At 39.1% G+C, this 1020679-nt stretch overlaps 7 protein-coding genes, 2 long non-coding RNA genes, 4 other non-coding genes and 2 pseudogenes across 29 annotated transcripts; 7 read left to right on the plus strand and 8 right to left on the minus strand.

Annotated features, from left to right (window-relative positions):
- Positions 1 to 138143: 138143 nt before the first annotated feature.
- Positions 138144 to 625428, minus strand: UTRN (utrophin). Of its 7 annotated transcripts, none has more exons than XM_053904408.1 (74): positions 625229 to 625428; positions 546058 to 546119; positions 529379 to 529471; positions 527486 to 527563; positions 527045 to 527137; positions 524730 to 524902; positions 521786 to 521901; positions 520725 to 520885; positions 516087 to 516290; positions 514982 to 515163; positions 514126 to 514276; positions 512838 to 512957; positions 510153 to 510254; positions 506782 to 506889; positions 506320 to 506499; positions 505323 to 505492; positions 501404 to 501527; positions 497837 to 497924; positions 492086 to 492327; positions 491741 to 491921; positions 488894 to 489039; positions 488020 to 488232; positions 475893 to 476006; positions 475084 to 475239; positions 470823 to 470993; positions 468757 to 468936; positions 463565 to 463699; positions 461604 to 461753; positions 460155 to 460316; positions 459590 to 459718; positions 458724 to 458897; positions 456877 to 457032; positions 450054 to 450224; positions 444539 to 444718; positions 442093 to 442221; positions 441611 to 441781; positions 438930 to 439091; positions 438351 to 438488; positions 434471 to 434662; positions 433243 to 433415; positions 421782 to 421932; positions 420370 to 420545; positions 410058 to 410193; positions 407896 to 408045; positions 404712 to 404787; positions 397027 to 397241; positions 394536 to 394653; positions 390256 to 390461; positions 388307 to 388461; positions 373908 to 374097; positions 290613 to 290785; positions 277263 to 277419; positions 251655 to 251784; positions 235663 to 235931; positions 229892 to 230038; positions 226962 to 227040; positions 223763 to 223823; positions 210167 to 210228; positions 207814 to 207888; positions 199164 to 199365; positions 193014 to 193099; positions 188919 to 189076; positions 187264 to 187430; positions 186063 to 186174; positions 168632 to 168768; positions 162788 to 162826; positions 162497 to 162562; positions 161355 to 161420; positions 152426 to 152584; positions 151825 to 152065; positions 148773 to 148881; positions 147459 to 147551; positions 142605 to 142627; positions 138144 to 140222 (listed from the first exon to the last, which is right to left on the minus strand). In XM_053904408.1, the coding sequence occupies exons 1-74, from the start codon at positions 625275 to 625277 to the stop codon at positions 140214 to 140216; spliced, it is 10272 nt and encodes a 3423-aa protein (XP_053760383.1). In that variant the 5' UTR covers positions 625278 to 625428; the 3' UTR covers positions 138144 to 140213. The 7 variants fall into 7 exon arrangements, with proteins under 7 accessions (XP_053760383.1, XP_053760381.1, XP_019280591.2 ...); XM_053904406.1 differs by lacking the exon at positions 625229 to 625428 and adding an exon at positions 610389 to 610653; XM_019425046.2 differs by lacking the exon at positions 625229 to 625428 and adding an exon at positions 596803 to 596987.
- On the minus strand, positions 264375 to 264481 carry LOC128777876 (U6 spliceosomal RNA). Its single transcript, XR_008423190.1, has one exon. It is a non-coding gene; the product is annotated as a U6 spliceosomal RNA (small nuclear RNA).
- Positions 625429 to 646646: 21218 nt separating the features above from the next.
- LOC109252471 (collagen alpha-1(III) chain-like) lies at positions 646647 to 654081 on the minus strand. The gene is made up of 4 exons (XM_053905298.1): positions 654025 to 654081; positions 653295 to 653952; positions 652990 to 653140; positions 646647 to 646760 (listed from the first exon to the last, which is right to left on the minus strand). The coding sequence occupies exons 1-4, from the start codon at positions 654079 to 654081 to the stop codon at positions 646754 to 646756; spliced, it is 873 nt and encodes a 290-aa protein (XP_053761273.1). The 3' UTR covers positions 646647 to 646753.
- Positions 654082 to 707445: 53364 nt separating this feature from the next.
- Positions 707446 to 707527, minus strand: TRNAL-UAA (transfer RNA leucine (anticodon UAA)). The gene has a single exon. It is a non-coding gene; the product is annotated as a tRNA-Leu (tRNA).
- Positions 707528 to 726914: 19387 nt separating this feature from the next.
- Positions 726915 to 771221, minus strand: STX11 (syntaxin 11). Its single transcript, XM_053904409.1, is given in 4 exon segments — positions 726915 to 728568; positions 728571 to 728956; positions 770781 to 770961; positions 771048 to 771221. Coding segments are annotated over 3 exon segments (912 nt in total). The 5' UTR covers positions 770824 to 770961; positions 771048 to 771221; the 3' UTR covers positions 726915 to 728085.
- On the minus strand, positions 743684 to 743787 carry LOC128777924 (small nucleolar RNA U13). Its single transcript, XR_008423227.1, has one exon. It is a non-coding gene; the product is annotated as a small nucleolar RNA U13 (small nucleolar RNA).
- Positions 749362 to 823267, plus strand: LOC128777633 (uncharacterized). Its single transcript, XR_008422867.1, has 2 exons — positions 749362 to 749397; positions 822901 to 823267. It is a non-coding gene; the product is annotated as an uncharacterized LOC128777633 (long non-coding RNA).
- Positions 781263 to 781695, plus strand: LOC109252477 (60S ribosomal protein L26-like; annotated as a pseudogene).
- SF3B5 (splicing factor 3b subunit 5) lies at positions 815314 to 816046 on the plus strand. The gene has a single exon (XM_019425060.2). The coding sequence runs from the start codon at positions 815444 to 815446 to the stop codon at positions 815702 to 815704; it is 261 nt and encodes an 86-aa protein (XP_019280605.1). The 5' UTR covers positions 815314 to 815443; the 3' UTR covers positions 815705 to 816046.
- Positions 823268 to 881440: 58173 nt separating the features above from the next.
- On the plus strand, positions 881441 to 912725 carry LOC128777634 (uncharacterized). The gene is made up of 3 exons (XR_008422868.1): positions 881441 to 881977; positions 907341 to 907374; positions 911602 to 912725. It is a non-coding gene; the product is annotated as an uncharacterized LOC128777634 (long non-coding RNA).
- On the plus strand, positions 893209 to 895894 carry LOC109252526 (serine/threonine-protein phosphatase PGAM5, mitochondrial-like; annotated as a pseudogene).
- Positions 912726 to 924862: 12137 nt separating the features above from the next.
- On the plus strand, positions 924863 to 954680 carry PLAGL1 (PLAG1 like zinc finger 1). Of its 11 annotated transcripts, none has more exons than XM_019425065.2 (5): positions 924863 to 924949; positions 929105 to 929136; positions 933536 to 933609; positions 947259 to 947725; positions 952522 to 954680. In XM_019425065.2, exons 4-5 carry the CDS (start codon positions 947574 to 947576, stop codon positions 953765 to 953767), a joined length of 1398 nt encoding a protein of 465 aa, XP_019280610.1. In that variant the 5' UTR covers positions 924863 to 924949; positions 929105 to 929136; positions 933536 to 933609; positions 947259 to 947573; the 3' UTR covers positions 953768 to 954680. The 11 variants fall into 11 exon arrangements, with proteins under 11 accessions (XP_019280610.1, XP_019280608.1, XP_019280613.1 ...); XM_053904411.1 differs by lacking the exon at positions 924863 to 924949 and adding an exon at positions 926903 to 926974; XM_019425063.2 differs by lacking the exon at positions 929105 to 929136.
- Positions 937805 to 937913, plus strand: LOC128777888 (U6 spliceosomal RNA). Its single transcript, XR_008423197.1, has one exon. It is a non-coding gene; the product is annotated as a U6 spliceosomal RNA (small nuclear RNA).
- Positions 954681 to 957451: 2771 nt separating the features above from the next.
- Positions 957452 to 998990, minus strand: ZC2HC1B (zinc finger C2HC-type containing 1B). The gene is made up of 7 exons (XM_053904413.1): positions 998521 to 998990; positions 988911 to 988972; positions 986180 to 986299; positions 985513 to 985651; positions 968489 to 968628; positions 964886 to 964994; positions 957452 to 958211 (listed from the first exon to the last, which is right to left on the minus strand). Exons 1-7 carry the CDS (start codon positions 998546 to 998548, stop codon positions 958141 to 958143), a joined length of 669 nt encoding a protein of 222 aa, XP_053760388.1. The 5' UTR covers positions 998549 to 998990; the 3' UTR covers positions 957452 to 958140.
- Positions 998991 to 999117: 127 nt separating this feature from the next.
- On the minus strand, positions 999118 to 1014287 carry LTV1 (LTV1 ribosome biogenesis factor). Its single transcript, XM_019425062.2, has 11 exons — positions 1014123 to 1014287; positions 1012995 to 1013126; positions 1010884 to 1011057; positions 1006337 to 1006424; positions 1004160 to 1004298; positions 1003539 to 1003794; positions 1002393 to 1002520; positions 1000566 to 1000705; positions 1000199 to 1000251; positions 999788 to 999988; positions 999118 to 999658 (listed from the first exon to the last, which is right to left on the minus strand). The coding sequence occupies exons 1-11, from the start codon at positions 1014123 to 1014125 to the stop codon at positions 999548 to 999550; spliced, it is 1425 nt and encodes a 474-aa protein (XP_019280607.2). The 5' UTR covers positions 1014126 to 1014287; the 3' UTR covers positions 999118 to 999547.
- Positions 1014288 to 1020679: the final 6392 nt, after the last annotated feature.

The following is a 1020679-nucleotide window of genomic DNA, read 5'->3' on the forward strand; positions in this document are numbered from 1 at the left end:
TTATCAGATCAGGATCCTCAAGGGCTGGCAATTTGTCATTGTGTCCCCACCCTTGTACTATGTCCTTCATGAAAGAGGCATTTGATGACTGAAATCTTGTATTAACTTTGGTTTCCAATGTGTCTTTTTACTGATGAGCTACTAAGTAGATACTCAATAAGTAATTGCTCAATGAAAGGAAGAAGAAAGGAGTTCTGGTTTTTCAGTCTTGTCAGTAGTTTCTGGTTATATTAACCAAAAATAGTCTACTTAAAAATATATATATATTTTCCTGGCAAGAAGGAAAATAATTCAAAATTTATTTTTTCATTTATTTCATCATTGAATTCATTTGTTGACTACTGTAGTTTACACAGAAATGTGTCTATAAAAATGAGCAAACTATAGTTCCTGACATCAAGGAGTTCACAATCTAGTGGGTAGCATTAATAAATTTATACTCATGAACAATTATATACATGCACAATACACATTTATACACATGCATTGTCTATACGTGTGTACATATAGACACACACATATACACAGACATACACACACATATGTAAGGTTAGGAACAAACTAAAAACAAAAAACAAAACTCTTTCCAGAAGAGATGATGTTTAAGCTGAGTCTTGAAGAGGGAGTATTAACTTGACATTCTAGAAGGGAGTAGAGAAAAAGGATATGTCCAGTAAAAATAACAGTATTTGCCAAGCTATCGAGCTGTGAAATACTTTGGGGCATTCAGGAAATTTCCACTAATTCACAATGGTTGATATATGGAACATATGTGAGTGTGAGAGAAGATAAGCCTGGGATAAGGTCACAAAGATTTTATATATCCATTTTAAAGAGATTTAATTTAACTCTTTGGACAATGGGAAGCCATTAAACACTTAAACTTTAAAATCTCAAAGTCACTTTAAACTCAGTGTATCCAAACTCATTACATCTAGTTGCCCTCCAAAACTAGCTCTCATTTGCTGTTCCTTTTCCAGTGAATGTCACCATCATCTTTGCTATTTCATAAGCCAGAAACATAAGCAGCATCCTTGATATTAAATTGTCTTCATCCCCATATTCATCTTGTCCCAGATCACTACTAAAATGTCTCTCTAATCCATAAATTATCTCCTCTCTCACTGGTCCAAGTTACCATTATCTCTCATCTGGACTATGGAGGTAAAGAACTGTCCAGACTCCCCAAATACCCTGATTCTCCTCCCATCTGATACTCACATCAAAGCCAGATCTGTTTAAAATGTAAATCTAATCCCATCTTGACCATGTTTAAAAGCTATTACTTTGCAATGCTCTTGTGGTGAAAACCAAAGACCCTAAAAGGGCTCATAAGAACCTGCATATTTGGCCTTTGCTACCTGTCCCAACTCTTATCATCTTGCTCTCTGGTCTTCTCTCAACAATTCAAACATATCATGCCCCCCACCCCACCACTCCTTTTTGTACATGATGTTCCCTCTGTCTGGATTTACCTCTCTTTCCCCCTCATTGCTTCTCACCCCTCTTCCATTATCAGTCTGCACTTTCCTGACACCTCTGTGTAGGTCAGGTTTTTGTTGTTGTTGTTACATATCCATATGTTTTTTCAGTGTGAATACTAAATTGTATGTCTTTCCCATTGGACTCTTTTAATCACTATTTTTTTTCGGGCATCAAATATAGTGTCTGAAAAATAGTTGGTGTTCAATCAATGTTCATGAATAAATGAAGGAATAACATTAACAATTTATGCTCTAAAAAGTCTATGCTGGTAGCAATATGAGAAAACAAATTTGCATGAACAAGATGAAAGGTAAGGAGAGGGTTAAGAAATAAGTATCATAATCAGGCCAGAGATGACAGCTGTTTGAACTGCACATGGCAGTGAAATGGAGAAGAGAGAGAAGATCTGAATCCTATCAAGTAGTTAGAATCATCTTATGGGGGTAAGATTTCATTCTGAAATCAAGAAATAACTTATAAGTTTAAAGTAATTGCTAGATGGCCATCACAGAAATATTTAGATGATTCCGGGCCTTTGGATCAGGAATTTTCCCTCAAAGCAGAAAGTCTGACTTCTTTTTAATGTATAAGCTCCTTTTAACAACTACAAAAAAGTATCCCAAAGTAAATTTAAGTTGGTCGTATTCTGCCAAGTATTGATATAACCCCTACTTCTGCCTCTGCGTGCCTTATTGGTCCCCAATCTAAGCAATTTGGCTTGACTCCACTGGGGATGAGAGATGACTATTACCAGGATGCCACCCACAGCTTCAAAATTGTGTTAACTCTGAGGAACTTTTTAGAGCTTTTTATGTTGTAAGCAGCTCACCCTAGATAAATAAAATAATATCGTGTCCCATAAATGTGCCCAATGTCTAGCAAAAGACAAAATCACCATATTGTGGTCTTTGGCCACAATAAATTCCTGAGAGAACATGGCAGTGCAGGAATCTATTTCAAAGGACTCAGAACAGGAAAGTCATCTTTCTAATTTTCAAGAAAGAATTCGATGGCTTGATTGACAAGTTCATGTTCTCACTCTCCACCATCCACACACATAGATTCAGCTTTTACATATACGTCTCCAGGAATTTTCAGTGTGCTTTGTAACCCATGAATGTGCCTATTTGCAGAAATTTCTCTTTCATTTAGTGTTCTTCTCTGTGAATGGGCTCATCTTCTTAAATGTGGAAAAACATTAAGGCCATTCAAAATGCTCTGCAAGATGTCTATTAGGGATGCAAATGTGCAGGATATGGACAGAACCAGTAGCTCTACTTGTGAAACATTTGAGTTAGGGGAATTTAACTTAGAAGCACTGCTGCTTTCCACTTGAGAAAGATTCTTAATTTTTCATATCTGCATATTCTCTGGCTCCATTTCCTTTCTTATCCCCAGATGTGGTGATGCATTCAGTCCTTGGCAGTCTAACTTTCTTGTTCTACACTGTGTACCTCAGAGCTCTTATTAACTTTTTGGCTTCACTATCAACTCTTTCTTATTGACTTCAAATTTGCATCTGCTTCTCTGAGAATGAGTCCAAAATCTCTGACTACATACTATTCAATTCAAACTAAAGACGCCATCCATCAAGCTCATTATCTTTTACCCACCTCCACTCACAGAAGCATTTTTTATCGGTGGCAATAAACTTACTGTAGCCTTCACTGAGCCCTTTCTAGGTAGCCTCATTCGTTGGGTAATCAAGTACTATTGACTCTCCTATGCACCCTACTTCTCCTCAAACCTACCCTTATTCACCAGCATTTCCTTAACCTGACCCACCAACTACTTTCTCTGCTGACATCCCTTATGATCTCCTGCTCTCTATCTTCACACACTGTCCCCAAACAGCTCATCATTCTTTGTGACCCCTCACACTCACCAAGCTATCTACCACAGCTCCTTAACTTCCCATAGCTTCACTCTATCTGTAAGTAGCTGTGACTTTCTATCTCCAAATAAGCATTTTACATTTTCCCCAATGTGTTTATTTGCCTGTGTCCTGCACCAACTTTCTGCTCTCTTCTCTTTTCTCCAGCATTTTATTCCATCATTTATCCTCTGTAGTTTCTTTTTCATTCATGAAATAACCATTGGTATTTTTCCCTTTGTCTACAAATATTTTTAGATTTTACTTTTCCCAAAACAAAACAAAAAGCTGCATATCTTACCCTGTCTAGCTGTTTGTCTTTCATTTCTGAATTTCTATAATCACATTATCTCTGCATACTTTTAACTTCAATTTTTATTCATCTACTTAACCATTTTGCAATGGGTGATGAGCCATCATACTACTAATAAAGCCACACTTTCAAGATCATCAATAACCTCCTAATCACCAAATTCAGTAATCTTTTTCAGTCATTCTTTTCATGACTACATGTATTACTTAGCATTTAACTATTTTTTCCTTTTTTCTCTATTTTACCTGGTTTTCATGATATTGCCCCCAACACTAAGCAGATCTCTTCCCTACCATTATGACTAATCTTTCTAATCCTTTATTTTTTCTCTCTAGTCTGTCTCTGTGGGTCCTCAAGTTTTCCTCCATGATCTTTTATTGGTCTTCAGCTTCTACATGTTTATTTTTTTCTATTGTTATTGCTTCTACTTCGGGATTTATTTCTATGAATACAGATCTCAAGTTTTCTGTTTCTAGTTCCAATGCTCTTCCCTACTTTGACCAAATGATTCATTACCATCTTATTTTCCTAAATTCTGAATGTCTAAAATCAAACTCATTATCTCCACCCAAATGTCTCCACCTCTTGCATTCCTTTCTTTGTAGCAGCCCCAGAATTTTCCAGTTCCCCATTTATTAAGAGTCTTCATTCAACAAACATTTATTAAGTTCATAGTTTCAGGTTCCAAACAGAAAACCAGAAAGCACTCAAAATGCTTTAAACAGAGGGAACTTAGGACAGGAAATTGGTTATGCAGGTGATGGAAGGTCTGAGAAGCCAAACAAGAGATGGTGAGGCAACACATAGATTAACACTAGCTAACCTTAGCTAGAAGAATGAAGAGAGGAAGTTTTGATAGAAAGCTCAAATTTAAGGTCACTGAAGGAAAGCTGCAGCCAAGGCAGAAGCTTCAGGAACAGAGAAGATGGAGCTGTTGCCAGAGATCCTGTTCAAGGCAGGAAGACAGAGTAAGAAATACCCTTGATTCTCATTTCTTCTTGCTCTTCAACCTGCTAGTGCCTCCTACTGGTCAAACCAATCCAGAAGCCAGTAGCTATATATACAACCTGGAAAATGCAGTCCTCAGAAGTCACTCCTCCCAATACAGCCACAGGGTGGATTACACAGAGCTGAGTCAGAAGAGAGAGAACAATGGATCTGAGAGCTTTGGCCAAAGATGGACCACTCAGCATCCATTCTTGACTTCCATCATATTCTAATGTCATATAGTACTATCAAGCTTCTACCTAATGTGTTGCAACTATTCTTGGTAGACAGTCATTCTCATGCTCTTCTCAAAGAAAGGAGACATAAGTCCATCAGTCATTATATTGTGTCAATAATTCAGGAACTCCAGGTGATATGCAGTCATCCACATCTATTTCTGATATGGCTTCTTACTGTCTGTCTAGAGACTTATAAACTAAATTGTGAAGTTAATCACCCTAGCCTCCCTTTACAAAAAAGCAGAGAAAGGGAAACGGGGTGGGGGGTGATAGAATATCCAGAGCTACTGAAGTCCTCATTTCTGTAACTGGTACCAAGACCATAGCTGATGTTTTTTAAGATAGCAGTTTTATTGAGATATAATTCAGTATTATACAATTCACTCATTAGAAATATATAATTCAATGATTTTTTGTATATTCACAGGGATGTGAATCTGTCAGCACAATTTTAGAACATTTTCATTACCCCCAAAATAAGCTCTGTATGCATTAACAGTTACTCCCCATTTCTTCCTACCCCTTGTTGAAGATCCCCTCATTTCTATGAAGATCAATTCAAGTCCAACTACCCCAGCTTTCAGGCACTCCTCTGGATTCTGAAATTGGAAACATTTACTGTCTGGACTACTCATTTGGATTCCCCATAGTGCTATTCATGTTTTTATGTATATGCTCTGTCTCCCTAATTAGATTATAAGCCTCTTAAAAACAAGCCCCTTGTCTTGATTGAAGAGATGGAAAACATAGTTAGAAATGTAGCTGCCTCATTGAATTTAATCCTCTTTTATTTGTACTTTGATTAACTCAAGTTACTGAGAACTTTTCCCCTAGCAGAGATTTTTTTCCCCTTAATCATTCACCCCAAGAAAATAATTCAGAACTGATGGGATAGATGTAACCAGTAAATTTAAAGAGTTTGTTAAAATACAAAAAATGGGACAGATAAGGAAAAAACACATCAGAATTTATTTATTCTTCTCAAATATTGCCAATATGCATTTAAGATGTGCTGGAAATGCTAATGTTTCTTCCACACCAACATTACAACAGTGTCTTTTCACTGTGGTATATAACAAAAGGTGATATTAAGCAATAGAGAGAACAAACATATTCATTTCTTCTAATAAGTGTTAAATCCACAAGTTAAACATGATATTATATCTAGTGCACCTGTTAATGAACTCTTTTAAAATGTAGAAATATTTAAATGTGGTTTTAAATATATGTAAAGATAATTTAAATCTGTTTCATGAAATAGAACTTGACTCATTAATACTTTTTAATTTTTTTCTTATTTTAAAATAAATATCAGAACTGTGGATAAGTAAACTTTCCTATCTCTGTCTTTTCCTTCTCCACCCTTCCCTTCCTTTCTTCTTTGCTCATTTTTTTTTCCTTCTTCTGTTCTTACTTTTCTCTTATTCCTTCCAGTTCTCTTAGGAAGACACTGGTACAATGTCTTATGTTTGTTGGAAATAATCTTGAAAACCTAAGAGAATTAAAATAACTAGAGAAGTGGAAAAAATTCTATATGAAATTAACATCAGGTTTTCCCCATTTCTGTATCTTACAGTCACCATTAAAATAATAACAGATAATATACCCTGCTTTATATTAAATTCTGAAATAAAACCTTACATCGAACAGTATTTTGAAATATAAAAGAATGTTCAAACTAGACAACATCAGGTAAAATTTCTATAGTACTTACTTTGTATCTAGAATTGCATAAATATTGGAGATATTTCATAATCTAGTAGAGAAAGATATATAAATGAAATAATTACAAGGCAGTGAAAAAATTCTTATACAAAGTTCCACAGGAGCACTGAGCATGGTCATTTATTTCAAAGGTGTTTCTGAATGCCATGTTTGTGCCAAGTATTATTCTAGGTGCTAGGGATAAAAATAAAGTGTTTTCCCTTAAGCAACTCATGGTTAATACAAAATTCCCCTACAGTTTAATGACCAATTGTCAAGTTAAAGGTCAATGCAGGATGTTATAGAAAATGGAGGATGGACCTAGAACAGAAAGGGAGGTTTCAGAAGTGGCACGAAAACTTTTAGAAATAATTCACTCCAGAGTGGCATCTTAAATGATGAGTAGAATATACTTGATCTCATGAGGCAGGTGAGTGTGTGGAGAGAGGAAAGGTAAGAGAAGAGCATGGCAGGCAGAAGGCATGATCTTTACAGGGAAGTAAACAGTTGGTGTCTTAAAAGACTAAAAACGGACATCTCTAAATATCAAGGTGCTTCTGATGAATTTGAAGGATAAACTTTGTACTTTGATTAACTCAAGCCACTGAGTTAGACTGCAAGCAAAACTAAGAAGCAAGCAAGAACCAGGTATGGAAACCTTCTGTGCCATGCTGAGGGCCTCAGATTTTATCCTGAAGTTGGTAGAGAGGTGTTGAAGAAATAAAAGAGGAGTATCACGATCTGTTTTGGGTTTTAGAAGAATCATTGTATTTCTGCAGTAGAGACAGGTGGTTTGAGGGTTAGGGGAAAGGTAAGGGGATAGAGGGAGATGCATGAAGAATCTTTGTTGCAGTTCCCCAGGGAAGTAATGATGAGTGCCTGAATCAAGACAGTGGCAATGGGAATGGAGAAGAAGCTAAGAAGGCTACAGGCAGTTAGCCTAGAAACAACAGTGTTTGTTCTAATTGTGTAGACAGAGGAGAGAAGACAGGAAACTTAGGATGGTTCTCATATGTCTGGCTTGTGCAACTTGTAAAGAATTGGGCAGATGAATCCTTATGGGGGAAAGAAATTAGTTAAATTTTGAACACACTATGCTTTACATTTTAAAAGAACATTAAGAAAAAGTTTGGTGCTGGGTGTGTCGGGGGGAACCAATGGTAAGATCTGGATGAGATCACTAGAGAGAAGATACAGACTATGGGAACAGGAGACTTGAACCAAAATAGAGTCCCAAGGATTAGCAATATTTAAGCCTCCTGCAGAGGAGGATATAGCTGGTGAAGGGCAGATAAGCAGTGAGAGGAAAACTAGGAGTGCTAAATCCACATGAGTAGTTTCAAAAAGGCATAGTTGATCATATCAAATGCCACAGGGAGACATGTAAATTTGTTCCTTTATACTTTGTCTGTTTTCTATAGTTTTTCTACTCCCAGTTTGTATTTTAATAAATAAAAACTCTAGTATTTAATCACCATCATTCCATCTTTATCCTATCCTGAGAATTATTTTATTGGAAAAAATCTATTTTGAAAGCCATGTGGGATGACAAAATTTGTATTTCAGAAGGTCATTCTGACTGAAAGCAGTTTGGAGGCTCTAGTAATAGTCCCAGAGCTGAAAGAGAGGAGGGAATGGATTCAGCAAATATGTTGCTAATTGAATTGATAGAATTTTATATTCAAATTAGAAGGAAAGGGCAAACAAGATTAAAGGGTCACAGATATGTAGAGGGATCAGATTTGAGTATATGGAAAAGTGAGATTTGAAAAACAACGTAGGCACTAGGGTGGGGAAGGAAAAAGTAGAAGGTAATAAAAGGCAATACAGTACATTCTCCTAAATATTCTCCCTTCTTTTCACTCTAGGCAGACTCTGGTAGTGATTGGTGCTACTTGTCCAATATTTCTGGCTCTCCACCTCCCTGGTCTCTGGAAGAATTGCACTTCTTGCCCATATTTATGGATAGTGCACCTCGTGACAAGTTTTACCCGATAAAGTATAAGCAGAAAGAAATTTGGATCACTTGCAGGCCAGAGCACTTCCTTGCTTATGTAAGACTTTCTAGAGGTCTTTTCCCTCTTGTCTACATTTGAGTTGGCAATTCTTCAGGAAGCCTGAGTTCTTGAATGATAGCAATGAGCAGAACTCCTCTACAGACCCACCATAAATACCAACATGAGTGAAAACCTAATATTTTGTTGCTGAAAGTCACTAAGTCTTTGGGATGCTACCTCAGCCTATCCTGAAGGATATGCATTTCCTGGGTCATTTCATGGACTCCCATATCTTCAGCGGCCATTCATGCACTAAGGAATCCAGATCCACAACCCCAGCTCTCACTCCTGAAATCCAGATCCTTATTTCTAGCTGCCTATTTCTAGCTGTCACAAGCATTTCAAATTGACAAATCGCAAACTGAACTCATTAATAATGAATGCATTTTTTCCAAGCACTTGCTCTGTTCCAAGTGATTGCCATACTTTTTATATAAATTATATCACTTCACTCACACAATAATCTCAAGAGCAAGACACTATTTGAATCACTGGCTTAGACCAGTGATTTCCCAAGGCAAATAGGACGTTTTTGTTAAAGGAGTTGGAGAAGGTGCAGTTAGAGAGGTAGAAGGAGAACCGAAGGGAAAAGGGGAGTGATAAGCAATATTGAATACTACAGAGAAGTCAAAGGAGGTAGAAATAAAATGATTCCAATGCTTTGCAATTAGGAAATTACTGGTGACTTTTAGAGGAACATCCATACTGCAGTGAGGTACGAAGTAAAGGAGACATGGGGTGGAGAGAGTGAATATGGAAAACTCAAGAACTTTGATGATAGCCACAAGAGAAGGAAGGAGATAAATTATTAGCTGCAAGAGGGCTCAAGGTCGAACGATTTAATTTGAGAATTGTTTTTAAAGAGACATAAGCATGTATCTAGGCTAAGATGAGACTTTAAACATTTGAGAGAGAGAATGAGAGAATAGTTGGTGGTGCAAACTTGAGGAAGCACTAGACAGAAATGGCACCAGGAGTTGGGGAAAAGGTTCAATGTTAGGCAGGAAGCAGAAGTTCTAGTCTTCCGAAGTTAGATAAGAAAGGGCAGCAGTACAGGCAGATCTGGAAGGAAGTTGGGATTTAAAACAGCTCATGCTGATGGTCCCCAAATCCTTGTTAACATGGTAAGGCCATCTGCCATATTTCAAATAAATACTTACTTGAACTTTAGAAAAATGAGGTTAAAAAGTAAAATATTAAGGATGCAAATTGGAAAATACTGTTTTAGAAAATATTAAATCCCATAATAAGTGAAGAGTGCTGATTCTTGGACATAACCACCTTCTATTTAATCATTCATGAAGCTAGGCAGAGCGGGATGATTGGAGCTTACAAGTAATCTTGAAATTTATTGTTGTCAATAGTTTTAATTTCCTCTAGGAATAAATCTTTTTTTAGAGCTGCTGATTAGTCCCTGATGTGTGATTTACATGGCTTCTGAAATTGGGAAGAAAACCAGTCAGGTAGAAAGACCACTGAACAGAGAATTAGCAGGTGTTGGCCGTAAACCTAGTTCTACCACCAGCATTGTCATCTCCTGAAAATCACCTCAATTCTCCATCTATGTAATTATCTGTAAGTCCATTCCAGTTCTAACTACTTCTATTTCCCACCACCTCACCTACTTATCTCCATGTATAGCAAAAGGCTTCCTGCCCTTTTAATAGAGATAATACTCAAGAGAGCAAAGCATTTTGAGTTCATTCCATACTGCAAAATAAGTCCTTGCCAAACAAGAACTTGGTCTCTTAACTGTAAATATGCCCTCAGTGGTCCCCAGAGGTCATGGATCTGGGGACCTTCTGGTACATGTGCTGGCAGATACATGCATTGAAGTCAGACAGAATCCCAATGGAGTATAAGAAAGTGTGTATAATTTATTTGTGTGTGTGTACCTGTGAGTAGTATGTGGTGTGTGTGTGTGTGTGTGTGTGTGTGTGTGTGTGTTTGTGGTACATATATATGAGGAGTGCATTAATATGAAACAAAACACTACAATAAATAAATCCTACAACTTAACACAAAAGTTGTTTCCTCTCTCTCATGTAACAACCCAATGCAGGTGTTCCTCGTTAGTGAATGCTTTCACCTTGTGTTCATGGACCCTCACTCCTGCAATTCCTTGAGGTCTCAGAGTTCACTACATCCAAGCAGAAGGGGGAAGAGAAGGTAGAGAAGGCAGAAATTCTTAAATCATAAATTATACACAAGACTTCCTTTCACATATTCTTGGTGAGTACTCATCATATGACCTCACCATGAAGCAAGTGAGGTTGGTAACAATGACCCTTGACAGGACACCATTTCCCAGCAGCATGATAGAAGGTGAACCATAAATATTCATGGGCAGTAAGCCACCTCTGCACAGCCTGACCCTCTGGTGCACCCTCTCCCCACACATGAAAAACACTTACTGCCTCCCCAAATTAGTCAACCCAAAGTCCCATCCAGGCACTGTGTCTTGGACCAAGCCCAGGCTCCCCTTGGTGGCATATGGCATTCACCATCAGAGACAGGTGTGCCCCCTCATGTCCAGTGACCCATAGTTCAATCAAAATTTCCTTGTTTAAAGGGAAGAATGGGAGACTCTACAGCAAAAAAGAAACTCTTCCAGGAAGAGATAAGAAAGATCCTCTGCCTTAGCCATGGAAGAAGTTCTGCACTTTGAATCTGCTTCTGTTTTTTGAGGAACTTTCTTGTCCATAGCTCTCTACAGCCCCTGGTTCTGTTTTCTGGAAGTTTCTTTTGGTATATTATACTCCACTGTCACCTCCAAACTGGGCATTGGGAAGTGTTCCCTCTTTGGGAGCTACACAGTTTCTGTAGCCCATATCTTATTGGTGTAATTTGGTCATCTTCAAGCTGAATTATAATCACAAGCTTTTTTTTTTTTTTTTTTTTTGGTCCAGGGTTGTGATGACTTTGACAGTACAATTCCATCAAAAACTTACTGGGTTTCTGATCCACTTGTTTCTATTCAGCTCCATGTGCCAAGAACCTGCGACATATATTCAATACTGCTTAATTTCCTGGCTTTCTTGCCACTATGTCTCCCTTTCAGCTTGATGGCGGTTTCTTTGAAGTCACCTAAAAAAGGAGATGTCCTTAATAAGTTTCTTGTTGCAAGAGTAAAGTTTCTGCTTTACCAAAAAAAAAAAAAAAAAAAAAAAAAAAATCCTAATTCAAACTTCTTTTTCTTATCATTAGTGTTTAGAGTCCAAAAGCACTAGATGTTCCAATCCAGGAAGTTCCCACATTTTGAGCATCTTTCCTGTTGTTTCTGTTCAAAGTCTCCAACTCTTGCCCACACTCGTCTTCCAGCTCCTGTGGCATTCCTTGGCTTGTGGCCAGATGTATCATTCCAATCCCTGTTTCTGTGGCCACACTGCCTCTTCCTCATGGGTGTGGGTGTGCCTGTGTGTAAAATTCCTCCAAGACTCCCTTCAATATTTCTTTTGGTTCCATCATGGCTAATATTTGTTCACAAAACCCCACCCAATCTTGATTTGGCCACAACTGAAACTCACAACTTGAAATAACCAAATGCAGAGCATACTCAGGGCTTCCAGCTATGAGGCTATCAGTCCCAGAATCCTTATTAGTTAAATACAGTTTCCTATTTTCTTCTGCTGCAGAAGGGGTCTTTCTACCCCTCCATGCTTCAAGGCCTCCTTGAAGGCTTTGGGAATTTGTCAGATAAAATTGCTCTCCCTGGGTTCCCACTCAAAAGTAAGAGGTGGTTTAGGGACAGAACTCTGAGCTGTGTCCTTGAGTGAAACAGAGAATGTCATTCCAACCCTGTGTAAGCACAGGAGTGGGTTGAAACTCTGGGAGGAGGGGGAATGGGAAGAACACCTGCTTCTTGTTCTGTTGTCTCTACTTTGGCAAAGCAAACAAAAGCCCAAGATTTTCATATACATGAAGTTGCCTTTGTTGTAATATCTTGTCAAATAAATTGAATCTTTAATGTGCAGTATGTTTCCCGCCCCCTCCCAAACTTTCACTATCAAGAAGACACAGTATCAAAGGACTGTACACATTCAATTTCACGAACCAATAAACACAGCTTTTGCATTAATTACTATTTTCAGCTCCTTGGAAAGGAGTGACAAGAGTTATCAGGAAGATGTTCATTATTGTCAGGCTTTATCTGATGCAAATGGAAGTCCTACTAGTCACAAATTGAAGATTCCCAAATGAGGACTAGCTACCAATTGAGAGAACAGGGCTGGCTGCTGCTCCCTGATAGTGCCTCACATTTTTATTAGCAAGAACAGGTTACAAAGAAAACTTCTCCTTTGTGCAGCTTTCTATCGGCTGCCTAGCTCAACAGGATGCCAGTATTTCTAGTTCTGACCATGATACTCAGTTCAGATGTCTGTTGGTCATGATCATACCCTGTGACCCATGCCCTGGGTCATCACTGAAGGATTCAGGCAATGGCTCAATCTTGCCCCAGCTGGATCAGCCAGAGGCTATCTCCCATGCCTAATGGTGAGACCCAGGGACTGACAATCACTGCAGCTGTGTTGAGGTCATGGCAACAGGAGAAGATAGAAAGGGCATTAATTTCTGCTTCTCAGACCCCAGTGCTATATTAGGACCTTCCCTTTCAAACTCTCAGCTGTTCAACCCTTCCTTTAATTTTGTGAGCTTCCCTAACATCTTTCCAGTGAAGTCCTTTTTTTTTAAACTAGAAATGATTTTTTTCTGTTTCTTGCAACCTAAAGAAATCAAATTAATATTTCCTTTGGGATGTAGCTTAAAAACCACCAAGCTAATTATATTTTCAGCATATTTCTGAAAACGAGTCTTAAATCCTCCTGGAGAAGGGCCTTAGCATTTTCAGTGTATGTATATTACCTTCCTCATTTCTCCTCACTTCTGACTCAAAAACAACTTCCCCTGCCGAGGGACTTGAAATTTATTACATCTTCCCTGAAACTTGACCTGTTTCATACCAGAGTGCCATTGGAGTTGGGAACACCCAGCAGAAGTTAGAATGCTAACTAGAGAACAAGGTTGGAGAGACTCCTGGATTCTGGATGCTTATCCAGAAACTTCTTCTGACACATCCCTTCCCACCCACTGCTCAAGGCAGCTTCACAAAAAATTCCACTGGCACTTCAGTAAAGTTTTAGCAAGAGCTACAAGCATGGCACCACAGTGACTTCTGTGCCATTCACTGAGCCAAGGCCATGCTCTCTCCAATGAGGTCTGGATCTCAGTTTGGAAGGGTCCGTTCTCTGGGGGGTCTATCTCAGCCCTAGGGATAAGTTCCTTACTTTCACTCTTTTTAAACTGTTTACGACTTCCTTCCTTCTTACTAGCCAATCCCTCATTATAGTAATCCTCTATTATAGTTTACAGTTTTTTATACTAAACTTCTTTAATAATTCCTATGTAGTTTCTGTATTCTAGTTGGACCCCAACTGACAGATATAATTAGTATCATATATCAATATGATGGTTAATATTATATGTCAACATGATTGAGCCATGAGATGCTCTGATATCTGATTAAACATTGTTTGTGGGATGTCTATAAGGGTATTTCTGGAATAGATTGCATTTAAATGAGATGATCATCCCCAGTGGGAGTGGGCATCATCCGATCTGTTGAGAGCATGAATAGAACAAAAAGGCAGAAGAAGGTTGAATTCACTCTCTACCTGACTACTTGGACTGGGACATCAATCTTCTTTTCTTTTTGGTGCTCCTGGTTCTCAGACCTTGAGATTTGGGCTGGAATCTATACGATTGACTCTTTCTCTCAGACCTTCTAACTACACCATTGGCTTCCTGGGACTCTAGCTTGCAGATGACTGATCATAGCTCCATAATCATGTTAAGCCAATCCCTTATAATAAATCTCATTACACATATTATAATAATATAGACAAGCCATCATTTACCATTATTTATCATAAATAAATCATCAATAATTTAAAATAAATAATATAAAAGTCTATCCTATTGGTTCTATATCTCTGGAGAACACTGACTAATATATCCCATTTTATTTTAGAGATGAAGAAACTAAAGCTCAAATAAGGTAAGACCCATAGAATGACAGTTTCCCCTTAAATTTCTTTTTTGACATGTTTAAAAGAAAAAAAATGCACAATACATATATCTCTGTCTTCTTAATTAAAAGGTATAAAATATAATGTTACCTTTGTTGGGGGGAAGAATCAAGGAACAAAAAGTTTATGTCCCTATATTCAGTGGAATGGGTTGGATTGTTTTCGTTTAAAAAAATGTCTTTTATGTTTAGATTTAGAATATTTTGCCACTTTTCTTCCTGTCAGGCTCTACTTTTTTTTTTAAATTATAATTGGTGCCTTTGCTTTTTCAACTGCAAGTTGTTTATCCACTATTGTTTATGTCTTTTCCATTGATAAAAGCTAATAACACAAATAACCAAACACATTAGAATTGTGTCTAGAATAAGAGTAAATAGATTTTGAATAAAAATATGAATCACTCTTTAAGAACTTTAGGTCTTTGACGTATATTACTTGGCCTTTTATTTGAAAAAGCATAACACTCCTTTTCAGAGATTACAAAAATAACTTATTTCCATTACAGGAAGTTGAAAAAATCCGAAAAGAAAATTTAAATGATCATAACGCCATTTCCTGGAGATAATTTGATTTCTATGTCCCAAAGAAGCTGAGGTAGATTTCTGGCAGTATCGTCATCCTATGTCTGTCTGACACTTGAGACATGTCTTAAGAAGACTCTCTGATTTTCAGGACATGTGACGCTTTATTCCTGCAGTCTGCAACTTGAGATCTTTAGAAAAAACCCCACTCATCAGTCAGCCTCTTGCAGCCCCAGAGAATCCAGGTTTTCAAGGGATGATCACAAGGCAGAGAAGTACACCCTTACATGTGCTGCTGCCACACTAATTTGTTGTTCTTCAAATTGTGGCACTTTCAAAAGCACAAAATCAGCTTTCATTTAGATAAATGTATTATATCTTCATGAAAAGAAATGCTTTTACTTTCACTGTTAAGAAATCAGTTGGATTATAGCTACCCCTTTATCAGTCGTTCCTGCACAAATACAACTATTAAGAAAAAAAAAGTTCAACCTTGGTGAAAATTAAGAGAAAATGTTGTGCCCAGTGGTATCTGATAAGCCTTGGAAAGAAACATCCTGCTGACATACATCTATTATAGTTGTGTGCGGGAAAGATAAAGGATAGAAGGTGAGAAAATGGTAACATTTCTCAAAAACAGGATCACAGTGAACAAAGGGCACTGATAAAAGACGATTCCAGTGAATAAAAGGTCTCTCAAGTTATACGTCTACAGGGTCCTGTCTCGTTATCTCCTCTGAGAACCAGCAGTGCATTTCCTAAGATATTTAACTGTTAACCATGAAGTTTCTGTTTAAACTCTCGAGAATATAACCTTCAACCACAAAGCATATAAAGTTCACAAAAAGCTCATACAAATTTTTGATTTATGAAATAAAATTCATTCCCACATTTTATCAAAGAACACTCTAAGCCTTACCCTTGATGAACCTTTTTATTTAAACATCATTGACTATCTCTGTTAAACAAATAACCTTACACTTCTGTTTCTAGTTTTCCCCTTAAAGAAGTATGAAGTAAAAGGTGTCTGCAGATTCTAATCTAAATGCACAAACAGAAGCCCACTTTCCTCCGTATTCCTAAATACTGGTCTGCAAACAAAGATTCACTGGAGATTCTCTGCAGAGGTCTGAGGAAAAGAAGGAAATGGCACGTTCATTCAACAAATAATAATCTAGCACCTACTTTGTTCCAGGTAAACAGCTCTCTTTCCTCAACACTAAATTGTTTAATTTTATAGACTCCTCTATTCTGATACTATGTTCTTCCTACTGCTTTGAAGTTAAAATGTGGTGATGCCAAATGAAATTGCCTCTTTTAAACATCTTGACTCGGCAAAGTAAAATGTTGGCAACCTAGCTCCAATCTCCAAATTTGTATTTACAATGTTATTGCTCCATGAAATCCAAAATGGCGACAGCCACTGATCGTCCCCCCTACCCCAGCTATGTCTATTCATCACTCTATTTCCAGTATCTAATCTGTGACTCCCAGTTTATATTTATTGAATAAATGATTACTGAATGGATGGTTGGATGGATGGATGTGTCCATCTTTTTAAGCCAGACAATTTACTGATTAGAAAGACCAGGAGTTGGACTAAATCAGGAAACGAAGATGTGCCACATGTACCTAAATGGATCACAACATCATCAACATCATCATCATCATTATCATCATGATTAATTGCATGGCATATGCTGTCACTGCTCTACCTACTTCATGTATACTAACATATTTATTCCTCAAAATGAATCGCTAAAGAAAATAGCTTCATAACCCTATTTTACAAAGAGGAAATGGACTCAACAGAGAAGAGAAGAAACATGCTTAAATGCAGGAGTCCCAGATTCCATTCTTAATGACTTCATCATGCTGCTTCCCTTTGATAAGAATTATAAGAAAATACCCCAGGAAGAATGTAGAAAATTCAGCTGTGACTTCCAGGGCTCTCACACCAACCTGTCTCATGTGGCATGAGCTGCAACTTCTAACTCATAGCAGTGCTGCTCTATATTAATCATAAAACCAAATAACATTTATATTTACTTCATAATGTTATGCTATTAATCATAACATCGAGCCACATTTATTTTATATCCAAATTTCCTTCTGCATTTTTAGGCACATGCCTCAGAATCCATTCTATCCTCGGCAGAGGTAGCATTATGCCCTGTTCACAGCAGGCACTCAAAAATATATTTTAAAAAAATTCAATTAAATTATTTCAGAGTTGCTAAGATTCAGATCTCACAAATGCATTCTATAAACCCACACAACTGAGTGAATTGAGCATGAGGTTAAAGCACAAAGAGGCAAGGGGACAATTTCTGACATAATGGAACTTCTTGAGGGATTAAAATAAACATGTATAGAAATCACCTGAGGCTCTGAAAATGTGATCAATTATGTCAGAAAAACCAAGGAAATATACCAGTTCTGACAAAGCATTGAGCAAAATCCTCATTATGCAGTACTTTCTTGGTGCATTGAAAGCACACCATTAACAGTACTTAACCAATGGCTGTTCAAAGTTATGTAAATTATTGCCATGACAACTATTTCTTCAGCAATAAAATTATGAAAACCACAGTTTCCCTGGCAGATAGAAGAACTTTATCATTTGCTGTTCAGAATGAGTTTGACGTCCATTCCTCAGCAGTTATCACAGATGAGACACCTGTGTAGCAAGGCAGCCAGTCCCCAACTTAGAAATGGGGTGCTCCAGAAAAGCACAGGAAGTAGGCTGTTTGAATTTCAGGAGGCTTTGTTTCCTAAGGGCAAACACACAAAAGATGGTTGGAGTTCCGTGTATGTCGACAGATGCCTAAATTACCCATAATTGGGCTAAAATTCCCCACATCTGAAAGGGAAAGGGGAGAAAATATTGTGTTTCATTTGTAACTAAACAGCAGAAAAAGCAATAAAGCTGAAATAAGAAAGCCGGCCTGAAAAAGAACCTCTGGACGGCATCAGAGCTTCAAGGCTGACCGCACCGCTTTGTTATTTTACTGTTAATGAACTTCACCTCCAGCCACTCTCTCTCGAGCCCTCCCTGCTCCTGTCTCCAGACTTTCTCTCTTCCTCGATCTTTGCAGGCTCCTCTGAGCTCAGGATCTCCAGACATGCTGCTGCTTCTGTCCTTAAGGCTTCCCTCCTCCACCCATCCTCCCCATATCACATGGCTGCTCATCTTCAGATCTCAAACTAGAGTTCCATCCACATGACACTGGGCCCTTCTAATGTAGCATTGCATCCTGGGCTGGGTATTCATGCATTTATCTCAGTCATAATTATTAGTATTTGGTATAGTTATTTGTTTGGAGTATTTCTTTAATCCTATCTCCCCAGCTAGACAACAAACTCCATAATGTCAGGGACGCTGTCTGTCCTGGTCACCTCTGTGACCCCATTACATAGCATAGCCTGTGCTCAATATGTATTTTTAAAGCAACCTTCCCTTTTTTTGATAAAAATATAACATTTACTTGATTCCTACACCATGCCATAGTTTGAGGATATTGCCTCAGAAATGCAACTTTTGAGGAGGAAAAGGATCTTCCTTACATGCCTGAAAAGAAGGAACATTAGATTTTCCACAGTGGAATAAGCATTGGAAAAACACCGTTAAAAGAAATGGGCGAACACATGCTCTGCACTCTCATTTCAAACGGAGGAAGCAACTGGTAGGGAAGAAACCATTGACAACACAATTCCTAGAACTGACCAGAAGGAAACAGAGAGCCTAAGGCTCTGTCAGCCTGGGAGGGGAAGAGGGATTACAGGGTAGAATGAAGCTAAAACATATCTGCCATTTAGTTTGTTTAGTACAAACACAAATTAGAGGTCTGTAGCTCAAGAAATGGTTTTTCAGGGAAGTATTCCTTTCACTTGACAAATACTGTTTAGCTTATCTTATTTTTTACATCTTTTCTTTACTCACTTTTTTGCCCATGAACTGCCATGTTACCAGGTCCTGAGCTAGGTCTCCAAGACACAAGATTAACAAGATAAGCACTGTGGGAAAACTCCTAATGAGAAAACAGGACAAATAATTACAAGACAATGTCAAAGTCCTGTGTCGAAACTGAATCAATACATAAGTCATTGCCTGGGCTTGCCAGAGGGCAAGAGAAAATGTGAACGGGGTCAAGAGAGCCACCATCGAGTAGACATCGCTTTTAAGCCGGAAATGGGAGAAAAAGGAGTTTGTCTCTCAGGGCAGGACGGCACTCCTGGATACCGGAGAGAAGTGTGTGTGAGTTGTGGAAGCTGCGAGCACGTGGGATGTTTGAAAAAGAGAAGTGGGCCCCCGTGGTGGGAATAGAGGATGCATATCTTGGACAAGCAATAAGCGAGCTTGGGCTGGATCTTACAAAGGAACCTTACAAATCATGAATTTAAAACTCCATAAAGACTAATGATATGAAACACAGACACGTTCTTTCAGAAAATCCTAGGCCAAAGTTCAACATATCAAGTAGAAAATGACACGGCTGCTCCAGGCTGAGTGGCCACCTGACCCCTCACCTCCAACCTCCACATCCGGTCCTTCTTTAAAGTCCAAGATCTTCGAAAACAACACCAGTGGATGGCACAGAATTGTTTGGGCAGACCAGGTGCCCAATGAATAAATCAGTGACAGTCACATGATCAAGTGAGGTCTTCACTTTTTGCTTTCATTTTTGCTTTTGCAGCGGAGGATGAACAGGAGATGGGGGCTGGCACACTAACTGCTTAGCAATCTGAGCTGAGCATGACAGAACTCTACCTGGAGGTAGAATTTTTGTTTTGGTCTCAGTTTCCCCCACTCTCCCTGGCATTGTCCCTCTCTATTGGGCTCCAGGACTCCAGGGGAGAAATAGGTAATTGCTCTCAAAGCAGAAGTCACCTTCTGACCTTCCCAGCTAAAGTGTAAACCACAACTTGGTTCCACTCAAGAAGGGACAGGAGCCTACAGAGGGAGAATGAAGAAACCTTCACACTGGAATAAAGCCTACAGTGAGAGGGACAGATCCAGGGTTTCGTGGGTATGAAGTGTACACAATTTAACAAGTCTTTAAAGGTAAAAAGTTATGAATATAAAATAAGATTTAAAAATAAATTTAGGAGGAGAGATCACAACAGATTACAGATTTTAAAGGCATTTAAAAACAGAAAACAGGGGCACCTGAGTGGATGAGTCGATTAAGTGACTCTTGGTTTCGGCCCAGGTCATGATCTCGCGGTTCATGAGTTCGAGCCCTGCATCAGGCTCTGCACTGACAGCTGCCAGTGTGGAGCCTACTTGGGATTTCTCTCTCCGTCTCCCTCTGTCCCTTCCTGGCTTAGGTGCTCGCTCTCTCTCTCTGCATCTCTCTCTCTCTCTCTCAAAAAGTAAGTGAATAAACATAAAAAATAAAAACAGAAAACATCACAAATCCATAAATACAATAGTTTTACTTGTAAAACTACTTTTCTTAAAAGAATTGTCTGGCACACCTATGTGATGCTACTTTTGTTTACCCTTTTCAGCTGCATACTCTTCAATGATTATTATCTTTATTTAAGTTTAGTAAAAATTTTTTCAGCTTTACAACTCCTTTTGGTAATGTCATGTAAATCTTTTGAATTGTCAAATTTGGGAACCTCTACCAAGTCCATAGTTTATATATGGGCTGGAAGACTTCAGGTCATTTCAAGTTTCCCTTTGTGGTCACCAATTTCAGATACTCTTTCGATGGTGATGCCCACTGACCCATTTGCCATACCAATGTCTTCACTGCAGGCTTGTATTATGCATTTACAATATAGTCATTGAAGTCACTATTTTATGGCAAAACACCAAGAAATTTAAATCATTTTCCAATGTGTTCATATGAGTCACTCCTCTTCACTAATTGGATTATCCAGCAATCCAAGGTCATATTCCTTACCTCTGTTTATCACTTCCTCTCACACAGAATTTTTGGCTGGCAAAAGAATTAAAAGTTATTCATAATGTTTCACTGAGAACAGTAGCATACAGTCAGGGTCAACTAGTCACATTTGGTGTAGATTCAACAATAAAGTAGTTATATTTGGTAACTTGTTTACCTATTTAACATTTAATTTCTATACATTTTCCCATCCTTCTGATAAAGGATCTAGGATAATTGAGTCACATTTACTTTTCATTTTGACATTTTTCAATGTGCCCGTTACAAAAGTGAATCAAATATGGTGATTCATTCAAAAATTTTAATGATTTTAGTAATTATCATTATTTAAGGAACATCATTTTTCATTCTACCCTCTGAAGGGCAAATCTTATTCACTTAAAAATGTAACAGGCATAACTATTCTTTCAAATGCTTAAAAATAATACAACACATTATCAATAAAACTGAGTGTTCTTTCTTCCCTGATCTTCAAGGTGTTCATCTGGTGCATTTGTATTTGATTGATGTGTCATTCAAGTACCTTCTTGTCTGGAGAGTCCTCCTGACTTTCAGGAAGTTATGTCTGACTTATTGAAATACTTTATAAATTATACAATACACACGTTGTATCTTGGACTTACTACCTGGGATCTTATAGCAGTTTGAACATTGTTCTTTTTGTTTTTGCTGCTGTTGCTGTTTATATCTACTTGAAAAATATTTTTACTGTCTGTTGTACATTCTCTTTAATTTCCTGTAAATATAACTAGCATTGTGATTTTGGGGAAGAAACAATTGCTTTTTCATTAAACAGTGCTCAAGTAAATTTACACAAACAAGCCTGGTACTTACCAAAGTCAGTGAAATTTCCCCATAAAGTTGTTATTGAAATCCCTGGGGGCTTTGATGACCACACAAACCTTTAGTTGTGGTTTCAATAAGAGGGCTTTTGATATGCCAAACCTTTGTCTTTTTGTATCAAATTGTCTTTTGCTAGAATTGTTTCTTACATTTTTGGCTTCCACTAGAATATTCTCTTCCCATGGTATCTGAATTTATATATAATTAATAATTCTGGATAGCAATGTATGAATTAATATGAAACTACGGCATATAAAAAATTTATTTCCAGTCATGCTATAGTAAGCTATATAGTTATATAATATTTCTCTTATTTATATAATTATATAGATGAAAATATTAAGTATGTTGATAATACTAACATTAAATATTACAGTATTAGTATAGTGATATATAATTAATACTAGTAATGTATCAATGAATCTGTGTAGGAGTTCTGCCACTGGATCACTTCTTCAGGATTCTTGTTGTGTTGGTGGTGATTTTACATGCCAATTCTTCTGAAACAACCCGGTTACTTCGGGACAATATACCTCAGATACATTAAGATGTGAGCTAATATTTTGGGATATATAAAACATGATTTTACACAGAGAAATACTTAGTATTTAAAATACTGCTATAGGCAGTGCTATCGACAATAGTCAAATTAGGGAAAGAGCTCAAATGCCTATCAACTGATGAATGGATAAAGCAGATGTGGTTTATATATACAATGGAATACTACCTGGCAATGAAAAAGAATGAAATCTTGCCATTTACAATAATGTGGATGGAACTGGAGGGTTTTACACTAAGTGAAATAAATCAGTCAGAAAAATACAGATCATATGTTTTCACTCATATGTGAAACTTGAGAAACTTTACAGAAGACCATGGGGAAAGGGATGGGGAAAAAAGTAGTTTCAAACAGAGAGGGAGGCAAACCGTAAGAGACTCTTAAATACAGAGAACAAACTAAGGGTTGATGGGAGAGGTGGGGGAGAGGGGAAAATGGGTGATGGGCATTAAGGGGGCACTTGCTGGGATGAGCACTGGGCGTTGTATGTAAGTGATGAATCATGGGAATCTACTCATGAGGCCAAGAGCACACTGTATACACTGTACATTAGTAAACTTAACAATAAATTATATTTAAAAAATAAAATACTGCTATAAGTTTATGCTTTACAAATACAAAAATTCTGATGCTTTTCATGATTTTCATTGTAAAAAGAAAAATGTATGTTACCTTTATAATTATATAATGCATCAACGAGTATTTTCCTTTTAGAGAATGCCTTCCCTAGGCATCAGTAGGAATTGCTTCAACATTAAACATCTGATGACTAGGAGAATTTCCCATAGATTAACTTCTGGCTCCAAACTTTTCAAATATTATTTTTCCTCCAGTACCAAAATATTTCCAGTGCCTTAAAATATGTTTATAGATCACAACCAACCTCTGGTCCCATACCATTGTTTTGCAATATAGAAGGAATCCTGGAAGCTATTCTTATGCTATACCTACAGCGATCAATAACGTAATCATAAACATAAGGCATTGAACATGAGCTAAACAAACTAAACATTTCCTCAATTCCATGTAATATGACTTCCAAAATGCCAGTAAACACCAAAGATATTTAATATGAGAAGAAATTCGAATGGAGAGAGTGGTCTTCACTGATATTGGTTAAAATATTTCACATTTGAAAATTTTACAAAATATATGATCAAGTGAATACATTGTCAGGGCTTTGGTCATTGGAATGACCCTAACAGGACCACTTGAAGCCAGTTTTAATTAGCTTTATAGTAAACCCACCACCTGTCAATATAAAAACATCAAGGTCAGAAAGCAAAACAACTATGCCTTTCCCAATGAGCACTTCAAGGAGAAGGACTAATAGGTATGTGTGATGAAGCTGAATTCTTGGCATCAAAAAATTTCACTTGCCAAAATGAGGCATGGAAGCCACGTAGACACTGACTTTTAAGGACCTCAAAAGCTGAGAGTGTTGCATTCTTACAGCAAATTAGAGGGGCCACCTTGAAGTTACGGGGTGGTGTTGTTATCATTCTTATCATTGTGATTGCCATTGTTGTTTTCTCATAAACTGGAAAGTTCCTAGTCACCAACAATGACCAGCTTCTCACCAATCTGATAAGATGGGGACTCAAGATAGACATTATTTTACAATAAAGAAATATAACACAACTTGCATGCTTAGGTTGAGACTGTGGTTGCAAATCCACACCCATGATTATCTCAACATTCCATGTGAGATACTTATTATTTCTAAATGCCACCCCAATAATCAGAGAGGTTAATAACAAACCTATGTCATTATAGACAGAGGTACGACTCTAGCTAAAGAAAATATTAAGGGCATTATTTTCACTGACAATAATTTCAAAGACAGTTTGTGACACCTAATGATATTTATTCACATTCTCCTTTTCAGAAACAGTGCAGAAAGTGACTGCCTTTCAATTCTGTCATCCCATTTTATATTTTTCATTATTTAGACCAAAAATGAAGGTAGAAGCATCTCATTGAAAAAGAATAATATTCTGCCTTGCACTTCTGTTGTTTTGTTGTTGTTTTTTTTCAGAGCCCCATGCTGCACAGTCATCAGACCCTAATTGGTCTTGTACCTACACAGAAATTTCTAGATAGAATCACCATGTTTGCAAAATTTCCCCAGTTTCCAACCAGCACTTAGAGAACAGGGAGCATTGCATTCAAGACTTCTGCAAAGACCACTATAAACTACTATTATAGAAACTGATGCCTGGTAAACAATCAGTTCCCTGAGAATGATCTCACTGAGTTGAGTTTGTAGCAGTGAATAAAACAGGGGTGATATGTTGGCTGGCCAATCTGAAACATGAAAAATGTTGAACTGTTCCAGCACATGTGAAATCATCTCCATCTGTGACCAGTATGATGCTATGAGTAAGTGTAAGACGGGTGAGGACTCGGGGAAGGAATAAAGGGGGTAACGTGCGCTGCCACCCTTACTTCCCGGAGGAAAAACAAATTGTAACTGTCTGAATCAAAATAAACTGTGCCTAAAACAGGATGTCAGAGATGTTTACTTAGAAATCTAAGTCTCAGTTCCATTCTGCCACAGGGTAAAACTGTATTGATTTTTCATTCAGATGAAAAGGAAAACTATGAGGGTTGTGTGGTAACTTAAAAGATGATGACATTGTAACCTTTTCATTTCCCAGGGACACCTACCTTTAGCACTTTCTAAGAAGCCCATGTCCTTGCAAATGTTTTGGCCCCTCGGCCTGTAGTACATTATGCTGCCTAAACTGGCACCTAGGATTCACGGCAGATCCTGAGCAGCGGAAGTAATGGATGGCGTGTGGTCATTCACTCCGCGCTCCCGTTCACCTGCCATCCCAGATGCCTCGGGCTGGTACCCGAAAGGGTATGGCTCAACTGAGAACTGTTTTTCTCAAAAAAGTAGCACTGTTCAGTTCTGTGTGCACTTGCTGATCTGAGGTCAGGCGCCTCCACCACGAAGGTAGGAGCATGCGCAGCCGGAGTTGTGTCATGTCAGAGCAACGATGCTATTCCATTGCTCAGAGCGCGCCGTTTGTCATGGGGCAGAGCAGGCAAGAACGCCTTAATCGGAGATCCAACCTGAGCTCACACCTGAGCTCTGTTACTTTGGGACTTTGTGCAAATGGCTTGTCCTTCTGAGTCTCAAATTCTTTGTTTTATAGAAATAGTGCTAGTTCTTTCCTTTTATTTTATTTTTATTTTTAAAAAATATTTATTTATTTATTTCTGAGAGAGAGAGAGAAAGAGAGAGAGAGAGAGAGAGAGAGAGAGAGAGAGAGAGAGAGAGAGAGAGAGAGAAGTATGAGCAGGGGAGGAGCAGAAAGAGAGGGAGACACAGAATCCGAAACAGACTCCAGGCTCTGAGCTGTCAGCACAGAGCCCCACACGGGACCCAAACCCACAAACCGTGAGACCATGACCCGAACTGAAGTCAGACCCTCAATCCACTGAGCCATCCAGATGCCCTAGTTCTTTCCTTTTATATTAGACAGAATGATATATGTAAAATGTCTGGCTCATTAAAAAAAAAAAAAAACTCAAAAATGGGGCTAATATTATTTTCCAATTCCAGATAAGAGTTAGATATGAGTTTCAGCTTTGAGTCATCCTTTCAGCCATTATAAATAAGGGCTACAACTTTTTATAAAATATTCATGGTGCACCAACTCTGTGCCAGGTGCAATACCGGGCAGTGGGGATACAGCAATGGGCAAGACACAGTCCCTGCTTACTGCCCTGCCATAAAGAGCCAACTCAAGGCGCGTCCGAGGAGGACAAGCTCTTACATGGTGTGTGTTCCTCTTCCAGTGACAGAGACATCCTCACAGAGAGCTAGACACAGTCAGCAGAAACAAAGCATCCCCTTAAAATTATTTAGAACAAAATAAAGCAAACAGCTTTCTAGATTTTTTAACACTGAAGGCTACAATTTAAATAAATACAGAAATTCAGCTTTTCAGTCTTGAGGCATCTCTTCAGGAGTCCGCATGAAAAGGGGAAGGTTTCTGCCTCCACAGGCACTCCTCCCGCGCGCTTCAGAAACCCTGCTAACATGCATCACACCTTGATGCCGTTAAACACCCGATTCATCAAAATATCGCCGGATTTTGAATCCATATTCCTCGCTGTCATTGACTTTCCCATGAGGCTTAACTGCAGGTAGAAAACCCCCTCCTCACATAGACCTGAATGCCACAGCCGGCATGATCAAGTCAGATTTCTTATCACAAATTAATAAATTACCATTTTGTTCCTTAAATGTGGACAGGAGTCCCTCATTTGGCAAATTTTGCTGAGTTCCTACAATGTATCAGGGGATATTCTGAGTGTGGGGGACATGAAAGAGAGAGTAAAGAAGCTAGCTGTAAGTCCCCTAGGAGCTTATGTTTTGATCATCAGAGACAGTAGTTTGTCCATTCTTCAAGGCACTGGCTATGGGAATCACACCATGGTATGAAAAATTCCACACAGGAACATTGAATTATCCTACTTCATCAATTCTAAGATACACATTTTTTCACCTTTTAACTTCTCTAAAATCAAGGTATATTTTAGTCAGTAGATTCTTACAGTCACTATCATTAAGTGACATAGTTTGCGAGGGAAAGAAACCCTTGATTATTCTGGTAAGATTAAGAAGGCACGAGCACACCAACACTAACTAATCACAGGTAAGCCTCAAATTTCAGCAACTCAAGATAATACAAGTTTGTTCCTCTTTAAGTCCAACGCCAGTGTTCCATTTTGAGTAGCTCTCCTACAAGCTCTAATTTAGGGACTGACTTACAATGAAAGCCCTCCAGTCTAGGACTCTCAGTGTTTCCCTGTGGGTCTTTTCCATTCTGGACAGGCAGAAGGGCAAGAGTATGGGAGATCAGGGTGGGAGACGGTATGGGCAAGACAGTGACCTACATCACATCTGCCAGAATTCCACTGGCCAGCACCCAGTCACACAGATGCACCTACCTGCAAGAGAGGTTGGAAAATAAAATTTAGCGGCAAGTACAGGAGGAAGAGGAGATGAGTTTGTCGACCAGCAGCTGGTCTCTTCCACAGGCTTTCTGGATGATTCTCCATGCTTCCACTGTTCTGATGTTTTCAGGAGCATGAAGGGGTTGGTGAAGTGTTTGTTCATATGTTCCCTTTATAAGGAGCGGGGGGTCTTTATAGCAATATAGTTGCAGGGATCTTTTCAGCATTAGGGGACAGTCCCACCATGTGATCTAACAAATTTAAAAAATGCAAGTTTTTTTTCCTCAAAACTTTACCTATTTAAGCCTGTAACTCAATCATTCAACTAATAACAATTATCTAGTACGAGTTCAATTTATCTTAGATTCTCTCAAAGATACTGAAGAGGTGAAGAATCAATCAGTGATATGGAGGAGCTGATAATATCATCACAATTTAAAAACTGACCTTCATGAAACAATCAGAGAACAATTCATTAAACTGTGCAGTGTTGCCTCTAAGTAAAAATGGCGTTTAAAGAAGGCTGTAACACTGAGATATCACCTCACGCCATTCAGAGTGGCTAAAATGAACAAATCAAGAGACTATAGATGCCGGAGAGTATGTGGAGAAATGGGAACCCTCTTGCCCTATTGGTGGGAATGCAAACTGGTTGCAGCCTCTCTGGAAAACAGTGTGGAGATTCCTCAAAAAATTAAAAATAAATCTACCCTATGACCCACCAGTAGCACTGCTAGGAATTTACCCAAGGGATACAGGAGTGCTGATGCATAGGGGCACTTGTACCCCAATGTTTATAGCAGCACTTTCAACAATAGCCAAATTATGGAAAGAGCCTAAACGTCCATCAACTGACAAATGGATAAAGAAGTTGTGGTTTATATATACAATGGGATACCACTTGGCAATGAGAAAGAATGAAATATGGCCTTTTGTAGCAATGTGGATGGAACTGGAGAGTGTTATGCTAAGTGAAATAAGTCATACAGAGAAAGACAGATACCATATGTTTTCACTCTTATATGGATACTGAGAAACTAAACAAAAGACCATGGGGGAGGGGAAGGGGGAAAAAAGTTACAGAGAGGGAGGGAGCCAAACCATAAGAGACTCTTAAAAACTGAGAATAAACTGAGGGGTGATGGGAGGTGGGAGGGAGGGGAAAGTGGGTGATGGGTGTTGAGGAGAGCACATGTTGGGGTGAGCACCGGGTGTTGTATGGAAACCAATTTGACAATAAATTTCATATTTAAAAAAGTGGAACTCTCATGGATATGTCAGATTGTGACTATTTCTTCATAATTTGATGCATCTAAATAAAAATCAGATCATTAAGTTGCAAAAAAAAAAAAATAAAGAAGGGTGTAATTAGTTTGGAATGAAAGAATTGGTCACCCTTTCATAATTTCAAGTGTGAGAACGCTTGAGGTCATCTAATCAGTGGGCTCAGAATCAGCTCTATAAACAACCCTCACTCTCCTTTCTCCTTTCCCTTTTCCTCTCTCTCCCAACCTTGGCACACCTAAGCAGGTGAATTTCAAGATCTAGATCTGCAGAAGGAAACAGAATTCCAGCCTAGAGCTAATCCAGCCATTGGTCAGAGCTCCGCATTGTAGCATCATTGGTTTCCCAAACTGATAAAAGTATGCTTCATTTCTTACTTATTGTTTTTGTACCTAAACTTAAGTAGTCAGAATCTTAGATAGCACCCCCAAACCCCTAAACATGCTAATAGAAGTTTTCTTTCAAAAGATGTGATTTCAGGCTGGACTTCAGCTAAGAATGTGAACAGTGATAGTGGCAAAGAGAAGATATTCCGGAAAATGGGTAGCACACGTGGAAAGTTAGGAAGCAGGAGTGAGTGTGGTGTACATAGGATGTAGTGGAGAGCTTTGACAGGGTGAAACAAAAAGTGCATTGTCCGTCCCACTGGGCCAGCTGGACCCCTGAGAGAAAAGGCAGCAACTGCACTGTTATCAAGAATTAGGCTCAGCCATGGGAAGTGTACAAATCCTTGATCTTGCTTACCCCACGCGGAAGTATGAAAAAAAAGCAAGCTCATCTAATACATTACACTTGCTTAGTTTATTGGGTTGTTAAATGCTCTTTCATGTTTGCACTCTCGTTTACTCCTCAAAATAACATTCTAAGATGGGTATTTTTAGGCAAATAAGAAATGGAGACACTACAGGATTAGTTATTTGCTTGATTCTACATGGCTTGTAAATAGGGTGACAATATAATTTACTTTCTTTTTTTTAATGTTTATTTATTTTTGAGAGAGCACAAAGCAGAGAGGGGCAGAGAAAAGGGGACAGAGAATTCAAAGCAGGCTTTGCACTGACAGCAGCGAGCCCGTTGTGGGGCTTGAACTCATTAACCATGAGATCATGACCTGAGTTGAAGTGGGACATTCAACCAACTGAGCCCTGGTGCCCCCATATCATTTACTTTCTAAACCAAGACACTTCTGAGAATGAAAAGGGGTACTCTTACAGTATGGAGGTCCCTCAAAAAAATAAAAATAGAACTACCCTATGACCCAGCAATTACACTGCTAGGTATTTATCCAAGGGATACAGGAGTGCTGATTCGAAGGGGCACATGCCTCCCAATGCATCCCAATGTTGATGGCATCACTATCAACAGTAGCCAAAGTAGGGATAGAGCCCAAATGTCCACTGATTGATGAATAAAGCAAATGTGGTATTTATATACAATGGAATATTACTTGGTGATCAAAAAGAATGAAATCTTGCCATTTGCAACAACATAGATGGAACTAGAATGTATTATGCTAAGCAAGATAAGAGAAAAACAAATATCATATGCTTTCACTCATGTGGAATTTAAGATACAAAACAGATGAACATAAGGAAAGGGAAGCAAAAGTAATGTAAAAACAGAGTGGAAGACAAACCATAAGAGACTCTTAAGTACAGAGAAAAAACTGAGGGTTATTGGTGAATTGTTGGGTGGAGATATGAGCTAAATGGGTGAGGGGCATTAAGTAGGACACTTGTTGGGATGAGCACTGGGTGCTACATGTAAGTAATGAATCACTAAATTCTATTCCTGAAATCATTATTACAGTATATGTTAACTAACTTGGATTTAAATTTAAAAAATTAAAATAAAATAAAATAACAAAAAAAAAAATAAATCACGTTGGGAAAAAAAAAGAAAAGAAAAGGGTACTCTTAATAGCTATGCTGAAAAGCAGGTATAAATTAGAACACTCTTGGGAAAACTGTCAGGTACTGTCCCTCTCCATACAGAGGACTTAAGCATAGAGCTCCAGACCCCAAGTTCCTCCCTCTACACTGTACCTGCCCTTTCAATCTAGTTGAAATTAAGGAATTCCTTTGGAAAACAGTACTTAGTTCATCCGCAGAGTAACTGTGTTTAAATTAAGCCTTTAATAATTACAAATGATATGTTGGCAAAATTTAAACCAAACCCAAATGATTTTCCACAAAAATCACAGGTGTTTAATTCATACAAATGAAACAAACTAAGCTTTGAATGTAGGTAATTTGGTCTTATAGTGAAAAACCAAGGGGAATATAGATTTAATGGATTCCATTTTATACATGATGGAAGAAATTGGACATGGGATTCTGTGTGGTGGCCAGAGATTCATGCGCATAAAGGGAATCTGTACTAAGTGCATATGTGTAAGTAGGGAACTTGAACTTGTGTCCGAGACTTGTGAGTAGAATGATCATATAATTTATCATCCAAACTGTAACACTTCTGAGAGTGAAAAGGGGTTCCTATAATAAATATATCAGGAGAGCAGATATAAAGGTGGAATATTTCTAGAGCAAACTGGGATATATACTCACCCCTCACAAGAGGAGGAGGAACATTTTCTCCCACACCCAGCCTGTAGGACTCTAAACAGGAGGAAAACCAAGATTCTAAAGAGGAGGAAAACCAAGGTTCATGCCTACTTCACCAGTCCACCTTTCTTTTTAGAAGAAAGTTACAGTTAATGAGGGTTTTCCCAGAGTATGCAATATTTCCTTATAAGTTAATATATTGCCAAGAAATCTGATTTCTGTAATTGTAGGAAGAACTCTGGATGGTAAAGCAATTATAATTCCTGGAAATGTTTTTGATTGCAGATAATACAAATGTTTAATTTATACATTATTTAATATTTATTTACTTATATTATTAATAATATATCTGCACTAGACCATAACAATGTTACATAACAACTACTATTTCATTCGATATACTGTTAAATGATTCTTAGGAAATAAGCTACCAAATATCGAGGGAAATGACCAACTGTTGCATTGAACAAGCAGACTATTTAACCCAAAGATTAATTCAAACAATTTGCATATAACAGTACCCAAATCACTACAAATTTTCTCAGTTTTTCGGGTCTTATAAAAGTGAAATTTAACCAAGAAACCATTCTGTAAAATATCAAGAGGAAGCTATAGAAAAAAAAGACAATTTTGATATTGATACAATAGTAGAAACTGGGCAGCCTTTGCACATTTTTTTTTCAATATGCAGCTCACTTTGGTTATAACATCTTGGAAGTATGGAAATAGAAATCCCCTGCCCCCAGAACAATTTTCAACCACAGCTTACCTGGGTCTGACCATCCCAGGAACTGGAGCAAGCATCTCACCAATTGCATTCCCAGTGGCCTCTGGGGAGCAACCAGAGACATGAGCCATTTGACTCTATATTTGATTTGGGCCAGGGTATAATCATTGCCTGTGCCTCATGTTGCCATTGGGCATATAATACTGCTCTGAATGCTTGCTGTCACTGTGCATCCCAAACAGGCAAAGACTCAAAAGTAAATTGAGTAAGAAGATATAGAAATAGCCCCCATATACTACATACCCAAAATACTGAAAGACTGAAATGTAATTAAATAAGAAGATATGGAAATAGCCCCAAATCAACACTGCAGGGAAAATAGATGATTAATATCATTATTATAGGGATTATAATAACTGTCCTTATTCCTTGGTTGTGCTTCTTCTATCAACTTTAACTTGAAATGTTAGGCCACTTGGAGGTTGATAAGGGGTCTCACTCACAGAACCTCCCCTGTTCCAAGAGCCAAGAACCCAGGCAACTCTTGCCTCTCAATGCACACAACAATATGATCATGGTCTTTCACATGCCAGATGCGCTGTAATGTTTATGCTTGCAGAGTTCTTTAGTATGTGTTCTAGTTAACTTTGTAGTGAAACAAACCATTGTTAAGTTAGTAACATATCACAGTGGCCATTTTACCATGCTCAAAGATTCTGTAGGTCAAGAATTATGAAAGCCCAGTTGGGAGAGCTTTTCTCTACCCCAGGATATCTGGGCACTGAGCTGGAAAGATTTATGTGGCTGGAACAAGGCATATCTGGAAGGAGAGGAGCCTCTTATAAGATGGCTTCTTCACTCATCTGTCTGTGGGGCTGAGATGCCTTGGTTCAACTAGCACTCATGAACAGAGCATCCACCTGTTGTTCTCCATGAGGCTTGAGCACCTCACAGCAAGAAGACCGGGTTCCGGGTGGGAGTGTCCTGGAGAGTACCAAGACAACCTGGTAGGAGCTGCACAGCCCTTTCTGACCTGGACTCAAAGATCACCGTCTAGCCTGTAACTGTAGTTATAGAAAAGACATAAACCCCCACCTTTGTATTTTGAGGTCATGTTTTAAAACTGCCATGGAGATATTAGCAAGCATGTCCCTTTTCCTTCATCCTTGTCATCAGACGTGGATTTGGGTCTAGCCATTAAACCACCACAATAACAGCTATAATAAGCTTTCTCTTTAAACATAAAGCAAGCTGAGCGATGACTTGTGAAACAGAAAGGAAATTGTTGCCAGTAGTTTTGCCACCTTGAAGGTGGTAAGTGGGGCCGATAGAACAAGGAGTCCAAACCATATTGAATCCAAATCACCAACTCAGCACAGCAGTGGAGCAGACCCACCCAGGACCTGCCATTGTTGACAGACTGTTCTCCCACTTTCTCCTTTCCACTTCCACCACCAGCAGAGCTTCAGACAGTTGCAGACCAGCCTGCTGAGACATTACTCCACACCCAGGGACAGAAACCACTGTCACTTCTTAATTAACCCCTATCTTTAGTCTGACAGCCAGTAGTCATTTGCCTCTGCTTCTCTCAGGCTAGTTTTGGGGTAAAGATAACATTCTAGGAAGACAAATAGTCAAGTGGTTCCAGGAGCTTTAGGTGAAGGAACTATTATTATATAGAATTTATACTAATAAATAGAATTTATTATATAGAATATATACTATTATTATATAGAATTTGACAATCTTTGGTTATTCATAATACTTTGTCATTCTTGGTGGTATTTGACCCTTGGGTTTTAATGGTGGTAGAAATAGTTGAGCTGATCCCCCTTTTCATCCTGCTCATAGATAAGAATTCCAGAGGACTGAGAACAAGTCTCCCCCCACACCACTCTTGTTTTTCTATCCCATCTAACCAGTCAAACCCAACCCTATTCTTCTTGGTCCCAATATAGGGGCAGCTGATGGAGAAAATCATACAACTGCATATATTCATGATTCAAAGGTTTGTGGTTTCTATCAATTCCAGCTCTGCCCATATCTATCTGTATTATTTTGTGCAACTACATTGACCAATTTCCCTATATGAAATATGGCAAGAAAAAATAATATCTGTTTTATATGGCCATGGTGAAGTTTAAGTGAAATTATGCATGTAAAATGTTTAGCATATTATAAATATGCAGTGAATCAGTAAATGTTAACTGTTCTGAGCTATTATGATTCTAGTCCCAGCTGGAGTTGAGGATTTTAACTTTTCCCTCTCCCCTTCTGCATAATCACAATATTGAAACTTCATTTCTCTCCTAAATCTTTAACATTTCCATGCTTACTCTCAGCTGATTGCTTCTGAATATACAGAGAAAAACTTTTTTTCTCCTAAGAGAACCCAGACGTTCCCAAAACTCCAGATTGCCTTAGAGTTTAGAGTCCTGGGTGGTTAGGATACAACTTCCCAACATGTGCCTTTTTCTCTGCTGCATCTTCCCCCACACACATGTACAAAACACAGAGTGTGGCAAACAGACACAGAAGTTGGTCTGGCCTTCATCAAGAGCTGCCACTCCCCTGCCAAGGAAAGGAAAACTTGTACTAAAGACACTTTCCACTTTCTCAGTGATTCATACCACCAGGAATCTGGGGACCAGCCCAGAAATTAATGGGCTGATAGAGTCTCCTATACAAACCATGACACATCAGAGTCCACACTTACCAGGAACAATGGATCAGATCCATTCCAGCTCTGATTTCCCATCATTGTAATGTTTTAATCCCTCTGAGCTGTGGTCCTGGTGTTCTGGAGCCCACTTATGCTGACTTACAAGAGCTGACTAATAACTTTTCAGGAATCTTGTGAGCCAGTTGTTAAACAAAGTCATTATTAAAAATTACATTATGCAAGCTTACATATTAAATAAATCACATTAAAAATAAACATAAAAATACTCCAAACTCATCACATCCTGATTATTGTGCTACATTTTTCTATTATTTATGCCTTTGAGGTCATTACATGTATTCTATTTTTATGATGGGAAGAATCTATGATGATGTGCTACTGTGCATCTCTTCCCGGTTCTGCAATCAGTAATATGTCAGTAGCTTTAAATTGATCATGGTGGCTACCAATCAGAGCCTGATTTATTCCTTTTTTGATTGTCTAGTCGTGAGTGGTAATGGAGAAAATGTTGATAATGCAGATTAAACTTATGTCTGTTGCCTTTACAATGTGAGTAGCACAAAAAAATTGACTATTCTCCCAGGATGTGAAGCAGAAAGTTGCTGACATCATTGACACACTAATGAAGTTTTGAATAAATCATTGTCTCTGTCTCTTTCATCTTAATCACTAATGAAATAAAAATATTAACCAACATTCATTTCAGAACTACGCTCGTTCATCAGTTGCAACCATGGGTTGGCTACATAAACTAGAGGAGCAAAATCCAACCACATCGATCTGTGAGAATCAATTGGCTATATGGAATTTACAATAAAGAATATTATATATGTTATTATTTGTCGATTGTGTGCCACACATCCTTTATATCAGTAAATTTTATAATATACTTATGTACATTTATATGTGCATAAATTTTTTCTGAACACTAACACACCACTGCTGCTGTGACTATTTCTACTACTTCCTTATAGAAGACTCAGACAGAGCTCAGAGAATCTGGATCTATTTTAAAATGCCATATGTAAGGGATTCCAGAATTCCCAAGGTAGTCATCTTTACTTTTTCAAATATTTGTGATGGCATCTTTGCCTCATTCACAGCATGACTATGATATAATGAGGCTGAAGTGATAACAAACAAACCAGAGCCCTTGACTTACCTAAGAAAGAAGCCCTGCAGTTAGGATAAAACTAAAGCTCTGGGAAGAACCAGCTCCTCAGCACCTGGCTTTCTGCTTGGTTATTGGTGACACAGTAGGAGAAGGGTCCCTGCAGGATGCCATGGGAGAGAAAGCATTGGCTCTCCTCCTCTCTGGCCCAATCTCCCACTGCTTCCTTAAGTCAAACCCAGTGACACAAGAGGCTCTTTCTACCCTTGTCCCACTGTGAGGACAGCACAGAACCTAGTAGATTCCATCTAATCTGAGATGGTGTCTGATTTAAGCCCTAGGCATAAGAAGAGACACAGGCTAGGACTGTGCACAAAGGACCTCATGTGCACCTCAGCTCCCAACAACTTGGCCAACATATAGAGTAACAACCCTGTGGAGATGCAAGGGAGGACAATCCAAAATGACCCAGCCATCAGACAAGATGACATATGAAGGGCCTAGGAGAGCTAAATTTACGTAGTTGAAAAGAGAAGACTCAGAGGGACATAGTTACAGCCTATACATTCTTTCAAGGTAACAATAAAAATATAAGGCAAAAATTGTTGGTAGCATGAATTGGTGTGAAGAAATGAAGACAGCATGGTTCAAAGGAAGAAAGGCTTTGCCTTTGATTACAGAAAATATTTTGGAGAAAAGCAATTCTATAATTTGTCTCCTAAAGTGAACGATTTTTCTTTTTAATAGGTATTAAATAATGCATTAAATGATTAACACTAAGAAAATTATAATAAAAATATTTCAAGGTAAATGATGTTTTCACATGAGTATGTTTATTATTATTTTATGCCAATAGATTATATAAATATGTAGGCTAATATTGAAACTATAACTTTCTTATAGTTACATTCATTGCATTCATTGAATCTGTCATCACATTTTTCCTATGGAGTTTGTTTGCATAACAATAATAGAAAGTTGCATTTTTCTGCTTTGTATTTCTCAAGATAATAAGCTTGTCATGTATGGTTTCATTGAGTCACTCAACTGGGCGCACAGATTAGATTTCATTATGATTATTTGAGTTACAAGGTATGGGATTTTTTACCTACCAACCATACAGTTTAATAGGAATACCCTATTTAATAACATGGGCATTTGCAATTTCTAAAAGGGGTGGGTTCCAGGAGAATTTCTGAAAGGGTATGCCTATTTCCACACTTTTTGCAAATAGGCACCTTGTTCCCACATAGACATGAGTAAAACATTTAATGAGTTTTTAAATAGTTGGTTATAGGGGTGCCTGGGTGGCTCAGTCAGTTGAGCGCCTGACTTTGGCTCAGGTCATGATCTCGTGGTTTGTGAGTTCAAGCCCCGCATCGGGCTCTGTGCTGACAGCTCAGAGCCTGGAGCCTGCTTCCGATTCTGTGTCTCCCTGTCTCTCTGCCCCTCCCCTGCTCATGCTCTGTCTCTCTCTCTGTCAAAAAATAAATAAACATTAAAAAAAAAAGTTAAAAAAAAATAGTTGGTTATAAACAAGACTCTGGATCTTAATTTTGAATGTCCAGGTTATGAATTTTGTTTAGGAAGAGCAGTTCAGTTTGAAAACATTTAAGCTAGGTTCTAGTTTAAATTAAAGTGCCATATTTGATGCTCTGGAAGGCAACATAAAAGGAGGCCAGCTTTCACAGACCTCCCTACACCCCGAACTGAAATGTTTGTGAAATATGGGAACATGGGGAATGCAGTTAAGGGTATGGCAACTTCTAGAGCTCAATCACTTGCCCTCAGTGGCACAGACCTCAACATCCAAAACCCGGGAACTGCGTTTGCTTATAATTGGTCCAAGGGAGTTCACACTCCCTCTTAGCAATCCTTATTTAATTTTTTTCTTATCCTGTATAATCTAAATCTTAGATGTTGTATTTTATACTTTGCTCTTTGGATATACTTTAACAGTATGGGATATGAAAAGAATGAAGAAACTAATTACCTTTCCCATACACATTTCTTCCTGTATTTGGAGATTACTAATCTAATCTCTTCTGGAGAGAAAATGCACCCAATCCTTGGCAATCACATGGGGTGGGTCTAACATTCTCAGTGTGTGCACATTCTCTGTTTCATGACATTTCCATTGCTTTCACAGAAGCCCTAAGATTTCCCTGCTTGGGGGTTTAATTTATTGCATAGGGGCCTAGTATGCATTATGGCAAACTAGAGGTTAGAGTTCAAACCATCTCAGAACAGCCCCCAAAGAGTAAATATAAAAATTATTATATAAATAGAAGAAATGGGATATCTATCCCCAAGAAATTATTCAGCTCACCACAGTGAAATATCCTCTAAGCCCATGTGAATTAACTATACCCGGGCACATGGCCAGGACAAAGTTAGCTAGACTAAGAACATTATACATTATCTAAGATAATACTTGAAATAAATAGTTCTTCTGTATTCCTATTCAAAGGAAGATAATGAACTTCTTCACAATACCCAACAATGTGTTGTGTTATATAAAGTAAGATTTTAGCAAGGACCAAGGCTATGAGCCATTATCTGAATTGCTACAAGTACTGTCTAACCGAAAGGAGCTCATAAGCATCTTAAGCATGTGCTAGAAAAGCTTTGTAGAGGCTATTCAAATCTTCATTATTCAAATCACCAAAAATTCCTTCTCACCCAAGTCATTCAGAATTTCTTTTGTTTATGTAAGGTTAATGAATTATGAGGTTTATGTAAGGTTATGAATAATGAATTAAATAAATTGATGTAAAGTTTTTGCCAAAAACTTCACAGAACATGTAACTAATTTATTGAAAAAGTTGGGCATAGTTGTGTATGAAGAAAAGGAAATCTTTATTCTTTCTCACATTTGTCTTTTCTTCATTCTCTTTGGGCAGTTTCTTAGATTTCATTGCATCTCTGGTGATTGGGAAATAATAAACGTTATCATCTTTAGGTATGTTTTAAAAAGCTAGTCCTATCTTATATCAAGTTTCAGTCTCTAAAGTGATACAAAGTTTTTTTCTGGATTCTCTTACCTGAGCACAACTCAGGTTCAAAAAGTCAGACTGTGAGGAAGAGGCTCTGCCTGGTCCCCATTTCCTTGGCTTCCCCATTCACTGCCCCCGCCATTCACTGTGCTGTCCTTGTGTCTGTCGGGGGGAGGAGCGGTGGCAGAAGGGCAGAAGAATAAGGAGTAAAAAGGCTCCCATGACCATGACAGTGATAATCAGGCCTCATTCTCTATGGCCTTAGTGGGTCTATTTGCTTTCCATTGTCTATCCCTTCCAGGCATTCAGTCGACATCTGTATTCTTGCTGCGTGGTGCACCTTCATCCACTATTCCCTGAGCTTGCAAATAATGCCTTTGACTACCAGTCACACTCTTTTGTGGCTAATGGAAAGATCATGAGTCATACCTGCCCTGTGGCACACCCACAAATCTGAAACAAGGGGCTCATTACTCTTAGCTTGAAACCAGGGCTTCTTTGAAAATCTGGAAATATGTCCCAGGGATGATTAGGCTGTTGGCAGAAGTGAAAAGACCAATTTCTGGCACAGAGAGTGGTTGTTATAACATATGTAATAAGCATTTACCAGGGGAAATTCCACCTTCTGCAAGTGTGTATTAAATATAGGAGAGACAGAAAGAGAAGAGAGGGAGAGAGCACACAAAATATGGTGGAGAGGGGGGCACTGCACAAACGTGAAATGAGATTTTTGGAGGGAGGCAAAGTGAAGAAGAAGTGTTTTGTTGGTGTTGTTGTTTAACTCGTCAGTCTTTAGGCTGCACCAGAAAAGCTGAGCGAGAAAGTTGGGGAAGTGAACATCTCCCCAAGCAAGACACTGCTTAGAAAATAATGAGCCAGAACTTTTTTTCTGCCAGAAATGGAACTCCTCAAAAATAAAGGAAGGGGTGCCTGGGTGGTTCAGCCAGTTAGGCATCCAACTCAGGATTTTGGCTCAGATCATGATGTCACAATTTGTGAGATCCAGCGCCACATTGGGCTCTATGCTGACAGCATGAAGCCTTCTTGGTACTCTCTCTCTCCTTCCCTCTCTACCCCATCTCTACCCTATCTCTCTAAATAAATAAATAAATAAATAAATAAATAAATAAATAAATAAATAAATAAATATTTTTCAGATCCCTTCATTTTGGCAGACACATTAACTTTCACAGAATTTTATTTAAAAAAAAAAATCTTAACAGAACAGAATTGGCTGGTGGGGAATTGATCTGGCATGTGTATTATTCGCAAAGTTCAGACTTCTGGGATGATTTTACTTAAACGTTCTCAAAGTCATGGAATTCTAAAAGACTGCCTTGAGTTCCTACTATGTGTAAGGCACAGGGTCAGTGAAGGGGATAATTAAGTAGAACATAAATGCTATAAACATTAACTCTGGGGGATCTGTAAAGAAGTTATGACACAAAGAATTTTAACCTTTCTCTTATTGTCTTCAGAAATTTCCACTTTATCAGTGTAAGAGACAAAACTTTACATCTTGGATCATTATAAATCAAGAGCTTTTGGATATATTTAACACTTTAAAAAAAAGAGGGAGCTGGAAAGGAAATGAAGTAAATATAGAAAATGAGACCAACAAATAGATTCAATAATTTACCATCAGAAGTTTCCTCAGAGCTGCCAGTAAATCTCTTGCAAAATATACAATTAATATTTATGAATGAGACATTGTAGAGCATACATCTGCCATTGCTTGGTAATTCACTTAATTTCTCTAAGGTTCCATTTTCTTAGCACTGTGGCTGAATCAATTAAACCCACTCCCTTGGGAAAGAGGAATTAGGTTTGGTGTGGAGGAAGAAAGGGTTTGAAATTTTTAAAATTAATCAGAAGTGGTTTATCTTTCTTCGATAGCAAAAATAAACAGATCTGTACCTAGTAGGGGTTTTGGTAACTTGATCCAAGTCCAGAAAAGAGTCTAAGGCCTTTACAATAATGCTAGAGTTTATTGTTCTCAAGGGGTAAGATGACTATTCTTCCTGCATATGATATTTGACTATATTATCTCAGAGAAAGGAATTTTAGCTGTGACATTGTGAGCCAGCATCCCAGGTGAACTTGTGAGGAGAGTTGCCTGGCTATTTCTGGTGGGGAGACTACAGTGGATTTGGAGATCCTCTGACCATTATAACTTGCAGGACTATGGCCCATAGTCTCCCCTCTGAATAATGAATAACTGAAAAGACAAGAGCTTCTTGAATTAATAATTGGGCTAAGGTTTTGGAAGGTAGAAAGGGTGTTGGGATCATCTCTATGTGGAGAGTGATGGAAATTCTCAAGGAAAGCTATGGAAGACCAGACAAATACATTGAGGGGAAAGGCAGCATGGAAAGGAGAGGGACAGAGATAAATAAGATCAGGAGACAGAGTTTTCCATGGTTCACTCTTCTTAGAGAGTCCTGAGAGAGAGATGTCTCCTTTGAAATCTGATCCTTTAGAAAAATGCTTCTTGAACATCCATTCACAGTTAGGTGTGTGATGGGTTGGAGAAAACAAGCACATTGGTGACAAGAAGTAGGGTGACACCCAGGGGACAAACCATCACCTGCCCCCCCACATTCTCAGAGCCTTTATCAAAAATGCAGCTGGGAAAGAACACCTCCATCCCCATCCCATCCCATCCCATCCCATCCCATCCCATCCCATCCCATCCCATTCTTCAGGTTTTCTAGACAGCATTATCCCTGACCCACAGAGTGAAGAGTCCCACAGAACTACAGCAGCACAGAAGACCCCACTTACCCACGTGGCTGCTTGCCATGGTTTACACAGGAGCAGACTTCAAGACCAAAATAATAAATCTTCAAAGGTATACTGTGAGTACGAAGTGAGACCATTTAAATGTAAATGCTTTTCACTCTATAAAGTGCTGTACAAATAAGATCTTATTTTTTAATGATGTACTATTAATTCAGTTACATATATCTTAATACAAAATTATTGGTCTCGCCTTCTACCTCTAATACCAAAGTAGTTTTCTTAAATGAGTTGAAAGCCATCTTGGATTAGGTATATATTTTCTATCGACCCAATTGGCTTGTTCCCAAGGAAGGCTAGAACAGAGTGTGAATGGACAGCTGAAGCCCAGAGTATAAAAAAGAAAGCAGTATGTTCATTTATTTACTGATCTGTTTTGGAGCACCTACTTTGTCCCAGACCTTGTCAGACCTACCAGACACAAAAAAATAAAATAAAATAAAATAAAATAAAATAAAATAAAATAAAATAAAATAAAATAAAACAGAACAATTAGTGCTGTCAGGAGTTCTTAGTCTAGGGGAGGAGACAGACTACAATTTAGTTGAGTCTAGGACAGGATGTGCTGTTTTAGAGAATCACTCTTCTTAGGAGCAGGTCAGAGTGAAGCATTATATTCCAAGGAGTTTTCCTGCTGTGTGCACAGCAGAATCAACAAAAAAACTTCTGACTATATGTCCATGAAAAGAAAGCTAAAATTAATTGCTTAGTGATTGAAACGGCAGGTCTGTTGTTGCCAAGAATTGGATTACTTAGGAACTCTGGGTTGCAAGGAACATAAACCCATTGGAGAATATGACACACAGGAGGTAAGCAGTAAAATAATAATAAACACAGGAAGAAGGAAAACAAATCTCAAACATACAGAGGTGGTATTGTATGGTTGGCTTGAGCATGGGCTCTAGATCATACCACCTACATTTGAATTCCAAGTTCTCTTGCCTATTTAACCATTACGTGACCTTGGGCAACTGATTTAACCTTTCTTGCCTTGGTGTTTTAGAGTGGGATTAGTGAAAGTACCTACTTCACATAGTTGTTCTGAAGTTAAAGGGAAAATCCTTGAAAGACTCTTAAAACAGTTCTGGCGAAAAGTGAGGGCTCAGTAGATGTTATTCATGAGGAGTGATATGTTTCTAGTCTCCCGGAAAAGCTAAATGGCAAGATTTCTTGGGGGAAAAATGCCATTTCAGTCTGGCAGGCCTCATGAAGTTTGGAATATCTTGAATGACAAGTCACTGAGAACCTGAGTGGTGCGAAGGACCAAGTTGTTTTGGTTCTACCCCTGACCCAACCCCAGCTCAGCTATAAATCTGTTTGTCTTCACCCAGCCTTCACCACTAATATGACTCAGCTCTTCTCCTTGATTCTCTGTTCTTAGACTCTATCCTTGAGCTCATTGCTCTGGTCTTCCAGCTTCTGCTTACTCATGATGTCCCCATGCTGCTTTTTCTCTGTGTGGCACTTAACCTCTGCCCCCATGCCTACCCTCAGTTTCCTCTCTATTTTGCATTCACATTTACTAAGCAAGAGTCTGATTAGTCACTAATATCCTTGTCAGACAAAATAATCCTATCAGTCATTTGCTAGGTGTTTGGCAAGTCAAGTGGGCTCCCTGGAGTTGGGCACTTGCTCCTGGTGCATTCAGCAGTGGCTAGGATGAGGGTATCAGATGGAACAGAGTATGGCCACCTAGATACAAGGATCCACCTGGGTCTGCTTCTCTTTTAAGGGCTTAGACCAGAAACTTCTAGAAGTGGTCAGGGGTTACCTGAAGAAGTATGAGGTTTGAACTCTTATTCACCAATATACCTCCAACCACCGCCCATCAGGAAAAGTTAACCAAACATTTTTCTAAGTGCACAAAACCCACAATAATATATCAATATCTTCTGATAAATTTCAAACACAGCAATTAACATGGTTGAAGCCATTCTTAACCATCAAATCTGAATCTTAACCATCACATCTGAAAACACAGCATCTGTGTTTTCTTTCCTCAAAGAATCTATAAAGCTGTAAATTTTTGTCAATCCCTGATCTGATTTTGCTTCTAGTAAAATGAAATGATTGCACTATATTGATCTTGATGATTGCCAGTTCTGACATTCTATAATCTATGACTGTCTGTAACATGTCCTGTGTTGCAGCCTACATCTGTCATTTGTGGGATCCAGAACAAGAGTGCAAATGGAATTCTATAACATAGCATAATAACACAGCACAAAAGTTATACAAACCAAGGAAACAAATAGCTAAATGAAATATGCTTGATAACCTACTTTTCAAAGTGGGAGACTAGATTTAAATTTAGAATTCTTGGGTTCCTTAGAGTTCTAGAATATGACAGTCCCTCTGTACCCAGGCCCCTTACCCTATAACCTATTCCCTCTTCACTTCTCATCCCAGGCTCTATCCTTCATGATGAGGGGCCTCATGCACACTCATGTAGGTACCATAATCCACACATGTGGCTCCATTTATACCCCCCACCCCATGCTCCCACTCCCCAAACCATTGTTCCATGGCCATATCTGAGACCCAGGAGTATGCACACTGTCAGTGGTCTGCTTAAAGACAGACTTTGAGGGGTTTAAGCAGGGAGTTTGGGGGTCCTAGGTACTTCTTGTGTAGACTAGAAAGGGGGCAGGCACTTGGCTGCCCGAACTCCTCATTTGATGGGAAGAAGCTTGGCCAAACGAAGGCCGGAGCAGGACCCTCTAAAGTCCTACATGGCTTCCCAAGCAGGGGCCCCTCTTTTCTATGTCTAAGAGGGGTACCTTGCTGCCCATGACTCCTGAGCCTACAACTATTAAATTAAGACAAATAAGTTACCAAATAACTGTTTTGTCCCTAATTTATTTTGCTGGCCTTGAAATTCTGCACACCTAACCTAATAAAAGAACAAATAGAAAAATTTAGAAAACAATAGGTTTATTTGGTAAACCCTTGTTTGCATTCTATTGTGTTCAAAGCTGCCAGAAAAAAACAAAACAAAACAAAACAAAAAACTTGCTTTGTCTCTACAGTGGTAAGGATTCTTCAGGTTCCCAATGCAATTCTACAGTCTGACTCTACAGTCTGACTATAGAGATCTCATGAGGTGGGGGAAAAGATGGCTTAATTGATGAGATTTGACTTTTCCTTACAACATCTACAGGGCAGTGTATTTTAAGATTATGGATTGTTTGTGTGTTATTATATTTTTAAAGAAATCTTCCTGCCAGTATGAAAACTTTGAGAAGCAAGCATAAAAGTCAAGGCATGAGATAATGACATTAATTATAGCTAACATTTATTACACATTTACTAGGTGTCTAAATATTTTATGTGCATTATCTCATCTAACCTTATATGAATTAAATGAGGTAAATGCTATGATCCTCATTTATACATTTCTGAATTATGAATTCCACAAATACAGAAAAGAGGTTACATGGTTTGACCACAGTAATTTGGAAGTGGTCACACGGGATTCAAGCCAACTCTGAGCAAGTCCAAAGTCAAGATCTGTAACTACTCTCAATGCCTATGAGATGAAATACATTCAAACCATCCCTGGCCACATTTCACTTTACTGCCAAAAGCCAAGCCATCTGAACATAGTTTGGTTGTGCTTATTTGTTTAAAGTAACATGTTTTACACACAACCGAATTCCTGTGTCGTGCATGAATGCAACGTGAAAGGAAGTGTGTCTTTAAATCAATGGAGTAAATCAATCAAATCGATGGAGACTGCCGCAGAATGAAAAATCCATTTATTATTATAGAGCTCAATAAAAGTTAGGAGAGCCAAGAGGACAAATAAAGCCTGCTGTATTCATGTTAAAATATTTCACTATAACTTTCTTTCTTAAAGATTTTATTTTTAAATAATCTCTACACCCAAAGTGGGTCTTGAACTCACACCCCTGAGATCAAGAGACACACTCTCTACCAACTGAGCCAAACAGGTGCCCCAAAACATTTCAGTACCTTAAAATTTGAGTGAGCCCAACTGTTCATAACACACACAGAGTACTATGCTCTCTTACAGTACAGGCTGTTGTTAAATTTCTACTCTCCGAACTAAATAATGGAAGTTCTACTTCCTTAAAAAAAAATGAGAGTACAAGAAACTGACCCTTAAAAGAAAAAATTTTATATCCACAAATGCTACCCTAGATAAAGGAAAACTCTTTTTTCCCTAACTTTCAGAATTACTGCCTGAATGCTGAAATCCCAGAGTTCTGCAAATGGCACGTTTGCTTTGTTTTCTGGGTTAAATTACAATTAGCTCTGTGCCCACCCTGCAGTGAGCTCACCGGCCTCAGCAGGCCTTAGATCCCCTTGCCAGTGAGCTTGCTTTCCTCTGTAGGGAATGCCTGCCGTCTCCTTTAAAAACCAGTCATTTAAACCCTTAATATTTGGATTACTGAGAGCAATTTGTTAAAATGTATTTGATCAATGTTCATTGCATGCCTACCTTGCGATAAGCACTATTCTGGCTCTGAGAGTAAAGGAGGCAATGAAATAGACAAAGATCTTACCCCATGGAGCTTCCATTCTAGTGACAGGACACAGAGATGGGACAGGACAGGATAGGACAAACAGGACACAGGATGGGTAGGACATACACGTGGTAGGTAGGGAGAAATGGGACGCAGAGAGTACAGCAGGGAAAAGGCGTAGGAAGTACCAGGACAGGCAGGTTTCACTTCTGTGTAGGGTGCCCAGAAAGGCCTCACTGAGCAGGTATTTGTGTAAAAGCGTACCTGAAGCTAGCAAGAAAATGAGACGAGTGTGTACTTATTCAAAGAGTGTTCTGGGCAGAGAGGACAAGTTCAAATGCCCTGGTGTGACTGTGTATTCATTTGCTAGGGCTGCCATAACAAAATACCACAGTCTGGGTAGTTAAACAGCAGAAACTAATGTTCTCACAGTTCTGGAGCCTGGATGGCTGAGATCAAGGTATCCACAGGGTTGGTTTCTTCTGAGGCTACCCTTCTGGGCTTGTATATTTTCACCTTCCTACTCCCTCTTCACATGGCTGTCCCTCGGTGCATGCATGCCCCTGGTGTCCCTCTGTATCTTAATATTCTCTTCCTATAAAGACAACAGTCCAATTGGATTGGGACTCATTCTAGTGGCCTCAGTTTAACTCAGTCAGCTCTTCAAAGGTTCTGTTTCCAAATACAGTCACATTCTAGGGTGCTGGAGGTTAGGACTTCCACACAATAATTTAGGAGAAGGGGGGAGACACGGTTCAGTCCATAACAGTGTGTAACTGGTGTTTTCAAGGAACAGTAGAGGCCAGTGTGATTGGAGTTATGTTAGCTAGGAGCAGAGTATTAGAGTGGATCATAAAGATAAGTGGGAGGAAAGTCAGATTGTGCAGGCCCTGAAGGTCAATGTAAAGATATTTCCTTTTACTCCGAATGATATAGGAAGTCACTGGAGTGTTTTGAGCAGAGGAGTAAAATAATCTTACATTTTAATTTTCAGTTATAGGAAATGGGCATGTCTCTTAAGAGAAGTAGAAAGCTCATCCAAATTAGAATGCCTAGTGGTCCCTAAGGAGATCGGGGCAAAACCTGTGTTGATTTGTACCTGATTTATTTTTGCTTCAGAACCTGAAAATTTTGTTTTCACTAGGTGAACCCCTTCTCAGAAGCTCTGCTGATGGATTCCTCCTCCTCCTCCTCCTCCTCCTTCTCCTCCTCCTCCTCCTCCTTTTCCTCTTCCTTCTACCTCCCCTCCTTCTCCTCTTTCTTCTCCTCTTTCTCCTTCTTCTTCTAGCTTTGTCAAATTTTGCTTTATTTATCTTGAGGCTATGTTGTGGGTGAATACAAATTTAGAATTGTTATGGCTTTGAGTGAATTCAGTTATTTTATCGTTGTGAAGGGATTCCTTATCTCTAGTAATCCTTTGGCCTCAACGTTGTTTTATTTGATGCCAATATGGCTACAGTAGCCTTCTTTGGGTAATATTTGCCTGATGTGGTGGTCGTTTCCCTGGTTTGCCAAATGTTTCTGTTCTCCTCCCTTTTGGGCACAGATTAGGACTGCACTTTCTAGACCCCTTGCCGTTGGGTTATGGGACAAATTCTAACAAATGATTTATAGATGGAAACAAAACACCTTACCTTCAAGAAGGAGCAAAAATTGATGGTGCTAGACCCTCCTGCTACTACTATGATTACCCCAGTTCAGGGGAATGGCTGTTCGTCATCCTGGGCTTTGAAGGGAGGAGACATGGAGCAGAGCCCCAAGTGAACTGGCAATGGACATGAGTGAAAACTACCTGTTTTTGTTTTAAGCCACTGGGATTCTGGGGTTTGATGCCACAACAAACCTATCATGACTGATTTATCTGAACATCTTCAATTCTTTTACTTTTAATCTTTCTTTATTTCAGAATTTCTAAACCCTGGCACTGTTGATATTTTGGCCTGGATGATTCTTTGTTATAAGGGTCTGTCCTATAGCAATCCTGACTTCTGCTCACTAGATACCAGTAGCATCCCCCTTCCCCCACATGTGACGTTCAAATAATCTCCAGATGTTGCCCAGACCACCCCTCGTTGAAAACCATTGCTCTAGCCTTATAATTGAGGGATTAACTATAAATTATTTTATAAATTTACTTTATAATACTTTATAAATTCATAAAAATTATAAATTACTTTTAAAGTAATTATTGTTTTCATTTTCTCACTCTCCTCTGTCCTCTATATTAGTTTGCAAATTACACACTCCATATCCTAGGCATTGTAACACGCATTCTTCCTGCATTTAAGGTCAAGCTTTTCTCATTTCCTAAAGAATACAAGGCTCTTTAACAATGTAACTCTAGTCATCCCCTTCTAATTTATATTTTAGTTTTGTCTAATATTTTACTTTCATCTTGTTTTTTAACACCACAAATTAGAGGTCATTATTATTTTATGAAGTTAGAGTGTGTTAGATTCACCCCACATTTACCAGTTTTTCCTCTTACCATTCATGTATGGATTTCAGGCCTTTAATCTGGGATTATTTTCTTTCTACATAAAGTACATCCTTTAGAATTTCCCTTTGTGAGTGTCTAGTGTGATAAACGCTTTCAATTTTTAATTTGACTGAAAATGTCTGTATCATGCTTTCGTTATTGAAAAGTACTTTCTTCCAGTGTAGAGTTCCAATTCTAAGAATTCTGAATTCAGGGTTTGGGTTTTTTTTCCCCCTCAGCATATTGAAGATAATATTCCAGTAATTTTTCACTTTTTATTGTCATTGAGCAGTTAACCCTCCGTCCAACTGCGTTTCCATGAAGGTGACCAACTTTTTCTCTCCACATGTATTTCAGATCTAATCTTTGTCACCACACTCTGCAATATCACGTGGCTGTTTATTTGCCTTGCTGGTAAATACGAATTTGAGATTTGATGTTTTTAAACAATTTTTAAAATTCTCAGCTATCATCTCTCCAAATATTTCTTTTTCCCCCATCTTTCTATATTATCTCCTTCTGGGATGAGATACATATGGGAAGTTATCACTCTATGTTCCAAGCTGATTAACTGCTTTTTCTTTCTGGATTGAACTACAGAAAATTTCTTCAAAGCCATATTCAATTTTCTTGATTCTTTCTTCAGATGTTCCTACACTTCTGCTTAGATCTAACACTTCTTTCATATTAATTATAATGTTTTTTACTCCTAGAAATTCCCATTGTTTCTTTGACAGAATGTGTGTGCCATTTTCATGGTCTCTTGATCTTTATACATATTTGGATGAATATCTTTTGAATCGCAAATCATGCTAAATACAGTTATTTTATATTCTCAGTCGGATAATTTCAATATCTGAAGTTTTGCCGATCTGATTCTGGTTGTCCTTATTCTCACTCATGGTGCCTTACTTCCTTGTATATTTTGTGATTGATTGATTGATGATTGATTGATTTTTATTTAGCCTGAGGGTCAAATCTGAGACCGCTTTATTTTTATTTTTTTTAACTTAACTTTATTTTTTTATTTTTTCTTCAATATATGAAATTTATTGTCAAATTGGTTTCCATACAACACCCAGTGCTCATCCCTAAAAGTGCCCTCCTCAATACCCATCACCCACCCTCCACTCCCTCCCACCCCCCATCAACCCTCAGTTTGTTCTCAGTTTTTAACAGTCTCTTATGCTTTGGCTCTCTCCCACTCTAACCTCTTTTTTTTTTTCCTTTCCCTCCTCCATGGGTTTCTGTTAAGTTTCTCAGGATCCACATAAGAGTGAAAACATATGGTATCTGTCTTTCTCTGTATGGCTTATTTCACTTAGCATCACACTCTCCAGTTCCATCCATGTTGCTACAAAGGGCCATATTTCATTCTTTCTCATTGCCATGTAGTACTCCATTGTGTATATAAACCACAATTTCTTTATCCATTCAAATCTGAGGCTGCTTTAAATAAAATTTTCAGTTTGAGGTTTTCAAACCCACCTGTGGACAGGTTTGTGATTATCAATTCTCAGGAGAGGTTTATATGTTTCCTTCACCCACAACCTTAGCTAAGCTAAGTCATTTTCCTTAGCTGCTTCACTCCTGACTGTGATCAAACATCTAATTATTTTTATGCGATATATGAAGAGTGTCATAGGAAGAGTATAAAATTTGGAGTCAAAGAGACATGTTCCCTACTGACCACCTAAACTATGGCAATAACCTTAACTTCTATGAAATGTGGATAATAACATTTACTTCACAAGTCTACCATAAAGGCTAAATGAAGTACAGGTATATATAGTATCAGGCACATAGTAGGCCCACAGTGTTAGTTTCCTTATTTACGGAATGCTCATGTTTTACACAGGTTACCATTTCTGCACATGTCACCTATAAACAAATCTTCCTTCACCAGTTAGGAAACAGGGAAAACCATCTTGGCCTACCTTCTCTTTTTCAATCTTTATTCACGCAATTGCCTTCTGCTTGCAATGCCCTAGTTACCAGCTACAACAGGACAGTTGTATCTTTCTAGAAGTACAATTTCTACACTGGCATAGACAGTCAACTGAAGTAAGGCATGAATACATAAAAGTTATTCCTCTGTAGGGAGATGTTTGGGTGAAGGAATCACACATGCAGAGACACACACAAATCTAGTTATAATTTGTCTCCCAAACTCTGTAAAAACTCTTAATTCCTAGACATCAAAAAATTAGGTTAATATGGTTTGAGGGTTTTTTTCCCCTAAGTTTAGACCAAACAAATCTCATCTCTGTGTAATACTACAGGAGCCATAGTTAAAGATCTATTAATTATTACATCTCTTAAATTTATGAAATGATTTTCCTCAAATTCTATGACTTACTCCATTGGAATTTTCTTGGCATTTAAATTCAGAGGGAAGAAACAAATTAAAACAAAATAAACTCATATTAGTCCTTAAGTTTATAGAAATAAAAATTTCAGATTATGTGTTTGGGTCAATAAATAGGTATCCCAGTCTTTCACAGTTTTTATATTTGCAGTCATAATTCTAGAAAAAAATATTCATAGCATAGTCACATGGGAAATACCCCAATGTTCAAGGAAAAGTGGATCATTTTTATAGCATAGAATTTACTACATAAGGAGAACACACATGTTCATATTAGAAAGATCTCTACCTAGTGTTAATACATTAATAAACACTAATATATATTTATAAGTACATATAATACCATAATCTGTATCATGTCTCTTCATTCACACTCCAGTCTTAGAAGAGCTCATCACAAATATTGTCAAGATCCTGAATTCTAAGATGAAAAGAAAGTTCTCTCCCTCTTCACAAAGAGGAGTCTTGAATCTCTGAGATCTTCTTCAGGTGTTGGAAGAGTACTGCCTTTATTGAATTTAAGAACAGAAGCTCTCCTCCTCAGAACTCTAAAAGGCTTAGCAACCATAGCACTAGGAATGAGCCTCACTAAATTAACGTTGCCACAAGCGTTCTTCAGCTTTCAGGAGGAGTAGCCCAAACCTACTGTGAGAAAGCGGTACCCTTTGGACATTCACCTTTCACACTAAGTTGTGGACACAAACAACTCTGTTTTTGGAGTATTCTGATGTTCAGCCTTTGTATTGTCTGAGAAACATAGCAGGCCACATCCAAGATCATTCAGAGGAGGAAAAGTGAATTCATAAAGAACTCTGCCAACTATAATACTTTGATGGATGAGGCGAGAGGAAAACATCTTTCAATTTACCCTGAAATGGTGATTGGTTTACTCTCTGAAGCATGAGGACTGAATTTTTCTTGCAATTTTATTTTTGCTAGAATTCTGCTGTTGCCTTTTTACATTAAAAACATATCCCCTTTGTTAAGCTACTATTTGCCTTAAAAGAATCTTCCAGCAATGCAGTTTCATCATACAACAATCTCAGCATGAGACTAAAATGGCTAAGCTCACAGTTACAGATCATTCAGTCATCAGAAACTATTTCCTGTCCACCTCATTTGTGCCAGACCCTAAGCAAGGAACTGCAGTTAGACCAGTGTCTGGGAGAGAGACAACTCCTAACCTCACAGAGTCTGCAGTCCAATAAGGAAGAAAACAGCTGAATAATTTCATAAAAATGTACAAGCTACAATAATAAAATCGCAGGCACCCTACCTTTGGAGATGTCAGGCAAGGAATTTCCTCTCAAAGTGATGTTTAACCTGAGACCTGAAAAAAAGAGAAGAAATTGTTCATGTAAGTATAGGAGGAGGCGTGTGCCAGGGAAAGAATCTCCAGAAAGAAAGATGAGCAGCTTGTGCAATTCAAGGAACATTGAGAAGGTCACTGTGCCTGGAGCACTGTGAGCAAAGTGTGGTGGCAGAAAACAAAGCTGGTGGATACAAGTGAGACTCTGTATGACCTTAGAGATTCTTTTAAAATGTTGACCATTATTTTAAGAGCACTGGGAAGCTTTGAAGGTTTTAAGCAGGAGCCTTAAATGGCCAGATTTTAATATTTTAGAAGACTGTACTGTGCTCTGAAGTTTGTCCTCAATGCTTGGAAAGAACAAACAAGTCTCCTCTCTGGGCATAAAATTCAGGCTAAACGCCAGCCTGCAAGGATAGGTTGGGCAAATATGGGTTCTTATCACAGGGCAACCCAGCCTCACTCTTAAGAAAACAACTTCTGAACGTATGACGCCCTAATACCACACAGAGTCATAGCCTGGCACAGCTGTTTCTCACAAGAAAAGAAATCTTACTTGCCCTTCACTGACATTGACCAGCATTGTGGATATAATAAAATCCTCCTTGTAAGTTTTAATGGTCTGTTCTATAACTCAGGTCATAGCCCATCTTGCAAATAACTTTCTGTCAAAAATCAGGCACTAACACATCGTCAAAGAGACCATATTCCTCCGCTTTAATATTTGGGCCAAGAAATGCCACTGATCCTTGGTTCATATCCCAATCTGGGAGTGCTGATTTCTTCCAACTTCAGAGGCTGGTGTTTGGTTCTAGCATTAATTAGAATGTATGCTTTAGAAGGTCAGACTGGGCTCTTTAATATACTGTTTGAGGAAGGAGGTGATGTTCTCTTCCTTTCACTGACCTCCAGTGCCCTCTCTCATCCTTACTTCTGAATCCAGTAGGTTACAAAAGTTTTTTTTAATAGACTTTATTTTTTAGAGTAATTAAAGGTTTACAGAAAAACTGAGCAAAATATACAGAGTTCCCATAGGTCCCCTGTTCCCCCACCCAAGTTTCCCCTATTATTAACATCTTGCATTAGTTACTGTTGATGAACCAAATTCCTATATTACTATTAAGTCCATCAATGGGGCGCCTGGGTGGCGCAGTCGGTTAAGCATCCGACTTCAGCCAGGTCACGATCTCGCGGTCCGTGAGTTCGAGCCCCGCGTCAGGCTCTGGGCTGATGGCTCGGAGCCTGGAGCCTGTTTCCGATTCTGTGCCTCCCTCTCTCTCTCTGCCCCTCCCCCGTTCATGCTCTGTCTCTCTCTGTCCCAAAAATAAATAAAAAAACGTTGAAAAAAAAAAATTTAATAATATCAAGATCCACTCTCTGTGTTGTACGGTTCTATGGGTTTTGGCAAATACATGTCATGTATACACCATTACAGTATCATATAGAATAGATTTACTGTTGTGAAAATCCCTTGTTCTCCACTTATTCATCACCCCACCTTCATTCTGGTAACCACTGATCTTTTTCAATGTCTCTGTAGTTTTGTCTTTTCCAGAATGTCATATAGATGGAGTCTTATGTGTGTAGCTTCTTAGGACAGGCTTCTTTCACTTAGCAATATGCCTCTATGTTTCCTCCATGTCTTTTCATGGTCTGATAGCTCTACTTTATTGCTGCATAATATCCCATTGTGTGGATGTATCAAAATTCGTTTATCCATTCACCTATTGAAGAATATCTTAGTTGCTTCCAAGTTTGGCTATTATGAATAAATCCTCTATAAATATTCATGTGCAGGTTTGTGTGGATGTAAATTTCAACTCATTTGGGTAGATACTTAAGATCATAAACACTGGATCATATGGGAAGACTATGTTTAGCTTTGCACAAAACTGCCAAATTGTCTTCCAAAGAGGCCGTGCCATTTGTAACTGCCACAATGCAGGTACCATCAATTTTACCCTAGAGATCCTCTGTGTGGGGGCTGGCAACCTGGGAAAAAATACAGTATTTGGAAAACACAGTACCTTATTCTACTCCCTAGAAAAGTGCATTCTCTGGCTCCCTAGGCAAGTCAGGCACACTGTTTTTCATTTCTTTCTTTTTAATATGCAAAGACCTTTGCTCTCTCTGCAATTTCCTTTATGTCTCATTCCCCTAGAAAATGCATCCCTCCAATCATGCCTACTTTAAAAAAAGTCTCTTCTAAAAGTAAAAAGGCTGGGTTTTTTTCCAGCTAGACATAGAGACATAGAGTTTATACTCAGTGAAGCTCTGACAAGATAGGAGGACTTTCTCCCATGTTCTGGGTCACAGAACACTCTCCCTGGTGAATTTAATCTAGTCCAGTCCACCGAGGCCCCTAAACTGGCCAGTCAGTTGTCATCACTAATTAAAGAGAACATTTTAATGTCACTTCATGAATGATTCACAGACATATCACAGTGTCCTTTGTATTTGCAATGGCATTGTATCACACAACTGAATGTACTTGAAGAATGTCCCAAAGCTCACCAGGAACTACTTCAATCAATATTTCCTTTTTTTTTTTTTTTCCTTTTTGTTTGTCCTTGGCCCTCTTAGGTCACCTTATCCTTGAATTATGGAAGATTTTTGTCCCATTTTACACTAATTTACTTCCAACTAAATCATCCTTTTACCATTTTTCCCTAAATCTCATGATTTCTACCTACTTCTATATTCTTGGATTCTATGATACATCATTCCAAACCATTTACCTAAGATTATCATATTATAATTGACCATCACTAAAGCCTTTTGCAATAATCTCCAAAAATACTTTAAACCCCCCATATCCAACTCTAAGGTCAACAAATCAAGCCCATGAGGTGTTTTTAGGCAACTGAAGAGACATTCCCCCAAATCATCACCAACTAGGGTCTCACAAATTTTTCATAGCCAAAATCCGGGAGGCAAAACAATTACTGTTCTTGGCACCAAGACTGACAGTTTTATTACTCGGCTTTTTCCCAAGGATTATCTCAAGATTTTATTCTGTTTATTTCTAATGCTAGAAGTTAGTAGCAGTTAAAAAGAATGTTTCTTTGCTTACTTAGAAATCCATGCCTCCCAACAGGCAGCTTTACAGTCTAACTAAGGAAGAGTGTCATCAACTCTTTTTATGATATTTTTTCTTAACTCATCTCTGCCTGGATGGACAGATGAGATCAGTGCTTGGGCTACCCCTTCCACTCGCCTGGTTTTCCCTTCTACTAGGAAGAAATGACACAGGACTTTGGTATATCCTGACTGTACTTTAAATAAAGGGAAACATTTGCTTCACAAATGGAGTTTTATTTGCCCCTTGATATGTGTAGGAGATGGCAGGGTCACGTACAGAAGAAAGCATGCAAGGGAAACTCAGATGTTTTGCAAAGCAGCTTTTCTTCATCCACATTATTTGTGTCATGGCTATAGAAGGTATGTCTCTTGACAATTTTCAAAGGTATGGTGGGACAAACACAAAAGGAATAAATCAATGGAAGGGACTTTACCTTCAACAGGTTATTTTATTAGTATGTGTACAATACATAAACTATCTTGAATTATCAATACGTAAGCCAAGTAGCCAACATTCATTCATTAGATTATATTTATGTCAAATCTACAACATCAGTAAAACAAAATACAATGATAACAAATGGCTTCTTTCCTTGAGTGGCCATGGATTTTTCTGTCCCAGAATTAGATCTCCAGAATTCTGGAACTTTGGGCCATGACTTTATCAACCAGACCAAATGAACTTTCCAAGTTCTAAAGGAGGAGCAGGTAGAAAATAAGCCTGCATGACAGGCTAATGGTTTGTGAAAAATAAGCACCATATAAAATACCCGGGTTAAAGGAGGACAGCCACCACAGAGAGAAGAAATAGAGGAAAACAAGTGAGGATTGTAAGAAATTTAAAGAGGACGATTTCTTCTACATCACTTAACCCAGAAGACACTTCAAGTGTATAAAAAGAAATCAATGGCTCCCATCCACAAATTTCACATCTTTTGGTTTTCAGCTGACTTTTCCATGAGGCCTTGCCCACCACTGTGATCAGCTTCTTTCTCTTGCACCCTAACTACTTCACATGGAACTGCAGCCCAGCAGCAATTTCTTTATGCTGTGGCATTATTATTCTATGGATTACTATGCCCATGCATCCAGTTAAAAAACAAATCTTTAGGGTCAGAGTCAATCATATTTATTATGCTTCCTCTAAACCCTAAAGGGTATTTAAAGGAATTTATCAGTTGGTTCAAGATCCCACAGATTCTAGGTGGCAGGGTGAGATTTAAGAACAGCTCTAGGTGGTGGCAAGTGTCAACTGTAGCACCATGTCTAATGTAAAGGGTGGTCAGCCAATATCATTTGGTAGATTGAGTGATAAGAGAGTGAATGAAGTAAAAAAAATTACATCTAAAACACTAGCAATTTGAGAAGAACATTTCTATAACACCTTAATTTCATTTTCTGGTTTACTTAAAAAAGACATGGGAAGGGATCCAGGGCTGGATATAAGGGAAGCAAGCATTCTTTTTCTTATTCGCCCAAAATGTAGAAACCTCCTCTGGCAAGTCATTGAAACTCACATGCCTTTGCCTTTGTTTTTCTGAAAAAAAAAAAAAAAAAAAAAAATGAAGATACAACACTGAACACCAGGTTGTGTTTTCCAGTTAGAAGAAGCTTAGATGGCCTGCTCTGTGCCAATCCTTAAAGTGTTGACTGGGATTGTAGAACATTCCAAAATTCCAAAATTCTTGATTATTTATTTTTTAAATAGATACATAAGGAGCATCTGGGTGGCTCTGTCGGGTTAAGCATCCAACTTCGGCTCAGGTCATGATCTCACAGTTTGTGGGCTCAAGCCCCACGTCGGGTTTGTGCTGACAGCTCAGAGTCTGGAGTCTACTTCAGATTCCGTGTCTCCCTCCCTCCCCTGCTCACAATCTATCTCTCTCTCAAAAATGAATAAACATTTAAAAAATAAATAAAATAAATAAATAGGAGAAACAATGATGGGGTATGACCTTTTCCACTTGAACTGACTGAGTGTCACTGAAGGCCTCAGTACAGTGATCCAAAGAAAGATCTGGAAATCCATCTGCAACCTGGCTGCAAGTGATGAAATTGGTCCTATTTAAGTATGGGCTGTCAGTCGTGACCCCCACACAGAGCCTGGAAGAATGTGACTGATAAGAGGAAGAAGTGTGCTATCTAGACACAGAGCAATTTATTGCTATTAGTCAGTTATATAGAAGAAATATTGATAAGTTCCTATTATGTGCCAGGCATTATGCTCTATGTTGTGTATACAATGCATACAAGACCAGGCTCTGCCCCTAAGAACCTTACAGAAAACCCGACTGAATCCCAGGTGACATAATAGTTTCTTGATAGAAGCGAGTGAACGTATAAGTAAGGGAGGAAACAGTCCTACTAAAGAAGAGAAAGTTGTGGGACTTGAAGGATGAGAAGCAAGTAGGGAAAGGTATAGAAACAGTGGGGATAGTGTGCACAAATAGAAACATGAAACACAGAGTAGATTTAAATAAGAACAAATAGTTGAGTGAAGATAAAAAGAGTTCAGCTGTATTGGGAAGGTAAAGAGCAAGGATTATGTCCAGGGAGGTAGGGAATAGTGTCTAAGAGAGAGGCAGAGACTATATCATGAAAGACCTTATAAACCTGATAAGAAATTTAGGCTTTAACTTGAAAGCTGTGAAGATTAAAGACATTTAAGCAAGACAGTGCTTTTACAAATATTTAGCCAGGCAGAGTTGTAGAAACAGAGTGTAGTAATTGCCCATTCAGGCTTTGAGGGTCTAAACTGAGACTTTAACAGAAGTTAAGCAGTATAGGCTAGGGACACCTGGGTGGCTCACTCGGCTGGGAGTCCAACTTCCTCTCAAGTCATGAGCTCGTGGTTTGTGGGTTCAAGCCCTACATTGGGCTCTGTGCTGACAGCTCAGACCCTAGAGCCTGCTTTGGATTCTATGTCTCCTCTCTCTGCTCCTCCCCCACTCACACTCTGTCTGTCTCTCTCTTTCTCTCTCTCAAAAATAAATAAACATTAAAATGAAGAAATATAGGCTAAATATCAAGGTGACAAAAATCTATATGATTTGAAAATTGATTGAATATGAGTAGATAGAAAAGAATTAAATTACATTGCTAAGAATTCATCTCAGGTGAATGGTTTGGATAGTAAAATGATAGATAGCCATTCATGGATATAGACCAGGCACATGCACCAGGATGAGACAATAAGATGAGTGTTAGATACACTGCAGTGCCTGGGGAATGGAAATCCAAGCAAAGAAGTCCAAGCCCTTGAATACACAGAGATCCAGTCCAGAGATCCAGGTTATAAGTCCAGTTAAAACTTTGAGATCAGATGCTGATGCCATCATTTGGAGAGAAAATACAGAGTAAGAGTAAAACTTTGGGGACAGAACTCTTAAATAAAGGGATGGACAGAAGAAATGAGGCATCAGGGAGGAAGAAAGATAACCAGGGGAGAGTGGGGTTCTATAAGATCCTCAAGGGAGAAGAGGCTCTATAGGAGGGGGATCATCAACAGTATCAAGTTTCACGGGGCTGATGAGAAAAATGTATATTATTTGTCAAATACAAACTGTAAACATCTATTTATAGGAGCAGAGTTAAGGACTTTGAAAAAGTACTGACAGAAAATAGAGACCTCTTTTGAATATGCTTGGTTGTAAAAGGGTACCCTGATGTAGGGCTTTATGTGAAAGAATATAAGGGTTTGACAGAGGGATTAATTTCAAAGTGAGAACACCTTTAGCATGTTCAGAAGATGCTGAGAAGCCAGTGAAGAGGATAAATTTAAAAATACAGAATAGGGGTAAATATAGAAGATATGGGAGAGGACGAATGAGCTCAAGAACAGCTGTAAATAGAAGCTTCTATCATTAAGGCTAGAGGTGAAGAAGCAAAGATGTGAGTGAGCATGAAGTCTTTCCTCTTTTTATCCCACTTCAACTTCAATTACCTTTGGAAGGTAGATAGCAGCTTCACTAGCTGAAAGAGGAAAAGGCCAGTGTAAAATAAGAAACTTGAACAGTGTGGTTAAAATATGTGATAATCATGGGCTAAATGGGAAAGGAAACCGACCAGAGGTAGACAAAGTTTTGATGAGGAGTGTAAATGGCCCATCTGAGACTGGAGACCACTAAATAACCCTGGCACCAAGAACTCCAGTGTGTGATTTTCTCTAAAGGTTAGAGTGATTCAAGATTTGTGTATGGAAAAACAGAGGTAATCATTAAACACATAGGAAGAGTTTGGTTGAAGTAACAAATTCTGAGGACTTCTCTAAATAGATAAGAATGTTAAATCTTAAGAAGAATGAACAGGGAGGAAAAAAATGAAAGAATTGATGGTCTATAAATCTCAATGATGGCAAAGAACAAGCAAGTGTACCATATATGTAATACACAGGAAGGACGGGAAGAATTTATAAAAGGAACATTACTTTTGGCTCCCATTTACCCTTTAAACCTGTGGGGTAAGAGCAAGGGGTAGAATGTCCTCTACTCCTGGATAAGCAGGATCGCAACTCTTCCAGCCCCTCTCAGGTAGGGAATAGATCTTTAAATCACAAACAAGCCAGTAATCAAAACTGTCCAGTTCTATATCAATCCACAATTTGATCCCAAATAAAAGATGAGGCTTGGAGCAGCTGGGTGGTTCAGTCAGCTGAACATCTGACTCTTGATTTCAGCTCAGTCATGATCTCACCATCATGGGATCAAGTCCCCCATTGGGCTCTGCGCTGAGTGTAGAGGCTGCTTGGGATTCTCTCTCTCCCTTGCTCTCTGTCCCTCCCCCACTCATGCTCTCTATCTATATACAAATCTATCTATATAGATAGATATTTGTTTATATATCTATAAACAAATAAACATTAAAAAAAAGATGAGGCTTATCTCCCTCCTCATCTTGAGTCAGAGTTATAGGTGGGCTGCCTACCACTTGGGAAGGGCTGTGGTTGGCTTCTTCTCTCTTTCTCCCCACCGACTAACTGCTTTTGCAACCCTTGCCAGAATGAAAGCAGAGACAGGTGGAAGGAGGAGTTAAGGGGGATTGGAAATTTCTGATTTGACTATTCCTGTTTAAAGTTGGCTTTATGCTCTCTGAATCTGGCAAGTAATTTAAAGTTTATTCTTTTCTGAAGGAATCTTTTGTGCCTTCTTCACAGATCCCCCTTCTGGACCCCTCTGACTGCAGTTGTCATCATGCACCCAGTCTTGTGCTCTAACTACTCTTGACCCCCCCCCCCCGATTTTCTTTCCTGGCTTTTCACCACTTGGCCCCTCAACTGGCAGGTCAACATCTTCACATAACAAACACACACACACACACACATACACCAACACACAGCCTTATATATACTCATATATTCATTTCATTTCCTCTTGTGAATTTGAGTCACTGTCTGATGTCATTTTCTTTCAGCTGAAGGAGTTCCTTTAGTATTTCTAGCACAACATGTCTGTCAACAACAAATTCCCCAGATTTTATCTGAGAGCAGCTTTCTTTGACTTTTGAAAGAAAGTTTCATTTGATATAAACTTCTTAATAGACACATTTTTTCTTTAAACATTTTGAGTATATCATTTCCTGCCTTCTGGAGTCCATTGTTTTGGATAAGAAGTCAACCATTCATTGTTTGATATCCCCTTATATGCAATGAGTCATTTTTTCCTTGCTGCTTTCCTTGCTGCTTTCAGTATTTTTGGCTTCCATCAGTTGCACCATGACAGTCTAGAAGTGGGTCTTTTGTGTTTATCTTACTTGATGTCTGTTAGGCAACTTAGATGTGTAAATTACTGTTTTCACCAAATTTGGGACGTTTTCAGCCATTATTTGTTCAAATATTGTTTTCTCTTTCCTTTCCTTCTGGGAGGCCCATCATAAGTATATTGGTACACTGACATTATCCCACCAAACTCTGAGAATCCGTTCATTTTTCTTTCATCATTTTTTCTATTCCTAAGATTTATCCAACTCAAGTTTAGTAATAATTTCTTTTGCCATATTAAATCTGCTTTTAAATCCCTCTAGTGAATTCCTCATTTCAGTTTTTGGAATTTTTAATTCTAGAATTTTATTTGATTCTTTCCCCAGAGTCTCTATTCTCAAGTTTTCTGTTTGCTGAGTCATTGTCATAGTATTTTTCTCTAGTTCTCTGAGAATATTTATAACAGCTTCTTTGAAATCTTTGTCTACAAAAGCCCATTTCTATGCCTACTAAGGGTCAGTTTCTATTGCTTTTCCCTTGAGCATTTTCCTGTTTCTCTACATGTCTCATAATTCATGAGTTGCTTTTATTTGCCTGGGTATAAATTGCAATGCTTGTCTCCCCATAATGTGCACCTACTGATGACTCTGTTCAGTTTCTCATTCTTATTGTTATAGTTTAGCCTGGATTCTTATGGGTCATCCTTGTGGCTGCATAGCTTGGGTTGTCCAGTAGTTTGGGTTGGGGCCTTCTGCCTATTGATCTGCATATGGACGGATAAGCACACTCCAAGTTTCAGCAAGTTCTAAGGTCTCCCTTGATTTATACTTTCTACTGCAGTAAAGCTGGGAAAAATAGTTTTCTAGTAAACCAAGGATGTATGGAGAGCTTATTTCATTCCTTCAATAGAGCTCTCTTTTCCAGAACTTCCTCAGCTGGTCCACTGCTCGCCCTAACCAGGACCACAAAGTTGGGCAAATAAAGCTACAGGTTTTCTCTATTTATTTTCTACCACATTTTTCACTTTTATCTGACATGGCTATTGATTTTTGCCACCTTCCCCAAATTGATTCTGCTCCCTCTGACAATAAAGCTGCTAGGTTTTGTGACCAACTCCTAGCTGGTAAAACAACATTTCTTGCCAACTGTGATGAGGTGGGAGAGAGAGAATGAAAGTAACCCAAGCAACAATGCCATAGACTTCTGTTCTTACCCAAAGCACTCCAGTTTTTTAAGAATACATGCTTTGCAAATTGTGGTCTACATAATTTGGGCCCTGTGGTCCAGAGCCCTAAAAAAATATTTTTTTATAATTTTGTCTAGCTTGTCTGAGAGGATTCACCAGCTTTTTCATACTACCATAATTGGAAGTCTTTTTAAAGCCTCCTTTTAAATGACCTCAAGCTGACATCACCTGTGTGATTCACACATTTGGTCCCTAGGATTCACACCCTCTGATCTGCAGTTGGAAGGCAGGCAGTGCTTTTCCAGACATAACCCACTCCCATGCCACCAGTTGTGTTAACTTTCTCAAGCATGAATCAAGCCTCATGTATGTGTGTCTTATGCCTACAGAGATGCCATACCAAGCCATCAATGTGTTCTCATTGGAGTTATTCTTACTAGACTTGGGATTTGGAAGCATTGCCTCCAATACACACATATTTCCCTCTTTTGGTAGGGCAGACCAAAATATCTCCAAAGAGACTTCTCTTTAGAGAAATCCACCAAAGAAATCCTCTTTGATTCTCTTTATACTCAATAACTGAACAATTATTAGAACTTCAGTGTGGCTTAAGAATGAATGCAACCATGGTGGTTTGACTTACAATTCATGTTTGAAGGAGGCACATATTGTCTTTGGCCTCACTTGACACTGAGATAGGAAGAGTCTCCTTTTGACATCGTGTTGCAAGAGAGTCTGATGAAAGGTTTACAAATTCATAGGTATAGTGAGGTGGCAAAATATACTATAACATGGGGGCTGGTATATTTGGGGCTTACTTAGCCCAAAAGGAAAGCGAGTCTTTTTCTAATTTAGGCACGCCCAGTTTCATCTGTCCTTAGAAATGAATTGACATTCTCCTTTCTTTGTGGAAGGAGGCAAATATTTTCATGTGCTGCTCATGTAGACAGATAATTAAATGAAAAAAAAATGACCACAAACATGGAAAGTTTCATTAAGAGGCCCCTGTGGATGCTCCAGTAATTATGCTTGTCAAGGGAAGATACTGTAGGAAGGATATTATGTTTAAAGAGATCACAGTGTTATTAGTATCTTGTTTTGGCAGTCTGAGAAATGATAGCATCCATTAATGTATCACCATCCTTAAGAAGATCAAAGAAGAAACCTCTCTGCCTCCCTTTTTCAGAAGTTAAAAGAGATTTAATAATGGAAGAACTTGGTTGTAATACAGTAAATTAAACAACAGATTACGAGAACCTAACAATTCCTGTCTTTACTTTTATTTTACTCGCTTACTAATTAATTAATTAAGCAAAAGACTAGAATCGTATCTCTAGAAAGCAGTGTTTCAATACTGCCAATGTTGGTCAAGAAAGATTTGTTGAACAAATGCCATCTCTAGCTTCTCTAGAGATATCTTCTATCAAAAAGAAATACTTCAAGTGAGCAATCATCTGTATGACCTGTATGTAGGTTATGGGGAGATACTGGGGGAGACCACATGCATATTCATAACAAGCACATTTATTTTACATGGGAATAGTACTAGAATCAACTATGCGCTAGGATAGTTTCAGCACCCACTGAAAACATTGAGCACCATTAGACTAATTTTGGGGGCCTCAGTTTTTCCATCTGAACAATGAGGAGCTATAACTAAAATCACAGATGGGAAGTAAAGTTTGCCCACTAAAACCGAATGGCAATGGCTATGTTAGTATCACAAAGAAAAGGACTTCGAGCTATACAAGGGCTTAGTGGGAAAGTGTACTCCAATAGATAAGCAATGTTCTCCGTGGTCAAAGGGTAAGGGCATAGTGATTTAAGTTGCAGCTTTGCCATTCTTGGACATATATCTAAGGATTATTTTACTTTAACATTCTATGATTCTATAACTATGTTATAGTCTGTATTATATCTTCTAGAACAGGGCAGTCTAGTATGTAACGAAAAATATATCCATTCCATAGAGAATTGAGGGTGAAACTGGTTTCAGATGTAAATAGCTCAGTCACTCACTTATATGAAGAGATTTAGTGAAGGAGAGTGGACAGAGTTCTCTTGCACCATTAATTCTAGACAGATTTTTCATGGGTCAAATATTTGTAATCTCCGGTTTATGTGCAATCATCCCAAGGAAGCTAACTCACCACACCAAAATGTAATTGAATATTAATGAACCCATGCATTTTTATTGAAATTTCACTTTATAAAATGCTTTCACATTCATTTTTCTCCTGTCTTGTTATTTCACAGTAACCCTGTAAGGCAAATATCCTTATTCGTATTCTGGGAAGGAGTCTGATGCTTAGTGAGGTAAGTGAATTGGTTGCTCAAGGCTCCCTGGCTATAGATAGTAAGGATTAAAGATAGCACCTGAACACAGCATATTTAACATCCAGTCCAGAGATTTTTACACCCCACCACGGCTAATCCTTTTCACAAATTAGTTTTCAGTAAGAAGATAAGAAATGACATAAGAGCATTAAATACTGGACACGGCAGGACAAGAGGCTGGTGGTGATGGTCAGATGTCCAGGGAAGAAAAGTCAAAGCTTGAGTCACACAACTGATTCCCATTACAATATCTCAACATTGTTTACCTTGATTTTAAGACTCATATAATCAACAACATCTCCATGAAAACACTTGATTTTTCAGCCCACTCTTCCATCTACTCTTCCCATAGTAATTTATCAGCCCACTGGGGCTACCATAACAGAATACCACATTGGGTGGTTTAGCCAACAGAAATTTATAATCTCACAGTTCTTCTGGAGGCCAGAAGTTAAGAACAAGGTGCCATCAGGGTTGGTTCTGGTGAGAGCTCTCTTTTTGGCTTGCAGATGGCTACCTTTTCTGTGTCCTTATCTGGCCTGTCCTCTGTGTGGGCACAGAGAAAGGGATCTCTAGTGAACACCAGCCCTATTTGATTAGGGACCTACACTTACAACCTCTTTTAACCTCAATTACCACCAAAAAGGCACTATCTCTAAATACAGTCACACTGGGAGTTAGTAGTTAAACATACAAATTTTAGGGAAACACAATTCAGTTTATAACACATAGCATAACTTTTAACCTAGGTGTTCAGGCCAAAATACTAGTAGTTACCTTTGATTCTTCTTTTTCCTTCATATTATGCATCTAACCCATATACCTTAAAACGTATCTCTACATCACTTCCAGAGGTCCGGCTAAATACCAAGGAAACCGATCTTCCTCCTGGACCACTATAATAGCCTCCCTGCCAAAACTGGTCTCCTTGCCCAAGGAGTTCTTGAAACTTGTAAATCTGATCACTCCTCTTTTGAAAACCATTAATGGCTTTCCATATCACTTAGAATTCAATACAAACCCCTTCCTGGAGTTGAGAATGTCCTGAACAATCTGAATCTAGACTACAACTCCAAAGCAATTTCTCCCTCACTCACTAGACTCCTGAGCCATCCTGGTTATCTTGCTGGTCACTCACTGCACACTCAAAATCATCCCCATTCCATTGGCCCGTCCCCATTGGTCCTTTCTCTTCCTCTTGCCTGGAATGCTCTTTTCCAGAACTTCCCATGGCTAACTCTTCATATAATTCAAGTCTCCACTCAGATGTCATCAACTAGAGAGGCCTTCTCTGGCCACCCAAACTGAAATACTTCCTAGCTCAAATGATCTCAACCGCACAGCTCACTATTTTCAGGAACGGGACTTCACCATCTTGGGAAACTCTTGCCCAGAATATTAATTTGTAGATAATTTTATTGCTTATTTTGAGAACTTCCCATTATCCATTTATCCAAGCAATACTAGAATTCATTCAAGTAACTTCCTTCTCAGGGAAATAGATTGCTCAGCTGAACTCATCAAACACAGTTCCCTTTTCAAAGCTCTCTTCCAAACCCAAGCTTCTCTGTGTTTACCATTTTCAATCAGCCCTGACAGTGAAAAACCTGCCTTAAACCAGACTACCAAAACCCACCCTCAATATCCCACCTTTCCCCTGCACATTGTAGACACTTCTAACATTTACAAGGTAGTGTTCTCCCTTTCAACACTGAAATCACAGAGGTAATTACTCAGCTTTGCTTTATCAGCAGGTTATTTTGATGACGGGGGAAGAAATTGGCTCAGGACCTTGCCCACCTTCTTTCTACCTACCGTTTAATTTTTATTCACATAATTCATTACCAACAGTACATATATAGTCATTTATTTGTGGCTCATTTATCTTTCTCCCAGAGTAGAATATAAAGTCAAAACTGGCAGGCATCTTTTCTGTATTATTCTCAGCAAAATCCATAGCAACTACAACAATGCCTGGCACGCAGTAAATTTTCATTAAAATTGTTAATAATGGAGGCACCTGGGTGGCTCAGCTGGTTGGGCATCCGACTTTAGCTCAGGTTGTGATCTCATGGTTCATGGGTTCCAGCCCTGTGTGTCAGGCTCTGTGCTGACAGCTCAGAGCCTGGAGCCTGCTTTGGATTCTGTGTCTCCCTCTCCCTCTTCCCCCACTCACATCCTGTCTCTCTCAAAAATAACTAAACATTTAAAAATAAAAAATAAAATAAAATTGTTAAGAATGGGTGAGCTTTGTAGGTTTATTAAGCCAGGATCAGGAAACAAGGCAGGTACAGAATCCTAACTAAATTCAGTGAGATGAGCAGTATTTCTGAGTCCCTGGAAGGATTACAGAGGCTATAAAATCTCCCTTGGAATCATGTACAACACTGAACCACTAAGCACAGATGCCATGGGCACCACAGGGCTGCTGTCCCAGAGATTCCCTCCACTCTGGTATCCCTGCCCCACCTGGACAAATGCAAACCTCCCCAGACATCTGCTTAGACAGGGAAGCCTCTCTTGCCTTCATCTGACTCATTCCTCCCACCCAAGGAAAGAAGGACATGACAGAGGATATCTAGAAACATTTCTGGTTCTGCTAACCCTTCTTCCTGTAGTTTCTGCCCTATATCAAACCTGGCCAGCATGAGGCTGTGTAAGAGACACTCCCACATAGAGAAGAGCATGTATGCTACATCTGTGGGATAAAATATAGGATATCAGCTTAATTTTTTATTTTATGCAATCTCTTTTTAGAATAATAGGACAAATACTGCATATAACATACGTATATGAAAAGTTAATTTGTTGTTTATCTGAAATTCACATTTAACTGGGAGTCTTATATTTTTGTTTGCTAACTCTGGTCAACTTAAGCTATACATGTATGAACAGGCACCTATAAAAATACATGCAGATAATTGAATGCATGTCCCCATATATTAAGGATGATTGGGGCTCTTGTCAGTTTTTAAGAATATATAAATACCTATGAAACAGTGGTTTCCCATTAGGATAACCTGAAAGTACCAGCCCTGCAAGAAATTTTAAGGGGAATTCTCTGAGGGGAAAAAAGACAAAACAAACGAGAAAGACCAAAAGCAACAAAGACTAGAAAGAACCAGAGGACACCACCAGAAACTCCAACTCTATAAGCAACACAATAGCAATAAGTTCATATCTTTTAGTACTCATTCTAAATCTCAGTGAACTAAATGCTCCAACCCAAAGACATGGAGTAACAGAATAGATGAGAAAACAAGATCCATCTATATGCTGTTTACAAGAGACCCATTTTAGACCTAACGGCACCTTCAGATTGAAAGTAAGGGGATGGAAAACCATCTAGTATGCTAATCGTTGCCAAAAGAAAACCTGAGTAGCCATACTTTTATCAGACAATCTAAATTTTAAATAAAGACTGTAACAAGAGATGCAGAAGGGCATTATATCATAATTAAGGGGTATATCCACCAAGAAAATCTAACAACTGTAAACATGTATACCCCAATGTGTAAGAAACCCAAATATATAAATCGATTAAACACAAACATAAAGAAACTCATTGACATTAATACCAAAATAGTAGGGGGCTTCAACACTTCACTTACAGCAATGGACAGGTCATCTAAGCAGAAAAGCAACAAGGAAACAATGGCTTTAAATGACACACAGGACCAGATGGACTAAACAGATATATTCAGAACATTTCATCCTAAAGCAGCAGAATATACATTCTTCTTGAGTGCACATGGAACATTCTCCAGAATAGATCACATACTGGGACACAAATCAGTCCTCAACAAGTACAAAAAGAATCGAGATCATATCATGTATATTTTCAGACCACAATATTATGAAACTCGAAATCAACCACAAGAAAAAATTTGGAAAGACAACAAATACTTGGAGACTAAAGAACATCCTACTAAAGAATGAATGGGTTAACCAAGAAGTTAAAGAGGGAATTAAAAAGTACATGGAAACCAATGAAAACACCGCAGCCCCAAATCTCTGGGATGCAACAAAGGCAGTCATAAGAGGGAAGTATATAGCAATCCAGGCCTTCCTAAAGAAGGAAGAAAGGTCTGAAATACACAACCTAACCTTACACTTTAAAGAGCTGGAAAAAGAACAGCAAATAAAACCCCAAACCAGAAGATGAAGATTAGAGCAGAAATCAATGCTATTGAAAACAAAACAAAACAAAAAACAAGTAGAATGAATCAATGGAGATGAAACCTGGAGATGGTTCTTTGAAAGAATTAACAAAATTGACAACCTCTAGCCAATTTGACCAAAAAGAAAAAGGAAAGGACCCAAATAAATCAAGAATAAACGAGGAGAGATCACAACCAACACTGCAGAAATATGTACAATAAGAAAATATTATGAGCAACCATATGCCAATCAATTGTGCAATATGGAAAAAATGGAAAAATTCTTAAAAACATATAAACTACCAAAACAAACAGGAAGGAATAGAAAATTTGAACAAGTAAAGAAATTGAATCGGTAATAAAAAAATCTCCCCCAAAACAAGAGTTCAGGGCTGGACTCTTTCCAGGGGAATTCTACCAAACATTTAAAGAAGAGTTAACACCTATTCTTTAGAAGCTGTTCCAAAAAATAGAAATAGAAGGAAAACTTCCAAACTCATTCCAGGAAGATTTACCCTGATTCCCAAACCAAAGACCCCACTAAAAAGGAGAACTACAGACCAATTTCCCTGATGAACATGGATGCAAAAATTCTCAACAAGATACTAGCCAACCAGATCCAACAATACATTAAAAGAATTATTCACCACTATTAAGTGGGATTTATACCTGGGATGCAATATGAAATAATAAAGAAATATAAAATAATAAAAGAAAGGACAAGAACCATATGATCCTCTCAATAGATGCAGAGAAAGCATTCGACAAAATAGAGCATATTTCTTGATAAAAACCCTCAAAAAAGTAGGGATGGAAGGATCATACCTCGAGATCACAAAAGCCATATATGAATGACCCAACGCTAATATCATCCTCAATGGGGAAAAACTGAGAGCTTTTCCCCTAAGGTCAGGAACATGACAGGGATGTCCACCCTCACCACTGTTATTCAACATAGTATTGGAAGTCCTAGCCTCAGCAACCAGACAACACAAAGGATTAAAAGGCATCCAAATTGGCCAGGAGAAAGTCAAACTTTCACTCTTTGCAGACGACATGATATTCTATATGGAAAACCGAAAAGATTCCATGAAAAAACTGCTAGACCTGATCCAGGAATTCAATAAAGTCGAGGGATATAAAATCAATGCACAGAAATCGGTTGCATTTCTATACACCAATAATGAAGCAACAGAAAGAGAAATCAAAGAATCAATCCCATTTACAACTGCACCAACCCCCATGAAATACCTAGGAATACTCCTAACCAAGGAGGTGAAAAATCTACACACTGGAAACTATAGAAAGCTTATGAAAGAAATCAAAGAAGTCACCAAAAAAAAAAGGAAAAACATTCCATGCTCATGGGTTGGAAGAAGAAATATTGATAAAATGTTGATATTACCCAAAGCAATCTACATACTTAATGAAATCCTTATCAAAATAACACCATCAATCTTCACAAAGCTAGAAAAAACAATCCTAAAATTTGTACAGAACCAGAAAAGACCCTGACTAGCCAAAGCAACCCAAAGAAAACCAAAGTTGTAAGCATCACAATCCCAGACTTCAAGATGTATTTCAAAGCTGTGATCATCAAGACAGTATGGTACTGCACAAAATCAGACACTTAGATCAATGAAACAGAATAGAGAACCCAGAAACGGACCCACAAATGTATGGCCAACTAATCTTTGACAAAGCAGGGAAGAATATCCAATGGAAAAAAGACAGTCTTTTCAGCAAGTGGTGCTGGGAAAACTGGACAGCGACATGCAGAAGAATTAACCTGGACCACTTTCTTACACCATACACAAAAATAAACTCAAAATAAATAAAAGAGCTAAACATAAGACAGGAAGCCATCAAAATCCTAGAAGAGAAAGCAGGCAGAAACCTCTTTGACCTCCGCTGGAGCAACTTCTTCCTTAACATGTCTTCAGAGGCAAGGGAAACAAAAGCAAAAATAAACTATTGGGACCTCATCAAAATAAAAAGCTTCTTCACAGCAAAGGAAACAATCAGCAAAACTAAAAGGCAACTAATGGAATGGGAGAAGATATTTGCAAATGACATATCAGATAAAGGGTTAGTATCCAAAATCTATAAGGAACTTATCAAACTCAACACCTGAAAAACAAATAATTCAGTGAAGAAATGGGCAAAAGACATGAATAGACACTTTTCCAAAGAAGACATCCAAATGGCTAACAGACACATGAAAAAATGCTCAACATCACTCATCATCAGGGAAATACAAATCAAAACTACAATGAGATATTACCTCGCACCAGCCAGAATGGCTAAAATTAACAACTCAGGCAACAACAGATGTTGGTGAGTAATGCGGAGAAAGGGGAACTCTTTTGCACTGCTGGCATGAATGCAAACTGGGACAGCCACTCCAGAAAACAGTATGGAGGTTCCTAAAAAAATTTTTTAAAATAGAACTACCCTATGACCCAGCAATTTCACTACTAGGTATTTATCCAAAGGATACAGGTGTGCTGTTTTGAAGGGATGAAAGGACACATGCACTTCAATGTTTATAGCACCACTATCAACAATAGCCAAAGTATGGGAAGAGCCCAAATGTCCATCTACAGATGAATGGATAAAGAAGATGTGGTATACACATACAATGGAATATTACTTAGCAATCAAAAAGAATGGAGTCTTGCCATTTGCAAAAATGTGGATGGAACTACATGGTATTATGCTAAGTGAAATTAGTCAGAGAACGACAAATATCATATTACTTCACTCATATGTGGAATTTAAGATACAAAACAGATGAACAGAGGGAAAGGGGAACAAAAATAATATAAAACAGGGAGGGGGAGAAACCATGAGACTCTTAAATATAGGGAACAAACTGAGACTTGCTAGAGGGGTTGGGGTGGGGAGATGGCTAAATGGACAAGGGGCACTGAAAAAGACACTTGTTGGGATGAGCACCGGGTGTTATATGCAGGGGATGAATCACTGGATCCTGCTCCTGAAATCATTATTGCACTCTATGCTAACTAACTTGGATGCAAGTTAAAAAATGAAAATAAATTATTAAAAAAACTGTCTTCATAACAATAAAAAAAAAAGAAAGTACAGCAGTAAGGGCTACATGCCAAACCAATTAAGGGCATGGTCGTCTCTAACTCTCCACATTTCCTTTGGTACATAATGAATGAAAACACATCAAATCAATGCTATGTGAAAATAAACAAAGACCACACAGATGAGGACAAGGAAAGGCTGTTTACTCAGAGTTGCTTTAGCAAGGAAGTCAACCACCATCACTGGAATTTTGGCAGAAACCCAAAGGCAGGCAGAAGAATGGGAAAGCTTTATAGTGGAGGAAAGAGACGGCTTCAGGTGTGCCTGGATTGGAGGCTGTCAGCATGAGGAAGCCATAGGTAGGTAACCAGAAGTGAAGCATCCTACGTGATCGGTTAGGGGTACATATTTGTCTCTTTCTGGCCGGTCCTAAGTTGGAAACAGGGGAAGAAAGTAGTGAAGCTTTCAGTTATTAATCAAATCTTGAACATTTGGGGCTGAATGCTATTCTGGTGATTCATTGGTTGCTTGGCTGTTATTACACTCAGTGGGCTGGCTTCCCCCGAGTCTGACTTCTAGCAGGTTGGCCTTGTGGGCTGATTATCATAGATAATGGGGTTGGTTTCCTTGGTGGCTTGCTGCAGGTTGTGGGTAAAGGTTCTACTTTTACTTGTGGTAAGATCATTATCTGTAGACTCAGTTCCTCTGTATGAGGCTGCACTATCCAATATGGTAGGCACATATGGCTATTTAAGTTTAAATTAATTAAAATTAAATAAAATTTAAAATTCAGCTACTCAGTCACATTAGCTCCATTCCAGGCATTCAGTAGCCACACATGATTAACGGACTGCTGAATTGGGTAGCTGGGGTAAAGAACATTTCCATCCCTGCAGAAAATTCAATTGAACAGTATGTGAGAGATGACAAACCCTTTCACAATTTTGTTCGTTAGACTTCCAAACACCTCTAAGAAAATGCAAGCACCATTATCACCTTCTTGGAAAATTTCCACCTTCTCCATTCTCCCTCTGAGTCTCATTTATTCTGTTTTCCCACGACTTTACATTCTCTGTTCTTTTTCTTAATTACTAGACTGTGTCTTTGCCCTCTCTTCTGCTTTCCCAGTTTGCTGGGTTGATGTTCTCCTTTTTCACAAATTGTTTTGAAAAGTCACTCTAGTGAGCACTTACTGAGTTATCTGACTCACTCAACTTTTCTAGAAATTACCTCCTTCCCTGCTCTCTACAAGGTCATCCCAGACACTAACACATTTGTACAACGTGTCACCCCATCCCCACACCCTGTTGTCTCATTGATTGGGTACCTGACACAGCTGAGCAATCAGCCTCTTCCCTGGGAATTGGAAAGCAATTCCTTAGCCTGAGCGAGCAAGAGATCTGTCTCCTAGTGGGTCACCCGTCTGCAATAAGTAACTGTTACTTAGGAGAAGGAGGCACCAGCCATTTTCTACCAGGCCATGCAGCTAATAAGAAAGTGGTATAAGACAGTAATGAAACAGATGTCCAGAGAGAGACAGAAATGAGAGATGGAAAAAGGGCTCTCGGGGTTCCCTGCAGCACTGCAATCTTTAGTTTTATTCCTAAGATTCAGCTGCTTCATTGCCCTCAAATTCAATGACATAGTCCATTATCCCTCCAGTAAATTTTCCTTTTTGCTTAGAGTAGTTTGAATTGATTTTCTGTTATTTGCAAGCAAAAGAGTCGTAATCAATATAAACTGTAATCAAGGGAATTTGGAACTTGTCTATTTAGACCCTTTCTCCTTCTCAAGCATCACACATGATCATCAAGCCCTTCTCACTGCTAGCTGATACAAGATACGTTATGACTAAGGGCTAATCTCCTGAAAAGAAATGAAGAAATGCAAGACATAATGTACAAAGTGAGATTAACTTGTTTTGAGAATAAAGTTAGCTCAATTAATAATGCTTACTCCACAAGTCCTATCAGTAAAAAGATGGAAAAGGGAAGGGAGGATACACATTTTCAATAATATTGTTTAAATCATTAAAGTGCTATGATCACTTTTGGAAAATATACCAAATTAAATTCTTACATTTGTATTTATTTATTATTTACTTATTCAGCCCCTTTTACGTTTTGGGTCCCAGGAAGACACTGTGATTTCTCAAGAATAATTTCCAGACCAAAAATTCTGACTTTTATATAAGTACAAAGTGAATACATGTCAAAGATTTTTTTAATTTTTAATGAGGGAACTGTTGACAAGAAATCTGTCTTATATTACTCCATATTCCTACATGGTGCAGGCCTCCTGAGCACTGAAATTGCTATGCTACAATAATAAGGAAAATCTCCTTTTTTCTGCCAGCAGCATTTGCTTTTCACGTTTTAAGGATATTCCTCATGAATTTGTTTATGTCCTTTACAGTAGAGATATCTGCACCCATTCAGATTAATAAAATCATTCTTATCTTTCCCACCACCAAATGTACTCTGCAGGGTGGAGATCTTCCCTTCCTCCACCAGAGGATATGTTTACCTTCTGAGTAAAAAATAATATCTCTCTCTTACTCTAGGAGGAAGAGAGGTAGGTGTTCCAGGTCCTATATAAGCTCTGATAATAATCATTTTGGAGTTTCTGTCCTGTGGTATAACCTCCCGTGTGTACCAGTGAGCACTCAGTGGCTCTCATCATATCACCCAGCAAGGTGTTGAGCATGAGGCCCCAGTACCTCTCTGCCATTACTATAAATAACAAAGGCGTGACATCCTATTCAGAGTCTGGTGTTTCTGCAAGTAAGAGAACATCTCAGATCCTTCACAGTTTTCTGACTTAATAAGAAGTGGTAAAATGTTAAAAACGGTTTCAAAGAATATGTATATATATATACACACACACGTGTGAGTCAGATAGCTTTAGCTTTCTGTTATATATATTGTTATATATATATAATGTTATATATATAATATTGTTTTATATATATATAAAATTGAGAATTCTGTAATTGACTAATAGATGCATAACTAGTCAATATCCTATAAGGCAATAAAATGTAATATTTGGGGTATTATCTTTTCAATAGGGCATAAGCTACCACAAATTTTTTGCATTCCTATGGAGAAGAATAATTTGCATAGTTATCAGTTTTCTGTAACTTCTATACATACAGAGCTCTAAAATGGCTTATTTGGTAGAAAGATAATCAAGATGCAAACATTTAAAGAGTCAGATCATGTTTGCAGAGTCCACTAGAAAAAGAAAGGACATCCAGTAACCTCTTTTACCCATTTTCAAGTCTTAGACAATTTTTTCCGAGAAGAGAAAAAATTGGGTCCTGACCTTCTGGAGCTAACAGTCTTGTGAAAGAGATTGATATTCATCAATTAATCATAAAATAGTTAAATAATGGCCGATTGATGAATAACTTAAAGATACAGTACAGAGTGACATGAGAACATATCATGCGAAGCCTGATACAATTAAGAGTCAGAAAATAGCCCTTAATAAAAACTTACTGTCATAGACCAAGTTTTTACATAAAAAATTGTTTTGTTTTATTTTGTTTTTTTAAAGAGAGAGTGAGCGTGCAAGCAGGGGAGAGGGGCAGAGATAGAAGGGGAGAGAGAATCCTAAGCAGGCTCCATGCTCAGCACAGACACCAAAGCAGGGCTCAATCCCATGACCCTGGGATCATGACCTGAGCTAAAATCAAAAGTCTGATGCTCAACTGACTGAGCTACCCAGGCACCGCACATAAAATACTTTCTAATTGTGATTAAATGTAGATGAGACAAATTCCAAATATACCATGATGTAAGACCAAAAGTCATTCTTCCTTCCACTCCTAATCCCCAGTCACCCTGGCCCTCTCCTGGAAGGACTAATGTCAACAATTTCTGGTATATTCTTTCTGGTTTGTTATGCTCTGGACACATGCATATACATATATGCATACAAGTATACATGTATACAATTTACACAAATAGCACACTAAAAACTATATGCAAAACACTGTTCTGCCTTGTTCCCATTTAACAATGAAATTATGTCAGTACATATAGAATGCCTTATTCTTTTTAAGACTGTAAAGCTGTCCATGAAAAGGATGTATCATAATTGATTTAAGCAGTTGGATTAATTTTCAAATGAAGAAAGATATTTATGAGTATGATAACTTTAACTAAGATCTATGTAAGGTTACTCATTTCACATGTAAGACTCATTTTTGCGCAGGTTGTAAATACCCATCATGTCTGTGAAAAGAGTACCAGACTCCTTTGAAAAGATACTGGCCCTAATCTTGGCTCTGTTACTTACTAGGTGCAAGATTTTGCATGAGTTGCGTGAATTCAGTTAGCTGGAAAATTTGAATGAAAAATACCTGCCCAACCTGGTCTGAAGGACTGAGGTAAAAATACATGTCAGTGACTTTGAAGTTGGATTCGCCGATCTCTAGGAGGCAAGCCCTTAGGACCTTAGGACTCTAAGACATACCTTTGTTCCCACCTTCCCACACACACATGTTCGCCAGAGCATGTAACCCTTTAATCTGCTTATTTATTTTAAGCCTCTCAGGAAGATTTTATTTGAAGGCAGAAGGGAAAAAATATTTTTTCAACTTGAAAAAAAACCTGGAACATTATAAACTACAAAACAACGCAAAAATATAAGGCATTGCTGTTATTCTATTAGGACAGAAACGGAACCATAAAGAAAAAAAGCAATGCAATTAGGATACCAGCAAAACCACGGATGCTGGAGGTAAAGAGCATGTAGCACAGCAAAACTACATCCCTTGTGTATCTCTCCCCGAGATTGAGTCAGTTTGTAAAAGGCAATCTTCTATCAGAAACCACTAGAAGAGATCATTTAGTGGAGAAAGCAGGAATAGAAAACTCAATCCTGGTTTGATTACTTCAAAACAAAAGCCTGAGAGGTAAAGTCTCCAAATGAATGACTCTATATGCAATTCACAATCAAGTGTTAAGAACCTACACAGAATCCTTGAAAGGGTGTATTTTCAGCAGCCTATGGGTTTGACCTTATTTTGAAGTACCACCCTACTCAGCCTTTTCTTGGAAAAGTACATTTCATCACGACGCAAACTCAGCGTCCTTGGCTTAAAGCTTCTGCAGACCAGTCTCTTTTGACAAAGTGCTATAAGATATCTTATTTTAAGGTATGGCATCACTATGCCATATGCAGGTTATATCAGCCCTCTACATGTGTGCAGCATGACACAAAACACATTTAAGCCATTGCATCAGGTGACCAAGCACATAAAAAAATGTATAAAAAAAAAATCTTGTGCCAGCCATTAAAGAAAGCTATGCTGTGCTCACCCCTATGTGCCAAACACTGTCAGGCACTAAAGACACAGAGGTGAATTAAGACACAGTCAGACCTTCCAGGAGCTCAGTCTTTGACACAGTAACAAGCAAATGCCCAAGAAGGGAAACCAGCCATTGGTGAGAATTACTGGAATTAACAGGACAAAAAACAGGAGCCTAGAGCCCAGACTAACAGTAGAACATGTCATTGAAAACGTACAGTGTTTGACTCAGCTTTCTTCTGTTTCCACTGCTTTCCTGAAGTTCATCTTTCTAAACCTTTAGCCAAGCCATACTTTTGACCAGCTCTTGAAAAGGATTTCCACATTTTTTATAGTTTTAAAACTGGTGTTACATTTCCTACTGTGTTCTTTCATTTGTTATGGATGGTGTCATGAAACATTACTGAATCTCGTATTGTCGAGCTTTTTTAGCCCAAAGAGTTTGCCCACTTATTCTCTTAATTTCTTAAGAGATCCTAATATTTTCAAGCAATGAGCTTCAGTTTTACCTTTGGCTTTCTGATCATCATACCTTTCCTCTTATTTCTTTTTCTTATTAAAAGGACCAGGACTTACACCCTCAGGGTAAACAAGGGTAGGTATGGCAGGCATTGTGTCTTATTCCTGAATTTAATGGGAATACATTCTAATAGTTGACCATTAAACATCATGTTTACTTTTGATATTTTATATCCTTTACCAGGTTAAGACAATTTCGTCTTGCTCTTGGCTTGCTAAGACTTTTTATTGCTACCAGATTTATCATTAGTTGATGTTGAATTTCATAAAATGCTTTATTTTCTGCAAATGGTTCTTCATTAATCTCCAGGTAATGTGGAGCATTATATTGACAGATATTCTAATGTTGAACTACCATTTCATTCTGCAATAGACCAACTTGGTTATGATGATTATTTGTAATACACTGTTAGATTCAATTTCCTGGCCTACAATTTTATGTTCTTATACTGTTTTTTTCCCAGTTTTTATGTCAAGGTAATAAAAATGAGTCAGATAGCTTTAGCTTTTTTTATATTTTTAGGTACATTTTTTATAAGATATGGTTTAACTACTCAGTGAAAATTTACAAAAATTTGCCAATAAACTTGGCTTGGTATATTTTTTTGGGTGGGTGAGTAGGTAGGGGAATAATTTGTATTAAAGTTTGATTTCTCTAATGGTAATTAGTCTATGTAGTTTTTGTTTCAGGTCAGTTATGCTAATTTTTTACTCTTTAAAAAATGTTTATTTCATCCGTTTTCCATTTTTTCCATAAACAATCTTCTTTCTCTTGATCAGAATAAATATGACCCAAGGGGTGCTTGGGTGTCTCAGTCAGTTGGGCATCCGACTTCGGCTCAGGTCATGATCTCATGGCTCTTGAGTTCCAGCCTGCACTGGGCTCTGTGCTGACAGCTCAGAACCTGGAGCCTGCTTTGGATTCTGGGTCTCTCTCCCCCTCCCCTGCTCGCACTGTCTCTGTCTTTCAAAACTAACATTTAAAAAAATTTTTTTTATATAATTTATTGTCAAATTGGTTTCCATACAATACCCAGTGCTCATCCCAACAGGTGCCCTCCTCAATGCCCATCACCCACTTTTCCCTATCCCCAGCCCCCCATGAATCCTCAGTTTGTTCTCAGTATTTAAGAGTCTCAATAAAAAAAAAAAATGACCTTTGTGCTAATGTTTTGCTCTCAGGCTCTTATCAGATAATAAACTCTTGGCAACTGACCAGTTTAGTTATCTCCCTTGTATAGGCCCAGTATTAGCTAGCCTGTGTTTAGTGCCCCCTACAGGTGCTAGCAAACACTGGCTCCTTCCAAAGCTACCAGTGAATGTTGTATAACCCAACTGTTTTCCTGTGATTTGTGACTGTTAGATACAGAGCTTCTTTAAGGAGATTTTTAGTCTCCATCTAGAAGAAGAAGCAATGTGGCCTCAGCCCAGAGAGAAAATTGTTTCTTCCCACCTGTGAGTTTTGCATTTGCAATGGCTTATTGATTCTTATGAGGCAGGTCAAAAGTAAATTCACACATTTTACCAGTAGTATGCAGATATGCAGCTAAACTATGCTTTATGTGCTACATTTTGAATTTTAGTTTGAATATTACAAAGAACAGGGAGCTCCTCAGTACTGATGGGGAGTTATGTGGGAGCCTGAAAAAGTCTCTCCTGTGTCTGACACGGTTAAACAGAATAGTGATCCTAAAGGAAATGTAATCAACAAGAAGACAGTATGAAAGTTCTAAACGGGACCCAGGGAGATGCATTTCAGTTAGGATATTTAATCCATGGAAGCATTCACCGAGAACAAACAATAAATACATGCCTGATGTTGTCGGGCCACAGTTCCTTTCTTCTTCTGGGAAACAAAGAAAACAAAACAAAATATGCCACCTGCTGTCTTGAACTGCTTATTCCTCAACTTCAAACCCCCTGATCACTGCTATTTGCTTCAAATGTGCTCCCTTAATCTCTCCTCCTTACTCACCAGTGACTGCAGGGGCTCGTGTAGCGGCCTCGTTCTCCACCACACCTCCTGGCTTAGCTTGTGATCTCAACAAACGCTGTGGACACTTAGGTTCTTGATGTAGTTAGCTCCAATTCTTTTTTTTTTTTTTTTTTTTTTTTTGGGGGGGACAGAGAGAGACAGAGCATGAACGGGGGAGGGGCAGAGAGAGAGGGAGACACAGAATCGGAAACAGGCTCCAGGCTCCGAGCCATCAGCCCAGAGCCTGACGCGGGGCTCGAACTCACAGACCGCGAGATCGTGACCTGGCTGAAGTCGGACGCTTAACCGACTGCGCCACCCAGGCGCCCCTCCAATTCTTCTCTCAACCCCACCTCAGCCATGCAACCCATGACCACAGCTTATCAACAAAAGACTGTACCATTTCTAATGTATCAGGTCCTTACTTCTCTCTTTCTCTCAACTTCTTATTCCAGGGTACTCTGGTAACTACTCCCGTAATGTGCTGACCTCCAATAATGCCACATTCTCACTGAATTATACGACAGTCATGTCCTCACTTCTCCCTGCAGCTTTTTGGTGTTCAGTGTGGAGCAAACCCTGCTAATGTCTTTGCATCGCTCTCCCTCTGAACTCCCCCAGCAACACCGGTTCTCGCGGCGTCTGCACGCCCGCTTACTGCTCACCTGCAACCAGTAAGCTGGATGAGCCTGGAGAAATTCACACAGCTGGTTTCAATGAACTCACTTTTCTTTCTTTTCTTTCTTTTTTTTTTTTTTTCTTTAACTACAAATCTCAACCGGACAATTAATTTGGCAAAATAGTGCTACTATAGACCCATCATAAAGTTTATCTCGCTCACTGCAAAATGATTACGTTCCATCTCTCCTTCTCCCCAACAAAGCCTCTCTTCTGACCAAATTTTAGTCAGGCTCTTCCAAACCTTTTTCTCAAAAAGTCCTGCTTGGCCCAGCGTTAGCAAGCACCCCGCTAAGTCACTGTAGTGAGAATTTCTCATCTTTGATGTTAGATCTCCCTGAATATCTGATCAAATTCCTCATCCTCCGTCACTTCCCCCCGCCCCCACCCCAGTGATCTTCGATCACACTAACCTGCCTTCAGCAGAAATCCTATTTGACCAAATCAGTGAGAACTCTCCCCACCCTTGATGTCTCCTCGGTAGTTCCTATCCGCCGACCTCCACCACCGCCCCCAAGCTTGCTTCTTGGCTTATAAATCTCACTTATTCTTGTCGGTTTGAAATTGAGTCCAGCTCTATAAAGACATCTCTTTCCCCCTATTGCAATATTTCCTGATTAAAATCCGTTTTTACCACTTTAACCACTGTGTGGCTCTGGATTTCATTCCTATCAAAATTTAACACCCCAGGGGTGCCTGGGTGGCTCAGTCGGTTAAGCATCCGACTTCAGCTCAGGTCATCTCGCCGGTCTGTGAGTTTGAGCCCCACATCAGGCTCTGTGCTGACAGCTCAGAGCCTGGAGCCTGCTTCGGATTCTGTGTCTCCCTCTCTCTCTGCTCCTTCCCTGCTTGTGCTCTGTCTCTCTCTGTCTCACATTTAAAAAAAAAAAAAAAAAAAAAATTAACATCCCAGCCCCACGTTCTCCATGCTCTCAAATGATGGAGGCCCTGGTTTACGCCTAATAGAAAAATAGTCGCAGTCAGTGTAGAACAGACATCTGCAAATTATGGCCCACAGCTCAAGTCTGGTCCCCAGCTTCCTTTCCCTACAACCTATGAGCGAAAAATGTGTTTCACATTTTATAATGACTGGGAAAAAAGAAAAAGAAAAATTATTTCATGACACATGAATATTCAACTTTAAGTGTACATAAAAGTACTTTTCTTGGAACACAATCCCACTCATTTGCTTATGTTGTGTCTGTGATTGATTTCCTGAGGCGGTGGCAGAGCTGAGTAGCGGCAGCAGAGACCGCGCGGCCGGGAAAGTCTCCAGTATTTACCATCTTGCCCTTACAGAGAAACTTTGCCAACTCTTAGCCTAGCACAAATCCATTCCCTCCCAAACCTCCCTGTGCTGGACTCATTCTTTGATTGCTTTACTATTACAGTGAGAGAAATACCCCTCCTTCAGCTAACACTCCCCCTCTGCTTACTGCCGACACTCTCTTCCTCAAGGATGTCACTTGTACAATGAACTGCCTTTTCCCTCTATTGTTCATCTTCTCTAATGGATTATTCCAACAGACATAAAAGCACATGTTACCATCACCTAATGAAAAAAAGAAATCCTCCATGGCCTCATGTCCCCCTTCAGCCACAATTTATCTCTCTGCTTCTCTTCGTGGCAAAATTTCTCCCAAGGATTTCTGGCGTCACTGTTTCCAACTCCTCCCATCCTTTTCTGTCTTCCATCCACTCCATTAAAGGCTTTTATATTTGCCACTCTCCTAGAGCAGCACTTCTTAAAGTCCGCAGTGACCTACATCTTTCCAAAGCCAAGGCAATGTCTGCACTTTGCTCTCACTGGTGTGTCATGTCAATCCATTAACACATACATTTTTTTTGTTTTTTGCAGTTGATTATGTTCTGTAGCCAGTTGTGGGCTTGCCATAGCAACATTGCTTCATCCATATTTATATTTGATATATTTATATGTGAAATAGTTATATTTATTTTATATTTATTATATTTATTTTTATGTATTTTAAATATTATATTTATATTTCAAATATAAATATGTCCATATTTCCATATTTATATAGGGAATGCCTTTAATGTTCTTTATTAACACTGGCATATGGAGTATCACAATATTCCTTGAGTATCACACAATATTCCTTGAGTATCACACAATATTCCTTGAGTATCTTTATTAACACTGGCATATGGAGTATCACAATATTCCTTGAGTATGATGATAATTTTGTATTATGTCACAGAATGTTCTTTTTCCTAGGAGATACATGCAAAAGTATTTAGAAACTACTTTAAAATAGTTCACTGAAATACACTATGTGTTTTTTCGGAAGAAAAAGATCTTCTTCCTCTACCCATCTACCCTCTACAGGGTTGTCTGGCCCCGTAAATTAGGCCAACAAAAGACAGATTAACAAGAGAAAAGCAAATAGAAGTTTATTAACATGTGCACTGTATGTAGTATGCGAGCACTCAGCAATGAAAAACTCAAAAGGGTGTGATTTAAACTTAGGCTTAGATAGTATCTTAACAAAAGAATAATAAGTTTTTAGAGAAGTGGCAAGACAAAGGGAAAGCACTTTCAACTTCTGGCAAAGCAGACTGTGGGAAGGCAAATAATATGGGAAAACTAGCAGTAGTTTTAACAAGGTTTATGTAGGTTCCTCCGGTGCTGTCTCTGATAAGGGTTTAGAGTGGTCTCCAGTGATTAACCTCTGGCCTTCCTGACAGGGGAGAAGAGACACCTTTAAAAATTTATGTCCCGCTTTTGGGCAAAAGGAGGGAGAGCAAAGAGCCTTTCTTCTGTCTGCTTCTTCTCAATTACCTTCAGTTCAATTCAAAATAATCCTTATGCCAAAGTAGCATATTTTGAGATGACATGTTTTGCTTCTTGTCGTGTGTGTGTGTGTGTGTGTGTGTGTGCACGTGCACGTGCGTGCAAGAAGAGACAGACATATCAAATATGGCAAAAAGTTAACAAATATGGATGAAAGATATATAGTTGCTCACTTAACTGTCTTTTAAAAGTTTTCAAAATAAAAAGTTAAGAGGGAAATCATGTCATAATCATTTGGATTCATCAAATGATATAAAAATATAATACAAAATATTAAAATAAAAATATAGTTCAACCTTCATAAAACTATAAATGTAGTTCAACCTTCATAAAACTATCAATGTTGTGAGAAACAAGCCCACCCAGCAAATCAAAGGAGAGACGTGGAGACCCAGAGCACAGTGAAAGGAGGCTTCAATCAACCTTCTTGAAAGAGCAGGTGTCTGATGGACTGGCATACTTGGGGCAATTAGAGCAGACAATTTCTCTCCTAGCGTGAAGTCCCTCCCCTGGTTCCTCACTGGCTGAGTACTACAGACGTTACAGCCTTTCCCAGCATTGCCTATGCCCATGTAAGGCAAAAGGTAGTCTGATTGGAACAAACGTACATTTCTTGAAGTGACGCAGAGACTTTCAGCCCCCCTCCCTTTATTCTGTGGCACATGTTCTTTGCAAAGCTCATGAAACTAAGTCCAGGAAGATAAACCTGTGAAAATAAGCCCTCAAAAATAAGCCTGCAAAACAGAGAGGGGAAGAAGAAGAAGACCAGGAAGTGACGTGTCTAAAGGTTTAGGACTCCATTGTGGGGGCAGGGGAGGTTGTACATATTTCTAGTAGGTTGCAAACCTACTATTAACTGGACAGCACAGTTTCTATTTAATGTTTCTGAAAATGAATCAACTCCCAAGAAAAAATAATGATTTAACATACCCATTTATGATTTAAAAAAAAAACTTTTAAGATATTGGGGTTAAAATTTTCTTCACATGATTAAATAAATCTACCAAAAATCTATAGCCCTCATCATTCTGAATGGTGAAATTACCATTAAGTTCAAGACTGAAAGTCTTGGGGGAAACCTGGGTGGCTCAGTCAATTAAATGCCTGACTTGATTTTGGCTGAGGCTATGATCTCACAGTTCATGAGTTTGAGCCCCGTGTCAGACTCTGCGCTGATGGCAGGGAGCCTGATTGGGATTCTCGCTCTCTCTCTCTCTCTCTCTCTCTGTCTCTCTTTCTCAAAATAAACTCTTGCAACATTGAACCATGAGAAAAACAAATTACATATTCTTGAAAGGAAAAAACAAAATCACTATCTGATACAGAAAATATGATTATCTACATAGAAAACCCAATAGACTCATCAGTTTCTGACAATGCAGAGGGCTACCAGTAACTGGAAATACTGTCTTCTTTAAAAAAAACACTAGAAATTCTAGAAAATATAACAAATATCTCTCAAACCATAAATTACCAAGGGCCAAAACAGAGAGGAGACTTATAACCAAGCATCAAGCAGAAGCCAATGTTGTAGCTGTACAAAGTGGAAGTACCTTTCCCAATTATCAAGGGACTTGAGCTCTAAGAGTCATGCAGGGAAAAGATTTGAGGCCTGGAGCTCATATGAGGCAAGGGGTTAGAACTAATGACCTACTTGTGAAGCCAAAAGTCTTAATGGGTTATACCCTTCAGACAGGGTGGATTAGAAATACATCATCCATCGGCCCAGGTTGATGACAATATCTCTTATTTGCCTGGCTAGCATCTAGGTGAAAAAAGAGGGCTCAGGCCTCTGTTCACACAAATTTCAAATTTTAATTTACATTATCTGCGTTATCTAAGAACCCCTTGAGTGAGAAATCAACAAAAGGATTTTCCCAAGATGGTGATAGTCCTTACATAAGGAAAGGTCCATATTCTGTGGGAAAAAATTACCTTCTTCAAGACACACAGGGTCCCACACATTGTGCCCCACCAAACATGAGCTTACACACAAGGAGGGAATTCTTCACAAGCAGAGGACAGAAGGCACACCCGAAAAGAAACTTAATACCCTAAAAACTTGAGATAATAGAATTATCAAACATAGTTTTAAAAATTAAAAGGATTAAATACTTATAGAGGAATTTAAATTGACATAATTTAAAATCTCAGTTGATAAGCTAAATAGAAATGAGGCACTGCTAAAGAGATCATTAATAAGGTGGACAAATGAGCTCTAGAAATTAACCCAAATTCACCAAAAGAATTGAATAGTTAGAAAATATGAAAAAGAAGTGAAATATGAAAAATATGAAAAAAATATGAGAGAGACAAGATAGAATGAAAATAAATATACATCTCTTCATTTTAAACATTGTTTCAGAAGGGGAGATTGGGAAGAGCTGAGAATTTTCCAGAATTGATAAAAGATATGAATTACCAGAATAAAGAAGTTTTGGATTTGTTGATCCAAGACAAGATAAATAAAAAGAAATTCACAACTAGCAGAATGAGGATATAGAATACCAAAAACCTTTTTTAAAAAGAAAATACTGTTTGTTAACATAGAATGAATTAGACTAAATATAGATATATCAATGTCTGTAACTGAAAGAAGAAAAGAATTGAATAATATCTTCAGATCATTGAAAGAAAATAACTGTGTGTTCAAGATCGTATACAGACCAACAAAGAAAGAAGGTGAGCAAAAAGCCATTCAGATGCTCTAAGTGAATTTACTTTGATACTCCAGGAAAAAAAGAAAGTGGACCCAGGAACAAACCTAATACAACCTATTCTAAGCTACCCACCCTTGCAGCTCTCTTTGTGAACATTCGTAAGAATTTGTTCAGGTTATATACCAAAAGTAGGATTGCTGGTCACGGATTGTGTTCATTTTCTATTTTATTACATACTAATAAAGAAATTATGAGCAAAATCTCAGACAACTGTGGATAAATCTACATAAGGATTAACTACATAAACTAATAGTATTAATCATTTTTGTAATGATAAACACCAACATGAGAATGGATAAATAAATAAAAAAATGGATAAATGGCACTCTATACAATGGAGTACTATAGAGACATTAAAACAGAATGAAATGGATACATAACACATCAACACGAACAGAAACACTATGTTGCATAAAAAATCAGAATAAAGATCAACAGATATCAGATTATGCCACTTATGCAAATTAAAACAAGTAAACAAGTCTGCACAAATATATATTATATTTGGAAATATATAAAGTAGCAGTTGGTTGTGTGGGATATAAGGGGAGGGATGACAATGGAGAAGGGCCATTAAAAAGACTTAACTATATCTGCAATGCTCTTTTACTGTTTTGTCTTTTTTTAAGGAAAGAAATATAAGCATATGCTAACCATTATTAATTCAACACAGCAGGAATATGGGTTCTTATATTGTTTTCACCATTCTAATTTTTTAATTTCTTAAATTTCTTAAATATATACATATATTTAAGAAATTTGTATATATATATATATATACATGTGTGTATATATATATTGAAATACACACACACACACACACACACACACATATATATATATAGCAGCAATGAAGAATCCTCAATAAACTCTCATGAGAATCTCCTACAGTTGGGCTGACAATGTGTCATAAAATTTTAGGAAGTGAAATAGTTTGAATTTTCATTTACTTAAGTACACATTCCAAATTATATAAGAAATTATAAAAGAAATTGCAAAGGAAACATTACTTGTGTGTTCCTAGTTCAGCTTTAAAATTGTTATAAGTATTAGTGTTTGAAATTTTCAAATTTACTTCATTGTTTCTGGCAAAATACAACTTGTTAGTCCCAGAAAATCACTGGTAAATTATGAAAGTGAAGCAACCTTGTTATTCAGATGCTGCTAGAAATAAGTGTGCCTTTTTTTCTAGGAAGGAAAATAGTATCTCTTTGTTTTCAGGCATACTTGTAAGATAACTGGAAATGAACCATTGACAAAAGCCAGAAGCTAATATTACTGTCAATTGGAAAAATAGGAAGAAAAGTGCATTTTTTTTTAATAGGGGCTCCAAATCTCACACTACAAGTGATTTTCAGACGGACACAATTTGTTTTCTGTACCTGGAATGCCTGCTTTCAATCCAAGACTATTGAAAATATTTTCAAGCTATACCTTACTGTTCCCACATCATATTTCAAGTAAAAAGGCAAAGGGTAATAACAAGACCTTATTAGCCCTTAGAATAGCTACATGACTGTAGGTTCATATAGAGGTTTATCTAACTTTTGTATCAACGAAAGGCACATTTTGGATGTTAAATACAATTATAGTGAATGTGATTACTGACCTCAGCATTTTACAATTTGAATATAGCCATGTGACTAATACATAGACTATCCATGCTGAAGCTGAAATCTGTGTTTTACTATAATGAATTTCTGTGTTTTTCTACTAAGTCATATTGTCATTGCTAAAGGGAATGGAGCCTTAGAGGAGCGTTTGGGATCCAACAGGATGCAGTCTCTGGAGGCTTAAAGGAAGCGGTGCTAAGTGTGAGAATCCCTGTATGTGAAGATCCCAACAGTGCTTCGGCCATAGAAGCAAGTAGTGGTATCTGTCCAGTGGGGAACCGCTGCTGAGAGAAGCATGATGAACATCTCTCCACAGAATGCAAAATAGGAAAGAAACAAGAGTCTGTGGTTTTGCTGCTTTTCCGAAATTTGCTAGTATTAATATGATGTCGTGGATAGAACGAGACTTCTGAGTACATCTGATAGGAATTTAAATTCTAGTTCTGTTTATGGGGCGCCTGGGTGGCTCAGTCGGTTAAGCGGCCGACCTCGGCTCAGGTCACGATCTCGCAGTCCGTGAGTTCCAGCCCCGCGTCGGGCTCTGTGCTGACAGCTCGGAGCCTGGAGCCTGTTTCCGATTCTGTGTCTCCCTCTCTCTGACCCTCCCCCGTTCATGCTCTGTCTCTGTCTCAAAAATAAATAAATGTTAAAAAAAAATTGAAATTCTAGTTCTATTTGTCACATAGTACGGGACTTTAGAAGGACTTTGTCTCACTGTGTATTAGTTCCTGACTCAGTAACATGGCAATTAGACTCTCTTCCTTTTAGCATGATTATGAAGACTAGCAGTATTACATATAAGGTAACTAGCACATATAAAGCATATGATATATGGTGGATGTGATAATAAATCTTTGTTGAAAATGTCCTTCCAATCCCTCTGAAATTGTAGTTCTTCTTTTATTCTGACCTTAATGTGCTAAATCAGGTTATATATGGTGCTCCATAAACAGATACATAAACTATTAGTAGGAGAAATATGATGATGCCATTGATGGTTTCCTGTTGGTGATGGTGGTACTTCTTAGAAAACTTGGAGCCAACACCTACTCCTTGCAGACAGGTGGGATGGAAGTCAAATATATTGTCAAGAAAACAAATGTAAGAGTAAGAGATATTTGGAGTGCTTGGGTGGCTCAGTCAGTTAAGCTTCTGACTTCAGCTCAGGTCATGATCCCATGGTTTGTGGGTTCAAGCCCCAAGTCAGGCTCTTGTGCTGACAGCTCGGAGCCTGGAGCCTGCTTTGGATTCTGTCTCCCTCTTTCTCTGCCCCTCCCCACTTGTGATCGATCTCTCTCTCTCTCTCTCTCTCTCTCTCTCAAAAATAAATAAACATTAAGAGTAAGAGATGTTCATTCTATCCTACATTTTCAAGACTTAGACCCTCAGACAGGTCATTGGATTTTTGGATTTGTTCCATGAAATTGTTTAGTCTAAACAATGTCTACTTCCTGCTTTAAATCTCTGGTGTCATGGCGATAGATCTTTTGATTTATCAATCAATTTCAGAGTCAAGTTACCATTTGGAGACATGTATATTAAGGTAATCAGTTAAAAAGGTGAAGCCAAACTATCATTTGGGCCCTAAATGAGGAAAAGTAACAGGTGAAATCTGACTGTGGACATAATGGAGAAATGAATCCCAAAAGTCTTCCCCCCAACAACTTAAAAACTGGATAAAGTATATCAAATAATTACCTTCAGGCACTAGACAACAGGCAGCATAGGACTGTAATCCCTCAGAAAGGGAATCAAACACAATAAGCATTATAATTGCTCTGGATTTCTGCTTAGAAGCACTTTCTTGACTAAAGCTCAGAAAGGGGAAAACAAGGTTGTCTTGCTGCTTTGAGAAGAATCAGTGCTTTAGAAAAAAAAAATCTCAGTGACTTGAAAACAGCAATAGATACTATGCAAACTGAAGTACAGAGAGAAAAAAAGACAAATATCTGAAAAAGAAATCCTCTTTAGTGAGCTCTGAGACAATATTCTAGTCTGATAGATTGTAATTGAAGTTCCAGAGGAAGGGAATAGGCACAGAAAAACATTTGATTGAATAACAGACAAAAAGTTCCCAAATGTAATAGAAAGTATCAATATGCAAGTCCAAGAAAATTAACAAACTAGAAGCAGAAGAGACAAAGACAAACCATATCAAGGCACATCATAATAAAACCACTGAAAACCAGTGTTTCTGGAAGAAAATACTGCCAATATAGAATTCTATATCCAGCAAAAATATCTTTCAAAAGTGAAGGCAAATCATGTGTGATTTATCCCAGGAACGCAAGAGTAACTCAAAATACAAACATCAAGCAATCTAATACACTACATTAATAGAATGATGTGGGAAATCAAATAGCTATGTCCTGGGCTATGAGATTATAGGGAATGCATTGCGTAACAGAAAACTGCTTTCTGGCCTTGCTGAAAGCAGCAGCCATGCTTCTTTGCTTATCTAGTTAATGTATATCTAGGGATTAGCTTCTGCCTATGCTCATAAATTCCTCAGACCATGTTATCACATGGAACATCTCATCCTGTCTTAACTTGTTTCTCTGCACACTTTCTATACGTTCTTACCGGCATGAAGCCCACTGACATATTGTGCAATGTTTCCCTAAATATATGCTAAATAAATATGGGAGCTTAAGAGCAGGTCAGGGAGACTTCCCTTATTTTTCCTCTCATGTCTCTTGACTTGCATGGAATCTTGAGTAATCCTTGGCTTTGCTGGACAAAGTCAAAAACCAAACCCACAGAATAAAGGGGAAAACACAGGATACTTCAGTTGATACACAAAAACATTTGACAAAAAGTATTTGATTGAAACACTAAACAAACTGAGAATAGAAGAGAATTTCCTCAGGGTGCCTGGCTGGCTCAGTTGGTTAAACTTCTGGCTTTGGCTCAGGTGATGATCTCATGGTTCGTGGGTTTGAGCCCCTCATCAGGCTCTGTGCTGACAGCTCACAGCTCAGAGCCTAGAACCTGCTTCGGATTCTGTGTCTCCCTCTCTCCGTTCCCCTCCCCCACTCACGCTCTGTCTCTCTCTGTCTCTCAAAAATGAATAAACGTTTAAAAAAAAGTTAAAAAAAGAGAATTTCCCCAAATTATAAAGAACACCTGTGAAAACTGATTGCTAACATCACACTAAATGGTAAAAGACAGAAAGCTTGCCTCCTAAGATCAGAAATAAGACAAAGACACTCCCTCTCACCACTTCTTTTCAACATTGTACTAGAAATTCTACAAAACTATACAACACTGTTGAAAGAAATTAAGGAATATGTAAATATAAATGGAAAGACATCTTGTCTGCCTGGATTGAAATACTTAAACATTAGGATGGCAATACTCCCCAAAGTGATCTACATATTCTATGTAATCCCTATCAAAATGTCAAGGGCCTTTTTTTAGCCATTAGGAAAATGCAAATCAAAAACACAGTAAGATACCACTTCACATATACTAGGATGGTTGTAATAATAATTTTTTTAAAAAGAAAAGTAACAAGTATTGGCAAGGATATGGAAAAAGTGGAACCCTTGTAATATAGCAAGTGGAAATGTAAAATGGCACAGCCACTGTGGAAAACAGTTTGGTGGTTCACCGAAAAGCCAAACATAGTAGTGTTGTATGACCCAATAACTCAATCCTTGGTATATACTCTAAAGAACTGAAAACAGGGACTCAAACCAGTGTACATGAATGTTTATGTTTATTACACACATAGATTATTTATTACAGCCAAAAGATAGAAACAACCCAAGTGTGCATCAATAGATGAATGAATAAACAAACTGTAGGTTGTCCATATAATGGAGTATCGTTCAACTATAAAAAAAGAATATAGTACTGTTATATGCCACAACATGGATCAGCTTAAAAAACATTATACAAAATGAGAGAAGTGCAACCTTAAAGGTCATGCATTGTGTGATTCCATTTGTATGAAATATCCAGAACAAGTAAGTCCATACTGTTAGTGTTGCCAGAGGCTGGGGGCAGGAGGGAATGAGGAGATACTGCTTAATGAGCACAGGGTCTCCTTTAGGGGTGGTGAAAATATTTTGAAACTAAATACAAGTGATGGTTGGATAATATTGTGAATATACTAAATGCTACTGAATTATACAGTTTAAAATGCTTAATTTTATGTTATATGAGTTTACCTCAATAAGAACAGACAAAGCAATTTTCCCCAATTGGGAGAAGAAAGAATTTTATCAAATAAAACCTGACATAATTCATACTACAAAAACTCTTAGTAAACTTGTTCCACCTGGTTGTGTGTGTATGTGTGTGTGCGTGTGTGTGTGCATGAAACCCTGCAGCTGGCTTTATACCTAGAAAAAGCCTAAACTCTTTTCACCTCAAATCAAGAATGATTTTACTTTCATGATTTCTAATTCAACATAGTTCTGAAGGGCCTAGTCAGTGCAATAAGGTAAGAAAAACAAATAAAAACATAGATTGGAAAGCAAGAAATAAAACATCTCTTTTTACAGATACATAATCACGTGAGTAAAAAATCCTAAAGAAACCACAAGTACAAAGAATTAATAAGTGAATTTGGAAAGGCCCTAGCATACAGAATAAAAATTATATTTCTAAATACTATCAAAAAACAAGTGGGAAATGAAATTTTTTAAAACTACCAAAGTTCATTTCATAAAAGCATCAGTAACATGAAATAGTTGGGGATAAATTTAACGAAATATGTGCAATCTCCCAAGAATGAATGAGTATTTAATAAAAATGGAGGGGCAGAATATTTTTTCCTTGATGTGCTTGTCATTTCAGGGAACCCAGAGCACATTTTTTTTTCCTGGCAGACAAACAGGAGCAAGAGGGAAGGAGGCTTTCCTTGTCATAAAACCTTATGTCACCTGATTGCCAGCTACCTCATCAGTGAGGAGGAACTTTCAAGAAATCCCCAAGAACAGAGATCAAAGTCAAATCCAAGAGAAGTTTTTAATTCATCGTGAAAAAAATCCTCAGAAAATCAGTCTGGGCTGTGAACAAGAGTGCATAGGGCCTTAAATCATGCTTTTACTCAGACATACTCAGAGTATCTTTCTTGAACATTAATAAAAAAGTGTGGCAATTCAGGAAGAAAAACCTCTGAGTCACCTGTGGAAATAAGAGATAGTGACCACAATGGGCTTTGACCTTCACCTAGTCTGGGAAACCTCAATGACTAAGCCCCAAGCTGCTTAGAGCACCCCAATGGGAAATAGAATTATAATTATATAAGGATGAAAATAGATTCCTCTCCTTCTTCTTAAAGGAGGTGAGGGATTTTTGTCACCAGAAAAAGAAGCAATTATCCTACTTCCAACTGAGAAATTAGCTGATGTAATAGATTTAGGGCTGATGGGGTTACTTATTTAGAATATGTGTGTTTTAAAGATATGAAGAGAGACTCAAGGATTCTAAGCGTGTTATTGATTCCAACTGATTCACATCATTGACTGAGAGCTACATGGGTAAAGAAGGCAGGGCTAGACCTGACCCAAAGGTCAGAATCATGGCTCTGTCATGTGTTGGACCATGGGGGAAGTTGCTGGATCTCCTTTGTTTCATTTTCTCATCTGCAAAGCAACACTTACTGGAGTGGGCTCAGTGGAGAGGGAACCAGAAGCTGCAGCCCCAGATAGTACGTAGGAGGGTTGGGTCTGTGGAGCCTGAGATCGCGGGTGAAAGATGGGGCTACAGATCTAGAGGGATGAAGTACGAGGTACGGCTCACAAATGAGGTTGATTGCCAGGTAATTTCCATAGACAGCCCTGTGGGTAATCTGTTGGTGGGTTGGCCTGGCTTACAGGATCTGACCAGGTAGACGATTAATGCTACCACTCAGGATCATGGTGAGGCTCAAACAAAAGTATAAGGGCCTATCTCAGTGGCTGTCACCAAAGAACATTCAGGAAAAAACCTTAGGTGATTTTTAAGGACTGAATTTTGACTCACACAGACACACAAACACAAGCCCATATGTTGATAACCTAACCACTAGTACCTCAAAATATGAATGTTTTTTGAACATCAGGACCTTAAAGAGGTAATTAAATGAAAATGAGGCTATTAGGGTGGGTCCTTATCCAATCTGACTGGTGTCGTTATAAGAGGAAATTTGGGCACACAGAGACGCTAGGATTCACAAGGGTGAAGGAGAGACCATGCGAGGTCACCAGGAGAAGGCAGCTGTCTGCAAGCCGAGCAGAAAGGCCTCAGAAGAACCAAACCTGCTGACATCTTGTCTTGGATATCCCAGCCTCCAGACTGTGAGAAATAACCTTCTGTTGTTGAAGCCATCCAGGGCATGGTATTTCCTTACGAGAGACCTAGCAAGCTGATAGTGTTCAAGCTCATGTTCAAAAGCACAAGCTACATGTTTAAGCAAAGGAGAATATGTATGTGTAAGAAATGTAAGGCACCAGAAGAGGCTTTCTCATTGGCATTATAACAAACATTATTAAAAAGAACATTCGCTAATGTTCTATCAATAATGTACTACAAGCACATAAAATACCATTTTCTTTAGAGTGTTGAAAGTAACTGAAGTTTGCCTTCTGGGGAATTGTCTAAGGCACAAATGATAAGAATGGAGAATGAAATCCAGATATTTTTTTCATGATATGTTCATGATGTCCTAGGACTCCAGAGGTGTGGGGATGTAAGCATGTCCCCTGAGCCAATCTCTCCTGTCCCAGTGTGCCCCGATGCTATATCCAAGTTTGTCCAGTGGTTCAAAGGCAGATGCTGGATGACATTAGGAATGTGAGTATCCTCCCCATCTTAACTGTTGGAACGGTGTACACACAGAGAGTTCTGTCTGATAAATCAAGAAGAAAGAGGGAGGCATCAGAAGAATGCATAGCAACAAATGTCCAGCTTTTATTTAAACAAAGGAATACAGTAGATTTTGGCACTCAAACGCGGGTACATTTCTTGTTGCTCCCTTGCAACATCCTAGAACAGAATTCTTTCTGCTTTGAATGCCAGGCTTTTAAAAGAGGACAGGAAGAGTAAATGGAACAATTACACTGAGAAAGATCCCGCTGAGAACCGTGGAGAGAAGAGGCTGGCAGCCTCCTTGTTCCAAGGTTGCAACTCTGTCAAGGTTCTCTCAGAGGAGGGTGGGGAGTAGAAAGGACGTCACAGATGGTCCCAGTGTGAGGGCAGTCCTGGGTCGCTTGAGACAGCTCCCTTAGGGGAGAAACGTCTGCTTCTGGTGCTCCTGCTCTGAGTGAGCCCTGGGCTCTCTAATCATGAGCACCACCAGCTTAGGCGGAACACTGAAGGCATCTGGCATTTTCCAAACAGAGTGCGGCTCGTGAAAAAGCCACCTATCCATCATCTGTCCAGCCTGAGGGATAACTAATTTCTGTGAACCTAAGGGATGTTTCTTTAGAGGAATGCAGGTGACACAAGAATACAAATGACCTGTTTACAGATGTCAGTGTTGAGCAGAGCAGCCAGTTAGGTGGACAGCGTGAAAACGTTGACAGATTTTAATATCTTGCTGTCTAGCCATGGGAATGTGAACACAGACTCACAGACTCGCCCACGACCTTGGAGGGGCATCGTCTCCGTTCCTTCGTCTTCAAAAATAAACTGTAGTCCAACTCTATAGAATAGCATTTATGTGTCATTTCTTCTTTCATTCTTCCCTTCAAAAGATGTTTTTAGAGAGCCAACTATGTGCCAAGCTCTGGGTTAGGTGCAAAGTATTCAGTCATGTATAATTCCAGGTACTCCCCCCAGGAAGACAAAGAAACAGCCAGGGTATCTCATTAACACAGGGACTTCGAGACAAAGTGGGATCATCTTTCCTTGTCTGGGAGGAAGGGGGGAAGGTTTAATAGATCTGAGACATCCAACTTTATTTATTTATACTTGAGAGAGACAGAGATAGTTCAAGTGGGGAGGGGCAGAGAGAGAGGGAGAGAGAGAATCCCAAGCAGGCTCTGCATTGCCAGCACAGACCATCGAAACTGCAAGATCATGAACAAGCTGAAACCAAGAGTTGGTCACTTAAGTGACTGAGCCATGCAGGTGCCCCTGAGACATCCAATTTTAAAACTTCCAGAAAGGGAGAAATCTCACAATCTTCAACAATGCTGCAAAAGCCAGATCATCTGAGAAGCATAATCCATTTCATTTTATTCTGTCTCCAGTGGGCCAATCCTCAGATTAGAGAACATCCTATCTTGGGTTGTACCTTGCAACAGGCTTTATATTCCCCTTGTTGGTAAGTTAGCTCATCTTTCTTCTCGTGTCACCCACCAGCATAGTTGTTGGGCAAGGAGGAGCCTACAGAGGGTGTTAGAGCTGATATGGAGAGAGTCTCATTTCTCACCCTGCAGGACAGCACAAGGACAGTGGTGAAACAGAGCCAATGGCCCTGCTCCAGGCTTTGGCCAAGAGAGCAGAAGGTGGTACAGATTAAACTGAGGGGAATTATGTGGGCCCCCAGGATTTTGTATCGGTTCACATCTGATTCTGGACAGATGCCTGGAGGCTGCCTTCACTTCATGGACAGGTAGCAGAAATCCTCCCCACCCCCACTTTTATTTTATATATGAAATTGTATATATTTAAAGTATACTACGTGTAATGATTTGATATGAATATCCTTTATGAAATGATTACTACATCAAGGTAACACATCTGTCACCTTTTGGGAGGGGTAAGAACACTTAAGATCTACTCTCAGCAAATTTGAAGTATATAATACAGTATTATTAACTATGGTCGCTATACTGTATTCAGTCCCGAGAACTTACTCATCTTGCTGCCCTCCAATGGTTTGGGAAAACAGCTCAGTTGGCCATGAATAGGCCAGCCATAGGCCTGTCTTGGTAAAAACACGGGAGCAAAACAGGATACAACAGAGACTCAGAAGGCCTATAGGCTCAGAAGGAGCTGAGGGGAGACCAAATAAACCAAGAGCCCCATCCAAGCCAAGGAAGATGCAACCATGCATCTTCCAACTTGAGACCACAAATGGCAGCAGAGACACAGTGCTATAGAGACCAGAGAAGTTAAATATAAGAACCACTTTGCCCTACTGGCAGGAAGTCACAGGAAGCCTCTTCACACACCCCAATGTCATCCTGGGAAAGAGAAGGGAGGGGAAGAGATCTGAAAGACAAAGCATTCAACCCAGAAGGACTGCTTTAATTATTGAATCAGTGAAAGGATGGTCATCAACATGTTCAGAAGGGCAAAATTTCAAGTGATTTTTACTTTCTTCTCAGTTTTACATACTATTTGGATTTTTTACAGTGAGCTTCAATGATTTATCTAATCAGAAAAATATGCTATATTTATCATACTAAGATTATTGGGGTGGACTAATCAATTCTCTCCCCTCATGCATACGTGTATCTTGTGTCTCCTGCTGTTAGTGTGTATGGGCTCTAAAAACTATCCATAAGGGGTGCCTGGGTGGCTCAGTCAGTTGGGCACCAGACTCGATTATAGCTCAGGTCATGATCTCACAGTTTGTGAGTTTGAGCCCCACACAGGACTCTGCACTAACAGTCAGAACCTGCTTGGGATTCTCTCTCCCTCTTTCTGCCCCTCTCCCACTCATGCTGTCTCTCTCAAAATAAATGAATAAACTTTATTTTAAAAATGATCAGCAATACAAGAAGAATAAGAGTTACAGTTTCCCTGAAGTCTCAATTTTGGGTGAGTAAACTCATAGGCACCTTCTGCATCCCAACCCTAATAGCCACAGGAGCTCCTATTCCTGAGCTGTTACTTCGTTGACTCTCCACAGCCTTTGTCCCTTTGAGACAAACTGTCTTGTGCTTCTTAGTTTCCCACATCCTGACACATTCTATATCTGGCCCTTATTTATCTTTCCCACCCTTTACAGATTCTCTTTGCTGAGATAAAGATTCATAATTCATAATGTGTTTCAGAGAGAGAGAGAGAGAGAGAGAAGGAGGAAAAGAGGGAGTATGTGCAGCAACTGTTTCTTTTGCTTCTTTTGTAACCTTCACACCAACTCACTCAAAGATATAGTTCCTATTCAACATGCCTAGTATCCTTTCACTAAATTGTCCACAACATTCAACAAGCAAACGGCAGGACTCCAAACAAAGAGGTGGAGCAAATTAAACAAAGAGGGTCTACATAGACTCAATGAGAGTAATAACTCAGCCCTTGTAGGTGAGCAAAATGATCAGGGGAAAGGAACAGAGTTTTAGAAGACCAAAGTGAGTTTTCAAAGTACAAATAAGAAGAAGAAGAAATGGGAAAAAAAGAATAACTTTCCCCCTGGGGCAGTGGGGGGGCAGGGGTGGGGAGAGGGGGATACCAGAAACCCACACAGCAGGTGGACCCTGACTCCTCCAGGCGGGACTTTGCAGTCTGTCCATATCAGGCAATGGCAGTCATCCTTCTGGCTGAGCCCTTCCTCACCAATCCTCTGTGATGCTTCTTTAATCACCTCCCCCGGTTCTCTGGGGCTGGGGTGGCAGAGGCCTGTGCCTCAAAGTCTCATGACCACGTTCAGCTAGTTTGGATCAAAGGAGAATGCTTTCTTCCAGGCTTTCATTAAGCATTATTTCTTCTACACCCCCAGTTACAACTGGCCCCTTTGCCATTGGTTTTATGCTATTGCGTCTTTTCTCCCCTGAGATCCAAATGGTCTTACCAGTCCTCTCACCCCCAGCCTGTTTCCCCAGCCTAGAGGAAAGCACTTTGGTTTTCCTGTTTCTACTGGATTTGGCTGAGTACCAACCTATTTGCCTCTGTCCTCTCCCTCTAAGTCTTCAAGATCCATTCAGATCCTGTTTACCAAGGTGCTGGCACCGCCTGCTTCATTACCTTCCAGAAAGCATCCCCAAATTGAGCAATACACTCCATTGCAAAACCTCAAAAGTTTTGTAATTGGGGGCAACTTGGCTCCTCAGGCACCATTGGTCTGTATCTGGAGACATTTTTGGTTGTTACAACTCAGGGGAGTCAAATGATAGTAGCATCAACTTGGTAGAGACCAGAGATGCTACTGGACATCCTACAATGCTCAGGACAGCCCCACAACAAAGAATTATCCAGACCAGAATGTCAGTAGTGCTAAGCCTGATGGACCCTGCTCCAGGGGAAGATTCAGCCCTCAGGGGCCTTGTCAAGATCCCTACTACGAAGGCTTTCTAGAACCCCTCAGCCAGATATCCCCTTCCCTTTAAAAAAAATTATTTATTTATTTTGAGAGAGAGAGAGAGAGAGAGAGAGAGAGAGCGTGTGAGAGAGCACGAGCACAAACAGGGTAGGGGCAGAGAAAGAGGGAGAGAGAGAATCCCAAGCAGGCTCTGCATTGTCAGTGCGTGGGGCTCGAACTCACAAACCGTGAAATCATGACCTTAGCTGAAGTCAGATACTCAACCCACTGAACCACCCAGGCTCCCCTCCCTCCTCCCTTTTTAAAAAATAAAATGAAGTTATGGAACTGAAGAATGCAAATGTTGAAATGACCTCATTTTACAGATGAGGAAATTGAGGGCCCAAGGGAGGATGCAGCTCTCCCAAGGTCAAGCACTGAGGCTGTGCTGTCTGGAGCCTAATGTTCTGTTACAGCCACACTTGCCATTAATCTATCTGGCAGGCATTTTATTCTGAAAAAGAAATTAGTTTAGCCTGACAGGACCCACTCTGAACAATTCTGCCCTATGTTTCTCTGTTGCCTTCAAAAGACAATACAATTCCCTTCCAGCAGGTTTCTGAATTATTTGTAAATGATTTGATGTCTATATATTCCTATGTTTTAAAGAACACCCTACTGTCATTCCTTGTATATCTGGATTGTAGTTCATCTAATTGTTTATTACCTTCCAAGGCAACATGTCCACTGGATTGATTCTTGCACACTAAGACCCTCACACTGTTGCTTTGAGCTTAGACTCTGGAGTGACACAAATTTGGATTTAGCATTTTGGGAGTCATTCTTCTTTTCAGTTGTAGTACTAGAAACTCAGACTATCTTAAGCCTGAAAGGGAATCACTTGGCTCATTTATTTGGGAAGTCCAAGATTATAACTGGCTTCAGGAATGGCTCAATCTAGGGATTCAAACGATATCATCGGAGTTTATTTTCCCTTTTTCTGTTTTCTTCTGCAGACCTTACTTAAACCAAGACTCTCTCCCCATGCAGCAGGGGTGACTTTCCAAGCCTCAGGAGCTGCAGGCCCTCATGGTCCATACCTGGGGCCTCTTTGTTCCAGCATCAAAATCAGTCTCTGCCAAGGTCTCTATGTAGCCTTACCTGGCAGAAGGGGTGGGCTCTCCTTTGTTTGATGAGAATCACATGGAGCAGGGAAAGGGGAACTTAAGCAAAGGAAGCATTCAGAGGCAGAGCAAATATTAACAACAACCCACCTAATGTGAGAAGTTTGGGCACAAATATATGCTGTGAAACCATCACTACAATTAAGATATTGAACGTATCCTTTTCTTCCAAAAAGGTTTCCTCATGTCCCTTTGTAACCTCCTGCCTCCACACTGCCCCTCTCCAGGGACAACACATAATCAGCTTCCTGTAACTATAAATTAGTTTCCAATTTCTAAATTTTAAAAAAGTTGAATCATACAGTATGCCTTCTCTTCTATCTGGCATTTTTCACTCACATAATTATTTTAAAATTCATCCATATTATGGTATGTAACAATACCATTTCTTTTTTTTTTTTTTTTTAATTTTTTTTTCAACATTTTTTATTTATTTTTGGGACAGAGAGAGACAGAGCATGAACGGGGGAGGGGCAGAGAGAGAGAGGGAGACACAGAATCGGAAACAGGCTCCAGGCTCCGAGCCATCATCAGCCCAGAGCCTGACGCGGGGCTCGAACTCACGGACCGCGAGATCGTGACCTGGCTGAAGTCGGACGCTTAACCGACTGCGCCACCCAGGCGCCCCTACTATTTCTTTTTATTATGAAGTGATAGTCCATTGTAAGAATGTCCTGCAATTTGTTTATCTATCCCATATTGATGGAAATCTGGATTTTTTCCAGTGTAGGCCTGTAGTGGAGAACATTATGGCCTCCCAAAAGATATGCCCAGGTCCTCACCCCCAGTACATGCCAATGTGACCTTATTTGAAAATAGAGGCCTTTGAAGATATAATTAGCTAAGGATTTGAGGATATAATTCTTGATGGAAAGTGGTTCCTAAATCCAATGACTAGTGTCCTTACAGGAAAAGAGAAAAGAGGAAAGCCATGTGAAGACAGAAGCAGAGAACCAAGTTAAGCAGCCACAAGCCAAGGAATTCTGGGAGCCACCAGTACTTGGAAGAGGCAAGAGAAGCTTCTCCCCTAGAGCTTACAGAGGGAGTATGGTCCCATTGACACCTTGATTTCAGACGACTGGCCTCCAGAACTGATAGAATGTACTTCTGTTGTTTAAACCTCCAAGTTTGTAGTAATTTGTTGTGTCAGCCCTAGGAAACTTATATGCGGATACGACAAATAAAGCTGCTAAAACTCTTGTACAATTTTTATGTGGTTATATATGCTTTCATTCTCTTGGATAAATAGTAGGATTGAAATAGCTGGATGATATGGTAAGTGTATACTTATTTTTTTTTAATGTTTGTTTGTTTAGAGATAGAGAGCTATCTGGGGAGGGGCAGAGAGAGAGAGAGAGAGAGAGAGAGAGAGAGAGAGAGAGAGAGACCGAGAAACCCAAGCAGGATCTGTGTTGTCAGCCCAGAGCCCCACACAGGTCTTGAACTCATGAAACCTGAGATCATGCCTTGAGCCAAAACCAAGAGTTGAATGCTTAACTGCAGAGCCACCCAGATGCCCTAATAAGTGTATGTTTAATATGCTAAAAAAATTGCCAAGCTTTTATTCCAAATAGTGTATAAGAGTTTCAGCTGCTCCATATCCATAGGGACAGTTGGTATAGTCAGCGTTTTTTCATTAGGTTTTAATAGTTTTGTAATAGTACCTCATTGTGGTTTCAATTTGCATTGTCCTAATTGTTAATGATGTTGAACATCTTCTCATGGACTTGCTCTCTATCCATGTACCATTTCTTTTTGTTTGTTTGTTTTTGGTGAAGTGCTGTTTCAAATCTTTTGCCCACTTTTATTGGATTTTATTTGGATTGTTTTTTTCTTTGTTTTTTTCTTATTACTATGTTCTTAAGGTTCTTTATATATTCTATATACAAGTCCTTTATCAGATATGTGTTTTGCAAATAGTTTGTTCCATCCTGTGGCTAGTCTTTTTATCCTCTTAACAGTGAGTTTATAAGAGCAGAAAGTCCTGATTTTGATAAAGGTTAAATCATCAATGTTTTCTTTTATGGATTATGTTATGGGTGTCATGTCTGAGAAATCACTGCCTAATTCAATGTCACAAATATTTCTTGTATGCTTTCTTCTAGAGGTTTTCTAGTTTATGGCTTTACATTCACAACTATATTTCATTAGGTGCTCATTTCCTTAAGTTTATTTATTTATTTGGAGAGACAGAGAAAGAAAGAGAAGTGGGCAGAGAGAGAGAGAGAGAGAGAGAGAGAATCCCAAGCAAGCTCAATGCTGTCAGCACAGAGCTTGATGCAGGTCTCAAACTCATGAACCATGAGATCATGACCTGAGCCAAAATCAAGAGTCAGACACTTAACTGACCAAGCCACCCAGGCACCCTGTGCTCATTTTTTAATATACTTTAGGTTCATTTTTTTATTCACTATGCATATCCAATTATCCCAGCACCAATTGTTGAAAAGCCTTATTTTCTCTATTGAATTTTCAATTGACTACATATGTATGAATCTATTTCTGGATTCTATCCAGTTCCCTTGATATATTGATCTATCATTATACAATATCACACTGTCTTGATTATTATACACTTATAATAAGATTTGGAGTAAAAAATAAATCCTCTGTTTTCCTTTTCAAAGTGACTTTGACTTTTCTAGGTATCTTGCATTGCGTTTCCACATTAATTTTAGAATTAGCTCATCAAGTCTACAGAAAAACTGTGTTGATCTTGATTAATGTTGCTTTGAATCTACAGATTAACTTGAGGAGAATGGACATCTGAAAAAAAAATACGTCTTCTGTTTCATGATCATGGTATATATCTCTCCATCTGTTTTGAGCTTCCTTAATTTCACTCAGTGATGTTCTAGAGTTTTCCATGCACAGATCTTGCACAACCTCAGTTAATTTGATCTCTAAGCATTTTACATTTGATATGCAATGTTGAATCGTGTTTTTTTTAATTTTCAATTTCCACTGTTGTTATTTGTTGAGAAACAGCTGACTTTTGTAAATTGATCTTGTATCCCGCAACTTTGCTAAACTCACTTTTTATTTCAAGTAGCTTTTTTTGTAGATTTCATATTTTCCTTATAAAAGATCATGCCATCTATGAATAAAGACAATTCTCATCTAGTGGCTTAGCTGGGGAAGAATTCTCTTCCTAGCACCCTTAGGTTGTTGGAAGAATTCATTTAGAAGTTACCTTCAACTGCAAGAGGTCACCTCTAATTGATTTCTTTCTACATGGGCTTCCTCAACATGGTTGCTTACTTTATCAAACCCACAAGAATCTCTCAAGTGAGTCTTGGAAAACAGAAACTTGTAAGATAAAACACAACCATAGCAGTGACATCCTGCAAACTTTGTCATTGTCGAGTAGTTAGAAACCAGTTATAGGACCTGCCACACTCAGGGGGAAGGGATTATACAAAGACATGAATGCTCGAAGGTGGGAATCATTGGCGATCACTTAGGATTTGTCTACCACAGTTCTTGGCAGGGAGTAGTAGTACCCTGACTTCTAAGTGTTTTGTGCTTAGGCATAAGAACAGGTGTGTGTGTGTATGTGCGTTTCTTTAGTAGAGGGAGAATGATTGGCTCCTCTGGGCTGCAGTCATTTCTGTTTACCATTCTCTTCTGTTTCATCAGTTCCCATATGTGATGGTTAGTTTTACAGGGTCAACTTGACTAGGCTACCACACCCAGTTATTTAATCAAACACTGATCTCAGTGACATAAGATATTTTGTAGGTGTGGTCAACATCTACAATCAGTTGACTTTAAGTAAATGAGATTACCCTCTGTAATGTGGGTGGACTTCACCCAACCAGTTGAGAGCCTTAAAAGCAAAAATTGAGGTTTCCCAAAGAAGAAATTCTACCTCAAAACAACAGCATCAACTCCTGCCTAATTTCTAGCCTGCTGGTTTTCCCTACAGATTTCAAACTTGCCAGACCCCACATGAGCCAATTCCTTAAAATAAATATTTTAATATGTACATATATATCCTATTGGTTCTGTTTCTCTGAAGAACCGTGACTAAGACATCATGTATTTATTGAAATTTTCATCCTACTCTTAGCTTCTTTTCCATTCTTTTTACTTATTGTGGGTTTATAACTCTTTATTAGTATTTCAGTGGAGGCTTTCAAAGGAAACTATATGCCACTCTGTGCTCAATCTTAAAGTGGATGTCAAAATAAAGATTACTTGCTTAGCTAAGATTTGAACTTCTAATTACACGTGTGTTACTCTCATAGTTTCTAAAAAGTATTTCATAGTCTCTTTAGGATTTTCTTAAAATAAGCTATTTATGTGGGAAATGTGAAAGAAAAGGCAAAGGAAAAAATTTATGAACAGATATGACATTCTAATTTCCAAATAAACGTCTTTAATTTTTATATAGGAAAAACAAGAAAGAAAGAAACACAGGTAGTTAATAGGTACCATAATTCATTCAGAATGGCCAGCCTTAATCAGGAAGAAGCAGATGGCTGCTTTACTCTGTTTTGATGTGATGCCCTGAGGAAATTTAATTTTCCTGTTTTTTTTTTAATGCAAATCTAAGGGCATGCCAGTTTTTCTAAACATGTAATATACTTATAAGTGAGCATGAAAGTGTTAAAAAGCGAGGAGTACAAAGATGGTGGAACAGCATGGAAGCTTTTTGTGTGTCTCACATCCATAAAATACAGCCAGACCAACACTGAACCATCGTACACACCTAGAAAACTGATTGGAGGATTAACCCAACACACACAACCGGAACCACAGAATTCAACAGGTACACGGCACGGAGAGCTGAACTTGGGGAGCAAGAAGCCCCAAAAGGTTGGGAACTGCTTTTATGGGCAGAGAGAGGACGGAGACTGGGGAGAGGGGGAGAATATAGGAAAATCACCCCTCCCCTAAAGCAGCTGGAGAGAAAGTGGAAAATTGGAAACAGCCACAGGGACTAAACTAAAAAGGGAGAAAGGAGAAAGGAGAGGGTTTAAATTCCATTAAGACTGTAACAAGGGGAGCGCAAAGGCTGCAACTCCGCAGCTTCATACCTGGCGGTGCTCTGGTGGGAAGGGCGAATCCCCAGGAACAGAGTGGGGTCCGGGAGGTTCTTGGGCCACACAGGGAAAAGCGGCTCCACTGCTGGAAGGACATTCGGTAGAGACTGTTGAAGCCACCTGGTCCCAGCAGACCCCAGAAGGTGGCCACGTGCTGGGGCAAGGTCGTTAAGGGTGAAGCCTGGTGCCAGATGTGTGTTGTGATTTTCCATAATCCCTGAGATGCTGCTGCTACAGCGTCTCGCAAACATTTTCTGGGATGGGCGGGCACCTGGCCGCAGTCTCAGGTCACCGACAACAACAGGGTCCAGCGGGCGTACTTGGGTACAGCCAATATTCAGCCATTGCTCATTCGGCCATTGCTCGGTGAGACCCTCCTGCAGAGGGGCGGAACGGGTCGAAGCCTCAGTCCCTTGGAAGTAGGGGGCCAGGGAAAACGGCCGCATCTGAGACAAGATGCGGGAGAGAGGTGCTGCCTAGGGCCTGGTCACGGAGAGTGAAGAAGAGGGGAGTGGACGAGAGCTGAAGACGGAGGACGGGTGCGCGATTGCTGATCGGGGAGAACAGAGTTGGTAGCTGAGTGGCGCCATGCTACTGCTCCCGCGCATGTGCATAAACACCTATGAGCCCCGCAACAATCCACCCCAGTAGGCTAGCAGCGCCATCTAGTGGAGAGTGGAGCTGTTACACTGAGCCCCGCCCAGCTGGGCCAACATCGCTCTTCAAGAACACAAGTCTCACCACCGGCTTAATTTATGGACTATAAAGAGCTACATAGACTGACTTCTATGGGGAAATGAAGCAATTTTAATCCTACTTCAATCTGTTAGCAGGTTCATCTGTTCAATTTTCTTTCTTTTTTTTTCTTTTCCCTTTTCCTGTTTTTCTTGATTACAGAAAGAGAAAAAATTCATAGTTATTTTCAATTTTTATTAAAAATATATTTCTTTAGGGGCGCCTGGGTGGCGCAGTCGGTTGGGCGTCCGACTTCAGCCAGGTCACGATCTCGCGGTCCGTGAGTTCGAGCCCCGCGTCAGGCTCTGGGCTGATGGCTCAGAGCCTGGAGCCTGTTTCCGATTCTGTGTCTCCCTCTCTCTCTGCCCCTCCCCCGTTCATGCTCTGTCTCTCTCTGTCCCAAAAATAAATAAACGTTGAAAAAAAAATTTTTTTTAAATATATTTCTTTAATTTTTATTATATAGTTTTTACTTTTGTGTAAATGCTTTGAATTTCTACTTTACTTCCATTATTTTATTTTAGTTTACTTCAGTGTACTCACCTTTTCAAATTCTCAATTTCCTTTTTTTCTTTCTTTTTCTTTTTTTCTCTTTTTTGTTTTTCTTTTTCTTGAATGCAGAAAAGGAAAAACTTCATTTTTACTTCCAATTTCTATTAAAAATATTTTTATTACTATATTTTTTGCTGTTATGTAAATTTTTTCAAATTCTATTTTACTTCCATCATTTTATTTTAGTCAACTACAGTGTATTCACTTTTTCAAATTTTCAAACGATTTTTTTCTTTTCTTTTTTTATCATTTTTCTTTTTCATTTCTTTTTTTAAATGCAGAAAATGAAAAAATTCATATTTATTTTTAATTTTTATTTTTTCATTAATTTTTTTCTACTACATTCTTTACTTTTGTGTATATTTTTTTCAAATTATATTTTACCCCCATCATCTCATTTTAATCTACAGTGTATTCATTTTTTCAAATTCTCAAACGATTTTCTGCCCCCCCCCCCTTTTTTTATTCTCTAATCTGTCAAACCACTTTCAAACCCTGACCAAAACACACCTAGGATCTAGCATCATCTATTCGATTTGTGTGTGTGTGTGTTTAATTTTTAATTTCAGTATTTTTTTATCTTAATTTTTTTATTTCAATTTTCCTACCTCATTAATTCCTTTTCTCCCTTCAAAATGACAAAATGAAGGAATTCACCCCAAAAGAAAGAGCACGAAGAAACGACAGCCAGGGATTTAACCAACACAGATACAAGCAAGATGTCTGAACCAGAATGTAGAATCACGATAATAAGAATACTAGCTGGAGTCGAAAATAGATTAGAATCCCTTTCTGCAGAGATAAAAGAAGTAAAAAATAGCCAGAATGAAATTTAAAATGCCGTAACTGAGCTGCAATCATGGATGGATGCAGTGGCGGCAAGAATGGACAAGACAGAACAGAGAATCAATGACACAGAGGACAAATTTACAGAGAATAATGAAGCAGAAAAAAAAGAGGGAGATTAAGGCAAAACAGCACGATTTAAGAATTAGAGAAATCAGTGACTCATTAAAAAGGAACATCAGAATCTTAGGGGTCCCAGAAGAGGAAGAGAGAGAAATAGGGGTAGAAGGGTTATGTGAGCAAATCATGGCAGAAAACTTTCCTAACCTGGGGAAAGACACAGACATCAAAAGCTAGGAAGCACAGAGGACCCCCATTAGATTCGACAAAAACTGACCATCAACAAGGCATATCATAGTCAAATTCACAAAATACTCAGGCAAGGAGAGAATCATGAAAGCAGCAAAGGAAAAAAAGTCCCTAACATACAAGGGAAGCCAGATCAGGTTTGCAGCAGACCTATCCACAGAAATTTGGCAGGCCAGAAGGAAGAGGTGGGATAATTTCAGTGTGCTGAATCAGAAAGATATGCAGCTAAGAATTCTTTATCCAGCAAGGTTGTCATTCAAAATGGAGAGATAAAAAGTTTCCCAAACAAAAATTAAAGGAGTTTGTGACCACTAAACCAGCCCTGCAAGAAATTTTAAGGGGGACTTCTGAGGGGAGAAGAGATGAAAATATAAATAAATAAATAAATAAATAAATAAATAAATACCAAAAGCAACAAAAGATTAGAAAGGACCAGAGAACATCACCAGAAACTCCAACTTCACAAGCATCATAATGGCAATAAATTCATATCTTTCAGTACTCACTCTAAATGTCCATGGATTCAATGCTCCAATCAAAAGACATAGGGTAACAGAATGGATAAGAAAACAAGATCCATCTATATGCTGTTTACAACAGACCCACTTTAGACCTAAAGACACATTCAGATTGAAAATAAGGGGATGGAGAACCATCTATCATGCTAATGGTCAACAAAAGAAAGCCAGAGTGGCCATACATATATCAGACAATCTAGACTTTAAAATAAAGACTCTATCAAGGGATGCAGAAGGGCATTATATCATACCCAAGGGGTCTATAGGCCAAGAAGATCTAACAATTTTAAACATTTATGCACCAAATGTGAAAGCATCCAAATATATAAATCAATTAATCACAAACAAAAACTCATCAATAGTAATACCTTAAATAGTAGGAGACTTCAACACCCCACTCACAGCAATGGACAGATCATCTAATCAAAAAATCAACAAGGAAACAATGGCTTTGAATGACACACTGGACTAGATGGACTTAACAGCTATATTCAGAACATTTCATCCTAAAGCAGCAGAATATACATTCTTCTCCAGTGCACATGGTACGTTCTCCAGAATAGACCGTACACTGGGACACAAATCAGCCCTAAGTAAGTACAAAAAGATCAAGATCATACCATGCATATTTTCAGACCACAATGCTATGAAACTTGAAATCAACCGCAAGAAAAAATTTGGAAAGGTAACAAATATTTGGAGACTGAAGAACATCCTACTAAAGAATGAATGGGCTAACCAAGCAGTTAAAGAAGAAATCAAAAAGTATATGGAAGTCAATGAAAATGATAACACCACAACCCAAAACCTCTGGGACGCAGCAAAGGCGGTCATAAGAGGAAAGTATATAGCAATCCAGGCTTTCCTAAAGAAGGAAGAAAGATCTCAGATACACAACCTAACTTTACGCCTTAAAGAGCTGGAAAAAGAACAGCAAATAAAACCCAAAAACAGCAGAAGACAGGAAATAATAAAGATTAGAGCAGAAATTAATGCTATCTAAACCAAAAAAAGCAGAACAGATCAATGAAACTAGAAGCTGGTTCTTTGAAAGAACTAACAAAATTGATAAACCACTAGCCAGTTTGATCAAGAAGAAAAAGGAAAGGACCCAAATAAATAAAATCAAGAATGAAAGAGGAGAGATCACAACCAACACAACAGAAATAAAAACAATAATAAGAGAATATTAAGAGCCATTATATGCCAAAAAAATGGGTAATCTGGAAGAAATGGACAAATTCCTAGAAACATATACACTACCAAAACTGAAACAGAAAGATACAGAAAATTTGAACAGACCCATAACCAGGAAGGAAATTGAATTAGTAATCAAAAATCTGCCAAAAAACAGGAGTCCAGGGCCAGATGGCTTTCCAGGGGAATTCTACCAAACATTTAAGGAAAAGTTAACACCTATTCTCTTGAAACTGTTCCAAAAAATAGAAATGGAAGGAAAACTTCCAAATCTTTCTATGAAGCCAGCATTACCTTGATTCCAAAACCAGACAGAGACCCCACGAAAAAGGAGAACTATAGACCAATTTCCCTGATGAACATGGATGCAAAAATCCTCAGCAAGATATCAGCCAACTAGATCCAACAATACATTAAAAAAATTATTCACCATGACCAAGTGGGATTTATACCTGGGATGCAGGGCTGGTTCAATATCTGCAAAACAATTAACGTGATTCATCACATCAATAAAAGAAAGGGCAAGAACCATACAATCCTCTCAATAGATGCAGAGAAAGCATTTGACAAAATACAGCATCTTTTTTTGATAAAAACCCTCAAGAAAGTAGGCATAGAAGGAGCATACCTCGAGATCATAAAAGCCATATATGAACAACCCAACGCTAATATCATCCTCAATGGGGAAAAACTGAGAGCTTTCCCCCTAAGGTCAGGAACAAGTCAGGGATGTCCACTCTCGCCACTGTTATTCAACATGTATTGGAAGTCTTAGCCTCTGCAATCAGACAACACAAAGAAATAAAGGCATCCAAATCGGCCAGGAGGAGGTCAAACTTTCACTCTTCGCAGATGACATGATACTCTCTCTGTATGGAAAACCCAAAAGATTCCACCAAAAAACTGCTAGAACTGATTTATGAATTCAGCAAAGTTGTAGGATATAAAATCAACACACAGAAATCGGTTGCATTCCTATACATCAACAATGAAGTGACAGAAAGAGAAATCAAGGAATTGATCCCATTTACAGTTGCACCAAAACCCATAAAATACCTAGGAATAAATCTAACCAAAGAGGTGAAAAATCTATACACTGAAAATAATAGAAAGCTTATGAAAGAAATTGAAGAAGACACAAAAAATGAAAAAAGATTCCATGCTCCTGGATAGGAAGAACAAATATCGTTAAAATGTCGATACTACCCTAAGAAAACTACATATTCAATGCAATCCCTATCAAAGTAACACCAGCATTCTTCACAGAGCTAGAACAAATAATCCTAAAATTTGTATGGAACCAGAAAAGACCCTGAATAGACAAAGCAATCTTGAAAAAGAAAACCAAAGCATGAGGCATCACAATCCGAGACTTCAAGCTATACTACAAAGCTGTAATCATCAAGACAGTATGGTACTGGCACAAGAACAGACACTCAGATCAATGGAACAAATCTTTGACAAAGCAGGAAAGAATATCCAATGAAATAAAGACAGACTCTTCAGCAAGTGGTGCTGGGAAAACTGGACAGCGACATGCAGAAGAATGAACTTGGACCACTTTCTTACACCATGCACAAAAATAAACTCAAAATGGATGAAAGACCTTAATGTAAGACAGGAAGCCATCAAAATCCTTGAGAAGAAAGCAGGCAAAAATCGCTTTGATCTTGCCTGCAGCAACTTCTTACTCAACACGTCTCCAGAGACAAGGGAAACAAAAGCAAAAATGAACTACTGGGACCTCATCAAAATAAAAAGCTTCTGCACAGCGAAGGAAACAATCAGCAAAACTAAAAGGCAACCCACAGAATGGGAGAAGATATTTGCAAATGACATATCAGATAAAGGGTTAGTATCCAAAATCTATAAAGAACTTATCAAACTCAACACCCAAAAAACAAATAATCTAGTGAAGAAATGGGTGAAAGACATGAATAGACACTTCTCCAAGGAAGACATCCAGATGGCCAACTGACACATGAAAAAATGCTCCACATCACTCATCATCAGGCAAATACAAATCAAAACCACAATGAGATACCACCTGACACCTGTCAGAATGGCTAACTTTAACAACTCAGGCAAAAACAGATGTCGGCGAGGATGCGGAGAGAGAGGATCTCTTTTGCATTGTTGGTGGCAATGCAAGCTGGTGCAGCCAGTATGCTGGAAAACAGTATGGAGTTTCCTCAAAAAACTAAAAATAGAACTATCCTACAACCCAGTATGGAGGAAATAGAACTATCCTACGACCCAGCAATTGCACTACTAGGCATTTATCCATGGGATACAGGTGTGCTGTTTCGAAGGGACACATGCACCCTCATGTGTATAGCAGCACTATCAACAATAGCCAAAGTATGGAAAGAGCCCAAATGTCCATCGATGGATGAATGGATAAAGAGGTGGTATATATATATATATATATATATATATATATATATATATATACACATATACACAATGGAGTATTACTCGGCAATCAAAAAGAATGAAATCTTGCCATTTGCAACTACGTGCATGGAACTGGAGGGTATTATGCTAAGTGAAATTATTCAGTCAGAGAAAGACAAAAATCATATGACTTCACTCATATGAGGACTTTAAGAGACAAAACAGATGAACATAAGGGAAGGGAAACAAAAATAATATAAAAACAGGGAGGGGGACAAAACAGAAGAGACTCATAAATATGGAGAACAAACTGAGTGTTACTGGAGGGGTTGTGGGAGGGGGTATAGGCTAAATGGGTAAGGGGCATTAAGGAATCTACTCCTGAAATCATTGTTTCACTATATGCTAACTAATTTGGATGTAAATTTTAAAAAATAAAAAATAAAATTAAAAAAAAAGAAAGAAAGTGTTAAAAAGCAAAGTGTCCACAAGACTAGGCAATTAGCCCAGCAACTGCTGCTAGTGAGCAAGCAAGGATAAGAAAACACTTGATGGTCAACGTAGCAAAGTGAACATTACTGAATAATGGCAAGATGACTTCAGTATTTCAGTCAGGTGTGGTTTTTCTCTACCTGCTGAAAAATAGAAATTACTATGTATAAGCTTTTCATAGCATTAACACAGGGGGAAAAAAGCCTTTTATTACTCCAGATTTTCCCAGACATCCACAAATGTTGTGACAGGCATGTTTGCAGGCATAGAAGAAAGTCACACATCTGTCTATTCCAGTATTACATGGATAGTTGCAGTAGCCAACAGGAAAAAGAAATAGCTACCTCAGCAATGGGTATATTCAGGAAACATTTAAAGTCTGAAAATTTAGCAATTACCAAGATACAATTTTGTGAAAAACTGATAATATTAACATTTATGAAGTTCTTCCTGTATAGAAGGCACAGTTCTAAATGATTTTCATGTGTTATCATGGTGTCTTCTTATTTCTAATCTCATTTCTTTAGATTGTCCATAGCATAAGTGGTCTCAACACAGTATGCTTATCAGACCATACCAGGTCCCATTTTGTTGGCCCTGTTTCATTTCTGCTTCAACTCCAGAGACATCATGATATGACTGTCATTTTCCCATTGTGCTTCATTCTATCTTAAATATCTATTAACTCTGTCTACCTGAGTTCACACACACAGACCCACATCTTTAACTCTCCTTTACCCCCTCAGCTTTAGTCCTAGCCAGCCTCCATTATAATCTTTTTTGGACTGATCCCTTAACATCAAATTAAGCCTTAGCTTTTTCCACAACAATCACTTTCAATTATCCTGATTGAACTGATTATTATAGTAATCGTCCTTATAATTTGGGTTATGGCAGTTCACAGCCATTCCTTGGACGGTGAACTTGACAAGGATTCCTTGATTGCCTGCTATATGCCCAAAGTATTACTGTTACACAGTATTCATGTGTAAACCCTGTCTCTGTTAATAAGGCAGCCAGGAGAGAAGAGACATAAAGCAATCAGAGAAAGTCATAAAACAATAAAATGTGCCTAGTTTAATATAATTTTCCCCTTTGAAAGTTTCCCACTGCCACCTCCCTGCACACATTCTCCTGAGTTCCCACAGATTATCTTTCTCCTTTTGTCCCATCTTCATCTATGCAGATTTCTCTGCAGACACTTCCTTCATCTTGCATTTATTGTGTCCAATTACATGAAATGTGAGATCTAGCCCAGCACAGTAACAGACCCTTAGTAAATATCTTAGAACTGACCAGATGTGGAAATAATGAAGTTGTGCCCTTAGTTCCTCCTTTCTCTTTGGATGTTTCTAGGAAGGAGGGAGGAGAGGGAGACAGAGATGGAGAGAGAGAGACTGAGAGAAAGAAAGAGACAGACAGAGTGAAGCTGCCTCTCATTGTCCTAGCTGTGGACAGAATGTAAGCCCATCTGGGTGGTGGCTGAGTATTTTACAGGAACAGCATGTATATCAGCCTTTTTAAATTCCTGCATCACTATTCCCTTCTACTATGCTCCATGGTGGCATTTGAAAGACCAGCGCTTAAATAACAATGAAAATAAAGGACTTAGAGGCTTGTTTAATGTCTTTAAATACTCTAATATGGTTTAATACTGCAGTACCCAAAACTCTAATTCAGGTCTAACAAGTAAAATGCAAACATAAATAATTATGGTCCCTAACCTTTTTTGTTTTTCCCTTCTTATACACTTAGAAAGAGAATGACATTAGGCTTTTATTTCATTTTGATTTGGACCATAATATCCTTTTCTCTTTTGGTGTTACCATACTTAAGAAAGTTTAAATACAGACTTACTCTTGGAGTCTGTAAGAGAGAGGCTGATAACCACATTGACTATGCCAATGTCCCTGCTCTGCCCCCAGACCCCCACTGAAGGGGAAGAGGCAGTCATTGATGGGACCAGAAATAGACCCCTGCTGGAGGGCAAACTGGCCATAGGTGAGGAAGGTCCAGTGCAGTGTCAAGAACAAAAGGTGCTGCCAGGCAGACCACACAGACTGTCTCTGTATGGAATTTGGTTAAGGCAATAAGAGAGAATAGTCAATGTGTGGGCAGTGAAAAACATAAAAATAAAATATACAAAGATGAGCAGAGACCAAAAGACTAGCACAATCACAAGGGTGAAATAAGATATATTGACCTGGAGCTGCCTGGAATCTTCAGGCACAACTTTCCTGTGTCCCTTAGCCCAGGGATCATTGATCTCATTGCATTGTTGGAAGTGGCTGTAAGCTCCAGACCTTCAAATGGCCTAAAGCAATACACATTTCCCTATGCATTCATTGTTGTGCTTGCCTCTCAAGTCTGATAATTACTTAGACTGCAATGCAAGGTCTCTACCAGGCATCTTTTCCCACCTGCAGCCTTCTGTCTTGGCAGAAACCTGAGATAGAAACCCTCCAGGAGGTTCTTGACAAATTTTCTTGCCTACAAGATAAAGCTCCATTGCTTCTGGTTGCTAACATGTCTGAGAAGGAGGTTAACACTGAGGAAAACAGAGAGAGAGAAGAGACAAACGGGGCCCTTGGTGACAGATCTGAACCTTTAAATAAACACGAAGCTAATTCTACTCCTGGACCTGCCATTATTCAAGATAAGGAACTCTGTTACATTTAAACTTGTTTGAGTTGAATTCCTATTGCGTTGTGGAACCTGTAGTCGGAGTTTGGCAGTTCCCTGTCTCTTCAGTTGAAGATTTCTTACAGTGAAGATGATGGAGAAATTTGGGGAGCCACTGGAGTTTTCCTATGATAGGGGAAGATTTTAAGCATGGTATTTCGTACCCAGGCCTGGTTCCCATTGTAGGAAAAAATAAAAGTCAGGTTTATATCTTAACCTCTGGCCTGAGGCTCCAGAGACAGAGGGTTGATGTACAGGGACCTCTCAGAAAGGACCACTGTCCACCCATATCCCTCCTGGTGCTTAGCCATCATTTAGATCTCCCATCCTGGGACTCATGGTAGAGATTATAGTAAATCCAAGTGATATGACAGCCCAGAGGCAGAGAACACTTCCAGGCCTCTTTGTGCAAATGACTTTGAGATTCTTTTTTAAATTGAGTTTTCATGTGGAAGAGACAAAACCAGAAGGGAGAAGGAGAAAGAAACAAAGGTCCTGATAAAGAGAATGTGTTAGTTTGCTAGGGCTACCATAAGAAAACACCACACACTGGGTGGCTTAAACATCAGGAATTTACTTTTCTTCCAGTTCTTGAGACCAAGACGAAGATGTCTGCAGATTTGGTTCCTTCTGAAGCTTCTCTCCTTGGCTTACAGATGGCTGCCTTCTCCCTATGTGCTCATATGGTCTTTTCTCTGTGTGAACACCCCATTACTCACTTCTTTAAAGGTCCAGTCTCCAAATCCAGTCATATTCTGAGGTCCTGGGGCTTAAAGCTTCAACATATGAATTTTGGGGGACACAATGCAACCCACAACAAGAAAAGAAAGGATTTATTGCCCCACTGGAAAAAAAAAATTCTTCCTGGGATCTTTCCCTGCAATATTTAGGAAATTCATACACATTTGGTCTGTGAGAGCCCATGCTCAGCTCCAAGGGCTCTGTTGTTCTTATGGTCTGCACTGTGAGCTCTTATGGTTCCCTGTGAGCTCTGTCTCCCTGATTCTTCCAAAGTGGAGTTGGCTCCTTGGCTGAGAACCACATGGGTTATTTTAAACTCATGATTTTTAACAATAGACACTGACAGGCTTGCTGGATTTCCATAGCTGTTTAAAAGCCACAGGCTCATTCTCTGACTGGCCAGGATGCCGAACTCCATTAAAAATGTCTGACACTGAGGGCTCCCACAGTCAGAGTCAAGCAGGTATTATCTCCACACGCTGGGCAGTGCTGTTTCCTTGAATATTTATCAAAGCAGATGAGCCACGTTCAACCACATGTCTCTTCATTTGAAAATCTCTGTCTTTGTGTCAGCTAACAAACAGGGATTTCTACCAAGGAGTCCTCTGAGCACAGCAGGCTGACCTTGAACTCCATGAGTTTTAGGAAAGCAACGGGTATTTGTTTTGGGCCAACTAAACATTTCCAAAAACTGTCCCTGTCTATCACACAATGAGACTCCTGGTGCTGTCTCATGGCATCTGTATTCGGGAAAACTGGTAATTAGAATTAGTCATATATGAAAACAGTGAAGGAAGAGATCTGTGTTTCTACCAATCATTCTCCAATTTCTGAACACTTAATGTTGTTTCATCCATATTATATTCACCATGCTGTATTTTTCCTCTTGTGTTTCCAATAAAATATTTATTTCCCAACATGATTGGGCTTTGACACAGCCAGAAAATCTTTGTCCTACACATCTCATGTGATAAGAGGAGACACATTCAAGACCTGCGGTGAGCAGGGCTCAAGGACAGGCAGGAGGGCTTCCTCTACCCTCTCTTCTCTTTCTCCAAGTCTCCCTCACCCAGTGCTTTGGTGCCCCCACCCCCACTGAATATTGAAACTGGGAGTCACATACAGCCTTCAGTCTTATCCCCACTCCATCTTTTCTGTCCTCATGAGATGTTTGAAGTCTTGGTGACACATTTACCATGAACCTGGGCTTTCCAAATAACCCACAACTTCATTAGAAAGGAGCCAGTTTAATCCTGAGAAACTTAACAGAAGACCATGGAGAAGGGGAAGGTGGGGGGGGAGTTACAGAGAGGGAAGAAAGCAAACCATAAGAGACTCTTAAATACTGAGAACAAGCTGAGGGCTGATGGGGGGTGGGGAAGAGGGGAAAGTGGGTGATGGGCATTGAGGAGGGCACCTGTTGGGATGAGCACTGGGTGTTGTATGGAAACCAATTTGACAATAAATTACATTTAATATATATAAAAAGAAGAAAGGTGCCAGTTTAGAAAGTTTCTTTTTGGCGATCTCCACCTTAACGTCTCCAGGAGTTTCTAACACATATTCCCAGTGCATATACCAGCAGGAAAGATAAAGCCTGAATGCATCAGTTGACCTCCAGGGAAGCATTCTGTCTTCTGCAACCCCTCTGTTTTTCTGTGAGTGGACACTGTGATAAGGATGTTCCAGGTGATGGCCATAGAGTGGGAGGAAGAACACCCTTATCCCCATAATGCAAATTCTAATTTCCAATTAAGTAAATTTAGTAAAGAGTGGAGATGAGAATGTATGAGAATGTATGAGACAAGAAGACTCCCTGAGTACCTCTTGTCTACTGAAACTGAATCATAACACTTCCATGGCAATGAACCTGAATTGCTTCATATCCATTTCTGTCACAACGAGCCTTGGGTTTCTGCCTCCAAGGGAACATGTTCATTATAGTGAATAGAAATGTGGAGCAGGGGAGGGGAAATTATATTCTTATTCAACCTCATGTCTTGCTTCATCAGGTTCCCCCCCCTTTTTTTACATCTATCTTTTTATAGTAAATTAATAAGGGCTGTAATTACTGTTAGAAAGAAAGAGGTCAGAACCACTCTTTTGCTTGCAGAGAGGGCCTTAGAGGCCAAGGAGAGGCATCTGAATGGAGACACTGCTTTCCACTGTCTCCTCTGTTTAGGGATTAAAAGCTGGTTAGCACCATCCACCAAGAGAAGACACAAAAAAATGAAATTGGCTCCTTACCTGTCAGGAGTCAGAGAGATGCATCCTATCCTGGCTGGTAGCTCAGTGCAAAACTGCCAGGCCCACAGCCTCTCAGGCCTTTCTATTTCTATTTCTCCAAAGTTTAAAATGATACAGCCATTTAAAATGCTACACAGAGGAAGAAGCTGAACACAAGCCTCAGGAAATTGCTGCCAGCAAAGAAATGCCAGAGGGTAGAAATATCTAGGAAGATGACGCACTATCCCCAAATCACACCAATGGCCGGCCAGGTCCATGTGTCCAAAAATGTGGCATGGTTCTGTGCTGGCCATAGCCATGGGGCAGAACGGGGGATTCACTAGCTCAGCATTTAGGAGCCAGTCAGAGTTTCCAAAGTGTATGTGGACCAGCCAACTGATGGTCACTCCTACAACCTTATGTGGCTCTTCTTTGCTCGGCCTCTCCTGGTCTCAAGCTTCCTAGGAAAGCCAGCCAAGAGGGTGGCTGAGCATGAGAGAAGGGTGTTAGGTTGCAGTGAAGATATTTTGGAACACACATTGCTCGAAACTCCACTCAGAGGTTGAAGAAATTCAGGGCCACTTGGCTCTCTCCTTCGATTCATGTGGTTTGAATGTCCACCCTGGTGTTATAAACACCAGTTTATACTCAAATACTTAGACCTGTATGAATGTCGGGCCCTCACACCATTTCTCCTGATTCTTGATGTTTAGGCTGCCTTCTGTATCCACCATGTATCCAAGTGAGCTACCTGTCACTGCCAAGGCAAAAACCTCACCTTCCACCTGCGTCCATAACACATGCATTCACATCACACCATGCATGAGGATATTGACTTTACTGGAGATACAGGAGCTCGTAGGGAAGGGTGCTATCACACGACAGGCAGCCTTCAGCAAACCCCCTCCCTTTGACCACAATGGCATTCTTCTGTCTCCACCCTCCCCCCCAACCCCTTTTCCAGAATAACAAACACATTTCTCCTTTTGCCTTATATAGAACATTTGTATTTCTTCCAGTAGACCATGAAATGTCACTAGCTATCCCCAAGCTCTGACAGGGTATTTTTCCAAACACAGAAACAGTTCTTTTCTAAAGGGAGATTCTGGTATCAGATGTTTATCTAATAATAACACTGGCTACATTTTATATTGGCCATCCCAGAAATGACATTTGTGTTTAGTAATGCTAAAGAAGGGATTGAGAAATGAGGCATCAAAGGCTGGGAGAGAAGTTAGCTAATTCATTGTCTGTTATCCAGCCAGACTTTTCTCATATCTTATGTTTTCCTGCTCTAGGTGTTAGAGAGCAACAAATGGATTTTCTAGAACTTTGTGTGATTCTATTGGGACACATCCTTGGGGGAACTACTGTTAGGTCACTGGGTCTTAAGGGTAACTTCCCTTGTGGCTACTTCTCACTCTGCTGTCACCTGAAGCAGTGCTGGCCGATTTTGTGACTCCTTTTCCAAAGTGCCATCTATCACATATTAAGTAAAATGCAAATTAACTTCATATTGAGAATATTCCAGGGACTGAGACACATCCAAAGGTTAGGAAATATATGTTTAAAGGTGATCTCTTTGCACCCAAACCATACATTGCTAAGGAATCCTCTGTGTTAGTCTGCTCAGACTGGCATAACAAACTACCACAGAGAGCGTGACTTAAACCACAGAAATTACTTTTCCCACAGCTCTGGAGGTCAGAAGTCTGAGATCAAAGTGCCACCAGGGTTGGTTTCTGGTAAGACTTCTCTTCCTGGCTTATAGATGGCTGCTTGCCCACTCTGTTGCCCCCCCTTCTTATAAGGGCACCAGTATTCTCAGATAAAGGCTTCATCCTTATGACCTGGTTTAACCTTTATTACTTCTTTATAGGCCCTATGTCCAAATATAGTCACTTCTTTATAGGCCCTATGTCCAAATATAGTTAGGTCTTCAACATAATGGATTTTGGGGGAACACATTTCAGTCATAACAGCTTGGATTCAAAGGTCTCCTATATGGGACAACTTCAAAATATGGCCTTGTCAAAACAGCCCTACCACTATTCATAACACAGATGATTTCTGAGATAAAACCATACATGTGAGCTTTACAGCTTTAAATACTCAAGAGCTTAACATGTTTTATAGCTTAAAAATGTCTTTAGAATCATTGGCTCCTTTGGTTCTTGCAACTATGAGACAGAGGCAAGCCAGGTAGCCCATCCTTACTTCGAGATGGAGGAAAACTCATGGAAGATACCCGGTCCTAGAAGTGCCTTTGGCTGGTGAGGGGTGGAGCTGGGATGGAGTCCCCATTCTTGGCTCTAGGGTGTCCCCAGGGTAGGATTATGTCTCACAGTGAGGCCCGACATCCACACATTTGCACAGAAACCACAACAAGCTTTTTTAAGAACATAGAAAATAAGATCGCATCAGACATCAGACACATTAAAATGTTTGCCTTGGTGGCAGGGGGAGGACAGGGGGAGTGAATAATGGTGATAAAAGGGAAATATCAGACAGATAAAAACAGGAGAGGAATCTGACACCAAGCTGAGCAATAGGATGACATGAACCTGAGGCTATGACTAACTCAGCCCTCCACACCTGTGAAACAAAGGAAAGGGGCTCCATGCCCAGAATGTCTCCAATATGAGGGAGTTGGGGAAAGCACTGGAAACACTCACCCTGCCTTATCCGAACCATCATCTTGTAATAAGCATAAAGAAAAACCTGGAGTTTTGCTAAAAGTGGTTGTCATCCCAAACCTTACTTCATAATGTCCTTGCCTCCTTGGAGTTTTAGCCTATTTTTGTTTTTGTAATGTTTTATTTATTTTTGAGACAGAGAGAGACAGAGCATGAGCAGGGGAGGGGCAGAGAGAGAGGGAAACACAGACTCCGAAGCAGGCTCCAGGCTCTGAGCTATCCACACAGAGCCCGATGCGGGGCTCAAACTCACAAGCCTTGAGATAATGACCTGAGCTGAAGTCGGACGCTCAACCGACTGAGCCACCCAGGCACCCCCCGCCTTTTTTTTTTTTTTTTTTTGTAATGTTTTATTTAAGTTTTAGCCTGATATTGAATTAACTGTGACAGGCTTGCTCATTTGAGAGGTTGATTTTTGAGGTAAAAACACAACGTTGGAGTGAGGCATGTCTAGGCTCAAGGCCCAGGTCCTCTTGAGGAAGCAGCCATGATGAACAGGTTCTCTCATCTGTAAGATGGGAACAAATTACCCACCCTTCAGGATTTTATGAGGACCAGAGCAATGTGTATAAGCAGTCTGGCATGAGTGTCTGACAATATAAACAATAAAGGGAGGGAGGTTTGTACTTTTAATCTCTAGTGAAGTGTCAGGGAAGAATGGATTGAGCAATTTAGAGGTGATTGTATCTTCCCAAGGCCTGTAGACAATTAAGAAGTGACCAGATTTAGTGACTAGTTTTACATTGGGGAAGTTACATATGAAAGCATGAAGCCTTGAAGCCCTGTGCTTATTAAATATCTGCCATAATTAAAGGTATTTGCAAGAGCTCAGTAGTAACAGCACATGTTCTTTCCTAGCTTTTTCAGAAATTATATTGTTAGAGGAATTATCCCATAATTCCCTGAAGAAAACACTTAGTTCTTGTTAATCACAGAAAAAAATGGTGACCTCAGACCAAGAAATGTTCAAATATGGAAGTTCTGTATTGCTCAGAGACTTACTTTTTTTTTTAAAAAAAAAACTATTTATTTTTAAGTAATCTCTGCACCCAACACAGGGCTCAAACTCACAACCCTGAGGACTTACTAACTTTTAAAGGTGGCTAAGTAGGAAAGACCCCCGTTCAAAGGATCACAGAGTACTCTGTTGGCAACAGGAAAACTCCTATTTTTACAACAAATTACTTTGTCAGCATTAGAAATCTTTCCCTCCTGTTTTCCTCAAAATTTAATGGTAAATGGGGACCACCTTGGGATGATTACGGTAAATGAGCATTGTAACTTCTACATGGAATTTTTGGCCAATGAAAGTATTAAACTCTCTTTTGCCTTTAAGGTATGTGTGCATGTGTGTGTGTGTGTGTGTGTGTGTGTGTGAGAGAGAGAGAGAGAGAGAGAGACAAAGACAGAGAGAGAGACAGAGACAGAGACAGAAACAGAGAGAGTTAGACAGACATTTGCTCCTAGAATGAATATAGGTCAACTCTCTATTAGAGAGAAGATCTGGGTCCTCAAAGTGAAGTTTCAGAGATGTTTACCCCTTTGTTAACTGCAAAGTAAGTAGATACAGAACTTTCTGAAATTCCAGGCTCTTCATGGATATTATGGAGATTGATTGAAATAGAATATTAAGATTCCAGATGCAGTCTCTCTTGCTCTGAGTTTAGCCTTTTAAAGTTACATTTCTTAAATGAGTTAAATGAGTTAATACAGATAATTTCCCATGAGCCCCTTCTTCAATTAGTCCCTCACAATCTGCATATACCTTCTACTAAAAAGGTACTCTTACAGTTTCTAATGATCTCCTAATCAGTTTTCATGTCTTCCTTGATCTATCAGTTCCTTATATGCTTTGGATATCTACTCTTTCCTATCTACACGTCCTCTTTCAAAAAGTTTGTGTACTCACATATTTCTCAATTGCAAATCCCTAGTCTTTACCTTGTTGTTTTTGCTTTGGTCTCAAATATTCCATTGCATGGATTCAACATCTAGTTATTTCAATCTAATGAGTTATATAAAAATTTTGAATTGTGTTCACTTTATATTTTTCGTGTTATGAGAGACATAATTTTACCTTTTTAAAAAGCATTATAACAATTGTTTTCTAACTCTATGGGCCCTCAGAGATCTCCAAAAACATTTATAAACTACAATTTGTTATTATAACAGAAATTCTCTCAGCCTCCGTTGGCTTTCTGATAGGTTTATTCAGTGCCTATAATCTCTGGGGCCCAAAACATTTGGAAGAAACACAGGGATCTGTGTCTGAGTGCAATTTGATTCTGCCCTACACAAGGGTCTCTCAAACTTGAACCTGTATCAGAACCAGCAAGATTGCTGGACCCAATCAGAGAGTTTTGAGTCAGTAGGTCTGAGGTGGGGCCCAAGAATTTGTAGTTCTAAAAAGTTCCCTGGTGACGTTGATGGTCCAGGGACAACACTTTGAGAAGCACTGTCTGAAAGAAAATAACCCCAAATGTACTGACAATATTGCTTAGAAGGATCATTTTGATGGGGTTTTGGGGTGACAGTGTGGGTTTGGAACCAACGGTTAAGAAAGAATTCTTGAAGCCATCTTTGGTGTAAAAAAGGTGATTTTATTAAAGCATGGGGACAGCATCCAGGGGCAGAAAGAGCTGCACTGGGGTTGTGACAGGTAACTGATTATATACCTTCAGGTTGGGAGGGTGAGAGGGATAGAGTAAGTCTCTAAGGAATTTTGGAAGCAAGATATCCAGGACCTTGAGGGGCTAGCTGTCATCAGGAAAATGTCACTTAATACTATTTAGTAAAGCCTCAGTCATAAGACCCTTCAGATGTATATCAGGGGGCCATAAACCTGGAGTGTGGTTGCCAGCATATATCTTGGGGGAGTTGAGATAAAGGAAGTTTCCAAAGGAATTTTTATGTGTTAAAGCAGATTTATGGGATCCTGGGGGGGTCAGGATGATGTTAAGCCAAGATTTCCTTTTGTCCCTAACAAAGTGTCATCATCGAGGCAGCTGAGCTCCTAGAGGAAGTTCACTCTGCCTATTTCAAGGACTTGTCAATGGACTGTAGGCAGTAAGGGAATTTAATTTTTCACCTGCCTTCGTTTCCCACGTCACCATGGCAAGCACTTAAACCCCTTCCCTTTGTTCTTGGGTAGCCAGGAGTTTCCAAGGAACATCACACATATTCCACCTGGGGTGGTGGTGCTAGCTTATATTTTGCCCTCAGCTTGCTTTATGCTCCATCAATCTGATATTGGTCCAAAGATTCTACTTTATCAACAATAGCTCTTTTTTTTCTCATAAATGTGACAACCATTTTCTCATTTGATTAAAAATTACTGGGATTTCTCTTAAATATAGTAGGCCACCGCTCCCACGCCTTTCACCCAAATTCTTTATATCCGAGAGTAAGTCAAACAAATGTATGCATTATGCTTTTAGTTTGAGTTGGTAAAATAAGACAATCCCCCCACCCGTGGCAAAATAAATTCCCTCTTCTGTTTCCCAACTCATAACATGAGGCTTCCTTAGGTTCAAGACATAAAAATCACAATGTAACTTTGAATAAATATTTGTATGATGCAGAAGATGAAGGTATAGTGAAGATGTGTGATTTAAACCCTGTAAGTTACATGCTCATTGGTTAATTTTAATGTCAGTATTGCTAAGTTTGTGGTCTATTTTTATCAATAATATGGCAATTGCATATGCATTCAACTTGAGGTATAACTTAAATGAAGTGTGAAAATATATCTCCAAAATCTGTGCATGCACAACTTACTGCTTATGTTTATGTAATTTTGCTATTAGGAGTCCTCACTAACATAACTTCAGTGTGCCCCTATCTTTGTCAACATGGTTTTATTATTCCGTGAATCTCTAGCTGCAGAAGATACATGTTGCAAATAACCCCATTTTTTACTCCAGGAGCTTCCCCAAACGTCATTTAAATGAACATCAGCACATTCAACTCTTTAACAGATAGCATCAAACATCTGTTGACTCCTCACAATTTTTTTTAAAAAAATATTTATTTATTTTTGGGAGAGAGCAAGCAGAGGAAGGGTGGATGGAGGGCAACAAAGGATCCCAAGTGCACTCTGCACTGAGAAGCTGACAGCAGTGAGCCTGATGTGCGGCTTGAACTCACAAACCGTGAGATGATGACCTGAGCCAAAATCAGATACTCAACTGACTGAGCCACTCAGGCGCCCCTACTCCTTATAATTTTTTAAAGCCCTCGACTTAAAATCTTTGCTTTGCTGTATCCACAAATCCCAAATTGTTATATCATGATATTTATTCCATCCTAATCAAACATCTGCACTGAAAGATCTACTATAAACCAGTCTCCAGAATCTCATATACATTCCTACCCGGGACTTCATCAAGCGGTGTTCTCTCTTGAAATAAATAAAATAAATTCAGCTTTGTATTATCAATAGGTCATTTTAGTGTTTGTTTGTTTTTGTTTTGTTTTGCTTTGTTTTGTGGTTTTAGGGAGCCAAAATTTGAGAATCTTGGACTTCCTATCCACATCCTACCTAGACTTCTTCACTGTAGCTGTCCCAGGCTCTTGACTAGGACATTGCTACTCTGAGTCTCCTTGACCTCCTGCTAGACGAACTTGTTAGAAATACAAATTCATTATGGTTTATATATACAATGGTATACTACTTGGCAATGAGAAAGAATGAAATATGGCCTTTTGTAGCGACATGGATGGAACTGGAGAGTGTGATGCTAAGTGAAATAAGTCACACAGAGAAAGACAGATACCATATGTTTTCACTTTTATGTGGATCCTGAGAAACTTAACAGAAGACCATGGGGGAGGGGAAGGGGGAAAAAAGTTACAGAGAGGGAAGGAGGCAAACCATAAGAGACTCTTAAAAACTAAGAATAAACTGAGGGTTGATGGGGGGTTGGAGGGAGGGGAAGGTGGGTGATAGGCATTGAGGAGGGCACCTATTGGGATGAGCACTGGGTGTTGTATGGAAACCAATTTGACAATAAGTTTCATATTTAAAAAATGCTAAAAAAAAAAAAAAGAAAAGAAAAGAAAAGAAATACAAATTCTGAATCCTACCTCACCCACCCCCACCCCCGAACCTACTCAATCAAAACTTCTGGTGCTGAGCTTCCAAAGTACTGCGTTTAACTTATAGGAAAAAAAGAAATTCATTTTAGGAATGCTTTATTATCTGCTTAGATTTGAAAAAAGAATAGATTTTTCATTTTTGCTCCAACTCCTTGTTTCTATCTGTCTTTGTCACTTTGGTTGCACATTTATAAGAGAAAGTTTATAGAAAAGAGGTCCCAATATATCCCTTCATCAAACTGGCCCTGGGAACTGAGAAGTTCGAAAGGTTTCTTACTGGAACTTATCCTTTGAACAAACTGCCCTGGTCACTTCCCAAACCTAGGAGAACTTTACTCAGTCCTGATTTGCTTTGTCCATAAAAGTCCAGTTCTGGGAAAGATCTCTCTAAGCTTTTCTGTCTCCTGTAATTAATGAAAGATAGCTTGGTCATCAGGCTGGGGGGCTTGAGCCATGAGGTGCACAAACACCCCTTTGACTATTCCCCGACTCCCATGGGTTTATCTCCCTCCACACATGCATCTGTATCCCCTCTGTCTGGGTGTCCTGTCCTCACAGTTTTAAACTCACTCCAAATCATGAGCTTTACTTTCTAAATGACATAATTCAACAAGGATAATTTAGAATTACAGTTGTCACTTTGGGGGAACTTTTGGCATAATCAGAATTGTTCATTTGAGAGGCACATTAGAACCAAAAAGGGAGCAATATTGCAAACATCCACCATCTGCAAACTTTGATTTATATGAAGACATATCTAAAAGAAATCCAGATCCAAAATTTTTTCCTTAAGAAAATTTTCAAGCAAAGCAAAATGTGAAAAATGTAAAGTTATCTCCATTCTGGATTTCCTCAAATCACAAGATGGACTTAATCACCTTTATCTTCTTATTCCTTTTCCACTATACTACACACCTTCATTCTCCCCTACTGGATCTCTCCCTCTGGCACTCTCCCCTTCCTGCCTGGTTGGTTGAAAACCCCAAAGTTCAATTAACTCAAAATTAAATCACCCTTAGAACAGAAAAACCTCTTACACTTGGTTTTAAGCCTAGGTCTCGCTCTGGGCTGAGAGCCATTGTCAAATAGTTTCCAAACCCAAAAAAGATAGAAGGAAATTTGCAAAGGAATGCAGGATAGCTTTAGGAACCAATAATCTAGGGCTTCCAGATTTATACCAATTAATTAATGCATTAGTGGAAGCTCAGATGCAAGAAATTAGGAGAATAAGGCAGATTTGGGAAGATCTCAAGATAACTGAAATGAATCCTACTTACATAGGGATGTAGAGAGGGTTGGAAAAGGTAGAAGTGTTGCACACAGTCTTCTGAAGGCTCTACCCAAAGACTTTCCAGTGAGAATAGATTGGGCTATGGCATAGTCTCGGAGGCAAAGCAAGGAGGAGCTCATCTGATACTTCAAGAATAGGCTCTTTGCTACTTTTTGGCAAAATTTAGAAGTAGATTTTGAGGCAGATGTGACTCTACTTTTCTTTTCACTTTTTGTTAATAGTCTTAAGCTAGAAAGAGGGAATTTAATATGAAGGCAAAAATCAGAATGGTTAATAGCCCCATTACCAGACCTCTGATACGTTGCTGAATAATTTGAAAAACACTTAGAACAACACCAGAATAAGACTCAGTACAAATAGGTGACTTTGCAGAAAACAAAAGAAAAACAACAACAAAAAAAATTAGCTAGATGATTCCCATCCCAGTCATCCCATGTAGAAAAAGGCTGTCTTTTGTGAAGACATAACCCATACACAAAATATTACTGTAAACAAAAATGCATTGGAGAAAGAATTATCTTGTGTTAGCCCAGAATCTATAGGAACGAAGTATAGTGAATAATCAGTAAAGGTGCTCTGAGAGGGGACTGTGTTAGCCTCAAGCTTACAAGGAAAATGTCTCTAAATAGTAAAGGGAAGCCTTGCAAATTTTTTATTGCTACAGGTGTTGCAATATCCACCTGAAATTCTACCAGTTATACAACCTTGCCTTTGGAGCAAACTATTAGAATATATTAAAACAGAACACAGAGCAATTAGAATGCTCAGGTGGTAGGTGTCTCTAATAATCCTCAGACACTCCCTGTGTCCCAGTCCATAACTGTCGCCCTGGGGTCTCTAACCAAGGAACATGTTTTCCTCCTTAATGAACATGCACACCTGCTAACTTCATAAAGAGCCGTTTGCTGTGCAAATTGAATTGCCAGACTAAATATGTTAATAGTTCTTTTCTTGAAACACCTGAGGGATCCCTATTCATCCTCATGGCATAGTTAATTTGGACAGTGACTTACCAATGTCTGCATATCCAAATCAAGTCCACATTGCAGATCTCAAGGAGACACCAAACTTTTTGTGGGCAAACTATTGTACTCACATCGTACTTATTACGATTACAGGGGCTGGGCCCATCAGGGTTAAGAGTGCCCTGTCTAAATGTCAACTCAAACTTGCATGGTAGCTTCTTACCCAGAGTTAAAGATGGACTACAAACCATAGCCAGAAGTCTAATTAAGGACTCATAATACCTTGTAGCATTCCCTATAACACTCATGACATCCCTGTTAATAACCCAGGGGATGGAATATATATTTGTTCAGGCTCTGAGGATAGTTATTCCCTGCTTCCCTGTAGTATCAAACCCAAATACTATTTTCTTTTAGGTGACTCCCGAGGTTTCAATTGTACACTACTACATCTGTGTTCTACTTGCTCTGGTGTCTTTATAGGTCAAAATAATCAATCACTGTTAGCCTTCTAGAAAAATCCACAATATACCTGACTGCTATGGCCAAAAGTACTATGGAAACTCCCTCATACTTTTCACAAGTCTTCAACCACCAACTCTAGGACCTAAATTTCCTTGTGATTCTATTCTTATCGAATACGTGGATGACCATTTTTTGTGTTCTTGAGATGGGGTGAGCTCTAACATTGGTTCTATCCCTCTGCTTACTGCTTTATTTAGCTCACAGGTGACATAAGACTTCCAAAGGGAGGTTACAATTTTGTCAAAGTTCATCACCTACAACATGATTTCTCCTGAAGAGGTAAATTCCTTTCTCTTAACAGGCTAGGCCTTGCCAAATTTTCCCAGGGTAGGAACTAAGAAATGATAAAGAAGATTCTAGGATTTCATTGGCTACTGGAGTTCCTGGCTGCTCTGAATTTCCAAATCACTATATGACTCAATCAAATCCTTGGTACTCAGCTGCTTCTGGAATCTAAGTACAAACACTTCTTTCTTGAGTTACAATGAACTCTTCTAAAACCTCCCACTCTGGGTCTACCCAATCATCACAAGGTTGTCTAATTATATATAATATGAGAGATTTGGACAAGGCTTGGGTGTTCGGACTCAACTTTTTGTGAATCATTAGAGACCAATAGAGTACTACAGTTCCTCTCTTGACCTGGTGGCAAAAGTCTACTCACCTTGCTAAGGGCACCAGCCACAACAGCTAAACAGCTAAGTGCAGGCTCTGTCCACTTGTTTTTAGCATCTCCTTTAAAGTTGAGTTTAAATGGGACAAATTCTTTGTTGCTCATTGAAAATAAGCAACACCTCTCTGCAAGTAGGCTTACTTTCTTTGAAATCCTATTCTTTCCTCCCTCACATATTTTTATACATCATTATAATGCTCTGAATCCTACTACTCCTTTTCCACTGTCTTAAAAAGGAGGCATTTATGACTATCTAACATCTGTTTGCAAACTGTGAGCCCTTGGATAGATACGCTAATAACTACTTTAGAAAATCAAAACTTAGTTTTGTTTGTTTATGGGACATATCTTAAGACTGAAACAGGAAAATAACAGGTGGTTGGTTCAGAATAGAGTTGCCGTATAGTATGGACCTCTAAAGGGAATGGGTGTTATTTTACAGAAAGAATGTTATGATTACAGCTCTCTAGACCTTTTTGATATCTTAAATATTACCTTAAAAAATCCAGGATGTAAACAAAAAAATTATAAATTTAAACATTTTTGCTAGTAACTCCATATCTGTAGGCTCCTCAGAGGGATGATAGCGTCTACTCTCTGGGTTTAGTTTGGGTACTTATGGTTCCCAGCTGATAAATGGAATACAAACCTTTTCTTGCTGTTTGTCTGGGTCGCACTGTTCAGATCTGTGATCTCCAGAATTTTGCATACTGTGTGTAGCTGCGGTCCCATCTAGTGATCCAATTAATGATCATTTGACAAAAAGGACAGGAAAACCTGACATTCCGTGGCAGTCGAAACAACCACCCTGGAAACATGACACTCAACTGTGACACCATAAATTGTGGTGAAGTCGTGGCTTCATCATGTTCCCAGAGATTAATGATCTATCTTTCAGCTCAGGTTGAAGAAGCTGAGAAGCATGAGCACTCAACTTTGTCTACAATGTCATGAGTCTAGAATTGCATTGTCTTCACTAACATAGTTTTAGTGTTCACTAACATAGTTTAGAGGAACACTAAAGTCATCATTATAACTTTATTATAACTTCCTTGTTCAAGAAACTTCCTGAAAAACCCAGTTATGTGAACATCAAACTATTCAGTTTTGGGGGCGCCTGGGTGGCTCAGGTGGTTAAGCGTCTGACTTTGGCTCAGGTCATGATCTCACGGCTTGTGAGTTCAAGCCCTGCATTGGGCACTGTGCTGACAGCTCAGAGCCTGGAGTCTGCTTTGGATTCCGTGTCTCCCCTCTCTTTGCCCCTTCCCCACAAACGCACGTGCGCGCTCTCTCCCCAAAATACATATAAACATTAAAAAAAAAAACTATTCAGTTCTTCAGCAGACAGCATCAAACAACTGTGTTCTACCAAATTCTTCAAAACCTCTGCCTTAAAACGTTCGCTTTGCTATGTCTACAAATCCTAAGCTATCAGGTTACCCCTCTTCTGCAATCCTAACCGAGCTCTTTCCCCTCAGAGACACTACAAAAATTCTGTCAAGTAGTGTTCTCCCCTATTACTTTTACCAAAACAAACAAACAAACTCTCCACTTTGTTTTACCCACAGGTTATCTGGGGAGCCAGCAGGCGGATATAACAGATTCCTGAGCGTGGCCTTCATGCAGTAGGCCCAGGAAGGGCCTGATCAGACTCCAGTTGATTCCCTGAGGAATGTGATATAAGGACCACAATTTAATGCTCTAACATCTGGCTGTGTTTATCCTCTCAAAAACATTAAGATTGAGTTAATTAGTCTTTGAGGCGAGACCAATTGCAGTGGCCTAGACTCTAGTCCCTCTGTTCATAGATTTGGTCCTAAACTGTTTTGATTCAGGAACTCCCCTTAGACAATTTATCCGTGGAAGATAAAACCAAGGAGCAGTGATGCTCACTACCTAAGTCTCAAAGGATTCTGTTCAGATTCACAGGGCACATTTCTAATAACTACCATTTGGGACTTCTCTTCTTAAAATCAATAACGTGGAAAATGAATTTAACAATCAGTACATGTTTACTTAAAATATACAAATGAATAAACTTAAAGGATAATTCAAACAGGTTGTGATAATGCAGAGCATTGTTCTGCTATGTATTAAAAAAATCTTATGAATAGATCTTGGACGGGGAGGTGGAGGTGAGGATACGAGTGTTTTAACCTGCATGCAAAAGATCCAGGCCTCAAAAGAAAGGGGCAATTAGAGGAGAGAAAATAAATGTTATTTATAACTCAGCTTATTATACGACAACCACATTGTGATTGGATAATGTTTTGGTCAGTTTTAGCAGAACCAGAAATTTTCATTACTAATTAGGTAAAGAAATAAACAAAAAATGAGGTCTCAGGAGCAGGATTTGGATACCCCAGCCATTCCTAGATCCTGTTGTTTTCATGCCTGGTTTGGTATGTGGATGGCTCATCTAGGAAGACACGGATTTTAGAAACAGAAATCTTTTTCCTCTAGAAATATATTTTCTGAGCCCGGGAGAGAGCTATGCTGAGGTCAAACTGTCTTGATTCTTAACCATGCTTTAGCATATCCCTGTAATGACAGGAATATATTGATTGTCATATAAGGTTACTTTCTGTTTTAAAATCTTGAATTAATATTAATCGTTCTACTATTCACTTATCACTTTTCTAGATTGCATGGGACCACCACCCATGTGTATTTGCAAGACTAAAACTTATGACATTAATTCAGCATCTAAAACATACACTGCAGGATGTTGATAGGTAAGCAGCAAAAAGTTCTGCTGTTAGAGACCCAGTAAAAAAAGAGAACTACAGGCCAATATCCCTGTTGAATATGGATGCAAAAATTCTTAATAAGATACTAGCAAATCGAATTCAACAGCATATAAAAAGAATTATTCACCATGATCAAGTGGGATTCATTCCTGGGATGCAGGGCTGGTTCAACATTCGCAAATCGATCAACGTGATACATCACATCAACAAAAAAAAAGAGAAGAACCATATGATCCTGTCAATCGATGCAGAAAAGGCCTTTGACAAAATCCAGCACCCTTTCTTAATAAAAACCCTTGAGAAAGTCGGGATAGAAGGAACATACTTAAAGATCATAAAGGCCATTTATGAAAAGCCCACAGCTAACATCATCCTCAACGGGGAAAAACTGAGAGCTTTTTCCCTGAGATCAGGAACACGACAGGGATGCCCACTGTCACCGCTGCTGTTTAATATAGTGCTGGAAGTTCTAGCATCAGCAATCAGACAACAAAAGGAAATCAAAGGCATCAAAATTGGCAAAGATGAAGTCAAGCTTTCGCTTTTTGCAGATGACATGATATTATACATGGAAAATCCGATAGACTCCACCAAAAGTCTGCTAGAACTGATACATGAATTCAGCAAAGTTGCAGGATACAAAATCAATGTGCAGAAATCAGTTGCATTCTTATACACTAACAATGAAGCAACAGAAAGACAAATGAAGAAACTGATCCCATTCACAATTGCACCAAGAAGCATAAAATACCTAGGAATAAATCTAACCAAAGATGTAAAAGATCTGTATGCTGAAAACTATAGAAAGCTTATGCAGGTAATTGAAGAAGATATAAAGAAATGGAAAGACATTCCCTGCTCATGGATTGGAAGAATAAATATTGTCAAAATGTCAATACTATCCAAAGCTATCTACACATTCAATGCAATCCCAATCAAAATTGCACCAGCATTCTTCTCGAAACTAGAACAAGCAATCCTAAAATTCATATGGAACCACAAAAGGCCCCGAATAGCCAAAGTAATTTTGAAGAAGACCAAAGCAGGAGGCATCACAATCCCAGACTTTAGCCTCTACTACAAAGCTGTAATCATCAAGACAGCATGGTATTGGCATAAAAACAGACACATAGACCAATGGAATAGAATAGAAACCCCAGAACTAGACCCACAAACGTATGGCCAACTAATCTGTGACAAAGCAGGAAAGAACATCCAATGGAAAAAAGACAGTCTCTTTAACAAATGGTGCTGGGAGAACTGGACAGCAACATGCAGAAGGTTGAAACTAGACCACTTTCTCACACCATTCACAAAAATAAACTCAAAATGGATAAAGGACCTGAATGTGAGACAGGAAACCATCAAAACCTTAGAGGAGAAAGCAGGAAAAGACCTCTCTGACCTCAGCCGTAGCAATCTCTTACTCGGCACATCCCCAAAGGCAAGGGAATTAAAAGCAAAAGTGAATTACTGGGACCTTATGAAGATAAAAAGCTTCTGCACAGCAAAGGAAACAACCAACAAAACTAAAAGGCAACCAACGGAATGGGAAAAGATATTTGCAAATGACACATCGGACAAAGGGCTAGTATCCAAAATCTATAAAGAGCTCATCAAACTCCACACCCGAAAAACAAATAACCCAGTGAAGAAATGGGCAGAAAACATGAATAGACACTTCTCTAAAGAAGACATCCGGATGGCCAACAGGCACATGAAAAGATGTTCAACGTCGCTCCTTATCAGGGAAATACAAATCAAAACCACACTCAGATACCACCTCACGCCAGTCAGAGTGGCCAAAATGAAGAAATCAGGAGACTATAGATGCTGGAGAGGATGTGGAGAAATAGGAACCCTCTTGCACTGTTGGTGGGAATGCAAATTGGTGCAGCCGCTCTGGAAAGCAGTGTGGAGGTTCCTCAGAAAATTAAAAATAGACCTACCCTATGACCCAGCAATAGCACTGCTAGGAATTTATCCAAGGGATACAGGAGTACTGATGCATAGGGGCACCTGTACCCCAATGTTTATAGCGGCACTCTCAACAATAGCCAAATTATGGAAAGAGCCTAAATGTCCATCAACTGATGAATGGATAAAGAAATTGTGGTTTATATACACAATGGAATACTACGTGGCAATGAGAAAAAATGAAATATGGCCTTTTGTAGCAACATGGATGGAACTGGAGAGTGTGATGCTAAGTGAAATAAGCCATACAGAGAAAGACAGATACCATATGGTTTCACTCTGATGTGGATCCTGAGAAACATAACAGAAACCCATGGGGGAGGGGAAGGGAAAAAAAAAAAAAAAAAAAAAGAGGTTAGAGTGGGAGAGAGCCAAAGCATAAGAGACTGTTAAAAACTGAGAACAAACTGAGGGTTGATGGGGGGTGGGAGGGAGGGCAGGGTGGGTGATGGGTATTGAGGAGGGAACCTTTTGGGATGAGCACTGGGTGTTGTATGGAAACCAATTTGACAGTAAATTTCATATATTAAAAAATAAAAAAAATAAAAAAAATAAAAAATAAATAAAAAATAAAAAAAAAATAAAAATACTGAACTAAACAGAATACAAAAATGAAGACATTTACATTAATTATTGAAATAATAAATGAAATTATTAGTGCAAAAAAAAAAAAAGTTCTGCTGTTAAATGCTTAGAAATGCAGAGTGACACAGGCAGGTTTCTTTCCTTTGGGATTTCTAAACGCTTTTAATATGTTCATGTGCACTGTGAATCTTTACAGGGCATTAGAGCATGCCGTGTTTCCTAAATTATTTAACTAGGGAATCTTTTTTGGGGGCAATGCTGCTACATCCAGGGCATTTTCGGCGATCATTGTGATGTCTTCTTCAGATTCTAACATCACTAATAAGTACATTGAAGCATCCCAGTGAAGTTACTAGGATATGGTTCTCTATAGGTGAATTTCACATTTTTCCTTGAACTGTATCTGGATACACATCCTGTGGGGTCTAAACTACACTACGTGTTCTTATAGGGACCTATTAATCCTCCTCCCAGGTCCCGTTACTATTATTGTAACCACTTGATTATGATGGGGCTTACCACCAGATTAGGAACTCCCCAAGGCAGGAATTTTTTCTCTCATTCGGTCTTTGGAAGCTTAAGCAGTGCCTCACACATCTCAGGCATATGGATATTTTGTTTTCAGTGCAGTTATAGCCACTAAATTTCAAGTCAAGGCACAATTTTGATCCATGGTTAATTCTAACTTTCCTCTTTACCTTTTTCATTTTATTAACTCATCATAGACATTTTGGGGAGATAGTATCCAGAATGCATTTTGTTTGGTACTAAGCAGTGCCTTATTTTAAGCATCATTGACAATATAAGCCTACTTGGTGGGGGTGGAAGAACAGTGATAGTAAGGGGAGAACAGGGTACAGGAGGATCGTGTGGGATGAGGGTAAATTTTTGAATTTTTTTAACGTTTATTTACATTTGAGAGACAGAGAGAGACAGAGCATGATCATAGGAGGGGCAGAGAGAGAGGGAGACACAGAATCTGAAGCAGGCTCCAGGCTCCGAGCTGTCAGCACAGAGCCTGACGCGGGGCTCCAACTCACAAACTGTGAGATCATGACCTGAGCCGAAGTTGGACGCTTAACCAACTGAGCCACTCAGGCGCCCCTGGGGGCGTGGGGGTGGTGGTTGCGGGGAGCTTTTGAAAGTGTAACTATAGACATCCCCACTGGAATGTGTGGCTGCCCACAGTTTGCCAAGCAATCAACATGGCTCGTGAAATTCACAGGGTAGAATGAATCAGACTGTTCTAGATTTTGATAGGCTCACTTGGGTCAGATTTACACTAGAATGACTCCATTCTTTCCAAAAGTTTTATAATGTCATTTTATTTTATGTAAATTTAAAAAATAATTGGTTTGAAGTAAAAATTTAAAAATCAGTATTCTAATATTTTTGAAAAGTGGCCTAAAAAAAGTAATATCAGGAACTAATTGTAATTACATCCCATAGCAGGCTGGGAACTCATCTCATTTAATTACGAATTCAACATTTGTGCTCCCTGGAAGAGAACGGAGCTAGGCTGAGGGAAACTGTCAATTAATTTTCCCTAATTACCCACATATAAAATTCAAAAGTCCCCAAAAAATAAGCTGTAAGAGAATATCTGAAGCCAAACATACACTGCAAATATTCTAAAATATGAAACTATGTCACCACTTGGAATGTCTTCAAAATTAGACATTAGGGCCAGGTCGGTTAAGTTTATAGAAAGTGCAAATAAACTATGTTTCTAAACAAATGCTTTGGCAGGGCCACAATAGGGCATGTGCCTTACTCATTTGGACAAAGTGAAGAACCTTCTATGTGTTGTGTGTTCTTCCATCTAAAAATTAACAGTTCAGCTTGAACAAACCTTTTGAGCAGTTTAAAACAATATCCCTTTTATTCCATTTTTCATCTAGGTTTTCTTTCTTTTTCCCCCTAAATTTAGTTTCAGTCCTGAGGTCTCTTCCCATAGAAGGTTGGGCAGAGATATGCTAAGTTTTCCTACAAGTGTTTCTTTCTGAAATTGAATTGGTAGCCTGGGGAGGAGGGAATGATCTTCTTGACCTTTGTTTTATAAGAATGCCTTGTATTCACCTGGGTGACTCAATTGGTTACGCCTCCGACTTCGGCTCAGGTCACGATCTCTCTTTGAGTTTGAGCTCCACATAGGGCTCTGTGCTGACAGCTCAGGGCCTGGAGCCTGCTTCGGATTCTGTGCCTCCCTCTCTCTCTTCCTCTCCCCAGTTCATACACATGCTTTCTCTCAAAAATGAAGATAATAATAAAAAAAAGAATGCCTTGTATAGAGTCCACTCGTTTCCCATTCCATTGAGACAGTGGACATAATGCCCAAGGAAATGGACACTGTAATATTTTGGCCTATGTCCCCTGCTTTATCTGCCTCGAAGCTCATACAGTGAAATCTGATGGCCCCTCTCTCTAGTCACACCCTCAATAACTCTGCAATTGCTCTTATTAAAGAACTGGGATCCAGTCTCCATACCTAGCCTTGCAATTTGCTTTCACCACCAGAATTTAGTACAAGTGGTGGTGTGCCAGTTCTCAGCAAAGCCCTCCATTTGCACACCCATACTTGGGTCAGTGTATGAGAATATACCCAGTTAGCTCACTAGTGGGTGAAAGAAGCCGGCTGGGTTGCTGCAACAATCCAGACTGGCCACCCGATGCCACTCAACAACCAGTGAACCCCAGACATATGGGCAAGAGAAGTCCTCCCCGATCAGCTGAATCTCACATCCCAGGGGCTAAAGCCATGCTTGTTATTGAGATTTTATGGCTGCCGCACCGATTAGCGTGCCAACAGATAACTAATACCCCAGGGAGTGGACATAGCACAAGTGAGACTGGCTCTTGACCTCCATCAAGAGCTCACTCCTATCACTTAATTAACCTCACAAAAACACTAGCTAATATCATATGGAATGAAGTATTTGGATCCTATTTAGAGTGCTGGGTAGTGTGGTGTTAGTGGTGTTTTACTGTGTTTGCATTAAAGTTTCAACTAATGAATTTAGAAACGCCACTGAAATAGTTGGTTGACTGAAACAGTTGAATGGGGGGCGGCAGGGAGAAATCCAAGGGCAAACTACATTCTTTAAAAATGTACACGGGCACATGGGTGGCTCAGTCGGTTAAGCGTCTGACTCTTGGTTTTGGCTCAGGTCATGATCTCATGGTTCATGAGTTTGAGCCTCACATCAGGCGCAAAGCCTGCTTGGGATTCCCTCCCTCCCTCTCAAAATAAATAAATAAGCTTAAAAAAATGTACATATAATCTCAAGGATAGACAGAAATAACAAGCTAAAGGCTTAGTGTAAAAACAATACTTTGTTTTGTGTTCCCACTTCCCTTTCCAATTACCTACTCAACAGGTTACTAGAACTTAACAATTGTTTCCTTAGGAATGCTTAATGTGACTATTACTTTGGGGTAAACAGGATGCTTACAATGCATGTTCCTTAGAATGTATCTGTTTTATTCTAACAAATTACATGTTTGGGGATTTTTCTATTTCATAGGTAGCTTTTACTTTTAGAATCAAGTAATACAATTCTCAACACTATTTCCCACAGGATGGCTTCAGGAATGGATTAAACATACTACCAGAATGGTTAAAACACAGTGCATATATAAAAAGCACATTATTTAAGGGCATGCGGCTAAGTGGATTTGGAAGAGGAATCAAGTAAATACAACAGCATCCAAGTTATTAAAACAAAAGCCTGATAGGCTTTGTGTGTATGTTTTTAACACCCAACATTATTTTTCCCTATCTATAAGCTTTCTATCTGTAAAGGAAACTGAGAATTATATAAATAAGAGAGAAGAGAGAGACACACAGAAAGACAGTAGAACAAGAGGAAGAATGCATTCGTTGTGTAGGAGAGAAAATAGAAGAAAATAATAGCTTTATCATTATACAGGCTCTTTTCGTATTTTATTTTCATAAATGTACACTCAAAGCTCAGTCTCTCCAATGAACACAGCTGAAGAATATCAAAGTCATCTTGTGTTAAAATTACTTTTATTCAGGATGAAAAATACAACATGTAACCAGATTAGATGATAGTCTATGATTAGTTCTTTACCACATATTTCAAAAGAACTACATACTTATTTCCCCTTGTTGTTACTGTGATATATATATATATTTTTATTTATTATTACTTAGAAGGTTACAATGTAGTGTTTTATGTAGCTTTTCCTTAATAGCAGATAGAAGACATGTTGCACACAATTACAAGCAGAAAAAAATTAATACGTAACTTTTCAAAGTAAGAACAAGGAAGACACCAAATCTACAACTTGTCGTTCAGAGTTCAGGGAAAGTTTTTTTCTTTAAATAGGTGCTTTTCTTGGGTTTGATGTGGCCTGATAAAAGCTCTAGATTTTGCAGACTGCAGCGGCATAAAGCTATTTCCAACACAATGGATGAAGATGCATCTGAGGTAGAAAGGTGGTCATGGCTTTCCTCTTATATAAAACAATTTTCTTCTCAAAATATCTATGCTGCAAATAGACACCCTTGCCCCCCAACCCACCCAACCTATTCTAAAAGAATAGCAATTTCTAACTTTAAGCCTCCTTCTGGCCAAATCCCAGTTCAAGAGAACCCAAAGTTAAAATGTCCTGATGTTTTAAATGCACATACGCTTGAATCAAAACACGTGATTTTCTCTTTTTCTTTCTTTCTTTCTTTCTTTCTTTCTTTCTTTCTTTCTTTCTTTCTTTCTTTCTTTCTTTCTTTCTTTTTTGGTTTCTCTACATTTGGTAATTACATAACACGTTTCAACTGAATCAGTTAAATGTTAAATCAGAAGCCAAACCAAATACCTAACAGCATTGACTCAAAGGCAGGGGTACCACCATCTAGGCATAATTTTATTCCTCTATGGAAGCAGTGACACGGGCTTTTGATAAACATCCTTTCCAAATATACTGATCAAATGAAAAGTAATAAAAGATGTAATCATTCATCCAAAAGGTAAAATGAAACAGGCATTGAATTTGTCTGCTGTCAGGAAGAAAAGAACTGGGAGTTTCAAGAATTACAAATGGCTTGAGTATACATAAACAAAATAAAATTCTCTTCAAAGGGAATTCGAGACAAAGATGTGTTCTGGTAGCACGATTAAGTAAAGGTCTGTTGTGTATTTAATGATGAAAATCAAGACTTAGCAACTAAGGAAATGTTATCCCATGTTCTCTTTCTGTGTCCAAATGAGAATATACTTCAATGGGCAACCTTTGGTAAAAATGATCTTTGAGATTATTATAATGCTGTTCTAAGTCTCCTCTATCATATATACCGGGACATGAAATAAATAAAGAAATCAAGATCTACTTATTACATGGAGCGGGGAAATAAAATGCTGGAAACAAATCCCAGTAGGAATGCCAGTTAGGCCCACAGGACTTTTACTGTGGTTATCCAAGTGGTCACTAAGTATGATGTCAAATAAAGTTAAGTGGTATGTAAGAGATGTAGCCTAATTCATATACATAAATATTTAATTGAAATATATGACTTATTAATTTGGCCAAATCATGGAAATGAATACAGGAAATCTATGTGGTCATGTGGCTGGTGAATTATAAATAACCAAAACATAATGGTAAAAGAGCGGAAGAAATAAACGAAGTTATTGTACAAGGTTAATATAAAGGAATGTAAAAATGTAACACTGTTTTCTAATTCTTATGCAATTTTTGTTATGGTTAATAACAAGAAGGTATCATCTTAGAAAGCCCCCACCCACTTTCCCAATGCTGTATACAGTATACAAATCAGTGACAAATGTAATACCATTTCCAAATACCACTCTGTTCATTAATTTACAGTTGCATAGAAAGGGAAGAACAAAAAAAACCCAATAATATATGATTATTATAAAAACAAAATATCCTTTCTCTTTGGATAGTCAGTGTTTTACTCCTTCAGTAGAACACACAGTCAGCGCTCAACAGCATGTTTCAAGGAGCCACGGAGCTTCTGATTAAATGGAACTCGGAATTGGCATTTGCTGAAAAGGGCAACACTGTTAAGTCAGGAAATGTTGACTGGCTAGATGAATACTTCACATTGCCTGTGGGAAGGGAAACAGTGCTGTCAGAACAACATTTACACAGAACATTACAGGTAGCAGAGACCTGTCAACTCTTCTGAGAAATAAAAGTACTTCTTTGACAACTATCCACAGCCCCTTTGGCTGTGTTCAAAGGGGACCCTTTACTTCCATGTGACTTTTGCTCCCTGGGATGAGGTCTTTCTCTTTCATCCCGAAGGCATCTAGTCTGCTTTTTATCATTGCAGCCAGTGTAGAGGAAGTTTGGAAGACTTTTCTCTTGCCCAGGCTGGAAACCAAGTGAAAATAGGCAGCACTCGGCTTCTTCTTGCTGGAGGTACCAAAGATGAGTGAATTCAGCTGGTGCAAGCACTCCATCTTTCCCTGGGGGACTGTGGGAGGTCTGTGGCTGAGGGGGTATCCTTGACAATTCCAACCGGTCTCCGACCCAAGCTGGGGGCCAGACCAGGGGCACGCAAGACATGAATCACAGTTGAAGGGTGTGCAGTGGTGCCAGTTAACGGACCAGGGCCAGTACACGTAGGCAAGAGAGGATATACATCCAGCTCACACTCAAGGGAGTGGCATCAATGTTTTGAAGGGAAGGTCGTACGGTTGGATCCATCATCATTAAAACCCATGCCCGTCAATTCTTCTCTGAACACATCAATATCTGGATCTCCCCCGAAGACACAGGTTCCTCCACAACCGTCTCACATATGACTGTTTTCTATCTCCCACACTCTTCATGTATTGGATACGTCCTTTCTAGGTCCACGTTGTGTTTTTTCAGGCCCTTTTCTCTCGCTCTCTCCACCCAACTTTGAATCCCATGCCATTAGACTATACCACACACTCTGTAGTCATCTTCTGACCCCTTGGGTCATGTTCCCTTACTTCTTGAAGAATGGCTCACTGTCATCGTGTTAAAACTATGTTTAAATCCTAGTGATTTCACTGCCCACATAGATGACTCTTCCAAAAATCTGGCCTCTCGGTTCCTTGAACTCCTCTCCTCCAGGGAATGTGTCCTCCCCTCTTGTCACTCACTCAAAGTTCCAAATGGACCATCACCAATACCTCACCCCCTCCAACACTTCCAATCTCAATCATCCTGCCTCTGACAACCACCTTACGTTCCCACTTACTTCCATTAGGACCCCAACTCCATCCACCCTTTGCTACCACAATCCATTGCTCCTACCCCCCTTTTTTTTTTTTTCTGTCTCCTGCACCTAACATATCATCACTTCTTTCCCTACAAGCTTGGATACTTTGTTCAATCATCATCATACCTTTGCCTCTTCCCTTGAAGTGTTGTACTCTCTTGGCCAAACCAAAACTTCAACTCTGGTTAAATGCAACACTCAGCCCGACTCTGGTGCCTGTGCTTATGAACCTGAACGTGGCGGCCAGGAGACAACACACAGCCTTTGCAGGCCAGCTGTTCACAAGGAGGCACCGTAAGTCATGTTCAATGTTGCCTTGCAGTCACACTATTTCCCTGTCTGTTATTTCCCGATCTCCAAGCAGCTATGGCACATCCTCCAGTCTCTCCTCACACCTCTGACACCTCCTCCTGTCCTCACTCTCTGCTGAAGCCCTGGCTTCTGATTCACTAAGACAACACAAGCAATCGGAAGATGATTCTTCATGGAGATGAAGTCCTTCCATCTCCTGACCTCTCACATCACACCTGCTAATTGGCTTGAGATTTCCTTTTCTTCCCTCCAGGTCCTAAAGACCAACCGTCTGTGCTTCTCCTTAAGACCCCAGCCCCTCTTGCCATCAAGATAATAACACAGTCAGAATATTAAAGATTAATAAACAAGTTCATGAAAGAACATGTTCTCCAAAGATTTACTATGGTCTTGTGGCTCATTAGTACTAAAAGCACCTGATAAGGAAAACACTGAAAGGTATAAAGCCAAAGCTGCCAACATTTCTCAGCAAATTTTCCCCTCCCCAACCTCGGCAAATTTTTAAATGAAGAATCAAAATGTTTTCCCTCTCAAAGTAACAAAACCACATTGTGTACCGTTGCAGTCACTGCTTTAAGTTAATGTTCTGTGATAGTGACCGTAAGTACATATCCGGGAGAACAGTGGTCAGCCAAATCGACCCAGGGTAACTTTGCATAGCGTATTTGCGGCCCTTAAAAAGCTGTTAGAACACAAAGGATCAGGCACTTGGTATTTTGGGCATCTGGAAGAACTGGCTTGGGAAGGGTTCCCTCTCCCCAGACTGACAAACTGTTGTACAGAATTAACTAACATTTAAACGTCAAGCAAGTTTACTAAATTACATGGGGAATAAAATCTGCACTGAAATCAAAAGCAGCTAATCTGCTTACTCCAGGTTGTAATCGACAACACCTGAGCCAATCAACCCATTAACGCTTACCTGTGGTTTGCTGGGGAGATTGGCTGAAAGAGAAAACAAAAGAAATCAATTGAAGGAGCTAGGGTTGCTTTGCTGGTTCCCCCTCTCAGCACGCAAAAGTGTGGAGTGTATGGCTCCCAGCTGTTAAATGGGTGCTAATAAGAAAATAAGAAACAAGTTTTGGTTCCTTCTTCCCTTCCACTCACTCACTCTCTCTCTCTCTCTCTCTCTCTCTCTCTCTCTCTCTCTCTTTCTTTCTGGCTAGATGCTTTAACAAAGACTAGTTTCTTTTCCCTAGTTTCTCATATCCTATGTCCTATAAGATATAAAAATTCTACCAAAATATGCAAAACATATGCTGGCTTTCTCAGATAAGTCCATACCGAAGCATTCAGCAAATAACTTGTTTTGAAAAAAAATTCAAAATTTCCTCTTGAAATCACGCCATGTATTTGATTTATGTATCCGAACAGAGCAAGTTTGCATATTTTGCTAACTAGTACAAATTCTGACCAGCAGGTGATTCGGGAAGTGAAGGGGCATGAGTGTTCAGTTTCTGCCCCCCCCTTGGCTCACGCTCACCCCAGGGGTCTAGGAAGCTGGTGGCAATGTGCTTGCCTCAAAGGGCTGGCCAAATTCCCACAGTCTTTAGATACTTGGGCTAATCACTGTGCCTTGTTGGGGCCCAGCTGAGAGCACTGGATAAGTCGTTATATGGGGTCTGATTCGCCCTTGCTGCTGAGCAGCTCGAATTCCTTCCTGGTTACAAAAGTGTGGATGCCCCAGGGGACATTGTGAGGGCGGACACGGGCAGGCGGGTCAGAGGATATTCTGCACCCCCGGTGATGGGGACATCTGGTCAAATAAGAACCGTCCCTCATCATCTAGCATGTTGCATTCCTTCCATCTCTTATCTTTTTGTGCTGAAGGGGGAAAAAAAAGACATCCACGACCACATAGTGGGGGCTTTGTGAGAAAATCAGAGTGAACGAGAAGGGCAACTTTATGATGCCTGGAGGGAACAAATTAGGCTAAAATCCAGCCAGCCTAGTCCTGCCAGATGCATAGGTCATAGCAGGAAAACATGAGTGGGCATCCTTCCCACTGAGCTACGCTGAGGGAGCCCTCTGTTGCACAAATATCAAGGACACCACACACACTTACACTTCTCTTATTATACACGCTTCTCTTACTATACTTCTCTTACTCGTAACGCACAGCTAAACCCAAACCAAAACTGAAGCCACGTTGCTCCAAATCAGCATCATGAGCCCTATAGATTCTTATCAAATAAAAGGCTACGGTACTCCCCTGAACAAACTGCGCCCGTATATTTTTAAAAGAAACCAGGAAATGTTTGCATTTTAGTAGGTTTTGAGTTTGTGATGAATGCCACTCAAGTTTAATAAACACAGGCAACTCACTGTGAAAATATGCCTGTAGATAAAAAATAATTTTAAAAGCATTTGTTGGTCTATCGGCCCCAAATCCTCAGGACTAGTATCCTCTATATATGGATGACATAAATGAAAACACGGCGAGGATTTTACATTAAAAAAAACCCCACTTATAGCAGTTAGTGAAAATTTTAATATGTACATTAGTTAATAGACAACACAAATTCCCTTCATTAATGCCTTGCCAGGAAAAGATGAAAATGCCTTCCTCTCTGCTCTGAAACTTAATGTAAATAATTAAACGAAGACTTTAAAAGACCATAATTCAAGGATGCTATCAGGAACAACAGGTATATTAATTTGAGACAGAGAAATTCTAAAGTGTTATGCACAACAATGTATAGGTACACACACAAAAATGTCATGTTTAAGTAGGCAATTCATGCAATTAGGATTTATGATTATAGTTTCATTTTAATTCCAGGACTGCCCGGAGTGTAAATTCACTTGTGACCATGCTAATTGTTAATCCACAAAGGATCAAAAGTCAAGATTAACATGCAGATCAATTCATTGTATGCTGGTGACAAGCAGTTTTAAAGCTCTCATTAGTAACAGGGGCTCACGGGATTGGTTTGGCATTGGGAGAGTGCCAATCCGATTTGCTTAGAGAAATCCTCCAAGGGTGGTCAGGAAGCTTTGGGAATGCAAAAGTTTATTAAAATATTGCTAGCTGAGCAACTTAAAAGAGGCAAGAAAGCAAATGAACCCTGCAAACCTTCTGTATACTATCTTGGGAAACTTTACCAACTAAACCTTCCTGTTAGAAAATGTATTTATTCATGCATTCATTCAATTCAGAAACATGTACTGGGCACAAAGTCTAAGTCAGGTACTATATCTTTTCTGCAATAATTTTTAAAAGGTTTAATAACTTTAGACACAATTTTTAAAACTATGTATCAATTTTATAAATAAATAAGCCTTTTTTTTAAGGGAAAGCTGTCCCTATCTTGGAAAGTAAAAAAAAAAAATTTTTTTTTAACATTTATTCCCTTTCGAGTGACAGAGACAGAGAGTGAGGGGGGGAGGGACAGAGAAAGAGAAGGAGACACACTCCGAAGCAGCATACTCATTTCTTTTTTTATTCATTTTGCCTTATAATTATGATTATTTACATTTAATTATATTCTCTTCTAAAATATGCCAGATTAGACTTTTATAACATTTACATATAAGAATATACTATGAAAAATATTTAAGAGTAATTGCTTTGTGACAAACTGTTAAAAAAAAAAAAACACCATGAATTTTTAATATAAAAAATTTAGGGGCACCTGGGTGGCTCAATCGGTTAAGCTTCAGACCTTGATTTTGGTTCCCGTCAAGATCTCATGGTTCATGAAATTGAGCCCCATGTCAGCTCAGCACTGACAATGTGGAGTCTGCTTGGGATTCTCTCTCTCCCTCTCTCTCTCTGCTCCTACCCAATTCACTCTGTCTCTCTCTCTCAAAATAAATAAATATTTAAAAAGTTTAATGTGGAAATTATACATCTATAGACACTGTAAAGCATTTGATTAAACATATTTCCCATCCTAACTCACTGCCAACTGACTTTTAAATTGAACATGTCCATCATGACATTTAAATGCAAACTTATAAATAGGCTTTGATTTGCAGAATTTGTTCCTAGCTAATTATTAATGTATTTGGATTTAAGCTGAACTAAAAAGTAATTTCATTTAGAAATTTAATCTTGAAATTCTGTCTTTTATAGTGACTAAGATGAGGTTTTATCTAGCCATTAAATAACATACAACTCAGAATAAAAATCTCTAGAAAATTCAACCTTAATATAAAAGATTTGATCTGCTCATCTACTGTGGCTGTTACAGCACCTAGAAAACAGGCAACAATCTGATAGTGTAGGGGCTTCAAGTGACCCTCTGAAGCCTTTGTGAGATTCCAGAAGGCCAAAAAAGTATGTGTGCACGTGTATGTGTGTGTATGTGCACATACACATTTGCACACATGGGCACATGTTTTTGGGGGAGTGTAGGGACTGACCTATAATAAATACAATTCAAGAAACATTGAGAACTATAACACAGATAATAACTGGAAAATGACACATTCCCAAATATAAATATATTTATGTGCTTATAGAATTCTGTACTATGTCCTTTAGGAAAATACTTCTGAAAATTCAGGGAAGACTGTATTTCAAAGAGCTATTTCCACTCCCTGCTAATGATGGCATTTTTATAAACTGCAGAATTGTAGAAGTTGAAGCATATTTTTTAATGAAGTCAGTATATCTTACTTAACTACCTTCCTGGTGATGCCTTTTTTCATCATTTAGGATGGTATTTGCTGAGGACAGGATGAAAAGGGGAGAGATGAGAAGCAGTTTTATATATGTACTACCATATATAACATATATCTAATATCTACAGTGGTATACATACATACTAACATCTTACTTCGATGGCTGCCTAGATTTAAAAATCAACTTGAGTGGAAATCACCCTAAAAGTTATAAATAACATATTCAAGTTTCTTTAAAAGATTATTTAAGATAAATTGCGGCATTAAGTAGTTAGCATGCATTCAAGTGCACAGCTTCCCTTTGAAACCGCCCAAGTGAGAGCTCAGTAGAAACCTTGAGATGACGAGAATGAATTTAAAAAGTTTGGGGGGAAAAATCAATAAATAAGAACATTATGTAATTTCCTCTGGGAGTTGGACTGCTTTCATTTGATTATTTTCTGGCTCTTGGTTGTTCATATGGAAAAGTCACAGGGTCATAATCTGTGAAGCCTTCAATTATTTGGCCTTTATGCAGTGACTGTTTCATTCCATGAGAAGAGAAATCAGAAGAAAGAAAACAAAAGAGAAAAAATATCTGAAAATAATCCCCTCCCAGAACTGACTCTGATGCCCTCAAAGAAAAGAGAGTGGGGGTGCCTGACTGGCTCAGTCAGTGGAGCTTGACTCTTGATCTCGGGGTTGTAGGTTTGGGCCCCGTGTTGGGTGCAGGGATTACTTAAAAATAAAATCTTAAAAAAAGAGAGAGAGCGAATTACATCAGAAAGGACCATTTTCATGCCTTGTTGGGTGCTAAAAGCTCTTTTTTGAAGTAATAACACATTTCGTACTACAGTTTGCACTGAAGAGGGTAACTTCTTCTTACAAAGCAACTTGTTTGGTTTGCCTTCATGTTATCCTTCAGAAGGCACAACAGAAACCTCTCAGAGAGCAGCACCATCACCACAGCCAGTGACACGATGGTATCTAGGCTGAGCTTCATTTGCTTGGTCGACATACGGAATGTTTGCTTTATTTTCAAATCATATTCAATCCTGTTTCTAATCGCGGCTTTTGTTATCTTACCAAAGAAGACAAAGGGCGCCAAGCAGGAAAGAAGAAATGGAAGGGAAGGTGGAGTGGTAGTGCTGGGGTCTTTCATACTCACGGCAGCAAGATGGAAATGTACTGTTGATCTGCTCCATAAACTCCGTGAGGTCCGTGCTGGTGTCGTGGGGGGGGGCCAGCAGGTCCTCCGCCGCTGGGGCAGCAGAGAAACAAAACAATAGACGTTCCGAAATGAACATCCAGCTTTCCACCAAAACCCAACATTGGGAGAAAAACCCTAATCCTGGCCTCTAAATATCAACATGAAAATAAGACTCTATGAAAAGGACAATTTTGGGAAATAATATTAAAACCATTTTTGTATCAATTTGTTGGTAATATAATTTCATATAAATAAAATGCATTAGATGTCTCTGTAGGAAGATTCCATGTGCCAAGGGAAAACTTATGAGTGAAAAATAAGTTAATGTGGTCATATTATTTCAATTTGTTAGATGAAATTCCATTAGTTTGCATTCCAAGTGTTTTTTCATATAAAAAATATTCTACCAGTTTCTTTTTCCTTCCTTCTTTCTTCTTGGAGACTTTGGCATGGGCTAGCTTATGCTGCTACAAATCTAGAGGTAGTTTTGAAGATACTTTTTACCTTGATTTTTATTCTATAACCAAGAGCAAAATAATTCACTTCTTTAAAACAATTCAGATAATATTAATACCTTAGGTTTCCTTCTGATTAATGCAGCAAAATATATCTTAGAAACAAATTAATTTGGTGAAAATATATGGTCCTCAGTAGAATTTCAGAACTTAAATTTCATCAATAACAAAATGCCATTCCTGAATACTGGTTGACAGAGGCTTTCCTAGCAGAGGTGACAAGTCCCCTTTGTGACCAATAATAGGCTAGGTGAGACCTTGGCCTCAGACAGGGGCAGGAGGGGTGGCAATGTCTATAGGGATGAGGATGGAAAAAGCAGAATATTCATTCTCAGACCTGGGCAGAGAAAACCCCGCTTGGTATATAATATACTTTAGGATTATTTTCTGAATACGTATAAATATAAATTTTAAAGACAGAAAATTTACTTTAAAAAAAGAATCACTCTGAAGGCAAAGCCAAAATTAAATTGTTGCTCATCCCCAAACGAAAAGAGTACTTTTTTCCATCTTTCACCAAAATTCAATCCACTACTACACAGTATATAAGCAAATATATTATAGATTCTTATTCTGGAATGTTTGCTTTTTTGGTCTTGTTAAAATGTCTTTGTACGCAGCTGAGCACGAAGAGAGTATGAAACTCCTTTCTGCTCTAAGGTACCGGGGAGTAAGAACACAGTTGAAAATGAAAAACCAACCAATGGCGAAGCGCAGAGCAGAGCGGGGGAGTTGGCCGGGTCTTAAGGACACCAACCTGCTTGGTGGAACTGTGGGCCAGGGTCTGGATCCAGCGAGTAGGTCAGTGCAGCCTGCTGAGGTGAAGGCCAGGAGGAGACACCGTTGATTCGGGAATCAGATTCCGGCTGCAATCACATGCAGATGTTAAGGCAGAGGAAGAACTCAAATAACACGTTTCTGTTTCTTACTTCCATGGATAACTGAGACATGTAGAGTTCTTTGGTCTCAGACATTCAGAACACATGTTTTCATCAGTCTGGTGGGTTCACTACGATCTCAGCTGAATACTGGGTGGTCTGGTCCCTTCAGTTTGGGCTCCTTGAACAGCTCAGTTGGTTATAATGCAAGATTTATTTTTCAGTGTCAGTTTCATCCCTCAATTGTGCTATTATTTTTATGTCAACCAAGTGAATCTAGAAACAGGTTTCATTCATCTGTAAAAAAAAACGAGCACTGCTTCTCATACAGTAAATTTATCCAATTTCAAAATCAGCTCATTTGTTTATTTAAATCAATATTTAAATGTGGTATTAGAGACTTAAGAACACAATTTTGGATTCACATGCTTGAATTCAAACTCCACCACTCAGTACCTGCCTGAGCAAATTTTATAACCTTCTATGCCTTGGATTCTTTTCTTTTCCTCTTTCTTTCTTTCTTTCTTTCTTTCTTTCTTTCTTTCTTTCTTTCTTTCTTTTCTTTCTTTCTTTTGAGAGAGAGAGAGAGAGAGAATGAGCGAGCATGCAAGTTGGAGAGAGGAGCAGAGAGAGAATCCCAAGCAGGCTCTGTGCTCAGTGCAGAGACTGATGTGGGGCTCGATCCCACGACCCTGGGATTTTGACCTGAGCTGAAATCAAGAGTTGGATGCTCAACTGACTGAGCCACCCAGGCGCTCCTGTGCCGTGGATTCTTTATTTGTAAACTGGGGACAGGCGGTGAAACGATTGCCTGTGTTAAAGGATTTTGTGAGGAGGGTGTTCAGTTAGTGTTTCCTCTGAGATCAGAACAGGATCTGACACCTAGAAAACACTTTGTAAATGCACTCTGCACAAAGCTTTGAAATAGTGATGGATAAATTGACAAGTACATAGTCAAATTAGAAAGCGTGATTCATTTTCCAGGGAGTGCAGAAATTACAATATTCTTGATGGCGGCTTTTCCATTAGATTTATATTAGTTGAAGTCTGGAGGCTCTGCCAGTTTTTACTATCAGGTAAATTTTCCATCTACTTCTGGCATTCATGCTAAGTCATTAAGAAGAGATAAGAGGTCCACAGTCTGGGATACACAAAGCCATTTAGATATCAGCTATCTCTAAAAGCATTACTGTGCAATTCTGGAGGCACATGAGCCATTAGGCAGCTCTGTCTAATGGGGTGGTGAGAGTCAGGGGGAGGGTGCGGAGTGTGCGTATGCAGAAGAGCCGTTAGCTCTCCAACAGGCTCTGGCAAATAAAGATTGTTTCGTTTCTGCAATGATTCCATCGCTGCACTAGGTTAATGATAATACTTCATATTTTAAATCAGAGATTTCAAAAGAAAATTCATCCTTTCCACCACGGGGAAACTTCAAATTCACACTGCTAGAGTATATGTAGCTTTTCCAGTGTATGTGACTGGCAGGGAGGAGGACTCAAACATTCCAAAGGATTCAAAGAAAGCCAGGCTTTGGGGCACTCTAGGGGTACTACTGTTTTCTAATGGGGCACCCTTTGGAGGCCCAAAGTAAGCCTTCCCCAAAACAGTCTAATATAAATTCCGAAACAGTGACAGACATACAGAAAACTATATGGTCAAAAGGGGTGATCTGTGGCCTGTTGTGTAGGTAATGCGGAAATTACACTGTTTTGAATGATTCTGACAAGTTAAAAGATACTGACAGCAACTATGACAAGGTGGTTTTCTGAAATTTGAGAAAATCACTGGAGAAAAAGTTGTTTCTGTCTTTGGATAAATCACTTCTGCAGAAAGGCATGCCTAGTCACTGCCTGGGGCCCCACACTCTACAGTCCAGAGAAAAAGGCAAAAGATGACATGAATGTTGGTGTCACAGATTTTTCAAGAAAGAGAAAGTCTAGCCTCATCTGTGGGGATTCTACCCAATATGCACCTGTTACCAAGGCGTCTTCATTGCTAGTTCTGTGGCATGACTCCCATTCTTTAACTGCTAGATGTAATCAAGTACTTATTTCTCTATGGCATTGTATCTCTATGTGCAGTACTATCTTGTTATATTTTGTACTATCTTGTCTTGGTCCCTAATAAGACTGAAAGCACCAAAACACTCCATCTGATGCCTCTTTTATATCTCAAAGGACAGTATTTTTCAAAATTGTGGGCTATTACCCACTGATGAGCTATAAAATTGATTTGGTAGGTGCTGACCAGCACAAAGAAAGAGAGAGAAAAAAAATGGAAGGGACGTAGAGATAAAGAGAACACAGGAAAGAAGAGAGGAAGAAGGAAGGAAGGAAGGATAGAAGGCAGGCAGGCACGGGGAGTAAGGAAGAAAGGAAGGAAATTTAAAAGTAGAAAATAAGAGACAGCCTTTCTTTATAATAATTATTTTGTATTTGCCATACAGGTGTGCATTCATCGTAATGTAAATTCTATTTCTTATCGTCAAGAAAGTATACAAATTGCCATAAAACATGGCCCAGTGTTAGGAAATGATAGCTGCACATTAATAAACATCTGTTACTTAATTTCTTGAAAAGAGCTCACTGGAAGAAAGGCTTTAGCTTGAACAGTTCAGATCACTTCCTTCCCCTTAATCTCTACAGAGTTTCCCACATGTAATGTATGCAGATGTATGTTACAGGGTCTTTCCTTTTAAAGTACTCAGAGCTGAGACAGATTTCAGTGTTAGCAAAGAATGGGAAACTCCACTTTTTGAGCGGTTGGAGGGTGTGATACTTCCATCTGAAGAGGGATTCCTAAGCCAGTCTTAATCAGGTGTGGAGGTGACAGTCTGCAAGTGAGCCCCTCTGCTGATGCTGGGACCATGCTCCGGGACAGAGACGGGCTGGGAGGGGGCGCGGGAGCCCCACCGAGGTGCACACACTCTACCTGCTCCAGCAGCTGTCGAAGGCGGTGGAGCTGAGACTCCAGCTGCTTATTGTGATCTTCTAAAATCTGCATCCTGGCCTCCAGACGACCTTTGTGCTGCCTGAGGAGTTTTGCTTCTGCTATAAGTTCTGAGTCCTCAGATGTGTGGTGAGGAGACACGACAGAGTCTGGAGGTGACCCGACAGGGAGACCCCTTCTCAGGTGCTGCTCCTTCAGCTGCTCATATTCCACCTGCAGGTTTCTAGTGCAGAAAAGGAACAACTGGAATTACTACTGTGGGCACGGTTTTCTCTCCGAAACTGCCCTCGAGCTTCAGATTGAGCTCAGGAGACTTCTTCTCAGGCAGAAACATTAAACAGTGAGATGAGGAAGCAAGGACAAAGCTATAGCTTTAAGCAAGTGTTCCCTGAACCCTCACGTTCATAATCTGCAGCCAGTGCCCCAGTCTGTTAATCCCCGATAAGATTTTGACTCCACCTTGACTTCTTAGAAACCACTTCTGAAAAGAGAATGGGTAGGGATCATACTGAAGTTATTATTAAGGAATCTCCCATTAGAAGTTTGCCCAGGGGGAACAAATCTTCTCCCAGGTTGAACACACCTCTGTTCTTCCTCCAGGTCGGCAATGATCCGCTCCAGTTCTCCGCGTTCTTCCCTTTCTACCGACTTCAGGATCTGAGCTGGGCTCTGGGGCTGGCTGACCGGGGACTCCCCTCCGAGCGTCTGACAGTACTGCTGGATGAGGGCATGCTCGTCCTCCCTAGGGAGACAAATCACACACACACACACACACACACACACACACACACACACACACACCAAGGCTCATGTCTGGATGGAAGTGAAGTAGAAACAATGACGATCGGGATGGCTGCTGGGCCAAGTTTGGTCTAAAGCTCAATGTTCCTCTATGTCTCTTTGAAACTCTAGGAAGATATTTGGGGCACCTAGCTGGCTCAGTCAGAGGAGCATGTGACTCTTGATCTCAGGGTCGTGAGTTCAAGCCCCATGTTGAGTGTGGAGATTACTAAAAAATACTCTAGGAAGATATTTATCTAAAAGGTAGGTATACTACGCATACCAACATTTCATGCTTTGCCTTAGACTAACATGTACATATCACAAACCTCAGAAGAGATATTCTACTCAGCAGAGGTATCAAATAAGGTACACTACTTAGTTAATACAAGAGATACTTTAGGCAAAATCGATAATCGAATGCCAAAAGAGTAGATTAATAGACTTAATCAAAAATAAACTGCTCTACACTAAATGTATATCCCCGAAATTCATATGTGGAAACTTAAGCCTCAGTGTGATGGTACTTGGAGGCGGGACATTTGGGAGGTAATTGGGTCATGAGGGTGGAGCCTCATGAATGGGATTAGCACCCTTAAAAAGACCCTCCAGAGAGCTCCCGTCCCTTCTGCCATTTGAGGATACAGTGGGAAGAGGACCATCTATGAACCAGGAAGAAGGCTCTAACAAGACCCCAAATCTGCTAGCACCTTGATCTTGAACTTTCCAGTCTCCAAAACTGTGATAAATAAATGTTGTTTATAAGCTGCCCAGCCTGTATTACTGTTATAGCAGCCCAAATGGACTGAGGCCTGAGTTGATTTCACTGTCTTTAGCATTTGGTTGAAAGTCATTTTGTAATGCTTTGTAACCCACAGAATGGAAAAATATAATCCTCATATTCTTTTATTTAAATAACATAACAAAAATGATCATGGTAGATATTCATAAAATATCTGCCATATTTTTATTTGATATTACCATCAATCATTTTGCATTAAAACAGGACATACAGTTATTTACATTCTCCTTTTCTAACTACTGGTCTAATGAATTAGACATATCAATCATGTGGTTGAATCTAATGATTGGCAGAAACGGAAGCATAAAAAAAAGACAAAATTGATACATTCTTGAGAAGTAAATGCTCAGCATCATGCCTGAAAGGTCTTCCTTTCCTTTATGGGGAGATCCAGTCTGATCTCTCTGTACTCGTGAAAATGACAGACCTCACGGCTAACGCTAGCTGGAGGGTCCAGCTACAGAATGAATACTTTAGCAGATTGTACCCGGTGTGTTTTGATGGTGTTGGTAAACAAATCCTGGAAGCTATGGATTTATAGGATAGGGCTTCAGAAAAGCATGTAAGTAGCTCTTAGAGTATAAAATGGAGCTGTCTCATGACAGAACCAGTGCCTGTCAAAGGGACGTGCCTGCAAATGTCCCTTAGAGACCTCACCTGTTGAACTGGGGTCAGAGCACACCCTAATGCAGTCAGAAGGAGTCTGCTGAGCAGCAGTGGCAGTCTGGGACCTCTTTCTTGTGCCCTGCAGCTGACGAGCAGCACTTGATGCTAGGTAAGAGCTCTGATTCCTCTGAGTCTGATTTGAAAATCCAACCCTGTGTGACCACAGTTTACTGTGGTAAAAAGGGGACTTGAAATTGCATCTGAGAGTTAGCGAACTCATAGAAAAGCTGTGTCCTGAGCACTGAGATCAGAGTGATATGATGAAGCAAATGAAAGAAAAATGAGTGTTAGGCCTGCAGAACAGCCAAAGCCAAGGTTCAGATGAACTACTGATTGATTTCGTTTGCTTCCTTGGTTGGTAAACCCCTCCCTCCCTCTAAATTTATATATGGAGAAGAAACTGGAAATAAGGCACATGGATGGGATAAAGACTGAAAGAAGCTATGACATCACCCTTTGATTACCTTTCCTGAGAAAATGTGGTATCGCTGAAAACTAAAGGTGCCTCTAGAAGAATCTCATGCTTGTTCTTAACTTTAGAAGGATGAGGATAAGAGGAGGGACAGGTATGGGACCACTGAAGGGCAGCAGCATTTAAAAGCTCCTGGGCTGCCCAAGTAGCTAAATCAGACAGAAATGTGGCAAGGATGTGTCTGAGGGGCAGGTGTCTTCCTCATGGGAAATAATATGGCCAATGCTCTAAGCCTAACTGTATCATGAAGGGGCAGAAGGGGCAGAAGGGACAGAAGTTGACTATCAGGCTAACGCATCAACACCCTGTGACACCAAGTAGCTAAGGATGGCAAACTTAAACACAATGATCCTTATCACCATCAGTGTTTGGAGGCACTTTATCTGGTTCAGGAGAGAGAATCCATAGTGAGAGAGCATATACAGGGAGGAAAAATACAAAGTATAAAGACATAGTGGAGATAAAATAAAGTCATAGCAAAGTAAGAGAGTAACTGAACATTTTGTAAATATTTCTCAGGCTAAAAAGAAAAAAAGAACAAAAAAACTAAAAAGTCTGAGTACCCCCAAAAATAATAACAAAAGAGAAACATGAAATTTCTCTATTTTAAAGAGAAAGCATCAGAAGCAATCAACCAAAAATCAAAACAAAACAGTAGATCTTGCAAACAAAAGCAAAAGGTTTAGCCTCCTACTCTCTGTAATATTCCATGTCGAAAGACTATGGAACTATATCTAGAGTCCTGACCCAGGCATCGATGTGACCAGCCAGATACCACAAATGTGCAGCAAAGCACTTTGTCCATAGAACAGAAGAAAGAAAGCACAAGTAAGGAAAATGCAAAATAGAGAGAACAAAAGCAGATCTTAATCTCAGGGACTGCAATGACAGGTAAACTGATTCTCACGTTGGTTAAAAAAAAAATTTTTTTTTAAGAGAGAAACAGAGAGACAGAGTATGAGCGGGTGAGGGGCAGAGAGAGGGGGAGACACAGAATCTGAAACAGGCTCCAGGCTCTGAGCTGTCAGCACAGAGCCCGACGCAGGGCTCGAACTCACGAACTGTGAGATCATGACCTTGAGCCGAAGCAGGATGCTTAACCGACCGAGCCACCCAGACGCGCACACCCCCATCCCCGCTGCCCCCCAAAAAACAATTTTATGATTCCTATGAACAAGCACCTAAAAGGAAACGAAGGACTAAAAGTAAAGTTAAAAACATATACAATACGAACAAGAAGCGCTAAAGGAAAACTTGGGTCCCGTAAGCTACCTGGTGGGCCTATGATATGACTGAATCCTAGCACGGAGGTCCTCTCTTCTCAGAAAATACCATCACACCATATATGCCCTTAGAACATTCATGCCAGTAAGCGTCAGACTCAGGGACTATATTTAGTGCTTAATATTAACACAAACTAAATTTTTGCTTTAAGGATTTGGGGACTATCCACAGTGAAACAAATATACACACAAACAAGTCACAATTAGATCTGAGATATAGTTTGTTGTAAACATTGGCCTAGCTTCATTTCTTCTGGGAAGTTGATAGGGTTTAACATATTATTGTAATTATCATCATCACCACTATCTTTACATTCTTTTATTAAGGTATCTGAAAAGGGTTTAAGGCAATTTCTTTAAAAAAATAATTTATATATAACACATAATTTTAGCCTTAAGTGTTTTTCACAGATGATTAGGCCTAAAAGTTAAATATAAAAATAAATACATTCAAGCTCTTAATTATATATAGTAAAAACCAAGAGCATACCCTTTAAGTACAGATAGTACGTGAGGTACCAGACTAGGGCCTTTAAATGTCAATAGTGCTAAAATAGAAAAGGTTGCAAAAATATAGATCTGCGCCACTGAAATACCCTCAAATGGACTCTGTTTATACCATATTTAAGTTGTGCATAGTAAATACTATCTGGATTACAAAATTAGTACATATCAGATGACAAAAGAAGTGTGATTCATTCAATGACCTTTTGAAAGAATGCAAGACATAAATACATAAAAATAACAATAATTTCCCTCCTTTCAAGGGTTATTCCATTCCAGGCTTCAGAGGTGCAAACAGCAATGCCAGTGCGAACCACACCAGCCTCCCAAGTTAGATCTTTCCACATAAAACAGTGTCACTCAAGGGCAGGCAGCAGATGGGGGGAGAGACACCCTGATGGCAATGGCCTTGGGATCTATCCTTCAGTACCTGCCACTGAGATGCCCTAGGACTATCTTAGGTCCTGTTTTCTGTTTGACTCATGGATGCTTAACTCCTCCTAAAAATTAATGTCCTCAAAATTAATGTCCTTTTATATTATCCAGAGCCAGATTTTCAGGAGGAAAGGGAGCACTGGGAATTGGGTGTATGTGGGGAAGAGCTGGGAGACTGATTAACATGTAGGCTGGGGAGGCAGAAGTCCAAGATGCATGGGAGTGCAACAACTCATTAACCAGCTTCACAGAAGATGAACGCAGTCGGGAGCCAGGGAATTGGTTCCACAGACCAATTTGAGGGACAGAAAAAGGCTCAAACCACAGGTTAGGATGGCTGCTTTTCAAGACACAAATGACAAAAGGACCTTGGGTAACTTACAATCCCAAGTTCAAATCTCGAAATTCACACCTCAAAGCACAGGGATCTCTTTTACCACCTATGGCTGAGACCATCCCAAAGCACCTTTAGGAGATGGGTCTTGGAGGGGCTGAATTACAAACTCTCCTGGTTAGGTCTGGACTGTGAAGCAGAAGCGTGCGTGCAGAATGGGCAGGAGCAGGACAAGGAATGTGATGACCCCCAGGGGGAATGAAGATGCCCTGACCTGCCCCCCACCCCCCACCGCAGTTCTCCCATCTGGGAAACCCTCCCCCACGGCACAGTGAGCTGGCCAGGGGTGGTCGGGAGTGCCTGTGCTGGGAGCCAGGCTGCCTGCACCTGAGCTCCATTACTGACTATGAAACCCTGGGCAAGCTCCTTAAACTCTTAGGGCCTCAGTTTATTCAGCCGTAAAATGGTGGTCACAGAAACACGAGTAGCATCTCAAAAGGTTCTGTGAGGATTAAATAAGTGAAGATGGCAAAGTGCTTAGTGCAGCGTCTGGCTCAATACGCTCTGCACGGAGGGAGAGATGGTGGTTATTTTGTATCATCACTGTTGTTATTCAAAGGAAACCTAGTAATATTTTTATGACCTAGACTGGAATAACAGAAACCTCCCCTCAAAAGGGCCTGGAGGAAAGGTAGAGAATTCAAGAATGAGAAACATTCCAAAACGTATTGTAGAAATTTGCTAACTAATACCATTTTTTTTTTTTTTTTGCTTAAGGCACTCTGAGTTAGCTTTTAGTTTTTCCCAACGATGAAAATTGCTAAGATTCTGATGCTGGCTGCCTCAGGACAGACCTAAGAATGAAACAGAAGAGCTGCCTTGAGGAGCCACCGAACCCTCATTTAGAAGCTGGCGACACTGTTAGGTGGTGCAGAAAACTGTCATCTATCATCTCAGGATTGTTTCATGACCCTGTCGATGCTGGACTTCAGGAATTTTCCAGGGAAAGGCCAGGGTTACAGTGTGCTACATACTTCCTGCCACTGCAGGAAGGTCCCGTAAGAAACAAATACACTGGGACCAAAGAAGGAACAGCATGACGGCATCCTGTTGAGAGCAGCAAACGTTTCTTCCTAATATCCCGTGATCCAAGATGCTACATGAGGGTACATAGGAAACACAGAAGGACAGTCAGAGAAGCAAATAGTGGGGCTTGGGTCCTAACTCTTCCGTCACAAATTCTGAGGAGTGCTCTCAGCCCAAAGAAGGTAGGCATCTTCATTGGAAGGCTCTATCCACTGGGAGAAAAGGTATTTATTGTAGCATGTGTAATACTTACTTTGTCAAGTCGATAGTACTGGCTACATGGAAATGTTTAAATAAGTAAATATTACACATTTAAGTGGGGATGGTGGACCACCCCAAGTCACACCACTGGATTCCAGATCCAGCACAGGACTTCAATGACTCGGTGTCCTTGTTCGCAATCTTACTCAAATGGAGGAGTCACTGCCATGGTCGCAGGAAAAGAATCCCAGAATATTCAGTAATTCAAATGGTGAAAGGGCAAAGGGCTTCCCGGACTGATCAAAATAAGATTTACTAACATATTCACTAAGAAAATACTAATGCACCAGGAACTGGAAAAAGATTTCACTTTAGTGGCTGATAGATACGTTCTTATAGTGTTAACTTAACTGAATATTACATTTAAGGAAGAGTTTGTTTCCTTGCCTTTTCCAGTAACTAGAGGCCACCTGCATTCCTCTACCTTTAAATTTTTTTCTTTTCTTTTTTTAAGTTTTATTTTTGTTTTTGCAGAGAGAGAGAGAGACAGAGACAGAGACAGAGCATGAGTGGGGGAGGGGCAGAGAGAGAGGGAGACACAGAATCTGAAACAGGCTCCAGGCTCTGAGCTGTCAGCACAGAGCCCGACGCGGGGCTCAAACTCATGGACAGCGAGATCACGACCTGAGCCAAAGTCAGACGCTCAACTGACCGAGCCACCCAGGTGCCCCCATTCCTCTACCTTTAAAGCCAGTGGTGTAGCATCTGGAAATCTCCCTGTATCTGACCTCTTTCTTTCATGGCGATATCCTTCTCTAACTGACTCTCCCCACTTCTTATAAGGACTCATGGGATTATATGGGGTCCACCCAAATCTAGGATAATCTCCCCATCTCAAGATCCTTAACTTAATCACATGTGCAAGTTCCATCTTGCTATATAAAGTGACACCTTCTTAAATTTCAGGGATTAGGATGTAGACTTCTTTTGGGGGTCATTATTCTCTCTACCAAAAATGCCCTTCCCATGCTCTTCCTCTGTAGAAACACTTAATCATCTCTCCTCTAACCCATAAGACTCATGAAGATAGTATTTACATCTATAGACTTTTACAGTACTGGGTAGATGGCAGTGGCAAGCTGATAAACATTTAACAAGCTTTCCAAAAAATTAATGAATAAAAAGGCACTGAATTGTAGCCTTTGCAATTTCTACGGTTTAAATACTCTCACCAAGGCCAATTTCAAACTAATGACTTTACTGAATGTAGAGTCTGGAAAAGACACGCAGTTGCACACCATCTGACAAATACAATTAATTACCCCAAGAACACAGATATAGTACAGTGAGGTAGACTAAGGCATGATGAGTTTTGAGTATTACCTTCATTTTCATTTGACTCTAATTTATTTAATTGTAAGTGTATACAAATTAATTTCTATAATGGCTCTGTTTAACAAACAGCCTACAAACTTCCTGAAAATGTACCCATCAGATCTCAAAACTGGCCCTAGCACATAACTGCATGGTGGGTATATAAGAAACATTTGTTGGACAGATGGATGAGTTAATATGTCTAATGATGGTATATTAAAATGTATTCAGCTTGTAGTCATCTGATTATTGTTTTCTTTTTCTCAGACATCAGTAATAAATTTCAAAAGAGTGTTTATTTTAATTTGAAGATAGGATGTACTAAATTTGAACATTACCTTTACTCTGTTCAGAGGGCATGACAAACACATTTTAAAGAATTTAAATTTGGTTTTAACTATTTTGGTCTTTATTACTATTTTTTTTATTTCATCTAATTCTTTGGCTTTATGAACCTTGTAGAAATTATGTTGATTTAGGGGATACTCCAGATATCTAACTGCTTTATATAAAATACATACTAGTAGTTAAATATGAAACAAGCATTATAAATATGCTATTATCTTGGTTTGGGAATTGTTTCATATTCATAGTACATGAATAATAATGCACAAATCACAACTGTATTCTTGTAAAGTATTAACATGCTAATGTTTGAAATTTAAAATGGAAAAACCTCGTACATTTTTATTTATAAGCTTAATGATAGTAAAATACTTTTAAAAATATTGGTAGGAAGCTATTCTGTATTAGAGTGCTTAAAGTATTTCAATTTGGCTCTCTCCATGGCCTTTTTTAGTATAAGACATCTGAGTGTTATGTTCTGTAACTTTCCTGGCTACCTACAGCTTCCCACCAGATCCAAACAATGAACCTGCCTAAGTCAAGTAAATGTGACACTATTGAAATCTTTTAGATATCATTCAAAATGAAAAAAAATGTTAATTCCGAGGAGGGGGAAGAAAAGGGAAAGGTCCTAAACAATATTACACACAATAATAGGATAATCAGAGATAAAATATTTGCCTAGAAAATTTTTCTGAAAGTATTTTTCTAAAGTCAACGAGGCTTTTCCTGCTTGCTAAGATAATAAAATATTGGCAAGAGAAACAATATTTTTCAATGAAGAGTGGGGACTATATGTCCAAACTTGTGTGGGGCATAGTTGTTAAATGGCAGAGATGATGGAGAAAATGCGAGTCAGCAAAAGAGGATTTTACAGAAGGGCATTATTCTACGGAAATGCATCCGTTAATTATCAACAAGAAGTATCTGACAAATGGAATGAATATCTATACCTGTATTTATACATAAAACAATCCGATCTTCCTGAGGCAGATTAGTTGATAAATACAGGATTTTTTCATTAACTTATATGAAACTAAATAAATAAACATATCCAACTTATGTTATCACGGCTTGAGAGCATAAAATCTATGTAGACATTTTTGTAACCACACTTATCAATTTTGATCGGGATCAAAATTCAGAGCCACAATCAGTGAAGATTACTTCCGACAGCCAGGACACAGAAACTAGCCTTCCCAGGCAGTGCTAATTTCGTGTTTTACTTACACACTTCCTGTGGTAGAGCTGCTATCAGTGAGGAAAGACCCATTAGTCCTTTCCATCTGGGCCAGGCTGAAGAATGAAAAGAAAGAGGTTAGACAGTGTGGCCACACGGGGCATGGTCAGTTGGAGGTCCATTCTCTGTTTTTCTCAAACTGTCATGATTCTGACAAAATAGGAAAAGGTCCAAATCTCGTAACAAGATTGGAAATTTAAAATAATACCTCATCTTGAGCTACCTTTCTACCACCACTGTCTTTAGACTTGTCGGCCTCCATCTTTCACCATGTTATATAGACTCCTAAGGGACCTAGGCTCCTAACTGATTTCCCAGACCCTCCAGTTTGGTCTTCATTCTCAGAAATCTGATTATGCTCCTCTCCTGCCGAAAGACTCTCCATGACCCCCCTTTAACTAAAGATATAGCCCCACTCCTTAGCAAGTGGGCCTTCTTTATCTGACTTGAGCTTCTATTCCTTTACTCCTCATTCCTTTATTTGCAGTTCTTTAAACAAGCCATGTTCTTTCCCAGCTCAATGCTTTTGAGTACATTTTTCCATTAATCTAAGCCTGCCTTTTCCCAGAAATTCTGTCTGGCTGAGACCCAGTTTGAATGTTACTATTTATATGATGCTTAAACTAACCTCTTTAGGCCTAGCTACTTGCTAGCACCAGAGATAGTTACTATACCCTTCGTTTATGAAAGTTTATGCATGCCATCAAGACCAGACGATACTTTATATTGTTTAAGGACTCTAAAATAAACCTCTATAATAAAGCATTAGCATAAATTTAATTACATATGGTAAGTCACATGTGCACCATCTCCTGAGAACACTTTCAATTCCTCCTCTCATTCATTAAACTGGGTTACACTATCTAAATCCTGTTTTGTATGGGGTTTGGATTCTCATGAGCTCAATAATCACATCCCATGGAGATTTACTCTTCACAGAATGTACAGCAGGTATTTGGTAAAGTGCAAACTGCAACATGGAAAGATGAGAGCCCAGATTCCAAATATAATGGAATCACGACTCTCGCAAAACATCCCTTAAATCAAGGCATGTTAATGCTACAGGATTCATACAGAAATAGATACGTTCTGGGCGGCAGCGCAGCAGAGGGCTCCCATCAAAGTCTCTTACCGTGTGGCATACTGTTCTATTCTGGAATGGGTGTCATCATGAAACAGCTGAGGAGACTGTGAGGGGCTATAAAAGAAAAAGCAAAGAAACAGTTTTATGTCCCAATATTGACAGATGTTGCTATTAGGAATGTTAGCTTGGTTAAACACTGAATTTGCCATGCAAACAAACCATGAGGATTGTTACCCAGGAGGTAGACTATTCTCTTAGTTCACGAGTTTCATAATCACCCCCCTGCTAATGACACCGATCAGAGTGCCGGCTCCTGCAGACGGAGCTGTGAATACTCACTCATAGTGCTCTGGCCACATGCTGATGAGTGTCACAGGACTGCAGAGGGGGAGAGGGAAACAGAAGTCACAGAACTAGCACTCGACAGCGATTTCAGACAAGAGCAGCGGGAGGCTGGGGGAGAAGGCATTCTCAACTGCCTTCTACTCTCACGTTTGGTCGCCCCGAGGTGCACCGGGGGGGAAATCAAAAGTAACGCAAAGTCCCTGTTTGTTCTGGAGAAGATGCTGTGTATTCAAGTGCCTGCGGGAGCTTTTCACAAATATCACAGGATATTTGTTACAGGACAGCAAACACATCTTGAAATGGTCTTATTGGAAAAAAAAGAAACAAAAATGCTCATGCAATAAGTTTAAACATAATGCTCCATCATATACCAAGGGATGATGCAATCAGATTTTTGTTCCTCCCGGAGAAGAAACTTGGTCAGAAAGATAAAGTTAAATTCCAAAGACTATATTATCCACTGATGGCAGCGTTGCAGTAAAATGAGATTGTTCTGATTCTCTGTCCAGTTTTAAATGTAAAAATCCGAATCCAAGTGTACACAGAGTATCACAACTCACAGAGACACTGAAAGAAGATGTTACCTAGATCCTCTCCCCTATACCCAGCCCCAAATTTTTACATTATCAATAAGGCTGAAAGCAACTGGATGGTGATACGCTTTCTTCACACAAAATTCTTTCCGGAAGTTGTATCTCTGAAACTGATAATATCAGGAAATGTGTTCGGCTTGAGTCAGGCCTGACTCTGGAGCTTGATCATTCAGTACCACTCCCGACCCTGGGGGACCCTAGGGGAGCTACTGATGAATATGGGAATTTTAAAAGTCTAAAGGAAATGAGTTCTCTATTTAATTAAGTCTCCTGCAAGAGCTCATGTTGATTGAAACAAAGGAGGAAAGTTTAAATCATTCTAGATCTACTTGATTCTATTTCTATTATACATACAAACTTAAGAAAAAGTTAATGATCTCATTATCTCCTGCTGGAAGCTCAAGTTGATGTTTGAATAGCAAAGACTAAGAGATGAAGGGCATCTTACTGGGATGAAAAACTAAGACTATTTGGACCTCCTTTCAAAAACAGGCATTTATCCAGGCCGTGTCTGTCAGAATATCTGTAAATAGACTTAATCATCCACATGTAAGATAGTTAAAACAACAATGAAATAACAAAGTATTATTCAATAGATACGGATGTTAAGTGTTATGTGAATGATTTACTATAAACTTTCCAAAAAATAATAACTACTCGAGAGAGCATTTCTAAAACTCAAGTGTACTACAACATTTGCAATGAACTTTAAGCACGAGAGAAATATGTTGTTCTGATCTTAATTGAAGCTGGAAAAGCTCTGTGAAACCACATGACTAGTTCTTGTGAAGTTAATGCAGTCAGCACAAAAATGATTCATTGAACTAAGATAAGAATGGCAGAGGTAGAAGGCTGAACCAAAGAAGTTCTCAAAAGAAAGTTTTTTATATATTGAGAACATTTCTAAGAAAAGAAATAAAGATTAACAAAGTCAAACTGAAGGCTTCATTGACTTCAAAGTATTTTGATTTGTAGAGAAAAAAAGGTTAAGTGATACATCTTCTCATTTAATTCTGGGAGACAAAAACAAGGCAATATCCTCACTGAGGCATAGTTATAGAGTCTGTAATTTAAGAGGGTTCAAAATAAGACCGATCTATGTGTTAGTCCACAGTTAATAATGTAGCCTATCCCTGCTTTCCAGAGTGGTGGCTGAATAGGGTGTTTTGGTTAATCACACACTAATATGCAAAGAATCAGACTCTTTACTAAATATACTTAATATAACATGAAATACAACCCAGACTTTCCTTGAAAAACTTAACGATTCTTTTAATGCCTTAGGCTTCCTGTCTTTTGCCTTCTTTGATCCATTTGCTCCAGAGTAAGTGGGGTCCCAGTGTGCTCTCACATATAAACCCTCAATGGCTCCCTATGTCTTTCACGATAAAACCCAAATACCTTGGCATGATTTACAAGGCCCCTGATTAGGTAGGTCCTGCTTTTCTCTCCTCTCTTATTTCTTGCTACTCTTCCCAGCTTCCCACCGTACTTTCCAGAATGATCTTGTCTCTGGGCTTTTGAAGATACTTCCCTTGCCTCGAAACTCTCCCTTTCGTCATCCACACCAAACACTGCAGGTCTAGCTCTGTTAATCTTCCAGGTCTCAGGTTAGCTGTCACCTCCTCCAATCCAGTGCTCCACAACCATAGTTACACCTGACTATGAGTTGGTTCTTGCTACAGTAAGAACTCAAAAGAACCACGAAACTCATTTATTCCACTTTAACCAACATCAGGCAGAAGTGTCTATTTTACTTCTTTAATCTTTAAGGAAACCAACCTACCTTTTAGCCAAAAACAATCTCTCAAAATTCTCAAATTATTTTTGTCACTATTTTAGCTTGTTTCTTAGGTTTATGTTCAATGGCAAATTTTTCTAACTTTTTTTAAACCTTTTTTTAAAGTTTATATATTTTGACAGAGACAGAGAGAGCATAAGTGAGGGAGGGGCACAGAGAGAGGGAGACAGAGAATCCCAAGCAGGCTCCTAGGGTCAGTGCACAGAGCCCGAAGTGGGGCTTGAACTCACGAAACCATGAAATCATTACCTGAGCCGAAATTGAGAGTCGGACACTTAACCAACTGAGCCAACTAAGTGCCCCTCAATGGTAACTCTTTAATCAAGTTTTACTCATTTATGTTGATTTATTTTTTGAAAATTCTTGCACACATAGTTACAAAATTAACTGAATAAACCTAAGCATGAGTTTGTTTACCTCCTTTTAGTATTAACTCATTTTTCCCATAAATACCCTCCATGCACACATATCTCATTACTGGATAGGGGATAAGACACTACATTTTGCAGGGATGAAAAAGAAAGAAGCAAGAGAAAATTCCAATCAGCTTCATAAATAACTTTAACACATTTACCACTTGGCTGGTTTTTCTCCAATGTTCTCCCACAAATAGGAGAATAAATGAAATCAAACTTTACTACCCACTCACATAAATTGTTACACCAGAAGATTAAGTGGCCCTGTACTAGAAAGGGCTCAGCAGAAAAATGAACTATACCAACTCCAAAAACACGTTCTATGATTTAAAAAAGAAAACCTGCCCACTCTATCCAGTATCTCATAAATCTTTTTCAAAAAGAATCTTGTGACATCTGATTTAATCTTATACTCTTTCCTTTCTTTCTCTTGTTTTCCTCTCTCTGAAAATGCTGGTAAATTCATGATAGATGAAATGAAGCATTTTCAGAATTACAGCCAAAAATCACAGCACAAAATTATTTGGCATGTTTTTCTGTTCTTTTTTACTTTAACTGAGTCACTCAGAATAGAATGATTGCTGTCAATGATTATTTTGACATTAAAAGAAAAGTTATCAAAAATGCTTAAAAGGAATTTAAAAAAAAAGATGAATCGACCTGCATGATTCATATGAAGGATGTAGATATTGGGACACAAAATACCAATGGTTTATCATAAGAGCGAAAGGCACATCACTAGTTCAAACTTATCAAATTATCCTGTAAAAAGAAAAAAAAAAGCTATGTGATAATTCTATGCTTCAGGCAGTTACTGCAAAGGTTAATTAGATCTGATACCAAGGGAAGTAAAATTGTGCCTTTATCATGGGGTGTTCAGCACAGTTAAACTGTGTATTAGATAGTAAAACAAATAAGAATGTAATAACATAAAACCTTTCGAAGAAAAGGACAAATACGTACACACAAAACAAGAGAGAACCAAAAATCTACTTCTCCTTATGGATTTTAAGCAGATGAATAGCTCTCTTTAAACTGAGATTGCTTCAGCAAAATTTGTTCTAAAATGTACTGTGAAAAAAATAACTGGGCGGCATAATATTTTAATTGTACACAGTTTGATATCAAAGTTATCAAAAAATTTGAAATATCTTGTATGCTTTAAATGCGTATGTGGTATTTTTGGACCTATCAACATATACAGTTGTGCGCTCATAACAGTACCTACAGAGCGATGAAATACCTACTGTGCTTTGGCTGTGGTCTTTCTTTTGCTTCTTAGAAGTTCCACAATTAACAACAACAAAAAAAAACCCACAACATACATTTATACAAAAATGCAGCAAAGCCAGTGTTCTACAAAGCTTTATACGGAAAAAAATCCAGGCCAAATAGCCTGTCCTCTACTTTGAAATCTTTGAGACATGGATTGTCCTAATACTAGACTATTACTGCTCTCTGCTTCTCTCTCAGATACACAATAAAATGAACAGTGGGTTTTAAAGGTTAAAGAAAGAAAGACTGATTGCACAAAAATTGCACTCAACACACTTTTTAATACTTCTTATTATATATTTTTTTCTACTGTATAATGTAGAAAACTTCACACTTCTGAGTTTCTTTTCTATAGGCATTTTGAGAGGGCGTCTTTCTGTAACTAGAACATCACTATTTTTATGACTAGGCACTTTACTAATGACTAGCAATAAAAGTTCATTTTTCCCAAGATTGGAGTGTAAGAAAATTGCCACGGAAGTCATGTTTATGCTGATATTTTAAAAAGTGATTCAGGGGCACCTGGGTGGCTCAATCAATTATACGTCAGACCCTTGATTTCAGTTCAGGCATGATCTCCCAGTCGTGAGATTGAGCCCCAGGTCAGACTCTGCACTGGGCATGGAGCCTGCTTGGGATTTTCTATCTCTCTCTCTCTCTGTCTCTCTCTTTCTTGCTCTCTCTCCCCCCGATCTGCCCCTCCCCTCCACACATGCTCTCTTTCTTAAAATAAAATAAAACAAAATAAAATACGATTCAAAAATTTAAAATCAGACCTGTTTTGATCTTGATATATAATTGTTTAGTAATTTAAAATTACTTCTTGCATTTCTTCTGGCTTGTTTTAAAAATTATTTTTCTTTTCATTTCAGGCTATAAATTGCTACTCTTCCTTATAATGCCATAGTAATTTTGCTACCTTGAGACTTTGTTTCATTCATGCTTATAAAATTAAATTACATACTTCAAAGAAATTTTGTCTATGTACCATATACAGCTATCTTGTTTTACTGTCTTCATGCTCAAGAGAAAATAAATTAGAAATGTAAGATTTTGATGTGATTTTAGCACAGGTATATCAAAAGCAAGAGACTCAATATTATTAATATATTTACATTAAAAACATGTAAAACAGGGACACCTGGGTGCCTCAGTTGGTTGAGCGTCCAACTTTGGCTCAGGTTGTGATCTCATGGTTCATGAGTTGGAGCCCCATGCTGGGCTCTGTGCTAACAGCTTTGGATTCTGTGTTGCCCTCTCTCTCTGCCCCTCCCCTGCTCACACTCCATTTCTCTCTCTCTCAAAAATAAAACATTAAAAAAAATTTTTAACATGTAAAATAAGTGTAACACATACTTCATAAAATAGCAAAAATATCCCCAAAGGAGGAAAAATGGGAAATGAGTAAGGTAATGAAACAGCATATACCACAATCGGCTCTAAGTATTTTTAAGAGGAAAAGACATGACCAAGGCATAGGTTGAACACACAGTAATACGTGTTTTTAAAGTGGAGGAACACATGCAAAATTAAACCTAAAATTTTAGCCATGGTATTATCAAAAGCCAACAGTAAAAATTCATGTTGTGAAGACTGATTCCGAGTTTAATTTTACCTCTTTTAAAATGAAACGCTTTACCAAAACACAAATTCTTTCTGGTATCAGATAATTTCTCTGGGTGTCACTAACATAATAAAAGACAATATCAGATAAAAGAGTACATAGAAGTTTTAATATTAAAGTTGAACTTACGTCTCTAAGTTGTCACCCTCAAGCACTGTCTGGACAGGCAGGTAGCCAAGCCGAGGATGTTTGGCAAAGTATTTCTTTGATCTGAACTTATTCTTCAGCACCTTTGTGAAGTCTCGTACATCTTCCCCAGATGTTGTCTAGGAGGATGAAAAAATTATACTTCTCTCATTAAAATGGAAGGAGATATCTAGCTCCAATAAAATTAGAGCAGATATAAATTCATGCAATGAAATAACAGTTTCAGTGGCTTTATGTATTTTTGGAATAACAAGTCATGTCATGAAATAACATGGCAATCAGGACTCATCATTAAACACATCCAGCAATCAGTTTATAATTTTTTATTTTCTGTTGAAAATAAACCATCCTTAGCTCACTTCCCCAATATTTAAAAACTTAGGCCATGAAGTAAAATTAGTTTTGGCAATGTTATTGGTTGATTCCTGTTACTGAAAGAGTTGCAATTTGATATTAAATGTTTAGTGATGATGAAGCATTCTGGATGTAACATGGTTTCCACTAAGGTGAATAAACAAGTCTAATGACTTCACATGAGCCAGCATATAGTGAAGTATGGAACATGAGAAAGCAATAACATAAGAAAGAAAGAGCAGGCCGCGATATTGTAAGGAATACTACCCATCTGTCATTCCCAAAAATGATATGGACTAAACTTTTATATTTATTTTTTAATATATATTTATTTTCTTATTTTATTTGGGGGGGGGGGTATTGCTGAGTATGGAGGCCAATGTGGGGCTTGAACTCTCGACCCTGCAATCAAGACTTGAGCTGAGATCAAGAGTCGGATGCTTAATTGGCTGAGCCACCCAGGTTCCCAAACATGGACTAAATTTTTAATGCAGTATAAAATGTTACTGTTTCCTTAGCCATGTCAAGGTGATTAGTTAATAATCACTTAGAGTGACATGGACTGAAATCTATCCCAACCCCATTCCCTCTTCCCATCTTATAAACTGTTCCCTAAGCCTCAGTTATCACCAATTCTAGTTTTTATTTGCAATATGTTATACAGATGCCAACTTTAGTCCTTCTGAAGATGTATTTAATAAATTTACATTACCTGCAGAGGACTCAATTAAAACCTTAGTCGTTGGACTCCTAGCTGGCTTTTTAATTTTTTTTAATGTTTATTTATTTTTGAGACAGAGAGAGACACAGCATGAGCAGGGAAGGGGCAGAGAGAGAGGGAGACACAGAACGTGAAGCAGGCTCCAGGCTCTGAGCTGTCAGCACAGAGCCCGACGCGGGGCTCGAACTCACGAACTGTGAGATCATGACCTGAGCTGAAGTCGGGCACTTAACTGACTGAGCCACCCAGGCGCCCCTGCTAGTTGGCTTTTAATCCAAACCTGGATAGACCTCACTCCAATCACTTCACAAAACAAAACCAGAGGACTTTTCTAGAATAATGGTTTATTATTCTAATACTATGCTAAATACACTGCTTACTTATTGCCTGCCCCCCTCTCCTTGCACCCTCCCCAGTCCGTCATCTTTTCCTTCATGGCAAGCATCCCCGGGACTCATACCAACTTGTTTTGCAAACAGAAGCTTAAAAAAAATATAATTATTTTTTAAAACAACTAAATTCTGAGTCAGCCCTTATGTAGTTTGTGGCTTTCCATCTGCTCTTATTCTACCTAAATGTGTCTGTTTCTAGTACACAGTTAAGGGAACTTTTGATTCTCTAGGCTTGCAGAGCAGAGAAGAAACATAAGTAAGCAACTTATTTATAATTAAAGTTCATCAATTTTCATCTCATTAAAAAAAAGTATAGCAAGGACCACCCACATTGTCCCAAGGCCTTGCCATCAGACCCACAATGTTCAATCTTTTCCTGAATAACACAGAATACACCATATAATATCTGTAGTTATTTAGGTACTAATCCTTCCAAATATAAAGAAGTATAGAAAATAAGCTATTAATGAAAATGAACCTAAGGCAAAATGTTGTTAAGAGAGATGATGGTTTGGGGCACTAAGATCTAACCAGATAGAACAGGAGAAATAAGAAAGACATTTGGGAATAAAGAAGGGCATTTTTAGAGATGGAATGTCTCTGGTTGAGAATAAAGCCAAAAGGACATATCATCTACTGTAAAGGACATTTGGACCTCTAGCAATGGGTATCACAGCTGCAGATCATTGTATTTGTAGATATTTTCCCTGAATGTTTTGGTAAAGCGAAGAAGGGAAGAAGCTTTCTATGACAGAAGTACAAAAAGGTGGCCCCTATGCAAGGATAAGCATTTATGATGCAATTTATTTCCAGGTCTGCTCTTAACACATTGTTAATATATAAGGAATACCGGCCTCCAGCTATTTACTTGGTCCACCTTCATCTGGCAGTAAAAAGGATTCACCACTAGAGCCAGTGGTTTTCAAGCCATACCCCGGGTTTTAATTCAGGCAGCCCTGAGTGGGGTGAGTGGGAGAAAAGGAGAGGTGGGCAGGCCCCGGGCCACTTACCCGTCTGCCTCCACTGGGCAGTGTAGAGTACAGTGCTTTTTATATATTCACAGGGTTGTGTGACCATCACCTCAAAAAAGAAACTCTGTACCCATTCGCTGTCACTAACCCCCCCCCCCAACTCTTGCCCCCTCCCCTCCCCTCAGCTCCTGGCAAGCACTAATCCACTTCTGTTTCTATGGGTTTGCCTATTCTGGATGCTTCTTATAAATGGAATTGTACGGTACGTGGTCTTTTGTGACTGGCTTCTTCCACTTAGCAGAATGTTCTTCTAACTATCTAAATTTAGGTTTTTCCATGAACTTTTTGCTTGGGGAAAAAATGACACATCATTCAAAAGTACAAGTCTGACTCCACAACAAGCATTCTTGAGCTAAATACATTCAAAACACGGAAGAACAAAGCAAAACCAACCGGCCAACCACCACCAACAAAAACCATCTCCCACAAAACAAAACGAAATGAAAAACAAGTAAAAAGCAACTACCTGCCTCCCCAGAAAGTATAGCAGGGGCTGACGTTAAATTCGAGTTTCTGATCATGTTCAAATTTAACATTTGATAAAAACAAGTGCATTCTCATACAGAAAGAGCACACTTTTATTTCCTGATCGATTTTCATATTGAAGAAAAAAACCAATAGTTTTTCTTCTACCAATAGTTATAAAGGCACTAAATTCACTAATGCCATAAATTTTATGTAATATTAAAAGAAAAAGTGGAAGATAATTCATCCCACAAGAATGAGGTGTTATTTTCAGGTTAGCAGAATGCATTTCTTTAGTTGAAAGAGAGTGAAGAAAATGAATTGTACCTATTTTCTCACCAAAAAAAGTTAAGTGATATTTTTACGTATCTGGTCTAATTTGCTACCTAATGACAGTACCTAATATCTTCTATTTCGAAGTGCAAGAGCAATGGTTTGGTAAAAAGCAAAAAAAAGAGGACCACCCACCTAGCATAATAAATACCATCAAACTCAACTCTATCTTCACGCTAGGTATAATAGTTTGTGCTTTTTCTTTTTTTTTTTCTTTTTTTTATTTAAAAAAAATTTTTTTTAATGTTTATTTATTTTTGAGACAGAGAGAGACAGAGCATGAACGGGGGAGGGTCAGAGAGAGGGAGACACAGAATCGGAAACAAGCTCCAGGCTCTGAGCTGTCAGCACAGGGCCAGATGCGGGGCTCGAACTCACGGACCGTGAGATCATGGCCTGAGCCGAAGTCGGCCCCTTAACCGACTGAGCCACCCAGGCGCCCCTGTGCTTTTTCTTTTTTAAGCAAATTACTATTGATACTATGATCTGAGGATGGACTTGAAAGTCACTCATTATTATACAAATTGTCCCACATTGGTAAAGTTATCCATGCATTTCTTGAAAGACTAGGTTTTTATCTATTGCTGTTAAGAAAAGAAAGAAGGAGAACAAAAGATTTGGTAGATCTCGTTGTATGAGACAAGGCATAGAATTGGCATAGAATCCTGCCCCTTATAAATAGATTCCCTTCAGTCTCATTTTCCTATCAAGGGCAGTGAAATTAGCATCACTTTTTTGACCCCTTCAGACACAGACACTAAAGCTTTCCAGGATTCAGACCTAGAAATCAGTAAGGAGAAAGCTGCTCTCACAAACCTGGGTCTTTTCACCATACCAGCACTATGTCACTTCTCCTAGAAAAATGCAACAATCCTAACTTTTGTAAGAGAGAGAACCCATAGCCATTGACTAAAATACCTATTATTACATTAAGACACCCTGTAGGTTGATTTTTACAAAACATATTGAAATGTCATTTGATAACCTTTAAATTGCATGTCTGAGACACACTGAGTGTACACAAATTAGGGAAAAAACGCACATGAAAGAGAAAAAAGGAAAACCTTAAAACTGTCTGCTCTTTGACCACCCAGGGATAACCATGCTTAAAATGTTTGTGACTGGACCAACTTATTTTGTTTTAATTCTTTTTATTGTATTTATTGTAAAAATAAAACACAGATCTATAAAACTATCTACAACAAATGTATGGCTTAATGAATTATTATTATTTTAAATTTTATTTAAATCCAAGTTAGTTAACATATAGTGTAATTAATAATGGCTTTAGGAGTAGAATTGAGTGATTCATCACTTACATACAACATCCAGTGCTCATCCCAACAAGCGCCCTTCTAAATGCCCATCACCCATTTAGCCCATCCCCCCCCCACTCAACACCCTTCCAGAAACCCTCAGTTTGTTCTCTGTATTTAAGAGTCTCTTATGTTTGCCTCCCTGTTTTCATCTTATTTTTCCTTCCCTTCCCCTATGTTCATCTGTTGTGTTTCTCAAATTCCACATGAGTGAAATCATTTATTTGTCTTTCTCTGACTTCTTTCCTTTAGTATATTACGCTCTAGTTCCACCCACGTTGTTGCAAATGGCAAGATTTCATTCTTTTTGATTGCCAAGTAATATTCCATTATATATATATATGTATATACATATATATACCTACACATATGTATATATATGTATATGTGTATACACACACACACACACACACACACATCTTCTTTATCCATTCGTCAATGGACATTTGGACTCTTTCCATAATTTGGCTATTGTTGATAGTGCTGCTATAAACATTGGGGTGCATGTGACCCTTTGAATCAGCATTTTTGCATCCTCTGGATAAATACCTAGTACTGCAGTTGCTGGGTCATAGGATAGCTCTATTTTTAATTTTTTGAGGAACCTGCATACTGTTTTTTAGAGTGGTTGCAACAGCTTGCATTCCCACCAGTAGTGTAAAAGGGTTCCCCTTTCTTCACATCCTCACCAACATCTGTTGTTGCCTGAGTTGTTAATGTCAGCCATTCTGACAGGTGTGAGGTGGTATTTCATTGTGGCTTTGATTTGTATTTTCCTGATGACGAGTGACCTTGAGCATCCATTCATGTGTCTGTTAGCCATCTGGATGTCTTCTTTGGAAAAGTGTCTGTTCATGTCTTTTGCCCGTTTCTTCACTGGATTATATGTTTTCGGGTGTTGAATTTGATAAGTTCTTTATAGATTTTGGATACTAACCCTTTACCCAATATGTCATTTGCAAATATCTTCTCCCATTCTGTTGGTTGCCTTTTAGTTTTGTTGACTATTTCCTTTGCTGTGCAGAAGCTTTTTATTTGATGAGGTCCCAATAGTTCATTTTTGCTTTTGTTTCCCTTGCCTAGGGATGCACGTCTACTAAGAAGTTGCTGTGGCCATGGTCAAAGAGGTTGCTGCCTGTTTTCTCCTGTAGGGTTTTGATGGTTTCCTGTCTTACATGTAGGTCTTTCATCCATTTTGAGTTTATTTTCGTGTATGGTGTAAGAAAGTGGCCCAGGTTCATTCTTCTGCATGTCGCTGTCCAGTTTTCCCCACCACCTTTTGCTGAAGAGACTATGTAAATGGGCTTAGTGAATTATTATAAGGCAAATATCATCCAGTCAGGAAATTAAACTTTTCCAGACATTCCAGAAGCCCCTTCCATGTTCCTCATCCCAGTCATAGCCCTCCCTTCTCTCCATAATAACCATTACCCTCATTTTTATAAGCAATAACTACCTTGTGTTTAAAAAATACTTTTTCACCCCAGTGTCTACCCCTAGACACTGTAGTTTAGTCTCACTAGTTTAAAAGAAAATCTGATATATTTTAAGTCACTTTTAATGTACAGACTTCTCCTCCATACTTGACATTTCCTTACAATTTATCTGTTAGAAAACACAGGCAATTTGACCTCACTCAACTTTGCCGATTGTGTATTTTTGGTGCAGTAGTTGAGCATGTTCCTCAATCCTTTGGGTATCCTGCAAACTAGCGGCTGGCTCCAGAGGAGGCATCAGCCTCAAGTGTGATCTGGCAAGACTATCTACCTCTAGTGTTTGGCAGGCACGTGAGGTCTGGTTATCACTCTTCAGTGATCCTAGCAGCCTTCATGCGAAATATCTATATCCATCCAATGGGGACTTAAAAATGGTAATAATCTGATTCTATCATTCATTTTCATTTGTTAGTTTAAATCATTATATAAAAACATGTCCCTTCATCTACTATCTGGTCACTCAGTAATATAGTTCATTCAGGAAAGGCAGGATTACATGTGTGATTTTTCTCTTTCATTGACCTATTTCCCCAGTAATGCACTGGTTTCCTATCATCCTCTGAAGATGACCACTGTTTAAAATTATTTTCACTTATCATTATGAATTCATAGATTTTTAACATATTTGGTGTATTTGGCTTATTGTAATTATTATCAGTATTGAAGCTCAAATTGTCCTATCTTTGGCCAGTAGGAACCTGTTCTAGTTAGCCCCACATAGTTTAAGCTCTACAGGTAACAATATATTTAATGGTCTCTACCAGTTCTTAGGATGCTGTTTCTCTATTATTTTGGTTGTCTGAAGACTGGTCTCTAATAAATCTTCAAGAAGTGCTCTTAGGTACAATATTACCCAAGTTCCTATATTTTGGTGAGAATTTTCCTGTATCTTTACTAGATAATAGAAGGTTGGCTTTCTCAATATCAAATCCTTGACTCACATTCTTTTTTTCCCTGAGTTTCTTAAATATGTCCCTCCATTATCTTTTGGTATAAAGCTTTGCTGTTGATTATTTAATTTTCTTTCCTTTTTAAGTCATATTGTTCCTTTTGTTTAAATGGCTGGAAGATTTTTTTTCTTTTACTTTATATGAGATTTAATCTTTTTTTTTAAAATTTTTTTCAATATATGAAATTTATTGTCAAATTGGTTTCCATACAACACCCAGTGCTCATCCCAAAAGGTGCCCTCCTCAATACCCATCACCCACCCTCCCCTCCCTCCCACCCCCCATCAACCCTCAGTTTGTTCTCAGTTTTTAAGAGTCTCTTATGCTTTGGCTCTCTCCCACTCTAACCTCTTTTTTTTTTTTTTTTCCTTCCCCTCCTCCATGGGTTTCTGTTAAGTTTCTCAGGATCCACATAAGAGTGAAAACATATGAGATTTAATCTTTTTAAATATAATGTATTGTCAAATTTTTTTAATGTTTGTCCATTTGTTTATTTATTCATTTTTGAGAGAGAGATAGAGAGAGCACAAGCAGGGAAAGGGCAGAGAGAGAGGGAGACAGAGAATCCTAAGCTTGAACATGGGGCTCGAACTCACAAACTGTGAGATCATGACTTGAGCCAAAATCGAGAGTCAGACACTTAACCACTGAACCACCCAGGCACCCCTGAGATTTAAACTTGATACTTTGTAGTGCTCAATTTTGTCATTGTTGTGAAATTAACTTTCCTAATTCTGGAAAGCTTCTCTACCTTCACAGAGCTCCCTCTTCTTTTGCTTTTGTGGAGTATTCAAAAATAGGGTACTTGAGTTTGATTTCAGGGTCCTCTTCCCTTGCCCTACTTTAGATTACCCATTTTTCTTTCTTTCGTCTCTGTTGCTCAGACCTGCTGTGTCAGTTTCATTCCTAGCAGTGTGTCCAGTGTGAGGCTATTGCTGGAAGGAAGCCCTGGTGGGTCAGGTCTGAGGACTCCAGAAACCCACCACCCCAGAGCCTTCAGACCCTCCCCTCTGGGCTCCTCCCAGTTTCACAGTTCTCCCAAACCAGGCTTTTGAGCTTTCCACTAAAGACCTGTTGTCTATTTTGCGGTTCTCCTGTTCTCAGGCACCTTGCCTCCTTTTTTTCCTCTTAAAGATAATGATATTCTACAGGTTTGTGGCTGGGTGGTGGCTTGTTTGGGGGATACCTTACTACCTAGTTTTGGTGTAAATGTAGTCCAGGGGGTTAGTTTTATTGTCTAGTTGCTCTCCTTTTACTTAACTAATTTAGAAATGGGAAGAAAATGACAGTCAAAAGATACTGAAAAACTCTAAAGCTACTTCTACCACCATCTGCCCCAAATCTTCTGGCTTGACTTTTAAAATTTTTTAATTTTATTTTTGAGAAAGAGAGTGAGTGAGGGCGAGAGGAGTAGAGGGAGGGACACACAGAATCCAAAGCAGGCTCCAGGCTCTGAACTGTCAGCACAGAGCCCGACGTGGGGCTCATACTCATGAACTGCGAGATCATGACCTGAGCCAAGGTCGGAGGCTTAACCGACTGAGCCAGCCAGGCACCCCCCTTCTGGCTTGCTTCTTAACAAGCACAGAAGAACTTATATATCCAAACGAGGACTGTCTTTCCAACTGTCATTTCTGGAAAGCTAATGAAGGTGAGTCACTGGGAAAAACATCTTAAAACTAAACTTACACAGACAAGTAGGCACGTGAATACTCAAAATTATACTCCCCTCCACTGTGCTGCTATTAAGTAGCACAGAGATAATGATGAAAACTTATTTGGATAATAAGAAGTAATTAGTTCTCAACTTGCACCCCACCAACTAATACAAATGAATGCATAAAATACAAAAACATGTTGCTTGAATTATAAAAGCTACCCTGGGGTAAGTCTATCCATGTGACTCTACCAAAACCTTAAAAATTCCTGTGTAAGCTGGCATCAGATGATTTTTCACTCTTGAGTTCTATTTTGCCAACCAAAGTTGGGAGTATTTTAAATTTTCCTTCATTTTATTCCTTGACTGAGGACAAATATAGACATCATATAAAGCAAAACTTAGAGCTAATCTTTTACTTGTGTTTGTGTATCTATATATAAAGGCATGTGTATTATTCTACATATCACTGTTCATATTTTAAACTGTATATTCTTATTATAAATGCTGATACCTATGTATTATTGAACTTCAAAAACATGGATATATGACTGACAGTCTTTTCCTTCTCATTAATGTGAATTAAAAGGAGCAACAAGGCTGAGGTAGAAAAGAATCTAGAATTTAGAAATGTTAACCCTCATAACATAGTCAAGTAGATCCTCGAATAAATTGCTTTACTACTTCGGCTCAAAAAACTCCTCCTATTAACACCAAGGATCCACAAAGCAAAAAATACAAAGGACTATTAACAATGATGTCAAATCAGCTAGAGGCCGCCAAAACATCCAACTTATAATTACTTGGCAATTTAAGCAAAACATCAAAAACGACTGCAAATAAACAAGCAAAACCATATTTATTTAAAATATCCCCCAAATGTCTTTGGCTCATAACTTGGATGGCAATACCTACTCTTGAACAAATACTCCGAACATCAGAGCTTTAACTGTTCACTACAAAGGTGAGTAACTTCTGGACCAAGTAAAACAAGGAAGTACAAAGAGGAAAACCAAGGTTCTATAAGAAAACAACACAGCCATTTGGCACATGAGTAGAATAATTAAACATCATTGCTTGGATTGTGCACAAGTGTAAAAATCACTGTTGAACAGCACCATCGTTAGCAAGATTTACTTCTTAAACATAGAAGTCAATAATCCCAAATGCCACATGCATACTTCTAAGGAGTACATTTCATTATCACAGGACTTATCTTAAAGACATTCCAATAGGGGTTTTTTTTCAATTGCAAAAACAACTTCTCGGCATTGATTTAAGTTTCATCGATTTCAACAAGTTGAAATTCAGATACCTTGAATTCCACGAATAGGATGGAATTAGTAAGACAAGCTTGGAGCCTTTCAAGTTCTAATGGAAAAACATGAAACTAAAAAATTAGCATTAACAGAATCACCATGGGGTCAAGAATAAGTAGGGTAATAAGGCACCCAAAGGAAAAAGGATGTTGTCCAAGCTTCGACTTAAGAGCTAATGACACACTCTAAATGCACTCAACTTCCTGGGAGCACACGGTAAGGGGAGCAAGAACTGAGAAGCCACATCAGGATGCCGAGGTTACAGAAGTGGCAATGATCCTGCACATTTAGCCAACTGGCAAACATCTCACGTCTCATCTGAAGAAACAACACTGCCAAAACCAAACGTCACTAAAGCAATGCACAGCTTTCCTAAGAATGAGCCAGCATTTTCTTGTATTTGATTTTGATAGTCTTACAAATACACTGATGCTGGCAGGTAGGTGGAGGGGAGTGGACAGAACAACTAATTCTGGTGTTTCCCATTGTTCTTGTCTGCTTCTTGCTAACAACATATAGTTGGTTTGTAAAGGAAAAATGCGATTTCACTTTTAACTTTTTTTTTTCACTTTTAACTTTAAAAGAAAACCTTCTCTGTTTTTTTTTTCTCAGTAGAAAATGGGTTCTTCTACAGTTTCTAGAAACACTGAAATACGAAACTTTGGTGTATTTCCCCATATATTAAACAATGTTGGCAAGAATATGCTTGAATCTATTGCTTTAAAAGTAACATGCATTTGCTTAAAAAATGCAATACAAATGTGCTTTAAGTGTCCTTAGTGTAATAAGCTGTTTCCCATAGCAGTATGTTTTTCCTGTCCTCCCCCTCTTCTTATCAAAATCTCAATGAAACATCAGTGCAAACTAGTCCTGTCTAAACCTTGCACATACGCAGAGAATTTTGTAATGACTCTACTCCATCAATTTGAATACTGGAATAGCTGATGTTGCTGACTTTTCTAGCAATAAAATTTTGCAAACATCCCATCTCTTCTCCCTAAGCTAACACGTCTCTCAAACCATCTGCCTATCCCCACTCACGCTTCAGTTCTAATACCTGTATTTGCCAAAGAAAAAGCACCCTCATTATTGCCTTTCTCCATTTCTCCTTTTCTCTATGTGGACTGCACCACAGTCCCTTACCAGATGCTCACAGCCTCTGCCTAGTTACCTTTCTTTCCCTGTTATCATGGACTCTGCATTCTTTGACATATAAACACATTCCCCCACATCTTATTCCTAACAGGAACTGCATGCAACCCATCTCTTCAGTGAATCCTGATGTTCCTGTGATAACAATGTCTCCCCCACCATCCTCTCTCCATGACGGGCTGTATCACCTCTCCCCCACAAAGGCCAAGAATAAAGGTTTACAGCATTTTGCCCTTAGACTCAATCTTCTCACCAACTAAAACCAATGTCCCCATCCACTCCCCTTTGACTGTACTTGGCCAGGCACAGCTGCCTGTCACTTCTAGAGACATACTGATGATCTTCTAAATGCCATCTGATCTCAAAACCTTTTATGTTCTACATTAGCCACATATTGGGGTATGTTCACACCTCAGACCTTGTCATGACTCAAAACTGTTCAGTCCTAAATCTCTAACTTGGAAAAAATAACCACCCTGACCCTTGCCCCTACTTCTTCAATATGAATAAACCTGTTCTTTCCCCCCATGATCTTCATCTTGAGCCTTTCAACCCCATTTGGGAGTTCTTCAGTATGGGGACAGCTCAAAGCAATCCCAATATCATTAAGACCTCTGAATCATTCACTCCCTTGGCCTCTGACTACACCTACCATCGTTTTTAATTCCAAAGCGACTGAGCAATGATGGAATCAGTGCAAATCCTTGCCAATTAGTCTCAGCTACACTCCTGTTGCAACGTAGCAATCAATTTGCTCATCCCTTGTTGACTCATGCCTGCCCCCAGCAGCAATTCCAAACATTTTCCATTCTCCTTAATATTTAACCCTATCCAGCTCTCTCTTACTGTCAGCAATTGTATAAGCTCTTATAGATCATATGTGAAATGCACCATCCTCTCTAATTTAAACGACTATCTTTTACATGTCTTAACATACAAAATGGTTTATAATTTGAATTAAATTTTGGTTATTTCCAACAGGAGCACACAATCTTCTTTTAAAAGACACAATCAGGGTAATTTTCACTATGAAATTAAATGATTACAAACTGTTATTCTAATAAAAAAGAAATTTAAAATCTAAACATCTTTAATAGAAAATGTCACTATTTTTTAAGTAAATAGTAATCCCTGAATTCAAACATGTAGTACACAGGTAACAAGAAAAAATTTTGTTTAATCCACAAACTTAGTCATTTTTAAAAAATACATCAACTTAAATTTCTCCACATGGAGGTCTTTTCTTTCCTTAATTACATTTTCACTCTATCTCCAAGTCCACAGCAAAATGCCTATATACTAGAGCACCCAACAAATAAAACACTCCAGCAAGCATACAGAAACCAGTTAGCTAATGCACCTAATTATGTATATTTCTCTAATGGAGTAAAATCACTAAATCCAGGCCACCAACTTTGAACACACCACCTTTTCTATGACTTAGTTTTCTCTTTAAAATGAGAATGAATTAGATGATCTCTTAGATCTTTTTCGGCTTTAAAATTCTGTAATTAGTGTTTATAATATAAGATATAAGCTCATTTAGCCTTTATGAGCCAGATTTAACTAAGCATAGTAAGAAAAGTGCAAGATTCATTTCTGTCCTCAAGGAGTTAAAAAGAGAGTTGAGGGGGCCAAAACACCACACAGAAAATAATACAAGATAACAGACAATCCAGTATGTTATCAGAGTCTTCCTGAGGGGAAGCCAGAGAAGGTAGGGAAGATTTTACACACGATGTAAAAACTGACACGTTTTTGTGAAGGGGTGGGATTTGGAGGGATGGAGAGACAAGAATTAAACAGAATTTTTGTCATGTTGGCTGTTTTAGATGAATTCTACCTGAGCCTAATCACAAACCTCTTAAATGGACAAAGTTGGGTTATACAGTGGTAGAGGGAAAGACAAGTTTAAAAAAGACATCTGCTAGAGAAAGAAGAACTCCACTTCTGTCTATAAATGGTTTACTAACAATTTCAAAAAATGCCTTCATACATTATGATAGAGAATTCACACACCATTCGTCTGCTTACATCCAAAGATAAACATTGTCACAGTAAGCTGATATGTTTGAAGAAATATTTCTGGAGCTTTGAGGGTTTAAAATAAGCCTTCAGAAAACTTTCAACAACAGTCACTTGTTACTGACTAATGAAGTCAGTAATATGACTGGAGCATCATCCCAACCACAAGTGGAGATGCGCTATGAGAAATGCAAACACCAGGATCTGCCAAGAAGGTCTGATCCATTTACACACAAGCAGTGGTTATTACTGTATTGAAAAATTCACATTTCAGGGCTGCCTGGGTGGCTCAGTCGGTTAAGTGTCTGACTCTTATTTTGGCTCGGGTCATGATCTCATGGTACATGGGATCAAGCCCTGTGTCAGGCTCTGCGCTGACAGCACGGAGCCTGCTTGGGATTCTGTCTCCCTCTCTCTGCCCCTCCCCTGCTCATGTTCTCTAAATAAATAAATAAACATTAAAAAAAAAAGAAAAATTCATGTTTCAGTTCATTTTCTTATTTTTTAAATTTTATTTATTTTGAGAGAGAGAGACAGAGAGAGAGAGAGAGAGCAAGAGAGAGCAGAGGAGGGGCAGAGAGAGAGAGAAAGAGAGAGACAGACAGAATCCTAAACAGGCTCTGTGCTGTCAGTGCAGAGCCCTATGCTGGGGTCGAACCATGAGATCATAACCTGAACCAAAAGAGTCAGAAGCTGAACCAACTGAGCCGCCCAGGTGCCCCTTGAGTTCATTTTCTAAGGCAGACAGCAAAAGAGTTTAGGGAATGTTGGGTAAAAGACAGATGAAGTATAAAAAAAGCTTACTTAAGGGGTGCCTGGGTGGCTCAGTCAGTTAAGCATCCGACTTTGGCTCAGGTCATGATCTTGCGGTTCATGGGTTTTGAGCCCCACATCGGGCTCTGGGCAGACAGCTTGGAGCCTGAAGCCTGCTTCAGATTCTGTGTCTCCCTCTCTATCTCTGCCCCTCCCCTGCTCATGCTCTGTTTCTTTCTTTCTCTCTCTCAAAAATAAACATTAAAAAAACAACAACAAAAAAGCTCACTTAAAAGAGAGCAAAAATCCAAAGAATGTGGATGAAAAGAAAGAAAATTTGGAGAAGAGTTCACGTAGTCATTCATTACTATTAATTCAAGAGTATACTGTTCAAAAATTCAATTTGAATTTGAATTGAAATATATTTTTAGTCTTTCTATCAAGGGTTGTGGGGTCAAATACAGAAAATAACCTGTCATACGATATGATTTATGAGCAGGTTGTTTATTAAGATCACTACACAAACTCCAGAAAAGGGGCAAAGGACCTCCCAAAGCACATTGGCAAAAAGGAAGCCACCCCTTACAATGCAGGGTAAGCTGTGATCTTAGACATGACAACAATGGCTTTGTAAAATCCAAGTAACAAGAAAAGCTTTGGGTAATATACAGAATTCATTCAAAAATGACAGTTGGAGAGTGAAATACATCAGTGTATCCGTGATTCTCAAGCCAAATGACTGCTGTTGAAGAGATGCAGATTTCAAATTGTATGGGTATTTTGCAAAATCATTAGGAATTGTTGTATTTAAGACCATGAAAAGTAGTAATTTTATATACATCTTTACTTATTTTATACATCTTGAAACATGTAGTCATTTTTATACATTTTTAACGTATATTTACTTTGTGATATTTCCTACTTTGACATTAACTTTTTATAATCAGTTTCCTAAATGCCTGGATCTAATCATGCAATTATATATATTTTAAGTTTATTAATCTATTCTGAAAGAGAAAGAAAGCATGATTGGGGGAAGGGCAGAGAGAGAGAGAGAGAGAGAGGAGAGAGAGAGAGAATGAATCCCAAGCAGGTTCCATACTGTCAGCACAGAGCCAGATGCAGAATTTGAATTCATGAACTGCAAGACCATGATCTAAGCCAAACTTGGATGCTTAACCAACTGAGCCACCGAGGCACCCTATCTAATCAAGCAAATATTAATACTATACTTCTCTCCAATGTCTTACAATGACCAACAGGGTTCAGCACAATCTGATAACCCCCTTTTTCTTTAATCTCAACTCCTACCACTCTCTCTTTTGTGGAGGGAGAAATTCACTCTGACAGATACACTTGTTCCTTTCTATTCCCGTGTCATTCCCCCCTTCTTTCTTTCCCATCTGCATGAATGTGTGACTTGTGCAGTTGCAGGGGTCCCACACTCACAAGCTCCCTAAGTTTGGCTTAGTGCTCTGCTGTTGCCATGCTGAAAGTTGTAAGACAGTTTGAACAAGGGGTTCCATATCTTCACTGTGTGAATGACATAGCTAGTGTGACCTCTTGTGGAATATACTCCACTTTCTTCTGTGCTCCAATCATGCCAAACTCTTGCCCATTTCCAGACTTCGGTGTCTGCTGTTTCTTCTCTGAAATACCTTTCGACTAGTTCTTTACGCAACTGATTCTTTTTCATCCTTCAGTCTCAACTCAAATAATTTCTCAGGCCAACCTTCCCTGATTTCTTTATCTAAAGTGCCTCCTCTAATCTTCTGTCTCATTATCCAGTTATTTCTTTAAAGCCTGCTTACTATAATCTGTAATCATCTCATTTATTTGTTTCTTTGTTCCTTGTCACACATCCCCTCCTCCTAAATGGAAAGTAGCAGGAAAGACTGTAATCTTGTTTATCTTGGTAGTACACTGATGAATTAGAGCTGAGAGCAGCGTCTGACACAAGGTAAGTGCTCAATATTTATTTGTTGACTGAATAAATATGTTAATCATAGTAATAAATGGTACTTCATAAATTTTCTTGGGGGATTTTTTTTCCTAGTTGAAGTTATTATGCACTATGGGTATTTCATCTATTATAATTCCATAGCATTTTCTAGAGGTTTCCTCTCCATATGTGGGGTACCTATTATTTGAGATAAGATACCTAAGACTGTGAGATTTACATGTGTATATTTTGTAAGTATTGCTGCCTTTCTGTCAATTTATAATCCAAAGAAGTAACTCAATTCCCTAAACAAAAGAAAATGTATAGTCTATGAATAAATTTTGGTTTACTATTTGGAAGGAAGCTAAAAAATAGCTGTTGACAGAAAATGGAGATACTTCAGAAAAAAATAGCTTTAAATCAAAGGAACAAGAATTGGTATCCAATGCTAGCAAAACTGGAATATTAATAAAATGTGATAATAATGTAAAGTAGTATAAACATCTTTTGGAAATAAGTTGACATGAGGAATTTTGGCCATAAAAATACTCATTTCATTGACCTAGATCATTTACTTCCAGTGTTTTATTCTATGGAAATGTAATTTATGCAATATACAGAAAGAGCTATTTTCACAAAGATATTCTTGAGTGTTGTTTATAATATCAGATAGTTGAAAACAAAGTGTCCAAATACTTTTGAGAAAGTGGTTAAATTTTAGTAATTCACTCAAATATTCTGTAACTAGGAAAAATCACACTGTGTGACAATAGGGGGTAACACTACCATACAACGTGTTCAGTGAAAAAAAGATGAAAATAACGTAAATATAAAAATAAATCTGAACAAAATCAGAGATTTGATTTGATTTAGGAGCTAGATTTATGAATTTTTTTACTTTTTTACATTTTCTACTTTTTTGCTAATATAAATACATTTAATTACGAATATATATATATATATATATATATATATATATATATATATATATGTATTTTAAGTGGGCTTCATGCCCAGTGTAGAACTCAGCACAGGGCCTGAACTCAAGACCCTGAGATCAAGACCTAAGCTGAAAACAAGAGTCTGACACTTAATCCACTGAGCCACCCAGATGCCCCTGAAAATACATTTTAAATGTGTCTAAAAGAAACATGGTTTCTGAACATATAGTATCATTTTCAATGTAGGTCAGTGTGAGCTCTTGAAAAAAGGTCCCTAGCAAAAAGTTAAGTTTAAAAATCAAAACATAGATGTACACAAAATGTAACAGAGTAATTTTCCTGAAAAAAATGTAATTATTTTGTATTAATGAATTCAACATAAATGTATTTGTTGAAAAGAAAACAAAACCACACAAAAAAATTAGTTAAGTAACCTTGGAAGTGATTTTTTTCCATAAGAAGTTAAGTCTAAATGAACAGAATAATTTTGACATTAGTTAATTCAAAAGCAATATGTTGCTAAAAAAAAAAAAAAAAACAATAATAGGAAGGGGCTCAGTACTCACAGGTATACAATATTCCACCATTGGGTAATGTAATTTGTGACCTTTTGCTGTTCGACCAGAAAAAAAGCAACTCTGGCAGACATCATAGTTAAAATGCTTGAGGCTTCTATACCTAGAGAGAAGAAAAGAAAGTTCATTGGCTTGTATGTCTATTATTTAATCCAAATCAATTATTTGTGGTAAGGAATTACTTTCATCCAAATCACCATGGAAATAAAAGGCAGACTGGCCACAAATGTGGAATTTTTCTTAGTACCTTAGCTCCAAATTAGGGCCAGGAGAATCTTGAATTTCACAAGGGAAATTAACAAAACCACCTCCCAAGTGGAAAAAAAAAAAAAAAGCAAAATTTGGAATTCAAGTCTCTAAAGCATGTTTCCATCTGTTTCAACATGATGAGAAGACAAATACCCACGTCAGAAGACTTTCTGTAATGTGTGAATGGGAATGCAAATGGCAGAGAATTAGAATCATGTTTATTAGCTTGACACATCCAACTTTTATAGCATCAGTAAGAAATGAATCTCAAAATTTCCTGACAAAGCTTCCTCCTGTGAAGGTGAACAGTAGGGTTCATCAACTTCACATTAGAACTGGGCAGAAGTAACAAAGTAATCAGATGATTTCTCACTATTTAAATGATGCTTTCTGGGGGTGCCTGGGTGGCTCAGTCGGTTGAACATCTGACTCTTGATATCAGCTTCTGTCATGATCCCAGAGTCATGGGATCAAGCCCCACGTCGGGCTCTAAGATTCTCTCTCTCTCTCAACCTCTCCCCCATTCCCCTCCAATTTTTCTCTAAAATAAATTTGTAAAAAGTGTTGCTTTCTGCTTACTAAGTTTGATTCCAAAGGCCTTACAACATCACCGAATCCTATCAGAGCCATGTACGTATAATGAGTCATACAATTATCATGCATGAACGTTTCTGGGATCTATATGAATAGAGATTCAGAAAAATCTCTGTTTCTGGGGCAAAGTGGTATAACAATAATAATAATAAAAAGATAAGTTTCATGTAGTGGCTATAAGAAGGAATGACATTTTCAGATAGATGGAATGAATATGCTAAGCATCCCATTTATTGAGGACACAAATCCCCAGAGGGAATCAGTGGGAAGGGATGACGGACATACACTGAAGTCACAACAAAACGACAGAAAATAGTCTTGTGCCACCACTGGAGACAGATCGTCTCACCTGAACCCAACAATTGGACATTCTTTACAGATGTTGCATTTGGCCTGATGTTTCGCGGTTTCGGCTGCTGCCACTCGATGTAAAACCGGTAGCCAAACCATGGACTGTGGCTCCAGACGCATCCAATCTATAAACTCTTTCACACTTATCTCTGGCTTGTTGTTATTCTGGTAAAGAAACAAATATATGGAAAGTGAAGAAAATGTCTTCATTTAAATTGCAGCTGGTGTTGTATTATAATCTTCTGAGAATCTACATGAAGTGAAAGAAAAGTTATAAAACTGTTTCCAGGCCAGTTAAATTACAAAACGTTAAAGGTTCTTCATCGGACAGAAAATCTTAGAATTTAAAATTAGAAAAAGCAGAGGTTAGGGGCGCCTGGGTGGCTCAGTCGGTTAAGCAGCCGACTTCAGCTCAGCTCGTGATCTCGCAGTTCATGAGTTTAAGCCCGGTATCAGGCTCTGTGCTGACAGCTCAGAGCCTGGAGCCTGCTTCAGATTCTGTGTCTCCCTCTCTCTCTGTCCCTCCCCTGCTCATGCGTGCTCTCTGTCGTGCTCTCTCTCTCTCAAAAATAAATTTAAAAAAAATAAAAAAAAAAGGCAGAAATTATACAGGAAGGAGAAAAAAACTCAATACATTAAGAGACTCAGATTAAAAAAAAAACAAAAACCAAATCACACAATTCTAGTACTATCTTCACATAAACATTTTAATCCTATAAAACTCATTCATTTAATCTCTCTCCTGCTTTTGTGAAGGTCATCTTATGAACCAGTACATGGGAGAATCATATTTAGAATTTTCATTTGGTATTTTTTATATCTCTAAAACAAGTAAAAGGGCCATTATAAAATGTAATAACCCATAACATCAGTACTCCTTAAAGAGATGGTGTGAGCATTTTTTTTTCTCAGCAATAATAAATCACTGGATATGCTTTGGCAAAATATCTGTAGCCTTTTCCTTTACACATACGTATAACATCAGTAGCAACATTTCTAGAATGCTTTTATATACAGCAAGCATTAAAAAGAATTTTGAGATTCGTATGGAAAAAAAAAACACTAACCAATTAGTTCTATAACTCGGTATGTAATCATACTTTCATGAGCATCGTAAGAAATCAGAGGAGATTCAGGTGAATATAGTAAGGACACACAACCTCACCTGAAGGGCTCAGAGAAGGATTTTCAGAGAATGTGAGATTTAAGCAAACATCCAAAAAAAGAATAAGGATTAGCAATGAGAATGAAGTTTGTAGGTGAAGGGTAAGGAAGAATATTCTAAACAGAGGGCACATGACCAAAGATGCTAGGGCAGGAATGAAGGATGTAAATAAAACTGCGGGTGGAAAGCAGACAGCAAGAGGATGAGTGGTAAGAGGTGAGGGCCGGGACAACGTCAGGGCCAAATCATAGCACTCTCATAGCACATTTTAAAGATTGAGGGTGTTATCCATTGACAAACAGTAAATCTCCTTGAGGAGGCTGCTGTTCCTTGAACCATGTGCTTGAAGAAGTAAAACGCATGCTTAAGGGATGGTACCCAGCGTCTTCTACCATGTGGGTCCAGCCCAAGTTTCCCCTGCCAGTTCTCGGAACATCCTCAGTACCATTCCTGGCACATCCTACGTTCCAGGGATCCCTCGTGTTTACCTGCTGGAAGCAGCTGCGAACACTGGGTTCGATATTACTGCCCCCAAAAGCTGCTACTTCGCCCAGCTGACGAGGGATCTGGATGGCATCATGAAGTAACAGGCCAAGCTGCCTCTGGTCACACATTTCTGTTGGTCCCGCCACTTCCTTAAAGAGATCTGTGAGGAGGAGAGCCAAGAGGGTAACTTCCATCTGCTTATACCGTTCTATGTAAACAATGTCTTTGGTTCTGTCATTTAAATGATGTAGATTAAAAAAAAATCAAGTGGACACGAATCACGTTAGTTATCTAGGGAGAAATTTCAGGTAAAAATGATCCACTTTGTCATAGAAATGAATACTGTTTTTGGAAAGGAATTTCCAAGTTCTGAAAATTCAAAAATCGCAAAAATTTGAAATGCTTTCCATGTGAAGTTTTCCAAGAACAGAAAGAAGGGGAGTAAATACTTACTTGATCCTAAAAGCCATTTTCAAACAATATCTGGCAAATGAATATCAGACCAAAATGTATCATTTTTGTTTTTTGGGTTTTTTTTTACGGGAAATAATGCCAAATCTAACACTGTTAACAGTGAATTTTCAGACAACTGAACCAAGCTCAGTAATACTGACACAGTGACTATAATGAAATGTCACCTTAATTATAAGCATACATACACAGAGAAAGCAAACCTAAGTAAGATAAATTTAATTTCTATTACCATTTGTTTCGTTAGATTTGGTTAGAGTTCTACTTGTTTATTTTTCTCTTATTCTAACTTTTTAAAAAATTTGAGTATAGTTGACACACAACGTTACATTAGTTGCAGGTGTGCAATACAGCAATTCAACATCTCTATATACGCGATGCTCACAAGTGTAGCTACCATCTGTCACCATACAATGCTGTTACAACACCATTGACTATATTCCTTATGGTGGACCTTTTACTCCTGTCATTTACTCATTCCCTAACTAGAAGCCTGTATCTCCCACTCCCCTTCACCCATTTTGTCCAAGCCCCCACCCACCTTTACTTTGTTAAAAATAAGACTATCGGGGCGCCCTTGGGTGGCTGTTGGTTAAGCGTCCGACTTCAGCTCAGGTCATGGTCTTGCAGCTCGTGAGTTCGAGCCCCACGTCGGGCTCTGTGCTGACAGCTCAGAGCCTGGAGGCTGCTTCACATTCTATGTCTCCCTCTCTCTGCCCCTCCCCTGCTCATGCTCCGTCTCTCCCTCAAACATAAATAAACGTTAAAAAAAAATAAGACTGTCACAGCCAGAAAATATTTATGCAGGATTCTTATGATTTGCATTTGAAACCCATTCCTAGGAAGAGACATCCTAAGCAATAATGTTCTACACAGACAAGTACACGTTTCAGTGACATCAATCACGCCTAACTTTCTTCTTTTGAGGAAGACGGTTGTACTACTATGCTACCACGAAGGTAAAACTACACACAAAACACAAACCGTAAGATTCCTTCTCATTTTGACATACTTCTGAATTCTGATATAAGTTCACATTTTGATATTCTAGTCATAAACAAAAAGGAGTATCAGAATGTGGGGACAGGTCACAATCTAAAACTCAAGTTCCAACAAATCACAAAAGAGACGCAAAAGGTCATTCTAAGAGATCTTTGTAAATGTGGTTTTGATAAAGGAAGAAAGCCACTCAGCTATAAGCAAGGTCAGGCAGTTGCTAGAACCTAATCAAGAGATATTCTCAAGAAGGCATGAAGAGAGAAGGAGGGGTCACCAGGGTGAAGACACTGACATTAGCCATTGCAAAATCAATGTGCAGATGACTACCACTTGACTCAGAATAACACCTTTGCCATGGAGTTTGGAGAGCAAATTGTCTTCAATATTAACCTAACAAAGGAAATAATAATGAGGAAGTGTTCTGATGTCACTGGGGAAATCAAAACTGGAATCAGAGTTGCTAAGGACTTCAAATTAAAAAACAAAACAAAACCCCAGAACGTTTCCAAAGTCTCAATACTTACAGGAAAGATTTAAGGACTTCAACCCAAGAGATGTCTTATTTAAAAAAGTCCTAAAATGGCATACTTTATGGATTAAGATAAATATCAGAAATTGCCATTGCAGGGCTTCTACTTCCCTTGCCATAATCTGAAAATTTAATGTTGGATAATACGGAGTATCACATTTGCCAACATTTATCGGAAGTGTGTCCACTGTGTTATGAGTGTCTGAGTACAGACATGCTGAAATACCATCCTCGGCTGAAAGATTATACATTTCAGAAATATGCTTGAAGGTAGGTGCACAAATAAAAAAAAAAACCCTTCCTATATTGTGTAGAATTTGGTTTTTGCTCTATAACTATAGTCACTGTGTTGTAACTCTTTCTTTTGGTCTGAGGTTAGTCTCTGATAATCAACTTGAAAAGGAAAGAGGGAGGGGAAACATTGATCTAGGAAAACAGATCATGCTGACATTTTAAGATTCGTGATCAACTTTGAGGTTGAATTTGTATCTGTTTCAGAGTGAGATGAGAACCATGATGTAAGTGTTACTTTTAAGGAACCCTAAATTCTTTCGGGAACACATGAAAACCCCAAATTACAGAAGAGGAAAAGTACTTTTCTCATACTGGCACAGTGATGCTTTCCTTAACATTTTCCTTTCCCACTCGTAGAAATAACCTTTTTAGCTTTGAAAATGATTATTTTTGACAATTATGATGCTGAAGACAATTTAAATCCTGGATACATAAGGTGCCACCGAACAAAAACCTTCTGCAAAGCTTTTTTTTCTGCATGGTTTACTAGGGTCTGACTCCATCTAGGTACCTCACCTCCTGATCTTACAATCAGTCTTTTGTTTCCTATAAATCCCACATTTCTTTTCAATGACATTCTTGTCAAACTGTTTTAAGAAAAACAAGCCATCTTGATCCAGAGCTGAAATTCACAGCCAAATCACCTCACAGACATTCCAGAAAATAAAACTGTTGAAAAATGTATGTTCACAGAAGATGCAAAACTCAATTAAATGTACAGGACCTGTGATCAAACATCTCCACATTCCTTCTCCCCAAAATGTACGGATATATTCTGTGAAGAAACATCTAAAGACATGCATGGCAGGATCAAGTCACCCACATTTTATGGACAAAATTAAATCAGAAAAATGTAAAAGTGTGGAGACACAGCAGCAATTGCTACAACTGTGATTTCTAGGTACTTTTCACATATTATCCCTAATTGCTTTCAAAGTGAGAAATGTTAGCTTCATCCTTCAGTTGAAGGAAGTCCATTAAATTTTAGCCTCTTGAAATGTGAAATGGGAGTAATATTGCCTCTTAGCTGGCGGTCTTCAGTGGGATCACGTAACCGGCCCAAAGTCACTTAGCCACTAAGTGGCAAAGCTGAGATTTGAAGGCAGATGTCCCTGGCTCCCCAGGCCATCCCTTTCAAAATGCCAAGATGCCCACCCTTCATGAACTGACAGGTAAAAGGATACCACTTATTTATTTGGTGAATTAAAAAAAAACCAGAACAAAATAAAAATATTTTATCACTTTTTATTTTCTCACCCTATAAAATATAATTATTTGTCAATGTCTGTAATAGTTCTAGCCCATCTCGATTTTTTTTGACATTAGAAGTACGCAAAGTTCTCCTATAAATATAGTATAAAGGTTCTAGTCCATCTTAATTTCTTTTCAAGCATTGGAAATATAGACAAGTAGAGAAAACTTGGGCTTTGGAGTCAGAAAAATCTACAATCTAATTCTAGCCCCGTAACAGCCTCTTCAGCCACTGACTGGATTTTCAACCCATCTCAGTAGTCATTTTTTTCAGCTGGAAAACAGAAGTCACAGTGCTTACATTCTGAGGTGATAGAATTGAATAAGATGTATATACAGTTGGTTCTCACTCCATCAAGGCACCTCACCTCATTTCACACAACTCCACATCACTTCTTAATTGGCACCCTTTAGCTAGCCTGGTACATGTACATAAGGGTTAAAAAGAATGGAAACTCTTATTACAAGCAAACCATATAAAGTAAGCTGCCAATCGATTGTTATTATCATTATTATTACAAAAACACTATCGTATAGGAAAGGTCTTACATACATCTGTATTTTTCTTCTAAGAGACCTTTGGAGAGAGACATCAATCCAATCTTCAGACTCTGCACTCTTATTTTTCCAGTTCGACCCCTGTAATTGTAAAAATCTCAATGTGTTAGATGCATTTAAAGCTATAAACAGTAGGCTAGTTATTTCTGAATATCTATTTTTTGAGGGTAAACTATTAAAAAATAATTGCATATTAGAGATGCAATTTTTCTATTCACTTTTAATAATCAATTTTAAGCCGATACCACAATTTCATGACATATTTTAATAGGATGTTTGACCTAGTCTGGAAGAATATGTAGCCTGAAGTTACTTTACATGTAACACATGAACTAGGAAGGAAAACGAAGGTAAAATGAAAATGATAATCATAAAGCTGAAAAAATATTTTCAGAAATACTATGAATTAGAAAATATCTGTTAATAATTACAAATGCAAGATTTAAAATAGATAGCTAAAGGGGAGCTTGGGTGGCTCAGTCAGTTAAGTGTCTGACCCTTGACTTCAGCTCAGCTCATGATCTCATGGTCATGAGATACAGTTCTGTATTAAGGTCTATGCTGGGCATGGAGCCTGCTTGAGATTCTTGCTCTCCCTCTCCCTGTGCCCCTCCCCTGTTCGCTTGTGCTCTCGCTCTCTCTCTCTCTCTCTCTCAAAGAAATAAAAAAGAAAAATTAAATAGCTAAAGCTATATATAATATGCATGTAGCTTAATAAGGCAAGAAAAGGATAATGATATATCTAAAATCAAATGTAAGAAAACTGGAATATTATACTGAGAGCTGATAACTGGTTAAATACTTAAAAACTTACTGTCTTCATAGATTTTTATCTCTGCCAACTCAGTTTTTTCAAATTACTATTGCAACTTAATAGTCGGTGATCTTACCTAGACAGGTGTGAAACCTCTGTTTGAGGAAGTATTAAATTATAATTAAATACAAAATATACTAATTACTCAACACCAGGAAATAGCTTTGTACTATGCCGATGAGGGACTATAATAAGTTAACTAGAAGAAAAATTTTATCTTTAAAAACACAGAGTTGTCTTCATTCTGTCATTTATCAAAGAATTTCAGAGTTGTCTATCAAATCTCCCAGTGTACTTCAGCCTGGGGATGGGGAACGGCGAATGCAGAAACTACAAAAATTTGCAACATGATCCTTGCTATGGAATAACACACAATCCAGAAAAAAAAAAAACCAACCCTCTATTGTTATCTTTATTGTTCCATATTCAGGATCTGTTTTTAGTTTAGGTTTTTAATATCAATTTTCTCAAGATATGTTTCCAATACACAAGTACAGTATACCCAAAACCTATGACTAAATGTCTATGTAACTTTATCATTACATAAAATTTAGTAATTCATCCTATCTCAAAAACAGATAAATATTTGTGTCATGTAATTTTAATTTTAGGTGCTCTTATTATCAAACTGTGTTTAAATCTTGTTCTTCTTGATATTCCTCCTATGAATACTAATTGATATCTTCTATTCTCAAATTATAAATACTCAGGTAAGTTTCTATATATATACCATAACATATAAAGTATAAAATAAATAAAAAAGGAAAACATGCTGAGAGATCAGTAAAATGTATTTTCGAAACAGTCGCTCAATAACCTAGAGTTTATAATCTATATTAAATCACACCCAACAAGCTTATCAAACCCTTAATATGCATGTGCACAACATTCTGAAGTGACTTAGGAGATAACTAACACTTAAACTGAAAATAAATATAGCATTATAAGGAGAAATCTAAGTTAATATACTCATTGCAGTTTCTTACCATTATAGAAATACTTCCAAATTAACCTTAAACTGAACCATGGTACAAATTGTGTTTCTAGTTCACATTTTTAGGTGTTTCCTAATTATCACAGAAAAATAGACTATGTCTGGCTTCTTCCCTCCAAAAATCAGGAAATTTTATTCTCTGGACAGTCAGACAACAGACGTGCAGAAGATAACAAAAGCCTGTGTGGATGGACTGGTACATGGATGTGGCTAAGGGAAAAGCAATCTCTTATGGGAAAAAAGATCCAACTGATGCGTATTAGAGGATGACCTCCGGTCTATGGCGATAACACAAGAAAATGACTACTGAAAACGTCAATCATCCATTCATCACACCATTAATAGTTATGAAGGTGTACTGTGATCCGGCATTGTTGTGTATCATGAGGACCAACAGAAAAGTACAAGATAAAATTCCCACCTGTGATAAGGTCACATACTAGCTAGAGAGGAGACATGAAAACAACAGGAAAAGCACAAGAAAATAGGAGACTAAGCTTTATGCGTGGGAATAATCAAGTACAAGATCATTGTGGTTGACTAGTTATTAATGACTAGTGATTAGTCTGAGTAGTTATTAGTCTCAGTAGTTACAACATATGATAGAAAAGATAAGCCTCAAATCCGACCCTGAAGACATGACATAGCTGGACTGTCCCTAGGAGAAGGTTGATTACCATAGGAAAAGCCTGGGCAAGGGGACAGAGACGGGTGTGAGCATCGGAGACAAGACTTGTTCAGGGGTAGCAAAGACTTGCATCAAGGCTAAATGGTTGATAAAGTTGTCCAGGTTATATGGAACCAGATGATAGAGGGCTTCGATGTTAAATAAGATATCTGGATTTGAGGGAGAAGAGGGACACAAAGAAATTTATTAGTGAGTAATATGACCCAATATTTAAGTATTCGGTTCCCTGACAGTCTTCATAAGTAACTTCTGAAACTAGTTTAACTAGAAAGATATGTACCTTATAAAATTATATCCATCTTGGCATAGTAGAAAAATGAGTTAACACTGTAGCAAATGAGGTTAATATTTTCTGTGGGACAAAAATATTTAAACCAAGCATTCCAGACTGTTGCTTTAAATCATGATTTAAACATTTTTGATTTCTATTAAATTTAGAAGGAAGATTATAAAATGAAGGCTTTTTAACCTGGGAAGATGAAGACTGAGTGAGGCTGTGAACTTATAAATGGAATAAATTTTATCTGTATAGTTTGGAAAGCCTTTTCTACATATAGTAGTTCATTTGCCCTTCATAAATATCTTATGTATGGTAAGCACAGTAGATATTTTTATCTCAGTTTTTCAGATGAGATATTGAGATGCCAAAAGTGCAGTGGTTGGCTGCCAAGCAACCAGAACCAAAAATTTGGATTCTCATCATTCACAAGGGAAGAAAAGATTTTTTTTTGAAAAAAATCATAATATTAGGAGTTGGACACATGTTAAAACTTAAAACAAAAATTAAACTTAATATAACTTATAAAATACTATTTTTCTTCGATATGGTGATACGGCAGAAATAGTCAAGTTATTATCAAAAACCCCGAGTATTAGTTCCCTATCTACCACTAATATATTGCATTGGTGGTTATGGACAAATTGTCTTGTCTCACTGGTTCAGTTTCTTAATCAGTAAAATGAAGAGGGCAGAATGGAAGATCCTCAAAGTACTTCTACTTCCAGAATCCTCTGATCTCCTGGGTGTGTATCACTCATTATTTCAAGAGCCGCCTGAGTATACTTCAAGAGCGGAAAATATCAGTTCTGGCTGTATCACACTACACAAAGTAAGGCAGTTAAAAAATATATGGTTAATGAGTGAATATCAAAATAGCTGAATGAATGGAAAGGTTAGATCGTGGTGCCATTTCCAAAGTTCAGAGACTTATTAGGGTCCAAAATGTCCTAGTGCATTGGATAATGTAGATCATAGTTCCATTGGATTCTCAAAGAAAACTAATGACTTGAAAAGAGTTAATAACTCTTGTTTAGACAAACTGATAAATCACAGTTGTTAGAGAAATTTGGGCAATCAACTCTGGCCATCTGAGACTACCATCATATAATTAACTGTGCTTGTGGGGTTTTCCCCCGCCCTTAGGTTAATTCATGATATTTCTCTCCAAAATAGAAAACCAGACTGAATGCATACACCATTCGGACCCAGCACGATCTTCACTACATTTCTTTGGCATGGAAGGAAAATAAATCCTAAAAGCGTTTTTTCCTTTAAAATGGAAAATTTCAAGAAACCATCTTTCTAAATAAGAAACAGTACTTTAGTGTAGCATTTTCCATGTGTCCACACTTGATGATGGAAAGTGGAAATATGCCAGCATTTGATTCCCTAGAATAGGAATCACAACATTTCACATTCACATTCTACCTTCTCACCTAAGTGGCACTATTCCCTTCGGGCTGTCCAGTGAAAACAGCAGATGTATGTGTTATATGTTATGAGTTATATCCTCCTAAAATTCGTGTATTGAAGCTCTATCCACCTAATACCTCAGAATGTGACTATATTTGGGAGATACAGTCTTTAGAGAGGTAATTAACTTAAAATGAGGTCATAGGGTAGGCCTCAATCCAGTATGACTGATGTTTTTATAAGATTAGAACACAAACACACACAGAAGAAAGACCATGTGAAGACGCAGAGAGAAGGCAGCCATCTATAAGCCAAGGAGAGAGGCCTCAGAAGAAACCCTGCTGACACCTTGATCTTGGACTTCTAGTCTCCAAAACTGTGAGAAAATACATTTCTTTTATTAAGCTACCTAGTTTGTGGTTCTTTGTTATGGCAGACGTAGCAAACTAATGCAGTGTGTTAGAACTGGAGGAGGGTGATTGAACATTTTCTCCAATTCTTCCTTAAATCATTACTCAAAATATGCACCTCTACCTTGCCACTATAGAACTTAATGAACTTCTTAATTAAGTACTGTATGAATTTAGCATTCTTCCCAGGCCATCAAATTAAGTTACAGGCTTTGTAGTTAAAACATTTCATTGACCAGCTCTTTGGATGAATTTACTATATAGAAAATATCTCTTTTGGGGGTTTAAAAAATTGAAGATTAGCTAAACAGTGAATTAATGCCAAGAATCATATTTTACCCTAGAAGTATAAAAAAATCACATTAACACAAAATGTATTAAAAGATACCAGACAGGGAGATAGTAAATCCCACGTTCATTATTATAACTGAGATTCATGCTATCTATCTGTTCTTTGGTGAGTTTCTTAAGAGTCTTAAAGTACACAAAGGCTATTTATTTTTTTATAAAAAAAAAACTTTGTTGTTATATTTATGAATATTGAGAGAGGAAAAGTTTTCTAAACAAAAGGATAAACAAAATTTTAATCAAATCATCCCTAAAGCTATTGTTGTCACCATTTACTTCTTATACAGAATCAATCAGCTGCTAAACGTGTGGATTTATAAACTATCATCTATCTTCTTCCTCTCTAAATCAAATAAGAGGATGAGAAACACAAATTTTTATGCAGCTAATTAATAGAAAATAACTTTTAGGGTCTGAGAGAAAAACAACAATTCTCATTTTCTTATTTCATCTTTGCATACTTTTACCCCCTACCAGAAGAATGAATAATTCCTAATGTTTCAGAAATGTCAGCCCACAGCAGGTCTTTCTAGAATTGATTATTTCACAAATGCACTGTCACATTCAAAAAAGCCAAATTAATGGCGAATGAGTTATGCTGGAAGTTGAGAGTGCTCTTTATGTAACAGTGAGTATCTAATTAAATTACAGATATTAGAGTGTCCTATAGCATAAATTACTTAAAATACCATACAAACACATCACCCCTATTGCAATAAATAAAGCTAATACCAAAAGAGAAATTAAATCCCTTTAATTGCCATTCAAATTGCTCTTAGGTTGTCATACAAAAATTGCAGAGTGGATTCTTATGAGCCAGTCAATTATTTTAACTCATAACAAATATAAATTTTTATCTTTCAAAAAAAGACACACCAAAAGACATTCTGGAAGAAGAAAATAGGACTTATTTATATTAGGTTTCCCCTAGCAAATATGATACGACAAAGTTGACACCATTTACAAACTGAAACAAAATCTTGAAATAATGGGTGGACATTCTTTTTCATTATACTGTTGGTTAAGAGCTCAAATTTTGGAAAGTTATTCTTGTACAACAATTAACATGTATATTTCCACTAAGAGAAGTACTTTGGAAGTACCTTTTCAAAAAAGTCACTTCAAAATTTACACATTTTGCATTATCAACACATTTCATTTGACGATTATATTTTAAAGAGAAAAAAGGCCAACTTACGTGTCATATACGTTGAGCAACCAGTTTAGACACATATCCACACAGAGAGGAACATTGACCAGATCCTTATGCATTTGTTCAAGGCCATCATAAGTTGTTGTCAGACAGTTGATGACGTCTGGAACACTAAGAAGCTGATCATTCTGGTTCAGTTTGTGCTGTTTGAAAACTTCATTTGTTGTATTCAACTCTAAGAGATCCACTAATCAGATGAGAAAAAGGAATACGCACAGGCATTACATTATACAACCTAACAACATTAGAACAAAAACATTTCTAATCTTAAGTATTTAGCTTCTTCAGTTTAAGAATCTACTCTTTCAAGCTAATCTCAATTTTTAAAGAAATAAGTAACATTGATATTCTTATATTTCTAAACTCTTCTTTTATCTGCATCTCTTATTTTCATGCTTTTGTATCTAAACTTTGTTACTTTTCAATCTGATCCCATTTTTTTGCTCTTTGGAATATCAATTCTTCCTACTTTCCTTTTTGACTTTTCTTTTCTCTTAAGGCTCTTTCTACTTTTAAATATAGGAAGGCACTGGGGTGTCTGGGTGGCTCAGTAGGTTGAGTGCCCAACTTCGGCTCAGGTCACGATCTCGCACGCTGTGAGTTCGAGCCCCGCGTCGGGCTCTGTGCTGACAGCTCGGAGCCTGGAGCCTGCTTCAGATTCTGTGTCTCCCTCTCTCTCTGCCCCTCCCCCACTCATGCTCTCTCTCTCTCTCTCTCTCTGTCAAAAGTAAATAAACGTTAAAAAAAATAAAAAAAAAATAATAAATATAGGAAGGCATAAATAAATCTAGTCCAAATAGTAGAACATCTAAAATATGACACTGCTCTTCTAACTCCTGAGACCAACCTGCTCACCCCCTCCCAGTCATCGTTTATATCACTGCCAAACTAATCATTCTGTTTTTCAACATGCACATCATGAGATACAAAACTCACTGAAAATGGTTAAAGAAGTTGTTCTCTACTTCCTGCTGAATCAAACCTGGTCTAGGATGCCCTCCCAATCTGATCCTAACCTGGTTTGCTTCCTTTGATGCTTTGGCATATAGGCCACTGTAGCTACATGAGATTTGAAGAGGTCCACAGTACAGGCCCACATCCATGGGTCTCCATGTATTTGCTCCCACTTCTACATTTCATGTGCAGAACATCTATGGTGGGACTGGCCGGTGCTAGAGCAGGGTAGAGCAGGCTAGAGCAGGGCACAGAAGAACAAGCTGGAGACCCTGCTCTCAAAGATGGCCAGTCAGAGAAGGAGAGTAAGCGTACTACTAAGGAGTGAAAATACAATAGGCGAAGAATACATAGATTTCTATGAGAGCTACTACCATAAGGGAGTAGAAGGAGCCTGGAAAATGCTCCCCTGGGAGGTGGGGATTTGAAATGGGCCTTAAAGGATAAGATGCAAGAGACCATGTAAAGCAAGGAAAGAATTCCAGGAAGACAGAATGTCTTGGGAAAAGACAAGAATTCAAGGAAGTCTGGGGGGGGGGGGGGGGCTCTAAAATGACAACAGCAGTGTGGATGGTAAGTGGCTTACATGTGGGTGGCTCGTGGTTATGGTGTGGCAGATAAGTGGCACTTGAAGGGCTGGCACGTGTGCCCTATGGGAGATGCTCACAGGCCAGGAGGAAGAGTTTTAGACAAAAAGAAGAAAACTTATCTAATTTTTCTTTTTAATCAACTTCTAGTCATTCCATTAGCTAACCGGGAACAGGAAAACAGGAGATTATCAAATTACCATGTACCTGTACATTTATTGAGTACAGAAATGACTTCTAGATCTGAAGAAATGGGTTTGGAAAATTACAGAATCCACATGAATTTAAGGACTGCTCACTGAAATTCCGGCTTTAAAGAATGTTTTCCCTATCTCCATATTGAACTTTTTAATATTAAAAGAAATCAGCTTAGGGAAACTTTTTATTTTAACATAACCATCTATTTCCTCTTTGCCTGACACAAAACTACTACCTTAAAAAATACAATGACATATTTTGACAGTTAAATAAAATGAATGAATAGCTTCCTTCGTATTTATCTATTTTTAACCATTGGATAACTACTAATTTTGAGTTTTTAAAGACATGAAATGTGTCCACTCTAGCTGCCTAAACACTACATAGAATGATTTATTTTTTTCAGGTTATCTACAATGGAAAGGAACTGCTTTAGAACTAGACAGATTAAAATGATTTCTAAAACAACTCAACAGGGAAAACTTTATAAAAAAAGAGAGAAAGAACAAATATAAAACTCACAAGTCTGGACAGTAGGTCAATCCATTTGTTTCCAATGTCAAATACATTATTGGTAAAATGTCAACTAATTATAAAAATAACTTATGTAAGTTTTACATGAGTTAGTGAGAGATGGTATCAGAAAGAAGACTAAGAACCATCTAGAATCTTCAATGTCATTTTCATCCCACTTTTTGGCAGCATACACTATTTTCAATTATAAACTTCCAGAGGGCAGGAGCAAAATTCAAATTCATTCTTCATAGTATTTGACAAAGAGAAGTGCTGAATGACGGCAGCTACAGAACTATAATTTCACACAGATACAAATAAATATATTCAAACACTGCCAAAATGCTCTGAGTTTTCTCAATTCCAACACTAATTATGCCAGCAACACAGCACTGCTATTGTATCCACACATGGCAATAAAGTGACACTAGACCAAATTCCAAAAGACCACTTCCTGGATCGTGCTGCCTTTGCATTTCTTCTAGAAAAGCCTCCTTTGTAACACACTTCGTAGCTGCGACAGTAATGTGCCACATCCCACAGACTATCATGTCTTCAACTTTTAGTGATTTACTTTGACACTTTGCCTTAGTGCCTAAGCCAGGCCATACATCTTCCTGAAATGTGTCACACTTAGGTTCCTTTAAAAAACTGACCACATTTAAATCGCACAAAATTATGATTTTCTCCTTTCCAAGGGAGACAAATGACAGCTCAGTCATGTGGCAAATAAAACAAACAGCAGAATCATTTTCTAACCAACTTTCGGACTTTTTTTTTTTAATCCCCCATATGAGGCACAGGGGATCGAATAGAAATGGATCATACTTCTCCGGTTCTGCAAAAACACACAGTTCAGCACCTGACCTTGGGCTTCCGTAACTCTTCCCGTGTTCTTGGAATCTTTGACCATTCCTTCTTTCTTTTTAAGTTTATTTATTTATTCTGAGAGAGAGAGCAAGCACAAGCAGGGAAGGGGCAGGGACAGAGAGAAAGAGAGAGACAGAACACGAGAGACAGAGAATCCCAAGTGCAGAGCCTGATGCACGGTTTGAACTCATTAACATGAGATCATGACCTGAGCTGAAATCAAGACTCAGATGCTTAACTGTCGGAGTCACCCAGGCACCTGACCATTCCTTCTTAGCACCTCTCCTACCCTCTCTTCCTCAGATATCTCAGAAGGACAGGTGGCACTCAAGGACTTGTATCAGCTGCTTCACTCTGTGACCCTGATACCCTCACTTACTTTTCATTACTTCAGTTACTGCCTTCTCTCTGGATGGCTCCACACTCTGGTTTCCATCCTGATCTCCTACCTAAACTCCTGACCCACACGCCTGCTGTTCTGCTCCCAATTAGAGCTATACTATTCTCTTTCGGGGACCTCCATCTCAGTATGTTGCAAATAAAGATCTTGAGTTCCCGTTACACTGAAATCCAGTAATGGTGTCAGTACCTTCTATAGACCATGACTCTGCAAACCCTGAAATGCCCTGACACTCTCTCCCTTTCACCCTCTGCCAGTTATCAACTAGCAAATCCCCCCAGTCATCAGTTTTCCCTCCTCCTTACAAATCCCTCTTCTCCCTCTTCTCTCCTGCTACCACCACCTGCTGGTTCAGCTCCCATGATCTTTTGCCTGAACTATGTACTTGTCCCTGTTCACTGGATCCTTCCTTCTGCCTTAGATGTTATCTAAACTGGGCCTATCTCCTAGGTCCCACAAAACAGAAAATGGTCTGACAGCACCCTACTCTATAAAAAACAAACATTAAATGTAACATTTTGAAAACATGAGGGACAAACAACCAAAGGAATCAGAAAAGGTTTCATGAAAAAAAGTGACCTTCCATGTGGACCCAAACTGACTTTAAGGACATTTCCAAATACTGAATGGATAGCTCATAACCTATTCCATTTAGACTCCATTATGTTCCCTAAACTCCATCCACACCTTTGATGCTTATGCATAGAAGTCCCTTCCTCCCTACCCCTGAATAAATAGCCACGTGCCTAAATCCTGTGTGGCTTCTAAGGCCTGGCTTATATGCTTGCTAGTCAAGGAAGCCTGCCTTGTTCATCATGACAAAGGGTATCTCTCCCTCTTCTGACACCACTTTCCTTTGGCTTCTCTGTTACTGCCTATTACAAAAAAAAAATTAACTAAGAATACAAAAGAGTATGTATAATACACATGTTTGGCCTAAAGAAGAATAGTAGAACCAATCCCCGTTAATTCGTTACACAGCTAAAGAAAGAGACTGTTACTGGGATCTTGAAAATGCCTTGGGAAATGTCCTTAATTGCCTCCCCTCGTGATCACAGGGAGAACAGCTAATCTTTGCATTTTGCTTTCAGTTTTCAAAAGTATATGTATCCCCAAATCATGCAGCATTTATTTTTTCATTATTTCGAACTATAAATAAATAGAATCAAACTGTACTATATTCTTCTCCACTTGTTTTTGTTCATTCAACTTTACAGTCCCGAGGGTCATCAGATTGCTGATGTTTGCTGCAATATCGTATCACCTTTAGGAATATGCCAAAATTAAACAAATTTTAACAGTAAGAAGTGCTGCCATAAATCCTCTTACACCAGCTTTCTGGTATACTCTTGTAACTCTTATATTTTTATTATTTTTAAAAGTTTATTTATTTGAGAGAGAGAAACAGCACGTGCGTGGGGGAGGAGCAGAGAGAGAGGGAGAGAGAGAGAGAACCCCAAGTGGGTTCCATGGTGTCAGCGCAGAGCCTGACTTGGGGCTCAATCCCATGAACCATGAGATCATGACCTGAGCCCAAATCAAGAGTCAGATGCCTAATCAACTGGGCCACCCAGGCACCCTTACTCCTGTAACTTCTATACTCAAATCATTCCCTCTGTATATCCTAGGAGACTGCTCTGTGCCAGAAGTTGAATGAGGCTGCAGGTAGAGAAGAAAACAGACTCATCCCTCACATGAAAACTTAGCTCATTTAGAGAGACAGGCAGTAAGTAAGTTAATAAATAGAATATCAAGAATTATGACAAGTGCCACACAAGGAAAGAACTGAATCTAAGCAACAGAATATCAGGAGTGACCTACTTTAGAATGAAATAATCATGGAAAGCCCCATTAAAGATAGGCAATAGTTAGGCTGGAAGCCAAAGGAAGAGAAGGTACCTGGCGTGAGACAAGAATAACATTGAGAGCTAAGACAAGGGGTCTCCAGGCAGGAAGAACAGAATACAGGGCTGGCCATTCCAGTCAACCACTAGAGCTGATGGCAGGAGTCTTCTGTGGTGCACAGTGAACGGAGGGGACAGAATAACAGGCCAAGGTAAAGACCATTCCATTCTGAGGGCAACAAGAATCTGCTGAAAGCGTGTATCCATGTGTAACATGCTATCTCTGAATGTAGGTTCCTCGAGTGTGGGAACCAAGTCTCTTTACCAAGTCTCTACACAATTGTGGAGGCCAACAAATGAATGAACAGTGACCGAGCAGTGACAGCACGCCCTCTACATTAGGTCCTTATGCTGGGTGGGGGTTTACACAAAATGGGAGGACCCCTGACCTGAAGCCATAGACGGCAGGGGCGGGACAATCCTCTTAACATTATCTCTTACACAAAGGCAAGCATATGGTGCTTAGGTGAGAAACAGTCCTTATAGGCAATCATAAAGTTCTGGAGAAATTGGAGGCAGGTGGGATTAGCTTGTAAACGTTTCCAAAAGAAGTAAATTTTTAACAGTGTCTGGAGGAATAAAGGGTTGCAGACCACTGCAGAGGAAGGGTCAAGGCATTTCAAGTGAACAGAAAGGACAGGAGAAGGAGGAACAGATTAATCATAAACAGGTGAGCTGACAAGTGGTGTAAAGGCCCCGGGCTGGAGAGCAGTGGGGGCAGAGGCAGTGGGGAAAGTGAGGCCAGGTGGCTCCAAACACATCAGCTCGAATATTTATAATCCAACGCAATCTGGCACTTTTCTCAGTGCACATTTCTAAATGTCATGTAGTTTAGAAGCAGGAGGTATTCCTCTTCTGCTCTTCTCAGATTGGAAGGAATGAACTGTAGGAGGGAGTTTTTTCCTGAGAATTCAAAAGAACCAACAGAGGAAAACACCAAATGTGCTGGTACGTTTATCCAGCCAGAAGTACTACTGAAAACTCGGACCACGTTCATCATGACAAAAAGCAGTCTTTGGTCAATGGAGATTTTGCCCCTGAGTCATTTGTCCTCATTTTATAGCTCATCAGGCCTGAGAAGACCTTCCAGATCCGTCAGCTGGATACTGGGCATGCAGCTGGTCCCCTTTCAAAACTGCTGTCACCATGGACTCACTGAGCTCACTGAACGTCCCTTCTGTGTGTTCCTAATTCACTTCCTATTCCCCTCTGGCTCAACATACAGATCACTGGCCAGGGTGTGTTGGCTTGGCTTTTTTTGTACTGGTGATTCTGCACCACTTGCTTCCGTCATCTGGGGCTCTGTGGATTATGGGCATCAAAATCACCTCGGGTTTTCTTTCATCCATGAATCTAGAGGTGTGTTTTTAGCCCTTGAGACTTCTCTTCCACACATCACTTAAGTTTTCCTTATTTTATTCATTTAAGTTTTTAAAGTTTATTTATTTTGAGAGAGAGAATTTGCACAGGGAGGGGCAGAGAGAGAGAGAGAGAGAGAGAGAGAGAGAGAGAGAGAGAATCCTAAATAGGCTCCATGTTGTCAGCATGGCGCTCAACTCAGGGCTTGATCTCGCAAACCGTGAGATCGTGACCTGAGCCAAATTGAAAGTCAGATGCTTAACTGACTGAGGCACCCAGGTGCCCAAGTTTTCCCTACTTTAAAGCTTTGCATTGCTGTGGGGGGTTTTTTGTGTTCTTTTTTTCTGAATGATTCTATACTTCTCTTTCCTCACCTCTCCTCATGTTACCAGCTCAAAATGTAATTCTAATTTCTACTGACTTTTAAAGAGTTTTTAACTTTCATATATCATTTTGCAAAGAGTAATATTCAAAGCTTCACTGAACTGCCTAGACAGAAAACAATTATTAACAAAAAGTAGCAAACAAGAATATTTGGAACTATTCAAATTACTCTGCCTTAAAAATATAGACAAAGGTCACTTCTCATATTAACTATCTGACAAGGTCTACACGTTCTTTAATGTTTTGTTATTTTGAGACAGAGAGAGACAGAGCATGAGCGGGGGAGGGGCAGAGAAAGAGGGAGACATAGAATCCAATGCAGGCTCCAGGCTCTGAGCTGTCAGCACAGAGCCCGACGTGGGGCTTGAACTCACAAACTGCGAGATCATGACCTGAGCCGAAGTCGGACCCTTAACCAACTGAGCCACCCAGGCGCCCCTACGTGTTCTTTAAATAAACTCAATCATCAAAACTACAACCACAAAGAGAATTTAGATAGATTAAATCTATACTTTATTATTACAAGTACTCATATTTCTATTTAAATTTAGGTTGTTTGGGTATGTGTGTTGGGGGTAGGAATAACCCTTTAGTAAAATGGCTATCACAGAATATTACTCTGAACAAACTCCCTGCAGGAAAAGTTCATGTTGCTAATACTAATGGTCTCAAGACATATTTAAATAGAGACTTTTATCTAATTTTCTAGGTGCCAGTTCAAATTTGGATCAAGAATGTTATTTTTTAGTATTTCTATATTACGTGATTGCATTGAATCAAACTGTTTAAAATCTTATACTTGCAGAAGAAACACTGTTTTTTTTTTTAGTTTACTTTTTGAGAGAGACACAGAAAGAGAGAGAGAGAGAGAGAGAGAGAGAGAAAGCATGCGTGCACGAGTGGGGGAGGGGCAGAGAGGGAAAGAGAAAGAATCCCAAGCAGGCTTTGCACTGTCAGCGCAGAGCCTGATGCAGGGCTTGAACTCGCAAACAGTGATGTCATGACCTTAGCCTAAATCAAGAGTTGGATGTTTAACCAACTAAGCCCCCCAGGCACCCCTGGAATCCTATACTTCCAAATGAATACAAAGTACTAAGAAGGCAATGATCTACTACTTTGATTTGTTGATTTAATCCTTTTAAATTGGGTGGCAGCATAATTTTTGAAAAAGCTTTTTATGTTACTCCTGTATTTTGGCTAATTTTGTTCTCCAACTGAGAATGGCATATGTTCATTTGTTTTACTAGTGCATGCATGCTGATGGGGCAAAGAGTAGAGCATTTACAGAAACAGAGCCAATTCCTTGAGTGTGATACACTGAATATCAGATTTACTCTCCAAACACATCCCCATCTTCATTTATCTCTGTCTCAAAACAAAAAACAAAAAACCCCACAAAAAAACCCACAAAAAACAACAAATGCAATCCAAAGTTCCGAGTAATTAACTTTGGTAGAATAACTCACAACATAGAGCTTTTTGTAGTCTTCGGATTTTGATGGCTGTACGGTAGGCAGAGAAACGTACATTATTCAGGTCAGCTGAAATGGGAAAGAGAACACATTCAAAAGCATGCTTATTAGTTTACTTACATTGAATGGCAAGAATGTATTTGTTTACTTCAGATGATGGAAAAGTATTATGTCTGTTCTCATTAAAAACTCTTCTCTCAAAATCCACAGCATTTAAGAGAATAATTAAATGTTCATTAGCACCATAGTGAGAGACATTCCAAAGTAGTGCTACATGGCTTTCAAGAAAGCATTATCCAATAGCAAAAGGAGGGAAATGAGGAAAACGAAACATGGCCTGTTAACTTTTGAAGGCTTAAATCCATCACACCGTAGGCTCAGGGCCCTTCCTTCTCTACTGCTGGGAGGGATTCTCCTCCAGAGGCACCTTCCTCAAGGACAATCAGTTTTCTGTCAATAAGGCTGTCCCTCTCACTACTCATAGAGCTAGTCTTATTTCTTCCATCCGGATCTATCTGCTTCTTCTACCCTTTTATAGATATGGTTAAAATTATCCTATAGTCCATATTCAAATCTTTCGAAACAAGAGGTTAACTATAGTTAATAATACTGTATTGTATATTTGAAAGTTTCTAAAAGAGGAGATCTTAAGGGTTATCACAAGAATAAAAAATGTAATGATGTGAGGTGATGGATGTTAATTAGACTTACTGTAGTAACAGTTTCATAATACAAATATTGAACCAATATATTGTATACCAGTAACTAATATCATGCTATTTGTCAATTATATTTCAATTAAAAAAAAAACTTAAAGATTTGGTATCAAGCTAAAAAAAGATATTGTAGGGGCGCATGGGTGGCTCAACGTCTGACTTCAGGTCGGGTCATGATCTTGCAGTTCCTGAGTTCAAGCCCCACATTGGGCTCTGTGCTGATAGCTCGGAGTCTGGAGCCTGCTTTGGATTCTGTGTCTCCCTCTGTCTCTCTGTCCCTCCTCTGCTCATGCTCACTCTCTCTCTCTCTCAAAAATAAACATTGATTTAAAAAATTAAAAAAGAAAAGGTATTGTAATTTCTTTCTGTCTTCTAAAGACACAGTATCTGTATTAGAAACTAGCAGAACTGGAAGAAAACTCAGAAATCATCAAAGTTTGTACCCTCACTTTACAAAGGAAAGAAACCCATGGCTTTTCTCTCTTTTGTTCAACCTTTGTAGCTGCTCTCACTCATCCAAATGAAAGCTCATGAGAGAAACCTAAAGAAATGAAACTAAAGAAATCAAAAAGGGGGCTCCCTCCATGTTGAAATGGGTTGGTGTGAGAGCCTTAGGGCCTCGTTTTCCCTCTCCAGCACTGCATCACCTACCCAAAAAGAAAACTCTTTCAAAGAAAGGAGGCTAGAGAATCAGTTCAACATCATATTCTACTAGAAATCTACAAGACCAGGATTCTCATCTCATGTTTCCTTACATTTTTTAATTTACTTTTTTGATGTTTTATTTAGTTTTCAGAGAGAGAGACACAGAGCATGAGGTGGGGAGGGACAGAGAGAGAGGGAGACACACAATCTGAAGCGGGCTCCAGGCTCTGAGCTGTCAGTATAGAGCCCGACATGTGCTCAAATCCACAAACTTTGAGATCATGACCTGAGCTGAAGTTGGATGTTCAACATACTGAGCCACCCAGGCACCCCTTCTTACATTTAAAAAAAATTTTTTTAACGTTTTTATTTATTATTGAGAGACAGAGCATGAGCATGGGAGGGGCAGAGAGAGGAGGAGACACAGAATCCAAAGCAGGATCCAGGCTCTGAGCTGTCAGCACAGAGTCCGATGTAGGGCTTAAACCCACGAACCTTGAGATCATGACCTGAGCTGTAGTTGGCTGCTCAACAGACTGAGCCACCCAGGCGCCCCTTCTTACATTTTTATATTAAAATGATTTTAGCTTTTCATGACTACTTTGACAAAATGCAAGTAGGCAAGCTAATTTAGTATGATCAACTACATTAAATGTGAGTTAAAAGGAAATTTAAAGGGTGATTCAAGGTGGCTGTGCTGTTATTGTTTTTGTTTTCAAACAAAGCTGAAGTTTAAGATAACTCAATAGGAGGGAGGCTGTGTTCTTCCTTTTAAAATCAACCTCATGCTAGTTCAAACCACGTGTTCCCTCAAGAATGGTAAAAAACTGTTTCCTGCATCGCCCTCAGAAATTCAACTGTTTTTCTGTGTCAGTGAAACAATCCTTTAAACAAACCATGCTGTGTAAGAAAAACTGGTGGTTACCTCCCTTTTAAGAATACACAACTATCGGTTGTTTTGGCTAATTAAATAAAATGGCACTCACCAAGGGACTGGAAGAGTTCAGTCATTTTAGGATGATCCCAACAGGTTGTCTGTGTTTGATGGCTGGGGGATAAAAAAAATTAGGTATGTCCCATAGAACATATGCAAATAGAATTTTTATTCTAAGTTTTCAAAATCACGCAAAATTATCCCCATGATGGATCATTCTGAAACCCAATGTCCAATTATTACTTACCATTTGAAACAATAAGATATTTTTATGTGAGCAGTGACGTTGTAAAAATATGAGTAAAGAATTTTGTTTTATCTATTTTGAAAAGAATTACAACTAAAAATTAAATCTAGATATGAAGTGTGTGATCCTGGGGCCGCAGGCTTGATGTAGCCGGCTGGATCAACGCAGTTTCCAGAATAATTCTACTTGTGTTAGGCAGATATAGATCCTCATTCAGAATAAATCCTCGGAGAGCAGAAGTGCTGTAAAGAGTTGCTAAACTTTAGAAGTCCTAATCAAATTTCCAAAGAACAGAGAAATGAAGTGTTTAACTCTGAATAACATGTTCACCTCACAATCAAGTGAGGCGCCCTACTCTTTAACCTTGAGTCTCTCCTTCCTTGGTGTAAATTAGCCCTTTTCCCCTGTGGGGATTCACTCAGAACCCTAGAGTTGACATAAAGATCATTTTAAGCTAAAGACATCTGAGATTGAACAGATGCAGAAAGGAACCTTTTCGGAGCTTCCTTTATTGGACTAATCGCAGCAACTTCTGGGAAAGAGGGCTACCATAAATCCTCTCTCTGGGGGAGTTTCACGGCTATGAAGAAGACAGAAAAACCACCTGCACCTGCATAAACAAACATCATCACCAACTTTCTTATCACACGTCCCCCCCCACAAAAGCCCACTTATCTCTCCTAAAGAAACCTATTGGTTCCTCACAAAGGAGCCTTTCTCCCCAATTTCCTTCCACTGCTAAAGTTGGCTATATAAGCCCCAAATTCCAACCATCCTTTCGAGTTACACATCACTGTACATGCACAGCAGGCATAAACAAATGCTCTTCTCTTGCTAATCTGTCTTTTGTCAGTGTAATTCACAGACGCTCTGAAAGGAAACCTAAGAAAGGAAACCTAACAGCACCCTCTTCATGTATATCTGGATTCTCTACGCCCCTAATGTGTGAGTCTCTCTTGCCAGTGTGACTTCTTTCTCCTCTCTCGGCCATCAGCCTCCATCAGCTAACCAGTATTTTTCTTATAGGCATTGAACAGTTTTTCTCATGATGCTTCGTCTTCACTTTAGAAGCAAGTTTTATAGTTTTCTTCTTTCTGTAAATTCCAAAACTAATTCACAGATTAGATGTCTTCTGGGAATAAGATGAGGGTAGACTAGGTCCACATAATTAGGTTCCTTCTTTGTGTATGTGTGTGTGTGACAGAGAGAGAGGTGAACAGCTCTTAACTTCAGTGTCCTTATATTTAAAGATAGTTTACTGTCCCTTTTCTAGGTCAGAATAGAGTAATAACGTTTAATAGTACTCCAAAGACTTCTTAGACAACACTCAGTTCTTACCAAACTGTTTAGTAAGCTAAGTGAAATGGCCCAGTACACAAGAGAGAGTGGTATTAAAATATTCATACAATGAAACTGAAGATTCTTTTTTTAATCTATGTAATATATCAAAAAGTGGGATATGTCACTAGGAAAAGGACATAATCACTGTTACACATGCATAAACAGAACCCCTGAGAACTCAGAATTTGCTTTGAGACCTTTTAAAGTGTAGATATGGAACTGGGTATGTAAAATGTCCTGGGAATTCCAAAAACTCACACAAAATAAAATACCTAAAATGTGAAGGTCTATCTCAGCAAGAGCTGGGAAGTTGGCTAGTTCCCCTACCTGGTACTTGATACCAAAGCAGAGGTGGGATGTTTCTACTTTGTATTCTGCTACTGAGCACCAAGCAAAACATTCCACCATCTTACTCTCTAAGTTGCTCCAAAGACCATGGAGAGAGTACGGAAGCTGTCTGACCTATAAATTTTACTGTTCACAGTGTGGCCCACAGCTTGAGAGCCATACAAAATCTCAGACCATATATTAAGAAAAAAAAAAGAAAAAAAGAAAAAGTTTCCTGATCAAAATCTCAGACCCCCATTCCTTCTGTTGAACTAGAATTTTCATCCTAACAAAATCCCTCATGTAGTTGATATGCACATTCATGTGTAAGAAGTAACTTAACCTAAGTAACCTAAAGAGCTTCTAATGCATGAAGAAAAGTAAAAAAAACAAAAAACAAAAAATAAAGACACTTCTACCTCCAAATTTTGTTGATAGAATAACTTCCTTCTTACCATGAACAAGAACTAAAGAAGGATTTGCTGGAAATAGAGTGTAATTCAAAAACAATTCATCAGGAGCTTCCAGGGTTAGCCAGCCTACCAGTATTCCCATAACCCCTGTCTCTACTGAGTCATTGAAATCCCCATGGCAACCCTACCTTCCAGAGGCTGATATCTCATCGTGAAGGACCAAATCAAAGCTCAATAACCAAACTAAAGCTCTGAATAATGCAGAGCCAAACTTCATACGTAAACAACAAATGTAAGTACTCTTTCTCTAGAATCACAAACGTGGAGCTTTGGCAAACAGTTCCTATGGAACCAGGAAGGGAAAATACCATCAGGCAGCGTGGCAGCGGCTGAGAATTCAATGAGAAGACTTGCTTGCTAATGGCTCTTCTTAGTGAAACCACTACTAGGAGCTGAGGGAACACACACATTTGGCAAACAGATGGAGGGAGGGAACGGCATCTCCCTTTGTGAATTCAGTACCAGTTGATTCATTAGGCAGAACTGCCAACGCTGAAAATAAACACAGCCTCTGGTTACAAAAGTATAACTGCAGCTTACCAAACAACAGTTAAAAAAAAAGTAGTAGATGCAGTTGGCTGTTGGATTTTCTTTTTCTTTCTTTCTTTCTTTCTTTTTTTTTTTTTCAGTGGGGGGAGGGTTTTAAAGCAAAATCCACAATCAACCCAAAGGCTCTAAGTATTTGAACAGCTGCAGATCGCTCAGCTTATCCAGCCCAAATGCTTCCAACTCCTCCCAGAGTAGGCAACCAAAACAGAATGAAAGTAGCATATTTTGCCTCCAAAACAACAACAGTTTCGATTCTGGCCAACTTCAAATCTGAAAGAGGAGTAGAACCTAACATCGTACAGCTTGATAAACTGTAAACAAATCTAACAAAGCAGCAATGAACAGGTAAGTCCAAGATCACATGAAGCACGTGCTAGAGAATGTGTGACATGTCACCTGGGTGCCAAGCCATGCCAGGATTGCTTGTGTGGGGAAAAACTGGGAAGGCCTCTGATGGGGCCAAAAAATCAGTGGGTGTCCTATGAAGCTTAAATTGTCCCTGAACTATTTTAAACTCTGCAAACTGAAGAAAATGATAGCAGTGCAAATGCTCTTGTCCATAGAAATGCAAATTGTGTCCACTGGGATGCAACTGATTATTGTCCTATGGATATTGACCAGTTTGTCAGCTTTGCACCTTTTGGTACACTCGTTTCAGCATCCCTTGTTTGACTAAGGATGCAGTTCTTAGTATTCCCCTTGGAACCTGTTATAACTTCTCCCCATTCCCTTATTAGTGAGATAAATGAAATCTTTGACACATGCTCTTTTCATATTTGTAGGAGAGTCAAGATTTTACCCATTTTTTATTTATTTAAATTGTTGTTTTTATTTTTTTAACTGTGATATAACACTGTATAAGTTTCAGGTGTACATGTTGGTCTGATACACATATACACTGCAGTAGGATTACCACAGTTGTGTTAGCTAACACCTCTATCCATAATTATCATTTTTTTGTGTGTGGTGACAATATTTAAAATCCAGTTTCCTAGAAACTTTGAAGTTTAAAACTTGAATATTAAAGCAATAATATTGTCTGTAATCACTGTGCTGTGTATTAGATCTCCGTTACCTGGTTTTTAAAATCATCCTTTAATGCCCTGGTCAGTTCTAGTTTGTACTTGCTATCCTGTAGACTTTTTAACAGAGTACCCCTTCCCTCACAGCTATGATAACATGTGCTCTCTGTATTTTATGGACTTTGAGGAGACAGTAAACCAGCAAGGTTAATAAGTGATATATGTTTATACCCATTATTATTCATAACGTGTTCTGATGAGCCACAGAAAGTAAAACACAAATGAGATTGTACACCAATGAAAAGAACACAAAAATGCTGTGAAACGACATGGTCCAATATAGGAGACAATGAACTAACGGCAAAACACATGTAATTTTGATAGACTGATAAGATACTGATTTCTGGGCAATAGACTAATCTGGGGAAGACACTTTTTAAAACCCATTTGTCCTAATTAGAGTGGCCTCATTTCTTCCATAAAACCTTACAAGATGACGAGAAGGCATCCTGCTTACCCCAAAACTGACGCTTAGCCAAACACTTTATGTGTTACTTATCTATTCAATTTTATGCTTGAAACTGGGTTTTGTGAGTTTTGCCATGTGTCATTTCATTTAAATTGCAATTTTAAAGACATACAAGAGAAAAAAAATTAAAGGTGAGTCAGTTAATTAAAAATACAAATGTAAGAAAAAGAACAACCCATATTGTTCAGATAATCACAGAAAGAGAAATAGTTCTTCTTGGCTGTGCATAGTCAAAGATGACACACTAGGTCGGGACGCATGACCTTAATTACAATAATAGCCTATTATTTGAGTGTCCAGCCTGTTCCAGGTGCTCTTCCGAACTCTTTCTTTGTGTTAACTCAATAAAAATTCTATGAGTTAGGTGCCAATAGTATCTCCATTTACAAATGAAGGAACTAGGGCAGAGAGCATTTAGAGAACTTGCTCAAGGTCTCATGGTAAGTAGTAGAAATGGAATTTGAACCCAGATGGTCGAATTTTAAGCCTGAGTTCTTAATATGGAAGTATACTTGCATGACTGAGATTTTAAAATCTTTCTGATGAATCTGTCTAAATTTGAGTCCAAGGTCCATCATTATAATCATTACAAACAATCTCATCTGCCTTGCTTCCCTCTCACTCCTGGCAAAACCCAAGCACAGATCAGCTCAATTACTTGCCTTCTCTGGACCTGAGCAGCTGTGCATGAATACAGCTGGAGAAAATCATTCAACAGACAGACTAATTTTACTTTAAATATTTAACTTCAGACCTCAAATGTCCAACTGCTGGCAACCACACAACATTCCCTAATAAACTTGCTTCCCAGACCCCAAGACAATTTACTACTGCCTTCTTTCTCCCAAACCTAAGTAAGTTTCCCTCCCTGCCTTATATCATTTAACTCGATCTCACACTTCATTGAAAAACTAGAAACCACCAGATTCGAATTCCTTCATCTTCCCACCACCAAATCAATAAAGGTCCTTCCATCTGCCAGATTGTCTTCTTCTTCCTTCCTTACCAAGGAATTCCTCCCTCCTACCAAAGGCAAATTCTTCCCAAAGATTTCTTTAAAAACCCTTATGCTGCATTTAACACTCCCCTGACTCAATAAGACCATTCTCAGAATACAAATGGTGAAGGATCTGCTATCCTTATATACTCTTTCATCCCTACCTTGAATTGACATTTGCTCCTACCTACCATCCTTTTTCTCTTCTTGACAAAATTTTCCAATGAGTAGTGCACAACCTCGTGTCCCACTCACCACTGAACCCACTTTCACTCAGTTTCCAAATTCACTCCTCTACCCAACTAGCCCTATCAAAATTACCAGTGAACTGCATGTTGTCCAATGGAGTGGCTGCCTTTCTGTCTTCAACTCGCTAGACCTGTCCTCAGGGTGGGGAGAAATCAGGAAGAGAAAAACAATGCCATGAGTACAAAGTGGAGTAGAAGCTAAGAGTTGCTGTTAAAAAGGCTCCAGAATGAAGTTGACACAGGCTTTTGCAGGCTCTGCTAATACTTTTTTTACATATGCTTATGGAAGTAATATATAGGAATACTGGAATCAAGCAGGGGCTCCCAAATAATCAATTTGCATTCAGGTGATTCAAGTATACAGAGTGAAAACAAATTTCGGCAATCTGATGCAATGTTATTTATCTGAGTTATTTATCTTCTTAAAGATCTAAGAGGTGACATTCTCATTCTGGAAAATAGAATTCCCCCAATCTTTGTTTCACTTGAGACCAGAATATATGAAGAATATGGAGTAGTCCTGCCAGTATGCAGATTCTTACACCGAGTGTGTGTGCTTGTGTGCACGACCGCATTGAGGGGCTAGTGGGGGATGGACTGGGCAGGAAGTGAGGAAGTTGTACGGGGAGGAAACTTATGTGTTCCTCAGGTTTATACAGAGCGTCTTAAACCCTTTCAAATACTTTCTGCCATCTTCCAGGCTTTTAAAGGCAGGAAAGCCAGGTTATATTTTTTGAAACATAAGAATAAATCTAAGGGAAAACTTAAAGTTTGAATGTCAACATTTCCAGGAAAAAAAACCTTTCTGTTTAGATTCAAAAGAAGATATAGAATTCTACTTGATAATAGATATTGTTAAAGCATAGAGTCTTCCTTCCTTAGAAAATGCCACTAGCTTGTCATGATAATGAAGACGCAAGGCAGGAAGACTAAACTATCAACAATGGATACCTTCAAATCTATTGGCTTCAACTATAAAACACACTTAAAATAATTTCATACTCAGAGGTAGGTTCAAAGACACAGGGGTGTAAAGGGCTATACAGAAACAAAGGCTGCAGCACACTCTAAAATACAAATGTCAATATTCCAGGCATGATTGATAGAACAATTTGTTACAAAAATTCGTCGTACTTGACAAGATTTGCTTGTATTTGATTTTAAGTAAAGTAGAATTCATGACCAAAACAGATGTGTCTGGGTGTGAGAGGAGCTTCAGATGATACTTGTTTTGAGGACACTGGAAGGTTTTCCAGAAGAATGAGCATGCAACACACTCAACAAACCCAGGGGAGCCTTATTTTAGTAGTATCTCTGCTTGGGTCCAGAACTCAGACAGAGCCTCACCTCTGACCCAAACTCTACATTCCTCTAAGCTCTCAAACTGGGAGAATCAGACCATTAATCAACATTAATCAATATTCCTGTGGGTTATCTGTTATTGAGTTGGCCCTGGGAAGTCCTGTATACTCCTGCCTGAGATTTTAACTCCATGATTTAACTCCATGATTTTAACTCCCACTAGAGTTGAATTTATCATTGTATCCTTCTAGTTTGTTTTTTTTTTTTTAAGCTGAATGTATATTATTTGGTTTTGGAAAAAAAATTTACTACTTTTTCTTTTTTCATATATATTTTTTAAAGGAGAAATTAACTGTGATTTTTTTCTATATGGTTGTACTGAATCTTACTGTATCATTTTACTTTTTAATCCATACAGAAAAAGATATTCTATTTATTTCACAATTTATTTGATCATTACTTCCGTACTTTTGCTAGTTTCCATGACTATCTTAAAAATTTAATCTTTACAGATGGAAGAACGAATATTTCTTTTTCCTCCCTAATGGCCCTACAGTGACCTCTCTGTGCTGTATGGTAGAATTTTATTAATTGTATCCCTGACCCTAAAGGTTGAACTGTACAGTAAGGCTGATGGTGCTACTATAATACAATGGAGCTGAGTAATCTATAAGATTCCAAGCCGAAATTCCACTCCATGGTAAGAGTAACTCTGGCCCCAGCAATGTATAGATGAATGGCAGGAAAGATAATACCTTTTTAAGTCTTGAACTAGTCAACGTCTTTCTCAGACAATGTCAACTCCACCTGAATTATCTCAGTAACCCAGGGCAGTGGTAAATACACTAGAAGTTGTCTGGTTACAGTTTGCCAACATGAGGCTGCTGCAGGGCAGGCTGTCCGCTGTCAGTTTTCTCATGAGCCAAGGTGTGCCCACTTGTCTGAAGCTGTCCCCACGTGTAGGAGGTTTAGGGATTCCCAAGGTGCTTACGTTCTTTCATAAAGCAATTTCTTTCTTACCTCCTCACCAGCAGAGCTGGCCCAGTGAGTTTTAAATATTTATTTGCAACACAGATAAAGTCCCAGACTGTTGCTTGGAAAAATCGACTCTCCAGCACATTCTCTCCGGCTCTATTTCATTAATTTCTTCATCATTAAAACCAAAGTGCAAGCTCTACTTTTGGAAAGAGACTCAAAGTGTGCCCCAAGACTTCTCCACTTAAAAAATCTGGCACTGAAAGGATGCCATCTCTCATCTTGATTCAGGTGGAAGAAAGAGATGAAGACAGCTGTAGGAGGCCTTTTGGAGAGAACTGTATTTATCTTTCAGTGTTAGTTACATCTTTGTTATGGATTTATTTGGTTTGGGGAGGAGTTTTGTGCAACCTTCAAAGATAAAATGCTTTATGTTAATTTCTTCTTTGTCTTGTTATACTACGCCTTTGTTAGCTTTGACTTTCTTGTTAGGCTGAATATTTGGATATCCCATAGCTGCCACTCCTCTCTGCTCTTTCTTAAGGAAGAAATATTTCACCTACATCATTTAAACGGGGTCCGTGATGCCTCTAAAGATAGAAGCATGAATTCTCTCCTTTAGACTGTACATATATAATGAGACAAGTATATACAGTTTATGCAAATAAACTGCATGACTGCTATAAAGAACAGCTACTCGCTCTCTAAGATTTCATTTACAGCTATAAACTGTTATTTTCCCCAGAAATTGACAGATTAGGGCAGCAGAGAATGCCCTTGGGAGGCAAGAAAGGGGAATTATCCTTAATGGACACAAGAATAGAAAAGGAAACTATAAAGGAGATACAATAAATTAAGGAAAATTCTGATTTAGACCTGTTCATCAAGGGGAGTTAGAGTAAGCTAGAGTATGCATAGTAGTGGTATTTGAATGTAAAGATCATATATTCCGATAACTATACACTATAATATTGAGGGATGTCAGTTTTAGAGAATGCAATAAATATTATGAATTAAGAAGCCATTACTAAAATGTTCATATTAAAGCTGTGTGTAGGAGAACACCTAGAATCCTATAAAGAATTTAGGTCTGCACCTCAGAATCTCATGGGAAAAATAGAGCCAGAGGACTCTTAAGATGTGAGTGTGAAGCCTTGTCACGAGAGCAGTGTAATCATTTCTACCAAGGCTAAAGCTTACTGAAAAGTCATGCACTCTGGCTTCAGAGATGACATCGTAGAGGGAGAAAGGAAAACCATACTTCCTAACTTCACCTTACTAAAGTCTATGAAAGAGTATGACTTATGAACAGGATGGACATCTATGCTAAAAGCCCTGGGGTGCCTGGGTGGCTCAGTCGGTTGAGCACCTGAGCACTGGAGTTCAGCTCAGGTCATGATCTCACAGCCTGTAAGTTTCAGCCCCACGTCGTCGTTGGGCTCTGTGCTGACAGCTCAGAGCCTGGAGACTTGCCTGTGATTCTGTGTCTCCCTCTCTCTGTCCCTCCCCCTCCCCCTCCCCCACTCACACTCTGTCTCTCTGTCTCTCTCTCTCAATAATAAACATTAATTTTTTTTTTTTAATTTCTGTAGTTAAGCTAAAAGCCCTACGGGACTTATGAGCCAGCTTTGTTGAGCATCCTGCTCATGGATGGAAATCTATCCAATGACAGAAATCTCTGACCATGTAAATGAGGGAAGGTAGTGGGGGGCCACAGACCTTGTTCCCCTACCTCTGAAATCCTGTCAAGATCCAACTGGCAGGACTGTAGAGAACTACGTTTTTCTACCTATAGGAAAGCACCTTTGTCCATTACTGTACCGTGGTGTGACATTTCCTGAAACATATAAAGCATATACTACCTGACAGAAATTAGCCTATGAAAATTAGCTCTGCATTCAATTCCTGGCACATAGTAGGTGCATAATAAATAGCAACCAGTCCACAGTATGAAAAAAAAGGAGGTTTGCTCCTATCTTCTCCACCTGACCACTCCTTCCTAAATATAAGCCTTCATCTACCCAAATTGTCCACGTGACTAAAAATTTCTGTTCTCTACCTCAACCAATGCTGTGGTTCACAGTGGTCAAGAGGGCAGGAGCTGGAGTCAGTCCCCGGGTTTGAACACTAGTTTCTCCATGTACTGACTGTGTGACTCAAGCAAGCTCTGCGTGTGCCTGTTGTCTAAGCCTTGCCTGTAAATGGGGGTAATGACAGTACCTATGCTTCAGTGGAGAGAATCCATGCACAGGATTAGTGCAGTGGCTGGCAAATGAAAATCCAAAAAAATATAATTCATTTCGATAACTGTTATCACCCACTATGACTAATTGTCATTATTATTTCTGGATCAAAATGAGAAGCAATGAGTTTTATATGATTAATGTGACTTATTAGGAAAGTTCAAACCAAAGCTTTTGTTATTTTTTGTTGAAAGAGAGAGAGTGTGCTCACATGAATACGGGAGGGGCAGATGGAGGGAGAGAGAGAGAGTGAGAGAGAGAGAGAGAGAGAGAGAGAGAGAGAGAATCTCAAGCAGGCTCCACACCCAGCATGAGCCTGACTCTGACGAGGGGCTCCAGCTCATGACCATGAGATCATGACCTGAGCCGAAATCAAGAGTCAGATGCTTAACTGACTAAGCCTCCCAGGTGCCCAACCCAAAGCTTTTACTTGTTCTTCCCTTTATGCCTGAAACTCCTTGGATATTAACTTTTAGCTGAGGAAATGAAAAACGTGTGCAAACCACAAACACATGACTAAAAATTCAGACAGAAAGAAATCTGGCTTTTACGGGTAGATTTTTGTATATTATGAAGGCAGCAAGAGCCATTTCAGGTTTCCTTAAACTGCTAGAACAATGAGCTGTCATTGGATTATATTAGAAAAGAAAAATAACTAGATCAGCTTTGGAAGGCCTACCTTTGAAGCATCAAATATAATTTAAACTTTTTTTTTTAATGTTTTTATTTATTTTTGAGACAGAGAGAGACAGAGCATGAGCAGGGGAGGGGCAGAGACAGAGGGAGACACAGAATCCGAAGCAGGCTCCAGGCTCTGAGCTGTCAGCACAGAGCCCGATGCGGGACTTGGACTCAAGAGCCATGAGATCATGACCTGAGCCGAAGTCAGACGCTTAACCGACTGAGCCACCCAGGTGCCCCACAAACACAGGACTAATAATTCAGACAGAAAGAAATCTGGCTTTTATGGGTAGATTTTTGTATATTATACAGGCAACAAGAGTCATTTCAGGTTTCCTTAAACCGATAGAACAGTGAGCTGTCATTGGATTATATTAGAAAAGAAAAAATAACTAGATCAGCTTTGGAAGGTCTACCTTTGAAGCAGCAAATATAATTTAAAGATATGAGTTTCAACTTAAGATATTAACATAGAGGGATTTATGCTACCCAGACTCTTATAGATGAGATCTATATTCTATCCTTTTATAGAAACAAATGAGTCCTAGAACCACTGTGATACACCTCAAAATAAATACCTACAGAGAAAGAAATGCATTGGGAAGCCATCAAAGTATGTTTTAGCTAATCTGTAAAATTAAAACATGAAATAAAGACAGTGTGCTCTTCCCATTCTCCTTTCAACTTTCTTGCTATATTCTGGCATTAGAGTATACAAAACTGTATACTCACATATTGAATATAACAAAATTTCTTCCCGATTCTTACTTTCTTTTTGGCCAAATTAATACATCCTAATATGCTCCAGGAAACTAGTTGCATGACAATCATGCTAAATTTGTTTTTAACATTCTTCCTCTACTTAGTTGTGCAGTCATGCAAACGGAAGTGTATATTAAAAGCGTTTCACTCATTATTTACTTGCTTATTAATTTATTTGAGAATTAAAATTTTTTCATAATAATTCATGTGGAAATACTGGCTCATATAACCCTACCTCCAGAGATTGATGTACTTGTTTATGAAGAAATAAACTGTTAAGTTACACAACAGAGCAGGTAATGGAAGAACCTGGTTAAAAAGTTTTCTAGAAATAAGACAGTTCATCCTATGTACCCTATATATCCGAGCAGATTTCTAAGTACATATTTCAAAGTCCTAAAAGACAGTTAACACTAAAACTATATATATTTAAGAAAATTCAATTTTTCATTAATGATGCTGAAGATATTTTGGGATGCTACAATCCTACAGGTCACATTAAAAATATTGGCCATCGTTAAATATATACATACACACACACACACACACATATATATATATACACATATATATACATATGTACATATATACACACATATATATACATATATATACACACATATATATATTGAAGTTTATAAAAAAACCAAATCAGTGAAACTCTGACTTAGACAATGCCTTTTCTAGTCCTATATAACCAACCTACCTACAGAAATTCCTCTTTTAGTAGTAGTGCTAAAATTAAAGATAGATTTTCAAAATGCCAAATCAAACAGATAACCACTTATATAACACCATCAAGCAAGAGAACGAATATTTTCTTTATCCAGTAAAAACAAAAATCTGCCTTGTTGGATCCAATTTACATTTTTTTTTTCCAATTAACATTTTTAAAAACTCATATAATAAAAATGCCTTGTCAACTGAGTAAAATAACTTAATTTCAAATAATTTCATTGACTTCCCTATTTTGTATAGTACATGTATTCGTTTTCTATTGTTGCCTGTAACAAAGGACTCCAAAATCAATGCGTCTCTAAGCTAAAATTGAGGTTTGCAGGTCTTTCCTCCCCGGAGGTTCTAAAAGAATCCCGTTTGCTTGCCTTTTTCAGTTTTGAGAGGCTGCAAGCATTCCCTGACTCATGCCCCTTTGTCCATCTTCACGTTAACCTAATATTCACATCCAGGGATCAGGGCGTGGGCGTCTTTGTGGGGCCATGATTCTATCTACTGCAGTACATCAGATTTATGCCTAAACCTGTAATGTGCAAGTCAATATTCACCCCACAAATTAAAATTCTCTATGCTGTAGCTATTGCTATATATTTATTATTATTATTATTGTTATTTTTATAGTAATGGAAATGTAAAAATTTTTCGAATGGTTTAAATTTGGATCAGACGAATAAACCTTCTCTCAATAAAGACACGCCAATTTACCCAGCCTCTGACTTCCTTTTCTTTACAATCAGCGCAGTTTGAGAAACATCATTGTGTCAAGAGTTTGACATACTTATTTATTTAAAGATTTTATTTTTAAGTAATCTCTATACCCAACGTGGGGCTTGAGCTCACAACCCCAAGATCAAGAGTTGCATGCTCTACTGACTGAGCCAGCCAGGTGCCCCAAGAGTCCAACATGTTTAGAAGTTTTGTTATTTTCCCCAAATATTTTAATATCTGTTTTAAAAAAATATATATGCTAAACATGCCAACAGCCCTAACCTTATAAACTGCAAATATTACTCTGATTTTTAAACGAACCTCGTAAACTTATAAACTGCAAATATTACTCTGATTTTTAAGCTAACTTCTTTTAAATATTAAATATATATAGTTTCCTTCAGATAGTAGGATTGAATTCCACTTTCAAAAGTTACAGAGGAAAGCCTCTTAAGTTATCAACATAACTTTACTTTTTGTATCATAAAGGAGAATTAAAATCAACTTACTTGATGTAATAGGGCACTTTATTATGTGAAATGGATCTTTGCCACGGCAGCTGGACTGAAGCTGAAGAAACAAAGGGAGGTTATTGGAAACACTGCTCACCCAAAAAGCCTTATGCCATAATGCAAAACAACTGAACACACTTTAGAGCAAATTCACCGAGAACTGCTCTGGTTTTTGAGCTGGATTCCTAGAATTATGAAATCTGCTAGGCTAAACAAAGAGTGGCTTTTTAAAGATTCATTTGAAGCAAGGAAAGAAACAACATAGGTTCATTTTCTAAGACCAACTCTAACTAATTGAACCTGTTGCTAAAAATACTTTTAAAAATCAAGGGTTTTTTTTTTATTTACAACCACCCCAATTTAAAACTTAGTGCTATCTGGAAAATGTGCTCTGTACATATTTTTTGATTAAGCTAAAATCAAAATTAATTTTACCTGGTATATCCAGATTATAAACTAGATTTCTCAAGAATGAATTTTCCAGATCATTAATACCGTGCTTTACTTTGTTTCACAGGAGTAACTATCTAGGACAGATGGCATTTAAACAAACTCATCTGGATGAATTTTAAAAAGGAAAGATTAAGATAAACATAGGCAAAGGATTGTAAAAAAAACAAAGTAATTATCTGGATAGAAGAATCCCAAATACTTACTTAATCTGAAATACACACAAAATATAGTTTCTTACTTTTACATTAGACATCACTATGCTTGTGATTTTATGTTTTGTTTTACTGAGGTACTTATTTTTTATAATTCCTGTTATTCCTTACTTATAAAAACATATTATTCCTACATAAGCCAATTATTTTAAGACTTACTTAAGAAGAGTTATACATGTAAAGCTGGGGCTATTAAGGAATTTTGCTAAATGAACTAATAAACAAGCACATTGCAAAGAAACAAATCTTTGCAATTATCACTAGACTCTCATATAGCCAGTTGTCATCAATGATTTTTTTCTGAATTTCATGTCATATTAATATCTTACAAAAATAAAGCATTCTAACCTCTGCAAAGCATTTTCAAATTTATCTACTGATAAGAAGGCCAACAAATACATATTAGAGCTCCATTTGATAAATATAGAAAAAACAAAATAAAAAATAAATACTTAGAAATGAAATAACTTGCCCCATAAATAAATGGCAGAGCTCAGGCATGATTTCAAGATTTCTGACCACTAGTTCAGCCATTTTTCTATTCAATGATTCTTCTCTTTATAACATGTAAGCACTCCCTTCTCCAACTATGTCCATGAAAATCTAAAAGGCTGATGAACATGTGGAACTAAGTATATTAAATCTCTCATTAGAGCCACCCTCATTTCAGTGTTGGCACCAGGCTAATAGGTCAGTTTTTATTTTGTGTCTAACTAAACAGACTCCTTTTATAACCATGGCTAAAGTCCAAGGAATATAATAAAGGCAACAATTCCAAGCAGCAAGAGATAACAATTACTCAATTTATTAATTGGGATTTTGTTTACACTTCTCCATTCATTTTAGTAATTGTTTTGATTTGAATAACTCTGACCTCCTTGGACTATCAGTTCTAGACAATAAAAGGCAATGTGCTTACGTTTCACAAAGTGCATGTGAATTTTACCACGTTTCATTTCCTAAAGAACATGAGTTGGATTTTTATTATGGAAGGCTGGTTGCTAGGTGAAAGTGTAGGGTTTCATCAATACGAAGAGATAACTCAACCTTAGAACTAAAAGGAGAATCACAATTATTTGTTAAATCCCTCTTTAGTTTGGTCTTAGCACAGGGCTTTACACTCTATAACATTAAGTTTAGGAAATACGACGTAGTTCATACCTAATGAAGACACTGCAAACTTATTTACTTTATCAACACTGATGGCATCCAAACTTTAGAAATGCATCCTGGCACCTAGTATATTCCAATAAGTACCACAATCACTCGAAGACAGGCTATCTAATGGCTCAGGTGTGTGAAACAGAAAACACTTGTGGGTGGGTGGAGGCTGGAAGGGGGACAGGAAGGGGGTGCATGAGACCTGGAGAGGTATAGGACAGAAAGGGCAGGAAATGACTAATTCAGATTCTTGAAACTGTGAAAAGAGAAAAGCCTGACCTTGAACTGAGGTAATGCAGATTACCAACCATGACAAAAGATTAAGGGAAAATATAAATGTAATCAATTTAGTTGGAAGACCTGGTATTACTTCAGTTTTCTCTACTATTATAAAGATACAAAGAAGTTACCATAAGCGGGAAATAAGCTTTGCCTTAAGTTTTAAACTTTCACTTAAACTAAGTTGAACAAACTTTTCTGACATGTTTGCCAGAGAAAATAAAAGGAAAAAAATTAAGTCAGTGAAAGCATTGGTGCCAAGAATTGTGAAAGGTGCCTGTGAAACTCAGTATGCTTTCCCACTTAATTTTCAAGGCGATCAGAAAAAATACGTATGATTATCGTAATTTTAAGACAAAGAAATGAATTTTCAGCAACCTACAGGTCTGATAAAATGCAGAATTAATATTGTCATCTCAATTTCGGTGACTCTAAATCCTACATTCTTTAGTTTTCCAAGTAGGGAGTGAAAAATAAAGTAGGAGCTCAAATTACCTATATAAGATCTCATCAACAATCCATAAAACTAAAAACTTCAGTTGCAGAATATTATGTAAAAATCTACATATATGGTTTGGCTAAATTGGCAATACTTGATGAGGAGAAAAGCTAACTATGATCACAGTGAACCTAATAAACAAAAATTTCAAAGATTTGTGGGGAGTTTTTTTTTAAATTTATTTCTAAAGCTACAGGTGCATTTTAAATTAATAAATGCTTTTTAAGAAGAAAAATTAGAAATCTTAAAATATAAAAAGATTTCTTTAATGTGACAAAGTTCATGACCTTGGCTTATGATACAGCAATGATAGTAAGATAATACATTAGTTATTATAGCAGATAGTACAGGGAAAAACCATAGCTAAGAATGAGTTCAGTTTTGCTCCACTTCAAAGACTTTTCGATCGTGACCAGATTATTACCTTAATAACCAAAAACCAATACTGTAATTGATCTTAATACTTCCTTTCATATATTTATCTTACACAAGCAAATATATTTGTAGCAAAGAATATGGCTTGTTGAGGGAAAAGGAAAGAACATGCTCATTCATTCACTTAATGAGAACAGTGAAGTTTATTAGTACTTACTAGAAAGAAAATGCTGAGATGATGGCCCAAAATCTCTATGGGCTTCCTGAAGCTGTTTAAGGCGATCATCCACAGAAACCTGCACATACACATGCAAGAAATAATGTGATTTGAACACAAGGACTTTAATAACATACTTAATTTAAGTATTATCCTAAATGATGCTACAGCCCAAGATATGACTGCTTGCATAGACTCCTCTATCTCCGGAATCAAAGTACTGGGATTAAAACAGACTTCTTCTGGTACCAAATGACAGCAAATAGTGCCAGGAACTCTTCTAAGCAGTTTATACAAATTAACTTTTTTAGCCTTCACAATAGCCATAATATTATGACCACTTTACTGATGAGACACCTGGGACACAAAGCGCTGTCCAAGGACATAAAGTTAGCACCTGACAGCACTGGTATCCACAGCCAGCTCATCTGGTGCCAGGATCTCTTGCTTTCCTGTTCCTCTCTATTGCCTTGAAAGCAGTAAAGCGCTAAGGCATCTAAAGTCAAGATGTGGCCATGGCCAGTGGCTACTCATCTCTCTTTTGTAAGGAAGGTGGTAAAAAGTGTCACAGGGAACAAACGGAAAAGAAGGCTAAAATACTCCAAGGGAGGGACACCTTGGTGGTTCAGTTGGTTAAGCGTCTCACTCTTGATCTCAGCTCAGGTTATGATTTCATGGTTTGTGAGTTCAAGCCCTGCATCAGGCTCAGCACTAAGAGTGCGAAGCCTGCTTGGGATTCTGTTTCTCCTTCTCTCTGCCCCTTCCCCGCTTGCACTCTCTCTCTCTCTCAAAATAAGTAAATAAACTTTAAAAATAATAAAATAAGGGGAGCCTGGGTGGCTCAGTCGGTTAAGCGTCCGACTTGGGCTCAGGTCATGATCTCACGGTTCGTGGGTTCGAGCCCCGCATCAGGCTCTGTGCTGACAGCTCAGAGCCTGAAGCCTGCTTCGGATTCTGTCTCTCTCTGTCTCTGCCCCTCCCTTACTCACGCTCTGTCTCTGTCTCTCAAAAATAAATAAATGTAAAAAATAAATAAATAATAATAATAATAAAATAAAATAAAATACCCCAAGGGAAAAAACAGATGATGACAGACAGACAGAAAGACAGAAAGACAAAGAGACAGACTTAGATGAGAGATTCATAGACAGGTAGAGATAGATGGAGAGAGAAAGGATATATGAGTAGGGAATGCCTTATTTGCCTCCAACTTTGTGTCCAATCATCTCGATGTGGGGGTATTCAAGTGTATACCAGTCAATTAGCATACTCTCTGGATTTGTCCTCACAGTTAGCTCTCTGTTATGAAAATGCAAAGTTGGTATACCGAGAAACTAAATGCAAATCAATAACAACTGTACACAGCCTAGTGACACTTGCATTTTCTTTTCCCTGGTCCCGGTCTATGTAGTGCTAGTCAGCTGTTCCGCTTAGATTGTCAATCTTATTTTCGGCGGCCTTTAAATGAAACGTGTATATCTCTGGCTCACTGGGCAGCTCGCGTTTCTCCTGGTTAGCTATTTAAATTACATTAGCAAGTGCTTCGTTCATTAAGGCCAAGAAGCATTCAAACGTCACACTCTATGTTCAGGAGAAGAGAAGATGGTAGTCCTGAAATATAGTGACGTTGCTGCCAGCATAGATTCGTTCCCCTTATTCAAGCAGCAACATCGAACTCTAGCAGTTACAAGACTCAGAGATAAGGATAAGAGAATATACATCCTCCTTCAAGCATAATGTACTCCTTGACTTCTAATCATTGAAGATAGTGATAACAGAAGCAGAAGGCCATCAGGATGGACCACAGGAATACCTGCACGCAGGTAATGAATTAGGGAAATGGAGCAGAAGATAAAAGGAGTAAAAGTCAAACGCCTCTGTGTTCCACTCACTAGAAAAGCAGGTACGAGTTTAACAGCTCATGCCTTACTAATCCCAGATTATTAACACTCTTTTCAAACACAGAAAAGACTAATACTATGCACTCTTTTCTTTCGTCTTCAACTTCATGAAGGACATACAAACCGCTGGGTATTTCAACATTTGGGTTAATTCAGGAAACCTAGTATGCTGTAAAATAGTATATCTTTAAAATAAAAATGTTTTTGTGTACCACCTCAAATTGCATATTTATCTCATTAAATATTGCATTTTAGACCCAAAAGATAGAGAGGAATAAGAGTTATTTTTTTCAATATTCCACTTAAAATTATCCTGCTAGTTTTCAGGGGGGGAATAAAGTGATCCTCTTAACTCCTAGGACCTGGCCCTTGAACAGGACAGAGTTCTGCAAAGGCTGCATGAAGGAAAAAAAAAAAAATGACTGACCAGCATGTGTAGTGACTTGCTAATGCTGACACCTACTAACACGACAGAGTCCTTCTGGGTGTGGCTCTATTAAATCTGGGATGAGCAAGTACTATCCAGAGTCACTGAAATAACTGCATCAGAGCAGCAAAGACCTAAAAGCCCAAAGTAAACACCACACTAGTACAAATGTGCTAGCTGGAAAAGATGAACAAGATGCCTAAATAGCACAGAGTGGAAGAAAGACAGAGATTTCTTAACTTTTCAAAAGAAAAAAACATACACACACACAATTAAAGTAAGAAAAATGAGCCATTATGGAAAATGTTTCTGTAACCTATCACAGGTTTCAATTGCTTTATTTGACCCTTTGCGGTTTTCTACAAATATCACACGAATAGTACCTCATAAAATTACATTAAAACCAATATTCATAAATAAATGAGGCCTTTGGGTTCAAGATATGGAAAGACAAATATCTGATTATATTACATGCTACAAATCCGTTATCAAATACAACCAACAAAGACAGAGAAAACGATAGTGTGCGGTAGAATAATGAGACGGGGTTTGGGGACCTACTGGGGTATAAAGCTGGATTATGAACAGGGATAAACTGATACCTGCAAAAGTTTCCATCGCATATTAAGGTCATCTAGCTGGCGAGACATCTTTAAAGATGGATGTAGGTCAAGTGGTGACAGCTGACTGGATAAATCATTCACTGTTTTAACTTTTAAGTTGATTGGTGCAATTTCTTCTCTAAATGCCTGGAAGAATAAAAACAAAAATGATGTTCTTGGAAAAGAATATAACAGAAGGTAGTATTTTGAACTTTCCTTCAAAGAAAAAGGCAAGATCAGCTGCCAATGGCAACCCATTGGCAACAGCTGACAGCTCAGTCCAGGTCTTTAGCAATTGGGACCACCAGGCACAGAGCCATCCTTTATAACCTGGAGAATTTAAATAGGTGCACAAAGAGAAAAACTATAATGCAAAGTATAATGCAAAAAACAAAAAATGAAAGGATTATGTGTTTCCTGCAAATCTACCATTTTATGTAATTTCATCTGGAAAATGTTTGCCATTATTATCCACTTTCTTAATTTCTAGTCTTGATTCTTTCAATTTCATGTTTTCCATCTTCATTTCCATTTAAAATTAAGTGAGATATTGGCCAGTGAGAACAACTTTCCTAACCACAAAACCTACGACTATTATATACTCGAGAGGTAAGTTTTGATCCTTTCAAAATCATTGATGATCACTGTGGTTAGAGGAAGGGCAGGAAGAGAAGGGTACATAAGAAAAGAGGTAAATGAGGCTTAGTGACAAATGCTACCTCTGGCACAGTACAGAGAGATGCCATAGGTGGGAGTGGAGGATGTATGTGAAGAGAGAAAGAAAAAAACAAAAGATATTTTGGGCCAGTGACAGTAATTCGTCCCATAAGAGCAAACAGAATAATGAAAACACAGTTTTCTCCATTCTCCACATAATTCTGCCTGCCTCTATGTTCATGTTCCCTTTTTCCAACAAAGTCTTTGCTTAGATCCAATTGATGTTTTAAAAGACTCAACTCAGGTGCCCCACCCATCCATCCTAATTCAGGGAAGATTTCCCTGAGGCTCTTCTCAGCATTCTTGGCTGGAGACCCCTCTACATGTTCTGCGGCGTTCTCGCTGCCTTCCTGAACCCAGTCAGGACTTTAAACCAGCACACATCCAAACACACAGACTCAGTTTTATAAGTGGGAGCCATTCTGATTGTGTGGTGTCATACAAGCCAGTTGTTACATATTTTAAATATATCATTCCTTATCAGAGCTCTTAGTACATCCATATACTTGACGTCCCTCAAGAAGAATAGAAGCTTCTTGAGAATAGACACTCTCTAGTATTCAGCGCAAAGTTTGCAATACAAGAGGGGAGAATTCATTTCTATTGATGAAGGCCCACAAAAATGATATCCATGGCAAGATTAAGCCAATATACAGTTGGGAAAAGAACTGAGATACCAAAATAGAACAGTATATTGTTATTTCTTTAGTATGTCACAAAATCAGAGTTAATTATGTACCAAGTTGAACTTACATGTATTAGGTGTCCTGAACACATAGTTGGTATCAGCCCTCAAGCTGTATCACTTCTATGATCCCACCCCTTAAGAGATAAGCATATGTCTACAAGTCTCCTTTCTTCTCCCGTTTCCCCCATACCAAGTTTAGGTAATGAAATATTATATATCAGAGTGTTCTGAAGACCATGAACTTTTATTGGAATACTGAAGTATTAATTTGATTTCCCCATTATGCTTATAAAAAGAAAGCCTCTTTAACCATGTCCTTTCTCCCTTCTCTCTTCAAAACCTTCTCTCTTCCAAAACTAGTTACCCTATATAATTCCCCCTTACATAACATGTGTAGGCTAAAAATAATCATTACCATTGATAAAACTCAAAATAGTATTATGAATATAACTTTAATAAGGAAATTCATTTTAGGTAAATCAGAGAATATTTTTTAGTGTTTGAAAAATCTCAAACATGCTCAAAAGCCACAAGAAGAAACTCAAGATGGAAAGTCAGAACAGACCCAGAGCTCACAGTCAGTATGAAAGGTACACACATAGGAGGTAGCAGTGTGTAGAAGACATTTGAAACAATGAACATGTAAGTCAATGTGTGTAAAGTAAGAAATATTGCCAGAACCCTAGAAAGTATCAACATTTCAAAATCAGGCAGAAGAAAGGAAGCTCACAAAGGCATCTCAGTTGCTGCAAAATGGAAGGAAGAGGCTTTTAGACTTGTGATCAGTTTCCTCCACGGCTGCAGGCATTGGTCTTTTATGGATGACAGATGTGCACACAGACTCACAAATACAGGTCAACGAGAAAAGCAGTTAATATGATAACAGAGGCCTTCTAGGTCTAAAGAATGAGCCGCTAACATGGAAGCTTAGAACAGACACAAGTGGGACTAGGGTGGGGAAAGAGAAGGTTTCTGCTGGGACTTGGAAGGGATCTGAGTTCCTTCAGATTCAGTTTAAGAATAATGACAGAACTCAAATCTTTCAAGGTTTCTTCAGTTGTTTTTGAACATTATACCTTAATATTCTCTACCAGACTACTTGGGAGGACTCAAGAATTTTAATCAGCTTTTAAAATCAATGTCTTTGTATTTTGTAGGGATCAAAGATTAAAAATGAAATGCTAGGGGGGCGCCTGGGTGGCTCAGTCGGTTGAGCATCTGACTTTGGCTCAGGTCATAATGATCTCACAGTTCATGGGTTTGAGTTCCGTGTTGGGCTCTGTGCTGACAGGTCAGAGGCTGGAGCCTGCTTCTGACTCTGTGTCTCCCTCTCTTTCTGCCCCTTCCCTGTTCACGCTCTGTCTCTCAAAAATAAACATTAATTTTTTTTTTTAAAAGAAAAGCATAATTAAAAAAATGAAATGCTAGAAAGTGTCCTTAGGTTTCTATAACTTCAAATAATAAAAATAACAGCTTTTATGTTTTTGAACAGTCTTTTAGTTCAAAAGATGGGAAAATTTTTCAAAATTAGATTGTAACTTCAAGACAGATTTTAAAAATCTTACAGCGCATCAAGGGATTTTAATTTTTCCTCTGTAACAATACTGTTTTTTCTCTTAAAAAGTCACAGGTGAAAATATTAAAAGACCTTTGACCACCATGGTCATTGGGTTTTGTTTTTGTGGTTTAGTGTTTTGTGGAAGTAAGGAACCTTTCTACTAAGGAAGTTTACCTTTTGCTTTTTAAAGAGCTTTCAAATTAAGGGCCTTGAAGTAAAGCAAGTTTTAAAATGGTTGCAGATCTGCTGTGTGTTCTAGTATTAAGAACCAATGTATCATGTTTGCTGCACTTTCCTGTAGGAGAATAAAAGTCTATGTGGTCTTCCTTGCTATCAAAACAGAAACATCTGCTCGTATTAAAGGTGCTGCCAGCCTGATGGCAGATGTGGGGAAAAAAAAAAGGCTTCTCCTGTTGTAAGGGGTATATTTGGCAAATAAGAATGATTAAGGATAATTTTAGGGCATTAAGATTATTTGATTACCCCCAAAGATTTTGTTTTCCAGTTGCTTTGACACATTTAATAATATTTAGCAATGATCAGTACTTATTTTCACCTGCCAACAGCTTCAGGGGGATTTGGCGTATACGTTAGAGTACATGTAAAACATCCCAGATTTTGAATCCATTTTGTTTGGTTTAATGAGATGTGGGTTTTATTTTCTTTTTTTCCTAATAAGATGTTAAAATATTTTAATCCACAGTTTATTCCTTTCTCTTAACTATTAACTGTATTTCTCCTGGCTTTCCACTTAAGCAGTGAATTGAACAAAAGAATCTAGGTGCAGAAGTGGGTAATTTCTTTAATCAAATGGGATTAACAACTCCCAAACTTTTAGGCCTTTAACAACTTTTAGGCCAGATACAACTTTTCATTTTTTCCTTCAACACTAGTCATCCTGAATTAAAACTTCATACTTTCAAACTCAAATGGGTAAATTCTTGTTCTAACCAAGAGGCATGTTTGTAGTCCAAAAAAATATGCTGTTTAGAAACTACTGACTTAAAGATTTCCAGCGTTAAAAAAAAAATTGTTTACATGGCAAGCAAGTGTGTCACTTCCAAAGAACCTATACTGAAAGGCTTTATTTTCGGTTCATTATTTTAAACTCAGATTCATCCACAGAAATGGCTTTCAGGAGACCAGAGCTGTCAGAGGAAGCTGACTTAACTCATAGAGTTCTGCACATTTATGCATATTTATAATGAAAGGCAGGAGACACCAATGCTTCTTTAGTAGTGAAATTTTTTTAAGTTTCAAGTTCAATCTGTAACTTTCAAAGCACTGAATTCAAAGAGCTGATCAGAGTTGTGCTTAATTACATTAATATGAGTGAGGTTTCTACAGTGAAAGAGAAGAAAGAGCAAGAAAGAAATCATGGAAACTCTACCACTTACTAGCCATGTGGGCTTAGGCAATATCTGTAGTTCTGTCATTTTTTGAAGTTTATTTATTTATTTTGAGAGAGTGAGAAAGACAACGAGTAGGAGCAGGGGAGGGGCAGAGAGAGAGGGAGAGAAAGAATCCCAGGCAGGCTCTGAGCTGTCAGTGAAGAGCCCAATATGGGGCTCAAACTCACGAACTGTGAGATCATGACCTGAGCCAAAATCAGAGTCGGACCCTTAACTGAGTCACCCAGGTGCCCCTACACTTCTGCCATTTATAAAATGGGCTTAACAACACCTATCTCGTGGGGTTGGTATGTGGATTAAAAGAGGTATTGAGGTACACTGGTTGAGAACAGCTCCTGGCACGCAGAAAGCCTCAATTAATGCTAGTCATTATTATCCTATGTCTACATGTACATATATTTACTTATATAATTAGTCTGCATACTCAGTTCATTTCCTAGACCCTTCACTTTCCTATTTAGCCGCACGCATAAAACAAAGGGAAAGTGTTATCCAATGTCTGTGCACAAAAGATATGTATCTTTTGCAATAAAAATCACATTCACAATATTGATATTGTCATCTAACAGCTTCTGATGTTTCATTGGTGCATTCTCTGATTTGGTTCATGACTACCTACCATACAGTTTAATAGGCTACCATAAACCCTACTACTGTGTCTCTTATTGCTTAAATTCTATTAACTTTTTTTCTGGATATGTTCTAGAATATGGGGACCAAAGGGGCTCTAGACCACAGATCTATCATCCTTAATTTTGGGCAATTCCTGACCACAAACAAAATTTATAGCTAAACTAATCCTTCCATAATACACTCAGACAGTGAGATAAAGTTTTTACATACGAGTCCTCAGTAAAACAGCATGTTTTTGATTAAGTCTCGAAATCCAGCTACCAATTTACAGGAACTACAGAGTAGAGAGGAACCTGCCCAGGGTCACCATGGGGATGCCACGCTGCAAAACCCAGGCTGCGAGAAATACTATAAAACAAACAATTCAGTTTCTTAAACAAATACATTGCAAAGGAAACAAAAAAAGGATAGAGGGGAGATCTAGGGATTAAAAGGGACTCCACAATATTTAAAAAAAAAAAATACATCGGTGTTTAGAGACACAGAGTTGGTTAAAAAAATAAGTATAAAGAAGAATAAGGGTAAATTATTGTGAAAATCTCATTAATTATTATTTTGGTGGGGAGGGGGTTCCCATGGTGAGGGGCATATGGAAAACATCTGCTGTGTGACTGGGAAAGCTCTATATCCTGATTTTGGTGGAGTTGTAATGGGATTGATTTCATAAACTCCCTTATAACGGGTTTTATATGTGGCTCTCTTTGTGTTATACTTAACAATAAAACATTCCTTCAAATCTTTTATCTGAGACAGGGATGCTGACCATGGTTTTTTCAATGTGATCCTGCAGTGAGTCGATGAGTAAGTCGCCCACGGGCTTCCAGCCATTCCGTACGGCCTCCACCTCCTTCATGTCAACGTCTAGGTCATCCATGGCGCCCTGCAGATCTCTGAGCTTCTCCAATGCCTTGTCTACTTGCTTTTGCCAATTGCTAGTGACAGCGTTTAGACTTTCCCACTTCTCTTTGACTTCAGAGGACTGTTTGCGCATGGCCTTGGCAATCTTTTGGGCCCTCTCCTCAGGAGTCAATTCTGTAATTGAAAAAAAAAAAAAAAGAAGAAGAAGAATATTTGGAAGCTTGATCAATAGCCAAGTGTGAACACCACCTTTTGAAGGGGTGCTGATAGGTGCATGGAGACACAGTTTACACAAGCCAGGGGAAGAAGAAGTTTCTCCATAGTCTTCTACTGATTCCCTATTACTTCTCAAAGGAAGAAATAAGTTAGAGTAATGAGTGGTCTGGTAGTTTTGGTGACTTTTGAATGTTAATATATTTACAAACCTTGAAATGTAACACAATAACTCAAAAAAAATAAAACAATCTTTCTTTAGCATATATCTAGTTATATAAAATCCAAAGGTAGTATTTCATTTCACTGTCCTAAATAAAAATGGGAAGTATAATTAGGAGAGAAATAGCTTTAAGTTATGCAGAAAGACTCTGAGAAAATAAGATTAATTTATCATGTTCCTTAAAAAAAATAACTGAAGACAAATAACGTATCTTAGATACTTCATCGTTGCTGAATCTGTTTGACAGTTCATCTTTAATACAGGGCACTTTCTGTAGCCCAGACATGTAGCATGTCCACAAACATGTCAACAGGAAGACAGCAAAATTTCAAGGATCATCCCAAATATTTCAGATACAGCAAGAAAGCTTCCAGAATGTCTGAAATAAAGTCAAACCTTCAGACAGGAAAGGCCCTGCCATAGGACAGGGGCAGGAAGAAAGAGGAAGAGTCTAGAAGACAAGCAAAAGATACAGACAGAAACGAAAGTTAAGTTCAAAGCCAACTGTCAGAAACACAGAGGTGAGAAAGCTGACAAGACAAGAGCAGACATCCTTAGATCAGGTTAGATGGATCTCCAGTTAAACACTCCTGGGCCTCAGTTCTCTCATCACTCAAGGGTGTCCCCTTTCTTTTCTTTTTCTTTTTGAAAAAATTTTTAATGTTTATTTATTTTTGATGGGGGGGGGGGGCGGGGGGGAGGGAGGAGACTGAATCTGAAGTAGCTCCAGGCTCTGAGCTGTCAGCACAGAGCCTGATGCAGGGCTTGAACTCGTGTACTGTGAGATCACGACCTGAGCCAAAGTCAGATGCTTAACTGACTGAGCCACTCAGGTGCTCCCTCCAGGTGTGGCCCCTTTTTTACCTCTCTGCTTGGAGGACTGTCCTGTTTGTCTACTAAAAACAGAGGTCAGTCAGAAACATACAATCAAGGAAATCAATACAAGGAAACTGTAGACAAATTTTAAGATAGAAATGCTTATTCTTCTTTGCAATAACATCTTATCTTTTGGTATCAGTTGCATTTGCAACTTTACTTCAAAATATTTCAAATTATTTGTGAATATAAATGGAAGTTCATGGAGCTTCCTGGTGAGATGAAGTAAAGCAAGCTCTCCCAAACACTAACTTTCATATGCAACATATATTTGTCCCTCTTTCTTTAGTATTATTTAAAAGTCAAGTGCAAGGGGATAGAACACCTATTTTTATCTATTTCAATTTCCAGAAAATTCTCGACATCAATATTTAGACTTAAAAGCAGCTGTAATAAACGTCTGGGAACCAAATAGACCATGAAGAGTTCAGCAGCCACAGAACTCAGGGTTGCATTGCTGAAATGCTAGAAGCTATAGAGTGTCCTGAATAATCCCTCTGCAACTGAATTGATTACAATGAGATTCTGTGTTATGATAGACAGATAGACTGAACCCACCATCAAGTGATAAATAAGGAAAACAAGTGAATCAAACACCCAGCTTCTAGGAATGCTTGAGCTGTGATACAGTCCAGTCCAACAATACTGGAGGAAAGAGACGCCATTAGACAAAGCTTATTTAAGTCCTTAAATAGAAAATGAGAAATACATAACACTTATATGTAATATATTTTGTTTATATAAACGTAAAATGTTTTATGTTTATATTTATATACTTAAATATAAATAATATAAAATATGTAAAATAAATAAATGCTACTTACGTGAGATGGAAAAAAATCATTTTAATAGCCCCATGAGAAAGGGAGTGGTAATTTTTATGATGGGAACACCTGTGTTTGTCACTTGGGCTTTTTCAAAGATCTATTTTAGGCACTCGTGTTTTACTGGCTTTTGTAAAAGAAAAAGATACAGTACTAATTTCAGAACAGACAACTTAATTGTGATGATTTTTCCCTGAATAAAGTAAAAACTGTTTCTGAGTCAGTCACCAAGTAACCTGGTAGGGAGACACACAGCTTCTTTGTCCTGTGACAAAACACCCAACATGGCTGGGACATTTTTGTCTTCACTTAATGTAAAATCTTTTGATTGAGCAGTCCTTTTGTGGTATTTATTATATAATCCCTACTCAAGCAGCTACTCGGGAGAAAAGAAAAGCTCTATGTTCAATTTCCCATCTGTTTGCCAGAAAGGATACATATTAACTGATCACGAGTCAGAATAAAAGTGCCTCCTATTACAGTACTGATCTCCTTTGAATGCCTACTTTAAAGAACAGAGGGAGGAGGTACAAAACCAAACAAAAACCTTCCAGAACCTTTGTGAAACAGGTAATAAGCAGCAACATCTGAAATATTAAGTTATGACAATGTGGGGTAAGAGAATAGAAAAACAATTTAAAACAGCAAAAAAAGAGGCATAAAAGATGAAAATAATAAAGGGATAAAATTACATTTTAAACATCCTCTAGTTATTTGAAAATCAAAGGACGACGTTTCCTTCAAAATTTCTGAAGAGATTTTTTTGCCATACATTTTAAGACCCTCATGCAGGAGTAGAGAATTTTCTGGACCCAGTGGTTCAGAATTCAGGGGACATATGAGAACCCCCTCCGAGAGTTTATTTGCTTGCCTGTTTGTGTTTAAATACTGAGCCCCAGGAGCCCTACCCCAAAATATTAAAAGATTCAGATTTAGTTGGTCAAGGGTGAAGGGCAGTGTGGATATATTTTAAAAGCTCCCCAGATGATTGTAATGTGTTGCCAGGACGAAGCACCGCCAGCTTCTTGGCTCACAAATTGATTTCTCTGGTCCCTGCTGCTGAAGCTGGAGTATTTCCACTCCGGTGAGTTGGTATGTCATATTCCCACGCAGCGCAGGGCCACTAAATACTGAAGGCCGAGAGCAAATGAAGCTCAAAGATAAGAGGGTAATCTAATTTGCATTTGAAAAGGCAGTAATAGAGGCTAATCGGAGAGACGGAGGAAACAGCAGGATAAAACCAAATAAATTTACTGACAATTTTCAGACCAGAAGCTCTTTTTCTGTCACTTTCCTATTCCCTGTAGAGAGAGTGTGTGTGTGTGTGTGTGTGTGTGTGTGTGTGTGTGCATGTACGTGTTTCTCTGTGGATTTCTTTGAGGGGCAGCACTGTTTCTCCGTTCTCTTCCCTTGACAGGCTTTCCCATCTAACTGACCAAATGTTGAGAGTGGAATTATACTTACTTCCTATATATTATATATTTATACATAATACATAATAGGTTATTATCTATTATATATATAGATTATAGATTATTAACCTGTTCTAGGTTATTATATCTATTATAAATAGATCATTTATAAATATAAATTATAAATATTGTAAATTTATATTAATAAATATAATTATAATTATTATATTAATTTCATGTAGAATTTATGTAATTTAAAAGAGTGATTATTATGTCATAACAGATCTTTTAGGAAAATTGATAACTATTTTTTAGGAAGAAGAAAGAAGAAAAAGAAAAGACAAGAGAAAGCAATGATCAATCTTCAATTTTTCTCTCTTGTCCAATTATCTTTATTCCTCAACTATGCAAATGAATTGGTGGCATTTATACCACACTACTTCTATAGCTTGGAGAGAAAGACTGCCCGTGGTACCCTGCAATGCAGGTGGAAAACAAAGCTGGACCAAGGGCACAGACTAGGATTTGGGACCAGCTCTGCCCCCCCCCATCTTGCCCTTTGCTCCTAGGAGAGCTAAGTAACCCTACTCATCTCACTTGTATCGAGTGGGAACCCTGTTTTCTCATGCTGGGAAAATATTTTATACCAAGGGCTTTCAGAGGTCTAAAATTCAATTCTGTAAGAAAGCCAAAGCCACTATATCTCAAAGAAATCTTAATAGTAGAGGGGAAAACAATCTCCTTATACGTGCTTGTACAAAAACATTTTGCATTAAAAAAAATTAAAGTATATGTTTTTCCTGTGAAATAGTATAGAACTCTATTAGAATCAGCCCAGTTGTTTTAAATAAAGACTTTCCATATTTATGGTATTTTCTTGCTCAATACGAAACTGACATTTATAATGTCCATTGGGATTTTTTTTTTATGTTTAGTTTTGAGAGAGAGAGAAACAGAATGTGAGAGGGGAGGGGCAGAGAGAGAGAGAGAGAGGAGACACAGAATCTGAAGCAGGATCTAGGCTCTCAGCTGTCAGCACAGAGCCCAAAGCGGGGCTCGAACCCACGAACCATGAGATCATGACCAGACCCGAAGTCAGATGCTAAACTGACTGAGCCACCAAGGTGCCCCTGCACTGTGACTTTTTATTTGTAGGTTCGAAAGCCTTATGTCATGCATGTTTTATTTCTTTCCATCTTGGTTTAGCAGCACCCAGTCTAGAGACCGGTAAGTCCTCAATATATAATTAGTGAACTGAGTTGGGCTCAATGGAACTTTTAGCTTTACTCCTTACTGAGCATACTCAACTTTATAACTTCAAGTGGAAATCTTTCTATTTATTTTTCTTTCCTCCTCCCCACACCCATCTAAAGCATTTACAAAAAGGTTTTTACTGTGAAAGAGAAGGATAAACTTCACAAAGTTATTTCAAGTATGGTAATTCCAAATATCTTACTTGTACATTTTGCTTTTTTTTGCATGTATCTACAATCTTGTTGTATTTCACCAAGTGATGAAAATATTAAGACCAGCAAATATAGAAAAGAAACCCTCCAGAGTAGCATTTTTACTTCTGGACTAGTCTAGTGCAAGAAAAGATTAGGAGATCATATACCAATTCCAACGTTAACAAGTTATGTAATCGTAAATATATTCCTTATCTTTTTGAATTTCAGTTAATAACTATAAAGTTACTGGCACACGCCTGGCACACAGGAGGGCCTCAACAAAGGCTAATTTCTTTTATGATTCCTTTTATGATTTTATTACTAAGTCTGGGAGACGTAGACATCTCTAGGGATTTTTCACATAAACAAACCAAGAATTAGCCAATAAAAATTCACAGGAAAAAGCAAAGCATCCTCATATCTCTAGAGACCCGACTTGCTCTTACTCTCTCTTTACCTGCCCTCCATTTCTCTCTCTCTCCCCTTCATGATCAAAAGATGTTTCTGATTAAAATAATGGGAAATATATTCTCTCCTACATTTTCTGATTACATGATTAACTTAATCTCTCTGATGATCAGTGTTTAAGAGGACTCCACCCTTTTCCTATTTTGTATGATGATAACAATCATTATGAACTAGATTACAAGTACATCATCAAGGGTCATCAGCTGATTACTGTAATATTTCTAATTATGTTCATTTAATACATTATAAGAGTGACAATAATAAGAGGTTACCCAGACTAGATTAACCTGTTCATGTGTAGCCTAAATCTTTCAGTAAGAACATGATAAAGATGATATGTACCCATCCATGCTGCCAAGGGACTTCTCAAATCCTTAAGGGGAAAAAAAGGACATTGAACAAGTATGTTTAGAGAAAGCAAGATCTCCAAAGTAAAGAGCTGTGGGAAGTATCTTTCACAAACACCCATATGCAAGGTAGTAAGAGAGGGAAGGAAAATGGAGAGGAAATCAGAAATGCAGCATACTGTGGAGGGAGATAAATGGTACTTTTGATCAGAAGTTAATGGAGGTAGAACCAGAGTCTGGATACTTTTAAGTTTTACTCTTCCTGTAAAATGGGCCAAAGTAAATAAACCCAGCATTGAACTGAGGAAGAAGTAAGGACAGATCATTAAGAAAATTAACCTTGGGGCACCTGGGTGGCTCAGTCAGTTAAGCAACCAACTTCAACTCAGGTCACGATCTCACAGCTCCTGAGTTCGAGCCCCATGTCAGTCTCTGTAGTGACAGCTCAGAGCCTGGAGCCTGCTTAGGATTCTGTGTCTCCCTCCCTCTCCCTCTCTCTCTCTCTCTCTCTCTCTCTCTCTCTCTCTCTCTCTCTCTCTCTTTGCCCCTCCCTGGCTTGTGCTCTGTCTCTCCCTCTCTCAAAAATAAATAAACGTTCATGGGGCGCCTGGATGGCGCAGTCGGTTAAGCGTCCGACTTCAGCCAGGTCACGATCTCGCGGTCCGTGAGTTCGAGCCCCGCGTCAGGCTCTGGGCTGATGGCTCGGAGCCTGGAGCCTGTTTCCTATTCTGTGTCTCCCTCTCTCTCTGCCCCTCCCCCGTTCATGCTCTGTCTCTCTCTGTCCCAAAAATAAATTAAAAAACGTTGAAAAAAAAATAAATAAATAAAAAATAAATAAACGTTCAAAAATTAAAAAAAAAAATAACCTCCAAGAAAAGTGCAGGAACATCAGAGACACCCTGGAACAGACCTGGCTAAGCAACCTGAGACTCAGCTTTCAATTTTCTGTAACTGAATATTCCCTGAATTTCCTCACACTGATGGCCGCTTTGTAATTTATACATGTCATTTGTGTGTGCTGAACAGCAGCAGACAGGTCACTGGGGGGAAGGGGTGGAACTGAGAAGAAGGGAAGCTGGGAATGTAAACTCCAGGAGGGGTTTTCTTCGCTGTTGTATCCTCAGTATCTAAAATACTTAGTCATTCTTGCAAAAGAAGTTAGGCAAGTCTTATGTTTATGTACTGCCATAGTAAGTGAGGAGTTTAAATGAAGAGAAGACTTTATGTCTTTGCTAGCATTAAACTTTTTTTTTTTTTAAATGCAAACCTTGGCACGTCTGGTGGCTCAGTTGGTTAAGCTTTTGACTCCTGATTTTGGCTCGGGTCATGATCTCACAGTTCATGGGATTGAGCCCTGTATCGGGCTCTGCGCTTGAGGAGTCTGCTTGGGATTCTCAATCTCTCTCTCTCTGACCCACCTGCACACACACACTCTCTCTCTCTCTCAAAATATATAGATAAACTTTAAAAAAATGGCAAACCCTCTAATTCACTTTTAAAGATTCCAGCTTTTGAGAGGAACAACAAAAATAGCAAAGTAAGTATACTACCCCATTAAAAGAGTTTAGTATCCTCCTATTCTTTATATTTAAGAGAATAACATCCCAGATGTTGATTATAAGAAAATACATACATGTAAAATACTGCCATCTTTTTTATGAGGCAAATGTAATTTACGGATGGTTGTGATAGCGATTAGAGAACCTAACAGATGGTGAACAATTAATTTAAAATGTTGTGCCCATCAAACTAACCTTTGTTATCATTGTTACCATATAATTCTTCATCAAGAATGTTGATTTGTTTATTTAAATTGGATTTCATTACTATGGTATTCATTATCATGCAAAAAAGTTTTTGAAATTTTTACCCAATCAGTAGGCTTATTCAGCCGACTCATATATTTTAGGAAAGCTGAAGACTAGATTGATTACATCCATCCATACATTATAGAACTTTAATTTGGGAAGGATCACATTGCTGCTCTGTAGTTAAGAACACTGGAAAAGAAAGGAACATTCTATTTTTCTGTGTTTTTTCATGCATTACTACATTACTAATCTAATTTGGACTTGAGAAGTTAATTAAATTATTGTCTTGGTCTATAAGCCTGAAAGCTATTATTTATCCTTCAATTTTTTATATGAAAATTAAAAAGACAAAGTCTAATATTGCTTAACCACATTCTCTCTTGATGCTAGGAAATCAGTGAACTGGTATGTCATTCTATTAAGCAGCCTGGTATTTTAGTAAAGAAAAAGCAACAGTAAAGGGAAAAGTAAAGACTTACAGACATATTTCCTATTGTATGAAATTGTATGAAATTGCTTTAAAGTAGAATATAGAAAATTATTTCTACTAAAGTGCTGGAAGCACCTCTGATTACAAGGGTAATGAGAGTATACTATGGTGGTTAATTGCACCAAGCCTAGCGACAAGCCCAACATGGCACTTCGATGCTGTCACGAGTGACAGTGTGCTTCCAAAACTCTCCGAGTCTCCATTTGCTCATCTGTCAAATGGGTGGTGACAGTACTCACACCTCAATGAGTTGTTTTGAGGATTAAAGGAAACAAGACATGTGAGGTGCTTGGCAGCGTGATCAATGTTGCCTTGTGAACATCTATGTTTACTAACATTTCTCTCCCTCCCTTCTTGGGCACTGGTCGTTCTTCCATCTAACATTATATTTATAGCAGGGGTGTGCCAATCCCAGCAGACCCAAAGCTCCACCTAACTCAAGCCGAGTCCGTCAGAACCCTCTCGTGTGATGCACTGGATCTAAAGAAGGGCCTGCCCCTCCCTGGGGCCAGGTCATGAGGTACATGGTTATAGGAAAGCTAAGAAAATCAAAACTGGTGGAGAGAGAAAGGGTGCATAGAGAAAAAGCTTCTGCATGGCACTCCAGTCCCTGATGCCAGCTGTGACCTTGCCCTTACCATACTGGGCTACTGGGGCTAATACATTCCCCCATGTGCCTACGCTTATGGAAGTTGGGTGTTTGCCATTTACAATAACTAAGATTCTAATCAATAAAGCTGTTATTAGGAAAACAAAAATGCCCTGGGAAAAAAAACACCCATTAGTTTTACTAGCCTAATTACTTAGGTTATAATGTATAATTTGGTCTCATTTTATGAGATGCAAGGAAATAATTACTGCCATCTTTTTAATGTAAACTTAAGTTATACTAGGAATCCATGTAAAAGTAACTTGTACTAAGCTATACGATAATTTCACTTTCACTCATTTAACAATCATGAAATTTTATTTGCAGGTTTGCTAATATTGGCATAAAATGGACTGACATAGTAGACTGAAAATGTCATTTATTGCTTCTTTGTTACATCATATGTAAGATTTCACAGAGGAGAAAAATATTTCTAATAATGGGCTTTCTAAAATATTATGAAACAGTTAGTAATTAAAATAAAACAGTATGCCCAGAATTAAAACCTTAACTCCTAGTAAATCTAAACAGCTGTTGAAGACCAAAGACAAAAAATATTAATCCATACATACTTTTTTATCTGAAAAAAATGATTCACCATTAACAAGTACAAGCATACATAATTATATAAAGTACACACACATGCACGCACACACACACACACACATATAGAGTACAGAAATAGTACAATTAACTAATAGTTGTCTTTTTCCTAGGACTATCATTTAAATGAAACAAAATCAACTGATCAAGTATACCACGCTGAAAAAGAAATAATGTTCAGACAGCCTGGAAGAAAATAATAGTTGTAGCAATAGTAATGCCTTCACTGGAATAATTTTTAAAGAAGACTCATGGGGAAATTGATGAATACAAATAATGCAATATTTTTTCTTTTCAACATGAAAAGCTGAGAAGAGGAAAAGAGCTTTTCTATACCCACTCATACAATAAACGGTACAACTGTCTAAACACTTTTAGAGCTGAACTGTCCTATAAAAGTTTTACTTAGCGATTGATACCTAACCTCAAATCATATAATATGTATGCATTTGTGTGCATGTGCACTGAAATCTCTATGCAGCATGGGGAGAGGGACGTTGATGTGAAAGCTCTCACTCCCCTGTGCAAATGTGACCTTTACCCTGAACTATAGGTGACAAATAGGTGACAAGGCATGTGTATTCCCTGATTATCTCAAGAGGTCTGGGGACTGACGTGGGCTAAGGCTGACTGTGGCTGAGTCCGGTTTTCAAAGGAATTGAAAGCTGGAACTGAGAACAGCAAGGGGTAAGGAGAGGCTGGGAGAATAAGGCAGAAGCCAAAAAACAGCTGTGCAGGGTGAAGAAGCTCTAGACACTGAAAGTGGAGAAGGAGCCAGGTCTGTGGCCAATGAGCAGAGAGAGAGAGGAGATAAAAATGAAGAGATGTGGTCAAAGCCAGCCAAAACACTCACTGCAGGTTAAGAAGGGTCGCAACGTAGAAGCTCATGCTGTGTTCCTGATCTACCCTACATTAGCTGGTGACCTTGTTCAGCATCACAGTATTTTCTTGGCCTTTGTGTTTTTACTGGAAAGAAAGAAAGAAAGAAAGAAAGAAAGAAAGAAAGAAAGAAAGAAAGAAAGAAAGAAAGAAAAAAGAAAGAAAGAAAGAAAGAAAGAAAGAGGAAGGAAGGAAAAGAAAGAAAGAAAGAAAGAAAGAGGAAGGAAGGAAAAGAAAGAAAGAAAGAAAGAAAGAAAGAAAGAAAGGGAGGGAGGGAGAGGGAGGGAGGGAGGAAGGAAGGAAGGAAGGAAGGAAGGAAGAAAGAGAAAGAAAGGAAAGAAGGAAAGGAAAGGAAAGAAAGAAAGAAAGAAAGAAAGAAAGAAAGAAAGAAAGAAAGAAAGAAAGAAAAAAGAAAAGAAAGAAAGAAAAGGCGTGCTGCTCTATCTGCCTGACTTATTGGGATAGTTAAGAGAATACAAAAGTGGTTTAGAAGTACAAAAAACAATACAAAGGACAACAAGACATTTACTGTCTTATTCTACCTTTTAACAGATATAAACCAGGTGACTAAAATCAAATGAAACACAATTCAATTGTGTTAAAAGGAAAATTACTGTATTGACACAATACAGATGAAATCAAATTAAACAGCTCCATATTGTTCAAACCAGACAAAGGGATACTGACAAAGTTGTGAACTTTGTAAAATTTCTTTAATTATTCAGATGATTCTAGTTCAATTAAAATTAAATTTACCTAATAACCACGTATAAGGGGAATGAGTTATTCTGGGCAGTCAGTGTTCCAGACAGCTACACTTTACCTCTTCAGCTCTGTATTTTTACGGTTGCCGTTTTAAAAGGAAATAAACTATAACAGAGCATAAATTCCTATGCCTTCTCTTAACTGATTTACATTCTGTCTTCAAAAATAAATAGACCATAATTCATAGCTTCAGTTTTTCTTTTATTGTAAAAAGCCCCAAAGACTACTCTGTTTTGCATTAGTTTAGAAGTGTCATATATCCTTTTTATAATTTCTTTCTCCTCATTGCTGTCACTGCCGGCAATCATTGCTCACGGTCACCCTTTTCCGTGTCCTGTCCTTTCCATTTGCCACATGCCCACGATTCACTGGGAAACAAGTGAAACTACTTACAACAGCATCTAAAGTAAGAGCTAATACCTCTGAGAGAGCAGCTTTTCCCTGAGTAAAACTAAGGATCTTCACTGCATTTGCTATATAATATCTATCTTGGTTGCTCAGATAATTTTGCATAGTCAGATTCTCAGTAAGTGAGAAAGGTCTCTAAGTACGGGGAGGGCTGAGCTCCAGACACAGATACCGGTAACACAGTCAGAGAGATCCCGGAGAGACCCTCCAGGGAGGCATGGAAGAGAGCTGGGAGAGAAAAGGACCCCGAAAGACACTGAGCCTTCACTGGCTGGGAGAGGATGAGCAGGGGCTGAGTGGGCAAACAAGGAAGGAGTCAGAATTCAGGTAAGACAGACCCACACACAGAAAACACACACATACACACACACACACACAAAACAAAAACAAAACAGGACAGTAAGCCACAGGATAAAGACAAGGAAAACCATTGCCTGCAGAACATCACTAGTAGTTTGGTGGCAAATGGGCATCAGTTTGGGGGCAGAGAGAGAGATAAGACGCTGCCACATGGGAAAACTGAGGCCAAATCCCTGTCCAGCCTTGTGGGCCCAGTGAAGGAGCTCAGATGTTATCACAGGCGCTACTGGTGGTTTTTAAACCAGGAGAACAAATGCCAGTTCGGAGTTTCAGATATATCACTGTAGTGTCTATGTTGATGCAGAGATAACAATTAAGAAAGAACTAACAAGAGAGGCGCCTGGGTGGCTCAGGCGGTTGGGCACATGACTTTGGCTCAGGTCATGATCTCACAGTTCGTGAGTTCAAACCCCGCATCAGGCTCTCTGCAGAGCCCAGTTGGGACTCTCTGTCCTTGTGTCTCTCTGCCCCTCCCCCACATGAACAAGCACTGTCTCTTCCCTCTCTCTCTAAAAAATAAATAAATGTTTAAAAACAAAAAAGAAGTAACAGTAGTACTAACAAAAAATGGCAAGGGCTTAAGGTAAGGCAGTCACATTAACAGTGATCTTTAAATATTTTAAATATACATCCTTGAAAGATGATGAGAGAGTAGATCTTAAAAGTTCTCATCACAAGGGAATACAATTTGTAACTGTGTGTGGTGATGGATATTAGCTAGACTTATTGTGGTGACTGTTTCACAATATACACATACATCTAATCATTATGTTGTACACCTTCAACTCACAGAATGTTATATGTCACTTATATCCAAAAAAAACTGGGGAAAGAATGGAAATATCTAGCAGAGCATACCCGATGAGACTCTTTATCAGCAACTTATCATTTAGTTGAAATAATTACTTTGCTTCTTTTTAATAGCATTTATCGATTAATAGGACAGAAGCCTGAGAACAACTCATACCTGTGATACACAGCACTCAAGTAAAACACCACGGGTTACCACACACACACACACACACACACACACACACACACACACCACTGTAAGATAATTGACAATAGAAAAAAAAAAGAAAAAAAAAGAACTGGAAGAAGAAAAGGCATTTAAAAAAGAAAAATCATGCAGAGAAGTATGTTCTGAACTAGTTACTGAAAAGTAAAGAGATGGGTCCATTTTGGAGTGTCCCAATGGCACGGTACACACAGCATATTAAATAGAATAAAAAATCTTTCTATCTTCCCTGCTCTACCCCTCCAACAGGGAGTACTTCAGGTAGCATCACACAAGACAACTAATGTTCAAATGCTATTTCTGATAGCAGCTCTATCTAATTCATGGTGAACAACAAAAGTATAAAAGCTATTTTGGATAATTTTCTTTCATTTACTTTTACCAGCAGGTAACATCAGCTAGCACTGCAGAAAACAATAATGGGAAAGAAAGTATAAAAGTTGCTAATCATAAAAAACCAAATCACAAGAAAATCATAAAGTTACATTGATGACTCTTTCTCTTGCCCCCAGTATAGTATTGGACATGGGGCTTGGCAACATCCCAAATGTATCAGCAAAATAAGAACTCAAGAAAGCAATATGATCTTATCCTTTAGACTAACTAACCACTGAGAAGGAAAATTTATAGTAAAGTGAAGCTTTAGTGATATGATAACATTTTTTTATTGCTATGAAGCAGTTTATTACAAAAACATTTCCTCTATTCTCTGGAAAGTGCTAGGGAAGCAAGGACGAGAAAAGCAGGTTTAAGGTGGACTTTAAATTGGAAAAGGTGAGACAAGTGAACTTATTTTTTCTTCCAAGCTTAACAACAATTGTTAATGGTGCCTTTTTTCTTGTTGTGTTAAGTTGAAATGTTCTGTCCGACTTTCCAGGTCCTCTGTAATCTGCACCAGACAACACGGACAAGCTCCCCACTCCTACCAGCTGCCCAGGCAAAGCCACTCTGTTCCTCACTGGGGAACGCTGATTGTGACGATCCTGCCCCAGGTGGTCCTCCCTCTTCCCTGAACCTCCTCAAGGCCCAAGCATCCCCACAGGTGCTCGGCACATGCATGCATGCCTTCATTCAGCAACTGTGCAGTAAGCACCTACTATGTGTATGTATGCATGTTGTGTGTGTGTGTGTGTGATACATATACAACAGCGTACTCAGAAGGAATACTTCTTCAAAGTGAGACGTAACAATTACGAGGGATTTGCACACTGAGGGGTTTGTTGGAAGTGGAGGCCCAACAATGGCTTAAGTCCCCAGTAGGCTGACTGGAAAGACAATGATGCTACCAGCAGAAAATAAAAATGAATGCTAGAAGGGGCGCCTGAGTGGCTGTCGGTTGAACATCCAACTCTTGATTTTGGCTCTAGTCATGATCTCACAGTTGTGGGTTCGAGCCCTGTATGGGGCTCCGTGCTGCCAGCGTGGAGCCTGCTTGGGATTCTCCCTCTCCCTCTCTCCCTCTCCCTCTCTCTCTCTCTCTGCCCCTCCCCTGCTTGTGTTCTCTCTCTCTCTCTCTCTCTCTCAAAAATAAACACTTTTTAAAAACTTTTAAAAATGAATGCTAGAAAATATAGGTATGCTGTGTGTGTGTGTGCGTGTGTGTGTGTGTATGTGTGTACACAGACATACATATAAAACTAGGTTTAAAGGGCAAAGAACATCATGATGCTTTTTTAATTGTCAAATTAGCTAACATACTATAGTCTGGCTGCAGGAGGAGATTCCCATGATTCATCACTTACATACAACAGCCAGTGCTCATCCCAACAAGTGCCCTCCTTAATGCCCATCACCCATTTTCCCCACCCTCCTAACCCCCCACCCTCATCAACCTTCAGTTTGTTCTCTGTATTTAGGAGTCTTTTATGGTTTGCCTCCCTCTTTGTTTGTATCTTATTTTTCCTTCCCTTCCCCTATGGTCATCTGTTAAGTTTCTCAAATTCTGCATATGAGTGAAAGGAACATCATGATCTTGATGGGAAATTTATTCGGACTGAAATTTCTCAGACCCTACTCTGAGAAAGGGTGAGGAGGAAAATGGGTACTTGTCCAAATATCTGATCCAGTTTGGCTACAGTCAAAGAAAGCATTTTCCACCTGTACTTTCCTTACAAGTAATAAATGCTCATGAATTATGCTGTGGGACACAGCATGAAGAAGTCTTTCAGATCTGCCTGCACTATGTAAAGTGAGGGATGAAAAAATATTTTCAGGGGTGCCTGGGTGGCTCAGGTGGTTGAACGTTCAACTCTTGATTTCAGTTCAGGTCATGATCCCAGGGTCATGGGATCGAGCCCCATGTCAGGCTCCAGGCTGAGCATGGAGCCTGCTTAAGAGTCTCTCTCTCCCTCTATCCCTCTCCCTCACTTGTGCTCTCCCTCTCTCTAAAATAATTTTTTTTTAATTTTTTAAATAGTCTGAATGGTATGCTTGTTTTAAAAATGCATCAGAATGCTTTTATTGACAACAGTGAAAAATCATAATGAAGATCTATGTTGGCCCCAAAATTCATCTCTTAAATTTACTGTGTGATTGACTGCTATTTGCTAATGAGTTAGTTACTGTTTCAACTTTAAGTCAAAGTGCATAAATAGTACATAAATGGGTTGATTTTAATTTAAATAAACTCTATTGTCTGCTTGTAAAAGAAAGGTGCTTTAGTGTCTTATTTTAAAAAGTTATCTGGAAAACTAGAAGTTTAAAAAAATCTTTGTGGGTATTTCAATACTTATATATATTGTATTTTAAATACCACTCTTCCACTTATAATTATCACTTTGCTTAAAGTTATCAATTTGCTTAAATATAAGAAATGTAAATTTTTCTTTCTCCAAGAAATTGTTAGTTACAGGATGCCTTTTCCTAAATCTATTCTTCTGCAGTTAATTTCCTTTTAAAATAAGGATATGAATTATATAGCCATTTCATTTTTAATTTAAAAATCTAGATATTTGTTAAATAATGACATATTTGATTAAAATAACACTGAGAGGTAAAATTTTACTATTAGATGCTGAAATACTGTAAGAAAATCTCCTACTTTATTTCAGGTTTTTGTTCTCCTCACATGTGTTTTATGGTGTATGAAAGAAACCAATCTCACCTGTTTTTGATTGTAGGTTTCTTCTTGGTTCTTCAGGGGCCTCAATTGGCTGATCAGCCAGGAAAACTCGAGCTTGGTCTATTGCATTCAGGACAGAATACTCTTTCTCCTTTAACTCACGTTTCAGGGCCTTTGCAAAGAGAAGCAAAAGTTGAATTTGTAACTACTGTGTTCACCAAGTAATGGAACATCTCCAATGAAACTACTTCTGATCATACTTATCAAGGGAATGACAGAATGACTCATAACCATTTAAGCAAAGTTAGAAGTGAAAATACAATTTTTACACGCATCAATGATGAAATATATATAAAAGCAAAAACATGACAGGACTTAAATATGCAAAACAAGAATCTTTACAATATTCACCTAAGAGAAATTGTTACAGTATATTTGAACTTACACAAAATGCACTTTTAGGGTTATCACTACTGTCAGATTGCTAAACTAGAACAGCCTGTTCAAAGATACCTTTTTCTTGTAAGACTGACAAAAAAAATTACATCCAATGGTACTGAAGAAGGCAATTTCACAAGTAGTAATGAGATCCTCAGAAGTGCTTTACATTCTTCAGAATATATTAAAGAAAAAAACTAAGAGATAGAAACAAATTAAAGTACATGAAATCAAAACTAAACCAAAGAGAACACATAAAAGACAGTCTCCAATTATCTTCAAATACGTCCCATCTCTCACGCTGAGGCAATTATGATTTTTCCCTTGTGAAGTTTTTCATGCAAATTTATATTCTCAGAAGTCTGCCTTTAGTACTCTTGTTCTTTTAAGTAGGGTTAAACTTTCACCTCTGCTCCCATAAAATGTTTGGTGATTAAGACTCAAATTGACTAGAGTTTAAAAACAAAGCTCACTCCCTGACTATTGCAAGGTAAGAGGAAATGAAGATTTTCTCACGTACTATCTGAATGCTACAGCTAAATCAAAATTGTTTCTAATATTATTGTTATCCTCTTAAAATTATACACAGAAACACCTAGTGGCTCTAATAATATTTTGCTTTTAGTGCAGTTCCCTGACAATGCATTATTAAAACTCTGTTCTCATTTTCTAAAATACTGCATTGTACTCCTATTTTAGAATCAATAAAATTTTGGCTTCTGAACACAACTGCTTTTTTTAAATGGCATTTGACATATGTTGGGATGACAGGGTATTTGCAGGCTAAATCCTCATCGTCCACAAGAGATGAAAGAAAAAAAAATCTAGAAACCCAGAATAATCATCTGATGTGAAAAACCGGAGCTAAACACCAGAAAAACACCAGTGATGAGTTTGAAAGAGAACATCACTGGTGGGCAAGGGTGAGGGGAGATGAGTGACAGAACGTTGGATTTTGTGATAAGCACTGTAAGTGCTATTAGACTTTTAAACTATTTACAATTATTATCTTGACCAAAAATTTATATGAAAAGGAGAGAGTGAACAACAACAAAAGAGCACCCACCCGCAATTTAGACACAGTAATAACGCACAGGATATAGGATGAATTAAAACTTGCTCTAAAACCCGTAGATACATTTACACAGCATCCATATAACCAAAGACAGACTGTGAAGCAAGCACAGGTCAATAAATCCCCACATCCGCTAGCATCGAGGGGCATTAAATAACTATGTGACAGAGCTTTCACTGTTTCTATTAAGAAATGCAGCTTGTGAAGGAGTCCCAAGATGTGACATTCAAGACAAACAAGACAATCTTCTGACATTTAAAGTTTCTGATACGTGGAAATAAAAGAGACAGAAGAGAAATGGGGAAAACACATTTTAATGCAGAAATATCTGTACACATTTCCGGGTTTTGAGGCTATTCTTTAAATTTAGATTACTGTGTTATAGCAAGAAGCTCCAGATAAATGAAAGTACTCCTAGTATTTACTTCCTGAAGCACCTGGAAATATAAAATATGAAATAATGGTATGAAAGAACATGTTGCTGAAAAGACAGCACTGGAAACCAGTGGGTAATGTATCAGACTTATAAAAATTTTAGTGATCAAGAGTATTTATTCCCCAAGCCCCAATCTAACCAGTAAATTTGGGAGAGGTAAAGATTCTTACAATAATGTGCAAGGGCTCTGCTAGGTTTCTTCTTTTGGGAAGTGAAGTCCCAGACATGACCCTATTTAGGGCAAGCTGCTAACGGGGAAGCTGAAGGAGCTGGAACATCTCCTCCTTCCGGTTGAGCAAATAGGGTGAGGATTCACAGGCAGTATTTACAGACGTGGCACTAAAGAGAAACCAGGGAACACCAACTGGGTGATGATGTGGAAGGGAATTAAAACCTGAGAGAGGACAGAACGTAAAGGAATGTGACTCAGAGAATGGAGGACAGAAGCAGACCTGGTCCTCTGGAAACATAAAATGATTAGGGGCACATATTTCATAGAGGGTGAATCCTGATCTCATGGTGGAAAAAGAATATAATATGATCCATATGACTTAGGTGTGCAGCAGGGCCCAGCTGGGAGTTCTGGATTATTATTAGTCCACAAAATGTGCATTGAGGGGTGTGGAGAGGGGAAATGGCATAGGAGAAATCTGGGTTAGAACTATTTTTAGATTTTCAAACCTCTGAATGGAAATATATGTTTGTCTACAGGAAGGATACTTGGGAAAACTAGCCTGTCAACTTCCTTGATGGCTGGACTTTTATCACTCTAACACAGATGACGTCATGACGGGCAATTTCACTGGCTGGCTGTTTACTCTGCCCAGAAAGCTCTTTCTCCAGGAATCCACACAGCATATTCCTTATCCCAAGAGGCCTTCTCAGTGAGGCCCACCCACCCATGCTATTTAATGTAGAATTCTAACTCTCCCATCTGCTACATTTCCCAACATCTTCTACTATGCAAGGTAGGTGTTTAGTTTGTATGACTATTGTCTATTGTCTGTTTCTCTCAGAGACAGTATAAGCTCCACAAGTCCAAGGACATTTTCTGGGTTTTTGTTTGTTTGGTTGGTTTTTGTTTTTCACTGTGGTAAACAAAGCACCCGCATCAGTGTTTTGGGACCTAGTAGAGCTAGGGGGCTTAGAATTGCTTCCTGGTGGAGGAAAGAGAGACAAGAGAGACAAGAGTACTTTCAAAAGAGGAAACTAAATGCTGGCAGAAGAATAAAGGAGTATGTCAGTGTGTGCACTTAGGGAACTACAAACACTAAGTGCTGAAGAGCCCAGCAGGTATCAGGTCACAAAAACCACTGTATGATGTCCTCACTAAGCATCGGAGACAACCAATAATGGGCACTGGGAAGCCAGTGAAGAGCTGGACAAGGTGGTGGTGGTGGTGGGGTAATGACAGTCATATTTACATTTTTGGTTTTTACGATATCATAGTCAAGTCTCCTAGATTCATGAAAAACAAATCTGAGTCTGAGAAACCCCCCTCCAGAGGTGGAGAATCTATTTTCCTTCCTAACCACATTAAACTTCAGCACTTTTTGAAACACCCTCTCTGCATAGGGCGTTGGCAGGGGAATGTCTCGTGAACTCCTTTGACATGCCAAGGTAGGGGAGTAGAAGAGGCAAGTGCGGGCAGGTGGGAATCATGCCAAGTAAGGAAAAATGTGGGGCTCAAGCCCTAATGCCAAGTCACCAACCAAAGACCCTAAAGAGCATACATTTAATAATATCTGTTCACACAATATTTTGCAAATTTAATTTTGCTATTCAATTTGTCCTATTTCAATTATATTTAATTGCATGTCAGAAATGGGTTTAACTTTGAACAGTATTGTACATATAATCATTTCACCACCTTTTACCTCTCACTTAGACATAAAAGAAAACCAGCATTTCCTAACCACCTGGTGAACATTAATGATAAGATAATTAGACTCCAACAGAGTTGTTTTGTATACAGAGCTACAAAGTGGCATTCAGCTGTAGGTTCTAATATCACATAACTTCTATGTGGGCTGCCTTAAGTGAGTATAGCATAATCTGATAGGAATTTTTCTGTTTTAATGACTTTATATTTTCATTCAAAACAATCCTGTTCTCAGGCAATAACAAGGATTGGCAAAGATGTGAAGAGGTTGGAACCCTCACATACTGCTGGTGGAATGATAAAATGGTGCAGCCACTTTGAAAAACAATTTGGCGGTTCCTTCAAACGTTTAACAAAGGGTTACTATATGACCCAGCAAGTCCACTTCTAGGTATATACCCAAGAGGACTGAAAGTTTAAGTCTACATAAAAATTCGTACATGGATGTTCACAGCAATATTATTCGTAATAGCCAAAATTGTCAACACAGCCCAAACATCAACTGGCGACCAGATAAACACAATGCTGTATATCCAAAAAATGAAAATCTTCTTCAGCAATAAAGATGAATGATATACTGACACACGCTACAACATGGATGAACTTTGAAAATGTTATGCTAAGTGAAAGAAGCAAGGCACAGAAGCCCATTACTATGAAATGTCCAAATAGGTAAGCGTATAGAGACAGAAAGTAGAACAGTGGTTGCTTAGTGCTGGACAGTTGGGAGAAGAGTGGGGGAGTGACTGGTCATGGGTATGGGGTGTCTCTTGGGGGATAATGTTCTAAATTTGGACAGTGATGATGGTTATACCATCCTGTGAATACACTAACAGCTACTGAACTGGTCATTTGAAGTTTATACTATGAATAATATCTCAATAAAGTTATTATTAAAATAATAATTCTGTTCTTTCTCCCACAAAAGTTCCCTAGGTCATGTGTTTATTTCTATCCTCTCTCCCCACCCATCTGCAAAGTAATAGCTCATTGTGTATGTTCAGTATGCTCCCACTCTCAGAGTTTCTGGAGCACTTCCTACTTCTCTAACACAGCTCATGCTGATATTTTGTCACCATGCATCTGTCCCCTCCATTACATTGTCAGTTCTTCTAGGGTAAGGCTCACATCTTAATCATTAGAAATTCTCTTCAGTGCTTGCCTAGACATATATAGGAAGTACTCAATAACTGCTTAGGGAATAAGGAATAAAGGAAGAACTGCTTTCAGATTAAATACCTGGTAGGATTCCACAACATAGAAGAGCAAAATATAACAAAGTCTCCCGCATGCGATTATTCTAAATTGGAATAACTACTGGATTCCATTTCGCTCTGGATTTGACCAAATAATTTTCTGAGGCAAGGTTAGTTTTTGCCTATCGCCTAATTATCAGAAGTACTTTTTTAAAGATTTTATTAAGTAAATATCTACATCCAACATGAGGCTTGAAATTACAACCTCGATATCAAGAGTCTTACGCTCCACAGATTGAGCCAGCCCTTCCTATCATCTAATTATCAGCTAGTAACTACTAAGTATTTTACTTTATTGTTGATCATTGTTTAATTAATAGCAAATATTTTCTTTTCTCCCTGGATAAACAAGTAACAGAGTTCACTGAAAGGGGTGGTATGGGCTCACTCCATCTTCCCTTTTTTGTCCACAACCTGATCCATGAGGTAACTAACTGTATAGGACAAAGTTTCAAAACTATTGCAGTCATTACATCGAAGGTTGAGTCTGTTATTACTAGTGTGTATCAAATCCATCTGAAACGCATTGGCTTAAAACAATGACAACTTAGTTTTCATGATTCTTTGGATTGGTCTTCTGCTGGTGCCACCAAAGATTACTCCTGTGGCTATAGTCATGTGTGGTTTAACTGGGGTTGTGAGTCCAAGCCGAGCTCATTCACATGTCTGGAAATTATTGTGAGCTACTGGCTGGCATACCTCAGTTTCCCTCTGTGTAGTCCTCTAAATGCACAGTAGGTTGGACAGGGCTCCTTCAAAGCCTGGTAATTAGTGTTCCCAAAGAGCAGAGTGAAAGCTGCAAGATCTCTTAAGACATTGGCTCTAGAGCAGCTCTGCCCTCTAGAACATTTCAGCAATGATAACAATGTTACAAAACCATGCTGTCCAATATGGTAACCACTGGTTGCTTGCGACCATGTGGTACTTGAAATATGCCTAATATAATCGAAGAACTGGATTCTAAATTTTATCTCGTTATAATTGATTTAATTTAAATATAAATGGTCACATATAGCTAAGGGTTACCACATAAGACAATGCAGTTCTAGAATTTGCACTTCGGCCACATTCTATTGCTGGAAGCAAGTCTTGAGGACCCACATAGACTCAAGAGAATGGGGAGATACAATGCATTTCTTGGAGAGGGGAACAGCAATGATCCACATCAGAGGGGCCAAGATATACAGAATCATGATTCACTGTCGTAACAATCTACCACACAGGATAAAGGGGAAAGGGAGGGTTGGGGTAGGAAGGCATCTCAAAGACAGTGATATTTGAAGAAAGAGCTGAAGGAAGTGAGGAAGCCAGCCATGAGACTATCTGGCAAAAGAGGAGGCAGGGAGAACTGCAAATACAAAAGCCCTGAGGGAAGTGCTTGCCTGGCTTAGCAGGCTGGCACTGTCAGAGCCGGCTACACAAAGGATGAGGGTGATAGCTTCTGGAAAAATGTTTCCTATCATGAAAGTTAGAGGGAAGTAAGTCTTTGTGGTTGACAGGAAAGGCACCTAGTAACTACATATTTCTTATACCGCAGACATCTAGTTACCTTGCTGACTCAAGGTCTGGCCATTAACCTAAGAATGCTCTCTGTGACAGCCTTACCACAAAGCTTATGCGTTTTCCATTCTAATAGTCCAAAGACCTCAATCCCTACTCTGGGCAAGCGCATGTGAAATCAAGCTCTGGCCTGTAAGCACTAGACCAGATCAGCTATAAGAAGGAGGAAGATACAAAATCATTTCAAAAACCAAAACTGAAACTGTATTGTCTTTTATTCATTATTTTTTTTAATGTTTACTTATTTTTGGGAAGATAGAGAGAGACAGAGTGTGATGGGGAGGGGCAGAGAGAGAGACACACACACACAGAATCTGAAGCAGGCTCCAGGCTCTGAGCTGTCAGCACACAGCCTGATGCAGGGCTCGAACCCACGGACCGCAAGACGATGACCTAAGCTGAAGCTGGATGCTCAACCAACTGAGCCACCCAGGTGCCCTTGAAACTGTATTTTAAAAGTTACATGCTCTGAAGTTTTTAATACGAGGACATATGGTCTCAAATACCTCCAAGTCAAAAGTAATGAATGAAGAGCACAATGTCCCATGGCCATAAGAAAATGTTCAACTTCTCTCTCATCGTAAGGTGGCATAAGAGCATATGACAGAGTTTTCCAACAAAGATTTCCACCAACAAAGACAATTTAAAAGATATTAAATTCAGATAATCTGAAAGAAATATGCCAAACACAAGAGTAGACAGCAATTCATACACAATGATCCCAGTCCTTCAGGAACTTACAGTCGACAGAAGAGAGGAGAATGCTGATCACCATGTGTGACGTGCCACAAATCTTTGAGAGAAGTACAAACAGGGCACTGAGGAAAGAGACAGAAGGTGGAGGGAGGTAAAGGAGGCACAAGCAACCTTTCTAAAAACATGTGAACTGTGTGTTGAAAAAGAGACCGGAATTAGATTCAAGGTAATTAAGGGAAAAGCAATTCAAGGAAACAGAATGAACAGGTGAAGTAATCTAGTCTCCCATGGTTTTCCCTGTGAAGCAGCTTCCGAATGCTCGTTTAAGCTAAATGAAGTCCTGGAATGTCTGATTGATGAAGACCTGATTCAAATATCAGACTTTAACTACTAAAACCAGTGTTTTCATTCTCAACAGAATTTCTCCCAGCCCAACATCCTGTTTAGCAGAGTCCACCTTTCCTATCATTTCTGGGCCCCTTTCAAACTCAGCATGCTGTTTGGCCACTTACTGGTATTCTTAGGCGTTTCTGGCAACAGGGTAAATATCTCCTTATTCAACTTTCAATGCTAGAGAGAGATTCTCAATGATCCTCCTGTAATGTCTAGGAACACTTCTCTCCACTTGCTATAATTGGGAAGGAAAGGAAATTAAGAGATGAGAAGGAACAGATCTTCCTTCACTTATGATGGGGTTATGTCTGGATACTGTAAGTTCAAAACATCATAAGTCAAAAAATGCACTGAGGGGCACCCGGGGGGCTCAGTCAGTTAAGCATCCAATTTTCGGCGCAGGTCATGATCTCACGGTTCATGAGTTTGAGCCCTGTGTCTGGCTCTATGCTGACAGCTCGGGGGCCTGGAGCCTACTTCGGATTCTGTGTGTCTCCCTCTCTCAAAGATAAACAAACATTTAAAAAAAATGCATTGAATATACCTAATCTACCAAACATCATACCTTAAATGTGCTCAGAACACCTACAGTAGCCTACAACTGGGCAAAATCATCTAATACAGAGGCTATTTTAGAATAAAGTTGGCTGTCTCATGTAATTTATTAAACATTGTACTGAAAGTGAAAAGCAGAATGGTCGCATGGGAACAGAATGGTTGCCAACGGGATCCGTCCTTGGCCCTTGTGACTGCATGGTGGCCTGGGGGCTGTGGCTACGATTGCCAAGGATCATGGAAGGGGACATCCTGCATAACACTAGCCCAGGAAAAGATCCAAATTCAAAATTCGAAATATAGTTTCTCCTGAATTCCTATGGCTTTTGCACCATCACAAAGTCGAAAAACTGTAAGTCCACCATCGTGATGTCAGGGACCGTCTGCATAAACAAGTGACTGGGGTGCCTTAAGTCTGAAAGTCTCTCAAGTCAATCAGCTGCTGTTCATTTTCGTCATGAACATGGCATCGGCTCACTGGAGTGGCTGAGTAACATCAGTTACTTCTGGCAGCACCGACATGGGCAGGATCTTAAAAGTCACTTGATATGAAAATAAGGTCTGAGGAACTCTGGAAGAAGGAGAGGAATCCTGACATCCGCTTCTGTCCTAAATTGGCAACTCGTTACTCTGCACTGAGACAAGGGGAGAAGAGACATATCTATGTGGGTGTGAACTAAATCCTGGTATCACCCCTTCCTCTGTAAGGAACAACTGTCTCCTCTCCTTTCTTTTTTATTTTTTAAATAATTTATTTTTTTTATTAAAAATAATTTATTGTCAAATTGGTTTATTTATTTTTGAGAGAGAATCCTAAGTAGGCTCCACGCTGTGAGCACAATGCATGATGTGGGGCTCAAACTCGCAAACCGTGAGATCATGTGACTTGAGCCAAAATCAAGGGTCAGCTGCTCAAACAACTGAGCTACCCCGGGCGCCCCTCTCCTTTCCTTTTTTTTTTTATTTTTTTTTTTAATTTTTTTTTTCAACGTTTTTTATTTATTTTTGGGACAGAGAGAGACAGAGCATGAACGGGGGAGGGGCAGAGAGAGAGGGAGACACAGAATCGGAAACAGGCTCCAGGCTCCGAGCCATCAGCCCAGAGCCTGACGCGGGGCTCGAACTCACAGACCGCGAGATCGTGACCTGGCTGAAGTCGGACGCTTAACCGACTGCGCCACCCGGGCGCCCCTCTCCTTTCCTTAATCTAAAGCCATAATCCAAACTGTCTCTATAAAAAGTGCCAAAGTTCACTGAGATGCACTTTTCCTAAAATTTTCTAGACCATAATACTAAAATTACAGATAAAGCAGATCTTTTGGTTCTCCTGCTTAAAACCCTCCAGTGGCTTCAAATGAATTCTAAACTTCCTACCAAGATCTGGACCCTCCCTGCTCTCCAATCTCAACTACTAAAAATACCCTAATTTCTAGTCTCAAAGTCTTCATTTCTGTTCCTAGAATATGTCAAGTGTTCCCTCCTCATTTGCAATCCAGAAAGTTTTTGCTTCAAATCTTCAAAAGCTCCTTCTCCTTGTTTAGATCTCGGCGCTTGGTATATATGTGGGATGAATGAATGAAAAAAGGAGTAAGTGGACTAGAAAGAATCAAGGAAGGCAACTCCCAGGAAATGGGAGTAGTTCATAGGAAGCTGGTCTGCAAAGAAAGCAGCATGGAATGGCTCTGAGCAACTGAGGAGGGAAGGAGTCATCTCCTTTAGCCCGTCAAAGAAAAAGTTATTTCTCGACACACTATCTGTGTGCTTTCTTGGCGCTCTCACTGGCCCTCATTGGTCAAAGAGATTCCCAAGGGTTGTCCTCCCCGACCCTTTAGCGTCACAGCACCAAAACCGTCCTCGCTATTAGTATAAACAACACCTGTTCCCCAGCAGGGCCAGGCCTCTCTCTTCTGAGCCTCTCCAGCTCCAGGCATCTGCTTTGCTGGAGCATTCAGCACACGTGCCTGTCCTGACTTCTTTGCGGACCTGACTCCTACACCGGACTGAGCCCTCTATGAAGGCACACATCTATTCCCTAGAGGGTAAAGCAGGACCTCAATGAATTTATGTATGAAAGAATAAGGAGATATTTAAAAAACCATTCAGCGGTATAGTAAAAGCAGAGATTCGTAGCCAAAAGCCTGTGTGACAATCCAGTGCACGCCGTGTAGGCACGCCCTTACCTACCATGAGCCCTTGGGTTTGTCTTGAGACTTCTCTGCATGTTAATAACAAAACCTCTCATTTTACTAACTTCACAGGTGAGACAGTGAATGTGAACATATCTCAAAATTGTTCAGTGTTGTAGAATGAGTAGTTAACTTTTAAAATGATGCTAACCTCAAGTTTTACCAACATTCTCAGCTCTTCTCTAAGACAGAATTCTTCCCTCAGCTTCAATTCACTGCAATCTGTGAAGGAAAGTTCTAGCTATTTTATCTACAGCTTTGGATGATGGAGATGGGTGCCCAACCTTCCATTAGCAGGAACAAGTGAATTTAACTCTCTTAAGGGAACAATTATTTCATTCTGAGAAAAATGGAATTATGTGATCCTCCAAGATTAGGCAAAAATGTTTGGAAAGTATAAAACTAGGTTCCAAGCTTCTTATGTCCCCTTAGATTTTTAGAAGTGTAATAACTTTTTGTGAACCAATTTGTTCCAGACTAAAGTAGCAAAGTAAAGCTCTGTGATGGTAAAAATAGTTAGCCAAATGATATCACATACGCTAATTTAAATTTTTTAAATGTTTATTATTTTTGAGAGAGAGAGACAGAGACAGAGAGCAAGCAGGGGAGGGGCAGAGAGAGAGAGGGAGACACAGAATCAGAAGCAGGTTCCAGGCTCTGAGCTACCAGCACAGAGCCTGATGCAGGGTTCGAATTCACAGACTGTGAGATCATGACCTGAGCTGAAGTCAGCCGCTTAACCGACTGAGTCACCCAGGCGACCCACACATACACTAATTTAATATAAATACGAAATTTCTCCAACTGATTAGTCTAACAATGGACATCTTTTTTCCAATCCTTCAAAGGACAATTAAATCAAACACATCCAACCAATTCTCTTTCTTCTCTTTGAGAGAGAAATGGAGTCAGATACCTGACATCCTAAAACTGCTTTCTAAACTCCCATACTGGCATGGAATACCAGCACTTTAATGCTAATAATACAAGGTCCACAGCAAAGAGGGGGAAAAATGAGAAATCACAGGCAAGGGTGCAGTGAAACTTCACTTTCATACATTGCTAGAGGCGGAAAATTGGTTCAATCACTCGGGAAAGTAGGTTGGCAATATATCAAGAATCATTACTATGTTCATATTGTGTGAAACAAGAATTTCACCTTTGAGAATATATCCTAGGAAAATGATCAAGAAAAAGCTACAAACACAAAGGTTTTCGTTATAAAGTTATTTATGATTAAAAAGATTTGAAAGCAAATTAAATGTCTAACACCTGGAAAATATTTAGGCTCACTAGGGTATGGCTACACTAGGGACCATTACATAACCTTGAAAAATTACTGTGATAATGACGGCATAGCAACATGAATAAATAGACATGATATATATACCTAAGCAAAAAAAGTCAGGATTAAGACGATATGCCCTATTAGAAATAGGAAATAGTTACCCAAATGAAGACGGTTGCATTACAGTAGTAAAATTAAGGTCAATTTTTTGTTCTCTATTTCATAAAATCTGTCATGATATTTTCACAACTTAAAATTTAAGAAAGGAATACTAAATGGAATCTAGTTCATTTATCACTGAACAAATTATTACTTTTATTTATTTTTATTTTTTTTACTGAAGTATAATTGACATACAATATCCTATTGGTATCCTGTGTCCATCGTAGTGAATCGATATTTTTATACATTACGAAATGATCCCCATGGTAAGTTTAGTTACCATTTGTCATCATATAGAGCTATTACAATATTATTGACTGTATTCCTTATGCTGTATATTATATATTCACGACATTAAGTTTTTTTAACTCCAAGTTCGTATCTCTTAACACCATTCACCTGTTTCACCCATCTACCAGCCCCTCCCTACCCTGGGAACCAACAGTTTGTTTACTGTATTTACGAGTCTGTTTCCATTTCATTTATTCATTTGTTTTGCTTTTAGGACTCCACATGTAAGTGACACCATATAGTATTTGTCTTTCTCTGTCTGACCTATTTCACTTAGCGTAATATCCTCCAGGTCTACCCATGTTGTCACAAGTAGCAAGATTTGATTCTTTTTTTAATGGGTAAGTGATATTATCTATATATAGCACATCTTCTTCATCTGTTCGTCTATTGACAGACACTTAAGTTACTTCCACATCTTGGATATTGGAAATAAACACACGGGTGCATATATGTCTTCAAACTGATGTCTTCGTTTTCTTCAGATAAATGCCCAGAAGTGGAATTGCTGGATCATATGGTAGTTCTATTTTTAATTTTTTGAAAAAATATGGAATGTTTCACGAATTTACATATCATCGTTGCACAGAGGCCATGCCCATCAATCTTCAATAATTCCAATTTTAGTGTAAGTGCTGCCGAAGCAAGCACAAATTACTACTCTTAAAGAATGGCATTATTAGAGCACCTGGGTGGTTCAGTTGGTTAAGCAACCAGGACTCTTGAATTTGGCTCAGGTCATGACCTCACGGTTTGTGAGTTTGAGTCGGGTGTCAGGCTCCATGCTGACAGCACAGAACTTGCTTGGGATTCTCTCTCTCCCTTTCTCTGCCCCTCCCCAGCTTGCGCTCTCTCTCTCTCTCTCTCTCTCTCTCTCTCTTTCTCAAAATAAATAAATAAATAAATAAATAAACTTAAAAAAAAAAAAAAAAGAAGACAGCATGATGCTTCAACTAAAGGCACAGCTAGAGGCTGGTATGGCTGAAACCAGTGTTTAAGAGAGAAAACAGTAAGAATGAAGTGACCATGGTGTGAGTAGGAGGCAGGTCACATCACATAGGGTCTTGTAGACCATTCTGAGGACTGTGACTTTTATTCTGAATCAAATGGAAAGCCACTGTGGAGTTTTGATTCATTGGAATAGGAACACGCTGGGCACTGTACTGAGAATAAACAGAGACTAATAATTGTAGCTCCTAATAGCAGTAAGAGGTAATCAGATTCCTGTTTTATATTTTGAACATGGAACCAACAGGATTTTCCAACAGATGGAATATGAAATAAAGACAAGATTGAAGGTGATTATTATTTTTTATGTAAGCAACCAGAATCGAGTTCTTTCCATTGAAATGAGGGAAGATCAGGGAGAATGATTTTGAGCAGCAAGTTCAGGAATTCAGTTTGGACGTACTAAGTTTGAGATGTCTATTAGATACCCAAGTAGACATGACATGTAAATAGATACGAATTTGGTGGTGACTGACATACAGATGGCATATAGAACCAGGAGACCCGATGAGTTCAGGAAGGAATGGCTACAGAGGAGTTGGCATGACCTGGCTCCTGGTGCATCCCACTTTTAGGAAGCTGAGAAAAAGAAGAAGGGGTCAGGAGAGGAGATTGAGAAGGAGCTGCCAGTGAGGTAAGAAGAGAATCTGCACAGCGTAGTGTTCTAGAAGTCAAGTAAAGAGAATGAACAGAGGAACCATTAGGGAGTTGACAGGAAAGGAAGGACTGAAAATAGACCTCTGGTCACATCGCAGCAGACACTAACACACAGAGACAGGGTAAGTTACAATGAGGGGTGTGTGAGTGAGAGTGGGAGCTCAGGATGGCTTACTGACTTGAGAAAAAGAACGCGAGAATTAAGTTTTCAGAGGCTTTCATTACTGTAAAAGTGTTGTTTCATGTGTGTCAAAACATAAACATTAATGGTTTTTTTTGATGCCAGCAGGTCTGACTATATAATTCACAGAGCCCCTTGTTCAAATGTTACTAAGAATTTCAAGATGGCAGCACCAGAGCATTAAACCAAGTGCAGGGCCCTGTTAGGAGTGAAGGCTTATGTGACTGTAATTGCATGGGACACACAACCACAAAGCCGGCCCTAGATGCAAGGCATCTCAGCTTAACAAATAAAAGTACTGCTGGTACAGCAGGCTTCCTTAGTTTCTTGTTTAAAAACAAAACAAAACACTTAACATTTATTGGAGAATACAAGCAGAAAAAATAAATGATATAAACATAAGGAGAATCTGTTAGAATGTAATTTACTTTTTTTTCCCCCAACTTGCTTTCAAAGCTAAATCAGCATATATGGATCTGAAGTCATTATAGTATGACAGCAAAAAAGGGCAGAAGAGTCATTAAATTTGATAGCACTAATAAAACTACATGAGAAAAGGGAAAGAAAACAGGCTTACTTTTCATTAGTATGCAGACAAAATAAAAAAAAAATCTCCTTCACAGTGCTTTAAAAGTTTTGGTTAACGTCCCTAAATGAACATTTAATATATAAATTCATTTTGGTTCCACCCCATTGACATAAAAAATGATGCCTGAGTCAGAATACTAAGTATAAATGCTAAAACTAAGATAGGAATGCTTCACTTTCTCACAGTAGTAAAAGAGTATTCCTTCCTACACTTTTCAAAATACATGCACATGTAAATGTATTCCTTTATTCGGCTAATATATGCAATATCTACTTTACCAGGTACCATATAAGGTGCTAAACTTGTACTATTTTTCTCTTTCAGCTTTATTCTAAGTATAACTGAAAAGGCCGGTAAGCAACACCTCTTGCTTTATTGCACATTCCAGGTCATGCCATGACTCATTTGGAGGATTTTCCCTCCAGGAGTTTTGGTAACAGTCTTCAGTGAATTTTTACTCCAAAGATCCCTTTTTAGCTCAAAAGCTACTTGCTCTGTGAAGCCTTACCCAATCTTCCCAAGTACAGACAATCATTATTCATCTGTGCCTCCCTGGCCATGTGTTCATGCTCACATTACTATGCCTTTGCTATCCATTATAGTTACTTGTTTTCAAGTCTCTGCTTGTAGATGGTGAGATCTGTGACGGCAAAATTAGTCTTATGAAGTGTTAGATGCCCAGTACCTAGCAAAGTACATGGCATATATCAACTGCAACACAGAAGTTTGTTTAACAAAAAAGTATTAGATAAATGATACCAGGGTAAATATATCCAGAGGTGGTTCATTAGAAATGGGCTGTTCTATTAAGGGGGTGGACTGTATATAATTGCTTGGTTTTACATACCTCTATTTCCTGCTCCATTTGTTGTCCACTCTTAATTTCATCGCCAGTGATAGCTATTAAGATGCCTTGCCTCTCCCTCTCAACTTGGATATTCTATGGCCTTTTGGGGTCAAGTTCCAATGATACCTATGAGGCTTAGGACATAAATCAACTGCAGACAACTACATGGAGTGTGGCAGGTAGGTGTAGCCTCACTTTGAGAATGGCTGCTTCCAGGAATGAATACAAGTAATAGCTTTACTAACAGTTCTTAGTGGGCTATGCATTTAATAAGGAGGAAGTCAACATAGGTGCCAATGGCTGGAGGGGAACTTGGAAATTAATCAATTTTAGAAAAAGGTCAATCTCCCACATTAGGTAACTTCATCACACAGCAAGACCTTGAAATTACAGATTTGAAGTTAGAGTGTCAGATTACCATATAGAGACACACACAGCCTAAATTTAATGGTGGCATGTTGCTGATTGAAAGACACTGTTCATGGGGCGCCTGGGTGGCTCAGTCGGTTGAGCGTCTGACTCCAGCTCAGGTCATGATCTCGCAGTCTGTGAGTTCGAGCCCCGCGTCGGGCTCTATGCTGACAGCTCAGAGCCTGGAGCCTGTTTCAGATTCTGTATCTCCCTCTCTCTCTGCCCCTCCCCTGCTCATGCTCTGTCTCTCTCTGTCTCAAAAATAAATAAACGTTAAAATTTAAAAAAAATTAAAAAAAAAAAAAAAGACACTGTTCGAATTTGTTACTTTAATATGTAAGTTTGCAAATGTATTTTGACAAGTCAGTTTAAGGCCCAAATATCCTAGGGGCACCTGGGTGGCTCAGTTAAGCGTCAGACTTCAGATCATGATCTCACGGTTCATGAGTTCAACCCCTGCGTTGGGCTCTGTACTGACAGCTCAGAGCCTGGAGCCTGCGTTAGATCCTGTGTCTCCCTCTCTCTCTGCCCCTCCCCTGCTCCCACTCTGTCTCTCAAAAATAAACAAACATTAAAAAAAGACCCAAATGTCCTGACTCTTATACAATAAGGATTGAATATAGGAATTTTAAATTGAGTTAAGTAAAGGACAGAGGGGCCCCGAGGGAACAAACTCACTAAAATTATATCGGAATCGTACACTTTCAATTATTTTTAGTGATTTCCTTTTATAAAAGCAAACATGCATTCTATCAGAAAAAGGGTGTTACGGCTCTGACCACAGCCTTTACATAACTTAGAATTTACATTGTTCAGAAGATGAAGTGCAAAGTGAACAGCAAAAACGGCACTGGCAATTTTATCCAATGTTAAAGTATGTGACTGAAATAAACCTGTAACATTACAAATGAATGCTATGTGCACTGAAGGTGCTTTCTAAGTAATTGTTGACTGAATGATAATCTCGCATTCTTGAAAATGAAGCTGCATATGAGTGACCTCAATTTCTATAGAACTTTAAAAATGATATGAAAAACTTAGGTCATTAGGTGGGAAAATTCAACTATATGCATTTATTCTAAAAGTCATTAAAAACACTTTATTTTAAAGTAGTAATTTATTTTGATATTTGAGGATATTAAATATATACCCACATAAGAAAAAATAATACGACTCTGTGGGGTTTACAGCTGATACTTATAAAGACTGGAAGGTGACTCTAATTTTACAAGTTAATCCTAGATAGTAATGGGGGACTATTTCTGCTGGGCAGTATTAGATGGTAAATAACAGGTATCATAGGGTTTTTTTAATGTTTATTTATTTTATTTTGAGATAGAAAGCAAGCAGAGGAAGGGCAGAGAGAGGGGGAGAGAGTTTGAGAGAGAGAGAATCCCAAGCAGGCTCCATGCTGTCAACGTAGAGCCCGATGCAGGGCTCCGTCTTCCAAACTGTGAGAACATGATCTGAGCTGAAATCAAGAGTCAGATGCTTAAGACACCCAGGTGCCCCAGTATAGTTTTATTTAATTAAAACAGCTCATACACTCCAGACAGTTTTAAACAAGAGGAAAATGATCAAAGCTATCAAGACAAGCTCCCAGCAGTTATGGGAAGAGCTATCAGCAACTACTGACTGTACCTGTACCATATGCTTTACCCTCAGAGCCCTTGACATATTCTTTATTATTATTATTATTACTTAAGGAGTTTGCCTCTGTGCATATATTGTGAAAGCACTGAACGAAGTTACTTATCATCATTGTTGCTGAAACCTATCAATGCTCTGTCTGAGTCACTGGTTGAAACATCCAAGAAAGTATAAGCATTTAATTAAGGGTCCAAAATACACTGATGTTTTATAATATCAGTTCTTGGGACATTTGTTTGACAGAAGAAAGCATGCCAATCTGTGAGTCATTCGTTTCAAGGTGTCAGAGAGAGATTTTAAGCAGAGACTGTTACGGGGCTTTCTGCTCGCTCAACATCCAGGACTGGTACCTTTCCTCAGCAGCATCAACCCTACTGACTACTTTGCTTTTCTGCTTTGTTCCTCATCTATGGAATGCCTGCCATATTCTGGAGTCCAACTTTGCATGTTTGATTTTCCTTGCTTTTTTTTTTTTTACATTTTATTTATAATTGCTAGGTGTTTAAGCAGATGAAGTTATCTGAAGCATGACCTTATAGTACTATTCTAACTAAAAGTCTCAGAGCCATCCCTTCAGCATTTAAATATATAATATTCCATCTGGATACAGCCACAAGCATGGAGCTTTTCAGAATGAAAATTATTAAAATGTGTCACTGAAGTGCAAAGGCTGTGCCTTATTGCCCTTTGTACATTTAACATTGTTTTCAACACATAAAGCAGTCAGTGAATCGTGTGGGTGGGTGGGTGGATAGATGAAGTGATTAGCAATGCCGTTATCAAAGAATGGTTATGAAAAAGTGTCATTAAATCACTGATGCACATATAAAGGACTAGAATATAGAAATACAGGTAGGAACCAGAAGACTTTGAGAGTGAGTTCCCATAAACCAACCTCTAAGTACCCAAGTGATTGCATGCATAAATCTGAGAGTCTCTAACCACGGTTATCTGTGAAAGCAGACTGGATCCAGGATAAGGTCATACAAATGCAAATGTAAGATAATGTATATTGATTTTATTTCTTTACTTATAAGTTATGGTAGCATTCAAAAAATGCTTTGAAAGGTAATTAGATTCATGGTTATACATTTATCATTTGACTATAAATCTTTGATAAGTTAACTAAAGCAGTGCATACAGACGTGTCTTATGAGCTTGGCCTTTCCATGATAAGCTGTTTTCTTTTATTAAGAACAAAAAATAAGGGGCACCTGGGTGGCTCAGACAGTTGAACGTCCAACTTTGGCTCACGTCATGATCTCACAGTCCATGGGTTCGAGCCCCACGTTGGGCTCTGTGCTGACAGCTCAGAGCCTGGAGCCTGCTTCGGATTCTGTGTCTCCCTCTCTCTCTGCCCCTCCCCTGCCCACACTCTGTCTCTGTGTCTCTCTCTCTCTCAAAAATAAATAAAGATTTAAAAAAAAAATTTTAAAAGAACAAATAAATCATCTTCTAGCCTCTAGACTTATATCCTGTGTAATTCTCAAAAATGTCTCAATGACTTTATCCTATTCCCTCAGTAGTCTAAGTTATCTCTGAAGCCACCAATAGGCTAAAAAATATAGTTATGACATCAAAATTTACAGTTGCCCAAACATCATGAATCTTAGGAAAAATAAAAAATGTGGACACAGAACAACTAAAATAAGAAACACACTAGAAAATATAAGTCCTAGTTTAAAGAACTCAAACAGCCATTGCTTATTGAGCACTTACTAAATGTATTGTGCTAAGTGACCTATATATACTCATGGTCAGAAACAGGACTGAGGAGGTTGGACAATCGACTCCAGAGCCTAGATCACAGAGCTAGTGAGTGGAGGAGGTGAGAATTGAAACCATGTCTACCTAATCCCATGTGCTAGTTCACTAACTAACTTTGTATAGAAAGGCCAACCATAAGGTCTCTGAGCACTGACCGCATACAGCCTGCTTGAGATTCTCTCTCCCCCTCTCCCTGCCCCTTCCCCACTCATGCTCTCCTGGTCTTTCACAAAATAAATAAATAAACTTAAAAAAAAAAAAAAGAAGGGCCCAACATAAGGTACCTCAGAAGAGAGGGTAATACACCACTATCCAAAAAGGAAGAGGAAAGAATATTTTCAATGAACTTGAATACAAAGTGCTGAGGACAGAGATTAGTCGGATGTCTACTTAGAATTATTTTATTCAAATTGTTCACATAACTCTTTGACATCAGCATTTGATATCCCTTGAAGCAGCTTTTAAGTCACTTAGTGGTTTTCTAACATACAGTAACCCCACGTCCACCTAAGGCATTGAGACATAGCTTTGTTTTTTACTTTGTATATAATGTCACTGGAAATTTTAATGTAATACTTAAGTGCTGATTTGTGTAATATCAGCACAGGTGGTTTTTAATGCATCTTGTAAAGTGTATTTGTCTTATCCACAACAGAAAGATATATGGTATCACTTTTAAAATTGATCTTTAAAAGACTTGTATGCAGTGAAATTCAAGGCTTGCGTTTATGAGGTCATACTTCCTGGAAGAGTAAACAAATCAGTGTTAAATTTCTTTGTCCCCCTTTAAAAAATTCCATCTGGTAATCTCTAGACATTCTAATTTAGTATTGAGAGATTAGGTCACATTAGTTTGACATAATACTATGTTGTTCAAAATAAGGTAATTTAGACAGCTAGCTATCTGCAAGGAAGAGTTAGGTTAGAAATCAAATACAAGGTCCCCCTCTTTCTATGGGGAAATTTTAAGGAACAAAATAACTTGCCTACTATTACTATCAAGCCATTTAAGGACTGATTTTGTTTGATTCCAACTATGTATTTTTAAGCTATAAAGCAAGAGTTCTTCAAAATTAAAAAGAGTTTTTAAACTTTATTAGGACAACTAAAAACAAAAAATAGCAAGAAATTAGAAAAAACTACAGTTTATAATAACAGACAAAACTAAAGGGAAAGGCATCTAAATTTAATGCTAAACATACCTGTGAAAAAAATAGTATAGAGATTTTGTTCTGTTTGAATCTACATCATGATGTTATAATTGAAAAGAGTTCTAGAATCCCTTATAAAGAGAAAAGATCAGAAATAAGAGTATACAAGAACTAATAACATGCTTGAATTATCAGCCAGGGACCAAAGCTGGGGGTTAGAGAAATGGATAGTTAGACAGACAACCAGAGATTTGGGACAGCAATGCACAGTCCACAGCTCAATCACAATCCTTGTTGGAAATGATTTCTCATAACACAGGGAAGAAACAGAGACTGTAAGCTTAAGCAGGGCAGGCATAGGCTCTCCCCTGACTGTAAGCTCCACACAGACAGGGACTGTGTCTGTTTTCTGCATCCATGTTTCTCTGGTGCCCTAGAAATTGCCAGACATGGGGGTAAGTGATAGGTATTTGTTGGGAGTGAGAAAGGAAGGGAGGGGTGAAAAGTCAGATTTCATTAAAACACACCATGGGTCTCATTTTCTTCCACTATCAGTGAGGGGGCTAGACTAAGTTATTTCTTGGGCCTCTTACAGTTTTAATAATTGATCATTCTAATTCTAAATAAACAGAACCCGAAGGCAGGGGTCAAAGACATCTCCAAGGACACAGGAAAGAAAAAGCTGACCTGAAACAGAGTAACCATATGTACAACCAAAGGGATTTTAATTTTAAGATCACAGATAGAGAATTATATTTAAGTTAGAACACTGGCAAGGTTGAGGTTCAACTACAATTAGACTATTCAATGATTATGGCTGGCAAAGTTTAGTAAGAAAGGTAAATAATTACAGGTAGGTGTCACGTCTTTAAATATTGACCTAATTGTATTAATGCATAGTGATTTGCCCTCACTGTAATAATTTATAGTGATTAGAAACATTATACTTGACAGCTGGGAAAGAAGGTTACTTTTGATAGAATGTGACTGTGATTGGAAATAAGGTCCTTAAAGATGTAGTTAAGTAGGGGCACCTGAGTGGCTCAGTCAGTTGGGGGTCCGACTTTGGCTTGGGCCATGATCTCGCGGTTTCTGAGTTTGAGCCCCGCATAGGGCTCTGTGCTGACAGCTCGGAGCCTGGAGCCTGCTTCTGATTTTGTGTCTCCCTATCTGCTTCTCCCCTGTTCATGCTCTGTCTCTCTCTCAAAAAAAAAAAAAAAAAAAAAAAGATGTAGTTAAGTTAAAATGAGGTCATTAGGGTGGGCCCTGACCCAACATGACTGGTGTCCTTATAAAAGGAAGGTATTTTGAGCAGTTTTAAAAGATACAGATACTCACCAAGAGAAAGCAGGTGAAGACACAGGGAAGAGACATCCACAAGCCAAGGAGAGAGGCCTCAGAAGAGGCCAACCCCACACCTTGACCTCAAACTTCTAGCCCCCAGAACTGTGAGAAGATTAATTTCTCTTGTTTAAGTTACTCAGTCTATGGTGTTTTGTTATGTGGCCCTTGCAAACTAAATCACACCTCCACAAATCTCTGAAATCTCTTCTATAGTTTATTTCTGGCATAACAGCCTGCTTAGTTCTCAGAGTTATGCATGATGCTTGTGTCAAAACATTTATTAATACATGGTATTAAGAAAGCCTGTAGTTTTCCATCATTGATAAACTGGAAGGCAGACAATGACAGATCACAATAAAGTAACATATTCTAGAATCTACAATCAACATGAAACTCCGCAAAGGATTATTTCCAGTGAGGGTAAACAATGAGGTGAGAAACAACCCAGCCCTACACTCAGAAATTCAATCAGTACCATATTCATATAAACTTTCTACTATAAAACTCAAAGTTAAAGAAGTATAGACTATTAAATGGAAAATCCTGATAAGACCTACTTACTGATAAGACCTACGCCTCTCAAAAGTAGTCTGGATTATGCACAACATGTAAGTGATGGCAATTGTGATAAAGACATAATAGTAACCAGAGAAAAGTCTGGTAGCAGGCACTAAGAAATTTAGAAACCAAGGCTAAACTATGTCCAACTTAAACTATTCCTCTTCCCATCCCCAACCAAAGGTATTTTGCACAGTTTTAAGACTCAAAAGATAAAAGGACTGTGAAGCCATCATTTTTCCAACCTATACTAATCCCTAACCATACTGCTATCACTATTCCTTCTCATAATCAACATTTTGAACAAATCAGGCTCTTTCTCCTGGTGATGATGATTTTACTGTGCCTGTAGATGATCCTGCAGCTACCCCAGCCTCTCAGCTTCTTATCCACTTTTCCCCAAGGACCTTGTTCTCCACCCTGCCTGTGCAACTCACTCTCACAAAAGGACACCGGAGATTGTCATTTAACAATAAATGCACGTCACCACAAACTTGATTTCTAGCATCCTTTCTCTGATCACAATCTGTTTTCTTTACAGTTTGTGCCCCTTCCCGGTTCCCCCATTTGGATTAATCCTCAGCAACTCTGCCATGTCCAATTCATTGACTTCTAACACCACTTTACTATTCCTCATCTCTAATATCCTCATATCTTCCTTCACCCAGCCTTACTTCCACATGCGATCATTACTATAGCTCCCCTGTATTTCTGTAACCCCCCTTGCCCCTCTCTTCCTCTATCACATGTGCTTGGGTCAATTCAACTCTCCAACTGACTCCTCGCCTTTGGTGAGACAACTCCACATGGGTAAGGAACAACATTCACAGTGACTGTTCTCACCTTAAATTCATGAGCATTGGCCTCAAGCAGGCCTTTCGTAATGCTCGTGGTCTTGTTTTACATTCCTAGTTTAACTCACCCACTTCTAGACTACATTTTCTACCTCCTCTTTCCCCAAACCTCCACATTGTCTTCCTTCTTTTCATGTTCAGTTGACGACCTTGCTTCTTATTTGTTGAGAAAACAGAGGCAATCAAAAGAGGACGTCTAAATGTCCCCACACGCAAATCTACCAACGTACCTTCTTGTTACAATGGACGAATTCTTTGCCCTCCTACCCAAGACCAACTGTTAACACTTGTACACTGGATCCCATCTCATCCCCTACCCAGTAATCTCTCTCCTGCATTATTGACTTTTCCCACTCTGCAAGATCATTCCCATCAGCATAGAAATATGTTGAATTAGTCCCCATCTGTGTAAAACCATTACCTGGCCCCACATTCCCCCCTCCAGCTACTGTCCCATTTGCTTTGTCCAAAAACCTTTGATTCCTGCCACTATAAACCCTTCTCTTTCTCCTGTATTCCACATATGCACTCCGTTGGCACATCCTTTTGGTTCTTCCTAAATATATTCAGAAACCAGTTACTTCTCACTATCTCCACCTTTATACCTTTGTCCAAGTCATCACGATCCCCCGCTTGGATTACTGAAATATGTTCTTTAACTCCTCTATATTTTATTCTTCCTAATTTCACCTGTAAATATTATATAATGTAAGTCCGATCACAGCAGTATAATTACCAAAACCTTCCATACCTTCCACCTCACTTGGAGTAAAAGCTAAAGCCCTTACAAAGGACTTTCAAGGACCTCTGTGATTTGAACCCCCCCTTTTTCCCACTCCTACCCCAACCTCATCTCCTTCTTTTCTATTTGGCTGACTGTTTTAACAACACTGGTATCCATGCTATTCCTCGAATATGGCCAGAAACTGCAACCTCTGTGGCCAGTGTCTTTTTGTCCCCTTTTGCCTATGATTTCTTCCCCCATGGAGTAGCATCACTTACTGCCTCATGTTTACATCATTTGTTTTCTCAAAAACCACCTTACTAATGCCACGTTCCTGATCTCCACAAAAACAGCATCTCTGCTGCCGATACTCTCCCATCCTTCTTTCTCTCTTTGACATTGCTTTACTCTTTTCATGGCACTTATTACTATGGGATATATTATGTATTTATTGCGTATCTAGTGTTTATCTCTTACTACATGGAATCAGGCAAGAACTTTGCTTTGTTCATTTGACTCTCCAATGCCTAGAATAGTGCCTGGTGCACACATTAGGCACTCAGTAAATACCTGCCAAATGAATGAACCAGTATTATCATCAGCATCAGTTATCAGGATCATCTTTATTATCTAAATGCCCAGGCCTAAAGGGTTCATGCACAGCAACTCTACTCTAAGACTCTTAGGTGAAGCACAACCTAAAACAGGGCGACTCTGCTGGGAGAAGGGTTTGGAAAGAACATAGCCAGCATTTACTGGAAACAATGATGTGCACTTTACTGGCTAAGGCCAGAAGAGGAAAATCATTTCATGCCTCAAGAATTAGGTTTTAATCAAAACTAGCAGAAGAACATGGTCACACGCAGATTCTATTCCTTAACAGAGCATTTCCATTAGAACAGCTTTGTATTATTTTTTCATCACTTAAATCCACAAAAAAGTATATGAATAAGTAATAGAAGGGAAAGCTGAAAAAAAGAGAATGGGATTTTCCTAAATCACTGATTTGAAATCTATCATTGTTGGTTGTTGTTGTTATTTTACATGTTATATTCCAACAACGTCTTCTTTTTTCTTAGAACTATTTCTCTATCATAGTCTCTTTTCAAGTAGAAAAAGAAAATTTACCCAAATGGGAATTTGAATAACCTAGTCACAAGGGTTCAAAGTAAAATAAACTTCAAGGTCTTATCATTTTGAAGCAAACTTACTACATAGATGGCATCTTCCTTTCTTCCTTTAGAAGATGCATGTGTTAGTCGTCATTTTTCCAATGGGAACAGAATTCTAACACCACATTAAAATGTACAGATTTAGAATGAGAACTTGCATTGCATGTAAGGAGAAAAAAATATGTATAAATAACAAAGCAAGCTGATGTGTAATATATGAGAAAGTGGGCATGAAGCAATATTAAATAAATAAAAGGAAAGTTAATAAGGCAAAGAATTTAAATAATACAAGGATCTAAGAATTAATGTGTCAGGTGATAACACTTCAGCATATCTGCTTCTCAGAAGATGCATGCAACTTAAATTAAATGCCTAAATACTGACAATTAGAAATGGGGTGTGGGAGTGAAATTCAGTGGTAATTGTTTCAACTCAGATATTTATATAGAATTTTGAGTGTCTACTTTGCCAAAATCAAAATGTATCAAAAAAGGTCCCCACCATATACGGTCAACTTACTTTACAGTGATCATACTGGAGCTGTAAGGCTGGAACATCCCCTCCAATCGGCATTTGCTTTTGAAGCTCTTCGTCTTTAATATTCAGCCATTTGATCAATTCTTCTAAAGACGTCAGCAACCTGTTCCATTTCTCAGCACTGGCCTCCAAGTGGGCCCTGTTGAGAGACAGTACTGACCACATTTAGAAGGTGGAATTGCATTTAAAAAATCATACATCTTCCCTTAGACTAATAATCTTGAATGATGAACTAATGTTCACGTCCAATAAGAAGGCTGACTCTTAGTAAAAAAACAACAAAAAAACCCCTAAACAAGTTATTTTGAAGAAGCTAAAATATGCAGATATGTTGGTAATACCTATCAAAATTGTAAATGGATAACTACATACCACAAAGGCATAAGTATGAGGTTTTCAAGAAGAATTTCCATGATATAAAATTATGAAAGCAAGTTTCAGTAGCTTATGTATAGTATACATGCACACTGAACTACAATTTTCTTCTCCTTTCATCCATCTATGTGAAGAAAGTGATAGAGAGAAAAAGAGAGCAACTATATGCATATAAAATGTTTAGAAAGATACATACTAGATGAGCTTACATCTGAGAACACAGTAAACACGTAATTTTTATAATTGAGTATGTACAACAGGCCCATATTATTTTTCTTTCTAAAAGAGCTAATTAATTTTTTAGGAAAGGAAATTACTAAAGCCTTAACATTCCTTAAAACCAAATAAATTACTGAAAGTAGAACATCACCAGCATTTACCTCCAAAAGCTGGAAAACAACCAGTCATTGCTTGCATAGAACACTATTTGGCTCAAGGCTGACTGGTGTCCAGTGACAAATGTCTATTGTGAACAGAAAACAATCGGGCAGAAATTGTTGATTGCAGTACTGTGTCCCCTGGTTTAAAGGTGAGGTCTTTGTTTCAATAACAATTTCGGGGTTTAGGACAGAAAAGGACCTTCAGGTTCTTAAATTATGAACTTTACAATCAGGAAACCATGTGTCTGAGATACGTTTTTGTGTGATTCAGATTCCAATAAAAGTAAAAGCCCTTGAGGTGGGAATGCAAATTGGTGCAGCCACTCTGGAAAACAGTGTGGAGGTTCCTCAGAAAATTAAAAATAGACCTACCCTATGACCCAGCAGTAGCACTGCTAGGAATTTACCCAAGGGATACAGGAGTACTGATGCATAGGGGCACTTGTACCCCAATGTTTATAGCAGCACTCTCAACAATAGCCAAATTATGGAAAGAGCCTAAATGTCCATCAACTGATGAATGGATAAAGAAATTGTGGTTTATATACACAATGGAGTACTACGTGGCAATGAGAAAGAATGAAATATGGCCTTTTGTAGCAACGTGGATGGAACTGCAGAGTGTGATGCTAAGTGAAATAAGCCATACAGAGAAAGACAGATACCATATGTTTTCACTCTTATGTGGATCCTGAGAAACTTAACAGAAACCCATGGGGGAGGGGAAGGGAAAAAAAAAAAGAGGTTAGAGTGGGAGAGAGCCAAAGCATAAGAGACTGTTAAAAACTGAGAACAAACTGAGGGTTGATGGGGGGTGGGAGGGAGGGGAGGGTGGGTGATGGGTATTGAAGAGGGCACCTTTTGGGATGAGCACTGGGTGTTGTATGGAAACCAATTTGACGATAAATTTCATATATTGAAAAAAAAAATAAAAATGAATGCAAAATGAAAAAAAAAAAGTAAAAGCCCTTGAGAATAAAAATACAAATAAAAGCACAAATTTGGGGCCTTGAAGAAAGCCCACTTACTCAGCCTCTATCCTACACTTCATGCGTTGGACTTGAAAAGAGGGATCAGTCAGAAACAACTCCAGGGACTCAGCCCTGCACCACACCAGTGGGCGGATAGTGAATGTGGATGTAAGTGTTCAACTGCGTGAAATGGAATTACCTTGACCTTTCAGACTGAGAGGTGAGGGCTGATGGAAATAGACCTCAGCCTTGTTATGCAACAAAGGTCACCCACTTGGGGCAACTTCAGGTGCAAGAAACTTCCGCCGATCAGGTTTCATATCCTCTCATTTAGCTGTCACCTTGACATTAGCATTATGATCCCCACTTCCACAAAACTGCTCCTTCCCTGAGTGATATGAGACCAACCAACCAAATATGGCCTCTACTGTCTCTCAGCTCTATCAGTAATTTCCTTTCTGGACATCTGATTTACTAGAGCTTCTGTCCCAAAGCTGATAACTCTTCTATAGTTAATTTAAACAAGTATTTCCTCATTAGTCACATTAGGTGGTACTCCAGTGGTGAATATTCAACAACATCCTAAGTCTTTGTTTAAAAGTTCATAATGTTTTCAGAAGAACAACTATCTGATCTCTAGTTCATCTCTTGTTCATAAAATAATGGCCATGCTCTATCTGCCAATATTCTTGGCTAAAAGAAAAAAAAATGGAGTTCCATAGATCTCTAAAATACCATGAACCAACATTCAGTCACATACAAAAGGCCAACTGTCCTGCCATCTATTTATAGTTCCATTGTCAGCTAGCTAATAATATAAAGCAAACTATTCAAACCTTAAAATTCTATATCTTATTCAAAAGAGCTAGGTATGAAATAATAAAAAAATGATTTGTAAATGACAGAAAGAAGTTTGAGGTATTTTATAATTCTTTGAGAACTGTATGATTAAAAGGTTCATGTTATTCTCTTGCATTTATAATCTCTTCTATTCATTCTACAGGTGGCATGATTGACCTCACTTTAAAAAATTTTGCTTTAATGAGATCCTGATTCTGCTTGAGTGCCAGCTCTCCTGTGTTCATATTGATTAATTTTAGGCCAAATATGTAATTACCTATCCCTGATAAACAGTAATTTTACTTGTCACAGAGCAGAACTAAATAACTTCAATCATATTAACTGAAAACTCTGCCACTTACGGATCATTTTGCCATAAATATATTTGACTGAGGTGTTGCAATTTCTGTCTAGTATTTTTAAATGCAAAAAAAAAAAAATGACAGCTAGAAATCAGAGGCCTTTAGTCAATCAAGATGTGTTTCAGTGTCTCTGTGTGCAAAACACTTAAGCACATAGCCTGACCTCTTATTTTAGATAATTTGATCCTGCTTCTTCAATGTCTGTAGTTTAACTCTTTAATCAATAACTAAATCGACATTACATTCCTTTGAAATCCAGTTACATACACGCATTGTATTGAAGAGCATGCAAATGATTTTTTTCCAATGCAATTAACTCTTTTGACCGCACAAAATAATGAAATTGATCATTGAAATCTATTGCATCCAGCACCTGAAGGACTCTTCATAAAGATGAAGGCAATGTTTTTTAAAGAGAGATACTGAAGTGACTTTGAAATAGATGAGATTACATTGGTGTACGTATTTCTCTGCATCTTCCTTCTTCCATCATAAAAAGCAAGCTGATTTGGCAGAAACCTTGCCTGGAAAATCTGTTCTGGTTATTCTCCAATAGATTATAACTATGTGTTCAGTGGATTACTACCATATGCCCAAATAAATGCATGCTTCCGTAGTAGCCTTCAGTGTTCTAGTTCCAATTTAATTCTTTCATCTTTCAAGATGAAAGCCTTTTCTTGGGCACTGGATTGAATGTTTTGCAAGTAGAAACCTTAAATTTGTTTTTGGTATACTTGTCCTTTCTCATTTTAACTCTAAAAATTTTAAAGCTTCCCCTTTCCCCACAACTATAGATGACCAGTCATCAATCATATATTCATAACCTTAAAACATTTCTTTTTCTTTTTCTTTTTCTAAGTAGGCTCCATGCCCAGCATGGAGCCCAATGCAGGGCTTGAGCTCATGACCCTGAGATCAAGACCTGAGCTGAGATCAAGAGCTGGACACTTAACTGACTGAGCCATGCAGGCACCCCAAACCATTTCTTTACCTAGCACATATCTGTGGGTACTCACATTCTGGATAACTGACTTGTTATCCTAATTTTCACCTGCTTCAGTTCATTCTTTGGGTACCTCACATGATCAAAACAAGATATACTTTCATTGAATGGATTAGCAACCTGTATATAGAACATGCTTTACATAAGTTAGCTCCTTTTAGATTGAATCATTTATTTTACAACTCTATCAATGTTTTTACGTCACCAGCTGTTTTTAAAAATATATAATGCAAAAAACTTCTTAGAAGGTAAGGAGCCATTAAAATGGTACCTCATTATTCAAATATGGTAGAAAAGGAATTATGGAAGAAACGTGAATTAATATCTATTTTAAATCACAAAAGCCTTTACTTTCCAATATTTCTTTAAAGAAGTTTTTATTCCTTCTCCCAATGTAGAGATACAAAAAAGAGAGCAAACAGTGGGAGTGAGTAAGCAGTGGCATTTATAAAAATAAAATACAGCTTTCCACTTATTCACTACAAACATCCATGGAGCACTCACTCTGGAATCAGGCACTGCCCTATTTCAGAAATAAGTCCTGGGGTCAAGTTGGAAGGAAGGCAGGTAAACCAAATATACTCTGATACAAGAAACCTAACAGCTCTCTGAAGGAACCACAGCTCAGGGAAGAAACTTGCTTGGAAAACCAAGGAGAGAGTTTGGGATCCAAACTAAAATCTAAACTCTTTCCACTGCATTGCTTTCATCATGGGCAGCATTTAAGAGGGCAGAAACTGTTCGGACGTATTTATAGGCAAGTGAAGATACATTTGCAAAGTAGGTCCACCAAAGAACACAATGCCCCAAATTAATATGAGCAAATCCATACTGTCTCCTATTGTGCAAGGAATGCACAGAATTAAATGTTCAATTTGGCATGTTTACAACAAATGAAATTTATTTTTCATCTACAGTGAAACCCATAGATTATAAATCGAGTTATAATGAATGAAAATACCTTTACTAGTGCAAGAATAACCAGTTACATTAAAAAGGAGGTATTCTTGTTCCCAGAAAGGGAGTTAAGACAACTAGGAAAGAAAGGAATTCAGTCTGTGCTGAAAAGAACACCAAAGCTGTGCTTCCAATACATACCAATAATATGTAGCTACGTCCATTTAAACTGACGTTAATTAAAATAAATAAAATTTGAAATTCACAGTATCTGTTGCACTAGCCACATTCAAGCGCTCAATACACCCACATGTGGCTAGTGGCTACCACACTGAATAGTACAGATACAGAACATTTCTACCTTCGCAGAAAGTTCTATCAGAAAGTGTTGAACCAGAGGGGAAAAAAGAAAGAAGAGAGGAACAGAATCTTCCTCTATTCAACTTAAGAAAAGGAAATTTTAGTAGTTTTACAATATAGTTAGTAAAATCAATTGGCTAAGGCTAAAAGTGGTGTCAGTGACATTGTAAAATGTGATAACATTAGATGTAATCATGATGTTAAAGGTTAATCTTCTCTAAGGGCTCTTAAAAGGGTGCCCTGAATTTTTAAGAGGCTCATAAAAGAAAGGAAAGATAGAACTTTATCTTTGAACTCTGTTTTCATTAGATTTGACAATTTCACTGGCCTTTGAAACCATATGTTAATAAGAATCTATATTTAACATCATTAAGCTGATAAGTGGATATTTAATTAACATAATCCCAAATTAAATAAATTTAACATAAAAATTTAAGCCATGTCATTCATATTACTGAATTTATTTCCAATTCACATTTTCCCCGGGAGTGAAAAATATTGTCAAATTTCCTAACAGTCTATCTTTTAGCTGAAGTTTCAAATCATTAGCTATTGTCTCTTCTATCAATCTAAGTGAAATATATATTTGTATGTGTTGTTTTTAGATTGCAAAAATATTTTGTACACTGGACTTCAGTATTTAAAAGTATAATCAAGAGGTGTCTGGGTGGCTCAGTTGGTTAAGCATCCGACCCTTGATTTCAGCTCAGATTATGATCTCAGGGTCGTGAGATTGAGTCCTACCTCAGGCTCCACGCTGGGGGTGCAGCCTGCTTAGGATTCTCTCTCCATCTCTCTCTGCCCCTCCCCAACACGCACGCACATCCGTGCTCACTCTCTCTCTCTCTCTCTCAAAAAAAAGGTCTACTCAAAGTTATCAAAAAGACTGCAAAATAGTATTAACCCAAGGTAGTGAGCCACATATTATTACATAGTTCCGATGACCACACCATAGTCAAAGGAGGTAATAATGCCTGTAAAGCACTTAGGATAGGTCTAGCACATGAATATTCAATAAATATTAGCTGTTATAATCTTGGGCAGACATTCTCTTTCTAAAAATGATGATAAATTAGAGTAAATGTTCCCTGCCATGACAACATCAACTTTAGCACAATTAAGGCACAATTTGAGATACTGAATGCACAGAAGGGACATATATCAGATGGCCTCATTCTTAGAAAAGAATGAAAGAAGGTCACATGCAGAGGGAGAGGTTTGTGGAGCTAACAAGGAACCAAAATCTTTACAAAATAGGGATGGTGGTAAATATGACAGAAAATCATTCAGAATCACAATGCCAATTGTAAGAAGACAGAGTCAAATTAGAGTAGAAGAAATGTCATTTTTTACTTTCTCGTACAACACTAGGAAACCCAGGATCAAGAACGGGGGATAGAGAGAGTGTGGTCATCAGAGTGTCAGAGATTTAAAAGGAGAAAACAAGAAATTCAGGGGGAAGAAGAAACACCTGATATTATTGAAATGGCTTATGATGGAATCCAAGCGGAGTAGAAGGGGTTGATGGAGTCTGAAAAGAAGAAGGGTTTAAGCAACTAAAGATCAGGAGTTTAGGCAGTTTTGAAAGAACACAGAAAAAAGCTAAGGGTTTCACAACTGGAAATTATTAAAGGATATGCATTTTTAACCAATCTAGTTGGAATACAGTAGATGAATTACATAAACCAGATAAAAATACAAAGTTAGGTAAAAATCTATAGATGGTCCTGGTATATAATAAGCTGATGAAAGATACCCTCCTCACTAGGGCCATAATTTTAATTTGAAGGACAGCTGATTTACCAATGATGTTGCAAATGATTCCTATTTGATACAACAGAGGGCTCTTCTCTAATTAACATGGCAAGACCAGTGGCATTCTGTTGCACATGGCCAGGTGGAATATAGTAAAATAAGATGTGTGCTCTGGAGAATGGTCTGTCCTTGGTCTCCTGCAGATCAATCATCTCGGGGATGCCAAGATAACACAGGACATCAACTGAGTCCCAGGTATGGCCAGGTCTGTGAGACTTAGGAATAGGGACAAAGGCTTTTATAGACAAAGTAAGAAGAAACTTGGAAGTCAAAATAGAAAAAATATCATCAATATGGGTACTGACCCCCAGGATGATAGCTGAGAAAGAGATGAAGAATAAAAGGGAAGTCAGATGCTCAAATCAATGAGGAAAGTAGAGGAGTGTCTTACAGTTCCGGAGGAAGCAGGAATGAGATGGTAGAGGGTAGAATAATAGATGTATTCACTTCTGAGGAGAAGCTGTTGAGATGGAGTGGCAATGCCTAAAATATAACAAGGAGGTGTCAACTTCTTTCTTATCCCTGGGTGTCAGGGCTCCTGTTCAGCCCGTGTGTCTGCACGTGCCATACTGGAAGTTTCCGGCTGGCATTCTGGTTGTTTGGTGTCTCCAGCAGTTATTAAAGACTCAGAATATTCCCACCAGCTGCCAGGTGAGGAAAATGGGAAAATTACCCTCTATCAAAGAGACTTTTAAGTGAAGTGGGCAATTGAGGGGAAAGCCAACCTTCAAGTATATGGAAAAGTGGTAGAAGAGTTTATAGAAATATTAAAAATACAACAGAATTTGTTCCCAAGAGAAGCCAGCGTAAGGGTAGGCTGTGATTGAAAGGAACAGGAGGGAAGAATAAAGGAGCAGAAATTCACAGTGTGACCCACAGGTATCACCTTCAATAAGGACTTGAAAGAGGCAGGTGGCTGGGATATAGGTCCCCTCTCCATATTTGTTAAGGAGAACACTTTCCCACCCAGCCCCAGGGGAAGGCACTTTCTCATTGAGCACACTCGTGACGTCTTCTCTGACTCTTGACTCTCTCAGTCCCTGTACAGGTGCAGTGAGGAACCTGATTCACCAATCTGGGGAACAACTGGATGCTGAGCTCTGCCCACCCTTGCCTCTTGAGAACAGGACTGCAGACTGAGCTCCTCCCCACTCTTCTGCGTAGGGTTTCTCCCTTGGGCAGCCACCTTGCCTGGTGACCGCTGGTAACGCTGTCTCATTCTGGGGTTCAGCTAACAGGCTACCTCCACTGAGCCCTCTCTCTAAGGCCACCCCGTCCAACCTGGCCTCTGTATCAGCAATTAACAACACTGTTGTTCTCTCTTGGACATATTTTTGTTTCTTATTTGTTCAGAATCCAGCCAGGACAGACGTATACCATTTGTTGGGGGACCTTCTCAGAAATTCCCAATATTAATGACTGAGACAAAAATTAAGTAGGGAGAATTTCTATGTTTTTTGAACTAAATTAGTACCACACAGAATGGTAATCCATAAAAAAAAAAATAATAATAGTTAACCATTACAAACAGTGTTCCGCTGTTTTAGGCACTTTACTTAGGCTAATTAAATGATATATTCATGATGAGCCTATAAGGAAAGTACTCTTATTATCCCGATCTGACACACGAGGAAACACATATTGGCTAAGTAACCTGCCCACAGTGGCACAGCTGCTAAGTGGCAAAGCCAGTGACTGAACCGAGACAGGGTAGCTCCATGGTCTAACATGACTAAACGCTATCCTGCGCCATTTCTCTCCAACGTGTGCTTCCTGTATGAAGGTCTGCTACTGAGTATAATAAACTTCTATCTTCCTTAAGAAACTGTTTTATCTTTCTTTTAATTAAGATATAATTAACACATAACACTATATTCCTTTCAGGTGCACGACACAATGATTCAATAAAGGTACCTATTGCCAAATGATTACCACAGTACGTCCAGTTGACATTCATCACCACATATAGTTACAGATTTATATATACTTATATGAAGAAATATACACCTTTTGTAAATACCCAAGTAATAATGAATGTGAATATAATTTCTTTTGCCTATTTTTCAAAGTTAAAAATGAAGAATGTATCATTTACTTCTTTAGTGAAGCATATCTGGTCCATATGAAAGCACAGACTAGCGAATATAGGTGTAGATATAGTCCTTCAGTTATTATATATTTACAAAGCTGTTATGTAATAACATAGTTATAGCAGTGTGGTCTCTCTCCCCCTTCCCTTCACAGCAGAGCTGATTGAGAAAATGAGACTGTGCAGACTAGCTCTGTTTCCACTTCTCCACTTCCCATCCTGACCCTTTTGTCCTCTTGACATCGACTTTCACCTCAATGGAAACTCTGTCCCAGCAAAGAGTCACCAAAGCTCCTCTCATTCCACCTGCCTCTGTAGCCCTGATCTCCCTCCACTCCCTCAGCTGTCAGCACCACTAACCATGCCCTTCCCTTCAAAACCCCTCCTCCCTTGGCTCATGACAACACTCCTGATTCTCCTCTCCTCAAGTCCACCCACTTCTCAGGATCCTTTGCTGGCTTTCCTTTCCTTCACCTATCTCTTATATTTAATGGTTTTCTGGGATTCTTTGCTGTGCCGTCTCCTAACTTTTCACCCTCTTGCCTGCTCACAATGCTTATATGCCTCCTCTATCTGGATGCTCCCCATCTCACCATTTCTTTATTTTGCTTATAGCTCTCTTTTGAAGAGATGGCCATCCAATGGTGATTTGTTTCTGGATGTCTCACTAGTCCTTCAACAACATGAACCGAGTACCTGTTCAGTCTCCCTTCCCTGTCCTGGATACTGAACAGGTCTGTTAGCGGCTCTCCTTGTCTTCAGAACTACACTAATCTAATAAAGCATCCTCCACAGACATGTGGGAGGGATCTTTCCAAACCTCACATCTAATCATGTCACCTAAAGGTTTTCAAATTCCACTACCAGAGGAATGAGCACGGTGCACACAGCTGTTTCACGCGTGTGTCTCACTTCTCTCTCCATCTGTTTTCTTCTGGCCACAGTCTTTCCCCTCCACACCAACAGCAAATTCTAGTCTTAGCCAGACTGAACGTCTTAACTGCTCCATGAAAACAGTGTTATGTCAAGCCTCCCACTGACATGTCCTTCTCCAGGACTGACTCCTTCCATCCAGGGAATAACTATACACCTTTCAAGGCTCAGTTTAATAACTGCCTCTTTTATGAAGCCTCTGAAGTAAAAGTTAACCATTCCCTTCACTGAACCCACCTTAACCTGGACAGACCTGGAAGTCCCTTAGGACTCATATCTTATTTGTGATTTGCAACACAGAACACATGATGTGCCTTAAACACAGAAGCTTATTCTTATTAAATACTTGAAAAGAAAAGACCTGAATCCCCAGAGGTGGATAATGTGGCTAAAAGTTATTTTAATTCATTATTATATTAATAACACACTTTACTGGAATATATGATCTATCTTGATGCAGAAGTCCACTGGCAAAAGCTTACTCTCCCATCTTCTAAAAATAACATTATTTATTAGATTTATTTAATATTCCAACAGTAGTTTAAGAGCTCTTTCTTTCCCAGTTAGAAAAAAATGTGATTTCATAGGAATAGCATCTATCAAAGGCCAAAGAATTTTTTTGTCTGTAGCTTTCCATTTGGAATGATCTGTTTATGATGTAGGCCTTCATTAAATTCCTGTGTTTTTTTTAAATTTTTAAGTAAGTAAGTTATTTATTTACTTATTTATTTATTTAGAAGGGAGGAGGGGCAGAAAGGGGAAGAGAGAGAGAATCCCAAGTAGGCTCAGTACTGTTTGCACACAGCCCAACACAGGGTTTAAACTCACAGACCATGAGATCATGACCTAAGCCAAAACCAAGAGTCAGATGCTGAGCCAACTGAACCACCCAGGTGTCCCTTAAATGTTCCTTCCTAAGGAACCCATCCTCCAAATTCTCAAAATTCCAGCACCACGTGGACAGTCTTCACCAGGACCAGCCCTGTGGCTTTTCACTTGTTAGACTAGATGTTGGTTTTGCTAGAACCTCAGTGAATGTTTTTCATGAGAGTTAACATTTTAAATCATTTTTTTAAAATTTTTATTTACAGGGAACATAAAGTTGCAACCCAATGGAATCTGGACAGTAGAAAACTCAATCTTAAATAAACTTAAGTATATTCTGTCACTATACAATATTCCCAAATTTTCCTCTCTTATTGAAAAAAAGTAGTTGGCAGAAGCTGACATAATCTCCAAGAGGACCTTTACACACAGGCTGCCATGGTCATGCTAAACTACCCCTTTCTGTAAGAATAAAAAGAAGTGTGAATCTCCCTCTATGAGACCCAGAAGAGTAACAACCTTTCAGGATACCTCTTTAGAAAAAAAAATTTTTTTCAAGCTTATTCACAACAAATCATCACTAAAGATTTCTACTCTCTGTGAACTTGTTCTATGAAATCAGAAACCAGATGAAGCAGAGCCACTGAGTCCCTTTACATAAGTAAAAATCAACTAGATGCTACATTAGACGGGCTTTACCTAGGTTAAGGAACTATCAGAATATCCCATTCAATCTTCAGAGCAATCATGTGGATTAAATATTTATATTTTGATTTTGTAAATGAGAAAACTAAGGATCAGAGAAATGGAGCAACTTGTCTAAGATCAGTAAGTAAATTGCAAAATCAGAGAGTCAAACTTAAGATCATTTTGTTTAAGGATGTACATTTTTCAAAACATCATACAGTTTCTGAACCTTAAAAGAAACTGACCCAAATGCAAAATCTAGGTCTTTCTACCAAAATTCCTCTTTGGATCTTTGCTCAGTAGCATGTTCTCAGTCAGTTTCCTCTAACCTCATATCCAGTTGGGTACTGGTCACCATCCATTAAATGTAATTCCAGACTCCCAACAGCATTAATAATTGCCACACTACATATTTTCTCAGGGTCCTTTCCTCGTCGGTATCCTAGTCTTCAAATTCATCCTTATTTTACTCTCTACAAAGGCAGACACGAATCATCAGTTTTCTACTTCAGTGTCCATGAGCTATATTTAATTTCTATAAATACATTTTCTAATTGGACATAGTTGGACATACAACTAGCATAATGAAGCAAAACATTCACTGCCAAAAGTCATAAAGATCTGGATTCAAATCCTAGCTTGGATCAACTGATGAATGGATAAAGAAGTTGTGGTTTATATATACAATGGAATACATTTTCTAATTGGACATAGTTGGACATACAACTAGCATAATGAAGCAAAACATTCACTGCCAAAAGTCATAAAGATCTGGATTCAAATCCTAGCTTGGATCAACTGATGAATGGATAAAGAAGTTGTGGTTTGTATATACAATGGAATACTACTTGGCAATGAGAAAGAATGAAATACGGCCTTTTGTAGCAACGTGGATGGAACTGGAGAGTGTTATGCTAAGTGAAATAAGTCATACAGAGAAAGACAGATACCATATGTTTTCACTCTTATGTGGATCCTGAGAAACTTAACAGAAGACCATGGGTGGGGGGAAGGGGAAAATAAAAAGTTAGAGAGGGAGGGAGGCAAACCGTAAGAGACTCTTAAAAACTGAGAATAAACTGAGGGTTGATGGAGGGTGGGAGGAAGGGGAAAGCTGGCAATGGGCATTGAGGAGGGCACCTGTTGGGATGAGCACTGGGTGCTGTATGGAAACCAATCTGACAATAAACTTCATGTTAAAAAAAAATCCTGGCTTGGAACTTGTTAGCTCAAAAACTTCTCGAGTTCCATATATTCATTAAGCCTCTGTTTCTTCATGTAAGAAAGAATTTTACTATTCACCTACTGGGATATTTTGAGTACTAAACAATGTTTATGAAGATATTAACATAGTACTTGGTCAAGGTAAACACTCAACAAGCAAGTATTGGTAACATTATTCCTATTAGTATAATTAAATTTAAAATATGATGTGCAAATTTGTGAATAGTGAAGAACAGTTGGCAGAGGGCCCTGGATATAAATGTAGCTAAAACTGTAACTTAAAAAAAAAAAAAAAAAAAACTTTTTGCATATATATCTTTTTTTCTATTTTTTTCCAAGATTTTATTTTTAAGTAATCTCTATACCCAAAATGGGGCTCAAACTTACAACCCCGAGATCAAGAGTCTTGTGTTCTATCGACTGAGCCAGCCAGGTGCCCCTGCATTTAGATCTTAAACTACTTCTGAGAAAATAGCATGGTGGTAGGGCTTCCTGTTCATTCTCTGATAGACTAAAATCATAAAAATCTCCCTCCCCCATCATTTTTTATTTTGATATTGACTATTCTGACCTGATGCTGGCAGATTTTGCTTTCAAGTCATTCCATCTTTGGTTCATATCATCTAGTCGATGTTGAAGCATTGTAGCCTCTTCAGAATTTCCCAAAGCTTTTACCATCTTCTGCCTGTTTCCATCAATGCTTTTAAATATGTCATTATGTGCATCAATTTCTGCCTGGATGTCCTAAAGAGAAAAGAGCAAAGAGATAATGCAAATGTTAGGTATTAGCGTCAACAGTCCCTTAGGGTTGCTATACAGAACTTTATTTCTTTATATTCAACAGATGAGTTATTTTTAAGCAAAAGTTAAATTCACTTTAAATGATAATAACAAATTCAAGTGTTTCCACAATTCTTACACTGAAAACAATAGCCTTTAAATCTTCAATATATTGATCTCCCCAGTTCTTAAAAACACAATGTATTATAGTCTAAATTTCATGTACCAGTTTGTTAGATGTTGGTATTTCAGATTCATAAGAAATTTTTGAAATTTTATATAATTATTATCACCAAATCACTGAACACTATCTAATACCCAGATTCTCTTTCCCCTTTATACACAGGCAAAAATGCCCTCAAAATATGATGTTTTACGCAGATATTACATAATTTTACCTATTCTTCTCTCATTTAGACAAACTTAATAGTTTGTCCTTCCAACTTAATAGTTTATTTCTAAAATTTTAAATGAATATTTTCATAAAAACGTTTATTCCCATTAAGAAATAAAAATGGCAAAATAATATTTCTGTTAAACAGAAAATTATTTTTCTAAGTTTCAGTATAAAGTAAATAAGAATGATTATAAATTAGTAATAAAAACTGGTTCAGACTTTGAAAAAGCATTTTCACAATCTGTATAAAAAGCCTTAAAATTGTTGAAATTACCTATCCTAGGAAGATTTATGTATAAACACATTTACTACGCTAATTATTTTTAAAGTAAAACAGTGGAAGCTATCATAATACATTAATGGTATATAATATTAAGTTTAAAAATAAAGGATACAAAACTATATATTATGATGTTAATTTAATTTTAAAAGTAGGTGTTTAAATTAGCATATGTTTTTGTACATCATTGTACACACATACATCAAAAAACTGTAAGAAACATCAAAATAGTATAATATCTGTACAAGAAACTTAAATGTGATTTTGGTTTTTTCTTTACACTTCTGAGTTTCCTTTTTTTTTTTTTTTTACAAAAACAGGGTTTCTTTTGGTAATTAGATAAATATAATAAATTTAAAATTTGAAATACACAGTGTAAGATCACCTGGGTGGTACAGTCAGTTAAGCGTCCAACTCTTGATTTCAGCCCAGGTCATGATCTCACAGTTTGTGGGATCGAGCCCCACAACAGGCTCTGTACTGATAGCACAGAACCTGCTTGAGATTCTCTCTCCCCACGCTCCCTGCCCCTCCCCCACTCACACGTGCATGCATTCTCTCAAAATAAATAAACATTAAAAAAATAAATACACAGGTCTTTATCAATTTTTAATACTCTCCACTATAAAGCTGTCAACACAATTATCTGTATTCATTTGGCAATCATCTTTTCTTCCTGAATAAAATGAAAGCAAGCTAGTTGTACCTAACTCTAGTGTGACAGCCACTCCCATCCAACGAATGAGTGTGGACTTAAAAACAGAAAAACAAGAACCTGAGGGGGCCATGAAGGTGTGCAGTGAGTCTCCATGGCATTAGCTGGTAATGACTATTAAGGCAACTTACTACAGAAATTAAAAAATTATTTCAGGTCATGAATCTGAATTAGTAAAAGGAGAATAAATTCTTAAATTCCATAGTTTTATTACCTTTCTCATCTCCTCACTCTTAAGTTTTCCAATTCCAAATGAATATGATGAAAAATTAAATAGAAATTCGTTGAATACTCAGAATGCTTTCATTAATTTAGAACTCACTCCTGATTAGCAATCCATCAAGAACCAACACTTAGAGGTCGGGATCTAAAAGACTGTTTTTTAAACATCTACAGATCTAGACTAACCAGAAGGACACGTGGAAAGGCCTTTTGCACCTCAGTACTCTAATAAGCATGGTAGGAAGTTATCATTTCTACATGAAGGGCAGAAATGATGTATTATAATTTCTGAGATTTGTGGTGTCTAACATGACATTAATAGGGTCAGATATGAGGAGGGGGAGAGATGAACACAGAGTCTGATGGACAGCTTCTGCAAAACGTATGGTCCAAATTTGCAAGCCTGTTGGTCTCTGGGGTTATCTTACCCTAGTGACAAAGCCAAATCAGGTTCACCTGCAAAGTGTGATCTGGGTACGCCCAGAATTGGGGCTCACTACCAAACAAAAACTCTGACACTGTTGGCTCCTGGGCATTTCACTAGCACCTCTATTCCACAGAGTGCAGAGCAGACACCAACAGGGGACCAGGGGATGGAGCCAGACACAGATTCAAGGTGCTCAGGTTGGACAACATCATGCACGTAAAATGGCAATCTCATTATAATTTCAGTTTGGAATGCTTCAAAGAGAAATTCTCAGTGAAAAAAGTAAAAGGTAAGGCAAGTTCTATTGAAAGGTTCTTTGGTGTCAACTTCTGAACCTAGTCCTTATCCTTTAGGATGTAACTGTTTTACTTTTGTGTCCTGAAATGCATTTCAAGACATCGAAAGAGATATATTAAAAGATCATGCTCTATATATGCATGATAGCCATCTTTCTCAAGAAGCCAAACGACACAGTGAGCAAGGCATCTCTTTGCTCTCTATGGCCAAAGTGAATCTGGACTCAAATTTGCTGGATCAGTTCCTAAAAACTACTGTCAGTGGACTAGACCTACACACAAATCACAAGGAAAACCACAAGGAGACTTCAAACCACTACTTCCTAAAGTAGCCTGATATATTTGCTTCCTTTCATAGCCAAGAGAAGTAGGAAGACAGAAGTGCATTAAGATCCACATACAGTTTTATTAATTCTTTTAACTTTAAATTTTTTTAACATTTATTTATTTTTGAGAGACAGAGAGAGGCAGAGCATGAGCAGGGGAGTGGGAGAGAGAGACACACACACACAGAATCTGAAGCAGGCTCCAGGCTCTGAGCTTTTTGTTAGCACAGAGCTCGACGCGGGGCTCGAACTTACAAACTGCAAGACCATGCCGTGAGCCAAAGTAGGACGCTCAACCGACTGAGCCACCCAGGCGCCCCAAGTTTTTTTTTTTAAGTTTCACAAAAGTATTCAACAAAATCAGCAAATCTGCATACCAAGAACACAAAGCACCTTTGGCTCCTCGTATCCAACCAGGTGATGCCTTTCCCAACCCAGCCACAAAGACAAATGGAGTAAAACATAACTCCTTCACTGGCCAACGACTGCAGGTATTTTCATCAAGTTCTGGTTAAGAGCACTACCAGTCATCCTATATTCATGTTGGAATGCAACTTTCAGTATGTGAAAAACCCTTCCACACCTGAGCCTCCACAAAAGTTAGGAAGAAAATCAACAACCAGAAAGCAAAGAAAATGAGCATACATTATTTTGTTTTACTGACAATTGGTGGTATATTTATCTGGCCAAATATATTAAAAGCTCCTAAAATCATAAAAATCACCTTACTATTTCTTCTGTATTCTTCACAGTCTGTTACACAGCATTAGCCTAACTTGAAATAGACACAGCTAGGTAGACAGACAAATGTATAAATGCATGAATGAAAGCATTAAGTTCACCTTAATTGACTGGCAGATTAGCTACTATAATACCAAGGAAACTCACATAATCAACAGTTGGAAGGGAGTGCAGTAATCATTTTGTTTAATCTCTTCATTTAAAATATTTAACATGGGAACTAAAATTATTTAGAAGCTTGTACTGCAAAGCCCTGCCTATTCTTTCACTGGAAATTTAGAATTACCTGCAGTTAATGCATCATGTTCCTTCATAGATGATTGTGCAATGATGCACTGGCTTTAAAATCAAGATGCCAGCACGGGAGGCTGTTAGATCATGACCCTAATGTAGCACCAAATGCTAAAATAAATTGAAATTCCATGAAGGAGGTTTTACTCTCACTGCACAGCTGGGGGACTTGCCCTATTAATGCGTACCTCTGTCACCTACAAGCCATTCTGAACATTAAGCAGCACAAAATAGTTATTGATAATTAGTTATGGGAAGGTAATCCATGTAGAAGCACAAAGCAATGTTCTTCCAGGCATTTAACATAAGCTGGTCATGTGCACAGAGAGGCCAAAAGCAAAGTTTTCAAGCAGCTGAACTCACATTTAAAAACAAGACAGAACAGATCTTTAAGGATTCCCTCGAAACATACTTTCTAACAACGTAAGCATAATGTACAAAGTTAGGAAACCAGGGGTTAGACTAAGATGACAACATAGGAAAACATCATCAAAAGCATAAGATGCACACACACTGTCAGCACAGCCTTCCAGAAGATGACAACAAAGTTCAAAGAGATTCACCAATCAGTTTCTTGTACGCAACACCCACTACCCAGGTCAAAATTAACCTCCTAAGTAAGGAAAATATTTATTTAGTTGCTTATTTAATAACTGATATTTTCATACCAATTTTGCCCTTACCTGGACATTTCTCTAATTATCTAACCCACAGAGATATTATATGACAACACTTATAACTGTATGTCACATACATTTTACTTCTTTATAATGTTCTATAATCCAGTAGTGGCTATAACCATGTCAGCAAAACAGTTTCTTTAGATTTTAATAAACAGAACTGCTTGAACCCTCTGATAGGAAACAGAGATTAAGAATATAGTGCCCCCAGAAAGTCTTCAACAACTGAACTGGTGTTAGAATAGATTCATCCTCTTCAGACCTTGTTAACATAATTTTGGTTTATTTTCATATGGCATATTTACCTAACCCTACATGGCCACAGCAATGTTTTCTCTGAAGGAGTCCTGACCCCTTTCCTGAAGGTGAAGGAGTGAGGTCAGCAACGATCTCCCTACCATATCCCAAGTCTCAGGCTAAATCAACAAGGTTAAGCATTAGGGGAAAAGAAATCCACTGTTCCTTTCAAAAACAAGACTGGAATTCAGAGACAGTTTGGGATTGATTAACAGGAACTCAGTGGGATTGTTGTTGCCACAGCTTTAGGATTTGAAATGAGGAATCATGACTTTTTTTTTAACAAGTCAGATATCACCAAGAAATAACATAACAACCAAAAAATATCATCAAATTTACATACATGATATGTAAATATGCTTTGAGGCTTTTGTGAAGCTTCTGGGATAGTAATTGAAATTAATTATTCAACTAATTATTATGATTAATTTCATTAAATTATTCAATGAATTATTTATAGACTACATTTGCTTTCAACAACAAATCTCATAGATTTTAATCACTCTATTAATAATTATGGAATCACATTTGACAGACAATAGAAAGTAGTATTGCCTGGTCTACAGCAGCATTTATAAAGAAATCAATGCCAGTAATGTTCTTATCCCATTATCTATGATTATAAATATGTTAGAACGGAGTAGGAGAAAAGCTGAATAACTTAGTGGAACAAGCCCACAATTAGCTGCCCTTCCAAGAGAATTTGAACAAGTCACTTGCAACGATAAAGAATCAATAAACAATCTACATTGTAAATTCAAACAGAGCAAACACTGCTATGAATCAAAATACCTTTCATAACCCAAAGGTGTTCCAAATCCTTGAATCTATACCAGGTTGTTACTGAAACATATTAAAGTCCTGGTGAATTAAAATACAGTGGCCTTCCTCCTGGAGTACACAGTTTTGGTTGACAATACGAACATAAGGTTCTTAGGAGCAGTTGTGAAATGTTTCATGTGGCCAAATTACTGCCCCACCTTAATTCCCCAAGTCAGATGGTATAATCAAAATTGAACAGGTTTGAAAACCTAAAGATTATTGCATGTTAAATGTTTAAAACTATAATCCTGGAGCACCCAAGTCCTCACCTACTGATCTGTCCTATGGCCCAGAAACCTCTCAATTTCTTCCCCAATACACATTTCCCTACATTAACTTCAAACCCATCTTTTAAGTCCCAGTTTAAATATAATTTCTCCAGAAAAGACTTATCTGTTCCTGGAGTAGACTAGGCCTACCTGTTACTCTCATAGCTATCTCCATTTGCCGCATCACACACTGTAGTGAACACTTTGTGTTTAAGGTTTGATTTTCCTCCCACTAAGTCATAAGCTCAAGGAGGGCATGTCTAACCTATTCTCCACTCCATCCATGAACTCAGCCCAGTGCCTGGTACGTACCACACACTTAATAACTATTTACTAACTGTTGAACACATGAATAGACCTTGAAAGTGGAAGTTTGCTGTGTCTTCAAGAACACATTTGTTTTACAACTAAACATTGTGGTGGCGCCTGGGTGGCACAGTCGGTAAGTGCCCGACTGCAGCTCAGGTCATGATCTCAGAGTTCATGGGTTCGAGCCTCGTGTTGGGCTCTGCGCTGACAGCTTGGAGCCTGCTTGGGGCTCCTCCTTCATCACTTGGTTAGATGACAAGGTCCTGCTTTCTGGCAGGCATATCCTGCCACAAGGTCATCCTCCCTTGGAAATAAGTTCCAGTCTCAACCTCCTCTTAAGGACCACTATGGGGTACACATGGTTTCCATCAGGTGGGATCTCCCGATCCTTCGTGAGCTGTCACCTGGAGGGAACAATAGAGAATATCTCCTGCCTTCTGGATTCCCAGGGATGCTCCGCATTGCCTTTTCTGGTTCTAAGAGATTAGGAATGAGTACCAAGTGTAATCTGCCTGTCCTGCCTATGCTAGAAAATCAATCCTGGCACCACCCATTTTGGGACTAGATAACCATATTACAGAACTCAATCATGTGCCAAACACTTGTGTATGAACAGATACACAATATAAATCAAAAAACCACTGAATTTCTCTAAAATTCAAAAACATCAACCAGAATACCCCCTTTCAATTTCACAAACTGCTGCCTTGAAGTTACAGGGAAGGTCTGCAGTCATTTGGAAATTTCAATTATCTGATCAGTCTACAAGTTTTCGGATTAACCATCATTGAAAGACCCACCACATCGCATCTTTGGACCCTAGGGTTCTTAAAGCCTGAAAGGGCTTCAGGAGCATAGCAAAGTTACCTTTTTCCTATGACAACCTAAACCGCAGACTGAAGCATTTCAACTACGGACATGAGAAGCGTGACATCACCACCGAGGTACATATCCTCTCAAGAAGCAGATCCCTAAAACCGAGAAGAAGACAGGACTGGGGGAATGGAGAGTAAAAGAACTATAGAAAGACTGTTATTCTTGTATCGTGTGGCTTTTGCATTACAGCAGTAGGCCCTGATCATTCCCTAAAAATGGCATCATTGCTCTCCGAGCTGGGGGAAGGTAGGTAGTTGTATTTGAGAGGTGTGAGGTAGTGGTACCTTTCCAAAACACCCGTTTTCCTGGCAACGAGTCAACACAGCACAGGCTATATATGAGACAGCTTTTGTGAAAATACACAAAGGATTTTTTTAAATACTTGACTTGGAGAAAAATATACTCACGCATGGCAACTTCCTACAAACGAAATATGGCAAAGAGATTAACTCTCACGTTGGTTTTCATAAAAGCGTTTAACCCAAAAATAAACATATCCGGAGAACTTCAGATTGTGAATGGCGGCAGGATTGTTTCTTTGAATTTGCCTTTGTCTCAAAAAAAAAAAAAAAAAAAAAAAAAAATCCCAAACCAAGGCTTTGATAGGAATAAGCCAGCAGACTTCTTTTACTGTCAATTCAGCTACTAAAATAAGAATAAGAACTAGGCAGATAATAAGGTTTGGGAGTTAAAAGAGGAAATATACTAATATAACCAGAACTTGTAACCTTGCCAATAAAATGGCCAGAAGGCTAAGGCAGGTTACTAACCTCTGGAATCTGACCTAGGCTTTTTAAGACTAACGGCAGCAATTACAATACAAAAGTCCAGCCATTGCCCACAATTACTGCCTCACAGGGGGGTCTAAGTAATGAATTATTCATGCAACATATGCCCTATACCTTTTTAGGAAGAAACAGAGAAATCTATACAAACCAAGCTAACAGACCTCTTTATGGTCATAAAGTTTGTCACCTGCTGTTACCAGCTGCCATAAAAAAGATATTCCCTCCCTCCTCTGCCCCTTTTAAATGGTGAGCAAGTTGACTGGGAACCATCCTTACTCTCAGGAATTTAGGTGCTTAACAACATATTAAAGCAAGAGGTCAAAGTGCGTCCTGTGTTACAATCCTTAGTGCTACAGTCGGGGTGCAGGAGACATGGGGGCAGGGGGAGCATCCAACCAGAAGAAGCTAAATTCTTCTTTCTCCACACTCTTCCCACCACACTGTTTCTATCACCAGGAGGGAAGCAATGACTGCAATTGTTCTGGAAAAGCTTCTAAATTTTTCAAATGACGTGGTTTTATGCCATTTTCCTCTGGCAATTGTAGTTTTGTAAGAAAAAGCCCATTATTCCTTTAATGACTCGATACAGTCTTGCTTATATTTGTACTCGTAAGGAACCGTAGGGTATTCGTGGTGAAAGACACTGAGCACATCTCTAACAACTGATAAATAATTGACTTAAGCACATAGTGAAATTACTTCACTTCTTTCTTTTTCTTTAAAGACTGGAAGTTGAAAGAAGATAAGTGCTTGGCATCCAAAGGCTAAGGAAGGGCAGGAGCCCATGAGCAGCACGTTGAGGTTCTCTGTTTTGTTTAACTATAAATGTAAGGTAGCTTTGGCAGGCTGGGCTCAATCCTAGAGTGTGCCAAGAACTTTCCTATGGAAAAAAGAACTGAGTACAAATTTAATGATCCAAGCGTGAAAGCCCCACAGTGCATGCAAGAGCTCCCCATATAAAACAGACACTCGAAATAAAAAAGGAAAAGTTTAAGATCGGATGGGTCCTTGTCACTGGGAGGCATCTTCTCCCAACTCTCAGAACTGAATCTTCAGAAAGCAGGCTGGGAAAGGCAGTGCTCAGCCAACTGCAAGGAGAGAAACCTGAGGGGTATGGAAAACAGAACCCATGCCTGATGAAGTCAGACTTTGGCATGAAAACCCAGTGTTGTTGCTGGTTTTCTTTTTTTCTTTCCAAAATAACTTTCAATTAAATTACCAGTCGACTTGAGTACAAAGGACCTCTTCTGATGTGGAATTCTAAAATTGACAGGCATCGTGAGAAGCTCTCCTGACCAAAGGAAAGAATTGCTAATTTGCTCTTTAGTTGGAAAAACGTGTAAAAGAGGATATGTCAAATCAAATATGCCTTAGAAATTACATTAAATAATCAAAGAGTCAACAGAATATCTGTCATCTAAATGCAGAGTTTAAGAAAAAAAAACAGACAAGGAAGAAAAAAAGCACATTCATGAAGTCCCCTTTCTGCATACCTTTTCAAATTTTGTCAGCAATTCCCGTAAACTGAAGTTCAAACCAATCATCGTCCAGTAGCCCTTGAAGCCTACATCTTTCCGGCAAACTTCCTTCAGACAACAGCTTTTAACTTCTAAAATCCGTATCTTTTCTGGCTATACTTTAAAATCCTTTGTAAAATCCTTTACAAGCCTTGCCTTTGAGCTATGGTCCATAAGCAGCAGCAGCCTGTGCCGGGACATTTTAGCCACCCCACCGTGGGTCCGTCTTTTCATGGACTTCGGAGTTCGCAAGGAATAGACCTGCCTCTATAATTTCTGGTAGCTGTGTTCCACGAGGCTGGCATGGTCTCCTTTTTCTCTGGGAAGCCCAGGATTCCCTTCTGCTCACCTCACTAATGACCTGCAGCCCACAACTGTTCTCTCCTGGGCCCCAAGCTTAGAGTTTGGTCTCAATTACACACAGCAAAAAGAAGCTATATCCTGGAAACTTGCATGAGAGAAGGCAAAAAAAAAAAAAAAAAAAAAAAAAAAAAAGCCAAGTATTACCAACTTCCTCCATTCAGACTGGTTTCAGAAAGAAAAAGAAAAAAAAAAAGTCCTGAGTAAAGAGCCAGTTTTCAAAGAGCATGACTTATGTAGAGTTCAAACAGCAAGGAGTGTACTCTTGTCTGAAGAAACACCCAAAGAGGGGACAAGAGGCCACCGGCTTGCACTCTCCCAGACACCGCAGCCTGCGTTGCTATGGCAACCACCAAGCTAGTTTCAGTCCATTTCCCTAGGTCAGGCTATGCCTAAGGGATGCTGTCAGTGCAACAGAACTAAGTTGTTTGAAAAGTTGTTCTATCTGTCCGGAGAAAAGTTCCAGCAGCAGATGGAAAGGCCCCCTTCTGCAGACTTTGCGGCAGGGGAGGGCAGCGTCCGTGGGCTTCCCCGCTCCCCTCACCGATCTGACAGCAGTGTGGTAATCCACTTCTCTTTCCAGCAGTTGTTTATTATTTTAATCAGCATCCTCCCTTCCACCACCCCTCACACAGTTTGAAGAGAAGCTCACTCCCACTTCCTGGAGGCCTCCCTTCCCCAAACTGCAGTGCAGTATCTCTCAAGTTGTCTCCGTCCAGAATAGATCGTGGGATCCATATTCCACTTTGGAGCCACCCATGAAAATAAAAGGGGGCGGGCGCAGGAAACCGACACAAACCACCAAACAAAATACGTGTGACCAGTTGTATTGTTTCTAGAAAGGTTTTAACAATAAAGTGATGGGGAAAATACTTTCAGAGGAGCATTTATCTCACTGACACTACCAAAAGTCACTCAGGCTCTTTTCATGTGGAGAATTGGCTTATGTCTGAAATAAAACTGAAGTGAAACTACCCAAAATGGGAGTAAATAACCAGTTACTTTCAATGTTGAATTTTGAGGTTAAATTATTAGTGGCACTCACAGAAACACTTCTGCAAAGTTTTCAGTGTAATTGCTTTAAAGGAAAAGTTCCAAATGATATAGTCTCTGCACAGATATTATGGACATCATTCCAAGGCAAAAATGTGGTTTTGCTTTTGCATTACATACCTATGTAGTATACCAATAAAAGTCTGACAGATATGTCCAGATGAAGCATATTTCTCTGGCTATGCACAGAATTTCATCATAAATATATAATGCTTTTAAAGATGACACAATCACACATGGAATGATGTTAATCTTAATATAACTAAGTTTACGTTTTGCATCAGGGCACAGAGCAAAGAAAAAAAAAAAACCCTGAAATTGGAATATGTTATCTCCTAAAAGCCTATTTGAGTTACTTAAACATCAAAATTGTTAGCAGTCAATCATATGGAGAAAGTGATTCCATTAACAACAGAAAAAAACATCTATCAGGGAACAATATACAATATGGTTATTCTTTTTTGGATTTTCAAACCACTTTTATTTCCATTTCGTTCCCAGCTTATTTTCATATCAGTATTTCAATAGCATATGTTTTACATATGCGGATCTATACAAAATTTAACAAGCTTTTAAAATATTTTCATCATTTATTCATAAAACCAACATGTCTCCAGGGGAAAAATGGCTTTATGAGATTTCTAGCAGAATGCATTTCACCTCAAGGTGCCCAATTCAGATTTATACACACACACCATTAATTTCAGAAACAAGTGTGGCAAACTAATGATTATTCAGAAGTTTATAAGTAAAATTAATCTGTGCAGTTTGTATCCAAAAAAAGAAAAGCATTGACATCAGCATGAAGACTAATCATCAAAATGGAGCAGAAAAACTTATACAGAAACTGACCAGGCTGACCCTGATCTGTGAGGGCTCTGAGGCCACATGCTGAGATCTTTCAGCAGCAACAAATAAACTTTTTACATAAATACAAGACAAAAGGAACCACCAGCACCACCACCACCACAAAAAATAAATAAATAAAGGAGTGAGCGAAAAAGAACAATCTTTCTCAGCTGGGCAAACTTCCAACTACCACCCAGGGTGCTGGATGCTTGTGATCAGAGACACGTGCAAACATGCAAACCCCCATGCACGTATCAGAAGAATGAATTAAATAAAAACTCTGCGGAACAACAGAAAATACCATAGTCTTTCTCTCAAGTAGAGTCTTACATTTAATGGGTTCTTACACCAGAGCAAGAATGATATGTTATTATTAGAACTCCAAATATCCTCTATCCTTAGACAAGGCTAATCTTTATGAGGGAAAAGAAGCATCATCCTGCATATTAGGGAGTTTTCCCCAAAGCATAATAGGTACCTATGTGCTAGAAGAGAAGAAGCCAGGATAAAGAAAGAGGGGAGGAGTAGGTTCCCACCTGGAATTCTAAGGTGGAATTTCCATCAGTCAAGAGTCTCTGTACCAAAGACAAGCTACCCTGATGGTCCATACAAATGCCTGACACCCAGTCTCAGAACTAACATCCTCTGCTCACTTAAATAAGGCTCCTAAATTATAATTATAAAATCTCAAAAACTAAGATATTGATGAACTTAGCTATGATAACACCCTCTTTAGGAGAAAAAGGGGAAAAATACTCAGTGGGTTCATATGGAACCACTCAAAAGAAAAAATTGTTAATTCTTACCGAATTTTAATAATAGGGTAACTATAGTCTCATGTAAACACTGAAAGGTAACTAAAATATTTTTATTGCCATGTAATTGACATTAAAAATGTAAAGTTTTAAAGACAAATTGATCATTTATGTAAAAATCCAAAAATATTCTATAAAATTCAAATAGATAAAATGTAATATATTATTCAAAAGTACTATTCTCTTTGATAACCGAGTGACACATCAGAAGTGAGACTTGTAAAATATAAAAGTTAATTGCTTTTATAACTGTAAACACACTTTACTATGTATTTGTTTGATATCTATAAATAAAAATACTTTCTCAGTTTAAACTCTGTATACAAAATATCATCTTGGTAATACACCTTACATCTCCACTGGCCATTTCTATTTTTACCAAGCACCTCTTTGATACATTGTGTCTTATAATCCTTCAATCATTAAAACAAAAAAACAGAGGCCTCCAATGAAAGCAGTACATCACCAGAGAGACTTAATAAATTGGATAACGAAATTTGAAGTAGTCGACATCTTGCCAGTCTAAACGAGTGTGCAAATAAATTGTGCACTAATCCTCAAGAGGTAGGAGGAACATAATACTGCCAATGCCTGTAACAATCAACACTGAATATGCTAAGATTCTCCCACTGAATAAGCCACGTCTCAAACATGGACAGGCAGTTCCACGAGGAAGCAAAGGTTACAGAACCAGAGAGAAGCACAGGAAAACTCAATAATGGAATCAATAAAATCTAAATCTAAATTACTTAATAAAAACCACATTCCATTGCCAAAGTGAAAAGAGCTACATGTATATATGATTTTGGCCAAAACGTTCAAAGGCTAGGATAATTAAGAAACTTTTTATGTTTAGAAACTATTTCATTTAATTTATTAAAAGATGACTGACTTATTTAGTAATTTCATCAAGGCAATAAGACATTCTTTAGGCTTCGGTCAAAGATAAGCAAAAAAAGCAGTCTAAATGCTTTGCTGAAAAGCAACTTATGTCTTACCCATATAGTAGATCTTAAAGTACTCTTCCTGCTAAACACAGAGTTCAGATTTTTAAAAACTGTAAACTTTTATAAAGCATATTTTCTATGCAAAACCTAACATGTTTCTTTTTACATCGGTCAATATAAAGAAGAAAAAGAAAAAGAAAAGGAAAGAAAAGAAAAAAAAAAACGCTTCTTGGGAACCTCCAAAGTGAAGCATATGGAGGTCAGTAGGTGATTACAAATAAATCAGTACATCATGGCTTCATTCAAAACGAAGAGCTTCGGGCATGGATAGAAAAAATGTACTTATTATAAGCCCCTTCGGACTTGGAGAAAGATCCAGATTATAACACCTTTGAAAAGAATATACACAATTCTCCTTTTCCTAACCCTTCTAACTCAGGGCTTAAAATTCAAAAATAAGATAGCTTCAGGACCCTAATCATGATCTGAGATTTCAAGTCATTCATTGTCTGCTGCTGCTGTTGCTCTATTAAGAGGAGTCCTCAATGCGTTACAGCTCTCTAGTTAACATCAGCCAACAACCAACTCTGTCAGCTGGGAGCCATTTAAAGTAATATACAGCCCCAAAGGGCAGAAGGTTCAATCTAAAATGGAGGCCTGAGCCCCCCTGATGAAAGGCGGAACTTTCCTTTTATCCCAGAAAGTTCAGGCAATATGCTTTGTACACAAAGATTGTTTTTAACCTTCATCTCTTCAGTAATGTCGTCTATTCTGATAATTATACAGGGGGCAGTCGGGAAATAAAAATTATACTTCATAAGAAAAAGATCCAGTACTTTTCCCCCCATAACCTGCAGCCAGAAGAGTCTACAAGACATTTTGAAAGGCACAAAGAGCTTTTTCTGTTTAAGAGGAGTGGATGGGTAGGATAGGGGTTGAGGGAGAGAAATGGCAGCTGATCTGCTTCCGAATTAGCCAACCAGGTGCAGGGGTCAGCCTGTAGCAACCTTCTAAATATTTAATGATTCAGAGAGCACTTTATTAGGTGACTAAAAATAATGCCAAGCCAAGTCAATGTTTCAAAACCATATCCTTCCTAAAATACACGCAGCATCAGACAAGAGTGAAACCATCCCAGGCAACCACGCCTCCTAATTCCAGATGTCTATTGACCGCCTGTGGGACATGAAACTAAATCACAAAGGGCTTTGGAGAAAGTTCTTATAGGTTTTCTAAAGGCTTTTCTAATTTTCTTCAGCTATCCGGATTTAGAAAATTCAAGCCAAAAATAAAATACAGATTTTAATAATAACAATGAACATGTTAAGATAAATCAACACTGTAGGTACCGTTTGTACTCCCAAGTAAAAAACTGATACTTTTCTCAGGAGGGCATTGTTCCTATAATGTGGATATGTATTGAAGGAACCCAGAGGAAGTTCAAACTGCCCTAGCGAGACCAGCTGCGCTTCTGGGTATGACACTAAGCATCAGAAAAGCCTGCAGGCCAGTCCATTCAGAGCATAGTTCTGCTTCAACTCTGGCCCATGCTCCTGCCATCTTCCTGTTGAGCATCCATTTTGGAATTCTCTGCACAATGACACTGCAAACTTTGACTCACTCATCATGATTCAGATTCAGTAGTCTCACCAATAACCAGTCAACAGCCACTCCTATACTTACAAGTATGGCTCTTCCAAAAGACAAAGACAACCATTCTGTTTGTTGTCCTGAATATCTTTAGTTATATTTACTTTTGATAACTTTATTTCTCTTCCTTCATATGTTTACTCTGAACAATGAGTTTCTACACTGTCTTTTTTATTCCCCCACAAGTGTTCAATAAAGCACTGTATAGACGGCGAGCTCAGAGACAGGGAGCCCAGACAATGTATTATGCAGCTCATAATGAAATCAATAGGCAGATCACAGAATGAAGAATTCCTATGTTTGATAGAATTAAGCTTAAGCCATTACATTTCCTGGAGATTATTAGAAGCAGCAGAAGTGACTTTTAAAAATCTGCCAAGTGGGGGGTGGGGGATAAGTTAGCAATATTCACCAAACATTAAAATGTATATAACTTCTGAATCAGAAATTCTGCCCTTAGGAATCTAATTTGTAAACAGGCATACAGACATATGTACAGGGATGCTCAGTAAGTCCTGAGATAGCAAAAAGCTGAAAACAATCTAAATGTCCATCAATAGACAACTGTGTAAATAAATTTTGGCAGATTTCTCACAATGTAATGCTGTGCCACAGTGGAAAAGAGGGAGATGGTTCTATGTGCTGATAATAAATAATCTCTATTGTATATGTACGTATACAGGCTATGTATGTATATGCCAAAAGGGGGGGATTGACACAGTTATGCAAAGGTACAATATATGAAATACAGATATTTCTGGACAGACATATATTAAGATACCAATGACAGTTACCTCTGAGAGAGAGGCTGGAGATCTAAGTGTCTTTTACAGTGTGTGAAAATTTTACCATAAGCACATGATACTTTTTCCACCCAAGATTAAATCAATAAATAGATGGGAAATTCCCAACTAAAACACATTTGTCTTTCTGGGTGGATATGTATTATTTTTCATGGTGGCATAATTAGATTTGAAGGTAAATGCCACCACAGACCATCATTTTTGCCTTTGAAAGTTTCAGAAGTTTTGAGGGACCAGATGGTCTGACATTCTAGCAAATCAGCCCTCAATAGAAATAAGCCTTCAACAGCAGTGGGCTGGTCAATGGTAAACTTTTCTAAAGGAGAGACAAAGCCTTTTTGTTCTCGTAAGTTACTCAATAACTTGTAACTCCAGCTCACTTAAATAATAACTGTGTTTCTAAATAGGAGGTATGTAATTCAAACGGTTCTCTTTCCAAGGAAACCAGTATCTATCTCTATTATCTAATACTTGCTCTTTTATGGTATATAATTTTTTGGAATGTTTATAAAGTCAGTTGATATGTACCCACAAAAGAATATCTAGCCTGTTTTGTTCAAGGCAACTGAAGCATCATTTCATCTTTCAAGTTGAATCCAACGGAGGGGACTGGCGGAGTGAGAGCCAGGTTTACCACTGGCTAAGGAGACGGTGCAGTACAATTGGCAATTTTGTTCATGGAGCTCAGTGACAGTAGCTAGAGAGAAAATACTATGAACCCAGCCCGGCTTCTCATGTCTGGAGAAGGTATGTTTGATGTGTTATGAAGGTTACTCTGACAAAATACTAAAGGAAATGTACCACTCCAGGTGAAAGACACTGTCGGCCATCACACACTGAGGTCTGGCACAATCTTGTTTAGGACTAGATCAAGGCGGGGGGGGGGGGGGGGTATATTCTCCAGCTCTACTTTAAATTTGCCAAACCAAGGAATTTAAAGCAATTTAAATACAGAATTTGATCTGGCTGGTGTTTTATCTTTAAACTAAAAATACAGGATGATTGTAATGTAACAGAGCCTTTAAAAGCACAACACAAAATCTATTTATGCTTTTAGGATGAGTACTGACATCAAAATTGTAACCTTGGGAAGCTAAACAAATACCCAAGTGATGTTGCTATTGCGCAAATATTTTAAAATATTACTTCAGATACGCCTTTATAATTAATGAGATCCATACAATAAAATCAACATCACTTTTCAATTAGACTTCTTTTACCAAACTTATAACACCCATCTTGATCATCAGACTTACTGATCACTAGAAAGACTGTTGCTAATGTGCAAAAACCAAGTATACATTCACAAGTTTCAAGTCTACCATTAATTAGTAGATTCAAAACATGATGTTATTAAGGATGTTACGAAGACGACATAACACTGTTAAATATCTTGTTGCTACAAGATATTTTTAGGAATTTCAATACTCTTGGACTCATCATACCCCCTCTCTGTGCCTACTCCCAGAGACATTGGTTGCTCCTTTTTAGCTGTGGCATAATTTTTTAATTTTAGAGAAAGAGAGTGCATGAGTGGGGGGGGGGGGAGAGAGAGAGAGGGAATGATAATATGAAACTACATTATAGCCTAAGGAGATTTGCACTTTTTGGTCTTTCTCTTTGCAATGACCTGAGCCTCCAACCTTCTCTCTTGTCTCCAGCCCTCAGGCACACACATTCATACTTCATCTCCCTGGACACTGAAAGAGAGAGAGAGAGGGAGAGAATCTCAAGCTGGCACCACGTTCAGTGCACAGCAGGATGTGGGGCTCAATCCCATGACCCCTAGCATCATGACCTGAGCCGAAATCAAGAGTTAGATGCTCAAAGGACTCAGCAACCCAGGTGGCCCTGGATGTGGCATATTTTTTATATGCCTCTTAACTACCTTTCAGTCAACACTATATACTCTTACAGAAATGATTATGGTTAAAATGACAAGAACTTATATCATTAGAACATAATTTTCTCATTAGAAATTATTAATTAGATCATACTATTATTATAATAGTCTGAAAAGCAATATAGAACCATTTTAATAATATGAGAAAGTAATAATGTTGCATATGAACGAGATTACTTATTTGTATTATTACATCCCAGCCCTACTATATCTTTCATGGCATATATAAGAAGCAATAACACTCTTAGAGTCAAGACACCCGGGTTGTAATTTGATCTGTAACTATCTAGCTGCTTGATCCAGAAAAAGACATTTGAACCCTTGTCTGGACTTAGATTTTTCTTTGTAAAATGATCCTCTGACACCTCAGCAAACACTCAAATACTCTTATCAACAAAGATATTCACGAGTACTATACAGTTGGCTGGTCATTAGTTTCAACAAAAATGCACTCATAGCTGGATCATTTTAATTACAGCACAATTGAGACTAATATAATTCTATGCATTACCAGGAATATTTTCATATATCCCCCCAAATTAATAAAAATTCTGAAAAATATATTACAATGGATTATTTTGAGAAGCATATGTATGCCCTCTTAGTATTCCTGTATATATGTCACCAAAATGTTCATAACTTAAGTGTTAGGGCACCTGAGTAGTTCAGTCAGTTGAGCATCTGACTCTTGATTTTGGCTTGGGTCATGATCCCAGGGTTGTGGGACCAAGCCCCATGTCAGGATCCATGCTCAGTGTGGAGTCTGCTTGGGATTCTCTCTCTTACTCCTCTCTCTCTCTCTCTCTCTCTCTCTCTCTCTCTCTCACCCTCTGTCCCTCTCCCCCACTCACTCTCTCTAAAGTAAAAAAAAAATCATAACTTAAGTGTTAACATTGGCTATTATTAGCAACAAAAGCATAAAAACATATATATATATATAAATTATAAAATAGTTCAACAATGATCACTAATTATTAAAAAAGCACTAGTAAGTAATAAAATATCCATCACATTAGTGAAGTGGTTCCTGAAATAGCAATACTTCTTCCATTTTGCTCACTGACGTATCCCCAGATGTAGCCCTATGTCCCCGACACATAGTAGACAATCAAAGAGTAGTTGTTGGATTCCTGAATCAATACCATACGATCTCTACATAAACTCGTAAAATGTTGAAACTTCACACAATATGGAAACACCAATACACTTCAGTGATAACTGTTTAAGTATCAAAATGTCTTAATATTGTTTGATACCCTCTTCCTACAGTTTTCTCACCTCCCAACAGAAGTGATTCAAGCCACCCCTCCTGATGCTCCCTCTCCTCAATTCTCTCCTGTTTCCAATTAGCATGACAAACCAAACTAAATTCTCTTCAAAACCTACTGTAATCACAAGGTCACTTATTTTGTCTCACTCTCCACTGCTTCAGCTATAAACTAGTACAACAACAGCTGATTTCAAATGTAAATTAGCTATGACTTTTTAGAACATTTATACAATACCTGTCAAACTGTGTTTGGTCCACTGAAAGCATGCAATAATAATAAAATAAAAAGCTCATTCCCTGCTTACAGCCTTAAAATCCCAAAGTTCTTGATAACTACCATATCAGCCTACTACCTTTCTTTTCTTTTTTTTTTTAACATTTATTTTTGAGAGAAAGAGAGGGAGAGACAGAGTGCAAGCGGGGTAGGGTCAGAGAGACATAGAGAGAGGTAGGCACAGAATCTGAAGCAGGCTCCAGGCTCCGAGCTGTCAGCACAGGGCCCGATGTGGGGCTTGAACTCACAAACTGTGAGATCATGACCTGAGCCAAAGTCACACGCCCAACTGACTGAGCCACCCAGGTGCCCCCCTACTACCTTTCTTTAATGTTCCCCACATCCCAAGCCAAAACTATCTAAACTGTAATATAGTGCTGTCTAATAGAACTTTCTGTGATGAGGGAAATGTTCTCTATCCTTGATGCCCAATAAAGTAGCATGGCTATTGAATACTTGAAATGTGGCTAATGTGACTGAGGAACTAAATTTTGATTTTGTTTCATTTTAACTAATTTTCATTTAAATGTAGACAGTCACATATGGCTAGTGGCCTTGCTATCCAATCCACGCACAGTTTCTTCACAATATTCTCAAGAATATGCTTTTCTAACTTTCTCCAATATACACTCTACTTTTTCTCCACTAATAGGATTCTCTTCTCTTAAACAATAGCCTCCCTTTTTCTACTCATTGAAATTTTATCCATCCATCGAGGTCTAATTCAATTTCCACCTTCTACTCAAAGACTTGTACCATAGCTTTAATTGAACAATTTCCTATCCAATATTGTCCATCTTTATCATGCTGTACTGTTACCCTGTACTTTTCTTACATATTGCCTTGCTTTGCTTCCAGGTTGTTTTGTCAATGTGTTTTATCTTCCCTCTAACCCCAATAAGGTATAAGTTCTTTGCTAGAAAGAGAAAACAAGTTAAATTTATTTATCCCTCAAATAACGTATAGAATGCTAAACATACAATCATTGTTCAACAGTTTGTAATTAACAGGAATAAAACAATTAGAATGAATTTAAATTTTTACATTCTTATTGTGATTTTACAATTGAAGAGAAAGCCATGATCTTGGCAGACACGTAGATTTACAAAGTTACCAAAGTAGTTAATCTAATTCAATCTTCAAGTAAAAAATTCTAGGGATTATTTTAATCTTTCCATTTTCTGAAAGGATCCCAAGTTACTCTAAAGATTTTGCACTTTTCCTACTCATAAATTTCTCCACAGAGAGGTTTCAGTCCTTCTTTTGTAAACCACTCAAGCTTAACTTCTTGACAAAAAGTTAATATGACTGTATTTTTTAAAAGTCATACTTTAAATTTTAAAAGAGAGTGCTGCCCTCTTGTGAAATGAGGTAGAAGGTTTATCTTTTCATGGACAGTTGAGTAAATTTTGCAAAGGTATTAAAGGTTAAATTTTAACATCGAAACAAAAGAGTGTATCTCAAAGTTGTATCGATTTCCCGAGGTCTCTCCCATCTCATCTTGGTTAATTTTCCACCCAAATGAGGGATGGAACATCAGGTTGAACTGCTCACAAGTGTACTATAACTAAAAAATAATGAATGACTGGAATACCTTCACTGTGACAGGAATGAAAGAGTGCAGTTTGTAAATATTGTGTTACTGAGGGGGCAGTGGGAGAGCCAGTGACAGAGAAGATGAGTCAATGACAACATGGAAGGTTCTGAGTCGACTCATTAACCCTGGGCAAGAGTTTAATCTGTCTTCAATTTACTTATTTACATATGAAGTATTTTAATAATACCGCAAACTGTATAGATCTGTGTTGAGATTAAGTGAAATAGTAGAGGTAAAATAGCATAGTCCTTGTCATATGATAAATGCTTATTAAAGACTGTTGAACCAACAGTAATAATATTACCAAAAAATTACATTCATAACAGGCATTTAAACAATAAAGCCTCTCAGAGAGTCTAACAATTGCAATATATGCCATCTTTTATTGGGGCAGTTATGATATGGCTCAAGTACTAGGTGCCATAAAAAGACATAAAAGTATTACTCCAAAGGAGCTCACATTCTGAGCTATCCATGAAATACCTGGAAAAGCATTCCCTAATTTCATGAAGAACAAGTATGAGTAGGTTCACAAATTCACAGAAATGATGGCTCTAAAACCTATGGGCTTTAAGGATCCAGTTAAACACGTCAGTTTACTTGAATGACACATAATAGATCATCTCAATTCTAAAGTACCAAGAACTAGAGAGGAGAAAGAAAAATTGCTGTCAATTCCATAGGGTTTCCTTTTTTCTATAGAATGAGCTTCTTAGAATGAGATTTTGCTTCCTCTCCTATCCTCTCCTCTGGGCCTGGGATAGAAAGATTGTAAGACTTTAGCTGGACAGAGTATAGTAAGAGTAGACTAAACCATCTTGACCCTTTCTCCAACATTAGCAAACATGAATAACTCACAAACCAGTTTTCATTTACCCACCACATTGGGACACACATGAAAATAGTTACCATTTACATAGCAATATTAGGAACAGGTGTGCCCATAAAAGAACACGTTTAAAATTTAGAGCATTCTTTGATTTGATGGTCAGCACTCTAAGGGAGCTGTATATTTAAAGTAATCTTCAGGAAATTCTTTTGTAATGTAGATCTTTTGTCAAATTAAAAGCCATCCCCTGATATATCTGTGTTAGCAGTTTGAATTTTTATGCATGAGAGGTTTTCTTAACTTGGGAAAACATTCCATTTCTTGATTGGTATTAGGATAGAGAATAAAGGAGTGTCTGGATAATGAGGTGAAAAAGTGCCTTAAGGAAGAGTATGGGTCTAATATTTACTAATATAATACATTTTTGGTACAGCTTCCTTAAAAAAATCCCTTTTTAAAACAGCCTATAAAAAATAAAGAAATGACAATTATTCTGTTCTATTATTCTAATTAGTTGCGTCTCTGTTCAAATAGCATTCAGCCACAGAGGAACCTTGTAACATTTTGGTGAGCTAATTGAGAAAATCTCCAATTAAATGTTAAGGAAAGAACATTAACATGCACATGATTTATAACATTTTAAATTAAATAATGCTTTGATTGTTTATAAGGCTGGACTTTCAGCAAAGGAAATGGTGATTCATCATATTCCTAAGGGATAATGCTTCTAAGAAGTAAATAAAGGTTAAAAAGGCAGGGAAATATATGCATCAATAACTTTTCAAACCGAATAGAATTACATGACATTGTAACCAACTAATTTTCTTAATCTCGTAGAAAGGGGGGAAGTTTGACAAAGTGAACTATCAAGTAGGTCCAGGAAAATAGAAGTCAACCTAAGTCTTGTTCCCATTTACTTAATCAGGTAAAACAGAATCTGTTCAGTGACCCATATCAGAGATCAACAAGAAAAGGTTTTCAAGTTCAAAGAATAAGAGAAATGTGGCCCCGCAGTGTGTGCTAAATAATAAGTTTTCAATAAAGGTGGCTGATTCAATGTGATGGGCCACTGAACACCATTTTGACATAAATTTTTTTAAAGAGGTGCTTCCTCCCGGCACCCCTCGCTAGCAGTAAGTGCTACTCTGCTATCTCCCACTTTCTGCCAGTCAGAACCATGCTCTGAGTACCTCTAAACACTCACATGGCCAACACAGCTTTCAACCTCTTTTTCCCCCCCTGCTACTGTTAAGCCGCCACAACCCCTCTGTTCTGCACAGATTTCTTGATCTCCAACATTAAGGCTGCTTTCTCTGGATCATTTTATCTTTTTCAGATGCTTCTATCTTTCCTCTAACCCTTAACATTCTATCTCCCATTATAAATCAAAGAGCTAAGGCCATATTAACTTGTTGACTTGAACCAAACTACCTTGTTCATATTGCAAAGCATCATTCTATTACAGGGATCAGATTTCTATCATTTATCTAAATTCTTGGGTTTTCTCTGTTCTTTTCAAATTGAACTAGCAGCAACACCCAAAGACAAATACAAAAGTTGTCTCTGGAGCCATTAAACTTAAATACATGTTCACAACAAAATACTTTATAACTAAACAGCATCTAAGTTCTAGGACTATTTTTAAAAGGGTAAACTACAATTCTATTACACTAAAAAATACAAAAGTATGCATAGTAATTAGGATAGGCAAAAATAATTCTTTGAACTATAGTATTCTCAAGAAAAAAAATTACATGAGAAGAATTCAACTTAATAACTGGCACGGACATATTTCCAGGCCTTTAGAGAATTCTATGCCAACTAGATTCAAATTCATTAGCACTATATACTGAAAAAAAGATCAAGTTAGTTTCTCTGATAAACTAAGAATTATGAAATGATAGTTATAATTATTTTTTAAATAAGACACTATGGAAAAGATAAAACTAAAAAAACTGCTGGGGAAAAAAATATAAATTAGGCCTCTAAAATTATAAATGTATGACGAATGTGTAACCAAACACATACTTAAACATATACCTAGCTATCATAATTTTCTATTCATTTCTAAAGCCTCTCAGATTATTATTAGAATATTAACAGTTTGTAAAACTAAATAATATCCCATGTTATAAAATATTTTCTTAAATTCTCAATCACTGAGATGAGAGATCATTAATTTTGAATACTCTGGTATTTTATACCTAAAGCCTAATTCAGTTTAGAGCGTGATTATACCTCTATGAAACTCTGTATTTTGGATCTTTGGATCCAAAATGACCTATAAATACCAGCCATTTCAACCAGTCAGACAAAGTTTTTCAAAACTAATTTTAGAGCTCATTTAAAATGGCATAAAAGGATGATAAAGGTAATTTGTGTATATTGGGACTCACCAAATGGAGGCCACCCCAGTGGCCCAGCATGTCACAAAACTAAGCCAACGTCAGCCTGCACTTATGAGAAACGCCCTACTGTCAAGGACGCCGAGCGCGCACAGCCTTCACCATCCTCCAACTCAGCTTCAGCTGGCTTGCCTTACCCTAGAAAATAGGACCTTCCAGCCTTATAAGGAAATCTCCCCACCTCCCAGCCCATCACCCTATTTCTACCTTGCCTCTTCTAATGCTCCAGAAAACCCACTCTTTCCCTAAATCCCTCCAGAACAGTGCACTCGCTGTTTGTGAGGCACTGCATTGCCCCAGTCCATGGACAAAGGACGTCAAATTCTTTACTAAATTGTTTCAGTTTTTGTCATTTAACAAGGATGAAGATTAGGAAAACTTACTTAATAACCATGGAGTTTTGCACATAGTTCTGTAGGGTTTTGCTTTTCCTACCCATGTGTCAATTTGCTTGAGCAACTGTGCAACCATGCTTTTATATATATCTCTCCTTTGCAAATGTAAAAGTAAATTAAAGACATATGTGACACGGTATTATGAAGAAAAATCCCCCACTGATCTTGCCCTTTTTAGGAAGATGATGAAAATAATTAACTAAACAATAAATATGGCAAGCCATAGATACCATGGACTCAACCACACATGTAAAACATAATTTTAGAAAGTGTGGAGTGCATGTATATAGAAGTATACAATAGGATTTTTGAGCCACAACACAGAACCACTTTAGCCATATTAACACAAATTTTTAACAAAACCCAATTATTTACAAAATAAACAAAAATTTGCATATTTACATAAAAACTATCCAATCCAACCTACTCCCTCACTAGACAAAGCTAAACTCATTTCCTTCTATTTTACGAACATGCAATATTCTGAAGCTTAACCTAGACTTTGGGTATTTGTAGTTCCCTTGAAATACATTGTTTTCTTGTCCCCTCTGATAAAACAAAAATTTAAACTTCCACCTTTTTTTTAATGTTTATTTATTTGGGGAGGGGGGTGTGCGCACAGCCAGGGAGGGGCAAAGAGAGGGGGACAGAAGATCTGAAGCAGGCTGCATTAAAGGCAGTGAGCCTGATGTGGGGCTTGAACTCCAGAACCATGAGATGTGACCTGAGCTGAAGTCAGACATTCAACTGACTGAGCCACCCAGGTGCTCCTTAAACTTCCTTTAAATCTTCAACTCTTGTTCTTCATTGAGATCTGCTCTAACTCTAAACTGGTGATCACTCATGTACTTTATGTTCTAGACCCCGTCAATCTCTGATGGAGACAAAAGCCCTTGATGACACAGTACCTTTAACTTTGCTTCATACTTCTAACCCAAGCATCAATAAATTTTCAGGACAACCCACTATTATTTTCCCTAAAACTATATATGATGATGTTGAATGAAAGGGGGCATGAAACAGAGTGCTGTGGGTTCTGATAGACTCCATGAGAAAAATAAAAGTTTGTCTGTATCAACCAAGGAGCAATAAAAGTATTAAATCAGGTTCAGGGTCAAAATTTTCCAGATTATGTAACATCTATTCAAGAAGCATATCCCATAATACATTCCACATAATCTACATAAGTGTAATCTACTCAGGGAAATCCATATAATAAAGTCATGCCAATATTTATTCCCCTAATTCTAATACTCAGAATGAAGCAACTGGCCTGTGGGAAAAACATCTTGTTCCTGGGCTGAGCAAATTGTATCACCGTTGTTGCCTTTTTTTTTTGTTTTTAATTCCAAAACAAAGAACGCATTTCCAGTTAAAAAGAAAATATGGAGTTATAGGGTCTCTTGACAGGATGGAGGAGGTAAGTAGATTTGTGACATGTTATCTCTAAACCGACCTTGTGTCACTGGTGCATAAAATGCTCGGAATTGAGCCGTAAGTAGTGTGGCTTATCTGAGAGGGAGGAAAGCAAACACAGAACCCAGAAATTGAGGAACTTCCCTCCCCAGTCCCTCAAAGTACATCAATTTTGTCTCTTGGGATTAGGGTTAAAACAACAAAAGATTGTCCCCAAACAAGAAATTGATTACAGTGTCAAGGATGTCAGATTAGCAGGTAGTTACAGAGAAATGACTGGAAAGAAGACCTAAATATGACAAGGGCAAATAAAAAAAAAGAAACTGCAGCTTTTACACAATGTATGCAACCTCTATGGATAATACTAGAAATTAAATCCACACCTGTAAAATTACCTGGCTCATACTATAGGATATTTGTACAAGTAGTATAAGTTAAAAAAAAAAAATTAGCCATAATAATTAAAAAAAAAAGTTCAGACCATGCTTTTGCAGCTTTGTAACAGAGTAAAAACTGGCTAATGCACACATGGTAATTAAGAAAATTACATCATCTTTTCAAAAAGGGACCTACACTCTCTGCCTTGTTTGAGATCTCATTAACTTGAAATAAGTTCCAGTCAAAGACAAACAGGTTTTACATACCATACTAGATTTTAATTATAGCTAAATATACTTGCTAATTTTATATTCATGTAAACACCTGCATTGCCTGTGTCAAGATTCCTGAGCAGTAAAGATTTCGGTGAACCTAAAGCATAAAATCAACCAATCACAAATTAATTACCTTATTCATGGAAATAGTATTCAAATCTTCAGGATGTTTTCTTTAATAACTGAGTTGTGCTCAGCTGAGTTGATTAAAAGCATCAGACAAACTCACACTCTAAAATTAGCATTTTGTTATATCACTTAATATAAGCATGGTATCCAAAGTCTGTAATTATCTTAGGGCCAAGGAATAATTTCAATAATGGGTTATTACCATTGGTGAGAATGAGTTAGGATCACTAAGATACTAACATTTAAGTGCAAAGCTTTTATTTCTTCCTCAGTCCCAGAAAAAAAAAAAGTTCTCTTATTTCATCTTATTTAGTTATTAGTCTGGAATAGATATACTTTGTCCAAGAACTTCTTGTCTTTAAATAAAGAGGGAAAAAAAACTGGCAATGGAAACTATTTCAACTGCATTAAATGAAAATAACTCAAGTACATTTTGAATTTCAAAACAACAAAGATCACAGTTGAGAAGCAGCTCTTTTCAAAACATTTTGATCTATGATGTAAATATTGGGACCACGCTGGCAGACTTTCATACAAACCCCTAATAACAACAGTTGTTAAACTAAGTATTTATATAGCAATTTTCCTGAGACCAGAGCTTCACACAAATAAATATAAACTGTACTCTTGATTATATATCTCCCTGACTCAAATCTGTATGTTGCAAGATGCTCTTTAGGGATATAAAAACTCGATGAGACATTTTTTTCTGGCAATTTCTCAAGAAATTGTAAGCTAATAATCTTAGTACAGAAAAAAAATATAAATTTTATTCACAATACTTGTTAGGAAAATAGATACAAAAGAGTTTAAATTTTGTCTATTCAGTAGTATATTCTTGCAAATATTTTTATGTTAATAAACCATAAAATTTTTGAATTTCTTTAACATTATAACTAAAAGATACTGTCAACATATTATGTTTGTAGTAGACTTTAGAGGTCCTCTAGAGTTTACTTTTGTATAATATTTCAATTAATATAATGACTTCATATCATTATTATGATATATTATGATAATCAATATAATTCCATCTATAGTATAATCGATAAGTATTTTCGAAATTCTATGTGAACATTTGACACAAAGGAGAACTGCTTTTCAATGCATCAGGTTCCAAAATCACATTTTATATTAAATCAGAAAAAGGCTCCTCTATGTCTTATTTTCCCCTCTGCTTATATCATAGAAAAAAAACCTCACATTTTCAGAAGATAATCCTTCCTCTATTTAAATGTAATTATCATGACTCCCTTAGTTTTCTCTCTGTGTTGTTGTTGTTGTTGTTTGTTGTTGTTTTACCCTAAACTACTTTCTTTCATGACGCCATTTTCCCCCTGTTCCTTTTTGGTGTTTGACTTTATAGTTTTACCTTAATGTTGCCTGACACATGCTAGATCCTTTCCTGGAAATGACCCCTCTCTCCTCCTGCTGATAATGCTTCACGCCTCTTTGGCAGGATAATGGCAACATATTCTTTAGAACTCTTTGCAGATGATCACCTCTAGAAATTCTACTTTGATATCTCAAAACTTGATAACTATTCCCCTATCTGTTCCATACAGAAACTCCCATTGCAGCATCTTGCAAACAACCCTAATACGATGCCTGTCACCTTGTCTGTTTACATGGCTTCATGATTCAAGCAACACTGACAGTAAAAGCAATAAGACAAGAAAAAAAAAACCTATTAAGAATCAATAGGACTTGGTATCTTGTCCTACTGAGTGACTGGATATGGGGAGTGATTGAAAGTATTCCAGAATAGTAACTATATTTCTGGCTTGGGTAACTGGGCAAGATTAACCAAACAAAGTAATACAGTAAGAGAAAGGGATTTGAATTTTAATGGGTCTGTGAAATCACCAACTTGACTTAAGAGTCATGAGCAAATACAAAAGTTACAGAAGCCAGAAAAGAATGCATCAAGTGAAAATGAAAGATGTTTGAGGACAGGAATCTGGAAAACTACTCAAGTACTGAACAAAGGAAAGAAAGCCAACAAAGAATAAAGGGAAGGAATAGCCAACTGCAGCAATAAAATTAAGAGTATGTGATATGCCAAGAGATGAGAACACATGAAGGAGAGTGTTGTCATTGTAAAAGTGGTACAGAAAGATAAAATCAGGTGAGACCAGGGAAGAGGTAAGATGTAAAGTCATCGATGGTCCTGGTAATGGCAACATGCACCTGAAGCAAAAGCTAGACTGCATTATATTGAGGATAAATAGGAAGTGGCTGATGTCAAAACAAAGTAAGTAGAAGCTGTTTCAAAAAGTTTGACTGTGAAAGCAATAATGATTTAATGAATGTTACAGAAAGCTTATCCTGACCCATCCCTAAGACACTAAAAATAAAGTTGGCTGAGATAACCACTAACAACTGCAAGCATGTAAGAATAATAATTCTAGTCCTAGCTCTTTTAGTTGAATTCCTAGAATCCTACAACTAAAGTTACCTGATAATGACCTGCTGACCAGTTCACCTCATTGCCCTCTGAAAAGATCACAGCCAAGAGCCATAATTTAATGCATGGGCATTCTATCATACAAAAAGTGACAACAACCACACACACATCTTCCAAAATTAATTTTTACATACCACTGATAATCAAGAACACTAATTAGTAGTTCTGAACTGAAAATCCATTTTAATCTAATTTTCCAAACAGATACATTCTAGACCTAATCTCCTTGCTAAGAAAATGGATACTGTACCAGTAAGAAATTCTATAAACAATGGCAAACAAGGATAGGCTTATGCTAAGTGACTTCTTTCACTGTTGAACAAAAATCCTAGTGATTTACCATCTGTGAATCCATGTTTAAGAGAAGCACCTAGTGTTTAGAGATAAGCAGTCCCAAGGGTAATAAAATCAATATTTACCACATTCAAAATAAAACACTGCAGCCTGAAAGAACAACAAAAAAAACACACATGAAATATATTTTCTATTTAAATACAGTGCCAAAGAATAAAAACAGTGTAGTGACTTCAACAAAGATGACGACAGATGCAGAAGAGCTTATCTTAAGGCTGAAATGGTCACTGCCTTTAAAAAAATACTCTTTACTTCAAAAATGTTTAAATGGTTCAACTAGAAAAATGACTAGTGTTTTTTTTTCTTTTTAAAATAGTTTTCTCATAAGATAAAAAGCTTTCCTGAGTTTGTGAACTATATTAACCCTTTGGAGTACTTCAGTTACCAACTATTATGTTGAAAAAGCAATTTCTTAAATATCACCTTGATAATTAGAGCTTCCAAAGTACTAAAATTATACAGAGCAGCATGTAACAATATCTGGTGCATAAGGTCAAATATTTCTCTCCTATTAATCATAATTGTTCAATTCTCCTATTCACTAAAATTGTTTAAATGGCTGTCATAAAGAAGGCATAATAAAATGAAAGAAGTTTTTTTTTTTAAAGAGAGAAGACAAATTAAACCAGAAAACTGGGGCTATAGTAGGCAAGTATTTGAGCACAGAGCTCCTAGCAATTATAAATGAGTTCAGAGCTCCGGGGCTGCCAAAGCAAACAGAAAAGCAGAAATTAGTTACACTGCTATCCAATGTCAATTACAGATGGGGGTGGGGAGGAAGCAGGATGTTGAAACATATATAATATATAAAATAACACCATTAATTTAAAAAAAAATGTATGTGAATATAAGTGCTTGCATACATATGGAAATTTCCAGGAAAGCTATATAGGAAACTGGTTGTTCCAAGTTATGGTACTTGGGAGGTAGAGAATCACAGTGTGGGAAATATTTCACTTTATATATTTATATACTACTACATATGGATGCTTTTCTCACAAGAAACATGCAGTATTTTATAAGTTAAAAAATCTAATATAAATAAATGCTAAATAACAAAGATGGTGGATGGCAGTCTAATCTAAGGACCAAATAGCTGCTTTAGATTCTGAACATGATAATACGATAAAAAAAAAAAAAAAAGAAGTATGATTTCAACCATATCAACACAAAACAGTTATCATCCAAAAACCCAGTGTTAGTCTATTATAGTCTGGAATTAAATTTAAAGATAGATCAAAGTAGAAATTCAATTATGTTCTTTCACAAAACCAGTGAGAGACAGAATAAAAGGGAGTGAGAGAAAGAATGAATAAAGAAAAAGGAACAAAGAAGAGTTATTTGCAGAATGACTCACAGAAGCAAATAAAAATCCAAATATATAAAATTCCATGCCGCAAAACACTATAATCTCAAGTTATGGCATTTCCATGTGTCTGGAAATACGGAGCAATGAATATTTCTGCTGATGAAGCCTATCTTCATTATCTTCATCTTTAAAGGAAAACGTTCTTGGAGAATTCAGTTAAAAATGACTCATCTCGGGGCGCCTGGGTGGCTCGGTCGGTTAAGCGTCCAACTTCGGCTCAGGTCGTGATCTCACGGTCCGTGACTTCGAGCCCCGCGTCGGGCTCTGTGCTGACAGCTCAGAGCCTGGATTCTGTGTCTCCCTCTTTCTCTGCCCCTCCCCTGTTCATGCTCTGTCTCTCTCTGTCTCAAAAATAAACAAACGTTAAAAAAAAAAAAATTTTTTTAAATGACTGATCTCGGGGCGCCTGGGTGGCTCAGTCGGTTAAGCGGCCGACTTCGGCTCAGGTCATGATCTTGCAGTCCGTGGGTTCGAGCCCCGCGTCGGGCTCTGTGCTGACAGCACAGAGCCTGGAGCCTATTTCAGATTCTGTGTCTCCCTCTCTCTGACCCTCCCCTGTTCATGCTCTGTCTCTCCCTGTCTCAAAAATAAATAAAACGTTAAAAAAAAAAATAAAAAAAAAATGACTGATCTCATTATAAACATAATAAACTCACAAATCAAAAAATAAGAGTTTGCATTTCAAAGGAAGACAATTGTTTATTAATAACCACATTAATGAATATTAATACTATTTAATATTTAACAATGTATCTTAGAATTTTCTACTTTTAAAAATACTATCATACATATACTATCATTTTTAAGGTACTGAAAATTAGTACATATAAATTATAAGCAAACATCTGCATATGGTGTCAAAAGTCATCCCATTCCTATAAAAAAAATAACAGAATAAGAGGTTACCAGCCACAAAAATTGAGAACTAAGATTAAATATTTTAGTAATGTGGATAGAAAAGAAGGGCTAGCTAATAACAGTGAGAGGTCTATCAACTCAGAAACCATTATTTTATATATATATATATATATATATATGTATATATATATATATACATATATATATGTATATAACACATAAACATATACAAAATCTATAAATATATAAATATATTACATAAAATATACATAAGAAGCTTTTTATTGCAAACCACAAATAACTATAGATTTTACTACTGATTGTATTTACAAACCATTTTACATGGTTCCTAAATATATACAAAAAATTTGAAACATATTAACAGGCCTGGCATTCTACTCCTAGGTAGAATATTCAAGAGAAATGAAAACACATCCACAAAAAAACTTGAGCACAAATGTTTATAGCAGCACTATTCATAATAGCCTAAATGGAAATAACCCAAATATCCATCAACTGATGAATGGATAAATAAAATGTGGTATATCCACACGATGGAATATTATTCAGCAATAAAAATAAAAGAAATATTAATACAAGATATAACATGAATAAATCTTAAAAATATGATTCTAAGTGAAAAAAGCCATTTGTAAACGATTGCAAATTTTATGAGTCCAATTCATATGAAATACTCAGAATGGCAAATCTACACAAACAGAAAGTAAACGTGAAGTTGCCAGGGTCTGGGAGAATGTGGGGATGAGGATATCTTGCCAAAGGGATATGAGGTTTCTTTTAGGGGTAATAAAAATAGGGTAATAGTTATACAACTATATGAATATACTTAAAGCCACTGAGTCGTACAATTTAGAGGGATAAATTACATGGTATGTGAATTATATCTCAAGAAAGCTATTCAAAAATTTAAAAAGACCAAACTACCCAAAGCAATCTACAGATTCAATGTAATCCCTATCAAAATTCTGAAGGGATTTTTCATAGAACCTTAACAAACAATTCTGAAATTTGCATGGAATTACAAAAGATCCCGAACAGTGAAAGTACTTTTGGGAAAGAAGAACAAAGCTGAGGGCATCATGTTCCCTCATTTCAAACTACATTGCAAAGCTAAGTAATCAAAATAGTATGGTATTGGCATAAAAAAAATGCACATAGATCAATGGAGTAGAGAGTCCAGAAATAAATCATACATATATGGTGAATTAATTTGTGACAGAGAAGCCAAGAATATACAATGGGAAAAGGGCGGTCTCTTCAATAAACGGTACAGGGAAAACTGGACAGGCATGTTGAAAACGAATGAAACAGGAACACTATCTTACACCATCCACAAAAATTAACTCAAAAAGGATTACAGACTTGAATGTAAGACCTGAAATAATAAAATTCCTAGGAGAAAACAGGCAGTAATCTCTTTGACATTGGTCTTGGCAATGATTTTTTTGGATCTGACAGCATCAGCAAAGACAACAAAAACACAAATAAACAAGTGAAAATACATCAAACTAAAAAGCTCCTGTATAGAATACTATCAAAGAAATGAAATGCAACCTATTGAATAGGAGAAAATATTTGCAAATCATATATATAATAAAAGGTTAATATCCAAAGTATATAAAGAACTCATACAAGTCAACAAGAAAAAAATAAACAAATCACTTTTTAAAAATGGGACAGAGGATCTGAATAGACATTTCTCCAAAGACCAATACCAATCCAATACAGATTGACCAACACTGCAAATCATCAGGAAAATGCAAATCAAAACCACAATGAACTATCAATTCACACCTGTTAGAATGGCTATTATCAAAACGACAAGAAGTATTGAAGAGGGTATGGAGAAAAGAGGGTATGGAGAAAAGGCAACAGTACATACTGTTGTGTTCCGTTAGTGGGAATGTAAATTGGTACAGCCACTGTGGAAAATAGTAAACGTAGAAATATCATGTGATTCAACAACTCCATGCCTGGCTATTTATCCAAAGAAAATGAAAATACTAAATCAAAAAGATATATGCACCCCTATGTTCATTATAGCATTAGCCACAATAGGCAAAATATGGAAATAGCCTAAATGCCACTGATAAATGAATGAATAAAAAAAAACATGGTGTGTGTGTATATCATCTATATCTGTATCTATATCTATATCTATATCTATATGTACATGTAATGGAATATTATGCAACCATAAGGAAGAATGACATCTTGCCATTTGTGACAACATGGATGGACTTTGAGGGTATTATGGTAAATAAGTCAGACAGAGAAAGACAAATACCATATAATCTTATTTATTTGTAGAACCTAAAATAAACAAAACCCCTGAAAATCCAATAAATAAATAAATAAATAAATAAATAAATAAATAAAACCCAAGCTCATAGATACAGAGAACAGATGGGTGGTTGCCAGAGGCTGGAGGCTAGTGGTGGTAAAATAGGTGAAGGGAATCAAAAGGTACAAACTTCCAGTTATAAAATAAGTCATGGCGAAGTACAACATGGCAACTAGGGTTCATAATACTGACTTGAATATTTGAAATGTGCTAAGAGAGTTAATCTTAAAAGTTCTCATCGCAGAAAATAAATCTGTGACTGTGTATGGTGATGGTTGTGACCCAGATTTAGGGTGGCAATCATTTTGCAATATATACAAATATCTAATTTTATTTAGTACACCTGACACGAATGTAATATGTCAAGCATGCCTCAATAAAAGAATGTTTAAAAGTAATTTTAAAATTAAAAACTAAAAATAAGTAAGTAACATATTAATAAGTCAAAACTCTCCTTCACTGTCTTTGTTGATCTCAACTTCACAAACCCTCTATCTGAGCCAGCACATCCAGATGCAGAAAGAATCTCAACTGTCCCAGCTGTGCCCCTGTGGGAAATTAGTGTTAAGGTCTTCCTGCTGTCACCCACATGGTTGACCAGCACACTCCCCCAAAAGACAGTTTCAAAGTGACAGGCACCCGAAGCGCTCCCAACTGATAACAGAGCTTCTATGCCCAAATTCCAGAATGGAAGATACTTCTTGGTATCCTACCTGTCAGATTTTTTTTTCTAAACCCTGCTTCTCCAGCCTACTTACCCTATTTATAGGCTGTAGGTTCCTGAGTTCTCAACCGCTGGAAAGACTACACCAACAAATCTCATGCCTGTATCTGTCTTCCTTGTGCTCCACCAGCTTGGGCACTGTGCTACCACAGCAAGATCCAACAGTTTGCCTGGCTGGACAGTGGGAATCCTCTGGGCCAACCTGATCTAGTTGCCAGATTGAGCATCTATGCCGAGCTGTGCAGCTGGGCACCAATGGGCAGAGAGAATGCCTATCACAGCTCATCAAACCCCAGAACCTTCTACCTTATTAACATACATTATACTACTGACAACCCTGGAGATTCTGAGACAGTCATGTATTGATGAAATCTTTTCTAAGGAACTGCAAAATAAGATGTTGTCCTTTCTCTCAATTTCCTGACGTTGAATAAAATCATTTTGAAAGAATGTATCATACTGGAGGGAAGAGAACTAAAGAAAACTATCCTAACAGGTCACTGAAAATATCCAGTCGAGTCCTCAAACAAAACCCAAAACAATATTCATACAGTATGGCACATTAAATGGTACTGATTTGCCTTTTGATCATTATTCTGGTGACTGTCTGAAAGAAACTGTGTGTTCTCTGAGTTAATGTTCTCATTATAAAACAATAGATAATTCAATGCCACACTTCTGAGGAAAAAATATTTTTGTGACCAAAATGAAGAAGCAGCAGGTTATATCTCAAGTTTCTTTACTCCTTAAGAAATACACTGTCTGACTAAAAGGCGAAAGAATTACAAATATACACTTCCAATTGATTCTGTTAAATGCCTCGCCACATAGATGCAATGAAGTATTCGCAAAGTACTAAATTATACTATGTGATTAATTGCTTAAAAACCTTAAAAAGGTGAATGTTTAGAACATAAAATGATGTGTATTCTTACAGAACACCTCAAACACTTGTGAAAACTAATCACTGGTATGTTGCCTGTTATCACAGAGTGAAAATAAATGTGTAAGGCTAAATATTAGCAGTCATAAGGGAAGTGGATTTCTGTGGTTCAATACTAAAAACAGCGTTTTATAAAACTGCCTATCTTTGCTGTTAAGAAAGACCACTTAAAGGTCTAAGGACACGGGAGCCATGTTTGCTATTGCCTCACTCTTCATATTTCTGGAATTTCCAAGGGAAAAGGCAGTCAAGATAAAAATTCAATCTGTCTGCAAGTTTCTATTACTTCCTACTTATTTGGGGGGAGACGTCCCCCTCTTTCTGAGAATCTAACTGCAGCCACAAATATTTCTCAATTCTTGATTTCTTTTTTCAGTTTCAGAAAAAAAGGTTTAGAAAAGATTTAACTGTTGGATAGAATACAGACTGTGAATAACAAAAAACAAACAAAAAGCAAATGAAAACCTAATTCGTTCATTTTCATATCCTTTAGAGCAAGCAGCTAAGATTTAGTTGTTTTCAAAAGGGGATGAGTTAGGAGGAAACAGAGTTTTCTCACTACAACTGTCTCTCAAGATATTCTAAATGCTGAATGATCTCCAGGGAACTTAGCTTATGGAGATACATGTTCTAATACATCTTGCAACATTTTGATGTACCCTGGGGCCTCCTCAGGTCCCTCAGAAGCCAAAGAGTCTGACTTTTTCCTTAACATCTGAACATCGATCCTCTAGGATTACTCAGGAAAGTTCAGGATTACTTCACCATGAAACATTTAGCTTCTATTTCTTCTAAATTAGTTTCCTTTTTTTCTTTCTTTCTTTTCAGAGCATTAGTATGCTACAGTGAAACAGAAGACATTATTATCTTCCCAATGCCAACTGAAATATCATTTAAAGTAAAACAAAAAGATTTTAGATACAAGGAAAAAAGATAGAGCCCGAAGCCCTCACAAACAAGAAGTGGGAGGGGGGGAAAACTGGAAGAGAACAGATCCACAGGAGAGGAAATGAAAGAAAACAGTCTACACTCCTTTGAAATCATGACATGCACTGCTCTCAATGTCTCTGATTACCTGCTAAATTACCACAATTTTCCAATACACATGCCAACCTCTCCGTTCTGCCTGCTCCTCCTTTCCATCACAAAATCTTTTCTTTCCTTAATTATTCGTCCCCACAAATTACCCCCTCGTTTCTGGAATTTAAAGAATGACGAACCGTGAATACTTTACAAGTTCTGTAAAATGAAATTTCTTTACAAGCTTCCTTTCTTTGCTCCAACATTTGGCATACAAGTTTATGGTACGATATCCAAGGACCGGCAGAGCTCGAGTTTGCCAGCTGAAGCGAGGGAATTCCAAATGGGACATTACTCGGGAAAAGTCCCAAGACATCTTATAAAACAATCGCACTAAACACACACATGCTTGTTTTTACTCCTAGTAAAGCAATCCCAAAAACTTGTCCTCCACCCTCAGCAACAGACAAGGACCAAGAAGAGTGTCCACTGCAGCTGGCTGAACAGCCACACCTTCATTTCCACCACAGTCAAGAAACATCACTGCCAATACGTTGACATGGACGAAACGAAGAGAGAAGGACCAAAACAAAACAATAATAAAATGATAATAATAAATAAACTCTATTTTCTGTTTTTTTTAATGTTTTATTTATTTTGAGAGAGAAAGAGAGAGAGAGCGAGCAAGAAGGGGAGAAGTAGAGAAAGAAGGAGAAAGAATCTGAAGCAGGCTCCAGGCTCTGAGCTGTCAGCACAGAGCCCGACGTGGGGCCTGAACTCAGGAACCACGAGATCATGACCTGAGCCAAAGTCAGACACTTAACCGATTGAGCCACTGAGGTGCCCCAGACGCCCTTTTCTTCTTCCTTGCCTCACACAAAGCAAAAGAAGCCCAAAGTCTTCTTAGGATACTGACTGGGAGTAAGAGACAAAGAAGTATGACAACTGTAGCACAGGACATATAGTCAGGCTGATAAATACCGAACTCAAGGCAAATTTTCAAGCTACCAAACAGAGCACAAGATATGAGAGGTGTACAGAATGACTTAAGTATGCATTTGACAGAGTTCAATTCAGTACCATTCCATAAACATTTAGTAATAATCTGCTATGTATCAAGCACTCTGCAAATCATGAAAATTAAAAAGGCTGAGCTCTCTTTTTTGAATATTAATCCTTCTCATATTATATATAAATGCAGCTATTTCCAATCAGAATGCCATTTTTGAATGCTCTAAAATTTTATAATCGTCTTCCATTTTCCGAATCACCATTCTACATTAGCAGGTGTGCAACATGTCTAAAATCACATGAATGTGTTACATTTTAAAGTGCTCTTATAAGTGGAAAAGCTTTTCAAAGATCTAAATCATGTCATGGCTAAGGGAGGAGCAAAGTCTCAGCTCAGATGAGGAGAAGCACTGTCATCACGTGGAAGCATCTGCAGTGTGGTTAAAAAATACAATGAGCGGGGCGCCTGGGTGGCTCAGTCGCTTAAGTGTCCAACTTCAGCTCAGGTCGTGATCTCGCAGTCCATGAGTTCGATCCCCGCGTCGGGCTCTGCGCTGACCGCTCAGAGCCTGGAGCCTGTTTCGGATTCTGTGCCTCCCTCTCTCTCTGACCCTCCCCCATTCATGCTCTGTCTCTCTCTGTCTCAAAAATAAACGTTAAAAAAAAATAAAACACTTTAAAAAAAAATACAATGAGCAATACATCAGTGCTTGGAAGACTTTGCCTCTACATTTAGATGCTATATGTAACAAGAACAGTTATCATTCAGTGTCCCTGCATCCTTGCTGGATACAGAGTATGGTTATCACAGCACTCAGAATTGTGGTTACATCTTAAGAGGAGAGGCTCATACAGGCAGCTTTGAAGGACCAGCAATAACTTTTTCCTGATTGCTTTGTTTTTATTATTATTCTTTATACCTTCCACGTATGTTTTATCCACCATTCTGTACGTATGCTGTACCTGACAAAAAAAAAAAAAAAGCAATACAGCGAGTATTTCTGGAACACACAAGAAACTAGTGGTAGCAGCTGTCTCATGGGAGAAAATGTTCCATTCACTACACATCCTTTCCACCTTTTTAAAGTAAATATATGTAATACCTTTTGAAAAATAAATGATAGCAATAAATAAGTAAATCTGTAAAAACTCTGCCCATACATCACATTGAAATTGAAGATAAGCAATGAAGATTTGTACCTTGTAGTTAAAAGTAAGGATCTTCAAAAATCGGACTAAGTGCTACTAGTTCCCATGCTCAGCATAAAAGAAAACTTCAGAAAGAGAGCTACATATGGAATGACCGGTTCTCCACAGGCACGACAGTCAAATTTAACAGCTTCAGTCTTGTTCACGCAGTCTACAGATGCACGATGTATTACAGGTAGAATGTCCAACCAAGTTAGCATCCTGATTGGTTAAACCAGTCCTTCCCCCAGATCCTCCCATCTCCAAAGGCATGTTGTGCTCCTCTCCAAGGATGGCATCTCTTTGTATCCCAAAGAGATGGAGGTGGTGAATTATCTGATCCATAATATCTCAGAGCACTCAGAGTGGGAACTCAAACATCACTACAGAGTCAGAATCTCCCATCTCAACACCAACCAAAATAAAATCAACTGAACATTTTCATGTCCTCTCTTTACATGGCTCAGTGTAGATCATAAGTCAGTGAGTCACAAAATCCAGTTCAGACAGCAACTGATAAATGAAGGAGCTTTACCTAAAGCATGTCTACCAGAGAAAAACTCAGGGAAAAGCTAAAAATGTTGGAAGTTCTAAAGAAACATGATTTAAACAGCCCAGCAGAGCTTTAAAGATGAAAGCTTTGTGGAATTCTTGTGGGATAGGAACCAATGTTTTCAGATGGAAGTTTCTAGCACTGGAGTTCTATATCAACCTCCTCCCAGTAGCACAAATAATAAAAGAATGCTATATGCATACAGATTTCACAAGAAATACACATTGGGACAAGAGCTCTGGGAGATGAATAATAGATATGATTAAAAAGTCATATAGGGGCACCTGGGTGGCTCAGTCAGTTGAGTGTCCAACTTGTGATTTCGGTCAGGTCATGATTTCACAAGCCCCACCTCGGGCTCTGTACTGACAGCATGGAGCCTACTTGGGATTCTCTGTCTTCCTCTCTCTCTGCCCCTCCCTTGCTTGTGCTCTCTCTCACACAAAATAAATAACTAAACTGAAAAAAAGAGTAATCTCTCTCTCTATATATATCCAAAAGAATTGAAAGCAGGGACTTAGATACTGTATACTTACTGTATACCCAAGCTCATGGTAGCAATATTCACAATAGCCAAAAGGCAGAAACAAGCCGAGTGTCCATCAACAGATAAACAAATAAGCAAAAGGTGTTACAGACACACAATGGAATATTATTTACCCTTAAAATGGAAGGGAAATTCTGATGCATGGTACAACATGGATGAATCTTGAGGACACTCTAAGCAACATAAGCCAGTTACAAAAATACAAATACTGCACGATTCTACTTATATGAGGTACCTAGAGTATTCAAAATCATAGAGACAGAGAAGAGAATGGTGATTGCCAGGGTCTGGGGGAAAGGGAGAATGAAGGGCTTCTTTGTAATAGGCACTGAGTTTCAGTTGTTTAAGACAAAAAGAATTGTGGAAACAGATGGTGATGATGCTCGCACAACAGCATTAATGTATTTAATATCACTGAAGCACACATTTAAAAATGGTTAAGGGGCGCCTGGGTGGCTCAGTGGGTTAAGCATTTGACTTTAGCTCAGGTCATGATCTCACAGTTCATGGGTTTGAGCCCTGCGTCAGGTTCTGTGCTGACAGTTCAGAGCCTGGAGCCTGCTGCAGATTCTGTCTCCTCTCTCTGCCCCTTCCCTGCTTGTGCTCGGTCTCTCTGTTTCTCAAAAAAATAAGTAAATGTTTAAAAAAATGTTTTTAAATGGTTAAGGTGGTGGATTTTATGTTCTGCATACCATGCACAATTTTTTAAAAAGAAAGAAAAAGGGGCACGTGGGTGGCTCAATTGGTTAAGTGCCAGACTTTGGCTCAGGTCATGATCTCACAGTTCATGAGTTTGAGCCCCTCATCAGGCTCTGTGCTGTCAGCAAGGAGTCCACCTCAGATCCTCTGTCCCCATCTCTCTCTGTCCCTTCTCCCAACGGTGTGCTCACTCTCTCTCTCTCTCAAAAATAAATAAACATTTTTAAAAGAAAAAAAAGGCCAATATGGAACCAAAAGCTATTAGTTTATATCATACCTAAATATAAGTATATACTTTTATATATTATACATATAAATTTTATACATAAATTTAAATTTATATATATATATATATCAATATATAAATGTATATATAAATGCTAAATGAGATAAGCCAGATACAAAAGGACAAACATCATATAACTCCATGTACATGAAGAGACTGAAGTAGTCAAACTCACAGAGATCAAAGTAGAATGGTGGTTACCAGGGACTGGGGTCGGTGGGAATGAAGAATTATCGATTAATGGGTAACAGTTTTAGTTTGAGATGATATAAAGATTCTGGGAATGGATAGTGGTGATGGTTGCACAACACTGTGAATGTACTTCATGCCACTGAGTTGTGCACTTAAAGATGGCTAAAATGATACATTTCACTTGATATATATTTTACAACGATAAAAAAGATCACGTTTATAGTCAAACGACCAAACAGAGCTGTGAATTCAAAAACAGAAAGATAAAGGTTAACAATATTATTCAAAATATGGCTTTTCTTGGAAATCATTTGAAGAAACAGAGTATAAACTGACAAATCATTGTACCAACGATTAGTCTGGACAAATCTCTGGTCTCTACAGTGAGAATGACATCACTCAGATGTAATGCTCTTGGGCCAAGCACATCTGCACCCAACAGCCCTACTCTTGGTGACAAACCAGCACCCCACCTCGGTCCATCCCACCCACCCCCATTCTTCCCACTGTGCCACTGAAACTGGTAAAGTGTTTCCTCTGTGTAGATTAAATCGCATTATGATCTACTCAGACGTAAGCTATATATACACCAGAGGCTGCAAACTGAAATGCAGGTACCATATGCACAAAGTGATGTGTAAGAGAAAAACAGCAGCACAAAACTTGATGGCACATAAGAGACAAGCTCAGTGTTGGGAGCACCACGAAACTGGTCAGGATCTTGGGGAGCAGCAGCACAGGGGGACATCTGCTCATTTCCAGGCAGCTGCTCTCATGTATAAGTCCGTTGTTACCCAAACTACCAATTTTCCAAGAGAAATTACTTTGAACTAATAGAAACGAAACTTCTCGTGAAATACAATCCTTAAGTTTGTTCTCAAGGGGGAAGAAGAAATGCAAAAAGTGGGGAAAGGGAGCAGATGACATGTTTGGGGTGGGGCCACCCAGCTGGCTACTCACAGAGCCTAGTCCTTAATGGAGAGGGAGATCCAGACTTAGAGGATGTTGGAGAGGTAACATGTGAACAGAAAATCTATAGATGATTCAGAAAGCCATGCTAAGAACAATGGGCATTTATTACTGATGCTGTAATAATAAGGTGTTTCAGATTTAGTGCAATAATTCTTGCAGTACCATGGAGAACAAAGTGAAAAAAATGAGGGATAATAGGGAGACCAGTTTAAAAATGTAAAAATGTAAAATTAGTAAAAAAAAAAATGTAAATTAATTCTTTAAATACATACCCAATGCTTAAAATATATTTTAAAGAGCAACTTGCCAAGTTCATATCTGGTTCTGGTTTTTTTTGTTTTTTTTTTTTAAAGCTTGAGGCAATGACAACGAACTATTTCCTGGCCACGGTTAGGCCATAATATGTGTGATGCAGCTACAGAAATACTGTCTGAGAAGAAAACTGTTTACTTGGCCCAGTGTCAACAGAAAAATTTTCAGCCAGATACGGATTTATTTTTTCCATTTCAGCTTTAGGACAGGGTTTTATAAAACCTCCAATTTTGCCTATGGTTTCAAAATCATGATACAACATTCAAATGTTGCTCCGTCATTTTTGTCATATGTGTATGCATGGAATGAAGGTGAAATATATTTAGGTGATTCAGAGAAAGCAGAAAGAACCTTAGTTAGGTTGTGCATTTAGGTTTTATTCATGCTGCACAAGGTTGATTCTAACAAGTTATAGAAGACTAAAGGGCACTAGGGAACATATTTAGATGAAATCAATTTATCAACATTTTAGGATTGCACTTCCTTATAAATTTGGCAGCTTTTCACTGAACAAAGCATACCAGTTTCTTTCTCTGAATCCTCAAGCTTTGCAACCACCTTCCTTGAAAAGTCCAAATGAATTTTATGCTAGTGGTTTTACATTAGGTGTTATTTACAAACCAAAAACACACAAAATGCTTTCTTAGCAAAGTTCAAGCTTTTAATTCTGAAAACTAACAAAGTAAGCAAATCACAGGTAGGCGAAAAAAATGAAATATACAAATAAACACCCCACCAATACATTATCCTATCATATTTCTCCATGGAAAGTATAAACCACAAAAATATAACTCAGAATTGTATAATTACATAGCTTCTCGTATGCCAACTATCCTAGATGGATACCAGAAATATCTGATGAACATGGAAGAGAAGTTTTTGTAAGAAATCTACCCAGTATTTATTAATTCATTGTCAACCCAGGATTATGGAAGTTAACTGTGCCTGCTTTGTATTTAAAAGTCAGTTTGTTTATTTGCTCAGGCTCAGTTATATCCACTGGTTTCTTCCCAGGAGGATCTTATCAATTCCTCCATGTATATGGTCTAATGGTACAAATCCTAGTACTTTCATTAGGCCTTTATTACCAATTTAGTAATTCAGGTTTAGTAGCCATTTGAGGGTCTTAATTTCAATTTTAACCAATGCCATGGTAACCGAAATGGAATTTCAGAAGCATTACTTTCCTCTCTCCTATCTTTCATCTTGTCCTCTGTACTGGCTCTTTTCCCTCAGGGTGAGAACACGTTCGGCTATCCATCTTACTTTCCTAAAAAGAAATCCCTCAGCCCCCTCAATCCCTCAACCTACACGTGGTATTTGGTTTACTTACACTGCCAAAACCATATCTGTACTCACTGCCTCATCAAGCACTGACTTTTAATCTAAGTTCCCAGGGCTACTTATTCAAATGTTGTCCTAACAGTCTGACTTCCTCTACTAGCTTATTCTATATTGCCAGTCACCCACTGGCCATCTCCAGCTGGACAGCTGATGTGTAGGTCAAAACCTCGATGAATTCAGAACATGAATCCTCATCCCTTCCCACTACCTCCTCTGCCCATCCCCCAATCAAACTTAGCCTCGCTTCACTCCTCTTGGTAATGCTGCTCTCCCGCAGTCCCTTCCTCTCTTCTGAGCTAAGTCTTGGAGGCATCTCTACGGTTTCTGTCTCCCTCTCTCATACAGCCTTGGTAACCAGGTACCAATGACTATTCCCTACTCATTCTAACCACCCAAATCGACTACTGCGTATTCATTTTCATTGACATTTCCATTCTTTAGTTGTTTATGGACTCTTGTTTGAAGTATGAATGATGTCATCATACTGGTTCTCCCCCTTCCTTCCATCTATTACCTTTCTGATTATTTTATACACTGTAGCCAGATTCATCTTTCAAAGCACAGTGATGCACTCCCTTGCTCAAAAACCTTTAATAACTTCCTCAAATTTCAAAATAATCCAGGTCAAGTTCTTTGACCAGATATCCAGGAAATTTGTAATCTGACTTACTTCTACCTTTTTTCCTTATTTTCCCACTGTGCTGTTTTCTAATCTAATTTTCCCACCATGCTCCTTTTGGTAGGTACTACTCAACACTGGCTTCATCCCATTCCTAAGCCACTACTCATACTGTCCCCCTCTACCCCCCAATGCCCTTTTCTCCCTTTCCACCACCCTCATCCTGAGAAACGTTCACCAGTTTGCCAATTTTCACAACTAGAAGTAATGTCTCCCGGGTCTGAATTACTGTAAGGCTCTGTACTTCTCTTTCGATAATAACTTCATTCTACTTGTCTTCTTTTATTGCCTCAGTGATATAGTTTTATCTCCCCTCCAAAAATTCCAGAGTTTTTTAAAGGCATCATATATCTTTCATCTTTACATCTTTCTTTCCCCTACCAATGCAGGATAATTTCCCCAAGATGTGTGCCATCTAACCTGTTGTTGAGTAAGGGAATAAATTTTATTTTTTCAAAAACACCTTGAAATCTGTAAAACACTGACAAAACAAAGAGCTGGGAATACTGAAGGCAATTACATTTCCTATTTCTATAGCTGCAAGGGCCCTAGGACGGTTTACACAAAGAATTTCAAACAGCTGACTTAGTAATCTACCTCAAAGGGGTCTATCCCTCTTCACTAAATTGTGTGCCATAATGAAATTAAAAGAAACTGTCCCCAGTCCTAACGGGGTTCTGTCTCCATCTATGAATGAAATAGAGTCATAAGTAATTGGAATCATTTAATGCCATTTGCAAAATAGCCTTACATACTAAACCTTACCATCACTGTCATTTACAAATATAACACTGTAGAGATTTTCAAAGGTGCATTGTATGTCTAAGTTCCTTAAATCACTGAAATAATGACTTTATAGGCTCAAACTTTACTGATGTCATGAAGGCTTCTATGGATATTTTTCATATTGATAAAATTTAGTGCCAATTACTTAAGTATTTCCCATCTTACATATGAAGAGACTGAGGCTCAGAGAACATAAATTACTTGCCCCAACTCACACAACTAGGAAAGTTGCAAAATCAAGACCCACACCTGGGCATTCATTTCTCTGTTCAACAGAGCCACCTCTTCGGGTGATAAAATACAACCAGCAGGACAATCAGTTTATATGGAAGATTCCTTTATAATTTTCTGGAAGAAACCTGGCTAACTGGAAGCACCACCATGGCATTTCTTTACAGAATCTTTCGGATCTGGTTCCAAGCCAAGGCCGGTTACTAGCACCATTGCAACACACTAATATCTATGGCGTTGCTAATACTCTCCTTTTCATATTAATGAGTTTTATCTAATTTTTAAATAGAGGTGACTCAGAGTGAGATGGATATAATCTGCAGCAATCATTAGCCCGATATGAGAGCAAAAGTCACTTTCCAAAGCACATGGGAGTTTCTACAATTCTTTCCTGTTTTGTAGGGTTGAATTTCCTCTTGGAGAGGAAACATATCTCAATGACCCATTTATAAATAAAAGCCTATACATGCCCATGTGCTATTTCCCTTTGGATTAGATGACATAACATTGTAATACAGATGATTTCTAATATGCCTGTAAAGATATCAGAACAAAACATGTATTATTAAGCCATTTAAGAATAATAAACCAGTATATATTTCTCATCAGCCTAGCCCACAGATTTGTATATGGCTATTATTCTTAAATTCAGTGTCATAATAACACTATCTTTTTTTCTTAATTATAGGATACCATCTGCTGCAAGATAAAACACTGATGCAATAACAGATTGGAAGGGAATTACTGCAAGTGTACATAAGTAGTCTACAATCAGAAAATATTCGGCTGGTTATTAATTAAAATGCCATGACACTGTGATACAATACTTCATGGAAAGTCTATTTATACTAAGATTAACTGTATTTCTAAGTGGATGAACAAACTTAAACAGGAGCTTTAAATAAATTAACTATACCCCCAAAACTGAGGTGGGGTAAGAGAAAGGAGAGCACGAGGAGGAGGAAGTGGAGGAGGAGGAAGTGGAGGAGGAGGAAGTGAAGGAGGAAGAGACAGAGGAAGAACAATAAAATAAAACATTTCTCTTCCATAACCACCCAGATCAGCTTGCCAGCTCCTTTGAGCACTTGCGAGGATGTGAAGCAGGTATTTATTACACTGTCTAGATGGGATCTTATATGCAGGGTCAAAGGCATGGCGGTGGTTCAGGTATTAAGAGAATCCTACCAGTGAACACTAGAAGAATCCTCTATCTTTCCTAATCAACTGTCAACAACATCTACCTGTTTCGTATACACAGACTACATATGTTGAATATTAAAATTGTCAGAATCTGCATTTGTCAGCAAGGAGAGAAGACACAAATGTTAAAAAGATGATCTACTTTTAACGAAATAAGTGTCCTATTAACACTATTAACTAAATGTCATGGGACCCCCCCCCCCCCCCCCCCGAGGGAGCCAAATAATTCTGCCCAGAGGTATCAGCAGGAACTCATTAAGAAGATGGCATTTGAGATGGGCCCTGAAGGATCTGTAAAAGTTTCTAGGAGAAAGACATTGTGTCAAAAGTAGAAGCACAAAATCAGATAAGTGAGTGGTTTCTTTGCAGATCCAGTATGGTCTGTTTACATTAGCAATGAGCTATTTCTCTCTAAAATGACTCACAAATCATGTTTTTTAAATCATCCACGTTGCTATTCCCACTCCTAATAATTATTAAAAATGAATCTTACAAATAAATAAGCATTTCCTAAGCACTTTTCCTATAGTTGCCCATTTAATCCCCGTGACAACTTTTAAGAAGCCCTACTGTCAGTCTCCCCACTTTACGGATGAAGAAACCAAGGCCCAAAGAGGCTAACTAATTTGCCCAAGGTTACACAGTTGGACTTCAGGAGGCCCTTAGAACCATGTTCTACCCCACGTACTGAAGCTTCACCCCTAATTATACAGCATCACAGCTGCTCCTACTATTCAAGTGTCTCCCCACATCTACCCAACCTAAATATATTCTGGACAAAAAGAAGGGGGATCCCACAACTCAATTTCACCTCCTGCCTCCAGTGAGATTTTTTTTCTACTCTCCTTTTCCTTCTTTCTTTTTACCCTTTCAGACCCTCAAAACTGCCATTCTTCTCTACACTAATCCTTTATTCCCTCCTCCTTCTCATGGTAATGTCACTAACAGGGCAGCAGGATTAAGAGGAAAAAGGGAGTCAGTCTGAGGCAGACAGGTTAATCCCCAGAGCTGTCTTTTCCCCAGATCACCAAGCCCCTACCAGAGAAGGCAGACTTTCATAAAACACAGAAACAGGCAGGCACTGAAGACGGAAAAAAAGTAGTTAAAAAAAAAAAGCATTGTTTTAGATGCAATTTCTCATTCACTACATTTCAGCACATCAACAGCAGAAATTGAACATCTCCCAAATAATATGTTCTAAAGTTTAACGGTTCTTCTTGCCCTTTACAAACTATGCTTTTTTCAAATTGATTTTTAAAATAAGAAAGCCCTCTATGCCTACCCATCAAGCAGAGGGGCCTTTATTAGAACAAGAACAGAAGCTGAAAGGGCGAGAGCACATGCTCCCAGATTAACTTACCAAAGTATAAGAGTTAAAGGAACCGAAACTGGAGCAAAACATATTAGCCAGTAAAATTCGAATGGAGAGTTCAGAGCACAGGTGGATACTTAAAAATGATTTAAATGAACTGGCACGTAGTAGTGACATTTTCCATTCTGCAGTCATACCCATCACAATGTGTTATGATCTCATTAAATTCACAAGCTAACCCAAAATAATCCAGGGCTCAATATAAGCAGGAGACTAAAGTAAACCAGTGGTACAAGAGGAATTCAGTATATTACACTCCTTCTGCATTCTTAGCAAGCGAGTGGGTGAGCAAGCTAGTGAGGAAGGAGGAAGGAGGAAGGAAGAAGGAAGGAAGGAAGGAAGGAAGGAAGGAAGGAAGGAAGGCAGAGAGATGCATTTATATAGGCTCGAAGGATATCTGGTATAGAGCTCTCTTGAGTGAGCGAGCTAGTGCGAAAGGAAGGAAGGAAGGAAGGAAGGAAGGAAGGAAGGAAGGAAGGAAGGAAGGAAGATGCATTTATATAGGCACGAAGGATATCTGGCATAGAGTTCTCTTGAGTGAGCAAGCTAGTGAGAAAGGAAGGAAGGAAGGAAGGAAGGAAGGAAGGAAGGAAGGAAGGAAGGAAGGAAGAAAGAAAGAAGGAAAGAAAGGCAGAGAGATGCATTTATATAGGCACAAAGGATATCTGGCATAGAGCTCTCTTGCTCAAGGAAAGCCCACTCTCATACAAGACATGTGGTGAGCTACCCCAGGTTTAAAGACCTTTGTTTTAGGACACTGAATGGCGTTTCTGGGTGGTCCAGTATTTAATCGGCCACATGGTTTTCAAATACTTCCTTATTTCTAACTCAAGTGTAATATAAACATCAATTCACAAAATCACATTCTCAGTATTGGGAGAGATCTCAAGAAATCATTTACGTTCTCTTCCCTGTGAAGTCATCCTACCTTTGTCTTCTCCAGATTATATGCAACAAGTAGTTCAAGTGAGATACTTTGCATTTTGGATACATTTCAACAAACTCAACCAAATATCAGGTGGGCAACTTTACATAGATTAAAGGAACTCTCCAGAAAGAAATCATGTAGAACAAGAAATGTATTCACCATTGCATACTTCTTGAGAAATTTTACGAGGCACATTAACACTTTTTTCCATGCAGACACCAAACAGTTTTAAAGGTACACTGGACTTCTCCCATATTCTGGTTGTAAAGTTGTATTCTGCCTCATTAAGTAGTTATTCTACTTCATCCTATAACGAGTTGCGTTTCTAGACTAACCAAAGTGATAGGCAGAGTTCTCAAGTGATAATGGCATCATTTAAAGTAGAAAGCATTGCTTAAATGCCAAATAATCCGAATGGCTTAAAAAACAGTTGTACTTTGCTAATGAATAACAAATCAGAGCTATACTTCTACTTATTGGTTAAAAAAATAATAACCTAAAAGCTGACAAATCTATTGGCACAAAGTAAAATGTGTATCTTGACTAATTTGGTATGAATTTGTTGGGCTTATCTAATCACAAGATAGCAAATTTATAATATGCTACTAAGACCTTGAGAGAGTCACTTATGATTTCAAACTTCCTAAGATCACAAAGCAATTTTATCTACTGTAACAGGCTATTTGCTAAGTGTCAAAATCATATGACTCAATTGTTAGAGACAAAATAGTTTAATTTTATCAAGAATTGTACATGGTCGATTTAATTTTCAACTCAAAAGTTGTTCTGGAAAGAATATAAATTTTGATGGAACACAAAACTTATTAAATATTGCATCTAAACATGCAATTAAATGCATCTAAACATGCATCTAAACAATTAAATCTTTAAGTATAAACCAGATATAATTTGGCGCATCCTGGCTTTTGGGGCTGTTATTATTGCGGTATTTGGTGACACAGCATCACATGACCTCTAACTAACAGAACATATAAACACAAAATATTTTAATTTCAAAACATTAAATAATTATAACAGAGGAACAGAACTGAGCACAGGTTTTCATGGTGCCAGGTACCTAACAGGCATAAAAATAAATATTTGTCAAAGGAATGAATAGACATAGAAAATTGAAATGGGGTTTCTTTTTTTTTAATTTCACGGTTAATTACGGAGTAGTAAAATTATTTGAAGCATAATGGATTTTGGAAACCAATTCTAAAGTTTTTTTAGTGTACAACTAAAGTACAGTTACTAATTTCCTATGTTTTGTACTTACCTGAGTAATACACAGAGGTATAAATTCACATTTCAAATTAAAGACTGCCTGTCGCAGAGTATTTATATAAATGAAGAAATATTTAGTAAGGAATATCACATACAAGAAGACATCACATCAGCAGTGTCAACAACAAAAAAAATAAATATAATTAAAAAATTGAAAGATAAATATTCAAAGAGGTTTCCAAATATTGAACTACTACAGCCTTACAGAGAAGGGGCAGAACCTCCAACTGATGTCCTAAAGCTTTTCTTTTCCAACATATGACAATGTCATTAAAAATTATGAACCTAATTATAACAGTCAAGTAGTGACAGATGGTTTCTCTGAATGGTCGCTATACCTTTTAATTTAGTTTGCAAAAAAAAGATACATCTCCTGAATTACAATGCAAGTATGTTAACACTCAAGTGAATTCTCTTTTTAAAAACACCAAGGTGGAATTTAATCAAAGCAAGCTTTTAGAGAACCAACACGTTGTGGTCAAAGTAAGGGACTTCCCAAAGGTCCACTAAATCCGGAGATAGATTTTGGTTATCTGGAAGAATGGTTGGACTGCTTTGTTCAAACAGTTCTCCCTAAATTCTCAAGCAAGCTCTGAATGATACTGAGTGGGTGGCAATAAATTTGAGATTAGGCGTCCCTGCAAGTACACTCCCCAGTAGAACAGTAACTCTATGTAGCTTATTAAATGCAAGGTGATTATATGCTTCAAAAACCTGACTGTGCAGAGCAAGGCTGACGGACATGTGCAAGGAGCTAAATAAAAAGAATGAATGCAATCCTAAAGAGAAGTTCAACTCAACTCTCCTAAGATGACCTGAAGAAGTGTGGAGGCCAAATTCACTCTCACACAAACCCAAGGGTGATCAAATTCCTACAGTTCATCCACAGAGCATGGCCGCAACGATTTTGGACTGGAAGATGTTCAAAGCAAATATACTCCAACACTCATAGGCTGGGCCCTCAGCAGGCCCAGCTTTAAGAAATGTACCTTACTGGGGTGCCTGGGTGGCTCAGTCGGTTAAGCATCCGACTCTTGGTTTTGGCTCAGGTCATGATCTCATTGCCTGTGAGATTCAGCCCTGCATCAGGCTCTGTGCTGGGCATGAAGCCTCCTTGGAATTCTCCCTCTCCCTCTCTCTCTGCCCCTCCCCTTTGCACACTCTCTCTCTCTCTCTCTCTATCTCTCAAAATAAATAAATAAACATTTTTAAAAAGTTTAAAAACATGTAATTTCCTGATTCTTATAAGAGGAATTAGATGCCAAATGCAAACCTGTGTACCAAATTGAGGCAACTTGCTTTTTCAGACTTCCAATTATACTAATTTAAATGCAAGGGGTATCAAGTAAAATCACAATAATGGTTTTAAAATAATTAACTCATGACAGGGACTGAGTAGCTGGGTCAGTGGATGATTTTAAATATCCTTAGTTTCTATTACTAAACACATCATCTACATACTAGAGGATGCATTTCTTTCTATTCTCCAGAATAGGAATATAGTGGATCTAATTCGTCCAAAAATGGAATTAAATCATTAAGAACTTAAAACTTGTGGACAGATGGGAGACAAAACACATTCCTGTCTAATTCCAATGAAAACTGCCCTCTGATTTCTCAAGAGACATTCGTATTGATCCTGAATGTAACCAACAGTGCAACAGTACTATGGCCCTGGTTCTGCTTGAAAATCAATAATGCAGGGTCTGAATTGAATTCATGGTGCTTTACTCAATAGTGGATTTCTGTTCACAGATTCAAAGGCAAAAGAAGAGTCAATAAAAGCCACAAAGAGTCTTCTCCTATGCCTAACAGATTTCTTCACCAGGTGGTAGAGTGCCATGGCGGGTTGGCTGTGCAGAAACCCACCTGCGCCTGGAGTAGAACCTGGCACAAGAAATGCAGGCTTGCGATTTATAACAGACCTGGCATAGATTTCAGATTGTCTGTCCAATGAGCCAGTGGGCACATGATTTGGGGAGATGAAAGAATTCTTTTCAAACACTGGACAGAGACATTCTGGGTCTTTTTAGAGAATATGAAGGAACTTTAGTGATGTAGATGAGAATCGAAATTTAACACCTCAATTTTTAAAATCTAAAAAAAAATTCAATCCAATTCAATTCAATTAAAATTAAAAGGCTACCAAAGAAAAATCTGTCAGAGAAAATGCAAACTTCCAAAGCAACCACTGAGCCGTGATTGAATAAGAAACAAATATAAGTGATTCATGACTGTGATTAGTATTACAATGCTTGCTGCTGCAAATTATTATGGCTTGTGGCTTAATTCCCCCCCCCCCCAAAAAAAGTTGCTAGTAGTTATTTCTATCCTCTGTGGGACTCACTCTTATTACTTGAAGCTATCCAATAAATTGTTTTCAAGTTCTACCCCAATCTCTGCTTTATTAAGTAGTTATTAAGCAACAAGGCTAATAATAGTGCTAATAATAGTTAACTGTGAGAATTATTTAAGTGGTAGTTCAGAGTCCATAATTTCTTCACTGGTTCAAGACTTCTCCATTATATGCCATATGGCCCTCTGCTTATCTAGTTCAGATAAGTAGAAACTGAATTAAACACAGGATAAAATGGTATATAGCCTTAGGGTCCCATGCTACTACTAACAAGGGGTAGTACATTGAGAGCAGTGAAAACTGTTTCAGGATAAGGGGACAGTGGTACAAAGGTTCTGTGGTAGGAATGAGTTTGAGGTGTACAAGAAAGAGGAAAGGACTCAGTGTGGCTGAAATGTGGCCGGCCAGGGGGGACAAGAATAATTTTTGAAAAAAATATAGTAAGGTTGGACAGAGAAATGGAAGCCTGATTATGCAGGGCCTGGTAGGGTAAGTTAAAGGGTCTGAATTTAATCCTAAGTATGATTGGAAGCCTTTAGTGTATTCTCAGCAGAGAATGGACACTACTTGATTTATGTTCTAAAAGATCACTGGGGCTGCTGATGTAACTATAGGGGCACAATTATCAAAGCCAAAAGAACACTCAATCGGCACTACATTTGTCCAGTTAAAACGGTATGGCTTTGACTGATTAACCATGAAGATCGAGAGAAATGGTCTGATTGAGAACACACTTTGCAGGCAGAGACCAAAGTACCTGCTGACATAATATAAACAGGGATGGAGCATACGACAGTGGAAAAAAAATGAGCAATCAAGCATTCTTTGGAGGGTTTTGGTTTGAGCTGACAAAATTCAAAGAAACTAACCAGGATGAAGAAGACGTGGTGGGAACGAATACAGGGTGAGTGTAAAGAGACTCCAAAGCTAGGTGTCTATGGGGGAAGCAGTTGGGATGAGCTACCCAGAAGTAGCATCTGAATTGGCATATAAAGGAATCAGACATGTGACTCCTAATGAGAACATTCTACCTAGTCGGAGGGAATAATACTTATTAAGGCTCAGAATTAAAAGATTAGCTCCATGTATTTCAGAAACTGAATTAATATATTTTATGGCCAAATGGTAAAGAAAATGACTGCTGCAAAGTGCACCACCACCAAGTACGCGATTTTGTAAAATGTGTATACTGACTCACTGAAACCACAGATCTTCCAGTTTGGGACAATCCTTCAGCAAGTTATTTCTTAGCAATTACAAAGTTTTCATAATCTAAAACACTTACAGTTGATTTATAACAATATTTTATAACCATTTAGTATTATTGTTTTCTGTGTCTTAACTTCTCTATCAAGTATTTTACACCCTTGTAAATAAACACCAGGAAAGAGGGGTCTCTTATTCTTACTACCCACGGTAAAGCCTTTGATAAAAGGAAATAGAGTGCTCTATTCCAGAATGCCTTTAGAATGTTCAAGATTTCCTTAAGATTCATATATTGAAAGCCAGAAGTTATATTTAATACCTGAATTGCTTCTAAGCTCCTGTAATGATCATGGAAATAACTTCCCTGGGAGGGGAACAACTTAGGAAAAGTTTATCTTTCTAACCTTATGCAGACTATATAGCCCAAAGTACTGAAAGAAATGTCTGCTTTTTCATGTTTCACACTGCTGTACAGAAGCACTTTCACCTATTTCATTTCAAGTTAATTGGTAGGATTCATCCCCACTAATCTACTGGTGGTGACGCAAGCACCACAGACCAAAGGCAGCTGATGAGTAGCCTTCTTTTAATCATTATTCCTTTGTTCATTCCTTCATTTATTTGGCTTGAGGAATATGCAACTGGCATGGAATCCATATTACATATGTGAAAAAAATATTATTTAGAATTTCTACTTATTTTGGAAGACTAGTTAAGACTAAAATGACACATTTAACTTAATGGTAAGGTTCAAAACTCATTGGAAACCCTCTGAGGATTCTATGCTTTGGGGAACATCCTGAGAAACTTTTGTGTATTTTCATTCACTTTTTTCCTCCACTTGCTTTTCCTAGAAACTGCTGGACACTTTTTTCTAAGCTTTACTACTCTGTTTTAAGATAACATTTGAATTTATGCTCATTTAAATCTCAATTCAACACGTTTGAAAACAGCATGTTACGGAAGCAGGCAGAAAGCATTGTATACCAGCATTATATAATATAATACAGTATATAATGTATATAAATATATAAAATATATACCATCTAGTATTATATAGTAAAAAATTACATTATGTATTATATAGGGGTTACTATATTACATAGTATATAATATAGTAGTCCCCCCTTGTCCATAGGGAATACATTCCAAGACCCCCAGTAGATGCTTGAAATCAAGGATAATACTGAACCCTATACATACGCTATAATTTTTCCTATATATATACACTTATGATAAAATTTAATTTATAAGTTAGTCCCAGGAAGAAATTAATAGCAATAACCAGTAATAAAATAGAACAATCATAAAAATATATCATAATCAAACTTATGTGAATGTGATCTCTCTCTCTCTCTCTACCTAACTGTACTACACTCACCCCTCTTGTGATGATTAGAGATGAAAGAATGCCTGCGGATGAGATGATGTGAGGTGAGTGGTACTGGCCTTGTGACGTAGTATTAGGCTACTACTGACCTTCTGATGCTGTGTCAGGAGGATCATCTGTTTCAGAACCGCATTTGACCGTGGGTGATTGAACCCACAGAAAGCAAAGCCACAGGTAAGGGGGATTACTTTATATATTAAAAACATATAGATAATACTTCACTTAAAAATTAATGAGCAAAGCACACTGCTGAGAGTACTTCTAGTGCTAAGACATTATTGAAAATTCAGAAAAATAGAAAAAGACTCTGGTTCATAACAAGAGAATCCATTCCTTTCTACAGTAATCAGGTTGGGGGAGAGAAGGAGAAATTAGTGACAATCTGACAGGTACTTTCAGTAGCAACAGTCAGAATAAAGTGTTTAAAAATATTTTATGTACATTTATATGTATATTTTTATGGTATGTATGTATATATTTTATTTGACAAAATATGATTAAATCTTATCACAACTTTTCTAAGTTTCTTTCTCAGGTTTTGCCTCTTATACTCCATCTAGGACCCCAAGTTCATAAGTAATCCACAAGCTCAAGGACACCATCAAATCAAGAATTTACAACATTTGGATGAAAAAAAAACAGCTTACGAACTTAACCGTGGAAAATTCATGTTGTTTTCCTCATCTGCTCATTAAACTTTTTAAAAATGTCATTAACAGAGTTACTCTGTTATATTTTTTATGTAAATTTAGTGCTTTCCATAGAGAACTTTCAATCCATTTATTGTCCACCAGGGAAAAGGATGGTATATAAAACAGATGGAAGTCACTCTTGCTACTATTTGGACAATGAAAATGCCATTTTTGGACAATTATTTGAAGACCGCACTTACAGCTTTAAATGAGCTCTCAAAAGTTTTGGTTTTTTTTTTTTTGTAAAGTTCCAGGGATACTTTGGTGAAAATTCCGTGCAAGCCTACTTCCTCTATAAAACAGCTGGCCAATATCAATATTCACAATACATGGGAAACTGATGTGGCTCTTGCTCATACGCAGGGTAAAGATATCTCCCAAAGCAGCTGTTGTTATTTTTCCAAACACAATTGAGGGTAACCAGAATTGACTGCTCACAAACTTGTAAGTATGAAAAGTCTGTCCTCCCAGGACTCAGGAATGGGGTTCTCTCCCCATCACAGCCCTTGCCCCAACTCTCCAGCTTGAATGTAAACACCAGGAAGGCAGGGTCTTTTTGGATGAATTTGCCCATTGCTGAATCCTCAGCTCTCGAGTAGTGCCTGCCCCATAGCAGGTACTCCGACTGATGTTTGTGGATGAATCTGGCCACGGATCAATAAATAAATGAATGCAAAGGATGCATCTGCCCCCTGGTGTGGATCAATGCTGAGACACCTTAACAGATTAGGGCTATTTATTAATACTAACTTTTCAAAACTGTGTTTATCTCCTTCCTTGCAAAAATAGTCCAGCCTAACTGTCCTACTGTGTTTTTACAAAACACAAAGCCCTTCACAAAAGTCATGACTAAGGCTGCCTTAGTAGCGAAAGCATTCTTAAATTCTTCTCTCTCGCTCGAAAATATTCATGCATGTGTGTGTCTGCCTGTCTGTTTGTCTGCCTTCTTGTCTCTCTTCCCCGGAGGAGAAGGAACACCAAATTTTGACCTATGAAAATATAATAATGTTCCTCTCCTAGAAATGGTGAGAGAAGAGAAAAAGGATGAGGCTCCAGTGAAAAGGCAGCAGTGGCTTCATGCTCCCTCAATAAGGCCAAAACAGAAAAAGTTAAGTATTTTCTCAAAACTTCTCTATTACATTGTGTTCTGTGGACTCCCTTCAATGAAAATGAGAAAAAATCAATGAGTTTCTTCTATCCTGTAATTCCATACTTCATTTTCTTAAAAGAGTTCAGGAATTTACTTAAATCTTTGCTCAATTCAATCTCACTGGGATTGAGCAAGATTTAGAATCCTAGCAGAGTGTGCTAACTTGAATGTTGGCTTTGGCATGCAATGCAATTGCCCTTTTAAGCTTCATGTCTTTCAGAACCGTAATATCTTGGATATTTGGGCTTACTACCTACAAAAAAAAGAGAAATCTTTAAATAAAAAAAATAAAAATAATGAGTTCAATTACAAGATCACTGAGATTCTGACAAAAAAAATGTTTGAGAATAAAAATGATTAAACATCAGAAGAGGCTACAAAACAGAGCTGCAGAATCATTCTCCCTGAACATTGTTTAAGAAAGCAAAATAAAATTTTAATATTTACTGTCCTCTTGCTTTGTAAGACTATGACCTTGTGAGATGTCTCCCAGAGCTAGAGTCTATAACGTTATTGGGTGTCACAACTGGTAACAATTAAATATCACAAATCCTTCTCTGTAGGCAAAATCTGCTTACTTTCACTGCTATGGGCTTTCAGTATTAAAAAAAAAAATACAACTAGTACACAGTAGTGACAAAAGAAATACCTCCCAGGATATTGCCCTCAAAAGTAAAATTAATTAAATTTGAACCCTAAGAAGAAGGAAGTGATTCCTGTCCCTTGGGTCTAGTGGAAGTGAGAATAGTTTAATCAAGGTTACCATGTGTCTAGAAAAACGAAGGTCTGAAAAAAAATGGGTGACCAACATAGAAAAACACAGAGCAGAACAAAATGTGGTAACCAATCCTTGACATCGGTATTAATCAGGTTGCCCAGAAATACAAAACCAACAAAGTGTGTGTGTGTGTGTGTGTGTGTGTGTGTGTGTGTGTGTGTGTGTGTAAAAAAGAGAGAGAGAGAGATGGAGGGACAGGGAGAAGGTGAGGGGATGGGGAAGCGGAAGGGGAAGGGGAAGAAAAAGAGATTTATTTTAAGTAACTAGCTCACATGGTTCAGAGACCTGGCAAGTCCAAAATTTGCAGGGTAGGCTGTTCAGGCTACAGGCCCAGGAAAGAGTTGCAATTCAAGTCTGAAAGTAGTCTGCTGAAAGAATTCTGTCTAGGAAGGTCAGTCTTTCTCTCTTAAGGCCTTCAACTTCCTGGATGAGGCCCACCCACATGATGGAAAGTAATCTGTTTTACTAAAAGTCTACTGACTTAAATGTTCATCTCATCTAAAAAAGTACCTTCAGAGAAATTTCTAGAATAACGTTTGACCAAAAATCTGGTCACTACGGCCTGGCCAAATTGACATACACCATTAACCATCACAAATTGTGAGGGGAGAGAAAAATGAAATGTGGGGAACACAAGAAGTCACTGAAGATGTGCCATGAGTTACAGGGCAATGGAGTCACCAACCACCCTGGTCGGTCTGGAACTATGAGGGTATCTCAGGATGAGGGGACTTCGGAGTGAAAACTAGGGAAGTCCCAAGTAAAACTGAACAAGGTCAACTGACAGTGACCTTTGTCATCAGTCCTTGTCCCGTGTAAATCTTGCCAATAATCCTCCCAATTTATCTCTGACCTTCCAAGCTATGTTTATATAAATTCATGGGCATCACAATCTTTCAGAAAGACATCCTCCAGTATAAATTAATAAACTCATTATGGTTTATACAGCAGTTTTTTGTGAATTTTAACATCATCTGTGTCCATCTCTACGGGTACTAATGAAGTCTAGGAGTCAATCCTGCCATGAAAATGTTGTCAGAAATCATAAAGAGCCAAAAAGCCTGTTACAAGCCACACAAATAACTTTTAGCTAGAGGCCCTTTCTTCAACCTTCAACAGAAATAAATAGCAGTTAAATTTTGGGATGACTGGATCAGGATTTCTTAAACTGGTTTGCATAATAAAAAAGTGGCGCAGGGAAAAAAATGTTTGGCAAACACTGAGATGAGCAAAGTTCAGTCTGTTTCTTTACTGAAGGAGTTTTCACAGCCTTGAATTTATAATGTGCATCATAGGGCACCAAAGGAGGACATAATTTGCAGAATTTTCCAAACTAATTGGACCACAAAAAATACTTTCACAGTATACATTTTAGTATCTCCCAGAACAGGGTTTGACAGATAGCCAATATGGACGTACAAAATTATAAATGGGAAATATTTCAGCTCATCAAAATATTTCCAGAAACATAATTTCTGACTGTGTTTATTTTCATAAACAATTATGCAGAGTCCCAATTTGTTCTGTATCTTAGTATATGATTCAAATGTTGACTCACTAGTTTTCCCTTTAAAGAGAAAATAGACTAATTTTCTTTTTTCAAGTGGACATACTCCCAAACGAGCAAACAAGTTTACAACAAAGGCTGTACAAAAATTTCAAGGATACCACATGGTAGAGTGGAAGCCTCTCATTTCCTTCTTCTTAGAGGGATTCATCTGAGGCTTGAGGGAAACACACCCGTCTACAAGTAAGGAATCACAGGTTGGGAGTCAAGGGGTTACCTGTCAAATTAATCCAACTGACAAGCTTCACTAAATTTTTAACATTGATTTTGACACTTAAGCCTCAAATAAGAATTCCAGAATGAAACACCAAGAATGGTAAGAGAATAAGATTTGAGGAAAATGTATGCTTCAGGTTGGGGGGAATTTCTAACTCAGAGAGGATCTAAATCAAGTAGGACCAAAGTCACAGGGATCCAATCCAAGGTGTTGGATAATATATGTCTGTAACAATTTGGAACAATGCTACTCTGACCCATTGGAAACACAAGCTTTAGACCCAGATCAATTTTGTGTGATCTGAAGAACATTTTTAATACAACACAAGGCATTCAAACAAACTCAAAACCACAAATTTATTGGAATGAGAAAATGCAAAACTAGTAAAAATATTGAAAATGTCAGTATATTGTGTGGCACTTAAACTGAGCATTAGCTAATTTTAATGACTGCTTTCTCCTACAATACTGCCAGCAATATTGCCAGCAACAGATGTTGTTACTAAAAATGCTAATTATTATATGCCCTAGACACCATCTAGCTCTCTCTTGCTCTGTCTCTTTATCTTTTTTGGTTTGTATTAGCAATTACATCTGTGCATGTATAAACGGCATATGATTTGAAGTGTTTTCTGTAGGATGATGTCATCACACTGAAATAGCAAAGAGATCAGTTATTTTACTTCCCAATGTTAAACACCGTTTTATAAATAATATTGAATGAAACTAAGTTCATCTATGGTCTCTGATCATTACCACATTGCAGGTTGAGAGGGTACAATCAGAATTTATTTCTATTAGGTTCAAACAAGCAAATACCCTCAATTAAAATGTTAAGACATGAAAAAAAAAAACCCACAAAATATATTCCACGTTAGCTTTCCAAGAAAGAATCACTGCAGTGTGAACTTAAATACTACTAAAACAGGAATACAACTCGAAAATTATTCTTTTTAGCAACTCACAAAGGCAAACATTTACAAAGAAAAAAAAAAGGAGATCCAAAATGAGAATAGAAAGCTATCTGAAACCTTCAAATGTCTTCTGCTGAATGTCTAAATATCCTAGATATCAGGAAATGCATCTTAACTTATATTTATGCTAGTGAGATCTGAAAATGAAGATTTCTTACTTCATACTTAGTATTAAGTTCAAGAGTTAGACATAAAAGATGGAAGGGAAACACTAGTGCCCATGCTGAAGCCAAAAAAAATTAGGGGATTAGGTGCAAGACACATTGGACTGTAGACTTTTAAAGTAGAGGTGACACGATAAATAGCATATTGATTCATTTCAAAGTAATTTTCTACAAGTAATTGACAGGTTATCTCTTGCCAAACTGATGACAAGGCAAAAGTTATTCAGTGGTAATAAAGGAAGAGTGGGAACAGATCTGAACAGATCAGAGTTTAACAATGAAACTGCAAGGGAAGTTCTATTATCAACGCCTTGCCCAGCAAACTAATATTCTATCCTAATTCATTTCATCAAATATTTGTGAATATGTATTATGTGCCAAGGTTGGATATCAAGCCTATGATTTTCCATGTATAGCAAACCTTTGACAGATGTGCTACAGAATTTTGAGGCATGGAAAATCTACTTTTGTTACAAACGCTGTATTTTGCTGATTTGATATAACTGCCAGAAACAAATGAGGACCTGAGTAAGTCCTATGGGTTGGTATAAATGCAACACAGTCAGGTCAAAGACCCGAAAGGTAATGTCAAGCCAGTGTCAAAGAGAAATCTTGTGTTCACTGGGAACTTGGAAAGACTTTTTCATGGCGGTAGAATTTTACTCAACAGAAACAGAGGTGTAGGGGAGGCAAGGATAGACTGTAAGGAGCGAGTCCTTCCATAAACCTTGTAAGAGGCTAGGCTCATATAAAATGCTTGCAGACGAATGATTTTATTTTTTGCAGAGGTAGACAATTCATATTCTGGAAATCATTTAATTAAAACCTATTTATTTAAATCTTATGGGAATATGAATACTGAGATACTACTTGCTATGTCACGAGTGGACTAGACCTTTTCAGAACAAATTGAAAATGTAAAAATGAATTCTCCAGAAAACATTAATTATTCAAATAATGCCGAGACCACCCTTGTAGCTTCTGTTTTCATTTTGGGAACGAATGAATCTGTGAATTGACATTTTTTTTTAAATCATTGTAATGTCTGAATTTTTCTCATAATATATCAAAAACTTTTTACTGTAGGGACTCAGACTTGCAATTTTGCTCTCAAATACTTTGGGAACTATTTACTTCATGACTTCAGTGACAGAAGTGCTTCCCAAGTAATTTGAATTCCCTAACATCAAATAGATCTCGATCGGGTGTTCAAACATCAAACAGATGTATAGTAGTTCAAAGGAAATTAAAATCTGGCCATAGACAAAGGGCCAGTAAATATCAGAAAAAAATTCTTACAAGTAATTAGTGACGCAGTATAAAACTATCAAATTGACAAACATTTTAAATTTATAAAATTCAAGACTAACAAGAGTATGATAGGACCAATACTCTCATACACTATTAAAGTACACTTTGGACAGGCCTTCTGGAAAGCCACCTGGCAGCTTATAACCTTTGATCCAGCAGAGTCACTTACACGATTTCATCCTAACAAAAATTAACAATTAATTACAGTCAAAGATGTATACACAAAGAATCTGTGGCAGCATAAGGTCAAAATTAGAAAAAAATTATTTGTCCAGTTCACAAAATACAATGGAATACCTAACACTGCCACAAAATATCATGATTTTTTTAATGAGGAGTAAAACGGCAATATCTTTAAAGGCAAAAAGTACTCTTACAAAACATGATTCCAAATTTGTATAACTATGCGCCATACAAATATATATTCAAAAAGAACGGAAGAGACACACAAAGTAGGAAAAGACAGTAATATTCCCTTCTGAGTAGCAAAATTAATGATTAAGTTTTATTTTCTTCTTTCTTTTCTTCTGTATTTTATAAAAGGAGTACTTCCTTTTTAATATATCCAGGAATAAAACTGTGAAGTGCTACTTGTAAAACCAATGAAATGTTTTAATTTGTCAAACGAAATTAAAAGTGATTTGCTACAGATGCCTGTAAGAGCTGTCATCGCACTTCCTTGACAGTATTAATTCATAGATTTTTCTAAAAAACAATTTTTCATACCAATTTCAAGGTGAAACCCCAAAGCTCAGCAAAGATCAGTGAGCTACCCATTTCACTCAGTACAGTAAAAGGCATGTCCAGAAAGCAAATCTCTCACTTCCTCTGCAGGGCACCCCTCCACTGCCCCACACTGATTCAGAAGTACCTTAATTCTTTGTTTACCCTCCCAAAAGATTTTTTCAATGCAAATGGTATCATGGAGAAATATTTAAACACGTACCTTTCCTCACTTCCTTCCAGCCTAACCAACCAGCCCATTTTCTGACACGCACCTGTCCTAAACTGGTAAATATCCAGAAATGGGCAGGTGGGTCCCTAGTCTTCAAATTCTGGCTTTTATGAAAGGAAACATTCTACTGCTCTCTATGGTGTTTTAAGCCTTGAATGAGGTTTCTCGGAGACTGCAATAAATACTTGCTAATTTTGATTTAATTTAAATAGCAGGGAGGTTAATCAAGAGCAATTAATCAGGAGCACAAACTGCATTATAAACAAATAAATACGTTTTGAAATCTCTCAAACACTCTTTCAGTTACTTATGTCTCATTCCAATTAAATCCAAATATGCCATTCCAATCCATTCTTGGAAAACAGCATAAAATGTGCTTCATACAATTTTCAGTAAATAAGGAAAACTCCCGGTTTCAGATATTATGGTTTCCATCATTCTTTCACCAGATGAGAAATTTTAGTTCATTTGGCAAAGTGAAAGTGTTTTGTGTGTATGTATGTATGTATGTATGTATGTATATATACCTTATACCTCTCTCTCCCTCTCTCTCTCCCTCTCTCTCTCTCTCCATATATGTATGTGTGTATATATATATATATATATATATATATATATATATAGAGAGAGAGAGAGAGAGAGAGAGAGAGGTAAGAGACAGAAAGCTTAAAAATAACAGCAGGAGTCCTGAAACAACCATACCATATATACCATATGTGATTAAGTCAAATAATAAAACAGCAGCTTTATGTTGCAACTCAGAAGAAATGAGAAAAGCAAAACAAAAAGATGTCAGTAATAGTGGCTTTTGTAACAACCTGTTATGAGTAGATTGTTCCTTTGGCAAAGTTTTTTTGTCTTTCCTAGAGGCAAGGATAGTCCCAGGCTTTAAGGAGTTTAAGAACTGTGTCTTGATAAATTTCTACTAACCTCGACAAATGTGAAAGATGAAGACATTACGTCAACACCCCAAAGGAAAGACATCATAGTCAAGGACCCCTAAGCCTGCATGGACAAAAGCTGTCAGCTCCAGGCAGGACTTGGAAAATCTTGTTCAGTAGGGGTACAAACCAAACTTCCTTATCAATATAAAAATTTAACATTAATTTGAAGGACTGAGTGCCTTCACAAAGGCAGTTTTATTTCTGATCTCTACAAGAATGAGTAAACTATACTAAATGAGGGTGTCAATACTACATAGTTCATGCTTTGGGAAGTCACACTCTTGTGGTAGGCATGTGCAGCTTTTATAAAGGAGAAACGAAAATTTTTAAATGACTTGTTCAAATTTAAATGAGCTAAAAGAATGAAAAGTTACCGACTCAGTAAATATTTATTATCAGCTAAGTCAAGACACTTTTAAATTATTCTGCACTTGCCAGAGTCTTAAGTTTTAAAAATGTGAACAATATACAAAGGAGGGCAACTGAAATTTCCTTCATAATTCTCAACAGTTAAGTTTGCCGAGCTTCCAGTAATCTCTCCAAACTATTATCATAGAGTTGGTGCTACTTTTGAAACACTTTATCATGGAAATATTCAAGGCTACAGATTAGTTGAAAGACAGTAAAATAATCAGCATTACACTGATAACCAAATTTAGCAACTGTAAGATGTTACCATACATGTTTTATCTAAACAGCTATGTTTTATTCATTTATTTTTAGGACCCATCTCCAAGTAAATCATCTACAGCAACTATTTTATTCATTTGGTGTCAACAGTCCATCTCAGATACCTGTAAAATACATTTATATCATATTGTCCCATAAAATCTAAAAATGGAATATATCCTTGTCAAAGCAGTTCAATCATTGCCACGAACCATTAATATGTCCTAAAACAGATCAATTAACCACCCGCCCCCCCGGAAGCCTGTCTTCTCATCTTTAGAAAATAAGGAAATTAAACTTGAAAATATCCAAAGTCGTCATTGGTTATTAAGTTCTAGGATTTAAGTACCCACAAGAACAAGGTACACTCACTGCCTTGTTTAATGTGCATATTAAATTCAGAGAAACCTTAAGACACGTAAAAGGTGCAAGACACCTGGACAGAGGCAGCCCTCTACCTCAGCTCTCTGTGGTATGGATGCGTTTCTAGAAACCACTACAGCTTTTAAAGTAAGGATGACATTTGGCACAAGATAATTACTAAATTATTTAATTGTCATAAAGTACTGATCCTCAACCACATGCGACTTCCTGAGATTCTGGTTTACATTATAATTTCTCAAATCCTTTAGTAGCTTCCTAGCAAGCTTTGCTGCTCAGCTTTTAGAAATAAGCATAATAGGTCATTAGACTTCCATTAGATGCAATTACTTCAAAAAGAGCAAATGTTTCCCTTTCTTTACCACCACGCCATGTAAGGATCTTCCATAATGACAGACTATGTAATGAAGCAACCTAGGATTTGCTTCAAGAATTAATGCAACAGCGCTCAGTCATTACAGTCATTAATTCAGGTTACTCAGTACCTATCAAAACCTCACTCTCAAAATAAAGATTATGCAAAAATCATCTGAGAATTACCAGAATATTTAATTATCATTGAAATTCAAGAAAGATCTTCCTGAAGCCTTCCCAGGTTTTATACGTGCCCACCAGCATCTGAGACAAATAATATATAGGTTATAAAAATTATGGGGGCGCCTGGGTGGCTTGGTCGGTTGAGTGTCCGACTTCGGCTCAGGTCATGATCTCACAGTCCATGAGTTTGAGCCCCGCGTCGGGCTCTGTGCTGACAGCTCAGAGCCTGGAGCCTGTTTCGGATTCTGTGTTTCCCTCTCTCTGTGACCCTCCCCCGTTCATGCTCTGTCTCTCTCTGTCTCAAAAATAAATAAAAACGTTTAAAAAAAAAATTATGGCTGCCCTAATTTTGGATTGCCTAGAAATTTCAGAATATTTCTTTTGACGAGGTACTGCTTGCCTTGGGGGCCATTAGTCCTTTTCTGAAGACATGGTCCCTTTCACGTAGCCTCAGTGTGAATTTAAGTTGTTTGGAAATAGTATGATTTTGCTGGCAGAGAATGTACCTTAATATGGAAGCTGGCTTGGTGCCGTAGGAAAGAAGAAAAATGAAATGACCCTGCACTGCAGAAAGACAAGAGGTGGTTGGTATTCACCATTCTGCCGCCTGAGTTGAGATAAATAGAAGCTTTAAGTTAGTATGTTCTTTCACAAATTTCAAAAATTATTCCAGCAGTAAGCCAAGGTAAAAGTACATGTGGGTAAATACTGTCATTGTTTTTGTTGGTTGGCTGGTTTGTAGAAAAAGAAATCATAGAAAATTTAATATTTTAATTTTAGTAATACTCTAGCCCTTATAGCAAATTCATGAACATTAACTTACCAGTCCTATAATACCTTTCTGAATTAAACAGAATGCATATTATCTCCACAGTCTATAGGAAGAAACTGAGGACTTATATATCACTTGAACGTTACAAAAGATCAAACAGCAAGGTCATCAAACCTAGGTCTTGGGATTCTGAATTCAGCATTTTCCCATATCAATATATTTTTACAGTACCCTAAATAATTAATATGAAAACTAAAAAACATATTTTATAGTGCTATAAGGTTTACAAATCATTTAACGAAAGCTATCCTATTAATAATTAAAACTCAAAAAATATCAAATTCTATAAGATAAAGTAGTAAATGTATCATGGTAAATTAGGATTATTTTTCCAACCTTTTTAACTAATACCTAAGGTTTCAAACCTACTCCCAGTCTCATGTTAAAAAGAAGGAAAACAAAACAAAACAAAATAGATCAGCGGTTGCTTAAGGCTGGGAGAGCGGAATGGAGAAAAATGAGGAGAGACTGCTCATGGATTCTTTGGTGGAGGGGGTGCGTTCTAAAATTTAACTGTGGTAATGGTTGCACAATTTTGTGAATGTGGTAAAAAATGGTGAAGCGTACACTTTAAAATTATTGTACTGTATATGAATCTCATCTCAATGAAACTCTTTAAAAAGAAAAACATGGAGTCTACTATATTACAACAACAATGTAAATCTAAGAAAAAATTAGGATTTGGGTGATTTATTCATCATTTGAAAATACGTGCCGTGTTCCTAAAACTCTTCTAAAATAAGATATGGTCCCAAATTCAAGAAACTGACAATTCAGAAGGAGAGACAGAAATAAACAGAAAATTATAATACTAGGCAAAGTTAAATATACATTCTATTAAAATAAGCACACATAAAATGTAATGGACATGAGAGTAATCTCCTGGAAACTTAAATATGTAGCCAAGAATCACTTGGCTGTGTGATCTTGGGCAGCATAAAGTAATATAGCAAAGCGTATTAAGAGTAAAGACCACATAAATGTTTAGGCTTTGTTTCCTCATACATAAGATGAGGAAACTGGTCAAATAGTTCCAATTTTTATAAACTCTCAAGTTCTACAAATCTGTAATTTAATAGTGGGTAGACTGATTTCCACTGTGAATTATTTTTTATTTTTGCTTGAAATATTGTGTCATTCTCTCATCAACCGAGTTACAATTAAAGGTATAACTGTTTTTGTCACTCTCATATCAAAATGCCTTGTTCCATTTAAAGGAGGCACTCAGAAGAACTACATTATTTCAAAGACATGAATATTACGCACTTTCTCATTTTAGAATTCCCCTTTGGAAATGCTCTCTGTGTCTGAATATCTCCGGTATTCACAAATATTTTTCCTTTCACACTGGACTAAATTATGGAAACAATCAAAAGTCAATCTGGCATATGTAGCTGGCAACCAAAAGAATCATTTTTTATGGAGATGAAAATGTCAGTGGGTGAATTTCATAGCCATTTCTGATAAAAAAAGTACCCTATGTTCTCTGACTACAGTGAGCACACTTTTGTGCCTTGTGTGTTTGCTCATCCACTTGCCTACTCCCAGAACGCTCTACTCTGTTCAATTCCATCTACTCCTCAAGATCCTTATGAGGACTACCTTTTCTGTAAACACTTCCCTGACATTTTCAAATCAGAATTCACTTTTTTCCTTCTGTGTTCAAAAAACTGTTAGCTTTATTAATATGGTATTTGTCACATCCTGTTTTAGACATTACAGTGTTTGGGTTCACAGCCCTGAATCTGGAATTCAGACACCTCTAGAATAGACTAGTTGGTCCCACACTTAGGTAAATCAGTTAACCTCACTAGATTTTAGTTTATATTATACAACATGGCTACATTTTTCATCCAACAATTTCTTTTAATCGATATCGCCTGTTTTCTGAGAGGGTACAGGAAATTAGGCAGTTAAGCTGCTAATGGACATGAAAACAGGTAATATCTCTAAAGAGAAAAATTTGGCAAAATATAAACTAATGTCATTAAATGTTAATTTGGTCCAGTTATTCTATTCTAAAAGTACATCCTGGAAATAATCAGGATGTACTCAATGGTATGTAAGGATGTTCATCACAGAATTAGTTATCATGAGAACACTGGTAATAACCTACTTATCTAATCATTGTTGATCACTTAAATAAATTATCCTGCAGCCATTCAACAGAATTTACAGTATTAAAAAATCACAATATAAAAAATGTTTAATGACATGGAAAAACATTCATCATACGTAAAGCTGAAAAGAAAGGTTATTAAAAAAAACAACCCTAATCAGAAACAACACTCCCGTTGAGTCCATATCACAACCATCCTGGCTGAGGGATGCCGATCCTGTGGGAGCTCTTACTCGGTATGTGCACACAGACCTTGGTCTTTTCAAAATTCTGAATCTGGAGAACATATAGTGTCAGATAATGTTTTCGAGAAAAAAAAAGTTTTCTCTTCATTTATGTTTTTAAACTCTTGCAAAGTGTGCCCTGAGAAAAAGTAAAACAACTCATTCTGTATCATTTTTGAGCCAAATATTAAGAGCTTTCCATGAAAGGCTATAATTAATAGTATGCCTATACTAAGAACAGTAATTCAAATGTTTCCAGGGTGAACTTAGATTCAAATGTGATGGCACCATAAACCATAATTCTTAAAAGTGATGAGAACACATTGAAGAGGGTCCGCGTTTCTTTCCATTCTCTTCTAAGCAAATGTGTTGGTTTTTCCTCCTGTGTCGGTCATAGTAAAGATAACTCCTTTGCTCTGTTCAGTTTCTGGTAATGGAACAGAACTTCCTCCAAATGTGATGTTTCACATAAATGATGATTACATCAGTTGTGCTGTGGCTTACCTAGATCCTTAAGTGCTATCAGGAGCCTAATCAACAATCTAGAGGAGCCCCTCCCCTCCTAGACTGAGGAATACTCATCCTACAAGAGCTTCTGTCATAAGCTCAGTGGTCAAGGGAAGCTTTTACTTGCACTTATTCAAGCTGAGTCTCAAACAGAGGACACAGCAAATGAAAAAACTTCAAAGACTTTTTTTTCTTCCTCCATTGTTAAAAGCAGGGATGGCGGAAGTTGCATCTCAGACCCAGAGTGGCATGAATCTTTAGGAAAAGTTCCCTGAGCCATTGCAATGTGAACCCCCTGTTAAAATCTAAGGGTTCCTTTAGGGATAAAAATAATAAGAATGATGGCAATACCCCCACACCCACGAGACATTAGAGAATCTCTAGGTTGAAGGCCCTATGGTAGGCACATCACATGGGCCATCTCTTTTGATTAACATACAACATACTCATGATAACAGTGATAATAACCCACTCTGTAACAAGAGTAATCAACATATATGCCATTTATTATGTGCCAGGCTCTGTTTAACCATTTTATAAATATTAACTGTTTCAATTCTCACAACAACCCCTTGACAGAGAGGGGAGAAAGGCTGAGAGTGTGAGAGAAACAAATTCCAACACCATTTTCTGAAAGGAAGCTGAGACACAGAGATGTTAAATGATTTGCCCAAGGTCACATCACTGGTAAGTGGTAAGGCCAGGATTATTCGAATACACACAGTCTAACTCTAGACTGGCATGAATACTATTAACCATTTAAATTCTTCTAAACAAGTTACTTGTACTTCCTTACTTTACATGGAAAATGTAATATTGCATTTTATGCTTATGCTACTTAACATATACCTTGGCACAGGGCAGCCATCCAGTACTGATCTTTGAGTTGAATTGAAAAAAAAAAAAAAAACAAACACAACATAAATTTCTTATTAGAAAAGACACAGTCTGGAAAATTAGTTGACTGTATTCAATTTATTCTTTTAAGGAGTCGTTATGTGTTTTTAAATATAATGATAAAAACTACATTTGAGTATAGAGAATTAGTTTCAGCGAATACATAATTCAATACTTGTGTATTGAGACTCATACCAAACTAAATTATGAATCAAAAACCAGAACCAACTATTAATTTGCATTAAAATAAACCAATCCATCTTTTTTATAAAACTGTAAAATAAGCCCATTAAAAGAGTATTATCCAATGTATAAGTTTAAACTAAAACAAAATCTTTGTTCTTTTAAAGTTATATAGCCAGAACTCAAGTATCAAAGTAGTTTTGAAAAGAGCATATTTCATTAGGTTTAAACTTCTAGGAGAAAACAAGTATATCTCCACCTCGCAAGACTAGCAGCAATAAAATATCCATTATAGGTGATCTGTCTCATCATCTGTAGAATGAAATAGTTGACTCAGTTTCCAACATCTCTTCACATCTTAAAGGATACTGTAAGCTACATTTCTTTAGAAAACGAAATGCATAGGAAGATAATGTAAAATAAAACAGTATCTACTATTTCGTTAATGTGATTTCTCTTTCTATACCTTCTATAGTGCATTGCTCATTTTAGTCCAGTATAATCCCTAAGACTATCTGCAATTAAGCGTAAAGAGACACTAGATTCAAACAACCTACGTTCAGTTCAGGTTGTGCCACACAGTAGCTGAGCAATTATTGACAGGTTCCTTGACCTGTCAATTTACAAATCCCATTTCACCATTAGTTAAATGTGAAAAAAAATGATTATTTCCTTCCTACCTATCTCTTAAGGATAAATAATAATATAATTATTGATTAATACCATACATATTAATGAAGAAATAGGAGAAAACACACTGTAAACTCAAACACTTTAAAAATGAAAAGAAATTATATCAGTAGTAACAAGACTTTTTTCAGTCATGAAAGCTTGCAGTTATTTTATTGCTATATTTGACCATTTTCCTTTCAATTTTCTTAAAGCAAAAGCAATAGTCTATTGTGAAAACAGTACAACACCTTCTTCCATTTGATGCTTTTCCAAAATTCTTGCTTAAGCTTTATCAAGCCATACTTTCATATCAGCCTAGTATTTATTGAGCATTAAAAGGCTCTGTCTGCTTTTGTAAGTGAGCTTTGTTATAAATTAATCTTCTACAATTCCATAGAACTGAACTAGAAGAAGAAAAATGAAAAGAAACCCTCTGATGCACTTCATATGCTTTCCAATTTCAATTATTTGGGACTCATTTACCTTTCCCAGGAATGAATAAACTTTGTGAAACTGAGAAAGCTATGATGGCATGAAATTTTCTATATTCTTCTATCTCTATGGTAAGAGTTCTACTAATTGCTTATTTTAGAGAGCTAAAAATAAACTACCAAATATACCAAGAGAAGCTGGCAGTGATCAGAGTCACTAGTAAGAGGGAGTAGATAATGTCTGTAACTTTAAAATCCAGCAGTACATTCAGCTTATAAATTTCCCCTTGAAATTTAATACACTTTACCCCTAGGTAAAGGTACATCATCAACATTTTAGTCACAATTATCAAATGCTACTCTAAAAATAAAGGAGAAGTTTATCCATATCCATAATGCTAGTCCAACTCTGTCAGAATGACTTTATCCTTGATTTATAGATCACAGATCTAGACTTACACAAATAATGATACCTTGATACCTTGGTTATTAAGGAACTATTTGAAATCCAATTTTATAGAGTGGTTCTAATTATATTTTAGTTAATTGACAAAGCATTACATCATACCTAATTATACCATTCCTACCTAAAAGTACTCATTTATACATGAGTTTCTGATTAACAAAATGTTAGATAATGGTATTTTTAAATGATTTTGATATACACCTTGACTTGGGGAGCTATGGCAACACAGAGATCAGAGAATCATCCAAAAATCATGCTGCTGCTTTTGGAAGCCAGAGGAAAATATCTGATGACACACAGAGATGTAAGTATTGTCTGCATAGAGCCACCTCACTTTCATCTATAATCTCAGCCTCCTGAAAGAGTGCATAAATACACAGAGAGTAAGGGAAGTAATCTGCCCAGGGTCCATACAGCTATGAGGCAACATGCCTAATGCATCAGCAGTGACAGGTTAGATGTAGGCAAATCCTTCCATGTATGGCATTTCCCCCCACTAAGCTTCAGCCTTCATAAATTTTCTGAAGCAACCAAACCAAGAATTTCTCATTAAACCAAGAAGAGCCAATGCTCATCTGATCAACTAGAGTTTTACCTTCAGGCTAGAAACCATTACTGTGACCTCTTCTATGATCCAAATGATCATGTGTATGATTTGATTATGGAGGCTGAAAGCTGACCTTACAATACCTACATCTCAACATTCAGATCAGGACAGACTAAGAGCACCATCACCCTAAAACACATGAATATTTGAGTGCTCAAGAATAGTAGTTTCCCACCTGGAAAAAGAATAATAAAGGTGGGGAAATGTTTGGGAATAAAATAACATAAAATTTAACTATGTGGGGTGCAAATGATTTGAAAAGACACCATTCCATTCCACATCTTCTTAAAAACACATACTCAATCTTAACTATCTCTAAATAAAGGGAAGCCACATATGTAGATGAAAATGGTATGTAGATGTACTTGGTCAGTGAATCTGAAACTGTTCATAGACTATGCGCCTTTGTGGTCATACATCCTTGCCTGGTGACAGTGTAACCCTCCACATAGTTTCATGTTGTCTACATGCAAACACACATACACAGAGCAAACCTCTGTAGACCTCACTGGTCAATCTACATTTGCTGGGCAAGATCTTCTGGACTCTAGTTTTCAGAGTACTCATCGACAGCTGCTCTGAAACCATAGAAGACATGGTTTCTTAGGGAGGACTTGAAGATCAGCACCATCATGAAAGCCTGAGTGCCCCAAAAGGCAAGGCTACGAATAGCCAGTTTCACAAAATCAACAGTCACCAAAATGGTGTGTGTATGAGAGAGAAAAGGACAACCAACTGGGGTGCAAGAAGAGAACAGTGGAAAGTAAGAACAAAATTATGCTCTACTAATATTTAATATGTGATTTTCCCATGGCATATGTGTATAACTTTTTAAATGAATACATATTTATGTGTGTGTGTGTGTGTGTGTGTGTGTGTGTATATGTTTAAAATGTTTTTACTGATAGGACTACATGATCAAAAAGGTTTGCAGATGATTAAAGCCATATAAGCCAAACTGATTTATATACATATGCAGGCAAATAGAACTTATAATACTTAAATCAAAAATTTTTTAATGCTTAAGTCATGAGGAATTCAGTTTATAACACTAATTTTTTTCCTCATTTTTCTATAATGGTTCATATCTCAATCTGCTTTACAAAAAAAAAAAAAAAAAGCTGATTTCACCATGCCTGCAATTAATAAATATTTTACGAAAGTTGGCAGTAAGAAAGAAAACAGGACTTACAAAATTCCTTTCCAACTCAACATAAATTCAGCTTTAATACAAAGATTTAATAATAAAATTTCCTCAAATAATCAGATAACAAGGAAAACAAATTAAAGTCGATTTTATTTTTTAATCACCTGCATTCAGTTCTATTTTTGCTGTGCTCTATTAATATTTTAAAGGAACTAAGCAATCAAAACCAAATCTGGAAGAATTAGCATCCAACATGAGGTGATTTTAGGTCATCAGGGCAATTTCATTGCTGCTAATTATATCTCCAAATAAACAACACTTCTGTTTCAGTTTCCTGACCAAATTTTATGGGATGTATCATAAGGAAGAAATATTTTCAAAGGCAAAAATACAAGTGAATGTGTAAATAGGTGGAGAGGAGGAAAAGCACATTTTAACTCCAACAGCCATGAATTCCAGGTGCCTCCTTCTATTTCCCCCCCTTCAAAACATACAGGAAAACACATAAAATGAGAATATTCAACACAAATTTCCAAATGTGTAACACATGAACTATTTTCTAACACTCAGAAGAAGTTTGAAAATAAGCAAAGACATGGTATCACAGAGAATATGTAAAAAGAGAGATCCTAAAAATGACTAAAAAAGAGGATAAGAATATTAACAGACACTGGATTTCAAACTGCCAATATGAATTTAAAAGAGTCACATCTCCTTTACATTATGCAACATTTTTTTTCTCATTCACTTTGGTCTGTAAATGTATTTACAAGAGACCTCTATATTTTTATGAAGAAACATTGAAAACTTACAGCATTTCCTTTCTAAGAAACTAAATTTAGACAATGTAGGAGGTATAGGGAGAGACAGTCATTATAACATGGACAATTTAAGGGGGAAAGAATTTAAAGTGTCTTAAAGCAAATAAATACCAAACTTGTTTAAACACTGAAGTAATACAGACTATTGATAATTATAATACAATTATGTGTTTTCATTTTCTATAAATAGATACCTACCTATGTCAATATGTGAGATAGCAACTGTTAAATATTTAGTTCTGCAACTAAGACTTTTATTTATACCATGTAAGTTAATACAGCTCAGTAACTAAGATCAATTTTCAAAACATAACCAAGCAAATAAATAATATCTGTTACTATCCGGTTTTTGCATAGCAATTTGGCCATTTCCTATTCTGGACTTCAGTTCCTTAGCCAAAATCTCATATATCACTGCCTTCTATTGACACCTGCTGGAGACTACTGGAATTGCATATTTCTCATTTCATTATCTGGGCAGTTGTTAATTCTGCATCTGAGGAAAGAAATGTGGAAGATAACATTCCAAATGCAAATAACACAAGTTTTAATTTTCTAAAAGCAAAAGTAGCATTCATTCTCAACATTTAAATTTTAATGTTTCCTTTAGGAAATTATGAGTCTCAAGAAATCTATCCAAAGCATACTTCTCATGGGAATAACTTACCCAATGACTTCAGTAGTTGAATTTGTGCATATTTGGGGTATAATTATGAAACTAAGTAACTTTCTCTAGTATCTGAACTTCTACTGTTTCCTGCCTCAGACTAAATACTTGGATCACATGACTCGAGAAAAGTATTTGATTTTGTGAAAGTGTGCATACAAATGGATCAGAAAAATAACCTAGCTAATACAAAAAGAATGCTTTATATATTCACACTTGTAGTTAAAGAGGTAAAGTAACGTGCATTAGTGAATGAGTTTTTATTGTTATCAAAACTGCCTGTCCCTGAAATACATAACGTGTTTATACCAGAATAAACTTATTATCTAAAGTCAACCAAAACACAACACATTGAAATAATTAATTTAAGGGTTTTAGTAACTAAATTAATTATTAAGTTACATTACATTTTAATTAACTTAATGCAAATGAACACATTTGGAAGTATTTCTGTAAAGAATGCCACACTACTCATCCGTCCCCTAAAACTTAAAAAAAAAAAAAGTTTCTGGAAAGAAATACGTTTAATTGACCAAACTGCAAAAGGTAAAAATATATGACAAAGTTAATACAATACTACTCCTCCTGCCCCCAATGCACTACTACATAATATGCGGTTTAGGTGCCTGGACATGTCCTATTTTGTAACATCAGAAAATTAATATTGCCCTAGAGACAGTTGTTCCAGTTCCAAATGAGTTTGGGCAGCTAACAGGGCAACAAGATATTCTTGAGAATGGTACTGAGAGCATGATGTGAAGGAAGAATGTGATGCTGCGGTGCTATAATAAATTGCTTTACATTCCTGGTAGAATTCCTTCCTTTTGATCAAACTGCGCGAGTTTTTGACAAAAGTAATGAGGCACTATGAACCTGGTATAAATCAAACAAAACGATGATGAAAAATAGAAGAGCTAACTTTTTTTTTTAATACAGGAGCTCATTCAATGGTTTATGATTAGGATGACGTAGTATTTGAAATTTGCAACTGTCAAACAAGTTGCCTCCTGAAAGTGTACTTAATCCACCTGTTCAAATAAAATTAAGTTCTTCAAGTTTAACTACAGCATATGAAGATTCAAGAGTATAGGGGATATTTTACGATGAGATTCAGTCTAGGAGTTTCTAAAATGTGCTTTATTTTTTTTTAATTGAAAAAAACAATTAGCTCTAAAGGGATAGATAGTTTTTAAGTAATCTACTGAAAGATTATTTTAAACTGTTCTTTTACATTTACTAAAATTTACACAAAATTAATATAACATGCAATATTAAGACCCTACAAAGTATCACGGAGGTAACAGGTCTTAATGAATGTAGTTTTGCCATATTTTCTCCAAACAGTTTATCAGCCCTTCTCAGAAGATAGGTTTTCGTCAAATGCAAAATAAAATATGCACTGAAACAATACTTGTTTTAGATTCCTAAACAAAATTTAATGAAGCAACTCACTTTAACAGCTCTTACAATCCGTCACTAAGAAAAGGAATCTTTCCTTGCTAAGAACGCTGAAAGGTTAGTTTTTAGAGCCTGAGAAACAGTAGAATTGTCAGACACCCGAGATCCTCATTTTCAATCACTCAGTTACCTTACAGAGCTTCTGATACCGAGGAGAAGAAACTGCCATCCTTTGTAAACGATGTAACAAAACCACAACTTTCTGCAGAGATGTTCTCACCACAGCCATCATTTTAAGTTTACCACACTTCTGGAGACACCTCAGAATTTGCATTATAAATGAAGAGCAATGATCATTTCCTCCCGGTCACTGGACAATGATTTGCCAGTTCTCTGAGCATGCTCGTTTCCAGGAATGCATTTGAAAGATACAGGGGTTTAGATGCTAGGCAAAAGGAGGCTGGTATTCCTTCAACTTCTTCTCAATTTAAAAAACACATACAAACGCCACAAAGAAAGCCCCCCAGCAGATGCTCACAGCCGGTACTTGCTCAGCTCGGCATGGCCAGACAATGAGCAAGTTGTTGAGCCAAACGCTGCCTGCTGCTGGAGAGGAGTGCGCTCTGGCTGTGTAGCCAAAAAGGATATTAAGTGAAACATTAAAGCTGCAGATACATAGCAGACATCTCCTGGGAACGGAGATTCAACACATCACCACGGTGCATGCCTTGAAGCTAGTTTATATTAAGAGATGGAGTGGCATTCATTCACTCACTCTGAGAGATGCGTTCACTCCCCGACTGAATGCAGCTCGGGCCGTGCTCTGTGGGATGACTGAATAGACATTGTTATAAATCTTGAGAAGAGCAGAAACGTACCTGACTCTAATGATAGCAGCCCATACATTAAGTGCTATAAATCACCTCCAGACAGGTCTCAGAACAAGATCATCTAAAACAAAACGAAACAAAAAATGCCTGTGGGGAGGGGGGGTATGTGGCTTTACCTACAGCACCCTAAAAGCAGTGTCGTCCGTGGGCTCTCTGATGCTTGCCTAGGAGAAAAGCCACTAGAAACTGAATTTCTAATGTTAGGTTAGGACTTCTCTAATTAAACAGTAAAGTTAATAAAATTTTTAAAAAGTCTGTAACTGACTGCTAACATTCTAAATTACCACGTTTCCCCTTAGACAGCATCTTCGTGATCTCATTTTATTTGCCATAAAGCTGTTTTAATTTTATGAGTAAGAAATATAAAACATGATTATATGATATAAAGACGCAGGACAGAATTTGGGGGTTTTATATGTATGTGTATATGGGAGATGTGTTTTCCACTGCAGCTTGGATACCATTACAAATATCAATTGGGGTAAAGTAGCCTTAGGAAATGAGCAAAATCACCCAGAATGATTAAATGACTGGGTCAAGGGGCACAGCCAGAAATAGAAGACAGACGTTTCTCATTATCAGTGTCCTGCTCAAACTAATAACCCAGGTAAGGCTGCTATTTCTCTAATGTTGTCATGGTTCTTTAAAAGAAATACAGTGTTGAAAGTATTTGTTTCTCTTCTTTTACTTTGTCTGCTTTCTCAGCCCTTCATGTTATAGCATGATTGAAAGTCCTATATTGGGTCTTACAGAGTTGTTGTGTTTATCAAGCAGTGTTTTTGTGTATTTTTCTGCTTCTGCTTGTGTATTTTTTTCCCTGCAGGTCTATACTGAGAACCTCTACTGCCTCCCTCTGGATAGGCTAACAACATCAAAATATCTCTACAAAGCCAAAATCGGAAGAGGCAGTCAATTAATGACGTAATTAAAAATATTAAGTTATCATACAAATATACAGAACCAGAAAGTAGATTTGTGATTATTTAGGGGTAGGGGGTTAGAGGGTTGGTAATGGGGGATTGATAGCTAAGAGGCATGTGATTTCTTTTTGGGATGAGGAAAATGTTCTGTCTGATTGTAGTGATTGTTACACACCTTTCGCACTTAAAAACAACTGACCTGTACACTTTAAATGGATGGATTGTGTGAAACGTGGAATTATAAGTCATAAAGCTGCTATCAAAAAAATATATGAAGTTGTAATTCCTGTCCCTGAACCAGCAGATAAAGTTTGCACAACAGAGGTATACCACCCCCGCCCCCCCAAACACAATGCTGGGTATGGAGCTGGGTACCAGGGAAGATCGGCAACAATCTAAATCATCAAAGTCTGCACCTGTGGAGAGGATGAAAATTAGGCTGAAAGAGAACACAGGAGATGAAAATATAATAATCCAAAAACACATCTTGTGCGAGAGCAAAAACAGCTACCTACTTATTGTAAGAACAACCCAGAAAGGCAGCAGGGCAGCAGGATTTTCTCCAGGAAAGAATCAGATTAGCTCTATTAATTGGTTACTGCCAAAATGTAAAGCTTATATTTTGAAATATGATTAAAATGATAATAATATCCTAGAATGTAGACAGGAAAATTCAGAATAAATGCATTTGAACGAACAGATAAACTGATAGGGAAGCCAATAGTAGGCTTTCATTCCAAAGCGGGGGTGGGGGGAGGAAGTTTCTGCACTTCAGCCAAATTCCTTCACCTAAATATAGAAACACAGTGACTGCTGCATACTGGGGCATCTCCTCCTGGATGTTACTCACAAACCTTATTTCAACATAGTCCAAATGAAACGTATCATTCCTTCACACTCCACACCAACTTGCACCCTTGCCCTGACTTGTTCTTTCCTTCTACTCCTCATCTCAGGCTCTAATCCCACCTGGCAATCTTCTCCCTCTCTGCCATACTATCAAGACATTAGGTCTATTCCCCCTGTGATTGCCTCATTTCTGGTCATAATCACCTCTCTCACCAGATGGCTGCAAGACTATCTTACCAGACCTCATGCACTGCTACTAATCTTGCCCAGTTCAAACCCATTCCTCGCAATGCCATCAGCTAGAGTCCTATAAAACACAAATCCCCTTGCATCACCCTCTTGCTCAACAACACTCTTCGATGACTTCTCCCTGTTGCCACTGGGTTACGATATAAAAAACTCAGCAAGTCGAACAAGACCCTCTGTGACCTGAACCGCTCAGAAACTCGGAGCTTCTCTCTCCAAAGGACTGGGTTTTCTCTTGCCAGCTCTGCTGAGGAGTAAAGCCTTACTGCCTTGCAGTCAGGCAATGAAACATAAATACATAAATCCAAATGGTCATCCATCCTTAACAGAAATGGCATGTATCATAGGATACTCCCAGAAATGAATCTTCATCTTCCATTGTGCTTCTAAACTATCGTTTATCAAAATTCACCCAAAATTACCTTAAGATGAATACGGAATAAGCTTCTTCATCTTCATGAAATACTCCTGTATCTCTGTATCCAGCTGTCATGAGACATGGAGCAGGTACAAACAGCGAGTATGACATGTAAGCAGTTCTACATACACCCCTTGTGCACAGGACACACATACGCCAAGGCCCTAATTCCACCTTTTTTAGCACACCCCTAAACCGCCCACCCACCCCCACCACCACCATGCCACCAGAAAATGCATTTTATAATTTCAGGCACTTTTGTTTGTACATTTATTTTCTTCAACAAACATCTTTTCCTTCCCAAAAAAGTTTGCATTTTCATTCTCTATTCACTCCCACAAAAGGACGAGTCACCAGCACAAAAAGTCACAGGATAATTTAAGTTCTCTCATCTCAGGAATACTAAGCAAAAGGTACTAAGTCTCTACATGCATCTACTTATAAGGTGCCAAAAATAAAGCCATAGCATTTTTTTAATAAAATAGAGAGGATGTTTTAAAATGAAGATCATTTTGGGGCACCTGGGCGGCTCAGTCGGTTGAGCATCTGACTTCAGCTCAGGTCATGATCTCAGGATTTGTGAGTTCGAGCCCTGCATCAGGCTCTGAGCTGAGCAGCAGCTCAGAGCCTGGAGCCTGCTTCAGATTCTCTCTCTCTCTCTCTCTCTCTCTCTCTCTCTCTGCCCCTCCTCTATTTGTGCTCTTGCTCTCTCTCTCAAAAATAAATAAATACACAGAAGACAATATTTTTAAAAAATAAAATAAAATAAAATGCTCCTTTTTAAAAGGAGCAAGGCAGTGAAAAATCATGCAAATTACTATCATGGGAAATACCCTAAACAAAAACAAATACATGTGTTTATCCTTAGACAAACAAAGACACTATAACAGGCTCTTAATAAATGCCCCTCTTTAATACTTCTTAGGAGTCACAACATTAAATTTCAACAACATTAAATTATTTTCGAGAGACATTTACTATACATGCCATAATTTCAGTCAGCAAGCTTTCTTTCTTGATGCTGGTTGCCAGAAGACAAGCAATCTTAGGCTTAGTTATTTTTATTTGGAAAGATTTTAAGCATCTTCATTTACATTTATTTCCTCAGTTTTGAGTATTCGTTAAGTATTGAGAAGAATTTTGGCTATGGTAAAAATATATCCCAAGATAAAATGTGCCAGAAGACATTATCAACCTTTAAAATACGTCTGTTTTGCTGATCTTCATCATCAAGGTTCATGTCAAGCCTCCTTCACTCATTGTCTATACACTGTTGCAGCCTTAAATGCACAGCCTGGTGTCTTTTGAATTTAACACCATTACATAAAGTAAGCATCCGTGAGCATTTATAAGTCTGGCTTCCAGTTGTTTAAATCATAAAAAATAATATATTCTAGCATCTGCCTACAGTTAGAGCCCTCTCTAACCCCCTGAAAAAGAGATGATAGCTAAATATTTTATCAAATAACATGTATAGTGTTTTCCTCAGATTCTAGACGGGGAAGACAAAAGGACATATTTAACCTCGATAGTTGCTCAGTCACCCTCATTACCAAGTCACAAGTGTATTATGCAATGAATAAAAAGTAAGAAGTAATGTAATTAAACATGGATTTTCATTAAATTAATCTTGAGGACTCCACCATTAAAATACCCTAATAGTCTTTACACATGGGAACAAGTTACAAAGAAGTCTATTCCTGAAAGGTCCTTTTAAAAAAATAATTTATAACTTTTTAGTGAAAATAATTTCAAATGTAGAGAAAATTTGTAAGAATAAGAACAATTATGGGGGGCCTGGGTGGCTCAGTCGGTTAAGCGTCCAACTTCGGCTCAGGTCATGATCTCGCGGTCCGTGGGTTTGAGCCCCGCGTCAGGCTCTGTGCTGACAGCTCAGAGCCTGGAGCCTGTTTCAGATTCTGTGTCTCCCTCTTTCTCTGACCCTCCCCTGTTCATGCTTTCTCTCTCTCTCTGTCTCAAAAATAAATAAATGTTAAAAAAAAAAAAAAAAAAGAATAAGAACAATTCCCAGAAAGCTACTGTACCCATTAACCAGATTCGTATATCTGTGAACATTCTGATATTTCAAGGGAAAAGAATTCTAAGAAAAGACTCAAAAAGATCATCACACTGAATTTCATAATGGTGAAGTTAGGGTCCACAGGAAGTGGTCAGTATTTACCTAGAATGTACACGTATGACACTAGGTAGGCAACAATATGGAGTCACATAATGTCTGCCCTTGAGGAGCCAAGTGATCAGCCGGGACAGGACGGACATGCCTCAGATGGCACCGAGTCATGAGTTCACAAGCATACCAGAAATAATAACTGTGAGAATGACGTGAGACTGACAAGACATAAAGAAATATGCAGATGTGAAACTGGTAGACAAGCAGACTTCTCCATTAAAATAGGTTTTCACACCAAGTCCTAAATGAGAAGGCCTGTGATTGGCCGGATTAGGTCATTCTATACAAAGATGGTAAATTCAAGGGCACTGAAGCAGTTGTACTTGGGGGCAGAGAAAAGATACAGATGTGCTACTTGACATTTCTCATAAACTTTTGTAAAGGAAAGATTTTGTGTTAGCATGTTTCGTAGAGGAGAGATAGTTGAACCTCAGACTCCATATACAATCATAGTATCGAGCTAATGACATAAAAGTAATAATGTTCTTAAGCCTAATGTTCGTAGTTGTAAATTAAGCCACAGAGCCTTTGCAGCTTTTATATTAAGTACTTTATAATAAATGGAGAAAGAAACACCTTCATATTAAAAGGAGGTGCCCAGTTTCAGATTCTGTGTCTCCCTCTCTCTCTGACCCTCCCCCGTTCATGCTCTGTCTCTCTCTGTCTCAAAAATAAATAAATGTTAAAAAAAAAAAAAAAAAAAAAAAAAGGAGGTGCCCTTATAATTTAGGATTCAATGAGGCTAAGTGTAATAGGGCTTAAAATGACAAAAACAGAACAGCTCTGAGTCTGTTAGTGTAAATAAACAATTATTACTTCCATAAAACGGGGTTTTCCTCTATTATTAAGTAAAAGTATTTTATAGATCTTATTTCCAGAAACCAATTATTCACAGGGGAGCATGGATCTCCTAACAGAATTAGGTAACAACCTCACCTTTTAATGGTAATAAATTTGCATGCAGCTGCATCAAAAGAGCGCAGTAAAAATAAAAACACTGGGTGCAGTGTCCCGTGCACTTGCCTGCATCTGCTGTGCGAGCTCCCTGGCCAAGCCGCTGTCCTGAAGAGCATTCTCCCGCTGAGAGGCATCTGCAAGCACGTTCACTGTGGTCTCTGCTTCTTGTATCCACTTCAGGAAGTTCTCCAGATCCCTACGAGAGGCCTGCACTGTCCTCAGTTCAGCTTCCAAGGCGCTCTGTCTGTCGCCAACGCTGCAAGTAACAACACGACACGCACGTTTCCATGACTTCCGGTGTGACAGTCCGGACCGTGCAACCCCGAAAAACACATTAACAGCCTCCGAGGAACCTTTATTATTTAAGTGCCTAATGTAACTGGGACATTTATTGACCTGTGTATCTTGAATAATTCTGAATGAGAGGAGTGATGTGAATAGTGAGAACAGGGAGAGAGACATATAAATATGAACAAAATAACACCCATATCATAAAATAATCATGACTCCATTTTACAACTCCTAATTGTATATTAAGTTATTCCCTGATATTTTATTTCAATACCTTAGCATAATGCCTAACACTCAAAGGAAGTATCAATAAATATTCATGCAACAAGTGACTAAATGAATTCTAGGAAGCAGTAAAATCTGAAGAAATATGACAAAATGAAAATAATTTTAAGGGCTTACTTTACATATTTTAAAACAACTCAAATCAATACAAATTGGTTCTTTAAACTGATTTAATAATATTACATTTGGGAAACATTGGAAAATCAAGTTTCTATAAACTCTTCATTAAACCAAAGTCAAAACTAACACATAGAACTATCATGGAGTTGCATGATTTAAGACAGATACATTCCTGGGCAACTATGTGGCTCATTTGGTTAAGCATCCGACTCTTGATTTCATCTCAGGTCATGATCTCACGGTTCATGAGACTTAGCCTTGCATCAGGCTCTGTGCTGACAGCGTGGAGCCTGCTTGGGATTCTCTCTTTCTCCCTCTTTCTCTCTGCCCCTCCCTCACTTGTGATCACTCATGCATTCTCTCTCTCTCTTTCAAAATAAATAAATGTAAACATTTAAGAGGTATACATTCCTGTATATTCAACCTTTAAAACTTTTTATGCCTCAAAGCTCCATAATGAGAAAAAAAAAAAAAAAAAAAAAAAAACAATGCTAAAAGTGGATACTAACAATTACACCCTAAGTGTTTAAACCCAAGGGAACTGAAGACATATATCTACACTTGCACACAAATTTTCATATAGCATCATTATTTCTGATAGCCAAATGGTAGAATCAACCCAAATGTCTATCAATAGAGAAATGGATAGATAAAATGTAGTATACATGTAGTATACTCAACCATAGAAAGGAGTGAAATACCGATACACGCTATAACATGTATCAACCTTGAAAGTATGGCAAGTGGAAGAAGCCAGACATAAGAGGCTACATATTGTGTGATTCCATTCATGTTTATATGAAATTTCCAAAAGAGGTAAATCCACACAGAATGAAGAGAGATTAGTTGTTGCCTAGGACTGGAGAAGAAGGCAATGTGGATTGACTGCTAATGGGTATTGTGTTTCTCTTTGGGGTGATAAAATGTTCTGAAATTGAGAGTATTGTTGTGGTTGCACAACATGGTGAATATGCTAAAAATCACTGAGTTGTACACTTTAAAAGAGTTAATTTCATGGTATGTGAACTATATAACAATAAAAAAATCAGTATGTGTAATATAATCTCATTTATATTTATATATATTTTCTACCCCATCCACTCATTTATCCATACATCATGCATCCATCCATCTGTCTTATACACAGGACTGTCTGTATATTTAGATAAAAGGATAAATGCCTGTAATGTTAATATTAAAACAGTTATTTCTAGGTGCTGGGATTTAAGGTGGTTCACTTTCCTGTTTGTACTTTTCTGTAGTCTTGGATTTTACAATGAACATCAATCTTCACACATCAATAAACAAATTCTTAAATGAATGGGTAAAAGATTTAAACAGGCCATCATAGAAGATACACGGATGGTAAATAAGCACATACTCATCATCAGTACTCATCAGAGAAATGTAAATTCAAGCCACAATGAGACATTAGAATGGCTTTAGAAAATTATTATACCAAGTACTGGGGAAAATGTAGAATAACTGCCACACTCATACATTGCAAATGGGAGTGCAAAATGGTACCGCCATCGAAAAACTTTTAATAAAGTTAACCATGTACTCAAGAACAATCTAGCAATCCTACGCCCAAGTATTTACTCAAAAGAAATGAAAACATATATTCACACAAAATCCACATCCAAATCTTTGAGGCAGCTTTATTCATAATGGCCCCGAACAGGTAATCACCCAAATATCATCAGGTGGTAAATAGATAAACTGTGGTGTATGCATACAATGGAATACTACTCAACAATAAACTGACAGATGCAACAACATGGATGGAATCTCAAATGCATTTTGCTAAGTCAAAAAAGCCAGGCACGAAAGCTTTATGTTCCCATTCATAAGCCATTCTAGAAAGTCATCAACCTCATCTGAGCATTTACCTACTAAACAGTCTCCAGTAGTGTTTGGTTGCCTAGAATAAACCCAAATTGCTTTTCCTGAAACTCAATGTCCTCCACAATCTGTCACGAATTCACTTTTCTAACTTATTCCCTAGATCTCTCCAAAACTCTCTTCAGATCAACATGGTATGCTCCTATTGTTCTAGGATATTCTTAATACTGTGTCCACCCAAAAACTTCATATCCACATAAAAATGTCCTTCTAACCACCTCCACTTATCAAAATCCTGCCAATTCTTTCAGGGGTAAGGACCACCTTCTTCAGAACATCCCAGCCCAATTAGATTTCCTTGCTTTAAGTTCATAAAAGGTCACTGCTCCTCTTTATCCAGAAAGTAATCACATGGGGGCACCTGGGTAGCTCAGTCGGTTGAGTGTCAGCCTCTTGATTTCAACTCAGGTCATGTCCAGGATTGTGGGACTGAGCTCCATGAACTGTGTGCTGAGTGTGGAGCCTGTTTAAGACATTCTCTCTCCCTCTTTCTCTCTCTCTCTCTCTCTCTCTCTCTCTCTTTCTTCCCTCCCCCTCCCACACCCACCCCTCTCCCCTGCTAACGCAGCTCTCTCGGAAAAAAAAAAAAAAGGTTTAAAAAACATGGATCCTGGAAAAGCCCTTCGATTGTGATCTTGTTACACACTTAAATTTTACTTTGTATTACATGTATTTGTTTTCTGTCCTCCTGTTCTGTAGACTCACTATGGGCAGAAGGACTCTTGTATATCTCCATATTTCTCAGAGTCCTTGTAACAGTATTATAATAAGTATTTATAGGAAAAGGACAATCAAGATTGTAAACCAGGAAAAAATATATATATAAGAAGCAAAAAACAGGGGAGCCAAGAGAGGGAGAAGCAAACAGACCTTCACGCTAATGGTGAGAAGAGATCTCAAAAGAGACAGCCAATGAATTGGGTCAGATGAGGGCTATGTTTTTTTGTTTTAACTAGATGAAGCTAACAAAGGATACATTCGGAAAAAACAAGGAAATAACCCAAAAGAGAAAAGAAAAACATGCACACACACAAAAAAAAGACAAACCCACATTAGATCCATGAAACAGGGATTCCAAACTAGGAGAAAAGCACAGAAAATCCTCAGGATTATGGCCCAGAAAGTATGTCTACAGAAGAAATGTCTCTAAGTAAAAATATTAGAAGTAATAGATTGCTTACTATGATCGACTTTGTGAGAAATTATACTGTCAGGTCATTGACAAATGTGGGAAGAATTAGTAATAGGTACAAAGGAACCTAAGTACATAAAAGCAAGGCAATTATTAATTTCAGATGAAAAAAACAAGAAGCAAAATTATAATAAACTTCAGTGCTTGGCTGTTGATGATGTTTAGACACACATAACAGTGTCAACACAGAATAACTGTTTATCTAAAACTTCAGCATTAAGGGGCCTTTGGGTGGCTCAGTCTGTTAAGCAACTGACTCTTGGTTTTGGCTCAGGTCACAATCTCACAGTTCATGGGTTCAAGCCCCGCATTGGGATCTGCACTGACAGTGCACGGCCTGCTTGGGATTCTCGCTCCCTCTCTCTCTGCATCTTCCCCACTTGGGTGTTCTCTCTTTCTCTTTCTCTTTCTCTTTCTCTTTCTCTCTCTTAAAATAAATAAACATTTAAAAAATTAAAAAAAAATTAAGAATAAAAATAAAAATTCAGCAATGAGATGATATAGCCACTGTGGAAAACAGTATGGTGATTCCTCAACAAATTAAAAATAGAATTAACATATGATCTATCAATTCTGCTTTTGTGGATACACCCAAAAGAATTTAAAGCAGCATCTTGAAAACATTTGCCCCCCATGTTCACAGCAGCATAATTCACAATAAGTAAAATGTGGAAGCAACCCAAGTGTCCATCAACTGATGTATGGATAAGTAAAATGTGATATATACATACAAGGAAACATTATTAAGCCCTAACAAGGAAAGAAATTCTGACATATGCTACAACATGGATGAACCTTCAGCACATTATACAAAGCGAAATAAGTTAGTAAAAAAAAACACAGATACTGTATAATTTCACTTACATGAGGTACTTAGAGTAGTCAAATCCAAACAGGGAGTAAAATGGTGGTTGCCAGGAATGGGAGAAAGAAAGAATGGGGAGTTATCGTTTAATGAACACAGAGTTTTCACTCTGCAAGATGAAAAGAGTTATGGGCATGGTCGGTGGTGATGGCTGCACAATGGCATGAATATTTAATACCACTGAACTATAGACTTAAAAATAGTTAAGATGGTAAATTTTATGTTATGCATATTTTACCACAATAAAAATAAAGTGAAAAAAAATTCAATGATGAGGAAGGGAAGAGAACAGTGGCATGAGAAAGCTATGCCCTATGTATTTACCAGAATAGGATATCAATAGACAATATCTAATATTGATGTATTGGAAGATAATGGTATACTCATTTTATTTAGAATATGCAAATGTATAAATGACGTAAGGAGAAGCCAAAAGAAGATAAAGTAGTTGCTCCCGGTGGGGGGGGAGGAACCATGGTGAACAGTGAGAGAACCACTATATTTTGTAATACACCTTTAAGTACTTCTAATTTTTTAAAACATATGTATATATTTCTTTACTTTTTATTTAAAAAAAATTTTTTTAATGTTCATTTATTTTTGAGAGACAGAGACAGTGTAAGTAGGGGAGGGGCAGAGAGAGAGGGAGACACAGAATCCGAAGCAGGCTCCAGGCTCTGAGCCGTCAGCACAGAGCCTGATGCGGGCCTTGAACCCACGAGCTGTGAGATCATGACCCGAGCCAAAGTCAGACGCTCAACCGAGTGAGCCATCCAGGAGCCCCTATTGCGTTACTTTTTAAATTTTAGAAGTTACCCACTAGAATTTGGGTGGTTGGCAGTACTGGTGTTGTTTAATCTTCCACCCAGTTTTTAAAACATCAACAGAGGGGCGCCTGGGTGGCTCAGTGGGTTGGGCGTCCGACTTCGGCTCAGGTCATGATCTCACGACTCGTGAGTTCGAGCCCCGCGTCGGGCTCTGTGCTGACGGCTCAGAGCCTGGAGCCTATTTCAGATTCTGTGTCTCCCCCTCTCTCTCTGACCCTCCCCCATTCATGCTCTGTCTCTCTCTGTCTCAAAAGTAAATAAACGTTAAAAAAAAAAAAATAAAAATAAAAAAAAAAATAAAACATCAACAGAAAAACTATTACGAATAACCAAATAAAGGCAGTACCAAAATGGTACTAAAAAGCAAAAAATTACAGGAGTACACACACGCAATTAGTTGACCATGAGTAGGCACCTCTTAACACTCACGTAAAATTAATGACTATAAAATTTGATGAAGTCAAATGTTTTAATTTTACAGAATCATTATCATTTATTTTGAAGAATACTCACATGTACGTAATAGGTTATGTGGCAAACAGCTAATGTAAAAACAGATTATAGATTAGCTCTATTAAACCTTAAGAATGCCCAGCCTAGAAAAAAGGATGCAAATGTCTGAGAATCCAATGGGTTTATTTATTTCCCTTTAAAAATGAACCAATCACTAATCCTCGGTCCAGAGCTTTAGTGTTTACATTCTTTACCTTAAATATCCTTCATCCCCACCCCCATTCCCACTCACCTTCCCCTCCCCCCAGAACTTGGTGCAGACACCTGCAATGAAGTGCAGGCACTTTGTCCCACACAATCACATGATGTCCTTTACCCTGGCTGTTAGTGTGCCCTTTCTGCTATGACAGATCTCCACAAACTCAACGGCTTCGAGCCACCTGAGTTTATTACCTCACAGTTCTGTCAGGTAGTTTCTGAACTAGAGCTCCCCAGACTTAAATCAAGTTGTCAGCAAGGCCACATTCCTTGGTGAAGGCCCTAGAGATAGTCCTGTTTCCTTGTCATTTCCAGCTTCTGGCTGGAGATCACCCATATTCCTTGGCTCCTGACCCCTTCCTCCATCTTTACTTTCATGAAGACGCATGTCATAGAACGGGGTCCACTCAGATGATCCAAGATAATCTCCCTACCTGGGAAGACATTCTGCCACCTTATCACATCTCCAATCATGACCAAAAGTGACTATTTTGTTGTCTGTGAGAAGCTTCTGGATCATCAGCGCACCTGGTACTCCCAAGGCCTACACACAGTAGCAATTCCAGTATGCACTGAATGCATTAACAAAAACAGAAATAACGTCTCCCATCCTGTAATAATTCATGGACAAAATGAGGTATATATACATAAATGTATCAATAAAGTAGAAAAAATAAAGTAAAAGAAATAGAAAAATAAACACTCAATAAATAACATTTTCCCTAATCTTGTATATGCATTTAGTGAAACACTGGGAAATTAATTTGCTTACAGCATGCAAATGTGCAATTTAATAATAAATGTCCCAGAGAATTTTTTCAAGCTCACATATATCTGGGTGTCAGATTTTTTTTTTATCATGAATGTAATCAATTATTTAAAATAATGAACATACTGGGAACTAAACTCTATAGCAGTCCAAATTGTCTTCATATTATTATAATAAATATACATTTTAAAACTTGTAATCATAGTGTGCATTAACTTATAGTCTGATTTTTAAATATAATTTCACATGCAATTTAAAATAGAATATAACTCAAAGGTAACATATCACCCATTTTGTTCTTCTTTTAAAATGAGATCCAGTGGTAAGTATGGCATACTGGACACCACAAGAAATTTTATCCATTTTTAAGGAATTACACATGATTTATCATACTATCATAAGGCCAAAATAATTGCTCAAATGAAAGTCTCAGGAATATGTATGCACACTTCATCACGCAAGTTAATAAATTACCTTTAATGCCATTTGTTCACTGCTCTCAGAAAACCAACTAATTCTACCACCTCTGACATTCACTAACTATATGGCTTCGGATAAATCACTTCATATCTCCAATTTTTTTTCTATCCTTTAAAATAATTTGCCTCAAATAGATGAGGAAAGGACCCATTTCAGAGTCTCCAGAGGTCCTTTTAATTTTTATTTATTTTGAGAGAGAGGGAGAGAGAGTGCACATGTGCACATGCATGGGGGAGGAACAGAGAGAGGGAGAGAAAGAATCCCAAGCAGGCTATATGCTCAGCACAAAGCCCAATGCAGGGCTCCTTCCTATGACCCTGAAATTGTGACCTGAGCTGAAATCAAGAGTTAGACATTTGGGGTGCCTGGGTGGCTCAGTCGGTTAAGCGGCCGACTTCGGCTCAGGTCATGATCTCGCGGTCCGTGGGTTCGAGCCCCACATCGGGCTCTGTGCCTGACAGCTCAGAGCCTGGAGCCTGTTTCAGATTCTGTGTCTCCCTCTCTCTGACCCTCCCCTGTTCATGCTCTGTCTCTCCCTGTCTCAAAAATAAATAAAACGTTAAAAAAAAAATTAAAAAAAAAAAAGAGTTAGACATTTAACTGACTGAGTCACCCAGGTGCCCGACCAGGGGTCCTTTTAAAACTACATAATCCACCACAGAGATTATAGAAGAGACTCTTCATTCTCGCCCCCATCCCTAGCTTCAAGTCCAGCATCATCACGAATCACTGCATGTAAATGAAATGTAACTGACGAGGATACATGAGTGTTGTGTAGGCAGCAAAAAGGTTGGAAAGAACTCACGTGCAAGTTCTTAAGAGCACATCAGCACTGAACTGGCATCGGTCTACAATTCTCAGTGAAGAGTGTATATCTGGCAGTTCAGGTTTGCTACATCTTAAGAAAAGATCAGAAGAGCCAGAAGAGGTTCTGAGAAGTGTAATGAGAGAATATAGGGGCAGGAGCACTATTATAGGAGGAAAAAAAAAAGGCGGGGGGATTTCAAGTTTAGGACACTGTGGCTACTAGACAAAGGTAGAGAAAATTTTTTAAAATCTTTAAATTTTTTTAAAATAGTTTTTAGCCTATAAAGAATAAAGGATAGCCTGAAAGCCTAAAAGATAACAATATTTGAAGTTTAGAAGGGTAACTTTAGCAGAAACAAGAATTTTAACTTCAAACAGAAGTAACAGACTATAGAATTCTTTGGGACAAGTAATGGTGCAGACTGAACATATAAATAGCTTCTCATAAAAGATTTGAGGAATCCATGGGTAACAGATTTATAATAGTTTATATTTAAGGGAACTGGGATTTTTAAAAGGTAAACTCAGCTTTTGGAAGAGATTTCTGCTATAAAACCAGCTATATTCTACAAAATAGCTATGGTTATTTTGCAGCCTAACAAAACATGGCCACCCATATAACTGACTTTTCAAATGTTACTTTAAAGACGTTAAACAATACTTTGATAAGTTAAGCTACAAGACATATTATTTAATCAAGTGTGCATGTGGTTATAATTGGGTCAAAAGAGTGAATACAACTAAATATGTCTCTTTTTTTTTTTGCTTTAATGAAAAAGAATACCTTAAGAAACCCACAGATATGTGTTGCTAAGTTTTGCTATACTTAAAAAGTGACCTTTACAGTTACATGAGATTTAAATATATTTATCTCCTTTGAGAGGAAAATAGTGGCATCCATAGTTTGAGTGGCATGTAGAAAACTTACAATGAAGCAATTCTTTAAGCTTTTCAATGGATACTTTCATAAGGTAATTTTGTTCTTTGGTAAATAAAATAACATTTCGCTAAAAAATGTATTAAAGCACACTTTGGGGAAATGCAGTTGATTTAATGAAGAATTAGTCTCTACAGACATACCCCACAATCTATTGTCTTTTGGTGACCAGTCTTTGTTACACAGAGATTGGGTCATCATCAAGCATTGAAATATTCACTCCATGGGATTTAAGGAGACTATTCTAAACTGCTAATGCCATACCAATTGGGAAGCTCAAGAAAGGAGCCCCCACTGGCCCCACCCCCACTCGATGATGCCTGCCATTGACCTTGTACAACCCAAAGGAGTTGCTCTCCCTAGGGCTGCTGCAGCCAGCAAGTAAATAGCTAAGACCACAGAACTATTTCTGTGACAGAATTTATATCACCACATCCTGTTTCCCTTTTAGCTAAATCACTACCAAATATCCAGTCTTCATTACCCAGCCAATATAAGACTTAACTCCAATACTACTCTGCACCTTCCCCAGTCAACCCCAACTCACCCCCAAAACCCTTCTTCTATTATGTCCAGAAATCTCTTCTATGATCAGCAGACCACAGATCAACCCCTTCATCTTAAGGGAAATTGGCTTCCTTAGGAACATCAGTTCCTCTGGAAAATTTTAATGGCGTTTTTTTCTTTCTCCTCACAGATCCTATATGCCCCAGGGTGAGTAATTGGAATAAGGGTCCTCTTCCTTGCTTTCCATTGCCACTTCCAGGAAAATACTGTTTCTCTCATCTTCCAGGCAAAACCTTACTCTTTCAAAGCACAAGGCATTTACCCATTATGTTCATATAATGACCTCCAGGCCCATGGTCACTGCATACTGGTTAAAAGGGTTGCTCCCTACCTCAACAGGTAAGTAGTGTCTGAAATTCAATTTAAGATCTGCCTGCCGAGCCACAGGCTCTAGTGGGGGCTGTACCACCCAGCGAAAGAGACATCTTACCCATGATTATGGACTGAGAGCAATCTCCATCTCACTACCTCACAAACCCCTTCCTCTCCCCTGCAACCCATGTACCATCTGCATTCCTTCTATTTGCCTCTGAGATGAGCAGTGCTAAAGAACACGATAACAGGGCTATCTTCCCTTTACGTTTATTACGACCAACCACAAAGAGGCAGTCATCTCTGCCCAGCAATACTGAAGTTCCCACAGGAAGCTCTCTGCCCCACCCAACCCAGATGCTGACATTACGTGTGGTCCTCTCCAAATCTCTCAGTCCCACCTCCAACCTCACTGATGGCATATTCATGGATCACAAAGAGAGTAGGCTCATTGCACAGAATCTTCCATCTTCCCAGCACATCGTGATTAATGATGTATAAGATGGTCCTTATAGCACAAAAGGATATTGTCTCATTTCCTTTACAATATTTCAACGTAGATCACTAGGTGTGTGTATGGGTATGCATGTAGGCAAGTATATGTATACATATACATACACATATACGTACATATATACATACACATATACATATACATAGGCACTCTAGGGCTAAACACCATTTCAGACCCAAATCAGACATCCACAGTTCAAAAGTTACTATGAACACATTTCAACTCACACTATAATCTCAACTTACACTAAAAAAAAAAAATTGTTAATTGCCATTAAGAGATGTAAGAGGAAAACAATTTCACAGATGAAAAGAGCAGTGATCAATCCATGTCTGTTAGTTAAAGACATTAGAAACAGGCCTGTTGTTTGCAGAATCCAACATAGTGGGAGCTAGCTGTGTTTCAGAATTAAGAACTTTCTGTACAATAAAAAATTATTATTATGAATGTATCTGTATGACATATTACCCCCAAGTAGGGTCTGAGGCAGCAAACACATTAATATTTCTGCAGCTAGGAACAAGGCTATTTATACTAAGCAGGACAAATAAAGGCTATAATAAACAGCCTCATGTCAATTCAAAGCTTTCTGTTATCAGAGCATATTGCATTTTGGCATCGTAGATAAGGGACTGAGGCCCTATAACTGTGAATGGCCAAATTACTTAGGCCAATTGCAATTCATACAAAACATTTCCTTTGAAAGCTGATATTAAACCTCACACATTATGCCACAATGACAGTATTCCATGAGCAAGTATAATAACCCCTCACCTCCCTCCCCGAATTTGGCTGACAATGACGCATATACAGAGTATGGCTTTGAGATAAGAGGAGAGCCCTTGTATAAACCCTCTCAGCGACCACTGCAGAGGGCACAATGGCCACATACTGGAGAGTGTTACATTATTCATCGGCAGAGGCCCCTGTATCGTTAATCAGATCTGGTTTCTAAACTCAACACAGATAAGAAACAGTAAGTGGAATCACAGACAGATCCGAGAGGCAGGTACACAGAGCAGTCACAGCAATAGCTGACATTCCTATAACAAGGAAGAAGAACAAAATTATTCTTAAAGAAGGTAAGACTGACTGCACAGTCAAAAAGGTCTGGATACCAGTCTCAGTTCTGCTTTTAAGAGCTGTGTGATCTTGGGTGTTCCTTAACTTTCCTCTGCTTCAGTCTATTCAACGACATGGCATTGATGAAAACGCAGCCTGTCTCCTATGGCTTGCAGATTAAATAAAATAATGCATGTGAACAGATTAGCATAGATCCTGACAATGGGAAGACACCCAATAAAATTTATACACTAAAAATAAAGCAGAAGATCTTACAAAGTACAGTAGCCTGAATAAATTTACTACCAACTCTTCAGAACTCAGAGCATGAAGAGCATTATCATACCTTAGTATAGAAAATTATCATCTTGGCTCTGCCATGTGACTTTGAACATGTCATTTAACTTCTCAGAGCCTGAGAGCATTACACTGGACCACACATTCTCAGTGGAGGTGAAAAGTGGTTCTTTGGTGGGGCAGGGTCAGGGAGGGGAGTGGAAAAATGTACCCTTTTTATGTATAAAGCACAACTGTAAAGTACAGAAAGAGATATACAGTATACCCATGGTATTAAAATTTCATGGGAGTGGGGATCTCACGAGGCTCTCTGAGAGTTGATAATATAAAAACATCGAGAAACACTGGCTTAAATGAACTGTAAGATTGTATATAGCCCTTAAAGTTCTTTAATTCTACCTATCACAATAAGAACGCCAAGGATTTTTTTTAAATGTTTGTTGTAAGTTTATATATTTTGTTTAAGGCAAGGAAAGATTTGTATATTCTAGAAAGGTCTCCAATTAAAACAGTTAAAAATTGTAAGTATCACTGTTTAGAAGGGAAAATTCTAGAAATACATAGAAACTCCAGCTGTCACTCAGGAAAGGATCCTGTGAGCTACAGTTTTGTTGTATTTTCCCTGCTTTATAGATAGTAATATACCTAAATCGTGTCTAAATATTAATGTTGATGTATTTCCCTCCAAAATGCAGTAAGAAAATACAATAAGGACAATGTCTTGTAACTACCATAAAATTGGAACACTGTGCTTGTCTTAGCTCTGATAAATGAAAGATCACCTTGGAATATAATTCATTTTTAATTGCCTCTTCCATCTAATCTAACTACTGCTGTAGGCTGTCTTAAAATATTTACAAAGTAAAAGCAAAAAAAAAAAAAAAAAAGAATTGGAGGTGCTAAATAAAGCAGGCTTCACATTCCTAAGTGATCAGTGTTTTTGGTATCGTTTACAACAAAAACAAAGTCATAATTCTTACATATGGATTTTTGGAGACACACAGATAAAGTATGCTTAAGGACTATCTTAGTGTTAAAGCTGGGTTTTTAAATTGAGATATAATTGACATATCATATTGCGTTAGTTTTAGGAAAGCGCCCTAAGGTATAAAACAGTAATTTGATGCAAGTATATATTGCAAAATGATTAACACAGTAAATTTAATTAACGTCTATCACCACACAGGGTTACACATTTTTTTGTTCTTGTGCTGAGAACTCTTAAAACCTACTTGGTAATATTCGAATATACATAACATTCGAATATACATTCGAATAATATTTGAATATACAATACAGTATGGTTAACTATGGATGCCATGCAGTCCCCAGGACTTATTTATCCTATAGCTGTTTTTAATTCACCCTCTTCCCTGCCCTAGTTTTGGGATCCTTACTACATCCAAGTAACCAATTACAACAAAAGACAACAGATGTACTAAAATGCTAGAAAGGGCAGCATTATAGCTATCTTCGGCTTTAACTACTCTGAAGTTTTGTATCTGCTATCTTAGTCTTATTTCCTCCAGAATCCTAAGTATGTGTAGCAACATATATATTCACACTCATATACTGCCTTTTAATTCTTTACTTTGAGTTTCCTAAAAATCTACTTTGAAGACTCCAAAAATGACATTGTAAAAATGCATAAAACACCTCCACGTCAAACTGTTATTAAACGCTTGGCCATACTTTATTACCAATAACTTGTATCATAAGGTGTTCTAATATCATCCATTTTACTCACTGCAAAATAAAATGTGTTTTGATACAAATTAGCTTTCAGGCAGTTGGTTGTATTTGAATATATAAAGATGTGTGTGATAGCATAATTTTATTAGACACAGGCATTCCCAGTACCATGCAGGAAGTAAACGCTTTTTCCTGATGATCAATGTAAGTATGCTATCTTAAAGAGACTCTAACCACTGCTTACAGTTCCTCAGACCCTAGGTGTTCAACTGACAGGAAAATCTCTCTTATAAACACATATGCTATTTTAGATTCTTCCAAATATACTGGCTTGACAGAGTAATGGAATGAAAATAGATTAGCTGAAGCCCTAAATATACATAGCATGTTTCAGAAGCCTGGTGTTGGATCCGTGTGTTCTCAGCCTCAACTGAGGATGACCTGGCCAAAGAGTACACTATTTTAATTACAATTAGGGGTGATATTACCCTAATGCATCTGCAAATACCGAACTGGTCCTTACCACCAGAGTACTACAGGATGTATTCCAGGTAATGCTGGGAGGCCGAGGAAAATCAGAGCACATAAAATGATCTATGGCAAGGTTTAGCCTCACTCAAGGAGAACCCCACTGCAGAAATTCAAGTAGATAATGTATAAATATACCTTCTGTACTAAGTGTGAAAATAGTAACTCGGCACAGTACAAAAATTTTTTAAAAGTAATAAGATATACTTCTAGTAGTCCCATATTTGGCATGTTTCCATGAGAAAGCCAAAGCAACTCAATTCTCACCTCTACATGCATTTACCTGCCAGGCCCTTAGTGTTACCTTTGTTTGAGGTTGATCCATGATGTTTTTAAGTACTCGGTGGTTTCCTTCACATTCCTGGTGTCATCACTACCATATTCCTCAAGCAGCTTCTGCAGGACATTATCGAATGCCATTACAATACCATCGCCAGGACTCAGTTCTTGAAGCAATATCTAAGGTGTAATTGTAGGGGTAATGATTAGCCTTGGTCACTCGGTAACTAGTATTACCTAAACACTCATCCTCCCCGGAGGTTGTGACATGTTTTAGACACAAATATCAAAAGAAAAAAGCAAATTATGAGACAAACTCTTGAACATAAGCTTAATTAAAAGTAATTCTGGAAGTGAAAAGGCAAGTGTCTAGGAAATGATCAAGTACATAGCAGATGATATTACAAGACTCTCTTTTTTTCTTCTCTGAGATATTTTACTTCCTCAAACCATTTATCTTTTCCATTTGTTCTGCTATATACCTGATCCTTATAGCAACGTGAATCATACAGGAATAAACTTACTATAGAGTTCTTCTACATACTGGCAGAAATGAAAAGGGCCAACAACATGGAAGTCTTCTGTGCCCCTGGATCACTCTGTGTGTTGACAAAGTTAACTGCTTGGGTGGATCAAGCGAGGTTTACTGAGAGTTGCTTAAATAACTACACGGATGCAGAGTGTGTCCACATGCACTGGGTTTCCACCTCTCAGAACCCCCAGACCTAGATACTCCCCATGAAATCTAAATGACAGAGGAATGTTCCTATAATGCTTTTTATAGCAACTGGCAAAAAAAATCACCCTAAAGTTGAAGCAGAAAAGAGCCACACTATTGTTTAGAAAGGAATATTTTTAATATCTGCTGATTGAAGCATTGGTATCACTTTTTATTTTATTTCAGTCAGCTTTGCTGACTATTATACTGGAGTCATTTAATTAAAACAATCTGCAGATATCATAAACACACAAAACCATCCACAAAATCAGGACACCTGGCCACTTGACTTCTAAATTGTAACTGTGGAAAGTCTACAAGCGTGAAGAATAAATACATGTTCTCAGGTTTTATATTTTCTCTCCCACATATTCTTTATTATATCTTTATTATATTCTTCACAAATGTACACTGTCATCTTAAGTTACCTGAAGGGCAAAGAAACGTTATACCAAAATATAACCTAACACCTATAACCCCCAACCCAAGAATATTTTCTTTTTTAAAAATGTTTATTTACTTATTTTTGAGAGAGAGAGGGAGTAGGCGTGAGTGGGGGGGAGGGGCAGAGAGAGGGAGAGAGAGAATCCCAAGCAGGTTCCAGGCTATCAGTGCAGAGTCTGATGCAGGGCTTGACCTCACAAACAGTGAAATCATGACCTGAACCAAAACCAAGAGGTGGACACTTAACACACTGAGCTACCCAGGTGCCCCAAATATTTTCTATAGAGAGAATACAAAACAGCACTTTAAAAATACCATTAATGTTCGATGTTGTCAACTTTATACTCAAACCAATCACAAAAAGTCACCTATTCTTATGGTACAGATAAAGCAGTTGGTTATAAAGGTACTAAAAGAAACTACACTTGTTACCTGATTTGGTCACTATGGTAGCCTCAAATGAAGATCTCAGAGAATTTCATAAATAAAAATAACCTTCAGGGTAGACATGGAAGGGAGTAAAAGGAGGAGGGTTCCTATCTTTCTAGATGCTGGTTCATGGTTGTGTTCCATTTGCAAAGAACCAGTGAGGGATAAATCTGGCATACAGGTACATTTCTATCTGTTATGCCTTCCAATTTTTTTCAAAAACCTTCCTGGTCAAATTTTTTAATATAAATTTAGATGTATATTCTAAGCACTTGTGAAAACATCATGACAAGGGTCCCCAAAATTACAGTTCATGACGGAACAAAAAAGTACATCCAACAAACTGATCATGCAAAAAAAAAAAAAAAATCTATGAGTCTTACTTGATTATCAGAAATTTGCTTGATGAGTGGATCCCTTCGAGCTTGTTGGAGAATGTAGAGTCGAGCCTCATATTTTCTCATGAGCTCCTCGGTTTCTTCCCTGTGATCATCCCACTGAAGACTGTCGATAATCATGTCCTCCAGCTGCTGCTGTCTTAACTCGACACCATGCTGAGTGCTATCCCACTGGTTCTTGACCTTTTCCACTGGAGGAGACATTATAAAAATAATCCCAGAAAGTAACTTTCAGTAAAGGGGAAAAATACCTGACACCAAGTCCATCATAAGTAAGGTTATAAATGGAAAAGAAAAAGAAGGCAAATTGGTACATACATCTTAGGGGAATTTTTTTAAGTTTATTTATTTTTGAGAGAGACAGAGAGAGTGAGGGAAGGGCAGAGAGAGAGAGAGAGAGAGAGAAAGAGAGAGAGAGAATCCCAAGCAGGCTCCACACTGTCAGCACAGAGCCCAATGTAGGGCTCAATCCCATGAACCATGAGATCATGACCTGAACCAATATCAAGAGTCAGACACTTAACCGACTGAGGCACCCAGGTGCCCCTAAATTCTATTTTATTTATTTATTTATTTATTTATTTATTTATTTATTTATTTATTTTTAAATCTTTTTCTAAATTTATTTTGAGAGAGAGAGAGAGAGAAAGACAACTGGGGAGGGGCAGACAGAGGGAATCCCAAGCAGGCTCCACTCTGTCAGCTCAGAGCCCGATGAAGGGCTCGAACTCACAAACTGTGAGATCATGACCTGAGCCAAAATCAAGAGTTGGACGCTTAACCGACTGAGACACCCAGGTGCCCCTCTAAATTCTATTTTAAATGGGGTGCCTGGGTGGCTCAGTTGGTTGAACGTCCAACTTCAGCTCAGGTCATGATCTCATGGCTTGTGAGTTCGAGCCCCACGTTGGGCTCTGAGCTGACAGCTGAGAGCCTGGAGCCTGCTTTGGATTCTGCGTCTACCTCTCTGCCCCTTCCTTGCTCACGCTCTGTCTCTCTATCTCTCTCTCTCTTTCTCTCTCTCTCGAGAATAAATAAAAACAGAGGCACCTGGGTGGCTCAGTCGGTTAAGCGTCCGACTTTGGCTCAGGTCGTGATCTTGCGGTCCACGAGTTCAAGCCCCGCATCGGGCTCTGTGCTGACAGCTCAGAACCTGGAGCCTGCTTCTGATTCTGTGTCTCCCTCTCTCTCTGGCCCTCCCCCCATTCATGCTTTGTTTCTGTCTCAAAAATAAATAAACATTAAAAAAAATTTTTTTAAATAAAAAAAGAATAAATAAAAACATTAAAAAATTTTGTTTAAAAATAAAATAAATAAATTCTATTTTTAATGCACTGAAATAGCTCACAATAAAAATAACAACTATTTTAAATGGATAAACCAAAAATTATAAAGAAAGTAAATTCCTATCTAATTTATATTCACAGAATCTGGTTTAATAAAGGTAGAGTTTAACAATACTCTATGACAGAACTGTAAGACACAGATGTAGTCACTTGTCATCTTCAAAGGAGATGCTCTAAGGCTGTCAGGATTTTGAAAGGAAATAATCTATTTAAGAATACTTTTCATATTTGTTTTACTGTAGCATGAAAGAAAGTATTTTTATATGTTCAAGAAAAACACCAAGAGCAAATTAGATTCAAGTTCTATGTCCCCAGTAGCTCTTTACCATAAAAAAATTGACACTAGATCTTGTCCTCTTTCTTTTTTAATATCTCTTTCTATTTCTTTTTCTCCTCTGTCTGTTCTCCACCCTTTTTCTCCCCTACCCTCTCTCCTCTTCTCATTTTTAACAAGGGACTAAGGAAAGAGAGATCTAATGAAACAAACTTTTGATGAATTACTTTATGGGTAGTTCATGACCTTGAACTGAGGCACTAGTAAACAGTAGCTTCGAATAACTTCAACAACCCATTGATCATAAGTAGGTAGGACATCAAAAATGTCTAGAAGATGCTTTGGATGTCACACAGAGTGCAGAGCACTCTGGTTAAATACCAGGCCTACAAGAGCTTAACCACAAAATAATATTGCAGTTAAGGCATAATGGGACCTTCTGGTAAAATTTCTTGGGATAACAGGGTTACAGCAAGCCATAAGAGCTATCATTTTTAGTAGTGCTCAGAAAACTGGAAATTATACTTAACGTTTAATAATTTCTAAAAATTGTTCAATGAAATTATCTGTTTTAAGCTGTCTTCTTTAACAGTTTAAATAAATTGCCTAAGTTTTTTACTTCAAGAGAGAACAAATTCATCATAATGTTCTACTTGTCAGTTAAAAAGTTACATAAAGTACTTATGATCAACCCTATTACTAATAGAATCCTTTAATAGTGAACAAATAACATGAAAGACATCAAGTGACAGCAAATATCACAGGTTTATCATTAAGCAAATTGTTCTATTCTTTGTGAATAAGTGTTAAAAGCAGGTTATTATAGGCAGTACACTCCTACTGAGCTTTTTTTTTTCCCATAGAATGAATAATGACAAAGATCATGTAGGCTCCATGCAAATAAAAAAAAGGAGAAAAAAACAAAGAGAGGGAGTTAAATTAGAAAGGGAAGCTACTCAGAAAGAGAAAAGTCTTGTCAAACAACCTTAAAAGAAACAGTGGACAAATAGGAGGGGGTGGGGAAAACATAAGATGTGGATAAAGCAAAATGGAGAAGACTTTGTAAATAGTTTGGGGTCACTGAGGCAGAGAAGCTCTCCTGCCACGTGATAGGAAACGAGATCACTCCAGAGTTTCAACAGAGACCTGAGCAATCCATCAATTGGGGAAAAAAAAAAAAAAAAAAAAAACCATGGAGAAAGAAAGAAAATGGCTTATGCAGTAAAAATAAACCAACACTGTGACAAAGTTCTCTGCTAACTCCTCTGTTCCAATAATGTTGCTGCAGCCACGTTTATTTTGAAATCAAAACACACTTTTCATGGGAGGAAGCGTTGACTTGCTTTGCCTCAGAAAATATTAGACAAGGTAATAAAGTAACTTTCAGTTTATGTTCTGCCCCAAATATTTATGAAGTCCTTACTTTGTATTGAACACTGTAGGAGGCCCAGGGCCAGAAAGATGAATATTTACTGTCTATGGAAAGGAGAGAGAATTAAAATAATTGTGAGATCTACAAGGACATTATCAGGCAAAAGGCCACAGCAGAAACTAAAGATAGAAAATACAGTTCTCCAGGGACTACTAGAGGGTAGGGAAGACATCACATAGGGGGTGACATTTTAGCTGCTGCATAGAATTTCACTGGGGAAGAAAAGGCCGAGAGGAAAAAAATAATAATAATAATGTGAATAAAGGCAAGGAGACTAGGAACTTCCAGGATGTTTTAAAGAATATCTACAATATGGAATAGTTACAGTGGGTGGAAGGCGGTATGGGAGAGGGGATGATGAAAGCAGACAGTGACTATCCCTACATGACATTCTTGAGAATTTAGACTGTTTTATATGTCTACAGATTTCACAGATGCTTATTTTAAGCCAGAAAGCAAATGAAACAGGGATCTTTGCTGTGGTGTTTGTATGTTTATTTTTTGTTTTGTTTTATTTTGCTTTTAACTAAATTATTCCCAAATTAGTATCCGGCCCACAGGTACATGGTAGTTGCTCAATAAATTCTTTTTGGAATGAATTTGAAGAACAGGAGTTAAATAGACAAAGCAAGATCTGGTTTTACTAAATAAATTATAATGAAAGCATGGTTTTGCATTCTGATGGTTTTCTCTAACTTTTCTTTTTTGATTCCTTTAAAAGAAATCCTAACTTAAAAGGAACAAAATCCAATGTGCCAGTAATTAAAAGTAATAAGGTTAGGGGTGCCTGGGCGGCTCAGTCGGTTAAGTGTCTGACTCTTGATTTCGGCTCAGGTCATGATCTCACGCTCATGAGTTCGAGCCCCACATGGGCTCTGCACTGACAGCACAAAGCCCGCTTGCGATCCTCTCTCTCCCTCTCTCTCTGCCCCTCCCCTGCTCTCTCTCTCTCTCTCTCTCTCTCAAAATAAGTAAACATTAAGAAATAAATTTTTAGAACATTAATGAGAGGTTAACACTTTAAGGAATTCATAAGGGAATCATAATAATGTTCACAAAAAATAAAAATGGAAGCAAAACTATAATTATTAATAGATACTATCGAATATCAAATAATATTAATTTCTGGGTAAATAATCTATGAAAATGTGTATGTGTGTGTGTTACCATTTTCAGGGAAAGTGGGTAATATATCATTTAGAAAAAAACTTACATTTTTCTGTGATTGCTGTTCTCACATCTGAACTAGAAGCTTTATTTTTCAAATTCTGTGCCAATGTAAAAACACAATCAAGCTGAGGATGGCGTTGCTCTAAGTCAGCCTTCGTGATCTGTTAAGAACACATGATCATTAAGATAGGTCATAAGCCGTACCATAAGAGTACTACTAACAAAGCAAAACCAGCGTGCTGACATCAGAATTGTCGTTTTCCTCCTACAGCGAGGCATCAGCAGTCTAGCAGAGAAAGAGAGGCTGGAAGGCAAGGGTCCTGGGTTTAAATCTCAGCTCTGCCACTTATCGTCTAGGTCGCTTGGCAAAGCACTTAACTCTCTGTCTGTGTTGTAGTTTTCACAAAAAGAAATAATAAAAATCGTACAGCTCAGCTATACGAAGTCTGAGCAGATTCAGTGAAGAAAATCCCTATGAAAAAAATATGGTCTGAAAACATTAGCAGGGACTTCTGCTGATGATACCCTGTATATCTGCCCTACATCAGATATGAATATAAACTAATGTCACCTGCAGGGCTGGGGTGAGACAGTAAAAAAAGGCTATTGGGATAACTGCGAATTAAATGCATGCAGACGTGAAAAATACTGCTGCAGGGGATTTATCTCAGTACTGATAAATAGGGGCAAAAGGTTTAAAATATGAGGAATATAGTGTTCCCAACATAGAACTAATAAAAAGCCATAAAGATTAGAAAACACAATTTCCAGTAAGTACAAATAGTGTGGCAAAGATTCTCTCCCAGCTCTTCCTCTTTATAAATTCACTAATTTTTCAGATTTCAATTAGCCTGATAGTGTCAAATATTATCTTGAAATGGATTATTCACAACTTCTAATCCTGAATCCCAGAGAAACATTTCAATGAATGCTGATTATTTCCTTCTAATTGGCCTAAGAACCTCTCAACACAACATATCTGAAACTAAATCAATCAAACCCTCATCCACGTTCCATTTCTTCTATTCCCTATTTCTGTTAATTGCAATAGCATCATCTTAGCCACTCGGAAAGGGCTCTTGTGCTTGCTTTAAGTATCTCTTGCCTCCAATTTATCCTAAGCACTAAGAAGCATCCCAGTCTTCTTACCACAGCAGCACTCTATTATCATCAGTCCTCAGCCACAATTAAAAAAGAAAAAGAAAAGGGGTAAAAAGAACTGCTCACAGACTAAAAACCCAACGGGCTTTGCACGGTCTAGGAAGTGAACTTGAACCTGCCTTTGCTATCTGACCGCCCACTACACTTCTTTCCTGCACCAATGTTGACCCAATGTCCCTCACGCTCCCCTACCTCATGTCCTTATTCACTCTGTTCCCTGTATCAGGAATGCCATTTACTTTATCTCCAGATGTCAAAATCCCACACAGTACGCTTTCCACCATTGTGAAGTAATCTCCTTCCTCATGCTGGCTCCCCTAACAGGTGGCTTATAGCTATGCTATGGCTTCTATCAGATTCTGCCTTGCTGGAGCAACGTCTCTACTTACGTGTACCCAGTGTCTCCGCCTCACTTTGGACATATTTGTAGTCTGGGGATAAAATCAATACCCACCTCAAAAGACTGTTAAAAAAGTGAAGGAGACGATACATGTGAAATACTTCCTAAACTGCCCAGCACATTTTAAGCACCTAATAAAAGTTAGCAATAGCTATTGTTATTATTTTATGGTACATTGCCAATTTCTACCTGGTATGTCCTTTTCAGTATCCCTATATAACACACAGCCCAGAAACTAGCACACTATGAATACTGAAAATTTATGTTAGATGGTGTATGCATGGTAACAAATTTCTAGGCATGAGATTCTCACTTCTGAAGTCAGCAATTAAACACAGAAGCTCATTACAAAATATAAAGTAAAAAGGGGCTTTAGGAAAATATCCTACATCACAGTAGGCATTAAATCTAACACTAGTTTACATTTGTATTGATGTGTCTCCCTTTAAGGTATCAGTTTTAGGTTTTAAAATACACTGAGTCTAGGCGTGGCTGGGTGGCTCAGTCAGTTAAGCGTCCAACTCTTGATTTTGGCTCAGATTATGATCTCACAGTTTGTGAGATTGAGCCCCACATGGGGCTCTGGACTGACAGTGCAGAACCTGCTTGGAATTCTCTCTCTTCCTCTCTCTCTCTCTCTCTCTGCCCTTTCCCCACATGCTTCCATGAGTACATGTGCACTCTCTCTCTCTGTCTCTCCCTTTCAAAATAAATATTAAAAAAAAAATTTAAATACAAGTAAAATACACTGAGTCTACACTTCAAGTTGGTAAACCTCATCTTACAAAAACACTAAAAATGCAAGAAACGATTTTCTCTTTGGAGCTAGCCAAACAGCATGGCTGTTTGACAGATAGAGAGTTTTTTAAAGCTCATTCTCCCAGGGTTTAGGACAAACAAAGGAGCTCCAAACAGATCTTGTCTGCTTCTGTGTGTGGTATTTCCATGACAAGCCTTTACATTATGTACTTACTTTCATTCGGGAAACTGTCTTATTGATCTCTTCTACATCCCCGACAGTGACAATGTTGGATTTCAACATCTGGTCGATCAGGACCAGCCAGTCAGCTAGTTCTGTTATGGTTTTATCCAGATCAGCAGGAATTGAAATTTCCGAAGTACGAGGAGACAGAACAGGAATATCGGACGCAGATGATTCTAGCACCACCTTTTGGACATTAGGATGAGCTGAAATTTAAAAATGTGGCAAAGTATTAATACATCAACAGGAGATTCTGACTGTGGTGGCCTAGTGGTGATTTGTGTGTGTGTTTACATAAAATTTAGTTTAAGTAAAAAAAAAATTGTAAGACGTTTTTATTTTTTCATCCTAAAAATGACAGTGGTATTTCCTGTCGAATCCATATGTCCGTGGTAGCCATAAAGCCAATTAAACTGTCCCACAATAGTCTAGAGCAGCAGTAAGTTAGAAGGAACTCACGCTGACACCAAGAGAAAATAAAATAAAAAGTAAATCAACTATAGGAAAATTAGGACTGCTACTTTATTTTCCCAAGATGTTTGCCTTAATTTGTAAAGTCAATTTATTCTAATTTTCTATTCTTTTCCAATTAACTTTATGAGTATTAGTCATTCTTAATAAAATTGAAAGAAGTCTTTGAGTACTTCCCTTTTTACTTCAAACTTTCTAATTGATTAAGTTCTTCTTTCCAGCTTATCTCTGAACTCAGGCAAAAGACCCTGCAGGCAAAGCATCCCAAGATGGGAACCGAAAGTACCCCTCAAGCAACAAGAAATGCCCTGAGCCAGCAAGACCCCATGTGATGGACTCTAGGACAATGATGGGCCTGACCTTCACCGCCCACCTGCACATAATCACTGACCCTTGTCCCACCTTTTCCTTACAGAAACCTAGAAGTATTTTCAGTACTTTGGAAACTCTTCGAGATACTAGTCCGCTGTCTTCCCGGTATTGGCCTTACTGAAAGAAATTCCTTTCTTTTTTCTCCACCACTCCTCTCTCTGCCTTTGGATTCTGTCAGTCGCAAGTGGCCAAACCTGGTCTGTCTGGGACCACCAGAACCAGGTGCAAGCACCTCTGGGCCCCAGTTACAAACTCATCATGACTACTTACTCATGTACTGATCTACATAAGTATATATTCTTATGAATGTATATATGTATATAAGAGAAAATATATATACTAAGTACAACACTATGTACTTAGTATATATATTCACTATCTACACAGAATATATTCACTAACTTTTAGTTAACCCTTCTGCAGCTGGATACTTCAATTGCTCCTGAAATTTTACTTTAAAAAAGAACTTGCAAGGGTTATCTTTTTATGTATTTTTGCACATTTTTGATTACCACCTTAGTATAAATTTCCCAAAGTAGAATTACGGGATCAGAAAATAGGAAAAAGTTTAATGTATCTAAGACTTATTGCCAAATTGTTTTGCTTAAAAGTTAGAAATTTAGGGGCACCTGGGTGGCTCAGTTGGTTAAGCGTCCGAGTTCAGCTCAAGTCATGATCTCACAATTCGTGAGTACAAGCCCTACATCATATTCTGTGCTGACAGCTCAGAGCCTGGAACCTGCTTTGGATTCTGTGTCTCCCTCTCTCTCTGTCCCTCCCCGGCTTGCACTCTGTCTCTCTCAAAAATGAATAAACATAAAAAAAAAGGGTTAGAAATTTAGACTTCTAGCAGCAGTGTATGGAACTGACAAAAATCCTACGTCCACACCAATAATATCCTATTTCAATGGATAAATACATCTTTCACCATTGTCTTCATTTAATGCTTCTTTGACTGTCAATGAATGCAAATATTTTTTTATGTTTACTAAAATATGGGATAATTTATAACTGTGTTCTTTATCTGCTTCCTTATCAGTTTAGATGAATTCTTTTTATAGGAAAGATGAACATTTGCCATGTCGCTGAAAGCAATGTTTCTACTTCAGGATTCAATTTTTTTTTATCAAATCCATAAATTTGTCTTGGGGGATTGTTTTCCCAGAACGTTTACAGTTACACTCTTGTCTTTTCCAAAGATTTGATAAATATTTTCTCTATTTTTTGTTTGCTTTTCTGTTTTTGTGTTGCTTTGTTTTTAATTTTTTTTTTAATGTTTATTCATTTTTGAGAGACAGAGACAGTCAGACCATGAGTGGGGAAGGGGCAGACAGAGGGAGACACAGAATCCAAAGCAGGCTCCAGGCTCCGAGCTGTCAGCACAGAGCCCGATGAGGGGTTCGAACTCACAAACTGCGAGATCATGACCTGAGCCGAAGTCGGATGCTCAACCAACTGAGCCACCCAGGCGTCCCGTCTTGCTTTGTTTTTAATAAAGAGAGATTTGTTTTAATAAAGAGAGGTTGGTTATTACTTTTCTTTAGTGTTGATAAAAGAATTAACTATTAGCTCCATCTGAAATCCACTTTAGCATACGGTATATTAGATGAGGCTTAAATTTTTTTCTCTAAAAAAAACATAGTCAATCTATACATTAAGCACAATTCTCATAAAAATCCCAACAAGTCTACGTGTTAACTTGGCAAAATCATATATTCACAATCTGATTTTCATATCAATATAGAAAAGGACCACAGTTGGGGTGCCTGGGTGGCTCAGCCAGTTGGGCGACCAACTTCAGCTCAGGTCATGATCTCGCACTTTGTGGGTTCGAGCCTCCTGTCAGGCTCTGTGTTGACAGCTCAGGGCCTGGAGTCTGTTTCAGATTCTGTGTCTCCCTCTCTCTCTGCCCCTCCCCCACTCACGCTCTGTCTCTCTTTCCTTCAAAGATAAACATTAAAAAAATTTTTAATAAAAAAAAGAAAAGAAATAAAAAAAGAAAAGGACCACAGTCAAAACAGGTGGGGGGTTATGCCCTACCAGATATTTAGTTGTATCACTTAGCTAATAATTAATGATTAACTCAGTATTTTATGGGCCCAGACATCCAAAGAGACCACTGGAAGAGACGAGCCACATGCATAGGTGGCAGAGAAACCTGACCTTGACAGAGACTGCATTAAAGATCAGTGAGGAGGAATTTACCGGCCAATAAATGATGCTATGCTGGCAAGAGTGGACACCCATGGCTGGAGCGAAGAGATGATGGGACAGAATTTGACCTCACATGCACCTTGGGGAAATTAGTTCTTGGTGGATTAAGAACCTGAATATGAAAATCAAAACTGTACAACCGTCAGTTGAAAATATAAAAAAAAGAAGCTTTCCGATTTTAGAGTACTAAAAATGCTGTAAAAACACACAAAAAGGGGAAGCTATTGGTAGACCATTAATGTTTAAGAATTCTGAAAATAGCACCACTAATAAAAATATTAGAAGCCATAGGGGCACCTGGGTGGCTCAGTCAGTTAGCATCCGACTTCAGCTCAGGTCATGATCTCACAGTTTGTGGGTTTGAGCCCCACGTTGGGCTCTATGCTTACAGCTCAGAGCATGGAGCCTGCTTCGGATTCTGTGTCTCCCTCTCTCTCTGTCCCTCCTCCACTCATGCTCTGTGTCTCTGTCTCTCAAAAATAAATAAACATTTTAAAAAAAAGCCACAGACTAAGGGACAGGATATTTGCAATGTACACTCTAAACAAGGAATTCGTAACCAAAATAGTTTATTTTGAGAAAGAGTGCACGCATACGCATGCATGCACCATAGGAGCAGGGGAGAAGCAGAGAGAGGAGAGAGAATCCCAAGCAGTGCAGAGCCCCAAACAAGGCTCTATCGCACCAACTGTGAGATCATGACCCGAGCCAAAAATCAAGAGTCGGGACTCTTAACCGACTGAGCCACCCAGGCACGCCCAAAATAATTCTTTAAACTCCAAAAGTATCAATCAGACAATCTACAAAAGAGGAAGCAAGAAAGAAATAAACATGAAAAAAGGCTCAATCATGCAGGCAACTGAAAAAAATGCAAAGTGAAATGAAATGCCCTATCTCTATCCGTCACAGGTTCACAACATAACGTCTGGGGAGCTCTGGGTGCCCAGAAACCCTTCCAAATTAGGATTATCATAAGTGATTTGCCTTTTCACACTCATTCCTTCCTGAGTGTAGAGGGGTTTTGCACTCAAGACTACATGCATCACGTGTGGTTCCACAACAAACTAATCGCAGAAGTGGCAATGAGAATCCAGATGTCCTCTCAGATGCCAGAAACGAAGGATTTTCAAAAATGTAAAGCAATGTCACTCTCTAGTTCAATTTGTTTTTGTCTTGGAAAAATTAGTTTATAATATTAATATTTACAAAAACATGCTGTTTTTGCTAACATAATAGATTCATTATTGTTATTTTAGACAAATTAATAAGTAATGCTTCAAATTTCTGGGTTTTTTTAATTAGGTAAATATTTATAAACATAACTCACACTTTGAGTGTCTTCAATAATTTTTAAAAGTGTAAAGGAGTCCCGAGAATGTGATGCTGAAGTGGCAGTAACATGTAAAACAATGAGAGCCCTCCCGTGGCTGGCAGCAGTGCGAACCGGAACAGGCTGTCTAGACAACATCTAGTGAAGTAGAAGTTGTTCATCTTCTATGACCCAGCAATTCTACCACGACATACCCTAGAGAATACCTCACGTATCATTCTGCCCAATCCTCACTGTTGCTTTCAAAACACTGAAACAACCTCAATATTCATCCATCATTTCAAATCACCAAGTACCTCAGAGGGACCTACTACGTGCAAGCACTGTTCTAGATGCTACGAGTATGGGAGTATGTGTGAGACAAAGGTCCTGCCCTCAGGGGGCCTGCCCGCTAGTGGAATAGACAGATGTTGTGAAGTAACACTAATGCAAGAAGATGGGAGAGCGATGGGATGTATTTGAGAAATGGCGGTCAGGGTCAGGAAAGGCTTGAGGTAGCATTTGAGGAAAGAACTGAATGGAGTGTGTGAATCAGGCAGATATCTGAAAGAAGGGCATTGGAAGAAGAAGGAAAGAAGAAGCAGCAAGCACAGGAGCCATAAATGGAAATGTTCTCAGCATGTTAGCAATAGCAAGCAGACCAATGTGTTTGAAATAGAACAAACAAAGGGAAAAGTGGTAAGAAATGCGATTAGAAAGGGGGGCAGCAGGCAGATCACACACGATCTTCTGGACCAGGTAAGACTTTAGCACTCATTTATGGATGACAAAAGATATAACAAGATTATGAGCCACGATGGACACAATAAAACCTATGTTTGTAAAGCATGACTTGGCTGCTAGCAGAATAGATTATGGAAGAGTAGTAAGGCAAGAAGAGAATCAGGACAGTGAGTTAGGAGATTATTCCTGTAACAGATGAAAGATGAGGGTGTTCAAGACTAGGGAAGTAGTTGGGATGAGACATGGGGATGACACACAGGACCGACAATTTGCTGAATAATTAGATCTTAACTCCAGAGAAAAGTCAAGGGTGACTTCAAGTGTATTGGCCTAAGCACTGGCCGGGCTATCCAAAGTTAAAAAGTGGCTAAAGCCATGGGACCAGTGAGCATACTAAAGGAGAGGGTTCTGAGGACTGCAGTGGATCTGGGCATGGAATACTACATGTCGGCGAAAATGCACTGACCAGAGCTGTATGCATCAAAACGTATGCCAGCAAGAATGGTCCAGTAAAGAAGAGAGAAAGAGGGTAAGTAAAAAGCCAAGAGAAGATGTGATGCAAAGCACAAGGGGAGGACGTGATCTCAGAAAGAAAAGAGATAAATCCTCCAGGGAAGTGGGAAGCACGCACAGTTTGTGAGCACAGATGTAGAGAAACCTACGTATAGGGATTCTCTCTGATGGGAAAAAGAAGATCTTGTTGGGCAAAACGTATTTCGTCTTTTAAAAATGAGAAGAGGTCATGAGTGGAGAGATGGGCAGCCAGGGGAGCTCAGAAGAAAGTGCAGTAGGATTGTCTGTGAGTGCTGAGTACCCAAGAGCATGGTCAGCAAGGGAAGCTGGCATGGATGAACCACGAAAACAACATGCCAAGTGAAAGAAACACAGTCTGATTCCGTTTATGAGAAATACCCAGAATAGACGATCCATGGAGACACAGCGATTGGTGGTTGCCACTGCCTGGGGGTAGAATGCAATGGGGAGAAACAGCTAAATGAGTAAGAGATTTTACTTTGGAATGATGGAAGTATTTTGGAACCAGACAGAGGTGGTGGTTGCACAATACTGTGAATGCATTCACATGTCAATCCAAATGTCACTGGATTGTTCACATTGAAATGGTTAATTTTATTTTTTGAATATAATAAAAAGAAGAAGAAATGGAGTTAAAAAAAAACACCATGTAGGACGAGAGGGACACACTGAAATAAATTTCAGGTCTCATACCTGTTCCAGAGACGAATGTCTTATTAAAAATGAACTGCCCACTTACTGGAAGGTGTACTTCTGCTATTAGCTCTTCTACTAAATGTGTATTAAAATGTTGTGTATTAAAACTTTCTCTGTTCCTTTGTCATAAGGACATTTAAAAAGGTAAGATAGCCTATTGCCCTTTCCTAAAATGCATCAAGTCTGTTTCCCGTCCTTATGGGGTTGAGTTTGTATTTGCAAGGCAGCAATACTCAAATGTTAATTCAAGTGTTTTGAATGTAATCAATGGACCGACCAGGCCCCAGGTATTTCTTGTGTAAGGTACTGGGAAATACAAGTAGAACACAACACAAACTGGGCCCTCAACAAGCCTGCGATTTCAAATAAGTTTTCTTAAAAGTCTCACCACTCATACTTTTCCAGAATCCTAAGGAGAAACAGAAGGTGGCGGGGGCAGAGGAGAGGAGGGGAGCGGGGAGGAGGGGGAGGAAGAGAAGGAGGATGTGTGAGGCAGGGTGGAGGAATACAAAGGAAGGGAAGAAGGCAGGAAGAGAGAGAGGAGGAAAAGGAGGAGAGGGGAGCGGTGGGGGGGAGTGGAAGAAGAGGAGGAAGGGGAGAATCAGCAGCACCACCACAGCTGGCACAGAATAAGTGGAAAGTTAGGGTTAATCACACTTGGGGGTTTGCCTGGTGACTCGGCAGAGGCAGAGCAGGGTGAGATGGTTTCAATGAGCCTGCAAGGCAGTGATGAGCAGTGACTGGGGTGGCCTCTGTGCAGTAGCCCACCCTCTACTCTGGACAAGGAGAGAAGGAAATAACCAGTGACCAGACTCTTCTTTCTCCAAATCTCAGTGATCAGCACTTGTCAGTGCATATCTTCACTGGGATGAAGAACTCTTCTAAATCCCCATCTCCCACCTGGTTCCAAGAATATTCAAACTTCCTGTTTCCAGTCCTGATCAGTGTCTAATTGTACGACCCCAGAATATGTTAACACAGCAGGTTGTGGCTGACGCCCTGAAAAGACTGCACGTCTCCAGAAAACTATTCCTCAATTTCCTCACCTTGCTCTCCCCTGGCCTTCAGCGGCCTCTGTGGAGACCCAGATCCCACTCCAGTCCCAGGAAATAAGTCTTAGCTACCATGGCAAGGAATGCCTTGCACATGCTGGACAGTGAAATATATCTTGTTTTAAAAAAGACATTCTTTTCAAGTAACTGAAAAGTAGAATAATAAGTCACAACTGCACTGTGTTTTTAAGTAAGTTTTTCTAACTCCCATAGGATGCTTAAAATTATAAAATTTTGTTATGCCTATAAAAATTTTTTTTGTTAAGAAATAAACTGTATCTTACCAGCCATTCTTGTCTGAGACACAGAACTGGGTTCCTGGATGCGTTCCTTCAGTGTGGTAGGCACTTCTCTGCATATCTACAGCATCAGGCCAAACAAAGAGAAGAATACTATATAAATAAAGATGATTATATTTTTGAAAGAGGAAGTGTTATTCTAAGTGATAGTTCTGCTGCTTTTCTTCCCCCTCAACGCCTGAGCTTCTGTCTCCACCCTCACATCCACTGCAGTCTTGCCAAAGCCCCCACTTTACTGACATTACTGTCAAGAGTACCCTCCAGTCCTTAGCTGTCCTAGTCCTTTGTAACATTTAATGTTGTCCCCTCCCCTCCCCAGAATACCGTTAATATTCTGCAATCCTGACTTTACACCTACCTCTCTGATTGATCTTCTAAGCATCCTTCACCAGCTCATTCTCCTCTGCCCATCCATCAAATACTGACACTCTATAGGGTAGGTTTTTTTGGTCTTCCTACCCTTGACCCTGGCTTCTCTCCCTGAGTCCTGGTTTCTAATGGTTTCATTTATCATATGGAGTTTTAACAGGCTGACAACTCCGAAAAATGTATCTTCAGTCCAGCTCATTCTGTCAATTGGATATTCAGACATGTCCAAATCTGAATTCATCACCCATTTCCCTGCCACCCCCCTTCCCAAGGTGATCTAATGACTCTAACTGATCTTTCCAGATCAGTTATTCTGATCTGGACACTGGTCTTTGCTCAGAGGAGTTACTTGATATCCTGATATTATCCTAAGGCCATCCATCGCTAGGATCACGCCATCCATCTCTAAAGTGAAGCTACAGTGATTTTTCAAGATGTGACTTTCTCCTGATTAAAACCCATCCACTGCTCTCAAGGCGATGAAGTGTTCTCAAGATGGAGCTCGAATTCCTTGTTGAGGCATGATGAGGCCTCTAGGATCTGGGTCTGCAAGCATCTCTTATTCTGCTGCTGCACACTGAGCTACTTCCAAGACCCAAATGCACTGTGCTCATTCCCTGTCCCCTGTAGACCCTTCCACTTTTTTGATTCTTCTCCCTGTGATGCTCCTTCCCCCATTCTTCATCTACCCATACTTATTCATTCTTTCTAAATTAGCATGGATATGATCTCCACCAAATCTTCCATGATTACTTCCCAAAGCCAGGTAGGTGCACTATCTTTATGTCCCCATGGGTACCTCTATGTTGTAAGTTTTTGACTACTTGCCTCACCAACAATAAACTCTTTGGGTTAGAAGCAGTGTCATACTCTTTGCTGTATTCCTAGTTCTTAAAATGGTGCCTGGCATACACCAAGAGTCCAGTCAAAACTACTGAGTGAATAAATACATGAATGAATGAAATGCCCCGGGTTAGTATTTCCCAAAGTACATTTATTGAAATTCTCTCCACAGTAAGTACTGTCTGACCTTGGACACTCATAATTCACCTAAGTAGAGTAAAACCAACGTGAAGTGATAAAGGAACTTTTGGCTTTGTCTAACACAGTGCTCCCAAATTAACCACTGTGTCCTCTTCCACACAATATCTATTGACATGCTTTGTGTTAAATACATATGTGTGCTCTGATTGAATATGCAAAAGCTGTGCCTGGCATGTTTGACACGGGGCCAACATGTCTGCAGAGTAGTGTAAGGGAGAGAGACGGGAAGATGAAGTCAGAGAGAAAAGAAGAAGCCAGAACATGAGGGGCCTAACAAGTCACAGTAAGAACTTCAGCCTTTACTCCGAGTGAGGTGGAAAACCATTAGTGGGCTTTGCTCAGAGGAGTTACTTGATCAGAATTATGTTTAAACAAATACTTCACTGCTTTGTTGAGAAGAGATTGGCAAAGGGCAGAGGAGGAAGCAGGGACTCCAGTGAGGAGTCCGTTGTAGTAAGCAAGACAAGAGATGATGGTGGCTTAGAACTAGTTAGTAGCAATGGGGTTAGGGAAAAGCATTCAAATTTATGACGTTCTTCAAACCTAAAAAACAAGTTGAAAAAAAAATACAGGGAATACCCAGCATGCTACCCAACACCTACAATTGTTATAATTTTGCTACATTTGCTTTATCATGTATCTAGCCATCTGGCCGTCCAGGAAACCATCTATCAAATAGATACGTATTTTGAAGGAGAAGCTGATAATGGTGACTCCAAGTTTTGGAGTTTTTAAAATTAAGATGTAACTCATAAGACTGACTCCAAAGATCCTGACCAAACAATAATGAGTAATTACCAGTAAATGAGGTGGGAGAAGTACAGTAAAGCACAGGGAGGAGGTGGAGATCAGGAGCTCAATTTTGTATGTTAGTATGAGATACCCATTGGAGAGCCAAGTGAACATACTGAACAGGTCATTGTACATGGAAGCCTAGAGCATAGAGAGAGGTCAAGGCCAGAGATATACATGTGTGAGTTATCAGTAACAGTGACCATCAAGGTATAATTCTCAACTAGAGAATTTAGGTCAATAAAGCACCTGCATCATTAGATATAGAATGATGGCTATCATTTTAAGGGGATCCAGAAGGGTAAAATTGACTGATATGGGATCTATCCAAACCAGGGGCAGAGACACATCCATTCAGTGTCTCAGACAGACCTCACACTCTGATATGGTATGTACCAGGGTAAAATAAATAGAATCTATGACTTTATCTGCCTTTAATTGTTTTAACTGCAAAAAAAGTAATGACATGAGGGGAAAGACCTTAGCTTAGTCATTTCCAGTATATACTAGGCTAGCACATACTACGCCTGGAGCCCAGTAAATATATGAATAAAAGAATAAATCATTAAAAATAATTAATGGATTGAATAAAATCATTAAAAATAAACCTACATAGGTGAGAAGTCATGTGCAACATCAGGATGTTATTTTAAGGTCTACAATTTACAACTTTATATGGTATTTTATTTTCTAATTCTAATAAACATTCATTATTTGATGTAGTATATACCCCAAAATCCCTAGACCAAAATATCCCATGTAAAATGAAAAGTATTCTCTGAGAATATATGTTTCTGTCCATGACAGATGAAAAAAACAGTAATTACAAACATTGGTAAGCATTAGTAAAACGTGCCCATGTTTGGGTATGCTGTTTAAAAGCAGAACAGTTATATAATCCCACTTCCTTGACAGCAAAATCAATAAACATGAGAAAGGGATCACAGTAATTCTTAATGCACACCTTATTCCATGTTGAATTTACAGTTCTTAAGCTTTCTGAAATTTTTTGTCTTTCATGTAAGCTCAGACTTTTATCTGAAAGCACTTCCAACTCAGTTCGATTCAGCCATTTGAGTTTTTCAGCTTGGACGTCCATCTCCCGGGTTAAGTCCTAAAGGAGTCAGAAGAGAGCTGTCATAAGAAAGTTGCCATACCGAGGAAAGTTCAACTACTGTATCAGAAGTCTCTTTCGGTTATATTCTTAGAAATGTGGATTTCTCGGGGCGCCTGGGTGGCTCAGTCGGTTGACCGCCCGGCTTCGGTTCAGGTCATGATCTCATGGTCTGTGAGTTCGAGCCCCGCGTCGGGCTCTGTGCTGACAGCTCAGAGCCTGGAGCCTGCTTCGGATTCTGTGTCCTCCTCTCTCTCTGCCCCTCCCCCGCTCATGCTCTGCCTCTCTCTGTCTCAGAAATAAATAAACATTAAAAAAAAAAAGAAATGTGGATTTCTAATTTCTTTTATTTTCTTAGAAAATAAACTTATAAAAGCCTGAACTTATATTAACAAACTGTTTGGTTTTTTAAGTTTATTTTGAGAGGGTGGGGGAGGAGCAGAGAGAAGGAGAGAGAGAGAGAGAGAGAGAGAGAGAGAGAGAGAGACAGAGACAGAGAATCCTAAGCAGGCTCCACACTGTCAGCGCAGAGTCTGACGCAGGGCTTGAACTCACAAACTGGGAGATCACAACCTGGGCCAAAACTAAGAGTTGGACACTTAACCAACTGAACCACCAGGAAAGCCCTTGTGCTTTGGCCCTCTTTACCCCCACCTCTTAACAGGGTCATATTATATCATATTTACATTGGTAGTTTCACATTCTGTTCTTAGATAATGAAGATAATGTCTTTTCTAATCAAAGGCAGAAAGAAAGAAAGAAAGAAAGAAAGAAAGAAAGAAAGAAAGAAAGAAAGAAAGAAAGAAACCACAGGAACACCTTATGCATTCATCTGTACCTTATCTCTACCTAACCTAATATACCATCGCACTCTTTGTGACAGCCCCCAAATTGTTTACAAAGTGAAATGTTCCAAGAAAACTATTGAAATTTTTAGGTAAAACGGGAACAATTTTGTTAGATATTTGTCTAACAAGAAGAAAACTTAGTAATTGTTTGCCACATATTTTTCATTATATTAAAAGTTCCTTTCCCAAAATGCCTCAATCATCCTCCTTAAGCAAAATGTTTCATCCAATTAGGGGGCATCCTTTTAGGCGTACTTAGATGCATGCACATGTGTGTTTCAACATGCACAATTTCTTTTAAATCTTCTTTTTAATGTTTATTTATTTTTAAGAGAGACAGAGGGCAAGCGGGAGAAGGGCTGAGAGAGAGGGAGACACAGAATCTGAAGCAGCTCCAGGCTCCAAGCTGTCAGCACAGAGCTGACGCGGGGCTTGAACTCATGAACCACGAGATCATGACCTGAGCCGAAGTCGGACGTTCACCCGACTGAGCCACCCAGGCGCCCCTAACAATTTCTTTTTTTTTTTAATAAAAATATGAGCATATTAATCTTATTGCTCTGCAACAGTATTTTAATTCTTAACACAAAATATATAAAATGTATAGATATAAAAAAGGTATGGATATTTGGATACATTTATATATATTCATCTTTACATATTTTTACATGTTGCATACATATATAACTATAAAAAATTCTTGTTAGTTGTGGATCAACAAAGGACATTTGATTAATACAATCATGATGAGAAGCCTATATAGTAAGCTGTGATGAGTTGCTCTTAAGTCATTTAGAATTTTCTTAAAAAACTCAGTTTTAAAGATAGTTATCAGTAACTATCTTCTAAATCTAACAGCAAAGAACCATACTTTACAGTATTATTGTATTCCAAAATGTTGAAGTCTGTTTAAAATACCCTAAAAATCTTTGGTCTAATACTGAGACCACATGATCTGTCACTTTTCTATGAGTGAAACCTTACCTCTGCAAGAACAAAATTATAGCTGCTCTTAAAAAAAATTCCTCTAAAGTTCACCACATTTACCACAAAGAACAAAGTTTCTTCCCCTTTTCTTCTTCAGTCATGCAACCTCTTATTTTTAGCATAAATGTTCATGCACCAAAAAGCATTGGCAAATATAGAGACAAATAAACCACTTACTGTTAATTCTTGCAGGTTTTCTTCCAGCTCAGTAGTTGATCTCTTTTGCACAGCACTCTCAGTCGTTGATAACCAACAGATCATATCATCTAGTCTTTTTCTATATTCCATCACCTGCTTACTCACTCCTTTTAGCCTAAAAGAATACATTATTGAAAAACATTGACAAAAATTATCCAATTAGAACAGTATATATTTGCTTTGGATATCCTGACTAAATATACCACACACAAAAATGTTCCTAAAAATTAATATATATTTTTAAATGAGTGTCAATAGTGATATGTACATTGTCCAATACCAAAGATTCTTTGACAGTATGATAATAAACATTTTTCCTTCATTAAACTCAAAAACATTGAAACTAAACATTTTCTTCTTTCATCATGAAAAAGTCTACAGAAATTTAATACAAAAGATTTTTTTAAAGCTAGAGACCACTGTACAACATAATGGAGGTTTAAAAAAAGAAAGAAAAGTGTCTTTACCTCAAAAAATAAGAAAAAACACATAATTCTCTTTGAGTAGTCCATGGAGATAGAAAGTCATCATTATATGACATAGTATTCACATTAGGTGGCAACTATTACTCTATTCATAGGAAAGAAAGAATAAGAAGGCAAGACACTGAGAATGGAAAGTTTTTACAAGTATTAGGAAAGACAAGAAAAAATGGAAATTTGGTTAGTTTGTTAAAATAAGTATTATATTTGAATATAGCACCAAGTTATAAAAAGAGAGCTAGAAAAAACAAAGCAAAAGTTTTAAAGGATATAAGGAAACAAATAGTCATATGAATATAAAAAGGGAACTGCCTTAATTAGATCTTTTAAATGTTGTAAGAATAACATTTATAAGTATATAAACCATCTGTCAGAAGATGAGAATATGACTAGAACTCATGATGACAAGATTATGTATTTTTCAGAGAGGGTTTGGAAGCTATTTACAGCTTGGTGGTGGTATCATTATTTTTATAGTTGTGGCTATTAGCTGCCAGTTTAAAAGTTAAATGCAATTTTTAAAATGAATTGCATTTTGTTATCCCTAATAAAAATTTACTTTTTTATGGCTATGACTTTTTCTTTTTAATCACAAAAAAAGTAACATATGATACACTATATAAACCTAATCCAATGCTAAATAAGTACTTGCATATTTAACAGAGTCGGTAATATTTGAAAGAGTCTTTTAATGTTTAAAATCTAATGATAATCACTACATAATCACAAGTTTTCATTTTTAAGCATCCATCAGGAAAGAACACTGCTTCGAAATTAAAATAAATAAATCAAACAATAGTATTAATTGTTAAAGACTGACAATACCAAGACAGGTAATTTACCCTCTTTATCAAAGAGTAATTAACTTAAATAACAGCTTTATAAACACTCAACTACTATTATAAACCTTGTATTAAAAGAAAAGACTTAGAAAGCAGCAGAATACACATCCTTTTCGAGTACACATGGAACATTCTCCAGAACAGATCACATACTGGGTCACAAATCAGCTCTCAACAGGTACAAAAAGACTGAGATCATACCATGCATATATTCAGATCACAATGCTATGAAACTTGAATTCAACCACAAGAAAAATTTGGAAGTCCTCAAAGGCATGGAGGTTAAAGAACATCCCACTAAAGAATGAATGGGTTAACCAGAATATTAAAGAATAAAACAATACATGGAAGAAATGAAAATGAAAACATGACAGTCCAAAACCTTTAGGATGCAGGAAAGGCAGTCCTAAGAGGGAAATATATTGCAATTCAGGCCTATCTCAAGAAGCAAGAAAGGTTGCAAATACATGACCTAACCTTACACATAATGGAGCTAGAAAAGGAACAGCAAAGAAAGCCTAAAGCCAGCAGAAGAAGAGAAATAATAAAGATTAGAGCAAAACTAAATGATATAGAAACAACAACAACAAAAACAAAACAGGAGAACAGATCAACAAAACTAAGAACTGGTTCTGTGAAAGAATTAACAAAAATTGATCAACTCCTTGCCAGACTTCTCAAAAAGAAAAGAGAAAGGACCCAAAGAGATAAAATTACAAATGAAAGAGGAAAGATCACAACCAACACCATGGAAATACAAACAATTATAAAAGAATACTATGAAAGATTATATGCCAACAAACTGGGCAATCTGGAAGAAAAAGACAGATTCCTAGAAACCCACAAACAACCAAAACTGAAATAGGAAGAAATAAAAAATTTCAACAGACCCACAGCCAGCAAGAAATTGAATCAGTAATCAAAAACCTCCCAACAAACAAGAGTCCCGGGCCAGATGGCTTCCCAGAGAAATTCTGCCAGACATTTAAAGAAGAGTTAATACCTATTCCCAAACTGTTCCAAAAGATTAAAAAATGAAAGGAAAACTTCCAAGCTCATTCTATGAAGCCAGCTTTACCATGATTCCAAAACCAGACAAAGACCCCACTAATAAGGAGAATTACAGGCCGATACCCCTGATGAAGATGGATGGAAAAATTCTCAACAAAACACTAGCAAAATGAATTCAACAACATTAAAAGATTATTATTCACCAGGATCAAGTGTGATTTATTCCTGGGCTGCAAGGGTAGGCCAATATTCCCAGTCAATAAACATGATATATCACAATAAAAGAAATGATAAGAACCATAGATCCTGTCAATAGATGCAGAAAAAGCATTTGACAAAGTACAACATCCATTCTTGATAGAAAGCCTCAACAAAGTCCAGAGACAGGGAACACACCCGATATCATAAAGGCCATATTTGAAAGACCCATAGCTAATATCATCCTCAATGGCGAAAAACTGAGAGCCTTTCCCCTACCCTCAGGGACAAGACAAGGATGTCCTCTCTCACCATTACTATTTAACATAGTACTGGAAGTCTCAGCCTCAGCGATTAGACCACGGCATCCAAATCAGCAAGGGGGAAGTCAAGCTTTCACTATTTGCAGACAACATGATATTCTATATAGGAAGCCCAAACGACTCCATCAAAAAATTGCTAGAATTCATACATGATGTATTCAGCAAAGTCACAGGATATAAAATCAACATGCAGAAATCTGTTGCATCCCTATACACCAATAACAAAGCAACAGAAAAAGAAATCAAGGAATTGATTCCATTTACAGTTGCACCAAAAACAGTAAGATATCTAGGAGTAAACCTAACCAAAGAGGTAGAAGATCTGTATTTGGAAACTATAAAACACAAAAGAAACCAAAGAGGACACAAAGAAATGGAAACACATTCCATGCTCCTGGATTGGAAGAAAAAAACAGTGCTAAAATGTCTATACCACCCAAAGCAATCTACACATTTAATGCAATTCCTATCAAAATACCACCAGCATTTTCTGCAGAACTACAACAAACAATCCCAAAATTTGTACGGAACCACAAAAGACCCAGAATAGCCAAAGCAATCCTGAAAAAGAAAAGCAAAACTACAGGCATCACGATTCCAGACTTCAAGTTACATCACAAAGCTGTAGTCATCAAGACAGTATGGCACCAGCACAAAAACAGACATGTAGATCAGTGGCACAGAACAGAAAACCCAGAAATGGACCCACAACTATATGGTCAGCTAATCTTCAACAAAGTAGAAAAGAATGAAGACAGTCTCTTCAACAAATGGTGTTGGGAAAACTGGAGGGCGAGATGCAGAAGAATGAAACTGGACCACCTTATTATATGATATGCAAAAATAAACTCAAAATGGATGAAAGGTCTAAATGTAAGATAGGAAACTAAAAAATCCTACAGGAGAAAATAGGCAGCAATCTCTTTGATCTCGGCCAGAGAAACTTCTTATCAGACATGTCACCAGAGGCAAGGGAAACAAAAGCAAAAATGAACATTGGGACTTCATTAAGATAAAAAGCTTCTGCACAGAGAAGGAAACAATGAACAAAATTAAAAGGCAGCCTACAGAGTGGGAGAAGATATTTGCTAACAACATATCTGATAAAGGGTTAGTATTAAAAATCTACAAAAAAACTTATCAAACTAAACACCCAAAAAGCAAATAATCCAGTTAAGAAATGGGCAGAAGACATGAATAGACACTTTTCCAAAGAAAACATCCAGATGGCTAACAGACATATAAAAAGATGCTCAACATCACTCATCATCAGGGAAATACAAATCAAAACCACAATGAGATACCACACCACCCCTGGAAGAATGGCTAAAATTAACAATACAATAAACAGGTGTTGGCAAAGATGTGGAAAAAGGGGAGTCCTCCTGCACTGTTGGTGGAAATGCAAATGGTGCACTCTGAAGAACAGTATGGAGGTTCCTCAAAAAACTAAAAACAGATCTACCAATACAATTCAGCATTTGCATATTAGGTATTTACCCAAAGGATACAAAAATACAAATTCAAAGGGTACATGCACCCTGATGTTTATAGCAGCATTATCAACAATAGCAAAGCTGTGGAAAGAGCCCAGATGTCCACCAACTGATGAATGGATAACGATGATGTCGTGTGTGTGTGTGTGTGTGTGTGTGTGTGTGTGTGTGTGTATACATGGATGTACATGGAAACATATTCATGTATATACATACACATACATACACACACACACACACTGAAATATTATTCAGCCATCAAAAAGAATGAAATCTTGCCATTTGCAACAACACAGATGGAGCTAGAATGTATTACACTAAGCAAAATAAGTCAATTAGAAAAAGACAAATATGATTTCACTCGTAGAATTTAAGAAAAAAGATGAAAATATCGGGGGGGCGGGGAGAGGAGCAGAAAAAAACAAACTGCAAGAGACTTAACAATGGAGAACAAACTGAGGGTTAACAGAGGGAGGTGGGTAGGAGATGGTCTAGATGGGTGATGGGGATTAAAGAGGGCACTTGTCAAGATGAGCACTGGGTGTTGTATATAAGTGATGAATCACCGAATTCTACTCCTGAAACCAATGTTGCACTATATGCTGGCTAGCTAAAACTAAAAAAAAAAAAGAGAGAGAGAGTTGGAATTTATATTTCCAATGTTTCATAATCATGACTAACTCAGTATTTTGAAAATATATCTATGAAGGATATAGTTTCTATGAAGGAAACTAACATCAAGCAATTTCAATAACATATTTGAGTCACAAAATTTTCATCCTCAAACTAGCTAAATATAATCTACCCTTTAAATGTTATCACTAAGAGTAAAAACAAGTTATAGATTTATGTTTAAACAGATAACAATTGCTCATTAAGGAATAACAGCATAAGTTGACAAACTGTACAAATATGTAACTACAAGCACGCAATACAAAAACAAATTAAACTGTGTGCTATTCCTCAATGACTCTGATACCAGTACACACACAAGCTCCTAAAATTGCAAGGTGGCCCCAATTTAAGATAAGTTACAACCTGGAATGAAGTCAAACATGAATTTATGAAAATAAATATTGCTTTAGTTAAAATATAAGATGTTGCAGAAGAGATTCATTATTCTTATCTCTTCCCCAAAATGAGTAAAATATGTATTAGCTTCACCTTGTTAGTTCCAGGAGGAATAATTACCACATTCCACAGAGATCCATTTGAAAATCTTTAGCAGAATTTCTGCTAGCATTGTTAATACCATGCCAGCAAATACATCTTTTGCCTTAAGAAGGCCTGGGAGCCAGATGATTTGCAAGCTAGAAGGACTCTCCATGAAAACTCATTAGCACGGCACACAAAACCCTATGGGACCTCAGCTTCCAATCCCACCCCCGGTCCCCTGAATCCTCCTTGTCCTGTAACTTTGCAAATCTCTCACCTGGTCATGCTATTTCATGCCGTTCCCCCTTTGCCTGCTCAACTTCTTTTCCCTAGAAGCCTCTCTCTCGGATAAATTTACGGGGAGTTGTTACAAATGCTTCAAACCTCAGTTCAAGATACTTCTCCTCTGATGCCTAAATTCCATGTCCCAAAAAGACCCCACTGAAAAAGAGAACTACAGGCCAAAAGAGAACTGATGAACTTAGACACAAAAATTCTCAACAAAATACTAGCAAATCAAATCCAACAGTACATTAAAAGAATCACCCACCATGATCAAGTGGGATTTATTCCTGGGCTGCAAGGGTGCTCCAATATTCACAAATCAATCAACATGATACATCACATTAATAAAAGAAAGGATTCTAAGAACTATGTGATCCTGTCAATAGATACAGAAAAAGCATTTGACCAAGCACAACATCCATTCTTGATAAAAAGCCTCAACAAGGTAGGGATAAAGGAAACATATCTCAAAATCATAAAGCCAGATACAAAAAACCCACAGCTAATATCATCCTCAATGGGGAGAAACTGAGAGCCTTTCCCCTACCCTCAGGGACAAGACAAGGATGTCCACTCTCACCATTACTATTAACATAGTACCGGAAGTCTTAGCCTCCGCAATCATACAACAAAAGGAAATACAAGGCATCCAAATCAGCAAGGGGGAAGTCAAACTTTCACTATTTGCAGACAATACGATACTCTATATAGAAAACCCAAAAGACTCCACCAAAAAATTGCTAGAACTGACACACGAATTCAGTAAAGTCACAGGATATAAAATCAACATACAGAAATCTGTTGCATTCCTATACGCCAATAGTGAAGCAGCAGAAAGGGAAATCAAGGATTCAACACCGTTTATGGTTGCACCACAAACAAGATACCTAGGAGTAAACCTAACCAAAGAGGTAGAAGATCTGTACTTGGAAAACTATAAAACACTTATGAAAGAAACTGAAGAGGACACAAAGAAGTGGAAACACATTCCATTCTCATGGATCAGAAGAGCAAACATTGTTAAAATATCTATACCACCCAAAGCAATCTACACATTTAATGCAATTCCTATCAAAATACCACCAGCATTTTCTGCAGAACTACAACAAACAATCCCAAAATTTGTATGGAACCACAAAAGACCCCAAAAAGCCAGAGCAATCCTGAAAAAGAAAAGAAAAGCTAGAGGCATCACGATTTCAGACTTCAAGTTATATCACAAAGCTGTAGTCATTAAGACAGTATGGCACCATCACAAAAACAGACATGTAGATCAGTGGCACAGAACAGAAAACCCAGAAATGGACCCACAACAACACAGTCAACTAATCTTCGACAAAGCAGAAAAGAATATCCAATGGAATAAAGACAGTCTTTTCAACAAATGGTGTTGGGAAAACTGGAGGCCAAGATGCAGAAGAATGAAACTGGACCACTTTCTTACACAATACACAAAAGTAAATTCCAAATGGATGAAAGATCTAAATGTGAGACAGGAAACCACCAAAATACAAGAGGAGAATACAGGAAGCAACCTCTTGGACCCCAGTCAGAAAAATCTTACTAGACACGTCTCCTGAGGCGAGGGAAACAAAAGCAAAAATGAACATTGGGACTTCGTCAAGATAAAAAGCTTCTGCATAGTGAAGGAAACAATCAACAAAACTAAAAGGCAGCCTACAGAATGGGAGAAGATATTTGTTAATGACATATCTGATAAAGGGTTAGTATTCAAAATCTATAGAAAATTTATCAAACTAAACAAACAACCCAGTTAAGAAACAGGTATTACATATAATAGACACTTTTCCAAAGAAGACATCCAGATAGCTAATAGACACATGAAAAGATGCTCAACATCACTCATTACCAGGGAAATACAAATAAAACCATGATGAGATATCAAAATGGCTTAACAACACAATAAACAACAGGTGTTGGCAAGGAGTTGGGGGTGGGGGGGCACGGGGAAGGGAGCCCCCTTGCACTCTTAGTGGGAATGCAAACTGGTATAGCCACTCTGGAGAACAGTATGGAGGTTCCTCAAGAAACTAAAAATAGAACTACGCTACAATCCAGCATTTGCACTGTTAGTTATTTACCCAAAAGGATACAAAAAACACAGATTCAAAGGGGTACAATGCACCCCAGTGTTTATAGCTGCATTATCAACAGTAGCAAAGCTGTGGAAAGAGCCCAGATGTCCATCAACTGATGAATGGGTAAAGAAGATGTGGTATATAGATATGTGTACACACACACACACACACACACACACACACACACACACACACAGTGGAATATTACATAGCCATCAAAAAGAATGAAATCTTTCCATTTGCAAGGACATGGATAGAGCTAGAGAGTATTATGCTAAGCAGAATAAGTCAGAGAAAGACAAATACCATATGATTTCACTCATATGTGGAATTTAAGAAATAAAACAGATGAACATAGGGGAAAAAAGAAAAAAGAGAAAGACAACCTAAAAAACAGAGTCTTAACTATAGGGAGCAAACTGAGGGTCGTGGAAAGGGTTTGGGGGGGCTAAGTGGGTGATGGGCATTAAGGAGTGCACTTGCTGTGATGAGCACTGGGTGTTGCATGTAAATGATGAATCAATAGATTCTACACCTGAAACTGATATTACACAGTATATTAACTGACCGTAATTTAAATAAAAACATGAAAAAAAATAATTCCATGCCCCATCACTGCTGCCTCTGTGACAACACAGTATCTCCTTAACAACATGCTTTTCAATCATACCATATCATTTGTCCTTTTGAATATTTTCTTCATCCTAATCTCTGAGTTCCTTAGAGGTTCAAAAGATATTGATCAAATCAATCAATCAATTACTGCCAAAACTCAGCAATAACATGCTTAGAGAATAAGTTTTCATTTCACTTACTATTGTAAAAACTAGATATTTTGAGTGTTTACTATGAACAGTTTGCCATATCCTTTTCACAAACACTGTCTCATTTAATCCTCATAACACTCCTCTGAGAAGTTATCACAGCTCTTATTTACAGAGGAGGAAACTTGGCCAGAGAGCTGTGGTCTTCTGGGATTTGTTCACGCACGGTATGTGAAAGCATAAGTTCGTGCTATCACCAACTTTCTGTGAGACCTAGACAAATTACTTAACCTCTCCCCTCTCAGCCTCAGTTTGAAAAGCTATACAATGAGTCTAAGAGTCCCCTCAGAAGAGAGTTGAGAAGATAAAATGAAACAATGTATGCCAGGTGCCAAACGTGGTCTCTACCACATGGCAATCTCTCAACCCAAAGGCAAAAACCATTATTTGCCTCTGACCGAAACACACAAAAGAACAGATGATGTTATTTTATAAAAAGCAGCCATGGGCCAAATAGTCATAGCTCCATATTTTATGTTCTATTTTACACTATAAAACTGGACTTGGTAAAATATTAGATTGGTCCATAACAAAACAATAGCTTATCACTAATATATCACCTACAAAATTAAAATTAGAAAAAAAAATTGGGGGCTTTTCAATCCGAAACTACCATCAACCTAAAAAGAAGATCATCAGTGGGGTGAAATGTATTAAGCAAAGTAGAAATCATGCATTAAATCTTGAGTGTCTCAAAAATAACTTCAAATAATTTTAAAGCAATACATAAAATAATTTGTAATGTTGAGTATTATATTCACTGGTAATCAAGCATTTTTGCAATCCGAAGACACACTAATAAAATCTGGGACATTGTAACATAATCTGACACAAATCAGACAGTAATTCATTGTATTTATTATATTATGCAAATGAGGAACTATATTATTTACAAACCACCAGCATATGTGGATGTAACACCCTTAGACATTAAGAACAACCAAGTAAGAGGGATTTCAGAGGAAGACCCCAAGGCCCCGTCAGGAAGTGAGTGAGTGAAATGTCTGACCCTGAACCCAGATCTTTAGTCTGCAAGTCCAAGGTATTCCTGACCTAGTTCAAGTTCCTTCCACACAGTTGCCATATCATAATAAAATGTCAGAAATGAGAGGAATAAAGATATTTTTCATACATATCACATCTGAGTAGAAATGTGAGACTTTACAGGTAGCCTAAAAATACAGTAAGAGACAACATTCTAAAAATATAGAACATCACTGGGGCGCCTGGGTGGCTCAGTTGGCTGACCATCTGGCTCTTGATTTCGGCTCAGGTCATAATCCCAGCATTGTGGGATCAAACCCACATCGGGTTCCTCAACACTGAGCATGGAGCCTGCTTAGGATTCTCTCTCTTTCTCTCCCCCTGTCTCTCTCTGTCACTCATGCTCTCTCTCTCTCTCTCTCTCTTAAATAAAAATATATATAGAACATCACAGCAGAGGTCTTAAATGTCACTACAACTCATATCGTGATATCAGATAATAGAGGAATTTTGAACTCATCTAACTGTATCTTAAAAGGCTCTGCCAAAATATCTTAACCCCTGTGCCCTTGAGTTATCACCGCTACATCACCTTGGCCGCCGGTCCTTCACTTCCGCAAAGATCACACTCCAGCGCTGGTTTAAACCTGCCAGCTTGTCTTTCAAGAAGCTTCCATCTGTGGGGGAGAGTTTCTGTACAATCCCATCCCCAGTTCTGTTTAGGGCTGCAAAACTGGGCTGGTGGCTGCTGATTCCCTCTTCGAGTTCCTGTAACAGAGTATAACTCAAGATTAACTCCACAACTGAACTATGCAGTGAATCCACAAAGGTACTGTGGCATCAGTTTAAGTGTTAAGAAAAACAAAGTCCTGGAAGAATATTTTATGTTCATGAAAAAGGCATTTTAAAACACTTTACTTACATCTGAATGAACACGCGAAATGAAATCGATTTTGAAATCTAACCCATTCTCATGAGTGCCATCAAGCAAAATACACTGAAAGAGGATAGCCTAATAACATAAAATAAGCAACAGCTGTTTACACTGAAAGCACAAGCATCAGAAATCTGTTGCATTTCTATACACCAATAATGAATTATGTTTGAGTAAAGTAGATGGTTTGTCTTCCTTCAAATATGTGCTTGAAAGCATTTCTAAATACAATGTGTGTGTGTGTGTGTGTATACCTCCACATACCCTTATGTCCTACCATATGTAAGTAAATGTCAATGTGTATTTCATTGACACACTGCTTCACGAGTCGGTAAATTTTTAAGCAATTAAAAAAGGATATTTTAAAGTCAAATGTGAGCACTTATCGATAACCCATAAAATAAGAAAAATGCATTAACATGTTTATGAAAGAAAAAGCACTTTCTAACTTCTCATGAGCCTTCTACATAAAGTATATTTTAAAGATTTAATAAAAGAATATATTTTAACAATGGTAAACTGAAATTCTGCTTGCTTTTGACTATTATTTTTAAAGACCCGTTATCAACAGAACTGATTTAACTATTGTGTTATATTTCCCAAGACTGCATTCGACTCATATGAGCAGCAGCCCTGACACAGCTCAAGAATAATTTACTTGTACAAAAATTATCAATGATACAAAGAAAAACAAGATGTCTAGTGTTTAAGCACATAAAACAGAGGTGAGGTATGCAGATATCTTTCTGTCCTTGATAAAGCCTTACGTACAAAATTAGCAAATGTTTTGAATATAAAATTTTAAAAATAAAATTGTGTTTTACATTAACCACTAAAGAGCATCTTTTATTTAAATTTTTAAAGTCCTAATTAAAGACTGTAAATACCAATTTTTCTTAGACCTTTGAAAGTGGAAAGTAGAACTGGGACAAAAATTACAGGTTGACTATGTACTCCTGAAAAGTTAACACGATTTGCCCTTACTTTCCAAATCAGTCTTAAGTGTCCCATACTGAAAAAAATATGCCACCTTCTGAGCAGACCTGTATCCTCGGATGGAAAGCACTCACCTGCTGGTGCATCCTGGCTTTCTCCAAGTCCAGGCCACCATCGGGAGCAAAGGTTTCAGCCAGTAACTCTTCAGCCTCTGTTAGCCACTGTGTGAGGTCATTAAGGTCACAGTGGAACTGTCGCCATTCTTCCATAGCCCTATCAAAATAACTAGAGGACAAGAAACAAAATAGGTTTTCAAACTTTCCAGGACTGTCTAGAAATAATTTTTCTTTTTTTTTTTTCTTTTTTTTTATTTAATGTTTTTATTTATTTTTGCGACAGAGACAGAGCATGAGCAGGGGAGGGGCAGAGAGAGAGGGAGACACAGAATCAGAAGCAGGCTCCAGGATCTGAGCTGTCAGCACAGAGCCCGATGCGGGGCTCGAACCCATGAACCATGAGATCATGACCTGAGCCAAAGTCGGTTGTTTAACCGACTGAGCCACCCAGGGGCCCCTAGAAATAATTTTTCTAAAGAGGCAATTGAAATCTCATTTAAATTGAAAGCCTCACAACAAGTGAATTCACAGCTCACCGCTCCCATAAGATCAGTTTTCACAAAGGACTACAGTTAAAGATTTCTCTTAGAGAAACATGCACCATACCAAGGGCAATCCTGCCCCTCTCTCTCTTAACATGTATGCACACATGCACACACACTAGGCAGCTTTTCAACTGAAAAGACAGACTGCTCCAGCTTGGAAAATCAAGGTTGATTAGCTGTAGCCATGCTAACCTACCCAACTTTAAACACTTAACATGTTAAATACCATGAAATGTAAAATATGACCAATCACTCTATTCTCTTAGGAAAAAAATATGATGTTTTACTCCCAGAACACTCAGCTCCTAGCTAGAACAAAACCCAAAAGGCCAAAACACCTCAAAATTTCCTTGCACTCCATTATCACTGTGTTATAGACTGCTTGTGTCCCCCCAAATTCATATGCCGAAGTTCTAGTTCCACAACGTGACTATATTTGGAGAAAGAGGGCCCTTAAGGAGGTAATTAAGGTTAAATGAGGTCGTAAGAGCGGAGCTCTAATCCCGTTAAGACTGGTGTCCTAATAGGAAGAGAAATAAGCACCAGAGATTGATCTTTCTCTCCTCTCTCTCTCTCTCCCTCACTCTTTCTCTCTCTCATTTTGCAACAACACAAAGCAAAGGCCATGGAAGGACACAGTGAGAAGCTGACCATCCATCCGCAAGCCAGGATGAGAGGCCTCATTAAACGCTAACCCTGCTGGCACCTTGAGCTTACACTTTCTGTCTCCAGAACTGAGAGAAATGTGTTTGTTGTTTAAGGCACCCCGTCTGTGGTATCTTATGATGGCAGCCCTAGCCAACTAATACACTCTGGGCAATGACTACTCTGGAGCGTCCCCTTCATTTGAACAGAATGGAAGTGTCTACAAAGCCCACGTTAGTCAATGAGACACAGGGCTATCGAAATGCCTATTTAAACCTAACTTCTGGGGCACCTGGGTGGCTCAGTTGGTTGAGCGTCCAACTCCTGATTTTGGCTCAGGTCACGATCTCAGGATCGAGTCCCCAGTTGGGCTCTGCACTGAGCATGGAATCTGCTTGAGATTCTCCCTCTCTATCTCTCTCTCTCTCTCTCTCTCTCTCTCTCTCTCTGTCTCTCTCTCTCTCTCTCTGTCTCTCTGTCTCTTTCTTTCTCACCCCCCTGCCTCTCCCCCTCTGCTCACCCTCTAAAATAATAAATAAGCAAATAGCTGCTTTAAAAGCAAGATAAAGTCACACTCCACTGCTTGTCATATTTGGAACACATAAAATAAGTACAAAAAGGAAAGCTTTGTTGGATTAGGATCCTAAATTTCCTTGTGCCTTTTTTTTAGAGTAGTAGTGCTAGGAGAGATTTAGATGATATCCCTAAGATTTTAACAATATTAATAAAATTTTTACTTCGTGTAATAAAAAACTAATATTATTTTCAAAAAATAATAAAATGGTCCCTGGCATCACTAACTCCTAAATAAAGTTTATATTTTCTTTTTCCACGAAAATCATTTTGAAAACTCAGTTAATATCTGTTGAGTGCCCACAGGGAAGGAACATTCTATTAGGCACTACAAAAATAAGAACACTTCAAACAAACACTGTGAGAAGATACAGAGACAATCTTCACTACTTTTCACAAAACTATACAAAAACTAAATAACCAACATAGAATTCCAACTTTTCAGATGCTGCAATAACGAACAGAAAACATTGCTAAAAAGTCTTCCTCAAAGATCTGAACACCTGGAGTATATAAACATTACATTTGGTAAAGATCATTATCACTGCAAAAAGAACATAAATTCAAAATAAATCTAAGCAACATAGCTATGGATTAAATAAGAAAAAGTCAAAAGAAAGGGAGATGCATGCTCGGGAAGGTCTTGCAAAGCCATCACCTTCGCTCTAACCCAGCCAGCTCAGATGGAAGACAGCACAGTATTGTGAAAGGCTGTGAACTTCCAGAGAATCAGACTCGAAGTTCCAGCCTTACTGCATGCTTGGTTTAGAGCTGAACTATAAACATATGAGTTTGCTAATCTCTAATATTTCAATGGCCTTGCCAACTTCCCCCAAAAGTCATCTCACCACCAATGTACCCTGTCTCTGCTAATGGTACCACCACCTACCGCAGGTCCTCAAGCCAAAGACTTGAGGCTCATTTTTTACTCCTCCCTCCTCCTACGCCAACATCCCACCGATCGCCACATTTTACTGACTCAACTATTTAATTCTCAAATTTTCCCTTAGTTTTCACTTCCATAGCTACTATCCTAATCAAGTTATCATCCTGTGACCAGCATAGACTGGTCTTCTGGCGCTCAGTCTTGTCCTCTACCAATGCATTCTGCAATCAGCAAACTGTCATTCCCTTGTTAAAATACTGCAATGGCTCCCTATTGTTCTCACAGTAAAATACAAACTACAGCTGACCCTTGAACAACACGGCTGAACTACACAGGTCCACATACACATGGACTTTTCCTATAAATACTGAAATGTGTTTTCTCTTCCCTATAATTTTAATAACATTTTCTCCTTTCTAGCTTACTTTATTATACAAATACAGTATATAATACATTAAACATACAAAACACATGCTAATAGACCATGTTATCAGTAAGGCTTTTGTCAACAGTAAGCATGTTATCATTAAGGCTCTGCCCAACAGTAAGGATCAGTAGTTAAGTTTTGGGGGAGTCAAAAGTTATATACAGATTTTCAGCTACATGAAGGGGGGGGGGGCGGTCAGTGCTCCTACCTCCATATTGCTCAAGGGTCAACTATACTTAACATGATACCCAAGGTCCTTCTAATATAGTCCCTTTTGGACTTTTTGGTTTCATCTCTCTCAGTTCTAACTCTGCTGGACTATTTCCACATCCTTAACAGCACAGCACTCTCTCTTTTTATCTATGACAGTTGCAATGTTGTGTTCCCTCTATTCCTTCACCTAGGTAACTTCACAATCTCCAGGAAGACTTCCCAGATCCTTCAGGGTGCCTAGCAAGGCCTCTTGTATTGTCCCCATCACAGCACTATGCACTACTTAACAAGTGCTTGTCTATAGTTTTCTACTATATACATTTGGACCCCAGGAAAGAGACTATATATATTTAGTACATCTGCCTTATAATCTTTTATAACTACTTACACATAGCTGCATGTGCCTTGAATTAGTCAACACTCAATAAATATTGGTCAAACAGATGGTGCATGGATAGATGGATAGACAAGCACATAGAGGTAGGTGGCTGGGTGAAGTCATAAAATTGAATTTCAAAAACTTTTTAGACAATAGAAAAAGAATGATAAAATTAAGAACGAAAACTGTTCCTTGTATAAGATGGAATTCTGAGTAAGAATTAGAAACTAGGAAGGAAAAGAAAACAAAGTAAATTTTAATCTAGTTTGTGTGAAATGAATGAAGGAACCTTTTTTGAGCAACATAGACAGGGTATAAAAAATGAGGCCATCTAGATAACACTGTTAAAAACCTAAATTCAAGACGAAAGGTCTGAACTTTGTCCTTATACCAGTGAAAGCCACCAAAGGAAATACAGAGGATGAGTACCTGAGAAGACATTCTTAAGAGAGAAGATAGCTTAAGGACCCAAAGATCCAAGATGAGAAGGAAGAAATAACTGGTTGACATAAAGGGAAGAAATTCTTCCAGGAAAAGGGAGCTCCATTATTTGTCTACGATGGTTGTAAAATTACTTATTTGGAAAAATATGAAACTAATACCATGCACCAGTGTAGAGTAGGCATAAGGGAGTTCTCAAAGTAAGATGATATATTTTCATGGTTTTTCTCTCACTTTTACTATAGGCCAACAAAATTTGAAAAGTTTGTGGAGTTTTTCCCATAGATTAGTTTTATCTCTATTTTTGTTTAAGCTATTTAAATTTAGTTAGTTAACATATAGTATAATAAATCAGAGAAAGACAAATAACATGATTCCACTCATACATGGAATTAAAGAAACAAAACAGATAAACATAGGGGAAAGAAAAAAAGAGAGACAGAGGCAAACCATAAAATAGACTCATAACTACAGAGAACAAACTACTGAGGGTTGCGGGGGGGTCGGGGGGAGTTGGGCAGGGGGATGGGCTAAATAGGTGATTGGTATTGATGAGGGCACTTGTTGTGACGAGCACCAGTTGTTTATGTAAGTGATGAATCACTCAATTCTACTCCTGAAAAAGTTTGAAAGTTTTATAGACCAAATAGCACAGGGAGCTGGTATAGATTAATGGACTTGGTGGTCACCCTCATGTGATTATAACTGATAACTGAAACCATGAAAGTACAGGATGTTTGCCATTGTCTTGATAGTTTACAAAAAAAAAAAATAGAATAGAAAGAAATTCTCACGTAGTGCTTGTGAAAGGTGGATAAATGTCGATAGAGAAAAAATAAACATTTAGGATAGATGACCCAAGTTGAAAGAGAAAAACAAAAATTAAGAATAAGAGGGGCACCTGGGTGGCTCAGTCGGCTGAGCATCCGACTGTGGCTCAGGTCATGATCTCACGGTTCATGAGTTCAAGCCTTGCGTCAGCTTTGCTGTTGTTAACACAGAGCCCACTTCAGATCTTATGTACCCCCTCTCTCTGCCACTCCCCCGTGCGCACACACACTCTTTCCCTCAAAATTAAATAAGCATTTAAAAATACTAAGAATAAGAACATAATGCATCCAAGTGCTGGGATGAATAATAGAGGTAACCTTTTAGCAAATATAATCAAGTTAACAAAGAAAACAAAATAATAAAAGTTGTGATAGATTACACTCTTCTAGAATAAAAAATATAGTTTGGTGCCTAAACTTTTGAAACTTCCCAATGAATAAACTATTTTCTAAAAGGTAACATTTTTATAATCAAGAAAATGGCAGAACTTCTGCTATCAGCATTACTAATCAACAATGTGCTTGAAGTTCTACCATATTAGCCAAATGCATATATGCAAACAGGAAACTTTTTTTTTAAAAAGAAGAAAAAATGATCATTATATACAATTGATGTGTCAATATACTACAAAGGTCAAGACAATCAAGTTCATACTCACACACATATGCACACAGAGTGCAGAAGAAAGCTACCGCACACAAATTCGAAAGTAACAAACAAGAAAAGCATAAGCCTGGATAATGGGAAGCAACCAAGTTGAACAGCAAAAAGAAAAAAATAATAATAATACATTTGATCTTAGCCAAAAGGCTGAGAAGTGATAAAAATAATAATAATAATAATAATAATAACAATAATAATGAAACTAGTTTAGGGGAACTCTGAAATATCATCAAGTGTAATACATTCACTTGATGAATGGGATCCCAAAATTAGAAGACAGCAAGAAGGGGACAGAAAATTATGTGAAGAAATAATAGCTGAAAGCATCCCTAACAATGGAAAGTAAACAGACATCCAGGTCCAGGAAATCACAGAGAGTCCCAAACAAGATATACCCACAAAAACAAACGATAAAGAGAGACTCTTAAAAGCTGTAAGAAAAAGCAAACAGTTACATACAAGGGAAATCCATATAGCTATCAACTGATTTTTCCACAGAAACTTTGCTAGCCAGAAGCCAGTGGCATGATCTATTCTAAATGCTAAAGGGAGAAAATCTACAATCAAGAATACTCTACCCAGCACAGTTATTATTCAGAATTGAAGGAGAGATAGAGTTTCTCAAACAAAGTTAAAGGAGTTCCTCATCATTCTCCAGTTGGAAAAAAATGGCCACAACCAGAAAAGTAAGAAAATTATGGGGGGAAAAAAAGTCACTAGTACAAACAAACATATAGTAAAGACCTAAATGTGAGACCTGAATCCATAAAACTCCCAGAAGTAACATAGGCAGTAACCTCCTAGACACTGGCCTTAGCAACATATTTATTGATATGTCTCCTCAGGCAAGACAAAAAATAAAAAAGCTAAAATATCCTACTGGGACTATACCAAAATAAAAGGTTTTTGCATAGCAAAGAAAACCATCAACAAAACAAAAAAAACAACCCAGTGAATGGGCAAAAATATTTGTAAATGATACATCCGATAAGGGGTTATTATCTAAAATATGTAAAGAACTTATACAACTCAACCCAAAACAACAAATAATCCAATTAAAATGGAGAAGACCTGGGGTACTTGGATGGCTGAGTCAGTTAAGTGTCCAACTTCAGCTCAGGTCATGATCCTCACGGTCCATGGGTTCGAGCCCCACATTGGGCTCTGTGCTGACAGCTCAGAGTTTGGAGCTTGCTTTGGATTCTGTATCTGTCTCTCTGCCCTTCCCCCACTCACGTTCTGTCTCTGTCTGTCTCTCTCAAAAAATAAATAAACATTTTAAAAAACGTTTTTTTTAAATGGAGAGGACATGGATAGACATTGTTCCAAAGAAGACATACAGAGGGCCAACAGATACATGAAATATTGTTCTATATCACTAGCAGGAAAATGCAAATCAAAACCACATGAGATATCATCTCATACCTGTCAGAATGCCTAATACCAAAAAGACAAGATATAACAAGTGTTGGAAAGAATGCGGACAGGAGGAAACGCTCATACACTATTGGTGAGAATGTAAATTGGTGCAGCTATGGAGGATGGAGGTTCCTCAAAACTTAAAAACATAAATACTATAGGATCCAGGAATTCCACTACTGGATATTTACCCGAAAGAAATGAAAACACTAATTTGAAAAGACATATGCATGCCTATGTTTGTTGCAGCATGATTTATAATAGCCAAGATATGGTAGCAACATAGATGACCATCAAGAGATGACTAAAGAAGATGTGGTGTATGTACAATAGAATATTACTCAGCCTTAAAAAGAAAACGAGATCTTGCCACCTGCAACAACACAAAGGGACCCAGAGGGTATTATGTTAAGTGAAACAGGTCAGGCAGAGAAAGAAAACACCACATGATTTGACATATATGTGGAATCTGAAAAACAAAACAACAGAAACAGATTCATAAATACAGAGAACAAACTAGTGGCTATTGGGGAGTGGAGGGGGTAGGAGAAGTGATGGGCAAAATAGGTGAAGGGAATTAAAAAGAATAAACTTCCAGTTATAAAATAAGTAAGCCATGGATATGAAAAGTACAGCATAGGGAACATAGTCAATAATACTGTAACAATGTTCCATGGTGCCAGACGGTGACTATACCTATTGTGGTGAGCATTAAATAAGGTACAGAATTGTCAAATCACTATGTTATACACCTGAAACTGATACATTATTACAGGTCAACCAGACTTCAATAATTAAAAGAAAAACAAGAAAGAAAGTAAAACACTAAACTGCTTAATAATAGTCCTGGGGGGAAAGGTATCAACAAACCTTCAAAACTTTACTGAGGAGATAGAGAAGAGCCCAAATCCTGAGAGAAAAAAACTACATTTCAAATTGATCTTTTTTTTTTCAGAAATTGATTGAAATTACTAAAATTTTACCAGACAAAAAATATAGAAAAAAGAAAGATGAATTTAAAGTTAAGAAAAATTAGAGATGGGGCGCTGGGGTGGTTCAGTCGGTTGAGCGTCCAACTTCAGCTCAGGTCATGATCTCACGGTCTGTGAGTTCAAGCCCCGCGTCAGGCTCTGTGCTGACAGCTCAGAGGTTGGAGCCTGCTTCGGATTCTGTGTCTCCCCCTCTCTCTACCCCTCCCCTGCTCATGCTCTGTCTCTCACTGTGTCAAAAATAAATAAAAACATTAAAAAAAATTTTTTTTAATTAGAGAAAATACATTTTCTGGATATACTCAATGAAAAAAATTTTCTGGACATACTGGATGAAAAAATTTTCTGGATATACTGGAAATTATTTTTCTGGATGTACTAGATGAAAATATTTTATAATGCTTTATTTTTTAATTTTTTTTAATGTTTGTTTATTTTTGACAGAGAGAGAGAGAGAGAGAGTGAGGGGCAGGGAGGGGCAAAGAGAGAGGGAGACACAGAATCCAAAGCAGGCTCCAGGCTCTGAACTGTCAGCACAGAGCCCAACGCAGGGCTCAAACTCACGAACCATGAGATCATGACCTGAGCCAAAATCGAACGCTTAACTGACTGAGCCACCCAGGAGCCCCTATAATGCTTTAAAAATGAAAGTATTATGGTATCAGCCTAAAAACTGACAGTGCAACAAAGCAAAATTAGAAAAATTATATAAGGGGCATCTGGGTGGCTCAGTCAGTTAGGCGTCCAACTCTTGATTATGACTCAGGTCATGATCTTACTGTTTGTGGGTTTGAGGACCACATCAAGCTCCACCCCAGCAGAGCAGAGTCTACTTGGGATTCTCTCTTCCCCGCTCTCTCTGTCCCTCCCCTGCTCTCTCACTCTCCTTCTCTCTCTCTCTCAAAAATAAATAAATAAACTTTTAATAAAAAGAAAAATTAAACAAAAATGAGCTGTGGGAATGCATTTAAAATTTATGATAAAGGAAGTACCACCAATAATAAGGAAGAGCTAAAATATTCTATAAAAAGTGTTGAAAAAAAAGTTTGTTTAAAAAAATAAAGCAAAATAAAGTAGATTAGTGTTTTTTAAACAAAACTGCACAAGAAAAACAAGGTGAGGAGTGTTTAAAAGCTAGAGATGCATGGGCTCTACACTTGCTACTGAAGAGACAGGGGACAGAACCACGAATCTGGAGGCTTAACCCAAAATACATACCATAATAAAATTCAGATGGGTTATTCAATGTAAACTTTATCAAATAAAATTGTTTTTAAAATATACATTAATATTTAACTAATCTTACAATTCAAAGGTAATTTATATGCATATAAATATAATGAAATCACAAAGGAAAAGACTTATAAGATATGATTATATAAAATTAGAATTTCCATGTGTCAAAAAACACCATTAAGAAAATTAAAGGGCCCAGGTAAAGCTGTGAATAGTGAAGCAATGAAAAAATATCAATGATTAATATCCTTAACGTGGATAAAAGCTTTTGCAAGTTAATAAATAAACAGTAACATCATGATAGAAAAACAAGCAAAGAACATGACCTAACAATTGACAGAAGAAATAATACTGGGGCCAGTAAACATATCTAAGAATATTGAAATCTCATTGATAACCAAAGAAATGAAGATAGGAAAATAAAATCAAGATGCAATCTATCACTACACAATTATCAAAAGTCTAAAGAACAAGGTGGTTCAGTCAGTTAAGCGTCCGATTTTTTATTTCAGTTCAGGTCATAATCTCAGTTTGTTAGTTTGTGCCCACATCAGGCTACATTAGCAGCAAGGAGCCTGCTTGGGATTCTCTGTCTCCTGTCTCCCTCTCTCTCTCTCTGCCTCTACACCCCCCACACATACTCATACTCATGCTCATGCTCATGCTCTCTCTCTCGCTCTCTCGCTCTCTCTCTTTCTCAAAAAAAACTTTAAAAGTCTAAAAAACAAAAACAAAAACAACAGCCTGTCAATATTGACAAGGTTCAGTCAGAACCCTTTTACACATACTGTTGACAGGCATATGGCATGGGACAACCAATTTCCTGATGCGATCTAGAGCCTTAAAAAGTTATTGTGTTTTAACAAATTAATCTTCATCTAATAAGTCGAATTAGGTAGAAGTATGCATAAAGATGCATATAAAAGAATATTCTCTAAATGTACAGAGATTATTTTAAAAATCCATACAAAGGACTACACCCAAAGCCCGTCAGAAGTGATCTTTTCAGGGACTGTATATTTGCTTGAAATACACCAGCTAAAACAAAGATGAAGAACATAATGCTTAGTTTTTGTGTGAATGTCTTTTCAGTTTTCCAGTACATTTTTCTGGTTAACTTTCCTCTTATGCAGTACTTTACATTGTTCTGTTTCACACTTTATTTGCCTATCTACCACATACGCAGCTACTAATGGTGTCAGTTTTGGGACACCCAGGTGGCTCAGTCAGTTGAGCGTCTGGCTTTGGTTCAGGTCACGACCTCACGGTTCATGGGTTCGAGCCCCGCACTGGACTCTGCCAACAGCTCAGAGCCTGGAGCCTGCTTCGCATTCTGTGTCTCCCTCTCTCTTTGTCCCTCCCCCATTTGTTCTCGTTCTTTCCCTGTCTCTCAAAAGTAAATAAATCTTAAAAAAAAAAAAAAAAAAAAAAAAAAGAGACCTGGGTGGCTAAATCGGTTAAGCGTCCGACTTCACCTCAGGTCATGATCTCACAGCTTATGAGTTCGAGCCCCGCATCAGGCTCTGTGCTGATGGCTCAGAGCCTGGAGCCTGCTTCAGATTCTGTGTCTCCCTCTCTCTCTCTCTGCCCCTCCCCCCACCCCCAGCCCCGTTCATGCTTTGTCTCTCTCTCTCTCTCTCTCTCAAAAATAAATATTTTAAAAATAGCATCAGTTTTTATTTCTACTTATTAATAGTTCTGGTCAAAATCTAGAAAAAAGGAGGCTCATTTATATTATATGTTTTTTAAAGAAAATGAATGCTATTTCGATACTAAAAATTAAAGGTGCTTCCTTTAATTATTAAGATATTATATTGCAAATGATCATCTACATGTGATCTGATTCCTCTTTCTTTAAGGAACCACACTCATCACAATTTACTAAACAAGGCCTATGACATGGATGTGAAACATCTTCTCATTAATCTTAGTATACATATGACCTTTGTCACGGCCCATGAACTTATAGGTCTTTTTAAGAGAAGTATCAACTTAGGGGCGCTGGGTGGCTCAGTCGGTTGAGCAGCCAACTTTGGCTGAGGTCATGATCTCACGGTTCGTGGGTTCGAGCCCCGCGTCAGGCTCTGTGCTGCCAGCTCAGAGCCTGGAGCCTGCTTTGGATTCTGTCTCCCTCTCTCTCTGCCCCTCCCCTGCTTGTACTCTGTCTCTCTCTAAGATAAATAAACATTAAAAAAAAATTTTTTAGAAAGTATCAACTTAATTTATACATACCCTTTACGATCATTGTACATTCTATTAATTCTGTCCCATTTTGCATTCAACTGAGTAAGTGTATCCCGGATCTGAATGGCTTCAGGTCCAGAGGCTTCAAGAATAACATCTGGTTGTTTTTCATGAATGATGGCAATCTGTTCTCCGAGTTTGTCCAGTTGATCTTTGATATTCTACAAATGCATTGTCACACATTAATAAAATCCAGCAAACAGAAGAACAGAATCACAAAAGACCAAAAATTTATCTTGCATAACACTTATTTAAAGTATGATGAGACATGATAATTGTTGCTCATCAAAGCTGACGACTTTTTAAAAAATAATACACTGTATTGAACAAAGTGTGAGAAATGCTACATAATATCCTAATGGCAGAAAAGAAATCCTCACAGTTGTTCAAAGCAGCATTTGTACAGGACAAATAAAAAGCTTCAATGGTATTCTATAAAGGTAACAAAGTGTTTGAAGCTGGAATTATTTATATTTTTAAATATCTTTAAGTGACTAAAATGAGCTATCAAACATATCAAATCTAATAGCAATTTTATTGCAAAATTATACATAAGTGCTGTCAAATTATATGAAAAAGCCCTGGTGGCATTTACTAGTCTTGTGAACAATTAAAAACTTCCAGATCCCTAATTAACTTATAATCAACATACCTCACACCCCAACAACTGGCCAATCTTAAATCGTTATAGATGACAACATAAATGCTGATATTTTGCATCAACTGACAATCAAGTTTATAAGAAAGGGAATATGATTTGTGCATGTGTTTGATTAAAAAAAAGTTTCTGGGGCGCCTGGGTGACTCAGTCGGTTAAGCATTCGACTCGATTTCGGCTCGGAGCATGATCTCACAGTTTGTGAGCCCACACCAGGCTCCGTGCTGATGGCACAGAGCCTGCTTGGACTCTCTCTGTCTGCCTCTCTCTCTGCCCCTCACTCACTCACGCTCTCTCTCTCTCTATCAAAATAAATAAATAAAAACTTTAAAAAAATGTTTCTGATGTTGCAAAGAATAACTATGCATACATACTTTTGAAAAATTAAAATTTTGATAATATTTCATTGGTGAAATGGGAAAGACTGATTATTCATACACATTATTAATTCCTTGGCACAAATTTTAAAAATTATAGACCATCTACAAAGGCACAAGGACAGATTCCCTGCTTGCTTTCTAAGTTCATTGTGGCTAAATGAGGTACCTGGAGCTTTACCTTCAAAGAGTCTTCCTGAAAAGAGAAGTCTTCATAGACCACAGTGTTTAGCTCCGGAGCATTAAGTAATAATTCAGTATCATCCATGGAAAGTAAAACTTTGTTAATTTCAACCAGATAATCTGTGGGAGGAGGGGGCGATCGAATTCTAGGAGCAAGCTGACCTGTTTTCCTCTGTTGATTAGGGACTGCCTATAAAAACAATAATAATAAGGCACATCTCTTAAAATATACCCACAATAAACAGCAGCAAACAGAAAAAAAACCACAAGACTAATTTCTGCAGCAATTCAATATCATGAACCCAAATTAAAAATTTTGAGTTTTAATTTTTTATATTTTTGCCCTGTATTGCTGTAGAAACCCTTAGCAATCTCTATACTGATTTTCTTCCAAACCTGCTATTAAACAGCATAAATAGGTTAAAGCTTGAAAGGTTTTTCTTTAAGACTTGGGCCACCTGAACTCAGATTAAACACTTCTGGACCTCACCGTTGAAAATATGAGTAAGTTTAACATGTGTTCATAATGTAAGAAATGCAGTGGTGGTTTTGATAAAATAATAACCCAGGTAACTCAGGGTAACATCTTAACCTTTGAGAACAATACTACAGAACATAACTCTCCTAGATAAGACAACAGGTCCTAACATAAATTCAGACCGATCCTAAGCTGGGTGAACTTATTTGGGTGGACCACTTATTAATACATCCTTTAATCAGAGCTTTCTCAACAAAAACAGTGCTCTCTGGGATGGGCTACCAGTCTTTCAGGAGTTCAAGTCCTTTACTCCAAATGGCTACAATTTATTAAACGCCCATCTACTACTTGCAAATGGCAAAGTACATCTGCTCATGAATTAAGGTGGCTTTCCTGATGCTTTCACTATCTTCCTATATTGAACTTCTAAAAAATGATATTCCTTTGCAAATTCAAAGATGGCAGAGGAAATGATCATAAACACATATTCACTGAGTGATCCTGAAAATGTTTACAGTTATCATTCCTAAATGAAACCAAGACTCAAGACTAAAACCAGTGAGTCAATAACATGGTATTGAACCTAGAGGTCTATATTCACTTGTCTCCTATAACATGATAAACTGCTTTCACCTATTGCTGGACAGTCCCGGATAGTAGGATAGAAGCAAGCCTACATAGATGTCCTGATTTTATCCACAAGATTATTTCTACTTGAAATTAATATTAGTTTTGTTATACTAATGCCATGCATTCAAATTTTAGTCTGAAAGCATTCCAGATATTTATCCATATGTCCAAGAAGACAAATTATATTTTTTAAGCAAATATAAAAGAACAAGAGGGTCAGAAGTTATTGTAAATAGAAAGCTCCAAATTAAAAATAAAATCACTTTCATTAAAGACTGCCTTTTTCTATTCAGTCTGTAAAGATAGTCTAGGATTTTCTGAGCCTCCATAGTCTTGCAGAAGAAGCAGCAAGGCAGTTCAAAATTTAAACATGTGCTTTCTAGATTCCCAAAATAGATTTTATTCCAAGAGAGTGATCAATCAAAATGCCCTAGGAGGAGAAAAAAAGAAAAAACAGTCCTCAAGATCTGACCCAGACTTTACTTCTGGATACTTTTATTTTTATTCTGCTAGACATAAAAATACAAATCTACTGCAAAGTAATGCTAAAATCTTAGTGTTACTTGATGTTGATCATGTCATACACAACCAAAATTTCAGACAGATAGATGAAAAAGTTTATTTTATATGAAAATTTTATTAAAAGTTTCTAAGTTTTGTTTCTATCAAACCATAGGGGAAAACCAGGACTAAACAGAACTGAATAGTCATCATCTCTGCAAAATAAGGACTTTCTAGATCCCAAACAGGCTGGCAAAAAAAAAAGAAAACACAAAGGGAAAACACAGTCATGTAGGGCTAAACAAAAATTTTAAATGGTTGCATGTTAGAAATAAAATAATTATAAGATAAAAATCAATAAAATAATACTTTTATAGCAAATATGACGAGATTAATATATTTATCTTATAAAGAGCTCACACATATTTTAAAAATAGTAATACATACCCTAGTCAACACAAATGGGAAAAGGTCATTTAACACACATTTCAAATAAGAAAATAAGACCTATACACTGATGGCTCTAAATTCTGACTGCACATTAGAATTACCTAGAAAATTGTTTGTTTGTTTTTTTGTTTTTTTTAAGAATGTTCACACATAGGCCCAACCTAAGAGATTTTGATTTAACTGGTTTGGGAGTCTGATTTTTTTTCAAGTTCCTCCAAGGGATTCTGATGTTTACAGACAAGAAAGTTTTAAAAACTTCAGATTTGCAGAAGTATATGGGCTAATAAAATCAGGACAAAAGCATTTCAAACATTTTACATTTTAGTTACAGTAACTAATGTTAGTGAACCCAAAATAAAATAAGTCTTTTGTGGTGTATATTAGTACTCTTAAAAAATGTATTCATTTGCTAAAAGTCTAAAAGTTATTTCTATTTTGGACCAGTAATGATTTATGATTTGGCACCCGAAGATGAAGTTCTAGGGAAGTAAGATACCTGTAAATAACAGTGAAGCAAAGAACTACAATATCATCTGAAAAATGTTAGGAATAAAAATGGAGCCAAGCCTTAAAAGATAATACATTTTTCAGGTAAAATAAGGAGATAAAACCCACAGCAGAGAATAATAATAAAATTAGAAAAGACCCTAAAGATGGAAAGGCACTGGTTTCTTTGGGAAAATATACAGAAAAACAGCAAACTCTGCTACCTGGTGACTGCGAGTGAATCGAAGAGGTAGCTGGAGGTCAGATGAAGCATCAGTGTACCGTGATAGTAATGAACCTTGCACTTAAAGCTTTTTCTGTATTTTGTAAGGTTTTCCTCAACACTTTCTTAGGTAAAGGAATGTCATGACCAGCGACAACTTTGGGATAAGTAATTCTGAGGACAATATGGAGGATGGGCTAGAGTTAAGAAAAACTGGACATAAAACAGACTCACTTGAAACACACTGTAGTAGCTAACAGGATAAAATCCTAGAAGTCTGAATTATGGAAAGAATAGTGGGCTAAGAAATTCGGTCATCTCCCCAGGGTCATAAAGCAAGTAATTGGTAGCCCTGTGCCTAACTTCAGGTTCTGCAGCATCTTAGTTCATTCAGAAGTGATGTTTTTAATGCCTACTCGATGTAGTGTGAGGAAAAACCACCCATTCTTAAATTAGAATGGAGAGTTTAAGGAAATAAACTAAGATAAGGAATAACTTAAGAAACACAGGTTAGAAGGGAAGAGAGAGGACAAATTTAGCTTGGTACATGTTATAAGCTTGTGGTACAAACAGATTGAGACATCCAACAGGCAGCAAACTGAGAGACTAGAATCTTCTACTATATTCAACATTGCTAACTAAAAATGGTTCTTAGAAGGATTACCTAAGAACAGACTTTTAGAGAACACCAACACACATGCAATGCAGCTGGGGAGATGGTCATTGAAAAGAGAGCTGGTAGTGAATCTTTTTCTAGACTACAAATCATCATTTATCAATTCACAAATTTAGTTATTTGTAAACTAAAATTTTTGTTGAGGCGATCAAGACCTCCACATATAAAATACAGAATTGAAACAAGTCACTTCTAAAAAGGATAGATGCCTTTTAGATTTAACACATTATTAAAAGTCCAAAAGAGATCCCAATAATAAGATTTTATGTTTCTATTTTCTTTGAGTCCTGTCCCATCCAAAAATATAAACATATTTAGTAATAAATACTATTCCACCTATTTTTTAAGGTATCCCTGAATGCAACATCAAATATCTGAATGGCAAGAGCTAAATAAGTTCTTCAAGTAGAACAGAGACTCTCCCAGGACAATACCTTAGTTTTATTGTACTTTGTACGCAAAAGTAGTAACTGCAAACGGATCTTTTCCTTTTTATTCTCCTCCATAGGTTCATGTAACATTTGTTCTCCTCTTTGTAGAACTTCCTCAACCTGGGCTCTCTCCTCATCCATCTGAACGTTTAATAGGAAAAAAAAAGTTACTCAAAAGAAAAATATATAACAGCATCACTTACTAATCAGTTCCCAAGTAGGAGAACTAACCTATGAAGCAGCAGATCAGTCAAGATCTGTTCATCTGAATAAGTAACAAAAATTCATGTTTTTAAAAAACATTTCATATTTGACTTTAACTATCTCATAAAGAATGTTAATTTAGCAGAAGTTAGAGAACGTCTAAAATAACACTACCTTTAGTCAGAAAGTGTATCTATTTTCTTAAGCACTACATAAATCACTTGGCAAATCTTACAACACTCAGGAGAAAATCACATTTGGGTCTATCCTTTGGCATCATTTGGCAGATTCTTTGGTTAAACATCACTAATGTAAAAATATAATGCACAGAACAGAACAATAAGAACACCATGGTTTTGAAAACCTCCTTGAACCAACCTTTTCATCTTCATCACTGAATTCCAAGTGTTTTTCCACAACTTTTAACATATTTTCTATGTCAATTTCTAATTTTTCCAGGTCAGCGAAAAGTACATCAGTTTCATGTGCTTCGGTGGTGACCAGACACTGGTATGATAATGGTTCCTGGCCAATTAGCAACTGCACGAGAAAAAGTGTTCTTTGAAAAGATACATTTTTTTAAGGGTGAGCACAAGTGGGGGGGACGAGCTGAGGGAGGGAGTGAGGGAGGAGTGAGAGACAGAGAGAGAGAATCTTCAGCAGTCTCCATGCCCAGTATGGATCCCAACTTGGGGCTTGATCTCACAACCATGAGATCATGACCTGAGCCGAAATCAAAAGTTGGATGCTTAACCACTGAGCCATCGAGGTGCCCCAAGATCCATTCTTCACCAGACATTCTGGCATTAATCAGAGGGATGGAGTGTCAAGAGTGGAACTAGCACTTATTTGAATTGACTTTAACTTCATTCATCCATATAGCAATGACTTTATCTATTTGGGCTTCTTGGAGTTACCAATTTTCTCCAAACTCCAGTCAGAGATGTGAACTAGTGTGCAAATAACTATGGCTGCCTGGAGTGCAGTGTGGGGGATTCTGAGATCGCACATGAGCATAGTAGGAAAAAAAAAAAGTTAGAGAGGGAGGGAGCCAAACCATAACAGACTTAAAAACTGAGAATAAACTGAGGGTCGATGTGGAGTGGGAGTGAAGGGAAGGTGGGTGATGGGCATTGAGGAGGGCACCTGTTGGGAGGAGCACTGGGTGTTGTATGGAAACCAATTTGACAATAAAATTCATATTAAAAAATAAAATAAAATAAAAATGCTCCAATGAAAAAATAGAAAAAAATTTAAAAAAGACATGTGTAAAAGGATTTGACAATTCAATATTTCTAAAAGCACACTAAAAGCGCAAAACTGACTTAGAAAAGTATAATAGATCATACAATGGAACACACCACAGCTGTTGAAAACCATGTCAAAGGAGAACGTATGAAACAATATAAACAATTGATAATATCACATACATGTAAGAGTAGACATGTATGCCAAAATGTTGACAGAAGTTATTTATGGGGATATAATAATTTTGCTTCTTTGTACTTCCTCTCACTCTATCCTTATGTCTCATGCCTTACTCTTTTATAGCAGGAAAATGCTCCCATATGTCTATTGAAAGGAACAAATGAGCTTAGGACAGAAGGTAGGGAAGTTAAGGTCAAAGCTAAGGAAGACAAAAGTTAAAGCAAGTTATTTGTTTTCCTTAAGATGTGAATAATCTAAGTATATTCATGAGCTATGAAAGATAGTTTGGCCTTTTATGTCAGACATTTCAAATTAAAGCAAACTTAGATAATATTTACTTCTTGCAAAAAACAGGGTCCTTCCTCTAGATAATTTCCATACACAACTCTCAAGAGGTAGAATTAACCAAATATTCAAAAATGCCAATCCAGGGGCCCACCTGGGATCCTGAAAAACTCATAATCCTCTGTCAAGATTAACAGCTGGTTTGAATGACCCCCGAAGTGAGCTATGCGGCTTTTGGTTTTTGCCCTAGCAAACCATCAAAAGGCTTTCATCTTTTCAAGTTAACATTTACTGAGCACCTGCCACACCCCAGGCCTTGAGAACACTGCAATAAAATGTTTCATTTCCTCCTCTCATTAGACAAGGGAAAGAGGAAAGAGAATTTGTAAGACACACACAGAGGGAAAAAATTATAATATGGTAGAATCAATAAAAACTTTTTAAGAAAATCTGTTATTTCTCCTCTTATTTTACTTTATTTTTATTTTATCTTAGAGACAAAGCGTGAGTGGGGGAGAGGGGCAAAGGGAGCGAGAGACAGAAAGAATCCCAGGTAGGTTCCATACTCAGTGCGGATCCCACATCCCTGGGATCATAACATGAGCAGAAATTAAGAGTTGGATGCTCGACCAAGCCACCCAGGGGCTCCATCCTCTTATTTAAATTCATAAAGCCCCTTTTCAAATTTATAACAGCAGATAATAGCTTTCTGCATTAGGTCTAAATTGTTAAATTACTTGTAACTTTCTGATGCAATAACATGTAAAGCACAAAAAATAACTTCACACATGTGCAGTGTGCACAAGTTTATAAAGTAGACTATCCAGTAATGGGTTTAATATTCGTCCCTAGCTTGGAAATCAGTCTCATTATTTTATAGCCACTTTTAACTTCTGAATGAGACTCTGACACCTTTTCTCAAATGGGTTATTTTCTTCAAGATTAATTTCTTGTTTTCTCTCCTTCACATGCAAAATCACAAATAAATAAGGACCAATGCTCCATTCAAGGAAAAAGTCATTAAAATCATTTTAATTTAAAATTTTTTGATGTAGGGGTGCCTGGGTGGTTCAGTCAGTTCAGCTTCTGACTCCTGATATTGTTTCAGGTCATGATCCCAGGGTTGTGGGATCAAGCCCCACGTCAGGATCCGAGCTGAGTGTGGAGCTTGCTTAAGATTTTCTCTCTCACTCCCTCTGCCCCTCACCCCCGCTCTCCCTCTCTCTCAATAAATAAATAAGTAAATAAATAATAAAATTTTTTGATGTATATACCCAAGAATCACATTATCATTGAGACACATGACCACAGGAAAAATACTTTTATATTAAAATATTATTACTCACTTTTGCACTTTTGATATGTTGAGAAACCTTTTCAAAGTTTCTATTCAGTTCAGCTAATTTTGGTTCTACAAGTTCCCTGCTTGCGCCTCCACGTGTATTCATCAAAACAACAGCTTGGTCACGAACATTTTCAACTTGGAGGCTGGCATCATCCAGCTCAGATATTAAACGCTGATTGTAAGAAAACACAAAATTAGCACATGGGAAAAATCAAAGCCAAACATCACTGTGATGCTAACTCAGAATTAGAGGTAGTTTAAATAAATTTCTTGGATCCCTAGAAAATATTTTAGGATAATCGATGTAATGAAGAGCTGCTCACATGACTCATTCGAAACCTTAGTTTCTCCCACCAAAATAAAAATGAATGAATCAAATGCATGGAAAGAATGAGTGCACAAGTAACTCTGAGCATGAGAGAAAAGACCAAACTAAATTTTCCATTCCCAGAAGTAGAAGTACTGATCCTCTGTGCTTGGTACCTTCACAATTTCTTCCCGTTTGCTTGCTGGTTTTTTTTCAATCTCATCCAATAAAGCTTCAGCTTGATAAAGCCAGGTACTTATGTGAGCAACATTTCCATCAAATATTTCCAATTGGTTCTGATGATTCTAGAAAAGAAATTAATGAAACGCTGGTACAATCACATGCAATACTTCAGACATTTATAATCTTAGAAGACATTTAAAAGACCTTCAAAAAGCTAAATGTATGCTGAATTTCAAAAGAGGTTTCCATCTTTCTGCAAAGCTCTTTCCCAGTGAATAAGTCTCATTCCTAAAACTTCATAGCTATGGTTAAATGGTGTCTAAATTTATTTGATTTAGACTTCAATACAATATTATTAAAGGTTGAAGAAAGATAAAAGGTGAAACTTTCTTTTTCAATTTCATTTTGTTTGTATCCCTTATTCTTCATTCTTCTAAGTAATCTCATCTGCCACCCCTTGACCTATTTTTTTAAAAACTCACTTAAAAAGTAATAATATAAGGGCACCTGAGGGGCTCAGTCAGTTAAGCATCTGACTTTGGCTCAGGTCATGACCTTGCGGTTCATGAGTTTGAGCCCTCCATCGGGCTCTGCATTGGTGGTGCACAGCCTGTTTCAGATTCTCTCTCTCTCTCTCTCTCTCTCTCTCTCTCTCTCTCTTATTCTCACTCTCAAAATAAATAAATAAATTTTAAAAAACTTTCAAAAAGCAGTAACATAAAAGAATTATTAAAATATGCACTGAATAAGATTCTGCCTGCTCAATGGACTGTAACTGATTGTAGGATAGGCCTGTGGCTTGTCACCTTGGTGCCACCAGCATTTAATATTATAGCCGGCACAGACCTCACTAACATTTCCTGAAGCAGGACAGAAAATGTGAGTGAGAGAATAAACGTGAAAACAAGAAAAAAACAGTAAAACTAATTAAAACTAAGCAAAATAGCTGAGGCTAAAGCAAGAATTTACAACCTGATCAAAAAGAGTGGGGCAGCCCTTACATGAAATTAACAACTTCTAAGAACTGTATTTGATAGGACAAAGGAAACTAGAAAAAAACTGAGAAGTATTTCAAAGACGAGAAAACAAATTGTAAATCCATTAATATGAAAGAATAGTTTAAAAAAAGAAAATGAGAATCAATGAGAAATGTTTTGGCAGTGATCTGGATTCTAAGAACAGTGAACTGATGAGCACCAGACTGATTTAATGTTAAATGTTCTAATAGGAAAATAAAGGCATTATTTGAAGGAAGAATTTGGAAAGTACAGACTGAAGAATATAGGAGTAAGGGCTGGGAGAATGTGGACTTAAGTTGGTTACAATAAAAATGAATGTATAAAATATTTCATGAACATATTCTATGAGCCAAAAGTTTTACCTTTGTTATTTAACATTTAAGAACTCTGTAAGGTATGTTCTCTTATTCCAATTTTATATAGAGAGGAATTAAAATGTAGCAAGATTTAAGTAATTTACCCAAGTTTTGTTCTTAATAATCGATTCTGGGTACGGTTCTCACCAATCAAGACATGATCCCATGAACTTCAATGCTCTACACATTATGATTGATTCCAGTAAATGCTCAAACACACAATAATTTATTTTTTTCTATCTCTATTTATTACCCAGTAATTCTATGAATTTGAAAAAAGTCCTATCCCAGATATGTCAAAACAAAATGATAATTTATAAATGAAACTCCCTCTAAGGGAAGAGAGAGGGAGGCTGCCATACTCATTGTTAGTATAAGAGGGACAGAAAACCACTGTGAAATTTAACAGGTCACTCTATCCAGGTAATAATTAACAGTGGAATAACTAGAGACTAACAACATAAAACATTTAACAATTATCATAATCAACACTATAATATCAAAAATTGGTTGTTTTAAGTATAGCTATCTAGTTATTTATACATGTTTCTTGTCACATAATCCTCACAAAAACTGTATGAGGTTGAAATTATAATAATGCCCATTCACATATGAGAAAAATGAGATTTAGAGAGCTTTAAGTGACTTGACCAATGTCACCCAGCTACTAGTCAAAATTTTTACTTAGGCCATGAGATGCTAAAACCTGTGCTCTTAACTAGTATGCCATTATTAGAACATAATAAGTATTATATATATATGGTTTATGAAAGCATGAAAATAAATATAATACCAAATCTTTAAAATATAACAAGAGAGGTACACTTACTAAGATATTAAAGTACATATTTCTATCACAAATGGTGTATTACTTAACAGAGACATTTTTCACCCTAGAAATGTACTACCTTTTCAAATGAAAAAATAAAATGTATTTTAATGAAATTAATTCTCTTGAAGCAAAACATTACTGTGACACACAGAAAACAGGATTTAAACTTCCAATCAAAGCTGTATTGGTTTTTCAGCAACTAAAGGAGACAAGATTTCATCCTGAAACATACCATCAGCGTACTGCACCAGTCCTCTGTCCAGGTACGGACGCGGCTCCACCCAGCCCTAAGGACACAAAGCCTCTCTTCCAAAACAGGCTCACTGCCCTCGATCAAGTTCTGGAGGGCAGTACTACTCTCTGTGATGGCATTTAAATCAGCTTTTCTCTTTTCCAGATCCTTCAGGATATTCTAGAAAATAAAAATACCAACACCCACTTGATGTTTCAGAACATTATAAATGTTCATCCAACTTTAATTTTTAAAGAACTTTTCTTCCATATATGCATGGCAGTCCACGAGTCCCCCAGAAATTTACAATATCTGAAAGGTTTCCAATGTTCCACAACCTATTAAATGTTCAGGGTTCTTCAATTCCTAACAAAAATTAAAACACCGAATTATGCAAATACAAAAAAGTAACAAACTCAGCTGTAAAAAAGCTGAGTTTTGTTCATTTTAAGTACAAATTCCATTTATTACACACAAACACCAAGTGTCTTCATCATAACTTTAGACCTAAAGAATCAATTTTATATTCAGTCACTATAAGACGACAAAGCTGAACTATTCCAGAACTCATAAGTCTGAAAGTTTCATAATGAATTTATCTCCTTGACTACTACAGGAAACTACTGATGCATACTACCTTTATTTACAAGGATAACACCCTGCACTGGGTGACTTAATATATAATCTGTTGTATAAGAATTACAAAAAATATTTCATCGTAACTAAATCATAAGAGAATCAGCACATCTAAGCTGTAGTTAACAATTGTCATAGGCAAAAATAATACTCTGGATGGTATAACGATAACTTGATTCACACATTCATAAATTTGACCAGGCAAGATGTGTACTCAGCAAGGGCCATTTGGGTGGCTCCGTTGGTTAAGCGACCGACTTTAGCTCAGGTCATGATCTCACAGCTCATGAGTCTGAGCCCCATACCACCAGTGCAGAGCCTGCATGGGATTCTCTTTCTCTCTCTCTCTCTCTCTCTCTCTCTTTCAAAATAAATACTTTTTTTCTCTCTCTCAAAATCAATAAATCAATAAATACTTTTTAAAAAAGGACACATACTCAGAGAAATATAGCAAAAATGCTGGATCCCAAAATTAAAACTACAAAGTTGTTTCAATCAAAAGGTAACATAAGCATATCCATCCCACTGCTATTATACCTTTTTTAACCAACATTTAAACAAATCATTTCAAGGAGCTCATTTGTATTTAATCTCACATCACTAAATTTCATTTTGGAAGGCATAAAAATTGCAAATTCCCAAATCAGTCAAGGTTTAAACATTCACTTGGCTATATCAAATACCGGTATACTTATAAAGACACTAAAATATTTCTCTTAAATATTCTTCTCCAGAAGGCAGAAAAAAAAAAACAAACCCACAGCCACTCTCTCTGCAGTTAAGCCTTTCTATATACCTTCAGTGGCAATGTACTGATTGACTAGAACAGTCTTTAAGAACTATAAAAATAATTAACAAGAAATTAAATGTAAACAGTATATACAACTATCTGTGCTAATAGACTACTGTAAAGGAAATGACTACACTGAAAATAATAATATTTAAGCTATCAAATAAAAATAGTATTAAAGTTCAGGAATGAAAATATTATATTTTTACATTGAAAAAATTTTATATAAATTTTAAGTGTAAATACATTAAAATGCTGTGAAATATTAATGTTTCTTAAATCTGAAAACAATATTGAAAAAGTGGGTGATTATGTTACATACTAATGTTCCATTTGATTTACTCGAGTGAAAAAAATGTGCTATGAATTTGTGACTTGTATTTACCATCTTCATTATTTCAAACCTGAAATAAGATTAAATGGGAATTTAAAATTGAATAGTTCCAGAAGAGACAAACATACCATTATTTTAAGTCTTTACCTTAAAAAATTATGAGAATCAACTAACTGAATTGATATGAGTAAAAAATTAACTGAATTGATTTGAGTACACAAAGATGAACGATTAAAAATTAAATCTGCAAAAATCAGTATCACCTATGTACAAGCCATAAGTAATTAGTAGTAAAGAAAAAGCATACTTTTTATACACTTACAAAAACAAATAAATATGTAGGAATAAACATCTTTGCACCCATACGTAATGTTTTTGAAGGAAAAAACCAAAGCATTATATAGAATGTGAAAACATTGGGGGGAAAAAAATGAAACATACCATGTTACTAAAAAGACTTATTATAACAGAGATATTAATTCCCCTGAAAACAAGTCTATAAATTTATGGCAGTTCAAACCAAAATTTCTAACGGAATTGTTTGAGAGAGAGACAGCATGCATATGCAAGCTCCAACAGGAGAAGAGCAGAGGGAAAGGGGGAGAGAGAATCTTACGTATGCTGCAGCCCAGCATGGAACCCAGCACAGAGCCTACAGTGGAGCCCAATGTGGGGCTTGATCTCACCACTGTGAGACTTGAGCTGAAATCAAGAGTCAGACACTTAACCGACTGAGCCACCCAGTCACCCTCTAACAGAATTTTTTAATAATTTCAGATTAATAATTCTAAAATTTATATAAGTATATAAAAAAAACAGAAGCATAAAGACAGGGAATCCATTAGCTACATGTTGAAATATATCATGAAACCATATAGTTAAACAGCTGAAGAACAATTCAGAGGGTCAGATCAGTGAAGGAAAGCAACAGGCAAAGAAAAAAGAATTTAGCATGTCAAATCAGTGGGGAAATGATAATTAATAAATAGTGCTGAGATACATGGTTAAATCTTCAGAAAAAAAGGTTAGAACCTTACCTCATGATATATACCAAAATAAATTCCACTGGATTAAAACATTAAAGGTAAAAGATGAAACTATAAAAGAGCTAGAATAAAATATAAGTGAATAGTTATACAACCTTGGAGTAGAGAATAGTGTTGGCTTTTATAAGCACTAAAAGCAGAACAATGAAGAAAAATATGAATTTATTCCTTAAAAAATACATAATACAATGGTTTAAAAAAAACATACAGAACAGAAAGGAAAGCGCAATGGCAAAAAAATAATAATAATAATAAATGAAAAATAAAAAAGATTAAGAAAAGTGGAACAATATACAACACACTAAGTATTTATAATTGCAATAGGTCAAGAGCTCTAAATGAAAAGACCAAAATGGTCAAAACTACAAAAAGGCAATTTTTTAAAAAGAGCTATAAATGGCCTCTAACCTTTGGAAAATGTAGTAAATAACTAAAACATGATATTTGCCTGCCGTTAAGCAAGTAGGAATTCTCACTCACAGCTGGTGGGTACATTTCTGAAGGGCAATTTCATAGTATGTATTAGAATTTTAAATCGATATATCCCTTGGCCAATATTTTTAAGGCTAAGAATTTTTCCTCAAGAAATAATTATAAATGTATGCTATGATCAAGCTTCACAGCATTTTTTACAATAGTGAAAATTGGCACTAATTTATGGAAATAAATGGGAATGGGACAATAAAAAGTACGCAATAAAATACCATGCCTGTCCAATGTGTGATACAAAAATACTTGCAAGTAGAATATTAAAGATAAAGGTTTTTCGAAACAAGGTCAAAAAACATTAGACACAATATAATTATTTGTAAATGTTTGTGGCCATGCATGTTTGTATGTATGTGCCTATAAAAAACTAAAATAAAAGCAGTATATTCTTGGATTATAAATTATTTTTGCTTCTGTCTTCTTATTTCAAAGTTTATTTATTTATTTTGAGAGAGAGAGTGATAGAGCGAGAGAGAGTGGGGGTGGGGCAGGGAGAGAGGGACAGAGAGAGAATCTCAAGCCGGCTCTGCACTGTCAGTGCAGAACCCCACTGGGGGGCTCCGTCCCAAGGACTGTGAGATCATGACCTGAGCCGAAATCAAGAGTCAAGACGTTTAACTGACTGAGCCACCCAGGAGCCCTGCTTCTATCTTTTTAAATTACACTATGCATGTGTCATTCAATTAGCCTATAGGACTTCAGTTATTAATAAGAAAGTAATGGCAGGGTGCCTGGGTGGCTCAGTTGGTTGAGTGTCTGACTTGATTTTGTCCCAGGTCATGATCTCAGGTTTCATGGGTTTGAGCCCCACGCGTTGGGCTCCACACTGACAATCCTAAGAAGCCTGCTTAGGATTCTGTCTCTCTCCTTCTTTCTCTGGCCTTCCCACACTCTCGTGTGCACTCACTCTCTCAAATAAATAAATTTTTAAAAACATAGGAAAATAACAGCTTTCAAAATGTACAAAGAAGATAATATTTCCTTGAAAAACTTAAATTTAGCAGGGGCGCCTGGGTGGCTCAGTCAGTTAAGCGTCTGACTTCCGCTCAGGTCACAATCTCATGGTTTCTGAGTTCAAGCCCCATATCGGGTTCTGTGCTGACAGTACAGAGCCTGAAGGCTGCTTCGGATTCTGTGTCTTCCTCTCTCTCTCTGCCCCGCCCCTTCTCTCTCTCTCTCTCTCAAAAATAATAAATAAACATTAAAAAAAATTTAAAAAAAAAAGAAAAACTTAAATTTAACAAAAAAAAAAATTGGGGGTGCCTTTGCTTTTGCAATATTAATACATATTATCATCCACGGCACACCCACGAATTCTAGCGTTGTTCCTTTCCTTCCTACATCCCCTCTTCCACACCCTTGTCACCTCACACAGCCCACGCAGAACTACACTTTTCTTGAGCGATTCTACTGCCTTGTATCTGGACTTGCTTTCAAGGGTCCTCTCCACAAAGTATTCAAATTAAGAAGCGGCTGTATCACCCAGGACCTTCTCATCACTTCCCACAAGCAAACACCTGTCGATGTCAAAACTGATACCTGTGACTTGAAATAAATTTCTTTCACCATATCGAACATTTATGCTCAGCATGTATCTCTAGTATACATGCTTCTTGGGAAATAAATTTAGGAAAAGAGAATGCGTTGGTTAAAAATAAAACTACTTTGTGTTCTATTCAATTCTTTGTCCACCTCAAAAGGGAGAATTGGCAAATCTACTCTCTAATCTCTGTGGTTTCAAAATTACTACAGAGCTACAGAAAACTCTTAGATCTTTTATTGGTTTTCTTTTTTTTTAATTCTGTTCCTATGCTCTTTATATCAGGTAGTTTGCAGTAGGAAGATTTGTTGCTGGCACAAAAGTTACTATAGAGAATTAATAAATAAATTTAGCACAATTCTTTGTGAAAAATGAATACTCAAAAAGTGTCACCAATTTTGAAGGCAATGATTGTTTTCAAGTACCACATAAGCTCAATGACTATAAAGGCCTTACTGATGAGCCATGAGTTTAATGCTTTTGGAATCAAAGTAGGAATATCTTCTTAAAATTGTTGTTTTTAATGTTCTTTTCTTCTTTCTTAACACACAGAGGTGGAAAAATAATGGAAAACAAGAAAAGGCTATGTTTAATATGAAATGGAGATAAATGACATCCTGAACAAAATGCTACAGGTGACCCTGGCATAATACTGGCAGGTAACCTGAACTACAACTTACTTTAGCCCAGGAGATTTCTATATCCAAGTCGCCAAGCAAACCTTCTGAAGTGGATTTCTGTACCAACTCAGCTTCAGTGACAGAGAGCCATTCAGAGAGAGAAGCAGCCTCTTTCTTCATTTTCCGGGCCAACTGTGATGCTCTTTCCAGTTCCTGTTTTCCCTCTGTCACCTGAAAAGGGGAGGGATTGAGAGAGAGAGCGAGAGCGAGAGAGAGAGAGAGAGAGAGAGAGAGAAATAAACATGATAGGAGTGAATCCAAGTAATAACTAAAGATCCAAACTCTACTCATACTTAAACCCCAAGACATACATAACCCATCTCTCTCGCACCTAGAATCACTCCATTCTTACATCTCCACAGGAGGACAATATACTATAGAAGTTAAATGTGAGGCAATCTTGGCCTTTCATCTTAGCTCTTCCCACTTCCTTTCTAAGTGACCTTGGCAGAGGCAAAGCCCTCAAAAGTTGTCAACAGAGTATTAAATGACAAAGGACTTGGCCCAGTCCTTGTAACAAAGTTAAGGAATCAGTAAATGTATCTTTTATTATTTTAAACAGAAGATGCCTTACAGTCCTCTCAAAGAAGTCTGTTTAAAAACACACACAGGACTCTTAGGTGGCTCAGTTGGTTAAGCATCTGACTCTGGATTTCAGCTTAGGTCATATCTTACAGTTTGTGAGATTGAGCCCTGCATCCGGCTCTATGCTGACAGTGCAGAGCCTGTTTGGGATTCTCTCTCTCTCCCTCTCTCTCTGCCCCTCTTACACACTCATGATCTCTCTCTCTCTCTCTCTCTCAAAATAAATAAACTTTAAAACACACACACACACACACACACACACACACACACACACATATACTTTGGCCTAGAAATTTGAGGGGAGAATAGCATGATTTTCATAATTATGTTTTGTAATTAACTATTTAACTTAAAATATAATAAATAACTATGCAACATAAACCTCTATTATTAAATTGTTTTTGTGGTTGACAGAAAGCAAAATCAACTGAACTAACATTTACCAGGCTCTTTTTTTAATGTTTATTTATTTTGAGAGAGACAAGAGAGAAAAAGGAGAGGGAATCCCAAGCCACCTACACCTTGTCAGCACAGAACCCAACACAGGGCTCAGTCTTATGAACCATGAGATCATGACCTGAGCCAAAATCAAGTCGGTCACTTAACCAACCCAGGCGCCCCTACCAGGCTCTTAACATAGCTCCCGTGTTACACTGGAGAATCTTATACGTGCTATACAATAAAACCCACAACAGCCTCTGTGATAGGCCCTATCCCTTCTACTTTGCAGATCAGGGAGGTGAAGCTTAAGGATGCTAAGGCCATGATCAGGGTGGCATGGCCATTGGTTGAGCCTGGTCTGACCCCTTACATTACATGATGGTACTCTCAAAGTATCACTCATAATCTAAAGCTGAGATAACATTTTTAAGGGCATCACAACACAATACATAAGTAAAAATGTGTTCTTTTTATGTGCACATAGGTAGATGCAATTTGCAAGAGTAGTAAAGAGATAAGTCATGTATGAGATGAAATTTTCTTGAATGACATAAAGACTGAATTTTCTTAATAAGTAACACGGAATTACATTTCTTTTTTCTGGTCCCCTAGGTTCATTTTTACTCTTTCATACCTCAAGGATTGATCATTATTAAATTCCTTCTTAAGAGTGAAATATTTTTTCCTACAGAGTTTAATTAAAATTCATGACTTTAAATTAATAGCCCCTCAATGCAGACTTTAGGAGACAAATACATGATTTATATTAAAAGATATTAGGTATTCAAAGGATCTTATCTGACTTTGACATGCCCAGGCAGCTATACAATCATCATAAAACTTAATGCTACCAAAGATTTGTATATTCCAAGAAGAAAATAATTTACAGTTCAATTTATAACAATCTGCTCTTCCTAGTCTAATCAATACATTTTAAGACCTAGTGCATACTGAATTAAGCAGTTTCAAGTTGTAAAGCTTTTACCTATGCATTTATCCTTCTCCCTCTTAGATATTCAACCATTCCCTCTCAATAGGATTATTCCCATCAACTATGAAACATACTCAAGTCTCTCATGGTTTTTAAAAAAAAAAGCAAAACTCCCTTCCTTGGCTCCAACTCCCCTAAGATCATCCTCTCTCCTATCTTTCCCTCACCAGTCCTCAAAACCATTTTCTTACCTCCCTCACATTTCTTACCTCCTCCCATTCTGGCTTCTGTCCCTATCACTTCACAGAAAAGGCCTCTGCTAAGCTCAATAATGACTCCAAGGGCAACAGATCTAAATGGACATTTTTTAATGGACATCATATTTAATGTTCAAGAATTCAAAACCAGTGCCTACGCTCATTCTCAAAATACCCTTTGTCCCTGGCTTTCCTGTCCCAGAACTCTCCTGGTGTTACCACTTCTTGCTACTGACTGTAGTTTCATAGATGCATATCTCGTTTGTACCATGTGATCATCTTAAGTGAAATGATTACCATAATCAAGCTAATTAATGCATCCATCATCTCCAATAGTTACCTTTTTTTGTAGTGAAAACACGGAACATCTACTCTTTTAGCAGATTTCAAGTATACAATTATGGAAAACAGTATGGTGGTTCTTCAAAACATTAAAAATAAAACTACCATATGATCCAGTGATCCTACTTTGGTGTATATATCCACAGGAAACAAAAATCAGTATTTTGAAGAGGTATCTGCACCCCCATCACCCACCCTCCCCTCTCTCCCACTCCCTATCAACCCTCAGTTTATTCTCAGTTTTTAAGAGTCTCTTATGCTTTGGCTCTCTCTCTCTTTTTTTTTTCTTCCCCCCCCCCCCCCACCATGGTCTTCTGTTAAGTTTCTCAGGATCCACATAAGAGTGAAAACATATGGTATCTGTCTTTCTCTGTATGACTTATTTCACTTAACATAACACTCTCCAGTTCCATCCACGTGGCTACAGAAGGCCATATTTCATTCTTTCTCATTGCCACGTAGTATTCCATTGTGTATATAAACCACAACTTCTTTATCCATTCATCAGTTGATGGACATTTAGGCTCTTTCCATAATTTGGCTACTGTTGAGAGTGCTGCTACAAACATTGGGGTACAAGTGCCCCTATGCATCAGCACTCCTGTATCCCAGGGTAAATTCCTAGCAGTGCTACTGCTAGGGTAGATCTATTTTTAATTTTTTGAGGAACCTCCACAATGTTTTCCAGAGCAGCTGCACCAGTTTGCATTCCCACCAACAGTGCAAGAGGGTTCCCGTTTCTCCACATCCTCTCCAGCATCTATAGTCCCCTGATTTGTTCATTTTGTCCACTCTGACTGGCATGAGGTGATATCTGAGTGTGGTTTTGATTTGTATTTCCCTGATGAGGAGCGACGTTGAGCATCTTTTCATGTGCCTATTGGCCACCTGGATGTCTTCTTTAGACAAGTGTCTATTCATGTTTTCTGCCATTTCTTCACTGGATTATTTGTTTTTCAGGTGTGGAGTTAGGTGAGTTCTTTATAGATTTTGGATACTAGCCCTTTGTCTGATATGTCATTTGCAAATATCTTTTCCCATTCCATTGGTTGCCTTTTAGTTTTGACTGTTTCCTTTGCAGTTGCCTTGGCAATTCTAAATAGTGTGACTGTCAACATGAGGGTACAGATTATCTCTTCAATGTAGTCTTTTTGTTTCTGTCGGATATATACCTAGAAGTGGAATTACCAGATCATTGGGTAGTTCTATTTTTAATTTTTTGAGGAATCTGCATACTGCCTTCAACAATGGTTGCACCAATTTACATTCCCACCAGTGGTGCACAAGGGTTCTCTTTTCTCCACATTCTCTTGGGAATTATCTCTTTTTGACACTATTCATCTAACAGGTGTAGGGTCATATCTCACTGTGGCTTTGATTTGCATTTCCTTCATGATTAGTCATGTTTGAGCACTTTCTCATGTACTTCTTGATCCACTCTATGTCTTCTTTGGAACAATGCCTATTCAGGCCCTCTGCCCATTTTTCATTGGATTATTTGCTTTTTTGCTATTGAGCTGTATGAATTCTTTATATTTTTTTATATTAACCCATTATCATATATATGACTTGCAAACATTTTTTTTTTTCCCATTCTGTAGGCTGGCTTTTCATTTCACTGATGGTTTCTTTTGCTGTGCAGGAGCTCTTTGGTTTAATGTAGTCCCACTCAATCACTTCTCGGCCTTTTGGCTAAGATCAAGTGTGCTGTAATCCCACTCATTTATTTTTTATTTTGTGGCTCATATAGGCTTTTCTTTCACACTATATCCTGTCCCTAGACAATCTCATCACTGAAAACTTTAATTACCATCTCTATGCAGATGACTCATAAAATTCCTAGCGTCAGCCCAGATATATTCCCCAGACTTGAATAACTTTGTGAGTGTCTGATATATTTAATTCATTCTCACAAAGGCACTTAAAATGTGAACATGCCCAATACATGCTTATAATTCTTCCATGTTTCTGCCTTTCCTTCCAGAGCCTCCTCCCAATTATGGCACCATGATCTCCCATGTAACCAAGCTAGAAACCTAGGGGTCATCCTTTATCTCCCTCTCCCCTGTACTCCCACATCTAATCCATCACCAGGTCCTACTCATTTCACTTCTTAAATATGTCTGAGTCAATCCTCCCCTGCCACCTCCACTGCTCCACCCTAGTTCACGCCACCGTTTCTCAGTAAGAGCGCGACAATGACTTCCTAACTGCTCTCTTCACATCCATCCCTGCCTTTATCCAATTCATCCACCAAACCGCAGTAGGTGACCTTTTAAAAGCAAATATACGAGCTTGCTCTTGAGATTCAAACCTTTATCACAACTCTAAGTCACTCGTGTGCTCGTCTCGCCCCTCACTCCAGCACCACGTTCCCTATCCTTGCTGTCTCTGCATTAGCCACACAAATGTACCATCTGCCTCCTGCCACAGGGCCTTTATACATAGCATTCCATCAACCTAGAAGACTCCTCCGCTGCTTTCAGGAGGCTATTCCTACTCATCCTTCAGATCTTGGCTTATGCACCACTTCTTCAAGGAAGCTTTCGTAACTCCAGACCGGGCCAAATTGCTAATTACCTGTACTCTTCAAGCACCATACACATTCCTTCATAACACTTCAGACTGCTAATGTGGCATTACTTTGTATGACTACTTGTTTAATGTTTTCTTCCTTCACTACCCTAAGTTCTAGCAGACAAAGATAATTTATGTTTTTGCTCACCACTGTATCACTACTGCCTCTGTGATACCTGACACACAGTAAAGTCTCAACCGTGTTGAATGAGAAAATGACTTAACTCTAAAACCATGGTTACAACTAGAGAATTAATATTAAAACCAGCAACACCACCACTGCCATCCATAAAATGCCTAGTTGATGAATAAATACAATAATATTTGATTAAAAAAAAAAAACTTCAGGTGTTTAATAACAGAAAGAAGCTCTACACTATGTGCTCCAGATGTGCAGTGTGTCAAAATGATACAAACATATCACATCAGCAATTTTATCTTGCAGAAGTGAAGTCAAAGTTGTCCAGGAAACATATGCACTGCTCATTCTTACTGATCTGAAAATGATAACAAAGTTTCAGCTAGTGTTCTCGGGGCTGATGTAGAAACTTAGGTAATATTTAATAATCCAAGAAGGACCTAAAATATTATCTAACCCAGCTTTCCAACATTGCCAATAAAGTTTCACTTAAACATGGTGGTCATTGTTTTGTTTTGTTTTGTTTTGTTTTGTTTTGTTTTCCTAACTTCAGGGCAGAGTTCTCAATAAGAGAAGACATTAAACCTGCTAAATATAGTTATTCAAAATAAATGACCAAAAATTCCCCCACAGATTCACTAAGATGCCCAAATTATAGGTGTTTCTTGAAAGGACTTTAGATCCTGATAGATTAATGTGAATTTCCTGTCACTTACTATTTATCAGAGTCTTGACGTTTTAATATTTCTCAGTAGACTATTCAATTCAGAAATCCAAGGAACAGTAACTTGAGTTTATAAAGGGGCTATTATTATTGGTAGAGTTCTTGTAGAATAACTTATGAAATGTGACTACCATTGAAAATATAAAAGGGGCGCCTGAGTGGCTCAGTCGGTTAAGCATCTGACTCTTGGTTTCAGTTCAGGTTATGATCTCATGGTTCATGAGTTCGAGCTCCACTTCGGGCTCGGCACTGATGGTGTGGAGCTTGCTTGGTATTCTCTCTCTCCCTCTCTCTCTCTCTCTGTGCCCCTCCCCTTCTCATGCTCTCTCTCTCAAAACAAACAAACAAACAAATAAATAAATAATCTTAAAACAAAACAACAAAAAAAATCTAAAAATGAGTCTGGATTAAATATTAAAAGCAAATTTCTATACAATCATTCATCATTGTAATATTTATTAACATACAGATCTATCTATAATAAAAAATACTGGAATAATTGAAAACACTGTTATTGGGGTGCCTGGGTGGCTCAATTGGTTAAGCATCTGACTTGGGCTCGGGTCATGATATCACAGTCTGTGAGTTCAAGCCCCGTGTCAGGCTCTGTGCTGATGGCTTCAGATTCTATGTCTCCCTCTCTCTGTCTCTCTGCCTCTCTCTCTCTTTCCCCCACCCCCTCAAAAATTAATAAACATTAAAAAAATTTAAAAAAAAAGAAAACACTATTATTAGTGCTATAAAATTCAAACATGCATTCCCCTAAGAGTAAAATTTTAAAATACATAAATGAGAGCGAAACAGGCTAGCACTGCAGCTGCCCTTACCTGGGCACCCAGGTCATTGTAGAGAATCTTCAGCGAAGTCAACTGCTCATCCATCCCCTTGGGGTTGTCAGTTTGTTGCTTCTGGACAATGTGCCTTCCTGTTTTGATTACAGTCTCCACTTCAAGCTTGACTTCACTCAAAGTTTTATAGAGTTTCTTTAAAAGAGAGCAAGGCACATTTTACACACTGTGGTGAAAAGTTGCTAATTGGAAACATTTCAAAACACAGCTTCCACAGATTGACAGCTACAAAGTAATTATGGAGATCAAAGGGCTTTATCTGCCTCAGATTTGGTTCAAAGGAGGAGAGAAATGAAATCAAGGTTGTATTATCTTTTTAAAATCAGATAAGAAAATAAACTAATAGAGATTATACTTATTTAAAAAACGTCAAACGTGTGTTTTCTAGGTTCATGAAAGTACTGAATAATAAAAACATTTTTCCTGCATAAAATGGAAAAACATTAAGACTAAAACATGAATGTCTATCATTTCTTAAATTACATTTTTAAAAATCATAAATGCTCTTACTAGAATGAAGCTAACACTGGCCATATTTCTGGCTGTTGACATTTGGAAGTATTAACATTAACTTTTTTTCTTAAAATTCTCTGAAGTACCAGTCTACCACAATAAGCATGCATTACTTATAGGATGAAAAGATGTATAAAAATTCAATATAGCAAGAGGTATGTAACTTTAAGAAACTGGAGTGATATAGGTCAAATTCAGAGGCCTCCTCATCCTAGTCACTTGAAACTAAAAACTTTTACCTGGGCAAGTTCTCTTGTTTTTGTCACTCATGATCTTGACCTGAAACATCTCACATGGCATTGTCACATAGTAACAGACCAGTGGACTGAGTTACATAAGGTCAAGGGCAAGGCTTGCTCTTTTGCTCTCTGTATCTCATTAAATAAATAAATGCTTACACATATACTCACAACAGACACACACCTGTACTTATACACACACACACACACTTATCCTATTTGTTCATCCTTCCACACATTTCAGTTTTCGAGTATGCAAACCTGCAGTGTGCAATACACATGGAGAAAGCAATTTTGAAACGCACAAACTCCCCCAGACTTTTGTCTTAACCGGGGTCATCTTAAGCCTCCTCATGACTCTCCTGAGGAGAAGACTAATTCTAAGATTGTATACACTTAGCCACATTATTTTTAAATTTCTATTCAACTGAGTTATAAAGTTCTAGACTAAAATAGTAATAACGCCTTATAAATAATTTCTTGTCTTACATCTTAGGCTTAAACGTCAATTTAAAATTCTACTTTCCTAGAGAATGGTTTTTTTATGTTATAATATTCCTGACATCCATTCTCAGTATAATTTTGTCTTTCATATTTTAGGCTTAAACTTTATAAGTTAAAATTTAAAGTTTGACTTTCCTTAAAAATGATTTTCTTTTACATTGTAATATTCCTAACATCTATTCTAAGTACGGTTCTTCTAGCTGACTCAAATTTATCCTTTAGAATTTAGCTTATTAGTCACATTCTGCCAAAACCTTCCCTAACTTCATACTCTGATTAAGATGTGTTTCCCTTGTTTTTTAAATCATGTTATATGCATGTCTATTCTAGCTTATCTTGTTATATTGTAATAATTGATTTTACTTTCTCCTACCTGTCTGTCTTATCTCTTTTAATTTCTTTGAAGGACAGGACCACACTTCTTATTTTTAACCTGTTTTTCACTATCACTCTGTATTCTTAGCTCAATATAGACTAGCAATTATTAATAAACCATGTATGTAAGCACTAGGTGAAGCCATAAGAGCAGCTGGAAAACCCAGTGGACACATTATCCACCGATGACCTCACCATACACTTGTCCAGATGGTTCTGTATGACATCAGGATCCACATCCTTCACATCCAGAACATGAAGCTCTGCTTTCACACAATCCAGGATACGCTTGCAATCAAGCATGCGCTGTTCAAAGTTAGCAGGCTTCTGGAAAAGCTGGAACTTTGTAGACACCTCTCGAAGTTTCCTCTGTTTGCATAAATGGACATAATAAGCAATTCGCAACAGAACGGCAATCTGTCTCAGCAGACGGTATTAGCACAACACATACTGCTGAAAAGCTGTAGGAAAAAGCAGCAAGACAAACATTCCTTAAAGGAACTGAGTGAGGCTTCCCAATCACCTGAGTGAACTCCACAGCCCACTGTCCCGAATTACTTGACAGTGCAGAGGCTGAAGATACAATAAAAGGCGAAGCTGGCCTCGCTGGAATGAAAGCTTCACAAATTTTCTCACCTGTTTGAAAACTGTAGTTCAGGAGCCTAAAACTCAGAGTGCCCTTGACCACAAGCTCAGAGTCCAGGTCAATCTCACCTCCATCACTAATGGACTCTCAGCAGTGCTCCATCGCGGGCTCTCAGCCAGCCCAGTGCACCAGCCACACCAGAACCGACAGAGGCTTGCGTTCATGGAAAAATCTATACAAAGGTAACTTCTAAATCTAGCTTGCTCTCTCTTCTCAACTCAACTATAAAATCAGATTCAATATTTTGTTTCTGCTGCCCTTCCGGGGATACAATGCACCTCCAATACATCACTCCCATGCCACTGTTTACGTCATAAACAAAGAAGACCAAGGGCATCCAAGTAATCAGCTCTTTCCAATTTTTCTTTATGCCCAACACATCAAAAAGTGGAGGGAAGCTGCCTGCCCTCTTCACCTGGAGTACATCCATCTGACTTCCTCCCCTGGCGTTCCTGCCTTCTGGGGACGTCGGAGGCTGGGAACGTGCATTTTTTCTCAACTCCTCCAGAGTTAACTCATGGGCCGAGATCTCTGCTTGGATTTTCTACAAAGAGATTAGAAAGGGGAGAATGTCTTTTTTTTTTACTAAAAGTCCCATAGAGTCACACAGTACATAAGAATATGCTGACCCCTATATAGGCTTTAGTAAGTTTAATAGTAACACAGGCCCCCTGAATTGCAGGACTACCGTGGGGGGGACACACTAAGGTCTTCGCATTTGTCACTTCTAGTGTTCACCACTTATTTATAAAGAAGGAATTTTCCAACTTCATAACTATAATTTTACAATGATGATCGTGTGCCAGGGTCTCACACAGAGACCAAAAGAACTCCAGAACCCAATCCTGCTCCGTGAGGAAGGTCAGCCTCTCTCACTGACTCGGTCTGGAACGGCAAGGGGGGCCAGTTCTCTCGCAGGTGAGGAGACAGTTACACATGCCTTTTTTATGACTCAAAAGCCCTCAAATCCACAGCAGTACCTGAGCTTCCTGAGGAACCTGGAAGGCATCTATCCTGTCAGTCAAGTACGTTGTGAGCTGTTGGTCCAGCTCCCCTAAGCTCTCTTGCAAGACCTGAAGCATGTGGTCAGTTTCCCGCAGGACCTGGAGTTGCTTTTCCAAGGAAATCTGCTTGCTCTCTGCCTACATAGGGGGAAAATTGAATCATTAGTCACTCAGCACAAAGATAAAGAGCTGAATATAAGGAAACCCTTATGTTCTGGCCACCAAGAATAGAAAGAGGCTATGAAAGCCCTAGTGTAAAACTCTGGCCTACGTTTTAAATAAATAATAACTAGCAATGATAACGGTGAAAAGATTCTTCTAGTAACTGATCCATCTTACAGTGAATTATTAATTTTTACTTCTTTCTATATACAATGATAAAGTATAAAAATGCTCTTGAGGGCACTAGGCTAAGTGAAATGAGTCAGAGAAAAACAAATAGCACGCGATCCCACTTATATGTGGAATCTAAAACAAACAAAACACCAGCGCGTAGATACGAGAACAGATTGGTAGTGCTAAGAGCGTAGATCTTAAAAGTTCTCATCACACACACAAAAAAAATTGGGACTATGTAAGGTGAGGGATGTTAGCTAAACTTATTGTGGTGATTATGTCACAATGTATATAAATATCAAATCATTATGTTGTGCACCAGAAAGTAATATAATGTTATATTTCAATTATACCTCAATAAAAAAAGAAAGAAAGTAAAGATATCCCACATAACACATTAAACAGAGAACAAAAATGTCACTTATTACAAATTTAGGGCATTTTTAGGAATCCTCAATAAGCCTACCAATAACAGTATAAAATAGAGCAAGAATGTCTATCAGTAGAATGAATATGTAAATCTCTTTTTGTCCAAAGTGTCAAGTTCTACAGATTTACATATATGTTGAACCACTGTCTACTGCACTTTTGGAGTAAGCTTGATGCTATTCATAACCTAAGCATCAATCATTATTATTTAGTATGTGTTCAAAAGCATGTAATATATCCATCCAAACCTCCTAAAAAGAAACAATCTCTTTTCTCTACTTACCGATATGAACATGGATGTTGTGATACATTCAGGATAGGTGTCTAAGGGATTAGGGCATTTTATAATAGCAAATTATGTCAAACGTGGATGGTCCTAATATTTACTAGTATAATATGAATTATAATACTTATGGCTATAACATGATCCTTAAAGGAAATTAAATAGTCCGTAAGTAGAAACAATCTCAAAGACAGATTTTTTAATCGTCAAGTTCTGCTTCCCTTGAAGTATTAGGTCTACTCTTCGCCACTTGGCATTTCAAAGCCATAAACACATCTATTAATATTGGTTATCAACTCTTCCTCTTGGTATAAGTTCTTGAGGTGAGCTCTATATCGTAACACCTAATCAACACCCCTGCGTGTCCCAATTCTTACCAAGTGACTCAGTTCTTCGTATCGACTATTAAAAGCCTCCAGTTTCTCGCTGATTATATCATCAAGAATCCCTCCATCAATCAGAGTCTGGCCAAGTTCTCGAATCTGAGTCCGATTATCTGCTGGATGTCGCAAAACAGATTCCAGAGACTAGACGGGAAAAGAAAAAGTACACGCATTTACTGAGGCAAAATATACCAAGGATCGTAAAATGTCTACTTTTTTAAACAAGTAATTTCATTCTCTAGAAATCTATGTAAGGAGCAAGATTAAAAATGAGGCAGATGATTACATAAATATCCATCATGGTATTAATAAATATGTAAAGTTGAAAACTCAGTATGAATGATGATCCATGTTACTATAATTGCATAAAAATAATTTCAGTAATTATTAATTACATGGGTAAAAGTTCATGGTGTGATGCAAAGTTTAAAAGCAGAAGATAATACCGTACAAGCAAAATTATCTCAAATTGTTATTGATTATATTACTAAAGCAGGTACTCATTTTTCTACAACATACACAGAAAGCTAGATGCTATTTTATGTACCCACTTTATATACATAAATCTAATTAGTTATATGGGCTAAATATCATTCCCATATTACAATGGGAAAACTGAAGCTCACAGAGGTTAAGTACAAAAACACACAGTAAAAAGACCTAAGGTTCCAATGTTATGACGCTATAGGGTTTTACCCATTACTATAATGTACTGCCTTCCAGGGTGGATGGATTTTCAAAAACTAATAATTAGGAAGAAATATGCCAAAATGTTTAAAAATGCCTACCTTGTTTTACATATCTCTCCATTTTCTTTATTTCTAGAATGCAGGTGTTTTAATTCTCATGTTAGGAAAATATGTTATGTCTTTTAAAGTTTACTTACTTTGAGAGAGAGAGAGAGTGCGTGCCTGTGCATGCCAGCGGGGCAGGGGCAGACAGAGGGATAGAGAGAGAATCCCAAACAGGCTCCGCACTGTCCACCCAGAGCCTAATGTGGGGCTTGAACTCACAAAATCATGAGATCATGACCTGAGCCGAAATCAAGAGTCAGACCCTTAACTGACTGAGCCACTCAGGTGCCCCAGGAAAATCGTTTTTAAAGTACACTTTCCATATTTTTTTTTTTACTCTCTCCATCTCTCCATCTCTCACTCTGCTATCTTATTTGAGAATCAATCTTTTTTCTCCAGCAAACAAGCATCTGGCTCTTGGACTTTAGGTACCACATTTGACTTGTTTCTGACCTTCAGTCCAGTCACCCACTCAATTACCACACTGTGTCCCTTCAGTTTTAAAAGGAAAAATACCTTCTTCCTCTTCTTTTATTTTAGGCAAAGCTACCCTCTTCACATTTTAATCCATTGAAGAAATAGTTATTAAGTTATCGTGTGTCACACACTGTGCTGGTAACTTGGGAACAATGAAAAAGCAGGCACATTTCTTGGTCTCATAGAGCTCAAGCCTAGGCCTGGGGACAACCTCCTAGGACAGGATCCCAGGCCTCACATACTGACCCCTCTAACCTGTCCCCAGCTTTTCACGTCTAAAGAGAACAGAGCAAGAGCCATTGAAAACACCGTGGTTGCCACTGTCCAATGAGCAAAAATAACTTCATGAAGAAACAAGAGAACAATTATCCTAATAACACGAGGCAGAGTTTTATCCGGGGACTGGCAAAAACAAGCTGGAAAATCATTAGGGTGTTTACTAAATGTACTAATGTCTAAATGTACTAATTATCAAACAGCTAACCACCCCACGAGGCTGAGTTCATGGCTCACCATAATCTAAATATACATGATTGTATAAATACTTCAGACGACGGAAGTCACACTGAACGCTACCAAGAAAGCCGATGTGTTTGTCCACAGAAAGAGCCATGTTCCTCATGTGAATGCTCATCTGGCCTCATGGCAACAAAGAGAACCAGCACCCATAACACGGGTTCCCACCTCCAGTGCTTCATTGACGGCATCTGTCTTCTCGGGCAGTGCCTCTGTGCTCTTCATCCGCTCCTCCAAAGTGCTCAGCCAAGTGGTCTCCAGATCCAAATAGTGAAGCAGTTCAATCCAGCAAGACCATACCTCCTGCAGTGGGCAGGAAAAAAGTTAAATTGTGTAAGAAGTCATTTAAATATGCGATGTATCTCTAGATACGTCTTTAGGAACTGATGAACATGGAATTTCAACTAAGTGAAAAGAAATAAGACTCTTCAACAAATCGTATCAGGCCAGTTGGTGGGGGGGAGGGGGGGGTCGTGGGACAAAGAGAAATGGGTTGCCTCCCTCTGTACACTAAAAAAAATTCCAAGGATCTGTTCAAATGCCAAAAATAAAACTATATAATTAGTAGAAGAAACCAGGAGGGAAACATTATTAGTTTGGGGTTTTTTTTTAATAGTGAAAAGAAATAAGATTCTTCAACAAATCGTATTAGGCCAGTTGGTGGGGGGGAGGGGGGGTCGTGGGACAAAGAGAAATGGGTTGCCTCCCTCTGTACACTAAAAAAATTCCAAGGATCTGTTCAAATGCCAAAAATAAAACTATATAATTAGTAGGAGAAACCAGGAGGGAAACATTATTAGTTTGGGGTTTTTTTTAATAGAAAGGTAAGAAGTACTCATAACTGCAACACTTTTTAATAATTATAGAGGAAATTAGAACTCTCTGAGGTCTATGCTATTCCAACTCAGAGCTAACTGATATAACAATTTGCAGTATACTCTTCCCTATTTTCTCCTAAATTCATATGTATGTGTCTATATATGAAGAGAGTCACATCTGAATCAAATGGAGTTATACTGTCTCACTATCTGAGTTACAATCATTTATTCCCCATTCCTATGGGGAATTTGGGGGGCAGGGGGATAAATTTACACTCCATTTTCTAGAAGCAAAATTATGAGAGGAAGTGCCCCTTCATCTATAGGAAGAGCCTATGTAATTGATAAATTTAGGAGAAAGAGTTCCGCAGGGAGCCTCCTGAGTTGATTCTCTTTCAGACCCACTAAGAGAAAGCACATTCCAGCGCGTACTCCCCAGGGGGTGTGTTTACCAAGTCAGGGGACAGCAAGTTTTTCTATAAAAAGCCAGACAGTAAATATTTTAGGTTTCACAGGCCACATTCGGTCTCTGTCACAGACTCTTTTTTGTTGATTGTATGTGTGTTGTTTTGGTTTTTGAACCACCCTTTTAAAAATATATAAACCATTTTTAGTTCACAAGCCATACAGAAAAAGGCCACAAACCAGATTTAATCCCGAGGCTGTAATTTACCAACCCCTGGCTAAGACTATAAAAGGGAAAAGAGGTGTCTAGTCCCCTAATTTTTACAGACAGAAAGCAGACTGAGATCTACTTCGCTGCCAGCAGAACCCTATTTCTGGGGCACCTATTTCTGGGGCACCTATTTCTGGGTGGCTCAGTCAGTTAAGCATCCGACTTGGGCTCAAGTCATGATCTCACGGTTCATGGGTTCGAGCCCCGCATAGGGCTCTGTGCTGACAGCTCAGAGCCTGGAGCCTACTTTGGATTCTGTGTCTCTCTCTCTGCCCCTCCCCTGCTTGCTTGCTCTCTCTCTCAAATAAATGAACATTTAAAAAGTTCTTTTAGGGGCGCCTGGGTGGCGCAGTCGGTTAAGCGTCCGACTTCAGCCAGGTCATGATCTCGCGGTCCGTGAGTTCGAGCCCCGCGTCAGGCTCTGGGCTGATGGCTCGGAGCCTGGAGCCTGTTTCCGATTCTGTGTCTTCCTCTCTCTCTGCCCCTCCCCCCGTTCATGCTCTGTCTCTCTCTGTCCCAAAAATAAATAAAAAACGTTGAAAAAAAAAATTAAAAAAAAAAAAAAAGTTTTTTTAAAAAGAACCCTATTTCTTATGGGGGAAAAAAAGATGGCTCCCAGAGAGGCACTCCCAAGAAGCCACTGGGCCCTATTCAAGCAACGGCTCCCGCCCCTGAAGTGGGGCACAGACTACACACATGTGCCTGGCTGGATTCCAGAATCACTGTTATTAAATTTTGAGTCACCATTACCAGTGACAGTTATTTACCTCCTATTCCCCCAACTTTTTTGAATGGAAGTGTCCACTGAGATTTTTCTGAGCCCATCCTTGCCATTGTATGCTGGGTATATATATGGGAAGCAGGTAACTTGTCTTTTTCGTGCCTAGGTCACCAGATCCAGAGGCACTGCTCCCACACACCTGCACCTGAAGAAACGGCTCCAAGGAGCCACATCTGCATGTGGACCTGATGTGGATCACAAGACAGTGCATTCTGAGCTTGTGCTGCACTGGATAAGACTTTGGGAGTCCCTGAGAGTCTAAGTGCATTTTGCATTAGCGAAGAATGTAACTAATGTATGGCCAGAGACTAATGATAGACTAATGATAACCATGGCAGACCAATGATAACCACACATTTTTTGCTGCTACTCCCATTAAGTGGTGACGTTGTTTTCTCCTCCCCTAGGATGTGGGTTGGCCTTGCAACCTGCTTAGAACAAAAGAATGTTCCACAGGTGATGCTCTACCAAACTGCAGACCTAGGCTCTCAGGGGACTAGCAGCTTCTGCTCTCTCCCTCTTAAAAACCAGCTGCCCAGTGCCCAGAAGCCATAAAACCTGCAGGAGAAAGACCTGCAGGAGGAGAGGCCATCGTGAATGCCCCAGCGGAGCTCCCAGTTGAACACAGCTATCCGAGTGAGCTCTCCCTATACCACATGGAGCAGAAGGGCCATTCAGTTGGGTCAAATCAGCCTACAGCATCATAAATAATAAAATAATAAATGGTTATTTTGGGGGGCGCCTGGGTGGCTCAGTTGGTTAAGTGTCCGACTTTGGCTCAGGTCATGATCTCGTGACCCATGAGTTCGAGCCCTGCGTTGGGCTCTGTGCTGACAGCCTAGAGCCTGGAGTCTGCTTCGGATTCTGTGTCTCCCTCTCTCTCCCTTTCCCCCACCTCACTCTGTCTCTCTCTCTCAAAACGAATTAAACATTAAAAACATTAAAAAAATTTTTTTTCTGAATAAATGGTTGTTTTTATAAAGCTCTATATATCAGTGAGGTGTGTTATAGAGCAAGTGATAACATAAGTGTATATATTAAACACATATAAACACATGGATGAGAAGAATATATACTAACTCCGGGATGATGATTACTTAAAGACAGGGATTGAGAGACATGAGATGGGATAGAAAGAAGGAAATATAGTCTGAATGCTAATTTGCTTTATTTTAAAAACAAGATCTGGAAAGATAGGGTAAAATGTTAACATTAATATGTGAAGGATATGTAAATAGGTATTAATAGTATTACCTGTACTTTTCTAGAAGTTTGAAATATCTCATGATTTAAAAAATATGTTAAGGAATCTAAAAATAATCAAGGTAATAATGCTGGACTCTGCCGAAGAAAAGCATTCTTATCCAAACTTCGGATTCTGGGCTATTTCTGCCCAGACCCCTTAGTCATCTCGGACATCATTTTTAGAGCATTTCAATTTTTAAGCTTTATTTCCATCTTTTCATCTTCCCCTTTAAAGATACCAAGGCCTCATCTTTTCTCTCTTATCATTTTTCCTGGCATTTTTCCTTCTCTTCTCTCAAAATAATTCTCTCAAACTAATCCCAAAGTAATTCTCAAAGCAATTCCAAATTCTCAACGTACGTATTTTATTCCTCATTCTCAAATTGTCACCTCTGGGTCATAAACACAATGTGAAGAAATGACACAGAATACCTGGTGGTCTTTTGTTAGCTTAGGATAACTTGGGGACTTCACTCATTATTTAAATATATTATGAGTTGTTATTTTGCCTATAAATAAACAGGAAAGCAAAAACATGGACAAAACTACGGTAAAATTCAAGTCCAAGATCATCCACTAGGACTCAAGATTGGGCATATATAACGTTACATATTATGTTTACAGAATTTTAAATTTTAAATTCTCAATTGAGTGACCTCAGGTATTTTATGTTAGATAATACAGTTGACCTTTAAACAACACAGGTTTGAACCGCATGAATCAATTTATACATGGATTTCTTACAGCACAGTACTATAAATGTTATTTTCTCTTATGATTTTCTTAATAACATTTTCTCTTCTCTAGCTTACTTTATTGTAAGAATATAGTATATGATATATGTAACATACAAAACATGTGCTAATCACTGATGTTATCAGTAAGAATTCTGGTCAACATCAGGCTATTAGTAGTTAAGTTTTGGGGGAGTCAAAAGTATATATAGATATTCAACTGTGTGAGGTTGGGGGGTCAGTGCTCCTAACCCCCACACTCTCTAAGGGTCAACCGTGTATTAATATTACAGAGTGAGGTTTTATTTGACTTGAAGTTTTCTTATTAACCATCCTGAATTATACATATTTATCTTAGCACAAAACAGATTCAGAAAAAGCAAGAAGTGAGTGAATTTAGTTTAAATATCACAGCTGTGATTGTTTACCATTTTAGGATTTACTACAATACAATCATTTGTTTTAGGCTTAAGTTAAATTTAATTTTTATAAATCAAAACGCTTACATCTTTTCAGTAAAATGCAAGAAAAGTCACACTGATATAAAAACAAGCAAGCAAAACCTTAATTTTATTTAAAAAAAAATTAATAGAATCATCTTCAACCAATGGCAAGAGGGGTAAAATAGTCCAGCAAAATACCAGCACATTCAAGTTCTTCTTTCTGTCAGGTGACTCTCTAACTTCAGACACCCAGTTGAAATGAAATAAAAAAAAAAAAAAACCCTCAATTCATCTCTGTGTACTGACCAGGCAAAACAAAACAAAAGAAAGGCTCACAGTACATTGTTCTAGAATGTTAGAAATTGGAACAGACCCTACAGATCATCTGAAATATGAAAACCTTGATTTCACATATAAAAAAGGAAAGTCTAAATATATGAAATAACTTTCCCAAGAACCTTCTACTAACTGAAGGCAGATCGTGGTTTCCTATTTCTTTTTTTTAATCCCAGTTTCCTTTTTATCAACTGTTATCCAGGAATGACTTTTCCTTTATGATCCCGTATTGGAAAAGAAAAACAGAGCTTTTTAGTTTTTTCCAAGATATGGAAATGGTCAGTAAATTACAGAGTTTGATCTCAAAAACATCACTGATTAACATACCTCTAGCGTGTGGCACTTTCCTCGAATTCTGTTACACAGAAGTTGGTAATTCTCCAGCACAACTTTAAGCTCAGATGTCAGTTCCTGGCCACCAGAGGGCACCTTTGCAGCTAGTAACTTGATATTGTCCTTGAGGATCTTCACTCTCACCTCCTTCTGCAACACATCCTCTTTTGCCCTCTGTTCCAAGAAAGGATGAACTTGAAACTGTGTCCCTTTCTCAGTCACCAATTTCTTTTCTTTTTCAAAGACAACTAAACCAAAATTAAAATGCCGACATGATTCTAACGACCTAATTGGAACATTATTTAGGTAATCATTCCAGAGAGTGCTTTTGAAATAAGAAGGCTAACTGTAAGATTTATAAAAAATAAAAATAAAAATAAAAAGCAATGTTAACACACCTAAGTCACGCTCAATTATGTTTGCCAACAGGAGGTATTTTCAAAGTCTGGGCCCATGATAAGAATCTAAGTGAGTTCATTTTAACACTGGAAGTCTGAGCATACTAAACTGAGTGAGATAAATAAATTTTCACAAAAACTAAGGTGCACCATAGTAGAGGTATCATTTAAAAATAATTTAAACATATTTCTTTTCTCCTGGAACAGAGGTTTATCTATGCTTCTGATAATTAACAGCATTTCAAGAGTGATAGAAGTTATACTAGGAGGATCTAATCTAGAAATAGCTTCTTTCCTGACTCTCCCTCTAGGCTGGCGATGAAGTCTCACATTTAGGAAAATCAACCTAAAATGCCTTTCACTTTCCCTTTTAGCTTTCTTTACTACTAAATGGTTTTAAATTTCCCTTAGTTGCAAGGAAAGTAATTAATTACATGTAGTGGTTTTAAAATTCTAACAGTCGTTAGAATAAAAATAGATGGAACGTTGCCCAATCAAGGGTTAAAAACTTATTTCTCTAAGCTTTCATCCCTAGTGACTTTGAAATACCACAGAACTGCAATGCCAATAATGTAAAGAAAATAAATAAGACCATTCTTAACCTGGTAGGCTACCTTTAAAATATCTTATATACTGAATATTTAAAAAGCTTTCCAAAAAAAGTACACTAAAAAAGATGCTTCAGTGAAAATAACCACATACAAGAACAGTCAAAGTCCCTTATTGTATTTACTTTGATTCATATTCAATAATGCACTCATGAAATATAATCCTTTTTTAAAATATCTGCACAGAGATTTTTGCTTTAGTTATACTTTTAGGCAAGTTAAATTTGGCATAAAACAGTCAATGTGTGGCTTACTCTTATTTTTTTTAAAAATAGCCTTGAAGACTCTATCTCCTTTGGCATGATCACTGAAGGACACTTGAAGCAATGTTAGAAATTTGGGAATGATGCCCAGTTCTTTTACTATAGAAAAAAAAGAAGAAGAAGAAAGAAAGTGTTCAAGACTAATGACACAGGAATCTAAGTTTATAGGAAATATATCCTGTGGACCAAACTGATATTAAATCCCTCAACAATGCTCCTACTGCTACTCTTACCTGCTCTAACAAAATTTTGATATTCATGTGTTTCCCATGTATTAACCGAAAGAATACATTTGATGAAATGAAGATAAATCACAACCAATTTGGGAAGTCACTCTTGTTCCTAACAAAAAAAAATGATTCCCCCTTAAAACTTTTGGAAAGAGATAGCACTGATATTGCACAACACTGTGAACATAGCTGATAAAACTAAATTTTTGAGTTATCCTCTGTGGCTCCCTGAAGTTCTAATGGAAGAGACTGTCTCAGGGGTCTTCGTGGACTCAACCCATGGGCGAAAGTGAACAAGTGGAGTGTGGCCTTCCTTTCCCTACTAGAGTCATAGTAGCTATCCTTCCTTTTTTTTTTTTCAAATTGAAATCCAACTATGAAAGATTATATGTACATATCATGTTTTACAGATGATAGATAGATAGATAGATAGATAGATAGATAGATAGATAGACAGATAGATAGACAGACTCATTCATTCATTCATTTATTCATTCGTATGTAAGGGAGAAGGGGAGCTACGAAGCCTATTTACACGGGCACTGACCGGCCTAGACTCACCTTCATTTCTTCCACTGCACTCTCCAGCTCTTCTGGTGACTTGTACTCAAAATCCCTCTCCAGGTATTCTTCTTCTGCCTGGGCCATCCATTCCTGCATCTCTGCCAAGTCTTTCTTCAGGTTCACTGCTTTTTCCTGACTTTCAGACAACCTAGTTTTTTGAATAGCAATCTGGAAAGGAAAAGCCATTCACCCAAATAAACAAATGCTGAAACATTAAATGTCAAGTTCTAGTTTCCAATATCTAAGGACACAGTGATAACTTTCCACAAAGAGCCTTGTTTTCACATTCAGATAAAATCCTTTATACATTTTGTGCTGATGTTGTAGAATATAAGCAACAATGAAAACAATAATTATAACAATAATCATAATAATTATAATAATTATAACTCTACACCACATGTTGGATATTAATCTAACCTGGAAATATCTATTATAATTTTAAAAATGTATAACTTTTGACAGAGTAATCTCAAATGAAGGAATCTAACCTGCAACAATAAAAGCATATATTTTAAGGAAATTTACTGTAGCATTGTTTATTATGGAAAAAAAAAACCTGGAAGCAACCAAAGAATTGGTTTTCTCCTATAAAACACTGCTGTACAAAATTTTGGTTTTGATAATCTACTATACTTGTATATTGCACAAAGACACAGAAAACGTTACATTAGAAAAACAGGTATGATATGTATCTCATTCAATAACTTATATATTTCAGATAACCAAATATTTCATATAAAAATATGTTGAGAGGTCCTCCCTCCAACCACAAACTGACGTCCACAGTGGGAGAAGGTACCATCCCACAGAGATCACCCAGCGTTCACTTCATTATTCGATATTCCTCTGACTCAAATCAAACGTCAGAGTCACCTTGCCAGGCTTGCTCAGCTGCAAAGCTGATAGTGAACAAAAGCCAGTGTAGAAACAGGATGGCTCTCATGAGAGAAAGGCAAAATCCTTAGAGGCTTTCCTGTTCCCACTCTCCAAGCAGGATCAGAGCCATAAAAATAGAAAGGGGCCAAACAGGGGCGCCTGGGTGTCTCAGTCGGTTAAGCATCTGACTTTGGCTCAGGTCATGACCTCACAGTTCAGGGGTTCAAGCCCCACATTGGGCTCTGTGCTGACAGCTCGGAGCCTGGAGCCTGCTTCGGATTCTGTGTCTCTGTCTCTGTCTCTGTCTCTGTCTCTCTCTCTCTCTCTCTCTGCCCCTCCCCAGCTCACACTCTCTCATGCTCTCAAAAATAAACAAACTCAAAAGAATTTGTTAAATAAATAAGTGGGGCCAAACAGGAGCTTTGATTTCATTGCCCCACATGGCACTTGAGGAGCTTACTGCCAGCCATACACACAGCCCTGGTTCCTAAGTCTTGGTGATTAGCACTTTACACGGGACGGCTGTTTTTAAAAATACATAGAAATACAGATTCCTTGGGTTCCACTTTCAGAAAATTCTCCTTACTAGTAGTTTCCAGACACTGGACAATTATATAGTTCTCACAGATCCAGAGAGAAATGAGAAAAAGAAAGACACTGGAATAAACTTTAAAAAAAGAAAGAAAAAGCTCAAAACTATAATTGATTATCCTGAGGTTATTTACTATCTTTTGGCATTAAAATGTTCCTCGTTTCATGGCATCATGGACATAACAGATGAGACAGACTGTTTTTATTTGTTGGTTGATTTCATATGTCCATCCTTTCTTAGCAAAATAAAAATTTGGCCACATTATATTTGCCCCAAACATCTACACCTTTATACTACTCAATGAAACACAATACTCTGGAACTGCTTTAGATAATTACTCACACAACACATGGTTGCCTCCGTGCTAAGGACACTTAAAAATTCCCCACACATTTACTCTCACACAATGAATCAACAGTAATTCATAATTATTTCTTTGTTGTCCTATCTGTATGTACATATGTATGTATGTAGATAGATGCATAGGTTTAAATATCTATGTCTATACATATGTATGTACATATCTAGCTGTTGCTTTCTTTCCTCCTTGCTGGCACTCTCAAACCATTTTCCTTATTTACTTGCCCCCAAATCTCAATAAATGCAAGCACAAACCATCAGATTATAGCACACTTAGAGAAATTTGAACCTGGCCAGAAGAGATGACAGTATGGATTTACTTTCTTAAGTGTGGCAATGGTTTTGTGGTTTTGTAGAAGATTGTCTTTATTCACGAGTGAAGTATTTAGTATTTAGTATTCATGCTAACGTATTCAAGGAGGAAGTGTCATGACAGTTTCAAATTCCTGTCAAAAGTCCATTTTTAGGGGGAAAAAACACCTGTGTTTGTGTGTTATGTGTGAGGAGAGTGAAGGAGAGAGAGAAAGCAAATGTGGGAGAAGGTTAACCGGCAAATTAAGGAATGGGCCCACAGCTGCTCCCTCTACCACTATCTAAGGCTTCCTTGAAGTTTGGACATATTCAGAGTAAGGAATTTGGGGGAAAACAATGAAAACAAAACATTCAAGGATGCAAATATAAGTTTTTCCTACATAAGCATTAACCAAAAAATATCACATGAAGAGATAGGTACCATCTACAGGGTTGTCTGAACATTTCTGCATTCACACCTTCTCCTCCCACTTCCCCCGTTCTGCACCCACTTCAGCTTTGTGTAACCTCACTAGCAAAGCAGAAGCAATCGTAAAACTACATCGATCTCCTACTGTACCCAGAGTTGCCTTCCTTCCATTTCCATGGAGAAACTATCCCACAGCAATTCTTTCACTGGTAGAGGGGCTCTTGGCCTTCTCACATATGACAGACTTCACTCCAGAAATTATCTTCTCCAAGCAAGGTCCTTCTTTTTGGGCATGCAAATATCCTATAACATCCCTTATTTCTAGAAATTATAGGGGCACCTGCATGGCTCAGTCGGTTAAGCATCCAACTCTTGATTTTGGCTCAGGTCATGATCTCACGGTTCATGGAATCAAGCCCTGCGCAGACAGTGCAGAACCTTTCTGGTGGTCTCTCTCTCCCTCTCTCTGCCACTCCCCTGCTCTCTCTCTCACTCTCTCTTTCTCTCTCTTGATAAATAAACTTTAAATAAATAAATAATAAAAATTAAAATTACAAAAATACCCCCTTGGATCCCCAGGTCCCCTCTCCCACCTCATTTCTCTGCTCCCTTGAATAGAAAAATAGCAAAATTCCTCCAAGTTGCTACTACTTGACCCAATCGCTCACTTCCCATTCTCTGCTCAACATTCCCCAATGTGACTTTCTTGCCTGCCATGCCACTGGATCCACTTTTCTCAAGGTCATTTAAAGCCTGCATCTTGTTAGATCAAAAGCCTGACTTTCAGTGCTCCTTGGGCTCAAAAATCCTCAGTACTGCGCACCACGGAAAGCTTTCTCCACCTGGCCCCAGGACCTCACAGGGTCTTGGCATTTCTCCTCTGGCTGACCCTTCCTTCTCGGCACACTTGGCCTATGCTCTTTCCTCTTTCCAGCAGAAAGAGCTGAAGAGCCCCATCTACGTGTCTCAGTCTCAAACTTAACCCTGCCAGAATGGAAATCATTGTTTCACCTGCCCTCACAAAAGCTTCTTCTCCTCAAGTCTCCACCATTTCAGCCAATAGCAGCACAATTCATACAAAGTGGAAGCTTTGCATAGACCCTCGGCTGTTCCTGACTACTCCCTTTTCGAGATCACACATCTAATCCATTACTAGACTCTTATCTCTGTTTTCAAAATACAGTCCAAACCTAACATTCCTCATGACATCCACCACAATCTCTCTAGTCTGAGGGGCCAAGACAACAATAACCTCTTCAATATCTGTTTTCACTCTTGCTTTCCCAGAGTAAATTATCCACATGGTAATATCACTTCCCTGCTTAAGACCCTCTGCTTTCTGTGTGAAATCATACCTGAAATAAAAGTTTAAAATTTTGCTTCAAAGGCCATATACTATTCACACCACCTGCATTCTGACCTCAAATCTTACCCACCCGCTAATTCCTCTCTTCATTCTGTTCCAGCTACTCTGCCTTTCTAGGTCTTTGTTGAACACCCAAGCTCATTCCCACCAAGCAGCCAAACTAGAAAATTAGTACACTCCCCTAATGAAAAGAAAAATCCATTTTTTGCCCCAACCTGCCACCATGCTATAGTTATTCTAGGCCACTGTTTCTCAAACTGGATGGGCTATAAAATTAATTCAGTCACTGAAAAAAAGCTATCTGGCTCTTAAACACAGATAGCAAGGTTGAAAAACTTACGTCCTTGCTGAATTTCTCCACTTGGGTTTGATAGTCAACTAGTTTTGTCTGTATCCAAGTTTTGATTCCAGCAACTGGAGAGCTTCGAAGGTCGGCCTCTATTTCCTTCATGTCTTTCAGAGATGATTCAATTGTTTCTATTTCATTAACAAAGGCCTGAACACACAAAACAAGCCAGTGTTGAGTTCATTGCTATATAAGTGTATGCCATAACTATAACTTGTCTGCTTGCATCGCTGAAAATACTATAAAAACAGACTACTTGAGAGTCAGGACTTTTAACTACTTAAGCAATACTGCGCCTTGAGAAATTCATTTCACCTGTGCACTTCATATAGCCAGCTGCCAAATTAGATTGGAAATATTTGACTCTCGGCAGGGAATGGTCCTCTCAATTAATTCAGAGAAGCCTAATGATTTCACCAAATACAAACTGCATACAGTATTACTGGTAAATTTCACATGTTAAATATGTTTTTCTTTAAGCCTCACCAGGTGGCACAACAAGAGCAATATAAAATTGGTAATTATGACACTAAAATTGTCATCAGAACATAAATAGCAGCTCCTAATGAATTAAAATTGCTCTCATTCTCTCTATGCAGAATTCGATAACCCTAGCCAAAACATGGACATATAAATAACCAGTCATTCTTTTAATAACTGTAAAGTTTAAAAAAAGGTCTATGATGAAAGATATTTTATCTAGGTTTGTTGTCATGTCATATTTTTGCAATTTTAATAACAGCAAATAACAAAGAAGAAAATGTTATTTATTACAGCAGAGTCCCTAAATCAGCAAAACTCACAGAGCACTGGTCAAGCTCACGCTGTAGCCCTTCAGCATCTCCTTGGACAGCCTGCTCTTTCATTAAGAAGTCTTTCACACCATCCATCCACTTCTCAATGACTTTCAAATCAGCCTAAATGAAACACAATAACAAAGGGGGATATTACTCAGTGACATTCAACCCGCTGCATCTCAAGACCTATCGCTACCGGAAGAAAGGCAACTTTTCAAAACTTTGATAGCATCATTTTCATTTATTGCATTTCTTTCTTTACATCTTCCAAATTTGAAAATAATGATCTTCATGATTGACTAGAATCCTCAAGCGATGACAGTTTGGTGATCATTCTAAAGATTTCAAAACACTCTCTAGTCAACCAAGCTACTTTGCTTAAACATGAGTAGTAATATCAATGATTATAAATTCAAAATACAGGAAAAATGCTTTTCTAGGTGTAATTAGCTAAAAAATCTTTTGTTCTCCTATGATTTAGAACAACTTTTCTCTAAAAGCTAGCTACTCACAGCAGGAAGAAATCAATAGCACGGTGGAGGGAACACAATCGATGGCTCTAGTTCTATGCTGGGCACTGTGTGACTTAGGAACCCAGGGGAGTCCACAGGTCAGCTGCATGGCTTTCACCCAATATTTCCTAGGCACCCACTGAGATCCCTACAGTGTATAGTACTGTGGATCAGAAACAAGTGAGAAAGAGAACGTGCTGCAGGGAGAAACAGAAGCGGTAACATTGGAACTGGGCCATTAATGCAATCAAGTAGGTGCAGTGTGGTCTCCAGTACGAGAGCAAAGTTATGATCATTTCTTCCAATGGCCTCTCATTCTGTCACTGGCCAGGCTCACTTGTTAGCTTTCCTGATGTGGAGCTGAACTTGTTCCCTTATGTCCTGTCAATTCTTTGCTTCTCGTTCAGCCCTAAGGATGGAGATACATTTACAATCCTGTTCAAAGATGACCTTCCAATTTAAAGGCAGCCACTGTGTCTTCCCTTAGTCTCCTATTGGCGCTAAGCATTCCAAATTCCTTCAATGATGTCTCTAGAACATGAGATCCAGGTATGGCACTCACCACACTCATCAACATGCTCAGGACACTAAATCAATTTTTTAATGTCCTTACAACATGCCACACAGAACCAACTACCCTTCCCCTTATAATGCTGGAGAATGGTCAAGATAGAACCTGCTGTTTCACGTATGGCTACTCCACTCATAAAATGCCAGCTAAAGTTGTTTCAGTTTTACTTTTCTTATTATAGGTTGTGGGGTTTTTTTTCTTTTTTTTGTTTGTTTATAGATATATTAGTCTCAATTATTATTTATGGTTAGCTAAAACTCCAAAATTCCCATAACTACCTCTAAATTACATTTCCCCTATCTCATATCGATTGCTTAAATGACTGCTGTAATAAATTCAAGACTGATATTTACAAATATTAAATTTTGCCTAGGTATGCTAACAATTATAGCTAACAATGTAATCATAAAAAGCCAACAAAATGATTTGAAGTTTTAGTCTCCCCACTTTGCTGTCAGCTATTCCCCCTGTCTCTTGTCAGCAAATCTGACAGTAGGGGTGTCCTTTTTCTTTGGGAATTTTTTGTTGTTGGGTTTTGGGGTTTTTTCTGGCGAAAAATAAGGCCAGTGATAGTGCCTACCTGAGCATTTCCTCACGAAGACCCATGCCATTCATTATTCAACAAGGTTTTGGCTTAGTTTTCAAAATAAGCCAAGGTTTCCGAACCTTACAGGTTCGGAAGAGATTTCTCAGGTATTTTAGCGATGAAGTCAATACTTGCCAAAAATGAGTTTGTGAGCCATTATTTGAACCGAATGAGCACACATGAAATGTAAGATTATGAATCTGTATATCTGATAATCTAGCATCCCTCCTCCAAAAAATAAATAAAGGAAAGCAGTAATTAAAGGAAATCAGTCTGGGCAAGGGTTCTCGGTGGTGTCCATGATGACTCCTGGTGACCACCACATTCCTTCCTAAGCACGTGGAAGATCTCTGGTTTGCCGTTTATCCACAGCGCTGCCAGGAACGGACACCAAGCTTACTTCAGGTCTTTGCCTTCTAGAAAATAATGTTTCCCCCTTAAGTAAGACATGTATCATCTCCATTCTTCTGGTACTTTCTCACAAGATGCACAATGTGGCCTTGAGACCATGAGTAAAATCCCCACATTACTCGGGATGTTGATTTAGGCGTCTGAAGGATCTGGGTAGTTTTCCCATCTAACTCCTGATCTAGGCACTAATGCCCCCTCAAGAATGGTCACCTTTTCAATTTGCAGGGCCCTCCTCCGATGAAGACAGGGAGCAGAAAGCACTTGTTGTTTAGGCCTTTCAGCCTCCTCCTCTACTGACACTCTGCACCCCACACATGCTTCCAAGTACGGCTTCTTTGTAAACTCTTTCAGTTATGCTGTGCACTTCCTCAAGCATGCTTTCCCTCTGTTCTTTAGCCTGTCACTAGCCTGTTCTCACAGGCTCATGCACTCTTGCTCTTCCATATTATTTTGATCAATTACCTCTCTCTTCTGCATTTGCTCCACGCCCTAAGATCTTACCATACAGGACTACTTGGTAAGACATGCCCTGGGCAGGGGGAGGCAGGATGCAAAATGATTGAAGTGCAGGGGCGCCTAGGTGGCTCAATCAGTTGAGCCTCTGACTCTTGGTTACAGTTCAGGTCACGATCTCACAGTTGGTGGGTTTGGGCCCCACATTGGGCTCTGCGCTGAGCACACGGAGCCTGCTTGGGGTTCTCTCTCTCTCCTCTTTCTCTGCCCCTACCCCCACTCGCGCTCTCTTTCTCTCTCTCAAAATAAACTTTTTACAAATATCTAAAACAGATAAAAGTGAAAAAAGAGAGAAGCTACAAATACATATACAGAGTTCATAAAAGACTTTCTTTTAACTGTCCATTTAATTTGTTGCCACTTCTTGCATTACTCTCCATTCTAAACTTAAGAATTCAAAGCAGCATTACTGCTGTATAACTGGGCAATTCAGTAACTCCAGTTTTGAATTTAAAAAACTGATAGGGGCGCCTGGGTGGCTCAGTCGATTGAGCGTCTGACTTTGGCTCAGGTCATGATCTTGCGGTTCATGGGTTCGAGCCCCACGTCAGCCCCTGTGCTGACAGCTGGGAGCCTGGAACCTGCTTCGGATTCTGTGTCTCCCTCTGTCTCTGCCCCTCCCCCACTCGCTCTCTCTCAAAAAGAAATAAACATTAAGAAATTAATAAAAATAAAAAACTGATAGTCTTCTGGGCCAAGGATTTTTGAAATTTACGTGGAAGCGTTCCACTCCATGGAGGTTTTCATCACAACCAGCCTTGACGGAAGCGAGCAGCCTCAGTCCAGCGCTTGTGAGAAGTGGCATCAACCCCCTTCCTTCCTCCCTCTCCCAGATACACACAGACCCACGGGGAGGACACACAATTCACACACACTTGTTCCTTCTCTCTCACACACTTTAACATGAGAAAAAAGAGGAATGAAACAGAAACAGACAAGCCATGAACACCAATTGATCATCCCAACAGTAACAAAGGAACAGACAGGAATTTGAAAATCTGTTTTCCCTACTAAAAACCCTTCACATAATCCTGGCCACACCGAATTCTAAGAGAAGCAGTGTGTGACCCATGATAAGAAGATGAAAGTGAAAATACCAAGGTCGGCCCCTTACCAGCCACAAGGTCTTGAGAAACTCACTTCTTTTCTTTGAGCCTCAGCAGCTCATCTATAAAATACGAATAATAACAACTACCTTGCCTCTAGAAAAACAGAGACAATGTTTGGACAGGGCCTGGTACAGAGCAGGCATGCAATAAAGCCTAGCTATTATTACTAAGATCTACAAAACCAAGTGCCTTATTACCAAAATTAAGCCATGAAGAGTTACCACTTCCAAGTTCAGAGAGAGTGCATGCTGGCATGAGTCAGCTTAATATTTTTAACTAATGCCAACATTAATCCTTGTTCTTAAAAGTAACTGCTTAAAAGAGCTACTAGATCTCCTGAATTCAGCTCAGCAGAAGGAAACCCAGTAAATGAGGGAAGGCCCGAACTTTAGAAAGGCCTGGCAGCAGCAGCCTCTCGCAGAACCCCCCACCCTGTGGGTGCATTAATGGGTTAGTAAGAGCAATTCCAGCTAGCACTTGCGTGCAGGTAGGTGTGGGAGATGGGGAGCTCTGCTCCGCCCTCCAATGCCTCCCCTTTCCCCCGGAAAGAAATTATTGTCTCAGTCTACCTGTGGCAGGTGTTTCCTGCGCTTTGAAAAGGCACCCAGAGTCTGCTCATCTTTAATTCAATCATACAAGAAAAATTCCAAAGAAAGTGCAAGAGCTTACATGAAAATTATTTCTCTCCCCATTAAAAAAAATCACTCAACTTATGCACTTCTGAGTTTCTAATGTACAGTAATGACTATTTAATTTTTTTATCCATCTCCATTCACTTACACAATACACACATATATGTTATATATGATATATATTCTGAATATTATATATGTGTTCACATTGGGTAATTTCTAATGTCCTCACTTCTTCGGGTGACCTCAGCTCTTTTGAAGCAATAGAAAACATTTTAAAATACTAGTAAACTTCTAAATTCACTGTCATTATTTCATAGACACAAAATAAACTGTAAGTCCTAAACTACATCCTTATTTACACTCACAAAATTCTGAAACAAATAGAAAATGAATAATATGGTAGTTTTGAAAACCAAAGGATCAAATATTCGAGTTTGGAAGGGCCAAAATGTCTACACTGACCACCTCTGCTCAAAGGCATTATTTGTACGCATCTGAGATGGATAACACCTGTCGGTGGGTCACAGAAAAGGAGTGCAAGGTCATAAAAACAACTCCTTTAACCAACGAAGCACCCCATCTCCCAGCCTGGCCCCTGAGCTAGGGACGGAGGAAATCTGAAGCTTGGTAACTCTGGATTTCAGACAATAAGACTCCAAAATACACAACTACCTCCCAGGATTTTGTTGACAGCTACATTCTTGGCATTTTATTTCACTCCTTCCCCATCTGTTGGAATGTCCACAGCTTTTTAAGCAATTTCTAGCCCAAGACACAGGCGAGAAGAAGTGTGAAACCAGAATTAAAACAGTAACTTGAGGTAATGAGGCTTCTGTTTTGTTTGGTTTTATAATATTCATAAACCTCAAAAACACTCGTTAAAAAGTGCTCTTTCGTTTAGCAGGGAAGACCAACAATGACACTGCTACAGCATTTATCATCTGAAACTAACAAGAGTTCTTAAATGTAAGGTTTAGAATGCACCAATGTTCCCTTTAGTAAAGTAAAATGCATTCAAAGTGAGGGGGGAAAAGACCTTATGAAATCACTGTATCAGTTATATGTTACCCGAAAAAAGTGAGATCGGCCATGTCGCAGGTTACTCTTACAAGGTATTTACCACTGCGTTTTTACTCTGAAGTGCCTTCCAGAGTAATTTCAAAGCCTGGTTGGTTCTGCATGTCTCAGAGCTCCGGCGCATCCCCTTCTACAGGCTGGGCCAGAGCACAGCGGGCCAGTGTGTCCTCTGAGTGCTCAGCAACTGAAGGAAGGGGTGTGACTATACAAGGTCCCGTCATTTGTGAAAAGTGGGCATTTAGATCTTAGAGACTTAACTTCATAGAGAAATGTGACTGGTAAGATGCCTGCAGGCACCTACAAACCAATTATTCACACCCACTTACTTGTTGCTTGCCACACAGGGTTCCTGTAGTCAAAGAGCTCAGTCCTCAGGCGGGGAGGACAGACACACAGTCAAGCCTTAATAAAAAAAACTGGCCTGAAATGAGGACTGTGAAGGCATGAACAAGGCGTAGTAGAATCACAGAGGAGGGAATAATCAGCTGGGGGGTATGGTGGTGAGCGAGACGAAAGACTGCTTGTGGAACAAGCTTATTCTTAAAGGATGAGCTCAGAAGAGGAGGATGTGAATTCCTAGCAAGCAAGTGACATTTCCGGAGAAAGGCAATTATCCAGTGTGGGGTCTTTGTGATCCACTACACTGTTTTTCTCCTCACCCCACTCAGCTCTGGAAGGAGGGGGTGGGGACAGGGGGCACAGTGCAGGAGGGGCTTCAGAACAAGGAAGGGGCAGAAGCTAGGATGTTTATGAGTGCACTCTCTATTACCAGGGCAAAGACAACCACATACTTTCCAGAAGCGGAACTCTGCCACCACTGTAGAAGATGGATTTGAGGGGGCACGACTAGAAGCTGGAGTCAGATGTAAAGGGCAATGGGATTGTCAGGGCAAGGGACTGAGAGTCTGCACAAAGCAGGAAGAGGCTACAGGAGTGTCTGAAAGGGAGGAGCAGTGGTAAACCTAAGACAGAGTTTTGTGTGGGCCTTGGGGACAGTTGCACGATTTTGCAGGGATACCGCACCACAACAGAATTTAAATAGGGAAAAAGAAACAATACAAAATACCTGAAGCCCCTGAATCCAAAGACATCATTACTGGTGATAAGAGATACATAAACAGCCTCTTAGGATTTTATATTTAATTCTCATAACTCATAAGAAACTCAAGTAAAATCAATAATGAAAAAACTTTTTCATATATTTTTAAATGTCTAGCTGCCTGGAAGAAGTGGGTTTTAAAAGCACCAATTAATTTTAATTCTTAAGTACAGGAACTGAGGTCATTATTTTGGCATGGAATAGATAAAAAAAAAAAAGATTTAAGAACTTACATGAACATGACACTGAATAAGAATACGCAGGCCAAACCTCTACCTGTAGAGAAACCAGCCATGCAGACAAAGGAAACGTAGGCAGATGAAAAAAGACACTATTTGTCAACAAGTAACAGAAAACTAAAATTTGCACACAAATAACGACACTTTTGCAAGTACTGTAGAACGGGTTCAAAGTTTAAATGTGCTGTGCCAATAAAAGGCATCATCATTATTTTCAGTAGGGGATTCATACTCCAAGTTCATGCATCTGTGTACTACTTAAATGTCCCTCATGGAGCTCCAACATCATTTGTTTCTATTAGGGTGAAAAAAAATGATTAAAATTAATAACATTCATAAGCTTTCCCTTTTTACTTGGAATATGTTAGCCTCTAGCAAGAACCCTTTTTTTTAACAGTGATTCAACAATTCCATACATCACCCCATGCTCATCATAAGTGCCCTCCTTAATCCCCATCATCTATTTCACCCAGCCCCCAGCCCCCTCCCCTCTGGTAACCATCAGTTTGTTCTCCATAATTAAGAATCTGTTTCTTGGTTTGTATCTTTTTCCCTTTGCATGTTTGTTTTGTTTCTTAAATTCCACATATGAGTGAAATAACATGTTTGTCTTTCTCTGTCTTATTTTGCTTAGCATTATACTCTCTAGATCCATCCATGTCATAGCAAATGGCAAGATTTCATTCTTTTTATGGCTGAGTAATATTCCACGGTATGTATGTACTTAGCTTCTTTACCCATTCATCAGTTAATGCTTCCATATCCTGGCTATTATAAATAATGCTCCTATAAACATAAGAGTACATGTATCCCTTTGAATTAGTGTTTTTTTATTCCTTGGGTAAATACCCATTAATGCCATTGCTGGATCACAGAGTAGTTCTACTTTTAACTTTCTGAGGAACCTCTATCCTGTTTTCCAGAGTGGCTACACCAGTTTGCATTCCCACCAACAGTGCATGAGAGTTCCTTTTTCTCCACATCCTCACCAACACCTGTTATTTCTTGTGTTCTTGAGTTTACCCATTCTGACAGGTGTGAGGTGATTATCTCATTGTAGTTTCGATTTGTATTTCCCTGATGGTAAGTGATATTGAGCATCTTTTCATGTGTCTTTTGGCCATCTGTATGTCTTCTTTGGAGAAATGTCTATTCATGTCTTCTGTCCATTCTTAATTGGATTAGTGATTTGGGGAGTGTTGAGTTTTTATATAAGTTCTTTATGTATTTTGTATACTAACCCTTTATTTGATATGTGATTTGCAAATACCTTCGCCCATTCCGAAGGCTGCCTTTTAGTTTTGTTGATTATCTCCTTTGCTATGCATAAGCTTTTTATTTTGATGTAGCCCCAATAGTTTATTTTTGCTTTTGTTTCCCTGGAGATATATCTAGAAAGAAGTTGCTATAGCCAATGTCAAAGAGGTTACTACTGCCTATGTTCTCTTCTAGGTTTTTTTATGGTTTCAAGTCTCACATTTAGGTCTTCAATCTATTTTGAACTTATTTTTGTGTAAGGTATAAGAAAATGGTCCAGTTTCTTTCTTTTGCATGTGGTGGTCCAGTTTTCCCAACACCATTTGTTGCAGAGACTGTCCTTTTCCCATTGGATATTCTTTCCTGCTTTGTCGAAGATGAATTGACCATATAACTGAGGGTTTATTTCCGGGTTTTCTATTCTGTGTCACTGGATCTGTGTCTATTTTTGTGCCAGTACCATACTGTTTTGATTACTACAGTTTTGTAATATAATTTGGAGTCCAGAATTATGGTGCCTCCAGCTTTGTTTTTCTTTTTGTTTTTCTTTTTTTTTTAATTTTTTAACGTTTATTTATTTTTGAGACAGAGAGAGACACAGCACGAACAGGGGAGGGTCAGAGAGAGAGGGAGACACAGAATCCGAAACAGGCTCTAGGCTCTGAGATGTCAGCACAGAGCCCAACGCGGGGCTCGAACTCACGGACCGCGAGATCATGACCTGAGCCAAAGTCGGACACGTAACCGACTGAGCCACCCAGGCGCCCCTGTTTTTCTTTTTTAAGATTGCTTTGGCTATTGAGGGTCTTTTGTGATTCCATACAAATCTTAGAATTGTTTGTTCTAGTTCTGTGAAAACTGCTGTTAGTATTTTGATAGGGACTGCACAAAATATGTAGGCTGCTTTGGCTAGTATAGACATTTTAACTTTGCTCTTCCAATCTATGAGCATGTAATGTCTTTCCGTGGGACCCGTTGTTAATATTAACTGCCTTCAGGAAAGGAAATGGTATGGGGGCGGGGGAAGACTCTAAATGTTCACTCTAAATACTTCTCTATTATCCAATTACATCACAATGAACGGTCTCTATGCATTACTTATATAATTAAAAATCCATTTTAAAAATAAACAAGCCAACCACTTTTTTCCTAAGAAACACCATCGTAAAATAACAATGAATCAAAAGCCTACTGTGCCTCATGCCTTAAAGACAAATAGAATTTAAATGGCCAAAAAGTGTCCATCGGGTCATTGAAAAGGGGGGAAAAATGCTAACCTGCAAATGAGTATTTATTGTAACTAGCTTTGGGTGAAAAATTAAGTTGTCCTAAATGAACCATAAGTAATTAAGTAACAAAGCAATGCCTGCAAAACAAAGCAAATAAAGGAGTAAAAGTTTTCTTTAGAATTAAAAAATATGAGGTGCCTAGGTGGCTCTCAGTTGGTTGGGCGGCCGACTCGGCCATGGGTTGTGATCTCACAGCTTGTGAGTTTGAGCCCCACATCGGGCTCTGTGTTGACAGTTCAGAGCCTGGATCTTGTTTCGGATTCTGTGTCCTTCTCTCTCTCTCTGCCCCGCGTGCGCACGCACTCTCTCTCTCTCAAAAATAAACATTAAAAAAAATTAAAATACACACACACGCACACACACACATATATATATATATTTCAATAAAGAGGTTGCACAATTAGGGAATACAAACACTGTCAACAATCTTGTAGTTAAACACAAAAAATAAAGAATAGCTGGACTTTACAAATCTGCTACTGTGAAAACAACTAAAAAGTCTAAATATCTGGGGTATTCGTTATGTAAGTAAACTTGGCACACATTCCAAATGCCAGTGCCTGGACAGGCTACATGAGTAACAACAGTGCAGGAAAGCCTAAAGCTGGATTACTATAACCACAGGACTCTCTTCTGCGTTTCGGAAGACAATTTCTTTTCTTTAAACTCCGTATTAAAATATTGGCACACATTTAGGTAACCCTAAAAATACACTTTTGCAAGTCCAAAGAAAATTAACCTGTTAACTTCCCTAACTGCATCTCAGATTTAAACTTGAAAGCAAAGCAATGCTCTTTAGAAAAGATGAGAAATCTCTAATCCAGCATTGCTCAACCTTCACACTATTGACATTTAGGGCCAGAAAATTCTTTTTTTGTGAGGGAATTCTTGTGCGTTAGCTGTAACCTTGGCCTCTGCACGCTAGGAGCCAAGAGCACACCCTCTCCCCCTAAAGTTGTGACAACCAGAAAAATCTCCAAACATTAACAAATGTCCTGGGGGGAGGGGAGCAGGGTACAAAATCACTTCAGTTGGGTCCCACTGATAATGCAATGCCTGAGCCATAACCAAAATTTTACAATCATGAGTAAGGGTAATTCTGTTTTTTTAAAGTTGGTGAGAATTATAACTGAAGGCAGATAAGGGGAAGTGGATCCACTCACAAAGTAAAATGATTCAAAAATACTAAGCTACACATAACACACTCCTCTTCAAAATTAATGCTTTATTCTTTTTTTATTTTATTTTATTTTTACATTTATTTATTTTTGAGAGACAGGGTGAGACAGAGTGCAAGTCGGGGAGGGGCAGAGAGAGGACAAACAGAATCTGAGGCAGGCTCCAGGCTCTGGACTGTCAGCACAGAGCTTGACGGGGGGCTCACACCCACGCACTTTGAGATCATGACCTGAGCTGAAGTTGGATACTTAACCGACTGAGCCACCCACACGCCCCAAAATTAATGCTTTATTCTAAGGAGAGCTCAGCCTTGGTATAAAACTGAAGTTTACACTTAGAAAAAAAACTCCTTCCACTACCAACACACACACACACACACACACACACACACACACACACACAGAGAGAGAGAGAGAGAAAGAAACCTCACTATCTTTATTCTCCTGGTCACTCATTGGAACTGCCCACTGGGGCAGTTCAGTGGTCACCACTCTTGTCTCATCTTTCTGGACACCTTCACACTGATCTGTAGAGTCTACCAGCCTCTCTTCTACCACATATTCCCTGATTTTGATTTTTAAAACATCACTTTCATACATTTTGTCTTAATTTTCAATCTTGTCACTTTATCACATGCTTCACACAAAGTCTCACATCCATATGACATATATATTTTATATATATGTAAATAATCTCATTTATATACTCTCTTGGAAACTAAATCCAAATATATGTACATATATACAATATATTATATTATATATTAATATATATCCAAATTTAAATCTATTACTAATTTCATTTCATTCATTGAAACATACTTACTGAGTGCCTCTGTGCCAGGCACTATACCATAAGTCTATCTTGAGATACAACAGTGGGAAAACAAAACAAAACACGACAGATCAAAGTAAGGAGATCTCAGGAGGACGGAGAACAGAGTGTGATGGACTTATTCTTCATCCAGACCTTTTCTAATAGAAAACCAGGTGATTTGCTGGAGACCACTTCTCCATCTTCTTCCCAGATGAAATGTTAAAATCCTGTCTTACCTGACATTGACTTTTACCACTTTCTCCTTAGGTCCTAACATTTGCCCCTTCCTCTGGAACTTCATCGCTGCTTCATCTGTCAACATTTTCAGATGTAGGAAAGGATTCTACTCCTGAATTTTCATGTCCCTCAATTGACCTGCTTTCCCAATACGACACCGTTTATTGACAGCCTAGCTCAGATTTGTCTCAAGAAGTCTTCAAAAACCGGCTTCAAGCACTCATCTCTCTGGTACGAGGTGGGCAATTTTACCACTCTAACCAAGTTCCCCTGCAACCTAATCACTGGTCTGAATATCATGCCAGCTCCTCATCCCTGAAACATTACTTTGACCAGTTTTAAGCAATTTTCTCTTTCTTTAAGATCCAGTTCACCTCTACCAAGAAGCAATCTTGCAAAGCAAAAAAAAACACAAAAAAACAAAAAAACAAAAACAAATGTGTTCTCCAGCACAGTAAGAGCAAGTCAGAAATCCCAACTTATATACATAATAAATGTAGGACTAGAAAAAAATGCAAAATATCCAAATAATACATACTAGAGTCTTACATGATAAATTACCATTTTACTCTCTGATAAAGTCCTAATGGCCGCTGGATTTACCTCAAAAGCTCCAAGTTTGGGAGTAATTTCTTCAAGCAAATGAAGATCTTTGGAAACCTTGACCTTTAGTTTGTTCCACTTTCCCTGAACATCATCAAATTCTTGCTTATACATTGTTTTTACATCTGGAGAAACATTTTTCTCCAAAGCCTTTGTTTCTTCTGCAAGTTTATATAATGTAGGTTTGTGATTCTCAAGGATTTCATCAAGAGCCTGGAAAAAATTTTTGAAGATTAAAAATACACACAATAATTTGTACACATGTAATAATACGGGCTATAACACAGACTAAGGTCACTTTTTAAGAGGTATTCAACTAAAAAAGAATTGTGTAAAAATCATGAAAGAAAAATAAGCATAACCAAAAAACGTTAAAGCTTTCCCTTCATGAGTTGTGCGTGGGCCAGAAATAATATATTCTCCACACTAAAATCCAGTATAACAATACACTCAGTGAGGATCCAGTGTGCAGTGCTCAATGGCTGATCTGTTTTATCTGATGAAATAACGCACAGTCACATATCCTGAATGACCAGAGAAGCATTTTTATTCAACACAGAAGAAAGAACACATCAATTCAAGTAATATTCATTTTATTCGAGCCATTTTAGCAGATTATGAACAGGTTGAGAATTCTAGACTAATTGTAATAGAAGGACAAAATATGCTTTTATTTTATTAGTCATATTTAATAAGTTTCTTTCAACTGACGTCCTACATTATAGTAACTAACCTTCAAATTATAAGGAGTTTTTGATCAATTTTGACCACAAATAGCTAATATTTTTTTAGGTAGCTGAAAACATACTTCAAAATAAGTGATATGTGGTATTAAAAAGGACTCCAGACTTCTAAGACCTACAATATATATTACCTTTTTCTCCTGCAGGGTTTTCTCCACCTTTGTAAGATCATTCAAGACATTCAAAGATGTCTGGGCCTTCCTTTCTGAATCATTTAGTATATCTTTCAGTGTTTTCAATGTTTCCAAATATGCATGTCCAGGTTGGCTCTTCAGTTCTGTTTATTTAAAAATACTTACTTTTAGAAAATAGTGTTAGAAACCTATTATTATTATTATCATTATACATACCATTAATCTTCTCTACATAAGTGAATCCTAATAGCTAGTAAGTTAAACTCCGTAATTAAAATTTAAAAGGGTCTCCGCTAGTTACTAAGCTAAATCATTCCACTGGCATTTCTGAAAGTCCGATGGTGACTTCATTCTTGCGGATGTTGATGTTTGAAATATTAACTAACTCACTATCATTTTTTCTTCATTTCATCATGATGAAATGTCTCTCTAAAGATGGTACTACAATGTTTCTTTTGTCTCATATAATGTCCTTTTCCCCAGTAGCTACACAAAGAATAACAGAAAACCAGGGTCCCCTCACCCAGTCTTCCTCTGAACTCAAGGGTGTAGACAAATCGCCACCTACAGAGTGGTGGGTGTTACACAGAACAGGACAGCCAGGTTACCGCAGGTACTCTGAGAAATAATGACTGCAAAAGCCAGCCAGAATGATGTCTACCTCAGCCACTGATGTAAAAATCACAGACAAGCAACAGTTGTGTGGAAAGGAAGGAAGCTCATTTGAAGTACAAAGAAGCAAAACCAACTAGAAGCAAAAGTTAAGAAACCAGCAGCATTAGTCACAACCGCCAAAGGGTGGAAAGCACCCAAATGCCCTTGACAAAGGAATGGAGAAAAAAAATGTGGTATGATACATATAATGGAATATTACTCAGTCTTAAAAAGGCAGGAAACTGACACATGCTACCCATATAGATGAACTTCGAGGATATTATACTAAGTGAAATAAGCCAAGTACAAAAAACAAATGCTATAGGATTCCACTTATATGGGGTGTCTAGAATAGTCAAACTCATAGAAACAGAAAGTAGAAGGTGGTTGCCAAGGGCTGGAGGGAGGAGGAAATGAAGAACTGTTGTTTGATGGGTATCGAGTTTCGGTTTTACAAGATGAAAAGGTTCTGGGAGTGGTTGCATAACAACATGAATATATTTAACACTACAAACTCCACACTTTACAATGGTTAAAGTGGCGGGGGGGCGGGGGGGGGGGGGGTGCCTGGCTGCCTCAGTTGGAGAAGCACACAACTCTTGATCTCCAGGTCATGAGTTCAAGTCCCACACTGGGTGCAGAGATTACTGAAATGAATAAAACTTTGAAAAATAAAATAAAATAAAATAAAATAAAATAAAATAAAATAAAATAAAATAAAATAAAATAAAATAAAATAAAATAAAAGCGTTAACATGGTAAATTGTATTTTATGCCTATTTTACCACAATTAAAAACAAAAAATAGATTTAGAATTTCTTTTCAGTTTCAGGTCAGGAACTGTGTTGTATTCCGTAATGTTAAACAGATATTTTAATGTACTGCTTTCTCAATTTACTGTTACAAAATATGCTTCTATTTTTGACAAGGATCAATATGAAGGCATGTTTTATACAGGATATTTTAAAAGCAATACTCTCAAACATTTATTTTACACTGTAGGTTAACTGAATTCAATGAACAAAAAGCATGGTGTCCAAATGCCTTTCCAGAAGAAAGACAGCATGACACATTTGCTTACCATGCACACATACAGATTCCTACAAGTCACTGCAAAATATATATTTGCCACAAGGCAGGGTATGGTTCAACATACAGCTTTTTAACATTCATTACCCATAACATTACATAATACAACACAATTCCTGACTTACACAATAGCTAAGGAGAAAAAACAGAACATATGAATGATGAGCTCTCAAAACACTTAACGGTTAACGTGCCAAAACCAGGTTTATTCCAAAAGTAAAAACTCTTTATAATTTTCAGCCTTTGAAAAAGAAACATGATTTCTTTTCAAAGAAGAGATGGTATTGCTAAAACCTGAACCACTTTGAGCAAAAAGAAGTAAGGGATCGTTCCTTTTAGCGCTACTAGTAATGATGTTAGCTGGCCTCCTTCAAGAAAAGGAAGGAAGAGCACCTTTCAAAACACTCTTTAAGAATCATTATATGTAGGGGCACCTGGGTGGCTCAGTCGGTTGAGCATCCGACTTTGGCTCGGGTCATGATCTCACAGTTGACGAGTTCGAGCCCTGCGTCAGGCTCTGTGCCGAGAGCCTGGAGCCTGCTTTGGATTCTGGGTCTCCCTCTCTCTCTGCCTCTCCCCCTCTCGTGCTCTGTCTCTGTCCCAAAAATAAAGATACACATTAAAAAAAAAAAGAAGAAGAATCATTATATGTAGAGCAAGTGAAAGCTGTTTGCACTTTTACAAACAAGTGTGAATCCAGGAAATACTCTGAATATACTTTAAGACCCAGAACAGTAGCAGGCACAGAGGAAAACAGAATGTGGCTAGTGTAAAACAAACACGTGTGCTCTTTGTGTGAATATGGGGAGTAATTTTTTTAATGTTTTATTTATTTCTGAGAGAGACAGAGAGAGAGAGCAAGAGCGTGAGTGGGGGAGGGGCAGAGAGAGAGGGACAGAGGATCCGAAGCAGGTTCTGGGCTGACTGCATCACGCCCAAGGAGGGGCTCAAACCCCAAACTGTGAGCTCATGATCTGAGTCAAAGTCGGATACTGAACTAACTGAATCACCCAGGCACCTGGGACTAATTTTTACATTAAGGCAAACTGAGAGAGAAGACAGTGGAGACATCTACTAAGAAAACCAAGAGAATGGGTTTACCGTTCTCTAGCTGCTGCTGACGATGCTCTAATTCCTGTTGCACAGCGTGGTAGTGGCCGAGAAAGGTATCAAAGCCCTGCTGGACAAAATCCGGGGTGGAGCGCTGAGACTTCAGGGCTGAGCAACCTGCACGCGCCTTTTCAATTTTGGGGTGGAGGTTGAGGAGATCTGTCAGTTCCCGCTACGGAAGAGAAAATAGGGTCACAGAAGTCACTGAAGATGAACATCCTCACAGAAAGTGAATCAGAGCGGCATTAACCTAACGTTCATGATACAAGCAGCATCTTTTTTAAATACAGGACTGGACATAGGATTCTTTCATGTTCTGGATGGTTATCTCTTTACCTGACAGGAGTCCTTCAAGCTCTGCAAGGACTGCTGGGGAGATTCTGAAAAGGGAGTGTGTTTTACCCACTCCTCTTTTGTCTTTACGGTCTTTTCGAGATCATCAAGCTGCTTAAAGTAAGCATTTATATCTTCCTGTAGCTGAATCTTTCTTGCCAGATCTTCCAAATGCTGAGATACATCCTTCCATTCTGAGAATACCTTCTCCAGAACGTTTTTTATGTCTTCATTAGGAATACCTTCTACGCGGACATAAAAAATAAGCAGACACTTCATATGTTAGTATAAAAATTGTTTTCAATTTGTTATAAACATTCTGACCTATTCAAAATAATGAGGCGATGTCACATATAATGATCATTCCTTTAAGTCCCTTTTAACATAACAACAAAATTACAATGATACCGTTAGAAATAACTATGTTTCAGGGGTGCCAGGGTGGCTCAGTTGGCTAAGCATCCAACTCTTAATTTCAGTTCAGGTCATGATATCGTGGTTTGGGAGATCAAGCCCCGTGTCAGGCTCTGCGCTCAGATTCTCTCTCCCCGACTCCTCCTGGTTACATTCTCATTCTCTCTCTCTCTCTCTCTCAAAATAAATAAACTTAATTTTGTTTCACTCCCTGACCAAAGCAGGAGACGGGAAGCTTGAAACAGCAGTTCAGGAGTGGTATTGCTGTCACAAGAGGCACATCAGTGGAGTTCTAGCCACTGCCTTTTATACAAAGTAGCTTCTCCAGTGAACCAGGGAAATACAATGAATTATGTGGACCGGTCAAGTTCTGACATGAGAAGGTAAACCCTCTGTCATCACAAAAAAGACAACTGGCTAAATAATCGAGGAGGGAGTTCAAGAGTCTGGTTTGACTAAACCATAGTGTCCTAGGAACCGTAGAATGAACGGTGAGAAGCCCTACTGCAGGGAGCAACCTGGTGAGTGTAGGAAAATCGGGCCAGCAGCCAGGCCCGAGAGGCTTCAGTGGCCTACTGGGCATGCCCCACACAGACCAGCAAAGATCAGAATATCAAAGCAGTGGTACGATGATCTACTTTAACACATCAGAAAAACACCATTATGTTTATTACTGACATAATTTTAGCCCGTATTTTTGAGTGGTAAAGAATGTCCATAAAAATAATAGTTCTATGTAATAGTAAGTTTTATCACGGCCCTTCCCTTAACATAAAATGCATCAAATCATTGAAAATTACTAGGAAAAAAGATGGGAAATCTGCAAAGGAGTCTTCATCTCCTTAGGAGAGCATGCATGTTGAAAGAATGCGCTTAACTAACATCTTTATTATTTGAGTAGGAGGGGGAAAAAAACAATGGTGCTTTGTAAATATACACAATCAAAATCCAGGGTAATGAGAGCCCTAAGGAATAAAATGGCATGTAAAACAAAAGGTCACTTACGAGCTACAGAGGATGCAATTTTAAAAATCCTACAATACGCTGTACCCACAGAAAATCAGAAATGCAAACATGACGGGACATAATTTGAATATATCAACCATGTCGGCTGTTAAAGTTCACTGGCCAGGATCACACAGGTAATAGAATATTAGACCCTGGCAAATCATTCACACCACAGTCCAAGTTCATTTGTCTCTATTAACAGGGTTATAAACAAAACAAATCACCATTTTCCTGACAAACTCTCTGAGCAATGGAGAGCCAGGCTCTGCTTCTATGAGGTCATTTCTATTCTAGGGGGGCAAAGTAATAACATCAGCCACTTCATTTTCATGTCAGAGCAGTTTATGCTAAACGAGAAAGGAGATTAAGCTGGTAAAATTTTTGAGATGGAAAATTATCCCTTCTCATCTGAAAACAGGTAGGAGGTAATTATTCACTGACAATATATTACAATTCACCCATTTTGCCCCTTCAAACCATTTCTCAAAATTTAAATCTCCTCTCCTCTAAGCTGGAGATATTGCAGGTTGGACAGATATCAGGTAATAATTAAAGCACAATTTGCACATCAAGTAAGGAAAACTACACATTGCTTTTCAAAAGAATTCTTTTAAGTTTATTTTGGGAAAGAGAAAAGCACACGCATGAAGGAGGAGGAGGAGCAGAGAGAGAAGGAGAGAGAGAATCCCAAGCAGGCTCTGAGCTGACAGGCTCAACGCAGGGCTTGAGCTCATGAGCCATGAGATCGTGACCTGAACTGAAACCAAGAGTCAGACACTTGACCGACTGAGCCATCTGGTGTCCCAATAATTGTCTTTTTTAAATGTTTGTTTGTTTGTTTATTTTAAGAGAGAGCACACTCGTGTGTGCGTGCACATGAGCAGGAGAGGGGCAGAGACACAGAGAGAGAAACAGAGAGAATCCCAAGCAGGCTCCATGCGAGATCATGACCTGAGCCAATATGAAGAGTTGAATACTTAACCGGTAGAGCCATCCAGGTGCCTCTAAAATAATTGTCTTTTAAAATAACTGTTTTGCTCCCAGAGATCCTGATTTATACATTTTCTATTTCTATAGAACATCCAACTCTTAAATGACTATTCAAAAGCCCAAATCAACAGACCATCATTTTACTAGTTACCTAAAAGGAATAAAATATAACATATCCATGGCACTTACTCTTACTTGACTTTACACCTTTCCATCTATCACTATTGGAATCAAGAGAAATTTTACAAAACCTAGGACCACCATCAAATTCCACAGGCTAGTCATAATATACGTCATCATAAAGCCATATCATCCAGTGCCCAGCTACTCTATTTTATTAGTTGACAATCTCTAGGAAAAAGATAAGCTGAATCAAGAAAAACAATTATAATAGCCATGAAAGTTAAATAAAATATATTATTTCCTTTTTTAAAAACATTTTTATGCTATATAAGGTACCACAAAACATAATTCAAATGCACAAGGCATATAAGTCCCATCAAACTTCACTGTGGTGGGACTTTCGATGGAACTATTTTGAAGAAATCAATGACATGATTATTAGAACATCTGTTTTACCAAAGGCTTTTTTCTTTTTTTTTTTCTTTTTTTTTCCCCTAAAGACTTGTTTTCTAATGGGCTGAATCATTAATCTACATGCTTACATAGGCAGACTCTAGTCAAATTACACTCTGTGAAAAATTTCCTCTGTGTTAATTATCCATACTCTAGGACTTATTTCAAATGTCTTGGGGAAAAGGGAGGGACAGCAAGAAGCACCCAATTGTGCTTTCATTTCTGCTCAACATTTCTGCTTTATAAGAGCAGTAGAATTAATAGCACTAAAACCACATGGAGAGAAGTAATATACGATACTATAAAATTAGAATAACAGATAAAATGGTAGATAGTGGGGGAGATTTTGAAAAAATCACTTTTATCTCAGTAACACAATGTACACACTGCTCAAAAAGCAAGAAAGTAAACCCAGAACATAAGTGCCCTATTCAGACCAACACCCCCAGTGCCCAGCTTCCCACCCCATCCTAAATATGTCTTTTGAAATAAATAAAATTAGGATCCTGTAATGAATGCATTTCCAGTCCTACTAAATGCTCCAAAAATAAAATGGTCATGTGAAATATAAAGGGTTTCCCATGAAATTCAACAAGTCTACATTACGTCACAAAATTCATTCCTTTCCAAAGCCACAGATGATATAGCCCCCATATTGCACTTGATACTTTGCAAGTAGAACTTTGACATGATCTCCGTTTCCAGAGTATATATCTCAGTACATATCTATTCACAGTAAGAGTGCACGTGACAGAAGCTGAACTCTGCTAGTGAGTGCCTCACATTCTGGGCAAGAAAGCAAAGAAATAAAAGGGTTACATGAGTCACCCAAGGACACAAAACTAGGAGAGGGCAGGAGACCCAGAGGTCTCCTATTTCCCAATTTGCTGTTATTCTCACTGGAACATAACACCTCTCACCAACTCCTCCCCTAGGCAGTCTTCTCCACCGGCCTTACGAATCCTCACATAGAGCCTAAAAGCTGACGCAGAAATGAGGGTAAATTCAGTACCCAGACTCATGAAAGCACCCCACACTCATACCAGACAAAGTCTGGTTCCCAAACTACAATATTAATGCAGAAGTGAAGAACCTACAATTGTAACAGACATAAATTCAACACACAATTTATTATAATTATTCAATCAGCACCTCAGGGGAAATTATGGTCTCTCTGTATCTGTAGGTTTCTTCAAGTAAATATCTGAAAGAGTAATCTCCATGTGGGGTCCTCTCACCCAGGGTAATTAAGACACTGAGCTAAGTGGATTTTGAATGAAAACACCGTTTTTGAATAAATTTTGCTTTATTTATATTTAAAGAAAAAAATAAATTAAGCTGTACTAATACCTATGGATAGACAGTGTTATATTTGCAGAATTTTCCAATAAATGGACATATATTAGACATACGGATAGTTTTGTATATAAATGTGTGTATGTCTACATGTCCCCAGTGTGTGTGTGTGGGTGTGGGTGTGTGTGTGTGGGTGTGGGTGTGTGTGTGTGTGTGTGTATATATATATATATCATTAAATGACATTTTTTTAATGCAGAGACAAAAATAATCTAAAGTTTTAAAAAATCTGATTTTCAGGGGGTATGGAAAGCTGACTGATTCATAAGGAACATGAGGGAACTTTCTGGAGAGATGGAAATTTTCCATATATTGTTTCATGGGTATAGGCTTTTCAAAACAGCCCAGTGAAGTTTCATGTATTTCAAGGTAACTAAATTTTACTTTAAAAAAACTATAAACAATAACAATAATAACAAGGAGTGAGGAATGAGTAGGGGTATAGATAATTCAAGAATGGCAGAATATCATTAATTACTGAAACTAGGTAATCAGTATAAGGAGGTTCATCACTCTGCATCGTATATATTTACATTTTCCAGAATAAAAAGTTAAAAACTAAAAAGATTGACAACTACTACACTGAAGATTCTGGTCAAACTAGTATTCCTGATTCTGCCTTGGGCGTCTGTGGCTTTTGTCAAAGAGCTCTGATATAATAAATATTCACTGAATGTTGGTCATTATTTAAAAAAAAAAAAAAAAAAAAAAAAAAAAAAAAAAAGAGCTCTGCAGCAGACCTCCAAAGCATTTACTATCACTAGAATAAGGAATAGGATTTACAGGAGAGGTCTCTCAAAGCTAAACCAAAGGAAGAATCATATGCAAAGTGGATATCAAAACTATTCATCTTTACATTCCCCAGAGTCACTGAGGGCTAATGGCAAGGGAAAAAAAAAGTTTCTAAATACAGGTAAAAATTTCCAAGACAAGCAACTCCTTCTCAAATTTAACTATAAAATGTTACCTGCAATAAATTAAGATTAATTTGAACGTGATCAAAAACCAAATGACCTTAATGAACTGACCTTACTGTAACTTCATTTCCCAAAGATTTCCAATAAAATTTTCTTTTGCCACCCCCTCTCCAAAAAAAGGTCCCAATATATAATGTCAAAGGAGGAGATTTTAAATTTTTCTACATCAGTGGATTTCAACCATTCTGCTAAGATATCAGAGCTTTAGGTTGTCTGACTCTACAGAAAAGCAGAACAACTTCACTTTTCTGTTTTGTCATCAGCTTCAGCACAGGACTTCATGTGAAAAAAGATTCTGCTGCTTAAAGCTTAAAAAAAAAATTCAAAACCACTTTTCTAGAAAAAAAAAGTGTTAAATATATAATTTGTCAAACTGTAAATATTATTCAGTGCTACCACCTAAAACACATTTTTAAAAAATCAAGGGTCTCACCTTTTCCCATTTGCTCCAAAAGGATTTGTCCAGTTTGGTTTAATTCATTCAGTCTGGGGCTTCTTTCTGTCTGTTCTTTTTCTAATGCCTGGAAATAAAATTCCAATATAAGAATACTGCAAACTTTCTTCTCAATATAATGTGCATGCTATTGTAACTTTCATGTTTCGTGTCCCTCCCACATTCTCTTTCAGTGTTATAGTCAAAGTTGAGGTAGGAGAAACTATAAGACAAAACTATGTAATTCCAGGCTGCCACACAGAATTCCAAAGCTGATTTAAATTTCAAAAGGCAAATTCAAACAAATAATATAAACCTTTGGTTGATTTTATAAGAAAAAAGTTGCACATTATAATTATGAGTTCCTATCAAAAGAAAATAATTAAAATTAGTGTTTTAGATCCAGGATATCTATTCACATACATATAACCTCAGTGTCTATGCCACACAATAAAAATAACTGAGTCAAATGAACTGAATATTCTATGACAGAGACACTGAACAAAAATTAATCAACAAGAAAAACAGAAATATTTTGAGCCTCACTATTGCCTGATCTTATAATAAGTTTAGACTTTAACGTAAATTTCAACCACAGCATAATTCATACATAAATTTTAAACTAAAACAATATGCTTTGGAACCCAAACTGAAGCATTTTGTTCCTCATGTTTGAAGAATGGCTCTTAATTTTAATATTTATGTCTCTATAGTTTGATATTCTCAATGCCCCTATATGTCAGAGACAGGGAGGACAAAATCTTTCCAAAACTAGTAAGAAAGGTTTGAACAAAATCAGGAAGACACACACACACACACACACACACACACACACACACACACACACAGAGGTATATGGATAAACAGTCAGTATTTGAAATTTCTCCCACTCCTCAATTTGCAACTGAGAAAATTAACTACTCAAATAGCGCCCCTAATAACACAATCAAAACTTCTAGGCAACCCATATTATTTCAACCAGACAAACCAGAGAAGAGTCCTACTTCTAATTTCTACACATAGAGGCTCTGTCAAATAAACTATCCTACTTTGCTCTGCACAACTTTAATGGGACTAAGTAAAACAACCATGTTACAAAGATAAAGAAATAACAAGAGATTCAAAGAAACACCACTTATTTTTATTGAAGTATCAATGCAAAAACTCACCATCATACTGGAGAAGAATTACTACCTGTTCCATACAGATTGATTTTTTGCTACTTTCTATGGTGATGACAGATTGAACTAGGGATTCTCCACCCAGGTATACATCAGTTGCAGCAAGGTATTCCTTTACTCTAACACAATTAAGCTGATCTTGCCCCAGTTTGCAAGGAAAATTAGAGATAAAAGTGATGGTTAAGTTTTCTTCATTTCACATTTTTCAAAACCCTTTTGGCATCTATAACTACTTGTCTAAAAAAACAAAAAAAATAAACTTATTAAAAGAAAATATAGGAGCCGCCAATCATCCCTTATAGTAACAAACAATTTCTATAGTAACAATTTCTAAAAGTGAAATTGTTTCTAGATCATAGAATGGAAGTTAACTTATTAATATTTTCTGGAACTTGGTTCATAAAGATCACTCTCACTTCCAAATTCTCTGCCATTTCAGTGCCCTTGAGAATTGGGTTGTTCAATGCTCCTTAATATCATCTACCGGTCTTTCAGAACCATAAGAAGCATATGAAATGATGGCACACAGCTCTCCTTTCTGGCCCTCCCAACTCCCTGTGTAGAGGGCTCAGATAATGGTGCTTCTAGGGTAACAACCTTCCACATTCCTCTGTCAAAGCAACATGGAAGTCAAAAGATGAATCACTTAACTCTTCCTAATGAGGCTAAAGGAGGCTTACTGGAGTAGAGGGCTTTTCAGCCACACAGCATAAAGGCTGAATAAGGGCCATTCTGCACAAGGAAAACAGCACGTGGTGAAGACAGGGAAGTGAGAAAAGAGCAGGATTCAGGAGTGGGGAAGCTCAGGATGTATGTAGGAGACTAGTAGGAGCTGAGGCTGGACTCATAGGGGAAACAGCACCACCTGGAAGGCCCTTGCATGCTGGGGCGCTAAGGATTTAGAGTTTGTCCCCATTGCAACGGGAAGCCATTAGTTAATTGCAAGCATAGGAGCTGCCTGATCAGATGTCTATTTTAGAATGATCACTGGTCACAGAAGCCAAAGGCCGTGAGAATAGAAGGAAGGGTAAATAGCAGCAAACGCTACAGAGGCAGCGGATGAGATGAGAAAACAAATCCATCCTTTGGATTTAGAAACCAACAGTCAATGGTGACCTCTAAATAAGAGCAGTTACAATGCAATGATACGACAGAAGTCAGTCTTAACTTCTCATCCAAACACAAAATGTCAACCAGGGTCTGACTCCAAACCACCTCTCCAACCTTAACTCTCTAACTACTTTTACACACACACCTAGCACTAAACAGAACAAAAAAGAAACTATCACAACACAACTTGTCTACCTCCCCACCTCTGCTCAGGGGCGCCCCCTGCCTGCTGTGCCCTTCATGCCCAGCCCCAAGCAAGCTCCTTGTGGTTCTGGCGTGGTGCTACCTCACCCCTGGACTTCCCCGAGTATACACACAGATGCAATCCTGGCCTCCTCTCAACTCCCATGGTACTACCACCTCCTAGCTTATACCACTGATATTTATACACGTCTTGTTTTGGAAATGTTCTCCAAACTCTTCACAGACAAACTCCACTGCCAGTGTAGACAGCACTACAGACTTGCTCTAGGTGTCCAACTCCTTCGTGAAAGGCTTTCACACACTTAATGAGCACCAAAGATATAAGTCACTACAATCTCCTGGCACAATTTACAGTCACACAGAAGGAACAAAGTAGCGGAGCTAACATCCCATACATTTTAACGGTATTTATTTCTTTTTTTTTTTTTTTAATTTTTTAACATTTATTTATTTTTGAGACAGAGAGAGACAGAGCATGAACAGGGGAGGGGCAGAGAGAGAGGGAGACACAGAATCTGAAACAGGCTCCAGGCTCTGAGCTGTCAGCACAGAGCCCGACGCGGGGCTCGAACTCACGGACTGTGAGATCATGACCTGAGCTGAAGTCGGACGCCCAACCGACCAAGCCACCCAGGCGCCCCTATTTATTTCTTTTTAATGTGTCTCTTCTGTAATGAAATTATATCGGAAGGAATTGTGAGATTTGAAAACATCTGTTGCATTCAGCGAGCAAAATATCTTCAGCATACCCAAAGTCAGAAATTATTAGGGACTAAAGTAGATCTAATCGAAGTAAAAAATAATACTAATAACTAGACCACCTTAGAAAATGTTTTTTCCTGCACATCTCAGAGGTTAAGAAAAAGGGGGCAAAAAAACTCCTCCTCCACACAGGGGTCTGAATCCCAGCCAGCTTGATGGATTGAAAATTTACTACAATGTCCTAAAAGCTACCTTATGGCTACATTTATTTTACAGGAAGCCTCTGGATCCCATCACACTTTTATGTCAACAGCAAATCTAACCTGATGTAATATTTTATTCACTAGGATGTTTTTGTTTAATGTTTTACCTTCAACTTCTTTTTCACTTCTGAAGTCTCTTGCATCTTCTTATACCCTTTTATCTCTGCGGCCTGAATGGCAGTCTTTGATTTCAAAATGCAGCTCAACAGCTCAGCACTTACAGCGTCAAACCTGATTTAAGATTCAGATGTTACTATTGGTCATTCCTATCCTTCTGTAGTTTCACTTGGCTCAAGACAGAGCAATCAAAAGACCCCTCGGGCATGTGTTTTAAATATTCCTCAAAAAAAAAAAAAAGGCAACACAGACACCTAGTAACCATACAAAATAAAACCACACACTTATAATTAAAAGTTTGAAAAGAGAAATAATATTGTAAAGTTAATAAGTAATTTTTTAAATAATTAATGTTTAAGCTTTGTAAAAAATACTTAGATTTTTACAAACTCCTGTAGATGATGAAAAACAGATTTGATTAGAAAATAACAGAAAGAAAAAAAAAAGATACAGATATTCTTAAAGTTAATGCCTTCTTTCATTTAACGTAATTATTGAGCCCAGTATATGCCAGGCGCTGGACTGGGCTCTTGCTATGAAGGTAAATCAGACGCAATCCCAGCCCTCACAGAGCTTCCAGTCTGGGACAGGCAATGGAAAGTAGCAGGCAATCACCAGAGAACTTGCCAGATGCTGATTCCAGGAATTCACAGTTATGGCTCCTAATTTAGTCAGGGGAGGTGGCGGGGTGGGGCGGGGGAGGTGGCAGGGGAGGGGGTGGATGCCTTCCTGGAGCACAACGGCAATACTGCGCCTAGTAAATGTTTTCATTGCAAAGGGAGAACAAAGAAAGGGAGGACCACACTGTGCAAACAGCAAGTGATTAGGCGTGACTGGAAAAGTGGGTACTAGGCAGGGAAGGACAAGGGCAGACAACCACACCCACCTGCAGGGTAGATTAAGGAGTCTGGGCTCAACCAAAGGGCAAGGGAGAGCCCGTGAAGGGTTGAAAGCACAGGATTGACATGACTGGATTTACCTTCTAGTGTCCACTGAGGAGAAAGAATAAAGGGTGGCAAGACCAGAGAAAAACAGGCCGAGGTAGCACCCTGAGCCAGAACTGAGATGTGATGGTGGGAAAGAAAAAGAGTGGACAAAGCTGAAGAGGCCTGTGGGAACCACAGCAAGGAAAAATGAGAGGAGAAACAGTCACTGACTGTCAACCATGTACCTGGCCCTTTTCAAAGTGTTCTGTGTGTCTTATTAAGTGATCCTCACCACAACCCTGAGACACCTATACTATTATTATCCCTTTTAATGATGAAGAAATTGAGCCCGGGGAGGTTTTAAACAACTGCCCCAGGGCCACAAAGCTACAGCCGGTAGAGCTCTGGTTCAAACCAGATAGTCTGTCCTCCTCACCAGCACTCTACCCACAGAGCTTCTCAAAAGAACTTCTGGGTATTTTTAGGTACTTTAGGGTAAGCACGGGTTGTCTGTTTCTTCTTGGGAAACAGCTTAAAGTGTTTCTGGCGAGTTGTGAATATTTGGTTTTTCATCAAGATCAATTTTCGCTGTAACTTGTAAAGGGATTTTGTGACACTGTAGATAAATACCCAATGGTTGAGGTGTCCCTCAAACAGTGGTACTTTCATTCTGTCATCTTAACAGCAGGCTTCTATTTAATCTTTCAGAGAAGAGGAACACCATCCCCAAATCACACATATAAAAGGACCTTGGGGACTTAGACCATTTCTGCCCTTAATATAAACAAGGGTGATGTGAACGCCACAAGGTAGCAATGGTTTCAGGCCATGTCAACAGAGATCTCGATTATAGGAAATGATCACCCCTCCAGACCCTGAGCAGGCTAAACCAGCCAGCCACCAGCAGCACCAAGAAAAAAGAAGAGGAAATAAACTGCCATTTCTGAAGCATGTATTATAAACGATACTAAGCTCCTATCTGCTCAGAGAGCCCATTTTAAGACAAGCGAACAGTGGTTTCTACAGCAGACTGAAGGTATTAAAGGGTCTGGAAACCCTGTCACACTAGGAATGGATTGAAGATCCTCTACACCGAAGGCCAGGAGAAATGAGAATATGAAACTCCCTGCAATACTAAGGAGGTTCCATACTGAAGGCTGGTGCCGCTCTATGGCACCCCAGGCAGCAGATCTAGCAAATACAGGGAGACATGGAGGGGGCGGACTTGAGCTGGGCATAAAAATAACCTTTCTAACAATGAGATCTCACTGCCTCCTATCATAATGAACCGGATGTACACAAGCTTCTCTGTGTCCAGGAGTTAACTGAAGGGATTTCTGCACCAATCAAACCACGGACTGGAAGCCTATGGTCCTCACAGCTGGCTGCTCAACTAATAGACATTCCCCTCCCCACACTTTTCTCTGCTGTCCAAGTCCCCCAGAATGCAATGACAGGAGACCAAAATGGCCAGACGGTCTCAACCTCCCATGCACCCATGGCAGGGCAGTGACTGTATCCTGGCCACTGAGACTCCAACTATGCAAATCTCCAAAGTGCGGGGGAAGTTAGCTGATGTCTTCCAGGCAAGGTCTTTCTCCCCGATTTAAAAAAAGAAAAAAAGATAAATAAGGAAAAACTGGCCTTCCCGCATATAAATCGGGTTATACAAGGATGTTATGCCCAGCGCTACAGCAGGATCTTGGGACCAGAGAGGACAAGCCTGATGGTGAAAGCCCTGCTTCTGGACTTCTTGTGAGATAATCAATGACCTCATTGTTTGGGTCACTTTTGGTACAGTATTCTGTTTCCCGCAGAATACACTCTGCACAACACGACCATGTTTAAGATTTTATAGTAATGCACCCTTAGTCTTTTATAACCTTTCTTCCTTCCAAATGCACAAAGCCAGCACTGGAGAGGCACAGTGCCAGATCTACCTGGCAGAAACTAGACACGCAGGAAACAAAAGATCTATGGCACTATTAACATCAGAAGCATCTTCCTCCTGTGCTGCCTCGGCTCCAGAAGCAAAGGTTTCACAGCTGGTGCCTGCACCTTGGAGGTACTCTGGCTCCACAGGGAGATGCTGGTAAGAGGCAGAGAAACACAGCCTTATTACCAAAATGAAAATCATCCGGTAAAACTGGAATCCCACTTCATCTGCAGAAGCTATACGGGGGAAACCATATCATTTTTATTCTGGCCCAAAATAATTGCCCATTTACCCAAGCACTCGGATCCTCCTATAAAAGGGAGAGAATAAAAGGGCTGATTTAAGGATCAGCTGCTACAGGGTATCTGAGGTACATTACCCGGCTGTCACACAGCGCAGCTTAACAGAGTATCTGACATTAGTAAATGCTCACTACATATTAGGTGCGATTAGTCCTTTTCTAAAATTCCTGAGTTTCCTTTGAATCAGTAAGACAAACAAAAAAAATTATGTCAAAGATGGATCCTTAAGGCAAACATAAAGAATCTGTTAATGAATCTGACAAAGGAATTAACAAAAAAAGAAAGAAAATGTGAAAAAAGAGTGAGGGGGGAAAGGAAGAAAAAGGGGACGACAAAGGAATGACTTCTCTGAATGAAGTATTGCTGAATGTGAAGAGGAAGGAGTGGCATAAAGAATAAGGAGATCTATCTGAAGCAAACCTGAGTTCTCAGAGTGTGGTGAAAGAAAGAATAAATGAAGAATCATGGACAGTCAGATCCTCCCTAGGTAGATGATGGAAAGGAAGAAGGAAGGGTTCTGTCACACGGTTTTCCAGACTGAACACAGGATAAATAAAATCACCAGAGACCATTTAGACGCTTAGCCAGTGGGAAGGAGAACATTCGAAGGCTGGGGGGGCAGTGAGTGGTTTAGCAGTTGAATTTCCATCACAATAATTACATCTAAATTTGCATATGATTAGTAATTAGTACAAATACATTATGTGCGGTACTGTGTTTAGAAAATGTCTCTATCTGTTCTCACTTTTTCTTAGCTTCCAAATCCACAGGAATCTGTCTCTTCTTTGGGGGAGGAGGAGGAGGCAGTTCTTGCTTAGACCTTTTTGTAGTTACTTGTTCTCTTACGCGAACAGTCTCCAAAAGATCCTTCTGAGGAATCTGGGACATCCCCAGCTTTGCTACAGCCTGAGTCACCTGAAGTATAAATCAGCCAAATGTTTTAACGTTTTGTCACAGCTTTATTGAGATATAATTCACATGCCATAACATTCTCCTTTGAAAATACACAGTTTCAGTGGTTATCAGTATATTCAGTGTTATGCAGCCATCCCCACTCTGTACTTGCAAAAGAGGTTTATTGGCCCCAAAAGAAACCCCGTACCTATTAATAAATAGTCCATCACTCCCCATCCTCCTCTCCCCGAGGCCCTAGCGACTACTAATCTACTTATTATCTCTCTGGATTTGCCTATTTTTGATAGTTCATATAGATAGAATTACAGTGCATTTAATCTTGTGACTGGCTTCTCATAGTTAGCACAATGTTTTCAAGGTTCATTCATACTGTCAGTATATCATGCAATGGACAGACCACATTTGTTTATCCATCTACCTACTGATGGAACATTTGGGCTGTTTCACTTTTGCACTGTTATAAATAATACCACTATGAACACCCAAGTACAAACCACAGTTGCATTTTCAATCAATTCACTAATATATTTTTTAAATTAATAAGATTATTTAAAATTTAAAGATGATTTAATGGATTCGTGTCTAAGTGTTATCAGTTATTAAGAGAAATTACTGGGTATTAGTAAGTTTTTCAACAATCTATTAAAATTGACTTCAGAAAAGGAAAGATTTTTTACATGTCAATTTCTCAATTTTTCAGTAAGCCAGGTATAAGGAACCTACTTTTAGTTTGCAGCTTACCTATTATTACTTTATTTCATAAAAACTAAAACTAACCTGAACACTTCTATTTCATCGTACAACATATAATCCAAAGCAAAAGGTACCTGGTTGGAGGAATCTTCTAGTCTCTGAACCAAAGAATCCCATCTCTGAGTTAGTTCCTCTGAGTCACTGTTGATCTTCTTAGATGCCTTGGGATTATCAAGTAATTGACTCACATCCTGACCAATCTCACTCAGCTGATCCAAGGCCTGACGTTTCATTTCCATGTCTTCTTTCAAAATCTAATATTTCAAATATTTTATTAGATGACTCCCTCTTAAAAGGACTCTATAGTCCTGCTCCACAAGCAGGAAATGTAAACATATATTTTATAGCAAAATTTACTTGCTACACAGTTCACTAACGCTAAAACATAAGATTCCTGGTTCTAGATGATTATATGGCAGCATTCTAGTGTTGGTTAATGACTCATAATCTGTATTCACTAAATTGCATGAACCATTGATAGAAACAATAAAATATCACAGGCTTACAAAACAGATGCTGACATTGACACCACTTACAGCCAGTCGTCGAATGCTGACACTTAGTTCCTTTTGGTCTTTGAAGTTGCTCGTCTGGACTTTATTTAAAGCCTCTTCTTTTTCAGTTAGCCAAGCTTTCAACAAGCACTACATGTAATAACAAAAGTTAGAAATATATTTGGAGAATCATTTGGTCATTCAATTCAATCAAGTTCCCAAATCTCTAACGTTTATGCTGGTAGGGGCTTCACTCTTACTTAGGGTAGGAAGGACTTCAAACACCCAAGCTCAAGGTATGAATGGCCTAATATTTTTGTTTAAGATATTATCCTTCTCAGATTTGCAACAGATCAAGCTGACATTAGCCCCACACATGGGTAATTAAACTAATTCTCAGGGACGTACGTGGAACTAAAAGGCTAAATCCAACTATGCAAATCTCCAAGAGAATCACAGTATAACTCTCCAGAAGCAGGAAGACTCCTGGAATTGTCCTTTCCCAGCCCTTCATTTTAGGAAGGAAAGAGAGATAAGTCATTATGTGTCCAAGATCACTTGGCTAGTTAACAAGGGAATCAAATCAAAGACCCACACCCTAAAACTAATGGTTTTTCCACAGCATCATTCAAGAAAACCATACTAATGTTCCAGGTTCAACAGCAATTGTGATTAAAAGAGAAAGTTTAGCCATAGTCCAAAGCCAACATACAGATATTTAAATCTCATTGGCCAACATGCAGAAGATATTTAGTAATATACATAGATAAACTTGAAAGAGGGGCGGAAAACCACATGGTTGCATTGAGATAATTCTTCGCAAAGTGTAATATCTATTGCAGAAGCTCTTTTCCATATAGTTGAGAGGGAAAAGTCTTGGTTCTGTGTCAGCAGTGGGATCAATTCATTCTCTAACTGCTTTATTTATCAGTTTATGTAACAACTATTCCTTGCCTCTATATTCCACCAAAAAAAAAAAAAAAAAAGATGAAGATTAAGAAATTAAGTGGCAAATACAGATCCTGTCTTCAATATAGAAAAGATAAAATATGCACATGAACTATGACAAAAGAAAGTGCGGACACCACAAAAGATTATATATATATATGTATATATATATATATATATATATATATATATATATATACACGTATATATAAATGAATGATAGCTTATTTTGTATTTATAATATATAAATATATAATATATGTATAATATTTATATTATTAAATATAATGTTATATAACATGTCTGCACTATATTTTAATTTGGTAATTAAATACACACACACACACACACACACACACACACACACACACACACAAAATGTCATGGCAATTGCAAAGAAGAAGAGATGGGTTCCAGGTTGGGGAGAGTGGGGGAAGGAGTGGGAGTTAATAGATTACTTCATTTCAAAAATGAAACAACTGGTAAGAAGACATTCCACAGCAGATACCACACCTTAAACAACAAAAGACAGGCTAGAAAATAAATGAAATACACTCACTCTTTCAAAAACATGAAAAAAAAAACAACACAAACTATGAGGAATCTACAATCTGCAATGCACTGGGAACAGAACCCTGAAGAAGAACCAGCACTACTCATGTGGCACTGACATCCTAAGAATGGGCTATGGGCTGAGAACTCAGCATCTGAACCTCGGTACACAGAAGGACAGAGGGAAAATCAAAGTTGGAAAGGTAGGTTAGAACCCCTTACAGAATATCCTACATGCCACACTTGAAATTGGCCTATCCTGGAGAAGTTTGGAATTCTCAGATCCCATTTCTAACTACCTTAAAGCCTCTGCAACCAAGCGAATGATAGTCCCTTGAAAGATTTTGTAATTCAGATTAAGTTTATTTGGTCTCATTCCATGCAAAAGCAAATCATGGATATATTAAGCACCATCGTTGGCTCCAGTTCTACATCTTAACACGATTTCTCCAACCCTAACACTAGCAGAAAGCCATTCAAAGGTTAGTTTTAAATCTACACTAATACAAGTGGCCAAAATACTAGTCACTCTCTATTTTTAAAATATTTTTAATTGCCAAATTAAATTACTTCCAAATTTTAAATTACTCAGTAGAAGAGTAACGCAAAGGTCTTCTAATGATCAGTGTCTTCTCCTGTCACTACTGGAGTAAAATATAACTATTCTATGTGACTCCTTTTCCTGAATACGGGGGTCCAAGTAAATGTAAATTTTTTTTTTTTATTAAAATTTTTTTTTAACGTTTTTATTTATTTTTGAGACAGAGAGAGACAGAGCATGAAGGGGGGAGGGGCAGAGAGAGAAGGAGACACAGAATTGGAAGCAGGCTCCAGGCTCTGAACCATCGGCCCAGAGCCTGACGTGGGGCTCGAACTGACGGACCGCGAGATCGTGACCTGAGCTGAAGTCGGACGCCTAACCAACTGCGCCACCCAGGCGCCCCTAAATGTAAATATTTATAAAGTGAAATGTAAATATTTCAGAAGTCAGAATAAGATCCATCATAGAATTCTTAATAAGAAAATTCTGGCCAAAGATTGGGGGCAGGAGGTAGTGATTAACAATTTACACGGGGACAAATTTTGCAACCTACTTTTTAAGATGTTCTCTCGGTCACCATATTTAGTAAACCACAAAACATCACACGCTTGTTTTTATTCCTTGAAAAGAATATAGTTGCTTTTTGTGGATGGAAATGAAATGCATTTAAAAGAATCTAAATGGACACTGAGATGTGGGAATAAAGTATCTGCTTATTTTCGAAAACCACAAATGTTTGACATTTTGGGAGAAAAGTTTTGCTTATTTGTATTCTGTTTTGATTGTTGTTCTTCTGGAAGGATGGAAGGTGGGCCAAGGGCCACCACTCTGACTGAAAACTTAAAGAGGCAGCTTTGTGCCAAAATTTCATTGGCTGCTGCAATCCGTATTGGAAAAAAAATAGTATTAACCCAGTATTAAATTAATGGTATCGCTAAATAATCTTTTCTTGTTAATTTCAGTAGTTATTCTGGTTGAAATCAAGAAAAATTGTTGTGATTTAAAATTCACAAAGCAGTGAGTGGATTCATTTATTCATTATTTACTGAGCTAAAAATGCTAGGCCTTGTGTTGATACAAGTTCAAACACAATACCCAACAGAAATATAAAGAAAAATCATAATCGTGAACGTAGAATGTCTAAATACTAACATTCTAAATAATGAACACATCAAATTAAGTGTTACTACAATAAAGTCATAAGATTTCTATGAATAAGCTACATGATCAGTTATAAAATACATAGAAATCTGATTTTTAAAATAAAAATTCGCCTTTCAAAGTAAACAAGACAAGTTTATTGTAATGCCATAATTAAAGATAGGTTACTTTTCGCCATCTGTCTTGCCCATTATGGATAACAGTTTCATACCTGTTCTTCCAATAATTCCTGCCATAATATATTGATTTCTTGTAACCTATTCCAACGTTCCTCAGTCCAACGGCACACTGCTGTCCAGCGTTCACCAAGTTTCTAGTAAAGGAAGAAACCATCCTTTGTCAACAGAATCTTAAAAGACAGTTATAACGATCCTTAAAGAAATTCATGCCATCCATTGCTCTTTACTACTGGGTAGCAATTTATGAAAAATATTTTTATAAAAGTTGCTTTAAAATAATACAGACAAATCCTGTAAGTTTGTAGAGGAGAAAAACTAATTTCCATAGAGTTTAACAATTTCACCTTACATAGCTGGAAAGTGGTACAACTAGAACTCTATCTTTTAAATGTTTATTTACTGGGGCACCTGGGTGGCTCAGTCGGTTAAGCGTCCGACTTCCGCCCAGGTCATGATCTCACGGTCCGTGAGTTCGAGCCCTGAGTCGGGCTCTGTGCTGACAGCTCACAGCCTGGAGCCTGCTTCGGATTCTGTGTCTTCCTCTCTCTCTGCCCCTTCCCTGCTCACGCTCTGTCTCTCTCTCTCTCAAAAATAAATAAACATGAAAAAACTATTAAAAGACAAAAAATTAAAAAAATATATTTATTTATTTATTTTCGAGAGACAGTGCACACGCGCGCGCAAGAGAGAGGGAGACAGAGAATCCAAATCAGGCTCCAGGTTCTGAGCTGTCAGTGCAGAGTCCAACACCAGGCTCAAACCCAGGAACCCTGAGATCATGACCTGAGCTGAAGTCAGACGCTTGGACTACTGAGCCACCCAGGTGCCCCTAGAACTCTATCTTTTCAAGTTATTTTTTTTAGTTTTTTTTTTTAAAGTTTCTTTATTTCTGACAGAGAGAGAGAGAGAGAGAGCACGAGCAGGGAAGGAGCAGAGAGAGGGAGACACAGAATCCAAAGCAGGCTCCAGGCTCTGAGCTGTCAGCACAAAGCCCGACACAGGACTCCAACTCCCAAACTGCGAGATCATGACCTGAGCCAAAGTCTGACACTTAACCAACTGAGCAACCCAGGTGCCCCTATCTTTTAAACTTTTGACTCCAAAATCCTGCTCTTTCCATATCGCTGCGTTTTTTATACAAGAATTTGACATTTTTACACATATCTTCAAAGTAGAGCATACATATCTACTTTTTGTGCTTCAAATTTTTCAGGCTATAATTATCTTTTCAAAAAATTCATTGCATCAACCACCTTTTATGTGCTAAGAAAATTTTCATATGTAATGCCAAAATTATGAAAAAAAAATTTTAACCTTATAAAACCTGTTTTGAGCTCCTAGAAAATAAAAAAATGCTTAATTGATTTGTTCTGTTTATATTACACAAAAATCAGGAACATAATCTTATATGAGTATTAATAGTGCTAAATAAGTAAATTTGTTTAAAAATCAATATTCATGAGGACTTTCCCAACAAATTATTTTATTACCATTTTATAATGATTGACAAATGTTACATTTAATTTCTACATTACTTACATATGCAAAGAATTATTTAATTCATATTATACTATTTCAATATTTAATACCACAGGAAGCTTTGCAGAATGCAAAGGGTAGAGAAGTTAGAGCCAAAGACAGGTCTCCAATCTTGGCATGAAAATTCAATGCCTACTTAAATCTCAGTGGCATCACATGACCTTTCTGAATTTCAGTTTCCTCACTGTGAAACAGGCAAAACATGAATGCCTATCTCTCAGGTTACTACAGTAACTAAGTAGTACTACACCAGCAGTTCTCAGAACCACTGGCCAACTTTAACTGTTATAAAAGAAAAAGAATTTCATGTGATAAGATTATAGTCTGAGAGTGACTGAAAACCATTTGGCGACATCATATTGGGTAATCCAAACATTGTTCAAATAAAATACCAATAACCCTCTTAATAAAGACTTGTAAAGATACACTATAACCTCTGCGCTAAAGTAACAATTTTGTTAGGGGTTCCCAAAATTCTTGTTGAAATTCATGCACTGATGTACCAAAGAAGCAGGAATATTAAATTCTACATGGCTGAAATTCTCAAATTTCAGTATGCACATAAGTGCAGATCCACAGGCCCCACCCCCAGGGATTTAGGTCTGCATGGAGACCCAGAAACTACATTTCAACAAAGTCCTCAAGCAATTCTGAACAAGAAATCTATAGAGCACTTGTTGAAATTGGTTCCCAAGCTTGTTTCCATTTTGCAGGAGAAGCTGGGGACCACAAGCAGCCCTGCCCATCTACCCCAAGGGCTGAAGGGAAGGAAAGATGCTGAGTACTCTTGTAAACCCACAAGTTATAGGACCCCAACTCAGAAGTACAACTTCAAAGTTAGTCTACTCCCTTTTTTTAAAGCTCTTTAATGTTTATTTTTATTTTGAAAGAGAGAGCAAAGTAGGGAAAGGGCAGAGAGAGAGGGAGGGAGAGAATCCCAAGCAGGCTCTGCCCCACCGGCATAGAGCCCCACTCGGGGCTCGATCCCATGAGCCACAAGATCATGACCTGAACTGGTATCAAGAATTGGATGCTTAACCAGCTGAGCCACCCGGGCACCCCAAAGTTGAGTCTACTCTTCTAAATGAACAGTGATACAGGACCTGAAGAACAGGGGTGCCATATAAGGGTTTCAGACAACAGGGTCCTTATGAGTATCCCGTCTCCAGGGTCCATACCTGTAACTGATCTTCGAGAACAGCCGTAGCACTCTCACCACTGTTTTCATCAACAATCACGACCATGTGCGTCAGTGAATTTACCTTCACCTGTTCAGCCTCAAGATCATTTTGCAAACGCTAGAGAAAAGAATTAAGATACACCATCATTTCTACTCTTTTCACATTTACCTATTTAAAATCCACTCAGCTGTCAACAGTAATTAAGGACACTTAATGAGACAGCATGTTTAAATTTTCAATCATTACCCTAAGTGTTCTACTAATGAAACAAGTCCCTTATACATCTTCACATTTCATTATGAACCAAAGCAGGTTGAAAATGCAGTGTCATAACAGATTGCAAATGGGATATCATCACTTTTATTTTAGTCCATGTTCTGGCAAAAAAAAAAAAAAAAAGTAGAATAGATGACTTGAATGAATATACTAGAAATTAAGAACATAGAATTTGTAAGACCGAAAAAAAAAACACAAAAAACAAACCTTACATATACAGAGTCAGAGATCATTTTAGTGCAACATAATGTAAGCTGAGAGATAAGTAGGATGCTATTTGACAGTCAGAAGCTATTCAGATGAGCTACCCAAGAAAGCAATTCAGGATATACAGACGCCTTCCATTCTCCTCTTCCATGGGAAGAGTATGCGAGGTCATAAGATGCTTGTATATAGGTAATTTATTTAAACGCTACCAATAGTGTTGTCAAATGCCTCTTTAATTGTGTTTAATGTATCCCTAAAGTTTTATTTATCGGTTGTCTAGATATTCCACTGAAAACTAAAAGTTTTCAAACAATTTGCAGAGAAGCTATTTTGCTTCTAAAGTTATCTTCTAACTGTGTGACCAAATTAAATTAACCACCAAATTATGATTCCTCATCTAGTGCCTGATATTCTCCTATACCATAGAAGAAACACAGCTTTCATTAAAGGACCAGGTACAGATAAATCTGAGGGTTTGCTTCGTTACCCACACACTGCATTAATGCCAACACACTAGGGTCTTTAACCATTTACACATCCAAAACAAAAATTCTTGAGAGCCGTGAGAACACTAAGTACCTTTCATACTGAAATGATACATCCTTCCATAAAATTGTACCTGCACTTTCATCCCTCGCTTGGAAAAGCCCCCACGAGCTCCACCCTATCAATACGGAATAATCGAGAACACTGAAGAAGCGTCCCATCCCTGCACTAATGATAAAAGCCATCAGCCCCTAGCATGCTAAGTGCTGCCTTTTCATATTTGATACGGTCTAAAAGAAATAGGAGCCAGATTTACTTTATGATCTTCTAGCAGCTTTTGTAGGGATTTTAAATCATCATCCAGGGGGCAGGTTTCCATCTTCTGAATGCGTTCCTCCGTGAGCGTCAACCAGGCGGAGAGCTCCTGCAGCTGTTTCTTCTGCAAATCCATCAGCACATCGTGCAGCCTGTCCGGGGACAAACACACGTCATCCCCACTCCTTTTTCCCTTTGCAAAGGCAAACACATGCTCCAGGCACCAAAGAAATGGGGCAAGGGAATACAGTCTTGTCTAACCATTTAAAGTAGCAGTTAGTCTTTCAATATAGAAACAAGAAAAAAAAAACTTTTACTTTCTTCCTAAATGGAGTCCATTAAGTATGGTCAAAGAATGCAAATAACAGCACCCTCTATTCATATCAGAATCATTGTTTCTTCAATCAGGAATTCCTGCTTATTAAATAGGTGGAAATTGCAATGGAATGCCGCTTGCTCCCTAATACACAATACATGAAATAAAATGAACCATGGGAAAAACACTGCCTTAAAAACTGTTACAAGATGGAATTGTCGATAAATACTACATAGTCCAGTCTTCGTCTCCAGTTAAAAGTTAGCCGATTTTAATACTGCAAAGAGATAACTATCCACACGAAATGTCTTCTCCTTTTTGCTAATTTCTGAATTCCAACTTCTGCCTTCTCATTTGGTGAACATATCAAAGAGGAAACAAAGATCGCACACAATTCCAGCAACATTACAAAAAGAAAAGTACAAATTTTACAAGACAAGTTCTGAAATTATCTTCTCTTCACAGACACTCAGGCTTTTACTAAGCTAAACCACGCAATGCAGTCAATGGAATAGAGTGTTAATATCTTTGCTTCACTCACCGGGACTGTCTGTCCATACTATCCACCCTAAGTGCCTCCCATCTAGCATTCAGCAAGCCCATTTGTTCCTGAATCTCATATTCCTCTTCATCTGACAGAGTTCCTTGTGTTATCAGCTGGTTTCCTGCCTGCAGGACATTCCCCACACTGCTCTGGTGTGCTGTCAGCTCCATCATAAAATCCTAGAAAGGTACATCATTATGATTTGTGAGCTGCTCATTGAAGAAAAAAAATCTTAATACATTGTTAATGCCTAATATTAATGCTTCAGGAAAAGAAGCCTCCATGTAGAGTATAAATAAAGTAGACTTTGATCCGATTGTTTAAGCTCTAAAGGTGGAAAATACGCAGCTGGCCTCAGTAAAAAGGGGAACAGATCAAAGAGGACAATGTTACATCTGATAATACCAGCTATTTTTAAATAACTGTTGATTATGCTACTGATTGTGAACATGGAATTATGAGAAAACAGAATAAATAAAACACAATGCTCACCCAAGAGGAACTGCTCAAGGAATATTACCATTTCTATTATTGTCAAATCAAAATAGCAACTAAAAACCTGCCAATTAATATACCCACCCAAAAAACTACTTAATCAAAAAGAAATCTCCATGTAATCAAATCATTACCCTACAATACAACATATATCCTCAAAATAATAGGCAATTTTCATTATATGAAAATTACACAGGAATGGATATGACATTTGCTTCATCATCCAATCAATAAAAATAATCACTTTCTAGGGAACACTCAAAACCTAAAGATCTGGTGTATTGATTAGCCATATGCTGTCTTTTAACTATTACAATAGAACTATAGCTTCAGAAACAAGCAGTCCTACACACTAACTGTTGTCGGTGGCTCCACAGAACACACAAGTCATGATAAGAGTACGATCTGAAATCTACTTCCAAGGCACAGGTAATCACCCAGGCCAATTTTATAACAGAGCCTTATTTAACTATCACAAGTGCTGAACTATATCATGACCATTCTGTGGAGAATTCAGCAAGCAACAAACATCAGGGTAGAGCCCCTGAGTAAGGCACAGGCACCACCACGGTGGATGTATTCTGCTCCTCAGCTACAGATTATTTACTTCATGGGTAGCAAACTGGCGTTTGACTTCTTCCACATCGTCGGAAATATCATCCTGCTCCTGGAAAGTATCCTCAGCAGAAAGCAACCAGGTCAGCACTTCCTCCAGGGCTATCTGATAGCTGTCCAGACCCATATCCACCTCAGTGACAGTGCTGGGGGTTTCAGCTCGGGGACTCTCGTGCTCGTCCTCCGGCGCTGAGCTCTAGAAAAACAAACCCAAGAAATACCCACAAGCATCATGAAGGTGTTCAACAAAGACACACTGTTATGGAGAACCTTAAGGGAGGAGCCACCATGACTCAGGCATTCATCCAATTTTCAGGAGCTGGGCAAGCAATGCCATGAATCAGGCAGGAAGCATTTATTAAGCATGCTAGGAAGACAAGGGGTACAAAAGTGCAATACACTCATGGAATCTATATTCACGGAGATTCAAATATAGTTGGAGAGAGATAAATAACCCACATGAATCACTTCTGAACAAAAATAAAATGGCTATTAGCAGAGTTATAAATTCCATGGATGCAACAAGGGATGCTATTTGAGTTCAACAAGGGCTAAAACAGGAAAATTTTACAGAGAATTTGGAACATTTGGGGCCTTCAAGGATGGATATAATTTAAAGAAAAATAGAAATTGGAACTCTGCTTTGACCCCCAGTTTTACTGAATTGCATTTAGCATTGCATTTTAGACACTGAAATACAGCCACACATGTAGGCTGTTGTACCGATGGTATTTTTTGAGGCAGTTGCCCTCAAGTTTACTTGCTGGCCTTTTTTTAAGGACCCGTGGAATAAATTCATCTTAAGTTCTTCCTAAGCAATGGAGTATTTTCTCATACACTTTAGAATCTTAGAACCAAATCAACTATCTCACTCATTGTTCCGTTCAGAGCAAAACTTCATTAAAATTTGTGTACAGCCTTCCTCCACTTTATTACCTCTCACCCACAATTTATACACGTTTCAAACACAAAAATATACAGAGAACAATATATGAAATGCTCACATATTTAGCACCTACAGTTTGTCAACAATCCTGTTCACTCCAATTTGGTTTTGGTCCCCACTACTCACCTGAAAAGCCTTTTGTCAATGTCACCAATTACCTTCCCATTGACAAATCCACTTTTCTAGCATCATCTTTAAACTGACCATGTAATTAACCAACAAACTAGAACACTTTTGATAATAATGGTGGTAGGATGACACAAATAAACCAGAACTATTCCAAGAAAACCCAGAGATCTAGTCACCCAAAGTTTCTTAAGCCCTCAGTAACATCTGACATGGCTGACCACCCCCCACTATTTTCAGACTCTCCTCTCCCTGCTTCGGTAACACCACATTGGCTTTCTTCCTGGTTAAATAATATTTGTCAACCTCTAAGTAACAAATCTCCTCAAAATTAAGTCTTGGGCCCCTTTTTCTTTTCTGTCTACTTGGCCTCAGTGGTCTCATCCATTTCCTTTGGAATGGCACTTAATTCCTCCAGCTAAAAATCTAGGGAGCCCACCTTTGCTTCTCTCTGACTTTTGCCTCCCACATTTAATGTGTAAGCAATCCCTACCTTCAAACTCTATCCCAAATCCATCAAGACCCTTCCATCTCCACAAAAACTGATGTCAGTCTTCAGAGGTACAACTGCCCGCTAACCACTGCCTCCCACACTCCCACCTCTACAATCCACTTCTCACACAGCAACAGGACGATCTTTGGAAAACATAATCACATCATAAGACTTCGCTGCTTAAAATCTTTCACAGCTTTCCCAATGCTCTTAGGAAACATTATAAAATTCCTAACAGTTTACAAAAATATTGTGGCAGCAAGAAACAGTGGGGGGGGGGGGGTGCGTGTGGGGGTGTGTGTGTAGGGTTTCAATAGGTTTCAATAGGTTAATCAGGGAAGACTTCCCTGAAAAAGTCCCATCGAAACAGAAAAGACAGGGAGCTTGCCATGCAAATAGTAGGTAGATGGATGAGCATTTCATAGACGGGAACCCACATGCACAAGATCTTTGGGAAGGAAAGGGAAATGTCCACCAGGACCACAGGGTGGTGGCCTGAGATGAATTACAGAGGTAGTCTGGGTCTTGTAAACTATAAGAGAAGATGAGGCCTTTGATCAGCATGAAGGCTGGAACGGAAAAAAAACACACACCAAAAACATTTTGGTGGAAGAATCAAACGGACCCCGTAAACCATTTGCAGGAGTTAAAAAGATGAATCAGGGAGCACACAGATGAAACACTGGGTAATTAAGACACAGATGGTGCCAACAACAGAGAAGGGAAAATGAGGTAAGTTCTGGACCTAAAATCCTGAAACTGTGGAGACAAAATAACCCTGGAGATCAAGTGACTACCAAACTTCCATACTACAATGCGGACACCTGAGAACAAGGACAGTTAGTGACCAGCCAACAGTCACTTAGATAGGCACTAGTATTCATGAGGGGTGAGGTGGAAGGCATTATTTAACTGCAAATGTTCACAAGGTATTAAGTGAAACATGAGAGGAGACTTTCAACTGAAAGTTTGATTTATAGAGAAATGCGGATATTTTTTGCTGACCACCTAATAGCTCTACAGCATATGTTTTGTAGGAAGAGCCAGAAAGGAAGACTGGCTCTCAGTGTTCACTGGAAAGTAGTGGGTGGCAAACTCTGTCAAAGGATAGATGATTAAAACTTGAGCACATTTTATTTCGTCAATTAACTTATTTCAGCCTCTAAGGCACTAATGAAAGCATGCAAATGAAGAAGTTAGTGTTAATACACTGGCTCTTAATCAAAAAGCAAATGGCTTCTGCAATTCTTATCATGTAATCCTGAGCACTAAAGAGAAATGATTATTTTATCCACACATCATGAAAGGCAAATGAAACTTTCTTGCTTTTTAAGAAAGCATGGTCTTAACTACGCAAAGTAAAATATCCCATCTTTGTAACAAGAGGGACTCCGATCCCATCAAGAAGTGATTTTAAAACCAAAAGGCGACCTCAGAAGATTATCTGAGCCACTCAGCAGGGTGCATCATTAATGAAGGATAATAGCTATGCTACTAGAGACAAATGCTTCTCAGCATTTTTTTCAGTCAATTATAAAACATTAGGGCTTTTCCTCAATATCATTTGATTTTCAAAACTAATACAGAGTCCTGGGTTCAGAATTGGACACATCTCTTGCCCTCTTTCCCTCAATAAGTTATTTTCTTTTTTTGTAAATCATGATGTATTCCAAAATGGAGAAAATAAAAGGATTGGTACCTACTACGCAAAGAAAATCTGAAATAATAAGTAAGCTCTCCGAGCTTTAGAAAATAAAAAAAAAAAAGTGTTATGCTGATTGCAAGACCATTGTCATTATATGAGAATTAACTAACTTTTTGGGGGGGGGGGGCGGGGGCAGGTAGAGAGAGGGAGTGAGTGGGAGAGGGGCAGAAGGACAGAGAGTGAGAGAGAATCCCAAGCAGGCTCCAGGCTCAGTGTGGATGCAGGGCTCGATCCCACGACCCTGGTATCATGACCTGAGCCAAAATCAAGAGTCAGACACTCAACCGACTGAGCCACCCAGGTCGCCCCATTTTTAAAAAAGGAACTTGTTGAATGAGTGAATGGCAATGCCAAAACAAATTTATAAGTTATAATGATGATAGGTGCTGCTTACTGAGTGCCTCTTAATATCACTGTAGGCACTCTGAATTACCTTTATGAAGTAGGGTGGTTTTATCCAGATTTTGCAGATAAAACTGTGGTTGAAAAGGTAAGTAAGAAACCCAAAACAAACAGTAACAGAGATGAACTTTGAGCTTCAAATCCCATGCTTTCTCTCTAAAATGTATTTCTTATCATTCTGAAATCCACGTGTATCCCTTGGTTTCTGGGCTGCTAACATGTTGGACCAAATGACTTTTTAAGGTTTCATCCAACTGTTAAAATTCTCATTTTATGAGTTAAAAGAACTGGTTAGACTAAAGCAGAATAAGAAAACACAGATTGATTTAAGGCAGGATAATTCAGGAAGAAAAATTCATAACTTTATATCTCTCCCCAAAAATACATCTATACCCTGATGAATAAAACCATTTGAAGCCCTTCAATGAAAAACTCACCCAGTAGCCTATTGTCAACTACTCTTCCTAAATGAAAGAGGAACTAAAGCTTATGTTTTGATAGCCCTTGTGAAAATATAATGATAAAAATCTTTTCTTCAGTGGCCAAAAAAAAAAAAAAAAAAAAAAAATTAGTACTTAGAACAAAACTAGGCTAATAGGAGAAAAGCCAACTTCAGCCCATGACAACAAAGATAAAATGAATACATGATGGGAAAATGTAGGTTCTTAAGCATATCATGCAGCTGCATGCTCCCAGCCCTAGACTCGAACTCCAGCCTTATTGTGTGAAATCATGTGTGTTCCTTCTCAATAAAATCAGTTGAGCTACAGCTCTCCATTGCATACATATGACATATGAAAGCATGCTAATTGAAAAACTGAACTTCTTGTGCCTATGTAAGCTGAGAAGCCAAGACGTTCTCCGTCAAGAAAAAAAATCCCCTGAAAGTATTTTTATCTAGTATGTAAGAGAAAACAAATATGGCAAGTCAAACTTTTTATTAAAAATTGACCTGTACCCGTATACTAATTTCTCCTTCTTCGCATTCTTTCTTGTATTTCCTTGGGAGTGTCTCTACTTCACGGATGGCATCTATTGTGACTTGCTGAGGAAGCACCTCAAACAAAGATGTTAAATACATAATTATGGATTTCTTGTCAGGAAGCTGAACAGCAACATCTAAAAGGGGAAGAAAATAAGAACCAGCTTAAATTAGATGTCCAAAATATGTGAATCGCTCAATATTAGATATAAAATAACCACCCTTGGTACCCATAAACAATACTAGTACATAATGCTTGCAATACCATAGCTCAGTAAATTTCTATGTCATATAATAATATACGAGACAAAGGCAAAGACGATTATTTATTTTGCTCAATATCCCACTTCTTAAAAGTCTCCCCTAAAAGCTTCCCAAAAATGTTCAAAGATAAACTACAATTTAAGATGACACAGAATTTATTGGGGTGCCTAGGTGGCTCAGTTGGTTAAGTGACCAACTTCAGCTCAGGTCATGATCTCACAGTTCGTGAGTTCAAGCCCCTGTTGGGCTCTGTGCTGACAGCTCAGGGCCTGGAGCCTGCTTCGGATTCTGTGTCTCCCTCTCTCTCTGTCCCTCTCCTGCGCATGATCTGGCTCTCTCTCTCAAAAATAAAAATACTCTTAAAAATAAATAAAAACAAAAAGATGACACGGACTTTATTTATAATATGAAAATAAGTCTAGAACGTTACAACATTTGTAACTAAAGTTTTCACATTATATGCAAGAAGATCATATAAAAATGTATTCATTAAATAAGTCAAATACTGAATTGTTTCTCTAATAATTATATTTTCCTAAATCTTTAAATCTTATGCTGCTAGTATCAAGTAACTAATCTCCAATGATATAATTACATTTCCTCCCAACTTATCCTACAAATTAAGTATAACAGTACTAATAACTTGTCTGCAGTGAAATGGCTTGCACCCTACTTCAAAAGAAAAAATACACCACAATTCTCATTATTCTTTCCAAAAAGAAAAAAATTTTAAAAAGGCAAAATCAAGGTTGAAATTAAACAGTGAACAATACCTTCAGGATCTAACAGCTTTTCAATTCCCAAATAAGTTTGAGCCTTGCTGAAGGCATGTTCAAGTCTCTCAATTGGGGACATTTTGACAACTCTATCCCAGTTGAAGAGATCAGGTCTGAAATTACCATGCAAATAAAACTGAGTAAAGATGAAATATATGGGCATTGCTGTAACCTAATATACAGTCATTGTTATAATCTAATACACTTCAGTTTTAGATTATTTCACTGTGAGTTTAAATTAAGAAATTTATGTTTTAGGGCATCTGGGTGGCTCAGTCAGTTAAGCATCTGACTTTAGCTCAGTTCATGATCTCGCAGTTCATGAGTTTCAGCCCCACATCCCCACTGTAAATGTGGAGCCTGCTTGGGATTCTTTCTCTCTGCCTCTCGCCCCTCCCCCACTTGCACATGTGTGTGCATTCTCTCTCTCTCTTAAAATAAATAAACATTAAAATAAAAATAAATTTATCTTTTATATCTCAAAGACTTGTCATATTACTTTTCAAAGTAATTTATAATACAAAACAATAGGTAAAAGAGTCTAAATTTTTTGTATCAGTCAAATATGCTGAATAAAACTTATGAAGTAACCACTGAAAGATTAGAAATGGTATATGATATTTCCCAAATAGTAAAAGAAAAAAAGGTAAGAGTAACTTATCAATACAAGACAGCAAAGAAAAAATATACAAAAAAGGTAAAAGAAATGAAAAGCTTAAAACAAGAGGTAAAAATGAACCTAAACACATCAATTATTACAATAAATGTTAATGGACTAAATTGTCCAATTCAAAGACCAAGATTAGCAGAATAGAAAATCCAGCTCTGATCAGCTCACAGGATACTCCTACAACTAGGCCCTGAGAGAACTTTTCACCATCCACCTTCCTCCATACTTTCATTGTCTAATATTTCCTTTCTATCTTGATTTTCTTTTAATCCCACAAATTGGACATTGTTATTGCTCTGTCTTACCCAAAATTTAATCATTTTCTTTGTACTCTATCTTTTCTTACATCTTAGACCCACTTAATTTCTGGGACTTGCCTCCCCTACTCTCAGACCCAGTTCCTTCTCTGACTTCATCTCCTATTTCTCCTCCTACTCATGCCCCTGCACCCACTGACTTCCTGCATGCCAGGTACCTCTTCCCCTCTTGCCCAATATGTTTTTCTTCAGTGCATTTACCATTTCTATATGCTATGCAACTTACATTTTCATTTAATTGTCTTCTCCCCCTCTATTTGAACAGAAATTCCAAGAGGACTGAGATTTTTGCCTGTCTTGTTCTCTGCTACACATGCTGTACATAGCACATAAAAGGCACTCCATATATACTTGCTGAATCAATTAAATAATAGTTGGGTAAAAGTTTGGGCTAAAATTCTAGTTACTTGATAACATTTCTAAACCAACTAGGAACAGAGTCCAACCCTCTTAAACTAATAAAGGAGAAGTGGAAGACACTTGGGTGTAGGAGTTTGTTAACTAGATAAAAAGTATATTTTAAAAAAAGCTACAGTAAATATTAGTCTTGTGGTAAAACATTGAAACCACACCCTTCACTATGTAGAAAAAAACATTCTGTTCTCTATCACCAATTCAAATCAATATTGTATTGAAGGACAAGGCACAAATGAGGAGGTAAGAGAAAATAAGAGAAGAAACTATTATGATTCAGGAACAGTCTAAAAAAATATATATACCAGGGCACCTGGGTGGCTCAGTCAGTTAAGCGGCTGACTTTGGCTCAGGTCATGATCTCAAGGTTTATGAGTTCAAGCCCCACATTGGGCTCTGTGCTGACAGCTCAGAGCCTGGAGCCTGCTTCAGATTGTATATCTCCCTCTCTCTCTGCTTCTCCCCCACTCATGCTCTGTCTCTCAAAAAATGATTAAACATTAAAAAAAACTTTTTAAAAAACTGAAGAAACATTTTTGTAAGACTTGTAAACATTTTGGTAAAATTTGTAAAAGTTTAACAAGTTTCCAGATCTAAGATTTAGAAAAGTCAATTACATTTTTTATATATCAGCAAAAAACCTACATGAAACAGGACCTGAAACATTAAATAATTTACAATAGCAATAAAACATATAATAAATTTTGCCTCTCACATTTAAATCCTTGATGCATCTGGAATTTTCTTTTGGGTATAGGGAGGTAAAGATCCAATACACTTATTTCCATATGGGTAACCAGTTATCCCATACTATTAATCTGCAACATTAGCTCAGGTGTATAGCAAGATGAAGCTATTTCTGAGTTTTTTATCATGTTAGGCTGAACTATATGAAACTGCCATTCTTATATGTCAAAACAGTCAAATGTTGGCAATTTCACATGGTTCAGCCTATTATTATATTCGTGTATTTATTTATAGACTATATATATAGTCTTAATAAATATAGCTTCATAACTACTTTTATTTCTGTTTCGGAAGTACTTTGGCCTGGTTCTTCTTCGGGAATATACTGGCTCTTCTTGCCCCTTTGGTCTTTTATATAATTACAAGTTTCTCACACACACACACACACACACACACACACACACACACACACAAAATCAGTTGTCTATATTTAATTGAAATTGCATTGGATTTATAGTTTCCCTTTTGGTATGAGAATGAAAACATAACACAATTCGGTATATACATTACTGGTTAGTGCTGAGTGGGACTGAACTATGTGAATTATTTTACATTTTTTAAACGTGTATATATGTAGAAGAAACCACGGACATTGCACTGTGGCATTTAAGTCCTATGGAAATAAAGACTCCATGGGTATTTTCTTCCATAATGCTTCTTTTCTTCATGTTTAAACGTGTGAAGAGAGGAGAGCAGTGATTGTGGGCAAAGGGCTTTAGGGAGGAATAGTAAGAGAGAGACAGAGAGGAGATACAAATTTGTAAGGCCCACATCTTGTCAGGTCATATCTCACTTATGTCGGTGGAGCACGGCATTAAAGGCGAGGCCATCTGTCCAGCTGGTGGTGAAATTGAGGACGTTGACCTGGCTGTATGGCCGTGTGGACTGGCGCACCCAGCTCAGTAGGATCTTCTCACTGTTTGTCTGCTGCAGGTCTGACATGACATCTTTCATGACATCTTTTACCTGTTCAAAACAAACAAAAAAAACCATGCCTGCCTATAACTTAAAATAGTTGCTGGAATCAAGTCCTTGAGTAAGGAATATTACATTAATTAATCATTATGGATCAGGTAATTGATACTCATTTTATCTCAAAATTTTCCTTTAAACGCTAAAAAGATAAATATGTTTTTAACAGTAATTATTTTATGGTACGAGGATTTAGAGGTGATTTTTCCCTCACCATCATACGCTATGGTATTTTCTGTATCTTAGCAACACTTCTATTAGGTTTGGTTACAGTGAACATTACTTTCATAGCCACAAAGTAATTTTTTCATACTATACACTTAACAAACACCTTTTAGTAAGAAGAAAACAATTTTATCTTCTACAAAAATGAGAAAGGAAGAACTTTTGATGAACTACGAAATCAAAGAATGAAGTACATTTGATGATGGTAAAAACCATTATAATCTAGAATTGATATTTTAGATTATTCTAAAATCACACACATATTATAAGAAAGAGCTATGGAATGGTGTGGACATAAGAAAAGGACACAAGAGCCAACTAAAGGAGGCGTGCAAAATAAATAAAGATAGTGAAAGATTAGTAACCTATCAAGCAAAACTTCATGAGTCTACACTGGTCTATAAACGAATGGATGGATGAATAAATACATAAACAAGTGGCAAGGGGAAGCTCTTCCACACAAGCAGAAAGACAACTAATAAATAAACTTGAAAATTCAGAACACTTGAACATGTGAAACTGGAAAATCACTGTTTGCCAAGCATCACAATGATAACTGATCAGGGAAGAGCTAAGAACGGATCTTGAAACTCATGGAAAAAAGTTTGGTAAGTAGCTGAATATTTACACAGCCTCAAAGTATATCCCCACAGAATACTTTTTAATAATAAAGCACAGTCACATTACAGGGGAGACACCTTAACCCAAACAGTGAAAGTTCACACTGCCAGAAAAAAAAAAACTAATCGAAAGCACTTGTTTCCTGATAGGATATGCTAAGAACTCAACATCACTTCTGTGGCATTCTGTACCAAAAAAATGAGTAACCTGAATCTGTTCATGAGAAAATACCAGCCAAACCCACATGGAGGGATATTCTACAAGATAACCGTCCGGTACTTTTCAGAAAGGTCAATATCATGAAATACAAAGAAAGACTCAAAAACTACTCCAGATAAAAGAGGACTAAGGAGATGTGAGAAATACATGTAATGCATGATCTTGTTTTGTTTTTTATCTTTTATAAAGGATATTATTGGGGCAATTGACAAAATCTCCAAAGGATGTGTAGATTACAAAATTGTATTGTTTTGATATTATTTTCCTGATTTTAATAATTACATATTATTTTTAGCATATATTGTAATTACGCTTAACGATGCTAGTATTATATTGTATATAGCACATTTTATAATATGATATTAACATTATATTCTAGTTATGTAAGAGAATTCCTTACTTTTAGGAAAAAGGTTTGTTTTTACAAATACACAAGTTTTTAGCCAAGGAGGAAGAGAGAGAGAGAACAACTGTCAGCATTCGAGGGACGCGAATGAAAGGTATCCAGGAATTCTTTAAGCTACTTTTGCAACCTTTTTATAAATCTGAAATTACGTCAACTTCTTTAATTTAATATTTAAAGAAAGATACTTTTTTTTCTATGCCAGGAAAATAGAGCTGCTTGTCAGACTCTTTCATTCCAAATTACTAGGAGTTGAATTGTGTCTCCCCACTGCCCAAATTCTTGAAGTCCTAACCCCCACTACCTGGTAATGAGAATATATTTGGAAATAGGGTCTCTAAAGGGATGATTAAGGTGAAATGGAATCTTAAGGGTGGGCTGTAACCCAATCTAACTGGAAGAACAGGAGATCGGGACAAGACACACACAAAGAGGGAATACACAGGAAGAGTACAGTGATCCACAAGCCAAAGAAGGACGCCTCGAAAGAAACCAACCACGCTAACACATTGATCTCAAACTTCTAGCCTCCAGAACTGTGAGAAAATAAATTTCTGGTGTTGAGGCCACACAGTTTGGGGTGCTCTGTGATGGTGGCCTTAAGCAACTAACACACACAAATGATACATTTTCAATTTCTATTAAAAAGTGATTGAAAATTGCCCCACCTGCCAGTGCAAAATGATGCTCCAAAGCAACCCCAAAGTCAGTTTGTGATTTCCATCCACAATGTCAGTTCCTCCTATATTCACTAAATCCACCTATTAAAATAAAAAATAATAATACTAATAACTTTTAGGACAATTCTGCCACAGAAACCAAGATTTTTGTTTTAGCACCTTTGGACAGCAATATAAGTGAATGATAAGAGAAATTTCACTTTAGAGAATCAGGTAAACCTAAATCTCAAAAATGTATTATTTATACAATAGATCAACCAAGTAATCAAAAAAAGCGTGACTGTCCCCTCGCTCGCAGAAAAGGTTCAATACTTGTCGTAAGAAAAATGTTTCCAAAAATCAATGACAATGCACAGAGCACGTGGCCAGCGTGACAATAAATAACCCCAGTAGCACCAAAGAACCCCAAAAGTCGCGCTGCACACTTACATTGTTCTGATGTAAAACCTGCAGCACTCTGTTGACATTATTTAAAGCATGTACCCTTGTGGAGCCACGTTCCTTTGGCTAGAAAACAAAACACGAGATCAAATAAGTCAGCCTCAACATTGCCAACAAACATGGACATTGAGACGTACAGAGAACAGCTCAACACGGGGCCCCTCTGTGCCAGGAGCTCCGCCTGGCTTCTCAGGCCACCGTGGAGGCTGGTGGTGACAGAATGCAAGTTACCCCACTTACATCTTGACATAGTAGTTCACTCCCTTGCCTCAACATTGGCGTTCAAAAACTCCCAAACTTATGTCTGACCCTACCCCCAAAGATGATGACTTAATGAATCTGGGATGTAGTATGGGTTTAGAATTTCTAAAACATTCCCCTAGTGATTCTAATGTGCAGACCACTTTGGGAACCAATGCTCCAGGGAGAAAGCCTTCTTTTATCAAAACTGGGCCCAGGGTGCCTGGGTGTCTCAATCAGTTAAGCATCTGACTTCAGCTCAGGTCATGATCTCAAGGTTCATGGGTTCGAGCCCTGCATCAGGCTCTGTGCTGACAGCTCAGAGCCTGGAGCCTGCTTCGGATTCTGTGTCTCCCTCTTTCTCTGCCCCTCCCTTGCTCACACTCTGTCTCTCTTAAAAATAAATAAACATTAAAAACAATTTTTAACTGGGCTGGACACAGAAAGACTGAGAAGTCATGTCACCTTCATAGTGCACCAGTCAGTGTGCACAGAGCAGGGAGGATTCAGAGGCACTATCCCAGGTTCCAGGTAGCATTACAAGGCCCCCCTGGGAAGGCAGGAATTGCCACCTGGAGAAAGGTGATCTGGGAGGCACTTTCTGCCTCACTGGCCAGGGAATCTCATCTGAGAGAGGGATCAGCCTCTGCAACAGGTACCTTACCCACCATCTGGAAGGTAAAAGGCAGAGTATATAACACCCCACACTTTGGCAAGAAAGGAATTCATCTTCAGGAGTGCATTTCTCTATACCTTTTATTACCTCTAGTGTTAAAGTTTGTACCCATAAAATGCATACTCTTCATTAGCACTGTTATTTCTGTGTGGGTATAAAGTACCTTACGACGTAAAATAATAGAGTTGGGTTTGATGAAGAAATGACGATAATACTGGAAAACCGAATAAAAATAAATGCGTAGCGTTTAACAACTTTTTTTTAATGTTTACTTATTTTTGAGACAGAGAGCACACGTGCAAGCAGGGGAGGAGCAAAGAGAGAGAGGGACGGAGGAGCCGAAGTAGGCTCTGCGCTGACAGCAGCGAGCCAGACGTGGGGATCAAACTCATGAACCATGAGATCATGACCTGAGCCCAAGTCGAATGCTTAACTGACTGAGTCACCCAGGTGCCCCAGCTCTTAGCTTTTTAAGCTATTTATTAAATAACATTTAAGTGTGTTTTCTACTATTCAAAACATTATGCCCTCTTAACATAGCCATCCCTCCTTGTAATTCTGTCCTGGGCTATCTGAGAGTAATAAATATAATAAATAATTTTATCTTTGATAAAAATAGAGCCCTCAATAAAGCCTAAATATTACTCTATCAAAGATTCATTAAAACACATTTCTAAAAATTTCTAAACATTTTAAAATTTCTAAATATTTCTAAACATTTTTTAATTTTAAATCTAAAAAATTTAAATCTAAATTTAAATCTAAAAAATTTAAATCTAAAAAATTTCTAAACATTTTTAAATTTTTAAATAAACATTTAAAAATGTTTAAAAATTTAAATTTTTAAACATTTCTAAAAATGTTCCTATTTTGGGCCTTTACACTGTAAGTACCCATAAAGGGTCTTCAAGTATCAGTAATGATGAGAGACACTTAGCCTGGTTCTCAAAGATGACCCCTCTTACCAGTGATGTTCCTGTGAGGCCTTCCAGAAGATCCAGGAGCTTCCTTCCATCTTTGAGGTCTGTGAACATATCATTGATGGGTGGTTTTCCACTCTGTAAAAGAAAAAGTAAATTATCAGTTTCTTCAGTAGCAGAAATCATATACATCTGTGGCAAATAAATGCATGGTTTCATTTTTTCCAATTAAAAGTCTGGATGGGCAGCAGACTTTTCAGCTTTGCCTTGTATAGAAAGAAATACAAATACAGAAAACTCTGAAATCCATAACAAATGCTTTAAGATGAACAATATAAATTGCATTATTTCTTACAAAGGGAGCAAATAAAGCTATGGCCAAAGTCCAGATGCCTTGTCTATGGTATATGTTCCCGAGAAGGAATGCTACAGAGAATCACTGAAAATATAAATGGGCATACAGCACCTGTGTGCAGAGGCCAAAAAAGTGTGCAGATTCTCCCGTTCCATCACCTCACGTTACATTCACGGTTTGATGCTGTCTTGCAGCATTTCCACTACAGAAGCACGTCATTTTGTCAACAATGTTTGCTCTCCGGTGCTAGACCTATACTTCTAGCTGTAATTTCTGAACAATTAAGACATTTCGGGCTGTGTATCTAAGTCCAGTACCAGTCCAGTATCTCGAACAACAAAGCTTATAGAATTCCCAAACTCTCAACCCTGATTGATGAATAGCATCAACTTCCACCGACCAACATACCCTAGTGTCTGATGCCAGAAAATCCCACCATTGACAGGCAGATCCTTGCCTCTGTGTGTGTGTGTGTGTGTGTGTGTGTGTGTGTGTGTGTGATAGGACGGTTGTAAACAATAGGAGGATGCCTACACAGAAAATCAGGAAGCCTGGGTTTTAATTCCAGTTGGACCGTTAACGAACTGATGAACCTAAGCCCACTCTTAACCTTCCTCTAAATCACAGGCTAAAAATCAAATAAATACAATTATGTGAAAATGACCAGACAACTACAAAGCACAATGTAATCAAAGTTATGTTGTACTGGGGCGCCTGGGTGGCTCAGTTGGTTAAGCGTCCAACTTCAGCTCAGTCATGATCTCATGGTTCGTGGGTTCAGGCCCCACGTCGGGCTCTGTGCTGACCTCTCAGAGCCTGGAGCCTGTTTCAGATTCTGTGTCTCCCTCTCTCTCTACCCCTCACCTGTTCATGCTCTGTCTCTCTCTGTCTCAAAAATAAATAAACATTAAAAAATTTTTTTAAATAATAATACAGCTATTTTATAACCAATAACTATTTTATCTTCTTCACTTTTCCCTTAAAAATATATACATAAAGTCATATGAAGCACAATTTTACTCTGAGCCTAAAATGGAGGAGGGGAGGGAGGGAGCCATTCCGAAGTTTCCTAAAATTTAGGATTTTCCATTTTTCCTCCCCTCCTGATTTTTTACATTTTTAATTATGTATAAAGTATTGTCAACTAATGATGACTAACTTGGCTTTTCTAATAGGTCCCATACTCGAAATGAGGGGAAGTATGGTAAAGTTTTCACTATAGAATCAGTTAAAAAATAAACTATGGCATATTTGTGTGTGAAACAAAGCTGCTTTTCTAGTCCCAGCTGCCCTTCCGGTGAGCAGCGATAGTGTCAGGGACCCGTTGATCATCTCCATCAGTCACAATAACTGATATACGCCATGTGGGAGTTATGGCCCAAGGGACCAGAGGCAATACTGCAGGAGGCAGAGCAAGGGAGAGCTCCTTGCACATTTCGACTTCCCACCTGCTATTAGTAAAAGCAAAAGGGAGAAGGGGCCCTCATCATCTGCTACCTCTTTCTTACCTTCCTCCTCTCTGAACCAGCAAAAGTACACTTCAGAGAACTAGCCACCAAACAAACAGATGCTCTTTCAGGGATAGATGCGTAACTCTGATCTTACAGCAAGACACAGGAATATAGGTGAAACTCATGGGAGTAACAAAGAGGGATTATCTAGAATAAAAAAAAATCTTAAAAACTACCAATAGTTTTCAGCACACAGATCTTTTACATCTTTGGTCAGGTTTATTCCTAGGTATTTTATGGTTCTTGATGAACCATATGGTTCTTGTAAATGGAATCGATTTCTTGATTTCTCTTTCTGTTGTTTCATTATTAGTGCCTAGGAATTTATCCAAAGGATACAGGAGTGCTGATGCATAGGGGCACTTGTACCCCAATGTTTATAGCAGCACTTTCAACAATAGCCAAATTATGGAAAGAGCCTAAATGTCCATCAACTGATGAATGGATACAGAAGATGTGGTTTATACATACAATGGAATACTATTTGGCAATGAGAAAGAATGAAATCCTGCCATTTGTAGCAACGTGGATGGAACTGGAGGGTATTATGCTAAGTGAAATAGGTCAGTCAGAGAAAGACTTATGTTTTCACTCATATGTGGAACTTGAGAAACTTAACAGAAGACCATGGGGGAAGGGAAGGGGAAAAAAATAGTTACAAACAGAGAGGGAGGGAGGCAAACCATAAGAGACTCTTAAATACAGAGAACAAACTGAGGGTTGATGGGGAGAGGGGTGAGGGAGAGGGAAAAATTGCTGATGGGCATTGAGGAGAGCACTTGTTGGGATGAACACTGGGTGTTATATGTAAGCGATGAATCACAGGAACCTACCCCCAAAACCAAGAGCATCTGTATACACTGTATGTTAGCCAACTTGACAATACATTGTATTTTTAAAAACTTACTGATAACAAGTGCAGTGAAGTAAGGTCTTCTCAAATCCACTATCCATTTTCAAATAAATAAATAAAATAACATAAACCAGCATAATATAAATATAAATATATGACAAATAATTATGAATGTCCATCCATCGATGACCTCACTGACAAAAAGCCTTTTACTTAGCCTTTCCACATCTATTTGCTCATCTGTTAAAAACTAAGATGACAGATGTTCAATAAATGGTTGATACTATCATTCATATTAGAAACATCACTTCAGTGTTTCTACTGTCATAAAAGTGCCATAAAGTTTCAACAATATCTAAATGGATGAATAAAACAAATAATTCATTTCCAGGCAGGAATATAAAAGCAGATTCTGAACCTGAGTACACGTTAGTATCAATTCATAAAGATCTTCTAGTATGATGGCCTGTAAGGTTACATCCCATTCCAAAATAATGAACAAGATATACAAGAGCACGCCACACTGTGCTGTAGGTATGTATCATGAGACAAGCCATAATTCACCAGAAAACTCCCTAGATTCTTCCCTAAGCCCCACTGTTGCTCAATAGCAAAGTAGAAAGCCTAAGAAGTAGCATTAATTTTTCTAGATGAGACACTCCTTTCCTCTCTCACTTGTCTAGTTCATTCATTTCCTGAGCAACAAACCTTGAGAAAACCTCCCTGTGGAGCATTGTTTTGAAACACACATGATGGAGACACAGCCCTATCTTTCTGGAAGTCAGTCATTCATACAGTAGAACCAATGTCTTCACTTTCTTTAAGAACAAAAACAAACAAAACCCTACAGGAACAGTAGCTCAAATTCTTCATTCTATTTCCCAATTTCAGATGAATATTGATGGCGATCGGGAAGAAATATGGTTTTTGCGGTGTCTCTTTCTCCAGTACTCTCCCACCCCAGTCCAGTAATGGCATTATCAGTGTATATACCCATTGGGTGTCCTCAGAAGGACTACACCTGTAAGATGGCCAAAGAGGGGGAAATACAGCCTATGAATCTCCTCATTGGACAAAGAGTAAAGAAAGGTACCTAGGCTCATACAAATCCAAAACTGTGGTTCAAAACTTACACAGAAAGCACACACCCACACTCACCATACACATGGGCAGTCACCACAAAATACTACACAGTCATGACAAATACAACTTAGGAGTGTCTCATAACACTCCTAATGGAACAATGGAAAGAACAAGCCTATGCCAAAGAGCAAGTTCCACTTACACCCTATACATATGTGATTCAATACTTTGTGCCCTATGAGCAGGGGCCAGAAAATTTCTATTGTAAAGGCCCAGAGAGTACCTAGTTTAGGCAATGCTGGCCAGGTGGTCTCTACCAAAACTACTCAATCCTGTTGTAATATGAAGGCATCCCAGACAATACAGAAACAAATGAGCCAATCATAATGATGACTATCTCCCAATAAAACGTTATTTGTAGACTCTGAAATTTGAATCTCATATAATGTCCACGTGTTGTGAAATATTCTTTACGTTTTGCTACCACCTAAAAAATGCAAAAACCATTCTTAGCTTGTGGGCCATACAAAAACAGACACTGGAAATATGAAATGTTCTTAGACATAGCTATAGCAACCACTTAGATACATTCTAAGAGATTTATAGAGATTTAGATGTGTTATTTACATGTATTAGTTATTTCTTGATAATAGTATTTTAAAGCAGGAAAACTGAAACAGGGGTGACGTGACAGGTGAGAGGCAGAACCTGGATCTAATACTACAAAATCTGGTTCCAAATCCACAAGTCTTTGCCAAACTGCTACCAAAATTACAAGGGCACTAGACTTTGACATTTATGGAAGGAAATATTTCATTGATGGGGGCAGAATAGCGGGAGTTGTATTTAATGACTTCCCAAAGAGAGCAACAAAATATATACCATATTTAAATGAACTCCAAATGAAGATGATTTTTTCCCAAGCACACAACTTTAAAGCATATCTGTGCCTTCCTATCACAGGCTCTCAATATGGGGTCCACCCTGGGAAACTGTTTGGAAATGTCAGAAGTCATCATTGAATAAAATTAAAAACTGATTCATCCTGACAGTCAACCTCTTATTTAGATTTTTAATTCTTTGCAAAGACAGATTTGCAGAGACTTCCCTGACAGAAAGAATACAGCTTAATAACTCAATCAGACAAATATTTGGTGAATACGTTCTTTGTGCTTGGCCCTGCAGAAATGCCAAGTTCAGGCCACTCTCCCCATTCACCAGAGAGGGTTCTCATAGTTTTCCAATAAACACAAAACAGTACAAATGCACAATCTTGAACTTGGGGGGCAGATAAGCCACGGGTCACATTTAGTTTTAAATACTGAAAAGGCAACATGAGTGCAGAGGGTGACGATGTCATAGGTGACCAGTTCTGGCCAGCCCCTCCTTCAACCCTTTCGCCTTATACTTCTGTGCATTTTCCGGATGCCAGCTCTAACCCTGCCATTGTGACAAGAGGGACCAGTATTAATATCAGCAGTTGGGACACAGACCTTCTGGATTTAAAAGTGTCAGAGGATACAAGCAAACTGTCATCACAACGCGTGAGGACAAGCCCGGGTCTGTGGGAGAACAGTGGCTATGAATACTGACAGACACTTGTGATGGTACAACGGCATGAAGCAAACCTGATGGGCTCCTTCACACCCGGAGAATCAGCCCAAAGGCTGAAGGCAACAGCTAGAGCTCATTTCCAGCCACCAGTGGCCATGGAGGAATCCCAGCCCATTGTTGGCAGGACTTTGGGCTTTTCAAAAGAAACTGGAAATCTGAGTTTATCTGTGTAATCTCCTGCTATTTTTAGTCTCCTAAAACATGGTGCAGATAAACAAATTGTGTCCACAGGCATACCAAGTCATAGGGCGACTGAGTAGCAACCTCTGCATAGGATAGCCGCGTGCATGTGAGAAGTTTAGTCAACAGTGAGTCCTCTGAAGGAGTGATCAAGTCTGTGGAAAGGAACCACATGCACATTCACACACACACACACACACACACACACACACACACCCCACCATCCAAAGACTAGGGAACATGACTGAATACAAAACACCAGCAGACATTATTCTGGCTCAAACCAAAACACGAAGAAGTAATTTCAGATTCTACTTTTTCCACTCACTCCCCACTTCACCTACTTCCAAACACACGCTCTAAAACCACCTCTCCCTGTCATCACAGCTCCCACTCTGGTTCGTGCCTCTAGGACAAGGCTAACTGATCCCTCTGCCTCTGCATTAGAGCCAAAATAACTCTAACTACAGGCAAAGGGCTCCATTATAGGCAAAGACAATCCAGACTCCAAGTAAAAGATCCTCTGTGATTGGGTCCCCACCTTCTCTCTAAGCTGACACTGGCTTACTCTCTCCCTTCTTCAGTACTCCCAAAACAGTTATTTCCATCATAAAGGTCAAGTTTTTCACCAATAGTAGGAGTGGCAATGGGAAGAAAGATCTGCCAAATATTGAATAAGAAAGTAAACCTTAGAAAGTGTAGTTTGGAGTTCTTAGGAGAACAAAGTGCTAATTCTTTATACCGATAGCAAACCAACCAGAGGTAGAATTGGGACTCGGATTTTCCATTTAGAAGGCTGATCAGTGCCTCCTCCCTGGGGTTGCCAGGCTGACACTGACCACCCAAACACCCACGGCTGACAAATGCAGGCCTTGTCTTCAAGGCCTTCAGAACCGACATGTTAACAAAACCAGGACCAACGCAGCATGCTGAGCACATTAGCAGGAACTCATGAGCTGCCAAATTTGTACCAAGTAACAGATACAGTACACAGACAGAACCTGTCCTATGACTGCCCTAATCTCATTATAAATAATCAAGTTACAACTGAGTATAATAAGGAGATGAGCGAAAACATAAGTTTTTAAATGCTTTCACAACTAACATATCTGATACGGTATCTTACAAACAATAAATTTGAGCCCTTTGACACTGTTTGCCTATTCTTTGATTTATTTATGCTCCCTATTTTCAAATCGGGATTTGAGGCAGCCTATGCAATTCAGTTACTATCTCCACTGGGTACTGCATGTGTGTGCATGCACGTGTGCACCATACACATGGACGCACACACACACACATACACATCTACAGCATATATACCACAATGTCCTTGCATTCTTCTCTGATTAATCTCAGGTGAATCTGATGTCCCCAACCTCTGATAACATACTGCAAGCTTTAGCATCTCTCTCTTTTATTTTTTTTTTTAATTGTTTTAGGTTTTTGATTGTTTGGGGCAAGGGGTTGATTATTTTCAAAATTCAATAAGAAATAAGCAATTTTTCTTTTAACATTTTTTAAAATTTTTTACATTTATGTTTGAAGGAGAGAGAGAGCATGAGCGCACAAGCCAGGGAGGGGCAGAACAAGAGGGAGACACAGAATCTAAAGCAGGCTCTGGGCTCTGAGCTGTCAGCACAGAGCCCGACATGGGGCTCAAACCCATGAACCATGAGATCATGTCCTGAGCCAAAGTCAGACGCCTAACCGACTGAGCCACTCAGGTGCCCCTCTTTTAATATTTTTAAAACCAGACTCTTTCACTTATGAATCGCAAATCTCAGCACTGATACAAACGTAGCACCCTATTGGCTCTTGTAATTCTTCATTTTCTTTTTTTTTAATATTTATTTATTTATTCTGGGAGAGAGCACAAGCAGTGGAGGGGCAGAGAGGGGGGCAGAGGATCTAAAGCAGGTTCTGCACTGATGCTGCCAGCAGTGAGCCAGATGTGGAGGCTTGAACTCACGAACCGCAAGATCATGACCTGAGCCAAAGTAGGACGCTCAAGCAACTGAGCCACCCAGGTGCCCCCAATAATTCTTCATTTTCTTAAAAGTCAGTAAGTACATCAGTGAGCAGCCCCAAGAGCAATGCCATTTTGGCTAATTATGTTTACATATAAATATACTTTTTAAAGCATTTTATAACAAAAACATTATAGTTTTTCTCTTGGAAATTAAAAGCAGTGGAATTAAAAGCAGTTATAGAACCACTGGGTGGCTCAGTCAGTTGAGTGACAAACTTCGGCTCAGGTGGTGATCTCATGGTTCGTGGGTTGGGGGCCCGCGTTGGAGTCTACTCTGGCAGTGCAGAGCCTGCTTGGGATTCTCTCTCTCTACCTCTCTCTCTGCCCTTCCCCCGTTTGCACTTTCTCTTTCTCTCAAAATAAATGAAACTTTAAAAAGAAATAAAGGAGTTGAAGAATATTTTCTTTGGATTTCTTCTATCACCTAATTTTTGTGCCATTATGATTATTGTATTATTATTACTGCATAAATTAAATAATAGACCAAAACAAAGAATGGGATCTCTACGCAAGATTAAGCAACATGATAAATACAGGTTCATCGCAATTTTAAAGTTATAGCTTCACCAATGAAATGAAGACCATATGATGGTCAACATCAACTTTTCGATTCCACCCCACAGGGAAAGAATGAAAGCACGATTGCTTTGGACTGAAAAGAGTAACAACAAAATGAGTGCAGTGAAATGCCTAATGAGGTCTTTAAACAGCTTGCAAAAGAAAACCAGCCAGACATTCTATGGTCACTTAAAGAATCAGTGAACACATGGCACTTGGCCATTCTTTTGAAGAATTCAAGGTGGTCAGCACAAGTTCTTAAGAACTGAAAAAGACTCCATTTAGAAGCTTGCTTGGAAGGAGGGAGGGAGGGGAAGAAAGGAAGAAGAGTGAGGGACTGGAGAAACATGGCTCAGGTAATCACACAAGAGACAATTAACTGCAGAGCATTGCTTTATGTAGCGTTCACATAGGAATCAAAGCAATAAATGTGTGTTTGCCTTAAAAACTACAAAATACTATAAAACACAAGCTAACCCACATAATATCTTTCAGAGAATCAGAAGTCACACAGCATGTAACAGAATTTTTACCTTGATCTTGGGTAAGCAAGCAAACTGAGGGAGCTGATAAACCGGGATGATAGGGAACCACACGTGAGGCTCACACAGCTGGCAGCCAGGTGCAGGGCCAAGTGCATACTCCATGGACAAACAACCAGGTGAGGTCTGCGGGCTGAATAAACCCACTCCACGTGCATACCAGGCAAGGTCTGTAACAATACAGTTCATTCCAGATATGCACAACCGGCAAAGCAGGGGAAATGTTTGCAGAATGCAGTTCCTCAAAAGACAGGGTACCATGGGACGAGAGCAAGGCATTAGTTACAGTATTGATAGTGATAATATAAAGGTAAATGAAATGACATTTCCTTTGTGTAATCAAGGAGAGGCAGCTGACCTGCCCTTTCCATCCCCTTAGGGTGTCTCCCTAAAAACACAACCGGACCAACTTTTTAGTAAGGAATTAGATAAACCCCCATCTCCAGTTTTCCAATGCAAGATAACAATGACCTCAAAGTAATCAAGTCTCTTAGGAGGCAGACAGAGGCCCAGACAAGTTGCATCCATTTTTCTCTCCAGGAGGTAAGTGTTCATCATTCCTTCTTCAACTTTACTACATAATGTGTGAAATTCTGTCCAGACCTTCCAGTTTTTCACCAACTGCCTACATTCACCAAATCTGATAGAAATACCCGAAAATAAATTCTGTGTGCTCTGTATTCTATATCGAATAGAGGTCTTTTTGTTGGCAGGATTTTTTTTTTTAATTTCCCCAACAGATGGTAAAAGCAAAACTAACAGCATCAACTACCCCCACCCAACCCGATCTGCCTCCACTCATAGCTGGCGGGTGGCTATGTGTAGCAATTGGACCTAAAGGCTTCCTAAGGCTAGGGACAGCTGAAAATAGGTCCAGTGTCTCCTAGCTGTTTAACAGGAAGAGCTTCTTTCCCCAAAAACCACCATCTCTTCAACAATCCTCTCCTGAGAGCTCTCCAGCCTACACTGGCCCAGGCCTACCACCCCTGCACCAATCAGAGCCCATCTCTGAAGGTGGGGATGGTGGGGTCACACAGACTGAGTGGAAAAGCACAAGGTATGTGGCTCTGCTCCCCCCTTTCCAGGTAATGGGTGAAAAGGCATTTTCCTGATCCAATCCATCTCAAAACTGAGCATCAGTTACAGACTCAGCAAATATTATCAAATTTGCTTAACACTTACAAACGTTAATAGGCTCAGTCCAAATCATTTATTAAGTACTCAATATGTACAAAACATAAAACACAGCCTACTAAACAACTTTTACTTTAACCACAGTAACCAGGTGAAAATCATGTTGCAAGTATAATGTTTAGAACCAAAACAAACAAAAGGTATCAAATTGAATGAAAGCAAACAACAACAAAACCAAACTTATGTAACGTAGCCAAAACATGGCTTGGAACTGTTTAGGAATACAGAGTGCGTTTTATTGTTTGCTTTTTAAAGGTATTGGTAAGTAAATACAAATCAAAACTTCCTAAGGAACAGTTGAATGGTTATGGCACCTAAAACAATTAGTTGACTTGCCATACTCATGGTCAGGAAAATAAATCAACGGTGAACTCAGGGCCTAACTTGCAAAGCTCAGATCTCTACTGTAGGTGCACCGATACAGCACACAGGAAGCCTGTACTATCTCCTTCACAAGACTGAAAAGAGGACCCAACTTCTGCAGACTGCTTTTATTGCCCCATCTTCTACAAAGCTCCCTACACATCTTTTCCCACTCTCATTTTTGTGATCATCAACTTCCAACATGAAAACAGTAGAAAGCAATGGGACGCTAAAAGCAAAGTCCAACTTTCTCCAAAAGGAACACATTTGAATAGCTCTCCATGTTGAAATCAACAAAAAAACAAAAAACGCTTCAGAGACTTCCTCCTTTATCCTCCATCAATTTAAATTTCAAGTTTGGAATTTTGTGACGTATATGAAAACTTTGCACCTCTTTGTCTTCGAAAAGGGAAAGGCAGAAGTCTGCCCAAACTGAAGTTCAGCATTTTTAAGCCTGCATATTCTCTGCCTAACCTTTATTTGCTAAACCACGTTTGAGAATCACCTCACCAAACTGATAAAAGAGCTTCTGCAATTTGTACGTCTCAGCTCTGCCAGATGAGCAGTTCTGAAAGTCAGCCAAAGAAAATGCAGGCTGGGCGGCAGGAAAAAGTTCCCAGCGGTGAAGCAATGAGGCCATCGCTGCCTTCCCAGGGAGACCAGGCCCCCTAACAAACCAGAGGCTTTTAAAATTAGAAGGAACAAAACACTCAAGCTTTACCCACCAGACAATGGAATAAAGTGGGTTTAATGAGCCAATGCTTTTTTTCCATTTCTGTTCTAAAATATATGTGTAGCACAGACCAGGGGTACCACAAGTTAGGATTACCTGAGAGGGTCTTAATTTAGCATTCCTAAGTAACTGCAATCTCCTATAATGTTTCACAATAATGCCTCAATATTTCTGTGCAATATGAGGCAAGTAATTATGATCAAGTGTGTTTTATAGCTAAAGGAATAAAAACCAAGTGACCTGGAAAAATTGGCTAATAATTTGCCTGAGGTCATAAATAAATGAGCAGCACATCCAGGAATAAGTGTTAAATTTCCTAACTCTTAGCTCCTTTAGATAATCATTTTCTTGTGAACCCTTCATAACTTTTTCAAATCCAACAACCATAAGTTATTCTATGCTATGTGACTTCGCAGGATTCCCAAACTCCAAAGCAGATCTCTGTAACATATTAACAAGGATTTTCAGCAAAAAGAATATATATTTATAGTGAATGCTGTCTTAGCTATCATATTTCTTTATATAGTGAAAAAAAATCACAGGATGGTTTTAGATCCATATTACGCAATATTCTCAAGCTCTTTACCAAATCCCTTATCAAGGAATGAATTGAGCTGATTTTAGGTTTTAAATCTCATTTTTCATCACCAAATTTAATAGGAGGATTCTATTTGAAGAATCCTATGCAGCAAATGTGAGAATCATATGTATAAATCCAAATGGTGATTTAACAATCTTTCCAGCACAACTCCAAAAAACAGGTAAATAAGGAAATTGCATAGCTAGGTTTGTTTGTCTATTTTTGTGAGTAAATGCAGCAAAATGTATTCATATCCATGAAATAACACAATTTATGCTATTTTGCACTCAATTCTATACTCCTACCTCTTTCCAATATAACCACCTCCAACTGGTTTATGGATATAAAGTATTGGGCATTTTAGTATGTTTCTGCCATTGTTATTCACTAATCTATTAAGTCTATAAACGCTCACTGGGTGCTTTTTAAATGCCAGAAGGGGTGCCAGTGAACAAAACAGGCAATCCCTGCACCCACAGAGCAAACCACTATCTCAGAGAGGAGAAGCAAATATTCTCAGATGTAACTATTTAAAATACAATTATGATAAGTGCATCAAAGGATAATGCTTTAAGAGTACGGAGCATATCTACCCTAGTCTGGAAGCTCCGAAAAGGTGTCCCTCGGGAAATGACATTTAAGCTCAGGCAAGAAATAAGAAGAGTTGGCCAGGAAATAATGAAGGAAGGAGCCAGGGTAGAGGCCATGAGAAGGCTCATCGCAATGGCCAGAGCATAAAGAGGAAGCGAGAGTCAAGCGAAATGCAATCAGGAGTAAATTGGAAGGCTCAATGATTTAGGGTCTTACACGCCAAGTAAGAACAATGGACAGCCACTGAAAGATTTAGTTGAAGAGAAAAGGGCATTCAGGCTTACACTTGAAGATCACTCCTGCTACTCTGTAGAAAGTAGAAGGAAGGGAATGGATAAGGCGAAGCCTGGCAAGGTAGAACCAGCTGGCAGATTATGACAACATGTTCAGGGATAATTTTCAAAAAACCGTAAAATCATGACTCTTATGCACGTGTAATATCAACACGTGTCAAAGGCTTCAACTCATTAATTAACGAGAGAACCAGTATGGTGCTATAACCAGTTCAAAGGAGAATTCAAAAGACCGCATGTTGTTTACATGCAATAAAGGAAAGTGGAAATAAATTTGCAATAGATGCAAAAACATGTCTATTCAAGGGACAGTAATCAATTGCATTCCACCTACTTTGCATTTTTATGGATAAGAATCATTTGTATTATTATCTGTTTTCTACAACTCTCAGAGTTGCAGAGTAGCTCAAAGATAAGGGAAGGCAATGAGCCAGATGTCTGAGCTGACAGGACTCCTACTAATCTTTCAACCCATCTTAAAGTCTTTCACGTTTTTTCCTAACTCAGACAATAGTGAGTTGGCAAAAAGTGGTGTCAAAAAGATGGAGGGAGGGGCTCCTGGGTGGCTCAGTCAGTTGAGCATCCGACTTTGGCTCAGGTCATGATCTCACGGCTTGTGGGTTTGAGCCCTGCGTCAGGCTCTGTGCTGACAGTTCAGAGTCTGGAGCCTGCTTCGGATTCTCTGTCTGTCTCTCTCTCTCTCTCTCTCTCTCTCTCTCTCTCTCTCTCTCTGCCCCTCCCCTGCTCATGCTCTGTCTCTCTCACTCTCAAAAATAAATAAATGTTTAAAAAAATTTTTTTTAAAAAGATGGAGGGAAATAGACATTTTGAATATATGTAGGTAGTGGAATCAACAACAGTTGGTGTTTGATTGAGATGGGCTGGGGAGAGGACCATGAGGGAAATATCCAGGGATAGAATTCAAAATAAATTCCTAAACGGCAGATGATGCTGTCAAGTGTCTGTTTGCATTTTTCAACACAAGGGCTCTACTGCTCTGGAAAGAGACCCGTGCTGCAGGGAAGCAGCAGACTCAATCAATAATTCTATTTTAAACTTCACAATATACCAAAGGACATGGATAAGAAATAAATGAAATCAAATTCATTCTCTTCAACAGGACTTTTTTTTTTCCTCATGCAAACCTCTGGATTACCTAGTGACACAATGCCCAAATAACCACCTTCTCCCAGCACAGTGGAATTAAGCTGTATGGGGAGTCTTTGGAAATCTCCCAGCCTAGAAATTTGCTATTCCCTTTCCTGATCACCAGTGTGGAAGCAATCTGATTTATGGACTTAAGACAGCCAGAGGAAAGAAAAAATGTGGATGAAGTTCAATGCCACTGCCATGAACCCTCTGTCTTCTTATATCCAAATATTCACCATTCCTTTGGTAAGTGTGTTCTAGAACCATCAAATTTTCCTTCTACTTTGATTTTTTACTAGAAGTAATCTGAAAGGAAATGTTCCCAGGGTCAGCTCTCCTTTTGATACTTTTTCTCCAAACAAAATAAGCGTTTAGCTTCTCTGTCAGTTTACATAACTGAAACTGTTGAAATGTTAAAAATGTTAAAAATGATAATAATTACCTGGTCTCTTCACCATCCTGGCAATAATTACAACCTTCCTGGGGCAAATAATTTACATGGGGCTTAAAACCCTCACTTAATATTACAGAACAATATACACATTATAAATGTACAAATTTAAAGATCAAGTTCATTAAGTAAACAATTCTGGTAGTACTCGACTTTGTGTCATTTCAGGTCTTTTTAAAGATGTTAATGACCAGTGATAAACGCTGAGCTATTTCTTGAGAAAATTCAGACACATGAGCCAAATGCTCAAAAGACACTGAGAACTGTCCAATGGAGAAAAAGTCAAGGGACAGTAACTGCAGTGAGGAAAGTTTTAAAGTTTAGAGAAGGAGTACTTCAGCCACACGGGGTACGAGGTACAGCTTTGGTGCCAGCCTTGCATCACTGATGGCTCTGGGCCTGGAGATTAAGCAGATCTACTGGGAGATGCTCCCATTCAACAGTCTGTCCCACACTGCCGAGGTGCTATCTTGCCTGAGCCAAATTCATGGCGATACCCATCAAGTTAAACATGTTCAATTCTTCTTTCTCAATTGTCACCTCTATTCTCCTACCCTCCACCTTTCCATGCCCAATTGCACTGTTTCTCTCCATTCTTGTAACTAGGGGCAAAAGTAATTTGCCCCGTTTCAAATGTCCCCCAAACACAGGTCTATCAAGACTACGATGCTTTCAAACGATCTTTAAAATCAGCTCTACGGTAATTCTTTCCCAATGACTACATTAAGCTGCTAAAAAGTAGGTCTGCTTAACTTGCTCCACCTAGAAATGACCATATCATCCTCAATAACAATCAGGGTAGATGATCTTATGTACCTGGCCACTCATAAAACCAGTGGAATGAAGTATCTCATATCCAGACTCTCTCAGTTGCTGTAACTATGTCACTCAGAACATGGTCACATGTAGATGGAGACTTCAAAAGTTTTGAATAATGCCAAATCCAAAGCACCCAGGATGTTACTTACTTACCTATGTCTCTAAACAGAACAAGTTAAAATTTCCCCCCAAATACCCGTGTCTGCTCTGGAATAATCCTACACATAAAACCACCAATTATGCAAGCACTTCTATATTCTTTTTTTTTTTTTTTTAATTTTTTTTTTCAACGTTTTTTTTTTTTTTATTTTTGGGACAGAGAGAGACAGAGCATGAACGGGGGAGGGGCAGAGAGAGAGGGAGACACAGAATCGGAAACAGGCTCCAGGCTCCGAGCCATCAGCCCAGAGCCTGACGCGGGGCTCGAACTCACGGACCGCGAGATCGTGACCTGGCTGAAGTCGGACGCTTAACCGACTGCGCCACCCAGGCGCCCCAGCACTTCTATATTCTTGATCCTTCTGTCAAAGTCAGTTTTCACAACCCTTACGTTCTCAGGGGCAAAATAAAAACATCCCTCAACACAAACTTGCAAAACCAAAGAAAACACTTGCAATCAAATAATCACCCGTAATTATTGGGATGTGGAACAATTTTCAAACCCTGCTGCTACTAAAAGTAATCTAAAACATTCTCACCTCGCCTCAAAGAAATACCAATGTTTATGGTCCTGACCTCTGCAACCTTCTCGAAGAGAAAAGTTTGAAAATAATAACTCTTACTTAAAGTAGCTTTTGGGGTGCCTGGGTAGCTCAGTCGGTTGAGCATCTGACTCTTTATTTCAGCTCAGGTCATGATCTCAGGATTGTGGAATTGAGCCCCGAGCTGGGCTCTGCAATGAGCGTGGAGCCTATTTGGGAGTCTTTCTCCTTCTGCCCCTACCCCACAGGTATGCATTCTCTCTCTCCTCTCTCTCTCTCTCTCTCCCTCCCTCTTAAAAATAATAATAATAAAGTAGTTTTCTGACTATTTAAAAGACCATGATTATGTTTCTCCAAGAAACCTTTGTTACCCATCTTTCTATCATGCTGTCCTGAAAATTTTCCTCCCACTTCAAACTTAGAGGACCAAATTCCAATGGCAATAACCAATGGATAATTACAAGTTTGAAAACAGCACTGCCAATTTCTCTTTCAGTTTGCTTTGCCCCTAAAAGGAATATCGCTCAAAACACGGATTATGTTCCAAGTGGTTAGAAATGCTGAGAAAGAGTGGATCCCTGGGGAAAGAAGTGAAGAAGTTCACCAAAAAAAAAAAAAAAAAAAAAAAAGCGGGGGCGGGGGGGACCACAATGCAGATAAACACTATTAGCCACATCCACAGGTATTAAAAATCCCTAAGCATTTCTGCACAGGGTAGAAAAGCTGCCCGAATAATAATTTGATTTTTACCAGGCAAAGTGAAATCATCTTCTATCTAGCAAAATGAACACAAAATTTGCCCAATGATATATTCATTTCCTAAATGTACCCAGGATTCACAGTATCAAAAGCAGCAAACTATTGGCATATATCTGGAGAGTGCCAGGTAAAAATAAAGAGCTGTTTATTACCATGAAGGTGTTTACACCACTAAATCTTAAACATATTGGAGAAGAGAATAAAGAAAGTATAAATAAAGAAAGTATAAATGTATCTGCATACTCAGAAGACTTCTAGAGTTAGGTCACATTTCATGGCAAAATTCACTGCACTTCCAACCAAACTCCATCAATCAGAAAGAGGCATCTGAATCACCATAAAGTGTTTGAAAGTCTCTGTTACCTTTGAAAATCGAGCATTAATCCATTTGGTGAAAGTTTTCTTCTGCACGTCATTGTGTTCATCTGTGGGAGGGAAAAGGAGAGAAGGGAAAAGAATGAAAGTTTGTACCTTCAGAGTACCAAATACAATCATCCCCATCAGGGAGAGTTTAAAATAGCAGTCCTATTAGTAGTTCATGAGGCACAAGGATCCACAGCTAAGAAAGATGATGGCTGACGGAGTTGGCTAATGCCTGCAGCAGAGGAAGGTTCAGGCACCTTCCCCAGGGAGCTGGCCCTCCCGTCCATCCCTAAGCCTGGGGATATCACCGCCAACCATTACATCCACATGTGTGGGACAGAACCAGCACTTCACTTTCACCCTGTTATACATAAGACTTTCTGTTGCATTTTCTCTAAGTATAATTTCAGCAAGATAAAGACATTAGCATGTCCCAAACACAAATCGAAGTTATCCACTAAAAACAAAGACACTCATGATCTTCTTCCTCTTCATACAAGGTCCTACACCCTCCAGAACAAAAACTAGTATAAGGTTACTTATTCCACAAGCTGTTTTCCTGTAGTAAGACTGACATGACAAGGTTTTAATGATCTTGATCTATAAATACAACCTCCGTGTTTTACAAGTAGAGAAATCAGAGCCGTGTTTTAGAAAATGATCAACTTTGGTTTTGATTACAAATTCATCTTCCAAGCCAGAAGAAATAAAAATTGACCTTAAAAGCTACAGTATCTTGAACTTCTTGAAGATAAGCAGCGTGATTTACCAAGTACAAGGAAACCATTTGATACATGGGCTACAGAACACAAGAGGCCTCCGTATCCCAGTCCACTTTGTGTGTGACCTTGGGTAAGTCATTACAATGCCTCCTCACCTCAGAGTTCTCACTTGTAAAATAGAGATAATAAATACCACCCAGCCTGCAAGGGCATTGTAAAGATTGGTGAATATGACTGGAGAATATTTAGCAAAGAGCTGGCATTGAGCTCTTTGTTATCGTTATTGCTATAATTATTACTACAGAATACATGTAAATATGGCAGATAAATATCCATTTTACCCTTTCGGTTACTCCTAATCATATACTCTTCAATTGCCCCCCCCCCCCCCGTTCTCTATTACAACCAGCAAGTCACTGTTAGCTTAAAGCCTACAGCACAGCACATTAACAATCTCTAACTGGTTCTGAAAGCTGCCTCAGGAGTATCTGAACAGCGTAGAAAGCTGCGGTTCTGCCTGTCTGTATAAATACACTGCCTGTCCCGGTTCCATCCATACTGCCAGGCTGCCTCCCAGATCATAACAGCAAAATAATAACACAGAGGCCCAAGTATGCTCTGCCCTCTGTCCATCAATTTCAAAGGGCTGCCTTCAACACAGACCTCCCCACTCATCCCTAACAGCGTCATTAGAAGTTCAGCCACTACTTCACCAAGTCTGTGGTATCTCTGGTCCTTACCCTCTTCTGGAAGGAGAGTTTGCAATTAAAAGGTCATTCCTGAAATAAATACCGTAGCAGCAGCTCCAGGAACGACTGCACTTTTACACATCCATAAAGGTAATTGGAGACTGACTCTGAGACACAAAGGGAGCAACTGGATGAAAAACAAAACTGTTGTCTCAGAACCTTCTTGATGTTAATTGCACTGCGAGGTGGCCTTCCTTCCAGAAAGGACAATGCAGTCAGCATCAGACCTGATTTCAGGCTTTCTACCATCGATCAATGCCACATATAAGCCATTTATTAACCAAGAGGACTTGCTTACACACTCTGAATGCCCCCACCTTGCAATCACGCCCAAGAGGGACAGAACTGAGCTTATACGCAGAATATAAGGTAGCCACATACATCAACCTGCAGTGAGCACTAGACTAGCCCCGCCAAGAGGAATATAATGTTAAGTATCAGTGTTCAGAGCACTGAGAAAATCTAACTATTTATCCCATTAACCTTTGGATTTATTTTTGTAAATTTTAACATACAAATGATTCCACCAGGCTCTTAACAAAAATATATATAAAAGCCACAAATATTAAATTCTCCTAATTTCATTACATTTTACAACTTCAAATATTTTTGCCATAAAAATGGGGAAAATTCTAAGGGATTAATATTAATAAATACCGTTTTCCCTTATCCTCTTTCCTGAGCACTTAACCTTCTTATTTTCAAAACCATATTAAAATATTTAATACTTCGTAGGTTCCTCTACAGATATACACTGGACAAAGAAATGAGTGTCCACACCTTACCAAATGATAAGTAAGATTTTTCAACTTTATCACATAAAAAATGAAATCAAATTCTAAAAATAGACTCCTGCCATATGGAGATGTTTATAAAAATAAGTTGATGTTTCTATAATATATTTGATCTTTTGGTCAAATCAAAGTTTGAATATGAGTCTAAGTAACCAATATGAAATAAAGTATGAGGTTGTAAAGAAAAATTATCCAGCATCCAAACATTTCAAAAATACTCCCAAATTTATATAAACACTCATCTGTATTCATTTTCCTGATACAGTTAAAAAAGGGAAGGAAAAAGTTCATATATTAATAAGGCTTTTAGTTCACATTTCCCCTTTTTCAATCACACACACACACACACGTACACACACACACACACACCCTTATTTTCTACTAGAGAGGAATTCAGTAAAAGAACTAGAATTAGCCTGTAGCTTTTAAATTATGAGATTAAAATGTAACAAATTTGGAACACTTACTAGAGAACTGCCCTCTGCACCACAACAATTAAGGTGACAATCCCAGCCCAGGTCCTGCTCTGGGAGTTGAAAATATGCTAGCAAAGTGGTAGCAAGACAACTGAAGATCTCAGCCATGCATTTCTGATCGATCATTTTGGCCCTCCTAGAAATGTATACAAAACTTCCAAAGTCTCGAAGTTGTTCAGCTGTCCATTATCAAGCCAATCTGTCATTAAATTTCTCCAAAATAAAAACGTGCAAATGGACAACACAATCTTACATAGAACAGGATTATTTTATGTAAATAAGTTAGTATAATTTACACTCTAAATACATTCATTCCAGTTTCCAAACAAGCATTCTCTTTAGATTTGTATTCAAGAAAACCTTTAGTTTCTGAAAGTCTTTTGGAGCTTAGCAAATCTTATCCATTAATGACCTTTCTTCCCTTACAGGGACAAACACGGGACTGAATTAGGAGAAGAAAAATGTGTTAAATCCCTTAAGGCTGATTTTCCAAATTCTTCCTCTAAAATATTTTGCTCTTCTTAAAATGCTTTTGACATGCTCACACAGATCCAAGGGCCTTTGCTGCTGCCTAGCCTGGAATTTTATTTCTGTGATGGGTAAGAGAAGTGAAGCAAGAAACATCAACAAAACTGCCTGATAAATCTTCCAGGAAACTGGCTTGCAATATTTTTTTCACTTCACCAGCTCAAATGCGTATCAAAACTTCTTTCAGCAGAACGTAGGAACAAATCTCAATTTAAATCCTAAACTGGAAAGGTGGCGGAAAAATTAGGACTTGTTTCCCTTATGGAAACACACAAGTCCTAGGAACATGTATACCACCATTAAAATTCGACTACTATTAGAGAGAAAGCATTATCCCCCGGTACATCTTTCAAAGCAACTGAAGAGTGTCCAATTGGCTGGCAATAACGTGAGTTCCATAAAATGCAGCTATTGAGAAAAGAAGTCCCTAGACTTTAAGCCAAAAGAGAAATGTCTTCCTGGATGATTTAAAACTTGGATTGGCTTTATTAAAGCCTCTCATGAAATGCAACTCGCCCTAGAAAGCCAGTTTCTCATTAGCAGAAGAGATTATTTCGAAAGCAATGAAAGCATTTCAGACCACACTCCCACTTCTACTTTTTCTGGGTAGTGCATTTATTTAATCAAGCCCAAAGAAACCCACTACCAAGGCTCAGCGAGCTCTGTCGTTGTCTCACACCCACTTTATCGGCCTCTGGACACGATCGATTCACTTATTGAAACAATATGCATGACAACGGCACATGGAAATATGTAAATATTATGAATAATCTGACAAAGATTACAACTGTGTAAACACACAGAGACAAGAGGAGACAGACTGCTCTCAATCAGACTGTGTCGACTCCAAATTTGTTTCAAAATCTGATGCCCTCAGAGGGCCTGAAAAAAACCCTTAACATGTGCTTTTCAAAATTGTCAGAATTACCTAAGTATATTGAGAAGTTTAGATAATTAACATTTCACATGTTATCTTTGTAAATTTATCACATTTACACTTTGAAGTTATTAAAGCTTTTTAAAAACTGCATTTGAAACAGACTTTCGCTTCACTCTATAAAAAGCAAAAAATAAGTCGATGGCCTCTTTAGGAGATGCGGGGATGGGTGAAGTGAGAATAACGGGAAAACAACCCCACGTTTCACATAAGAAGCCTGTGATCCAGGGACAAAAGTTCAATGAATTGCCCAGCACCACCCACTTTGTAAGTGACAGTCACAAATGGAACCAGGTCCCACAAACTCCTGAGTCTGTGTTCAGTCAATGAACTTCAAGTATGCAGAAGTCAGTTTCATGGGGGGAAAAAAGACATTTAAAATATATCTTGGAGGACTGATGAAGTCTGGTTCATGCAAAGATGAAGGGCATTCTTGGGGCACCTGGGTGGCTCAGTTGGTTGAGCGTCCAACTTTGGCTCAGGTCGTGATCTCGCAGTCTGTGAGTTCAAGCCCCATGTCGTGCTCTGTGCTGACAGCTCAGAGCTTGGAGCCTGCTTCAGATTCTGTGTCTCCCTCTCTCTGCCCCTCCTCCACTCTGCTCATGCCTCTGTCTCTCCCTCTCTCTCAAAAGTAAATAAACATTGAAGAAGAAGAACAAGAAGAAGAACAACAACAACAAGGGCATTCTAGACAGAATAAGAAAAGGCTCAGATTAAATACCTAGCAAAAAAGAGCATATTTAATTAAACATAATTGCATATCTATGAGAAAACACAGAGGGTTTTCACATACAACGTTAAAGGAGTAATTCTAAAATAATCCAAACATTAGAAAGTTTTCAGTCCTGAAAACTCTTTATACCCATAAAAAGATGAGTACAGAGTTAGAAATACATGCTCAAAAATGTTTTTTTAAGAAAATATAGATTCTTGGGGCACCTGACTGGCTCAGTTGGTTAAGCATCTGACTCTTGATTTCAGCTCAGGTCATGATCTCACGGTTCATGAGATCAAGCCCCACTTTGGGCTCCACACTGACAGCACAGAGCCTGTTTGGGATTCTCTCTCCTTTCTCTCTGACCCTCTCCCCTCCCCTCTAGATAAATAAACTTAAGAAAAAAAAGGAATACAGATTCTTTGAAAAGCAACCTCTTTAAGCAAACACATGCTCTGCTAGCATGACCCATTCACTCTGCTCCCAAATTCATGGCAATTCTGGAAGCCTTTGATTCCCGAAAGTCCACAGCCCCACCCGCACTGTATTTAGGATTTCTGTCATTTTTAGCATTGGAGGAAAGTGTTTGTTTCAGCAGAGAAACCAACCTAACCCACCCAAACTACCTGTCTTACTATCACAGAATCAGAGCATTTAAGAGCAGGAAAGTACATAAGAAGAGCACCTGATCAAACCCCATCCTGAAACTAGACATGTTGGAAGCTTAGCCATGTCAGCACACACTTAGGTGGTACCAGAGATCAACTCAGAATTCATGCCCCTTTATCTTGCACTCCTGTTTGCAAAACTTTTTTAACATCTCTATTCAGATATAATTCACATACTGTGCAATTCATCCATGTAAAGTCTATAATTCAAAGGTTTTTGGTGTGTTGCATTAGTAAATTTTTTAAATTGTGGTGAGATACATACAAAATAAAGTTTGCCATTTTAACCATATTAAAGCATACAATCCAGTGACATTAATTACATTTACAGTGTTGTGTGACCATCACCACTACGTCCAAAACTTTTTCATCTGCCCAAATAGAAACTTTATAACCATTAAGCAATAATTCTCCCATTCACAGGGGCACCTGGCCGGGTGAGTTAGTAGAACATGTGACTCTTGATGTTGGGGTCATGGGTTCAAGCCCCACATTGCATGTGGAGCCTACTTTATAATAAATACAATACAATACAATACAATTTATTAATAAATAAATAAATAAAGTTCAATAATCTTCCCATTCCCCCTCCTCCCTGGTAACCCCTAATCTTCTTTCTCTCTGAATGCATTTGCCTCTTGCAGATATTTCATATAAGCACAATCATACGGTATCTGTCCTTTTGTGTCTGGCTTATTTTACATAGCATAATGTTTTCAAGGATCATCCATGTTGTAGCATGTGTCAGAATCTCATCTCTTTTTATGGCTGAATAATATCCCCTTGTATGTATATGCCACACATATGCCATACTATGCCACATCCATTCATCTGTTGATAGACAATTGGGTTGTTTCTACCTTTTGGCTATCATGAGTAAAGCCACGATGAAAAGTGGCGTGCAAGTATCTGTCCAAGTCCCTGCTTTCTGTTCCCTTGGGTCCATACCTAGGATTGGAATTGCTGGGTCATGTGGTGATTCTATTTGGTGACTCTACGTTTAGATTTTTGAGACACTGTCTTCTAGGGAACCGTTTTCCATAGCAGCTGCACCATTTTACACTCCGATCAGCAATGCACAGAGATTTCATTTTCTCTACATCCACACTAACATTTATTTTCCTTTTTTTTAATTAGAGCCATCCTCGTAGGTGTGAAGTGGTATGTCATGGTTTGGTTTGCATTTCTCTAATGACTAATGAGGCTGATCAGAAGACTGCATTTTGAAAATGCAAAAACCACCACGCAAAAACCCACAAACTCGGAGATATCCTGAAGACTTTCTGAAGTAGCCCGAGTTCAACAGCATGCTTACTCCAAAGTCACTGGAGTACAGAGATAGCACTTTTGCATTTCATCCCCAAACTACTGCAAAAACGATTAATCTATTCTCCAAAGATTGTATTTTCAAAATTAGATATAACCAATAATTCCTGAGCATCTTCTAATTTTAGATTATTTACCTCTTACCTACTTTCTACGTGATGAATTCAAGTTTGTTAAATACAGGAGGAAATGTCTTCCTACTTTCACTTTCTAGAGCTGCTAAAGTCAACCCAAAGACTGTCTGTAAGATTTACAGGCATCCAGAATGGTTTGAAACTCTCTCTCTGGAAATACCTTTTGGCAAAACTCTTCACATCTTAGATATATGTGTTGCAAATGCAACAAAATAAGCACTCAATTTATGGGGGCAGAAATTGTAAGGTTCAAATACAAACACTTCACTTTGGACTTTCATCCCAGCAGTGAAGGAGTTTTATTAAAATCACTTGAAATGTCATAGTACAAGGAGAGGTTATTTAGGAAGAGCTGAGTGAGTCATACTGATGATGAGTCACTGTCATGAAAAGTCAATAGAAAACTAATTCTTTTAGTAATTTTAGTGATTAAAAAGCTAGATTTTTAAAAACAAAGTATCTGTGAAATTCAATCCCTCACTTTATTCCAGTTAAAGATCTATTATGTTCTACAGGCTACAGAAATCTTCATAAACATATATCTCAAGATATAGGAAAATCCATGCAAATGAGTGTTCATGAGAATGGGGGAAAAAAATCTTGAATGGAAAAAACATTCCAGTGATCTGACTTCAAACTTGGTCATGACAAGTTCTACTCTCTAAAATAGGAGCAAAACCATGTCCTTTCAAGACTGCTAAATATTCACATAGTGATTTTCTGACTTTAATTACTCATTTTCCCCACAGTATGAGGAATCTAAGAGAGTCTGGTAGATTCATTTTTAGATTCCTAATAAATCCATATAATAAAACAAAAATACCCAATAAATAGTATTTCTCAAACAAAAAATCGTGGGGAAAAATCCAAAAAAAAAAGGAAGAAAGAAAAAGAAAAAAATGCTTGCAGCACCCAAATATGACCTCACACTCCTTTGTAGGAATGCTATTATTTTCTATAGAACTGAGGCAGAAAAACTTTAACTGGAGACCATGTGTCTTCTATAATTAGAACTTTGGGTCATTACAGTCAGACAAAAATATATACTGAAAAGCAGTGAGCAATAAATAATCAGTGAATGAGCATTGTAGGCATTCTGAAGCCAACAACCCCAATGAATTAAAAGCTGTGGCAGTACTGTCTGGCTTCCCTCTTTGGAACTCCTTCCATTTAGTTCTGTGTGTTTCAGGGAAGACCAGACGACAATTCATGGAAGCTTGAGAGTTGCCTTTTAATTCGGTCATGCCAGAAGAGTCCCCAGGTACCCCCAAAGAGCAATGTGACCCCAAGGAATTCCAGAACCAGAGAAAAACTCTCTTCAGCTCATCAAGATTAGACTTGCAGAAGTCTAGACAACCTTAGAGTCCAGAATGAACATTCCCAAAATGCCCAGAACTACCAGCCTTCTTGACTAGAGTCCTTCATTTGGAGAATCCTGGGGGCTGAGACTCTTCCCCTCTTCCTCTCCTCTTAATTTTCATTAACCACCTCCTTCCACCCATCTTGTTTTCTTAAACATCCAAACTTCCCTCCCTCTTGCCTCCCTGCATATTCTTTTCCAACACCCCTCCCTGGACCTGTCTTGGTTGAGATCACCATTTTGGAATTCTCAGCCACAAAGCCCACCTGGTTGCAAGGGTGTGGTCATCCTCAAGCAATCGCAACATGATTTGAGTCTCTCTTTTTACCACTTCTCTTCTGGCGTGCCTTTCCGCACCTTTTCTTTCTCTACTTAAAACTTCCTGTATGATGTCTACAATATACTTTAAAAGATTTCAACATAGCAAGTATGATCCTGTGCCTGTGTTAAAGTCAGAGTGTTCAAACATTTTTATTCATGAACCCCTAAAAGAATTCCCATGTACATTTTTTAGGTTGACAATTAATATGTACGGTAAATCTAAATAGTTAAAAAGATATAATATCCAGCACATTGTTAAGGAGCCACAAATTTAGCTCATGCAATTATTAGAAAATGTCTCTACTACCTAATTGGTAAAACTAGACCTCATTGTCAAACTAATCAGACTGACTTTCTGACAAAGGAAGTTTGACTTTAGTTTTCTATTTAAACACCATGTTCACATGTGTCTCCAGGGCAAACGGGCAACAGCTCACATCAAAATTCTCATTCTGGGATGATGGATGCATGGATGGATGGATGGATAGATAGATGGCAGGCAGGCACAAAACCTTGCTTCTGGAAGCAGTAAGGCACTGACCATTTTAATAATTCTTAAAGGAGTGCCCTTTACTTTGCATTCTAATACTGTACTCTCGTTTGGCATAATAACGCAGTAATGAAGCCCAGTAAGATTTGGGGAGGATGAGTGGTATGCCTTTCTTCTGTAAAGTTGAGGAGGGAAGTCCAGAAAGGAAAGATGGTAAAGGAGAGGCTTAACCACAGGAAAAGCTGGCCACGGGTGAGCATGCATATTCCAGCATATAAACCTCTGGGGGGCTTCGTGCTATCCCAGCCTAGGATAACAACTCCAGACAAGGTAAGCTGTAATTTAATTAGAAAGGCTAAACCCTGGAGGTGGCCACTACAAAGCTATGTTATCTTCATCACCATTAACACCAGAGACTTTGCTAATTAATTTAATGAACGTGAGAAATGTGCTTTTACTGTGCTCGATAATTGGTGTAATTAGTAGGTTAGAAACACTCTCTCCAACCGGTGAGTTTTGTGTTATTCAATAAATGTGGACTGGCCAAAATATTTTACAGACCTGTCCCACTACTGATTAAAAATTAAAATGTAGGGGTCACCTGGGTGGCTCAGTCAGTTAAGTGTCCAACTCTTGATTTCAGCTCAAGTCATGATCTCCCAGTTCGTGGGTTCGAGCCCCACATCAGCTCCACACTGGCAGTGTAGAGCCTGCTTGGGATTCTCTCTCTCTCTCCTCGTCTCTCTCTGCACCTCCCCCACTCATGTAGACTCTCTCTCTCTCTCTCTCTCTCCCTCTCCCTCTCCCTCTCCCCCTCCATGTCTCAAAGTAAATAAAAACTTTTTAAAAATAAATAAAAATCTAGTATGTCTAAGAAGCTCAATCCCTCAGGGCCCTGTGTTCAGTCATTGGCTGCGATGATCCTACTTGCCTAATGCTGACTGTAAGTCTAACTAAATCCTCTCTCTAAATCAGCACTGCTCTATAGAACAATGCAAGCTATAGGGGTGGGTAGCTCAGTCCGTTGAGCACCCGACTTCAACTCAGGTCATGAATTCACTGATCATGAGTTTGAGCCCCGCATCGGGGTGTGTGCTGACAGCTCGGAGCCTGGAGCCTGCTTCAGATTCTGTGTCTCCAGTACCTGTTACTCCCCCACTTGCATTCTGTCTGTCTCTCTCTCTCTCTCAAAAATAAATAAAGACTAAAAAAAAAAAAAATTTTTTAAAGGCCAATGCAAGCTATACAATACAAAAATTTTTCATTTTTAATTTTCTAGTAGCCTTAAAAAAAGGAGGGAAAATTAATTTAGTAATATGTGTTCTTTACCCTATATACAAGCAAAATATTATCATTTTGACATATACTCAATATTTTTTTTAAATGTTTATTTATTTTTGAGACAGAGAGAGACAGAGCATGAATGGGGGAGGGTCAGAGAGAGAGGGAGACACAGAATCCGAAGCAGGCTCCAGGCTCTGAGCTGTCAGCACAGAGCCTGACGCGGGGCTCGAACTCACGGACCATGAGATCATGACCTGAGCCAAAGTTGGTCGCTTAACCGACTAAGCCACCCAGGCACCCCTATACTCAATATTTTTTAAACTACTGATACTTTACACTCTCTTTTTCTTACTACATTTTGTGAAATCTGGTGTGTATTTTACATTTATAGCACATCTACACTCGGACTGGTCACAGTTCAAGTGCACAGCAGCCATCACACCGCACGGCACAGCCCTGGAATACTGCTGCATTCAATTCAACCAAAACCTTCACGTCCTTCCAAAGGACAGAGAACTAGAGTTTACCAAGCTTACGACACTGGCTGTATGAACTGTTTTTGAGCCTGCTGGCTAATAATGATTGTTTAATGAATGCCAATGTGCATGGCAGGGTTGAGAAGCTTGCCTTCATTACAACCCTCACAGCAGGACAATCGATATCCCTCATAACCTACTTTTAAGTCCTGGGAGTTAACGCTACTGAGCAAAAGTAAAGCAAAGATTACCAACTGTGCACAAATTAGCTTAAGCTGCTGATTTGTTATCACTTAAAATCTTCCTACTACCTTTCCTTTTAATGAAAATTAGTTATTCATCTATTTTGTGGAAAACAAAGAAACAGTGACATTTACAACCACCAGATAGTATTTGAGGAAGCATCTACTATGCCGGTCCCCAAAGAGATTCAGGGGTACATTCACGGAGCTATCGTGGAAGGGTGGTGGTGGGGAGAGGATAAGACAAGTACATAAGTTAACAGGTAAACAGTTATAACTAATACGTTAGGGACAGATACATTCATAAATGCAGAGGAAAAATATTTCTTTTTGATGGGGGTGAGTGTGCAAGGAATAAGCTGCATTTGAATGGATATCTTTGAAGCATGTAAACACTGTTGGGACATCTGTGAAATAGAGAACACACAAAGTCCTCAAGGCATAAAGAACAGGACATACACACAAAAAAACTCTGAGAAGCGTCTCTGGCAGACCAATGTTTGATCAGAGCTGCAATGCCATTCATTGAATTTCTCAAATGGGCTGCAGCTAGATTGTGGAGGATTTTTAATACCAAGCTAAGAGTTTAAACAATGTGGGCCACTGACTTTTTCTGAGCAAAAGAGTAATAACATGATCAGAAGTGCGCTATAGTGAGTTTAATATGAAAAATGGATTCATAGCGAGGGAGGCTAGAAGAAAGGAAGCCAAAGTGAGGCTTACTACAATCGCCCATGCTGGACATCTGAAAGCCAGAAGCAGCAAAGCAGCGATGAAATTAGAAGGGAAGGGATGGATGAAAGAGGTTTTGAATCATACAGGTAAGGTTACCATGACCCGACTACTGAATTACTGGAAGGGCAATGAAGGAGAAGAGAAGCCAAAATAAGTCCCAAGCTTTGAGGCAACATGAAGGATGGAAGTGCCTCTCCATTTAAAAAAAGAAGAAACAGAAAAATAGAAGCATAGGAAGAGAAACTGCTTAGGGAAGAAAGGACGTTCTCTGCACCTAACGAATCAGGGGTTAGCAGGATATTCAGGTGAAGACGTTAAGCAAGCCTGTGACAATGCAAGACCAGAGCAGTGAGGAGAAGTCCCCTGTAGGTGACTATCCCAGGAGCTCCAGTTTTCAGAAGAAAATGCACACTTAACTGTGTTAAAGCACCAAAGGAGCTAGGGAAAGGATGCCTGAAGAAATATAGTGAATTTGACCACCAGGAACCAGCTGGCATCCAATATAGTGAGGAAGCAGGGAAGCTGGCTTTGGGCTGGCAGACACGTATCTTATTACAAGTTTCCTGAAGCAACACCTGTACCAACATATTTTAAAATTATGTGACTGTTGACCCACAAACTCTGGAAATTTATCTTAAGGACTCCCACACATTTAGACATATTTAAAAGGGTATTTTTCAGGGGCTTCTGGCTGGCTCAGTCGGAGAAACATGCGACTCTTGATCTTGGGGTCTTAAGTTCGAGCCTATGTCGGGTGTAGAGATTACCGAAATAAATTTTTTTTTAATAAAAGGAGGGAAGACTGGGGGGGCTCAGTTGGTTAAGCATCCGACTTCAGCTCAGGTCATGATTTCACAGTTCGTGAGTTGGAGCCCCACGTTGGGCTGTGTGCTGACAGCAAGAAGCCTGGAGCCTGCTTCAGATTCTGCATCTCCCTCTCTCTCTGCCCCTCCTCTGCTCGCGCTCTGTCTCTCTATCTCAAAAATAAATAAACGTTAAAATAAATTTTTTTAAATAAAAATAAAATGATGTTCTTCAAAGTACTCGGCATAATTGAAAAAAAAAGCCTCTAAACAATCTAAATATCCATCCATAGGGATTATTCAAAAGTACATTTTCAGGTATAAATACAACCATTAGAAATGATATTAAGGGGGCCCCTGGCTGGCTTCAATTGGTGGAGCATGTGACTCTTGATCTTGAGACTCTGAATTTGAGCCCCATGTTGGGTGTAGAGATTAAAAATAAAATCTTAAAAAATTATATTAAGAAAGGAGATGTAAAGACATGGAAGGATTTTCACAATATATTAAGGAATAAAAAAGTAGATCATTAAAGAGTATAAAGTGTTTAGTTTATATATTGTATGCATACATGACTAGAAAGACAAGAGGTAAAATATTTGCACAATTTATTTCTAAGATACTGAGAGATTCTTACAGGCTATTTTTATGAGCTATATTTTCAAATTTCTATAATAAATAATACTTTTGTGCCATTTTTTTCTTTAAAACATGCCTTCTGCAAAGGTGTGCTGTTCTCCACTTTAATGTAAACAAGTAGGAAGGGAACAGAACATGGCAACTATAAAAATAAACCGGGCTGAGAGAAGGTCTGTCTGTCTGTCTGTCTGCCTGCCTGTCTGCCTGCCTTGGAGGGGGGTGGGGAGAAAAAGGAGACATGACCCATCTGTAATTATATGTAGACAGGAAGGATCTGGGAGGCAGGGAGGGGGGAAAGAGATTTTAGGTGCCAACACTCAACACACAAGAAGAGCTCCCTTAGAGACCAAACCCCAAGCTCCTACACTAGGTGCAATTAAGGTCACACGTTTCTAAAAATGAAACTCTCCAGGTCAATTTGCTTTTCCATTTGCCTTTCCAGTGAGTTTCCCACTGCAGTCTGAAGAGATGATTAAGTACATGTAAAAGAACTGTGCCTATAGAACTACACCTCTTCCCATCTAGTCTATCCAGTCTGGAAACACTGTTGAAAAGGGAGTTGCATCATTTAAAATACACCTTTTGCAATAAATCCAAGTATTTCAAGGTAAAATTACCGGGGTGCTGATCAGTTATTAAGATGGGAAGACAAAACTAGAAGATTAATGTAAACCAAAATGTCACTGACAGATCACACCAAGCCACCTAGACTTTCTCAAGGGTGTGTGTGTGTATATGTGTATATATATGTGTATGTATATATATATATATATATATATATATATATGTATGTATATATATACATACACACACACATATATATGTATATATATATATACATACACACCCTTACATATATATATATATATATATATATATACACACACGTATATGTGTATTGTATATATACAACATGTATATACACACACACACACACACACACACACACACACACATATATATATATATATATATATATATATCTGGAGAAAAAAAATGGAGAGTTAACTGTCCTTTGTTCATAGACTTTAATGAAATACAATCCACTATGAATATAATTTTTAAAATAGAAAATAGGGTATTCTTTTTTGATTCTTTTTCTCCATTTTGGAGTCTTTAATATTGAGCCATGAGAAGTTAAAAACAAATGTAACATAATACACAAAAAAAGAGGAAAAGTCATTTTAGTAATTACATTTTCAAAAGTGCAAGTGCATTAAAATGCAATCCTTTATCCAAGAAAAATATTTATAATAAGCAGGAAGAACATGCCAGAAAGGAACACTATGTTTCCCCTTAAAAACTCAGGGGCAAAATCATTTCTTCTCACGGACATCACAGTTAAGAAATCAACCCATAAAGCATGGCACCCTTTGCTTAAAAGCGTACAAACTGAAAGTTGACGAGTAAAATAATTTAAAGACTTAGCCTCATATTGGAAAATGCACACTCTCATTTTCAATTTATATAACTAATAACTATGTAAAAAATTCACATGAACCATTAATACTTGTTTTATTGAAAAGCTTACTCAGGTAGAGTTGGACAAGAGAGATAAAATCCACAATATGAATCAAAAAAATGCAAGAAACCTGATATCCAAGCCACCTCCCCAACATACTAATGTTATCCTTTATGATTACTTATCCTCTAAATTGCTGTTGAAAATTAAAATCCTGCCTCAAATCAGCACTATCTTTATTTAACACTCTACTGTGGGTCTAATGTTTACTTGCCTTTTTTTTGGAAATCTGTAATTTCAGACTATACCAGCTCTGAGTATAGCAAAGTTGGGGATCACCTTCTGTGTAAAACAGTGCTTCCTTTTCTTTGTCTACAATGTGTCTCTCTTAAGCATCAAAAAGTCTAGATTAATTTAATTTAGTTGGAGATTAATGTCATTAATTCAGTTGAAGATTAGAAGAACAAGTTCATGTTTCTAGTGAAATAAATGGCTTTATAACCAGTAATTCTATCTCTTGTCCATTTTCATCATTTTCGACTCAAGAGCCCTAATCATTTCAGTCAGTTTTATGAAAACACCAAATGCATTCACTCTAAGTTTCCTTCACTGGACTCCTCTCACTGTTAAATCATTTCTTAATTAGGAGACCAGAATCTCAGAGAGTAATGCATGTGCAAGTCAACACAGCTTTGCAAGGGAAGGATAATGTTCTCTGTCTTCTTCTATGTTTCCTTCCTAATGACACTCTAAGACCAGTAAAACAACCCAATGGCCAGTGTCTGCTGAGAACACTACAATGACTCCCTCCTTTCCATGATCCTAGAACTACAGAAAATCTAATTCATGGTGAAAAATTTTTCTTGAAGTTAGCAAGAGAATGAATCAAACAAAAAGATTTGGATAATCTTTCTTCAAAGCTTAAGCACTTCCCTCAAGATAAGCACAAGCTAGCAAACCTGAGTATAACTAAAAGCATACGCAATAATATATTCAAAAGAATTGAAAGCAGGATCTTGAAGAAATATCTGCACACCCATACTCATAGAAGCATTATTCACAATAGCTAAAACTGTAAGCAACCCAAGTGTCCACTGATGGATGAGTGGATAAACAAAATGTGATGTACACCCGTGTGCATGCACACACACGCGCGCGCGCGCACACACACACACACACACACACACACAGAAATATTATTCAGCCTTTAAAAAGGAAAAAAAAAGTAGATGCAACTTAAGAACATTTTGCCAAGTGAAATAAGACAGTCACAAAAAGTGAAATACTGTTATGATTCCATTTACCTACAGTAGCCAAATTTATAGAGACAAAATAAAATGGTGGTTGCCAGAGGCTAACCACCTCTGGAGAGGGGAATTGGGAGTTATTTAATCGGTACAGAGTTTCCATTCTGCAAGAAGAAAAGAATTATGGATATAGATGGTGGTAAATACACTCAATATCACTGAACTGTTCACTTAAAAATGGTTACAATGCGGGGCGCCTGGGTGGCTCGGTCGGTTGAGCGTCTGACTTCGGCTCGGGTCATGATCTCACGGTTTGTGAGTTCGAGCCCCGCGTCAGGCTCTGTGCTGACCACTCAGAGCCTGGAGCCTGTTCCAGATTCTGTGTCTCCCTCTCTCTCTGACCCTCCCCGTTCATGCTCTGTCTCTCTCTGTCTCAAAGATAAATAAACGTTAAAAAAACTTAAAAAAAAATGGTTACAATTGTACATTTTATGTTATGCATATTTCACCACCAAAAAAAAAAATAAAAAATAAAAAACCTGGGGGATAAAAAGCTTGTGCAATAAACATTTTTCATTCCCATTTCAACTTGATTTTCCAAAGAAGAGATGTTGAGTATGCCTCAACTCATACATTCTCCAAGAAGACAATGGAGGGATTTCAACTGATTCTAATTTCATCTTTCAAAACTTATATTTTCAACATATCTTTCTTTAAGATATAAATGCAGATATTCTGAATTCGAGAATCAAAACTGCTTTCACAATGGCCACGCCTCTAGACCTCTTAGTCACGAGGGAAACACCTGCTCAAATTCCTTGTGGTAGATACTGCTGGCTATCTACTCAATCACCCCTCTCCTCTCTTGGCTTACAAATCTAATCTCATTTTTTTTTTTCCTTGAAACAACATGGTCAATTATAACAATCACTTCCCCTTGCAACTAATGATAACCATATGGCCCAGTTTGGGCCAATTGTGAGCAAAGAGTGTTGGGTGGAACTTCCAGGTGAGCTACGAACCCCCTGACAAAACTTAACACATTCAGCTGGCATAAACATTTTACCCTTGGCTTCCACCTCTCTCCAGGAAGGCTGGAGCAGCCAATTTCCCTGAACAGGTAACCAGCCCTGCATTGCCTGTCTACAGACCGAAGGTTCCTGAAGAAAAAGGAATTATTTCTTACAACAAAGAATAGTAGGTTTTCTCTTCCTTGCAGTTTTACTCAATCCTAACTCAATCCGGCACCACTGAGATAAGTCTGAGGGAAGAAATTCAGGAATATTTCCGGTGTAGAAGATGGGAGTTATATATTCTACCTCTGTAAAAGGGTCATTGGCAAGACTGTGATGTAACAGCCCCGTGTCCATGGTAACACTAAAAGCCAGATGATTAGACTAGGGAGACAGTATACTGAGGATGCTGCCAGAGCCTTACCCCACAAATAATATCTTTTCATAATAAAGCATTTATTAAATGCTTGCTGTACAGCAGACACAGGCCAGATATCCGGTGTGCAATACAAATCCCAACAACCCTACAAGGTAGAGCTCGCACTCCCAACCACTCGACTGAACTGCTTTTTGGTAGCTTTATCCCTTAAACAACACGTTCAATCTCTCTGATTTTCCTCTTGTGTAAAAGGCGCAGAAAAACACAACACTCAAAGGACTGTGGTAAGAATAAATGATAATATGATCAAAGTATGTAGCAAGGGGCTCAGAGCAATGCTCAGTAAAAAGTGACTGTCATCCTCATCCAAAAAAGAAGAAGAAGAAGAAGAAGAAGAAGAAGAAGAAGAAGAAGAAGAGACGAAGAAGAAGAAACTGCAGACATTCTCAGACGTAGCTAAACATCAGACTCCCCTAGAAAATTTCACCAGAACACAGATTCCTTGACCCCAACCAGGCTTACTGAGCCAAGGGGTGCTCAGTCACACAGAGATGGGGGGGGGGGGGGGGGGGAGTCTGGTCTTTCCAGTTAACAGGGAATGTTAACTACCATATTTTCAAGAGACTACAAACTTCACCACATTGTTATACCAAATCACTAGAAAGCCTGTATACCTAAGCCACATATAGAAATCCACACTCTGCCTGCACAGCTGCCTTCACAGAACCTACATTAAAAGTATGCCCTCTGCTTTCACTAGAATTTAAGAACACGTCTGTAGTTTATGTGAAATTTCTCTCGAGGACAATGTATATCACATCCTCTCACTCTGGAGACCAGGAATAAGGCAGGCTGTCCCGAGCATTCAGAGTCCTTTCTGTCCTAGACAATGGAGCTATTTCATCCACTCAATCACCTTGCCTTGGCTTCCAAGTTCAGAGCAGAGTTTGGTGCCACAACTTTCCTCAATCAAGTTTTAAGTATCGTTAGTATAAGGACTAGTTTAATTAGTTTGCTTTGCCTTGGGAGGATATTTGAAAACATTTTACTACAAAAGCAATCCACATTTATTAAGGAACATTTAGATAAGCAAAAGGAAGAAAATGTAAACCCATTTCCCTCCACCCAGAGGCAATCACTGTTAACATGTTTGTGTCCACCCTCATAGACATTTGTGTCTGTTTTATTTTTTATGAAATGGAATAAAAAAAAAACAGTATTTTATTGCTTTTACTTAAAAGACATTATGAGCATGTTTCCATTATAGTACATACTCCTTTATAATGTCACTTTTAAACTCCATAGGTATTTTATTGACTGGACATTCAATAATATATTTCCCACTATCACCCTGTTGTACATTCTTAATGTCATTTCCTTTTTTTAAGTTTATAAAACGTAAAACATATTTCTGTAACAAACATATATAGAGTTAAAATTGTGTACATATGCATGACTCATTTATTTACTCACCCATCCATTCATTCACTTAAAGAACAAATTCTTTTTTTTTTTTTTTTTTTTTTTTTAATTTTTTTTTCAACGTTTTTTATTTATTTTTGGGACAGAGAGAGACAGAGCATGAACGGGGGAGGGGCAGAGAGAGAGGGAGACACAGAATCGGAAACAGGCTCCAGGCTCCGAGCCATCAGCCCAGAGCCTGACGCGGGGCTCGAACTCACGGACCGCGAGATCGTGACCTGGCTGAAGTCGGACGCTTAACCGACTGCGCCACCCAGGCGCCCCAGAACAAATTCTTAAAAGTAAAGTCAAATAGGGGTGTCTGGGTGGCTCAGTTGGTAAAATATCCAACTCGAATTCAGCTCAGGTCATGATCTCACCATTGGTGAGTTCGAGCCCAGCATTGGGCTCCACACTGAGAGCGCAGAGCCTGCTTGGGATTCTCTCTTTCCCTCCCCTACACTCATACACATTCATGTTCGTTCTCTCCCTCTCTCTCTTTCTCTCTCTCTCTCTCTCTCCCTCCCTCCCTCCCTCAAAAATAAATAAACTTTAGGGGCACCTGGGTGGCTCAGTTGGTTGAGCATCTGACATCAGCTCAGGTCATGATCTCACAGTTTGTGAGTTTGAGCCCAACATTGGGCTTGCTGCTGTCAGCACAGAGCCCACTTCAGCTCTTCTGTTCCCCTCTCTCTTGGTGTCGCTCCCCAGCTCCTGCACACATTCTCACTCTCAAAAATAAATAAAATGTAAAAAATTAACACAAAAAAATAAACTTAAAAAAAAAGCGAAGTCAAGTAGACATCTCAGTAGCGTTCCACCCAGCAGACCGCTCCCTGCCTCTCAAAAGTCTCTTCCCTTGTCTTTGCAGATTTAATTTTCTTCTTCTCCTATACTCATCCACTCCAGGTCCAGATTTCCTAAGAGATCAGTCCTGGGCCACATCTCAATTTAATCACTCTTGGCAAGTAGTTCCTAATCTACTCTCACAGTTTCAAATGCCATCCACGTACAAAAGCCCCCGTATTGTATCTCTAACCCAAACCTCTCTACTAAATTACAAAACCATGTGTACTGGTTTCAAAATACGTTCATAAATTACTTGTTAGTCTTCCATTCGAGAGGTAGAGCTTAATTCCCCTCCCCTTTAATGGGAGCTAGATTTGGTAACTTACTTTCTACAAATAGAATATGGCAGAGGTGACAATGTAGGGTTTCTAAGACTATACAAAAGGCATTGCAGGTTCCTCCTTGCACTCTCTCATATCACTTGCTCTAGAAGAAGCCAGCTGTCATGTCATAAAGACACTCAAGCATCCCCACGAAGAGGTCCAATGATGAGGCACTATGGCCTCCCAACAACAACCAGCAAGGAACCGAGGCCTTCTGCCAAAAGCCATGTTCATAAACCATCTTGGAACCAGATCTTCTAGCCTCAGTCAAGCCTTCTGTTTAGCCTTGGCCAACACCTTTATTACAGCCTCATGAGAGACCCTGGACCAGAATCACCTGGTAAAGCCACTCCCAAATTCCATGAGATAATAAATTGCATGAGATAATGAATACTCACTGTTTTAAGCTGCTAAAGGTTGGTGTAATTTGTTATACAGCAATAGATTACTAATGTAAATTTGCTGCTACATTTCAGAGTAATATGCCATGCAGCAAGAAATTAAAAAAAAAAAAAAAACTAAAACATAGCATGTATCCAACTATCTACCTGACATCTCCACTGAGATAGCTCACAGACTCATTTCAAACTTAACACATCGAAAACTGAACTGCCGGTCCTCTCTCAAGAGGACCAAGATCTCTCAAGATCTCCAATCTTTCCTAATTCAGTACCCAACACTTTCATCTACTCACTTGTTCATGTCAGGACTCTAAAACCAATCTATCACCAACTTCTGCTGGTTCAAATTCCAACATGTACCTTGACTCCAGCCGCAACTCTTCATCTCCCAGTCATCCCCCCAATTGAGCTACTATCATTTTGCTTGGACTCCAGTAACAGTGAGCCAAAAAACTAACACTTCTGCTCCCGTTCCTTTCTAATGCACTTCCTTATTGGTAACCAGCTTCACAATGAACTTTGGAACAGTTAAATAAACATGGTTTACAAAGCTCAGAATCATCTGACCCTTCCTTACCTAAGCCAAGTCCTATCTTGCAACGCTCTTCCCTTCCTCTCAATAGCTCCAGCTACACTGGCCTTTGTGTTATCAGAAATACCCAGCCCTTCCTGCCCCAGGATATTTGCTCATGCTGTTATGCCTGCCTACAGTACTCTTCACCCCATTCTCAACCTGCTTAATTCCTATAGCTATCTCAGGTCTCATTTAAACATCTTTTCTTCAGGGGGCGCCTGGGTGGCACAGTCGGTTAAGCGTCTGACTTCGGCTCAGGTCGTAATCTCATGGTTTGTGAGTTCGAGCCCCATGTCGGGCTCTGTGGTGACAGCTCAGAGCCTGGAGCCTGCTTCAGATTCTGTGTCTCCTTCTCTCTCTGCCCCTCACCAACTTGTCTCTCTACATCTCTCAAAAAATAAATAAATGTAATAAAAATAAAAAACTTAAACATCTTTTCTTCAGAACAGACTTCCAGACTTTCAGTCTCTCAAAGCATCCTGTTTTCTTTTGCTCCCTAGTACTTACCTCAATTTGATTACATATCGCTTTGTATAAGTCCATGAGGGCAGAAAGGTCTCCTTTGTTTGACATACTATATGCAGCTCCCAAAACGGGATGTCAATTAAAAAAAAAAAAATGTTTGAATGATTTTATTTAATGTGTTCATTAGGCCTTCACAAACTATGCATTGACCATAATTCATTCTAGACCCCTAACTTGTCAACTTCAATTAAAAAAAAAAAAAAAAAAAAAAAGATTCTGTTATATCTATGGCTTTTTCATCCTTCTGCAAAATTTTAAAACCGTGATCATCAAGATGACTCACAGATTTTCTTTCTCATTTCCTCTTTTTCATGTATTTGAAGATCCTTTAATTATTGACAAAGAATGAAAATTTGACTTCTAGGAACATTAAAAAGAAGAAAAGCTGTTATAAAAATAGTCCCTCAAGGCAGAGCAATTCTAAAGCTCATTAGAAAACTAAATTGACCCCTGATTCATCTAAATAGGAACATTTTATCCTGGTGTTTAGAGTTCTGATGAATAATCACTTCCCTCTCCAGAGCGTGGTTGATTTGTAAAGGCAAGGGGATCGTGACTCTGCACAAGATTATTTGTGGATGAAGAAATCAGAGACCCACTGACGGGAGAATCAAGAAACACTAATAAGGGCGAGAGGAAGCCAACGTAAAGCAGCCAGGCCCAGCCACGGTTCCAGTAGACGCCACGGTTCCAGTAGACGCCACACTGACTTGCAGCCTGAGACGGTTGTTGGGAGTCTGGGGGTCTGGGAGCAGACTGTGTGGGTTAGGAGGCGAAGCCACACCCGGGGAGCAGCCCCACAGCAGTGTTAGCAGCAACTAACCAAAAAAAGAAACTGTGCATGGCACTGAAGGAGGAAAGAAATATATGTATCGGTCTTCCCACCCACGTTCACACACACCGAGACTGAAGTCCAACATCATACAGGCTTATGCATAAACACATAATTGTGCCACGGCACAGCGTTTAACTTCACAGATGCATATGAATGCATAGGGGTAGAATATGACAAATTCAACTATACATGTAAGCACAGGTATATTAATTATTTGCCCAGAAAAAAAGAAATGTTAGGTGGTGGAGTACAAGATGTAATAGTCAGTGAATCTGAAACACTATAGCTTTGGCCATTCCACTCATTGTAACAAACAGGAGACACACATTCTTTCTGTAGCTCGGAGTACAGTATCATTAATATTAGCTATGCTTATTCATTTTGTAAATCAAGCAATTAAACTAGACCATCTTTACTGTGGTAAATTTTTCATTTCCTAAAAATGAAATTTTAATAAGAGAATTTGACCACAGACATTTATGTCAATTGTGTACCTAATACTTTAATGTGTAAATTACGAGACTGATTAAACGATTTTCTTCTCAATAATAAGAAGTAGGGGGGCCTGGGTGGCTCAGTCGGTTAAGCGTCCGACTTCGCCTCAGGTCACGATCTCACGGTTTGTAAGATCGAGCCCCACACAGAGCTCTCTGCTCTCAGCAGAGCCCGCTTGGAATCCTCGGTCTCCCTCTCTCTGCCCCTCCCCAGCTCATGCCCTGTCTCTCTCTTTCTCTCTCTCTCATATACAAAAAAGCATTTTAAAAAATAAGAAGCAAAGAAAATAAATGATATAAATGTTTAGGATATAAAGATTATTCTAGAAAAAATCAAATCGGAATGACACTGGGTATCAAACACTAACTATATATAATTTATTCACATATAAATAAGATTTTAGTATTAATACTCATATCAGGCATACAATTTATCAAAACATTGCTACTCTTTGGGGCAGGGGGGCATGCCTTAAAACTGCCGTGCAGGGGTGCCTGCATGGTTCACTCGGTTAAGTGTCAGACTCCTGATTTTGGCTCAAGTCATGATCTCAAGTTCGTGAGATAGAGTCCCTGCCTCGGACTCTGTGCAGAGTCCTGCTTGGGATTCTCACTCTCCCTGTCTCTCTGCCCCTCCCTCTCTCTCTCAAAATAAATAAACTTAAAAAAAAAAAAAAAAAAAAAACCTGCCATGCAGAAACCAGCCTGTGCACTAGAACAGAAGGGTGACCCTGGGCAGCCCCTTGACAAGAGCTACGAAATACATTAAGGCCATCCAGGGACATGCTCCAACCAGCAAGCAAGACCAAAACATCCAACTGGCAGGACAAGCAGGTGAGTCCCCATGAGGAAAGAAAGTGTCAGTGTAACTAAGAGCTTTATCAAAGATCAAAGCTGCAAACTGGTAGCCAGGCAAAGGCAGACAGGGGGCAGAGATATAACCAAAGACAAGTCTAATATCCATACAAAGAGTCTAACATCCATACAAAGAGTGGGGGTGGGGGCCTCCGCATGATACTCAGCTACAATGAAACTGAAATGATCTTCCTGTCCTGGTACTGATAACAATGAAATTAGAATACCCTTTAAGATTGAAGGAGTAAAGCCAGAAATGAAAGTTAAAGCTCAATTTTAGATCCTGTAATAGGCAGATAATGTGCATTTCCTTAGCCATAATCAAATATTCTAACTGCTACAAAGTATAATTTATTAAAGTTTATACACTTGCGTATCCACCATTTAATCCTTAAAACCATGAAATGCCCCCAAATCTCATCTATTAACAGTTCTTAAAGGATCACAGTGTTTAGGATATGGTCGACATATTTAGCAAACACGGTCCAAATGCTATTTCAGGTAACTGACTGAAGAGTCCATTTTTACATGTATTTTATATAAAATATTTTGAAAAATCGGCCAAGTGCGATTATGCCAGCATACTACACTACCATGAGTCTCGAGCTATGTAGTTCTTGCCAGAAGAAAAGCCCCTTGTTTAATTAACTGTAGGAGAAAACACTGAAAGGGAAATTTCACCAATACTGCGGGATTCCTCTAGATTGTCCCAGTCCTGCTTTCTTGGCTTCCTCTCCATCACAGAAGCTGAGTGCATCTAGTCAGATAAATCAAAAGAAAGAGAGTAAAAACGAAAACAAAATCTATAAATGCCATATGACCTGTCAAGAGGTACCGTGTTTTACCCTAAGAAGATAAACAAATGGGAAAACCACATATACCCACAGTAATTCTAAGGCTTCCCATCACAAAACCTGTTCACAACCGCAGATCTTTACAAACATTTTACAAGCACTAAATTGCTAGTATTTGTGTGATTTGAAGAAAAGAAGAAGCTAATGTGTGCAGAGTTCCTACCATGAAGCAAGGTACCATTTCCTACACATTGTCTTGTTTTTTGTCAATTGAGATATAATTCACATGCTGTAATGCAGCGGTTTTTAGTATATTCAGAAAGCTGTACAGTGATCATCACTAATTCCAGAACATTTTCATTACCCCCAAAACCCTGTACCCGTTAACAGTTATTCCCCATCCCGACACTCCCCTGAGTCCTAGGCATCCACAATTCGACCTTCTATGGATCTTCCTATTCTGGACATTCCATATAAATAGCATCATATGGGGTCTGGCCTTCCAAGCCAGGCTTTACTTTTTTTTTTTTTTTTTTTTTAACATTTATTCATTTTTTCAGAGAGAGAGACAGTGCGCGAGGGGGCAGGCCAGAGAGAGAGGGAGACACAGAATCTGAAGCAGGCTCCAGGTTCTGAGCTGTCAGCACAGAGCCAGACGCGGTGAGATCATGACCCCAGCGGAAGTCGCATGCTTATCCGACTGAGCCATCCAGGCACCCCAAAGCCAGGGTTCTTTCACTTAGCATTATGTTTTCAAAGTTCACACATGTTGTAACTTGTATCAATGCTGCATTTTATTTACAGCTGAATAGTGTTCCACTGTATGGAGAGACCACGTTTTTTAATCTATTCATCAGCTGAGGGGAATCTTAGTTGTTTCCACTTCTTGCCTATAAGGAATAGTGCTGCAGGGCGCCTTGGTGACTCCCTCGATTAAGCGTCCAACTTCATGACTTTGCAGTTCATGAGTTCAAATCCCTCACTGGACTCTGTGAGTCCGGAGCCTGCTTCAGATTCTGTGTCTCCCTCTCTTTCTGCCCCTTCTCCACTCACACACTCTCACTCTCTCTCTCTCTCTCTGTCTCTGTCTCTCTCTCAAAAATAAACATTAAAAAAATGTTTATTTTTTTAAACAAAAAAAAAGGAACAGCACTGCTAATGAACGTCCATGTACAAGCTCTTGTGTGGACATAGCTTTCAATTTTCTTGGGGATATAACTTAGAAGGGAATTGCTGGGTTAGATGATAAGTCAACACCTAACTTTTTCCGGCACAAACTGTTTTCCAAAACCACTGGCCCTATTTTACATTTACCCAGTAAGGTATGACAGTTCCAATTTCTCCACATCCTTGTCAACACTGTTCTTTTCCATAGTTTTTAGTATATCCATCCTAATGAGTGCGAAATAGCATCTCACTGTGATTTTGAGGCCTTTCCCTAAAGACTAATGATCTCAAGCACCTTTTTACAGGTCCGTTGGCCTTGTATATCTTTGGAGAAACATCCATTCAAATCTTTGCCCATTCTTCAATTGGGCTATTTGTCATTTTATTGTTGAGCTGTAAGAATTCTTTATGTGTTCTGGACATTAGATCCTTCTCAAATACAGGAGTCTCCTTTTATCTGTAAGGGATACATTGCAAGATCCCTAATGGATGCCTGAACCTTGTATATACTCTGTTTTACCCTATAGGTACATACCCATGGTAAACTTTAATTTATAAATTAGGCACAGTAAGAGATTAACAATAAGCAATAATAAACTAGAACATTTATGACAACATAGCATAACAAAAGTTATATGAATGTGGTCTCACTTTCTCAAAGTATCTTCTTATACTGCAGTCACCCTCCTTCTTGTGATGATGTGAGATGATAAACTATCTACACGATGACATGAAGTGAGGTGGATGCCACAGGCACTGGGACACAGGATTAGGCTACTATCGGCCTCCCAGCATAAGCTGGAAGGAGGATCATTTGTTTATAGACCACGGGTGACCACAGGTGATTAAAACATCACAAGGAAAAACCATGGATGTGGGGGGACTACTGTATATGACTTGCAAATACCTGCCCCGGTTCTCTGGGTTGTTTTTTCACTTGCCTTATCCTCCCTGCAGCCATGAGCTAGTACTCTGAGGGTCCTCCACTTGACAAACAAGGAGAAAGAGTCAATAAACTTGTCTGAGGTTTCATAGCCAGTAAGAGTCGAAGCAGAGATTCGAACCCAGGCAAGCTACATCCACTCACCAACAGGATGCACCGTCAGAAACACAGAGCTCCTCAGGTGCTACAGCACTGGGCACTCAGTAGATAAACAGAAGTATTTATCTATCTTCTTTAAGAAGAAACAGTATTACTGATGCTTTGCATAGAAATACCAGAGAGCCCTTCTCTTGTTTATATCAGGCTTCTTGAGAAGAAAGAACAGCTTAAAATAAAGCACATTCAGCCTTAAAAGGCAAAACTTGGCCTCTAAACACTGTCTATTCTTTTCAATTGTAGGAAACTTTCTTTCTATTGAGTTATGTAGTTGAAACAAAGGAATTCAGAATACAAGTGGTATTTTTGCTGAGATTCAAACATTGTAAATCATCACAGTGGGTGTTCTGTTGGGTGGAGGCCTATTTCTTGGCCAACAACCCCCTGTTGAAAATGTATGCCTCCCCCAGCCGTACACAACTACTCTCTGAAAAAAGGAACAAAGGGGAGTTCTAGCAACTGACATGTCATTCCAACCAGTCCTCCTTACCCTCCTCTTATTTCTGCCACCAACCTTGTTAACTATAAAAGTCAATCTACAAATAATGTTAGTATGTCTATAGAAATATGTCCATGCTAAATAACAGGTGAAATCGTGGTTTAAAAAAATACGCTAGATCTATTAATACTGGCATGGAAAAAGACTGAATATCTATACCCAGAAGGGTGACTATAAAACAATATAAATATTATGATCTTGTATTTATGAAAAATAGGCAATATGAACATATATACACATGTTACCATATGCACACAAACAAAAAAAATTTTTAATCATCTAATGATGGGGATGTCCCCCCCCCTGGCAGCAGGGCATAATTTCTATGCAATGAAATGTTTGACTTTTAAACATATGTACATAATATTTTGTTTAAAAACAAACAAAGGTGGAGTGCCTGGGTGTTGGTTAAGCATCTGACTCTTGGATATCAGCTCAGGTCTTGATCTCAGGGTCTAGGTCATGATTTCAGGGTCACGAGATCCAGCCCTGGAGTGGGTTCCGAGCTGAGTATGGAGCGTGCTTAAGATTCTCTCTCTCCCGCCTCTCTCTCCGCCCCTCCCCTGCTCACACTGGTAGGCACACATGCATTGTCTCTCTCTCTCTCTCTCTCCAAAAAAATTAAAAAACAAAAAAACAAAAAAACAAAGGTAGCATTCTCTCAGATAATCCTATAAACCTAAAAAGCCATGGAAACAAATGGACAAATATGAATAAAATGAATAAATGAACAAAAGTTTATATTTTGCTACATATCTGGGAAAGTTTTAGTGACTTTATAAACTTCTTTAAGTTCTGAGAAGAATTATGTACTTGCATTTGTGATTTTGAGTGGGGGCAGAAATTCCATAGTTTCTATCAATTTCTTTTTTAATTTTTTTACTGTTTATTCATTTTTGAGAGAGAAAGAGAGAGAGGGAGGGAGAGACAGAATGAGCAGGAGAGGGGCAGAGAGAGAAGGAGACACAGAATCAGAAGCAGGCTCCAGGCTCTGAGCTGTCAGCACAGACCCCAACACAGGGCTCAAACTCACCAACCGCGAGATCATGACCTGAGCCAAAGTTGGCCTCTTAACCAAATGAGCCATCCAGGTGCCCCTCTATCAATTTTTACTTTACTCTCTGACCCCAAAATTTTTTAAGAACATTATTTTAAAGAATATTACATGGTCTCATTATATAAAAGGTCAAGACAAAAATTAAAGGATTAAATAACAAAACAAAAACCCTTAAGCCAAACACAGTAAAGAGACATCTTTTAAATCCTGGAAGAGTAGGCACAGGATCTCTCTCTGCAGTTCTTAGGATAACACTGAGCTAGTCTTATTTTTAAGCTTATGATTTATAGTTCTAAATGTTAAAGATAGGTTTCTCTTTCTTTTAGACACAATACAAACACCTTTCCTAAAGCAGGAGAGAAAAAGAGGAAATCTGCCCCACAAAAACTTTAGCCACATATACAAGCAAGTTATTTGATTCATTCCTTTAAAACTTGTCTATTAAGCACCTACTACATGCCAGATTCATCGTTCTTTTAACTAATGTCATTCTTGTTTGTTGTATCATAAGATTTTCCTTCTTTCTTCTATATGCTGTCAGATAAAGAAACTGAAGGAATAAATGTCCAGGATTAGGCCATCTTAAATGCGCATGTCCCAACTGCCTGTATGATGGCTCTTTAAGGGACATGAAAAGGAAGAGGTGCCACAAACTTATAGGACTCAGTACTCAGATCAGTAAGGATTATCAGTAATAAAAGAAACGCAAAATTCCCCTTATATATGAGCTTAGGATTCCTAGACTTTATGTCTTGGCCCTCTTCTAACTTAACTGTTTCCATGAAGATAAGTTTCTCCTTGAAAATAAAGGCCAGTCAAATTTATCAGAAGACAATGAAAGATTTAGGCAGTGGCTAAGCTCATAGCTTATTAAACTGACATCTTATCCGTCTATGACAAAACTCTACTTTTATTCTAATGGCAATCTGAGTATTTCAGAAATGTATATTTTCTAAAAATTATTCTAAATATTATCATTCTAAAATTCCTAAATATGATTCAATGACAACTGCATTGTCTATATAATAATGAGTGGGGAGGAGGTAAGAAGAAATCCCGTCCATAAAATTAACAAGCGGGGCACCTGGGTGGCTCAGTCAGTTAAGTGTCAGACTCAGGTCATGATCGGCTCAGGTCATGATCTCACAGTTCATGGAATCAAGTCCCGCATCGGGCTCTGCACTGACAGCACAGAGCCTGCTTGGGATTCTCTCTCTCTCTCTCTGCCCCTCCCCAACTCACATGTGTGCATGCTCTCTCCCTCTCTCTCGTGCCCTCTCTCTCTCAAAATAAATAAAAACATTTTTAAAAAGTTTTTTCTTAATAAATCCTTGACTCATATACAACTCCTTCCTAAAAATATAGCTAGAGATTTCTTGGAAGTGACATCTCCCATAGGTAGATGGAACTCCCATAGTTCCAAGTAAATTGAACATGAATTGTACAATTATAATACATCAACTTTTATATTCATGTGACAATTATGCTATTCAGGTTCTTACATCAGCAGTAGAATGCAATGAACATTAAATCTAGAATCTGGCCCGATAATATTTGATTTCCTAAAATAAAATTCCAAAGGCCAACACTCTCTTAACTAACCTCTGACCTTCTTCAATTTTCATACAGTAGTAAGACTTTTTAAATTTCACTTTTTGTTTGGCTACTCATTTCGTTCCCAAATACACTTCAACATTGTGTTGGGTATCTCTTCTTAATAACATCCTGCCAAATAACACTGAGAGAAAACCACCAAATCACATTAATTGAAGTATATGGCTTCAGAATAAAGTGTGAAAAGTGGAGAATCACGAGTGGTTTACATGTTTTTGTCACGGTGAAGTTACTTCTACTCTTCATGACCCACTCCAGAGTTTCAATCCAATACCTGCCCCTGTGGTTGAAAGCACCAGGCTCACTCCTTCCCTCTTCCCCATCATCAGACAATGAGATACATCATAATATGATATGTATACACATATACACGAAAAAAAAAAGGCTTCTATTTTTTAATTAATTATAAGTCAGCTGTCCCCAAAAACGTGATGACAGTTATTCTGAACATGCAAGAATGACTGGGGAATTAAACACTGTGCAAAATTCTCTGTGCAGAGGTTCTATTTTTTAAAAAAATGAAAATTAAGAGTTATCCACCACAGTGTAAGTAGGACTCGACCCACCATTGGCTGGTTCTGAAGGTGGGGTGGGCCACGAGCCAAGGAATGGGGGCAGCCTCTTCAAGCTGGAAAAGGCAAGGAAGCTCCCCTAGAGTTTCCAGGAGGAACGCAGCCCTGTCAAAAGCCTTGACTTTAGTACAGTGAGACCTGTGTCTGACTTCTGACCTTCAGAACTGTAAGATAACAAATGTATGTTATTGGAAGCCATCAAATCCATGTGACTTTGCTACAGCAGCGATAGGAAACAAACACACCCACTCAGCTGCAACATTTCTCAGTCATTCATCTCTGCCTGTGAATCACAAACTGAAATAAAAAATCAGAAGCAGAAACACAGAGCAGGGAGAGCACGGCAGTAACTGTCCAAGCCTCTAGCCCTAATTGCACAAAACACACAGACCAGCACCTATCCACAAATTAAAAGGGGGGCCATCCCTCACAAACTGACCCAAAAGAATGAAATCTGGTCTACACACCTCCTTTTATCTTGAAGGGAAAATAACTAGGAAAAGCACAAAAGAGACAGCAGAGGGAAGCAGGTCACAATCAGAAGCAATTTCCGCAGGTATCAGCTAAGCTCCTAAACTAGAAACTGATACTGTAAATACGAAAGGAAAGAATCTTTCACGCTCAAGTTCTTTCGATCCCAGTTACACCCAAAAGAAGAGTGAGCTCAGCTTCTGGCAGCAGAATCTTAAATATTAAAACCATGAAGTGAGCTGTGACATAATTCCATCTAATTCTTCAACAGAGCCAAGATATTCCCAAGCTATCAACCCCAATGTCCACCTCCTTGGTGTCCTCCCCTCAGTGTATCACAGCAACCCCCCGTACTATCCTCCCTCCTATTTGCATCCTAAGCCCCTTTGAGGGGCACCTGGGTGGCTCCGTCTGTTGAGCATCTGACTTGACTTCGGCTCAGGTCATGATCTAGCAATTTGTGAACTGGAGCCCCGCATCAGGCTCTGCAAGGTCAGCAAAGAGCCTGCTTGGGATTCTTTTCTTCCCTCTCTCTGACTCTCTTTCTCTCTCTCCCTCTCTCTCAAAATAAATAAACCCCTTTGAAAGATTAACTTCTTGGGATCATGAAATGCCACACCACAAAACCTCCCAAAGGTCATCCACTGCCTTTAAAGTGAGGCACTTCTATATGTTACGGGATGAAGGAACCTGCTTACCATGGCATATGTTATACCAAATGGCATCCCCTTTCATAACGGCTTCAGAGTTTCCTCCCCAGCCCTATACGCCCCCCCATCTTCTGAATTCACATGATAGTTTGTTCCTTAATTGAAACAAAATATTTGGGAAGGTGAGGAGTTAATAATATTATAGACATATATATGCACCCATGTTGATCTGCACCCTCCATGAGATTCTTTTTTTTTTTTTTCTTTTTTAAGTAGGCTCCCCGCCCAACATGGAGCTTAAACTCATGACCCTGAGATTGACAGTCACATGCTCTACAGACTGAGCCAGCCAGGCACCCTACCTCATGAGATTCTTTTTTCTTTTTTTGTTTTAATGTTTATTTATTTTTGAGAGAGAAAGAGAGAGAGAGAGAGAGAGAGAGAGAGAGAGAGAGCAGGGGAGGGGCAGAGAGAGAGGGAGACACAGAATCCGAAACAGCCTCCAGGCTGTGAGCTGTCAGCACAGAGCCCAATGCAGGGCTTGAACTCATGAACTGTGAGATCATGGCCTGAGCCAAGTCAGATGCTTAACCAACTGGGCCACCCAGGTGCCCCCTGAGATTTTTTTTTTTTAAGATTTTTTTTTCAATTTTTTTAAACTGTTTTTACATTTATTCATTTTTGACAGACAGAGAGAGACAGGGTGAGCAGGGGAGGGGCAGAGAGAGAAGGAGACACAGAATCTGAAGCAGGCTCCAAGCTCTGAGCTGTCAGCACAGAGCCCGATGCAGGACTCGAACCCACAAACCGTGGGATCATGACCTGAGCCAAAGTCGGATGCTTAACCGACTGAGCCACCCACGCGCCCTGAGATTCTTAATTTCAAGAAGGAAGAAACTATGTTATTCCCTGGCCTCTCTCACATAGTTCCTTATATGCCATAAATATACAATAAATAGTCACTGAATTACCAAAGAAATAACCTGATGTAGCCTTAGGAAAAAGAGAAAAATCCTGATCATTCAGAAGAAGTTAAGTTAGAGCCATGTGAGAAAACTTCTTCAACAGGGATAATTCAATTCCAATAAAATTATAATGGTTTAGAGGATTTTGTTTGTTTTTTAATTTTTTCTTTAATGGTTATTTATTTTTTAGGGAGAAAGAGAGAAAGAGAGAGAGAGTACATGCGCACACACACAAGAGAGAGCAGGGGACAGCCAGAGAGAAAGGGAGACACAGAATCTGAAGCAGGTTCCCAGCTCCAAGCTGTCAGCACAGAGCCCAACGCGGGGCTCGAACTCATGAACTGTGAGATCATGACCTGAGCCTAAGTCAGATGCTCAACCGACTGAGCCACCCAGGGGCCCCAGAGAATTTCGTTTTTGTTTGTTTGCTTTCAGCAGGGAAAAATTCTAATGGGAACTAAGTGAGTAGTCTGTATCTCCACCCATCTGCAATTATTCCTACCACACAAATTCCTACCGGTTGACTTAGGGCCTAGAAGCTGTCCTGGGAGAAGAGATTTAAGATCCAGCTGGAAAGCAAGCAAGTAATAACAGAGGAAGGAACAGGACCCAACCAGGCCCAGTCATCCCTCCACCATCTTACACCACGCCAGTCCCGGAAAAACCAGGCTCTCAGCGTGTCGCTTTCAAAATTAATCTACCCTTAGGGTATCAAAGTTACAGCCGCTAGGTCTTGTGACAATTCATCATACAAATGGACGTATGTTTACAAAGATATGACTAAGAACCGGGGGCAACTCCTTCTCCAAGTAGGGAGAGTAAAGATGACAGAAGTCTTTGTCACTTCTAACTCAAAACCCTAGAAAATACATAGAAAAAAAAATACGCACAAAGTATAGTTCTATAAGACACTGTGTCATTTGGGGGCGTCTCGCTATTTTCAAATGCAAGTACCACTGTATTTTCATCAGTCGTTATGTGTGACTCTTAAAAGCTTTTAAAACAATAAAATTCAAAGTGCTAAGTACTAAGAAACTTAATTCAAAATCACATTTCAAATAGCAGACCAGTAGGATACAAAATTTAAAAATCAACTATTAACAAAGTAGTTGCGCCTACAACTAATTCTTTGCCACATTTCTTGGCACAAGAGACTCATTCTGAACAACCTGGTCCACACTAGGTCCTCAGGACACCTTTATTCTAAAGCGTTTTTCCCAGCGCAACTCAGGCTCCCAGGTCATCTATTCTGACACATCACTTGATGTACTTGATACCAATTTTCACATCGTGTGAAGAACAGTGTTTCCTCGCTTTGTTTTTCTCTGCCTTGTTTCAAAAACTATCCAGGTGTTAATGCAGACCTTTTGACCATATCTTGGCAAAGTTTAATTTGAACGGGCAGGTTCTCATGACCTTCGAGTCTGTGTTCAACAATGAAATCACTTGGCTTTATATCCTATTCAGTTATTAATCACAAACAACAAAGGAAGAACTTTCCACAGAAAACGAGAAACCTTTGTTGGCCAACATTCACTTTGGCTCATTCCGGGTTACATTCACATACAGCTAAGGTCATTAAAGACCATATAATGACCTTGGCTTTTTAGAAACTACATTCAATATTTTGCTGGCAAGGAAACAAAACAGCTATGTGACTTTAAGACAAGTGCTCCTGGAAGTCTGCTGTCTGAAAAGAGGGCACCAAAGGAAAGCAGCTGGATGATGGGGCAGGCGTCAGGGTGTGGGACAGGTCAGGGAGACAGATGCCCGTGCAGTATGCCGATCAATTACCCTCCCTGGGAGGGCTCTTTGAGGAAGGGCCTGAGAGAGAAACCTTAGTGTGGGGTGCCCACATAGGACCTCAGCATTCTGACTCCACCCACATAAAAGTTAGCTCTTATATTCTAGCCATATTTGACGTTTTACAAATCAGCTTGAATGAGCTGATCTTTGTTAATTAACCAAGAAAATATTTACAACTCTATTTATTTTACTCATTTTCTTGGTTTCCTATTATTATTACTATTATTAACTTGGCCTTTGTTTCTATTATTACCTTTGAGTAAGGAAGTGGCAGCATCAGGACAGAAATCCCTAGAATCAACCAACCTGCGCCTCTAACATTAAAGGCACTGCCCTCAGTGGCCCTGCAAAGCCCCTTTCAGCATCTAGAAATAGACCCATCAAGGTCGTCTTCCCTCAACTCCTGAATGCTTTTCACTCAAACGGCCCCCTGGACTAAGCCTGCAATTGAAACTAATAATGCCCTGCCTGCCAAACTAGCAGAACTGCAAGCCAAAAAATTTCCCAAAGCATTAACAGTATCTCAAAAACAAGGACAAAACTAGGAAAGTAGTAGGCGAGGATTCTTTTTGCTTCCTAACGTCAGTCAGTCTCCATGTGGAGAAAGCCACAGACTGAAAAACCAGGCTTTCTGAAACTCAGCAAGCCCGAGTCAGTCCGTGGTGTGGAGGAAGTGGGCGGAAAGTCACATTAGGTGGGGACACTGAAAGCCTTCCTGCTGTGGCTTCAATCCCATCACACAGTCCAGCGACTCTTTCTCCAAACTCCCTGGGCAGCAGCATCACTAGAATATTGACGTGTTCAAGTTGTCTCTCGAAGCAGTGCAACTAAACTCATCTCCTTTCTACACAGACAGGCCTTCAAAAGATTTCGGCTCTCCTGGTCTGACTTTTCTTCTTCTTGCATCGCTGCATCAAGGTCAAACAGAAGGGCCAAGATCAAGGGAAAAGTTGGTTAACGTCACGTGTAGGTATGAGCGACCCGGATACCAACCCCCTGCACAGTCCAAAATCCACAGGCAACTTCTGACTCCCCCAAAAACTGAACTACTAACAGCCAACTGTTGACTGGAAGCCTCACCAATAACATCAACAATCAACACAGTCTTATATACTGTATTCTTACAATAGAGTAAGCTCAAGAAAAGAAAATGTTTAGAAAATCATAAGGAAGAGAAAATACATTTAGAATACTGTACTGTATTCACCGGGAAATAATCTGCATATTAAGTGAACCCAGGCAGTTCAAATCTGTGCTATTCAAGGTCAACTGTAGTTTATTTTGGAGGTGATCCCAAAATACACTGGGTGGGGAATGAAGAAGTGAGACAGGGAAGGAAAAGTAGCTAATAAAAGGGTCATTTTTAAGCAAGTTACCACTGAATCATAATCCAAGTAGGAACTCTGAGAACCTCAGGGTACAATGCTCGTCTCAAAGGCAGCTCACCTGAGATGCAAAACAGGGATTTATACCAGAGCAGTCACTGGCTGTTGGCTGCTGACAGCTGGCACTTCCTGCCAGCCCTGGGTGTGAGCTCTTCCAGCCAGAGAATGCCCTCAGGCAAAGGAATGCAAGTGCCGGCAGGTGGAAGGCCCCAGGCCCCAGGTGGGTGGGGCAGCGACAGCCTCTGCACAGCGAGGACTGGGATGAGTTCCAAAAGGGTACACCTATGGCAACCGCATTAGTGGGGGGACACATACCACAGAATACAAAGCCAATCCTCCACAAAATGATCCTCCCAAAAAGAGGATGTCACCTAATACTTAAATCCTGAAAGTTCTAACATTATGGGACATTGTCAATTATCATGTCTTAATCTGAAATCACAAAGGACTGTAGGGGTAAAACACAATAACCTGAAAGGAACTTGACAATGTACAACTTGGATGCTATCGACGGTCAAGCAAAGAAATATAATACAGACTTGGTTATTGAGGGTATGACTTTTTCAACCTCAAGTGGTGGATGGTAAAGCAACTCAAAAAAGGGTGAGGGAGGCTGGGGGGAGGGAGACTCGGGGGAGGGAGGCTGAAGGGAAGGAGATTGGGGGGAAGGGAGACTTGGGGGAGGGAGACTTGGGGGAGGGAGGCTGGGGGAAGGGAGGCTGGGGGAAGGGAGGCTGGGGGGAGGGCTAAATCAACAAAAGCCACTACCAGAGCCTTCAGATGGGGCAATACAAGTAAAGAAACATAGAAAATGCTCGTGTTGACTAGTAATTACAGAAACTGAAAATAAAACAATATGGGGATTCACAAGTGATCAATGGCTGGATCCCAAAGTGACTGCCATATTTATATACAACTGATGGCATTAAACTAATACAGTCCTTCTAGAAAGCATTTAGTAATATATGTCAGAAACCCTAATATTAAACCCCTTGTCTCAGAAATTCTATGTCTAGGAACTTATCAGAAATAAGTAACTGAAACAAAGAATGATACCAAGAGCGATCAGAGTAACAGCAAATATTTGCGCAGCACTCGCTAGGGCAATGCCAGGCCGTTCTAAGGGCTTTACACCAGGAGGTCTCAACTGGGAATTATCTTGCGCCCTAGGAGACACGTGACACTGCTGGGAGACATTTTGGTTTATCATAACTGGTGGATAGAGGCCAGGGATGCTGTGAAACATGGACACTGCACAGGACAGCTCCCACAGCAAAGATTTATTTGGCCCCAAACGTTAAGAGTTCTGTGCCTAAGAAACCGTTCTGTACCTATTCACTTTTATAATCCTCATGACAACCTTATGATATTTTCATTACATCCATTTTACAGATCCATAAAGATAATTTTCACTGTGCTATTACCCATAATGTTGAAAAACTAGGAATAAACTAAATACCAAAAAACAGGGAGAGAGCTAAATAAATTATAGTAGATCTAACAGAAGCATGAAAAATATCTATGAAATGACATAAAACTAAGACACCAGAATAAAAAATTAGGAGTATTACGTAATTACAATTGTTTTAAGGTATATATTACAAATATGGAGACTAAATGGGAAGATGAGATATTAAAGTTACTACTGTGTTAACATGGTAGAAATAGGAATGAATTTTTTCCTTTTTCCTAACTTGATATTACTCTGATTTTTAAAAGAAAAAAACACTCAACAGTAGAGATAAAGAATGATTTTTTTATGAAATAAGGAATACCTTATTTTATTTTATTTGTTTAAGATTTTACTTTTAAGAAATCCCTACACCCAATGTGGGGATCGAACCTATAACCCTCAGATCAAGAGCTGCATGCTCTACTGACTGAACCAGCCAGGTGCCCCAGGAATACCTTATTTTAACAACACAAGAGTTACCAAGCTAAGAAAACAGTTACTATCAAGAAATTAGCAAGGAGGATTTTCATGGAACAGCAACAAAAGTTAGTGCTTTAAATTCTGAAGTTATAATCGACTATTCAGTGTAAGAATGAATAACCTAGATTTTTATACCTACCACTCTATCTTTCAGTTATTTTAGGCTTACCATCACCTAAAAAGAGCTCACAAAAAGAATCAAACTTTAATTCAGCTAAGTCTGATTCATTTTGGCAGCTCTATCACATAGGGTAATTTCCAGTATTATTAATATGTTAACAATTGTAGCAATGTTAGTAGTAACATTATTGTTGTTCCTATTTTTAACAACATGCATTAAATGCCTTCTACATAGGATAACTGTGTAATCTAATTGCACAAGATCCATATGAGGTAAATACTTTTATGATCAGAGGTCAAAACACTTACAATCAAGCAACGTGTCGAGGACTCACAGAGTTAGTAAATGCAAGTCCCTGAACTGACTGACACTCAAGGCAGTCTGACTCCAAAGTCCCAACTGTGCTTGGGGACAAGAGAGGAGTGAAGGAAAGACAGGCTCTACCCTCTCTCCACTTCCTACAGCAATGGACTGATTATAGCTGATACATGTGAAACCTACCCTCTGAAGACAAGTAATTGTCTGAGTAGACCTAACAATGATTTAGCCAACAGGATGTCATATCTTAAAGAATTTTTAATTACTACAATTATCTTTTATCTCATAGTTAGATATTTTTTTAATTATTTTTATAATAATCAATGGATATTGATGAATAAATGTTTGCCGGAACTGCTGAGCAGATTCAAAGCAGAAAAAAATAAGGTTGTAAGAGTTTCCGCAGGAAGCCTCACGATCCATGATTCTAAATTGGGGGGGGGGGGGGGGGGAGGATTTGCGTTGACCTTCATGTCCCACTGGATATTCAGTTCTCATGGATTTGGGGATTAAAAAAATAAGTCTATATCCTGTCAATAGGAAAACGGATACCTTGGATAAGCCACAGGGGACTGTCTGTTTAAACAACTTAAGCATCTGTTTCCAGAATGCTGAAGAGAAATGGATAGGAAGGTTAAATATAAAATATTATTTGTAGATATTAAATTGTTGGGCTTCAATGTCTCTAGTCTAGTCTCACCTACCCAGAGCATACATTACGAAATGAAGTCACTGAAAATGAAACTCTGTGATCTACTGAGATCCCTGAAGTGCAGATTAACTTAACAAATAACAGGGATCAGGATACTAATAACATATCATCATGAGGAAATGAGGGGAATTTGGCATAAGCCAAAGTAAAAGGCTCCTCTCCTGGCTGAACTGTTCACAGCTCAAAGTAGGCTGCAGGATGGTGGGAGGAAACTCAGAGGAGTGCTGCTGGTCTCCGATTCCACACCTGGGGACTGTCCTACCAGTCTCCCATTTCAGGGTGCTGAGATGTCAGGAAGGAAGACAGCAGGTGAGGAAAGCCGAAGACGTCTTCTGTGGAAGAACCCGCATTTCCTCCTGCCATACATACGTGTCTCTGACAAACTGTGAGTACATCTTATCATCAAAAATACAGCTTTATTTTTTTTTTAATTTTTTTTTAATGTTTATTTATTTTTGAGACAGAGAGAGACAGAGCATGAGTGGGGGAGGGGCAGAGAGAGAGGGAGACAGAATTGGAAGCAGGCTCCAGGCTCTGAGCCATCAGCCCAGAGCCTGACGCGGGGCTCGAACTCACGAACCGTGAGATCGTGACCTGAGCTGAAGTCAGACGCTCAACCGACTGAGCCACCCAGGCGCCCCGAAATACAGCCTTATTTTTAAGACAAGTGGTGATTTCACTAGAGAAAAAAATCCTGATGTCTTTCTTACCTGCATGTTTTTAAATATATCAGAAATAAATAAGTGAAATGAAGGAAGACACCAACAATAATAATAACAGCACATATTTCTGTAGCACTTACAGGAGCAGGACAGGCTGCTCTAAATGCTTTCTATCAGGGGCTTCTGACCCGGAGTGATCTTGCGAGACATTTGGCGATGACAAGAGACATTTTTAGGGCATTTTAGATAGTAGTAGGACTGAGAGACCTATTTACCAGCCATCAACCATTCTGATTATCTGGACATCTATCTGATCGGTTCGGGCCCATCCTACCATTCATCAAATATTCTGAATAGTAACTCTGTCTGAATACACTATAAATAGATAAAACAAATATCCTATCTAACAAAACCTGAGGTGTCAACAAATATTTTTATTAATATGGAGTACTTTCAGATACATGAACCAAATGTAGCCTTTCAAAATAACTTTCCCCTCTTCTAGATCCTGGAAGACCAATGACACCTGAAAACACCTGCTTCAGAATCTATCACAGGAATCGGCCCCCTCTTGCTTTATGAACATACTTGCAACTGTGACGGCAGGTAAGAATTCAAACGCAGAACCTCAAGCAAGAAAGACTTGGTACGTGTAATAAACATTATTTTACCTCCTAATCTACAAACTTTTAATAATAACTCTTATGGAGGCCTTTAATTAATGATATTACTATGGGGTGTCTGGATGTCTCACTCAGGTAAGCATTCTATTCTTTTTTTTTAATTTTTTTTAATGTTTATTTATTTTTGACAGAGCATGAGCAGGGGAGAGGCAGAGAGAGAGGGAGACACAGAATCTGAAGCAGGCTCCAGGCTCTGAGCTGTCGGCACAGAGCCTGACATGGGACTCAAACCCACGAACCGCGAGATCATGACCTGAGCTGAAGTCGGACGCTTAACCGACTGAGCCACCCAGGTGCCCCTAAGCATCCTATTCTTGATCTCAGCTCAGGTCTTGATCTCAGGATTGTGACTTCAAGCCCATGGTGGGCTGTGTGCTGGGCATGAAGCCTACTTTAAAAAATGGTATTACTACTACTAATAATAATGGATCCATATTGGTCCATTAATTGTGACACAGTGAATGTAACATAGTAACATAAGATGTCAATCAGGGAGGAAAGAAGAAACTGGGTGAGGGATGTACAGGGACTTCCCATACCTTTGCATTCACATTACTATCAATGTAAAACCAGCCTGAAATAAAAGCTTATTTCAAACAAGGTAAAAATAAAACAATCACATACAGGATATTTTCTTGGGCAAGAAAAGAAAAGCTAATTCTGGTACATCCACAGTACATTTTCAGTTTCACGTTTCTGTGGATTTACAAAACGATCAAGAAAAACGGTTGAGAATCACTGGCGTGGCTTTGACTGTGCTGCTGGATTCCACATGCGCACCTGCTTTCCATACATTTCTCAATGGAATTCTATCTCATTCACTGAACAACAACAATAACAAAAAATATCTGAGCCACAAAAATGTGCCAGGAGCTAGGCTAGGTCTGAGGATTCAAACACAAAGAAGCAGAGAGCCCGTCTTCAAGGTCATCTCTAAAGCTGAGGTTCTCAAGCATGCACAGTGACCACTTGGAGAGATTATTAAAACACAGGTTTCAAGGTCACACCCTGTAAGAGAGAGGCCAGGCCACACTTTCAAAAACACTGACCTATGAAATCTGTCATAAATGTTGTGACAGAGGACCACATCTAGGAATCACTGAATTTGAGCCCAGGAGGGAAGGTGTAGGAGCAGAGGAGAGGGGCATCCAACCCATACGTGAAGGTCAGAAAGGAATTCCTGGAAAAGAAGTGCACTGTTGATCATTTAAGAGTAGAATAAGTCTTGAGGACGCAGCCTGCCTACCACACAGTACCGAGAACATTTACAGTGCTTCTGAAAGTCACTGAACGCTGGCCACAAAGTACCAACCCCCAGCAGCTGCAAACCAGCAGTGCCCGTGAGCCTAACCAGCAGGCCACTCCAGAGCTGGAGAAAGGGGCTTTGTGCTCGTTGGGGTCTGACAAAATATGCAAACAGGATTCTAGAGCCCAGGGTTTCTAGCCCAGAAAGCCATATACTGCCTCCCCTCAGTTGTGCAGCCATTTCACGGGAAAAGCTTTCTCATGTGTTAATGGTTTTTCACCATTTGGGGTTGCAAAATCTAGCACCATTTTTACCCAAGTTGTTAAGCTTTGAGGCTACTTTGCACTGCTCTGTACTTTTATTTTGTCTCCTGTATGTATAATCAGCACATCTCATTATTGCCAACGTGTTAATATTTAGCAGCACTCGAGCCCACTACCCTTCTGATTTGTATCTAGAAACTGAATACCTAAACGTGAATTAAGAAAACAGTCACTAACAGAGGGCCTAATGTGCTTCACAGATCTCCCTGACTGCACACTCCAAGGAACAAATGGCCACTGTCACCTCTCTACAGTCTGCATGGTATCTGCAGAGGTCCTGGCCTACCAGTGAGGAGAATCATTAAGTTTAAAAACAGATTTAAAACAACAGGACCTATAGCAGGACCCAGAAAACAGCAGATCTGAATAAATGTTCTCTGAATCTTTTATTTGGGGGCTGCTTTTTTTCTCCCTTCTAATTCTTAGATGTGTGGCTTACTTGAGGTTAACAGAAAAGTAAGCACTATGTACCACTTGATTTAAGAAATGTGAATAGATGAGAAATTTTAGAAAATTATAGAGAAATCGATGCTTACTTTCTTCTTAATACAAACCCGGTAGGATAAGAATTGTTCATCATAAAACTCCAGGCACGTATTACTTGCTAGAGACTTCCAAGTTATGGGACGTAAATGCCAATTCTTTATTTCAGTATCAAGAGGTAGGTATGCCTTCAACGCCATTTATTTTTATTTAGGTTTTATTACTCGGAGAAATTTTGCAGCATGAGGTCCAGCAACAAATTCAGTGAATACACAGAATACAATCTCAAAGACTTTTGTTTTGTAATACTACACAGTTTGTTGAGCCACAAAATAACTTCTCATCATAAAACATAAGAGTCTCCTTGTAACCGCAGAAGAAATTAGGTAGGAAGGAGGTGGATAGGTAAGAAGGATCCAATGGAACTTGAGAACTATTTTCTCAGCCTACTTGCAAAATATCCATAACCTCCCAGCTTAGAATCCATCACTATGAAGTCAAACATGATTTTTTAAAATGTTTATTTATTTATCTTGAGACAGAGAATGCACACTCAAGCAAGCGGGGGAGGGGCAGACAGAAAGGGAGAAAGAATCCCAAGCAGACTCCATGCTGTCAACACAGAACCCAATGTGGGGCTTGAACCCACGAAACGCAAGATCATGTCCTGAGCCGAAAATTCAAGAGTCGGAAGTCCAACAGACTGAGCCACCCAGTCACCCCAACTTTGCATATGAGCAAAGACAGAATGGAATAATTGTCTTAAAGAATTTGTATCAGCAGACATAAAATATAATAAGTATTTTCTTTTCATGATGTCTTTCTCTTCTATTTCCAAATGTCCATAAGTAACTGCCACACACACACACACACACACACACACACACGCATGCACACGCACGCACACACACTATGCTTTTCCTTTTCCTGCTGTAACACTACTTATTCAGAGTTACCCATTAAATTTTTATTAACAACTAACAGTTCTCAGAGTATTGCCAGATACCAGATTGCATGAGTAGGTTGGAGTTATCTAAAGAGAAAGTGAATCTGTTGGGAAAATAAATTTCTTCTGTCAAACACAATCCAGGAGCTACTAACACCAGAAAAGGAGTAGGCTAAATCAGAAGCTAAAGGCACAGGATCCAAGAGTAGAACAAGAAAAGAAAACAGGTCGGGTCAAAGCCAGGAGACTCGCTCTGGCGGCAGGTTTTAGCTAGGGGCTGGCTGGGCCAGGAGAAAAGGGTCAGTGCTGCTGTGACAGGAGGAGCTGAATCTCAGAGGACCAAGAGGATTGCTATTTGATAAGGTATCTCCATTGATGATATGCATGTAACCTGGAAGAATTTGTGCGAGATGCCTATCTCACAACCTCTGTGCATTCCAGCCTCTGGCAGTATCTGGATCAGTGGCATTAAACTGAAATCTATCAGGTTTCCAGACCATTATGACGGTTCTCCTCTATTTGGAGAAATAGTCCTCTCTGCAGACTAAATAAAGCTTTTTATATAAGGCACCAAAAGGCAAATAGGTCGTACAGCACAGAACCATATGGGAACCTGTGTGCCCTTTTCCTTTGCTTGTCTTGCTTGCTTGCAAACAATAAAAACCTTTCTGAATAAATGAAAGTGAACTTTGAAACCAGCAAAACATTTCGGGCACCATGCCACAAAGATATTCTCCAAGCAACTGCAGGCCATTTGCTGTCATGTACAGCTCTGTTTTCTTGCCATGTACTGGGTCTGCGGTTAGAGTCCAGCATAGAATTACAGCCTTGATGCTTTGACGTGAAAAATTACTAACAGATCTAGATCGAAGGATGAGGACGAACTGGTCAATTTTCAGTACGATGATGCACATGGGGCCTAATTTAAACTAATATCTTATCTTTATCTAACATCTAAGCGGTATTCATTTTTTCCCAGGTTAACTTGAAAGGCTCTACTAACAAATACAGCCACCATTTACTATAATCCTTCCTGCAATTTGCCAAAGAATGTGCAAGAGAGTTTGCATATGTACACCTTTAAAGACTCACAACAGTCCCTTTATTACCATTTTGCAAGCAAGGAAACTGAGATCCGATGCAGGGTGACTAGGACTCAACTGTGAGTCTAGCTACACAGTGTGTCCCCATTAAGTGTATCATGCTCTACAACTTACATGGAAAAAGGGCATTCTGTGAATACCTCTGGGCCCTACCATCCCTATGAGAGTAATTCATGGGTATAGAAAAATGTAATAAAATAGTGAGGGCACCTAAATAATCACCAGCCTCAGCAGAGTCCGGGATGATGACAGCGGCCACACCAGTCAAAAGATAAAGAGAAAATACAGAATCCAAATCCAAAGACTCGAAACTCTATCCCAGAAATCCAGAAATCACTTGTGTCTTTTAAGTTGGAAGTTAACCGTCTTTAAATGCAAAAGAAATTCACATAAGTCACTTAAAATCTGCAATTTTGCAGGAATTTCCCTCCGAATCAGGAAGAGTTTGAAGTAAGAGATCCAGACAACAGAAAAAGGGGGAGGGCCCAATGCATGAAAAGGCAATTTATTGAAGAATTTTTCCAAAGGGCCATTAAACATATGCAGAGAAGTTCAATTTCACAAAAGAAAAGAAAAGGAAAAAGTCCAAACATTTATACACTACTTTTTATTTCTCTACACTTCGTGGATAGCAACTTCACAGAAAACACTTACCTGCCCCCCAGCAATTACACAAATGAACTAAGATCTATGTACACAGGTCATTATTTCCAATAATTTTTTTAAATGGGATACTACCATCACAGTATGGTTCTGACTTTGGTTCAAAAAGAAAAGTCATGCTTGTGAAAACCTGGATACAAAGCTGCCCATTTGTGTATTCATAGGAAAAGGTATGGCCAAACAAAACTATTAACAATGGTTAATAGACATAAACGGAGGGGAGAGGGAATAATTTTCTACTCTGTATAATGTTTATTCAGCACTGGATTTTTTTAAGAAGGAAGCTGATTACTTAAGGTATTTTTTTAAAAGATACTTAAATATATTATTAAAAATGAGGTATGGAATCAAAAATTTCTTACAAGAAAATATCTCTCTAACTTACCAGCCACCCTCACAGGGAACCACACTTATTTTTGCCCAGTTCACAACCCAAGATTCAATTCTCTGGTTTAGACAGAAAGTTTGACCTGTGTTCCCTTAGTCCTAGAATAAAATTTCACTTTGACACAATGGTAGAACTAGGCTATGACTCATCTTCCTCTGCAGAACAATGAAAGTTCTAGTTCAGTGGGAAAAAAACTACTTGAGTTGCCTGCTCACCGAACTGTTCAAATCAAGGTCAAAATATTGGGGCAGGATCAAGCGAGTCGCTGTGCCCAGATCCTATCGAACGCTCCTACCATTCCTCACTCCCAGCAGTCCTTTCAATGGTCCTCCAATCAAATCCTGACTTTGCAAATGGTTAGAAGAGGAAGCACCTGGTGCCCTCTAAGGAAGGGTCAAAGAACCCAACTGTAACACAAAATGGATCCAGGACCCATGTCATGAGCATACCTTTCAAGTAATGCCAAGGGAAAACACAACTAAAAGGATAACAGAGTGTACAGGTTGAACTTAAATATATATATACACGTAAGGATATATATAATTTTTTAATATTTATTTTTGAGAGAGAGAGAGCATGCACACAAGTGGGGGAGAGGCAGAGAGAGAGGAAGAGAGAATCCCAAACAGACTCCATGCTCGATGCAGGGTCCAATCTCATAACCATGAGATCATGACCTGAGCAGAAACCAAGAGTCGGACATTCAACCGACTAAGCCACTCAGGCACCCCTTAAATATATTTTAAGTACCATAATGAACATAACATTTGATTTCCTATTCCTAGACTCTAGGTAGCAGGCAAAGCTACCGTTATCAGATTTTTATAAGGTTTACAGAACGTACTCTTTATTTACCTTGAATGTTACCATAGTTTACAAGGGCTTTGAAACAGCCTCTGGGAAATCCCACTGGTTGGGAGACCCACCTCAGAAGTTCAGTGACTTTTACAGTCAATCATAAGTAAGAGCCAAGTCTACCCCTCAAACAGCTGTTCAGTACCATGTTAACTCACACATCTCATTTTCTCCCCAAATTCTTTTGTTTCAAACAAGTCGTTCTGTCTACCCTTCTTCTCCAAATTTAACAATTTTCTCACTCACCTCTGCAAATTATATTCCACCTGGCCCTCCTAACCACCAGTGAATTTTCTTTATACATGTTAAGATCAGCTAAAAATTCACAAGCCCTGAGAAATCTTCCCAGACAAACCTCACTGTACTCTGGCGACTCTGAAGTCTGTGCCTTCATTCTGATACAGTCAACTGGTAGGTCAGGAAGTCCATGATATCTGGCAACGATAAACACACTCCTTCCTTTCAAACCAACCCTCACACAGTTCCTTTCAGAGAACCTCCTGGTAGTGTCCCCAACCAGCCCCACCTCCGCATTCACATACACCTACACCCCAGCCCCTGATAAAATTCTTATTCCAAAGTTCTCAACCTGCCTTGCTTCATGAAGACACTGCCAACTGGCAGGCTTGTCTCTTCCGAGAGGGCTGCTCAATGTGTCTGTTCCCCTAGGATCTCTTCCAGGAGCTTCTTCCAGATGACAGCTGGTATTCAGGGGAGCCACAGTCTAATATAACATACTCTCCTACATCAGCACTGACCGGAAACGAAGAGATCCAACCCTCTTCCAGCCTTCCTGTTGCTCAGAGGAATTGATTCATTCATTCCACAAGCAGATATTGAGCCTTCCCTGAACGCCAGGCACACAGTTAGGTGCTGGGTACAATGGTGACAAGCTCCTCGTCCTCTTCACAGAGCTTTCGGTCTAGCTGGGAACAAGTAACAGTCCCCTGTGCCTCTCCACCTTGAATCTATAGCAGCATCACTCAGAGACTTTTTGAAAAGCTACAAAGTCAAGGCGTCAGTCTGCTTAAATCAGAATCTCTGGTGGTGGGGCTTCAACACTTTGACGACTCTACCGTGGAGCCAGGGTTAAGGATATCTTCACCAACCCATCTAGAAAGGAAACAGCTGACATAGAGTCCTGTCAGCCAACAAGCAAGCAGGAAGGATGGCCAGAAAAGCTGCCTCCCAGCAGTGGCTTCCTGAGCAGGGCAATTTCTAGACATAAATCATCTGTGCATTAGTGGATGCCTACAAATCCTAGAATGGCACCAAAATTTTTTTATTTCACATTTTCAAGACTTTTTTTAAGTTTATTTATTTATTGGGGGGGGGGGAGAGAGAAAGAGAGAGAGAGAGCAAGTGAGCATGAATGGGGGAGGGGCAGAGAAGGAGAGAGAGAAAATCCCAAGCAGGCTCCACACTCAGCATAGAGCTGGCCCGACTCGGGGCTCAATCTCCCAACCATGAGATCACGACCTGAGCTGAGATCAAAAGCCAGACACTTAACCAACTTAGCCACCCAGTTGCCCCATTTTCAAGACTTTTTTAACTTTGGTCTCCCTCAATTAGGTTATTCTTAACTTGTCATCATTTGTACACAGGCATCAAGATTAAGAAAAGGAATTATTTCACAAAAGTATAGGGTTAATATATTTTTTTAAGTTTATTTATTGGGGGGGGGGGGGAGCAGAGAGAGAGGGAGAGAGAGAGAATCCCAAGCAGGCTCTGTGCTGCCAGTGCTTAGCCCAATGTGGGGTTTGAACCCACGAACCATGAGATCATGACCTGGTCCGGAACCAAGAGTTGGTCACTCAACCAACTGAGCCACCCAGACACTCCTAGGGTTAATATTTTAATGGTTTTTAAAAAAAAATTTTTTTTAATGTTTTTATTTATTTTTGAGACAGAGAGAGGCAGAGCATGAGCAGGGGAGGGACAGAGAGAGAGGGAGACACAGAATCCAAAGCAGGCTCCAGGCTCTGAGCTGTCAGCACAGAGCCCGACGCGGGGCTCGAACTCACGGACCGTGAGATCATGACCTGAGCCGAAGCCTGACGCTTAACCAACTGAGCCACCCAGGCGCCCCCTAGGGTTAATATTTTAAAATAAAAAGATTCGATATCAAAGAAAGATAGATGACAGATAAGTAGATAGATGATAGATAGATAGATAGATAGATAGATAGATAGATAGATAGATAGATGATATAGATTCAGATTTCAACTTACTCAGTTTCTCCCTGTTGTAGCTCAGTGGTGGCAGGGAGGCAAATACATTGAAGCTCTCCACAGAGCAAAGGGCGGCAATTTCAAAACTAACACTGAATGGTTAACTTTGAGCAAATATGTATCTAAAATTCACTCCATTTTATACCTTGTTTTCCATTATTCCCTTTAGATTCGGCAACGGTCACTGGCATATCAACTCCATACTGTCAAAAGTTTAATGCAAAACGCTTATGGTTTCATTTACTCCACCTGACTCAAGGTCCATAAACAAAAGATTCATCCCAAAGTTTAATTATGGAGACTGCTCTGAAAGCCAGAAAAGGCCATGTGTTGCAATGAAATATAACATCCATTAAAAAATTTATTTTTTTATTTCTAACAAGATCACTAGAGATCTACCCAGCAGATGTAAGGAAATACTCAGTTCACCAAAAGCCAATGAGAAGAGAGTCTAGGCCTTCGTGGAATTCAAAATCATATGTACATTGGTTTTCTATTTGTATTAAAAGAACATGCCCTGAAATATTTTTTTAAATGATTTCTATTTTCCTAAAGCCTTTGGACTGGTCTGAGGGCAGGGGAGAATGCTATGTAAATGGGCCAGAATTCATATTTAAAGTTGCAGTCTACTCATTTCAAAGTGTCCTTACTATTTAAAGACGTATTTGTATTTCTCTTGTGTCTTTTGATTTCACCACCATACTTACTTGAGACCCTTTGTAGCAAGACAGTAACATGCACACAAGCAGACCATAGAGACTATTAATGCCAGAGAAAGAGGAATAAATCAGAGTCCAAAGAGATCTTTGAAAGGCCACAATGCTGCAATGCTTTCCTATACGTGGTATTTTAATTCTGGTCCCTGAACAGTATTTTAATTTTCTGTTGAGAGCATATGTTTATTTAAATAAGAGAGAAAGGCAATAGCCAAAGAAATGAATTATAGCCCACGGATCTCCTATTACACTTGGCCAAGAAACCAAATTGACAAAGAAAATATGGGCTGCACCAATCATTTTAGTTTAGATGTGCTCCACAGAGAACATGCCTACAACCATTTACCACCTCATTCATATGGAGTTAGGATTAAAAAAAAAAAAAAAAAAAAAAAAAAAGAGGTAAGGAGTAACTCCAAAGGAAAGAAACACATATAGTAAAAATTCTAACCAACCTAAAAGTTTTCTTTCCCACAGCGACAACACTCAAGCATGATACATGAGGTCAAACGACATCCGTCCCTTGGGTTGTGTTTTTTTGTTGTTGTTGTCTTTGTTTACTCAGAAAGCTCACGTGACCAGCACATAAATACATACATTGAACAAGACACAAACATCTGGCCTGATCAGAAGAACTAGATCACCCTGGAAGTAAACCCCAGTGAGAAACGTGCATGATCACATCCATAGTGAAGTTATACATCTGCATTTCTTCGTGACACTGTACTGAAACGAAAACCCCTTCATTTACAGTCCCCACAAAGTACACATGTCCTATTCATGCCCTTATCAGTTCTGAACTATATGTTTTGAAAAGTAAAGTACTGGAACACCTGGGTGGCTCAGTCAGTTAAGCCTCTGACTCCTGATTTCAGCTCAGGTCACGATCCCACAGTTCATGGGTTCAAGGCCCGCATCAGGCTCTACTTGGGATTCTCTCTCTCTGCCTCTCCCCCATTCACACACTCATGCTTGCCCTCTCTCTCTCTCTCAAAATAAATAAACTTTAAAAAAAGCTAAAGTATCTTTTTACCCAGTACAGTAAATCAAAACACCATGGGATGAGCTCTGTCACTATTCAACAGTACAGAGGAAACTTTCTATGACAGTAAAGAGTCAACACATAATAAGCTACTTTGAAAACACAAAGAGGCAAACTGATGCACATTTGTCACAACACATTGGGGTATGGACTCAAGGTCCATACCCTTGAGTGCTTTTTCCAAAGAGGCCAATAAATGGCAAATTGTCACATTCTGAAGAGAAGGATGAAGCAGACAGGGTTGGTCTCCACTATTTGGAATCTAGACAGATATGGCATCAGGAAGCACAAACCAGGGTGCTCCCATCACCAGCCAGGCCCTGTCTTCAGCAGCTCTGATACCTAAGAAGTGACTAAGAGACCCTTGTCTTCACTGCCGTCCCCTTTTCAAAACCTCACAGGCTGGGAGTCATGCAAGACTTACCTGCTACCTGCTTGCAGGCCTGGCGAGCTTCTGGCAAGTCAAGTCTGCACTTTTTCCACCGAAACGTGGTGGCCACCGGGCCGCTCATCACCTACAGTTGCTTAAATGACGAGGAAAAAGATGCAGAGGAAGTGGACAACAAAAGCAGCCTGCGAACTGCACACTGGGATGTCCTGTTTTGGGGTGGCTTTTATTTTTCCCATGAGAGGATCTGACTAAACCTAACCCAGCCTCCTCTAAATACCAGACAGGAAGTTACATTTAGCAGTAAGTGAAAACTCCTTAGGTCGTTTTTTATTATTGTTTTTGTTGTTGTGTTTTGCTTTTTGGGGTTTTTTTAATTGTCACAACTTGGAGTCTTTGGATGGTTCTAACGTACTACAAAGAGATTATAACTTTGCTTCCTGTTTTGACAGTGTTGGCTGGTAAGGGACATCTCCACCCACCTCCCTACCCACTATGTATATAAATAGAGGTATTTGCCCTGGTGTACAACTGGGCTGAAGAGTTTGGTTACATATTAACCATACTTCAAAGAATAAATGGGACTTGTTATTTTACTTTAATAGACATATATACCTTGGAGAAATGAAATTCAAAAGGATATCTTCTTAATTCCTTACACATTACTATGACAGAAAAAAAAAAAAAAAGCAGCTTACCCACACAGAATTATAAAATAAGAAGTAAAACTTTCGACTCATACTTTCCGGCCTATTCTATCTTGTGTATGTGCTCTCTTGCCGTGCACATGTTATCCACACACATACGACAAGCAAGGAAAAGCATTACCCATGGTACCTCACTCTGTTTTTTTTTCCTATTCTTTTTGTCTCTCCTGCTTTGCAACAGAAACTTTATACTTAAAAGCAAGATTTTCATATCTCATAGAATATGTACCCTTATCAGGATACACACGGATTTAAATTAAAAGCCATCTCTTTTCCTGCTACTGACTGAAATATGATAAAGAGAAACTTGGCAGGACTTGCCCAATCTCTGTGTGTTTCCTAGATTACAGGCATGACTCTGGCAAAATACTCTCTAACACAATCTTCAAATCTGTAAAATGGGAGTAGTGGCCCCACCGATTTCCTCGAATTGTTGTGAGGAGACAGCAAAAAGCACAGTGGTACAGATTATGTCACACAGTCAAGCCCAATTCTTTTCTGTAAGAGGTTTATTGACATGTAATTCACACAGTATGTAATGAACCCATTTAAAGTGTAGAATTCAAGGATTATTAGTATATTCACAGAATTATGCATCCATAACCACAATCAATTTCAGGACACTCTCATCACCCCAAAAAGCACTCTCTCTCTGTTTTCTGCCCTACCCACCAGCCCTAGGCAACCATGAACACCTACTTTCAGGTCTCTACAGGTTTGCCCTTCCCAGGCATTTCATATGAAGAAAACCTTGGAACATGTGGTCCTTTGTGACAAGCTTCTTTGACTTCGTATAATGTTTTCAAACTCAGTACTTCACTTCTGAATAATGACTGAATAATATTCCATTGCATAAATACTCCACATCTATTTATTCACTCATCAGCTGATGGACATCTGAGTTATTTTAATCTTTGGCTGATATGAACAATATTGCTATGACGATTCAGGAACAAGTTTTCACGCTGACATACGTTTTCACCTCTCTATATGACTGCTGGGTTATATAGTAACTCTGTGGCTAACCTTTGAAAGAGTGCCGGACGGTTTTCCAAAGTGGCTGCACCATTTACGTTCCCATTACCAGGGTTATGAAGTTTCCAATTTATCCACATGTCCACCAACATGTATTATCATCTGTCTTTTTAATTACAGCTGTCCTAGTGCATATGAACATATCTCCCTGTGATTTAATATGCATTTCCCAGGTGGTCAGCAAAGCCTAACTTTATCAGTAGCCCAAAAATGTCTCCGTTCTTGTAGACAGGGCTCAGTACTCAAAATACAGAACAACCAGTAAGGCATGGGGACCACTTAGTCAAAATGGATAGTGGCTACAGAGACGAAACAAGATCTTAAAGGTGTCTAGCTGGAACAGTGGCTATTTTCCAAAAGGTACGAAAACATTCCAAAAAAATTTAACTGGTAGAGCTATACAGGTTCATGCCAGCTAAATAACTACTACTTTCGAATTAGATCTCCAATAAGAGGCTACTAAAGTGGTTGGCTCTTCTTTCTCTACTAAAGGGCTGCAGAAGAAAACTTAAAAGGAGATGAAATTCTCAATGTAAATATGATATTTCCATCATTTACAAATCATTTCTCTCCTTCTGTCTTTCTGTATGTGTCTTCTTCTTGAATACAAAGAGATTCAACTAAAGCAGCCTTTTGAATAGCCATAATTATTTACAGGAAGAGATTTTAGACCAGATGTGATTTAAGATTGAGACTGCCCCAAATTCTGAAGGTAGCCAAGAGGGAGAAGTCAAGAAATACACACTAGCAATATTTCCCCCTCCCCTCCTAAAAATGTGATATTGGCTGAAAAGATATGTGCGCCCCCACGTTTATCACATTATTTACAATAGCCAAATATGGATGCAATCTAAGGGGCTCTTGATAAATGAAGGGATAAAGAAGTAATATACGTGTGTGTGTGTGTGTGTGTGTGTGTGTGTGTGTGTGTGTGTATAAAATATTTGTCATAAAAAAGAATGAAATCTTGCCATTCACAACAATAGAGACATACCTAGAGGGCATTATGCTAAGTGAAATAAATCAGACAGAGAAAGATAAATCCCATATGATTTCATTTATATGTGGAGTCTAAAACACACAACAAACTGGAACAGATTCATAAATACAGAGAACAAACTTGTGATTGCCAGATGGTAGGGGGTGGGGTGATGGGCAAAATAGGTGAAGGGGATTAAGAGGTACAAATTCTGGTTTATACAAAATAAACAAGTCACAGGAATGAAAAGTGCAGCACAGGGAATATGTAATAGTGTAATAACTTTGTATGGTTGCTGATGGTAACTACTTACCATAGTGAGTACCGTGCAAAGTACACAATTGTGGAATCACTATGTTGTACACCTGAAACTAATGTAATACTGTGTGTCAACTAAACTTCGAGTAAAAAAGAAATGTGATATGGGGAGGGCAGTAATTATTCTAATTCAAAGGGATTATCTAATCTAATGCTATCTAACTCAGAGAAATTATAGTTTTCTTCAGACTATGGTATTTGAACAAATTCATATTACAATGATGTTAATTATCTCTTTACTAAAACATCCTATTTTAGGATTTTCATCTTCTTAATCCCTAAAAGAAAGAAAAAGAAACAGAATAAAACCTACATAAAACATGACAAAGAAAATACAAAAATGCCATAAGCTTTAAAAAATAACAACTTTTTTCTTTATTTTCCAATATAAGGCCTCAAGCCTGGCAACATGTATTAATAATATGATTCATCCCTCTTCCAAGAAATTTTCCATGTCCCAAGGCTGCACTATGTAATCCATTGTTTTAGTTATTTCTTGGCATACAGCTAACTATGAAACTGACCTCTGAACTTTCCTATGTCAAATAGAACTTTCCATTGTGGGAAATTTCTAAAACATTCATATTAAGCTAAGTGGAAATGTCATCAAAGCTCAGGAGCAAATATGGTGTATATCAACCAATACAATTTCTAAAGTATATTCTATGCAAGGAAAAGCAAACCATTAATCAAACACAAGTGAAAAGCCTTTATCAGAGTTTCAGTAAATACTTGATGGTGAGGAAAATCAGAAGCAGCAATCAGCTTATCAAAGTTATCTGAAAGTTCTTCTAAAAAGATCTAATGGGAGGGCACTTTTTAAAACTGTTCTGTAATGTCAGAACCCACTCCATCCACAGACCCCTTCTGCTAGATTACACGGTGACCTCATTTCTAGTTCTTGTGAAATCAATAGACCATTTATGCCGCAAGTATCTGTCTAGGGTATGCACTTTCTTATTCAATCTGGTGTTGACAGCAGTAATCAAATTTTGTACATACCACTAGGTCTATTATAGCTCAGCAGCAACTGGCTGCCAGCCTAGGTCTACTCTCACCAAAAGGGAAAGAAAGGATTGGACTGGAGAGAGAAACACAGAACGTATGAGCTGAAACCACGGGGGCTGGTGTCGAAGCCAGAGAGTGAAGCACAGGCAGTGGAGACTCACCCAGCCGCTTCAAAACGGTCAGGCCCAGGTGAGCCCACCCTGGCTGTCAAAGGCACACGTTTTTTTTCACCCTTTCTATTATCTGCAAACCCTCTTGGCTTTGAACATCTCATTATAATGGTCGGTCCTAACCATTATAGGTTCGGTAACTAATGAACCTACATCTAACCCTGCAGAGCTGCAGACAAAAGCTAGAAACAAACCACACCCTCCACCCAATACCAGGAAGGCCAAATGCAAGGGAACACTGGAGTTACGGCACTTCCGGGGAACTCTCTAGACACTACTGGCTTCATTTCGTAACTCTTCTACATGTACTTAGGCCAGAATCAAACATTTTTCTCAGATCAAAGAAATGCTAGGTTAAGGCTGCCTGGGTGTCTCAATCGGTTAAGTGTCCGACTCTTGGTTTAGGCTCAGGTCAAGATCTCATGGTTTCATGGGTTCGAGCCTCACGTCGGTCTCTGCACTAATGGTGCAAAGCCTGCTTGGGATTCTCTTCCTCCTCTCTCTCTCTGCCCCTCCCCTGCGCGTTGGCTCTCTCTCTCTCTCTCTCTCCCCCTCTCTCTCCCTCTCTCAAAATAAATAAATAACCATTTTTTAATGCTAAGTTAATCTTCTTAGGCTAAAAACAAGGTCAGTTTTAAAAATAATTGGGGAGGGAAGAGACCTGACTTTGAAATTTTACTGGACTTGCTGTCTTAGACTTTAAATCTGCAAGAAAACCACACTCTAGCTAATAGATATTTTCTACTTAACAGCAGCATGGATGGTGCCATTTCCTGGTATGACAAGTAACTTTTTTTCATATTTTAAAATTTGAAATAAATTTAGATTTACCAAAAAAGGTATAAAAAGAGTCACACAGAGTTCTCTCACTCCCCTCACTTAGCTTCCCCAAACGTTGTCACCATATTACATAACCAGACTATCACTGTCAAAACCAGATAATTAGCATGGATGCAATACTACACTTTATAACTACCCTACAGAACATATCCAAATGTCCCCACTTGTCCTCTTTTTCTGATTCATGGTTCGATCCAAGATCCTGCACGCAAGCAACACTTCAAAAATCCAGGATGTGTCCTTTTCAATAAATCATGCACTATCTAACGAACATTTCTGATCCCTCCAAAGTTCTGTTTCTTTTCATGCTAATGAGGAGGTGTCATCATTAACCACAGAGTCTTCCAGGCTAGGAATGTTCTTTTCCTCCACAATTCTCCTCATATTTCAGCTGTCAGTCTTATCAACCTTACCGTATAAACACAAGTCAAAATGACCTTCACAATCCCTTGTCCAAAAACCTTGAACCAGATGTTTTGCCGAATCAGAACTTTTCCCATTTGAGCAAAGTTAATAGAGCACATAGGACATATATTACATTAAAACAAAATAAAACAACAACAAAAACAAACAAACAAACAAAAAGCCAGCAAGATTCAGGGCAATTTCCCCTTAATCAAACACATTAATAGTTCTGCAACAAATGTGTGTGTATCTTGAATGGTAGGTGGGATAGGTAAAGCTTTTAAAAGCATCTTATTAGCAGTTCAAGTGAGATTTCACCACCAAATGAGTTCAAGGTCAAGCTCAGATTTACTGTCAAATGAATTACAAAGAAGGTACCTTTGAGTTTTCAGAGTTCTTTTGAACTACTACAACTGCAGAGGAGGGGCTGTGGAACTACCTATGAAATCCAGTGGCTTCATTCGTCTCCCACCCACCTCAACTACATCCTCCTTCACTCACCTGGTAGAGCCACCTGTTATGTCACCTCTGCCTCTAGGCTCTCTTCACTCCAATTCACATTCCCACAAATTCCCCGCAGTGACCTTTCTCAAATACCTACAACTCCCTAACCTCATAATCCTTAAAGATTTCCCATGCCAAAAACAGGGGGAGTTTGAAGTCTACTCATCTTCATGAGGTTAACAAAGGTCTCCACCATCAGAGCCAACTCCCAACCGTGCTGATCATCTACACAGCATTACAAAAAAGGTATAGTCTCTGTCCCTTAAGATTCTCACAATCTCACTCAAGCCCTTTCATATTTTCATCAGAGTAATTATTGTTTAGAATACAACGTCTCCGATAATCAAAGAGCATATCTGGATATTTTAACTCATTTTTTCTCTAGCTAGGAAATTCTACCTTAGCTCTTGATCACATTAAATATTACTAACAAAATCCCACATCTTGACATGAAAAGGATTTTTCACATGATTTTAAATAATACATCTAAAAATACGACACTACTGTTGGTATGGTTAAAACAATTACAAAGAGAAAGAGCCAGAAAAACTTTTCTAAAAACAAGCAAAACCAAAAAAGTAACATCAAGGATGGTATTTAATGGGCTGATTTCTCATGAGATTGTTTTTCCAAAGCAGAAAGATATAAATAAAATCTGAAATCATGCCTTTGTTTCCATATTAGAATATTAATGGAATAGAATGACATTATAATCAACGAAATTACATTAGAGTGAGTTAAACCAAAATCCCCACCATCAAAGACTTTAGAATTTATCCCCAATCACGCAGAGGCTGATCTCAGATGCAGACTTTAAGATGATGCCAGGAAAGGACGAAAGAAATCCTATTTTAAGTATTATTAGTTTCATTGTCTAGTGTGCAAACAGTCAAAGATACCTACTTGGAATGATGAATTAAAAGAAAAATTCCTAGAAGTTGTATTTCAGAATTAAATGACAAACTTTCTTACAATTATCTCAGGAATGCTGCATAGAAGTAGTGAGATTAAGAGGTAAAGAACAAGTACCACCAAATCCCTTAAAATGAGTGTTGTAGGGACAGGGGGTAGGTGCACACATCCACTCCCTACACCCAGACAGAGGAGGGATTCCCTCCAGGATGGCACTCCTCTCACAATAGTGTGTGTGTGTGTGTGTGTGTGTGTGTGTGTGTACACGTGTAGCAAGGTTTCTCACCAGGTGTGTTAGTTCCAACCAAAATGGCGACTGCCTGGAATCAACTGAGGTGAGGCCTCCAGTAGCCGGCAGCAATCTGTGTTAGAACAGGCCAACACTCCATGGCTGCCAAGTGACGCCAAGGCTTCGTAGAAGCCAGGCTCCAGGCTGCCAGGACAGCGGAAGGAACCCTGGAGTACTGGCTGCTTAAGGCAGGGATCGCTGGGATGGCGACTCCAGCAGCAAACAATCCACTCTAGCAGAAGAAAGGAAGGTCATTGCCAGGGTTCTCCAGGGACCAGGAACAGTTATTTAATAAGAAGAAGGAAACAACACAAATGCTTTGAAAGGAAAGAGGAACTTCAAAATATTTTAAAAAGGAAGAATTGGGGGGGGGGGGGGGGAGGAAGAAAATGGAAGTGACTTTTCCGAATTTTTTGCATGTCCTGTTTTTATACATCGGGTGAAAAAGAAATGCTGCCATTTCTCATTTAGCTTTGTTTTTCCATCCCCTATAGCACAGTGACTGGCATGTGGCAAGGACTTAATAAAAGAACATTTACTGAAAGAAGTGAGACGAGCTGATGTAGAAGACATCAGGGCAGATGTTAACAGTGAGGGCGCCTGGCTGGCTCAGCCAGAAGAGCATGCGACTCTTGAGCTTGAGGTCATGAGTTCAAGCCCCACGTTGGGTGTAGAGATTACTTAAATAAATAAAACTCAAAAAAAAAAAAAAAAACCACACAAGAACAAAGTTAACAGTGAACCAGGACAGTGAGAGGAACCCAGGTCAGCTCTCACATCAGAGAGCACAGTGCATGTGGCAGGCCCACCCGATGCAGAAAGGAGGTGGCAAGGTCTATGGCAGGACAGGGGTGAAATGAAAAACTGCAGCTCTGGAGCACACCCCAAAACTGCAGAAGGGGACTTCCCAGGGGACTAGAGAGTTGTGGCCAGGTGAGAAGGACAGAAATATAAAGTAGAAGCAAGAGAACTGCCAACATGCTGGGCTGTGGAGCAAAGGTCAGCAAGTGACTTTTCTTGAAGTACACCTGCTGCCATTTGGAGGAAAACCTCTCCAGTGTCTAGATGGTTCTAGAACCATCATGCTTCGTGACAAGGTGTGATGAAGAGAAGCACGGGGAGTATTCTTTATTGCTAGCGGTAAAAACATTTAGTGGAAAAAGTGGCCTGAGTCACATGCATAGCACACACTAGCCTATGCATCCAGATGTGCGGCTCGTAACACTTTGCCCCTCGGTCACTTGCAGTGATGATCTCAATCCAGTGTCTTCTGTTTGGAGCTCTTATGCAAATCTGAGGATGTTGGCCACTCAGAAGACATGGGTATTAACATGTGTGAGTCATCTGTATATTCTGCCTGCAGCTGACGCCACACAAAGATAGGCCTAATTATGGGCACACCCACCCAAACTCCCATGGGTCATACCTCTCAACTTGTAGATGAGGCGTAATCATCTACTTCTGACAACTTAGGGCAAAGAGTGGGGAGAACGTGAAGGAAGGGTCTAGGTAATAACTAGGCAGAACCAATGCCAAGGAACTGACCCAGAGTATTTTCAATCAGCTCCAGGATTTCTGAGATTATAGTTTCCAAGAGGTAGCCAGATGAGGAACAGTAAAAGCAAGTACTGGTTATCACTCAAAAATGTATGAGCCATGGGACTGAACAACAAGGTCCCAGGGCCCAAGGCCAGTCAGCTAACTGACTGGTTTACTGAGCACCTACTCTGCTCCATGCAGTGCCCTGAGAACCAGTTCCCAGGCAGCACCAAGTGCCAAGGAAGGGAGTGCTGTGGCACCTGCTATCACTGCGGGGATCGGGCTGAAGCGCGGAGACAGGCTGGAGCCTGTAAAAAGGGAAAGGAGAGGGCAGAGGCTGAGCAAACAAGGTGGGAGTGAATGCTACAGAGGGCAAGAAATGCACAAGCAGCCTATTGTTAAAGTACTCTAAGAAGTCACAAAGAACAGGGAGGAAGATAGGAGGGTGAAACTTGGAAACAATTCCAGAAGGTACAAAAGAGAAAACAGTGATTCAGAAATAAGGCAAAAACAAAGTCAGGCCCTCTTATTCCAGGGCAGTCCCTGGTGGTGAACAGGCCATGCCCAACTTTGCAGGCTGGGATCATTTATGTACCATTCCACACAAAGCTCCACTTTCCAAAAAATGATTCCTCCTAGGGAATGTCCATGAGTACATCTGTCTATCTACAAAAGTATAAATAAAGCACATATAACAAACTTGGTGTTAAATTGGAAATGTTCGGGTTGCCTGGGTGGCTCAGTTGGTTGAACTTCTGACTCTTGATCTCAGCTCAGGTTATGATCTCAGGGTTGGTGGGATCAAGCCGCACGTCAGGCTCTGTACTGACAGTGTGGAGCCTGCTTGGGATTCTCTCTCTCCCTCTCTCTCTGCCCCTCCCCTCTCAGCTGCATGCACACGAGCTCTCTCTCAAAAGAAATAAACTTTAAAAAAATATGTTAGGCGTGCCTGGGTAGCTCAGTCAGTTAAGCATCCAACTTCAGCTCACGTCATGTTCTCACAGCCCCTGAGTTCGAGCCCTGCATCAGGTTCTGCTGACAGCTCGAGCCTGGAGACTGCTTCGGATTCTGTGTCTCCCGCTCTCTCTCCCCCACCCGTGTTCTGTCTCTCTCTCTCTCTCTCTCTCAAGAATAAACATTAAAAAAAATTTAATATAGTAAATTGGAAATGTTGGACTAAAATATCTTCCTGGACGTTACCAATTCAGTAGAGTGCAGGAGGCCCCGATGTCCCCACTGGTACACAGGTACACAACCTGCTCAATAAAACTCACCAGCTTTAGGGACCTCTGAACTTCAAAGTTTCTTCACATTTATTTTCATTAATGCCTGCAAAATTCCTACAAGTTCAGCTGTATCAATATCTCAACTCTCCTTTGAAAGATAAAGTAACTGAATTCCAGGACACCAAGTGAAACACCAATCTGCTTTGAACTTTCTTAGCCTCTGAACCAGCTCCCAACCCTTTTCCTTCCATCAATCGCGAACCTTCTAAAGCAGCTCGCTGACATCCAAGGGCAGGGCCTGAACCAACATGGAGCCCTGAGACTTCCAAGTTAGTTTTATGAAAGTAAATGACACTATATAATACCTCTTCTCTTCCTCAGAGTCATAGCCAAAAATCATATGAAACCAAGAGGAAATGGATGTTCCTCAACAGCAGTCAGGTTCCAAGTATCAGGTAGCAGCTGCAGCTGCCGAAAGCCTGTGCTTCCCCACCCTAGTCCCAAACTCTGGCACAAACACTAGCCTCAGAATCTTGCAGCCGCTCACATGTGAGTCTTCCAGCAACAGAAGGAAAAAAGGACCCAACACTTCTGCTCTCAAGGGCATTAAAATCACACCCTGAAGGAAGAAGGTTGGAGACTCTTTACATGAACTACTAACCTGACCCCCCCACACACACACCGGAAAGAGGGGGGAGGAAAAGGAAATGAAAGCAAGTGACTCTAAGTTCTGGATTTCATATGCAAGAATAGCCAGCAACAGGTGCAGCGTTCCGGTGAAATTAAGACTCTCAAAACGCCATTTGCTTCTGCAGCACAAAGAGCCCAAACACAGAAACCCAACATTAGCAATGATGTCACAAGTGCAAAATCATCATCATTTTCTCACCACTAGCAATTTTGTAAAAAAAAAATTACCACATAGACCACAAAATATGTCTCTGCTGACACACAACTTCTTTCACATAGTCCTCTCCCCAGTTTACTCCAAATTAATTTAAACACTGGTCATACGAAAACATTTTTTTCGTGCCTAGTGACTAGTACAGTACCTGGTATACATAGTAGGTGGGCAATATATGTTTACCAAACGAAGGAATGAAACCAACAAGCAGGTATACAAAAACTCGTTTTTATAAATCACGATAACCAAAATCTTAGCATACAAGTATGTTTTTCCCATTTCCTCAAAAATAGAACAAAAGGTCGGAATCAGGAGCCCAAAGCAAGAGATATCACTACTGAACAGGTCAGGAGATGCCAACCATCCATCTCCCCGCTGAAGCCTTAGAAGGCCTGTCGGCCACCCCCCCGCATTGACAGACCTACACTCGGGGGATTCTCATCGGGAGGAGAGCAATGCTGCCTTTAGATATTCCTCTCTTTCAACATGCCATTTCACAGAGCATTTCCACTTGCTATTACTATAAAATACACAAAATAAATTTTGTTGTGTAATCTTTTCAACAAGATAAAAATAATCCGCGGGTAATAGGTTTCGGAAAATGTGCCAAATGGGATGTGTGTAAGAAAAATAGGAGTGTGGAGGCGCCTGGGTGGCTCAGTCGGTTAAGCGTCGAACTTCGGCTCAGGTCATGATCTTGTGGCTCATGAGTTCAAGCCCCAGCTCAGGTTCTGTGCTGACAACTCAGAGACACTGTCTCTCTCAAAAATAAATAAAACATTTAAAACAATTTTTTAAAGAAAAAGAAAACTAGGAGTGTGGATATGATGTAGTAGAGACGAAACCACTTTATGAATTATAAAAAATGATAAAAGGAGTAGAGGAAAACGGCATGAAATTGAGCCCATAGATGGAGATTATCTGTTGCATGGATACTGTGTTAAATAAAAAGAACATTATCAGTGTGAAAACATCACTGATTTATAGGAGATAAAGGGCTTAAATAATGGTATTAATTACAAAAATAAAGTCTCAGAGCACAGACAAGAATAAATCATCAAAATTATGAGATGTCTGAGAACTGAGAAGTACAAATAAAAATAGAGTGTAATAAATAATTTTATAAAATTACCATAATGAGTCCATTTAATGTACTCTTCATTCAATTTTCTTTAATTTCTCTTTTATTTATAACTTAAGAAATCTGAGAATTCCTCTCATCCCTAAATATTCAACTTAAAGAATGCTTAGATTTTTCAAGTCCCCCTCCAAGCTCCAAAATAACTACTTTCTTTTACCTTTTAAAGGCCTTGAATAAACTTCTTAACTAAGATCCTAAATGCCTCCTTAAGAATTACTTCAAATTCAAGGAATAAACTGGAATAGCAAGTATATTAAGAGTGCTTTGTTTTTTAAGTGACATCTTTTCATTCATTCATTCATTCATTCATTCATTCATTTGCAGGGATCTAGCATCTGTACAGGCCAGGCGCTATACAAGGCATTACAGACACAGTGGTGAACAAGAAAATCGTAGTCCTCTCCTTTGCAGAGATCACAGCCCAGGGGACCTATCAACAACAAAGTAAATAAAGCAATTGGCATTGGGACCAGGTGGTAGGAGATAACAGGATGAAATCTACTTCAGACGGGTAGTCAGGACAGGCATCTTAGAAGAGATGCAATTGAATCCAAAGCCCAATCCCAGAAAGAGCAGAAGGAGCTAACCAAGAGCCAGGGCGCAGGTATTCCTGGCAGAGGAAGGAGCCTGTAAAGAGGGTGTACCCAGAGCTGCAAGCTGGCCAGCGACGGGGCCATGGGCAGTGAGAGAGGAGGTGCATTATAAATATGGAAATGGCATCTCACCCCATGATTCACCCGACATGCCTTTGCCATTACACATACTTTCTCTTGGCCTGAAATCTTTCTCTTCCACACTCTCCTCTGCCACCTCACTAGTTCCTCCTCTGGAAAACATTCCCTGACCCTCCAAGGGAGAGCAAAGACTCCAGGAGTTGATTCATCCTCACCTGTGGCCCCACAGCACCTAGTATGTGACATTATTATACCTCTTACCACACCATGCTGAATCGCTGTGTTCAAGGACCCGTAAGCAGGGATCTTGCCTTATTTGTCTTTGTTTCCCAGTGGTCTATATGGAACTTGGCACCAGCGGATATAAAATTAAGTGAGTGAATGACCAAACCAAAAGAGGAATGGACATAATTTATGCAGGAATGCCACCGACACGAATTTGTTACCCATACTGGAGGCTGGGAGGAGCACCATGGATGCAGTTCACTAACCCATTTATAGTGTGTGGGGCAAGATGATTTCTATCCCCCCATGACTGTCACACAGCAAACACTTCCGGGCAAACCTTCATGCATCACAGGAAAGCAATGGAATAATCTGCACGGAGTATCATGAGACACTGGCACAAGCATGCTTTAAGTGCCAGGCCCCGCATGAGGCTGTGAGGCTGGCAGTGGCACTCTCCATGAAGATCCACAACGTCAGTGAGCAGAGCAAATCCCATTTCCGAAATGCTGTTAATGATGGACATAATAAGATTCTTTACATATAACTAACTTCTTTCATAATATTAAGAGAAAAAAAAACTTTTTTAATTCCAAGGCCACCCAGAGGATAAAATAATTTAGAATCTGTTGCTCAGGAATTTTCACACTAATTCTTGGCTCACTGAGTCACGCCTGGGTTTCCTATCCACAACCGGTGGACGAAAATTTAAGCAACCGTAACATTCTAAGCAAGCCCTTCATTACCTGCCTGTGACCCTTTGTCGTCTCCGTGTGTAGAATCAGATGTCAGTTCCATTTCTCATTGGCTCAGCATGTCCCTCAAAGGTGGTTAAGATTCATAAACCGACCATACACGTTTTCTGAAGTCACAAAAATATATGAATCCTGCCGTCACTGGAGAGTGTGCTTTGATGGAGTCAAATTGGAAAGCAGGGCCAAACAGTATGGGAACTGTGGGGAGAGGAGTCCCTCCCCAACTGCCCAGACCAGAATGGTTGCATTCCTGCCGCTGTGCACAGCCCAATCCTGGTCTACTCCGTCTGGGCCTCCGCCAGGCCTCGGAGCCTGTGGCCTTAAAATCCACAGGTGTGACAGACAGCACTTATCTGCCCAGGAACAGCAAGGTAAGGTATGCATTTCCACAAACACCACTGTTCAAATTGCTCAGAATGCAGAGGAGCTAAGCCCTTCCTCGAGTCTCTGTAGGTTTTCCTTAAATTTGTGCCAAACAAAAATTTGGGTGAGGGAAAATGTTTAGGAATGACGCAATAAAAAATGTTAAGTGCCTAGCTCTCAAAGGAGAGCTTTTCTCATAATTGTACAATTTTTCAACCTATATATTCCCAACTAATCTCTAAAGCTTTCAGAGATTTAACCATTAATAATAAACCAAATAATAGATGCCACGAAGCCCAAAGGTAAAACTATGCTCTTCAACCAGGATTAAAAATACTGAACGAAACACAAAGTGCAGTTTGCCAACCTCAAGGTGCAGCCTCATTCGTTCATTCATTCCCAGTCACTGTCCTCATTCCCAGTCTGTCCCCGTCCCGGTTTTCTATGGGCCGAGCCCTGCCCTACTTAGAGCCTACACACAGGATCTGCCTTCAGCCAACATCAGAGCATCAACTTAAGCATGGCTTCCATCATCACTAGCACCCGTTTCAGGCCCCTCCTGATATCCTATCACAGCACTTCAAGACATTTATCCCCTAGCAAATAAACTATTTGTCCATTCTATAGTTTGATATCTGTTTCTTCTACAAGTCTACACATTCCAGAAGCTGGACACCAGAACTGTTGTGGTCATCAGTTTTGATGACCACACCCAGCACAGCATCCATCATATGGAATACTCAACCAAGAGTTATTTCCATTTCCAGTTGTTATCTGTAAAACTACCCATCATGGCGCACTGGCTGTCACTGCCAAAGCTCGAAGGATATAAATGTTCATCTTACACCATCAGCTCCATCAGGGGTTATTTCATTGCAAGGGGTCCATGAACGTGGACAGGAGAAAAATGAGCTTTTTCTCGAACCTCTAACAAAAATTCGCATCCCCTTCTATTACAAAGGTAGATCCTAAAACACACGACTGGTAGTACTTTTGGCTGCAGCACCAACAGAAACCACAGCCATTTTCACATCACATTACAGCGGAAAAATCATTTGGCTCATCATCCCCTCGCAAGTTACTGGACCACATGCTGGATAATGACATAGAATGTAATCATAAAAAACAAATATTACTCTGTCATAGGCTTTTTAGTCTCTTGTAACTGAATTTCAATATAATTGGTTTTCCCTTCTAATGACATGTACTCTATTTTATGCATTTAAAAACATGCATCTGTGGGGCGCCTGGGTAGCTCAGTCGGTTAAGCCACTGACTTCGGCTCAGGTCATGATCTCACGGTTTGAGGGTTCAAGCCCTGCGTTGGGCTCTGTGCTAACAGCTCAAAGCCTGGAGCCTGCTTCCTATTCTATGTCTCCCTCTCTCTCTGCCCTGCCCGCCACCACCCCACCACCCCACCAACAGCTTGCAGTCTGCCTCTCTCTCAAAAGTAAATAAACATTAAAAAAAATAAAATTTTAACATGTGTCTGGATTCACCACACTGCCAAAGGGGTCTATGGGTCAAAAGAAAAAGCAGGAGGTGATAAGAATAAAAAATAAAAACCCTAGTCTACATCATTATCATGAGACATAAGTATCTGATGAACCAAAAAATACTTCTACTCTGTTTCCAATGGACTGAACATATTTTTACTCACTGGGGGAAAAAAATAAAGCATTTCTGAAAGAAAGACAATTCAAAATTAATAGAATTATTAAAGAAGTCATTTTTATAATAAATAAAAAAATTCATTTCATTAGTTTCAGTACAAAACTATAAAAAAAAAGAAATTCTTGGGGCACCTGGGTGGCTCAGTCAGTTGAGCATCTGATTCTGATTTCAGCTCAGGTCATGGGCTCGTGGGACTGAGCCCCACATCAGGGTCTGCACTGACAACACGAAGCCTGCTTGGGATTCTCTCCCTCCTCCTCTCTCTGACCCTCCCCTGCTCATGCTCATGCTCTCTCAAAAATTAATAAACTTAAAAAAAAAAAATTCTCAAGGGAAATTTACAAGTTTAATAGTTAATAGTTCAACTCTTAGATATCCTTGACAGACTCTCTTTTTTTGAGATGTAATTAACATATAACATTTTATTAGTTTTAGATGTACTACATAATGATCTATGTGTGTATGGCAAATGATGACCACAATAAGTTAACATCCATCACCACATATAGTTATTTTTTTTTGTCATTAGAACTTTTAAGATCTATTCTCTTAGTATATTAATACCTCTTAGTAACTTTCAAATATGCAATACAGTATAGCTAACTGTAGTCACCATATTGTATATTAAATGCTCAGGCTTTATTTATCTTACAATTGAAAGTTTGTACCTTTTAACCACCTCCACCCATTTTGCCCACCCCGCCCCGGCCTCTGGCAACACCAAACTGTTCTCTGTATCTATGAGTTTGGGTTGGTTGGTTTGTTTTAATTCCACATATAAGTGAGATCACACAGCATTTGATCTTTGGTATCTTTGACTCATTTCACTTAACATAATGCCCTCAAGGTTCATATACACTGTTGCAAGTTTTTGCAGGATTTCCTTCTTTTTTGTGGCTAAATAATATTCCTCTGTGTGTGTGTGTGTGTGTGTGTGTGTGTGTTTACATCACATCCTCTTTATTCATCTGTAGATGGAAATTTAAATTGTTCCCATGTCTTTAATGATATTGAACACTTTTCTGGGATATTCTATGTTTATGTTTTTATTCATTTTTTGAGAGAGAGAGACAGAGTGTGAGTGAGGCAGAGAAAGAGGGGGGGACACAGAATCCAAAGTAGGCTCCAGGCTCTGAGCTGTCAGCACAGAGCCTGAAGATGTGGGGCTCAAACCCACAAACCACGAGATCATGCCCTGAGCCAAAGTTGGATGCTTGACTGAGCCACCCAGGCGCCCGAGATATTCTTGATAATGATGAAACTCCTCTAACTTGTTTCCAGAAAGACACATCTTTGAATCAATGAGCCCCTAGGATTTGCAAAATGAGGATAGGAGCCAGACAGGGTTACAAAATCTATTCCACTCCTTTCTACCATAGTTACAACCTACCAGCTGGAAATTAGCCCCATTTTACTTCTGCAACAGCTCTGTGAATACACAGCACACCCACCAGGAAGAGTAACAGAGTAACCGTTCACACCTGCTGGGAGTTGCTTTAATCAGCCAACCATTAATACCCACAAAGCCAATTTTAAAAAGTAGCTCTGGGGAGAAAGGAGAAGCCAAGCCTGGATGGAATTAAAAGGCCAGTGAACAACATCCAGGGGCTGGGTCAGCAGAAAAAGTTCAGAGAAGGTATAAATATCAACTTTTGCGAACCTCAGTGGCAGCCAGCAGGACCCAGCTGCGTTATGAGAATTGCTCTGGAAGACTAAATACCATAGCCTTTCACACAATCCAGACAGTTTTTGGCCAGTTCAGTTCAGCACCTCCAGTTACATTCAGTAACTTTCTCACTCTCTCCCACCAAAAGGAAAATAACAGGAAAGAAATGGTCCTCACACCCCTGCTCTCTTCTTCCTCCTCCCATTTCCCCTCTCCCTCACCCTCTCCCTATTTACACTGACACTTAGGACTTGAAGCCCAAGCTCTGCCTGCTTTAATCCACAGGCAGGAGTCACGTCTCTTTCAGAATATTAGCAAAACCCCCTAAACCTCACACAGTAAATATAAACCTAAAATTTCTAGAAGTTCACATACCCCACCATTCTCACCAGGACATTTCCTGGAAATCTGTGAACACATTCCTTGTCAGGTACACATCCACTAGAAAACCATCAACAACCAAACGAGGTCTGAAGGAAAATGAACGAGAAGTTTCCTTAAGGTAGCCCAGAGCAGCAGGGAAATACCGAGTTTGGGATGGCTGTTTAATCTGGGGAAAGTCATTTCCTCCCTCCCTGACTGACTGAGTTTCCTCAATTACCAGGCCATAGAAGTGGAGGAGATGGTCCTTAAGACATCTTCCAGCTCAAAAGTTCTGTGAAGGTCCATGTTGCCATAAGAGCCACACACACACACACACACACACACACACACACACACACAGAGTCAGGAAATGCTGGAAAGAGTCCATTTCAGCTTGAAGGTCTTCTTCCTCTTAGCGCTCACTCAAAAATTTTAGTTCCTTGCGTTTGTATTTCATTACAACCACAATGTGTGAAACGTCTCACAGAAACCATTCCCATAACACTAGCAATACAGAGAGTGTGTGGCTAAAGTGAGTCAAAGCTTGTCTCAAAATAATCAGGACACTTACAATCCACATGCACAGTAAGTGATTTCTAAAGAAACTGGCACTGGGACAAGACAACTACTGAAAAAATTTAGGGGACCATATTATTCACGGAGGCTTCTGTGACTGCCAAAAGAGTAATCTTGTGCAGATTAACTGTCAATAAAATTTTTCAACAAAATGATTTCCAAAGTAAATATCTCAGTACATGTTTCTCCATTTGTATCAAAGTAATAAATACACAGTGTTTGTTTGTTTGTGTGTTTGTTTTTAATCAAATAGGACTATAACAAAATGCAGTAGTCCTGCCTCAGTCCTTCTTTCAAGGAAGGGGCTACCGCCGTCTCTTTGTCCTGACATTCAGTCATTTCTAAATAGTACACTTGTACTGCTATTTTCTGAGTGTAAGTCAGACATTATTTCCAAAATTTTTGCTACAGCCATTAAAGCCTTACCTCTGTTATATCCACTCTTCCAGTCTCTATCCATTTTTTTTTATTTCTGATATCATAATTTCCAGGATTCCTTTCTTATAGCATTCCTTATATTCCTTTTTTATACCATCCTGCTCTTATTGCGAAGAGGCAATGATTCTCCCATCTCTCTGAGGATATTATATCATTTTCTCCCTTTCCGCTAACTTTCTTTTTCCTGTGAGTTGGATTTGGCTTTAGCAATGGAAGCTTCCCTCAAACGTCAGACTCCTGGCAGCCCCTCACATTTCAAAATGAGGCAGTCAAATGCCCAAGCTCTATGTGCTTGGATGTGACCTGCCGACTGGTAGACTCACGGGAGGTCATCAAATTCCAGGCTGTAACTATGCTATCCTCCCAATAAAAGCATCCTCTGATCTGGGGCTGGTATAGCTTCAGGAATTCTGGGGTTTCCCAGTCTTGAGGTCCCTTCATCTTCTTGGTGTCAACCCAGAACCTCACCCTTCTCTTCTCTGGGACAGATCCCAAGGCAGAGTTCAATTTCTCTAGAGAATATATAAATCCATATTCTGCTGTGCGGGTTAAGGAAGAAGAGGAGAGATCTGAGAAGCAGAGCACACGGTTTACAGACCTCAACCAAACTCCTGGATTTTAACCCCAAACATCTCCCACTTTCCCCGGACCCAACCTCAGGCGGTAGTAGTGACTCGACATCAGGGGTCTTACAAAGTCTGGGGCGTGCAGTAAGAAGCCTCCCACCACCACCCTCTGGCCTGGACCCCTCAGTAGTTACCACTCTGCCATCATCTGCCAACACGTGATGCCTGGCCCATCCAAAGCCACTTCGTCTCCACCTCCTTTTGGCCACATTACTTTTCTTTCTTTCTTTTGTTCTTTGGCTGTAATTATAGTGTCTTTATGGCTGCAAGCAGCGATAAACGTATCTCCACTCTTCTACTTTTAACTACAAGTTCTGTCTTCAACTTATTCTTAGGAAGAGTCCTAAAATGGCCTCATTACCATACGCCGGGCACTGGCTTCACATGGCGGTAGTGTGCAGACAAGCCTTGCTTCTCACAGTCCTGAATTCCAAAAGACAATCTTGCCGAATATGTAACTGTCAGTTAAGTATTCTTTTCATGATTAGGTCTTATTTGGAATGTGAATTTAATATTTACAATATGATACACAGTCATTTCATACATAGCAAATTTTTATAGTTATAGCATCAGATTACATGTCTTTCCTTTATTTTTAAATGTGAAATTGTACTGTACATTCAGTAATTCAATCCAGCCAAATTACGGCTGCTATTTGGGGACCGCAATTCACTTCACAGACTGAAAATAAAAAATTGCATTAAAATTTTATTACAAATTCAAATAGGGGCGCCTGGGTGGCTTAGTTGGTTAAGTATCTGATTCTTGATATCAACTCAGATCATGACCTCAGAGTCATGAGATCAAGACCCTTGTTGGGCTACAGGCTAAGTGTGGAGCTCGTGGGCATGTGCGTTCGGGGGAGGGGCAGAGGACAGAGAATCTTAAGCAGGCTCCACAGTTAGCCTGGAGCCCAACCGTATCAAGCATGTTAATAATGAAAGACAAGGGGTACCTGGGTGGCTCAGTCAGTTAAGCGCCAGATTTCAGCTCAGGTCATGATCTCACAGTTCGTGGGTTCGAGCCCCGCATCAGGCTCTGTGCTGACAGCTCAGAGCCTGGAGCCTGCTTCGGATTCTGTGTCTCCCTCTCTCTGCCCCTCCCCCCACTCGCACTCTGTCTCTCTCTCTCAAAAATAAATATTTTTAAAAAATAAAAAATAATAATAATAAAGACAAAATACCCAGTACAGACAGCCCTATAACCCAAATGCTCAGTACCTTGTGAGCAATTAAGAGGCCTACCTGTAAGTTTTAAAAACACAGAAATTCTTCCCATCTGGGCTGAAAGGGAACAGGCATGTTTCTAATAGTAACATTATGAAATACAGAAATAATTTATCAAGACCTTCTTTTGAACCAGAAAAAAAATCACAATTGGATGCCAGTATTTCCCCACAAAATCCAGTGAAACTGACTATGGGGACCTAAGGAGGGTGGAAACGTCTCAGGTGAAGAAACGTAAGGTTTGCCAGCAAATTCATAAAATGGCAAACTTTTGCCCAAATTACTTGGTTTAGAAGCTTACATATAGCCTGTTCGATTAAGTCACTGCAAGTCACAAAAGCCCATTAAAAATATTTTGTCCACATTTTGACATATCTTTCATGTATCACAAAAAGATAAGTGATAGAAAGAAAGCAAGAAATGCAATAATGTGTTTTTTCCTTTATTTTTTTTAAATCTTTGTGTTTCTGAGATAGTTGAAGTAAAAAGATCAAAGGAACTATTAAATGACTTTAAAGCCAAGTAAATATTAATGTTGTGCTCTATGGATTCTGATCTAGGAATATTCAACATTCCCTAACATTCAAAACAGAGCATCTGAAAAATGTATTGCCTTGCTCTTTTCCATCAGATCATTAATTTGAGCAAAAGGATTGTTCTGCTCTTATTCAAATGGTAATAATTCTTTCAATGATAATAATCAATTAGTCTTGATAAGAGGAATAGAGATGAATGATGTTAAAATATTTACAAACAATATTTATAGCATTTAATTCACAATTTACCTAGTGGGCATGACAATTTAATAGCCTAGGGAAGGAAGTATAATCAATTCAATCACCAAATTTAAGAATTACCAAGTTTCCTTCATAACTACAAATGTCTTTTTTTTTAAGTGTATTTATTTATTTTGAGAGAGGAGGAGAAGGGGGGGGAGGGAGAGGGAGGGAGGGAGGGAGGGAGAGAGAGAGAGAGAGATATGCACATGAGCAGGGGAGGGGCAGAGAGAGAGGCACAGAGAAAGAGAACCCCAAGCAGGCTCAGCGCTGCCAGTGTGGGGGTCCAAAGTGGGGCTCGAACCCAGGAACCATAAGATCATGACCTAAGCCAAAATCAAGAGTCAGACACTTTACTGAGTCACCCTAGCACCCTAACTACAAATGTCATTATTCCTTAAATGGGGGAATCAGACCCTGAACCCCCAGGCAGACCAAAATAGTGCCAGTCTCTATATTTAAACAGAAGTGTATCTTCTAAAAATGTCAAAATCAAATCTGCCCTGCACATTTTCCTATGACTTAAGTCTAAAGTGTTCTAGTCATTAATCTTTGATACATGTACCCAGTCCCTACATGTTGAACATTGTTCAATGGCAGTGACATGAAATGGTCCACAAAATCTTTTTTACTTTTTCTTCAACACTCTGCCCACCAAAATATCAGTCTCACTTAACAGGCCCCTGGGGGGAAAACATTTCTAAGTCAGTTTCTTTAATTTCCAATACCTAATAAGAAAAGACAGAGGCCCTAGGAGGCAAGTCACAATGGTGAGTTAGGTGACTGAAATAAATTCCAGGCCCACAGAGTCACCTGCAGGGCCACTGTGAAAAGCCACTCACAAACTTTTGGGCATCGGCTCATAAAGGTGCCCAGGCAAGAGGTGGTAAATCCAATGGACACACTCAATGGGCGTTCACTAACATAGGACACACCGTAGAGAGTCACGAAGACCGTTTGCCACACAAATACCCAGACAACTAAAGTCTTTACTGAACGAACAGAAACAACGAAATCCCAAACAAAGTCGCATACATGCTAAGCAATAGAAAACAGTTTCCATTTTTTTAATGTATAGTTTTTTACATTTTCTTGTAACAAAATAACTTTGGACAGATTGCCTATAATTATTATTTGCTTGGAGTTAAAGACTAAGCACTGAGAAGCGCTACAGGATGGTGATGAAGAGTGTGGCACCCACTTTTAATTTCTAACCCTGGTGCTCACTCCCTGCGCTGAGCCAGGTAAGTTAGGTAGGCACTCCGTGCCTTGGTTTCCTGGTAAAATGGGGATAATGATAGAAATGCCACATTCATAGGGTTGTCGTGAGAATGAAATGAATTCATATGTGTACATCTCTATGTATATACACATATATGTGTATACAAACACATACGAATACACGGGGTCGGGGGAAGGTGTGTGGTGTGTGTAGAAATAATATTAAAAGTTAAATAAAGATGCGCGTAGTAAGCATGCAAAAACAATTTAAGCTATACTTCTTATTCCTGCAACACTACTTATACACCAAATTACTTCATGTAGTGTTTCAGGTTCGAGTTAAGCAAACACTAAACGTGCAAATGTGTTTAACATGATGTGTTAGAGATTACCTAAACTTATCAGCTGATTCCAAACATCTGTGCCCATATGGCCACTGATGAACGATAAGCTTATCTGAGTGATTGAGTGATTTCAACCAGTACCTTCCCCCACTACACTCCCACTGGCAGGAAGAGGCCATAAGAGAACCTGGTACATAAAGCACAAGAAGAATCTCTGAGTTGGGAAGGTACTTAACAGATTTGTACATAGCTGACTCAGGTGAATATTCCCAGTATTAAATGAGGCTTCTGTGAATCTATCATCAGCCTGAATTCTAATACTTCACTGCATGACTGAAAGGAAGGGGTGGAAAAGAGAGTAAGTGGCACTAAATTATCTCATTACTGTTTTTACACTAATTTGGGTTTTTTTTAATTTTTTTAACATTTAGTTTTTGAGAGAGAGAGAGGGAGAGACAGCACACGAGCAGGGGAGGGGCAGAGAGAGAGGGAGACACAGAACTAGAAGCAGGCTCCAGGCTCTGAGCTGTCAGCACAGAGCCCAACGTGGGGCTCAAACTCACCAGTGTAGCCATGAGATCATGACCTGAGCCAAAGCCAGCTGTTTAACCGACTGAGCCACCCAGGCACCCCTACGCTAATTTGTTTTGATTAATGTTTTCACCTCTATAAGCCTCCCTTTGAGAAACTGTCTTTTGCTCCAGAATGCCACGCCTGTCTCAATCTTATGCTTCCTCAATCTCCTGCTAACCCCCTGACTCCCGACCTGATGAAATCCAGCCAGAATCAGGCATGTGCCAACCAATTCAGAGACTGGAAACATGATCGACATCCATTCAGACAGACCTAGTAACTTGGGCCAAGAGATGTAGTGGTTATCTCCCTCAACAGTCTGCAGAAAGTCAAGAGCAAATGATGCAAGAGGCAACAGAGGAGAAGAAGGACGGCGGGAAATAGTAATAATGGCAAGGACAAAAGAACGTCTAACAGTACTAGCCAAACACTGTTAACTCACTGTATCTTCATAGCAACTCTACAGATCCACTCAAATGTCACAGAGCCATCAAGTTGCTTCTTAGTCCCCAAAGTTCACTTTTTTTAAGATTTTATTTATTTATTTTGAGAGACAGAGAGAGAGAGAGAGCACATGCACACACATAAATGGAGAGTGGGCAGACAGAGAGAGAAAGAGAGAATCCCAAGCAGGCTCCGTGCGATTAACACAGAGCCCAACACAGGGCTCAGACCCATGAACCATGACATCATGTCCTAGCCAAAATCAAGAGTTGGACACAACTGACTGAGCCGCCCAGGCACCGGAGTTTACATTTTCAAAACTTTACTTTAAAAGTTTGGGTCCAAACACTGAAAAATAGATACAATGTCTCAAATAAATCTTACGGTATATAAAATCTTATGGTAAATGGTAAATAAAATATAGGCAAACCTACCAGACTCCTTTATTGAAGAAAGGACAAAGACAAAATAAGAAGCACAGGGATATTAGTAAACTAAATTACTCTTGGGGAACAATAATCTAAATCCCTAATCCATGCAAATGTCTCAAAAGTAAATAATTTAAAGCATTTTAGCAACCTATCCATAAGTGTCAAGATCTCTGGCAAAAGAAAACATGCAACGATAGAAACACAGCACTGCACTCAAACACACCCCAAAACAGCACTGCCTAGGGAAAGGCCTGATCACCAGATCACGATATTTAAAGGAGTGAAGTGCATATGGCTGAATTCAGAAAAATATGAAAGATTAATTTTTAAAAGCACAATTAAAGGGGCGCCTGGGTGGCTCAGTCGGTTAAGTGTCCGACTTCGGCTCAGGTCATGATCTCAGAGTCCGTGGGTTTGAGCCCCATGTCGGTCTCTGTGCCGACAGCTGGGAGCCCGGAGCCTACTTCGGATTCTGTGTCTCCTCCCTCTATCTCTGCCTCTCCCCTACTCACGCCCTGTCTCTGTCCCTCAAAAATAAATACACATTTAAAAAAAATGTTTAAGCCTAATTAAATATTATAAACATTTACTTTAATTCAAACAAATTTTAAACAAATTTGTTTTTCTATTTTTTCAGTAGACATTGCAAAGGAATTAGATGAAGCTATCTTTATGCCCATCTTCTAAGCAAACACAAAAGGAGTTAAGAAAGAAGGAATACAATGAAGGAAGATTTTTCCTTAATAAACTGGGAGTGACAGAGAAACCCAGAGCACTGTATCATTACCAGATTACTGTGCAGCTTCATAACAGCTGCCAAATATTTTCAGTATATATTACAGAGTATTAAAAAATACTAAACGCAGAGTACCTAAGCCAAAAATGAAACTCAGAAGGGATAACAGATCAGACAATGGTAAAACATAAGGACTTGAGGTCTGTCAAAAAAAAATAATCCCATCTGGAAGCTATTTTCAGGAAAGGAAAGAATAAAACCCAGAAAGAAAGCTTCTATTAAGAATTCCATACTGTGAGAATAGAAATACATACACACAACCATGGGAAAGTACCATGAGATATGATCATATAGCAAAGAGTTTCTTAGCAGGAAAGTCTGAGGACCTCATTTTTTAAATTAATTATTGAAAAGAAAGATAAGGGTAGATATTATCCTCATATTACAACAGTCTGATAACTTACTGAGATACCAGGATCTTTTAAATTTGCTGCTGATTTAAGGAAGATCACTAGAGAATTTTTTCCCATCTCTATTTTCAAAAATGATTTTATAAATTTGTTACGTGACTTACAAGAAAAGGATGCAACTCGTCAAAAGTCTGTTAGTCTAGACATCACATATAGCTGAAGAGATAGTTTTAGCTTTCTCCCTATCATTCACTACCCCATTATGAGGTTCCAGAAAAAAGGTCTTTTGGGGCCTCAGGGCCAGGAGAAAAAAATACTGTGTTTCACATTAGCAAACACCTTTTTAAAAATTTATGGATGGGTGCCTGGTTGGCTTAGTCGGTAGAGCACACAACTCTTGATCTCAGGGTTATGAGTTCAAGCCCCACTTGGGCATGGAACCTACTTTAAAAAAACAAATTAATTTCAAAAAAAAAATAAACATTCATGGATAATGTCAATCTTATTACTAACCACTCTCCTCTCTGCATTGCCTAATACAACACTCAGACAAATTTGCATACAAAGTTTAACGGTGGGACAGCAAGCAGAACTTCTATGAACTAACACCTCTTGGCCTTATCTAACTAATCAACTCATTCTACCCCCTCTGCATTTTTGTTGAGTTTTTTTTTTTTTTTTCAAATTCTCTTTATGTGACTTTCTGTAGGAGTCTGGAATAAGATGGAGTGTAATCTTTTAAGTATAACCAAAAACTTGTAAGACTTGACTAATAAACGTGTTCTCATTTATGAAATAGAAACACTTCCATCTTCCCCAAAGAATCACTGTAGGGAGGAAATAAAATCATGTATTTGAAAAGTTTCAGCACATAAGCTTATTAGCTCTTGGTCTCCTTCCACTCTTTTAGGAAATACTTTCTCAATATAAAATTAATTTTCCTTACGCGCTCTGGAGTTAGCAGGCAATCAATTCGTTCACACATTGCTAATTTTTATGGTGTAACTAACTGGTTACAATTTTAAAAGGTTAATGTATATCCAGATACTTCCCGTAAAAAACACTGACTCTGGCCAAGACTCCCAGACCTATATATTAGGTGAAGTAAAAGTTTAACAAATCCTGCTGAATTTTAAATGAGGGTCATGTCAATGAAGATACTGCTAACAAAGAGACTGGGATACTAATATATTTCCCAGACCTGCTAATTTCCGATGTTTTCTTTTAACCAAACCGCATTTCCCAACTCAAATGGCGCACCCAGGAGCCCGCTGAAACACAACCTACGTGAATGAGAGCTAAGAGGTCAGTAAGTGCCAACCACCACCGCTTACGTCCAAATGAGAATCGATATCAGCCCGCGTGCCTTTTAATACAATAACGAAAGAAGAGAAGCAGTGAAGGATGAAGCACTTGGGGGAGACAGATCCTGAAATCCTTCAGCTGTCTCTTCCATTTTGGAGGGAGGGAGCGTACAGGGAACCGTCCTGATCAGGATGACAAGGAGCCACGAGGCACCGACTGCTGAGATGAGCCTACGCAACTTACGTGAGTACGTCACAGTGTCCTCACCCACGATGGTCATTGCAGCTACCCACTCCTCGGGACCATCACAAAGCAGTTCCAAGGATCCTAAGGTGGCAGATCCCTACTAAGGCCACACTGCCACACTGGGGTATGCAGCCTGCCCACTGCATGAGGACACCAGGCCAGAGTGGCAAAGGGGACTGAAACCCAGCCAGCACAGGGGCTCTGAGGAAAAGAACACCTTCTTGGCACAGAGGCACAGCCCACTAAGTAGGTTGTGTCCATCACAATGTGTCTCTCCAGAAGAGATGCCTTTGTCTGATTGTCCACCTAGAAGGGCCACTTTCGCCAATATTCATAAAGACAAAATATCACGAAGCAGCAGCCCTACCTAACAGATCCCCTAAATTCACCACTTCTCTGATACCTCCTTCTGGAGCATCCATGGTGACTGCTACGAAAACAGGAACACGAGTCTGGAATGCAGCCCTAACCAAGTAGCGGCAGAACCTCAGCCAGTTTCCCCATCCCTGACCTCTTCCATCACACCAAAAACCCAAATCTTCCCCTCTCCGCCCCACACTGTGCCCATGTCCTGCCCACATTCCCCTCAGTCCTGGAACAGTGCCCTGACCGATGGCCCCTGCCGGGCCTGGAGGAGGACCCAGGAAGCCGCAGGAAGGGGGATCATCTACAGATAAGGGCAAGCCCCAGACCCCACTTCCTGACCCTGCCGGGTGAACTTACAAGGCATTTTATCAAGACACAATGTTGTAAGGGGTCATTACTTCTAATGGCGCTTTTAGTGCTGTATTGTCTTTCAGCTACCATTAAATGTGAAATAGGATTCCACAAGCCAATCCGTATTCCAAAGTTTCAAACAAGCAAATTAGAAACTTTTTATAGCAGGTAAGTGCCCAGGCCTTCAGTCCTAGCCTCCTCCTCTTGACCTCAAGCAAGTCACCGGACCTCACTAAACTTCAGTTTCCAGGAAAGAAAGAAAAGGAAGCAAGGAAGGGAGGAAGGGAGACAAAAAGGGGAAGGGATAATGAAATATCTTCCTCCCACATCTGTTGTGAACACTGCAAAATGCAGTACAGGAAAGCATCCGGCAGAGAGCAAACCCCAAGAAAAGAGTCCCTATCACAGACGCACAGTCCCTGGAATTCACGATGCCAGCATCCCAAAAGTTCTGGAAACCAAAGGTTTTGTCGTAACCCATTTGGCAGCAAAACAAGACCTGAACTGCCCCTGAGGCTATTTATAACCTTGTTTGTGTCCCATGTAGTATGAATATTCATACACTTTGCTGCGGAAATATTAATATACTTAATTACAGGGTGCTGTTCCAAACTCCCCCAAAGACACTGCATAATATGTGATGTATGTACCCTAAGCTGTCTGAAAGTTTAAAAAAACATTAATCCTGAAACACACCTGGTTCCCAGGGTCTGGGATGAGAGATTGAGAGTGTATCATAACCCATCCGTCAATCCAGGAAGGCGGCGGCTCGCTCAATCTACCCAACAGCGGTCTTAGACGCCAAACTGCAACATTTCCCACGGGCAAGCGGTCCGGATTTCTGAGAGCAGCAGGGGCTCCGCCCTGGGACAGGTGAAATCAGCATCCTGGTCTCAGCTGGCCAGGCCCAGGGCCTGAGGAGGAAAGAGCCGAAGGCTGTGCAGAAAGGGAATGTGGAGACCTGGCCCAGCACAAGTACTCCACTTGCTCTCGGGAGGACCCAAGCCATCAGGCACATTCGTGGAACTTGTTTAGTTACTTTTTTTTTTTCTAGATTTTCAAAGTGAATCTAGTTTTCATTCCCAACACTGGCTCCCTTGAGTCTGGGCATACTGCCACTGAATCACAAGGGCCACTCAAAGGGTTGTTTTTTTAAGCTGTTGAAAACATTAAGCTAAATAAGTGAATATTCTCCAGCCTCCCTCACCGTGCCCTTATACATCCTCACCATCCATTAAAATGACACTCCGTTCATTCCAAAAATATGCCACTCTTAGTAGATTATATATATAATGTGTACACTATAAATGATAAATATGAGTATTAATGAAACTGCAGCAAGGGGAAAGTGGAAAACTAAGAAGTACATCAAATTACTGTTTCTCTTTAGAGGACCACTCAAAGACCGAGACTACAGAGGCCCTGCCTGAAACACCACCTTTTCAAAGGCTCTTATTCTGGCCCCCTTCCAGTCCCACCCCTCCCTATGGGACAGGGACATCGCAGAGCCAAGTGGATGGACATGGGCACACATGGAGAGCCCATACAACCTCTTTCAAAACATACACTAGGCACCCAGGCTCCTTATAATCCCACCCAAATGAGCCCTGAGCTCGCTTCCCAAGGAGCTCACTTCTCACACCACTGTTTGCAAGTGAGACAGGAGACAGACCCCAGATGTCTGGCCAGGGAGACCACCGACTTGTGTGTGCAAAGCCCTCGTCAGTACAGAATGAAGCCCCCGTGACAAAACAAAGGAGAAAGTCCGAGCCAGCTCTCTCCCCCACCATGCTCTGGCACAGAACTCCGAGGAGTTGGAGAATTCTAAATTCAAACCTGGCTCACCAAGTTGTTATAAATAAAAGTATATTTAACATTATCCATTCTCCCTTTTTTTTTTTTTTTTTTTTGGTCAGAAATCCAGCCCTCTCCCCTCTCCCGGTCAGTTTTAGCTCAGCACAGGGCTGCCTCACCGCAAAACACATTTCTCAAGGTCCGCCGCAGCCAAATGAGGCCATGTAACTTAGCTGCCACCAGCGGGATGGCAAGCGAATTGTGCATGCAACTGCTAGGTCACATCCTTTAAAAAGGAAATTGTTTTTTTTCTCCCTTCCTCTCTTCACCTTCCTTTGGACTACAACTTGGACATAGTATTGAGGTGCCAGCCACAACCGAGAAGATGAGACAACAATGTGGGATGCCAAATAACAAGAAAGAAGGGACCAGGATCCCTGAGAGGCCGTATGGAGCAGAGCCACCAATATCACTCATCAAGTCTGAACTGTAAGGTGAGAGAGAAATAAACCTTGATCTTTTCTGAGCCGCTGAATTTTGACATTTCTTTTGGTACATGAGTGCAGCCTCTCTCTCACTAATACATTTGCAAATGACCTAAATTAACTGGCTGTAAATTAGATTTCGAGGAGGTATGTATGCTAAGCCATACCAAGAGTCAACTAGAGGGGTCCCAGACAAAAGACCACAGTACCAAGCCTTTGAAAAGGAAAAAAAAGAAAGAAAGAAAGAAATGGGGGAAAGGGGGAGGGATTTTATATGAAAGCAGTTATTTTTTTAAAAATCCTACCAGAAAAATGTGTCAAATATATGGCAAACACACAAGAAAAAAATAAATGAGTTCCATATGAAAATTAATCATGCCACCTAAAAGTGTATAAAATGACCTGAAAATGCTCTGTCTATCCTAGAATGTCTTCACAGTAAATACAAAGAGAAAAAGCTTTAAAGCAAAATTCTGGAGATGCCTGAGTGGCTCAGTTGGTTGAGTGTTAAACTCTTGCTTTCAGCTTAGGTTATGGTCCCAAAGTGGTGAGATTGGGCCCCTGAGTCGGGCTTCACGCTGAGCCTGCTTCAGATTCTCTCTCTTTCTCCCTCACAGCCCCTCCTCTACTTGCACACTTGCTCTCTCTCTTGCTGTCTCTCAAAAAATAAAATTAAAAAAAAATTTTAGGGGCACCTGTGTGGCTCAGTCGGTTGAGCATCCGACTCTTGATTTCAGCTCAGATCATGGTCTCAGGGTCATGGGCTTAAGCCCCGAGTCAGGCTCCACACTCAGCATGAAGCATTCACACTTGGTATTCTCTCTCTCTCCCTCTGTCCCTCTCCCCTGCTCATGTTCACTCTCTCTGTCTCTCTTTCTCCCCCCCAAATAAATAAAAATTAAAAATAATTTTTAATAAATAAATAATCTAAATTTTTAAAAAAAGCAAAATTTGGGGGGCACATGGCTGGCTCAGTCGGTAAAGCATTGCGACTCTTCATCTCAGGGTCATGACTTCAAGCCCCATATTGGGCATAGAGTTGACTTAAAAAATAATAATAATAGCAATAATAAAAAGCAAAAATTCTGGATGTACTTAAGAAATATTTACATATATTAACATCTTTAATTTTTATAACACAAAGAAAGTAGGTACTATTACTACCCTCAATTTATTGATAAGGAAACTGAGACACAAAGCAGCTAAGCAATTTGCCCAAGTTCACAGAGCCAAAAGGTGGCCATGCTTAGATTCAAAACCACATCTGAATAGTGATTCAGAGCTATTGTATACGATATACAAGAGCTATTGTATACAAGATACAAGGCAGTGCTAATAAAATGTTTAAATACCGTAGCGTCTTCTTATTCTGCTTTTCAAATCTTGTATAAAATAATAACATCATGCTATACTTGACACTTAACCTAATTTAGAGATAACATGTTTATCCCAAATGCTATCATACAATCCCTTCTGTAATCCCCAAAACAATATTGTTTGGAAGAATCCAAGTGTGTACAATATTCGGGAAGGTCACAAGATCAGTTCAGACAAAACCGAAATTACAACAAGAAAGAAGGTAACAGAACGCGACCCTTCGCTGGCATCGCTCTGACGATGAAGCATTAACAATGTGGTTCTCCGGAGCTTATAAAGTGATCAGTGTGAGGTCATCTAGTGCACACTCCTACCCTTACAAACAAATCAATTAACTGTACAGACTGAGTGATTTATTCAAGGTCATAAAGCTAGTTATTTGCAGAAACAAAACAAAACCTAACTCCTCTCTGAGACTAAGGTAAGACCTTTCTTATTAATAGGGCATGCAAGTCCCCTAGAATTTATTAACTAAAGCAGTGATTTTATTTATTTTTTTTTAAGATTTTATTTTTAAGTAATCTCTACAACCAATGTGGGGCTCGAACTTACAACCCCGAGATCCAGAGTCGCACGCTCCCCCGCCTGAGCCAGTCAGGCGCCCATCAACTAAAGCAGGAATTTCAAATTATGTTCCAAACCCATGAAGAACCCTCAGGGGCCTGGGGTGATCTACCTGCCAGTCCCATCCCCCAAACCCTGCTTTATAGAAAGCTACACCCTGCCTGTCCACCCTGATTAAAGAGAATAGCAATGCATTGTCACATGCCTAAAATGAGCCTCCATCTAAGACTTGTTTCCAGAAGGACTTCTGAGACCAAACAGAGTAAGAAAGGAAAAAAGGAAAGTGAGGAAGGAAGAAAAGGAGGGAGGGAGGGAAGGAGATGGGGGAGGGGAGGGAGAAGAAAGGGAGGACGCGAATCAGTTAACAAAGCAAAATATTAGCCCACTTACTTTCGAGAACCCTATTCTGGGGCCCTTTCGGCATGCTTAACCTAAAGAAAGCTTACTACTGCCAGAATTCATCTCCTAGAAAAACTATCACCATCATTTCATTAAATGGGTATTTTCATGCCAAATAAAAAATTAACATATTCTCAGAATAAAGAGCAAACTTGGAAAAGAAAGTGCAGCTGACGGCCCAGCAGTGACACACATCTCCATGACATTGGCCTAGTCTTCTCATTTCCCGACTGTTGAAAACATCAAGTGGTCTGCCAATCAGCATTTGGGAAACAGTCACAGGCTAGCTAATCAATCAGTACAATAAAGATCAAAATGATATGTGTCTCAGGGATTACACATTTGTTGAAAGCAATAAAAAGCACAATTTGTTTAGTCACTCAACATCTATTTATTGGGCATATGCTATGTGCCAAGTACTTTTCTGGATACTAGTGATTCAACCCAGACAACCATGTCCTCTGGAGCTCACATTCTGTTTGAGAGACATCAGCATGCCAACCAGTAAACTGTCAAGCATGCTGGTGGCTGATAAGTGCCATGGAACAGAATAAAGCCGGGGAAAATGGTGCAGAGTAAAGAGTGAAGAAGGGAGGCTTTACAGTTTTCACTGGTGGTCTGGTAGGTCCTGGAGAGGAGGGAGTCCCCCATATGGTCACCTGAGGAACGAGTGCTCCAGGCAGGGGCCACCAAGGCAAAGGTCCTGAACTGAGAGACCTTCACCTGTGAACAAGGAGCAAAAGGGTAAGGGGAGGCGAAGTTGGGCAGGATCACCCAGGACCCTGGAGGTCACTGTAAGGTCTTTAGGCTTTAAAAAAAAATTTTAATGTTTATTTATTCTTGAGAGAGAGACAGAGTATGAGTGGGGTAGAGAGGAGGGAGAGAGACATAGAATCTGAAGCAGGCTCCAGGCTCCAAGCTGTCGGCACAGAACCCGACATGCAGCTCGAACTCACAAACCGTGAGATCATGACCTGAGCCCAAGTCCAACGCTTAACCGACTGAGCCACCCAGGCGCCCCTCTTTAGCTTTTATTGTTAGGTAAAATGGGAGGTCACTGCAGAATTGTGAACCCAGGGTGATACGGATCTACTTCAGTTTTCAAGAGGCTCACTCTGCTGCTGGCTGAGACCAGCCTTCGTGGGACAAAGGGGAAAGCAGGGAGACCAGTAAGGAGGGGACTGCAGAAATTGAGGTAAGAATAATGGTGGCCTACAACAAAGCGATAACCGTGGAGATGATACAATGCAACTAGATTCTGGATAAACAGATTGGATGTGGTTATAAGAAAAAGAAAAGACTACAAGGATGCCCCCAAAATGTGCAACCTGAACAACTGGAAGAATCAGATTGCCTTTAAGAAGGAGAGGCAGGAGTGTGGCATCAGGTTTGCCTTACAGGGAGATCAGGAGTTCAGATTTGAACAAGCATGTGGAGATGTCTAGTGTACAAAAGGAAACAGAGGTATGCAGTCCAGGGGCGCCTGGGGGGCTGAGTTGGTTAAGCATCTGGCTCTTGATTTCAGCTCAGGTCATGATCTCATGTTTCATGAGACGGAGCTCTGCATCAGGCTCTGTGCTGACAGCACAGAGCCTGCTTGGGATTCTCTGTCTCCCTCTTTCTTTGCCCCTCCCCTGAACTCTCTCCCTCTCTCTCTCTCTCTCAAAAAGAAATAAATAAACATTAAAAAAAAAAAAAAAAAAAGGAAGTATGCAGTTCAGCAGGAGTCAGCAGGAGATCACTGGGTCAGAGCTAGCAATATGAGTCCAGGATTCAGATGGTGTTTCAAACCAAAAGATGGGAGATGACAAAGGGAGCAAGTGGGACAAAGAGGAAGTCCAAGTACTATGCCCTCCAACGTTAGGAAGAAGAATCAGCAAAGGAGAACAAGAGGGACACCAGGAGAGTGTGGGGCATCCTCGAAGCCAAGTGAAGAAAGTGTTTCATGGAGGGCGGAATGATCAACTTTGTGTTGAGGCTACTGACAGAGTAAAAACTGGAAACTGACCCCTTCATTTAGCAACAGGGGACTCTGTAGCAACTCTAAGGACACTTTTAGTTGAATAGTTTTATGCCTATTTAAAGTGGCTTCAAGAGAGAATGAGTGGAGAGGAATTGCAACCGTGGGCATATAAAACTCTTGAGGAAGTCTTTCAAAAAGGGCAACAGAAAAATACGGTGGTAGCTGGAGAGAGAGGTGGGATCAAGGGCACAGTTATTTTAGGAGAGGAAAAATAATACTTTCTATGCTGTTGGAAAGGACCCACTAGAGAGGGAATAGTACAGATGCAGAGGAGAGAAGGGAGAGGTCCTTGAGCAAGCAAGAGGATGCATGGTCGGGGTGGCCTTGAGAAAGTGCCGGTTGGAGGCAGATGTGGTGTTGGACCCTGGGGATTCCTCTTCAGTTTACTTCAATTTTCTTAGGACAAGAATAGGCAAAGTCATCAGCTAAGCGTCAGGATGGGGAGGAAGGGGTGAATGTTTCCGGAAAGAGAAGACGTGTGAAATAATAATGTAGAACAGCGGAAGGGCGATTGTCAGGCAGCCTTAAGGTCTCTCAGGTGAACATGAATTTCACTGAAGTCAAGCATTAGGGTTGTTTTCCTCCAGCCTTGTTCCTCTGAAGGGGCTGGTACAGAGTAGGTGAAGAGTCAGATTTAGCCAGGGGTGGAGTCTGACACAACTGTGATGAAACAGGAAAGACAACGAAAGCAAAGGAGTGATTGTGATTGACCACGGAATCTCAGTGAGCGCAAAGAGGGGACACGAAGGGATGAGCAACAGCGTAAGGGTGGCAGGAGCAGTGGGTTAGAGATCCCACTGCAGCAGAGATGGCTGGAACGGTGATACAAGAGGAAGTGAGCCAGAAGTAGAAGATGCGGTGGGCAGTAAGCGTGACAATTAAAACGCAGATCGTGGAGGGGCTGCAGTCATAACTGATGATATGGTTTTGCCAAGATATTACCGCCGCAGCAGAAGCCAGGCTCGCAAGAAAGAGAAGTTCAAAACCGAGAGACAACTGTTGGAAGGATCATCCTGAAATCACTAAACAAGAGTAACTTTTAGAGACAGTGACCCAGGAGCTGAAGTCACCCAGAAGTAAGAGGTTACGATGGGGGAACCGAGTGGCATCTCAACGATGAGGTCTTGCTGGTGATGCAATTTGATGACATGAGGTTTAAGGTGGGGGCAGGGGGTCTGATCCGGATGTAAAAGGAGGAGCAATCAGGGAGCAGAGTCCTCCAATGAGAACTACTACTACTTTTACTCCATGAGTATGAAAGAGACTGGCCTGTTTTCAGGTGACAAATATAACAACAGTTTTGAAAAAAGAAATTACCTTTGATGTGAGAAAAACCAAGGCATTGTGATATCCACTCCACCTGAGCTTGATGAAGCATAAGTTCCATTAATTAAAAAAAAAAATCTGAACCAGACTGTTAATTAGTAATTTACGTCTGATTATTTGCCACTTTTAGCAACAAAAGAGAAAGATTCATCAACAAATAAAAATTCATTATATGCAAAACTGGGTCAAATATTATCGGAAATTTTGCCCTTCAAACTTTGTGTCTACTCATCCTAATTCTAGCAATGAGGTCCTTTGCCTCAAATGGCTCTGAGACAACAGGAGCTATAACCTAATGTCCAGGATCTAAGTTGTATCAATAGTGTGGATCTTAATCTCATGCCAGAGTATCAACTGCCCATTTCATTTCCAGCAAAAAAAGAATGAGGGGCACCTGCGTGGCTCAGTTGGTTGAGCATCTGATCTCTGCTCAGGTCATGATCTCACAGTCTGTGGGATTGAGACCCACGTCAGGCTCTGTGCTGACAGCATGAAGCCTGCTTGGGATTCTCTCTCCCTCTCTCTCTCTCTTTCTCTCTCTCTCCACACCCCCCCTCACCGCTCACTCATGCATGCTCTCTCTCAAAATAAATAAAATTAAAAAAAAAAAAAAAAAAAGAAACCCCTTACAAGACACAGCCCTAACAAGACTCAACTTGTTGGTGGGTCATAGGCCTCCTTTAACAATGTGATAAAAACTGTGGACACTTTTGCCCAGAAAATGTGCAGAGGCACATTTGTAAAAAAAATTGCATCCATTACAAGCATTTCTTGATAACCCCTCCCACTTCCTCCATAAGCCCACCAGGTCAGCTGATACAAGTACCTGTATCTGCTAAAAATAATAAAAATCAAAAACTACTTCTTAACTCCTCATCTTCCACTGTCCTTATCTACCATCTCTTAAATTCTTTCTCCAGGGGCACCCGGGTGGTTCGGTCGGTTAGGCATCCTACTTCGGCTCAGGTCACGATCTCGAAGCTTGTGGGTTCCAGCCTCGCATCAGGCTCTGTGCTGACACCTTGGAGCCTGGAGCCTGATTTGGATTCTGTGTCTCCCTCTCTCTCTGCCCCTCCCCCCACTGGTTCTCCCTCTCTCTTTCTCTCTCTCTCTCTCTCTCTCAAAAATAAACATTAAAATTTTTTTTTTTGTTTTAATTCTTTCTCCAGATGCTCATTCTAGGGTCAGTCAAAAATCTCAGGAAATTGGGGTGCCTGGGTGGCTCAGTCGGGTTAAGTGTTAGATTCTAGGTTTCAGCTCAAGTCAAGATCTCACAGTTCATGGGTTCAAGCCCTTCATCAGTCTGACTGGCAGTGCACTCAGCCCAGACCCCGCCTCTCTCTCTGCCCCTACCCCTCTCGTGTGCACATTCTCTTTCTCTCTAAATAAATAAATAAATAAATAAACTTTAAAAAAAGTAAAATCTTTAAAATACAAAATTAATAAAAGTAAGTTTAAAAAAACAATGTCTTTTATAGATAGACTAGATAAAGTAGATAAATGTAGATACAGACTCAAATAAGTTCTTCCCTAACAATCTCCACAACATAAGACAGAGCTGAATCTTTTTTTTTTTTAATTTTTTAATGTTTTTTATTATTTATTTTTGAGAGAGACAGAGACAGAATGCGAGTGGGTTAGGGGCAGAAAGACAGGGAGACACAGAATCCAAAGCAGGCTCAAGGCTCTGAGCTGTCAGCACAGAGCCCAACATGGGGCTTGAACCCACAGACTGTGAGATCATGACCTGAGCCAAAGTCAGCCGCTTAACTGACTGAGCCAGCCAGGCGCCCCAGATGGAACTGAATCTTAAAGAAAGCCTAGATTCACAACCAAAAGTGACAATTAAACTGGCCAAATCAAAACCTTAGACACCACCAATGCCCAACCCAACAATGCATAGTTTTCAAATGAGACCTTTTATTTTGTCTTAAAGGTCAAGGGAACCACCATTCTGAGATAACAGGTTACACACCAGAATTTAAAGTTAGCCTACTGAATATAAGCATTTGCAAGATGGAACTCAAAAGAAAAACAATACAATAACAGCCTTTTCTTTCTCCTATTACCCAAACCTCCACAGCAAAGCATCATATTAAGAAAAGCATCTGTTACTTGAGTAATTATGATTTCTAAGCATCCCAGCTTTATTGACTAAACTCCAATGACCTTTCCACTATTTAATTATTCCCTAAATGAAAGGTATTTCTCAACATCTGTTCTTAATTTATTTTTAATTTGCATTTACTCTAGCCTATCTGTTGGAGCTGAAATTAGTAATATAGTATGACATTATCTTCACACAGTCACATGAAACATTCTGTTCTTCAATCAAAGTTCCTCTGAAATAGTTTTCCAGACTCCTTTCACATACGGATTTTCTTTTAGCTGTCCAGGACTATTATCTGCACTTAAGATGAGATTAATATTACCTTTATTTTGTTACCATTTCAAAGAACTTTTATATTATACTAAATAAACATGAACAAACTTTCTCTTTCTTCACATTTTAATTAATCTAATTTTTTCCTGAAGCAAGACTTTTCTTTCAAAACATACTTAAAGGAAAAAGTACAGGGGTGCCTGGGTGGCTCAGTCAGTTAAGCATCCGACTTCAGCTCAGGTCATGATCTCGCGGTCTGTGAGTTCAAGCCCCATGTCGGGCTCTGTGCTGACAGCTCAGAGCCTGGAGCCTCTTCAGATTCTGTGTCTTTCTCTCTCCCTCTCTCTCTCTCTCTCTCTCTCTCTCTCTCTGCCCCTCCCCCACTCACCCTCAGTCTCTCTCTTTGTCTCTCAAAATAAATAAACATTAAAAAAAGAAAAGAAAAAGTACAAATGCTATTGAAATAACTCAATTCAACGTTACTGAAACAAACTGACCAAGAGATAACACTTTAGAAAAACAGCAGTAGTCAATGTAATTGATGAGTAATTAAAGCTACCTTTAAAATGTAGAAATTAAGCAAGTTAAGAAAATTAATTCTGGGGGCACCTGGGTGGCTCAGTCAGTTAAGCGTCTGACTCTTGATCTTGGCTCAGGTCATGATCTCACAGGTAGTGGGATCAAGCCCCGAGTTAGGCTGCTTGCTGACAACAGAAGCCTGCTTGGGATTCTCTGTCTCCCTCTCCTTCTGCCCCTCCCACTTGCACACGTGCATGAGCACACCCTCTCTCTCTCTCTCTCTCTCTCTCAAAATAAATAAATTAAAAAAAAAAAAAGAACTATGTCCTTAGGCAAAATAAATCAGCTTAAAAAAATTAATTATGGAGGAAGAGCTAATAATTAAAAGTGCTGAGAACCCGAATTAAACACGATTTGAAAAAAACCTATGCAGCCAATTGAAAATACATAAAACCGATCCTGTGAAAGTGAGGTTTACATGGCAGCTTCATATATGTTGTTACTAACTGCTAACCATCTTTCAAATCCTTTCCCTACTCATCTCCACTTGTACCGCTTTGGTTCAGGCCCCCATAATCTCTACCCTCAATTATTTTCATAACCCTTCCCCACTCCCTGCCTCCCCCCAACTCTGCTCCCTTACTAAATTTACCTTTCACACTGCCAACCAAGTTATCTTTCTGAAAAATAGTACTAAGCCCATCATTAACCCACTAAAACTCCTGTGGTGGCTCCCTGCAGTGAAATCTTTAGCCTGCTTCAGAAAAGCTTTCAAAATCTGGCCCCAACCTATCCCACCATCCACAAGGCCCCAGCCATACTCATCTACCAGCAACAGACTCAAAATGCATTGCTCTTTTCCATCAACCTGCCATGTCCTTCCCTCACTGTCCACATGCCTACCTCCTGAGCATCCTTCAAGGCACGCTTCAAATTCCCCCCTGTTAAGGTGCTACCACCAACCCTACCCTCATTCTCACCAAGACAAGAGTTTCTCCTTCCTCCTTCCATGTTCCCGTGGCCTTGTGTGCATTGCTCTGTTTCTTGTACAGGATTTCTATTTATTTCTCTCCTCCCAACTAGCCTGGGAGCACCTTAAGAACAGACATGTGTCTTGCTCACCTCTGAGCCCATCACCTAGCACTAATGTCGGAACAAGAGACATTTGCTGAGTGAATAAAGTATGTATATAAGCAAGTCTGATTTTTTTTTAACCATTAGCATATATAGTAAGCCTTCATTGTGCACTTACTGCATGTGGAGACTAAGCTGAAGGCTGGCATCAGAAAATCAGATTAGGGGAGCATGGACCATACACAAGCAAGAACAGCCAAAAATAGAAATAGAGACTGAACAAGAGGGAGAGATTGATTCTGGTTCAGTGATCGAAGAGTAGAATGCCTTGTGGCATTTATGCTGTTTGAAGAATGGAGGTCTCCAAACTGGCAGCTTAGGAGGGGTAAAACAACCAAGCACAGAAAACAAAGCAAGCTACATCACAAAGTCAGGAAAAGGGCTGTGAGCAGTACTCACATGGAACCATGCGCCTCCTTCACAGCCTATTGGCGGGGGGGGGGGGGGGGGGGGGGGGGGGGGGGGGCTGCTAAATAGGTAAGATGGTGGCAGACATCCCTAAATGTTCCATTTAAACATACATGCAGGGGTGCCTGGGTGGCAAGGAGAGTCCAAAGAAACAGCAGAAGTAGTTCCTAGGGCAGGAACAGTGGGCACAACGTACATTCCAAGGACATGGGAGGGGGTGAGGAGCCTCTGATTGCCCAGGTCCAGCTCGCAAGTCAGTTAGTGGTCACATCCTCTCAATGCCTTCCTCCAACAGGTTAATATTCAAAATATATAAAGAACTAATACAATTCAATAGCAAAAAAAAAAAAAATCTGATTTAAAAACGGGCAGAGGATCTGAATAGATATTTTTCAAAAGAAGACGTACAAATGGCCAACAGGTAAATAAAAAGGTGCTTGACAACATTAATCACTGAGGAAGTGCAAATTAATCACTGAGGAAATGTAAATCAAACCCACAAGGAGTTATCACTTAATACCTCTTAGAATAGTTACTATCAAAAAAAGACAAGAAAAATGGGGCACCTGGTGGCTCGGTTGGTTGGGTGTCCCAATTCTTGATTTTGACTTGGGTCATGATCTCATGGTTCATGGGTTTGAGCCCGCACTGGGCTCTCCCTCTTCCCCCACTGTCAGCACAGAGCCTGCTTGGGATTTGCTCCCTCCCTCTCTCTCTGCCTCTCCACCAATGCTCTCTCTCAAAATAAACATTTAAAAACAGAAGACCAGAAAAAAAAAAAGGTTGGCAAGAAAGTGAAGAAAAAACAAAATCTTGGTGCACTATTGGCAAGAATGGAAATTGGTACAGCCACTATGGAAAATATGGAGGCTGCTCAAAAAACAGAACTAAAAATAGAACTACCATAAGATCTAGAAATTCCACTTCTCTGTATTTATCCAGAGAAAACAAAAACACTAACTTAAAAAGATATACGCAGCCCTATGTTCATTGCAGCATTATCTACAACAGCCAAGACATGGGAACAACCTGAATGTCCTTCAATGGATGAATGGATTAAAAAAAAAAAAAAATGTGATGTATACATACAATAATTATTCAACCATAAAAAAGAAAGAAATCCTGCCATTTGCAACAACATGGATGGGCCTTCACAAAGGGCATTATGCTAAGTGAAATAAGTCAGACAGAGAAAGACAAATACCATACGATCCCTGTTGTATGTGGAATCTAAAACACCATCATCACCACCACCACCATGAAGCTCAAAGATACAGGGAATTGATTGCTGGTTGCTAGAGATGGGGACGGGGGATGGGTGAAATAGATGCAGGTGGTCAAAAGGTACAAATTGCCAATTATAAAATAAATAAGTCATGGGGGTGTAATGTACAGCACAGTGACTACAGTTAAATGATACTGTATTATACATTCAACAGTTGCTAAGAGAGTAAATCTTAAAAGTTCTCATCTCAAGAAATAAAATTTGTAACTATCTATGCTAATAGTGTTAACTACACTTACTGTGGTGATCATTTCAAAATATATACAAAAAAAATCATTACACTACATTTGAAACTAATATAATGTCAATTATATCTCAATTTTAAAAAGACAATATATCTTAAAACTGGCAATATAACAATTGAAAACTGAATCGGTTACAACTTAAAACCAAATTTTGTTTTTAAGTCTATTTGTTTGGGAGTAGATTTTGTTGGTTTTATTTTGTGGTCTGTTTCAAATAACTCTGAGAAGCCTCCTTCCTAAGTAGTTCGTTGAAACTTTCCCATACCTCCCACATGGCCAACCTCTACACAAAAGTCTCTATTCAGATAGAAATCATCATCCTGTTTATGCCCTACCAGGTGCTCCCTTTTTAAACCTCAATCTTAAAAATGTCCCCAGGAACAGGTCCCCTTAAATTCTGACACATGATGTCAAATTCCACACAGTGACATATATAACAGAAATTACATATTTTGAACCACCTGAAGCTTAATCAATGAAGAAATTAAAATCTCTTCCTATATCTTCAAAGAGGTTAAAGATTAGAGCTCAAAGACATAACTCAAGGTCTATAAGAAAGTGGGAGTTGGGTTTGGCTTGGTTTAGTTAAATGAATACGAGGACATGTCAAGACCTCTGGGGTATATTTACGGATCCTCAAAGGAACTTGCTAGAGTGGCCCAAAAGTCACTTAACTCCTAATCGGTCCAAAAGTCACTTCACTGTTAATTCATCTTTGACATAAAAACAATTATTCATTTTTTAAAATGCACTCATTTTAAAAGAATGATAGGCAAATTACTTTATATCAAAAGAAGTCCAGTTATATTAAATATAAGTATTAGATGCCACCTATTGAAAATTACAAAAACAGGGGTGCCTGGGTGGCTCAGTCAGTTAAGTGTTCAACTCTTGATCTTGGCTCAAGTCATGATCTCATGGCTCGTTAGCTCAAGCCCTGTGTCAGGCTCTGTGATGATAGTGCAGAGCCTGCTTGGGATTTTCTCCCCCTCTCTGCCCCTCCCTTGCTCGTGCTCTCTCTCTCTCTCTCTCTCTCTCTCTCAAAAATAAATAAACTTTAAAAAAATAAGTAAATTTTAAAAATAAAATTACAAAAACAGGGAGGGAAATACATGTGTAATATTGTCTCCAACCTTAAAGAATATAAGTAAACTAGCAAAATATCGTTTATGTTTTATACTTTATATCACATCTTTAGAAATCACCCCACATCAATAAAAAACTGGTGAATTTTTTACTTCAAATTATTCCACTGTATGAATAAATTATAACTTAACTAAAAAGAAAAAAAAAAGGAAAACCAGCATACAGGATTAGACACGAGAATCTCTTCTCCACCATGAGTCAAAAACATACCTGTCTTAGGAATAATTTCTTAGAAAATATACACAATAAGTTTTTACAGTGAATTGATCAGAGGACTCCATGTAAGACTTCAGGATATGGCATAGGCTTACAGCAGGAAGAGGTTAAGTACAATGAATGAGCTGAAGACCAAGGAACTCAGTAAGAAGTATTTTGCTGCTGAATATTTTGGTATGATCTTCTGGTTTAATGGACCAGGAGAAGAAATGTACCAAATTTCATCACTCTCCTCCCCCACTCTCCATGGTTTTACCTTTGCTCAATATAACCCAAACTCTTCAAAATACAAAGCAAAAGAAAAAATGTCCAATACAAGAATCCATTGCCTTTTTTAAATGTTCAAAGGGAAGTAGAGAAAGAATCTTCAACATTTGACTACAGTTCTCCTCACTCCTCTGAAATGCACACACCATTTTCACTTTAGTTCCAAAAGTCTTCAACCTGCCTTCCTTCTCCATTCATCAAAGGGGCTTGCTAAAACTGCAGATGCCCAGTCCCCACCCCACAGGACTGAATCAGAATCTAGAAGGTGGTTCTGATGTGCAGCCTGAGTTAAGAATACCACGTGGGATGGGGGCACCTGGGTGGCTCAGTTGGTTGAGCATGCAACTCTTGGTTTTGGCTCAGATCGTGATCCCAGGGTCATGAGATCAAGTTCTGATTCTCATCCTTTCTCTCTCTCTCTCTCTCTCTCTCTCTCTCTCTTTCTCTTTCTCTCCCTCTGCCCCTCTCCCCTGCTTGTGCTCGCTCTCTCTCTCTCCCTCTAAAAAAAGAATACCACACAGGATGAGCCTAAAACCCAACTTTCAAAATAAAAGCATACATATCCATCTATGTAATTACTGAATTAACATTAAATAACATGATTCACACATAGCCTGTGAAAACCAATCAGTGAATATCAACCTCAAAATGCTATCCACACCCCCATTATATATATATATATATATATGTATATATGTGTATATATATATATACATATATATCTACATATATATATGTACATATATACATATATATATACACACACATATATATACATGTGTACACACACACACACACACACACATACACACACACACACACACCAAAATCTTAACTAGAAAGTGGAATGGAAGATATTCTCAAATATTAAAACTGTGGAATTAAAAAAAAAATATCTAAACAGATAATACTTTTTAAACTACAGTGGAAGCATTCATTTCAAAGCTGTACCACTTTAGAGACACAAAGTCAATTTTTAAATGAGCTTCTCTGCTACATAAGAAATGTTATTATGTGCTTTCTCTGCTCTTTGGAAAAAGTTTTTTGTTACATAATTAAATGTTAAAATTACTGAACTGGACAGAAATCATAATAACTACCCAGCCACGACCCCCCCATCAAAAGAAAAGTTCATTTGAAAATATTCATCTATGAAATATTAGTCTTCTGCTTTACACTTTGAGCTCAATGGCTATGATAGAAATGATTTTTTTTTTAAAGAAACTGAGTTCTCAAAATCAATGTGAGATTATACCACCCCAAACCGTAATCATTGCTGCCACATGAGCACACACAAAAAAATTCCCCCTATTAACCAGACCAGGAGTACAAACTCCTGGATAAGACCCACAGTATTTAAGTAAACCTCAGGTATGCGGTTGTTCAAAGGCCCCAGTGCAAAGGCTACGCGAAAGCTGAAAAAGACCTGCCTCCTGTAGTTGACAGGTGTAAATCCAAGGGCAGAGGAAGCAAAAGTGAAAGGGCTAGAGTTGGCTTAGTTTTCTCAGTCCAAGAGCCATCATTTCAAGAGTAAATATATATTAAAAACTCACAATGACTCACATTTCAAATCCTGAATTGAGTATATTTATTATTAAACAGTTAAGGCATACAAAAAAATAGAAATAGTAATATAGTAACTACCTCTGCCTCCATACACAGCTTAAGGGAAAACAGTCTAGCCCCTACATCTGAAACCACCTGAGTATCCTTTCACAATTAAATTTTAACTAATATTTACAACTGCTGCAATAATCTTGCGTGTTCGCTTGTTCCCAGAAAATCATCCTATCAGCCTCTGGTTCAAACTTCTGGCCTCAAGTAAGGTTCAATAAAATTGAGTTTTCCATTCTGTCATATAATTAATGCACCTCCATCGCTTAGAACATTCTCAGCAATTCATGTTTTCCATTTGGGAATGGGTCACCTACAGAGCTTCCACCACCACAGTAACAGATCATGAGAATCACATTAATACAGAAGGCTCTTCTAGAACTGCACTCCTTCAACGTAATGAGGCGACAACATGGAGAATATTTTTATACGCATTACAAGAATAGCTGCACTCCTCAGTCAGAGTTGAATTTCCATCAGGGTTACCGTCCCTCACCACAAATCCCCAGGGCTCATGGAAAAAAACAAACCTGTTCAAAGAGCCCGCTCCAAAGCATAGGTATTCCAGCCAAGTAAAGCTTCGGGGGGGGGGAGGAAAAGAATAATTTTTCATAGTCCTTCAAGCTATTTAGAAAAATCCCCTCACAGATATTTCTTTAAATGAAAGAGAAAAGGAGATCAAGGACTCCCTAAATGCAACATAACCAGTGTCCTTCCTAAAGAAAGGCCACTGAAAGAGAAACAAATAAGGTAATCTTCCTCATAATTTTCATAAAACTGAATCTTGTTAAGCAAGTTTACTTTATTGCAAACACAGCATATTTCTAGGAGGCTTGCTATAAATGTAACCAGGTATAATATTCCTTATTAAATAATTCATTTTATTTTTATTTCACTGGCCTCTCTCTTTTCTTCCCTTCCCCTTCCCCCACCTCTACCAACTCTTTCAATCCTAGAGATATCCATCTGGGCATCAGACCAGGACTTAAACTGTGCCAAATCGCAGTGCATCTGAAATCCACTACCTTTTTTTTACCAGCCAGTGAAAAGCCTTGAGCAACAGTCAAAGGAAAAAAGAAAAGGGAATTCACGTCACAAACAAATTATCAATTTCTCTGCCTTCTACCCAAAGGACTGCCTGTCCTCTGGCATTTTCCCCTTTGCTAACCCTTAAGAATAAATGACAGAGACTAGAAGCGAGAAAGACCGGGACAAGTCTGGGAGCAGCAGGCTGTATCTCCTACAACTGGCCCTCCCTTGGCAGGGCTATGGTGCCAGAGAGCCTGGAGAAGCTTATCTCATAGCCCAGGGTCTATGAATAGGAGGGAAGAGACAGAGGGATGTATAAACCGAATTAATACTGTGCAAAATTAATAAGCAGTAAGTTCAGGGACAAATGAAGAATCATCCAGCAGCAGTGAAATAAACTACCTTGTAAATTAGGAGACTCGGCAATATGCAGAGGTCAAACGCAGAGTTTCTGGAGTCAGAGCAACTGCATTCTAATCCCAGCTCTGGCACTTTCCAGCTCTGTAGCCTTTCTCATTGAATAAACATTCACTGCTCACCTACTAAGAGCTGGGCCCTAGGCTTGATGCCAGGGATGTACTGGTCCCTGCTCTTGTAGAATTAAATTCTAGTGGGGAGGACATTAACAAACACACAAAACAAGAAAAATGCCAAATAGCAATATGAACATATAGGAGACTGGGGCACCTGGGTGGCTCAGTGGGTTGAGTGTCTGACTGTTGATTTTGGCTCAAGTCATGATCCCAGGGTTCTGGGATTGAGCCCCACGTCGGGCTCCATGCTGAGTGTGGAACCTGGTTAAGATATTCTCTCCCTCTCTCTCTCTCCCTCTACCCCTATCCTTGCTCCCCACTTGCTTGTTCTCTCTAAAATTAAAAAAAATTTTTCTGAAATAATTCTAGTAACTTAAATGCACAAATATTTCTATTATGCCAGGCTTTCACGCTGCCCAAACCCAAGGATTCAGGGAAGAAAGAGAAGAATCTTCATAAACCCAGATTTAAGTGATCAATATACTCTCAATAGCAATTTTTTCCCCACCCAATCTCTACCCCTCCCCCAAATCCAGTCCCCCCAAAAGGAAGAAATATAGAGGAACAGATTAGTATTAAAATTTTCCTGTAAGAAAATTCACTATATTTTATTTCCCAAAAAAATAAAATTCCCATGGAGAAAAATATGTATCTTAAATGTGTACCTCTGTTAATTTACAAATTATTTTCAGTACATAGTTTTGCATTTTCCTTTAAAATACTGAAAAGGTCAAAAATTCAGGATAGAACACATCCAAGGAAGATCTTTAAAAATATGCATTATATGTAGATGATTCCTTTGACATAAAATGAACTAAAAATCCCTTTTCAATACATAAATTTTAGAGTACTATGAGACCTGACCACCGTATACTAATATTTACCTTAAAAGAATCAAAAAAGTGCCTTCCAGAAAGCAAGATTGGGACTAATACAGGCCCATTCAAATCCAAATTTATCTACGGACTTTTGCAACATAATCCAGCCAAAAGAATGTGATTCATATCTCAGCTATGCAACAGCTAACTTTTCAATGTGTTGTGAAGTAGGTGCCACCAAAGTAACAGTCATAGCTGTGGCATTAAAACACTCTAAGCAATTTGAGAGTCTTTAAAAATGTAAGAACTACATAATACAGACTCATTAAAGAACTTTAGAAAATACAGATGAGCAAAAAAGAGAAAAATGATAATGCCACAGTACCAAGATGAACATACGCTCTGCTAAATCTTCTTGAAATAAGTATTTCCCACATATAGGACTTCATATTACACTTTTTACTTAACAATACCATGAATGTATTTTATACACATCCATAACATTTTTGTAAATGTACAACGTTCTACTTTATGTATATACCCTATTTTAATTAGCTCCACTGAGATTCTACATGATCTGTTCCGATGCCCTACACTAAAGGAACAAAGCAGGTTAACCACTTATTTCCTAAAGTTATTGGCCCATGACATTGGTTTTTGAAGTATACATCAGAACTCGTACTCCTTCACAAATACTTTGGGAAATTATGACTTAACCAATCCTCAGTACTGAGTTTTTATGGTGTGTCCAATGTTTTTCTATTATAAAAATGCTATGATCAAATTCTTGCTTGTACATGTCTGTGTATTCCCTTGGGAAAAACTCTAAAAATAGAGTTACTGAGCCAATGGTATGTATATGGTAAAAACATGAGAATTTCTGCCCAACTGTCCCCCAATTATGTAAGAAAACTGGCAGTCTTTTTAAATGATAATATTTAATTTAAAGAAGAGTTTAGAAGTTATGTGTATTCATCAGATATACTCAATATTTTTAAACTTATATAATTACTTTTCTATGGACATGGCTAGTTATCAATATCAAAGGTCTTACTGTAATGGACATTGACTCAGAAAACTATCCAAGAATATGCCTCCTCGCAACTTATAGACCATGACAAACATGGATATGTTAAGTTGTGTCTTTTCTTTTCCTTTGTTACATTTACATATTTCTGGATTTACATTCTGTGCTCTTAAGAAGATATTCATAATCTCTTTTATCTACATAGTACTTCACACTACGAAAACACTTAAACAAAAAGAAATTTAGAGAAATAAAACATCCTAAGAGTGTACTTTAACACAGGATATTAAGCTGTACCTCCAAGAGATCCTTAAAGTTACACAACAGTAGCTACATATTTAGAGCCAAGACTATAACAACCACAACCTTTACCAATTAACCGACACCAATATCATGGAGGGAAATATGTATCTTAAATGTGTGTCTCTATTAATTTACAGATTATTTTCAGTACGTATTTTTGCAATTTCAAATAATTAAGAAACAGGATCCTAACATAGTATAAAGATGGTTCACACAGCAAAAACAGGGATTAGGTTCCTTTTTTTGTTTTTCAAGTTACACTGGAAGTAATTTTATACCTCAAAGTAACTCTCAAAGTTACTTAAGTATAGTGTTCACACCCAGGGTGGAGTTCTGTGTAATTTTCAAAAGTCAGAAAGTCCCTGTCTACTCAAAAATATCTCCCCTTAGAGCCCGTCTCAGAATCATATTTGAAGATTTTTAAAAATGCAGAAATTTTTTATTCAACAGGTCTGGAGGGGAGCCAGTGCATCTGCATTTTTTAAAGCCTCCCCAGTTGTTCATTTGTACAGCCAGAGTCAAAAATCACTCAATTATATATATATAAAAACGAGGAAGAGAGTGGTACCCTTCAGTCCCCAATCTAAATGTCACATGAAAACCATCAATCTGACTTAGGTTACCCATGTGAAAAGTGTACCTTCAGAAGACTCATTAAAAGTTTCAAAAAGGAAAGCAAAGGTAGATATCTGTTGGCCTGACCCTGGCCACCAAAAAGACATGGTGATGTAAGGATATACAGTAATGGAAGCAAGACTCAGGAAGAACCACCTTACCAGAAACTGTGCTACTTTGTACTTTAAGCACGTAATCCATTCAACTTCATAAAACTTCGAACAACAAGAAAAAACTGCTCAGCTGTGTGTCTGGGTGGAAAGTGGTGGTCTCATCAAGGAAAAGCATTCAACTACAGGAGGCAGAAGGCATTTCACCAAACAGTGCCCATAAGCATACAATAAGACCAAAATGAGTTGGCAATTAAGACAGGACACTCAGAGACCCATTCATTACTTTTTACAATAGTCACTTATCAGAACTGTGTTGCTCAAAAGAAGTTTGTCTCTCACAAGAACAATGCAAAAACAAGCCAAAAAAAAGCCCATGTCTTCTAAAGTAATTTATTCATAATAATCCATCATTTTCTTAAGCTTCCGTTACCTACCAGATCTGGACTTAATGATGTCACTGAATTCATTCTGCCCATCATCAGGCCTGGCCTCATGTTCTCCATACTTGGCCATCTTTGCAGAGTTTCAATTTAATCCAAAGACTGTATTAAATCCTCTTTTTAAGACTTCCAGCTTTCTATAATGGTCCAGCTCGACATCAATACCTAAAGAGAAAAGATGGAATGTGCTGACTTGGGGAAAAAAATGTATATATATACATTTATATATACATATATATATTTTTATATACATAGTCATATACAACTGTATATACTAACCATTCATTCAGCTAATATTTATTCAGCAACTTCTATGTGCAAGGCACTGATGTGGGCAATGGGGATATGACTAAAAAAGAGACCCAGCCTCTGCCATTTTGAAGTTTATGGACACTAAGCTGTTAATTATATAATGAATTATTTCATTCTAATACTGACATGTTGCAAAAGTACAGATGAGAACTATAAAGTAATATGAGCATACAGCAGAGGAATCTGACCTGCCCTGGGCAATTAGAGAAAGTTTTCTTGAAGTGAGATTTGAGCCAAGCCTTCAAGGAGGAGGAGAATTTCATTAGCAAAAAAAAAAAAAAAAAAGAGGAGGGAAGAGGAAAAGAAAAGAGCCTTCCATGTGAAGTGGTAGGAAGAATCATGGAGAATTCAAGAAGCCGAGCCAGTGTCTTTGGAAAGCAAACAGCCAAGAGGAGAGAGATCTAGTGAACTAGGTAAAGTAGGGAGACAGGACCAGGGACAGGGCCTTGGAGACAAGGTGAAGGTTTTGATCTTTCTCTAGACCGGAAGGGGGATCCAACAGATGGCTTCAAGCTGGGAAGTGACATGATCAGATTTGCCTTCTGAAAAGATCATTTTGGTTTGTAGCTGGACCTCCAAGCTGGACCAGAATGATGGGTGAGGAGCCATGAAGACAACAGCAGGATACAGCAATTGTACATTAAAAAACCTAGAACATGGGCACATAGGTGTTGAATGAAAATTTCTTTCAATTAGTCTGTATATCTGAAATTTTTCCATGATAGAATTTTGAGGAAAAAAATTCCTAACTTCAACCAAGTCATCAAACTTCACATGACCAATAATGGGGCACCGTGTGATACAATGGAAAATATACCACATCGTCTATATAATATCCTTGCCAAAATGTTTAACATGAAACTTATCATGAAGAGACAAATCTAAACTGTGGATAGTCTTTAATATAAATTATCTAGGGGCACCTGGGTGGCTCAGTCAGTTAAACACCCGACTTCATGATCTCATGGTTCATGAGTTCAAGCCCCACATTGGGCTCTGTGCTGACAGCTCAGAGCCTGGAGCCTGCTTCACATTCTGTATCTCCCTCTCCCTCTGACCTTCCCTCTCCCTCTCCCTCTCTCTCTCTCTCTTTCTCAAAAATAAGCATTTAAAAACTTTTAAAATAAATTATCTAGACTGCTCACAATTACCAATGTTTTGAAATATAAAAACACCTGAGGGAGGGAGAACTGTGCAGGTTAAAGAAGACCAAAGAAACATGGCGACCAAGTGTAGTCCTTGACTGGATTCAGAATTTAAAAAATAAACATTTTGGGGATGATGTGAGAAATATGAACTGGGGCTATATATCAGACAATATTATTGAATCAATAGTAAAATTCTTTAATATTGGTTAATGGTTTTATCATTATGCAAGTGAATATCTCTGATTATAGGAGACACCTGATGAAACATTTACCAATGAAATGTGATAACTTCAACTTAAGTTCAAACAAGACAGCATATACCTGTCTATCTATCCATGTACAGTTATCTATCTATACACATACATACAGAGAGAGAGGGAGAAAGAGAGAGAGAGAAAGCAAATGTTGTAAAATGATAAGTGGAGAGGTGCCTAGATGACTCAGTTGGTTAAGCATTGACTCGATTTTGGCTCAGGTCATGATCTCAGGGTTCTGAGCGTAGAGCCTACTTAAGATATTCTCTCTCTTTCTCCCTCTCCCTCTGCCCCCCTTCACTCTCTCTCTCAAAAAAAAAAAAAAAAAAAAAAAGGAAAATGGTAAGTGGGGACTGTAGAGAAAGAGCATATGGATGTTTACTCTTCCGTCTAGTATAATATTACAGGCAGGAAATGACTGGTCCAAACAAGGGTACCAGGAAAGAAACAGGTAGATATATGGGGTATTTAGATATCAAATACAGAAGATCAGTAGCATTTGGGAAGTGACTGGATACGAGAGGTGCAGAATACTAAGGTGCAAAATGACTGCCCAGTTTTGGTTTGGACAACTGAGCAGAGAGTGAGTCATTCGCGGAGCCGGGAAGCAGATAGGCCACTGGCGGAAGAAATAATGAATGCGGTTTGGACTTGCTGAGTTTGAGGTCCCTCTAAGTTACATAAGTGGAGATAGCAAAAAGGCAGTTGGACATATAGGTCTGATCTCAAAAATGGTCTGAATTCAACATAAATCTGGATAGTTATACGTCAGATCCACTGACACAGATTTTGTTCTAGAAGATACGTCATATGAATTCTGCTGAGTATAGCTATCACTCAGTAAAATAATTTTAGTCTTTAGTAATTAATTAGAATCATCTTCAGAATTTAAAGAATTAAGGATTCTACTTGGCAGCACCACCTTTTCTTTAAGAATGTCAGTAATTAGGTGCCTCTGAGTGGCTCAGTCGATTAAGCTTCTGACTCTTGACTTCAGCTCAGGTCATGATCTCACAGGTTCGTGAGTTCAAGTCCCACATCAGGCTCTGCCCTGACAGTGCAGAGCCTGCTCAAGATTCTCTCTCTCTTCTCTCTCTGCTCCTCCTGCACTATCTGTCTCTCTCTGTATCTCTCTCAAAATAAATAATTTTTTTTTAAATGTCAATAATTAGAGGGGTGCCTGCTTGGTCAGCTGAGTGACTGACTCTTGATTTGGGCTCAGGTCATGATCCCAGAGTCGTGGGACTGAGCCCAGTGTCTTAAGATTCTCTCTCTCTCTCTCTCTCAATCTCTCTCTCTCTCCCCCAGTCCTGCTCTCTCTCTCCTTCTCTAAATTAATTAATTAATTAATTAATTTTTAAAAGACTGTCAATAATTAGAGCTCTGTGTTGACCTGATTCTTCCTGGAACACAACGTCCCTACAATCCAGACAGAATCAGAATTCAATTTTAAGTTCAGCAACTTGGCTCTATCCTAACAGCCCCTTAAGTGGATCCCAAATGCCAATTAAATAATTAACTGTTTAACTGGGAATATAACAGTCAACACATCCAAACATTAATCTGCAAATAATGGGCATTAATTCATTTATTACAACAGATATCAGAACAAGAGTTTACTGCTAGCTAGGATTAGCCAACCCAATCATTTAAGTCAAGGACACACCATATGGTATTATTATTTTATAATATGTTTCATTTTGCATACTTCTGTAATATCTAGTATGTTATATATTATAATGTTTAATTATATGTAACATTCAAGGAAATACCATACTATCTTATAACATAAATATATGTAAAAAATAATTACTGTATATTTTTCCTAACCAGTCAGGAAAAGAATGTGTTCTAATAATAAAGAGGTCAAAATTACCAGAGAAAAATGTTTTAAGTGTTTAAAAGTTCGAGACAGAAGACAACTGGTGGACTGCTAAAGCTTCAGGAACAATTTTTTCTCCTATAGAGAGGACCATGTAGATTGGACCATCAGTCTGCCAAATTTTGAGTTAAAAAAAATTTTTTTTTTATATTGGTCTACCACTGTTAAGACTTTAGGGATTATTATATGACTAAGTTCGTTTTGGGGGTTACATACCTATAAAAGATTTGCTGAATTCTTAAGTGTATTTTATTATATTCAAGAACTTGAAGCTTTGTTTAGAAGAATGCTTATAAAATTTTATTATGGGAAATCAGGTTTGTCTAACAAAAATTCTCTTTACTGTAAAGCAAGTAACTATTGCTTTGAGAGACTGTTCTAACGTTCTCTTTCATAACTGGTCTTAGCCAATGGTTTTCACTTCCACACTTGCCAAAGACCTCTCCCAATATCTCTTTACCCTAATTTTTTATTTTGCCACCCTAAGATCATTTCTCAAATCTTCTCTTCCTGATAAGCAAAATCCCTTATATGCTACAAAGATACAGCACAAAGAGGATCAGAGGACAAGGAAAGAATGGGAAGGAGAGAGAATCACAGAAGGCCATTTGAACAGTGAGAGCCACTGACTGCCACTTGTTGGCAGGAAAGGGCAGGGGACTCCGAGCTGAGTACTATCCCGCGAAAAGATACCTCCTTCTAAATCACCAAATGCTGCAGCAACTTGTAAGTGGTTGTCAGGAGACAGAGTACAAGTCTGGTCCCTAGCACTGTGCCTCAGTGTGCACTGTCCTCTTCCACAGCACAGGATGGAAGAGAGGCCATGCCACCTTCCACACAAAGCTGGGTGAGACCCTGAGAATGAATTAATGGGATACTGCCTCAGAAGCTGTAAGCCCTATACAATTGTAATTTACTGTTACCACTGCTTTGGGTCTCTGTTGCCTCCTAATTATGTTTTGCAAAGTTTAGTCGGACCTTTCTCACTGAAACCAATGCACTCAACTCAACCTTCCGCAACTCTTTATTCAGAACGTGTCTGCCTGGTCATAGGGGACAGAAGCCCTGAGTGTGTGGCAATAAACGTGGGAGTGGGGGTGGCCTTGCAGATAAAGCTAATGTTTTAATTTTAAAACAATTTGGCAATTAGACCACGTAAGAATACAAAATACATTCAACAATTAGCAATTATGACGGAAATGCGGTATAGGTCCTTGGGCAGAAAGCGTCCACGCTTTTTTACACCAGAAACCCAAACCCTGGAACGCTAGAGATAGTGGAAAGGGAAGCGAAGAGGCCAAGAATTTGCCGCTCTGCTTGAAACACAGTACCAAAAAACCGCCCAGTGCCAAAAACTGCCATTCATTCTCGGAAACGCTCCAAGGGAAGGTGATTAATCCTGTTTACAGGAGCAATAAATTTGAGGTAAACACCCAAAGGAAAGTTAAAGAGCTGTCTCACTGGTCCCACAAACTCGGATGGAGGGAGCGGAGAATGACCCCGCGGAAACCTTGGCCCTGGCCGCCGGGTACTGTGGTAGCCGACGCACCCACGAGTTTCGCATTCCTCCAGCTCTCCCCTGACCCGCAGCGCTCCCCGCAGGCTGCGGTCCCCACGGCCACCAGCAACAGCCGGGAGGGGCCAACCGCACTTCCTGAGGCCCGTGCAAGTTACAATCGAGTGGATGCGGCTACTGCCGCGGGTCCCGGAGCCCGCGAGCCCCGGCCCCTGCCCGGACACAGGGAATCGAGGCTCCCCCAACTCGGCGCATTCCAGCCGCAGCAAGCGGTGCCCTGACCCTCCCGGGCGCGGCATGGGGAACTGACCTGCGGCCCTGGTGACCCAGGTGACCTGGAGGCTAGGAAAGGAGACTCTCTCCGGGACAGCCCAGAAAGCGGAGCTGATCGCCCCAAGTTAGACCTGGAGCTCCCCAGTTCAACGTAAAACAAAGTGCGAGTCCCCAGGCTCTAGGAGATCGGGCACGTTTTCTCCTTCCCTTGAAACAGTCCCTTTCGTAATCCCGGGCTTGGGGCAAAAGAATTCTCTTGTAACCGCGTGCCTTCTAAAAGTCGCACAGCCTAAAATTAGTGCTTTGTTGGCTTTAGAAGTGGCCTTGGACCACCAGAGCCTCGGACCCAGAGCCAAAAGGGGACACGAGTTGCCTTACCTGAGGCAGCAAGTGATGCCAAGAGTAAGGGAAGGTAGAAGAGGCTACCTCCGGGACACACACCAACTGCACGTCCCCCCGCCCCGTCCCCTCCCCGGAACCCCACCCTCGGGAGCAGCAACGGCTAGGAGATCCAGCACGTTTCCTGCCAGGCGGCCGGCGGCGAGCCGCTCCCCTACCCGCCCACCACACCGCCACCCACTTACCACTCGCTCCTCGGGGACACCTCGGGGCCCCGCCTTCCCGGGGCCGGGGCGTGTGTCACTGGCCATCCTAGGAGGCCACGTCCCCTCTCGGAGGTCACAGCGCGAGGCACGGGTACTCGACCCTCCCAGCCGGCGGGGGGAGGAGGGCTGGGGGAGCCGCACCCGTCGGAGGAGTCTGGGTCACTCCCCACCAGACGGATGGCGAGAACCTCCCCGCGGGAGCTCTCTCCGCGTTTCTGGCACCCTCCCTCTGCCGCCGGGGGGAGCCGAACTCGGGTTCCGAGGAAAGTGCACGAGAAAGTTGGTGACATCTCAAGACTCGGCCCCGAGAAGGAGATCGCGACGCACGGTGGAAGCCGCAGAAAGACCATCCTCCCGGCAGCCCACGCCCCACTTCCCGGGGCTACGACACTGCACGGGCTTACCTGCTCCAGGACCCGCAGGCCCGCGCCGCCTGCCTGCCAGCCGCCGCCGCCGCCGCCGCCGCGTCCCGAGCGGGCCGCGCTCCTCTGGGCGTGTTTGGGCCGTCAATGATCGCGGGGGAGTGTGCGAGCGTGAGTTCCGTGGAGCAACGTGCTTTAAAAAGGAAATGTGAAGGACCAGACAAATCCGAAAGGAAAAAAAAAAAAATTTTTTTTTTTGACACCCGATTGAAAACGCCCCCAACTTGTGCAATCTTCCTGCCCGGTAGTTCCGCCAAAAACAAAAACAAAACAGTCCAAGCGCAAACCTGGAACCGGCGCGCCGGCACCAAGTTGGCCAAACACTAGAGAGTTTTCCGTCTGCAGAAACGACCCGGGAGAAAGGAGGCACCGCTCCCCGCGGGGCTCCAAGCGGCTTCGGGAGAAAGCCCGCGGCCGGCTGCGGCTGCCCGCTCCCCTCCTCCGAGGAAAGGCGACTCCACAACTTTGTGCGCGAGCGGCTCGCTCCGGCGGCTCCTCCTCCGCCTCCTCCCCCGCCGCCGCCGGCCTGCCCCTTTGTTGGAGAGCGGCGCAGGAGGCAGAAGAGGGAGGGGGCGCGCCGCCGTCCCCCCGGGAAACGGGCTCGCGGCCGGGCACCCCGGGGCCGGCCCTCCCCGGGAGGAGGCGGCCGAGCGCTCCCGCCCCCCCCGGCCCTCGGCCCTCGGCCGCCGGCCCCCGCCGCCGCAGGCCCAGCAACTTTGTTCCGAGAGAGCCGCCCCTCTCGGCTCCGGTTCGGCCCCGGCCCGGCCCAGGCGGCCACCGCGGGCTGGGCTCCGGGAACGTGGCGCCCCGGGTCACCTGACCGCGCGCCCCGTCAATCAGCTCCCGCCCCGCGCTCCCTCCCCGCCCGCAGCGGCCGGCCCGGCGCTCGGCTGGCCTGGGGCTGCGCGCCCCGCGCGGCTCCCCGAGCGTGCGGCGCGCCGGGAGCTAGGAATGGATGCCTGGCGCAGCACCATCCCCTTTATTCAGATTACCCGAACGTGTGAGTCACGCCCCCACCTCGGGCAAACCGGGTAGTTCTGGAGATCTTGTTCTCTTCCAGAGGTAAATCTCCATTTGCCCCCTCCACTCACCCCACCTCCGTTTGCTGACGTTGCTGATTTGTAGATCCTACTTCCAAGGGTGTGTTTATTTTAGCTTTCTTAGTGTCGCTTTTAGTGTGAAGAGAAACTTGAATTTCGTTTTATATTCGTTCATACCTACAAATAGTGCCTATACTGGCCTTATTTTTCTTATTTTCAAATATACACACACACCAAGATAGACCTCGAATAGCCTGTCTCAAGGTTGAGGCGTTGGTAAAGAAAATCTGGGGAAAAATCACCGTGTATTTCCTGTGCATTTCTCTTAGTTACATGTTTCACTCCTCATGTGTTCCTGTGATTCTTTTACATCGTCATCGTACTTGGGGAGGGGGAGGGGGAGAGGGAGGGGGGAGGACAGCAACCTAAGTTCCTAGTTGCAAAAAAAAGGAAAGGATGATTGATAACTGAGCAGCTCTGGCTTATTCCTGGTTTAATATTTGAAAGTTAATTTACGAGTTAGTAAAGATAAATCACTAGGGGATTTATTAAATGCTTTTTTTTTCCCCCCAGAAAGAATTCCCTAGTTTTTTATTAGCTACAAAGTGTTCCCTCATTCCTAAAGGGTGTTGGAGTGGTAGGAGGTAGTGGTAGATAGTGTTGTTTATAAGGTCTCTACCTTAGCTTCCTTGCTTTCGGGAATTTTCTTCATATAATCCCACAACACATCCAGGTGATTAACTTCAAGTGGGTATAATTTATTCATTCACTTTTATTGGTTCATTCATTTAACAAATGTCAATTTATGGCCTGCCAGTTCCAAGGCCCTGTGAATGATGAGAAGAAAAATCAGATAGAGATCTTGCCTTAAAGAATGTCAAATCTAACAAGTGAGATAAGGCATGAAAACAAATAAGGATATGCAAGATCAGTGATGATAAGTGCCATAAGAAAAGGACAGATCAAGTGCTACTTGGGTCTGTCTGTATCAAAGTACAATGAGGTTTACTGATAATTCTACAGACTCTTAAAGCTGTTCATCATGCACTGTATCCTCTTGGTTGAGTTGATGGAAACTCAGATTCCTCCTTTAAAATAAAATTACATTGAAGCATTGAAGGAATTCGTTGCTTGAAAGTGAAAAGCACTTTGTAAATTGCAAAATGCTGGACAAATATTACTTTATCTAACTCAAAATTTTGAAAAACACACTTGCTTGGGGACCTAGAACCTCTGAGTTTCTTAACCACTGAGGGGATGTCTGGCTAAGCTTCCCCAAAGGCCATAAGGAAAGAGTCATAAGAGTACAGTCACCATCTGTACGGGAGTGACTCCACCCACACCTCCAGCTTCAGTGGCTGGTTACCTGGAACCTGCGTGGTATTTGTAGCCCTTCTCCCCTCACGGAGAGACTGATATTCTCTGTAGGCCATGGACAGAGACAAAATAAAGAACTTCCTGCTGTTGGGATGACCAAGAGGTCCCAAGCTGGTCCTGTTCCCTGTTTCCTTTGCAAGTGGAGAAACCACTCTTAGTGGAAGATTTTGACCACAGAAGGCCACGTTTCCATACAGCAGACAGTATGATCTTCCTTTGCAGCCTGAGAATCAAGTTGTAGGGGAAAGTGGAGACAGACTACCAGGAGGTGGGTAGCAGTTAATGCACCTGCATCCAACATTCCAGCTGTGGTCCATGCACTGGGGGCATTGGCTTGTGATGACAGAACTCAATGGGTTTTGTCTCCCCACCCAAAAGAGCAATGGAGAGCATTCAAAGAAAGTGATAGGAATGTGGCCCAGAGTCTACCATTAACTCGAACTCTGAATTGCCCCATTGTCACCACAGAACAGTGAAAATTCCAGAAAACTGAACTGATATCACTGGGACAAAGCCCTTGACATAGGAGAAAATATGAGTAGTATATATATAGATTCAGATATAGAAATATATCCATCTTTACATATATATAATATAAAGAGAGATGATTCTACATAGATACTCTTCATATGTAGGGAACTGCATCCTAATATAAGAGCCAAAAAGAAAATCTTCTTACTAAACTTTGTATACAATGAATATAGTATATGTAGCAAGAGTATATAAATGTGGTTTCTCTTTAAACTATAGACACATAGGGAAACACATAATATATAAAAAGCAGGGCACTCCTTCAGCTTTATCCTTGGTGTTGACTATAAATAAAGCCCTGCATGGAAGCATTTAAGAGAGGAACAAAGGTTAGGGAATTTAACTTTTCTTACCTTTTCCAGGTCAAGAAAGTGGTTTATATATATTAGATACCAGAATACTTGCTGAATGTTGTTGCTGTATTCTTCAGTCAAATATCCAGTATTTATTGAGCAAGTTGAAAATAGATATAAATAAAATTATTTGTGATACAATTAAGGAAACTAATAATAATGCATGAAACTTTTAGAGACAAATTAGAATGAAGGCAGAGTTTCTCACACTTTCATGAGCTCAAGAATCACGAAGGAGAATATTTTAAATTCAGATTGCCTACTAACTCCCAGAAATTCTGATTTGCTAGGTCTGGTGAGGCCCAGGAAGCTGCAATTTTAATAAACAATCCACGAAGGTAGATCAGGATGGTTGGGGAATCTTACTTTGAGCCACTGTTCCCTAAGGAGCTGGCCTCAAATAGGCCACTTTGGATGACTGGAGGAGTCTAGAAATTGCCCTATAAGAAAAACATTGCCCACTGGATCGATCATAATTTCAAAATGCCCACAATTAGCTTTATCTCTGTGAGTTCAAGTGTTTTGTTCAGTTGTGGATCACCCTTGAGGTTGTCGAGGGTCATTAACACCTCGGGAGCATTCTGGGAAATTCAGCCTGCCCTGTGGTACAGAGCCTGGCAAACCCTGACCAAATGCTCTGCAGAAAAAGTCTGCTGGCAGGAGGGGAGGGAGGAGAGGACTGATGAAGGTAGGGGAGTTGAAATGCGGGTCCAAAGAAGCTAAGGACAAAATAAAAAGACCAAGCGGTTGAGGAGAAAAGAGTAATTAATTGATGGAACAAAAGGAGAGAATAAAGGAGGCCCCAAAAGAGAAGCAAGAGGCAAAGAGGGAGTAGAGGATAAAACCCAGACCCACCTCTTCACAGTGTGCTGCCCCTGAGAACCAGACAGCTCTCTGAGTTAAAGGAGTGTCCTATGTTGGGGTTATCAGACTTGTCACTTTTACTTGGTTTCATTTGCATTGCATAATTTGGCAATGTTGGTACTGGAAGGGATTTTACAGTTTCTCCTTCAACCCTCTTAGTCACGTGTGGCTCCAGAAACAAATGACAAAGATGTAAAACAGGCTAAGGGAGTGCATTTAGGTAACATAAAAATCTATTGGGGGGAAATGTCCAAATTACTAAGAAGTAAAGAGAGCATCCCTAGGTTATATAAATTCGAAGGAACAGGAGGAACAGAAGACAGAGTTGTTGAAAGCAATCAAAGCTGGATTTAAGTTGCCTGAGTGCTAACTATTAAATTGACAGTGATTTTGGCACAAAAACAGACACATAGACCAATGGAATAGAATAGAAACCCCATAACTAGACCCACAAACGTATGGCCAACTAATCTGTGACAAAGCAGGAAAGAACATCCAATGGAAAAAAGACAGTCTCTTTAACAAATGGTGCTGGGAGAAGTGGACAGCAACATGCAGAAGGTTGAAACTAGACCACTTTCTCACACCATTCACAAAAATAAACTCAAAATGGATAAAGGACCTGAATGTGAGACAGGAAACCATCAAAACCCTAGAGGAGAAAGCAGGAAAAGACCTCTCTGACCTCAGCCGTAGCAATCTCTTACTCGACACATCCCCAAGGCAAGGGAATTAAAAGCAAAAATGAATTACTGGGACCTTATGAAGATAAAAAGATTCTGCACAGCAAAGGAAACAACCAACAAAACTAAAAGGCAACCAACGGAATGGGAAAAGATATTTGCAAATGACACATCGGACAAAGGGCTAGTATCCAAAATCTATAAAGAGCTCACCAAACTCCACACCCGAAAAACAAATAACCCAGTGAAGAAATGGGCAGAAAACATGAATAGACACTTCTCTAAAGAAGACATCCGGATGGCCAACAGGCACATGAAAAGATGGTCAACGTCACCCCTCATCAGGGAAATACAAATCCAAACCACACTCAGATATCACCTCACGCCAGTCAGAGTGGCCAAAATGAACAAATCAGGAGACTATAGATGCTGGAGAGGATGTGGAGAAACGGGAACCCTCTTGCACTGTTGGTGGGAATGCAAATTGGTGCAGCCACTCTGGAAAACAGTGTGGAGGTTCCTCAGAAAATTAAAAATAGACCTACCCTATGACCCAGCAGTAGCACTGCTAGGAATTTACCCAAGGGATACAGGAGTACTGATGCATAGGGGCACTTGTACCCCAATGTTTATAGCAGCACTCTCAACAATAGCCAAATTATGGAAAGAGCCTAAATGTCCATCAACTGATGAATGGATAAAGAAATTGTGGTTTATATACACAATGGAGTACTACATGGCAATGAGAACAAAATATGGCCTTTTGTAGCAACGTGGATGGAACTGGAGACTGTGATGCTAAGTGAAATAAGGCATACAGAGAAAGACAGATACTATATGTTTTCACTCTTATGTGGATCCTGAGAAACTTAACAGAAACCCATGGGGGAGGGGAAGGAAAAAAAAAAAAAAGAGGTTAGAGAGGGAGAGAGCCAAAGCATAAGAGACTCTTAAAAACTGAGAACAAACTGAGGGTTGATGGGGGGTGGGAGGGAGGGGAGGGTGGGTGATGGGTATTGAGTAGGGCACCTTTTGGGATGAGCATTGGGTGTTGTATGGAAACAAATTTGACAATAAATTTCATATACTGAAAAAATAAATAAACATTAAAAAACTTTAAAAAATAAATAAATAAATTGACAGTGATTAGCTGTATGAGCTTACGGAACTTACTTGATCTTTAGCTTTGTGTCTATGAAATAGAAAGAATGCCTCCCTCAAATGTTGGGAGAATCCAATGCTTGATATGAAGCATTCATCACAGTATCTGAGGTTTTTTACTATTATGTTCCTTCCTCTGTCTTAACTCAAGATGATTTGCTGCCATTTTGTGATTATCTTCATTTATCATTTTATTGAAAACTTTCTGGATGGAACCCCCATTATCTGCTGAGGGGCTGGGTGTGCCAATGACAATAAGCCACAGTGGTTGTCTTCAAAAAGCTACTGTCTAGTGCAGGAGACCAACACATAATAGACAATTATAAATTATTATGAGTACATCAGTACAGCCAAGATGTAACATGACCCAGAAGAGGGACATGTAACCCAATAGGAGGAGGACAGGGAGAGAGGGTATCGAGAAGTGACACCTGAGTCAAGTCTTAACAGATGAATAGGAATCATAAAGGACATCTGTTGTCTTGCCTCTGCCCAGCATCTTTCCCCTCTTTTTAAAGGAACATTACCCCTTCCTTTGGGTAATTGTTCCAATCAAATTTTGTGGGGCTGCCAATCACATCTCCACCTAGCCTTGGGGGAGGCTCATGACTCCAGAACAGTCAACCATAGGCCTCAACCCCAGGCATAGTGATTAATCCAAGAGGGACAAAGGGAGATCTAGGCTAAACCCACACATGTCCTTTCAGAGGAATTTTCCAGAATAACACTGGAAAGGAAACTTCTCTTTTCTCTTTGGAATTAATAAACCGGAGTGACATAAAACTGAGACTACCCCCACAATCCCCCCCCCATGCCCCTCTCCTCCCCCTTCTACTTGAGTTCTATACCTACAAAAGGAGAAAATGAAACCATCACACAAGGAGCTGAAAAATAGGGAGAAAATCTTGAGGACACGGGAGTCCTTGGTTTTCATGCACGGAGGCAGTGCCCTCTTCATAATCCCCTTTTTTATGAATGTTGGCTTGCGTTGGAATTCTATGACTTGCAAGTGCCCAAGCCAGTCTAATGTAAAAATTAACCAGGAAAAGAGGAGGCCTAAGTGAAAGCTTGAGGGTAAGAAAGAGCATAGGGTTTATGTGTGTGGTGCTAGGTTGCAAGAGGAACATTTCCTTTTGTTGAAGTCCTGCTTGAGCCCCCCAATTCCCTAGAGACCATGCTAGACATGTTGACCCAAATTCATCCACTGCCTTAGCCTGGTAAGGTAGGGATCACCATAGAGATTTCTAGGCCATTTTGATGTATTTCATCTGCCTAGATTATGCCCCACCCATAGTAGAATTGAAACATGTCCTAATTCATGACCTATTTGGTAATAGCCCTAAACTTCAGCCAGCTATGACTGCTTCTCGATCCAGGGCCAGTCTTCAGGCTCCTGGATACACCCTTAGGTCTACTAATAGATACAGCGTGTAGCATTGAGAATCCAGTCTGGGTTGTGCTTCTCCTGCTCCAATACAATTCTGCAGACAGGAAGGCTTGATTAGGTGAGGTCAGTGTTCCTGACACCTCTCTGGAGGCCAAACATTCCATGGCCAGCTGACCGATTTGAAAGGGAGTGACTTTACAACCCAGACTGTCTCCAGAGCCCCTCCTTTCGCAGACTCCTCCCTCTGGGCAGCAGCCTCTCTGAACTGTGGAGACATGGCCAGCATGACTTTAACCTGAGCCTAAGCGATGATATTAACCAATGGGCCCTCCATTTTTTTTTGCATCTAGAAAAACACCCCTACTGTTTGCAAGTGGATGACAAACTCTTCTGTGTACTTACCCTGCTTTTAAAAGACATATTGCCACATAGTTTCCCCATCCAATGTTATGCGTGCCTGGAGGGCAGTGGCCTCCTTCCCCCAGAGAACTAGCAGGGGCTGCAGATGCACTGATGGGCGTCTCCTTGGTGATTATTAGGCATTTCTGGCCATGTGACCCTAAGGAAGAGCCCAAGGATCCAATCACTGTAACAGGGTAAAATATTGGGCAGTTTGGGGCACCCGGGTGGCTCAGTCAGTTAAGCAACAGACCGTTGATCTTGGCTCAGGGCACGATCTCACAGTTCATGAGTTCAAGCCCCCAGTCAGGCTCCGTGCTAATGATGTGGAGCCTGCTTGGGATGGTCTCTCCTTGTCTCTGCCCCTTGCCTGCTTGTGCTTGCTCTCTCTCTCTCTCTCTCTCTCTCTCAAAATAAATAAATAAGCTTAAAAAAAATATTTGGGCAGTTTATTGGTATTATGCAGAAAATTTTAAGTACCAGTTATTTTAATAAATGCAACTATTTTGTTTTACAAAGTTAGGGCAAACTGCTTCTCGGCATAGTTACAATCACCACAGATCTCAAACTAGTGGCTGCCTGCCACTGGAAAGAAATCATGTCACAACGTCAAGTGTACCCTTCTTCCAATAGGCATCTTCAATCATGTATCTGCTCTTTGCAAAGAAAAGCAAAGAAAAAAGGAGGTTTCATTTCTATAATCTACTTAGGTACACACTGTGCCCCTGCGTTGGCACAGCAGTTACCTCTATCCAGGAGGTGTCCCAGAAAATCTGAGGAACCTAAGGGGTCATCACTCAACTCAAGTGTGCAGCCAGAGCCTTCCTCAGAGGATCCCTTTTTTCATGTTTGTTTTGTTTTGTTTTTTGAGGTTTGAAACACAGGTTTTATGTATTTATTTATTTTTATGTAATTTATTTTTTTAAATTTACATCCAAGTTAGTTAGCATATAGTGCAACAATGATTTCAGGAGATCCTTAATGTAGATCCTTGATGTAATGATTTCAGTAGATTCCTTAATGCCCCTTACCCATTTAGCCCATCCCCCTCCCACAACCCCCTCCAGGAACCCTCTGTTTGTTCTCCATACTTAAGAGTCTTCAGAGGATACTTCTAAATTAAAATAAGGGCCAAATTCTTGTTTGCATTTGTGATCATCTTGGCATCATGAAGAGTTATTTTATTTGTTACAGTAATATGAGAAGAACACATTAAGGTATCTTCACCTTAATAGGTTGAAGATACATTCTTGCTAAATGATGGTCTTAGGATAACAAATCTTGCTATCTAAAAACAAGGCTTCCCTGTACTTATTTCAAACTCAGAGAGATGGGTAAATTTGTTTTTCATGCAACACATGGAAGCACATGGACAGTGGACTTAAAAGAACCCATGACACAGCAATGAGTGCCATATTTAAATTTAGAGTAGCAGTTTAGTTGCATTAAAGTAACATCTGTCACATTAAGTTTATGTTGTTAATTTGAATTAAATATGCGATTTTCTTGTATTAAGTTCATTTTTTGCTTTTGCTTATATAAATCCACAAGAGCTATAAGCATAAATAATCTATACTTACATTTGTACACATTTAAGTAATATTATAATTAATGTAAGTCAGTGCCTGAAGTCCATAGATTTTATTTTTCCTTGAATAGAGTTGGAACATTACTAAAGTTTGCAAAACATTAGCCATGTTAAGACTGATCAGGGGGCGCCTGGGTGGCTCAGTCGGTTAAGCGTCCGACTTCAGCTCAGGTCATGATCTCACAGTTCGTGGGTTCGAACCCCGCGTCAGGCTCTGTGCTGACAGCTCAGAGCCTGGATTTGGATTCTGTGTCTCCCTCTCTCTGTGTTCCTCCCCCGCTCATGCTCTGTCTCTCTCTCTCTCTCCTTCAAAAATAAATAAAAACATTAAAAAAAATTTTTTTTAAAGACTGATCAGTATGATCATAGATTTTTATAAAATATTATTAGAGGGGCGCCTGGGTGGCTCAGTCGGTTAAGCGGCCGACTTTGGCTCAGGTCACGATCTCGCAGTCCGTGAGTTCGAGCCCCGTGTCGGGCTCTGTGCTGACAGCTCGGAGCCTGGAGCCCGCTTCAGATTCTGTGTCTCCCTCTCTCTCTCTGCCCCTCCCCTGTTCATGCTCTGTCTCTCTCTGTCTCAAAAATAAATAAAACGTTAAAAAAAAATTTAAAAAAAAAAAAAATTATTAGAAACATCAAAACCGTAAGTCACTGTGTTTGTATAAAAGCTAAATACTTCAAATTCTATATAGTCAAAAACTCAATTGCAGTAACTTTCAGATACAGCTGGAGATTGAAAACATCATCTAATCTTGCTTCTTCCAAACCCCACTGAAATTAACCGAAGAGACATATTTTAAGACATAAGACCACAAGTTGAAAATGGCAGTGGCAACAACACTTTTGAAAGATGCGCGTAGTCAAGTGGAAATTGACTTGCAGTCCTGAAAAGGCTTAACTCTAAGTCAGCAATGGGGACCGCTGAGAGTAAATCTAATTTCCTCTGAACTGTTGGCCCGAGGCCCAGGAACTGAAGGCACCAGGTACCCTGGAAGTGGAGGGTGATGGGGAGATGATAAAAAGGATTGGTTGTAAGAAGAGTTAGATCTCTCAAGTCACTGGCCTTCCTCACACAGCTGGGCAACTGCCTCTCCTCCTCCCCAGCAGAACATCAGAAATGTATTCTGTGGATCAGAGAAATCAGGGAATCTCTGGAAGGGGAAACCAAGTCAAGGGTAGGGAAACTGTCCCCAGAACCACGGGGAATGAATATGCATATTCAGAGCTGACATCCCCGGCCTCCCCTCCAGTATAACTTCCCAGAATAATGGCAATAATGGCGGCTGGGGCGCCTGGGTGGCTCAGTTGGTTGAGAGTCTAACTTCAGCTCAGGTCATGATCTCATGCTTTGTGAGTTTGAGCCCCGCATCAGGCTCTGTGCTGACAGCTCAGAGCCTGGAGCCTGCTTCGGATTCTGTCTTCTTCTCTCTCTGCCCCTCCCCACTTGTGCTCTGTCTCTCTGTCTCTCAAAAATAAATAAATGTAAAAAAAAAAAAATTTTTTTTAACAAATAAATAAATAAATAAAAATAATGGCTGCTAAGCATTTATCCTCCACACAGGAGACTGGGAGCGCACTCTGTGGGAATCTAAACAGCCTAAGAAGAAACATTTAAAGGTAGACAGTAGAGGTTCTAAGACAAACAGCTGACCCACATCACCTGCATCACAGCTTTTTATTTAAACACCCTTAATTATGCATGCACAATTAAGGATCATTAGACATCTGAGGATATATGCCCTAGCACAAATGTTGGAATAAAATACATAAACAGAAATGGCAATTTGAAGGGAACAATGACTAGGCTGGCAGGGAAAAATCTTTTTTAACTAGTGTCCATGGAAGATGATAGAAGGTTTTCAGTGAATAAAAGAAGAATAGGAAGCTCCAAAAAACCAAAAATACAAAGAGAATAAACAACCAAAAATGTAAGCATTGTAGAAATGAAAGTTCAGTAGATGAATCAGAAGACAAAGTAAAATGAATCTTGCAGAGAGAAAACAAAAAGAAAAAAAATCATGAAAAATAGGAGGGAAAGCATAAACAAATTAAAAGAGCAGCACAAGAGAAGTCCCTCAAAAACAGACTAAGGAAAACAATTATTTCCTCAATGAAATAGCTTAAGATTTCTGAAAATTGCAGGATACATATTTCCAGTGTGAAAGGGCTTCCCAAGGATCAAGTAATGAAAACAGACCTACACTGAGACACATTATGGAGATATTTTATTATTTTTTTAAATGTTTATTTATTTATTTTGAGTGAGAGAGAGAGAACACGAGCAGGGGAGGGGAGGAGGGAGAGAGAAAGAGAGAGAAAGAGAGAGACTGAGAGAATCCCAAGCAAGCTCTGCTCTGTCAGTGCAGAGCTGGGTGCAGGGCTTGATCCCACAAACTGTGAGATCATGACCTGAGCCGAAATCAAGAGTCAGATACTTAACTGATTGAGCCACTGAGGTGCCCCATAGAGATATTTTAGGATGTAGAAGACAATGAGAAGATTCTGTACGTTTCCAGAAAGGTGGAGGGGAAAATATCATATACAAAGTAACAGAAATCTAAATAACGCGGAACTTCTCAACAACTACACAGGAAGTTAGAAGAAAATGGAGCAATGCATTCAAAATTCTGAAGGGAAATTATTTCTAATGAATATTAAATATCTAACTTTCAACTAAGTGTGAGGGTACAACATTGAAGCTTTCCCTCCACTTCACACACACCACACCCCTTTTTTAGGACAGTTTCTGAAAAACACGTACAACCAAAACCATGAGGTGAATCACAAAAAGGAAGCCATGCTTTACAGGATAGAAGAGATCCAACACAGGAAAAATGCAAAGGAATCTTCATATTTACCCAGGATGATGCACCAAGCATGGGGGCAACACAGCTGGACTCATACGGGCCCAAATACTTCAGAGGAGATTAAAAAGATAAAATTGATATAATACCCAACACACATAAATGCATCCAGAAGATATTTAAACATCTGGTAGACATGTGTACATAGAAATAAGGGTGTACATAGAAAACTAGGCAAATGAGAAAACAAGACAGTTCTTAACTGAGGGAAAACTACAAGTTGAGCAGTAATAGAAGTAATCACGGTTTTCTATATGACTCAACACTGAGTAGCCTACAGAGTCATAAAAATGTAACCCTGAATATTGAGTCAATCAAAATTACAATAAATCTCAATCAGCAGGATGAACAGCTGAGAAGTGTTTATGACTGGGTTTGGTAAGAGTGGAAGAGACAAGATATCTAAATCCTCATCTTCATGATAGGAAGTCAATAGACAATATCTAAACCTGAAAAAAACCAAGAAGTAATGTCATAAGCTTGTTTCTTAGAGATATGCAAGTATTAACAGAAGTATGTAGTACTTTTTCCCCTCACCAATACTGTGCCTTTTATTCCTGTGACTTACACATTCCATAACTGGAAGCCTCGATCTCCCACTCCCCTTCACCCATTTTGCCCATCTTCCACCCCCTTCCCTTCTCTGGCAACCATCAGTTTGTTGTCTGTATAATCTGACTCTGCTTTGTGTTTGTTTATTCTTTTTTGTTTTCTGTGTTTTCTTTTTAGATTGCACTTAGGAGTGGAATCATATGGTGTTTGTCTTTCTCAGTCTGACTTATTTCACTTAGCACAATACCCTCTAGGTCCATCCATGTTGTCTCAAATAGCACGATCTCATTCTTTTTTGTTACAGTGTAATATCTCAGCATATACACACCACATTTTCCCTATCCATTCGTCTATTGACCTAAGTGTCCACCAATAGAAGTGTCTTTAAAAGATCAAGGTAGATGCTTCTTGGAAAGGGGATATGGAGAAAAAAGGTCGGAAACAATTTGTCTTTGCAAACTTTGTAGAACTAGCCAATTCTTTAAATTTTGTGCCCATTTAACTTTAATAAAAGTAACAAGCTCACGGAATTCATAAGGTCATTCAAAATCATACAAAGAGCAGTGGTTTATGGTTAGAACCAGAGATTCAGATCTAAGAACAGGATGCAGAATATATTATGAGAGAAACTTTAATACTGGTTTACATTAAGCTGCTGGGTTGAAACATTTCAACATGATGTTATTGCTATGAAATAGTTGAGAAAAATCAAGAGAAAACATTGTGTGAAATGTTTTTGCATTAAAGGTATTGGGAGCTGAGCAAATGAAGTTTTATTTTTTATAAAGTCATTTAATTTCCCAGTATATCCAACAAGTTTAATACTGCTTTACATTAAGTAGCAAAGCTCTCTTTGCAGGTGATCAAACTTTCTAGGTCAAAATAATAGCACTTTGTTCCCAAAGATGCAAGTGAGAACTAAGAGAATTGCTTTAAAGAATCTTTTCTTTTTTAAAATTTTTTAAATTTTATATTTTTACTTAAAAAATTTTTTAATTTTATTTATTTTTGAGAAAGAGAGAGACAGAGTGTGAACAGGGGAGGGGCAGAGAGAGAGGGAGACACAGAATCTGAAACAGGCTCCAGGCTCTGAGCTGTCAGCACAGAGCCTAACACGAGCCTTGAACTTGTGAACCACCAGATCATGACCTGAGCCAAAGTTAGACGCTCAACGGACACTTAACCGACTGAACCACCCAGCCACCCCTAAAAAATCTTTCCAATAATCACCTCCCAGTTGTGCAGCTTTATACATTTCTCTGAGTATTTTCTCTTTTCTACTTGCATGTCTTTCTATCATTTCCATTTCAGCATATCTACACTGGAACATCCCTTCAGTATTTTCTCCCTCTCTACTCAGTCCACTCAATTGGCACAATTCTGGTCACTGTAGCTTGATCCTAGCTTGAACCTAGTGTTCTTTTTCTTTTCTTTTTCTTTTTTTTTTTTCTTTTGCTGTTGTTGTTGAACCTAGTATTCTTGCCCCTCCTCCCACTCTCAATATCTAAGGGATTAATAAATTCTACTGAGTCTTCCTTGTTTCATACAAGCTGTGTTACCCATTCCCAAACTGATCACTCCTTCTCTGTACCTGAACTTTTGTCACGTCCTTCCAATTGGGCTCGCTCATCCAACTCTTCTTCTTTCAATCCATCCTACACTTTTCCATCACATCAACTCATTAGCATGGTAATCAGACAATTCCAAGAGTATTCAACAGCTCACGTTAGCCTGCAGGATAAAATTGGCTTCTTGAATGTAGCAGCAAACTAGTCTTGCTATTTATTCTCAGACTTCTTTAGCCACTTTTTGTCAAGAAGTCTTTTGCAGAGCACTCCCATGCCTTTGGTCACTCTGTTCTTTCTTCTGGAATGTCCTCTCATGGCTTCTTCCTTTTTATTAATGTGGCTCAAGTCCGACTTCTCTTGGAAGATCTATCTGCCTTGGCACTCATCCCATAATCATTGTGTCCTTTGGATTCTAAACATTTTGCTGTCAGTACAGTCATTTAAAACATATCATATACTGCTTTTTTATGGTTAGTTATAGCCTCTTATTTATGTATCTTGTTGCCTGAACAAATTAAAAGCTCCTTGAGCATCCAGAGTCTGTCTGATCCTGACATAGTGTTGGTCGCCATAGTATATGTCCATTCAATAATTGATTGATAAAGGGAAAATTTTTTTGGCTGACTTCTTCCATTTCCATTTTGATACAGGGCATTGTAAAAATGTGAATGTACTTGGGGCGCCTGGGTGGCTCAGTCGGTTGAGTGTCCGACTTCGGCTCAGGTCATGATCTCACAGTTCATGAGTTTGAGCCCCGCGTCAGGCTCTGTGCTGACAGTTCAGAGCCTGGAGCCTGCTTCAGATTCTGTGTCTCCCTCTCTCTCTCTCTCTCTGCCCCTACCCCGCTCATGCTCTGTCTTAAAAATAAAACATTAAAAAATATTTTAAAAATGTGAATGTACTTAATACCACTCAACTGCACACTTAAAAATGGTTAAGATGTAAATTTCATGTTATGGTATTTTACTAAAATTAAAAGTATATATATATATATACATATACCCACCAAAGTTCATGTTTTATATATCTTCAAATTATCTGAAAAATGTAATGTACTATCTACTCAATTTATCAAATGTGAATGAGTTGGAAGAAAACACTGGGTTCAAGTGCTAGCTCTATCAGAGGCCAACTATGTAATGAGCTTGGGCAAGTTATTAACTTTTTCTGTCTCCACTGCCTGGTGTGTAACATTAGTAGATGGATTCACTAGATGATCTCCAAAGGTCCAGTTCTATGAGTCTGTGACTTTATATCTCTCTGAAGAGCACACATCATCTCCAGAATTATGGGAGAAAACGGTCTATCTGGCTCTCTTCCCAGATTTGCAAACCAAACCATCCTAAGTGAGCATAACCCATTCCACTCCCAGCCCCTGAGGATTCTAAAAACAGTTTGGGAAACTGATAGCAGCTGTGGATTTGCAGGACTGTGCTTCTGCCCGACCCTGGCCTTGCCTGTTTTCTGAGAATTCCAGCCAGGCTTGTACTCAACCTGTCCTAGTGTACCTGTCCTCACTGTACCCAGGCTCTCAGGGAAAGGATAAGCCCCTCTCTTAGGTGGCCCCTTACCAAGCCTCCAGTTTCTAGCTCTTCAGGGTGGGGGAGGGGTGGGAAAAGGAGCTTTTTCTTCCCTCAACCACAACATGTCAGGGATGGCTTGGGGAAACAGGTCTCATTAATTAATTAGCTTTGCAAACTTTCTGAACAGTTTGTTAACTTCAAATTTTAAGTGGGGGGAGTTTAAAATTGAAGTGTCTGTTTTACAGCTGCAAAATCCTTTAAAATACATATTTTTAAAATTTTCCCGCTTTTGGGGAAAGACTACTGTTTTGATGGCTGTCCTTTGAAATTAATCATGGAAGTGGAGTTATTTCATTTGTTTGTTTTTTGTTTTTCAAAATAATACTAGTAGGTTTTGTTTGAATTTGCAAAAATTGCTAGTTCATCTTTTGGCTCAGGTTAGTTACAATAATTACAAATCTGTTAACCAAAAAGGCAATAATATTAATAGTCTTTAAGACTGCTAGCACCTTGTAAACCTGAAAGGCTCAATTTATATATGCAAAGCATGGGGCAAAGGAGGAGGGAGGAGGGACTGTCATCTTAATCATAGATCACCAGGCCACCCCTGCTCACCAGGAGTCCTGAACAAAGGGGAAAGCCAAATACTTTAGGCCTGAGATCACCAGATTCTCAACCGATCTTTGCTTAAAAAAAGAGAGCAGAGAGAAAAAAGAGAATTTCTTCCTGTTACTGTCTTAATACGTATTTAATTATTTAGCGACCTACCAATTTCTCTATGGGACTTAAGATTATTTATATAATAATTAAGTAAAATTGAAACTAAGTAGATGATGAAAACTGGATCAAATTAAAATTATAGGTTGGAAAGATAAGGTCAGCAAGATTAAAACACAAAAACATATGAATAAATTTTGGCTTTGCTTGGTGTTGTGCCACAATTCTTCTGAATAATCATCCTTGTTTAATTATCACAAAGTGTTTTATTTTTTACCAGGCCATTACTACTAGAACCTTCTCTGAGAGCTATTCCCCAAAGTGGCTCAATCCAGCTGTGCCAGAACCCTATATATTTTGCTTATCTTTCTTCAGCTAATGGTATGGTTTGTTCCATATTAACTCGAGGAGCCACTGCATCAACAGTGCCAAGATTCCTAGCATCAACTTCTTTAAATTCTAGAAAAAATTTCATTGTTAATTTTTCTGTCTTTGTGATTGATTAACTGTCTTAAGTTGGCTGGATGAATAGTGTGGTTACTCTGGCATTTCCCTGGACTTGACCTCCAGCCTCTCCAGTGGTTACCTTGAGTAGCCAAGTGTTTGGATCCTGCCAAACAGAGATTCAGTGGTTATATTCATTTTTCAGTTATGTTGGAAAAGAGGCTTTTCTGTCAGGGCCTTTGTTTCTAATACCAGTTGTGTGGTTTTGTGATTACACGGCAGTTTCTCAAAAAATTTCAATACTGCTATATATTTTTTCCAAGAATTTCATAACCAACACATTTTTTTAATATTAAAACTAATACTGATTTTTTAAAGTTTTTTTTTTTAACATATATTTTTGAGAGATAGAGAGAGACAGAGTGCGAGTGGGAGGGGGCAGAGAAAGAGGGAGACAGAATCTGAAGCAGGCTCCAGGATCTGATCTGTCAGCACAGAGCCCGATGAGGGGCTCGAACCTACTAACTGGACCGTGAGATCATGACCCACGCTGGGATGTTTAACCACTTAACCAACTGAGCCATCCAGGCATTACACCCCCCAACACACACACCCCTGACTTTTTCTTTTTAAAGGAAACTCAATCCCACTTTGTTTATTGGTTTCTATGAAAATTAAGTTTTTCTGTCTTTAACCAACATGTTCAGCCTGCAGGCTGGGCTGGAGGTGGAAAAGGTCATAGAAGAATTCTTCCAAAGGAGAGAGTATAAATGTTTCTACACCCCTTTGATGAGTCAGAAACAGAAAACTTGAGGCTGAGTGACAGCACACACACTAAAGAATTCTAGAGCTAGAAAAGAACGTTGCCCTCAGGCTAAATGATTTCAGAGCTATATTTCTCCCTTGAAGTTGGCCTTGGGTAATAGATGTCAAGAGTGGAGGGTGGGAGGAGAGGGGTAAAACAGACACCAGGGCTACTGTGTTCTGTTTTGACCATTTTGTCCCATTAGAAGATCATGTATCTTGATTATTTTTTTTTTTTGAGGTGTGCTTAACATACCAAAAAAGCTATACATATTTAATGTATACATCTTGGTGAGTTTGAAGTATACACCCATGAAACTGTCACCATAAACAATACAAAGCTACAACCATCACCTCTGAAAGTTCCCTCCCTCCCTCTTTTTTTTAAAGAAAATTTAATATAAGATCTACTCTCTTAACCAATTTTTCAGTATACAAGACAGTATTGTTAATTATATGTGCTATGCTGTGCAGTGAATCTCTAGGATATAGTCATCTTGTGTAACTGAAACTACATGCCCTTTGACTAATATCTTGCCAATTCCCCCCTCCCTGTGTATTCTAATTTTTAGGCAGCAAATAAAGTTATCATTAAGATGAAAGAATTGAGTTCTCTCTTTATGAGGCTCATAGTAAACATTTCCTGTAACCTCAGAACTCTCAGGTAAAAGTATTCATTTATATTTATTTCATGACAGTTTTAAATAATGAGTTTCATAGATTCCCGTGTAAACACAAGAGGCAATATATCCTAGCACTCAGAGCACACGATGTGTTTTCATTCCTGGTTCTGCTAGTCACCAGTTGTGACTTTAGGAAAATAGTTAACCTCTCAGCTTCCCCCTTTATAAAATAGTGATAGTAATACCTAATAATAATACTCTTAGGGCATTATGAAGGATTCAGTGAATAAAATGCATTAATGCATTTAGCATAGTTCAGAAAGCATGATATTCCATAAATCGTAATTCTTCTTTGGATTTTCTTCAACAGTACCTAACACATAGTAAATTTTTAATATTTTACTTTGTTTTCATTATGAGACTGAGCTAAGGCCTTATAAAAATCTCATTTCATTGTTAAACCTTACAAATAGGTGTGATACAGGGGCGCCTGGATGGCTCAATCAGTTTAGCATCCGACTCTTGGTTTCGCCTCAGGTTCATAAGTCCAAGCCCTGCATCTGGCTGTGTGCTGACCGTGTGGAGCCTGCTTTGGATTCTGTCTCTCTCTCCGACCCTCCCCTGCTCACATGCTCTCTCTCAAAATAAATAAATAAAAATTTTAAAAAATAGGTGCGGTATATATGTTGCAGATAAAGAAATTGAAGCTTGGTGCTATGGACTGAATGTTTATGTCCTACCCAAATTTCACACATTGAAGCCCTAACTCCCTACGTGATGGTATTTGAAAGTGGAACCTCTGAATGTTAATTAGATTTAGAAGAAGCCATGAGGATGAAGCCCCCATGATGGGATTAGGGCCTTTGTAAGAAGAGAGGGAGACTGGCGCCCCGCCCCCTCTGTCTGCATTGTTGAAGGTACAGCAAGATGATGTCTTTCTGAAAACAAGGAAGAAGCCTCACCAGGAACTGAACTTGCTGGCAACTTGATCTTGGATTTCCCAGTCTCCAGATCTGTGAAAAATAAATGTTTGTTGTTGAAGCCACCCAGTGTATGGTATTTTGTTACAGCAGTCTGAGCTAACTGAGACACTTAGCAAGGCTAAATAAGGTCACTCAAGATCACACAGCTAGTAAGTAGCTATACCAGAATTTGGCTAAGTGTTTGATGGGCTTTTTCCACAGAACCCCACTGCCTCCCAATGTAAGACGGACGCTACTTAGGTTTCTCCACACAGAAAGCTCCCCTGAGCCAGCCTAAATTCAGTCAGTACACTTTGCTATCTGTGTTGCCACACGTGAGTTACTCGACTTTTCTGTGCCTTGGTTTCTTCATCTGTAAAATGTGGGTAATAGTAATAGTCTACCTCACAGCATTGTTGAGAAAATTTTATGGAGACATATGAAATGTTTAGGACAATGGCTGGCATGTAGTAAATTTTATACATATATTTTTTATTATTACTATTTATAACCCTGGCATCAAGCAGATTAGTCTCGAGAGGAAAGAACAACAAATACTATCCTTTTCAGCAGACTGTGAGACTTTATATGGTACAATGCTAGTGTGTTACTGGTGGAATATTAACTTCGTGGTTTCCGGAAATCGTCCCTGAGAATTTTAGAGCAGAACTGGACTAGTCACCCTCAGAATCAACAGCAGAGCTTTTAGAAAACCGGTCACAACCCACACTCCCACCCCTCACCGCACCCCTCCTCCCCACCTCCCTCCAAGTCAGACCCCTAATCAGAGTCTGCAGAGGTGGGCCGGAAACGCCCACTTTTAACAAGTATCCCACATGCGCAGCCGTGCAGCCTTCTAACGGAGCCCATTTTAAAATGAGAAAAAAAAAAAAAGACCCGGAGAGAGTGCATGCTTTTCCCAAGGCTCAGGGCTCTTTCTCCTACAAGGTGCTGCCACCATTCCCACAGACGTGCGGCCTGGTTACTCCAGGTCTGTTACCAGGACGATCTGCCATCGTTGCCAGCCACGAGAATTAGAGACTCAGCAGAAATGCTGAACTAGTCTCACACCAGGGCTGTTAGAAAGCTGAGGGCGGGGGCAAGAGTTGAGTGGCAGGTGTCGGAACTCCCCTGGCCTCTGTGAGCTAGAAAAGGTGGCTCCCTTCAACGGGCTTACGTTCTCGGCCTAGCCTAAATACTACAGGATTCTGCATGTAAACATGAAGTTTATCTTCCATTGGCTTAGCCCTGGTTTGAAAAATAATCCTAGGTTAGCCTTTTGAAAGCATCTTATCTCTCTTTTGTATTCTTACCCAGATGTGACCCTCTTTTTCTGTTGTTTTGGCCGCTACTGACACTGGGGTTGAGGCTGAACCCACTGATCCTTCAGAACCCAAGCTTCTCCTTTACTCACTCTCCGACAAAGCTTAACTGTACTTGTAGATCCACCAAATGGTTTTCATAGTGAAAACATTATTGACTTGTAAATATAGCCTTAAAGTCAGCAGAGGCTTTTCTCTGAGAGCTCCCAGATATTTCAAGAAATCTAAGACAAAAGGGAAAAAAAACTCTCTTCAAGGCTCTCATGAAACCAGTTTGTAGATATCGTCTAGCAACTGCCTTATCCATTGTTTAAAAACATAGGAATGCCGTCTCTTTTTCAGGGTTGTTTCTACATACCTCCCGGGCAGGGATAGCTTATAAAATGGGAACAACGATAGCCGCCAAGAGAAAACCAAGAGAAGTGTTATAAATACCTAGTCCTACCCAGTCAGCAGCTAAGCTGGAAATAGGCCAATTGCTAAGAAGGATGCTTCTACTTCCCTAAAAAGGAAGAAAAAAAAATCGTTATGGGGACGTATTTGTAGTTCTTGATACAGATATTCCCTACATGGAATCTCTCCTTTAGACGGCAGGAGCAGGGAGTTGGAAGGAAAACAATCATTTTTTAACCTGGTAGTTTTCCTCCTGGAGCCCAGAGGAAAAAGAAGTGTTCTCATAGCAAACATCCTGTACTTCCTTTATTGTAACACTCATCAATCTTATAATTGCTTGTTCAATATCTGTCTTCCAATTAGACTATAAATTCCCTGAGAGTGACTGCATTTTTCTTATTTGCTAGTGTGTCCCTGGTACACAGCCCTGGCACATAGTTTGACATTCGATAAATATCTTTTGAACAAAATGCTGAATAAATTACATAGAAGCCACAGCCTTCGACAGGGGTGATTGGAACTAGTAAGATTTAAATTGCAGATGAAGCCGCTATGTGGAGTTCAAGTTGCTGTGTATATCCAAGGTGGCGGAGTATATAACGGAATTAATTAGATGAACAAGGGTGAATTTCTAGTTTTGAAAACCAACCCAAGGACGAATCTTGTGATTACACTGAACCTGGTGTGGTTACATTGGTAATCACCAAGAATTAAAGGGAAAAAATGCCAAATTGCACCTAGGTCTGGCTATCTTAAAACGTATTTTGTCTATTATATAGTACATATTAGTGATTTAGGGTCAGCTTGTTTTAACAAAGAGGAGTTTTAGATTTTTATTTAAGGCAATAGAGTAAAGGTAGTCACATCTGTGGTTTAAACTGTATAAATTCTATAACACAATTAGCATCATAAAGCCATTTGAGGTAGTGTACAATCATTGTTTTGTTGTTGATAAATAAAGCTCTTGAAAAATAAATCTTCTAAGTTAAACATATGAAGTGTCTGCAGTAATGTTGTAAATGCTATACGCTTTAAAAAATGAAGAGAACAATAATATCTCATTGATACAACCTCCTTGATGCAATGAATATCTATCTGAAGATTCCATCATGAAAGTCTAATTGAGAAATGGCTGAGAGCTTATCTCTGTTGAACTTCAATCCTTGGAGGTGCCGCCTGTTCTGAAGAAAACTGAGAGAAATGGACTCAGAACTGTAATAGCAGATCAGGATCAGAATTGGATATATTTATATCTGTGAAACCATCACCACAATCAAATAAATCCATTAGCTTCAAAAGTTTCCTCATGGCCTTTCCTAATCCCTCCCTCATGTGTCTTCCCCCAGAGTGATCTGCTTTCTTTTCTTGTCTTTTCTCTTCTTTTCTTTTCTTTTCTCTTTAAGTAAGCTCTGTGTGGGGCTTGAACTCACAACCCCGAGATCGAGAGTTCTCGATCAGCATGTTCTACTGAGTGAGCCAGCCAGGCACCCCACCTTTCTTTCTTTTTATTTTAATTTAAAAATATTTAATTGTGATAAAACACATAACATAAAACTTATCATCTTAAGGATATAACAAAGATTTGAGCAGAGATTAATGAAATTGAGAATAGAAAAAATCAACAAAGCTAGGAGTTGCTTTTTTGAAAAGATCAAAAAAATTGAGAAAACTTTAGTTAAGAAAACTCAAATAACTAAAATCAGAAATGAAACAGGGGGCATTTCAACTAATGCTACAGAAATTAAAAGGATTATAAGAGACTACTAGAAACAATTACATGCCAAAAAATTGGAAGACTTAGAAGAAATGGAAAAATTCCTAGAAGCAGACAACCCACGGGGACTGAATCATGTAGAAAAATAAAGTCTGAACAGAGCATAACTACTAAGAAGACTGAATCAGTAAACAAAAACCTCTCAAAAGACTGGTCTGGCTCACAGGTGTCTGGACTAGAGCATCAGGAAAAGACTAAAGATTAGATTGTAAGAAAATATAGAAGCCATGTTTCAAAGACCTGAATTACAGGTGCTCATCAGTTTGTAAGACACAGGTCTCAAATAGCTAGCAGTTTGGTTCTCAGAAGATCTCTAAATTGCATGCAGTTACTTGGAAAAGTGGGTCAGGACTCTGTCATGAGACAGGTGGAAGGAAAAAAATCCAGCAACAGTATTTTCTCTAGTAGCAAATGAGATGTGGTGACCAGGGGAAAGTGAGGTATACCAGTTGTGGACGATGTCAGTCAAAAGACAACATGGCACAGAATATCAGTGTTATGGCCAGGCCGCAGAGACCTGGCATACCAGTGGGTGAAAAGGGGTCTTGAACTGATGTGGAAGAGAAAGTAGTTTCAGGTGATGCACAGATAGAAATAATTGCAACTGACAGACAATGATCATCATAGCAGGTAACATTTTTGGGTGACCAGACAAAAGAGAAGGCATGGACTTTATTATTTTTCTTTGGTCATTGTTTGGAGTCTCATTTCCAAATCATGTATACTCTTTACAGTTTCTAAGTACAAGGATTAAAATCTATATACCTCCTAACAAAGAACAGCTTAAGACCAGATGGTGTCACTGGAAAATTCTACCAAGCATTTAAAGAAAAATTAAGTAATGGGGTGCCTGGGTGGCTCAGTTGGCTAAGCATCTGACTTCGGCTCATGTCATGATCTTGTGGTTCACGAGTTTGAGCCCCGTGTCAGGCTCTGTGCTGACTGTTCAGAGCCTTGAGCCTGCTTTGGATTCTGTGTCTCCTCTCCTTGCATTGTCTCTCTCTCTCTCTCTCTCTCTCTCTCTCTCTCTCTCTCTCTCAAAAATAAATAAATATTTTAAAAAATAATAATAATAAAAAAGAAAGAAGAATTAAGTAAGGGTGCCTGGGTGGCTCAGCTGGTTGGGCGACTGACTTTGGCTTGGGTCATGTTCTCATGGTTCATGGGTTCAAGCCCTGTTTTGGGCTCTGGTGCTGACAGCTCAGAGCCTGGAGCCTGCTTCAGATTCTGTTTCTCCCTCTCTCTATCTGTTCCTCCCCCACTCACACTCTGACTCTCAAAAATAAATAAACGTTAAAAAAAAATTAAACAAGAACTAACTCCAATCTTCCTCAAACTCTTGCAAAACGTTGAAGAGGGAATACATCCAAATTCATTCTATGAGGCCAGTATTATTATGCTGATACCAAAGCCAGATAAAGACACTACAAGAAAACTCCAGATCAATATCCCTGATGAATACTGATGCAAAAATCTTCAACAAAATACTAGCAAACTGAATTCAACAGCACATTAAAAGGATTATACACCATGACCAAGTAGAATTTATTCTTGAATAGTTCAACATATGACCAACAAACATATGAAAAAATGCTAAATATCACTGATCATCAGAGAAATGCAAATCTAAACTACAATGAGATATCACCATATACTCATTATGATGGCTACAAAAGAAGAGAAAGAGGAAGAAAGAAAAAAAGAAAGAAAGAAAGAGAAAGAAAGAAAGGAAGAAAGAAAGAAAGATGGAAAGAAAGAAAGAAAGAAAGAAAGAAAGAAAGAAAGAAAGAAAGAAAGAAAAGCAACAAGTGTTGACGTGAAAGTGAAAAAGTCGGTGCATTGTTGGGATTTTTAAATGGTACAACCATCTTGGAAAATAGTATGGAGGTTCTTCATACCATTTGAATTACTATTTTAATTACTCATTTAATTAATTACCTTAAATTAATTACTAATTTAATTACTCATACTATTTTAATTTAAATAGAACTACCATATGATTTAGCAATCCCACTTCTAGATATATATCTCAAGAAAATGAAAGCATGGTCTCGGAGATGTTTGTACATCCATGTTCATAACGGCACTATTCACAATAGCCAGAAGGTGGAAGAAACACAAATGTCCATTGACAGATGAATGGATAAACAAAATGTGGCCAAAACATACAGTGGAATGCTATGCCACCTTCAAAAGGAAGAAAATCTTGTCACATGTTACAACATGGATGAATCTTGAAGACATCATGCTAAGTGAAATTATCCAGTCACAAAAGGACAAATACTGTATTATTTCACTTACGAGGTATGTACAGTAGTCAGATCCATAGAGACAGAAAGTAGAATGCTGGTTGGCAGGGGCTGAGGGGAGGGGGGTTGTGGGAAGCTGTTTAATGGGCATAATGTTTCAGTACTGCAAAATGAAAAGGTTCTGAAGATGTTTCACAACAATATTATGTATAATATTTCAAAACAATGCAAATATACTTAACACTACTGAACTTTACACTTAAAAATAGTTAAAATGGTAAATTTTATTATTATTTTTTAACCACAATGAAACAAATTCTATAAATACATGAATAAAACTGACCGTACCCATCACTGCGAAGAATATAGAGGGACTGGAATTCTCATACATGGCTAGTGGGAATATCGAATGGTACAATGCCTTTGGAAAATTTCTTAAACTCCTTTGACAGTTCCTTTTTTTCTTTTTTCTTTTAATTTTTAATGTTTATTTATCTTTGAGAGAAAGAGAGTGTGAGCAGGAGAGGAGCAGAGAGAGAGGGAGACACAGAATCTGAAGCAGGCTCCAGGCTCTGAGCTGTCACCACAGAGCCAGATGCGGGGCTCGAACCCACGAGCAGTGAGATCATGACCTGAGCTGAAGTCAGATGTCCAACCATCTGAGCCACCCAGGCGCTCTACCTTTGGCAATTGCTTAAAAACTAAAACATGCTCTTGTTCCACTCTAGGAATCTACCCAAAGGAAATTAAAGCATAAGTTTATACAAAGACTTATATAAGAATGTTCGTAGTAGCTTTCTTTGTAATATTTACTTATTTATTTATCAACATTTATGTATTTTTGAGAGACAGAGAGAGGCAGAGCATGAGCAGGGGAAGGGGAGAGAGAGAGAGACAGAATCTGAAGCAGGCTCCAGGCTCTGAGCTCTTTGTTAGCACAGAGGCTGACGCGGGGCTCGAACTCACTAACTGCGAGACCATGACCCGAGCTGAAGTCGGACGCTCAACCGACTGAGCCACCCAGCCGCCCCTTTCTTTGTAATATTTAAAAGCTAGTAACGATCCAAATATGTATCAACAGTGAATATCAACAGTGAATAATCAAGTTGTGTATATCCACACAATGAAATACTACTTACACATAGGTATGCTTTTTAGATATCATGTACTGAGTTTTTACTGTGTATCAAGCACTGTGTCTAATGCTTTAAATATATAATCACAATTCTATGAGGTAGGAATAATCCTCCTTATTTTACAGACGATGAAATAGAGTCTTGGAAAAGTTTGTAACACAGAGTTACACAGCCAAGATCTGCCAAAGCCAGGGTTTGAACTTAGGTCTAGAGAACTGTCAGAAATGGAATGCGTAGTCACTACACTGAATTTGTTAAATTCAACAGGAGTAACACGCTGATTAGCTGATAGTAAACATCTCAGTTGAAGAAGTCTTTAAGAAAAAAAAAAAAAAGCTCTCTCTGGCTGCTCACCAGTGGTGTTAACGGACATATTGAAGAATGGTTCAGAATGTGGGCTTTAAATGTAAACAGCCTACGTGTGAATTCCCATGGCTACCAGTTCCTAGTTGTGTGAGCTATTTAATCTCTCCGTTCCCTTATCTTTAAGATGGAGATAACAGAGTCTACCTCATTCCCTGATTGTACCTAAAACAGTTGCTGGCATATAGTAAAACACTGCCCATCTTTAGTTAACTTCTTAAATATAACTGTGAATGCTTCCTATCTCTATTAAGAAAGATAAGATACTTTAAAACAAACAAACAAACAAACAAAACTTCATTCAACGTAATATATTTAAAGTGGCTCTGTGCGATGCCCTGGGCTAGGCAAAGCTGAGTCAGATGAGAGAATCCCGTTCTCAGGAATTCTGTAGGCCATACGCGGCCTGTTGAATATTTTTAACATTTACATGCCCTGTGCTCTGTGGTTGGCTGGAATTTACATTTAAATTTTTGACTTTCCAACGTTCTAACCTATTTTGCATTATGACATACTGTGTTCAGGCCATTTCCCATTTAGGGAGTCCTAAATTACCAGCCCCACTTCTTCCTTGATGGGAATATTTCTTGATATTAATATTTCATTTCCTTTTAATGCTGAAACTTAGTGAATCTTACTAAGCTACACCCATTTCGAAATAAGATTTAAGTATTTTAAGCACCATCAAAGATAACTTGTAGGTATTGTAATGTTATACACAGAAATTGACTCCCCCTTTAATGAGAGGCAGAAGGAATCATAGGTTAGAGTAGCTTCAAGTAGACCAAGTTTTTGGTGCTAAGTAGATGACTCCTTTTGCTTATGTGAAAAGCTAACTAGCATTGATATCAGACTGACAGAATCTTTCAAAGATTGAAGGCTCCATGTTAGCACAATAAAACTTGTCTAAATTGATCATTTGACTCTATGTAATGTTGGTTTTAGGAGAGGGCACCTAGAACAAATACATCAGGCCCTCTGGCTTAGCAGTCAGCCTTGTGATAGATGCTATGTAGTAGAATTGTGTTGTGGGTTGAATTGTACCTTCTCAAAGTTCATATGGTGAAAACTTAAGCCCCACTACCTCAAAATGTGACCTTATTTGAAACTGGGATTATTGCACACGTAATCAGTTAAGTGAAATCAAGGTCAGTAGGATGGGCCCTTAATCCAATATGACTGGTGTCCTTATAAAAGGGGGAAATTTGGGCACAGAGATTCACACACGGCAAGAACACCACATGCAGATTCGTTGGAGTTATGCTTCCATAAACCAAGCAACTACCATAAGCTAGAAGAAAGACCCAGAGCAAATACTTCCCAGGCAACAACATCAGAGAGACTATGGTCCTAATGACACCTTTTTTTTTTTTTTTTTTTTTTTTTTTTTTAGAGAGAGAGTAAGCACAAGCAGTAGAGGGAGGGAGGGAGAGAGAGAGAGAGAGAGAGAGAGAGAGAGAGAGAGAGAATCTCAAGCAGGCTCCATGCCCAGCATGAAGTCCAACGCATTGATCCATCCCGCAACCCTGAGATCAAGACCTGAGCTGAAGTCAAGAGTCAGATGCTCAACTGACTGAGCCACCCAGGCGCCTCCCTATTGATACTTTGATCTCAGACTTCTGGCCTCCAGAGCTGTGAGACAATACATTTCTGTTGTTTAAGCCATGGGGTACTTGTTACAGCATCCTTGCAAACTAATATAATTTGGGAGGGGCATTCTTTCTTTTTTTTTTCTCTTAGTGTTACACAAATGTTAGAGCTCCTCTGCAGCTTGATTTTTTTTGTTTATTTAATTTAAGGATGCAAAGACAAAGCAGTCACTTCTCCCATGTTGCTTAAGATTTACTACAGGAGATAAAACAGATCACCTGGGATGGCATATTTGAATCTTAGCTCTGTCACTCATTTGTTGTGTGACTTTGGGCAAGTTACTTAGACTCTACCTCTGTCTGTCTGTCAAAAATAAATTAAAATGTTTAAAAAGTTTGTTTGCTTTTTCAAAGAACACCCTTCACAACCTTGGCTTACATGCTTTCCATCTCTGCTTTAACCCTTTGCATCATATCACTGCATTTATTTCCTTTTTAGCTGTATCACAAACTGTAATAGGTATTTATTTACCTATTGTCTGTAAAGGCAGAGACTATCTCTCTTATTCAGATCTATATCCCAAGGAGATGCTCAACAAATATTTGTGGGAAGGAAGAAGGGAGGCGAGAGAAAGAGACAGATAGAAGGGTGGGAGGAAAATGAATGAATGGAACAGTAGGGAAGTAGAGCAGGTGAAGGGGTAGTTTGGAACCCGAGCATGGAGGGGCTCTTGAAAGAGTGGCTAAAGACCCTAGAGCAGACTACTGACTCAGTATTCTTTTTCTTTAATATTTTTAAATTATTTATTTATTTTTGAGGCAGAGAGAGACAGAGCATGAGCAGAGGAGGGGCAGAGAGAGAGAGGGAGACACAGAATCTGAAGCAGGCTCCAGGCTCTGAGCTGTCAGCACAGAGCCCGACGCGGGGCTCGAACCCACGAACCGTGAGATCGTGACCAGAGCCAAAGTCAGATACTTAACCGACTGAGCCACCCAGGCGCCCCTCTGATTCCGTATTCTTAAGAGAAAGATTGGGTATTCTGTCTATTTAACAGCCACCTCTGGTGAGTCTTACCATCAGGCAAATTTGAGAAATACTATAATAATCAGTTTTAATCTGTTTGGGCTGCTATAACAAAAATACCATTGCCTGGGTGGCGTAAACAACATGTGTTTACTTCTTACAGTTTTGGATTCTGGAAAAGCCAAGATCAAGGTGCTGGCAGATTCAGTATCTGGTTCACAGACAGTTGTCTTCTCACTGTGTCTTCACATGGCAGAAGGGGAAAGGGAGCTCTCTGGGGCCTTTTTTTTTTTTTTTATAAGCACATTAATCCCGTTCGTGGAGGCTCCACCCTTATGACCTACTTACCTCCTTGAAACCTCACTTCCAAATACCATCACTCTGGGGACTGAGTTTCCACTTTGTCCGTATATTTGTTGTAATTGTCTTTGCTGTACACATTTTTGCTGCAAGCACTTTCAATGCATAACTACTTGGCTGTAAGGCAATTTCGCTATAAATTTAAAAAAATCTCATTGATAGTTTGGTTTCATTTCTTCATTCATGCAGAGATACATTTTTATGTTCCATTGTATATATATTATATAAATCTTAGCCTTCATATTGGTCTATACTGTGACACAGAGTTTTAAGCCCACATTTCCCATGAAACTTTGGAACATCTATGAATGAACATGTAACAACATGCCAAAAACAAACAACAATATAGAAGGCTTTCACAATGCAATACAAAGCTAATCTTCAAACAGGCATTCTAGTATTTAAAAACTGATACCTCTCTTAATGAAGGAAGAAATTTTAGTGAAAAAAGAAAAAGTACGATGCTGAACAAGGAGATAAATCAACAAGCAAAAAAAAAAAAATGTACAATGCAATGAATGAAAGATTCTGAAGACAAGTACTTTGGTACAATTCACAAAATAAAATCAGTTATCTGGGCATTATTGCCATGAACCTACACTATACATTTCAGATATATTCCAGTATTTTGCATTTTGCAATACAGTCTTTTAAATTTTGTTATTCATTTTTTCTGTTTCATTATATCCCTTTTAATGAATGTCCCTCTTTTATTTTTTGTGATTTTTGTCTTTTATGGCAAAATGGCCTGACAACCAATTCGTTAAGCAGCAAAAACATTTGCTGCAAAAATGCTTGCAGAGCAAAGGTGCTAATGGCAAAACTACTTACAACCAGTTTCAATATATGAATTTGGGGGGACAGAAACATTCAGTCTATAGAACATCCTTCGGGGAGCCCGGGGGGCTCAGTCAGTTAAGCCTCCGACTTCAGCTCAAATCATGATCTCGTGTTTTACAAGTTCAAGCCCCTGTATGGATCTCTGCGCTGACAGCTCAGATCCTGGAGCCTGCTTTGGATTCTGTGTCTCCCTCTCTCTCTCTCTGCCCCTCCTAGCTCATGCTCTGTCTCTCTCTCAAAAATAAATAAAACATTAAAAAGAAAAAAAGAACATCCTTCAATGTCCACTCACAGCTTTGCTTCTTCCACGTCTGAGTAGAGAGAGAATTGGGCTAAATGTATTTGGAAGTAATGGAAGCCTTAGAACAGAAATCAGAAGTATAAATATTCCCACTCTATTTGGTGCCTATAGATAGATCTCAGCCTCAACCATTAGAGTTCCTTAAAATTGCAACATACCAAGTAGCCTGTTAAATAGCAGTTATTCTGGGACATTCCAATCTGAGGCCAAAAATGACCTTCCACCCGGACTCAAAGAACTCAAAAAGGAAAACACCAGTGATAGTAAATCACCCCAATTAGAATAAAAAAAAAAAAAGGACAATGCAGGGGAAAAAAAACACACAGAAATAAACTCAGACAAATAATCTGTCCATTTAGGAAAATCCTGAGGTCTGTTTGTGAGGAAATACTAAAAGAGTAGGGAACAGACCAAAATCCTTTAATGAATCATGGAATCTTTAAACTGGTATCAGATGTTCCCCAGTCGTAGAGCCATGGGGAGTCCTAGCAACATTTCAAATTCTTCCAAATAAGGTAGCCTCAGCCAAAAGCTATGCTCTTAAAGACAATTTCTTCTTACCTGATTATCTGTTTGGTTTAAGATGAACTGACTGTTTTCAGAACTAAAGTGCATTTATATGTGTAAGATTAGAAGGATTGTGAAGATTCTTTTAAACACACACACACACACACACACACACACACACACACACACACCGCATTTTTACTGAGTCAGATTTTCCAGTGTATCAGTTGGAGAAAAGGGTAGTGTAAATCCAAGTAGAGAATCTGTGGTTTCATTTGGTGGTCAGGCAGCTAGGGGGATTTGTTTTCCCATTGTAACATAGCAACTTGATTTCAGTGCTGCTCTCCTGTCATATGCATGAAGGGAGATACCAAATATCCCACAAGAGAATTTTCCAGAAGGTGTAGAGATGGTCTTTACCCAGCCTATGAGCTCTTACATACAAAAAGTAAGTACTTCAAGCCGAATATTTGGATTCCAGAAACTTTAAGTAAATAGTATAGAATTACAGACTTCTAGAAAGAACTCTTAATAGAATGTTAACTACAAGAGTTACTTGTACGTCAATTTACTCATCTCCTCCACCTCAAGGTTAGGGGTGGCAAGGGGCTCTTGCTGCCTGGGCAAGAGTCAGCTGTCTGGGCCAGATGTCTCAGGTGGTGAGCAGCTGCCTTAGTTTACCCCACTGTGCCACAGAATATTGTTCTCTGTGTGTGACAAGCCGTGAAAAGATTGGGAAGCACTGGTGTGAATTACACCCATGCTATAGACTTTCCAAATGTGTGAATAGATTGATGATTTTAAGTGGCACACAGGCATGCCATGAAAAACACTGAATTGCTTAGTGAGAAAAAATTTTACTATTCAATTCTTGTTTAATCCTTCTGACTAGAGAAAGACAAATGATCAGTTTGGTGTTATCATATTTTCAACTATTAATCTTCCTATTAACAAAGAGAGCCCAGATCACAGACACAGAACTTTTGCCATGCAGACTCTAGGTAGAATTTAATAATATCATTTTGTTTTATTACATTTATTTTTGGTCACTGATTCTTTTTTTTTTTCCTTCATTTTTGGTAGTGATTTCAAGTCTTGTTCTAAAACAAGCTCATTTAAACAAGACAAAAGAGTTGATGCAAAGAAAATATTAAACAAAAGATGGTACAAGTTGGATCATTCCCATATGGCAAAAATTGTGAAGATAATATTCAAATGACTAAATAAAAAAAAAAAAACCACGCCACACCATCCATTGGGTCTCTGGAATCCACTCTATAGTATCTCTGATAAATCATTTAAAACACTTCTGGACATAGCAAACATATCATCAATGTAATTAATTCCATTTCCAGACACATTAAATTGTTAAAATTTTAACACTTTGGGTCAAAATATGTTTCCCAGGACCTTTCTATCATGAATTCTAATTAAATATTTGAAGATATTTCTCTTTCTTTAGTTCCATCCTCCATTCTTTTAACTTCTTTTTTCTCCTGTAACACATACACACCACACCTTCTTTTTTCAAGTCAAACTCTTCCATTTCTTCCCCTTTGATACAATTCTGGTCACACTCACTTCCCTGGCAACTCTTCTCTGGGTTTATTCTAAATTATCAGTGTCTCTCTTAAACAGAATCAGTAAAAGCTATTTTGGTTGCATGGAGCAGAAAAACCCAATTAGCTTAGGCAAAAAGGAGACTTTATTTGCTCACATAATTGAAAACTCCAGAATAAGTGCATTAAAAGCATGGTTTGAAACAGGGGCTCACAGAAGACCCCCAGAATCAGGATTCACTGTCTGTCTCATCTCACGGCTCCATTTTTCTAAGAAATCCAGGGAGGCTTTTCCCTCAGCATAGCAAGATGATAAAAGAATACAGCCTTACCTTTTTGCAGTCTCAAGTCTAGTAGGGCAGAGTGGAAACCTTTCAGAAGTCCAGAAAAAGTCTCATTGTCTATTAGCAGCTCTGAATGTGCCCTATGCTTTCTCCTGAGACAACCACTGTCACCAAAGGAATATAATATGCTGATCAGTCAGGAGTAAGAAATAAAGACAACTTTACTGGAAGTGCATGGCCTTAGGTGAGGAAAAAGTTGATGTCTCAGAAGGAAACAAACTGTGTTTACTGGAAAAATTCATATTGTGATGTATACATATAAACTCAATTCCCTGGGTAAAGTAAAAGCAGTGAATACAGTAGGATGATTGCCTCCTTTATTATGAACTTCATATGTCAATATAGGAGGGAGTGAGAGAGTGTTCTGCATTCTGAAACTATACCAGGGGCTGTTATTTGTCAGTCCTCTCTGTGTCAATGACCCATGCATGGTGGGAGAAATAGAAAGCGTGACATCAATATAAGATAGTGTTCTTTGGTTTCCAGACCAAAGCATATAATTAAGATGAGCTGATGAGAAAAAAAAAAAAAAAAGGAGACAGAGAAGAAGAAGGAAGGGGGCGGTGAGGGGGGAGGAAGAGGAAGGGGAGAGGAGGAGAAGGAAAGAGTGTTCTAGTATCGGATATCCTGATAGCAACCAGGTGTGGGAACTGACAGCAAGAGAGGTGAGAGAAAAACCATACCAAGTGGTGACTATAACATAAAAAGCAGAGTAGAATTGCCAAAAAAGAAGAACCAAGCCCCAATTTCAAAACTCAGTATATAACTACAGTAATCAAGACAGTATGGTATTGATATAAAAAACATATAAACTGATGCAACAGAATTTAGAGTAGAAATATTTATGGTCAATTGGTTTTTGGAAAAGGGTCAAGAAAATTCAATGTGAATTGTCTTTTCAAAAAATGGTGCTGAATAATTGAATATTCACATGCAGAAAGATGAATTTAGATCCTTACCCCACATCATAGACAAAAAAAATAACTCAAAATAGATCATAGAACAAGTTGTAAAAGGATGTTAAATTAGACTGCATTAAAATTAAAACCTTTGTACTCCAAAAGACACCATGAAAAAATGAAAGTCATAAGTTATAGAAAGAGAATGTTTACAAATCATATATCTGAAAAAGGACTAGTATCTAGAATATATAAAGAACTCTTTTAAATCAATAATATGAAAACAAACAACTGGATTTTTAAAAGAGACAAAAGGCTTGATGAACATTTCACCAAAAAAGATATACAAGTGATTAATAAGAACATGAAAAGATATCTAACATCATTAGTTATTAGGCGAAAGCAAATTAACACCACAGTGAGATGCTGTTTCACACCTACTTAGAATGGCTATCTTCAAAAAGTCAAACAATACCAAATGTTGACAATGATGTGAACAAACTGGAAACTTTATACGTTGCTGGTGGGAATTCAAAATGGTGCAGTCACTTTAGAAACATTTTTGACAGTTTCTTGAAATGTTAAACATAAATCTACCATATAGTGCAGCAATTTCACTTCTAGGTATCTACCCAAAAGAAATGAAAACATATGTCCATGCAAAGACTTGCACATAAATGTTCATAGCATCATTAACCATAATAACCAAAAAATGGAAACCATTTAAACTTCCATCAAGCAGTGAATGGATAAATAAAGTGTGGCATACCCACACAATGGAAATCTATTCTGCACTAAAAAGGAGCAAATTGCTAATACATGCTAAAACATGGATGAGTTTCCAAACCATTATGCTAAGTAAAAAAAAGCCAGGAACAAAAGATCATATGATGCCATTTCTCTGAAATGCCCAGACAGGCAAATCTGTAGATTCAGAAAGCAGATTAGTGGTTGTTGGAACTGGAGGTAGGGATGGAAACTGTCCGCAAATGGGCACGAGAGATCAATTTGAATTGATGGGAATGTTCTAAAATTGGATTGTGATGATAGCTATACAACTCTGTATGTTGACTGACGGTCATTGAATTGTACGCTCAAAATGGGTGAATTTTATATGTAAATTATCTCTCAGTAGGATAAATAAATAAACAGAATACTCACAGCAACCCAGAAACAAACTTTGTAAGTAAAAAGAAGATAATTATGTTCCAGCTAAATGGTGGGATTATGAATGATGTTTATACTTTTACGTATTTTCCTAGTTAAAAGTGTGTTCTCAAATCAGAAGAAAATTTGAAAAATCATTCTCTGAGCGTCAAACACAAAATCACTACACGATGGACCACAGGAGGGCTCCGTAAAGTCACCTGCATAAAGAGACAGAATGGCTCTCGGGCCTGCAAGATTTGGCAGTAACCTGATTACGGTTAATAACACATCTAAAGAAAGATGAATCCATCAGCAGAGAACACTGATCAATAAAGAAGGAAGGCAAAGAAAAGGGACGGTTGAAGAGGAAAGCATTGCAGGGCCTAACCGATGCCAAGCAGGGAGATGGAAGGCTGGTCACGGAGTGGGTGTGCCCACCCCGTGAGGGAGATGAGCGCCATACATCTCCTACAGCTTCAGACCATTAGGCATTCTCAGTGTGGTATCACAGATTTGTCTTCTTGCAGCTGCATGCTCACCACATAATATTTTTACAAAATTTTCTGCAAGTAATTTTGTGTGCAGAGAAAGCCCATTCATACTGATATGTTATGAATTAACACACATTTGGTTATATACTTCCGACTCCTGAGGTTCACTTCAGTGTGAGTCAGCTTGTCCAAGCAGAATCAACTTTAGAGTGGCGGCAAGATGAAAATTATGCACCTGGGAAGCTGAGACAGACTCTGGACTGGGGAAAATTCTTCAGGATAAAGGCCACCTCTCGGAAGCCAGCCAGTCCACTGACCTTTCTCAGTGACATCCCAACCTTGACAAGAGCTTCTCATTCAGCCTTCAATAACAAGAAACGCAAGACACAAGATATATTGAAATTAATGCATGTTCAGCATATTTTTTTAAGAAGCCATTGGTGGGAAGAATTTAAATTATTTAAATCTTGTACTTATGGACTCCAGATCCATCCAGCCCCAGCAACTATAATTCCAGCACTAGCTCTTCAATTGCATCTTGCTCATAAAACCAGTCCTGGTTAAACAGAGAGCTTCCTTCCAACGATTTTTGCTGGTGGTGATGTTCCAGCACCAAGAGTCTGTGGCTCTGTGCCAAAACCGCTGGGGAAAACGTACCTGCCTCTGGGAATAATGGAGCTTATTTGTTTGAACACTGAGCTATAGTGTCCCACAACACATAGGTACTTTTCATGACTGATCTTATGTCCTGGTTCATAATTTCTACTCTCATTCCCATATTGGACTTTTAGGCCAAGCACCTGCGTCTCCTTCCTGTCTGCCCTCAAACCCTGTCCACACTAACCCATGTTTATTGGACCCTAATAGTGTCCCTGCCTTGACCTGGATGGACAATTTGATTTTGGCACTCTTTTAATGCTCCGAAGCATCTTTTCCTAGGATAGTAGCTCTCAACTTTGTTGCTATAATACTACAATTCTGATGTTAACCACCTACAGTTACCATCAGACTCCACAGGTTGAAGAGAAGTCCCCAAAAGACTGCCCTCGTTTCAGCTACCAGCTGCAATTCACGGTCCCCAGGTCACCTGCACTTCTGATCAACTAGTCACAAATTTGGGGGTTCTACTACCCTCTCAGGTTTGATACTTCTCTAGAATGACTTATAGAACTCAGGAGAGTTCTACATCTATGATTGTCACTTGTATTGTAAAGGATACAAATCAGGACCAGCCAAATGAAGAGTCACATAGAGTCAGGTCTGGGAAGCCCCACATACACAGTTTCCATGCCTTCTCCTCATGGACTCAGGACACATTACCCTCCCAGCATATCTGTGTGTTCACCACCCAGGAAGCTCCCCTAAGCCACAGTGCTCAGAGTTTTTATTGAAGTTTCACTATGTAGGCATAATTGATTGAATCATTGGCTATCTGATTGAACTCAATCTCTAGCTTTTCTCCCCTCCCTGGAAGTTGAAAGTTTGTGCTAATATCACTATGGCTCAAAACTCAGCTTTCTAATCACATGGTTGGTCTTTTAGGCCTGACCAACCCCCAGCACAGTCATCTACTTATCATAAATTCAGGTGTGGTCCCAGGGCCCCTGTGAAAAACAAAGACACTCCTATCACTGGGGGAATTCCAAGAATTTGGAGTTTCCCTCCTCCCCAAGAACCAGGGACAAATGCCAGTTGAATTATTTATTATATAACACTTGCATATTGCAATCACCCAGGAAGCTTTTTAAAGTGTTCGTGCTGGATCCCACCAAGAACTAATTGGTCAGCGTGCAACCTGGATATGGGAATTTTTAAAATCTCCTCCAGATAACCCTAACTTACCCTATAAACTGTGCTTCTGGCCTTGCTTTATCCTCTTAGTTTGAACTTCTTTGGATATGCACGTTCCTCCAAATTAGATTGGAATTGCTGGTCTGGTTAATGGAGCTCCCAACATGCTACTTGGCTGGGCCAGACATCTTACGATCTAGCGTAGGTCTAGGGTCCCCGTGCTGCACAACCCTGAGTAAACCCATTCACAACAGAGTCTATGTAAATAATGCCCCAGATCTATGCAATGTACACGCTGCACTATATAGACAGGGTATGCATGTCTTAATATAGTCACCACACATTAAATTAGCATCAAGCAAATTTACCAAATGACAATTTAGCCTATCTATTGATTTTACTGACATACTTAGCTTTAACAGGAATATTTCCACATTTCTATCAGTTTCAAATTTTAATTTCAAATTTAAAACCATCTGTGATGGGGGCGCCTGGGTGGTTCAGTCCGGTTGGGCTTCTGACTTCGGCTCAGGTCACAATCTCATGGTCTGTGAGTTCAAGCCCCTTGCCGAGCTCTGTGCTGACATCTCAGAGCCTGCAGCCTGCTTTGGATTCTGTGTTTTCCCCTCTTTCTGCCCCTCCCCCGCTTGCACTCTGTCTCTCTCTCGCTCTCTCTCAAAAATAAATAAACATTAAAAAAAAAAGAGTATGATGGATTCCCAAATAAAATGCTGAAATTTTGAGAAATTAAATATTTTTAAAAATTTACAAAATTCACATAAATGTGATATATCAGATTATTCTATAAATCAGCTTTTGGAAAACTGGCCTTCTACGAATTGGAATTCTGCAAATTATATTCTTGGCTTCTGCTTATGATTAGCTTCCATCATCTAAAAAAATTTGCTTATGTGAGAAATTTTAAACCCTAGTATTTTCCATCAAGATTTCCTTGTATAGCATGTGATTAAGAGACTGCATTTTGAAAGTGTTTAAAATAAAAAAGGCAGGAATACAGAGAAGGAAACCATGAACCACTTCTGAAAAGCCCAGGTTTTTCCCAGGAACCTGGGAGAACTCTCTAACAATGAACCAAGAACTCTGTCCAGCAGGGGGGAAAAAAAATTAAGAGAATTTGGCAACTATGTTGGGGTAAGAGGTTGTATTTGACATGAAGGCCCTGATAATACATTTCCTAAATAAAAATAGTGATTGCCTTTATGCATATTATCCTCACCAAGTCAGTTCAAGTTACACTGTGGGCAATATTTTGTCCATCCACCCAAAGAAAGAATTTTTCAGAAAACTCCTCTTTCTACCTCAGAGTGGAGTAGAAAATAATTTTTAGTAAACTTCATTTTCTGCCATCATGAAGGGACGGAGATTCGAACTTGTGATACTGATTGCATTTTAAGTTACCTAAGGAAAGTGCTAGGGAGACAAAAATTGCCTTCTAAAACTAAACTGAAGCCACCAGATACAAACATCTCTAGCCCTCGCTTTGAAAGTTTCACTCTGAATTCCAAACTTCTACTTTTCAGGTTCTTTCTGAGGTTGTTGGTGAGCTAACCAACCTTGAGGGCTGACACTGTAGGACTCAATAAGAATCCTAATAAATATGTAGCTATGGTTTGTAGTCTTTGAAAAATAAGTAAAATTTCCCAACTCATCCACAAACCTCAATTATCTCCTACTATTAGAGGATCTGGAAACACAGAGTCAAAGTTAAGGGTTCTGAACAATTGGTTTTCAAAGACTCATTCAAATGGGCTAAAGGTGCATATTAGTTTGGCTCTCACACCTCCTGCTCCTTTTCAAGAGGATAAATAATTACAGTGATTTATCTTTGAAATGTGCAGCTTGGAACTGGATGTGGAGAAGTCACATAATGGTGTCAGCGCTTCAGCCCGAAGTAAATAAAATGGTGAAATATATTTAGCATGCGATAACACAAAGCACTGAGAAACAGAGATAAAAAAAAGAAACTGTCTTTACGTGATTAGAGAACTTTGCAAAATACCAAGCTTTTGCAAAAAGGAAATAATTATAGAAAATAGAAACAGTGGGGAAAAAACAGAAAGTCTTCCAAGTTCCAATTTTCCATCCTAGTTCTAGCCCCCAAAGGCAGGTCAGTTTCTCAGGCTCTTTGCCTGGGTTTCTTCTTTCCAACTTTTCAGCCTCCCTCCATGTGGTAAGTGCTTAAATCTGGATTCAGTAGAGCAGTGCTTAGATCTCTAATGCCTTTCAAGGCTAATGTGAATATTCAATTAGTGGGCGGAAGCCCGTGTGGCAGATGCCCGCGTGGCAGGACTGTGGTGCCATAAAGGAGATTTTACCCTCCAAGAAAGGCCGCTTTCCAGTTTTCCCTTTCTTTTAACATAGGCTAAGTTTGCAGGCAAATATTAATTTGCTTCAAAGGACTTGAATGGTCCAATCAATCAAACAACTGACTTTTTAACTGACTTTGCCACTGAATGCAAACAAAAAGCAGCCCAATAGTTTGTGTGCTGGAAATAGCCTTGGAGATGTTTATGCACAAAATCTTGCTCTGCCCCGCCCCCCCCCCCCTTGCCTGAACTTCTCCCCAGACCCCATTCCTGCCACCTGAAACTGCTCATGTGTTGGTCAACACTGAGGACCTCCTAGTTGCTAGATCCAAGTGACTGTCTATCCATTCAAGTTTTATTTTCCAGATCAGAGAAAGTTGATGCTATTTACAAGTTGATCAATAGAAGTCATTGAATAATGTTTTGTTTTGTTTTTCTTCAGCATCTCTGACCACGCCTTCACAGTCTTCATGAGGAGGATCTCTTTCGCTATGCACTACTTAAATGTGAACTCTCTGCAAAAATCCATTAGGGATTCTCTTCTTACTCATCTCCTTTTTCTTGTGTTATGTTATTCATTCCTTTGCTTTCCTTGTCACCTTTAGGTTGGTGGCTCCCATCTTGTATTTCTAGCTTGTCTGTCTCCTGAGTTTTAACCTTATATATCTGCGGGTCCTTGGGGAGGCAGAGAATGGAAGGATCCAAAAAGGGGGAACACATAAATGGGACCAGAGCCTTCAGTTTCAGAAACTCTTTTCCTCCTGGGGTGCCTGGATGGCTCAGTCAATTGAGCATCTGACTCTTGACTTCAGATCAGGTCATGATCCCAGGGTTGTGGGATCTAGCCCCATGTCAGGCTCCATGCTGAGCATGGAACCTGCTTAAGATTCTCTCTCTCAGAGCACGTGGTGGCTCAGTTGGTTAAGTGACTGACTCTTAATTTTGGCTCAGGTCATGATCTCACAGCTGTGGGATATGGGATTGAGCCCTGAGTCAGGCTGTGCTCTGAGCATCGAGCCTGCTTGGGAGTCTCTACCTCTCTCTGCCCCTCCTCTACTCACATTCTCTCTCTCTCTCTCTCTCTCAAAATAAATAAACATAAAAAAAAAAAAAGATTCTCTCTCCCTCTGCCCCCCTCCCCCACTCACACTCCCTCCTTTGTCTAAAAAAAAAGAAAAAAGAAACTCTTTTCATACTTTAGTGTCCTAAAGAAACTTAAAAAAAAAGAGAAAGAAAAGAAAAGAAAGAAAGAAAGTATGTAGAGGATGCTCTCCACTTTGCCTCGCATCTGAATCTGAATGTTGGTATAATTGGGTGTAATTTCACTTAGAATAGAAATAAATAAATAAATAAGCATGTGAGCTTTTTTTTTTTTCCCTTGTGTTGATATTCCGGGTAGACAGGTTGGAAATTTGACAATTCCCTTAAATTATATGTCAGGATTTCAGGGCAAGACTGAGAGGACATGTGTTAAAAAGAAAAAAAGTTGAGTATAGTACAGAGCAATGGTCAGTGACTTCTGTCTTGCATTTCTTATACTAATATTAATATTTATACTAATTTGTGCTATTATCAGGTAGGACTAGTGGCTGAAGATAAAAGAAACCCTCCCCAAGTAACAGTTTATTTCAGTCTTCATGGATGTCTGAAGTTTGGTAGTCCTGAGTTGGGATGGTAGTTTTGCTTTACTAAGACCTCAGGAAAAAGCTCTTTTTAGTTTTCTTTTCTTCCAATCCCAGGCTGTGGCCTCCTTCTCTGTGCTCTAATGTGACCAGTCATCATATCCATATTCTCAGGAGCAGACAAAGGGCATGCTCACACAGTCCTTTAAGGATATTTCCCAAAGTTTTCCAGTAGCACTTCTACCTATGTCACTGGCCAAATCTTACATTGCTGCTTGCAGCTAACAGAAAAGCTGTACAATGTGGTCTTTATTCCAGGTAGCTCTGCATCCTGTCAAATATTGTGTTCAATTACTATGGGTGCAGTGGAGAATAGATGGGGGGAGGTCGGCAACCAGAAGTCTCAACAATATTGTGTTCAAACAATGAATAAAGCCAGGAGAAAATATCTAGATTTACTTGATGACAACAGGTGATGGAAATGTTCTCCTTCAGGAGGATTCTGTAGTGAAAAAAAGATATTTGTATGGAAAATCAGTGGGCGTGCAGAGTTCTTTTCAAGGGTCCTCGTGCCTCAGCTTCAGGCACATCACAGGGGGGACGGGCATCTCATCACCGCAAGGACTTCAGGGCCCACAGGCCATTTTCCTGAGGGATGGTAGGCAGGGAGCCCTTATCTAAGAAACTTAGAGAGCTGTAGAGCCATAAGTGGCCAAATCCTGGTGGGTGGACTTGTCTGAGTGGCTGCCAGCTTGGTATTGTTCCCCACAGAAGTGTCTTTTGTTATTTTGTGCAGTCCATCTCTAAGTATTGAAATGAGGACTCCCACCACTTCTCTTGAATTTACAGACTCCTCCGTGAGGATTTTTCTCCCTGCTAGTGAACTTAAATCTTCCTTTGTTCAGAATCTTTTCTCTTCCTGGGTTCTTATCCCTTCAACACGACCACAACCGCAAGAATGTGATCTTTGCACACAACATCCACCAAATCCAGCAAAATAGCCTCAGTAGACCATTCCTAGCGCTTAAGGAGATTTTTGTTTGTTTCCTCTTCTTTCTTTGTCTAGCAAAGCCACCTTCACTGGGTACGTGGGTATGCTTTTCATCACTTTTGTGGCATTTTTAAGCTATAGTGAGCCTTAGATTAAAGGGGCTAAAAAAAGAAGAAAACAACAGCAAAATTCTTAACTTACCCTGAACTAAAAAGCTGCACCTAAACCCATGATATTTGAAATACTGATGTTCTGAGAGATAAAATTATGTGGGGTAAATGTTTCACGTGTACAAATAATTGAATTTCATAATTGTGTTTTAGAAATGCTTCGCTCTTAATCAAAGAGATTCACGCCTGCTTTTCTAAGTTAGGTTTCAATCTATACATCAAGTAGGCAGTGTAGTAGGACATCTGGGGAAGGGATTCAAGAAACCATGAAGACAACTGAGGTAGTGGTAACTCCTGGGCCCTACCAGGTTAACCTTTGTCTTGCCTTTCAGCATATCTAAGTGCTCAGACTTGCACTCTGACAATGTCAGAGTCATTAAAGTAACATAAAATGTCAAAACAGAAAGAGGAAGTCCTTCTCTATCCCCATGTAAACTGATGGAGGCATTGTGAAAAAAGCAAAGCTTTAGAGATATCCCAGCCTGGGTTCAAATTCCAGGTCTTCACTTAGCTATACTTTGAGCAAGTTACTTAACCCTTCTGATAAGAAGGCAATGAGCAGTAGAAGCCAGCATGGGTTCATTTATTACATCTTAGGTCAAACGAACATAATTTTATTTTTTATAAGGTTACTACACTTTGTGTAGACAGAATGCATTTTCATTTTGGTACACTATTAGAAAAAAAATCTCAACATATGCTTGTGGTCACAGTGAATAAATGCAAAATGGCTAGTCATTATACATAAGTTTGGAGCTGGTTGAACAACATGCAAAAAGCATGTATTAATGTATCAATTCTACCTGAAAAAATGTATCTCTGATAGCAGGAAAGTGTTGGTTCCTATTGTATTCAAGATTTTATCAACACCTTGAATAAAAACATTAAAAGTTTGGGTAGCTTAAAAGTAGGAGGGACAGTGAATGCATGGGTGACAGAATCAAAATTCCAAAACGGTCTCAATAACCTAAAAGAGTAGCTGAAATAAAGGCCATTAATAGCTGTGTCAAGTTCAGCATTTAGATTCATAGCTACTTGGCATATGAGGATTGGTACACAGTTGGGGATAGTGTCAGGTCAGCATGACCAGAGGAAGTGGATAAGACCCACTTGGCTGGTACGCACGGAGAGAGTCCGAGAGAAGAAATGACCGGCTTGAAAGGGGTTCCACTGGCCAAATGTGGGACAATTTGAACAGCCAAATTTTAGTGATTGTATGGGTTATAACCAATTGAATAAAATAGGACTCCGTGTGCTTATATTGAGCAATTGAATTAATATGTGAGGAAGAAGAGAAAAGTCTACCTTACAGTAGATGGCTAACCTAAGAAATGAGGAAAGAATGATGGACATAGAAAAAAATCACCATTTGGCAAAAATCATAGTAATAATTGTTTCAGACCAAAATCATCAAGGGAGGTTAATACTAGTGGGTGGAAGTACAAAACACTTAGTAATTAACTTTACAGTGGGGAAACCTGTCCAACATCATTTTATCTGAGTTGTGAAAGTCAGTATCAGCAGAAATAGGACAAATTGACATCATGTGCGTCCTGATACAATGTACTAAAAACATGGCATCACGTTCATGGCATTCCTGTCAAAAGTTAACCACTGGGATCTAATCAGGAGGAAATAGAAGACAAATATAAGTTGGGGAGAATCCTATCAAAATAACTGGTCTGTCCCTTCAAAAGAGTCAAGGTCACAGAGGTCAAAAAAAGACTGAGGAATTATCTAGATTGAAGAGGCTCCACCAGAGACACGAAGCAAAAAGGAAAGGTGTGTATCAAGGATCCTATTGAAGAAATCAACAAAATTTGAATGGGATGTGTTTATTGGGTGGTAATATTATATTAATATCAGCATCCTAATTTTGATAATTATACTGTAGTAATATAGGAGAGGATCCTTTTATTTTGGGAAACATGGAGGAGTCATGGGCATCATATCTACAACTTACTTTCAAATGATTCAGAGAATTAAAGAGAATGAGAACGGGAAAAAGCTGAAACAAATGGGGTAAAATGTTAAGATTTGGGGGAATCCGAGTGAAGGAGGCACTGTTTCTGCAGCTTTCAGAAAGCCTTAAATAATTTCATTTTTTGTAATATAATCTATTGTGCCTTAAATACTTTCAAATAAAAGTTTTAAAGAATCAATTACATAAGTTCAAATGAGACATATGAACTAGCAAAGTGTTAGAGGAGAAATTGAAACCTTAGAGTAGCTCAAGGCTCACTCTACTTGACTCTTAGGTCTTGAATTGTTGGTGCATCGATAGGGCCAGGTGAAAGGCAGCCTTCTGTGTCAGGAATCATTCGATTACAAAACAAGCAGAAGAGCTCTCAGCCAGGCTTCCTGAAGTCAAACTTGCATTAGGAAATGCACCGGGGGAGCCAAAGCAGCTGCTCACTGGAGCCTTTTTCACTCTCTGGCCACATGGCCACTCATCTCTGCTTTTCCCTGCATTTGCTTCATCCTTTTTCTCTCTCTGCACATGGGATTGCCATGCTTCTCTGTGGACATAGCAGAAAATGGCCCTATGTAGGCCTGCAAATTGTTGGGAGAGAACGTAATTGGCCCTGTTGAGTCAGGTACCCAGCCCTGGCTGGGTGAGCTGATGCAGGGAGGCGGGGGTGATGTAATCCTGCCCACTTGGCCTCAGGAGAATGTGGGAAGCAGATGTTTCAAGAAGAGGCACGAGCAGGCAGGCTGTGCCTATCTCAGCAAAAGAACAAATGAGCCAGAGTTGGATGAAAGGCCCAGCTTGATGAGTGAGAAGGTTGAAGACATCTGGTTCTACAGGATAGCTCAATATGTAAGTGCTAGAGCATGACCAGAGAATACGGAGCCCATCGAATCGTCAGGAATACCACAGCAACAAATGTATGCTGATGCAGGTGTGTTGAACTAGTGAGTCAAATACCAAATACTCAAATAGTGCTGCAGCTGTGAGTGACGTGAGTTTTCTAACATGGAAACTAGCTCTTGATGAAATTCTGAATAAAATGAAGTCCAATTTTTCCTTGATCTACATGGGAGTTGTGTACTTGGAAAATTCACTGCATACTGAAAGCTTGCAAAAATATTTTGTGTTTAACACGAGAAAATGCAGTTAGGCTGTGGGTTTAGACAAACAGGCTTTTAACCTATGGGAATATCCTGCTGGACAAGCTAAACTCTTGCAGGATGAAGGATAATTCTTTATTATGTGGGACTCCCATACACTGCAGCATGCCCAGCATCCCAGGCCCCTCTTTAATGGCAATAACCACCCTCCAAATTATTATGGCAAGCCCAAAGTGCCCCACATTCTTCCAGAGTGCTTCCCAAGGGAAGTGCTATCCCCATTAATGACCACTAGCTTAGAGACGAGTTCGCCTCTGCCAGGAGTGGTCAGTGGGTTACTTCTGCTTTATTGGAAGCTTTGTGTAAGTAAATCCCTTCCAACTCTAACATTCAACAAGCCCATGATTAAAGCTCATGAAGCCATCACTTGTTCCCCTTCTGGAATATAACAATTTTTTTTAACTCCTTTGATATTCAAGAAGATACTCAACTTTCTACCAATACTAACCAAGGCCATGTTATTGAGGACAGGACTCCTTTAGCTTCAGATAAGAAGCCACACACAAAAGAGGAATTTACTGTCTTAACTTGGAAATACAAGGGGGGAGCTGATTCCAGAACAACTGGCTCCCGGGATCTGGGTGAGGTCTTGAGTTCTCTCTCTCTCTCTATTCCTCTTTCTTTCTTCCTTCTTCTCCTCCCCTTCCTTTCCCTCCGTTTCTCCCTCTTTCTCTCCCTTTCTCTTTCTGTGTGCTGAGTCCAGTCTCTCCCCTGGTGATGGGCAGATGGCCGCTGTCCATTCACATTCTATCTGTTCTGTGAAAGGCCTCTGCTTCTCCCCTGCTCCAAACCATGCCCCACACTTCCAGAAGAGAACTACAACTGTAAAGTATTAACATTATGATTAGTTGTTTGTTTTTCTTATTTGTTGCCGTATCTGAGCAACCAGCATAGCATTGCTCATTTCAGTCACTTAAAAAATACTGAATGAATAGATGGATGAATGAATGAATGAATGAATGAATTGTTCAGTTGGAACTAGAGATTGCCCACGTTTCAGTGCTGGTGTTTCTCTCTGAGACTTTCCTAGACACTTTGAAAACATGGGTAAAAGGCAGCAGTGGTTGCGTGTTCTCTAAGCAGGCATTAGACTGGCTTATGATGCAGAGATGTAGAAGCAGAACAGGAAAAACCCAGTGGGAAACATCCTCTTTACTCCAGATCTATCCATGGAGGTTTTCCATCTAGAATTACCCAAGTTCATCCCCTTCATACTTTGGTCTGAGGATTCCTCAAAGGAGAATAAAATCAGCATTCAAGAAGTTGACTAATTGGTTCAATTAGCATATAACTGAGGTCATTTCAACTCATTAGGCCACTTTAAAATTTCATTTTGGTTCCATGTATCTTTCTACATGTTGTTCTTTGTAGTGCACTAATAGAATTAGGCATTGCACTGAGTCATAGTAAAAGGACCCTTCTATATAATCACAGACTCCAAGGCCCATCTACACGGTAAGAAGCACTTTGCCACACTTAAAAGTATGGCACTATGTATTGTTCTAAACATCTTCCAAGTAATAGGAGTCTTTATTTTTTCTTTATGTGAAATTAAAAAAAAAAAAAAGTTAAGTCAGGTTGCATTTAAAATTGAAGCAGGACTGGGTGGGCCAGAAGGCTAGCGTTTAAAAAATGTGAACAACATCCTTAATATAGCTGTTTGTGACTAACCCAGTGGGTGTAACACCCAGGAGAAAACAATAAGCTCACTTATCGTGAATTTGAAAAGTTAGAGTTTAGAACTCAGTGCTATTTTTTGAACATAAAAATTATTCAAGGATCTACTCGTTTTGTTTAAGAAAAGATTACTGATGATGGAAAGCTAGGCATTTAAAGACTTTTAAAAGGAAAAAAAGTTTAATGAACAAATCTGAAAAATGCAATCTATGCCTCCATGCCCCTCTCCCAAATTTCATGTCTTTTAAAAATTGTATCATTTGCTAATGATCTTCCTTGGCTACAATTGCTATGGCAAATACAATGTGTATCTAACAGAATCAATTCCATGAACAACTTTTACCGTTGTAGCAAAACTGGTCTTGTAGTCAATCCATAAGCACACTTTGCAAGAATCACTAAAGCATAGCAATAATTTAATCTATCAATCATCCAAATGCCAGGCAATTTCTAAGCACTTTGTCAACGGTACATATAACTCTCACAGGACATCATTTGATAGGTATTTCTATTATCACCCCCATTTTATAGATGAGAAAACAAAAGACTTGGAGAAGCTAAATAACCATTCCAAAGTCACATTGCTAATCAGGGTTGGAGCTGGGATTGAAATTTGAACTGGCTGACTTCTATTCACAGTTCTGAGTTGCCTCTGTGTTGCCTCTTAGACCTATGCTGTGTATTTCACAAATACACATACTTCTGTGTGTATGTACAAAGTAGATTGTAGAACTGAGACAGATATTCAACTTAATGATTCCTCTTTTCAATGCAATTTAAAAAGCTACCTTTTTCAGTAACTATGAGTCTTACTCATGAATAAGATGGCTGAAAAGACAACATAAACCCAAAGATAAATTTGAGATATGATTTGCACAAGTATGTTGTATAGCCACACTCAGATGGAAATGACTCAAAAACTACTTACATGTTTGCCTCTTTGGGCTTCTGGATCCTGATTCTTCTAATCAGATAAGATTGACCCCAGCTGCAAAAGAAGGAGAACGAGAAGAAAGGAGATGTGAGAATGCCCGAACCCATACTAAATTAACTGTATTTTCCTATTTTCTGTTATTTCTGACATTTTGGCATCTGGGACCTTGCTGATCATGGAGGAACTGCCTCTCCCAGGGTTAGCTAATTCCTAGAGACCTCATATAACTCAGAATAGCTCCTACAACTTCAGAGCCTGCTCAAATTATTCAAACTAGCCAATCCTAAGCCTGCTTACCCTGCCTCATGAATGCCTTCCTGTGAAAACCACAATAAAGGTGCCCATGCTTTCCCTTGTTTCTTCTGCTTCTTGACCTACCTATATGGCAGGCCGTGACTCTTGTTTCTAGGGATTTGTGAGTATCAAAAATTATTCCTTTATGTCAGTCATTCCTGTGTGTCTAACCATACTTGATTAAAACAAATCCTGGGTACATTTTAAAACACATATCCTATACAGGTGTGCTGTTTCAAAGGGGCACATGCACCCCCATGTTTATAGCAGCACTATCAACAATAGTTAAAGTATGGAAAGAGCACAAATGTTCATTGACTGATGAATGGATAAAGAAGCTGTCGTGTGTGTGTGTGTGTGTGTGTGTGTGTGCAGTCATGTATGTATGTGATATATACACATCAAAAGAATGAAATCTTGCCATTTTCAACTACATGGATGGAACTAGAGGGTATTATGCTAAGTGAAATTAGTCAGAGAAAGACAAATATATGACTTCACTCATATGAGGAATTTAAGATACAAAACAGATGAACATAAGGGAAGGGAAGCAAAAATAATATAAAAACAGGGAGGGGAACAAACATAAAAGACTCTTAAATACAGAGAACAAACAAAGGGTTGCTTGGGTGGGGGGGGGGTTGTGGGAGGGAAGATGGGCTAAATGGGTAAGGGGCATGAAGGAATCTACTCCTGAAATCATTGTTGTATGGTATGCTAACTAACTTGGATGCAAATTAAAAAATTAATTAATTAATTAATTAGTTTAAAAAAATAAAACACATATCCTGAGAGTTAACATGTGTACAATTAATAGATGAACAGTGAAATATACTCCAGTGGGTTTCAAGGTTGGTTGTTTCTTTCATGGGCATTTATATAGTGCATCCAACGTGCTAGAACTACACTGTTAGGCACAGTTTGTGCTTCAGTAAGGATCCGGTACAATCACTGCCTCTCTGCTCAGCATTCCGATAAGTGGTTCAGAGACATCAAAATCTATTTAGATGAAAATGAAACCAGGTAGTTCACAAATGGACCATGTGGGTCATAATGGCCTTCTATCCAGCAGTAGCGAAGATACAGAGAACCTGGAATTATGTTCTCTGACTCTTACATGGCATCTTTGTAACGGAACAGGCTCATGAAAATTCAAGGCATTGTCAGTTATCTCATCCGAACAATTAGCAAATGTGCATTCAACTTGTTCATTAATTAGCTGCAATTGTATCTAAAAGCAAAATGTGACACAAAAGGAATAATCAAGATCTCCAAATTCCAACTTGGTACTAAGGACAAAGAAAGCTTCTTGTTCAGGATTTCTCAAATTGGGCATGACTTCTGTGTTTTAAAGTTAGTGGCCAACCCAAATCTTTATTCCTCTTCAACTTCATAGTTTCTGAGTTTGAAAATAAATATTATATTGAACTAAATATGATGGATATGATGAGATAAAGGCCATATTCACACAATGAAAATAATGAATGGCTCATGCAAATTGTGTCAGTGATTCGCGAATCTTTTCAGTGGAAGATTTATTATCAATGATTGAAAGAGAAAAAAGAAAGTCAGAATACTGGCTGGATTAGACATAGCCTTAATGTGCTCCTAAACACAGTGACTATGAACAACAATTTATCAGGATTTTATAGTCCCTATAAGGCAGACAGAATTTAACACATAAATGTGCCTCAAATTAACCAGTAGGTGTCACTGTTTAAATATATTGGCAACAGTCTTCCACAGAGTTCTGTGTTAAGCCCAAAAGGAAATAATCAGTTTTGAATAAGTTACAACTAGTTCAAACCAATAAAGAGAATGCTTACAAATCCATACCCTTAATTTATAACCCAAATTAAGTAATGACTTAATTTCTTATTATTAAAATAATTATTGGAAAATCAGTCTAGGCTTAGTGGTGGTAAACCTACAAATTGTTCAAATTTAAATTCAAAATCTTTTAAGAATTAAAAAAAAAGAGTCTAATATAACAAGGCTATGTTTCAAAGGAAAGTAAAGATTCTGCTACATTGTAAGACAGGATTTCAATTTTTAAGAGCTACTGATGTTCTCTGGCTCTATATGTGTAATTTTGAGTGAAAGAAAACATTACTTTTTTACATCTGTTGAAGAAGCTGGTGTATAATTGTATCTACCACCTAGGTACAATGAGTCTTGTATGATCTTGTCTGTCAAAGGAGATTGTGAATGTAAAAGTGTTTTTGAAAAATTGTAAAGTGGTCTTCCCATGCAAGGTAAGACTCCTTCCAACTTACACAATGTAGTTCTTCTGTACCTCCCACAGTGGATGGCTTCAGAAAAGGGAAGACAACTGAGAGATTTGAAACACCTACTTTTGTGAGAAGGCAATATTATGAGAACAATATTAACTAACATTAGTAATATTATTAATAATACTTATTATGATTATTATAATTAATAAGCCATTATTATAGTTAATTCAGCCTTACAACTACCCAGTGGGGGTAAATACTATCTTCCCAATTTTGAATGAGAAAAGGGAGACTAGTACCCTAAGAAAATTGGCAAACCTGTCTTACCCCAAAGCCCCGATTCTTTCTACTGAGTCACCACACGATTTGAACTTTTATAAATCGAATCGCATTCTCAATGTTTGCTGCATTAAATCAAAATTCAGTTAGTGGGGCGCCTGGGTGGCTCAGGTGGTTACGTGTCTGATGATTTCGGCTCAGTCCATGATCTCACGTTTCATGAGATTGAGCCCCGAGTCCGGCTCTGTGCTCAGCACGGAGCCTGCTTGGGATTCTCTTTCTCCCTTTCCCACAGCTCCTCCCCACCCCCTCAAAATAAATAAATAAATAAACATTAAAACAAAATTTTAAATTCAGTTAGAGAATCCTGCTAATCAGAGAAAACCAGTGATAAAACATTTTGTAGAGAAGAAAATAGTAAAGCAAAAGATTCCATCTAAATTGGCATGTGAAGATTATGGCTAAGTAGGCCATACAACTAATCAGTAGAAAACTTGTGCAGTGCGCTAGGATCTATCTGATAGATTCTCTCGTTTCTAGACCAACAGTCTTTCAACATCCTTTCATCCATCTTTGTGGCATCTCAGAGTAATCTGGCAGAATCTCAGCAGTCTCATAGAAGAATATTCACGAGTTTTTTACCATCTCAGCTAATGCACAGTAACTGGTTAATACAAACTAGAAGCCTGATTTACAATATAGTTTTAAAGAAACAAAGTAAACTCCACACTGCTTTTTGCCTATTCTTGCCAGTAGTGTTCTATATTTGTGCTTGAACATAGTAATACAAGCACTTAAATAAGCACAGGTGCTTATGTTCAGGCTGGAAAAGTTTCAAATCAATACAGTTTATCTCTTGCTTGTCCTTTACGGTGGAAGAAAGAGGTAGACTGAGTTCAGCTGACCTGGCTATTGACTGAATTAAATAATTTTCACCCAAAAATATTTCCTTCCAATTCAATATGCCCCCCTCTCCCAAACCTATATAGATGGACGAAGAGTTTCCATGTTGATAGAGATACTTCCAAAGGCAACACTAATCGGTTGCTTCTTTTTCGAATCCTTCAGTGAACTGCAGAGACCATACTTAGCAGGGTTTCAAGATGGCTTACCCCACCTGCACCTCTCTCCTTCCCCTCCCAGAGCCCTACTTCGCTTCCTTCAGTTCCCAACTAAAGCTGACTCTTCTGGTAAAGAGTTAGGGCTTCCCACACTGCTCCTTTAGCATCTCGGACATAATTCATGTTTTCTCATTATAAGCGTGATTCATTAAAATCTCTCTCTCACTAACTGAGCTCCTTGAGACAGATGCTGAGTTATTTATCTGCACATCCCAGGTGTCTAACAGTGACTGGTTTATAGCCAGTTCTCAGATGCTGGCAGGATGCTCATTTCTAAACTACTTAGACACTCTTTTCCTCTTTCCTTCCCTTCTTGAACAATTCAATCTAAAGCTGTTGATAGGCTCAAGCAAGGTAAATTTTACTTTGGCAAGTGGCAAGTTTAGGGAATTACAAATATGGATAGAAAAACTAAAACAAAATCTGTAATGTTGCATCAGAATTGGAGGTATTAGTATAAACTCCTGGCTGTAAATAGACAAATATAGATGTGTATACACACATACTTCCTAATTCTGTCCACTCAGAGGGCCTGGGAACAGTAACACATCAAAACAATGAGCTTGTCTAGCACTAAGATCTTGGTTTCTAATGACTTTTCTCCTGGGAAAAGGGAATCAGGGATCTTTTGAAAAGGGCTGACTCTGGGGCTGGGTCACAGAAAATAGAAGGTAAGTATGGAATATCTTGGACCAGGAAGGATGGAAGTGCTAAAGAATGATGCAGACATGTTAAAGGTCAGCTCCGATGGATTTCCACTGGCCAAATCTGGGACACTGATCATTGAACAAATATAGAATGGGTTGCAACCATTTATTAAAATAGTATGCACCATAAGTGCATACTTACATTACTTATGATTCCAGAAATAACTGAATCAAATGGAAAGTTTGATGAGTAAGAGGATATTTTTATAGCTTCAAAACATTTCCCCCAAATATATATTAATTACAAAGGGGGAAAGAGTGAATTTATAGTGGTGAAAGTTGGCAGAGAGGCTTAATCAAGTGAATTCAGTTCAGTTAACAGGACACATCAAAATCACTCCCCCCCTGATGGGAGTGTGAACACCGCATCACTTCCGCCATACTCTTGCTACAGAAGCACAACCTGAATCTAATCCGACAAACCCAAGCTGACAAAGGGACATTCTCCACAGTGATTGGCCTGTCATCTTCACAAGTGTCAAGATCATGGCAGTCGGGAGACACTGAGAAATTGTTACAGATTCAAGAAGCCTAAGGGGGTGTGACAAGTAAATTCAGTACATTACTCTGAACAGGAGAATTTACTATACACGCCAACTGTTGACTGAAAGAGGTTCAGGGACTAGATGTAGTAAATTATCAATATTAATTTCCTTATTTTAATGGTTGTATTGGAGCATCTAGTCGGTATCTTACTAACCAATGATTTTTTTTTTTTAAGTGTTCTTTGCACTGTAGTTGCAACTTTTTCCTCTAGGTTTTAGATTACTTTAATCTACTTTAATTTACTTCAAATCTAGGTTTGAGATTATTTTAAAAAGTCTTGAAAAAAAAAAAAAAGGAAGGAAGAAAACAACGAGACCATGCCATTGGTATTTTAAAATTCTAAGCCGGATGCAAGCTAGAGTCCATTTTAGAGCTGGGGTGCCCACTGTCTCCGCCTTCAAGGAGCTAATGGAAGAGTTGTGCGCACACAATTCATTTTGGCGAAACGGAAAAAGGTGGTTTAGCCTTGACTTTTCGGCGGAGGGGGCTAACGGTGCTCTCCCATCGGAGGCGCTGGCCCCGCCCGGCCGGCCCCGGCTCCGCAGCGGGGAAGCGGGGCCCGCTCCGCAGCCGAGTCCCGACCCCGCCTCGGCCCCGCGAGCCTCTGACGCCGCGCAGCCCCGGCCGGGGAGACGCCCTCCGGCCCCCGCCCGCGCTCCCGCCCAGCCCCCGCCCACCCCGCGCGCGAAGTCGTCTTCCGCCCGCGGGAAGCGACGCCGAGCGTTATGCGAGTCGGAGGGAGGTGGGAGAAGGGTGCGTCTCTCCCAGCCAGAAGACAGAATTCTTGGGCCCCAGGCGTGGTGTGCTGAGTGAAATGTATACTTTAAACAGAAATAAAATTTTTAAGTTAAAAAAACCGTAAAAGCAAACATCTACCAGGAGTGGGGTTCGAACCCACGCGGACATTGTCCATTGGATCTTAAGTCCAACGCCTTAACCACTCGGCCATCCTGGTACAGGCGAACGGTCTGCATTTCACTCTTCCTACAAGCCGTATTCCACCGTCCTCGAACCCTCCCGGAAGAGTTTCTGAGGAGACTTTGCCGCTGTTTTCCCGGTTTTCCCACCCCGAGCTGGAGCGACCTCCCCGCCAGGGCCTCGGTTTCCCGCCGCCGCCGCCGCCGCAGCTCACTGTTGCCCCCGGCCCGGCGCGGCAGGGAAGGCAACTGCATCCGAGTTCGGCGCGCTGGCGGCGGGGACGCTCGGCTGGTAGCTCCGAGCAGGACTCGGGCCCAGCCAGTGGTGCTTTCGGTTTCGAGGTGCGCGGGCGCGGGAAACAAACACACTAGTAAACTTCTGGTTTCCCAGGAGCACATTTTGGAGGCGCGGGGGCCTGGCGGGGCAGGGACGGAGCCCACAGGGTGGGGTTTCGTTCGTTTTATTCCAAAGTGAATAAACTTCAAGGAATGAGTTGCACGGGCAGCAGCAGAGTTCTCGGACCCCTGTGCTTGTGGGCCGCGTTTCTTAACAAGTCACACAGGAAGGAAGTTTTGTAGAAATTTGTGTCTGTACCACAGGCGGGGAGTGTGGCACAAGCGGCCCTCCCCGCTGGCTGCCGGCACCACGGCCGCTGCGCCTCTGAGGGCCCTCCCTCTGTTCCCACGACCCACCCGTGCGCTTGGAAGTTTGCGTTCTCTTCACTGTTCACTGCTCTCCCTTCGTTCTGTGCACAGGAGATTCGGCTTGTCCTCTCACTTCCTTTACCAGGACGGCCATTGCATTCCCCGAGCCACCCCAGGACCTCGAAACTACCACAGAGCCACGGCTCGGGAGCCTGGGAACCGAGGACCGTCTGGCAGCCACGCCCTTGCTCCTGCAGTGCAGGCAGCTGTCTTTGCCCGAGAACTCCTATCAGCCTGGAGACTGCGCAGACTCACCTGTGTGGGACCTCACCGACTGGCTCTTCACTGGCTAGGTCACATTGTAAGAAACGCATTGTCCTGCTACCTCCTGGAATTCCCGTGAGCCCCCCGGGGACATTACCGTGACCTGGGGAGGCTCTCCCCCAGCCTCTGAGTCCCAGTCGAGAACCCTGACTGCCCCTGAGAGGCCCTGAGGGTAACGACTGGTGGAACTGCCCCCTCCGCACTTTGCCACATAACCCTTGGCATTGCTCTAAGCTCTTTACATATATTATCTAGTTTGATTTAAAACAAAAAACAAAAACAACTCTATATGGCAAGCGTTTGTATCACCATTTTCAAGTTGAGAGGCCCAGTTACAAACTCACTCCAATGTAAGAGGCCTCCTAGACTTACAGCCTGCACCTCAAGGGCATTACAGAGCTTTCTTACCACCAATCTAGCCATCAAATCCTCCACGATCTTCTGGAACATGGCAGTATACTATCTGAATGATATTTTCATTCAACCCCAGACTTAGCCTCCCAATGACCTCTAGTATAAAACCGTTCTGAACTGTTTTCATTACAGGGTACCCCTCAGCAGTGCCTCTTCTGCAGCCTCAAGACTGTATTAAATTTCTGTGGCCACTGTTTAAGGATGGGCCTGGAACACAAGTTAGTCTAGTCAGAGTTACAGATCACTCAGAGCTATTAGAGAAGAGAAAATTTCAGTCTGCGGTGGGACACACGGTATTTTTCCAAAGAGGACCACGACAGTACCTCCCATCCCACGTGTTATTTTATCTTCCTCCACTGTGATTTTGACACCCGTACCATCAATACACGGAGTCTGTGTTCTTCCTCGCTAAATCAGGGAAGCCTTGTGTCTGTGGCAGACAGATGCTAGTGACTTCTGAGGTCATTCACCTTGTTCTCTTACGATGCTTGCTCTGGGAACCCAGCCGCCATACTGTGACAAAGCCCAAGTAGCCACATGTAGTTTTTCCAGCCAACAGCCCCAACCAACGGTCAATATTAATTGCTGCAAATAGAAGCGAGCGAGCCTTCAGTTGATTCCAGCACCTAACCATCAAGTGACCTCGCCATTGAATCTTCCCAGCTAAGCACTGAGATCGTGGAGCAGGAACAAGCTATCCCTACTGTATCCTTTCCCAATTTTTGACTCACAAAATCTATGGGCAGAATAAACATGTTACTGTTTAAGTGTGGGGTTTTTTTTCTTTTAATGAATAGTTAATAGTTAATAATTAATAGTTAATTAAAAAATAGTTAATAAAAATAGTTAATAGTTAATAAATAGTTAATAAAAAGCCTGAGACTAATAAACTGGAATACTGTTATCAAGCACTAGGAGTACTACACAGGGATAGGCTGTCTGGGAATAAAGCCAACACAAGAAAGCAGAATCCCGAGATGAGGAGCCCAAGGTGTGAGTCCATCATTGAAGTCCTTTCCTACCCCCTTACTGGAAACTAGATTCTGGGCTGTGCTGCCCCTTTGCCAAACTGACATCCTACATGGGGTTCTCTGGGTAGAGGACAAGTTCCAGTCCCCAAATCCTAGCCACAAGGGAGGTTAAGAAGGAAAGTTCTAGCTTCTACCTTAGGAAGCAAGTCTTAAAATGGAGGAAATTCCCCAAACATGAGAAGGGTGTTCAAAAGATGCTGGCATCTGCAAGGCATGACAAATACCCACTTGAGCGTTGGAACAAAATGTGAAAAGCACTGTGCAGTGATGTCTGTAATAACTGAATGTTAGAGAGCAAGTGACAATATTAAGGCAAATTTTGCAACACTGAAGTGGCTTCATGTTCAGGAAATTGCATTTGACATACTTCTTATGGGCAAATGTTTCACTGTGCATGTGTTTATTTATGCCATGATATTCTTTACGTGTTTTTTGATGTTCAAAAATAACGTTCACAAATGTTTCAACACTCCTCCCTTCAAGAGATGGAGCTTAAGTCCCTTCCCTTTCAGTGTGGGCTGAATCTACCGACTCATTTCTAACAAATAGAATAAAACAGAAGAGGTTTTATATGCAACCTCAGAGACTAGGTCATCAAAAGTCACTGCTGCCGTTGTCTTGGTTTCTTTCTCTTGGATCAGTCCCTTTGGAGGAAACCAGCTGTCGTGTCATGAGCCGCCCTTTGAAAGGCAGCAGCCAGCAAGGTACTGAAGTCCCACACGAGTGAGCTTGGAAATGGATACCCCCCACCCAGTCGAACCTTTTGATAACTGCAGTCCTGCCAACATCTTGACTACAACTTTATGAGAGACCCTGAACCGGAACCACCAGCCAAGCCCTCATTTCCTGACCCTTGGAAACTATGTAATATAATAAATATTTAATGCTTTCAGCAGCTACGTTTTATGTTATTTTTATGCAGGTATAGATGTCTAATAGACTACCCAAAGTTAGTTTTTCTGGCTTTGATGACGTATTCATGAGCATATATTTTGTTTTTACATAGATATTGTAAAAGAATAATCTTGCTGACCCCTATGCAAACACTGCAGTTGGAGTTCCTTTTCCCATTTGTTCTTAACCTCTTGCATGGGATCACCCGTACTTGCCAAGGGCACCCATTTACTTTCCCTTTTCCCCAGAGTCCTGACATGTGGCTTCTACTCTTACTTCTCTCTTTCTATTTCTCTTTTCAGAATGAAGATATCATGCCCAAAACAGACTCACATTGTAAAAGTTGAAGTTAAAACCCCTTTCCACAACCTTTGAAATCCCAGTCATACTAAGTTGGGACCCCTTGTCCTTTGACGATGCTAAGCCATTTTCTGTCTCTCTCCTGCCTTTCCCACGCTGCTTTTATCTGCCTTATTCTCCTCCATGGCTCCACATAACTCCTCCCTTCCCACCGCACATATAATTGTAAAGTGAAATGAGTAAGTATAAGTTAGACTTACTTGCAAACATGAGTGTACAAAATTTGGGAAGTTCCAAATTAGACTTTAAAAGCATCCTTCTCACCCTGTCTGATCTTGTTTATTATAATGAAAACTAAGGTATGTTCTTAGGAATAGATTATTCTTGGTGACAAGATTTTCTGTTTTTTTTTTAAATGTTTATTTATTTTTGAGAGAGAGAGAGAGAGAGAGAGAGAGAGAGACAGAGTGGGAGCGGAGGAGGGGCAGAGAGAGAGGGAGATACAGAATCTGAAGAAGGTTCCAGGCTCTGAGGTGTCAGCACAGGAGCCCGATGCAGGGCTTGAACTCAGGAGCCCTGAGACCATGACCTGAGCTGAAGTCAGACGCTTAACCAACTGAGCCACCCAGGTGTCCCCAGGATTTTCTAAGTACTCATACATTTAAATTTTTGCCTCAAATCTCATGAAATATACTACACATATATTCTATATAGTAAGCAGAATATAAAATAGCTTTTTTTTTGTCCATAAGCAAGTGTTGTCATTATGACAGCAACAATTTATCTGAGTCTTAGATAAAACAAGAGTTAGCAGGACATCATAACGTAAAGGTACTGTTTAGACTGTGGAATCAATAGACCTAGTTCAAATTCTAATTTTTTCTTAGCTATGTAGGCAAAATACTTAACCTCATCAAGTCTTAGTTTCCTCACCTGTAAAATGAGAATAATAATGTCTACTTCAGAGAAATGTTAGAATTCAGTGAATTAATATATGCAAAATATCTAGCAGTGTGATTGGCCGGAGGTAGGCTCCTGTGGTATGGTAGTCAATATTTGCTACTTTTTGAACAGCCATTCCCATTTTGAATTCAGGCAAAGTAGACATTGCCCCCATCCCAGGGGACAAATTATTATTTGTCAATTATTATTTGTCAAATTATTATTTGTCATCCATTACACCAAGAATGAATCTGGAACAGGGTGAGGGGGAGAGTGGGTAAGTGATCCAGTTCTGGCCAATGAGAGATAAGAAAAGTTGCTTGGGAGTTCTGAAAAAGATGCTCTTTCTGGATAAAAAAACACGAAGGTTGGGAAGTGAAAACTTGTGCTATTTCTTCCCTTTGCCTCTGTGCCTTCAATGAGATGGTGTGAAGGTGAAATTATTGGGGCTGCGGTAGCCACTCTGTGACCATGAGGAGACAAGCCTAGGGATAAGCAGCTAATGCCCAAAGATGTCATAGGGACAAATTAGAAAGCGACCTTGCCCGTAAAGACCTTATGAGCCACAGCCAACCAGAAATCCGCTTCTTATACAAGAAAATTAACGTCTTTAAATATAAGCCAGTGGTTCTCAGAGAGTCAGAACCACCTGGGAACTTGTTGGAAATGCAAATTCTGGAGCCTCACCCCAACTTCTCCTTGAATGCACACCTGAATTGTGTAATCTGAGGCAGGCTAGGGTTTTAGAGTCTCCTTTATCACAGTAGGGTTTCTGCCAAAGCATCCCTGAAGGTTCACACAGTATGTGTGGGATGGATGAAGGGCTCCACTTTCCCTGGAAGTCGCTTCCTCAATTGATTCCCCACCATCGGCTTGATTTCTTTTCATCTACCTCTTTCTCTTAAGTAAGTCGTTCTCCTGAGGGTGTACTTGCTGTATTCCTGTATTTAAAAAGGTGTATAAATTAATTGTGTGGAAACCTACAGCTGCCTTCTCCTAAGGTGTGTCGTCCTTAATAGAATCTTTACTTTGACTTTACCAGAAATCTCTCACTTCCTAGCATCATGCTAACACCCTTTTATTTCGACATCAGTTGAATGCTTCAACGTCCAGGTTACTTCTTCTTTTTTTCAAGTTTATTAATTTATTTTGAAAGACAGTGTGGGGGAGGGGCAGAGAGAGGGAGAGGGAGAATCCCAAGCTGCACACTCAGCACAGAGCCCAACATGGGGCTTGATCCCATGAACCATGAGGTATGACCAGAGCCAAAACCGAGTCAAATGCTTAACTGACTGAGCCACTCAGGCACCCCTCCAGGTTACTTCTAAACACATTCTTTTTTTTTCCTTTTATTTCTTTTATTTTCTTTTCTCTTATTTCATGTTTTATTGAAGTATAATTAACATGCAGTGATATTAGCTGAATAATGAGTCAACAATTCTATACGTTACTCAGTGCTCATCATGATAGGTGTACTCTTAATCTCTTTCATCTATTCCACCCGTTCCCCCATCCACCACCCCTCTGGCAGCTACCAGTTAGTCCTCCGTATTTAAGAATCTGCTTTTTTGTTTGTCTCTTTTTAAATTTCTTTGTTCATTTGTTTTGTTTCTTAAATGCCACATATAAGTGAAATCATACAGTATTTATCTTTCTCTGACTTCCTTCCTTTAGCATTATACCTCTAGATCCATCCATGCTGTTGTGGCAAGATCTCATTCTCTTTTATGGCTGAGCAATATTGCATTGTATGTATACTCCATCTTTATCCATTCATCTATGGGTTGCTTCTATATCCTGGCTATTGTAAATCATGCTGCAATAAACATAGGGGTGCATGTATCTTTTCAAATTAGTGTTTTCATATTCTTTGGGTAAATACCCAGTAGTAGAGTTACTGGAGCCTATGGTAATTCTATTTTTAATTTTTTGAGGAAGCTCTAAACTGTTTTCCACAGTGGCTGTACCAGTTTACATTCCCACCAACAGCACACAAGAGTTCCTTTTTCTTCACATCCTTGCCGACACTTCATTTATTATCTTCTTGATTTTGGCCATTCTGACAGGTGTGAAGGGATATGTCATTGTGATTTGGATTTGCATTTCTCTGATGACTAGTGATATTGAGCAACTTTTCATGCATCTGTTGACCATTTTTATGTTTTCTTTGGAAAAATGTCTATTCAGTTCTTCTGCTCATTCTTCATTAGATTATTTGAGTTATTTGGCATTAAGTTGTAGACGTTCTTTATATATTTTGGATATTAACCCCTTATTGAATATGTCATTTGCAAATATCTTCTCCCATTCAGCAGATTGCCTTGTCATTTTGTTGGTGGTTTCCTTCACTATGCAAAGGCTTTTAATTTCGGTATAGTCAGAATAGTTGAATTTTGCTTTGGTTTCCCTGCCCGAGAAGACATATCTAGAAAAGTGTCTCCATGGCCAATGTCAGAGAAATGATAGCCTATGTTTTCTTCTAGGAGTTTTATAAATTCAGGTCTCACATTTGGACCTTTAATCCATTTTGAGTTTACTTTTTGTGTGTGGTGTGAGAAAGTGGTTCAGTTTTAGTCTTTTGCATGTAGTTGTCCAGCTTTACCAGCACTATTTGTTGAACAGACTGTCTTTTTCCCATTGCCTACTCTTGCCTCCTTTGTCATAGATTAATTGACCAAATATTCATGGGTTTATTTCTGGGCTTTTTATTCTGTTCCACTGATCTATGTGTCTGTTTTTGTGCCAGTGCCAAACCGTTTTGATTACATACCATTGTCCTAATACCCTTTAAGTTGAGTTAGATGCTTCAACATCCAGTTTACTTTTAAACCCATTCGTTGTCTCAATTAGATTATTAAGAAATAGAGATTTTCATTATTATTTAAATTAGTGATCATAAAATGTTATCACTAAACACCATCAGCACTAGGATATTTTTCTCATCTAAAGGTAAGAATGAAAAGCCATCTGTTTGCTTACATTGGGGATTACCAAATACTTTCTGAACAGTTTTAGATACCTAAGCCTGCTATTCTTCTGGATTCCAAAGAACAGACTGGCTGTGCAGGTGTGAAGTCAACCCCAAAACTGACTCTCTCCCAAAATTGTTTGTGGTGAGGCTTTTCGGACAGCTCTGGGTCAAAGTTACCACAAAGACATGTGAGTTGACAGGGAACATGGCACAGGGAGCAGGGGGAAAGGAGCTTGTGTTGGCTGTACCTCCTATTTCCCAGTGAACCGGAAGTCAACTACTGAGAAGTCTCTGGGGGAATTTTGCCAAAGACTCGTATCTTGCTTTCAGTGGGGCTCTTTACTCCTTCTCCTCTTTTGCACCTCATCTTTTGTTTTCCAACTTTATTATTAGAGACAAATTTTGTTTTAGGGAGTGATGTCTCAACCTCATGTCATTATGAGAAGCACTTTACATGTGTTACCTCATTTAATTCATTTTATCTAATGTCCCCATTCCTAGTTTAGTTCTTCATTCTTTACGTGTTCAGCCTCTATCTTGTTTGCCTTCCAGTGTCTTTATTTTATATTTCCTTTTAAAAATATTATTATTTTTACGTCCTTTAGAATTTATACTTATTTCTAGTTTAGTTGAGAATTGTTTTTACAGCTGTGTTCATATTTTTATTTTACTTTACATATTGTAGCTTCTCATTTTTGTTTTGTAATTAAATGTGATCATTGGATCTTCTAACAGATTGTTTTAATTACATTTGTATTTTAACCCTTATATTTTAATTTTGACATTTTCATTTATTTTTCTCTCTTTCTTGTGTTATTTTACTTCAAATTTTTTACTGTCCTTAGGAATATTTATTTTACTTTGAGTTTTTGGCTAGTAAGAAATATGGCCTCGGGAAGAGGCAGTGAAGAAAGAAAGGACACATCCTCAGTCTCCATGGGCTTCACATCAAGGAGAGGGACAATCTTACAAAAGGCAGGGTCTTCCAGCAGCCGCTCAGGATGAGGGCTCAGACTAGATTGGTTAGATATTACAGGGCAGAACAAGCTTAGAAAATGTTAAACAACGGTACATCCGAAGTATACATAACATATGTGTTGGGTGACCATATAATTTGTCATCCAAACCCAGACACTTGTGAAAATGAAAGAAGGAGCCATTAAAGATGATGCTGGGGGGAGGGGGGCTGTGTCGCTCAGTCAGTTAAGTGTCCGACTCTTGATTTCAGCTCCAGTCATGATTTCACGGTTAGTAAATTCAAGCCCTACGTTGGGCTCTGTGCTGACAGTGTGGAGCCTGCTTGGGATTCTCTTTCTCTTGCCCCTCTACCCCTCTTCTGCACTCTTTCTCTCAAAATTAAGTAAATAAACTTATTAAAAAAAAAAAACAAAAACAGAAACATGATACTGGGGCACCAGGCCTGCAGAAGCTATCCTGAGTAGCTGACATATGTAAAAGAAATATGTGTGAAAGTTCAAACCAAAATAATTAATATCAGCTCTGCACCTGATAGATATTTACTGAATGATCAACCACATTAATATGAGAAATTATACCAGTTTAAATGTAAATAAAAATCTAGGGATGTCTGGGTGGATGAGTCGGTTAAGCTTTCAACTCTTGATTTGGGCTTAGGTCATGATCTTAGAGTTCATGAGACTGAACCCTGTGACAGGCTCGGTGCTGATGGCATCGAGCCTGCTTGGGAATCTCTACTCTCTCTGCCCCTCTTTTGCTCTCTCTCTCCAAAAATTAAATAAATAAACTTTAAAAACATGTAAATCAAAGAAACAGTTCCTGATATGCGAAACACTTTCTTGCTGGGTCAATTAAGAAAGTCCAGACAGGAAATTGTAGCAGCTTTAACACCATGCCTCAAGTATCCGGTGCACATTTTGGATTACACTAACCACAAAATAGCCCACAAATACTAATCTCTCTTTCCTCCTCTTCTTAGTACTGGCAACAATTTAAATTTCATTTCACTGGGTTGTGAACAGTGAAGGTGATTCTGATGTTTGCCTCTGGATCTGGGAGGATAACGATCCCATTAGCTGAAGAAGGCCCACGGGAAGAAGAACAGAAGGCAGAGTCTGAGGAACCCGTGGGACATCCACGAAGAGAGGGCAAGTAGACAATAAGATATTAAAATCTGGAGCTCAGGTGACAGGTCTAGACTAACGGTACAGATTATTGAGTGAATGGCTTTGGCAAATGTCCCAGGGTCACGTGGTGCAGGATGGACTTGCGGGCAAAGGTAGGGCCCCACGAAGATGCCCCTGTCCTCTTGCACCACCCCATAGTGTAGTCTGCAGGATGCATCGGATACAGCATGAGCCGAGCCCTACTGCACACACACACACACACACACACACACAATACTTTTCAAAGGTGAGAATGAGAGCGGTCTGGCAAGCAAGAGAACAAGAGTCTAGCTTGGGCGCCAGCTGCTGGGGGGGTGGTGCGGGGGGCGGGGGAGTTGCCTACTCATGCCAACAGCACTGGGGTCCCTTGGGTCAGGCTGAACCTGTGCACTTGCTCCTTGTTAGACAAATTAAAGGGAGCTGCTGGAGCCACCAGTGGTCAGTCTTCTCTCCAGAAGGTCTGGAAATTATTACCGTAAGATAGCAAAACCTTGGGATGGATGAGACAGCCCCCAAAGAATGTACAGAGAAGACAGACTCAAGGGCAGAATTCTTGGCCATTTCACATGTCAGCGTGTGGGCTAACTCAGCTGACCCAGTATCCTGAGACATACGAGGTAACTGTGTTTTTGTGCTACCAGGCACTGGGGAGCAATAACTTCCCTCTCCCTTTTCCTCAGTTGCCTTAACTACAGGGATGATTTATTAGAGCTGTGTGGTGGGCAGGTGCAGGGGTGGAGAAGGCCAGTACCATCAAGCAGCCCACATGGGGTGTGTGGCCTTTGGCAAATTGTTGCCTCTTTCTCTTGTCAAAGAAATCAAAGGGGTTGGTAATATAAATCTAAATGCATGAATTTTCCCTTTCATTTCTGCAATACAGTTGAAGGAGGTAAGTCAGTTGTTCAGTTGCTACGTGACGTACCTTTAATTCCATGAATTTTCATCTGAGGCATAAACCACAAGTATCGACTTTAAGACTTTGTGAAAATTTGGGGGCGCCTGGGTGGCTCAGTCGGCTAAGTGTCTGACTCTTGCTTTTGGCTCAGGTAACGATCTCATGTTTGGTGAGTTCGAGCCCCACAGTGGGGTCTGCACTGACAGTGCTTGGGATTCTCTGTCTCCCTCCCTCACTGCCCCTCCCCTCCACTCCCCCCCCCCACTCTCTCTGTCTCTCTCAAAACAAATAAATAAAACTTAAAAGAAAAGACATAATCTTTTAAAAAAAAAGAGAGACTTTGTAAAAGTTTTGAAAATGGAAATATATGTTTCAATGTTTCTTCTGAGTAAAATAGTAGACCAAACGAAGAAACAATAGGCTAAATGGCTTTAATAGTATCCTTCTGTTTTATTTTTTGTTAAAGAATAATGCAAGAGTAAGATGAAGACAGGGTTGGCACTTTTATTCTATCAAACTGTGAGAATGGGCTTTTCATTTTATTTTATTTTTTTATTTTTATTTTTTGTTAACGTTTATTCACTTTTTGAGAGACAGAGACAGAGTGTGAGCAGGGCAGGGGGCAGAGAGAGAGGGAGACACAGAATTGGAAGCAGGCTCCAGGCTCTGAGCTGTCAGCACAGAGCCCGATGCAGGGCTCGAACTCACGGACTGCAAGACCTGAGCCGAAGTCGGACGCTTAAGCGACTGAGCTGCCCAGGCGCCCTGAGAATGGGCTTTTTGTAAAAAAGAAAAAAGGAACAGGAAAATAAATTAATATGCAAATGAATATAAAGGCTTTGAATTATCAGAAATCTGCAAAGACTTTTAGGTGTTAAGACAAATTTCTGAAATTTTCATCCCATTTATCACATTGAAGTTAAGCCCAAACAAATTATATTAGAGGGTATCATAATACACAATTTTACCATGATCTACTCACCAGGCATACACAGAGGAAAAAAAGGAAAGCCTACCAACCTCCAGTTTTAACCACTGCCAGCCAAGCAAGTCCTTGATGCAGAATTTCTCTTTGTTAGCACATCGGTGAAAGTGAATTAGGTTAGTTCACAGGAAAGTCTACTTTTAGTATTTGCAGCCTCCCCCGTCTAACTTTTGGTCCCCTTCTGACATGTCCGCTAATTCCATTCTGCCCTTCTGGATGTCCAGGGTTAACTTGCTTTCTGACCGACCTTCCATCTAGACAGAGGTCATCCTTTCTCCCTTTCTTTTTATTTTAAATGTAAAACTCATTCACACTACTAGATTATTCCTTCCAAAAATATGTCCGGTAAGCCTCTTGTTTTCTTATCAAGGAGGAAAAGGTTGCTCATCACCACATTCCCAACGTCCAGTGTGTTCAGCCAGTCCATTTTTGTGCAGCACTGAAACTCTTCACGGTGTGAAGAGAGGCAACTTTTGCTAATTAAGCTTTGTGGAAATGAGAGAACCCTTTGCAGCGCGCCGTCCAATATTGATCATGGCCAATGCAGGGTGTCAAACACAAGAAGTTTCCCTCGTGATGAGTTTGTAACATTAAGAGAACAGGCACTTTCATTTCCCAGACAGTTTTTACTCTCTCCTGGAGGAGTGCATGTTTTAACATCTGCCCCTGAGTCACACTTCTTGTTTGACAGGTTTCTTCCATGAACCGGATTACAAAATGAGATGAAGATTACCAAGAGAAACGCTGTTACCTCATCGCTGCCCTTTTAAGGGTGCGTTAGACCAGGGTAAACCGCAGGGCAGGGCCAAAGAATGAGCCAGTTGAACATTCCTAGCAGCAAGAGAAATTCCTCTCTTTGTCACATGGTGGTTAAATAATTTCCTTTTATCTAGGGGTGGCATTCCTTGTATATCCTCTCTACCCCTGGAGGCTCTCTTCTTGATTGGTCCCCAACTGTATTTGGAAAAAGCTCGAGCACCAGCGGCTGTCGGCTGGAAGGCACCTCAGCCTCGCAACCGCAGGCCTAGATCTGCGAGGTCGGCTTCAGCAAGGGCAGAGTGGGGGCCTTGCAGCCTGGCCGAGCTCGCGGATAAAAGGAAGGGTAGTTTAGGGTCATTGCAGTCTCTTCTCGCTCTTCAACTCTGCAGGGAAAGGAAAGGCTCACAGTTATATCTCTCACAATGTACGCGTAGTTGAACATTTTTTGTACTGGATAAGCATTATAGATCCCTAAGGAGTCTGTATGTATGTCTCCTAAAATACTTAGAATGGACTGAGCCATTTCAAGGTATCCTCATATATAGAGAGATTCAGTGGCTGAGGACAGTTCAGGGCTGATGACCAAAGCCATCACCCTGAAACAGCCTTCAATGACCAGGAATCAGGAACTAGGTATTTTGTTTCAATTACCCTACTAGAAACCACAGTGGAGAGGAAGGTGTACGGGTGAAACTCGAGCCAATACATTTTGTCACAAAATTTAAAAAATACTGTTTGTTTTCTATGGCTGAAAGAATAAAAAGAAAATAATGCCTTCCAAAGAAAACTTACTTTTACAAGCTTCTTTGCATCCAGCCAGAATCTGTACCTTGAATAAGGCTCTCCCTCAAAATATTCAATCCTGGGCACAGTTTGCCATCCATCCCGCTGCCTTCACTCCCTGTGACTCAGACCTTCATTCTCTCTCTGCGCAGCCCTTTCAGATTGACCATTATCTTGGATGATCTGCTTCCTCCCATGTAGTTTTTTTCCAATCCCGTTGCCTCCCCCTTCCCACCAAGTCCTACCCTTACTCCGAGGACACTGTGCCCCCACAGTGGGCCCAGCACCTTGCTCCCAGCACTGTGGGCAGGGGGGACTAGATATTGGGCTTTATGCTATAAAATAAATGCAGGTTTGTTTTTTTTTTAATGTTTATTTATTTTTGGGACAGAGAGACACAGAGCATGAATGGGGGAGGGGCAGAGAGAGAGGGAGACACAGAATCAGAAGCAGGCTCCAGGCTCCGAGCCATCAGCCCAGAGCCCGACGCAGGGCTCGAACTCACGGACCGCGAGATCGTGACCTGAGCCAAAGTCAGACGCTTAACCGACTGAGCCACCCAGGCGCCCCTAAATGCGGTTTTTAAAAGTAGACACAAATTCATTCGTAACAGAAAGCAAATTCTGAATATTTCTATTTCCACATTCAAGCTACAAGCATTTGAATACCTACGAAGCCAGATACTATGCAAAACACTAAGATCAAAACACAAATAAGATGACATGGTCTGCTCTTAAAAATCAAAAAGCAGGGGCGCCTGGATGGCTCAGTTGGTTAAGCACCCAGCTCTTGGTTTCAGCTCAGGTAGTGATCTCATGGTTCATGAGATCCAGTCCCACATTGGGCTCTGTGCTGACAGTGAGGAGCCTCCTTGGGAATTCTCTCTCTCCCTCTCTCTCTCTGCCCCTCTCTGGCTCACTCTCTTTCTCTTCTTCAGAATATATAAATAAACTTAAAAAAAAAAATCAAAAAGCAGTCTAGCAGAGGAAGCACAGGCTGCTTGGTGAAGAGAGGGAGAACATCGGCCAGAAGAATGCCCCTCTGTGAGCACACCAGCGTCATGAGGGATGGGCGCTGAAAACCATCCATTTCTGCAGAGCCCCTCTGCCCGCTCCATGACTAAGTACTGCAGGGCCGCCGAGGCAGGCGAGATTTGCTCTGTTCCTCTCTAACACGTTTCCCCATATAAAAGTTTCGCATGTGTAATCCCTCCCTGGAGTCAGTTTCTCAGAGCATCACACTGACACAGGGGGCAAGTCCTGGGAAGTGGTCCGGGCAGAGAAACAGCCCGCAGGAACAGTCAGAGCTGGAGAAGAGAGTGGATATAATGAAGGGTGAGAAGGTGAGGCTGAAGAAGCAGCTGGGGCCTGAATGCTTATCCCAACAGCAAAGCACAACCGTCAGAGAGTTTTAAGCCAACTCAGGACATGAACGGATGAACGCAGAAACAAAAATGTGGTCTATGTAGACAATGGAGTATTATTCAGCCATGAAAAGGAAGGAAATTCTGGCACAGGCCACAACGTGGAGGAACCTTGAGGATGTTATGCTAGGAGAAACTATCCATTCACAGAAAGACAAATGAGGTATGTTGAGTGGTCAAACTCATAGAGACAGAAAGGAGAACCGTGGTTGCCAGGGGTCGAGGGAAAGGGAATGGGGATACGTTGTTTAACGGGTACAGAGTTTCAGTTTTGCAAGATGAGAAGAGTTCTGGAGATTAGATGCACAACAACATACGTATACTTCCCACTGCTAAAACTATATACTTTAAAATGGTGAAAGTGGTAAATTTTGGGTTAGGGACATTTTGCCACAATTAAAAAAAAAAAAACCCAACATAGTAATGACAGAGAGAGAGAGAGAGAGAGAGAGAGAAAGAAAAAGAAAAAACACTATGGCTATAGTGTACAGACTGGATTAGGAAGGCAAGACTGGAAGCTAGAGACCAGTTAGAAGCTGCTAAAGTAACTGAGGCAAGAGGGGACAGTTGTCTGATCTGGGCAAGTGGTGGTGTGCATAAGTGAAGTGTGTGGCTTCCAAGAGAGCCAAAGTGGGAGAGAGACAGGCTGCTGCAGCAAGGGTGCTGGCTTGGGCAGTGGGTAGAAAGTGATCGATGATGCCACCCGCTGCCTGCATGATAGGGTGAACAGGAAGAGGTGGGGTCAGGGAGCGGGGAAGATGGCAGGATCCGTAGCATTAGAGGCTCCAGTCGGACATCTAACTGCTGATGTTTGCTAGGTGCTTGGATGTACAGACTCAAGCCTCAGCTGAAAAGTCGGGGCTGGAGATCCAGATCCGTAAACCCCTAGCGCTTAGAAAGGTGGTATTTGAGACCCTCGGAGTGAAAGAAATAGCTCCGGGAATTTGGCCTTGGATGCAGACTCAGCAATGACAGCTGGGAAGAAGGAGAGACACCCGTGAAGGAGACTAAAAAGGGAGAGCCAAAGGTAGAAGAAAAAGTGCAGAGCCAGAAGGCCAAGAAAGAGCTTATTTTACTAATGTTACGGAGATCAGTCAAGGAAAATGATTCTTCTCTTCATGCAGTTTGTACTTCTAGGCTGACATCGAAATGAACATGCACAGAGAAGCTTAGTAATATGAGAGTAAGAAATAGACCCTTGCAAATACGTAACTTTGTCAAATATTAGAGGACTGAATTCTTAGTTCCCACCTCTTAGAAAAAATAAAGTGTTAGTAATACTACTTCACAAGATTATCATGAAAAAAAAGTAAACTGAAAGGTGTTATACTGATGGATATTATGTCTACCTGTTGTGGGATGGGACCACTTTTGAGCAAAGTGTGGTTGGATCAGACTAGTGCCAGAAGTGTACATAAGTTGAAGGTCAGGGGGAAAAAGTCAGCCAGGAAGGCTTGCAGATGAACAGCAGTCAGGTTGCAAAGTCAGAGCAAGCCGCTGAACAGAAACTAGACGATCAGATAGGAATGCATGAATAGTGGAGAGTTAGGCAAGGTGTAAAACCCACACACACAGTGGACAAAACAAGGAAACAGCGGGGGATTGAGTGTAGAACAGATATGAGGCACCATCTGTCTCCCAAGAACGCTTAGAAAACAAGCACTGCTCAGCCTCAGCCAGTGAGCTTTGTGGTAGGTGTGGATACTCACTCCTTCTTTCCCTGCCTCCTTCCATAATACATTTATAGTGGCTTAGAAGAAATTCCCAAGTGTGACAGGATCTGTAGGAGATATCAGGAAAAGGGGGCACATAACTGGAGACCACACTGATGGAGGAGTGTAAAGATCCTGACATAGAAATTTAGAAACACATGCATTACATGTCTGTTCCTGTTAAATGGCTCTTAGCGCTCTCCCGTTTGGGATAGCAAAACTAAGCACATGTGAAGCACTGGGCCCATCTGAAAACACAGAGATAAGGATATATCTAATTTTCATGCTCTGTTATTTGTATCCACTATAGAATATTATGAGATGCTTGGATGCAGAAGAAAGGATATGTCTAAAGAGTTGGCTATAAGGCCTTGAAAATGTATAGATACAGATTCGGAAAAGTGAAAAAGGTCCAAGAAGTGGCTTAAAGATGCTTTTAATTAAAATGGGATATAAAAATACTTTCAAAATACCAACGAGAAAATGATGGTGTTGGGGAGTTGTTTCCTACTCCTCACTTTTCAAGATATCATTGGTTTTAAAGCATCGTATGTAGTCTCACCCAGATCATCAGGTCAGAAAGCTGTTTCTCACCAGTATACACGTAATCTTTACAACAAAAGCTTCTAGTGTATATAAGGACGTCATATCCATCCTTTATAACAAATGTTGGTAATAAAGATGCTCAATAGTCATATGATGGTGAGGTTGCATTCCAGATCCTATTCATTTCCCATTTCTAATAGCCCCTTTGTATTAATTGCAAGGTCTTTAATTCTTGCTATCAAAAGCAAGTTAACTGTTACTTTGATGGCAACTGGATGTTTCAAACCATCATCCTGACTACAAATGAGTGAACTGCATGCTGCACTTAGAGGCACCTTGCATATTTCAAAGAGAGGTGTAGAAATATGTCTTATGGTAGAAAATAGAGTGGTGGGATTTATACATAAAATCCAAGACTACAGCTGCCCCTCTTTTATTATTTTTAACCTACACACAATCTTCAGTAGTTTCCTGTCAAGATAGAAACTTTACATTGTAAAGCTGGAAACATATGTGCATGTGACGTTCAACTATAAAGCACCGGGACTGCTTTTCAATAAGTATGAAGCACTGGTGCAAGAACAGAGTTTTCTTTCAAGGCCATTACCTTGAAAGGCCATAAATTTCCTCCCATGATGTCACGGTGCAAACGCTTTTGAGTTATTGATCAGCTTTTAAAAAATTCAAACTTATGTTACCCTGGATACTAACACATCCTAGTGAGCATCTCTCCTATTTCTGGTATTTCTGGAGTTGTCACCACCTATAATCTGTGGCCATGACTGTAAGGTTTGTCATTTGGCTGGTAAGGAGGTGTCAGCGCATATGTTAAAATAGCTTTAGAAAAAGATTTCCACCTTCAGCCGCTGGAGGACCTGTTGCTCTTTATGATTGGTTCTTTCATTTTATACATTAAATGGTGTGAGTGCATGAAAATTAGCAGCTTTGCCACAAAGTTTTCTTCTTGCCCAAGGTCAGGATTCAGAGTTCACCAAGAGAGCATCATGGGATTGGGTAAAGCGAACTCTATGCACCTGTTGGTGGCACTGGAGTACCCTTTCCAAGGGAAAAGGCCAGCATTGCATACACTGTTGGGCATGGCAGTCAGAGCCACGAAGGGCTGCAGGAAAACAGGACAGGATGTGGGGAAAGCCAAAAAATCCCTTCCCTTTAGTCTGTTGTGACCTGGCCTCCACAAGCGAACGTTTTCTGGGGCTTTCTGACTCACAGCTTGAGAAGATCAGGGGAAAGCACTTGCCACACTGAGCAGAGCAGCTGCTTCCTGCTTAACTGGTTTTCGAGCGGAACATCTACTACTTTTTCAGAAAGTGTTTCGATATAAGAAGGAATATAAATGCATTGTGAAAATGGTGTTTTGTTGTAGGAAAAAAAGCCCTAATATTCAAAAAAGATAGGTCTTTGTTTCTTTATTCCATTTTATTAAAGACTATCAACAGAAAAATACAAAGTTATTTCCCCTCAGAAGTGAAAAACTATTAATTTACTAAGTCAGTATCAGCTCTACTAGTCTACCAGAAAGTTATATCATAACAATAATTAACATAAATAGCGTTTACTTTGTACAACAACTGTATGAAGTAGCTCCTATGATGTCCATTTTACAGATGAGGAAACTGAAGCACAAGGAGGTTAAGTAATGTGCCCAAGTCTTAACAGCTAGTGTGTGACAGGGTCAGGATTTAAACTGAGCGAGTGGGGTCATGAATCAGTGCTCTTAACTACTATGTGACACTCAGAGAGTTACTAATAAGCAGGAAGAAAAATTCTTACCTTGTCATAAGCAACAGTTCACTAATCTCTTAGTATATGAAACTGTATTTTTTACCTAATTTTCCAATGTGAAATTTGGGGAATTAAAAAAGACACACAGCCTGCAAACTCGTTTACTTTTATGACTAGTTCTAGGCAAAGAAAATGCTTTATGAGCTTAAACAAGTCACATTCATGAACTATCCTGTCTTGAGAAAACTAGCTGGCGGTTTGTATTCATAATATCGCGTCTCTACAATGAAAGACAGAGCAATGGAGCTGTGTGAAGACTTTTTTCCCTTAGGGAAAGGAAATTCAGTTAAAGGTGAAACATATCCCTGGGTGAGCTGAGAAAGAAAGTTGGAGGCATCTGAGAGGAACCCAGCGGAACTTGGTTTCCACAATTCTCGTATTTAACCACGAAATTAAAATTAGGCGCAGGGCTAGATTTTCATGGGCATCTGCAGGTTAGTCAGCGAGTTTCAAAGAGTTCACACACTCTTCCTTCTATTCCTTTAAAAATTTCACTGTCTGCAGGACCTGAGAGTTTTGGCTGCTGAGTAAACTTGCTCCTGTATTAAACAATGACATAAAAACAGTTAAGAGTTGACTCCAAAGAGAAACAGGAAATATGGCAAATGTGGGTAAGGGCATTACAAAGTTTGCCAACAAAACCAAATTTCTAAAACATGACGATTTGCTAAGCTATTTTAAGTAACTCAGGACAGAAAGCTAGACACCCACAAGCTAATTCTTTTTCATTTTGTCCCCTTTGAATCGGAGTTCCAGGCAGATGTTGCAGCCTGATGCAGCCAGTAGAAGAATTCTTAAGAAGAATAATTGAAAAAGTAAGATTTAAACAGTCAAGGTACAAACACACAAAGGGGTTATTATAATGTAATGTTTATTAAACTAAATTGAAAAAAAGATTTTTATTTTAAGTTACTCCATTTCAGTACACAAAAGAAATGGTCCACAGTAAAACAAAAGTAATAGTTTCAAGAATGTTGTTTTATTATCTGTAGTTCTGTATGCATTTTAGCCTTTGATGCCTGTCTCTACCACCATAACCAACGCAGAGGGGTTCAAAAGAAAATTGTGACACAAACTAGATCACAGAGATGGGAGTCAGGTAAACTCAAGCAAGCAAACCAATACCAACGACCAGTAAAAGTGCTGCTCTGGATATTTATAGACCATATTTACAAAAGTCAAGTTAAACTAATTGGTCATTGTGTACATGCATTAATATTAGTCCTTTACATTTATATATTTATGTGTATTTGTATTATCAAGTAAAAAGATACGTTTTAAATTATTTATGAAAAATATATAAAATGTGAGTGATACATACTTCCATTTGAGTGCTTGTTCAAAACTCAGTGCTTAAAAATATCCAAAATATATCCTGACAGGAGATATTAAAAGTGAAAAACATAAGGAAATAATGAGTGTTAAATATGATTTTAATAAGTAGGGAAGGTGGACAGAAAGAAGATATACATCTAGGCAGGAACCACACAGGATAAACCAGACGAAGAATCAGAAATGAAAGATGTACGGTTTTCCCCAAGATCGATGTCCTGTGAAACTGGACAGAACCAAGGGACTTTCAGGATAAGGTAAATGAATTTTAAGTTTCGATAATGAATTCATGCCATCATCAGCCGCATCACCAGCCGATGCAGAACCGACTTCCTCCTAGAGTTTCATTAGGAAGCGTTGGTGCCTTGGACATTTAGCCTACACGGTAAGCTGCAACGTCAGTTCCTTATTTGGCTTCCGTTAAGAGGAAAAGCGTGCCATGTGCCACATAATGACCTCACCCAACTTCGGTAGGGATCTGCTTTACTGAGGAAACACTGGATGGCATCAGCCATCCTCCCAAACACAAGCTGGGCTGGAATTCTCGCACCTCAAGATTTTTTCTTCCTCTGAGGACAGAGGTCCAGAAGGATTGGGGCAACTCACTCCGGTGCAGAGGGCCCCCAAATCTCCCCCAGTGTGCTTCCCAGCCATTTCGGTCGCCGGTGTGGTGTGGTGGCCGGGGCCAACCTGCTAGTTGAGGCAGGGGCAGCAGAAGCAGCAGACGGTCCGGCAGGGCTTTTTCTTCGCGTGCTGCATGGCCTTGCGCACCTGCACCTTGGCCTGGCCGGTGTAGTCGACGGTCTTCTGCACGTTGAGCTCGATGACGTTCAGCGTGTCGGCCTGCTCTTCCACCAGCACCGCCATCCGCAAGAAGAGCTCGTGCACGTCGCGGATGCGGCTCTCCAGCCGCAGCAGCTCGCGGTGGCGGCTCTCGATCTCGTTGAGGGCCGCCCGCGCGCCCTTCACGTCGGCCAGCAAGTTCTCGGAGAACACGTCCCACTTGCCCTGCTCGAACATGTCCTCGATCTGGTCGCCGGAGACGTCCTTGCCCATGATCTCCAGCTGGCGCTGGATGCGGATCTTGCAGTTGTCGCGCTGCTTCATCTCGGCCTGGTTGTACTCGTCCATGGCGCGCTGGAAGGTGCGCATGAGGGCGCTGTACTGCGCTGCAGCGCGATGCGCGCCACCGCCGAGTGCGCGCCGTGCTGGGCCTCGGCCTCCTGGCTCAGTGCCTTCATCGCGCACAGCTTGCGGTGGATGTTCTCGCCCCGCGCCTTGATGTCCTTGGCGATCGTGTTGGTGTCCCGCTTGATGCTGCTGAGGCGCCGCATGGACGTGAGGAAGCGGGCGTTCTGCTTCCCCAGCCGCTTCACGTCGGTCATCAGATGCTGGTTTTCATCCTGAAGGTCCTGGATGTTTCGGTACAAGGACTGCAGGATGTGGTCCGTCTCGAACACCATGTCCTCATGGAGCGGGTCAAATTCGTCGTCCCCGTCTGGGAACTGCTGGTCATAGTTCTTGGTTACCTCCAGAAGTTCGGCCAGCCGGTCCTTCATTTTGCCTGCAAGTAGAGACTGGGGTTAAATTCCTCCAGAGGAGTCCAATATTTGCATCGAGAGAACTGAAGCTTAAAATAAAGAAATGTTCTGCACAGCACTTCCAATTCTTTATCGCTGGGTGTAGGTAACTAACACGATAAAGGAGCTAAATATTCTCTGACATGTTGCTTACAAGTAAAGGACTAATATGACAGAGAGGCATGAACACAGCCATACTTTATAGCCCATAAAGCATGTGCAGTTCATTATTACAGGTGACCAGAACTCAATCAGCAATTTACAATTTTAGATTGCATTGAGAACCAATCACTTTTTCTTGCTTTATGTTTTCCAATAATTGCAAATCAAAACAGACAGAGAATAAGGAAAAATAAGAAGAAAAGATTTGGAAGGATAAAAATGTTTAAATAAGGACAATCAAGGTTACTTACAAGGCTGTGGGGCTAGCTCTAAGTGCCCTCTGGTTTTTTGTTTGTTTGATGTTTGTTGTCTTTTTCAGCACCAGTAAGCATCCCCAATCCCATACATCCTGACGATTCTTAAAAGTTACCATATAAATCATGACTTAAATTTTTTTCTCTTAAAAATGTTATAAAAGTAAAACATACTTGAGTAAAACAACAAAATAAAGACTAAAATCTAATAAGGCAGTACAGAATTTGAGAGTTGAAATTCCCTTGCTCCTCTGTTCATTGATACATACTTCAGTTTGAGTGTTTGGGAGGAAAAAATCTGAGAATATATTCTGATGGAAGATATTAAAAGTGAAGAGATAAGGAAGCAGTTAAGTGTTTAATGTAAGTTTAATAAGTAGAGAGGTGAGCAGAAAGACGACACACATCTAGACAGCAATCACATAGCGTAACCAGATGAAGAGTCAGAAATGAAAGACATTCAGTTTTCCCCAAGGTCCTTAGTGGTTAAGCGTCATTAACACAACTACTTAAAATTTTTTTATATGGGAAGTTTCAATCATACATAACCCTCGTAGCAATAATATAACACACTCCCATTTAACGATCACACAGTAGCAATATTTGCCACTTTAAATGGCTTTTTGAAACAAGTCAGCAGCTCAAGCAGAATTTCCATGTTTTCATAGGGTGGTTCTGATTATTTTTCTACTTAGCAAGTTAAAATAATGTTCTCTATGTCCACATTTTTTTCCAGGAAGTGAAAAATTTTAATTTTTAGTTGCATGTATATATGCCAAAATAATGAACATTTTCCTCTCATGAACAAGATTTTGTGGCTACAAAGATTCTTTCTGCTGTATAATCTGCAGAAAAGAAGGAAAACATAGTAGCATGTAATGTATACTCCATCTCTGAGGCATCTTGATCTCAAATTAAAAGCTTCTCCCAAATTGAAGTAATTAATTTTATTTCACCATGGAATGCTGACAAGTTAGATTTAGTGATAAATGGGAAATGGGTGAAATATTAACCATAGCCTCTCATCTTCCATAAGCATTATTTATACAAATTAAGCAGAAGTTTTATTCCAAGATGGTGATTTTTTTTTCAATTTTTTTTTTAACGTTTATTTATTTTTGAGACAGAGAGAGACAGAGCATGAACGGGGGAGGGGCAGAGACAGAGGGAGGCACAGAATCGGAAGCAGGCCCCAGGCTCCGAGCCATCAGCCCAGTGCCCAACGCGGGGCTCGAACTCGCGGACCGCGAGTTGAGCCGAAGTCGGGACGCTCAACCGACTGAGCCACCCAGGCGCCCCTAAGATGGTGATTTTTAATATAACAAATTATCCTGCTTAAAATGCCATTTCTGCTATCTGGTGACAAAAGTTAATACCCGATCTCCCCAGTGATAGGGGAGTGACTCTTCCAGAGGCAGGACTGAGGGGCAGAAAAAAGACCTAGGCTGAACCAAAACGATGCCATCCCATAGTTTGAATTTCCTAATATCCAAATATTTCCTCACTTTGAACAAAATTTAAAAACAAACCACAAATTGGGGGAAATTGTAATATATGGCAGGTAATGGGTTAACCTACTTAATACATTAAAACCTTCTGCCATAACCAAACAAAACCAAACCACTTGCCCAGACAAAGAAAATGAAAAGGCAACTCCTACACGAAGAAATACAAATGCTCGAGAACATAAGAGGTGCTGATATGTATCAGGTGCTTACTGTAATGCCAAGTGCTTTCTAGGCACTTGTCACATGATACTCTCTTCACTCTTCATACAGACTCCATGAACTAAGTGTTGTCATTATCAGAGATGGTGAGTGAGCGCAGGGAGATTAAGGAACCTACCCTTGGGTGCCAGGAAGTGAACAGCTGGGCCCCAGAGCAGTCCCACTTAACCACTACATGAAACTTCTTCAGGAAATATATAAAAGTGAATCAGGACGGACTTTACTACTAAACAAGGAAATGCAAATTAAACCACTGAGATTTTTTTTCCCCACCAAGTTGGCAGGATTTAAAAAAAAAAAAAAAAAATGATGATGATGTTTAAAAATTGGTGAGGATTCTGGGAACTCCGAAAAAATGCTGGTAGGAGAGAAAATTGATAGAATCTTTCTGGACGGGAGGTTAGCAATTGTATCAAAAGCTTTTAAAATATGTATTTGTTTTGTCACATATATATTTATTCTAAGGCTACATGCAAGAGTGTGTGAAGCTCATTACTGCAAGTATGTCCCTCACCATGCAGTTTTTACAGAAATTCAGAAATATTTTAAATGTGTAAAAATGAGCTATTGGCTGATAAACAATGGCAGTTCAGGAGGCTGTCTAACAGTATGGGAGTGTAAATACCATCTCAGGTAGACAAGGTAGGTAAAGGGAAGAGCCTGTGCACAACCACACACACATCCTGAAACAAAGACTTAAGTAATCTATGTCAAAATGTTAATAGTTGTTTTCTTTGAATTGTGGCATCATGAAAGATTTTAATTACTCCCTTGTGCTTTTCTGGGTTTTCCAAAATTTTTACGATGCCCGTGTAGATTTTATAATTAAATAAAATCCCACAAGACTATAAATATTATTTGCTTGAAGGACTAATTCCTTAAGGTCCTTCTTTGAGACACATGCATTGCAATCAGTTAACACCTGATGTGACCTGGGAAAAGTGCTTCAGCTAGAAGGTGTGGAGTTAAGATGTATCTATCTGCTTAAGTTAATATCTAATACAGTCTACTATGCAACAGGTAGACAGTACAGAGAATGGATGAATTTTGATGACCAAGGTAATAATAGGTGTCATCCTTGCTTTCTGGCCAAAAATTGGTTGGCACTACTGTAGAAGGTAATTGGGTGGTTAAGGTAAAGCAACACACACCACAACATCAGGAATCTGTTTGTTGGTTTACCACTAGTCCTAGACAGGTCCCATGCTCTGTATTACTACCCTAAAGCCAATAAAAAGCTACTGGGGGGGAATCATCTCATTCATAATATGAAGAGAAAAACACACTTTGATCACACAGAAAATGGCCTTGGAGGAAGATGTTTAGAGCTAGTCATTCCTTCTCAAGACCTCAAAACCATAAAGGCATGGATTCTAAATCAAGTGAAGGCCTAAGTTCATTTGAACGCTCAAGTCCATAATCAGGTAAGGAGACAGAAAGAAACAGTGTGGAGAATTAAAGATTCTCTATGGGGGTGTAGACAAGAAGGTGGTCTTTACCTTGCCTTCCTGCCCACCTAGCCTGACCCAACCCACCCCAGATGAGTTACTCCCACTGACCCAGAGGTCTTCTGCCAGGGAGCAAGCATTAGGAAAACTACAAGGAAGTCAACCAAAATCCTAGCAGAGAACACAAGCAGTAACCTGTTTGACATTGGCCATAGCAACTTCTTATTAGATATGACTCCTGAGCCAGAGAAACAAAAGCAACAATAACCTATTGGGACTTCATAAAAATAAAAATCTTCTGCACAGCAAAGGAAAGAAACAACAAAACTAGAAGGCAACCTCTGGAAGGAGAGAAGATATTTGGAAATGACATATCCGGTAAAGGGTTAGTATCCAAAGCATACAAAGAACTTATAAAACTGAATACCCAAAAAGCAAATAACCCAGTTTAAAATAGGAAGAAGATATGAATAGACATCTTTCCAAAGAAGACATACAGATGGTTAATAGACACAAAGAAAGATGCTAATCACTCATCATTAAGGAAATACAAATCAAAACTACAATGAGATATCACTTCACACTAGTCAGAATGGCTAAAAGCAACAACACAGGACACAACAGGTATTGGTGGGGATGCAGAGAAAGGGGAACCCTTTTACACTGTTGGTGGGAATGCAAACTGGTGTAGTCGCTCTGGAAAACAGTACGGAGGTGCCCGAAAAAAGTTAAAAATAGAACTACCCTATGATCCAGCAATCGCACTACTAGGTATTTACCCAAAGAATGCAAAAATGCTGATTTGAAGGCATACATGTACCCCAATGTTTATAGAAGCACAATCAACAATAGCCAAATTATGGAAAGAGCCCACGTATCCATCGACTGGTGAATGGATAAAAAAGATGTGGCCTATGTACACAGTGGAGTATCACTCAGCCATCAAAAAGAATGAAATCTTGCCTTTTGCAACAACGTGAATGGAGCTAGAGAGTATTATGCTAAGCAAAACAAGTCAGAGAAAAGCAAATATCATGTTATTTCCCTCATATGTGAAATTTAAGAAACAAAATAGATGAACATGGGGTGGGCGGAAAGAGAGGCAAACCGGGAAACAGCTTCTTAACGATAGACAACAGAGGGTTGGAGGGAAGGTGGGCAGGGGGATGGGTAAAACAGGTGATGGGTATTAAGGAGGGCACTTGTGATGAGCAGTGGGTGGCAAACACAAGTGATGAATCACTAAATTCTACACCTGAAACTAATATTACACTGAGTATGTTAACTGACTCGAATTTAAATAAAAACTTGGAAAAATTAAAAAGAAAAAAGAAATTTAGAAAACACAAAAATACGGGGCACCTTGGTGGCTCAGTCAGTTGAGCATCCGACTCTGGCCCAGGCCATGATTTCACGATTAGTGAGTTCGAGCCCCACAGGGGGCTCTCTGCTGTCAGCACAGAACCCGCTTCGGACCCTCTGTCCCCCTCTCTCTGCCCTTCGCCACTCATATGCTTCCTCTCTCTCTCTCAAAACTGATAAATAAAAAAAAAAAATTAGAAAAAACAAAAATAGAAAAAAAATGTCAACCAAGAAGCTATTTTTAAGACTGTCCCCCAAAAGGTTAAAATGTATTCCTTGCTGTAGTCACACCAAAATATAGAAGCAGGTACAGAAAGAACTCCAAACTAACCTACACATCCAGTGGCTTGATTCTGTACTGTGAGATCCTAAAAATGAAACTAGGGAAAACAAGAAGGGAAAATCAAACAATTCTATTGACTGTCCTATCTCACTGTGATGAAGAATAATGTAACAAATTTTAGTAAACTGTATTCATAAAGTTGCTAAAATAATGCTAAAATGTGCTTTGATTCACAAAGAGATGAAGAATTCAAAAGAAATTTTATGACCAACTACCAGAAATCTGCTTATGTCTTCTAATTTTTTCAGGCATGCATATCATCTGTCTGGAGAACAAGATCCCACAGGGAAGGAAGGGGAAGTTTCCTAAGCCTTCTTTCATTGGGCAGTTAGATAGAACTTATGTACAAAAATATATAGGAACAGAGAAGTGGTGGTAGCTCAGTAGTTCTCACACTTCAGGAAGCGAGAGACTCTTCCGGAGAGCCGCAAACAGTACAGATGCCTGGTCCCCTGGAGTTTCTGACTCAGTACATTTAGGGTGATCTCCAGGTGATGCCAGTCCACACCCAAACTTGTGACCCATTCCATAGATAATTATCATGGCAGTTTTTTATTCATGAATATAATGCAGTTCTGGACAACTTATAATAGCAGGTTGGGGCAATCTTGAACAAACTCAATAGGGAAAGGTTCAGAAAGACAGGAAATGAAAGATTCAGAAGGTAGGTCTCTGCATACCTCCAAAGGTCAATGAGTGGGGGGTATAATACATACATAGTCTGTATACTCGATGCTACAAAGAACAACTATGAAAGTTCCTACTTGCCTGTAAGGGAACCGTTGTAAACACAACACATGGTCATATTTCTGTAAACACAACATGGTTATATTTCTGATCATAAAAGAAAAACTTTACGCCTACTTATTCTAAGGGGAACAAGAACAAACCTGTTCATACATGGTTACAGCTAAATTGTATAACCCACCCAAATTCACATACTGAAGCCCTAACCCCAGCACCTCAGAATGCAATTGTATTTGGAGATAAGAACTTTAAAGAGGGAATCAATTTAAAAGGGCTCTATAGGGGTGCCTGGGTGGCTCAGTCGGTTAAGTGTCTGACTTCGGCTCAAGTCCTGATCTCAGGACTATACACAGTTTGTAGGTTCAAGCCCCACATTGGGCTCTGTGCTGACAGCTCGGAGCCTGGACCTGCTCTGGATTCTGTGCCTCCCTCTCTCTTTGCCCTTCCCCTGCTTGTGCTCTATCTCTCTCTCTCAAAAATAAATGAACATTAAAAAAATTTTTTTAAGGTCTTTATATAATCTATACATTATACATTAAGCAATATATACATTAAGCAAATTTCGCCTATTACCAGAAAACAAAACCTTTCTTTGTTTCACAGCAATATGTTAAAGTATCTTTGCAAGCAGTGAGAAACTTCAGACATGGGGATACACAATTCCACGCAGGGCAATGTACCAACCATGTGAGGTTTATTATGAAACTCAACTTGTAGATTTCAGGAGGGGAACAAACCCAAAAGCACAGAAGGGCCGTCCTTTCTGTATTTATGACAAAGAAATGTTTTAGAGACTTTATTTCTCTTTACTTGAGTTCAGAAACTTTAGGATTCTTGTTTCAATAGGAACTAAATAAAACACATTTAGAAAGAGAGACACATACACACACATAGGCTTTGTATACAGTTATAGCTATTAATGAAACTAGAAAGATCCTGCCCCAAGATAGATGTTCCAAATGAGGACTTTTGAGCAATGACTCCTTACTGCAATAATGAAGTGCCCATGGTCTTATTTTCAGATTGTACAATCTATAGTTCCTAAGTCCTGGTTTTAGAGCAATTTTTTAAGTCTTGTAAACATAAAGTGATGATTACAAATCAGAATGTGTCTTTATGCCTAGGCCCACCACTGGTCCATATGGCACCTTCATGAGCCTTTGCGCAGGGACCATATGACATCCTCGTGAATGCTAGAAGAGTGCCCCCTTCTCTGAGTGATGCAGCCCTACACCAGGGCACAGCATCTGGCAAACTGGGCATGGGATGGATTTCTAGTCTCTCTCTGTGGCGAATCATCTGGGTATGGGGCGCAGTCTGCACGGCCCTGTATGGTTGCCTTGAACACTCCTTTCTTGGCCACCTTGTCCAGTCCCTCCTGTCCAGGCGGCACCACAGACATCTGGTGGGGCCAGGAGTCCCATAGGTCCTATGTCACAGTAAGTTAGCAGTCACCTTTCCAGACACACCATAGGAACACAACCCTTAACCAGCAACAAGTATACTTTCCCAAACAGGTGGATTCAGATCCACAAATAATTTCACTCAAATGAGTAAAACCTGGTATTCTGCTCTGTTTCCTGATTTAAAAAAAAAAAAAATGGCACATCTAAGAGGTAAAGATCATTCTTTGAACTTCTGAAAATTATAGGCTAAAATAGAAAGAGTTCCTAAAAGGTCTTATCTTTTTGCTGCTGCTCTAAAACAAAAAGTTGAGTTGGATCCAAAGTGCATTGGCAAGAACGCAATTGTTTAATTTCTTGGGGTTCACTCAAAGCACAATTTCAGAGTCTGAGGAGTGGGAGTCAAGATGGATTACAATTATAAAACTCTGAGCCTAGAAGAAATAATAATAAATGTCGTGTTTCCTCTCTAAAGCAAAGCCAAGAGTTTTTCCAAAGCATTTTGGGAGAATCTAATCTAAAAGAGCAGATAGTCTCCACTTTTCAATCACTCTACTCATTTGATGCTCCCTGAAATCTTTGCTTTTCAGTTCCCTCAATCATACTTTTTGGCCAGTGTCTGAAGCGAGGGCAGTCTGATATGCCTGGCCAATAAACAGCCAGTGGGGATTTTACTTCCAGCAATATGCTTTTGAATGCATTCTGCAGATACACACTGTACATCAAAGCAGCCACTCCTGTATTCAAATCTGCATCTGCATTCTGCTCTATGGCTAACATTTATCAGGTATTTGTAGAGTGCCCAACACAGCACGAAGCACTGTGCAATCCCTGTGAGGCCCTATTGTCATCCCTGTTTTTACAGGTGAGGAGGAAACTTCAGGCCTAATGAGTTAAACAACTTGCTTAAAATCACAAATTTCATAAATGTGGAGCTGAGGCCTGAATCCAGAAAATGTGACCACAAAAGCTACACTAGCTTCTTTTTCCAGAGACTTAGAGTGAACGCTTTGAAATCTTTAATCTTCTGGGAACTGTTTCCTGTCTTAGTGTGTTTGAACTGCTATCACACACCACAAACAGGGTGGCTTATAAACAACAGCAATTTATTTCTCGCAGCTTTGGAGGCTGGAAGTCTGAGATCAGGGGGCCAGCAAGGCTCCTGGTGTGGCCTGCTTCCCGGTTCATAAATGGCTGTCTTCTCACTGAGTCCTCACAATACAGTAGGGCCAAGCAAACTCTCTGGGGCTGATTTTATAAGGGCATTAATCCCATTCATTCAGACCTCATCCTCATGGCCTAACTGCCTTCCAAAGTCCCACTGGGGATTAGGATTTCAACATGTGAATTTTGAAGGACACGAGCATTCAGACCGTATCCCCTTCCCTAGTTGAGGTTTTGTAGCTGCAACAATTATCAGCATCTAATAACCTAGATCTGAATGAACACATGAAAATCTTTTCACCATTAGAACCATCACCTTCTTTCTCATAATAATTTCCTTACATCAAGAGTTTCCCCAACAACACTGCAATGTTTTGGCTATTAGAGCCTCTGTTACTCTATCAGGCAGGAGTAACTCATCACAACTTGCCAAAAGTCCACGGAATTAACACTCGTAGATAATTCTCTTATAACTGATTCACTGTAGTTAGGACTGACATAAGTGCTTGAAATAACAAAGCACTGATACTTGGAAATACGAGTTTTACAGTCAGGAGCATGAAAGTGATAACAGAGGAAAACCTAACGAATGAGTTTGGTAAGGGAGGGAGTGAAGAGAAGAGCACTCCAGGATCAAGGTTCAAATCATCTGTACAAGTTTTTCCAGTCTTATCTGTATTAGCATTTACAAACAAAAACAGCTGCTGTATCCTATGACTGATTTGGCTTTGGCCCTGGAATGTGAACCAAACTTGTGCCTAGGAAAGACAAAAGAAAACATCAAGGGGAATAAATGTTGAGTCCAATATATCTTTGATTAAACTTTCATATTTTATAACTATCCCATGGGGTATTTTTTAAAAAAGGAAAACCGATCGAGTTTTTGAGAATCATTAATGACCTTTTCTTTCCCAACTCATAATGTCGGTTAAAGGACAATCTCACAGAATTTTTACATGTTTTTTTCATATTCTCTTTCTCGTAGACAAAGTCCTATGAGCCACTGATTCTAATCCTGTTGGCTGTTTACTCCTCTTCAATTCTTCAAGGAAACAAATTGTTATTTTTAGTTGACAGTTTTTACACCCGCACAGAAAAATCTCAGTTATCCAACATCATCAATGCAGGTTTTTCCATGTAAGTGACATTTACTTAATTGAAACTCTCCCTTCAAATGTGAAAGGTGCTCACTCATTTTTTTGTTGGAAATCCTCTTCTAACATGCATTGATAGGGGTGTCTAGGTGGTTCAGTCCACTGAGCATCTGACTTGGGCTTGGGTCATGAGGTCATGATCTCAGTTTGTGGGTTCAAGCCCCGCGTCTGGCTCTTTGCTGATGTCTCAGAGCCTGGAGCCTGTTTGGGATTCTGTGTCTCCTCTCTCTCTCCCCCTCCTCTACTTGCTCGCCTGCGTGCTCACGTGTGCGCACTCTCTCAAAAATAAATACACATTTGTAAAAAATGCATTGATGTATTTCATTCCTTAAAGAGAGGATACTGGATACAATTTATTGATGACTCAGATTGTCATTATTAACATCTTTGAACTCTGTGGTGATACACTTTCATTTGTTTCCAAATGTTTCTCTTGCCTCAGGGTTAAAATGTCAAACCTTTCCTCAGATATTTCCATGTATATACTGCCACTGATATTCCTCTCATTCCCTTTACAGGTTGTAGCAGAAATTTGGTAAGAAATTAGATAAAAGCCAAGCATTTAGCAACGGTAAGCTACACGTGGGTCAGCAGCCCTCTGGAAGCAAACCTACTAAGTAAAGAAAGGAAGGAAAAACTAACGTCAGTGACAAACTGAGTGTCCAATATGAGTCAGTCTGTGTACCAGACAACTGATACGCAGTCCATCAACAATCTTCACAATAACTTTGTGAGGAAGGTAACAAAATTTTCAGTTGACTAGGAACTGGATCCCAGAAAAGTTAGGTTCCTTATCCAATTCAGCCCATCAGTAAGTTAAGAAGGCTGGGATTTAAGCCCACATCTGTCCAGATCCTATGTTCATGTTCTGTCCACTCAATCCTGTGCTGAAGCTGTGTGAAAATAAAGGAAGGGAAGGAAAAATAAGATAAAAACAGAGAGGGAGGCAAACCATAAGAGACTCTTAATACAGAGAACCACCTGAGGGTTCCTGAAGGCGGAGGGGGGTGGTTAAATGGGTGATGGGCATTAAGGATGAGCGCTGGGTATCATACGTAAGGGATGGATCATTGGGTTCTACTCCTGAGGCCAAGACTACACTGTATGTTAACTAACTTGAATTTAAATAAATAAATAAAAAGGGGTTGAGGCAGGGTATGTGGTATAAGTGTTGTTAAGAAGAAACATTTGTCATCACTTGGACATTTCCCTCCCTGTAGACATCTGTCTCCACCTCCGCCAGCCAAGAGGCACAGAGTTGCTTATCCAGTTGGTGAATCTGGAAGGAGAAGCTGCCCATGGTAGCCCAAGCTGTTCTTCCTTCTTCCTTTTGAAAGTCGGCTTACCACCGAGAACCGAGAACTGGTGTTCTCTTTTGCTCTGCTCCTGGGTGGGAGTGCAGAGGTCAGCTGCTGCGGAGGGCAAGTCCATCTAATTCTAGGTTCAAGGACATACAGCAGAGTTCCCCACCAATGAAGCCACTTCCTCCAACCTGGTATTTATTGATAACAGAAGTAACACTTTGGCCTCTGGGTGCTTTTTCCTTCTATTTCCATTGGTATGGAAATCAGATGGATAAAGGGAAGTTATTTGTGTTTCCTCCTCAATCAAGCCCATAATTATGTCAGATAAAATCAGAGAAGCAGAAAAAGACTTTAGTGACTATCTTGCACCATACCTCAGTTTTAAAGATAAGGAAAGAAACGCTCATTGTATTTAAGTAACCTACAAATAATGGTGAAGAGATGGCTGTTAGCAAGGGGGGAGAACTCTTATGGAATAGACATTTCCATTGATAGCAAAAATATTCTACCATATATAAAGCATTTTCATGAGCCTGGCATATACTGGAACCTCAATAAAGGAAACTTGATAAATAATTGCTATTAATTTTACTAATTTAATACCACATAGTCATCATTTCCATGATGTGATGACCGTCCGCTCACATGCTATTTTCTTGACCCGACCTCCCAAGTGCCCCATTCTCTTTCTCCAAATTTGTACATATTCTTTGTGGAAGATTGAAACAAACATTCACTGCACATTCTGTGCAGCTCTTCCAGTCAAGACGTATAGACTATTTCTCAACTCCTCAAATTTGTGGCTATGGGACTTGCTTTGGCCACTGGGACATTAGCAAATACGATGATGTAAGTAGCATCTTGGAAAGCATTGTGCAAAAGGGCTTTGCCATGGGGAGCCCCAGTGCAACACAGCAAAAACTACCTGATACAGAAACTGGTACCTAGAAGTAGCACACTGCGGTAACAAAAACCTAAAACATTCAGCAATGGCTTTGGGACCAGACAGTGGGTGAAAAGCAGTGAGGTAGCATTTAGCAAAAACTGGGAAAATGGCATGCAAAATGTTAGTGGAGGTGGGGAAGGTGATGAGGAAACTGCAGCAGTCAGGGGAAAGACAGCACACATTATGACGTCGCAGCAAGACAATGGGCAAAGCCACCGTCTGTGGCAGCACAAAAGATCGAAAATGCACACAGTGAATGTTGGATCCAGCTGCAAAGCTCTCCAGGCAGAAGGCTGAAAATGTCCGTTGAGTGCTTCTAGCTGCATATAAGGTTCTGCAAGGGAGACATGAGCTTAAAAAAACAAAAAACCAAGAAAACAGAGTGATCTAATTAGTAAGCATTATGTAGAGAAAACAGAGAAGAGCCAAAATTCATGAGTTTGGAAAATAAAACCGTTTACCTCTAGTCTCTTCAGCTGGAAGAAAAGATTTTTATACTAAGAAGTGGCTTCAGAGTAAAGACCTTTGTAAAATTTAATGTGGTGCCTAGAAGGCCTTCTCAGCTGGGCAAGAGAAGGGCTCTGAGACTCCCAAAGGTGTTATTACCTCATGGCAGCCTGACACTCAGCCCAAAGTAAACAGAGATCTGTCTTGAAAACAAATGTGGAAGTGGTTTTAGGGGCATGGACTCTATGGGATTCTTGGGAAATCCAGGTTGGTTTTTTTTTTTTTTTTTAACGTTTATTTATTTTTGAGACAGAGCATGAGTGGGGGAGGGTCAGAGAGAGAGAGGGAGACACAGAATCTAAAACAGGCTCCAGGCTCTGCACTGTCAGCACAGAGCCCAATGCGGGCCTCGAACTCACAGACTGTGAGATCATGACCTGAGCCAAAGTCAGACGCTTAACCGACTGAGCCACCCAGGCGCCCCATGGGAAACCCAGCTTTTAAAGAGAGTTTTACTGATAAATACAGAAACAAGACAGAGATCATTCAGAGGAAAGAGGCCTCTGGGTGCCTGCTTTTCTATGAGCAGAAAGTAGGCTAAAGAATCTATTTAGAAGCAGAAATAAGCCATTTCTCATGGGAAAAGAGGAATGTTTCAGAAGGTGGAGCCAAGAGCAGGGGAGAAAATAGATATCAGTGAACTAGTCCTGAGAAGCAGAACTGGGTCTTAATCAACCACCCCCTGGCCCAGGAACAGAGGGACCTAGTAACATGGACCCGGATAGAATTGCCGTGGAACTGCGATTGTTGTGTATCCTGTTAATGTGCCTCTGGTTTTGTTTTAATGGATTACGTATTTTGGTTGTCCTTTCCCTATTTCATCATTATAGGTTAGGTGTGTATGGGGAAACATTGAAAGAGCTGTACCTGCAGGGGTCCCATCTGTGTCCAGATTAATGCAGATCATGGATAAGCCTCGACTTAGAAGCTGATGCCATAATATGAGACTTCTGGGAATCCCAGGGTGAAGGGGAGCATAGGAGAAATGTGAACAAACTTTGCCAGAGGCAGACTACACATGATTGTACAAAAAGGGCCACAAATTCTTAGCTGTACTTCTCAGCAAGAAGTTGTGTCTATTTGTCTACCTTTTGTGGACTTGGCCATGAGACTTGGCCACTACCAATGTGGACTTGGCCATGAGACTTGCTCTGATCAAGAAGCCAGTAGAACGTGGCAAAGAGAAAGAATGAAATATGGCCCTTTGTAGCAACGTGGATGGAACTGGAGAGTGTTATGCTAAGTGAAATAAGCCATACAGAGAAAGACAGATACCATATGTTTTCACTCTTATGTGGATCCTGAGAAACTTAACAGAAGACCATGGGGGAGGGGAAGGAAAAAAAATGAGGTTAGAGTGGGAGAAAGCCAAAGCATAAGAGACTCTTAAAAACTGAGAACACGGGGTGCCTGGGTGGCGCAGTCGGTTAAGTGTCCGACTTCAGCCAGGTCACGATCTCGCGGTCCGTGAGTTCGAGCCCCGCGTCAGGCTCTGGGCTGATGGCTCGGAGCCTGGAGCCTGTTTCCGATTCTGTGTCTCCCTCTCTCTCTGCCCCTCCCCCGTTCATGCTCTGTCTCTCTCTGTCCCAAAAATAAATAAAAAACGTTGAAAAAAAATTAAAAAAAAAAAAAAACTGAGAACAAACTGAGGGTTTTTGGGGGGTGGGAGGGAGGGGAGGGTGGGTGATGGGTATTGAGGAGGGCACCTTTTGGGATGAGCACTGGGTGTCGTATGGAAACCAATCTGACAATAAATTTCATATATCGAAAAAAAATAAAAAAAATAATAAAAAGAAAAAGAAAAAAAAAAGAAAGAAAGAAAGAAAGAGGACAGTAGGACAGTAAAAATTATGATGCAAACAGAGGCTTGAAGAGCATAGCACACTGGGGCTTGCTCTCTCTTGCTGTGGGGAACATGGAAGCTGCCACGTGGAGGCTCAGGCCAGCCTCCTGGAGGATGAGGACCACACGGAGAGAGAGGCAGCCCCCAGCTCACACACCAATGCCTCTATATGACTGAGCTCAGGCGACCCGAGTGAGAGAAACACCCAGTACTTACTCTCTGCCACACAGTGCTGTGGAAGCTTTATATGAATTATCTCATCTAATCCTATGACTATAAGAAATCACAGTATGATTTGGGGGGGGGGGGGTGGTTCGTTATACTGACAAACCATCTCTTTCTTTTCACGTCAGACAGGTAATGTGCTGACGTCGTAACAAGGTTTAAGGGTGGCACATGTCACAAAACAGAGTGAGCACCCAATCATCATGCTTATGACCTACAAGAGGACCTCGAACCACCTCTCCTCTAAAGAGAACCTAAGAGAATGACATGAATCCTGGATAAATCATAATTTTTAAAAAGCAAATGTTCAGGCATTAAAATGAAAGTTTGGGGGTGCCTGGGTGGCTCAGTTGGTTAAGCGTCCGACTTCGGCTCAGGTCATGATCTCACAGTTCGTGAGTTTGAGCCCCGCGTCTGGCTCTGTGCAGACAGCTCGGAGCCTGGAGCCTGCTTTGGATTCTGTGTCTCCCTCTCTCTCTGCCCCTTCCCTGCTCATGCTCTGTCTCTCTCTGTCTCAAAAATAAATAAACATTAAACAAAAATTTAAAAATAAAATAAAATAAAATAAAATAAAATAAAATAAAATAAAATAAAAAATTGAAAGTTTGTTGCTCTGAGTTTTAAAACACAAACATAAGTAACATGGACCAACGGACTGTCCTGATGGTGTATGTCCCCTACTTGGTGATCGTGGCTCCCTTGCCTACTTGGATTTTAATGCAGTGCACATTTACAATATTCTGTTCATATTGTACACAGACATTAATATAAAGCATACCCAGAAAGGAGCATGTGTCTCTTACCATGTCTGAGGACAGCCTTTCTTTCCTTTTGAAGACTGTGGTCATAATCATAGTAAAGAGAGAGAGAAAAAAAAAGATGCTAAAAAAAGGTTATCTCACACACAAGCAGCCTCTGCAAGAAAGGGCCTGCAGAAACCGTTTAGTAATGAAGGGTGCTAAGTAGGAGTTCTTGAACAGTGGGGGTAGGACAGTGCAAAGAGACCAGGCACTTTTAACCTTGGCTGAGTTTCAGTCTGATAAGAGATTCTGAGAACTTGAAGAGCCAGTTCTGAAATGGAGGTAGATGGTTTCAAGTGTATCACAAGTCTGCCATTCAGATTGCCAAAATAAAGAACACTGGGCAGACAAAGTGCGCCTTCCAAACATGACTTTACTGCCATTTCCCACACCTTCCTTTGTCATCTGGGACCGGAGACGTTTCTGGCTATCATGCTACAAAGAATAAAAATTAGTGCGATGTGATCGAGGTTTCTAAGGAGCATCAGAAACTGATGACGACCCTATTAATCTCTCAGCGTGTTAAAGGCAATCAGTTTATTTCTTTTCAGAGTTGTAGAATCTGCTCCGAATTCCACAGACACTCCGGGAAATGTAGGAGACTGGCAATCCGCCCCTGGGTCTAGCCTGGACTGCCTCACTGCCTTCAGGATTCCCAGAAGTGAGAGAGGGCAACACCTAATAGATGAGTGCTTTTCAAACCTCCGCTTATGTCACATTTCTTCTCTCCACCTTATCTTCCCCAGGTAGAAATATCTTCTGCATGGGATGGTGGACAGAATTAAATGAGACAATCCACAGAAAGCTCTTCAAAGAGTGCCGGGTCTAGTAAGCTCTCTGCATACGCTACTTGCTATTGTCTCTTCTGTGATTTTTAATTCACTCAAAAACCCAAAGGATGTTCAGCAACCATTAGTATAAACAGTGCATTTACTGATACACTATCAATAGTTTATTACCCGTCTCGCCTACAGTCATAAGTAAACATTAATATCTGTGCATTACTGTGTTATTTGGGGTTTTAAATAATTTTTGTTCCAATTCTTTCACTGTGAAATCTCTTTTTTCTGAGTATGAAAGCAACACATGCTCTTTCTTTTAAAGAAGGAGGAGGAAGAGAAGTCAAATGACGCAGAATGGAAATTTAAAAATTCATATCCTCTAATGCTACTATATGTAACTCTATAAAATAACCAGGCATAAGTCTAAAACATTTTCTTCCAGACTCTTCTCTATTTATAGAGTTGTGAATACTTAAGATGCAGGCTTCAGAACTGACCCTGACCCTGTGACATACGCAATGGCTTCTTGCTAAACCATAGGAGTACCTGGGGTTTCTTCCCACCTGCGGCCTCCCTCAGGGATACAGGCCCACAGGCAGGTCCTGCTGTACTCTGTACCACCACCACTTCTGTGCAGGTGAAATCAGGAACAATGAAGACAACTTGGAAAGGGGAAGGAAGTTCTAAAAAGAAAGAATCCTCCTGTTTTGCTTTCACATTTAAGAGTCTCAAAATGGTTTCCCCAATGTCACATACCCCAGAGATTGTGAAAGAGTCTAGAGGTGACTAAGTCAGTCCGAGGACTGACATCTTCAAGATTTAGTGTTTATAAAGTCAGTGACCAGGTTTTCTTTTGGGAGCAGATTACCAATTAAAAAATTTTTTTCATGTATTTATTTGTTTATTTATTTTGAGAGAGAGAGACACACACACACAGCATGACCAGGGGAGGGGCAGAATCACAGCGGGAGACACAGAATCCGAAGCAGGCTCCAGGCTCTGAGCTGTCAACACAGAGGCTGACACGGGGCTCAAACTCATGAATCGGGAGATGATGAGTTGAGCCAAAGTTGGACGCTTAACCGACTGAGCCACCCAGGTGTTCCAGAGTAGCAATTTTAATTCAGTAAACATCCATCGAACATCTGCCTCATGTATGTCTCAGAAAGGTAAGCCCTATTCCCCACCCCACTAGTAAAATTTTGTTCTTAGTAGTGGTGGGCTTCGTTTTGCCTTTCAGTTGGATACAGGAACATGTAGGGAAAAGTCTGGCTCCTCAGCTCACTGATATGAGTCCTGACGGCAAATGTGGTGTGGGAGAGAGGGTAGTTCGCCAACTGTCAGAGGACTTATGCCAACTTCCATCCCCAGCTGTATAAAGTTGAGCAAAACATCTCATGACTCCCAGTGTCAGGTTCCTCACCTATAAAATGGTTATGACACTACCTGCCTCATAAGGGTCTTTGTGGGGGGAGGGGATCATTAAATGATGTAAATAATACATGCAAAATCACTCTATAGATTTTAAACTATTTTACAAACATGGTATTAGACATTATTATTTTGCACCATTGCCATGCATAGTTTATTTCACCAGATTATGTATTCAAAATACTATAAGTACTACTCCTTAGAAAACATATACAGATCATGTGATCTAAAACTATCCTATAAAACCACACACAACTATTCTATCACCAGTTTCTGTATTATTCTGATTACTCAGGAGATAGAATATTAATGCCTAATTTTACTCAGAACCACAAGAAAGAATGAATTAGATGTTTTTCTTTTTTATTTTTAATATTTATTTTTGAGAGAGAGAGAGAGAGGCAGAGCACAAGCAAGGGAGGGGCAGAGAGAGCAAGGGATCCAAGCAGGCTCCTGGCTCTGAGCTGTCAGCACAGTGCCTGACCTGGGGCTCGAACTCACAGACTGAGAGATCATGACCTGAGCCGAAGTCAGACGCTTAACCAACTGAGCCACCCAGGCACCCCAGATGTTCTTCATTCACTGTATGAAGGAGGGCCAAGGAAACAAACTCATTTACAATGAAAATTTTTATTTCATGATGAGTATCTTACATTTTGCCTATCAAAGAAGACAAACAGCGGCTCCTTGTAAAACAAAACTAACAAAATAAAAAGCAGGATCTGATCAAATTTCTTACACATTTACCCCAATATAAACTCTTCCACAAAAAAGCCATGCTGCTTATTGCTATGTAGAATCAACAGCTAAAGGTGTTGACCTTTTAATATTAACAGAATTTAAAATTTCCCTTATTTCAGAGCTTCTATTTTGGATAAAAGGAAAGTTGAATCTTTACAGTGATATTGGTAACAGTCATAATTGGAATCAAGAGATAGACCCTTCCTGTCCAAAATTGCAGAAAATTCTATCCTGAAGAATAACTGGATCTATTCTCCTATGCACAGACTGTCAATACCCACGTAGAATAATTTCAACAACCATAAAATGCGTAGAATTTTAAATATCCTAACTTTCTGTTGAGCGTTCATGATAATTCGATTTTAACATTATAATAAAATATCTCAATCTTATTAGCTAAAATACATACGTCAGCATACAAATGATGGCACTAACGTTAGGCTTATTTTATTTGTGTGAAACAAGTCGGGCATCCTGTTAGCTAGCTTTTAAGTAACATTCATAAAATAGGCTATGATTGCTGTTCTTGTGCACATCAATCAAGACACGTGCATTTGCATGGGCTACTGTGACAGACTTACACGTTTCTTCAACAAGTGTTTAGTGAGCACCTACTATGTGCCAGGCAATATGAGAGGACAAGGTTAGCCCAATGAGCAAAAGAGATGTGGTCTCAGTTCCTTAAAAGTATTTTATAAGATAAGCAACAACGGCAACAAAAAAAGCTTATAGAAAGCACTTTTAAAGAAAGACATGAAAATCCAGACATGTGAAATAGACCCCTGAATTATTTAAAGCTGAAACCAAAACTGACTTAGGCAACTTCCTGATTTTTGACACATTTAAAGACAGGACTATGAAGATAACAAGGGAGACACGTCTTCAGTTTTCTGTGCAATGACAAAAATTTTCTTAGTTTCAATACTGGGTGTCAACTATGACACAGAGATATAATAGCTGTGTATTTAAAAGAGGTTGCAAAGTCAAATAGACCTGCACTGGACTCCCAGCTCTAAGCAAATTGGAATAGCACCACCCATCTCAAGGAGTACTCTGTAAGATGCCTGACACACAGTGAGTGAATTCTCAACCAAGGCAATGCTTAGGCTTTTACTCCTGGTCGGGAACATACATGCTTTCCGTGAACATCAATAGTAAAATTTGTAGATGAGAACTGAGATGTTTGCTTTTAACTTACTGCGGCCTAAAGAAACTACACTATGGCCATTTTATCCTGTCCTCCTTCTAGACATGCTCTCCAATCAGAGATGACCCTTGCCCCTCCCCATCCCCTATGCAAATCCAAACTTGCCCACTTAAACAGCCCAGTCTTATGTTCCAGTCTCTATTTTTTAAGGCAAAGGTAGCTATTTTGATGAATATATCTGCTAAGTGCTTTTAGCTTAATCTACCATTTATTCCAGAAAACACATTTCTATTTTCAAAGATGACCCCTACATTCTGGACAAAATGGCAAAGTAAACATTATTTCTGCTCCTTTCCAAAATCCTACCCAAAGAACTTACACAAAGGCATACACTGACAAGGAAAAAGATCAGAGAGAACAGAGCAACAATAAAATTCTGGAAATTATAAAGCAAGTGGACAAGGGATTACTAACCTAGCAAGGAGTTAAAACATTGAATCTTAAGCTAACAGTAGAGAATGCCAAGAAACAACCTAAATTACACCATTTGATAAATACCCAGGAATCAGAATTAAAGCCTGAGTACCTATGAAAAAGGAGGTGATGGTGGGGGCTAAAAACAGAGTTTGGTTAAAGCCTTTTTAAGAAGGGAGAGGACCTATCATCCTTTGTCCTTCCTTAGCAGGTCATTAGACAGGCTAGACTCTGACTCTATACCAGGTGAGAGGTACTTTATCTGTAAAGAGGAGGATGAGATTAATGTTTTTATATGGAATGTGGACCTCCAAGTCCTCTTTCTTCACCTACTGTCCAGCACACGGACCCATATCATAGGCAGGAGGATGAAAAACCTTTTTCCATAAAGTACAAAAGAAGAAACAGGGGCGCCTGGGTGACTCAGTCAGTTAAGCATCTGACTCTTGATTTTGGCTCAGGTCATGATCTCATGGTCATGAGTTCAAGCCCTATGTCGGGCTTCACACTGAGGGTGGAACCTCCTTGGGGCTCTCTCTCTCTTTCTGTCTCTGTCTCTGTCTCTGCCCCTCTCCCCACTGCCTGAAAAAATAAACAAACATTTTTTAAAAAAGAAGAAAGAAAGAGGTGAAAAACAATTTAAAAAAGGAATTTGGAAGTCCAGTACTTTAAATTCAAATTCTGAATAACAGAAATTTCAGAGAGAAGACATCATACTGTGGTGGTTGGGGATAGGGGTAATAGAAACAGATCACCTACAAAGTACCTAAGGTCAAAAAAGCTTTGGACTTCTAAACAGCGACGCTGGAAACTAAAAAATAATGGAACAGTACCTTTAAACTTTTGGGGAAAATGTATTTTCAACCCAGAATTCTATACTCAAGCCAAATCATCAATCAAATATGAGGTAGAATAAAGACATTTTTTTGGATATACAAAGTCTTAAAAAAATATTTCCTATAATCTTTCTCAGAAAGAGACAGGGAAATGCCTTACAACAAAACAAGGAAGTCAAGCGAAAAAGATACAGACTCTAGAATCCTAACCTGAAATTCAACAGAGGAGAGAGGCAGAGAGCACCCCCGGATAACAGCAAAGGGAAATTCTGTGATGACAGCTGTGCACTGGACTGGGAGGCCATCTGTCTCGACTAGGTATAGTAGGCTATAGGAGAGATTTCTTCAGAAACATGAAACTCAGAATTCCTGATGGGTCCAAATTTCTTGGGAGGAGATTTAGACAATTTGGGATTGAATAGGTTGTAAGTATAAATTAAACTAACAACCCCAAACAATTATGTAGTTATAGGAGAGTAATCCTGATATAAAACATGGATCTGCTGTAATTGGTATTTCCATAACCACAAGCATATAATCGTTACATATTGATGTAACTCAAATTAGGATTCAGCTGTACTGGGAGGATGAATACAGTTCTTGAAGGAACAAGAGTGGTGCCTGTCTCTGGCAGCAAGGGCTGAAAATGAGCTAAATCATCACCTTCTGCACAAGGAAATCAATAGATGATGCCCAAAATGGAAAAATCAAGAAATAGTAATAGAAGCATATTATTTAGAGATACAAATATAAACACCAAAAGAATAAGTAAACGTAGTTGAAAGTGGTTCCCTTTGGGGAGAGGGAAATAAATGAAATAGAAAGGGACAGACTTTTTTTTTATCAGACTTTCATTTTTCATTACTCTTCAATTATGTGTGCATGTTTGATACAATTAAAAACTAGAGAAAGGAAGGAAGGAAGGAAGGAAGGAAGAAAGGAAGAGAAGCAAGCAGGAATAAAGAACGCTATAGGCTTTCTGGAAATCCAAAACACCACCTACAGGGCAATGCTGTGAATTCTGGCAGCAGGTAACCAGGAGCTCTCCATCCTGCCTGCGCACTTCTTTCTCCCTGTCTTTCTCACATAACCACCTCTTTACAGATTCCACTTGAGAATGAGCACTTAGACACAGGTATTAGTGGAATCTGGAATTCCCCCCAAGTTAATTTTTTGATTGCACTAAATCCAAAATTCTGACCAAGGTTTAAAAAAAATTCTAAAAAATAAAGTGATCCTTAAATAAAGTTCAAATAAAGTTCAAATTTTTATAAATTGAAAAGAATATAGCACTGGTAAAAAGAGGAAAGCTCTTGCTGATATTACCACTTGCATAAGACCATAGTTAAAAGCATAATAATTTTGCAAACATAAAAATTAGATTAATGGACATGAATACAACACTAAGAAATAGACCAATTTTATACAAAATCTTAGTATATGGAAAGAAGCCATCAAGAAGTAATAGTGGAGGAAAAAAAAATAAGCAACTAGGCTGGTATAATTGACTAGTAAGAATTGATTCCACTCTTAATTGGGTGATGGTCATTGAGGAGAGCACTTGTTGGGATGAGCACTGGGTGTTATATGTAAGCCAACTTGACAATAAATTATATTCATACAAAAAAAGAATTTATTCCTCTCTAAAACTTACTGGAGACCCTACGATACACCTTAGGGACATTAAAGAATTAAAAATGCAAAATCAATAACAGAAACACTAACAGAAAGTGAAGTTGAATATCAGTACTCTGGGAAAATGATAATTTTCTTTTTTTTTAATTTCCTTTTTTTAAGTTTATTTTATTTATTTATTTTGAGAGAGAGAGAGAGGGAGAGAGCAGAGAGAACATACATGCAAGGGAGAGGCAGAGAGAGAGAGACAGAGAGACAGAGAGAGAGAGAGAGAGAGAATCCCAAGCAGGTTCTGCACTGTCAGCACAGAGACTGACTCGAAGCTCAGTCTCACAAATTGTGAGATCATGGCCTGAGCCCAAATCAAGAGTCGGATGCTCAACTGACTGAGCCACCCAGGTGCCCTGAAAATGATAACTTTCCATGAGATGTGAGGCTATGGAAGAAATCTCAGAGAAAAAGATAACCAAATTTGACTAAATAAAATGTGAAATCTCTCTGCAACAAAAAGGAGTAACAAATACTAAGGATTAAAGCAAGAGATTGGAAGAAAATATTTGCACAAAACATAACAGACATTGTGTAGGTACTCGGTATTGTATGCAGAGACACCCCAACTGGTAAAATAACATGGCAATAAATTATCGAGTAAAGTATATAGAAAGACATTTCACAGGAGATAAAATATTCTCAATAAAAGTATGAAATATTTATTATCTGCTATTTGGAAAATATATGCAAATTAAAAATAATACATTAGACTTATTAATTTAGCCAGAAATGAGTGGGAAAATCAGAATATAAGATTTATCTATGCTTTAGCTACTAGGACTAGATGGAAAGAATACAAATGAAAAAACATATTGTGTACATGGATGGCCCTAGCAGGCAGTATATTAAGCGAAATAAGTCAAACACAGACAGACAAATACCACATGATTTCACTTGCATGTGGAATCTAGAAAACCAAACAGATGAGAAAACAAAAACAAAACAGAAACATACTCATAAATACAGAGAGCAAACTGGTGGTGCCAGAAGCATGGGAGGTGCTGGGATGGAAGAAGTAGGTGAAGGGGATTAAGATCTACAAACTTCTAGTTATGAAATAAATAAGCCACAGGAATGTAAAGGACAGCATAGAGGATGGAGTCAATAACACTGTAATAACATTGTACAGTGACAGACGGTAACTACACTTATTGTGGTGAGCATTGTAATGTATATAAATGTCAAGTCACTATGTTGCATACCTGAAATGAATATGATATTTCATGTACTATGGTTCAATTAAAAATAAAAATTTAAAAACCCTTATGCTGTGCTCACGCTGTTATCCGTGGTATGTATAGGTATCTAGATATCAACAAAAAGGAGAAAATGTCTGTAGCACTCTAAGTTTCGGCAAAGGGCAATTAATAACTTGACAAATTTTCCAACTAAACAACAACAAATATACACCGACAGGATGGAATGTTCCTCTTTTCAGATGAGTTGACACTATTATAATTTTGATTCTTTAGGGAACAAGTTGTAAAGAGTTTCATCTTCTAGAGTTCTCCATTTTCTAAAGGAGAAAATATTTCATTTCACCACCCTAACCTTTTATTTAAAAATTCCAATTCTTAAGGAAAATATCAAAGTTGAACGAATTTACAGTTAACAAAGTATTCCACAAAATTCATAGTGGCCTAACTTATAACCTATACTTCAGCAATAAACTAAGTTTGAACTATACAAAATAGAAGCAAAAGAACAAATGTCAAGAATTATTTCCAACCATTCAGACACTCCCTATATATAATATTCACTGTAAAAGCAAGACAAAAAATTAGAACATAAATTAAGTCATACTTGAAATAAACCAAGGAACATGCCAAGGCATGGGAAGAAAGACGTAAGAAAACACGGTAAATGGTCATCACAGGACATCACATGCCGTCAGAGTCATATTTTGAGACTGAATTATGTTGTCACTTGCACAATGATTTTTAATTCTGATTTTTAGTATCAATGTTATTCTAAAATGTTGGATGGCGTAGACATGTGTTTAAGTTGACTTAGGTGAGACCCAGCAGAACATTCTACACTTTTGTCTACATCTAGTAAGTGCTGCTTCATGATGACTTAATCCTCCCCTCCCTGCCATCAGTCAACTGACTGGCATTTTTAGTACTTAAAGTAGACATTCACAAGATAAATATGCCCGTGTTAGCCCTTGGTGTCTTTGCTTTGCGATGTCAGGTTAAACAAGAAATATGTTCTCAACAGAGAACCAACTGGTTACTTGCTCAACCCAAGGATCCCCTCTTAACTCAGATACCACATTCAAGGTTGTTTGTTAAATGTAATTAATGTAAATAAATTATAAAGAAGAGCTGCAGGAGATTCAAAGATTGAAAAATCCAGAAATCACAATCCCTGCCCTCAACTAAGTCTGTAAGTTATGGGGAAAAACAAGCAGGTACAGAAATAATACAAGGGAAAGAACGGGCCAGAAAAAGACAGAAGAGCCCAGTAGGAGCTGCCACACCAGGCAGAGGCCACATACTACAAAAACCACTGCTGCAGGAAGAAGAGAAGAACAGACACTGACCACTGAGCAAATGTGCCTCAAACTGGGTCTGTAACAGAACCCAAGGCAAATCTGTCAAGCACCCTCCTGGGCCAGAATCCTCAGATTCTTAAAATTAACTTTTAAAAAGTTGTGATATAAAGCTCATGATTTTCAGAGCCCTAAATTTATCTTCTTTTACTACATATTAAAATATTAATTAACTTTGGGCAATGGCACATCGAATGAAATGCAAACCGACTTCCTTCTCTGTTCTTTGCTATCTATTTTAGTCATTAAATGAAGGAGTGATTTTCTTGATCTCTCTTCGTCAACACGTGTGCTTACACACTGGACAGGCAGAAAGACACAGACACACACGCGCGCGCGCACACACACACACACACACACACACGTGAAGGATCGGCCAATTTTGAATTAGACCGAAAGATTTTCCTTTGTTAAAAAGAGGTCCTTTGTCTTATCACCAAAGCCAGCCTCATAGCTCCTATTCCTGTATGTTTCACAAGAATGGGAAACTCTCTGACCTTAGAATAAGCTGGAGGACTGATTCTATGATCTCACACTTTGTGGCACTTCCTCTTTCCTGATATTTATTGTATTCTATTGTTAATTGTTTTACTGTCTATCCTGTCTGCTCGCCCATAAGTTCCAGGGGGTCAGGGGCTATACCTGCTGTGTTTGCCATGTACCCCGAAGCGCCCAGCATATAGCATCATATTGTCCTAGGAATTTATCAGACTCTTCTTTAGGCGACTAATACTTCCTGCAATGACCGGACTCAGAATCAGTAGGTTTAAAAGTGCTTTTCCCTTTGAAGAACAATAATTATTCCCAATTTCAATGAATAAGATAATGTATTTTCCTGTTCATAGTTCTCTCTCTCTCATCCTTTTGTATGGTCATTTAATTAAAAAAAATTTTTTTTTTTAAGAGAGCATGTGTGCATGCCCATGCAAGAGTGGGAGAGGGGCAGAGGGAGCAGAGGGATTGAGAGAGAGAGAATCTTTTTTCCTTTTAATTTTATAAATGTTTATTTATTTTTGAGAGACAGAGAGAAACAGAACATGAGCAGGGGAGGGACAGAAAGAGAGGGAGACACAGAATGCCAAGCAGGCTCCAGGCTCTGAGCTGTCAGCACAGAGCCCAATGGGGGGCTTGAGCCCATGAATCATGAAATCATAACCTGAGCCAGTCAGACACTTAACCAACTGAGTCATCCAGGCACCGAGAGAGAGAGAAAGAGAGAGAGAGAGAGAGAGAGAGAGAGAGAGAGAGAGAGAATCTTAGGCAGGCTCCATGCTCAGCACAGAGTCCAATGTGGGGCTTGATTCCACAACCCTGGGATCATGACCTGCGCCGAAATCAACAGTCAGATGCTCAATGGGCTGAGCCACCCAGGTGCCCCTGTATGGTCATTTAAAGTTAGCAGACAGTACCTCAAAGCTTTATCTGACATAAAACTTCTTGGAACCTTCTTATTCTCCTAGAAAGTTTTCTGATTCCTATAAAATCACTGATTTCCCCCCTGTGACTATTCAAGGAATTTGGCATCTCTCACCCAGCTACTAAAAGGCCAAGTCAGAATCATCACTCTCTTTCCAGCAATCTGGGGCAGATGCCAGCCAAAGAATTTGGGGCAGGCTCTCTTGGCCACACCAGGATTTTGCTATGAAAGATTAGGGGTGAGTGTCATTATATGAAGCCTGCCAGGCGGCCCCCTGGTTTTCATTAACTTCTTGCTAATTTGAAAAATCTCAATAGGCTTGGTCACCAGCAAAAGCATAAGAGTTTGGGTCTATGGTTCTCAAACTATAACATGTATAAAAATCAGGTGGGGGAGTTTTTTGAAAATATCAATTCATAGGCTCCACTCTTAAATATTCTGTTCCAATAGATATCAAATGTGAGCCTGGACTCTCTGTCTTCTATTTTGTTGTTTGGTTGGGGGGGGGGGGTTGTTTTTAGAGATCCCAGGTAATTCTGGTGATTATAATCTACAGGCTACATGTTGAGAGTCACTGGACTGTTCTGGGGTTTTTCAAAGGCATAGAAAAATGAGAAAGGGAAGAAGGGAGACAAAAGAGAGAAAACGTAGCTTAATATCCACTCAACAATGTTACAGCCCTGAATTACAGCAAAGACTAGCATGCATTCCACTTCTGTTCTGGGTCCAGACAGATAAGGGCTTCCCGTTAGCTGTGGCGTCAGAGGTTACTTCTCTACCAGGTACCACCACTCCGCCCATCCTGGCCCTCCTTCACCAGGCTCCTAACCTTCCTGGGAGTAAGGCTACTTTACCTTCCTGCTGCCCGGTCAGCCATTCTAAATCTTTAAGGGCCTTGGAAAAAATGCCAACTTTCTGGGCTCCACTCAGCAGGGCAACCGTCTGGGCCAGAAAGACAGGAGCAAGGCCCTTGCAGAGAAAAACATTCCCTTCCGTACAACAGTTGTGGATGATGTGAGACTCTGATCCCTTTAGGACCAAGGCCCTCATTCTCCCAGTTGCCAGAAATGTTGACTACCGAAGGCTCACAGCTCGAGGAACTGCCCTTGACTGAAGGAAAGCTGCTCGCTCCAAGACGGCACCTTCTGCCTGGTGTGGCCTGCAACCAATGACCTGTTTAGGCAGGGCATGCAGATGAACAGCTCGTGTGCTGGCAGAGCAATTCTGAAGGGCCATTCCAGCTCCAAGGCTGGGCCCACCACTGTACCTGCACTGCGGGTCAGTTCCTCCCTCTGCATAATCCTGCTGCTCTCTCTCCCTGACAAGCGCTGTTCCCACAGCACCTCTCAATAAACCCCCTGTACGCAAATCTCACAGTCTATTTTCAGGAAACTTGAACTAAGAGCGTGAAGTTGCCTTTTTCAGTCAGGTAGCGACAGCACAGGAGTGGGCGTCTGCACCTTACTTCTAGAGAAATCGGGTGGTCACTTAATTTCTCCAAGAGTGTCCCTCCTCATGTATAGACCTCAAATACAGATAACAACAATAATACTTTTTGCCAGGCTTTTATGAGAAGGAAAAGAGGAAATATATATGAGAGTATTTTGTAACTAATGAAGAGCTGTATAGTATTATCAGCTAGGCCCTGGTTTACCATGCAGTAATCAGGGAAGGCAGGAGGGATTTACCAACATGATATGATTCAGCTTACACACTGTGTCCTACTTTCTCAAATCAACAGATCTGTGTCACTAATCAATACACCTGGGCACGTAATAAAAAAAAATTAGAAGTAAAACCAGGTGACACATGCGTTGCTGCAATCCTGAAACTGAAACAGTAGACAGAATAATACTTGTTTACTCCGTTTCCATATGAAGATAGCAACAGAGCAATTTCCACTACTCTGTAAAGTCGGAATTCACATTTTTGCCCAATAAGTTATGCAATGAGTAATGGAATATCACTTTACATCCTGGAGCAGAGAAACAAGTAAAACAGCTGGGTATACAAAAGGAGGAATACTTTTCCAGGCAACTTAGTATTTTCTGCATTACCTGGATACTGTAGCCACTGAAAAGAAACAACAAAACAAAACAGTACACAAATCAAGTTGAAAACATTGAGTTAGCTCAAGGAGGATAACAAGAAATTACCAATTCTAAAACTATGCTTTATGTTAGAAGTTACCAAATTATTGAACGTTACCAAGAACTTACATGAGATATACAAATAACGTCTAGTATTTACAGATGTAGACGGCGTGGTTAACAAATGACTTCATCTGACAGATGGTTTTATTATCAGCAAAAGTCACGGAATGGTTAAAACTGGAAGGAAGCTGACAGACCTATGAAAGCCCCCAGCCCCAGTGATTCTCTGCTTACAGAGAAACCACAATCAAAATGAAGAAGCAAGACAGACCCACGTAAAATACTAACCCAAACTCTTCCCTTTCTTATTATTTGAGCACTGAATGAATTACAGACAGGTATACAGGGATTCAGACCAAGGGGTAAACATGTGGGCTAGATCAATCCAGAAGGCTTCATGTCAGTCTCATATATTGAGAAGCTATAAATACCTTGATTTCCTGTTAAATCTGAAGAAATGCTGAATGAAACATTTCCTTCATGCATGGAGAAAATATTTTAGAACTTCAAACTTAGAGAGGAGTTTGCTGATTCTGTTTAGGTAGAATAATAATTCAGTGTTTACAATCTTTAAATAGTCCAAAGTGAGGCTTGTGAGGAACAGATAATTAGACCTTGATTCCTAAACAAAAATCATAGTCTTAATCCAACTCGTGAAACAATGAGAATGGTGAAGAGCTGAGGCCAGGTTTTGAGGGGAAGGAGGGAGTTAGGGTTGTTTATCAAAAACACCCTTATCAAGACCAAAGGAATCTACCTGAATGCTGAAAACAGAAAACAAGCCCTGTGGGGCACTTGGTGGGTCAGGCGGTTAAGTGTCCAACTTTGGCTCAGGTCATGATCTCACAGTTTGTAAGTTCGGGCCCCACGTAGGGCTCTGTGCTAGCAGCTAGAAGCCTGGAGTCTGCTTTGGATTCTGTGTCTCCTTCTATCTGCCCCTCCCCTACCTGTGCTCTCTCTCTCTCTCTCAAAAATTAATAAACATTAAAAATAAAAAGAAAGAAAACAGGCCCTAATCCCTAGAAGTACGAGCCATTTTGCTCAGTTAAAGTCAAGAGGACAGGGACACTGCCAGCCAGCTTCACTTAATAAGGTTCTGGAAGTTAGAGACAAGAGGGGCAGGTAAGCTTCAGGGTGAAACCAGAACAAAACAGGCCCTAGAAGGCAGACCACAAAACAGGAGTGTAAGACTTGAGTTATGCACCTGCCTGAATTTTGTTAGTAATTCTTGTACCATTGGACCCTGCTCTGTAGATTAATACCCCCGGGCCAGGCTTTCTATTTCCCCTTTCTATTTCAGCCTTTCTAGTATCCCCAGAGGAATACTACAGATTTTAGCAACAGATCATTGACTGCCTCTAAGAAACACAAAGCAGTGAACATTCAGTGTCTAGGGAGAGTAGTAACCAAGGCAGCTCGGAAGACGTAGTTGTGGAAGCTCTGGGAACTTTCAGCGAGAGTGAGTCTTCATAAAAGTGTTTTAATTCCCAGGAGAAATTTTCTGATTATTCTAGGTCTATTCCTAGATCAACCAGATATTCCTTGGGGTGAACCAAGGGGGAGGGGTGCCATGCAGCACAACAGAGCCTCTGAGGGCCCATTTTATATATCGGGCTAACCCTGAATGAGGAACAATTGTTGGCGTCAAGACAGTGACTCCAGTTTGAGTTTGCCACAGTGTCTGAGACTTCATTCGTTCACTCATTCATTCACTCATTCTTGGAGATACCATAGCAAAGCAGTGTGGTTCAGAATGTAAGTTCTGGAGCTAAGCGCTTGGGATCAATTCCTACCTCTATCAATTACTAACATTTCACTTCATTCACCTGTCAAAAGCAGTCAATTATAGCACCCATCTCACAGGATTTCAGTGAGGAGGAAAAGACCGAGTTCATATAATGAGCCTAGAATTGTGCCTGGCACCGATAAACATTTTAGCTATTGTTGTTGTTGTTGTTATTATTCATTCATTCAAAAACTTAATGAGCACTGATTATGTGCCAAGCGCTGAATGAGGCCCTCATTTAGCACACCTATTCTTTCACTTACATCCCACTCTTAGTCATTAACTACGAATGTAGGAGTCATCCTAAACTTCCTCTCACTGCCCACCTCTAAAGATGTAGCCAAGTTCTGCCTATTAAACACATCAGCTCCTTCCCTCTTTTCCACTCCTCACCATCACTGCCTGACTCAAGCCTTCTCCAATTTCTCTTCTCAAATATTATAGTAATCTCCTGTGTGTCCCCTAAGGCTAGAGTTGTGTTCATCCAATCTGTTCTCCATCTTGATTCTAAATTGTCTTTCCAAAACACATATCTGACGATATCATTCACCTGCTGAAGTCTTCCATAGGATAAAGTCACAGGTCCAACATGGCACATGGGCCTTTGTGATGCGGCCCAATCTGTCTCCCCAGCTCTCACCCCGTGCCACACTGACCAGGCTGGTGTTCCCTGACAACACAATGTTGATCCTTCTGCTGGGCTGACTATCCCTCCCTCTGCCTGAAAACTCCCCCTTTTACATTAAGGCTCATTATTCAATTAATAAATACTTCCTAACACCTGCCACCAGTAATGCCTGTACCAAGGCCAGGGAGTACAGCGATGAAGAACACACTCAACCCTTTCTTCCCCATAGATAAAGTAACTTTGAGGCCCTCAAGAGAGAAAAGAAATATGGAAATTAGAGTTATCTCAAATTTAGTATTGTTTCCCTCACTAGCTGCATACCTTACAGAATTGTAGAAATTGAACAGATTTTGGCATCAAGTCCAAAAGTACCTCAGGAGATTTCAGTCTCAACAGTAAACTGTGACGCAGTGGGTTTAGTCATTTTGACTTGTGCGGCAATAGTGTGTTAGAAAAGATTGATTTGAACTATAAAAAACAATGATCAGTAGGTTGCTTCAATATGGTGTTATAAAATTATAAGCCATTAATTAGCTACTCTGTTTTTACTTTAAAAAAATTTTTTAACGTTTATTTTTGAGATATAGAAACAGAGCGTGAGCAGGGGAGGGGCAGAGAGAGAGGGAGACACAGAATCCAAAGCAGGCTCCAGGCCTCTAAGCTGTCCACACAGAGCTGACATGGGGCTCAAACCCACAAACTGTGAGATCATGACCTGAGCCAAAGTTGGATGCTTAACCAACTCAGCCACCTAGGCACCCCACTACTTTATTTTTAAAAGGTGAGTAAATTATTAGTACCTGTGATTGTCTAGGGGTAATACCAGGCTGGGTTTCTTTTTACCCACGAAATAATATGAAATATGGTTATCAAACACTTTAAAAATCATGCCTTTCCAATTAATACATTTTTAAATCATTCACTGAATGAAATGCTTACTGAATAAGCACAACAGGCTGTCGACAAAAGAGGTGATTAAATTTAAAACTTTACTCATTCTTTCAGCAATGAGGAAACATCCAAAATCTGTTCATTCAAATCTCAGATCTGCACAAACACCAGTCGTATTGGGACAGAAGCTCTACTGTGGGCATAGATTGGTCATAGCTCCCATCTCCCTCGTTGGCTCTTCCAACCTTCCACACTAGTCTTTATGGCCCTTTTCAGCAACATCCTGTCGTATTCACAATTACATAACCAGAGCTCTGTGAAGAGTGTGGCACAAAGAAGGTGCCTGATAACTGTTTGTTGCGCTGACCTCAGCTCAACTCGCCTCCAACAGAGATGCTGTCCTCTTCTCCACTAAGCATGGAGACAGTACAGTTCCTTCCCAAGAGCAATGGGACCTCTCAGCTTAAATATTTTAATTTCTCAGCTCCAACTGGTATCCACCGTCTTCAAAAATTTTCACGTGGCACTAACTTACTAAAGACAAACTGTCCAAATTATTTGGATTCAGAGAGTGACATTCAATCACTTTGTATAATGGCATATTTCTACCATACCATACCATTGAAAGTATTAACATACAGTTATTGAATAATGAACTTCATTTTCTCTTGGGCCTCTGTGGCAAAGCACATGATTTCAATGGTTATCTGACATCAGCCTAGTGACCCTAGCTGGTATGCTGTACCATCAGGCACTTTAGGAAACTGAAAACTTGAACTGTTACTTCCGATACCACTAGCTCGAGTTTAACACTGAATGCATTTCACATCTGAATCTTCCTTTACACACACCCAGAGCAAACCTCACTTTTCAAAAGTTCATTAACAAAGACTCAACTTAAAAGAGCAGCCCTGTGACTCATCTTTGGATACCCGGGTGGAAATAACAACTCCTCCCTTTGCTGAGAAACGGCTTAAACAAGTGCATGAGAACCACAGGAAGTAATAACAGATCTCAGCTAGTGTCAGCGAAGTCTAGAATTCCCTCCCGGGACGGTGTGGTTCCTGAAGTCACGTTGCCACTACTTGTCTTCATTCTTCTAAAAGAAAAAAGTCTTATGTGGGCTTGGAAGGAACTATTTCAAGGCAATATCAATTTCTTCGTATTTCCTGGCTCCTGAGTCATTATGTCAAGTTCAAGTCAAGAAGCACCCATTCGGGTGTTTTTGAGAAAGCGCAAGCTAAAATAGGGAGTGAACAGACGATCACACCGAAGTAATGTCCCCAGTAATTCAAAACAACCTCAGCCTTTCGACTTAAAACAAAAGTAGTCTTACTTAGAGACTTTGTGCCAGAAGCCTATCAACAGGTATCTGAAAGAATTTCTGTGAAGCCCTAAATGCGCAGTCCCTTGCCCACTGGGAGAAAAAAAATCACTCTGATGTACATAAGAAACCCAAGGCCGTGTTTCTCGAGGCGCGAAAAGGCGGCGTGAGCACCGGGGCCAGACCCGAAATCCCTCCCCGGGACATCCCTCGACGCCCCATCCAGCGAGGCCACCCCGACGCCCCCCCGCAGCTCTCGGCGCACAACTCAGCGGGGCGCCTCCTCGCTCCTCCTGGGGCGCTTAGGGAGAGAAAAAGAGGCACAAGGGGAAAAAACGAACCAGGTACGGGACCGAGCGTGCGAACCGAGAAGCTATGTCCTGCGCGGGCGCCGGTCCCACGCTGGGCGTCGTGAGAAGGAAGGAAACCTGTCGCGCGACTCCTGGCGGCGGGGATCCCGGCGCCTCCCGCGGCCCAGGCCGGGGTCCTCCGCGGCCCCGCGAGCACCGCGCCGCTGCCGCCGCATCAGGGCGCCGCCGACCCAGCCCCCAGCAGCGTCGGCAGCACCCACAGCTGGGGGAGCAGGCCCCGCCCCGGGACGACGGCGCCGGCCGCCCGCGCGCCCGTCCCCGCCCCGCCCGGAGGGCGAGAGCCCGGGGGGCCGGCAGCCCGGGGCCGCGCCGCTCCTGCAGCCTCACCTCGCCTGTGCGCCCGCGGACGGTCTCCGTGGCGGCCCGAGGCGCCTCACCTGCTCCCCGACCCTCCTCGCGGGGAGGGGCCCGGGGGCGCCGGACTTTCCCCAAGAATCCCCCTCGCGCCGGTGACGTCTGCCGGCCGCTGCGTTCCGCGGGGCGCGGCCGCGTGCGCCGGTTCTGAGTGTGGGTGTGGCCCCCAGCCGTGCACCTGCGGCGACCCGCGAGGCGGCGGGCCGCGAGCCTGAGCGTATAAACCGGGGCTGAGCACCGCCAAGTCAGATCCCTCTTGGACTCACCCGCCTCAAGTGGGCCAGAACCCCAGCTAGAACCCCAGCCGGCTTCGTTCATTCATTCATTCATTCAGTACCAAATGAGCGTCCACCCAAGGGCTGAGGATACTTACCGTGGTTAAAAATACCAAGACCGTGACTTCGAAGACCTGGCATTCCAGTGGGGAAAGACAAACACGTAAAGTGTACATTACGCTAAATGGTGGTAAGTACCTTGAAAATAAGACTGAGACTTAAAAGTTAGGGAATGTTAAACACACACAGACAATAAAGTAGTATTAGACCACAATCCGAAGTAAGAAGAAAATCCATGAGTTCCTAATGGTATAAGTAGTTGAATAAATAAATAAATGCTAAAGAGATCAATCTCCCCTGCAGAAGAATTCGTGAAAGTTTATGTAGATACTCGACCCTTAAGGACAAGCATAACTTCCCACTCCTTAAGTATGGCCTGCCCATAGTGACTTCTCCCAAAATACAAGGCGTAGAAAGGAGATAAAGAATAAGTTCACAATGGAAACACCACCTCAGCCAGAAGATCAAGGTACATATTCACAGCCATAAATCATATTGATAGTATGTGCTCATGATATGATGTGATGAAAATGTCACTTTAGCTCTGTGGCTTTCCTCCCCCAAGCCCATGACCCCAGTTCTTATAAGAAAAATATGACAACAGAGGGACATCCTCCAAAATACATGGCCAATATTTCTCTGAGCTGTCCATGTCATCAGAAACAAGGAAAGTCTGAAAAACTGCTACAGTCTAGAGGAGCCTAAGGAGACATGTCACCTAAATATATACATGAGATCCTGAATGGGATCCTGGAACAGAAAAGGGCCATGAGGTAAAAAGTAAGGAAACGTGAATAAAGGATGGACTTTCATTAGCAATATAGTATCAAGATTTGTTCGTTAGTTGTGATGGTGTGCCATATTAATTAGAAGATGGTAATAATAGGAGAGGTAATAATGGGTACGAGGTTTATGAAAACACTCTATACTGTCCTTGCAATTTTTCTGTAAATCTAAAACTGTTCTAAAAAATAACGTTTATTTAAAGTAAAGCTACAGGCACCTGGGTGGCTCGGGTGGTTAAGCATCCGACTTCGGCTCAGGTCATGATCTCACAGTCCATGGGTTACAGTCCTGCGTCGGGGTCTGTGCTGACAGCTCGGAGCCTGGAGCCTGCTTCAGATTCTGTGTCTCCCTCTCTCCCTGCCCCTTCCCTACTCATGCTCTGTCTCTCCCTCCCTCAAAAATAAATAAACATTAAAAAAAAATTTTAATAAAAGTAAAGCAAATTAAGAGAGATTGAACAGTGCTATAATAAACTAAAAAAAAAAAAAAGTTTATTTCAAAGGCTTCCAAGATAAAAAACAAAACAAAACAAAAACAGTTGAAAGAGGAAGTAATGTGGATATTTGGGTATGACCATTTCAGGCAGAGAGATTGTAGGTGTAGAGGCCCTGAGGCCGGAGCATTTTTGGCTTCTTGGATTAGTATCAAATTGGGTAGAACAGAATGGGGGGTGGGGGGAGAACAATGGATGGATGGGTGATGGAGCTAGGGTTGGAGAATGGAGCACGTAGGGCCTTGGTGGTCATGATAGCTTTAAAAGTTTACTCTGTTTGAGAAAGGAAGACATTGAAGAATTTGTAGTAGAGGAGTGACCTGATACGGCTTTTTTTTTTTTTTTTTTTTAATTTGCTATTGTGTTGACCAGTTAGGGGGAGAGGATGGAAGAAGGCCGACCAGTTAGGAAACCATGCTTGTTAATTTTATCTGTCAATTCCACTAGGCAATGGGGTGCCCAGGTATTGGGTAAAGATTATTCTGGATGTGTCTGTAAGAGTGTTTTAGATGAGATTAACATTTGAATCTATAGAATGAGTAAAGGAGATTGCCCACCCTAATATGGGTTGGTGTCATCCAATCTGTTGAAGGCCTGAATGGAACAGCAGGCTGGGTAAGGGAGAATTGATCCTCTCTAGGCCTATCTTTGAGCTTGGATATCAACTTTTTCCTGCCTTCAGACTTGGCCTCAAACTGGAAGTTATACCATTTGCTTTCCTGCTTTTCAGGCCTTCGGACTCAGACTGGAATTATACCACTAACTTTCCTGGGTCCCCATCTTGCCTACTGCAGATCTTGGAAGTTCTCAGCCTCTGTAATGTTTCATATATATATTTGCATACAGTTCTGTTTCACTGGACAACCCTGACTGATAAAAAACCATAGCAGTAGAGCTGGTAAGAAGTGGGCAGGTTCTGGGTATATTCCCAAAGAGAAGCTGACACCACTGGTTGATTAATTGGGTGCAGGACATGAGAGAGTACAAGAAGTGAGTTAAGGTTTTTACTCAGAGCAATTAGAAGATAAGAGGTTCCTTACGCTAACCAGGAAGACTGCTTGAGCAGGAAGTCGTGGGCTGGGGGGAGGAGAGGGGAGATTGCTGGGAAGGAAGAGTTACATTTTGGACACTTTAAGTTTGAGTTGTCAAGAAGGCATTTGGATAGATGTGTCTGGGATGATGATATCAATTGGGAAGTCTTTAGTGTATCGGTGGTGTGCAGGTAGAATTTAGATGTCTGCAGTCTGAGCCATGGGGCACTCCAAAGGTCAGGGATCAAGGAGGATGAAGAATCAAAAAAAGGAGAATGAAAAGGCATAATCAGTGATACAGGAGGTAGACTAACAAAGAATGGTGCTCCAGAAGCCACGTGAAAGAAAGCAATGTTTCAAGAATGAGCAAACTCTATCAAACACTGCTAAAGTCGGTAAAATTAGGACTGAAAACTGAGCGATGGGCTTGGCCATGTGGAGCTCAATGCACACTTGATAAGAAAGATTTGGGTGGTGTCTGGATTGGGCCCAGAGAGAATAAAAAAAAAGAGTAAATGGAGACAGAAAAACGAGGCAAAGGCTGGAAGGAAATATAAGGTCAAGAGGGAGATTTTTATTTTTAATTAGAAGATACACCTGTTTGTATGCTCATGGACATAAACCAAAAAAAGAAGGAACAAGTGATGATGCGGGAGAGAAAAGATCATTACTGAAGCAATGTTCTTGAGCAGATGAGCAACGATGGAATCCAATGCACGTGCAATGTTGGGGTTAAATTGGAGAAGATAGAATTTTTTTCTGATTGCAGGAGGAGAGGCAGAATATATGGGCACAGATGCTGGTGAATGTGGAGGCAGGAATATGTTTTCTCAGTGAAGAGGCAAAGTTATTGGTGGAGAGTGAGGAGTAGAGACAGAAGTTTCAGAAGAGGGTAGTCAGCTTGAAACATCATCCAGGGGTTGTGAGAGAGTAAATGAACTTTGAAAATATAGTCAGATTGCTGGATAACAATAGGGTCCATTTGAAGTCACAGATCATGGATATAAAGGGAGACCAGTCAGAATAGTTACGTGTTCTGACCAGTCTCATTTGCCTACTTGGGTACAAATAATGCTAGGCAGAGGTCTAGATACAAGCAGAGTTTAGTGTTGGCCAGCTGAATATGATGGAGGAGAGAGGACAAGAGCATGGAGCATCTATGCAAGAGAATAATTATAAGGAAGGACCGTTGCATTTAAACCAAGGAGGGAGAGAAGAGAGGACATGAATGATGGTGTTGAGGCAAAATGGAAAGGTGTTAGGTTAATGGATTGGACGCTCCAGGGTGTCAAGAAGTTGTGCAGTGACGGGGTTAGAAAGATTCAGTTGGAAAAATGCAAGTTGGTTATGAGGGAGTGGCATCTTTGAGACTTAGATTATGAAGGGATGAAGATATTGGTAATGACAAAGTCTAGACTGACCTGGCTTTTCTGCAGCTGATGTGCCCACCTCCTTCTAGGCTTCCAGGTAGGTCTCCTATGTTTTATACATTTTTTTCTGGAAAGGTTGGCTCTCACCTCCAGTCTGAACTATGAATATGGATGAGGACTCTAGGGTAAATCCAGATAAAGCACAAGGGTTCTGATTTCTCCATCTCCTTGCCAACACTTGTTATCTTCTTAAACCTGTCTTTGATTTCCTCCCTATGGAAATTCCTCTCTATGCTGCTAGGCACATGATGGTGTATGAGTAAATGAACAGCTGTTGTTAGCCCTGTCAAAAAAGGAAATGAGGTTAAATGAATCAGCAAGCCCCATCTTGCACATCTTGTTCTAGATCTTCAGTGTCCATTATTGTAGCCACATGTAGCTATTTAAATTTAAATTAATTAAGATGAAGCAAAATTTCAAATTCAGTTCCTTAGTCTCAGTGCCATTTTCAGTGCATAAGAGCCACCGTAACTAATGGTTATTAGTGCCCACTGCATTGGACTGTGCAGAGTAGGAAATTAGCATGATTGCAGATGGTTCTTTGGTTACTATATTGAGCAGTGCTTTCCAGATCCTGCTAGCACCCTGTGCTTTGTCTCACAATTCATATTTGGATCAGCTTTTCCAGAATTGGACACCTTAAAATTTAAGATAAAGGTCTTTGGGAGGGAGGGACTATGCTGCCTAAAAAGTCTGTGGCCCCTTACTACGTAAATGGCTGCTGTGCAAAGTCTCAAATTTTTATGTTTTAATATTATATTTGGACTTTCAGTGATCACATGGTTCTGTCCCTCTTGATTATCTTTATGAACACAGATTTACTAAACTATTTAAATCTTTCTCTATGTGATTCAAAACTGTTCTCTACTAAACCATTGGTTTAATAAAATATTCTTAGATTCAGAATGGAGATTATGTCTCCACTTAATACTTTGCCAGTTTACTACTTTTTACCCAAAACTTAACACAATAATTAGAGACTGTCAGTAAATATTTGTTGAAAGATGAGTGAATGAATGACACAAGTGAGCTTGTGAACTTTGGAGCTCAGGGCACTGAGATGACATTTTAGAGGGTGGCACCCAGGCATAATGAGATTTAGGAGATCTAGCACTGTTTGTTTGTTTGTTTGTTTACTTGTTTTTAACAAAACATGGATTTTAAGCTACGGTTTTTTTCTTCCATTGTTCAAAAAGTAGCTTAAAATTTAATTCCTGTAAGGATCTTGTGCAGCGCATGTTTATAAAGCTTCAACTCTTTTATAAGCACTCACCACCAATAAATATAATAACAAGAAAAAATAAATTCTAGATTTTTATAATGTCAACATGTATGCAGGCATCTTCTGTTTGCCCCTTCACGTCTACTTTCTACCTCTCACCATCCTACACTCTACCCTGGGTGGTTGATCTCTATGGGCTATTGCAATAGTTTCCTCTACCCTTTAATTTCTCTTGGGCTTGGCCAATAGGGGGATCTAGCAGGAGAGCAGAAGCAGCCGGATGGGGTCCAGGAATTTATTTGAAACAGAAGGGCTCTCTGTGTTCTCCACAGGTCACTGTTCTTCTAAAGTGGTCTGTTCTACATGATTCCCTCTCCTTCCTGGTTCTGAATATCTCTCCCTACTCGTGATTCTCAGACCTGGGGTATCACATATAGAATACATATAGTTTCCAGTCTGCCTATGCCTTTAAATATTACCTTTCTTTATAAACCTTCACGGAATAATTCTAACTTGAATGTGCCATCTGTTTCCCGATGGGACCCTGATACAGCATCCTTTATCAGTAGCTAGACCACAGTGTCCAAATCCCTGCTCTGAAAATTTTATACCTACAGTCCTTAGAAAAATATTCCCTGATAATTTTAGCATCTTCTTATATCAGTGCACTGGTTAGCTTTATGAAGAAACCATGTCATATGTCATATAATATAGATTTTTCTCCAGCACACTCAGATTAGAAAAATACTGATTCATAGGCAAATCTTTTTGCATTTATCTTCTCTACATAAAATATTATTTATGGAAATACATATAAATAAGACTATAAAACAAGTCAGTTAATTTTTAAGATATTAAATATTTTAATATCTAACAAGCTTTAAATTACTTCTTGATATGGGAGAAAATCTATACCTCAGTACTACAAACCAGCCATCATTACTCAATATACACAGCTTACTGGAGTTTCTAACCCCTCCCTCTACACCGAATAATGGTGCCTGCCAAAAATTCATGTTGTAATCCAATCCCCAACGTGATGGTGTTAGGAAGGAGGACCTTGGGAGGTGATTAGGTCATGCGGATGGAGCCCTCAAGAATGAGATTCATGTTCTTATAAAAGTGGTCCCACGGAGCTCTCTTTCCCCTTCCGTCATGTGAGAACACAACAAGTAGACGGCCATCTATGAACCAGGAAGCGGGCTCTCACCAGACACCAAATCTGTTGGCACCTTGATCTTAGACTTCCCAGTCTCCAGAACTGTGACAAATCAATTTCTGCTATTGATAAGCCATAAAGTCTAGAGTATTTTTCCTATATAGCGTAAAGCCTACATGGACTAAGATACCCTTTGAAGCTCAGTGTTTAACTGTACAATTACTAGCAGACATCAGCTCATCTAAAAATATGTAAACCCCATAATGCTAATACCTATATTAAAGTTAACTGATACTTATTCATCAGTTGCAGTGTGCCAAGCACTATGCTAACATTTTCATATATTATCTTGTTTAATTTTCATCACAAATTGATGAAGTGTGTACAACCCAACCCCATTTGACAGGGGAAGAATGAGCCTTAAAGCCTCCTGTCCACTGCCACAGCACCAGCAAGCAAAGGACCCTAGATTCAAATCCTGGTGTCCAATACAAAAGTTCATGCTCTTAACCACCAATAAAGAATCCAAGAACAACATCAAAGACCACAGAAGAACTGAAAAATAAGGACTATCCAAAACAAAGGATTTCTCTTATCCGGTTACCTACCCTCAAAGAGCAATGTCTAAATCTATATAAGCTTAGAAAACTTACAAAAAAAAAATAAAAGAATGCAACAGATAACTCATAGAAAAGTAAATTTCTTATTGTCTAGTAAGCTTATTTTTCTGTGCATGGTATATAGGAGGGGTAGAAAATTAGTGGTGAAATTGTACTATTTTGGTATTAGCTAAATCTTATTCCTGCCTACAATTCGTGAAATGACATAGTTGTATTGTTTATTTTAACCCAAATTGCAATTATGTGAAAAATTTCCTCTGATATATTGCTATACTTGCAAGAGGCTTGAAGGTGAGCATGTACTGGCTGCTTTATTCATACAAATAGAACATTCTCTGTGAAAGAGAAGGGACTAAAAAATACTAGGTGCAGAGATAGTATAATTGATCTGCTTAATGACACTAAATGGTTTTTTTCTCAACTGTGATTTTGCATAACAAGTTACAAAACTATTTTAAGATGAGACTGTTACTCAATACTCACTTCTGGTAAACCCCTTTTTACACCATCCTCCTGTCCTGAGGAACTGATAAAAGTGAAACAGAAAAGCATAAACAGAATGTAGCAAATGAGCCATGCCTTTTATAGGTAATAGTTTAGTCGTAAGCCTTTAAATATTGATTTTTGAATTTGAATAATTAAATTTGTTCTCAACAAGCATGATTCTCACAAATAGACTAAACATTTTTATAATCCATATTTTGTTCATCTTGATGAATTTGTACCATCCATTTGGAAACTATGTATGTCTACACCAAAAAGCCTTACTTTGGGGCTGAGACATGGTTTTCTTCTCTTTTTCTTCATCCATTTCATCCTCTTCTTGCAGCTCCGCGACTTTGTTTTACTTTTCCCTTCAACACACTCTTCAGGTAGACTGAGTCCTTCCTCAAAGATGGTTTATAGTTTCTGTGAGTGCACGGACCACAGCCAGCATCCTTCCGTGACCCTAAAGAAAATTTAAAAGTACAATCTTGGCACCACAAAAAAACAAACATGTTTCAAATGATGAAGATGTCTTAAAGATGAACATACCAAAAGTGACACTGTGGAAACAGATCAAAGTCTCAGGTGTAAATTCACAGATTCAGTGGACAGACTTCTTGCAGGTATCTACTCTTGGGATGGTGATCTTGTTGATGAGAACTTGGGGAAGCTGATAGATGTTCCTCTCAGTCCGCAGTTCCTTACCTTACTTATGTGCCCCGAGCGTGAGTAGGAATCTTTGGTAGGAGCTGACATGGCCTTGCATCACTAACTCTCAGTGTTGAAAGCAGGCCACTCTAGCTGATTTCTTTAAACCCTATTTTCTACAAGTTGGTGATGGACAAAGTTGAATTATGAAACAGGAAGAATTGCCACAATTCTACATCCCTAGTCACAAAGAAACATTTACAAAACATTTAATGCCCTCATGCCAATAGGAATCCATAACTGATTACAATGCAAATGTGAGTGCTGCATATAATCTATTCATGCCCTATTTCTTTCAGGGCCCCAGGACATCATCTCTCCAACTTCAGTAGTGAGTAGACCCCTTTTCAAGGAAAAAGAATATATGATACCCAGTGTTGACAAATTACCTGAATATGACATATATTCAAGTATATGTAACTTACATAAACATGGTATAAATTCCTTATGGTTACAGCCTCATTAGGAAACTGTAAAATTTAAGTAAATCATATGCAGAATTTAAGAAACAAATGAACAAAGGACAAAAAAGAGAGAGACAAACCAAGAAAGAAACTCTTAACTATAGAGAACACACTGATGGTTACCAGAGGTGGGGGTGGGGGGGAGGATAGTTGAAATAGGTGAAGGGGATTAAGAGTACACTTACCATGATGGGCCCTGAGTAATATATAGCATTGTTGAATCACTATACTATAGTGCACCTGAAACTAATAGAACACTGTATGTTAACTATACTAGAATTCAAATTAAAAACTTTAAAAACTTGAACAAATCTACATATTAAAAGTATAAACTTAATATTAAAATAAGCAGCATTGATTTATGTTGTTTTGATGAAGCAAAAAAGTTATATTCTCTTAACAAATTTCAATTATATAAATTTACTGTTATCAATTATAGTCACAATGTTTTACATTAAATCTTCAAACATTATGCATCTCATAGCTGAAAGCTTGTGCTTTTTTACCAACCTCTCCCTATTTCTCTCAACCCCCAGCCCTTGGCAACCACGATTCTACTTTCTCTTTCTACTCTTTCTATGAGTTTGACTTTTTTTTTTTTTTTTTTTTTAAGTTTCCATATATAAGTGGTACCATGAAGTATTTGCCTTTCTCTGTCTGGCTTATTTAATTTGCATAATGTTCACAAGGTCCATCCACATTGTCGCAAATGGTAACATTTCCTTCTTTCTCATGGCCCAATAATATCCCATTGTATCTATATAACACATCTTCTTTCCCCATTCATCCGTTGATAGGCACTTTGGTTGTTTCTAACATTTATTTATTTTTGAGACAGAGAGTGCGAGAGGGAGAGGGAGAGGGGCAGAGAGAGAAGGAGACACAGAATCCGAAGCAGACTCCGGGCTCTGAGCTGTCAGCACAGAGCTGGACACAGGGCTCAAACCTACAAACTGTGAGATCATGACCTGAGCCAAAGTTGGATGCTTAACCGACTGAGCCACATAGGTGTCCCTTAGTTGTTTCTATAGCTTGGCCACTGTGAATAATGCTGCAAGGAACATGGGAGTGCAGGTATCTCTTCATTATTCCATTTTCATTTCTTTTGGATTTATACCCAGAAGTGGAATTGCTAGATCATATGGTAGTTCTATTTTCAATTTTTTGAAGAATTTTCATACTATTTTCCATAGAAGGTGCACCAACTTACATTCCCACCAACAATGCACAAGGGGTCCCCTTTTTGCATATCTTTTTCAACTTGTTATCTCTTATCTTTTTGATGGTAGCCACTCTAACAGGTGTAAGGTGATATCTCGTACTTTTGATTTGTATTTCCCTGATAATTAGTGATGTTGAACACCTTTTCATATGTTGGTCATTTGTATATCTTCTTTGGAGAAATGTCTGTTCAGTACCTCTGCCCATTTTTAGAATATTTTGTTTTGTTTTGTTTTGTTTTTGATATTGAGTTGTATGAATCATTTATATGTTTTGGATATTAACCCCTTATAATATATATGATTTGTAAATATGTTCTCCCATTTGGTAGGTTGCCTTTTTATTTTGTTGATAATTTCCTGTGCAAAATCTTTTTATTTGATGTCATTTCACTTGTTTATTTTTGCTTTTATTATGTTTGCTTTTGGTGTCAAATCCAAAAAAAAAAAAAAAAAAAATCATTGCCAAGAGTGATGTCAAGGAGCTTATCCCCTATGTTTTCTTCTAAGGAGTTTCAGGTCTCTCATTCAAGTACTTTGACTTGGTTTTGTGTATGATGTAAGATAGAGGAGAGTTTCATTCTTTTACATTTGGTTGTCCAGTTTCTCCAACACCATGTCTGGAAGAGACTAGCCTTTTTCCATTGTATATTCTTGGCTCTTTTATGGAAAATTAGTTGACCGCATATGCATGGGTTTATTTCTGGGCTCTCTATTATGTTGCATTGATTTATGTGTCTCTATTTATGCTAATATCATACTATTTCTGTGAAAAATGCCACTGGAATTTTGGTTGTATTGAATCCCTATCAAACTGCTTCCGGTAGTATGGATATTTTAACAATATTAATTTTTCTAATCCATGAACACATATTATCTTTCCATTTATTTTTGTCTTCTTCAATTTCTTTCATCAATGTCTTGTAGTTCTCAGTGTACAGATCTTTCTCCTCATTGATTAAGTTTATTCCTCAAAAATCACTCATTTTGATGTAATTGTAAGTGGATTGTTTACTTAATTTCTCTTACTGGCAGTTCATTGTCAAGGTGTAGGAACACAACTGATTTTTGTGTATTGATTTTGTAATCTTCAACTTCACTGAATTTTTTAATTAGCTCTAACAATTTTTGGTGGAGTTTTTAGGATTTTCTATGTATTATATGTAATCTGCAAGTAGAAAAAGTTTTATTTCTACCTTTCGATTTGGATGGCTTTTATTTCTTTTTCCCACCTAATTGCTGTGGCTAAAGCTTCTAGTAACATGTTGAATAAAAGTGACAAGAGTAGGCATCCTTACCTTGTTCCTGATCTTATAAGAAAAGCTTTCAGCTTTACACCATTGAGCCTGATGACAACTATGGGCTTGTCACATGTAGCCTTTATTATGTTAAGGTATGTTCACTCTGTACTGAGGTTGTTATGAGATTTTATCATGAATCAATGTTAAACCTTGTCAAACGCTTTTTCTGCATCGATTGAGGTGATTGTAAGATTTTTATCCTTCACTTTGTTAATGTGGTGTATCATGTTGATTAATTTGGAGATGTTTTATCATTCTTGCATCCCTGAAATAAATTCCACTTGATCATGGTATGCCATCTTTTTTATATATTGTTGAATTCAGTTTGCTAATATTTTGTTGAGGATTTTTCATCTACATTCATCAGTATGGCCTGTAATTTTTTTTTCTTGTAGTTGTCCTTAATTGGATTTGGTATCAGGGTAATGCCAACTTTGTAAAATGGTTTGGAAGTGTTCTGTGCTCTTCTATTTTTTTTTTTTTTGGAATAGTTTGAAAAGGATTGATACTCAGTTTTAAAATATTTGGTAGAATTCATCAGTGAAGCCACTTGGTCCTAGACTTTTGTTTGTTAGGAGGGCTTTTATTACTGATTTAATCACCTCATTTGTAATGGGCCTATTCGGATTTTGTATTTCTTCATAACTTAGGCTTAGGAGGTTGTGTGTTTCTAGGAAATTTCTTTTTCTTCTAGGTTGACAATTTATTAGCATATAATTATTCATCTTAGTTTCTCATGATCCTTTGTATTTCTGTGGTATCAGTTATAATGTTTCTTTCATTTCGAACTTTGAGTCTTCTCTGTCTTTTTTTCTTGGTAATCCTAGATAAAGGTTTATCAATTTTGTTTGCTTTTTCCAAAAAAACCCTCCCCTTAGTTTCATTGATCTTTTTAATTGTCTTTATAGTCTCTACTTCCTTTATTTCCACTCTCATCTTTGTTATTTCTCTCCTTCTGCTAACTTTATGTTTAGTTTATTATTCTTTTCTTATTTCTGGAGGTGTAAAGTTGTTTATTTAAGTGTTTTTTTTTTTTCATTATGTAGGCATTTGTTGCTATGGACTTCCCTCTTACAGCTGCTTTTCCTCCATTAGTTTTGGTAGCTAGTGCTTCCATATTTTTTTGTCTCATGAATTTTTAATTCTCTTTTGATTTCTTCTTTTTTTAAAAAAATTTTTAATGTGTATTTATTTTGAGAGAGAGAGAAAGAGAGAGACAGTGCACAGGTGGGGAGGGGCAGAGAGAGAGGAAGACACAGAATCTGAAGCAAGCTCCAGGCTCTGAGCTGTCAGCACAGAGCCCAATGTGGGGCTCGAACCCACGAACTGTGAGAAAATGACCTGAGCCGAAGTCGGCCACTTAACCGACTGAGCCACCCAGATGCCCCTGATTTCTTTTTAAATACATTGATTTTTCAGTAGCATGTTGTTTACTCACCATGTATTTGTGAATTTTTCAGTTTTCTTCTTGCAACTGATTTCTAGTTTTATACCATTATGTTCGGAAAAGTTGCTTGATATGATTTCTATCTTTTTAAATTTATTAAGAGATGCTTTGTGGTCTAACATATGATGTATCCTGGAGAACATTACATGTGCGCTTGAGAAAATGTGTATTCTTCTGCTGTTGGGTGGAATGTTCTGCAAATGTCTGTTAAGTCCATCTGTTACAGTGCATAGTGTAAGTCTAATGTTTCCTTATTGATTTTCTGTGTGAATGATCTATCCATTGTTGAAAGTGTCAAAACAAGCTCTACTTTTCATTTATAGTCATCTGGAAGAGAAAAATACATAAATTAATAAACACAATATAAAGTTCCATTTCAATTGGAAATAAATGTTTCAAAATAGTTGTGTTTAATATTGCCTATTTTACTGTTGCTACTGCCATAGAGAATCAAGGTACTAATCAAGTAGAGTGAAAAAAAGATGTGTTGATAGAAACTGCTTTTAAATTCTGCTTCTGTCACCCCATTTTCATCCTTTGACAACTCCTCCTTGCAGGCCCACCATCTTGTCTCAATCTAGGTCTTACTTGTGTCTTAATTTGACACTGGATGTAGGGAGGAAAAAAATCTCCCCTGAGAAATGTATCAAGTTGGATTTGGCATCAGGGCAATGCCAACTTTGTAAAATGGTTCGGAAGTCTGAATTCATATTACCTGTGTGGGACAAAGAGCCTCAAGCAGATATTCATTTATAGGGAATGGATTGATTATGCCACTAGATGACCAGCTAAAACAAAGGCACACCCTCTCTGAAAATACTAAACTCTCCATATTGACAGTAACTATAACTATACCAATAGTCAAAAGATGCATCCTGACTTCAGAAATGCCAACATGTGAAAAAAATGTGAATTGCAGACTATTTTGTATATGCAAGTTATTACAAATTAATGAGATAACTCATGCAAACCGCTTAGAACTGTGCCTTGAATGTAGTAAGCTACTATAATTATCATCATCATCATCATCACTTCCCAGCTTTATTTGTAATAACCACAAATTTTCATCATGATAAATCAGACAGACTCACCTTTCTCCAAGCACTCATTTCTTCTTTTATTTCTGTGGTTTGTGCAGGATGAAATGAGAAAGTACTTTGCTTAGTGTAAAATAATGAACATTATCATTATCGTCATCATCATACTATCCCCAACATAGCTGCATACCTTTCTTTATAGGATTTCCTATTCTGTAAAACCAAAGAGTTGGACTCCATAATTTTTAAAATTTTTTGTTATGGCAAATGTTGGGCCTGGACAAAAGTCTTTAGAATAGTTAATTCCTAAGCAAAAGTATTTATTAACTCATGGTCAGTATATTCCCTCATATTTATGCCTTCTACCCTAGACTATTCCCAGGCATCATATTCTTTTAGGACAGATAATTTCTGTGTACCTTTCTAACTCTACAAGTTTATAGTAAATCCAGAAATTCATGGAACCCCACTGTAAGTCTTGGTTATTAACAGTCATTTTTCTACTCCTGCCCAAGCTGAGTAAAATGAGTCTAGATACTGCTCTACTATTTGGTTATACTTATACATTGACTTCTGCTTCCAAACATGATAGAGTAACAGGGACCAGATTTAACCTCCCAACTGAAGAACAACAGCAAAGACAAAATATATAAACACCAATTTTCAAGATATTAAACATCAAATAATGAAGGACTGTGATCCCCAAGATATGGAAAACATGGAAAGTAAGCCCCACTTGTCCCAGCTTGCTGCTTTGGGAGAGTTTCTAGCACATGGCATGGAGAAGAAGCCAGGCAGATTCCCTGAGTTGAGATGAAGCTGAATCCAGGGAAATGAAGGTGACTAAAGTTCATAGGATAGAATACTGGAGATAGATGACTAGAGAGAGATGCGAGCAGATTTGCACAAGATCCCCCTTGAGTATTCAGCAGAGGATTTATCAGTTAATGCATGTCAGAAAACTACCTGGGGCTGGGGGCAAAACCAACTAAAAGGATTGGAGGAAGCAGTAACTACTGTCTACACACAGCCAGAAATGGTGCCTATTCTCACAAACCAGACTGGAAAACCTTATAATTTACTGGAAGGAGTGGTCAGAAAATTTTTCCCTCAGTGGCATCAAACTGTCTCCAAGTAATTTAACATAACGAAGTTCAAGAACACTTATGGGAATTCAAAAACACCTAGCACCCAACAAGGTATAATGCATAATCTACAGCATCTAATTAAAAATTACCAGACATAGTAATTTATCTGTTCTCTTTTTTTAAATTTTTTTAATGTTTATTTATTTTTGAGACAGAGAGAGACAGAGCATGAATGGGGGAGGGTCAGAGAGAGAGGGAGACACAGAATCTGAAACAGGCTCCAGGCTCTGAGCTCTCAGCACAGAGCTCGACGCGGGGCCCGAACTCACGGACCGTGAGATCATGACCTGAGCTGAAGTCAGACGCCTAACCGACTGAGCCACCCAGGCACCCCAAGTATCATCCTTTTTAAAAAAAAATTTTTTTTTTTTACATTTATTTGTTTTTGAGAAACAGAGTGAGACAAAGCGTGAGTGGGGGAGGGGCAGAGAGAGAGGGAGACACAGAATCTGAAGCAGGCTCCAGGCTCTGAGCTGTCAGCACAGAGCCCGACGCGGGGCTTGAACTCACAGACCATGAGATCATGACCTGAGCCGAAGTCGATGCTTAACCGACTGAGCCACCCAGGCACCCCATTTATCTGTTCTCTTTAAGAGTAGGAAATCTCAGCACCACTCCCCCCCCCCCACAAACATACACACGTATCACACACACAGTTGGAATTCCCCAAAGGAAAAGAGAGATGGAAGAAGTACTTGAAGAAATAATGTCCAAAATTCTTCCAGATTTATTGTAACCTATAAACCCATAGATCCAAGAAGCTCCGTGAACCCAAGCACAAGATACATGAAGTACACCAAAGCATATCATAACTAAATTACTCAAAACCAATGATAAAGGGAACATCTTAAAAGCAGCCAGAGGAAAAAAGGCACATTATGTAGAGAAGAAAAAAAGATAAAAAGATGAGGAGAACAGCAAATTTCACATCTGTAATAATATAACAGAGAAATGGTGGAGGACTAAAAGGTAAAAATATTAAAGGAAAATACTGTCAGTCTATCATTTTATACACAATGTATCTTTTACAAACGAAGGTGAAATAAATATTTTCTCAGACATAAAAAACTGAAAGAATTTATTACCAACAGACTATAAAATTTATTACCAGCACACCGTAAGATATATGAAAGGAAGTCCTTCAGGCAACAGGAAAATGATGCTAGATGGAAATATGGACATCTACCAATAAAAAAGGAAGAATACCAGAAATGGTAACTACATAAATAAATACTCAGGGTTTTTTCTTATTATTAAATGTCTTTAAAAGATAATTAGCTATTTAAACAAAAATAATAAAAATATAGTGTGGGATTTATAAAATATTCAAATGAAAAATGTATGACAATAATAGAACCTTAAAATAGGCTGATAAACTATTTGTAAAATGATATAAAATCCCTTGAAAGTAAACTGTAATAAGTGAATGAGGGATACCACAAACCCCAAAGCAACTAAAATGACAAAATAACGTGCCAGGAAAAGAGAACAAAAATGGAACCATTAAAATGTTTAATTGATCCAAAAGAAAGCAAAAAAAGAGGGAAAAGAGAACAGAGATGGAACCAATAGAAAACAAACAGCAAGATTAGATGTCAGTCTAACACAAAATAATCACATTAAATATAAATGGTCTAATCATTCTTAATTAAAAGGCAGAGATGGTCAGATTGGATAAAAAGCAAAGCACAACAATATGCTGCCTACAAGAAAATCTCTTATTAAATATAAAGATTCAAACAGATTGAAAACAAAAGAATAGAAAAAAGATAGCTAACACAAATCAAAAGAAACCAAGAGTATTTCCATTAATGCTAGACAAAACACATTTCAGAGCAGAAATATTAGTAGTGATAAAGAAAGTGATTTCTTAATGATAGAGATCAATTAATCAAGAAGAAATAATCTTAAGTTTATGTTCAATATCAGCTTCCAAATGCATGAATTAATAAATTAATAAAATTCCTTTCTATTTAAATAATTTTTAAGTTTTTATATTCATCATCATTTGCATTTTGCCTTTTAAGTTTTAAAATAATAGACTTTATTTTGGGGGGTAGTTTTATATTTACAGGAAATACTGAGCAGAAAGTATAGAGTAACCCCCACCCAGCCCTCCTCTGGCATTAGTGGGTACATTTGTTACAACTGATGAGCCACTATAAATACATTATTAACTAAAGTCTATAGTTTATATTAGGATTCACTGTGTGTTGTACATGCTCTGGAGTGTGTGTGGGGGTGCGGGGAGCATGTGAATGTGTGTGTGATTTTTTTTTTTGAATTGAATTTAAATAAACATATCCACATGTCTCATACTAAATAGTTTATTGCTTTAAAAAATTCCTGTGGCCCACTTATTCATCACCCCCTTCCTTCCTGGAAACCACTGATTTTTTTTATGTCTCCACACTCTTGCCTTTTCCAAAATGTCATATAGTTGGAATTGTATAGTATGTAGCCTTTTTAGAATGGCTTCTTTCACTAAGTAATATGCATTCAAGTTTCCAGTGTGTCTTTTTGTAGGTTATAGCTCATTTCTTTTTTGTTGTTGAATAATATACCGTTGTCTGGATATGCTCAGTTTGTTTATCCACTCACCAACCAAAGGGTGGGATTGCCAGACTCTATGATAACAGCATGTTTAGTTTTGTAAGAAACTGTCAAACTGTCTTCCAAAGTGGCTGCATCATTTTGCATTCCCACCGGCAGTGAATGAGATCTTCTGTTTCTCCATATCCTCACCAGCATTTGGTGTTGTTGGTGTTTTGGATACCTATTAGCATAGGTACGTAGTAGTATTTCATCATTATTTTAATTGCTTTTTAGTTTTTAACAGATAGTTTTTATATATAGTTTTTAACATGTTTAATATTTTGAGGTTTTAGTATTTACATTAATTTACATTTTTATAAAAGTAAATTCAAAGTAAAATTTGAATATCATTACTGTACTACATATTGTGAGGTTGAAGAACATATTTTATTCAACAGTTGAACTTCATTTATAATATTAAGATACTTAGATATATGGAATTATGGTATCTATTTGGATGTTTGCCTTGTGGCTGTCCTGTTTGGGGCAGGGGGGTGGTCACAATTTTTGAGAATCATTGAGAGGTTGTAGACAGTCTCAGTAGAAGTATGTACGTAAACAAATACAGACAAAATTTTGTGTGCCTTTCAGGGATTCACAGACATCCTAAGACTCATTCATGTATTCATTCATTATAGGTCAGCAACCCCTGCCCTGAATTTCTGACACATTACTGCCCATTCAGCTTCCCAAAAGCATAGTCCCAAGATTGTCATCCTTTACATCTACATTTATACTCCTCCGGAGGCATCCAGTTCTTCAAAGCAGTGATTCCTTCAGCCTGCTATAAAACATTCAGTACTTCTTTCTTTTTGCGGCCATCGCTGAAGTGCCAGTGGCCAAGATGAAGTTCAATCCCTCTGTGACTTCTGAGCGGAGCAAGAACCATAGAAGGCATTTCAATGCACCTTTCCCACATTTGCAGAGAGATTGTATCTTCCTCTCTTTCCAAAAAGCTGAGACAGAAGTACAACATTTGACCCGTGGCCATCCGGAAGGATGATGAAGTACAGCTTGTGCAAGGACACTACAAAGGTCAGCAAATTGGCAAAGTAGTCCAGGTGTATGGGAAAAAATATGCTGTCTACACTGAATAGGTACAGCGACAGAAGGCAAGTGGCACAACTGTCCATGTGGGCATTCACCCCAGCAAGGTGGTTATCACTAGACTAAAAGTGGACAAAGACCACAAAAAGATCCTTGAACGTAAAACTAAATCTCACCAAGTAGTAAAATAAAAGGGCAAATATAAGGAAGAAACAACTGAGAAGATGTAGGAATAAACTAATCTTATACACAGCTTTAAACAAAAACTATTAAAATGAAAAAAAAATAAAACATTCAGCAAACTAACTTCACGTTAACCTGATCAGACCTCTCTCTGCATTACCTTCATTCATGTAGCCCAAGAATAAGCCACTGCCAATTTGTTCAACTTGCTGTTCTCTGACTGTATCTCCAGGCTTTCCAGTGTCTCCAGCTTTATATAATTTTTCCACCTGAAATTCCCTTTTCTTTATCTCTGCCTTTTGAAATCCTACCATTATTCAAGGCTCTTTGATGTGACCTTTTCTTCCTACCCCACCTACTCTAAAAGAATCTCTTCTTTTTCTGACCTCTCAGAACACATTTCTATACTCATTCTTTCATTCATCTGTCCCTCCTTCATTCATTCTATCAATCATACAATGAACTCGGCTGAGCATTCACAGTACTGGGCACTCTACTGGTACAGATGCTTGTGCTCTGGAAGATTTCAGGTGAGCAGGAATGCATCTAAGGGAACTGATGAAGGCCTGAACTGGAGTACAATAAGACATAGAGGTTAAGAGTCAGACCATCCAGGGGCGCCTGAGTGGCTCAGTCAGTTAAGCCTCTGACTCTTGATTTCTGCTCAGGTCATGAACTCACAGCTCATGAGTTTGAGCCCCACCTCAGGCTTTGCACTGACAGCACAGAGCCTGCTTGGGATTCTCTCTCTTTGCCCCTGCCCCGCTCTCTCTTCTCGCTCTCTCTCTCTCTCTCTCTCAAAATAAATAAATAAACATTAAAAAAAAAAAAGAGTAGAGGTGCCTGGGTGGCTCAGTCGGTTAAACGTCTGACTTTGGCTCAGGTCATGGTTTGTGGGTTCAAGCCCCACATTGGGGTCTGTGCTGACAGTGCAGAGTCTGCTTGGGAGTCTCCCTCCCTCTCTCTCAACCACTCCCCCACTCTCTCTCTCTCTCAGAAGTAAACAAATAAACATTAAAAAAAAAAGAGAGAGAGAGAGAGAGATTGTCTGGGCTCAGAGCTTTGCTGAGCTGGGTGACCTGGGCCAAGTTACTTCACCTTCCTCTGCCTGCTTGGTTACCTGAAAGTCAAGATACAAAGGGCACCTATGTCATAGGGCCTATATGGGGATGAGTGAGTTTACTACATAAAGATCTAAGAGTGCTTGGCATGTAGTAAGAACTCAGTAAATAATATTATCATTGTGAATGAAAGAAAATGGCAGGTAAGAGTAGACTTTCCTAAAAATATATGTCTGAGAAACCTTTCACACAACCTTGTGTTCTCCAGTGTTTGTTGAAGAAGATTAAATAGACAAACACAAGCTTCTGGCAGGGTTCCTTTTCTGAGCTGACTTTGAGCTGGTTATCTGTGTTTCAGGTACATTTGATGACTTCTGTCCTTATAGCCAACTGATGGTCTCTTGACCTAAAGAGTAGCTTTCAAAGGTCACTACTACCACTTGAGTTGGTTTTGTCTGATTGTTTGTTCATTTTTAATTGCTGTGGACCTGATAAGTGTGCAAAGAGGTTTAAAATGTTAAAGCCTTTTCTATATGACTGTACTAACACTTCCTCCTGACAAGGAAGGGCCCTCCCAGGAGTGAAATCAAAAGACCGATTTTTAGGACGACAGGTCACAGAAAGTATAGGTTACAGAGTCAGCAAGCAGGTAAATGGCCTTTTAATATATTGTAAAGTATTAAAGTTGGAGTGTTTGAAAGCACAGTACCTGCTTTCAATTTATGGGTTGTTAGCTTTCCCAGCTGAATAGAGTGAGCAAGTCATTTAAACTTCCCGGGTTTCAGTTTTGTCATCTGCCTTATGGGGATAATTCCTCTATTCAGGGATAAATAAGATGACGTACATGGAAGTACTTGAAAATAGAGAGGAGGAAAGTGTATACTGAAAATGAGCATACACTTGAGGAGTATTTGTTATGGCACAGACTTTATGAGTCTAAGTCCACCAACTCTTTGAACTAAGTGCATGTGTGCTGTGACTTTGTTGAGCCGCTCGCTTTCTTATATTATTACTTGAATGACATCTCAACCCATTATATGTGTTCACCTTTCGAATAGTTGAATTGCATTTCGGTGCCTGACCATGAGTTAGTGTGACTCAGAACACTTAAAGAAGTTTGACTACATGCAGAAAATTGATGAGTAGCAGAGTCAGAACATGGAAGATTTCCATAAATCACTTTTATTGAGAGTTGAGTCACTCTTTGCTATGAAAATAATTTATAGGGCAATGTTCCATTTGAAGAAAAATGAAAATTAATGGCATTTGTCAAGATGATGATGAATATATTTCAACACCAGTGGAAAAGAGCAAGGTTCACAGAAAATGTAAACCCTACACCAGATTATTTATCATCATGACTATTTCAGGCTCTTTGGTAAATGTTAGGAAGTTTGGCTGAATTAGATACCGTTCACTGAGCTAGCTGCTCTCTGTGCCTCCCACATCCACTTTGAGCCATTGTATCTGCCGCTTTCCGTCCCAGGAGGCTTTGGCAGGAAACCCGAAGGCAGGATGAGACTGGGCCAGGGAATTTCTTCTCTGCTTCTCTGAGTGACGCTGAGGCTCTGGCTGTAGCTGCTGCTGACCATCACAGTTCCCGTGGAGCTCAGCCTGCCAGAGCTGTGGGGAAGGAAGGGCTTCCTGCCAGTCCTGTTCTAGATGCCCCAGTTTTCCTTCCTGGTTCTCTTCACTTAGATAAATTTAACAGATTTTCATCAAAATCTCACCTCAAAAGGACTTGTTTCCTGCTGGGGCCAAGCCAGATATATTCTCCATTAAGCAAAGTTTATAAAACTTCTGGAGTATGGATCTCGCAATAAGCTAGATCTTCATCTACCAAAATGTTTTCCAGATATCTTTATCACTGTGTTCCCTTTATTAAAGTGTTTCTAAAATAAACCAAAAGATCATGTGTGGTGGCCAGGCTAAATTATACTTCCCAGAATTCCCCTGCCCGTGTGTTTCTGCATAGGGAGGGGCACAGGAGAGAGTCTTGCATGAGATTTGGAGGGAATCTTTGTAGCTCATGCACACCGTTGTTTACCTGGGGTGTGTGATTAACTCCATCGTGAGGCGACTCAGATTCTGCAGGACACTCATAGCATCAAGATCTGGGGCAATGAGAATTGACAAGGGTTTCAGTCTGTCCTTGTGAGCCCCATCTTGTTTTTGCTCTTCCCCACTTTACATCTGTCTTTCTTTCCCATCTGCCTGTGCTCTGGACTTCAAGCTCAGGCATCAGCCTTGCAGAGTCTGCTTACCCAGCAATCTAGCTGTGTAAGGACACCTCTTTTTCCTTCTTTATCCTCTCAACTGGCCATTCCCTGAATATACCATGAGCTTTCAGTTCTCCATAACTTTGATCCTGACAGACCCTCTACCAGAATGAGCTCCCTAAAAGCCCAACACGAGCTTTTGAAACACTGCACAGACTTCCAATTCTATCCCAAAATAATATTACTTTTATAAACTCATTTTTCAACATTTCAATTAAAAATAGCCTACTCATTCTAGGAATAGCCACTGTATTTATGCTGCCTTTCATTATAGTAAATTATAAATTTTCATATTCACAACTATGATTTTACTGTAAATTATATAGCCTTCACTACATATGATTCACTTTGGTAGTCCTGGGAGCACCTAGTCTCTGAATTTTTACCTAACAGCTGCACAACACATATTTATTAAGTGGAATTGGTATGTAAGCACTAAATTTATAGAAGGAAAGAGAAAAACCTCAAGTCAGTGCTCTTTGGATAAAATACTCATTTAAACTGGAGTAAATGCTTTATCAACAATCTAGTATTATTCATTACATAATTCTCTCTAAATCTATATGTACTTACTTGGAATTGTTTTGAGTGATTTGTATTAATACACAAAGCTTAATATGGTTTTGCATCAGGAAGAACAACTTGTAAGAACTATTTTCAGCTCTAACAAGGAAGTGACAGTTTTTTAATTTTTAGCAGAGTGTTATAACTTATCTCAGTCAAACACTTGCTAGGTCATTTAGTTTGTCACTTATGTTACTTTACTTTCTCTTTTAACTCTCAGGCCTATTCAGAAATAATAATAAAAAGAAAATTATAGTTTGATTGCTGCTAATTTTCTCGTGACAGAAGATAGAAGTGAAAATAATTTCAACATTGACTTGTCTGTGTTAAATATGACCACAAGACCTATTTCATATCAATCTTTTGTCCATGTTGGCCAATTTCTGTCAATTTCTCAATTAGTTCCCTGTGTATTAGATTCATACAGGAAGATACAGCTATAGAATTTGAAATAAATAATAAACTCCCAATTAAAATTAATAAGTTATTTGAAAATAAACCCCACATTGGCCTTATAAGGACACCGATTCCTGAAAAATCGATTTCATATTAACCTTTTTGTAATTTTATGTTGTTTGTCCTCTTACTATCCCTCTTCTGTGCCCTCTCTGACCTCTTTTTTGTGTCCATATTTCTTGTGTCTGATCTGATTCAAACTATTTCATATGTTTTGTATTAACCCTACTTGTACGGAAAGCGTTGGGGCACCAATCAGAGCTCAGAATCACACATCACTCCAGCTGAATCCTAAACTGGAAGAAGGCTTAGGAAAGTATATGGATGGAATGAAAATTAACTATTAGGTTAATATTTTTAGTTCTAATTCTATATCCGAGTTTGAGTTGTTTTTTAATACAAAGAAAGTCAATTAACTTTCTAGAGCAAGGGAAACAAAAGAAAAGACAAAAGGGGGGCGCCTGGGTGGCTCAGTTGGTTGAGTGCCCGACTTCGGCTCAGGTTATGATCTCACAGTTCGTGAGTTCGAGCCCCATGTCAGGCTCTGTGCTGACTGGTCGGAGCCAGGAGCCTGCTTCTAATTCTGTCTCCCTGTCTCTCTGCCCCTCCCCTGCTCATGCTCTGTCTCTCTCTCTCTCAAAAATAAAATAAACATTAAAAAAAAAATTTTTTTAAAAGGAAAGACAAATCGTTACGGCAGTGACTCGTGGAATCATTCAGGTTCAACACAAAGCACAACAACAAGAACAACAAAACTATCTTTTTGCAAAAGTTAGTTTTGAAAACTAGATTTTCTAGGTTATTGATTCCTCTGCCCACTTTGAAAAAATTAGCTGCCCTTTTGGAATTTAATAAAAAGTAACAGATTGTCACAGTTACTGTCATTAAATGCAAGAATATGGGAGGGTGTGTCAGGAAGCAACAGTTCCTCAAACTGACAGTAATTAAAATGTGTATTCAGGGTGGCCTCCTTGGTGACAGAAGGGCAGCAGGGTCAAGGCACTGAATTGGGGAAGGATGAGTGGAGAAATGGGTTGAGGATCTGCTAAGTGTTTGCACTCTGCTGAGTGTTGTAGATACGCTAGAGCTATAACCAAGCTTCCCTAGGCTCTATCAGCCTTGCACTGGGTAGGCAGTTCCCGAGGACTTTTGAGAGTTCCCAGAGGGTTCACACATGTACTCATGAATGTCTGCAACTGTTACTTGTCGCCACCATCCTGCAGAATCACAGCGCTATCTACTGACAGGTCTTCCCAGCATAGCTGTCTCCACCACAGTGGAGATGCCCTCAAGATGACAAAGCAGTTGATGTCCTGCTGTGAAGTGCGAAGGGATTGTCCCACTCCACACCCTCATTCATGTGCAAGACTTACTTAGGTGAGTTTCTAAGCTGTGCTCCTCATTTCCAACATGCTAAGAGTTTTTAGCAAAACACCTTTTTTTTTTTGTAGAGAGAGGACTCAAATTACCAATATCAGAAATGAAAGAGGAGACATAACAACCACACCATAGAAATACGAAGGATTATAAGAGAATATTATGAAAAAGTATATACCAACAAAGTGGACAACCTGGGAGGAAGGGATAAATTACTAGAAACACAAAACCTCCCAAAATAGAATCAGGAAGAAATAGAAAAATTTGAACAGACCAATTACCAGCAATAAAATAGAATCAATAATCAAAAAACTCCCGACGAGCAAAAGTCCAGGACCAGATGGGGTCACAGATGAATTCTACCAAACATTTAAAGAAGAGCTAAACCTCTTCTCAAACTATGCAAAATATAGAAGAGGAAGGAAAGCTTCCAAATTCATTCTATGAGGGCAGCATTACCCTATACCAAAACCAGATAAAGATACTACAAAAAGAGAGAGAGAGAGAAGAGAACTACAGGTAAATATCGCTGATGAACATAGATGCAAATATCCTCAACAAAATATTAGCAAACCAAATCCAACAATACACTAAAAAAAATCATTCACTCACAATAATTGTGAACTCACATTCACCCACAATAATCAAGTGGGATTATTCCTGAGATGCAATAGTGGTTCAATATTCACAAATCAATTAACATGATACATCACATCAGCAAGAGAAAAGATAAAAAGTATATGATCATTACAATAGATGCAGAAAAAGCATATGACAAAGTAAAATATCCATTCATGATTTTAAAAAATCTCAACAAAGTAGGCTTAGAGGGAACATATCTCACCATAATTAAGGACTTATATGAACAACCCGCTCATAAGTCAATAGAGAAAAACTGTGAGCTTTTTTTTTCTTGTCATATATATATATTTTTTTTATTGTCAAGTTAGCTAATATACAGTGTAGTCTTGGCTTCGGGAGTAAATTCCCATGATTCATCACTTACATAACAACAACCAGTGCTCATCCCAACAAGTGCCGTTCTCAGTGCCCATCACCCATTTTTCCCAAGCCCCCACAACCAACTACCCCCATCAACCCTCAGTTTGTTCTCTGTATTTAAGGTCTGTTATGGTTTGCCTCCCTCTCTGTTTGTATCTTATTTTTTTCTTCCCTTCCCTTATGGTTTTCTGTTAAGTTTCTCAAATTCCACATTTGAGTGAAATCATATGATATCTGTCTTTCTCTGACCTATTTATTTCACCTAACATAATACCCTCCAGTTCCATCCACGTTGCTGCAAATGGCAAGATTTCATTCTTTTTCATTGCTGAGTAGTATTCTATTATATATAAACCACATCTTCTTTATCCATTCATCAGTTGATGGACATTTGGGCTCTTTCCATAATTTGGTTATTGTTAATAGCACTGCTGTAAACATTGGGGTACATGTGCCCCTACAAATCAGCACTCCTGTATCCTTTGGATAAACTCCTAGTAGTGCAATTGCTGGGTCATAGGGTAGTTCTATTTTTAATTTTTTGAGTAACCTCCACACTGTTTTCCAGAGTGGCAGCACCAGTTTGCATTCCTACCAACAGTGCAAGAGGGTTCCCCTTTATCCACATCCTTGCCAACATCTGTTGTTTCCTGAGTTGTTAATTTTAGCCACTCTGACAGGAGTGAGATGGTATCTCATTGTGGTTTTGATTTGTATTTCCCTGATGACAAGTGATGTTGAGCATTTTTTTCATATGTCTGTTAGCTATCAGGATATCTTTTTTGGAAAAGTGTCTATTCATGTTTTCTTCTCATTTCTCCACTGGATTGTTTGTTTTTCAGGTGTTGAGTTTGGTAAGTTCTTTATAGATTTTAGATATTAACTCTTTATCCTGTATGTTATTTGCAAATATCTTCTCCCATTCTGTCTGTTGCCTTTTAGTTTTGTTGATTATTTTCCTTGCTGTGCAGAAGTTTTTATCTTGATGAGGTCCCAATAATTCATTTGTGCTTTTATTTCTCTTGCCTTCAGAGACATGTCAAGTAAGAAGCTGCTGCGGCCGAGGTCAGAGAGGTTGTTGCCTGTTTTCTCCTGTAGAATTTGCATGGTTTCCTGTCTCACATTTAGGCCCTTTCATTCATTTTGAATTTATTGTTATGTATGGTGTAAGAAAGTGGTCCAGTTTCATTCTTCTGCATGTTGCCATCCAGTTTTCCCAGCACCATTTGCTAAAGAGACTGTCTTTTTTCCACTGGATACTCTTTCCTGCTTTGATGAAGATTAGTTGGCCATATATTTGGGGGTCCATTTCTGGGTTATCTATTCTATTCTATTGGTCTATGTGTCTGTTTTGGTGACAATACTGTACTGTCTTGATGATTACAGCTTTGTGATACAGGCTAAAGTCCTGGATTTTGATGCCTGCAGTCTTGGTTTTCTTTTTCAACATTACTTGGGCTATTTAGGGTCTTTTGTGACCTAAAATACAAATTTTAGGGTTGTTTTTTCTAGCTCTAAGAAGAATTCTGGTGCTATTTTGATTGGGATTGCGTTGAATGAGTAGATTGCTTTGGGTACTATTGACATTTTAACAATATTTGTTCTTCTAATCCATAAGCATGGAATGTTTTTCCATTTCTTTGTGTCTTCTTCAATTTCTTTCATAAGCTTTGTGTAGTTTTCACTGTATAGATCTTTTACCTCTTTGGTTAGGTTAATTCCTAGGTATTTAATCAATCTTGGTGTAATTGTAAATTGTAAAAGGATTCATTCCTTTATATCTCTTTCTGTTGCTTCATTATTGGTGTATAGAAATGCAACTGATTTCTGTACATTGATTTTATATTCTGCAAATTTGCTGAGTTCATATATTGGTTCTAGCAGTTTTTTGGTGGAGTCTTCTGGGTTTTCCATGTAGAGTATCATGTCATCTGTGAGGAGTGAAAGTTTGACTTCTTCTTTGCCAATTTGGATGCCTTTTATTTCATTTTGTTGTTCTGACTGCTGAGGCTAGGACTTCCAACACTATGTTAAACAACAGTGGTGAAAGTGGACACCCCTGTCTTGTTCCTGATTTTGGGGTAAAGCTGTTAGTTTTTCCCCATTGAGGATGATATTAGCTGTGGGCCTTTCATATATGGCTTTTACAGTGTAAAGATATGTTCCTTCTATCCTTTCTTGAGAGTTTTTATTAAGAAAGCATGCTGTATTTTGTCAAATGCTTTTTCTGCATCTATTGACAGGATCATATGGTTCTCATCCTTTCTTCCATTAATGTGATGTATCACATTGATTGATTTGCAAATATTGAACCAGCCCTGCATCCGAGGAATGAATCCCACCTGATCATGGTGAATAATTCTTTTAATATGCTGTTGAATTCGATTTGCTAGTATCTTGTTGAGAATTTTTGCATCCATGTTCATCAGGGTTATTGACCTGTAATTCTCCTTTTTAGTGGGGATTTATCTGGTTTGGGAATCAAGGTAATGATGGCTTCATAAAATGAGTCTGGAAGCCTTCCTTCCATTTCTATTTTTCGAACAGCTTGAGAAGAATGGGTATTACTTCTGCTTTAAATGTCTGGTAGAATTGCCCAAGAAATCCACCTGGCCCAGGACTCATTTGTTGGGAGATTTTTGATAACCAGTTCAATTTGTTTGCTGCTTATGGATCTGCTCAAATTTTCTATTTCTTCCTTTTTGAGTTTTGGCAATGTGTGGGTGTCTAGGAATTCGTTGATTTCTTCCAGGTTGTCCAGTTATTTGCCATATAATTTTTCATAGTATTCTCTAATAATTGTTTGTATTTCTGTGGTGTTGGTTGTGATCTCTCCTCTTCATTCATGATTTTGTCTATCTAAATCCTCTCTTTTCTTTTGGAGAAGTCTGTCTAGGAGTTTATTAATTTTGTTTATTTTTCAAAAAACCAGCTCTTCATTTCATTGATCTGTTCTACTGTTTGTTTGTTGTTTTTTTTTTATGTATTGTTTATTTCTGCTTTAATCTTTATTATTTCTCTTCTTCCTGGCTTTGGGCTTTTTTACGGCTGCCTTTCTAGTTCCTTTAGATGTGAGGTCACGTTATGTATTTAGGACCTCTATTGTTTCTTGGGTAAGGCCTGAAATGCAATGTATTTTCCTCTTAGGACCTCTTTTGCTGCATCCCAAAGGGTTTGGACTGTCATGTTCTCATTTTCATTTGCTTCCATATATTTTTATTTCTTCTTTAATTCCCTGGTTGACCCATTCATTCTTTAGTAGGATGTTCTTTAACCTCCATGTATTTGGGAGCTTTCCAAATTTTTTCTTGTGTTTGATTTCAACTTTCATAGTGTGGTGATCTGAAAATATGCATGGTATGATCTCAATCCTCTTATATTTGTTGAGGACTGTTTTGTGATACAGTGTGTAATCTATTTTGGAGAATGTTCCATTTGCACTGAGAAGAATGTGTATTCTGCTGCTTTGGAAAAAGTTCTGAATATATCTGTTAAGTCCATCTGGTCCAATGTATCATTCAGAGCTGTTGTTTCCTTATTGATTTTCTGCCTAGATGATCTTTCCATTGTTGTAAGTAGAATATTAAAGTCCCCTATAATCACAGTATTGTTATCTATACATTTACTTATATTTGTGATTAATTGATTTATATATTTGGGTGCTCTCATGTTGGGCATGAACATTTACATTTGTTAGCTCTTCTTGATTGATAGACTCCTTAATTATGATATAATGCCCTTCTTCATCTCTTGTTACAGTCTTTGTATTAAAATCTAGTTTGTTTTGGGGCACCTGGGTGGCTCAGTCAGTTGAGCATCCGACTCCGGCTCAGGCCATGATCTCGCTGTCTGTGAGTTCAAGCCCCGCATCGGGCTGTGTGCTGACAGCTAAGAGCCTGGAGCCTGTTTCGGATTCTGTGTCTCTCTCTCTCTCTGACCCTCCCCTGTTCATGCTCTGTCTCTCTCTGCCTCAAAAAAATAAATAAACATTAAAAAAATTTTTTTTAAAAATCTAGTTTGTCTAAGTATGGCTACTCTGGCTTTCTTTTGCCATCCAGTAGCATGATAGATACTTCTCTAACCCCTCACTTTCAATATGCATGTGTCCTCGGGTCTAAATTGAATATCTCATAGGCAGCATATAGATGGATTTTGTTTTTTTAATCTATTCTGATACCCTATGTCTTTTGATTGGGGCATTTAGTCCATTTACATTCAGACTGATTATTGAAAGATATGGATTTAGTGTCATTGTGTTATCTGTAGGTTTCATGCTTGTGGTGATGTCTCTGGTCCTTTGTAGTCTTTGCTACTTTCCACTAAGAGTCTCCTTAAGATTCCTGCAGGCTTTGTTTACTGGTCATGAACTCCTTTAGTTTTTTTTTTTTTGGTCTGGAAAAGCCTTTATCTCTCCTTCTATTCTGAATGACAGCCTTGCTGGATAAAGGATTATTGGCTGCATATTTTTCCTATTCAGCACATTGAATATTTCCTGCCACTCCCTCCTGGCCAGCCAAGTTTCAGTGGACAGGTCTGCTCCTACCCTTTTGTGTCTACCCTTATCGGATTGTCCCTAGCTGCTTTCAGAATTCTCTCTTTATGTTTGTATTTTGCCAATTTCAGTATATGCCATGGTGTTGACCTGTTTTTGTTGATTTTGAAGGGAGCTCTCTGTGCTTCTTGGACTCTCTTGGACTTGGATGCCTGTATCCTTCCCCAGATTAGGGAAGTTCTCAAATATAATTTGTTCAAATAAATCTTCTGCCCCTTTTCCTCTCTCTTCTTCTGGAACTCCTATGATACAGATATTATTTCATTTCATTGAATAATTTACGTCTCTAATTCTCCCTATGTGGTCTAGTAATTTCCTTTCCCTCTTTTCATCATTTTCCTTAATTTTATCTTCATATTCACCAATTCTCTCCTCTGCTTCTTCCATCCTTGCTGTCATTGCATCTAGTTTATTTTGTATTTCATTTACAACATTTCTTAATTCATTGCGACTGTTTCTTAGGTCTTTGATCTCTGTCTGTGGCAACAGATTCTCTGCTGTCTTCTATGCTTTTTTCAAGCCCAGCTATTAGTCCTATGACTGTTATTCTAAATTCTTGTTCAGATATGTTGTTTATATCTGTTTTGGGCAATTCTCTGGCTGTTATTTCTTCCTGAAATTTCTTTTGAGGAGAATTCTTCTGTTTTGTCATTTTGGCTAGGTTTCTGTCTTCGATGCATTTTAATAGCTTGTTATGTGCACTGCAACTGCAAACACTACTGTGTTAAAAAGGGGTCATACATTGTCCAGGGCCTGGCACTTCAGGAAGTGTTTTTGGAGTGTGTTGCATACACACTGTTATTGCATATTTGGCTGCTCTATCCCACTGCTTGTAGTGGTGGATTGTATGGACCTTCCATCAGGTGTGCTTTGATTTGTTTGTTGAAGTAACCCTGGGAAAAAGGAAATGGGAGCACCTGATCCCATACAAAGAGAAAAATGAAAGATGAAAAAACAAAAAACAAAAAGACCAGGCAGATAATTAAAGAAACTATAAGACTTAATCCAGAGAGAGAGGAAAATAAAGAAGGAGGTACAGAAAAGGTATAAAAAGAATAAAGTAGGAGTGCCTGGGTGGTCAGTCGGTTAAGTATCCAACTTCAGCTCAGGTCATGATCTCATAGTTTGTGAGTTCGAGCCCTACGTTGGGCTCTGTGCTGACAGCTCAGAGCCTGGATCCTGCTTCGGATTCTATGTCTCCCTCTCTCTCTGCCCTTCCTCCATTCACACTCTGTCTCTATGTGTCTCTCAAAAATGAATAAACATTTAAAAAAATTTTTTTTAAAGAATAGAGCAAAAATGCCTGATTAAACAAACAACCAGAACAGAAAAAGAGAAAAAATATATATAATAAAAACTGGCCAAAAATCAAATCAGGAACTATAAGCCTGATTCCAAAGGAAAGGTGGGGGGGGGGGGGGGGAGGAAGGAGGAGGGTAGAAAGAACAAGAAGGGAAAAGAGAAGGGAAGTAAAGAAAAGAGAAGAAAATAATAATAAAAATTTTTTAAAAACCAGACTAACATACAAAACCACAGGACAGTTGTCTATTGGTGCCTGGGACCGGTGGCTATGCTGGTCTGGAGGAGAGGACATCTGGTTCTCTCAGTGTCAGTCCTGCTCCCTTAGATAAACAGTTACCAGGCATGGAAGGTCAAGGTTTGATATAAGTGGATCCCGCCTCCACTGGGGACAGCTGTCCTGTTCCCTAAAGCTCCACTCTGTTGGTGATGGGGAGAAAAATGGCAACACCCCAGTTTCCCCCATCTCAAACCATGCTCTTAGGCTGCCCTCACAGAGCAGGGCAGGCAGGCTGGCTTGTCCTGCTCCACAGTCTCCGGCACCTCCCAGGTACTCAGCTGGGATTCAAACTCTGAAGTCTTAAAGGATCCTGCCGCACACAGACCCAGTTCTGGAATAGTGTCTGTCTGCCCAGCAGACAAAAGGCCTCTGGCTGGTGCCTGCAAGGTCTTTTGTCCTTGAGGGAAGGGGTGTGGGCAATAAGCTCTCTTCCCACAGTACTCGAGGGAGGGGGCTGCTCTCTCCCAGTGCACCCCTGAGATCACTACAGTGCTCTGGGGCAGGCTCCCCCCAGGTGTGTTCAAATGGGAGTGGCTCCAGTCCAGAGAAAGTTTCACACCCCTGAAAACTCCAGTCTTCCAACTGCTAAGGCTGTGTGCAAATTAGAAACTAGCACTCTCTGTATTTCTCATTGCCCGTTCTGTGTTCCAGAGAGGTTTTTCTCTTGTCCAAAACATAATACCACACTTCCACAGCCTCACTTTCTCTCCTTTTTCCTCCCCTCCATGCCTATGCCACCTGTTTTATCTCTCCCAATTTGCCTACGTACACCTCTGTCCTGACAAGTTGTCTCTGTCCACCTGTGGAGATTTTTCTTTCACTCCGCAGACTGAATTCCTGGGTGTCCACGTGTTCTGACCTCAATACAGCTGTGTTTGAGGGACAAGGGAAATTCCAGTCCTCCTACTTCTCCACCATCTTAACTCCTCCTCCCTGTGAGCTTTCCCCCTAAGATCAGGAACAATGCAAGGATGTCCACTTTCACTTTTATCCAATATAGTACTGGAAGTCCAGCAATCAGACAAGATAAAGATATAAAGCATCTAAATTGGTAAGGAAGAAGTAAAACTTTCACTATTTGCAGATGACATGATACTATATGTAGAAAACCCTAAAGACTCCACCAAAAAAACTACTAGAACTGTTAAATTAATTCAGTAAAGTCACAGGATACAAAACCAATATACAGAAATTTGTTGGATTTCTATACACTAATAATGATGTAGCAGGAAAACAAATTAAAGAAACAATCTCATTTGCAATTGCACCAAAAATAATAAAATACCTAAGAATAAACTTAACCAAGGAGGTGAAATACCTGTACTGTGAAAACTATAAAACACTGATGAAAGAAATTGGAGATGACACAAACAAATGGAAAGATATTCTGTGCTCATGGATTGGGAGAGTGAATATCATTAAAATGTCCTTCCTACCCTAAAGCAGTCTATACATTTAATGCAGTCCCTATCAAAACACCTCCAGCATTTCTCATGGGCCTAGGTCAAATAATCCTAAAATTTGTATGGAACCGTAAAAGACCCCAAACACCAAAGCAATCTTGAAAAAGAAAAGCAAAACTGAAGGTATCACAATCCCAGATTTCAAGATATACTAACAAAGTTGTAGTAACTGAAACAGTATGGTACTGGCACAAAAGTAGACATGTAGATCAATAGAACAGAGTAGAAAATCCAGAAATAAACCCACAATTTTTTTTAATGTTTATTATTTTATTCTTGAGAGAGAGAGAATGCAAGCAAGGGAGGGACAGAGAGAGAGAGAGAGAGAGACAGAGAGAGAGAGACAGAGTGTCCCTCTGCTGCCAGCACAAAGCCCGACATGGGGCTAGAACTCACAAACTGTGAGATCATGACCTGAGCCAAAACCAAGAGTCAAACACTTAACCGACTGAGCCATCCAGGTGCTCCTAAACCCACAATTATATGGTCAATTAATCTTTGACAAAGCAGGAAAGAATATCCACTGGGAAAAAGTCTCTTCAACAAATGGTGTTGAGAAAATTGGACAGTCACACGCAAAAGAATGAAACCAGACCACTTCTTACACAATATACAAAAATAAATTCAAAATGGATTAAAGACCTAAATGTGAGAACTGAAACCAAAAAAGTTCCTAGAAGGGAGCACAGGCAGTAATTTCTTTGACATCATCCATAACAACATTTTTCTAGATATGTCTCCTAAGGCAAGGGAAACAAAAGCAAAATAACTGGGACTACATCAAAATAAAAAGCTTCTGCACAGCAAAGGAAACAGCAAACAAAACAAAAAGATAACTTACTGAATGGGAGAAGGTATTTATAAATGATGTATCCAATAAGGGCTAATAACCAGAATATTCTGGTTAATATCCAGAATATGTAAAGAATTTATACAAGTCAATACCCAAAAAACAAATAATCTGATTAAAATTGGCAGAAGACATAGCAGATATTTCTCCAAAGAAGATATACAGATAGCCAACTGACAAATTAAAAGATGCTCAGGGCACCTGGGTGATTCAGTCGGTTACTCTGGTCATGATCTCATGGTTCATGCATTCAAGCTTTGCATCTGGGTCTGTGCTGACAGCTCAGAGCCTGGAGCCTGCTTCAGATTCTGTGTCTTCCTTTCTCTCTGACCCTCCCCTGCTCACTCTCTCTCTCAAAAATAAACATTAAAAAAATGTTTTTAAGTTTACTTTCAGAAAAGATGCTCAACACCACAATTATCAGGGAAATTCAAATCAAAACAGAAATGAGATAACACTTCACACCTGTCAGAATGGCTAAAATCAAAAACACCAGAAACAAGTGTTGGCAGGGATGTGGCGAAAGGAACTCTCATGCACTGTTGGTGGGAATGCAAACTGGTGCAGCCGCTGTGAAAAAGAGTATGGAGTTTCCTCAAAAAATTAAAAATAGAAATTAAAATAAAATTAAAAATAAAATAAATATAAAATAAAATAAAAATTAAAAATTAAATTAAAAAAATATGTATATATAACAGAATATTACTTAGCCATAAAAAGAATGAAATCTTGCCATTTGCAACAACATGGATGGATCTAAAGGCTATAATACTAAGTGGAATAAGTCAATCAGAGAAAAACAACCATACGATTTCACTCATAAGTGGAAGAAACAAAACAAATGAGTGAAGAAAAAAATAGACCAAAAAAAACCCCCCAAAAACCCAGACTCTTAAATATAGAGAACAAATTTGTGGCTACCAGAGGGGAAGTGGGTGGGAGAGATTTAAGAGTACATTTCTTGTGATGAGCACTTAGTAATGTATAGAATTGTTGAATCACTATACTGTATACCTGAAATTAATATAACAATGTATGTTAACTTTACTGGACTTTTAACAATCATTAATAATAAGTTAAGAAATAAAAAGAAAACTGCTGTCAACAACAAATATACTTTTTGTTTTCCCTTACTGGCTCCCGTCTTTCTGGGTTCTCAGATTTCATCAAGCTCATCATGCTTGATTCATGTCCCAGTACTTCTTAGCTCTGAGACAGAGAAGAAAGGACTTCTAATGGGTTACCTCCCCAACTTCCACACAGTTAAGCCAGTCAGAACACTCACAGCCTAGCAGTGTGCTGATGAATGAAGAGCACTAAATATTTATAAGTGAATAAGTAAAGGAGTGCTAACAACCATAGTTTGAATCTCCTCCCAGGAAGATTTTCAAGCTACGTGCAAACAGGCTACTGGCAGGCTTAGTCAATCCACTTTCCAGATATCCTGGCTGGTCCAAATTCCATAGATTCACACAACCTTTCATTTAACTTCATTGTACCTCACAAATAAGTCTAAACTATGTATTGATATCCTTATCTTATAGATGGAGAAACTAATACTCAGAAGATTCAGGATCCGCCTCATCCAGATTGCTTTTATCAAACCCCTGTGTGCATCCTCCAGCTGCTCTAGGCATTGGCTGCTATCAACTCTTGGAGAAATACCTTCTTCTCTAGGGCGTTGCCACCAGTTAAATAGGAGTCATTTCAACACAAACACAGCCAGTGATTAGCGCTGGGATACTAAGTGCTGGGAACCTGGTCTCAATATGGAACTACCTCTGTGGTGCAGTGAATGCGCCAGAGTTCCCACAGGATCCGGCTGCAGTGCATCTCTAGCTGACACTTCCTCATTGTTTAGCCTTCCCTCTGCCCTATCCTTCTTCTCTTACTCCTTTTCTTCAAAGAGTGCTCTTTCAATAAATCACCTGCACAACATCCTGATCTTTAGTTCTGCTACTTGGAATTTCAATCTGAGATAACTGGTCCTAGAAGTAATCCTAAGAAGTAGATTATTGACTGTGGCTCTGGAGTTGATTCACTTGCTGGTCAGCTGGCAGTGACCATAGAGATGACACTGCTAAGACTTTCACTTGGGGTGAATTGGATGAGGCATAAAGGGAAGGAGATCCACTATCTCTGTAGTTTGAGAAATGTGAGGAAGTAGTAACTATAAATTATAGAGTTGGGAGCCTGTTGCTAAGTACCACAGATACATTTAAGAGAGGAAATAACAGGGTTTTTGAGATGCTCAGTGGTGACTCTCCTCTGTAGGCCGGAGTTGATAAGAAATGCTGTCACAGAAGCAGGAGACCTAGTAGCCATGACAATGATAGGATCCCAGAATCACAGAAGCCATGTGGTAGCACTTAACCACCAAAATCTACATGCCATAATTTCCATAATGGGCAGGAAGTTTGGAATGGAGTGAACAGGAGGCTGAGCTCTAAAAATCTGTGGAAATGTTGAATAGAATAGGGTGTTGCTGGGTGCCTGAGTGGCTCAGTTTGTTAGGTGTCTGACTCTTCATTTTGGTTCAGGTCATGATCTCACCATCATGGGATCAAGCCCCTCATCAGACTCTGTACTGAGCATTGAGCCTGCTTGGGATTCTCTCTTTCTCTGTCTCTCTGCCTCTCTCTCTCGAAATAAATAAATAAATAAATAAATAAATAAATAAATAAATATTTTTTAAAAATAAAGAATAAGGTGTTAAAAGAAGTAATGTAGATGTACTTCCACCAAAGATATTGCTTAATGTATATAATCAAAAGAGATCAAGAATAGATGAGCAGAAGACTGGCCAGCTGCCCCAATGGAAAGCCATGATCCCTTTCCCATTTTTCTAACCCAAGCCAGTTTTCAAACCCATCCCAGAATATCTCTGTTGACTGAAAAAAGGCTAGGTCCACATGAGGAAGGACCCTGAAACATCATGGCAAGTGTATACAGTAGTAAGTCCCCTAATTTTTCCCCAAAGAGTCTTATGGCAATATATTAAGGTAGCCATGAGCTGGAAATGGGGAATGAATGGCCTTTTAAAGGACTATTCGATATAGAGTCTGAATTGATGTTAATATCTAGAGACCAAAGGCACCTTCTGACTCCCTGGTTAGAGTTGGAGTATGTGAGGGTCGAGTAATTAACAGACACCTAGCCACATGCACATGTTCACTGATCCACAGATCCATATAGAGATCGTTCCCCCAGTTTCTGAATGTATAACTGGAACGGACACATTAGGATTTTACAGAACTTTCATATTAGTTCCTTGATTTGTAGAGTAAGAGTTGTAGTAGTAAGAAGGACAAGTAGAAGTCCCTGAAAATACACCCTCGACTCTCGGCCAAGACTCTAAATCAAAAACAATTTACATTTAGGATGTAGGGGTGATGGGTCTCACTATATCCCACATTTAATCCACCATTCTGGCCTAACAGGTGAATCAGCATGCCATTGAGTACCTACAAACTTATCCAAGTAGTAGCCTTATTTGCATCTGTCATATTAGATGCAGTGTATTTACTATAACAGATTGCCACATACTCTCGTGTATGTATGGTTTCCTGTCTATATCTATCTGTCTTATACCTATCAGAATGAGAATCAGAAACAGCTTGCAATCACACAGGATAGATAACAGATAGATAGATACATTCATGGTCTTGCCCCAATGCTATATTAATTCTCTATTAATTCTTTGCCATAATGGTCCAAAGGGATCCAGGCCACCTGGAATTGCCCACAGAACTTCACTTTCATTCTCTAAATGGATGACATATTAGAGGTTCCCCCATTTTATCTTGAATGGGATTGACACTTATTCCAGATATGGATTTGCGTTTCCTACCCTTTTTGCCTCAGCTATCACCACTATGTGAAGATTCATAAAGCATATGATAACCTGACATGGGATTGCATCTAACATCATCTTTACTTTCTTTGTAGTAGAGGAGGTATGGCATTGAGCATATTATTATAGATCATGTATGTGCACCGCCCAGAAACTGCCAGCCTGAAAGAACAGTGCAATAGCATCTTGAATGTACAGCCAAGGCAAAGGACAGAGCATTATCCTTTAGGATGCAGAATAGATCTTAAGCCATCAGCCACTGTATAGCTGTGTTCCCATTAAGTAGAATACATAGGTCTTGGAACCAATGAATAAAACTCAGAATGGCCCCACCATTACTTCCTGTGACCCTTCACAATTTTAGGCTTTGTGAGTCTAAATGTCCTGGTTCCCAGAGGGGATGCTTCCACCAAGGAACACAATAAGACAACCACTAAACTTAAAGCTATGACTGCTGTAGACCTGCCAGCAAGGAAAGGAGTTACCATATTGTTAGGGTTACTTGACCCTTATCATCATAAGAATCTGATATATTGGGCACTCACGTAATCTACTAAAGTGTCTCTTGGTTTTCTTATACCCAGAAGTACAGCAACCACAGCCCAATAATAGTAGGGTAACCTGTAGGTAACCTGTATGATATGAGAGTCGACATCAGCCTACCAGGAAAGCCACCTGGACCAACATAAATGATAGCTGGAGGGGAGGAGAATCTGGAGTGTGTGGTGATGAAGGGAGATGATAAATATCAGTTACAGACTTGGGACCAATTGCAACAGTGGGAAGCTACATTTGATCCACTGATCCTTCTCCTCTTAGTTTTCCCAGAAATTGTAAGTACCTGGTAAGAAGGAAGTAGAGCTAAGTAGCATAAGGGGTGGACTGTAGTAGATGCTGTTGTTGTCCAGATATCCTTAACCAGGTCAATGCACTAATCCCTAGGCTGCTGGGAGTTTTGAGTTTTAAAAGCCCACAGCTGGCTCGTTTTCTGGAGAACTGACCTTGGCCAAGCAGAAGTCCCTTGCCTGGGAAGTTATCTCCCCTAGGATGGATAACCCATTCCAATAATTGACTGGCATGGAAATACTGACTGTAGACCCTCTTGTTTCAAGATAAGATGAGCAGTGTGAGCTCCATCATCTCCTGTGGGATCAGCCAAAGCTGCACTTATTCCCCCTGCCTTACCTTACCTCTTCCTGCCTTTCTCCTGAGACTACTCCCTCACCAAATTACTTACCCAAGAATCCCCACATGTGGCTGTGCTTCTAAGGGACCTGACCTGGGGTGCCTGGGTGGCTCAGTTGGTTAAGCATCTGACTTCGGCTCAGGTCATGATCTCACAGTTCATGAGTTCGAGCCCCACGTTGAGCTCTGTGCTGATGGTCCAGAGCCTGGAGCCTGCTTCAGATTCTGTGTCTCCCTCTCTTTCTGCCCCTCCCCATTCACACTCTGTCTCTCTCTCTTTCTCAAAACTAAACATTAAAAAAAAAAAAAAAAAAAAAGATTCTAAGGGGCCTGTCCTGAGAATTGCACTTTCCCAGAATCAGAACAACTGTTAAGCTGTAGAGCCACTATTATTAAAAAAAATACTTTTTTTTTTTTTTTGTTTATCTCCAAAGACCTTCCTCTTTCATTGAGTCATACTCACTCTGGTGTGCTAGCCACCATTTTCTAACCTTCCATCACTGATTTAATTTTTTTATTGAGCAGCTGTTACAAAATGTAACACTGTGTTAAGAGTGTTAGAAATGCCACTTGCTTCTTCAACAGAGTCAACCACTTGAAATAACTAGTTTACAAAGATTGGGTGAAGAATATGAGTAAGTGCCAGAGAGATAACAGAAACGAGCCCTGTATAAAGCAGTTCTGTGCAATTTTATCATTCCTGAACCCACTGCAGTAGGCTCCAAATGTGCAGTTAGAACTGGGCTGCTCAACATTTTAACCCAGGCCACTCATAAGATATTTCAAACCTTCATAACTCTCATGCCACCTAACCCATCCCTTCCCTTCTGCATCCAACCCTGATTCCTAACAAATAAAGAAATAGATACTCTCATGGATGAAAAAAACTCCTTGAATTCCTCCTGTTCTCCCTTGAGTAAAATTTGAGCATTCCTTCTCTAATCTCTGAGAAAGACTTTTCTTTTCTTTTCCACCTCAAATAACTTCCCCAGTTATATTTTACCTGATCTTCAACTTATTCCTTGAAACTATTTTCTCTTGTAACTCCTGCCTTTGCTCTCCTACTTGTTCCCAACTCTGGGTTTATAAAGATACTTCCTTTGTTCCCAAATTAAAAATGAATTTCCTGTTCTACTAATGATAGACGTAAAGGCTGTTTCCTTTCTGGGATCATTATGAATAACTCTGCTATGAACTTTCTTGTTGATGTGTAGTTAAGTATACATGCACACAATTCATCAGACCTGTCTAGAGGGCTTGTTAAAACACAGATGGCTGGACCCCATCCCCACGTATCAGTAGGTTCAATAGATTGGGGGTAGGGCCCAAGAAGTGTCATTTCTAAATGTTCCGAAGTTGTACAATTTATAGTACATTCCTACCAAAAATTAGAATTCTTCACCAATAGTTGGCTTTATAAAACCTAAAGTTTGATAATATGGTAGGGGTGCAGTGATATCTCATTGGTTTAATTAACTTTTCTCTGTTTATTAAACTTTTCAATATTTACTAGCCATTTGGATAACCTCTATTGTGAAATGCATAATCAAGTCATTTATCTGTTTTTCTATTGGATTTTCTGCCCCTTTTTTAAAAAGCCAAATTTAAAGAGTACTTTATGTGTTCAGAAACAAGTTTTTTGTTATTGTTGGTGATGGTGGTGATTGTTTACGTAGGCTGTAAATGGGTTCTCCCAGTCTATGGCTAGTATTTTTATTCTTTTAATCATATTTTTTTTATAAACAGAAGTGTTTTGTTTTTATGTAATTAAATGCACCTAATCAACTTTTTTTTGAGTACATGATTGCTAAGTTTCATTCAACTGTTATAGCCAGTTCCAGTTTGTAAAAATAACAAAACATTTCTATCAAAATTATATTGTGATGTGAGTACAGGTTTGCTGCTTTTCTTTTGATATAGCTTTAGTAAAAAACGTATGCCAAACTTTTTAAAAGTTTCAAGGCTTAATAAAAATACAGAGACTAATAATTTCTCAATGCAGACTAGAGGTTGAGAAAAGGATGCTAAGAGCTTTTTAATCTTCCAAATACAGGTAGTCCTCAGTGTATAGAACATTTTCTAAATACAAATGCAGCAGATTCGCAGGTGACCAAACTACCCATGTACACTGAACCCACTCCTACAGCTTCAGGGAGGGAAAGAAAGCAGGAAAAGATGGGGAGAAAGGAACAGAAAGAGCTCTGTCACTACTGTTGAGAAACTCTTGCTATAGTTCATGTTCTCCCCATTCCCCAAAGCGTCTATTCCTATCTCTGGTTTCCCCCATCTCCACCCCAAATTCCGTGTCAGCAGAGAGAACTAGAGAGCATTTTCCTCCTATTTGGTGGATGGCGGGGGATTGGGAACGCGAGGGACCACAAGAGCCAGCACTACAACGTCAAGTTTCTTCTTGGCAATCCAATTTGGAATTCACAAATTATTTTTTATATATTAAAAAAACAAAATTATAAATGGTAGTTCATTTCTACCATTAGAACATTTCATTGTAAGTCAAGCAAGTTAGTGTGTTTGGACTTAAAAAGCAAAACCACCATATATGACATTTTTTAATGGAGAAAAAATGTCCTGGAATCTAAACACCTTTCCGATAACAACTTTTGAACTGCAAACCATTTAATGGAGACAGGAAAATGCCTCCAAAGTCAGCGAGGCAACTGAAAGGGGACGCCTGTTTTTGGCTCTTCTCTGCAGGAGGAGCTCCTTGCAGCTTTCAGGTCCATTTGAGGGTCTTCTCCTTCACATAAGAAAACAGGATCCTTGGGTTTGATTGGCTGTGCCAAGGGTGAAGTGTCAGGGATTGAGGACCCAAAAACATCACTGGTCTTCCCACCAGGTGGGTTCAGACACCACTGATTTTTCAAAAAATAATACTTCTCCTTCCAGGGATTTTTGTCCCTGTAGGTATGTCCTGAGGTTCTTCAATTGGTCCAAAAATATTAGATGCCTTCTTCTTGGGCCTACTTGAAGGAACAGCTTCTTCTGGACTTACAAAACAATTGCTCAGTTCTCCTCCTGAAGGCTTCACAGCCCTGGAGCTGGCCAGCCACTCTTTCTAGCCCTCGAACATGTTGCCTTCTGCTGAAAGCCTTCCTCAGCCCTCCTAATTTTAACTTTTATATTTAGCGCATTTTTGTCTCATTAAAGAAACCCTTCTCTACCTCAAAGTCATGAAGATATTCTCCTATATTGAATAACTTCATAATTGGCCTCATATTAGATTTCATATGCACCGGGAATTGACTCTTGTGTACAGTGTGAGTTAGAAGTCCAAACTCATTGTTTTCTTATGTGTTGCACAGTTATCCTAGCACTATTATTAGGTAGATTTTCTTTCCTCCCTCCTCCCTGTAATATGCCTCTGTCATATATCAAGTATCCATTTGTGTGGGGACCATTTTATTTTCTTCTTGCTGAAATACAGAAACATTGTTACTTTTTTTATGTTGATTTTGTATCCAGCAACTTGACTTCACTGAATTATTGGGTTTCATGTGTTTGATTTACTTTTAAGTGCTTCAAAACTTCTGACCAAGCAAGCACACGCTCCCAGTAAGAAAATTGTTCCAAAGCGCCTCAAAGGCTCTTATAAATCTAAATTTAACTTATACATTTGCTAAAGCCATTTCTTTTAAATATTAGAATGCCACTTACAAACTTGGTCACATTCTTTTTTAAATTTGAAATTACAAGTCAGTTACACATTTTAAATAAATATAATCACAACATTAATCCGTCAGATCATCTAAAATGCCAAAGTCTTTTAAATATTACAAACACTTTAACATACATCGACAGGCTATTCTTAAACCTAACATACTAATTCTAATTATATGATGTAATTAATCATCCTTGTATTATAGATCTTCCTTTGATTGAAAAGTCAGTCACCTTCTAAATGAAGCAGCTTTAGCATTGAAGGTGATAAGTTTCATTTCAGGAGAACTAAGGTTACCACCTGGAGCAAGTCATTGTTACTAAGTATGTAATTTATGATCTAAGATACTGGCCAGTAAGAAATTTGAGACTGAATGGGAACCTGGGGAAGTGTAAGTGCAAGATAATGTCCAGGTGGCACCCGGGTCTTTCTAAAAATCATCTCTAAATTACATGGCATGTAAACTCAAACTCTTCAGATGGAATTTCTCAACCTGCCTCTCTGAGTTCACAAGGCAAACATCCCAGTTAAGAATTGGGCCTGGGGCTGTTTGTACGTGGAACTTGTGTTTCAAATCTTTGTCTGTGTGTGCTTGAGCCAGGGATTGGGGAAGTGGGGGCATGGATGAATATGTCTCCTTGACCTACGGACTTTTCAGTTCTTGGGAGGGTGGAGCTAGTGGAAAGCCATAGCAAGACCCCCTGAAGTAAGGGGGCCCGGGACAAGGCCCACTCTTGTCTTGGTCTCGGGGCAAAACTGCACTAAAACTAGGACAGAACTGCAGTTGCTTTTCTATCCTTTTCAAGTAAAGCTGTGAAGCCAAGTACAAAGATTATCCTAGCAAATCAAGGGAAATGAAAAGGCATATGGGGTGCCCGGCTGGCTCAGTCAGTCAGTGGAGCATGTGACTCTTGATCTTGGGGATGTGGTGGGTTCCAAGCCCACAATGGGTATGGAAATTGCTTAACAAGAAAAAAATCTTGGGGGGGGGGCGGAAGTAACCAAAAGCATTTAGCTATCTTGAGGGCTCCAAAGATGAGACTTCAGAAATATTTTTATATCTCAACAGAACAAATCAGTTCCTCAAAACACAAAGGCAGTTAACTTACTGAAACTTATTATTAGAGCAGTTCTCGGTGGCCGTAATGTTAGAATTTCTTTACAAGAGAGACTTTAGAGGCAGATACCTAGTTGGAAGTGGAGAGAATTGAAACCGCATTTGCACAGTGGTTTCCGTAAACTGAAGTAAAAATGAGGGAAAGAGGCGGGCCAGTGGCACCATTAGTGCTTTGCCACGGCTGCGTGTGCCAATGTGTCCCACCCCCCAAATTCCTGTTTGGCCTTAAGATACTAGAAACAAGTCAGCATTAAAAATACGAAGTAGCTTCTGTGTCATTTTCTTTTTTGGGCCATTGTACACACCATATCAACACAGATCCTTTGGAGACCTCTACGTTAGGGAACACTCCTAGGTGACACATGAAGGAGATAAACTACAAATAAATACATTCACAAAAATACACAGAGAGATCTTGATACATGTTCTGTTTGATGAGCAACTTGTGGAAAGTGAAAGAGACCAGACTGATATGGATGTCATCACTTCTCTTTTACACACATACCTGTTCTAAAACGTCAAAAGCAAACAACTTCCCCGTTGTTGATTTAAAACCAAGAGGCATTAAAGCTTCCCTAGGAACCATGCATACCTTACACTTGCTCAAATTCGAGTCAAAGGAAAGTATAGGCTCATCTCCTTTCCTCCAGTTTCACCTACGACTTTTGCTCTCGGTAGACTACAAGGAATCATGTGTTTAAGGTACTTGAGGGGCGCCTGGGCAGCTCAGTCGTGACTCTTGATTTTGGCTCAGGTCACGATCACACGGTTTGTGAGACTGGGTCCCGCGTCAGGCTCTGCACTGACAGTGAAGAACCTGCTTGGGATTCTATCTCTCCCTCTCTCTCTGGCCCTCCCCCACTTGTGCTCACTCTCTCAAAATAAATTAAAGCTTTAAAAAATTGTTTTTAATTGGATACTTGAAATGTTGCATATATGGTCAGTCCCATCACTTCTTGTTCTTAGATTCCATATTCTAATTTGTGATTACTGATGTTCAAGGACCTGGCTCAGCTATGAAAAAACTGTTCCTTGCAACTGAAGCAACCCTATAACAGTTAAAATTTAGTATATTTGTAGTTTTGTAAAGCTTTGTCATAGGTCTCTGCCATTAATGCCAAAGAAAATATTGCCCGCCCCCCACCCCACCCCCCCATCCACATCTCTTTAAGCTTAGGGTAGAGAATGGTGGAATTTCGAGGTGGCTAATCCCAACTCCCAGGAGATGTTTTGAGATTTTGGGTATCTCCCTAATACCAGCAGGAAAACAGTATTATAATTCAACAGTTTTTATGGAGTGCCAACAATGGGTAAATCATTATGCTAATATAACGGAGAAAAAAGTTACATATTTCAAAGGAACTTACATTCAAGTGAGATGAGTCATATGTACCCAGATTACACCATAATTTATGTAATTATTCCTTTATTGTTGGCACTAAAGTTGTTTCCAATCTTTTGCTGCCACTCAAGACATTGTCACAAACATTCATTCATTCATTCATTCATTCATTCATTCATCCAATAAATATTAATTTAGTGTCTCTGATATGTCAATCACTAATCTTAGTGCTGCAAGATTTCATATCACTGCAATGAATGGAATATGTATATAATACTTCAAAGTTCCTTTGTGAAATTTCTCCAGAGAAATTTTTGTTCAAAAATTGCACCAGCTTGTGATTTAATGTAATCACTAAAGAACAGAGAGGGATGATCTATTAAATCTCAAATGAAGAGTTATAGAATGCATGTCTGTGGTGATCATATTCTCCCCAGGAGCAATTATAAAAAAGATACAGTACACTTTAGGCTTTTGAAATATATGCCCAATTAGAGGAAAAACCCTTCAAAAATTGAGTTCTAGATCTGCTCAGATACATGAAACCCAGGATAGCCAGAAAAGAAAACCTGAAGATAAAGACATTTTTAATCACAGGAAAATATGTCTAGCAAACTTCTTTTTAAAAATTCCCTAAATTCTGTATCACCTAAATTCCCCATTCCTGTTTTTTGTTTTGTTTTTTTTTATGTTTATTTATTTTTGAGAAAGAGAGACACAGGATGTGAACGAGGGAAGGGCAGAGAAAGAGAGAGACACAGATTCTGAGGCAGGCTCCAGGCTCTGAGCTGCCAGCACAGAGCCCGATGTGTGCCTGAACCCACAAACTGTGAGATCATGACCTGAGCTGAAGTCAGTCGCCCGGCTGACTGAGCCACCCAGGCCCCCCATTCCTGTTTAATCCAATTAAATATAAAACCCCAAATTAAAAAATTTGCATAATGAGAAAGGAAGGACTGCTTATTTTCCTCCTAAATTATCAGAGTCTTATTGCCTTTGAGGATACAGCAAACCAAAGTTTTGCCTTCAGCATCTCAGTCACAGGTACAGTTCCCTCTTACTGTGGTTAAGAAACTCCGGTGCCTACTTAGAAAATGTTCTCAATCATCCACCTATTTGTTGGCGTTAAGTACTGTTTTGGCGACCCCTAGTGTGAAATGTGGTATCAACACTGCACATGTTGAAAATCTTTATAATATTTTAAACTTGCTTACAGACAAAAAATGGTAGCTAAAATAATTTTTCACCAAAGGAAATGTGACTTTATCTCATGTCAATTTGAAATTCATATTTTTCTGCAATAATAAATTTAAATGTAATTTCTGGGTATAGAAGGCATTTGACAAGAAGAGGGTGGTTAGAGAACGATATATCCATACAATGAAATATTATACAGCTGTAAAACAAGACCAAAAAGAGAGAATGAGGAAGCTCTTTCATGTACTCCATGATACATTAAAAAAAAAAAAAAGCACTTTGCTACCATCTACATTTTAAAAGGAGTAAAATATCATATATATTTGTGTTTGCCTATATACCTCCACTAAAAAAAGTCTCTGGAAGGATATACTAGATACACATAACAATGGTTACTTACTGAGGATGGGGATGGAAATGGGTAGATGTTAGAAACTGCATTCCTTTGTATACTTTTTTGTTTTTGAATGATGCCTTGGCTATTCAAAATATTAAATGACTTTGAAAATATTTAAAACCATTAGCAGTAGACCAAGAAAATGAAAAGATAAAATACTACCTGCATTTCCAGACTTAAAAAATACACAAAATATAATTCTGTCTAAAAATATATATATACTTTTTATTTTCCTTATGCATTTTTAATTCTATAGTCTTTTCCAATAGAATCTTTTCTTGCATATTTTTCTTACTCAAATGCCAAATTGTAAGATGGTATTTGATAGTTACATAGAAGTGACTAACAGGCAGGATTGACTTGAGGTAATAATAATATCTTGGGTCAGGAAATATTAAAGGCTCTCCTGGAATGTCTTCCCATGCCTTCTCCAAGGTCACTGGTTACAGACCAAAATTCTTTATTGCCAATACGCATAAGAAATTGTGATATTCCTTAGTAGGTCATAAGGAACATTTTTAAGTATATATAGCAGATACTTGGGAATAAATCTAACAGAAGATGTGAAAGACCTTTATGGGGAAAATTGTCCAAGCTTTATTTGAAGTAAAAAAAGTAGAAGTAAAAAACAAAATGTAATGCTTCCTATGTGCATAGATAAGAAAGCTCAATATAGTTAAGATGACAATCCTCTCCAAATAAATTAAATTAAAATTAATTTAATTACAATTCAAATTGAAGCAGGGTTTTTGCGTTATTTGCAAGCTGGTCTTGTTAAATGGAAGGTTTCTTGGTGACTTTAAGGGTCATTTGGGGAAATGTACAAGATATCATCCAGAGATTTGTTTAGATTTTAAAACTTAATCTTTAGTTTATTAAAGTTATAAATCAAAAACCTGCCTTTTTTCCTTAAGCTTGTAAATTCAGTTAAAAATCCTAGACTATTCATGGGGCGCCTGTCAGTTAAGCATCTAACTTTGGTCATGATCTCAGTGTCCGTGAGTTCGAGCTCCGTTTTGGGCTCTGACAGCTCAGAGCCTGGAACCTGCTTTGGATTCTGAGTCACCCTTTCTCTCTGCTCCTCCCCTGCTTGCGCTCTTTCTCTCTCTCAAAAATAAATAAACGTTAAAAAAATTTTTTTTTAATCCTAAACCATTCATAAGTCTAGCAAAATTTCACAATCACTCTTAATAGGCCTTTGGATAAAATTTAGATCCACTCCAAATTTTGACTCTTAAACATTTTAAACCACATTTATTAATGTAATAATGTTGCATTTTCCTTGTAAATATTGCAATTGTCTGAGGACAAATAAAGGTTTTTCACGTAAACTGGTTTCACAAATCTAATTAAATTTACAAATATGTAAAAAGGAACAAGTTTTCTTGCATATTCCTCATTACTGTATAAAACCATTACCACTAAATTGTGTCCCCCCACCAAAATTCATGATGAAGTCCTAACCCCCAATAACTCAATGTGACCACATTTGGAGAAAGGGCCTTTATATAAAATGAGGTCATATACGTGGACCTTAATCCAATATGATTGGCCTTTTTATTAAATTTTTAAATTAATTATTTTTTTTAGAGAAGTTTATTGAATATACTGCAAGGGAGTGGCAGGCAGGATAGGAGAGGGGAGGCTGTCTGCGTTACCAGTCTTTTTATAGGAGGAGATTAGGACACAGATATACAGAGGAACACAGAGGGAAGATGGCCATCTGTAAGCTAAGGAAAGAAGCCTCAGAATGAAACCAACCCTGCCATCACTTTGATCTTGGACTTTTGTTCTCCAGAACTGTGAGGAACTAAATTTCTATTGCTTAAGGCACCCAATCTGTGGTACTTTGTTTGGGCAGCCCCAGCAAATTAATATACGTTAGCTGTTAATTACTACATGTAAATGTATTTTCCATCTAGTTCTTTTTTTCTTTCCAAATATTTATTTATTTATTTATTTATTTATTTATTTATTTATTTATTTATTTATTTTTAATATGAAATTTATTGTCAAGCTGGTTTCCATACAACACCCAGTGCTCATCCCAACAGGTGCCCTCCTCAATACCCATCACCCACCCTCCCCTCCCTCCCACCCCCGATCAACCCTCAGTTTTTTCCATCTAGTTCTAAAGGCCTTTGAATTTGAGGAATTCTCTCATATCCTTAGAATCATTCTTTTTAAAAAAGATTTTTTTAATGTTCATTTTATTTTTGAGAGAGAGAGAGAGAGACAGAGTGTGAGCAGTGGAGGGGCAGAGAGGAAGACACAGAACTGGAAGTGGGCTCCAGGCTCTGGGCTGTCAGAACAGAGCCCAACGCGGGACTCCAACTCGTGAACTGTGAGATCATGACCTGAGCCGAAGTCAGACACTTAACCAACTGACCCACCCAGGCGCCCCCTTAGAATCATTCTTAATGAAATGGAAATAATATTAATTTCTGTGGCTTTGTTTGACTACTCAATCACAATTTCCATGTGGATTTTACTGACAATTCTAAATTCATGTAGAAGAGCAAAGGATCAAGAATTGTTAAGACATTTCCAAAAAAAAAAAAGAAATTGTACAGGTTTCACCCTGCCAGGTATCAAGACTTATTATAAAGGTATAATAAGCACCATCTCAAAAAAATTAAAAAAATTATAATAATTACCGTGTTACCAATGAGCATATAGACAAAGAGACTAATGGAACAGAATACTTAGAAACAGATCTGTGCATATACAACAGAAGCATTAAAGATGAGTAGGGAAAGGTGGTACAATTTAACAAATGATGGTTATCACTGTGAACTAGTTAGCCATATAGGAAAATATTTGAAAATTAGATCCCTAAAGCCAAACAAATCAAAACTTTCAGGTAGATTAAATTTCAAAATATAGAAGTCAAAATTATAAACCTTTTAGAATAAAATAAACTATTTTTTATGGCCTTAGGGTAAAAAAGTGTTTTGCTTCATTTCATTTTTTAATCCAATTGCAAAAAGCACGAACCATAAAGGAAGGCTGATACATTTTACTACTTTAAACTTAACCTCTTACAAGTTGTCATAAAGAAAATATAAAGATGAATTAGAGACTGGAAAAAAATATTTTCATTGCATATAACTAGCAAGGCTGGTATCCAGAATATACAAAGATCTCCTAAAAAATTAGTAAGAAAAAGACAAACATCCCAATAAAAAAAATTGTCAAAGAATATGAATATGCACTTCACAAATCAGAAATATAATGGGCCAATAAACTCATAAAAAACATGCCATCTCCCTAGTAAGCAGGGATTGCAAATGAAAGACAATGAAATTCTGCTCCATCCATCAAATTAAAAATACATATATTAAATGTCTGAGGACCCCAAGTTTTGGGAAGGATGTGGATCAAAAGGAATTCTCATTCTCTTCTTGGCAGCACCAATCGGTATAACCAGTTTGGACAACAATTTGGCAAATAACTAGCAAAGCTTGAAGACACTCATCCCTATCTCAACAAATTTTTACCTATATATATGATTCCCTAAAGAAACTCCTTCATGTGTATAAGAATATATGTACAAGAATATTTATTGCAGCATTGTTTCTTATGGCAAAAATATAAAATTAAATGTCCATTATTGAGATAATGGATATATTATGGTATATTAATTCAATAGCATACTACATGACAGGAAAAATGCATTAAAATTGCATATATCAGGGTGTCTGGGTGGCTCAGTGGGTTAAGCGTCTAACATGATCTTGCAATTTGTGAGTTCCAGCCCCAGATCAGGCTCTATGCTGCCGGCTCAGAGCCTGGGGCCTGCTTCAGATTCTGTGTCTCCTTCTCACTCTCTCTCTCTCTCTCTCTCTCTCTCTGCCCCTCCCCTGCTCTCGCTCTGTCTCTCTTTCAAAAATAAATAAACATTAAAAAAATAATTTTTAAAATTGCATACATCAACATGGATTCTGACGAGGGAAAATACCCACAGGGTGTCATTTTATGTAAAGTTTCACAACACGCATACCAATAATACCTTGGATACACAAACTTTCAGCAATTAAAAAACAAAAACAAACAACCAGACTCAGGAAAGATTAACTCTCAATTCAAGCTAGTTTCCTGAAGTGAATAGATTAGGGAGAGGAACACAGAGAACTTCATGTTTATTTAACAACGTTGGAAACAATGGCAAAATGGCAAGCTTTGATATATCTGGATGGTGAATCCACAGATGTTTATTATAATAGCTTAAACAGAGTAAGACTTTTTTTCGTATTCATTTTGGCACAGGCATTTGATCCCATAAGGAACATTTTTTTGTCATTTTCTTTCCTTTAAATCTTCTTTTAAAAAATAAAACCTAAATTATGTTTCAGGTGTACAACATGATTTGATATATACACATAATGAAGTGATTGTACTATAGTCGGGCTAATTAACATATCCATCTCTTAACAGTTACCTTTGTGTGTGTGTGCGTGTGCGTGCACCTGAAATCTATTCTCTTGTGCAAATTTCTAACGTTCAATACAATATTAACTTCAGTCATCATGCTGTACATTAGATCTCTAGACTTTCTCATCTGTACATAGCTGGGATTTTGTATCAGAATAAAACTATTTTAAAGTTCTCTTTCTCCCAGTAAAGAATTCCTTCTATTTGGCTGCCATACAGTTGTTTATCCATTCATCAAATGTTTTTCGAGAATACAATCTCTGCCAGGCCATAAGGATATCATAAAAAGATAACATAAAAGAAGCATGTGACAAAAGATACCATCGAAAACGTCAACTACTTTTCCCAAGTGTTTGAATTCACATGAGGAAGTTCTTAAACCCAAAAGTAGCATATATAAAGCGAAAATATGAAGACAGACGGACAAGACGCGAAAAGGCACAATTTACATCTGTCTGGCATGGCCAAAGCCGATTTCAAGGAGATGCTTTTGAGCTGACTTCAAGAGAGAAGTCGTTAGCCAAGGGAACAAAAGCATTCCGAGCAGAGGGAACAGCTAGTACAAAGAATTGGACAGGCGAGCTGCACGGAATGTTGAGAAATACAGGCGGGGGGTGTGTAGGGTGGGGCGAGGGGCTGGAAGGAGACTATCAAATTAAGAAGCCGGAGAGGAAGGAGGGGCTTGGTGAGGAGCCGGAACGTGTCAGAACTGGTTTAGCACTTCGGTCACCGGGCAGGAAACGGTGGCCCTGCAAACGTTGAAATAACGTTCACTCCACATAGCTTACACGACACATAGTTGGGGCCAGAACTCGGCGGCGACTGATTTCAGGGTCACCCACCCCTGGCTGGGAAGGGACTGCCACGCCGCCACATTCGTTCCGAAACCAAAATTATACCGACTTTATTTTCACAGTTGCCTGTGGCCCCGTCCTACTTGAGCTTCCCATTTCTTCTCAGCTCGCAACCTCCAAGGATGCTCCCCGCCTCCCCTACGCCACACTCCATTAGGCCGCCGGCGGCCTCGTAAACTGCGACTACCGTTCCCAGAAACGGACGTGCACGAACCCTCAGAGACCACAGGTCCCAGCATGCAAAGCTCCCTATTAGCAAAAGGCTCACTAACTGAACCATAATGCAACGCTCTACGAAGGGGGCGGGGCTCTCTTTGGGGGGGCGACCGACGTGTAGTATCGCCTAGGCAACTCCAATTGCAGGGCAAAAAACACAGCCGCTTCCGCTTCTGAGCCCTAGGACCGCGAGTCCACGCAACTTCGTCGCGGTGACGCCATTCGTCTGCGACTGCTTGGGCCTGTAGGTTCCCTGCCGCGGCCTGTCTCCCGCGTGAAAATCTAGAGCTGTTGGTTCTCTTCTGTGGCCTCTGACCTGGGAGCAAAGGGAAAGCGGCGAGATGACGGACCGCTACACCATCCACAGTCAGCTGGAGCACCTGCAGTCCAAGTACATCGGCACGGGTCACGCCGACACCACCAAGTGGGAATGGCTGGTGAACCAGCACCGCGACTCCTACTGCTCTTACATGGGCCACTTCGACCTTCTGAACTACTTTGCCATTGCGGAGAATGAGAGCAAAGCGCGAGTCCGCTTCAACTTGATGGAGAAAATGCTGCAGCCTTGCGGACCACCAGCCGACAAGCCGGAGGAGAACTGAGACCGCTGTGCGGGAGCATCTCCTGAGTTCCTCCCTTTTTGCCGTCATTCCCGCCTGTTCCCGTACCAAGTGGACCGATTCTCCATGGCTCCTATTTCTCGTGCTTTCCCAGTGCAGAAGTGCTTACCCGAGGGCGTCCCGCCTGACCCGCCGTCCTGTGGACCCTGTGGAACACAGCGCTGGGATACCATCAGGACCCCTGAGAACTGAGACGGTGGAGAGATCCTGAAGCCAGCCAGAGAGGGGAGAAGGCACTGGAATGAGACGGAATTTGGAGGCTCGTTTTTGGCTAGTTGATTGTTGTCGTTGCTTTTTCTATAAAGTTTAGAAGTTTTTCAGTCACTTGGTGTGGACTACTTGTGTTCGGGTGGAGGGATCGAGGGAGGGCTCTGGGGACTTTGGTTTCGTAGGAGACGGGAGGGGCTGGAGGTATGGGAAGTGGAGAAGGGGATGAGCGGTGGCGGGGGTTGAGCCCAGGGCCAGTTCATTGCCAGACAGTTAAGTCCGCCTTGCACAACCTTTATAATATTCCCCAGCCCTGACTTCTTCCAAGAGCTTTTTTTCAGACCCATAATGCCTTCAGTATTGAGGTTTCTGATCACTGTATCCCACCCTCGTTTTTTTCTTCCATTCAAAAAATCTTTGCTAGCATTGCCCACTACTATCCATGCAAGTTGCATCCTTGGGACTGTGAAAAGTAACAGGCTGTCAAACGAGTTCTTTCATTCAGCATTCAACAAATATTTGTTGAGCTCTATGTGGTGGGCATTTCGCTATGCTTTTAGAGCTTATGTTATACTTGGGCGAGGGAGACTGCGCAAACTGTAGACATAAACAGGCAAGTATTAGAAGGTGTTGTGCAGGATGGGAGTAGCAGTAGGTTTGCAGTTTTAAACACGATGCTTATGTTAGACTAATGAGATGGTTACACTTGAGCAAAGACTTTAAGGAAGGGAGGGAAATAGCCCTGTGGAAAACTGCGGGAATTGCTTACTAGGCAGAGAGAACTGTCAGTGCAGTGGTCCTAATAATGAAGTTTTGTCTGGCTTACTGGAAGAACAGCAAAGAGGCAAATATGGCTGGAGGGAGTGAGCAAGGGGAAGAACAGAGGGATAGGTAATGGAGGAGGAACATATAAGAATAGAGCCTGGAAGGCCAATGCAAGGACTTGAAGGAAATGGGGAGTCATTGGGAGTAATGGTTTTATTAAGTAATGTGATCTGATGTAATTTAGATCAGCAATTCTCAAACAATTTGGCCTTGGGACTTGATTACATTCTTAAAAATTCTTGAAGACCACCCGCCACACACACACCCCAACCCATAGTCTGTTTGTGAGACTTATAGTTGTTGATACTAACCAAATAAGGAATTAAAACAAAAATTTAAAAGGTTTACTAATTCATGTAAAAATAATAATAAAACCATTACATGTTAGAAAAAAACCTTGTGAAAATTTTAAAAAGGGGTGCCTGGGTGGTTTGTTTAGTTGGTTGAGTGCCCAACTCTCGATATTGGCTCAGGTCATGATCTCACGTGCATGAGATTGACCCAGCATCTAGCAAGCTCCATGCTGAGCGTAGAGCCTGCTTGAGATTCTCTCTCCCTCTCAACTGCTTCCCCACTTGCACTCTTCTCTCTCAAAATAAATATTTTTAAAGATAAATAAATAACTAATATTTTTCCAAAACTAACTTAGTGAGAATGGCTTTTTTTAAAAAAACTAGTTTTGCAGATGTCTTCAATGGCTTAATAGAAAACAACTGGGGTTTCCTATCTGCTTCTGTATTCAAACTCTTGTGATAATGAAGTTTTTTTGAATGTTTATTAATATTAGGAGAGAGAATCCCAGGCAGGCTCCATGTTGCCAGTGCAGAGCCCGACGTAGGGCGTGATCTCCTGGATCTGTGAGATGGCCTGAGCCAAAATTGAGTCAGGCGCTTAACCCACCGAGCCACCCAGCCACCCCTGTGATACGAAGTTTTGGTTGAAGTTTGAGAAGTCCACTTCACATAAATATGTGGTAAGGGAAGAATATTCTAATAGCCTTTTCAAATAATTGTGGCTTTACTTTAATTCTCTAGCAAAACCCCAACAAGTGGTAATTTCTTAAAAGTTATGGACTTTGATCAATGAACTTTTCATTCTGCTCATTCTGTTATGTTAAATTCTGTTATGTTTCATTCTTCATTTATCTATCATGAACTCTGAAAGGCTCCTTTACCCATATATGATTTTGTAACACCATGCATCTGTTGTTTGGGAAGTATTGGCTCACTGAGTTACAGAGGCCTTCCAATGTTGACACATTTAGTTATACATCAAAAAATCACATTTATTAATATCACCACTGATGTCATTAGGAAAGTCTCATGGTATTGGGAAGCTGAAAAACTCACAGTGATGGTGTAAGTTTTAAACAATTTTAAGTTTTGCTTGATAGCTTCACTGTGATCACTGGTAGCAAATACTGTCTTCTGTTGTCCTTGAAGCAACCGGCCCACTCGGTTCATTTTCAAGAAAATGTCTGCCGAATACCTAATTCTGAGTAACTATGGTTTGTCAGTCATTCAAGTAAAATGGTTTTCCTTGGGTGGGGGCGGGGAGAAAGCCAGTTCAGTTTGTAACTCAAATAATAAGTGCTTTTCCTTGAGAAAACCATCGTCCTTTGGAAGCAGCAGAAACGCTTTACGCACACCACCAATTTTGCCACACGAACCTTTCAAAAGATGCGCCCTCAAGGACTAAGATTTCATAAAATTACTACTTTTTACTGCAGAGAGCACATTTTTAAGTGAAACCGAGTTGACTTTGTGGTTTGTTTGTTTTTATTGAGAGCGCGTGGCAGTGGAAAATACGAAGACTGCCAGTAGTTTGGTGCCACTACCTTGATTCGTGCGGATTTGCTAGTTTACTTTCTGTTGCTTTTGTATCATCTGTACGAATGTTAAAGTGGCTAACAATGGCAAACCTCAGTATTATGAGAAGTGTTAACTTCACAGATTCCCTGAAATCCTTGCCCATCATTTTTGCTTGAAAAAACAAAACAAAACAAAACAAAACAGACAGTAGATTGAACTATGGTTATTTAGACTTGAGTATTCATTTCTCAAGAAATGAATGAAGAGAGACATCACTTCGAAGAAAACAATGCACTGTTTCAGAGGATCCTTCTGGCTGCTGTGTTGAGAATAGACTGAGGTGGGGTAACAGAAAATAGACTGTGATTGTCAGCAATCCAATAAAAGTATCCACACTAATGCCTTTTCCCCCAGCTCACGTTCGAGAGTAGGAGAGATTCAAGTTTTAAGTCCCCATCCTTAAAAAACTTGATAAAGGTTTACAAAGTGGCATGAGGGTGAGCCCCCATCCCTAACTGGAGGCTATAGCAGGACAGCAAACCAGGAGAGGTGACAACCTGCACTGGAGATAGAGAGGAAGGGACTGGATACATAGTATGGGGTAGCTTGTATGAAGAACCCAGGGGCACCTGGGTGACTCAGTCGGTTGAGCCTCCGACTTCAGCTCAGGACATGATCTCGCAGTTGAGTTCAGGCCCCGCATCGGGCTCTGTGCTGACAGCTCAGAGCCTGGAGCCTGCTTCAGATTTTGTGTCTCCCTCTCTTTCTGCTCCTTCCCACTCACATTCTGTCTCTGTCTCTGTCTCTCTCTCTCAAAAAAAAAAAAAAAAAAAAAAGAATCCAATAAGTAATGTGCACAATTAAAAACTGCAAGAATTTAAAAGAAAGTTAATAACTTAGCGAAAGATGTCATGAAGTGGTAGGATTTATTTTTTTAATTTTTTTTAATGTTTATTTATTTTTGAGAGAGAGAGACAGAGTGTGAGTGGGAGAGGGTCAGAGAGAGAGGGAGACACAGAATCTGAAGCAGGTTCCAGGCTCTGAGCTGTCAGCACAGAGCCCAGTGTGGGGCTTGAATTCACGAATCGTGAGATCATGACCTGAGCCAAAGTCGGACACTTAACCAACTGAGCCACCCAGGTGCCCCTGAAGTGGTAGGATTTATATTGTTAAGTTGTACAAGGGCAAGTGTTTAGAATGGTGCCTGGCACATCACAAGTGTTCAATAAATATTGAGTGTTGAATATGGAAAGACAGAACTTAATCCAGATAATACACTGGGTCCATTCTAATTCATGTCCTTTTGCAGTCTTCAACTTCACCAAAATAGGTAATTCTAAAGAAAAAAGATGTTTGAAAACATGCTTCCTAAATAGTAATAATAGGTAACATATTGATTGCTTTTATGATGTGCTAAGTGTTTTATCATATGTGATCTTTCAGCGGTATTACCTTTGTTTTATAGAGGAAAAAGTGTCAGACAAGAAATTTACCCAAGGTTATACAATTACTATGTGGCTAAGTCAGGATCTGAACCAGGTCTTTCTAGCTCCAAAGTACAGTCTTAAATATACAGTTGCCCAAGCAGGTCTAATATATAAAAGTCACATTAGAATAGTTTGAGATTAGTTCTTGTCTCAGATAAAAAAAAAAAAAAAGGAAATATAAAAAGTTTAGTACATTAGATTTAGTAGAAAGAGTATCAGACCAATATGAAAAGTTCTTATATACCATATAGATCTAAGTAAAAAATGTAGCTTGAAATGTATTGAATGCAGGTAATTTTAATGGGAAAAGGAAAAATAATTTGCAAGGGAAAAAATTCATTCAAGGTTCTGAAAGTAAACAAAGTGCAGTCCAAATATATTTTATTGAGCCTGTTACTCTCTCTCTTTTTTTTTTTTGTTATAGTTCTGGTAAAAAATAATACTCTTATCAAACACAGGAGGGCAGCAAATAATGCTCTGATAGAAACTACTCTTGGAAAAAGCTCCAGACTTACAGATTTCTGCTAATTGGAGAAAATCAACTTTCTATATTTATTTACAGTGATGTTGTAGTTTGAAAGCCACTTTGTGAACCGTAAGGTGATAGCATGTTTTTAATTTGACAAGTATGTAGTGAATACTACAAATCCCTGTATTACGCTTACAAAGATGAGACAAGATGTGGACCCTGACCTTAAAAGGATGCTTGTTAGGGAAGTAAATACAGCAGCACATTAACAACTCCATTTGTCATAGCAACTGGTAAGTGCTGAAGAAAGATATAGGGAAAAAAGGCTATAGAGTTTACAAGAAGAGATGATTGCAAACTGCCAGTGAGGGAGTAAATGAGGACATTGTCAAGAAAGAGGCTTGAGTGATAAGTAGGACCTTGAGTGAGAAGTAGGATTTGTATGTGTTAAGACAATGGCAAGGCATTATGAGCCTCTGGAGATCATACCAGCTGTCCTAGCAAGGGTGGGAGAATTCAAACCACTCATTCCCATTTAAAACCTTTCCATTACTTTCATTAACTTCTTGTGGGTTATAAGATTTCCCACTCTGGCTCCTGCTTTTTTCGTAATGCTGGAAAAGCAAGTTAAGTTTCAAATTCCAGAATAACAATGAGATAACAGCTACTGTTTGCTGAGTACTCACTATGTGCCCAAAACTTTTATATATTATCTCAATAAATCTTCGCAACAACCCTGGGAAGGTTATTATCCCATTCTACCAGTAAGCAAACAGACACAGGAAAACTTAAATTGTTTGCTAAATATCACTGAGCTAGTTAAGTTTTAAGGCACTTACACTCAGATCTGGTTCCAGGATCCAGGCTCTCATAGGGTAGGTCAATGTTTCCAAAACTATGTTTTGCAGAATTCTAATTCCATAAAAAGTTAGACTTGGGGCTGGGGAAGGGGGAATAAAGAGAGGGGAATATCTTGGTCAAATAAGTTTCAGAAATGTCCCACTGCTTGGAGATTCATGCTTCAGATTAGGTTTGGTTTTTTTGTTTTTTTTTTTTTTAGTTCTGCAGTAAGAAATTTTTCTTAACTCATCACTTCCTAAACTTATTTGATCTTGGATTTCTTTCCTCAAGAAACACTTGTAAAGATGATTCTGAGAAATACCTTTGGGATATACTGCTTTTGTAAGGAAAGAAATTTGAATAGAGAAATGTATTCAACACTGGGCATGAGGAAAATGAATTTGGTGGCAATGTGTAGATGGAACTCATAGCCACAGAGAACTTCCCTTTCCTTCTTAGATTGTAATTCCCTCAACTGAAAATGAATACCTTTTGTGAGTAAAGCATTCTTAGTTCTCAGCTCTGATTTTTTTTCATCTCTCCGGGACGAGCAACTTTAAGATATTAGAAAGAAAAGAGACTTATATTGTACAAATTAGTTACAAAGCTATTAAGTTTATTTTCCAGGGCAAGTGCATAAAAAAAAAAAACAATATTTTTGAGGAATTTGGACATTTTTGTTCTCTAATTTTATTATTTCTGGACAATGTATACTGATCAGGGATCAATAGTGAGTGATACAGCAGCCAACAATTGTTCTACTTTAGAGAGATGATAATTTGTTCTTAATTTAACTGGCTTTTTATCTCACATCCCACATTCCTTTCAGACTCGCCGTGTCCTTCATTTTCTTTACATGCAACATACACACCACACATACCTGCCCACTCAATCACTTAGCACAGAAGTAGTGAAAACTGAGAAAGGGTGAGGGGCACTGGTAGGACACCAGGACATGGAAGAATACATCTCATCTCTCACACGGCACAAATGGTCTGCTACAAATGGCCCTTTGAACCTCTGTCTCTTTGATCTGCATGACCTCAGAATCCCTTCTTTTCTCCACTTCGCTCATTTCCTAGCCACCGTTCTCAGTTCTTATCTTGTCTCCCAGCCTTTTCTCTTATCATGCTATCTTTCTGCTTTAATGAACCTTATCCTTTCTTCGTCCGTGTTGCCCCACAAAAGCAATGGCCTTCGAAGCAGAAATGTCATCATACCATTAAGAATGGGGGAAAAATTAAGTAGGTATGTTCAGGGGATGTGATACACTGCATCAAAGAGTTTAGGGTGCCCACCTCCCCAGCTTCCCTCTCCTCACCAAGCCCTCCCACTGGTAGCCCAGAGCCTTAGTCTCTGGTTCTGGTCCACCACCGTCCTTTTCAGAATTCTGCCTTCACAATGAGGATAATATCACGGTCCTATCTCCTTCATCAATTTTAATACGAGGATCAAGTGATAATGTACATTTTAGAAAAAGTTGTCTTTTTTTGGGACACCTGGGTGGCTCAGTCAGTTAAGCTCTTAATTTTGACTCAGGTCATGATCTCATGGTTGTGAGACTGAGCTCCATGCCCGTTGTGGAGCCTGCTTAAGATTCTCTTTCTCCCTCTCTCTGCCCCTTCCCCAATCACACACACACACACACACACACACACACACACACACACACACACTCTCTCTCTCTCTCTCTCTCTCTCTCTCTCTCAAAAAAATTGTCTTTTTCTAATTAAAAAAATAAAAAAGGTACAAAGAATAATGTAACATGGATATTCCTTCTACCTCAAATTTACAACTGATTATATTTTATCAAATGTCCTTTCCTCTTAACTATTTAAGATAATTCTGCAAATAATGTATGTATATGTAGCCCTTCTAAAAAATAAAAGAAGCATTACAGAAAAAACTGTTTCCTTTGATCACTCCTAGCCTAGTTTTTTCTCTCTCCTTATGTGTATCCCATCCTTATGACAAAAATAATAACTTCTGTAAGTGTTCTTCCAGTTTACCCAGTGCACCAAACATATTTATCATCTATCTATCTATCTATCTATCTATCTATCTATCTATCTATCATCTATCTATAGAAGTGTTTTGTAATTTTGTATTTTAACAAATATACCAATGAAATGATTTGGCAGTTTCTCAAAAGGCTAAACATAATTATATATGAACTAGCAATTTCATTTCTAGGTATAGACCCAAAAGAATGGAAAGCAAGGACTCAAACAGATATTTGTACACCAATTTCAATGCATCATTTCCAGAATAGCCAAAAGGTGAAAACAGTCTTTAAGTGTCCATCAACAGATGAATGAATAAACAAAATATAGTATGTAATACATGCAATGGAATATCGTTCAACCATAAAAAGTAATGAAGTTCTGGTACATGCTACAACATAGATGAATCTTGAAGACATTATATTAATGAAATAAACAAGACACAAAAAGACAAATATTGTATGATTCCATTTATTTGATGTATGTTGAATAGGTGAATTCATAGAGACTGAAAGTTAATTGGTGATTACCAGAGATTGCAGGGAGGCGTAAGGGGAAATTATTGCTTAATAGTTACAGAATTTTTGTTTAGGGCAATGAACCAGTTGTGGAAAGTACAGTGGCAGTGGCTGCACAATATTGTGAATGTAATGTCAATGAATTTTACACTTAAAAAAATTTTTAATGGGAAAATTTATGTTATATGTATTTTACTGTAATTTTAAAAAATTAAAAACATCAAAACCATTGAATTGTATACTTTAAATGAGTGAATTGTATGGTATGTGAATTACATCTTGATAAAATTGTGTCTGTGTATATGCTGTGTGTATGTGTGTCTGTATATATGCTGTGTATATGTGTGTGTGTGTATATACACATGTATATAGTATTATATTGTACATATAATTCTATGCTTTTTTCACACATTCTATTTTAGAGATATATCCCAATTGAGAGATATAGATATGTACTTTATTTTTTTAATGCTACACTATGGGAATATAACTACAATTTATATATCCATTGCCTGATTCAGGGCACTTAGACTCTTTCCAGCATTTCATTATTTCAAAGAGTGGAACACCCTCACTATGTCCCCTTAGGGGTGGGCAAGGTGTCCTACTTGGGGGAAAGATGTGTATCATGTGTTTTGAAATGTATAAGTTGCGGGGCGCCTGGGTGGCTCAGTCGGTTGAGCGTCCAACTTCAGCTCGGGTCATGATCTCACGGTCCGTGAGTTCGAGCCCCACGTCGGGCTCTGTGCTGACAGCTCAGAGCCCGGGGACTGCCTCAGATTCTGTGTCTCCCTCTCTCTCTGGCCCTCCCCCGTTCATGCTCTGTCTCTCTCTGTCTCAAAAATAAATAAACGTTAAAAAAAAAATTAAAAAAAAAAGAAATGTAGAAGTTGTGGAGTTCTTATTTTCAAAACCTTTACTATTTACCGTTCACTTGATGAATGTACCGAGACACACGGGGTCACAGCCTTTATGGGTCTGACAATCTGGAGAAGAAGGCAATCAGGGGATTGAAATGAGGACTGACAGACTCTTGAGCAGACTCTCAACTGTCTCTATAAGGCAGCTCCTTCTACTCTGTACTTTTCATTTGGGCCCACCTCAGCTGCTCCCTCTCTCTTCCTCCGTGTCCCCTTTCCCTCCTACTGTTTTCATTTGTTGTCTAACCACCCCCACCCCCCCCCACACACACAGCATTTTAACCATCCCAACCACTTGAAAGAGGATTTCTTTAAATTTGTTTTGTTTAACCTTTAATAGTGAATTATAAAATATATCTCATCCTAAGCAAGCTCCATGCTCGGTGCAGAGCCTGACACAGGGCTTGATCCCACGACCTTGGGATCATGACCTGAGCCCAAATCAAGAGTCGGAGGCTTAACCAACTGCACCACCCAGGCGCCCCATATCTCCTCATTTCTTATAAAGTATAACTGGCATACAATATCTTACTGGTTTCAGGTGTACATCATGGTGATTTGATACCTTACAAAGTTATCCCCAAGCCCCACGATCCCCACAAGACGTCTAGTTACCATCTGTTACCAAAGAGATTACAATATTATTGACTATACTCCCTATGTCAAGAGCCCTTCCTTTATCCTTACATACTCCATCCGTCTTTCAAAAAACACACACAAAAAAGGATAAGCCTTGGAAGAAATTTTTCTAAAAATGAGTTCAAAAGAACACAATGTAGAGCTTGGCCATCTCTTCATAACTTGTGTCTTCCTACTAGGTTATCTCAAACTTTAGGTAATAAAGTATTAAGCACAGACAATGATTTTAGCTGATATTGTTCACCAGGTAGTTTAGTATCCAACACACTGTAGACACCTTAATAATATTTGTTGACCATCAACCTAGTAGAATCCATCATCAGACCATGTAAATCACAGTCCTGAGCACAGAAGATATATAAATATGATAAAAATAAGGTCACAGTTAAATAAGGAAAACACAGTACACCCATGGATCTCCAGGTTCTAGAACAGTGGGTGTTCAATAACTTTATGTGTTAAATGATGAGTAAGTGAACGCATGAGCAAATACACAAGAAGCAATGGAGATTGGGTAAAGTTGAGATGGACTTAAACAGAGATTGATTACGCATCTTTCCACCCTTTAGGCTCAAAGTATACCTCTGATGTATTGTGCTGTGTTAAAAACCTCACCTAAATGATTTTAGTACTATCAAGTATGATAAGCATGATAGGTTTTCCCCCCTAGTCTCAATATCTTTCAAAGAAATGCACACTTGTTCCTATCACTTGACATATAAATAAGTGATGTGAAAAATATCAAATACCCAAATAACTCGACATTTCACATAAAATGAAAGACTTAAGCAAAGTAAATCTCAAAATATATTTGTGATCGGATAAGCAGTTTCACAATATCCATTTTTATAAGATTATATGGGAATTCTTGCCCTTAATTTCTTGGGGAAAGGATATTTTGCTAAAAATAAAGTATCCCCAATATGTAGTAGAAAATGAAATCAAAGATAAATACATCTCAGAAAGGACCCACTTTGGGGTTGATGAATACAATGTGGTAGCAGAGGACTAAATATGCACCTTGTCTTCTACTTAATTTAAATGGACCTGTAATTATTAGAGTCTGAATTATGAAAAATTAATATATTTACACTCGTGAGGTTGTAAGCTGATTTGACATTCATTTTTTCTCTCTTCAGTATTCTCTCTGGCTTTTGTTCTATCTCCCTTCCCATTTATCTCCTCATGATTCTTGCTGTTCTGTGATAAGATAATTAACAGATAATTAGTGTAGTGAAGCTAATACATCTTTAACCTTTTCTCTCAGCCCTAGAACTTCTTCAGAATTCACACACTGACACAAGTGGTGCTAATTAAATTTCACACACTCTGAAGTTTGTGTCACAGAGGCAGGATTTATTAAGGTAGTAAATATGAATATTTCTGTAAAGGATTCCATAGTTTGAAAACACACATTTATTTTTATACAATAAGCATTATTAATGGAAAATAGAATATTAAGTAATATTTATATACTTTTATGGGTTGGTATAATAGAAGGTTGGAGAGGTTACTCATTTGTATTAGGAGTACTTGAGTACATTTAATGTACTAATTATATTTGAGCTTGTTTCTTATGCCTGTCTATCAAATCTCTGAAAAAAAAAATTAAGGGTGGTGAATTTATTTAACAAAAGTGTTTTTTTTTTTAAATTTATTCACTAGTGAAGCCAGTAAGTTTGCTCACTACAAATTCAATAATGAGAAACAAGCTATAACCTTACCCAGGCCAGTTCTCTTGGAAATATTTCTAGTGGGAAGGCAGATGGAACTGTCTAGATGCTGTTACCAGAGAGCCATCCAAAGGGCATGCCTTTGCCACAGCATGAGGTATGCAGTAAAAGGCCAGTGTTTCTCCTAATAGCCACCCTTGAGAGAGTCAATGTTTGGAGACAAGTGTTATTGGTTCAGTATTTCTGGGAGGATTATTTTAATTTTTAGGATATATACATATATACATATACATGCATATATACATACATACACACACACACACACACACACACACACAAACACACCCCTAAATAGGTAGGTATAGATACATAGATACAGATATGTAGATTGTAGATATCACTATACAGAAAGTTTCTTTGCTATTCAAAGCCTGTTGCCTCAAACTTATTCTTTATCAAGTTAGGCCTGCCTCATGCCTATATTTGTATGTATATATTTGTACATATTCAATTTACCCTTCCTCTATAATGAGAAATTTGCTGTACATCTAGGTTACTTTAAAGAACTTTAAGGTCCCTTTCAATTCTAATGTATCATTTTTTTAAAGTTTATTTTTATTTATTTCGAGAGAGAGAGAACAACCTGGGGAGGGGCAGATAGAGGGAGAGAGAATCCCAAGCAGGCTTCACACTGTCAGCACAGAGCTGAGTGTGGGGTTTGAACTCATGAACTGTGAGATCATGACCTGAATTGAAATCAAGAGTTGGTCACTTAACCGGCTGAGACCCCCAAGTGCCTCTCTAAAGTATCATTTTTAATTTATATAAAAGCCTACTTTTGCCTTAGACAGAAGGTCCTAGGCAATTACCAAGGTAAAAATTGGTTATTACTGTATGTGCATGTCCATTTGAAAAAAAAATTTTTTTAACGTTTATTCATTTTTTGATAGAGACAGAGCGTGGGTGGGGGAGGGGCAGAGAGAGAGGGAGACACAGAATCCAAAGCAGGTTTCAGGCTCTGAACTGACAGCACAGAGCCCGACATGGGGCTCGAACTCATGGGCCTTGAGATCATGACCTGAGCTGAAGTCAGACGCCACCCAGGTGCCCCTGTGCATGTCCATTTTTAAGTTTCAAATAATAATACAATACATGTACGGATTTCTGCAGAAGCTTTGTTTTCACTTAGGCTTTGAGTTTTAAAATTCCAATTAGTATTAATAATAATCACCTCATTTTTTTCAAATATGTATGTGATAATATTGATTTTTATGAGCTTTAAGTGGTATGATTTCTTCAGACTAACTCTAAATTGCTGAAAATTTTGGTGTCAGACTATTTGTGGCAATGCTACAATGCAATTTTATATGCCCAGCATGTTAATAATCAACATCAGTTGGCTTATTTCTGCCATGTTAAGCATCGAAATGAACACGACACACGTACACCAAGTGTTGTACCCAGAATGGCACATCTTCTCTTTGTTCTTCAGCCTAATTTGCTGACTATTTTCTCTTCCAGATTTCCACCAAGTAACTGAATCTTGAATATCAGTAGTGCACGGCACATAAACCTAAAAAGTATTTAATTCAAACTATCCTCTAATTTCTGTGTGAGTATCTTTACTAACAGCTTCCTTGAAACAGCACTGCTGGTTTTAAGAGATAATGTTAAGTCTATATTCTAAATTGGTGTCATGGCTTCATTTTTTGTAACAAGAGATTATGGTTTTCAAAAGGGTAGAACTTACCACAAGTATGTGATTAATAAAGTCCAAATTTTATCTGTTACATAGTATGCTTACAGAAATCCTTCCTGATTAAGCCACATACATGAAATTGTATTTATTCCGTTCAGGGTGAACAAAAGAATCCAAGTAGAACGCCAAACTTACCTGGGCAAGATTGGTGAAGGATTGTCCCTTCCTACCCAAGAGGAGCTAGAATGGAAAGACTACTTTACTCATTTTTAGCACAGTGTTGGTATGTGATAGGCAGGTAATAAATGTTTGTTCATTGCATCTTTATAGCTAGGGATTTGTCTCCCCTATTGTAAGTCAGGATTGTTTTAGTTGCAAAAGAAGATGTTGAGATCCATCATCTGAAGCAGAAAGAGAACATAGGGGCTCATGTCAGTAACCAGCCCAAATGCTTCTGTCTTGGTGATTTATGACCCAAGACTTAAACCTGTGACCAGAACTTTGGTTTTCTCTCTTAATTTATTGTTTTTAAGTTTATTTATTTAATTTGAGAGAGAGAGAGAGAGAGAAAAGACAACATGAGCAGGGGCAGAGAGAGAGGGAGAGAGAGAATCCCAAGCAGGCTCCACTGTCAGCACAGAGCCTGCTAGGGTGCTTGAATCCATGAACCATGAGATCATGATCTGAGCCAAAATCAAGAGTTGGTTGCTTAACCAACAGAGTCTCCCAGGCGCCCCTCTCTCTTAATTTCTTATTTCTGATTCCTTGGTGCTGCCTCTATTTCCTGAAGGCTACCAGTAGCTCCAGGGGCTATTAGTTCCAGGTTCAAATCCCAGTCTTTCCTAAACCCATCATTCTGGTCAGGGGTATTAATACATTGACTAATTTATCCTTAATCATGTATTCTATCCCTGGATTGTATGTGGACCCAAAGCTTCCAGAAGTACCAAATCTCACGGTAGGCAAGGGGATAGACCCATTGAGAGAAAGAGGGGGACAGTTATCAGGAAAAGATCGAATGGACGCTGGACAAAAATAAACCATAGTTATCCTCTGTAGGTGCTTATACTAAGGCTGTTAAACAGTCAACTACATGCAACACATTGCATTTTGTTTACTTTAAAACCACATTTTATCCACATTGTTATGTCTTTGAAATTAGGCTGCACATGTAATCAGAGACCCTCTTTTGAAAGAAATGGGTCTTGAACTTGGCATTTCAGTAAGGATGTGCCTCAGATAAACCAAAAGGAAGAAGAGAGAGGTATTTCTAGAAGAAATAGAATAGATGGCAAGAAAATAAGTGCAGGTAAAAGTATGTATTTTAGAAAGATGCCCCCTTAGGAGGCCAGAATGAGTTATTCAGGGAAAGTCCAAGAATGGAACGTTTTCACTGTGTTAGAGGCTAGATTGTGAAAGACCCCCAAATCCCAAACAAAGGAGTCTGGACTCCATATTATGAGTATTGGGGTAATGGGGATTTCTGAGCAGAGATTTACTTGTTCAAAGTTATACTGTTAGAAGATTAGCCTGCAATCAGTGTGAAGAAAGGATTGAATAGAGAGAAAAGGGCGAAGGAGGCAGAAGGGGCAGGATAGAAACAGGAGAAAGCTCTGTCTCCTATCATTGGAGAACGAGACAGAGCAAGTATTCTGATAAAGAAATAGAATTGAAAATAATAAAAGGAGAGCAAGTCCATTTCAAGGTGGCAATGTAGGAGGATTTTGAACTTACATCCTCGCACAGGCACACTGAATCTAAAGCCACATATGGAAAAATTTCCTCTGGGGGAAAAAAAACAAAAAGTAACTACCAACACCCACAGATTGGGTGAACAAGAAAAAATCCACATCGAAGTGGGTAGAAAAGGCTGAGACATAGTTTTACTATAAACCTCACCCCCTTGTGTGTCAACACACAATCAGGAGGGAACTCACAACCCCGAGCTTCTCCCCGAGGGATGAAGGGTTTGACCCTACATCTGGCAACCCAACTTTTAAGACCTGCACCTGAGGGGACAAGCCCCGCAAACATCTAGCTTTGAAAGCCAACAGAGCTTGCGTTCACAAGATCCACAAGACTGTAGTGAACTGAAAAACTGTACTTAGAGGGCCCTCACAGACTTACCCAACCCCAGGCCCAGCACAGAGGTAACTGACTGAAAAGCATCCAGACTTTCTGCAAAAGAGACTTATTTGCTTACCTTAAGGTGTCCCCCTAAGGAGCGGGCTTGTAGTTTAGCACACTTCTAGGGGCTTCCTGATGCATTCTCCAAAGACAGAGGCCAGTGGGCACCACCTTTACTCTCTCCCCTCTGCCTCACTCCAGCTCACCAGTATCTCCTGAAAGCAGCTTACACATTTGTCTGGTGCCCTGACTTTTGTGGCTGCAGCCCCAGGGACACCTCTAGATGGCTGAGATCTGATGGCCAGCAGGACTTAGTGTCATGGATCCCAAAGGACCATAACACACTGAGAAAGAGTTCTTAGACAGCTACCACCCACCCCCCCCCCCCCCCCATCCCAGGGCACAGCAGAGAGGAAACCACAAACTGAGGCACCCAGTCTTGCTGTGATAGAGGCCTATTAGCTTATCTTCATAACTGTGGTCCGAAGGGTAGGCTTCTAATTAAACCACACTTGTAAGAGCCAACTTAATCCTCTCCAGAGACCTCAGAAGGCGAATGCTACCTTTGAGCTTTCCCTCTGCCATGCTCCAGAGCATTGGTATTTCCCGGAGTGGAGCTTCTACATGTATCTGGTGCCCTGGTTTTTGTGGCCACCACCCAGGAGGCTCCCCTTTATTACCTGGCTCTGTGGGGCATGCATTTGGGGGTTCCATGGAGCTGTAACATATGGACAGATAGTTCTTGGCTGGCTCCCACCCAGAGGGCACCGTGCAGAGACAGCAAACTGAAACACCACGTCTTCCTGCGAAAAACACCTATTTGCTTGTTTTGAAGCTTCAGCATCTGGGGCAGGCTTCTGGTTTGGCACACATCAAGAAGCCTACTGAGGTGCTCTCTGGGGATGAAGGCCAGTGGCGCTATCTTTGTGCTCACCCTCTGCCTTACTGTCGGTCGCTACTGTCTTCCAGGGCCGGACTTGCACACTCATCTGGCACCCCAACTTTTACGGCTGCTGCTCCGGGGTCACTTTCTTAATCACATGGCCCCGGTGGCCAGCAGGCTTATGCTTGTCCGTTTCAGGGGACTGTTACAAATGGAGAAATACTTCTCAACCAGCTACCCCCTACCCAGGGCACAGCAAAGAGACCGCAGACTAAAACACACCCCCAGTCTTTCTGTAAAAGAGGCCTATTATCTTGTCTTCATGGCTGTGGCTTGAATGGAAGGCTTCTAATTAGACACACATCCAGGGATGATTACAGTCCAATCCAGAGACCAGGGAGGCCTGTGACACCATCATTATGCTAGCTCTCTGCTGGGCTCCAGGTGATCAGTGGACCAAGAGAAGAGCCTGTGTGCATGCCTGCTGCCCCAGATTTGGGGTCTGCCACCCAGAGGTCATATTCCTTGATAGTCTGGCTCTGGTGCAAGTGAGGCTTGGGTTAAACAGGACACAAGGCTTGGGTTCAACAGGACAGTAGCAAAGAAACAGTTCTTAACTGGCTATTATCCCCAGGGCTCAGTGCAAAGGGAGAAGTCTTCTCCCAGTCTTCCCCTGGAAGAGGTATATTTGCAAGCTGCTGACAGAGGGTCTGGATTCTAATGAGCCTGAATCTAGGTGCTGCCTGAGTTCTTCACCTTTGGGACACTAACAGGTCTAGCCACACCCTCAGATACTGGGAGCCACTAAAAATAAAGTTGGATGCCTGGACAATCACAGAGGTTTGAGAGACAACCAAGGGCTAAGACAAGGTTGAACAATAAGGTTTATCTCCTACACAAGGCTACTCCTTCAAGACTGGGAAAGGTGGCTATCTTATCTAATGCATTGTAACCAACAAAAAGAGCCAAGGAATCTGCATAAATGGAACAATATATTCCAAATGAAAGAATAAGGTAAAATTCCCAAAAAAGATATGTAGGTAAGTGATTTACCTGATAAAGAGTTCAAAATAATGGTCATAAATATGCATCCTGAGCTTAGAGGAAGGATGGATGAACAAAGTAAGAATTGCAACAGAGAGACAGAAAATCTAAAAAAGTACCAAAATCAAAGTCACAGAGCGGAAGAATACAGTAACTGAACTGAAAAATACCCTAGTGGGGTTCAACAGCAGACTGGATGTGAACTTAAGGCAGGACAGTGGAGTTCGCCCAGTCAGAGCAGCAAAAGACCAGAGCAATGAGAAAGCGTGAGGCTGGTTTTATGAGGCTTATAGGGTAACATGAAGTAGAACAGCATTAGCATTATAGGGCTCCAGAGGAGAGGAGAGAGAGGAAGGGACAGAAAATTTATTTGATGAAATAACAGCTGAAAACTTCCCTAGCCTGGGGAAGGAAACAGATATTCTGATCCAGGAAGCCCAGGGAAGCCAGATAAGATGAACCTGAAGAGACACACACCAGGGCACATGCCCATTATAATTAAAGTGTAAAAAGTTAAAGACAAGGAAAGAATCTTAAAAGCAGCAAGAGAAAAACAATTCAAGTAAAAGGGAACCCCCATAAGTCTATGAGCAGATACTTTTTAGCAGAAACGTAGGCCAGAAGGGAATGGCATGATGCATTCAAAGTGCTGATGAGACAAACAGCCGAATACTCTACGAGGCATAATTATCGTTCGGAATTGAAGGAGAAATAAGGAGTTTTCTAGACAAGCAAAAGCTAAAGGAGGTCACCACCACTAGACTGGCTTTATGGGAAATGTTAAAGGGATTTCTTTAAGCTGAAATGAAAGGGCACTCATTAGTAACAGGAGAGCATATGAAAGTCTAAATCTCACCAGTAATGGTGGCTGTATAATAAAATTCAGAATAATCTGATGTTGTGAAGGTGATTGGTTAATCACATATAAAGCTAGTGTGTAGGTTAAAAGACAAAAGTGGTAATAGTAACTATAGTAATTTGTTAAGGGATACACAAGATAAAAAGATATAAATTGTGATCTCAAAACCATAAAATGTGGTGGTGGGGGAGTAAAAATATAAATTCATATCATTTAATATAAATAAAATAGAATGTGTTCCAACTTAAGTTTCAGACATATAGAGGAATTTTTGCAACAAAACAAACAAAACAAACCCCTACCAAATCAATTGCATCTTTAATACAATGTCTTTTTATTCTAGAAAGGTTTCCTTTACAGAGTCTTTGAAGATCTGAAGTGAGGTGTTCAGCATGAAGGATAAAAAGGCATGTGTGACAAGCAACTTTTCACCTAAGTTCCCTCAGAACTGATCTTCAGAATGCAAACTTTGTTCTGCTGAATGTTCTTGGAAGGCATGGTAGATCTAGGCAATAAGGTCTTCCGCAGACTAGATCTGCAAAAGGATTTATGTCCACTTGTTTCTTGACCTGCTGCCGTCTCTGTAAACTAGCTCTGGCTAGTTCTGTCAGAAGAGACAGGGAGGGAAATTGCTAGACTCTTTCAAGTGTCTCGGTGGCCGGGGCTTTCCACTGCTCTTCAAGAGTATTCTCAGATCTATCCCACACTGCTTTATTTGGATGGGGATTCCCTGAAGCCCCCCTGAAACTGGAGAAGTCCCCCGGAGCCACGAGGAAATTGGCCACTGGCCTGTACAGGCTGAGAACTAATTAGTGATTTCCTCCTCCTCCCTGCTTACACCACTTTAATACAGGCTTTGCACAGCATGGAGGGTTAGGATCTAAGGCTCAGGATCAGGTCTCTAAGGATCAGGGGGTTAAGCCGCCTAGTTTCAAATCCTGTCTTTGCCATTTGCTGGCTATAAGAAAAAACCTGGAAAGAAACCTAATTGGTTTGTGACTGATTCTTCACCCATTAAATAGGAATAATTCTAAAACCTATTTATAGGCTTGTTGTGGAGTCTAAACAGTTTATTATGCATAATGAGCGTAAACTAATACCTGGCACACTGTAGGTACCCAATAAATGTGAATAATTATAATTGTGCCATATCCTTTATGAAATTTCCATAACATTGAAAAATTATCAAGTCTGGAAAAAATTTATAAAACCCATATACTTATTAAAAAGTTATACATATATGATAAAATATAAAACTAATATCTATATTTACTTGGTAAAGACACTGAACCTTACTGAGCTCTGGTTTTTAATCTATGAAACTCAATATTCCCCACATACACCACTAAAAATAGCATGTCTGTACACAAATAAGCTGAATTCCTCTAATTATTTTAAAATAATTGCTTCTATACATCTAAAACTTTTAAAACATAGCCCTCATAATCAAGAAAGTTCATTAATATATGGGAAGGTTTTATTTCTTTTCAAATCGGTAAATTTGGGGGCCCCTGGGTGGCTCAGTCGGTTAAGCGTCTGACTTCGGTTCAGGTCATGATCTCACAGTCTGTGAGTTTGAGCCCCGCATTGGGCTCTGTTCTGACAGCTGGGAGCCTAGAGCCTGCTTCAGATTCTGTGTCTCCCTCTCTCTCTCTCTCTGCCCTTCCTCTCTCTCTCTCTCTCAAGAATAAATAAACATTGAAAAAATAAATTAAATAAAATCAGTAAATTTTTAAAGAGAGATTACTCTTATAGCAGAGCATACTGAATCAATGAACATAGCTGTATATATAAAACAATGATAACTGGTTGGGGAATTTCTTCTAAAATAATTTCTTTTTATTTAACTCCTGTTGATGTATCTTCAGATCCTACATTATGTCATCATTCTAATCTTAGGGAAACCACTAGAATATGACTAACTCATCACAATTTGTATACCTATTAAGTAAAATTTTAAACACCAACTGAAATGAATGCAGGAAAAAAAGGCATCACTGCAAGCCACGTGTTTTTGTGAATGACCCACAAAATAGAGAAACAAAATACAGAATGTAAAAAACAAACTGAGTGGCATAGGTTTACAGGAAGTATGGGGATAGAGGAACAAGTACCTCTACGAAGGAGCTAAACATACAAAGGCAGAATGTGGGACAGTCAGACATTATGGACATCCTTTCTTCCACAAGTCAATGACATGGAAAGTAAAAAGATTAAATAGAACTTCGGAGACATAATAATTAAATGCAATGGGTGGGGCTGTACAGATCTTGAGTAAAACAAAACAAAATACAAGAAACACACCCAATACAAGAATGTGTGAAAACACATTTTTGAGACACTTGAGGGTTTGAGTATGACCTCGGTTTTATACAATTCTGAGTTACTGTTAATTGTGTTAGTGTGATAATGGCATCGATATTGTGTCAGAAGTGCATAGTGAAGGAAGAAGGGATGAAGTAAGGGATGTCTGGGGTTTGCTTTAAACACGTCAGCAGACGAAATAAAAGAAAAAATATGTGATATGCCTGGGTTCAGCAATGGTTTGGAGAGGGGGCTCATTTTACCATCTTTTCTTCTTCGTATGTTTAAAATTTTCACAATGTATTAGTCTGCTAGAGCTGCCATAATAAAAAAAAAAGCACAGGTTGGGCGGCTTAAACGATAGAAATTTATTTTCTCACTGTTCTGGAGGCTGGAGATCCAAGATCAAGGGGTCAACAGGGTTGGTTTCTGGTGAGGATTTCTTCCTGGCTTGCAGATGGTGCCCTCTTCCTGTGTCCCCACGTGGCCTTTTTTCTGTGCCTGTGCACCTCTGGTGTCTTTCTTTTCTTAATAAGATACCAGTCATGTTGGAATAGAACCCCACCCTGATGACTTCATTTTACTTTACCTCTTTCAAGGCCCTATTTCCAAATACAGTCACTTTGAGGGTTAGGGCTTCCACATATGAGTTTTGAGTGAACATAATTCAGTCCATAACACATAATGCCATTAACTCACCTTGTAAGATGATGGATATATAGTTTGAAAATGTTACTAATTTTTTTCTAGTAGGTAAAAATATTACAACTGCATATTATTTTAGCCTATTAAAATTCAATTTTAACAGAAGTTGAGTTTTACATCTTGTACTTGCCATAAATAACTTTTTTACAGAGTGGACATCATTGATATTAAGTATCTAAATAATACTATTTAAATTTCTTTTTACAGGTTTTTCTCTTATCATTGTCACATACTGTAATTCAAGACAAAGTAAGATAGGTATCATAAGGCTATATATGCCAAGCCTATTCTAAGGGCACTTTTGATAGAATTTAGAAAGTATGAAATGGGAGAGAAGGAGCAGAGAAGAATCAAAATGCATTGAGGTTTCAAATATGGGTGTGTAGGAGAATGTCAGTGCTGTTAAAATTACAAAAATTGAAATAAGACACTACTTATAGTGATATGATACTGAGTTCAGGTTGGAATGTTGAGTTAGAAGGACTGGTGGATCCCAGAGGAACGTGACTCAGGATCTTTCAGGGCTAGAGATTTGGAGTTTGCGTGCCTACAAATGGTTTATAGTAAGGTTATTCAGAACATAAGTGGAGGGGTCCTTGGGTGGCTCAGTCAATTAAGCGTCTGACTCTTGATCTTGGCTGAGGTCATGATCTCACAGTTCGTGAGATAGAGCCCCACATTGGGCTCTGCACTGTCAGTGTGGAGCCTGCTTGGGATCCTCTCTCTTTGCCCCTCCCCCACTCATGCTGTCTCTTAAAAAAAAAAAGGAACATAAATGTAAAAGAGAAGGAGAATAAGAGAAGACAGCCAACTCCTTGGGGTTATTTACAATTCTTCCTCCCTCTCCCCAGAAAGTCTGTAGATAGGGAATAATGAAAGAGTATATATAATATAGGTATAGAAGATCTGCCAAAACCATTTTGGGTTATTGATGTATGGCATGGGTTGCCCAGGAGTCTGGCTTTTTTTTGAAATGTACAACCTGATGGATTACCAAAGGAACTAAGACCTCTAAATAAGGGTACCATCCTGTAGTTGTCATGTAGCCAATAAAAAAATCCTCCAAATTTCTTAGGAAAAAAAAAAAAGCTTTGGGAAAAAAAGTATGAAGGAGGAAGATAAATGGTTCAGAGAAGTGTAGGATGCTATGACTCAGCCCAGTGGATGTGACTATATTGCTTTCTAAGGAAGAAGGCAAAGTAGAATGGTTGGGTAGCTCAGATTCTGGGGGCACGGAGTGGGTGCAGGTGTTCTAAGGAGTTCTGCAGTGGGTAAGGGCTAGAATCTGAAGCAATGAGAATAGATACTCATTGACAAAGTTTGATGATGAGGGAACATAGACTACAGGTCAATCGTTTAAAGGAACAGCATAGATGTTGGTAAACTTTATATTAATATTAATAATTGTTATATAATGAGTAATTGAGGCCTCAGCTTAAAGGCAGAGACCCAAGGGCCAACAAAGTGGAGGACTTTGAAAATGCAAGTAAAAAGTGACAATTTTTTGAAGTTGAGGGTTTCAGGTGTAAGGCACAGAGAGTAGCTTTTGCAAGGAGGAATTGTTTCTCAGAAAGAAGAAAGATAAAGAATGGAAAGATGCAAAGATATCTGTGGAAGCTCCAGGGGGAAGTACTTTTCTACTTGAAGGCAACCCTATCTCAATCCCATTGAGAACGAGAAAGGGCATCAACTGAGGTCTTGGATGGAAAAGGCTTAGCATTGAGGAAGAGCATGTAATGGAAAGAGGAAGAAAAGGATGCTAAAATGTGCTAAACACCCTTCTCAGATTGTATGAATTCACGGTGGATCCAATCTGCATACTCCTCTGATGTTATAGTAACATGTAATAATTTGGGAAAGTAACAATGAAAGTAGATAGGGTGAAAGTAGATGGGGCAAGTTTCCTGACTTGGAATGGAGGGAGGTCTAGGGAATGAAGAGTCTCACGGTGGTAAGGAAACGTGCACCCAAAAAAATTTTAAAACACAACACAAAAAAACAACTGACCACACTGGGTAGGGAGATAAGGGAAGTCAGAATGGAGGTAATGGACTGAGAAAATAGGAAGGGGTTCTAGGGATTAAAGGTCATAAATTTAAAAAAAAAAAAGGAAGGAAGACAGGCAGAGGCATAATAGGAGACTTGTGTGAGAAGAGAAATCTATACCCTTGGAGTAATGTATTTGCTAAGACAGTCCCTTATATTGGTAACTAATGAGTTCCTGGAAAAGTATTCAAAAGGCAAATGTATAAGGAAAGAAAAACCATAAATGTTACAAATGGCTCTCATTACTATAACAAAGAAATGATTATAAAATCCCTCATTATGATTTCGGTTCAGCCCTGGCTCCTTCAAGCCTGAGCAGCCTAGGAGCCAAGTGAGAGCTATGGTCTCCCCACCCCCACCCCGCAATGCCAAGAAGGGAGATAGATAGGTTGCTGGTGCCAGGTTCCCCCTACTCCAGACACCTAGGGAGATTAAACTAGGCTTCCAGGGTCATACTAGGTTGTGTATTTGCAACAGAAAAGGGGACAGGAGTTGAAGATGTCACTACTGAAGAGCGGTTGTCTGCCAGAACTACCCATCCCCCCATTGGGTGGAGTAGGTCCCAGGCACTGGAACTTGACCCCCCAGCCTCCTTCCAGATGCCATCTGTGGGGAGGCAGAGGTTAAGAACACTATCATTCAGTATAGCGTAACTGGCACTGGGGCCACAAGCCCCCAGCGCAACTCAGGCTTCCCCAAAAGCCTGACCTTTTGGTAAGAAGGGGATAGTGCCACCCATCACTCAGTAGCTAGTGTCATCTCTCAGCAGATGATGTCCCAGAGTGGAATTGGGTGTATGAAAGGTGGTTGGCGGGGGGGGGGGGGGGGGGGGGGGGGAGCTGGGTATAATGTAGAGTGCACAACCATGCCAACTGTACACAACTAAGATACTGTATTTGCAGGTTGAGGACTGCTGGATATGCCAGTGAAATTTGATGAGGAGATGAGGGTTGTCCTAACAAGGTATATAACTAAAGAGAGCTATTCTCTCAATCTGGGTATAGGGAATAGATTTGTTTAATTTACTATTTTTTAAAATGTCTGTCTAGCAGATCAAGCCCGTTAATTATGGTTTTCAAACCTCCTATATCCTTGCTATTTTTGTCTGCTTAATCTGACAATAATTTAGAAAGATCCTGTTAAAATTCCAGCTATGGTAGTTGTAAGAAATAAGCCCACTGCCTCAATCAAAGGAGGGATTCGGAGACTCAGAGCACTTTGAAGTGAGGCTTTAATCAACGTTCTTGCAAGAGCAGGTATCTGAAGGACAGGCATACTTGAGGCAGTTACAGCAGGCAATTTATCTCCTAGTGTGAAGTCCCTCCCCTGCTTCTTCATTGGCTGAGGACTTGGCTGAGGAATTGATTACCAGAAAGTAGTCTGATTGGAACAAATGTGCATTTCTTGAAGTGATGCAGATACGTCAGTTCTTGGTCGCATGCTCATTGCAAAGCCCCTGAAAAATAAGCCCGCAAAATGGAGAGGGGAAGAAGAATCAGGAAGTAAAGTGTCTAAGGGTTTGGGACTCCACTGCGGGGGGAGGGGAGGAGGGTTTCATACATATTTCCAATAGGTTGTAAACCTATTGTTAACTAGACAGCACAGCTTTTATTTGGTGTTTCTGAAAGTGAATCACCTTACTTCTCACAGTAGTGTTAGTTCACAAACTGGCCTCTGCATATGGAGGGCAAGGAGAAACCAAAAAAAGAGGCAGGCCACTCCAGATTTGTAGGTAGCAGGTTTAAAAAGCAAGGGAACTTCCTTACAAGGCTTGTCTTGGGTGGACACAAGATGAGTATACCTCCACACCAGCCTACCAGAATCTTAAAAATTCATATGGAGGCTTTAACTGGGTTCAGTCAGGTACACAGTCCAGATGGTCTCAACAACACCTTACTCTTTCAAGGCTGTGTCCTTGAAAATGGCTCTTATTGTGGGAACAGTGGGCAAAGCAGACATTCCAAGGACAGGAATGGGGCCGGTAGGGATAGGAGCCTCCATTTGCCCGGGGCTAGCTCTCAGGTCAGCTGGAGGTTACATCCTCTTGATGACCTCCTTAAATAAGTAGTGGATTTGTCATCTTTTCCAGAAATTTCCACCATTTTTTTTTCGCATTTTATGTTTCAGTGTAATTTTAATAGGGTTATTCTACAGTTTAAATGCAATAAAAAAGTTATAATACTTCAGAGTATAATATGTTATGAACCTCATTCTTGAAATCAGTGAGTAGAGGCAAGTATCCCTCTTAATCACTGTATGTATATACATACGTATGTATTTATACTTTTTAGTAATACGTTTATTTTTGACTTTGTTAGAGAACTATACAATAAGCAAGTGATTTGCTGTTAATCTAGTAAAAACAGAGAAGGTAATTGAAAAACAATTAGATACTTCAATTGCTGACCATCAGAGCTAATCTTGTACTCAACAGAAAAAATGTAGAATGAAAGTTATCATTTTGTCTCAATATGCTTAAATTTATGTATTCAAGAGTTGTATTCTAGGTTAAAATACTAAATAATATTTATTGAATACAAGTTGAATGAGAAAAGTCAATATTCTTTTCTGGTTTTATATGAGATGATTCCAATTGCAGTGAAGCCAACATATTCATTCATTCAACAGATTATTTTGGTTGTTTTGTTGCTGTTGTTTCACCTTTTGACCCCCTTCACCTATTTCTTTAAATTTTGCTTTAAACTTCAGACTCAAGGGCCGCCTGGGTGGCTCAGTTGGTTAAGCATCCGACTTCAGCTCAGGTCATGATCTCATGGTTTTTGGGTTCAACACCCCCCCCCCCCCCCCCACTGGCATTGGGCTCCGTGCTGACAGCTTGGATCCTGGATGGAGCCTGGAGCCTGCTTCCGATTCTGTGTCTCCCTCTCTCTCTGCCCCTCTCCCACTCACACTCTGTCTCTCTCTCTCTCTCTCTCTCAAAAATAAATAAATGTTTAAAAAAAAAAGGGTTTTTTTTAAACCTTCAAGCTCAAGAGCCTCATATCTTCTGCAGATTATTTAAGAAAGCACCCAGAGTCCTTTCCCTTAGTTTCTATTCTCCAGCCTGCCATATTTAGATCAGATGGTCTCACCTCCTCTACTTCCAAGTACTTACCAGCATGGGCTAACGAGCTGTAATTCCCTTTCTTAGAGTCACCATTTCATCCCCTCCTTGGAATTTCTGAAAAATCACCTATTCCTTGAAAGTTGTATATATGCCATCCTCTCTCACTTCCTTTATTGAGTTTGTTTTTGAAAGTCTTTGAAAGTTCATTTCCTGTATGAACGCTTCCCTGCCTGAGGGAGAGGTAGTGAACTTACCTTCTTTATCTAAACGTGTGACTCCCATCCCCCACCTCATCCAAAGCCACTGCAGAACTAACATGGGGGGCAGGGAGGAATGCACAGATTGCTTCGATGCAGGTTTTGTTTTCCGTCTTAACAAAATATTGCTGTTTTTACACTAATACAATAAAAATAAAACTATAGCTTCAATTTAATAATTTAGGATTTAACATACTTTTGATTTTTTTCTCATATTTCTTACAGATAAATGATCTTTTCCCTCTGAGGAGCAGGCAGAAGAAAGGACGTCCCTCCTCATTCTCTCTCCTCTCTTGCCTATCGTCCTTTTATTTTTCTTCGTTCTTTCCTTCTTCCTCTTGCTCCCTCTTAAACTTTAACTTGCCCATTTTACTGGTTAATAGTGACCCAAAAGCTGGGGCACCTCGGTGACTCAGTCAGTTAAGCATGGGTCAGGTCATGATCTCACGGTTCCTGAGTTCCTGCCCCGCATCAGGCTCTATGCTGACAGCTCAGAGCCCGGAGCCTGCTTCGGATTCTGTCTCTGTCATTCTCTCTCTGCCCTTCCCGCCACTCAAAAATAAGTAAACATTAAAAAAAAATTTTTTTTAAAAATAGTGACCAAAAGTAGACACAGTGAGAAAAACACAGAGGTGGGGGTGGGGGGATACCTCTTTGTTGTACTGTCGTTTTGCAAGAATCACATCTATTGAAAGGTTGTGACTTAAGAAGCATCACCAAGTACCATTTCACTAATTATTTTATGAATTAGTTCATTCAACAAATTTGCTGTCCGTTATGTGCCTGATACTATACTAGTCACTCTTCCTCACTCTAGAAAACAAATTGTCTAAGCTTTATGTTTTAGTTTTCTGCTATAGAGAGTTTTTAAGAAAAGAACGACTAGCATTTGATATCTTCCTTTCCCTCACTTTGCAGGACATAAATGACATAAATTCATGTAGTTTTGCTAGTTTCTTCTCCTTTACCAAGGTGTAGAAAAAAGAGCCACGGTTTAGGACTGAGGCCAAACTAAGTTCAAATTCTGGGTGTCTGTGTGAGCTTGGAGGCAATACGCTTCTGAGTTTTTGTCAGTAAATGGAGGGTAACCGTATCTGTAGCAAAGACAGTGGAGCTCCAGTGAGAAAGGTACGCAAAGTGACTTACACACGGAGAGTTCATTATGTTATTGTTTGTCTTAGTTTATAAGCCCCTTGCAGACAGATTATAAACGCATCAATCTGAATTGCACTAGTATTAATAATCGATAGAAAAAGTAAACACATAGTGCTAGCAGAGCAAGCAAATGTGTAACCTGAACACATTTAAGCAAAGCCATTTATTGATTTTGCAACAGGGTACTTCACATGCGCCGGGTGTGATTTCAAGGGCAATCCATTTGCTGTTGTATTGAACTGGGGAAATTTTGCAGTGAAAATTCAGAAATACAGGTATTTCTGAAACCCTTTGTTCTCTCACGGGGGAATTTCTTCTTCTTTCTTTTCTTGCTCAAACAAAAAGTTATAGAGGATATTTACATATTAGTATTTGTGAGGTAAAACTGCGGAAAAACCAGGTATTTGCAACGTGTCAGAATTGGGTTCCGTGTAACCACGAGCAAGTTACAGGACTTCTCTGGGCCTTAGGTTTTTGAACTGTAAAACTGGCATAACGTTTGTGCACAAATTAAGCCCAATATGTATTTAAGACACCTGGCACATAATTGGCAGTGTTATTTCTTCCCCTCCCAGGTCCACCTGACCGGCTACGAGGAAATCATCCCTATCAACAACACCTGTCGAGTGCACCGGGCCCCATTGTGAGTTTGCACGTGGTTCACTTAATTTTATTCTTCCAAGAAGGCATTTGACATGTAAAGCTAGTGAAGCTTCAGGCCTTGTCACTTGTCCTCATCCCTTTCAAAGCCCTGAGCCTAATTTTAAGTCTTCCCTTGAAGGAGCCCTCCCCCCCCCCCCCCCCGGCCATTTTTTAAAGTTTCAGGCCTCACAAAATCTGGCTTCGCCCTGGATGGGTACTGTATTGTTTTCCTCATTTTGCAAAGAGGGGTAAAGGAAACTGCCCAAGATCACACACTTGTAAGTAGTGGGGCAACACCGACAACGGCCTGACCCCAGAGCCCAAGCTCTTAGCCACTGGAGGTGAGGACAGCCGGGAGAGCGCCAGTGTCGCCAACGGCGGGCCGGAAAGTCGGCGCCCAAGTCCCTGCGAGCGGCCAACGCGGGCAGGCTGGGGTCGGAGGGGATCACCCCGCGGAGGCTCCCCGCCCCTTCCTCCCCTTCCCCTTCTCCTTTTCCGCGCCGCCGAGTCGGAGCCGCGTTGCTCGCCCGGCGGCCGTCCAGGCGGCCCGCTTCCCCTCGGTGCCCGCGCCGGGCCGCGGGATCGGGCCCCAGAACTTTCCGAGGAGGAGAAACTTGGTGGCGTGTTGGGAGGACTGGAAGGTGAGGCGCTCGGCAGGCCGGGAGGCGGCGGCGGGGAGCGGGGGTGCGCGCGGGCGGGGGTTGGGGGGGCGCCGGCGCGCAGGTGGGCGCGCGGGCCCGGCGGCCGCGGGGCTGCAGGTGCCGGAGGCCGGCGGGGCGGGGCGAGGCGGGGCCGTCGCGGGATTCGAGGACCCCAGGCCCGGCGGCTCCCGCGCGCTGACGGGCGCGCTGGCCGCCGGCGGGTCGGCTCCGTGCGGTTCGGGGCGCGCTTCCCCTTTCTCTGGGGTCGGCCGCAGCTCGCTACTGCGCGGGGCGGGGCGGGTGACGGTGACGAGGGAGCGGAGGAGCTGCCACCTACCGCCCGCCCCGCGGTCCCCGGGCGGGGGGGGGGGGGGGGCGTGTTTTGCCTTCTCTAGGCTCCGTGTGCGCAGAGCGGAGGGTGCGGGGAGGTCTGCGTTTACCGCAGGGTAATTTCTGAACCACCCCAAACGTGAGAATCTCAAGTTCAAGCGTAGCCTGTCCCCGGAGAGACTGAGTTGCTGGGAAGAAAATGACCGAGTGGCGGGGGGGGGGGAGTCCCCACTGACTTCGGGAGAAAAGGGACTGGGGACCGCGGTGCCCCCGACACCCTAGACAAGGCACAGAGCATTAGGGAGCTGGGTCCCCATGCTGGACGGCGGGCGGGACACGCTGCCGGAGGCGGTGGTCGCCCTAGCTTTTGCAGGTGCGCAGCTGCGTTTTGTATCAGCGACGGCGCCCCTGTTTGTATGTGTGCTGGGTGGAGGGTCGGCTTAGTCGAGGGAGAGCGACCCCCGGGTGCTGGTTTCGTTTGCTTAAGTAGCGTGAAGAAGGTCCGTAGAAGCCTCCTCGATTGAGAAAAATAGTGACAACTACAGTTACTCCGATGTCGTGGTTTTGAGCGTCTGTTTGGCCACTTGAAGGAAAGCAAATAGCTGCGAGGTGTTCAGGGAACGTATCATGACATTACGAGGTTTATTATATTGCCTGGTGCGGGACGGCCTGAGGCCCCTCCCAGAAGCACCTGGAGAGTTTTTCAAAGTACACCTGTTGGGCCCACCCCAGAGATCCCGAATCAGAAGTGGTGGGGGTGAAGCCCAGGCCTTGGCAATTTTTGTAAAAGCTTCCGTGGGGATTTTGCTGTGGGCGCTTGGTTAGGAATCAGGAAGTGGAAGAACTGGGCTCAACTCGGTGTGACTGTTGAACAAATTTTAAGCACAGTGTTTCCTCACCTGTAAAGTAGCCCCTAAGAACTTGTTATCAAGACCGGAGAGTATAGGATGTGTGGAAGTGTGTTGAGAGGGGGGAAATTGGAATAATGATCCAAAATTCTGGTTCGGTGGCAACAGAGGACACGTGCCTTTGAATGTTTGGATTAAGTGAGAGGGGAGTGGAAGGAAGAATGACCTTGCCAGGGAAAAGGAGTGTTTGTTTTCCGGGAGTCCAGTCTCTAACAGAGTTCGCGTAAACTGCAACTCAGAAAATCAGAATCATCTGGAAGAAATGCAAGCAAGCTCCAGCCTGCCCCATCCCTGGATGATGGTTTGAAAAATGCACCATGTATATTTCCTCTTCTAAAACACCAAAGGCTTTAGATTATTTTCACCTAGGCAAATCGAGAGCCAGTAATCCCCGATGTGTCCTCCCCTCAGGTAACCCCAATCAGGCTGAAGGCTACATGTTTCCCTGCGAAATGTGAATTTGGTTCCATTACTCAACAGATGTGTGTTGAGGATCTTGATGTACCAGGCATTTCAGAAATACAAAGATGAATAAAATGCAGTTTTAAAAAACTTTTATTCTGGCCATCTCTGTCTAGTGGAGGACACGGATGTGAAAACCACAATATAACGTGGTTCAGATGACAGTAAATGTATAGAATGAACAAAGTTCCATGTGGCTCAGAAGAAAGAGCAGCCCCATCAGCCTTAGGGGAAGGGCATCCGTAAGAGGTGACCTAGGATCTGGGTAAACAGCACCCTTCCGTAAAAGCTTTGAGAACTGAAGATTCTATGTGTAGTCAAATCTGTGTTCTTATTTTTCAATCTGATGAAATTCTAGTGTAATCATATGCTGACAATCTAAAGTAGAAATGACTTTTGGTTTCATGATGACTCTCTTTAAAATTTACTAGGCTTTCTATCACTTTATCTTTGTAAGTCTCAGCTGTGTCTACAGTTAATCCAAGAAAGGGTTGTTAAAACACACACACACACACCACACACACCTTCAATGTGTGTTGCATTCTTACTATTTAGCTCCATTTAAAAATAATATTCAGATAGCCTTTTAGTTATATCCACTTTTTGAAAATGTGATTTTTTTTTTTTTTTTTTGGTGCTTCTCATTGTGTTAATTGGGAAAACTTCAAGTGATTTAGTAGAGGAGAGGGCACAAAAGGAAAGCTGTAAGTGGAATAAACAGGAATAATTAGAAGGAGGTGGGGGCATCTGGGTGGCTCAGTCGATTAAGCATCTGATTCTGGATTTTGGCTCAGGTCATGATCTTTTTTTTTTTTTTTTTTAATTTTTTTTTCAACGTTTTTTATTTATTTTTGGGACAGAGAGAGACAGAGCATGAACGGGGGAGGGTCAGAGAGAGAGGGAGACACAGAATCGGAAACAGGCTCCAGGCTCCGAGCCATCAGCCCAGAGCCCGACGCGGGGCTCGAACTCACGGACCGCGAGATCGCGACCGGCTCAGGTCATGATCTTACGGTTTGTGAGTTCGAGCCCCACAGCACAGAGCCTGCTTGGGATTTTCTCTTTCCCTCTCTCTCTGCACCCCCCTCCTCTCTCAAATAAGTAAATTTCAAATTAAAAAAGGAGTTTAAGAGGAGAATGAAGTTTGACAGAATTGGTGGTGGAGAGGGGTAGGTACTTGTGGGGAGGGAAGAGTGAAAAAGAAATGGGTAAATCAAACATGGCCACCAGCTTCTTCAGGGATCTGTTGTCTTCTGCGTTCTGATCCCATGCGTATGGACTCTTAGTTTTCAGTCATTTCAAAACATGAGAGGAAGCCGTATAATGTGTTAAAGCGTGGGCTCAACAGTTCTGAGTTTGAATAACTTACTAGCCGGTAACTTTGTGTCGGCTCATTTGTAAAATGAGGATAATATGACCTACCTACAGGAGACTTGTGAGGATTAACAGCTATGATGCTTAGGAGGCACCTGGCTGTGATTAAGGCTTCAATCACCAGTGGCTTCTGCTCTTGCTGTTCTTATGTCACCTCACTTGATCCTAGTGGCAACACCAGTCAGCCAGACAGATAGTTCTGTCCTTTTCCAGTTGGAGTTGGGTGTGGCTGGCTTGCAAAAGTCCTCTAGGTGGCTGAACTGAAGGGAGAAGCTCTGTGCTTCGCAGTTTTGTGTCTGTGTTTCTCCTCCACCAGGTTTCTACTATGGTTATGGCCAAAGTCGACCCTTCCTGGTGTTTCAAGGGGCAAAGGCTGTAGTTGTGGGCGTCTGTTACAAGGCTGCCACTAACCCTAGCACCCAGTGTCTGTCCACTTCTCCTTGATTTCTATGGAAATTACATTTTTCTGAGGCTTATGGATGGGACTGGGAGAGGGAGACAGTGGGAAAGCCATGAGGAAGGCTTCTATGGAAGAGCCGTAAAAGGGGGAGCCCGTCTCTCCAGCTTCCAGTAATGTGTTGTCATATTACCAGCAAAGTAGCCTTATTGCTCAGAGACTTAACTGCTTTCATCTGCAGCTGGTTGTTCTGGGGTACAAATAATACTTCCTTGCATATCCCCTTTCACACGAGTCTGGTCCCTGGAGAGGTGGGCGAGAGGATCATGGATCATGCATGGATCATGGCTGTGTAGGGAACTCATGGATGTGGGTCAGATTTTTAATTAGAATCTTAATTAGTAACTTGCGATGGAGAAGTATGACCAAGAATCTCTTCAATGTAAAACAAGGATGCAAAAAAGCATAAAGAAAACATTTTTGAGCGTAGACCCCAGCTTTGGTTCATTTTTTCTCCTTAATGAGGGTGTGCCTTTAATCTTCATGGATCATCGTTCTCTTTTTACATGCAAAGGATTCCCAATTTCGTAACTCTCAATTTAGCATTTTTAACCCCCGTCAAGCAATCAAAAATGTAAGTGCCTTAGGGTAGTGTTGGGTGTTGTCGGTGATACGGTAAAAAGTCACCAGATTGCTCAGGAAGCAGTGAAGAAACAATTGTTGAAGTGAATGTAAATGCTAAGTGGGTGTAGCACAGTCTCCCAAAAGGAGGGGACCAGAGTGCTCTCAAAAAGTTCGAGAAAGCCTCCTGGAGATGAGGGGCCTCAGCCTTCTTGCAGGAGTGAGAATAGCCTTCAAACCCTGGTCACCTGAGGGTGCAGGAGCAGTGGATGGCATTAGGGATAGAAAGCTACAGGAGTAAGAAGAGTACAGGATTGGGCACCTGGGTGGCTCAGTCGGTTAAGCATCCGACTTCAGCTCAGCTCACGATCTCACAGTTTGTGAGTTCGAGCCCTGCGTCGGGCTTTGTGCTGATAGCTCAGAGCCTGGAGCCTGTTTCAGATTCTGTGTGTGTGTGTGTGTGTGTGTGTGTGTGTGTGTGTGTGTCTCCCCCACTCATGCTGTCTCTCTCAAAAATAAAAATAAACATTAAAAAAAATTTCTTTTTTAAAAGAAGAGTACAGATAACTGGGACCTTGAGGCTGATTCTCCACAATTGGTCCCAGGGATCCCAAAAGACCAAAGCCGGTTTATTTGCTGGGCAGCCTCCATGGGAGAATACTAGTGGCAAGTCAAAGCTTCCTCTGCCAATTACAAGGCTCCCTGAAATTCACAAGATGTGATAGAAAATTGAGTGATTAGCTATGATAGGCATTAACTATTGAATATATTTGCTAAATGTATCAAAAATGCCTAAGAAAGTTCCAGTTAGAGCTGTGAAGAGCATTTATCAAAGTATAAATGATTCTTCCCTATTCTTAGAAAGGAGGTCAGATCAGGAAGCCATAGGATCCCCAGGAAAGGAAAGTGGAGGGGAGGTGTCTGGAGAGGACTTTGGGACCTTTGTTATCAGACACAAAGGCCCTTGAATCCTGCCCAGATGTCAGTAGGACCTGTGGGTCTGAGTCATACTAAGTAAACAAATCAGAACCTATCTACAGCATCCCATTTTTAGATTATTAATTTACATCTGAAAGATGAAAGTGCCCAGCAGGTCCATTTACTTTTTCAGAAGCAGGGTTAGGCATTTACATTATGGCAGGGGAAACCAGTTAAAGGCTGGAGGGCTACATGCTGAGAAGAGAGAACAGGAGAGTTGACTGATCGTCCGAATAATGTCACGAAGCCACCGCAGCCTGTGATCTACCCTTGGCCAGTCAATGAACCAATGGCTTCACTCTCCTTTGCACCGTGGTAGAGATGCATTGACTGAAATGCTCCTCTTCATCTCCCTTTCCAGGACTCCCAGGTCACCAGCCTTTGCTTATATTTGTCAACCACGGTAGGGATTCATGATTTTGATTTAGTTATGACAACCTCTCTTAAATCAGAGGTCATTTTTCTTAGGAGAAATTCTAATACGTGCCAACTTACTTTTGAGTACTATTTGGGCAACTCTGCCAATTTTAGCTTCAGTGTATGTGTGTGAATTTCAAGTCACTCTTCTCACAGAGAATCAAGTATTGGCTCAGCCTAAACTTGGAATAAGATCTGGCGAAAGATACTACAATGATAAGTGGGTTCTGAATTGGCCATCGGTTTGCACAAGTCCACAAACCTGAAGACTTCAGGCTAAAGGAAGGCAGAAGTAGCATCTGGAAGTAAGAGACACAGGTGAGTGGTGTGGAGGAAATGAGATGGTCTATGGCACCCCCAACAGCAACCCCTGACCCCAGGGGTTAATTGCTTAGACTGGGCTTTCGGGGAGGTGGGACTAGAAGTGTGAACTGTTGAAGCTAATTTGTTGTCATTTTTGCATGAGGATCAAAGGGAATGTAGTGTCATTAGCAGCTTGAAGGTTTGGAATTTGGGAGTACATTGGAAGGGGGCCCCCAGGGCAGAGAAGGGTACAGTTCTCCGGAGCACTGTGAGCAGGTGCCCGACTGACTCTGGCACTGGGCTCATGCCCCTCTTGCCACCAACGGAACAGCCCTTGGCTGGGGACACGGGTGGGGTGTGTCTGTGATCAGAAGAAAAGTCATTTTTAATATATACATTATCCAGCACAGAACAAGATATTTGTAGTTAATGTTTGGGGGGGCAGAGAAGGGGGGGGAAGTGAAGTTTTTAGCAAGCAAGAGATAAATAGAACACTACCCATTATCAATTTGCAATGTGTAAAAGGTCATTTACTCTGTATAGGTGTTGACATTGCTTAATAAAGGTGTGAATGTGTCAAAATATATAAAGTTCAAATCTCTAGGGCTCAAGGGATCCTCAGGGGTACCCAAAGGTGGGTGTGGGTTAGGAGAAGGGATGAGGGAAAAATACAGTGAAATCTGTTTTACATGTTGAACTTCTGCGATATCATTATGAAAAAGTGTTTCTGCTTTCAGAAGAGTGCTCCTTACAAGAACTTTCAAAGGTTAAACTTTAGCCTAAATTATAGGGCTGCTATTTATTGGAAATATGAGTCTATCTCTGTGAATACAGAACTCAAGACATTGATTATATAATTGTGGGATCAGATTTTTTTTGAGCCTCGGTCCTTAATAATGAAATGTAAATGAAATGCCTTTGGCTTGCCTAAAGGCACCTGTGCTCATGACTTCTCTCTCTGACAACCATGGCTCTGTATCTGGAGACGAGCAGGCACATTTCTCTTCTTGGGTGCTTTGGGACTTTGTTAAGGATAATGTAAAGGAAGGGGTTCTGGGCAGAGTGTAGATGCACCAGCCAGAGGGTCGCCCATAGAAGAGGCTGCAGAATCCAGCCTGGAGTGAGAAGGGATGGCAGGCTTGAGGGTAGCTGGGAGTCCTGGGAGGGAGGGATCCAGGAGCTAAGGAGGAAGATATGGGGACAAAAGCAATTGTGTTTAAACCAGGTAAAACTTCATTCCATATAAATGCAGTTCCTCACATTAAAGAATGCTGAGGCCACGTGGTTTTGCACAGCAAGAGACTGTGGGTTGTGATTCTGGTCCTGCTTCTGTTCTTGGCTTTGTGACCTTTGAATCTGCTTCCTTATATGTAAAATGAAAGTGTTAAACTAAGCACTTGGTGAGCTTCCTTCTTTGCTGACTACCTTGTGTCTCGGCAAATGTGTTTGCATGAATATCTATGGATGTGAATATCTGTGGCTCCTCTCAGTGCTCATTTCTCCTATTTTCAATTTCTCCTAACAAGAAATGAGGCCTTCCTTTTTCTATGTATGTAGTACCACCATATGCAAAGGATATTTTTCAATAGCAAGTTCCATTTTTTGAGCTTCAGCAAAATTTGGGTGGAATCTTTCATTATAACAATTCAGGTTGTGAAAAAGTGCTGGGTTAATGCACTTTCGCAGTGTTTTCTTTCAAACGCTGAGCTGCGTTAGATACAAAATATAACATTAAATTGGCATGATCATTCATCTATTAGATACTGCATTTCATTTATAAATTTAATATTTGCTGGAAATATTTTCATCAAGAAAATAGCTCTGGGGCACCTGGGTGTCTCAGTCAGTTAAGCGGCCCACTTCGGCTCAGGTCATGATCTCGCGGTCCGTGAGTTCAAGCCCCGCGTCGGGCTCTGTGCTGACAGCTCAGAGCCTGGAGCCTGTTTCAGATTCTGTGTCTCCCTCTCTCTGACCCTCCCCCGTTCATGCTCTGTCTCTCTCTGTCTCAAAAATAAATAAAGGTTTAAAAAAAAAATTAAAAAAAAAATAGCTCTAATATAACTGAGACGTGAACACAAAGATTTCCCTTGTATAAATGGAAGTTTGGGGCACCTGGGTGGCTCTGTCAGTGGAGTGTCCAGCTCTTGATCTTGGCTCAGGTCATGGTCTCACAATTGTGAGATTGAACCCCAAGGCAGGTCCTGTGCTGGGCGTGGAGCCTGCTTAAGATTCTCCCTCTGTCTCTGTCTGTCTCTTTCAAAAATAAATGAAGGAAGAAAGGAAGGAAGGAAGGACATTCACCAAACTTAATCCTGGCTACCTCTGGGGAATGGACTATTAAAGGGATGGTAAACTTCCAATTTTTACTTAGGTACTTTTGTTATATGAACATATATTAATTTTATAATTTCAGGACACCTGGGTGGCTCAGTCGGTTAAGCGCCTGACTTCGGCTCAGGTCATGATCTCATGGCTTGTGGGTTCGAGCCCCGCATCAGGCTCTGTGCTGACTGCTCAGAGCCTGGAGCCTGCTTTGGATTCTGTGTCTCCCTGTATCTCTGTGCCTCCCCCACTCATAAGCTGTCTCTCTCTCTCAAAAATAAACATGAAAAAATTTTATAATTTTGTGTGTGATTTGTTACAGAATTAGCCTTAATGATCATCAAGTGTCTTTACTAGATTTGTAGACAATAATCACCATTTGACATAGGTAATTTAAGACCCAAATTTAAATAGTATCATTTTGTTAGATAATATAGAAAAATGAATACCTCTTCCCTGGTAGGTTTTGGAGTTAAAGATGTTCTTTTTGGTGTATATTTGGACAGGATTCATGTGATAGTTAATATAAGCAAAGACTTTTCTCCAACCACTTAAGGAATTTCGAACCCAGAGATGACAAATAAGTTTCATCATATTTGACTGTGGCTGCCTAGAGGGTTGTGTTGAGAAGAATCCAGAGATCCTATCTATGTTCACTAGGCAAGAATGCCATGATCGGTAAATGGCCTGACAAAGGTACTAGAGGGTGAAGAAAATGGCGACCATTTGCCCTGTATTTACCATCCTGAAGCCTAGAACTTTAGGTGATGAGTTTCTTTATGAAGGTAAATATTTCTTTTTATCCAAATATCTTAAGAACGTACTGTCTATACTAAGCATTATACTTAGTATTTTACATAGCGAGTGGATAGGTTCCTGATAAGTCATGTTAAGATTGTAAGAACAGGAATCTTTTCTATTCCTCATAGAAGCAGGCATGATAGCATAGCTAAAAGAGTTGCTCAAGAAGTAACAATGAATGGAATAAATGATTTATCTTGGCAATATGAGATAATATCTAATAAAGATAATTCAGTATCATTGAGCATCAGTCAAAATAATTTCAAAACATTTACCAATATAGATGTTAAGCTAAAAAATTGAGTACTGTAATTTACAGTTTTGTTTTGTGGCCCTCTTAAGGCATCTGTTTGTTCCAAGGAGGAGCTAAATAGTTCAGGTGCATGAAAGACTAGCTCAATTTTTACATTTGTGGTTTAAGAGGGCACAATATTACATATATGCTGGATGTAGGAGAGAAGAGTATACATGTTTTCTTAAGGATGAACTGATAGAAAAGAAAACAAAATCCTCCCAATCCCATTTTTTTTTTTCTCAGAAAAAAGAGGAAGGCACTTAGTCACTGGGTAATGTGAAGCTTCCAGCATACTGGGTCTCCAATGATCTCAGACTGATTTTAAAAACTCACATTTGGATGACATCCTGCTTACAGCCACATGAACAAGATATTCATTTATTCAGCAATCTCTGTTGAGCATTTACTAGATGCAAAGCACTGTTCAGGCTCTGGGAATAGAGTAGTGGATAAGAGACTGAGCCCCTGACCCATGTTGTTCATCACAGCTGAGAAAATGAAATGTCTGCAGGGCGCCTTGCCCGACATGGTAGAATTGGGACTTAATTCTAAATTTTGTGTTCTATCCTGTATTCTATAGTGCCTCACGTAATTTTGGAGGACTCTGATCAGATATCAACAAGATGGTTCTGTCTACCTTTTCTTTACTCTTACCTTGCTGGTGGTTTACTCTTTTCCAACCTACGTGGCTTGGGATGGATGCAGAGAGAGATCCTGTCCATGGGAGTCACTTATACCCTTTTCTGGTACTCGGGCAAATCCTATTTAACTTCTGAATAGCAACCTAGAATGATGTTATCAAAAATGACTTTTGAGGGGGCGCCTGGGTGGCTCAGTCAGTTAAGCGTGTGACTTCAGCTCAGGTCATGATCTTGTGGTTCGTAAGTTTGAGCCCTGCATCGGGCTCTCTACTGTCAGCACAGAGCTTGCTTTGGATCCTCTGCCCCTATCTCTGTCTGCCCCTCCCCTCCCAAAATAAGCATTAAAAAATATATATATAAGTAAAATAATTGAAGCAGTATTTTTTCAAACTCTTGTTTTAATTTGGTAGAATGAAACCAGTATTAAAAAAAAAAGGGTGCATCACTATTAGTAAGGTAAATATACGAACTTCATGAATGTGTTTGTGTTGAGTTGCGACATGAAAATTTTTTTCTTCCTGTTGATTGTGGTCAAAAATATTTGAAACATCGGCTTAAAAGGCCATCAGTAAGATACTGCTGGTGACAAAAATAAAAGTAGGTGATTATCCTTAGCAATCATTTGAATGTGTTGTTTACCTAAAAGGATCATAGCAACAAAGTAGAATTTGTGTGATGAAAGTCCTAGTGGAAGTTATTTGGCATCTGAATACGTGTCTGAACAGATTTTTTTTTTTTTTCATGAAACACGTTGCAGTTACCGGTTTCCCTGTGTCCGATTCTTTTGCTTATTGCGGTTTCCTGTATTGAGTGGTTTCGTTATTTTTTGAAATATATTTTGCAATTTAATTGCATGGCATATAGAGAAATTTGGGAAAATATCTATTTGGGGCAATGTCATATAATATGATTATGATGAAGTCTACAGGGGGTGCTTGGGTGGCTCGGTTGGTTAAGTGTCCAACTTCGGCTGAGGTCATGATCTAACAGTTCGTGAGTTTGAGCCCCACGTCGGGCTTGTCGGGCTTTGTGCTGATAGCTCAGAGCCTGGAGCCTGCTTCCGATTCTGTGTCTCCCTCTCTCTACCCCTCGCCCACCATCCATCTCTCACTCTCTCTCTCTCTCTCTCCCTCCCTCTCAAAATTAGATAAACATTAAAAAATTTAAAGTCTATTGCTGATTACTTTAATATAAATTGTTAAATATAACATACTAAGTTGTTTTGAAATTATTTTTCTCACTTAATTTGTGAATATTTGCCAGTGGATTTTGCCTGAGGATATTATTTGTAGTAAAGGTAATGGATATAGTTCCCTAAATTGGGGGATTTCATAGACTATAGGAAAATGTCATTAATTTGGAATTTGATCATTGGATGATTGGACTGATACTTTGGAAAGAAAAGAGCTTATTGCTTTAAAGCCATGTAAAGGATTTTATGAGTTTTAAATCTGTGTAAAAATACAGTTTTGGTAGCACTTAAGAAAGAAGTCCACTTTTTTGTGCTGTAATTTGTTTCAGAGATATGTACGGAAATTCAGTTATTGAATTAGCCAGGACAGAGATTTAAATATCCTATGCTTGTTCTTTGAAAGGCATGGTTTTATTCCCTAGAATAGATTTATAATCTAATTATGGAGACAGAAATGTAAAAGAAAGCTTGCCTTAAAAGAGCATAGAGATGTTTTGTTTTGCTTTTTTTTCCTTCTCGGACAACAAGAGAACAACATCCAAAAGATAAAATTTAGAGGTTCTAGGCAGGAAAGCTGAGTGAGCTGTGGTTGCTGGTCTCAAAGACTTTGCAGTAGAATTGCATTATGGGCACGTTTAATTTACTTGAGTTCAACCAGTCAAGATCAAGAGAAAGAAAGAACGCCTCAGTCAGTGCTGGAGGTTGGACCTAGCATTCCATGCAATAGGTATACATCATGGGGAATGTGAATCTCGTGTTCCCTTTGTTGGTCTTAGTTCCACTCAGCTCCCATCAGACACACAAATGTTTTTAGTTCAACCCAGTCTCCACTCCACTTTCAACAATCTGACCTCCTACCTCATTTGGAAAAAAAAAAAAAAAATGGAGACTATAAATTGGGAACGGCTTCCTTCCCATTTGTCCTTCCCCATTCCTGCCATTTATCCTCCTCTTGCCTTGGAAGTATCTTACTTAGTCAAGACCTGTCTTCACACCTGTAGGACTTTGCTCTCTCACTTATATGCCCTTCCTTATAGTTAGAGGCCGATATAGCACAGAGGATAAAAATCCTGGCTTTGGGGCCAGAGTCTGCCACATTAGAATGTGATTTTGTACTTCTTAAATGTGTAGCCATGGGCATGTTGCTGAACTTCTCTATGCTTTAGTTTTCCCATTTGGAAAATGGGACTAGTAATAGGACTGCTGTGACATAAGGCAGGTTAAGGGCTTGGAACAGTATCTGGCACAGGCTTTCAGTGAATGTTAGCTTCTACCATTCCCACTACTGCCACCATTAACCTACCAATCTCTGTCTCTACTCGTTTTTATTCCTTAGCCGGTATGTTTGCGACCCCTTTCCTACTCTGGAAGAGAATAAAGCCAAACCTTCTCTTTACCCTGGGCCCCTTCTAACCACTACCTTCTCTTGCTCCTCCTCCCACCCAGGTGTTCTAAAGAATATTTAAGGTTAGGGGTGCCTGGGTGGCTCAGTCTGTTAAGCGTCAAACTCTTGGTCTTGGCTCAAGTCATGATCTCACGGTTCGTGAGTTCAAGCCCCACACCTGGCTCTGTGCTGGCAGCTCAGAGCCTGCTTGGGATCCTTCCTCCTTCCCTCCTCTTCTCTCTGCCCCTCCCCACCTGCGCGTGTGCTCTCTCTCAAACTTAAAATATTTAAGGTTAGTTGTCTCTACTTCTTTACCTCCTATTAGCTTTTCTTTTTGCAAATGGTTTTTAATGAGATATTGACTAGATACACAAATTATAAAGTATTTTCTATTTTTTTTAAAAGATTTTGTTCTTAAGTAATCTTTAAACCCAATGTGGGGCTCAAACTCAAAACCCCTGAGATGAAGAGTCCCATGCTCAACTGACTGAGCCACCCAGGTGCCCCTGAACATTCTTGTACATACATCCTGGCATACATATACATACATTTTCTAGGATTTATAACAAATAATGGTATTTCTGGGATATTTAGTACGTACCCCTTTGTATTCATTGAATGTTATAAATTGTTCAAAGTGGTTATGCTATTTGATACTTCCATCAGAAGTATATGTGTTCTTGTCAGACTTAAATTTTGCAGTGTGAAATGGCATCTGATATTTCCTTCCTTCCTTGTAAGCTCTACTTTTTTTTTTTAATGTTTTTTAATTTTTGAGAGAGACAGAGCATGAGCAAGGGAGGGCAGAGAGAGAGAGAAAGACACAGAGTCAGAAGCAGGCTCCAGATACCAAGCGTGTCTGCACAGAGCCGGATGTGGGGCTCGAACCCACGAACCGCGAGACTATGACCTGAGCCGAAGTCGGACGCTTAACCAACTGAGCCACCCAGGTGCCCCATAAGCTCTACTTCTAACTAGGGCTCTAATTCATGACCCTGAAGTCAAGAAGCAAAAGGTTTACCAACTAAGCCAGTCAGGTGCTCCTGGTTTCTGATATTTTTGAATTATGTTACCTGATTACTAAGGAAGTCAACAATCTTTTCATTTCTTTCTTGCCCATTTCAGTTTATTCTTCAGTTAAGTGCCTATTTATATGTTTTGCCCAGTCTTATTTTGGATGGTTTGTCTTTCTTTTATTTTTAGTAGTTCTTTATAATTCTGGGATAAGAAGCCTCATCCACATTTGTGGGTGGTCTTTTTATTTTAGGTCTTCTTCCCCTCCTCCAACTGCTTTGAAATTTTTTCTTTGTCATTGGTTTCCAGCAATATGATGATGTGCCTTGATGTGGTTTTCTTTTCTTAAAAGAACTTACTAAGATATAATTCATATGCAGCACAATTTAGTCATTTAATGTATGCAGTTCTATGGCTTTTGGTACATTCATAGAGTTGTACAACTATCACCATAATCAATTCTAGAACATTTTCATTATCTTAACAAAGAAACCTCATCGCCCCCAATCCTTCTGTCTCCCCAGCCCTAGGCAACTGCTAATCTGCTTTCTGTCTCTCTATTTGCTTATCCTGGGCATTTCATATAAATGGAATCATACAATATGTGGTCCTTTGTTACTGATTTTTTTTTTTCCATGTAACAATGCTTTCAAAGGTCATCCGTGTTGTAGCATGTAGCATTTCTTTTTACTGCTGAATAAATCTTTGTATGGATATGCCATATTTTATTCATTTGTCAAAAAGACTATTCTTTCCTCCTTGAATAGTCTTGGCACTCATAAAAAAAAAAATCACCTGCCCATAGGTGTATGTGTTTGTTTTGGGACTTTCTATTCTATTTCATTGGTCTCTATCTACTCTTACGTGAGTACAACATTGTCTTGATTCCTGTAGCTTGATAGTAAGTTTTGAATTTGGGAAGTTACGGTAAGCCCTCCAACTTTGATCTTGTTTTTCAAAATTGTTTTGGTTATTATGATTCCCTTAATTTCCATATGTATTCAGGAGCACCTCTCAATTTCTGCATAGAAGTTAGCTAGAATTCTTATAGAGCTTATGTTACACTTGTAGATCAGTTTCAAGTGTGGCATTCTTTATTTCTAATAACGTGTCTTCATTTTCTTCAGAGTCCTCACTGGTTGCATCTTTAATGTCCCTATTTCAACTACAGTTTGTTGAAGACTTTCTATCCTGTTTCTCAGAATTATTCCAGCTTCCACCTACTGCGTGATTCCAATAGGAATCCATATTTTTATTTGTTATAACTGCATATCACTTCCAGGCACCAAAGTCTGTATTAGTTTTCTATTGCTGCCGTAACAAATCAACATAAACTTAATGGCTTAAAACCCCTATTTTGTTACTTCACAGTTGTGTAAATCACAGGTCTGAACTGACCCATCAGTATCTCCTTAGCATTATCTCTCATTATCTATCAGTTCTTTATGTATGCTAAGCTCTGCTGATAACAAGCAGCTGATAGTTTCCCCGAAGATACCAGGCCATTTATGTATCCATGCACTTCTTATGGTCTTCCCTTTACCTAGTGTACTGGTTCAAGCTGTTATAACAAATTGCCATAGACTGGGTGGCTTAAACATTTATTTGTCACAGTTTTAGAGGCTGGAAGTCCAAGATTAGGGTGCCAGCAGGATTGAGATTTTGATGAGAACCCTCTTCCTGGTTATGTCCTCACATGGCCTTTCCTTAATATTGCATCCAGAGGGCAAGTGAGCTCTGGTGTCTTCATCTCCATATAATTTTTGAGAATCCCATCACTAGGGCTCTACCTTCATGACGTCCTCTAAACCTGATTATCTCCTAAAGGCCCCACCTATAAAAACCATAACATTTGGGGGTGAGACCTTCAACATTTCAGGAGAACACAAACATTCAGTCTATAGCATTATGTTCCTCACTCCCCCAAGTTTATGTCCTTCTCTCATGCAAAATACATCCATTGCATCCCAACTGCTCCAAAAGTCGTAACTCATTCCAGCATCAATTCCAAAGTCCAAAGTTCTCTCAGTATCATCTAAATCAGCTATGGGTTAGACTTGTATGATTCAGCCTGAGGCTGAATTTCAAACAAGCTGTAAACCTGTGAAACCAACAAGTTATGTGGTTCCTACCTATGCTGGTGGGATGGGCATAAGATACACATCCCCATTCCAAAAGGGAGAAATTAGGAGAAAAGGAAGGGATGGTGAGTCTCAAGTCTATAACCTAGGAAGGCATACTCCATTAGATCTTAAGATTTGAGAATAATCTCCTTGGGCTGGACAGACTACCGTTTGGACCCCCTGGGGCGATGGATCTGACTCTGTTGCTCTGCCAGGGGTGGGCTTTGTTCCCTCGTCTCTGGGTAGCCCCAATCACACAACTTTGCTGGACAGTGGTCCCACCCTTTGAAACCAAGGTAGGGGTAGCCTTGCCCCCTGGGCCCATGGACTCAAGGTCTGTGGTGAGAGTGGGTAGCCCCTATTATCTCTGAATCCCCCCTCAGTGTGTTTCTTCCTTTGTCTTAAAGAATAAGTGTGTGGGCGCTTGGGTGGCTCAGTCAGTTGGGTGTCCGACTTTGGCTTAGGTCATGATCTCACTGTCCTTGAGTTTGAGCCCCGTGTTGGGCTCTGTGCTGACAGCTCAGAGCCTGGAGCCTGCTTCAGATTCTGTGTCTCTCTCTCTCTCTCTCTCTCTGCCCCTCCCCCACTCACGCTCTGTTTCTCTCAAAAGTAAATGTTAAAAAAAAAACAAAACAATAGCGCATGTTTGAAACCAAATAATTCTAAGGTCCTGTAGGATCTGAGAAGTCTGATAGCCTTCCTTTATTTTGTCCCACCTCTATTCAAACTGGCAGTGTTCCTTTTGGAGTGGTTGATTAGGTCCATGGTTCACACCTATACTAATCTTATCAAATGGTCAGACACACACTATTCTCTTCCAAACATGCTTTCTCATTTTTGACATTTTGGATAAGATGAGAATTTTCTAAATATTTAAGTTCTGTTTCCTTCCTTTTTGCTTAACAATTCTTTCTTCAGTATATTGCTCTCTTTTTGTATTTTACTACAAGCTGTCAGGAGGAACCAAGTCACTCCTTCAAAACTTTGCTTAGAAATCTCTTTGTCTAAATATCCAATTTCATTGCTTGCAAGTTCTTCCTTCCACGAAACACTAGAATCCAGGCAAGTTCTTTGCCACTTTTTAACAAGGATTGCCTTTCTCCATGGTCTAATGACTTGTTCCTCTTCTGTGCTCATCCTTATCAGAATGACCTTTACCATCCATATTTCTACCAATATTTTGTACGTGATTACAGATATGTTCTCGAAGAAGCTGGAAGCTTTCTCTATGGCTCTCCTCTCATTCTTTGCTCTCGCCAGAATCTCCTTTAAAAGTCTCTACGAGCAATCTCGGCTTTTCCTAGCATGTGCCTCAGATCTCTTCCAGCCTCTTCCCAGTTCCAAAGTCTCATCCATATTTTTAGGTATTTGCTATAGCACTTACTCATTTTTCAGTACTTAGTTCAGGATGCTATAATAAATTACCATTGACTGGGTGGCTTAAACAACAAACATTTCTCACAGTCCTGGAGGCTGGAAGTCCAAGATCTGGGCATCAGCATGATTGGATTTTAGTAAGGGCCCTATTCCTGGTTACACGCTGATATAACCTTTCCTTGGTTTGTGCATGCAAAGAGATTGAGAGAGCTCTGGTCTTATCCACTTATAAGGACACTAATCCGATCTTTGGGGCTCTACCCTCATGACCTTATCTAAACTGGAGTCTCTTCCAAAGGCCCCATCTCCAAATACTGTCCCACTGGGGATTAGGCCTTCAACATAGAAATTTGCGGGGAACACACACTCAGTCCGTTGCACCTAGCATGCTCCTCCCACTCAATGTCTTTGTCCTCTAAATGTATAGAATGATCTCTTCTAGAAAATTGGACTCTGCTGCTGAGTTGAGCAAAGTGCCCCAGTTGTATGTGTCCATAATAACCTGTGTCCATAATAACCTGTAGTTCTTCAGCTTCACTTACCAGGCTGTATCAGAATTACCTTTCCCATGTCGGTCACCTTGATAGTCTGCACCTCTCAACTACACACAGGCCTTAGTAATTGCCTGGTACGTAGTGGCAACTAAAGAATGTTTGGACTGAACTAGGTAGAGGAAATTATGATTACATTTAACCACATAAGTTAAAACTTCTGTCAAACAAATACAGATTAAAAGGCAGATAAAAAACTGGTTTAAAAAAAGTTGCAATGAGTGACAGGGAGAAGGTTGATAAACTGTAATATATTTTATTTTTTAATTTTTTTAACATTTATTCATTTTTGAGAGACAGAGCATGAGTGGGGAAGGAGCAGAGAGAGAGGGAGACACAGAATCCGAAGCAGGCTCCAGGCTCTGAGCTGTCAGCACAGAGCCTGACGTGGAGCTTGAACTCACAAACTGCAAGATCATGATCTAAGCCAAAGTCAGATGCTCGACCGACTGAGCCACCCAGGGCCCCCCCCCCCACCCTGTGTAATATATTTTAGAAAAAAAAACATTGTCCCCAGTATGTAAAGGGGGAAAGGTGATGACTGTAAGTCACAAAAGAGGAACTATAAAGAACTAACCAAAGGTGGAAAATGCTCAAACTCCCTAGTAATCAAAATATGCAAATCAAAATGATGTCATTTTTTCCTAATCACTTTATCCAATATAAAGATCTTGGGGTGTTTGGCTGGCTTGGTCAGTGGGGCATGTGACCTCTTGATCTTGGGGCTTGTTTGAGTCCCATGTTGGGTATAGAAATTAAAAAAAAAAATCTTGTGTGGCCTATAATGCCTATGAAAGATACATGTGGCTACCAGAAATAGAGTTTAAGCCCTTTGGGAAAGCAGTTCCACAGTCTAGAGTCTTATAATATGTAGACTCTTTGGCTAGAAAATTCTTCCTATAGATATCCATCCTAAAGAAACATTTTGAAATTTATTTTTTAAATTGGACTTTTATTTTTCTAATAGGTATATATTTAAATGTTTTTCCATTCAAAAGGCATTCAAGAGTGGACAGTGAAGCAGTTTGCTTGCTACTGTGAACCCCAGACCTGAGGATTTATGAAAAGAGTAATATTGTTCATTATCCATCCAAATGCCTGTGTGTATGTGGTGGGAAGGGGTATTCTCCTCTGTCCACACTCCATTCGTACACAAGTGATAGCATGCTGTCTAAACCAGTCAGTATTTCCCAGTTTTACTTACAAATACTTGGAGATTATTACATGTCACGGCATGAAGAGCTTCCTCTTGGTGAAGGGTGACAGTCCCTTTCTCTAAACCCTTGACAGTGCAGTATGTGTTAAAAATCGTTGAATCTTTGCCAGTGTGATAAGTGAAAAATCTCAGCATAGTTTTAATTGGTATTTCTCAAGATGAAAAGGAGTGTCTTTTAGTAGATTTAAGAGCTGCCTGCATACTCTTCACTAAATGAACTATGTTCCTATCCTTGCTCATTTTTCTGTTCTGTTGTTCTTTTCCTTACTGATCTGTAGAAGTGGTCTCTAAATATATTAAAGAAAGTAGCCCTTTATCACGAGTCACAGTCCCCCACCTACCAGTCTGTTGTCTTCTAATGGTGTTCATGGTGTGAGCTCATGCCAAAAATTTGATTTTGTTAGATCGCTTGTCAATTTTTTTCACGGCTTTTGGAGTTTGTGTCAAACGTAGGAAGGCATTCCTTACCTCAGGAAATAATTTTAAGTATGCTGAACGCTTTATATGTAAAGATGTTTACTACATTCTTTGTAATTTTTAAAAAAAAACTGATAATAGAGGCGCCTGGATGGCTCCGTCAGTTGAGCATCTGAGTCTTGATTTTGGCTCAGGTCATGACCCCAGGGTCGTGGGATGGAGCCCTGTGCTCTGTGCTGGGTGTGGAACCTGCTTAAGATTCTCTCTCTCAGGGGCGCCGGGGTGGCTCAGTTGGTTAAGTGTTCGACTTTGGCTCAGGTCATGATCTTGCAGTTCATGAGTTCGAGCCCACATCAGGCTCTGTGCTGACAGCTCAGAGCCTGGAGCCTGCTTCGGATTCTGTATCTCTCTCTCTCTCTCTCTCTCTCTCTCTCTCTCTCTCTCTGCCCCTCTCCAGCATGCTCTCTGTCTCAATAAATAAATAAAAAACAATTTAAAAAATTAATAAAGATTCTCTCTCTTCCCCTCTGCCCCTCTCACTTTCTATTTTTCTAAAATAAAAATAAAAAACTGATAATAACCTAGAAATACAATAATTGAAAAATGGTTGCTTTAATTGTGATATTGTTCTACAGCAAATGAGGATGTAACTTGTCTAATATTTACAGATAGTTCCTCAGATGCCTAAAAATGGATGTTATGGGATGATGTTTGTGTTCAAATTGAGGCCAGAATCAAGACTGTATATATTCCAGATCATCTCAATGATATAAGGAATGGGAAGGAATAAATGGAGGCATATTAATAATTGTCACTGGATGGTGAGATGATGATGATTTAAAATGTCTTCCGGTTCTTCCGAGACTTCTAAAACAAGCCTGTCTTTTTGTAATAAGGAAAATACAACGTAGATACTATAGTTGCACACGTACCATATACTATGTGCTTTGTGGGATTCATTTGCTTTGGCTCGACATTCTTCACACCCTCCGCAGCCCAGAAGTGGAGCAAAGAAAACCACGGTTGTTTGTGCAGAATAGAGCTAGTTTATCCAGATTTTCTTCTTTTCTTCCATTGTCAGATATCAGGATCTTAGGGAATGTTCTCTTTTATGTATTTCACCATTGAGAGAGTGCAGCTCAGATTACAACGGCGCCCTAAAATTAGCACATAATAGTGATTTTTTTATTTCTCTTTTAAATTCCTCCTCCTAAGACTGGCATGAATTTCTTTTTAAATTAAGCCCTTAATTGTACTTTTTTGGTTTCTACATCCTGATAACCGTGGGTAGAGGCTTTTTTTCTTAAGCTCTGCTGATTTATAACTTAGAAACAATAAAATATAACCAATCTCACTACACAGCTTGAGTTTTGATAAAGCTGTGTTTGGTAAAGTGTTTACCTTTGGAGCTGTCACCACAATTAAGATAAAGCATTTGCATTAGGAGATGACTGAGATTTGACTTTAAAAAATATAATTTTAAAGATCGAATGTGTTTTATTCTAATATATTCTGGAGCACTTATGAGAGAAACAGTTAATTTTAGAGTATTAAAAAGAGGCAAAGATGTTTCAAAAGTTAATGGCTTATGCAGTAACTATATATAGTTAAATAATTCACAAAGGAACTCTGCTTTGGTTATAGCATAAAGTTGTAATAAGCAAACTTGATAAAGAGCCATATGCTCCCTTAAATTCTTTGAGAGGCTGAGACTTCAAAGGAACAATTCTATGCATTTTTGGAGTTTTGATTCCTTTTTTTTGTAAAGAAAAAAACTTTTTAAAGTTTTATTTATTTATTTTGAGAGAGACAGAGACAGTGCAAGCAGGGGAGTGGCAGAGAGAGAGGGAAGAATCCCAAGCAGGCTCCACACCACCAGTGCAGAGCCAGATGCAGGGCTCAAACCCATGAACCGTGAGATCACGACCTGAGCTGAAACCAACAGTCAGATGCTCAACTGACTGAGCCACCCAGGTGTCCCTGAAGTTTTGATTTCTTTATATTTCCTTCACCTCCCCCCCCCAACCCTGTAAAACTCTGTAAAGGCATTTTTTTTTTTTCTCACAAGATGAATGATAACTGAGGCAATTGAGAGCATCCAAATCCTTCCTTTAGGATATTATATGTGAGTGTACCTATATTAGCAAGACTGGAGACATTAAGATAATTAGAATGGAAATATAATAGTTTAGCAAACGTGATTAAGATTTCCCCAACAGAGCAGAGTGTTTCCCAGTGAAGAGACTGTTTCAAAGATCTAACCTCATTTCAAAAAAGGAACACTTAAACACACTTTCACCATGGCCCAGTCTCAGACTCTGAGTGTGCTGGTACCTTTACCAGGTTCTTTTCAGTGTGGTTCAGTGGATACTGGGGTTCAGTGGGAATGGGGATCAGCACTGCCATTCTGGCTGTTTTCATTTTTATTCCCTCATATTTCAGTGTTCTATGCCCCCTCCTCTCTGCCCATCTACTCCTTCTCCCCTCTTCCTTCCTACTATTCTTCTGTTCTGTTTTCTTCCTTAGCCTCTTTTCTGGGTATTGTGAAAGCAACAAAAAAGAGGCTCTTACTTCCAATTTCACTTTTTATTCTGAATACTTACATTTAACTTCTTAATCACTTTATGCTTCAGACAAAATGTCAATGCTAGATTGTATTAATATGCTTAATTTGCATTTGAGAAACGTAAGGTGAATTGGTCCAACCTGGAAATCTTCAGTTGAAAAGTTACTTTTTCAGTCTTTAGATAGAAAATTTTCCATCTGGTGCACCTGGGTGGCTCAGTTGGTTGGGCTTCCGACTTTGGCTCAGGTCATGGTCTCATGGTTTGTGTTGATGGCTCAGAGCTTGGAGCCTGCTTCTGATCCTGTCTTTCTCTGTCTCCCCCCTCTCTCTGTCTCCCCCCTCTCTCTGTCTCCCCCCTCTCTCTGTCTCCCCCTCTCTCTGTCTCCCCCCCCCGTCTCCCCCCCGTCTCCCCCCCCTCTGTCTCCCCCCCGTCTCCCCCCCCGTCTCCCCCCCCTCTATCTCCCTCCCTCTCTGTCTCCCCCCCCTCTATCTCCCTCCCTCTCTGTCTCCCCCCCCCGTCTCCCCCCCGTCTCCCCCCCCGTCTCCCCCCCCGTCTCCCCCCCCGTCTCCCCCCCGTCTCCCCCCTCTGTCTCCCCCCTCTGTCTCCCCCCTCTGTCTCCCCCCGTCTCCCCCCTCTGTCCCCCCATCTCCCCCCTGTCTCCCCCCCTCTTCTCCCCCCCCATTTCCCCCCCCGTTTCCCCCCCGTCTCCCCCCCATCTCCCCCCCTCTGTCTCCCCCACTCTGTCTCCCCCCCGCCTCCCCCCCTCTCTGTCTCCCCCCCGTCTCCCCCCCTCTCTGTCTCCCCCCCTGTCTCCCCCCCCCTGTCTCCCCCCCTCTCTGTCTCCCCCCCCTCTGTCTCCCCCCCTCTCTGTCTCCCCCCCTCTGTCTCCCCCCCTCTGTCTCCCCCCCTCTGTCTCCCCCCCCTCCCTGTCTCCCCCCCTCTGTCTCCCCCCTCTCTCTGTCTCCCCCCTCTCTCTGTCTCCCCCCTCTCTCTGTCTCCCCCCTCTCTCTGTCTCCCCCCTCTCTCTGTCTCCCCCCTCTCTCTCAAAAATATTTAAAAAGAAGAAGAAGAAACAAAAATCTGAGTGTTGGGTGTGCTGATGGCTACAGGATGTTATTGCATCTAGGTCTTCTCAGTAGACAGAACTAGGAAATGTTAACCTGTGTGTTACATGTACCTATGACTCTTTCTATATCCGTCTGTGTCTTTATTCAAGTAAACGTGAGCTCAGAATGTGATCTCCAACTCTAATCCAGTACTGTATGGCTTGCTGTAGTCTTCCCCTCTCTTATCTGTGATCTCCCTCTCCAACAGTGAGAAAAGCCCTGCTTCCATTATCACCATCTGTTTACTAATTTTTCATTCCCACTATGCATGTGTGGTGGTTTCAGAACTGTTAACTTGTACCCCCACGGGAAACAACTTCGCCAACTGGAGTTCAGTGCTTATGTATGGTTTCTTTCACCTTTAGTCATTTCCAAAGTTACTTAGGTCAACACCTTTTTCCCTCCGGCTCCCTTTAGTGAGTTTGTACATTAGTAATTACAGTTAGATACTTTTGTCACAGCCTGCATTCATGACCTCCTGGATGATCTGTTGTTGTTGTTGTTGTTGTTGTTGTTGTTGTTAAGTTTGCATATATTAAGGTTTACTTTTCATAAATTAAGGTTTAATTCTATAGGTTTTGTCAAATGCATAGTGTTGTGTATCCCCTACTACGTTACCACACAGAAGTGCTTCACGGTCCTTAAAACAAAAACAAATACAAAAAGTTCTGTGCTTCATCATGAGTAGTTGGTATTCTTCTCTCCCAAACTTCTGATGAGTTCAATCTGTTTTTCATCTCTACACTATACCCTTTTCCAAAATGTTATGTGAATGGGGGGAGGGGGACTTTGGTGGCTCCGTCAGTTGAGCTTCTAACTTCGGCTCAGGTCATGATCTCAAGGTCCGTGAGTTCAAGTCCTGCATTGGGCTCTGTGCTGACAGCTCAGAGCCTGGAGCCTGTTTCAGATTCTGTAACTCCCTCTCTCTCTGCCTCTCCCTTGCTCGCACTCCTTCTCCCTCTCAAAAATAAACAAACATTAAAAAAAAATGTTTTTTAATTACAAAATGTCGTGTGGAAGATAACATGTGGAAGCATATAGTATGTAGTCTTTTGAAACTGCTAAGTCTACTTAGCAATATGCATTTAAGATTCTTCTATGTTGCATGAATTAGCTCATTCCTTTTGATTGCTGAAGAATGTTTTATTGTATGGGTGTGTATCATAGTTTGTTTACCGATTCATTTGAGGCACATCTTAGTTGCTCCCAGATTTTGGTGATTATGAATAAAGCTGCTAGACACATTTATGTGCCGACTTTTGTGTAGACATACGTTTTCTAATCACTTGAGTAAATACCAGGGAGAGCAGTGGCTGCATGGGATGGGATGTTTATGTTCAGCTCTGTAATAATCTGCCAAAGTGAATTCATATGTCCACAAACAATGATGGATTACTGCTCTACATGCTTGCTGGCATTTGGTATTGTCAGATTTGGGGGTTTTGGCCATTCTTATGCATGTGTAGTGGTACCTTGTTTTAATTTGCATTTCCCTAATAACAAATGGTGTTGAGCATCTTTTCATATGCGTTTATACCATCTATGTATCTCCTTTGGCGAGTGGCCTGTTTGGGTCTTTTGCCCATTTTTTAATTGGCATTGTTGTTTTAAGTACTTTTTGTATGTCTGTGTACTTAAGACTTTATTAGATTTGTGGTTTGCAAATATTTTCTCCCAGTCTGTGGTTTGTTGTTGGCATATGGATTTTGAAAGTTCTTCGGGTGATTCTGACCCTCTGGTTTTAAAGACCCAGATCTGATTGAGATAAGAGCATTGGGTCACTTCTTCTGCAGCTATCTTCTCTCTCTTCCCATTTCTTACTAGTCAGCCTCTCTGGGTCTTGATTGCCTCGTCTGTAAAATGAGGAATATTAAGTTACCTTCCAGAGAGCTGGTATCTTTCAATTTTCAGTTCTATGATTCCATGACCACCTGACCTTTTGAAACCCTCTTGGAATGCTACCAATATACAGTTAGATCTCCTTACCTTTCTAATTGCTTTCACAAAGGAAAAGAACTGCATGATCCAGACTTTGAGAGTCTTTAATTTCTTTGTGGAATTTTATTACTCCCACTGCCTAAAAGCTCAACTGTTATGATGGCATGCCTGAGTGAAATAAATCTGTCAGTGACTTTAAAATGACAATAGGACGAAAATCTACTGGATCTGATCTCAGAGGTACCGCTCACAAAAGTGCCCACCATGTTTACCGTGTATTGCAAATTTTGTACATTTGTAGGCAGGCGAGGAAACCATGGCAATTTAGAATTTCTCTATATCCTTCCTCTGTATAATTATTCCATCATGAAAGAGCAAACCCCATTTTCTATAAAAGTTTATTTTTCCTGTAAAAATGGTCCCTGAAGGACAGAACAGAAAAGTAACTCCAAGATATTAGAAAGACTCACAAAGAGTAGAGGTACAGTACCTTGAAGATTATCTCCATTTGGAGTAATCTTAGGAAAGATATTAATGAACCTCAGAACAGTAACACAGAAAGTACAATAATAACTGCTAAAATTTCCTAACCAAAGAGAACTTGCAGAGGCTCTTAACCCCATCCCATGGTGTTATTAAATATGAAACATGAAGTCCTTTTTCCTTCACTTTTAGTATCTTGTAGTATGGACTCAGATCTTCTAGAATGTTCTATTACCCATCTCGTTTCTGTTCTGGTCTTGTGCCATTGTGCCCATGTTGTCTTCTCTTAATGATTTTGTGGGAGTAGCACAGCACAGGCTATGGAATTAGTTTTGAACTTTATTACTTACTAGCTGAGAAATTTTTTGACAAGTTCTTTACCCTCCCTAAGTTTTGTTTCCTCATGTGTACCATGGAGGTAATAATAGTACCTGCTTAGATTGCTGTGTCAAAGAAGCTAATGAAACATAAAGGTGCTTAGTGTGGTGCCTGGCATATATTTGTTGCTGCTGCTACTACTGCTGGCTTAGAGGAGGTCACCTAGGTGTTAATGTTTCAATTGAGAAGACTAGAGGGCCAAGGACATTTCAGGAGCCCAAGAAAGAGAACGTTGTTGAAATTTCCTGGCAAAGTCGTCCTTGTAGAGACTACTACCCTTCCCAGAAGGCTCAGAAAGAATGGTCAGAGTAGTAAGAAAGAGTCCCAGAGAGAAGGGCAGGGCGCCAATGACAGTGGGAGAGAGGGTCCTTCCGAGCAGGAAGGAGTGGGGAATAACACCAGATAATGTAGAGAGATCCCAGATGAAAGACTTTCTATTGGCTTTCTGATTACAGAAGTGCATCGGTAGAGTAGTGAGGGAGACAGAGGAGAGCTGACAACCGGGGACCTAAGTCTGACCTGGGAATGATGTTGAAGTAGAGCGCCCAAGCAGAGGTTGCTCTCAAGAAGCTTTGTGGTGGGGGGAGGGGTGGAGTGGAAGCAGAACTATAAAGTGTAACTAGAGAAGATCTAAGGCTTGAGTTTAATTTTTTTCAAGCTAGGAGAAACTTTAATATGTTTGTTTACAGAGGAGAAAGCCAGTAGAGAGTTAAAGATGGACCTTGGAGGAGATACAGGGGTGTTGAATGACAGCACAAGTTTTTTGAAGAGTTGGGAAGGCATGAGAATTCACATGGAGGAATTAGCTCTGGGCAAAACAAGGGACAGGATGGATGAGAAAGACAAGCTCATAGGTGGTGGGACAGGGAAGAAATTGGGAGTTTGTTCTTGCTGATCTTGGCTTTCCAGGAAGTAGGAAGATGGTGAGGGTGTTTGAGATGGTTTGAGGAGAGGGATAAAGGTTTTGAAAAGCTCCCCAGCAAATGAGTGGCAAGCTGAATAAGCAATATTGGGCATAGCTCAGTCTTCAATCACGTTTTCATTTGTAGGAGTTTTTCTAGCAGTTCTCAACAGCCTGACTATGGGGGCATTGTAGGTAGTTGGATATGAGCTGGAGTTTTTTATAAACTTTTTGTGGTTTTGAAGCTTTCAAAAACAAAAAGTTGAAAGAATGAACTCCCCTATATCCTAAATGCAGATTCACCAATTATTAATATTTACACATTTGCCTTATCATTTTCATATATGTGATATGTGTGTTGAACCATTGAATGTAAGTTAGACTTTGAGTGTTGAACCATAAACATTCCAGCATTTATCTCCTAGGAACCATGACCACCTTCTACATAATGACCGTACAACTATTACTCAAGAAATTTAACCTCAGGACAATAGTATTGAACATATAGTCCATATTCAGGTTTCTTCAATTGTTTAAATATATATTTTTAAGATTTTTAAGTAATATCTACACCCAGTGTGGGGCTCAAACTCACAACCCCAAGATTAAGAGTCGTGTGATTCACCAAATGAAGCAGCCAGCAAAAAATTTGTAGCTTAAAAGAATACTCCAGGACTTACCAGGCATTGCATTCAGTGGAATTTTGAATCTCATTCAATATGGAAGATTTTTTTAGCTTTGTCCTCCATAACATTGATGTTTTTGGAACATACAGTCTAGTCTTTTTTTGAATGTCCCTCAGTTCTGATTTGTTTGTTTCCTTTTTGTAAATTTAGGTTCTGTTTCTAGCAGGAATACTACGTATGTGATGTGTCCTTATCCATGCATTGCATCAAGAAGCATATGTCCATCTACCCCATCGTTGATGATACCAACTTTCATCACTTGGTTAAGGCGGTATTTGCTAGGTTTCTTTGCTGTCAAGTTACAGTTTTCCCTTTTTTTAATTGTTAAGAAATTTATGGGGAAATAGATGCTTAGAAACTACGTGTACTATAAATATCCTATTCCTCTCTAATTTTCACTCAGTAGTTCTAGCATCCTTTGGTGATTCTTGCATGTATCAATTTTTATTATAGTTATAAATATTACTTTTCTAAATTATTCCTTCTATGCTTATCAGTTGGCTGGGATGTAGCTTTGGAGATTGGTTCAATGCAAAGGCAGGGTGTCAAAATGAAGAAGACCATGGGGAGATCATGAGTTATGCAATCTAGGCTGGCTAGGGAAGAAACTGAAACCAGAGGAGGTACGCATGCATGTTGGGTGGGGGTGTGTGTGTGTGTGTGTGTGTGTGTGTGTGTGTGTGTGTGTTTCACTGCAGAATAAATATCCTGGGAGCAGAGAGTGAGAGACCTGAAAAGGTCGGAAGTTGCAGTCAGAAGTTGGGATGCTGGAGTTTGAAATTTTTAGGATGGAGCTGTTCCAGGCTGTTGAAGGTCTAGGAGGTTGTCATGGATTCAGAAGATAGTTTGAATAGAGAGAAGGTCTTTTCATTAGGAGGAAGTGAAGGAATTCTAAGACCAAGGTATTGCATAAATCACCCATGTAGATGTTGAATTGGCCCAGGAAGATGGGGCAATTGGAGAAATTATATGAGCCAACTGCCAAAGTCCTCCATTGTTCAAGGTCTATAGTGGATCAGTCCTTAGATGATTGTAATAGCGGTGGGGAAATTGTGGAGGAGCCAGATGTCCTGGGCCCAAAAGGAGATGTCTTATTATGTGAATAAAGGAACAATGATTTAGCAGTAGGGATGGGGGTAAGAATCATCCTGTCTTTTTAAGCTCTCCTAGTGTGGTGTGGCCACTGGGAATTGCCAACCATGTCCTTGGGTGTAGGGTATCTTTGAGGAGAGCCAGGCATTTTAGTAAAAGTGAAGAGCTGGAGAGAGCTTTGAGGAGAAGGAGGGAGATGCACGGCCTTGCTATTGTGGAGAGGATCAGAGGGCACAAGGGAAAGGGCAGTAGGATAGGTAGCCATAGGAATAGAGAGAAAGAGGAGACAGGGAAGCTCAGGGTAATCTGAGATGAGATTACCTTGCAGGATAATTGAGGATTGGAGGCCAAAGGACAAAAAGAAAACAAGAGATGAGAGTTTGAGCTGAGGTCAGGATTGTGCCTGGACCTCTAGGGCATGTGTCAGCCCTTTTTCTGTAAAGGACTGGCAAGCAAATATTTTCAGCTCTGTGGGCCATACATACAAGATGGCTGCTGTTATAGCATGAAAGCAGCCATAGATGATATGTGTTCCAATAGATGAATGAGAGCGGCTGTGTTCCAATAAAACTTTATTTATGGCTACTGAAATTTAATTTCGTATAATATTCATATCACCAAATATTTTTGTTTTGATTTTTTTTTTCCGAAACATCTAAAAAATGTAGAACTTTTAGCCTGCAGGCTGTATGGTAGGAGACCTAGGGACTACACTTGGCCCGCAGGCCATAGTTCACTAATCCCTTCTCTAGGGTAAAGGTATAGGAATTTGTGTTAAAGCAGAGACTTAAGAGTCACTAGGGACATTTTGGGAGGGGAAGTAAAATATATCTTCTGATAATCACGAGTAACTGTTGGTAAAGTCCGTGGACTAACAGGGCAGGCAGGCTATCAGACTGCTAATACCAAAAAGAAAGAGAAAATTTAAGATGAACAATAAAAAAATATGATGAAGCAGTTACGCAGTTAGTGCAATTAGTGCTCGTTGTTTTAATTTTTTTAATGCTTTCAAAAATTTTGAATAAAAAGTATACGACAGATTTAAAACCAAATAGTATCTGGTGCCTTAGTTCAGTTTCTAGATATTCAGTAATTCTTCTGTTTTAATCCTCTGACCTTATGGGTCTCAACATCTCTCTCCGTTTAGTTCATCCAGATAATAACTCTGGTTCCCTCTGGGGTGGTGGAAGTGTGGTTGCCAGACTACCCAGGGTGTGAGAACGGATCTGGTCACCTAATTGCCCTGTGTGCAAAATAAAGGCTTTCAACCAACGCTTTCCTGACAACGCCACACTCGACTTCTTGCGCACTGGTCCCCCTGAGTATCCAGCCCCTCAGTAGGTACTTCTCCACTCTTAAGTTACTTACCACTCCTGCATTTGATTTTCGTCCTTTAAAATCTGGTGAACTCTTTCAACTGTGGCTCATGTCTCTCTTCTGATGTCCCTGTTTTGGCGGAGCTCTGGGAGGGAGAAGAGAAATAGGTATGGTCAGCCTGCCATACATCCGCTTTTACTTTGAATAAGTGGCTGGTACTCCTAAGTAATGAAAAGCCTCTACCACCTTCCCTTTGTCTTGTACCTTTTTGCCTATTGTTGTTGAATTTTGTGAGGAAATTTTAATTATAGTAGAAAAATATATATCAGTATTTGGCGTTTGTACACTACTTTTACTTTTCACTCCAAAGGTCAGCATTTGGTCATCGTCAACTTGGTTTTTTTATGCTACATGAAACAGGAGTGAAAATTGATGCCACTGAATCTATTTTCAATCACTTCTGACTGGTTCTGGTTGTTTATTAATAAAAGGTGAATGTTTTTTTCCCCCCATCTTTTTGCTATTTTCTTCATTTCAAGCTACTTAAAAATTTTCCTACTTAAAAATTGGAAGGGCGCCTGGGTGGCTCAGTTGGCTAAGCGTCTGACTCTTGATTTCAGCTCAGGCCACGATCTCAGGATTGTTGAGATGGAGCCCCGTGTCGGGCTCCGCATTGGGCACAGAGCCTGCTTAAGATTCTCTCTCTCTGCCCTTCCCCTACTCTCTCTCGCATGCATGCACGGTCTCGCTCTTTAAAAAAAAAAAAATTCTTCTCCATACTTCATATAATTTGAATTACATCCATACATATTACTATAAAAACAAAAAACACAGCTGCTTAAATCAGTGGATCATCCTCACTTCGTCAGGAGCCACAAGCAGCCATGTTCTCTTGTCTCACATACCATCCTGATCCTTGGTACATGGTGAAGCAACATGATTATTTTGTTACACTTTCCAATATGCATATAACAGGAGAACTTTACCACATAACGTAAAAAAAATGTCAGTAGAGGAACTACATATACCAAACATTGCCTTGTCAGTTTATTATGTTCACCACATGTCACTCTGTTCAAGATAGAAATGGACATTAATCAGTTTTGCTTTGGGAAAAATAATGTTCTCATGGGAGTCCTGTTTGAGGAAGTGATACCTGGATAGAGAAGTCGTTGCAAATAGTGACAAGTGTAAGGAAGGGGAGAGAGCCCTATGAGCCAAGAATTACAGTCTCTAAAAAAAGAAGGGACTTGGAGATTGAGGAAGGCCAGCAGAAGGCCAGTGAGCAAGGTAATTTGGCCAGAAGCCAAGGGCCTCAAAAGAACTAAATGTTTATTTAGGTTTTAAGGTGTTACTTATATTTTGGTTAAAGAAAATTAAATCTGAACACTTATTGAATATTTGTTGAGTTGAATTCACTAAAAGATTTTTTCAAGTTGCCTGGTTCAAATCTGTTAAGCAGAATGCTGCTTGTATTGTGAAAGAACATTGGATTAGGCGTCCGAGGAAAGACGTGGATTTGCGTTTCATCTCTGCCATTTAAACCCACACAGGTGAGAAAATGAAGTGATAATGAATAAGGGAGTGTTCGTGAAAAAGTTAACAAAAAAGCAGAAGGTAAATACTAATTCCAACTACAGTAGATGAGGATAAAAACAGTCTTATAATTTCTTTCTCCCCATTCCATGCAGGTAAGAATAGAAGAGGAACTTCACTGAGATTTAATTTACATATAACAAAATGTACTCATTGGAAGCGTAGTATTTGGCAAAGTCTGACAAATATATAGATCCATGTCGTTATCTCATTGATCAAGATCTAGGACGTTTCCATTACCCCACAGAGTTCCCTCATGCCTCATCTCCATCCACCCTAGGAAAACACTGATCTGGTTTTTATTCCTATAGATTAGATTCTCCCCCACTAAAATTTCCTATAAATGAAATTATATAGCAGGTCTTCTCTTATGTGTGGCTTCTTTTACTCAGCATAATGTTTTTTAGATTCATCTATGAGATGATCATCTGCTCATTTTTTTTTTTATTAAAAAAAATTTTTTTTACATTTATTTTTGGGAGACAGCACAAGTGGGGGGAGGGGCAGAGATAGAAGGAGACAGAATCCAAAGCAGGCTCCAGGCTCTGAGCTGTCAGCACAGAGCCCGATGAGGGCTCGAACTCACAAACTGTGAGCTCATGACCTGAGCCGAAGTCGGACGCTTAACCTACTGAGCCACCCAGGTGCCCTGTTTGCTCATTTTCTTACCGTTTGTTTCCAGATTGGGGCTAATGTGAATATTTGTGTAGAAGTCTTTGTGTAGATAAGTTATTATTTCTCTTTGATAAATACCTGGGAATGGGATTACTGGTATATAGTATAAGTATGTGTTTACCATTATAAGAAACTTTCAGTTTTTCAGAAAGGTTGTACTATTTTATATTCCCACCATCAGTGTATGAGAATTCTAGATTTCCCACGTTGTTTAGAACACTTGGTATTGTCAGTCTTTGAATTTTCAACCATTCCAGTGGGTATACAGTGGTATTTCACTGTGATTTTAATTTCTAATGGTCACTGGGGAAGTGACATCAAGTGTCACTTATGCACTTATTGGTCATTCAGATATCTTCTTTGATGAAGTATCTTTTTAAGTCTTTGCCCATTTCTATTGCATTTATTGTATTAGTGAGTTGTATGCATTCTTTAAATATTCTGATATAAGTCCTATGTCAGATCTATGTATTGTGAATATTTTTTTTTTCTCAGTATGTGGCGTGGCTTCTTAATTCCTTTTGAAGAACAGGAGGTTTTATTTCTGGTAAAGTCCGGTTACCAATTTATTCTTCCATGGTTGTTGCTTTTTATATCCAACCCAAGCAGTCTTTGCTATTCCTAGATTTTTCTTCTAGAACAGTCCTGTCAAACAAAACCATTATGAGTCACATATATAACTTTAAGATTTAAGTAGCAACATTAAAAAAAAAAAGCTGAAGTTAATTTCAATTATATATTCTATTTAAACCAATATGTCCAAAATATTATTTCAACAGGTAATCAATATAAAAATTACTGAGATATTTTATATTCTTATCATAAGTCTTCAAAAGCTAGACTGCAGTTTATACTTATAGCACATTTCAGTTTGGACTAGCCACATTTTAAGTGCTAAATAGCATGGCTAGTGACTACCTTATTGCACAGGACAGTTCTAAAAGTTTTATTGTCTTTCTTTTTTATTTAGGTCTGTGATCTAATTTGATTTTATTTTTGTATATGATGTGAAGTATAAATATAAGCTGGGTTTTTTTCTCCATACAAACCAGTTTTCACACCATTTACCTTTTTCCAGTAGAATTATGTTGCACCTTTGTCCACAATCAATAGATCATATTGTGCGGCTCTATATCAGGACTCCATATACTGTTCCATTTATCCTTATGCCAATACCATCCTGACTTGATTATTGTAGTTTTATAGGCCTTAAAATCAAGTAGTGTAATTCTCCCAACTTTTAACCTCTTTTTCTGTTTTGCTATCCTAGATTCTTTTCATTTCCATATGAAGTTTAGAATCAGCTAGTCAATTTCCACAGCAGAGCCAATTGGGATTTTGCCCATTATAGAAGGTTGAAAGGTGTCCCCTTCCCCCCCCCCCCCCACCGTGGGATATGCCTATGTCCTAATCCCCCAAACTGAGAATGTTACGTCATTTGGAAAAAAAGGGGTTTTGTAGATGTAGTTAATGATCTTGAGATGAGGTCATCCCAAGTAATTCAGGTGTGTTCTAAATCCAATGGCAAGTGTCTGGTAAGCTAGACCTACAGAAGAGAAAACACACAACACACAGAAGGATAAGACGATGTGAAAACGGAGGCAGAGGTGGGAGGCCAGATGCCAAGGGTGATGTGGCCAGAAGCCAAGGAAGCCAAGGAAACCAGAGAAGGAAGGAAACAGCCTCCAAAAGCTGGAAGAGGCAAGGAAGGATTCTACTCTAGAGCCACTAGAGGGAGTGAAGCCCCACTGACACGGTGATTTTGTACTTCTGGCCTCCAGGACTGAGAGAGAATAAATTTCTTGTTTTAGCCACAAACTTGTGGTAATTTATTGCAGCAGCTATAGGAAACAAATACGTCCATTATCAACTTGAAGAAGTTTCTTTTCTTTCCTGTTGTTTTTTTTTTTTTTTCAAGAATGGGTGTTGGATTTTGTCAAAGGTGTTTTCTGCATCAATTGAAAATATTTTTTCCTGCTATTTTTAAGGTTGTCATATCTATGTAAACACTCTGCTCACATGGTATTGATTTTAGCCCAATCATAGCTGTTACCCCTGGTAACATCTGTTCCTGAAAGTGCTGGGTCCTAACATGCTGTATCAAATTGTAAATATGTCAGCATGAATCTTCTTGCTTTATACTTGCTAAAGACATTTTAAGAAGTCATTGAAGAGAGTCTGAAGAATAAGCCTGTATCTCAAAATGCTTACAAAAATAAAACAGATCATGGAATTTATGCTGAGTGCTTCTCTATAACTGGGACCACACTCATGGGTCCAGTTTGGCCTTGAGAGGTACTTCATTTGGCCTCCACACCATTTCCAAAATTAGGAAATTTTATATTTCAAGGCCAGATACCGAGCTTGTCCTGAATTATAGAGATTTGGCAATAGTGCCCTGAATTCCAACATGGTGGCAATTGGCTTGAGCTGTACAGCATCTGCCCCTTGCACAAAGAATGTTCTTTTCACTTTACTACAATCTCATTCCTCATTGTTTTAAACTTCATAGAGATTGGAGTTTGCAATCTCTGCTCCAGAACCTTTGTTGGGGCACACTGTCATCCAAAGGCACGGGTCATTGAGGGAAGGCTTAGGGAAAAGGAGGGTATTACAGTTACCAAGTCAACATATAGATGTTTGAAGAACGTTGTGGAGATAACTTAAAAAAGGATTTTCATACAATTCATTACCAATAAGGGAGTCTGGTTAACTGACTTAGGGATAAATACGGCACAAAGAAAACACTAAGAAAATCAAAATTAAAACCCTAAACCACACAAAGTAAAACAGCTCACCTGCAACCAAAGAAAGAAGTACCTTATAATGTAACATAATGTATAATGTAAAATGTGAGAAGTGATGGGAAAGCAAAGAAACCAGAGATTCCACTAAATGTGATATATGTCTACAACCTTCCACCCCTCTCCCCACAAGACATACTGAGGAAAAAGATGATCAGACCAAATTTTGAGAATCTTCACAAATGTCCTCCAATTGGGAAAGAAGTCGGTGGCATCCCCATAAAACGTCTAGGAATCTTTATGAGCCACTGTTGGATTTTTGCTGGAAGCAGGAAAGTTCGCCACCTTCTGGGGTACTATGTTAAAATGGGCAAATGAACTGAAGTTCACAGGCATGGGCTACTCCTTGCCTGGCTTGAAAGAGGGCTGGTGAGGATTTAAGGAATTTCAGAAGTGATGGCTGACTTCTCCCAGCAAGCTCTATGCTCCATTTCAAGCTGAGTTCTTCAATCCCCCATTGCCCCTCCTCTCATCCTTAAACCCTCGGGTGGCAGAAAGGGGGGTAGATAGCAACCACACTCAACCCTAAAACTGAAGCTCAGGTTAGAGAAGACCAACACATCTCAGGCGAAGAGAAAAGTGCACCAGGAATTCACTCCCAGCATATGAGTGCAAATACACGGTCTGGTATCAACTTTTAAGGATAAACAAGATAAGAGATAATGACATAGCTATTATGCAAACATGCTATAACATGGGAGTGGGAAGAAAGGAAAATAGCCTGTAAAAGACAAGAAACTAAGGCTGGAAGAAAACATAACTCATGAGCAGAAATTTGTATTCTTTATATGTGTTTCACACTACAGGAAAAAAAAAGAATACAGAAAGAACAGCTAAGGAGAGTATAAGATGAGAATGTGATGAAAAGGGAAATTGCATAGCTAAGAAAATTAAGGTTTAAAACCATGATTTTAAAATCCAGTAAACTAGAAAAATAAGTGAACAGAATATTTTGAGAGAATTGGAGTACGTGCAAATCACAAGAAGATGGATGCGGAAGGACAAAAATCAAGTATAAGAACAACTGGTGACTCTGTAGTAAAAAATCCAACCGATGAAAGATAAACTTACTCAGATGTATAATATGAATGGGATGCTATACTAAGAAAAGGAGAATGGAATCCATAAACTGAAAGATCACACTATATACTGGGAGGGGAATGCTGATAGAGAATAATTGCCACTGAGACATAGCCCAGATAGGGATCTGGTTTTAATGATTAAAAAAAAGAAAAAGAAAAATACTCTTCAGGCATTCAAGTAGAAAAATCAGATTACCTCCCAGGGAGAAAATCACAAGGATTCAGATCTCTCCACAAAAATCTGATGTCAAAAATCAAAGAAGCGATTGCCATTTTGTTCTGTTAGGTTTGAAGAAAGGTGTGAATCCAAAATATTTACCCTGCTCAGTTTTTATGTGTAGAGCTAAAAAGCAGATAAAACCTTAAGGTATTCTATAAACCTTCCTTAAGAAAACTACTTGGAAAAGAGGGCAGGCCATTAAGAAATAAAAATAGAGAATTTAGGAATGCATACATTATGATGAATATTGAATTCGTTCAAATACAGAATTAAGACTGAACATCTGGGAGAATAAGGTGGGCAAATAAGAACTTGTGAATGTTCTAAGAGCCAGTAAGCCAAGAGTAATGCAAGCAGTGGAAACTGGAAGATTGCGATGAAGGTGGGTAGAATTGTACGATGCACTTAACCTCTATTTCAAAGCTAGGAGACTGTCTGAAATCTGCAGTGAACTCTTCGTGCCTTTCATTTTGCTTCACGTTTATAGGCCTCTTTTAGGAATGTATATCGTGTAGGAAAGAAAGCAACTGCTGGAGATTTGCTTCCGTTTCTTTTTCTTAAATTCAAATAGCACTGAATATTTTTGAATTACTTAAAGCGTACATAGTAGGATTCCAGAACCATACGATCATTTCCGTCTAATCTTTCTGTGCCTTAGTATCCTCAAGTGAAAGACGGGAGTAGAAGTGCTTCTCCCAGGGTAGTCACGAGGACTACTTTATTTACCTGCGAAGCGCTTAGAACCGTGCCTGGCTCACAATTAGTGGTCACAGTTAGGCTGCCATTATTTCAACACTGCACGGATAGGAGGTAAGTGAATCCGGCTTATTGCAGCGTTCTCCTAGCATCTGTCGTGTTTCTCGTTTATGATTTGGCTCGGGGCGGCTCATCCTGGTGGTGACTTGAGGGAACAGTCTTCGATACCGTACGGGGCTTCGGGCTGGTTCGGGTCTACCTGCGCCAGCTCTGCACCTGGGCGACCTTGGCTTAGCCCACACGGATGACTCAATCGGCCAGGCGTCTGGGCGCCTGTCCTCTTCCTCCGCCCAGGCCGCCGACCCCCTGGCTCCCCAGCGGGGCCTCCTCCTGCCACGTGACGCCCCCGCCAGGGGCCCCAGCGCCCTCCTCGCGGACGCGCCGTTCCGGCTCCCGGGCTCCGCCTGTGCGCGGCCTCCTCGGCGCAGCCATCCTCGCGGCTGCCGAGGGCGGCAAAGCCCACGGCATCTGCCATTTGTCATTCAGCCCGTCGGTACCGCCCCGAGCCTTGATTTAGACACGTCTGGGGCGTATTCTGGCCTCACTCTCCTGGCGGACGGACGGACGAACGGACGGGGCGGCTCTCCTCCCAGCCCGGCGGACCGCGGGCCTTGGCGCGCGGGGTGCTTCCCCGGGTCGCCGTCATGGCCGCGGAGGCGGCGCGCCCGAGCTGCCTTGCCTGAGTTCCGGGGGGCTCTTGACCCCGCAGGGTAGGTGGTTGGGGTGCTCGTGGCCCGGCTCGGTGGCGGTGGGGCCCGCTGCGGGCCTGGGGGGCGGCGGGGCGGCGGCATTGCCGCGGAGCGAGGACCGTCCTGGGCTCCGTGCCGCGCTGGGGAGGGTGTGCCGGTGCCGACGCGCCGCGTACGTGACGGGGTCCGGGGCTCCTCGGGACGAAGTGTGAAACTCCGACAAATTGTCACCGGCCAAGCCAAGTTGACTTGAACAAAACATTCTTTCAGCTGGCCGTTTTTAATGCCGCTTTTTGAAGCATTTGTGTATATTTGGTATGCAGTAAATAGACTCGACTTTTGAAACCTGGCACGCTAACCTTGCCAAAAGGCCAAAAAGGAAAAAAAGAAAAGAGAAGAAAAAAGTCTCTTAAAAGTAGTAACGTGACTAAACATGAAACGTCTGCATTCATGTTCATTATGGAAAATGTGATTCGTTTTATCCTTCAATATTACGGACTCTGTCAGATACACCCTTAAAACTGTTTAAGAGTGGGGGCTCCTAAAAATTTACTACATTAGGATAACTGATAATGCAACTTTGGTTATTTAGTCTCAGCATGAAACTTTAAGGACGGTGGTGGGGATTTTTACTTCTTAATAAATATACTTCTGTAATTTTGACTTTTTTCCCCCAACAAACGTGTTACTTTTATGTTTTAGGAAACCAATAAAAATTAAAAATAGAAGCACTCAGCTTAGGTCCTCCTTCTTCCAGGAATCCTTCCCTAACCCCTCCCTCCCCAGGCAGGATCGGAGGCCCCTCCTGTGAGCTTTCTGGGGCCTCACTGAGGTCCGGGTCCCTTATGTCCTCCCCACCCCCCTGTGTATTAACCCATCAGTCTCGCTCGGAGTCCAGTGGATACATAGCACATGGTAAGTGATTAGTTCTGTTTTATGACCGAAGGAAGAGATAAAACGGTCTGATGTTTTAAAGTTTTGGCTCTAAAATTACATAGTGGCATATTTATATACACTCAGATTAAAAAACACTTATTTAAAAGTTAAGGATCTAGAAAAGTTGCCCCTGTCCGATGTCTGTGTTACACATCCTGAACAGTCCCACCCCTAGGTGTTTATCCTCTAGAGCGATGTTTTTCAAAGTTGGAAGCCCATTTTAGTGAGTCGTGAAATCAGTTAAGTGGATAATGATCAGAATTTGTAAAACACGAATTAACAGAGAATAGAAAATAACAGACTATGTCTCAGGTCATCGGGTATTTGCTTCATGAAACAACCCCCCCCCCCCTTCAGTTTTATACACACACAGATGTGTGTCATGATGTAAAACGTCATTCCTTAGTATGAGTCATGGTCAAAAAAGTTTGAAAGCCACTGCCCTAGATAAATTTTCATACATATACACAAGCAGACATGTATGAGGTTTACTATGGTGTTATTTGTAATACTCCAAAGCTGGATGCCTTGTTGTCTATCTGAAGGAGAACGGTAAATTATATTCATAAAATGGAACCTACCCAGAACAGTGGTGAATGAAGTAGTTTTGTGTTTCAACATAAATGTGTCTCAATAATGTTGAGCCAACCAAAAAAAAAAAAAAAAAAAAAGAAAACCAGCAGACAAAAAAAACCTCAGGTTGTTGAAGAGGATATCATTCAGTATTCTATGAGAAATTCAGAACTTGGTGAAATAAAGCTGTTGTTTAGAGATTCATATATAGGCATGAAAAGTAAGGAGTAGTTGTGAATAAATTGATACCCTAAAAGTCAAGCTGGTGGTTTTCTCCTGGGGGGATCAAGGCGGAAGCGGGGAGATTGAGAAGGGACATACTGAGGACTTTTGGATGCTGGACATGCTTTATCTCCTGACCTGGGCAATGGTTACATCAGTGTTTGCTTTTATTACTCTTTGTTAAACGATATATGTAATGTCTATGTATCACAAAGTATCCCCCCAAATCTATTAAAATATGGGTGTTGCGAAATGAAGCCTGAATCCAGGGCTCTAGTCTATTCATATTTCCTAGCTTTTCTTTAAAAAGAGAAAAGTTGTGATCAGGGATAGGTATCTAGGGAGTTTACACAATATCCGTAATGTTTTATTTCATAACTTGTAGGGTGGATATGTCTATGTTCATTGAATTGTTTATATGCTTTTATATTTAATTTTTTTAAATAGAAGAAAAATAAAATTCATAGATAACATTTTGAACATTTGGTGTGTTTGCTTTCCGAAAAGTGACTGTTATGTATTTTTTTATAAAATTGAAATTATATTTTATACAGTAACATAAGCTAAAATCAAGTTCTTTTATGAAAAATTTAAATACTAAAAAGTATATAGAAAACCTAACGGACCTTCACGGACCCTCATCGAGGATTTTTAAATGTTAACATGCTGTCCTGTGCACTTCAACAGTTTCAATTCCTCCGTCACTTTAGGCCACATTCCAAGTGCTCAATAGTTACATATGACTAGTGGCTATTATATTATATTTTACTGTACTATTTTATATTATACTGTATTATATTCTATAACAAAACACTTCCATCATTGCAGCAATTTCTGTTGGAAAACATGGTTCAAGGTGCAAATCCTTTGTTGGTTATGTAAACTGCAGACAATCTTTTCTTTGTGTTTTCGTGTCTTAAGATATTCTCCTCCATTAGGGAAATGTACTTAGAAGTTTTTTCTAAGTGTTAAAGTTTCTGTTCTTTTACACAATTAGTTCTTTAACTTACCTGCCTTGTAGGTGTATAGATACGTATTTTTTAAATTTATGTTGTGAGATCAGGACGAATTCATTCTCTTTTTTTCTGGGTGGAGTGGCAGTGAACCCCGCACCAGTACCAGCTCTCTCATATACATCTTCCCAGATATGCTTGGGCTCATTTCTGGGCTCTTCACTCTGGTCATGGATTTGTCTCCACGAATACTACACATTTTTTTATTTACTGTTGCTTTCTACGTAGTCTATTTTTCCAATTCTAAGAATTAAAAATTTTTTCGTTAGGATTTTTTTTCCCTTCCCCATGAGTTTTTTAGAAGTATTCTCTAGTTCTAAATGTGGAAGGTTTTGTGAGTTATCCTTTTGTTATTGATATCTAACTTGCACTGTAGTCAGCAAATGAGGGCTCTATGTTACCCATTCTTTGAAATTTGAGAATTGCTTTGTGGCCTCATGGTTAGTTTTTCAACTGCGCCTTGAATGATTGAGAAGAATATGTACTCAGACTTTTGGGGCAAGGTAGGTATAAAAACATAAATACACACGCGCGCGCGCACACACACACGTGTCTTAGATCAAGCACAAGAATTGTGATGTTCAAATCATTTTAACCTTACTAGTTTTTTGGTTTGTTTGATCTATCAATGACTGAGATAGGTGTAATAAAAAGATCACAGTAAAATAATGAATTTTCTCATTTCTTCTTGTAATTCTGTCACTTTGTAAAAGTTGAAAGTACAGTATATACGAGTTTGGAATTGCTGTATTTTGAAATCTGTAGATTGGACCATTTGTCATTCTACAGTGATGCCCTATGCCTCCCCACCAAATGCCTATTACGTTAAAATCAATTTTTAGAATACTCTAGTTATACCTTTTCAGTTAACATTTGTTTAGAAGATCTCTTTAGCACAGATGAAATCTGATTTTTTTTTTCCTGTTCTGCTCTGACAATCTTTGTCTTTTAATGGAGCTCTCAGTCCAATTAGATAAAGTATAATTAATGATATATTTAGGATTAAAGCTAATATTCTGTTTTATGGTTGTTTTTATTGTTTTCTTTGTGTTTTTTTTTTCTCTTTGCCACCTTTTGGATTTTTTCATACTCTGTTTTCTTCCCTTTTAACTAGTATGAAAATGTTTTATTTCTTTTAGTAGTTTAAAAATTTTTAATGTACAACTTAATGTAAAGTTTATTAATTCTACTTGCAAATAATTCAAAAACCTAGGTTGCTTTGACACCAGTTAATTACATGTTCTCATCTGGAGTTTTAAAATTTTTTTTTTTTTTTACGTTTACTTATTTTTGAGACCGAGAGAGACAGAGCATGAGCGGGGGAGGGTCACAGAGAGAGGGAGACACAGAATCTGAAACAGGCTCCAGGCTCTGAGCGGTCAGCACAGAGCCCGACACGGGGCTCGAACTCATATACCGCGAGATCATGACCTGAGCCGAAGTCGGTCGCCCAACCGACTGAGCCACCCAGGCGCCCCTCTCATCTGGAGTTTTAGTTAACACCTTGTTTTTTTTCCTTCTATAAATTCGACATCATGATTTTTTTTCTCTTTATGCATCCTTTGTCATTCCTTCTTGCATCTCACATCTTTCTTTGTCAAATATGTTTCAGAAGCTTGTTTATTGAAGGAATGTTGACAGTGAACTTTATCTGAAAATATCTTTTACACTTTTTTTTTTTTTAATTTTTTTTCAACGTTTTTAATTTATTTTTGGGACAGAGAGAGACAGAGCATGAACGGGGCATGAACGGGGGAGGGTCAGAGAGAGAGGGAGACACAGAATCGGAAACAGGCTCCAGGCTCCGAGCCATCAGCCCAGAGCCTGACGCGGGGCTCGAACTCGCGGACCGCGAGATCGTGACCTGGCTGAAGTCGGACGCTTAACCGACTGCGCCACCCAGGCGCCCCATCTTTTACACTTTTGAATGATGGTTTTGTCTGGTATGCAGTTGCAGGTTGACAGTTTCTTTCTCAGTCTTTTGGAGGTATCATTTCATTGACTTCTGCTTCCAATGTTACCATTAGTTCTAATAACTTATTTGTTGTTAATCTTTGTTTTTGTTTTTTTGTTTTTGTTTTTTTTTTTGCTTACTTTAAGATCTTCTCTTTTATCTTGTGGTCTACAGTTTTATGACAGTGTGTCTAGGTGTGGACATTTCGTTTATCCTGGATTGATTGTTTCCTGTCTCTAAGGTTGGGCTTTCATCAGTTCCCGAAAGTTTCATCTTTTTTCTTTCCGTGTAGTTTTCCCTCCATTTTTTTTCCTATTCTTTCTTTCAAGACTCTGCTTACACTTTGGTTAGACTTGCTCAGTCTATCCATTTCTTTTAATCTATCTTTTATATATATTATATATTTCTTGTTCATGTTGAATTCTAGATAATTTCTTCAGGTCTTTATTTTGACTTTCGTCCAGTTTTGTTTTCTCCAAAATGAGCTATAATTTACGTATAGTAAAAGCACAAAAATAAAGTGTATGGCTTTATGAAATTTACATATGTGTATGCCTGTATGATCACCACTCGGATAAAGATAGAACACATTTTCATCCCTGTAAAAGTTCCCTCCTGTGTCTTCCACACAGTGGAGCCACTCCTCTCCATCAGTCAACTCCTGTCCTGACTTCTATCACTATGAATTATTTTCAGGTGTTCTTGAACTTCATATAAATGGAATCCTATAATGTTTGTGTGTGTTTCCTTTTGTTCACAGGATATTTTAGACATTTGTCCAGGTTGCATGTATAGGTAATTTTTTGTTGTTGGCTTTATAGCAAAGGGTGGTAAACTATGACCTGTGGGCCAACAACATATTTTGGCATATAAAATTTTATTGAACATAAATATGTCCATGTATCAGGGTTGAGTAGTTAAAACAGAAACCGTATGACTTATGAAGACTAAACTATTTACTGTTTAGCCCTTTGCAGAAAAAGTTTGGTGACCCCTCTTCCACAGTATTGCATTATGCGGGTGGGACTGTAGTTCATTTATCTATTCTTTTGTTGATGACCATTTGATTTGTTTTCAGTTTTTGGTCATTCTAAATCCCATTTCTGCAGATGTTCTTGAAATTGCTGCTGGCAGACATATACTCCTATTTTATGGATATATACCAAAGTGCTAAATTGATGGTTTCAGGGTAAGTTGATTGCATTCCCATGAATATTAATAATGTTGAACTATCTTTTTATATTTATCGGCCATTGAGATTTCTTTTGTGAAGTGCTATTCAAATCTTTTGCCTACTTTTTTTAGTGGGTTATCTTTTGTTCATGATTTTAGTTCTTTATATATTCTGGACGAGAAATCTTTATCAGGTATATGTTTGCAAGCATTTTCTACCTGTCTAAAGTTTGCATACTTATTCTTTTAATTGTTGCCTTTGGATGAGCAGACTTAACTGTTATGAAGTCTGGTGATGTTTCTTGTACCCTTCCCACAGATTTTTTTTTTTTTTTTTTTTAGGCTCATTTTTGCCTACCCTCAAGGTCCTCACAGTTGGGTCTTTGATTTATCGCCAGTTGATCAGTTGATTTTTGTGTATGGTATGAGATGAGGAATATCAAGGTTTCCCATATGGACATTCAATTGCTCTACGCATTTATTGAAAAACCCTCTCATGGGACACCTGAGTGACTCAGTTGGTTAAGCATCCAACTCTCAATTTCAGCTCAGGTCATGATCCCAGGGATGTGGGATTGAGCCCTGGCTTGTGTTGGGCTCTATGCTGAGCATGGAGCCTGCTTAAGATTCCCCCACCCCTACCCCCCACCATCCCCTGCTTAATGCTCTGTCTCTCTCTCTCTCTCAACGAAAAACAAAATACCTTTCTTTTTCCATTGACTTGCAGTCATCCCTTTGTTGTAAATGAATGACCATAGGGGTGCCTGGGTGGTTCAATCAGTTGAGTGTCCCACTCTTGATTTTGGCTCTGGTCATGATCTCAGGGTCCCAGCATGGAGTGTGGAGCTTGCTTAAGATTCTCTATTTCCCTCTCCCTCTGCCCCCTCCCCTGCTTCTGTTCTCTCTCCCCAAAAGTAAATTAATTAAATTCAAAAATAAAAAAAAAATGAGTGATCATACATTTGGATGTGTTTTTGAACTCTGTTCTGTTCTATTTGGACTATATCAGTTCTTCTGTCAGTATCATACTTTCTTAATTATTGTAGTTTGTAGTAAGTCTTGACGTAAAGTAGTGTAAACCCTCCACAATTTTTTTTCTTTTTAAGGATTTTTTGGATATTTAAGTGTTACTCATTTCTCTATAAATTTTGGAATCAGCTTGTCAGCATCTATTTAAAAAAAAAAAAAAGGCTACCAGACTTTTGACTGGGATTGCATTGCCTCTACAGAATAATTTTAGAAGAATGACATCTTAAGGGAATCTTCCAATATATGAACATGGTATATCTCTCTATTGAATAAGTTTTTCAATTACTCTTAGCATTGTCTTGTTTTTTTAGTGTGAGGGACTTATATATTATTAAACTTAATTTCTAGGCATTTGAGGTTTTTTTGGATGCTGTTGTAAATGGTCTCTTTTTTCAATTTTGTTTCCAGTCCTCTTGCTAGTATCTAGAAATACAGTTGATTTTTGTATTTTGAGCTTGTATTCTATAATTTCACTAAATGCACTTTTCAGTTCTGGTAGTTTCTAGGTTGTTGGAGATTTCCTAAATGCACAATCATGTCATCTGCAAAAAAATAAAAAGTTTCACTTTGCCTTTTTTTTTTTTTTTTTTTTTTTTAAAGTTTATTTTGAGAGAGAGAGCATGCAAGCAGGGCAGGGGCAGAGAGAGAGAGGGAGAGAGAGAATCCCAAAGAGGCTCCATCCACAGTGCCAGTGCAAAGCCTGACTTGGGGCTTGAATTCATAAACTGTGAGAGCATGACCTGAGCCAAAACTAAGAGTTGGATGCTTAACCAACTGAGCCACCTAGGCTCCTCTAACTTTGTCTTTCTAATCTCTATTACTTTTTTATTTTTCTTGCCTTATTGCACTGGCTGGGAATAGCAGAATAGTATTTAACAAAAGTGTTAAAATAGACAGCCTTGGGGCTCCTGAGTGGTTCAGTTGATTAAGCATCTGACTCTTGATTTTGGCTCAGGTCATGATCTCACAGTCTTAATAAGACTCAGCCCTGAGTCAGCCTCCATGCCCAGCATGGAGCTTAAGATTCTCTCTTTCCCTCTGTCCCTGCCCCACTCATGCTCACTCTCGCTCTCTGTCTCTCTCAAAAAACAACAACAACAACAACAAAAGTACCCTTGCTTTCCCCTGATCTTAAAGGAGGATACCTCAATTCTTCACTATTAAGATTATGACACTAAAGGGGTGCCTGGGTGGCTCAGTTGGTGAAACATCAACTCTTGATTTTGGCTCAGGTCATGGTCTTGCAGTTTGTGAGTTCGAGCCCTGCGTTAGGCTCCACAACACTGAAGATGCAGAGTCTGCTTGGGATTCTCTCCCCTCCCCTCTCTCTCCCCCACCCTCTTTGCCCCTCACCACCCCTCACCTGCTCTCTCCCCCCCTCTCTTGCACATGTGCACACACATGCTGTCTCAAAATAAATTTTAAAAGATATTTAGTATACTTTTTTTTTTATAGATGCCTTTTACCAGATTGAGGAAACTTCCTTTTATTCCTGATTTACTGACATTTGTTTTCACAAATGGGTATTGAACTTTTAAATCTTTTATTTATAAAATGCTTTTAGATTTATAGAATATTTGCAAAGACAGTATAGAGTGTTCCTGTATACCCTTCACCTAGCTTCCTCTAATGTTAACATCTTACATAACCATGATACATTTACCAAAGTTAAGAAATTAACATTGGTGCAATACTATTAACTGAATGACATATTTTATTCAGATTTCCCCAGTTTTTCCACCAGTGTCCTTTTTCTGTTCCACGATCTGATCCATATACCACATGGCATTTAGTTATCAAGTCTTTCTAGTCTGCTCCAATCTGTGAAAACATTTTAGTCTTTCAGACATTGCCACTTTTGTATTTTATACAGTGTCCCTCATTTTGGGTTTGTCCAGTGTAGTCTCACAATTGGACTGAGGTTATGGACTTTGGGGAAAGAATACCAGAGGAATGTTGTGCTCTTTTTTGCATCATATCTGGGGGCACGGGATCTCCACATCAACATGTTAATCACATAGTTTAGGCAGTGTTTGCCAGGTTTCTCCATTGTAACACATTACTACTTTTCACTTCTTATACTTTATTTTGTTTAAGGAAGTCTACACTCAAAGGGATGAGAGGGAAAAGTATCAAATGATTTGTGGATATGTTAAAACTACCATGGTAATTAATAAATGTTTTGAAGTTGTGCAAATGTGCTATTTCTCAAAGTGTAGCCCACTAATTTTAGCATTCAACTGATCTTGCCTGCAGCAGTTATTATTGTGGTATTCTAATGATGATTTTCCATTTCCTTCCTTCTTTCTTTTTAAATGTTTGTTTTGAGAGAGAGCAAGCACACACACAAGCAGGGGAGGGGCAGAGGGAGAGAGAAAACCCCAAGTAGGCCCCACACTGTCAGCACAGAGCCCAATGCAGGGCTTGATCTTACAAATGATAGATTATGACCTCCATCAAAATCAAGAGTCAGATGCTCAACCAAACTGAGCCACCCAGGGGGCCCTCCATTTCTTTCATTCTTTCTACATTTATTAACTGGCATTTTCTGACTCTGGAGCTAGACTGCCTGGGTTCAATTCCTAGTTCTGCCTCTCCCTTTTTATATAGTGTAATCTTTGACAGTTACTTCTCTATATTTGGATTTTCTCACTATACGGTGTGGATAACAAGTGTCTACCATAGAAGGTTGTGGAGAGGATTAAGAGAGCTATTACATAGAAAGGGCTAACAATTATGCTTAGCCCCTAGGAAGCACCCATTTCTTTGTTCCTTAATGTGGTAGGTTATTCTCATTTTAATTATTTTAACAATTGTATAAATTATTAAATTGTCATGTACTGTTGGGTAAATCTTACATATATTTATGTGATCTGGATTAACTTTTTAAATTTTTTTCATGTAATATTCATGAGTCATAGTGGCTTTTTTTTTTTTTTTTTTTTTTGCCATGGCAAAAGACAATGAATGATAGAGTCCTTAAAAAAAATTACACAAGAGCTTAGCAACTGAAGTGGCAATATTCCCAACTTTCTAGAGTGATTTATATCAGAGTCTTCTGGTAGAGACAGAGATAGCTTTTGCAAATGAGTCTTTTAAAATATTGAACTGAGCAAATTCGAAACTTGGCATGTATTGTAAAAGAATGGTCACTCAACAGGAAGGAAAAAATGATTATAGCCCTTTTGCATGTTTCACCATGAACACTGTATTATTGTAGAGGTTTCAATATTTGGAATTTTTTAAATGATTCATTTGCTAGCAGTATGTATGGGCACTTTCTATGTGCCTGGAAATATGTTTTGCTGCTTTTGGATACTTCTTTGCTCTTATAAGCCAGTCAGTCATTTAAAAGTTGAAGGCAAGCCTACTTGAATATTCGGGGAAACTCAATGTTCATTTTTTTAAAGTTGATAAAATTGAACTCTAATATTTTTCCTGGTCCCCCCCCCCCCCCCCCTTTCCTGTCAGCATCTTGAGTTAGGCCCTTATCATTCTATGCTATTTTTCCCTGTATTGAGATTTTCCTTCCCTTCCTTTCCTGTACAGTGACCACTGGGGTTGGTTCCTGAAAAGAACCCTTCTGTGACATTCCAGGACTTGAGAAAACAGGTCCTTGACTTCTTAGCCTGACTGGTCCTTTTCTGTCTAGTCCCAGCTTGCTTTCCTAGCCTTGTAGTCTTTCTCCTTAGATTTAGTCCAGTGGCACAGTTAGTCATTAGTTAGTCAACTAATTAGAACCTGAAGTCACTGTATTGTTTTTGAGGCTATGCTTTTTTATTCATGCCATTTCCTCTGCTTTAAGTGGATTTTCCAAAAATTTTCCAGGCTCTGTTGAGAGGATACTCACTCCACAATCCTCCTAGCTGGATAGGAACCCTGTAATTTGTAATCTATAGCCCTTGTTAAATTCTTACCTTTCATCACCAATCTTTATATCTAAATGTCATTTCCAGTTGGTCGGGTTCTTAGAGATAGAGTTCCAGTACCTACCATGATACTTTGCATACAAAGAGCTATTGCTAAATAGCTACCACTCTTAAATACCTACTATAATTGTGCTACAATTTTGCAAAGTAAGTATTATTGTCTCTGTTTTAAATTGTGAAGAAACTCAGTATCAAAGAGATTAAGAAACTTGCCCAATGCTGTGTAGTTAGTAAGTGGCAAAACTGGTTTGTCTGAGTCAAAAGCTCTTGCTATTTCTTTTATGACATACTACCTTGGTACTACAAATAGTTAAAATTATTAAATAGGTGTATTTATGGAAAAACACTACTAAAATTGCTTCACATAGATTGCCAATATGCTACGTAGAGTCTTCACTTCAGTAACTAAGGTAGCTGCTGTGGACTACCTGATACACTCCTACTTTATTCAGATTTTTCTTCCAAGTTTTTGATACTAATGGATAAGGTTGATTTTGATTTTTCTGGGGGTCAGTGAAACAGAGATCTAAGCACAATTTGCTTGGTCTTTGTTTTTAAGTAGATAGTTTTGCATTTGCCTAATAACATTTACTAGGCAACTGATAAGGTAAAAATAGTCTGGTTATCTTTTATGAAGTACTTTTTCTCTTTGTACTGAGGTATTAAATACATAGGGGTAAAGCATAGAAAGCATGTCCATCTTAAATATACAGCTTGGTGAATTTTCTGTATGTATACCTGTATAGCCACTAGATCAAGAAAGACCATATTACATCCATCCAGAAAGAGAAAATTTCCATGCTTCTCCCACCTAGTACCTCCCCTAGAGGTACTGATTTCCATTTCTACAGATTAGTTTTGTCTATTGTTGGACTGTAAGGGTAGCCAGATAATATGCATTCCTTTGTCTGACTTCTTTCATAATAGCCTATTTTTGAAATTCATCCATATTAATGCATGTGTATATATTTTTTCTCATATTTTTCTAAAACATTCCATTGTATCAACATACCATAGTATATTCATTCTGTTAATAGATGTTTGGGTTATCTTCTAATTTTGGCTACTACAAATAAAACTGCTATGGGCACAGGGCCAGTACAGGTCGAGTGGGCGTGGCATGCCAACAGGTGCCATGGTAAGGGGCTCAGCAGCCATGCTGTTTTCGACCATGATGTTGGGGAAGCCCTGCGTGGGTAGGGACGTGGAGACGTACCTGCTCAAGGTGTGGGCATGGTTGTGGGGGCCACATGCCATTGGCTGGGCATTTGTGACCCCAGCTGGGACAGGAGACAACCTACGGAAGAAGAACCTAGAATCTGGAGAATGGTCATCTGGGCTGGACCACCACAAAGCCAAGGCCATGTGACCCGTCTTCCTCATCAGGCATTCCCACAACCACGTGAATGCCTCCCTGGAAAAGACCGCACACTAACGTCCCTGGGTCATGAACAAGCTGAACTAACTAACTGGGCTCTAACTTGCAAGCTTGGGGTTGAAGTTTAATAAAATTGTCCATTTGTCCATGACCCATGCAAAAGAAACCACCAATATGGTAAGCAAATATCTGCCAGGCATCTGCAAGGTCAGCACAGACCTACTAAGGGAAGACCCCCATCAAACCCGACCTGCCTGTGTTCCACTGGAACACAGTGTATTACAAAGATAGAGCCCGGATCAAGACCGCCTTCCAGAACTACAACCACTGGGCAGACGCCAAGCAGCAGGAGGACAGTTAGGAGATCTTCATCTGCCGTGCCAACGTCGTCTGCTACATGGTACTGGGCAGGGTAGTTCCCTCCAGAAGGCTGGCTCCACCTCTTTCTCAGCAATGGCAGCATCGCCCACCTGGTAGTCCTGCCTGATGCCAGTGCTACTCAGGACCCTCGGGGACACAGGGTTCATGCCTCTGGATGAGATCTCCTGCTCCTGAGGACCTGCTCTTCTTCACCCCCAGCCTGGCTCCAGTGGGTGCCACCAAAAGCACAGCTCCTTCCCGTCTTCTCTCCACAGGCTGCACAGCACAGTTACACTGCATTTCTCAAGGAGGAGAATGAAAAATATGAACACCTAAAGAATCCAAAATGTGGCATTTCAGTCCATACTTCAGGCCCAGGATGGAAAAAGGAGTCGTGCTGAGCAGAGCATCCCGATTGCTATCTCGGGATTTTCTGCATTGTCTACCAGGAGGAGGCCTCACCAACGCTGTCTGTGGGGACCACGGGCAGTCCTCATGGGGGCCTTTGGTCATGACCACAGTTGGCCACGTAAGCCCCTTGAGGCTTGTCAGCAACGCCCATCAGGCACGAGGGGCTCTGAGGAAGAGGGGCTGCCAGTGCTTCTATTCAGAACTTCTTGTCATACGTTCTTCTCGTTTCTTAAAACCTTTTTGTCACTTCAATATTTGTCAACTGAAGATGCTTTTCATCTGGGCTCTTGCTTTGATAACCAGTTTCTCAGTCCAGAGTCCTGTACCTCTGATGCTGTTGGATCTGGACTCAACTGGGGCCTTAGGCCTTTTCCTGCACCCACGAGCACCTTGGCAGGTGAGGGAGGTGACTGGATGGTGATAGTACCGTGCAGGTCCTGTTTCAATAAAATACTCGACAGCTCAGTCTGCCTCTGGCTGTTAATCCTTTATGCTTGCAGGTTAAACTATTTAGACATGATGTGTCCATCCCAAATATTCTGTTAACTTAGGAGAAACTACAATTTCTATGAAGTGGTCATGAACATTTTCTGCACAATCAGTGCAACTGATTGGGACATTTGATCCATTTCTCTGTCAACTTTGGAATTAACTACAGAATAAAATTTTACTGAGAAAAAAAAGCTGCCATGAATAGTCATGCACGATCTTTTAGTGACATTTGCAGTGTTTTGTTTGGGAATATATCTAAAACTAGGATTTTAAAGTCATGGGGTAGCCATGTGTTTAGTTTCAATAAATTCTGCCAGGTCAACCAACGGTGAGTGAGTAAATGGAAGAGTTGTAACAGTTCCACATTTTCAGCAGGACTTGATATTGTTCCTTTTCATTTTAAGCCCTCTGGTGGATGTGAGGTGGTATCTCATCGTTTTCTTTTCCATTCCCTCATTGTTAATAATGTTGAGCACCCTTTCAAATGTTTCAGATAATTTGGATTCCTTTTTTTAGGCAGTACTTTTTCATGTCTTCTGCATATTTTTATTGGGTTGTTTGTCATCTTATTGATTTGTAGGAATTCCTTATATTCTGGATAAGAGTCCTTTGTTGAATATGTGTATTACACATAGCTTCTCAGTCTGTGACTTTATTGTTTTCTCTTTTAATGATGTCTTTTGACAAGCAGAATTTCTTAAATCCAGTTTATAATTTTGTTGAATACTGTGTTTTGTGTCCTGTTTAAGAAATCTTTGCCTACTCCACAGTCATGAAGATACTAATTATCTGTGTTCACATTTAGATCTGTGTTCCATTCTGTGATTTATCTCAATAGTTTTTGTATGATGTGAGATAAGAATCTAGATTACTTTTTGTTTTTCATTATAGAAATCCACGTGCTCTAGAATCGTTTTTTGGAAAGAATTTCCTTCATTGAATTGCAGTGGTGAAAACCTAGTTTCCATCCACTTGTGTGGGTCCGTTTCTAAACTGTTTTTTACCATTGTTCTTTTTGTCTGCCTCATGGTTAAAGATGGCTAGCCAAGCTCTATCATGTCAGTATTCCAGCCAAGAAGGAGGGGAAAATAAGAGTATGCTCCTTCTCAGAGTATGCTATTTTCAGAATTTGCATGTAACAGTTAAAATGCCTACATCTTGTTTGTCAGTAATATGACAACTCTTATCTTCAAGAAACATTGGAAAATGTCCTTATTCTGGGTGCCCTTGTGTCCTTTTAAAATTCAGAGATTATATCACAAAGAAAGAGGGGAGGAATGGATATCAGGAAACATTTGTAGTCTTTGCCGTAACTTCTGTTTGGAGCACTTTGTGGGTGTGTTTAATAAACATTTTATTTGATTACCTACCCCTCATAGGAACCTCATAAGCCTGCAGATGTCACAGCCCTGTGATAGAAAACTCTCCCAGAACTACTTAACAAGAAGTGTACCGAGTAGTAATAGAATCAGCTGCTTTCTAGTGAGACACATGTCCATGTCTTGTTAAAGTTCATCTCAAATCACCCAGTATTTCTTTATATGGTATTGGTGCCATCAAAAGAGCTGGAAGGGAATAAAAGCCTAAATCAGGAAAGTCTAAAGAAAGAGATGGCTTGGGGCGCCTGGGTGGCGCAGTCGGTTAAGCGTCCGACTTCAGCCAGGTCACGATCTCGCGGTCCGTGAGTTCGAGACTTCAGCCAGGTCACGATCTCGCGGTCCGTGAGTTCGAGCCCCGCGTCAGGCTCTGGGCTGATGGCTCGGAGCCTGGAGCCTGTTTCCGATTCTGTGTCTCCCTCTCTCTCTGTCCCTCCCCCGTTCATGCTCTGTCTCTCTCTGTCCCAAAAATAAATAAAAAACGTTGAAAAAAAAAATTAAAAAAAAAAAAAAAAAAAGAAAGAGATGGCTTAGTAGGTCTGATAATAGTGTGGACTATGGTGGGAGGGAGACCAGTGAAACATCTGTGGGTCTTCTAAATGTCCCCTTATACTTTACATTTTGGAAAAGAAAACGTAGAGGTCTAGGTTCCAGTTTTATTTGTTTTGATTTTCTTGTTGGCTGCCATTAATGCAGTTAGTTGGTATAGATTTTTCATTTCAAAGGATTTATTTAGTATTTCTAGACCTTGAAACAAAAGGTCTCTGATGGTTAAGGTTTGGGCCAGCCCAGTGTTAAATGTCCTTCCCTTTTCATGTCCTTCCCTGGGAGAGATACTTGGAAATATCCAAGAAGGGTAGATGTGTTAGTCTGCTTGACTAGTCTGCCATAACAAAATGGTACAGACTGGGTTGGATTAAATAACAGATTTACTTACAGTTCTGGAGTCTAGAAGTCCAAGATCAAAGTGCCAGCAATTTTGTTTTCTGGTAAGGCTTCTTTTCCTGGCTTATAGATTGCCGCCGCCTTGCTGTGTCATCACACAGCCTCTGTCATGTGTGGAGAGAAGGTAGTCTCTGATGTCTCTTTCTCTTCTTGTAAGGACACAAGTCCCATTCTTATTCAATCTTAGTTACTTCCTTTTTAAAGGCCCTGTCACCAAATACAATCATGTTGAAGATGAGGGCTTCAACATAAGAATTTTGGAGGGACGCAGTTCAACCTATAACGTTATGTTCTCTATCCCCCTTAAATTGATGTCCTTCTTGCATGCAAAATACATTCATCCCATCTCAACAGGTCCAAGAGTCTTAACCCGTCCCAGGATCAACTCAGAATTCTACATTCCAAAGTCTTACCTGAATATCATGGGGCACCTGGCTGGTTCAGTCAGTAGAGCCTGTGACTCTTGATCTTGGGGTCGTAAGTTTGAGCCCCACATTGAGTGTGGAGCCTACTTAAAAATCCTCTAAATTAGGTATGGATGAGACTCCAGGTATGATTCATCTTGAAGCAGAATCCCTCTCCAGCAGTGAACCTGTGAAACTAAACTGGTTAGGTGGTTCCGAAATACAGTGGTGGGACGGAAATAGGGTAGATATTCGCATTCCAAAAGGAGAAAGCAGAAAGGTCACGGGAATGTTGGACCCCCAAGAAGACTAACATCTAGCCAGGCAAACTCTATTTGATTTTAAGGCTTAAGAATAATCCTCTTTGGCTGCGAGATCTGCCCTCTGGCCCGGTAGCCCTAGGCAATGGCTCCACCCCTGAGGCAGTGGGTGGGGTCAGCCTGACCCACCGACACCAGGGATGGGAGCACCACCCTCTGAAACGAAGGGAGGAAGCAGCCTTTCTGTAGTGGGAGTAGAAGTGAGGGTGTCTAAACTGCCCTGGGGTTCTTTCCTTTTCATGAGAAATAAAACATGTTTGCAGCCAAATAGTTCAATGTCTAGTCCTGTTCAATCTCAGAAGTCCAAAAGCCTTCCTTTATTTCATCCTAACTGTATTCTGTTTGGGCCAAACTGTCTGTGTCTCTGTTGGTTAATCCCATCTCTATTCCTGGTTTCTGTTGATTAGGCTGACTAATAATTCCAAGGATAATCTCCTCATGGAGCTGTTGTCCAGCCACACCCTTGGTGTTTTCTCCTGGACATACTTTCTCATTTTTTGCAATATGGATAGGCTGAGAATTTTTCCAGATCTTCAAGTTTTCTCTTTCTCTCTCTCTTTTTCACTTAATGATTCCTTCAATTTATCTCTCTTCTTGCATTCTACTAAAGCAATAAGGATAACCCAGGCCACACTCTATACTTTGATTAGATATCTCTTCAGCTAAGGGACACCTGAATTACTCAAGTCATGATCTCACGGATTCGTGAGTTTGGGCTCTACACTGATAGTGTGGCGGGTGCTTGGGGTTGTCTCCCCCTCTCTCTACCCCTCTCGCACTCACTTGCTCTCTCTTTCAAATAAACTTAAAAGAAAAATCTCTTTAGCTAAATATCCGTGACTTACAAGCTCTTCCTTCCACTGAACCCTAGAACACAATTCAGCCGGTTCTTTACCAGTTTATAGGTAGGATCATCTTTTCTCTGTTTCCAATAGCACATTCTCATTTACATCTGAGTTCTCACCAGTCACCTTTGACTTCCTATTTCTTCAAGGCAGTCTTGGCTTTTTCTAGAATGCACCTCAAAACTCATCCACCGTCTACTCAGTTACAAAGCTGCTTCCACATTTTTAGGCATTTGTTACAGCAGCATTCCATTTCACGGTACCAAACACATATCTGTAATTTGGACTGCTATAGCAGAACGCCATACTGGGTGGCTTAAACAACACAAGGGTGTTTTCTCACAGTTCTGGAAACTAGAAGTCCAAGATCAAGGTGCCAGCAAATTCAGTTTCCGCGGAGGCCTCACTTCCTGGCTTGCAGATGGCTGCCTTCTTGCTGTGTCCTCACATGGCCTTCCCTCTGTGCGTGTGTGTGTGTGTGTGTGTGTGTGTGTGTGTGTACACACCTCACTTGTATATATACCTGATACATATAAGGGTAGGATGGGGCAGTTAAATGTAGTAGACTATCCCATCTAGAAAAAGGTAACATAGGCACACTGGAATTACTGGTCCATAGCAATTCTGAAATCCCTCATGATGGATATTGGAACACCCTGGAGGAACAAAATTTGCTGGCCTTATTTTATCTTCTTGTTCATTATTTTCATGAGGCTTTGGTTTTTTCCTCTGAGTAGTTCTTCCTTTTCTCTTCCTTGGCTCCGTTTGAAATGGAGAGTGGAGGATTTGCTCTGCTTGGAACTGAGCAGCCCTTTCTTCCCACTGCTTCCATATAGAAGGAGCCAAAGGGTCATTTTCAGACTTTAGCTGATAGACTGGTTCTCTTTGGCAGCACAATTCTCTCCAAAATCTAAAAGATTTCTGTTTGTTTGTTCTATATGCTGGTAATTACATCTGTTTTTTTTTCTTTTGTTGTGGTACCTGGTTCTCAGCTCTGCTACATTGATTTGATTTCTCACCTGTATAGTTCTTTCTAGACCAAAAGAAAGCTATTTGAGGACTGACTGACTTCTATGGGAAAACCATACCCTTAATCTGATCTTTTTCCTCGTCTTATCCAACTAAAATGATTTAATGAACATGTTAATCTGTCCTTTCCCTGAGGCAGTTTAATTTTTTTTTTTTTAATGTTTTCCTGAGCCTATGACCTTCATTCAGTGTCTCTGTTAGTATGGGAAGTAGTTAGTCCATATAACATTGCAAATTGAAAATGTCTGGAATCTCTCTTACTTTTCACTTATTATTGAAAACTGGATAGTCCTTTTCTCAGCTTATCCCTTGAATACTTGCCATATGCAGCCAAAAATAACGAATTCACACTTCAAGTGTTCTGTTTTCTTCTCTCTTTTAGAGCTGCAAGTTTATTAGGTAATATGTCTTTGAGGTACTGGGAGTATTATAATTTATAATAGGAGTATTATAAAATACTAGTATTATAATTTATACTAGGGGTGTTGTAAAATACTTTGTCATTGTATAAATATAATACTTGTCTTTCCAGCCCTTAAGATTAATTTCCTCACTGCCTTCTGACCACTAAATATATTTTAAGGTTTTGCTAGAGAAGCATCCTACTTCTGGTACCAATTTCTAGTTAGGATGGGTTAGACTTACACTGTGCTGACAAGCTGTCCCCAAACCTCAGTGGCTTTAGTGAAGAACAGATGATTTCTTCTCCTGTTAAAAATCCATTGTGGATTTCTGGGAGACTCTGCCCTATACACTCAGGCTAAGGACTATGGGTGCACCTCCATCTTGTATGCTTTATGGAACACCTGACCTTCTTGATTGTCATGGAGGAAAAGAGAATATTAAATGGTCTTGTACCAGTAACTAACTGTTTAATTCACAGTCTAGAACTATTTACGTGGCTGTGACTAACTATAAGGAGGTAGAAGTTAAAGCAGAAATATTAGAAGGAATTGTATCATATATCTGAATAGTTAAAAGTTATAAGTTAAGCTAATAATTAACTGTAAAACATATATCATTCTTGGGCACATTTGTCTTCTGTGACCTGGAAAACTAGATTTGAATGTGGAATTTTTGGAGTCTTGAGGTTTCTGCACCTTGAGAACATGGCAGCGTAGGAATGCTGGCCCATTTTCCCTTCTCTTCATGTTTCAGGCCCAATTCTGCTCGATGGAGGGCACACGTTGAACCTATGTCCACACCCTTGCTAATAGCTACCCATTGGCCACTTCTTGGAGCCTAGGGCTGAATACACAGTGGCACAATCTATCCTCATAAACACAGGTCTGGGAAAGAGGCTTTCACAGTCCCTGCTAGCAGGGTTGGAGTTCTTTGGACAAGAAATCCCTTTGTTCCAGGAACCTACGGCATGGTCTAGGAGGGGGAGTCTGGGCCTGAGTGGATATGTCCACTTAGACCCTTGGCCTTCTTACTCTCGAGGGAAGGGTTTACTGTGAACCCCTCATGTCCAACTTTAAGGGCAGTACTGAACAAGTGTAATGTCTATGTGCTTAGAAAAAGAATAGGATATGGGTGAGCATACAAATCTGTCTCCTACCTCACGCTTACTGAATTCGCTTCCTAGATAGAGCTATGGAGGGAAAATGCTGTAGTCACCAGAGTTGAGTATCCTGTGTTAACAACTGTGGTTCTATTATAAAGTCCAATTATGATATATAAATCAGTTTCTTACGTGTTTGCTCATGGCAAATTTGCCTCAACCCCACGGTGTCTGACTTGATGGAAATGTCAGGGTATATGGCACACTTTTGAGTGATGCTCTTACCTTGTTACCACGTAATAGGAACAACTGGGAAGCTGTGAGATCTAACCATCACGAAGGCCAGGCAGCCTGGGGTGCAAAATCTAGGTGATGAGGTCAAATGCTGGCTCTGATACTTTTCAGGTGTCTGATATTGAGAAAGGTTTCTGTTTCAATGTTTTCTTATTTGTACAAAGGGAATAGAACTACCTATTTTCAATTAAATAAAATAATATATACCAAGTGATCTACAGAAAATATTCATAGATCAAGCAAAATTCTTTCTCAATGAAAAATGATTTAAAACAATGAGGTGTGTTGGAGACTAAGTCTGAGATTTAATGCAGGGAAGATGACCTAACAGAAGAAGGAGGTGGGGTCCCTGGAAGATGAAGTCCTTAGTCTAATATCATGAAAAGAGAGCTTTGGGGCAGCTCTGGGCTCTTGCTTATCTCTAAGGGAAGATATGTCTTTACTATCTCAACCTAGTAATCTCTCTTGAGCTTCAGTGCCCTGATTTTTAAAATGAGGATAATAAGAATTGCTTTGATGACCTTGATAAGGATCTTTTGATAGAGTGGTGGAGATCAGAGCCAGGGGAATGGGTTGGAAAGTGAATAGGTGAGGAAATGGGGATTATCTACTTTTTAAATCTTTTTCAGAAATTTGAGAAAGATAGTCTGGGAATATAGTGGGAGCTGGAGGGCAGTGCAAGGTTAATGAAGGTTTTGTTTATTATAGGTTGAGAAATGCCAGATCATGGTTGTATCTTGGGGAGCAGTATCTCTAGTAGAAAGGGAGAAAATGACAATGCAGAGGAAGTTTTGAATGGAGAAGTGAGATTGCTGTGGTGCTGCTAGAAGGGAAGTTTGTAGCGTCAGCATTGAAAAGATGAAATGCTCTATCCAGTAGCTTTTTTTTTTTCTTCCCTCAGTGGAGCATGAAGTGGGGGTGTTAGCAGAGACATATGTGTATGTGCAAGTGTCGGGAGTGAAAACACCAACTGGAAGATAACGGGCAGGGAAGAGTTCTGGAGTTGTAGCCAGGCTTTAGAACTCTGGAGTTGACAGAGTGAGTGAAGTCACTCTCCTTGTTTGTGAGAACCCTCCATCTCCATCTCTACTGCAGTAGCTTTTCCACTCTATTGTTTCTGTGCATTTTTAGTATCCCCTGAGGCCCTCTCCAGTCACACTGATGCCTACCTGGGCTGTCCAGATTAGCAGCAAGATACCATTTGATTACAGAATTGCATAGGTTTTTAGTAGTCTATCCCTATTTTTTTCCCCTAGATGTGAGATTCTGCAAGAGGTTTTTACTGTATTATCTTCATCTCCATATAAGGTCCTTGCAACGGATTGAGTGTTTATGTCCCCCAAAATTCATATGTTGAAATCTTAACCCCAATGTGATATTTAAAGGTGGGGCTTTGGGGAGGTAATTAGACGATGAAGGCAGAGCCTTCACGAATGAAATCAGTGCCCTTATAAGAAGAGACCAAAGAGCTGGCTAGTTCGCTCTTTTTTCCACCATCTGAGAATACGGTGAGCAGTTGGTAGTCTATGAAGAGGATTTTCACCAGAGCCCATCCATGCGGCACCATGGTCTAGGACTTCCAGCCTCCAGAACTGAGAGAAATAAATATTTACTGTTTAAGCCATCAAGTCCATGGTACTTTGTTACCTGAGTTAAGAATGGCATGGTTAGTTTTTTGCATCCTAGAATTTTAAAAACTTTAGGTTAATAAGTTACATCATATTTCTAGCTGGTAAATGAAGTTTAAAGGAAAGTGCCCACTGTATTCACTGATGCAGGGTCCTACCTTCCAGTGAAGGTCTTGACTCCCTTTCCATGTCAGAGTCCAGGTTTCTAGAAACCAGAAACTCTGGTGGAGTAGAGCTAACCTGACGTTGTCTTTGTGCTTATGATTGTGCTGATCATCAAAGGCTTTTCTTGGATGTTTGTGTATAGCTATTTACAAACCTACTTGTACAGGTATAGTCTCTATCCATTAAGAATTTAACAATTTTAGAAAAACAGTGAATATGAATATAAATGTTATTGCTCTGGTGACATGCAAGCAAAATAGATGTAATATTTCACTCAATTTTGTGGAATGTTTTAGAATGAAAAACCATACAAATATTGTGCTTATACTGTGTCTGCCAATGTAAGCGTGTTTAGCAACAGTGAGTAAAAGGGACATTAGTGCTTAGGAGTAATTACTGTTGCCAAGACTTACTAGGAAAATTTTCATTGTTCATCATAGAAATTAATGGTAACACAAAATGCCTTGATTTCATCATCCTAGGTTTCTTTGAGGGACCCTGTAGCCTAGATGCTAAAAGTCTGGACTCGGGTGTCCAGATCAGCTGTTTGCTAATTGTGTGACCTTGGGCAAATTACTAAAACTTTTGGTGCCTGAGTTTTCCTATGGGCCCAAAAGCGATAATATGGTACATCCCTCATAGGGTTGTTAGGAGGATTAAATGAGATAAAATGGTTAAAGTGCCTAGATCATGCTATGGTAAGCACTCAGGTTCCTGGTTAGAAAATATTATAATATGCTCTAAAAAAAAAAAAAGAAAATGTTATATACTTTCTATAATAAATAGATAGCTCCATTAGGCAGAAAATCAATAAAGACATAGTTGCACATAATATCCCATCAGTCAGCTAGATGTAATTGACATCTTTAGATCACTTTATCCACAACAACAGAGTATATATTCTTCTCAAGCTCACATAGAACATTCACTAAGACCACATTCTGGACCATAAAACACAACAAATTTAAAAGAATACAGATCATACATTGTTTGTTCTTAGGCCACCATGGAATTTAACTTAGAAATCAATAACAAAGACAAGTAGGAAATTTCAAACTACAGAGGTTATACAACACAATTTAATTTTTTTTAGTGGTTTCTTTTCTTTTTTTTTTTTTTTTTTGTATATAATTGTCAATTTGGCTTCCATACAACAGCCAGTGCTTATCCCAACAAGTGCCCTACTCAGTGTCCACCACCCACTTTCTCCTCTCCCCACCCCCCATCAACCCTCAGTTTTTTCCTTGTATTTAAGAGTCTCTTATGGTTTGCCTTATACAACACAATTTATAAATAATAGGTCAAAAAAGTATATCCGTAGAAAATTTAAAATACTTTGAGCTAAATGAAAACATGACATCAAAATGTCAGATGCAGAGACAGTGTTGCTTAAAGGAAAATGTATAGTACTGAATGCATATATAGAAAAGAAGAAAGTCCTGACCTCAATAATCTAAATCTCCATGTTAGGAAACCAGAAAAAAAGGAGAGCAAACTAAATCTGAAGTAAACAAAAGTAAAGCAGTAGTAAGAATTAGAGCAGGAAAAAGGGTGCCTAGCTGGCTCGGTCTGTGGAGCATGCAACTCTTGATCTTGGGGTTGTGGATTTGAGTCCCATGTTGGGTATAGAAATTACTTTAAAAAATCATTAAAAAACAGAGGGGCGCCTGGGTGGCTTAGTAGGTTAAGCGTCCAACTTCGGCTCAGGTTATGATCTCTCGGTTCACAAGTTCGAGCCCTGCATCAGGCTCTGTGCTGACAGCTCAGAGCCTGGAGCCTGCTCTGGATTCTTTGTCTCCCTCTCTCTCTCTGCCCCTCTCCCACTTGTGCGCTCTCTCTCTCTCTCTCTCTCACGAATAAATAAAAAAAAAATTTTTAACTTTAAAAAGCAGAAATCAGTGAAATTGAAAAGAAGATATATATGAGAGAAAAGTAATGAAACCAAAATCTAGTTCTTTGAAAGATCTATAAAATTGATAAGCCTTTAGTGAGGCTGAGAAAAGGAGGAGGATACAAATTCTTAATATCACAAAAAAAAGGTATCACTTCACATCCTTTGGACATTTAATAATAAAGGAATACTTTGAACTCAATGCCCACGCCTATACTATTAAATAAAATAATTGCATTTCAAAATAGCACCATGCCAAGATGGATTTACTGGTGAGTTCTGCCAAACATTTAAGGGAGAAATTATGCCGTTCTCTACAATCACATTCAGAGGATAGAAGCAGAGGGAATATTTACTAATTTATTCTGTGAGGCCAGCATTACTCTAATATCAAAACCAGACAAAGACATTACACAAAAACTACGGATCAGTATCTCTCGTGAACATAGATTCAGAAATCCTTAGCAAATCAAATCCAACAATCCTTTTTTTTTTTTTTTTTTTTTTTTTAAATTTTAGAGAGCATGAGCAGGGGAAAGGGGCAGAAGGAGAGACAGAGAGAGAAAGAGAGAAGTCTGAAGTAGACTCCATGCCCAGTGTGGAGCTCAAAGCAGGGCTCGATCCCACAACCCTAGGATCATGACCTGAGCCAAAATCAAGAGTCGGACATTAAACCCAAGTGCCCCAAACCAACAATCCTTAAAAAGTCATATACCATGACTAAAAGGGGATTATCCCAAGTATGCAAAATTGGTTCAACATTTGAGAAAATCAATTAAATGTAATCCAGCACATGAACAAGCTAAAGAAGAAAAGGCAGATGATTTATCAGTAGATGCAGAAAAAGCATTTGACAAGATCCAATACCCATTATGATCAACACACACACACACACACACACACACACTTCCAGTAAATTAGGAATAGTGGGGAACTCATGATCTGATTGGTCATGAGATTGAGCCCCCCTTTGAGCTCTGCACTGGATGTGAAGCCTGCTTGGGATTCTCTCTCCTCCTCTCTCTTCCCCTCCCCTGCTTGCATGTGTGCCCTTGCGAACATTCTTTCTGTCTCCCAAGGGAGAAGCAAAAGGATATATAAGAGGTTGGGGACAGAAGGGGGTTGTGAAAAAGGAGGTGGGGTGTGCTTATAAAAGGACATGAGGGATCCTTGTGGTGCTGGAACTGTTCGGTATCTTGTATGGTGATATATGCATGAGCCTAAGGTAATAAAGTTCTGTAGAATTAAATACGTACACAAATAAGTATAATGAATCTGGGGAAATCTCAAAAGATCAGTGGATTTTATTAATACAAATATGTAGTGATTGCGATATTCTACTTTAGCTTTGTGAAATGTTATCATTGGGGGAAACAGTAAAGGGACTCAAATCTCTCTTAAAATTCACGTGGGAATCTATAGTTACCACAGTATAAAATTAAAAATGCATGTACAACTGTTACATAGAACTAATAAATGACTTTTATTTATTTATTTATTTTTTTGTTTTTAGGTTTCTGCCTCGTTGATAAGTCATCATTGGCTTTGTAAGTTGACATTTTAATTTTTTTATTCTCCACCCTCAACATTCTGTATTTTCTGATTATAAGAGTACTTTTCTAGAGAACCTGGAGCAAAACTTTATCATTTGGTTCTTATATTATTTTAAGGGCTGTTTCACTTTTTCTGATGCCTTTAGGTGATAGTTATTTTGAGGAAGTTTGCATTACACATCTTGGGCTAGGGCCTTCTGTGTCTTTGGAGTGACTTCCTATCAGGGTTATGATTAGAAGGAGTAAAGTGCCATCTGTGGAGTTGAGGTTGTATGTACATCTCTCCCATTAGACATCACAGCCTGCACCCAGAACATCTTTGTGGCGGATGATAAGAGGGGCACAGCACCCTGGGAGAAAGCCACAAGTGTAAGTGGTTTGACTAGTGAGGAAAAATAAATTCTGCTTCATTTACCTGTGAAAATCTGGCAATTCGATTAAATGAGGGCAGGATTCCAGACTGGGAATCTGAGAATATAACTGTATTCCTATTTTATCGTTTGAAGTAGCTCTCTTGCTGTTCTATAAGCTCCTGTTATAATGGTAGGTTTTGGGGGTTTTTAATTCCATAAAATGCAAACATTTGAAATAGGAAAATTTGAATAAACATTTTTAACCTGGAAAAGAAATTATTCTCTGTGTCACAGAAAACATTTGACATTATTAAATGGGTTTTACTTGGCCAATTTCTTAGAAAAGAGACTGTGTTGCCAGTATGGAAAAATAAGGTTATGAACCATAATGTGCAATCAATAGTTTTGATTTATGCATGTTGTCATTTTGATGAAGAACTGAAATATGTTAAACTAATTTTAAAGACCTCTTTGAGAAACATTGTGTGAAGATGATTTCGTTTTTCATAATGTTAGCAGTGGAGGATGATATTGTTACAAGGTAACATACTGGGGATTTGCATTCTCAGACGGTGTCTAAATTAGTTTGAATCTTGTTCTAACAAGTTTTGTTTCACCTATTTTCAGGCCACTAGGAAGACACACACCTCTTAATACAGTTTTCCCCAAAGTATATGCCTTAGTATACTCATTCCTTTGGATGTTATATGGGAAAGGGACCTATAGTCATGTAAATTCAGGGGGAAAAAACCTTAGTAAAAATTAGACTTACTTCCAAGAACTGATTATCTAAAAGAGCCTATGGTCTGTGTTGTTTTTCAAACATATTTCCCAATATAACTCCATATATACTGTAGGATTGGGGCTCCATGAAACATTTTTGAGGAAATAGTGCTTTAAAATTTAGGAAATTGATAACAATGACAGGATCTATTGTACATTTTTCACAATGATAGCGGAAGAGAATAAGGACATTTGAGCTAGAACAGAAGAAATAGAACATAAAAAGACTGTTGAAGTATCTTAAAACTGTTGACATACAATTAACCGTAAATAATTATAAATATAGTTATAAAACATAATTTCTAAAAATCTTGAAAGTAAAAATATGTATTTTTCCTTGTTGTAGTCACCTAATTCCCACATTACTCTTTCTCATTCCTTGAGGATTTAGCTCCTGGCTCACTGTCCTCCTCTCCAAGAGTCTTGTGTCCTAATTCTTGGTGATTTTATGGCCACTTTGGGGTCCTTCCAATACTTTGATTTCTCAGTTCCTTAACTTTCTCTCTTTCAGTGATCTTGTCTCCCAGACTACTTTGGTCCTGTCCTCCCCTCCCATGGTGATATTGCAAACTTAGTCATTAGCAATAACTGTTTCCCTCCATGATCTTGAGTTCAAGAATCCCATTCTCCACCAGTCCCTGCTCCCAAATTTTTAATTCCATCTAGATATTTGCTTATTCAGTGTAAATAGCCTCTACCCTGTCATTAAAATTACCTGTTTATCCTCTTCTCTTATCCTTCCTTCTTTGCTTTACTTTACCCCCTTCTCTTATCCCTGCTTCTTGCTTTACTTTTTAGATACTTTGCTATCTAAACCCCAAAGACTTTGTCTCTTCCATGCCTTTAGCTGCACAGCTAGTCATAGCTGGAGAAAAGTGATCAGCCATGCTCACTAGTCTTATTTTAACTATTTTGATTATTAACCTCAGTGGTCCCCTAATGTTTTCAGGCAATTTGGACAATTGATTCCTAGGAAGACATTTAAAACCTATTTCTCTATAAACTTGCAGTTCCTCTTCTTCTGTTTTCCCCTTCACCTGATGACTCTGTTTTCTTTATCACTGATAAAATAGAAATACTCAAAAGAGAACTTCCATAAGTGCCCATCGTTACATATACCCCTGCTACCCACACCATACATTCTGCATTCTCTTCTTCCTCTCTGGGTGAACTGTCCAAATTCAATCTAAAGCTTACTCTTCTACTTATGTTCTTATATTCTATTTCCTTTCACCTACTCAAGGATATTGCTGTAGCAGTTGTCCCTTCACCGCCCTGAGTTATGGATTTCCTGCCTCTTTTACTTAAAAAAAAATTATTTACTTCCCATTCTCCCTAGTTACCAATCCATTTCATTTCCATTTTCTTCTACACAATTTTTCAGTCTTTCTGTCCATTCTGTCTTGATCCCATTTCAGTCTGGACTGATTCTCATCATTCTACCAAAACTGTCTTAAATGTCACCAGTGACCTCCATGTTGCAAATCTCACAGTTCTCAGCCCTCATTTTACCTGACCTACCAGTATCATTGACCCTGTCAGTCTTGCACCTCCCTAGCGTTCTGAGTCTCCACACTTTCCCAGCTGCCTTCCAGTTACCATGACCACTCGTATCAGTCTTCCTTGCAGTTATCTCTTCATTGCCCTGACTTCCAAACACTGGGTGACCCAGGACAGTTCCTATACTGTTTCTCTGCCTACACTTACTCCTAGCTAAGCTGGTTCAGTTTCATGGCTTTAACTACACATATATGCTGATATCTACCAAATTTATATCTCCATTGTGAACCTCTCTCCTGAACTCCAAATTTAAATACCCAATTGCTGAATGTCTACCAGGCATACCAAACCTAATATGTCAACAGTTAGCTTCCTCTCCACTCTCAACTAAACTTTCCTCTTCCTTAGTCTTTTTCATCTCTGTAAATGGCAACTCTATCATTCATAAATATTAACTCTGTTACTCTATTTTCTCACACCACACTCTTTGACACCATTGTCATTTCTTCTTTATCTCACCTTATGTTTATCTAGCTGTCAGGAAATACTGTTAGCTCTACCTTAGATATATCCAGAAGATGACTGCTTCTCACCATTTCTTCCACTCTCATACTGGCCCAAACCATCATCATTCATCATCTTTTTATTAAAGTAGGCTCCTTACTGTTCTCCCTGCCCTTTTTTTTTTTTTTTTTGAGAGAGAGAGAGCTCAAGGGGGGAAGGGCAAGTGGGGGGGGAGAGAGAGAGAGAGAGAGAGAGAGAGAGAGAGAGAGAGAATATGAATCTCAAGCAGGCTCCACACTCCATGAGGAGCCCTATGTGAGGCTCGGTCTCACAACTATGAGATCATGTCCTGAGCCAAAATCAAGAGCCAATGCTTAACCTGCTCAGCCAGGCACTCCATGGTCTTTCTGCTTTCATACTTTTTCTCCTATAATCCATTTTCCAAAGAGCAGCCAGATAAATTATTTAAAACTCTAAGTCTGGTCACGTTACTTTTCTGCTCCAATGCCTCAGTGCCTCTCTTTATATAGAGGTTTATCATCTTCTACATGATATGGGCCCCCATTACCTCTGACCTAACCTTCTGCTCCCCCTCACTCACTGCTTTACCCATATCAATATTCTTCTTCCAAGTTAGGGTTTTGAAGTTATTGTTGCCACAAGAAGCCATAAGACTTGCTTCTTTACCTCCTTCAGGTATTTGCTAAATTGTCATCTCCTCACCTAGGCCTTCCCTGACCAGCCTGTTTTGTTTTTGTTTTGTTAAACATTTTTTTAAGTTTATTTATTTATTTGGGGTGGGGACAGGGAGAGAGAAGGAGAGAGAGAATCCCAAGCAGGCTTCTTGCAGTCAGCACAGAGCTTTATATGGGGCTCGATTTCACAAACCATGAGATCATGACCTGAGCCGAAATCAAGAGTTGGACGCTTAACCAACTAAGCTATTTAGGTGCCCCAGCCTATTTTGAATTGCCGTTATTTCTCCCTCCCTTTATTCTCTTAATGGTCTTTTATCTCTTAAGTACTTTAGTTTTTAATCACCATCTAATATATATTTTATTTGTCTTCCCTTCATTCAAAGATGAACTCCACAAGTGGAACAGGGGAAAGGGATTATGTAGTAGTTACTGACTTTGTCTAATATGCCCTTCTGTTGTTGCCTCCTGACTCACAAAGATGGGTAAGTGACTCGCATTGAGGCAGTTTTTGTATCTTGTCCTTCTGCTTTCTAGTCCTAGGATGGGCATGTGATCCAAGCCAGGCCAACTGGAATTTTTCCATGGGATTTTGATTTTTTCTGCTGGAAGTGGCAATAAATAAATAATTCATATCTTGTCATGGATCCCCATAACTGTTAACAAACCATTAGACGAAAGATAAGTACGGCCATACACTATAATTCCTTTGGAAGACTTACAAAAATTGCCCATATACTAGGTTACCAAAATGTGTGTATATATATCAGAGAAATAGAGAGGAAAATAAGAAAAATTTAAGTGAACATGATATAAAGTTCTATATAAATAAGCTTTAAAACTTTTAGTGATTAAGGTGCTAAAGGTTATTTTGACTTGGTTTGCCTGTCAGATTGATTCTTCCTAATGTTCATGTAATAGTTACTTCCATGCTACATAACTTCCACAGCTCAGAAAGGTAAAATAGATATATTGATTTGTATAACCGTCATTAAAATGTAATGGCCAACACAAAACTTTTAAAATATTGTCAGGAGAATAAATGTAAAGTCTACAAATAAGATTTTAAAATGAACTGTCTACTATAACCAATTAGACTTGCCCTAAGTACAAAAATGATTCAGTATTTGGGAATCTTCTGGAAAAACTACACCATATTAATAATTTTTTTAAATGTGAACTTAGAGTTTTGTGGGACATTTGACAACATTAAACACCCATTTCTGGTCATCCCTTAGGAATAGTACTTTCTTATTTTGGATATAAAATATTTGTTTTGAATCTTAACAGATTTATTAATAGCAAAGGTCACAAACATTTCCATCAAAATCAAGAGTAGTGACATGATGTCTGCTAACATGGGTAGTAGAAGTTCTAGCCAGTCAGTGAGACAGACAAGTAACAAGTATAGTTATTAGAAGAGGAGACAACGCTAAAATCTGTAGGCAATATGATGATAGACCTATACAATTCTGAAAATGAATTATGAAACTTTTAGAATTAACGCAATTACATAGAGATGATAAGTATACATTTAGTGGCAATAATTGGAAGCTTAAGATAATAGGTTCATTTCTTATGGCTAGCAAGAAACTGACATGCTGAGAATAATGCAAATAAAAAATGTGTATTTTCAGAATTTCCTACAGTAAGTATATATAGCTTTGTTACCAGAAAATAAGTAGTAAGATCTTAAGAAAGCTGAATATATTTTCAGTATTTAGAGGTAAGAAAATTCTGTTGCAGGAGCTCAAGCTCAACTGAGTTTTGTTCAGTTGTAGGCTTTCCCAGATAACTCAGTAAGGGAATTTTAAATGCTTGATTTGAGAACTTCAGTTAGATGAAACATGATTAAAAAGCATCCAAAATCTCAATCATCTATATGTTTCTAAGTATTACAGGGAGAAAAACTAGGTTTGAAATTTCTTCTAAGAACATACTTCATTTTCTTTTTCAATGGTTGTTTGATTAAAAGCTCTTTGGTAAAAATGAATAGATCTTGATACTTTTAATAAATGGCTCCTAATACCATTTTGTTACTGAGGACTTGGAGTGTTCTATCATAATTTAGTTCCAAAAGCTCCCTTTTTTTTAAGAGCTATAAATTAGAGAGCAGATAGCATGGAGAGCACAAATTTTAGAATGAGTGTAACCTGGCTTGAATTCTAGCTGTAATGTCAGTAAGTACATGATTGTGAGCAAGTTAACCTTTCTTAGTCACAAGTTGTCTTTTATAAAACTGAAATAATAATAGCGATGAGGATTATGAGGATTAATTGAGGTGATAGACCTGGTCATTAGCAACATTCAGTAACAATCCTTTAATTCTATATTCTTCAGTACTATAATTTGAGATACTAGTAATTATTTTACAATGTACTTTATAGAGAAGGCAGCCTCTTATTATTTATATCCCAAATTTTGAAAACTTCTCTATTTCTGTGGAAGAGAAAATGACTAAGAGACATGGGCTGCTCTGTAATGTGACCCCAGACAAGTCACTTTTTGTAGTTTCTGAGCTTTTTGGTAATATCTATATCTTAGTGATGTGGAGAGGATGAAATGAGGTAATGCAGAGTTTTCAGTACTTATTTGTAAATATAAAGCACTAATACAAATGTAAGCAATTGGAACTTCAAACTGAGGGGACTTTCATGACTTCCAGCCATGAGGTAGTAACAGGAACTTGATTCATTTTCCAGCCTTAAACAACCAAAAAACAAAATGGAACCAATAAAAGCCCATAAAAATTTAAAATAGGTTTCACACATTGGGCAACTAGCCATATACTATCATGAACGCCGAGAGAAGGAAAACAAATGATGTGCCCACGGCCACAGTGTAAGAAGAGGAAACCAAACACAGCTCAGTGGTCGCCATGAATTGAAGTAATAGAGTTGGGAATTCAGGGAGGCAGGTGCCGCTAGAATTTGTAGGACAGAGAGCCAGAAAAGAGAGTTGCACAAAGAGAACACGGAACACTGGAGTCTTTAGCTGAGTGCTGATTAGTGCATGCATGTAAGAGAAATACCCAAGGCTGAGAAAAGAACCACTAGGAAGGCAAATATAGATCACAGCGTAGGGAAGAATGTGTCCCAGTAGAGTAGAAAACCCTTTGTAGTATAAGTGGCATAAAGTGAAGTACTCAGAAGGGTATTGCCTCAGTAGTAAGGGAAAATTAGCTCTACAGTAAAGGTTGCTTTGATCCTTTCTTTAAAAAAAAAATCCTGAAAGTAAACCATTAAAGAGGAATCATAAACTTTTTTGGTAAAGGAAAAGATAGAAAATATTTTAGGCTTCACAGACCATATGATCTCTGTTGCAGCTACTAAGCTCTGCCATTGTAATGTTAAAGCAGCCATAGACGACACATAAGTGAATGAGGATGGCCAAATTCTAGTAAAACTTCATTTACAGAAATAGGCTGTGGGCCAGATTTGGCCTGTGGGCCACAATTTGCAGACTCTCCATTCTTAAAGGTCAAATTGTTTTTAGTAGTTTAACTTCATCCCAGAACAAAGCTCAAGAATGTTTAAAGAGATACAAAATATCTGGCACCTAAAAAGGTAAAGTGTGCAGTATCTAGTATTCAATCAAAATTTACTAGATATGTCAAGAAACAGGAAAATTCATTGGTGAAGAGAAAAATAAGTCAATACAAATAGACTCAGAGATGATAGATTTTAATAAAGATATTAAACAGATTTTTAAAGATTTAGTAAACAGCTTTACTAAACAAAGATATTAAAATAGTTATTTTATACATATGCTCAAGATTGTAGAGGACAGCACTGGTTTAAGGAGAGATACAAAATCTATATAAAAAAAAAAAAATACAAGTTGAACTTCTAGAGGCAACGTAAACATCTGAAATGGAATATACACTGGATAGGAGTAATAGCAGACCAGACACTGAAGAAAGACTTTGTGAACTTGAAGATAAAAAGCATTAGAAATTATACAAAATAAAACACACTGAAAACACCACATCAGTGGGCTTTGGGACAACTTCAGTCAGTCAAATATATGTATAAGTGGAGTCTCCAAAGGAGGAAGGTAATAGAAAAAATATTTAAAGAAATAATGGCTGAAAGTTTGCTAAATTTTGTGGAAACGGTAAGCCCACAAATCTTAGAGGTTCGGTGAATACCAGCAGTTACCCAAAAAAAAGGAAGAAAATTACATCAGAGTACACCACAATCAAATACTTTAAAACCAATAATAAAGATTTCAAAGGAGAGAACAGGACACTATACATTTAGAGGAACAAAGAACGACAGTAGACTTTTAACCAAAAGCAATGAAAGCCAGAAGACAGTGGAACAACATAATTTAAGTAATGAAAGAAAGGTAGTAAAAGACTGTTTTAGTCCTGTAAAAGCTGAAAGAATTCACTGCTACTATACCCACACTATAAGAAATGTTACAGGAAACCATAAGAAAGAAGGAAAGTAATACTATATCGAAACAAAGAACATCAGAAATGAGTCAATATATAAATTTTTTTCAACTTAAATATTTTTTAAAAAGATTGTTTTAACCAAAAATAATAACAATGTAGTTGAGGTTTATAACATGTAAAATGTATTGACAACAATTGCACAAAGGTCAGAATTGGAAAAATTGAAATGTAATACAAACCTTTTATACTCTACGTGAAGAGGTATAATATCCCTTGAAGGTATGTTGTGTTAAGGATATGACTGTAAACCCTAAATCAACCACTAAAACCTCAAAAGAGTTATAAACTAAAGGAGATAAAATTAAATCAGAAAAAAATAGTCCAAAAGAAGACAGAAAAGCAAAGGAAAGGGGAAATGGAGAACAGATAGGACAAATACAAAACAAACAGCAAGATGAACATTTCAGCCTACCTATATCAATAATCATATTAAGTATAAATGGTTTAAACACTCTAGTTAAAAGACAGTGAATGTCAGCTTAGATTTTTTTTTTTTTTAAAGAAAATGAATTAACTATATGCTGTCTGCAAAACAATGTACTTCATATAGCTAAAGACACAATTAGGTTATAATGTAAAGGATACAAAACAATATTTAATACTAATCTTTTTTTAAGCCTTGACTTAAAACCTCTAAGTAGAAATGAGAGCAAAAAATACTGCCAGGTATAAAGATGATTTTCATAATGATAAAGTGCTAAACTGAGGACATAATCTTAAGTGTTTATACACCTAATAATAAAGTTTTACTATACATAAAGAGAAATAGATAAATCCACAATTACAGTCAGATTTCAATACCCTTCTCAATAGATGATAGATCAACTAGATACAAAATCAGTAAAGATAGAGAAGACTTGAACAGCACTGTCAACCAACTTGACCTAATTGACATTTATAGAGTACTCTACCCACCACGTTTAAGTACACCCAGAACATTTATTAAGATGGACCATATTCTAGGTAAGAAAATGAGTAAATTAATTTTTTAAAAAATTCTAATCATACAAAGAATATCTCCTGCCCATAAAGGAATTAGTACAGAAAGGTATCTGGAAAAATATTTTCGAATGTGACAACACCCTTCCAACCAACCCAGGAGCACATTCTAGGCCATACAAAATACCTTAAATTTAAAAGAATAGAAATTATACAAAGTATGTTCTCAGACTACGACAGAATTAAACTGCAAGTTAATAACAGAACAATAGCTGGAAAATTCTCCAATAGAACACTTCTCCAATAAATAGCACACTTCTAAATAATCCATAGGTCAGAGAAGCCTCATGAAACCTTAAAAATATTTTAAACTAAAAGAAAATACAGCTTATAAAAATTGGGGGTGGGGGAGGAAGCTAAAACAGTGCTTAGAGGGAAATTTATAGTATTAAATGCATGTATTAGAAATAATATCTAAAATCATAAAATATCTAAAATAATCATAAAATATCTAAAATAATATCTAAAATCTAAATTTCCACTTTATGAAACTAGAGAAAGAAGAGCAAATTAAACTGAAAGCAAGTAGAAGAAAATAAATAAAAATTAGGGAAGTCAGTAGAGTTGCAAAATAGGAAAACGAGAGAAAATCAAAACAAAAAATGGTTCTCTCAACAAGATCAAAAAAATAAAACTATAACCAGATTAGCCAAAGAAAAAAAGAAGACCTAGATTACCAGTGTCAGTAATGAAAGAGGGTTCATGACTACTGATCTCATGATATTATAGAGCGAATAAGGGAATACTACAATCAGTCTCTGCCTACAAATTTGATAACAGATGAAATGGGAAAAAACAAAAAACAAAAAACCCCACAACTTTCCAGAAAAGAAAATGCACCCGGCCCAAATGGTTGGGCTGGTGACTTTTGCCAAATAACCCATGTGACAAAAAATGAAAAGGGAAATTGGAAAGTATTTTCAACTGAATGGGAATGGAAACATATTTCCAAATAACTAGGATGCAACGATAGCAGTGCTTAGAGGGAAATTTATAGCACTATGTGCCCATGTTAGAAAAGAATAGTCTCAAAGTAATGGCTGAAGGTAAGGGATTGTCAAAATTGTCTTCAAATTTGTGGATGTCTTTTATTAAACATGTTTGTTTCATGTTGGAGGAGACAATACTGGTGGTTATAAAAAGGCAACTCTTGGCCCTTCATAGGGAAGAAATAACCATTAGACTTCCCCTGCTGGGGGCTGAGTTTCTTTAATGAGGCATGTTCCCTTAGATATACTCTAATTTTTTTTTTTTTTTTTTTTGTAAGTAATCCCTGGGTGGGGCTCAAAGTCACATGTATATCAACTGAGCCAGGTGTCCCTCCCTTAGATATTCTTAAAGGCTCTTCCCAACTATTAATTTCTGAGATAAATGGTAGTGAAGTAAAAAAGCATATATATTTCTCAATGTTAATAGGCTATACATTAACATGCACATTTAAACTGATGTATTATATAGTAGGTAATATAAGAATGACCAATAATTTTAAAAATCACAGAACTGTAGAATTAGAGCCTTAAGTGGTGTTTAGTCAAACAGCAGTGGCCTCAACTCCCTGCCTCTTTTAATATATAAAAAAAAATTTTTTTTAAAGGGAAATGCATTTAAGTTTGCAAATAAAAGCAGTGCATGAGAACCAAGGTACTGAAAGGCATATTCAGAGTTCAGAGAAAATTTCATCAAGCTCAGGGACAATCACTAACATTCTAGATGTGATTTTGTACTAGGTAAAATGTTGGATAAATGTCACCTTCTCTCCACAGCCTTTTCTGGCTCTACCAGACTTAGTGGCCTGTCTTTCCACAGTATTCTGTACACTCTGTACTGTAACATCTACATACTACCAACTATCGATAAGGTGTTATGAAAAATGAGACCAAGAGTTTAAAAAAAAAAATTTACCGTGTATCACTGGCAGTCTTTGCCTGTGCTTAAAAAGTCCATCTGTTTTCTTCTAGTGAGCAGAGCAGTGTGAGGGTCAAATGAAATAATATACGTATTCTTTGAAAACTGTAAAGCACTAGCTCTGTGTAACAAATATTCCTATGATGTATTTTGCTCTTCATGTGGCAACTGTCTGCATTTCTGCCTAGCACCAATACATTCTTGCTTAAAATAGTTAAATGGCAAGAAGTAAAGCTGATTGTACAAAAAAACCACATTGCTGCTTTATAACAGCCAGGGATTTTCTTCAATCAGCTTTTTAAAACACAATTCAATTAGTGCTTCTATTTTGTGTAGTAGCTTATCTTTTATGACAGTTTGATCTGGGTTTATTAGTTGGCCACCTTAAAATATTAGATGCGAGTGGTAAATTTTTAGTGCTAAAGAGAGCTATGTAATCCAGAAGCTGTAAGTTAAATTTTATGTCTTTTTATTGAAAAGGAAACAGGTTTTTCTCTTTTGACAAGTTTTACATTGGTTTGATTTTCAGCACCATTGATAATAGGTACCGTTATTAAGCATTTATTATATGCTAACACTGCTTTAGGGGCTTTATACTAGTTATTTGATCCTTCACAAACCCTATCAGAAGATATTATTTATGTCTTACAGATGAGGAAACTGAGTGTGCAAATACTAAGTGCTTAATTTACACAATTACTAAAAGGTGACACTAAAATTTAAATATGGATCTGACACCATAGTCCATACTCAAGCACTGCGTCCTTGAATGAGTGGGCCAGTGCTTTGGGCTTAGGAGTAGATTGTGATCATTTAATATAGTTATTGTGAGAGAAGTTCAGTGAGCAGTTGTATGCACATATGGTAGCTACATGCAGTGGAAACCGCGTGGGATTGAGAAACTGGATACTTCACAGTGACTCTTCTCCTTACCAGCTCTGTGACTTTGGCAAGTCAATTTATTACCTTTCTTAAGCCTGTTTTCCTCACTGAAAAATAGAAACTAATAAAACCACCTATCTCAGGTGGTTGTGATGAAGAGCAAATTGATGTTTGTAGGTGCTTTCAATGCTTTTGAAAGGGTATACAAATGAATTGATGGGTGTATTTTGTCATTTGCTACAGACTTCCATTAAGTAGTAAATTTTCTGAGTGCTTTTAAAAAATAATTTGATTTGTAGGAACTTAGTGAGTTTCCAGAGCAGCTCTATTGAAGTTAGAGTGATTACATAAGGAAGTTCTACTCAAAAGACTAGCGTTCTTCGATGAGATACTTTGTTTTTGAGGAATGGTTATTTCACAATACCTCGTAATGGAATTCTTGACGGATATTTCTGTCTCCATTTTGGAAGAGTAGAAAGACAGAGAGGCCCAAAGTAGATCAGTGCCAGAGTCAGCTTTGAGGTTCCTAATATAGCTGTCACACTGTGCCTACTAGGAAGCTACCTTTCCTGTGCCATTTAGACTTCTGTATTTTCTAAGCTCATTTCTGTCCCAGCTTGAGAGAAAGTGAAAGTCTTCTCTTGGAGGGCTGTTCAGTACCATGTACAAAATGGCATCTTTGGCAGTCAAATGAATAATCAGTGAACGGATCCCCCCCGGTCACACTGAAGCTCATAAGATGGGCACGTGGGAAGGTTGTGTTCTGTGTCAAGGAATGAGTTCTCCATACCTTTCATTCCAATATTGTTTATTTTCTTTTTGGTTTAGGAATTTTCAAATTTAACCCATCCACTCCCATGTTTCCTCGGGATTAGTGACAGAAATGGAAGGGGGCGCAACAAAACAAATAAATGCATTTTGTTACAGGCTTTCGTGAAGGTTGTGTCAAAGAAGCGGCTCAGAATTCAGTGGGGACTTCAGAAACCTTTTAATCAAATCTGTTCAACAGAGGTAACCAATCAGGAGAACCCATCTTCCTCTAGCCCCTCTTACCCCTGCCACCCCCCACCCCCAGTCCTCTCACTCCCACAGAGCTGCACAGGGCTCATTCACACACAGACTGTCACATAGGGGTTTGGATTAGCGGTTTGGGTGATTACTCCGTTCACATCAAAAGCTAACCCTTCTGTCTCTGTTCACGTTTTTTGTTTCGCAAACAGAATTTACGCAGACTGACTCCTTAGGTTGTGTGGCCTTCACTGGAAATGAGGCCTTGAAGGAAGCCCTAGTAATTACAGCTGTAAATTCACCCTATGGTGGTAGTTTACTAGGTGTGAACCGAGAAGGGCTGCCCACAAAGCCATGTTCCTATCATCATTAGAACTATTAGGTTGAGAATAAAATGTCCCAATAGTTTGGGTACGGTGACACGAAAGAAATTGCAGATTAAGTGAGACCATTGCTTGTGGGGTTGCAGGATGGAAAAAGAAAGGGAGAGTGAGCAGGCGAAGTTTATTTATGGAATGTCAGGGGGCCATTGAGGCTCAGCAGGCCCTAGAAGTGGAGGACTTCCCTCGGTGCTTGTTTTCTCCCTCTGACCTTGGATGAACTAGCGAGCAGTATATTATGCCGGGCGATTGTGCTGGTTTGTCATGGTTAGCATTCTGGACTGTCACTGGAATGTAGGAAACGGATGAATTTGAATTGAACCATGAGGTGGTCTGCCGGGCCCTCTCCTTGTCTCAAGGAAACCTGTCGCTGTTTGTCTGGGCCTGGCCTGATGGAAGCAGTGGAGGGAAAGAGAGGTGGGCCTTTGATCTCTTTGTTGCAGCTGCTCCCTGGGAACTCGCTGAAATCAATGCCCTGTTTTCCTGAAGGAATGAATGGCTCTGCCTAACTAGCTTTGTGAAGCTGTGGGGGAATTCACTGCCTCTGTTTATTGACAGCTGAAAAGGAGCACATGGGGTGGGATGGACCTTCTTGTGAAAACCAGGCGCAGGGAAAATTAGACCTCAATTTAACACAGAGGAATTTGGAAATTCACCCCAAAGGAGACGGTGGTTTCTCATGCTTACATTAGAATTACTCGAGTTTGGGGCTAGTGTGTAATGAACAATGGAGGTTCTGTCACAACTGTGTTATAAGTAGGAATATGGTATGCATAATAAATGATGTTAAGTAGAAGTTGATTCAACACCCTCCTTCTATTTTAAACACAGAAGTAGAGAAAGACAAATATTACCCATGATATAATCGAGTAATTCTTTTATTTTTGCATTCAGAAGAAGAAAAAAACTGACACTTGAAATCAGCATTAATGTAATATTACTGAGTATAAAGAATGTCATTCATTTATGTTCCAGAACATCTTTGAACTTTGCATCTAAATTTCACTCATGCTGCCCATTCCTGCTGCTCTGGACAGTGTGCGTTGTGTGGAAATACATTTATTTTTAAAAACTTCTATTTGAATATTGTAACTGAAAGTCTATGCGAAGCATAAATGAAACTAATAGACCACTATTAGCACTTGCAATTAACGCATTTCATAAATCCTAGAATTACTACCTAACTTTTGAGAACACAGCAAGGAAAAAATCTTGAGTTTATCACAAGGAAACATCACCATACCTTCTTTTACATCTCCCCTCGCTTGCTTGATTTCCCAGGAAGAATTTATGGCGTCTTCCTTTGGCCCTGAGCCCTTTGTGCACACCTCTATTCTCGCACTTAACACATTGCCCTGTAGCTCTTTGTTTAGGTGTATTCTTTTAGCTGGAAGTAAAGCAGCTGTGTCGGATTCATTTTTATATCTCCAAGCCCAGCAAAGCTCTTGGCTCAGTGAATGCGAGCTGCATGAATGGGGATTGATAGCTCCCTGTACGTTAGTTTGAATGTAATTACTTATCCAGGCTTCAACTGCAAATACTACATTTTAGGAAAACTTGATTGATCTATTGTTACCTGATTGGTGCTATAGCTTTTTAAAATCTGCGCTCTATGGAGAATTTCATTAAACACTTCTTTGATTTGGCAAGTTTGTTGAGCAGTCCATCAGCCTCTGAACAGGAAGCGTTAAAAAAGTGGATGGCATTGTCCTTTTTAAGTCTAAGCTCTGTTGTCTAATATTCTTTCCGAAAACTAAATCTCAACACAGGGTTTACGTATTTTCAGTATAATGAAAAAGCTTTTAATTTCGAGTTTTGTAGACTTCCACTTGACCACATTTAGTGATGGAGATGGATAAAGCTTCCATTTTACATGATTTAATTCTATGATGTAATGTTAAATAATGCAAAACAAACCATCCTTTGACAGTTTATTTAACCAGATTTACCACTGCTGTATGTTATGAACCCGTTATCAAAGGAAGCCAACACCTTCATTTGTCAGTGAAAAGTGTAAGGGAAATTTTGAGTCTAAAGGGCTAACTGCTATGATTTCACAGGGACCCTAGAACAAGCCCAATTCTGAGCTCTTCGCAAGTTAAAACCTATTTCTTTTTAAACCACAGCTTTAAGTGGGAAATAGTTGTCAACATTCTTTGGGAAACAACATCTTAGAATCGTAATGGAAAAATTTGGTAAATGGGGGTGGGGGGTGGTAAGTCATCACAGAAGTACGGTAACTGGCTAATATTTTACTCTCCATGATATTTTTGTTTTTACCACCAAGATTATTTTTTAAAGAAATCTATTTGGTTGTCTGTTTTTGATTAAAGGTAAGGGTGAAGTTTAAACAGGTTTGCAAATGTGCGAGTTGCGGTAGGAATCTTGTAGAGGAATGGGTATTTGTATGGGTCATACGAATGTGGTGGACTCAGCAGTTTGTGATTCTGCTGAGATTTCAGATTTCTTACCAAATAGGAAAATTACCATGGCCTTGATCATCGATAGACTCTCGCCCCCATAAGTATTAACTTGTAGATAAGAAAGCAGTAAGCATAGCACTTAGGTTTTATAACTTGGCTGCTCTACCCTCTGTTTCTGGAAGTAATTTCATGTGACATCATACCAAAGTAGGGAGGGGTAGAGGGTGGAAGGAAACATAGGAAATCAAACCACACTTTTTCATTTTAGCAGTGAGGCATATCTTTGTCCACATTGATAGAAAGAACTACATACAGGCCAAGGAAATAATTTCAGTAAGAATTGTGTTCTAGCTAGGTCTATAGAATCAGGTAACTCCAACTACGTGATCCTCCATAAAAGCGCCTTTTCTCAGGCCTGAAGAATGCTATAATGTCTGAGAAGAATAATTTCAAATAATGTGAGTCCAACCTCCAAAATAGGTTTGGGGATCAACACATATTAGGTGTTTGTATTTGCGCGTGTGTGTTTATCTCCATAAGCAAACTTCCTTGTAGAAAGACACCAGATACTTCCCTCTTAGATGGCTTCCCGTCCATCGAGACTGACCAAATAAAGCAGCCCTAATACAGGCTTATCTAGTCATTGAAAGGGAAACATCCTCCTTCTTCATTAGATTGAATTACAGGAAAGACTGTTCTGAAATACAGATTTAAAATTACCTTCATTGGGTATGCTTACTGTCAACAAATTCCGCCTTTCAGGCCTCTCTTCTCACAGCAGCCTTGTCTTCGGGGGTTAAAAATGGAATCAAGGAAAGGAGTTTTGTTTGTTTTGTTTTTGGGGTTTTTTTGTTTGTTTTGTTTTGGTTTGTTTTGGTTTGGTTTTTGGTGTTTTTGGTTTTTGTTTGCCTGTGCTTGTTTTGGGCCTTTTAATGATCTTTCCTTGTTCCTTAGAATATTCTCCTCTCCTCCCTACTTCACCTTCAGTCCTGCTCAGGGGCTGGTTTCCTTTTCCCAAAGGATAGGGTTCACGTGTGATACTTTTTAAAAGGTTCTGATTATTGTCTAATTTCTGCCTGAGGCTGTGAGGTATTTTCACTTGAACTGAGGTCTGTGGAATATAGTTGCAAATACATGCTTGCTCCTTGCTTACCAGGCGGTACTGTTAAGCACTACTCAAATTAATTCATTTAATCCTCAAAAGGCTCTTGTCCGTAGGTACGGTTATAGTCTCCATTTTACAGGCGAGGAGGACGAGGCAGAGACAGACTAAACAAATTGCGTGAGGTTTCTAAGTGGCTCTGGTGGCGCAAGGATTTGAATCTAGGCATTCTGACACCAGAGTCCATGCTCCTAACCACATCACTGCACTGCCTCTCTAAAAGTAAGACTCCTGTAAAACTTAAAGGCACACGTGTCTCTGCAAGGCTGGAATATGGCACTGTGGCATGTGGACGAAGAGAATGTTTGATCTTGGCATACCTGAACTAATATTCTGTATATAAATGTCTACTTACTTAGTACCAGTGTGGTTTTTCTCCATGCTTTTTTTTCCCCCTAACCTTTTGATTTCTCCTCTCTCCCCCCACCCCCGTTCTAGGCTTTGCTCTCACGTGTGATGTGGCCTCTGTTTCATGTCACATCTAAAACTTCTCTGTACCTCAGACTTAAAAAGGTAAGTATGTCTCTGCTAAGCCCTCGGACTTCTGCCCAGTCTGCTCTCCCGTGGTCAGTCGTGAGTCTGTATTCTCGTTCTTTCCGATGGTAGAGCACACACCAAAGCCTTCTGCTTTTTCCACAGTAGAGGGGGTTATGTTCCCGAAAATGCTTGCTCTCAGAGAATTTGCACTTGAGGAACTTGAGGCTTTGAGGGAAAAATAAGGTTGAGGGATATGAAAACCTATTTTTCACTGTTTAGAAAAAAATCAGGAGAATATGCTAAGAACTATTGTTGATACTCATATTAATTTAGAAATAAGGGATGTTATACAATTGCTTTTTATTTATCATGACTTCCTCACTAGAAATTTGTGATCTCCCTCTCTCACATTTTCAAAAGATGTTTTAAAATTATCTTAAAAATGGACAAATACATACGGGGGGGAGAATTTGGTGTGTTAGCCTTCATGTAGAATCATACTTAATCTGTTGCCTTTATTACAATTCAGTTTCTAAATCATGCTCTTAAAACCATAATATGAGGTGATTCTCCATTTGCATCTATTCTGTCCGGATTCCCTAAGTTATGAAATAAGTGTGCTTCTAAATCCAGTGTTTATTTGAGAGAACTTATGGTTGGCAGGATCCTCAGTATTTATCAGGCGTTTTTATTTCTTATCATTCCCCATCATACATATGGAGATTATAATTTGTTCTAACCACCTATTTCAAAATAGCAACCTCTAATTGCAGCCTTAAATTTCATATCCAACATTTTGATGGTTTTTCCCTGTAACATGTATTAATTTTCCGTGTGAGCCCATTGCCTTCCCCCCCCCTAACGCTACCCACCCACTGTTTTGTAGCTTCGGTGCTAACAGTGTTGTTTAACCATAATTCTTGGCCTCTGTCCACACTTTTTTTGTGTTTTTTTTTTGTTGTTGTTGTTGTTGCAAAATGTCCTTGACTGTAATATGCCATATTTTTTTTATTCCAGTGTTCTTTGTCAGTTTCCTTACATTACATCTTACACTTTTTTTTTCCTTAAACCCCTCACTAGATAAGTCACTTTCCAATTTATTTTGCTCTTGGGGCTAACTTCTAGAAGGTTATCCACAGCTGCCTGAGGTGGAAGGCCAGAGTGAAGAGAATGTTAGGGGTGTGTGTGTGTGTGTGTGTGTGTGTGTGTGTGTGTGTGTGTTTAAATTCCTGTTCTCCAAATGATTCTTACTGAAACCAGTCCACTTCCCCACCAACACATTCAAAAAGAACAATTTAGCAAAATCCAAAAATGCCAGAATCACTTCTGTATATCCTTAAGTGACTTTATAGTACCTGTACAACCAATTCATGCCAATTATAATTGTTTTCTCTAGTTAAACATGATATTACCATTTAAAGCACAGCAATAATATCACACTGCTTAAGAATTTAGGAATCTTTCAAAAGTACACAAAATCTACACAAAACTTTGTAGCGTGCAGGAAATAATAGAAATTTATTTTATAAGCACATGTTAGGAAATGAAATCATGTCATGATGGCCCAAATTAAGGAAAGGTTATGGAAGTGAATCAATAATTTTTATTCTGTCATGTATATTGCATTCTGAAACAAGTTACTAATGTTTCCTAATTGTGAATTTACCCAGTGTGTAAAGTCCTTCTTGAAACTTACAACAGGCCACCCATCTCTTTTGCACATACACTTTAGACTCTGTATGAGTCTCTGTGCTTCTGTAGGTACATACATAATGTGTGATCTTGTAACAGCTCTGGAAAGTACATAGATGTTGCCAAAAAGGGAAGTTAGGGAACTTGTGTAAGATTCCATACCTGGCAGGTAGCAGAGCCAGTCATCACCTGGTCTTTGCGTTATACCACACCATTTTTCTAGGTTGTATCTAGATGAATACCATCATTTAATTGACTCTTTTTTTTTTTTTTTTAACTAACTGTAGGAACACATCCTCGTGTTAAGTAGAGTATGCTGCTGTAGAATAAGGGAGGAGTGGTTAAAATACATTATTGTACCACTTTTAGGTAAGAAAAGTTATCTAAGAATTATTAAAATTTCTTTGTTTTCTGACTCCTTGGACAAACAAAAGGTTAAAATTAAGGCAGTTCAGAGATGAAGGGAGTTGGGGGGTGGTCATAATATAGGATAGTATTAAATATAAAAATAGTAAATAAAGCACAGTTTATCGGTGTGTTTAAAATAGCTCTAGGAGTTACGCATGTTTATACTTTAACAAAGTGTACTTTATTGGGGGAATAATTTAATTGGTCCGTTATGTGGCATTTACCAAGGTAATTTTTTCCTTTTTGTTTGAACACAGGAATTAAAAGTGATTCATAAAACAGACACACACACACACACACACACACACACACACACACACAGTCAACATGTAAATTAGAGCCACATTAAGATGATCATCATTTTATGTTGTTTCCCTAAAATGGTTCTCATTTGCCCTGTATGTTCAACTCAGAGTGCTGTGACGGTGTTGTTAGTTCTGATTCACGGAAGACTTAGAAGTCCCTGTGAACGGCTTTATAGAGCAACTTCAGTGTGCAGTTATTGCGTTTATTCTTTCTGTGCACATTTTTTGGGTTTTGGGTTTCTTTTCTCCCAAGGGAATTACTATTATATTGATTTTAGTGTATATGATGGTTAAATCCAGGAGCATAATCTGTACATCTGTCTGAGGTCTCTTTGGAGAACATAAGCCCAAGCATACTGCTTTCCTGATTAAAAACTCTCAGTGGTTCTGATTAGTCAGGACTCTTGGTTTTAACTGAGGGAAACTAATGGGACCTTTGAAGAATTCCAAATAGCCAAGTGATGTCGTGTATTTGCGTGCTAGAAGAATCACTCTAGCAGCAGCATTGTGATTAGAATGAAGGGGGCCACTCCAAAAACAAGACAGGAGCCCGAACGGACCTAGATCTCTAGCACGCAGAAATGTCCCTTTGCACTGACCTAGCTGCTCAAGCTCTTTACTCACCAGACTGGTAGCAAGTTTAAGGGAGCCACATGAAAGTTGAGTTTGGGCCCATAAAATGGGCTAGTCCTCCATTCTCCAGCATATCTCCCCACCTTCCTCCTACCAGGTTTTCAGGCACCACAGTTTGGAGAGCAGTCTTCTGCATGTGGTTGCCCACACTGGGTGATGGGGGTTGGGGATAGGCCATGTGAATGTTCATGAACTGCTTGTTATTCTCTTCCCTTCTGGGCCTCACCTATCTGGTGTGAGAAGGGAAGCAATTGTCAGCAGAGGCCAGAGTGGCCCCATGCTGTGGTTGCTTTGCTTTTCCAACCCTCTGCCTGCTGGCTCAACATACCTAGCTTCCATGTTTCCTGTGAGTTCTCTTCTTAGGTTCAATTTAATATGAAATATTCCCCTTCCTTATAACCAAAGCCAGGAGGGGGCACTGTCTTGGCACACTATGCTTCTATGACAGAGCACTTGCTCCCTAGGCAACTCCCCCTCTCCCAGTTCCGTCTTCCCCACTGTCTGTGTCCCACATTCTGGGCAGACTCAGTGGGCATCTGGGTGGCAGGAATATGGGGCTCCCTGGTTGCTGATTCTTGTTCATCTGAAGTTCTTCCAGCCAGGGCTCTCTGTTCTAAAAACTCTGATCTCTGCAGGATGGATGCTATATCTTGGCTTATCTAGAATCCTCTCCAGTTTTCATCAGGGCTTTCGGAAACTTCTTCTGAAGGTCTCAGATATTCAGCCACAGAACTGAAATGGATGGAATGTGCTTTGAGAATGTGTGACTGGTTTCAGAGTCTGAACCCCTCTTAAACGTTTCACTTGGTGTCACAGTACCCCAACATGTTTGAATCAGCAAATTTGTTACGTTAAGAACTTCTAGCCTCTCCCCCGGGGTAGGAATCTCCTCTCCCGAAAACTCCTCAGTTTGCCACACAGTCTCATTTCCATCCTATGGAAATCAGCCATCCTTCTCCTGTCCCACTTGCTGACCTGGGTGGGAGGCATGGCCAGGCTTGGGAAGCAGGGATGTCCTGTGCTTCGAGACCAACAGGACTGGGCTGTCTCTTTCCTCTTCCTGGTTGACATTGTTACTTCCTTTGGTTTTTAAGCAATTCAGAGTTTAAGATAAAGGCCTTAAAGACAACTTTCTCTGCCTCTCCCTTTCTAGATATTTGCATAGGAATCAGAGGAGTTAATCTTGTGAGTAAACTCTCAACATCTGCACAGTTTCCTTCCTTCCTTCTTTCTCTATCCGCCCCAGGATTCTAAAGCACAGGACTGCCCCCAGGTCACCAGTGCCTTTGCAGAGACCACACTCCTGTCTGCAACAGGGGGTGGCCTTTTTTTTAAAAAACCATTCTGGCTCCAGTTTTAGCAATTGAGGCTAGTCGATAGCACAGATACGTATGAGTCTAAGGTTCTTGGCGCCTTATGCAGGCATCCCGCGAGTCTGAATCTCCCTGCACAACTTCAAGTATGCAGGAAGTCTTCCTTTTTTTTTTTTTTTTTTTTTTTTTTTTATTCCCTGTAACTAATTCAGACTCCAGCCCCCATTCTGCTAACCTACAGGGAAATTTCATCTCAGTCATTTTTAGGTGTCTCTCCTTCCCCCATGGGGTGTGTTCTAGAACCCAGAGATTACCATGGCACCTGGTAGGTGAGGGACTGGCCTCTGACCTTTTGTGTATCTGCCTCAGGACTGAGTAGAGGCTGGAAACCATGCCACGGGTCTGGTCTCCCAGAGCACATCCCACACTCTTGAGGGCTCTGCTCACCGCCCTGGGGAACAGAGCTGTGCAAGGGACGCCTGGCTGGTGCTGACAGATCTCCTTCTCTTTTACAGGCCCCGGGGTGGGGGGAGGAGAGAGGGAGTCTTTTTCTCACCCTTGTATGTGCCCTCTGCTTCTCCAGTCTCAGGAGTCAGGCAGAATCTCCTCATTGGGTTTAGATGTTAACAAACTGCCTGTGCCGTCATCTGGGCTAAAATACAAGGAATTACAGAGCCTGCCACCTGTTTTAAATGAGCTAGAAAGAAAAGCTGTTGGGAGGACAAACAAAGCGAAATTCCAGAGTTGTCCTGCCGTGCTGATTTGCAGGCTGTAATGAAGGCAAAACATCGCCCAAACAGTGGTAACTATGGAAATTAAGAGAAGGAAACAGATTTGAGAGACAGTAAGCTTGCAGAATCTGTATAGCTTAGTCAGTGAGAAAAATCTAGTATGACTCCAGAGTTTCTGACTTCAGAGAGACCAGGAAGTAACACAGTAAAGAGACTGACCTGTTGATAATGTGGACTCTCACACCACACACTCTGGATGCAGGTCTCAGCTCCACTGCCTGCTGGTCACGTGAGCATGAGCAAATGAGTGCAACTTTTAAGCCTCAGTTTCCCCATAAGTAAAATGGGGCTAATACTGCATACTCATATGGTTGTGAGCATGACTAAAATGGCCATGACCTGAGCATCCAGTAAACGTTAGCTATTATTATGTGGTGGTGCCAGTAGCTAAAATCTGTAATACTAGAGGAGGAGTCCCTGCTTTAGGGCAGGTGACCCTCAGGGCTGTGAGATAGCCAGGCTGAGAGGTGGCAGATGGATTCGTCTGGACTTGGAAAGAAAGCTCAGGATTGAAGACAGATTTGGGAGACCTTTGCCTCCAAGGAGTAGTTGACACGTTGGGGTATGAATGTGGTCCCCCAGAAATGGTGCAAGAAGGTAGAGGGGCAGGTGTCAGGCCCACAAATGTATTCAGACATCGCCCCCCTATGTCATCTTTAAACTGACTTCATTGTTTTGAGATGAACATGAATATCCCGTTTAGGGTCTTTGCTTCAGAGGTATAATCTCATTGTTTGCTCGGTGAAATACAAGTTAGTTGTCTGTAATCTCCCATATTGGGTGGGCTCCTTTCTATCTGGAATTACAGTGTTTAGAAAAACACACACGGACACACCTTTTTTGAAAAGCTTTTCAAAAACAAACCTTGCAATCTTCAATCTAGAGGAGGCTTTCACTGAAAACTAAGACAATTCCCAGTGTTTGGGGCTTTCCCAATTCTTTCCCACTCAAATCATTAGAAATAAAAGAGTCAGTTTGAAGAATTGACTTATGAAAAATCAGGAGTAGCCGGAAGTGAATGAGCTGAAAGTGGAGGAAAATCCCTTTGTTTCATGGGGGTTTCAGTGCAGGCTCAGCAGGCAGCTAAACCAGGACATTCATAGAGAAAAGGGCATGTTCTTAAATGCTGTCAGAGGCAAACGCCTAGGAAGACCCACCGTGCCAGCAAAAAGTTATTCTACAAATCATATGTTCTATATTCAGGAAATTTTACTTTTTGTCATCGAAACATCTGAGTAAGCAGATGTAAACAGATCATTTTCCAAAAAAACATTTTCCCTTTTATTTAAAACAATGATCTGTTTACTGTGTGCCGATTTCATTCCTAGAAAACTGTGACTTTCCTTGTTACTTTGGAGCCCAGAAACATGTATATTTAATAGTGTTTTTACCATATACTTTAAATATATATTTACATATTATATATTAAAAGATTATATATACATGTGTATATATACGTATATACATATATATATACACATATATACATATATGAATGATTAAAGCCCTTTTGTCAGATTTGAAATCTAAGTTCTGACCTGAAAAGCAGTCTGCAAGGAGCATCCTGTCAAACTTAGATGTGTTATTTTTCCTGTCTCTTCTCTGCTTTATTAAACTGTCACACACCGCGCACGATTTTTCCCCAGGGCCACGCATGCTTTCGGGTTCTCTGTTGCATTGTTAACTATTTAAGCGTTTGGCTGGTGCCGAGATGGCAGGTGGGAGAGGCAGAGGAACTTGGCCTCCTCCCCGCCAGAGTTCTCCTCTTTCACTAGTGCTGCTTACATTGAACAGCTTAAGAATAAGCTCCTGTGTGAGCCCTCGGAGGCCGAGGAGTATTGTTGGATTCAGAAAGGAATCGCTTTCTTTTAGTGATCATTTGAATATTTCGACAATGAAGCTAAGCCACTCCACTGCCTGGTTTGCGTACCTCGTGTCATGTGCACCCTTCCTTGGGAAGAAGAGAGCCCTCGCCTCTCTGAATTTGTAAATTGGTATTGTCCGTTGGTGAGATGAGTAGAAGCAAAGGAAGAATCCTCCAGAACAATTTTACTCTCTTGCTCAGTGTTTTTTTAAAGCTCTTTAAAAAAACAAATACATAAAAATAATACAGGCCTTTGTAGACCACCCAATTAAATCACCATGATAAGTGGTGGGTATTTTGAGAAGAGAGATGGGCCATGAGATGATGTGTTGAAGTGTTTATACATGTGAAGTGAGGAATACATTTAAAACAAATTCTCTGGATGATTCAAAGATCCTACTCACCTCTGGTTTTTTCCTGAATTGTGATGGGTTATTTTTCAAATTTGGTTGTCTAAAAATGATCTTCATTTTTCCATTTTTAACTTAAAAGGAATGCTCTCCTACAAAATAAACAGACATAGCTTTTTTTTTTTTTTTTAATCAAATTAAGAGAACAGGCGACCAAGTGAATAAATCACATAGGTAGGATATAATTGGCTTTGTTTCATAGTAAGCTTACCTTTGTGCTGGTTAAGAAAATCCTAAAAACCTTTACCCCTATGAGAATTGACTGGTTGGAATAGTCCTAAATTGGAAGAAGCCAAGTTTTGTAATTAATTGGTGAATAGAGATACTGGTTTCCGAATGCTCACCAGAGATCAGTGGTACAAAGCTGGCCATGGACTTGGCTCTGGAGAACTTGGTGAAAACGTGAATGCCCAGTGCCAAAGTGATGTTACGGCATTCTGTGCTGCTTTGTGCTGTGGCCTCGGAATCTGTATTTTTAAATGATGTCTCTGGCAATTCTAATGCATAGCCAGGTTTGGTAACCACTGAATTGTGTATTCAATTTGGAGACCTCAGCCTTTTCACCATCTGATGAATCTATATGTTTATTTGAAGCTTTTGTTGAAAATGAATGCCTGCTGGTTATTGCTTTTTTCAGTTCACAATTTGTTTCCGGTTCTGTTATTGCATAGATTTGCATACCTGTTTTATAGTATTCTAATACTGTTGCTTTAAAAAAAATACCATTTCCTCTCTGTGCTCTTTTGAATATTTGATGTAAACAATTTCATGTTTTGTTTTGTTATTTTCCCTACTTGCAGAAAGTAGGGGAAAACTCCAGGGTTTTTCTAACCCAATTGTAATATAAATACTTAAAGATCTTGGTCAAGGTAATATAAGGTTGAAAATCCTTTAAGTTACAGCATTATGAACTTCATCATACCTTTAAAATATATCAGATGAGCTAAATGTTTAAGACTTTGGCCAGATGGTCGATCTGAGACATTTAAAAATTAATGGTTGTGTGTCTGTTGAGGTATCCTACTACAGGATTTTAACACTTAAAATTGATCTGTCAATGAAAATGCGTGAAAGGGCAGTCAGAAATCTCTGTCAGTCATCAATTGTGTGTATGTGCTCTTGAAGTCAGGCTCAAGCTGCAACATGATGGGGGGAAATGTTTTCCTAGCTTCATTCACTGAAGGTGTGCAAGATCTCTTCTTACAGGTTTGAGTCGTCAGACAAACTTCCGAGGGGACTCCATGACCACCTGGAAGCTGGTGTTTCCTGTCACCGAGTAGGTATGCAAACAATGAAAGCTTCTTCAAATTATTTCTGCCTGGGCATGTTTATTAACAATTACTTGGAAACACATAGTAAAATCAGTCAAGGAGATTCAAGGTACTTCAAAAAGCTTCTAGTATAGAGGTGCCTGGGTTGGTTAAGCATTTGATTCTTGATTTCGACTCAGGTCATGATCTCATGGTTCATGGGATTGAGCACAACGTGAGGCTCTGTGCTGACAGCATGGAGCCTGCTTGGGATTCTCTTTCTCTTTCTCTCTCTCTCTCTCTCTCTCTCTCTCTCTCTCTCTCTTTCAAAAACAAACATTTTTTGTTTTTAAACTTTCTGGTAGGGAATAAATACATTTCTGCCTCAAACTGCCAAATACCTTAGAACAGAATTCTTCTAACCTTTTGTTTTTTGAGGAACATTAGTATGCTGTACAATTCAGGGAATCAGATGATGCAGTCAGCAACTTTTCATATCCTCTACTGTCCCCCATCCCACGGACTGTGGTAATACATACAAATCTGTGGAGTTTTCTGTGGGGCGCCTTGTCAGCTCAAAAGTTTTAAAGGTACCTTGCCCTAACTTGTGTACCCGAGGAAAGTCCTCTTTGTGGAACATGTTAACTGATTAGCTTGAGGACGATGCTGGTCACATACCAGTGGCACCAGGGGATCCAGTCACAGATTGCAAGGCTTTACTTGGAAACGCTGTAGTAAAATGTTGAAGTCCGCTGCTCATGCAGACAGTGTAACTAGGAAGGATGGCGAGGTATGAGTAGGAAGAACACTCAGCTTAGCTCAGACCATCTGGGTTTGGCCTCTGGTCATCCTCGTCATTATTGTCAATAATGGTATTGAGGGAAGCTAACACTTCTGGGACACTCTGTGCTAGGCACTCTGCTTAGTACAGAACATTACTTGCAGTATCTTGTCAGGGCCTATGGACAAACAGTGTAAGTCTCTAAACCTCAGTTTCTTCATCTATTGGATGGGTATAAAGGTGCCCTTCTATCTAGCAGGGCTGACAGAGGGCTTTATGAGTTTGACCTAGAATATCGTTCTGCTAGGTAGTATTTTGGTTCCCTTTGAAATATAATCTGACTGAATGCTATTTTGACTTATTGGCCAAGACATTGAAATTCATCCCAACGTGGCCAATATATCTACTAGGAACTGAGCAAGGCACTAACAGTTCCAGCAAGGGCGGGGAGGGGGACTCTTGCCATTGTGTCTTCTGTATACCGTGTGATTGACGTCGGAGGGCTGGGTTGGAAGTTGGGCGTGATGACCAGGAAGACCCTGGAATGTGTGGGCTCTGTGTCGGTGGTGAGTCTGTGGGCTGAAGAAGGTAGGGGGTGGCTGCCACACCAGGCAGTGCCTGTCTCAGGCTGAACTGGACAAGCCCGGACAGGACGGCCAGTACAGTCGCTAGGCAAGGGGGAAAGGAGGAACAACTTGGGACATCGCTACAGGCTACTGGGAAGGAGCAGCAAGCATGCGGCCGGGGAAATTGGGCTCATTGTGAGCAAGGTGCCTGGCCTCCAGGGGCCGGGAGCACAGAACCGCACACTGAAGCCCCTGGGATGGGCTGTGGGCTGGACCACACATGTGGATTACGAGGACAGCTACTTAGAGAGTTCACATTCCTCCCCATTGAACTGGGTATGATTGTGATGGTTTGTTAAACAAACAAAGGACCTAAAGCTGTGAATGGGGGGAGAGAAAAGACTTAAGGTGAAAAGGAGAGGCGGCCCTGCTTGCCAGTGTTCCTCTCTTCTGAAGCTTTCGCCCCCATTTCCCCCGACATTCCTTTCTCCCTTTCAGAGAGGCCAGTGCAAGAACTGGGACAAGTTGCCTTGTCTGTCCAGAGCCCGCGCCTTTTAAAATGGAAACCCGATGAAATGTGTATCATCTTAAAAAGAAAAAAGTCAACAACTGGAATCATTTTAAAGGGCCAGTGATACATTTTTTTACATTTCAAATTAAGTATTTCTGGATGAACAGTTTGCTCTGCATTGTTTGGATCTTTTGGATGTGATATGGAAAGGCAAAGAGAAAATTCTCACTCTGGCATTGTGGGGTCATTCTGTCTGATAAATATAGGGCATGTGTCCTCACAGGTGGGCAGACACCCTTCTAGAAGGAGGAGGAGTGAGCTCCAGAAGAGGTGTGGCAATTTTACCTTTTTCCCTTAAGTAAGAAGACAGGTCATAGTAAAGTGAGTTCTGGATGCTCATTTGTTGAAAAAGCTTAGGGGGAAAAAGACTGTATGCTGTCATTTGTCAACTGCATTGTAAGCAGGGTGCTTTACATTCGTGTCCATTTGGGTAATCACATTTGGTCCCAGGCTCATTGTGTGTAAAAAGAGCCAGGTAGAATTTCCGAATAGTACTTTTAACTCTGCCGTTCCCCCAGGGTAAGGGAGTTGCCCCTGGTGGAGAGGAATAAGTGAGTACTTGTGAGGCTTTTCCTGTGTGAGGGAATCCGCTGATGGAACCGGCCCCCTGCTCCCTCTAGGACAGCCCCTGTTGTTCCTCTGCCTGCTGCTCAGGGCACTGCCTCCTCCCTTTTTCCTCACACCTGCCTTCCTGCCAGGACTTCGGGCCAGGCTGCCCCTGTGCTGCTGCAGGCCTCTGCTTAGTGTTCTTCCCTCTGTCTAAAAGCCACCTCGCCCTCCTCATGTGCTCCTAGGTTCACCTGACTGGCCAGTATCAAAATTTAGCAAGTACAGACTTTCAGAAAGAATGAACTGAAGCCATGTCTAAGTCTGCCACCCAGAGATACTTTGCTGACACGTAGGTACCTGTTTGCAGGCCTTTTTCTGTTTATTTAGAGATAGTGCTGTTTCAGGATCAAATAGTCCACCTAAGTCATGAGCATCTTTTCCAGACCTCCTGTAGCTTTTATGTTGCCCTCAAGAGATTTTTAACTCATGGATCTGGCTTCCCGTCATCAGTGTGACTAGTATGCTTTTCTTCTTTCTTTTCTCAGTGTAAGCCTTTACCCTCACACACTTCCTGGGAAGGGACCAGGCTTTTCTTTTCCCTAGAATGGTAACCGTATTAGGACAATAGGTCCTGCTGCTAATTAGGTAAGTTTTGGTTCCTCTGCGCCCTCCTCTTAGAGACCCAGGAAAAGAGATCACTGGCTGTCAGCTGTAGAAGCATACCCTAAAAGGGCCTAGCGGCCTGGCGCAAAGGGTGTGTTGGGAGGGAGGAGGGGGATCTATTTTCAGCTGTCAAAAAAGAATAGTCCCCACCGCTGACTTTAATGACTAGAAAATCTTCTAATCCCAGAAGCTCTCGTCTGGATTTCAGGACTGCTGTCCTCTTCTCATCCCTACCATGCTACCTGGAGTTCGTTAGTAGTCTTTGTGAAATCAGGTCCGTTCCGTCTATGCTTGAGAACCATCCCTGGACCTCATACTGTCTCTCTGTATACACATGCCTGTTCTGCTTGTTTGTGGACATTTGATGTTTCTTCCTAAATGTTTGAATTTAAAAATATCATGTATGTGGTGGGGAGAGGAAGGGAGTGGAAGATTTAAGTATCATGCACAGTGACCCATTCTGGGGAAGTGCTTTGGCCCTGTCTGGGGAATCCCGAGCTGTGCAAGCCCCCTTTCCCCCCCCGCCGTTCCCCCCCCCCCCCCCGCCCCTTTACTTGCCCTGCCCCAGCTTCAGAGAGGGGCCTCTGCAGTGATGGATCCTGGCTCCCTGGTCATCGGTCCTTTTCCCCATGGTAGTGTGGCTTCTCTTCATCTTCTGTGGCTCTTTGAGGCTCATGTTCCTAGGCTTCTGCCTTTTCCATTGCTGCTTGGGGCTTCCTCCTAGTCCAGCTGAGACAGAGTTCGAGTGGCATTTTCTACTTACTTCTACACCTTCTCTTCCCACCTTCTTCACCCCATTCCATGTAGACTCAGAATGGTTAGCCTTGACTGTTAAATAGGTTAGATAGATTTTCAATCTGCCAAACACAATATAACAAGGAAAGGTTCCCACCTGTAAAGAACCTACTTTCTTTTAGTACACTGGGCAACCAAAGACTTGAGCTATTGGGGTCCTTACAGAAGCCAGTAGCCAAAGGGTGTCATTTGCTGTTAATTTGGTCTAGAAAAGTGCCTCAGCTCCTCCTTCATGTCCTAGGTCTCCTCACGAGCCTGAATGCCCATTAGGCACCAGGAGATTCAAGATGTTTGAAACCAGTGCTCACTTCGGCAGCACATATACTAAAATTGGAGTGATACAGAGAAGATTAGCATGTCTGATACTAAGGATAACATGTCCAAAACTAAATTCCTGACGCATATGTTTTGCTGGGCTTTTCTTCTGGGACTCCTCCTTCCTTTCCTTCACCACCGCCACAGTCACCTCTTTCCTCTGATGACCTCACCTAAATCCTAATCTAACCAGTCTGTTTACTGTCATTTCAACCTCCCCTCTCCTTTCCAGGTGACTGTTATCTCTTCTGAGATGCGGCAGAAGCTAAAATGGCCTCGCTACTCCTGGTCTCACCGCTCTCCAATAGATCTTCCATATCTCTGCCGTTATTATTGTCACAAAGTATGATATGTCATATGACAAGTCCACTGCTTATAATGGGTTCCTGTTGCTCAGCTCCCTGGTATCAGCCCTGGGTTGTCCTTGCTTCTTGTGGTTTGGCTCCTCTTGGTCTTCTTGAAACTTAGATTCCTATACTTCTGCCCTTCCCACTGTGAGAGTGGAGGAGGGGCAGAGAGAGAGGGAGAGAGACACAGAATCTTAAGCAGCTTTAGGCTCTGAGCTGTTTTTTTAGCACAGAGCCCTATGGGGGGCTCAAACTAAGGAACTGCGAGATCATGACCTGAGCCGAAGTTGGACGCTTACCTGACTGAGACACCCAGGCGCCCCTTATTTTTCATTCCTGATTGCAGTTTTAAAGTTTTGTTTAAACATTAAGCTTATAACCTGTCAAGACTTTTTATATATGATGTATGATAGGAATCCAATTTCCTTATTTTCCCTATGGATAACCAATTATTAAGTAGTCTATTTTCTCCCCAGTGATTGCAGTCCCAGCCCTGTAATATATTGTTTCCATACAAGGGTGGGTCTGTTTCTTGGCTATTCATTCTACTCTATTGGTCCACTTGTCTAATTCTGTGCCTTAGTAGGTCATACTGCCTTAATTATGGTAGCTTTAAAAAAAAAAAAAAACAACTTCCATTTGTTGTATTTGTTATCTCCTACCTTTTTTTTTCTTTGGGAGATACCGTGGTCTGTTTATATGTTGATGAGTATGATCCAGTAGGACTGGGAAGTTCTTGGCTGTTCTTGGACTTTACTTTTTCCGTATAAAACTTAAAATGGTAAGAGTTCTAACAAAGAATCCTGTTGAATTTTTATTAGCACTTCTTCGAATTAATAATATGGAAAGAACTGATGTTACAATAATTCTATCTATATTTCCCTATTCATGAACATGGTATATTTCTCCATTTATTTAGCTTTTCTGTAATGTCTTTCAGTATAGTTTTATAATTGCTCCATAAATATATGGTACATTTGTGATTAGATTTATTCCTAGATCTTTGTTTTGTGGCAAATGTATATGGTATTTTTAATTTTATTTTTGTTTGCTGGCATTTAGAAATAGTTCCTTTTGTATTTTGATTTTTTATAACTGAGTATCTTGTCAAGCTCTCTAATTCTATTCTGTGTATGGATTCTTTGGAATCTATGTAGACAGTCATCTATAAATAATGAAGGATTTTACTCCATTCCAATTTTACACCTGTCATCTCTTTTTATAGCTTTATTATAGGTCCACTTCTAGTACAAATGTTTAACAAGGTGCAGTGTTTAATAGGTATTTTTCATATAATGAAGATAATCAGCTGTTGCATTAACTTAAAAATTACCTCCTCTTTACTGTTTCTAAGTTTAACAGTGCATATTTCAACTATTTAGCCTGTGAATGGTTTTACTGTTAATTAGTCTCTGGGTTATATTAGCTGGCTTATAAAAGGTTGCTTCATGGTGTTAATCACTAGTGAGCATTAGGAGGAGCAAACATGTAAAAATAGCAGGTACCCTCAAGATAAGCCACACTGGCAAACATAAAGATATCAGAGGAGTTTCTGCAGATTCTCAGATGCTCCCCTAGCAAGTTTGACTCAAATCCCTGCCCCTGTCTGGCTCTTGCTACTGCCTTTTCTTTTGTTTTCTTAAAAAAATGTGTTTGTATCTGTGTATGTGTATTTCTTCTTTTAGGGATCTCTCTCCCTCTCTCAGGTATTTATAGTTGTTTTTTAAGTTTTCTTTTCCCCATAGAGTCCTCGTCTTCATCCCAGCTGCTTTTTTCTATTTATTCTGTCAGTTTTTCTTATTAGATGCTTTCTTCTGGTTTCTGGTGATCCTCAGCTGCCTGCTGATTTATGAGTGGAGCCATTAAAAAGCTGATGGAAGCTTTGTGTACTTCACTAGAACTTGTTGTAGGTTAATGCAGGTAAACCCCGGGGCCTGCCGTTTGTCCTTGTAATTAGCTCTTTTCTCTTGGGCCGGTCAGCTTTCCCAGAGAAGACTCCTTCAGTCTCCTACCCTGGAGGGGATGGGCCTGGTCGCCAAATAGGGCAAATATACAAACTTCCCTTCATTCCCTGTTTCCGCAGAGTGCCCCACCCCCATGCCCTCTACCGGGAGGGGGTCAGAGTGCTGCATGCTTCCCCACAGATGTTCCCAGTCTTTGTGTTTGTATACCCACTCTCATCCCCACCTCCAGAGTTCCCTAGTGCCCACATTTCTAAGACTCTTAATGGGTTCTGCAGGGTCAATCAAGTTGCTTCACAGCTTTTCATGACTGGCTTAGAACTGAGCTTTCTTATGACTGCAAAGCCAGTTACTGCTGGTTTACCTGCTTTCCAGCTTCCCATATTTTGTGGTAGTTTTCTCCTTTCCTGTTATCTTAGGCTGTATTTGAAAAAATCTCACTAATACGGTTTTAGTAGCGTTTCAGGAGAGACTAGAACTACATACTTTTATTCAGTTTGCCATCTTTCACTGGATTTTTCCCAGATATCTGTAAATAGAAAGTTAGCACCCTGTCCTTATTGACATTTTCTTCTTCTTTTTTTGTTAATGTTTATTATTTTTGAGAGAGCAAGCAGGGGAGGGGCAGACACACACACACACACACACACACACACACACACACACACACACACAGAATCTGAAGCAGGCTCCAGGCTGTGAGCTGTCAGCACAGAACCCTTAACGGGAGCTCGAACCCACGAACCGTGAGATCATGACCTGAGCTGAAGTCTGACACTTAATCCACTGAGCCACCCAGGAGCCCTTTATTGACATTTTCTAAGTCTAGTGCATAGATTTGATGTTCTAAAGCTGTGGTATAGTCGACCAGAGAGCTTTCTCGTTTTTTTTCTCTCTGAATATTAGATAAATAAGTCACTTTGGCTTTCTTGTTTATTTTAGGCCTTGTTTCTAAGAAAATAAGAGCTTAGCCATTGAGTTAACAAAGCTAAGTCTCTCAAGGTAGCAGTTTAAGTCAGTAGGCAGCAAACAAACCACCTTGTTCAGCAGGTGGCCGGTGGTGCTCCCAGAACAGAACAGAGGGGCAAGGTCAGTCAGTGGGTGCTTCCCACCAGATGAGAACAAATGGTTTCCAACGTGTTAAGGTGGAGATGTCTAATATCTAATAGGCTGTTGAATATGTAATTCTGGAAGTACACAGAAGAACTTTTTGTGGAGGTAGGTTCTCACCAAACAGATTTTGCTCTAAGTTAGCCATGGTTTTCAGTGATCTGCTTTTCTCTCCACCACAACTTCCTGAGCCCAAGTCTGTAGGGTTTCAGCTGGACTTTCAAATCCGTTCCTCTCAGGTCCACCATCTCCCTATGCAGGAAGGGAGCTCATTCCTCTGCCTGGGAGTGACAGAAGGAAGAGTTTGCCAGGTGCCAGGTGGGCAGGGGGTGGGAGGACCATTCTAGGAAGGGGCATCATGTGGAAAACACAGAAGCGTGACAGAACGGGGCACGCTAATGAAATAGCATGCGAATCAACCTGCAGTCCCGGTAGCCGTTGGGCCACTGTGGTAGAGAGGTGCACACACAAGGAGGTGACAAGCCTGTGGACCCTCCTTATGAGTTCATTCCATGTGCTGGCAGCTCAGGTGTTAGCGGATTTTAGTGATAATATATTACAACATTAATGAAGATAAATACACATATTTTTTATATAAAAGATTTTTAAAGATGCTGACAAATGAACCCCTATAATTTTGAGGGTAGTCTGCCCTGTATTCAAAATGAAGCCCTGTCTTATGTGATAGTTGAATTTATCATCTGTAGCCATATTTGTTTGTTTTTTCACCTATTTGTTTTTTAATTTTTTTATTTCTTAAGTAATCTCTTTGCCCAACATGGGGCTCAAACTCACAGCCCCAAGATCCAGAGTCACATGCTTTACTGACTGAGCCAGCCAGGTGCCCCTGAGGCCATATTTGAAATGAAATTTATACAAGTTGTTTACTGCTTGAATTTCAGAAGAACATTATTATAGGACCTTTTTGGGTTTGTTTTGTTTTTGTTTTTTTTTTTTACGTTAACCTGATAACATGCAGTGATTGAGGCACAAAATATATGGCCCACGGATTAGGAAATATCAATGACTTTGTGAATAAACTGAATTGATAGCACCAAGAGGGATTTCCTGTTTTCATCTAAGTCAGTGACCTTTAACCTGTTTGAATCTAGGACCCCTTAGAATATCTGAAGAAAGCCATGGTCCCTCCCCCCATAAGAACTCCAGCGTACATGCCTCCTAATTTTACACAGAATTTCAGAGAATTCAGAGCCACTTATAACCCCCTGCTCTAGGTTAAGAGTAAAAACCCAGCCACAGCCATGTGGTGAGGTACTTATCAAGGCCTCACATCTGTCATCCTCAACCAAGTTAGTCCTGCCCCGTGAGCACCTGTTTTGCTCATTAGACATATACTGAGCCCCAACTCTTCTGTCATGCTTGCTCAGATACAGTACCTAACAAGTTCTACAGTGCATGTGCGTAATAAGCAATTAACGACTACCCAGAGGTTCTGAGAATCTTCTTTATCTTGTTGATGTTTATGGATAGTTTTGTTCATTGATGTTAGAAACTCACTACCAAAGTCCTTCAAAGAACTAAGAGAAGTGCACTCTCTACAGAGGGCTCTTAGAGCCCAAATAAGCAATGAAGTTCCACTTACCCTGCTCCATGATGGGCTGTTTTCATGTTTTGCGTGTATAAAAAGAAAAGAGAACTTTTATAGAAGCCCTTCTAAAACTGGTTTTAACTCATTTGTATAAAAACAATCCCAAGTTAGGGGTGTGTGAGACACAGGGAAATGTTTCGAGCAGAACCTTCTTATCCACAAGGAGTGATGATGAATGGAGTCAAAAAAAGAGCTTGGAGTACCCATGTTAGAAGATTAAAAATGGAAATTCAGTTTCCTCTCAGAAATGGGTCTTGCATTGTGTCACTGGGGACAATGGAAATAGAAGCCAGAAGTCATAGTTTATTTTGAGAATGTTGTAGAACATTTGTCGTCCCCTCTTAGATGCTTGTGTTACGCAGCACTGGGGACATCCTAGAACTACACTTGTGCTCTGACCTCTACTGTAGTATACCACTCGCTCTCAGGGAACACAGTCTTTCCTAGCTGTTGCCATATATATATGTTCTTATTCCAATCTGATCCTCACTCCTCCCCAAAATAATCAGCATGAACAGAATGAAGCAGATGGCACAAGCCTTCTTTGGCATAGTGGCAGATCTGTATCACTCACGCAGTATTTTTAGAATCAAGGGGATTGAAAATTATGTCCTGAGATGTTTTGGGGGAAGACTTACTATCTTTCCAGGGTGACAGGTGTTGAAATATTACCGTATTTAAGACTCAAATGCCATCTGTATTTCAGGTCACAGAATATAGACTGATTATCATCAGGACCATCCCTTTGTCAGTTCTGTTAGGATTGTTGGTGGTTTGCCAGATAATAGAAAGTTAATCACGAGTCTGTTTCAAGGATGTGGCCAGAAAGCGCATCAGGTTTCAACCAAAGATTGGAATCAGCGGCAGCCAGCCCGTACTGGTCAAGTACATGGTGATGGGGGACGCTGTATTATCCACACGGTTTATTTTTTTAAAAATAGCTAGGCTTTGATCCTCGGCCACAATGAATTTATAGTCTGTTGAGAAAGACTATTTTTATAGGAGTTTGTGATAGTATCATGAACACAGTGTAAATATTTATATTTGAAGGTCCACATTAATGAAATACACAGTTATGGTGAAAGAAACGTTAAAACCATTTGTGAATTTGAATTCATCGTTCAAAAAGACTTAAAGAATGTTAATTATAGTATAATTAATTCAGTTCAACATTTGAAGGCCAGTTAGTGTTGGGCTAGGCGTATTTAACACATGGACCTAAAAACACATCAAGGATTGCGAAGAGTCACTCATGAAATGAGTTAAGTGTGTATAAAAATGTTTAAGTGATGTTTGTTATTGTTTGAAAGTTCCACGTGGAACAAAGTGAGGAAATGTGTGTCACATTTAAATAAAATCTGCTGTGTCTGTAAATCCCTGATTATATACCCACTGTCTTCAAAGGCCCAAGGGAAACGTAGGTAATGATGTCCATGACTGTTGGACTTTGGAATCTAGGGAAGTGGCTGGAAAGTTGATCTGGGAAAATTTTATTTAGTGCTAAAGGGCAGGCACTTTTTGTTAAGTCTAAATGGAATAAATACTACTTTTCCTTCATATTCTTGGTCTGTTGGTAAGCCATCAGTCAAAGTTGGTATCTGTTGAGGAACAAAGAATGCCGATTTTGACTTGCCAAGGTCATAGGTCTTTCTGCGTGTGTGAGCATGTTGTGTTATCCAGACTACTGGTTCCTCCCACTGTGAATAGCGGATGGTGGGTCACACAGAGGGAGAGAACGTGAGTTTTTCTATCATGGCCGTAGCTGAGTGGCTAGAACCCTGTGCCACTTGTGCAGCTGATGGCTTCTGCTCTTAATCCCAGTGTTTCATAAACAACTTATACTTGTGTGGTATGTTTTTAGATTACTGCATATTTCAGATCCCTGTTGTTCCAGTTGGTTGTCCCCAGCAGCCCATTATATGCATCAGGTGGTATCACAAATAAGGAAACAGACTCAAGATGTAGCTGACAAGTGGACAAGCTAGAATTTGAACTGGGGAATCTTTCCACTGTATTCATAGAACAAGTGGCTGGATCTACACGAATCGCTCCCACACTTCAGGGAAACACCTGAGGGTGAATCAGCACAGTTGTGTCTGAAGGAAAGCAGAACCTTGCCTTTCTCGCTCTCAAGTGTGGAACTGAGTTGTGCTGTCTCATACAGCAGCCACTAGCCACACGGGGCTGTTTACATTTAAACAAAAATTTCAGTTTCTCAGAGTCACGTTTTGAGTGTTCAGTAGCCGACATATATGAGACACTTCCGTCATCACAGAAAGTTCTCTTGGATGTACTGGTCATCTCTCAGCAAGAATGTGGAGAATGAATTTAGTGTACATGCAGGGGATTGGCGGGAGAGAGAGAGAGCAAATCCCTCCACCACACCGGCTCTCCTCCTGAGGGACTGGCACTAATTTGAGTTCAGCCGTCATGAGAACAAGGAAAAGATGAATTTCAAACTTCATATTATATTTACATTTTAATCTTTTTTGATAGCCTTGGAACACAGAAATTTCAAATGAATGAGGACATTTAATGGTGATGATAAATTCTGTGCCTCTTATAGCTGGGCCAGTATTGCAGCCAGACTTTGGCTGGATGAGAAGTGGGACACGTCATGAGACCTGGCAGCAAAAACTCGGCCACGCAGGATGGCATTCCTGGAAGGAATCATTTTGTCTGTGGCCATGCTCGTTGGGGATGCGTCAGAGTAGGGCCTCAGGCATGAGCTGCAGTACTGTGCGGGAACAAGGAGTTGGGGAAGAGGGGCTCAGTTCAAGTCACACTTGGTGACAGAGGAACAAGGTGTGTGTGTGCTGCCATCAGAAGGAAGTTTTGGTGCCAAGATGCTGGCTGAGAGCGCCCGCGTCCCCAGTTTTGGATCAGCGCTGAAGCTTCGGCTCAAAGCCTGCGTGTCAGCTCTGAGGGTTCCGAGCAGGCGGGGCACAGGGGGAGGGCTCTCTGCCTGGTGCTGGCTCCTGCCGAGCTCTGAGCAGTGTCTGCAAACATCCGAGCTAGCTGATGAGGGACACAAGAAGTCTGCTGTAGGTTTTGTTCCCTGGAAAAGGAGTATCTCTCTTTCTGTGTATGTGTGCTGTGAGCTGGTAGGTTTAAAGATGCTTAGACTGTTGTTATAATAAATTTGACCTAGCTAGACTCCAGCCTTCTTACCTGAAAGTAACTGAAAAGGTAAGTAAAAACTTTTAACAACAAGGAGCATCTCTAAAGACTGGGCAGTAAATGAATGCATGCAGGAAATGGGCCCTTGAGGACCTGCTGTGATTGGTCACTTTGCTGCGGGTGCCCTGCTTACTTGGCAAAGCTCAGAAAAGACTGGCCTGCATACAAGCTACTCCAGTGTGTTTAATGTAAACATATAGTACTTTTTTTTTTTAAGTATGGCAACTGAAAGGTTAGCATCCACTTGCCTGAGAATTACTCTCTCTAGAAAAGCACAGGATTCTAGGTAGCCAGGGTTTTTTCTGCATTGTTCATGACTGCCGGAGACTCTTAAGGCTCCTCAAATGGTGGCGCATTGGTAGAAGAAGAACATGGATTTGGGTGACTTTGCCTGGGTTGGAAGGTTGGTTTGAGACAGGTTGAGGCAGCAGGCCCACCTTCTAGAAGTGGCCTTACTAACGAGTAGTTGGCCCTCCAGAGTGGGGCTGGGGAATGAGGAAAGGCCCCCAGAAACAAAAGGGGAAGAGATCAGTAGAACAGTTTACAAGAGGATGCTACCTACACCTCTGACTGCAGCCTGAGCCATCATTTTTGTTTCCGTGGGAATATTCTGTCTCCCCTCCAAAGGCACATGAGTGAACTAAACTGGTTTTATTCACATTTTGTTTACATCACGCTGTTGAGATCTTCAGCATGGTAACCTTATAAACAAATTAACTTGGATGTATACAAATTATTTCATCTCCTCCCCTGGAAGTTTAAACAGGTGTGATAAACAACGTATGTTATGCTAACCATGGGTGAAGACAGCCCAAGGTTTGAATAAGCAGAGATGACTTTCATTTCTGTACCGATAAAACACTCTAACACATGGGGGAGATTTTTGGTTTTTTTTCCTTTGAATTGGTTGGCTGAGCCTCACACTGACCTGAAGTCATGATCTGAAGTAGGTAACACACGCCTTAGTCGATGGAAAGAGCTGTCTCTGTCAAAAGGAAAGTGTGCTTCACCTACCATCAGAACACTGTGTGCTTGCCTCCTCGCCACTTGGGAGGATTTATGTGCAGAAGGACCTTCCGAAGCACATGAGGGAGGACAGAGACTCGGGTGCTGCATTGGAGCCATTGAAAGTAATATGTGGATTCTGGGTAGTCGATGCTGAGCTGGGAGGAGAGGAAGAGCACTCTTGTCCAATACAAGCTAATACAAGAACACTGTTGTTCTCTCCACAGACAGTCTGGCGATCCAGAACATGCCCCAGCTCTGGTGATGCTCCTGGAACCTCATCTGTGCCTCCGACATTCTCCCAGCCTGAGACTGCATCTATAAATTGGGATGTGGGAAAGCAGGAAGCAAAGCTCATGGTAACTGAGAGGCCCATGTCTGGGTAGAACCAGGCCCAGGACCACGACGCTGCCTCTCCCCTGGTCTGGAGTTCAGGCTGCCGTGGCTCTGCTCATGTGCTCAGCACCATCCTTCCATTTGTGCTTAAATGGCACAGCATTTGGTCAGCGCATCTGAAAAGGAAGGTGTGAGAAGTAAAGCCCATGGCCACCTATCCCTGCCAATTATGTGGCAAGACGTTCCTCACCCTGGAGAAGTTCACTATCCACAATTATTCCCACTCCAGGGAGCGACCTTACAAGTGCTTGCAGCCAGACTGTGGCAAAGCCTTCATTTCCAGATATAAATTAATGAGGTGAGAGGCTCTAGAAAAGGTATGTACTTTGACACATACCTTTAAGTGGCTTTGCTAGCCCTCTGACCAGAGACCGCAAGGGAAAATGGATGCAGAATGTGGATGCACATTAGCCTTGCACACTGCAGGGCTTAATGCGGTTTTCTGTGACAGTTTTGCATGTAGTGTCAGTTCGTTCATTCAGCAAGCATTTCCTGTGGTCCTACAATATGCCAGGCATAAAAACACAAAGATGAAAAGACCCGTGCTGGGGAGATAGTCATGCAAACACAATTAAAATGCAGTGCAGGTGCTTTGACAGAGGTGTGCAGGTGGAGGAAGCTGTTCTCCGCTGCTCGATGAGGAGCGTCGGTAGGGCTTCTCAGAAAGACACAGCCATACGCTGGACCAGGAGGCGGACAGAGATGAGGTTCTGGGGAAGCCCGAAGCCTTGGCCTTAAAGCGCACAAGTCTAAAGGGTAGTGGAGGAGGAGGAACAGGTGAGGCTCAAAGTGGAGGCAAAAAAGGAAAGCAGCTCATAACTGGCCTTAGCCTCTGTCCTGAAGGGTCTGTTTATTGTTATGAGTCTGAGCAGTGGAAAAGGTGGTTTTGATCAGGGTGTTAGAGGACTCTGGTAGTAATTCGGAGGCAAGAGAAGAGGCAAGTAGACTGAGGGGGGAGGTGTGAAGTAATAGTCCAGTATGAAATACGGAGCGTGTGTTCGCGTCCTGACAGTAAGGATGGAGGGGAGGGAACATCTCCCAAGTGCCAGCTTTCGGAGCAGTTTCTCAACTTGCGAGGAGTTTGTCCAACCTCCCAAGTGGAATTCTGTTGGGAATACAGGTGTTGAGTATGTGCATTTAATCAGATTTTCAAAGGCATCCATGATACACCAAAGGATAAAAACCGTTATTAAAAAAAAAAAGTATATTTAGTCTGAATTATTTTTTGAATGCCTATTAGGGCCTCACTTCTGCAAGGGAAATGAATATACAAGTTGAAGCTTCTCCCTCTAAAGGATTTTCACATCCTAGAAAAGATAAAATACACACACACACACAAAGTTGCTAAATTGCACAGTAGTCTTGAGAACTGTTGAGAACAAAGGCCACGTGTGCTATGGATGTGGTCCACACGCAGAATCCGCGCTGTTGTGTGCATCTTTTGACACCTGGTTAAGGGAAACTTATTTGCCTTTCATCTCCATGAAATGAACATTAGAGCTTCAACTTTCAGACTACTCACCTATAAATGCACAGGCGAGAGTCAAAATTTGGCAAGAGAGGATGTCCATCTGAGTGGCATTAACATGGACCACAACATTATTAAATCTTGGAGTGCCCTTGAAGAGAGGCACCTGAAAGTTTTAAAAAGATCTACATTATGCTCCTGGCCCCTCAGTATACCACTGTCATAATGTAATAGAATCGGGTTTAAAATAAGCCTATAAACGCTTAGGTATTTTAAAACTCAAATGGGTTCTGTACACAGGCCAGTCTTTAGTTGCCAGAAATATATAAGTACCGAGTGCCTATTGTGTGCATCAATTTTGTTGCAAAACAGGAGGGCTTTGCAACAAAATTGATGCACACAATAGGCATCATAAGCTTGTTTTGCAACAAGCTTCTTATGTGTGCACAGTGATTGTTCTTACCCAAACACTGAAAGCAGCATTTGCTGCAGTTAAAACCCACAGCGATGATATTAGGCTGTGAATAAAGATCAAAACACATACAGGAGGTAAATATTTGAAAAAGACTGGAGCTAACAGATTATTGGAATGACAGGAATTAGGTGGGATTACTGTGGTAAACCGCGCTGAGGAAGTTGCCTTAAGCAATATTTAGGAGGTGGTCGTTTCAGGCAAGGGAAACAGCTTGCTGGGCGAAGGGGGCAAAGTGCAGCCAAAACGGGAAGCAATGGGCTTTATGCAAGAACCGCCCGCCCTGCACGGCCCCCCTCCCCGCACCTCACACCTCTCTGGCCTGAAGGAGAGTAAAGAGTGGCAAGATGAGGGGACGCTTTAGGATTTGTGGTTTTCGTTTTTACGGTGTGGGTAGCATTCCATCCCATTTCCCACAGCTTCAACATAAGCTCTGTTTTAGAAGCAGAGGTTGGAGAAAAGAACTTGCTTAAGTAGAAAAGAGAACGTGGGTCCCAGTACAGCAAACGGGGAAGCAGGTGGAAACAGCAAAAGGCAAGAAGAAAAGAGGATTCGGCAAGGCCGGTCAGAATTCCTGGTGGGAAGTCTTACTGTAAGCAGTTACACTTGGTGCTGCCTGTAGCACAGACTGAAACTGATGGTGTCGTGGACTGTGAGGCAAGACGAGAAGTTGAGGGAAGGAAACCACTCGTTGAAGTAATTTCAGCTATAAGATGATCGTGTTCTAGATTGGGACTATTGCATGAGTGAGTAAGGGATCAATTAAAAGGGGAAGGGCTGGATACCAGGCAAAGGAAAGAGTCAAAAAAATCAGAGGAATGGCAGCTGGTAAAATATGAAAAGTGGGATTGTTGCTCAAGTAGGGTTTTGTCAACCTGTGCCTTTCTCACAGGTAGTCAGGAGTAGGACAGTCCAGAGTCGTTAACTTGGCACTGACCTACCCATGGGTGACAAATCTAATCCGATCAAAGTCCTCCACAAAGAATAAAAGGGAGAGAGGCAAGAAAGAAGAGCCAGGGCAGAGCTCAGGGGGTCCTGTTCACTAGTACTAGGCCACATTGAAAACTGTTTAAATGCCAAGTTTGCAAACAGTTCCCCCTCACATCTATTGCTGATGATGTGTCTGTGGATATGTTGTGTAAGAATGGGGTATAAGCCTTGTATAACTTGGCTTGCAAAACCCTTTCTGCAGTCTGTTTCAATACATGCAGAACTTGGGGACACACCTTCTGCATGTCCCAGGTGCCTGTCGCACTGGCTCCTGTCTCTCCACAACTGTCTGTACCATTATACGTATCCCTGTGTGTGCTGAGCTCTGGTGTCCTGGAGGGAAGGGGCAGAAGGAACTTCCTTTTCCTTCTATCCCCTGCACTTAGTTGGCTTTTTGTTTTTAAAGGAGAAAGGGAGGTGACCTAAGGTTTTGCTTTATTTTTAAGAAAATGACAATGAGACTCAAATCATCTTTATGTTTTTGAACTGGCTTCCCAACAGCGGCTACTATAGACCCCTTACCAATTCTAGAAAAGGATCAGGAGTGGACAATGTAGGTTAGGAGGTTGGGTGAAAGGTATGATGAGTATACTTTTGACTTCAACATATGGTCTTTAAAGAAATTCTTTTTTTACAGAATGAGTTGTTAGAAATTCTTTTGTACCCAAAGCCACAAGTTCAATTGCATCTCAGAGGCGTGCAGCCCGTCTCCAGTTCTTCAAGATCCCACTGAGACACCCTCAGCCTGCTTCGTGAAGGTCACTGGTAATTTCATTGGCAAAATTCAAAAGGGCTTTTTCTAGAAGGACTAAGCTTCTACAACAGTTCAACGTTTTCCTTTGAGGGGCGCGCCTGGGTGGCTCAGTCGGTGGAGCATCCGACTCTTGATTTCAGCTCAGCTCATGCTCTCATGGTTTGTGAGTTCAAGCCTGCGTGGAGCTTGCTTGGGATTCTCTCTCTCTGCTCACGCTCTCTCTCTCTCTGCTCACGCTCTCTCTCAGAATAAAAAAATGTTAAAAAAAAAAAAAAAGTTTTCCTTTGAGCTTTAGGGACAAGCCATAGTCCTCTTAGTCGGTCTGAAACATCAAAATACCTGTATTATATTTGTAAAGCACAAATCCATTTTGGAAAACCATCACAATTCCATTTGTTGTAGTTCCACTGAGCTCCTAAGATCTAAACTCTGTTGGTTTTTTAATTTTTATTATTGTTTTTTAAATATAATTTATTGTCAAGTTGGCTAACATACAGTATATACATCACGAGAATCTACCCCTAAACTCTGTTGGTTTTAAAAAACAAAACCACCTCGATGAGGAAATCCTGTTTGTCATCCTTAAAACTTTAAAAAGGTTCATTTTAATAACTGAGTGTATCCTGTGAAACGCCAGGTCCTGTATGTTAGTTGTACTTCCAGAACAGCATCCTTAATCGCAGCTTGTGGCTTGAAGTGCAACCTAGGCTGCTTCACAAATGTTGTCGTTCGAGCCTCTGGAGACAGGGGCTGCACACCTCTGAGATGACAGCTGATAGAAAATCTTAAACGGGGGGCCGAGACTTGAGCATGAGGCTCAGGCTCACAGCACAGGTGGTGGGGTGGCGTTCTGGGTTTTGGGTCCAACTGAACACTCTCTGAGGTCAAGGATAGACTTTTCGTGTTATTTCTACGGCCTGACCTTTTTGCCTCAATTAATGAAAACCAAGCAGGAGTTGTACATAGGATAAAAACCTAAAATCTGGGAAGAGGGTGTGAGGGGGCGCACGGGGTTCTGTGTAGAAGGTTAATTGGGTCACTTTTGAAAATTGAGTAATTTCCAGAGAGTGTAGAACATCCATTGAACCCCTTCCTGAAAATGACATATTTTTAAATATTTGTACTTGCTTAGAAATCTTTGCCTATGTGAGGAAAATAGGTTCTCAAAGAATATTTTTTACAGGTATGAAAATTGTATGATGCCTTTAGTGGTGCCTATTTTTTTTTTTTTTATCACAGAGTTATATATTTGTAGAATCTGGAAAGTCATGGAAAAGTTATTTTTTTTTAACGAAAATAATTTCTTATGCCTGCACCTAGAGAAAACTATTAACATTTTAATATTTTTCCTACACCTTTGACTGTTGAAATTTCAGAATGGACTCAATGTTTTTTTCCTTCTGTTCCTAGGCACATGGCTACCCATTCGCCCCAGAAATCTCACCAGTGTGCTCACTGTGAGAAGACGTTCAACCGGAAAGACCACCTAAAAAACCACCTCCAAACGCATGACCCCAACAAAATGGCCTTTGGGTGTGAGGAGTGTGGGAAGAAGTACAACACCATGCTGGGCTACAAGAGGCACCTGGCCCTCCACGCGGCCAGCAGTGGCGACCTCACCTGCGGGGTCTGCGCCCTGGAGCTAGGGAGCACCGAGGTGCTGCTGGACCACCTCAAAGCCCACGCGGAAGAAAAGCCCCCCAGCGGCACCAAGGAGAAGAAGCACCAGTGCGACCACTGTGAGAGATGCTTCTACACCCGGAAGGACGTGCGGCGCCACCTGGTGGTCCACACAGGCTGCAAGGACTTCCTGTGCCAGTTTTGTGCCCAGAGATTTGGGCGCAAAGACCACCTCACGCGACATACCAAGAAGACACACTCGCAGGAGCTGATGAAAGAGAGTCTGCAGTCTGGAGACCTTCTGAGCACCTTCCACTCCATCTCTCCCCAGTTTCAGCTGAAGGCCGCCCCGCTGTCTCCCTTCCCTCTGGGGGCTCCCGCGCACGCGCAGAACGGGCTCGCCAGCGGCCTGCCCGCCGAGGTACACGGCCACGCCCACAACCCCTCGGATCCGGCCTCCCAGCCGGTACAGGCGCTGCCGGAGCCCCTGGCCCCCCTCCACCCCGTAACCTCTCCCAGCTCCCCTCCCGCGCCCCTCCAGAATCACAAGTACAACACCAGTTCTACCTCATACTCCCCACTTGCAAGCCTGCCCCTCAAAGCAGATACTAAAGGATTTTGCAATATCAATTTGCTTGAGGACTTGCCTCTGCAAGAGCCTCAGTCACCTCACAAGCTCAACCCAGGTTTCGATCCGGCTAAGGGAAGCGCTGGTAAAGTGAGCCTGCCCAAGGAGCTACCTGCAGATGCTGTGAACCTAACGATACCTGCCTCTTTGGACATTTCCCCCCTGTTGGGCTTCTGGCAGCTGCCCCCTCCTGCTACCCAAAACGCCTTTGGGAATGGCACTCTCACCCTGGGGCCTGGGGAGTCTCTGCCGCACAGGTTAAGCTGTCTGGGGCAGCAGCAACAAGATCCCTCACTAGCCATGAGCACTATGAGCCTGGGCCAGCTCCCCCTCCCCCCCATCCCCCATGTTTTCCCAGCTGGCACCGGCTCTGCTATCCTGCCTCATTTCCATCATGCATTCAGATGACTGGTTTTTAAAGCGTCCTTTTCTTATTCTGGAAGATGTGTTTTAAGGAGCATGTAAGCATCAGTTATGCTACAAGGAGAGATTTGGAAAGCGGGACTGGAAATGCGGCTAATTCAGTGATGACTGGCTTGAGATAAGAGAGTTCTCGAACTGCATGTATCGTGCCAATTGTCCTGAGTGTTCATGCTTTGTACCAAATTTGATAAGCAAGTATTCTTTAATGGAACTGCAAATATTGTCAGAACCGACATCCAAACGAGGGCTGCTATATATAGGTGTTTGTCAAATTGAATTTAATCGTAAGCCATGATCATAATAATGTTAACTAATTTTATGTGGCACTGCCTAGTAAAGGGAACTATGGGAAGGTTTGGCTTTCTCCAAAATGGGAGAATTTTTAAAATACAAAATAACCTTTATATTGCATATTATAACTAGGCTGTGTATTTCTTTTCAGGGATTTTTCTACCTTCAGGGTTGGATGTAGTTTAGTTACTATTGCCATAGCCAACCTGTAGTTTTACAGAAACAATTTCTTGTGGAATAGACGTCTCCATTTTAAAAAAGCATTTTAAATGTAGTTTGAATATTTTCCACAAGATGCTACAATGTGAGTTATCACTTCATGTATCTTAAAAGACTAAACTGGTTGTCAGTTACATCTGACAGAAAAAAAAAAAAAATCACTGTGTAACCAGGTTAAGTGGTAAAATAATCCAGGCGTCAGTCAAAAGAAAGCATTTTGCTGACTTTAATATTGATTATATTTTTAACAGGAATTTAAGAAAATATTACTGGAATTTTAAAATATATATATATATTAAACAAGAATTTTCTTTGCTCTGTCTGGCTTAAAATACTACTCTGCTTAAGTATTATTTTTAATCACCAATAAATGCATTTAAATTCATCATTTAAGTCAATATTAGTTTTTTTCAAAAGGATAACATTTGCAATGTAACTATAATCTATGTCTTGAATTTGGTATCTAATGAGTTTAAGAATATAAAACCTAACCTTTTTTTTTTTTTAAAGCTCCTTTGTCTTTTGTGTTTAGAGGCTTTCTATATGAAGATATATCTTACATATAATAAACTACAAATCCTGCAGACTTGACTGATTTTTTACAAACTACACGCGCGTAACCGTCCAGATTGGGATATAAAACATTTCCAGCTCCCTAGCTGGCTCCCTCATGCCCCCTCCTGGCCATTATTCCCCCCACAGAAACTACTATTGTGACTTCTATTCAGCATCTGTTAGAAACTACCTTTTTTGGAGTAAATTAGGATTTAAGGTGGAAGCTTCAATGCTTCAGTTAAGTTCCCACCACTGTGACTTTATTTCTAAAAATTACTGATAAAACATTTTGAATTCTGCCATAATACTATGTAATTTATTTCTGATGCGGATGTCAGAGTACTAGCTACTGAAGTGTAGTCTATCCTGGATGACCATGTTCCAGTTTTACAATGGTCCTTACCATTAATTTCTAGTACAGATTAGAAATTTGCCTATTCCTTGCTGGGATTTCTTCAGAAAGTATTAGGACCCCTTGAATCTGAAAAGCCTATTTCTGCTTTGCCTCTGATTAGGATGGGGTTGGGGGGTGGGCCGAGAAAAGGAAGCCGTGAGAACCTTTGTCCATCAAAGAAGCCTGTTAGCCAATGTGAGAGACCCTGGCCCGTAGCCCTTAATGGTGATGCTGATGAACACAGAGGGCACCAAGTGACCCAGGGCTTGGCTGCAGTATGGGGAACCAACATGGTGGACCCTTAAAGTACAGTTTAAGCTGTGGGTAGGAAATGAGAAAAAGGGGTAAAGTTGCTCTCTTTAGTAAGACTCCAGTGGGAGGCCTATCTCCATTCCTATAGCCACTCTTACCTGAGAGAAGGCAATCTGCCAGAGCATGAGGAGAGTACTGGTTCACCTTAGCAAAATCTCCCAAGATCCACTTACGGAACCTTCCACAAATACTTTTACATGGCTTCGTAGTCTTCAGTCCAATCCAGAACACATACCTGATACACCTGAGCACAGAACATAGCATTTGGTCCCAAAATACAGATCAAAAGAGTTCAGGTGGTATACTTGGCTATACTACGAGTGGGAGTAGCTTGGGATTCTCCTATTTAAATTTAGACAGGAGGGGTGCCTGGGTGGCTCAATCAGCTAAGTGTCCGGCCTCGGCTCAGGTCATGATGTCACAGTTCGTGGTTTCAAGCCCCAAGTTGGGTTCTGTGCTGACAGCTCAGAGCCTGGTGCCTGCTTTGGATTCTGTGTCCTTCTCTCTGCCCTTCCCCTGCTCATGCTCTGTCTCAAAAATAAGCATTTAAAACATAAAAATAAATCTAGGAAAAATGGGCTAATTCCTAATTTAAATTCCCTGAGTTCAAGAAAAAAATAGGAGTGCCTGGGTGGTTTTGTGGGTTAAGCGTCCGACTTTGGTTTTGGCTCAGGTCATGATCTCACAGTTCGTGAGTCTGAGTCCTGCACAGGGCTCCATGCTGTCAGCGAGGAACCTGCTTGGGATTCTCTCTCTCCCTCCTCTGCCCCTCCCCCACTCAAAATAAATAAAAGCTTTAATTAAAAATAATCCTTGGGGCACCTGGGTGGCTTGGTCAGTTCAGCGTCTGACTTCAGCTCAGGTCATGATCTCACGGTTCGTGTCAGCTGTGCTCACAGCTCAGCGCCTGGAGCCTGCTTCAGATTTTGTCTCTCTCTCTATGTCTCTCCCCTACTTGCACTCTGTCTCGCTCTGTCTCCAAAAGATGAATAAAACATTAAAACAATTTTTTTTTTTTTTTTTTTTTTTTTTTAAAGAAAGGCAGACTGCCACGTGCAGCGCCTCATTTGGATGTGTCTGGAGTCTTGGAAGCTTGACTACCCTACGTTCTCCTACAAATGGACCTTGAGAGCTTGTTTGGAGGTTCTAGCAGGGGAGCGCAGCTACTCGTATACCCTTGACCGAAGAACGGTCCTCCTCTATCGGGGAAGGTCGTCCTCTTCGACCGAGCGCGCAGCTTCGGGAGGGACGCACATGGAGCGGTGAGGGAGGAAGGGGACACCCGCCTAGCCAGCCAGATCAGCCGAATCAACCCTGGCGATCAATGGGGTGACAGATGTCGCAGCCAGATCGCCCTCACATCCTAAAACAATTTTTTTAAATAAAAATTCTTACATGAAAAAGCAGGAGTACAAAAGACTTTACAAAAAGAGTGTATTCACCCAGAGGACGGCAAGGAGAAGGAAGACTTGAGACACCACCTCCCCACACAGCCTTAGAAACCGGAGGCAAACTGAGCAGGTGACTTCTGACCTGGCCATGAGAAACAGCCTGAGACCTCTTAAGAGCATCCTTCCCACAGGACGGGAAGGTTCTTGTATCTTGTTCCTCCACTGCAGCGTTTCCCCCGAAATTGTGTGCACTGGTGTGGGACAATTCTTCGTGGTATACAGATGGAAACTTAGGATATTTACTAAAGTTTATCAGAAGAAAATATCAAAAATGGGATTTCACATTATATAGACTGAAGCTGGATAAAAAACCGATTCTCCTAGTAAGCAAATAATGCCAGTAAGTAGAACTCCAAAGACTGTTTCACCAAAAAGTTCTAACACCAAAGTAACATTTCTTTAAAAACCTATTAAATGTCCGAAAAAAACCACCAAAACTTCAACCACTTTCACGCAGGCTGATATGTTGTTTAATGATATTGTTTTGAAAATTTTAAAGGGAGTAAAGAAGAAGAAAATCTGAATCTGGTTTTTACTTGTTCCACATGACGTCTCAAGAAGAATCGTGGGCTTATGGAACAGCTGTCTGCCTTCCCCCCCCCTTACGTGGCATTCCTGGGTACACAGCCACGCAGGCTGATAAGGGGAGACCGTCTGAAAACAAAAAAAGGCATCTACTTTAGAACTTCATTGTTTCCACATTGAGAATGTTAAATAATATAGGCCTCATTACAATTTTAACAACAAAAATCACAATATCAAAAAAAAAAAAAGTCTCCATAGCAGTCCGATTCGGTATCAATCTCAGGGAAATGGCCTTTTTGGGGGAAATGTGTGTGGAAGAAGGGACAGGGCTGTAGCCTTCCAGGTCAAAATGAGGGCTCATTCCCCTTTCCTGTGGTTTACCAGTCAGAAGCTGAATATCATTTTCAAACTATATGTTTAACAAAAGAGTATGTTTCAAGAGCATATATTTTGTTAGTCCAAGGGAGGGTTTACCCAAATTTCTCTTTGGTTTGCCTGCTATGAATTCATTCTCTTAAAGGCTCGGTAACAGGATCTTCCACATTAAATGATTAGCAACACCTGGATTAGAGGTTAATTTTTCTTTTTTTTCCTTACCTGGCCTCTAGGAGTTAATCTTTTTTAGAAGATTTAGTAAATCCTTGTCTGAGTTTTGCTCCAGAAGCAGGGTCCACTGCTAATCCTTTGCAGACATAAACAGATTTGTTATTATGTAAAAGCAAACATTAGCAAGAAAAAAAAAGGAATGACTATGAAATCCTCACATTGGATTCAGGAGTCTCTCCTTCCTTTTTGTTTTGTTCTGTTTTGTTTTGTAGCTATAGACAAATAATCAGTCTCTATCTCGGGCCAAATAATAAGGGAAACAGGGACAGTCCCAGGCACCTTCTCTACCTCTGCCCCTGGCGCTTCCCTTTCTCGCGGTTGGGCCCTCTGGGACCGGCACCTCAGGCGGGCCACCACTTCTACAATCCGACTCTCCCCACTGCTGTCCTGGCTTTCGAAATGTTCCCTGAGTGTATCGTGTCTTCACAGTTCTTTGCCTGCTCTCATTCCAGAAAGGGTTTGATAAGCCTTATGGAAGCATGAGATGCCTTTCCTCCCAGGGCTTATTTTCATAGCGATGGACTCATTCCACAAACAGGATTCTTTTCCTTTGTGCCCAGCAGCATTATTAGGTATCAGGGTGGAGGAGTTTGTAGATACAAGCCTGCCATACCATGGTCTGTTTTGTACTGCATGGTATGGGACAGGAGTCTCAGATAAATCTTTTTTTTGTTTTGTTTTGTAAAATGGAACAATCCCCTTCTGTCCTAGAGGCCTCCTTTCCACTCCGTGTTTTATGAAGGGGGAGTTACCAAACAACCCAAGGACATCGTGAATCAAACTAATCAAAAGACATGGGAGTAGAAAGAGTTTTCAGTGTTCCTTTTACTGAAAGTCCTACGAGTTTTAGGTCTTCCAAAGACGCGGCAACTGACCCTTTGATACTCGTTACATCCGCTACATAATTAAATTAGTAAGGAGGGGATGCCAGTGCAGGGAAGATGCTTACCTTCATCAAATCTGCTGGATCCAAAAATAAAAGCAGAGCGCACCCCAACAAAGTCGTGCAATACGATTGATTCAGTGAATACATGACACAATATAGGTCTAGCGCCCGGAACTGTATTGACGCAGTGATCTTAGTTGCTCTGTATGGAAGTCCTGGAGAAGCTTCGCTCAGCAGTACCTTCTCAGAAACTCGGTCCCTTTTACACCCAAACCCTCGAGCAAATAGCCACCGGTTGTATATTTGCTAACTAGGCTATAAACTCACTTTGCAACTGAACATCAGAATCTTCGTGTGAGTAAAAGACCTATATATCTTTTTCCACAACAATTTCCATACATAAGTATTACAGGTAATGACTACAATGTTATCAATGCCTATCTCCTTAATGTTTTCATTTTTGACCCAGTTTTCCCAAAGCAGACAAAGGTCTGGTCGGCTCTACCCCTTTCGATGAAGTGGCTTGAGCCAGTTCCTTAGGCTTTCTGTGCTTCCCTCACCTGTAAACCAGGAACAGGACAATTACGTGTGCGCTGTATTACTGTGAGGTGTGAACGAGTTGATACATGACGTGCTCAGAAGACTGCTCAACGTCAGCCATCATCCATGAAGAAGGGAATTACTTAGCACAGCAAAAAAGTGGATACAACCTAGCTGCTCACTACCAGGAAAAGAGCTACATAAGTAATCTGTGATACAGTGCTCGAAGACAAAACTCTTTTTGCCATAGGGAAATCTTCAAAATGTGTTAGTGAAAAAAAGTCAGGATGAGTAGAGGGGCTATGATCCCAAACTTTGATAAAAGGGAAAAAAAAAAAGAAAGCGTAAGTAGAGGAAAATGGAAAACGGTATCGGTGTTAACAGTGGTCATGTCAGGATATGGAATTATGAGTGTCTTTTATTTTCTTCTTTTTCTCCATTTTCCAGTATTTTCTACACTAAGCATTAATTTCCTACGTGATACTTTAAAAAATGCTCCCTCAAAAGAATTTTCTGCAGACAAACAAAATAGCTCGAAATGAGAAATCCCAGGCCATCGTGATTGCCTAACTTACGCAGCCACCAGTGACGGAGGAGGCAACATCAGCGTCTGCGTTTATCACATCCAGTCTGGGTGCCTCACTGAGCATTTATGACCCTCCTTGCTCCAGGGCCAGCCTTCCGTTCTAACTTGATTTTCTGCTCACACCCCAACTCGTTGCTATGCTTTGGGCCATTTGTTTCCAAAGTATGTCTTCTGCATTTTCCTTTTCTTATCTGTGTTTGTTCCATCTTCAGTTTTTCTCCACTGGTCAAAATCTAGCTCACCCTGAAAGCTCATCCCGAATGCCTCCGCCCCCATGAAGCTTCCTCTCTCTCAGGCTGACACGTCCTCCATAAAGCCTCCTGAGCAAAGATGATTTTCTTGTATTCCCTTAGGACTTTCGCTTCTAATTGTTAAATACTTGACATAATTTTTAACTGCCTCTTCTCTTAGGCTTTGAAGAATCTATGGGCATAAGAAATAACCATGCATAATAATATGTTCAATGAATGAATCCTCTGAACATCCACGGCAGCTGCTGTGTCAACTTCGCACATCACATGCTTTCTTGAATCAGAGATCTTCCCGCACATGCTTATCTTCTCATAAGATTGTGACTTTTGCACACGTATCTCCCCTGACTGAATTTAGAACAAAATGCTGTACCTGGAAGGTACTACATGTTTCTTTTACTCAAGAGAGGTTAAGAATGAAAGCCAGAGTTTTAGAGAGTTAACCACCAGCTAGATGAAAGACAATAATAGGATTTATGTGGAAGGCGAGTGACACCAAGTGGCCTAAACTACTGATTATCAATCTAGAAATAGCAAAGCCCAGCAACCACAATTTTTTAAAAGATCCTCCTATTCTCAAATACACTGAGACTGAGCTGAACAGAAACATCGGACAGTAAGATGCAAATCTGATTCATATCAGAGCCTCTTTATATTAGTGAAAGGCAATGTTTTTCTCTAAGCCTTAAATATTTTTAAGAATTCATCTCCCCTGAGATGAATATACTTCTTATATGTTCAGCATGCTTTCTCCCCAGAATGACTCCAAATGAAATGTTAACTAATTTAAAGGCATACCAACCGCAGACTTTATATTTAAAGGTAAGCAGGTGACACTACAGGAAAAGACAAGGAATTCAATTTTTTTTTAAATGCTTATTTTGAGAGAGAGTGCCTGTGCACATGGGGTAGGGGAGAAAGAGAGCGACAGCGAGAATCCCAAGCAGTGTCTAGGCCATCAGCACAGAGCCCAACACGGGGCTCGATCTCACAAGCTTCGAGATCACGACCTAAGCTGAAATGAGGAGTCAGAGGCTTAACCGACTAAGCCACCCAGGCACTCCAAGAAATTAAAATTTAAAAGCATCTTAAACCTGAAATAAAACAAAAACTACCTCTTTTTTTTTTTTTTTTTTAACATTTATTTATCTTTGAGAAACAGAAAGAGAGCATGAGCAGGGAAGGGGCAGAGAGAGAAGGAGACACAGAATCCAAAGCAGGCTCCAGGCTCTAAGCAAGCGGTCAGCACAGAGCCTGATGCGGGGCTTGAACTCACAAACTGTGAGATCATAACCTGAGCCGAAGTCGGATGCTCAACCGACTGAGCCACCCAGGCACACCAAAACAAAAACTACCTCTTAAAGCTAATTAACATGACAATTCTAATTCACATGCCAATAATGTAAGTGGGAAATTACAGAATCAAGATATCTACTTTTCTCCCATATATTTCATTCAAAAAAGTGTTTCTCAAATATCTCATATGTGCTCTAAACAGTTCCAACAGGTAGAGATACAGCAAAATTAAAAATAGACAAAGGAGACAGATCCTAGCCTTCTTGAAACTTAAATTCCTTTTTGGTGGTGGGAGAAAAATATATATAGACTATTAAATGGTAATAAATGCTATATTAAAAAACTACAAAGGGGGAGAGCACATGGGTGGCTCAGTAGGTTAAGCATCTGACTCTTGGTTTTGGCCTAGGTCACAATCTCATGGTTTGTGAGTTCGAGCCCCATGTCAGGCTCTGCGCTGGCAGCACGGAACCTGCTTGGGATTCACTCTCTCTCTCTCTTCTCTCTCTCTCTGCCCCTCCCCTGCTAGAGCATGCATGCTCTCTTTCAAAATAAATAAATAGACACTAAAAAAGTTTTTAAAAAGACTACACAGGGAATTATGGAGGGTTTAAGATTAAACACAGAGGTTTGGCGGGGGGGGGTGGGGGGTCACTCTGAAGACGACACTCAATAAAGACCTGAAGGGAGTGAGCAGTGCAGGTCAGTGGGGGACTGTTTTGGTCTTCAGCCAAAGGAGCAACAAGAGCCCTGGGTCAGGAGTGTGCAGGCCTGTTACCGCCTAGAACAACACAGGGGCGCCTGGGGGACTCCGTCAGTTAAGCGTCCGACTTCAGCTCAGCTCACGATCTCAGTTTGTGAGTTCGAGCCCCGCGTCGGGCCCTGTGATGACAGCTCAGAGCCTGGAGCCTGCTTTGGATTCTGTGTCTCCCTCTCTCTCTCTGCCCTTCCCCCACTCACACTCTCTCTCAAAAATAAATAAACATTAAAAACAATTTTTTTTAAAGAACAACACAGAGGTGGTGGTGGTATAGAACCCAGGTGAGCCATGTTAAAAAATGTCCTTTTACTTAGCAACATCACAGTGGTCATAAACCACCATAACTCGTCGAGAGCAAACATAATACTATTTTGCTTAGACCTACTGGCTATTAATCTATTTTCTGATATATTAGAATGGTGTCTATAACATTCTGCCTAATGTCAAGTGCTGGGACATATCACATCCCAAGACACATCATGGGATGTGTCACATACTGTGACATAAGACTTCTGAGTTGTAGTTTAGGACTTTTTCACTTACGCCTTGCTGCTACTTTGAAGAAATTACTTAGCCCAAGCCAAAAAAACCTCTTCCTTTATTTTCAACACTGTTTCATCCTGACACACTGTCTTCTCGAACCATTCCCAATCGTTTTGCAAATTTACTAGACCAAGGAATGAAGGCCCTATCTCCACTGCTGTACTCAGACCGGACTTTGCACATTGTCAGAGTTCTTTAATCATGATGAATTTAGAAATATTCCCTCCTGGCAAGTAAGGTTCAAGCTCAAACTTAAAAGAGGGCTTTTCACTGGAAGGGAGGCAATATAATCTTTGGAAAAAATAAGGAAAGAAACTATAATAGAAAGAATTTGTCTCTCCTGAAGGACACTAATCTATAATTTAGAAAAATAGCACGTTTTACCAAATAAACACATGTACAATTTGAATTTCTTTTTCTCTAAGTGAAAACTAAAACCCCATTGTTAAGTTTTCACAGATCAGGAAAAAAATGAGTGGATTGGGCTTACAGGCCTGTAGGGAATCTTTTTCAAATGTCCCATTCCATTTTTAGCCCATGATAAACAACTCATGAGGAATTTCAAAACTACAAAAGCTTTCTGGTGTGGTGACTTTATAAGCTTTGAGACTGGCAGTTCCTAGTCTGATTCCGAGAACTTCTTCAAAATATGACTTCTGATCAGAGGCAACAATATGGTCATGAGTGAATTCACATTGCCTTCATAGCATAATGTTGATCATAAGAAGAATGCCACATTTATTAAGGCAGCTCAGTGCAGAGGGGAAACACGTGTAGGTTTACCAGTCGTGTGCCTTGAACAAATAACTTCTCCTCTCCGAGCCTCTTTCCCTTTCCACAGATTAAAACATTCGGGAGATTATTAGGATAAAATGAAATGGTTCTAGCACATAGGAAGTGCTTTAATGGTGGTTATGCCTTTCTGCTACTTGGAAGAAATTGTTTAGTTCTAGCAACGAAAATTTCCCTTTTTTTTTCTTTCCCAGCTTTATTGAGATATAATTGATTAGAACATTGTGAAGGTTTAAGGTGCACAACAGGATGGTTTGATACACATATATCTTGCAAAATAACTACCACAAAAAATGTTTACACGTCCATCACCTCACATAGTTACTTTTGGTGGGTGTGTGTGGTGAGGATATTTAAGATCTACTCTCTTAGCAAGTTTCAAGTATATAACACAATATTTTTAACAAAAGTCCCCATTCCCTACATTAGATCCCTGGCACTTACAGCTGGGAGTCTGTACCCTTTGACCATCATTTCCCCAACCCCACCTTCACCTAGGACAATCACCATTCTACTTCCTGTTCTTATGAGTTCAACTTCTTTTAGATTCCATATGTAAGTGTGATCACACGGTATTTATCTTTCTCTGTCTGAACTATCTCACTTAGGATAATGATCTTAATGTCCGTCCGTGTTGTCACAGAAGGCAGAATTTCCTTCTTTTCTATGGCTACATAACATTCCATCATGTCTATATGCAACGTCTTTAACTCTTCATCCAGCAGCAGACACTTAGCTTGTTGCCATGTCTTGGCTCTTCCGTTTTCTTCTCTTATTTTCCACACCATACCTGACACACTGCTATATCCCATTCTTAACCTCTTTTCAATTTCACAAGACCAGAGAAGGATGGCTCTAGACCGTCCTGTTGTAATCGTATCTGACTCTGTATATCAACAGAGTTATCAAATCCCGATAAATTGGGAAACGCTCCTTCTTGGCAAATAAGTGTTAACCTCAAACAAAACCACGTATCTTTACACCCAAAAGCAACACTGTATGTCACAGCTTTCGCCAACCGCCAACAAATCCCAAAGCCAACGGTGGTTCCCCCCTGGTCCCTCGTCCGATAGCCGACTCGCTCGCTCCGACTCACCTGGCCTAGCTGGGACCACAGTCGGGGATCCCAGGGCCCTGTTCTGCAGCAACACTCTCACGGCACTGGTTACAGTTGGCTCTTTTTTTGGGCTCATCTGAGCCCTAGCCTACAGGAAGAGCAAGAGAGACGGGGAACAAGTCTGTAACCTCAGGTAGCACTCAGGAGGTAAAGCTGTTGCCACTTAACCAGTAGCAGATGGGGGTCAGCTCCAGGACATGCTGCACCCACGGGGAGGGGACACACGCACACCCTGTACCCTCGTTCGCCTGTCCTCCTGCTGGTTCTCAGAGTCACGTCTGGGTTTTGGCACTTGCACTCCATAATCAACCCCTGAGGGGAGTGGTGATACGTTAATCCTGTAAAATTCATTGTATGGAGACATAAGAAATCACTTAATGTCAATAAGGACAGTTATGGAACATTTTAGTCGTTCCTTTCACTTGAGGATGATTTTGTTTTTAAATCCACGAACGGAGAAGAAAAACAGACGTTGGCAGGCAGCATATGTTTTAAACACAGAATTCCATCATCTCCACACCACGCCCCTCCCTGCCGCGCAGCAGTAGCTGAACAGTTACATTAATACAGAATGAGGACCCGAAGGTCCTTCGGGGGCTTCCTACCTAGCTACCGGTCCCAACATCTCCATGGCAACTACTGCATAAAGATAACCTGCTACTCCAAGTGAGAGTTCTCACGTGGGCAAGGAGGGCCTCGGGGCTACAGCAGGCAGCTCATCCCCATGCAGACAAAGACAGCTATTTCCAGAGGCCCGTACTGGTCTCTTTTGGTGAAGGCTATAACACATTTTTAAAGTTGATTATGTTTAAAATAGAAACACATTTCAGCTGTGCTGTGAACAGCCCTTCAGAAGTAAGACGACCCCTCCCGTCTTGCTCCACTCTGAATGGGCCTCCCTATTAGCCCGGCCCCTGAGTGGTGAAGCTGGCAGAAGACAAACAAGGGCTGCTGTTCAGATACACTCTACGGGGAGTTTCCTCAGAAAGCAGCTAATTTTTCTTCTGCGCTCCCAATCACCACTTAGTTCTGGAAAACAAGGAGAGGAACGGGGCCAAGTCACTGGTTACACTCAGGACGGCCAGCTGGCCTTCTTCAGGAATAAAAAGCACTTCCGTTTGCTGCTTCCCTGGGCTCCCTTTGGCCCCACTAATGTGACGAACTTCGTGAACTGGTTAGAACATTTCGAAGAAATGTAATGCGCCCTTCCCTGCTTTAGAAGGTATAGGTAGAGTTTTACTTAGAAAACTTTTCCGGGGCGCCTGGGGGGCTCGGTCGGTTGAGCATCCATCCGACTCTTGGTCCCGGCTCAGGTCATGATCTCACTGTTCGTGGGTTCAAGCCCCACGCCGGACTCTGTGCTGACAGCCTGCTTGGGATTCTCTTGCTCTCTCTCTGCCCCTCCCCCACTAGCGCTCACTGTCTCTCACACTCTCAAAAATAAATGAATAAACTTTTTAAAAAATTAAAAAAAAAAAAAAAGAAATTTTAAGAAAGAAAACTTTTCCACCTCAGTTGAATTCAAGCCCAAAGCATCATATACCCTCCAGATTGTGGTGCCTGTCCCACTGACAAGAGAGGATGGCCAGAGAGGAGGAGGAGGGTGGGGCAGCGTGGAAAGAGGAAAGGCAGAGGAGACGTGTGTGCAAGCCACTTTGCTTATGGTGTCTATAATCCTCGCAACAATGTGGCAAGGTACAGATTAAAGTGAGTCTCAAAGAATTTGTCTAAGTTTACCTACGGATAATAAATTAAAGAATTGAAAGTCAAACCCTAACTAGTGATTGCAGAACCTGGGTTCCTTCCACGTCGCACTGCTCCCATGCTATTGCAGGTATAAAGATTGAATCTCTACAACTATATTTATCATAACCACCCTGCCTGCTCCACCAACACATCTATCTCCTGCTTCCTGTGTTTCTTTATCTAGATGTATAGTATACTACCTTCTCAGGCTCCGAAGCTAAAATCCTTGTCAACCCCGATCCTCTTCTAGCCCATATCCAATCGGCGTCTCAGACCCCCCATTCTCAAATTCTTCCTCTGCATACAACCCGTTAGTCCTCTTTCTCTGGGCCTGCGTTCTTTATCGGTTGCTGGGACTCCTAACCGTGGCCAATCCATCTGACCACTAGTGGCAAAGGTGATCCTTCTAAGACACCAATTGTGTCACTCCAGTCTGCACTATTCAACCCATCGACACTGCCCACAGAATGACACAGGAGGCAGGTCACAACCAGACAGGAGAGCTAAGAAAGGCGATCTGCAGAGAGGGGAGCTAGCAGAAGCATGCCAGGAAGAAGGGACAAGTTGAGAAAGTGGAGAGGACGACTTCCTGGGTTCAGGGGGGACTTTCCAGTTCCTGTGTGAGGTCCTCAGATTTGAGGGCATCTCGCCACTTCCTCTGTTCCTCCTCTCTGAACTGACTCGAGTGGAAGCCCTTCTGGATCTGATGCCCCCTCACCTGCCCCTGCCCCCTCGCACACAGACACTCCTCAGGCCACAAACCGGACATTTTGTGTGTAATATCCTCCCCAACACCCACTCCAGGCTGGTGAACCCATCTGATATTCAAGGAGAAATGCTGCTCTTCTTTGAAGGCTCCCATGGATCACACTGGCCTCTTCCTCCATAGCGCTCCTGCACAGGTCAAATCCCACAGCTTCCGACTGCCTCGTTTCCAAGCCCTCCTCCACCTCTGTTGAATTACAAATGCTCATCAATCAGCACCTAGCACAGTGTCTGGGACAGAGTAGACACTCAGTAACTGTCCAGTGTATACGGAGCCAGAGCTCAGAGTCCAGAGTCCGCGGGATATGCTACTGTGGGACAAGCTCCCACCCCCTATTACATACTGGATTTTGTGGAAATCTTTCTCAATGTTTCATACCGTCAAGTATTCAGACCAGTTTAATCTTTCCTTGGCATCGGAGTCATGTTATGAGACTAACAGTCTCCATAGTATATCGTAAGTTATATCCCTGGGGCCGCTGATGTGTGTGAAGCTGTTTGCCGGACCTCAGTTCTGTTTTCATAAGTCTGTTGTCTTCCGGATCAGCCCGTCCATTTACTTACCCGGACCTATTTGTAACAGCCTGTTTCCATTCATTTACTTTACCTTGCTGATTCTATGGCTTTAAAGAAAAGGCTGCAGACCCCTCCTCTATCAGAGAACAACACACACGACCTACAGAACAGGTCTTCCTTACGACAGCTTGCCCACTCGGCCAGCCCCGCTTCAGGTTCGCAGTGCTTTTCTGGATGGCTAAGGCTGATAGTCACTGTTGCATACATGCACAGGGTTTTACCGTAACACTACAGAAACACTACTTATATATTCAAGGCTTCATCCTGAGAAGCTTCAAACACTGTAGAAATATTTTTTTCTATAATATCCAAAGGTGCTGCTAGCTAGAAAGCATGCCTCAAAAGAAGCCAACTTCCATGAGGATGAATGACAGTGAGTAGCGACCTTGATCCTTATACTTCTGGGGATGGGTAATTTAGGTTCCCTAGCAAACCCTACCTGCTCACCCCGAGCACGCAAGGGCACAGAGCCAACACCTGGGGAGAGATAGTTACCTGCACCCTGGATGCCATTTTGGCTGCTGTCTGGGCTGGATCAAAGACTCGGCGAGAAGACTGATCCTTGCAGAAATTAATATGCCGACTGGCTGCGGTTTCATTAAACCTCCTCATACAGTATGGGCACTGAATATAATCTAAATGCAAAGATAACAACAAAAGGCAATCAATGTTTCAAAAACAACTCTGGAATGGGCTATATGAAATGAAATAAATGAGATATGACCTCTGCTCCAACATAAAAGAGCAAAAGTCTCAGACTATGGTTTGAGACAGCGTTATGCCTGAGGGAAAGGTGTGCAAGGGCGGAAATAAAGGACAGAGCATGGGGAGACATCTTTCTCCTCTATACATTTATTTCAATTAAATGTGTCTCTTTAAAATGTTTATGTGGTATTTTCTTTTTTTTTTATTTAAAAAAAATTTTTTTTTAACGTTTATTTATTTTTGAGACAGAGAGAGACAGAGCATGAACGGGGGAGGGTCAGAGAGAGGGAGGCACAGAATCTGAAACAGGCTCCAGGCTCTGAGCGGTCAGCACAGAGCCTGACGCGGGGCTCGAACTCATGGACCGCGAGATCATGACCTGAGCCGAAGTCGGACGCTTAACCGACTGAGCCACCCAGGCGCCCCATATGTGGTATTTTCTTAGACAATAGACTCATTATATTTAGGCACTTCTCAATTAAATGAGATATTCAGTGAATCCTTATATAAAGGAAACAGTCCTGGGATCACAGACGGTTGGTATTGATGACGGTGAAGGACACAGAAGATGAAAAGCCCAGGCTGTGGTACTAGGTGGGACGGAAGGTCACCAGAGAGGTTATGGAGCTCCTCTTGCTCTTTATAGAAGGAGGAAGGTGTTTCAAATTTGTGGGTTTGGGGGTGGGATTTGAAGTCAGTGTTGCTGGCAGAAAAACACATGACTTCTGCAGTGGTTGATTTTTTTTTTTTTTTTTTACTCAACTCCTAAATAAGGAGGCAAATAATAAGTTCAGGAAGGAGGTAAAGGAAAAAGAAAAAGGTGGGGTTCAAAAAGGAGAAAGGGGAAAGCAGGAGGAGTGGTAGGAAAGCTTCAGGGTCAGAACGTCCCGGGCAGCTCTGTGGGCACCAGGACCCTCTGTGCTGCTGCCCACTGCTCTCTCTCCGTTTGGCCCTTGTTTGTAATGACTAACCAGTGAGCGAAATGGGATGTGCCAGAACCACGGCCTTTGTAGAATGAAGAGACGCTCAGAGCAAAGCCATTTTGGAGCCCACCCCTCTGAAGTAAGCCGGAGTGTGAGATTTTGTTTTTGTTTTGTTTTAGGCACTGGTAAGGGATGACAAAGTGGATAGGAGCACTAGAAGAGAGTAACATTCCCCTCCCCCCCTGCCAGGAAAGATCTGAGACAGCACCGACCTTATATAGTCACCCACATCCACATCTACACGGGTGCATGACTATTTGAAGCAGTGATGTCTTCAAGATTAAGAGTCTTTTTGAAGGCATCTTTTAAAACAATTTGGGAGAGTTTTGTTTGAACAAATCATTTCCTAGAATGAATACTAGTAAAATGTAATAATTGGCATATATAAGAAATTGGAATATAACAGATGAGTACTTAGCCTAACCTTCTATTTCACATCCTAGAAGGCAGTATGTAATCATCAATTCAATCTGTATTGAACACCTATTACGTGCCCGGCACTGGTTTATAGTTGGGGGCACAACGACTCTGCAGAAACAAAGTTTTCCCACAGTGGTGAAGGTTTTTCCCTTGAACAAAATAAAATAGGGCAGCATTGGGAAATGATGAAGGCCCTGCAGCCTGCCTGACTGGTTTTGAACCTGAGCTCTTCACCTGCTACATGCGCGAACATCGGCAAGTTACTCAATATCCCTTAAGCTTCGATTTCCCCAGTCCCTACACAGCACCTATTTCATCAGGCTGTTGTGAAAGTTAACTCAGATAAGTCACACTAGGGCTCAGTACAGTGGGCAGGTGGAACATCCTATTACTATAAGGAAACAGGCCCAGCAAGCTTGCGTTTCCAACTACCAAACAGGAATGAAACTGCTTATAAAAGTAAAATTGAAAGTGCATTATTGTGCAGAATTCATGGTGGTGATGGAGAAAGCAAACCTAGAACTCTTCTCTTGCTTTGGTGGTTTCTTGAGTTTTACCAGCTGAGAGTCAAGGCTTTGATCAGAAATGCTGTTACCACAAACCCTACTCAGTTTGTGCAAAGACAGTGATCATGGCAGTGACTGGATGGCTTCTTCACTCCCACTTGTTCGTTCATTGATTCACTGCCACCCTTCTGTGTGGCGCTGTATGCCATCCCGGACACAACAAAGCTGAGGTGTATTTCCCTGCCAACAAAAATCTCAGAGAAAACTAGAAGGCTAGGCAAAGAAGTAGACAAGTGCCAGTCATGATGTAAGCTTCTAAGGAAGCACTGGGTCCTCCAGGGTCCCAGAGGAGGGACAGGAAGCCAAGACTTAAAGGGGCAGAGGAAGGGGTGGCTTGGGTGGCTCAGCTGATTAAGCACCCAACTTCCACTCAGGTCATGATCTCACGGCTCCTGAGTTCGAGACCCACATCGGGCTCTGTGCTAACAGCTCAGAGCCTGGAGCCTGCTGCAGATTCTGTGTGTGTGTCTCTCTCTCTCTGCCGCTTCCCCACTTGTGCTCTGTCTCTCTCTCTCTCTCTCTCAAAAATAAACAAACATTAAAATAATAATAAAGGGGCAGACAAAGAAAACTTCAAATACTCTGAGAATGGAAAAAAATAGTTTTGCAACAATAATCTGAACAGAGCATGACTGGTTTACATGGTCCACCGTCATCTCAATCTGAGTCCCCTCTTCCTCTATCAATAATGGTATCGTGGGGCGCCTGGGTGGCTTAGTAGTTAAGCGTCCGACTTTGGCTCAGGTCACGATCTCGCGGTTTGTGAGTTCGAGCCCGCGCTGGGCTGACAGCTCAGAGCCTGGAGACTGCTTCAGATTCTGTGTCTCCCTCTCTCTCTGACCCTCCCCCGTTCATGCTCTGTCTCTCTCTGTCTCAAAAATAAACAAACATTTAAAAAAATTTAAAAAAAATAATGGTGTCATAAAAGTCACTATGTGCTAGTTATTTCCAAAGTAATGATCTTTAAAGTCTGACTACAGATGGGTTCTTAGGACGACTATGGGAAAGGTGGCCAGATCTCAAAAACATTCAGCAAGCATCATTTTTAAAATGTAAGCATTGTGTTGAGTGTCCATGTCTATGAAGCCTGTGAAATGGGCACTAAATGTCCCAGGCCTCACTGAAAATCTCAACGGCAAATATTCTCTATCATTGTTCCTATAAAGTATCACAGCATCCTGGAAAGTTGAATGATTAGCACATTTACTTAAGTTGGGAAGAATTACAATAAATATACGCATGTCACAAAAACTGAGTCATGAAATCAGGAATCATGCTGAGAAAACAAGGAAATGGTCTGCAAACTCATGCATACTAGGCCGCATTATATATAACCCCAGTTATAACTGTATATGTTTTCTAGTATTTAAGACTGAGAATATATGGACTAATATAAAATCCTCACATAGTCTAATGGAATAGTAATGAAAAATGTGCTATTTTAGATAATCGTTTTGTTTGGTGCATAAAATTATATTAAGGGCACAGGGAAGAATTTAATTATAAAGCTATGTTTTAGCATAAGAACATGAGGGCAGAAAAATAAACTGTACACGGGATGAGACCTTACAAAGAGAATTATTTATTTTAAGGAAACAATAATCCCCACATTTTAAATCCAATGTGGAAATTAGAGAAATCCACACAGCAGGACAGCTGACATAGTTTCGTTTATTTGACTAAAGAACTATAAAGTAGCCATCAACCCTGTAGCTTCTGCTATTAACAGGAAATACTGCTCATAAAAGATTTTTTTTGTTATATAAGGCTTGTTGCCAAAGTATTATCAAAATCACAGCCATAGATCTTTCTACTTTCACATTATTTTAAGCTATATTTCATTAGCACCCAGCAAAAGTGAAGCAATTATTAAGATTATTTTCTGGCACACCAGCACGCCCACAACAGTTGTGGCCAGGCCTCTTAGCCAGCTGCGCTGGGAGCTAATCCCACCCACCAGCACGCCCACAGCAGCTGCAGCCAAGCTGCTCGGCCAGCTATGCCAAGGGCCAGCCTCGCCCAGCAGTGCACTCACAGCAGTTACGGCCCAGTCACAACGAGAGGGCACAAGCAGCCCACAGAGAGCACACTCCTGGAGCTCCTGGTTCTGGTGACCAGGGCGGATTGCACTATTGGGTCCTATAGGCCTTCTACACAAGACATCTACCTTCCTTCAAGACCAGGAAACATAAGTGACCTACCAAATACATAGAAACAAACACAGAGAATAAGAAAAAAAAGACAGAGAATATATGCCAAACAACAAAAAATAAAAAAACAGACAAAATCTCAAAAACACACACAACTAAACAAAATGGAGATGAGCAATCTCCCTGATAAAAAGTTCAAAGTGATGTTAACAAGGATGCTCACTGGACTTGAGAGAAGAGTGGATGAAGTCCATGATAACTTCAACAAAGACAAAGAAAATGTAAGAACCAATCAGAGAATAGAATAACAAAATGAAAAATGCACTAGAGGGAATCAACATAGATTAGAGGATGCAGAAGAATGGAACAACAATCTGGAAGACATGGTAGTGGAAATCACCCAAACTGAACAGCAAAAATAAAAAATAATTTTTAAAAATGAGGATAGGTTGGGGCACCTGGGTGGTTCAGTCAGTTAAGCATCTGACTCTTGATTTTGGCTCAGGTTATGATCTCACAGTCATGAGATCGAGCCCCATGTCAGGCCCCATGCTGGTTGTGAAGACTATAAGATTCTCTCTCTCCCTTTCTCTCTGCCTCTCTCTCTCTCTTTCTTTCTCTCTCTCTCTCTCTCAAAAGAAAAAAATAAATGAGGATAGGTTAAGGAACTTCTGGGACAACATCAAGCATTTTAACATTCGTATCATGGGGGGCCCAGAAGGAGGAAAGCAAGAAAAAAGGGCAGAAAATTTACTGAAGAAATAAATAATTTTGAATAATTTCTTCAATAATATTGAAGAAACTTCCCTAACCTTGGGATGAAAACTGACATCCAGGTCCAGGAATCACACAGAGTCCCAAATAAGATGAACCCAAAGAAGTCTACTAAGACGAGTAATAATTAAAATGTCAACAATCACAGATAAAGGAAGATTCTTAACAGCAGCAACAGGAAAGCAACTAGTTACATACAAGGGAATCCTCCACATAAGGCTATCTCCTGATTTTTTAGTTTCTGCTAAAACTAAAGTCATTTAGTCATTAAAGTTATTCTGCAGAAACTTTGAAAGCTAAAAAGGGGTGGCATGATCTATATTCAAAGGGCTGAAAGGAAAAAAAACCTATAACCAAGAATACTCTACCTGGCAAGGTTATCATTCAGAATTAAAGGACGGATAAAGAGTTTCCCAAACAAAAGTTAGAGTTCATCACCACTAAATTGGCCTTACAAGAAATGTTAAAAGGGCTTAAGTGTAAAATAAAAGGCCATAAGTAAGAAAGTAAGAAAATTATGAAAAAAACAGTTTCACTGGTAAAAGCAAACATATAGTAAAGGTCAATCACTTATAAAGCTAGTATGAAAGTTAAAACACAAAAGTAATTAAATCAGTTACATCTACAACAACATGCTACTACTAAACAACCAATGGATCAACAAAGAAATCAAAAAGGAAATCAAAACACACCCTGAAACAAATGAATTTGAAAACACAATGTTTCAAAATCTTTGAGAGGCAGCAAAAGCAGCTCTAAGAAGGAAGTTTACAGCAATATAGCTTACCTCAAGAAGAAAAATATCAAATAAGTTATCTAACCTTATACCTAAAGGAACTACAGAAAGAACAAACAAAGCCCAAGTTAATAGAAGGAAATAATAAAAGTCAGAGCAGAAATAAATGAAATTAGGACTAAAAAAGCAATAGAGAAGATCAATGAAAATAAAAGAAGATTCTTTGAAGAGATAAACAAAATGAACAAACTTTTAGTCAGACTCATCAAGGAAAAAGGAGAACTCAAATAAAATTAGAAATGAAAGAGGAGAAGGTACAACCAACAATATAAAGATACAAAGAATTATAAGGAACTACTATTGAAAATTATATGCCAACAAACTGGACAACTTAGAAGAAATGGATAAATTTCTAGAAGCATGAAATCTTCCAAGACTGAATCATGAAGATATAGAAAATCTGAACAGACCATTTACCAGTAATGAAATTGAATCAGCAGGGGCGCGTGGGTGGCTCTGTCAGTTGAACATCTGACTTCCACTTAGGTCATGATCTTGCAGTTTGTGAGTTCAAGCCCCGCATCGGGCTCTGTGCTGACAGCTAAGAGCCTGGAGCCTGCTTCAGATTCTGTGTCTCCCTCTCTCTCTGCCTTTCATCTACTTGCTTGCTCTCTGTCTCTCAAAAACAAACATTAAAAAAAAAGTTAAAAAAAAAAAAAAAAAAAAAGAAATTGAATTAGCAATCCAAAAACCCTGAACAAAAGTCCAGGATCAAATGAATTTGCAGGTGAATTCTACCAAACATTTAAAGAAGAGTTAATATCTACCTTTCTCAAACCATTCCAAAATACTGAGGAGAAAGACATGCTTCCAAATTCCTTCTATGAGGCCAGCAACCTGATACCAAAACCAAAGCTACGACCAAAAAAAAAAAAAAAAAAAAAAAAAAAAAAAAAAAAAAAAAAAATTATAAGCCAATATCTCTAATCAAATTTAAAGCAAAAATCCTCAACAAAATATTAGCAAACCAAATTCAAATTAATTCACATTAAAATAAGTAAGTCACAGAGAGGAAAAATACAGCATAGGGAATATAGTCAGTTAACACCAATAATTTTGTATGATGACAGATGGTGACTACACTTACCATGGTGAGCACTGAGTAATATACTGAATTGTTGAATCAATATGCTGCACACCTGAAACTAATATAATATTGTATGTTAACTACATCAATAAAAATAACTAAATAAAAATAAAAAATGTTTAAAAGATCATATACCACAATCAAGTGGGATTTATTCCCTGGGATGCAAGGATGGTTCAATATCTGCAAATTAATCAATGTGATACAACATGTTTAAAAAAAATGAAGGAAAAAATCCTTCAAATAATCCTTTCAATAGAGGAAGAAAAAGCATTTGACAAAATTCAACATCCATTTACAATAAAAACTCTCAACAAAATGGGTACAGAGGGAACATACCTCAACATAATAAATGCCATATATGGCAAACAAAGAGCTAGCATCATACTCAATGGTGAAAGGTTGAGAGCTTTTCCCCTTAGATCAGGAACAAGACAAAGATGTCCACTCTCACAAGTTTTGTTCAACATACTACAAGAAGTCCTAGCCACAGAAAACAGACAAGAAAAAGAAATGAGACATGTAACTTGGTAAGGAAGAAATAAAACTGTCACTATTTGCAGATGACATACTATATACATAGAAAACCCTAAAGACTGTTAGAACTAGTAAATTAATTCAGTAAAGTTACAAGATACAAAATTCATATGCAGGAATCTGTTGCATTTCTATGCACTTTAAATGAAGTAACAGAAAGAGAAATTAAGAAAACAATCCCACTTACAACTTCATCAAAAAGAATAAAATAAATAGGAATATATTTAACCAAGAAGGTGAAAGACCTGTACTCTGATAACTATAAAATACTGATTAAAGAAACTGAAGACAACACAAATAAATGGAAAGATACACCATGCCCGTGGAATGAAAAATTTAATATTGTTAAAATGTCTATAATATCCAAAGCAATCTACAGATTCAATACAATTCCTAACAAATTATCACTAGCATTTTTCATAAATCTAGCATTTTCACAGATCTAGAATAACAAAATTTTTATGGAACCACCAAAGACCCTGAATAGCCAAAGAAATCTTGAGAAAGAAGAACAAAGCTAGAGATATCACAATCCCAGATTTCAAACTCTATTACAAAGCTCTAATAATCAAAACAGTATAGTCCTGTAACAAAAACAGACACAATGGAACAGAATAGAGAGAAGAAGGCAAGAATATACAGTAGGGAAAAGACAATCTCTTCAACAAATGGTGTTGGGAAAACTGGATGGATACACACAAAAGAATGAGAATAGGCCATTTTTTTTTTTTTTACACCATATACAAAAATAAACTCAAAATGAATTAAAAACCTAAATGTAAGACCTGAAACCATAAAAGTTCTAAAAGAAAACACAGGCAATAAACTCTTGGACATAGGAGTTAGTAATATATTTTTGGATCTGTCTCCTTAGACAAGGGCAACAAAAACAAAAATAAACTGGGACTATATCAAACTAAAAAATTTTGCACAAAGAAAGAAACCATGAACAAGACAAAAAGACAACCTACTGATTGGGAGAAGCTATCTGAAAATGATATATCTGATAAGGGGTTAGTATCTAAAATATATAAAGAACTCCCAGAACTCAACACCAAAAAAATCTGATTAAAAAATGAACACAAGACCTGAATAGTCATTTTTCCAAAGAAGACATACAGAAGGCTAACAGGCACATGAAAAGATGCTCAACATCACTAATCAGGAAAATGCAAATCAAAACCAAAATAAAATATTACTTTACACTTGTCAGAAGGGCTAGAATAAAAAAAGACAGGAAAAAACAAGTGTTGGTGAGGATGCAGAGAAAGGTAACCCCCAAGCACTATTGGTGGGAATAGAAACTGATGCAGCCACTGTGTAAAAGAACATGGAGATTCCTCAAAAAATTAAAAATATAAATACCAGGGGCGCCTGGATGGCTCAAGCTAACTCTTGAGTTCGGCTCAGGTCATGATTTTATGGTTGTGAAATCAAGCCCCGCCTTGGGCTCAGCACAGAGCATGGAGCCTACTTGGGATTCTCAGTCTCCACTCTCAAAAAAAATAAATGAACATATATATATATATATATGGAGAGAAAGAGATAGAGAGGGAAGGAGGGAGGGAGGGGGAGAGGGAAAGAGTGAGAGAGGGAGAGCGAGGGAGGGAGGGAGAGGGAGAGAGAGAGACACCATATAATCCAGTAATTCCATTTCTGGATATTTACCCAAAGAAATGAAAACACTAATTTAACATGGATGGACCTAGAGGGTAATAAAACAGAGAAAGATAAATAGCGTATGATTTCACTTATACATGCAATCTAAAAAACAAATGAACAAACAAAAAACAGAAACAGACTTATAAATACAAAAAACAAAGTGGTGGTTGCCAGCAGGGGAGGGAGGTGCGGGGATGAGCAAAATAGGTAAAACGGATTAAGAGGTAAAAACTTCCAGTTACAATATAAGTAAATCACCCTTTCAATAAAGGATGAATCTTAAATGGTAATCCTAAACAAAGGATAAAGAAAAAAGGTCACCTCACCAAAAAAATATGTTTTTTAATTTTATAAAAGGAATCTGTAAGTTTCCTCACATTAGAAAACAAAACAAACACCAGACGCAATACAAAAAGCATTACCGAAAGCATCCTATCCTACTCCTTTTCTGCTTCCTCTGGTGGGAAAGAAAGAAAGAAAGAAAGGAAGGAAGAAAGAAAGAAAAAGAAAGGAAGGAAGGAAGGAAGGAAGGAAGGAAGGAAGGAAGGAAGGAAGGAAGGAAGGAAGAAAAAAGGCAGATTAAATTAATCAAGGAAAACTAACACAAGAACAGAAAATTAGGACGTGCTCTGTCAATGGGTAAAAGACCAACAACACCCACAATGATCGATCTCAACACTATTATAGTGGCCCAAGTAAAATATACTTTATTTTTCACATAGAGCTCTAAAATTTCATTCATTCAGCAACTGAAATAATCTCCTGTGTTAAGAATAGTCAAGGTAAGCTGTTTTCACACTGGAAAATTATTACAGCCAACATAATCCTTTACTCCACATTCCTGTGCACTTCAGTACCAAATAGTTTCATATTCCCCTCAAAACTTAAAAATAAGTAAGAAGTAAATCAGTCATGGGGATAAAAAGTATAGTGTAGAGAATGTAGTCAATGATATTGTAGTAAATTTGTATGGTAACAGATGTTAATTACACTCAACGTGGTGAGCATTTTGTAATGTATACAAATGTCGAATCACTAATGTGAACTAATTTACATGAAGTAAAATACACCTATTTTAAGCATACCGGCCAGTGAGTTTTAATAAACGTACACATTTGTGTAACCACTTCATTTAAAACACAGAACTGTTCCCCTCATGCCCCTTTTCAGTCAATATTCTCCCAAACCCAGTCTCAATCAATCAAAACTCCATTTTCTATCACTAAAGTTTTGGGTTTTTTTGTTTTGTTTTTGAGAGAGAGACAGCATGAGCACATGAGGGGGGTGAGGGACAGAGCGAGAGAGAGAGAGAGACTGAATCTTAAGCAGGCTCCATGCTCAGTGTGGAGCCCAACGTGGGGCTTGCTCCCACAACCCTGGGATCATGACCTGAGCTGAAATCAAAAGTGCGACATGCAACCAGCTGAGCCACCAGGCACCCTTCCTGCCACTCAAGTTTTATCTGTTGTATAGTTTCACATAAGAGAATACCCATGTTGCCGCTTATATGGTAGCACTTTCTTCTTACTGTGGAGTTGTATTCTGTCAATAATTACACAATTTTTGTATCTACTCACTTGCTGATGGACGTTTGTGGAGGGTTTTTCCCCCAGTTTATGCTATATAGAGCTACTATGAACATTAATATATAAGTCTTTTCTAAGGACATGTTTCCAGTTTTTTGCAAAAATACCTAGGTATAGAATTGCTCTATAAATAAGCGTATGTTTAACTTAAGAAAATACCAGTGCAGGGTAGCTGTCCTATTTTACACTCCCTTCAGCAGTGGGAGACTTCCAGCTGTTCCACATCCTCGCTATCATTTGTATTGTCAGTCCTTAATTTTACCCACATCAAGTGGGTATGTGGTAGTATCTCACCGTAGTTGTAATTCATATTTCCTTGACAGAAATGACGTTAAGTATCTTTTTATGTGCTTATTGGCCATTATTCTGTGATGTATCTGTTCAAATACATCTCTCACCTTTTTTCTTACTGGGTTGTCTTCTTGAATTTCAAGAGTTCTTTATATATTCTTGATATGAGTCCTTTGTCAGTATGTATTATGAGTATTATCTCTCAGCCTGTGGCTTGCCTTTGCACTCTCTTAATGGTGTCTCTCAAGACTAAAATTTTTAATTTTGGTGAAGCCCAATTTATCAATTTCCTTTTTAAAAATCTGTACATTGTATATCCCGCTTAAGAAATCTTGGTTGACTCTTAGATCAAAGATTTTTGGTTTTTCTAGAAATCTTATTGTTGTAGCACTTATAAGGTCAATGTTCCATTGTGAATTAATTTTTGTCAGTTAATTTTTGTCAATTAATTTTTGTATAAGGATCATGACTCATTTTCTCCAAATGAATATTTGTGTCAAAAATCAATCGCCCATACATGGATCTACATCCAGATACTCTTTTCTGTTCAATTGATACACCAATATCAAGTTACTGAATAACTCTAACATCATAATAAGTCTTGACATCAGGTAGTGTAAGTCCTCCAATTTTTTCCTTTTTTTCCAAACTATCTTGGCTATTCCAGATCCTTCGAATTTCCATATAATTTTAAAGTCAACTGGTGAATTCCTACGTGGCAAAGAAAACTTGCAGGGGTTTTTACTGGAATTACACTGAATCCATAGATCAATTTGGGAAGAACTGACATGGTAACATAATACTGAGTCTTTCAAATCATGAAAATGGTAAATCTCTCCATTTATTTTGGTCTTTTTTAAATTTCTCTGAACAGTGTTTCCTGGTTTTCATTTTTCAAGTCTTACACATATTTTGTTAAACATACCCCTAAGTAGGGGCACCTGGGTGGCTCAGTCGGTTAAGCGTCTGATTTCAGCTCAGGTCATGATCTCATGGTCTGTGAGTTCGAGCCCCACGTCGGGCTCTGTGCTGACAGCTCAGAGCCTGGAGCCTGCTTCAGATTCTGTGTCTCCCTCTCTCTCTGACCCTCCCCCATTCATGCTCTGTCTCTCTCTGTCCCAAAAATAAATAAGCATTAAAAAAAAATTTTTTTTTAAAAACCTTTAAAAAAAAAAAAAAACATACCCCTAAGTACTAATGCTTTTTCGTAATTGTAAACATATTTTTTTTTTAACATTTATTTATTACTGAAAGAGAGAGAGCATGAGCATGGGAGGGGCAGAGAGAGGAGGAGACACAGAATCTGAAGGAGGCTCCAGGCTCTGAACTGTCAGCACAGAGCCTGACGCAGGGCTCGAACCCGCAAACCCAGGGAGATCATGACCTGAGCCGAAGTCAGATGCTTAACCGACTGAGCCACCCAGGCGCCCCAATTGTAAACATATTTTTAATTTCATTTTTTAATTGTTTATGCCTAGTATATAAAAATATAAATTTATGTATATTGACTTTATATCCTGAAAAGTGTGTTAAATGAACTTTTAACTCCAGTAGCTTTCTTACAGTTTCCTAAGATTTTCTATATTTACTCATTCATGGTTATGTTGTCTATGAAGAAAGACAGTTTTACCTCTTCCTCTCCAATAATTTATTTCCTTATTTCGGTGAGTACTACATCTTTAGTACAGTATTGAACAGAAGTGGTCAGAAAAGACATCCTTGCTTTTTCTCATCTCAGTGGGAAAGTGTTCAGTTTTTCATCAAGTGTAATGTTAACTGCAGATTGTTCAAAAATGTCCTTTTATTGAGGTGTTTCCCTTCTATTTCTACCTTTCTAAGAATTTTCTTATATAAACATGTACAGGGGTTGCATTTTGTCACAGGCTTTTCCTGTATCTAGTGGGATAATCATATGCTTTTACAAATATTTTGTTAATATGGTGAACTACATTTACTATTTTCTTCCCTCTACTTAACTGAGGTGTAATTTGTTCTTGAAACTTTTTAAAGAGGAAACATATAAAGCAATTGGTTTAAACGTTTTTTTTCTTTTCTAGTTATAAGCTTTTTTTAAAGCTATAAACCTCCTCCTTGCACTGTTATAGCTGAATCCCACAAATTGTGATGTTTTCATTACCATTCAGTTCAAAATATTTTCCCATTTCTCTTACGATTTCTTCTTAAATCCATGCATTAAGAAAAGCTGATAATTTCCAAATATTAGGAAATTTTCTAGATATATTTTCATCATAAATTTCAACTTAATTCTGCTGTGTCAAGTAACAATCTGCATGATGTCTCAATCCTTTTACATTTACTGAAACTTACTTTGTGGCCCTACACATGGTCTATCCTGGACAAATGCTCCATGTGTACTTAAAAAGAATTATATTCTGCTGTTGCTACACGTCACATTATAGCTTTAGATATCAATTAGGTCAAACTGGTTGATACTGTTGTTCACATTAGAAAATGTCCTACGTCCTTACTGATTTTCCTGTTGCTTATTTTATTAGCTGCTAAGAAAGGAACACTAAAATCTCCAAATATAACTGTGAATCTGTCTAGAGTTTTGTCAGTTTTTGTTTTATGTTCTCTGAACTCTGTTACTAGGTACATAAACATTTAGGACTGATAGGCCTTCTTGATGAATATGTATTTTTAATCATTACTCTTGTTAATAACACTTGACATTTGCTTTGCCTGATATTAATATTAGCATTCAGGTTTTATGATTATTATTTGCATGTATATCTTTCCCCATGCTTTTAACATGCCAGTCTATAGCTGTTTTGACATTGCTGGTGTTTATTTCTCCTTTTATCTTTTTATCCAAGAGGGAAGGCACAGATCGTAAATGTATGTCTACACGAAATGTTTACAAGCTGCACACACCCATGTAATCCAGCCCGGATCAAGACACAGAACATTCTCAGCAATGTTCCTCATGTCCACTCCTGCTCATCCCCACCCCTCCAAGGAAAACCGCTGACTGACTTCCAACCTCAGAGGTCCAAACTTGAAGTTTCTAAAACATCTGAGTTTCTGGTATTTATAAATCAGGAAATCTGCATTTCTGACATCCTTTGAGAAATGAGATATGGCAACCCTGGTGTATGTCCCCTTGAGGCGGCAGCAGCCTGCTAACATAGGAGCAGCTGTCCTGAGAGTGTGGTCTCTGTAGGCCTACCTGGGTCACCTCCTTGTTTGCTCACCTGCCTGGCACATTTATTTACATCTTGCTATTTAAAGTGTGTTTCTTGTGGAAAGTATATAATTGGACCTTGCTTTATTATTCAGTCTGACAATCGGCTTTTTATCTGAAGGGTTTAGGTCATTTATACACAACTATCCATATGGTTGGGTTTAAGTTTACCATCTTGCTATTTGTCTTTATCCCATCTTTTCTTTGTTGTTCCCCCCCCCCTTTTCCTATCTTCTCTTAGATTGAATTTTCTTCCATTTTATCTCCACTCCACCTATTGTCTTATTACTGATATGTCAATATTTTTGTGTGTTTACTCTAGGGTTTATAATAGACATCTTTAAGATATAATATTCTACCTTCAAACAATACTACACCTATTCATGTATAATGGGTACTAAACTTATTCATGTACAATACACAGAAAACTTTCAACAATGTATGTCCATTTTCCTTACTTAACCTTATTGTATTGTTTTCATACATTTCACCACTTCCACATGCATAATCCTCACAATATGTTATTATTTATGTTTTAAGTAGCCAGTTATAACTCTCAGATAACATTTACTCAATGGAAAACAAGACAAGGATATCTGCTTTCACCACTGCTGTACAATATAGTATTGGAAGTTCTAACCAGAGGATTTAGACATGAAAAAGAAATAAAAGAGACAAACTGGAGAGGAAGAAGTAAAATTACATCAGTTCACAAATGACATAATTTTATATGTAGAAAACCCTGAAAATTCCACACCAAAAAAACAAACAAACAAAAAAACTGTTAGAGCTAACAAAATTCAACTGAGTTGTAGGATACAAAATTAATACCCTCAAATCAGTCGTACTTCTATATACTAGCAATGAACAATCTGAAAATAAACTTAACAATTCCATTTACAATAACATCAAAAATAATAAAATAGGAATAAATCAAACCAAAGGGGTAAAAGACTTGTACGTTCTTATACCTAGTCAATGAAATGTTGATGATAGAAATTAAAAAGAAAATAAATAAATGAAAAGACATTGCATGTTCATGGACTGTAAAACAATTTTGTTAAGATGATAACACTACTCAAAGCAAGGTACAGATTTAATGCAATCCCTATAAAAATCTCAGTGGCATTTTCAGAAACAACAAAAAAGAATCCATCCTAAAAATTCATATACAATCTCAGAGGTCCCCAAATAACCAAAACAATCTTGGAGGACTTTCAACACTTACTACAAATTTACTAGAGTAATCAAAACAGGGTGTTACTGGCATAAAGACAGACATATAGAAAAACAGACTAGAGTAGCTCAGAAATAAACCTTCACATATATGGTCAAATGACTTTTTATAAGGGTGCCAAGATCATTCAATAGGGAAAGGATAGTCTTTTCAACAAACAGTGCTGAGAAAACTAGATACCCACATGTAAAACTAGATATGCAACTTCCAATGAAGCTGGGATCTTACCTTATGCCACATACAGAATTAACTCCACCTGGCTCAAATACAAAACTGTAAAAGCTGAAAATATAAAACTCTTAGAAGAAAGCACATGGGGAAGGCTTCATGACATGGATTTTGCAATGATTTTTTGGATCTGACAATCAAAAGCTAGGAAACAAAAGAAAAAAAAACTGCACTCTTATCAAAATTAAAAAAATTTTGTGTATCAAAGGATACCATCAAGAAAGTGTAAAGACAAAAAAAAAGTGAAAAGAAAGTCTACAGAATGGGAGAAAATACTTGAAAATCTTATATCTGATAGGGATTAATATTAATCTAATAGAGTCTCTAGCCCTAATTTCCAATTTACAGAAAAACAGAGGATAGAGGAACAAGTTAAACATTAGCCTGAGTAAAAAAAACCAGACAAATCTAGAACAAGAGATAGCCTAAAAGATGTCCTAAAAGATATCCTAAAAGCCTACTGGCTTAGTAAGGGTATTGTGCAAGATTAAAGAAAAGAGACAACAACAAAAAATGCATGATTCTTGGATTGTGATTAGGGAGCAAGGAGTGAGCTTTAAAAGACATTCTTAAGATAACTGGGAAAATATGAGTCCCTATATTATGCAAGAAAATGCACGCATACTTCAGAAACGCATACTGATACAGTTAAGAGTAAAGTGTTATGATGTCTGAAACTTAGTGTTAAATAGTTCTGTCCCCCCAAAAATAAGACAGAAAATATGAAATGTAAACAACTGTCAAATTTCAATGGAAGGTATGGTGTATGAGTGATCACTGTACTATATCTTCCTCTTTTCTGTAAATTTGAAAATTTTCAAAATGAAAATTTTAGGGTAAAAAGCCTTTAGGCCACTAAATTGCACAACTTAAAATGGTTAAGACAGTGAATTTCATATTATGGGATTTTTATCTCACAACAAAACCCTATCCCCCTGCCCTCCCCACCAAAAACAAACAAACAAGCAAACAAACCCAGAGCTTGGGTATCTGACACTGTATTGGAGAAGTATTCTGCACAGCCCCATTCTCATAGACCATGATGTGAACGGTGTCCCCTGGACTTATGTAGTGGTCTTATGTTGAAATAGAGTTAGAAAGAAACACAGAATATTTATACGGAATTAAAATAAAATTAGGATAAGGTATATTGTATGATAAAATTACTTTTATAATTCGTTATTATTAATTTTAGAATGCAGAGGAGGAAGCAAGGCGTGATGATCTGGCCCCAAATCAAGCACAATTGGTTAAGAATAAAATGCCCAAAGCAAACCAAACTGGCCCCACACCTGGGTTGATGGATGGAGGAGGTGGAGGTGGGAGAGGTCGGCCTTCTTTAACGGCTAGTGTAGACTGCTTGGCTGAACGGATTGCATTAATGAAATCTTCATGTTGTTGTCTCCAGTTAGATCTCCTCACAGGTTGATGCTATAAAAAAGAAAACCAATATATACTAACCTCGACTGTACATCTGTCCCTTGCAACTTTATTTTAAGCTGGGATTTAAATTTACAGGACATAGGACGGTGAAATTTGGAGGGAAAAGAAAATTTGTGTTCAAGAGTACAAAAAGAGATTTGGAAAAATACAGTAATAAAATTTGCAAGTCACAACAGTGTGGGAAAACACAAAATAACAATCAGAAAAACAAACGACAACACTTTACAGAAAGACTTAACTGTAAGATGAAAAGGGACTTTCTTCCAAGTTAATTGCGAGATTTAATGCTACACTAATGAAAACATAAACGAGATTCTTTTTTGCCACATCTGGAAAGTATCTGAAATACATTTCGAAATCTAAGTGAGCATGATTAAAAAGAAAACAGTAAAGGTGGATTATACTTACATGACATTACACTGCACTATCAAGCAAAAATGAAACCAGAGAGCCAAAAAGGGGCTTTAATGTACTTAAGGATGTAATCAAGAAGAACAAGCACGATACTGATAGTACCTTGGACTGAGGAGCTGTTCTCACAATGAGAATGTCAGTGCCCTGTAATCTTTGTTTCAGGGAATTGAAAGGTTTACGCTTTTTGTTGAAGAGTTTCCTACATATTGGTCCATGTCTTTCCTAGAAAAGAAACAGTGGGGATTAAAATTTTTAACATGTATAGTCACAAGGTTTGTACTCAGGCAGCCCCCACTAGAATGACGGGGTTCACCTTCGGAGCCAAGTTCATTCTCTAACTCTCAAATCACAGCAGAGCAAATCCATCTGGCTCTCTCCACCCATGTTACACATCGCTAGATATTGCGTGAGGGCAAGGTCAAGAAAAGGCCTCCGCAGCTACAGAGACTTCTTTCGAATTTGGTTTTATACACTGAACTCTACCACTTGGGCTGCGTGAATGATTCCAGGCATTAAATAATGTTGAGAAGGCAAACATTCTAGTTTAAATCGAAATAAATATTTTTGATATCGAGCTAGGTACTCACTGAAGCCAAGGAGATTTTCCTGTCTCCTGTTTCCTGCCTCCACGGTTTCCAAATTCCACGAGCAAAGCATCCAGTAACATAACAGGGAATCTGAGTCCCAGCAATCCTAATATTCCATTTTACCGTTCTTTTGAGGTAGCCCTTTGCATACAGCAGGGGGAAACTTAGCTCCTACCGATGGAACCTTCTCAAGAAAACTCTTCTTACCACTCAGCAATTTCAAAATTGAATTCAACAGGGCCACTTTTCTACATAGAGCACGTTAAACTACTTAACTTCCTCAAGGAGTGGAGAGGTTTCAAAGAAATATTTGAGAACATCTGCAAAAGACAACTGGGACAACCATACAAATAAGTGAAGAATACACCAATTCCATTTACATTATGAAGATATTTTCCTTTAATTTATCCAAACATTTCACATCCATGAAGTCATCTATTTCAGAGCAAATCTAAACTTTTAATATTAAGTTTTAAAATGTTACAATATTTAACATTTAACAGATAATCGTCAGGGAAAACATTCTTTACTCCAGCCAAGTAATCCTTTAAGTAGTCAACATTTCTAGTACATAAAAAATGGAACCAACAAACAGAGCTTTGCCTGTGTACCACCCTTACAAGATCTGCTAGGGCATCATTGCTATAGAATTATACCAACAACTTTCCACTAAATGGCCTCTTCCTTGGTGGATATGGAACTCATAATGGTTAACACACAGTTCCTTTGTCCAGACCCAACAAAATACGGACTCTATAAAAAAAATCCCTATACTTGGTTACAAACAAGCCATACCATTTTATTTTTTTAAGTTTTATTTAAGTAATCTCTACACCCCATGTAGGGCTCAAACTCATGACCCCAAGATCAAGAGTCACATGCTCTACTGACTGAGCCAGCCAGGTGCCCTCCATTTTATTATTATCTTTTTTAAGTTTATTTATTCTGAGAGAGATAGAGAGGAAGAGAGACTCCAAACCAGGCTCTGCACTGCGGAGCCTGGATGTGGGGGCTTGAAGCCACAAACCATGAGATCATGACCTGAGCTGAAATCAAGAGTCAGACACTCAACTGACTAAGGCATCCAGGCGTCCCCTCCATTTTAAATTAAAGGAGAGAAAGGTATCACATCATTCGATCAAATGCTCTTTGTAGCCTGGAGATAGGCCTAGAAAGTAAAAACCAAGAAGACGCAAGACACACTTGACATTCAGTGATTCCATTTCAAATGGAATGGTACCTCCTAGTTCTGCAACTCATCCTTATGGGGTGCAAGCCTGGCTTGGCAAAAAGCAGCACACCGGTGGATTCCTGGGCCACAACAGGCCCTGTGAACTCCTGTTTCTAAATTCAGGAAGCGCTAACTATAGTTAATCAGAACAGGTATTTCATTTTTTAAATTCCCCAGAGAAACAAAACTTACAACCTTATTATATAGTCTTTTGCCCCAAATGTAGTCAGGTATATGGTCCAAAACCTTTAAGTCTGCTTATGTCTCCTTGATCTAAAATGTTCAATCTCATAATTGTATTATCACCTTAAGTTGTTTTCTTTTTTTTTTTTTTAATCATTTGTCTTGGGCATCTCTTTAGAATACCGAAGTCTAATACCTGTTTGATTCCCCAATTTTTAAATAAATTAAGCTTTTATTCCACTTTATAGGCATCAATCAGGGGACTCGACATGCAGTTAGCTTGAATCTGATTAACAATTAAATCTTGGAACAGGCCTTACATCCATTTTGTTCAAATTACATAAAACCCCTGAAAATTGAAAGGTTCTGTCTTCATACGTGGCAAAGCAGGAAACAGAGGGAGGTTAAAGGACTTGTCAGAATTAGTGACAAATTTGAGGCTAAAAGCCAAGTTTCCAGATGCTCCAAATTCAATGTTCATTCCTCTTGACTAGCTAATTTCCCTGGTGCTTTGGCCTTAAAATTTGAATTTTTGATGCTTATAGAAAAGGCAAAAGAGCCAAAAGCTCTCAAGAGACAATGAGCTGTGCCAAAACACTTTCATCTGGCATCCTTTTTCTAAGAGTACCATGTTTAATTACACTCCCTTCTGAATGGGGTGGCACCTATCCGCCTCAGTGTCCTCCAGGCCTGCCAGCCATAGGTTATCCTATCCTCTTCCCTCGCTTTCTCTCCACATCTGTCTTTAATCTTTGCCGCTACAGCCTCCTCACCAACTTGACAGTTCATTTAACTCCAACGAAACACATCTACAAAATGTCTTTATGTTTACCAGAACATCTGCTGCAAAGCGTCTTGCACAGACTTCACAGGGAAGTAACTCCTGATTGCCATCTGTATAAGATCCAAAAGCACATTATGTTAGTTTCGTGGAACTGCCTGCCCAAGAAGAAATGACTAACTGGAGGGGACCTCAATAGCTTGATCTCCTCACTCTTTTCCCTCCCCACCAACTTCTCTTAGGAAGATATTTCATGAACTCACCCATTTTCCTCTTCTAACAGAGACTTCTCACTTCACTAAACAGGTAAATTCCATATCCTTCAGGCAACCAGAGTACATTTAATATACTCCTAAACTAAGCACCTGATAGCTTTGCTTTAGACAGAAGTACAAAGTTAATACTTTAGTATAAAGTCATAAATTAACTGGCGCACCTGGGTGGCTCAGCTAGTTGAACGTCTGACTGTGGATTTTGGCTCAGGTCAATGATCTCACGGGTTTGTGGGATTAAGCCCTGCACTGGGTTCCACGCTGACAGCACAGAGCCTGCTTGGGATCCTCTCCCTCTCTCCTCTCTGCCCATCCCCTCACTTGTGCGCACGGTCTCTCTCAAAATAAATAAATATTTTTAAAAAGTGATCAATTATCTAACAGTTAACATCTTTGAGATTCCTACTAGAGTGCAATGTCTGTGTGTATGCTAAATGAAGGCATGGCAATTTATCATAGGTCATATGTAAAGGATCACCTAATAATCAAATTTAAGGTAAACTTTCCTGAGAATGGCTTTCTCTCTCTCAAAGAGTTTTGCAGGAAAAACTCCTACCTGAGAGAGAGTATAAAATACTGATGAAAAGGACCGAGTAGAAAGAACTGAGGAGTTCCATCTAAATCAAGAAAGATGGGATCATTACAGTGGAGAAGCATGTGAGGATAAGCATCATCCTAGGGGTGGTGTTGGTGTCAGGCCTCTTACTGAGGTCAGTGAAGAACACTCACTGCTGGCATTTTACATACAGTTGTGAATGAGTGAAGGACTATAATCACAATACGCTCACTACTTGCTATTGTTATTGATATTCAACTATAGTGTTTTAAAAGTTAAATGAAGAATAAAGTCAAATACATTAAAAAAAAAAAAAAGGCACGAGATTGCACCCACATATGTCCCATGTCTCAAAGTACCTGACCCACAGTAAGGTGCTTAGTAAATACTTGTTGAATGTATGGGCCAAACAAGAATTGAGTTTCTACCACAAGACCAGTCATTCAATAAATATCTGCTACATGCAACTCTGTAGAAATATTGAGAGAAACCATACATACGTCCGGCACAGAAAAGAATGTGGGCATCAATTACATTAAAGTTAGATAAGTGTCAAAAGAAAAGGAAAACATGGAGTTCTGAGAAGATTTTGCTTCCTATTACTTAAAGTTCACCTGGAGTTGAATACATAAAGATTAGAAAAGCTGATCATGGGGGTGCCTGGGTGGCTCAGTCGGTTGAGCGTCCGACTTCGGCTCAGGTCATGATCTCGCCGTTCCCGAGTTCGAGCCCCGCATTGGGCTCTATGCTGACATCTCAGAGCCTGGAGCCTGTTTCAGGCTCTGTGTCTCCCTTGCTCTCTCTCTACCCCTCCCCTGCTCATGCTCTCTCTCTCTAAAATAAACATTAAAAAAAAAAATTTAAAAAAAAAAAAAAAGAAAAGCTGATCATGGAGAGGACTTTATATTAGATTAACAATCTGGGCTTTATCCTACAAACAAGGGGAACAATCGCTGACATGAATAAGAATCTGAACAGAGCTGTGGAAGGTTCACGTGACAAAGGTGAGGAGGGCTGAATGGACTGTGGTGGGAGGGAAGATGGATTTCAGTTAAAAAGCTAAAGGTGTAGGCTGGAACTGGAAAGAAAAGAGGAAATGGGAGACACCAGGCTCAAAGAACTGACAACACGACTAGATGTGGAGGGAGTGGGGAAGTGGCAAAGAGACAACAGTGCTGAAGGGCACAGAACATGGTCGGGCTGTGGACAGAAACAGAATTTGAAAAGAGGGGCCATCTTAGTAAGAAAAATGACCTCAGCTTTGGAAATACTGAGTTTGAGAGAGTCATCCAGCCAGCAGGATGGAAATGAGGGAGGTCAGGGCTAGAGACACAGATGTAGGCTTTGTTTGGAGAGTGATGTAAAGGCATGATATTGCCAGGGAAGAGGTCATGGAAAGAGAAGTACAGGGATGATCCCTAGGGAACTCCGTATTTAAGGGCCAAGAAGATGAGGATGATAAGCCAGAAGGAGAAACAGGAGAGAACAGGGTCATGGAAACCAAGAAAAGGTTTGAAAAAGGAAGGACTGATTAACAGGAATCAGATGGTAGCTCGTTACAGACATTGTTGATTTAAATGATTTCTTCTCACATCTGCCAGATGGTATTGTATTTGCAACACAGGTCATCCATTACAGCATACAGAAATATTACTCTTCCTCTCTGTTCTTTTGGCCTTCTAACTCTGTAAAACTGGGTCTTAAAATTGTGGTTTTTTTTTTTTCAGCAAGAATATTCCACCCTTCCACACACTTACTAGTGAATAAAAGGTAGTCATCTTAATTATAAAACTGCTTTTTCTAAACTGCTAATGAAGGATGATTTTTATGATTATTACTGTGACGTTTGTGTAGTGTTTTCCTGTTTCCCAAACGCTTTTCCTATGTAATCTCCTTTACTTCTCACAGCAGCCCTGCAAGACAGAGTTGGTACTACCTTTCTTTCTTTCTTTTTTTTTTTTTTTAACAGATAAGAAAACAGAGATTGAAAGTTGGGGGACTTCTCAAGACCACAGGTAGTAAGCAATAACACTGAGACTCAACACTTGAATCTCTGTCTCTACAAGTATTAAGACTATGTATCCAACCATTACCATAAATGCAGATATGTCAGTACTAACCTGCAAAACACATGGAAGTCCCTGAAGGATAAATAGCCTCTGATTTAAATCCATGAGTTTTAATTAGTTCAATGAGTTTAAAATAATGAGATACAATATTCAACAGAACACCTGGAATACTGCATTCTGAAGCTTGACTATAAGGAAGGGAACACGTGCCTAAGTCACTTAAACCAAACATGGAGATCAATGAGGTCTATAGTACTTGTTCCAGAATGCTGAATCACATAGAATATAGGATCACAAGAACCTTAAAATAATTATTTAAGACAACCAAAAGGCCTTGCAACAGGTGAATGGTTATACTGTTAACATCCAAACCCTGGAATACTGTTCAGCAACAGAACACTATTGATATATGCAACACCTAGATGGATCTCAATGCTGAGAAAAGCCGATCTCAAAAGGTCACATACTGTATGATTTCATTTGTGTAACAATCTCAAAATGACAAAATTATAGAGATGGAAAATAGTGATTGCCAACAAGGAAGGCACGGAGGTGGTTGCGACTATACAGGATACAATGAGGGAGACCTTTGGGTAATGCAATAGTTCTGTAGCTATAATGTGGTTGTGGTTATTATACATGTAACAAAATGGTCTGGAACTATAAATGCACATTGTACCAATGCATGTTTCCTGGTTTTGATATTGTACTATAGTTAGTTAAACTGGACCTTAAACTGGGGAAACTGGGTAAAAGGTGAATGGGATCTCTACTATTTTGCAATTCTTGTGCACTAATTTTATCAAAATAAAAAGTTTAAAAAAACATCTAGGGGTCAGCAAATTGTGGCCAGTAGGCCAAATCTGGCACTGTATGTTTTTGTATATAAAGCTTTATTAGTAAAGAATCACACCCATTTGTTTATATAATATCTATTGCTGCTTTCACACTACAACAGTAGAGTAGTTCTTAACAGAGACTGTATGGCCTACAAAGTCAAAAATTATACTAAAAAATAGGTTGCCAATCAGTGAATGAGAATATAGTGATTAAAAGCTATCTGTGGGAGAATAACATGGAAAATGTTAATGATACATTTTTATTCATATATTTACAAATAAAGACTGGAAATAGATCATTACATGTATAGATATACATACACACACACACACATATATATGTGACACACACACCTAAGTGATAATAAAGGTACACGTTTAGTTTCCTGCATTTTCAATTTTTCTACAAAGAATACTCATTATTGTTTTAAAAATTAAAACACTGACATTTTTAAAAAGAACCCTTTGATAGGAAATATTCTAAAACAGTAAGTACCAACTTAGCTATTTGTCTTTACCCTAAGAGGAGTATTACTTAGTAGACTATTAAAGTGGCCACTGTTTTTATACATTGGCTATTATTTTTATACATTGGTTTAAAATCTTAAGACAATTTTTTAAATAAGGAAAATAAAGTGATCTGGAAGCCATCAACAGTTTTGTTTAGCATGTTAACAATAAAAAATAAGCATCACAAAGATCTCGGTTCAAAATTTTTATGAGAAGCCTGGAGAGGATTATGGCTGTAATGAAATTGGAAAAAATTTTACTTCTGACTAGACCTACTATTTCTGAGCTGGAAGTTAAGAATGCTCTGTACAGACACCTACCAATCCACACGTCCTTACAAAGGCATGGTAGAAAAAAGAAAAGGAAGACGTTTTCTTATTCAGTTGTCAGTGAATCAAAAAACTCTTACGTTGTCCTTTGCAGTCCAGAACATACAACTACTACCAATATCAACATCTTCCATGGCCCTATGGTGAAGGGGGTAACAACTTATTAACTTATCTCAGGAACATGAGTTAGGAAAGAAAAAAAAGGAATTAAGACAGGATGGCAGAGAGAACACCCAAATCAGTTTTTGCTTTCCCCCCCAAGTCCCCAAAAAACTGCAGTAAAGGAAAAGAGACAAAGAGAGCCACAGGTCATGGAGGAAGGAAGACAATAAAAAAATTGGACTCTGGAAAACTGATAGACATAAGTGACCCAGAAGACTTAAAACTACATCAACATCCACTTCCCAACCAACACTGCAGAACCCTTCAAAGTTGTAGGAATCGCCAGAGCAGCAAGTATCTCTGGAATTAGGACGAGATAAATGAGGTAGAGCCTGCTAAAATATGGAGGGCCAAGATGAAAGAGTTCTGAAAAGAAGTGGATTCCTAGACGCCCCCCCCCCCCATACCTTCTGGGTGACTGCCCTCTCCAACTGTAGCCTATCTACTCTCCCAAAAGGATTGAAAGAGGAGGTCTGCCTACCCATGTCTTCAGCAGCGCCTCATGCTGCCTGATTATTTATTTGTGGTAGTTACATTCTATAAAGTCTCTGTGAGCACTGAATGGGCAAATACAGACTTACTACTTCTAGGGGAAATACAGTGTCAAGGTCCTGTGAGCCTCTGGTCACCCTATTTTTATCAACCTATCAACCTATTTAAAGACATCTTGTATAAATATATATTGTTGATTCAGTAACCATGAACACTCATAGCCAGCAATGCTATAACTCATGCCTGGATGAAGCTTATCTAACAGACATAGTTTCTCCATAAGGCACATCACAGACTTCCTGTACTCTGAAACACTAGAGTACATTTCAACACTGTGTTTGGGGGTCATTTTGTACAGCAAAATCACCAAGAAAAATTGCAAAAATATGAAAAATGTGGCACAGACTGTGAAAAGGACACTTGTTTACAGGATGAGAGCTGAAACAAGAAGGCAGGGCATCACTTTGTTCTAATTTTGCTGAGAACATGCATGTCGGGTGACTCACCTTTTTTTCTTTTAAATATTTGTATTTGAGAGAGCACTGGCAGAGGAGGGGCAGAGAGAGAAAGAGAGAAAGAGAGAGAAAGAGAGAGGGTGGGTGGGTGACAGAGGATCCGAAGCAGGCTCTGCATGGACAGCAGAGAGCCAGAAGCAGGGCCTGAACCCACAACCCACAAGATCATGACCTGAGCAAAAGGTGGGCACTTAACCTTAGACTGAGCCACCCAGGTGCCCTGTGACTCAACTTTTTAACTGCTATGTGCAGGTCTGCAAATGACCATGAAAGCACCACAATATTGTTTTTAGGTTTTCAAATTTTAGCAAGTAGGCAAATTTGCAAATAGAGACTCAATTAATCAAGGTTGATGACATATGTGTGCATATATGGTGATTAACGTAGTGATTACTTTCATGAATAGTGATGCTGAAAGCAGAGAATACTCCAAATCCCCGTCCTCTACTTGGCTCACAGAACTCTGCCTACCAGACTTACTCTCAAGGCAGAATGAAAACTTCCCTGAGAATATAACCATTCCATGACAAAATACTTAAAGATACCAACACTGGAAAGATACCCAAAGAGCTCACTCAGACTACAATAAAGCTCAAAATTATCAAATGTCACTTATCCATTCAGAATTTCCAGTGTCTCTTTCTCTAGTCTTAATGAGCCGACAGGAATTTCCAAAGATCTGAAGAAAAACTCTAGCATGTAAGCCCAAAACAAATAAAAAAGCAATTTAAATAAAAACTAAAACTCTTAGAAATTAAAAGTCTTCTAGGAAAAATGAAAAACTCAACAAAGTTTGGAAGATACACTTAGGGAAATCTTTCAGAAAGTAGAGTAAAACGGCACAGAGATGGGAGAGAAACATAAGCAATTTGAATACCTCTGGTCCAGCAGGTCCTACTCCAAATAACAATTCAAGAGAAAAAAAGGAGAAAACACAGGGAAGAAAATAAAAAACTTGAACGATTTCCAGAAGTGAAAGGACATGAGCCTCCATTGAAAAGACACCACACAATAGATGAAAATAGATCTGTAACATCGTGAAACTTCAGAATGTTAGAGACAGAATTCTACGGAGATGAAAAAAAATAACAACATACAAAATATTAGGAATCAGAATGGCTTCAGATTCCCATATAGATTTATAAAATGGGGGGAAAAATCCTCTAAACCTCAGAGGGAAAATAATCTACAACCTATAATTTCATACCCAGCCGAGCTATTTATCAAATATGAGAGTTGAGTGTATTTTTCAACATGCAGGGTTTCAAGAAGTTGACTTCCCACATACCCTCTCTCAAGAATTACTGGAGGATGTGCTCCACAACGTGAGTAAAACATACAGCAGATAGGCAATTCAACACAAGAGGGAAAGTAACTCCCAAGATAACAGCTGGAAGAACTAGAAGGCAACCGGTCCATATCTGAAGGTGTGTAATGAAAAATTGCCAGGTTGAAGGCTGCTGTGAGCAAGATATTCATTGCCTTTTAATGGGAGGACAGTATGTCCTAGTGTATCTGGCTCCCATTCTGTTCTATACTTGGCTTATTTGACAATGTCCCATTGGAGTGCTTGTTCTTCCCTTCCCATTCTGACATCTACATGAGCTGAGGACACCCATTTCACTCCACAGGAAGGTTCTGCATTGATCTTCAGATCATGGTGACCTTAGAAGCAGAAAATATAAAATGAGCATTCAGCCACTAAGCATATTTATGCAGGAGATCCAAGATGTTTCAACTGAGGGGACTTGTGTTCCCTAGGATTCACTCATCATCTGGCTCAATGACATCTCCACCTGGGGCTCTTGTAAATTCTAGACGTGGAACTCAGGCTCAGAGACCACTCAGCTCAAGCATGCCTTCATCAACTGGTAGTAAATACTGCCCTCATAAAGCCAGATTAGTGTTTCAAAACTACACTACACAAGATATTGTATTTAGGAATACCATACAGGTGATGATTAATATAATCTAGACAGTACTTAAGAGTTCCTGAGGGGAAAGAGGGGAATGAAATTGAGGATGGAACCACAGGTAGGTATGTTCTATTTCTTAAAAAAAAGAAAAAAAAGAAAAGAAAAAGAAAGTTAAGGCCATTAGAATTTTTACCTTATCCTGATTCTTCATTGTAACAACCAAGGTGGATAAAACATACTAATCAATGCGCAAGAAAAAGCGACATAAATGTACTGATAATAGTAAAGTTACAAGATGGCTGGAGCTGTCTGTCCTTTACCTGAGATGATTTGATGACATCACAATGGAGGTATGGATACAATAGGCCACACAACAATATACACAAGTGGTAATAGCTCTTGATACTTAAACTTGTAAAACAACAGTTTTGAAGTACCTGAAAGTGACTTTGTAACAAGTAAAAAGTAAGCTCATACAAAATAGGGGCTTCCAGTACAGCAGGCAAATTCTTCATGGCTTTGCCCTCTACCTGGGATGCCTCAGGCCTTTTTTCTCCTAGCTAACCTGAAGGCTTAGGTCCTAGCGTTCCTTCCAAGTTTAAGCAGTGGTGACATGTCTTCCCTATCCATTCATTTATATACTCCTTAGTGAACATTTATCAAATGCCACAAGTTGTTTTAGACCATGCAGATAAAACAGCAAAAATTCCCTGCCATAGGGAGAGAATGAAAAACAAGATGCCAACACATGCTCTGGAGACCATAAAGCAGGGAAGGAGCGTAAAAAATGCGGGGGAGGGATGTTGCTATTTTTAAATGCGGTCAGGTGAAAGCTTATAGTTGGAGGTGACAACTGAAAACCAACCTTAAGTAAGCTTTATTTGAGGTAAGCACTTCAAGGGGAACAGCAAGTACCAAGATCCCCATTTCAAGTGGTATTATGAGTGACTTCGTGTGGTCAGATTCTGCTACACACACCCTGCCTCCACAGATAATGCGGTCTCTGAAGGCAAAAGCCCCCTTATCGCTCTGGACTTCCAACATTCACAAGGACCTTCTGTTAAGTTCCCAACCATTGTTTATAAATAACTCAAATCATATATACTCCAAAATTTTACAAAATAACCCACAATATGTAAATTTTGCTCTCTAGAATAGAAAGATGATCTTTAAATTTGGAGGATAACCAGCCTAAGTCACAATAATACATCAGCAAGATTCATGGCTTGTAGTCACCTTTCCTTGACTGCAAAATATAACATGTGCTGATTTAAATGTGTTGAATCAAGTGAAGTGATATGAGAAGCTCCTAAGGTGGGGCACCTGGGTGGCTCAGTGGGTTAAGTATCTGACTCTTGGTTTCGACTCAGGTCATGATCTCACAGTTGAGTTCAAGCCCCGCATTAGGCTCTTCACTGGCAGCGGAGAGTCTGCTGGGATGGATTCTCTGTCTCCCTCTCTCTCTGCCCCTCCCCTGCTCTTGTTCTCTATCCCTCTCAAACTTAAAACACACACACACACACACACACACACACACACACACACACACACACAGTAAAAAAAGAGGCTCCTTAGGAATCTGAATAATATCAAGTCAAAATAATATTCCAAGTCTAAGATTCTTGATGGTTTGCTGGTTTTAATACCTTCAACTGAGATAGCTACCAAAATAAATGGTCAATCTTGTCAGGATTTAATACATTCACAGAGTTATTAACATAAACCATCACTTGACCTTGTGCTTCTGCAGACTGACATTTAAACATACACTCCCCAGTCAGAGTCTATTTCTATAAAGACAAGCTCTTCTGCTGAGTGTCTATCAGTGCAGGTTGAGTACCTAATGCGACTGTTTTTCACAGCTCTTAAAAATCCTTGAGTACCCAGATTTACAATTTAAAACTAACAGAACAAAATAACACCCACCAAGTTTGGAAACGTTGTAACCAAATGAATTATAGAAAAGCCTTTCTAATAATTTAGTTACCAAATGCAGCTCACCGGCTAAAAATGCTTCTGTCTCAGCCATTCTGTTCCCAACTCAGACCAACAGTGTCCACGGATTTTTTTTGTTTTTTCCAGAACAGTCCAGATAACACATTAGTCATGGACACAGGAACAAGAGTCACTAACAACTCATCTGTTGCAAGGAAGTCACAGTTTACCAAATAATTAACAATTGTGATGGTGTCATTGCTTGAGCCTTGAAGAGGTTTTACAGGGGAAAAAAACCAAAAAAAAACAAAACAAAAACCTAACCAAAAAAATAAGGAAAGTTTTCAACTATGTCTTTTAATCAAATGTGAACGATTCCAAGCATTAAATAATGTTTGAAAGACAAACTTTCTAGTTTAAACTGAAGTAAATATTTCTGATTTTGAGCCAGGTACTTACTGAAGCCAAGGAAGTTTTCTTGATTATTTCTTCTTCTGCTTCCTGTCTTCACTGTTCCTAAATTCCAAAAGTCAGTCATCCAGTAATTGAGTCCCAACAACCTTAATATTCAGTTTTACCATCCTTTTGAAATAGGTCTTTGCATACAGCAGGGGAAACTTAGTTTCTTACCAGTGGAATCTTCTCAGGAAAACTCTTACCACATAGCATTTCAAAATGGGGTTTATTGGGGTCACTTTTCTACATACAGCAAATTAAACCACTTAACTCCTGAAAAGGAGTGGAGAGGTTTCAAAGAAATATTTGAGAACATCTGCAAAAGACAGCTGGGACAATCATACAAATAAATGAAGAATACACCAATTCCATTTACATTATGAAGATGTTTTCCTTCAACTCATCCAAACATTTCACATTTGTGACATCATTTATTTCAGAGCATATTCTACATTTGTAATATTTTTTAAATGTTACAATATTTACAAGACAGATGGCACAGAAAACTTGGTAGTATAAATACTTGCTAGTAAAAATGGCAGATTACACACTTTTGTCTCTTTGAAGATCCTTGTACATTACTGAACATAACAAAGAGCCCCAATGGGGAAGGCACCTTTTCCTAAATGTTCTACTGTCATAGCTTGAGACCCTCAACATTATTCTTCAAGTTCAACAACTCCTTTTCCTGCCTTCTTTTCTCCAGTTTGAAGGCTAATTTGTTAGCTTTCTTCTCCACTCTCCGTTCCTGTATAAGAATACATTAGTGTTATTCAAATCTTCAAACAAACGCAAACTAATTTTACAAAAGAAAATCTCTATGACCACTGCACCCATAAGCTCTTTGTAAATCTTCCATTTGAGAAAAGTACTTCACCTTGCGTTCCTCTTTTATAGCCTGCTTTCTCGTTCTTTTATCTTCTTTGCTTTCGTTTTTAGATCGAGGTTGGGTTGACACCTTTGGCAGATCACTGCCATTAATCATCTGCATTCTTTCAACTTGCTTTGCTGTGAGTCCTTTCTTAGGTAAGACATTGAGAGGTATTCCTGTTTTAGAAGATATTTGGATTTGTTTGGGCTGAAATAAAAACAAAAATCATACTAAGGTCATTTCCCATTCCTATTAAAAAAGAGCTCACACACACACACAGCTCACTAATGACATATCATGTGTTGCTCTTCCCAATAGTGTTTCCAGCCACAAAAGGATACAGCTACCGTGAAAAAATGACTCGTCCACTGTTTTCTGCATTGCATACTTCAAGTAGCTCAGGACACCAGGACTTACCTTTGGTTGATACTTGATAATTTGCGGATGGTTATATAAATTGGAGTATGTACCTTTAAAAAAAACCAAATAAACACGTATCAATAAGAACACTTTCAATTCAGAAAACATTACTGAGTTCCTACTATCTTCCCAACTTTGATCTTTTCATACTTTAATGAAGTCTCTGTTATTATAGCGTAGGGGCCAAAATGGCAGAGTCTCTCTTATTATAGATGTTTTGAAATTTTTTGCAACTTAGTAACAGGAATGTTACTTTTTCTAAATCATTTTCACAGAAAACATACTTTTTCAAAATACTGATGTATTCAATACTTTAAAATCACTACCATACCTTTATCAGTAAAAAGGACACCAAAATACTTACTACAAATAGATTCACAATCCCACTTCTCTTTAGCTTCTTCAAGAACTACAGTAACACTCTCTTCCTCCTCAGACCCATCCAGTTCATTCATTAGCAGGTCCTGATCCTCAAAGGGTTCCAGAGTATTCAGTTTTACACAACTTTTGATTGAGTTTTTGAAAAAGGCAGCAAAAGAGGGAAAAACAAAACACCACCCATTATTATTCTGTATGTTACTAAAACCGGTATGGATGTTTGACGAGCTATGGAAACAACAGTATTTCAAATTTGTGTGTGTGTACCTTTATTTTGAAAGACAGACAGAGTGAGAGCGGGGAAGGGGCAGAGAGAGGGGAAGATAGGCTCTGAAGCAGGCTCCAGGCTCTGAGCTGTCAACAGAGAGGTCTACGCAGGGCTCGAACACACAGACTGTGAGATCATGACCTGAGCCGAAGTTGGACGTCCAACCGACTGAGCCACCCAGGCGCCCCAGAAACAACAGCATTTCAAAAAAATCCCAGCTCTCCCCAGCCCCAACGTTCATTCCGCTGAGAGAAAAGAGATCTCTGCAAGGTTACAATAAACAAGATGGCAGCTTTCCTAAAACATGGTCTTCTTAAAGCCTCGAAAAGTTACTACCCAATCTGTCTCTCCAAAGTGATCAAACAATCCACTCAATATATGTAGCCCTTGTTCCACTGTAGGATCTGCAAGTGATAGTGATCACGGAAGAGGAGACCCTTCCAGCAGACGTAAACACTTCATTAGTTTCTCGCAGAAAAATCACCTCAATATGGATGCTGATTTGCCAAATATTTGGCCATTAAGTTATACTAATATGGCTGGAGAGACAAATTCTTATTTTTCTATGAGCCACAAAAATCAACTTCTCAGAATGCCTGGCATTTCAGAAAGATGAGAAGAAGAGCATATATAATCAGAAGTCAGAATTCTTCAGCCAAGGAGGCTAAAAGCACCACCTTATTCTCCAAGTGGAATGTGATCTTGCACCTCCCCACTCTAACCCTCAAGCCCTTCAATTGTTGACTCTCAGGTCAGAGCCATAAAGAAAGTGGTTCTCAGTATGTTCCCACCCAAAGTTACAGTCAGCTTCTGAACCTCAATATCAAAATGTGAGTCAACACTGAAGGAAACATACCATTTTCTCAATATAGATTCTGACTGGGTGATTTTCTAGATTCAGATGTTGAACTAAAAACTTTATTTGAAAATGAAAGAAAGAAAAGTCACCCTGCTTGTCATGCCTCCGAGCTCCATACCAACTTCAGGTACGAAGTCTCCTCGTTCATTAACACTTTCTCTCAATAAAATAATCCTATCAAGTAAAGCTCTCAGAATGTTCTTTTGACATGGGCAGTGTTCCCCGTAACCAAGATGCTCCTTTCATTCTTGTATCCTCTCAACTATGGACTTAGAACTCTGGTCCTCTGGTACCCAATATCTAATCATCACCCTTCCTCCTATAAAAAAGAGAAATAAAGACAGAAAGAATCCTTACCTACTCACTCTCTAGAGAAATTCAGCTTTATTGAATCCAATAGATTTCCTCAACTTGAAAATAATGTTTTCAGAAATCTAAAGACCATCTCTCTCAAGGATCTGACCCTTGCAAAACAATTATACTTTGTTTTTCATCTTTTATCTCTGCTATGGTTTTTAAAAACCTTTTGGAACTAAGAGCTAGAAAATACTACTTTGTCTTGAGCTGAGTCTACCCTCCATTTGAGACAATAAACACTATTTTAATGATGGATGGAAATGCATTAAGAAAACATGCAGAAAAATGAAAGTGAAAAAAAAGTAAGTGAACAAGGAAAAGGCACGTACTTCTCTGCCTTCTCTTTATAGTAGTCATTCAAGACTTCCTCTAAGCGATTGCTGTCTACTTGAATGGAACCTTCCAATTCAGCATTATCCAGAGCTCCAATTTCATCATCGTCATACTGCTCATAAAACTTGTATATAAAGAGAAAAGATACCATGAAAAAAAATGTTTTAAAACTATAGCGTTTAAAATGTTACTTTTTTTTTTTTTTTTAAGTTTTTTTAAAGGTAATCTCTACACCCAAGGTGGGACTTGAACTTGCAACCCTGAGATCATGAGTCGCAGGCTCCACCAACTCAGTCAGCTAAGCACCCTGGTTTTTACATTAATTTCCTTTCTACACAATTACTTAAGCACTACCATGAGATCACAAGCACCATTACAATGGTATGTGGAAGACATTCTACCCAGTACTTTAAGACTTACACTTAGATGGAAAATAGGCTGCCATTTAATGAAAGTGAAAGATGATCATTCTGTCCAGCTTAGAGAACAATGCTAGGTAGAAATCTTTACCTCAGATTCTACAGATTATGCAGTGATTATGCAGACTTTAAGGGGGCTTAGTTACAAATTTCATTCTTGTTTAGATGTTTACTGTATTATTCAAACTCTGTTAAGAGTAAATGGGATGATGTGAATCCTGAAGAGTGAGGTTATTTGTAGTAACAGTTCACCTACTGGTACTTAGTGAAAAGGTAGCAAAATTAGAACCTTTAAGATTCACTCTAAAGGAAACCAACCATCCACCCATTCATCATTTGCTGAACAGTCTGAATTCCTACCATATGCCAGATACCACATTAGACTTGGGGCTATATCAGTGAGCAAACATACACAAAAAAGCAGAAAAGTAATGGAATTTTGTTTATGCTCAGGCCAATGCTTGAGGAAAACAGCATAATCTTGGGGATTGGAGTCAGACTCTCATTATCAAAATATCAAACCTCTCTAAGGAAAGTCAGGAAGTTCTATCAGCTGTCTCAGATCTATATGCATTCTTTCCAGAATTAAAACTAGGATGGTTTTGTGATCTGTTTTAATAAGACAGGCGATTTCTAACGTTGAAAGTTTTGGCTTTGAGTTCCGATGTCATAAGAAATTTACCAGGAACCAGTATCAAAAGGTTCCTTATCTGGGGACCTTACCTTCTCAAATCTCTCATCATGAAGAGTCAGCTGTTCATTTCTTCTCATGACTGAGGATGTTATAGAATACTCAGTAAAGCGACTTTTAGTTTCCTCTTCCCAGAACAAATGATTTTCTACAGCCCCAGGAGGTTTTCCAGGGACAGACATGGCCTCATCTGATGAGCCCGCAGAGCCATAGTTATCGTCATCTCTACCTCTTTCCTTCTCATCATCCACATCTTCCCACTCACTGTCATCTTCAGCCTCAGATTTCCTAAAGTCAGAGTCATAAATTAACTGTCAAAACAACTTGAGAAACAACAGAACCAAATGACTTTACACAAGTAAAATTTGAGGGTATTTCAGGGAGGATTCCTGTTTAAGGCAGGAACAGCTGTGCTGCCTGACCTGTCTGGTATGGCTGGAAAAGTAATGAACCAGCCATCAGGCAACTTGGACTTTAGCCCCACCTATCGTCAATTTGTAAAGACCTCAAGTCTCACATTTTCTGCTCTAAAATACAAAAGCCTCACACTAAATGTTCTCAAAGGTCTCTTGCAGTTTTAACATTCTACAGATACCACCCTACAGAAGAACGAACAGTCAGTTCATTCCCAATTTGAAAGAAACAACACGTACTGTATATCCATTCCATCTTCCTCTGTTGGCTTATTGGCCTGAAGAATAAAATCATCTTCCAGCAGATTGTCTGGATTATCAAAATCAAAATCATCATCAAGAGCCGCAACGATGTCAGGATCAAAATCCAGTCGAGGTCCTAGAAGGAAAACAAAAACTGAGCACGAATTCCCAAGAAAACAGCATTCCTTTCTGTAACATAATCTGAGTACCTCTTCTATGCCACATTCTACCTATCAATGTATTGAGGATTAAAAAAATGATTAAAAACTTTAAGTTCAGGGGCACCTGGGTGGCTCAGTTGGTTAAGCATCCAACTTCAGCTCAGGTCATGATCTCCCAGTTCATGGGTTCGAGCCCCGCGTCAGGCTCTGCGCCGGCAGCTCAGAGCCTGAAGCCTGCTTCAGATTCTGTGTCTCCCTCTCTCTCTGCCCCTCCCCCACTCATGCTGTCTCTCAAAAATAAATAAACATTGAAAAAAATAAAAAAAAAATTAAAAATTAAAAAAAACTTTTAGTCTAGTGTGGAACAGACATAGAGAGGGTTGAATGGGAGGAGATGGGGAAAAAATACCTCTGGCTTCAGTACTCAAATCATAAAACCTCTTGCATTACAGACTATATTACACTTCGTCTACTTATAAAATTCACAGCATACACCTGCAGTTAGAATCAGATTTTAAATTCACCTGTAAGAAGTAACTCAAATTGGGACATCTGGGTGGCTAGTGGGTTAAATGTCTGACTGGATTTCAGCTCAGGTGGTGATCTCACAGTTTGTGGGTTGGAGTCCCACATTGGGCTATGCGCTGACAGCATGGAGCCTTCTTGGGATTCTCTCATTCTCTCTCTCCCTCTCCCTCCCTCCCTCCCTCCCTGGTGCATGTGTGCTTGCTCTCTCTCTCTTAAGATAAATAAGCTTAAAAAAAAGTAACTCTAAGTATGTGTGGCCTGTTAAACTTCTAGCCTAGGAGAGTTTCATAAATCCTGTTTCTTCAGCTATGGTCTTCTGTGTGTAAAAATAGAGTCTATGAAAAACCTCAAGTTCAAACTTGTAAACTGACATGGCTTCCATTCCAACCCCCCCTCATAACATGGCCCCTGCTGGACTCTCCAGCCTCATTTCATACTAATTCTTGCCTCATTCTAGGCATGCTAAAATATGGTTTCCTGTATTCATGTTCTCTCAATTTTGCACATGCAGCTTCCTGTTTAGAATATCCTCTCCTTCCCACCCCCCTCCTCATCCACCTGCCTAACTTCTACTTAAGAAATAACAGACACCATTTTCTCCAGGACAACTTGCCCACTATTACCTAAACCATTTATTCACTTGCACAATTAACTGTAATTTCTTCTTTATTATCCATCTTTCCCAACTCATAATAAATTCCCTGAAGTCAGATATCATGCTTTATTCTGGTTTAAGCCCAGAGCCCATCATATAGTGGTAACTCAAAAATCTGTGGAATGAACGAATGAATGCTACAAGGCAAATATTAATAATTAAGACAATTCAAGAGAAAATACCAAACATCACTTCTGTTTGTTCTAAAATACAATGTTGATAGTAAAAATAAATAAAACAACTTTTCAGTGTATCTGCAACAGGTGGTAAAATGGACCTCCATAAAATACACTCTTGGGAGAAATTCTGAAAGCAGATTTAGTCTATCATAAGTATGTTTGGGGGGTTTGTTTTGTTTTTTAGAGAGAGGGAGAGTGCATGAGCAGGGGGGAGAGGGAGGGAGAATGAATCTCAGGCAGGTTCCATGCTCAATCCCACAACCCTAGGATCATGACCTTAGTCGAAATCAAGAGTCGGATGCTTACCCAACTAAGCCACCCAAGCGTCCCCAAGTCTATATACGTGTTAAGGCTAACCGAACATCATCGTTTCCACTGCAAGAGGCTAGGTCCAGGTTAAAATTCCCCTACTGGATCTCCAAAAACAGTTTTCTTACTTTCGTCTCCAAAAAGGAACTTCAAAGACTAAGAATTTGATGGCAATGAAAAAGTATCCTGTTCACTCATCCTTTCCTAATGACCGCTAATCTGAATTTACACACATCTCAAATTGTTTCATCACTTTATCAGAGACAGAAAAACTATCATTACTATGCTTTGTTTGTAAAACACAGATCAAATCACTTGAAAAGTTCAAGAAATCAAGCACACCTGAAACAGGAGCGGCTTTATTCAACAATCCAACATCTTCCTCAAACTCTGATGCAAATACTGAAGAAGGCAACTGAATTCCCGTGGTCTTGAAAGAGAAATTACACAATGGTTAGATTCAGAAATACTTCTGAACTGGGTTGAAGTGTCCTCCCCCCACCCCAAATTCTTGCCCACCCAATAGCTCAGAATGTGACCTCATTTGGAAATAGGATCCTTGCAGATGTAATTAGTTAAGATGAGGTGACAGGAGATTATGGTGGGCCCTAATTAATTCATCAAGACTGGTGTGTCCCTGTAAGAAGGCCATGTGAAGACACGAAGCCACAGGGGAGAATGCCATGGGAAGATTCAAGTGGACTGGAGCAATGGGTCTACGAAAGCCAAGGAACACCAAGGACTGCTGGTAACCACCAAGAGCAAGGAGATAGGTGTGGACAGCGTTCTTGCCCTGAGCCCCCACAATGCAAGCAATGCTGCTGAAAGGTTACTTTTGGACTTCTGACTTCCAGAGCTGTGACAGATTACATTTCCGTTGTTTTAAGCCACCCAGTGGTAATGTGTGGTAATTTGCTATGGCAGTCCCAGGAAAATTAATACAACTATATCCTGCATTCTCTCCCACTTATGCTCCAGTTAAATATCTTAAACATGTATATTCCATCAGCTGAAGCAACAAGCAGCTTCAAAGCAATACTTCAAAGTGTTCTCCAGTATTATTCCATTTAATGCTCTTGAGATATCAGCATGTTTTAGTCAACAAAAGCTAAGAAAGATCAAATGCCATGCCTGCCTCAAAGTGCTCGTTAAGTGAAGTTCTGGGATTCAAATCCAGATTTTGCAATGCCACTGTCCTCGTCTCAAAATTTAATCTTTTCCCTCTTGAACTGAGATAACATGCCAATTTCTGGTTAATAGCAGAGCATTTCCCTGAACTGGGTATCTTAAATCCTGGGATGGTCATAAATCATCTCTCCATCCCTAGAACCCTTTGAACTCTCTTGTATAAAGTGATTTCACATCAGTCTTTCAGGCACCATCTTGCTCATGGCTAACCAAGATGTAGATTACCACCACCACTGCTTAGCTAGTCCACACCTAATCCAACCTTCACATCACTTCCGGATTAACACTCCTGTAATATTTTATAAAGTGACCTTCTCAAACTTGTAATGGGTTTTGATTTTTCACTCCTGATTTTCAGGGTCTGTAAAATCCAGGCCTATTCTATGTATCCAAATTACTGTTACTCAGTACCTCTGGTAAGATGACCGCCATGTAACTCAGGTCCAGTTCCTCACATCATGGGATAATTCAAAGTAATTCATGGAGCACACATGTCACACACTGATCCAACTACTACCTATGCCCCTTCTAACTGGAATGTTTCCTTCCTCTCTTCAATACGACCCACCCTTTAGTGTCCAGCTCAGTTTCTCCCTCCTCCATGAAGGCCTTCTTGATCACTTTCCCAGAACTTTCCTTTGGGCGAAATCTTTTTCATTCTTCATACCACACAAATACCTCCACTTACGCTCGCACATATAACTGACTGGTCCTTATGCTCTGTTTGATCTTTTTTCAATCAAATAGTTACCAATGTGAGGGGCACCACATGTTATCTGTCTCATGTACCTCATCACCCACCATATCCTCAGTCTAGTAGCAGGCAGATAGCTGAGATGTTGGTTCTCGCTGGCTCATGGAGCATGTGGAACCGGAAACCTCTGAGGAGCATGAGTAAAAGCTATGGAGTAGTGCACGCCAAGCAAACTTAGCTTCCAAAAGGCACTTCTTGGTGGCATAGAGTATAGGAAAAGATCTGGTTTCTGCTACAGAGTTCTTTTTTTAAAGAAAAAACAGCTTTACTGGGATAGGATTAACATATGATACAATTCAGCCACTTCAAGTGCACAATTTAATGACTTTTGATAAATTACTTTTTAAAAATTATAAAATATGTATGTAGTTTTGTTTTGTTTGTAAGATATTCTGATTATCTATTCTTGGAAGTTGGGATTAAAAAAAGGATCAGGGGCACCTGGGTGGCTCAGTCCGTTAAGCCTCCAACTTCAGCTCAGGTCATGATCTTGCTAGTCTAGGAGTTTGAGCCCCACGTCGGGATCTGTGTTGACAGCTCAGAGCCTGGATCCTGCTTCAGATTCTTTGTCTCCTTCTCTTTGTGCCCCTCCCCCACTCACACTTTGTCTCTGAAAAATGAATAAACCTTAAAAAGATAAAAGGGAGGATCAGCTTGTGTTTAGTGAATTCACCTTTGGAGGTATTTTTCGAATTTTGAAAAACAGTCAAAGAATCACAATCACAGAGTTTAGGGATTACGTTCTTAAAAAAGAAAGGTGGAGGCACCTAGCTGGCTCAGTTGGTTAAGCGCATGACTCTTGATTTCGGCTCAGGTGATGATCTCAGTTTGTGATATTGAGCCTCTTGTCAGGCTCTGCACTGATACGGCACGGAGCCTGCTTAGGACTGTCTCTCTCTACCCCTCCCTGCTCATGCTCTCTCTCAAAATAAATAAACATTTTAAAAAATGTGTATGTTTTTTATTGGTTGCAGTAGTTGTGAACTCTGCTGAGTTTGCCCAGCTGCTTTCTACCACAGCAGGACCTCCTTTCCTTCATGTGACAATCGAGCTGCTCACACAGGACTACTTCTGTACTGCTTCATTTCCTGTTTCTAGGGTTTATTCAATATTTCTGGTTTACTCAACTTTGGCAGTTTGTTACAAAATACTTAAAATCAAAAAAGCACAAAGGACTCATCCATATTTTTGCATCATGCTACAGAAAACAGATGGCATTTTTGTTTTTAAATAGAATTCACTCACCCTTGTAAATATCACTGAAGCATCCATTTAAGAGCGTTATTCTCTTACAAAGCCAATTAGACAGTGATTACTTTTACCCAAAATTAACTGAGGATTAAAACTTAATCTTTCAAAAGCTAATTTTTTAAATTTTTTAACAATTTATTCATTTTTGAGAGACAGAGATAGAGCATGAGTGGGGGAGGGGCAGAGAGACACAGGATCAGAAGCAGGCTCTGGGCTCTGCAGCTGTCAACACAGAGCCCGACGTGGGGCTGAGACCCGTGAACCGCGAGATCATGACCCGAGCCAAAGCCCAACAGAGCCATCCAGGTGCCCCTTAAAAAGCTAATCTTTTAAAAGCCAATACAATTCAGCCAGAAAAATGTAAGAACTTTATTAAGACTTTTCTCCCTAAAATAAAGTTGAAGCAAGGGGCACCTGGGTAGCTCGGTCAGTTAAGCATCCAACTTTAGCTCTGGTCATGATCTCATAGTTCATGGATCTGAGTCCTTCATTGGGTTCTGTGCTGACAGCTCAGAGCCTGGAGCCTGCTTTGGATTCTGTGTCTCCCTCTCACTCTGTCTCCCAAAAATAAAGAAACGTTAAAAAAAAAAAAAAAGATAAAGGTGAAGCACTACCAGACCCTCTTCCCTCCCTCACTGGGTCATGGAAGGAGGTGAGCCAATAAGATACCTACCCTACTCCTGATAGTAATATCACCTTGGGAAAGAAGCAGTACAGAAGCTGGTTCTGTTAGGACAGAGATGTGGGAGTGGGCTGTGGGACACAGCCCAGTGGGAGTGGGACAGGGCTGTGGAGTGGACTATGCAGCCTTACAAGAGAGCTACAACCTAGGGAGTGAACGAGAGCAGCTGCAGTTATTACCTTCCTTTGGGATGATACCCTGAAATGCAACCCCTTTGACTCTCCTTAAGCAACAAGCTAGAGACTGAAGGGGCTATGATCACACTTCACTGAGGAAAACAATACCTAGACCATGACAGGATTGAAGAATGAGAAGCAGGAGAAATTCGTGCCCTTTTTAACTCTTCTTTTTGTCAACAAACCCAATAAATAAATAGCTTTTTTTAAGTGTTAGATGATATAAAAGTTTCACAGGAAAATTTACTGTATACTAATACTAAATAAAAAGATAAAGTCATATGACACGAGTATCCCGAACATAAACAAGGAAACAGAACTTAAGTTGGTAGTACTAATTTCACAGAAATATGTGCTCTAGCTTATACTTTAAAGAAAAAATTAAAGTACACTGCATTTTTGTTGAGAAGAGTATCAGAAACTTCATTAGGATATCTATTGCTTCTATTCTCTTCTGGTCAGCCTACAGCTTTTTACAACTGTTAAAGATCTGAACATTCCACAAAAATTAAGTTCCACCTTAGAAGACAGTTTATGACACTAAGTAGTTAACGCATCGAATGTCAGCTCCTTTTCCTCTATTGGAAGGTGCTTTCTAACATGGCTACATCTACTAATGAAAGGTTCTAACCCCGTCAAAGGCTGCAACTTCCAACCGCTGCCACCAGAGAACAGGAAGCCTACTCTCTCCTATGCGCGCGCACACACATACATGATTTCAAGTGAGAGCGTGGCTTATTTTTGTGTTCAGATTGACACCATTTCTCGCCCTAGTTATCTTGATTTATAAATGGTGGTTTCTTCACTCGCTCCCACACATATTGATAAAAAGTCTTACTGAAATTTCTAAACTTCCTTCTTTTTCGTCTCTTCTGTTGGGTGCACTGAAGGCACTTGTGAGAACCAGCTCTGAGGGCCCAGATGGTTCCTTCAGGTGCTGCAGATAGTCATAGCCATCATCAAAGAACACACCGTACTTCCTCTGTTCTGCTCGCCGTTCTTCGTCATTTATCTAGGATAATAAACAAAATGGAATCAGCACCTCTTCCAAGCACAAACCACAGGAACCTTCCAGTGAACACAGCTTTCAGAATAGGAGGCAGGTGGCACACGAAAGATGTGGCTAATAAGAATGAGACAAAGAATTCTTGAAAACTCAGGAAAAACAGAGATTCTAAACCCAAGTGCTATATAAAAGTTAAATGGAATGAAAACAATTACTGCTTCTACTAGACATTTCTGTGCAACAATTCAAGCCAAGATAGAAAAAAAAGAAATAACAAGCGTTGGCGAGAATGTGGAGAAAAAGGAACATTCGTGCACTGTTGGTGGGAATATAAACTGGTGAAGTCACTGTGGAAAAGAGAATGGAGTTCCTCAAAAAATTAATTGGAATATCGTATAATCCAGTAATTCCACTACGATTTACTCAAAGAAAATGAAAACACTAATTTGAAAGAAATATATGGACTCCCATGTTGACTGCAGCATTATTTACAACAACCAAGATATGGAAACAACCCAAGTGTCCACTGACAGAAGAACGGATAAAGATGTAGTGTGGATATATACACACATACACACACAATGGAGTATTACTCTGCCATAAAAACAAAAACAGTGAGTTCTTGCCACTGCAACATGGACAGACCTAAAGAGTATTATGCTAAACGAAGTAAGTCAGAGAAAGACAAACATGTATGATTTTACTTATGTGTGGAATCTAAAAAAAGAAAAAAAAACAAGCAGAAGCAGATCCATAAATACAGAGAACAAAACTGATGACTGCTAAAGGGGAGGGTGGGGGGGATGGGCAAATGGGTGAAGGGGAACAGGAGATAGTCTTCCAGTTATAGAATGAGTTAAGTCGTGGAAATAAAAGGTACGGCATAGGGAATATGGCCAATGGTACTATAATAGCATTGTTCAGTGACAGATGGTAACTATGCTTGTGGTGAGCACAGCTTAACGTACAGACTTGTCAAATCACTATGCCGTACACCTGAAAGTAATGTAACATTGTATGTCTAACTACAGTTCAATTAAAAAAATTCAGCCAGGGCACCTGGGTGGCTCAGTCAGTTAAGCGTCTGACTTTGGCTGAGGTCATGATCTCGCAGTTCATGAGTTCCAGCCCAGTGCTGGGCTCTGTGGTGACAGCTCAGAGCCTAAAGCCTGCTTTGGATTCTGTGTGTCCCTCTCTCTCTCTGCCCCTCCCGCACTGGCACTCTCTCTCTTTCTCAAAGATAAATAAAAAACGTTAAAACCTTTTTAATTTAAAACATTAAAAAATTTTTAATTTAAAAAATTAAAAAAAAAATTTTTTTTTAAATTCAGGCCAAGAAACACACACACACACACACACACACACACAGAATTTTATGACGTAATTGGAGGGTTAAAAGACCAGAGGGTCCTGAAAAGTAAGTACAATTTCTTGTATTTATATGCAAAAAAACCTTTCCCAACATACAACACAAGCAGGCTTTACTAAAAAGCTAGATACAGTCAATGTTCTCCAAGACTTCCTATCAAATTTACCAACACTTACACTCTGACAATCATAGAGTCAACTTTTTAAAGGTTTCCTGGCATTTTTAAAGCTAACTCATGAGAAAAGGGATGAGGTTATCATCACTCCAAAAGGGAGTCCGTGGTTTTGAAATGACAGGAAAGCAAAGATGTGCCCTAAATAATCATGCAGCACTGTAGCTAGTTTAGTAAATATCCACTGTTACTTTATAACATTTGCTCATTTAAACATCTCAAATAAAGATGCTTTATCCTCTCAATCAAATACCCAAGACGTAAAAATCAGCACATTTACTGAAAATTAAGTCACAGATTTTGTTTCCCAGAAGATCACAGTTGTCTGAGAATAGCAGCTGGCTAACTATTTAAAAACTGACAGTCCGCCTGCAAACTTATTGGCTATACAACAGGACCTACTTTCTGTGTGGGCAATAGAACCCTCTGGGGTGCAGTCTCATCCGCGGCTAAAGGATCTCGCTGGCTCCGGTGGACCAGGTGAAAAGATACAGCTTTCTTCTTCTCTATAAAAGGCTTCTTCTTCCTGTGAGGCTTCAAAGGAACGGAATCAGAATAAGCCGTTGAAAAAGAATAAAAAAGACGACAGTCCACATAGGCACCTTCAGGAAGTTACATAAAGGGTCAACAGATTTTTAAAACTCACATTTCTGTGGTAAGCAACATCAACAATGTTGGAGAAAATCTGTACTTACCTTCCTTCGATAAACATTTGATGGCACTTTGTGCCAAACCTTGTTATGGGTTCTGGGGATACAGCAATGAGACGGTCACAGTCCCTACTCTTATCAAGCAAACCATAAGTAAAAAAAGATTTCAAGTAAAGAAAATAAAACAGTAACTTACAAATGACTAACAGTTACTTTAGACTGGGTGCTGAGAGAAGGTCCCTGACAGGTGGAACCAGAATGACAAGGAGGAGCCTGCCACAGAAAATCTGGGGAAGACCATTTCCAGCAAGTTATGCACCGCGCGTACCAACTATTAAGTGAAACCAGGACTGCACAACTACAGTAAGATTCATCATTTCTACACTCTTATTACCCTACCCAACTCTGACTTCCTAAACTGAGAAAGCATCATCCCAGTTGAGTAAGCCATCTTGCTTCGGGCCCAAACTTAGACTCTCCCACAAGTTGCCTATGCCGAGAACACCCGATGAGCAGACAACTGGCATTCCAACGTCTGGAGAAACCAGCCAACTCGCCCTCCCAACTGCAGAAAGCACAGGGTGATACGTTTGTGTTTTGCGTTCACAGGCTTTTTAGGCCCCTTGGGATAAATGGGAAGCCATTCTCTTCTTTCCACTCCCCGGGGAGGCCTGGCCGTGGGAGAAGCACTCTAAACTGCAAAGGATGCCCACGGTGGTGAGGGTGACCCATACGGGGCACAGGGCCGCCAAGCCGCCTCCCCACACCTTTGGGCCAGCCCTCCCAAACCCTGGCCGCAGTAGCCACTGGCACCAGAGGAAGCCGCCTGGCGTCTGGAAAACCAGAGCGCCCCGTCCCCGAGACAACGAGGCGTGCTCACCATGTTGCAGCTGCGCGGCGCTCACTCCAGAGAAGAGTGACGACGGCACGCTGCCAGCCCCGGAAAAATGACTATTACCAAAACGCCAGCAAAGCCCGAATCCCAGCTGCGTCTTTAGGCCTCTCCACACGTGCAACCCCGGAACCCATACAGGAAGTTAAGCGCAGACGGTGGAAATGGGCCAATCGCCGAAGAGCTGAAGCCGTCGCGGCCGGAAGTTACCCATAGCTAGCTCCGTCGCAACGATCGCGAGAAGCTATTGGGAGGTGGAGCTATTTTCTCCCTTGGGGGCGGGGCTTTTCCGGCCAAAATTAAGTAAGCTAGGAAAGGGAGTGTTGGGCGCTTTTGTGGCGGTGAGGCGCGAAAGAGGGGTTGCTGTTTCTAGAGGAACTTGCTTTTGTAGCGCCCTCTACCGAGAATAGAGGCAGGCAACGTATCTAGCATCCCCATTGACCGTTGTATTCCTGGCCTATTCTCACCCATAACACACACGCGCGCACACACACACACACACACACACACAGAAGGAAGGTGGCCACCCTCCCAGGTCACACACACACACACACAAAAGGAAGGTGGCCACCCGCCGGGTCACCGAGGTTTCAGGTTCCATCTCCTCTGGGCCAGCGCGGAGTTGGTTGCCTTAGCAACGGAGGATCAGGGCCTCGCTATTCTAGGCTGCACCATGCTTAATCAGGTCTTTGTTCAAACATCCGGTGCACAAACCCCCGAGATTCTGTTGTAAGTAGAGGCATTTGAACTAAATAAATATGTCTGGAATCTCTGGTGTTTGCATACCTTATCTTATAAGAAGGAAACTAATGTTTATTTTCTTCCAAGTCGTTCCTCAAATGTTTTAACGTGGTTTAAGCAAATAGGCTATAATCACACCTTCTTAGGAAGATTTCAGGCAGGTGCCCGCGCGCGCTTCCAGCTTTTCCTGGGAAAAAGAAAGTGTTAATGCAGTCATCGTCTTAACCAGCAAATCTTTCCTCAAATATGTGTTTCCCCTTTCCAATACCTGGCGTCTTTACAATGTCTAAGTTATCTTGGATTGTGTCTCTCTGTCTTCCTATTACTATTACAAATGTTTATGGAATATTACTCTTTTATTACAATATAAATTATAGAAATAATTTAGATTAGGACCACAGAACTTGTCTTTGAATAATGCTTTGTAACAGATAGAATACCTAACACTTGTATGTGCCAGATGTTTGATATAGTTAAGCTCCATGTGCTGTTTTCATCTGTTTTATTTACTACTGTGCCTGTCTATTCTCAGGGCCTAGAATAGTGCCTGGCACATATACTCAATAAATAATCTATTTAAATGAATTAATATGCTGGCACTTTGCCTCAACTATCTCATATCTTCCTTACCAAACACTTTGAGAGGCACTATCATTTTCATCATCTTACAAATACTAAAACTGAGGCACAGGAAATGTCCTACAGGTAGTAAATGGCAGAGTGGGGATTTAAACCTGAGTCTGACTAGACCTGACCACTTAACCATAACTGGCTGGTTTTTAAATTTTTGAGCAATATTCTGTTATTGTATACATTTACTGATATAGCCATACACTAGGCACACTGTGCCGCTCACTTTGTATTCATTATGTCATTTAATTCCCTTGATAAATCTGTAGTTAGATGACACTTAGCCAATCTTATAAAGCCTGAAGTTCAGAGCACTGAAGTGATTTGCCTAAGGTCACACAATAAATGGAAAAGTTAGATGCTTAGCCCATCTGGTCAAGAAGGCCACACCCTTAACCATGTGCTACATTACCACCATAAAGCAGGCAGCCAGCAAATTCTGTCCATTCTACTTTTTAAATAGCCAAAGATATCACCTCATTACCCCTCTTATCAAATTTATCATTTTTGGTACTCTGATCTGATCATGTCATTTTCCTGTGCGAAACCTTTCAATGTCTATGCCCTGGCCTCAGGATAAAGTCCAAACTCTTGCATAGCAGCTGAGAGTTTCTATCATCTGGCCTCTACCCGTCAATTTAGTGTTGTGTCTCCTATTCCCCATACATCACTCTATGACTCAGCCCTGTCAAACTGTTTGCAGTTCCCAAATGTACCTAAAACAGATGGACTTTCTTGTGCCCATCTGAAAATTTCTTTCTCTCGCCTTCCTGTTCAGTTAGCTTAGCCATTTCTGCCCCTAGGAAACTTATACTCTTCAAAACTAGGGCCCACCCTAAATGTTTTCACTGTACCCTGTGACTACTCAGTTACGCCAAATTATAAACCCGTACCATTCTCAAATGTCTTTAGACTCAAGTTGCAGAAACCCACTTGAGGGCAAGGATTTTTGTCTTACCTAATTTACTTCCCCCAGGGCATATAGCATAGTAAGGGCTCAATAAGAATTGCACTGTTTAAAGCACTTTACATATATTTACTCCTTAAATTCTTAAGGAAGGATTTAAGAGATATACTATCATTATTCTCTTGTTATATACAGATTAAAGATTGAGGAACATAAAGTTAAGTGGACTTTTGCCCAAGAGCACAGAACCCTACATGATGAAGCCAGACTGTGAATTCAGGTGTAGCCGGAGAATTGCACCCTTAACCATTACAACATACCCTATTTCAAAAAGCCGACACATATGGTGAGCTTGCTTGCATTAGAGCTATACTATATATGTGTGAGCTCATTTAATATTTGTTTAATACAGTATCTAGAACCATGCATTCATTAAAATAGTATATATACACAAAACCTTGGCTTGTCTTAACACAGAAAAAAATTTCCTATCACTAATAAATAACCACCTAGTCTCTTATTAGTATGCTCTACTAAATGGCATCCATTTCAAAATAATTAAACAGAATTTTATTTTTTTTTAAATTTTTAAAAAATGTTTATTTTTGAAAGAGAGAGGGAGCACAAGTAGGAGAGGGGCAGAGAGAACGGGAGACACCGAAACCAAAGCAGGCTCCAGGCTCTGAGCTGTCAGCACGGAGCCTGACATGGGGTTCGAACTCACGAACCATGAGATCATGACCTGAGCTAAAGTTGGACGCTTAACCGACTGAGCCACCCAGGCACCCCAACAGAATTTTAATTAACTTAATTTTAATTTCTGGTTTAGTCTAGGCTTTGAAAAATTTTGTATTTTCTATGAGAAATGAAGTTTCCCGTTGAACCGTTTTTACTGTCTTAACACCATTTATATCACACTTAGCAGTGGTTCTCCGTCAGTATTGCCCAAAGACCCCCAGCACCGGGAAACCAACGCACACAAAAAGTGGAGAAAACTTGCTTGAATACAGCAAACTAACTAGACAGTGATGCAGTAACTTTAGGAGTTATAAATTACGTGCTTGACAATATTAATAGAGCTAATGGAGATAGTTAATATATAAAAAGGGAAAGAGCATCAAGATCATGTACCAGAATGTCCACAGTAGCACTGTTTTTATTAGACAATAATAACACAACTAAAATTCCACTAGTAAGGGATGAATTGAAAAAAATTAATAACCATAATCTCTTATGAAGCTGTTCTAAGGAAGAGGATGTGGACACTTATTCAGTCAGAAAAAAAGCGGGTGTAGAACGCCATGAAATAAAAAGCAGGTTGTAGAACACTATGCAAATGGCATTTATTGTTGTTAAAAATTATAAATAGAAAACATGTTACACAGAAATATCATAGTGCGAGCATTGAGAACTATCTGGTTGACTATGTACCAAACTCGCCATAGCGATTTTCCATCAGGAGCTGGGATTACAGGAACGTTAGAGGTCTATTTGACATATTTTTTCATTGTTTATAACCGTAAACAATGGAAAAAGACACAATAGTTTACATTGTTTTATGTATTTTATTGTTCATATGTTTACAGTGAAGATTTGAAGTATTACGTTTGGTATCTAAAAAAAGTAAGGATAGTTAAAAACCAAAGTGGGGCACCTGGCTGGCTCAGCAGATAGAACATGTGACTCTTGATCTCTGGGTTGTGAGTTGGAGTCCCATGGTGGATATAGAGATTATTTAAAAATAAAATCTCTAAGGGGCGCTCGGGTGGTTCAGTCAAACAGTCTGACTCTTGATTTTGGCTCAGGTCATGATCTCACAGGTCGTAGGATCGAGCCCCGTGTTGGGCTCCATGCTGACAGCCAAAGCCTGCTTGGGATTCTCTCTTTCTCTGTCAAAAATAAATACACAGGGGCGCCTGGGTGGTTCAGTCAGTTGGGCATCCGACTTCGGCTCAGGTCATGATTTCACAATTTGTGAGTTTAAGCCCCATGCTGGGCTCTGTGCTGACAGCTCAGAGCCTGGAGCCTGCTTCGGATTCTGTGTCTCCCTCTCTCTCTGACCCTCCCCTGCTTGTGCTCTGTCTCTCTCTCAAAAATAAATGATAAACATTAAAATAATAAACAAACATTAAAAAACAGAATCTTAAAAAAAAAAACCAAAATGAGACAGGTTAATACTAATATAATCTTGTCCAATAAACATTGTTAAAGAATAATTTTTTAATGGTAAACCCATGACTCTCATACATATGCATAAAGTGAGGGCACCTTTGTGGCTCAGTCGGTTGAGCGTCCCACTTCGGCTCAGGTCACAATCTCACAGTTCATGGGTTCAGGTCCTGCGTCGGGCTCTGTGCTGACAGCTCAGAGCCTGGAGCCTGCTTCACATTCTGTGTCTCTCTCTCTTTTTGACCCTCTCATACTCTTGTCTCTCTCTCAAAAATAAATAATTAAAAAATATATATGCATAAAGTGAGCACATGTAAAGATTTTATTTAACACATTTTTAATGAGGGAAACAAGATGTTACAATTAGTTCAGAGGACAATTCAGAGAAACGTTTAAAGAGCAGGAATACTGAGAAGAATGTGCAAATGGAGACAAAACTGGCTTCTTTCCCAGTGACCTAGGGAAGACAGTTGAACTTCCACTGGGCAGAATTTATGTATGTGTCTGGAGCCAAGAATTATTCCACATTACCGTCAGCTTTCTACAACTTACAAAGTTGCGAAATAGCTCAAAGGCAAGGATAGGCGCAAAGTCCTCACAAAACCAGAAATGGAAGTGCGTGCTGCTCTGGAAATGCATCATCTTCCAGTGAAGCACAAATTAAATGACAGCTATAGTATGCTTGGTATACTCGCTGAAATTAGACTCTGGTTTGTTTCACTTTTATTGTGTAACTTGGGGTGGCGAGTGGGCTTCTGTTTTCTCACCTGAACGTAAAACGGGAAGGATAATATTATTAATACTTACCTTATAGGAATCGTTGTTGGATTAAATGAGAAAACATGTTTTCTGGGGCCTGTGCCTGGCCTGTGCTCAGCACTCAGCGAAGGTTAGCATTGTCCTCTTCCAGGTTAGTGTAAGTTACTCACCTAACTTCATGATAGCCTCAGGATGGCCGTGTCCTGAAGTCAGGGCCCCCAGCACCTGGGATTTGTCCGGGAACATGTGCTTTGCTTCAAATCGGATTCACATCATGGGAATCTCCCAGCTTGCCTTTTAACCCAACTTGTCAGCTTCCCTGGGTTCTAATCCTTTTGATTTCTCTCAAGTCCCAGTACCTTTCAGGTCCTTTATATTACATACTTAGATTATTTTGCTAGCTTGTATCCCCAGTAATTGTATATTTTTAAAAATCCTTTTTAACAGCACAAACTCATAATATTTCTTGGCTTTATGTTTACTGACTCCTGTTCCTTGAGTTGAAAGTACATACATTTCATTGGTGAATACCCTTTGGAAATATTAATCCTTTTTTTTTTTTCTGTGCCTTTCTAATTATAACATGAATTTTGAGTTTTCTTTGGTATGATTCAGTTATGCTCATTCTAGCTTTGGGTTATTAAAAGCTCACAAATCATTAGTCTCCTTTAAGTGCCTATGACACTATTGAGACAGGTGACAAACTTTGAAAAAATATGGGGTACTTACATCATCCATGAGTTCAACTTATGAATTTAACTGTATGTTTTCAGCAAATGAGAAAGAAATAAGATTACCATCATTACTATTGAGTGATTCTCCCTGCCTTCCATCAATGAACTCATACTGGGAATGTGGGTGAGACACTGACCACTATTTCCTCGATTACTATATTCCCTGTGCTTATGGTATGAGCATCTCATTGTGCTGAGTGTAATTCTTATGCTTAAAGGTAAGGTTTGTTTGTTTTTTTCAGGTAAGGTTTGCTTGTTTTTTCTTTTTCTTTCTTTTTTTTTTTTTTAACACAAGATAGTACTTAAATGTAAACTAACTTCCTCATCTGTGGCTGACTTACAGAACCAGCCACATATTTCACTATTGAAGTAAAAATAGTCTGTGCGAACCTATTGAAATATATGTACGTTCATTGTATTTGAGACAATATATTTTCAAATATAATTTGCTTTACAACTTAACCCTGTACATAAAACACTACTCCATTTTACTTAAAATTAAGCTAACCAGTAAAAACCCAGTTAAAATTAAAAATACATATATTCTCCAAAGCACTCAGATGATGTGTAAATGAAATGGTTTTATGGTCTTGGAGACAAAGTCT

Source organism: Panthera pardus, unplaced genomic scaffold, assembly GCF_024362965.1.
Source record: "Panthera pardus isolate Hobbes unplaced genomic scaffold, ASM2436296v1 HiC_scaffold_17, whole genome shotgun sequence".
Taxonomy (NCBI): domain Eukaryota; kingdom Metazoa; phylum Chordata; class Mammalia; order Carnivora; family Felidae; genus Panthera; species Panthera pardus.

What these genes read in the sequence shown, in the direction of transcription:
- UTRN (XM_019425046.2), bottom strand. Translation starts at nt 596,890, where the DNA reads ATGAGCGGCCCGGTGGCCACCACGTTTCGGTGGAAAAAGTGCAGACTT. An exon ending in TCAGTGATGAAGATGAAAAG is followed by an intron (nt 438,489 to 438,929) that starts GTTGGTTCAAGG and finishes TTAAACGTTCAG; the next exon opens with ATGGATGAGGAGAGAGCCCA. An exon ending in TTCGCAGCTGCTTCCAGCAG is followed by an intron (nt 187,431 to 188,918) that starts GTAAACACGAGG and finishes TTTCTTTACCAG; the next exon opens with AATAACAACAAGCCAGAGAT.
- LOC109252471 (XM_053905298.1), bottom strand. Translation starts at nt 654,081, where the DNA reads ATGGAGATTTACCTCTGGAAGAGAACAAGATCTCCAGAACTACCCGGT. An exon ending in AACTACCCGGTTTGCCCGAG is followed by an intron (nt 653,953 to 654,024) that starts GTGGGGGCGTGA and finishes ATCCATTCCTAG; the next exon opens with CTCCCGGCGCGCCGCACGCT. An exon ending in TGCCGGCGCGCCGGTTCCAG is followed by an intron (nt 653,141 to 653,294) that starts GTTTGCGCTTGG and finishes TCCTTTTTAAAG; the next exon opens with CACGTTGCTCCACGGAACTC.
- SF3B5 (XM_019425060.2), top strand. Translation starts at nt 815,444, where the DNA reads ATGACGGACCGCTACACCATCCACAGTCAGCTGGAGCACCTGCAGTCC.
- PLAGL1 (XM_019425065.2), top strand. Translation starts at nt 947,574, where the DNA reads ATGGCCACCTATCCCTGCCAATTATGTGGCAAGACGTTCCTCACCCTG. An exon ending in TCCAGATATAAATTAATGAG is followed by an intron (nt 947,726 to 952,521) that starts GTGAGAGGCTCT and finishes TTCTGTTCCTAG; the next exon opens with GCACATGGCTACCCATTCGC.
- ZC2HC1B (XM_053904413.1), bottom strand. Translation starts at nt 998,548, where the DNA reads ATGGCTGAGACAGAAGCATTTTTAGCCG. An exon ending in GACAGAAGCATTTTTAGCCG is followed by an intron (nt 988,973 to 998,520) that starts GTGAGCTGCATT and finishes GATCTTATACAG; the next exon opens with ATGGCAATCAGGAGTTACTT. An exon ending in TGTGGTCCCAGCTAGGCCAG is followed by an intron (nt 958,212 to 964,885) that starts GTGAGTCGGAGC and finishes ATGTCTGCAAAG; the next exon opens with GATTAGCAGTGGACCCTGCT.
- LTV1 (XM_019425062.2), bottom strand. An exon ending in TTCTATTGCCCACACAGAAA is followed by an intron (nt 1,011,058 to 1,012,994) that starts GTAGGTCCTGTT and finishes TTATTATCCTAG; the next exon opens with ATAAATGACGAAGAACGGCG. An exon ending in TAAAGCCGCTCCTGTTTCAG is followed by an intron (nt 1,004,299 to 1,006,336) that starts GTGTGCTTGATT and finishes TTTTCCTTCTAG; the next exon opens with GACCTCGACTGGATTTTGAT.